General features: G+C 46.3%; 6 protein-coding genes, 10 long non-coding RNA genes and 2 pseudogenes across 81 annotated transcripts, besides 100 other annotated features; 10 read left to right on the top strand and 8 right to left on the bottom strand.

Annotated features, from left to right (window-relative positions):
- Nucleotides 34,218–511,376, bottom strand: GRIK4 (glutamate ionotropic receptor kainate type subunit 4). Of its 25 annotated transcripts, NM_001440402.1 has the most exons (23): nucleotides 458,399–458,690; nucleotides 447,220–447,455; nucleotides 446,561–446,736; nucleotides 369,332–369,439; nucleotides 362,724–362,855; nucleotides 220,267–220,431; nucleotides 207,649–207,746; nucleotides 203,204–203,369; nucleotides 191,094–191,272; nucleotides 186,280–186,333; nucleotides 161,004–161,165; nucleotides 148,906–149,058; nucleotides 147,881–147,985; nucleotides 124,485–124,592; nucleotides 117,631–117,834; nucleotides 82,664–82,777; nucleotides 70,160–70,269; nucleotides 66,171–66,344; nucleotides 62,050–62,215; nucleotides 60,443–60,668; nucleotides 55,801–55,929; nucleotides 40,900–41,018; nucleotides 34,218–37,220 (listed from the first exon to the last, which is right to left on the bottom strand). In NM_001440402.1, exons 5-23 carry the CDS (start codon nucleotides 362,803–362,805, stop codon nucleotides 36,864–36,866), a joined length of 2,871 nt encoding a protein of 956 aa, NP_001427331.1. In that variant the 5' UTR covers nucleotides 362,806–362,855; nucleotides 369,332–369,439; nucleotides 446,561–446,736; nucleotides 447,220–447,455; nucleotides 458,399–458,690; the 3' UTR covers nucleotides 34,218–36,863. The 25 variants fall into 25 exon arrangements, with proteins under 25 accessions (NP_001427331.1, NP_055434.2, NP_001427333.1 ...); NM_014619.5 differs by lacking the exons at nucleotides 446,561–446,736; nucleotides 447,220–447,455; nucleotides 458,399–458,690 and adding an exon at nucleotides 511,237–511,376; NM_001440404.1 differs by lacking the exons at nucleotides 66,171–66,344; nucleotides 446,561–446,736; nucleotides 447,220–447,455; nucleotides 458,399–458,690 and adding an exon at nucleotides 511,237–511,376.
- Nucleotides 37,021–37,100: a silencer, noted in NCBI's record as "silent region_3997". NCBI's record gives its function as "represses an Ori minimal core promoter by ATAC-STARR-seq in GM12878 lymphoblastoid cells {active_cell/tissue: GM12878}" and the evidence as "EXISTENCE:reporter gene assay evidence [ECO:0000049][PMID:35858748]".
- Nucleotides 64,378–64,599: a silencer, noted in NCBI's record as "fragment chr11:120829234-120829455 (GRCh37/hg19 assembly coordinates)". NCBI's record gives its function as "represses an EF-1alpha promoter that drives an FKBP-Casp9 reporter gene in an ReSE screen in HepG2 liver carcinoma cells {active_cell/tissue: HepG2}" and the evidence as "EXISTENCE:reporter gene assay evidence [ECO:0000049][PMID:32094911]".
- LOC101929208 (uncharacterized) lies at nucleotides 65,085–82,570 on the top strand. The gene is made up of 3 exons (NR_133004.1): nucleotides 65,085–65,166; nucleotides 72,084–72,175; nucleotides 82,233–82,570. It is a non-coding gene; the product is annotated as an uncharacterized LOC101929208 (long non-coding RNA).
- Nucleotides 67,124–67,624: an enhancer, noted in NCBI's record as "H3K4me1 hESC enhancer chr11:120826209-120826709 (GRCh37/hg19 assembly coordinates)". NCBI's record gives its function as "activates a minimal SCP1, AML or CMV promoter by ChIP-STARR-seq in naive H9 embryonic stem cells {active_cell/tissue: H9 hESC(naive)}" and the evidence as "EXISTENCE:reporter gene assay evidence [ECO:0000049][PMID:30033119]".
- HMGB1P42 (high mobility group box 1 pseudogene 42) lies at nucleotides 86,457–87,394 on the top strand (annotated as a pseudogene).
- Nucleotides 88,710–89,004: an enhancer, noted in NCBI's record as "tiled region #13304; K562 Activating DNase matched - State 12:CtcfO". NCBI's record gives its function as "activates a minimal TATA promoter and a strong SV40 promoter by Sharpr-MPRA in K562 cells {active_cell/tissue: K562}" and the evidence as "EXISTENCE:reporter gene assay evidence [ECO:0000049][PMID:27701403]".
- Nucleotides 93,247–93,296: a silencer, noted in NCBI's record as "silent region_3996". NCBI's record gives its function as "represses an Ori minimal core promoter by ATAC-STARR-seq in GM12878 lymphoblastoid cells {active_cell/tissue: GM12878}" and the evidence as "EXISTENCE:reporter gene assay evidence [ECO:0000049][PMID:35858748]".
- Nucleotides 96,895–96,994: a silencer, noted in NCBI's record as "silent region_3995". NCBI's record gives its function as "represses an Ori minimal core promoter by ATAC-STARR-seq in GM12878 lymphoblastoid cells {active_cell/tissue: GM12878}" and the evidence as "EXISTENCE:reporter gene assay evidence [ECO:0000049][PMID:35858748]".
- Nucleotides 121,747–122,246: an enhancer, noted in NCBI's record as "H3K4me1 hESC enhancer chr11:120771587-120772086 (GRCh37/hg19 assembly coordinates)". NCBI's record gives its function as "activates a minimal SCP1, AML or CMV promoter by ChIP-STARR-seq in naive H9 embryonic stem cells {active_cell/tissue: H9 hESC(naive)}" and the evidence as "EXISTENCE:reporter gene assay evidence [ECO:0000049][PMID:30033119]".
- Nucleotides 128,327–155,191, top strand: LOC101929227 (uncharacterized). The gene is made up of 2 exons (NR_132790.1): nucleotides 128,327–128,807; nucleotides 149,359–155,191. It is a non-coding gene; the product is annotated as an uncharacterized LOC101929227 (long non-coding RNA).
- Nucleotides 147,848–149,047: an enhancer, noted in NCBI's record as "CDK7 strongly-dependent group 2 enhancer chr11:120744786-120745985 (GRCh37/hg19 assembly coordinates)". NCBI's record gives its function as "activates an origin of replication core promoter dependent on BRD2, BRD4, P300/CBP, MED14 and CDK7 cofactors, with strong dependence on CDK7, by STARR-seq in HCT116 cells {active_cell/tissue: HCT116}" and the evidence as "EXISTENCE:reporter gene assay evidence [ECO:0000049][PMID:35650434]".
- Nucleotides 188,405–188,905: an enhancer, noted in NCBI's record as "H3K4me1 hESC enhancer chr11:120704928-120705428 (GRCh37/hg19 assembly coordinates)". NCBI's record gives its function as "activates a minimal SCP1, AML or CMV promoter by ChIP-STARR-seq in primed H9 embryonic stem cells {active_cell/tissue: H9 hESC(primed)}" and the evidence as "EXISTENCE:reporter gene assay evidence [ECO:0000049][PMID:30033119]".
- Nucleotides 204,009–211,779, top strand: LOC105369532 (uncharacterized). The gene is made up of 3 exons (NR_133008.1): nucleotides 204,009–204,163; nucleotides 207,665–207,792; nucleotides 211,646–211,779. It is a non-coding gene; the product is annotated as an uncharacterized LOC105369532 (long non-coding RNA).
- Nucleotides 223,720–224,394: an enhancer, noted in NCBI's record as "OCT4-NANOG hESC enhancer chr11:120669439-120670113 (GRCh37/hg19 assembly coordinates)". NCBI's record gives its function as "activates a minimal SCP1, AML or CMV promoter by ChIP-STARR-seq in naive H9 embryonic stem cells {active_cell/tissue: H9 hESC(naive)}" and the evidence as "EXISTENCE:reporter gene assay evidence [ECO:0000049][PMID:30033119]".
- Nucleotides 225,423–225,922: an enhancer, noted in NCBI's record as "H3K4me1 hESC enhancer chr11:120667911-120668410 (GRCh37/hg19 assembly coordinates)". NCBI's record gives its function as "activates a minimal SCP1, AML or CMV promoter by ChIP-STARR-seq in primed H9 embryonic stem cells {active_cell/tissue: H9 hESC(primed)}" and the evidence as "EXISTENCE:reporter gene assay evidence [ECO:0000049][PMID:30033119]".
- Nucleotides 225,923–226,424: an enhancer, noted in NCBI's record as "H3K4me1 hESC enhancer chr11:120667409-120667910 (GRCh37/hg19 assembly coordinates)". NCBI's record gives its function as "activates a minimal SCP1, AML or CMV promoter by ChIP-STARR-seq in naive H9 embryonic stem cells {active_cell/tissue: H9 hESC(naive)}" and the evidence as "EXISTENCE:reporter gene assay evidence [ECO:0000049][PMID:30033119]".
- Nucleotides 230,375–230,912: an enhancer, noted in NCBI's record as "NANOG hESC enhancer chr11:120662921-120663458 (GRCh37/hg19 assembly coordinates)". NCBI's record gives its function as "activates a minimal SCP1, AML or CMV promoter by ChIP-STARR-seq in primed H9 embryonic stem cells {active_cell/tissue: H9 hESC(primed)}" and the evidence as "EXISTENCE:reporter gene assay evidence [ECO:0000049][PMID:30033119]".
- Nucleotides 245,789–246,570: an enhancer, noted in NCBI's record as "H3K4me1 hESC enhancer chr11:120647263-120648044 (GRCh37/hg19 assembly coordinates)". NCBI's record gives its function as "activates a minimal SCP1, AML or CMV promoter by ChIP-STARR-seq in primed H9 embryonic stem cells {active_cell/tissue: H9 hESC(primed)}" and the evidence as "EXISTENCE:reporter gene assay evidence [ECO:0000049][PMID:30033119]".
- Nucleotides 246,571–247,352: an enhancer, noted in NCBI's record as "H3K4me1 hESC enhancer chr11:120646481-120647262 (GRCh37/hg19 assembly coordinates)". NCBI's record gives its function as "activates a minimal SCP1, AML or CMV promoter by ChIP-STARR-seq in primed H9 embryonic stem cells {active_cell/tissue: H9 hESC(primed)}" and the evidence as "EXISTENCE:reporter gene assay evidence [ECO:0000049][PMID:30033119]".
- Nucleotides 251,096–251,660: an enhancer, noted in NCBI's record as "OCT4-NANOG hESC enhancer chr11:120642173-120642737 (GRCh37/hg19 assembly coordinates)". NCBI's record gives its function as "activates a minimal SCP1, AML or CMV promoter by ChIP-STARR-seq in naive H9 embryonic stem cells {active_cell/tissue: H9 hESC(naive)}" and the evidence as "EXISTENCE:reporter gene assay evidence [ECO:0000049][PMID:30033119]".
- Nucleotides 263,216–263,716: an enhancer, noted in NCBI's record as "NANOG-H3K4me1 hESC enhancer chr11:120630117-120630617 (GRCh37/hg19 assembly coordinates)". NCBI's record gives its function as "activates a minimal SCP1, AML or CMV promoter by ChIP-STARR-seq in naive H9 embryonic stem cells {active_cell/tissue: H9 hESC(naive)}" and the evidence as "EXISTENCE:reporter gene assay evidence [ECO:0000049][PMID:30033119]".
- Nucleotides 311,635–312,376: an enhancer, noted in NCBI's record as "H3K4me1 hESC enhancer chr11:120581457-120582198 (GRCh37/hg19 assembly coordinates)". NCBI's record gives its function as "activates a minimal SCP1, AML or CMV promoter by ChIP-STARR-seq in primed H9 embryonic stem cells {active_cell/tissue: H9 hESC(primed)}" and the evidence as "EXISTENCE:reporter gene assay evidence [ECO:0000049][PMID:30033119]".
- Nucleotides 313,322–313,411: an enhancer, noted in NCBI's record as "active region_5640". NCBI's record gives its function as "activates an Ori minimal core promoter by ATAC-STARR-seq in GM12878 lymphoblastoid cells {active_cell/tissue: GM12878}" and the evidence as "EXISTENCE:reporter gene assay evidence [ECO:0000049][PMID:35858748]".
- Nucleotides 326,869–327,368: an enhancer, noted in NCBI's record as "H3K4me1 hESC enhancer chr11:120566465-120566964 (GRCh37/hg19 assembly coordinates)". NCBI's record gives its function as "activates a minimal SCP1, AML or CMV promoter by ChIP-STARR-seq in primed H9 embryonic stem cells {active_cell/tissue: H9 hESC(primed)}" and the evidence as "EXISTENCE:reporter gene assay evidence [ECO:0000049][PMID:30033119]".
- Nucleotides 341,517–342,018: an enhancer, noted in NCBI's record as "H3K4me1 hESC enhancer chr11:120551815-120552316 (GRCh37/hg19 assembly coordinates)". NCBI's record gives its function as "activates a minimal SCP1, AML or CMV promoter by ChIP-STARR-seq in primed H9 embryonic stem cells {active_cell/tissue: H9 hESC(primed)}" and the evidence as "EXISTENCE:reporter gene assay evidence [ECO:0000049][PMID:30033119]".
- Nucleotides 355,123–355,632: an enhancer, noted in NCBI's record as "H3K27ac-H3K4me1 hESC enhancer chr11:120538201-120538710 (GRCh37/hg19 assembly coordinates)". NCBI's record gives its function as "activates a minimal SCP1, AML or CMV promoter by ChIP-STARR-seq in primed H9 embryonic stem cells {active_cell/tissue: H9 hESC(primed)}" and the evidence as "EXISTENCE:reporter gene assay evidence [ECO:0000049][PMID:30033119]".
- Nucleotides 355,633–356,143: an enhancer, noted in NCBI's record as "H3K27ac-H3K4me1 hESC enhancer chr11:120537690-120538200 (GRCh37/hg19 assembly coordinates)". NCBI's record gives its function as "activates a minimal SCP1, AML or CMV promoter by ChIP-STARR-seq in primed H9 embryonic stem cells {active_cell/tissue: H9 hESC(primed)}" and the evidence as "EXISTENCE:reporter gene assay evidence [ECO:0000049][PMID:30033119]".
- Nucleotides 362,367–362,867: an enhancer, noted in NCBI's record as "H3K4me1 hESC enhancer chr11:120530966-120531466 (GRCh37/hg19 assembly coordinates)". NCBI's record gives its function as "activates a minimal SCP1, AML or CMV promoter by ChIP-STARR-seq in primed H9 embryonic stem cells {active_cell/tissue: H9 hESC(primed)}" and the evidence as "EXISTENCE:reporter gene assay evidence [ECO:0000049][PMID:30033119]".
- Nucleotides 376,672–377,378: an enhancer, noted in NCBI's record as "OCT4-NANOG-H3K4me1 hESC enhancer chr11:120516455-120517161 (GRCh37/hg19 assembly coordinates)". NCBI's record gives its function as "activates a minimal SCP1, AML or CMV promoter by ChIP-STARR-seq in naive and primed H9 embryonic stem cells {active_cell/tissue: H9 hESC(naive and primed)}" and the evidence as "EXISTENCE:reporter gene assay evidence [ECO:0000049][PMID:30033119]".
- Nucleotides 377,379–378,085: an enhancer, noted in NCBI's record as "OCT4-NANOG-H3K4me1 hESC enhancer chr11:120515748-120516454 (GRCh37/hg19 assembly coordinates)". NCBI's record gives its function as "activates a minimal SCP1, AML or CMV promoter by ChIP-STARR-seq in naive H9 embryonic stem cells {active_cell/tissue: H9 hESC(naive)}" and the evidence as "EXISTENCE:reporter gene assay evidence [ECO:0000049][PMID:30033119]".
- Nucleotides 388,207–389,186: an enhancer, noted in NCBI's record as "H3K4me1 hESC enhancer chr11:120504647-120505626 (GRCh37/hg19 assembly coordinates)". NCBI's record gives its function as "activates a minimal SCP1, AML or CMV promoter by ChIP-STARR-seq in primed H9 embryonic stem cells {active_cell/tissue: H9 hESC(primed)}" and the evidence as "EXISTENCE:reporter gene assay evidence [ECO:0000049][PMID:30033119]".
- Nucleotides 395,228–395,728: an enhancer, noted in NCBI's record as "H3K4me1 hESC enhancer chr11:120498105-120498605 (GRCh37/hg19 assembly coordinates)". NCBI's record gives its function as "activates a minimal SCP1, AML or CMV promoter by ChIP-STARR-seq in naive H9 embryonic stem cells {active_cell/tissue: H9 hESC(naive)}" and the evidence as "EXISTENCE:reporter gene assay evidence [ECO:0000049][PMID:30033119]".
- Nucleotides 402,854–403,202, top strand: ELOCP22 (elongin C pseudogene 22; annotated as a pseudogene).
- Nucleotides 409,762–410,101: an enhancer, noted in NCBI's record as "active region_5639". NCBI's record gives its function as "activates an Ori minimal core promoter by ATAC-STARR-seq in GM12878 lymphoblastoid cells {active_cell/tissue: GM12878}" and the evidence as "EXISTENCE:reporter gene assay evidence [ECO:0000049][PMID:35858748]".
- Nucleotides 412,607–413,120: an enhancer, noted in NCBI's record as "H3K4me1 hESC enhancer chr11:120480713-120481226 (GRCh37/hg19 assembly coordinates)". NCBI's record gives its function as "activates a minimal SCP1, AML or CMV promoter by ChIP-STARR-seq in naive H9 embryonic stem cells {active_cell/tissue: H9 hESC(naive)}" and the evidence as "EXISTENCE:reporter gene assay evidence [ECO:0000049][PMID:30033119]".
- Nucleotides 413,419–414,142: an enhancer, noted in NCBI's record as "NANOG-H3K4me1 hESC enhancer chr11:120479691-120480414 (GRCh37/hg19 assembly coordinates)". NCBI's record gives its function as "activates a minimal SCP1, AML or CMV promoter by ChIP-STARR-seq in naive H9 embryonic stem cells {active_cell/tissue: H9 hESC(naive)}" and the evidence as "EXISTENCE:reporter gene assay evidence [ECO:0000049][PMID:30033119]".
- Nucleotides 457,416–457,995: an enhancer, noted in NCBI's record as "H3K27ac-H3K4me1 hESC enhancer chr11:120435838-120436417 (GRCh37/hg19 assembly coordinates)". NCBI's record gives its function as "activates a minimal SCP1, AML or CMV promoter by ChIP-STARR-seq in naive H9 embryonic stem cells {active_cell/tissue: H9 hESC(naive)}" and the evidence as "EXISTENCE:reporter gene assay evidence [ECO:0000049][PMID:30033119]".
- Nucleotides 457,996–458,576: an enhancer, noted in NCBI's record as "H3K27ac-H3K4me1 hESC enhancer chr11:120435257-120435837 (GRCh37/hg19 assembly coordinates)". NCBI's record gives its function as "activates a minimal SCP1, AML or CMV promoter by ChIP-STARR-seq in naive H9 embryonic stem cells {active_cell/tissue: H9 hESC(naive)}" and the evidence as "EXISTENCE:reporter gene assay evidence [ECO:0000049][PMID:30033119]".
- Nucleotides 458,127–458,396: a silencer, noted in NCBI's record as "silent region_3994". NCBI's record gives its function as "represses an Ori minimal core promoter by ATAC-STARR-seq in GM12878 lymphoblastoid cells {active_cell/tissue: GM12878}" and the evidence as "EXISTENCE:reporter gene assay evidence [ECO:0000049][PMID:35858748]".
- Nucleotides 474,440–475,185: an enhancer, noted in NCBI's record as "H3K4me1 hESC enhancer chr11:120418648-120419393 (GRCh37/hg19 assembly coordinates)". NCBI's record gives its function as "activates a minimal SCP1, AML or CMV promoter by ChIP-STARR-seq in primed H9 embryonic stem cells {active_cell/tissue: H9 hESC(primed)}" and the evidence as "EXISTENCE:reporter gene assay evidence [ECO:0000049][PMID:30033119]".
- Nucleotides 490,876–491,412: an enhancer, noted in NCBI's record as "H3K4me1 hESC enhancer chr11:120402421-120402957 (GRCh37/hg19 assembly coordinates)". NCBI's record gives its function as "activates a minimal SCP1, AML or CMV promoter by ChIP-STARR-seq in naive H9 embryonic stem cells {active_cell/tissue: H9 hESC(naive)}" and the evidence as "EXISTENCE:reporter gene assay evidence [ECO:0000049][PMID:30033119]".
- Nucleotides 505,663–506,264: an enhancer, noted in NCBI's record as "H3K27ac-H3K4me1 hESC enhancer chr11:120387569-120388170 (GRCh37/hg19 assembly coordinates)". NCBI's record gives its function as "activates a minimal SCP1, AML or CMV promoter by ChIP-STARR-seq in primed H9 embryonic stem cells {active_cell/tissue: H9 hESC(primed)}" and the evidence as "EXISTENCE:reporter gene assay evidence [ECO:0000049][PMID:30033119]".
- Nucleotides 506,265–506,867: an enhancer, noted in NCBI's record as "H3K27ac-H3K4me1 hESC enhancer chr11:120386966-120387568 (GRCh37/hg19 assembly coordinates)". NCBI's record gives its function as "activates a minimal SCP1, AML or CMV promoter by ChIP-STARR-seq in primed H9 embryonic stem cells {active_cell/tissue: H9 hESC(primed)}" and the evidence as "EXISTENCE:reporter gene assay evidence [ECO:0000049][PMID:30033119]".
- Nucleotides 511,306–511,505: a silencer, noted in NCBI's record as "silent region_3993". NCBI's record gives its function as "represses an Ori minimal core promoter by ATAC-STARR-seq in GM12878 lymphoblastoid cells {active_cell/tissue: GM12878}" and the evidence as "EXISTENCE:reporter gene assay evidence [ECO:0000049][PMID:35858748]".
- Nucleotides 511,686–511,765: a silencer, noted in NCBI's record as "silent region_3992". NCBI's record gives its function as "represses an Ori minimal core promoter by ATAC-STARR-seq in GM12878 lymphoblastoid cells {active_cell/tissue: GM12878}" and the evidence as "EXISTENCE:reporter gene assay evidence [ECO:0000049][PMID:35858748]".
- Nucleotides 519,348–519,407: an enhancer, noted in NCBI's record as "active region_5638". NCBI's record gives its function as "activates an Ori minimal core promoter by ATAC-STARR-seq in GM12878 lymphoblastoid cells {active_cell/tissue: GM12878}" and the evidence as "EXISTENCE:reporter gene assay evidence [ECO:0000049][PMID:35858748]".
- Nucleotides 519,618–519,677: an enhancer, noted in NCBI's record as "active region_5637". NCBI's record gives its function as "activates an Ori minimal core promoter by ATAC-STARR-seq in GM12878 lymphoblastoid cells {active_cell/tissue: GM12878}" and the evidence as "EXISTENCE:reporter gene assay evidence [ECO:0000049][PMID:35858748]".
- Nucleotides 533,187–686,711, bottom strand: ARHGEF12 (Rho guanine nucleotide exchange factor 12). Of its 19 annotated transcripts, none has more exons than NM_015313.3 (41): nucleotides 685,849–686,711; nucleotides 616,983–617,006; nucleotides 615,301–615,386; nucleotides 613,674–613,730; nucleotides 602,273–602,371; nucleotides 601,272–601,321; nucleotides 598,709–598,766; nucleotides 594,877–595,055; nucleotides 593,607–593,684; nucleotides 593,293–593,412; nucleotides 591,213–591,353; nucleotides 585,742–585,816; nucleotides 582,903–582,995; nucleotides 581,307–581,417; nucleotides 580,922–581,020; nucleotides 577,660–577,702; nucleotides 576,616–576,721; nucleotides 576,039–576,176; nucleotides 575,218–575,250; nucleotides 574,776–574,890; nucleotides 573,910–574,015; nucleotides 571,400–571,612; nucleotides 565,874–566,006; nucleotides 565,368–565,403; nucleotides 564,890–565,044; nucleotides 563,804–563,950; nucleotides 562,367–562,452; nucleotides 557,762–557,887; nucleotides 555,816–555,930; nucleotides 553,736–553,836; nucleotides 549,997–550,074; nucleotides 548,489–548,564; nucleotides 547,617–547,784; nucleotides 546,376–546,463; nucleotides 545,819–545,905; nucleotides 545,598–545,677; nucleotides 544,735–544,968; nucleotides 542,694–543,164; nucleotides 541,548–541,864; nucleotides 538,617–538,686; nucleotides 533,187–538,057 (listed from the first exon to the last, which is right to left on the bottom strand). In NM_015313.3, exons 1-41 carry the CDS (start codon nucleotides 685,878–685,880, stop codon nucleotides 538,047–538,049), a joined length of 4,635 nt encoding a protein of 1,544 aa, NP_056128.1. In that variant the 5' UTR covers nucleotides 685,881–686,711; the 3' UTR covers nucleotides 533,187–538,046. The 19 variants fall into 19 exon arrangements, with proteins under 19 accessions (NP_056128.1, XP_011541022.1, XP_016872910.1 ...); XM_011542720.3 differs by having other exon boundaries at nucleotides 686,448–686,711; XM_017017421.2 differs by having other exon boundaries at nucleotides 685,255–685,902.
- Nucleotides 537,444–537,588: an enhancer, noted in NCBI's record as "145 bp 11:120356317 sequence used in MPRA reporter constructs". NCBI's record gives its function as "activates a minimal TATA-containing promoter with rs11217889 allelic activity by MPRAs in C283T melanocytes {active_cell/tissue: C283T}" and the evidence as "EXISTENCE:reporter gene assay evidence [ECO:0000049][PMID:36423637]".
- Nucleotide 537,516: a transcriptional cis regulatory region, noted in NCBI's record as "rs11217889 or 11:120356317 MPRA-significant variant associated with a GWAS melanoma risk locus at 11q23.3". NCBI's record gives its function as "allelic transcriptional activity by MPRAs in C283T melanocytes {active_cell/tissue: C283T}" and the evidence as "EXISTENCE:reporter gene assay evidence [ECO:0000049][PMID:36423637]".
- Nucleotides 543,368–543,512: an enhancer, noted in NCBI's record as "145 bp 11:120350393 sequence used in MPRA reporter constructs". NCBI's record gives its function as "activates a minimal TATA-containing promoter with rs12362794 allelic activity by MPRAs in UACC903 melanoma cells {active_cell/tissue: UACC903}" and the evidence as "EXISTENCE:reporter gene assay evidence [ECO:0000049][PMID:36423637]".
- Nucleotide 543,440: a transcriptional cis regulatory region, noted in NCBI's record as "rs12362794 or 11:120350393 MPRA-significant variant associated with a GWAS melanoma risk locus at 11q23.3". NCBI's record gives its function as "allelic transcriptional activity by MPRAs in UACC903 melanoma cells {active_cell/tissue: UACC903}" and the evidence as "EXISTENCE:reporter gene assay evidence [ECO:0000049][PMID:36423637]".
- Nucleotides 548,757–548,901: an enhancer, noted in NCBI's record as "145 bp 11:120345004 sequence used in MPRA reporter constructs". NCBI's record gives its function as "activates a minimal TATA-containing promoter with rs11217883 allelic activity by MPRAs in C283T melanocytes {active_cell/tissue: C283T}" and the evidence as "EXISTENCE:reporter gene assay evidence [ECO:0000049][PMID:36423637]".
- Nucleotide 548,829: a transcriptional cis regulatory region, noted in NCBI's record as "rs11217883 or 11:120345004 MPRA-significant variant associated with a GWAS melanoma risk locus at 11q23.3". NCBI's record gives its function as "allelic transcriptional activity by MPRAs in C283T melanocytes {active_cell/tissue: C283T}" and the evidence as "EXISTENCE:reporter gene assay evidence [ECO:0000049][PMID:36423637]".
- Nucleotides 579,862–580,006: an enhancer, noted in NCBI's record as "145 bp 11:120313899 sequence used in MPRA reporter constructs". NCBI's record gives its function as "activates a minimal TATA-containing promoter with rs11217869 allelic activity by MPRAs in C283T melanocytes {active_cell/tissue: C283T}" and the evidence as "EXISTENCE:reporter gene assay evidence [ECO:0000049][PMID:36423637]".
- Nucleotide 579,934: a transcriptional cis regulatory region, noted in NCBI's record as "rs11217869 or 11:120313899 MPRA-significant variant associated with a GWAS melanoma risk locus at 11q23.3". NCBI's record gives its function as "allelic transcriptional activity by MPRAs in C283T melanocytes {active_cell/tissue: C283T}" and the evidence as "EXISTENCE:reporter gene assay evidence [ECO:0000049][PMID:36423637]".
- Nucleotides 587,002–587,146: an enhancer, noted in NCBI's record as "145 bp 11:120306759 sequence used in MPRA reporter constructs". NCBI's record gives its function as "activates a minimal TATA-containing promoter with rs57912596 allelic activity by MPRAs in C283T melanocytes and UACC903 melanoma cells {active_cell/tissue: C283T | UACC903}" and the evidence as "EXISTENCE:reporter gene assay evidence [ECO:0000049][PMID:36423637]".
- Nucleotide 587,074: a transcriptional cis regulatory region, noted in NCBI's record as "rs57912596 or 11:120306759 MPRA-significant variant associated with a GWAS melanoma risk locus at 11q23.3". NCBI's record gives its function as "allelic transcriptional activity by MPRAs in C283T melanocytes and UACC903 melanoma cells {active_cell/tissue: C283T | UACC903}" and the evidence as "EXISTENCE:reporter gene assay evidence [ECO:0000049][PMID:36423637]".
- Nucleotides 587,974–588,118: an enhancer, noted in NCBI's record as "145 bp 11:120305787 sequence used in MPRA reporter constructs". NCBI's record gives its function as "activates a minimal TATA-containing promoter with rs11217868 allelic activity by MPRAs in C283T melanocytes {active_cell/tissue: C283T}" and the evidence as "EXISTENCE:reporter gene assay evidence [ECO:0000049][PMID:36423637]".
- Nucleotide 588,046: a transcriptional cis regulatory region, noted in NCBI's record as "rs11217868 or 11:120305787 MPRA-significant variant associated with a GWAS melanoma risk locus at 11q23.3". NCBI's record gives its function as "allelic transcriptional activity by MPRAs in C283T melanocytes {active_cell/tissue: C283T}" and the evidence as "EXISTENCE:reporter gene assay evidence [ECO:0000049][PMID:36423637]".
- Nucleotides 605,701–605,845: an enhancer, noted in NCBI's record as "145 bp 11:120288060 sequence used in MPRA reporter constructs". NCBI's record gives its function as "activates a minimal TATA-containing promoter with rs11217861 allelic activity by MPRAs in C283T melanocytes and UACC903 melanoma cells {active_cell/tissue: C283T | UACC903}" and the evidence as "EXISTENCE:reporter gene assay evidence [ECO:0000049][PMID:36423637]".
- Nucleotide 605,773: a transcriptional cis regulatory region, noted in NCBI's record as "rs11217861 or 11:120288060 MPRA-significant variant associated with a GWAS melanoma risk locus at 11q23.3". NCBI's record gives its function as "allelic transcriptional activity by MPRAs in C283T melanocytes and UACC903 melanoma cells {active_cell/tissue: C283T | UACC903}" and the evidence as "EXISTENCE:reporter gene assay evidence [ECO:0000049][PMID:36423637]".
- Nucleotides 644,366–644,510: an enhancer, noted in NCBI's record as "145 bp 11:120249395 sequence used in MPRA reporter constructs". NCBI's record gives its function as "activates a minimal TATA-containing promoter with rs11600723 allelic activity by MPRAs in UACC903 melanoma cells {active_cell/tissue: UACC903}" and the evidence as "EXISTENCE:reporter gene assay evidence [ECO:0000049][PMID:36423637]".
- Nucleotide 644,438: a transcriptional cis regulatory region, noted in NCBI's record as "rs11600723 or 11:120249395 MPRA-significant variant associated with a GWAS melanoma risk locus at 11q23.3". NCBI's record gives its function as "allelic transcriptional activity by MPRAs in UACC903 melanoma cells {active_cell/tissue: UACC903}" and the evidence as "EXISTENCE:reporter gene assay evidence [ECO:0000049][PMID:36423637]".
- Nucleotides 669,405–669,619: a silencer, noted in NCBI's record as "fragment chr11:120224214-120224428 (GRCh37/hg19 assembly coordinates)". NCBI's record gives its function as "represses an EF-1alpha promoter that drives an FKBP-Casp9 reporter gene in an ReSE screen in phorbol 12-myristate 13-acetate-treated (for megakaryocytic differentiation) K562 erythroleukemia cells {active_cell/tissue: K562(+PMA)}" and the evidence as "EXISTENCE:reporter gene assay evidence [ECO:0000049][PMID:32094911]".
- Nucleotides 686,255–687,124: a silencer, noted in NCBI's record as "silent region_3991". NCBI's record gives its function as "represses an Ori minimal core promoter by ATAC-STARR-seq in GM12878 lymphoblastoid cells {active_cell/tissue: GM12878}" and the evidence as "EXISTENCE:reporter gene assay evidence [ECO:0000049][PMID:35858748]".
- TLCD5 (TLC domain containing 5) lies at nucleotides 689,438–697,825 on the bottom strand. Of its 7 annotated transcripts, none has more exons than NM_174926.3 (4): nucleotides 697,756–697,825; nucleotides 695,484–696,002; nucleotides 693,075–693,147; nucleotides 689,438–692,717 (listed from the first exon to the last, which is right to left on the bottom strand). In NM_174926.3, exons 2-4 carry the CDS (start codon nucleotides 695,746–695,748, stop codon nucleotides 692,609–692,611), a joined length of 447 nt encoding a protein of 148 aa, NP_777586.1. In that variant the 5' UTR covers nucleotides 695,749–696,002; nucleotides 697,756–697,825; the 3' UTR covers nucleotides 689,438–692,608. The 7 variants fall into 7 exon arrangements, with proteins under 7 accessions (NP_777586.1, NP_001185603.1, NP_001185599.1 ...); NM_001198674.2 differs by having other exon boundaries at nucleotides 695,484–695,683; NM_001198670.2 differs by having other exon boundaries at nucleotides 689,438–693,147.
- Nucleotides 697,461–697,520: a silencer, noted in NCBI's record as "silent region_3990". NCBI's record gives its function as "represses an Ori minimal core promoter by ATAC-STARR-seq in GM12878 lymphoblastoid cells {active_cell/tissue: GM12878}" and the evidence as "EXISTENCE:reporter gene assay evidence [ECO:0000049][PMID:35858748]".
- Nucleotides 697,591–697,880: a silencer, noted in NCBI's record as "silent region_3989". NCBI's record gives its function as "represses an Ori minimal core promoter by ATAC-STARR-seq in GM12878 lymphoblastoid cells {active_cell/tissue: GM12878}" and the evidence as "EXISTENCE:reporter gene assay evidence [ECO:0000049][PMID:35858748]".
- Nucleotides 698,072–698,216: an enhancer, noted in NCBI's record as "145 bp 11:120195689 sequence used in MPRA reporter constructs". NCBI's record gives its function as "activates a minimal TATA-containing promoter with rs61898347 allelic activity by MPRAs in C283T melanocytes {active_cell/tissue: C283T}" and the evidence as "EXISTENCE:reporter gene assay evidence [ECO:0000049][PMID:36423637]".
- Nucleotide 698,144: a transcriptional cis regulatory region, noted in NCBI's record as "rs61898347 or 11:120195689 MPRA-significant variant associated with a GWAS melanoma risk locus at 11q23.3". NCBI's record gives its function as "allelic transcriptional activity by MPRAs in C283T melanocytes {active_cell/tissue: C283T}" and the evidence as "EXISTENCE:reporter gene assay evidence [ECO:0000049][PMID:36423637]".
- Nucleotides 700,253–700,412: a silencer, noted in NCBI's record as "fragment chr11:120193421-120193580 (GRCh37/hg19 assembly coordinates)". NCBI's record gives its function as "represses an EF-1alpha promoter that drives an FKBP-Casp9 reporter gene in an ReSE screen in HepG2 liver carcinoma cells {active_cell/tissue: HepG2}" and the evidence as "EXISTENCE:reporter gene assay evidence [ECO:0000049][PMID:32094911]".
- Nucleotides 703,179–786,486, bottom strand: POU2F3 (POU class 2 homeobox 3). 9 transcript variants are annotated; one of them, XM_011542739.3, is made up of 15 exons: nucleotides 782,753–782,984; nucleotides 777,170–777,311; nucleotides 776,927–777,038; nucleotides 776,607–776,675; nucleotides 753,880–753,914; nucleotides 724,734–724,859; nucleotides 723,398–723,500; nucleotides 720,756–720,838; nucleotides 717,912–718,094; nucleotides 717,339–717,480; nucleotides 715,509–715,645; nucleotides 713,538–713,699; nucleotides 707,697–707,763; nucleotides 705,760–705,895; nucleotides 703,179–704,771 (listed from the first exon to the last, which is right to left on the bottom strand). In XM_011542739.3, exons 3-15 carry the CDS (start codon nucleotides 776,940–776,942, stop codon nucleotides 704,732–704,734), a joined length of 1,299 nt encoding a protein of 432 aa, XP_011541041.1. In that variant the 5' UTR covers nucleotides 776,943–777,038; nucleotides 777,170–777,311; nucleotides 782,753–782,984; the 3' UTR covers nucleotides 703,179–704,731. The 9 variants fall into 9 exon arrangements, with proteins under 9 accessions (XP_011541041.1, XP_011541044.1, XP_011541042.1 ...); XM_011542742.4 differs by lacking the exon at nucleotides 753,880–753,914; XM_011542740.3 differs by lacking the exon at nucleotides 777,170–777,311.
- Nucleotides 709,169–709,313: an enhancer, noted in NCBI's record as "145 bp 11:120184592 sequence used in MPRA reporter constructs". NCBI's record gives its function as "activates a minimal TATA-containing promoter with rs4938795 allelic activity by MPRAs in UACC903 melanoma cells {active_cell/tissue: UACC903}" and the evidence as "EXISTENCE:reporter gene assay evidence [ECO:0000049][PMID:36423637]".
- Nucleotide 709,241: a transcriptional cis regulatory region, noted in NCBI's record as "rs4938795 or 11:120184592 MPRA-significant variant associated with a GWAS melanoma risk locus at 11q23.3". NCBI's record gives its function as "allelic transcriptional activity by MPRAs in UACC903 melanoma cells {active_cell/tissue: UACC903}" and the evidence as "EXISTENCE:reporter gene assay evidence [ECO:0000049][PMID:36423637]".
- Nucleotides 715,335–715,504: an enhancer, noted in NCBI's record as "experimental_19565 CRE fragment used in MPRA reporter constructs". NCBI's record gives its function as "activates a minimal promoter by MPRAs in K562 erythroleukemia cells, with activity observed for both the introgressed and non-introgressed 11:120178414 variant alleles {active_cell/tissue: K562}" and the evidence as "EXISTENCE:reporter gene assay evidence [ECO:0000049][PMID:34662402]".
- Nucleotides 715,335–715,571: a biological region, named in NCBI's record as "Neanderthal introgressed variant-containing enhancers experimental_19560 and experimental_19565".
- Nucleotides 715,402–715,571: an enhancer, noted in NCBI's record as "experimental_19560 CRE fragment used in MPRA reporter constructs". NCBI's record gives its function as "activates a minimal promoter by MPRAs in K562 erythroleukemia cells, with activity observed for both the introgressed and non-introgressed 11:120178347 variant alleles {active_cell/tissue: K562}" and the evidence as "EXISTENCE:reporter gene assay evidence [ECO:0000049][PMID:34662402]".
- Nucleotides 715,844–716,346: an enhancer, noted in NCBI's record as "H3K4me1 hESC enhancer chr11:120177487-120177989 (GRCh37/hg19 assembly coordinates)". NCBI's record gives its function as "activates a minimal SCP1, AML or CMV promoter by ChIP-STARR-seq in naive H9 embryonic stem cells {active_cell/tissue: H9 hESC(naive)}" and the evidence as "EXISTENCE:reporter gene assay evidence [ECO:0000049][PMID:30033119]".
- Nucleotides 716,911–717,428: an enhancer, noted in NCBI's record as "H3K4me1 hESC enhancer chr11:120176405-120176922 (GRCh37/hg19 assembly coordinates)". NCBI's record gives its function as "activates a minimal SCP1, AML or CMV promoter by ChIP-STARR-seq in primed H9 embryonic stem cells {active_cell/tissue: H9 hESC(primed)}" and the evidence as "EXISTENCE:reporter gene assay evidence [ECO:0000049][PMID:30033119]".
- On the top strand, nucleotides 733,485–754,409 carry LOC105369531 (uncharacterized). 2 transcript variants are annotated; one of them, XR_007062924.1, is made up of 4 exons: nucleotides 733,485–733,573; nucleotides 733,901–734,013; nucleotides 747,488–747,612; nucleotides 754,252–754,409. It is a non-coding gene; the product is annotated as an uncharacterized LOC105369531 (long non-coding RNA). The 2 variants fall into 2 exon arrangements; XR_002957268.2 differs by lacking the exon at nucleotides 754,252–754,409 and having other exon boundaries at nucleotides 747,488–747,839.
- Nucleotides 746,750–746,939: a silencer, noted in NCBI's record as "fragment chr11:120146894-120147083 (GRCh37/hg19 assembly coordinates)". NCBI's record gives its function as "represses an EF-1alpha promoter that drives an FKBP-Casp9 reporter gene in an ReSE screen in HepG2 liver carcinoma cells {active_cell/tissue: HepG2}" and the evidence as "EXISTENCE:reporter gene assay evidence [ECO:0000049][PMID:32094911]".
- Nucleotides 757,192–773,365, top strand: POU2F3-AS1 (POU2F3 antisense RNA 1). The gene is made up of 8 exons (NR_038829.1): nucleotides 757,192–757,258; nucleotides 757,684–757,797; nucleotides 761,805–761,835; nucleotides 766,131–767,112; nucleotides 768,149–768,301; nucleotides 768,950–769,012; nucleotides 769,470–769,540; nucleotides 772,719–773,365. It is a non-coding gene; the product is annotated as a POU2F3 antisense RNA 1 (long non-coding RNA).
- Nucleotides 757,859–758,030: a silencer, noted in NCBI's record as "fragment chr11:120135803-120135974 (GRCh37/hg19 assembly coordinates)". NCBI's record gives its function as "represses an EF-1alpha promoter that drives an FKBP-Casp9 reporter gene in an ReSE screen in K562 erythroleukemia cells {active_cell/tissue: K562}" and the evidence as "EXISTENCE:reporter gene assay evidence [ECO:0000049][PMID:32094911]".
- Nucleotides 767,490–767,784: an enhancer, noted in NCBI's record as "tiled region #564; K562 Activating non-DNase unmatched - State 21:Repr". NCBI's record gives its function as "activates a minimal TATA promoter and a strong SV40 promoter by Sharpr-MPRA in K562 cells {active_cell/tissue: K562}" and the evidence as "EXISTENCE:reporter gene assay evidence [ECO:0000049][PMID:27701403]".
- Nucleotides 773,317–773,956: an enhancer, noted in NCBI's record as "H3K27ac-H3K4me1 hESC enhancer chr11:120119877-120120516 (GRCh37/hg19 assembly coordinates)". NCBI's record gives its function as "activates a minimal SCP1, AML or CMV promoter by ChIP-STARR-seq in primed H9 embryonic stem cells {active_cell/tissue: H9 hESC(primed)}" and the evidence as "EXISTENCE:reporter gene assay evidence [ECO:0000049][PMID:30033119]".
- Nucleotides 787,780–788,002: a silencer, noted in NCBI's record as "fragment chr11:120105831-120106053 (GRCh37/hg19 assembly coordinates)". NCBI's record gives its function as "represses an EF-1alpha promoter that drives an FKBP-Casp9 reporter gene in an ReSE screen in K562 erythroleukemia cells {active_cell/tissue: K562}" and the evidence as "EXISTENCE:reporter gene assay evidence [ECO:0000049][PMID:32094911]".
- On the bottom strand, nucleotides 792,790–812,092 carry OAF (out at first homolog). Its single transcript, NM_178507.4, has 4 exons — nucleotides 811,614–812,092; nucleotides 797,329–797,463; nucleotides 796,128–796,308; nucleotides 792,790–794,256 (listed from the first exon to the last, which is right to left on the bottom strand). The coding sequence occupies exons 1-4, from the start codon at nucleotides 811,842–811,844 to the stop codon at nucleotides 793,982–793,984; spliced, it is 822 nt and encodes a 273-aa protein (NP_848602.1). The 5' UTR covers nucleotides 811,845–812,092; the 3' UTR covers nucleotides 792,790–793,981.
- Nucleotides 801,915–802,414: an enhancer, noted in NCBI's record as "H3K4me1 hESC enhancer chr11:120091419-120091918 (GRCh37/hg19 assembly coordinates)". NCBI's record gives its function as "activates a minimal SCP1, AML or CMV promoter by ChIP-STARR-seq in primed H9 embryonic stem cells {active_cell/tissue: H9 hESC(primed)}" and the evidence as "EXISTENCE:reporter gene assay evidence [ECO:0000049][PMID:30033119]".
- Nucleotides 804,902–805,485: an enhancer, noted in NCBI's record as "H3K4me1 hESC enhancer chr11:120088347-120088930 (GRCh37/hg19 assembly coordinates)". NCBI's record gives its function as "activates a minimal SCP1, AML or CMV promoter by ChIP-STARR-seq in naive H9 embryonic stem cells {active_cell/tissue: H9 hESC(naive)}" and the evidence as "EXISTENCE:reporter gene assay evidence [ECO:0000049][PMID:30033119]".
- Nucleotides 804,941–805,085: an enhancer, noted in NCBI's record as "145 bp enhancer 139 fragment used in the MPRA reporter construct; PK_construct_1855". NCBI's record gives its function as "activates an SV40 promoter by MPRA in HepG2 cells {active_cell/tissue: HepG2}" and the evidence as "EXISTENCE:reporter gene assay evidence [ECO:0000049][PMID:23512712]".
- Nucleotides 805,007–805,020: a transcriptional cis regulatory region, noted in NCBI's record as "HNF4 motif; enhancer activity is reduced when this motif is scrambled". NCBI's record gives its function as "necessary for full MPRA enhancer 139 activity {active_cell/tissue: HepG2}" and the evidence as "EXISTENCE:site-directed mutagenesis evidence [ECO:0005528][PMID:23512712]".
- Nucleotides 811,775–811,884: a silencer, noted in NCBI's record as "silent region_3988". NCBI's record gives its function as "represses an Ori minimal core promoter by ATAC-STARR-seq in GM12878 lymphoblastoid cells {active_cell/tissue: GM12878}" and the evidence as "EXISTENCE:reporter gene assay evidence [ECO:0000049][PMID:35858748]".
- Nucleotides 811,975–812,024: a silencer, noted in NCBI's record as "silent region_3987". NCBI's record gives its function as "represses an Ori minimal core promoter by ATAC-STARR-seq in GM12878 lymphoblastoid cells {active_cell/tissue: GM12878}" and the evidence as "EXISTENCE:reporter gene assay evidence [ECO:0000049][PMID:35858748]".
- Nucleotides 812,205–812,464: a silencer, noted in NCBI's record as "silent region_3986". NCBI's record gives its function as "represses an Ori minimal core promoter by ATAC-STARR-seq in GM12878 lymphoblastoid cells {active_cell/tissue: GM12878}" and the evidence as "EXISTENCE:reporter gene assay evidence [ECO:0000049][PMID:35858748]".
- Nucleotides 812,798–813,339: an enhancer, noted in NCBI's record as "H3K4me1 hESC enhancer chr11:120080493-120081034 (GRCh37/hg19 assembly coordinates)". NCBI's record gives its function as "activates a minimal SCP1, AML or CMV promoter by ChIP-STARR-seq in primed H9 embryonic stem cells {active_cell/tissue: H9 hESC(primed)}" and the evidence as "EXISTENCE:reporter gene assay evidence [ECO:0000049][PMID:30033119]".
- Nucleotides 825,253–825,753: an enhancer, noted in NCBI's record as "H3K4me1 hESC enhancer chr11:120068079-120068579 (GRCh37/hg19 assembly coordinates)". NCBI's record gives its function as "activates a minimal SCP1, AML or CMV promoter by ChIP-STARR-seq in naive H9 embryonic stem cells {active_cell/tissue: H9 hESC(naive)}" and the evidence as "EXISTENCE:reporter gene assay evidence [ECO:0000049][PMID:30033119]".
- Nucleotides 825,754–826,254: an enhancer, noted in NCBI's record as "H3K4me1 hESC enhancer chr11:120067578-120068078 (GRCh37/hg19 assembly coordinates)". NCBI's record gives its function as "activates a minimal SCP1, AML or CMV promoter by ChIP-STARR-seq in naive H9 embryonic stem cells {active_cell/tissue: H9 hESC(naive)}" and the evidence as "EXISTENCE:reporter gene assay evidence [ECO:0000049][PMID:30033119]".
- On the bottom strand, nucleotides 831,853–836,931 carry LOC105369530 (uncharacterized). The gene is made up of 3 exons (XR_948101.2): nucleotides 834,278–836,931; nucleotides 834,128–834,195; nucleotides 831,853–834,008 (listed from the first exon to the last, which is right to left on the bottom strand). It is a non-coding gene; the product is annotated as an uncharacterized LOC105369530 (long non-coding RNA).
- Nucleotides 836,932–837,525: 594 nt separating this feature from the next.
- On the top strand, nucleotides 837,526–847,813 carry LOC124902773 (uncharacterized). Its single transcript, XR_007062923.1, has 2 exons — nucleotides 837,526–837,874; nucleotides 845,205–847,813. It is a non-coding gene; the product is annotated as an uncharacterized LOC124902773 (long non-coding RNA).
- A 3,629-nt stretch (nucleotides 847,814–851,442) lies between these two features.
- On the bottom strand, nucleotides 851,443–854,147 carry LOC107984399 (uncharacterized). The gene is made up of 2 exons (NR_159965.1): nucleotides 853,976–854,147; nucleotides 851,443–853,353 (listed from the first exon to the last, which is right to left on the bottom strand). It is a non-coding gene; the product is annotated as an uncharacterized LOC107984399 (long non-coding RNA).
- Nucleotides 853,610–853,769: an enhancer, noted in NCBI's record as "active region_5636". NCBI's record gives its function as "activates an Ori minimal core promoter by ATAC-STARR-seq in GM12878 lymphoblastoid cells {active_cell/tissue: GM12878}" and the evidence as "EXISTENCE:reporter gene assay evidence [ECO:0000049][PMID:35858748]".
- Nucleotides 853,770–853,939: a silencer, noted in NCBI's record as "silent region_3985". NCBI's record gives its function as "represses an Ori minimal core promoter by ATAC-STARR-seq in GM12878 lymphoblastoid cells {active_cell/tissue: GM12878}" and the evidence as "EXISTENCE:reporter gene assay evidence [ECO:0000049][PMID:35858748]".
- Nucleotides 859,580–859,749: an enhancer, noted in NCBI's record as "experimental_19417 CRE fragment used in MPRA reporter constructs". NCBI's record gives its function as "activates a minimal promoter by MPRAs in K562 erythroleukemia cells, with activity observed for both the introgressed and non-introgressed 11:120034168 variant alleles {active_cell/tissue: K562}" and the evidence as "EXISTENCE:reporter gene assay evidence [ECO:0000049][PMID:34662402]".
- LOC105369529 (uncharacterized) lies at nucleotides 882,650–894,630 on the bottom strand. The gene is made up of 3 exons (XR_948100.3): nucleotides 894,434–894,630; nucleotides 884,687–884,777; nucleotides 882,650–884,364 (listed from the first exon to the last, which is right to left on the bottom strand). It is a non-coding gene; the product is annotated as an uncharacterized LOC105369529 (long non-coding RNA).
- Nucleotides 885,011–911,838, top strand: TRIM29 (tripartite motif containing 29). Of its 7 annotated transcripts, none has more exons than XM_047426689.1 (10): nucleotides 885,011–885,896; nucleotides 894,629–894,724; nucleotides 895,555–895,788; nucleotides 897,235–897,433; nucleotides 900,069–900,170; nucleotides 902,459–902,551; nucleotides 904,803–904,901; nucleotides 906,067–906,165; nucleotides 907,710–907,786; nucleotides 910,648–911,838. In XM_047426689.1, the coding sequence occupies exons 1-10, from the start codon at nucleotides 885,093–885,095 to the stop codon at nucleotides 910,708–910,710; spliced, it is 1,866 nt and encodes a 621-aa protein (XP_047282645.1). In that variant the 5' UTR covers nucleotides 885,011–885,092; the 3' UTR covers nucleotides 910,711–911,838. The 7 variants fall into 7 exon arrangements, with proteins under 7 accessions (XP_047282645.1, XP_047282644.1, NP_036233.2 ...); XM_047426688.1 differs by having other exon boundaries at nucleotides 906,064–906,165; XM_011542733.2 differs by lacking the exon at nucleotides 885,011–885,896 and adding an exon at nucleotides 894,271–894,420 and having other exon boundaries at nucleotides 906,064–906,165.
- Nucleotides 897,321–898,520: an enhancer, noted in NCBI's record as "CDK7 strongly-dependent group 2 enhancer chr11:119995312-119996511 (GRCh37/hg19 assembly coordinates)". NCBI's record gives its function as "activates an origin of replication core promoter dependent on BRD2, BRD4, P300/CBP, MED14 and CDK7 cofactors, with strong dependence on CDK7, by STARR-seq in HCT116 cells {active_cell/tissue: HCT116}" and the evidence as "EXISTENCE:reporter gene assay evidence [ECO:0000049][PMID:35650434]".
- Nucleotides 897,889–898,183: an enhancer, noted in NCBI's record as "tiled region #11711; HepG2 Activating DNase matched - State 22:ReprW, and K562 Activating DNase unmatched - State 8:EnhW". NCBI's record gives its function as "activates a minimal TATA promoter and a strong SV40 promoter by Sharpr-MPRA in HepG2 and K562 cells {active_cell/tissue: HepG2 | K562}" and the evidence as "EXISTENCE:reporter gene assay evidence [ECO:0000049][PMID:27701403]".
- Nucleotides 898,942–899,449: an enhancer, noted in NCBI's record as "H3K4me1 hESC enhancer chr11:119994383-119994890 (GRCh37/hg19 assembly coordinates)". NCBI's record gives its function as "activates a minimal SCP1, AML or CMV promoter by ChIP-STARR-seq in primed H9 embryonic stem cells {active_cell/tissue: H9 hESC(primed)}" and the evidence as "EXISTENCE:reporter gene assay evidence [ECO:0000049][PMID:30033119]".
- Nucleotides 914,628–914,677: an enhancer, noted in NCBI's record as "active region_5635". NCBI's record gives its function as "activates an Ori minimal core promoter by ATAC-STARR-seq in GM12878 lymphoblastoid cells {active_cell/tissue: GM12878}" and the evidence as "EXISTENCE:reporter gene assay evidence [ECO:0000049][PMID:35858748]".
- On the top strand, nucleotides 920,770–945,011 carry LOC105378956 (uncharacterized). 3 transcript variants are annotated; one of them, XR_001748415.1, is made up of 3 exons: nucleotides 920,770–920,845; nucleotides 932,089–932,212; nucleotides 944,269–945,011. It is a non-coding gene; the product is annotated as an uncharacterized LOC105378956 (long non-coding RNA). The 3 variants fall into 3 exon arrangements; XR_948099.2 differs by lacking the exon at nucleotides 944,269–945,011 and adding an exon at nucleotides 936,046–936,125; XR_001748416.1 differs by lacking the exon at nucleotides 944,269–945,011 and adding an exon at nucleotides 935,124–935,337.
- Nucleotides 925,526–926,392: an enhancer, noted in NCBI's record as "NANOG-H3K27ac-H3K4me1 hESC enhancer chr11:119967440-119968306 (GRCh37/hg19 assembly coordinates)". NCBI's record gives its function as "activates a minimal SCP1, AML or CMV promoter by ChIP-STARR-seq in naive H9 embryonic stem cells {active_cell/tissue: H9 hESC(naive)}" and the evidence as "EXISTENCE:reporter gene assay evidence [ECO:0000049][PMID:30033119]".
- Nucleotides 940,415–941,614: an enhancer, noted in NCBI's record as "P300/CBP strongly-dependent group 1 enhancer chr11:119952219-119953418 (GRCh37/hg19 assembly coordinates)". NCBI's record gives its function as "activates an origin of replication core promoter dependent on BRD2, BRD4, P300/CBP, MED14 and CDK7 cofactors, with strong dependence on P300/CBP, by STARR-seq in HCT116 cells {active_cell/tissue: HCT116}" and the evidence as "EXISTENCE:reporter gene assay evidence [ECO:0000049][PMID:35650434]".
- Nucleotides 960,675–961,667: an enhancer, noted in NCBI's record as "H3K27ac-H3K4me1 hESC enhancer chr11:119932166-119933158 (GRCh37/hg19 assembly coordinates)". NCBI's record gives its function as "activates a minimal SCP1, AML or CMV promoter by ChIP-STARR-seq in naive H9 embryonic stem cells {active_cell/tissue: H9 hESC(naive)}" and the evidence as "EXISTENCE:reporter gene assay evidence [ECO:0000049][PMID:30033119]".
- Nucleotides 961,798–961,998: a silencer, noted in NCBI's record as "peak1494 fragment used in MPRA reporter construct". NCBI's record gives its function as "represses an SCP1 promoter by STARR-seq MPRAs in K562 erythroleukemia cells {active_cell/tissue: K562}" and the evidence as "EXISTENCE:reporter gene assay evidence [ECO:0000049][PMID:32103011]".
- Nucleotides 967,035–967,536: an enhancer, noted in NCBI's record as "NANOG hESC enhancer chr11:119926297-119926798 (GRCh37/hg19 assembly coordinates)". NCBI's record gives its function as "activates a minimal SCP1, AML or CMV promoter by ChIP-STARR-seq in primed H9 embryonic stem cells {active_cell/tissue: H9 hESC(primed)}" and the evidence as "EXISTENCE:reporter gene assay evidence [ECO:0000049][PMID:30033119]".
- Nucleotides 977,988–978,157: an enhancer, noted in NCBI's record as "experimental_19353 CRE fragment used in MPRA reporter constructs". NCBI's record gives its function as "activates a minimal promoter by MPRAs in K562 erythroleukemia cells, with activity observed for both the introgressed and non-introgressed 11:119915761 variant alleles {active_cell/tissue: K562}" and the evidence as "EXISTENCE:reporter gene assay evidence [ECO:0000049][PMID:34662402]".

The raw sequence follows: 985,159 nt of genomic DNA, 5'->3' as shown, positions 1-985,159 counted from the left end.
GGTTTCTAGAAGGGGGAAACAAAATTATTTAGGACAGACCCAATAGCACCTTACCATCATCAGTTCCTGGAGACTTATTTTTGTCATTCTGTTTTGTTTTCTCATATCCCATAGGTAGGGTTAGACAGGGTAGAGAGGAAAAAAAAAAGCCAGAAGGTCATGGGTAAAGAAACTGCTCTGAGTATAAAGGGGATGATTAGCCAAGAATTGTATCTTAGGTTGCTCAGGAAGGGGCTTTACTCCCCCTTCCACAGAGAACAGAGTGCCTTTCTTGGCAATTTAAGAATTACTGGCTTTCAGAGCACTGAGATCATTAGCATTGTGTCCGGAATTGGTGGGTTCTTGGTCTCACTGACTTCAAGAATGAAGCCGCGGACCCTCGCGGTGAATGCTACAGCTCTTAAGGTGGCGCGTCTGGAGTTTCTTCCTTCTGATGTTCGGATGCGTCCGGAGTTTCTTCCTTCTGGTGGGTTAGTGGTCTCGCTGGCTCCGGAGTGAAGCTGCAGACCTTCGCGGTGAGTGTTACAGCTCATAAAAGCAGTGTGGACCCAAAGAGTGAGCAGTACTAAGATTTATTGAAAAGAGCAAAAGAACAAAGCTTCCACAGTGTGGAAAGGGACCCGAGCGGGTTGCCACTGCTGGCTCGGGCAGCCTGCTTTTATTCTCTTATCTGGCCCCACCCGCATCCTGCTGATTGGTAGAGCCGAGTGGTCTGTTTTGACAGGGCGCTGATTGGTGCATTTACAATCCCTGAGCTAGACAAAAGGTTCTCCACCTCCCCACCAGATTAGCTAGATACAGAGTGTCCACACAAAGGTTCTCCAAGTCCCCACCAGAGTAGCTAGATACAGAGTGTCCATTGGTGCATTCACAAATCCTGAGCTAGACACAGGGTGCTGATTGGTGTGTTTGCAAACCTTGAGCTAGATACAGAGTGCCGATTGGTGTATTTACAATCCCTGAGCTAGACATAAAAGTTGTACACGTCCCTACCAGACTCAAGAGCCCAACTGGCTTCACCCAGTGGATCCCGCACCGGGGCTGCAGGTGGAGCTGCCTGCCAGTCCCGCGCCGTGCGCCCGCACTCCTCAGCCCTTGGGTGGTGGAAGTGACTGGGCGCCGTGGAGCAGGGGGCGGCGCTCATCGGGGAGGCTCGGGTCGCACGGGAGCCCATGGAGGGGGTGGGAGGCTCAGGCACGGCGGGCTGCAGGTCCCGAGCCCTGCCCCGCGGGAAGGCAGCTAAGGCCCGGTGAGAACTCGAGCGCAGCGCCGGTGGGCTGGCACTGCCGGGGGACCCAGTACACCCTCTGCAGCCGCTGGCCCGGGTGCTAAGCCCCTCATTGCCAGGGGCCGGCAGGGTCGGCCGGCTGCTCCGAGTGCGCGGCCCGCCAAGCCCACGCCCACCCGGAACTCCAGCTGGCCCGCAAGCGCCGCGTGCAGCCCCAGTTCCAGCTCGCGCCTCTCCCTCCACACCTCCCTGCAAGCTGAGGGAGCCGGCTCCGGCCTTGGCCAGCCCAGAAAGGGGCTCCCACAGTGCAGCGGTGGGCTGAAGGGCTCCTCAAGTGCCGCCAAAGTGGGAGCCCAGGCAGAGGAGGCGCCAAGAGCGAGCGAGGGCTGTGAGGACTGCCAGCACGCTGTCACCACTGCCAGCACGCTGTCACCTCTCAGCATGGCCACAGTCAAAAGTAGCCTCAGTGGTGAGGACCATGAGAAGAGCGGAGTAAAATGTACAAGGTGGATGCTGCATGGATACTCTGTTGACAGACTTACTTCTGAGCTCAGGTACCTTTGGGGACACCCAGAAACGCTTAAGAGGCTAGTTGCCCTGTGAGCAACTAGGAAAAAAGCAAGAAATATGGGTCATTACTGTTAACAAATACTATGTGCAACGTATATAAATACATATATGAGTATTGTATGTGGCTGGGTGTGGTCGATTATACACTTCTTTGTATCTCTGAGATATCCTCCAGTCATTTTTCTGCTTCTTTTCCCATCTTTCCCCTTATAGATGAAACTTCTAAAGACAAGATCAATGTCTCTACCCACCTCCCATCTTTCTCCCCAAGACAGCCAGAATTATCTTTCTAAAACTTACATCTGTAATCTCAGCACTTTGGGAGGCTAAGGCAGATGGATCAAGAGGTCAGGAGTTTGAGACCAGCCTGGACAATATGGTGAAAGCCCGTCTCTACTAAAAATGCAAAAATTAGCTGGGTGTGGTGGTGCAAGCCTGTAATCCCAGCTACTCGGGAGGCTGAGGCAGGAGAATCGCTTGAACCCAGGAGGCGGAGGTTGCAGTGAGCCGAGGTTGTGCCACTGCACTCCAGCCTGGGTGACAGAGCGAGACTCTGTATCAAAAAAACAAACAAACAAACAAACAAAAACACATATGTGATTGTGTTATTCTCTGGAACTTAAAACCCTTTCAGGATTCTCTGTGGGTCTCAAGATAACGTCTATTATTATTAATGTACTTCTCAAAATTTTTCCAGATCTGGACCCTGCTGACTTTTCCAGCCTCATTTATCACTGCTATTTGCTCTTCTGTATCTGCTCTGTTCAATCTGGTCGCCACTAGCCACATGTGGCTATTTAAATTGAAATTAATTAAAATTAAGTTAAATTCGAGTTTCATTTCCTCAGTCACTTGACACTAGTTACATTTCAAGTGCTCAATCACCATATGTGGCTAGTGGCTATCATATTGGACCGGGCAGATACAGAATATTTTCATCATCACAGAAAGTTCTATTGAACTGCACTGCTCTATACTCACAAACCTTCCTGTATGATATATTCTATAGGAATTCCCTCCACAAAGCCATTTACTTCAAATGTTCTTCTTTCACTTCCTTGAGACAGAAAATTATACATAATAGCTTATTTCCTTGTTGTTTCTTTGGCGAGCATGTAAGCCTCAATGAAGGCAGGAGTAGGTCTATCATGTTCACTATTGATTCCGCATTATTTCTAAAGGGCTATCATATAGGAAAAGGAGAGAATGGACGTTGAACTAAACTGAGAGAAAATAACAGGCAGATTTGTGGCCATTTTATTAGATATTATTATTATTAATTATCATTTTAGACAGGGGCTCTCTCTGTCGCCCAGGCTGGAGTGCACTGGCACAATCATAGCTCACTGCAGTCTCAAACTCCTGGGCTAAAGTGATCCCTGCTTCTCAAGTCTCCCAAGTAGCTGTGACTACAGGTTTGTGCCACCATGCCTCCCTAACTTTTTTTTTCTTTCTAGAGATGGGATGTCACCATGTTGCCCAGGCTGGTCTTGAGCTCCTGGCCTCAAGCGATCCTTCCACCTTGACCTTCCAAAGTGCTGGGATTACAGGCATGAGTCACCAAGCCCAGCCAAAAAAATATTCATAATTCGATCACTTTGACTTACAAAGGGCAATTTCATACAGTGCAACCTAATAATAAGGAAGAACTTCGGGAGAATTGGAGCTGCTTTAGTCAGTTCTAGTTAATTCTCTGCCATTGGAATAGGTTGAGCAAAGGCAGAATCTGTTAAAACAATATGTGAACAATTCCTGGATCAGAAGATTCGAAGTCTTCTAAGATTCTCAGTCTATGTTTCTCCTACTGGATCTTTAATTCAGAGTCGAATATGCCATAACAAAAATCATAGCTACTTTCTAAGGTTTTACTATGCCAGACGCTGCTTGAGACATTTTATGTAGATTACTGTTTTTCCCTCAGTCTTCACAATGATCTTATGAAGTATGCTTAATGCTATCAGATTTACCAACTAAGACTGAGGTTGTCATACACCCAGCAACATACAACTAGTAAAAGGCAGAGTCCATATTCACATTAGGTCAGTCTGAAATCAGCATTTTAGTTCACAATGACCCTGTATTATGAGATATAGTTCTGTCATGAAGTTTCAGCCAGATATTTATTTGCATGTCATTTTAATTTAACAATTGCTTATTTTGTAAGAGTTTTGTTCCTTGTACTTAGCTAGGTGGTTTGGGGAAAACAAAGACAAATAAGGCATGGTCTCTACAATGTAATTGGAATGGTAACAGTGATACATGGCAACTTACGGGATGTTATTTTTTAAAAGGAGATAAGGGAATTATCTTCACAGCTGAAGGCTCTTCCCAAGTAGACAAGAGGATAAGGACATAATTATATGAGAATTTAATGTGAACAACAGCAGTGCACAGATGGGAACACAGGGGAAGGGAAAAGCAGCTGCTTCACTTGAAAGAATAATGGCTGGTTTGGTGACTGTGTCTTTAATACCATTCCTGGTTTTTCCACTAACCAGCTCTGCCTCTTAGACTGTTTCTGCCTGGAGCATTATCTACCAAATAACAGAGATTGGATAAACTATCATGGCAAACCACCTGAAATTATATATATTGTGTATATTACACATGTATGCATTTTTAAAAGGAAGTGTCCCAGATTTCATCAGATGCATGCACACACACACACACACACACACAAATTCTAAGTCAAAAAAATGTAGAATGGATGACCCCTTTAAATTTTGCAATTCTCAGATTCTATATTTTATTTTTGTCAACATTATTGACATATTTGTCAGGAGCTGTACTGTCATGCCAAGCCTAGTGACCAAGCAAAGGACAAAGATTTTTAAAATTTTAAACTGGGGAGTCATACCTAGAATTATTTAGAAAGAATCAGTATTTCCTTACTGGGCAGAATATGGTCTTTAAAAAACAACTCTTAATTTGTTTTTTTGCAATTTGCAATAGACCAGCCACAAAAAGCTTAATTTTCAAGAAGACCTTACATTAATTAAAATCACTTGCAACAAATTGCTAGAAGTCTCACTAACCTCTCATAATTTTTTTATTGTGAAGAATAACATACAGAAAAGTGCACATAGTGTACATAAATGCACAGCTCAATGAGTTCTCACAGGTAAGCATGTAACAACCTCCCATTTAAGTCATAGAACATTGCCAATTTCCCAAAGACTTCCCCCAGTACCTACACTCACAATTCTCCCCAAGTTAATTAACTGCTATTCTGACTTCTAATAGTGTAGCTTATTTTTCCCCATTTTTAAATAAATGAAATCAAACGAGATGATTTCTTTCACTTAATATTATGAGAGTCATCTATTTTGGTCCATGTAGCTATAGTTTATTCACTTTTGTTGCTACATGTATCTTATATTATAGTAACACTCTATTTATTTATCCATTCCACCACTGGACATTTGTGTTGTCTCCAGGTTTTGGTTATTATGCATAACACTGCTATGAACATTCTTGTGCTTGTCATTTAGGGCACATATAAACATTTCTGTTGGGAATATACCCAAGAGTAAAATTGGTAAATCCTAGCTTTAGATCAGCGTTGTCCAAAAGAAATATAGTACAAGTCAAGTCAGATATGTAGTTTAACTTTTTCTAGTGGCCACATTAAAAATATTTTTTAAAGTTAAATTAATATTAATCATGTATTTTATTAACCCAGTATATCCAAAATGTTATTTAGATATTTTGTTATTGTTTTCATATTAAATTCTCAAAATTCCATGTATAATCTACACTTAGAGCAATTTAGTCTAGCCACATTTCAAATGTTCCAGAACCAAAGGTGATTACTAACTACCATATTACCATATCTGCTATTATTTGGTTTCATTTACTGTTATTTTTCTAATTTTCTTATTTTCTAAAAAGTCTTTAAAGCGGTACATCTCTAAGTACAGCATTAGTTGTGAGTCACAGTTTTGATATGTACATTTTCATTATCATTCCACTTTAAACATTTTCTGATTTTTTTTAATTCATTGATGTGATGGATAACATTAATTGAGTTTTTAGTATTGAATCAGGCTTGCAAACCTGAAATATATCCCATTTGGTGTAGTATATAATTCTTTCTGTACATTGTTGGATTTGATTTTCTAATATTTTGTTGATGACTTTTGCATATATGTTCATGAGAGATATTGCTCTATGGTTTTCTTTTCTTGTAATGTCCTTGTGTTGTTTTGGTATTAGGGTAATGCTGGCCTCATAAAATGAGGTAGAAAGTACTCACCTGTTTCTATTGTCTTAAAAGATTATAGATAATTGGTGTAATTTCTTCCTTAAACATTTGGTGGAATTCATCAATGGACCCATGCTGGCTTAGGTGCTTTATGTTTTAGAAGGATATTAATTATTGATTTAATTTGTTTAAGAGATATAGGCCTATGCAGATTGTCTTCTTCTTGTATGAGCTTTGGTTGATTGTGTCTTTCAAGAAATCGTTCCATTTTTTTCTAGCTTATCAAATTTATGGGCACAGAGTTGTTCATAATATTCATTTACTATCCTTTTCATGTCTTTGGGATCTGTAGTGATGTTTCTCTTTCATTTCTGATATTAGTAATTTGTGTCTTCTCTCTTTTTGTCTTAGCCTGGCTAGAGGCTTATTGATTTTATTAATCTTTTCAAAGAACCATCTTTTGAGTTTATTGATTTATCTCTACCGATTTGTTTCAGATTTCATTGATTTCTGCTCTAATTTTTATTTATTTCTTTAGTTTGGATTTAACTTGCCCTTATTTTTCTAGTTCCCTAATATGAAAGCTTAGATTATTGATTTTATATGTTTCTTACTTTCTAATATATGCATTCAAGTTTCTAAATTTTTCTCTAGGCACTACTTTTGCTACACCCTACAAATTTGGACGTTGTATTTTCATTTTCATTTAGTTCAAAATATTTTCACTTGTGATTTCTTCTTTGGCTCATGAATTAGTTAGAAATATAGTTAATTCCTATAATTTTATGTTACTTCAACATCCATTTAAATATAAATTTAGCTTTCTCATACCAGATATCAGAAGCAGGACATAGTCACCTTTGACACACTTTCCAGTTGTCCACTTCCTTACAGTTCCTTAATGCAGTGTATCCAGTTATCTGCCTTATACAACCACCTCCCTATGGAATGGTTAGATACAACCTACTTCACTCACCCCTCTGATCCCCTTAACCCCCAAGGACTGCGCAGATATGCCACAGTAGCCCCTCTCAGTCACAGTGTGACCCCATGGAACTCTTGCCAACTTGCTTTAAACCCATCAGTTAGAACGCCTTGTGGGAAAACCTGCTTGGGTAATGACCCCAATAAAGACCATGGCCCACAGGTCCCTCTCTCTCTCTCTCTAGCTCCCCATCCACCAGTTGAGCATATATGTCCCAGATGGCTTTCTCCTTCCTGTTGGTTGAGGATACATTCTTTGTGAATGTTTAAAATAATTTGTGTTTTACAGTTGTTAAGTTCAGTGTTCTATATAAGCAATTAGATCACTTCTGTTAATTATGTGGTTCAATTTATATCCTTATTGATATTTTGTTATAAATTGATTTTGTAACAATTGTTACAAGCAGATTGATTACTTGTATCAGTTACTGAGAGAGGTGTGTTAAAATGTCTTACTAAGTCTATGGATGAATCTTTTTTTCCTTATAGTTCTGATAGCTTTTGATTTATGTTTTGGTGGTATAATACTAAAAACTGTATTAAATTAAAATTGTATTCTCTGTCTGGTAAATTGAACTTCCTCTCATTATGTATATCCCACTTATCTCCAGTAATATTTTAACAATAGCCTTAAAGACTATTTTGCCTAATATTAATCAGCTTTCTTGTGGTAAATCTTCTATCCTTTTATTTCTATAACCTTATATTTTAGATGTATCTGTCATAAATAGCATAGTGTTATTGGTTTGTTGCTGTTGTTGTTTTTTCTTTTCTTTTTTTTTTTTTTTTTTGAGATGGAGTCTCTGTCGCCAGGCTGGAGGGCAGTGGCGTGATCTCGGCTCACTGCAACCTTCGCCTCCTGAGTTCAAGTGATTCTTCTGCTTTAGCCTCCCAAGTAGCTGGGATCACAGGTGCATGCTGCCAAGCCCAGCTAATTTTTGTATTTTTAGTAGAGACAGGGTTTCACCATTTCCACCAGGATGGTCTTGATCTCTTGACCTTGTGATCTGCCCGCCTTGGCCTCCCAAAGTGCTGGGATTACAGGCATGAGCCACTGCGCCTAGCCCGTGTTATTGGATTTTAATCCAGCCTATTATTTGTCTGTTAATTTGAGAATTTTATCTATTTATATTTAATGTAAATATTGAGGCCTGGCGCAGTGGCTTACGCCTGTAATCCCAGCACTTTGGGAGGCCGAGGCGGGCGGATCATGAGGTCAGGAGATCCAGACCATCCTGGCTAACACGGAGAAACCCCGTCTCTACTAAAAATACAAAAAATTAGCCAGGCGTAGTGGCGGCCACCTGTAGTCCCAGCTACTTGGGAGGCTGAGGCAGGAGAGTGGCCTGAACCCGGGAGGCGGAGCTTGCAGTGAGCTGAGATCACGCCACGGCACTCTAGCCTGGGCAACAGAGCAACACTCCATCTAAAAAAAAAAAAAAAACTGATATATTTAGGTTTAAATCCAGCAGTTTACTAGTTAACTCATATTTTTTTTTACCTGTTTCATGTTCATAATTCTCTCCTTTTAAATATTTGAGTGCATTTTTCATTCTATTTTCTCTTCTATTAGCTTGGAAGTTATATACACCCTTACTATTCTCTTTGTGGTCAATATAGAGATTAAAATATGCATCCTGAACATAATAAAAATTAATATTTCTTAACACTATTGCCATTTTCTCAGGCAATGCAAGGATTTTTGTTTGTTTGGTTGGTTGGTTGGTTTTCTTTTTTTGAAACAAGGTCTCACTTCTCTTGCCCAGGCTGGAGTGCAGTGGCTTCATCAGGGATCACCGCAGCCTTGACCTCCCCAGGTTCAGGTGATCCTCCCGCCTCAATCCCCCAAGTAGCTGGGACTACAGGTGCATGCCACCATGCCTGGCTAATTTTTGTATTTCTTGTAGAGACTGGGTCTTGCCATGTACAGATTTTTAACACCATTTGCCTCTGCCTGAATTATATGTGATTACTGTCATATATTTTAACATAAATATTTAAAATGCACAATATAGTGTTAATATTTCTTTAATAGTATTCATTTAGATATATGTTATGGTTGTCAACTTTAATTTTTAAGTGATAAAATGTATAAAACATAAAATCTACCATTTAAACATTTTTAAGTGTGCAGTTCAGTGGCATTAAGTACATTCACAATGTTGTGCAGCTATCCCTCCTCTGAATTTCCAGAACTTTTTCATCACTCCAAACAAAAACTCTGTACCCATTAAATAACAACTCCTCATCCCCCTGCCCTCCCACCCCGATAACCTCTAATATACTTTCTGACCCTATGAATTCACCTGTTCTAGGTATCTCATGTAAGTAGAATCATACAATATTTGTCCTTTTGTGTCTTGCTCATTTCTCTTAGCATAATGTCTTCAAAGTCGATATGGTTTGGCTGTGTCCCCACTCAGATCTCATCTTGAATTGTAGTTCCCATAATCCTCATGTGTTGTGGGAGGGACCTGGTGGGAGGAACTGGGTGGGAAGTGATTGGATCATGGGGCGGTTTCCCCCATGCTCTTCTTGTTGTAGTGAGTTCTCACAAGATATGATGGTTTTATAAGCATCTGGCACTCCCCCTGCTTGTACTTCTCTTTCCTGCCATCTTGTGAAGAAGGTACCTTGCTTCCCCTTCACCTTCCGCCATGATTGTAAGTTTCCTGAGGCCTCCCCAGCCATGCTGAACTGTGAGTCAATTAAACCTCTTTCCTTTATAAACCACCCAGTCTTGGTCATTTCTTTACAGCAGCATGAGAATGGATTAATTCAAAAGGTGAAAGCATGTATCAGGATTTCATTTTTTTTTTTTTTTGAGACAGTCTCACTCTGTCACCGAGGCTGGAGTGCAGTGGCGCAATCTCTGCTCACTGCAACCCCTGCCTCCCGGATTCAAGCGGTTCCACTGCCTCAGCCTCCTGAGTAGCTGGGATTACAGGCACCAGCCACCCCACCCAGCTAATTTTCGTATTTTTAGTAGAGATGGGGTTTCACCATGTTGGCCAGGCTAGTCTCGAACTCCTGACCTTGTGATCCACCTGCCTGGGCCTCCCAAAGTGCTGGGATTACAGGCGTGAGCCACCGCACCCAGCCTCATTCAGTTTTAAGGCTGAATAATATTTCATTGTGTAGATATACTATATTTTGTTTCCCTATTCCATCTGTTCATGGACATTTGTGTTTTTTCCACCTTTTGACTATTGTGAATAATGCTTCTATGAACATTGGGGTGCAGAGGCCTGTTTGAGTCCCTGCTTTCAATTCTATGGATATATGCCTTGTTATAGAATGAATGCTTGTGTCTCCCCAAAATGCATATATTTGAACTAACCAGTATGGCTAATCACTGTGGCTATATTTGGACATGGGCCTCTAAGGAAGTGATTAAGTTAAATAAGGTCACAAGGGTGGGACCCTGATTTGATAGGATTAATGTTCTTATGAAAAGAGATACCAGAGAGGGGCTGTGCTAGCTCTTGCACTCTCCCCACCCTTGTGTATACTCTTAGAGGAAAGGGCATATGAGGACAGCATGGCCGTCTGCAAATCATGAAGATCCCTGCTAAAAACTTGATCTTGGACTTTCCTGCCTCCAGAACTGTGAGAAAATAAATTTCTGTTGTTTAAGCCATGCAGTCTGTGCTGTTTTCTTATGGCAGCCTGAACTGACCAACCATACATAGAAGTGGAATTGCTGTGTCAAATGGTAACTTTATGTTGAACCTTTTGAGGAACTGCCATTCAGTTTTCCACAGTGGCCACACCATTTTACATTCCTATTAGCAATGCAGCAGGATTGCAGTTTCTCTACACCTTAGCCAACACTCCTTTATAATAGCCATTGTAATGGATGTGAAATGGTATCTCATTGTGGTTTTGATTTGCATTTCCTCAATGACTAGTGATTTGAGCATCTTTACATGTGACCATCAGTATATCTTTGGAGAATGTCTCGTCAAGTCCTTTTCCCATTTTGTGATTGAGTTGTTTGTTTTTGTTGTAATTGCTGAATTGTAGGAGTTCTTTTTATATCCTGGATATCAATGCCTTCTAAGCATATGATTTGCAAATATTTTTTCCATTCTGTTGTGTTTTCACTCCCTTGATAGTGTTCCTTAATGCATAAAAGTTTTTAATTTTGATGTTGTTCACTTTACCTATTTTGTTGTTATTGTCTATGCTTTTGGTGTCAGATCTGAAAAATCACTGTCAAATTCAATGTCATGAAGCTTTTCTTCTATGTTTTCTTCTAATAATCTTATGGTTTTACCTCTTATGTTTAGGTTTGATTCATTTTGAATTAGTTTTTGTATAGGGTATAAAGTAAGGGTTCAACTTCATTATTTTACATGTGGATATCCAGTTTTTCCAGCACCATTTGTTGAAGACTACCCTCTCCCCATTGAATGGTCTTGGCACCCTTGTTGAAAATTAATTGACCATATATGCAAGGGTTTTTTTTCCAAGCTCTCTATTCTATTCTATTGGTCTTTGTCTGTCTTTATGCCACTACCATGTTGTTTTGGTTACTGTAGCTTTGTAACAAGTTTTCAAATTAGAAAGTGTGAGACCTCTAGCCTTGTTCTTCTTTTTCAAGATTGTTTTGGCTATTAAGGATCCCTTGAGATTCCATATTAATTTTAGGATGGATTTTTCTATTTCTACAAAAAAAGTCATCGGAATTTTATTCAATCTGTAGATCACTTTTCACAGTATAGACATCTTAACAATGTTAAGTGTTCCAATCCATGAACACAGAATAGCTTTTCATTTATTTGTGTCTTCTTTCATCTCTCTCAGTAACATTTTGTGTTTTTCAGTGTAAAAATATTTTGCCTCCCAGTTAAGTTTATTCCTAAGTATTTTATTCTTTCTGATATTATTATTATTATTATTATTATTATTATTTTGAGATGGAGTTTTGCTCAGTTGCCTAGGCTAGAGTGCAATGCCACAATCTCGGCTCACTGCAACCTCTGCCTCTCGGGTTCAAGCAATTCTCCTGCCTCAGTCTCCCAAGTAGCTAGGATTACAGGCGACTGTCATCATGCCCAGCTAATTTTTGTATTTTTAGTAGAGATGGGGTTTCACCATGTTGGCCAGGCTGGTCTTGAACCCCTGACTTCAGGTGATCCAACCACCTTGGCCTCCCAAAGTGCTGGGATTACAGGCGTGAGCCACTGCTCCCAGCCTCTTTTTGATATTATCATAAAGGAAATTATTTTCTTGATTTCACTTTCTGATTGTTCATTGTTAGTATATAGAAATGCAACTGATTTTTGCATCTTGATTTTGTGTCCTGAAATTTTGCTGAGTTTGTTTTTAGTTCTAAAAGTTTTGGGAGGAATTCTTTAGGGTTCTCTACATATGGGATCATGTCATCTGGAAACAGATAATTTTTACTTCTTCCTTTATAATTTGGATGCCCTTTTCTTTCTTCCTTTTTTAACCTAATAGCTCTGGTTAGTACTTCCAACTCTGTGTTAAATAAAAGTGGCAAAAGTGAGCATCCTTGTCTTGATTTTTTTTTTTTTTTTTTTAATGGAGTTTTGCTCTTTTTGCCCAGGCTGGAATGCTGGAATGCAATGGCTCGGTCTTGGCTCACTGCAACCTCCGCCTCCCAAATTCAAGTGATTCTCCTGCCTCAGCCTCCTGAGTAGCTGGGATTACAGGTATGCACCACCATGCCCATTTTACAAAAAAAAATTTTGTAAAAATACAAAAATTTTTGTATTTTTAGTAGATACAGGGTTTTGCCATGTTAGTCAGCCTGGTGTCAAACTCCTGACTTGGCTTCCCAAAGTGCTGGGATTACAGGCATGAGCCACCGCGCCCGGCCCCTTGTCTTGTTGTTAATCTTGGAAGAAAAGCTTTCAGTCTTTCACCATTGAATATGATATTAGCAGTGGATTTTTCACATATGGCCTTTATTATGTTGAGGTAGTTTCCTTCTATTCCTGTTTTTCTTTTTAAGTGTTTTATCATGGAAGGGTGTTGAATTTTGTCAGATTATTTTTCTGCATCAGTTTAGACAATGGTGTGTCTTTTTTCCTTTATTTTGTTAATGTGGTAGAATTACATTGATTTTTCATATTCTAACCCATCTTTGCCTTCTGGGGAAAAATTCACCTTGATCTTGGTGTATAATCGTTGTGATATACTTTAAATTAGGTTTGCTAACATTTTGTTGAGGGTTTTTGCATCAATATTTCTAAGGAATATTGGTTTGTGTTTTCTTGTAGTATCGTTGTCTAATTTTGGTATTAACATAAACTGGTCTCATAGAATGAGTTAGGCAGTATTCCTTCCTCTTCAATTTTTTAGAAGAGTTTGAGAAGGATTGGTGTAGTTCTTTAAATGTTTGGTAGAATTAAATGATTCCATCTGGTCTGGGGTTTTGTTTGTTGGGAAGTTTTTGATTATTAATTCAATCTCTTTTCTAATTATAGGTCTATTCAAAATTGTAATTTCTTCATGATTTAGTCTTGGTAGATTGTATGTTTCTATAACAGTGTCCATTTCATCTCACTTATCCACTTTGTTGGTATACAACTCTTCCTAATACTCTTTTATACAGATGTTTCTCAACTTATGATGGGGTGTCTTGTAGAGAGTATCATTGGATTCTGTTTTTTTAAAAAAAACCCTTCCACTAATCTATACTTTTTTAATTGGGAGGTTAATTCCTGATAGAAAAGGACTAACTTTTGCCATTTGTTATTTGTTTTCCATATGTCTTAAACTTTTTGTTTTTCATTACCTCCATTACCACCTTCTCTTCTATTTAGTTGCTTTTTGGTAGTGACATATTTTGATTCCCTTTTCACGTCCTTTTGTCTATAATCTATAGATGTCTATAATCTATAGATATTTTCTCTGTGGTTATAACTGGGATTACCTATAACATCCTAAAGTTATATAAATCTGTTTTAAATTGATACCAACCTAACTTCAATCACATACAAACCCTTTGCTCCTTTACAGCTCTGCCCTTATTGTTACTAATATAACAAATTACATCCCTATACCCATTAATATAGATTTATAATTATTTTTATGCATTTGTCTTTTAAATCCTGTAGAAAATAAAAAGTGAAGTTGCAACACAAGATTGCAGTAATACTGGCTTTTATATTTTCCCATGTATTTACCTTCACTGGAGATCTTTATATCTTCATACAGGTTTGAATTACCATCTAGCATTTTCTTACCTGAGTTTCTATTTGTTGTCTCCCATCACCCCAGGTTTTCCCTTACATGAACATCTCATGCATTTTCACATTCCTTGGGCCTTTGCTGGTGCTGTTCCCTCTTCTAGGCTTTCAACATCAGGAAGACCTGGGTTTCAGTCCCATATGGGCCACTTCATAGAAAAGTAATCAACATCTCTAATCCTTGCCAGAAAAATAGGGATAAAAATAGAACTTATTCATAGATTAAATGGCTAAAGTATGTAAAGTTCTTAGTGCTTGGCACATAGTTAAACATTAAATAAATGTTAGCTATTAAATTCTTTCTATCTTCTTAAGTGAGTTTCTATTGAACATCAAGACCTAAATGAAAGCTCTTGTCTTTAAATCTGAGAAGACACGATACGTCCATTTATCTGTGAAGACAGCCCCACCTACCAGACAAAATTGAATTGCTCCTTCCATTATGTTCCCAAATCCTTTATTCATTCTTCTATTATAGCTTTTATAAGTATCTTTTTTTATATGTGACCCCATTAGACCCAGAATTTGTCAAGGAGAAGGTTTAAGGCAAAGGCCTCACAAAAGAAAGAACGTCCTTGTCTCTTACATGTGTGTGTACATATGTATGTGTATGTGTATATATTTGATATATATGTACAGCAAATATTATAGTGGGGAAAAGGAAGTGAAGAATTGGTTATATGGCTATGGCAGGACAAGACTCAAGAATTTACAGAACCTGGGGCCCTGTCCATACACTCCCTTGCAAATATCCCCAATTCTAGTCCCCTCTTGTTGTTCTCTGTCCATCTTGCAGGGCAAGACCTGAGGTAAACCTAACTGTGCCAGTACCAGAGTTGCTGAACACTGTCAGGGAGAATCACACACCTGAGCTGACTGGCTGCTCTTTAACCTCATCTCCAACTGTAAACGGGTACTTGGTACTGCTTGCTCATCTTACTGATTTCCTTCACTCCTTAAGATGACTTTGTGTCTCCTCACTTTCCCGTGTCCCTCATCTTCCTGCTGAGCTCACTTCAGAGCACATTAGGAAAAATAAATGCCATCAGTGTGATGTACTTATCTTCTTCCTCCTTGCCGACCTGCACCCAGCCCCTTTCTCCTTCTGTTAAAATGAAGGGCCTGTCCCTTCACCTATCAAAGGCCAGTTCCACCATTTGTGTTTGGAGTTTTTCTTTCCACCGTTCGACTTCCCCCTTCTTTTCATGCGTTACCATCTCTTGTCTCTAGTAGATCATTGCCATCGCAGTGTCAGCATGCTCTAGTATTTCCCTTATTGACTTCACATGCTGTACCCTCTTCTCTACTGCTCTATTTTTATGCTCCCCTCTCAGCAAAATTCCTTTAAAATAGTCACTGCACATGTTAACTCTGCTTCCTCTCTCACCATTCACTCTTCAGTTTACTCCAATCTGGATTCTCTTTCTACCACTCTCCACTGAAACCATGCTTGCGAGGCTTGCCAATGGTTAGTTAGCTGTGTTCACTTTAAATTCATAGTAGCATTTGATTCACTTAGCCCCTCCCTTCTTTTTGGCCCTTATACATCACTTGCTTCTGGTTTTCCTCTTTCACACTGACTGCTCCTTTTTAGTTTTCCTCCTGTATCCTACTTCCAAATGTTAGAGTTGCTTAGGGTTCAGTTCTAAGGCTTCTTCTCTCTTTTCTTGCTCCAGTTTCTCCTTAGGTCATGTCATTTATTGCCCTAATTTAAATAACATCTTCATGTTGATAAATTCTAAATAAGGAGCCCAGACATCTCTGGGCCACCAGACTTGCATATCCAGACTTGCATATCCAACTGCCTATTAAATATTTCCACTTAGATAGCCCATATGCATCTCAAATTTAACATGCCCCAGCGAGAAATCTCAGTCCCCTCCCTTCCTCCTTTCCCAATCTAATCTTCCCTATTTTAGTAAACAGTATCACTTTCCACACCAGTTACTAAAGAATCCAGTAAGATGGAATCATTTTTGATTCTACCAAATGCTGTCTACCTCCAAAATATACTTATCTCTATCTCTATAGATACCTAGCTCAGATAGGCACTCTATAAATATGTCTTTAATGAAAAATAGGAAAAAGGTTAATAGTTTGTCCCCTTGAGAAACTCTGGAACAGGTTGCTGGGAGCCTTATTATATGAGAAGTTGGTATTCTTGTTGCCAGCAGGGTAAGAAGATAATGAAATTAAAGCACACTAAAAATAAGTGGGGAAAGATTTTCCCAGCTTCCGGAATGAGTAGAGAATTTACCTGGGAGGGAGATAAGAGTCAAGGTGCTCAGATCCTTTTGAGTCACCATAGTGTGGTGTGCAAGGGAGGAAAGCTTATACAGGTGTATTAGTCTGTCCTCATGCTGCTAATAAAAACATACCCAAGACTGGGTAGTTTATAAAGGAAAGAGGTTTAATTGACTTACAGTTCAGCATGGCTGGGGATGCCTCAGGAAACTTACAATTATGGTGGAAGGGGAAGCAAACATGTCCTTCTTCACATGATGGCAGGAAGGAGAAGTGCTGAGCAAAAGGGGAAAAGCCCCTTATAAAACCATCAGATCTCATGAGAACTCACTATCATAAGAACAGAAGCATGGGGGTAACCGTCCCCATGATTCAATTACTTCCCAACAGATCCCTCTCATGACACATGGGGATTATGGGAACTACAACTCAAGATGAGATTTGGGCGGGGACACAGCCAACCCATATCAACAGGTTAGGGATCAAACCCCTCCGGGCCATACCTTGGGAATTTTCTCCAACTCTCTTCACCCAAGAGTTTGTAATCTCAAAGAGTGAAGCAATACTTTGCAGAGTTCATTCAAAGGATCATAGTATCCTAAGAGGGGCAGCTCTGTAGTACCTGGAATGGGTAGCATGAGGGCCGACAGCAGTGCTGGCAAACAGTAGTACTAAAGCAGCAGAGAAGCTTTACAAGCTACTGACATGCAGGAAGAGGAGGTCCAAGAAAGGTGCGTTTTCAAGCCTTCATGTTCCCAAGTTGCTACAGGTGCTTTACACACACAAACACACATGCACACATACATGCACACACGCCACAGCTCTTGTCAAAAATGTCTGTGAAAGGCACCATCCCATATCACCCTCTTGGAGAGTCACTGTACACATTTGCATTATAAATGCTCCGCCAAGTTCTGCAAAAGAAAATAATGGCTTAAGTATATTTTGTGCAGTATGTTTGGCCTTGGAACCCTTTGTCATGGACACCTTTTACCAAGTAACTGACTACTGCTCCACCAGACACAGGATTGCAGGGAGGCAAGGTTTCTCTAGATGTGGACTCAGGCTCAGAGGGGCCTGGAGAGTTCTTCACAAGGGGTCTGCAAATCCCCCCGTGCACCAAACCCTGAATAAACAACAGTTCTCAAACACATAGGTGCTACTTTAAAAAAATGCATCACTACCTATAATTTTAAAAATACTAATTTTTAATCACTTTATACTAAATGTGTAACAATGACCCTATTTTGTGGGAGCATGAAGAATATTTTTTCATTAAATAAATAAGAATTTATGTAATTGAAAAATGAAAAAAAATTTTTTCATTTTTTTAAATAAAAATGAAAAAAAAAATTTTCATTTTTTTAAATAAAAATGAAAAAAAAAATTTTCATTTTTTTAAATAAAAATGAAAAATTTGTGGATCAACCATACTTAAAGTGATTTTGACCCTATAAATAATGATGGCTGGCATCTTTTGGTGCTTAATATGCATGGGTACTGCCCTAAATGTGTTATAGAGATTATGCTACTTAATCCGTATAAACACTGGGTGCAATGGCTCATGTCACTTTGGGAGACCAAGGTGGGAGGATTTCTTGAGACCAGGAGTGCAAGACCAGCCTGGGCAACTTAGCAAGACTCCATATTTACAAAAATAAAAAGAATTAGCAAGGCATGGTGGTGCATGCCTGTAATCCCAGCTACCTGGGAGGGAAGCTGAGGTGGGAGGATTCCTTGAGTCCAGGAATTCAAAGCTGCAGTGAGCTATGATTGTGCCACTGCCCTCCAGTCTAGGAGACAGAGTAGGACCCTAGCTCTAAAAAAAAATAAATTCTTATAACCACCTTATGAAATAAGTACTCATATTGTCATTCCCATTTTATAGTTGAAAAAACTAGGCTTAGTGAAGTTAAAGCGCTGCAATTTGTTGAAAGCACATGTTATAAAATGGTAGAGTTGGGATTTGAATCCAGGAGCCTGAGTGCAGAGGCAGTGTGTTAACCACTAGGCTGTATCTGGCTCTCATTGGAATGATATGTCCTGAAGGGAATAAGGCACAAGCCGTGTGTTCTATCCTTTTCAGGGAAGAATGGGGACTTCTGTGTCCTGTTTCATGGCAGCTAATCCTAATCCTACAAACTCCTGAGAAATGTCTCTGCAGATTTCTTCACAAGACTCTGCCCTCCCTTCTTCTTCATTAATTATGCATCTGGAAAAAAAAAGTCAATTCAGCATTTGGAGGAAAACGAAAGCATGAAAGAAGGGCCCTTACCTCACCTTTCTTTTAGGCTAAAAATTCACATTCTTTCCTCATGAAGTCACATCCATCTTCATAGCACCTCACCAGGATTTGGCCCAGAAACAATTGCAAAAAGCAAACTGCAGAATTACCAAGAGTTATGAAGCAAAACACTCCATGCAGGGGGGATTTGGTGGGGGGGGGTGGGGGGCGTGTCAATGTGCCTTTCCTAAAAGAGGGAAGCACACGTTGGCTCAGAGCTGAGGCCCCCTCACCTCGCTCTGGGTCATAATGCTGAATTATGTGCACTCCTCTTAGTCAGGGACAGGGGACATAATTTGAGTGAGTTAAGTTGTGCTCTTGAACCCATGGCGAGGCTTAATATCTATAATTTTAAAAATAAAAGCAGACACACCAGAGAGCAAAAGGAAGGCAAAAAGTGTTATGATGGTCCTTCACGCATAAAGATGACGATGACTGAAAAAGTGCAAGGCCTTGACTCTCAGCCCCAGAAAATAATCTCCTGAGTGTTCCTGCTTAGTGTCTCACATTGGAGTTGCTTTTGTCTTTCTTTCAGCATACAGAGTAGATTTTTGCTTACACATAAACAGTGCTGCCCCATCGCAGATAGTATCCCACCAGGAAAATGGAACATAAAATTGCTTTCTTGAACTGTTTCTATTTTTGCAAGTTACTTTCCAGAATTTTCCCAGCATGTCTCAAGCAGCACTTTAATACCTCAATTCCTGAGGTGCAAAACAGTATATTAGAAATGATGTATTGGGAAAAACACGTATTTAGGATCTAGATGAGAGTTAACAACTTAACTGCCTTTTTAAGAGCTGCATTTAAACGTGTATATGAAGGTTTCATGGGAAAAACAAAACTTTTGACTAGTCAGCACTGTATTAATCTATTCTCAGACCACCCAGAGTGACAATACATTGCATAATTTCTTGTATAGATTAGTCTGGAGCACTATGTTGTAGTGTAGGTATATGTATCTGTGTATCTATATATGTGTGTGTGTTTTTAGCTAAAAATAGGGTGAAAGGAGAAGAAAAACAAGGACAGGAACAAAGAGAACTCCAGAGCAGGGTTAAAAATGCACACAGTGATGACATAACGCATTTATCCAATAGATCTCAAATTTAGCTCTCCAGATATTGATTCAAAAAAGGAAAAGAACCTTGTCAGTTCCCAGTATCTATAGGATAAAATTAATTGCTCAAGATATTTTTAGCTATTTTTGGCTCTAAGGTCAGATAGCCATTTTCCCCAGAGACCTGGGAATGGACAATGTAAGATGCGATGCACTGAACCTCATTGTCAAAAACTGTCTTTACAATGGAGCTAGTGAGTTTCACTGGGCTCCATCTCAGCTAATAACATCTTACCAAAGGGTACTTCCATAAGAATAATTCCGCAGGGGTCCAGTATAATGTAGTCCATATAGTCAGCTCTCTGCTGATCAATAATGTGCAAACAATAAGGTAAATCAAAGCCAGAAAAATTACAATAATAAAATAGAGTGGCTAGTTATCATCTAAGTGCAAGAAACTACATTTTGCCACTAAGTGCTTTCTAGACTTTTGATCCATTTGCATAATTTTTTTGTTGCTTTCCCATTAGCACCACAAATATTTGAAGGAGGATGTAGCTGATAGCAGCCTAGAAAAGGGCTCTTCTGGCCAGGCATGGTGGCTCACTCCTATAATCCCAGCACTTTGGGAGGCTGAGGCAAGCGGATCACCTGAGGTCAGGAGTTCAAGACCAGCCTGGACAACATGGCAAAACCCCATCTCTACTAAAAATACAAAAAAATTAGCCAGGTGTGGTGGTGGGTGCCTGTAATCCCAGCTACTTGGGAGGCTGAGGTAGAAGAATTGCCTGAACCTAGGATGTAGAGGCTGCAGTGAGCCAATATCACACCATTGCACTCCAGCCTGGGCAACAAAAGCAAAACTCTGTCTCAAAAAAAGAAAAGCAAAGGGCTCCTTTTCCTCCTCCTCCTCCTCCTCCTCCTCCCCCCTCCCTTCTTCTTCTTCTCTTGATCTTCATTATCATTATAATCTCTACCATTTCTTGGACCCTTCTTATTTACCAAGCCCTGTACATATGTACTTTACATGTGTTACCTCTGTAATCCTCCCAGCAAAACCGTAAGAAGTTCTATTTTATTTTTTAAAAAACTGGGGATGAGAACCATTAAATGAATTGCCCAAAGTACTACCAGCTCATACGTGGGAGAGGCAGAATTGACTCAGTTCTGACTTTCCATTGTGCCAAGCCACCTGTATACGTCTACACTTTAATTAGGAAGATTTTTCCCCCTGATTTCTTGTAAGCACTTTCTAGTTTGGATGACTTCCTTTCAAATGCCACATAGGACTAAAAAGCATTTGGGTAAAAACTCTGATTATTGATCCTTTGATTAGATTTCTTTAGTAAAGAAAAACAAAACACTTCTCAAGCCTTTTACTGTGTTGGTAGCAACAGTGCAATCTGAGTTCTTGAAGACTGTCTTCCAGATTTCCTTTGACTAACACATTCTCATTAAAACTACTTATCTGCATTCCTTTAACTGGGTTACTGCTGCTTTTATACACTTGTGATTGGCAGATACTTTTTGGGTTGTTTTCTGCTTGTACCTGTTGTAGTCCATCGTTGATAGTACAAGTGACTCCCTTCACATACTACAGGTGCACCTAAATCATGAGACCCTGTAGGAAAAGTTTCTTTGCTGGCATAAAATCAATAGTTCAGCCTCATAGAATACCTGAGGCCATGTCCATATGATTAAAAACACTGCTTTGAAAATACGGTTGAGAAAGTGTTTTTCCTGGTCAATGATTGAACTTGAGGGACAGCTCAGTTCACCTGAGCTACAGGAAATTTCACTCCATCTTGTATTGTAAAGACTTATCCATATGGAAATATGTAGAGCTGGTCCATTCACTTTTACTACTGTGAGTTGCTGCATTGTATTGATTAAGTCATAGTTTTCAAAATCCATCTTTTTATTGATATACTTTTTAAATTGCTTCCAGGTGTTTTGGTTGTGTCTGTTTTGCTGTTACCAACTATTGCAGTGAATATTTGTTGTCAATGTCTACTTGTGAACGTTTGCGAGAATTTTTCTAGAGTATATTCCAAGATATGGAATTGATGGGTTGTAGAATGTTCCTCACTTTACCTTTACTAGATATTACCAAATTGTTCTCCAGTTTACCACCTACCAGAGGTAGATACATGAAAGTTTCCTATATCCCACCTCCTTACCAGCTTTGGTACTATCAGATTTTTGTTTATTTATTTTGCTTACCTGATGGATGTGATGTATTATTTCATTGTCGTTTGAAGGTCTTCAGGTTCTGGACAAAAGCTGACTTGGTAGCTTTGTGAGAACATAACCTTGTTCTAAAGGAAGTGGATAGTTCATAAGAAGAATTTATTCAATTAGGTCCCGATGACTATGATAAAAGAAATCAATCACCGCCAGTGCTTTGAGCACTTTTTAGTTTTCTGTTTTTTTTTTTTTTTTTGAGAGAGGGTCTCACTCTGTCACCCAGGCTGGAGTACAGTGGTGCAATTATGGCTCACTGTAGCCTCAAATTCTTGGGCTTAAGCAATCCTCCTGCCTCAGCCTCCCGAGTAGCTAGGACTACAGAGGCACACCACCATATCCAGCTAATGAGCACTTATATTTAAAATAAAAATGAGGCCAGGCATGGTGGCTCATGTCTGTAATCCTAGCGCTTTGGGAGACTGAGGTGGGAGGATGGCTTGAGTCCAGGAGATCGAGGCTACTGTGAGCTATGATGGCACCACTACACTCCAGCCTGGGTGACAGACAGAAACACTGTCTCTAAAATAAATTTTAAGAATAAAATAAAAATGAGTTGCTGGTATTCATATTTTGACAAGTCATAAAAAGTTCTTTCTCTTTTCCTATGCTGCATAACCTTTTCCTATTCGGATTAAGTTATGAATTTGGTGCTACTCCAAAATAAATAATTCCAGATTGGCGTTTGTTGGTATGGGGAAAGCATTTACTTAGAAATTTGAAGGCTGGCTTTAGACAATGGCCTGAACTTGCAGGAACATAAACATGCTTTAAGATGTTCCGAGTTGCTTGCGGTGGGATGGGATGGGAACTTTGGTCTCTGCCGCAGAGGCAGGCTAGAAGCTAGGCAGGCAGGAACCTGTGCAGGGGCCCCTGAGGATGGACCATGCCTTGGAGAGCAGTCACAACTCTTGAGCCCAATTAATTAGCTACCTTTTAATCTGCTTTTATTTTCCTTTGTTATCTCTGGGCCTTTTCGTTTAGCCTTACTTTACCATTTCAGCTTTGTTGCAGCTGTGCTGTAGGGAATTAAGGAAAATTTTTAAGTCAACTTGAGTTTCATTTGTGCAAGAGCAAAAGTGGCCCCCTAAACAAAGATGGCAACAGTGATTTGTGACAAGACTCCAAGGGGAAGATGAGTCTCGAGGGGATGGAAATCTGGTTATCATATCCAGACTCCCATTCTCATGTACAGATTCCACCTCCGTTGCAATCTTGGAAGATTTTATTAAGTGAGACTGTGGGGGTTCTTAGAATCTCCCACAGAGGCCCCTGTGGCAAGGTGAATCTTGGCTGACTCAGCTGTGAAATGAGCTGCTGCTTCTTTTATTTCCAGGGAGCCAGCATGTTGTCCCAGAAAGACCAGGATCTTTGAATTCTGGCAAACTTGAGCTCAGATCCATGCTGGGAGAAGTTTGTGAACTTGGACAAAGTCCTTACACTCCCTGAGCCTCCAACTCTTCAGCTCTAAAATGAGGGTAACAAGACTACCTTAGAGAGTTAATCTTGATGATTAAATATGATAACTTATATAAAAGTGGCTAGTTTATGCCTGGAACACAATAGACGCGAAAGCAACATTCATTTGCTTCTCTGCCCCCCTACTTCACCCTTATGTCTTGGGACCAGGTTTCCACAGTAGCTAGTGCCTCCACACCCCCAGACCCCAGGATCCTTGGTTGTGGGTCTCCTGGCACCAGGCCTTGTGTGACCCTCCAGGAGCTGGCCTCTTCCATGTCGCATTCCTGACCTCTGCTCTTGGGTGGCACCTGACTTTTTTTTTTTTTTTTTTTTGAGACAGAGTTTCACTCTTGTTGCCCAGGCTGGAGTGCAACGGTGGGATCTCGGCTCACCGCAACCTCCGCCTCCCAGGTTCAAGCAATTCTTCTGCCTCAGCCTCCTGAGTAGCTGGGATTACAGGCATGTGCCACCATGCCCGGCTAACTTGGTATTTTTTTTTAGTAGAGACGGGGTTTCTCCATGTTGGTCAGGCTGGTCTCGAACTCCTGACCTCAGGTGATCTGCCAGCCTCAGCCTCCCAAAGTGCTGGGATTACAGGTGTGAGCCACCGTGCCAGGCCTACGACTGACTTATAATGATGAACTCAGTATTATACCTCCTTAACACAAAGAAATCACTCTATTGATGGCAATTTCAGGTATCACAGCAGGTGTATGGGGGAATGCTGTATTTGAGGACAGCAGAATCTTGCAGTAATTAAAACTAACTGCCAGTGCATACCTTTACATCCACCTCAGGGCAAGCTATGGTATTCAATTCAAAGTGAATGGATTTTTCACTGAGCGTTCCCAGGGACAATTGATGTCCTCACCTGCCCTTAAGGCAACTGTCTCTCCTCACAACTGAAAGAGACTTAGGACCTATAGATGGGATTATGGATCTCCTTGACATGCTTTGATCTTGAATTAAAATGACTCCAATGGCTGCTGGCTTGGGTGGCTGACTATGGAACTTTTCATCTCTCAGCTACCATTTCAAATTTGCCCCTGCAACAGCATTCTTCTCCTGGAAGAAGGCAGCCTCTGATAAGGAATTTGAATGGGGTCTCAGCCATGTCCCTTACCCGTGGACACTCAGCTAGCTGGAAACAGCTTTCCTTCCGGCATGGTAGTCTCAATGGAGGAACTGAAGATCAAACCAGTTTAATCTCTGACCTGCACACTGGCCACCTAGCAGGGTTCTGTCTTTAGGGCAAGAAGGATCTGAAATAATTCATGCTGTTCTCAGCACAGTGTTCTTTCTCCATAGGAGGCTATCAGCTGCTGAGGGCTACCAATCTGACATACTTCCCTAGCTCTACGTAGAGACTAAAATACCATTTAAGCCTTATTCCAACATTTCTCAAATCACGTGGGTATTACCAAGCATGAAATTATCATCTAAAAACTCAATTTTAAAGAGCTGGTTCTTTGGGAAAAATAAGAAAGAACATTTCTTCCTGTTTACTCTGAGATTTGCTTTTTTTTCCCCAATAATGTGGTTATTGCGTCTTTCTTAATCTTTAGCGATTAGGCTTGAATTTTCACCTAGTGTCCAATTTGCTCATAAATCTCTTCATTTTGCATAATTTAAATGTTTTGGCCAACTTCATGGTTTAATAATGAGAAATAAAATTGGAGCCTTAATGATTACTAAGAAGGGAATTTTCATTTCATTTGAAATTAAAAGAGCTGTTAAAGGAGCAGACATCCCGTCAGACAGGCTGCCACTGCCTTAGCTGGAGCATGCCAAATGCAGCTTGATACTATACATTTCTTTATGCTCAGGGTATTCTCCAATAGGATTACTTGAAAAATCCCTCAACTCCATCCCTGCTTACATCCACCTGATTGCTATGCCCCTATTGATTAGCTGTGCACTATTAATTGAATACAGGCCATCTGAGAAGCCCCCAGGTCCCCCGTGTGTTGTTCTCTTGCTGCCCAGCAGAGCCAAGGCAAGTTACCCAGCTCCAATATGCTTCAACACAAGTTGTATAATGGGGGCCCTGAGACCACAATTATCAGATAACTAGGCAGTAGAGAGTACTGTTTCAGCACTTCCACCTGAGCAGACTTAAACTTAAAAGAGAGACAGAACTATAAAAAGTTTTAAAACCCTTTTCTAGTAAGTTTACCCACTGGAGAAAGATATCTGCAGCATGGCTATATAGCCTAGAATTCCCTCCTTGTCCCAGAGCTGGGAGGAAACCCTAGCTGGGTAATTCCCCTTGTGAAGCGAGAGGAGCTCTGGTTTCTTTTGCTTGTGTAGAATACAGTGGGTCCTCTGAGACAGTCAATGGGGAGACCGCTTGGCACCGGGTAGAAGAATGGGAACTGGCTTGAGATCGACTAACCCATTTCTGTTGGGGGCTTATTGGAGAGTTCCCGCAAAAAAAAAGTCTCAGATTCTTGAGGCATGCCCCAGGCCATCTTTTCTCACCACATACCACTTCTTTCTAAAGAGTATCTCACAACTACTATTTAGCATTTAATCACACATTGTCTTGGGTTAGAAGGCTTTGTACAAATAGACTTGACTTTCAAAACAGATTGTAAGTGCCTCAAGGGCAAGAAATTTGTTTTTACATTTTTTGTGTTCACTCATTTATTAATTGATAAATGAATGAGTGATCAATCTATTCATTATTCCAGCACCTGCTGTACTGAGAGCATTGTGCAAAGTTTGTGTCTCTGTGCTCCAGGGGCTCCAGAGAAGTGTGCTCCCTAATTTCTGCCTTCCAGTAGCTCACAGTCTTGTTGGATAAGCTTGATGTACATGGAAAGATAATAATGCAGTAGCCTAGAGTAAGAACACAATGACTCAAAAACACATAAAAATGACTAGAAGAAAAAATGTTAATAGTGTTTTTAGGTACTGCATTTGGGGTATTTTGTTTCTTTCTTCTACTTCTTGGATTTTCTAAATTTTCTATAATGTATGACTATTACTTTATTTAGTGGAAAAAAATCTCAAGTATAAATTAAGTACCAATACTATATATAACAAAAATGTCAAAAAAGCAAATTAAGATTCAGGGCCAAATGAGTCATCCAGATAGTGACTTCCTTCCACTGGGCTTTGCTTTCTGTATCCCTTAGTGCCTAGGACAGAAATGTGGACATAGTAGGTGTTGAAGGAACATTTTTTGGGCTATATAATAAATACTTGTTGAATATCAAGTTTGTTAGTTGATTCATTTGCTGTTATGCCTCTTGTAGTCATATCTTTCATTATTAAAGAAATCTCTTCTGTTGTTTTCTGTGTTTCCAATCTCTTCAATGAGATGATGTTTTTGTCTTGCATATGATTTCCCCCTTGCACTATGGTTTGTCTCCTCTCTTACATGGCGCATATTGGTACTTTTGTCTCCTCTTTTGAATGTTAGTCTGAAGGCAGGCCCCATGGCCTGATAATCATAAGATGTCAAGGGTGGGTTGAAAAGGACTTTCACTAAAAAAGAGACCTTTTGAGCCAGCCAGCTGTGTTCAAATCCTAATTCCACCACTGACTTCCACATTGATGCTGACCAAGTGACATAGTTTTCTTTTCTGTAACATAAGGAAAATAATATCTACCTGCTATGAATATTAAAATAGCATATATAAAACAGAGCACCTCATCTGGCAATTATTAAGTACTCAATAAAATGTAGCAGTTACTATTGTTATTATACTACTCTTATATGATTATTATTATAACAAGTCACCTAGTCTGACCTCTCACAAAATAAAATAATCTTCTTCGATATTCTTAATTTGTTAAGGTAACTCTGAGAACATTAACTCACATATTACAGTGATAAGGAGCTTGTTGCTTCGTTTAAAGGTTCTTTCTTTCATTGATCTTTATTCTCTATCTCAGCAATATGCACCATTAGTTCTAGGGGCTACAGAGAAGAAAAAGTCTACAACCTTTTCCACATGGCTTCATCCATCTTCATACCTCTCAGCTGTATCCACAAAGCTCTCTCCCTCTCCACCAATTCAAATGTAGCATTTAATAAATGTTTATGGATTTCAATTGATAGATTACCTTTGTGGTCTCAAGGGCTTGGGTATGGTCCTAATGGTCGGGGAATAAACTAAAATGGTGCACTGACTGTGGGAGGGTCCTTCTGGTTTACCAATCTGGGTGGCAAACTTCTAGATCTCTAAGGGCCTGTGTACAATTTTCCTCAATTAGATTGTTATCTCTGCTCACTGAATATTGCTTTCTTTCTCTGGAAGAAAAATCAGAGCAGCTGGTAGCTTACGTCAACTAAATGACTGTCCTGGCTAGTTGATGTGTGCTATGCTAAAACCATAAACCCTCATTGCTATTAATAATAAGAAACATTGTCAGAGAACCTAATAAAAACTCTTCTTCTAGTAAAAGTCCATCATTTTTCTTTGTTTTTTTGGAGAGAAAGTCTTACTCTGTCACCCAGGCTGGAGTACAGCGACATGATCTTGGCTCACTGCAACCTCTGCCTCCTGGGTTCAAGCGATCCTCCCACCACAGCCCCCCAAGTAGCTGGGACTACAGGTGCACACCACCAGGCCTGGCTAATTTTTGTATTTTTTTGTAGTGACAGGGTTTCACCATGTTGTCCAGGCTGGTCTTGAACTCCTAGACTCAAGCAATCTGCCCACCTTGGCCTCCCAAAGTGTTGGGATTATAGGCGTGAGACACCTCGACCAGCCAAATGCCATCTCTTAAGTTGTATCTTTAGCATCACTGATCATTTATGAGCATTTATGGAAGCAGGTTGTCTCAAAAACTAATGTAAAAGATGAGGGGTGAACAAAGTTATAGAATCAAAGTGATTTGTCTGCTTCAACAACAAAAAGCAAGAGTCCTAGCTCTTAAAAAATCAAGCATATTTGGAACCTTGCCTGGGTTTTATCCTTTCTGGCATCAGGTGATGTGATGCAATAAAAGATATCCTGGAAATGGAAACAGAGAGAACAGGGCTCTAATCTTTGCCCTTCATCTTGAAGCTTTTTCACTAACTGTGGCACTCTGGGCATGTCATTTTCACTTTCAGAAATCTTCATTTTCTCTCCTGAAAATAACATTTAATTCATGGGGCTATCATAAGGATTAAATAAATAAATGTTTTTGGCAGGTAGGAGATCCTGGAGAAATACTGGTTCCTTCTCTCAGTGTCTCTCCCTTTTTTTTTTTTTTAAGCCAAACACTAACACTTAGAAAAATTGCAGCATTTTTCTAAACTCGTCAAAACTGGCCAGACTTCCCAATATGGTAATCACTCTAAATGCCAGAGCTATAATTTGTTGCCCTTCAAACCATGATGATGTTTCACATTTTAAAAGCAAACCACCAAGGGGAAATGTGTCTGTTTTCCTGGCAACTAAGGAGGAAACATAGATTGATTTTGATTATTTTGGTAAGGAAGACTGCATCTGCTCTGAGCAAGCACCACCTTGCTGGACTTATATGAAAATGGATAACCCAGTAACCAAGTTTTGGTAATTTTATTTTGGAGCACAGATCACTTTTTGAGGATAATGAAGAGAGAAGGGAGAAGGCTGATTGATTTTTTCAAAGCTGGCTTGGGAGTTGGGAGGCTGAATTCTTCTAACCTGTATAGAAGGCATGCAGCCAGTGGGAAGAAAACATTCCCTCATACCTACCGTTTGTAACCAACTCTGAACCACTCTACATATATTATCAACTCTCTCTCCACTAGGTTTGTGCCCAGTAAAGTAAATGAAGTCATATTTTTGTCTGGTATAAATTATTAAGTAGTTCTTTGCATGGTTGCTTTAAATCAAAGGTGTATTAGCATATCCTGCCACTCAGTTTCACACCTGCTGCATTTTATGTGCATTTGCTCTCAGTTGAATTTGCCTCATTCATTCATGCATTCATTCATGGGAACCAAATATGTGCCAGGAATCCTACGCACTGTGAAAGATAAAAGGTGAAAAAAGGATTTTCTCTATACTTTAAAGACCTCACTGTGGTAGGTGGGAGTAAGGGGGCCAGCATATGTGTCACATGTAATTTAATGTAGCAGGTGATAAGGGTCGTAAAAAAAAAAAAGATTGAGAATGTTCAGGAGAGGGAGAGGTTATTGCTTACTCCCTTGGTGATGGGGATCAATGAAGACTTCACAAGGGAGGTGGTATTTAAGCTAGATCTGAACTATGGGTAGGCTTTGGCAGTGTAGAGATGAATGGGAAGGGCATCCCAGGAGCTAGGAACTTCCAGAGCAAAGGCCCAGAACATGGGATGTGGAGGGTCAGTATGGGGGAGTGGGGGATATGGTTTGACTGCTGTGTGGGTTGGAAGGGAGGTAAGAAGTGTCAGGAGAAGGTTGAAAGATCAGCAGGGGCCCAATCGGGGAGACCTTTGAATCCTCTGAAAATAATGACAGCCTTAGCAAATTTGCTGTTTTATTCAAAACAAGAGATAGGCTACCTGAGTAAGACTGTTTCTGAATTCTGTACTTTATTGGTCAATCCAACCACTCAAATTTTAACAATTTCGTTGTCTGAGCTTTTTGAAAATGATTTTCTGCTTAAAATGATGAGGCTATTGATGATAAGAATGGAGTGTAAGTGAAAGCCGGCCTGCACCGCTCTTGTTCTTTCTGGCTGTGTTCTATCACACTATCGGCACGACATTTTTTCTAGTCACTTACTAATGCTAGAGGAACTTTCTTTTGCAGCTGATGGAGGTAGAGTGGCAATAGGTTTTAAGAAGTCAGCTCAGACATCTTATCACTCATCTGGGAATGGGGAAAAACACCTTTTACCTCATGCATCTACATATACATTCACCTTAGAAATAAATTACATCAAAGACCATTCAGTGAGAACTAAGCCTCCAAAAGCCAGAAGACTAAAGCCAGCAGTGTTACCTAGAAGCACAGAGAAAAGGCTGAAGCGATAATGGGAAGAGTCTTCTGTCTTTTGAAAGGGACATTAGGAGGATGGACAGGAACCTGCTATACACACGCACACACATCATACAACACACACGCTACACACACACGCTGACAGGAGCCGGAAAGTCTGTGCTAAACTGCTACACACACACCACACACTCTTACACACACACACTACACACTTACATATACACACCCACTTGGTGCACACACACTAGACCCACACTGACAGGAACCTATAGGTCTCTGCTAAGCTGCTACACACATACATCACACACACATGTACATACCCACACACCACACACACACCCCACACACACACTGAGAGGAAGCTGTAGGTCTGTGTTAAACTGCTACACACACACACACCACACCACACCACACACACACATATACATACCCACACACCACACAAATACACCCACACACACCCCACACCTCCGACCCCACAGGCACACATAGAATGACAGGAACCTGTAGGTCTACTCTAAACTGCTACACAAATACACATCCCATGCTCTCAGACATGACACACACACATATATACACCCACATACCCCCCCACACCCTACACCACACTCATACACACACCACACACACCCTGACACTCATACACTCACACACCACACACACACCACACACATATACACACCCACACACCACACACACACATATGCCACCCCACACTCACATACATGTCACACACACACAGTGGCAGGAACCTGTAGGTCTACGCTAAACTGCTACGTACTCTCATGCACACACATCACACTCACATACCATATACACACCCATACACCGTGCACGCACACACACACACTGGCAGGAACCTGTATGTCTGTGCTAAACTCCTACACATACACACCAGTTTAGTTTATATAAGAAGGGAAAAATCAGCAAAGAAAAATGACTTCAAGTCTCTCTATACTGAACTGTTTCTCATCTGATCCTCCGTAAGCGGGTTTTAAAGTTCTGTCAGCACTTGAGCTTGAGGGCACAGTCTCCTGGTAATGACAGCCTGTGCTGTCCACCTGTTTGTGACTTCTCTCCGTTGACCTTCACATTTGACCAATCTTAGTGATTTAAAATGCTTTTGTAGCCCACTCGGTGCTGTAGGATTACAGATGATGGAAATGGAAGTTACATTTTATTATTTTTAATGCAAAAGCTACTAAGAAGCGAATCAGAACAATCCAAGTAGAATACCTTTCCAGGTAGACTTCTTGTGCTATGAGTAACAGGATGGTTAAATGGACTGAAAAGGAAGACAGTTCTAAATGTTCCCGTACATCAGAAATTTGGACGTTTGGTTCTGTATTAATTTATACACTGGCTCCAGACCTTCAGTACTGTGTTCTTACTCCTTCCCCCAATTTTAAAACTCTTTGATCTTTTTTTTTTCTGAAAAGAGCTCCCAATCCACTTCAGACAGTTTCATTGCTTGTTTCAGTTAGCCTTTCTGTATTCTGTAGGGCTAGGCTGTTTGTATCTGCAGCTGATTCCACTAATACAACTTAAAGAAGCCAAGGGATGAGACATTGGTGAGAATCTCTAGTGTTGGCAGCAAACAGGAAGAAGCATCGTTTGAGAGCCAGAATTCCTCAAAAAGGGACGAACTGGGTGAAAACAAAACAACAGCTACAACAAACTATCTTTCATCAGAGGGGTGCTGAATTCATCAACATGAATTAACCATATTTCACTCCAAGGGCAATGAGCAAGATCTTATTTCCCAGACATCAAAAAAATAAATTAATTAATTAACAACCCAAACACACAAACAGTCCTGCTTCCTCCACCCAGCCTTCCTTTGCTCTTTTAACTACTTAGAATCTTGAGCTCCTCTGAATTTCTACATGGTTAATATTCCAAACCACACACTGTAGCACTTTTATTGTTATATTTTGTGTGATTTTTTTTTTCAGTTTCTTACAGGTAAAGTTAGTTTTTTCCTTCAAGCAGAGTATAGATCACTGCTTCTATGTCTCATTTCTGGCAAGATCTAATGTGGTGCTGGGTGCTAGGTAAATACCCTCTCCAGGTCACTCACCAATCTATGGAAAAGTGCCAGTGTTCCCTGACAACCAAGAGACAACACTTGATTGGTCACAAGGCATACTGAAGAATGGGCAGGATCTTCAGCTAATTTTCTACAGGAGGATCTTTTGCCCTAGATACAGATGATGGAGGGATTTGTCATCCATCATCTGTATCTAGTCTAACTTGTAAATAGGATCAAGTCCCCAGTAGGTACACCATCAGTCACAATGCACTGACATGCTTCGGTAAATCCTGGTGAGTGAAATATTTATATGCATATGCTTAGTTAACCTACAGCTATAGTATATGCTCAATTTTTTTATGACCCTTCTTGGGGCCTCAATTTTCTGCCACTTCTGGTAGAGAGCTTATTTTTTACTTCGTTGCCTTCATAGACTTCTTTCTTTCTTGATCTCAGCATTAGTTCTGCTGTTTGTTGAATGGTAACATTCGTATTTGTTTAATTCATTCTCCAGATTTGGAAATTGGTATGAAATTCATAAAACTTGAATGATAATGTTCTTACGGTAGTGGCGGAACTTCTCTTGCTTGATTGCCCTCAAATTACAAGAAGCTTGTTGACCATGTAGGCTCTAAAATTCGGAGTTTTTTTTTTTCCTTTGGAAGCCACACCCAGTAACAACTTTTTCCCCTATGGGAAAAGTCTTAGGAGAGCATGCTATCCCCAGCCTTTGAGGCAAACCTTAGGATGGGCAGGTTGTCAGTTCCTGAGGGCACTCTCTGTTTGGCCACTGTGGGGACCTGCCTGTGGGGAGAAAGTCACCATTCACCGAAAGGCAAAGGAATTACTCATGGTGCTTTAATTTCTCTTTGAGAAGGCCCCATAGGAAGCACTAGCTATAAGCAAAATCTTTATGAAAGGATTCCTTCTCTGAATTTTCCAAACAGGCCTCTTCGTTATTACCCCGAGAGAGCTGACAACTAGTCAGGCACTCAAATCTCCCTTATCATTTCCAGACTGTTTTACCTTGCTGTGAACACCCCATTGGTGGGAGGGCCACAAATGAGTCTCTCAAGCTTCTCTCAAACCACCAATCTGGTGTTGCTGAAATGCCCCAGCCCTTTTCTGGCCTTGTGTACTTGACTCCTACAACATGGGGAAGTTCCCCCTTGGATTCCAAAAGAAAATTAAGCTCCTTGGAATCCAAAACTAAGAAACTTTCACAGAGTGGCCCCAGGTGGATTGGTTATCATGATATTTCAGTCTCACCTAACCAATAAGAGAGCTGGCTGGCAAGTTCCCAGGAAGAATATTCTCATATGAGCAGTGGATTAGAGGAAGCCAAAAGATTTTCGGCCCTCTCCGTGCTCAACTTACACTCTACCTGGTTTCTGAGGTGAGATCTTGTGACGGTTGGGGCCCTGCAAAGCAATTAAAAGAAATAAAGCAAAGTATTATATTTTAATTGATGTAATCTTCAAGCTCCCAGTGGAATCTGGGGTGATATCTGACTAGAGTTACCCTAGGTATCAATAGATGACTATTCTGTGAAAGTGCATTTAGGAAGACAAAACCCTAGGAATCCTGAACTTCATTAACATATGTATCCGCTTTTGGGGATGGGGGGGTGGATTGGCTCAGGCTCCTAGGACTAAAAATTGAAAGAAGCCACCTAGACTTTTCTGGGATCTGAACAAAGAGCCAAAGCGGGTGGGGGAGTAGAGAGGGAGGTGGAGAGAAGGAGACAGAGAGGGCAGGTGGAGGGGAAGACAAAAAGTGGGTTTATGATTTTATTTGCTTTTCAAGTCTAGTACCTGGATATTAGACACACTGAACCATACTTTCTAAACCCAAACAGCTGTCATCCATCACTAACATTTCAGGATTTGTTTCTGTTTTATTGTAAATATTCCAGTTGAAGAAAGATAAACAGACAAGAAAAAACTGCTTTATACAGTATACAGAGTCAGATAGAAAATACAGAATGGAAAAGAAAGCCAACAACCAACAGATAAAAAGTGGAAACAAACCAAGGAAGAGTATTAGCTGGTTGCAAATTCACCCACTAGCTTGAGCAAGGTGAGGCCCTGGTCTCAGCAGCTAACAGAAACCGTCTAGTGCTGGCAGTCTTATCTTGATTCCACACGGAGAAAGAAACAGACTATAAATGATGCATGGGGACATTTATTTCACTAATCCATTAAAAAAAGTTTGCTATTGATCAAGATAGCCTGCTCATAAAAACGAGTTTTTTTAAAAAACCACCCTTCCCGCCCCAAATGTGATCTGACAGTAGGAACCACGTTGTCTGTGAGAAGCATAGGATGGAGCTGCAGGTTGGAGCAGAGTGGCACCATTGGGGTTTGTTGTCAGCTGGCCTTCGGGTGCCCTTCCCACCAAATCCACGTTTCTCCACGAGGATCAAGGCAAGGTTTAAAAAAAGACACAAGTGTCTTGCACAGCTTGTTGTCATTTGATGGTTAAAGAGAAAAAAGATAAAGGATTCAAATTCATGAGTGAGGTCAGGTGAGGACAAAACGAGTATCCCTCACAGGAATAATCAGGGTACCATTTGGCCCCCAGGACGGCAGCCCTAACTGATTGTCCTGGCATAAAGAGGATGCCGACCAACCCAAATGGCAAAAACATGAATTAAGCTCGTCATCTTCCAAAGATGTCTTTATTTTAGTACATTTGCAACAGCAACAAAAGTGAGGACAATTCCATTCAAGGTGGTGGCAGCGGTGGTGGAGGTGGAGGTGGTTGGTAGCGGCTGTTTGTTTCTCTCTGAATTTTCTAAGTTTACAATCAGAAATTGCATAGAATTTGTTTTCCATCAGCCAATGAGAACTCTGCGTGAAACTCCCAATTAGTGAAGCCAAGCAAAGGTCAAGCAGCTGTAGAAAGCCTCGCCCCTCCCATCAGATGTGTGCTCTGGACTCTGCAAACTTCTCACATGGAGAGCAGTCACTAGCAGTCACCTGGTAACCTGGACAGCATCAGTAACTCCTATTTGGTAGATGGAAGAGAAGTTAAATGCTTTACCTAAAGTCATACAAGGTGGGAGGGCTACTGCTCAAGCTGAGGTTACGACTCAAGAGTTCCTGGTTCCCAGGCCCGTGTATTGACTAGGAGACTCCACCTCTCTCCCAGGAACCTAGCAAATTCTTGAATACTTAAGGTCTTTCTGTTGAATAAATACACACACGCACACGCGCGCACACATACACACACATACACTTGCACCCAGGTCTCACGTCTAAGTAGCAAGAAACCACCCAATCCATGATAGTCTTGGGGGTCTGGCTTCATAGGCAGCCACTCATTTGAGTTTGGTTGAAAAGAGATGCAGTTGACAAAGTATGCACCATACCAACGGGGTGGCCCAGTCCTTCCGCCTCTGTGAACGGCACGTTCCACCGGAAGCCAAGGCCATGGTATGGGAAAATTCTATCTGCTCTTTCCGCTCCTTAAACAAAGTCCTAGGATACTTTGTGCATTCTGTTCTCCTCCCCTGTCTGTCTTCAGAGACTACATTCACAAAAAGATCAAATCAAACCCAGTAATAGTGACAGTCAGAAAGAGAAAGGGAAAGAAAAGACAGATTAACCCTTGACATTCCAGGCGTTTCAAGGTCTGAGTATAGGATGAGTTAATTGCTTTTTGGCATCTCAAAGTTTACTGCAATGGACTTTTGAGACTCTCCATCTGATTCTTCCCAAGACTCCTTCTCCTGTGCTCCTGCAGGCCCCTCAGTCACCATACAGAGAGTTAAGCACCTGAAATCGGATGCACTGGTAACGCAATATTCCAAAATTCAGGAAAAAGAAGAAATAGGGATTATTTAGGCTTCCATTCCCTAACCCAGCCTCCCCCTCCAAAAAACACAAAACAAATTAACAGGACTGAGAAGATGACAAAGAAGAAAAGGAGAGGAGGAAAGAAAAGGGAAAAGAACATTAACAAAAATATACAAATCCAGAAAAGAAAAACTTCCCTGTTTAATTTTTTTTTTTTCTGTAAGAACTAGACGGAGGGTACATTGGCCCCTGACTAGGGGGAAATTCAACTGATGATTCCACCAATTCATTGGACTGGTCTGGGTAGGGACCCCCCACCCTATACTCTTGTTATTTTGGCGAGAGGGAAAGACCCACTGGGAGAAGATGGGTCCTTGTGCCCAGGAGGGAGGGCCGTCCTTTGCCCTTTGGGTGCAACGTTTCCGGGTGGACCCTGCTCCCTGACCGGGCGCGGTCTCTGGCTGGGGCGTCAGGCTCCTTGATCTTTTTGAAAAGTGACTGGATCCGAAATCTGGAGAGGTGTCGACGCTGTACAAGTTCCGGCTGGCGGCTGACAGCAGCGCCCGCCCCGCCCCTCCCCTCCCGCCCCGCCCGGCCTCTGCGCGTCCTGTGGCCTCCGGGACTACTCGGGCTCGCTGCTGTTGGTGGTTTTCTCCCACTCCAGGCTCTCCTCGCTGCGGGCGGGCGACGGCCGTGCCCGCAGGCCCTGGAAGCGGCGGCACTCGGGGCAGACGCGGATGTGCGTGCAGCCGCGGGCCACCAGGGCGGCCTCCTGCGCCAGTCTCTGCGCGAGCTGGTCGGGCTCCCCTGCCCCGCACAGCTTCCCGTTGCTGAGCGTCGCCGTGCCCCGCGGTCGGCGCTCCTCGGGGATGGGGGGCCGGGGCGGCGGGACTGCGGCGCGCCGCCGGCGGGGGTGGATACTGTCCTGACACAGGATAATGCTGCGCAGCTCGGTCACCATCTCCTGGCAGACGGACACCTGGAGGAGACAGCGAGGTCAGGGCCCAGCCTCTCAACCAGCCCCCGTGGGCCCCCTGCGAGTCCGCTGGGATGAGGGATGAAGGGGGCAGCGGTCACAGAATCGTGTCATCTTAAGTATGAAGATGATAAAAGCCTTTCAGTCCATCTCCTCACTCCACTCCCATTTAATGTTCAAACACCCTCCATACCATAATATTCAAGAGCCCCACCAGCTGGTCTCCAATCTTTGTTTGAACACCTTCAAAGACAATGATCTCACTTTTTTTTTTTTTTTGCACATTTCCATTAAATGCTGCTTCCTTTTACCGAGCTAACAATTTCTGTCCCTGAAATTTTCATTCATTGATCCCAGCTAAGTTTGGACCTTGAAGCCTACTAAATAAATAATTCCTCCACCACATGTCAGTCTCTCAAGTATTTGAAAAGGCCACCATGTCTCTATGAACATTCTGTTCCTTAGGCTAAGGATTCTTATTTCTTTTAGCCAACTGGTTATAGCAGGAGGTGGATGTATCCTCATGATAACCAAAACAAGAGGAGGGTAATACAAAGCACAAACAGTAGAGTATGTATCACACCCGGTGGGTCTGGGGCAGACTTGAATTCAAACCCGCTCATATTTCTGTAGCAACATCTCACACCGTGTGAGATAAAGGCCACAAACATCAGCCAAGCCACGCCGCCGCTGAGTGCATTTGCATCAAACTTACAAGGAACTTGGAACTCTCCAAGCTTTTTAGGTGTCAGAACTGTGGATGAAGAATACAGGATAGGGCTGGGCACAGTGGCTCACACCTGTAATCCCAGCACTTTGGAGGGCCGAGGTAGGCAGATCACTTGAGGTCAGGAGTTCGGGACCAGCCTGGCCAACATGGTGAAACCCTGTCTCTACTAAAACCACAAAATTTAGCTGGGCGTGGTGGCGTGTGCCTGTAATCTCAGCTACTCGGGAGGCTGAGTGGGGAAAATCACGTAAACCTGGGAGGCGGAGGTTGCAGTGAGCCAAGATACCTGCCACTGCACTCCATTCCAGCTTGGGCGACAGACTGAGACTCTATCTCAAAAAAAAAAAAAAAAAAAAGAATATAGATGGGCCTGCATTTTTGTTTGTTTGTTTGTTTTTGGTTTTTTTTAGACAAGAGTCTTCCTCTGTCGCCCAGGCTGGAGTGCAGTGGCACAATCTCAGCTCACTGCAACCTCCACCTCCTGGGTTCAAGCGATTCTTCTGCCTCAGCCTCTCCAGTAAGCTGGGATTACAGGCACGTGCCATCACACCCGGCTAAATTTTGTATTTCTTGGTAGAGACGGGGTTTCACTATGTTGGCCAGGCTGGTCTTGAACTGCCGACCTCATGATTCACCTGCCTCGGCCTCCCAAAGTGCTAGGATTACAGGCGTGAGCCACTGTGCCTGGCCGATGGGCCTGTATTACTACTATTACTATTATTATTATATCCATTTCACAAATGTGGAAATGGAGGCTCAGAGAAGTTATGTATGTTGCCAAAAATTGACTAATAGCTGACTCTGAATTTGGACCTAAACCTATCAACTCCAAGCCTGTACATGCTCTGTTGAGTGCTCTACTCTGAGTTGAAAGGACACTTTCCTAGACCATATGGGAGCAGAAGTCCTCAGTTCTTTAATGTTCTTTCGTCCAATTCTACCAATGGCATAGTTGTTCTACCACAGCCAAATCGCTAACATAGCACTGACTCTTTATTTTAGCTATTGGGACTGCTCTAACTACTTGCTGAATTTTTCAATATACTTCCAGACCATGGGTGAGCTTTGGGGAGAATAACAAAATGTGAGGCAGCTACAGAAAGGTGATGTCACTTAATGGAATAAGGCCTACATTAGTTTTCCCGACTTGGATTATAGGCCCCCATCACACCCCCCAATTGTTAACTAAATAGCAGAGACTCTTGGCAAGTCACTTAACCTCTCTGTGCTTCTAGTGATAACTACAATAAAAACAGTACCACCTGCCTAATCTATTACATGTGACAATACTATAACAATGTAGATTTATTGACTGTCTACTGCATGTCAAGCACAGGGATAAAAGACACAGTCTTTACTTCAGGCAGCTCAATCTCTAGTAGGGGGCTGATACCAAAATAACTGCAGCGTGGTGTGTAAGTGGTTCATGCATAGGTTACACTGGTGTCAGGAAGAAGGAGGGTGACCAATTGCTGGGAGACAGCAGGAGAAATGAGGAAGGACTCACAAGGAAGGGAACACCTGAACTAGGTCTTAGGGAATAAATAAGACCACCACCTTTTAAGGGGTGGGCAAAAGGAAAAAGCCAGTAAAGCTGGAGACAGCAACAGGAGGGGAACCAAGAGAGCTGGGTGCCACGCAAGGCAAGGGAAGAGGGATTCTGAAAGAAAGTATCCCCATCATCAAGGGACACACCAAAGTCCAATAAGGCCCAGTAGATTCTCTTTGGTTTGGTCCACTGGGAGGGGTCAGACCTTTAAGCATCGGCCTTTCGGTGCAGGGGTAGGGAGGAGCCAGGCTGCCCTGGGTTTCGGACCAAATCGGGAGTGAGGTGATGGAGACTGAGATTCTCTCAGCTGGATCCCCTTGGTTTGGAAGAGGAGAGGGATAGAGCAAGAGCAACAGTAATCTTCCTATTATTTTGAAATATGGCAGACACGTTCACAATGGTGGACTGGAGAAAGAGCAGGCAGAAAAAAATACAGGGGCAAAAGAGGATAATCCTGGAGCAGCTGAGGAAAGACAGGATCAAGGAAGGGACAGCAGGAGGACTGGGGTATCTGCTGCAGCTGCAGGGTGGCTGAGCTGTGGGGAGATGTTTAGTGGGGGTTTTAATTCAGGGCTAGCCACTCCTGATTTCTTGGGAGATGGGAAGTAAAATGAAGCTCTACGCATGCAGAAGCAGAGGGGCTTGAGGAATGGGCAACGGCGTGGAAGTCCTACAAGGAGACAGGAAAGAGGCTGAGCACAGTGGACCAGGACTGGCAGGCGGTGTTGTGTTAAGGCCCCATGTGAGGCCAGACTCCACGGACTTCCAGGGGCACTGTTTGTCCTGCTGTGAGATATTTTCCCAGTGCCAATTAGGAAAGGTTTTTAGGAAGATTCAGAGTTGGGAGACTGAGATAGAGGCTAATGTAACTTTTAAAAAAAATCTAATAATGCAATTAACATGTAAGGATTTATATATCTTCCCTGGGGTGGGTTGGAAGAAGAGTGGCATAGTCTTCTTCCTTCTTTTCAAACTGTTCAACCTGGGTAAAGTTTATGTTAACCCTGTCTCTAAGCCACAGCTGGGGAATTGAACTTATTCAAAATCCCCGAGAAGGGGGATAAAATTCTTGGGTTCGCATGAGTCGGGATATCTCTAAGGATCTTTCCCTGCAAGGCAAAAACATACTCAGAATGAAAGGACTGAGGTTGTCTTTTCCATAGTAACCTGGTACTTTCACCTATTTTTCTCAACTATATCTTAAATGATAGTTCTAGAAGGCTTTGTTGTTCATAATAATTACTAAGTAATGAAGCATTGATCCAAATCCCCTCTGCTGGGCACTGGGATTCTCTTTGCTGCACTTCCTGTGGTAAGCGTCTGAAATAACCTTATATGTGCATGAGCCTGTGAACTTCACCCCATCTGCCAACACGATCGATCATACCCCTTTGAAAGTTTACCTCAGTTGCTTCTGAGTGTCTGAGAGTCCATAAAAACTCCAACATAGCCATAAAAATGGCCACGATTAAGCCACAAATAAGAACCACAAAGATTCCACCAATATTCTCCATTCCCAGGCCTGTAAGAAAGTGATAACAAATGAAAAATATTGTAAAAGATCAGGAAGACACAATCATTTTATCAAAAATACTAAAATCATTCAAACAAGAACTTGAGTATGGTAGATGCTCAAGTAGACACCCATGCATCTACTTGACATGTAGACACCCAGTCCTTGAAGATATTTAATTATTTATCTGGAAAAAATGCAGCATAGTTGAAATAAAATGGAAGAGAGAGATCTTGCCATCAATCAAGGACACTGGCAAGAAGCCTACCAAAGGGTGTCTGGGGCTGGGAGGTGAGGACCATTTAAGAAAAGGGCTCGGGCAAACTCTTGACAGCTTATAGAGAGAGACATGACACCAAAATACCTGTCAGTTCTAATAGTTTCATTAAAGTTTTACTCAATCTTCCTAACATTGTATTTATGTGATATAAAAGCAACTGTTTTGACCAAACCATGGATAGAAAAAGTTATATTTACCTATCTTTGTCAACATGTTACTAAAATATTTATTTGGAAAGTAAAACTTTTTATCCCACCAAACGAGTGGTTCACAAACCAGCTGCCATCAGAACTGCCTAGAAAGCTGACTAAAAATATTGATTCCCAGTCCTTACCCCAGACCTACTCAATCAGTATCTCTGGACATGGGGCCCAGGAATCTGTATTTTTACAGAAGTTTCACAGGTGATTCTTTTCTAGTCATTCCTAAAATTAGTTTACAAATTGGTAATTTTAGAAGCATTGTGCAAGTATGTAAGTTCCTGGGAGTCAGACATTGTTTCTGGTCATGTCCTCATTGCAAAGCATGATACCTGGCACACAGTATATAGTCAATAAATACTTATAGGATATGATATGGCTGTTTCATTTCCACTGTGTCAAACATTGAGTTCAGCTATGTAATTAAATGCTTTTTATTTTTGGCATTAGAGAAACCCAAACACAAAACACCCTGATTCAACTGGGGCCACAATCAGAAATCAAAAGGCATCTTTCATCCAGGAGGGTCTCTTGTGTCCCGTGTTTTTCAGGAATGCTTGCACATCTGAATGTTCAGTCAGTAATGTCCTCACAGAACATGGAGCCTCGTCAGTGTCGGGGCAGTCAGCTTCGCACGGCACTATGAGATGAGTCACAGGGCCAGATCAGAAATCGACGCTACCTTCTGCACCTTGGAAAGCTGGAAAAATAGCTCTATGGCCATTTCAGTATGCCCAGGGTTTCCTTTTACAAAGCCCTAAGTGGATGTCTGACTTTTGTTTTTAAAATAACACAGTGCAGTAGCTGTCCCTGCCTACAACTGAAAATCTGCTTGGAACGACTCTGAGGACTCACATGATGAACACACCAAATGAACTATACACTCTGATCTGCAGGACCACAGTCAACTCTTGAGTACCTGTGTGAATGTGGGAATCCTGTATTTTGAACAATCAAAAATAGGGGATCATTTAAAAACTCAATTCTACCTTCCAGGGGGAAGGTGCTTAAATGGGCAAAAAGCCCTTAAAACACCTATATTTGGAGGCCCAATCTCACATAAAAGAAAGTAGAAGAAAATGCACCCACATCTTACGTTAACACCTGTCCCTCTAACCTGGGGCATTTGGGTAGAAAGTTTTCACTCTGGGAGCATCAAGAGCCACAAGAAGTAGGGGATGAAAAAGGGACACTTAAAAGGGAATGTACCAAGGAGCTGGCTGGGGTTGTAGGCAGATACTTCAGCCCACAGATTTAGGGGTGGTGAGAACTGGAGTATTAGGATGTGTATCTGTGCAACACGGATGAATTACCTTCTCTGGCCAGCCCCTGTCGAGGGAGGCTGGGTGGACATCCCCCATGACTGGGGAAATGACAATGGTGACATGAAGGATGGCCACCTGCTCAGGTAACTGGAGTCCCCAAGTGACTGCTGAGAGTCTACAGGATGCCCCCATCACTTGGCAATAGTTGTGCTCGAGATAGAAAACAGGAAAAGGGGCTGGATGCAGTGGTGCATGCCTGTAATCCTAGCCCTTTGGGAGGCCAAGGCAGGCAGATCACTTGATGTCAGGAGTTCGAGACCAGCCTGGCCATCATGATAAAACCCCATCTCCACTAAAAATGCAAAAATTAGCCGGGCATGGTGGCTCACACCTGTTAATCCCAGCTACTCGGAAGGCTGAGATAGGAGAATCACTCGAACCCAAGAGGTGGAGGCTGCCACTTGATCCGACATCGTGCCCCAGCACTCCAGCCTGGGCAACAGAGTGAGACTCCATCTCAAAAACAAAAACAAAAGAAAACAGGACAAGGCCCCCTTGCAGAGGGTCTCGCATTCCTCTTGTTTCTGTAGAGGGGGTTTTCTTTCCCCTTTAGGTCTTCTTCTGCTACCTGTGTTCCAGCTGTGCCCCCTGCCTCCCTATCAGTCACCTCCCTGGTCCTCCTCCAGTCTTCTCTCCACTGGCTCTCTCCCTCAGCACATTCACATACTCATGTTTCTCCCTCCTTGAAGACAAAGAAATTCTCCTTACTCTCTCCAACTCTGTCTAATCCAACACTTCTCTCTCCTTCCATGGCCGAGCTTTTTGAGAGTGGTCTACATCAGAATTATTTTAAGACCTTCTAAAAGCCCTTAAAAACACTTACATTTGGAGGAGCCATCTCACATAAAAGGAAGTAGAACAAAATGCACCCAGATCTTATGTTAAATGCATTTAAAAATTTTTGCTTCTGATATTACTGAGTGGCAAGAAACAGTTAACTTACAACTGGCTGTGCTTTCTCAGCAATCATTGCACATACATACAAAAGAATGTTGCAAAGTTAAAAATCTAATCAAAAAATTATTTCTACATGTAATGAAGTTTTTACAAATATTAAATTTAAAGATTAATGAAGTTGAAACAATGTTACATTTTGGAGATATTTAATTAAACATGTCTTCATTTAATTTTGCAGTTTCCTTTTTGCATTCTGAAGCCAGTACTTTTTATTCAGACCTCAAACATAATTTGGACACTCAAAAAGCTTTTAAGCTCCAAGTAATTCTGTCTATGAGATCTAAAGGAGAAAATAATTCTGTTTTGAATACACTTTTGTTCTTGCTATTCAATCTTCACCCCATGCAATTTTGTCTTGCACCACTAAAACCACCCTCGCTGTGGTCACCAATGAACATTTTGTTTCGAGCCTAATGGAAATTTTCTAGTCCTGATCTTGCATGACCTTTGTTAGCACTTGACACTGTCAGTCACACTCCCATCTTGGCTTTTTATAAAGCCATTGCTCATTGCTCTCTTCCAATCTCCTCAATCTCCTTTGATTGGCCCGGGGCACATTTTCTTCTCATTTTCCTACCTTTGGTCTCTTGCCTCTCCTCCATGTCTTGGCTATTACCAAGTCCTGCTGATTTTGCCTCCTAAATATTTTTCAGTTTCTTACCCTTCTCCCTATTCCTCCTGCCACTTCCCTAGTTCAGGCACCCACCATCTCTTGCTTGGACTATTGCAGTAGCCTTTAAAACTATTTCCCTGCCTGTAGCTGTTTCCTTCTCAACTCTGCACACTACACAGTTGCCTCACTGATCTTTCTGAAATGCAAAATCTAACTGTGACACATCCTCAAGTAACAGAATTGTTTATAGTTCCCAGCACACAGCATCGTTGCTCTTACCTTCCATACCTTTGCTCCTGTTAATTCCTCTGCCTGGAACCTACCCCTACTCCCCAGACACACATCTGGCTAACCTTAACCTTTGCTTTAAGACTTAGCTCGGAGGTCACTTCCTCCAGGCTGCCTTCTCTACTCTTACCTGACTTTTAGGTATACTACTTTTGTGTTTTACTAATAATACCTTGTTTATCACTATTATGCATAAAATAATACACTAGTTTATATATCTGGATTTCCCACTACACTGTGAGCTCTTTGAGGGGAAGAACCATGCCTTGTTCAACTCTATAACCTCACGGTCATGGTACCTGGCCCATTATAGCTCAGTAAATGTTTGTGGAAAGAATGAGCAGAAAGAAAGAGGATAAAGACATTCCAGATGCAGAGGGCTGCATTACCAAAAGCTCTGGACCCATATGTATTCCTTTTTAATTAAATTTGGTTTGAAATAACGGTAAAACATGACAGCCCTGGTTGAGTGCTCCGCCCTGGTTGAGTGCTCCAGCCTGGTCACAGAGGAAGATGGCCCACACTGTACTGAGTGATGGCTAAAGGGGACTGAATATTGACATGAGCAATTCACAACATGGACCGCCTGTATTGGGTGGGGGTATTGGGAGAGTTATTAACAGGCATGTGGCCTGCACTGGGATAATTTTTATTAGATCAGGGAAAGCTTTGAGGGGAGTTGAGGTTTAACAGGAGGCTGGTAGAAACCATGAGTCACTGAAACACCCCATAGTCTTTCTTTCCCAGCTTCTCACATTTCATGGCCAGCATGTTAATCATGGGTGTTGGCTCCAGCATCCTGATTCCTGGCTGAGTGGCCTCCTCCTCATAGAAGCAAGGCTTGTATACCATTCGTGCCTTGAGGAAGTTATTGGAAAGAGGAAGCAAGAATAGATTGCTGGCAGAGTCAGAGTTGAAAAACAGATGGAGCGGGGAGTGGGAAGGGAGAGTTCGGAGAGCGCAGCAGTTCCATTTAACACTGTCATCAGTCATTCTCTAGAAGTCAAATGCCTTCCACAGCACATCGACATTCATCAGAAGGGGCCCTTGATGTGGACTCCCTCCAGCCTACAAGGCCCACGCGGCACTCACAGATGCCTCAGCAATGGCAAGGGGGACTGGGAAGACATCTAGTCATGTCTTTCCTTCCCTTCTTCAGATGGGACCACACATAAACCATGCAGGCAGATGGCTTTACAAACTGGGACTTTCTCCTGACACTTGAGTCTCTGAGGCTCAGCTGTGCCCCAGCAATCAGTTGCATTCACTGAAATAGAATCACGCTCTCCCCACAAACTCCTGGTTGGCTAAATACTAACTTTGGTGTCACCCGCAGATTGCCCGCAAATATTTTGCCCAAAAAATGATAGTTCACAAATGCAAATGAATAATGTTCTTTGTCTCTTGAACTACAAAGGGGAATGGCACCCTGGAAGAGAGCACCTGTGAAGAGATGTGAATCTCCACCCACCCACTTGCTCTTCCTTTGGTTCTGTCTGGCTAATAACCACTTCTTGGATTCAGGTACACTCATGTCCTAGCCCTTAAAACACTCACATATCTCCACGAACCACTGTGGAAATCTGCAACTAAAATACAGAGGGAAAGCTCCTTTTGAACAAAAAGTGAGGGAAGGCTGGGAAAAAAGGCAGAGGCCACAAAAGCCATGGAGGCAGGTGCAGAGAATCCACTTGCACAGAGGACTGACTAGTGCCACGAGATCCCAGCAAGAGACAATGTATTTGCTCTTTGACATTGGTCAACAGATCTTGACTGAGGAGCTTCCATGAGCTGGGCACTATGCTAGGTGCTGAAGCTCTGTGCCACACTGGCTCATCAAGAGCATTGGACAAGAACATGGATTCTTGGAACCATATGGCTTTCAAGCACTTTCTATTTCAGAACTATATTCACCTATAGCCATGCAAGTGTATCAAATAGTCCGATCTCCAGGGACTTATTATTGTAAATAGCAACTTTATGTGCCCCGATATAAACTGACCTACATGATCTTCCCAGAAAATTCAAAGTGATTCATCATGTTGAAACGGTAAGTTTGCCATTTCTTCTTGTATTCACCAAGGCATCTGGTGACTAGACCTAGCACATTCTGGAGAGAATAATAGGAGAAAAGTAGGCAAAAGGAACTCAAACTAGAAGAGGGATGGGAGAGGTATGTGATAAATTTTGCAATTTATCCAAACACGAGCTATGGGAGGTTGCTTATAATCCATCAAAATATGAGCTCAAGTGCCTCATTTTTCATTTGCTATCTCATTCAATTATCGTTAAAAACACCATAGAGAAGGCCCATTGTCCCCACTTTACAGTTAAAGAAAGAGAAATTCAGAGAACTTAGGTTGTTCATGTTTTCATAACTAACGTGAATTCTAGATCAATTTGATTCCAAAGCGAATGCTCTGTATAAATATAAAGCTGACCTTTATGAGTGTTTACTATGAGCAAAGTCAGCATGCTAAATGTTTTAACTCAATCCTTACAGTTACCCTGTGAAATGGGCACTACTCTTACCTCCATTTTTCCTGACACAGAAACCAAGGTGCAGAGGAGTTAGGTAACTTGCCCAAGGTTCCACGGCTGACAAGTGGAAGTGCCTGGATCTAAACTGATGCCAGTCCCCTCCCGTCTACTCCACACCATCTCTCCCAGTCACTCGGCATCCACTCATGCTGCAGGGGGGTGATTACAGAACTCATCCTGGCATCCTAATGACTGAACACATTCCTGGGAACCTCTAGAGGGACACAGGGTAGAGGTGAGGGGGTCTACGTGTGAGTTACAGCTCAGCTTATAAAATCCCCTTCTGTCCTTCAGAACATGACATCGCATGTTTGAATCGATGATTTGTTGGCTTAATCTTGGCCCAGTTTCCAGACAACAGTGAGCTGAAGTCTTAACAATTGTGACCTGCTTTGTTGCAGACTCATGGGGCCACCATTTGCCTCTGTTCTGATCATGGTTTCTGGAAATCCCTCTGGAGTTTCTCTCTCTCAAAAATAGATCTAATTTGATCAGAGAGAGGCTTCCTCCACAGCATCTCTCTGAAACACTATCTAAATTCCCATATTCAGGTTTCCAGCCTCGGCTCTCTCCAGAGAAACCAGAGAACCAGGATAACCACGCTGGATCCCATGAGAAGAAAGAGAGAGGGAAGCATCCCTGGGGCCCCCTCCACTCCCATCACTCACCCCCACTCTTGCTAAGATGTCTCACACTTCCATTCCCACCGTGCCAGACAGCAAACTTCCTGTTTTCCAAGGATTCTGTGAGTCAATGCCACTGGCCTCTTTTCCATTCTTGAAAGGGAACCCTGATTTTCACAGCCTGGTGATGTATTTATGTTCCTTTGAAGCCTCATTGTGAGCTCATGTTTTTCAAGATAAAGGTATTTAATTTCCTTGGAGTTCACCGACCACCTTTTTGTCTAGCAATTGTTCTGCAAAGACTTCAGTAATCCAATCTCCTTGAATTGGGATGCCAGCATCTGTGAGTGGCTAGCGATATTTTCTTTTTATAGCAGTTAAGTGAGAAAATAAATAAATAAGTGTTTTTTGAAAAGAAAAGGCAGAAGAAAATGAAACAGCTTGGAATGGAGCCTGTTCCTTTTTGTAATCTCCAGTTTTCCACAGGATCTGCCGTTTCATTTTTTTAGCGAGGTAGGGAGGTGGACAGCCACCCAGCTACAGGCAGGGAGAGTCAGAGGGGGCGAGGAAGCGAAGGGGTAATATTGTGGCTCTTACCAGAGGCAAGCAAGACCTGGCAAAAAGACTCGGGATTGGTGGCATCACCACATCGTTAGGATTCTTCTCTGGAATTTGGCAGTAATGTTTGAGCTGTAATATTGGATTAGAAGTGGGGTAAGCACCAGTTCCTTTTCTTTGAAATTTCTCGAATTTTAATAGGATAACAAAGTAGAAAAAGATTATGTTAGGCACTGGCACGTCGTCTGGTACATTCTAATTAAAACTGCAGCCACTCTCAGTTTCAGAGGTCTCCGAAAAACAGACCCACTCATAGTTCCTTTCACCTCTATCCCTCTCTGCCCATTCCATATTTCTCTCCTTCCTTTAGGCACACGTGAAAGCCAACTGATTCAAATTCTAAAAAACAAATTTAGAGCTGCTTGGGAAAGCAGGTGAAAACTACTGCCCTCTGTTCAGTCTGAGACACAGGAAAAAAATGTTCCTAGGTCTCGATTCTTGGTGAACACTTAAAGACTTAAAGCCCGGGTGTGGTGGCTCACGCCTGTAATCCCGGCACTTTGGGAGGCCAAGGGGGGCAGATCACTTGAGGTCAGGAGTTCGAGACCAGCCTGGCCAACATGGTGATATCCCATCTCTACTAAAAATACAAAAATTAGCTGGGTGTGGTGGCATGCGCCTGTAATCCCAGCTACTCAGGAGGCTGAGGCAGGAGAACTGCTTGAACCCAGGAGGTGAAGGTTGCAGTGAGTCAAGATTGTGCCATTGCACTCCAGCCTGGGCAACAGGATGAGAATCTGTCTCAAAAAAAAAAAATGATTTAAGGGAAGAGATCTTTGGGTCATGTTGGTCGTGTTTTTCCAAATCCCTTGAACAACGAATTATATACCATAGTAAGTTTGACAGCTAATTTATCAGAGAGAGACCAAGCAATGGCACCTCCCGTTTCGGGCTAGTGCTTCTTACTTGGCTTGGAAGAGGTCACGTGCAGTTTCGCTTGGCCAAGAAGCCTCTTAGCCTCTCTGAGTAATGTTTGCTTGGGCTCCAGCCATGGCACAAATGGGGCCACCACATTAAACTGGCACTAGCAGCTATGGCTGGGACAGTAGCTGAAGTCCTGGCTTTCAGAGTGATTTGCATAGCATCTCCCAGACAGCCCCACTCTGAAACATTGCCTCTTATTAATATAGCTCAACCTCTTGTTCCAAAGGATGACCGTAGAGAGACAAGTTAACACTGGCTGGCTGATAGCACCCAGAAATCTTCGGATGCATTTGGGACCTGGACAGGATGACTTCCACTGTTTATTTTCCCTTTCATCTGTTCAGTTCTCTCCTTCATGCCAGGGAACATTTGGTCCCAAAGTGTGGTGGAGAGAGGCCTCCTGTTCACTTCTTTCCATCTTTCCTGGAAGCCTGATCTCCCTTTCTGCCTCCCTTCTCCCTCCATCCTGAACTCTACTGTCAGCACAGTCTTCCAAAAACTGTGGAACCATCTAGACCTCTGTGGATGCGGAACTGTTTCCAAGGCCAACAACTGCAACAATTATAACTTTATATTTCTATTCCACCTCCAACTTCCATTTCCACCACATGGCCAAAAACGTAGAGAATTTTCAGTCATTTCATGTTTAAATTCACTTAAATCCAGTGTCTTCTCCATTCCCTCTTCTTCCCGGGATGTATTTCAGGTTTGCGGTTGTGTCATTGTATTGGGGTGGGGATAGGTGTCTGGTCTTATGCCGTAGTCCACTTAGATTTCCAATATCTTTGTCTGGAGTTAAGGAAAACTCAGGCCTTTCACTGGGCCCTCTGCCTTGGGTCCCTACGTGCCGCCTCTTACGTCCCCCACTTCACTAAGGCATGGCACATATTTCTGGGGTTTGCCAAACTCCAGAAATATGCGTCATACCACAGTACAAGCCCATTACACAGCCAAACTCTCCAGAAGAATTTCTCCAGAAATTCTTCTCTGCTCCACATGTACCACCCACAGCCCCTGCACAAGTAAAAATCTATTTAGAACTCATGGAATATCCAGCTAATTCTGGGAGTGATATCTGCCTCTCTCCGGCTCCCAGAAGGGCAGGGACCAACCACATTTTAACATGTCCTTTTCTGCTCAGAAGCTCCTGTCCTGGCCAGGGCATCCTTTTATCTGATTTGCAGACTTGGTGGCCTGGTTCTTCTATTTCTTTCTCTTTTTTTTCACTCTAACTTCTAGCATTAACTTTTTGACCAGATCCTATTAGGAATTAACCTTCTGTATTCCAAAATACTTCTCTGGCAAATCAAAAACCTCGCTCTCCAAGGACATTATCTCTGCTGTGAGCTTTAAGAACTTATTTTGGAACTTAAAGCCAATAATTTGACTTGATTTCTCCTGAGGCAATAACTATCCCCTGGGACCATGAATGCCGCCAAGAGCTCAGAATTCCATCCCACCACACCAGCTTTCCGTGTGCCACATCTCACCCCAGAACCTTTGACGGCTATTGCCAATGCTCCCAAACCCAGTCCAGGGCACTGTTGGTGTGCCGAGGAGTCTGACAAAGCTGTGGCATGATGATGGGGCATCTTCCTGGGACACTGATTTTACTTAGGGCTTGGGTGGGAAAAAAATTCTTACATTAAATAAATATGCCTGTATTACAGAGTAAGATGCAAAATTCACATGTATTTTTAGGACAGAACAGAAGACTTCCAGGAAATTCTGAACAAGTAGGCTGCTCTACACAATGTCCTAGATCCCCAGCAGCTCCCATTTAGTCTCCTCTGCTTTTGGTTCCTCCTGTGAAAAAGCGTGAGACAGATTGGTTGCAGTCCAAGTACCTTTACCCGGTTTTCAACAGTCCCTTAAGTCCAACCTCATCCTACCTATTCAAACCGAGTTCTCAGTGTAACACCTGTGCCTCACAACAGTCCTAAAGCAGCGATTCCTAAGGGATGCTTCCAGGTCCAGGCCATGTGCCCTTAAAGCCTTCCCTGACCATTCCACAGAATTCATCACTTCCTCTTCCGGGCTTCCAGACATTCTCTTTATACCGCTATTAAAACTCTCCCATACTGCAACCATTACAGCAACTATCTGTGTCTCTCTCTAGCTTCTAAACCTCTTAAGGGCAAGGCCAGGTTGTAATCCTTTTGGTAATTTCAGAGCCTCGCACAGTGCCTGGTACACAGTAGTTTACCACGCTGTTTGTTGGCAGCAATAAGAACTACATGAATACTTTCCATTGCAACACTTGGGGTGCTGGGCACCCGTTTGAAAGGAAACAATCATAAGATAAGGCTTTCCAGACTTTTCCTCCTCCAAAGTCAGGAGGACTTTGAGATGCTTGCTCATTCACTTGTTCATTTATCTATTCATTTGTTGTTCATTGTTTCATCAAATACTGATGGCAGGTGATGTTCTGGGCATTGGGACACAAAAATTAATAAGACACAGTCCCTGTCCTTGAGTTGCTTATTGTCTATAGGGGGGAAAATGTCAACAGACAGAAAATATATGTCTTAAGTGTTGATTTTTGAAGAGCCCTTCAGCCTTAGGGAGAATGGATGAATGGGCACATTCGCAGCTTGGGGACACTACTTAAACCTCTCATTGTGCCTTAATTGCTCGTTCAGGCCTAGATTTTGGAATAAAATTCGTTGCCATAAACTTTGTGCCAGGCACTTTGCTGAATGCTTGATTTATCTTACTCAACCTTCGCAACAGCCCTGGGAGGTGGCCATGCTATTATTACCTCTGTTTTCCAGAGACGGAAACTGAGGCTCAAAGATGTTTCAGAGTGTCTACTATCACAAGGGCATCTATGGAGTGAAGTCCATTTGACCCAATGTCCATTCAAAACCTATCAAAACTGCCTCAGGGAAGAGAACCACCCTAGTGACTGTCAGTAGAACAAACACATACGCAGGAGGGTAAACATTTAATGAGCTCCAGTCTTAAGAGGTAGGTGGGGAGGGATGAACAAAAGAAAGGGTCCTTGGACTTTGGGCGAGATCTGGAATGGGAGAGATGGTCTAACTCAAGGTCCGTGAGTGGAGACTGCAAGGCACCGAGATCCTGGATCCCCTTCCCAGAGCTTGCCAATGGGGCTGCCCTCTGCTCCTCCACAAGAATGAGCAGGAGATGCAAATCAATACACATGACTAAGTACACAAAGCAAGAGGTCCTGGGGCTGGATTTAGGGTTCAGGGAGGAAAAGGGGAACTGGAAAGATGTGATCAACTCAGTAGCAAGTCTAAAGGGGAAACAAAGGCTCAAGAGATCAAATGGAATAGGGTTGAAAAATGAAAGGAAAGCAGGAAATCCCGGACTAGTAAGGAGGAGGAGAGAAGAGAGACTTGGAACTGACCAGAGCTTGCGGCCTGGACCTGATGGGTCAATGACAGGATCCTTTGGAGGGTCCCTGCACTGCCCCTGGCCACTCCTGTGTGGCTCCAGCCTCCCTCTTCTCCAGCACCTCTGCACCACCACACGCCTTCCGTCAGCTGTTCAGAGGAACAACTGAGTGTGAGCGGACAGCTCCTGGTGCGAAGGCTATTTGGGAAATAACTCCAAGCACAGTCTCATGAGTCACGTTAGCATGACCCAGGAAAACACAACAATTGGTAGCTTCTGACAGCTAGCAGCAGTTTTCATCACACATCCCACAAACACTGAGTAACTACTATGTGCCTGGCTCTGTTGGGGAGGCTAGGACCACAGAAGCAAATGATACTGGTTCTGGGTCTAAGGTGCCAGCAACTGAGTAGAGGAGACCAAGATTGCAGCATAGTGCATTGAGTGCTCTGTCCAAAGTCACAGAAGGCCCTCAACCCACTGTGGTGAGGGGAGAGGGAGATCAAGCGTTTCTAGGAAGAAAGATACCTAGACATTTCTTCTATTTCACTTATCAATCAGAGGAAGGATTGATAAGCAGAAGGTCCTTCTGCTCTAGGCCCCAGGTTCACCTCTCCATTTCCACTTTAGAAAGCTCCAGAGCACAATACCACTGCTGTTTCCCTGCAGATGGAGGAGAGACGGCGCTCTTTCCTGCCATCCTTTAACTCATTGTTATCATAGAGCAACATTAACATATGCTGACAATCATCCAACTTTATTTTAGCTATTCCAGGTCCAGTCACATGTTTCCAATCCATGTGTCTTCTTTTGGGGGAAGGAGTGGAGGAGCATTTTGCTACCCACACCTTCCCTAGTACAAACCCATTACACAACCCAACTCCCCAAATGCGAATTCTTATCTGTTCCACATGGACCACCCGGCGCCCCTGCACACAGCCCTGCCCACAGCACTGACTCCTGCCCCACATCCATCTTCAAGGTGCGTATCTGCCTGCAATGCCCTCCTCCCACGGTGTCGACCTATTCAGGTCCTGGGCATCTTCAAAATCCAGTTCATTCTATCCAATCCACAAAAGTGCCTTGACACTTTTTTCTGCATCCCCCCCATTTTCTTTTACTCTGAACAAGGAGAAGTAATCTCCGCACTTCACCCCCCAGTATTTAACTGTAATTTGGCAAGTGTCAAGAATTGTTTGCTAACCACTTCAAGTAAGTGAATTTTGTTTCCAGAAGTCACCTTAAGATGCTTGCTGGTAAGCCTGTAGAGCTTTCTTATTCCCAGGAGTGTGAAGTGATGTGCTGGGATACCTCACTGTCACTCAGCATATCCCTATTGATGGAATGGCTAGCTGAGCCTTGAAAGTAACTCCTCTGCAGGCAGCTGATGGAATCAGACTGCCCTGAAGTTCTGAGAGCAGCAGAGCACGGTGCTAGGGTGCAGATCAGTCACAGCTGTGATACACTGGGCCCAGGGATGAGCCAAGCTCTGTGCTTTTTCACTCTCCCTTCACAGCAGCCCTACAGTGTGTTACTTACTGAACTCATTTTACAGATAAAGGAATGAGGGCTCAGTGCTGCTAACTAATGTGCTGAAACTCACAGACTCACAACTGGTAGAGACGAGACTGAAATGAGGTCTGCCCATGCCCTGTGTCCATTCGTGTCCACTGCTTTCCCCATGGTCAGCTCTGGCCTTTGGGGAGTGAAGAGCCAAGAAGTGTGTGGCCTCACTCAGTTCCTCTGAGGGCAGCATTTCCTTTAAATTATAAAAAATACTTGCTCCGTATATCCATATTCTTGAGACCTCTTCTTGCAAGATAGAGATCCACGTATAGACACTGAGAATCACATAGTTATTCATTCACTGTCTCATCAGGGACAATCATTCATGCTGAGCAGAAAAGACAAGCACATGATATCCTTCATCCTACTCCTCAGCTGTCTTCCTCGGGCAGAGCGTGGACAGGTAAATCTGTTGCATATTTTAACAAGGCTGCAGTAGATGGAGTAGTAGATATGGTACGTGACCATATGATTTATTGTCTAAACCAGGACACTTTGAGAATGAACACTGTCTAGAAATAATTTATAGGCATTAACTGATCTACAATAGATAGAAACAAGACTATACCATCCTGGGCAAACTAGGGTAAGTGTTCCCCTACAGAAAATCCTGGGTGCTCAGGGACCGTCAACACTTCTTAGCCATACATCTCAGTAAGTGACTGCTTTCTATTCAGCCTAATTTAACATTTGCTCATCCTTTCGATAAAATATCCACATGTCCAGCTCTTTGGGCAGCCCTGTGATGACCAACCCTACCCTCATGAAACTTACATTCTAGTAGAGGAAGTGGAAAGTAAACAAATACACAAGAAATATAATATCAGGTAGCGATGAGGTCTGAGAAGGGAAATAAGGTGGGGTTAAGGTGATGGAGAGAAATGTGTAGGGTGGGAGTGAAGAGCTCTTCGAGGGAAGGCCAGGAGGAGGGAACAGGTGCACAGGCCCTGGGGTGGAAGAGCCACATGGGAGGCTTGGGGACCACAGAGAAGAGAGGAAGGCTGAGGGGGAACAGATCACACAGGGTCCTGAATTTTATTCCCAGTGGGATGGGAAACCATTGGGAGGTTTGTGGGGGGAATGCTGCCATCGAGTTTGCATTTTTAAAAAGGATCACTCTGGCTAGTAGCGGAGAATATACTGTAGAGACGCAAGAATGGGAAACTGAAACCAGGCGACTGTGACTGCACAGGTGTGGAGATGATGGGCCAGGGTAGAAGCCATGGTGCTAGGGGTCAGAGGCAGCTGGGTTCAAGAAACAACATGGAGGCAGAGCCTCTAGGACTTGGGAGCCGGGTGGACACTGGGTGCCTGCGATACGCAAGACCCTGGGACAGACCTGATCCCCCGCCAGCCCACTTTATACCTAGGTTCCTTCCAAGGCCGTTCTCAATGGGTCCTACAAGTCATTATGTGTACCTGGAATTTGAACACGAGAAACAAGCTACTTTGGTCCTCTAGGGCAGGAGGAGGATGGCCCTGAACGTCCTTACCTTTAGCTCTGTGATCTTCCTCCTTGGGGCACTTCCCTCCTTCCCACCATTTGCGCTTCAGGATCTCCAGGCGGTTGTTCTCCTGCAGCTGGAGAATGGCCAGATCAAACTCGTCCCGGAAAACCGAGCCTGCGGGGGTTACGGGAGAGCCCAGGACACAGGTTGTGAATGCCCTGTTAGGTGTCACTCTGCTCCCCTTCCCGGCACACCTCCTGGCCACCCTGCCTGCTTTCACCTCGAGAGGGGACAGACAGATGCAGCGGGTGGGGCGAGCCCATGGGGCCAGTGCTGTCTACTCCACTGGGGCTCCCCCGGAAGAGCGGGGCATTCTGGCTTCACGCAGTGTTCTCAGGCTTTTCTGCTTCCCTTCTCTCCATGCTGACTGGCAGGTCCAGCCCATGGCCAAACACCCCAAGATGGGTCAAGAAACGGCTTTCCAGGCAGTTGTGCCATCCACTTCCCCAGCCGGGCACCATCACTTTCTAAATTAAAAAGATGGTCTATCCAAGTTAAACAACCTGCCCACCGACACACAGGACGCTGGCTGCAAAGCATCCCATCCACCTCCAGGAAGCCAAAGTTTGTGTTTCTGTGACACAAACCTTTTAGTCAGGTGTGTCCAATTTCTACTTTATTTAAATTAATTTCTCACAGCCAGGCACGGTGGCTCACGCCTGTAATCCCAGCACTTTGGGAGGCTGAGATGGGCGGATCACTTGAGGCAAGAAATTCAAGACCAGCCTGGCCAATATGGTGAAACCCCATCTCTACTAAAAATACAAGAATTAGCTGGGTGTGATGGTGCGCACCTGTAGCCCCAGCTGCTCAGGAGGCTGAGACAGAAGAATTGCTTGAACCTGGGAGACGGAGGTGCAGTGAGCTGAGATTGCACCACTACACTCCAGCCTCGGCAACAGAATGTGAGGACTCCGTTTCAAAAATAAATAAATTAATTAATTTCTTAGGCACTTGTAACTCTCACTACATTACACCTGACAACTGTTTATCCAGAGAAGTCACCAATCAATGAGAGAAGAGCCACCCCAGAGTGTGAGAATCAGGTCACCAGGTGTTCCTCACTCTCAGCACTGCCTGCTGAGTGCACGAGAACCCACTGGCCTGTCCATCACCCTGTTTCTCCCAGTCCTCCTTCCCTCCTCAAAAGAAGGTTTTTTTCTGTTCAGTACCATTCTTTTTAATTTTTCTAACGCGATTTTGTCAAGGAGCTTTGGTTCTAGAATTTAGATTTCATTACAAAAACAGGCTTAAGTGAAACCACGGAAAGCTCAATGTCCCAGCACAGGCTGGGACATTATTAAGAAAAAGCTGCCAAGAGGCTGGAAAACAACTAAGCTGCCCAGTTTCCTTGCTCAAACTCCATGAAGGCTGGATGTGGACAGATGCCCCAGAGGAGAAAGGCTACCATGAAGGATCAGGCAGAAGCTTGGAACAAACAGATGAGTGCTTTTCAAATTTTCAAGTGCATTGCAATCACCTGGGGATTTCGCTGAACTGCAGAATCTGATTCAGTAGGCCTGGGGTGGGGCCTGACAGTCTGCATTTCCAACAAGCCCCAAGGTGATGTCCATGCTGCTGGGTCGTGGACCACACTTTAAGAGGCAAGGAACTAGAACATCTCCCAGATCTCTTCCAACTGTGACAGTCCACAGCTCCACAGTAGAACCTTCCCTACTATAGACACAACTATGCTTGGACGCCCAAACCCCAAGCCTGCAGCACTGGATGTGTGTCAGTGATTTGGGCAACCACCAGCAGAGCTTCATGTAGAGTAAGTACTTATTACACATCTTACACATTGTTGGACCCGAACCCCAAGCCTGCAGCACTGAACGTGTGCAAGTGATATGGGCAAACACCAGCAGAGCTTCAAGTACAGTAAGTACTTATTACACATCTGCCGTGAATGGACACATGAACGAGTTGTCTAACAGATGTTGTTAGGTGGTGAGACTAATGAACATTTCAGGTTTAGAGAGAACTGTCTAGCCCAGCAAAGCATTTCAAGCAGTTTCAAGGCATGTTCAACCCAACCTCAGAACACACCAGGGGCCACATGAAAGGCTTATTCTGCTTACTCCTTGGTTACCTACTTAGTTCCTAAGCCACCTGATTAATTTTCCATCTTGTTCCTTGTTCTGTCTCGCTTAATTTTCCTGGGTCTAACCACATTGCTTATTCCATAGTTAGGCTCTTACATTCCACTTAAGAATGATATACATGCTTGTATCTCCTGGGCATACTCCCAGCTGGACCTAAATCCTGACTCATCAATGAACTGTGTAATGTTCTTTCCAGCCTCATGTGGGAAGCTGGGCTAGCTCAGAGTAGACCTTCCCACCTATCCTGTCCTTTCTAGCTGATAGGACCCATTGGCAATATGGTCTGGTAAATGAATTACTGGACTGGAGACAAGCATCCTAGGCTCACACCCAGCTTCTCTACCTATTCTGTGACCTTGGACAAGTAATCTATCTGCTCTGAATCTGAGTTCTGTCCTCTATAGGATGGGAATAACCACATCTATCTTGCAGGGGGGACTATTAAGTGAGAGAACATGTGAAAACAGTGTCATGTCAGATATAGAGCAAATGAATTTCCTTCCATTTTTCCTTGGTTATTGATGAAAATTTCTAGAGTTGTGGTCTATCTTACCCCAACTCTCCATAGTTTTGTTCCATGAAAACTTTGGAAGCATTTGAAATTTAGTTCAAATTGCTAGAGTATCATCAATGTGTGCCTTAAGTTCATTTTGCAGTTCACGCTACCATCTTGAAACAAAATGTCAGCGAGTATATCTCTCAAAGGTGTCCATAATCTGTATTATTAGTGGACACCAATGACATATAATAGCATATAGAGGGTGTGCAGGTTTCTGAGTACCCAGAGTGAAGCCTCCAGTTCACAGTTCACAGAACTCCTAGTGCCATAATTTACAGAGTTCAGAGATGAACCATATTATTACCTATGTTCATTTTCTTTGTTTCTGATCAGAATTTAAGTCATTTGCTTTTGTCAAGTAGTGGTGGCTCACGCCTGTAATCCCAGCACTTTGGGAGGCTGAGGTGGGTGGATCACCTGAGGTCAGGAGTTCAAGACCAGCCTGGCCAACATGGTGAAACCCCGTCTCTACCAAAAATACAAAAATTAGCTGGGTGTGGTAGTGCACGTCTGTAGTCCCAGCTACTCGGGAGGCTGAGGTATGAGAATCACTTGAAGTGGGAGGCGGAGGTTGCAGTGAGCCTAGATAGTGCCACTGCACTCCAGCCTGGGCTACAGAGTGAGGCTCCATCTCAAAAATAAATAAAAATAAATAAATAAATAAATAAATAAATAAAAACATAGGAAACCATGGAAGAAATGAGAAGGACACTAATATACCCCAAGGTAGGCTCAGTGTGAGACACTGAGGTAAGGCACCTAACTAGATTATCAGGTTTAATCCTCCCAACCCCATAATGTAGGTATTAGAAACCTAATTTTATGAATTAGATAACTGAGGCTAAAGAATGCATCTAAGGTACCACAGCCAGTGACCAGAACACATCCCGGGGTCTGCCTGACTCCCAGCCCGTGCTCGTTACACTCCACAGGTGTGAGTGAATCCTGCAATTTACAGAGTTTTGAGCTAAGGTAAAGATCAACAGCAGGGATGTGTACTGTAACTACAAAGATGAGCATACCGTATACCAATTTTCTCCCAGAGTCTGATGGCCTCGATTCCTGCTTCTTCCCCTGTTGCCTTGTACAAGAACACCCTCATACCAGCACAACCCTCTACAGCACGGGCTCTCTATGGTGTGTGTGTGAAGGGGCAAGTGTGCATGTCAGAAGCGGCTGGAGGAACATTCAGATCCCCTTCACAATCACCACAGCAGCTAAACATGTTCTCTCCTCATCTTCTTGGGGAGGTTCTGTTAGCAGGGGAAGGCCCAAAGTCCAAAGTGTGAATGTCCTTTTAAAAAGCACAGCTAGGACACCTTTCTGGAAGCCAAACGTCTCTATCCTCCTATTAATACAACAAGACGGGCTGACAGTCAGCAGGCTGAACACCAGAGCCTTACTGCCCCTTCTCCATGACCCACACCGACCTACCATAGATGGATCAGTGAAATCCACAAATAATTTGAAAGCATTCCATCTAATCATGGCCGTCTCCTTTAGAAGTAAACTTTTCACTGGCAACGCTAACAAATAGCAAAATTAACTGATTCAAATTTTACCATCTCATCCTTCTTCCCACTGCTAGTAGAGATAGCAATCAACAGAGAAATGGCCAAGGAGAAGCAAGCCAGAAAAGGAACAAAAGGCCTAAATACACACCAAAGACATTAACATGCCCTTTAATAATTACTATTAGCCCTTTAAATTAGTCAATTAATCAATCAGTAACTAATCAACTAGCTCTTTAATAATTAAGGATTGAGCACTGGTCGTTGATTAAAGGAAATATGTGTGTTTGCTTTAAAAAAAAAAAAAAAACTTTAGAATGCCCACGTAAAGTCACTGTTAAACTGGTTCTAACAACAGGGGGTACTGGATTCAATGCTGTATTCAGTGGTTTGAGCTACCCTGACCCTGTCTGGACAAAGCTACCCAAAGAGGCTGTTCCTCTCCCGCATACCGACTGGCATGCCAATCCCATAGCCCTTGGTGTCCAGCAGGCCCCCAATCTGAGTGAGGTTGCAGTTTCGCTGCCGATAGTACTCGTTCATGGTGGATTCCAGGAGGAAGGCGTAGTTGGAATTCAACACCCTGGCGATTCCCTCCTCTGTGCTCTTCACGAACACGCTGGGCTGCTTGGAATACATGTAATTCCACATGCGTTGGTAGGTCTGGTAGCGGGAATTCTGGGAAAAGAACAAAAGGAAGCAGGATTGGGAAAAGAGGAAGGAAACGTTGGCTTAAAAAGAGAGGGAATCAAAGTGCACCTTAAGATGCCGGCCCTTCTGCTTCTCCACCCGCTGATCACAGTCAAGAACCTTTTCCCTTTCTGTCTCTCAACACAAGATGTTCACTGTCACTGTGTAATGGCAGAGGAGGGAGTTGTGCCTTTGATACCTTTTATAGAAAGATGAGGAAGCAACAGCGCACTAAGGTCCTGATTTGGTCATTGGTTTTGCCTCATCTACCCTCAAGAGCTCTTCTACTGCCAACCTCCATTTTCCGGTAGAACTGAAATTCTGGCTGGGTACCTTCATTGTCCCTCAATTTGGGGCAGTGAACTTAGGTTCATTTAGGACTAGGTTCATTTAGGACTATACAGAGATACCCTTTGAAGAAGCAGTTTCCTATTTTCCATCCACCCTAAACCAATTGATCAATCACATATCCAATGCTGGCTGCTGTTTTACAAATAATAACAAGTCAGAGAACTCTGGGGGTCTATCCAAACTCTGTGTTTGCATGATGACTTCACTGTTGTCTGTGCCAGTAGGCACGGAGACTTGCCTGGAAAACAGAAAGCTGAAGGCATTGGACTTGTTTCATGGGAAAATGAACTTCTTGGATATTAGGTTGGTTAGACACCTTTTAACCCCAGGGGAAACCTGCTTTCCAAGAGAGCTTGAGGCATATGAAAACCACTATTCCATCTGGTCTGGCTGTCAGTCTTGGCGATCAATCAGTTTGCTTGACAGCGAACACATCGCTGTGGCAGGGCTTTCTCCTGAGCCTTGCAAGGGAAACTCAAAGAAGCCAACAGGGTCCCTATCTGATACCTATCAAGTCTGGAATCAGTGAAGCCAGTTCGTCTTAAGCTGGTGTTCCTCAAACTTCAGTCATTCATGTATGAATCTTGCTCTGTCTAAATACTACCTATACGATTTAAATCACTTTAAAAATGTAAATGTATGCATTAACCCCATTCTATGCAGTAATATAAATAAAACAACAGGTTTGATTCACTGCATATATATACTTTTTTTCTAATGGCCATTAATATAAACATGAAACTATGGCAACTAAAAAACAGTTCCACCACATCAGACCTAAAATCATCTCAAGTACCACCACTCTGGCACCGGCTGATATTAACGCAAAGTTCTTTTGGGACCTCATTCCAGGAGTATTTTGTGGAGCAGCAGATAAATGAGCCCCATGTGGACCTCCAAACTATATGTTCAAAAGAGATAATGAGATGCGGAGAGATGTTTTTATCTCCAGCAGAGAAACATCTCAACTTTATTCTGCCCAATTCCCGATGCTGGTGAGCAACCAAATGGGGTTTACTTGGAAGAAGGTCATGCTGGAGCCTCCGTGAATTGTGCCATATTCAATGGCGGTCTGGTCAGCCAGGTCATCCACTGACTCAATGGGCACATCCATGCGCTGCACGGTCAGGAAGGCTGCCAGGTTGGCCGTGTAGGATGAGATGATGATCAGCGTGAATGCCCACCTATGTAGGAAAAGACGAGGAAGTCATCATTGCCCGGGCACTCCCTGGAGTCTTGGCCCCTGACCCCAGTCCTGCTGTGACATGGGAGAGACCAGGCATCTTTCTTATGAAAGAGCTTTCAGCTTAGTGGGGGAAGAGAAAGGAGGCAGGGCATATGATGTCAACAGAAATGAATCGCGTTTGTGAGCACTGCCTGGAAGAAGACAGTTGATTTGTTTTTCTTATTTCCTAAAGGAGATGATTATTGGGTTATTATTCAAAAGAGGTGTAGTCCATGCACATGAGACAGTTTTGGAGACTGTGAGAAATGAGCTAGTGAATGAGCTGCGGGTGCCAGCTCCAAGGGCTCTGTTCAGAGCTAGAGCAGGAGGGCTTCCTCACCTCCTCGTGCTGAAGCCAACCTTCAAATGTGCATCGCCAGGCAGTGAGCAGCTACCACGAGCTACATCCACTATCTCACTTAATCCCTAGAGCTCACGGAAGCAAAATTCTTATCCCAATTTTACAGGTGAGGAAATTGAGGCTCAGAGAAGTGAAGCAACCTGCCAAGTAACACAGTGATACATTCTTTGTTTTTTTTTGAGACGGAGTCTTGCTCTGTTGCCAGGCTGGAGTGCAGTGGCACAATCTCTGCTCTCTGCAACCTCCACCTCGTGGATTCAAGTGATTCTCCTGCCTCGGCCTCCTGAGTAGCTGAAACTATAGGCATGCACCACCATGCCCAGCAAATTTTTGTATTCTTAGTAGAGACGGGGTTTCACTGTGTTGGCCAGGATGGTCTCTATCTCTTGACCTTGTGATCCACCCGCCTTGGCCTCCCAAAGTGCTGGGATTACAGGCGTGAGCCACCACACCTGGCCGATAAATTCTTTTTTTTTTGGAGACAGGGTCTTGCTCTGTCATCCAGGCTGGAATGCAGTGGCTTAATCAGGGCTCAATGCAACCTAGAACTCCCGGGCTCAAGTGGTCTTCCTGCCTCAGCCTCCCCAGGTACTGGGATTATAGGTGTGAGCCCCTGTGCCAGCTGATAAATTTGTATTTTAAAACCAGTTCTGTAAATTGTAACAACAGAACATCTTTAATAAAGACTACCTGGCGAAAAGCACTTTTGAACTGCTGAAAGGCTGGAATTAGAAAATACTCTTACAATGGTCATGCTATTTCAAATTAGAAGATTGTTTTACTGAGTAGACAGAACTCATTTGAAATTAGAATAATTTTGCAGCTCAGGCAGCATATATGCTAAGTCCATTAAAAACTGTGTGTTCATTTTAGTAGGTTAAACAAGCCTTCTCCCATCTGGTCAACAGTATGGATCTACATCCCAATCCCAAGGGGCTCAAAGATAGATCTAAGCACAGTTTGGGATGGAGAATCACAAATTCTGAATCAGTGGAGCCTGAGTTCATGGGGCTTTATCCATCATAGAGACACTGACGATGAATGCATAGTGATTAACACACAGAACTTGGCAACTTGCCACTGCTGTGTAGATTTTCAAGAGCAGCAGGTCCCATTGCCCCTTTTGCCATTGTGACCAAGAACACTTGCTGGCTGCCTCCCCAGGAGTGAAGCAACAGGGGCATCCTCTGACTCAGTGGGCATGTCTACATGGCAGACCACCATGAGCGAGCTGGGTTTTGGTTCTGGCTGTGTTCCACTGTGAGAATGTGGGGGAAAACCACTCGCCTTCTCTGAGCTCATTTACTTGTCTAATAAATATATGGGGATAATCATGCCTGCTCTGCCTATTGCTGGAGAGTTGTGAGATAAAATGAAGTAATATGTCATGAGTGATCAGCAATCTGTAAAGGACTAGAGGGATGTGAGATATAGAGAAATGTATAGAGAGACCATCAGACTGAATATGGGATGAAAATCACCTGGCTGCCTCCTTCTGCCTTCCCTATCTGTGACCTGTAAGTAGCAGGTATCCCTCCATGCCCAAGGTCTGCTCTCCCTGCTCCTGCCTCAGCTCTTCTGCCCTATTGGAAGGTGCTCTCATGACCATCCCTAAACAGAGACCTGGGGTGGGCAGTCCCCAGGAGGAAGCCAGCACTCTGCAGCTGCTTAGCTGTGGTGGTGTGTGCTGGGGGTTAATGAGCCCTAGGTGTGGACATGACTTCAGAGTTGGCTACACTCTGGCTACACACCAGGTGGCTATTTAGGCCATTGGTCACAAGGAAACTGGTCAGAGGGCACAAGCGGCTCAGTGCAAACCCATCGGCTCTGCTGAGAAAGGGAATGATGCCCGCTTCCGGAGGGCTCAGTGGAGCCTCGCTCCTGTGTCAAAGGGCATTTTCAGTTGTCAAACTGGCATTCTCTCCAGCGACATGGTGTTTTCTATCACGTGCTCTGGGTGAGGAGGTCGAGGTAGGCCACGATGGCCCTGTCTTCTGACCTCCCACTCCTCCATGGAACGGACCAAACCGAGGCCCTGATTTAAGAACTAGGAACTGTTAGTGTGCTGGGAGAGAAGCGCAGTGACCACCTGGAGTCGGGGCTGGCACAGGCCTGTCACGGCGGCTTGCATTCGCGCTGAGCCCCTTCTCACACAGCTCTGGAACAGTGACCAAGCCACCTGGGGCCAGCCATTTAAAGCAGCGCTGAGTCCTCCCCTCAGGGCAGGGCAACCTGCAGGATGGCTGGGTCCTGGAGGAGGGATTTCCTGGGGTAAGGGTAGAGCTGACAAGCGGATAAAGTGGGCAATGGGGTTCTAGCTGCATCCATCTGTGGGAGCAGGCACTCTCCAGAAGGAAAAGCCCCAGGGAGAAGGAGATCGACATCCCCCGATGCTCCTCTCCCAGGGCTTCTGCCCAGGTTCCCGGATGTTGTGGGTGGGACTTCCGTGACTCTCCTTGCTGAGATCGTCCATCCCTCTTCCTGGAGACCTGAGCTCCTGTTCTCCATGGTGATCCATTCAGTGACTTCTCCAAACTATCTGGTAACAGGCAAGCATCTCGCCCAGGTTTAAATCGTGCTACATTTGTTGTTTATCAGGGATAATGGAAACCCCAGACAGGAAGGCATGGCTATCTCAGCTGCGTTTTCACCTTCCTAACAGCCCAGTGGCTCCTCCAGTAATTCTGTCCAGACCACCCACTCTGGGCACCAGTACTCAAGGGTGGAAACATCACCTTTCCTTTTCCTTTGGCTAAACAGGCTGAGAAGGAAGGGAGAGAACCAAGGTCGTAAGTCCTGTATGCTATGACAGCCAAACCCACAGCAGATTTTTAAGAGAGGATCAAAAAGTTGTGTTCTGCAAACTTGCCTCTCTAGGCTACACACACACACACACACACACACACACACACACATTTGTTTTGTCTTTCCTTTGCCCCCATAATGGTCTAATAACAATGATCAGTCCATATGTTTATGTAGCACTTTCAAGTTTTCAAAGAGCTTTCCCACACATTGAATCATTTGCTCAACTCTGAACGACAAGAGTTGCGTTTTCCCACACCTGCTGAGGTGAACAGGCCAGCAAGCCCCCAGAGCCAGAGGCAGAGACACAAAGCCTCAGAAGGCTGGTAGAGGGGATGTGATGTAGCAGCCAGGCTGGCTTCCTCCTGCAGGGACTTCCTGCCAGCAGGCTTATACTTGCATAAATCTGCATATGCCTTCTCAAACCTCAGGTCATTTTCAGGTCAGGAAGTTACCATTGCTTTGCTGAAATTCATCAAGGCTGTTTTGTCACCTCCTCTCCCTTCCTCCCTTGGCTCCCCTCTGCATCCAGACCCCAGAGAGTAAGGGGAAGGGGACCAGATGGCACAGAGCAGGCCCCATCCATTGCCCCAAGCTTCTGAGCTGGCAGAAAGCACTCGGCTTCCTGCGTGGGTCTGCTGTAAGAGGCAGAGGCTCTGGGGCTCTAGAAGCTAGAGCCGGCTTATCAGAGGGCCCCTTTTGTGTCCCCACCCCACCTGGCCTGGTTCACCTCTGCCTGGGGCCTTACCAGACGCCACTGACACAGCGGGTGGATAAGGCGCGAGGGGCGATGGTGGAGCCTTGCTGCATGAACCCCCCGACCGGAAACCAGAGGCTGTTGCCCAGGGAGTACTGGTTCACCAGGAGGTTGCACCGGCCCTGGGCACATGGGTGTGGGCTGTACCACTCGTAGGGCGTCAACCTGTGGGAGAAAAGGAACATACACTAGTGCCACAGAGGCGGGGTGTGAAGGGACACAGGCAGGCTCTCCTGGCTGGTCTCACCTCTGAGACCGGCCTGTGGCCTTGGGCAAGCCACTTCCCTTTGCTGGACTTGGAGTTTCGCAACCAAAAAAAAAATAAAATAAAATAAGTGGGTTGAACTGGGTTGATGGTTCTCAAACTTTTTTTTAATCAAAGAGACATTTTTACCCCCAATAAATTCTGATGTGGAACTCCAAAATACAGAATAGAGGATGGCCAGGTGCGGTGGCTCATGCCTGTAATCCCAGCACTTTGGGAGGCCGAGGCGGGTGGATTGCTTGAGTCCAGGGATTCGAGACCAGCCTGGGCAACACAGCGAAAACCCGTCTCTACTAAAAAATACAAAAAAATTAGCCAGGTATGGTGGTGTGTGCCTGTAATCCTAGCTACTCAAGAGGATGAGGTGGGAGAATCACTTGAGTCCGGGAGGTAAAGGCTGCAGTGAGCCAAGATCCCACCACTGTACTCCAGCCTGGACAAACAGAGTGAGACCCTGTCTCAAAAAAAAAAAAAAAGATTAAGTGGAGCCCCTGAGGCTAGGAGTGTCAAGAGGTGGACAGCCTGGGAAGCCGCTTGTTCTGTCACTGCCAGTGACAGGGTGATGAGAGAGATATTAGTGTCCCTTAGAACCACGGTTTGAAGACCCTCAGCCTAGAGCAGTGGCCCTCCAGCCTTAGCCTACCTCAGAACCACCAAGCCGGTGTGCTGACACAGATGGCTGGGCCCAGCCTCAATGCTTCTGCACTGGTAAGTCTGGGGTGAGGCCTAAGAATTCCCAAGTTTCCAGATGATGCTGGTGCCACCGGGCCAGTGTCCATACTGAGAGCCACTGGCCTCGATGGTGTCTAAAGCCAGGCTCTCCCTGTCTGTGTTTCAGACCTCCCCAGAGCCTTTCAAAAAAAAAAAAAGAATGCTGCTGCTTGAGTTCCACTCCCAAAGATTCTGGTTTCATTGGCTCAGGTGGGGCCTGGACATCAGTGTTTGTTTAAAGCTCCCCAGTGAGTGTAATGCACGCATGGGGCTGAGAAGGGCTGCTCTAAGCTCTGTGCCTTGGGGTGAGGTGGGGACACTCCCCTGCTTTCCCTCTCAGCCTCACCACTGGCGTCTCTCTGAATGGCCCCTCTGATGCCCAGAATGCCTGCTCTTCCCCTGCCCGCCAGGGAGATGCTTGCAGCCCCGGCCCATCTTGTACGCAAAGCCTTCCAGCTCTGACGAGAGAAACTGTATGCACAGGTGTGCACCCCCAGGAGGGCGGGGTGCTGTGTGCTCGGTGTTATCTTCACACTGCTCTTTCCCGTCCTGCACTCGGCCTGATGTGCACTTAGTGTTCCCACTGTCGCTGCCTCCCGTTTCCATCCGCGCCTCTCCTTCCTGAGTACAACACAAACGTCTCAGCATTGGTCCTTTGACCTGTGAGATGTGCTCTGTCCCTCTGTGTGGGTCCCGAGGAGCTGGCTGGCACTCTGGTGCCCCACTTTGTTGGCTCCCAAGCCTACGGACCATTGGTGGGATCTGCAGAACTTCAAAGATACAGATTCTCAGGCCCTTCCCCTAGAGATTCTGAGCTCATGGGACCTGGGAATTCAAATGTCTAAAAGCTCCCTACAGGACTCTGAAGATCAGCTCTCTTGGGAATGGCTACCTAAGAGCTGTTGTTTTCAGACATTTTTTTTTCCCTGTAAAATCTTACCCGAAGTACAATATATAAGAAATAAAAGTAGAGCTGGTCTGGATGAGGAGGAGTTGGGGACCCAGGGCTCTGGCTGCCCAGCCTCTTGTCATTCCACCCCCAAAGGCTCTGGTTGCTCCCAGGAGCCTTTGCAGTCCATAGAACCATGTTTGAAAATCACTACCTTAAGACAGAATACCCTAGACTCCAGTATTGTTTGTGTGTGTGTGTGTGTGTGTGTGTGTGTGTGTGTGTGTGTGTGTGTGTAGTGAGAGAGAGAGGCCGTATGGTTAGCCCTTTAGCACATTTTCTGTTAACCTTTCTGTGATGCTAGATGCTGGAGGGGGTGTGTTTGGATGTGGAGGGGAGGGAGGAGGGGCAGCGTAACACCCCAGGGCTGGTTGAAAGCTCTAGGCTGCTGTGGGTATGCTGAAGCAGGCTTGTATGTATCTGCTCTCCAAACCCCAAGACTTTTCAGGGCCCTTGAGGTGACCTGAGTGTTGTGGCATGCCACACGCAAGGGCTCACATCCAAGGGGCAAGTGTGAATTACAGAGCAGTGGCACCAGGCTCACGGAGACAGCCTCCTAACATGGCAGCAGTGTGGCAAAGTGGAGAGGGGAGGTGTCAGACAGCGTGCTAGCTCCCCATCTCGCAGGCCGTCACTGACAGCAGATACTCAACAGTGGCCATGCCTACAGGCCCGAGAGGGGTTGGTGGTGCCCAAGCAGCAAACTCTGCCACGTTTGAAAATGACCAGGTTGTCAGCAAGGCCTGTCTTTTTTTGGCTGCATCTTGTGGGCCCCAAAGACCTTCCTGATCTTGGGGACCTTGGTCTCCACTAGAAGAGGTATGTGCAGACAGGTTGATGCAACCCTTCTCTGGCAGTCTGGGAAGTGCCCTCAGGGGTTAGGTAGCCCGTGGTTCCCTAGGGCTTACCATGCGGCAGCTCCATCCCCAAGTGCCCCCATCAATCCAGTGAATGAACGTGCCCTAGGGGAAGACCCCACCCACCCCACAGAGATGGGATGTGCACTCTAACACTGTCTGCCCTCCCACTGTGGCCTAGAGGCAAAGGTAACAACTGAAGAGACACCTGCAAACCAGAGCCACGGACAGATTCCAGAAGCTCCTCCTGAGTAGTTCTCTGCTCCCACATAACAGCCCTTTGTGAGCCTCCACTGCAGTAAGTGGAGGGTTAGCAGCACTAGGGACCTGAGTGAGTGGCCTGGGAGCCACCAGGGCTCATCCCACTTCTGGAGGGTTAAGCTGGCTCTCCTGCAGCTCAGGCTGGCCCAACAGCCTTGGCCTGGAGCGAAACTACCTTTGCTGTGCACAGTCTTGGGAGGCCACAGCCTCAGGCTGCTCCTCAGGTTTTTCCAAAGGGCCAGGGCAGCCCCTGGTTTCCTGGGGATAGGGCAGGGCTTATTCTCCCCCCTCCCTGGTCTGGCCCGTGCGTCTCAACTCAGCACTTCTTGAAAACGCCTCTCTCCATCCCGTCTCCTTGCCACCCGCCAGCAGCCTCCATGGTTCCCATTCGACAAGGCAGCTGTGTTTTCAGAGGCAGGCCCAGGCTGTCTGCAGAGAAAGCCTTCTCCCTGGCCTGCTCCACTGCAGCCCCCAGTGCCCCCAGTCCAGATTTGCAGGCTCTGTTCCTTGTCATTCGGCACTTTGTGGCAGATCCTTTGTGGCAATGACTGATGCCAGGGCAGCCAAATGCACAGTGCTTAATGAGAGTCATCTTCCTGCCAACCCCACCCCTCCTCTCTTCCCAGGGCTCCTACACAAGCAAGGGGCTTAGGTGGGGGTCTGGGGAGAAGTGGGAGGGGACAGGAGGCAGAGGTGCAGAAGCCAAGCCACCTGTCTGCGTCGTGCACAGTGGGGAATGTTTGGATGGGCAGCATGAGGTCGACAGCTGGGCAGAGAGCATTTCAGGCCCCCAGTCCTTCTCCTGTCCTTCTAGTTTGGCACCAAGATCTTCCCAACTCCTCCTCCCCCTCTCCTCCTCCCCACCCCCTCCCCATGCAGTTCCCAGAGGTGGACACGAGGTGGCGGTGTAAGGACAGGGAAGGGAAGAGGAGAGTACCGAGCCACCAGGAAGAGGACACAGCTGACGGCCAGATAGGCTAGAAGCATGAAGAGCCAGACGCCCGGAGAAAATGGGTCCAGGAAGGAGAAATAGCCGGGTTTGCGTCCCTGGAAATGGAGAGAAAAACAAGATTCACCGCACATATTCAGTCAACATGACCTTGGGGCAGGCAGGGCGGGGTAGAGGAGGTAGTGAGTGTGGGTCTGGCCCCAGTTCCCATTTCTGTGGGTTCTGGGTGATTGGTTTAAATGACACTGGGAATGAGGGTGTTGCCGGGCTGCGCAAATGACACGACCCAGCCCTGACCTCAGCAGGTGACACAGAACAGCAGCAGGGGCCATGCCACTCCCTGGGGTGAGGCAGGCTTTGTGCTGGCAAAGAGGAACAACCCTCAGTGCCCCGAAGTACCACCCTGTGTCCTCCATCGGGGGTGGAGGATGGACTCAGGAAGCACCTTTGAGCTGCTGCTGTCTGCATTGCTGAATTCGACCACAGCATCCCTCTTAGACACTCACATCTTTTTCACCAGGATGCTAATACAACCGGAGTCTCTGGGTTTTGTTTGCAGGGTGATCTCACACAGTGAGACCTTCCCCCGTCAACCTCAAAACAGTCCTGGGAGGCACAAATTATTATTCTCATTTTACAAGTGAAGAAGCCAAAGCCGAGGGCAGTCAGAGATGTGCCCGAGGTTCCACAGTGCGTAAATGGAAGAGCCGGGACCCAAAAAAGCCCATGTTTCCTGACTCAAAGCCCAGGGCTCACTCCACTGCACCGTGGGAAAACACGTTGCAAGGCCAGGGATGAGTCTGGCCAGAGTCCTGTGAGCCAGACAATGGAGCCAGGAATGGAATCCTGGGCACCAAGCTCCCCGCCATTCTTCACGGGAAAACAAAATGGAATGAGAAGGATGGAGTTAAGTCATCTGCTCCAAGTCTTTAGCCGTGTGGTCTCAGGCAAGTTCCCACCCCTTTCTGGCCTCAGTTGGAGTGGGAATAGATCCGAGGTGACACACCAGTGGCTTATGGATGCATACGGCCCACAGAGTTGAATTGTTTATCCTGCAGCATCTACCTAGTTTGTATTAGTTGCCAGCGTTAAATAATTAGGTAACTTCACATACAAATCTAGATTTCTGGCTTTTTAAAAAATGGGGTGATCCAACACCACTGAGTCCAACTTCCCAACTGGCTGAAGCTGAGTGTGGGCTGCCCACTGGAGACAGGGCATATTCTCTGCAGCTCCATGCTGCTACCCTGTCTTGTCCCAGGCTGGTTTCTTTCATTTACTATAAAACCACTGGACTAGATGCACCCTAAGGACTATTGTAAATGGAAAACGCTATGATTCTATGATGCCAGAAATCCAGGAAGTCCATGGATAGGACTGAAAATCAGTACTAAGCTCAGGGTTCTATGAACAGGTAAGCGTTTAAGCTCAAAATTGTATCAGTCATGGCGCAACCTACTGTCACTATCAAGGCATGTCATTTTTACACTGGGTTTCCCAGAAACACAAAAGGGAACTCCCTTTGCCAATACCGAGCTAAACTCAACCAGCCTTCTGAGCTTTCATTATCCAGGGGAAGCTAGAAGAAGCTGAGAAACTCCAAGTAGCAATAGCTATTTCCACGGCTGCATCTGAGGCAGGTGGGAGGAGACAGTTCTGCACGCTCCTGTTGTATTTGCATAGCCCCCATCATGGGTGATTTTCCGCTCCTCTTCTGGATGCTTTTCCCTTCCTTCTTAGGGAGCCGGTGGGCCTGCGGTGCAGTTTTACTTTCCTCTTTGGAGGGTACACGGAGAGGATGGAAATACTCATCCTCTGCCAAAAAGGGCAGCTGTTCTTGGGCACTGTGGCCTTTCAGCAGCATGACAGTGACCTCTCACGTGATCTATCTGAAACTGTTTTTCTTTCACAGTATTGGCTCAGACCACGGAACTGCCCTTTGATACCAATTGCAAGTTCTCTGACCCACTGTGGATCCATGCTCAGTCTGCATACAACACTCAGGTATTACTGGAAAAATGAAAAATCTGGGGGACAAAACCCAGTAACTTAGGGAAGGGAACAGGAGAAGAATGAGGAAATCATTTGAGCTTGGCTCATCCCGTCATTACATAAATCCTCTAACAGAAGGCAAAGGACTCCAGAGCAGCAGAATCCAAGTCCCCAGTTAATCATTCCTGTGTCCATCATGGCTTGACTGTGTTTCCTTCATCATCCTAAGAGCCAGAGGCAGACACAGGAAGACACAGAGAGGGTAGCATCCATATACAGAGTCCAGAAGCAGTAAAGGAGCCGATCATGCCTATACTCCTACTGCAATAGAAATCACTAGTGTGGTCCACTCCTGGGGTCTTTTTTGACCCCCAAGTTTCTCTGAGTAAATGTGCATGAATTCCACATGCCCTGTCACTTATGACTATTTCAATCTGTCTCTCAACTGAAAAATCTATTACTGTTGCTTTCTGAATCTGAAAACCCATTAGATGCTCAATGTCAGAAATCTATACCTGATTATATCACAAGTGAAATTGAGGAAAATGACAGCACTATTTAAAGCTGCCATATTTGGTTATGGGTGATAAGGAATGATGCACAGCTGTGGGAAAAATTCCTAGAGACCAAAGTTATAAAACAGAGAACATCACACGAACAAAAACCATGACATAAACAAAGCTCCCCCAGAAACATATCAGTCACGTTGGCAAGGCAACATCTGATTCTACTTGTGATTGACTGACGCCAACCAGAAGAGCAAGGAATGGGCAGTCATTTGAGATTTGGGTCTGGGCTTATACAGCCTTGGCTTAGGCTAAATCCATGCTGTCTCTATGATGCCAAAGAGAAGTATGTGTCTTGCAAGATTCTGAATGCCTACCATTTTTTTCTATGTGGATGGTTTAGATCACTTTCTTCCCAAAAGACATGTGAGTTACTGGCGCTTGGGGCAAATCAGGTGTCATATGCCATAGGCATTTCTTCCAAATAATTGATTTTCCTTAGCCCAAAGGAGGTATGACAGTGATGCCTTTCTTTTGAAGAACTAAAAATGCTTCACTATGTTCTCTTGATTTCAATACCCAATTTTCCATACTGACAGATGGAAGAACTGGGACCCAGGGAGGTTAAGTGCCTCGCTCAAATCATTGGCAATGGCTTCAATTTCTCTGGTGCTCATTCATCAAGCTGTGCCATAGGCATGCCACACTCTCCTTCATTCAAATGGCAGCTGTACTGCATCTTCCTCTCCTTTTCATCTTCGCATCTTTATTTACTCCAATAAATTCCCTAATTAATCCCACGCCTTCTCCCCAATGCCAGCAAACTCTCAACCTACACACCCCCTTAGAGTACTCTTAAACATTATTTATTTATACCCATCACCATTTATTGTGACTCTGCTGTATTTATAGGCATTTGTATTGATTTATACACGTCTCTGTTGACTGTGAGTTGGGCCAGTTCCTTCTGGTGAATACAATCACTTTGGAAGTAGATAGGTGGTTATATATAGTCTATGCCCCAAATGTTGAAGACAGGTCAAGCTCTGCGGATGAAATTGAAAATTAGACAACAGCAAAATTAGAATTAGCTCCCTTGACATTTGGACTGTGCATCAGACTGACCATCAATCAGCATCCCTGATGCTCTTAGACGGAGGGAGAGATACAAAGGGCTGGTCATCAACTGACCACAATCCTGGTGTGTGTAGGTCCTTTGCATGACAGTAGTGGGGCTGTCCATGGAGCTATGAAGTGGCATTAAACCCCCCTTTCATGCCCAAAGTTCCTCTTATCCTTAAAAACAATCTGTTGACTCATTGATACTTCACTCTATATATACTGGAAGAAATGACATTCTCGGAAGAATGCAATTGCTTTCCCAGAGTCTGAAGCCAGATTCATGGGGACACCGGAGCCAGGCAGTCAGGACAGGTAGTGAATAAAACCCAGACTCTGCAGCCAGACTGCCCAAGATTGAATTCTGGCCCCACCATTTACAAGACATGCAATCCTGGGTAAGTTGGGTAACCTCTAGGTCTCTGTTTCCTCCTGTATAACATGGAAGGAATAATAAAACCTACCTCGTGGGGTTGTTTTGGAAACTCAGTGAGTTAACTCATAGAGCTGTATGTATGTTCACTCTCCTTCTGTCTAATGGTAGCCGTGAGTGAAGGGGGAGTGGGGAGATGGTGTGTTACAAAGGCGGGAACTTCCTTTTATACTGATGCCTTCCTCAATGGACAAGAAATACTATACTTTCTCTCTTACAGTGACACATGTTAAAGATGCTTTGGGGAAGAATGCTATCTGGCTACAGCCACTTTTCAGAACTCCTGGAGCTTCTATGGCTGTAATATATGCATCATGAGAGTTCCTCCAGGGCTCTCCAGAGAAGCACTTAGGGCAATACCAGGCTTTCTTCTGGAAGGAAGACTCTTAAAAGCCAGTGATTCCAACCTTTAGAACTCAATCCCACCTCAGCCTACCCAAAGACGTCATTGACAGAGTGGACCAGACACGTTGCAGGTTCTCTTGGATCTGTGTTAGGGCTCTGTAGCTTAGTCACCATTTCCCTACACAAATGCATGATACGAGCTCTCTTCTTTCCTGAAACTCTATCCCCTCCCAGCATAGCCAAGGACAAAGGGTCCTTCATATGCATTTCTACAGTCTTTAGAACTAAATGGCAATTTATAGAAAGGTTGCTTGTGATATAGTCAACTCCCAGCAGTGCCCAATGGTCAATCACACACTGTCCAGGGCTGAAGAGGTAAGAGAACGCAGTGTCTCCAAGACTCCTTCTGGGAGAGGCAGGAGGAGGTGATTTCTTCCTGTCCCTCAGCAGGATCCCATGGATGGCTTCCCTCAGTGTGTCTGCAATGGATTGTCTGCTGATATTTTGGTTTAGCATGCACTTTCCACCTCTGACTCCAAGAGGAAAAAAGGAAGCAAGTAATTAATTCCTATCCACGTAAAGCACCCAGATGGGTCTGTTGCCCATAGAACTCATATGCTAGTGTATCTATTTTCACTTACTGGCTGAAAATCTGGTGTGAGGAGACCTACATTCTAATCCTGGCATTGACCTGGACTTGCTGAGTGGTGGTGCTAGGCAAGTCACTCAACTTCTCTGGGTGCCATTGTCTTCCCCCATAGAAAGGAGCACCATGAATGGAGCACCTTAATCCACATGAAGAGGGGCCGTGAGAATTACTAAAATAATGTTAACACACCTTGAGCTTCTTCAGAGAGAGGCACTCAATAAATAACCAATATTATTATACATTCAGGGATCCATATTTCCATTATATGGGCTATCATGTTACTTAGCTTTAAGGAACAGAACTCTATTCATTTTCCATTTTCTTAGAACAGAGTATTAAGCAGTATTAGAAATGATTCACTGGTTTACTTAGCATTGTTCTCCATTTTCCTAGACAGTCTTTCTGAAATGAAACAGACCTTCTTGAAAAGCGGGTAATATATCCAGCAATGTCGTGCATTAATTTAATGTCAGCATTTATTTCTCCATCACTTTTTTTTTTTTTTTTGAGACAGAGTCTCACTCTGTTGCCCAGGCTAGAGTGCAATGTTGCAATCTCGGCTCACTACAACCTCCACCTCCCGGCTTCAAATGATTCTCCTGTCTCAGCCTCCTGAGTAGTTGGGATTACAGGCGTGTGCCACCATGCCCGGCTAATTTTTGTATTTTTAGTAGAGATGGCGTTTCACCATGTTGGTCAGGCTGGTCTCGAACACTTGACCTCATAATCCGCCTGCCTCGGCCTCCCAAAATGCTGGGATTACAGGCATGAGCCACCGTGCCCAGCCTATTTCTCCCTTACTTTTTAAACACTGTCTGATTTTTCTTTTTCTTGAGAAAGAAGACTCTAGCTAAGAGTTAAGAAGAGAAAAAGAAGAGAGTATAAAACTTTCCCATTTGTTAACCAAAGGTGGAACAAGTTGGTATGGAGGGAAAATGGTAAGCTCACATTTTCCAGGGAGTCTCGGGTGTTCTAGCTGGCTTGGGACCTTCTCTGGGATCAGAGATAGTATCCTCAGATGGGAAAGGATCTTGAAAGATCATCTAAAGAATAGCGTTGACACTGAAAGAAATACACCTATGATACTGTAAAGACAGGTAGTTGGACATGTATGGAGATTTGGAGACCAAAAACCTGGTTTCAATGCCCCCTGCAACATTGTGTTGCCTTTCCTCTTTCCTCTGCACTAACTGGGCTCACAGAGTTTCAGAATTTTGTCCTGTAAAATGAGAATCATACTACCTGCTTCCGGGCACTGTTCCGTTAAACCAGAGACTGTATATGGAAGTGCTTTATAAATTAGGAGACGTGAGTCAACAAACCACCATCTTACACATATACCCAATCTCCTTGAAGATGTCAATACTGAGTTTTTATTTTAAATTATTTAATTTTTTAAGAGATGGGGTGTTGCTCTGTTGCCTAAGCTGCAGTGCAGTCATAGCTCACTACAGCCTCGAACCCTGGTGATACTCCTGCCTCAGCCTCCAAAGTGGCTGGGATTACAGGCATGCGCCACTGCACCCAGCAACAACGAACTGTTTAGATGAAATTTATTCATGTGGGGGTTCTATGGGCCAAACACTTAATCCCAGTTTGGCTTCTGGCGCAGTCTGATGATGCCTTGCTATAATAGTCGGGGTGTGCTTGAGGAATACAAACTCACTTTAATATTAATCTGAGCAAAACATCATTAGGTAAATTGCTGCTGCAGAAAAAAAGAGACAGAAAACTACATGATATACTCTAACGTCAAATAGAAATGGTTTTGGTTTTTCATGTTCTTTTCCCCTCCATTCACACAGATATTTGAGAGCTCAAAGTATGCATCAATACCATAAAACCCTTGACTGCAGAATGTCCTTGGAATTATACTGCTATACCAAATACTAAACTTATCATTACAAGGAGATGAGCTGATGTGCCAGGGAAACCAAGAGTCTTGAACTTCAGATGTTCTGCCACTTGGCTCCCATCCTTGAAGTATCAGGGGACAACAAAGGCTAAAGGCTGGACCATCTATATATAGCCTAGAAGCCCATCTGGCCCTAGCCACGGATTCTGATACTTTCTCAGGTGGATGCTATGTTGTGTGTGGAATATGCAGGCATTGAGAGAGAGAGAGAGCAGTGAGTTCAGGAGGCAGCTACAGCCAGACCTGAGCCAGAGGCTGCATCTAGGCTGCCTGAAACATCTGCATCCCACTTCTGTTTGTTCTCAAGACCTACAGGGGTAAAGGCCAGAAGGTAAAAAAGAATTTGGGTCACTTGTCCTGCTGCCTAGAATACTGGCCCTGTAAGGTTCCCTAATAGAATCTCAGGTTCCTGGGGCTCAGTACTGTCCAATCAGGAGCACAAAGGAAAGCATAGCATTCACTGCCCACAGGATCACTGGATTTATGGCCTGCCCTCCTTCCTTCCTGTCAAGTAAATACTGCATGTTTAGGATGACCACATTTTCCATACCAAAAATCGTATCATAAAAATCTATGGTCTGACAAGAGGGTACCTTTCCCTTAATATACCTCCCATCGGAGGATACAAAGGGAGAGATAGATAAACAAAGAATAATGTAATGCAACCTAAAAGTGTTGTAATAGAAGTATAGGCAGAGGGCAAGCAGCTCCATCTAGGGGAGCTGCGTGGAAGAGCAAGTGCCATTTGAGCTGGGTATTGAAAGCCAGGAAAGAGTTCGTTAGCTGGCTGAGAGGCAGGTAGATGAGCGTGAACCTAGATGAGGAGGCAGGAAGGGGCTGACCTGACAAAAGAGCAGTGAGCAGCAAGGGGCAAAGGTGCTTGCAGGCAAAGACCTGGATGCAGGAAAGTTGAACTTTTTTTTGTGAGTGATGGGCAGCTGGTGAATGATTTCAAGAAGGAGGTTGATATGATTACATTTGTCTTTTTTTTTTTTTAAACCAACACCCAGGCTGCAAATAGATTATGAAGGAACAATTAATATACATTTGTTGAGTATAATAGCTAACACTTTATTGTGTATATGTCAGGCACTGCTATGAGTGTATTACATATGTATTCTCATTTAATTTTGCACGACAACACATTTTTACAAATGAAGAAGGTGAGATGTATGTGACATGCATCTAATAACTGTAAAAGCTGGGAATAAACCCAGACAGTCTGGGTCCAGAGTCCATGGTTCTCACTCTGCTGTTTCTTAGTGAATGCTTATAATGACTGTGGCCTTTTGATGGGGATCCAGTAATGGACAAGAAATGCCTTGCCCTAAAGGAGGATACAGGCTGCAGGAATGGCAGTAGAGATTAGGAAAGCCTGAACCAAGGCACAAGTGGGGATACCCAGTATATTTGAGAACTCTTTGGGAGGTGAGATGACCAATAGAATTTGTAAGGTAAGAAAACCTAAGGATGGCTCAGGTTACTGGATGGAAATTCCATTGCCTGATATGGGGCACAGGGAAGGAGGCATAAGTGTGACTCAGAAACACACAGAATTCAGCTTGTGACACAGTTTTTGGGGTGCCTGTGAGACGTCCAGATGGAGATGTGAAGAAATGTGTCAGAATTACACTACTGGAACTCAGGGGAGCAGCCAGGGTTAGATTCACAGATTTGGGAGGGAGTGAGATTATCCAGGGAGAGTTGGTAGAATAAGAATAGAAAAGGACCATGGACATTTAAGTTGGGTGAGAAAGAAAGAGAAAGACAAAAAGAGAGAGAGAGAGAGAGAAAGAAGGGAGGGAAGGAGGGTGGGACGGGGGGGAGGAGAGAGAGAGAGAGACAGAGAGAGAGTGACTTTTAAAAAGCAGGATGGAAAAACAGTAACGAATGCCAAAGCCAGACTCCTCAGCCAGCCTGTGAGTAACAGGGAGTAGGTGGTAAAAAGAGCAAAACATTCTTATTTTGGTCCTAAGGATGCCTGAACAGAAACAGAGATTATACCCAGTGTTAGGAAGAAGGTAAATATCCCACAATCAACTGTTGATGATCTGTGTTCATGAAAATGCCTAGATAATCTTGGATCGCTGGAAAGTCACAAATTATTTCTTTAGACTTCAGAGGCATACTTGCCACTACTTATTATTTTGGAGGCTTTAGCAATAATTCTTAACTAGGCACTCTAAGTTAATTATTTTTACATTCGCACACAGGTTTGATTGCCACCAGATGCTCACTTTTTGGTAACAATAACTCATCAGTCAGGTGACCTCATAAACATAGAACTAACATAGACATTCTCGATCCTTATAGATCATAAATGTGATTAAATTACCCATATTTTTGCTCACAGATAACAATTAGAGAAAAATTGCAAAACAACGAACACCCAGTATTTAATTTCATTACCTTAACACTATGATATTAGAGATAGAGTCTCTATGTAAGTTTAGAATTAGGCTCTTGGGGTGGACTCTACCAGTTCATCCTTTAGCCACAGCAGATCTTCCTAAGGCCCTCCTCTGTTTCAGACATAACAACGTTCATCTCAGACTTATTCTAACCATATCTCCCCTGGGTTAGTCAATTTGGGATTGTTCTCCCCTCAGCTGACTTTTTGGTACTTCCTAAGCATGGTGTCTCACACACAGAATGCACTCAATAAATATTTGTTGAAAAAATGTAGAAACTGTCAGTTCTGCTTAGTGTAAGCTGTTAATCCCAGCACTCATTTCTTGCTTGGCCCCCTGTTATCAATCAGGTCTAGGCAGCCACGTGGCATCCTGGCGCTTCAGTGTGGAGGCCAGAAGAGGAGAGGAATCCTCACCAAACAGTCAGGGGGGTGTGTGTGTGTGTGTGTGTGTGTGTGTGTGTGTGTGTGTGTGTAGAGAGGGACAGAGATAGAGATATTGGGAGAGACAGGGAAAGTTATTGTAAGAAATTGGCTCACAGGATTGTGGGGGCTAATAAGTCCAAAAGGCAGGCAGCCTAGAAACTCAGGCAGGATTTCTATGTGATAGACTTAAGGCAGAATTCCTTCTTCACGAAACCTCAGGTTTTGCTCTTATGTCCTTCAACTGATTGGATGAGGCCCACCCACGTTATCAAGAGTACTCTCCTTTAGGAAGTCAATTCATTGTAGTTGTTAATCCTGTCTACAAATACCTTCACAGCAACACCTGACTAGTATCTGACCAAGCATCTAAGCAACATAACCTAGCCAAGTTGACACAGAAAAGTTGTCATCCCAGAAATGAATGCAGGGAAACTCATACAGGTTTTCAGGTGGTAGGAAACATTTAGTCAACAATCCAATTTGGGATGTCCAGAGGATTGGTGAATTGTGGTTTCTTTCTGGCCAGAGTTGGTATTCAGGACAGTGGTGCCCTAGGTGGGGAGGGCAGCCTAGCAGTAGGTGTTTCCTGGTGGCAAAAACACTTGGGGTCAGGTACCTTCTGCCATCTGGTTCCTGATGGGCCACTGAGTCACCAGGAAGGCTTTAGTTCCCTCCAGGAATCTAGACACCAAGGCCAGAGCCTAGTTGAGTGGCTACCACAAGCCACAGCAGGGTAGTTTGGACAAAGGCTGTGTGCCTCCATTTCTTTTGGATGTCCCCCGACTCCAGGGGTCAATGTGGGGGAGGGGAGCTCCAGAAATGGTGCTGGCTGGAAGACTGCCTAGTGAGTACCAACAGATGTAACGATGGCAAGACACCCTCCTGGAGTTAAGGGGCCTGGGTTCCAGGCTCAGCCCTCAACTAGCTCCAAGCATGACTTCAGTTTCCATGTCTATAAATTGGGAATTATCATACCTGCCCCCTTTCCCCCAAAGAACCATCTTGAGGACCAAATGAGAAAAAGGGTGCACAAAAGTGCCCTATGCAAGTGATTCAAAGACCACACACAGGAGGGTGGCAGGCTGCTGTCCTGGAGAAAGCACAGGCTTCAAACACATCATTCCTGGGTTTGAACCCTGTTCTTTCACTTATAAGCATGTGGCCTTGCCCATGTTTTTAAACTGATTACAACTTAGTTTCCTCATTTCTAAAATAAGAATGACACAGCTCTATTCATCTCCCAGGACTGCCATAAAAAAGTACCACAACTGGTGGCTTAAAACAACAGAAATTTATCATGTCATAGTTCTGGAGGCTGGAAGGCCACATCGAGGTATTGGTGGGGCCAGGCTCTCTCTGCAGACTCTAGGAGGATCCTTCCTTGTCTCCTCTAGCTTTCGGTGGTTGCTAGCAATACCCGGTGTCCCTTGGCTTGTAAATGCATCACTCCAATCTCTGCCTTCGAATTCCCAAGGCATTCTCCTCTATGTGTCTGTGTTCAAATTCCCTTCTTTTTATAAGGACGTCAGACATTGGATTAGAGTCCAGCCTAATCTAGCATGGCTGCACCTTCACTTGAGTACATCTGCAAAGACCCTACTTCCAAATGAGGTCACATTCACAGGTCCTAGAGGTTAGAAATTCAACATATATTTTGGTGGCGGGGGACACAATTCAACCCTTAACAACAACCCCCATCACAGGGTTGGGAGCATAGGCTGGAGCTGCAAAGGTGGACGATCTCCTTTTCTCTAGAGCTGGGATGTGGGGCCTGGCAAGGGGTCACTTCTTCAGCAGGCATGTTGGGTGATCTCTTGGTCTCTACCCTGTTGGGCAGCCTCGAGGTACAGGCTCTGTTCTGGAGCATACCATGGCAGCTGAATCATGGGCACTGAAAATGACTAGTGTATTGGGCAAATCTGTATGACGCTCTGCACTTAGAGCCAGTTCAGCTGACAAGAGGAAAGGAAGGCTCTTCTGGTCCAGCAAGATAAACTAGCAAAGTCAGCTATTTGCTGGCACTGTCATGATTATTCACTGATGGATGAGACCCAGCCAGGGTGACTCTTCCTCTGCTCTTCCCACCGGCCAGTATACTTGAAGGTCGTGTCTGTACTCTGCTGCCTATTGGTGTGTTCTCACAAACTCACTGTGACACTCACCCTGGCCTACCTAGCCAGAGGAGTCTTTCTGATGGGGGCATGGAATGCAGAAAAGGGCAGGCCAGGTATAAATGACATTAAATTATCTACCATTTATTCTCCAGGACAGATCATCGAGAGAGAAGGAATCTACATTCCCTCGCCAAATGCAACACTAGAAGTGAACACAGACTTGGAAGTTGGCAACGTGCTTGAGAAATGCTAGGGTGACTTATCTGGGCTGCAGGCAAGGGAGCAAAGTGACCCATGGGGCCAATCACCAACACAGGATCCACCAAGTATTGAATGACCATTCTTGGTCATCGCTATTCAGAGAGGCAGAAGTAATTTTTACTGGAAAGCCCACAAGCATGACTTTTCCATCCCTTCAGTTTGCAAGTTCGTGCAGATGATAGGAGAAAAAATAGCCCAGCACATTTGCATTTAAGTCTTGAAATCTAAATATTTCCATGAGTCATTCATTATTCCCGTATAACTCAGTGTTTGCATGCAAATAACTTTAATGACATAAATGCTTATAAAATAAGTCTCTTACCATATGAACGCGGTAAAGAATGCTAATTCCCAGAGTCATGAATGGCTTAGAGAAATCAATCACCTTCTCCCGTTCAGCTGTAATGGTGAGGCCTGCCACAGCCAGATCTGCTTTCTGAAAAGAACAGAGACAGCCCGTCAGTGGGGTGGCCATAGGAGAAGAGGCACAGAGACTTGCGACCAGCAACCGTCACTGCTATTGGAGATGTGATGCTGGTCTGGCTTCTTGCTTGAGGAGTGGCTCTAAGTCAACACTGCATACAGATCTGAATGATCACTCATAAAAGTACATGGATATTGAAGCTATAACTCATGTTCACTTGTCGTTAGATCCCTTTAAATACATAAATAATTTTAAAAACAGGGGGTATCACTACCAGACTGTTCAGAGACAGTCTCAAAGTGTCCTAGGGTAGGGGCTTGGGAGGAGGAAATTGGCAGATTGGGCTCCTGCATTCTCAATACTTTTTTTTTTTTTTCTGGATACAGGGTCTCCCTCTGTCGCCCAGGCTGGAGTGCAGTGGCGCCATCTCGGCTCGCCGCAACCTCTGCCTCCTGAGTTCAAGCGATTCTCCTGCCTCAGCTTCCCGAGTAGCTGGAACTACAGGCGTGGGCCACCATGCCTGGCTTATTTTTGTAATTTTAGTAGACACAGGGCTTCACCATGCTGGCCAGGCTGGTCTCAAACTCCTGACCCCGTGATCTGCCCGCCCTGGCCTCCCAAAGTGATGGGATTATAGGCATGAGCCACCGCGCCTGGCCCATTCTCAATATTGAGTAGTGTTTGTTTCGTTCAGTTGACAAAACTCCACTGACTGCTTATGGTGTGTAAGAAACTTTGCTGAAGGGGCTACAATGAAAAGTAAAAATGCTGGAACCACAGAAATCAGAAAAACCTTAATGCAACCCCATTTGTCCCACAGTGAGAAAGCAGAGACCAGAAAACTGAGCAAGTGGTCCAACATCACAAAGCTCATCCCAGCTGGCTAGGATTCAGGCCTCCTGGATCACTGGCCACTTATGTCGCTGTCCAGGTGAAACTTCAGATGTCATTAGCAGACCCGAAGAAGAGTTTCTGGTCCCCTTAATGCACAACAACCAGCATTTGTTCAATAAAGGCTTCCTTCCTTTCCCCTTGCCTCCAAACTGTACCTCAAGTGCCCACATCTGATGAGAGTTAGCCCTGAATTAAACCCTTCTGGGAAAGATGTAGACTTCCTCATACTCTTCTATGTCAGGAAGTTTTTCCTTGTATCTAATTTAAATCAATCCTGTGGAAAGCAAGTCTGTTTCCTATTAGTCTACTCTCCTACACATGGGGCAGTGGGAAAAGCCCAGAACTGGTGCTCAGTTCTAATGCATCCTCTACTCTAACAACCAACTAACCAACCTGGACTAGTCACTTCACTTCTCTAGGCTCCCTTAACCTCATCCATAAATCAAGGAGAGTGCCTGGGTCCTTCCCAGCAATCCTCTATGGTGGTTCTCAAAATGCTGTCTATGGGGCCACCTACCTCAGAATCACCTGCTGGGTCAATTAAAATGTGAATTCCTGAGTCTCATCCCAGACTTCCTGGATCAGATTTTCTGGTGGTAGGACGCAGGAATCTATATTTGTAAAAAGCTGCCCTGATGATTCTAACTTATACTGTACTAATTGTTAAGAGCCATGTTTTTATGACCTGGGCGCTGTATCTCAGACGAGCCTACAATGATTGACATTTTCTAATGCTGGTCGATCAGTTGATGCAAAAGATGAAATAAGAAAAGTGAAGTGTGGTCCAACAATCTACAAACAGGCTAATCAGTTCTGAATGACTACGTACAAACACTGCAAAGAAAGTGGGGAGACAGATGTGCTGGCCCTCATTTTACACACAAGGGAATTATGATTTGTGTACAGGAAGGATAAATCCATTGGCAAAGATCAGTTTCTTCTCCACCTCAACCCCAATCCTCCATCACCAATTCACGTTCCACCCCATAAAGCAGTCACACGATCCAGCACAGCTTAACAAACTCGGAGCCTTATATGGTGAGGTCATCCTTAAAAAGCAACTAGGGTGCAGATGAAGGGGATTTTCACTACAAAATAGAAAATGTGAATGATCCATTCTGTATTTCTCCAAGACAGTGCTGATGACTGCTAGCAAGTGAATTGACACTTGCATTCAAAGTTAGGTTTGATTAGAGGATTGTTAGTGCCTTCATTTGGGGGACTCTTTAGACAGTTGCTTGGGCCGTTCAGAGCCTCAGCCCCTCCACAACAGAGGCACTGATTTGAATTCAGCTTTTGAGCACAGGTGTCAGGTAACAGAAATGAACCAAATTGGTAGCCAACCCCTACCTGAAACTTGAGGGGAGGAAACAAGAGTTAAATGGGCTGGAATGAAGAAACTGGAGGAAAGATGGCAAGATTAGAAAAATTAAAAGTGATGAAATGGGCATGAGGTAAACGTGGCATCCATTCCTTTCTCTGGTTCTTTAAAAAAAAAATCCAAATCAATTAACCAAAGTCAACAACTCTATCCTCAAGTTTATTTTCCTCACACGCTGCTTTCCTCCCAAAGGGCAAACTTTGGATTAAAATTTGGAAATCATTTTACAAGTCGATAAAAGTTGGCCAACTGTGACATTATGCCAAAACAATTCCATATGTCCCTGTGGAGACACATCTGCAGATGGGCAGCAGCTCACTACCAGGGTTCTTCCCTGGGCACAGGGAGAATGACCACATGCCAAGGGAGAGCTTGTGCCTCACGTCTGGACAGAGCATTTCTGTCTACTCACTCACTGACACTTCCCTACAAACAGGGAACCGGCTTCATGCACACATTGCTGGCACATTCCCACCAGTCCCAGTCTTTCTTTCCTTTGTCCCCGGTCAAGAGGACGCTGGGGGAAAGGGAGGCAGGGAAGGAGACAGGAAAGGGCAGTGACAAGCTGAAAGAAGCCATGAAAGGTTTGTGGCGGTCGTTTCTTGCATTTAATATTATATTCTCAATATAGAGGAGTAATTACCTACTTTAGCTTGAAGGCACTGGGGTATCAGCAACAATCACATGGGATCAGATTATTCCAATCACATGTGCCTTCGTTATTTTACCTAGTCAAAGACATTATGGCTGGGCGCAGTGGCTCATGCCTGTAATCCCAACACTTCGGGAGGCTGAGCTGGGTGGATCACCTGAGGTCAGGAGTTCGAGATCAGCCTGGCCAACACGGTGAAACTCTGTCTCTATTAAAAATACAAAAATTAGCTGGGCATGGTGGTGCACGTCTGTAGTCCCAGCTACTCGGGAGGCTGAGACAGGGAGAATCACTTGAACCCGGGAGATGGAGGTTGCAGTGAGCTGAGATCGTGCCACCGCACTCCAGCCTGGGCAACAGAGAGAGACTCCATCTTAAAAACAAAACAAAAAAAAGACATTATGCTATAAAGCAGCCTTCAGATGAAGAGATAATGTGCCATGAAACCAAACTAGTAAGATAGGGGGCTGGGACTGTGATTCCACCCAGGAATCACTGGTGTGGGAGGCTGAGGGGCATGTACAATGACAACTCATCCAAGCCCTTCTGCTCCTCTGCCTCCTGGGGGGCAGGTGGGGGCCAGGCCAGGGAGGGGTGGGCATGCTCCCAGGCGGAAAGAGCAGGGAACAGGACATCAGAAGACCTGGATTTTGGTGACTGCTCCTGCTTTCACAGCCACTGAAGTACACTGAGCTCCATCGAGACAGCACCAGGGCAAGTGAGAACCAGATGGGAAATGGGCAGCTCTGTGCCTTGCTGAAAACAAATAGCTAAACACAGGCAAAGACGACCCTAAGAAGCTGACAGGCAAAATCTCATCAGGTGCACAGTCTGTGCAAACTTGCTGGGAGGAGCAGGAGAAGCAGCACTCAGCTGTCTCAGTCAGCTTTGCCAAGTTTTCTCAGAAGTACTCAGTGCTGGAAGGCCATGTCTGCTAAAGAGAAGGGAAAATCTGCAGACAGGGCAAAGGTGGAAAAGACCTGTTATGAAAGAGAAATGAAACCCGTATCTCTCCTAAAGGGGAGACAGAAAAAAAGTTAAAAGATCCTAATGCACCCAAGAGGCCTCCTTTGACCTTCATCTTGTTCTTTCCTGAATATTGCCCTCACATCAAAGGAGAACATCCTGGCCTGTCCATTGGTGATGTTGCAAAGGAGCTGGAAGATGTGGACTAACACGGCGGCAGATGACTAGCGGCCATATGAAAAGAGGGCTGTGAAGCTGGAGGAAAAATGCCAAAGGATATTGCTGCAAACTGAGCTAAAAGAAAGTCCGATGCAGCAGAAAAGCAAGTTATCGGGGCTGAAAAAAGCAAGGAAAAAAAAGGAAGAGGCGGAAAACAAGGAAGATGAAGAGGAGGAGGAGGAAGATGAAGAAGATGAAGACCAGGATGATGATGACGAAGTTGGTTCTAGAGCATTTTTTCTTGTATATCAAGCATTTAACACCCACCCCCCCATACACAACCCATTCCTTTTTGAAGAAAATAAGTAAAATGTAAGGCTACGTAGGATTTGTTTTTTAACTGTACAGTGTCTTTTTTTTGTATAGTTAACACACTACTGAATGTGTCTTTAGATAACCCTGTCCTGGTGGTATTTTTAATGGCCACTAACCTTGCCTGGCACAGTATGGGGTTGTAAGTTGGCACAAACATTTAAAGCAGGTTCTTGGTGCACAGAACAAATTAGTTATGTATGGGGGTGGTGGCTTATTCATCTTTAGTTGACTCCGATGAAGCTTACACATGATAACTGTCGTTCCGTTAACTGAGTACCACTCTGTAATTGCAACAACAAAAAGGTTGCAGCTGTTTGGTTGACATTCTGAGTGCTTCAAAGTAAATACAATATTTACTTATTTAGTATTTTTATTTTTTTGAGACAGAGTCTTGCTCTGTCTTGCCCAGGCTGCAATGCAGTGGTGCGATCTTGGCTCACTGCAACCTCCACCTCCCACATTCGAGTGATTCTCCTGTCTCAGCCTCCCAAGTAGCTGGGAATACAGGTGTGCACCACCACACCCGGCTAATTTTGTATTTTTAGTAGAGACGGGGTTTCACCATGTTGGCCAGGCTGGTCTCGAACTCCTGACCTCAGGTGATCCACCTGCCTTGGCCTCCCAAAGTTTTAACATTTTAAACCAAAAAGCAGCCCTGACTCTTGTCACTTGTGGGCCACAACCTCATCACGACCTTAGGCAAATTATTCCACCGTCTGGAATAGTGTCCTCAACTGTAAAATGAAAGGGTTCAAGCAGAGGCTCTCTAAGCTCCTTTCCAGCTGTCAAATCCCCTGCTTTAATGTGCCTGACTAGAAGAGACAGCGCTTACATGAGTGGTCCCCACTTTGCTTAAGTGGATGATGGCGGTCAGCAGTATTGAACGCTCTGAGGAGGAAACTGATGACCAGACTCGTCAGTGAAGAGCAGCAGCTAGCAGGGACATTTGATTTTAGGGAAAGAAATTCAGGAAGGGGCCATCTGGGGAAGGCAGGTCTAAAATCGTAACCCAGGGGGGATGGAAAACCAGAAAAAGCTGGGACCATTAGAGCCACAGGGTAGGTCTCCGGAGAAAGAAAAGGACAGGTGAAGGGAAGCAGAGAGTGCTCCACGCATCCCATGTGCCCGGCTGTGGCATGGGGCGGATGTGCGCCCCCACAGGGGTATATAAATACATTCCCTCCGAGAGAAAGACCTCTCTCCTCTCCCTATTTTTGACTGAAAGTGTTCTTTGAAGAGCTTTGTGTTCTGCCTCTGAGAGATCCCCTCTTTTATCTCCTGGATGTTTGTAGAGTTTACAAGGGGAGGGCAGGCGGGAGCCAGCCTGGAGGTGACTTCCAAAACATACTCTCTTTGGCCTCCTGGAGATTAATAGGGGCCGTGCAGCTGCCACCATTTCTGTCAAAGCCTGAAGGCTTGGCGTGGCCACTGCTCTTCTCCTGGGACATGAGCCTGGCTGGGAGGAAGATGAGCCTTCACAATAAGGCTGTGGTCTGCGTCTGCCTGGGCCCCCTGCTCCCACTCCGGGCTTCCTGAGAATGGCATGAGGAGTGGTCTAACGGCAATACCAGATCTGGGAGCATCCGAAGACAGCAAAGCCTTCTCATCTCCCTCCCTTCTTTTTCAGACAGCTGCTGCCCCCTTTCGGGCAAAATTCCCTCCCTCCCACTCAGCAGTGCCCTAGCACCATGACGCTGACCTTTTTTTTTTTTTTTTTTTTTTTTTTTGAGACGGAGTCTCGCTCTGTCACCCAGCCTGGAGTGCAGTGGCGTGATCTCGGCTCACTGCAACCTCCGCCTCCCGGGTTCACGCCATTCTCCTGCCTCAGCCTCCTGAGTAGCTGGGACTACAGGCGCCCGCCACCATGCCCGACTAATTTTTTTATATTTTTAGTAGAGATGGGGTTTCACTGTGTTAGCCAGGATGGTCTCGATCTCCTGACCTCGTGATCCACCCGCCTTGGCCTCCCAAAGTGCTGGGATTACAGGTGTGAGCCACCGCGCCTGGCTATGACCTCTTGCAGCCTCAGGCCTGCCTCCTCCACCTGGCCTGGCTGCCCTCCCTTACATACAGCCATGCTAATGGGAGGATGGGACGGGTCAGGAGAACTGCCAGTGCCTCTGCTCCTTGCCGTCCAAATGGCCATGTGCAATTTACTTCCCTTCTCTGGGACTCATTTTTCTCCACTGTAAAATGGGGCAATACCAGCCTATCAATATTATGTGAGAGTCAAAAGAGATGATGGTTGTAGAAGAGCCTTATAAATCATAACACTGTAGAGCGCTGCCATATCAATAAGGGGCTATTAAGGCAGTAGAGGGGGTAACTGAACTTAGTTTTCAGTGTGGCTTAGAACTACCTGGACTCGCACTCACTTACCTGTTGTATGACCTTGGACAAGTCATTTATTCAACTTTTTCTAAGCCTCAGTTTGCTTATCTGTAACGCGGGTATAATAAGAGTACCTAGCTCCTACAATTGTTGAGAAGATGAATGAGGCCATGTCTGTAAATGCTGAGCATGGGGCCTGGTTTGAAGTAAGTAGCCAGTAAGTCTTTGCTGTTGGGATGACAATGATGCTGCTGCTGAACTTGACAATGAGGATCATCTTAGCAAGGGCTTATGGAGACCTTATGATGAGTTGTGGGCATGTTTGGAGGCAGGCAGACCTGTTCTGTGTATGTGCAGCCCTAACTGGTCACCGCGTCCCCCACTCTGGCCCCTGCGGCCTTTCCCGGGTGACCTGGAGCACATGCACAGCTGTGTTGACACAATGTGCTTCTCTGGTGTGACCGTCTGTCTATGTGGACCTATGTGGGGTCCAGGCCTCCCAGACCTCATGCTGTCCAGTCCTTTGGAAAACTCTGGGAAAAATCCAGTACCTAGCTTGGAAAGCCAGTCATTCTCCCCAGTCCCTTCCTCCAAACATGATTCTCCTTTGGGGAGAATGAATTAAATGGCCTCTCCAGCTCCCTCTGAATCCTCTTTCAGATCCTCTCTTCTATCTCTGATCAGCTTCCAGATCTTTCTTCTCTGACCTTTTTACAGTACACCTCCTCACCCCAGCTTTCTGCCCTTGAGGAGGCCAGCTGCCCCTGCCCCCTCTACATGCCAGCAGCTTTCTACAACTTTACAAGTCAGGCTTCACATCTCCTGTTTCACCTGCTGCTGGGGCTGCAGAGTGCCTCCCATTCTTCAATGTCATTTAACTCTGTAATTGTGTTACTTAACTCCGGAAAGCTTTGGGAGGCTACAGTTGGGATGAGAAAACGCTACCCAGAATAAGCACTCCTGGAAACCTTCATTCCAAGGTAATTGTCTCTGGAGATCCCCTGTATATTGAAAAGGCTTATGGAATTCCAAGCAAGGCCAGGCCTGAGGCTGTGAAAATGAGGCTGGCATTATCTGTAAACACACAGATAGGAAGCAGCTCTGTGCCTAGCAAGCCTGGCTTTCCTGGGAGGGATAATGCACATTTGGCTCTGGATGAGGATATGGGCCGAGAGTAACATGGGGCTGCTGAGCTCACTGGGGGATTCAGGGTGGGCGGGGACTGCCTGCAGAGCCCAATGCCCCCTCCCCGCCTGTTTCCTCCTCTCTAATGCTCAGTGTACCCTTGCAGCTCTCCACTGACTCTCTGCCCTGCACCAGGCAGTGTGCAAGGTGCTGGAATACTATGGTGAACAAATACAGGCACAGTCTCTGACAGCAAAAAATTTACAACCAATAGAGGAGGCGAACAAGTATCAGATTGCCAAAAAAAAAAAAAAAAAATTGTAAAATTGCACGTGTGCTGTGTTTATAGGGGGGTTATATATGTCACCATGAGAAGGTGGAACAGGGCTTGGGCAGAGCCTGGAAGGTCCACAGGAGTTTTCCCCAGATGAGACTCAGCTGCCTGAACAGGAGGGACCAGTGAGAAGGCCTGGGTGAGTATTCCCACAGAAGGTACAACATGTGTCAAGGCCCCGATGCAGGAGGGAGCTTGGTGCTTTTCAGGGGCTGTGGGAAGGCCAGAGTGGCTAGAACACACAGGGCCAGGAGCATGCTGTAAGATGAGGCTGGAGAGGCAGGCAGGTAGCAGAGGATGCAATGAACCAGACAGCAATCAGAAGGTCCTGAAGTATTTTCTACAGTGAATGTCCTACAGTATTGGACTTGTAATATCAATACAGCTAACACATATCTCTTCCTATGTATCAGGCACTGAACTAAGCCCTTTACATGTTACCTCACTCAGTATCCACAAAACCTCTATGAGATAGGTTACTATTATTATCCTTATTTAACAGATGAGAAAACTGAGGCACAGAGAGGTCAAGTAACTTGCCCAAGGTTGCACAGCAAGTAAGTGGCAGAGCCAGGATTCAAACCCACGTAATTTGGCTTCAGAGTCTGCATGCTGAATATGCAGCACATTCAATCGGCTCTAGTGAAGAAAAAGATTGAAGGGAGGCAAGAAAGGGCCCTCTGCATTTTTCTCCTCACTCCCTTGCCATGTATATCACCACACTCCAGGCACTCTGGTCTCCACCCCATCACTCCACCAATATCACTCCAGCCAAGGTCAGCATGACCTCCATGGTACAATAACCAAGGGGTGCCTAAGTCCTTGTGTTGCCAAACCTCCTAGCCTGCCATTCTCTCCAGTCCCTGCAGGGGCCCTCCTAATAAGGCCAAGGTCAAAGACATAACTGCTTCCCTCCACCTGCTCTGACCTGTGACTACATTGCCTGGGTCACTGGCACCAAGCCAAACTGGGTTCAAGTCCTCGCCCTGCCAGTTACTAACAGTGTGACCTTAGATAGCTGTGATATCCTCTCCCAGCTCGTTTTTCTTATCTGTAAAGTGGGGATAATAATTGCCAATTCAGAGATGTTATGAGGACAAAGGAAATAATACATATAATGCACAAAACACATTACCTGGAATAAAGCGGGTGCTCAATATTTCTAGCAAAACTCACTTACGCACCACAGCAACTATACCTGTCCTCCCTAAGAAATTATTCACGACTCCCACTCCTCTGCAGTCCAGCATGTGGGAGTCTGGCCCTCATGGTCTGCCTACTCCTGCAAGTTCAGCCCCATCTCCATCACTCCTCTCCCAGACACTGCCCCTCCCCTGCAGCCAGGCCAACTCAGCTGGCTCTCAACACACCTTGTACTTTTCTGCAGTTAAATTTACTCCACATCAAAAGTCCAAACATCAACTCCACCTACTCTTCAAGGTCTATTCAAAGTTTACCATCCTCATAAAACCTTCTCTGATCATCTTCTCAGGCATAAGCCCTCCCTTGTCTGTCGCCAAAGAGAGAAGGCAATGCTCATGCCACCCACCATGGCATATACTATAAATTTCCTTGTATTAGTACAGGATGCCTGGACTCACACTCCAACTCTGCCACCTATGAGCTGCGTGACCTTAACTTCTCTGTGCCTCAGTTTTTTCATCAGTAAAGTAGGGATAATGATAGTTCCCACCTCCATGGAGCTTCTATGGGAATTAAATGAGCAACCCACACAAAGCTTAGGCCTGACACAGATAACTCACAATAAATGTTAGCTCTTACTATTACTGCTGTTTACATTTGTGTGCATATCTTATCTCTACATTAGATAAACTTCTTGAAGCAGGGATCAAATCTTTGAAAAAATTTAACATAAACAACATTTCAAAACTGCCATTAGCCCTGTTTTGGAGACAAAGACGCTGAGACCCAGAGAGGTTCATCATTTGCTCAAATACACGCAGCTAGGACATGAAGAAAGCTAGCTTCAGACCCCCATGTACACATTCTCAGGACTGTGCGCTTGGCTTTCTTATTACTGCACTGTTCGCAGTGACTTTCCCCAAGAGGGCACACAGTCAGTCCCTAGTGAAGAGCCAGTGCAGCCAACAGCGTGGGTAAGGAGGGGACCCCCCCCCCAAACGTGGCCTGCCCTCGAGCCCCTTCTTGCTGGCAGCTGAAGCAGGCTGATTTCTGACAGATGCCTGTATGCAGGAGGGATTTTTGTCAGGAGGCTGGAACATTAGAACCAGATTCAGGTCATGCTGTGGATGCGATCAGACATCCTCCAACCTAAGGACTTGAAGCCGTAGGTTCCCCACTAGAGGGCGCCCTTCTCCCCTTGCCCTGCCCCAGACCCGGTTCCCTCTAACACCTTGGACGGTGTCATGTGGGACGCCCAACCAGAAGAGGAAGGGCCCCATGCTCCAATCTGGCTTAAAGCAGCTATCAGCGGAGGGGTGTTAATTACAGCCCGGGAAGGAATGGAGATGACAGGCCCAGGCTGAGCCAGAGGCCAGAAGACTGGCTCCACGGAGCTGCTTCCCAATTCTCCCCAGGCCCCAGTCCTTTTGTGCTGTGCATTTGAGCAGAATAACATCTGTATCTCAGCCCATTTCAAATTAGATTATCTGCTCACTTCCTGTCTTTTGATCAGTTTACCTGCGGGCGGCTTTCTCCCTCCCACCCGCACCTATTGAGATGCCCAGGGAACTTGCCAGGACTCACTGGGGTCACCGAGCTGCAGGGCAATGGGATCAGAAGGAGCCAGGGAGGCTCACTCCCACTCCTGGCCCACACGAGCATCCGCAGGGCTCATCCCTTAGACTTCAGCGTCACATGCCTGAGAACACACACATCTGCTCTCCTGCCACATGAGTCAGGCTGTCTGCCCACGCCACCCGCCGCGGGCTGGAGACAAAGAGAAACTCTTAGGGGTCACATGGCACCTGCAAAATATTTGGTGTCCTTGTCCACTGGGGAGACTGGATGCCAACCCCACCACCTCTCCCTTCTTTCAGAACCAGGATATAGGAACAAAGATCAGGGAATAAAGGAACAGTAAATAGCACCCAATTGTTCACCTGTGCCAACACACAGACACACACACACACACACATGTGCGCACACACACATACACGCGTGCACGCGCGCACACACACACACACACACACACACACACGTCTTTGCTAACCAGTGCGAGCCCATGTTTGTAGAAATCATCCCTGCTCACTGGGCCAGGCCTATCCACAGCAATGATTGAAGAGGCAGAGGCCCAGTGGAGCATTAGCATTCCTGGGAAAGTGGCAATGTCATCCGCAGGTCCAAGTGCTCCCTGGTGCTATTTCTCGAGGTTACAGCTTACTCTCGGGGCTGGATGAATTTCTTTAGAGTTAAATTAAAGTCCCCATGAAATATTTAGTTGGCTCGGCACAGGGCTGTGTTATTGGCCTATAGAGGGCAGATTTTAGGAACGAACCAGCGCTAAGGAAAGAAGGGGCTGGCAGTTCATTTGCAGGTGAAATTATGCGGCACAGAGGTCCAAGCTGACTCAAGAGGCCAAGCAGATACTATTTACCCTTGACCCTCTTGTTACAGGCTTCTATTCACTGGCCCACGAATCCTCAATCCTCTTGCTTTTTGGGGTCAGGCAGATGCATGTTTGAATCCCGACTCTGCCATTCACCAGCTGAGCAATTACCAGAAATCTGAGCTTCAGTTTCCTCATCTCTAAAATAGGCAAAATAATGTATACTTCTTAAGATTGTGGTGAGGGTTAAATTCAACTCCCTGTGTAAACAGAGCTCATGTGAGGTCCTGCTTCTTACAATCCCCTCTTCCCGTTGCAGCCAGAGGGGTCTTTGGGAAAGCTAAAGCAGACGATGCCATTTTTCTCCGTGTCGCCTTCTAGCTTTTTTTTTTTTTTTTTAAGACGGAGTCTTGCTCTGTCTCCCAGGCTGGAGTGCAGTGGTGCGATCTCGGCTCACTGCAGCTCCACCTCCCAGGTTCCAGCCATTCTCCTGCCTCAGCCTCCCGAGTAGCTGGGATTACAGTTGTGCACCACCATGCCCGGCTAATTTTTGTATGTTTAGTAGAAACACGGTTTCACCACGTTGGCCAGGCTGGTCTCTCACACTCCTGATCTCAGGTGATCCGCCTGCCTCGGCCTCCCAAAGTGCTAGGATTACAGGCATGAGCCACCATGCCTGGCCTGCCTTCTTAATATTTTTTTATGCCATGGACCTCTTTAACAGTCTGCTGATACCTGTTAACCTCTTATTTTAAAATATTTTAAAATGACTACATAGAAATTCAGTTATCAAAATATGTGTACACTTTTTGTGCTATAGTGGTATCTGTGCCTCTTTACATAACAAGAGCTGGAAGTGTGTCTAACAGCAACACTAAATTAATACCATTGGTGACAAAGTCACAGGTGTGGTTAATACCATGAAGCTTTGTTGACCACATTCATAATTGAAGGAAATATTACATTTCTGTTTGAACTTAGAAAAATATATAGATGTTAATTTTTCCTTTCTTTCTTTCTTTCTTTTTTTTTTTTTTTTTTTTTTTTGAGACAGAGTCTCACTTTGTCACCTAGGCTGGAGGGCAGTGATGTGATGTGGTTCACTGCAACCTCCGCCTCTCAGGTTCAAGCAGTTCTCCTGCCTCAGCCTCCTGAGTACCTGGGACTACAGGCACGCACCACCACACCCAGCTAATTTCTGTATTTTTAGTAGAGATGGGGTTTTGCCATGTTGGCGAGGCTGGTCTCGAACTTCTGACCTCAAGTGATCAGCCTGCCTTGGCCTCCCAAAGTGCTGGGATTACAGGTGTAAGCCACTGTGCCCGGCCAATTCTTCCTTTCTAGTTTTGTGGACTCTCAATGCTATCCTCAGACCATGGGTGTATGTGGACCTAGGAAAAGAACCGAGAGACTTCCAAGTTCATAAAGACCCAACTCCTTACCGTGGCCCACCAGGCGTTGGTGATACGGCAGCCCATTCACCACAGTCTAGCTAGTCATGCTAACCCCCATCCTGATTTCTGAACATGACAAGTTCACTTTCCACCTTGGGGTCTTGGAGTTTACTCTTTCCCCTCCACATATGCTCTGCCCTGGCCATGGCCCAGCTGGCTTCTCACCGTTCTGACCTCAGCTCAAGCACCATGCCATCAATGCAGCCTTCCCTACTTGCCCACTTAATGGGCCCCTCTCCTCGAGACACTCTGGCTCATTATACTGCTTTATTTTCTTCACAGCGGAAATCATGACCTGAAATTGTCTTGTTTATTTACCAGTTTACCTGTTGATTGTCTAGAGTGCCATCTTCAGGAAGGAGTGACCTTTGTCTGCCTTAGTCATCATACATCTCCAGTGTCCAGAACCTGCCATGTGCCAGGCACTACATAAATATTTGTTGAATGAAGTCATGATTGAATGAATGAATAGACAAATCCAAGAAAGAGGAGCTCAGTTAACATTATTCTCTATCCTTGGCTCTCAACTGAGGGAACGATTTTGTAGTAGAATGTTTTGACCAAGGGTACACCCTCTAGGGCCAGCTCAGCCACTTACTAACTGCATAATCTTAGGCCAGTTACTTAACCTCTTTGTACCTCAGTTTCCTCATCTGGAAAATGGGGTTAGTAATATTACATACTTTGTAGGTATGTTGGGGAGGTTAAATTAATGAATACACAAAAAGCACTTAGAACAGTGCCTGAAACATAGGGAATGTTCCAGAAGTGTCAGCCTTTATTATTTTGTTGCAACTTAAAGGATTCACTTCAATTTTATTTATTTTTTAAAATTATTGTTTCAGAAAATTCAATGTAGGTATTGAAGGGAGTGAAAAGAAATCCCATGATTAAAAAACTAATATGCATTATAGATGTCAGTGTTTATATAGTTGAGGTGTGAAAGAGAAAGGGAACTGAGAGCTTAGGTCCAGGCAGGTTATGGTATGTGGCAAAGCCCAGAGAGGCCTAAGTTTCACTTCCTCACATCACTACTACCACCACCATCACACCTGACTTTCTGAAGATTGACCAACAATTTACATGTCGAATCAAGAAAAGAAATTGAATCCTATCTGAGTTTTCAGGAAGATATGCTCATTTCTTTTCTTTCTTTTTCTTTTTTTTCTTTCTTTTTTTTTTTTTGAGATGGAGTCTCGCTCTGATGCCCAGGCTGGAGCACAGTGGTGCGATCTTGGCTCACTGAAACCTCCACCTCCTGGGGTCAAGCAAATCCCCTGCCTCAGCCTCCTGAGTAGCTGGGATTACAGGCGCACACCACCACACCTGGCTAATTTTTTTTGTATTTTTAGTAGAGATGGGGTTTCACCATGTTGGCCAGACTGGTCGTGAACTCCCGACCTCAGGTGATCACCCGCCTCAGTCTCCCAAAGTACTGGGATTACAGGCGTGAGCCACTGCGCCTGGCCGATATGCTCATTTCTAACCCAAATGCACCCTTTATTGATAAAAATCTCTGGCCCACAATACAGTCACCAATAGGCCATGGGACAAGGGGCACTGAATTTTCACCAGTGAGTCCACCCTCTTCTGCCTGTCTCCCATCCCTGCTGGCTGCCAAAACAGCTGGTTAAGCTCTGGGTCGCTGACAACGGGCAAAGCTAACTGGTCCACATGGGGATCCAACCTGCAGACCTGAACTAATGAGCAAGGGCTTGTGCTGGCCTAGCCAGCCCTACACTTATTTCGAGGCTATGGGTTCCAGGCGTGATCGGGGGCCTGTGTAAAGCTGGCCTGGGCAAGCCCAGGCGACAGGTTTCTGCTGTTGTAGGAGCCCGACAGTGCCACCAGCTCACGGCGCTGTCTTCCTTTCATTTTCCCTCCCACTTGTCAGCCCTGTAATTAGGAATGGTGAGATTCACGGGCCTGTTATTAGGACTGTTTTTGTTGGGTAAAATAAAGTACCACCAACTTCTGTGGGCATCGCCCACAGCCATAGAGAACTTCTAGAGGCCTTCCCTGTGCTCCTTCTCTGTTCCCACTTTTTCACCCCATCCCCTACAGCTCCTGCTAGACAGAATGGAGGCCCCAGCTCTGCCTCAGAGACCAGCCCTGAACTGCCCCACCTCCCCAGGGAGTGAGCAGTGATGTGACCAATTGGATCCACAAAGTGGACAGCATCTGGCCCCTTCTCATTTCCTATCAGTATGTGCACACGTTGAAACCACTGCAAAGGGCAGCAGGGCATTTTCTCAGGAATCCCTGCCATTTTTTGAGGAAGAGAGCTGAAGACATTGTTCTGAACCTCTGGCCACTCTTCCTGGGTGATAAAGGTGTATTTGGTCTTTTTCTGAGAGGTGTCCCACTTGTTGACATGGCTCATATGCCCATCAATAGTCATACCCCAAAACTGTTTTTTCACAGATCGTTCTTGAGACCCACAGCAACGTCTAAGGTTGGCAGTAACCTATTTAGAGATGAGGAGAATGAGACTCAAGAAGTCATGTGGTGTTAAATTTGGAATAATGGTTACCTTTGGGCAGACGAAAGGTGTAGAGAGTGAAACAGGAAAGAGGTGGGTGGGGACAAGGGGGTCTTCAGGATGCCGCTAAGGGTATATTTCTTGATCCGGACAGTGATTGATCACACAGGGATGTCCTCTTTGTGATCATTCATTAAGCTGTCACTTACGATTTGTGCACTTTTCTATATGTCTATTTCAATATATATTTTTTTAAGTTAAGTGATTTTCCCAAGTAGGAGAATGGCCACTGTTGAGCCTGCCACTAAACGCTCTGCTGACTCTGTGGTGAGGAGCCTGGAAGGGGAGCCAGGGCTGCTGCCACGGTACCGACTGCTACAGCGGTGACCTCACACACGCAAGGGAGCCACACTCAGGCCTGGCCAACCTCCTGTGCACCTCTCTTTACACATCTGGGTGGCTTCTAATTCAAGAAGGGGTAAAATGCACATCTGGATGTTTTCATGGATTTTCATTCTCATTTGGATGAAGAAGAGTCTAGATTCCTCGTCTGGCACAAACAGCTTAACAGATTGTGAAATTCCCAGAGGAGCCAACTCTGCCTGCTGCGAACACCAGGCAAAGCCCAGGGGGAAGACTTGCCTCCCTGCTGGGAGCTGTAATCGCCCCCCAGGACTTGCCAGCCATCACCCTAGAGGTCCTAAAGCCCAGGGGAGAGGGACCAGTCTGTCCTAGATTCAACAGTGATGCCCTGACAGTGTGCTGGGTGGATGAACTACCCACCAGAATCTGACACTAGGCCAGAGAGCCATCAGAGGGTCCTGGGTTTAAGTCTGCCTCTGGCTAGCTGTGTGATCCTGGGCAAGTTACTTAGCCTCTCTGAACTTGCTTTCTCATGAGTAAAGTATGAATGGTACCAGTTTCCGCTTCACGGGTTTATTCTGAGGATTAAATGAGCGAATGGGGCCGGGCGCAGTGGCTCATGCCTGTGATCCCAGCACTTTGGGAGGCCGAGCCGGGCGGATCACGAGGTCAGGAGATCGAGACCATCCTGGCTAACAGGGTGAAACCCCGTCTCTACTACAAATACAAAAAAATTAGCCAGGGGTGGTGGTGGGTGCCTGTAGTCCCAGCTACTCAGGAGGCTGAGGCAGGAGAATGGTGTGAACCCGGGAGGCGGAGCTTGCAGTGAGCCGAGATCGCGCCACTGCACTCCAGCCTGGGCGACTGAGTGAGACTCCGTCTCCAAAAAAAAAAAAAAAAAAAAAAAAATGAGCAAATGGATCGGGCCTAGCATGGGGCAAGTGCTCAGTAAGTGTTCGTTGCTATTCTTCTATTAAGCTGTTCCTGATTCTGGCATCTTGTCTCCATCCTTTGTGCACGAGCCCCAGAGATCCAGCCTCTGCTTTGGGCCGCAACATCCCACCTGGTAAGTTTTTCTAAGGCTGAGCCCTCCTATCTGATTTGCTCCTAGTAACTCCCCTTTCCTGTTGGCCAGACTAACCCCAGCTTGCACACTTGCTGGACTTACCGGCCACACCTAGCATCTGTTTTGATCTCCCACCTGTGTCCCACTGTTTGCCACCCTCTGACAGCCAGCCAGGCCTCTGTCCCACTGTTCTGTCGCCACCTAGGACACGGCAGGTCCGTGCAGGGTGTCTCCTGGATCTGGATAGGGATCTGTCTGGCAAGAGTCAACAATGCCTTTCAGTGCAGTCCAAATGCATCGACCATACTACATGCTGCTATTTCTAAGGATCTGGGCCTTTGCATTGTTGCCTCAAGAGCAAATGCAGACACAGCTAGGGCCAGAGCTTGGCATCAAGCGAGGCAGCCTATCTGAAGGCTGCATAAGATAAGGAATAATTCCATAGGTTCTGGAAAGGGGTGTAATACAACAGGACTCTCAGATGGCTGCCTCTGTAGCTGCCGACACCGCCATCGGCACAACTAAGCCAGGCCTGGCTCTCACGCTGACAAATGGGAGGATGTCAGTTGTTCCTGACAAGCTATAGGATGGCAAGAAAAATCATCTGTAAATAAGCTCCCAGAGCATATAATGACTCTGGCCAGGAACTGTGAGTTGGCGAGGCCAAGCCAGGCAGTACGCACATCGAACACACCACAAGACCTTCTGGTGAGGGATGGCCAGAGGGCAGAGGGAAGATAGAAGGAGGTGCCACATTTGGAATTCTTTGAAGCAGGACTATCTATTCACAGGAAGGCAAGGGATGAGCAGGGCCTAGCTGTGGGGTAGGGCAGGGAGCAAAAGCAGCAGGATGGGGTGACTGAGGTACCACCCTATAAGCGAGAGGTGGCAACTGCTGGGGGCAGCTCTGCACAGCAGTCAGGAGAACACACTGACCCATCTGAATTTGAATCCTAATTCTACCACTTCCCAGCCACGTGATCTTGAACAAGTTAGTTGACCTCAGAGCCTCAGTTTTCTGATCTATAAAATGGGGGCAATATACTTTTGCCCTTGTAATGTTGTCCTAAGATTAAATAGGAGAACATTTGTAAAGCAAGTATTGTTCCTGGCACACAGTAATGAGGCTAGTACTATCTGTGGAGCAGGCACAGAAGGTGACATAGGGAGCCACGGGAGTTGAGCACAGTGTTGGGAGTCTGGGTGAGGTGGCTCCGAAGTCCAGATGGGTGGGGTGGGCACTTGCTCTGTGACCTCCAGCCTGCTGCCACCACACCTCACCAACACACATACTTCAGGAAAGAAAGCCTGCAAGCTTGATAGAGCAGATTTATCCTAAAGACAGTTGGACCATAGATGTGTGGGTGTTAGGGGCTGCACCGATACCCAGTTAGGTTTAAAGCTTAAAGAATGAAGCAAGGAGTCGCTGCAACTTGGAGAACAAAATTGGAGACTGGAGGGTCAATCCTAGAGTCAGACAACTCCCCCTGGACCTCCCCACCCCATGGAGAGAGGAGGGAGGGCAAGGGATGCTTAAATTCTTCTTTCTCAAGATAATACTGCCCTGGGAAGTGAGATGGGGCCGCGCATGCAGTGGTGTGAGCTGGAGGCCCAGCTGTGGGAGCCAGGAGGGTGGAGGCAGGAGCGGGAGGCAGGGATCACAGGAAGTGCGCGCAAGCGGGAGGGCAGCCACCTCCTGCAGCCCCAACCTGCTAAACGCACCGGTACACCTGGACTGCTGCTGTGCTTTCCCTGTTAGCAAAAGGATCTTCCGAAAACCTACAACTGGTCCCCAGCATTGGGCTCTTTGTTCCAGGCTCCAAGTGCTTTGGCATCAACGCTGGGATGGTTAATTCTCTTCCACATGCCTTTACAGCATCCATCCAACCACCCATCCCCTGGTGGCTGAGTGAGTGCTATATGCCAGAGCCTGTTCTGAATGCTGCCAATAGACGGATAAAGAAGACAGCTATAGTTCCTGACCTCAGGAAACTTACATTCTAGTGAGCGGAGACAGTCAATAAACACATAGTCCCATAATAAGCAAGGTGGTTTTAGACAGTAATAATTTCTTTGAAGATCATAAAACAGGGTAATGTGGTAGAAGGTGACTAAATGAGAGGATGGGGGTCCTTCAGGGTGGCAGAGAAAGAACACGTCTCAGAAAAGGGGACGCCAGGCTTAGACAGAGATAATGAAATGGAAATAGACTGGAGATTTGGGAGACAGGTTTTTGAAAGAAGAAGGCGCAAATGTGAAGGCCACATGCTGGAACTGACCATGCTGTGTCCAAGGAACCAAGAGGAGGCCAGTGAGTGTGGGGCACTTGAGGGGAGATGCAGAGATGTAGACTCTGGATTAGTTCTTCCAGATGGAAGGGATACTGGTGAAATTGTGGCTGGTGCCAGGCAGGGCATAGAGGAAATGTTTATGCTCATTGAAGATGTGAGCAAATGGTAGCCCATGAAGATTCAGATACTAATTTATGGTTCTGGGACAGACCCTGGCTTCCAACTCAAAATTATATTTCTCTAAGCCCAAGAGGACTAGTGGGTGCTCCACCACTGCCATTGCCTGGATACCTAATAAGAGGGGGCTCAGACACCCCCACCTCCTGGGGGGAATATGTGAGGGCAAGAAGAGAGTAGGTTGGAACAGCGCATATAACCTTGGAAGGCTGCTGGGCCTCTCCCCAGTAGGATCAAGACTGGACACATGTGCACTCTGTGTTGATGAATGACGCTGCTGTGGTCTGCATGGCAAGAGGAATGAACCCAGGCCGGCCTGGGAGAGGGAAGACTGGGGCCTGGATGAGCATGTCCCAGGGGAGCAGGCAGACATGCACGTAGATGGGCATGTGTTTGGGGACCGAGGTGGGTGAGGCTGAGGAGCTGAGCTCCAGGCCAGAAGAGGAGGTGAAAATACAGCCCTACGTGGGGAGGGAAGGAGAGGAGAGAGCGAACACTCACAGAGCGTCCACAAAGTGCAGGCACGCTACAGGAATTATATTCCATTTATTTCTCATAGTAATCCAGGGGTGGGTACTATTATTTTCATTTTGAGGGTGAAGACACCAGGGTTGAGAAACGTTGGGAGACTTGTCCAAGTCCACACAGCTCATAGCTGGCAGAGCAGCGATTTGTACCTAGGTGTCCAGTCGGGATGGAAGGCAGTGTGAGGACAGGGGTGGGCACATTCCTCCCATTTTACTACCACCTGTATGCTGACAACTTCCAAATGGGGTTCAGGCCCAGTGCTGCCTCTTGCCAGCCTTCCTCACTCCCCCTACCTACTGACTTCCTATACCCATGTCTAATTCCTTATCTCTGCCGTCTAAAGCTACTCTTTCCCTGTGTGCCATTAATGACTTCCCCATCCGTCATCCCAGAGACCATGAATCAGCCTGGAGTCTTCCCTCTCCCTCCCTTCCCTGTTGTCTCCCCATTCAATAACCAGGCCCCATCCCTTTTACCTCTGAAACGCCTGTTGAATCCATCACCACCACTTGACTCTCACTGCCCCTACCATCATTAAAGCCTTCCTTTGAATTATTCAGTAGCTTCTGCACTGGTCTCTTTGCTTCCAGTTCTTTCCCACGCCATCCATCCACTCAGCTGAGACTCAAGCAGCATTGGGAATCAGTGGTTCTCAAACCTAAGCTCGAATCAGCACCACCTGGAGGGCCTGTTAAGTTGCAAATTGTTGAGTCCCACCCCAGAGTTTCAGGTTAAGTAGGTCTAGATGGGGCCCCAGAATTGGGATTCTGACAAGTCCCAGGTGTTGCTGATGCTACTCGTTCAAGGACAATACTTTGAGAACCGCTGCTCTAAAGTTTACACCAAAGATCTAATATTACTCATCTTCTTTAAAAACTCCAGTTACTCTCCACTCTCTTTAAAATGGAGTCCCAGCTCCTTCCCATGGTCTAAGTGATTGTCACCACCCAGCTGAGGCTTGCCTCTTCAGCATCACCTTAAGCTGCTGACCTCTCTTCAGCCTGCGATGTGGACACAATGCACTCTTCATGTTCCTTAAACTTGGCATACATTTCAGACCTCACACCGTTCCCTCTGCCGGCAACTCTCTCCTCCTTGTCGCCTGTCAAATTCCTACTTGTCTATCAAGGTCTGACTTGACGGCACTTCCCTGAGAGGCATTGCAGTGGTTAGAATGACCGTGGGCTTTGATGTCAGACAGGTTTGGCTTTGAATTCCAGATCAATCACTTGTTAGCTGTGTGACCCTGATTTGGCCTTCTCTGTTAAGCCAAAGTCAACCTTGGCATCTTGGTTATGAAATATGAATAATAATATTTATCACGTAAGATTGTTATGTGGAGAGGAAATGATGCATGATAAATGCCTGGCAGGTAGTAGGTATTCAATAAACACTGGCGACAATTCTCATTAGCTCTGCTCTGAAGCCTTGCCTGGCTTCCTCCGGCTGAAATGCTTCCCTCCTTCTCTGTGCTCCCATACCATTTTGCGTAGGATTCCCTTTTGTATATATCACATGCTAACGTCTCAAACTAACTTATACACCGGGTCTCATTCCCAGTACAGTTGGGGACGTTGTATGAATTATAAAGATTGGCCCTCTGAGCAGACTTAGTGGGCACATGCCTTGGCAAGCTAAAGGCATTTTTGTAGGAAAAAAATCGACAAGTAGATACCCCCCCATCCCAGAGCACGTGTTTGGTGAGCAGAGTGAGGGCTGGGTTTCACACCCCATTCCTCCTTCACCATGTCTTAACCTGCACAAACCATACATGGAGGTCCTATGTATACAGGATGTGAACTCTATGAAAGTAAAAACTGTGTGAACTCTATGAAAGTAAAAGCTGAAGGCACAACCAATATGGAATCAATGCATCTAGAGGCAGGCACCACTGGCTGAGGATGGTAAGTACATCAGAATGGGTCAATAGGGTTGTCACCCCGGGTTCAGGAATAGGATTCTTACTCCTGAGGGGAAGGGGAGTGAGAGAACCAGTTTGGCAAGCTCAGAGACTTAGGCTTGGGGAATCATCAGAAGCTGGATTTCTCAGTCTGGGTGGGAAGGAGAGCAAGGCAGAGGAGGCTTGGTCCCTGCGTGCTGAACTGGAGCTCCTGAAAGCCTCCCTGGTCTCAGACCAGAGTCTGGTGTCTGGCCAAGCCCACAGGTAACATCCTCATCTCTGCTGTGTGGCTGGGGAATCGAGACTAGAGAATTCTTAGAAGACATTAAGATCACATTGTCTGTAGCTTCCTTTCCTGTCTCTGACCCAAATCAATTCCCTACCACCTGTCTCTTCTGCTTAGCAGCAAGCTGATCTCTTAGAAGGCTTTCAGATGCCTTAATTAATACATTTTCATTTCCTTTGCAGACCCTTCACTCCCCTTAACAGCTGGCGCTCAGTGGGGAAGGTGGAAATAATTCCCAAGAACTGATAAGTTTCCCAGGCTGCTTTGAGATGCCCAATGGGGTTTGAAGGAGCTCCCAGTAGGAAGCTGCTAAGGGAGCACTGAACCTAACTGAACTCCAAACCCTTCCAGATCCCCCCGGGCAACTCCTTCCATGGAAAATAACCAGCACAGGGATCTGAGGATGGGCGGGGAAAATTCTGAAGTCTGTTTCAAATCTGTGGCTGACTGTCTCTGGGCCTGGAGACTGCTCTCCCAGAGACAGGGATTTAAGCAGCGCACCTGCACGGGTGACGCTCCGATGTCATTCCTTAGTCCTGCCCTGCTCGGGGCTCCCAGCCATGTACTCACACCTACACTTTATTATCTTACATGCCTGTGCCCCCCTTGCCTTTTACCGCCCGGTCTGTAAGCTTTCAGAGACAGAACCAAACCTGATCTGTTCCTTTACCCCACACCCCAGCACAGTGACTGGCACATAGGTGTTAAATCACTGTCTGCTGATTGATTCATAAATGGAAAGCCTGGCTTTCTTTTCTTTTCTTTCTTTTTTCTTTCTTTCTTTCTTTCTTTCTTTTTTTTTTTTTTTTTTTTTTTTTGAGACGGAGTTTCGCTCTTGTTACCCAGGCTGGAGTGCAATGGCATGATCTCAGCTCACGGCAACCTCCGCCTCCCGGGTTCAAGCAATTCTCCTGCCTCAGCCTCCTGAGTAGCTGGGATTAGAGGCATGCGCCACCATGCCCAGCTAATTTTTGTATTTTTTATCAGAGACGAGGTTTCTCCATGTTGGCCAGTCTGGTCTCGAACTCCTGACCTCAGGTGATCCGCTCGCCTCGGCCTCCCAAAGTGCTGGGATTACAGGCGTGAGCCACCACACCTGGCCGGAAAGCCTGGCTTTCTAAGCCTTGGGTTGATGCAAACCTGCTGAAGGAAGCACTCCCTAGGGGAATGCAAGCGCCCCTTATCTGAAATGCTTGAGACCAGAAGTGTTTCGAATTTCCGACTTTTTCAGATTTTGGAATATTTTCATAAACATAATGAGGTATCTTGGGAATGAGACTCAAGTCTAAACACGAAGTTCATTTCTGTTTCATAGACACCTTAGACACGTAGCCTGAAGGTAATTTCATACAATATTTTAAATAATTTTGTTCATGAAACAAAGTTTTGACTGTTTTTGACTACGACCCTTCATGAGGATAGGTGTGGAATTTTCCACTTGCGGTATCACATCGAAGCTCAACAAGTTTCAGACATTGGAGCATTTCAGATTTTGGATTTTCAGACTAGAGATTCCTAGTATTACCTATGTTACCACTTCACCGTGTTTCAGGCACTGTGTTAGGTGCATAAGGATGTCAAGATGCATAAGACATTGTACTTTCCTTCAAAGAGTTGCCAGTCTTACTTCCACTAGGAATCCATCCTGGTTGTCCCGATTCAGAAGTCATTTCTGCCCCTACCTTCCTAGTCATTTACGATGTACTTTGCTATGTCTAATACAGCACTTATCCTGTATGACCTCATTAAAATAACTTCTGCTCGCATCTGTCTGCCTTTTTAGCTGAAAGGCTCCTAGAGGAAAAGGACCTGACTTCAACTCCTAGCACTCCTGGGCGTTAGCTTCTTGGGGCTCTGTTTTCTTAGTCTGAAAAACGAGGTGGTCATAAGAAGTCCAGTTTCCAGATAAGAGGGTTGAGGACAGAAGTGTCAGCCAAATGTCCCTGTCAAACTGGCCACTCAGAGCCACCTCCTTGTTTACCATTCTCCTGGGCCAACTTATTCCTTCCTCCTCATTCTTCTAGGAGGCTGATGCAGAGAACAAGACGATGCCACCCAAGTCATCCTTTGTTCCAGACACCAGTTCTCACATGCCCCTTTGGTGCAGTGAGAAGAGCCCAAGATTGGGGTCTGAGTCTGGGCTCTGGCCACTTGCTGTGTGTCTGAGCTTGGATTAATTATGGAACTCTCCAAGCCTCTGTGCCCTCATCTGTGGAACAGAGTAATAATTCCTGTCTCATGGGTCATGTAAGGATCAAATTAACTCATGAGTGTAGAGCTTCTACATGGTGTCTGGCCTTGTCAGGAGTTATAGCACCCTGCTTCTACTCCCTTCCCTCCTGGTGGCTCGGCTTTGAACTAGGAAGACATGTGAGCAAGGGTCTGGAGCACATGAGATCCCCATTCAGACCCCCTATAAGCCAAGGGAAGCCAGAGGACAGGGCAAATCAGAAAGCCACAGCAGAGCCCTCCACCGAGCGCAGGTAGGGCATTGGCTGGGCTCGCACGGTTGGCAGCTGCGGCTCCAGAGGCCCAGCGGCAATCTTCTGGGGTGTGCGCACCTCACTCCTGAATGGAGGAGAGGGAGGCCATCAGAGGGAGAGAGGGAGATGAGATGGGAGAGCCCAGCCGCAGCCTGGCAGCCGATACAGACATCTCAGAAGAAAAAAAGGGCGGCTGCAGTCACGAAACTGCCATTATTGCCCTTTTCTCAGGTGAGTGAAAGGACTCCTACTGACAGAAAAGAACCTTTTGGGAACTCACAATGAAGCAGAGTGTTGTGGAGAGAGTGCATGAACATGTTTGTGGCTAAGGTGCAGTCCAGCGCGCTGGCCCCTTTATTTTCAAGTACACCTGTCTGTGAATAATGAGCTGGAGAAGATGGATTTCCTCCCTTCCCAGGTCTCAGTGGGTTGCATGCAGGGATCGCTATGTGGCATGCATCTCTCAAGGAGCCATTGTAGAAAGGACCTTCCCAGGGTCAAACAGCCAATCCCTTCTCCCCTGAGAAGCAGGACGACCTTAACCCATGCTTGAAGGTCTACAGGAAAGGGGAGCTCCCTGCACTCACTGGGTCCCAGACTCAAATGCTGAAGTCCCCACACAGCCATAATCCTCTCTTGGGCATCCTCACAGTCACTGCTTAATTCAGACCCCATTCCATTCTCCTGATCACTGGACAGCTGTCTAATGAGTAAACCTGCATCTGGTCTTCCCACCTCCAATCCGTCCCCCTCTCATCTGCTAGAGTAACCTTCTGGAACCAAAGGCAATTATGCCACTCCCCTCTTTGAATAAAACAAACAAACCACCTGCTCTTAGACAGCTCCCACTAGCGCTCTGGACATAGTTTATAAAGATCCAAACACATAAACCCTATCACGACTGGCCCCTGCCTACAGCCCTGTTCTCCTCCACCCCCTCTCATGCTTGGCTCCAGTTGTCCAGAACCAACGGCACTGCAGTGTACATTTCTCACCGTCCACCTCACCTAGAATATAATATCCTTTTCTGCCAAGGCGATCCTTCTTGATCCTCAGTGCTCTGCTCACTCGTCATTTCCTTGGTGAGCTCTTCCCTACTCCTGTACCACACCTCGCTCAACTTCTGTCAAAGCCACCCCTGCCACTCACTACTCATGGGACTTTGAGCAGGTTCCTTAACTGTTTTGCCACCTCACCTGCCACATTCAGTTATTGTGAGGCTTGAGTTAATACAGTCAAGTGCTCAGAACAGTGCCTGGCCCATAGGAAGCACTTCATACCTGTCAGCTGCTGTTATTACCATCATTATAACTATTATTAATATAGCATGTGTCACACTGTACAGTAATTCTTGGTTTACCTGTCCGTCTCTTTGAGTAGATCCTGAACTCCTTACAGGCAATTCCTCATATCCAAGCGGTGCTTGTCAGACAGCACGCACTTTGATGAATGAATGAATGGTTGAATTATAACAGAAGCTCATCTCTTTCAGATTTGCATAAATGCAGAAACTAAGCCTTAATGGGGAAGGTAAAGCAAAGCCCTCGCTGAGCTCGGCTGTCACACGGGGAAGGAGTGGAACACTCCACTTTGGCCCCTGGATCAGTATCTTTATTTTAAAGAATGCTGAATAGAATTCTGTGACCTATTTGTAGTTAAAATAGTCTCTGGCTTCAAGGTGAAAAGTAATCTCAGGGGACCACTTGTATTTTTTTTTTTTTTTTTTAGTTCAGCAAAATGTCTCCGGACAACCTTCCCAGTGAATTGAGGCCACGAACAGCCTGACCCACCAGGCCTCTGGGAAGCTCCCTCCACAATCCTTTCTCCTGGGCACCCAGGAGAAAAAATGGAATGAGGCGTTTCAGCTTCATTTACACTTAATTCATCAAAATGTCATTGGTAAGAGCTATTTGATGTCCAAGGCTTATGAGCCTTGAATCTAAGCCTTCCAAAGCCCTTTTCTCTTTGAACTTAAATGTGCCATTCCGCCAACATGGAGTTGAATGCCAACGGGGTACTTTGTTCTGAACTGTGAACCTAGAGGGGGACTCTGTCTCTTCCCAAATGTGCTTTACTCTCTCCCAAGCAGGGCCCTGAGGATGGAAAATGCAGCTGTTGTACCTTCCAGGGTACTACAGCTCAGTACTTGACCAAGAATGCCTCCCTACCAAGCAGAAGGGGCCTTGGAAGTCATCTGTCTGGTTCTGTCACTTTACAGATGGAGTGCAATCTCTTTATGGGCCAGAGTTGAACTTGGGTATCAAATTCTGGGCACCCTCCACATCCTCTGTCTGGAAGGACATCTCAGAAGTGAATGCCAATTGTGGCTGCAGGGAGATGAGGCTGTAATTTCTGCAGGGAAAGACCGTGTGCTGCCATGGACTTGGTCTCAGGTGCCTAAGTTTCACCAGACCTCTGCCACTAACTGGCAGTGGTTCATTTTGTTCTTTGAAACCTCAGTTTGCTTAGCTCTAAAATGGGGATAATAATACCTACTTCACAGTGCTGCTGTAAAGGATGAAAGAGCTAATGCTTGTGAAAGCAGTTTATAGACATTCAGTCACTGCCCAAATGTCAAGAGGTTAAGACAATGCCCAGACAGATACTTGCCTGACTGTGCTGGTTCCCAGATACCAGCTGTGGGAAGAAGTACTAGCATCTCGACAAAAACTCCAAAACCCTTTTCTGAATGCTCCATCATCTCCAGCCTCCATCCCGCCTACCTTTTACTGACACTGCCAATTCCAATATTGCTCCAGCCACATGAACGTCCCTGCATTTCCCCAATCCATAAGAAAAGCATTCTCAATTCTGAGCAGCTGCTTACATAAGCGATTTCATCTTGACTTACAGTCAATCTCCACAGCTCCCTCTAGCTACAACCCTTTACCTTGCTTTCCCTTACAAGCTACATGACTTTAATGAGTATTCCCTGGCTGCTGTCTCCATCTCCTCTGCTCACTCTTCTTGTTCACAATTCAATCACTGCCATTGGACCTCAATCCAGCCACCCCCTGAAACTGCATTTGCCGGTGACCCCCGTATTGCTCAGCCTGGGAAATGTTCTTCTGTACTTCCTTTCAAGCGGCAGAAAACCTCTTTACCCATTCTCTTTCAGCAGCCTTCACGGGCTCCCGTCTTCCTCCCTCTTGAACATGTGCTCTTTTCCCTGAAAGATTCCTTCCCTACTCATATCTTCAGTTGCACCCACCCATCCATTCACCCTACAGTCTACGCCTTCAGCCTGCTGAAGCCCACTCTAGCCAACTCTCTGCTGAACGTCTCTAAGTAGATATCCAAAAGGCACCTCAAACTTACCATTTCCAAAGCTAAATGCATCCTCTCTCTCCTCCCAGACCTGTTTTTCTACCTCATTGCTGGGCACCACCAACCACCCGTATGTCCAAGTCAGAAACTGGTGAGTCATCCTACATTCTCCCTCTCTCTCACATTCCACATCCACTGGGTCCCCTGGTCCTGATGATTTCTCTATTAAATAGTTTTTAATGGGTTACACAACACTGCATATAGTATAATCCCATTTTTACAAAAAGAACTTGTGTAAAACATATACGCATTTAAAAATTAGAAGGCATGATACAGAAGTGTTAGCCATGGGTATTACCAGGTGGTGGAATTACAAATAATTTTTAGTTTTTTAAAACCTTATCTATTTTTCAAAAAGCATGTCTACCTCCGTATAAGAGAAAAACCTTTTCTTTTCTTTTTTTTTTTTTTTGAGATGGAGTCTTACTCTGTCACTCAGGCTGGAATGCAATGGCACACGATCTCGGCTCACTGCAACCTCCACCTCCCAGGTTCAAGTGATTCTCCTGCTTCAGCCTCCTGAGTAGCTGGGATTACAGGCATGCACCACCACGCCTGGCTAATTTTTGTATTTTTAGTAGAGACGGGGTTTCACCATGTTGGCCAGGCTGGTCTTGAACTCCTGACCTCAGGTGATCCACCCGCCTCGGCCTCCCAAAGTGCTGGGATTACAGGCGTGAGCCACCGTACCCAGCCTATTATCTTTAAAGAGAATTTTGGGCCGGGCGCGGTGGCTCAAGCCTGTAATCCCAGCACTTTGGGAGGCCGAGACGGGCGGATCACGAGGTCAGGAGATCGAGACCATCCTGGCTAACACGGTGAAACCCCGTCTCTACTAAAAATACAAAAATTAGCCGGGCATGGTGGCGCGCGCCTGTAGTCCCAGCTACACGGGAGGCTGAGGCAGGAGAATGGCGTGAACCCGGGAGGCGGAGCTTGCAGTGAGTCGAGATCGCGCCACTGCACTCCAGCCTGGGTGACAGAGTGAAACTCCGTCTCAAAAAAAAAAAAAAAAGAGAATTTTGGAATCTGTACCTTCTTCTAACTCCCAAGCTACTTTTGGTTCTCACCATCTCTTGCAACAGTGAAAGCCTTCTTCCCGGCTCCCCTGCCTCCAGTGTTGCCCTCCTGCCCGCTTGTTTCATGCTGCAGCTCAAACAGGCCCTTCATCAATGACAGCTGCCCACGGGGCCACACTCCCTCACCACCATGTTCTGTTCCAGGGAGACCCACCTATGTGTGGTTGCTGAAATGGAATCTACCCCTGCACCTTCATGGCCCCATGACTTGGCTCTCGTACTCTCTCCTCACTGGCATGTTCTTCTCTCTCCGTGTCTCTTCTTTGATGGCCAATGTCTCTTCATCCTTAAAGATTCAGGCCTAGCATCACCTCCCACAGGGTCCTTCCCCATGTGTCACAGGCAGAGTTCAGAGCCCTTCTCCAGTATTCTGTCTGCACTTCCCCATCATAGTCCTTCTCACCCTGCTCTCACCCGAATGGGGCCCCTATCAAAGAGTGGCCTCCTTGAGTCTAGAGACATCTTTGTACCTGAATGCCTTGAACAGTTTCACCAAAACTGTTTATACATCCATGTAAATGTACTGGCATGAGACAGAGGGCCCCTGGGATTAGTCCTGGGGCATCTGCTTCTTCAAGCTACTCCAGTCTGTCTCCTCTCTGCCAAGCACACCTCCAGTGAGATACAACATCACTGCCACTCAGTCCTTCTGCGGGCTTAGCTGCAAAGGAGCTGACCAGGCAAAACAAATTCAAACCTGAGAGCCTCTCGAACAACCATCCTTCTCATCTCCACTGCCCAGACACAGCCCCAGGGTGAGAGGCCACCCAACTGGCCCAGTTTGTGTGAATCCACTTGCCTTCACTCCAACCACACTTCCCCTTTTAATGGGATTACAGGAAAAGACATGCTCTGATGATTTTCACACATATGCAGAAAATATGCTTGAATTCTCCTCCACAATGAATACACGGCCGTGTGTCTAAGCCCATGGTCTCTGTATGCTTTCCGCTGTTGTAACAGGATACTACAGACTAAGCAATTTATAAACAATACAAATTTATTTGGCTCACAGTTCTGAAGGCTGGGAAGAAAGTTCAAGAGCATGGCATTGTCACCCGGTAAGGGTCAGCCATGGCAGAAGTGAGTGCACAAGATAGAGAGAGGCACCAGAGGCCTGACTCACTTTATAACAACCTGCTCTTCCAGTAACTAACCTTCCTCGATGATGACATGAATCCATTCCTAAGGGCAGAGTGCTCATGACCCATTCATCTCTTACTGGGCCCCACCTCCCAACACTGTTGCATTGCAGATTAAGCTTCCAACATGTGAACTTTGGAGGGACACATTCAAACCACAGCACCCACTGTTTTGGGTAAGCAGGTGATAACAAATGTGAAAAGACTGAGGCTCTACAATTTCCACTGGAGATAACCCTGGGCCTCTACACTTTAATTCATATCACTCAGACATACAGGCAGTCACCATATTCCCCAAACTCTCCAAAGAAAGAGATTCCTTGGTCAACCCCAAGCCCCTTGTTGGGGAGGTTCTCCTTTATATCAACCTTCATTGCTTCTGCTGCAGTTTCAATTACATGTACCTTGCTTGTTGTCCAGGGGAAACTGTTGGGCAGCCCTGTCCATACATACCCTGGCACCTCATCCTTGTACACATTCTCTTTCTTCCCCAAGTTCCACATGTGCTGCATAAGTGAGAGCCCCTGGAGAGCTGCCATGCCTGCAAGATGGCCAATGTCTGGGCAGGATCCCTGGACCCCCAAGAAGAAATCCTAGGCTTACCCAATGTGTTACAATGGTTTTCACTCTCAGCTGTTGACAATTGGCCTAATTTTATTCTTTGTACTAGCAAACATATACTTCTTGAACAAGAAAAGGGGCATTGAGAGACAGCCTGGTGTCCCTAAGATAATCACTCCTGGGGCCAAAGCTCATCCTTATGTTTGCTTGGGCATGCCCATGAGGATTTCCCCACATTGTTACCAATAACCCTCCAGGAAGATGACCCAGCACCAACTGCATTCTACTGACCCACAAAGGGAAGTTCCAGTCTTCACTGGAGAGAGGCTCAGCAGGTTCTGCCACTGCCTTGGTGGTGCTCTGCCTGCTGGCCTGGCCCGGCCCATGGTGTCTGCTCTGGCTGACCTTTGTATTGCCTCACCTCACTCCTTGCACCCTGTCCTCGAGCCTCCAGCCCTGAGGCGTCTTTGGGCTGCTGTGATGCAAGAACACTGGTGCATCCAGCTGCAGGCAAGGCTGCGGGCAAGGAGAGGGTCACAGCTCTCACCCACTTGCTAGATCAGCCCACATTTTATGCTTTGCACCTCGAGTGCTGTTACCAGTGTCTTGGGAACCAACTTCTTTGAAGGTGGCCAAAGGGTCTGGGCGCACAGCCTAGAAGTGTTGGGGAGGTGACTTCCTGTGGTATGAACTTCAGTCAGTGAGAGATGGGACTCACAGATACAAGTTTCCCCCTCCTTGCGGTGGACTGTTTAGTGAGGCAATCATTTCATAGGGCCTCTGCAGGCTGAACAGTCATCTGTGCTTAATACAAAGCTATGACCAGCAGCTAACACACCCCTTCTGCATACTCTCCCCGCCTGCCTGCCACCTTCCCCTTTCCCTCACCTCTGTGTCTGTGGACTTGCACTCCCTGATTTAGCATGCAAGATTTGACCTTCGGCTCTGTTTTCTAGGGAGCCTGGCCTAAGACAGCTCTCATACTTCCTGTATGCCAAATTCTCAATCTCTCTGTGTGTGTGTGTGTGTGTGTGTATGTGTGTGTGTGTGTTATTTTAAATCTTTACCAAAAAAATCCTTTGCAGATGAACACTAGAGCTGTGGGGGAAGGGGTGGAAAGGATAAAATAATGTGTTTAAGCACACACAGCTAGTAAATGAATGAACTGAAATTTTAGCTTAGGTCTGTCTAACATCAAGATGTGTGTTTTCTCAGATCACGAGTACTGAGATCAGACAGACCAGGGCTTAAATGCTGGCTCTGAACTTACTAGCTGTGTGATCTTTATCAGGTTACCTAACCTCCCTGGGCCACCATTTCCTCATCTGTATAAGGGACAGATTTAGATGCAATGGCTTCTAAGGTCTCTTTCAGCCAGCACATTCAATAGCCCCAAGGGCCTCACATGGGCCTCTGCTTGCTGTTACAGCCTCTGGAATTTTCCTGTGCAGCTTGGGAAAGGGGTCACAAAGAAGGGATCCAGGCCTGAGGGCTACCACAATCCTAGGGGAACATCCTGGAAAACATCCCAATCCTTCAAACCTGGGGATGGTGGGGTCCCAGTGTCATCAACTCCCATCCAGGACCAACCCCAGTGGCACACCAACGGCCTTCAGCCTTCTACCTTTTGCTTGCCCAGGAAACTCCCACCCATCCTCCCTAAGCCAGCGCACACATCCCAAGGGAAGCCTTCCCCCTACAGCCCCATTGTGCGCCCACCGTGCATCCTACTCTCCTCTAGATGTTCTCCTACAACGCCTTCCACTCTGCCTCCCCTGCACTTATCACAGCTTGAAATTACACAAGAATGCGATCATTCATTGATCTCCGTCTCACTCACTAGTCCAGAAGATCTGTGAGGGCTGTGTCCGTGTTTATTTTGTCCCCCATTGTATCTCCAGTGTCTACAACAGTGGAAGATGTTCAATAAATATTTATTGAATTAATGGGTTAATTAATTAGTTCATGTCAAGTAGCCAAGTCTCAATGAGGCCAAAGCAGCAGTATTTTTGCTTGAAAGATCTGGGGTGAATTCTAAGATTCTGACTGTTCAAGTCACTCGGTGTGTGGCTGCATGTCTATGAGTCCCAGACTCCTCTCCTTGTCCTCCAGTCTATGTCACAGCTCATTAGGGGGCTAATAAGGAGATGGCTGTGCACTGACACCGCCGTCTCTGAAGTCACCCTACCAGTCATCAGGCAGCCCAAGGAGACCAAAGAAATCAGCTCAAGGTGAACAAGGACATCAGTAAGAAGGTAAAGAAAAGGCCTGGCATTTCGGCTTTCTATGGTCTAACTACTGAGCTGCACCTTCACAGTGGAAACCAAATAAGAAGAATGTTTCAGGAGTGGGTCTGAAAGACTAAGTAGAGAAAGCCACAAATCCTCTTCCACTTAAGCACGTACATCATCAGGCTTGAATCTCGAAAACTGAGGCTCAAGGACTGCAGAGGGCTTTCTGCTGAAGCCTTCGCCCTGCCATCCCCACCCCCATGGCAGTCGTCCAGGGCTCCCTAGGCCTTCTGCAGCCTTCTGTTGACTTGTCAGCCGTCTGTTTGCAAGCGCCCCTCTGAAGGCAAGGCCTCCCTTCTGAACCAGCCCTCTCTGGACTCCAGTCACCCTGGGTCGTTCAGAATTCCCAGAACAAGGCTGGCCATTTTACCCTGCTCGGTCATTGCAGATGCCGTCCATGTTCCGTCAGGCAAACTCCTGAAGTATCCTCCCTCCTCAGTTCTTAAACACCTTTTCCACAGTTCTCATCTACATAGGACTTTTCCCAATCCCTTGTCAAGGACTGCTTATTTAATACCTCAAATAGTATTTTTATCATTGAAGAGTAGGATTTTAAAAATTTATTTGATTTCCAAGTTTGTTTGATATAAAGGGTTTAAAGCATATTAATTCAATAAAGAAAAAGATCTGGGTTCCAATCTGAGCCCTGCCTCATGCTAACAGTATAGCTCCCGACAAGTCACTCAAGCTTTCTGGGCTCGATTGCTCATTTGTAAAGTGGGACTAACAACCAGCTAAAAGGTGTGTTTAAAGAGGATTAGAGATAATGCATGTAAAACACCTTGCACATCAGCACATGCTGGGAGGCTGCAGGAGCTCCTTCTACCATTGAAAGCCCAGAGGGGAAAAGAGTTGGATCAAGGGCACATCAAGAACCCAGGTCTGTGCTCTCTGCATTGTGTCCTCATCACCTATCCTGATCATTAAAACTCAGTTATGGAAATATGGATGGTGAATTCCCAATGACTTAATTAATTTTTACAGTTGTTAATAGTGTGTACAAAGAAAACAAGAGATTTCCCCCTGGAAGAACTTTCTATACCCTTGCTCTAACCTAACAGATGTCTGACATTCTCCAATGCTCACCTGAATGTTAATCACGTCTCCACATTCACCCTGAAAATCTACAGCAGGTCCAAGCACACCTTGGCCCTCGGTCTGTAAAAGGACATTAACGCTAACCAAAGATAACACAAGATGTACGAAAATAACTGTAGCTGTGACCAACTCCTCTGCCAGTCAATCCCTTTGCCCTGTTATTTAGCCACGTCTCCCTTGGCAGTGTCTCTCAAGGATCCAAGCCAGCTGATGTGGGTGCATTCTCTTCTCCCAGGACCTGTTCAAGCTCTGCTAGGGAGTGCTAATGAGCCACAAAATAATCAGAACAATCAAAAAGCACCAAAAATGGAACCCAAACTCCCTCATCTGTGTTAATCAATCAGAGCCTCCATGACTTGTCACAGGCTCTGGACTGGGAAAGCCACGGGATAGGGATCATTGCAGGCTTATCCACCACCGCACGTCTGTGCCAGTCCAGGCAAGATTTATAGAATGAGTGGACAAATAAATGACAAATGCATGAATGATTGACTGAACAAATGGAGGGTTCATGAGCGTGCAGCACAACCTCATGCTCTTCCAATCCCTCCCAGCCCACCCTCAGGCCCAGATCACTTGTCCTCTCCTTACCCTAGCGATCAGCTCCCCGACCATTCCCGTCCAGGTGCCGTTGGCCTCGGGAACGCCGTACACGCCATCCCCAACCAGGCGGATCTTGTAGTTGAATCGGAGGATCTCTGCCAGCTCCTTGAGCATGTCCACACAGAAGCCCTCGTAGCGGTCATTGCCTTCCATCTCCTGGTGGTTCCCCTTCAGCATTAAATATGGGTTCTCCTGCAGCAAAACTGGGCAGCTGTCATTCTCATCTTAGCCCTGGTGTCTCACCCGCGTGTGATGGGGAGGGCCAGGGGCACAGAGGGTCGGGGAGGACATGGGGCAGAAGGAGGAAACTGACGTGGGTAATGGGCTACTTTGGGGTGATGACCAGCTCCTCTCCCTGATGTGCTCCTTAAAGCTGTCCTTCAAGGTGCTTCTGTTGTCAGGAACACACAGTGGTTCCCACTGCATGGAGGGTCAGGCTCAAGCTGCTTCAACTTGTTTAAGGTCATCATCTGACCCCACTATCTATCTCTCTCTTTTTTTTCTACCCCTGCTTTATTCCAGGCAGACCAATGGCTGGGCATTATCAGAGATATAAGGATGTCTGCAATAAGCAGGCTAGGTAAGAACAGGTACATGTGCAACTGCAGTCCAAGGAGGGCATTGGGAAGAGGGCAGGTCTCTCCAGTGAGATGTCCAGAGAAGGCTCCAAGCTGAAGGTGGGATCCAAGCTGGGCTCTGGAGGAGGCAGAACACTGAGAGATGGAAGGGCTGTGAATGAAAGGCATGGGCCAGGGGAAGGCACAATCAAGGGCATGATCCTGAGTGGCTGCTCAGTGGACGATGGACCTTCCAGGGTAGCCGGAGCACAGGTTGTGAGCAGGGGCGAGATGGGAGGAGAAATGTAGATGGATGGGACTCAGATGCCAGGAAGTGGTGGCTGCACATTACACAAGGTATAGGGGGGAAGCATCAAGCGTTTTAAAGACGCAAGGCTGCGAGTAAGGAATACTAAGTAGTAGGAGAGGAAGCATCCAGGGGTGAGGACAGACCCTCTCCTGAGATGAGACCCTGAATCCTGGGCTGCAGGTTGGATTGGAGAAAGCCAGAAGGATGTAAGAGGCACAGAAAGGAACAGGTCTGATAACTGGTTGGTTGGGTGTGGGTCCTCAGAGCCTTGGAGCCCGGTGGATGACTAACAGAGGGTGGTGTCATGATGGGCTCGAATGCCTGGAGGGGAGGAGGATTTGGAACAGGTTGAATCTGAGGTGCTGGCAGGCTACGCAGGCAGAAGTGACCCACTGGGTGTTTAAAATGTGGAGCAAGGGTAAGACAGGGGCCAGAGATTGCACATGTACAGAGATCAAGGCTGAAGCTGGGGAATATGTGAGACCGTCAAGGGGAAGAGTTGAGAAAGGGCAGAAGAGGAAGAAGAAGAGGCCCTGGGGAGAACCTGGTCTTAGAGAGTGGGGAAATGAAGGGCAATCACAGAAGACAACACAGAAGCAGCCAGGAAGGCTGAAAATCAGGGGAACATGATCTTAGCGTCAAGGAGGAGGAAATTGGAAGATAGAGGATGTAGCCACTCCCACCATTCTCACAGACCTAGCAGGGCTGGGAACCAGCGTGTTGATCATGTGTCACTGCCGACCTTTTGAAGGCAGGCGTGGTGGGGGCAGCAGGACTCCGTAGGATGAGGACTGAGCGAGTGCCACAGGAGTGAGGGCTGTTCAGCATTTTGACAGGTTAGGAGCTAAGGGAGGCAAGGCGGCAGGCACAGAGAGGGCAGATCGCCTCTCCTCCAAGCTCCTTCCCCACCGCAAACAGCAGGGCTGGGGGTCCCAGGGGCCCACCCAATTCTGTGATTCTGTGACTCCCTACGTTGGAGGGCAGCTTGAAGGGCAGCAGGGTGTAGGAAAGGTGAAGGCGATGGTGTTTTAGGATGGGACAGTCCAGGGTGTATTTACAGGCAGGAAGGGAAAATCCCTGGAAAAGGGGAGAAAAGAGGAGGAAAGAACCATGCTAGCTGGTGGAGCAAGGGCCCAGGAAGTGCAGGGTGGAGGCAGGGTGGGGCGGGGTGAGGTTGAGGCCTGAGCCTGGAGGTGAGGTAGAGGGTATGGGTGGGTTCACAGAGAGAAGGGAGCTCGTGCTGGCCCCAGAGTTGTGCTGAAAGTGGGGCAGATAGGCTTGAGTCTTGGTGTGTGGGAAGATTTTCAGCAGAGCCGCTCAGGGGATGCGACAGGGACAGAGGAGAGCTGGGCTCAGGGATTACCAAGGCCCGGCTGCAGAGGGGAGGCTGGATGCAGACAGGCAGCTGGGAGCAGGGGTGGCAGGGACAATCGGGCTTGGGTACAGGTGTGCATGGAGAAACCTGCACATCACGATTCTAGGAGCCCAGAGAGGAAAGCACTGAAATCCTGATGGGCTGAGCTCGTTCTGAGAAGGACTTCTAGGCTGGGGAAGATGGAGGGCCAGACAGACACAAGGTCATGGAGGGACTGTGAGGGAGAGCAGGATGTGGGCGTGATGAAGTGGGCAGCCAGAAGGCAAAGGTCATGTGTCAGGGAGCGGGAGCTCTGAGTGGAAGGTGACGTGATTCTGATTCTGGATGAGTCCACTGTCACGTCAATGAGATAGGAACGGTCAGCCTGCCTTCCACACACGCCGTCCTCAGCACAAGGGCTTCTCCCTGCACAAACTCTCCACACACTCCCCCATCTTCCACCTCACCTAGTCATCTTTGTCCGCAGAGTCACACTGCCTCCTTCTGTGCCAACCCATGTCTCAGAACTCCCCTGCTCTCATGCCAGGGCCCACACAATCACCCTCCAATGTTTTCCGATTTGCGCCTGCTCTAGGTAGAATGGGAGTGGGTCCTGGGACAGACTCGTCACCTGCTTGGTTCCCCTACCTGGCTCAGCATTAAGCACTTGCCGATCATGTGAGTAAGAAGCAAACAAATGGCTTCCTGGACAGGGCATGGCTGGGGGTTTCCATCTCAGGACTGGTAATGTCCCATTGTATCTTTGATTGTCCCAAGGGGTGTCACAAATTCTTCTCCCCAAATACTCACTACTCTCAAGTTAATTTAAAACTTATTGACATATTCAAAGTGAACAGACACAAGGCCGGTCTTGGAGACGCGTTGGAAAGCCCAAGGATGGGGATGGTTAGGGCTCACTGGCACCTTGGAGAATGCTGGGGTGTTGAGTGCTAGCCTGGAGCAGGGGTGCTGTGAACGCGAGGTGAGAATGTGGCAAACCGCTGAACACGGGGTCTGATACAGAAAAGGTGTTCAGGGAATGGGAGCGGCAGCCAATTCCATGTTTGCTGGCATTAACCAATAAACCATCCACACGTCCCCAAGTGTGCCCTGACCAGAGCGGGGAGACAACATGAATGTGTGCTGAGTTTTAAGGGATAAATCATTCGGGATTACCATTTGCCAGGGAAAACCCACAGATGGTCACCTGGGAACTGAATTAAGATCGTCATTCCTGGTAAGAGCTATCGAATTGGATCAGCCACTGTAGGCACACACGCGCAAGAAAAGAACCAAGGCTAATAGTTGTTTGAGTTGTACTTACCATGTTGTTAAATGTCACCTCACACACCAGTGTCCGGCCTGCACCCCACCCCTCATGAGCACGTGCACGTATGTGAATAAGCACACGTGCACACATGCACAAATCAGGGTGACTTTCCCAGACTAGCAACAGGACCCTGTGGACTTGGCGTAGCTGTGGATCTGTGCCAGAACTCCAAGCACGGTGTAATTCCCGGCTCTGAGAGGCTGGCAGTACAGCCCAGCCACTTCCCCATCTCCCTCCCAAAGTCTTGCTGGCTTTTAAGGGACACCCCTACCCTGTAGGAAGGAATTCCTTCACTCAGATTCTAATTATTGAGCTCCTACTTTGTGTCAGCCCCTCTACCTTCGAGGAGCTCTCATCCTAGAAGGGGAGGTAAAGCTTTAAATAATGACCTCTAATAAGAGAAATGGGAGGGGGCAGGGAAAAATGCTGGAGACAAGGAGAGGACAGGAGTTAGAGCAGGGAAGGCTTCGTGGGAGACGTGACATCTGAGCAGAGCCTTGAAGGATGCATAGACATTTCCAGCTGGAAACAGAAATTAGAGGGAAGGGTAACCCAGGCATAAGGAACAGCATGTGCCAAGGCAGGGAGGGGCAGGATGCAGCGAGCGGCAGGATGCAGCGAGCAGGTCTTGAGCCATCCACTAGACCCCATGCTGCATGGGGAGGAGAAGGCGAGGTGGGCTGGGCCTGGTTACAAGGGTTATGTCCCAAGGTAAGGGGCAGCAGGGCCTGGGCAGTGGCTGAAGGATTGTAAGGAAGGAAATGCCAGGCCAATTCTGATTTTCAAATGACCACGCTGACAGGAGGGTCGGGGGACAGGCAGACAAAGAAGGGAGCCTGCCAGCAGAGTATGGAGCGGCTCCAGAGAAAGAAGTAGAGGGGCCCCGATCCTGGATTAGGGCAGGGGCTTTGCGGATGGATAGAAGAGGACAGATCCAGAAGATTTTTAGAGACTAAGAAGACAGCGGGAAGGAGGTCCCAGCAATCACACTGGGTGCTGCACCCCCTCCCCCAAAGTGGACTCAGCCAGGCTGTTCCCAGCTCTCTGCTGGACAGCGACACCGCAACCCTCTCATCTTTCTGGCATTTTCACACTGGTTCAGATAAGCTAAGGCTGAGCAGAGATGGGCGTGGGTGAAACCCTGGGGGCTGGAACTGCTCTCTCAGTGCTTGCTTCGACAGCTCCCTGTGCCAAGAATACCCCTCCCCCGGCAACTACTTGGCTGCGTCCTCACCTCCACCAGGTCTCTGCTCAATGCTCCCTTTCTCGGAGAGGCCACCCTGACCCCTGGGTATCAACATCACCAACCCTCTCAGCACCCCAGGCCCTTCCCGGCTCCAGCTCTTTTTCCTCAGCCTTGCTGCCTTCTAATTCATTGTTTGACAACATTGCTTTTTACTGTCTATCACACATTCCTTGCTGGAATGTAAGCTCCTTACAGGCAGGGATTCTTGTCTTTTTGGTTCATGGATGCACTCTGAGCACCTACAACAGTGCCCAGCATATAGCAGCACCCAATAAACAGTCATCACATAAATAAATGAATGAATGAAAATGTTCAGTGACCCCATCTCCTCACAGTGAAGGGAAACTTAGTAGCCTGGCATTCAAGTTCCTAAGCTCTATGGACCCAACCCACTTTTCTGGCTTATGCCTCTTCCCTTTCTTACCAGTGTCTATTTCTCAGGAAAACCTGTACCTTTCAGCTTTTCCTGAACACCCGACAATGCCCTCCTTCATTGACCTCTCCTCCCCACTCATTCCCTGTCTTTCAGAGCCCATCGTCAATGCCCCTTCTTTCCTGAAGGCTTTGCTGACCTCCCCATGGGAGGGGACCTCTCTCTCCTTGAAACCCCACAGTCCTAGGTGTGTGTCTCTTTCCAGCTTTTATCTCTTTCTGTTTATAGTAGATCAATCATTTCAGCCCAGGGCGCCTGGGCCCCAGGAGTTCATAAAGATAGTGATGGAGGTCCTTGAACTCTTTTTATTATCTCCAAAAGCCTAAAAGACATGGACACATTTGCAGACCTTGCACAGTTAGCAATGATAAGGCTGAGGAGGCGAACTCATGCATCGCCTCTTTGCTCTGGGCTGCAATGATATCATTGAGGTTCCACTGGCTATCTCCTGCTAATAAGATGCTGGGCCAGGCAGGGAAAAGTGCTTTAGATTAGTTAAAAGGGGGAGGGGAGGAACAAACTAATTACTGCTTAATACATGTAGTTGGTTTAATTGACAAATCTTTTAAACATAAGGTCTTCAGAGGGGAAGACAAATAATACCTTGGCCATGTATGCACTTGACTTATCCCATCTACTAACTTACAACCTCAGGATAGAGAACAGAGCTGAGTCCTACTCATCTTTGGTCTCCAGGACTGGGTACAGCACCTGGCACATGGCAGGGGGACAGGGAAGGGAGGGTGAACTTGGCAATTACTGAATAGAGGAGAATCAAATAAAAAAGGGCACATGGTCTCTTGCCCTGTATTTTTTTTTTTTTTTTTTTTTTTGAGACAGTCTCACTCTGTCACCCAGGCTGGAGTGCAGTGGCACGATCTCGGCTCACTGCAACCTCTGCCTCCTGGGTTAAAGTGATTCTCGTGCCTCAGCCTCCCAAGTAGCTGGAATTTCAGGCGTGTGCCACCGTGCCCAGCTAATTTTTCTATTTTTTTTTAGTAGAGACAGGGTTTCGCCGTGTTGGCCAGCTTGGTCTCAAACTCCTGGCCTCAAGTGATCTTCCCACTTCAGCTTCCCAAAATGCTAGGACTACAGGCATGAGCCACTGCACCTGGCCTCTTGCCCTATAGATTGAGAACTCTCTTTTTACCACCTGGAAATGAAGAAACAGACCATGTAAACCCACTGACATTCCCATGTCCGCTTCAGGATGTGGTGGGGGAGGGTCCTGTTTTGTACACAGCAGGCACCCAGCAAGGTGGGCTGCTGGGAAGGGGCAGGGGTCCGCAGGGTCTGGATCCAGCTGCCCGCTCTGTGTCACAGGTCCCCTTCCCTTCCTCCTGCACAGTTGCCCCAGCTGACAGGGTGCCTCCAAGAGGCATCCACAAACTGTGGTGTCTCTCCACCCCAACCCTCCCCCCACCTGCTCTGGAACTCATCAAATATCATTTCCATATGAAACAGCAACTTGAGTGTAATTACGCTGTCATAAATTGGGCTCAGTGCTGTGATTAGAGCTCCCATCTTCTGTTCAAGGGGCAGCCTGTGAGTGCTCAGAGCCGGGGAGGCACCCCAGGATGCTGCAGCTGGGAGCCTAGGAGAGCCCACTTACCAGGATGGTGGTGACGACCAGGGTGGTGTTGAAGAGAGTGTCCGAGATGTTGGAGGCATAGAGGTGGCTGTCCATGCTGAGGCCCTCTGCCACGTGCCACTGGCCGATCTGAGGAGACCAACGGAGAGGACTGGGAAGAAATGGTGGCCTCCAGAGCTGGAAGGAGCCAAGAGGCTGACCTCTGCCTCTGGCTGGGCTGCATGTGAGCAGGGAGGGGTGTGGAGTACGGAGCCGGGGGCTGAACTGCAGAAGGGAGACTGTTTCCCAGGGTTGGGGGGCTGAGGGAAACGGGGGCTGTAACAGTCAGGGAAGAAAGGAATAAAGATGTGGGGGAGAGGTGGGAGAGGAAAATGGAGAAATAAATCAGGAATGAATGCAGTTTGGTGAAGTTCTCTCACACAGAAAGGAATGGAACATGTGGAATCACATTATTTTGAGGCAGGGATGGGCTGCGGAGTTCTTTTGATCCGGCCTGCCTTCAATCATTTCTGATTATCAAAATAAGAACCAGAAGGCTATACTGGAGAGAACTATGCCCTTTGATAAACATTTGCTGGATGGCTGAAAGAATGAATGAATGAATGAACCTAAACAGGTCTAGTCCAGATGGACTCATTTATTAGCTGTGAGAACTCAGGCAAGTTATTCACATCTTTCAGAACCCCAGTTTCCCCATGTATAAATGGGGATGATAATGCTTGTCCTGCCTTCTCGGAGCTTCTCATGTATGTGCCAGTGGGTGTTCCATTATTTATCCAGACCCAGGAACGCAGATCTCAACAGTGAAACCTTAGAAAAGTGACTGAACCTCTCTGAGCATGTTTTCTCATCTAAAAAATGGGGATAATAATAGAAACCTCATTGGGTCATTGTAAGAATGTATTTAACCTGGCACTCAATACATGCTGCTTTCCTTCCACGTTGTCTTTCGTTTTCTCTCTCTATTGTGTTTTGTTTCCTTTATTTTGTTTTTATTTTATTGTGATAAGAACACTTAATATGAGATGTACTCTTTTTTTTTTTTTTTTTTTTTTTTTTGAGAAGGAGTCTTGTTCTGTCACCCAGGCTAGAGTCTAGTTGTGCGATCTCGGCTCATTGCAACCTCTGCCTCCCGAGTAGCTGGGATTACAGGTGCCTGCCACCATCCCCAGCTAATTTTTGTATTTTTGGTAGAGATGGGGTTTCACCATCTTGGCCAGGCTGGTCTCAAAACTCCTGGCCTCAAGATCCACCCACCTCGGCCTCCCAAAGTGCTGGGATTACAGGCATGAGCCACCGCGCCCGGCCGAGATGTACTCTTTTACCAAGTTTTTAAATGTACAATACATTACTGTTGTCTGTCTCATTGTCTCAAAGAACTCCAGGTGAAAAAAATCCACAACTTACTCAGTTCTTCATTCTGGTAAGTTACCTAAATCTAAACTCAACAGCAATGGGTTTTTAGATTGCTTGTTTTTCCCAACGGATGTCTCCTTTTAATTTTTTTAATAAGACATGGGGTCTTATTATGTTGCCCAGGCTGGTCTTGACCTCCTGGACCCAAGTAATCCTCCCGCCTTGGCCTCCCAAAGTGCTGAGATTACAGGCGTGAGCCACTGCACCTGGCCAGAACTCTTTTTATACATACAAAAATACACACACACATATCTATATACATAAAATCCCAATATATCTCTACTAGCTGGAGCCCCTGGCAAATCATTGCTGTTGCTGAGTGTTTTTAGGTGGGCAGCCAGGAGAGACGACTGGCTAAAAACGCAATGAAATGCACACACCTTTCTCTGCCAGGCTTCTGCAGGCAGTAGCAGCAGCTTCCCTGGAAGACCCACACAAGTTCCACAGATGCCATGTGGTTCTATTCCGCAGAACTGGGCTCTGGGTTCTTTTATGGAATTTCCAGCAACAGTAAAGACATGTTTCACCCTTTCTCGCCGCCCCCACCCTATGGGGCCAGAGGACTGAGAGTGAGAGGGAGTGGCTCCCTGCTTCACAGTCTGGAGAAGGTGGAGAGTGTGGATGGCAGGGCCAGCCAGGCCCACCCCAGACCATCAGCTGGGAGCTCTCGTGGGCCTCCAGTTCCAGGCAGGAGCCTTATGGTCTCTACAGTTGGGCCTTTCCTGTGGAAAAGGGGAGATGACCAAATGCTCCCGTCCACGCCCTGCAAGAATGCCACCTGGAAAAGGGTGGGCAGCTGTCCCCATCTCTGCAAGGGCAGCATGGTTCTGTGTGTGTTCATGTTCCTTTTCAGTTTACAAGCAAGGCCTCATACACATCCATACAACAAGCCCCGTTTTACAGATAAGGAAACTGAGGCCAAAACAAAAGAGCCCACCCAACTTGCCTGAGGTCACAGAGCCTGTCAGCTGAGAGGCCTGAGCTTTAAGCCCTGCACTCTTAAGCCCAGATGAATCTTCCTGAGGAAGCCTGCCTGGTCATCCTGTCTGACTCCTCCACCATTCAATTGCACATGCTTGTTTACCTATGTGTCTTCCCCATGAGCAGCCTGTGTGGCTCAGGACAGCAGGTGCTGGTCTTATACTTATGCTTGTGCCCTTGCTCTGGGCCTGGCTTTGGAAGCGAGGGAAAACCATTGTCTATCAGCAGATTGCTGTTGTTGGTGAGGCTAGGGCGGAAGGCACTTTCTCTTTCTCCGAGCCCTCCTCTGGCCTTGGGAGCTCCTATTGTCTCTTAAAGGGACCAGCCAGGCCATGTTATGGCCTGAGATTCCCCTTCCTCCTCCTCTCTGCATGGGTGAGGGATGAGCTGTTAAGGTTTCCAAATGAATGGGGAAAGGGTAATAGTTACTGGACACCTGATGTGTTAGATGTGTCAAGCCTATCATCTCTGAATTCTCCCATCAACCCTTTCGAGTAGTTACATGTGTTTCTGTTTTAGTTATGAAGAAACTGAAGCTCAGAGAGGTTTAATGGCTTGCCTAAGGTTCCCCGGATGGCAGGTGTAGCACGGGCTTGAACCTAGATCTGTCTGACTCCTAATTCTGTGATCTTTCTTGTTTCTGCTGCTGTCTCTTGGGGTGGGGATACGAATGTGCCCTTCACTTAAGCAGGCCAGGCTAACCGGGGAATGGCTTCTAGGGCCATTCCATTAAGAAGTCCAAATACATAGCTTTCTTCTCCTTGGTCTTGACACTCCACAAAGCCAGGTGAAATTATTGTCCTCAAAGAGGCTCAGTTTCCCTGTCTGAAAAATGGATAGAATTGGCTCCCAATGGACTCCTAGGCTGGGAGGGGCTATATTTAGGCAGAAAGAACAGAAAGAGCAATTGGGCTAGATGTCAGCACTGGGATGTATGGAACAGGACTGAACTCCTTAGAGTCCTTTCTGTCATCCTAAACCTCATACCAACAGAGCCAGTAAGACCTCAGCTCCCCGCTACCCACTTTCCCACCGCCACTGTTCTCAAGGGATCTAATCCTCACCAATCACTTGCTAAAAGAAGCCCCGGCCCCAGACTCCCTGGTCTGACCCAAGCCATGAGACAGGTAAAAGCCAGGGGTAGGAACTATACACCCAGAGCCAGATCCAACAGCCTGAGCAACGCACCTTCCCACCTCCCTCCTCTGGGGACACGGCAAAGAGACTAATTAGCCCCCAAGCTCCAGTCAGGAAATGAATCCCCCACCCACCCTCCCATTAGCCCCCAAGAAATTAATAAACTCATCAGATCCAACAAAGCGGCTTGGCAGCTATTACCCAGTGCAATCTAATTGCAGAAAGGCAGTGGGAGGGAAAGGGAGATTCAGAGCCAGGCGCCCTGGGATACAGGCTAATTGCCCCACCCACTGGGCACCCTCGAAGCCACACACGTGCCAGGAGTGGGCAGGAGACATAGCTCTTTCATCACTGACAATCTGTGGCTCTGCCTCCGGCCAAATCCCTTTGCTCCACCCTGCTGACACCTGCCCCCCAAACCTCCTGTAGGAACAGCTGTTTTGTAAGCCGCTTCCACATGCCCACATGTGCAGGCTTGATTTTGCTTCAAATAATGTCTCTCCTTGGCTCCCTCTATACTTTCTGTCTCTCTCACTTGCTCTGCCTTTCCACTGTTTAGAGGCCCCAGGGGTTGCAGTGAAGGAGGAGAAGGTATGGATTTGGACAGGGCCGCTGCTAGCCTACAAACAGCATCTTAATGCAGATAAGAAAAAAGCACCCCTCTGGGCTGATGTGGCCCTGCCACTGCACCCTGGGAATGCAGAGTTCGAGCTGGACTTCATCCTTGGGTGTTGCACAACCAGAACCAGCAACGCAAAGTTGGACAGGAGTTTAACCCGGCTTCTCTGCTGATGAGCTACGTGAACTTGGGTAAGTTACCGAATCCCTCTGAGCCTGTTTCCCCCATCTATAAAATGGGGATTAAAATAGTAATTATTACCTCATAGGGGTTCTTAAGATTAAGGGAGATGGTGTATGTGCAAGGTACTGTGTCAACCCTTATTAGTTTTTAATACCATTGCCCAAGGCAGAAGGTGGGATCTCCTGTGTGCTCTGTGAAAGGCTTCACACTATGGGCTTTAGTTGATTAGGCAGATTAGGACGGTGTCTCAAAGTATAGTTCCCAGACCAACAGTATCAGCATTAGAAATGCAAATTCTCTTCTTCTCTGAGATGGACATTTGAAAAACAAAATTAAAACTGAAAACAAATGCAAATTCTTGGGCCCTACCCCAGAATGACTAAATCAGAAATTCTAGAGCCGAGCAAAAAGACCAACTCAGACGACAAACAGGATGACAGAGAAAGGTTAGGGTGCAGAGATTAACAGTGCTTCAGTGCCCGCCCATGCTCAGTTAGGAAATGTTTACAAACTGGCTCTCCTGGGGGGAAAAAAAAAGACCCTCATGTGTAGCATTTGCCAATTTCTGTGGTGTAAACACACCCGCTATGGCTGATTTAAAGCTGCCAACATGATGTCACCAAGCACAGAGCTGGGAACGGATGTGTACAACGGACTCTTGCAGGCTGGGGCAAGCCAGCTCTAGCACATGACTGGTGCCCGCCATACTCACAGGGGCTCTGTGCTGGGCATTAGAAGGTGATGCATACTAATCCCATTCCCACCCCCACTGTATTCATAAGGAAAGCAGGGTCCAGATAAGTTAATAATTTACCTAACTCGCAGAGCTGGTGAGTAGAAAAAATAGGATTCCAGACAAGGCCAATGGCTGCTTAATTGGTTCCACAATATTTAAAACAAATGTATAGTCCTTCTACCTACAGATTCTTAATGCCATTACAAGAAACATTTTATGATAGGACTGCTTAGTCAAATATTAAAATTTAGGTAAATATAACCGATATGGGATGTGTTTGCACGTACATAGAATGTATCATTTACCCAACATCCCCAAGGGACACAGGTGGATATAAATTAATAATGATCTTGCTCCTGAGGCATTAAAATTTGGGAGAGTTTAATTATTTATTCAAAACCATTGTTTCCAAAACTCCTTTCTAAAGGAATTATTATGTTCCTCTGTCCTCTTGAACAGGGAGCCTGTCTACCTTAATATGCAGTGTTATCATTACGAAGCCAGTTATTACACTGTGCCTTGATACAGTGCTACCCTTGGGGTTACTGAAATGTGGAGGGCCACTGCCTGCAGTTCTGCGCTTTTATACGTTAATTTGTCTGCTTTCTCGTAGTGTCTGTTTCTTTTCTCACTGTGAGCCATCACTTCTTGCTCCTATTACGACTGCTGTCTCTGAGCCTCTGTCTTTCTAGGACCCCTGGGTAGAGCAGCCAGGGACCAAGCTTGAAAGAATTTTAAGGAGAGCCTAGACAAGGGGGCTGATAGGGCCACAGGGTTGTAGTGAATGGTTCCGTGGCATCAGTAGGGGCTACCCATAGTCCTTTGGAAAGGAGATGACTGTACAACTGAATGAGTGTCAGGGACTTGGATTTGGTCTGTCGTGTGACCCCAGGTCAATATAAGCAAGCTGGTCACTTCTGCGGCAATGCACTGCAGAAAGTCCTGCACCCAGGGGCCAGGACCACAGGGGTCCTCTGGGGCTTCCTGACAGAGGCTGCAGTGTGTCACCTGGCATCAGGAGACCCCCATTAGTACCTGGCACTATGACCACAGGTGGGTGACCCTGAGCAAGTCAGTTAATTTCCTCGAGCCTCACCCCTCCCCAGCCTCCACCCTAATCAAAATCCCCACTGATCTTGCCTGGGACTAGAATTCACTCTGGGCCTCCCTGTTCTGTTCTTCACACAGCAGCAGCCAGTCGTCACTACCAAATCTCACATACACGCCAGTCCCTGCTTAAAACCCTTCAATTCTTTCCCATGTTGGCTTAAGGATAGAGACCAAAACTCTTACTATGGCCTGCAAAGCCCCATGAGGTCTGTCCTTTGCCCACTCTCCATCCTCTTCTCATGCTCTTCGGTCCAGCTTTACCTGTGCTGCAGCCACACCTACCTTCCTCCCGCGTTCAAGTGCAACAGGCTCCTTCCCGCCACAGCCTTTGCACATGCCATTCCCTGTCTGGAACTCTCCTTGCCACATGAACCCCTGCCCCCCAGCCCCTTTCAGCTAGTTTAGGAGTTGGCAAGCCCGGGACTGCAGGTGGAATGCAGCCCACTCCCTATTTTCTGAAATAAAGTTTTATTGGAACGTAGCCTCGCCCATTCATTCGTGCACTGTGACTGCTTTCATCTACAAAAGCTGATTTGCTCAGAGCCATGTGACCTGCAAAGTCTAAATATTTATCACGTGGACCTTCATAGAAAAAAATTTGCTGAATCTTGATCTACTTTACATCTGTTAATCCCCTCAGGCTTCAGCTCAAAGGTCCCTTCCTCCAGGAAGCCTTTCCTTGCTAATCCCTCAAAGTCGGACTCCTCCCAGAACCACGTTCTTTTCCTTCCAAACATTCATCGATGTGACCATTGCTTACCGCCTATCTTTCTTACTAGATAATAAGCTTCATGAGAGTAGGGATCATGGCCAGCTTTGACTGCCCTTTTATCCCTAGAGCCTGGCACAGTGCCTAGCTTATCACAGATGCTCAATAAAATCGAGTTAAGTGAATGCACCAGGAACATTGCCTGTAGAATCTCATTTAACCTTCAGCCTATCTTTAAGAGGGAGTTATTTTTGTACTCATTTTACAGATTTTAAACGTCCTGAATCTTAGCAAGTTTAGGTCATGAATGTCCCCAAAGTCACATGCTGCTAAGTACCAAGATGGGGATGTAAACCCATGCTTTCTGCATCCCCAAAGCATGTGCTCCTAACCACTGTGCTATTCTGTTTCAGAGTCAAGACAGCGATGGGAACGGGCATAGCACAGTGCCTGGTGTGTAAGCAGGGATGAAATGAACTTTGCCAAGTCCTTTCCCCTCTCTGTGGCTCAGATTCCTTCCAGGCTGCAGTCAGTGAGCCCTCAGGCCCTTTCCTATAGACCAGTCCTGGAGGCCCACAGGCTCACCTGGGTGTCATCCCTGGAACTTGCACGCCCTGCCGCTGAGGGGGAGCCCTGGCAATCCTGCCTGCTCACAGCTCTCACTCCTGCCTAGAATCACACAGGGCTGTCATTTTGCCACTTTGTTCCCTCTCAAGTAGGTAAAAAGAGATTCATTTTTAAAGCCTCGAGGGATTTCCTCACATCTTTGCCTGCATCTGTGGGTGTGCACGCAGCACTATAACATTTCATATTTTATGTACATTTAGATGATTGTTCTTTGCACTCAGCAGTGCCAGGATCCAGCTTCTTCTAGGGAGGCCACCGTAACCCCAAGGCAGGGTAAGTCCTTCGGCTTCAGACTCAGGTTTTGCAAACACTTATTGATCACCTTTGCATTCTGGGCACTCAGCCATGTGCTCTGCTTACGTAAATCTCCTTGATTCTGCACAACAACCTTGTTATTATTCCCACCTGAGAAATGTAGGCTTAATGGAGGTACTTCAGACAACAATAATAATGCTTAATGTAGGCACTTTCATACACCTTTCTGTTGAATAAATGAATGAATGAATGAAAGTGAGACTCAGAGATATCAAGCAACTTGCTGAGGGTCACACAGTTAATAGGAGATTAAACTGAGATTGGAACTTAGGTTCTATTTATTACTATACCATCTGGTTGAGTTAGGACAGGTGTATCTTGTCTTGACCTTAAGGCCTGGGCCTTCTCAATTCCTCTCTGATCATCATGAACTTGTTTACTAAATATAGTCCTGAAGGGAGTCACTTCAAAGAGGCCATATGAGTGATCCTGGCCAGGGCCCAGAGTGGTTGCTTAGGAGCTAGCTTGGCACAAGGGGATTCAGGGGGTACAAGAGGACCCACATTTTTTTTCCTCCTCTCCCATGCATAAGCTGTATGAGCTGGGGTAAGGCATTTAACCTCTCTGAACCTTCTCCATCTGGAAATAAATGAACCTGCCTACCCATAGTACAGCGTTGTTGTTGTTGATAAGCAACTGAGATAATGTACGTGATGGCCTTTGACAAGCCACAATAAGCCATGGGAACATAAGATAATGGTACCATTTAACGGTACCATTGTATATTTGGTGGGAATGCAGCCGGCCAGAAGTCAGGAGATTTGGGTTCAAGTTCCACCCTCCAACTTACTACATGGTCTTGGGAAGTTGATTTTGCTACCTATAAGATAAAAATAGCTCCCCTTCCCTTCTCCCCTTATTAGGGTGATCTGAGGCAATTACAGATGTGACAAAAGTTTCAAGGCCTATTCAAATGCAAGCTCTGACTGGGTGCAGTGACTCACGCCTCTAATCCCAGCACTTTGGTAGGCCAAGGCAGGCGGATTACCTGAGGTCAGGAGTTCAAGACCAGCCTGACCAACATGGTGAAACCCTGTCTCTACTAAAAACAGAAAATTAATCAGGAGTAGTGGCACATGCCTGTAATCATAACTACTCCGGAGGCTGAGGCAGGAGAATCACTGGAACCCAGGAGTCAGAGGTTGCAGTGAGCTGAGATCATACCATTGCACTCCAGCCTGGCCAACAAGAGTAAAACTCCATCTCATAAAAAAAAAAAAAAAAAAAAAAAAAAAAAATGTAAGCTCTTTCTATTTTATTCTATTTCAGATCCTTGTTCTCCAGGGACATCCAAAGTCAGATGAACCATAACCAATGACTCTTTTTTTTTTACTCTCAGGTTCAGGGTACTAAGTTGAAGTTCTTACTAGGAAAGATGCATATTAATAATGTATTTGTGGCTTCTTGAGTGCACAGAAGTGATTCTGACATATGGGCAGGAAAAGTGACATTCAGGTGAAAACACTATGGCCAGGGATCCCAGGAATAAACTGAGATTGTTAGAGTTTCAAAGTCTCTTATATTATATAGATCTGTATTTGAAATAAAACCAACTAAAAAGGTTTGTAATATTAGCCTCCGTGGTGAACACCTTGGCACGAGGGAGTAAACGCTTACTGCATTTAAATCTAATATCTCCAATCATAAAAGTTTCATTCACAGAGGAGACTGAGTCATGAGTAAGCAAGAGCCCAACCGAGTCCTGGAGTGGGTGATCTGGGGAACAAAGGGAGATGCTGAAGTTGGCCAAAGGCTGCATTCTAGTAGCAGAGGGAACCATCAAATACATGCTTGTGCAGAATAATGCTGAAAATTCAGGATCAAAAGAAAGCAATGGTAAATGCCAAGGGTAAGAGATCAAAAACAAGTCCAGGGAAGGCTGGGAACTCTAACTGGGCTTTATTAAGCCTGCAACTCAGTTGGTCCAAGGCAGTATTTTGTTAAACTGTGGGTTGCAACCCATTAGTGGGTTATGAAATCAATTCAGTGGGTCAAGACATGCATTTTAAAAAGCAAATCTATACCTAGAATAGATCAGGGTGTAATGCACATAGCAGGGGTACCTTGTTTCACAAGCTTTGGTTTCAGTTACATATAGATGGATGTTTATGTGCATCCTGACTTGCAACCCAAATGTAAGTCAGGCTCAAGAAGTGTACAAGTGCCTGGCATAAGAGATCTGGACACTCTATCTGTTCACTACTCTATCATCAGACCTTAGCTGAGTACCTGGAACATAACTGGTTCTCAATAAATATATTCTTTTGCATCAATGAACTCCTAGTCCTGGTCACTTGTTATAACTGAAGGACTAACTACAGTATAAGAAAATTATACAAGCTAAGACTTTTGAACACTTACCATATGCCAAGTACTGGACTAAAGGCTTTATATTTGTCATCTCATCTAATCTTCCCAACCACATCACAAGGGAAATACTGCCATCATCCTTGTTTTACAGATAAGAAAACTGAGGCTCTGAGAGGTTGGGTTTCTTGCCCAAAGCTCCATAGTTAATGCAGATTCAAACCCAGGCAGGTCTGTTATGCTACTAGATAGATATAGATACTAATACTAATAGATATTAATTCTATTGGGTTGGGACTATACAGTTAAACATTTAGTAAACATTCGAATCCTTATCCTTTATCCATTGGCATTTGCCACAAGCGTTCCTGCCTGAGACCCCATATCCTTGAAGGTGGCCTTTGCTATCCCTTGTCTTTGATTCTGAGTTACATATTTAGAAGAGGATACGTAAATAAAGCTTGAGGAAGGGGAGGCTAGGCGGCAGAGAAATAAGCAGAGTGGGAGTTCTGGCTTCCCAACCAGCTCTGCCATCCACCACAACCGCCTCTGGGTGGTCCCACTCAGGCTCCTCACACTCCCCTTCACCTGGGGTTTCCCAGTCACCCACCAAGCTTCAGCCTGAATGTCACCCCTCAGGGAGGCCCCTCCCAGTCTTTTGTCTCCATCAAGACCCACATCACAGACTTGTGCATAGTGCCCTGAACTACTGCTTTGTAGCACTCATCACGTTTGTAATCATATAGTTATTTAGGTAATTATTTGTTTCACGCCCCTCTCCTGTACCAGAGTGAAGAGACTCTGTCTTGTTCACTATCATATGCCCAATACCTAGCATGAAATTGGCACTTACTACATATTGGCTGGATGCGTGAATAAATTCCCGTTTGTGGCCCCAGCTTCCAGGGCAGTGCCTGGCCTATACAGGGTACTCAGTAAATATCTGTTGAATTGAATTACAAAGTTCTTTTGGGCAAGTCATTTCTTTTTATCTTTAGTTATCTTACCTATAAAAGAAGGATACAGGCTTGCCCCTTCCAGCTCAAACAGGAATTCCTGAAAATGCTGGGTTTATTTATAAAGTGATGTAAATTTGCAGAGTGGCTTGGGGCAGAGCCTGAGAGAGATGGGCTTATTCTTTTTTACTTTTGTGAGTGTCAGCAACTCTTGTCTGAGCAGTTTCCTGAGCAGGCAACCCCAGAAGGTCTCAGACAGGTGACGGTAGGAGGCCACGGGCAGCACTGCTTCCCTGGCATGAAGGTGAGGCAGGTGGCCACTGATGTGAGGGATACAAGGAAGGCTCCTCTCCAATCTGCCACAAAACAGCCCTCTCTGAGCTGAACGAAATGAAGGTAGAAACAGGAAGGGTGGAATAGATGTGTGAACCCAAGAAACACAACTAAGGAAAAAGGAAAGAGGCTTTAGAAAGGAAGATTTCTGCCCAATAGATAGAAGAACTTTCCAAGAATGAGAGCTTTCCAAGATGGAATATACTGTTCCTGTAGGTGATGAGTTCCTTGACACTGGAGGCATTCAAACAGACTCTATGATGATCCATTTGCAAGAATCCAAGCAGCCAATTAGAGTGCTGGTCTAGAAGCCCTTTAGTATTCTTTTTGACCGCAGGAATATAAGATCTGGATTCTACTTCTGCATCAGGGGAACCAGGAGAAAGGCAGGACATCAACAGGAGATGAAGTCCTTGCTCTTTGTGAGAAAACAGGAGAGCAGGAGTACGGGGCAGTGAACGCAGAGAAAGGGCCACTGTAGGAAAACTTCAGCTACTCATACATTTGCTCATTCCTGGTCTTCTCTCTTGGCTGAAACTCACTACAGGTGATTCCATTATTCGTGGTAGTTCTGTTCTATAAAGTTGCCACAAACACTGAATTAGGGAATACCGAACCATTTTTGTTCCTATGGGAAATACAGGGCTAGGTTCCTGTGAGCCTCTGGTCATGGTGCTTTCTTCAATCAATCAATCACTTTGTTTTACATGTGTTGCTGTTTGCAGGCACCTCGCTTAATATATGCTGTTGATGCGTTAACATTAAACAACAGCACGCTCACTCAGCCAGAATGCAGCTTACCTAACACACATGCTTTCTCTGGAAGGCATATCACTGGTTCTTGTAGGTAGGAACACGAGATAGCACTTCAGCACTATGCTTAGGGGTCATTTTAAACAGAAACATTACCAAGAAAAAGCACAAAAATAGACAAGATGTGACATGAAGTGGACTGTGAGAAGGACACTTGTTTACAGTATGAGAGCTGAAACAAGAAGACACGGTGCAGCCTTGTTCAGCCTCAGCTGGGAACGTGCACATCAGTGATTCCAATTTTTTGCTGCTCTGTACATGTCTGCAAAAGCACTGTATTGATTTGGGGGTTACAAATAGATTTTAGCAAGTAGTTGAATTTGCAAACATGGAATCCACAAATAATGAGGATCAACCGTACTTGTCTGCTCTCGAATGTGTAGCTTGTGCCAAGACCTGCCCAGACTTCCATCCCTAATCCCCAACGTCTGGCATAAGAAGCAGAATTTGGTCTAGCCCTCACCACTCCTCTTGCCAAAGAGAATAAAACCACATTGGCTGTTCTCAGAGATTCCAGTGACGGCGAAAATAATAGGGCAGGAGTGGAGCTCAGTCCACCCTAGTCAGCTCTGACTAAAAATGCCACCCCTGTATGATGCTTGTATGAACTTAATAGACTTCCCACCTAGCTCATGGTTTCTGAAGTTAAATTTTCAGAGACGAGCTGTGAGGATGCTCAGATCTCCTTTCTTTTCGGACAGAAGTACTAAGTGATTTTAAGAATTTCTGTTGCTGGCCAGGCGTGGTGGCTCATGCCTGTAATCCCAGCACTTTGGGAGGCCGAGGCGGGCAGGTGACCTGAGGTCAGGAGTTCGAGATCAGCCTGACCAACATGGCAAAACCCCATCTCTACTAAAATACAAAAATTAGCCAGCCGTGGTGGTAGGCGCCTGTAATCTCAGCTACTTAGGAGCTTGAGACAAGAGAATCGCTTGAACCCAGGAAGTGCAGGTTGCAGTGAGCCAAGATTGTGCCATTGCACTCCAGCCTGGGCAATAAGAGTGAAACTCCATCTCAGAAAAAAAAAAAAAAGAAGAATTTATGTTGCCTACACCCCAACTTCCTCTTCTTTTCTTGCATAGTTGAAAATCTCACAGACTCACTTCTAAACATTTTTGGGGATGATCAAATTGGCCTTCCTCAAATTGCCGTGTGCGGAGTGCATGGCAGGATCAGTCAACACGAGGACTCATCTGCATACCCCTCTCTCACCTCCAGGAAGCTAGAAGGTGTTTTGAATTAGCTGCCGAGGAAAGAATTTATCAGAGAGCTCAGGCATGCTGGAGATTTACTGCCAAAGAACATGACACAGGCAGGCCATGCCTGGCTTCATTTGTTAAACGCACCAGGTGGAGAAGTACCTTGGGAAAGCTGGTTGTATTAATAACACAACTTTGCGCTCTGAGTGGCAGATGCCAATTGAACTCACGGTTTTAATGAAGCACCCGGGTGGAAGGAAGCCGGTTACTTGCCGTCCTTCTGGAACTCAGGACACTGAAGTCAGTAGCATGCTGGAGGGCAGGGGAGGATGCAACTTCTGAGCTTTCTGCGATGGCCTGAGCATGGCCCGGCTCTGCCCCTAGCTGGAAGCTGGCTCACAGCAGGCAGCTAGCATGTGCCCGGGCCTTGCAGCGCTCTGGCTGGATGGGGAAATTTTAGTTTTGAGGGTGTCGGCAGCTCTTGTCTGAGCAGCGCTCTGTCGGGCAGGCCTTTGGGGTGCTGGGATTCTCATAGGAGTGGGACCATAGCTTCTGCTTCCCTCAGCTTCACACAAAACCAGAGCCACTGCCAAGTGGAACCAGTGAGGCTGCCACATTAGAGAGTGGAAAAAGGAGGGGTCAGGGGTGGAGGAAGGAGAGAGGCAGGAGAGGGAGAGGCTGTGGGGAGGCCATCCTGAAGCCCTGAGTGGCCAGCCTGGTACAGCTGGTGTGCACCCCGCCTGGCTGGCATGGGCCGGTCTTTGCGTGGTTACAGCCAGAGTGACCTGGCCCTGGGCGTCTCGCTCACCCCCGTTTTGTTCTTCTCTCTGCCCTGAGCCAGCCTAGAAGCGAGACTCCGGGAATACGGCACACAAAGATAGACAGATACATAGATAGTCATCTCTGGGTGAGATGACAGAACTAAAATTTGCAAATATAGTAGAATCCTCAAAGCACAGCTATAAACAATGTTTCATTTTGCTCTCACAATAATTTTATGATGCACATAAAGCAGATATGATGATGATCACCATCCCTGCTTGACTGAGGAGGAAATTGAGAAACAGAATGCTAGAACAGAAACTGGGAGAGCTGGGACTCTTCCCTGAGCCTTTGACCATGAAGCCTTATGCCCTTCCCAGTGCCCCACGCTGCCTGCTGCTGCATGTGGCTCCCTCACCTCCCTGGATCCACCTTTGTTCTTTCCCCAGGCCTGCCTGCCTGCAAACCCCACACCTCTGGCCGGTGGCCTGGCCCACCTCCCATCAGAGCTGACTGACGCAGGCTGCTTCCTGAGACCGAATTAGCAGGTCCGCCTCTTCCAGCTCTTCCAGGCATGAGCTGGCTGAAGAGGCACGGAAAAGAGTCACTGGGAACTGGCAAACTTCCCCAGACTGATCTCAGGCAGAAGCGTGATGGGGCACATTATAAGAAATACATTTAAAATGCAGCACTTTAAAACCCTGCTCTTCTGCCCAAAAGCAGCCCCCAGCTTGAAAATTTAAGTAGCTCTAATTTGTTTGCCGGCTGATGTGTGAATAAGCTTCTGCAGTCAGTGAATTTTCCATCAAAGCTGATAAGCAGGAAGTCCCTGTGCTTTGGGAGAAAGAACCAGACTTACATGGGCCAGGAAGGCAGGAGAGAAAACACCCTTCAGGTTACATCCTGCCAAAGCCAGCTCATCTGCCCCTTGACCGTTGTCCCTGGGGTGGACAGGAGAGCCTGATTCACTCACAGGAGAAAGTATTTCAGAGCCTTTTAGTGAAGTAGGGGAGCACTGTTCTTGGAGGATGGAAAGGAATGGAAAGGGGAAAGATATCAGTGATTGGAGGGGCCTTCTGCTTCAATTTTCAAATTCCAGTTGTCAGCGGGGAGGTTTGTCATAGGAAATCTCTCTTGAACAACTTGGTGAACAGTAGCTTTAGAGAACTCTCATGACAAAATCCTCAGGTCCCCAGGGCTCTGGTGTCCCTGTTGGCTATGAGCTCCTTAGGCCCGGACAGCACATCTGTGTGCCCCCTGCACACCTCCCCGGGGCCCAGGGAGGTGGGCTGTGCACACACCAGTCCCTCGTTCGCTCCGTATTCGCTCTCCAAGCCTGCACTGAGCACCACTCTCAGCTGGCTCAGGGAGCCCCCAGCACTGAATAATAGTGTGAAAAGGCTACAGTAGAGGGAGCACATAAACGGAGCACTGGACCGGTGCTTGCAGGAGCTGGGGATTAGGGAAGCCTCACTGAGCTGAGTTTTGGAGACGTGAGTAGGAGTAGCCAGGTGAGAAATGGGAGTGGGTACGGGTGCACTGGCAAGGGCATGCGAGAGAGCCTGGCATGCCTGACCATCACAGCATCTGGTATTGCTGGGGCAGAGCCTCAGAAGGGCCAGTGCAGACGAGGGGACTCAAAGGTATGCAGCACCCAGCACCTGTCATCCTGAAAGCAAATGGGGGCCGCCAAGGGGTTTTAAGCCCAGGAATGATACTCTCACTGATGTGTTCTCTGGTAGGAAAGATGGACTCGCTGACCTCCAACTCTTAAGAATTTTTGACATTCTATGAGATGTTGTCAACTATTTTAAACCTCATTCCAATTCCCCTTAATTAAAAAGAAGAAATAAGTGACTTCTCAGTAACCTTCAAAGCAGCCCCCCAGCCACCCATCTCTTTTTCTGCTCCCTCCACCCGGATCTGCCGTCTCGAAGTTTCCTCATCAAAGGCAAAGTCACTCCCACTGGTTCTGGGGGAAATCGCCTGTCAAGCAGCCTCCTCAGCTGGCCCACGGAGGTCTGTTCCCCAGACGGAGAGCTGGCACTCAAGGCTGCTGATTCCCAGCAATCAAACCTGGCTCCAGCACTCTGAGCCAGGCTCCGGCAGAAGCAGCTTCAAAGGATCTGCATATTTATGGTAAATTCCTTCCTCAAATTGAAAATGTATTAGACAGTAGCAATCACAGTACTCTCAGAGCTGCCTTCCCCCTCCCACCCCCCTCAACCTGTCTGAGCCTTAATAGCCCTTCTCCTTAGCACAGGAGGGGCTGGAGCTATGATGGGGTCAGCTCATAGTAAGAGGGGCTGGGGTCAAGGGCACAGATGCCGGGGGTACCTCTCCATGGAGAGCATGAAATGCCCCTCACTATTCTTCCATGCCATGTGAAGGCAATGTCAGTGCAGAATGTCATCTGACAGGCAGGGCGCTTTGATGGTTTTCTGTTGTTCTAGGTTTGTTTGCTTTTGAAATGGAGGAAGGGCCTAGATATGGGGACAGGAGTGGCTCCCACCAGAGAAGCAGGTCTGCTAAAATTCCCACCAGAGCAACAGAAGCTATTTTCCAGAGTTCTCAGCTGCACAGGGCCACGATAAGAAATGCAGCTGCCTTTACATGACTCAGGAGTGCAGCAAAGCAAGTTCCACTGCTGCCAACGCAGGAGGATCCCAACTCCCCCGGAAAGGGGGCAGAGCTGCCTCTGTGTGGGCTTGTGTCAGGCAAGATGGCAGGAGAGGAGATTAAAGAGAGGCAGCCTGACCTCCTAGCAAAAGGTGGGACCTGCAGGAATTTCAAGGAGTTGGGTTGAATTCTCTGAGCCTTCTAAAGATGACACTGGATCCCTGAGTTCTTGGTTCGCAAGGGTGACTCAGGAAAGCCATCTCATCCATCCTCCTCCTTGGGTTAGAACTCAAATCATTCCAGAGAGCCAGCCCCTTGAAAGCTGGGTTGATATAAGCTTTGGAAAACAAAAGTCTGGCTGTCAGCTCACAAGGCTTATTACTGGCCCTCTCCTCATTGCCTGGCCAGTTTCTCCAGCTCTGTAGGAGCAGAGTGAAATAAATCCATGGTCTAAGGAAAGTGTGGCTCAGGTCTAATTTCTAGAAAAGTTCACATGAAAAGAAACCTGTGTACCTGGTGGGAGAAAGGCAAGTGGAATAATTAATTGATCCCAAGGCCCAGAGTTCAGAATGAATAAAAAAATTGGAAAACAAATTCCAGCAAGCAAGCTAATGTGGCAAATAGAAATTTGGCGTTCAGTTTGAGGAAATTCATAATCCTCCAGTGCTCTCAGCTCTGTGCTGTTCAGCCCCATCTGGAGTGTGGTGTTCAATCTGGGCCTTGTGTTTTAATAGACAACCTAGACGAACTGAAAAGCACTAGTGGTGAGAGATGTGGCAGCCACGTCATGTTGGGAACCGCTGCCTGAGAAAGGAAAAAATGGAAGAGCATGACAATACCAGCCCTGTACAGTAAGACCTGGCTGCAGTTTTTGCCTTCCCCAAAAGATTATGAGCTCTTGAGGGAACCATGATTCATGAATCTTACATTCCCGGCCCCTGACACAGAGAAGGTGCTCAAAAATTCTATGCTAAATTCAGGCATGAAAGAGTAAGTGAATGAAGTAAAATCAAACTTTTAAAAAATATTTGAAGAGCTGGTAAGAAAGAGGAAGCAGACTATTCCTATTATGGCAGAATTAGGAGGCAGATTTTGACCCAGTGCCTGGAAGTATTTGGAATGTGTCCCTTGAGAGGCAGTGAATTCCTCAGCCCAGGACATGCTCAAGGAGAGGCTGGGCGGTCATCTCTTTCAGGGGAACAATGGAGAAACGTTCTTACACTGGGTTGGAGGAATCCATGAAAGGCTTGAAGGTCCCTTCCAACATGGGCTGGGACAACTCTGCATAGTGGAAAGACCTTGGACTTTGAAGGCAGACCCAGTCCTGCCTTGTACTTGTACTTGGACTTGTACTCAGACCCAGTTCTTCAATCTGGCACTTACTGGCTGTATGAATGTAGATACATGACTTCTTCTCTCTCTGTGTCTCAATTCCTTCACCTACAAGCTGACAGAATAGCTCTCCTGCAGGGTTGACGAAATGATGAAAAATTTTAAATACATACTTACACCACTCAGCACAGCACATCATGTAGGTGACAACAAATGTTAGCTACTATGTCAGTAGAGCCGGCTTTCTATGTAACCACAGGCAAGGACAAGACTGTGCCATGCAATTCTAGTTTGGATAATTCTTGGGTTCACCCAGGTCAAACGCTGGGAGGTTACGACCTCCATTGCTCAGAGAAATGAAACTGAGGTATCCACGTAGTGATACACAGTGAGCCAACAGAAAAAGTTTAGATCTGCATCTTTAACTAGGAATAGCAAACCTCAAAGGCTTAATTAGAGCCTGTCAAGCCATTTCCAATCCTCAGATGAAAGATACGCTCATCTTATTACAGCACTAACAAAGTTGCTTGGGGGCTGCTCAGAATCTCTGATCTTTAGACCAAGTTAAACGAAGGATATTAAGGGCCTTATGATGTTGTGCTTCCTTCTTTCCCAGCCTCTTCCAAAGATTTCTCCCAAATCAGGAAGGGAGACTATACTTTCCTAATACTGTCCAGGCCATCTTCCGTGTCATGAAAAGGGAGGATATGAGATGGACAGCAGAGATCTCGCATGTGCAAAAACTGGAGGGTGGAGCTGAAACAATACTGTCAACTTCTATGCCCATAAGCCAATAACTGGGCGATGGTCCAGGTTCAGAAATGTCACTGACAGGGCACAACAGGGAATTGTCCCTGACCCTGCAATCTCCAGTAGAAGCTCCACAAGGTCAGTCCCAAGACTGAAAACCCTCTCCGAACAGAATCAAAATAGTCATTTTTAAAATAGTAGAAAACAATCCTGAGTTCTGATAGACTATTTTTAAAATGGTAATAATCCTTTAATCAGCCACCGGCAGAGAATGTGGTATTTGGTTCAGACGTTTTACCAATTGCAACCCAGCAGGTCGCTGCGTGGGGCTTTCTAAACAATCAAAACCAGCTTTAAATAGTCACTCATCCAGACAGGAAGAGAGAGAATGAAACCAAGCCCCAATGAGAAGATGCCATTCTTAAGGAACGCCCAGCCCAGCTGGTCATGAGGACCCAGGCACTGTCCTGGTTTGCAGCAGGTGGCAGCAGACCAACAGACCTGGCTGAAGGGGTTTGATTTGGGGTTTTAGGGATTCCAGGAAAGTGAGGAATAGCCAGGAGTGGGGGATCCGAGAGCACGGGCTTTGCCATTGGACAAGCCTGAGCATAAATTCCAGCTCTGTCTGAAGTCCTTGCTAATAGCGGGACCAAGTTCCTTCCGCTCCCTGAGCTCCCATATTCTTATTGGTGAAATGGGAATTTATCTGCCTTGAAGGGCTGTCGTCAAGATTGGAAGTGATTTGTGCAAAGTGCGCATGTGGTGTCTGGTATGCAAAAAGTACTCAAAAGATGTTATTTCCCCTGTTCCTTGTCACTTTCTCCTCCCCTGCCCAGCATCACCTTGAATGGAATTGGGAGAATATTTGCGCAGAGATATTGACATTCCTTCCACCTGGAAGAGAGGCCCAATTAATTATCACTCCCTAAACCATTTCTTCATCTTGTAATAAGCAGGGGAAGGACACCTGTCAAGAGGCAAAGATCGGGCGGTGATTGGGATGGGACCTGGGGACCAAAGCTGCGAAGCTACATCTGTGTCCCTGATACATCACGCACAGTTTTTGCTTGGTACTCACAGCACCTAAACCAGACAGGGAAGCAGCAGGACACTCACTAGATTTGTTGAAAAAAGGGGGGGGGGCGGGGCATAAAGAGAATGATCACCATCCACTTCACAAGTCCAATCAAGAGTATGTGTCCCTTAGAGTAGCCGAAGGTCAAAGCACATCCTCTTTAATGGTCACTTCTGAAGCAGATTCCATCCAACACTGGCTCAAAAAGATGGGGGTAGGATGTGGAGAGGTCAAGAAAAAAATCTCTGTGAAGAGGCTGCAGTTCACGAACACTCTTCTACTAGGACAGTATTTGTCAAAGGGTAGTCTGTGGACCACCTGCACTGTAATCATCTATCTCGGAGCTGGTTAAAATTATGCGGATTCCTGGAATACATCCAGTTTTACTAAACTGGAATTCATAGCTGTGAGGCCTGGGAATGTCCAACTTTTATGAAGCACTCTCGGTCATCCTGGTGCACGTCTACATTTGAGAAGCCTGTCCTGCCCGCTTATGTGTGCTGCTGCCAAAGAAACTGCAGCCGCTGTGGAGGATGCCTCAGGGCACGGTCCCTTGCTGGCCTGGGTTGGGGGCTGAAGGATGAGCCCTGGGGGCTGATGACGCTGTTTCTTAATGACTCAGGCAGTCCTCTGGCCTCAGGGCTAGCACAAGCTAGCCTGAGCAGCGGCTGCTGGAGAAGCAGAATAAAGGTGAAGAGGTACTTGGAGCCTAATCAGCTGTCCTTCAAGTGGAGAGTGGGATCAGGGCTACCAGCCAGCTCTGCCACTGCAGGTGTCTCTTGATGGAGGGTGCTGGAAGTGGGCTCTTTCCCCAGAGCACTCACAAAGCAGGACTGAGGTCTAAGGGGAGTGTTTCAAAGTCTGGGATCAGGCTTTCTGTGGAGTGAGCATCATGTTCTCCTAACTGTTCCTCCGCTGTAATCATCTCCACCCCCTTCTCCTTTCCCCGTTTTCTTTTTCCACTTACCACTCCTGACACTATGTCACATATATATTTGTTTGCCCACTGCCTGTCCCCTACTAGAATACAGGCTCCACAAAAGCAGCCACTTTCTCCATCTTAAAAAACTTATACCTAGAAGACAGTCTGGCACATAATAGGCAATCAACAAAGATGTCTTGAAAGAATGAATGAATGTTCTTCACTTCACATCCCTCAAGCACATTGGGGCTCAGAGAAAAGTCTGCCTGACAATTTCTCCACAGGCTGGCAGCTTCACCTATTCAGGGAATTAGGAGCCTGAGGGCACGATCTGAGTGTAATAACCCACATTTGCACTTACGGTTTTCTATGTCAGGCTCCCTGGACAGACCATGAGCACTCTCTCTGTGCAGGGGCTGAATCTTTTTCAGCTTCCTTTCCCCCAGGCCCAGCATGGTACCTGATACACAGTGCATGCTCAATATATGACTTGTTAGATGAATAAAATGACCATTTTGTGAAATGCCATCCCCGAAATTTCTGGCTGCCTACCTAACCCTGCTCTCATTTGAGAAATTATACAAAATGGTAGCTGTTATTGCTTACAGACAATGCAGCTCTGCCCCAGAGATACGAGGCCTTTCTGAGAGTCAGCAGCAGGACTCTGGGCTCCTCTCTGTCTGAGACTCTTTCCTTTTACTGCCTCGTCTTCCAAGAAGGGTGACCTGGCCTCAGGGCCCAGCATAATTACGATCTCCTAGAAAGAACTCCACTGGACTCTAAGGAGGGCTGATCGGAGCCTCTCAGATGCTGGGACCCAGAAGCAGGAGGCAGACATGACAGGGCCTCCACGGCCGTAGGGCTTCATTAGAATCACCTTGGGTGCTTGACAACTGCATCAGTTCCCGGGGCCTGTCATAGGCCTACCCAACTAGACTCTTGTGAGGTAGAGTTTAAAAATCTGTGTTTTTATTGCATTTCCAAGGTGATTCTGATGCATAATTTGTTGTAATGGTTAAGAACTTAGACTTTAGAGGTAGATCTCTCTGGGTCCAAAACCAGCTCTGTCATTACTGTTTGTTCAAGGATAAGTCAGTCAGTCACCCTGAGCCTCAGTTTCTTCAAGTATAAAATTGGGACTAATAAAAAGTATCTATTTTGTAGGGTTAAAAGAGAAAATATATATGACACACTTAACATGGTATAAGGCTCATGGTAAAAGCTTAATAAATGGAGGCTGCTATGATGATGACAATCGCAGTGGTAGTGATGATGATGTTGGTGGTGGTGATGATAATGATGACAATGGTGGTGGTGGTGATGACAGTGGTGGTGATAATGATGACAATGGTGGTTGTGATGATGAGGCTGGTGGTGGTGGTGATGGTAGTGGTAGTGATGAGGGTGGTGGTGGTGATAGTGGTGGTAGTGATAATGGTGGTAGTGGTTTTGTGGTTGTGGTGGTGGTGATGATGGTGGTAGTGGTGGTGGTGATGGTGGTGGTAATGGTGGTGGTGGTGGTAGTAATCGTGGTGGTGGTGATGATGATGATGGTGGTGGTTGTAGTGGTGATGATGATGGTGGGGGTGGTGATGATGATGGTGGTGGTGGTGATGATGACAGTGATGGTGGTGGTGATGATGATGATGATTCTTCATAATCTCCTGGAAAAGGTGATTGTGCAACCCTTCAGTGGTGTGCTCCCTTGTTCAGCCACTCTGACAGTCAGGAAGCTTTTCAATGTACCCACTTCTTGCTGTATTTAGTGCTTGGCTTCCTACTTACCAGCCTTTTCTAAGGCTGCAGAAGGGTCAGCCAAATAATAGGGAGTTGAATATTAGGGTGATGGCGAGGGTGGGAGATCTTCAAGAGACACTTCAAAAGTCAGATCCCTTTCAGATCTCTGTTTCTTCTGATGGAGGAAGATCTCAGAAAAGGGGAAAAAGGGTAATGGCGGAGAATGAGCAAAGGAGTGGGGAGCTGAAAGGAACTATGAAGGACAAGGCATCCCTGCAATGATGGAGCAGGCAGGGAGCGGCCAGGAGAGGAGCTGTGTCATTGGCATGGGGGTGGGAGCTGTGGGTTGGTCAGAGAAGGGCAGACAGGAGAGACCCAGCCATGCACTGCAACACTGAAGGGTTTCCTTGGCCCACATGTGATACAGTCTCTGCCTTGCCAGCAGGCTCCCTGGAGTCTAAATGGGCTCCAGGATTAGGGTCAGACTCATGGAGTAAAATCCTCCCTGGGAATTCCCCCCCTTACATGACACACCCTTGCCTCCCCTTTCACCCCAGTTCTCTCCTTCTTAGTATTTTGCTGGGGGTGCAGTCCCTGAGCCACAATGGCTGATCTGGTGGCAGGAAGGGAGAGGCTGGTGCAGGTCAGGAGCCTTGCCCAGGATCCAGCCTGCTGCTGTTGGGGATAACTGGGAGCAGGAGGCCATCCAAAACACCGAGGCATCAATGAAATGGAACAGAGAGGAGGACCTGCCATCACCACGGTGCAGCTAGGCTTACCTGCCGAAAACCATTCCTTGTGAACTGTAAGATTTTCAAAGCGTAGTTGGACCTCTGGCCTTTGCTGTTGAATTCAATGTGGCCGGTAAGACCTTCCAATTCTACCTGTCCAAGAGAGAGTGAGTTACAGCACCAAACAGGCCCCAGGTTACACTTGCCCCCAAGCAAGATTTCTACACAGGGGCTATTTAAGGATGCCCAGAAGAGGCAAAGCAGTTAAGATCCTTCTCCTGCCCACACACAGCCAAGGCATCTTGAGATGACAAATGTGATGTCTGTGGAGACAATTCAGACTTGGCTTGGCCTGGAGTAGGAGAAGAATGCTCCCCCAATAACCCCATACCAACTGCAAAAACCAACCCAGTCATGGTGCTAACTTGAGCTCAGATTCCCCTCAGCCCCTCCTCCAGGCCCTTGGCTGTCCACAGCATTCATCCTCTCCGGGCAGGCACTCACCCACCCCCAGGTCCACAGGAAGTCAGGATGACTCTCCACCTAACTCTAAATGCAAAGTCCAAGACACTGTGCTGCAGCAGGCTTCTCTGACAGAAGTCTTCTGTGTAGGGTAGAGATCCTCATTCACCCACCAGAGGAAGCATGGCTGGGGAGGACAACAATGGGAAACCCAGCCAAGCTAGAAGTCTTGAGCCTGCAACTCCCAGAGGGATGCCAGTCTCCAGCAGCACCACCCTTTCCCAGCTGTGTGGAGCTTTGCTGAGAACACCGCTGAGCAGAGAGGCCAGGTGCTAAGTCTGGAATTCAGGGGCCCACTAATAGTGTAAGGCTCGAGGGCTGTTGCCTTCTGAACAAACTTCCATGAATTCTCAGTGGTTATTGGGGTTTAGGGAACAAATGTGGCTCATGATCCATTCAACTGGGGTCACCAGAGATCACTGATTTATCTGGGGCTGTAATAACAGACACATTTCGAGCAAGCCTGGAGTTGAGGGACTCTTGTACCTTGAACCAAGTGTCCCACCCCACTAGCCTGGGCACAGCCCTGCAGGGCCTCAGCCGCTCCTCACCATGCGCAGGTAGTTCATGAGGCTGGTGCCGTGCTGCCAGATCTGGGCCGAGCCGCAGGACAAGGGCTTCACGCCGATCTCTTGGCTCCGGTTCAGTTCCTGCACCGCAGTCACCACAGCATAGACAGCATCAAACAGCAGGGCCGAGGAGAGCTGGGAGAGGCCGGGGAGCAGGCGGAGGGAGGGAGTGAGAGGTGTAGAGGAAGAAAGGGAGGGGAGGGAGAAAATAAGAGGAATGGAGGAAGAAAAGAGAAAGCAAAAGAAAGGGAAATAAGAGTGCATCTTCATCACCCTTGGCCCACGTCCTGTCTCTGGGCCAGCTCTACTTCATCTAATAGTCAGGTGTTCACCCAAGACACACAATGGTGGCAAAGGATTCTCTGGGATTGAAGCCTTGTGCTGGCCCTTTGGGCCCCACATGACTTCAAGTGTACCCTTTTCTCTCTGCTCCAGGGAAACAAGCAACTGCCACTGCTACCAGGAATCCTGAAGAAGAGGGCACGGCTGCTTATGTCAAGAAGAGAAAGGAACCTGGCCACTGCCCCCCTATCTGCCCATTCTATAAGGCTCAGTTGAAGGTCACTTCCTCCTACAAGACCCCACGATATTGTTTCTTCCTAAATGTGCCTAATATTAGTCCACTTTGTACTGTACAACTTGATGAGTAGGTATGAAGCACATGGTAAGTTCAAAGCCCAAAGATGAGTAGGAGCCTATTCCTGTGATTACAGCAGGATGGGGAAGGGAGGTATGAGGAGACAGGGCACAAACAAGAGGAACATGAGACAGAGTGTGGTAGGTCCACAAAGGTCTTCCTGGGGAGGGTTCCAAAGAGGGAAACATCTGGTTGGGCAATCAAGAAAGTCTTTCATGGAGGATGCTGCATTGGAACTGAGCACTGAAGGATGGGGAGTCGCTGAGAAGAGGGAAAGGCATTCCAGAGCGTGGAACTGCAGGAACAAAGACTAGAAAGTGGAGAGTTGGACCACTCCTAGAAGGAGAGGAGGGCAGAGGAGGGGCGGGGCTGGAGGAAGCAATCCATCACTCACATGGCAGGGGTCCTGCCATGCGGGGCCTGAAAGTCAGGGAAGAGGTCAGCATAGTTGTGTGCCCACATTTTCATCTTCCCTATTAAAATGCAAGCTTCTCAGGGCAGGGAACACACAGGACCTTAATCTCTATATTCTGCACAGCATCTGTCATGGGGCCTGTCGTGTGGCTGGCCCCTAAGACATTTGCTTGACTTGAATTAACTTCTGGCTGAAATTTGCCCACTACCCAATAAGTGGATACAATGTTTGCAGCCTGTGGGGAGGGGAAAGCTGGGTATCTTGGTGGAGGTGGTAGGAGTGGAAAGACAGAAGACACCTGTCCTTGAGGAACGTGCCATCTAAGGAGGAGATAATACCACACTATGTTAATGTATGCGGGGTCCCTGGCAAAAAACAAACAAACAAACAAACAAACAAAACCCTAGCAAGTGCAATTGACTATACACTCAGTACTGTGCCAAGGCCCTGAGGGGGTCCAGGAAGGCAGGTGGAGGCCTCCTGGGAGGAGTGGTGTTACAGGGCTAGAAGTCCACACAGAGTCCCATTACAAGGCAAGTTCCTTCACTGAAACACGACATTCCATCACTGGCGACTCAACATTGCCCCTTCCGAGCCTCCTCTTTCAACTGATGGCATCCTTGTGAGGGTCCCACATGAGACCCTTGTGAGAGCACCCTTGTGAGACCACCATTCCAGGGGACCAACTGCTTACAGCCTGCCTCCCTCCTAGCCAGCCCTGGGACACCGGCCCCTCCACGGTTGGATGGAGGGATGCTGTCTCGGGGTTTTTCAAGCTCTCCAGGCAGAGTGTAAGCAGTGTGAGACAGTGAGGTGTCGAGGAAAGAGCTTAAAAGCATGAACACCAAGTCCAGAGTCCAGATCCCAGCCCCTCACTATGTGCTGAGTGATCCCAGGCATGTGAATCCCTCCAAGTGAGCAACAATTTCTGTTACCTGTAAAAGAGAAGCAGCAGTCCCTGCCTCACAAGTCTGTAAAAGTGCTCTGCAAACTGCCAGCGTCAGAAGACAGCATTCCTGAGGGCAGGGGCTGTGCCCCCTCAGGTCCAGACAGATGTTAGCAGGTGCTCAGGAAGCCGGTGTTGACTGAACTAAGTAAGGCTCCAGGGAGTGGTAAGGACAGGGGGCTACAGGCAGGGTGGATGGGCTTATTTCCTACCCAGTTTTGCTACATGTTGGGCCAGGAGGCCTATGAGGGGAACTGGGTGAGCCAGCTCTGGATAATCTCTTTAAAAGGCAATTACAGAGCAAAACAGTCAACAAAGTTTGTCTGTTCCAGTCCAAGTTCACCCGCATCACAAAACTACCTGGCTGGTGTATGCTTTCTTCCTCCCTCTCTCTCTCCCTCCCTCTCTTGCTGCTGCTTCTCCTCCTTGCCTTGCTTCTTTGCTTTATTCCCACTTTTATTCAGCCACTACCATCTGGCAGGTACCATAGACCTCAACACCTTCCCACTCTCCACAGAGATACTGGATCAGGCCACTGCCCTCGGCCTCCGTCGAGTCTCCTGCCTCCCCTGCTCCAACTCCCTTCCTGTCTGTCCCTTGGTCCCAGAGCCTCCTGGAACCCGAAGACTAAGCAACAAAGGACACCCAATTCTCACCATGGGGAACAGTGCACACCTCTGCAGTCTTGCTGAGCTAGGATGAGGTGGGCTGAGCCACCACACTCCCGAGTCCCTCCATCCATCATCTTCTACTCTCTCTTCTCTGCTTCCCTGCTCTTCCCCTTTGCCCTCAGCTCCTTCTTCATTTGATTCGCCCTGCATGGTAATGAATGCTCCTTTGCAAGCCTACAACCGTCCTTGTCCTTCCATGTAACTCGCTTTCCCCTGAGCACATGTGGCTCTTTTATTAATGGGCCTCTCACATGCCACAGACTAATGCTGCAGATTCTCCCTTTCCGGCTTAGACAAATTGACAGCAAGTTAGCTGCCCCAACTGAAACTGGCTTCTAGATCCTTCTGTTTGGCTATTTAAATGATGCTATAAACCAATTTCTGTCCCACCTTCTCCCTTGCCTCCCAGTTAATCTCACCATTCTCAGATTCCCAAAATCGTGGAGTGATTGAGCTGGAAGAAATTCTAGAAGACAACTCATCCGGCCGGGCGCAGTGGCTCATGCCTGTAATCCCAACCCTTTGGGAGGCCGAGGCAGGTGGATCACTTTGAGGTCAGAGGTTCGAGACCACCCTTGCCAACACGGTGAAACCCCATCTCTAGTATAAATACAAAAATCAACTGGGTGTGGTTGTGTGCGCCTGTAATCCCAGCTACTCGGGAGGCTGAGGCAGGAGAATCGCTTGAACCTGGGAGGCGGCGGCTGCAGTGAGCCAAGATTGCACCACTGCACTCCAGCCTGGGCAACAGAGTAAGACTCCATCTCAGAAAACAAACAAACAAAACCAAAAAAAAAAAAAACCACTCATCTGTCTTCTTTCACGAATGAAGAAACTGAGGCACAAGGCATTCTTCTCTTGCCCAAGGTCACAAAGCAAGGCCTGGAGGCCCAGTACCCTTTGTCCAGACTGGCTTCCTCCCCTCTCCACAGCACTGTCTTCCACCTCCCTCCCTCCGAGAAGCCTAGGTTGTCATTGCTCTATCAGATTTATTCTTATGCCTCATCTCCCAGGACAACTTGGGGCAATCTTTCATTGTTGCCTTCTCTGCAGCAGATGGGAGCATGGGACTCTGGCACCGGGGTGGGGGCAGGAAGGGATGGTGGGCAGGCTTCTCTAATGCCCTATGTTGGGGCCATCACCCAGTTTGCCTCCTGGAAAGACTGGTTGTTTGTCCTCACGTTAGCCCCTCAGTTAACAGCCATTAGCCATTGGCTGCCTACCTAGCACCCATTCTCCCCTTCTTCCTCCCATTTGATTTAGGTATCCTTCCCTGTCCCAAACTGTAAGGAGCTTCAGAGGAGGCTGAGTCAGCCCCAGGTCCCAGGGAATCCTGGGTGGTCCAAGGTCCCCATGCCAATATGTGATTTGGGACAGTGTGAGTGACCCCACTGAAACAATGAGCCATGAACTGAGGCCTGGAATGAGGGGCTTGCTTCTCAGGAAAGTTTCCTGTCTCCTAAAAGGACGCTCCTCTCTCCTCTGGACATGTCTGTGTCTGGTTGGGATGCTTGGACTGCTGCAGCCAGCCCAGCTCCAGCCTGAGCATGAAGCTGTAACCAAGTGGGGACACAGCAGAGATGGAAAAGATTTGGCCTCCAACCTCACCACTCCGGAATCTTGCTAAGCCACGCAATAACACATTTCCGTTTTCTCACAAGACGTTTTGATACAGGGTTTCTGTTGCCGAGAGTACTCTGGTACCAAGGCCCTGGGGATCCCTTTCCTCTCAGAGGCATTGTTGCACCAGTCCCCAGTGTCTACAGGCCCCCTCCCCAGGCCCCCTCTTCCTCCAGTGAGGCTGTGTGCTGGTCCCCAAGAGACCGTCATCACGGCAGATTTGCAGAGGAAGCACCACGCCATTTCTCACATCCTCCCACCAGGCCCCCAGCTGGTTCCTGCCACACGGTTGCCACTATTCCCACTCCGTCTGGGACATGGTTTTCTTGGCTGATGCTCTCTTATTAGCACATGATGTGGATGCTGAGATCCGTGCATGCCTGTTGGCAATGTTCTTTGGCATCTCTAATTCCATGGCCTTCAAGATTCTTCGAGTGCTTCTAGTACTAATGCCAGCTAGGGATGCTGGGCACAGGGAGCAGGTAGAAGGAAAATCCTCAAGGTTGTGGTCTCCTCTCCACCTGTGTGTGGCCTTCAGAGGGGTGAAACCACTGACGTGTCCCCCGTAGGCTCTGGGCTTCACAGTTCCTCTCTGTGGTTCAGCCTGGGCTGGTCAGAGCTGACCCTTTCTAAACCCCAAACGTCTTCTCCCCCGCTGCAGTCTCCTCGGGTTCCTCCACCCATCACCAGGCACTGTCTTCTGCAGGCTCCTGCCAATCTGCCCACGCTTCTCACCTGGATCCTTCAAACTGCTCTGAGAATTCACCTCCCAACCCTTGTGCCTGCAGCTCTCTCCTCACAGTCACCAATCTCCTGCCCTCACCGAATTTCTCCTCTGATGGCGTGCGAGCCTGTCATCTCTCTGCCTCATCAATTTTTCCACCTTGTTTCAGATCTCCATCCCAAAGCATCTTTCTCCCTCTCCTAATTGTTTTTTCCCTCCGCTATTACTTACTCATTTAGCTCTGGAAAGCATTTGGGGCTACAGTCAGGGAGAAGCAGTTTCTGTTACAAAAGCCCTCCTGGCCGGACACAGTGGCTCACGCCTATAATAATCTCAGCACTTTGGGAAGCCGAGGCGAGCAGATCACGAGGTCAGGAGATCGAGACCATCCTGGCCAACACGGTGAAACCCCATCTCTACTAAAAATACAAAAAAAAAAATAGCTGGGCATGGTGGCACATGCCTGTACTCCCAGCTACTTGGGAGGCTGAGGCAGGAGAATTGCTTGAACCCAGGAGGCAGAGGTTGCAGTGAGCCGAGATTGTGCCACTGCACTCCAGCCTGGGCGAGCAAGACTCCGTCTCAAAAAAAAAAAGCCCTCCATCCATGTCTCCACTTCTGGGCTCATCAGGGGAAGGAGGCACCGCCCCCCCCCCCATTTCCACCCCTTCTCTGCTCTCTCAATACATTTCCTTTTCCTTTCTGTCTTTCCATGGCCTCTACTCCTCATCTGTGTGTGCACGCCTCTCGCTTTTGTCTCTGCTTCTCCTGTCCCTGTCTCTTCTAAATATTAAATACCCCAAATGGCTCAATCCTCATTTAAAATCCTCTCCTCTTTCTTGGCCCCAAAACGTTGCTTGGCAATGAACCCTCGATTCTCTTGTTTTTATATTTTCATTTGGTTCTTCATTGTTATTTTCTTTTGAGCTGTTTGCAAATTGTTTAGGGGAATGCAAGGCTCTGTATAAATTAAGATGAATCAGTTCTGACTCAGGGAGCTGTGGCTGAGTTCCTTCCCCCTCCCATGACATGAAAATAAGAATATCTCCTACATACACACCTGTAACCCTCATCTCTCTCCATGCCCCAGATGACGGGATTCCCAGGATCCTCCCAGATGCCCATTTGTCTCTGAACTTCTGCAGCTTAAACTCTACCCCCCAATATAATACCAGGACAGGAACCATTAAAATCCCATGGAATAGTTCTTACAATCTGGATTTTATTCAATGAAATAAACACTTAATTACAAACATCTGCTTTAGCCTAAATTCTAATTACTTAATCTAGCCATCTGTAATTTTAATGATTTTCCAGGATTTTTGTTCTTTGCAGCGTGATTAATGGGAACGGCGTGTGAAGCTAGCGGGTGTGTGTCTCCATTTGCGACATCCCTTCTTCTGCTTGCATTGTCTCAGGTAGAAGCACATTTGCATCTCCTGTCGGCCACCTGGCAGGTATGGCCTGGGGGCATGGACTGATCTTGCTTTCCTGGTTACCTCTCAGTTCAGCCACTCCTCTCTCAGTGCCCTTAGAACGGGGCTCCCTCTCCAGAAAGCTCCACTTAGAATGCCGAAGGCCCGACCCGGAAGGTGAGGAAGAGCGGCAGACCCTTACCCAAGTCAGGAGAAAAAGGCAATGGAGAGAAGAAAGTGCCAAGAGTGAAGAAAGAGCAGGGAACATCGTGTGGAGAGAGAGAAACAGAAAAGAAGGTTACGGAGAAAAGGGTAAAGAAGGGGAGAAGAGGGAGAGAAAGAGAGAACGTCCCCATGAGGCTGGAGCTGCAGCTTTTGTAGAACGCTTGATGGTGGGGACAGAACCAGGCTTTTTTCCTGGAACTGACTCCCTCTCGCCTTCCAGCTACCCAGAACATAAAAGAGCTGGGCTGTTTGTGCTGTGAATTTCTCAGCCCCCAAAGAGACAGGAAGAGGCACCACTTTTCAAAAGCTGGTTGCTAAAGTGAGAAGCCTTGAGAGAGGTGTGTTGCTATTGTCGCTGCCGTGAGCTTCCTTTCCACACGCTGAGGTGAGAGAGTCCGCAACACCTTCCCTTCCCTCTCGGAGGCCACAGAGACAGTAGCTGGAAGGTTCTCTGGCACTGGGAGACAGATGTACGTTCTACTCCAGGTTATATTGGAGTGCTGACCTCAGAGGACCCTTGATGTGCCATCCAGCACGTCCGTGCCTCAGTTTCCCCACTTGTCCAAAAGGGCTACATGACCACTCTTAACTGTTACGAGGATGCCCTGAGAAGGAAAATAGGAGAAGGCAGGATAATTTCATGGGAAGGGCTACAGGAGTCTTCAGCTCTGTGCCGAGGTGAAACCCAGTGGGGTGGGAGCCCTGCCGTCCTCAGCAAGAAAGAACACTCGTCCATTTTATTGGCAAGAAAACCAAAGGGGCTTGGCTGAGAGAAAGCTGACTAAAGTAGACGCAGAATCTGATCAGCACAAGGACCAGCTGCAGTCCTGAGGCCCACATGGATGCTCCTCGCATGGTTCCCTGAGACAGCCTTGAGCCGGTGCAGCTCAGCCCATCTTTACTCTTGTTCTCCGCCGGCAGCACCAAGAGAGCCTCAGAGAACACCCCCACTCACTGAATATCCCCCAAGCATTCTTGGGGAGCATAAGATGCTGAGGCCTTGGGAGGTCTGACATTGGACTGGGAAGGAGACAAACGAGGTCAGGGTTTCTATCTTTTAAACAGCCCTGGGTGGCATCCTCAGGACAGGACACCCTCTCCAGTCCACTGAGCAAGTCAGCACGGGACCCCTGCTCCATTGGGATGCTGTGGACCCTGCCTGGTGCTTTGCACACAGAAGAGCGGTGAATTACTGGCTTCCCTCTTTTCGGGCAAGCCTTCCCCGACCTCTGCAGGAAGAACTCAGGGGCTTTCCTCCGCTTCCATGAGAGTAACATATGCCGAGGAGTCACCTTCCCAGAGGTGGAGGTGAACCCTGCTCCTGCATGGCGCATCCGGATAACAGCGGCTTTGATCTTCACTGTGTGACTATGTGATGGAGCCAATCCTTCATCCCACTCTGCCATGGTTTGTTTGGTCCCAAGTCTCATGTGGCAGTGACCCGGGTGGGTTGGATAAAGGGGGTGGATGCTTCACAAATGGCTTTGTGCCATTCTCACAGGAGTGAGTGAAGTTTCACTCCAGTTCCCACAAGAACTGGCTGTTGAAAAGAGCCTGGCACCTCTTCCCCTCTCTCTTTTGCTTTCTCTCTTGCCATGTGAGCTGCATACGCCCCCTCCCCTTGCCTTCCACCAAGAATGGAAGCGTCCTGAGGCCCTCATCAGAAACAGATACCGGCACCATGCTTCTTGTACAGCTTGCAGAACCAGGAACCAAATAAACCTATTTTCTTCACAAATCACCCAACCTCGAGTATTCCTTGATGGCAATACAAATGGTCTAAGACACACTCTGTATTCGGGTATTCAGACTTTTTACCATGTGCCTTTGCATTTTTTTTCCTCTAAAAGGGAGAGTACATTTCCTCACTCCCTAACACTGAGTTTGTGTGTGTGCCTTTCTTTGGCCAAGAAAATGAGAGTGTGCCTTTCTGGGAGCCTAGGACTAAGAGGTCTTTGCGTTTCCACTTGCTTTGCTGCCCTTCTGCCATCACCATAAGAATATGCTGGGCTGGCCTGCTGGTCCAGGGGAAGAGTGAGAGGTACTGGCCCCAAGTAGGCCCAGTCTGGATTAGCCAACCCTTGCATGCTGAGAGATCTCAGACAGAGCAGCAGAGCTGCCCAACTGAGCCAGCTTAGACAAGCTGCTCCCTCGCTGACCCACAGGTCCGCGGGCTACATAAATGTGTATTGTATGCATATTTATTGTGTATCATGAGATTTAGGAGTTGGCTGTTACACAGTATTTACATAGCAAAAGCTACCTGATATATTTGATAATGCCTATTCCAGCATCTGGCATATATAGGTTGTTATATTAACTTAGTGAATGATTGTGAATTGGAGATAGAATCGTATATGCATATTTATTGTGTATCATGAGATTTAGGAGTTGGCTGTTACACAGTATTTATGTAGCAAAAGCTACCTGATATATTTAGTAATGCCTATTCCAGCATCTGGCATATATAGGTTGTTATATTAACTTAGTGAATGATTGTGAATTGGAAATAGAATCGTATCTGATTCCGTCTTCACAATAATGCTCTAAGATGGTCAGGTATAATTCACCTAAAGTTATGGAAAAAGAATCTGCGGCCCACGGGGGTTACGTCACTACCTCAGATCACACGGTGAGAAAATGTCAAGGCCAGTATTTGACTCCAGGCTCTGTGACTCCAAGGCCAGTGGCCTTTTCAGCCTGTCTGACCATGGCAGCGCTGACCCACAGCTCTGTGAAAGGCACTCCTGGCCTTTGTGCTGGATCCTTACAAAGAAGCCCACTAGGAACCGAAGGACCCTCATCTGTCTGCTCGTGGCCAATGTGAGCATCAATGCAAAGGAAGATACCCTTAGAGAGAATGAGGAAATAGAGCCTGGGACCATTTACTTCACTAGGCCAGATGCCAAATGTGGTGAGGCTTGGGTTGAAGGGAAAGAGACAGATGTTTTTTTCTCCTTTCTTGATATTGTACTGCAAGCCTTTCAAGTTTGTCAGCACCTATTAAAATACTGGAATGATGGCTCACGCCTGTAATCCCAGCACTTTGGGAGGCCGAGGCGGGCGGATCACGAAGTCAGGAGATCGAGACACTCCTGGCTAACACGGTGAAACCCCATCTCTACTAAAAATACAAAAAATTAGCCAGGCACGGTGGCGGGCACCTGTAGTCCCAGCTACTCCGGAGGCTGAGGCAGGAGAATGGCGTGAACCCGGGAGGTGGAGCTTGCAGTGAGCCGAGATCGCGCCACTGCACTCCAGCCTGGGCGAAAGAGCAAGACTCCATCTCAAAAATAAATAAATAAATAAATAAATAAATAAATAAATAAATAAATAAATAAAAATAAAAATACTGGAATGAGAACTGTAAGAACAGCAGACGCAGCTGGGAGAACAGGGCTTGCATTGCTGCTAGGGGTTGAGTCTGATCCTGCACATGACACTGTGCTTTGAGATGTCCCTCTCTGTCCCTTAAACCATTTAATGGACATGACTCCTTCCTTCAGCTGCCCTTCCCAGTCCTTCCCATGGATTTTTGCCTCTTTTAGGTCTAAAATATCTTGTTGGGATGGGTTCCATAAACCTGCATGAAACTCTTTCTCAAACCCGCTCCTTCTGTCCCACTCCCTGGATCAAAGCTTCCTGAGTTTTCCATGAGCTCTGACCTCCTTAGCTACCCCTTCCTTCCTGAGATGTCCACGAGGCTGCATGATCATAAAAGCACAGAGTTTTGTGAAAGGTCATTAAGTCCAGGCCCTGGCTTCCGCAGGCCACCTCCAAGGTCACCGTGTTGGCCAAGTACTAATTAGATGCCAAGTGTATAGATGTCTAGATATGACTTTGCCTCTGGGCATGTCTTATCAGAGACAGGCATCGCTCCTATTTTAAAAACTCACCAGAGAATTTCCCACTCCAGGAGTGTACCCAATTCCATTGCCATCTCCTAGACCTAATGCTTTTCCACTTCTTTCTATCTGTAACTCATCATTCCGCCTGACTCACTCACTCACTCATTCATTCAACAAATACCTAGTAACTACAGTCATGTGTTGCTTAACAATGGGGACACATGATGAGAAATGCATCATCAGGCAATTTCTTCATTGTGTGACCATCACAGTGTGTGCTTACACAAATATAGATGCTATAGCCTACTACACTCCTAGGCTATATGGTATAGTGTAGTGCTCCTAGGCTACAAACCTGTACGGTATGTGACTGTACTGAATAATGTAGTTAACAGCAACACAGTGGTAAGTATTTGCATATCTAAACATACCCAAACATAGAAAAGGGACAAGAAAAATGTGGTATTATCATCTATGGGACCACCATCATATAAGTTGTCCATCGCTGACCAAAATGTCATTACGCATGTATCACTGTACTTCCATCTAGCCAGGCTCAATTACAGTACAGCGTGGCAAGGAAATGACAGTCCTAGAGAGATGCACAGTGGAACAGAGGTTAAAAATATAAACTGTAAAGCCATACGGCCTGGGTTCTGATCCTGGTCCTCTGCTCACTGGCTATGTGACCCTGGGCTATTTGCCTAACCTTTCTGGGCTTCGGTTTTATCATCTGTGAAATGGAGATACTGATAGTAGCTGCCTCAGGAAGTTGGAGTTAGCATCACAAGGGCTGCCTCATGGGGCTTTTAAAAATAAAATATTGTGTATAATGGGGCTAGGACAGGGCATAAAAAGCCACATAATCCTAGTCTCCTGAGAACTTGCCTTTTAACAAATGTACACAAGCAGATATTCTTGGCCTGCCCCACGGAGAAGAACATCCAACTCAGTGGAGAATGGCCATGGAAAGGTTTGCTCCCGTCACACATGCCGGAAGGGGCCAGAACTGCAGAGAGGAAGCAGAGGGACTGGGCAGAAGGGAGCCATTCTGGATGAGCCGTGACGCAGGAAGTGGCCAGGGGGTGGACAGAGCACCAGACCAGGAGCCAGGATTCCTGGGGTCTAGTTCCACTCTGCAACAGCCTCGATGTTTGCCCTTGAACAAGACCCCCACATCCCCACTCCACATCCCATTCCAGTCTGGGCTTTAGTTTCCTTATCTGAAAAATGAGGGAGCAGATCAGCTTAAAGGCCCTTCCAACCGATTCTTGGATCCTAAACTCAGGCAGCTCTCGGCAATTGTATTATTGAGAGTCTGGCCACAGGGGACTTGCAGCCATCACTAAGTGACAACTCAGTGCCTCTACACAGCCCCCTCCCTGCTGTCTACAGCTCATTGCTTCCCAAACCTCATACCCTGCAACCACTTCCCACACCTCTCTACCTCCCTTTCTGAGCTGGGACTGGAGCAGGAGACGGCTGGACTCCAAGAAGATGTGTTGCCCAGGGGTTGGCCCACAGAGGGGCAATGTGCAGAGGCCAAGGGGCACCAGGAAGAGCTCTGGCGGGTACTTACCGCAGGCCCAGTGAAGGGCACATGGTCACAGTTCTCCTGCCAGGACTGGTTGAGGCTCTGGGCAAACTCTTGGAAGAAAGCATGGGATTGGTTGAAAATGGAAAATCCCAGGATGTTGACACGATCATCCACAAGGCTGTCCATTCTCTGGAGTGAGAACTCCTGGAAAGACCCAGCATCAGAAATAAGAATGTAGTTAGGAAGGGGTGAAGTGAGGGATGGACTTTGGTAAAGCATATCTGGGTACCACATTCTAGTCCAGTGAACACCAGACACTCTGTTGGGACCTAGGGGTCCAGAGTTAATGAGAGCAGTTTTTCTGGGAGTTAACACTGTGATGGTGGAGGATGGAGGAGAAAAAAAATAGCAGAATGATCTCTACACAAGTTATATACAAGATGCACTAGCTAGAGAGAGAAAGAAAAAAGCCATGTGCCTAGTGGGGGCAGCACTAGGCACACAGGGTTTTTTCCACGGGAGGTGGGATGCTTGAACTGTGTCTTGAAGGATACATAGGCATTTTCTGGGTGGAGAATTGTGAGTGGTCAAAGGCTCCTCCAGCCAGAAATCCCCATGTATAGGGCAGAGCTGAGAAAGTGCATGGCCCTTTCAGTGAACTGCCCATGGTGTGCTTGTACTTTGATGAAGACATCACTTCTTAAAGTGTGATTCTACCATCAGCATCATCCAGGTTCCTTTTTAAAAAATGATAGGGCCGGGTGCAGTGGCTCACGCTCATAATCCCAGCACTTTGGGAGGCCGAGAAGGATGGATCACTTGAGGTCAGGAGTTCAAGACCAGACTGACCAACATGGTGAAACCCCATCTCTACTAAAAATACAAAACTAGCCGGATGTGGTGGTGCATTCCTGTAATCCCAGCTACTTGGGAGGGTGAGGCAGGAGAATCGCTTGAACCCAGGAGGCGGAGGTTGCAGTGAGCCGAGATTGTGCCATTGCACTCCAGCCTGGGCAAGAAGAGCAAAGCTCTGTCTCAAAAAAAAAAAAAAAAAAAAAAAAAAAAAAAAGAGGATGATTTCTGAACCCTACCTAACACTACCTGAATCCGAATCTGGGGAGCTGAGGCCCAGGAGCTTGCATTTCCAGCAGGACCCTAAGTCTTATACACCTGAAGTGTGGGTTAGCACACTGGATACAAGGGGGCCTGGGAGAGGGATGGTGAGAAACGAAGCTGGGGCAGTCAGCAGAGACCAGACCATAAGAGTCAGGATGCCAGGCTTGGGAATGTGCCCTTTGTCCTATGTGTGATGGGACCCAGGGGAACTGTCAGTGGAGGAATGCCAAAACCAAGTTTGCTTTCTAAGAACCTCAACCTGAAGGTTTGCGGGTAGGGTGGTGCCTTCATTTACCACTAATTTTTTCATTCACTTGATACACATTTAAGCATTTATCATGTGCCAGACATGGTTCTAGGCATGGAGGATATGGATGAGAGAGACACACTTGTTGCCCTCAGGAAGCTTGCAGTTAGTGGAAGAGACAGATAGTAAGGAAACAAATTCATCGTCATTTCATATAGCTATGGGGATGGGACTTGGGGTGAGGGACTGCTACTTTAGATGACGCAGTCAGGGAAATCCCATCTAAAGGCAGTGACATTTAGAAGCTCAAAGGAGTTCTCCCTGCAACCCATGGTCCTCATGCAATAACGCTGGTGGGGCCACGTGTTAGCCTGCAGGTGTGAGTGCACCGAGGCCAGTTAGTGTTATAGAGAGGGGCAGTGTCCTCCTCTGAGCTCTGAGCCCTGGCCCCCAAGGTCTCCCTGGGCCCTGTACAGCGAAACCAGTCAAGAGGGTGTAGATTATTCAGCTCACTGATCCCCGCTCCCGGAAAGATGCCTTCAAATGTGCGTCAGGCCACCTTTTCACACAAAAATCACATTCATTTCATGTTCATTCCAAGTGCCTTGCACACAGATCCACACCCTGGGGGTACACAGGACTTCCAGACCCTAGGACTAGCCCGTCAGCCACTCAGCCTGACATGACAGATGGCAAGTGCCTTAGGCTTTCCTTCTGGCCAGGAAGAAAGATTGCTTTCCTCCAGGCAGTCTCCTCTTCTGAAGACTTAGCTGCTGTAGGCCCCTGGCGCCACCCTTGCATCCTTGCCACACAGCTCCAGACACTGCCAAGGCCTCAGGCTACAGGCCTCAGCTCACCTACCCAGAGCCCAGCTTCATTAGCTTACACGTGCAAACTGGAGGTACCAAGCTTCCTTTGAAGCCACCAATGCCTGACAGAGTGGATTTGGATAAGGTTTAAGTGTATTTTGGATCCTGCCACATTCCCATTAGGGGAAAAAGGACATGCCAGAGAATGTATTGATTCCTACACTGATATTATCTCCTATCTCTCTAACAGGGCAGCTGCCCATGTGCTGTGGGCTATCGGTAGGCACAAGGGGGCAGATGGCTAATGGAAGAAGATGCATTTGGCAAGGGTGCAGGGACTGGGGCAGAGCCAGACTGTTGTGGGCAAACCAAGGGGCCTGGCTGGGCATGGTTGGCAGGGGCTGGAAAATGTCCTCTTCCCTGGCTTCCTTATCATTGTGGGCAGACACATCAGCCCAACTCCATCCTCTCCCCACACACAGAGCCCGATGGATGAAGGCTCATTTTAAGGAAGCCCTGAGGCTCTGGATGTCCACAGATTCACAGTGGCAGCTGGGGTGATATAGTGGATTCAGGCTTTGGTGTTCAAATCCAGGTTCCTTACCATACTGGCTGTTTGACTTTCGGCAAGGTCTGTAACCTTCTGGGCTTCAGATCCTTGTTTTTTAAAAAGAAACAATATTAGCAACCTTATAGGTTATTTCAAGAAACAAGTAAGATGCATGTAAAGCTTAGCCTCCTATTTGGCAAATACGACAGCTACTGAAAGACCACCGTGAAATCTGGGGTAGCTTCTGGCTTTCTGCCTCTTCAGTTCCACAAGTTAGAAAGGTATTCCCTTCAAATGCATGTTCTGGGCGGAGTAAGAATGAATGAGTTAATTACAGACACTTAGAGACAGTCTACCCAGAAGTCAGCCAGTCTGTCTTCCTGCCTTTTTATTCCTACCTTCTTGTCCCACAATTCTATGCAACTTTCAAAGGCCTCTTAAGATAAAAAGATTCCAGAAGCTTCCTTGATAATTCATTCTATTTATAATGACTCATGGGATAGCCTGTGGAAGGACAAGGAAGGGGGAGGGGCACATTCTTTTACTGCCATTTCCCACGACACTCTAAGGTTCTAGTATCTAAGAATCCTTACAGTTAGGAAATTCTCCTTTTTATCTAAACTTAAGACTTTCCTGCTGCTATTGAAGACTATTGTCTAAAAGAATATGGGAAATAACTGACCACCGTTAGTTTACAAACAATGAACATCTTATGTGCCAGTATTTATCAAAGTGTGTTCCTCAGGGCATTAGGTTTCCAGGTGACACCAACAGAAATTTCATGAAGACAAGGTTCCATGCTCAGATAAGGCTGGAAAACAATGCATATTATATCTGCCTTTTCAAGATTCGTAATAATCACTAGCATATTAAAGGCTGAAAAGAGTCCAGCAGTGAAGCAGCTGGTTTAATTTTGTTTAACCCTGAACTTCCCAAACACACTGACCATGGAACAAAGCAGGACTATGGGTTTTTTTTTCTCCTCCAAAATCCATGAGTGCCTGGCAGTGGCGTGCTTCAGAACGCAATCTGGGAAATGCTACTCTACATCTATTCAGAGAAACATTTCTTAGAAATCCAAAGTCAAGTGGTGGAGACATTTTGCGGAGAGAGATATTTCATAAAACGAACACATTTCAGGAATGGAAGGGATTAAAGTTCACCCAGTTTCCGCTGCCCACCCATCTTGAGCCCTACCTAAGAATGCACACCTGGCTCACTTAGGCTCCCATTATGCCTCCCCAACCCCGCCCCAGCCACACTGCCTGGCTGGTTGTAACCTTCATACAATGACAGAAAGGAACAGTCCCTCGGGTGGAACAGGTTCTCATGGGGACCTTGATCCTCTTCTTATAAATATCCCAGGAAGGGATATCCTGAGGGTCCCTGCTCCCAACAGGAATCGACTCCCATTGTCCCAAACCAGGGAATGAGGGTGAAGAACAGAGCAAATGGGACCTGGTAAAGCCAAGTGGTGGGGCAGAGACCAGGACCAGGTCTTCCACTACTCCAAGTGTGGGTGGCTTTGTGATGGACCCCATGTTGCATTGTTTGTTCACACATGTGGTCTCTCTCTACAGGGGGCTGTGTGTTTCCAGGAAGCAAAGATATGTCTGCCTCATTTTTGAAGTTCACACTGCATCTAGAGAGTGCTTGGTACCTAAAAGCTGTTTGGTCAACGCTGTTTTGAGGACAGTTGATTGAAGACATCTTAATGCCTTGGGGTCTCACTGTGGCCAACTCTAACACCAAGCACACCCTGTCACACCTCCAGAAGGTGTAAAAACATGAGTAGAAGCTGTGCTAACCACTGACTGTCCTCTGTGAATTGCATTATTGTATTTTTTTTTTAAATCCTGACAGCTTGCTTTATCATCACTGGGCTTTCACATGAAAAACATTTTTAAAAGTGTGTGTGTGTGTGTGTGTGTGTGTGTGCATGTGTGCATACATGTGTGCAAATCTTTGTGTATACAATGGTATGTAAGGGTCCAAATAGCTATAGTTGAAGGTCAGGTCAGAGCCACAAGTGGATACGGGCAGATGTTACCCTGAGATGAAGGAATGCTTCACGGATAATGGCTTGAGAGCTACGTGGAAGGGCGCCCCTCACTTTCTGCAGCAGACGTGCCATGTCCAATGTCCTGGTTTACAAACAGGCATCCATTCACTGCAAGCTGCAGGAAGCTTTATGGGTCTACAGCCTGTTCATCGCCTGGGCCAGGGAGCAAGGACAGGCTCTGAGTGGGGGCTGAGTTGGGCATGGCCCCAGACAGGTGGAGGTCCTAGAGCTCAGGTAGTTTTGTTGGAGGATGAGAGGAAGAGAGGGTCTGGGAAACTGTGAGATTACCATGGCTGCAAGGGGCCGACCATGCCTTATACCACACAGGGTCCAGTGCCAAGAAATGTAGAGCTTTAGTGTCTGGTGTCTGGGAACATGGAGGGATAAGGGAAAGGTTGGGCAGACCTTGTGGGCAGCTTCTGCAAGGGAGGTCTAGGGGAAGCAGGGCCCCGGGGACATGTTCAGCTGGGCTAAGCAGGCAAGTCCCATCACTGGGGGTGGGATTTAGTCAATCCTGAGGACAGGACCAGGTTAGTCAACTACAGCTAAAAGCACAAGAACTTTTAATGGCCCAGATTGTTTCTGAGTTTGACCTTAAGTAGAAAAGCAAGAAACCAAAGCACAGGTCCAGGTGGTACCCTTAAATCAAGTTCATCTCCTAACCCAGGTCAAATGGGTAAGCAGGGGAAGTGGCATTCCGTGATGTTTTCTGCCCAACAGCCCCTTCCCCTTTGCCTTCCTAACCAATAAGGGCATTACTATTCTCCCAGGCACCTAAGCTAGAAACTTCAGAGACAGCCTCAACTCCCTTATTTCTTAACTCCACACCCAGTCAACTGCCAATTCTGTCAAATCTATCTCTTAAATGTCTCTCGAAGTTGTCCCTTCCTTTCCAACCCCTCCAGGTTAGGTCCTCGTCATTTCTCCTCTGCAATAGCTGCTATTTAATGGAGATCGTGCCTCTGATCTTAGGATACCTAGCCACTATGCTGTTCAATTCCCAGGTGCCATTTATACTGATGACCATGTGAATGGTGCCCCTTGGTGCCACATTGTGCAATGTGGCAATCTCATCAGGAAACAGTAGCATGTATTAGAAAGAGCACAAGTTTTGAAATAAGACAGTCCTGGTTTCAAACCCTCATTTGGCCACATACTGGCTGGCTGATTTCAGGCGGATCTCTGAACTTTCGATGTGTTCACCTGTAAAGTGCGGGTAAGAGCATCTACCTTGCACAGGTAATCCATGAGAAGTGCCTGGCACACAGGTACTCATGGCCTGGGAGTCCTCTTCTGTCCAAGTGCAATCCATCCTCCGTGCTGCCGGTGTCACCAAAGTGGGTGCACTGCCCCAATCTCCTTCCTTTTCCTGGTCCCCCTGAACTGCTGGGCCCTGCCAAAAGGAAAGATCTGGCCTGGAGGCTTCGCCTTCCTCTTTCTCTTCCTCTTTGTTTGGCAAGAGGTGACTCTTAGCTACTTGTCAAATGGGAAAAGTTTTGCTAAATAAGTCACCATAGGCCGGGCGCGGTGGCTCACGCCTATAATCCCAGCATTTTGCGAGGCCAAGGCCGGGGCATTACCTGGAGTCAGGAGTCCGGGACCAGCCTGGCCAATATGGTGAAACCCCATCTCTACTAAAAATACAAAAATTAGCTGGGCGTGGTTGTGTGGCATCTGCCTGTAGTCCCAGCTACTTGGGAGTCTGAGGCAGGATAATCGCTTGAACCCAGGAGGCAGAGTCGCAGTGAGCCAAGATGGTGCCACTGCACTCCAGCCTGGGCAACAGAGACTCTGTCTCGAAAAAAAAAAAAAAAGTCACCATAAGATGCTAATTGCTTGGTCTGGCTATTTGTGTTGAGAGAGAAGCCTTTAGTTGAAGTTCCAGATCTTCCAACCATGAATAATCACAAGAAAGCAATAATTCTAATAATAACTACTACAATTTACTGACCACCAACTGTGCGCCAGGCAAAACTGAGCACTTCACTGAGAACATGAGAGAGCTGAGGTTTGCCTCACATCGCATCTGTTCAGCATGAAGAACCCAGAAAAGGAGTCACAGCAAGTACCAGGGTGCAGCAGGTGGGAAGGAATTAGAAGTCAATGCAGTATAACTGCAGGCTTGTGTGGCTAAGATGGCTCAGAGAAACAGGCAGTCGAATGCAGCTTGGTGAACTTGGCCAACTTCTGCTGAGAGCTGTCCAGCAGCCTCAGCCGCCCCTAGTAAAATCTCTCCACGGTCATCATTATTTGAGCCTCAAATGCTTCCCCGCTGGCCTGTGAACTCCTGGAAGGTAGAATAGACTGTCTCACTCACTGCTGTGTCCCTGGCACCTAGAAAAATCAGTGAAATCAAAAGTTGCCTTTTGGGCTTAATTAAATGGTTAGGAGAATAACTGTCCTGGAGAGAGTGGGTATGGGTTTGGAGTCACCGCATTTTAAATCATACACTGTCTTTGGGTATTTTGACCTAGATGTTCCTCTCTGAAAGCCCACATTCCAAAAACCAATCTTTAAAAAAAAATCTTTTAATTTCTTTATTTTTCTCTTTTTTAATCAGAAAAGTTTCCTCATTTTAAAATGGGGGAAATAAGACTTCACTGTGCCATTGTGAGACTCAAAAAAGATAATACATAGGAGAGCTCTGTGCAGACTGGAAGTATGATACAGACTCCTTATTAGTATTATTAGAAGTAATAATAGAATAGCTCAAGGAATGCATGTTTCATGCACTTTCAGGGATCATTAGCAGGTAGTGAGGAAGGCAGTGTGCGGAGGCCTTCCTGAAGCCCACCAGATCACGCCACAAAGGTGGCTGGCTGTCTCCGGCGTCTGCATAAAGCCCTCAGCCCCAGGTAGTCCAAGAACCTTAACAGCTCCCTTCCCAGCAGGGCCACAGGCAACCTATAAAAGGTGTCACTCCAACACCTCTGTGACCTCTGAAATCTCTCCAAGTGTTAACGCTTGCACCCATTTGGGTTATAACTGGCCCTATTTGCAGCCTCTTCACTCCAGAACTGGCTCTGCTTCCTAACAGTGGTGTTTAAAATCCTTAACCCCCTTAACAGTGGGGTTTCAAGCAGTCCCTCATTTCTTGCCTGCTTTCACCCAAGCCTCAGCCTCTGATCCTCTCTGCTCCATGCTCAGCCCTGGACCCTAACTGCCTGGGAGAGGAGGCTGGCAGCCTCATGTCACCCACATCAAAGTGATTTATGAAATATCAATTTATTACTGAGTATAATAACATCAACTGCTTCCACGGATGTGGCTGAATGAAGCTTACAGGGCACTTTCATGCACTGCTTTTGGGGCTCCCGACCACAATTGGAAGTGAACAGAACAGGTTTTATTCATTTTCACATGTGGTAGAAGAGCAAACTGAGGTGCCCAGGAGTTAAATGTCTTGCCCCTAAGACAGACATGGAATTAAGATCCAGGTCCTTGGCAAATAAGACCAGTGATTATTCTATCTTCCCTACTGTGTGCTCAGCACTGGGCTAGGCCACTAGGAGGTGGTGTCAAAGCATACTCCATCACTGTGATTGTTAATGATTGACAACTTCAAATGTTCTCACCCCAGGAGTCCTGAAACACTAAACGATTCTAATTTCTTAAAATATTATTATGAAGCTGAAAAGGAGGAAGATATCCTTAAGACCGTATCGCTCTTTAACTTGAACTCCTTATCTTGCCACTTGGATCTGCTTCCCTCCCTTGGTTCCCTGTTTGTGAATGTCACATGATCCACCTGTCAATCAAGCTAGAATTTAGAATGCATCCTCCCCTTCCATGCTCTCACTGTCCACATCTCATTCATTCATTCATGTAAGCAGGTATGCACTCATTTATTGTCATTTGAGGACATTATAATTCCTTTACATCTCTTGAATCTGATCCCTGCCCTCCACCCCATCATCTCTAACTCAAATCAGATCCTCACCAGCTTGGTCCTAGACTACGGACTCATTGGTTTCTCCTCCTTTAGTCTTGCACTTCTCCAAGTTCCTTCTCCATGTTATTGCTGGAGAGATCTTTTTAAACTCCACATTTGATCATGAACTTCCCCCTCACCGAATACTCCTTTACTGAATACAGGACAGAAACCCCTTGGCTAGACACACAAGTCTTTTCATGCTATGATTCCTGCCTACCTTTTCCTCAGTGTCCACCTTGACCTCCTGCATCTCCCAAGCCTGGAAGAAGCGGCCACTCAATCATGCCCCCTTTACACCTCATCTACATACCTGTCATCACTTGGAGCTTTTTATCACGAGTTTGTTCAAAGCTACCTCTCCAAGGACTAGATGCCATTTGAAAGAAATGCACTTACATTATCAGTGTTCACTCTGGTGCACCCCATATAGAAAGAAGTCAAGGCTGTTGACTAAAAACATTTAGGAAGGCAGCACTTGTCAGGCTGTGCCTCATCTCACCCCATTGGCAGCCTGGTCCTTTCACCTGCCCAAGGCTCTTCTTCATAGCTAGATCTAATGCATCACAGAAGCCAGGCCCCAGACCCTTGTCTCAGAAGTCCTCTCTTAGCCTTTTTGCAGGAAAGCCCTGGAGCCACCAGAAGTCCAAAATCTCCTGGGCACCCTTACATCCTCTCCTTCCCTCCTGAGCCCACTTGACTGCGGTACCCGTCTGTCTATTTATCTGCATCAAAGCCTGTGCTCTCTGTGTAGGCTGGGAGATGGCTTTTTGTGTTGTAGGTCTTTGAAGACAGTAGCAGCTGGGAGGCTAATTCACACCTGTCAATGAATTCTATTTAATAGGAGATTTGGTCCTAAATCTCCCAGCTTTGGATTCTTCTCCCTGCATGTTTCCTATTCATTTACCCCATAACCTGGACATGCACATCCCTTCCTCCCAGGAACTCTGTCCTTTCTCTGCTCTTCTTTCCCAACATGAGTCCACAAACAGGACTTCAAAGGCAGACCATATTCCTTCTTGTTCATGCTCTATCCCCTTCACTATATCCTACACTTGCGCTTAGCAAGTGCTCAATACACATTCATTAAATTAATTCATGTTCACCTGCAAACACCCATCAGGGTAGAACTGCCTTTACAAAGACCTCAGTCATATGCTTCCAGGAAGAGGAAGGCAGAGGCCAGGTGGAAAGCCCTCTTACCTCCTCAGCAGCAGCTGGGTCTGTCTTCATTTTTTTATTTACAACACTGTTCTGGGTCTCTAGGTGCTAAATAAGTAGTTATTAACTGTGTGGTTAACTGTGTAGCTGAAGCCTCAGTAAGTCAAGTTGACAATGAGAACTAGTGGACACCTCGGGCTCTCCCCTTAGGCTGCAGTGAGCTACCGCTTTTCTGCAGGCTTGCTTCCTTCTTCAGGCACTGATCAGCATTCACTGGTCAGGCCTCCTGTCTATACATCAGTTGCTAAACCTCTCCTTTCCCAGGTCCCAACACATTAGCCTCAGGCACGTAGAGATCCCAGGCACCCCCAGCTCCACCATCCCACCAGGGGTACAAGGAGTTGTTTAGGAAGATGAGCGATGCTGTTAATCAGTGGACTCTGCCTCCTTACTAATTTATGTGCTCCACATTGGCAGCAGGATCAAATAATGGGTTCTCCACAAGGACTGAGCATCTTGCTGACTCTGCTGTGTTCCAGAGGCCACCAGGCTCTCAGATAGGTTCCCACAGTGGGGGCGGGGGAGGGGCAGGGATATGCATAACAGATTTTCAGCTCTTGGACACTTTTTAGATCTTAGTTAGTCTCACTCATTCCTTCATTCATTCAACAAAAACATGAGTGTCTCCTTGAGAACACACAACATGTTGGGCACTAGAAATAGAATGATAAGCACACTCCATGCCTGTCCTCAAGATGCTTAAACTTAGTAGCAGGTGGAAGGTAAGTCCTGAAGAGTAGTTAATTACACGGCATGGCACGTATAAGGTGGTCTTTTCTACCAGAATTGCTGCTGATATTCCTGAGCTGAGAGCTGACTGCAAGTTGAGACCTGAAAGCTGAGCAGGAGTCAGCCAGATAAAGAGGTGGGAAGAGGAGTTTCACGAACAGAGAAACCACAGCATGTGCAGAGCCCCAGAACAGCAAGAGCTTATAACAGATTCAGGGACCTGCAAGTCATTCAGTATGGCTGGGGGGTGCAGTGGGTGATAGGGAATAGGAGGTCACAGGAGTTATGTTAAGGAGTTCAGACTTTATCCTGAGGGTAATGGGGAGACAGCCACTGAAGGGTTTTAAGCAAGAGAGCAATATGATCAGGAATGGGTTTAGGACTATCTCAACTCTTGGCCAAGATAAAAATCCAGCTTTGGAATTCACAGGAGATGCGTCTACCACATGAGCTATGGCTGGAGGCTTCAGTGGGATGGGCAGGCATCAGGCTTGCCACTGGGCTATGAATGTGAGGGAAGCCCCAGATGGTGATTTACGGAGCTGTTGACGCCTTTGACATGGAGTGAAGCCTGATGCTGAGGATGGAGAAGCTGGATTGCTTAATAATAACAGCAATTGCTACTCCTAATGGTGCTTGTAATACAATAGCACTTATAATGTAATAATAATAATAATAATAATAATAATAATAATAATAATGTGATTTGCCATAATGCCTTTTATTTTCAGTCTCCTTCTGCTTTCCAAACATTCATTAAATCTCAAACACTCTTCTCAGCAGGGCCCAAATTCCTCAGGGCCACCAGCCTCCCTGCTAGCCACAGCAGTTTCAAGAGAGAGGCCTTGGTTTCCCCCTTTGCCTTGGCTGTCAGTTTTCCCTCAGGGGCTGGTTTACAGGCCATCATCAGGAGGCAAGGGATGGGCCCTGCCCTGAGCTCTGCCTTGCTTCAGCAGAGACAACACAGAGTTTATCATTTGCATGATCAAGGGATGTATGGATTTCCTGCCTCAAGTGTCTCCAGCACTCTCCTCCTGGTGCCCTGGCCCCAGATCTCTCCTTGTATACCATTTCACCAGATGGTAGAGGAGAAAGGAAAAGAAAATAAACTAATTTACACAGTTGGCATGTGTGGTAGGCAGGATTCTAAGATGACCCCCAAGAAACACACATCACACAAACACACACACACACTCCCCAGGACTGTGACTACGATGAATTTTACCTCTCAATTAGGTTACGCTATATGACGCAGTTGCCTTCAAAGAAGGAGATTATCCAGATGAGCCTGGCCTAAGAGTCCTTTAAAAGCAAAGAGTTTTCACTGGCTGTTTGCAGAAGAGGAAGCCAAGGAGATATGAACTAAGAGAGAAACTGGACTACAGGGAGGTTCCCTGTTGATGAGATGGAGCAGTCATGGGGAAAGGACCCAAGAATGGTCTCTTGAGGCTAGGCTGTCCCTAGCCAAGAGCCAGCAAGAAAACAGATTTCATTCCTATAACCACAAGGAAGTAGATTCTGCCAACCACAGGAATGAACTTGCAGGGGGACCTTGTGCTCCAGATGAAAATGTAGTTGGTGACACTTAGATTTCAGCCTGAGCAAAGAGCCAGTCATGCCATGCTGGACTTCTGACCTATATGACTTTGCACTAATAAATGCTCCTGTTTTAAGGTGCTAACTTTGTGGTAATTTGTCACACAACAATAGAAACCAATAGAGCACAGAAAAGCCAAAAAGATCAGTTTGACAAGTACAAGATGTAGACTGGGAGGTAAAAAGCAGATTCTCACATCTGCCACTTATTGAGTGAAGACCCTTGAACATCTCTGAGCCTCACTTTCATACTGTGTAGAATTGGAACACCCACTTTGCAGTGTTATTTTGAGGGTTAAAGATCTTGAGTAGAAGGTGCTGGGCATGGCATCTGGTACATTGCTGGTACTCAAGAGCCAGCAGCGCCTATTGTGAGAATACCAGCTTTGGGAAATGGGTAGATTTTTATTATTAGACTCTCTTGATTGTGAATAATTGGAAATTGTTGGATCAGTAGACGGAAGGCCGAGGCATCTCTCATTAAATTAATGCAACTTCTGAATCTTTAACAACTTTGTGATAGAGGGTCAAGGCAGCTTCCTTTTCTCCCAAAGCTCTATTAGATAGAAGGCCTGGGCAGTCAAAGGGGAGCATTTCCATTATGTGTCCAGAGATATTGAACCACAGTAGTCTCCAGGGTCTTGTTCTTATTTCAGTTTGATGTATTTTATATGCACAGTCTGATGCACCCACTCACCAAGGCACATGGGCATAGAAATGTGTGTGTGTGTGTGTGTGCGCGCGTTGGGGGCAGATACAAGCAATGCGTTTCAATTTTTATTAAATGGATGCTACACAAGTATCTCAAACTCAGCTCTGGGAGCCCCGTGGGACTTATCTTCCCTGTCATGCTATTTGTCAAACATCAGCAAAGGGGTTGTCTGATAATTGGTTCCTCCGAAGCAAAGAAGAGTTTCTTTACCTCCACCAGGGTCTCAACATCCCCTGTTGAATGCTTCTTCAGTTTCTATTGACTTCCTGGCAATATCCATTCTGTTCTCACACCCCCTGTCCCCCTCGGTTAGGAATTGAGGGTATCTGGCAACTCCTGCCTCACCTTGGATAACCAGATCTCACTGAAAGGCCCAGGGGCTGGCTCCTCCTCCCCTACCCTAGCTCTGGGTGGGATAAAGACCTAATTGGTTAATTTTCATTTTTAGTGATCCTGCATCCCCAGGGTACAGTGTCTGGCTATTCTTCCAGGATAACTGACAATAATGCCTCATTTCCCCCCTGGATATACTGATTCATCAGTCCCAGCTGAGACCAACTCTTGCTGTGGGTGGAGAGCAGATGAAGGGACCCAAATAGAACAGCCTAATATTGGGGTACTCTTGGGGAAAGTTCCCATGCAGCTTGGGGTGATTCTTCTGATCACCTGAGCTTGCCAAGGGAAGGGTCCCTTCTCTGATACCACTTTTTCCTCTTCCCCTAGCCCAACAGGAATGGGTGAACAGCCACATACCCACCAGCCAAGTAAGGCAGTGGCTTGATTCAAATGCCCCCTGAACCAGAGCCTGCGCTAGGTACTGTTAGCATAAGGAGAGGGAAAGTCAGAAGTACTGAGGAAAGAGCGGCCACCTATAAATGCTGACAAAAAGAAAGGTGAACAGAGCATAGGAGGTAAGCCCTGCCCACCTGGGGTCTCCTGGAGCTCTGGATGTAGTTCGTCAATGGCACATAGCATCTTAGAGTCAGTCTGTACCTGTGCCTACTACATCCCCTGCCCCCTCAACGGCTGCCCAGCCATCCTCCCTGCAGCATTCCTCCTCCAGGAGGGAGTTTCTCATGACTTGGATCTCAGGGTGAGAAGGCTTCCAGGGTCAGGAACAGGGATGCACTCCAGTGTTGGCAGAATAAAGTTCACCTTTCAGATACTTATTCCTAGCTGGCACTGGAAGCGAACCAAGGCTATGCCATCTTTAGGACTGGCCTAATCTCCCTGCTCCTGCCCTAGGGAAGCTCTGGTTTCCATTCTCTTTTTAGGCCAGTAGGGCCCATTCCCTGGAAGAGGGACACCTATTGACAGCTATCCAAGTGGTAATCCCTGGGTCTGGGATTTTATGATATTTAGCCTGGGACAGGCATTTGTGACAAGCCACCACCAAGCTAAAGGTGCTAACTCAGGTCCACTTGGGAATATGCCTTTCCTCTTCCCCTGCCTTACATAGGATAGTAAGTTGGCTGTCCATGGGGAGTAATATGAAAGTTCTGAAAGGTTCTCCCCACCTCCAAAATACCTTCCTTACAAGCTCCACAATTTCTCATGCAATCTGCTTCCTTGGTTAAGGCCTTAGCTAAAAAGCAAATGTCTGGGATGCATGAGCCATTAACTGTGTGTATCCCCCACTTAGAATGTCCTTCTCTACCTGACTAACTCCCATTGATTCTCCAAGGCCCTTTGGATTGGCCTATTCCAGGAAGCTTTTGATGAACCTGCCAGGCTAGTCTGGAGGCCTTCCTTTGATGGCCCCCTAATACCCTGTGCATATCTTCATCACTTTATTGAACCCACTGATTTATGATAATCTGCTTGTGTTCTTCTTCCCCTCTAGTCTGACCTCCTGGAAAATCAGAATTTTATTCTTCATTGTATCCCCAGCACACAGCACAGTAAGTGCTCAGTTAATGCTGATCTAGGGAATGTGTGAACTGTGTGAGTGAGGAGACCTCCTCTCTCTACTCCTGACTCACTGTGAGAGCCTGGCCAAGTCACTTTCCCTCTTCAGTTCTGTTTACTCAACTGTAGAAGGATGAGATTTAGTTAGATGCTCTCAACAATCCAAAAGAATTTAATGTTGTCATGGACATTAGCACCTTGGCACGAACTGGATTTTCAGATTGCCCTGTCATTTGTCAGGGCTCTACGGAGCAGGTGAGGACACAGGACAGATACTTCTGGGTAAGGGGGTGGTGAGAGATCAAGACAGCTCAGAAGACAGGGGTGCTCCCCCACTCTGGGGGATCTGGACAGCTGAGGGCACTGCAGGGATGAGCCAGCCAGATGAGGACACTGGAAAACCGTGAAGAGGAGGGTGGCCGATTTCATCTGGAAAAAATTCACCAGGAGAATTCATCTGGTTGTTCATTATGTATTCATCCAATCCATAAACTCAATAGAATTTCAGAGTTGAAAGGTCTTTGGAGACCTTCTAGCTTGTCTCCAGAGAAGAAAGGGCTTGTCCAAGATCACACAGTCAGTGGGACAGCCAAAACAAGACCCTGGGCCTACTGACGCCAATTCCAATGCTGAAAAGTCCAGCAAACGTGCATAGCAGAAGGACATCATCTCACCTGAGACTTCCTTGGCTGGCTCTGGGTCCACCTCTCTCCATCACACTCTCCTGCTCCAGGCACAAAAGGAACTATAACTTACCACTGCCTACATGTCACTCTCCAATTGCCATCTCTAACCCATGCTTCAGTAAGGGAAGCCATATCTGTAAACCCTCATCCAAACTCCCAAAGAAGAACTACATGCTCTCTCCTCTGGGCTGCCACACCTCACATTAATAGACGCAGACCTCTTCAATTCACATCCTGCTGGACCACATCCTCCTAGTCCTTGTTTCTCCCACCACACAGCAGGCACTTAATAGATGTTTGCTGACTCAGTGTAGTTGATGGTAGCATTTTCCATATGCAAATTGCTTAATCATAGCTGGCTAATCATTTTATAATCCTATAACTTGGGCCAAGGAACTTCAAGCTGTCAGCCACAGTTTCCACAATGCAAAAAATAAATCTTCAGTCAATGCCTCCTGAATCCCCTTGTGATTCTCTCTGTTTTTTCTCCTTCTGAACATATTTCCATCTTCCAACAACCATGTGCAGAGAATAGGTACAGGAGGGTTAGCAGCTTTGGAAAACACAGGTTTGGATCAATAGCATCTCTGTAAGAAACTGCTGTGCCCAAGCACGCCCAGGAGACATCTGTCACCGCCAGACCTGCCACCTCTCAGGGTTTGCATTGGGTAGGGTGGTACCTTGGCAGCTCAGACTGACACACAAGGAGCTTTCACTCCATCACTCTTTTTTCTAGTTGCACTAAAACATATTTATTCATCAAAGTATACTATATTATGCAGAGTGGTTCTCCTAAAAGGCTCAATAAAGCTGAAATATGTGGATACTCTTAATAATTTTACAATAAACTACACTTTGGAATCAATTGCTCTGGCACTAGAAAGTTGTCTGGCTGATGGATTGTAACTTCTGGCCGTGTGTGTGTGTGTGTGTGTGTGTGTGTGTAGAAGTGTGCATAGGGATGTGTGTGTATATGTTCATGTGTGCCTGTTGCATTTTCCGTGAAGAACTGAAAGGCTCAAGCATCCTGGGAATTACAGTTCAACTAGGTGAGAGGCCAACTGAAATGTTTCTGATAACAGCTGTAGAGTTTTGGAAAGCTAGAGGCAGTAAATCAGGAAACTGAGGTCTAAGGATGGAAATACTTGACAGGTAAGTGAGAAAAAAGAGAGGGAAGGGAAATAATATTTACTAACAACCCTCAGGATTAGAAACTTCCCATCGTCTTCACAAAATAATGTTATGAGATAAGCATGATTATCTCCATTTTACAAGAGGGAAAACTGATAGGCCAACAGGTTAAGTAACTTGCCGCATGTACATCTAATGTACGGCAGGGCCCAGATAGGAACTCAAGTTCTCTCTGATCTGAGGCCCTGGCAGCTTCCATTAAACCCTTTCTCTATTCTCAGTGTCAACATAGTAATCAGGCTCACCCAACCTCATATGCCAAGCCATTGGGACAGAGGACAGGACTAGATCACTTCATAATGGCCTTTATAACCTGAAGGAGAGGTTTCTTCTAAAGACCCTTGGGTTCTGGCTCTATGAGTCAGCTGCCAGGTGTTGGCCTGAAGACACCACATGATCAAGGCTGACCAAGGCAGGCATGGTGTGGCCAGTGAAGGAAACAGTCCCAGGTGACAGAGAGACCACTTGTCACAATCAGCCTGACTGTCCTTGCACTCTTCTGCCCTCCCCTGCCTCAGTGATCATTCTTGGTGCCAACCCTGGGCCTCAGGTTTTGACATCACTCTCACTCAGCAGAACCCCTGAAATTGTGTCTCTTGGATCCTGAACTAAACCACCCTACATGGTCCTGCACAACGTTGACTTCAAATCTGTCCAGCTCAGAATGGGAGGAAGGGTATTCCAGATGGAGTAGTTGTCATGTAGGCTAAGCAAGTACCGGGGGTCCTGCGGAACAGGGAATAGGGCCCAGCTCTCCCCAGCTGAAACGCAGATAGGTTCCTTTGTGTCTGAGGCTTAGTTGGGATGAACTGAATTCCTGTGGGATCTAAAGAGATGACTTATCTTACTTGGCCAGCCCTTCTACCCCAAGAACTCCAGATGTTATGGAATGCTCCCTTCACTCATACAATATTTATTGAGTGCCTACTATGTAGGAGGCCACTGGATCTATGGTGATGAACAAGACTGATTTGATCTTGCTTTTATGAAGCTCAAAGTCTGGTGGAAAGGTTAGCGTAGAAAAATGGATTCCCACTTGAGATGAATGCTACAAAAACAAGAACACAGGGTGCTGGGAGAGTGTGTGGCAGCAGACTCAACCTTGCGGGGTGTCAGGGGAGACTTCCTTGGGGAAGTGACATTTAAGTAAGTCCTGAAAGATGAGTAGCGTCAACTCACCAAAGCAAGGAGTGAAAGAGTGGGGCTGTGTGCATTCTCATTTCCTCCTGGAATCAATTATTTTTTCCCTCTCTGTCTGCCCTGGGTCCCCTTTCTGTAATAATTTTAGCAATTTCAAATTACTTATGGCTAATCTCTCTGATAAACCTTTGGAAAAATAAACATAGGCTCAGGTCTACTGACAATAAAACGAACCCAGGGGAGGAAAATTGGCTGCATATATCCATTCTGCCAAAACAAGATAGAGACTGGGGCATGGAGGGGTTATTTCTGCAGGGCTCACTTGGACCTGACTATAGTTTGGGAATCTGAGGACCTGTCGGGTGAACAGAAACTGCTTCCACGAGTCACACGAACTCCCCAACCTGATGGGGCATTCTCCCCTCACTCCAGGGAACATCCCCAATTCCAAGGCATTGTGAACTGAAATGCCCCAAACCACATATAGGATGAAACAGGTCCAAGGCTGAAAAGGCCCTTAGAGATCACCTAATACAACCTCACAATTTTTCAGATAAAAAAACCGAAGCCCAGCAAGGTAAAATAGCTCACCCAGATACAGGCGGTAGAGTGAAGAGGGTCTCAACTTGCTCATCTCTAAAACAGGGATAAAACTGTGTCTCCTGCTAGAGTTGTCGTGAGGTTTAAATGGGAAAAAACTGTGAAGCACTTATTAGCACTTACTCACGTAAATATCAACTATTGATATTGCCATACACCCAGCTAGTTAGTAGCAGGACTGGAACTTGAAGCCATAGCTGCTTCACTGCTAGTCCAGGGCCTTGCCCTCTATAATAATGAGGCCTCCTGCTGATGTACTCCTTCTCCCTGTCTTCTAACATGGCATACCCAGCTCTCAGTCCCTTCTCTCTAGATTCCCCAAAAGAAAAACTCTGGGTGCCCACTGCCTCTGTTGACACCCCACAAATAGCATTCTACCCTCCAGCACAGCGGCGGTGCCGAGAGCAGGGAGCTCTGGCCCTGCCTGGGGCATGGCAATGAAATGGTGGCGCTGGAGTCCAGCTAGTCACACCACCTGCAATGCCGTAGCAGCTCAGTGGTCAGCAGACCACACAGCCTCCTGCTTCCAGTGCCCAATTATTTCCCATCTTTCATTGGCAGTCCCTGACTTTTGACCTTTACCCTTAAATCTCAACACTTCTCTCTGCTGAGATGGCAGCTCCTGCCATAGGCACAGGGCCCACCTATGCTCTCTGATAATAGATTAGGGTGATCTTATCTTTTCTGTTAGGCAGTGACTGCATATCTCTCTGGGTTCATTAGTTGCTGGATAATCCCTCCAGATTTATTAGCTCAAATTGAGCTTCCTCCTTCATCTCTTCTCTTACGGCATCAACCACCCTGCTGTCTCAACGGTAGACTGGTTGCCCAGAGGCCCTTAATTCTTTATGTCTTTTATTCAAACTTCCATCAGTCTTGCACAACAAAGGTTTCCCCCAACCAAACCCAGAGGCTGACTGGAAGACAGAGACTCCCTTGCAGAGTAAAGAGCCGAATAAGCACAGTGCATCTATAACTGCCCTATGCATGCCCTCCTCGGGTAAGAGAACACGGGAAGCTGACATCCTTATAACTAAGTGCTGATTTCCACTTTTAGGATCAGTTATCCTCTAAAAAGACAAGCCAGGGCTTGGGATTCTAGTTGCTTTTTTAGTATACATGAAATAGATGTGTGATGATGATTGATAATTTAATAATGTGGCAGAGATTGCTTTGTGATCATTAAACTCATTTCCTCTTCTCCCTGGGCACATGGCTAGACTACCTTTCCCAGCTTCCCTTACAAGTGAGTGTGGCCATGTGATGAATTCTAGCCAATGGAATTGTGAGCTGAAATAATACGTGTCACTTCCAGGCCTGACCCATAAACCCTCCCATGTATGATCTTCCATGTTGTTTTCCTAACACTGGTCTCTAAGAGGACACATTTATAAACTAGAAGAAGACTGGGGCCTTGAATAACCTTATGGAATGCTGCTTACCAGAAACACCCTTTTGGAACTTCAATTGAGTAAGAAATTTTCTTCCATTGTGTGAAACGATGAGATCTGGGGGTTTATCTGTTATAGCAGCTAGCATTACCTACCAGGTACAGTGTTATCAGTTGCTAATTTTTAAATCTTACCAAGATTTTTAAAAGGTGGATATTATTATTCATATTTTACATATGAGGACAGAGAACCTCCAAAGGTCCCAGCTCATAAGCTCCTGAACTGGGGATTTTTACCACTTCTGACTGATTGTAAGGATGTGATTTTTATTCATCAGCTACTTTCCCTCATTATAAAGCTTCTTAATCACCAGGACTCTCAACTTCAGTCACGTGGTCTTGCTTCTTCCAATTTGCACACTTCAAATAGAAATAAAAAACACATCTGACTACTTGACACCCATCGAGATGGCTATTATTTTTAAAAATGAAAAATAGCAAGTATTGTCAAGGTTGCAGAGAAACCGGGACCTTTGTACATTGCTGACAGGAACGAAAAATGGTGTGGTCATTCTGGAAAATGTTCGGTGGTTTCTCAATAAATAAACGGATAATTACCACATGACCCAGCAATTCCACTCTTAGGCATATACACAAAAGGATTGAAAGCAGGGACTTGAACAGACATTTGCACACCCAAGTTCATGCCAGCATTATTCACAATAGCCAAAAGGTGGAGGCGACCCACGTGTCCATCGATGAATGAACGGATACACAAAATCTGGTATGTGTGTGTCTACACACACATAGTATATTATTTGGCCTTAAAAAGGCAGGCAATTCTGACATATGAATGAACCCTAAAGACATGAATCTAAGTAAACGGAGCCAAACACAAAAGGACAAATATTATATGATTCCACTTATATGAAATACCTAGAGTAGTCATATCCATACAGAGAGAAATTAGAATGGTGGTTGCCAGGGCCTGGGTGCAAAAAGACATGGGGAGTTTGCGTCTAATGGGTACAGAGTTTCATTCTGAAAAGGTGAAAAATGTTCTGGAGGTGGATGGTATTGGTGGTTGCATAACAATGTGGATGTACTTCATGCCACTGAAAAGTGTACTTAAATATGGTTACAATGGCAAATTTTATGTCACATATATTTCACCACAATAATACAAAGCTTAAAAAAAAGAAATGCAATTTCTGACACATGCTACAACATGAATGAACCTAGAAAACATTATGCTGAGTGAAATAAACTAGACACAAAAGATAAATATTGTATAATTCCACTTCTATGAGGCACCTAGCTAGAATAGGCAAACTCACTGAGAAGAAAATAACATGGAGGTTACCACAGGCCATGGGGAGGGGGAATGGGGAGCTATTGCTTAATGGGTACAGAGTTTCTGTTTGGCTGGATGAAGTTTTAGAAATATATAGTGGTGATGGTTGTACAACACTAAGAATATAATTAACGCCACTAAACTGCAAACAAAGGCAGGCAGGCAGGCAGATTGATTTCTGGATGAAGGCAGAAACTAGTTCTCTGTGTTGGCATGCTTTTATGACTCTGCACAGTAATTTTATTTCTCTTAATTTGTTCCTTAATCGGTCCACTTCACTTTGGCCTGGACTTTTGACCCCCTGCCTCAGTCTACCTGCCAGGACTTACTTCCTCATAGTTGCTCTCTGCGTGCCCGACCTCTGGCCAAGTGCTGTCAATTTACCTGTCAAGTTCTCACGATTTGGACCTCATAAGCTGACCCTCTGCCCCAGAGCTCCCACCTTAACCAGGTGCCATTGCTGTCTGTTGATCAGAGATTTCCTCTGTGGGGAATGATTCCTGACCCACTAGAACCAGAAGCAGGGGCATGATGCTGTTTCACTGATCAAGTCTCTAACATCAGTTCCGACCACCCAGATCTCATTTTGAAATAGATAATATAAATAAAAGGCCCAGATGTCAGTTCACTGTTTCCTCTGACTGTGTGCCTTCATCTCCATACTTCCTGTCACTGACTTCCTCCTCTGTTCTGGAGAGGGGCTGTCCCTGTCTGCTGCTCTCTCCCCTCCTGCAGAAGTGTCTCTCTCCATTGCCTGACACCTCACTGTCACCCTGTCACTGAGCCCAGCTTCCCCTGCACCAGAGACCTGGCCCTTCCCTGGACTTGCCCAGCTTCTTCCAGCTCCGCCTGTGATGGCTGTGTGACCCCCGAGCAGCCTCCGCTCTCTCTGGCTCAGTTCCTCTTATTGCATCAGTCACCTCTGTCACCCAAGGCTCAGGGTTAGAACACTCACTCTTCTGCTGACTGGACCCTGACAGAGAGAGAAGCTGTGTTTCTATAGGGTCAAATGAACTGATGGTTTAGAAGTTCGATTCGTGATGGATAATTTTGTCCCAATTCTTGTGATGGGTAATCAACTGACAGAATCCACAGCAGTCAACCTAATTCATTTATTACAGATGCCCTAAATCAATCACTTTTCTTTATGCCTGGATGGGAGTGAGGTATGGGCATTTGATCAATTACTCAGTAATTACCGACACAAATAAACCCTACAATGGTCAGTTCAGTCACACACAATAACCATACTACCTAGTCCTATTTCTTATCTGGAAATAAATAAAATGGCATTTTAGGAGTCACTTTCACAGGTCATGCATGGCTGGGGAGCAAAATAAGCATCTTCCATTCATTTTAGCCCATGGGAGGCATAAGCTGGACTTCTTAAAATAACACCTTCTCCTAAATAAACTCGTATTGTGAGTCCATTGCTATGTGTACATTATCTCCCGAGGCAGGTACTATTAGTGTCCACTTACAGAAGAGGTTCCTGGGGCTCAGAAAGGTTAAGTAAACTGCACAGGATCACACAGCCAGTAGCTAGTCAAACAAAAGTTTTGAGTCATGAGTACCTAATGCCAAGGTCCATCCATGCCTTTCCCGTTCACCATGCTTGTTCTCTAAAAGCTGATCTGAGGACCTACTGCATCACTGTAGCAGAATTCAGAGTGATGAGACATGGTGGAGATCCCCAAGGGATTCAGAGAAAGAAGAAATAAGAATGAAAACCCAGCTGGCATCTGTATTGGGGAGAAGGGACTGGAGAATGCAGAAGACAACTCATTACCCTCTGGATGAAGCCCCTCCCTCTATGGCCCAAAACACCAACTGGGCCAGATGCAGTGGCTCACACCTGTAATCCCAGCCTTTTTTGGAGGCCAAGGCAGGCAGATCACCTGAAGTCAGGAGTTTGAGAGCAGCCTAGCCAATGTTGTGAAACGCCGTCTCTACTAAAAATACAAAAATTAGCGAGGCATGGTGGCGTGTGCCTGTAATCCCAGCTACTTGGGAGGCGGAGGCAGGAGAATGGCTTGAACCTGGGAGGCAGAGGTTGGAAGGTGAATCAAGATGGCACTACTGCACTTCAGCCTGGGTGACAGAGCGAGATTCTGTCTCAAAAAAAGCAAAAACAAAACACACACACACAAAAACAAAATAAAAAGCAAACAAACAAAAAAAACACCAACTGCAACTGGGCAGAAAGAGTGGTCCTAAAAACAGTTTCTTTACTCCTATTAGAGGTTTGTCCCTTTTAGAAAGCCAACACACTCATGAGAAGCTTCTAGAATATTCTCTTACTGGCAGATTTTTGCAATGGTTCTGCTGTCGTTTTCTTGACTATTATTCAACCAGCATCATTTATACAGTTACTTTTCATCATGATTTCCTCTTGCAAACTTACAAACTGTTAATTCCATGAGTCCTGTTAATTCCCAAAGCTGATCTCATTCATGCCCACCCAAAAAGGAGAAAAGCTCTTTGAAAACTGAAAGCATCATAGAGCTATATATTTTTCTAAATATAATGCCTTAGAAACATATAGGACTTTGTTATTTAAAATACATTTTTACTTACAGAATTCCAGTTAATCCTCATAATAAACTTGTAAGGTTTTATGTCCCCATTTTTAAAATGAGAAAACTGTGGTTCAGAGAGTCACTGCGACTCAACCAAAGGCTCACAGTGAGCATAAGGCTGAGTCAGGACTTGACTCTGGGCCTCCTGACTTCACAGGCCAGTGCTTTTTCCACTAGATAATATCATCACCATCATTCTTATGATTTCTATGAATGGGAAATAGTGGTACACTGTGGAGGATGCTGTCTTAAAAACCTCTAAGCCAAGCAACTCCACCTCATTCCGGTGACTGTCCTGGGAACTCATATTCCAAATGAATGGCTTCCTTCCATCTGCTAAATCACCCCAGCGACACCTCGTTGCCCAGTTCCTTCCTCCTCTACTCATGTTGCCGGCCTAATTTAGGGAGCCTCTCTGGCAGGCTGGCACTGGCCTGCCTTTTCCCTCTCCTCCTTCTATTTCCCAGGCTCCCAAAATGGAACACAACTGTACTTTAATCTCTCTTTGCTCCTTTGCCAACTTGCCCAGGCTCCCCCAGATGCCTCCTTACTTTAAGCAAATGCTTTTGCTTTGCTCTGGGAGTAGTCTAATCCTTTTCTCCCTTTTTACATATTAATGCTCTAATTTATAGCAGCAGTGTTAGGTTAAAAAAAAAAAAAGGAAACAAGTTCATCTGTTTTATGTTTTGAGGGGCATGAGGGGGATTCTGGGGTGCTGGTAATGCTCTATTTCTGGAGCTGTGTGCTGCTTACACAGGTGTGCTTACTTGGAAAAAGTTTTCTTAAGCTACGCGCATATAATATGTGTGGCTTTCATCTATGTGCACGCTAGACTACCATGAAGATGCCCAACAATGGGGCAGGTATTTGGATGGTGGTGGCAAACTAGGCACTTCTACTCAAGTTCAAGAGAAGGCTGAACGGCTTCCTGACAAGCCTGTTGTGGGAGTCCCTATACCAGAAGAAAGGTCACACTAAATTCCTCTAAGGTCTGTTTCAACTCTGAGAACAAAGGCCTGTCAGATGCTACAGGGTTAACAATCCCACAGCAGCCCCTGGAAAGGACTGTTCATAGACACCGACAGCTGGAAAAGAACAAGGATCTCAGAGTCCAAGCCTGTCTCTCTGGGCTGTCATCTTCTAAACCTCACAGGACTTTTTAGGACACCTGATCCCTAAGTCCATGTAGAGACTAGACTGCAGGCCAGTAACTGGACCTACTGAGGAGGCTCGTCCATCACACTACAGCCCAGAATTCGCTTTATGTAGCTAGCGGCATTTGAATGGAGGCATTAGATTCCCCAAATCCTCATTCTCCTGTGGCTCAGAATTATTGGGATGAGAATTTCCAGGACGCCCTGCCTCTCTGGTTGGCTTCTGCTCCTCTGCTTCTATCTCCTGTACTCGTCATCCCCTGGGCTTTTTCCCTTATAATCCATCAATCCTGACCACTGACAACACTCTCTTCCAAGGAGGTGAGCTGTGAGAACATCTTACCAGATTAGTGAAGATGTATGTGTAATAGGCTGACACCATCCCAAGTTCGGCTGCCTGCAAGGCGAAGAGAAGGAGATTAGAGAAGAAAACAAAAACTCACTTGAAGCAAATGAGCAGTAGGGGTTCCAAGTGTCTACCATTTGTCTGGCCCACTGCCCCTTGGCACCAGGCAGAACAGAACATCTTGATTAGTTCTTATGTTGCCCTTGATCTTAGAGGATGGAGCACAGAAATTCTGGTCTCAAGAGCGGGGTCTCTCCACCTCCGCCTGGCCCCCTACCCCTGCAGTGGCATGCGTAGTAGCTGGTGTTCTTGTACACAACATACTCCCATGGATATAGCCAGACATTACTGAAACCAAAATGACTTTTAGGGAAATGAAGCAAATAATAAAAAAGACTACAATAATGATCTCCACAGCTATTAACAATAACAATGGCTAACACTAACCCACTGTTTAGTATGTGTCAGGCACTCTCAAGCATTCTACATGGGATAACTCTATGAGGTTGGCGCTATTATTCCTCCCCAACCCCATTTTACAGCTGAGGAAACTGACACAACGAAAGGCTAAGTGACTTGCACAAGATCACATGTCTCATTAATGGAAAAGATAAAAGCAAATCCAGGCAGCCTAATTTCAGTGCTTTTATCCAAACTCTATACTCCCCCTTCAGGACTGTCACACTGATGGAACCACAAACACAACTCTCTTTGGGGCCCTGGCATAGATAAGAGAGTCCGTAGGTTGTAGCAATGCAAATCAACTCCACTCTGTCAGAGTGCAGGGCAGAGTCATAAGGGTATTCTTGAATCTGCAGTGACGTCGGAAACAAGTGACTCATTTGCAAACTTGGGTCCTTTATTTGTCGTAAGGAATCAGTTGCCTGTGGCATGCCTCACCCTTGATCACAGCGCATCAGTGTGGCATCACTCCACAGTTGAGAACTGCTACATCAGAAGAGTCTCCCTTTTGTCTGATCTTTGTACCCGTCATAAATACCCCTAGCCAACCTTCCCCGTCAGTGTGCCTGGCTTTGAGTGTGACAGGTACTATAGAAACTGACACGTAGATCAGGAAAATAATGAGCCCCGTTCTCTCTGGGGACCCTCATCCCTCCTGACAGTCGGCTAGATTTTCATAATGTATTCTGCAGCCCTGGGCCACTGGGAGACCCGTTTTGTCATGACTATTGAGGTGGATGGAGGAGAAACCAGACCAAGGATGATTACATTTTTCCTCTTACATAGTGTTCATCTCCCAAGGAACTCAAATAATTTTGTGAGCTTCTTTTTTTGTTTGTTTGTTTTTTCTTTGAGTCAGAGTCTCACTCTGTCACCCAGGCTGGAGTGCATTGGCGCGATCATGGCTCACTGCAACCTCCGCCTCCTGGGTTCAAGTGATTCTCCTGCCTCAGGCTGCCAGGTAGCTGAAATTACAGGCACCCACGACCACACCTGGCTAATTTTTGTATTTTTAGTAGAGATGGGATTTCGCCATATTGGCCAGGCTGGTCTTGAACTCTTGACCTCAAGTGATCTGCCTGCCTTGGCCTCCCAAAGTGCTGGGATTACAGGCGTGAGGCACCGCGCCTGTAATCTTATAGGATTCTTATAGGAACACTTGCAGGCTCCCTGAGGAGCAGGTCGGGGGTAACTCTATCATGGTTGTTCCAATGGGAAGCTGGAGGGCAAATGCTCAGTGACTGGGGCAGGAGTCTCAGGGCACAAGGGAGCTCAAAGCCTCTTTGGTGAGGCTCCTTCTTCCTCCAGGCCAAGCTATATTTCCTCCTTCACTTTCAAGAGGATGATGTGGCAAGATGACCAACCCATCCTACGCCCCACTGCACACACACAATCACACTGTCCAAGTAAGAGTGCTGCTGCATCTCACCCCTGCCTAGACGGATGCGACCCACGGAGCGAGCCCGCTGCTTACAGCGACAGGCTGGGGGCAGAGGGTCCGGGCGGGGTCACAGTGGGGAGCTAAAACCCGCTTTGTGAAATCTGCTGTCCTAGAGATAAAAGACAAGAGATCCTTGGTTTTTAAGGCCTGATTTCTGGGTAAACATGGAGTTCGTTGCTGGAACAGCCGCTCAATAAAATCAGGGATTGCTCTGCAAATCCTCCTGAAATCAAGAGATGGCAGAGTGTTGCCAAGCTCTAGGGGCTGGACTCCCACGTGCACACTGAGTCTCCCAGAGGCCCCGTGTGCTCCCTGCCCACTCTGCTTCCCATCCTTGCTGAGGCCCTGAGAGGCCCTGTTGTGCCCTCCTGGAGGGAAGAGTACGGAGCCCCAGGGAAGCATGAGGACAGAGGCCAGGCCTGATGGAACGCCTGCCTGCCTGGGCCATTGGGAAGGCAAATGGGCAAAGGGAACAGGCTTTCCTGAAGCCTTGCTGCTCATTGATCAGTGTGGCTCCAATGTCACAGGAGTTGGGGCTGACAGGTGAGCTCAGGAAAGACAGCCCTGAGGCATCGAGCAGAACCATTTGCTAATAATGATCACTACACTACAGGCAGAGCTTCCTTCAAAAGCATGGCCACACACACACACACACACACACACACACACACACACCTATAAAGTGTTTTTAATTAACATACCCAGTATTGGCAAGGGTGCTATAAGACACCTATATGCTGCTGGCGAAAGTGTAAACTGTTACAGCCTTTCTAAAATGCAATCTGGCAAATCATATCAGAATCCTTAAAAGCATGCGTACCTTTAACTCAGTAATTCCACTTCTAGAAATGTATGCTGGGGAAATATTCATGAATGTGTATAAAGATTTATGTACAAAGATGTGCACCTCAGCATTATTTATTGTAGCAAAAGATTTGAAACAACCTGTATCTCCAACAATAAAGTGATGGTTAAATAAATTATGGGAACTCTGTATGATAGGAAATGAGGCAGCCATTAAAATATTTCTAGAAAAATGTTTAATGACATGGGGAAAATGCACGGCATAGAATTAAGTGTGGACAAAAAGCGCTTACAGAAAAGTTTGTGCAGTATGACAATAATTTGGGGGAAAAATGTGTCTGTAAAGCAGAAAAAAACAGACATCAAAATTTAACAGTGGTTAAATAGCTCTGGGTGATAGGATTGTGAATAATTTTTAGTTTCTTCTATGTGCTTTCTGTTCTATATGTTCCAAAATTTCAACAATGAACTAGTAATGCTATTCGAATAAAAAAAATAATAGTGCAACATCAGATGCTGGGAGCTATGGAGGGCACAAGGCTGGCCCCCAGAAGCTTCTACCTGGGGGCTGTTCAGGCAGGCTCCAGCTACCACAGGGGGAACCTGTGTATTCTGAGCTACCTTCCACAAGGGTGGTGGAGGGACATCTATCTACTAAGCTGAAGCTCTCACTGCCTGCTCCCAACCTTCCCTAAAGAGGGCCCCTCTCCTCTCGTGAAACTTGGTGGAGCTTTTCTACCCTTAATGACTTCATTGATCATGGCTCCAGGCATAAGAGAAAACAGAGGAAAAGGAAGAAAAGAGAAAAATATTGTGTTTCCGTGTGTGTGTGTGTGTGTGTGTCAGAGAGAAAGAGAGAGAGAGAAAGAAAGAGAGAGAGATAATGTGAGTTGGGTATACGCACACAGACAGACATGGCTTTGGAGCTCTGGAAGATTACTATAGCAACGGGCTGAAGGGACAGCCCTCAGTACTGAGAGAACTCATTCAAATCTCTTATTAACTCTGAGTCAAAAACGAGCTGAGGAGGGGCAGCTGGGAGGGAGGGAGGGAAGGAGGGGAGACAATCATCTGAGTGTCTGCGGGCTCCTCACAGCTTGGCAGAGGTTAACGAGGAGCCTCGCTCCCCCAGTGGAAGACGGCAGGTTGTGCTTAAACGTGCAATTAAAATGGCATTAGAAGAGGCCAGTGCGCCTGGAGAGGTTGGGGGAGCCGCCAAGGAGCCTGGAAACGGGGCCCGTTCTCTCCGAAGTTCATGCCCAGCCCAGCCACCAGCCCAGGAACTGACGTCAGGTGACTCCGATGCTACCCAGCTATTTCCAGCAGTTTGTCCTGTGTGGGGCCCCTAGGCTCCCGACGTCTCTCTCTCTTGGATCAGCCTCACTCACAGAGTTCTGGTTTCCAGTGTGCATGTTCTGACTCAGGGGCTGGCACTGCCCCTCCAACTCCAGGAGCTTAGGAGACACTACCTGATTTGCAGATAAGAGAGGGTTGTGCAGGCTCAGCCCTGCTCCACTCAGGGCTGGGCCTTGGACGCATCTGTTCATCTCCCAGAGTCTCAGTTCCCTCTTCTGTGAGGGAAGACATTATACCTACCTCATGTCATTGCTGAGAGCTCTACGCTGGGAGATCGACTACACAGAAGTGCTGTGTAACTGTTGTGCACCGTGTCAGGACTAAAGACAGAGCTGGCATTCAGCAGTACACACTGGTGTGATGGTCCTGTTGTTAAACTACGGAACCATTTCTATACCATTTGGCAGACAGCCTCTGCCCAAGCCCCTTAGGTGCCCCACCCTAGCCCCTCCTAGGAACCCGCAGACCTCTCCACAGAGCCCTTAGCAGGGTCTAAGTTTGGCAGCATCTAGGTGTCTCCGTTGCCTACTGCCCTGCTGCCCCAGTGCTGAAAACGACATCACCCTCACCCTGCTTTCTTCTTTCATTTTTCGGGAACCGCTCATTGAAAACAGAAGCACAGAGAGAGGTTTGTAAGAGTTCAGGTCCAGCCCGGGGCTCCGTCAGCCTCAGCTCAGGAGGACCCTCAAGGCAAGGAGGGGGGAGGGTGGAGCTCAGCAGGGGGTGGGGGAGAGAGGGAGGCTCCCACCTTCAGGAGGATGGTGTGGGACATGGAGGCGTTGGCGTGGATGATGATGGTGGCGGTCTTGTCGTCCCGGATCTCCTTGAGGAGCGGGGTGGGGTCCCGGGTGTCATCCAGCATGCGGACGGACAGCGTGTCCTTGGAGATAAGGAATTGCCGGAGCAGCTTCTCTAGGTTTAAAAGGCCTGGAGGGGAGAGAGGATGAAGCCCCTGAGGGTCCACAGAGCTGCCTCTAGAGACACCTGGGCAGAAGCAGGAAGGCACGGAGATGTGGGCTGGAAGTGGGGTCGGGGGGTCTGGCCCCACTGACAGCATTAAGGAGACAGATCATAACCTGAGCAGGTTTCTCAGCCTCTTTGGGCTTCAATGATCCCATCTAAAATAAAAGAACACTTCTGAGTCCATCACCTCCCCTGACTCCCTCGAGAACGTTCTTTTAAGGTAGAGACGGAAGCTCCCTTGGGTGGAATAAGAGAATCCCCCCTCCTCCCCACCACCCTCGAAAGCCGGATAGGATGCACAGAGACCAAGACCTGGGTTCAGAGACCACCAGGCCTGAGTCTGCTTCCCTAATTCATGGACTTCTCCATGTGGCCAGTTGTCTTGGCCTCAGTTTCCTCAATTGAGAAGTTAGAATTATCACAGCAGCCAGCACTCAGGTCCAAGGCAAGGATTACAAGAGGCCACGTGTGAAGGGCTCAGGCCCGAGCCTCGGACACATTAAACCCTCACAAATGTTACACTGGGCTCTGTAAGAGCCTTTGTTTTCATTTTGGAGGTGGAGGAGCAATTCCCTTAAGATCCCAAGGCCCAGAAAACAGATCTAGTAAAACGCTTTGAACTCCTCAGAGCCTTGTGGCTGCATTAAGACAAAGTATTATGATGATCATAAGGGAACAGGCTTTGAACTGCACTCCAGCAGGCAAGAATCTGGGCCCAGAACAAAACAGAAAAAAGGGACTGTGCACCAAGGACCTACCCCTGCCCTCCCTCACTCCCTCCTCTCCCACCCACCAGCTATTTGATGCCTAGGGCCCTGGTGGGAGGAGGGGTTCCAGAATGATGTCACTGAGACATGAGGGTCTTAATTCTGCCTTGTCTTTGGAAAGGCATGCCAGCCAGCAGAGGGTATGTGTGTATGGGGTGGGGGAGGGAAATGTGGGGGGTGGGGGTGATGTGGGGGTGCAGGAGGCAGAGTGTGGTCTCAATTCCCATGGAAAAAGACATCACGTAGGCGTTTGCTCCCAAAAGCAATGATAAGGGCAACATTTATCAAATGCTTATTGTGTTCCAGTTAATGTGCGAAACATTTTACATGGCTTATCTCATGTAAGTCCTCACGACAATCCCATAAAGTATTATAATCCCCAGCACAGAGGAGAATCGGAGGTAGGAAGGACGAGCAACTGGCCTCACACACTGGGATGGCGAGGGAAAGGTTGGCTTTGTAACCAGTCCAAGGCCCCGTGCTGCTGGTTTCTGTACTGGCTGATGGGATATTCAACTCGGGGATGGCTTGACTACAACCCCGGAAGACTTTCCTGCATAGGTTACTCACCACCCAGGCCAAAAAGGAGGGAGAGCCTCCCATCCACCTCCTCGCATTGCAGATTGGTGACATGACTTACTCAGCAAACAGAGACACGGGGACACAGCTGGGACCAGAATTCTGATCTCAGTTTTCTGATTTCTATCCAACCCTCTTACCATGAGACCAGGCTGCCTCGGAGGACAAACTCAGCTGGAGGCAGTGGGCACAGTGCCTGGGAAGGTCCAGAGACACGTGTCTCAGGGATTAGGAGAGGGAAGCTGATGCTGGTTGTGTGTCTGTGCTTTTTTTTTTTTTTTTCTTCATAGGAAGGAGAGGGTAGTGGAGTTGGAGCCCAAGGGACTGGCCTGATAGAGACAGCTCTGGGAAGGTGCTGCCAACCCGTCTTCCTGTCACCTGTTTTGAGAAGGCTTTCTAGGGAGCTGGAGGCTGTGGCAGGTTGGGAAGAAGCCCTGGGAAGGCCTGTTATTTATTAAGATGCTTCAGAAACAGCCCAGCTGTGCAAACCACAATGCTGGCCTTTCCTCTCTTCCCTGACAGGGTTTCGATGGAGACTTGTAAAGACTCTCTGCTGCCGCCATCTGTGCCCCTCACAGGCCCTCACCACTGGCCCCCACAACAGTGGCACTGATGTTGCCAGGTTACTCCCTGCCAATCCTGATCCCAAAGCTCTGGATTCAAGCTCAGGGTCAGCCCTCCTTGGCTAAGTGACCTTGAGAAGTTGTCTAACCTCTTCAAAGCTCCATTCTTCATCTGTAGAATGGGCAAAGGAGGATGAGAACTCACTGTGATCGTATGAGAAAGGCTGCCGGGAAGTGGGATGTACGGTCTCCATGTTACTCCTGTATTTACCCATTCCCAGAAGTGCTCCAAGGGCAGGCGCGGTGAGGCAGATGAAGAGTCAGGCAAGGACACATCTGTTCAACCAACAGTCTCTGGCATGTCCTGAGTGCCAGGCATTGTGCAGACAGGACACCAGGCAGAGAAGACGGGTCACATACAGTCCCTGCCCTCAGGAGTTTAGGGTCCCGGCACTCGCAGCTAAGTTGCTGATGAAGTTCAAATCACATCCCCGTTTTGTTTGGCAGCCTGAATTTAATTTTTTTTTTAGGGGGCAGCCTCATTTTGTCCTATATGTAAAGTGGAGAGAGTATTTACCGCCTCTTCCTCAGAGATGATGTGAAAAGCTAACTCCTACCTGGACAAAGGTCTGGGTGTCTGATCCAAAAGACACTCTTAACAAGGAGGTGGAGGGAGGCCACGGAGCTGGTGCATCTGGAGTCTCAGCTATCTCCTGAGCAGGCTGTGGGTGAGGGTGCCCCACAGCTGGAGAGGTGAACAAGCAAGGGGTGGCAAAGGCAACCTCCCCACGTCCTAGAATGGAGCATGAAGAATCTTTGGAGCCTGACTGGGAAAGAGGCCAAATTCCCTGGGATTCTTCAGACAGGCAATGAAATTCAGTGGGACGAGACAGGGAAGGCTGGGGGATGACAGCAGGGTTATGCATAGCATGGTGCTGCCTGGCAGAGGCTGCCGGGGATGCTTTATTCCTTTGCAAATGGCAGGTGCACGAAACTCCCAGGGAAAGAGAGCCCCCCAGATGTCAGATAAACTGGGGACCTATTCCAATCAATTCCCAGCCTGCTACCCCTTGGAGAGTTCTGCTGTCCTTTAAACAAAGAACAGCATCATTCCCCATCCCATATAACATGCTCTGTGTGCTGAGACGCGGGGCGGGGACAGGAGAGAGGAGGAGGCGGCGAGTCCTCTGGGAGGTCCGCATCCCGCCCAGAATTGCCTATCAGTCAGTTGTTCCATTTCCCAACCTGGACACACCTGGCTCAGCACAAAGAACCCAGTCTGGGGACATGAGTGCCAACCCCAGCAATGCCAGGCAGGTTACTATGGCAACAGCCCCACCCCTCTGTGCCTCAGTTTCCTTTTCTGTGGAATAAGGGGAGTGACTACATTACAGGGTCATTAAGAAGATGGCAACTACAAGGGGCTTAACAAACCTTGTTTCCCACTCACCCCCCAACTACCCTTTACCCCATCTCCTCCCTGAAACCTTCTCTCCATTCTCCAGCCTCCACCCTCTTCTCACGTCTCCCACCTCTTACAGGATTATCCAACCCACCAAAGATAGTCTTGGTTTTAAACCATAGAAAGTATTTGAGAGCACGTATATGCGTAAGTATGTGTATGTGCATAGATGTGTGTGTATATATTTGTAATATACAGTATGTGCATAAATGATTTCAGTGTTAGGTAGGGAGCCCATTTCAGACTTCCCTGCATAACCCCAGTGCAGGCAGGGTGCATGGTGCTTGCTGGATTGGACTGATGTAGAGACTGTGGGGGAAGAAAGTAACTAAATCCTAACAAGTCAGGGGAGCAGCAGTGCCAGGCAGGAACCGTCGCCATGTCACTTGAGGAGCAGCTGACTTGGGTGCCTGGCCAGAGGGAGAGAAGGAAGGGCTGTCATGAGGCAGGCTAGCTCTTGGCAGCTTCAAGGACTAAACCCAGGAGTCATGAGGGAGTGGAAGTCACAGGGAGACAGACTCCAGCTCAACGTAAGGAATAACTCTTCCTTTATGATGCAGTGGGCTGCCCATGAGGTAGTGAGTTCCCCATCACTGGAGGTAGTCAAGGAAAGACCAAAGCCCCTCTTGAGGATCACTATAGAGGGAATTAAACCAGTGGATGGAAAGTCGAACTAGTAAAACGTTGATGTCTTTCCAGCCCAGAGATCCTCTAATTTTATGAATCAGAAGAGGATACTTTTTAATTCTAGGCAGTGGAAGAAATTTACATTAGGAAAAGTGTGGTTTAGTTACATTGAGAGTATTAAGAGTTTTCAGGGCAGTTTGGCATTTTCGAATTGTCATTCTCCTCACCTTTATCTGTTTAATGGAACTAAGGGATTCACCAAAGGCAGCTGCCATCACAGGGGTTAAAAGCTGCTCTCTTCCCCACACCCCATCCACTTCCACCCCCACCCTCCTCTCCTTCCAGACCATGGCCCAGCAGCAGGCCTGCCTGCCTGCCTGCCAAGTCTAAGGCTGAGAGGGGCCTAGGGAACCTATTAGCCTTGCTCAGGATGCAGCGGGACGGATCGATGAGAGAGTCGGCAGGCAGGCTGTTCTGGGAGGAAGAAGGGAGGCTGGCTTCTGGAACTGGAAGGCAGGGGCCAAGAGGGGTGGGAGGAGGATGTCGAGGTAAGGAAAGGCACAGCCAGGGGTGGACACAGCCGCAGGACAAGGACACCAAGACCTAAGCGATGAGTCTGCAGGGGACACAGAGGACCCTTGTATCAAAAAATATTATAAAAATAAACACCTCTTTCAACAAGCTTCCTTCCCTCTTTACTGGCTGGAGTAGTGCCTTGGTCCTGGACCAGCACTTTTTAACCTTGTGGGAAGCAGTTCATATAAGATTGATCTTTGCGGATTGTGGTGAGGATTTAATGAGATAGTATGAATTCAATATGGCACATAGTGTCCTAAACCTAAACCTTCCCCTTCCCCCTGCCAGGTGCCCATGCCTCAGGGTGTGCGGTTGTCGGACCTGTTCCATGGAGCGAACCCTCACCAGAGGGACAAGATGAGGGTCCAAGGTGTCCCCAGGTGGGGAAGGGGCACAGAACAAGTTCAAGTTCTGGAATGACGTATTTTACCTGCATCCCAAATTTGTCCCATCCTGCACCTAAGCTTTGCTCCAGGAACAGGCAGGGAAGACCAGCAGGGCAAGAGGAGAGGGAGAGAGGAGCCAGCTGAGGCTTCTTGCTCACAGGTGGACCGTAGGTGGCCGTGTTTGGCCATCGAGGCTGTCCCTTCTACAATGGCAAGAATGGGTGTCGGAAGACCCCGGCCTCTGTGTTCCCATCAGCCTCCTGATTTCAGGATGTGTTTCCAGCTTGGGCCTCAGCTACTGGGACCTGGTAGACATCCCTGCTCTGAGAATAACCTTCAGTGTTTCCTAAATTCCTTCACATACACAACTGATTTCATCCTCCTGACTGCCCTGGGAGGTGGATATTATTATCCCTGAGTCAAGACAGAATTGCTGGGGCGGGAGAAATTCAGTGACTGAGATCATACGGTCAGAGGTCCCGGGACAGGCCAGGATCCAAACCCAGATTATCTGATTCCACATTCTGGTCTCTGATACATGGGATGGTCTCGGTCGTCCCATACTGTAGGAAAGATGGTCCCTCACTTCTCTGTCTTCTTTAGGAAAGCTGGGAGAGAAGGTAGCAGGAATCATGTGACCTTGAAGATGGAGATAATCTCTCTTTTCTTCTGCATATAATGAGAATGTTGATAGAGCCCATCTTATACGGTTATCATGAGTTATACGGTTTAAATAAGAGAATCTAAAATTTAAATGAGATAATATAAAAACCCTTAGCATGGTGTTGGGCACGTAGTAAGTGCTCTGTAATGGGAGGACTGTGACCTTCCTGGTATCAGCACAGAGCTGCATGGTTAATTTTTTATCATTATGAGCAAAAGGCCTCCCACAGGGCCTCCGGGGGACAGCACAGGGAAGGCCCACTACCATCCTGGTTACTCTTCCAGGGCCTTGGGTATCACTGCCTACTCCCCATCCTCCACCCCCACTGCCATAAGCAGAGTTGCAGAATAAAATAACAGTAATTAAATGTGGTATCGTGTTCTGGGCCCAGTTACTTTCCCATCCAATTACCTCAATAGACATTATTATCGTCTTGTTACATGGGAGGAAACTAAGGCTCAGAGAGGCAGATTGACCTGCTCCGTGTCACACAGCTCCCAAGTGGTGGTGCAGCTTGGCTGACTCTGGTATCCTGCCGTTCTCTTTGACAGCACATCCTCCCCAAGGGCAGGGACTGCCTCGAGATCCAAGTCTGCTCCTCTCTAGTAGCCTGGGCCACGTTTGGTGATCACAGGCTGGTAGGAGGACAAAGCCCGACCTCAGCTGACTCTTGCTCCCAGGTCTGGCCTTGCCTCATTTGAAAGAGATCAGAGTAAGGGAGGAAAGGAAAACTCATGTGTGCCGAGCATTTCCTCGGTGTGGACACTGTGTTATTCACTCTCCAGGTGTCATCTGTTGAATCCCCTCAGCCATCCCGGGAGCGAGGTTTCACTGTTTATACATGAGACAACAGAGGTAGAGGGTAAAGTCACTTTTCCAAGATCTCACAGGTAGAAAATAAGTAGCAGAAGATGTGGGGACACAGGCCATGTAACCACAAAAAGGACATTAAAATATTCAGAAAGAGGCCAGGCGCGGTGGTTCATGCCTGTAACCCCAGCACTTTGGGAGGCTGAGGTGGGCGGATGACCTAAGGTGAGCAGTTTGAGACCAGCCTGGCCAACATGGTGAAACCCTGTCTCTACTAAAAATACAAAAAGTTAGCTGAGCATGGTGGCTCACATCTGTAATCCCAGCTACTCGGGAGGGTGAGGCAGGAGAATCGCTTGAACCCAGGAAGCAGAGGTTGCAGTGAGCAGAGATCGCACCATTGCACTTCAGCCTGGGCAACAGAGCAAGACTCCGTCTCAAAAACAAACAAACAAACAAACAAAAACAAGCAAACAAAAAACTCAGAAAGAAATATAAAAGCAAGCATTAAAAAATAATAATAATAAAATAAGGCCAGGCACAGTGGCTCATAGCTGTAATCCCAGCACTTCGGGAGGCCGAGGCAGGCAGATCACCTGAGGTCAGGGGTTCGAGACCAGCCTGGCCAACATGGTGAAACCTGTCTCTACAAAAAAATAAAAAAATTAGCCAGGCGTGGTGGTGCATGCCTATAATCCCAGCTACTTGGGAGACTGAGGCAGAAGAATCACTTGAACCCGAGAGATGAAGGTTGCAGTGAGCTGAGATTGCGCCACTGCACTCCAGCCTGGCCAACAGAGTGAGACCTTGTCAAAAAAAAAAAAAAAAGAAAAGAAAAAAAAAAGAAGGAAAAAAAATAAGATTTGAGACATGTAGGAAGATAGCAGGGAAATACACGGCATGTTATACCTGTGGCTTCGGGCCCAGCCTGAGGTCAACAGGTAGATCCGCGGCAGGGCTGGGTGATCTGACCAACAGGCCCTGGGCACCCACAGTGGTGAGCCCCAACTCTCCTTGGAAGCCCCCCAGTAGCCAACTCCCTCAGGCTCTGTGAGCTCTGACCAGGAGGACCACACCTGGGCTGCTCATCACATCTCCTCCCCCAGCCTCATCAGAAACAGGCACTTGCAAATGTTCTTTTTTTCCCATTAAAGAAAAATAATGTAATATACAATCTCTCTCTACTTGGTCCAAAACCTGCTTATTAAAAATCTACTTTTGGGAAGGAAGAGAGTAAGTGGCATGATTCTCCATGGAATTATCTCCGTTATGCCTAATTTTCATGGCTGGAAAATAGAATTAGATTCTGCTCCTAATTCTACTCACAGTATCTCTCAGCCCTGCATTAATAAGGAAGATGGAAGAGTGTCTCCTTCAGAGCTCTGAGCTGCATTTCCCTTCGGTCCCTCATTTTCTCATCCCTTGATTAGATTTTTAATCCTCTGTGCCCTTGAACTTCTGCTCTGCTCCACCTTCCCTGCTCTGGCCCTGGAGGGTGGGGACTGGAGTCCCTCAGCAGCCTCAGCAGGTGAGTTCCAGCAGCTCTGTGTTGTGTGCCTGCCAAGTCCGCTGGGATGTGGGCCGTCCCCTACTGCACCTGGACAGGCACATCTGCTCCAGAACCTTGTCTGTGCTTAGCTGTCCTGCACCCCTGCTCGAGGGAACAAGGGCACATGTTGTTCAGAGAGATCTCTGCCCTTCCCTGAACACTGCACCTGCCAGGCAGAGCCCACCCTCGAACCACTGCTCCAGGGCTGTTTGTGCAGACCATGATGGTGGAAGGGGGTCATGGAGAGGGAAGAGCCAGCTTGAAGATCAGAGGACTAAGATAAAGTCTTAGCTTTGCCACGTACCAGCTGTGCGACCTGGCGTCCCTTAATACCTCCAAGACTCTGTTTTCTCAGCTCTGGAATGACCGGGGAGGAGGGAGGTAAAATGGAGAAATGTTAAGTGAAAGTGCTTTGCCATCTGCACGGAACTGTTTGAATGTCAAGGAATGTCATAATTCTAATGGGAAGAGCCCTGGGCTGGGAGGCAACAGTATTAGCATAGTGCTTAGTGTGTAGTAGATGCTTAGCAAACATCTGAGCAACCTGTTTCCCAAAAGCCCAGCAAGAGCTGAAGCAGAGGAAACAAGTCTCAGCCTAAAAGCAAGCCAGACTGTGACTAGACACAAAAAGAACTTCCTGTCAGGTTGGTGAGATATTGTACCAGCATTGAGGAAGACTGCAGGACCATCTTTGCCTGGAGACATTTGCGGATACCCTCTGTCTCTTAACAACCCCGCTGTGTACACAGGGTACACCAGTTCAGTCCTGCCAAAATGGGCGTGTGGCAGTCAGTTCTAGGGGAGAATCCTTGAGCCTGTTACACCATTCGATGGTCCAAGGGCACCACAGGAGGAAAACCACCCAGTGGAATGCAGAGCTTCCCACTGTGTTCCTTGAAGTGGGAACATCCTTCAGGCTGTAAGATCAGCATTCTTTTTTGGCTCATGGTCAAACTTATTTGAAAGAAAATGAAGCAAATACATGTTTTGGCCACAGGACATCTGAGTGTGTCCACGCTAATGTGTATCGTCAACTTCCTCCACTAGGAGGAAATAGAATGAAGGGTTATCCAAACATTATTTTTTTGCCATAAAACTCCTGGTCCACAAAACACGTATCATCAAAGCCGAGCTGTCCTGTAGAACTTTCCTCCATGATGGGAATGTTCCACACTTGTGCTGCCCAACACAGCAGCCACCAGCCACGTGGCTACTGACCACTTGAAATGTAACAAGACTGAGGAACTGGATTTCTAAGTTTATTTAATTTTAATCAATTCATATGTACACTTGAATAGCCATACGTGGCTTGTGGCTACTGCTTTGGTCATCACAGATCCAGAGGAAACCCATTTGATAAATACAGGTGTAATGACGATGGTGCACTGGACTGTGATTCACAGAATCTGGATTCAAATCCAAGCTCTACCACTTACTAATTATGAGACTCTAGCCAAACCAAGCTACCTTCTGGGCCTCCCTTTCTTCTTCTCTAGCTGAGGGGGTTAGAATCTATGTTCACTGATTTCTTGCCAAACCCCTTTCATGGAAGCCCTGCTGGAGAACTCCAGTGTACCTCAATTATCATTTTACTGTCTTTTTTTTTTTTTTTTTTTTTTTTGAGATAGGGTTTCCCTCCTGTCACCCAGGTTGGAGTGCAGTGGCATGATCTCGGCTCACTGCAACCTCCACCTCCAGGGTTCAAGTGATTCTCGTGTCTCAGCCTCCCAAGTAGCTGGGATTACAGGCGCGTACCACCACACCCGTCTAATTTTTACATATTCAGTAGAAACGGGGTTTCTACTACATTGGCCAGACTGGTCTCAAACTCCTGATGTCAAGTGATCTTCCCACCTTGGCCTTCCAAAGTGTTGGGATTACAGGTGTGAGCCACCGCACCGATTTTACTGTGTTAATTGCTTCATGACCATCGACCCTGCTTAGTTTTCCATCAAGTCTGCTTCATCTTTGAGAACAGAGGCTGCGTGTTGCTCTCTTATGCCGTACATAGAGTGTAAGGGTGCCCAGCACCCAGGAGATGCTCGAAGACGCCTGTTGACTGCCTGAGTGATGGACTGGAGTGCTCCTGAATGCACCCAACTTGCTGGTGCCACTCAGGGTCTGCCTGTTGAACAAGGCTTTGAGTTCAACTTTCTTTCTCCACGTCTGAGGGTCCCCAGCTCCTTGGGTCTAATTCCAGTTCCCAACTCCTTTGCCCTTTTCACAGACCCAAAACCAGTTGTTCCACAAGGGCACACCCATGATGAGAACTGCCTCGCCTTAGAAGACATTCCTTAGAGAGTGACCTTCAAGGGCTCGCAGATGACACAGGACCAAGTCCATGTTCCTTGCCTGCTACAAGGATCTCTGCTACCTTCCCCAGCCTCTCTTTCCATCTTTATCCAGCATGGACTCTAGGCTCCAACCTACTTCCCCTAGGCACAGCATCAGGATCCCTGCCTCCCTCTCTTGCTCCTCATCTGGCATGACCTATCTCTTTCCCTCCTTTTCTAAATCATTTTTATCCTTTGAGATCCAGTTGAAGCCCTGCCCACATCCCAAAGCCTATCTAGCACCCTGTACTCAGGGACACTCTCCTCGACTGGCCACATTGCACATTTGACACTTAGCATAAACCACTCTGGGCCTTCTCAGATCAGTGGCAAGGGCCCTATTTTCTCTGCATCCACTGCAGGGCTCTGGAAGAGCTTTCAACTTGAAGTGAGGAGGCCTGTATTTGAGTTTGGGCCCTGGTGCTTAAGTTGTGTGGCCTTGGGCAAGTCATTTCACCTCCTAGAGTCTCAACTTCCTCAACTTTGAAATGGGGAGATCTAACACCTCCAAACCCACTGGGTGGTCACAGCTGAGTTGGAACTCAGTTCCTTGATTTCTTGGGTAGCACAGATTGAATATTCAATAAAATTGTACTGGATAAATGAATTAAAGCACATGCCAGGCACAGAGGTCTGGGAAAGTAGGTGGTTCTGACTCTTAATAGAGAGGTGGCTTTTGTATTTGGAGACTGTGGGGATTCCAGGATGCAGGAAGGGCTTGAGAAGGCAGAGCAGTTCTGAGAAGCCATAGAAAGGAGCCCTAATAAAGATGGAATCGCTCTGCAGTGCAACCCATAAAAACCCCCAGGTAAGCCCTGGACAGGTGAGCTGCGCAGGACACAGGTGCCTGGGGCTCAGGCACTGGGTTCCAGCAGTAGCCAGTGGCCAGCACCTGTTTGACCACATGTGGGTGCACAGCTGCCGCCGGGAGCACACAGATGCACAGATTTGCTGGAAGGTGCTGGCTTAAATTAGCTAAATCTCATAAACACTAAATTTATGTCACAAATTGACTGAGAGTCATAGAAAACACATTTCCAAAACCTGCATTTGCTAAAAAATGCTTTATCAGGAATTGACCTCGGACCTTGTTCCATCAGCAAAACCTGCTCTCCAGGGGAAGAAGTTCTTCAACCCATCAAGTACAAATGCATCCAATTTTATATGTTCCCTCTCTCTCTTTTTGTATCTCCTTGACAATGAAGCTGAGAATGTGGGAATTGAGTTTGCAGATGCAAAAAGGCTTGGCGGTTGGCCAGTCTCCTTGTAACCTAGTTCCCCTCTGTTCCACTCATGCCCAGGGAGTCCTGGCAAGTAGTACTCCTGGATGGACTCCCTCCCCATCTCTCTCTCTCTTTCTCTCTTTTTCTCTTTCTCTCTTAAACACACACACACACACACACACACACACACACACGGACACATGAGCATGGGAATGCCCAAACCCATTGGTTATCAGCCCTGTGGATCTGAAGGAAGCCTCCCCTTCCTGGAGGGTCTCCAGCCAGGGGCACAGGGAATCAGGGCAAAATCAACAAGACTGGACTGTCTGGGGCAGAGCCAGCCTGGGGAAACTTACATTCTGCTTTGGCACAGATGAGGCAGGCGGTGGTGCAGTTGAAGAAGTTCAGGATCCCAGCTACAGCCACGCTGATGTCAGTGTTGCTGGGGTGGAGGTTCAGGGTTGTGAATCTCTGGAACTGGAACTTGACGAACTCCTCTGGGGCCACTTTGAAGTGAGGGACCTGGCAAGAGGAGCAAAAACGGACAGCAGGGAGGATCCAGGTGGGTGAAAAGGAAGAAAGAGGGATGAGTGAGCTGAGGTTGTGGAGGGTGAGTTCTTTTATGTAACACCTTCGCCAGACACCAATGGGAGAAGGAGCTCCCAGGGCACCCACTCCGTGGGAGGAAGACGAGCGATGACATCCCTGATGATGCTTCAAAGAAGCAGCCCCAGGACAGAAAACTATTTGTCCAGAGACCCGGATGAATGCACCGTGGGTCTGCAAGCTGGGGTCTGTGGTCCTGAGAAGGCAAAAGAATCTATCTTTATTCTTAGAGGAACTGCCTGCTGCTGGCAGAGAGACAGTTGGCTCTTGAAAGCATAATCCTTAGAATATTTTATTTGTAGTTAATACATCAGAGCAGAGACGGCAGAAAGAGAAAAATCGCTACCCTGGGACTAAGAGAAGAGTCCCATCAGCCCAGCCCAGCCAACAGGTGTATAGTAACCAGCTCCCAACAAACTTCAGTGGGGAATGCCCAGGGAGAGGAAGTGGGGCGGGGATGGGCTCCCGCACAGACACACATGCGCACATGGAGGAAGGAAGCCCTGCAGGCGGAGAAACCATCTAGAGAACCTCTGAACACAGCCAGGTAAATAAATACGTGGTTTGGCTTCATTAGGACAGTGTCAGCTTCCCTCTGCATCTATTACTGACATTTCCAGGACCCACTGTCCTGCCTTCTGCCTCTCTTCTCCCAGGAAAAGATCTTAAGAGGCTGTGATGGCTGCTTTATTGGCGGCTTAGGCTATTTGGTAGGTAATAGGAAAGTTACAATGTAATAATCTGCCATCCACCTTGATTTTATTCTTCCACTCTCACCCCTGGTGTCCAGAGCTGAGCGAGCTGAAGCTGAATATCAGTGTGTATAGATGTTAAAGCAAGGAAGATCGATAGTAGACAGCAGGAAGAACTTCCTGGTGGTGAGTAGATTGGCTTCCAGAATGGATTATTCAGAAATGACTGAAGAATTGTCTCTGCCTGCTCTGGCCCACAACTTATCCTGCCAAGAGTCTGCGAAGATGTTGGGATGGTCTCTGTAGGAGTCTCCTACTTTATCCTTTTAAATTTTTGGGAGAAGTCAGCTGGAGACCAGAGCTCCTCTGAGACTGAGGTGGGAAGAGGATAAAGATTTAGCAGAAACTAGGGGAAAAACTTCTGAATTCAACTAGGATTAGCCTTTAAACCATAGGGAGAGGGCAACCAATATTTTCCACCAGAAACTGAAAAATGCAGAATGGGGGAGAGTCTGGTGAGTTATGAAAGGCAATTCTAAAGAGTGACATTGATCTGTGTCATAACGGATCTTTCTTCCCGCTTGTATTTTGTATCCCATCCACTCTGTCTAAAGTGAATAACAAACAGACCTTGAAAGGAAAAGGTCACAAATGGGCAAGATAGAGGGGAAGGCCCGACAGGGGCAGGGTAGCCTGGCTGGCTGGTTTGAACGTTTGAACACCTCTGACCAAGGTCGTCCCTGTGTAACCCTCTAGCCTACCACATTCCATTAGCAGCGAATCCAATAGAGCACAACCCCTTAGCACCCCCTAGTACTGTGGACCCCTTAGAGATACCGTGAATCCACGGATCCTAGAGATGGATGGGAAGGACTCAGGAAGGTGAAGAACAAATGGGTTTTGGAGTCTACAGACTTGGGTTTGCATCCAGGTTCTGCTGTGTGATTTTCAGATAAACCACTTAACTTGTCAAAACATCATTAAAATGGAGATAACCACAGGTGCTTCTTAGAGCTCTGGGAGGATAAAATGTGAACCTGTGTGTAGGGTATATAATAGTTCAATACCTAATGTATAATAAGTGCTTGCGCAAGGCTCTTTCTCCTTCCTCCCCAAATGTAGGAGCTCCCGCAAAGCTCTTGGAGTTGTGCGTACAGGGGGTGAGGGCTGAGGAAGGGGAGCTGATGGGGAGCCTTCGGCACAGTCTCCTTGAAGCCCACTGGGCTCTGCTGGGTCTAGGCAGGGATAGCCCAGCCCAGTCCTGGTCCTATGGTTCCCTCTCTGGGACAAAGATCGATCTATACTCAATGTGCAATTGCAAATGTATCCCAGGAAGCCATCACGGAGGTGTGTGGGGGACAAGAAGAGGTGAGCAGAATGGAGAGGGGAGCAGCAAGGCAGAAGGCAGCCAGCCACAAGGGCTGCAGAGATGTCAGCAGCATTTAAAGCAATGGACTCCTGGGTGAGAACTCCATTGCTTTTCCCTGGAGCAGGGGAGAATCAGCATAAGGCAGTTCAGCCTCATAAAACATTAAAATAAATGCATAATCTGAGCAGAGAGGAAAAGTTGCTCTAGAAGAAACATAACCAGACAAAGGCGGGTAAGCGTCTGGCCACTCCCAGGGCAGTGCAGTCTGGCTGGCTGGTCTGGCACAGGGGCAGAGGAGTTGGCTGCAGATCATGGGCTTGGCTTCTGGCCTGAAATGCCAGACAGGGTGAAGGGATGTGTTGGCTGAGATTAAATAGCCACTGAACCCCAAAAGGAGGCCATATTGGAGTGGGGCTTGGGGGAGGATGTGATGCACAGCAAAGACTGTGTGGTGGGGGAGAAGGGAGAGAGGAGGAAAGAAAAAGAGGATGCAGAAGAGAGAAGATGGGGAGCTGAAGTCTTGGCTGCCCCACTTAGTGAAGATCAGAGCCACTGCTACAATAATGACCTGCCATAGATTTAAGCTGTTTCTCAGAGTGCCGCAAGAAAGATGTAAATTACACGTGAGGTCTAACTTCCTGGGCCACGGCCTGGGAGAGGCTGGGAGGGACCTAGTAGGACAGAGCTCCTCTGTGGCCTGGGCTGGCCTCAGAGTTGTATTTGAGGATATGTGACCGGGAGGAGGATGGGGACTTGTCAGCCCCAGCCCATGTAAGAAGGCTCAAGGGTACAGCCTACAGAGAGAGGCCCAGCTACTGGAGGAGCAGGACCAACGCGACCAGGACTAGGATCGCGGCACTTAAACGTGCACACAATTCTGAGAGTGGGCTCCTAAAATCGGGAAGATAAATATTCTTCTGCCCAAAGCGTCAGGGACTCACTGAGCCCTGGATCATAAGAGACAGTGGTGGCATCAGAGGGGTAGACTCCCAGCAGGCATGGGGTGGGCAGAGGACTGTCTGTTGCTCCTGCCCTGGCAGGAGCGGCTCACTGAGGAGGCATCCAGTCCCTCCTGCAGCAAGTGTTCCTCCTGTTTCTAAGAACTGTGTCCTCCTGAGACTAGAGCTTCTGGAAGGCTGAGCCTCCAGGCCTCTAGGGCAGAAGCGAGACTGAGCCTTCCTCCCATGTCCCTGCCCCCGCCCCCACCCAGCTCCTGACCTCATGCCTGACCACCAAGCTCCATCTGCCCCCTAAGGACCTGGCTGGAAGGCCCTTGGGGCAGACAGGGGCTAAGGGGCCAATTTCTCACTGTCTCCCGAGGATATATCTGAAGGGGAAGGATTGATGGATCCAGGAAGGACCAGGAAAGATGCCAGGACTAGACAGAATCTCTGAATTTCTGAGTTTGTCTTCTCTGGGGAAAAAGGAGGGGGAGAGTTGGCAGAATAGGGAGGGGGGCAGTCACTCTGAAACTTGTGCCCTACCATTTTTTTTCTCCCATGGAAACAGAACTAGAGCAAATGGACTCAACACTTTGAAACTGGAGAGCCTCCAGTTCGAGTCACATCTGAGGAAGAATGTGCTGCTTGAAGAAGCAAACACTGGAACTGGTGAATGAGGAAGAAAGCAAGATAAAATCTCTTTTCTAGAGAACTTATATGACAGAGGCTTTCAAACTTTATTTTAGCAATAAAATGTGGCAATGCCTTCCCCGAAGGCATTCTTCCCCAGAATCCCGATATGTAAACAGATAACCAGGGAGCTGCTCACGTGGACACGAGAGTGGACGCTCAGACGTCTGCCCGCTTGGCCTGCCATGCCCATCAGCCTCTCCAGCCTCTCCCTCTACCCACCACCACCAAGAGGCCGCTGGGGGCACCGCCATGGGACCCTAAGACAGGGAGGAGCTCCGCTTCAGATTCCTGCTGTCAAACACCTCCTCCGAGACCCCTCCATGCAAACATCCTGGAGCAGGGCAAGCCCACTGCTTCTGTATTTGTATTTATGTTGTTGTTATTAATGATACCAACCCAGCCTTGACAGGCTCTTCCAGCCCTTGAGAATCAACCCTATCTTTGGACCCTGGGCACAGGCTCCAGCACACAGATATTCCCCAGCCCTGCCTCACACTCACCTCCTTCTCTCCACAGATGTTGCTGATGATGGAGCTGGAGGCTGGGCTGGACGATGGTCCGAGGACAGCGACCACCCCCTTGGGGAGGATCTGACACACTGCAGCCAGCGGCAGGGACAGGGAAAGAAGCAAAGCACTCATCAGGTCGGGCTTGCGCCATGGCCCAGTCCTCTCCTCTTCACCCGCTGCCCCCTCACCTTCTGCACACCCGCTGCCCAGGCCCCTGCTCCAACCCTTCGAAACCCAGAGTCTCTCCTTCTCCCCTGGACGACTGGGCTCCAGGACAGTTTTATTGGAGTTTATGGGCAGCATTAAATGAGGAAATGACCCAGGTTATGACAACATACGGCCATAGCCAACAGGGTGTATAAATTGTCTGGACTGTCACAGAAGGACAGAGGCTAATGGAACAAACCTGCAGATTCCATCCCACGGCCTGGCCTGGCCTGCAGGGGGGTAGGGGGAGCCCCAGCACAGCTGCTGCATTAGTCCCCCCAAATATAAAGAGAGTCTGGGAGAAGGAAGGCAGGCAGGCAGGCGGGGGTATGAAGGAGGGCGAGGATGACGCAGACAGGAAGAGAGCAGGGGTGGCTAAAGTCAAAAGGAGCGGAGGCAAGAAAAAGGGAAAGAAAATGGGAGGCAGGGAGAAAGCGAGAGGCAGAAAGAAGTTTCATCTGTCAATGCCCCCGTCGTTCACTTCGTCCTGAAGCCTGGCATGTTCCCTCCCCCAGGTAGAGCAGGTCCCGTCCTGACCGACCAGCATGCCTGGCATCTGGCCTTTCCCTCCTGGACTGAACACTCGCTCACCTGTCCGGGATCAGTTCTGACACCACCTTCTCCTTAGACCTTCCTGGGCTTATTTATGTATTTATTTATTGAGATGGAGTCGCACCCTGTCACCCAGGTTGGAGTGCAGTGGTGTGGTGCGATCTCGGCTCACTGCAACCTCCGCCTCCCAGGTTCAAGCAATTCTCCTGCCTCAGGAGTAACTGGGATTACAGGCACCCACCACCACGCCTGGCTAATTTTTGTATTTTTAGTAGCGACGGGGTTTCACCATGTTGGCCAGGCTGGTCTTGAACTCCTGACCTCAAGTGATCCACCTGCCTTGGCCTCCCGAAGTGCTGGGATTACAGGCATGAGCCACCGCACCCCACCACTGGGCTCCTTTAGATGGAATTAACACTGCCTTGGGCTCCCAAGGCCTGGGGTTCATACCTCTAGTCTAAGACACTGTATCTATTTGGGTTTGTTGTTTAGTGCTCTCCTCTCACTAGATTTCAAACCTCTTGAAGACAGGAACTGAGCCACATTTATCTCCCAATCCCCACTTCTCATCTCTTCAGTGTCCAGCACAATGCATTCTAGAGAGTAGGAGCCCAGCTCAGATTTGCTGTGTGAATGTCTAAAGGAATGGGATGTGTAATCAGAGGAGGGGGAGAGAATCTAAGATTTTAAAATGCTAGAGACTGAGAAAGGAAGGATGGGAGAAAGAGGGAAACACAGTGAGAGAGGACAGGAAAGAATTCTCCGTGCACACACTGTGGTATCAGAGCCAAGGGGCCGTCCCTCAGAAAATGCAATCGAGGTTCCCCACTGCATCCTTGTCTGCAAAACTCAAGGCTTAACTCCATATGTATTTTCTTCCTACTTGTATTAGGAGTCAGGCAGAGCAATTTCCCTGGCCTAGCAATTGAGGTTAAGGGACTAGTACAAGGTTTCTTACTGAGCCAGCTGTAAAGCCACACCTGCCACATGGACGCTCTTTCTTCTGGGTTAGAGTCCAATACAGCCAGGTGATCATCTGAACGGGGTACAGGCAGCAAGGCAGAACACCAGGGTTCAAATCCCAGCATTGCAATTTACCATATGAACTATAGATCTTGGAGTCTTCTCTTAGCCTATGGCTTGGGCAGGCATCCCACAACATCCCAAAATCTCAGCTGACTGGAGGACTCATCAGTACTAAGTGTCTGGCCAAAGTAGTGATGATCAGGCTTCATCTTTGAAGAGTCTCTTCAAATTCCAAGCTACTTCCATGGGGGTTATCTCATGTGACCTCAGCCAACTTAACTCTTACAGCCCACTAGGTGCTTGAAGTTCATCATCCCCTCAGATCCCTACAACTGCCTTGGGGGAGTGGGGTCTTATCTCCTGATTTTACTGGTAAGGACACAGCACCCCAGAGACGTGAAGTGCCTCCGCTCTGGTCACACACCTAATCAAGGCCAGAGTTGGCATCTGGATTCAAGTCTCCTGACCCGCATCCAGGGTTCATGTTCCTCTCTCACAGCCACTTACTTTGTCTGCACTGCTCCTTGCAGCCAGCCACTCCTACACCCAGCACTTCTCAGCCTCTTACAGTGGAGGTCCCCCCGCCCACCTCGTCTACTGAATCCACTTTCTCCAAGGTCACCATGACCTGTTATCCATTCTCATCCTGTTCTCTTTCTGCAGCACTTGTTCTGATTGCATTGTTCTTTAGAATTTCCTAACACCGTGCAATCTGGATTCTCCTCCAGTTCTCTGGTCAGTCTTTCACTCATTGCTGACTCCTCTTCCTTCTCCCACCCACCAAATTCAGGTTTTGCCCCTGACTCACTGTTCCTGGGCCATTTTACCATTGCCTACAGCCTCCACCCTTGTCTCTGCCCAGATGACCCTGCACTCTCACCTATGTGCTGGGTCACAAAGTCAAGTTCCAACCACCTGCTGGACGTTGCCACAGGGCCTTCCCTCTGGCATCTCACACTCAGTTCTGTAAGAGCTTGGAGTCTGATGCATGGCTGTCTGGGTTTGAGTCTCTGTCACTTACTAGTTTCGAGACCTTGAGCAAATTATCAAACCTCTGGGCCTGTTTTCTCACCTATAAGATACTAATAACACCTCTCTCATAAGGTTGCTGTGAGAATTAAAGTGAATTAATACTTAACATTCAGAATGGTACCTGACATGCTACATGACCCTTTTATTATTATCCCCACCATATCAGATTTGTTATATATTTTTCACAATCTGGTTGGATCTCCACACTTCTATGAGGAAAATTCATTTTTATCTCCACTTTACAGCTGGGGAAGCTGAGGCCTAGAAAGTTTAAGTAACTTGTTTAAGATCACACAGGTAATATAAGGTCAAACTGGGCTTGAACTTGGGGATCGACATGGCACCAAAGCCAGTGCTCTTACCCACTCTACTTTACTCCTCTTATCTCCTCAAGCTCAAAGCCACAGTCATCCTGGCCTCTTTCTTGCCTTCCCTCACTCAAGCTGTTCTCCTGCTTTACAGGTCAAGGGCCAGGTTCCGACCATCTGACCTTCTCACTCTCTGCCAGCCCTTCCTTCCTACGTCTACTGCCATGGTTCCAGGTCAACCCCTCTTTATAACCTGCCCTTCTAAGGGAGTCTCTCTGTCTCCAGGATTCTTCATTTCCAATCCATTCTTTAAACGGTGGGGCAAATTATAGTCCTAAAACGTAGATCGGAGTGTGCCCCCAAGGCAGAGAACCTGTCTTATTTATGTCTGTGTCCTCCATACTTAGAACAAGGCCTGACTCAGAGTTACGTGGCCTATAAACAGTTGCTGAACCACACTGAGGCCCACTCAACACCTTCCATGCAAAACTGGAAATAAACTAAATGTATAATCATAAGGGAATAAGTATATAAAATGTGGGCTGTATGCCCAAATGGAATATTATTTAGGCATTTAAAATACTTATGAACAGTTTATAATAGTATTAAAAATATTTATTTAATAATACTAAGAGACAGAAGCAGGATATAAAATTATATGTATATCTATATGAAGGCTACAACTAAGCAAATACAGAGAGTACTTATACACTGAGGAATGATTATGAGAAGATGTTATTAAAGACTACATGTACTGAGTGTTAACTATGGCCCGTTCGAAGCACTCTTACGGGAACTGACATATTTAATTCCCAAAACAAACTGAGGAAATAGGTACTATTACTGTCATTCTCATTTTACAGATACAAAATCAACAGAGAGAAATTAAAGAGCAGAGTCAAGATTCAACAGCTCCACCCATTTCCCCAAAGACCGGCCCCTTAACCACTGCACCGCACAGCCATCCCCAGCAAATGGCAATTAACTGGGATGTTTGTAGATTGCCTTGGCCACTGGAACACTGAGTTATTGTCTTCCCTTTTTTCATTTCACTACTTTCTATAATGAGCATGTATTCCTTTTTATAACATATTATAAAGAATACAATGCTATAATAAAAACATTCTTCTGATGAGCAAGTAAAATTCGAGTGACTCTGGTCTCCTTAAGTCCTGTCTTTGCAGCCCCTTCTCCCACCGTGCCATCTCCCGCTGCATGCCAGCTCACCTAGAACATACTCTGTACATATTTTCCTGCCTGATCCTGTTCCCAAATGGCTATCTCTAGATCAGGGGTTCTTAACCTGTAGCCTGGGGTCTGTGGGTAGAAGTCAGGGGTCTGTGAACACTTGTGGGGGGAATTACATCATTCTTTTCTCTAACCCCTAAGTGAAATGTAGCATTTCTTTCCATTTTGAATGTAGGCAACAAACTACAGTGTGTTAATAGCACCTGTGACTTTGTTTCCCACAGAAATCACCGCAGTTTTCATATGACACTACAGTGCTAAGGATATCTTCAAATACCAGTTATATTCATTATTACTTCAAGATTATGGTAGTAATTAGGCTCGATGCTATTTAATACATTAATGAAGAAGCATATATATTAGTATACCACTATTAAAATATAACTGCATTTCCATATAGCTGGTTTCCATAGTCACCCTATCCATTTTATTGGATTTTTGTTATTTATTTTCTATCCTTTTTTATTAATAAAAAGGTTTTTATTCATTTAAAAACATTTATCTGAGAAGGGATTCATTAGCATCTCCAGACTACCATGGTCTAGGCTTCTCTTGCCCTTCTGCCTAGCAAACTCCCACTCATACTTCAGCATCCAGCTCAGATCTTGCTCCTAGGCCAGAAGGCATCTCTCCCTCCCTATATTCACAGCACACTGTGGCTCTGAGTCAGCCGCCTTTAGGAGACAGCGCAGCTTCCTTGCTCTCTGAATTCCTGGCCAGCTTCTGTCCCAAGCAGCCTGGTGATGTTGGTTCCCAAGAAAGGAAAGTTTCTCCTGAAAATAAATTCTTATAGAAGGCCACAATTCCTTATTCCCAATTCCAAAGTCCAAAAGGCTCTGAAACTTGATGTTTTTCATCAAACTCAGTTGTTGGCAAAATCTGATCTCAACAGACAGATGTAAAGCTATTTACAATGTGTGAGTATTTGAATATAAGCATGCATTTGTTTGAGTATGGGGTTACTGGAGATTCAACTTTACATATGGTACATGCACCACACAACCGTTCTTTTGTTTGTTTGTTTGTTTTGAGACAGTGTCTCACTTTGTAACTCAGGCTGGAGTGCAGTGGAGCAATCATAGCTCACTGCAGACTTGAACCCCTGGGCTCAAGCAATCCTCCTGCCTCAGCCTCCTGAGTAGCTGGGACTACAGGTGCATGCCACCATTCTTGGCTAATTTTTTATTTTTTGTAGAGATGGGGCCCCACTACATCGCCCAGGCTGGTCTTGAACTCTTGGCGTCAAGCAATCCTCCCACTTCAGCCTCCCGAAGTGATGGGATTTACAGGCATGAGCCACCACGCCCAGCCCCTCAACCTTCCCAATGTCTCAATCTGGATTCTACACACATCAGGCCTCGAGGGTTTGTGGGCCTGCGCCTGCCATTCTGAGCTTCTCATACACGTGTGTCAATGTGTCCATCTCCCTCACTGGATCATAAATGGCCTTGAGATCAGGGGTCATGTCTATTCAGCCCTGGCAAAAAGAAATTGCTCATTAAATGTTTGCTCAACTGAACTGAAATGATCCCAAATGAGTCCAGTGGAACTGAATTAGGGTCTTAGCAGTGGCTATGGCCTGGGGATTTCCTGGGATCTGGGAACTGGTCTTTCGTTCCCTATGAAGGGTGCCCTGCTCAGTAGAGATGGAAATCATTTATAAAGGGTCTCAGCTCTGGAACCCCTGCATGCTGATTCTGCAGGCCTCGGCCCTCTGAGCAGTTTGCAGGAGGCACAGGAAGGGAGGGAGATGCGTTTACCTCTTCCTCCCAGGCAGCAGAGGAGTTGGAAGGCTCAGCTGCTGGAATAAAAGGCCATGATGGGGTGTAGTGGCCCCATGGAGGGACTTCTTCATCTCAAAATGTCAGCACTGGCAATGGATTGGAGACCCCTTAGAAGCCCAGGCTGGACAGGGGTGGTGGGGTGAGGGGCGTCGTGGAACTTACTCCTTTCCCCTTTCCTGCATCTTCACAGGGTCCCTCCTCCGGACAGAGAGCAGTTCAGGGAGGGGAGGGTGAGGCTGTGTCGCAGATGGTTTAGAGGAGCTAATGGTAAGTGCCACTGACTGTAGCCCCCCTCCAGGAAGGAGCAGCTTCCTGGATGGACCCAGGGGGCCAGGTCCTCCTGCCTGACAGTGAGGAGCTGCTCAGTGCTCTCTGGGCCCAGATGGCAAACAACCCTGGCCCCACGGGGCTCACAGAGATGTGCACTGGGGAGGGCTGGGAGAACTCAGAGTCCTTCACACGGAAGCACTTCCCGATGCTGCAGCCTGAATGGAGCAGAGGGTGCAGTCTCCCTCTGAGCCTGTTTATACTGCACAGAGTACACGTGAAGCCCTGGCCATCCTAGGGCAAGGCAAACAATTGCCTCATCACTTCCAAAGAACCATCTCCTCTCTTGTGCCAAAGCTGTCAGGAACGCATTCCATTCTGAACTCTCTGGGAGTAGACAGGGGACTAAATGGATTGGCCTTGCTGGCTCTTGAGCCAAGGAAGAAAGTGTGTGAGGGCATGAGTGCCACGCCCCATGACGGGCCCCCTGGTGTCCAAGAACTCAAGACCGCCATCGCCTCTCCTCACCAACAGCGTATCACGCAAAGCCTTCACCTGGTCCCAAGCCACCGTGCAAGCAGCAATACCATTTACTGGGGCTTTCCAAGTGCCAGGCACATGTGCCACCTGAATCTCTACAACAACCCTGAGAGGGAGGAGTCACTATATGAATTCTACTACTACTAAGTAACATTTAAGCACCATCTCATTTAATCTTCACAACAACCTCATGAAGTGAGAACTCTTCTTATTCCCATTTTACAGAGGAGGGCTGTGAGACATAGGAGAGAAGCCCAGGGTGCTGGTAGAGCCAGGATTAGAATCCTGGTGCATTGAACTCCAGAACTTGCTCTACACTGAAGCCAGGATCTCTCCTCTGCCCCTATGTACACTCTGTTTCAGCCATACTGTCTGTCACTGCATCCCAATGTATCCCATTTTTTTTCCTGCCTTAAGCCTTTGCTCATGCTATTATGCCATCTACCTAGATGCCTTCTTCTCTCTCTTCATCAATCAACATTCTAAGGTCTGGCCAGGGGCCTCACCTGACCCCATAGCCTGCTCTGCCTACCTCCTAGTTCTGACCTCCTGCTCCCCTGTCTGTGCCACTCATTGGCACGTTCTCTGGAGAGCCACCTAAAGATGGTGTCGTTTTGCAGATGTGTACATCTGAACTTCCTGGAGAAGATCTTGAACCTCAGTTTCCCCATCCGTAAAAGGAAGGGGTTGGACCAGATGATTTCTAAGTACAGCAATTCAATGCATGGCTGAGCCCACATCATGCCTATGATGCGGGTAGCTCCGAGAAGGGGAGTAAGGAATGTTTGCTGAATGACTCATCACTATTTGTATGCCTTTCTCTTCTGGCTTCTTACTTTTTTTTCCTTAAGCCAACTTCAACTGACTCTGTTGAACTGAAGGAGGGATGCTAGCCCTCACTTCTCAGAGGCAGCTCTGAATCACCAGAGGTCATGCTCGTGGAGCCTGTGAGAAGCTTGGAAGCCTGTGCAGGAGGTGCAGCCATGTGGAGCTGGAACGCTACGCGCCGGGCACTGGAGCCACAGGAGGCCCGGATAACCAGGGCGCCTCTAGTTTCAAGGGGAAACTGTGCGGACAGCTGATAGCATGCTTGGCCTCACAGAGACAAACTGAGGCACAGGGGAGGGGTTGACAGGGAAGCCCCTGCTTCTGGGTCTGCAGGAAATTAAACCTCAAGCTGGGACGGAGCCTCAGGTTGTTTGAATGGTAAAGGGTGGTGCTTAGTTAAGCTCTAATTCATTAACCGCAGGAGAAACGCTGATCTATAGGAACAGAGGAGGTAGCTTGTGGTAGCTCCCTGCAGAAGAAAGGCTCAGGTTCAGGTAAGACACGGAAGGGAAAGAAGGAAGGGCCAGGTGGGACAGGAGCTGACCTAATAGGTCTTGTCCATCTCTGTTATTTTAGATCTGTAGGCTGTGTAGAAGGAGTTGGAAAGTCAAACACCAAGATCCTGGGGCGATAATGGTGGAAGGGCAGAGGTGGGGGATGTCAGATGCAGGCTGGAGAAAGCTTTACAAGTGACCCTCACTTTAAATAAACCCATTATATGAAAATCTGTCTATTTGAACCCAAGAGAACAGGGGGTGATTTCTCCTCATATCTTTCCAGTTTCCAGGCTGGCTATTAATTAATGCCCCGTGTGATACTTTCCATCTCAGAGCCTCGCCTTCAACCATCAGACGAGGGGGCTGACCTCTGGCTTCCAGCATCGTTAGCTTCTTTACACTTCATAATCTTTGATTCTTGAAATAACCATTGCTTCCCTCAACTGACTCTCCCACCCTGAATAGGATTCATTAAGTGTGATGTGGACAGAGCTTTCTGAAATCCCTGTTACTCAAAGTAAGGCACAACTGTGCCCTGTTGGAGTGCTACAGCCCCAGCTTCAATCAGAGCCTCTGCTTTCCACAGTCAAAGATATCATCACTAGGGTCTCTTTCATCCCCCTGAAGCAGAGTCCCTGGCCACAGGGTGACAGGTGTAGGGTTAGGGCAGTTGTCCAGGGCCCCAGAGCCACTCACATTTTTTTAAATTAATGATGCAAATTAGCCCTGGGCCACTAGCCCAGGGCAAACCACGGCCTTTGGCATTGGGCAGCAGCTGGCTTGAGGTGGCTCACCACAACTTTAAAAGGCTCAGAGCTATCAGATGCATCAAGCCCAGAAAACTGGAAGGAGAAGGGGAATATCCAATTACGATGGATGCTGACATTAGGCAGGCCACTCGAGAACAGCCCTGGAGACAGTGCTGCCACATAAGTAGGGCTGAACCTTGAAACAAGAGAGAGGGGGGAGGCTGGTAATAAGTTGGGAGGAAGCCCGTTCAAATGTGGGGTGAGAGAATGAAGCCAACAACAAAAGCCACAGCTGCCACTTCCTGAAGTCCTGCTATGTGCAGTGCCGAGCGTTTCACCTACACCGTTCCCAGTGACCCTATGAGGCAATGCTACCATCACTCCCATTTTACAAACGAGGAAACAGAGGCACAAAATGGTTAAACAGCCTGTCTACGTCACACAGCTAATACATGGGAGACCCAGGATTTAATGCTGGTCAGTCTGGTTCTAAAACCCATGCTCTGAATTTTTATACCACACAGCCTCGCCAAAGTAGGGATCACAGAGCTGTGGGCTCTCCTCCACCCAGAGATCCTGTCCCCCTCCTCCCTTCCTTCCCCAAATATAGTCACTGCCCCACCCTGCAATAGCCAACAGGTGGTAGGCGCTTAAGCCACAACCCACCTGCCCCCTTACTTTGGGAGGGAAAGAACTGGGCTGGAATCTTTCAATGAACTTTACCTGGGTAGTGTTTAAAACCCACTGTGGAGGGGCACTCTGGCTTCAGGTGAAAAGCCTTTGGAGTGGGAAGATCCAGAAGTCCCCTTTCCTAACAAATGCTAATCGTACCTCAAACACACTGAGATGTAAAAACTGAACTGAGGCCCACTTGCTAAGAAAATACCTGGTGCCTAAAAGAAGCCCATTAAAAAGATGCCCAAAGTTCTCTAAGATGGAATAAAGATACCTGTTTCCTTTATTCCCCTGATTCATCTGGCTCAATATTTTAGAAATATTGACTTTACTAAGTCAGGCTGCATGGGTCACTAAAAGAGGAAATTTACATCTGCTAACGATGCCATCCATGACGGGCAAATCTTGGCTCCCTCATTTCTGCCAGAGAAGCCCTGAAGAACCGAGAAGAGAAGGGCTGGCTTTTCAAAGTATGGACTACTGAACTATTTAGAAATCTGGACCCTTGTCTGAGACTTGCCTCCCTGGACAAGGAAACACTGTGGACTGGACTGGGGGTTCACAAGGAGTTGTTGCTGGCATTTCTGATTTCATTTGCAAGATACTGGGAAATCTGAATCTTCCTTCCATTATACTAGAAATTAACCTCTATGACAACTAGGATTCTTGTCTGTGCCCTGCTGAATCCCCATGGCCTAGAATAAAATATAATAGGCACTCACTAAACACTTACTGACCGAATGAATAAATGAGGGACTATTTTGGCCCTTGTTCCTCCATGCCTTCTTGGGGAGGAATCTGTGCCTACAGATCCTGTTGGCCTCAATGGCCCTGTTCTATATGGTATGGCCCTCCCTCAGTCATAGGAGCAGGAGGGACTGGGAGTAGACCCTCTCTCCAAGAGTAGTTATTAGGCAGCCTGGCCAACACCTGCAGCTTGTGAGACTGGCCACACTGCAAGTTGAGCTGATCCAATCAGAGCCAGACCTTGGGGATGCACATTAAGAGGCACTGGGGGAAGCTGCCCCTGATGTGCAGCCTAAAGACAGACTGAAAGCCACCTGAGGTCAGGAGCACATCTATCTTATTTCCTGCTTTGTTCCCAATGCCCGATATCCTGAATTATGCCTGAGATAGAGTCAATGCTCAATAAAAGTTTCTGAATGAATAAACAGAGAGTAAATCAGGTCTGGGTAGTCATTATGGACAAGTACATGATGAATAAACCAGGGAACCCAAACTAAGAGAGAGGGAAGAGCCTGGATCCAACACCACAGGAGCAAGAAGGAAGCTGTGAGAGGGAGAAAGGCTGGGGAGTCTCCAGAGCCACTGCCTGCATCGCTTCTTAACTTTTCTGGATGTCACGACACCCCACATGTGATGCTTGGGCCTGTGTGGATGTACTGATTTTCTTGAAACCCTAACAGCCCAGGCTGGAGCTTTGCTGGATCCTCAGATGGAAGAACAGATGTATTTGAGCAAGTTGTTCTTTTGTTTTGTTTACTTATTTTTGCCACTGAGTGTGGTCAAAGGTTGAAACGGGTTAGAAAGGGAGGAGACGGGGACTCTTCAAAGTCTTAGGGAATAGATACTATTATCTCTGATTTGAGGGGCTCTTCTCCTGCCCTCTGAACTGGAGCTGATCCATTTCCAGCTTAGCCACAAGTCACCAGCCCACTAACTTGGGCCTAGTCTTGTAAAGTTGTCAAGGTAATACAAACAACAGGCCGGAGGACTGTAGGGAGGTCTCATGGACTGCACTGGGCACACAGGGTCCAGAACCAGCTCAGCCATTGACTAGCTCTGTGGTCTGGCAAATGATTCAATGGCTTTGAGCCTCAGTTTCTTTTCTAAAGTGGAGGTGATAACACTTAACACTTAGGTGAGAATTAAAAGCAGTACCCAGCGCATAGTAGGGGCTCCATATGTGTGACTTGAGCGACCTACTACATATGCCTGTAAAACACTGCAATTCACAGATTTTCCTGTATTTAAAATAATTTAAATCTCACAATAGGCTGGGCGCAGTGGCTCATGCCTGTAATCCCAGCACTTTGGGAGGCTGAGGTAGGCAGATCACTTGGGGTCAGGAGTTCAAGACCAACCTGGCCAACATGGCGAAACCCCATCTCTCCTAAAAATACAAAAATTAGCCGGGCATGGTGGCACACCCCTGTAATCTCAGCTACTGGGGAGGCTGAGGCATGAGAATCACTTGAACGCGGGAGGCAGAGGTTGCAGTGAGCTGAGATTGTGCAACTGCACTCCAGCCTGGGCAACAGAGCAAGACCCTGTCTCAAAAAAAACAAAAACAAAAAAACACCTCACAACAACCTAACAACCTGCAAGATTTGCAAAATAGAGCCTAGTATTCCTATTTTAAAGATGTAGAAACTGAGGTTTGGATAGGATAGGATGACTTAGTGACTTATCTGAGGTTACCCAGAGAGTGAGTGGTCAAATTCCATCCCAAGTCCCAGTTTCTCCCACAACAGCGCCCTTAGCATAAGGAAGCAAGGTAAGCAGTCAGATGTGTAGTGGCTAAGATACCCTTGGGCTGGCCGTCTCTCTTATCACACACGAGATTTCATTCAGGAACTTGTGGACAAAATGTCCAGAACATGAATGAATCAATATATGAAGCAATGAATGAGTGGATGAATGAATGAATGGGTATCCTGTCTTAATTCTACTCCACACGTGATTCGCACAAAACCTGGGAATCTCATCCAGGCTGAGAGCTTCACAGGACCTCCTGGTTCAAGTTCCTCTCCTTCCTCTGGAAATATCGACATCAGATATCTCAGAGGCCTGGTGACTGATAGGTGCAGCTCACACCACTGCTCATCCATCCTCTGCCAGCAAGGGAAGAGGCAGCCCTGCCCAGTCTACGTACTGGTTTCTGCAGTCTCGTACTCGCTGTCTCTGAGAAGCTCAAAGATGTCCACTTCGACCTTGGCCTTGCCCAGCCTCTCAGGAGCGCGGTTGATGCGGTTCTTGGCCAGGGTGATGGAGAGCCGCTCCCCTCTGCTGCACTCCATGGGGTCGTCCAAGATAGCAGCTGTGGGCAGGCAACCACATGGAGACAATTGGTACTCCACCGCTACTGTTACCCTCCTCCTTCTCCAGCCTCCCCCTGCTGCCACCTTCCTCTTCCAGGCAGCACCCCAAGTTCCTCTCCATCCTGCCATGCTCAGAACCGTCCCCCAGAACAAGTTCTCTCCAAGCTTAAGGGTCTTGGTTTGCAGCCAGGTGTAGAAGTGAATTCTAATGTGGATGCACGCCTCGGGAATCCTGTAATACCAGAGCAGGCCACTAGGGGTCCTGTCTGCACGAAGTCCCCGGGTCCAGGCATCCTGATACTTGGATACCTGTCTCCATGCACACAGGCAAGCAGGCATTGTGCAAAGTGAGGCGGGTAGTGGCTGTCCTTTGAAATAGTATTCTGAACATATGAGAAACTCTCCCTGAGGTGAGAGAGGGTTAAAGGATGCCAGGTCTGTGAGGGAAGGCTGTGGCCTCAAGGAGCAGCTGCCAGACACTGCTGAATGCTGGCTCCCCAGGCTCTGACACCGATGGGCCATGCCACCAAAGTGAGCTACTTAGTTTCTCTGAACCTCTTTTCCTCACTGAACATTAGAAAGAGTAGGACAACCTCACAGGGTTGGTGTGAGGATTCACTAAGATAATGTGTGGAAGTGGCACAGCACACAGATTTAATCAGTGTGACTTATTCAGTGTGGACAACTGCAGTGGTGTAATACCAACAGTTGCCCAACTTCTGGGAGCAGTGTTAAGGATAAATGTTATGGTATCACAGACAACTGGCTTCCAGTCCCAGCTGCAGCCCTCCACAGCTCTGGGACCTCAGTTGCCTCGCTTTTAAGGAAGTGGAGAGAGCCTTGGGCTATTGTGAAGATTACAAGATATGGCATGGGATCAACACAGGATCTTGCACACAGGAGGCACTCAATAAATCTAGCTATAGAGATTCTTAATTCTCTTGATGGAGATGTTACAAAAATGAAGATCACACAAAAACTTGTACACAAATATATATAGCAGCATTATTCATAATTTCCAAAAAGAAACCCAAATGTCCATAGATTGATTGATAGATAAAAAAATGTGGTTTACCCATACAATGGAATATTACTCAACAATAAAAAATAACAGGTACTGATACATGCTACAATAGGAATGAACCTAAAAACATTATGCTAAGTGTGGCTGGACGCATGGCTCATGCCTGTAATCCCAACACTTTGGAAGGCTGAGGCGGGCAGATCACTTGAGGTCAGGAGTTCGAGACCAGCCTGGCCAATATGGTGAAACCCTGTCTCTAATAAAAACACAAAAATTAGCCAGGTGTGGTGGCATGACGTCTGTAATCCCAGCTACTCGGGAGGCTGAGGTAGGAGAATCACTTGAACCCGGGAAGTGGAGGTTGCAGTGAGCTGAGACAGTGTCATTGCACTCCAGCCTGGGTGACAGAGCGAGACTCCATCTGAAAAAACAAACACACCATTAGGCTAAGTAAAATAAAGCCAGACATACACAAAAAAATACATATTGGACAGTTCCATGCATATGAAATGTCCAGAATAGCTGAATCCACAGAGGCAGAAAGATTTGTGGTTGCCTAGGGTTGGGAGAAATGAGGAGTGTCTGCTAATGCGTGTGGTGTTCTTTTTGGGGGTGATGAAATGTTCCTAAAATTGTGATAATAGTTGTGCTACTCTGTGAATATACAAAAAGAAACCACTGAATTATATACTTAAAGTGAATTACGTGGTATGCAAGTTATATCTCAAGAAAGCCATTACATTAAAAGAAATATTTATCTTTCAGAGGTTGAGAATTCAGAAAAGCAACACAGGGAATCAAGCCGAATACATTTCACTGACACGTGGCCCTTGAATGTCTGCGCGGACGCAGAGATCCAGGTTCTATGCTGTCTTTTCTGTGCATTGCTCCACACTCACTGTAATCCATCCCACAAACCCAAAATCAGGACACAGAATATTGCAAAGCATTTCTTCCTTGATTTGTGGATTTATTTACATGCATAACTTCATTGAATAATAAAAGTTAAATGTCATTTACTCAGGTTGGCCATGCATGGGGCGACAGAGGTACATCCCAAGTCCGAGGCAATCAAGTGGACTTCTGGGAATTAACTAGCAAAGTCCACGCATACCTGGGGTGATTAGCCACCCGCAGAAGTGACCAGAGCACCATAAATGTGACTGAAGAGCCTGGGAACATTTCAATCACCCCCACACCCCCACCTGCGGGAAGCACGACCAGAATGAGATGGCTACTGAGAAAGCAGAAACCGAGACAGTCATGCTGTGGCATAAGAGAATGACGACCTTGCAACTAGAAAGGAAGCAGGGCAGCCTAGAGGAATGCTTCTCAAATGGTCCTCCCTGGCAGGCCCCTGGGCTCCTCCAAGAAGTGGAGGGGAGGCTGCCTGGGGTCTCCAGCCCCATACCAGCTCCCACCATCACAATTCCACCTGCATCCATTTCAGGGGTTGGGGTTCCACCTAAGAGTTGATGTGGGAAAAAATGTTTTGCTATTAAAAATATAATAGGGGCCAGGCACGGTGACTCACACCTGTAATCCCAGCACTTTGGGAGGCTGAGGCAGATGAATCACCCGAGGTCGTGAGTTTGAGACCAACCTGACCAATATGGAGAAACCTCGTCTCTACTAAAAATACAAAAAAAAAAAAAAGCCAGGCATGGTGGCAGGCATTTGTAATCCCAGCTACTCGGGGTGCTGAGGCAGGAGAATTGCTTGAACCCGGGAGGTGGAGGTTGCAGTGAGCCGAGGTCATGCCATTGCACTCCAGCCTGGGCAACAAGAGCAAAACTCTGTCACAAAATAAATATATAAAATAGGAAAAAATTAGCCAAGCTGTACAACAAGGAAAAGAGACATCTAAAGTATCAGGAACTGGCAGTGCCATCCAGCATGAGTTGGACAGACACTGGATCCATGACACACAAGCTTTACATTAAGCTACAATGTCAGCATAACCACTTAGTGGACTCTATCTCACTTAATCTCTGCAACAAGTCCATGAGGTGGATATTTTATCTTCACTTGGACACGAGGAATTGGAGGTCAGAGAGGTCATGATCTGCCCGTTCTCACAGGTTTGAAGCATGACAGAGGAGGGAAGTGAGCCCAGGTCAGCCTGACTCCAGACCTTGCACCCTGACCAAGCTTGTCTTCCTTCTTATAAAAACTCAAGGATTTGCTGCGAAGCAGGGGGTGCGCTAGGGAGCGTGCATGAGGCTTCCAGGGACTGTAAAGGAAGCCTCCATCTACAGACTGTAAATGAACCCTAAAACACCAATAGCAACAGGCTTGCCCCTGGACCTCTGAAAACTCTCTCAGGTAACTCCCCCTCCTCCCTTCTCCCTGTCCTCCCTCCACCCCATTGAGATGGTGTTCAGACCATGGAGGCAGCTATCCTTCCCTTTGGGCCAAATGAGCTCACTGTTACCAATGTTTCCATCTATAACCTACTAACTATTTAACAATCACTTGTAGTAAGATAAATAAAGTAGTAAAATAATCTCTCAGAAAATGAGCATGTCCCCTGTGGGCCTGGGGACTGGGAATGTTTTGATGTAGTTGTTCATGTTTCAGAGTCACGCTGGGCCTGCCTCTGCCTCATCAGTGTTCAAAGGCCACAATTACGCCTGCACCACAGGAGGCAGCACACACCAAAGGGTCTGCTCCGGAGCCAGCAGTCCCACCTATCCCCATTTTGTTTTGGCAAAGTAAACATTCAAGAGTGTGCTGTGGACTTCAGCAGGTCCCACCAAATTCATATACTGAAGTTCTAACCCCCAATATTACTGCCTTAAAAAATAGGGTCTGTAGGACAAAACTAAGGTTAAATAAGGTCATTAGGATGGGACCTTGATCTGATAGGATCAGTGTCCTTATAAGAAGAGACACCAGTGCCTCACGCCTGTAATCCCAGAACTTTGGGAGGCCGAGGCGGGCGGATCACTTGATGTCAGGAGTTCAACACCAGCCTGGCCAACATGGTGAAATCCTGTCTCTACTAAAAATACAAAAAAATTACCCAGGAATGGTGGTGTGTGCGTGTAATCCCAGCTACTGGGGAGGATGAGGCACGAGAACCGCTTGAACCCAGGAGGCGGAGGTTGCAGTGAGCCAACAGGATCATGCCACCGCATTCCAGCCTGGTCGACAGAGTGAGATTGTCTCAAAAACAAAACAAAACACAACAAAAACAAAAACAAAACCTGGCATAGTGGCTCACACCTGTAATCCAGCACTTTGGGAGTCTGAGGCAGGTGGATTACCTGCGTGAGGTCAGGAGTTTGAGACCATCCTGGCTAAGGTGGTGAAACCCCATCTCTACTAAAAATACAAAAAATAGCCAGGTGTGGTGTCGGGCACCTGTAATCCCAGCTACTCGGGAGACTAAGGCAGGAAAACCAGAAGGCAGAGGTTGCAGTGAGCCGAGATTGTGCCACTGCACTCCAGCCTAGGCGACAACAGGGCAAGACTCCATCTCCAAAAAAAAAAAAAAAAAAAAAAAAAGAGACAGCAGAGCTCACTCTCTTTTTCTCTCCGCCACGTGAGGATAGAACAAGATGGCTATCTGCAAACCAGGGAAAGGGTCCTTAACAGGAAGCGAATTGCCTGACACCATGATCTTGGACTCCTAGCCTCCAGAACACTGTGAAACATTTCTGCTGGGTAAGCCACCCAGTCTGTGGTATTTTGCTATGGCAGCCTGGACACCAGTCTGCCATGTAACAGCATACAGTCAGCTCACAGAGCATCACTGCACACACCTTGAGACAGAGGGAAAATGAGTACGTGGGAAATAGGGAACGTGCGAATCTTGTATTAAGGGGAGGATGAGGTCCTCTCTTCACCCCATTCCTCTTTCCCTGCCCACAGCATCTAATGCAGAACTTTGTGCTCAAAGTTATTAGGCAGGTCATTGCCAACTCACTAACATCTAAAATCCTGTCCTCTCTACCTCCCAACCCCCGTGCGATTCAGGGACCACTTTTAATTAGGTTTTCGACAGTGATTCCTATCTGGCTGGAAACGGCCTCAACCAGTGGTTGGCTGGCATAAAACATATGAGGATCAGAATAACTAGGACGACAACAGGTACCCAGACTCTAGAGCTGTGGACATCAAAGACAAGGTGGAGGCTCAGGCACTCTTGGGACACCAGAGAAGCATGTGCTCAACAGGCAGTTACCAAACAGCATGCTTCTTCAGTAGTCCCAGGAGTGGAGACCAGATGAATGAAGGAGAGCAGCTTGCTCAAGACTTAATGTGCAGTGAACGCTCATAGCCTGCACTGCGTCCCCCAGGCCTGGCTGCCTGGCTGGGCTGGGACGCTCCGAGTCCCCAGCTGCTGCCTAATGAGGAATAATATGATACGGCACATCCTCCAGCCCTGGGGACTGCCCTGCAGAGAAGCCCCGAGCCACAGTGAGGCTGGGAGGTCTGGGGCCACAGCAAAGGCAGGGCTGAGATGGGGAGATGCGTTCAGAGACCCGGGGCTTCCCGCTCTTTCCATCCATGGGGCCTCAGTGCACACTGACTCTTCCAACCCAGGTGGATTCAAGATGCCTCCGGCATGCCCAGGAAGCCGGGATCCCTTGCATTTCCATTGAGCCTTTCTCCCCATGAGCCCCAAGAACTTCACCCTGTGCCCAGTTCTGAGTTCTATGGCTCATGCCAAGAAAAGGGGAGCCCCTTGATTGTGCCCTTCTCCGCCCCCCAAACTCCTCTCCATATTCTTGTCCCATGCTTGTGTCAATGCTAGAGGGGACTCCTCCCCCCTGCAGCGCCTTCCAGCTCACCCCAATCAGTGTGGCCGTGGCGACCCCGAGAGGGCATACAGCCACTGACCCGCTCAAGGTCCTCAGAACCTCCCCACTCTCTGAAGAGCTGTCCCTGTTGAGTCTCTGGCATGGCCTCAGGCCCCTTCTGTCCTGTCTGGCTTCCACGGTCATAGCATCCCCTCCACCCCCAACAAGGTGACAGAGCCTCCATGTACAGTCCTGGACTGGCCCATTAACTCTCCTCCATGCCTTTGCCAATGCTGTCCCTGTCCCTTGTTCTCCCTTTCCCTACCAGGGCTCTTCTCTCCCTCAGGCGCCTCTTCCAGGAAGCCCTCTCTGACCCCCTAGCCACAGTGCTCTCTTTCTCCTTGGATTTCCCGAGAAACTCCCACCACTCAAACAGACTATTCCTTGCACACTGCCTTGGAGGGGTATTTATCCTTCTATCTGTACCTGTGAGTTCCCTCAACTGCTTGTATAATCCACCCTCCATATCTGTGGGTTCTGCATCTGCAGATTCAAGCAACCGTGGATTGAAAATATTCAGGAAAAGGCCAGGCACGATGGCTCACGCCTGTAATCCCAGCACTTTGGGAGGCTGAGGCGGGCGGATCACGAGGTCAGGAGAGCGAGACCATCTTGGCTAACATGGTGAAACCCCGTCTCTACTAAAAATACAAAAAATATGCCAGGCGTTGTGGCGGGCACATGTAGTCCCAGCTACTCGGGAGGCTGAAGCAGGAGAATGGCGTGAACCTGGGAGGCAGAGCCTGCAGTGAGCTGAGATTGCGCCACTGCACTCCGGCCTTGGCAACAGAGCGAGACCCCGTCTTGGAAAAAAAAAAAAAAAATTCAGGAAAAAAAAACCAAAAAATAACAATACAATAATAAAAATAACACCAACAAAAATACAGTATAGCAACTATTTGCATAACACTTATACTGTATTAGGTAAAGAAGTAATCTAGAGATGATTTAAAGCATATGGGAGGATGTGCATAAGTTATATGCAAATACTACGCATTTTACACAAGGGACTCGAGTGTCCCCGATTTTAGTATCCGAGGGAGGTCCTGGAACCAATCCCCAGTGGATACTGAGAGATGGCTGTACTTAAAAAAACCCAGAGTAATCCCTCTTTCCTTTGAATCTTCCCAAACTCCCCATCCCAAATTAATTTTCCCTTCCTTTGAACTCCCACAGAAATTCCTCTGTACCCTTCATTAGACACAAGCCACTTTTTCATTATGCTGATTTGTCTATCTTTTCAGCTCCTTTGGGGTGAGGACCACACCTGATTCATCTCTGTAGCTGCACAATTCTGGACACACAGTAGGCCCTTAATGAATGGTTGTTGAGTGAATCAATAATTCAAGGCCGCTTGTCTTTTCATCCCCTACAGCCAGTAGTAGACGTGGCGCCTGGCAATGGTGCAGTCAGCATTAGGCGATGAGTGGACGGACAGCAGCCCCACGACACAGGGATCCGCAGGGTGGATGACCCGCCAGAGGCCTCCAGGGTCCCCCGGGGCTGGCTGCTCTCCTCCTGCTCCCTGGGTAAACTGGACTGGGGCTGGCTCTCCCTCCACACATTCTCAGCAGCCCAGAAGTGACCCCTCAGGTTGGAAAAGCAGCCTCCTTAATCCCTCAGTTCTTCCAGAGCCTCGCTGCTGAAGATTTCCATGCACTTCGGTAACTCTTACCCTTTTAAGGGGTAAAATAAAGAGGTTTTACTGGAGAGTCTTTATAGGCAGTATCTATAACACTGTCTGTGGCCGTTTGGCTCAGCCGGATAGAGCCCTGTGTTAACAAGAAAAAGTGACAGTTTGCACCTTGGGGAGTGCGTTAGCTCTGCTCCCCAGCTGACCCTGGCTGCTCACTCTCGGAGGCCCAGCTACAGCCCATCCCCATCACTCATCTGGCACCTCTGTCCTCTGTGTCCCACTCTTCAGCCCCTTGTCCTTGGTCACCCCTCTTGCTGGAGGAAATCACACCACTGTGCAGGCCGCTCCCGCCGCCAACTCATGCCTTCGTCCCCACCTGGGGCACCAGGCTGGGCCGCTACCAGCCTTGGAGCTTGCTCAGCCAGCTCCTCCCACACCACAGACCCTTAGCATCAGCTGGGGCTGCCATTACAAAGCACCACAGACTGAAAGGCTTAAACAACCAAAATTCCTTTTCTCACAATTCTGGAGGCTGGAAGTCTAAGATCAAGGTGTGGGCAGGACTGGTTTCCTCCAAGACCTCTCTCCTTGGTGTGCGGATGGCACCTTCTCCCTGCACCCGTACGTGGTCTTTCTTCCCTCTGTGCATGCCTGTGTGCTGAGCTCCTCTTCATGTAGACAGAAGTCCAACTGGATTCGGGACAAACCTAACAACCTCGTTTTAACTTTCTTACCTCAACACCAAATAGAGTCACATTCTGATGTCTTAGGGGGTGGGGCTTCAATATAGAAATTCTGGAGAGGAGACAACGTAGCCCCTAAAACCGCCGTTTACCTCTAACCATCACCTGACTCTAAATTCCTAACACCACCCTTACCCTCAAAACCATCACCCGACTCTCAGCCCCTAACACCACCCTTCCCCTCCAACCATCGCCTGGCTCTCAGCCCTAACACCTCCCCTCACCGCTAACCATCGCCTGGCTCTCAACCCTAACAACTTCCCTCACCTGTAACCATCACCCGGCTCTCAGCCCTAACAACTTCCCTCACCTGTAACCATCACCCGGCTCTCAGCCCTAACAACTTCCCTCACCTGTAACCATCACCCGGCTCTCAGCCCTAACACCCGCCCCTCACCTCTAACCACTGCCTTGCTCTCAGCCCTAACACTGCCCCTCACCTCTAACCATTGCCTGGCTCTCAGCCCTAACAACTCCTCTCACCTCTAACCATCACCCGGCTCTCAGCCCTAACACCACCCTTCCCCTCAAACCATCTACCTGCTCTCAGCCCCTAAACACCGCCTGGCTCTCTGCCCCTAATACCGCTCTTCTCCTCCAACCATCACCTGGCTCTCAGCCCTAACACTGCCCTTCCCCTCTAACCACCACCCAGCTCTCAGCCCCAACACCTCCCCTCACCTCTAAACATTGCCCAGCTCTCAGCCCCTAACACTACCCTTCCCCTCAAACCATCTACCTGCTCTCAGCCCCTAACACCACCCTTCACCTGTAACCACTGCCTTCACCTCAAACCGTCACCCTACTCTCAGCCCCTAACATCACCTTTCACCTGTAACCATTGCTGGGCTCCGACCCCTAACACCACCCTTCACCTCCAACCATCACCCTGCTCTCAGCCCCTGGCTCTCAGCTCACACACTGGTTAAACTGAGGCCACTCTCAGTGAGCTGGTTGACTTTGTGCCCCATACCTTCCCAACAAGCTCAGGTAACGAGGGCTCCAGACAACCCACAGCCTTCCTTCCTTTCCCCTGGGACTCTGCCTCACCAGGCCTCCTTCTTCTTCAGCCTCTCCCGAGGCCTGCTGGCTCCCCTGTGCTAACAGTCAAGGCCCGCCCCTCCTATGCAGACCCTCCCCTGACCACCCTGACCAGCTGTGCCCTCTGGCTCTCCCTTCTCTGTCACTTTCAATGCAAGCCAGGCTTCTCAAATGACTACTCAACATTTGCTGACTTCACCCCATGCCATGTTCTCCTCGACCCACTGCACTCTGCCTTCCGTCCCCACCACTCCACCCAAACTGCACCTGCCAAGTCAACATCAATATTCATTTTTGCAAAACTGGTGAACTTTTGATTCTTTGTCTAACTATATCACTAGCTGGCAATACGACTTACAACCTGCCAGGTGCTGTCCTAAGAAGAGCATATATGTTATCTCATTTAATCAACCTCCTTGGCTTCCATGAAACTACTCTCCTAGGGTTCTCCTCACACTGCTCTAACTGTTCCCTCCAGGTATGTTCTTCTGCCTCCCCTTTAAACAACGGTGCATCCAAGGTCTTTGCAGAGGCCTCTTCTTGTCATCCTCCCAGGAGCTTCCTGATTGATCTATTTCATAGCCGCCTCCATGGGTGTGCTTTACTTATATCCAACAGCCTGGTGACATCTCCATGAACGTATCTGCAGAGCATCTCAAATTTAGGAAGACCCAAAGTAAACCCACCTCTTCCCTCCTAGATTCTTCCTGTTAACATTCCTACGTTTAGTTAATAGCAGCACCAGCTACCCAGGCATCGTGCCTTCACCCAATTCCGCACCTTCCAATAACCAGTCTCCAATTGCTTTTGGTTGTACTTCCTCAAAATTTCTCAAACCAGTCCACTTCTTTCCAGTCTTAACACCACCACCCTACTTCGGTCCTTTCATCTCAACGACTTAACTGCAACCTCTTAACTCTTATCTGGTTTTCCTGCCTCCAGGCTGGCACAACCACCACCACCTGGCGCTCCTCAACCACACCCTCTCCTAGCTGCCAGAGTGTGCGCTTTGAAGTGTAAAGCCCTGCTTTAAAAGCTTCCATCCTCAAAATAAATGGAATTCCTCAGCACGGCACACAAGATCTGACTTGACTCTGTCAAACCTTATATTGTGCTTCCCTGCTCATCCCTCTCTACCTTCTAGAAGCAGTGAACTACTCATAGCACCCCTTACACACACACACACGCACACACACACACACACGGTGCTGCTGCATGCCTGCACACCTTTGCTCACTCTCCTCCTTCTGCACTCTCATCTTTGCTCACTGACTATCTCGGCTCAGACATCCCCTCCTTCAGGAAGCCTTCCCTGAACGCAGAGGCTGAGCAAGTGCACCACAATGTGTTTTCACAGAAACCCATGCATCCTATAATGTACGCCCATCATTCATCTAGTCTTCAACTTTCGAGGTTTAATTCTTCCCATCCCCAATGCAATGACCTCGCCTGACAGCAGGAGAACTTCAAGAATCTTTGAGCCAAACTTGTCTTGGCTTTTGAGGGATTCTATGCCAACTTCTATTCCTTCCTTCATAATTACTACTTTGACCCGTGCATTTGTGGAAAACTGATTTTAACAAAGGTACAGTGGGGAAAAAAAGTCTTTACACAAACTGTGCTGGAACATTTGGATATCCATATGTTAAAGAAATCCCAATCCTTACTCATGCCATATGCAAAAATTAACAAAAAAAATGGACCATAGACATAACGGTAAAACCTAAAACTATAAAACTACTAGAAGAAAATCTTTGAGTTAGGCAAAGATTTCTTAGATATGACATCAAAAGCACAACCCATAAAATTAAACAATTGGTAAAGTAGACGTCATCAAAACTTAGAATGTATGCTCTTCAAAAGATTGGAATGAAAGACAAGCCATAGGTGGGGAGAAAATATTACATGCAAAGCACATGCTGGATAAAGGACTTGTATCCAGAATATGTAAAGAACTTTCAAAGCTCAGTAATAGGAAAACCAACAATCTAATTTTTAAAGTGGGCAAAAGATTCGAATAGACATTTCACCAAAGAAGTTGTACAGGTGGCAAGTAAGCACGTGAAAATATGTCCAACATTATTAGTCACTGGGGAAATGCAAATTAAAACCATAATGATATATTACTACACATCTATTAGAATGGCTAAAATTAAAAAGCTTGACCATACCAATTGCTGACATGGATATGGAAGAACCAGAACTCTCATATGCCCCAACCTCTTCCCTCGCTCCCCTTCCTCTTCCATGTAATGCTAGACACTATGTAAGTGTCCCCCAATTTTACACCCTGGATTTAGTCCACAAGCCACTCTTCATTGTGCAATTTCTCCCTTAAGAAACATTAATTTTTGACTATCAGCCCTATGCAGATAACTCCAAAACCCCTATCTCCACCCCCAATTTCTCATCTACACATCAGACTCCTTTTTCTGGCTACTAGTAAGAAATGTCCAAATGTCCAAATTCTGTGTCCCAAATGTAACCCATTATCTTTTTATTGAATTGGGGGCTCTTTCTGGCTTCCCAGTTTCACTTCATAGCACCAGTTGGTCTCATGCAAATCCCTGGCAGAGCTGCCTTGCATTCTCCCTATCCCTACAGCCCCTCCATCTGCTCACCCACTAAAGACTGCTGAGGGATCTGCCTCCCACCCACTGCCCCCCTTCTGTTCCCACTGCCGCCACTCCTTGCTTTCTTTTGCAATATGTCTACCCTGTCTTCTGCCTCCAGTCTCTCTTGCACCAACCTAGCTACTCTCCACTGCAGATGCACCTGCCTGGCCCTCAGGCCCTCCACAGTCTGGCCCCAACATGTCTTTGCAGACTCACCTTCTACTGAATTCTATGACCACTTAGCTACATCTAGATTGTCCTTGCTGAACACTGAATACAGCATGCTGCTTTGCCCTGTTTTTTTGTTCAGGTGGTCTCTTCCTGGAACGTACTCAGCTGTTTTTTAAAACCCATGTCCAAATCCTACCTAATAACCCTCATTCTCATACCCCATTCCCACCGTGCCCCAGGTAAGCACTGAACTGCTCCACCCCACACTTTCACCCTCCTCAAATCCTCCAAAGCACTTATTGTGTGCACCATTCATTTAGTACTTAATCGTTTGCTTTCTAATTGACATGGGTAAGGCATTCACTCATTCAATCATTCCTTTCTTTATTAATTCACCAAATACCTATTAAACACCTATCTTAAGCAAGGCACTATGTATGCAGAGAAGGATAAGATGTATCTCTGCTTTCAAAGTGTCCAGAGAAGGACATGGTCATACAAGCAAATAGCCACAACCTGATACGGTAAGTGATATGACAAAATCTTACGATGCTCCCACCATGAACCAGCTGTTCATGTGCTGGGAAATCACAGGTGACTAAGATGAGGTCATTTGACTCTGGAAGGCATCCTGGGGTCAGAGGACAGAGCCAGACTTTACTGTACAATGAAGTGGTTCCATAGAGAGAATCACAAAATTCTAAGGAAGCACAGATAAAGGGAAACCAAACTCCAGGTGGTGGGGCAAGTTTTAGGGAAGGCCTCATGCATTTATCTAACACCCATGTGTTAAGTTACTACTACCTGCCAGGCTTCACACAAGAGTCAGCCTTGAAGGAGGGGAGTGAGCTTCCCAGGGAAGCAAGGAAGCAAAGTGTGTTCCAGTGTGTGGTGACTGGCTCAGTCAGCGGGAGGGGCCTGAGCACCTGGCAGGGAAGGCAGATGGGAGGAAAAGAGCATGAAGAACCTGTGTGTCTCACTGGTGAACTGGGATGGAGGCCTGAAGGTCCAGAAGGTGCCGAGGGACAAGAGGAGGGCTTCCGACAGGCGATGACGTCATAAGATTTGCATTTTAGGGCGATCACTCCCATAGATACACTGGAGTGAGAACAGAAATACGAGTTGGGAAGATCAGCTTGAGGGTTATTTTAATAGTCCAGGAAAGAGAAATGAGACAGGTAGTGAGGGGCACGGAAAGAGGATCAAAGAGAAGAGGCAGATTCTAGTGAGATAAACCGGGCAGAATCAAAATCAGTGGGGGTTGGGATGAGGTAAGAGGGCTCTTGGCTTCACTGACAATTTAGATAGTGACATCAGTGACCAAGATAAAGAATACAGGGGGATAGAGAGGAAGATTGTTCTTTTTTTGTTTTTGGAGAAGGGCAAAGATAATGATTTTGGTGTAGTATTTATTAAGTTCGGGGCGCACTGTTTAGCAACAGAAAAAGTTACTGGTCTGGCTCTCCAGATAATGATCCAGGCTGGAGACACGGAGACCCGGGAGTCCCCAGGGTCAGGGTGATAATGACAACTTGGATCTGGCATAGGATGGTGAGTAACAGGAGAGGAAGAACCAGGCTAAAACTCTGAGGACTCAACATTTGGGACAGTGTAGGGAAAAAGACTGAGAAGCAATGGTTAGACCAGAGGATCTAAGGAGAACAGAAGTCAGATAAAACAAGGACTGAGCATTCTCCACAGGGCTGGGCAAGTAGGAGGTCACCGGGGACTTCAGCAAGAGCCCTTCCAGGGGAGAGGTTAGGCAGCATTTAGATGGCAGCAGGTGGAGGAGCGGCCGAGAAGTGAATGGAGAGAGCCAAGCAGCCGGTCTGGGAAGGGAGGGGGCATAATTAGGACAATCGGTGGGGGGAAGCACAACCTCCAAGGAAGGGTGTTTAAATTAAGATAAGAAGGGCTCAGAAGAGGAGCCAGTGGGAAGGGAAAGAGAAAGTCAGCAGAAAGGAGCGCTTTCTGAAGCAAGCCCTGCAAAAAGGCAGATGGAGGGAGCCTGGTGCACAGGTGCAGGCTCATCTGGGGTGAGAGAAGGGACGGCTCCCCCTTCTTGGGTGCCTTCTCCTTTTTTTCCTTTTACTCATATGACACCCTATGTTTGACACAGACGCATGGCCACCTAGCTCAGACCACACTTACCAGCCTCCCTGAACTCAGGAGGCCATGGGCTAAACCTGCACTAGCAAATGGAAGTAAAGTGACCAGACCATCCAGTTCATCTCCTTGCCCTGGATGTTCCTGGCCTTTTTGGCTGGTGGTAATGACACATACAAGAACATATAGAGATCACGTGCTGCTGACGGCAATGCCGCCCGCCACCCTCTATCCTTGGACCACTACTATTTACCTCCAGGTTTATGTGTGAGAGAAAAACACTTTGATCTTGGAGCTACTACATTTTCAGGTCCCTTTGTTTTTGTGGCTCAGCCTATATTCCCACTCAGAGCTGAGCCATAGAAATATAATGCAAGGCAGCCGGATGTGGTGGCTCACACCTGTAATCCCAGCACTTTGGGAGGCCGAGGTGGGCAGATCATGAGGTCAGGAGATTGAGACCATCCTGGCCAACATGGTGAAACCCCATCTCTACTAAAAATACAAAAAAAAAATTAGCTGGGCGTGGTGGTGTGCGCCTGCAGTCTCAGCTACTAGGGAGGCTGACGCAGGAGAATAGCTTGAACCTGGGAGGCGGAGGTTGCTGCTGTGAGCCGAGATCATGCCACTGCACTCCAGCCTGGCAACAGAGTGAGACTCCATCTCAAAAAAAAAAAAAAAAAAAAAAAAAAAAAGAAAAGAAAAGAAAAAAGAGAAGAAATATAATGCAAGGCACATATGTCATTTTAAATTTTCCAGTAGCCACATTTAAAAACATCCAAAGAGGCCAGGTGCGGTGGCTCACACCTGTAATCCCAGCACTTTGGGAGGCCAAGGCAGGTGGATCACGTGAGGCCAGGAGTTCCAAACCAGCCTGGCCAACATAGTGAAACCCCATCTCCACTAAAAATACAAAAATTAGCTGGGCGTGGTGGAGTGCTTGTAATCCCAGCTACCTGGGAGGCTGAGGCAGGAGAATCACTTGAACCCAGGAGGCAGAGGTTGCAGCGAGCCGAGATCGTGCCACTGCACTCCAGCCTGGGTGACACAGCCAGACTCTGTCTCAAAAAATAAAATAAAATAAAATAAAATAAATAAAATAAAATAAAATAAAATAAAATAACATCAAAAGAAATAGGTGAAATTAAAAAATTAATTTCAATATTTTCCTTAACCAAATTTCACAAACACTATGTTTTGTTTCTGTTTTTGTTTTTTTGAGACAGGGTCTCACTCTGCTGTCCAGGCTGGAGTGCAGTGGTGCGATCTTGGCTCACCGCAGCCTTGGCTTCCCGGGCTCAAGCGATCTTCCTGTCTCAGCCGTGAATAGCTGGGACCACATGTGAGCACCACCATGACTGGCTAATTTTCGTATTTTTTTTGTTGTTGTTAAAAAAAAAAAGAGTCCTACTATGTTGCCTACGCTGGTTTTGAACTCCTGGCCTCAAGCAATCCTCCCGCCTCGGCCTCCCAAAGTGCTGGGATGACAGGCGTGAGCCATTGTACCCAGTCAAATACTATGATTTTAATCTCTAGTCAATATAAAAATCATTTGTGTATTTCGTATTCTTGTTTTCATACCAGAACTTCAAAATCCAGTGTGCATTTTATATTTAAAGCACATCTCCACCCAGATGAGCCACGTTCCAGGGGCTCAATACTAATGGCTATAGCACTGCGTAATGCAGGTCTAACCGATGCTGACAGATACAGCTGTAAATAAATATTTGCTGTAGGTGGGGGGTGTTGAGAGAGGCTGAGCTGGATGGCATCTATTTTCTCGGAAAAGAGGAAAGGTCTCATCTTCATCTTCCACTAGCAAGACTGACAAAGATAAGGAAGGTGGCTTCAGGGGAGGGCTTGGAATAGCTGCTCTGATATGTACATGCATTTCTGTTTGGACCCAGTTGAAATGAAGAGATGTTGGTGTGTTTCTGAAAGCAGCCTCAGGGCACAGCCAGAAGCAAGGCAGGCAGATGTCACAACTAAGAGTAGGAGGTGATCAGGTGGGTGGGCAGGACTGGGGACAAATGAGTGAAGGTGCTATTGGGACCTGGCGAGGGTGATGGACTGGGCCTTTTCCACTGGACAGGAAAGGGAGTAACACCCAGAAAAAGCTGTCCAATGGGTTAGCCCCAGCAGAAAGGAAAGGCTGCATATTTGTGGAATATGTGGATACCAGGATACGCAGAAGAGCGGAGCAGGGGAATGCGATGGTGAGATTGGGTAAGATGCTGTTTTCAGACCATGGGATTTGGACATGTATGGTTTTAGAAGCAGAGGATCAAGGGCTGCCATGACTCAAGAATGCAGCTGTGATGGTGACATGGAGTGGGAGAGAAGGCCACCGGAAGGGAGGCGGCTGAGGATCCCCAAGGCCATGGCACCAGCGGGATGGCCCCGTGGACACTGATGATGATGGGGCCAGAGCAAGGCAGCAGTGAGAGGAAGGCTAGGAGCCCTACATGAGAACGGCAGGCACAAGGCAGGGGAGGACTTGGATCGGGAAAGAATGGGGGAAATGTTTGAAGGTTGCACTGGGGAGCAAGGGAAATGCAGCTGCCACTCTTGAGTAAGCAGTTGCTCTGGAGATGGGTTGGAAGGAAGCACTCTGACAGGGCAGGTGAAGTGTGATGGGCTTGGCAACCCCGCTGAGTGGGGGCTCTGTGTGTGCCAAAAGGGCCAGGAGGGCAGGTTAGCTGGGGATGAGCACAGAGCCACCAGGAGGATGCGCATGGAGACGCGGAGGCATGCACAGAATCAAGCTGCTCAGGCGCTGCAGAGAACCATTTCCCTGTGTCACGGGACTGCTGTGTAAACCGGAAACACCCCAAGTGCAGGAGCTGAGTCTCCTCTCATCCTGTAACCCCCATACAACTCAGCACAGAGCCAGGCAAATGTTAGGCACGTTAAGCACTTGACCCTGATATGAGCTAACTCTCGGACTTTCACAAGGTTCACCTTTTGGTCTATCCCTTCATCTTTCACACTCCCACAATTAGCTAAAGAACATGACCCCTGGAACAAAATGTATGAGTAAAGTCCCTGGCATCACCGACAATTCTATCTGCAGTTAGTGCCCTATGTATACGGCCACTTTGTAAGGTCTCTGGATACCTGATTGATATTCCCAGTTAGCCTCCTTAAACAGTTCCTTGCTCTCTGTGGACCGGCTCACCTCCCTGTAGGTTTTCTTTTGGGTAGGAAGATAGTCCCCATGTGTTCTCTTTTGAAAGCAGTCATGGAGAGCCCCCAGCTACATCTGGGCAAGCTCAGCCAGCCAGCACTGGCCAGCCCAGATGCACGACTGTGGCAGTTCAGTGCCCGGGATATCCAGTCTCATGGCTCACTGCACAAACAGCCAGGCTGGAGGAAAGGAACAGTGGGCTGGAGTTGCCCATTTGTCTTGTCTAATGGCCCGCCGGTGACAGCCTTCTGGACGACTTATGGGACAGAGTGGGAATGAAGGCAGAAGGGACGGGAGTGATGGGGGCTGCTGGGAGCCTTCATAGGTCTAGTGCAGACAAAGATGCCAGGCAAGGTCTGCCTGTTACCTCCAGGGGAGACCTAGCCCAGATCAGCTTCATTGTCCGGGATAATTCAATTTGACTTGCATTTACTGAGCGCCGACCTCACGCCAGGCACCAGTGGGGTAGATGCCGTTGAGAACACAAGACATGAAGACATGAAGTAGTTCTGTCCCCTGCTCTCAAAGACTCATGGATGAACTGGGGAGATGGTGGTGGGGCAGGGGAGGGAGGGTAGAGATCACAAGCTAGGTGCCTGGCAGACTCTGAAACTCAAGCTCAGCGGGGCAGCTGGAAGGTGCCATCTCAAGAATCCACTCACCCCTGGGCAAACATCACTCCATGCTGTCTTCTGACCCATCTGTCAATCTCCATCATGTTACATCCCTGATTCTAGACAGGGTGACCCTAAGCCATAGGACCACTGAGGGTCTTATCTCTACATTTTAGCCAAAGCTGTGAATAAATGAGCATCATGCCTGCTAGAGTCTACAACACAGGACCCTGTGGCCTCCGATCAAAACTGGCAAGTACCAAGGGAGCCAGAGGTCTGACCACACCAAGGAAAAAAGCAAGCAGGAGAAAATGACAGATTAGAATGGCTTTGAGTTCTTTGCAAGAATATGGGTAGAAAAATCTGGAGGGCCATTACTTCGATTGTTTCCACCTTGGAGTTATCTGTCTCTTTTCCCAGGAGATCAAAGCACAAGTAATGGGTCTTTTTATTCATTGTCATCATCCCCCAGGGAAGGAGCCAGTACAGGGAAGGGAGTATTTATCCAGGAGGACACGGGGGTTCCGAGTCCAAGCTAGGGCCCCACAATGGGGCAAGAGCAAAATATTCCTGTGATCATTCCTTCAAATAATATTCAGATAATCTCTCATCATTTGTCTGTTGCCCTTTTCCAAAGGTGAAAGGGAAGAGATATGTATTAATATCAAGTCACTGTTCTACATGCTGGGGAGTACCTCCTGGTGGAGGCCACATCTAGGATGTGGGTGTGAACCCTGCCTCGCTCCCTGTCCCCTCAGCCTCCCTGAGGCTGGGACCTCCGTAACACACTGCCTCCTTAGTCGTCTGCCGAAGTCTCAAACATACTTTAAAGCACTTCGCAAAACAAACACCTCTCAGGTCTGTCCTCCCTCAAAAACCCATATTATGCATCGTTTTTTTCCTGGACACTAACCCGCCTGTTTCCTTGAAACTAACCTGCTTTGGTATTCTTTTCTGGATAAACTCATGCTGTCTGCATGAATTTCCTCAAGAGCTGTTGCCTGAAAGAGATGCTTAGTTGACTGTTGTCAGAATATTCAAAATGCATAGAGGGACGAGGGGAAAGAAATATCACTTACCACAGGGGATAAAAAGCAGTCCTATTCCGATGCCATATGCCATGGAAGGAAAGAGCTAGTAAATTTCATTTAGTGGAGCCCACGCAATTACCCACTCTAAAAATTAAGAACCGAGACCATAAACCTACTAAACTTCAAATATTCATAATGGGCTGTTAAATGGGGGACAAAGGGAGAGGGAGCAGAGGGAGAAAGGAAGAAGAGGAAACAGACAAGAGGGAAGGGAACAGGGAAGGCGAGAAGGAAGGAAAGAGGAAGGCAGGAGAGAAGAGGAGGAAGGGAAGAAAGGGGGAGAACAGAAATACAGGATTAGCAAGACAGAGCAGGAGGCAGCGCCAAGCAGAAAATAGAGAAAGACAGAAGCAGAGTTTGATGCACGCACATTCTCAGAGGAACTCCTGTTCTCGTGGTCTTCCCACTCTGTGGCCAAAGAGATTTAAAGTCCTAACCGTAGGCACAGAGAGGGGAACAATCCTATTCTGCCGACTTGGAAATATTCAGCACTACTGACGTGGGGCTGGGTAATTCTCTGTGGGGGGGCTGCTGTCTGCATTGTAGGGAGTTCAGCAGCATCGCTAGGGCGACGGTTTGAATGTGTCTCTTTTCAAATTTCAGGGGTCCCCAATGTGAAGGTAGTAAGCAGTGGGGATTTTAAGAGGTAGTTAGGTCACCAGGGCTCCTCCCTCGTGAGTGTGATTAAGGCCCTTATAAAGAGGCCTCATGCACTCTTCGGAAGGCAGAAACTTGCCCTCCTGCCTTGTGAGGATGCAGTAGATGCCAGTAGCACCCTCCCCAGTTGTGACAACTAAGAATGCCTCCAGATACTGCCAAAAGTCCACTGGAGGAGGGAGAGGGGGAGAAATTGCCCCCAGCTTAGAACCACCGGCGTGGACCCTTTTCATGTCACAACTCAACTCTTGGTGTCCCTAGTTTCCCTCATTTCAGAGCCCTCCTGCTTCAGCACCCCCTACACATAGCCACGGGAGGAATCTCCACAGAAGGCACCCTTTGACGGGGCTGCTTCACTATTCAGAACAACCTCAGAGCATCCCAATGTCTGCTGAATAAAAAAGTCATACTGGCGGCCAGGCGCGGTGGCTCATGCCTGTAATCCCAGCACTTTGGGAGGCCAAGGCAGGCAGATCACAAGGTCAGGAGATCGAGACCATCCTGGCTAACACGGTGAAACCCCGTCTCTACTAAAAATACAAAAAATTAGTCAGGTATGGTGGTGGGCGCCTGTAGTCCCAGCTACTCAGGAGGCTGAGGCAGGAGAATGGCGTGAACCCGGGAGGCGGAGCTTGCAGTGAGCCGAGACTGAGCCACTGCATTCCAGCCTGGGCGACAGAGCGAGACTCCGTCTCAAAAAAAAAAAAAAAAAAGTCATACTGGCTACCTACTAGGTGCCAGGCTTGGTTCCAAGCATTGGAAATAGACTGACGGACAGGACAGAGAACCAGACTCGAGGACCTTATGCTCTAGCTGAGGAGGCAGACAGCACACATGTAAGGAAATAAATGCAGGATAATTTCAGGCAGCAAAAAAGTACTACAAAGAGAAAGAAAATAAGGAAGTATGAGAGAATGATGGGGGGTGGTCAGGGAAGGGATATTGCTAATGAAGCGCCACCTGAGCTGCGACCTGAATCAGGAGGAAGAAGCCATAGGAGAGAGAGGAAGAACATGCCAAGTTGGAGGAGAAAGGTAAGAGGGAGCTTGGCAGCCACTGGCGTTCAGCGGCTGGAGTGGAGCATGTGAGGGGAAGAATGCAGGGAGGCACAGGGAGCAGGGACACACAGGTTGTCACATGGCCTCAAGGGCCATGGTGAGAATCTGTCTTATTCCAGGTGTGATTAACAGTCACTGGAGGGTTCTAAACCTAGCCCAAAGTCCTGAACCTGATTCTAGGCTTCCAGAGACCACCCTCACGCACTGCCAGCTTCATCCGCTTGCATCCCTCTGCACCAACTTGAGTGCCCATCAGAGTCACCTAGAGGGCTTGTGAAGACACAGACAGGGCAGGGCACGGTGGCTCATGCCTGCAATCTCAGCACTTTGGGAGGCCAAGGTGGGAGGACTGCTTAAGCTCAAGAGTTCAAGAACAGCATGGACGATATAGTGAGACCCCTGTCTCTACAGAAAATACAAAAGTTAGCTGGGCATGGTGGCACTTGCCTGTGGTCCCAGCAACTCAGGAGGCTGAGGTGAGAGGATGGCTTGAGCCCAAGAAGTTGAGGCTGTAGTGAGCCAAGGTTGCAACTCTGCACTCTAGCCTGGGTGACAGAGTAAGAATTTATCTCTAAAAAATAAAAAATAATAATTTTTTTAAAACCCCACAAATTGCCAGACCCCATGCCCACAATTTTTGTTTCAGTCCCTCAATATAATTAGATCAATAAATCAATTACTTGTATAAATGACTAATACTGTGTCTTCTTTTCACCTCACACCCATTAGGATGACTATTACCAAAAAAACAAACACAAAAACAGAAAGCCAAGAAACAGAAACAAACAAACCAAAAAAAAAAAAAGAAAGAAAGGACATAAAAAGTGGAGAAATTGGAACCCTTGTGCTTTGCTGGTGGGAATGTAAAATGGTACAGCCACTATAAAAACGGATAATGTGGCCAGGTGCAGTGGCTCATGCCTGTAATCCCAGCACTTTGGGAGGCCGAGGCAGGCAGATCACGAGGTCAGGAGACCGAGACCATCCTGGCTAACATGGTGATACCCCGTCTCTACTAAAAATGCAAAAAAATTAGCCAGGCGTGGTGGCAGGCGCCTGTAGTCCCAGCTACTCAGGAGGCTGAGGCAGGAGAATGGTGTGAACCTGGGAGGCGGAGCTTGCAGTGAGCTGAGATCGTGCCACTGCACTCCAGCCTGGTCAACAGAGCCAGACTCTGTCTCAAAAAACAAAACAAAAAAAACAACAAACAAACAAACAAACAAAAAAAACCCCGGATAATGTAAGGCCTCAAAAAATTAGAAATAGAATTACCATATGATGTAGCAATACCACTTGTGGGTATATATCCAAAATAATAGAAAGCAGGGTCTCAAATTGATATTTGTACACCCATGTTCATAGCAACCTTATTCACAACAGCCAAAAGGTGAAAGCAACCCAAGTGTCCGGCCACAAATGAATGGATCAACAAAATACATACATACAACGGAATATGATTCAGCCTTACAAAGGAAGGAAATTCTGACACATACTACAAGGATGAACTTTGTAAACATTATGCTAAGTGAAATAAGCCAGACACAAAAAGACAAAGACTGTATGATTTCACTATGTGAGGTACCAAGGTTGTTGCCAGGGGCTGGGAGGAGAAGGAATGGAGAGTTATTGTTTAATAAACACAGAATTTCAGTTTTGCAAGACAAAAAGAATTCTGGAGATAGATAGTGGTGATGGTTGTACAGCAATGTGAATGTAGTTAACACTACTGACCTGTACACTAAAAATTGGTTAAAACAGTAGTTTTATGTGTATTTTACCAAAATTAAAAATAATTTTAAAATGCCCAAAGAGTTTACAAAGCACATTCACACATGTGTCTCATTTGTATCTCATGATAATCTAGGAGATTAGAGTAAAATAGTACTATTCCCACTTCACAGATGAGTATTCTGAAGTCCAGAAAAATTGCCTCCTCATTGTCTGGCACTTGAGAGCTGCCTAAGCCAATACAAAGGCATCCACAGGCTGCCCCAACTCAAGGTCACACAGCAGACATGTTGAGGAATTAAAGCTAAAATCCAGATCTCCTGCTCTACCAACGCTCTGTCTAGTGTATCACAATGCTTGTGGAATGTTCTATAAAGTAAATCACCTTTCATGTGCTAAGTGATGTAGAAATACTACCTGCCTAGCTAAGAGAAAGAAAACAGGCAAGGAGAGAGTGAGAAGCAATGATTTGATTTGAGGAAGATTCCTGCCTCATGATTTAGGTATAGAGGGAAAAACCAACATTTTCTGCCTTATATGGTGGGCATTATTATTATTATTATTACTTTGCAGATGATGATAAAGAAAATAGAGTCCTTAAATCACTTGACCAATTTCACCACGACTTTGAATCCAGGTCTATGTGACTTCTGGGTGCAGGCTCCCACTGCTGGAAATGTAGCCTCACCCTTGTTCCAGAATGGTGTGGTTGCTGACATGTGGCACCCAGGCCTTCTTGCCCCTGGCTAGCAGTCAACTGATTCCTTGCCCAATTCACCTTCTTCTTCCACCATGCCCCCAACCAGGGTACTTGCCCTTTAAAGGGGATGCCATCCTGAAATGCCCTTTCCTCTGAAGGGACCCACCCACCAGCTGCCCTTTCTCCAGCTCCTGACCGGCTCACTCTGCTTGGCCTCTCAGGGTAAGGACAGACATGATATGGAGGCTTCTCTCTTCACCTTCCTTCGCCCTGGCTCACAGAAGGCCTGCGGACTACCTTCTCCAAGAATGGTTGGTCGGTCCCCTGTCTGTCACAGGACTCACACCTCCATGTGACTTCTCAGAGGACAGGAAATCATGTCCAGTCAATCACATCTTTCTCGCAGTCCTGCCCCTCAATCATGAAGGAATGAACCCACAACTGAGGTCCTGGTGCACCTGTCCCACTAAGTCGGCGCTCACCTCCCCAGCTGACAGGAGAGCAGTCAAGGTGCTCTCAGAGCAGGGGCTGAACAGCAGGGGGCCTGAGATGTGGAGCCCCGCCGTGAGTCTGAGAAGTTCTGCACCCTCTGGACTCACAAAGGCACCTCACACCAGTTCTGAGTCAGCTCTTTCTCCCACCTGGCCTCCTTATTGTCTGGCACTTCAGAGCTGCCTGAGCCAAACAAAGGCATCCATAGGCTGCCCTGTTCTAAGAATGCAGAAAGAGCTGAGGCCCCACTGATATGAAGGAGGGGCTCATCGGCCCCTGTGTAATGAACTTGGCTGCAAATGTGACCTCAGCTCCCAATTCCCCATCAGAATTAGTCATTTGGTGGCCTTCATTTCTCAGCATCCAGAACTGGGTAATCTACCAAATGTTAGCCCACTCCATGAATCTGTTGGTAATGAGGTCAGCTTTTGCTTTATTTATTATTAGAGCTGGCAGACCCAAAGGGTAAATCAGTGTTTGAAAAAGCCGATTTTAAAACTTTATGTTTTAAATCAGGTGACACATTGCCAAATGCAGCCTAATAACCACATCATTAAATACAAACTAAAGTCTTTATTTAAATTTATTTTCATCTCACCTTGTCTATAAGGCATAGGGATATAAACGGAATGAGTCTTTAATCCACAAAACAAATTTATCTTCTCTCGTGTTTCTCCCCCAGTCAGCGTCCTAGTGCCTCTGGAAGTTTGTTAGAGTCCCGATCCTGTCTCTCAAAGACACTTTTCAACTCCTACACATCAAAAGCACATTCCTTATTCATCAGGCCTCTACCATGCTAAGCAGTGGGGACGTGAAATTGACATAATTGATGTATTCATGGTCCCTGCCTTCGAGGAACTTACAGACTTGTGTGGAAACAAAAGCAAATCATTATAACATGATAGGCATTGAATGTTGTTCCCAGATATCCTCCCAGTTCAATGCCTCACTTAGTACTGGTCTCCGGTCCTTGTCACCTGAGCGGCAAGGCCTTCCCTGAGTAAAGGGTAGGAAACAGCACCCCCACCTCATCCTTACCCTGCTCTACTTTATTTCGTCCTTTTTTTTTTTCTTTTTTTTTTTTGAGATGGAGTCTGGCTCTGTCACCCAGGCTGGAGTGCAGTGGTGCTACCTCAACTCATTGCAACCTTAACCTCCCAAGTTCAAGCTATTCTCCTGCCTCAGCCTCCCAAATAGCTGGGATTACAGATGCGTGCCATCATGCCCGGCTCCTTTTTGTATTTTTAGTAAGGACAGGGTTTCACCATGTTGGCCAGGCTGGTCTCGAACTTCTGACCTCAAGTGATCCACCCGCCTTGGCCTCCCAAAGTGCTGGGATTACAGGCGTGAGCCACCGCACCCAGCCCTATTCTGTCCTTTTGTCCATAGTGTATATCAACACCCAACACATTCCACATTTCTTGGCTTCTTTGTCTGTCTGTCAGCCCCCACTACAGCCGGGGCAGGGATTGTGTCTGTTTTGTTTACTGCTGTGCCCCCAGCCCCAACCCCGTGCCGGGCACACAGTGGGCACTCACTCAATACTTCCCAAGTAAGACATGAATGGCGGCTGGAGCGGAGGTACAATGTGACTATGGGGCACTGGGAGAGCCCCCATCTTTCTGGGAAGTTGCCCAGGAAGGTTTCACAAAGGAGGAGATGGGCTAAACCAAGTTGTAAGATAGAAATCTACTGGTTGGAGAAGGGAAATTGCAGGTCCATGGTCACAGAGAAATGACACCAAACTGTTTGTGTAGCTGGAATGGGGGTGACTGGAGAAAAGAGCAGAAAATGTGTTAGAGGTATTGGGGGGCTGTGAAGCACCTTGTAAGCCATTGAAAGGGACCTGGACTTTATCTCAAAGATAAACTTTGAAGAAACCCGCGTCGGTGTTTTTAGAATGGGAGGGAAGACTCGCAGGTGAAGTTTCTAGTTCCCTACATCACCCGAGCAGCACAGGTTCCTGCCAGGCCTTCGTCATAGCCAGCCCCCAAGGATGCCTGAGGACCTCTGCCTCCTGGTACTCACACCCCCCTCGTAGCTCCCTGAACACAATGGGGGTTGATTTGCCCAACAGCACATGGCAGAAATCATGGGATGTTGCTTCTGAAACTGCCACTTCTATGTAAGGGGACTCTTCTCTCTCTTGTCTCTTGCTCTGCGGAGAGCCGGCTGCCCTGCTGTGAAGAGGCCTATGGAGAGACCCACACCGCCAGGTGCTAAGGCCTCCAGCCAACAGGAACCAAGGAACCGAGAGGCCCGACAACACCTTGACTGAGCTTGGGAGTGGACTTTCCAGCCCCAGTCAAGCCTTGGGATGGCTGCAGCCTCAGCCCAACAGCTTGAGAGTGACCCTGCGCCAGAAACACTCGCTAAGCAGCTCCCACATTCCTGACCCTCAGAGACTGTGTGAGACAACAAATCGTTCTTGTTTTAAGCCAGCTAAGTCTTGGGATAACTTGTTACAAAGCAATACATTGTTCTTACAGCCTAATTCCCCTCTGAGAGCATCCAGTGATCTCCTGCCTTCAGGACAAAGACTGCAGCAGACATGGAGGGTGTCCCTTCTACAAAGGTTACTAATCAGAGATTCCCAATGAGGTCAGGCAAAAAAGAGGGGGAACTCCAACTCCTCCTCTCCAATGCCCAGCAGGTGGAAAGAATGCCTGGAACTCAGCTTCCCTCTGAGCGAGGGCAGACACAGCCCTTCCTCCGGCTCCTGGGGCTGGCAGCTCTCCCCACCTGGCACTCTGGTCCACGCGGTCCCAGAGGTGCGGTAGAGATGTGAGCACGCAGTCAGTTTTACTGCTTCCCTCCACTTAATTCATGAACTAATCAGAGGACATTGCAGCCACGTCTGCACAACAATAACAGAGAGCAGATGTTTCTGGGCAGGTTTATCTCTTATTGGCACAACACTGGGAGGCTGACCTTTCTCCGCCACATTTATTAAGTGTTATTAACACTTTTAAGAAGGTCGTAGGTACCCAGGTCCTTAGTCAAACTGAGAGATGCCTTCTCAGGGAAGGCTTCCCAATCAGCCACTGCAGGATGCAGCCTGCCAGGGGAGGCTCTAGGGGCAACCAGGTGGCAAAAGAGGGCTCAGCCTGACCCCAGTGGTAATAATAAAAGTATCTCACAAATACCCCAAGAGGTAGCACCGTGTGGTAAGGAAGCCCTGAGCTTGGCTCTCACAAACTCCAATTTCAGCTAGACCATTTAGTTTTTGCCCTTAGGCAAGTTATTTGATTGGTCTGAACCAAGAGTTCTCATCAGGATTGTCGGATTGTCATCAGGTTTAAATAAGAAACTGCAAAGAAAGTGCCGGCCACAGGCTCTGAATATGACGGGTATTAGTCAAGGTCTTCCTGCTAGGATAATTTGTAAAAATCTCATCGCTGCCCCATCCTAATCAGTACACTGTAAATTCTCTTTTTCTTTGTTCCATACACGTAGTAAGCATTTCCAAATAGTACCTGTCATTATGGTCATGTTTTATACTTTCCAAAACACTTTCAATATTCATGAACATGTTAGATCCTAAGATAGCCCTGTAAGGTCTGAGAGGTAGGGACTCTACCCAAGTCACATCAGTGATAAAGGGAAGAGTCGGGACCAGAACCCAGGCTGCCTGATTCCCTGTCCTCTTGCTGCCCAACCCAGCTGTGTCTCTCAGGTCCTTCCTCCTCCTCCCCGTCATCAGACATTTCACCACTTAGGGGGGCTCTCTTGTATGGCTTGTGTGCCATTTCATGTGTATGAGTCCAGATTCTTCAATGGAGGGCAGGTTCTTAACAGCCGGAGCTCTGGGCTTGCCAGCAGACCAGAGGCAGAAGAAATACAGAGGCCCAGGGTGTTTTCCAGGACAGTGGACAAGAAGGAGCCATGTTACAAGGCCCTCCTTAAACACCAACTCACATAAGTTAGAAGTGCTGAAAACATAAACTGCCCCTCTGGGATGCCAAGGGCAGAGGAGGGGAAGGGAAGGAAGGATTGCTGGGTGCCTCCACACATCTGACACCACACACACACACCTCTCTGTGCCTAGCCCCATCTTTATCTCGTCTCTCACCCCTGTGGTAGAGTGTCACTCATGCCGCATCAGTAGGCCCTCTGCTGTCATTTAGGTTTCTATTTGTTCATGCGTGTATTCACACACTCCCTCACACTCAGCTGGGCCCCCAAATGGTCCAGCAGCCTTGTCAACGGACTTAACCATTACCAGCTCAGAGTCCCCACTCCTCTCGGCTTCCCAGCCACCCTGATATCTTTCCCCTCCACAGATCACCCCACCTCCCTATTCACAGAGAGAATGCAGACTATAAGGACCTGGGTTAGGCTACAGTGCCTGAATGTTTGGCCAAACACCAGTCTAGATGAAGGTATTTTTTATATGATTAACATTTAAATCAGTAGACTTTGGGTGAAGCAGATGGCTCTCCATAATGTGACTGGGTCTTATCCAATCAGCTGAAGGACTTACTTAAGAGAAGAAAAAGACTGAGGTCCCCCCAAAAAGGGAATTCTGTCTCCAGACTTCTGCCTTTTGACCTGACCTGCAATCCTCCTTGGGTCTCCAGCCTGCTGGCCTGCCCTGCAGATTGAACTTGCCAGTCTCCATAACCATGTGAGCCAATTCCTTAATATCAGTCAGTCTCAATCTCTCTCTCCACACACACAAATACACACACACACAGAGCTGGTTCTGTTTCTCTAAAGAACCCTAATACACAGCTCTCTAACCCTAAAGCCACCTCCCTAGCACTCCCTTTCGCAAACTCCTACCAATTCTTCAGTATCTGCTCAAACATGACCTGGGGAGCCCTTCTCTGGCTCCTCCAGGCAGAGCTCTTTCTCCTAGACTCAGCATCCTTCCAGCATGAAAAAATGATTAGATGGTGCTGTGATCAGCTCTGTCTGGTGACGCAATTGGCTGTACCTTCTGAGGGTCTAATCCTGATGTTTGTAGCTTCTGCTGACTCATTTGCAGGGGTTGCTTTCCTCTTTGTTATTGAATTTTGGATTGCGAGCTCATTGTCAGTGGGGCTTTTTCTGTGGGAATCCTTTGTGGCCAAGGTAGATGGTTTGTTCACTTGAGGGTTTTGTTTTGCTTCTGTCAGAAACTTCAGGAGCATTACCAGCCTGTGACCACTTTCTATACAAATGTTTTAACTTGGTAATTCTTGGACCAGCAGAGGGTATAAGTTTAAACTTCAAACCCTTTGAGAGTAGTCTGTGGTTATAAAGTCCCAGGGGACAATTTTTTCTAACTCAGAGCCCAGTTTATCCCCTCTACCTATGAGTCAGCTGTTTTACAGTCCTCATTTCACCAAGGGCGTGGCCTTGAAAGCACTGCCTTTATGTGGGGTTCTCAATTCTAACTCTCGCCTAACACAGTTCCAAGGTTTTGCCTCCTATCTTTCCTTGAACAATAAAATCCAAATCCCTGGAATTTCCTGAGGAGCAACACCCCCACTTCCCCACTCCAGGCTGCCACTGCATCCATTCGCACGCTTACCACTTCAGCTTTCAGCTTTCTCTCCGTGTTTGGTCCCTGGTGGTTTTCCTGTTGCTCCTTCTTGCTCAGCTAGCTTCTCAAAAATGTTTGTTATTACATTTTATCCAGCATTTCCTGGTATTTTATAGAAGAGGAGTTTTCATATTATCTAGTCAACCACACTGTCGGAAATAGACATCTGCTGTATTTTAATTATTTGTCTGTGTATCTGTCTACTCCAGCTGGGCTAGACAAGCTTCTTGAGGCAGAACATTTGATGGGTACAAGGGTGGGCTTCAGACCACAGGCTGACTAGACACAAAGGCTGTCTCTGCTCCTTCTTAGCCATGTGGCCTTGTGCAGGTTACCTAATCTCTATGTCCCAGTTTGACCATCAAAAACAAGTGAAAATATCAACATCTACTGTTATGATGATTAAATAAAATATGGAAAAATTTCAAACAAAAACAGGCATATGATCAATCCTCAATAATACTGCTATTATTGTTGGAATAGTACTCAATCTCTAGATGCTCAACAAATATGCACTGAATTTATTATTGTCAACTTTATATCCTCATTGCCTAGCATAGTAATATTGGCCAATCACAGGATTCAATAAATATTTAATGAGTTGATGTGACTAGATGACTAGATGAATGAATGAATGAATGCACCAGCACTTGGACCCACTTTCCCTTCTGTCCCAGGGAAGAGGTATCCCTCCCCTGTGTAAGGCCAATCCTTCCAGCAGCATGCTAGATCCCATTCCTTCCCCTTTCTTCCCATGCCCTCTCTCCCAAAACTTCATCTTCCCTTCTCTCCTTCTCCCCACAATATAAAATGTTCTCATTTCTCCCATGTAACACACACACACGCGCGCACATACACCACCTGTTCTCACCTACCAGCCTAGTTCAAGCTTGCAGACCATCTCCTTTTTTGACCTCCTTAGCCTGAGTTGAAGGCACTAAGCCACTGTTTCCTGCCCTAATTCCCATCCTGGCTCTTAATCACTGCATGATAACAGAGGATGGGGAATATACAGTAGTTCTCCTCTTGTCATCCCCAATACTTACTTACTACAGAGCCTAGCATGCAGTAGGTGCTCAAGAAAATCTAATTTTTATTTGAGGATGCCAGGAGAAAATGCCATGCATGAAACAGGCCCTCACTAGACATCTAATATACTGGCTGTGTAATCTTGGACTTCCCCGCCTCTGGAATTCTGAGAAATATAATAAATTTATATTCTTTATATATTACTCATTCTAAGGTTTTTTTTGTTTTTTGTTTGTTTGTTTGTTTTTTAAATAGCAGTAGGAATGAACTAAGACAATAATCTTCTGACTCAAGGCTCTGGCCGCTAGACCTGTTAGGGCAGAGTTCCTGCCTTCTAGACACACTGGGGCAGAGGCTGAGCCCACAAGGCTCTGAGTGGTCCTGCCCCAAAGGCTTTGGGCAGTCCTGTCCTTTTGGCTTTTTTGGGTACAACCCACACTATAGCCCTCAGAGGTTGAAGTCACATGCTTGAAGCTCCTCTGGACTAGAATCACTGCCATTTCTACCAATCTGTGATCATGAGGGTAGTTCTACCCCTGTGGTTCTACTGGGCAATTGCCCAAGTGGGGGTTCTCCATGGTGATCTCACTCCTGCAGCAATTTTCTGCCTGAGCTCTATGGCTCTCAAGAGCATCCTTTGAAATCTAGGTGAAGGCAGCTATGCCCCCACATACCTGCACCCACTGGAGCCACACCTGGGGCAGCTATAGTGATGGAGATAAGTGCTGATGATCCCTGAAATGTCTTATGGGTCATTCTTCCATTGTCTTGTATAATAGGTCCTGGATTCCACTGAGATAGCATACCAATCTCCCTATCAAAGAGTTACCTGTTTACACCCTTAGTGTTCTCTCTCAACACACTTTCTCATTCTTTACAATACAGATAGACTGGGGATTTTCTAAATATTTAAATTCTCCTTTCCCTTTGATTGTAAGTTCTGTCTTGTTCCATTTCTTTCCTCTCGAATATCACTATAAGCACTCATAAGCCAAGCCACATCTTCAACACTTTGCTTAGAAATTTCCTCAGTCATATATCCAGTTTCATTGCTCACAAGTTAGACCTTCTATATTACAATATTAGAACACAAACACAATTCAGCCACATTCTTTGCCACTTTATAAGAAGGATGTCCTCTCCTCCACTCCTCCATTGTCCAATAACATATTCCTCATTTCTGCCTGAAATTTCATTGGGATGGCCTCTATCTTCCATATTTCTACCAACATTCAGTTCATGACCACTTAGCTAATCTCTACAAAGACTGAAGTTTTCTCTGTGGTTCTCCTCTTTTGAGCCCTCATCAGGATCACCCTTAACAGTCTGTTCTTGGCAATGTAAGTTTTTTCTAGTATGCATCTCAAAACTCTTCCAGCCTCTACCCATTACCCAGTTCCAAAGTTGACTCCACATTTTAGGTATTTGTTAGAGCAGCACCCTCACTTCTTGGTACCAATTTTCTGTTACAGTCCATTTGGGCTGCTATAACAAAATACCATAAACTAGGTGACTTATAAACAACAGAAATTCATTTCTCACAGTTATGGAGTGCTGGCAGATGCAGTGTCCAGTGAGGGCCTGCTTTCTGGTTCATAGGTAGCACATCCAGCTGTATAATCACATGGTAGAAAGAGCAAGGCAATTATCTGGGACTTGCTTTATAGGATACGAATCCCACCAGAAGGGCTCTACCTTCATGACCTAATCATGTCCCAAAGTCCTCACCTCCTAATACTAACACATTAGAGGTTAAGTATACATGAGTTTGGCAGGGGCGGGGCAGACACAAACATTGAGACCATGGCACTTCCCCAGAGTCAAAGTCTCTCACTGCATAAAATATAGAATTAGGCACAAAATACTTAAATGCATACATAGCATAAGAGAACAAATAAATGAAATTCATCCAAAAGAAAGTATACCTTGTCAGCCAGCCTCAAGTAGGACTGGCCAATGGCAGATCTTTGTTTATAAAGGATGGAGCAAGGTCAGAGAAGAGACAGGGCCTGATACAGTGATGGGACTGAGAAACAGTTTGCCACTAAAAGAGGTAACGTGTTTTTAGAAAGGATGGCTAGAGCCAGAAGCTTAACTTTGGGTGACTTCCCAGTTTTGCTGAGGGTCAGCCCTCATTAACTTTCACTATGTGGCATAAACAGATGCTGGGAGTTAAGGTAATTTTATCATGCCACCATCACCCAGGCAGCTCTGTGCTGTAGAATTTGGGAAGATTTTTGTGTGTATGTTTTGTATGCCATGCCTTGACTATATAGGAGGATCATTCAATTCCTTTGCTTCCCTATTGCACCCATGGGGACTGCAAAGCTAGTAAGTGTTTCAATGACTACTTACGGACTAACTGACTAATTGCAGAACTCCTCTGGGTCTAACAACAAAAGTGGGAGCAGGAAGGCCCTGCTAAAATGTATGGGTTTGGGTGTTACCTGGAAGTGAGGGAAATATTTCTCAGCCCATTGCCATTATTTTAAAGAATTAATTATATATTGGTTAAGCTGGGAGGGAGTCATGGCAGTTCCCAGATAGGGAGAAGTGTTGCCCAGAAACTGTTGGTGCAGGCTTTGTCCACCATGGAGCACCACACAGATGTTGTAAGCCTCACTGTCCACAGTCCCAGCTAAACTACACTTCTTGCAGACCCTCAAAAACACCAAGCTGTTAGTAGAGCATACTGAAGTTGACTTCCTATCCATTCCATGTCTCCTTCATTATACAACAGCAACATAATTTAGGGACTGAAACCACGCTCCAGGAATGAGCTCTTATTAGTGTAAGTCAGAGGTCAGCAAACTATGATCTGCTAAATCTAGCCTGCCACCTGTTTTTTGTTTGTATGTGTGTGCATGTCTTTGTTTGATGTGGTCTGCAAGTTAAGAATTGTCTTTACATTATTAATGTTTTGGGAAAAAGTCAAAAGAATATTTCATGACACATACAATTATATAAAATTAAAATATTAATATCACAAATAAAGTTTTATTGGAACACAGCCATGTTCATTCATTTATGTGTTGTCTATAGCTGCTTTTGTGCTATAATGGCAAAGTTTAAAAGTTGTAGTGGCCTCAGAAACAAAAGAATCATAGAGACTATTATGAACAATTTGAACAATTATTTTTCAACCTAGAGGCTGAACAACCGAGAGGAAATGAAAAAATTCCTAGAAAAATGTAACCTACCAAGATTGAATCAGGAAGAAACAGAAAGCTTGAACAGACCAATAGCAAATAAAGAAACTGAAGTAATTAAAAACCTTCCAATAAAGAAAACCCCAGGACCAGATGGCATCACAGCTGAATTCTACCAAACATTCAAGGAAGAATTACTACCAGGGCTTCTTAAACTCTTCCAAAAAATACAGCTAGAGGGAATACGTCCAAATACATTTTACAAGACCATCCTTTTGATACTTAAGCCAGATAAAGACACTGCAAGAAAAGAAAACTACAGGCCAATATCTCTAATTAACATTAATATAAAAATCCTCAATAAAATATAATCAAACTGAATTTAACAACTCATTAATCAGATTATATATCATGACCAAGTTGGATTTATGCCTGGCATGCAAGGCTGGTTTAACATATGCAATTCAATCAGCATGACACATCACATTAATAGAATGAAAGATAAAAGCCACACAATCATCTCAACTGGTGCAGAAAAACATTTAACAAAGTTCAGCATCCCTTCTTGATAAAACCTCTTAACAGTTTAGGTATAGAAGAAAAATTCCTCAATACAATAAAGGCTATGTATTAAAAACCCATAGCTAAACTCATAATCAATGGGGAACAACTGAAAGCTTTTCTACTAAGATCTGGTACAAGGCAGGAATGCCCATGTAACTTCTATTCAGTATAGTATGAAAAGTACTAGTGCTAGCCAGAGCAATCAGATAAGAAAAAATAAAAATAAAAAGGCATCCAAATTCAAATGATCTTTACTTACAGACGACATGATCCTATATGTAGAAAACTCGAAAGTTTTAACCCACAAAAAAAACTGTTAGAATAAATGAATTCAGTAAAGTTGCAGTATACAAAATAAACAAAAATCAGCGGCATTTCTATGTACAAATAATGACTTGGCTGAAAAAGAAATCAAGAAAATGATCCCACAAAAATTGATAGCATCAAAAAACAAAATATCTAGGAATAAATGTAATCAAGGAGGTGAAAAATTTTTACACCAAAAGCTATAAGATGTTGATGAGAGAAATTGAAGAAGATAAACAAATAAATGGAAAGATATCCCATGTTAATGAATAAGAATAATATTGTTAAAATGCCCATACTACCCAAAGCAATACATAGGTTTAATAAAGCCCCTATTAAAATTCCAATGACATTCTTCATAGAAATAGAAAAACAACCCTAAAATTTCCATGGGATCACAAAAAAAAAAAACCCTTAATATCCAAAGCAGTACTGAGAAAGAAAAAGAAAGTTGGAAGCATCACACTTCCTGACTTAAGATTATATTACAAAGTTGTAGTAATCAAAACAGTATGGTACTGGCTAAAAACAGAAACACAGACCAATGGAACCAGAATGGAGAACCCAGAAATGAATCCAAACATAAACAGTCAACTGATTTTTGACAAGGGCACCAAGAGGACACAATGGGGAAATGATAGTCTCTTTAATAAATGGTGCTGAAAAACTGGATTTCCACATGCAAATGAATGAAATTGGACCCTTATCTTACACCACACACAAAAATAAACTCGAAATGCATAGAAGACATAAATGTAAGACCTGAAACCATAAGACTCTTGGAAAAGATCACAAAGAAAAAGCTCCTTGACACTGGCCTTAACAATGATTTTTTTGGATAGCACACCAAAAGCTCAGGCTACAAAAGCAAAAATAAATAAATGGGACTACATAAACTACAAAGCTTCTGTACAGCAAAATAAACAACAAAATGAAAAGGCAACCTACAGACTGGGAAAAAAAATATGTGCAAACCACATATCTGATAAGAAGTTGACATCCAAAATTTATTTTTAAAACTCTTATAAATTAATAGCAGAAAAACAAATAACCCAATTTAAAAATGGGCAAAGGACCAAACAGATGGTTCTCCCAAGAATACATACAAATGGCCAACAGATATATGAAAAAGTGCTCAAGATCACTTATCCTCAGGGAAATACAAATTAAAACCACGATTTCACTTCACAATTGTAAAAATGGCTATTATCAAATAGACAAAAGATAACAAGTGTTGGCAAGGGTGTGAAGAAAAGAGACCTCTAGTGCACTGTTTGGTGGGAACATGAATTGGTAACAGCCCTTATGGAAAATGGTATGGAGGTTCACCAAGAAATAAAAAATAGAACTACCATACAACTCAACAATCCCTCCTCTGGGTATATACCCAAAGAAGATGAAATCACTACCTTATAAAGATATTTCAACTGCCATGTTCATTGTACTATTAATCACAATAGCCAAGATATGGAAACAACCTACATATCCATTGGCAGACAAATGGATAAAGAAAATATAATACACGGATTCCTGGGCAAGATGGCTGAATATGAACAGCTCCAGTCTGCAGCTCCCAGCGAGACCAACGCAGAAGGCAGGTTATTTCTGTGTTTCCAACTGAGGTACCTGGTTCATTTCACTGGGATTGGTTAGACAGTGGGTGCAGCCCACAGAGGGCAAGCAGAAGCAGGGTGGGGTGTCGTCTCACCCAGGAAGTGCAAAGGGTCAGAGAACTACCTCCCCTAGCCAAGGGAAGCCATGAGGGACTGTGCTGTGAGGGACGGTGATATTTGGCCCAGATACTACGCTTTTCCCATGGTCTTTGCAACCCACAGAACAGGATATTCCCTCGGGTTCCTACACCACAAGGCCCCTGGGTTTCAAGCACGAAACTGGGCAGCCATTTGAGTAGACACCAAAGCTAGCTGCAGGAGTTTCTTTCATACCCCAGTGGTGCCTGGAATGCCAGCAACACAGAACCGTACACTCCCCTGAAAAGGGGGCTGATGCCAGGGAGCCAAGTGGTCTTGCTCAGTGGATCCCACCCTCACTGAGCCCAGCAAGCTAGGATCCACTGGCCTGAAATTCCCGCTGCCAGCACAGCAGTCTGAAGTCGACCTGGGATGCTCAGGCTTGGTGGGGGGAGGGGCGTTTGCCATTACTGAGGTTTGAGTGGGAGGTTTTCCCCTTACAGTGTAAACAAAGCCGCTGGGAAATTTGGACTGGGTGGAGCACACCACAGCGCTGCAAAGCCACTGCAGGCAGACTGCCTCTCTAGATTCCTCCTCTCTGGGCAAGGCATCTCTGAAAGAAAGGTAGCAGCCCCAGTCAGCAGCTTATAGATAAAACTCCCATCTCCCTGGGACAGAGCACCTGGGGGAAGGGGCGGCTGTGGGCACAACTTCAGCAGACTTAAACATTCCTGCCTGCCAGCTCTGAAGAGAGCAGTGGATCTCCCAGCACAGTGCTCAAGCTCTGCTAAGGGACAGACTGCCTTCTCAAGTGTGTCCCTGACCCCTGTGCTTCCTGATGGGGAGACACCTCCCAGCAGGGGTCGACAGACACCTCATACAGGAGAGCTCCAGCTGGCATCTGGCAGGTGCCCCTCTATGATGAAACTTCCAGAGGAAGGAGCAGGCAGCAATCTTTGCTGTTCTGCAGCCTCTGCTGGTGATACCCAGGCAAACAGGGTCTTGAATGGACCTCCAGCAGACTTGCAGAAGAGAGGCCTGACTGTTAGAAGGAAAAATAACAAACAGAAAGCAACAACATCAACATCAACAAAAAGGACAACCACACAGAAACTCTATCTGAAGGTCACCAGCAGCAAAGACCAAAGGTAGATAAATCCACGAAGATGAGGAAAAACCAGCACAAAAAGGCTGAAAATTCCAAAAACCAGAATGCTGCTTCTCCTCCAAAGGGTCACAACTCCTCGTCAGCAAGGGAACAAAACCGGACGGAGAATGAATTTGACGAATTGATAGAAGTAGGCTTCAGAAGGTGGGTAATAACGAACTCCTCTGAGCTAAAGGAGCATGTACTAACCCAATGCAAGGAAGCTAAGAACCTCGATAAAAGGTTAGAGGAATTGTTAACTAGAATAACCAGTTTAGGAAAGAACATAAATGACCTGATGGAGCTGAAAAATACAGCACAAGAACTTAGTGAAGCATACACAAGGATCAATAGCCAAACCGATCAAGCAGAAGAAAGGATATCAGAGATTGAAGATCAACTTAATGAAATAAAGTGTGAAGACAAGATTAGAAAAAAAAGAATGAAAAGGAATGAACAAAGCCTCCAAGAAATATGGGACTATAAGAAAAGACAAAACCTACGTTTGATTGGTGTACCTGAAAGTGACGGGGAGAATGGAATCAAGTTGGAAAACACACATCAGGATATTATCCAGGAGAAGTTCCCCAACATAGCAAGACATGCCAACATGCAAATTCAGGAAATACAGAGAACACCACAAAGATACTCCTAGAGAAGAGCAACCCCAAGACACATAATCGTCAGATTTACCAAGGTTGAAATGAAGGAAAAAATGTTAAGGGCAGCCAGAGAGAAAGGTCGGGTTACCCACAAAGGGAAGCCCATCAGACTAACAGCAGATCTCTCTGCAGAAACCCTACAAGCCAGAAGAGAGTGGGGGCTAATATTCAACATTCTTAAAGAAAAGAATTTTCAATCCAGAATTTCATATCCAGCCAAACTAAGCTTCATAAGTAAAAGAGAAATAAAATCCTTTATACACAAACAAATGCTGAGGGATTTTATCACCACCAGGCCTGCCTTACAAGAGCTCCTGAAGGAAGCACTAAAAAGGAAAAAAAAAACAAAAACAAAAAACTGGTATCAACCACTGCAAAAACAAACCAAAATGTAAAGCCCATCAACACTATGAAGAAACTGCATCAACTAATGGGCAAAATAACCAGCTAGCATCATAATGGCAGGATCAAATTCACACATAACAATATCAACCTTAAATGTAAATGGGCTAAATGCCCCAATTAAAAGGCACAGACTGGCAAATTGGATAAAGAGTCAAGACCCATCGGTGTGCTGTATTCAGGAGACCCATCTCACATGCAAAGACACACGTGGGCTCAAAATAAAGGGATGGAGGAAGCTTTACCAAGCAAATGGAAAGCAAAAAAACAGCAGGGTTGCAATCCTAGTCTCTGATAAAACAGACTTTAAACCAACAAAGATCAAAAAAGACAAAGAAGGACATTACATAATGGTAAAGGGATCAATGCAACAAGAAGAGCTAACTATCTAAATATATATGCACCCAATACAGGAGCACCCAGATTCATAAAGCAAGTTCTTAGAGACCCACAAAGAGACTTAGACTCCCATACAATAATAGTGGGAGACTTCGACACTCCACTGTCAATATTAGACAGATCAACGAGACAGAAAATTAACAAGGATATTCAGGACTTGAACTCAACTCTGGACCAAGCGAACCTAACAGCCACCTACAGAACTCTCTACCCCAAATCAACAGAATATACATTCTTCTCAGTACCACATAGCACTTATTCTAAAATTGACCACATAATTGGAAGTAAAACACTCCTCAGCAAATGCAAAAGAATGGAAATCATAACAAACAGTCTCTCAGACCACAATGCAATCAAATTAGAACTCAGAATTAAGAAACTCACTGAAAACTGCACAACTACATGGAAACTGAACAACCTGCTCCTGAATGACTACTGGGTAAATAATGAAATTAAGGCAGAAATAAATAAGTTCTTTGAAACCAATGAGAACAAAGACACAACGTACCAGAATCTCTGGGACAAAGCTAAAGCAATGTTTAGAGGGAAATTTATAGCACAAAATGCCCAAAGGAGAAAGCAGGAAAGATCTAAAAATTGACACCCTAACATCACAATTAAAAGAACTAGAGAAGCAAGAGCAAACAAATTCAAAAGCTAGCAGAAGACAAGAAATAACTAAGATCAGAGCAGAACTGAAGGAGATAGAGGCATGAAAAACCCTTCCAAAAATCAGTGAATCCAGGAACTGGTTTTTTGAAAAGACTAACAAAATAGATAGACCACTAACCAGACTAATAAAGAAAAAGACAGAAGAATCAAATAGACACAATAAAAAATGATAAAGGGGGGATCACCACTGATCCCAAAGAATACGAACTACCATCAGAGAATACTATAAACACCTCTATGCAAATAAACTAGAAAATCTAGAAAAAAATGGATAAATTCCTGGACACATAAACCCTCCCAAGACTAAACCAGGAAGAAGTTGAATTCCTGAATAGACCAATAACAAGTTCTAAAATTGAGGCAGTAATTAATAGCCTACCAACCATAAAAAGCCCAGGACAAGACAGATTCACAGCTGAATTCTACCAGAGGTAGAAAAAGGAGCTGGTACCATTCCTTCTGAAATTATTCCAAACAATAGAAAAAGGGGGACTCCTCCCTATCTCATTTTATGAGCCCAGCATCATCCTGATACCAAAATCTGGCAGAGACACAACAACAACAAAAAAAGAAAATTTCAGGCCAATATTCCTGATGAACATCGATTCAAAAATCCTCAATAAAATACTAACGAACCAAATCCAGCAGCACATCAAGAAGCTTATCCACCATGATCAAGTTGGCTTCATCCCTGGGATGCAAGGCTGGTTCAATATATGCAAATCAATAAACGTAATCCAACACATAAACAGAACCAATGACAAAAACCACATGATTATCTCAATAGATGCAGAAAAGGCCTTTGATAAAATTCAATACCCCATCATGCTAAAAACACTCAATAAACTAGGTATTGATGGAACGTATCTCAAAATAATAAGAGCTACTTATGACAAACCCACAGCCAATATCTGAATGGGCAAAAGCTGGAAGCATTCCCTTTGAAAACCAGCACAAGACAAGGATGCCCTCTCTCACCACTCCTATTCAACACAGTATTGGAAGTTCTGGCCAGGGCACTCAGGCAAGAGAAAGAAATAAAGGGTATTCAAATAGGAAGAGAGGAAGTCAAATTATTTCTGTTTGCAGATGACATGATTGTGTATTTAGAAAACCCCATTGTCTGAGTCCAAAAACTCCTTAAGCTGATAAGCAACTTCAGCAAAGTCTTAGGATACAAAATCAATGTGCAAAAATCACAGGCATTCCTATACACCAATAATAGACAAACAGAGAGCCAAATCATGAGCAAACTCCCATTCACAATTGCTATAAAGAGAATAAAATACCTAGGAATACAACTTACAAGGGATGTGAAGGACCTCTTCAAGGAGAACTACAAACCACTGCTCAAGGAAATAAGAGAGGACACAAACGGAAAAACATTCCATGCTCATGGATAGGAAGAATATCATGAAAATGGCCATACTACCCAAAGTAATTTATAGATTCAATGCTATTAACATCAAGCCACCATTGACTTTCTTCACAGAATTAGAAAAAATTACTTTAAATTTAATATGAAAGCAAAAAAGAGTCCGTATAGCCAAGGCAATCCTATGCAAAAAGAACAAAGCTGGAGGCATCATGCTACCTGACTTCAAACTATGCTACAAGGCTAAAGTAACCAAAATAGCATGGTACTGGTACTAAAACAGATATATAGACGAATGGAACAGAACAGAGGCCTCAGAAATCATGCCACACATCTACAACTATCTGATCTTTGACAAACCTGACAAAAACAAGCAATGGGAAAAGGATTCCCTACTTAACAAATGGTGGTGAGAAAACTGGCTAGCCATATACAGAAAACTGAAACTGGACCCCTTCCTTACACCTTATACAAAAATTAACTCAAGATGAATTAAACACTTAAATGTAAGACCTGAAACCATAAAAACTCTAGAAGAAAACCTAAGCAATACCATGCAGGACATAGGCATGGGCAAAGATTTCATGACTAAAACACCAAAAGCAATGGCAACAAAAGCCAAAATTGACAAATGGGATCTAATTAAACTAAAGAGCTTCTGCATAGCAAAACAAACTATCATCAGAGTGAACAGGGAACCTGTAAAATGGGAGAAAATTTTTGCAATCTATCCATCTGACAAAAGGCTAATATCCAGAATCTACAAGGAACTTAAACAAACTTACAAGAAAAAAACAAACAACCCCATCAAAAAGTGGGCGAAGGATATGAACAGACTCTTTGCAAAAGAAGACATTTATGTGGCCAACAAACACATGAAAAAAAGCTCACCATCACTGGTCATTAGAGAAATTCAAATCAAAACCACAATGAGATACCATCTCATGCTACTTAGAATGACGATCATTAAAAAGTCAGGAAACAACAGATGCTGGAGAGGATGTGGAGAAATAGGAACGTTTTTACACTGTTGGTGGGAGTCTAAATTAGTTCAACCATTGTGGAAGACAGTGTGGCGATTCCTCAAGGATCTAGAGCTAGAAATACCATTTGACCCAGCAATCCCATTACTGGGTATATACCCAAAGACTGTAAATCATTCTACTCTAAAGATACGTGCACACATATGTTTACTGCAGCACTATTCACAATAGCAAGGACTTGGAACCAACCCAAATGCCCATCAATGACAGACTGAATAAAAAAAAAATGTGGCACATATACACCATGGAATACTGTGTAGCCATAAAAAAAGAATGAGTTCGTGTCCTTTGCAGGGACATGGATGAAGCTGGAAACCATTATTCTCAGCAAACTAACACAGGAACAGAAAACCAAACACTGCATGTTCTCACTCATAAGTGGGAGTTGAACAATGAGAACGTTGGGCACAGGGAGGGGAACATCAGACACTAGGGCCTGTCGGGGGTTGGGAGTCTAGGTGAGGGATAGCATTAGGAGAAATACCTAATGTAGATGACGGGTTGATGGGTGCAGCAAACCACCATGGCACATGTATACCTATGTAACAAACCTGCACGTTCTGCACATGTATCCCAGAACTTAAAGTATAATAAAAAAGAAAAGTATATATATATATGTATATATATGTTTATATATGTATATCTATGTTTATATATATGTATATATATGTTTATATATATATAAAATATTCCATTGTGTGTATATATATATTATTCAACTTTAGAAAAGGAGATCTTGCTATTTGTTACAACATGGACGGACCTAGAGAACAATATGCTAAGTGAATAAGCTAGACAGAGAGACAAATATTGCATTATCTCAGTTATATGTAGAATATTTTTATAAAGAAGAACTCACATACACAGAGAATAAAACAGTGGTTATCACAGGTGGGGATAAGGGGGAGAAGAAACAATAGGGAGACATAAGTCTAAGAATACAAAATGGCAGGTATGTAGGATGAACACGTTTAGAGACCTAACGTACAATGTGAGGATTAAAATCTACTTATTTAACAAAAATCTCTAATATAAAGTGTGTTATATTAGAGATTTTTGTTAAATAAGTAGATTTTAGCTGCTCTTGTCATAAAAAGTATGTGTGATAATAGACATGTTAATCTGCTTCACTATAGCAACCATCTTACTATCTATATGTATCCCCTAACATCATGTTGTAAGCCTCAAATATATACAATAAAAAATTTATTTTAAAAAAAGATTCTAGGAAAAAAAGAAGTCATAACAGAGACCATATGGCCCACAAAGCCTAAAATATTTACTATCTGGCCCTTCATGGAAAAACTCTGCCAATCGCTGGGTCTAAGTCAATCACAGTAATCCCATTTCCCTTACCAGTATTTTGGTTTGTTTTGTTTTGCTTTGCTTTTAAGAACCCAGACTAAGTCAATCAGAGCCAGGCATTCCCCCATGACAATAATCAGTTCAGGGTGGTTAAGTGAGCCAGATTGGCCCCATTAAGACTTGAGGGAAGACTTTGGTTCTTACTCTCATGTTAGACTTGAAAAAAAAAAAATGCTACTGATAGCCCACAATACAATACAAAGGGAATCCAATCTTGGGAGAAGCCAATCTTGGAGAGAAAGCCAATCTTGGGAGAAAGCTGAGGCTGTGGACAGTGGAGTGAAGAGACTGGAAAGCCTGAATCTGATGTCCCTGAGCCACCAGGACAAACAATGCTGACAGCCTCCCTGGCCCCTGCCTGCCTCTAGACCTCCTACTGTGGAAGCCAATTCATTTACTTGGCATTTTAGCTGCTTTCGGTTTAGTTTTCTGTGACTTGCAACCAAAAGCTTCTCTCTGACCCTGACCATTTGCACATACTGTTCCCTCTGCCCAGAAAGCTCTCCACTCCCCAGCTCTTGCTTGCCTGGCTAACTTCTACTACTCATCTATCAAGCTTCAAAATAAATAGCAGTGTCACAGGAAGGCCATCCTGTGGCCTCCTGGACGAAGTAATATCCCTGTGCTATGCACCATCCCTGTCCACAGTACCCTTGACTCTCTCTTTTGTAACACACATCACTTATCTATTATTATGTGTTTATCCCTGCCTTCCCTGCTAGTCTTGGATATAAGCCAAGGCCATGCTTGTCTTGTTCTCTACTGTATCCCCAGTGCCTAGCACAGTGCCTGGCAATTAGGTGCTGACTAAACTGCACAAGGAACAGCATTTCCCAGACTATGTTTCACGGAATACCAGTGTCCCTTGAGAAGTTGGTAGATAAGACACCAAGACACTCCCATTTATAGATGCCCACTATAGACCAATTAACAGCTGGTGATTATTTTTAGCTGCCCTCTCCCTTTGTCTTCTGTAATGTTTCACTCCAGTGTCCTGAATAGACTATATATTATTAATAGATGGTCACCCTCTTGTTATTAGAAGTTCCAGGTGTAACACCTAAATAATTTCAAGAATCATTTAGATGATTCTAAGCAGTGGCCTTTACTACGGGATTTCTCAGAGACACGGTTACAGTGCTGACCCTGCAATGGTGCCACGGGAGGTGGGCAATGCTGGAGCCCTGGTTATGAGCCTCTAAGAGGTGAATATATATAAAATGCAGCATTTCCCAAACTTATTTGATGGCACACTTTTCTCTAAACCAAGTAGCATCTTACGAGACTCTAGAGCTGGAAAAAAAGAAAAAAAAGTTTATGAAACCTACTGGCTTAGGGCCTTTGGGAAAAGACAAACGTAGAGGCAGAGCATGAAGAAGCCCTCTGAGGTATCCGTAGAAATCAACTGATTTGCTAAAGACTCCAGAATCACAGATGTTAGGCACAGGGGCCCCCCAGGTCCTCAGGATGGGTACAATGAAGCAGAGTGAAAGAGAGGGGTGTAGGGTCTTGCACCCACTGTTCTGCTGCATGGGATCGTGTGCCACCTTGCTTCCAGAGTGGTGTGAGGGGCATGGACTGTGCTGCACTGAGCCTTAAGGAATGCCCAGGGAAATGGATGCAGAGGGGTCACCTGGGGGCCAAGTGATCCCCACTTGGCATCTCAGCCTAACGCCCACTCCTGGGCTAGGAGCTAAAACCAATCCAAGAAGCTTGGACATCAGTCTCTACATCATCAATCCCATGGACTGTAAATAATTTGCAGTCTCTCACTGAGGCAGAGCCAAGGACTGCTCCAGTGGAGAAGCTGAAGCTTCAGGTTCCCTTCATGTTTTCCCAACACACCCTGTGCGGGGTGGGAACGGAGTGATCCTGCCCTCCGAAGCCCAGAGGGAAGGAATCCCATGGAATCCCCCAATCCAAACTCTCCTCCGCAGATAACTGAGACTTAGTAACGGCCCCTGATCACTGAGGGAGAACTGGTGGCTCCATGCCCAATTCGGCAAACCAGTATTTCTAGAGCCCAAGCCCTATTTTGAAATCCAAAAAAATAAAATATAGGGGTCTGGAAGAGATTGAGGTTTCACTGCCTTCTGCCAGACCCAGGGAACTCTTCTCCCTTTCACAGCTGTGGAGGTGGACAGATTCTCTAGAAAGAGATATTAATGGCTACTGAGCCCTCCCTGGGCCACATGTCATCCTTGCTATTTTCCATACTCTAAGTCTTTTTGCCTCCCAACCCCACCGTGTGACAGGTAGTACTATCACCCACATTTCACAGATAAGGCACGTGAGGCTCAGAGAAGTCAGAGAACTTGCCCAAAGACACAGCCAGAGAGAGACAGAGCTGAGGTTTGGCTAAAAGCCCATGCTACTCCCATTGGCCACACCACCTTCTGGACGCCCCAAGGCAGGTATCCTGGCCCAGCAGACACAACCTCACTTATGCTGCCCAGTGGCCCTTGACATTTTTATCTCCCTAGAGGCTGCTTTCAGGGAGTCCAGCAGTATCTCTGTGGGGCTGGTGGCTCCTAGTGGCCAAGTGTGTGCCTCCAAAACCTCTCAGGCCAACTCTGGGAGTCTCTTACCCTGCTCAGTGAGGAGGCAGCTCCACGATGCTGCTGCTGTGTCAGTGAGAAAAGACACTCACGGGCCATCAAACTGATGAGCACACACTTGATTCACTCAAGGGTGAAATCCTTCACCTCCTTCAAGATCAGAAAAATCAGCTCCACTGACCTGTGTTCTTCAGGCAGGAGGCAAGCTGGGCAGGGGCTGGCTGGGCTGGCTGCAGGTGCACAGCACAGTGGGAGGTGGTTGAAAGAGAGATGAGTTATCCAGGCTGCAAAAAGCCTGCAGAGAAGCTGCCAGGGACAGCCCCACCTGTGTCCCAGCCTCAGGGCCTGGATGCTCCCCTATACTTATTCCCTGCCTCTTAAATAATAAAAACATCCAGGAGTCTCAGTGTCAGGATCTGAGCTCTGTGTCCCCTATAGATCAATGGAAAATATGGAAGATCCACAGGATGAGACTACTGGGGTCCATTTGCACAAGAGACAAAAGGCAGTGATGGTAAACTTAGTTTAAGAGTTATGAAGAGTTGACAGGAAGAGAAATAATTTGGAGTCCAGTATGGCTCATGGACCTCAGCCCTTTGAGCCAAGTCTTAGAGAGCATGCAATAAAGAACAACCACAAACAAGAGAGGGGTTTTCTTTAGGATACTAGGCTTTTAAGGCAGCCCAGTTTCCTTCCCTGTAGGGCAGTATGTGGCACAGGACACTGGGGAACATTTTACCCCCATCAGAACACCACAGAGGCCTTAAGGGTCAAGAGTTAGAGATGGGCACAGAGCCCCTGGGATCCACAGAGGGGCAAGAGCAGGCTAGGACATGGGGTCCCAGCCATCTTGCTGGAGGGGGAGGAGCATAGTATATAGCGTGGGCACACACATGTCTGACAAATGAAAATATACCTTCAGACTATTATTCCTAAGGGTGGTGTAGCCTGGAGAAACCAACGTTGCAACAGCAATGCCATATATTGGTTTAGGGTGGTGCAGGTGACCAAGTGCTCAACCATCCTGGGGCAGATAGCATCAGTCCTACCTGATGAGGGACACCAAGCTTACACTGCTGGGATCCAGTCAGGTCTGGAGTCCAACACACAGAACAGAGTCTCATGATGCTGGAGACAGAACACCTCTGTCCTAATCCTAATCTCAAAAATTAGTAATTGTCACTCTGGGCAAGTCACTTAACCTCCCCAAGTTACAGTTTCCTCATCTGTAAATGGTGACAATAATAGTTTACCTACCAGGCTATCATGAGATGATAAAATGTCCTAGACTCTTCCAGGAGCAGCAGAAGGCATCCACCCCAACTCTCCCTGGAGGGTAGGAGGGCAAGGCCAATCACATTGTCTGTTAGCATGGAAATAAAAGCCATAAAGGCTTGAGGGACCTTCACAAGCAGGCTCTTTTCCTAAATAGTTTTCATTGTTGATTTGCATAGTAAATTATTTTTATTATTATTATTATTATTATTTATTATCTTTGGTGTTTTTTTATTTTTTTGAGACAAGGTCTTGCTTGCCTCTGTCACCCAGGGTGGAGTGCAGTGGTGTGATCACCACTCACTGCAGCCTCAGCCTCCCAGGCTCAAGTGATCCTCCCACCTCAGCCTCCCAAGTAGCTAAGACTAAGTGCTGCCATGACTGGCTATTTTATTTTTCTTCAAATTTTTTGTAGAGATGAGGTCTCACTAGGTTGCCCAGGCTCATCTTGAACTCCTGGGCTCTAGCAATCCTCCCACATCGGCCTCCAAAGTGCTGGGATTATAGGTGTGAGCCACCGAGTAAATGCTTTTTAAACAGTTAGCTCTTCCTTCCCCAGGGCTCCCTGAGCACCTGGCTCTGCCATTAGCGCTCAGGCCCTTGGCTCCCATGGTGCAATTGTGTTCTCCTCACCACACACTGTGGCTGTAAAGGCAGGACTCAGCTCTGTTCACCTCTCTACCCCCAGGGCCTGGCACAGTCTTTGACTATAGACAGTCTCAATAACTGTTGAAAGAATAAACTTTGAACCTCTGCCCTGACCCATTCCAAATTACCAGAGTCCAAATTAATGATGTTTCATTGTAATTAACACTGACATCGTTTGCAGTTCGGATTCAGATGTGTTCCTTCAAAGGACACTGTGAAGAAAGTAAAAAGACAGCCTACCAATGACAGAAAATATTTGCAAATCATATAAATGATAAGGGGTTATACCTAGAATATAGAAAGAACTCTTACAACTTAATAAAAAGACAAATAACCCAATTAAAAAGGGGCAAAAAATCTGAACAGACAGATCTCCAAAGATGATATAAAAATGGTCAGTAAGCACATGAAAAGATCCTCAACATCATTAGACTTAGGGAAATACAAATCAAAACCATGTGAGACAGAATGCAGAGAAATTAGAACCCTCATACATTGCTGGTGGGAATGTAAAACGGGGCAGCCACTTTGGAGAGCAGTCTGGAGTTCCCCAAAGGATAAAATATAGATTTACCATATGATTAGCAATTCTACTCCTAGGTATATATCCAAGAGAATCGAAAACATGTGTCCACCTAAAAACATATACATGAATGTTCACAGCAGCATCATTCATAATAGACAAAAAGTGGAAAAAAACCCAAATATCTATGAACTGATTAACAAATAAAATGTGGTAGAGCCATACAATGGAATATTATTCAGCCATGAAAGGAAATGAATTATTGACACACGCTACAACCCGGATGAGCCTTGAACACATTATGCCATGTGAAGAATGCCAGACACAAAAGGCCACACATTGTCTGATTCCATTTAAATGAAATGTCCAAGGGCCAGGCACAGTGCTTCACGCCTATAATCCCAGCACTTTGGGAGGCTGAGGCAGGCAGATGATGAGGTCAAGAGTTCAAGACCAGCCTGGCCAATCTACTAAAAATACAAAAATTAGCTTGGCACGGTGGCGGGCGCCTGTAATCCCAGCTACTTGGGAGGCTGGGGCAGGAGAATCACTTGAACTCGGGAAGTGGAGGTTGCAATGAGTCAAGTCACGCCACTGCATTCCAGCCTGAGTGACACAGCAAGACTCCGTCTCCAAAAAAAAGAGAAATGTCCAAAATCCGCAAATCTAAAGACACAGAAAGTACATGAGCAGTTGGCAGGGGCTGGGATGAATGGGGACAATGAGGAGTGATAGCTCAAGGGGATGGGCTTTCTTCTTGGGGTGCTGAAAAAATTGGAAAAGTGATTGTGATGAAGCTTGCCTAACGGTTAAATACATTAAAATACATTAAAAACCATTACACTGTGCACTTTAAATGGGTGCATTATATGTTATGTAAATTCATCTCAGCACAGCTGTTTAAAAAACAAAACAAAAAGGAAAAACAGATTCTGGTGTCTTCGTTATTCTCAAGCCTCTAATTTTGAAAGACAAGGGCCGGCATCATCTCTTACCTGTTGTCTCCCCCACAGCACCTAAGATTGGGCTGGATGTAGAATAACTACTCATATATTTGTTGAATTGAAAATGATGACTGTTTTGCCAAAAAAGGAAAATAGGGTATGTAGTCTCTCATTCAAATTCAACACCATCAGGGAAACAGTCTCCTAAAATCTACATAGGACTTGTTGGGATACGCATGATCCCAATTTTACAGAAAAGGAAACTGAAGGTCACTTAAATTGCTTGTCTGAGGCCGCTCAGCCAATGAGTGACAAAGGTAGAATTAGGTTCTAGTCTCTCCTGACCTGTTTGATTTTCCCACCCTAATTCACTTTGTCTTCCCCTAGCCACCCTGCACACACACACACACACACACACACACACACACACACACACACACAGAGTTGTGTTGTCTGATTGCTCAACTGCTGGCCCAGGCTTTGGCCTCTGCTCCCCAGCCTTAAGCCGGAGGCCCCTCAGGCTCCGCACCAAATTCTTCCAATTCACCTGCATTTCTATTCTGCTCTGAATAAAGTTGGGCAAAACTCCAGAGCTTTCTTGCCCATTTTCTCCAAACCACCCATCCGTGCTCAGCTGCTCTCCTGTAAAGGACACGATGAGGTGAGCAGTGATGCCTCATTCGGGAGTCCCCATCCAGCTGAGCACCATCTTCCCTCAGGACCACTTCCTTGAAGGCCACAAGGGAGAGGGTGGGACTGGCCCACGAGGAGGCACCTCCAGGCCATCTTCCGGCCTAGGCCCACGGCTGTGCTCTCCTGCCTCCGTCCCTCGCTTGGAGGGAGCCTCCTCTGACTTGACTATGGAGGAGGGTGAACAGGCTTAGAAACCCACTGTGGGTCACTAATCACTGCTATGCTTCATGCCTCAGCTGTGCAAACAGTGACAACAGGTGGCCCTCGAGCAGAGCCAAAGAGGAGCAAGGCCAGTGTAGACAGCTTTGGGCTGGGGGGCAGGAGACTGGGTCCCCACCCTGACCTGTCTAAAAAGCTGTGTGCTCCCTCCTCCCTGAGAGCTGCAGGGAGGGTGGAAAGTAAAATCAACTAATGAAAATGGGAAAACTTTAAAAGGAATGAAAAAACATAAACTAGATGATGTTTAAGGGGCATCAGGCCAACACTGTTAAACTCTCTTTGACTGTGAGAAGACCCTCTGGGCTCAGGGAAGGGGTGGATCTCTCCATTTCCCACCCAAGCTGGGGTCACTATGGCTTTTGTAACAGCTCTTAGACAGGGGCCTGCCCACCTTGGCGGGCTGTGTGACTCTGGCTGTGGCTCTGTCCCTCCAGATGTCAGTATCAGATCATGGGGGGGCTCTGCTGACGTGGCTTCCCTAGCAAGGTTACAGATTCTGCTCTGACCCAGTTGCCTCAAAACTCTGCAAGTAGAGTTGTGGCTTCATTTGCAGGGATCTCTTCCTAAAAACAGCAGCCTTTTGAGACTGAAGAGCTAGATTTTAAATCAGACCTCCTGCTCCCTGGCTGACAGACTTGGGCAGGCCCCGGTTGCCCTGAGTGTCTGTTCCTCACTGGTCACAAGAAGTTGGTGATCTCTTCTTCACAGGTTGTGGGAGGATGCACGAGACCCTTCACAGGTTGTGGGAGGATGCTGGTCAGGGCTTGGTGGGGTGCACAGCTGCCCTGTCACCCTGCAGGGAACACCCGGCATCTTACTATTAATAGCTCCTCCAGCTCACACCTTGGAAGAGGGTCCTCAGAGGGTGTCTCCCCACCCCCCAGCCGCAAGCTGGTGGTACAGATTCCTGAGATCCCCTCCCGACATACCACAGCAGCCTTGGCAAGGAGATCCAGGAACCTTCACCGGGAGAAGCTTCCCAGGATCATCCTCCCACTCAGCACCGAGGACTGCTGCTGAGGGGAGCACAGGAGCCAGCCCGGAAGCCCAGCAGGGCTTGGGAGGAAGGAGCAGGCCCTTCACCGAAGATGCTGCTGACGTCAAGTCAGCACAGAAGGTCTAGAGAAACCTGCAGAATCGTTTCCTGGTGGGAACATGGTCTGCTTTTATTGCATCCAGGTGGCTGTCCGACTGTGTGTCTGACTTGTCTGCTTCCTCCAGAACCTGGGCCCAGAAACCTGCCCTTCCCCCAAACCCACCCAGAGCCTGGCAGGGAGGGGCTCCTGGGGACTCTATGCAGAACCCAACAAAGCAATCACTTCCCTCTCAGAGCACAGGCTTATGGGAGTCTGCTTGGCAGCCTTATCGGCCATTTATTTTATTTATTTTATTTCATAAAGCTACCGATAGGACTTCCTATGCAAATGACTCCCAGATGAGATGCAAATTGGGATTTGGAGCCAAGAACCGCTAAGGCTTTTTTGTTTTTCCTTTTTCTTTTCTTTTATATTGGAATGGCACTGTGGCACCTCCTGCCTCTTCCTCTGCCCTCTGCCTGGCAGCTTCCTTGCCACGTGCTTCCCACTGGCAAGGCTCTGCCTGCCCCTGCCAGGCACGGGTTCTGAGCTGACCACAGAGAGCTTGTTAATTGTGCTTGAAGTAGGGAGTCTGGGTGGTGAGCAAGCCTGGGGGGCCATGCCAAGGTGAAAAGAATCGCTCCCTCTCTACTGCGCTTCTCACACTGGGGTCTTCCCACCCTGTGTCCCCTGTACACAGGTCAACTTAGATGCAGGTGTGCAGACAGGAACCCTCCGCAATTAACTTTCACGTTGCAAAAGGCTTTACTGCACATGTGTTCCTCAGGAGCCTATAGATCTGGGTTCAAATCCTGACACAACCACTAACCCACTGTGTGATCTGAATTTAATTTATCCGAGTTTCACTTCCTCATCTGTGATGAGGGTAACAATGCCTACTTTCTGATTTGGTGAAGAGTCCATGGAAGCATCTGTCCAAGGTACTCAGTCCAGCATCCATTACAAAATAGCTCATCAATAGATTATTATGACATTAATTAAATGGAACACAGAGTACCTCACTTTGGAGAGCCTGTGTTCTAGATGAGGAAGTAACAGAATGATAGAAACAGAGGTTTCCAGGCCGGGGGTGGCAGCTCACGCCTGTAATCCCATCACTTCGGGAGGCCAAGGTGGCCAGATCACTTGAGGTCAGGAGTTTGAGACCAGCCTGGCCAACATGGCAAAACCCCTTCTCTACTAAAAATACAAAAAAATTAACCAAGCACGGTGGCACATGCCTGTAATTCCAGCTACTTAGGAGGCTGAGGCAGGAGAATCACTTGAATCCGGGAGGCGGAGGCTGCAGTGACCTCAGATCACACCACTGCACTCCAGCCTGGACCACGGAGCGAGACTCTACATCCCCAGCCTCCAAAAAAAAAAAAAAAAAAAAAAAAGAGATTTCTAGTTTGTAGATCCCTTTTTTATAACCAGGGCAGGATTAGGGTGTACCAAGACTATGTCTTGGCAATTTGTTTTTTTCAATTCAGTGAACATGTTTTAATGACTACTGTGCGGGGACCAAATGAGAAACACTTGGCACTCAGGCTTAACACCCCCTCTTTCAGGGTTGCCATTGCCAGCCTGGGAGTCAAGAGCCACAGGTCCTGTCTCAACTCTGCCACAAAGTAGCCTGTGAACTCCAGCAAGTCACCTTCCTTCTCTGCCTCTGTTTCTTCACCTGTAAAATGAGGAGGCTAAACCAGGACCTCTGAGGCTCCTTCCAGTGCTAAAATTGGATTTTCTACCCAAGGCTGCTGGCCTGCCTTCTCTCCCTCACACAGCTAACAAAGCACATTAACAAATGGTTCTTGCATACATAGAAAACAACCCTAAACTCAGGACCCACTGCCAGATTGATTTATCTTTCTAATCTGTCAGCAAAAAATTAATAGCATAAAAGTAAATTTTAAAATGATTCTGAAACTTCCCCCCGCCCACCGCTGAGCCCATCAGTCCTTCTGTGGAGTCCCACCAAGGCTGAGATGCTGAAGGTTGTGCTGTGGGGCCCCTCCTCTACAACTGGCCTTCAAAAGAGCTCCCTACCACAAAGCAGCGCTGGCATTATTTACCATCTTCCTGCTGTCTGTCCTCTCAGAGGCTGTGCTCATTGTGCTTGGCTACACCCTCAATTCTCAGCTGGACGAACCCAGGCCTTTTGGTGTGATTCATTCTGGGGAGTTCCTCTGCTCTGTCTTGCACCTTCTCTTCCTGCCTGGAAAGCTCTACGGATTGCTCTGAGCCCAGCAGCCCAATGGCTTCCACAAAAGTGGGTGGCACAAGGACAGAAGTAGGACTGTTTGCTTCCCTGTGGCTCCTCGACACCATATGTGAGCTGGGCAGATAGAGGCTCTCGGGGCCCTGTTGCTGGCCCCCTCTCCCGACACCTGCCCATGGTGCCCTAGCCACAGAAGAGAGGAGGGGGCTTCTTTCTAGCCTGGCACCACAGCTACCAGTGTCCAGAGATCATCTACTTTGGAGTCCTGGAGTGATCTGTGTCTTTTCCCAGTTAGATCAGCAGAAGACTGGGAGGATGTTGGGAGTGGGATGGGGTGGGGGGAATGTTGGCAGAACTCCCCTGGGGCAAAAAAAAAGTACTATAGGGCCAAGCAGGGATCCAACTCTGCCTACAAAATCCCAAACCCACCAGAGCTTTCTTGTTCCTGCTTAAATGTACCCACCTTAGCAAATGTCTAATCCTCACAAATCAGCAGGAGGAGGAGATAGTAGGTTAAATAACTTAAAAATGGCCATAAAGCCTGGATCAAAAAGTTAATGGGTTCCCACTTCTAATTCATTTGACTTGGCTTTGTGGCTGTAGCACCACTATTTTTGAGGAGACCTTAGAAAAGCTACCCAGGAACAACAGGCAGATTTCCCTAACGGTCTTGGGCAGATGGAAGGCTGCAGCTTGCCTAGCCTCTCCTTCAACTCCCGAAGGGCCCTGGGCAATTCGCTGTCCTGTGGTTTCAATAGAAACCTTATCTTTTTCATGCAAAGAGCAAATGGTGACCAGGGAGGGCTTTACAGAGGGATTGGGTGCTGAGTGCCACTGTGAATGGTCACTAGGTGTGAGGTATAGGGGGAGGCCATTTGCCATTGTGGGGAAAAACCAAGTGCAAATGCCAGAGTCAGCAAAACACAGGCACGTTTCATTCCTTCCTCACTCTCTTCTATAGCTGTTCATTACTCTCCTCTGTGCCAGGTGCTTCCTAGACTTGGAGACACAGCCATGAGGTCACCAGTGCCTGGGGGAGAGTGGAAACTGTGGGTCTGGTAGCAGAGGCTGTCCCCTTACCCACCCGCTACACAGCAGCACCCTACTCTCATCTCCCCACAGACATGGGGCCTGCGTACATCAAGGAGAGGTTTCAAGGTGATAAATAAAAGTGAGGAAAAATGAGGTGCAAGAAGAAGACAGAATCAATTATTCCAAGCAAATTAAAAGTGCTTGGCAGGGGGTGGAAGGAGATGGGAGGTGGAAGGGAGAGTCTGGGAAGGTTTCCAATGGACACAACAGCCAAGTGCTAGAGGAGGAGGGACGCAGGGAGAGAGGAGGGTTTAACCTGTCGGCCAGCTTCTCACAGACCACCTCGGGAGACAAACACCAACTCCCCAGCCAAGGTCTTGGTGGTGAACAGAGAGGCTGAAGGCTGCTCCTCAGAGCAGAATCACAGTCCCCAATGGCGCTTCTTAGAGAGGATATTGAATTAGCTACATTAATCCACAGAGGCGCCTGGCAGTGATAAGCGTAATTAAACCACTTAGTTGCTGGATCATGGGCTTGGGTTATAAATAGTCAAGTTTACTCATCACGGCCCTCACCCTGAATCTTGTTTGAAGAGCACACTTGGAGAGGGTGAGGCTTGAAAACTGGTGTGTGTGTGCATAGGTTTGCATGTGTGCGTAGCCACGCACACGCAAAGATTTTGTGCCAGGCCCTAAGCTGACTTCTAGACACTTTGATAAAATTCTGATTAAAATTATTTGACAATAATGTTCACAATATTAACCACAATACCAAAAATATTAACAGTACTACTGAGCTATGCTCAAAATAAATCACTAAGCGAAAATACCACAAATGGGAACGGCGCATAGAACAAGGAACCCTGGCAGCCTCTTCTCCCTCCTTCACCTCGTATTGTTCTGAAGACCTCCAAAGTAATTTCTAAAGTCCTAGCTATCTGTCTAAGCTTTTCATCAGCCTCAAACTACCTTAACACTCCTGACTTTACATCTAGGGTAATCCGTTTATGGGGTTTTGGACTTTTTCCATCACTTCTGGCTTCCTTCCAGACATTTTCATCACTGCTAACACTGACTCGGTTTGTCACACACCCTAGCGGGGGAGGAGACTGGGGCAAGTCAAGACAGGCTGGGGATGCGCAGGTCTGGCTCAGAACTGAAGTTGCCCAGTGCCTGTTGGGACGTGCAGTTAATCAGCTTCCAACAAATGTGAACTAAAGACCAGCGGATTAATAGGATGTGCTGAGGAAGAGCCTTCTGCTCACTCACTAATTGTTTGTTTATTTAACTGATGATCATACTATACTCATTAGGGGTTGTTAGAACATCAAGGCAGTAGGTCTGCTGATACTGAGAAAGGCTTGAGTTTGTGGGCCTGAATTGTGAGAGTTTGGCGACAGCACGCACCTGTTATTTCAGGGATGCCATACCTCACAGAGCTACCAATTACTGAGTGCTTACTCAAAAAAAGCCAGGGATGATCTCATTTCATTCTTAGAGCAAGCCCATCGTCCCTGGCTCAGAAGGGGATGTGGTTTGCACAATGTCGCACAGCTTACCAGTGGTGGAGTCAGGATTCCAACTCCATAGTCTTCAACATTCTGCTGAATTTTCCCATCCTCCAACCTTTGCTTCCGTGGGTAGTGACTGCATTCATTCAAGAGTTGTCTGTATTTGAAATCCTACTGAGTGACGTGCTTAGAAAAGATGGGAAACCTGAGCTCTGCCTCTTCTCTGAGGAATCTGTCATTCCTGATGATGACAGAGAGACATTGCCATCCAATGCTTGCAGCTCATGAATATTTCTTGATTTCTGGGAATGGATTGTGGCTGAATAGAAATGGAGCCTTAATTCCCCCTTTTGGGTAAGCAGAAGCTCCTCCCCGCTTGCTACCTAGGACAGTTCCTCTCCTAAGGCATTTTTTATGTTACCACTCCACATTCGTTGACCCTGGGCTCTGAGGGCACAGAGCCCTCCCCTCCTGGCTAGGACAGAAAAGGGGGCTGGAGGAAGGAGCAGTTTGCTCTTCTCATCTTGCCCTCATGACCTATCTACCTGTCCCACCTACCTACCTAGGCACCTACCTGTCCCACACCGTATCTAAAAAATCAGCAGAGCTGCTGATCCTGACAGGGCTGAGCTTCTTACACAGTTGTACCTCCCTTGAGTTTTCAGAAAGGGAAGCTCCATCTTAGAGAGGTTTAATAACTTCCTCAAGGTCAAAGAGCAAAGAGGAAACGAACACATCTCTTTTCTTTAGGTCCCAGGGCTCTGAGCACTGTGGTGGAGAGGGGAGGAAAGGGAAGGAATACTTTGGTCAGCTTTAAATCAACCTCAAATACATGATTAATAAAGACACTGACATTTATGAAGCACCTTATTCTTTACAAAGTAATATTGCAAGAGCTATCACATTTACTTTTCACAGTGACTCTGTGAAGTATTTGTGATGGTCCCATTTCACCCAGGAAGAGGTTAAAAAAACATCCCCAAGTCCCAAACTCATTAAGAGCAGAGCTGGAATCACAATGCTGGGTTGGACAGCAAGCCCCAGGTGCCTAATGCATCGTCAGTGCTCTATGGTAGCTGCTATTATCACTAGCTGAGGTTGCAAAGGGGCTCATCACTACCCTCCTGAACACCTCTCAAGTCCCACTGATGGTGGGAGTGAGGCTAAATGTTCTACAGTCCAAAACAAGCTCTATCTCTTTCTCAGTCTTCATCCTGGCCCCTAAATAAGCAAAATCACCAATTCCCAAAAGATCTTTCAGGGTTTTGTGCAGTAGTCTGACATAATGAGAATCCATTCGACCTAGAGGACAAACGTTGTTGAATCTCATTTCTCAAGGTCAACAATGCCCAACTGATTCTGCTTTAAGATGTTCATACCCTTTCACCCAAATCTTCCACTTCTAGGAATTACTCTCCAGAAATGCTCCTGCAAATGTACAAAGACCCAGGCACAGGGATGGAAACAACCCATATGTCCACCTAAAGGGGAAAGGTTAGTTCAATGATAGTACATTAGAGGACAAGCACACAGCTTTTAAAAAGAAGTAGATGGATGCATATGAACTGATATGGAAAGCTGTTCACGATACAGTGTAATGGGCTCATTGTCATGCAGTACGTATGGAATGTTCCCCATTCTTTGGAGAGAAAAAAAAATTTATAGATTTAGTATAAATAGAAAAAAGCCAGAGGAATGTTCACCCATGCTGGTTAACTTGGCAGGCGAGAGAGAGGCAGAATCACAGGATCCAGGAGTAAGTGTTCTAGAAGATGTCCAGTGGACTCTGGCCGGAGTCACCTCCTCTGTCTCCACTGTTTTCCCTCCAACTGTGACCAGGATGAAAACTGGAGGCCTCTCCCCAGCTGTCATGTTTGGACATCAGCAAGGATGAGGTGGGACGGTCATTCCCATTTACATCCCTACTCAATTCCCCTCGGTCATCAAGTCCCATCAGGTTCAGAACAAAATCAAATCATAAAAAAGAAACACAAATTTAATTACCACCGTGGTAGAATTGGGCCATTTTTTTCTATCAATTTCCAAGCCCAGAAATTGCCTTTTAAATGGATAATGATGATTCTGATGGTCCAGTTATTACCTTGAAACCTCACATTTTGATATATTCATTGCTGTTCTCTTATATAAATAACAGTTATTACTGCAAAGCGATTTTTTCCCCTTGCACTTCCAAAGTGTTCCTGCAGGAGATGGCAAGAAAATGGATTCCATTAATATTCTACATAGAACTGTTGCTTTTTCCAGCACTAACTTCCACATAAATCTCCTCGTGAGTCTTTTTATACAAATGCCACCTCTTCTTCCCTGCACTGCCCCACACTTTCTACCCTACCCGTGTCTCCTCCTGCTTCCTCTTTACTCCTCTTCCAAGAAAGGGAACACTCCATTCTCTGACTGCCCAGTCAGTTGCTGGGACACCACGACTGCCCCCTTTGCCCAGGGCCTGGCATAGGGTGAATGGCAGTCAACATTACTCCTGTTGTCCTTCTTGTACGCAGCCAGAGAACAAGCTTTTCAGTTCTATCTTCCTGCCTATTTAGTACGAATTAAAACCCCAAAGTATAACATATGAACAGCAAAAAGGCTAACATGATTGACAAGGGCCAGGGACAGTGGGGTTGTGGGTCTTGCTGTGCCCAGCGTCCAGGCCCGGGGGGAAAAAAGAAGCCTGAGCCCCACACTGTTTCCAGATATTCCCAAGTCCCAGCAGCTGTTTGCGGCAGAGTCTGATGGAGCCGAGCTTTAACAGACACCCAACAGCCTCATTAATGTTCCTGCCAGCCCCATTCCCCCTGGGCAGCTTGTAGGTTGTTATTAGGAAGCATCTCTAAAAGACTCTATCACTGCAAAGCGCTTTGCACTCACTTCATGAGAGAGACCGGGGTGCCGGGAGAATTATACAGGACTTAGCTCCATCTCCATCTCTAGGATCTTTCAGCTGCACACCTTAGAGGACTGATTCTGTCACGGCCCTCTGGCTTCCCTCTGCATGACTCCCACACCAGCCTCGCTGTGCTACTCGTTACAATGAAGATTGAAGTTCACATATTAAAGCCCTTCCACCGACAGTAAATAGTTTTCTCTTTACCAGCAGCTTTAAAGATACTCAAGGCAGATACTATTGCTCCCATTTTATAAATAAGACAATTGAGGCCCAACAGCGTTAGCTGACTTGTTTAAGGTAACAAAGCAAGTTAGTGAAAAAAATTTTCAAAAAGCATCTATGAGACTTTGTATGTGCTGAACTTTGTGCCAAATCCTTCAACACACCATCTTTGCAACAATACCCCAGGCAGTAATGGGCAGAGCTGGGATTTGAACCCAGGTCTTCTTTATGGCTAATTCCAAGATTCTATTATACAAAAACTTTTCTTTTTTAAAAAAAACTTTTATTCTAGGTTTGGAGGTACACATGAAGGCTCGTTACATAAGTAAACTCACATAACAGGGATTTGTTGTGCAGATTACTTCATCACCCAGGTATTAAGCCCAGTACCCAAGAGTTATCTTTTCCACTCCTCTCCCTTCTCCTACCTTCCACCCTCAAGTAGACCCCTGTGTCTGATATTTCCTTCTTTGTGTTCATAACTTCTCATCATTTAGCTCCCACTTAAAAATAAGAACATATAGTATTTGATTTTCTGTTCCTGCATTTGTTTGCTGAGCATAATGGCCTCCAGTTCCATCCATGTTCCTGCAAAAGACATAATCTCATTCTTTTTTTTTTTTTTTTCTCTGAGACAGAGTCTTGCTCTGTCACCCAGGCTGGAGTGCAGTGGCGTCATCTCTGCTCACTGCAGCCTCCGCCTCCTGGGTTCAAGCAATTCTCCTACCTCAGCCTCCCGAGTAGCTGGGATTACAGGCACCCGCCACCACACCTGACAATTTTTGTATTTTCAGTACAGACGGGGTTTCACCATGTTGGCCAGGCTGGTCTCGAACTCCTGACCTCATGATCCACCTGCCTTGGCCTCCCAAAGTGCTGGGATTATAGGTGTGAGCCACCATGCCCAGCCAATCTCATTCTTTTTATGGCTGCACAGTATTCCATGGTGTATATGTACCACATTTTCTTCATCTAATCTGTCATTGATGGGCATTTAGGTTGATCCCATGTCTTTGCTGTAGTGAATAGTGCTGCAATGAACATTCACATGCATGTGTCTTTATGGTAGAATGATTTCTATTTCTCTGGGTATATACCCAGTAATGGGATTGTTGAGTAAAATGGTAATTCTGCTTTTAGCTCTTTGTGGAAATGCCATACTGCTTTCCACAATGGTTGAACTAATTTACACTCCCACTAACGGTATATAAGTGTTCCCTTTTCTCTGCAACCTCGACAGCATCTGCTATTTTTTGACTTTTTAATAATAGCCATTCTTAGCACCACTGCAGTCCGGCCTGGGCGAAAGAGCAAGACTCCATCTCAAAAAAAAATAATAATAATAATAATAATAATAGCCATTCTGAAACGTGTGAGATGGTATCTCGTGGTTTTGATTTACATTTCTCTAAAGATCACTGATATTGAGCTTTTTTTTTCATATGCTTGTTGGCTGCATGTATATCTTCTTTTGAAGTGTCCATGTCCTTTGCCCACTTTTTTTTTTTTTTTTTTGAAACGGAGTCTTGCTCTGTGGCCCAGACTGGAGTACACTGGCGCAAACTCGGCTCACTGCAACCTCCACCTCCCAGGTTCAAGCGATTCTCATGCCTCAGCCTCCCAAGTGACTGGGACTAAAGGCACACACCAACATGCCCGGCTAACTTTTGTATTTTTAGTAGAGACGGGGTTTCCCCATGTTGGCCAGGCTGGTCTTGAACTCCTGGCCTCAGGTGATCCACCAACCTCAGCCTCTCAAAATGCTGGGATTACAGGCATGAGCCACCATGCCCGGACTATGGGGTTGTTTTTCTTTTGTAAATTTGACCAAACCTTTCCTTAATTCCTGAGATGTGAGCCCAGTCTCCAAATTCCCAGATCATATTTGTTCCTCTGTGTCCCCATATTGCTGCAGCTACCCTAGAGCCATTGCATATTCACAGATCTATGTCTCCTCTTAGCCAGAGAATTCCCCCAGGGCAGAGACTGCATCTTACCCCACAGGGGCCCACTGGGCTTTGCTGGTCGGAATGAATGAATGAAGAGCAGGGTAATGACAATTGGTTGATGTGAGTGTGTCTGTGCTTGCCTGTGCATGTATGCGTGCATGTATACTGATATCCATGAATGAAAACAGAAGGCATTTTATATTTAACCTGAAAAGTTAAGATACCCTGTGGGGCACTCACATGAATAGAAGGCCGCCTGAGGAAGGAAATCTACACATTTGCTATTTTTGCAGAAAGGCAGCATTGCACAGTGTGGTTAAGAGCACATTGCCAGGGCCAGGCATGGTGGCTCATGCCTGTAATCCCAGCACTTTGGGAGGCTGAGGCGGGCGGATCACGAGGTCAAGAGATCTAGACCATCCTGGCTAAAATGTTGAAACCCCATCTCTACTAAAAAATACAAAAATTAGCTGGGCGTGGTGGTGCGTGCCTGTAGTCCCAGCTACTTGGGAGGCTGAGGCAGGAGAATCGCTTGAACCTGGGAGGTGGAGGTTGCAGTAAGTCAAGGTCGCACCGCTGCACTCCAGCCTGGGTGACAGTGAGACTCCGTCTCAAAAAAAAAAAAAAAAAAAAAAAGAAAGCACACGGCCTGTTCTGCCACTTCTCAGCTGTGTAAACTGAGGCCAGTTTCTTAACTTCTTTCTCTGTGTCTCTAATTCCTCAATTGTAAAGTGGAGGATATTGTGAGTGGTAAATGAGTTAATGCATGCAGGGGCTCAGAAAGACCCCTGACACCTGGTAAATTCTCAGTGCTAGCAATTACACGAACGAGAGAGACAGCACAGCAGTGGGGTTCTGGAGCAGGTGCCAGAAACTTGCCCCTCACACACACTATCCACAGCTTTACTGAGGCCCCTCCTCCCTTAGGTCCCTGGTCCAGCCGGAAGACCCCAGAAATGTGAGGTAGGGTTGGACACTCAGTGCAGTCTCAGATCTTGCGTCAAATAAAACCAAATAAACATGCCTCGTCTCTATGGTAAGGTGAGAATGACCCAGGAGAGGGCCCATAATAAAGCATTATGCAGATACATGGCCAGGAGAAGGGTGGGAGAGGCCATTGTACTTTACAGGTACACTAACTGAGGCACTCACGGGAGGTGGATTGACTGATGGGCAAGAGAAGCAAAGGGACAATGCTCCCATTCCTCACTAGTCACTCAGCTCCATGGGAGCACAGAGACTGGGGTAAACTCCTCTGGACCAAACCAGGGAGACCAGGATCCCAGGCAGATGCCAGAGATAGTTCCTCCCAAGTTACCAGGCAATGCTGGATCACTTCCTGGCAGTTCACCTCCCCTCTGCCAGCTGGGGCCCTATATGGGTGGAGTGCATGATGAGGCATGATGCTCAGAGTCCCAGCTGGGACAGGGCCACGGGACAGCTCTGGGTAATGTGGGGTCAGCAGGTTCCTGTGGGGATGCTTCAGTCCCTATCCTTTCTCTAGCTGAAGGCTCTGCCACTCATGCGGGGGTGAGGGAAGGAGGGGCTGGGAGCTACTGCCACCGCAAAAGGCTGGCTGTGATTGTCTAGCTTCTGCTGGTTTTCACATCAACAGCAGGTGCATGGCCGGCATATGACTTTCCCAGCAGCCTAACTACAACCCCATGCTATGCTCAGGTATAACAGTTGTCGATTGTAGAGTACAGCCAGGCTCAGGCATTTTATTAAAATTCTTGAAGTGGAGAGTAGGCTCAGAAGGGAAGGAGAGTCAATCTACACCTATGTGATGCCAAACATCTGATTAAATCTGCAAAAGTTCAGCCAATTGTCCATGTAGTCCACATCCCAAGCTGTTCCGTGTAATGCAAACCAGCCATCTGTGTTTCCCAAACACAGCCTTTGGCCACCAGATGGGCTGCCCTGGTGGATGAGGTTGGGGCATGTGAGGTCAGCTGGCTGGAGTGCAGTCCTAGGGCAAGGGTAATGGGTTTGGTCTGTGTGTGATCTTGTTAGTGGACTCTGTTTGGAGCCACAAAAGTCACCTCTGGTTTAGGCCCGCCCTCTGGATATTAGACAGATGTGTGATTGTACCAGATCAGCGTAAATTATCACAAATGCTAGAAACTGCATATGCATACTGACACTGAGCATCGTCACCTGAGGACAGAAAGTCCGAGACACACACTCACCCCTAGATCTTGGGACTCCAAAGTGCCCCGTATTGCAATGCAGAATTTTGCTCTGATAGGTATATGTTGAAATAAGAGATGTCTAAACATGTTGTCTCAGAGAAACACAGAATGACAGAGAAAGTTCTAGAAGCAGTAGAAAAGGATTCCTTCCCTGTGGGCCCCAGTTTTCTCACCTAGAAAATCATCTCCATGGTCCCTGCAACTCTAACCTCATTGGGCAGTGAGCAGTCCTAATGTACAGACTCTCACCTCCAAGGGAGCTCTGGTCCATGAAGCAAGGCCTGGAAGAGGCCCAGGCTCAGACCTGTGGGAATGTCTCTTGAGTTTCTGACACAGAGGGCAGCAAAGCAGGCAGAGCCCATGGGAAACTCAAGGGGGCCAGATCAGCTAAGATTGGCCCCATTTGTGTGGTAAGCACTGCTCTAAGCATTTTAAGCATAGGAACCCATTTCTGATAGTAATTCTACAAGCAGGCACTACTATTATTTCCATATAGATAAGGAAAATCAAGCCTGGCTGGTTAACACCATGCCAACCTACTAGAATGCCTCTGCCCATGGGCAGGGCAGGTGGCTACAGGAGGGGGGATTGAGCCTTGGAAACTCAACTAAGAAGGGAGGACACCAGGCTGGTGTGGACCAAGGGCTACAAATGCTCTTTTTATATTGCCAGGCTGCTCTGAAGAGAGTATCCAGCCCTGCTGTGAAACTTCTCTGCTTCAACTTTTTGGCTCTGATCTTGGAATGAACAAAAGGCTACTCTGCTCCTCTCTGCCGACAAGCCAGAGTCCGCTCCCTACCGGCTGCGTCTCCAAAAGCTCTGGCCTGCGTCATCTTCAGGTGCCAGCCCCTCCTCCCCCATCTCACCAGGATGAGAAATGGCTGTGACTGAGCTTCAGAGGGAAGGCACGAACAAGACACAGGGAGAATACATCCTCTCAACTTTGCCAAGGCAGGTGGTGATGGGGATCAGAAATCCCAGCTGACGGCTTTGATCTGCTTGGCATCCTGTCTCAGCAGTTGGCTGCTGTTGCCCGCAAGCATGGTGCCTCCTGCCCTTCAGGCCCTGCTTGCCCTGCATGTAGAACAGCAGCTGGCTGCTGCCTGCCCTGCTGCAGGTCTATCTTCAGCATCATGCACTGGGCAGAGCAGCGCATGAGACAGGGTGGGTAGGGGGTGGGGGATGAACGGTGATGGACTTCAGCAGAACACACCATGTAGCTCATCTTCCAAGCAGAGTGCCCTGCCATTGGGGCTGAGTCTGACTTGTATTGTGCCTGGCACTAAGACAGTCAAGGGCTTTCCTGACCTATCGCTTGCCCTCTCCTTTGCATCACTCAAGGTTCCCTTGAAACTATTGCCTCCATCTCACTCCCATTCTCACCTGAACCCACTCTGCTAGGCTATTGCCACCACTCTGAGACGGTGCTTACTGAAGTTACCAATCACTTCCCTTGCACCAAAGTCCATGGGTAATCTATGCTCACTCTAGTCTGCAAGCAGCATTGAGCAGTTAAGGCATTTACTCCATCTTGAAATACTTTCTTCTCTAAGCTTCCCTGATATCTCATTCATCTGTTCCTTTATAGCTACCACTTTGTTTTCTTGCCTCCGTGGCGGCTCCCTCTCAATCTCCTCTTACCAGACGTTCAAACATTGGAGTGCCCCCAAGGCTCAGTCCTGGGCTGTCTGCCCTATCTATCCTCTCTCCCAAATGAAATTATCCATTCCCAAGGCTTTAAATTCCGCTTATGTTTTCATCACTTTTTCTGGTTTTGATTTTTTTACCTGTTTATTGTAAAATAAAACATAGATACAGAAAACCACACACACAATATAAATGGTTTACTGAATCATTATAAGGTGAACACCTCATAATAACTATGCAGGTTAAGATATAGAAATTTGCCAACCACCCAGAAAGCCCCCCATGTCCTCATCCCAACCGTAGCCTCTACCTCCTCTCCAAAAGTAACAACTTCCCTGACTTTTAGAGTAATCACTTCCTTGTGGTTTTTTTTCTTTTATGATTTATCACCCAAGTGCATTCCTAGACACTAGTCTTGCCTAGTTTTTGAAACTTTATGTCTTCTAACTCTCTTTTAATTTACGGATTCCTCCTTCATCTCTTTCCTTTCCTTACAATTTATTTGTTCGTTTGCCCAATGGAATTTCTCCCAGTCTGGATTCTGTGGCCTGCATACTTCCGTGCAGTTCAACACGTTGAACTGTCTCTGTATTCTTGAAATTGACAGCTGGATTCTGAGGCTTGATCAGGCTCAAGTTCTATTCTTTTAGCCAAAGCTATGCACTTCATTAGGAACACACAATGCCTGCTTTTTGCTCTGTTTTTAGTATTAGCAGCTATTGGTGCTCAATGTCTAATGTCTAGACTTTGGATCCATAAATCATTTAGATTTCATTTATCAGCTAGAATAATTTTATGCAGAGATGCTGCCCCTCATTTATTATTTGGTTATTCAAATAATACATTCAAATAGTAGTGACAAGAAAAGTGCTCATTTCCTGTATTTACTCAGTTTTCAAGATAAAGTGGTTCCCGGCCATCCTCAGGAGATAACCAATTAGATAATTTTTAAAATGGCATTATGAACTCATGAGTATAAATATACTAGACCATGTCTAAACATCGGTTCCAATCCATTGCAACGACTATCCTTATTAAAGCTCAAGTTGTCATCTTCGGCTAGTGGGAATCCTCTTACGTTGGCTTCTAAGTCCTTTTACATGACCTATTCCAGGCTTATATTGTACATCTTCTGCCCAGACCTGGGATCAGCCATTTCTCCAAGATGCCCTGCCTTCTTTCAATGGGAAATGGTATATCACAACCACATCTGGGGATAAGAGGCTCATTGTATTTCTTGGTCATACTTTCTAGGCCTTTTTCAGTGAACAGAGGTGGGCAGGGTGAGGGGAGAGAGAGAGAGAGAGAGAGAATATATGTAATTAAAAATTCAAATTCAAGTCCAGATCTACAACCTTACCTCTTCTATACAACTATGTATTTCCATTCTTTTGAACTGAGAACTCTGGTCCTCAAGAACACAGAAATAATAGAATTAGAATTAGAATGAACCATAATTATTCTAATTATTCATTTGCTTTATCCTACATTATACATCCAACAGCCTCAGAATAACAATAACAATACTAATACCACTACCAGTAAATTATGATTACCAAAACAGTGTAAAATGTCTTAGGCTAGTTCTGATGCTGTGCTGGGCTTAGAGCCAGTGGACTGGAGTGACCTAGGTAGACACCAGTCGAAGTGACCAAGGGAGTGCTTGGTCCCCCAACCCCACTCAGCACAGCTGGCAGCAACAAAAGTGACTCCTTCCTTCTGCTTGAGGACAGAAGAGAGAAGAGTAAAGACAACTTTGTCTTGCATCTTAGTTACCAGCTCAGCCACAGTAGGATAGGACTCTGGGCAGAGTCATGAGGTCCCCATTCCCGGCCCTGGCTCCCAGATATTTCTAGACACACCGTGGCCCAGAAGGGAACCTGCTACCTTGAAGGGAAGGACCCAGTCCTGGCAGGACTCATCACCTGCTGACTAAAGAGCCCTTGGGCCCTGAATAACCAACAGTGATACCCAGGGAATACAGACCATGGGCCTTGGGTGAGACTCTAAGATGTACTGGCTTCAGTTACTAGCTCGGCCACAGGAGGATAGAGCACCAAACAGGCTCTTGGGATCCCTGAGTCCAGGCCTAGGCTCTTGGACAGAATTTCTGGACCTGCCCTGGGACAGAAGGGAGCTAACTGGCCCTAGGATTGTGTCCCAGACCTGGCAGTATTCACCACAAGCTGACTGAGATGTCCTTGCGCCTTAAGGGAACATTAGCAGTGGTCTGGCAGAACTCCCCATGGGCCAGTGGTGGTGGAGGCCATGAGGAAAGGCTCCTCTGCCTGTGGAAAGGAGAGGGAAGAGTGGGAAGGACTTTGTGCCAGCTTAGCCACAGAAGAATAGAACACCAGGTAGATTTCTAAGGCTTTTTTTTTCACTCCAATCCCTGGCTCCCAGACAGTATCTATAGACCCACTTTGGGCCTGGGGGAACTTGTCGCCTTGAAAGAAAGGATGCAAACCTGGCTGGCTTTGCTACCTGCTGATTGTAGAGCCCTAGGGCCTTGATCAAACATAGGTGGTAACCAGGTACTGGTTACAGTGGGCCTTGGGTGAGACCCAGTGCTGTGTTGGCTTCAGGCATGACCCAGGGCAATTTGAGTGGTGGTGGCCATAGGGGTGCTTCCATCACCCCACCCCCAGCTCCAGGTGGCTAAGCACAGAGAGAGAAATATGCCATTTGTTTGAGAGAAACTAAGGGAAGAGAACAAGAGTCTCTGCCTAGTAATCCAGATAATTCCTCTGGATCTTACCCAAGACCACTAAGGTGGTAACTCTGTGAGTCTGCAAGAGCCACAGCATTACTAGGCTTGGGGCCCAAGTCCCTTTGAATACCCGGAAAGTCTTCCCAAGAAGAATAACACAGATTGCGAAGTCCAAATTGTGAAGACTACGATAAACACCTAACTGCTCAATGCCCAACATTGACAAACATCTACAAGCATCAAGACCAGCCAGGAAAACATGACCTCAGCAAAGGAACTAAATAAGGCACGAGGGACCAATCCTGGAGAAACAGATATGTGACCTTTCAAAACGAGAATTCAAAATAGCTGTGTTGAGGAAACTCAAAGAAATTCAAGATAATAGAGAAAAGGATTTCAGAATTCTATCAGATAAATTTAACAAAGGGATTGAAATAATTAAAAAGAATCAAGCAGGAATTATATACTTCTTGGGGTCCCTGAGTCCAGGCCTAGGTTCTTTTTGCATTTGAAAAATGCAATTGATATACTGAGGAATGCATCAGAGTCTCTTAACAGCAGAATTGATCAACCAGAAGGAGGAATTAGTGAGCCTGAAGACAGGCTATTTGAAAATACACAGACAGAGGAGAAAAAAGAATGAAACATGCCTACAAGATCTAGAAAGTAGCTTCAAAAGGGCAAACCTGAGTTATTGGCCTTAAAGATGAGGTAGAGAAATAGACAGGGGTAGAAAGTTTATTCAAAGGGATAATATCAGAGAACTTCCCAAACCTAGAGAAAGATATCAATATCCAAGTACAAGAAGGTTATAGAACACAAAGCAAATTTAACCTGAACCAGACTACCTCAAGACATTTAGTAATCAAACTCCCAAAAGTCAGAAATAAAGAAAGGATCCTAAAAGCAGCAAGAGAACAGAAACAAATAATATACAACTGAGCTCCAATATGTCTGGCAGCAGACTTTTCAGTGGAAACCTTACAGGTTAGGGGAGAATGGCATGACATATTTAAAGTACTGAAGGAAAAAAACTTTTACCCTAGAATAATATATTCAGTGAAAATATCCTTCAAGCATAAAGGAGAAATAAAAACTTTCCCAGACAAACAAAAGCTGAGAGATTTCATCAATCATCAGACCTCTCCTACAAAAAAATGCTAAAGGTAGTTCTTCATTCTGAAAGAAAAGAACGTTAATGAGCAATAAGAAATCATCTGAAGGTGCAAAACTGACTGGCAATAGTAAGCACACAGAAAAACACAGAATATTATAATCCTGGAATTGTGGGATGTAAACTACTCTTAAGTAGAAAGACTAAACAATGGGCCAGGCGCAGTGGCTCACGCCTGTAATCCCAGCACTTTGGGAAGCTGAGGCAGGTGGATCATGAGGTTAGGAGTTCAAGACCAGTCTGGCCAACATGATGAAACCCCGTCTCTACTAAAAATAGAAAAATTAGCCAGGTGCGGTGGCGGGTGCCTGTAATCCCAGCTACTCAGGAGGCTGAGGCAGGAGAATCATTTGAACCCGGGAGGTGGAGGTTGCAGTGAGCCAAGATCGTGCCACCATACTCTAGCCTGGGTGACAGAGCAAGACTCCATCTCAAAAAAAAAAAAAAAAAAAGGGAGAAAGACTAAACAATGAACCAATAAAAATTAATAACTACAACAACTTTTAAGGCATAGTACAATATGACATAAAGAGAAACAAAAAATTAAAAAGCAGGGGGTCAAAGTTAACATGTAGAGTTTTTGTTAGTTTTCTTCTTGCTTGTTAGTTTGTGCATTCAGTGTTGTCATCAATTTAAAATAATGAGTTATAAAATAGTATTTGCAAACCTTATGGTAAGCTCCCCCCCCAAAAAAATACAACAGATACACAAAAAATAAAAAGCAAGAAATTAAATCACACCACCAGAGAAAAGCACCTTCACTAAAAGGAAGACAGGAAGGAAGGCAAGAAGGACAAGAAGATCACAAAAAAAAACAGAAAAAAAATAACAAAATGGCAGGAGTAATTCCTTACTTATCAATAATAACATTGAATATAAATGGACTAAATTCTCCAATAAAAAGACACACAGTGCTTGAATGCACAAAATAACAAGACCACATAATCTGTTGCCTACAAGAAACACACTTCACCTATAAAGATACACATAGACTGATATTTCATGCCAATGGAAACCAAAAAAGAGCAGAAGTAGCTATACATATATTAGACAAAATAAATTTCAAGACAAAATCTGTAAGAAGAAACATAGAATGTCATTATATAATGATAAAGAGGTCAATTCAACAAAAGGATATAACAATTGTAAATACATATGCACCCAACACTTGAGCACCCAGCTATATAAAGCAAATATTATTAGAGCTAAAGAGAGAGATAGACCCCAATATAATAATAGCTGGAGATTTCAACACCCCACTTTCAGCATCGGACAGATCTTCCAAAAAGAAAATCAACAAAGAAACACTGGACTTAATATGCACTGTAGAATAAATAGACCTAATAGATATTTACAGAACATTTCATCCAGTGGCTGCAGAATACACATTCTTCTTCTCAGCACGTGGATCATTCTCAAGGACAGACCATATGCTACGTCACAAAACAAGCCTTAAAACATTCAATGAAATTGAAATAATATGAAACATATTCTCTGACCACAATGGAATAAAACTACAAATCAATAACAAGAGGAATTTGGGGAACTACATAAACACACAGAAAATAAACAATATGCTCCCGAATGATGAAAAAATTTATTTAAACAAACGATAATGGAAACACAACATACTAAAAGCTATCAATACAGTGAAAACAGTACTAAGAGGGAAGCTTATACCTGTAGGTGCCTCATTAAAAAATAAAAACAATTTCAAATAAATAACCTAATGATGCATCCTAAAGAACTAGAAAAGTTGGCTGGGCATGGTGGCTCACACCTGTAATCCCAGCTTTGGGAGGCCAAGGCGGGCAGATCACAAGGTCAGGAGTTAAAGACCAGGCTAGCCAATATGGTGAAACCCCGTCTCTACTAAAAAATATACAAAAATTAGCCGGGTGTTGTGGTGCACACCTGTAGTCCCAGCTACTTGGGAGGCTGAGGCAGGAGAATCGCTTGAACCCAGGAGGCACAGGTTGCAGTGAACCAAGAATGCACCACTGCACTGCAGTTTGGGCAACAGAGTGAGACTCTGTCAGAAAAAAAACAAAAAACAAAACAAAACAAAACAAAAACAAGAACTAGAAAACCAAGAGCAAACTGAACCCAAAATTAATAGAAATAAAGATCAGAGCACATATAAATGGAACTGAAACAAAGAATACAAAAAAATCAATGAAACAGAGAGTTGGTTTTTTGAAAACATTTTTAAAAATGACAAACCTTTAGCCGGACTAGGAAAAAAAGAAAGAAGATCCAAACAAACAAATCAGAGGTGAAAAAGGAGACATTACAACTGACACTGCAGAAATTCAAAGGATCATTAGTGGCTACTATAAGCAACTATATACCAATAAATTGGAAAATCTAGAAGAAATAGACAAATTCCTAGATACGGCCTCCAAGATTGAACCAGGAGGAAATCCAAAACCTGAATAGACCAATAACAAGTAATGAGATCGAAACCATAATCAAGTCTCCCAGTAAAGAAAATCCTGGGACCTGATAGCTTTACTGCTGAATTCTACCAAACATTTAAAGAACTAATACTAATTCTACTCAAACTATTCCAAAAAACAGGAAAAGGGAATACTTCCAAACTCATTCTATTTGGCCAGTATTACCCTGAGAACAAAACCAGACAAAGACATATCAAAAATAGAAAACTACAGGCCAGTATCACTAATAACTACTGATGCAAAAAATCCTCAACAAAACTAGCAAACCAAATTTAACAATATATTAAAAAGATCATTCATCATGATCAAGTAGGATTTATCCCAGGGATGCAAGGGAGTTCAACATATGACAATCAAGCAACGTGACATTATATCAAAAGAATGACAGACAAAAACCATATGATCATTTCAATTGTTGCTGAAAAGCATTTGATAAAATTCAACATCCTTTCATGATTAAAAAAAAAAAACTAAAAAAAAACAGGTATAGAAGAGACATACCTCAACACAGTAAAAGCCATACATGACAGACCCACAGCTAGTATCATGCTGAAGGGAGAAAAACTGAAAGCCTTTCCTTTAAGATCCAGAACACAACAAGGATGCCCACCATCCCCACTTTTATTCAACATAGTACTGGAAGTCCTAGCTAGAGCAATCAGACAAGAGAAAGAAAGAAACAGCATCAAAACTGAAAAAGAAAGGAATCAAATTATCCTTGTTTGCAGATGATATGATCTTGCATTTGGAAAAACCTGAAGACTCCACCAAAAAACTATTAGAACTGATAAACAAGTTCAGAAAAGTTGCAGGATACAAAATCCACATATAAAATCAGTAGTATTTCTATATGCCAGCACTGAACAACCTGAAAAAGAAATCAAAAAGTAATTTCATTCAAAATAGCCACAAATAAAGTTAAATACCTATGAATTAATTTAACTAAAGAGGTGAAAGACCTCTACAATGAAAACTAAAAAACACTGATGAAAGAAATTAAAGAGGACACCAAAAAAGGGAATGATGTTTCATGTTCATTGATTGGAAGAATCAATCATTTTAAAATGTCCATACTACCCACAGCATCTACAGATGCAGTGCAATCTCTATGAAAATATCAATTACATTCTTCACGGAAATAGAAAAAAAAACTAAAATGTATATGGAACCACAAAAGACCCAGAATAGCCAAAGTTATCCTGAGCAAAAACAACAAAACTGGAGGGATCATATTACTGGACTTCAAAGAGCTACAGTACCAAAAAGTCATTGTATTGGCATAAAAACAGATACATAGATCAATGAAACAGAATTGACAACCCAGACAAAAATCCATACATCTACAGTGAACTCTTTTTTCCTTTCTTTCTTTGAGACAGGGTCTCACTTTGTCACCCAGGCTGGAGTGCAGTGGCGCAATTGCACCTCACTGTAACCTCTGCCTCCTGGGCTAAAGTGATCCTCCCATCTCAGCCTCCCGAGTAGCTGTGACTACAGGTAGACACCACCACACCTGGCTAATTTTTGTATAATATTTCATAGAGACAGGGTTTTGCCGTATTGCCCAGACCGGTCCTGAACTCCTGAGCTCAAGTGGTACACCCACCTCAGCCTCCAGAAGTGCTAGGATTACAGGCATGAGACACCGTGCCCCACCTAGTGAACTCATTTTCAACAAAGGTGCCAAGAATGTACACTGGGGAAAAGACAGTCTCTTCAATAAATGTTGCTGGGAAAGCTAGATATCCATATGCAAAAGAATGAAAGTAGACCCATATCTCTTACCATATATAAAAATAAAATCAAAATGGATTAAAGACTCATAGCTAAGACTTCAATCTATGAAACTACTACAAGAAAACACTGGAGAAACTCTCCAGGACACTGGTCTGGGCAAAGATTTCTTGAGTAATACCCTACAAGCACAGGCAAACACAGAAAAAAATTGACAAATAAGGATCACATCAAATTAAAAAACTTCTGCACAGCAAAGGAAACAGTCAGCAAACTGAAGAGATAACCCACAGAATAGAAGAAAATATCTGCAAACTACTCATCTGACAAGAGATTAATTACCAGAATATATAAGGAGCTCAAACAACTCTATAGGAAAAAGTCCAATGATCCAATTAAGAAATGGGCAAAAGATCTGAATACACATTTCTCAAAAGAAGACGTACAAATGGCAAACAGGCACATGAAAAGGTGCTCAACATCACTGATGATCAGAGAAATGCAAATTAGAACTACAGCAAGATATCATCTCACCCCAGTTGAAACGACTTTTATCCAAAAGTCAGGCAATAACAAACGCTGGCAAGCATGTGGAGAAAAGGGAACCCTCACACACTGCTGGTGGGAATGTAGATTAGTATAACCACTAAGGAGAACAGTATGGAAATTCCTCAAAAACTAAAAATAGAGTTACCATACAATCCAGGAATCCACTGCTAGGTATGTACCCAAAAGAAAGGAAATCAGTGTATCAAAGAGATATCTGCACTCCCATGTTTATTGCAACTCTATTCACAATAGCCAAGATTTGGAAGCAACTTAAGTGTCCGTCAACAGATGAATGGATAAAGAAAATGTGGTACATATACACAATGGAGTACTATTCAGCCATAAAAAATGAGATAATATTATTTGCAACAAAATACATGGAACTGGAGACCATTATATTAAGTGTAATAAACCAGGCACAGAAAGACAAACTTCGCATGTTCTCACTTGTTTGTGGGATCTAAAAATCAAAACAATTGAACTCATGGAGAAAGAGAGTAGAAGGATGGTTACCAGAGGCTAGGAAGGGTAGTGGGGAAGTGGGGAGAAAGTGGGGATAGTTAATTGGTGCAATAGAATAGTTTAAAAGAATGAATAAGACCTAGTATTTGCTAGCACAACAGGGTGACTATAGTCAATAATAATTTAATTGTACATTTAAAAATAACTAAAAGAGTTTAATTGGATTGCTTGTAGCACAAAGGATAAATGCTTGAGGGGATGAATACCCCATTTACCATGATGTAATTATTATACATTGTATGCCTGTATCAAAGTATCTCATGTACCTCATAAATATATACACCTACTATGTACCCACAAAAATTAAAAATAAAATTGTGAAAAGATATTTTTAAAAGCTTAAAATGTTTTGCATATACCATCTCTATTCTCCCCATTTTTAATATTATATCTATATTGTCAGATCATAATATATCCCTATTAACTCTCAATCTTGTTTAATGCTCATCATTGGTTTTATGTCAATCTCTCTCTAGTTATTTTGTTGTCTGAAATTCATTCGTTAGCAGATTCCCGAAGGAGGGCTCTTGGGAACAATATTCTCTCAGTTCTTACATGTTACGTTAATATAAGTGTGTGTTCTTCACACTTGAAGGTCGATTTTACTGAATATAAAATCCTTGGCTCATGTTCACATTTTCTTTTTTGAATACCTTTAATATGTTATTCCATTTTCTTCTCTCATAACATATGACTGTAGAAAAGTCAGAATGACAATGTCATTTTCTTTCTCCTATATGTCACTTTTAGCTTAGATGTCCAAAGTATTTTTTTTCTTTTTCTTTAAAACCCAGTTATATTACTAAAATATGTCTTGGTTCTTCTGAGTTAATATTCTGAGGTGCACAGTGTGCTCTTTCAATATACAAGTTTAAATTTATATATGTTTAATTTCATGAGGCTTTTTGAATTATAATTTTTAGGATGTTACTTTGGTTTTTGCTTCACAGGGATGCCTATTGTTCACATATTGGATCTTCATTGCCTATCTTCAATATTTGTCATTTTTCTCTCAAACCATATTTATCACATTCTTAATTTCTTTTTGATTCTAAAATTTTCCTCCCTTTGTGCTTTTTGTTTCTCATAAGCATTATTTATAGTGTTTATTGGTTCTTGTGCTCCTTATAGTTTTATTTTCATTTATAAAATAATGTTTTTCCTTCTATTTCTAATTCTTTCTTGAATCTGCATCCCATTTCTAAGTTTTTCTACTTCTGATTTATGTTATCTTTCATGTCTTTTATCATTTTAAAATGCTTTTGAGCTCATCGTGAAACAGTGTGCCATAGGTTTTTATTTTTTTCTGCTTTTCTGAGCATGAGTTTCTGGTGTGCTTTCATGCTCAGCAGGATGTTACTCATCTCATTCTCTCTTTCTTACAGTAACTTTTATTAAAGTTGGATCCAATCATTTCATTTCTATGTAAAATAAGTTTTCCTGAACCTTTAGAATGAGGTTTCTTTCATATATCCTTTCTAATTTCACAGAGCTCCCATTTCTGTTGTTTTATATAGCGTTTAAAAAAATTTCTGGTGGCTTCCTTTCTGAGATTTCCTGGTTCTGTTCCCCTCCCCAACTTTTATCTGGACTTTCTCTTTGTTTAGTCTTTATTTTCCTCACCCTGTTCAATTTCTATTCCATTCCCAGTGGTTTCTCTTCAGTGGGAACTCTGGAAGGAAGCCCTGAGAGGTCAGTCTGGAGAATATGCAGGAACGAGGCTGCTCTCGCCCCTTTGTTCCATCTGGTGGACTTGTTGCACATACCTACTACTGAAGTGGGCCAAACCCCTCCCAACTGCAGTTCCTATCCTCAAATTGGCCCATCACATTTTCCAGTGCAAATCTGTTGCTAGTTTGTGGTTCTCCTGTTCTCAGGTCTGTCTTCCCCTTGCTTCTTTCTGCTTTTCATTTTTGGACACAAATAACAGAGAAGTCTTTTATTTGTTAATTGTTTCTCCCCACCCTATTGTATTTGGAAGTTCATGGAAATACTCCCGTCACCTAGTTTTATTGTAAATGTTGTCTATGGATTTTTGGTTTTGTTATTTTGTTGTTTCATCTGTCTTATGTGGGGATTTGGGAAGATCCACAAACCATGCTGCCACCACTGCTGCTATGTTACCAGAGGCTCTCCTGTTGATGACTTTCAAATGTTTATCCCCAGCCTGCATCTCTCAACTTCTATGCCCAACTATTAGTTGACATGATCTATGTCTAATAGATGTCTCAAATTTAACTTAGCCAAAATAAGCCAATTTCCCCCTTAAAATATACCATCTCTATTAATTTTCCCATCTCAATAAATGGCACCACCTCCTTCCCAATTGCTCAGGCCAAAAACTTAGCAGTCAGTCTCTTTTCCCCACATTCCAAAATTAATCATGTCCATAGGCTCTGGCCAATGGACGTGATTAATGGATGTGGAGTATTCTATCTCCAAAATACATCTCTAATTCAATTGCTTTTTACCATCAACACTGCTTTTACCCTGGCCTGGGCCTCCACCATCTCACTTCTGGACTTCTGCATGAGCTTCCTGACTGGTCTCTCTGCCTCTATTCTCCCTGCAGGGCAGCCACAGTGGTCTCTCTAAAGCATAACTCAGATATATCATCCCCATGTTTAACAGATCCCAAAGGCTTTCTACTGCAAACAATAACATTCCAACCTCCACTATGGCTTACAAGACCCTACATAATTGTGACCATGCTGTCCTCTCTGATTTCCACCACTCTCTCTATAATCTCTATGTTCCTGACCTCTGGTCATCCTTTTGTCCCCAAAACATGTTCAAATGCTTCCCATCTCAGGGCACTTGTCCTTGCAGTTCCCTGTGGTTGGAATGTCTTTCTGCTAGGTTTTTGTAACACTGCCTCTTTCTCACCATTAGGTATAACTCAGAGAAGCCTTCCTGAATACCCTAAGTGCTACCTATTTTGCCTTAGCACTCATCAGTGCCTGAAATTATCTTATTCATTTATTTGTATATAAAAATATTGTCTGTCTGTATACCCCCCACCACCACCATCACTAGAATTCTCTTTGTGGAAAAGGATAACACCTGGTATGTAATAAGTGGCCCATAAATATTTGCCTGCCAAATGTATTTCCAAATGCCTCTGGATATGGCCAAGGGAACAGAAAGTGACCCAATAGTTCCATAGATTTTTTTTTTTTATAAACATAGAAAATGACCCTTCTGGTCCTAAAGCTTGCAACTTAGTTTGTTTTATCTGAGTTATTCCTCAAGAAAGGACCCCCAGGGCTCTCAAGAAAAGAATCAAAGAATTGAAACTCACCAGATGACCACATCCAAGCAATGAGATGCCAGACCCCTCATTCCTCATGACTGCTTCCTTGCCCCTCCCTAGTTCCTGTTTTCTTACACACTGTTACATTTCTTCCCTGCTGTATAAACCCCTAGTTTTAGTTGGTCAGGGAGATGGATTTGAGACTGATCTACCATCTCCTTGGCTACAGCACCCAATTAAAGCCTTCTTCCTTGGCAACACTAGTCATCTCAGTCACTGGCTTTCTATGTGGGGAACAACAGGACCTAGACTAAAGCCCTGGTGTTTTGGTAACAGAACTAAGCCCTGGGCCATAGCAAGTTCTGGAACATGAACATTTTCCTAAAATTACCAGCCACCAACCTAAACCTTTCACTCAGGACATGGGCCCTGTCTATGCTGCTGGATATGGAGACCAGCTAACTCTTGTAAAGAGCAATGGTTCTCAACTCTTATTCAAATCAAAATTCCCTTTCTATAACAGATATTTTGTAAGGCCCCTTTTCTATTCTGAAATAAAATTTATTTGTAACTGCATACCTAATTGTTTTCAAAAATCCACATAATCCCTAATTATATAAAGAATAATAAAAAGAAAATTTGCAATAGAATAGTATTTTATTATGCGAATAGTTGAGCAAGACTAAACTAGAAGACATAATGAAAGAGTCAGATGTTTGCACCCTTATATAGAATCACTATAAACACAGCAACCACAAATTCAGACTAATACAGGAGTATTGTGTTGGCAACACAAATACCACAAACCAAGTTGGCAAGAGTGAAGAGGGTGATATGATTTTCCAAAATGGTGCACAATTTTGGTAAAATTCAGAACAAAACAAAGTATAGTCTTGTCAGTTTACTTAGTAGTTACATTAATGGAAAATCCAATGCATACTAAACCTTGACAAAAATTACTCTGAATTTACAAATAAATAAAATATAGTTAGTTTCTAGGCTTAGACATTTATAAACAGGTTTGTCACTTACATGAAGGTCCAGCAGAACATGCAAAAGTCTTGGAGGAAGCAGGAAATGCCTTCATTGTGTTGGACTGTCCTGAATCTTGAGGGTACCCAGTACCAGGCCGGGCACATTCAATGCCAATAACATTCCTTCTCCAATCATTGTAAAAACACAAAGTTCACCTAACAAACTGACAAAATGCCTCTTCAGTTTATATTATTGTGAAATAGCAGCCTTATTCATGGTCACCAGGAACTGGATACAACTCAAATGTCCTTTAACTGGTGAATGGATAGATACATTGTAGTCCATTTGAACAGTGGAATACTATCCAGTATTAAAAACGAACAGGCTGGGTGCTGTGACTTACACCTGTAGTCCCAGTTACTTGGAAGGCTGAGTAAGGAGGATCGCTTGAGCCCAGCAGTTCATGGTTACAGTGAGCTACGATCATGCCACTGCACTCCAGCCTGGGCAATAGAGCAAGACCTTGTCTCTCAAAAACAAACAAACAAAAAAAGGAACAAACTTGTGATACAGGCAACAACATGGATGATTGTAAAATGCATTACGCTAACTGAAAGAAAACAGATGAAAAGGCTACATACTGACTAATTCCACTTATATGACGTTTTAGGAAAGTCAAAACCATAGGACAGAAAACAGATCAGTGGTTGCCAAGAGCAGGGGGTAGGGAGAGGGGGCTGAGCACAAGGGAGTTTCCAGGGCACTGCAATGGTTCCAGATCTTGATTATGGTGATGGTTACATGCTTGCATGCATTCGTCAACACTCATAGAAGGTACACTCATAAAAAGTGAATTTCACTATATGTAAATTATACCTCAATTTTTAAAGTGTTAAAAAAAAAACAGGTGCTACCCTTACCAAGAACCACTGGTTTGGAGCGTCACAGCTTATAAAGCACTTTCAGATGTCCTATCCACTGTGAGGAAGGCCAGGCACACTAACTGGCCCTGTTTTAGAGGCAAACATGGTATGTGAGAAACTTTACATGGGACTTCATGTGGGCAAATCAACACTTGGGCTGAAGGTCTGGTTCCAAGGCCTGGAATCTACCATCTGGGTACATCTGTGTGACCTTGGGCAAGCAACTTTCTCCTCTAAACCTCAGTTTCCTAATTGTGGGTCTTGACCTTCTTTGATTCAGGGATTTGCCCGAGGCCATAGAGCTGGTTAATGGCAGATCCAGGGCTTCTGGGTCCTGGTGTTGCTTGTCACCCTCACAGTGGGGATAACTAGAATACCTCTCAGGGCAGGTGATGCTCAATGGAGGCCGATCAGCTGTCCACCCTCTTGGGGAGGGGTCAATGCAAAGCACAGGGGCTGGGAATGAGGCCTGGAAGAGTGGTGGGTGGAAATCACCTTCAAGTGTGAAGAACACACACTTATATTAACGTAACATGTAAGAACTGAGAGAATATTGTTCCCAAGAGCCCTCCTTTAGGAATCTGCTAAAGAATGAATTTCAGACAACAAAATAACTAGAGAGACATTGACATAAAACCAATGATGAGCATTAAACAAGATTGAGAGTTAATAGGGATATATTATGATCTGACAATATATTTACAGTATTAAAAATGGGGAGAATAGAGATAGTATATGCAAAACATTTTAAACTTCACATATGCTTCTGCTACGAAGCACCATTTACGGATGAGGAATGGCTGGTGTCAGGATAAAGCCCTGTTAGTTACCACCCCTTTTAAACTTCATTAAGGAAAACATAATTACCAAGTGAATCTCATTTGGGTTCACTCCATGCTCCAAAGGCCCCAGCACAGACTGCCCTTCACCACTTCTTTATAGAAAGAACAGTAACTGGGCTTGCAAAAGATTCCCTGAAACCTGAGGACACTTGGTATACATGCAAATGAAGGAAGAGCAACGTGTAGCCAGGGGGCCTGCTGGTGTTGCCTAGAGAAAGAAATTCCAGTCCCTTTCAGAAGAGCCCAAGTCGGGAGTCAGCCTTCCAGACTGCATCAAGATGTCTCTTTGGAAAAGCCCCAAAATCTTTTTTTTTTTTTTGATGGAGTCTCGCTTTGTCACGCAGGCTGGAGGCTGGAGTACAATGGCACGATCTCAGCTCACTGCAACCTCCGCTTCCTGGGTTCAAGTGATTCTCCTGCCTCAGCCTCCCAAGTAGCTGGGATTACAGGCATGCTCCACCACGTCCAGCTAAATTTGTATTTTTAGTAGAGACGGGGTTTTACCATGTTGGTCAGAACTCCTGACCTCAAGTGATCCACCTGCCTCGGCCTCCCAAAGTGCTGGGATTACAGGCATGAGCCACTGCGCCCGGCCCCAAAATCTTTCTGATCCTCAATTAATCCTACTGCCAAAACACCATTACCTCCATCATGGCGGAAGTAGTAGAATCAAATTGGAAGTTTTTGAAAGAAGAATGCCATATATAAACACAAGAAATTTTTAATTTTAATTAAAGTTGCTATTGCTGAATGAGGGATCCACACCCTTTGTGTGCTGGCTTGCTCAGCACCCACTACAGAAGCCGCAGAGCACACAGCTGAGACTACCAGCCTGGGAGCTTGCCTGCTACACTGGACCCCAGGCCCAGACACTGACTAGCTGTGTAAACTACCTCAAGTTACTTAACCTCTCTGAGCTTAAGATTCCTCCTCAGTAAAGTAGTACTTAAGTCCAAAAGACACCATGAGAAGTGAGTTAAAACATGTAAAACATGCCTCACATATAGTGTCCAATAAATGTTATCAATGATGATTCCCTTAACTGCTGGTATTAACCGTGTCTTTCATTTTCTGTATTTTGATGCTTCGACATCTTGGGGTCTTGCTGACCCGGGAGAGACTGCCCCTCCCAGGGTTAGCCAGTTCCTAGAGATAGGTACACAAGGGCATTTTCTGAGAACAAACCAACCAATCCAGAGCCTATAGCCCAACTATTTCCTTTATTGAATCTCCCACTCTGGACCACCAGCCACCTGCCCTAATCACCCCGGGCCAGGTACCACACAACTAGGATGGCACCTATACCCCAGAGCTGCTGGAATTATTCAAACAAGCCCACCCTAAATCTGCTTGCCTTGCTTCACCTGGTTCTTCCCACAGAAACCACAGTAAAGGTTCTTGCTTGCTCCTGAGTGATCCCAGGACCTCCCATGTGGCTCCCCGTGGCGTGGCATGGTCCCTCCTCTTGGGAACTGTGAGGAACAAACTATCTCTTCAAGGGCAATTGTCTCCTGACCTGCTGGCCTTACTGCACCTTGATTTTTCTATTAATGCACAATACTTTAAAACATTGCCTTTGCCATGGTTCTAATTCTCTTGAAACTGCACTCTCAAAGGTCATCAATCATGTCTGCTTGCCAACCAGATGCCTCATCCACATTTGTTTTCCCTCTATGGTCTAAGGATTTGATTTTGTTGACTAGCTGACAGCTTAGAGATCACCTGCTCCAAAATGCTGTCTTGAACCACTCCCCGTAGCTCCCAACCAGGGACCCCAACTGCTCCCACAGATGTTGTAATTGCCCATTTTTGTATCCATAAACCCTTCATTAGACAGTTACCTCCAGAAAAGCATGTCTTTCCCTCCAGTGTGTAGCACCCTGACTGGTGCTGCTCAGTTACTCTTAGGTGAATGAATGATGAATGAATGAATGAATGAATGAATGAATGAATACGTGAATGAACAAACTCATCCAGCTTTGGAACCTAGAATCATCTTTAACTTCTTGTCCCTCTCTCTTCTGTCTTTGCATTCATCTCTCTCCCTTTTCCCTCCATCCTCACCCTCCATTCCTCTAACCTTTCCATCACACACTGAGACAGAGCAATGATTTCTCAATTCATTTTAAAAATTCCAGTATCTTCCCCCTCCAAGCCATGTTGCACCCTTAACTTCTTAAAATATAGCTAAACTCTTAAATCTACCTCCCTCCCTATTCCTCCCTAACCCCCACCCTTGCAGAATAAATATCAAATCACAATTGCCTATCCTGGTGCCAGCACCTTCTTCCCCTCCCAAATTTCTCTGATCTCCAACTACCCATGGCTGTGCACCAGGAGCTCCCATCTGAAAGCTTAGTTCCTTTCAGTCCTGAGCTAATCTTAACCAAAGCAGGACACATCAACACCATCAGTTCCTACCTCCCACGTGGTCCAGGCCTGGCATCTGGAGGCCCAGGTACCATCCCAAATAGCTCCTTATCCCCACCCCAAAGGTGCTGGACTGCAAGGGAGTCAGCCTTGAGACCCAGAATGCAATGGGAAAATCTATATTACTTTGCTCACAGCCAAACGCACATCAAAGGATGTCTGCAGAAAACAGTCTACAATAAACCAGAATCAAACACAAAATGCAGTGCTTATCGATTTCATGACCAATCCCACCTCAGCAGACCTTAATACGCTGTGACTGTGACCAGCAGAAGTTGTTCTAATGGTCATGCCAATGAGCTCTCAGTTCGAAATCTCACCCTCTCCCCTCCTTTCTCTTTCTTTACCACCTCCCCCCACAACACACACAACCTGCTCCACATTCTAGGTATAAGGCAGGGCAGTGCTCCCCAATCCCAGGTGTAGTTTGCTTTAAGTAAAAGTTATTTCCTGAAACAGCTTGAATTTTTACAAATGAAATGTTTCCCCAAATCTTTTTTTTTTTTTTAATCTACCTTATCTCTTTCTTGAATTGATCTTTAGGGAACAAAGGTTCCTAACATTTAAGCCGTTAGCTCTCAGCCTCTTTTCTCGGCTTCTCTGTCAAATGGATAACAGCAGCAGCTAATGTGGAGAGAAAAATGCTCTGCGGTAGAAGTGCCTTAGCAAATACCTATACATAAAAAGAAGGATCCTTCTGGAATAAGGCTAGTCATTGTTGCTTAGCTTTCTATTTTATAAATTCTGGTTTTGAATATTGGGCAGGAGAGAAGCTTATGTAACTATTTCATTTCAGATTAAATACCTCTTTACAGTGGGAGAAAGAGTATGTATGAATGACTCTGGACTCCTGAGACCTGAAGGAAAGGGGGAAGGGTCAGGGGAAGGGAGTGACGATCTGTGGGAGCAGCTCACTAGGCCTCTAGGAGACTGACTCACAGGCTGTATCTCAGATCATCTTCAAAACAACTGGGAAGCTGGTATCATCAACAGTCTGACTTTACCAGAAGAGGAGCACTCAGAATCCAAGGGAAGGTAGCTGGCCCAAGGTCACACAGGCAGTGAGTATCAGAGCCGATTTGAATCTAGATCCGTCTCACTCTAAAACCTTCATATTCTACCAGGTTATCTCTGGAAGGAAGCCACCTGGTTAACCCCTCACACACACTGCCTTCAGTTCCCTGCCTCTACCCAGAGCAGATTATAGGAAATACCACTTTATGTGTGGCTGTAGAAGTTGCTACAGCCTATTATTTTTAAAAGCTTATTTTTAATGAAGGACTCACCCAAGCATGCATAAAATGCTATGAAATTATTGATGGTGTCTCTGCAGAAGAATGTGAGATCTCTGATTTGTTGGATTTCTTTAAAATCTTGTTTATTTAAAATTCAAAATATTCATTATACACTTTAAAAAAAACTCAATTATGCAACTTACCAAAATAAAGAGTAAATGTGTATCTAAAAAAAACCCGCAAAACCTGTTGTTTTACTTCTTTAAGCCTGATTCTATACCTTATTCTAGAAAGGGGAGGGCCACCTTCTTTCTTAGCAAACCATTCCTATGGTTAATAACTCTTGTTCTTAAAAACAGGGCTTAGCCAGTCCTGAAACCATTCTGATTGTAGTCAGCAAGGGACTGAACGGGCAAGTACGACGGGAAAGGGTTAAAGGTCCAAGCATCCCTGAGGTATGAACCCAGGCTAAGTCAAGGCAGGACCAAGGTTGGTACTGGCAGGTCCTGGGCACAGGCAACAGCGGCCAGGCTGGCCCTCCCAGGCGGCAGACCCACAGCCCTGGACATCCACCTGCCCACCTAAGGTGACTTGGATATGAAAGTGCCTTGCTCAGCTTCAGCGTACAGACAATGCTCAATACATGTTGGATTCTCCCTCCTTCCTTCCATCTCAAGGACAGGATTGGTCCCATGCCGGGGCAAGGCTGTACTTGCGGCTGGAGGTTAAGTGTCCCTGGCTTAGAACGCTAGAGAGGAGAGTGGCAGGGAACCACATTATTATCCAGCGACACCAATCTCTTGTCTAACCCAGCCTAAATCCACTTGCGGCTGCCTAAGCCTATCTCTTCTTGCTCTGTCCTCAGGGAAAATGGAAACTGGCAAGTATCCTCTCCTGAATATGGATGCCTCCATGACTCAGAGACGCTGGTCACATCACTCCTCAGGCTACCGGGAGTTGGAGCTTTTTCTGCTGTTTCCAGAAAGCCTGGGTAAAGACGGGGAGAGGAGGGAGTGGCTGGGAGGTCCCTGATGGACTTACAGACTTGAGGGGACATATTAGGAACTCCAGGGCTGAGTCCTGTCTTTGCTCTTGGTGAGGAGAGGGAGGAACACCCTGGAAGAGAGGGAAGATGGCAGGAGGGAGAAGTCAGGCTTCTCAGCACCCAAAGCAACAAGCAAATGGACTTATGATCCTTTCCTGGAATCAGGTGTTGTGTCTAGACAGACACTTAAGGGGAAAACCATGGCACTGACTTAATTCTTTTCGGAATCTTTTCAAGCCCTCTTGCCACAGACAGCCGCCTCAGCTTACAGACGCGGGCAGGGAGGTACAGGCTGGCCATTTCCTACCCCAGCCTTGCTGGGAGGTCTCCCCATCCCCCAGCTGCTCAGCCTCCAGGAGGCCTAAGCCCGTGGAGCCTCAGCTCCAGGGAGAGCACATTCCTGCCCACAAAGCCCAGAGCTGGAAGGGCACCCCAGGCTGGGCGGCTGGGCTTCCCTGATCAGAATCCCACACACCCCCAGCAGGCTTTCCCCACCCAAGCCCTCTCTTTCTTCATCCCATGTAGTCTCCTCTCCTCACCTTGGTGATGCAGGAAGCAGGAGGATTCTTATTTCCCCTCTTGTAAGTAAGGAAATGAGGACCAAAGAGGTCAACTGATACAGCCAACATCACAAATCAAGTTCTCCCATCGCTTTTTTTTTTTTAAACTTTTAGGACTCAGATTTCCTGGCCCTGCGGTGTCTTTCTATGCAGGCTGGGACATGTGTGTTGGCAGGATGGCAAAGGAGATAGTGGGCCCATCCTTCTCCAATCCCTAAGCACTGCCAGATCCTGGGCATGCTCATCCGCCTGTGAGCAGGTTCAAGGGACAGGAGAAGTAGGGAAGAAGCCCCAGGGGGCAGTAACATCTCACCTCGTGATACTGTAAACATTGCCAAAGGATGCCCCACAGCAGCTGCCCTTCTGAAAGCCTGTTCCTGCAGCGTTGCCCACCACCCAGGTGTGTGCAGTTGCTTCCTCTGTCCCAGCCATTAGCTACCTTGCAATGGCTGTGACCCCAGCCTGAGGCTCACACTAAGGTGACCAAAGGCAACCAGTTCCGCGATGAGCACAGGGCACCTGGCCTCCATTTACAGGCATTCCGTCGGCAGGAAAAATCTCCTGGCTGGACCCCAAACTGCCTGTCAGAGCGACGAGGAGCCACCGCCGCAGCATCCTTTCCCCTCTTGGGTATGAAGACATCCCCACAGCAAATATTTAAAGGATTTGGATCCTAGTCCCTAAGCACGCCCTCTCTAACCATCTGAGCTAAATTCTCAGTCCATGGCTGTGCAAATAGATTTTATTACCAGGGCCCTGAGCTGATAAATGGAGTTCAGGGACAATCATGCTGCAGAACCACCCTCTCCTGTGGATCCATCCTTAGCACTCTGATGAGCAGAGCGGTGGCAGCTGGAAAAGGCTGTCTCTCCTGGAAACTTCAGGGAGAGAAGAATTCCTTCTTCTCTCACTGCTGGAAGGATTCCTGTGCAGAGGGAATGTCAGGTCAGGGGTGCTGGGGGCCTGGGATTCCTCCTCATCTATTTATACTCAGTTTCTGCTTCCCCAGCCAGGCTGCCAACACTTAGAAGGCAGAGACTGCATCTTAGTTCTCTTTGCACCTTTTGTACCATAGCTCTGAGCCTGCACATAGCAGTCACTCAATTCACATAGAGCGTAGCCAGACGTAGTGGCTCACACCTCTAATCACAGCACTTTGTGAGGCCAAGGTGGGTGGATCACTTGAGGTCAGGAGTTTGAGACCAGCCTGGCCAATATGGTGAAACCTCATCTCTACTAAAAATACAAAAATTAGCTGGGCACAGTGGCAGGCGCCTGTAATCCCAGCTACTTGGGAGGCTGAGGGGGGAGGATTGCTTGAACCCAGGAGGTGAAAGTTGCAGGGAGCTGAGATCAGGCCACTGCACTTCAACCTGGGCAACAGAGTGAGACTCCATCCCGCCCACCCACCCCCCAAAAAAATCATGTCAGGTAGTGAATGAGCTTTATAACTACAGAAATCCAGGTCTGGACTTCTGCAAATCAAGCTCTGGTTCCTTCTTCTCAGCTCTGATAGAGTCACTCCCAGTTCAGAAGCCTTAGCCAGCTCACCATTGCCTACAGAACAGTGGAGGCTCCGTACCCTCCCTGCATTTAGGAGTGCTGACATCAGGCTCCAGCCTGCCTGTTAGCCGCCTTCCCCCACTGCCCACATGCCCAGTTCCTGAACTACACAGAAGCCCACTCTCTGCTCAGGATGAGCCTTTGCTTGGGTGACTTCCCCCACCTGGAATCCACTGTGCTTTCCACCAAGAAGGGGCTCAGGAAGAATATGTTTAATTCATTTAAATTAAATTAAGGCTGGAACCCAGAGGAGGCTGCGTCCTATTTTCTGCTTCAGTCTCCCCAGTTCTATCTCAAAAGTGGGAACATTTGCCGCCAGTACAGCAGCCCCACAAAAGGGAGCGGGTGTGGCGCCCACGTGGCCTGGTGTGAAATGAAGCTGCAAACACGGGACGTTTTCTTCCCAGAGGTTTGGGGCCACAGGAATTTGAGAATCCCCAAGCCTTTTGCAAATGTCGTTCTCCATACCTGACTGGGAAGGTGTTGGTGGGGAAAACGAATGTCTAGAAAAGGAAACATGGAGGGGAAAGAGGAGAGAGAGGGAGCGTTGGAATCAGACAAACAGGAAAGAAAAGGAAAGGAACATGGAGGGGTGGAACACACTTTAGGCCAGGGGTCCTTCATCTGCATTCACAGAACAACCTCTAGGGGGGTTCATGAGCTTCCAATTGCTTTTGTTTCGTTTTACTTTGTTTTTTTGTTTTTATGAGACACGACCCACCGCTTTCCGACAACGGATGCTCAAACAGGTCTGTGATTCCAAAAGGGCTTCCTTTTCCTGAATTAATTGCAGGGTCGACTTTCTTGCCTGCCCTCGTAGGTTGGGGCTCCTCGGGACTGTGCCCCAGGGCCCCTTCTCCCTCCCTTGATCACACATATCCTTGGCTTCAATTATTGCTCCACAGATAAGCCGAATCCCAGCACCTGGCCCAGGATAAGCATTAGTGCCCCCGTGCCAGCAGAGATACAGTGAATTCCTATTTCCAGCCTATACCTGTCTTTTGAGCTCCAGTCCCACGGATGAAGGTAGTTACCTACAGGGTGGACACCTCCAGTGCAAAGCCCAGAGGCAATTCAGAATCAGCAGGACCCACACCAAACACCTGCTTCCTCCCATGCATTTGCCACTCTGCAGCTAAAGGAGTCTCTCCAAAATAGAAATCTGATCATGTCCCTCCTTGCCTGTAACTCTCCAGTAGCTTTCCCTTATACTAGGCTAAAGCCGAACCCTCCTTAACAAGACTCCTAAGAGCCTTTATGATCTGACCGCTTCCTACCTCTCCAGGCTCATCTGTTCCCACCTCCCCCTCTCCCTACATTTCAAAAAGAATCATATTCTCTCTTGACTCAGGCCCTGAAAAAGCACTGTTCCATGTCCCCTTCATCTAGAGTAACATCTACCTTTTATTTAAACTCCAGTCTCAGCTTGAGTCATTTCCTCTAGGAAGCCATCCTTAACTCCCAGACCAGGTCACAGGGCCTTGCTATGGGACGCTGTAGTACTTCATACTTCCTCTATTAGGACACATTTGATACTTTTCAGTAAGTGCTTAATCTTCTGTGTCCTCTCCCTAACCTCCACGAGATTTAAGTTCCAAGAAGCAAAAAACCACTTCTCCCCATGTACCACTAGATTCATAGCACATGGCTCAGTGCCTGGCACACAGTAGGTGTTCAATAAATAACTGCTGAAAGAAAAAATAAATAGCGCGAGTGGATTAAGAAAGGGAAGGCAGGAAGGAAAAGGTTAGTCCTTTCCTTCTGAAAGCCCCTCATCTTTACTCTGGCTTGCAATAATCACACGCACTAGCACTTTCCTTTCTCCAAAACCCCAGAGCTGTGGATTGTAAGTCACAATGAGCCTCCAGACTGGGTGAATTCCCGACATTATTAAAGTCACCGCTATTGAAAGGCTGGGAGAGCATAGCATACACTTTTGCATCCACATGGTGTCTCAACACAGCTAAGTCCTCAGTCATAACAACAGCAACTATGGATAGCACCTTTAGACTTTAGTTTACAATGTGCTGTCATAGACATTATCTCTTAAATAATGATGGAAGAGGAATGAGTGATGAGCCAGGATGAAATCCTGTGAATAATGCTGGAGAAGCAGGTGCTCTATGGTAGGAAGAGCAGAGCACAAGACCTGATTCCAGCCCCAATTCTATTCATGACTCTCAATGGGACTTTGAGTCCGCAGCAAATCCACTCTCGACTCAATTTCCCCCTCTGTAAAATGGAGAATTGAGCCTTCCTTTCCCTATCTTCCAAAGCTGCTGTGAAGAGATAAAGCTAGCAAAGCAGTCACCTAAGTGAACAGAACTATGAATATTCATGTTGTACATCTCTTAGGGCAACCTTAGCAACTGCGACTCATCAAGTCCCTCGTAGCCACCTCTCTACCTCACCGAGTTTCCCAGTTCCAGCCCCACTTGTCTTTCCTCCTCCCTTAAAAAATCCTCTGTAGCCAGAGAAGATAAAAGAGACACAGCTACATCTATTACCTCCTACAAGCTACGGTCATAAATCCCATTGCAATTAAACCTCGCCTGGTAAAGAGCTCTAAGCACAAAACATGCTGGTGCTTTCTGCATTTGCCAATTACAACATGACAATGACTGAAGAGCCCAATGTCAGTGACGCAAGGGTGGCCCCCCTCTGTCTTCCTCCTGCTCTCTTTATGGAGTTTACCTGCCTGGGTTCGGGGGGCTTTTCAGGTGCCAGGAATGACAACCCACAGAGCATGCTGATAAAATCTGCAGAGGGCACAAAACTGGGAGGGGGTGTGCTTAGCATGTCAGGTGGCCGAATCCAAACAACCAATGAACAGCAGAATAGAACGCTGAGAGAAACCAATCCAGTGAAATCTTGGATTCAAGAAATACAGCAGACCTATAAACAGGGGGACACTTGACTTGGACAAGTTTATTAAAAGAGGAAAACATGAGCTTTGTTTTTTCATTTGTTTTTAGAACCACACGCTTGACATGAGCCAGCTGTGGCAAACTGCTGCTTATAAAAAAGTGCAACCTTGGGCTGTGTAAATAATAGCAGAGTGTCTCAAAGTTGGGCACTGCCTCTCTCATCCCCACTCCAGCCAGGCTCACGCAGGAAACTGTGACCAGTTATTGTCATTCCTTTCAAAAGGACAATAACAGACCAGCAAAAGAAGGGATCCAGGCTAGTGACACGGGTAAAAATCAAATCACATAAGAAGGGACTGAGGGGGCAGGAAAGACTCCTTCTAAGGAAGAGAAGATCGGAAGTAATGTGGTTGCTAACTTCAAGTGTATAAAGGGCCATCGTGAAGAATCTGGAGTCTTCCTTCTCTAGGCCCAGGAGGGCCAACCGGGGCCAGCAGAAGGGAGTGATAAGGCTGAGATTTGGACTCAACATTAGGAAAAACTGACGACCAGGCAGTGAGCTCCCTGTCCCTGGCAGAATTTAAGTAGAAGTTTTTTTTTTTTTTTTTAAGAGACAGGGTCTTACTATGTTGGCCAGGCTGTTCTTGAACTCCTGGGCTCAAGTGATCCTCCAATGCTGGCCTCCCAATGTGTTGGGATTCCAGACATGTGCCACCGTGCGTGGTCAGAGGATAAATTTAGAAGAAAAGCACAGAAGGGTGGGTGACCTCTGTTGACACTGCCTCTGGAAGGCAAAAAATGACTAAGTTTGAGGGAGATTTGCCTAAAGGAGCTGAAAATGGTTACAGACTGCCTTGGCTAAGGTCCTTCCTAGGCCAGCAGGCCTGGTTTCTTTTCCTCTCTTAAATCCTACCTGTCCGGTCTCATTTTCTGTCACGTTTCCCCCTCTCTTCCCAACCCTCGCCCCAGCACACCGCATGGCTGGACATCAGGACCTGGCTTCTCCATCACCTCTGAGAAGCCTTCCACTACCCCCAAGGGCAGGCTGGGTGCCCCTGCACCCCAGGTTCCCTTAGCACCCTGTATGTGTGCTAGTGGAGTATTCACCTTACTTTACAGTCACTATTTATTGACATGTCCATTTAATTTCCCTGCTGGGTGTAAGCTGCGTGAAGCAGCGACCTTGTGTGCTTTGTGTATTATTGCATCCACAGCACCTCACAAAGAGCATGGCACAGTGCAGTGTATAATAATCATTTCCTGAGTGCATGGATATATGAATGAATTGGATTCTTAATGAAGCTACTCAGACCACGGAATGGGTAGGATTCAGTTGCTAGGACTTCCAAGCTTTTCATCCCGTACAGAACCCACCTCCTGTCTCCTCTGGGCTACACGTCAGCTTTAAAGCCTTTCTGTCCTGGCCTGAGGGCACTGGGGAGAAATTTCCAGCCCTCTCCAGCCACAAAAGGCCTTCTGCAGGTTCAGGGTACATTAGCTTCCCTCTTTCTATTGGATCATCCTGCAATGGACATTTTGGGAAGTTCTTTTCTGGAAAACATTAAGGATCAATCTGTTTGGTATAGTTTTGCCAGGTGGCTACAGATTCAAAAGAGATTGGTTAGGATCTTGGAGGCCCCTTTCTGCCTTGGGAGTCTCTGCTCTTAGATTCTGAAAGAGCCTGTCCTCCTGAACTTGGGCTATCCTGAGAGACACCCCTTGAAGAGAAGCATGACCCATGCCAGGGTGTGCCTCAGCACTGATCCCCAGACCAGGGGGATGGGTCCCGCCAGGATGAATTTGCTTCTCTCTGCACACCTTGGGCTGTGGCAGAGGCAGGTGATGGGCACCAGGAGGTCTCTGACTTGGGGCAGCAGATGAAGCGAGGAACATCTCGTCCCACCTTGGTGAGCCCACTGAGAAAGTTAAGACCCAAGGTTTAATGCCTTTGCTCTGCTCTTGAAATGCTCATTCTACTCTCACCCACTGTTGCCCTTAAAAGGAACATTTATAACTCGCTTTCATTTACCCTCTGCCTCCACTGCTGCCATTAGTATTTGATGTCTCTCGAGGAAGGCACGCTTTCCTGACATAACAAGCTGTGGTGCAGGATTCATCAGAGACACTGACTTGGAGCTCACTGTCTCCTACAGCTCAGCATGGCCCACCCTGCATGGCCCACCCTGAGATGGAATGGGAGAGCAGGGCCCTGCAGCTGCTCACACCCCCTCCCCACCTCACAGGGGCAAGCGAGGCTGGCCGGGCCGCCTGGTGCTCCAGTTCTGCACTGCCTTCTGGGAATGACAGTTTTGTAGTCAGCTGAAGACTCCCAGTTAATTTATTTACCCACTTCCTTACTTTCTGGGCCTCTGGCAAAGAGGCCTCCAGGCACACAAACAGATTTTAAAATAATACAAATCATTAACATTTAAAATGGTGATGCAGCAACAGCTTACTCTGCTTTCCTGAGGTAGCAAAGCAGCTCAGAGAGGAGCAGGGCGATGTGCAAGGCTCAAGGTCAAGCCCCAGGCCCTCTGGGCACAGAATCTGGAGGAGGTCTGCTTTCTTCCCTGGAGAAAGGGATCGCCTTTGACCCCTGCACAGAAAAACCGCAGGGCGCATTCCAATCTGTGAAGAAAGACTCTCTATTGTGAGTCACGTGCCCAGAAGAAAGAGCCCGCACCACTGCTGCCTCACACAGCTGGAATGGGGGGGCCGTTATGCCCACAGAGCAGGCCAGACTCAGAGCCTATATGCACTTGGTTACAGAGGGGCCAGAGTGAGTCAGTGCCGTCGATCAGAAGAGCCACCCCTGGGGTCCACCAGGAGGTCCGAACTGTATCTTGACTTCTGCCATGCAGGAGCCATGTGGTCTCAGTCAGACCTCCTAACCTCCCGGTGACTCGGCCCAGCTCATCTCAGCTTTCTCATCTGGCAAATTATAGAATTGTTCTATTGTAAAAATGGAACAGGTCCCAGAAAATATCCAGTTCAATCTCCTTACTGTACAGATAAGTCTGTCCTACCTATTTCTCCGAGTTACTAGAAAGATTAATTGGAATACAGGGAACCTTCTGTATTTGTGGATCCAGGACTTAAGATCTGACGTGGTGTCAGTCATTTCGTTTTGTTTCTGCCTTGTCTCGCGCTGACTACTGTTCAACTGGGACCTACAAGCCACTCTGAAACCAAGGTACAGCATTCTGGTTATGAATCACGATGCTTTGTATGTGCGTGGCTGCTTCTTGGTTTCCAAAGCACCCTCGCCTGCGTTAGCTACTTGATCCCAATGATGCAGACAGTGATGTATTAATGTGGCAGGTGGGAAAATACAGACAGAACAGTACACTCTGAGTCTCACAGGTGGCTGAGAGCATCCCGGCCATTTTATTCCTTGTCCAGGACTCTGTCTTCTACACTACTCTGATTTTTTAGTTCAGAAAAACTGGGACTCTCTTTGGTATAATCAGAAAACCTAAAAGAGCCTCAAAAAGGAAGAGGCTTTGGGAACTGGGTGAACAGCTGTCCAAAGCATACACAGTGTATGCAACAAACACTTATAGAATAGTCTATTTGCAGGGACAGTCAGAGGTGTCATATAAAAGTAAACTAGGGTTATTATTAAAATCCCACATTGCAAAACCAGATGGCACCAATTCTCCAGTACTCCTATCAAACTGACCTTTTATTTTCTATAAGCTAGTCAGCATTTGCAGAGAATCCCTCAGGAAGTAACTCCAAAACTGCAGTAGAAGATAAGGAGAAGGGCTGGGGAACTGAACCCCTATTTTCAGATGACAGAACTTAGTCCAGGGACTTCTGAAAGCAATCATCCCCTCCCTGTCAGGTACCATGTCTTATTTATCCTCATGTCTCCGACATGTAACACAACACACGGCATAGAGCAGGTGCTCAACGGAGGTGAGCGGAACTGCCATGAGATTGGGGGTAGAAACTAGATCTAGAATGAGCATTCTAGATGAGGGTAGGGACAAGAAGTGGGTCTCAAACTTTAGAATTCCTGTGACTCACTGGGTTGCCTGATTCAGACATTTGAGATTTAGTAGGTCTGAAGTCTACATTTTTAATAGAGTCTCCAGGTAAGATTTTAAATAGGTGATCCTTGGCCCTCCCTTTGAAAAATATGCCTTGGAAAGGACTCCGGACTCCTGACCTGGCAGGTTCTCCTGAGGGCTATTTATACATCTCACATCCATACAGTTTGTCCCCAAGCTCTTGGGTTTTATAAATGTCTCCAGGCCAGACCAGGTAAAGGTTACTGCCCTGCCTTTGCTTATGCTCTGGCCCATCGAAAGCAGCCAGCCGGCTTGCTGGAGTCCTGCAAGCAAAAACCAACCTCCAACAGCACGGGAGGGGGTAAGAGGTGGGAGACAGAAGAGAAGTGTCTCTGTGCAGCAGTCCTGGCCTCCCAGCAGCAGGGCCCTGCGCAAAGCAAAGACTTCAGCTGGTGCAGCCTGAGAGCAGAGTATCAGGAAGACAGCAGGTCTCGGCAACTGCGTTCTGGCCCAGCCCGACTGAGGGTAATTAACCTTTAGGCGGGCAGCTTCATTTCTGGAACCAGCAGCTGCCTCTGTCCTCTGGAGCCCGTTCACGTTCCCTTAGAGAGCACCAGGCTGGGGGCATCTCCCTGGATGTGGCTCTGTTCCAAGGCCCAGAGATGCAAAAGGAAAAATACCCATACTGACCAGCCTGCCAGCTGCCAGGGCTAGCACCTCCGAGCCCCACACTCAGCCCCGTCTCTGCCTGGCTGTTAAGTAGGAGGCTATTTCTGGTCTCTCTCTGATGAGGATTATTCATTAGGGACCTCTGTGGAGCTGAGCTAGAGGTGGGAGGGGATGTATTTTTCTCACAAATGGTCTCTCACAGACATCAAGGAAGCAGATCAAAAGCTTTGCTGCCCCCACCACCACACCCAGGGTAGAAACACATCAGGCGCTACAGTTAGGATCTTTCCACGTGCCCATGGCAAGATTCACTTCTTCAGCATCTTATCCTTGTCCCATTGCCATTCTACAAGTCCCTCAGGGTTCTAAGTATGTGGTAATGTCAAAATATGGCCATTCCTTCTCCATGGCTCATATGGAGATGGTATTATGTTTTCCTAAAATGACCACCCACCACACTATCTCCCATCCCAGGTATTCTTATGATGTGTCTCTGGCATTCCTCCCATTAAGAGGTGGCATCTATGATCCCCCTTCTTGAACCTAGGTGGGCTTGTGACTATGGTGCAAGTAATGCTATATGACTTCCGTTAGGTCAGCCAAAAAAGGCAAAACAGCTTCTGCATGGTTCTTGTGGGTTGCTCAGTCTTAGAACTCAGCTACCATGTTGTGAGGAAGCTCAAGTAGCGTGCAGAGGGGCCCACATGCAGCAGTCCATGTGGAGAGGAACAAAGACCCCTGACCCTCAGTTCTGACAGCACCTCCAGCCTGTAGCCAGCACCAACTTGCCAGCCATGTAACTGTGCCATCTTGGGTCCTCCAGCTCCCTGTCTAGCTGCCCATTCAGCTGATGCTACATGGAGCACAGATTAGCCTTTTGAATCTTCCCTACTGAGCCTTGCCCAAAGTAAAGATTTGTAAGCTAAATCAATGATTGTTGCTGTGTTAAATTATATTTTCAGATGATTTGTTATAGAGTAATAGACAACTGGAAACAGTTTGGTTAGGCCCTGGGAGTCCAGCCTCTTGATTACTCCCTTTACCCTTGCCAGTCATCAAAAGGCAACTCTGAGGTTACAGAGCCACATGGATTTATAGATCCATGTGTAGACACACAAATGTGCAGGATCTGCTGGGGGACAGAGTTCAGAATTGATTTTACCCGCACTGGCAGGTGCTTCCTCAGACCTTCCCCTCAATGGTTCACCCTCAGCAGACTGGCTGTGCCTGGCAGACTGGCGGCCACAAGTGTGAGTCTCAGCCAGTGAAGTGATACACTGATACATCGATGGCTCCAGCTCCCACAGTGTGTGGTCCTGACTCATGTACTTAGCCTCCCTTCCATGGCTTCCCAGGGTTCTTGTCTCATTACTTTCTCTGTCTTCTTGCCTCCAGGCCTCTGTAAATGGCCATCACACTGCCGTATCCTCCTGAGCAGCCCTGTCCTGGCAGCTCATTCAAGCCTGGTCGTTCAATGTTGATGAAAACAAAAAGGCTCTGTGTGGTTGTCCCAGGAGCTCTGAGGTGCTGCAGAATCTTGGCCCAAGTCAGAGAGGATTGGTAGCTATTCGCTCTTTTCATGGTGCCTGACATGGTATCAGGTCACAGCACCATGGCACCACTGTCAGCACTGTCAGTCCGTTCATATGGTGATCCTAACAAATAAAGACAGTACTTGCAGGAGACACAGCCACCAAGCAGTGTGCATCTGCAGACTAGGGACCTGAAATTAGGAGGCCTGCTGGGACAGCAGCTACAGAGGGGGTGAGAACCAGTTGCCATCCCTACTCACAGCTTGGTCTTGGTCATACGCTCCCTTCTCTCAACCTCACATATTGCTTTGATACTGCATGCAGCAGACTACCTATATGTCTTAGGTGATAAAGATCCCCATAGGTCGAACGTTTTCTAGGCCAGAAATCAACCCAGTCCTTTAAGGGGTCCCCTGTGCCCCTAAAATGTCAGAGCATACCACCCACCAACAGCCCCTCACCTGGAAGTCCAGCCATCCATCCCATTCTCTACATGACTCACCCCTGGGCTCCATGCAAGGACTCCAGGCCTGCAGGAGGGGAGAGACACAGGGCAGACACATGCTCCCCCATGCCACATCCACACGTGCACACTCACACTCACAGAGCCCAGGCATGCCAACGCAGTCGGAATGGAAGAGGTGGCCACACAGCACTCAGGCTGGATCAGCCAGGAGTCCAGAAGAAACTGGGTCTAAACAAAGACAAGACAAGAAATCTGTTCTACATAGGGCAGCTATGGGTGGAGTTGGTGATAAAAATGTGTTAGAAAGAATTACAGGCAGAGATCAGGGTCAGTCCTAGAACCCACAGCCCCTTCCTAGGAGAGCCATGGACTTCAGGACAGACCATCAAACTCCTGCAAATAGGCAGGAAGAGGTTCCTGTGTCTCTCCTGAGCTGACATCCAATGGACTTGGTCATGGTGGCTGTCCAGGGTCCCTGGAACTCTAGAAAGCTCAAGAGCAGGCCCGATGCTGGAAAGCAGTCTTCTAGTGTTTAGGGTGATATGCCGGAGTGGAATGTCCTGGAAGCCTCACCAGAGCTAAAGGAGAATGTCAGACAGGAGCCTGAGATGCTGGGGCCTCCAGAAAATCCCAGAGAATCCACGAACACTACTAGAGCTAATAAACAAATTCTGCAAATTTGCGGGATATGAGATCAATGTGCCAAAATCAGTTGAGTTTCTAGATACCAGCAACGGACAATCTGAAAAAGAAATTAAGAAATATTTCCATTTACGATAGCGTTAAAAAGAACAAAATACCTAGGAATAAATTTAACTAAGGAGGTAAAAGACTTGTACACTAAGAACTACAAAATATTGCTGAAAGAAATTAAAGACGACTCAATTAAATGAAAAGACATTTCGTTTTCATGGATTGGAAGACTTAATATTGTTTTGATGGCGATACTCCCCAAAGCGATCTACAGATTCCATGCAATCCTTATCAAAATTCTAGTGGCTTTTTATAGAAATGGAAAAGCTGGGCGAGGTGCAGTGGCTCACACCTGTAATCCCAACAATTTGGGAGTCCAAGGTGGGCAAATCACCTGAGGTCAGGAGTTCGAGACCAGCCTGGCCAACATGGTGAAACCTTGTCTCTACTAAAAATACAAAAATTAGCTGGGCAAGGTGGCAGGCACCTGTAATCCCAGCTACCTGGGAGGCTGAGGCAGAAAAACTGCCTGAACCCAGGAGGCAGTAGTGAGCCGAGATTGTGCCACTGCACTCCAGCCTGCAAGACAACAGTGAAACTCCATCTCAAAAAAAAAAAAAAAAGAAAAGAAAGAAATGGAAAAGCTGATTCTCAAACTCATATACAATTGCAAGGGACTCTATGAACAGCCAAAACAACATTGAAAAAGACAAACAAAACTGGAGGATTCACAGTACCTGATTTCAAAACTAACTACAAAGCTACAGTAATCAAAACAGTGTGTTATTGGCATAGGATAGTCATACAGTCAATGGAATAGAATTGAGAGTCCAGAAAAAACTGAAACATCTATGGCCAATTAATCTTTGGCAAGAGTGCTAAGACTATTCACTAGGGAAAGAACAGTCTATTCAACAAATGGTTCTGGGACAACTGGAAAACCACATGCCACCTGTTTTTGTAAAGTACATTTTTTGGAACATAGACCTGCTCATTTGTTTATATGTTGTTTGTGACTCCATTTGAGCTAGAATGGCAGAGGTTAATAATCTCAACAGAGATACTATAGTATACAAGTCTAAAGTACCTACTCTTTGGTCCTTTACAAAAAAAAAAAAAAGTTTGCAGAGTTATGTTGTACAATATTGCTTCCCATGCCCCACCTGTGTTCATTCCTTCATCTGACATTTACCGACCACATACCATGCCCCAGCCCTGTTCTAGACACAACAGCAAGCAAAAATGTCTATCCTCACAGAGCTTACATTCTAGTAGAGGAATTATCTATGACAGCCCTGCAATCTAAAGAATTTAAATGGCCACTTGAGAAACAGAAGGAATGAGACTGTAAATTACGTGCAGGCTTCGAAGCTGAGATAGAGGCTGTGACTGCTCTAAGCTTGGGCACTCCCAAATGTTCCCTGTTGGCCCTGGGTCATGTCTCATTCAGCTGCATCTCCTGAGCTGCGACCAGAGGTATCCAGCAAGCAATAAATCCAATAGCTCTTCCTAAGAACCTAATATGCTCAGGGCACTGTGTGAGTGCTATGGAGGACAACAGTGAGTAAAATACAATCCCCATTTGCCATAAGACCACAGTCTAGTGAAGAATAAACCGCATATATATCATCATAAGAAAAGTAAAGAAACATTAACACTTAATAAATAAGCACCTACTATGTGCCAGGCACTGTGCAAAAACTTCTATGGTTATTATCTCATTTGACCCTCACGAGAACACAAGAAATACACTGCTTTTGATAGATGAACAAATTGACAGATGAGCAAATTGGGTTTCAAAGAGTTTCGTTTTTCGCCTTTGGCAACAAAGCTAGTGAACGGAAACTCAGAAATCTAAACTAAAACTATGTGGTTCTAAGTTTAGCCATTCAGTTATTAAACAGACATCTGTTGAGGTCCCACAATTTTGTAAGCATCATTCTTGGCTTTAGTGCTACCAAAGATGATCAAGACGAGTGCTCTTTATACCACCCCATCCTGTACCTACCATGTATAGGAAACAGGACATAATTCACCTGCCTCCAGGAGTTTATAAAGAGATTCAGAAAGCAGCACACAGACACAACCGAAATAGTAATGGTAATAATAGGTACAATCTAAGTGTCCAAAAACAAGTTTAAGTAACAGTATTTCAAAGGAATTTAAATGATTTGCTGCTCAGGAGATACGGCTGAGTGGACAGGGGAAGTTTCATGAAGGAAATTGACAGACGGTAGGATTTATAAGTGGTACATATACTAGATATACCCTCCTGTCCTCACCCTTACTCCTGGGTCCTCACCCTTACTCCTGTAAGCCCAACCTTACAGCCTGGGTTGGGCTGACAGTGGAAGAAACAGGCTTCAGGAGACTTTAGAGAGCTTGTAAACTGGCTAATAAACCCTAGAACTTTAGACCACGCCTAGGTCACATACATTATCTCCTTCTCCAAATCCACCCTCCAAGACTCATCACCTCAAGCCAATCCAGCCCCCTTTAGAACATTATGCTACCTTCTTGGGAAGCAGAGGGTAGGTTGAAAGACCCCAGGCCTTGGATCAGAACACCCAGGTTTAAATCTAGTGTAAATATGACCACTTAGAATTGTTCTGTCCATTAAGGTAGCCACTTGCCACAGATGGCTCTTTATATTTAAATTTAGATGAATTTAAGTCAAATGCAATTTAAAAACTAGCCAAAAAGTCACATTTCAAGTGCTCAGTAGCCACAGGTAGCCCACAGATTCAATGCTGGACAAAGCAGATACAGAACATTGCCATCATCGAGAAAGTTCTATTGACCAACACTGATTTCAAAGCCTCTGAACTAAAGGCAGCTATGTTGCTTTTTTGCACCTCATTTTCTTCATCTTAAATTGGGCAAAGCACTACAAATACTCCCCTAAAAGGACTTATGGAAATAAAACAAGACAGTGAACTTAAAAGTGTGCTGGTAACTTCCTTTTTTCTTTTCGATACAAATACATCTTCCTTCCTGCTTTCTGCAGGGCTGAAGCCTCAAGCTCTACTCAGATAGAAACGTCCTCAGGCCATGACCCATGGGATATTGTTTTAATGTGGAGCATTAAAAACAAAGTGAAACAAAAATCTCCAGAGCAGTGAGCCCACCTGTCAGTCCTCGTCTCCCTGGGCCTCTCAAGAGGTTTGTGACACTGATCACTTCTTCCCTTGGCTTCCAGGAGACCATGCTGACCCAGCTTTCCTCCTGCCCCTTGGTTGCTGCTTCTCATCCTCCTCTATGGGCTCCTCTGCATCCCTCTGACCTCTTCAGTTCAAAGCACCCCCGAGCTCTGTCCTTGTCCTCTTCTCTGTCTGTACAAACCCAGTCTCGTGGCTTTAAGTACAATCTGTATATTGATTACTCCCAAATTTACGTTTCCAGTAGAATTCTGTCACTTGAACTCTAGACTCACATTCTAGCTGCCACCCTGCATCTCCACAGGTTGTCTAACAGGCATCTCACATTTGGCATACCAAGATTCGGCTCAGACACCTCTTACCCCTAAACCAGCCCAACCTCCTTCCCTACTGCAGCAAATGCCAACTCTACCCTCGTAAGTACCAAGGTAAAAACCTTGGAGTCGCCAGGCGCAGTGGCTCACGCCTGTAATCCCAGCACTTTGGGAGGCCGAGGCCTGCGGATCACAAGGTGAAGAGATCGAGGCCATCCTGGCCAACATGGTGAAACCCCATCTCTACTAAAAATACAAAAATTAGCCAGGCGTGGTGGCGTGCACCTGTAGTCCCAGCTACTCGGGTGGCTGAGGCAAGACAATTGCTTGAACCTGGGAGGCAGAGATTGCAGTGAGCCGGTATCGCACCACTGCACTCCAGCCTGGCAACAGAGTGAAGCTCCATCTCAAAAAAAAAAAAAAAAAAAAAAAGCTTGGAATCACCCTTGATCTGTCTCTCTTACACATACACATCTCATATCCAGACCATCAAGAAATTCTGTTGGCTTTACCTTCAAAATCTATCCAGAATTCCAACCTTTCTTACCACCTTTACTGCTGCATCCTGGACAAGCCAGCAACCTCTCTCACCTGGATTACTGCAAGAGCCTCCTAAATGGATCTCCCTTCAGCCTATTCTCAATGCAGCAACTGGAGTGATCCCTTTAAAATCTAAGTCAGAAAACAATATGGAGGTTCCTAAAGAAATTAAAAATAGAACTACCATATGACGCAGCAATCCCTCTTCTGGGTATATACACACAGGAGATGGAATCACCTTGTAAATATATCCACACTCCTATGTTCACTCCAGCATTATTCACATTAGCCAAGATATAGAAACAACCTAAGTGTCTATCAACGGATGAGTGGATAAAGAGGATGTGGTATGTGTACACAATGGCATACTACTCACCCTTAAAAAGGAGATCCTGCCATTTGCCACAACCTGAATGAACCTAGAGGAAATTATGCCAAGTGAAATAAGCTAGACACAGAAAGAGAAATATTGCATGATCTCACTTAAATGTGGAATATTAGAAAAGGAGCTCAAACTCACAGAGAAGGAAGCAATGGTTATTATGAGTGGGCATGGTAGAGGGGTAGGAATTGGAGAGATACAGGTCAAAGGACACAAAATAGCAGAGATATAGGAAGAACAAGTTTAGAGATCTAGTGTACAAAATGAAGATTAAAGTTAATAAAACCGTATTGTACAGTTCTGTATTGCTTAACAATGGGATACGGTCTGAGAAATGCTTTGTTTGGTGATTTAGTCATTGTGTGAACATCACAGAGTGACTTACACAAACCTAGATGGTATAGCCTCCTACACCTAGGCTACATGAAACAGCGTATTGCTCCTAGGCTACAAGCCTACACAGCATGTAACTGTACTGAATACTGGAGGCAACTGTAATACAGTGGTAAGTATCTGTGTATATAAACACACCAAAATATAGAAAAGGTACAGTAAAAATGCAGTAATATGGCCGGCTGCGATGGCTCACATCTGTAATCCCAAGCACTTTGGGAGGCTGAGGCGGACGGATCCCCTGAGGTCAGAAGTTCGACACCAGCCTGGCCAACATGGTGAAACCCTGTCTCTACTAAAAATACAAAAATTGGCCAGGCGCAGTGGCTCACGCCTGTAATCCTAACACTTTAGGAGGCCAAAGTGGGCGGATCACGAGGTCGGGAGTTTGAGACCAGTCTAGCTAACATGGTGAAACCCCGTCTCTACTAAAAATACAAAAATTAGCCAGACATGGTGGCGCGCACCTGTAATCCCAGCTACTCAGGAGGCTGAGGCAGGAGAATTGCTTGAACTCAGGAGGTGAAGGTTGCAGTGAGCCGAGATCACGCCACTGCACCCCAGCCTGGGCAACAGAGCAAGACTCTCTCTCAAAAAATAGTAATAATAAAAAATAAAAATACAAAAATTAGCCAGGTGTGGTGGCACATGCCTGTAATCCCAGCTACTCAGGAGGCTGAGGCAGGAGAATCGCTTGAACCCAGGAGGCAAAGGTGGAGGTTGCAATGAGCCAAGATCATGCCACTCCACTCCAGCCTGGGCGACAGGGCGAGACTCCATCTCAAAAAAAAAAAAAAAAAAAAAGTAGTAATATAATCTTATAGGAACTTTGTCATATATGTGGCCATTTGTGGATGGAAACATCATGATGTGGCACGTAACTATAGTAGGAGTTTTTGTTAAATAAGTAGATTTTAGCAGCTCCTGTCACACACAAAAAAACCAACTATGAGATCATGGGCATGTTAACCTGCTTCACTGTAGTAACCATCTTACTATCTCTACGCATCTCCTAACATGCTGTAAACCCCAAATATACACAATAAAGTTTATTTCTGTAAAAAATTTGAAGTCCAATCATGGCCTTACTTTGCTCAAACGTTCTACCTGGTTCCCATTTTACCCTAAAGAACCCCTGTGGTTTGACCTTCACACCTACATCTCTGACTATCTCCTGCTGCTGCGGCCCTTGCTGATACAAACTGGCCACATGGACCCCCTGGGCATGCCCCGAGCTGGCCAGGCCCATTCCTGCCTCTGGGTCCCTGCACGTTTGCACATGCTGTTCCCTCTCTCCAATATCTTCTTCCCCAAACATGTGTGCAGCTCTTCTCTCATTTCCTTGAAGTCTTTACTTACATGTCACTTTCTCAGAGAGGTTTTCCATGCCCACCCTGTCTACAATGTTAACACCCTTGGACATTCCCTATCACCTTTCCTGCTTTATTTTTCTCTTTAATACTTATCAGTCACAGACTATATGGGTACACACACACACACACACACACACACACACACACACACACACATACACACACCTGACTTACTGTTTATATTCCTCATGAAGCAGGGATTCCTATTCATTTCAATTCACCAATTTATGCTCAGTGCCTAGAACAGTACCTGGTCCGTAGCAGGAAATAAATATTTATTTGTAGAATGAACTAAAGACTGCAGGCCATGGAACTAAAGACTTGGTTTGTCATGGGGCTGTGCAGGTTACAGTCATGGCTGTGACCACCAGCCCTCCATGCTCAAGAGCAGGACCCCTGGAGGAGCTAGTTTGATCTTTCCTTAAAGCAGACAATTTGATCCAGGCTTTGGAGGAGTAGTGCTGGGACCGCGAGCCACCAAGAGAGATCAAGGCAGGTAGGTGGGCAGTGTGCTGGCCTCGCCTTGCCACCTGGGCCAGAGGCTCACACGCAGCTGTGATGAACTGAAGCAGCTGGCCCTATCACCATCCAGTGGCAACGGGAAATATGACACGAGAGATGCAGTGTGTAGGGGAGCTGCCACAGGGGCAAACAGACACAGGTGGGAGATCATCCCTGAATCCAGATAGAATTTATCCCCATTTTAACAATTATGGCAGGGAGAGTGATGAAACATTTATGAAGGACACTTACCTGGAGCTAGGCCTCACAGGGGACCAACGAAATCCAAAAGCCCACTTCTCCTGATTAATCTAATGCACCAAAAATAGAGAAAAATGTTTGCACTTAGAGTGGGGGTAACTGGGCTCCTAAGATCTGTGTTATGCCTCCCTGCTGGGTGGTGGAGCCAAACAAACCCCAGGAAAGTCAGAGACTTGGGAGTGCAAAGAGGATGGGGGCAGAACTCCAGGGCAGGGAGGCAGCAGGAACTGCACTGCAAACTGGCAGCACAGGAAGCCACAGAGCCAGGGGGAAGGGGCAGCAGGCCGTGATGGCATGATGGAGGCAAAATCGCTTTCAAAGATGAAGGACAGAACAAAGGTGAGGCATAAGGGTATTGTGAACATTACTAAGAGATGGTAGTGGGAGGGGAAAAGTGTGCCCTGTGTAAAGAACTTAAAGATACTGCATCTCATTAATGCCTCTCATCCACTCAAGGGGCAGCCATAGTTCTGTGCAATTTACCTATGAGGAGCCCAGGGCTCAGAGAGGGTAACTCACCTGCTCAAGGTTACACAGCCAGCAGTGGCTGAAGACAGACCCAAACTTCTCTTAATGCAAAGCCATTAGTTCTTAACAGGGACCCTGTGGAGCTTTCTGGAAACTCGGGATATTTCACCCTGTTATGTGTAGTGATGCCCAAGGATTTAAACATTGAAATTAATTTTATTATGTTATTTTCTTTTTATTCATCCTTTATATTATATTTAGGACATTAAATATTTTAAAAATCATGTATGTAGAAACGTTATACTCTCTTTAGGTTTCATCTTGACAGAGTAAAGTAGGTTTTTTCAAAACACTTGTAAAATGGACAGGGTTGAGTGGAGAAACGCCACACCACACAAAGCCAGGGGGGACACCTCTTGGCACACTGCCCCCCTGCCTTGATGTCACCTTAGCTCTGGCCAAACCACGCCACCCCACCCCCAGAGACTCGGGAAAGGGGAGATAGTGGCCTCTTCTATGAGCAGGAGGAGGTAAGGAGCAGTGCATCAGTGATGTGAGAAGACGGCACGGCAGGTGCAGGAGCTGTGACCCTCCATCGAGGCCACTCTAGCTTCCCTTCACCACTGCCAGCCTTCCCCAGAAAGGACCAGCCCTGCCTTGACAGCCCCAACTCTCCACACCGTCCCCATATAAATCACGCCCTAGGAGTATGCAGAGGCCAACACACCCGGATCATGCCTTCATAAAAGCCACCAGAGCTCTGCAGCCCATTGCTAGCTCATTTGGAGCCTCAGAAGCTACCTTTCCTCTGGCCATCCACTGTGCTAAAGGAATACAAATTCTTTTTTTTGGAGACAGAGTCTCACTCTGTCGCCCAGACTGGAGTGCAATGGTGCAATCTCGGCTCACCACAACTTCTGTCTTTCGGGCTCAAGCAATTCTCCTGCCTCAGCCTCCCCAGTAGCTAGGATTACAGGCGCATGCCACCGTACCCAGCTAATTTTTGTATTTGAGTAGAGACGGGGTTTCACCATGTTGACCAGGCTGGTCTTGAACTCCTGACCTCAGGTGATCCTCCTGCCTCAGCCTCCCAAGATGCTGGGATTACAGGCGTGAGCCACTGCGCCCAGCTCCATAAACTCTTATAGGTCAGACTTAGCAAACTCACTTCCAACACAGGGGGCATTCAGGATTTGGGGTTAGCTGATGCTGAGGACTGTCTGCCACTGTTCCCCTGAATCAGCACAGCCAACCAAAGGCTCTCTCTCATGGTCCCTCCTTCAAGAATAGAACCTACTGCGTAACTCATGTTGAACCACAGGCAGGGCGGAGCAGCCTGGGGTGGAACTGGAGTGATACCGTCAGGAAGGCAGAGGAAAAGAGCTGGGAAGCGAACGGGTTGAAGGATGAGCTGAGGAGGCAGAGGCAGATCCATTCATAAGAAGAAACATAACAAACGTCATGGGGTGTGGCAACGAGGACACTGAATAAGGGCTGGCTGCCAGGGTTCCAGACATGGGGCTGCCCCACAACAGTCATATCTTTGCCCATAGCGCAGTTTATCTTCTGGAAAATGAAGGGGCTGGACCTGTTCTGGGCTCTGACAGCCTAAGAGTTAGGAAGCTGGTTGGCAAGGAGGGTGCAAAGAGCAGAGCCCTGGCCCTCTAGGGGGCGCTCCCATTGGCAATGGTACCATGTTGAGGGAGTCCCCCTCAGCTCCCACCTCTCCCTCCGGTCCACCCCTGCTGCCGCTGCCTTGGCCAGACCCTCATCCTCTCTCACCTGGCCTGTGGCACCAGCTTCCTCCAGGTCCCCCTTTCCCAACCCCAAGGCCATTCTGGCTGCTTCTATTCTCTTCCAAAGGGAAATATAAGGAAGCCACCGATGAACTCAGAGCTCTGAGTCCCCTTCTTCAACCCCAGCTCTCTCACCTTGGGCCCCCCCAGATTTAAGCTTCACAGCCCCCTCTACCACATGCCCCCCCACTGACACCTCTATCTAGAACCATTTTGCTCAAAACATAGCTCAGACTTCACCTCCCCTAGGAAGCTCTCCCGGAAAGGCTGAGGCTCTTTTCAAGTCTGGACTCTTGAGCTGGGGTGGGCCCTGCCCCACCCAATCCACCAAACAGGACTCTGTGGATAGCGTAAGTCTGCTGTACAGGACACATCTCTTCCCTGGTTGCCACTGGGACAGACACACTTCGGTGCATATGTGCTCACGGGCAACCCCTGCAGATTCTTCCTCTCGCTCTGCACTCCCAGGGTTAATTAGCCTGCAGCATCTACAGGGCTGCTTTCTCCTTTAATAGTCAATTAGATATTGTTAGCTCTATTGTCATTTATAGGACAAGTGACAGAGGCACTCCCAGGGTCCCTACTCCATCTTGCAGAGGCAGGCAGCCCAGATCCCTCTGCTAGAGGAGGGAGAGCTGGGGGCCTGCTCCTGGAAGTGGGGTTCTCCTAGGAAGAGAAGGTCACGAGGCCCCTGGGAGGAGGCATGTGAGAGCCTGGGCCCTCCTCCTACTGGTCCATGGAGCAGGCCTCTGTGTGAGGGGTGCAAGGTCACCCAGGCCCACTCTGGTCTTGTCCCTTCAATTGCTCCTTCCAGAGGCTGCACTCAGTTGGGTCCTTGGCTGCCCTCAGTTATCTGCATGGCGGCTCCAACTGCCAACCTGCCAGGCCTCTGCAGGGCCAATCAATATCCAGCCAGGCGGCCCTGCTAATGACACTGCATCTCACCTTGGTCATAGGGGTGTCAGCCTACTGTTGCTGCAGCTCAAAACAGGACCTCAGCCTCACTAACAAGGCAAAGACAGCCCTGCCTCCCACCCGTGGCGGCCGTCCAGGCCTGGGAGGCAGTGGGTAGGCCAGACCCCGCAGGCTGACCTCTTCTTCTTCTTCTGCATAAATGAAAGTTCTGACAAGCGTGGCCTCAAGTGTCCTTGGCGCTGAAATGCTAACATCTTGATATGGGCAAAGAAACCTTTCTGGCACTCCTCTATGGAAACAGAGTTTGTCTTTCTCACAGGGGCCTGCATGAAATGTGTGTCTTCGAAGCAATCCCTTGGCGAGCCACAGAAGGCCCTTCACGGTAGGACATGGCAGCCACCTGGGCCAGAGGGAGGGCCAGGGCCTGGGTGGGAGAGCTGCCCAATGCCAGGATGGGCTGGAAGAGAGCTTGGGCTCCATGGGTGGCTGAAGGCCCTCAGCCTACTCACAGCCATGTTGGGGTGGCCCTATAGCTGGCAAACTCACAGCAAGAAACAGCCCAGCTCGTGAGAATGAACACCCCCCATGCTCCTGGGTCCCAAGGCTCCCTGACCTCCAGCAGGAGGAGAGGGCTGGGGGCATCCCTGGCTCCCCCTCTTTGAGAGTGTGGATTGTAAGTAGCACAGGGCTTTGAAAGGAGTGAGAGAAGGCAGCAGGACTGGCTGAGGCTGAGGCTCGGGATTCTTTTTTTAATACCTTCCTAAATGCTCTGAAGGGGAAAAGGAAATAATCAGGTTCCTGTGATGAAGCCAAGAATGATAATCTAGGAGGAAGTAAAGCTGCGGGAGCCAATGGGAAGTGTTACGGGCTGCAGTGTTTTATGACCTGTGTTGCTTGCCTGTCTTCTTCTTTTTATAAAGGGAAGCAAATTAAAGGGCTTAGATATTAATCAGGCCACTGAAAGACAACAATGAACCCGGGCACTTGCAGGTCAAGTGGGCTCCAGACAGCCTCTTCTCCCAGGCCCCCTGGAGCTCTGCTGCATCCCAGGAGACCTAAGCCTCAGTGTTCACCTCCTGCACCCAAGGCTGGGCTGTTAACCAGGCTCCTAGAAGTAGGCGCTAGCTGGCAGGGACCTCAGGAAGCTGGCACATTTCTGGTTTCCAAACTATGCCCCCCAGAGCACCCTCAGTGGCTGCAGTGAAATGTTGAGAGGTTGGGTTGGGGGGTGGGTGGGGAAACAGAGCTCAACCTCCAATCTCTTGTCATTCTCCTCCTAGAGCAGCTCACTTTTTGCTGTTGGGATTCTGTGTGTGATTTTATTTGAACAAAAGGTTCAACCACTAAAAACTAAGTTTGGAGACCACTGATCTGTTCTGATCATCTCATTCTACAGATGAGGGCCTCCAAGGCTGAGAGGCGGAAGAGCCTGTCTTAGGTCGCAGGATATGAATGGCAAATCTAAGACTCAGACCAAGGTACCTTGACATTTAGCCCAGGGTTCTTTTCCCTACTGCACTCTTCCTTCAATAATTTCATCTGCTCTCGTGCTTTCTGTCACTGACAATGCCAAAGCAATTCCTCCAGCCCAGATCCCTCCCTCATGCTTTAGGCCTATGCATCCAGCTGTCTACTGGACGTCTCGTCCAGATGCCATGGGCACTTGCAGTCCACCCAAGCTCACCATCTGCCCCCTGCTGAATGTCTCCCTTGGTTGGTGGCCCACCTAGTCACCCAAGGCAGCTCCTGGATTTCTACAGGAGGGAATGAAAGGCAATTGGGCTGACAGAAAATGGTGCTAAGACAATTTTCTGTCTTAAGACAGAAAAGGTGACGCCCTTGTCTCAGAGGTGCATCTACACGGCAAATGCACCGCTCTCCTCTGCTTCTGTGCTTAACTCAGGGGCTGAAGATGCTGGCAGGAGCCCCTCCCGGCTCAGCCACTACAGCCCTCCAAGGTGGAAAATGGGAGCTATTTATGCCTCCTCCTTCATGCCCACTACCCCACATCCAATCCATGGCCAAATCCTGATAAACTGGCTTCCAAAAGGCCTTTTTACTTTATCTTCCTTTCTCTATCTGCTCTACAAGAGAGGTCCAGGCCTCCTTACCTTTTCTATGTCACCTTTGGTGGGCAGAGACTGTCTTTCTTATCTACCTCTCTATACCCAGGACTTTCCCAGTATCTGACACATACTAGGTACCCAAGAAATATTTATTGAAAGGACTAACTGATAGACGGATGGATGGATGGATGGACAGACTACTCCAACAGTCTCTTAACTGGTCTCTCTTTAAAGCTGTTTCCTTCATCTTACTGCTGGGCTGATGTATCTAAAATATAAATTGCCAGCCTGGCACGGTGGTCATGCCTGCAATCCCAGCACTTTGGGAGGCCACGCCAGGCGAATCACTTGAGGTCAGGAGTTCAAGACCAGCCTGGCCAACATGGTGAAACCCTATCTCTACTAAAAATATAAAAATTAGCCAGGCATGGTGGTGCATGCCTATAATCCCAGCTGCTCAGGAGGCTGAGGCAGGAGAGTCGCTTGAACCTGGAAGGCAGGGGTTGCAGTAAGCCAAGATTGCACCACTGCACTCCAGCCTGGACAACAGAGAGAGACTCTGTCTCAAAAAATAATAATAATAATAAAATAAAATCATAAAATGTAAATTGCCAAGACAGCCTCTTTACGTAAAACCCCTCTTTTAAGAGTTGTCTGGGCTGGGCACAGTGGCTCACGCCTGTAATCCCAGCACTTTGGGAGGCCAAGGTGGGTGGATGACCTGAGATCCAGAGTTCAAGACCAGCCTGGCCAACATGGTGAAAACCCATCTCTACTAAAAATACAAAAATTAGCTGGGCATGGTGGTGGGAGCCTGTAATCCCAGCTACTCAGGAGGCCGAGGCAGGAGAATTGCTTGAACCCAGGAGGCAGAGGTTGCAGTGAGCTGAGATCATACCACTGCCCTCCAGCCTGGGTGACAAGAGCGAGACTGAGTCTCAGAAAAAAAAGAGTTGCCTGTTTCTCCAAAACAAAGTTCAAGCTTCCTACTAAGGCACACCGGGTCTCCATCGTTTGGGTTCCTCTCCAGTCTCGTCTTCCCGACTGTCTGTCCTCCTTGTAACTCTCCTCCGGAGCAACCTTCCCCTTCATCCGGCCAGCTTTAACTCAGCTCCAGGGACGTGTCTCTCAAAAACCACTTCTGCCTCCACCGCTCCTGTTCTGGGATGTTTGGTGCCTCACCCCCGGGCTCCACAGTGCAAATCTCTATCCCCGCCATGGTCACATGAATTGTCAAGATCTGTTTATGCACCACCTCCCCCACTAGCCTGCTCGCTCCTTGAACACAAGCTCCATGTCTCACCCATCTCTGTATCCCCAGCACTCAGCACAAAGACAATGGTTTAGGTTTTAAACGAGTAACTGTGCCCCGGTGGGGCTAATTCTGAGAAGCAGAGCCTTAAAAATCTTCCTGGTGCTGAGTATGCCCTGGAGGGTTGGAGCCAGCTTTCCTTGGGCCTGCCCCAGATCATCACAGGCTCTGGTCACCTCCCCAGAGACAGATGTCTTCCTACCCCCAAGCAAGTGCCATGGAAGACAACTGTCATGCCAGGTACCACTGACACTTGGCCACTCTGCCTTGTTGGGCCCAGCAGCCATCACATCCTCCCCTGGCTGGCTGGGCACAGGGAGAGATGGAAGGGACATCACCCATAGAGGGGCTGTGTTCAGTGCAATCCAACCACATGCACATCATAGGAGGGTATTGCTCACCGAAGACCTAATCAGGCGCAGCAAAGGACTGGGGCAGCATCCACCAGTGGAGAAAATTCCCATACTCTAAACTGGAGAATGCTCCCCATCCAGCTTGGGAACAGGCAACAGTACAGCAGTTCCTAAATACTCCCCTTAAGGCCACTGGCAGGGGATCAGCAGGCACATGAGCCCCACTGCATACAAGGCAGGAAATAAGCAAAGTTCAGGATAAAGGGAGAGGCATTTGGAACAAATCAAGTGAGTTTTAAAATTTCAGGCCATGCCAGAAGAAAGCCACTGGTCTCCAGGACCTGGGTTCAATGGGGATGAGGAAAACATTCCCTCACCTAAATGCTACTCTTACATTGCTCCCACTGCAAACCCCTCTCTCCTACTTTCTTTAAAGGAGGCTGCATAGAGTGGAAAAAATACTTTTGGGGGTCATCTCACAGCCCATGTCCAAATCCTAGGTGTTATCATTTATTAGCTATATGGTCTTGAGAAAGTTATTTAACAATGCTGAGCCTCAGTTTCCTTAACTGCAAAGATGGGGCAATAATCTACATCTCACATGATTCTGTGAGAGTTCCCTGAAATCACACATCGAAGTGTCTTGCACAAGGCTGGTCACATCGCAGGGGCCTGGTGTCTATTGGTTCCCTCCTCCTTCCACCCTGAATCTTCCCAACCTTAACTTCTGAGCTTCTGAGCTCTCAATGTCTCCCAAGCCTCCATCCCAGGCCTGAGGAGTCGGCCACAGTGAGAATAAGACCATTCCCAGAAAAGGCGAAGTTTAGGGTAGGTGAATTGAAAACAGTAGATGCCGAGATAAAATGAGAAACATGCAACAGCGTCATCAGAGAGAAAGCAGCAAACACTCCCCAGAACAGGGGTCCCTGACTGCCCCCCTATTCAGACCATTCTTGAAACACATTATGGAATTTTGGCTTTCTTGTTCTAAAAAGAAGCCAAGGAGGGAGACTGAATGCAAAGAAAGGCAATAAAAATGATTAAAGGAATTAGAAGGCTTGACCTATAAAGGGAGGTTAAATGAACATAATATGTGGAACCTAGAGAACGAGGGCCTACAAGGACGTGATAACTTCCCATAAATATGCGAGACAGAGCCACATAAAAGAAGGGCAAGAATTATTTCAGGCAGCTTGGGACACCATTAAAAGAAGAAATGGCCTGAAACTAAAATAAGAGAAAGTTAAATCTGGGCCTTAGGAACATTGGCTGGTGAGGAGGGTAAGGAACAAGACACCTGGCTGTTGGTGCAAAGTCATCAGAAAGCAAAGCCACAGGTCCCGGGGCTGCTGTCCCCATTTGGGAGAAATGGCCCCTCTGGGACCCATCTTGGTTGCTCAGGTGGTATTCTCACTCTGCAGGTTCAACTACTGTTACCCGGCTTCCAATTCATGACAGGTAGGGCCCTGGCTCCAGCTGCCTGGCTGCCCATGCTCGACTTCACTCTTAGAATAAAAAGAGATTGGCGCAGCCAGTTCTTGCTGCAGTGTGGGGGCTCAGCTGGTGAGAGCGTGAAACCAGGAGGCAGGGTCACAGGTTTCAGCCCCATGTGTGCTTTGCCAAGGATTGCAGTGGGAGAATGTGGCTGGACAATAGAGATGTGCCTAGAAGCACAAGCCCACACAAAAGATCATTCTCGAACATCAAGCTGCAGGGCATTCTATGTGAACACTACCCACAAACATCTTACCATGCTCTCAGGAGTGAGCATTTTTTATTCAGCACTTCAACACCAGACACTAAAGCCACTCACGCACCAGGACGACAGGGCAGCTATGCTTCAGCATTTAGGGTCTGGAGTGACGAGGGGAGCAGGTAGAAGCTGACTCTGAGCATTTTCCTAACCTGTTTGCACAGATCTCCTACCCAACCATAAATCACTTTTACAGTCCTTCTCAAACCTCACATAAAATTTATGTTGCTTTTTGCCTGAAATTGACTAAGGAAAAAAAAACTTTAATTACAATAAGAGACACCTGGAGCAAAACACATGGAAAGCCCATTCGATACTCATTTACTCATTCGATCAATAAATATTTATCGAGCACCAGGAATGCACAAGGCACCAAAGGAGCTGTGGTGGAGACCATGGAGATGAAAGGGTGTTCTCCTGCCTTCAAGGAGTTTGCCCTGGCGGGGGTGTGGGAGTAACCAACAGACAGAGACAAAAGCTGCTATGAGATGAGCAGAGTGTGATTTATTTTAACAGAGGAGGAAACTATCAGGTAACTCAGAAGAGAAATGACTCATTTGGACTGGGAGGATCAGGGAAGTTTCCAGAAAGGAGGTGATATGTGATCTGGGTCTGAGGTAAAGGGTAGACTTTTCATCAGGTGAAGATGGCAGGAAAGGACATTTCAGGCACAAGGAACACCACCAAGAAAGCCAAGGGACAAAGAAAGTGCTGGTTGTCTACAGGAATACTGAGTGGCCAAGTGAACTCTAGAACAGGGGTGCAGTGTAGGGTTGGGAGGGAATGGAGGAAGATGATGAAGGAAAGGAGGGTGGGTATGGCTGGATCATGGAAGGGATACTGCACACTAAGGAGTTGGTATTTCATAAATAAGAGAAACCCTAAGAAATTCCTGGGCTGTCAACAACAGCCAGGTCTGTATTTTGGGAAGAAAAGCATGGGTTCAACATTTAGAATAGGCTCAAGAAGTGAGGGATGGGAGGCAGGTAGGAGGCTCTTGCCAGGCAAGAGGTTATGAAGGCTCGACGAGGGTAAGGGCAGAGGCAATGGAAACTTCCGGTTTCCATAGAATTATGTCCGTGTTATCTCAATATTGTAGCAGCACTATTCCTCAACCTGTTCCTTCTGCCTGGAAGGCCCTCCACCCATCCCTGTGGCTTACCCAAGCCCTGACTGGGCTTGGTGCTCCCAATGCAGCAGGGGCCTTCTTCCATCCTAGCACCTAGGACTATTGTTATTGATCATCTGGTTACTTGTCAGCCTCTACCATCAGACTGTGAAGTCCTGAAGGGTAGGACTTTGGTCTTTATCTCTGTTTTCCCAAGACCTGGTGCAGAAAGGTTTCTGTGATGGAAGGGAATATCCATACAATGCTCTCTGCACATACAACCTCTCTTTCTTCCATACCACATCCATAAGCACACTCCATTCTGGCATATATATGGGCTACTCCCATGTTCAACCTCTCTCTTACATCTCACGCCCTTTCTGACCCCCATTGCTCTACTTCCAATGTAAAGCATCCTTGACTAGCCTCTCTCAACCCCATTAAAATGTGATTAATTATTTTCGGCTCTCATGCAGATCTCCATATTGGATTATCTGGGCTGAAACACAATCTGTTTGCTGGTATCAAAATGCTGCTACTCACCCATGGGATTAACACTCTGACAAAATCATTAGAAACCTGATGAAGTATCGAGGCCTCCTGGGCTTGCTGAACACTCATTCCTCATCCCAGTGAATGCCTTCTTCCTGGGCCCACAGTTACACTCCCATCCATTTCCCTGCCTTCTTCATGGTGAGGCAGCCCAGACACTCAAGGGAATGCCTTAAACAGTGTTTGCTCCTAGTTGGCTGGGCCAGCTACCAAGACACCCAGCTAAGAGCTGCTCTTGTAATCCTGTGGTTTTTATGTGTTAATAGTAAGCATCTGACTTCCTCTTCGGGGTAGGGTGGGATAGTTTGTGGCCAATCAATGCTTCCACTAAGAACTAGAAATGCTAGAAGAAATATAACAATCATCTGTTTCAAGGCACCATTGACCTGCTGGAGCAAGAAGGATGGGAGAGGATACAGTTACTGAGGGGGGAAAGTGTGAAGAGGTGAGCTGATATTCTGTAATCACTTCCGGAGGGTATGTCATTTCTAGGCCCAGGATGAGAGGCTGAGAACCCAGGTTTGCAAGAAGCAAAGACTGCTGCTGGGGGACAAAGAAGCCAGCAGAGCTCTGGCAGCCTTGGGACTAGAGAGAGAAAATTAAGGACTTGAGGGTCCTCAAATATAGGGTCCCAATTTTCTCCTTAAGTCATTTACAGAATTCTGAAGCTGAATGGAGGAGAAGGCCAAAAAATCTCAGCCGAAAGTCTCTATAAAGCAGAGAGTGTTTTCTGGCCATTCTGAGGCACTGAACAGCAAGACTAGAATTGAGGACCTGCTGGGGAGGGGACCCAGTAAACACAGGAGGCTCTCAACTAATGGTGGCTCTGCTCTGGGAAAGGAGTGAGCCAGAGGTAAACTAAATCTGACCAAAACACAACCCGGCAGGGACTCAGTTCAGGCTTTAATTGGATTAAGATCATTGGTTTTACTCTGCCTAGCAATGAGTAAAACACCTCTTGAGGAAGATCACAGCAGGTACAGCCTATACAATGTCGAGCATTCAATAAAAAAGTTATTAGGCAGATCCAACTACAGGATCATATGGCCAAAATCTAAGAGGGAAAAAACAACAACAACACACAATAGAAACAGATTCACAGGTGATCTAAACAGACAAGTTAACAGAAAAGGACTTTAAATGTGATAAATGTATTCCAAAAAAATGGAAAGAAAATACAAAAAATAGATGAAAATAAAGAATCTTACCAGAAATTGAAAACAACAAAAAACAATCACTTGGAAATTCTACAAGTGATTAAGAAACATCTTAAAGCGCTGGAGGTTCATTAAAGCAGTATGGTAAAGTGGAAAAAGCACTAGAACCCAAGAGTGAAAAGACCCAAGGCATGGTCCCTGACTCTGCCTGTATCCAGCTAAGACAGCCTGGGGAACCCGCTTCACTCCTGAGCCTTGGTTTCCATATCTGTCAAATGGGATAATGTCATCTACTCTATTTACATAAGCGTCAAGCAGACAAAATTAAATAACACACATAAGATCTCTTTATAAATTACTAATCATACAAATGTAAGGTATCATTATCATAATAGTCTAGCATGAATTCAAAACAGTGCTTCTGCTCCATCACCAGAAGTATTTTATGTCAATGTCAGGTAATTAGTGTGCCCTTGACTAATTATTATAAAGGATTTTAACCAGAGAAAGCTAAGAGGGAAATAATAGCACAACAGCCAACTCACTGTTACTTATGTTGGAGTTAATAACGCACTTTGGGAATTATCCCTGGACAACTGAAAACCCTAAACTAGCTTTTTCCGCTGCTCTGCCTATGCGTGGATCACCACCTTCAGTTTCCCAGGTGGTGTATGCTCATGGAATGCAAGCTCATATTAATGTATGCCGATAAAACATAATCAGCAAGGTAAATCTGAAGCAGAAATACCTAAATGCTTTCCAAAGCCAACGGCAATAACGTTGAGACAGCCTGTTATTTGGATTCTCCACATCACTGCTTCCCTCTGTTAGCATATTTAATGGAGAGTAACATGCAAGCCTTCACATATAGACGTGATGCAGCCCATCCACTACCAGCAGGACTTGTGAGCTTCCCTGGTATGGTACACAGGCACTGTGTGAGGCCCCCTGGGGAATACAACTATTGTAAGGCCATGAGCCTGGCCTAAAAGGAACTTTCAGTTTTTAGGAAAGATACCGTGTGCTTAAATAATTATAATACAAGGTAGACAGTGATTTAGGTACTATAAGTGGCACAGTTAAAGAAGTACAGGTATTTGTGTGAAAGCTGATTTGGAATTGGGTTGATAATAGACTTCACGGTTGAGGCAGCAACAGAGTTTGGCCTTGAAAGACAGAAAAATGGATATTCTAAGCAGAGGGCAGGGTATGAGTAAAGTCACACTTTAAAAATGCAGGATAGGTATGAAGAATTGGGTTCAGATTGATGGATGTATCATGCTTTTTTTTAAGAAACTAACATTTATTATGCGCTTACGATGTGCCACATAGTTTACATACATTATCCCATTTGGTGTCCAAAATAATCCCTTGAATCACATGTAATTAATCCCACTTTAAAGGTATACTGAGACTCAAAAGTAAATTAATTTACCCAACATCCCTCAGCTGAAATCTACAGCCTAAGTAGATCAACACATGTTGAACTCTGCGCACAGCTGGAGTTGGAGAGAGGTAGCGCTGCAGATGATTTGGAAGTTGTTTACTTCCAGGGAGGGCACAAGATTGCCCAGAAAGGGTGAGGGAGGCACAAAGGGCTTAGGGCAGAAGAATCATCAGCAAAAGAGACAAGAAAGGAGTTGTTAGCAATAAGAGAAGGACTGAGAAAGACGACCATAGCCTAATGGAAACCAAGATCAAGAGAGAGCTTCAAAAAGCTTCAGAACTGCAACTGCTGCAAAAGTGAAGGGGGATGAGATGAGGAAGACCAAGAAAATGCCATTGGGTTGGTGGTCTTCAAAAAAATGAGTTTGATAGGGAAAAGAATGCCTAGGTCCAGGTGTGTGCATGGAGAAAAAGCCGGCCTGCCCCAGGGACATGGGGCACAGCAACAGAACAGCCTAAAGCAGAGCTTTGAACACTTGTCTGATGGCATCATCTGGGGGTACCTATTAAAAATATTAACTTCCAAGTCCCATCCTAGTCCCACCAATCAGAATCTCTGGCAGGTGAGGGGTACGGGCGGACCCAGGAGGTATCCCAGAAGAGCCCTACATGACAAGGGTTAGACCCATGTTTCTCAAACTTTAATGAACATGAGAATCACCTGGGGATTTGATGAAAATGCAGACACTGATTTAGTACCTCTGGGATAGGACTGGAGATTTTGGATTTTCACACTCTCTTAGGTGATGTCAATGCTGCTGGTCTGAGGGTCATATTTTTAACGACAATGAACTAGACTAAAGCTCACTTGTCCTCCAGAGAGGGAGGTGTCAACACCTGGTTCCTCTTGGCACCTTTCCTTTCCAGTACCTGAAGACTAAGCTCCAAGCTCCTTTCCACACTCACCGACAGATGGCAGCAGATCTAAATGTCATCTTCCACAGAAGTACTGACTCAGAGGTTCCCTTCCATTCCATCTGACTTCCTTCACAGCTTAAAAAGCACCTTTATGGCCAGGTGTGGTGGCTCATGCCTGTAATCCCAGCACTTTGGGAGGCTGAGGCAGGCGGATCACGAGGTCAGGAGATCGAGACCACAGTGAAACCCCGTCTCTACTAAAAATACAAAAAATTAGCCGGGCGCGGTGGCGGGCGCCTGTAGTCCCAGCTACTCGGAGGCTGAGGCAGGATAATGGCGTGAAGCCGGGAGGCGGAGCTTGCAGTGAGCTGAGATCGCGCCACTGCACTCCAGCCTGGGCGACAGAGCGAGACTCCGTCTCCAAAAAAAAAAAGCATCTTTATTTACTCCTCCAAGATGAATCACCGTGTCAGGTAAGCACAGAAAAGCTTTCCTTGACTACTCTGGTAAAGAAAGGGTGAATTCTCCTGCACCTAGGCTCTTTACCATATATTTAGAGTCTGCATCATTCATTGAACACTTAAATATGTTTTGCCTTGCTAAAGTAACTAAACGGTCTTGCACTGTCATTCACTTTTCATGTGTGTTCGTATTGTCTCCACAAACTCTTAGAGGTTAGGGATCAAATAATGTCAATTTTCTTCTTAACCCTGACTTACAATGGCTTGGCCATACTATGAATAACTGAATGGGCCAACCGACCATCAATTAAATCAAATTCATATTCCATTTGTTTCGCTTTGATTTCTTTCCTTTTTTATTTCTTAGAAACTGGCTCTTGCTCTGTCACCCAGATGGGAGTGCAGTAGTGAGATCTCAGTTCACTGCAGCCTCAATCTCCCAGGCTCAAGTGATTCTCCTGCCTCAGCCTCCCAAATAGCTGGAACTACAAGCATGCACCATTACGCCCAACTAATTTTATTTTTTTGTAGAGCCAGGGTCTCCCTATGTTGCCCAGGCTGGTCTCGAACTCCTGGCCTCAAGCAATCCTCCCACCTCAGCCTCCCAAAGTGTTGGGATTACAGGTGTGAGCCATTACACCCAGCCTCACTTTGCTTTCTTCCCAGAGAAACAAAAACAAAAAAAGTCTTGCCAGAAAGTGTTAGTGGTCTGGAAAAGTTCTGTACTTATTTGCAAGTCTGTGTTCAGAATCTTCCAACACATTGCTAGGGATAACGTTTTCTAGCCTGGCAAACGGGTACTCCAGAGCTTGTGCTGACTTTATCTAAAAACCTGCTGGTCTGTCAAGACCCTTCTTTACTTTTCTATGGCTAGCCTCATCATTGACCAATATGCCCCCTAGGCACAAACTTCACAGCTTTCCACTCTTTACTTCCAGTTACAATGTCTTGGCTGGTTAAGTCTGGTCTATACTTTAGTCCTGCAGTTCATTATGCATTCACTAGACAATGTCTATTTTGCAAATCTTTCTTTTTTGAGCAAATATTTAGGTTGCTCAGTCCTGGGCTCACCATGCCACTTTCCAGACATTCTCTCCCTAGGACACGGCCTGGTCCCACGGCTCTGAATACCACTTATATGTCAAAGATTCTCCATTTATGTCGCCACCTGGGACCTCTTCTTCTAATATCTTATGTCCATCTGACTCCCTGACATCTATACTTGGATGTTTTACAATCATTTCTCATTTAACATGTGCCACATAGAATTCTTGATCTCCCCGCCCCTACCCCAAGGTCTCTCCTCCCTTCTTCCCCTTCTTAATAAATGATACTTTGGCTACCTACTTGGTCATTGTTGAGCTTTCCTTCATCATTCACATCCAGCCTACTACCAAGACTAGTCAGTTCAACTTCAAAAAGATGTTTACTTCTCACCATCTCCATTGTTACCCTCCAAGCCAACATCATCTCTGGCCTGGATTATGAAATAGTACCTAAAGCCATTTTTTTAGCTTTACACTCATTCATCTATCGGTTCATGCAACAGTTTATGGAGTGTCCACTCTGTGTTAGTCAATGCTCTTAAACCAGGGCAGCAAGCCCAGGAAAGACCAGTGAGTAAGTCTGCTACAATGAAGGTATCTCTGAGGAACGATGACACACAAGGAGGGTATAAGCAACAAGAGAGAGGGGGAGCAGTATCAGGGAGCGTGTCACAGAGAACACGACACTTAACCTGGGTTTTAGAGAACGAGTAAGCATTCACCAGGCAGACACTTGGAACAAAAGCCTTCTAAGTGTAGTGACAGAGGTGGAAAAGTGTGTCATGTTCAGGGATCCTCAAGCAGAGAAAAGTTGAGAAGGTCCATGGAGAGGTGGCTGGTGAGGTAGGGAGGGGCTTGGATCCTATCCTATAGGCAGTGTGAGCATGGGGAAGGGTTTAAGCAGGGAAGAGGCCACATATCTATGCAACCCACTTCCCATGTATAAGATGGAAACTGTGTCGGGCACTGGGAATATGGTTCAAAATGCAGAAATGGCATTTTACCTGTAGGATAAATAGGAGTTGGCCAGATGGGAAAAAAAAAAAAAAAAGATGGGGGCAAATAGTGGTCTAGACAGAGACAAGAGCATGCATGGATACGGCCCTAAATCAGGAAGCCTCTTGGTGCACTCAAGAAACTGATACTAGGCCAGTGTGGGCAGAACTTGGCGAGAGAAAGAAAAAGCATCAAGAGCTGCAAATGGAGGGAGTCAAGACCAGACCATGCTACAGGCCAAATAAGCAAGTGTGTCTCCTCTTTGAAGGACTCTCCTGGGGACCCAGACCCACTCCCTGCTCAAGTGAAGCCTCGCTGGGCCTCTGGCTGCCACCATCTTGCCTTCTGCCAGCAGCAGGGAAGCCCTCCCGCCACCCGTCTGCCTGTCCATTGGCCGCCAAGGTGACACCACCAAATGCATTTCTTTCCAGCCTGTGCTCTGAGAGACACCAGGATTTGCATTTCAATTCGACTTCCTTCTGACGATTCCAGCCAAAGCTTGGAAATCACTGCCCCTGTCACTGTCTCAGCAGCTCGGTTTTTCTTCTTTCCTCCCTCCACCTCCAGGGAGGGCTGTTTTTATCTTGACATCTCACTCCTCGATGCTGAGAAAAGTCATCCTTAACAGCAGTTTTATTGCCCAGTGATATTAACACAATGAAGGAAATCATTGCTAATTTTTATGAATTATCTCATCATCTGCAACTAATTAACAGCTGCTGAAAGAGCAGGCATTATGCTTCCCCTTGGAGAGCCTTTACCCGGAGCACTTCTGAGATGGCCCTGCCCCTGCTGTCAAGGGGGACCCTCGGCTACAGACAGCTCCTCCTCTTCAACAGGGCTCTGTCCATCTCTGTCCCCTCCAGCCCATTTCTGCCCCTTCCTGCCTGTTCCCAGCCTGGGGGACTCAGTGGTTGCTGGGCTGCCTGTGACGGGGATGATTTAGGTTAGCTGGAAACTTTATTAAAATCCAAACTAAGTGGGCCGCCGCTGTTCTCTGTTCTCATTACGCTCCCTCTCCAAAATCAGGCCTTGGCCTCTGTGCCTCACCGAATGCATCAAACTGAGTGAACAGGCAGCCAGCAGCTAATTGGCACTTAACCAGGGGATAATCTAGACCAGGGTGGAGAGTAAATACTTAGCGGGGCAAAATGAAGAGAGGGAGGGAAAACAGCAGAGGAGAAGGACAGGAGGGAGGCTAAAGGCGCAGCACCTGTTGCAGCCTCGAGAGAGAGGAACCGCACAGGAACATGGAATCCCAGGCTGGGCAGGACCTCAGAGGCCACAGGAGGAGAAAACTGAGGCTTGGAGAGCTGATGTGAGCCTTGCAAATTCCACAGTCTCAGAGCCCAGGACTCACCCCACTCCTGCGCTTCCCTCCTGCACCCTGAGCTTTCCTGGTCACCAATCCTCCCTGGCCCCTTACCCCAGGCCCTCTCTAGTCTTCCTCCCCAATCCCTTTCTTTTTGATGATCCTGTCTTTGAGTTTCCTGACATCTGGCTAAAGCCCTGGCAGCCACTGGCTGTGTCTTAGAGATGAAGGGAAGAGCACTGAGGAATGGGGTAAAAAGGTGAAAAGGCCCAAGGCCAGCCCACTCTGTTTGTGGGGTGGTCTTCCTTGGGTGGAGTCGGGCATCAGGGCCAGGCAGTGCAGGGGCCCCTGTGATGCTGGGCCAAGCACACACAGTCCTCCTTCTAAAGGTCAGTGGCTGCCCATGATATATTTTGCCGTAACTGAAAAGGCCAGAGACTCAACGTTAGTGTTACAGGGAGAAGAGGGTCCTTGGAGAGAGACCCTGAAATCCTACTTTGGTATTGGCCAAGGTCTCCTTCTCCTCTCTTCCAAACTCAAAGACAAATATCCAGCTCCCTTCGCCTCTATCCAGCATGTTCCAGGTGCTTTGCTGTCCTATTTCAGGTTGCATAACTTAGCTCAGTTAGTCCCTGTTTCCTGCCCTGATGTCCCCATTTTCAAGCCAGTGAGTATGTGGCCCCAATTGAAACAAACACCTTTTCCACAGCAGCCCAGGATAAGAATGAGTCATTCCTACATTCACTTGACTAATGTTTACTGAACACCTACTATGGAGCAAGGCCGAGGGAGTCAGAGGTAATGAGACATAGTCTTTGCCTTGAGAGACTGATGCTGAAACTCATGTCACCACGCCATGTGGGGTGAGGCTGAGGTGCAGTCACCCATATGGTGGCACTGGAGCCCCAGAGAGGGCAAGATCCACTCTCAGAGGAGATAGAAAAGGCCATCGGGCCAGGCACAGTGGCTCACGTCTGTAATACTTAGGGAGCACTTAGGGAGGCCGGGGCAGGTTGATCACCTGAGATCAGGAGCTTGAGACCAGCCTGGCCAACATGGCAAAACCCCATCTCTACTAAAAATATAAAAATTAGCCAGGCATGCTGGAGCGCACCTGTAGTCCCAGCTACTTGGGAGGCTGAGGCAGGAGAATCACTTGAGCCTGGGAGGTGGCAGTTGCAATGAGCTAAGATCACGCCACTGCACTCCAGCCTGGGTGACAGAGTGAGACTCTATCTCAAGAAAAGAAAGGGCCATCAGAGAAGGGCCTTCAGAGGAGGAGGTCATATATAAGCAAGGCCTTGAATGGTGAATAAAATTCTGCTGGGCAGGCAAGGTGAGAAGAAGAGTATTCTAGGCAGTGGAGACAGCAAAGGCCCAGCGATGTGAGAGGCAAGGATGTTCTAGGGACTCCAGCGTCTGCAGTACAGAATTCATGGGTATTGAGTGTTTACGGTAGGGATAGGGATGGGAACGATGTTGAAAGATGAAGCCACCTGGATCATCTGCAGCCTGCCTGTGAAGGCTTCCCATGCCCTGAAAAGGAGTTTGAGCTTCCTCCTGCAAAGACAGAACTGAGAAAGAGTGAGGATGGGAGGCATGAGAGAGCCCAAAGGTTAGCATGTCTGAGGTGGGCAGGGGAGGTTCAGTTAGACAAGTCCTCCCTGCCAGGAGGGTCCCTGCTCTCTTCATGTGTCCAGAGGGTGGAGACACTACAGGTTCCCATCTTGGTGCCTCTGGGCCTGGCACTGCCCAGCTGCTCCCTGCACCATCACAACTCTAGGCAGACACCCTGCCTGCCATGCAGTGGCCTGTCCCAGGACTGTATTAGATGGCCCTGCATGGGCCATGCTCCAGGGACCACTGGCAGCTCCTTCCCAGTGGGCTGCAAAACACTGGGGAAAAGAACAGAGAAGCCAAGAGCTGCATTCTCCATACTCTTTCCTGGGCTCCGGGGGCACTAGGTTTTCCATTCTTTTCCTGGGCTGTTTACTCAAAAAGTTAAGCTTAACCAAAAGAGAAGAAGGGCACTGACTCTGACGGAGGGCAGGGCAGTATAAGGGACATGTGGTCTCTCCAGAGGCAGACAGGGCTTGGATTTGAACACCAGCTAAGTTATGAATTTCTCTGAGCCTCTGGTTTTTCATCTGTGAAATGGAGGTGGTGGTAGGATTAATCATTTTGAAGAGCATTTACCATACTGCCTGGCACATAATAAATACTGAATAAATGCTGCTGTTATTATAAAGCTAGATATTTCTAGCTCCAGAAGTCCCAACTCTTATCTCAAACTCTTCTCTCCCTTTAGGGTGTTCTCTGCACTCCCACCCCTATTCCCTCTATTTTAAGGATTGGCTCTTTAAAAACAAAAACAAAAACAAACAAACAAAAAAAAAAAACCAGGCCAGGCGTGGTGGCTCATACCTGTAATCCCAGCACTTTGGGAGGCCGAGGCATGTGGATCACAAGGTCGGGAGTTCGAGACCAGCCTGGCCAAGATGGTGAAACCCTGTCTCTATTAAAAATACAAAAAATTAACCAGGTGTGGTGGCACGTACCTGTAATCCCAGCTACATGGGAGGCTGGGGCAGGAGAATTGCTTGAACCCGGTGGGTGGAGGTTGTAGTGAGCCAAGATCGTGCCACTTTACTCCAGCCTGGATGACGGAGCAAGACTCCGTCTCAAAAACAAAAACTAAAACAAAAAAAAAAAAACCCTTCTAGTGGAGCCCCTCGCCTGGTCTATAGGACCACCAGCCAAGCCACTCCTCTATTTTGGCCCCTTCCCTTGGTGCTTTCCTGAAAGAGAAGCACCCGGTACACTTAGCTGGCTGAATAAATAGCAATAATAATAAATGTTCAGCTATTAGCCGCATAAGTAATCAAAGATCACTGCCATATGATTCCTGGTTAAACATCATTTGGAATCTAATAAATAAGCGACTATAAATAAAGCCAGCATGCAGACTTGGCCCTTCTGAGCACCACAGCCTCAGCTCTCAATTTTAACCTAACGGTGCCTTTAGCACTAACCCTGTGGTTCCATTTTAAGTTAGTTCCTCTCTCTCAAGTGTCTGAAAAGGAAACCAGCAGAGGTGGGGACAAGAAGGGGGATGAGGTGTGGGGTCTGCCCTAAAGAAACGGAGGTTGTCCCATGGGTCTTGGGCAGACCTCAATCACACCTACCTTCTCTTGCACCTCCAGAGCCACAGGCACTGCCCAGAGGCCTCGGGGTCTCTGCAGAGGGGAGCACAGCAGGGAGGAGTCTAGTGTAATAGATAGAGCATGGGGTTGGCGCCAGGGAGTCTGGCTCAAATCCAGCATCTTCCATGTTCTGCATGGGTGACCTTGGTCCCTCCACACCTCAGTTTCCACACCCAAATAGCAGACATTACCAAACCTACCTCTGGAGGTTGTTATAAAAATTAATCATATAACTTATGGAAGTGATGGGCACAGTAGATGCTCAATAAACATGAATGTCATCCCCTCTCCTGTGATGTACAGTATCTTAAAGGGATGGTCCACTGCCCTCTCTCTTACTCTGCTCTAGGCAGCAACAAAAGAAATATCAAACAGGGAAAAGGAGGCGCAAAATGGCAATGTCCCCACGGTCCCTGGACCACCACAGTCACCACTGCCTAACTCCAGAGCTGATGTCTCAGCACTTAATACTTCCTTATTTCGTATCGCCCTCTAGTTCCTTCATGTCTGAGAGTCTGGCCTTTCCACATTTAGAACATGTACCAACAAAATATCCTATTTCTTTGTATTTTCCATAGAGCTGAGCCCTAAACAGGGCATTGTCAGTATTAAGTAAGTACCAGAGAACAGAGGAACAGGCAGGACCAGCTTCAGATCCTAAGTGTTCTCATTCTTCACACATAGCAGTACTCTCCTACATCACATTGCTTCTTAAAGCACACATAGATCTGTGCCCTTCTGGAAGGATGGCAGGCAGAATAAGACAGAGTCTGCTGGGACTGTGGCGGGATGTTATTCTCTCTAGACCCCATGGCAGGAAATAAACACATCATTCTGAGCGGAGCCCAGCGGAGCCCACACAACACAGGCTCAGATCACACTCAGCTCTCAGGCTACTCCTTTAGTGCCCTGACATGTTAGGAGTGGCGAGATTACTAAATCAACGTGATAAAATACTTCCTGTTACACAGCCCCTTCCCAGCTGTCTCTTCCCTGGTGGCATAATCTCAGTTGCAGTAATGGAAGAGCCAACATGTCCAGTTCCCTCTGTCCATTGAAAAAAACACATCAGCTTCGGTGCTCTGGGATGCCTGGTTCTTATGCAAAATGGTTGATGATCACAGGAGTAAGGCAACTTGGGCCAAGGATCGAGCTATGGACAGTTTCCAAGTGTGCAGTCCCTGCACATGGAACTGCTCATGAGAAGGTTTTCCAGCGGCTTAGCCTCCCACATTACAAGAACAGTTGTTGTAGAAAGAATAATGGCCCCCAAAGATGCCCACATCCTAAAACCCAGTCCCTGCAAATGCATTACCTTCCATGGTGCTATGGTTTGGACATGGTTTGTTTGTCCCCATCAAACTCATGTTGAAATTTTATCCCTAATGTGGCAGTGCTGGGAAGTGGGGCCCGGTAGGAGGTGTTTGGGTTGTGGGGGTGGATTCCTCATGAATGGCTTGGTGCTGTTCTGCAGTGAGTGAGTTCTTGCTCTCAAGCGACAGGACTATTTATTGCAGGAATGGATTCCTTCCCAAGAGAGTGTGGGTTGTTAGAAAGTCAAGACACCCGTCAGGTTTTTCCCTCTTTGCACATATCTGCCTCCCCTTTTGATCTTCTCTGCCATGTTGTGATGCAGTACGAAAGCTCTCACCAGAAGCCAGGGCCACGCCCTGGAGCTTCCCAGCCTGCAGAACTATGAGCTAAATAAACCTCTTTTCTTTACAAATTGCCTAGGCTTGGGTGTTCTTTTACAGCAACACAAAATGGACTAAGACACGTGGCAAAAGGAGCTTTGCAAATGTGAGTAAGGTTACAGATCTTGAGGCAGGGAGATGATCCTGGCTTATCCTGGGAGATTCAATCGAATCTCATGAGTCCTTAAGATTGGAGAACCTTTCCCAGCTGAGCTCAGTGAGCTTGTGAGGCGAGAATGACTCAACCCACCATTACTGGCCTTGAAAATGGAGGAAGAGGAAAATGGAGCCAGGGGATGCAGCGGCCTCTAGAAGCTGGGAATGGCTCTCAGCTGACAGCCAGCAAGAAAATGGGGCCCCCCATCCTATAACCACAAGGAAATAATTCCATCCACAACCCAAATGAGCAGGTTCTCTCCTAGAGCCTTCAGACAGGAATGCAACCCCACTAAAATCTTAGCTTTAGCTCAGTTAAGACTTCTGACCTACAGGCTGTAAGATCATAATTTTGTCTTATTTAAGCCACTAAGTTTGTGAAAATATGTCATGGCAGCAATGGAAAACTACAGTAATAATAATTATGGTAGAACTATCGATAATAACTATTATTTATGGGCTTCCTACTGTCAGGCACTGTCCTACCTATTTTCCATACATTAGCTCATGTAAACCTCAACAATTCTATAAGGTGAGTATTATTATCCCCATTTCATAGTAGGAAACAGAGACCAAATAATTTGCCCAAGATCACATGCTGAAATTGCAATTCAATTGCAGGTTTGTACATCAATAAAGCCCACACCTGTCTCACTACCCTATGATGCCATCCAGTTGCTTGAGCAAACTACTATTTTTTAAATAAATAAAAAAATAGAAACTAATATTTCTTATATGCCACACACTGTGCATGCTACTTCACCTGTGTCCTCTCAATTAATGCAACAATTAAAGATAAGCTCTGTTATCTCCAGTCCAAAGATGGAAAATTGAGTGTGAGAATGGATGAGTAATTTGCCTACAAGCACTTAGCTAGTAAGTGGGATTCAGGCACACAAATTTTGGATCCAGGCCAGACTAGGCTATGAAGACTTGAATGTGAACTCCAGACCCAGAAGGGAGTCCCACCCAGGCTGCAACTATAAGCCAACTGCAGCAACTCTCCCAGAGAAGGTGGCCCTGCCTCCCCTATGGGACCCTCCCAGGGGCCACCGTGCTCTTTGGGAGATCATTCCTATGGCAGATGAAGAAGAGGTTGGTTAAATAAAGGGAAAGCGCCAAAGGGGGCAATCCACAGATGATTTCACTTACATACATCCAATTTCATCTCCACCAACTCCACTTATTTCCATTTAGCAAACTTAATTCCTTTAGTGCTTTAGGTTTTCCAAATTGACTCTACAGGGGAAACTGGCATTCAACCATAATTTCCAGATAAAGGCCCTTTTAATTTCAGAAACTCCAGCAGCTCCAGGAGGTGCAAGGAAAATTCCTTAACTGTGGCCTCTGGAAAGTTCTCCCTCTTCTCCAGGCTGCATGCCTGAGATTTCTGGGTGGCTGCCCAGAGGTCTGGGGCCACCTATTGCAATTCTACTCAGGCTTGTGGTTGGTGCCCCCTTGGAGCAGCTCCATAACAGAGATTCCTGTGGGGGCCCCCAGGGCTATATGTTTCCCTTTTCTGTCATTGCTGGGAAAATCCCTGTTCTTTCATCTGGGAGCTGAAAGCTCAAAGTCTCATGTTGTTAGATCCCTGCCGCTAAGGGAAATTTATAACTGTTGCTAGATAACTGGCATTCCCTCCCCCACCTGTGTCACTCCATGCTTCAAAGACCATGTGCTAGAAAGGATGGGAACAACACAGCTTGGAGGAAGCCAAGGAGGTGATTCCACTTAGGGAAGCTCCCAGCACCTGGCCCTTCAATGCAGTGATTTTTAGACACTGGGCAACCTGCTGCAGTGGTTTCAAAGAGCAGCCTTGCTTCTGGCTACTGAAAGCAAAGCCCAACCTATGAAGAGCCAGGGCAGGGGGATGTGTTTTATAGGCACGTGTCGAGATCTAGATTGGCTCTCTTTAACCCAAAGACTGGACAGCCAGGGCTGGGTGGGAATGGGTTCAACAAGGGGCTCTGAACCTAGAGGCCAGATCCCCACCAGGCTGGAGCAGATACCTATAGTGGATGAAAAGCAGGTGAAAAGAGTGCCTGCTTCTGATTTGGGGGATCACATCCTAATTAGGATGGAGAAAAAAGAAAACTGATTTAGAGGAGGGTGACCAGGTTGATGAATTGGATCCAATCCATGAGATGGAAGGAACCATCAAAGGCACTAATGGTGCATCTCTGGAAGAAAGAAGATGCCGGGAGCCATGAAATGATATTGCTGCAGGTCTCAGAGGGGCCATCACAGGGAAGAGCACCAGGCCTGTTCTGTATGGCCCCGAAGAACAGACAGAGCTAGAACGGTAGGCACAGAGAGATAGAGTCAGGCTCAATAGAAAAACCAATGGTCAGAATGATTCAAAGGAGGAATGAGTTACTTGAGGGCCCTGCCAGCATGCAGATTTTGTGAATCTAAGGAAAAGCAAACAGTCAGAACTGGTCAAGGCTCCCCCAGTTTCCTGAAACTACCAACAATGGCAGTTTCAGGAAAGAGCTGGAGGCCAGGGGCAGTCCCAGCTGAGATGCTAGGTCCAGGTTCCGGTCTCCAGGCTCCTGCAAGACTGAGACAAAAAGGTCTGACCATAGTCCCAGAGGAGCTTGGGCACAGCCAGAGCATCAGAGTGAAGTCTCAGACCTGAGGAGAAGACTTAGGCACTGCAGGGGAAACACAAGCGCTGGTGGACTTGTGTTTGCCAAGTCCTGGTGTTTGGATCTGAGGGACAAGGTAAGACCAACAGTCAAAACTCAGGTTGATGCTGAGTCATTAAACTGCTGGCTTGGGCTTCCTCCAAATAGGAACAAGATTTGCCTCAGGACCTGGGGTTTGGCTGCAGGGATCAGACAATATGGGGACAGGGAGCCAGCAGCATCACTGCACAGTCCTCGGCAAGCAGCACTTGTTAAGGGCTGCCTCTGTGTCCGTGAGACCGCCCATCTCTGCCTTCCAAAAGCTTTCAAATGTAAAGCTCCTTTGGGACCTCCCTTGGGTCTCCATCATTCATTCATTCAGTAGATATTTAGTGGACACCTACTATACACCATGCACTCAGTCTTAAGTGCTGGGGAAACAGCAGAGAACTAAACAAAGGGTTTTTCCCCATGGGAGGACTCAGACAATAAACAATAGGACCCATATGTCAGATGATGATGAATGTTATAGAAAAATAAAGCAGAGAAGAAGGACAGAAAGTGTCAGGGGCAGAGGAGGGGATAGAGGATGGTCTCACAGCCAATATCATACCGACTGGGCAAAAGCTGGGAGCATACCCTTTGAAAACTGGCACAAGACAGGTATGCCCTCTCTCACCACTCCTATTCAACATAGTATTGGAAGTTCTGGCCAGGGCAATCAGGCAAGAGAAAGAAGTAAAGCATATTCAAATAGGAAGAGAGGAAATCAAATTATCTCTGTTTGCAGATGACATGATTATATATTTAGAAAAGCCTGTCATCTCAGCCCAAAAACTCCTTAAGCTGATAAGCAACTTCAGCAAAGTCTTAGGATACAAAATCAATGTGCAAAAATCACAAGCATTCCTAAACACCAATAATAGACAGAGAGCCAAATCACGAGCAAACTCGCATTCACAATTGCTACAAAGAGAATAAAATACCTAGGAATACAACTTTAGAGGGATGTGAAGGACCTCTTCAAGGAGAACTACAAACTGCTGCTCAAGGAAATAAGAGAGGACACAAACGGAAAAACATTCCATGCTCATGGATAGGAAGAATGAATACCGTGAAAATGGCCATACTGCCCAAAGTAATTCACAGATTCGATGCTATTCCCATCAAAGCTACCATTGACTCTGTTCACAGAATTAGAAAAAACACTTTAAATTTCTTTTTTCTATTTTTTTTTTAAGACAGAGTTTCACTCTTGTTGACCAGGCTGGAGTGCAGTGGTGCAATCCTGGCTCACTGCAACCTCTGCCTTCCAGTTTCAAGTGATTCTCCTGTCTCAGCCTCCTGAGTAGCTGGGATTGCAGGTGCCTGACATCATGCCTTGCTAATTTTTGTATTTTTAGTAGAGACGGGGTTTCACCATGTTGACCAAGCTGGTCTCAAACTCCCGAACTCATGATCCGCCTGCCTCAGCCACCCAAAGTGCTGGGATTACAGGCGTGAGCCACTGTGCCTGGCTTAAATTTCATATGGAACCAAAAAAGAGCCCGTATAGCCAAGACGATCCTAAGCAAAAAGAACAAAGCTGGAGGCATCACACTATGTGACTTCAAACTATACTACAAGGCTACAGTAACCAAAACAGCATGGTACTGGTGCCAAAACAGATATACAGATCAATAGAACAGAACGGAGACCTCAGAAATACAACATACGTCTACAACCATCTCACCTTTGACAAACCTGGCAAAAACAAGCAACGAGGAAAGGATTCTGTATTTAATAAATGGTGTTGGGAAAACTGGCTAGCCATAAGAAGAAAACCTAGGCAATACCATTCAGGACATAGGCATGGGTGAAGACTTCATGACTAAAACACCAAAAGCAATGGCAACATAAGCCAAAATTGACAAATGGGATCTAATTAAACTAAAGAGCTTCTGCACAGCAAAAAAACTATCATCAGAGAGAACAGGCAACCTGCAGAATGGGAGAAAATTTTTGCAATCTATCCATCTGACAAGGGCTAATATCCAGAATCTACAAGGAACTTAAACAAATTTACAAGAAAAAAACAAACAACCCCATCAAAAAGTGGGCAAAGGATATGAACAGACATATTGCAAAAGAAGACATTTACGCGGCCAACAAACATATGAAAAAAAGCTCATCATCACTGGCCATTACAGAAATCCAAATCAAAATGAGATATCCATGAGAAATCCAAATCCACAATGAGATATCATCTCACGCCAGTTAGAATGGCGATCATTAAAAAGTCAGGAAACAACAGATGCTGGAGAGGATGTGGAGAAATAGTAATGCTTTTACACTGTTGGTGGGAGTGTAAATTAGTTCAACCATTGTGGCAGACAGTGTGGCGATTCCTCAAGGATCTAGAGCTAGAAATACCTTTTGACCCAGTAATCCCATTACTGGGTATATACCCAAAGGATTATAAATCAGTCTACTCTAAAGACATATGGACACGTAAGTTTACTGCAGCACTATTCACAACAGCAAAGACTTGGAACCAACCCAAATGCCCATCAGTGATAGACTGGATAAAGAAAATGTGGCACATATATACCATGGAATACTATGTAGCCATAAAAAAGAATGAGTTCATGTCCTTTGCAGGGACATGAATGAAGCTGGAAACCATTCTCAGCAAACTAACACAGGAACAGAAAACCAAACACCACATGTTCTCACTCATAAGTGGGAGTTGAACAATGAGAACATATGGGCACAGGAAGGGGAACATCAGACACTGGGGCCTGTCGAGGGGTGGGGGACAAGGGGAGGGATGGCATTAGAAGAAATGCCTAGTGTAGATGGCGGATTGATGGGTGCAGCAAACCACCATGGCACATGTATATCTATGTAACAAACCTGCACATTCTGCACATGTATCCCAGAACTTAAAGTATAATAAAAATAAAAATAAAAAAAAGAAAAAGGAAGCAGAGAAGGACAGAAAGTGTCAGGGGCAGAGGCAGGGCTAGAGGATGGTCAGGGCATGACCTGCATGGCATGAGAAAGTGAACCACACAGATATCCAGGTGAAAAGTGTTCCAGGCAGAGGGCACAGCAGGTGTGAAGGCCCTGGGGCAGGAGCACACTTGGTGCATTTGAGGAAAAGCAAAGAAGCTGGTGGAGCTGGGGGTGGTGTGTGGCATGAGTGAGAGGCAGGGTGGTAGGAAATGACAATAAAATTCATCAGAATAAAGGGCAGTTCATGGACCGCCCTGTGGGCCACTGTGAGGACTTCATCTTTTATTCTGACATGGGAAGTCAGCAGAGGACTGGAGCAGTGGACTGACACAATCCAATTTACATCTTAAAAGAGTCATTTTTGCTGCCATTTTGAGAATGAAAAGTGAGGGGCAAGAAAGAGGCAGGGAAACTAACAGGAAAGGTTTGCAGTAATCCAGGGAGAAATAATACTGGCTTGGAAAAGGGAAGCACCTGCTGAGGTGGTGAGACGCAGTTGGGTTGTACTGGATATACTTGGAAGGCAGAGCCAACAGGACTGTTGATAGAGAGGATGTGGGTATCAGAGAAAGATGAGACCAAGGATGACTCCAAGGTTTGGAGCCTATGTCCACAGAGATAGAATGGCATTACCATTTATGAAATGAGTAGACAGTAGGAGAAGCAGGCATGGAGGGGAGAATCAATAACTCGATTTTGGACATGGCAAATCTGAGTTTCTGTTAGACATCCCAGTGGGGATGAATCTGGAGTTCTGGAAGGGGTCAGAGCTACAGATGAGATTAGAGAGTCATAAGCATATTGATGCTTTAAAGCCCTAAGACTGCATGAGATCACCAGGGAGTGGGCATGCAGAGAGAAGAGGTTTAAGGACCGGGCCCTGAGGCACATCCATCTTCAGAGATCAAGAGATGAGGAACGAGCAAAGGAGACTGAGAAGGAATAGCCAGAAACAGTGCAAGAACAAGATGGGGCGTGGTCTAGAAGCCAAGTGAAAAAGTGTTTCAAGGAAGAAGGAGGAAAAGACTATGTGAAATGCTGCTGCTAAGTCCAGTAAGATGGGGCCTGGGGACAGATCACTGGATTTAGCAATCTGGGCATCAATGCCCGGGACTGAAAGTCTGGTTGGAGAAGGTCCTATTGATAGGGAAAGAGAGAGAGGAGAGGAAATAGAGACAGCTTGAATAGGCAATTCTTTTGCAGAGCTTTGCTGTAAAAGGAAGAAGAAAAATCAGGAGCCCACTGTAGAGGGACAGCAGCTAAGGAAGGTTTTTAAGAAGCGGGAATCATTCAGCTCCATCAGTCAGTACCTGGGACAACTGCTCCTGTGTGAAGAGTCCACCAGGCTAAGAGGGTAGGAAAGACAGAGCTCTCTCCTCAGGATGCTCTTAGCCTCCCAGGGTAGATGGAATTCAAATAAGGTTTCAAAAAATGCTGCACAGAAATGGGGGGTAAGTGCCCAGAAAGAGTGCCACCCACACATGAGTGTGTGAACACACACACACCCACGCTTTGGAAGGGAAAGTTCCCTAGACAAGGTGGGGATTCTCATCTCCCAGAACAAGGTGAATTTAAAGCAGGGTTTAAAAGAAGAGAAGAGACAAGATTTGGTGGAGAAATGAGGAAGGGTGATCCGGGCAGGCAAAGGCTAGAGATGGAAACAGGCTGGCCCAGTAGTACTATTATCAATTACAGATGTCACTTTCATAGCACTTACTGTATGCCTGACACCATCCTAAGTGCTTCTATGCAGGAACTTATTGAATTCTTATAAAAGCATAAAACAGGGACTACTATTAGCCCATGTTATAGATGAAGAAATGGAGACACTGAGAAATTATGTTCTTGCCCAAAGTCATACACTAGTAAAGGGTGGAGCTCAGATTCATATCCGAGCAGTCTGGTTCCAGAGCCCACGCTCCTGGTGTTAATATGTGCACTGTGCTAGAGCCTCCCGGGAGCCAACTCCAGTGTTTCCCCACAACACATCTGACTCCATTCCTCAATCATATGAAAAGCCACTGAAGGAACCTGGGTGAGTCCAGGTGGAAGAGACTGAGAGGAGAGGGAGACATGGGGGACCCCCTTGTGGACTACCCTAGAGGACCAGTCAACCCCGTTCAGGTTGATTCCCCACCTGAAACACAGGGAGTGATGGGAGCTTAAAGGGCTGGGGCTGACGTCTTCCCCGGGGTAGGGTTTCAGAGAGGTAAGCCTCTTTCTTTTCATTTCTTTTCTTTCCTTTTTGTTTTCTTTTCTTTTTCTTCCTTTCTTTTTCTTTCTTTTCTTCCTCTTTCCCTCTTTCTCTCTTTCATTCTTTTCTTTCTTTCCTTCCTTCCTTTCTTCTTTTCTTTTCTTTTTTCTTTCTCTCTTTCTCTCTTTTTTCTTTCTTTCTTATTTCTTTCATCTGCCTACCTATCTCTCTGTCTGCCTACCTCTTTCTCTGTCTGTCTGCTTACCTACCTACCTACCTCTCTATCTACCTACCTATGTACTTATCTACCTACTTATCTATCTATCTATCTATCTATCTATCTATCTATCTATCTATCTATCCATCTATCTATCCATCTATGAGACAGGGTCTCACTCTGTCACCCAGGATGGAGGGCAGTGGTGCTACCATAGCTCACTGCAGCCTCAAACACCTGGACTCAAGTGATTCTTCCCTCTCAGCCTCCCAAGTAGCTGGGACTACAGACACGATGAACCTTTTCTAAAGGGGTCATACTCAGATAGATAGAGTCTCAATTCCAGAGACCTCCAGTCAGGGTTGAGCATTAGACTGAGTCACAGTGCCTCTCGAGTCCAGCACAGTGGCACTGTCTGCCCAGCTATAGGACTGTGTTTGCCACTGCGTGCACATCTGCACCTGACTGGTCAGTGTCCTCTCCACAACACCCCTCATCAGTGTGGGTTTAATGGGCCTCGCTGGCTGGGTCCACCACGAGCTGCCCAGGTACCATATCTCAGCTCAATGGGAGGAAACACACACCAATGGGACAGCCTGACAGCTGTCTGCAGCACCCTGCTGCCCACACTACCCACCGAGCCGAGCCCCAGCCCCCGTAAAGCTGATAGGGAACGTGTGCCTGTTTATCCAGACTAATGAGAGCTAAGTGTGACCACTGTCTTGCCTGCTGACGAGCCGCGAGGCTGTGAGTGGGATGTGCTGGCTCCAGCGATGCACACGCACGCGTCCCGCCCACGCAGGCACTCGGCTGAGGTCTAGCAGCAGCTTCCACATTGCCTGTGCTTCTCCAGCTCTGCCATCAGTGGCCACAGGGAGGAAGGAAGCACCCAGACAGCCCAGGTCTACATCAACAGAACAAAAGAATTAGCAGGGTTCTTATGTCCTACCTGGCTTATCCAAAGGATTGGAGCCAAATGGGGTCATGGCTTAAATTAGGCAGCTGGTTGCCTCAATTCTAAGCTCTTGTTAATGGTTATTAATGAGGACACAATGATAATGAAATGTCTCCCTATGAGAGGATGAGAAGAGACCAAAGGTGAAAAGATTGTATCACCAAATCCCAGACTGAAGGGGGTCTTAGAGGTAACAGGTCCAATACCACATTTGAGGCTGAAATCCCTGTCCGACCTGTGTGGCCCCCTCCGGGTATGGGGACCTTGGTATCCAAAAAAGCCCATTCCATCTGCCTGGAAAACACTTTTTTACAAGGAATCAAAACCTCTTTCCATAATTTCCACTCCCAACACCCCCCACCAAAATAGAGCTTGCTAGTGACTCACTCCACATCCCAAGACGTTTTGTAAATGACTTCACAGAGCTGGAGACAGGCTTTTGAAATTCTCATGAAATATCACCATCACTCTTTCAATATGGTGTTCATCCCTGTTGAATCCAATACTGCCAGTCAGGTCCACTGGCCACGCTGCTCGATCCAACTGAATAGATACCATCAGCCCATAATATTCGTTGAAAACCTGGAGATACTCAGGCCATTCTAGCACAAATGAACACAGGCAGCCACATACCAAAATGATATGGAAATCAGCTCTGTTACCTAAGACTTCAGATATGGAACAATAGCCCCATCCCTTCATGTCTGACACTTCTACCAGTGGGATCCTTACCAATGATGGATCACAATATGCTTAAGAAAACAAAATAGAGAAGCAACACTTACTAACGCTCACTGCCATTACCTATGTGCTTTTTCTCTTTAGCTCTGCCTCGTTTTGTGAGCCCCCAGGCGTCGCCACACTGGCCCCTGGTGGCATTCAGATCTCACTCATCGAGAACACACTGCCAGCAGGCTATTCAGGACCCTGTCCCAACGCTGTCCTCAGATGCTTATCGGTCCATCCCCTTTGATGTGACCACTCTTCCTGACCTGACCACTCACCTCTATGCAAGCTTGGGGAAGTCACAAACCTGGGAGACTCAGGCTCCTCTCCACAAGATGTGCTCACTTCAACCTGCCTTGCAGGTCACCGGGGAAAGTGAATTAACATGTGTGTAAGAACACGCTATACACCACAAACCATGGCACAAATGTCACCCAGGCGGTTGGGAGTCAGGAGTCCTGGCACCACCAAAAGGGCATTCACCAATTCCTTTCACCTTTTGGGACCCCGGGATTTCTTATCTGTAAAACGGAATATCTAGGCCTAATTCATCTCTAACCTCTCAGTAGAAGAGATTACAGATGAAGTTACAGTGCACAATGGGTTTTGGAAAGGGCAAAAGAGAGAATAAACATCCCAAAACCACCCTTGGCTCCTGAAGACCAAGGGAAGACGGATGACACCACAGCATGCCAGCCTGAATATCTCTCTCACTACAGCCACACCTCCCTCAGTCACCCCAAAATGTGTTGGTGGCAGGGGAGGAGCAAGGAGGAGAGGAGAGATAGCCTTACATAAGCACAAGTGTGTGCAGACACACGCGCAGACTTTTTTTTCTTTTGGTAAAATATTTACTCTCCTAATTATGTATTTTATGGGCTGACAATAACATTGGTTGGCATTTTTAAACCTTGACCAATTCCTGGGGGAAGAGAAGTTTGCAAACTGACGGGTCAGCTCAAAATTCAGATCTTGCCACAGTGAATTCATTTAGCAAACATTTACTAAGCCCACTACTGTGGGCCAAGCACAGTGCTAGACTCTGGAAATACAGACATGAATAAGAAAGACACAGCCTCCCTAAGGTGCTTACCAGGGGAGAGATTTATGTCCTAGAAATCCTTCTATATTCCCCCCCTAGGTGACAGATGAAGGAGAAAGTCATCAATTTCTATTTGTCACTAATGTGAAAGACCAATTGATTGTCTATATGGGTGACTCAATTTGGAAATGAGATGAAAAGTTGCATGCTGATCAAAATTTCATAAATCAAATCATGTGCTAACATGATCAGAGGAGCCCACTGCTCAAACAAACCCATGGTGAATCCTCTACAAGGCAAAGAATTCAGCTGGTATATTTGAATCTCGGTGGATTAGATGTATTTAATACACAGCATAACAGGATAAGAAACTGGTGTTTTTTATCCTTTTCCCTTGTCTCCCCCAATTCTCCTATTATCTTTATCTTTATAACATTTCAATGTTCTATGTTGAACATTCTCCGTACAGAATTGGAGCTCATTGGGGGGAAACCAACTAAGTAAAAAATTACAGTTATAAAGTGCTTGGAGGGTCCTCGTAAGACAGAGTATAAAATAAATCCAAGCTCTTGCTGCTTTACCACACAGGGAAACCTTAAACAAGAGAGATTCAATTGCTGCAATAACCTGCTGATGTGTCTAATATGCCCATGCTGAGCAGAACTTCCCTTGCCACCTCGACTGAGCCCTGAAATCCCCATGCCTCAGTTTCCTCATCTCTCAACTAGACTTTGTGCCCTTTAAGAAATGCTTTTGAGGTAAAAAGTGTCCATAAAAGAGCAGGAAACTATATTAGCCATGATGATTCCATCTTTCAACTCCTTACCAGCAGAACACAATGTATTTAATGTGATGGCTGTGATAATGGGATATCCCAAATGTTTCCAGGGGGTCATCAGCTCTAGAAGAGCAGGAAGAGACAGCTTTGGAGACAGGTTCAAATTTCACTAGCTGTGTGACCTTAGGTTCGTTATTTAAACCCTCTGAGCCTCCATTGCTTCATCTGTAACAGGGGATTGTTTGGTCCAATGAAACTGGGTGAGATATGGGGAATACTTAGCCCAGTGCCAGGCAAAGAATGGGAGTTATTATTTTGATTATTATTGGTAGCACTGCATCCTCAGTGCTTGGCACATAGCATTCAATAAATATTTGTTGAGTTAATTAATGAATGAATAATTGTGTCATTGAGTTTATTATTACTGCCAAAGCTTTCATTAGAACCCAACCAGGATCTTCAGCCCATTCCTATTCTCTTTTAAGTAAGACAGACAGATGGACATTTTCTCCTTTTCCTCTTTCTCCTTTCTCTTCTACTTTCTCCAATAAGTTTACCTCTTTATGCATAGGTAAGACAGTGCCATTTAAAACAATGATACCAAACATGTTATTGGAAAACCCAGTCTTGCAAGAACCATGGATTCATCTATCCATCACATTCATTAAACTGCACCCATATACTTCTTTGCATCATGTGTTGGGCCCTTCTGTTGGGGATCACTCTCCCATGGAGTTCAGAGTCTAGTGGGAAAATGCCATAATCTTTAGAATATAACACGGCAAGTGCTGGAACAGATGTTATGTGCTGGGGGAATGGGGGAATGGTAGGAAAAAGATGAATTCTCCCTCTTACGGACAGGATGATAACGGGAAAGGACTTTGCAGAGGAAGAGCCATTTAAGCTGATGGTGATGGAGGAGGAAGACGAAGAAAAAGAAGAGGAGTAGAAGGAGGAGCTGGATTTGTTTTGCAGGCAGAGAAGATGAAACGGGAGGAAGAGCACTATAGGGAGAGCAGGGGAATGGGTAAAGCTGGGAGTAAATCCTCCTGGTATATTTGGCTCACAGGGAGTGGTTTAGTGTAGGTAAAATACAGAGCCAAGGAAGGAGTAACAAGAGGTAGGCTTGGAGCCTAGCGTTCATTCAGTTAACAAATACTTAATGAGTCTCAAGGTGTTAGGGGCAAGGGTAACACATTTGCTAATGTCTGAAATGTTTTCTGAACAGGAATGGAGGAAACTGTAGGAGAATATAACCTTCACATACTATTGAAGGTGATTCTGCTTCTCAGCAGCTAAGGGAGCCCATGGGTGCATGGAGAAGAGAGCACTGGAAGAGGAGTCAAGGATACCAGCACCAGTGTCAGCTGCCACCAGCCAGGCCCCTACTTGTCAGGTGACCTTGGCCAAACCACTGCCTGCTGTGACCCTGTTTCCTCATTTGCAAGATGAGCAGGTTAGATAACGAATCCTTACAGTCCCTTCCGGATCTAAGAATGACAATGATCTCTGGTCTCTTTAAGTAATGAAGGGGGTGCAAAGATGGGGTGGGGTCTCCTCAGGGCATTTATTAACTTGTGGCTCCACAGTTATCACTCAGAGGACCCAGAGGGACTGAAGCAAAATCCAAACACATTTTCAGAAGATAGATGATGGAAGGGGTTGACATATGTGTGAGAGTTTGGGGAATTTATGCAGCCAGCCTCACAGCCATAAATAAAATCCCTTTCTTTTACCCAAAACCTCATTCGAGGGGTAAACACCAAACACTGTAATAGACAATTTGGCTGTATCTCCTGCCCTGTACCTCACTTGAATGAAAAACAGCCATCACAAGGCAGGGTAATGGGTTCGGCCACCTCTTTCCAAACATCCATATTGTCACCAGCAGACAAGTGGGGCTGAGGATGGAGCAAACAGGGCGATTTATCTCTCAGATCCCTGGTCTCTTCATGCAGCCCCATTCAGAGAGCCACCCATTCTGAGGCTGGGGTTGGGGAAAACCCCAGAAAAACTCAAATGCAAGGAAAAGTGACCCCTGGGAAGGCGAGAGGAGCAGCAGCCCCTTCCCTTCCCATAAGCCTCTCAAGGACCCCAGAGACCCCAGCACAGTTAACGCCAGCCCAGCCCATCTGCATGCAAGGCTGCCTGCTGCTCAGCACAGCTACTTGTGTTTTCTTGACCCACTTCTCTTCCCATCCCTGCGCTACTCCACATCCCCTCTGGAGTCCATGTAATTAGCAACTTTCCATCCATAAGGATTGGGAGATTTTAAAAAGCTCCTGGCACTCAGGCTAACCAAGGAGACAGGAAGAACGGGTCCTGGCACTGCTGTTTGGGTTTTTCTTTTCTTCCCTTTCTGTTGGCTTAACTCTGCTTCCTGGCCTCTGCAGGAGATTAGGCCCGGTTTGACCTTGCCAGCCAGCAGGGCCCCTGGCTGGAAAGCGGCTGGAAGTGGCCTAGCATGAACCAAAACTGAGGGCCAGCAGTCTTGACAGAGCTGAACAAGCATTGTTCAGAGTATGGGTTTGGGAGCACGAGGGGTGCCTTTGAAGCCCTCTGTTGTGGCAGCCAAAAGAGGGACCTGTCAGCTCCGCTTTCTGCTTCCCTCCCAGAGCACAAGTGTCGGGAGAGGCGAGGCCATGAGGTGCTACTGATTCTGGCTCAATCCCTTTCCGCTTCCCATTAGCGACAAATGGAAATTGATGGGTTGCCACTTTATTCACTCATTTAGAGAGGGAGAAGACCTTGCAGCAAACGCTGAAAAACTATAGGCATCTTATAAATTAAACATCTTAAGGATATGAACCGTTTTGCATTGCTGCTAAGCAGAATTAAATTAGGTTTTGAAGTTTCTGTAAAAATGAACGGAGAAGAGGGAGGGAAAATTTTGTTTTTTAATTTCTTTTTTTTTAAGCATGCAGAGCAGTGTGTCGAGGGCAGGGTGAGGGGGAGAACTGGGTCACCTGTCCACATTTCTGATTCCAATCAGCTCCTCTGCATTTGCATGAAAAACTGTGCCCACAAGGTAAAACGAAGCAGCTCACAGACCTGCAGGCTGGGCTTCCGGCCTGTGACCCCTGGCCTAGCCAGGTTTTGGCTGCTCGCCCACCTCTGCCCACACCATGGCCTCCTGACCATCACCAGCACACCGACCTGAATGCAATTGGAGGAATTTGGGAGCTTTAAGTCAGCTCCCTGAGATTCAGCATCGTGCCATCTTTGCTCTAAGTCAGCCTCTAACCCTTTCAGGCTCAGGTTTAAGATCTAGATTCCTGCCTTTGCTCCCACCCCCAACCCCACCCCCAGTGTGGGAAGAGGGGCCTCATGTGGTTATCCGTTGGGGTAACCTGCCTGGTATTTGAGTTCCTCTAGGGCTGTCACTTAACTCTACCCTTGGGGCCCTGCTGTTGGATGGGTCGTCTTGTGGCCATCAACCTACCTTTCTGGGTTTGTCACTGCTGTGCCCCACCCACCTGTCCACACTAATCCCCATCCCCCGATGTACACATAGACACCCCTGATCCCCGACACCCCACATCTGTCCTAATTCCATGGGTTCTCTGTTGCTGGGCCATCAGATGACCACACTGCGCCTGCCGGACTGAACTGTGTCCTTGTCCCTGTGGCTGGCTGTGTCCCCAGGAACCAGGATCTAGAGAGCCTCAACCTGCAGTTGACAAGTCTTGTTCAGTCCCAGCAGGGAGGAGGCACCTGACTTCCCAGACCCGCCCCTCCAGGGATGGGATGCTGAGGGCTCAGGTGGAAGCCCGCCTGCCCACACCTAAAGTGGGCGTCCCACAGCAACAAGGCAAGGGAGAGACTCACATGACCCTGCCCTCCCTCTCAGAGCCAGGCCACAGCAAGCAGACCCAATGTCAAGGGCCCTTCCAAGCAGCCAGGCCACGCCAGCAGACTCCTGGCTTCTTCCAAGTTGTGGACATAGCACTCTCTCCAGGAAGCCTTCTTGGACTGATCACAGGAAAGAAGGGACCTCTTCTCCCATCTCCAGCCCTAGATTTGGAGTCCCCATGGCCATCCTCACCCTCCTTTTTCCCCGACAGCTGCCTCTTAACCTGCTAGGCTGAACCTACATTGACTGCACTAGGGAGTTATCAGCATCTTTATTCTAGTGGCCGGGGAGCTCAGCAGGTTGACCAGATCGGAGTGGTCACCTGTCAGCTGCCTCCACCACCACCACCTGCATGTTCACCCCAGCCACACTCAGGGAGGGCACAGTGCACGGGCTGGGCAGCTTCCCCAAGTCCTGTGCAGCACTCTCATGTCCCTTGTGGACACCTGGGATAGTGGGTGGGGGCACTGCCCCAAGCTGGGCCACACTTACCGATCCTCAAGGAGTGCGGGCTGCAGGCGACCATCACGAGCCACGCAGGAAGCAGCACCAAAGGCGCCGAGACGCGGGGCATCTTCTATGAATCCTCATGGAGCCCCCTGCTGGCCTGGGCATGACATAACTCTGCGAGAGAGGGGGTTGGGGGCACGTGAGTCCCAGGCTCCAGCTAGGCAGCTGCCCCACCATCCCAGTGACACCCAGGAGCCGGAGAGGCCCCTTTGTCTTTCCTCCTTACATGCCGGGCTCAAAGAAGGCTCAGGTTCTAACTTCAGCTCTGTGACCGACATGGGGCAGGTTGCTGTAACTGTGGTTGGATGATTCATGGCGTGTCATTAGAAATGAAGAACCTCATCTGCTCGCAGCCAGGCACAGTGGCTCACGCCTGTAATCCCAGCACTTTGGGAAGCCAAAGTGGGTGGATCACTTGAGGCCAGGAGTTTGAGACCAGCCTGGCCAACATGGCAAAACCCCGTCTCTACTAAAAATACAAAAATTAGGTGGGCATGGTGGCGCATGCCTGTAATTCCAGCTACTCGGGACCCTGTGTCACAGACTTGAACACAGGAGGCAGAGGTTGCAGTGAGCCGAGGTTGCGCTATTCGCCATTGCACTCCAGCCTGGACGACAGAGCGAGCCTTTGTCTCAAACAAACAAAACCCTCATCTGCCCTTAAGGAATTGGAGCCATGGGTGAGCAGAAGAGGAAGGGATGGGAGAGTTGGGAGGGTTACTCCATTTCCCCAAACGCAGCACAGGCACTGCACACTGAGGAGAGGTGTGAGAGGAAACTGGGTTCAGGCCAGCTCTTCCACTTGCCAGTTGTGTGGCCTTCACAAGGTCCCCTCTGTGTCTCGGCTCAGTGTCCTCACATGTAAAAGTACTATAACAACCCCTCCTGGTGGAGTTGAACTAAAGAAGAATCAAGGTAACATCGGAGAAGCCACCATGCTCAGGGTCTGGCCTAAATGAGGTGCTACATAAATGTCAGGTCCTCCCTGGCCCAGATGGGAGCGGTCCATTCCTAGCAAATATGGAGAGCAGACACACACCTCCCAGGTTATCAGCTGCTTTCCACATCTGCTCTACTACCGCTGAAAACCAGCCCCACCCCCAACCTCTACCAATCCCTCTCCTCCTTCCTGAGGTGGGTGGGCCTCTGATGTCAAATCCAGAACCTTGCAGGGAGCTGCCTCTCCCCAAGGCAGCACGTGCCTTGGCCCCCACTGAGACCCAGATTCTGCCGACAGCCAGCTCTGCTGGCTTCACTGGGGTGAGGGTGCGGCTGATGAGCACCTGGATATGCTAATCCCAGGTGCCTGGATTGGGAGAGTAGTATTAAAATGTTTAATTTTAATACAGACTCACGCCTGTAATCCCAGCACTTTGGGAGGCCAAGGCAGGTGGATCACGAAGTCAGAAGATCAAGACCATCCTGGCTAACAGGGTGAAACCCCATCTCTACTAAAAATACAAAAAATTAGCCAGGTGTGGTGGCAGGCGCCTATAGTCCCAGCTGCTCGGGAGGCTGAGGCAGGAGAATGGCGTGAACCGGGGAGGTGGAGCTTGCAGTGAGCCGAGATCGTGCCACTGCACTGCAGCCTGGGGGACAGAGCGAGACTCCGTCTCAAAAAAAAAAAAAAAAAAAAAAAAAAAAAAAAAAAAAAAGTTTCGTCCTCCAACCCCTAGACAGACAATCCAATAGGAAAATGGGCAAAGGCTTGAACAGACACTTTACTAAAGAAGATATCCAAATGGCTTACAAACATCTGAAAAGGTGTTCAGCCTCATTAAGCATCAGGAAAATGAAATTTTAAACTACTGTACACTCACTATAATGATTTTAAAAAAAGACAACATTAAGTGTTAGCAAGGATGTGGACAAATTGGAACTCTTATGCAGTGGTAGTAGGTGTGTAAACTGAAATAAGTACTTTGGAAAACTGGTATACTAGAGCTTTACATCTAGCCTAATGACCCACTAACTCTATTCCTAGGTATTTATCAAGCAGAAATGCATGTATATGATTAGCAAAGACATGCACTAGAATGTCTATAGCAGCACTCTGGTGGTTTCGTTTCCCCAAACTGGAAACCACCCAAATGTCCAGCAGCACGATGGAGAAATACATTATATATGCACACAGTGGAATGTTATACAGAAATGAAAATGAATAATCGACAACCACATGCAACAGCAAGGATGAATCTCATAAATATAAGATTTAGCAAAAAAAAAGACTGGTACAAAAGATTACACATTCTAGAGACAGAATAATTCTGTCTATATAAAGTGTAAAAAGATTACAAAAGATTACACATTCTAGAGACAGAATAATTCTGTCTATATAAAGTGTAAAAATAGACCAAACCACTCTGTGCTGTTGGAAGTCCAGTTTCATGGTTAGGGTAGAGAATGGCAGGGGACACGAGGGGACTCCCCAGTGCTGGTGATGTTCTCTGGTTTTCACGCTGAGTGTTGCTTGCAGAGGTGTGTTCACTTTGTGAAAGATCACTGAGCTGTAAACTTATGGGGTGTGCACTTTTCCTTATGTGTGTTATGCCTCAGAAAAAAATCTTGTTCAGGGACACTCCGCCTCCCCCAACACACTCAACATTTCATCCACACGCAGAGCCTTGTCACTTCCTGTGCACAGGGCATCCCTTCTGCCCAAAGAACACCCCTCTGCTCACCCCTGCCATGGCCAGAATGGGGCCTCTCTCTGTGAGCCATCAGCACCCAGGCATGGCTCTGAGAGCAGCACTTTTCCTGCCTCTGCTGTTGCCTTTATGCGTCTAGGCCTGGGATCAGTATGTGCTCCTTAAGGGCAAGGACTGTGTCCAGGTTCCTGTTGCATCCCCAGGGTCTATTTATACATAATAGGTGCACAGCACATATTTGTTCAATGAATGGAAGGCCTCAAGCAATCACCTGCTAGAGGAAGACAGAGGAAGATAAAGAGTAAAGGATGGGGGTGAAGGCAACTCCGCTGTTGGCAAATCAGGCCCAGAATCTTTGTTCTTTAATTCATGGGTGTTGGTGCAGGGATAGATTAAAGCAAACACAGTCTTAGGAGAAGCTAGACATTCTTACTTATTATGGATAAAGTTGATTATTCAGTGATTTTCTGTCTCCCTACTAGAATTTAAGCTCAATAGAGGTGGGGCAAGGACAGGAATCTTGTTTGGACTATATCCCCAGGGCCTAGAACAGTGCCTGGTATATTATACGGCCTTAATAAATATTTGTTGAGTGGATAAATATTTGTTGAGTGGAACAAGGAGAAAAAAACTGTAATAATCCAGTTAGGCTATATAAAAGTACTACTAAATACAATCACTTACCTCAAATGCCTTCCATTTATGCCTGATCAGCATGCTGCACCATAATTATTAAGCAGACTGCTAAATAGGTGTCAGATTACCCTGTGTAAATTTTATTTGATGACAGAACTACACGCAGTTCGTGCAGGCCTGAGGAACTGAGTGAAGCTGCTCATGGCCCCAAAGACTGGTGGATCCTGGAGACTACATTTATTTTTGAGACAGAGTCTTGCTCTGTCGCTCAGGCTGGAGTGCAGTGGCGCGATCTTGGCTCACTGCAACCTCCACCTCCCAGGTTCAAACAATTCTCCTGCCTCAGCCTCCCAGGTAGCTGGGATTACAGATGCCCACCACCAAGCCTGGCTAATTTTTTAGTGGAGATGGGACTTCACCATGATGACCAGGCTGGTCTCGAACTCCTGACCTCAGGTGATCCACCCGCCTCGGCCTCCCAAAGTGCTGGGATTACAGGCGTGAGCCACTGCACCCAGCCGAGACTACATTTAAGCATGACAGTGGCTCAGGTCCTGGGCTGCTCTTGGGCCTCAGCTCTGTGACCCCCTAGACACAGTGATGAGAAATAATTTCCTCTTAAATCTTACAAGAATGAAAAGAGCCACCATGTTGCATGTCTGTAAGGCTCAGTGGCTTGCAAAAATCTTTGCACAGTCTTTATCATAGTTAAACCGCAGAACAAGCTCTATTACAGATGAGGAAGCTGTGCCCAAGAAAAGATACATGACTAGCTGAAGGTCGCATAACTGTCTGGAGGTAGAGCCAAGGCTAACCAGGTCTCTCACTCCACTAGCTTTTCTATCTTAACTGCTACAGAGCAGAAAGATGAAGCTTTCAGATTCTTCACCAAAAAACACAAAGACATTTGGGGTCTTCTTTTCAGCTTAACATTCAGATAAATCTAGTCTTAGGACCTAATAATGCATCCTTTATTAACAGAAAATATTTTAATAATTCAGGGGCGAAAAAAGAACTTATCCTGAAGTTAGAGCACCAGGTTGCTCTTTCCACGACCATTACCCTCCATGGGGGGTTTCTCCCCTGCCCATGGTATATTCTCCTCCACCTGCATGCTGTGGCATTGACATCTACAGCTCAAGCCCAGACTTATGACCGCACATCTGCCTGGTGACATCTCTACCTGGGGATCCCACAGCATGCCACAAACACCTTGTCCTAAAAAGAAGGCGTAGTCTCCACCAAGCCCGCCACCTGCTCCTCCTCCTACTTCCTCTTCTTAGTAGGTAACACCACAATCCACCAGTCACCCAAGCCACAAGGCTGAGAGTTACCCTAGATTTCTCTGTTCCCACACCCCCACATTTAATAAGTCCCCAGATCCTGACAGCGCTGCCTCCTAAATACCACACCTTTCTCTCCACCACCACCGGCTGTCCAAGCACAGACATTTGTCAGCAACAACCTGGATCTCTGCAATACCATCTTCATTGGGCCCCCATCCTCTGGTCTTTCTCTCTCCATTTGGTTCTCCATAGAGCAGCCAGGGGCTTCTTACAGAAATACAAACTTGATAATGACACACTCCTGCCCTGAAGTCTTAGGGAGCTCTCCATTGCACAGGAGATCAGGGCAATCCCCTCAATCTAATGGATAAACCCTCCCATGATCTGGCTTTGCTCACCTGTCCCTACCCTGTACCCTACGGCACCTGATGCCCCAGCAGAGCCAAAGCCCCACTCCTCTACAAAAGTTGTGTGTTTTCACTGTGCCCTCTGCCCCCTGCATGTGCTTCTGCTTGGAATGCAGTCCCATCCCCTGATGGACTGCAAGCTGTGTTTTCCAGGTTCAGCTCATCAGCTCCCCTCGAGGCTTCTGTGATCCCCTCCCCATCTGCTGCCACCATACCCTAACATGCCTCACTGGGACACACATCCTACCTATGACAACGATGCTGTCTGGAGAGCACCAAGTACCCAGCACCCTATCTGGCACATAGTAGGTGCTCCAATAATATCGGCTGAATGAATAAATAAACAGACGGGGCCAATATGAAATAAATTCCCAGTTTGGTGTGTGCATTTTGTATATTCACTGTAGTTAAAACAAACAACCTAAGCAGACATAATGCAGCAGATGCAGGCCAAGGGGAATCACAGTAATATATGCCGAGAAGGGGAGGGAAACAAATGTGTGCCGCCCTCTGATTCTGTGCCTGGGGCTTGGTCTGGCTGCCACAGGTAAGAACATGGGGCTGAGTCCTACACTGCCATGTACTAGCTGCACACCTTGGGCAAATCAGCTAACATCTCTAAACCTTGACTTCTTCATTCGTAATATGGGGATGTTAATAGTCCCCTCGTGGAATTGCTATAAGGATTGCATGATAAGATGCTATGCACTGCTGCTCAGAGTAAGCACTCAATAATAAATACTGGCCAGGTGTGGTGGCTAACACCTGTAATCCCAGCACTTTGGGAGGCCAAGGCGGGCAGATCACGTGAGGTCAGGAGTTTGAGACCAGCCTGGCCAACATGGTGAAACCCGGTCACTACTAAAAATACAAAAGTTAGCCGGGTGTGATGGCAGGCACCTATAATCCCAGCTACTCGGGAGGCTGAGGCAGGAGAATCACTTGAACCGGCAGACAGAGGTCGCAGTGGGCAGAGATCACACCACTGCACTTCACCCTGGGCAACAGAGCGAGATACTGTCTCAACTAATAATAATAATGATAATAATAATAAATACTAACTCTTCATGGCCACGCACTCATCCTGTAAGATGGCATTGCATCTCCATTTCACAAATGAGGAAGCTGAGGCTCAGAAAGGCTCAGTAACTTATCCAAGCTCACGCAACAAAAACAGCAGTGCTGGGTTCAAATTGAAGTATGTGTCTAACCATATGCAATCACAAATCCCAGGCCCCTGCTTTGACTACAGTTGAATTCAGCAGTGTTGGCAGAATTTAGGTTGAAAGCAGGTATGTCAGTACAGCTTCCAACCTCAGAGGGTCTCTGACAGTCCCCACCTAGACAGAGCTGGGCCTCATTCCCGTACTTTAGGTAGTTTGGAAGACAGACAGTTCAAAAACAGAAATTCCCCATCTATTTGACAACCCTGTTCTCGACACCCAACAGGTAGGAGCCTTGCTGATCCTGAGTGCAGAGGGAAGGGAAGGCCCAGACTAGACAGAAGCTGGGCTCCATCTGGCTCTGGGCCTTACAATGAATGCTCTTGAGCAGCTGCCCCCCTCAGAGCCTGCCTCTTCCTCCACCAGTAATATGGGAATGGCAGTGCCTACCTCCGGGGTGATGAGCGCCAGGAGAGCAGGGAGCAATTCGGGCTTTTCCACCTGTGTCCTCAGTGCCTAGCACAGGCTGGCACATAGTAGGCACTCAGAAAGTATCTGCTGGAATAAAAAAAGAGTCCAATCAGAGAACATATGTGGAAACACTCTGTCAACTGCAAGTATTTACATGTGAGTGGTATTTGGTGTCACTGAAGAGGAGGAATTTACAATCTAGGTACGATTTCTCTACCCATGCAGGCTCTCCTCCTTTGACCCTCCAGCCTTCACTGTCCGCAGCTCATGGGGCACCATTTATTCACATGCTGTCCCCCAAAGCCCTCAAAGATGCACTGTGAGCACCGCACTCAGAGCTGAGGCTTCCAAGTTCTCACCTCTGCTTAACCATTTACCTGCCCAGGATGTGTCCTTACCTTAACACCAAAAAATCAGTGTCTCCTCTTTTCCCATAAGGGGAAACTCATTTCCACTTTTTTACAACTGCAAGACTGGATCCATTTTCTCAACCTAGAAGATCCTCTAACATCTCTCTCAATGGAAAGAGACTGGCCCCCTGGTTCCATGCTTGTACTTTGAATACAAGCCCCATGAGGGCAGGAGCTTTAACATGCTTATTCACCTTCAGCACCTTGGACAGTGCCTGGCATGCAGCAGCTACACATAAATACTGTCAAATGCATGCATGCATGAATGAATGAATGAATGGCTATTTCACTTTGCATTTTTTAAAGCAGGGGAACATCTCTTTGGGGCATGTATCACCTGCCACACCTGCTATTATGTCCATACTGACTAGAAGTTTAATAAATGTTTGCTGATTCATGAGCAGCAGCCAGTTCATAAGCACAGACAGGCACCACCTGCAGACAGCTCATGGTATTCTGGCTGTGCACATGCTGTCTGGACTCCATCGGCCCAGTTGTGCAAATAGCCTCTCCTCTCCTGACTTGTCAGCAGTCCCTCCGCTGGTCTCTCTCATCCTCACAGGGCTACTACATCATTAATTGTGATTTTCTGAGGTGGGTCAGAGAGGAGGCTGATAGCCACCAGTCTCTGTGGGGCGGCAGGAAGGGTAGAGGGGATCAGAGGGGCAGTCAGATTAATGACAGCTTTTTTCCCCGCTGTGGGCAACAAGATCTTGATTACTCTTCCTGATGCTCCAGGCTCCTCAAAAAAAAAAATGGATGTGAACTTCTCTGCTGTCCTGACTCCCCCACTGGCTGGGAGAAACTCCAAGTGGCAGCCAGCAGCCTGGATGGAGTGTGCAGGGGTAGGGGGTGGCCATGACAGGGGAGTGAGTCTGCTCCAGCCTCTGTGGCCTCCTTGAGGGAGAATCAACCCTTGTGGCCTAATGCAGTTGGGCAGCACTTTCTAGGTGTCCTCTCTCCCTGACAACAAATGGGGAGATGCCAGGATGCAAGACTATCCCAGGAATCAGGAACCTGGGTGCTCACCAGCTCTGGGAGTCAACTCTCTGAGCTGCAGTCTCTCATTCTGTAAAATGAGGGAATTAGACTAGATGATCTCTAAGGTTCTTAGAAGCTCTGGGAATTCTGCAGTTGTAAGAACTGAACTCTATGATAATATAATCTTTATTGAATATTTACTATATGCAAAGTACTACTTCAGACTCATTTACTCCTCAGGAGAACCCTGCGAAGCAGATACTGCCATCCTAACTGCCATCCTCCCCACGTGCAGACCTGGAACTCAAAGGCGGAGAGGTTGTGTAACTTGCCAAGGTCACTCAGCGGGGAAATGGAGGAACTGGGCGTTGGCTCCGGGAACTTGTTCTCACCCATCACTCACTACACCCACCTTCCCTGCATGTCCCAGAACCTAGCATGCAGTTGGCACTTGAGAAAATGTAGGAATGTGATTATGATGATCATAATAATGTTGGAGAATAAGTCAAGCTAAATGCAAGCAGGTCACCTGCACATCTTGCTGAATAAGGGGGCCAGCAACAGAAGAATGCATCTGGGAGTACCCTTTGGCCAAAAGATCAGCCCAGGTGTCCCTGGCCTTTAGGAATTCCCATGAGGAGATGCTCCCAGGAGTCTGTGATGAGTTAGGATACAGCAGGTTAGCCAGGGGTAATGAGCATTCACTCTGGGAGCTGGACCTGGTCTGACTCACCTAAATAAACTGAAGAGCAGTGGCGGCACTGACCACCCAGCCCGGGTCCAACTTGAGGGGAGGACGTTCCCTGAGCACTACAACTGTGGGTACATGGTAGGAACCAGGCCACAGGACTACAGACAGTCATGCCAAATGCTCAGGCAATAAGGAGCAAGAGGAATGAGGAATTACAAGTCTTGTTTCCTCTCTACATTTCACACAGATTTCAGACCCCTAATGCACCTCTAAACAATGGCCCCTCCCCAGAGACATGATAAGACATCCCTGGCTTCCAATTCCAGTTGTCACTATGCATCCTTGGGCTGGCTGCTTAATCTCTGAGAACTTTATTTCCACAACTGTAAAACTGCAGACAATAGCTCCCTGGAAAGGTTGCTTCAAGAGACCTCAAGTATAATGCAGTCAGTAAATGGGAACTGCCTTTCATCTCTCCACCCCATTCAGTGCTTCCTTCCAGCCCTTGTACACAGACACTCTGATGGCATCCTCATCTTTCCCCAATAGGATGGCCTCCCATGCCTGCTTGCTGGTATTAATCCACAGCCCTCTGACCTGCAGAGTGCAGGTCCAGATCAACCCCATTCCCAAAGCTTTCCCTGAAGAAGTCAGTCCTTCTGGCAGAGGAGAAAAATCGGCAGATTGGAAGTAGAGGGCTGCGTGACCTTGGACCCATCACATAACCTCTTGGGGCTTCCATTTCCTCTGCTGTAAGGTGGGAAATGACATTTGTATCATCTTCCTTACTGGGTTGTTAATAGGATTCAATGAGATCATGGAAGTAGAATTACTTTGCAGGTGAGTAAAGTGCTTTTGCGGCCAAAAGATCTATGTTGTTCCCATACCCAAGACCGGTCAAAGCATGTACACATACCGAATGCCACTATACATTTATACTTTATTCAGTGAATACTACTGAGTGTCTACTGCATGGCAGGTAATTTTCCAGGCCCTGGGATATATACAGTCCCTGCCTTCATAGAGCTTACAGTCTGGGACATTAAGAGACACTAATCAGATATTCAGGTGTCTTGATGCCATAATTACAGACTGTGAAGGAAAAGAACAGGATGGTTCAGGGTGCAGCAGGGAGGGAAGACCTCCCTAAGGATGAAATGTTTGACTTGAGTTAGCCAGGTCTGGGAGGGGGGATGCGAAGAGCAGGGAAGAGACCAGGATGGAGAAAACAACACATGAGGAGGGCAGAGGCCTAGGATGGGATATGGCACAGTGAGTTTCAGAAATCACAGGGAGTCTGCTGAAACCACAAAGCTAGAGCTTCTTTTCTGCGTATCTACTCTGTTGATTTCCAGTCTCCCTCATTAGCTGTGGCATCCGTAAGTACAAAAGCCTGTCCCCTCTCCCTCTGCACCCCTTGGTCTAGGATAAGGCTCTGCATTGAGGGCCGATTTTCTCCATGAACCCTGAACTGGACTCAGCATCCTTCACAGAAAAGGCAAGGAGCCCGCAGCTCCCATCTCCAGTACACTGAAAGGGAGGTAGGCAGAGGTGAGAGGAGGAAGAGCTCATTGCCAGCCACGGGAGGTGGAAGATGAGGCCCACAGAGCTTCCACCTGTGGGATGGGAAGGGCAGGACTGGCTCTGAATGGTGACAAATATCCCTGACATTTATCTGAGGCCACCAGGCTGGGCCCTGGGGGACATGCGCTCCTGGCAAAGACCACATGAGCCAAGGCTTTGAAACAAAACAGCTCAGTTCTGAAGCCACCTATAGCACACTTAGAGCAGAGACACCTGGCAGAAGGGGTGCCCACAGAGGAATCAAATGAGCAGGAGAGAAGACCAACTTGGAGAGAACAACTTTTAAGGACAGCATTTTAATCACCTCCAGATAAATATAACCCTCTCTCCTCTGCTAGGCATCTCTCTGGGTGTTTGGGAGGAGATGAGCAGTCCTGCAGATGACTGTCTGTGTTTGAGTGAGGGTGTGTGTGCTGCAACCTTCCCTAAGGAGGACTGAGAAGAGCTGGGCTTCTCAGCCTGGAGAAGAGGGTGGGATGGGTGGCAGCTGTGTAATGACCCATGCAGGCACAATGCCACCACCTGAAGCCAGCGAGGGCTATGCTGGACTCCCAGGTGACGGTACTCAGGTCAAAGCCAGAGGAAAGCACTGGAACGGCTGTTCGTGACAAAGAGGAAGTCCTGAGGCTGACAGCTGCTGGGCACAGACACAGAGCTCCTGTCCCTTGGCCTGGCTCCATCATGCCCAGGTGGAGACCCCACTACATCTGTCCTGTCCATGGCCACTTCTGGTGCACATCAGTGCTTTTTGTTGTCTTATCCACCATCGTCAGAAAGTAGGCCCTATCTTTTTTTTTTTCTTCAGTCTTAGCCAGAGCAGGTGAGAAAGGAGCTATCTCTGGATGTGCGCATTCCTTGGAGAAACCCAGAATCAGCCCCCCTCAGCCCTCCCAGGTGTGTGGGGCAGAGGGCAGCAGAGCTAGATAGGTCCCCAGCAACGTGAGCGGTGTCCTGCTGAAGGTTCGGAGACCTATGCCACTAGAGTCATCCAAGCTCAGAATAGTCTCTCGGAATTGCCTAAGGGCACATGCAGGGCCCATGCCACCCCTCCCCTTCCATCAGCCCAGTTAGCACTGACTCCCATCTGCTTGGGGCAAGGCCCTGGCACCAGGCTCCCTCGGGGGCCAAGGGAGGAGAAACTGGCTGCTGACTGGCTGCCCCCAGAGAGGGGATACAGGACTCCAGTCGGAGAAGGAAGTAGACTTGCTTTTCATTCTCAAGTGTTCTCTATTGTTTGCATTTTTAACTGAGAGGTTAGACTGGTTTTTCTGTTTGTTTGTTTGTTTGTTTGTTTGTTTCACTTAAAAAGTCTGGTTAATAATTACAAACACAATAAAGAATCCTGACTCTCTCAATACCTAGCTCCAAGACCTGGGCCTGTTCCTTAACCCCCTTAGCCCGCATCCCCCCTCTGCAGAGTGAGGCTAATACACCTATGCCCAGGTTCAAGTGTTCAGTGAATGCTGGGCCTGCCTAGGTCTCTGGTGGCCTCTCTGGAACATTCCTCCACAGCCTATGCTCTGGCTGCCCAGAGAGAAGCTGGAGCTCAGTGCTGAGCCTGGGAGTTCACCCCAAGACCTGCACTCCTCCAACCAGGATCACCCCCTCCACAGCTGGTATTCACCTGCCTACAGCCATGATTCTCACCTCAAAGATCCCTGGCTCTAGTTCTTGGCTGGATCTCAGGCCCTCCCTCAGGGAAGGAGGAACTCTGGGGAACCACTATGTTCAGTCTCCTAAGGGGGTCAGGCATGCAGAGGGCACCCCATCCAGAGGCTGCCCTGGGCATCTGCATTTGACACAGTTTACAGAAGAGAGCCCGTCTAGGGCCCATCACCTTCCCTCTGCCAGTGGCCTAGAGATGTCACAGAAACCACAGGCAAAGTCAGGCTAGTCTCCGGCCCCTGGTTTAGAAGTCCAGAGGCTGAAGGCTCAGCCCCCTCTGGTCTATAGTCACAGGACAGCCTTGAGGAAATCCTCAACCTCCCTAGCTAAGCAAGTGGGTCATCCCTGCTCTCAACAAGGATGGGACCTTGGTGAGGGGGCACATACACCCGAGAACCCAGCTCCGGCGGCCAGAAGAGGGAAAAAGGCTGTGGGTACTGTACCTCCTCCAACAGGGGGCTGCCACATGGGCAGATCTCACAGCTCTATGGCACTGCGCCAGCATACCCACATGCTTGGGACCCACCCAGCTCCATGCTGGGCACTGGCGGCCACCGGGACCCTCCGATGTGGTGCCTTCCCTCAAGAAGCTCCCTGGAGAAGTAGGATGTCCTTGTGTGAAGAGTAAAACAGGCTGCGGGAACTCAGCATGCCCGGCCACAGCGAAGCCGCTTTCATAAGTCAGGGTGGCCTCTGTCACAAAACAAGGAACAGTGCTGGAAGGCAGGCAGAAAAATGTCCCTGCGCCCCTGCAGTTGCAGCAAGAATCTTGGAAGATGTGGGCCACACACTGAGCCCCGAGGCATGTGCCGGGTGGGGAGAGACCTTCCAGGTAAGTGCTGGGGAAAGCAAGCAAGGGCTGTTCGAAGGATGGTGAAAAAACCAAATCTGGCAGGAGCCCATTGTTCCTGAGGGGCTCAGAGATGGGTAAGTATTGCAGTCAGATTCTGGAAGGCCCCAAATGCCATGGTTAAGGAGTTTGGACTTTATCCTCCAGGCAACAAATAGCCATTAAAAGTTTCTGGGCAAGGGAGGGCCAGGACCAGAGCTGTGCTCTCAAAAAATCCATGGGACCAAGGGGCGCCCGATGGCCTGGAGAAGTTAACAGACACCTAGCAACATGTTGGGGGTAGTGTGAATGTGGGGAAAACTGACCCTGAAGCAAACTGGGCTGATTCCACTGGAACATCAGAGCACAGACATTTTCCCACAAACTGGAAAAGAAAATTTCCAAGCAGCTATGCGTTGGGTAGGAGCGTATGGTGGTTCTCCAAGGGAAGCAGAGCCCTGGCAGGTCCAGAGCCAGTCTCTGTAGGATGTGGGACATCAGACACACTGATGAGTCTGGATCCGCTCATCCCCAAATGTTAGGCTCTAATGAAAGTATCTTTGTAGTAAAGGGTCTGGACTTGGAGTCAGAAGGCCTGTGTTCAAACCTGGTTTTGCCACTTGTTCCCTGGGTAACTGTGGTCAGATCCTTGAATCTCTCTGTGCCTTACTTTCCCATAAAATAGGAGACATACTACCTGCCCTGCCTACTTCACCAGGCTGTTCAATGATCAGGGATGTTACATGTGAAAAATGGTTTGATAACATGCAGTGAGAATTAAGGAAGGTTTTCTTCTAAATCAGACCCCTGTGGTTGGTTAGTTCCTAGCATTCTTCTTCCAACGCGCCCTACCAATTCATCCCCCATCTTATGTTCTAGGATATGTCTGACTCCCTATCTCTCAGATTTATTGAACAGATGAATGATTTATCTTTGTTTTCTTCAAAACACCTAGGACAATGTTTTCCACCTAGTTGGAGCTCAATAAGTGTATGATTGATTAATTAATAAAAGTGAACCTACAGAGGATGTTTTAATCCTATTCATCTTTCCCCTACTCAGTGACTCATCTTAATATCAATGCTAGCAAAAAAAATAATTAGGATGGCAAGCTGGAGATGTCCCCCCACTCCCTCCACTCACAAAACTTCACAAAACTCCCAGAAGGAGGCAGTACAAGGGAGTGGTTATCCGCACAAGCTCTGCATCTGTTTTAAACAGAGCTCCCAGAGCCTGGGTGCCGCTACCTACCAGTCATGTGACTTGGGACAAGTGATTAACCTCTCAAAACCTCAGTTTCCCCATTCACAAAGTGGAGAAAATGCTAGACATTCCTAAGGTTGCTGTCAAATATTAGCTGCGATCTTAGCAGTATGCCTGCAAATAGCAAGTGCTCAATGTTTGACAGCTGTTATTGTGATTATTGCTATTATTGTCCAAAGCCAAATCACCATGATTTGGGGAGACTGGTATTTAGGTACAGATTTTCCATTAGTGTGGATGATTTTGAGTACTTTGTGACAGCCAATGGATTAAGCCTCTCAAATGCCTTAATCGACAATCAGTTGGACCCCCAAAGTCAACTAACATCCCTGCTATGGAACGGCATCTGGGGCTGGGGGCACTGAATGGATCAGTCGCCCTTCTGGTGCTAACCCAGCGTTAATGGTGCAAGTGAATTACAAACAAGGCCCACCTGCTGTGCTCAGCAACAAAACCCGGCAGGAGGGTAATTGCCCGGAACTTGAGTGCAGGGGGACACAGCGGGCATGGAACACATTAACCACAGGGAAGAGCAACTTCCCAATGCTTTCGTTTTCCAGCCGACCCAGCCAGCAGGCAAGGGAACGTGAAGGCGGGCGCCAGATAGGGAACTCTCAGGAACCACAGAAGAAAGGTGCTTCCAGACCACAGCTGGCTGCCCAGCCCAGTCCCTCAACAGATCTGAGAGCACGGGGAGATCACCTACACCAACCATGCACAGGGACACTGATGTTCCCCATGTCCACGTGGATGCCAAGGATTTCTGGCATTGAAGTCCCATCCGGGTGATCCAACCATAGGAAGGCAGCCTCTTTGATATTAAGCCCCCGACATGAGTGATCAGGAGTAGATGATGGGCTCACCAAGGTCAGTATAGGCAGTGGTGGCATGGAGGCCATCCATTTGTTCATTCATTTGTTCACCTACACACTCAACATCCATTCCACATACCGTTGCATGTGAAAGGAAAACTAATATGACACAAGACATTCTTTCCAGGGGCTCACTGTGTTAGGGGAGGCAGGCAGAGACATCAGTCACCCGGCACAGGCTGGGAACCGCAGTCACACAGTCAAGGAACGAGGCCCAGGCTGAGACCTCTCAGCACTGCCAAGGCACGGTCAGAGGAGGCTTTGCAGAGAAACAGATCTTCACGCTGCTCTTGAAGGACAGACACACACAACCACCATACATACACATACACACACACACACACACTACACACCATATATGCATATACATATCACACATCCACACAGACATACACATATACAAGGCATACCGTACACACATATGTACATACACATGTACATCATTGATACATGTACATATACGTAGACACATACATACATGCATCCTCAGGTTTTAGGCACCTAAGAAGGAAGCGTAAGGCCCAAAGCTCTCATATCTCCACCAAGTTCTTTTTTTTCTTTTTTGTCCTCTTTTTTTATTATTATTATACTTTAAGTTCTAGGGTACATGTGCACAACGTGAAGGTTTGTTCCACCAAGTTCTTAACATGCTCTAAGACCGAAAGGAAAAGGACAAATTCAAGTACAGGGCAGAGAACAATCCTTGTCTTTGATCGTCCTCATTGTCTATTGCAGGCAAGGAAGGGCAACCCCTTCGCCTTCTCCCCTTCTACTGGAAGGTTCACCGGTGACCTGAGCAGTGACTTCACAGCCTTGGACTTTCCTCCTGGCCTGGCTGCAAGAACATCCTTCCTCCTCCTCCTGAGACATCAGGCCACGGAAAGAGGCAGCGATATTCCAGGCAGCCTCCGGAGCAACTGGCATAGGTATTCCTTCTGGAAGGCTGAGTTCCAATCCCAGCTCCCTCACTTACTGTGACCAAGACATTAACCTCTGAGCCTCAGCTGCCTTGTCTGTAAAACAGGAATAATAATAGTACCTACCTCACGGGGCTATTTGCAGTTTCAAATGAGAAATGCATGCAAATACTTCACACAGTAGCTGGCACATAGTTAAGTTATCAATAAATATAATTCACAACGGTACCACATTCCCGTTGCCTGGAAGCAAACAGCTCTGCTGCTTCTGATCCACACATTTAATCTAGCAAAGAGCATTTTCCTCACTGCTCTTTCATTCATTCAACAAGGATTTACTGAGCACTTAATGTGTGCGAGGCATAAGATCTTGTAAAAAATACAGTATCCTTGTCCTTGAAACATTTATTAAATAATAAAAAAAACCCTGTGTCACAGAACTGTACACACATACACAGAATCACACATACACACACTTTCTCTCTCTCTCTCTCTCTCTCCTCTCTCTCTCTCTCACACACACACACACACACACACACACACACACAGACCCTCTCCCCTGGAAACTTGTCATCTATATATAAAGTACTATTATCTGCATTGTTAGACTGGATAATTACTAAAGCCTAAGCAGTAGGCAGCTCAGGGACTATTATACTCTGTTTTCTGAAAGAGGAAACTGAGGGTCAGAGAAAATAAATACCTTGCCCAAAGACCAGGGTAAGGGATGCACTAGAACTAACGTTATTAGACACCCTGGCTGCAACATGCATTGAGTTAGCTGCTTCCACACGGTCACTTCGTCAAATCCTACAACAACCCTAAGAGGCACGGGTCAGAGCCCTCCTTCAAAGATGAAGAGCCGGAAACTCAGAGCGGTTAAGTAATTTGCCAAGGATCACAAAGCTAATGAGCGATGAGCCAAGTTGCAAACAGTATTGTCAGACTTAGTTGCCAGCTCCTCCCACAGGACCAGACTAGATTTAACAAGTACCACTGTTCAGACAAGTCACAGGCCATTCAGCTGCAGGTCCAGCAGGCTGTACACCAACCCCCAATATCAGCGGTGGGCCTGCTATGCTCCAGGCATTGTGCTCTGGCAGATACCCTGATGTGCAGAGTCCACAGGCAACGCTGGGTCCCACGGTGCCTCAGGCACACCCTGCACATTCCCACCTTGGGGCCTGTGCTTGAGCTGGGCCCTGGACCTAGAACACGTTCCTCCAAATAGCTGACACACTCCCTCACCCTCTTCCAGGCCTTGACTCAAATCTCTAACTCTCAGGGGGCTTTCATCCTTGCTACCCTGCTTTATTTTTTTCTTTTTTCCATAGCACTTATCCCCTTGTAGCTTGTTATATAATTTACTTATTATATTTCTTATTTATATGAGTTTCCCCTCTATACGCTTGCTAAAGAGTAGCGAGCTCCTAGAGAGCAGGGATTTTGTTTGCTTTGTTCTTTATGGGTCCTAAACACCTAGAACAATGCCTGCCATACATAGTGGGTGCTCAGTAAATGTGTTGAATGAGTATGGGAAACATGTGAGCAGTCACGGTGTTAAGATTAAACACTCCCAGTGCAAGTGGAGGCTGGGTGTATTCTGGGAGGGGGCCATGGCAGCCAGGCATCTCCTGTTTCTACTGGGGGAAGTGCAGCCTCAGGAGCACGTAGATTTAATGCCTCCCTATTGAATGTTATAATAATTCAGAGACAGAGGCAGCATGAGAAGCTTCCTATTTGCAATGTTCTGACAGCAAACAGATGAGGTGAGGAGGAGGACGGCAGAGAATTTCAAGGAGTTCTCATCCTGGACGCAAGGAGAACCCAAGGCCGCTGCTGGCCGTGGCTGAGCCCCGCTGAAGGCAGGATGCCAGGCTCTGCTTCCCAGCACATCCTGAAGGGACAGGAGTGCCAAGGAGAGGGAGAAGATGGGGCCTCACAGCCTGGAAAGTCAAGAGAGATGAGAAGAGTGAAGCCTTGGTTCAGAAGATGGGTCCCAGGACCTCACATCCGGAAGGGAGCTTGGGGACCACCTAGCATAGATTCCTTACTTCACAGATACAAAAAAAAAAAAAAAATGCCCAGAGAGGGAAAATGACTTAACCAAGGTCCAGAGTTTGTCCCAGAACAGGTTCTAATACCCGCATCTCCCAGCTGCTCCGTCAATGTTCTTTTCGTGATAGTACTGGCTCAGTGACCTGTTTTGTTTTGTTTTTTCCCTTACAGATGGAGGTCTTACTCCATCTTGCCCAGGGTGGAGGGCAGTGGCATGATCATGGCTCACTGCAGCCTGGACCTCCTGGGCTCAAGCCATCCTCCCACCTCAGCCTCCTGAGTAGCTAGGACCACAGACACACACCACCACACCTGGCTAATAACTTTTTTAAAAACTGTCTTCCATAACTCAGCACTGTATTCCGTACTGGGGACATAGCTGTGTGCAAGACAGATAATGTGTGTTGGGAAAAACACACAGGTAGCCATCAAATCCCAATACAAAGTGGACAGTGTGATCACAGAGGATGTTTCCTGGTTGCCATGGGAACACCGGAACAGAGCACCCAAACCAGGCTTGGGAAGCGGGGGTGGTCAGAGAAGACTCCTCAGAAGAAAGAACATTTGAGACCCAAACAATGTTGGAATCAGCCAAAGCGTCAGAAGTGTTTGAAACAGAGCAACTGCATCTTGAATAGGAGCTGGGTAAAATGAGGCTGAGACCTACTGGGCTGCATTCCCAGGAAGTTAGGCATTCTAAGTCACAGAATGAGATAGGAGGTCAACACAAGATACAGATCACAAAGACCTTGCTGATAAAACAGGGTGTGTGGTAAACGAGCTGGCCAAAACTCACCAAAACCAAGACAGCAACAAAAGTGAAGTCTGGTCATCCTCACTGCTCATTATATGCCTATTATAATGCATTAGCATGTTAAAAGACACTCCCATCAGCGCCATGACAGTTTACAAATGCCATGGCAACATCAGGAAGTTACCCTATATGGTCTAAAAAGGGGAGGAACCCTCAGTTCTGGGAATTGCCCACCCCTTTCCCAGAAAACTCATGAATAATCCACCCCTTGCTTAGCATATAATCAAGAAACAACTATAAATATACTCAGCCATGTGGGCTGCATTGCCTATGGAGTAGCCAAGCTTTATTCCTTTAGTTGTTTTTTTTTTTTTAACTTTTACAGTTCAATTTACTATATAGAAATCACTTGGGTTTTACATTTTCAGTTAACTTTTGAACTGAGATTACAATATTATAACAAAAAAATCTTTATACTAATTCAGGACTTTTTAGCATACCAAATTGAAATACACAGATTCAAATTTCAGATTCATGGCAAACAGTCTTCAAATACAATACAGACACTTCTTAAAGTAGCCATATCATTCACATGTGATATTTGCAACTCTGAGATGTTTCACATAGAACAGCTCTCCTGCAGATATGGCAAAGTGGCTATGCCACGAAGTTCAAAGCCTGTAGAGTCAAGCCAAGGACAAAGTTGCACCATCGTTAAAAAGGTTTAGCATTTCTGGGCCGGGCGCGGTGGCTCACGCCTGTAATCCCAGCACTTTGGGAGGCCAAGGTGGGCAGATTGCCTGAGGTCAGGAGTTCAAGATCGGTCTGGCAAACATGGTGAAACCCTATCTCCACTAAAAATACAAAAAAACTTAGCTGGGCATGGTGGCATGTGCCTGAAATCCCAGCTACTCAGGAGGCTGAGGCAGGGGAACTGCTGGAACCAGGGAGATGGAGGTTGCAGTGAGCTGAGATCGCGCCACAGCACTCCAGCCTGAATGACAGAGCGAGACTGTGTCTCAAAAAGAAAAAAAAAAAAAGGTTTATCATTTCTGGACCACAACAATGCACAACATGTAAAGAAGGCAGGAAACAGTTCTCCCTCCTTGTTATGGTTAAAAGAAAGTTACATGGCAGCTTGGAATTTTGCATAAAACCCCATATTATACCTTGAAAAAGTCCAAGGGCAATTTGATGGTGATGGATTGGGGTCTTATTTTTTTTTAAATTAATAGAACCCATGAAATTCAAATGGGCATTAATTAATTAAAAAATATTAAGCACCTACTGGTTTAAGAGATTTAAATTTATTGGAGATTCATAATCAATTTCTTTCCACCTTGAAATCAAGGTATAAAAACCAGCTATTAAGTACATTCCAAACTTCTATGTGGCACAGGTAGAATTTTCTGTCCATTGACACCAAAGTGAAGTCACATTTCCTCTTGGGAGACAGAAATTCCACACCTGAACATAGAGTAAGTTGGGAAAAAATGACCCCTGTTACTACTATTGTGATTCTGAGATCTAGGATTACTAATATACTGACAGTAAACAAAGCAAATTCCTGGCAACAACTGTTGTTCCTTTACTTTCTTAATAAACTTGCTTTCACGCTACTCTATGGACTTGCCCCAAGTTCTTTCTTGCATGAGGTCCAAGAACCCTCTCTTGGGGTCCGGATCAAGACCCCTTTCTGGCAACAAATGGGAAGCAGAGGGATGGGAGGAGGATGAGCCCATAACTGGAGGGGACAGGAGACAGGGATCTTTCCTGATCCAAAGGCAATGAGGGGTGCTGCCCTGGGGGAATAGGATCCGGGTCAAAGATGGCTCCACAGCAGCCATGCTAGGAAGTCTAGATTGTATTCTAGGGGTACCAAAGAGCCACTGAGATTTTTACATAAAGGGATGACATAACCAGAATTTCTTATGGAAAGGTCACTCTGACTGCAATTTGAAAAGAGTTTTAGAGGGTTTAGGTCTGGAGTCTGGGACATCCATTGGGTGGGCACTGAAGAGGTCCTGGAGACAGATAGACATGAGGAAGGTAGAAGTGGCAGAGGAAGAGACGTTTGCATTTGCGAGCTTTTTAGGAGGTAGAATTGACAGGACCTGGGGATCAGATGTGGGTCGTGGAGGAATGCAAAGCAAGGATGCCTTCCAGGCTTCCAGACTAAGCACCTGCCTAGAGGATGGAGTCACTTACTGAGACAGGGGCCGACCCCAAGAGGAGAGACTGCGAGACAGGGGAATGACTTCCCCAGGAGATTAGAGGAAGGAAAAGGCAGGGAGCAAGGGATAGTGAGCCCAAGGTGCCAAGAGCACCTGTGCTGTGTGTGTAGCGAGATGAAGAGCACAAAAGCAGGCCCCGGGGATTCTCCCATCCAGAGCTCAGATGGTTCCAGGATAAGCTCCAAGTTCACCTTTCCACCTCTGTCCATTGCGCCCCTGATGCAGCTGAATCTTAGGGCAAGCTTGTGCTTTGTAGGCTTTGACCACTGGCCAGACACTGACCTCTGCTTTTATTTTTATTTTTTATTTTTTATTTTTTGAGATGGAGTTTCACTCTTGTTGCCCAGGCTGGAGTGCAATGGCGTGATCTCAGCTCACTGCAACCTCCGCTTCATGGTTCAGGCAATTCTCCTGCCTCCACTCCTGAGTGGGCGATTACAGGCGCCCACCACCATGTCCAGCTAATTTTTTGTATTTTTAGTACAGAAGGGGTTTCGCCATGCTGGACAGGCTGGTTTCGAACTCCTGACCTCAGGTGATCAGCCCGCCTTGGCCTCCCAAAGTGCTGGGATTACAGGCATGATCAGGCGTGGGATTATTGCTCCAGGCCTGACCCCTGCTCTTGTAAGGTCAAGGGCCACCTTGGATAGAAATGATATTAGGGCACAGAAAAAATAGTTCTAATCCCTGAAAAAGGCAGGCCCTTGCTCACCGTGCCGCTTTAGAAGATATCACTGGGCCAGGCGCGGTGGCTCACGCCTGTAATCCCAGCACTTTGGGAGGCCGAGACGGGCGGATCACGAGGTCAGGAGATTGAGACCATCCTGGCTAACATGGTGAAACCCTGTCTCCACTAAAAATACAAAAAATTAGCCGGGCATGGTGGCAGGTGCCTGTAGTCCCAGCTGCTTGAGAGGCTGAGGCAGGAGAATGGCGTGAACCCAGGAGGCGGAGCTTGCAGTGAGCCGAGATCATGCCACTGCACTCCAGCCTGGGTGACACGAGACTCCGTCTCAGAAAAAAAAAAAAAGCAAAAGAAGAAGAAATCATTGAGAGGTAGCAGAGCATGAGGATAAACATCATGGACTCTGAAGACAAATTCTAGCTCCACCACCAACTAGCTGTGTGATCCCATGCAGGTTACTTAACCTCTCTGTGCCTTGTTTCCTACATTTGGAAAATGGGGATACTAATTCATTTCTCCAAAGGGGTAGTAACTCTACCTCTCTGTAGAGTGTTAAGAGTTTTAAGTGGGTCAGTATTTGTCAAAGAGCTTAGAAGAGTGCCTGGCACATAGTAAGTGCTATATAATTGTTAAATTAATAATAAAACATGACCAGGTATAGTGGCTCATGCCTGTAATCCTAGCACTTTGGGAGGCCAACACAGGCTGAACACCTGAGGTCAGGAGTTCGAGACCAGCCTGGCCAATGTGGCGAAATCCCATCTCTACTAAAAATACAAAAATTAGCTAGGTGTGGTGGTGGGTGCCTGTAATCCCAGGCACTCAGGAGGCTGAGACAGGAGAATCACTTGAACCTGGGAGGCGGAGGTTTTAGTGAGCCGAGATCACGCCATTGCACTCCAGCCTGGATGACAGAGCGAGACTCCCTCTCAATAATAATAATAATAATAAACATATGCATAAGCTGAGGGCTTAGATGCCATCACTCTAGGAACAAGATAAGTCAGGGTGGGAGAGGTATGGTTCTGTAGGCAAAGGGGCCCAGGAGAAAGAAGGGGCATTCTGCAGTGTCGGCTTTAAGCACCCTGGCACACCCCACTACGGAAAAAACCTGGGCAGAGACAAATGAACATTTAAACCAGCTTCAGCTTCAGATCGCCGCAAGAAATAATTATTCTGGGTATGAATCTTCTCTAAGAAGTAATATTTACTTTGGAAACACAGCAACTGCACCCCACATGGCTCGCTGTTGCTGGAATCTGAGCAGCCTCCACTTTACTAGGGGAAGCAGTCCTGCTTTACGTATCCAGGCGCTCTGTAAAGCACTGAAATTTACAGCACATTTGTTATGCAGCTCAGCAAAAGGTGTATGAAGAAAGAATAACCTGTTCCATCAGCACTGCTCAGCCGGAGAGACCAGAAAGCCACTCACTCTGCCTGTGAAGGGGATTTGCCAAGTGCCAGGGGGGAAAAAAAACAAGCCTGTCCCACCAGGGCACCCTGACATTGGATTTCAACAGGCTCATGTTCCTGCTTCCACTGTGTCGCTTGCTGGTACAAACAATACAACTCCAACATGAGGACACCTGCTTCCCTCAAGAACACCCGCTCCCTGCCTGTCTGACTTTCTCCCCACCCCCACCTGGCGTCTGGAAAAATATGTGTTCATGGTTCTCTCTCTCTCTCCCTCTCACCTCCTTCCCTCCTCTTCTCTTTCTTCCTGCATCTTCTCTTCTATTCTTCACGACTCTTCCCTCCTGCTGGCCATCAAATGCCTACGTCTGGGGAGGCCCATGGCATTGAGGTCCTCAGAGACCCGAAGCAGGCAGAAGCTGGTTTTGCACCAGCTTATCACTGGGGGGCACCCTGGGAAACTCATAGACACCTCTGACCATGGCCATGGCCTCCAGCCCATTCTCAGGGACATCAGGACCCAGGTGGAGGCCAGAGCCCAGAGAGTAGAACTCTTCCTTCCTTTCTTTTTTTTTTGAGACGGAGTCTCACTCTGTCTCCCAGGCTGGAGTGCAATGGCACGATCTTGGCTCACTGCAAACTCCACCTCCCAGGCCCAGGTGATTCTCCTGCCTCAGCCTCCCAAGTAGCTGGGATTACAGGCGCACGCCACCACACCCGGCTAATTTTTGTATTTTTAGTGGAGACAGGGTTTCACCATGTTGGCCAGGATGGTCTCGACCTCCTGATCTCATGATCCACCGGCCTGAGCCTCCCAAAGTGCTGGGATTACAGGTGTGAGCCACCGTGCCTGGCCAAGAGTAGCAGTCTTTCTAGGGAAGAATCCGAACTGATCCCCAAGACTCCCAACACAGTCTCCCCACACTGCTCTTCTTAGATATCAAGAGAAGCCCTGGGCAAAACTGTGACATAAAATTTGTTCCTTCACTCAACTAATGCTTTTGAGCATCTACCACTGCCAGACATTTGCCTAGGAACTGAAAATATCACTATTCATCTTTCCTGGATTATGACAGAGTGCCATGGGAGGGTAAAGGAGGGGCACTCATGCTCCCCTGGGGTAGGGGTCAGAAGACGGTTCCCAGGAGAACAGCACATAACCTCAGACATAAAAGAAGAAGACAGATATGGCCAAGAACATTTAAAGCATCACCATTCATGAAAGTCAAAAGCTAGACATCCAAATGTCCACCAACCATAGAATAAACTGTAGTATATTCACACAACGGAACACTACACAGCAATGAAAATGAACAAACTTTAACAACATGGGTGAACCTCACCAACAGAAACGTTGAACGAAGGAAAGCCAGACGCAAAGGGTAGACGCATTGAAGAAGTCCACGCTCACAGAGTTTGAAAAGAGGCAAAACGTTATCTATGGAAGTCAGGATAGCGGATGCCTTGGGGGTCACAGTGGCTGGCTGGGGGTCTGAGAGGAGCAACTAGTAACTGTTTCACAGCCCAGGTGCTGGCTATAAGGGTGTGTACACTTCCTAAAAATTCAAAGCCATACACTTATGATTTGTGCATTTTGGGGATGATTGATATAATTTTGTGAAAATGTTTACTAAAATAATTTTTAAGACAAATGAGATAAGCTGGCAACCACAGGGCATGCTTATCCTGTACGCCCTTGGCTTGCTCCTTTGCTATCTCTCCTGAATCACCTGGTGACCTCATGCCCTTTCCAAACACTCATCACACCCCATTCACTCTGCAGGCAACAGGAAAGCATCCGATTAATTAATTGGTACTAAATTGTCCATGACTGATAGCGGTTCAACAGTACTACCCCTCCCTGGGGGACTTCCTTTTTAATAAAGCAGAATCGCTTTAACTCAAAATAGTAACTATCACCAGGCATCCGGAGCAGGAGCAAGGAGAGCTATGGGGTGGGGCTGGGGGCACTCTCCAACACCCCTGAGCTCCCTGAATGTCAGGAAGGCCCTGGGTGACTGCGGCACGCAGGACTCAGGGTGCAGTGCAAGGCTTGCCAGGGAATTTGCAACTTCAAAATACACACAGGACTCTGACCTACGCCTCTCAATTTGCATAGCTGACTCAGTGCACCTTGGGTGGTTGCAGCATGTTTCCAAGAATTATTCAAACATCTGTCCCCTTCTGAGTGGGGAAGGGGTTGGGGTGGGATGTGCTTGGTTCCTAACCCAAGATGATCTCTGACAAGAGTTCATGGCAGGCAGAGAAGGAACCCGACCCTTTGCAGGGACCGTAATATGAAGTTTCAGCTGGGAATCCTGGGCCACACTCAGCTGCCCTCCTATCTCCTCTGTCTGGAAAACGGAAAGAAGGCAAGAAACAAGCCCCATAGCTGCTCAAGGTCCTCTGGCCTCCCTGGTCTGTCTTCTCCCAGGCTTTGCTCCCCAGCTGCCAAGGCGAAGCTCAACTGAGGTGCAAGGGGGACGTTCGCATCTCGCTTTCCCTAGAGATGGCGGATGCTCAGTCTGGCCACCTGCTCAAGTCAAGTAGCAGGCAGGTCACATGCTTGGCGACTCCGTGAGCTGGGCACGAAGATTGGCAGAGAGGAGGAAGGGAAGCCCTGGCAAGGTGAATCGCCCCCTCCTGCCCACGAGGGTCTCTTGAGAACTCCCACAAGGAACCTCCCACTGTCTCCGGACTCCGTTCTCTGTCTCTTTTCAGCTCCCAAATCTGCTGTCTCCAGATCACTGGGGTTTCCAGACAGAGCAACAAGTCTCCCATCTGACAGACTCAATTCCGAGTGGGTCCCTAGAGGAACAGAGTCTCTCTGAAGAGTCTGGGGTAGGCAGGCCGGCAGGCTGGGAGAGTCTTTGGTGTCTGGGAGGGCTCCTTCCAGAAAGGCCAAGGCGAGGCCCTGGCAGAAGCTGCAGAACCCTTGGGGGAGGAGGGAACTCTGTGTTACAAGCAGAGAACTTTCAACCTGGGAAATGGCACCACGGGATGGTGGCGGGGTGGTGTGGGAGAAGCTTTGGAATGGGGAAAGCTGGGTTTGAATGCCAGCTCCGCCTCCTGTTTGCTGCAGAACTTCAGGCATAGCCCTGGCACTGAGTAGGGTCTCAGCACACGTTAGCTGTCATGTTCAACAACTAACACTCTAACAAGGCTAGAGTGACAGAGAGAGTGCGTCAGGAAACACAGGGCACCAGAGGCCCCCTCTTGCCATTTATTCGGCGGCTTACAACTTGTCAGGCAGGACGCCAAGCACTTTACATATATTATCGTGCTTAATCTGCACACACACTGGAAGGCAGGTCTAAAGAGCCCCATTTTAGAAATGAGGTTCAGAAAGGTGCAGCCGCTGCTCTAACGTTACACTGCTCATAAGCGGAAACAACAGGATTTGAACCTACGTTTGGCCACCTCCAAGTTCTGTCCTACTAATCGCTGTGCTCTCTCTCCCCAAGAGCCCTTCTCCCACCCCCGTGCTCACAGATCTTCAGTTTGCATCAGCTCAGAGGTTTGCAATCGTCTTTCACACATCCCACTGGGAGATGTGCCGCAAGCAGGGCCCTTATCTCAAAAAATCTCCATGCCCAGCCACACTTCCCTTCTGCCTATGCTTGGTTCTCCCCAGCAAACCCCCACAGTAGCAGCAGGGAGACAGAGAAACTCTCCCTTCCCCTCCCAGCCTCTCCCTGCTCAGGGGCCTTCTAATGCTAACACAGCCCATCCCCTTTCATTTGAGGGGACCTGTGGCTTTCATTTCCCTCTTTACTTAAAAAAGCCAACTCAGTACACTTTTGATGCTTCAAATTTATCTTTATTAATAAACAATAAAAGTTAAAAGCTTCCCCGGTCCCTAATTAAACACCATCAATAGCAGATATGGCAGCCTAGCTTCAGACACAGAGCAACGTCCTGACAATGTCTAAGTCAAAGGCTTTCAAAGCAGGTGCATGCGAGCACACACATGTGCTCACGTGCACAGAACAAGGCATGGGCAGCGATTAAGAGGGGCCAGCGTCTGCAGAGAGTCCTCTTTATCCCAGGAAATGGCTCTCTCCGCTCCCCATCGAGAAGGCCTGGGAGTCCTATGAGGCCTGGCCCTGCACTCACTGTGTCTCTGATTTACAGGGCTCTGAAAGCCTGACATGGCCATTTAAGTACTTTAAATATGCCCAAAATGATAATTACCTTGCCATTGGCACTTCATCTTAAACGAAGCTCCAGGCCAAGAAGACTCTGAACTCACTGTCACTGAACATATAATGTTCTTGGTTGACTCTACTCTTCTGCATGGCGCTGGTGGCTCTGTGGGCAGCTGCCACCCAAGGCAAAGGGCACTGAACTTAGGATCAGATGACCAAGGTGCCATCATCTGTTTGTGTGCCTGGGTGAACCATGTGCCTTCTAAGTTTCCTCATCTGTTAAATGGCTGATGATAGAACCAGCCCATCTCATGGCTTATTTGTGAGGGCCAAAGGAAACGACCTGTGAACTCCAAGGTGGGTTAAGACGTGAGCTAGTAACAAGGTCATAGTGTCAATGGCCCCAAGCTGGGTGTTCCTCTACAGCAGAGAAGCACACTCCAGTCTCCCCAGTGGTGGAGAAGGGCTTATCAACTCTGAGCACACAGAAGCCTCTGGGGGATGCTGGTGGTAGTGCAAGGGGTTGCAGGAGATCCTCAGAATCAGGAACCCTCAGTTCTGGGGGTGCTCTTCTACCCATTCCCAGGACATGCTGGGTGGTGTGAGTTGAGTGCTATTCCTGGAAGAGCCAAGTTTTCAGCAAGATAAATGGAGCTGCAAGAGCAGGAAGAAGGTGGCTGGGACAAACGGGGACAAGTGTTAGACTTCTATATCTCATACCTGGAGCTAACCTGGAAACGGGAAGCACAGTGAGACCCTCGGGTTCTAAGTGAGCAGGGTCCAGCCTGACAATACAGGACAAGGAGAAGAAAGAGAGGAGGAGAAGGGGACACGGAGCATGGAAGCAGAACCCCACCCTGAGCTACGTTCTTTACTCATTATCTCAATTCAGCCTTATAAATCTATGAGGTGGATGTCGTAGTTTGAGGTGGTTTATAAACCATAGAAATTTATTTCTCACCGTTCTGAAGGCTAGAGGTCTGAGATCAAGGTGCGACATGGTCAGGTTCTGGTGAAGGCTGTCTTCCAGGTTGCAGATGGCCAGCTTCTTGTATCTTCACATGGTGGAAAGAGAGAGCAAGCTCTCTGGGGTCTCTTATACAAGGGCACACATCCCATTCATGAGGCCTCCACGCCTATGACCTCCCAAAGGCTCACTTCTTAATACCATCACACTGGGGGCTAGGATTCAACACACGAATTTCAAGGGGACACAAACATTCAGTCCACAGCAGTGGGTACTGCCATTCATTTCCAGATGAGGAAGCTTGGAAGGGGTAAGGAGCTTGCCCCTGACTGCTCAACAGTATATGATCATGCTGGACTTCAAACCTGGGATCACCTGACTCCAAGTTGGTGTTCTCATCCCCACCCCACCAAGCTCCAAGGCTGGGGGTCTCTGGAGCAGATGGAACCTGTGTGCCTCCTACAAGCCCAGCGGTGGTGTCGTAGGAGCTCTGGAGTAAACAGTAATTTGAGACAAGACCTTTGTCCTCAAAGGGTTTTCAGCATAATTGGAGAGACAAGCCCATGAGGCAATCCTAATAATCAGCCCTAAATTATGAGAAAATTAGGAGTTCAAGGCAAGAGTCATCTTTAAAATCCTTTCATGAAATCAGCTGGGAAGACTCTCCTGACCTCATTGCCCCCAAAGGCCTCTGTCCCCTCTCACTCCTGGGTGAGACTTTTGTGCTGCCTACTGTCCTGGGGGCAGAGGGAGGGGGACGCTGCTGAGTTTACCAGGCTTGTCACTCTCTCCTTGGACCTTAAGAGGCTCCCATCGACTCGGAGGCCTGGCCCTGGATGACACAACCACCTACACTGGGCATCGATGCTTTAGTAGCGTCACATCCTGGCTACTCAAAGTGTGGCCTGTGGGCAACAGCATCCATATCCCCAGGGAGCTCATGAGAAACGCCGAAACTCAGGTCCCACCCCAGACCCTAGGGTCAGCATCTGCCTTCTGACAAGATCCTCAAGTAATAAATGCTTGAGAAGCACTTGGGAATCCCCATTGAGCTGCAGAGCCAACACTGTCAGAACTAGGAGATACAATGAAATGACGACAATGATCATTACAATGAAGGCAAACAAAACAGCAGACCTGTACTGAGTGCTGCGTAGCAGCCGGACACCGTGCTGAGTGCTATGTGTGCATCTCTGTTCATTCTCACAATATCCCCGAAAGGCAGGCACTATGATTACTCCCATTCTCATATGAGAGAACTGAGGCTGAGAGACATGACCCAGCTTGTAAATGACAGAGATAGAGCCAGACCCAGGACCACCAGCACTGTGCAGCCCACCATTCTTAACCGCTCGGCTGGAGTGCTTCTCCAAGAACCCAGAGATCGCCCAGGTACACTTTCTCATTTTACAGAAGAAAAAATAGATCCAGCAAGGGAGGGGCCTTGCCCAAGGACTCCAGAAACCCAGACTCTAGAACCCAGTCAGGACTCTAGAACCCTGGTTAGCGAACTTTCCAACACATCACACTGTCCAACATCCGCATCCAATGGTGTTGCACAAAAGGAACAAAAAAAGTAGTTTTGAAGTAGACTACGATAATTTTAAATCACTTGTTCATTTGTGCTCAAAACAATATGGATTTATGGACTGTCACAGAAGCCCTCTCCCAAGAGAGTTCCCCCTTACCTGGCTCCTGAGAGGGGGTCCAGCCACCCAGAGCTCGGCCCAACACCCTTAAAAGAGGAGGCCGGCGTCTGCTTTTCTTTGCATTTCACTTTTTCCTGGCAGAGCAGGAAAGGCTGGAGATGGCTGCTGCTAAGAACCATCAGCAGAACTGTTGATAGTGCAGAGCCTGGGCTGCCTCCTCTTCCCAGTGGGCTGCCAGGAGCACGTGCAACCCAAAGAGATTCTTATTCACTGCTCTTCTTCAAGCATGTTTCTTTCTGCTTTCAGAAACACACCACAAAATGGTCAGGCAGTCTTTTGTCTGAGTTAAAGAGCAGGTCACGGGAGGCCTGGTTTGTCTGCTCCCAAGGGGCTTAGCTCTGGCACTGGGCCATGGGGCCTTCTGCTTGCCCCAGAGGCTGACAGGTAAGAGGGGGTTCAGGGTCCCCACACAGGGCAAGGCAGAGGATGACTCTGTAGCCTGCAGCTGGGCTGGGCTAGGCAGGAAGAGAGGAAACCCTTCCAGCCACTTTACTTGCAGAAGGAGCTCAGAAGGACTCCTAGACCCTGGCTGGGAAGGGACGCCTCCTGAGTGGTGTCCACAGTGCCCCTCTCTCCCCCACACACAAATGCCAGGTGCCTTTTATTTTGGTGCTGGGTATCCTGCACCAAAGCTTTGCCAGCCCAACTGCCAGTGCAATGAAACTGGATTAGCACTAGGACAGCTGGGACAGGCCCCGTCAGCAGAGAGGCCCCTGCCCTGGTGCAGACAAAATGTCAGATTCCCGAGGGGGTGGGCAGATGCCTCTGAGGGCATCACAGCTCCCTCTCCTAGCAAAAGGCCAACTCCCCAGCCGCCCAGCATGGGGAGCCGCTGGAAGGAAAAGGTGGCTGGTGCTGTCAATACAAACAACAGCGGGCCTGGCAGGGAAACTTTCTGCCTAGCAGGACAATCGGAAAAGAGCAGGAGGGAAGTTGGGTTCAATTCACACCTGGTGGAGGCGCTCTAGCTTCCTCTGCTTGGGGACAGGGATTGGCCAGAAGCCTGAGCACATAGCCAGGTGCCCATGTGGCCCAGAGGAGAGATTCAGGTGCCTTCTCATCAGAGCAGGGTCAAGGCACGGAGGGCAGGAGGACAGAGTGGCAGCAACTGGAAGGCAGAAGTCGGGCAGTCGTACCAGCAGTGGCAGGAACGACAGTAGCTAATGTGTTCTGAATATGCGTGTACTCGGAACAACCTTGGCCCTAGGTAGTTCACATTTTATTTCATTTAACCCTCAAACAACCTTAGGAGATAGATACTGTTATTGTCCTCATTTTTCAAATGAAGAAACTGAAGCTCACATAGGAAGGGAAATTGTCAAGGCCACATGGATATTTCATGGTATAGACAGGATTCAAACTCAGATCATCAACCACTGCCCTATACCAGTTTTGTTCTCAATTATGCTTCCCTCCACCTTCCCCACCTCTCCAACTTCTTCCCATCCTCTGAAGCCCATCTCTGGGCCACCTCCTCCACAACACCCTCCATGGCTACACCAGGCTTCCCAAAGCTCACCCAGGTCTGAATGGCTGTGCCGCTCCATCAGCGGCCGCGTGCCTCCTTCTGCCGCCTTGCTCGGTGGTGATTTCATCTCCCTGACTAGACTGCGAGTTCCTAGGAGGGCAGCAGACGCATTCTCCACTCTGAGTGTCCTAGCACAGCGTAAGGCAAGTACTGCTTGCTTAATAAATATTTTAAAAAGGAAGGAAGGGAGGGAGGGAAGAAGGATGTATCTTGCCCTGAAACCCTCTTTACTTCACATTTATTTTTCACGGTATAAGAAAAAACAGAGAACTGAGCATGAGGTTTCTCACCCTCACTGGAGAAGTCCCTCTGCCCCACAGCTGAAACCACAGCCATGGCCTCTGGACTCACCTGGGTCCCAAGAAATTGCCTTCCTCAGGCCCCTAGGAGCTAATGTCCCTTCTCCTCCTCCACCCATCAGTGAAACAGGCCAGGACCCCAGGGAGGCACTGCTAACCCTTGTGTCATCATGACCATCAACCTTTCCATGGCTATCCCTCTCTGCACAAGGCGCATGTTGTCAGGAGGGCCCTCGGGAGCACAGCTCCTGGCTTCAGGGGATCTACAATCTCCAAGGTGTGTTTTTACCCAGATGGGTGTCTGGTGGTCAGGGAGGCCCAGGGAACACAAATAAGCAGGTCAAGAGTCACATCCTTGTTTCCGCTAAGGGAAAGGGCAGCTAAGAGGTAGGGAGTAGTGCCAGGGGTGGCTGGGGGCTCCTGGGACCATGGCTAAAGATATATTTCTGGGGCAAAATTGATGATTCCTCCAAGCATAGAAGAAAATAGCACTCCAATCTGTGGCCTGGGCCAGAGATGTCAGATGAAGGGCCAGGTGACAGGGACAGAGTGCACTCAGCCTCCTCTACCTCACAGCTCACCAAGCCTCCGAGTTTCTCACCCCATTTGAGCCATCTGGATAACACCCCTCCTGGGAGCACACCCTCTGCCACCAGCAGAGCATTAGCACCCCGGCACAGGCTGCCTCCTCTCCCCGGAGGCTGACACTCATACAGCCCTTTGTGCCTTTCAAAGAGCTTCATATACATTGCCTCTCACCATCTTCATAGTGAGCATTCTCAGGCCCATTTTACAGATAAGGAAACTGAGGCTCAGGGGAATTAGAAGCACAGCAAATTGCTAGCAGCACCGTGACATGAGTTCAGAAGTTCACTCTGAAGTTTGTCTTGACCTTTATTCCTCAGGAAATATGTTATGACTTGAAGAATGATTTCATGCTGGAAAAGGGGAGGATGCAGCCAGATGGGAGCAGCTCTTTGGGGACCCTCTCTGCTTATCTGGCTCAGGCACTCCACACAAGACTGAGCCAGGCCCTCGTGCAGAGGTCCAGCAGGGCTACACCAGGGCCCCAAGCCACAAGCTCATCCTGCCCTTAGGCCCTTCAGGGAGGGGGCAGCAGCCATGTTGACAGTTTTGCCCCAGCAGGGCCTGCCTCCTGGGCCCCAGGAAACCACTGTCTCCAGGAACTGCCGGGCTCATTCCACCTCCCAGCCTGGTGTTGCTCTGGGAGGCACAGGGTTGAGCAGGGAAGGGGAGGGAAATATCAGAACTGGAAGGAGCTAGCACAACCCCACCTGCCACATGCAGAGAGGCACGCAGAGACTCTGGGGAGGGGAAGTGCCCACATTCACAGGGCCAGTGCAAAGCAGGGCTGGGACCAGAAGCCAGGTTTCCACTCCTAGCCTGGTGCTCTCCTTGCACTGCGCTGTGTGGCTTCTCCTTTGGAGAGGACCGGGAAAGTGCAGGTTCCCATCTAAAATCAGTTTTGTAAGTAAATGGCGAGAATGATAATTTCTTGTGAATGAAGGAAGAACTGGATTAACTTGGGCTCCATAATGTTTATCATCAACCAACATTAATGAAATTCCTACTCTGTGCTGAGCCCTGGGGACCCAACAGTAGATAAAGTGGGCTGGTGACACAGAGGGACACTGAGCTGTGCAACCCCAGACACACAGACCGGGGCTCTCAAGAACAGATCAGCACAAACAGGGCCAGGCCCGCCTGCTACGTGGCCTCTGCCCAGGGCCTTGGGCAGTGGAGAAGCCCTTCGGGCCTCCGTGGAGTCAGTTGGCACATAAGGAACCGGTGTGCTGACCATCAGTGTTTACCATCACTAGGGCTGGCTTTCTGTCAATCACATCAAGCCATGTTTCTTTAGGGTAGATCATAAGACAATTGTTTTCATCTGTTTGCCCTACAAAGCCCTTGATATGTGAGTATGCCATCCTCCTGACGAGCCCTGATCAAGGGAGAAAGCACAGAAGTCCAGCAAGAGAGTTTTCCAGACATCGTGTGTCCAGAGCGATGAGTGCACAGCAGCTGCGGAGTCCTTGAGATTGGATCCAAATGGGGCGTTCAGGCAGAGGAACAGATGCAATGAGCTCCGGGATGCCTAGGAGACTACTGTTCCCTGGGGAAAGCACGGATCAAGGTGAGCTTGAGACTTGAGTGCACCCTGGAAGCAGTGTTGGTGTGGCAGGGGACCAAAGGTAAGGCCAAAAGATCCTGGGTCCTAGAGCCACCCTGTGCGGCTTTGAGACAGCACAACCTCTTGAAGAGTTCACCTCCCCACACACATAAGACATGCCACTCTCTCGTCTAAGGGTAGGGAAGCGCATCAGTTTCCCTCCAATAAAGTGTGCCGAGCCAGTTAAAGCAGGTAAAATGGTTCCAAGTTCTTTCTGAGGTCGCATCTAAATCATTTAAACCCATTTTCCCCTTCCCTGGCCTTTCTTCCATTCCCTTGGTGGCAGAGACTTGGGTCATCTGTCACCAGCACACAGGAAAGGGGCAGGGCCCACTGAAGCCCCCTCCCCTGGGCTGCTGACAGCCCTCTAGACTAATAGCAGCTCTAAGGACTCAAAGAGATACATGTACATAATATTTTTATGTGACTCCCCAAATCAATGAATCCTTTTTCTAAAGCATCTTTTGTTGGGGCGGGGGGACACTTTGAATCTGAAATAATTAAAGTCTTCCATCAAATTATCCTGGAGATCTCTTTCCATGAAAAGCCTTTAATTTCATCCTCCTTGATGTAATCCTACCTCAGCAGATGAAGTTGGCCTTTTATATTTCTTCAAATGTTGGTCAGGTCCCTTATCAGAAGTAGATTCTGAATAGAAGAGGGACTGGGAAGCCTCCATTCATCAGAGCCTGAGGTGGGGCACGGGTGGCCATCACTGACACCTCCCCACACCCCATCTGCCGCTGTCTCTACCCTGATGAGTCCTTCCTCTAACACAGTGCTGCCACCTGGAAGTTCTGATTCACCCAGCCAGCTGCCCACCCTCCCCCCAAACACGTGGAGTTTCCACCACACCCTGGCACTCTGTTTGGAGCCAGGGGTAAGAAGGGAAGAGCACAAAAGCCAGCAATGACTTCTGCCCACCGAGACCCAGACCAAAATGTTTCCTCCACTGAAAAGATGAGCTATGCCCACTGAAAGGAGAGACAGAAAGATCCAGAGAAAGAGCCACGGAAGAGCTGACTAATCAGCATCTCAGATGTGAGAAGAGGCAACAACACTTAGAATCCCTAAACCAAAATGAAGCTCAGGAGGGCCTGTGAGTAGGTGGCCAGCTGCTGCTTCACATCATGGCCCTTCTCTCTCCGCCTCCCCCGGCTCTGCTCTCCCTCCTTTCTGCTTCTTCTCTCTGTGTCCCCTTTCCGGCCGGGTGCTCATCTGCCATTCCCCGCTGCCTTTGCTCTGACCTCCCTCTTTTCCTTCTTTCCCTCTTTCCTTACTGCCTTGACCAACCACCATAGGAAACTTAAGTCACTCTGTCGCCCAGGCTGGGGTGCAGTGGTGCAATCTTGGCTCACTGCAACCTCCACCTCCTGGTTCAAGCAATTCTCCCGCCTCAGCCTCCCGAGTAGCTGGGACTACAGGTGCATGCCACCATGCCCGGCTAATTTTTGTAGTTTTAGTAGAGACGGGGTTTTACCATGTTGGCCTCTAACTCCTGGCCTCAAGTGATCCACCTACCTTAGCCTCCCAAAGTGCTCAGATTACAGGCGTGAGCCACCGCGCCCGGCCTTAAGTCTTATTTTTACATGTTTATTTAAAATGAGGCGCATGATTGCTAGTCTATAATTTTCATACCAGGTGCGTTTCATCTTCTCTAGGTCTCTCTTAAATCTCTTAAATCTGCACCCCATCCCCCCAAGATAATCAAATACATGAAGGTGTCTTTATTTCTGTGTAGCTTTCTATACTTTCCTTTCCTGGAGCAGCAGGCAGGGAGAGAAGCTGAAGGGCAGAAGGTGAGGTGGGAGCTGTTTCACAGCCCTGGAAGAAAGAAATGAGGATCTACGCTAATGGAGGAAGAGGAAGAACAGGTTGAGAGCAATTCCCAAGGTGCTCTAGAGAATGCCCAGACTCCGCGGCAGGGTACGAGATGAAGTGTCTGTCTTGCAATTGTGTCTTGCAGAGGACTTCACCCACTTTCTTCCCTCGGTGCCAGCTGACTCTGGGCAGGGTGCTGAGAGAACAAGGGGTGGCCAGCAAGGAGGGGCAAGCAGGACAGCCCTCTAGGAGCACCTACAGCTACTCAGAGTAGAGAGTGGCTATGGGACAAGGAGGAGGCCAAAGGGGATGGGATAGCCACCAAAGAAAAATTCAGCTAGAGCCTAGCTTTGGGGCCAGGACCTCTACATCTGGTTACAGGGAGGGGGCACCAATGGAGGTCCCAACACTACTCAGATATTTCTGCCCCATGGGGCCCCATGGGGAAGGTCCAGCAAGGCCTAGACAGTCCGCTCTTGAGCTCTCTATTGGGGTGGCCCCTGCCAAACCCCAAGGGGACCTCAAGAGCCCTTGGTGAGAGGTTAAAGTAGTGTGATGAGATGTTTAGATTTCAACATAATTATTGCTATAACAGTTTAATCACTTAAAAACACTATCTTGTGTTACTCTAATGAAGAGAGAGGCTCTTTTCCATATTGTTTATGCCATCTGTGAGCAATTTTCACATTAGCCTCTTAGAATGGCAAAATGAAGTCCAGGCAGTGATGGAGAGAGGCAGGGCGGAAAGGGGAGGAGGAAGAGGGAGAGGGAGGAGGAAGAGGGAAGGGGGAGGAAGAAGAGTAAGGGGGAAGAGGAGGAGGAGGAGGAACGGGGAGGGCCCAGAGAGAAGCAGGGTGCCACGGAGGGCAGCAGGAGCTCTGAGGGCCCCTGGATGGGACGCAGGCTGCATGGTGCAGGCCCCATGTGTGCAGACCCCATCCTGCCACCATGGAGGAGCCAGTGGATGAACACGTGACCCTGCCTTTGAGGGTACCTCACTTTCTGATGGGAAGGAATTTCCTAAATTTATGAAGAAAGTAAAGAAAGACAAAATAGCCCAGGACAGTGATTTTCAAACTATGGGTCACAACCCATAAGTAGGTCCGTGAAATCAATTTAGTAGATTGTAATCAGTGTTTTTCTTTAATGAAATAGAAGAGAATGGAAAATAACAGAAATGTCATTTCCTACTGAAAGAAATCAGGGTGACTTGGAGGAATTCCTGGTTGGGGGTCAGGAACACACAAGCCTGTGACATCTTGTGTCAGAGAGCATGGGCTTGTTCACAGACCGATGGGGTCACACCTAAAGAGTACAGGGGGCCGGGTGCGGTGGTTCACACCTGTAATCCCAGTACTTTGGGAGTCCAAGGCGGGAGGATCACTTGAGCCCAGGAGGCCAAGACCAGCCTGGCAAACATAACAAGACCCCATACTCTACAAAAAAATAAAAATAAAAAATTAGCTGAGTGTAGCCCCAGCTACTTGGAGGCTGAGCGGGGAGGATCACCTGAGCCCAGGAGAATGAGGGTGCAGTGAGCTATGATCACACCACTGCACTCCAGCCTGGGCAACAGAGCAAGACCCTGTCTGAAAAATAAAATAAAATTTAAAAGAGTACAGGGGCTGGCTCCAAGGGGTTCCCACAGGCCAAAGATGGGACAATTTGAGATGCAAAAAGAATAGTTAGGAGAACTGACTGAAATACACTGAATCTGTAAAAATTCACAAGTCCATAAATGTAGTGGGTTAAAAGGCGACCCACATGACCTAACTCCCAGAACCTCTGGATGTTACCTTGCATGGCAAAAGATGTGATTAAGTCAAAGGATCCTGAGAGGAGGAGCACACTGGGTTATCAGGGGGGCCCTAAGTAAACCACATGTATCCGTAGGACAGACACACAGAGAAGAGGAGGGGGCAGCGTGACCACAGAGGCAGAGACTGCAGCAAAGACCAGCTAAAGCCACCAGATGCTGCAAGAGGCACAGAACGCATTCTCCCTAGGGCCTTTGGCGGGAGCACAGCCCTGCTGACAACTTGATTGCAGACTTCTGGCCTCCAGAATTGTGAAAGAATAAATGTCTGCTGTTTTAAGCCACTTGGCTTCCGGTCATTTGTTACCACAGCCACAGGAAACTAATACAATAATGACACTCCCAAAAGAGAAAGCCAAAAGCAAAGAAAATAAGAACTATCAGGGCATGCAGTACAAAGTATTTCCATTTGATATGCATATATCTGTGGACAATCAGGGTTAGGCTTGGAAAAGTATTTCTTGCTGTGAGTCTTGCTCAAAAACATGAGAAAAGTCTGCCCAGTGGTTAAAGGCATGGCTTTGAAGTCAAACTACCCAGATAAGTGTCTCACTTCTGCCCCCTAAAGGCAGTGTGACCTGGGGCAAGTCACTTACCCTCTCTAAGCCTCCTGTCTGTGTCTGAAAAATGGGGGTAGTAATAGTACCTAGTTCATGGGGTTGTTGTGAAAATTAAATGTACCACATCCCAGTGTTGGTGGTGGTTGCACATTTGTCACAGTTAAAAATAATAATAAGGCCGGGGGCGGTGCTTCACGCCTGTAATCCCAGCACTTTGGGAGGCCGAGGTGGGTGGATCACCTGAGGTCAGGAGTTTGAGATCAGCCTGGCCAACATGGCAAAACTCCGTCTCTACTAAAAATACAAAAATTAACTGGGTGTGGTGGCGGGGGCCTGTAGTCACAGCTACTCGGGAGGCTGAGGCAGGAGAATCGCTTGAACCCAGGAGGTGGAGGTTGCAATGAGCTGAGATTGCACCACCGGACTCCAGCTTGGGCGACAGAGTGAGACTCTGTCTCAAAAAAACAAAAATTAAAACAATAATAATAATAATAAATGACATATATAAAGACAAGCACAAGCTATACCCCATACCCATGTTAATCATTACAAAGACCCCCTTGTACTGCCGCTGCAGCTGAGAAGTCTCTACGGATGACAGTATGTCAAAACTGACTAAAATCATGCAATTAAGTGCCTTCACTTTAGAAAGGAAGAAAATAAGGCCCAAAGAACTGTGACTTGGCAAGTTTACATAGTTAGTACATGCTTGAGATAAGACTAGACTCCATCTTGGAACTCCCAGTCTAAGGTGAAAGCACACTAACCCAACTCCCATAGTCTTTCATAAGCCCCTGAGGATGCCAGGACCTTCACTCTTTCTGGCTCCTGATGGCCCAGACCCTCCCTTGCCTCACTGCCAGGGCTCTGGGGAAGTCTTCTTTGTGTCTACCTCACAGAAAATCCCTTAGCTGCAAGTTGATGAGCTGGGAGGGGGTTTCTGTTACAACGAGTTTCCTTGCACTAAACAAGCTTACACTATCCTATTATTACCTGTTCAAATGATTTAGATATTTCTCCCTGACAGCTCCAAGTGCCTGATTCCCTGATCTTCTCTAGCAGGGGGCCTTGCAGGCCTTCAAACACTCAGCTGATTGGAGAAAATGGACTGTGTGAAAGGCTTAACTAAGGAGAAGGTTGTCAAGATCATCCACCGACCCTGCAGACTCACCGTGCCCACCCCAAGCAGCCTTCCTGACCTTACCCAAGACTCAGCATGAACGTGTTCCTTTCTTACTTCACAGAGGCTTTGAGCTTGGGGTTTGTGTGTGACAAGCTGTGACCAGGGTACACGAGTCTTTGTTCTCAGCACTGAACCACCCATCCCCGAAGATTAAATAATGGCTGAGGATATAGGTTTTGGAGTCAGGCTGACTTGGGTTAGAATTAGGGCATTTCCACTTTGTTGCTGCATGATCGTGGGCAAGTGACTTAACTGCTCTCCGAGCCTCAACAGTAAGAGGCGGGTAATGATATCTACTTCACTGGATGGTTGTAAGGATTGAATGAGATCGTATTGCAAAGGGTTGAGCACAATGCCCGGCACATCGTGCATGCCCAATAAGTAGTGTCTGATAGTTGTCAGTGGGGAAATAATAGTGACAGTGGGGGTGGTAGCAGTACTAGTAATAATACTACAATACCTGATGTGATTGGAGCAAAATACTAATAAATATTTATTTAAAAAATTAAACCAGAACTTTTCCACAAGGCTATGAACAGCTACATTAAAAGCTTTCCGGGGCCAGGTGTAGTGGTTCGTGCCTGTAATCCCAGCACTTTGGGAGGCCAAGGCAGGAGGATCCCTTGAGCCCAGGAGTTTGAGACCAGCCTGAACAACATAGGGAGACCCCATCTGTATTAGTCTGTGCTCGTATTGCTATAAAGAAATACCTGAGGACAGGGAGGCAGCTGAGGGTGGGGGAGTGGCCCTGGAATAGGGGCTGTGGCCATACATGGGGACTGGGTTATGGTAGCTACGGGGCAGTACATGGGGACTAGGCTGTGGTGGCTCGAGACAAGTGAGTCTCGAGCTGGGGCAGAAAAAGAACTCTGGGAAACTACTAAAGTTCCTGAGGAAGCAAAGTAGAATTTCATAAGAACAAAATGGATGGCGAGGAGAAAACCTATTAGGGTGGCTGTGAAGGCCCTGATGCCATGTATGTCAAATTGATATCATCTGATGGTCATGAATTTATTGTAAAAAGAGAACATGCATTAACATCAGGCATGATAAAGCCATGTTGAGTGGCCCAGGTCAATTTTGCTGAGAACGAAACCAATGAGGCCAGTTTTAGAGAGGTACCTTCACATGTGCTATCAAAAGTATGCACGTATTTTACACACAGGTTCACTACGCTAACAGCTCCACCGAGATTCCCAAACTCCCAATTACACTGAAACTGCACTAGAACTGCTGGTGGCTGCGAACTTCCTAGATTGTCAAATAAAATAAATTATAATACACTGTTAACTCTTTTCAGTATTAAAAAAAAAAAAAGAAATAGCAGAGACTGGGTAATTTATGATGAAAAGAGATTTAATTAGCTTACAGTTCTGCAGGCTGTACAGGAAGCACAGTAGCATCTGCTTCTAGGGAGGCCTCAGGAAACTTACAATCATGGCCAAAGGCAAAGGAGGAGCAAGCACTTCACATGGCCATAGCAAGAGGAAGAGTAGGGGAGGTGCCACACACTTTTAAACAACCAGATCTCATGGGAACTCACTCACTGTCACAAGAACGGCACCAACAGGGAAATCCACCTCCACAATCCAATCACCTCCCACCAGGATCCCCCTCCAACACCGGGTATTACAATTCCACATGAGCTTTGGGTGGACACACAGCTTCAAATCACATCATTTCACCCCTGGCCCCTCTTAAATCTCATGTCCTTCTTACATTGGAAAATATAATCATGCCTTCCAAACAGTCCCCGAAAGTCTTAACTCATTCCAGCATTAACTCAAAAGTCCAAAGTCTCATTTGAGATAAAGGAAGTCTCTTCTGCCTATGAGCCTGTAAAATCAAAAACAAGTTAGTTACTTCCAAGATGCAATGGGGGTATAGGCATTGGGTAAAAACTCCCATTCCAAAAGGGAGAAATAAGCCAAAAGAAAGGGACTATAGCTCCCATGCAAGTACAAAACCCAGCAGGGCAGTCATTAAATCTTAAATCTCCAAAATAATCTCCTTTAACTCCATTTCTCACATCCAGGGCATACTAGTGCAAGGGGTGGGCTCCCAAGGCCTTAAGCAGCTCTCCTCTTGTGGCTCTGCAGGGTTCAGCCCCCACAGTGGATTTCAAGGGCTGGCGTTGAGTGCCTGCAGCTTTTCCAGGCACAAGATACAAGCTGCTGGTGGATCTACCATTCTGGGGTGTGGAGGATGGTGACCCTCTTCTCACAGCTCCACTAGGCAGTGCCCCATGTGGAGGCTCCAACCCCATACTTCCCCTTTGCACTGCTGCCCTCGTAGAGGTTCTCCATGAGGGCTCCAACCCTGCAGCAAGCTTCTCCCTAGACCAATAGGCTTTTCCATACATCCTCCAAAATCTAGACAGAGGTTCCCAAGCCTCAACTCTTGCACTCTGTGCACCTGCCAGCTTAGCACCACATGGAAACCACCAAGGCTTATGACTTGTACCCTCTGAAACTGTGGCCCACGCTGTACCTGGGCCCCTTTGAGCCTCGGCTGGAGCTGGAGTGTGGGCTGTATGGAACAGTGTCCTGATGCTGTGCAAGGCAGCAGGGCCCTGGGCCTGGCCCACGACACCATTATGTCCTCCTAGGCCTCTGGGCCTACGATGGGACAAGCTGCCACAATGGTCTCTGAAATGCCTCAAGGCCTTTTCCCTACTGTCTTGGCTATTAGCACTTGGCCCCTTTTTACTTATGCAAATTTGTACAGCCTGCTTGAATTCCTCCCCTAAAAATGGGCTTTTCTTTTGTACCACACGACCAGGCTGCAAACTTTCCAGTTTCATGCTCTTCTCCTCTTTTAAATATAAGTTCCAGCTTTAAGTCATTTATTTGCCCATACATATGAGCATAGGAATTAGAAGCAGTCAGGTAACATCTTTAATGCTTTGCTACTTCGAAATTTCTTCCACCAGATACCCTAAATCATCACTCTCAAGATCAAAGTTCTACAAATCCCTAGAACAGGGACACTAGGAAGCCAGGCTCTTTGCTAAGACATAGTAAAAGTGACCTTTTACTCCAGTTTCCAATAAGTTTCTCATCTCCATCTGGACACATCCAGAGCCTGGCTATCTCTGTTCATATCACTATCTGCATTTGGGTCACAACCATTCAAAAAGTCTCTAGGAAATTCCAAATCTTCCTGCCTTCTGCTGAGCCCTCCATACTCTCTCAGCCTCTGCCTATTACCCAGTTCCAAAGTTGCTTCCACATTTTCAGGTATCTTTATAGCAATACCCCACTCCCGATACCAATTTTCATTATTATTCCATTCTCACGTTGCTATAAAGAAATATTTGAGACTGGGTAATTTATGATGAAAAGAGATGTTACTGGCTCACAATTCTGCAAGCTGTACAGAAAGCACAGCAGCATCTGCTTCTGGGGAGGCCTCAGAAAACTTACAATCATGGCCAAAGGCAAAGGAGGAGTGAGCACTTCACACAGCCGGAGCAGGAGGAAGAGTGGGGGAGGTGCTACACACTTTTAAATGACCAGATCTCACAAGAACTCATTGACTATCACAAGAACAGCACGAAGAGGGAAATCCACCTCTATGATCCAATCACCTACAACCAGGCCCCACTGATCCAAATGATATCACTGTCTGTACAAAAAATTTCGAAATTAGCCAGGTGTAGTGGCACATGTCTATGGTCTTAGCTCCTCAGGAGGCTGAGATGGGAGGATCACTTGGGCCTGCGAGGCTGAGGCTGCAGTGAGCTGAGATCGTGCCATTGCACTCAAGCCTGGGCAACAGAGTTAGATCCTGCCTCAATAAATAAATAAATAAATAAGATAAAATAAAATAAAATAAAATAAAAAAGCTTTTCCCAGTCATGAACTATTAATCTTCTTAGTCAGCTGTTCATCCAACCATTATTTATTAACCACCTACTAAGTGCCAGGTACCTAAGCTAGGTACTAAGAAAACAATGGAAAGCAAAGCAGACATAGCCCTGCTGTATAGAGCTGACTGCGGTTCTTAACCGTAACCTCTTGCGAGACAAAAGACCATTTTGAGACTCTGGCTGAAGGTTTTACGCTCTTGCCCAGAGAAACACACATCACTACTTACACGTAACACTTTGCCAACATTCACGGGGCTCCCGAGAAGGTTCCCCAGGAGAACCCCTGTCCTAAGTGAACTTTTTGCTCCAGTCACACCTGTCCACTGCCATCCTGGAACCCTCTTTGATCATTCTAGCAGAGGCTTTTAAGCCTCTTAAAAAAGTCCCCTTTAGCAGTGGCAACTTCAAGGAACCCCAGGGCAAAAGCCCAATAAAAACTGCTTGATGCACAGGGGGCACTGGAATCACTTGTACAGGTAACTGTAGTGTATTATAAGCTTGTTTGGTGCAAGGAAAGCTGACTGGTTCATTGCCTGAGACAAAAGGGTTATCTTGTAAAATCTGAGCAGCCCACTCCCATATCTGAAATCTGTGTGCTCCCTCAAGGTCTTGACGTAGTTTCATGTGCTGATCTTTGGTTTTCCGACACCTTTGGAGGGGTCTGGTGCCTTGTGCATGACCATCTCCAGTCCCTCTGCTCCCCTCTCAACATTCTGTATCCCTTCCTGGCCACCATGGCCAAAGCACTTTGGCCATGAGGCATTGTAGGGCCAACTTCCTATTCCATCCATCCTGGCTGAATAGCCTAGGGTCAAATCTTCCAGACCAAAGTATCCAGCTTCCGTCTGAAGATAATGGCTCCCTAAGGAACATGTCTGTCACGGCCAATTTGAAAGAGCAATCTAACAGGCGCTTCCTCAGGACCCCTTATGAAAGCTCCATTCTCCACTGCTGCCTTTATGACTGAGCTCCAGCTAAGGTGCACCTGCGGATCTCTTAGTAAAGGGATTATTGACCCACAAGCTGAGTGGTCACAATCCATCATGGCCCATTCTACAGGCCCCTCTGCTCCTGGGGCTGGCCCAGACTCCGTGGCTCAAATATGGGTCAGTCCACAGCCCTCTTCCCCATCCCCACCATGCACCAATTCCCAAGTTCTTCCCTCTGCCCCATCCCCACCCCAACAAAGATGTAAGGCCAGGGATTTTATGAAGTGCCTAGGACTGGCAGAATCCAAGGTCTCTTAGATTGATCTAATGTAATGGATCCCGGGTGCTTGACCTGTCAGCCAGCAGACAGCTGGGTCCTGGAGGAGACAAACCTCTGAAATCAGCTGGTAACCCTCTGCCCTCTTTGTAACCCAATTCCTGCTTCTCCCCAACTCCTGGGATTTCAGGCCTGGAAGGGATACTAGATCCCATCACTTAGCAGATGAGGACGCTAGGCCCAGAGAAGAGAAGTAGGGGGACACATAAGCAATGAGTGAGACTGAAATCAAGATCTCCTGGCTCCTACTCCAGAGCTCTTCAGTTGTCAGATTAAAATGAAAACTGAGCACCCAGTTAAAGAGGATCCTGGGGATCCCCACCCACAAGCTGCAATCACAAAGCCTGATGGCAAAGTCACTTACCAGGCCCTAGGGGCAGGAAGAGTGCCAGCCAAGCCCAGTAGGTAGAATGCATTACTGAGAGGTCTCTAGGGGCTCCCTGGGACAAAAAGAGTGACAAGCCAGAGCTGGCATGGCTGGGCTTCCTGGAATAGAGAAGAGAGCCAGAGCCCGGGCAGCTGCCAGGCCCTGCCAGGCAGACACAAATTCATCAAAGGGTGAGGGGCTACGACATTCCTCAGAGTCTGACTTAAAGGCAGCTTCCATCCATCAAGGCCCAGGTACCCTTCAATCCATATTTTTGGGGCATAATTAACAGGCTTTTAGTTGGATTGAATCTTATTTTTGGTGTCTATACACAGGAGGCCCACAGAAGTAGCCCACCCAACCCGCTCAATGCTTTGTGAAGTGCCATTTGGCAGAACCAAGCTCTCAGATGGTGAGCGCAGCCAGGAAAGATGGTATGGTACTAGGTTCAGGGCCTCAATCGGCCTCCTACAAGCTGCATAAACTCACTTAACCACTCTCTGCCTCAGTTGCCTCAAATAGCAAACAAGAATAACAACACCTGCTTCATGGGATATCAAAAGGACCAAGATGAGATACACAGAAAAAGCACCTAGCATGGTGCCTGACACAAACGAAACCCACGATGAATGCATATTTGCTTACGGTTTTTGTTTGTTTGTTTGTTTTGTTTTTTGTTTTGTTTTGTTTTGAGATTGAGTCTTGCTTTGTTGCCCAGGCTGGAGTGCAGTGGCGCGATCTCAGCTCACTGCAAGCTCCGCCTCCTGGGTTCACACCATTCTCCTGCCTCAGCCTCCCGAGTAGCTGGGACTACAAGCGCCCGCCACCACACCCGGATAATTTTTTGTATTGTTAGTAGAGACGGGGTTTCACCATGTTAGCCAGGATGGTCTCGATCTCCTGACCTCATGATCCACCCGCCTTGGCCTCCCAAAGTGCTGGGATTACAGACGTGAGCCACCGCGCCCAGCCAACTTACAGTTTTAATAAATCAGATCACTGCCAGTGTCTTCCAAGAAATAAAAATTGCAAAAATGCTCCTAGAACCGTAGGGTAGCTGGCATGTACATCTGAGTGGGGTTACAGCCACAGGAGATGTCTTCACTGCAATGGCCAAGCCTGGGTCTAGGATGCAGTAGTTCAGATTGGCCAGGAGCAGCTGTGGGGCCATGTCCACTTCTCTCACACTCGCTGATCCGGGGGCCTCCAGATGCAGGCACCTCTGTCTCATCCAAGAACTTTCTGGTCTCTGGAGCTCATGCAGCCCATGCACATGGGACAGGCCCCAAGTGCTAGACCCTAGCTAGTGGCCATACTCTCCCACTGTGCCCCAGTGGGATTGGGCCCCGGGTGGCCACAGTTTTATGGTCTTCTTTCCCTTCCCTGTCTCACTTCTCCACTCTTCTATCAGGCAAATGAGTGCACTTTTAAAAAACCATAACCCCCTTTCTGTGTGGTTCCCAGGACCACCAACCACATAACCACTTGCACTTACTTCTGTCTTCACTTGGGGTCTGTTTCTGGGGGAGCCACGCCTACATGGGGGGCAGGCCAGGCACTGCACTGAGGGCCTGTCCCCATCACTGCCTGCAGGGAAGGTTCACAGAAGGAAGCGAGAGAGGATGCAGGCTGAGCTTACATATGCAGAGGGGAGGGAACAGAGGGCAGGGTGAACCAATTGATAACCTAAGGTTAAGACCAAACTCCTGGGAGAAAACAGATTGCCCATTGCTGAGTCAAAACAGAACAGCATGTCTTTGAGTTCACAGATTCCTCTTTTCTAGGCTATAGTAGGGCTGGCAACTTTGCCAGAAGGATTATCAGGACAATTTTTAAATGCCTCAGCACCCTGAGACAGTGAGCAGGGCAGTGTGCAGAAAGCTCACCCCACACCTGACTCTGGGCTCTTAAATCCTTCCCTTGGACCACACAGACGCTCCTGCAGAGCTCAGGAGCTTCCCTGCCCCAGGACCTGGAGCCACCTTCCAATCAAGGATAGAATCACAGCATTTTGGGGATGGAAAAACACGGAGGGCATCTCCTCCAAGCTCCATCTGAGGCATGAATCCCTGCACATCATGTCTGCAGCACCTTTCAAGGGAGCAAGAACAATGTGTACACATGCACACACGCAAACACATGCACACTCCGTGTGCTGCCCTGCATTCCTGGTCAATCCCCCCAGTGCTATTTGCCTTGTACAACACATGCACACATCAGCCCCACACAGATTAAGGGGATTAGCTCTTATCAAGAGCTTTGTATCTCCAAAGCTCTTATCAACATCAGCTAATTAAGCAGACAGCCCCCCTTCCCTTGGCTGAAGGGTATAGAAAGCACAGGACAAGAATTGACAAGACCTGAGTGCTAGTCCCACTGTGGGGGCATGTCTTCTTGTACAAGACACAGAGAAACAGGAAGCAGTTATTATGATACCCCACACAAGAGAAGAAGAAACAGAAAGTGTGAGGAACTTACCCAAGGCCAATCAGCTAAGCAGCAGCTGGGCTCAGCTGTGAACTTTGGTCTCTCCAACTCCAGAACCCGAGCTCTCTGAGTCACAACGACACATGGATATGAGTAATCATCCTCATTCTCACCAGCCAAGACCCCAATGGCAGAGACCAGCCCTCCAGCCTCAAATGGCTCTTTATCCCAGCAACCCCACCACTCACACACAGAACCCTGCTTAATACGAGGGTCACTGATTAGAAATGCTTTTTTCTCACACACACACTCGGGTTTGCACCATGTGCCCATGACCCTCCTCCCCTACCTACCTCACTCCTCTTTGTCCCTGTGTTCCCTGCCCCGCTCAGGGCTCTACACACGGTGGAAGCTCAGAGCTCTGGTATGGCCTCTGTCTGACCCACCCAGAGTCAGCAGGGAGCACTCTCCTGTCACAGACAAAGCCCCAAAGCCAGTTCCCATCCACCACAAAGTAGCCCGATAATGAGGGCTACACTGACAACTTCTAGTGTCAAGTCTAATAATTCCCTTTAACTGAGATCTTTTGCCTTCAGTGAAGTCATCAGTGGCTTTCAGGAAATGATCAGAAAAACCCTTTGGATTTCCACCTGTCATGGGGAATCCCACATGCTATACGTTTCATCATAGGGACTCAGGCTTAGTCAATTCTTTCAAATGTTGGCACCCCTTAACAAGGCTAATAAGATTTTTTTTTTTTTTTGCCTCAAAAGTCTTAATAGGATAGAAAATTTAAGGAAATCAATCAGTAATTAATTACCCATTAAATTATCTGCCCAGTATTATGAGGACACAGAAGTATTTAGTAAAATCCTTGCTCTCACGGAATGTAGAATGGATAATGAGAAAAACTAGCATTACAATGAGATAACAGCTGAACAGGCTTCCACACTACAAATATAGTAGGAAATTTATCATTCATTCATTCAACAAAGTGCCATTTAAACTCTACCAATGGTAAAGTCTACTATAGATGGACCCATGGTGGTTCACGGGCGGACGAGTTGTCCCACAGGGATAGATACGAGGTGTATCGCAAAGGAGATACATCACATAAGTAAGTGATACAGGACAAGGTAAAGTATGACAAGCATGTCAGGAGAAGAATGAATTAAGTATTACAGGAGCGGTACAGAAAAGATGGAATTACTAGGGAAGGCTTTGTGGAAGCAGCAGGACCTAAGTTACAATCGGCCCTGCAAGGAGGTAAGGGGTCACCAACTTTCTATCCCTAGGAGGGGGTGCCCTCAACCCAAAAGCACAGCACTCCCTGCACTGCACAAAAGAACTCAGGATTCATCTTAAGAAATCAGAAGCTAGCAGGTTCACACGCACTGGCTTCATCCCAGGTGGGGCGCACCAGGCCTGGAATTAGAGCACTCATCCGTCCAATGAACATTTCAGGAACACTGATGCTGCGGGGGAAGGGAGGAGGCACAGTCTCCGCCCCCACCGAGCTTATAGGCAGATGGGGGAGAGAGACAAGCAAACTCCACCAACAAGAGATGGATGAAGGGTTATACCACACACAGGAGTGTGCTGAACTGAGACTGGGGTAGTGGGCAGTGAGGGATTATGCACGGAGGAAGGGTGACTAAAATGAATCTTGAAGAACAGATGAGAGCTGGGTGTGCAGGCTGCAGCCGTGAAAGCAAATCATGATGATAACAGTAACAATTATGATACACCATTATCACCATTTTTTGAGCGCCTTCCTTGTCTTTTGCCAGAAACTGTACTTGGTATTTCACACACACACGTGCATGCATGCAGACACGCACACGTTAATGCTAATCATTTTTTAGTGTGTGTGTTCAGGATGCAAGTGATCCTTACAATTATACTGCATATTAAATATTATTGTTCCTCTTTGACAGATGGAGATACTAAGGCCCGAAGAGATGAAACCACTTTCTCACAGCCACACATCCAGTAATCAGCAGAGCTAGGATTCAAATCTCTCTACATCCTATCCGCTATTCCACACTTTGGAGCTACTGGGTGGAGTTCCTATGTGGCCTCCTGGACAAATGGGCCAAGGGAGTCATCGAGGGGCCAGAGTCCCTAGATCTCTGCACCCCAATCTAGAGTCCCAGGGGCTGAACGAAGGTGAGCTGACCCTCTCCTGGTTCTGCCTCGAGCTGTCAATCCAAATCAAAGTCTTGTCCGCTCACTGGGCCTTGGTTTCCTGTTGAAAACGACAGGACATGGGCCGGACGTTCTTTCAAGGCTCTTCCTGCGCTGACATTCTGAGACTCTGTGGTTCTCATGTAAAAGGCCTGAGCACCAATACAGAACCTGGTCAGAGAGTTTCCAATCAACATGTTTTGCTTGCACCCAGGCTTGTGACTCACTAGGCATAACCTGTAGCAAGAATCCCCTTGCTGGGGAGGGGGACCTCCCTAGGGCAGAATGGGCAAATCCCAGAGTTCCTGAAGCTCAAGACACTGCAGGCATTTCCTATTTCCTGCATCCTCCCTTCACTTCTCCTATCCTGTCGTTCCTTTGAAAACTTAGAGTGAGCTCCGCAGACCACAAAGAACATGCTGCACTGTCTTCTGGGCATGCCACTCCTGAATGACAGTGTCCCCTACCATCTGGTCTCTCACAGACTCCAAGCCCCCAGCCCACTGTGCTCTCCACCCTCCACTCCGGCTGCCTGGGCCAGCCCCAGGACAGGTGAGAGAGCTCATCAGCAGAAACCACGAAGCCAGACACCATCCCTGCGGCCACCCTCTCCCAGCAACACACAGCCATGCCACGTGTTCCGAGGCTTAGGGGGTTGGCATCCAGGAGTGCTGCACACAAGAATAAACAATCTCATCTCTGAGTGTATATTTTGTCTTCATTATGCCACTGTGAAGGTGTTAATATACAACTTACAACATATTAATCACCCCTCTAACTTCCAAACGCTAAATGCATCATTAACATTCATGTTTTCTTCAATTACTTGGCTGTTCTGGGGGAAGGGAGCAAATCAGCTCCTCACTGAGTCACTCTCCTGTGGAAGGCTCACGGATCATAATAGGCAGTCCAGGCCTCCACCTGTATTGTGGAATGAGAGACTCCTGCTCCGAGCATCGCCATAAAAACAAAGCGAAACCAAGAAGCGAGAGACAGGAGAAGGCAGATGGGGAGGGAAGGAGGGATGCACACAAGGAGGAATCCCATGCATATCAAAGGCTCACAGAGACCAATCAGTCTAAGCCCTGCATTTCATAAATGAGAGGACTGGGGCTCGGAGAGGGGAAGTGACATGTCCAAGATCACACAGCAGGTTAGTGGAGAGAGCCGAGGAAAGGAGGGACAGGAAAACCAAGTGTAGAAGAGGAAAGAAAAAGCAGTAGAAGGAGAAAGGGGTAGAAGGCAGGTCCATTAAGATGTGCAGGCTGGGCGTATGGCTCATGCCTGTAATCCCAGCAATTTGGGAGGCCGAGGCAGATGGATCACCTGAGGTCAGGAGTTCGAGACCAGCCTGGCCAACATGGTGAAACCGCATCTGTACTAAAAATACAAAAATTAGCCAGGCAGGTGGCACGCACCTGTAGTCCCAGCTACTCAGGAGGCTGAGGCAGGAGAATTGCTGGAACCTGGGAGGCGGAGGTTGCAGTGAACCGAGACCTCCAGCCTGGGCAACAGAGCAAAACTCTGTCTCAAAAAAAAAAAAAAAAAAAAAAAAAAAAGCAACTGCAAAGATGGGGGAAAAGGGAAAGCAGAGAGGGAAAAACAAAGGTAGGGAAAGCTACCTTTGGGAAAGGGGAAAGGGGGAAAATGTCTCAAACAGCCAGGAGTGGAGGCACATGACCATGGTCCCAGCTACTTGGGAGGCTGAGGCAGGAAGATCAGAGGAGCCCAGGAGTTTGAGGTCACCCTGGGCAACACGGCAAGATGGCAAAAACAAACAGCTCTAAAAAAAAAAAAGTCTGAAACAGATGCAAGCCCAGAACTGTCTTCGACTTCACCCCCACCTGCCTGCACCCAGATCCCCGAGGTGGGAGGGGCTGGGGGAAAGAGAGAAAACTCTGAGAGGGACCAAACAGGCCCAACTGAAGCAGGAGGGGAGGCGCTGGGAGCACGCAGGGTTGGGCCTCCACCCCAGGCTTCAGATTGAGCCAGACTAAATATGACATGCAATTAAAATGTCATTACCCCACAATTGTGCAATCCAAACTTCACTTGGAATTTGTTACAGGCACTGGTGGCTACAAAATCAATCTGCTATTGTATTTCAGCAAATCAGATTCAACACTCTCCCTGCCAGTGGGTTGCAGACTAGCTCTGAATGGAAGAGGAAAGAAAAAAAGGCTCCTGCTGGCAGGTCACTTTTGTATCCACAGGCCGCCAGCCAGCCAGGCCTATCCACCTTGAAGAAGGAGCATCCAAGGTCAGGAGACACAGGCGCTTCCAGAAGGGTGGGGCTGGGGGCAGAGGAGCAGGGCAGGAGGTAGCAGGGTCAGCTTCTGGGGCACCTTCTGGGCCCTGCAGAGACACAAGCCCTGACAGTTGTTTGCACCGTAGTTAAAAACCCATATGCTTCATCACAACCTACACAGTGCTTTGAAAGGCATCATTCTTGTGAGTCTCACAACTTAGAAGGGGGGTCACTGCTTCCTCCACAATGAGGAAAAAGCCCTAGAGGGGTGAGGATCACAACCAAGGTCACCTCTCAGTATGGGTAGGGGCAGAGACTGTGTTACTGATGACAGCATTTAGCCCTGAAAAATACACATGCGTGCACACACACACAGAGTGTGGCCAGTGGGGCTGGCCCCAAGAGCCTTTGTAAATGTGTCCTCTTAGCCTAGTGATTTTGAGTCTTAGCAAGTATTCCTTGCACTCCGCCTCCCAGATTTCTCCTTTTCTTCCTATACTTTTTGTATAGATGGGGTCTCACTGCATTGTCCAGGCTGGTCTCAAACTCCTGGACTCAAGCAAGCCTCCCACATTCTCTAAGCTCACTGCTGCACTCCCAGCTGGCTGGAAGCCTGCAGCAGCCTCATTGCTGGCCTCCTGACCTCAGCCTCTCCTATCTCTGACCTTACACACCTTTTCCAGAATCATCTTCTAAAATGCCACTTTGACCTTGACACTTCCTTGCTCAAAAACCTCGTACAGCTGCCTCTCTGGCTTCTGCTCCTTACCACACGACTGAAAACATTCCCTGCAAAAGCCCCATGACCTCCTCATTGCCCAGCGAAAGCTTTTCCACCCTCACCTGATTTGACTCCTCTCGGCAGCCACTGTCTTTTCCAATCTCTTCCAACTGGCAACCACCCCCTGGAATCCAGGGTCTCACCTGCCCTCGTTTTTCCCTCCACCTTCTCCAGTTGCTCCTCAGTTGACTTGCCAGGCTTTCTTCCCCAGATTGTTCTATAAATTCCTGTGTTTCCCAGCTCTTTCCTCTCTCATCTGCTCTCTGCTCTTCTTAAGTGACTATAAGTGACACAATCTGGGCCCGTGGCTTTGGCTGCATCTCTACCCAAATAAAGCCCAAATCTGTGTCTCACGCCCACACCCCTCTCCTGGATTCCACACCCCATCAATCAACTTCCTGCTGGGTGCTTCCATGTGGCCAGCTTACAGGCACCCCAAACTCAACATGGCAAAGCTGAATTTGTCATCCCCTTTCTGCCCCCAAATGGCCACTCCCCCAAATTCTTTCTATCTGAATGGCATTTCCACCCAACGTGTGGTCCTGGGAATCAGACTTGACTCCTCCCTCCCCTCACCCACCGTGCAGATGCCCACAGGGCCCTGCCCCAGCCCCTTCCCCAAGCTGCAAGCACCTGGGCTCTCTTCATGAAGGCCTTCTCCCGGCCTCCTGCACACCAACGTGCTGTGGTGCTAAACACAGGTGCCCCTCCCTGCCTCACTGTGCCATTGCTGATTCCCATGATCGCCCCTCAACCAAACCCGTTACAATACAAGTCATTTTCTCAGGGTGTACTTTTGGGGAAACCCAGCCTAAGGGCCCACCAATACTGAACCGGTCACCACCATGCAGTCCACTTCCTGAATGTCTCCCCGAAGCCTGTCCTCCTCCTCCTCCTCATTTCTCACCTGGACCACTGAGCCGAGCCTCCCAACTGGCATCCTTGCCTCTGGTCTTGCCCTGCTCCAAACCATCCTCTCATCCAATGAATTGTGGCATTCCCTTGCCATCTCCAGGAGACCACCCAAATTCCATCACCTTTGTGGCTTCTAAGCCCTCTGTGACCTGCTCTTACCTCCTGGCCACCCTAAACTCCTACCAGGCCCCTCCGGAACCCTCCATCCCCAGCCATACAGAATAGCACCCAGCCTCAAAACATGCAGATTCCCCTCCATGCCACTGCTCCAGCAGCACGCCCTGACTGGAACGCCCTTATCCTCCTCGGCCATCTGCAAACTCATTCTTAGCTGAAGCCTGAGCTCAAGGGCTGTTCCTTCTCTAAAGTCTTTCCACGGCCCCATCACTCCCAGTCACCTCCGTGGGAGAACTGCATGCCCTCCTCTCCATGCTCACAGCTCCTAACGACACACTTCTCCCCCAACACCTGCGGCACTCTCATGCACAACAGCTTTCCATCGTAAAATCCCCAGGGCCTAGCTCAGTATCTAACACTTAGTAGGTGCTTCTTAAACCTCAGTTGCCAGCATGAGCAGATGAATGGACGGAATGAGTGTGCTCACAGGCCTGTGGGAGGACACAGTTTCTCCCCTCGGGCTCTACCCCTGGCTTGGCCACTGTCTGATGCGGAATCTAGAGATGTCTGGCAGAGACCTTGTCTTTCCTTCCACAAATGTTTACAGCGCTATGTAAATAACTCTCCCTGGGGATGATACATGTGGCCATTCTGCCCTGGGCCTGCCATGGTCCATGCCAACTGGGCCGTCAGGGTGGCTGCTCAAGTGAGACGCTGAGGAGCGTGGGTCTGCAGAGGAGGGGCGTGGGGAGGGGATTTAATACAACACTGTACGAGGACAAATCTGGGCCCCATGCCATGAAAAACGTGAATCTGTCCTTGACTTCAGTGGCAAATGAGGCGTCAAAACATATCAAAATGCGATATTCAATAAATGGACGTATTTAATATTTTATGAGACTGGAAATCAGTTACTGAAGGTTTGAATGATAAATCAAGCACCAAGCAGATGAACTTTTTCAAGTGTCTGCACCTGAAGGGTATCATTTCTCAGGAAGGGAGATGGGAGGAAAGAGAGAAAAAGAGGGCAAGAACAAGAAGCCTATTAGAAAAGGCATAGAGACCCCAGGTACACCCTCTCCCCAGCCACCGCCTGTGCGGTCTTTCCCTGCTGCCCACCAGCCTCATTGACCTGGCACAACTAAAGAACTTTCTCCATCCTACCAAAACCCTGTAACTTCCTTTGGAATTCCATTTAAGCAGCTTCCCTGACCCATGATCCCTCTTGCACCAGGCCCACGGCAAGCTTGTGCCACCTCTCCACGCTCTGTGCCCAGCGTGGCTGAAGGGCAGGGGGTTTTACACATCTACCTCCCTGCTATGCTGTAAGCTCTCTGAGGATGAAAACAAGGCCTCCCTCACTTCAATATCCTCCAGGGCCTGGAATGTCCCTGACACAAGGTAGAACCACAACCCATGTAGAATTTGGACTGAAAGAGGAAGCTCTTGCAGCAAAAGCCATGGACAACAGCTACAGAGGACCCACCCCACTCAGACGCTAAGCTGGGAACTTGCTGATGGCTGTCACACTGCTTCTTGATGTCATCCTCGCAAAGACCCCATGCTGTAAGTAGTATTTGTCTTATTTAACTGATGAGGAAAATGAGGCTCAGAGAGATTTTGTCCCCTGTGCCTAATTCTATTCTGTACACTTGGAGAGGGCAGGAGACTGGCCCACCTACTGTTGTAAGGGCAGAGCAGTGTCAAGTCTTCAAACACTTTATTGCATGAGTGATGCTGGTGCCTAGCCTCCCTCAAATACTCGTTTTGATATTTAACAGCCATCACTGACAAGTAACACGTTCATCTTTCCCAGGGGTCCCTAACTTGGCCAGTCATCAGTATCACTTGGAAAGTTTTTTAAAATTCAGACTTGGCTGTGCTGTGCGCACTGGCTCACGTCTGTAATCTCAATACTTTGGGAGGTCAAGGCGGGAGGTTGCTTGAGCCCAGGAGTTCAAGACCAGCCTGGGCAACATTAAAAATTAGGCAGGTACGGTGGTGCACACCAGTGGTCCCGGCTACTCGGGAGGCTGAGACAGGATAATTTCTTAAAGCCAAAAGGTAGAGGCTGTAGTGAGCCATGATCATACCACTGCACTCTGGCCTGGGCAACAGAGTGAGACCCTGTCTCAAATACATATATATATCAGACTTCCAGGCCCCACTTCTGGCCATTCCAAGTAAGTCTGAGGCAAGGTCTGGCCATACACATTGTTTTCTCTTATTAAAGCTCTCTGGATGACTCTGACAAAGAGGCAGATTTGGGAACCACCAATGCAGCCCTGTAAATCTATCTGGATCTTGATTCTGTTTTCTCCAGCTCTGGCTTATCGCTAACAGGGGCTGGCTGGCCCCTTCCTGGGACAGGGCTTCTGCTGTTTCTCACCACTCCCATGTTCTCTTTTCTCATGAAATCCTCCCCTGTCTGTATTTGTCTTCAGGTCACAGTTCCCACTGCTGGGCGATGACTGTGACCCTCTCCTATCTGACTTTAACTTCCCAGGTCTGGGCACAAGCCCAGTGAGGTCTTAAACCTGCCGGCCAGCCCATCTGGAAAGCCACCTTGGTAGCATAGTTAGCTTTGTCCAAACGGTGCTTCCCCATTCCTGACCAAGATGAGTGTTACCTTTATTTAGTTCATGCCTTCCTGAGATAGGAAAAGCAATGCGATGCCCAGGGGGTACCACCTGCTAACAGAGGGCTCCCCACACCTCGGCACCTCTGGCATCTGGGGCCAGATCATTCTTTGTGGCAGGGCTGCCCTGTGCACTGTAGAATGTTAGTAGCTTCCAAACGAAGGGGGGCAGATCATTCTTTTTTTTTTTTTTTTTTTTTTTTTTGAGAAGGAGTCTCGCTCTGTCGCCCAGGCTGGAGTGCAGTGGCGCGATCTCGGCTCACTGCAAGCTTCGCCTCCTGGGTTCATGCCATTCTCCTGCCTCAGCCTCCCGAGTAGCTGGGGCTACAGGTGCCCGCCACCACGCCTGGCTAATTTTTTTTGTATTTTTAGTAGAGACGGGGTTTCACCGTGTTAGCCAGGATGGTCTCGATCTCCTGACCTCGTGATCCGCCTTCCTCGGCCTCCCAAAGTGCTGGGGTTATAGGCATGAGCCACCGCACCCGGCCAGGGGCTAGATCATTCTTTGTGGCAGGGCTGCCCTATGCATTGTAGGATGTTAGCAGCTTCCCCCACCTCCACCCACCACGTGCCAGTAGCACCCCCTCTACTTGTGGCAACAAAAATGTCCTCAGATATTGCCAAACCTTCCCCCCAAATGAAAACCAAGGAGTTAAGCCCCATCAAGGGGTATGACGCTTGAAGGCAAAGGACTTGTCTTTGAACCCAAGCCCTGGGCCCTATGCCCGGCATGTGTTTCTTTATTTTCAAGATGGGGTCAGGGACATCTTCCAGGGCAGGCTTGTCGTGAGGCGTAAATGAGACTGATTTAAATAAAGCAAGGTGGATGATCATGCCTAGTACAAACTGGAGAGAGTTTTCAAAGGAGGGCTGAAAGAAAATGCCCACAGGCAGTACTGTGCAGGTAAACTGGCTCTGAAAAAATAAACAACGAACTGCAGAAATAAAAAGCCCTGATTTGTAGTGTTTGCTGACTTCTATGGTGGAATACACCCAAGATGGCCAATTTCAAGCTGCCAGCCTGATGTCACTGAAGGCAGAATCAGGGAGAGATGTGCAGATTCACACTCTCGAGCCGACCAAGCCAATAAAGTAAGTGTAGCCTGGCAGGTGTGTGGCCTCAGGGAGAGGTGGGCCTGTGGCCCATGGGAAAATGCCTGCCCTACCCACAGGCATTCAAAGTCATTGCCAAGCCAAACAAAACAGCAGCATGTCTGCACATGACCTATCTGCCAGTGGGACTCAGTCTCCCCATTTGTGACCTCAGCTCTGGAGATTCCCCATCAGAAGATCATCCCTCTGCCACCTTCCTCCTTCTCTCCTACCTTCAGGCCTGTATCGTCAGATCTAGCACTCTAATATTAATAAGACACTGGCCGGGTATGGTGGCTCATGCCTGTAATCCCAACACTTTGGGAGGCTGCGGCAGGAAGACTGTTTGAGGCCAGGAGTTCGAGACCAACCTAGGCAACATAGTGAGACCTTATCTCTACAAAACATAAAAAAATTAGCCAGGCCTGGTGGTGCACATCTGCAGTCTCAGCTACTGGGGAGGCTGAGACGGGAGGATTGCCTGAGCCCAGGAGTCCAAGGCTGCAGTGAGCTATGACTGCACCACTGCACTCCAGCCTGGACGACAGAGCGAGACTCTGTTTCAAATGCTAATAAGAAGAAGATACTAACGAAAATGCAGCCAGAAAACTAAGGCGAGACAGATACCCTCATACCCAGATAGGCCTTCAATCGGAACTATGGGCTTCGGGCTCAGCCAGTTCTGTGTTCAGAGCCTCCTCTGTCAACACTGGAGCATGCTCTTTTACTTCTCTGTGCCTTGGTTTACTCATCTGCAAAATGGGTTATCAATGCCTGTCCAAAAGGATTGAAATGAGGTGAGCCTGAGGGAATTTCTAGAAGCTGCCAGGCCAATTCCTTCCTTCCTCTTCAGGTGGGTCCTCATATGGCTACCCACCCATTCCCAGAGAGGGGCTGGCACTCCCTGAACAGTCCCCTGGGGAGCCAGCAGGATGGTAATCAATTCCTATAGGGCTCTGTTTGTCCACTAAATGGAGATTGGCTCCAGGAACAAAAACTCAATCAGTTGAGAATAGCAAAAAGATGTTTTCAACCTTTTTATCATTTTAGAGAAACTAGAAGGGGGGCCTCCACAGCTTGTCAAAAGCAACCAAGAAGAAAGAGGGGGCAATCTACGGAGCTGGCTCCCAGGGGCTTCCTGAACTATACTGTAAGGAGCCGCTGGATGAAAGAGGAGGATGAGAGCCCGGGGAAGGCAGCCCCGGGGTACCTGGCTGGGACTGAGCTGGGGAGAGGGACTCTGGCAAAATCAAAGAGAGAGGATCAATGGCTCAGAAGGTGAGGGTTCCATTTCAATCCTCCAGACCTGTAGGAGTCAGGGGTCACTGATAGCCTAGGGTTCCCCATTTAAAAAGAAGCCGCTTAGCCCACTGTACCAGAAAACTATATAAGAAGCTCACCCAGCTTCTTTATCCTTCATGCTGCTCTCTTCCTCTCATTCAGCCTGGACCAGGAACACAGAGGGCACAGCTCACTTCTGTTCCCATTCAGCTCTGAGTCATTTTCACCCCAAACTCAGTCACTTTGTATTTTATACTTCCCCCACACGTTGAGCCTACTTATTCCTTATTTATTTTGCTCATCTCAGCCCCTTTACTTCTGGGAGTGATTCCAACTTAAAAAAAAAAAAAAAAAAACCACACACACAACAACAACAGAACCAAAAAAAAACCAGTCAATTATGAGACAAGCTGCTTGCAAATGAGAAAAAGCCTCCCCTCCTCAATTTTGCGCCCCCCCACACCCCGCCTTAAACAGAGGGACCTGATCTTTAAACAAACAGCCACTAATGTGCTATGTGAATTGAATCATCAAGTCACTTGCCCTGTGTAGACCTTCCTGGACAAGGTTCTTTTGGGGTTTGTTTTTGTTTTCGTTTGAGATGGAGTCTCGCTCTGTTGCCCAGGCTGGAGTGCAGTGGCGCAATCTCGGCTCACTGCAACCGCCACCTCCCGAGTTCCAGTGATGCTCCTGCCTCAGCCTCCCCAGTAGCTGGGATTACAGGCGTGCACCACAAAGCCTGGCTAATTTTTGTATTTTTACTAGAGATGAGGTTTCACCATATTGGCCAGGCTGGTCTCAAACTCCTGACCTCAAGTGATCTACCTGCCTCGGCCTCCCAAAGTGCTGGGATTACAGACGTGAGCCACCACACCCAGCCCCTGGACCAAGTTCTTCTTGTCCAAAATGTGGGTGCTGTAATAGTTCTCATGAGTTTTGCTTGTTTGTTTGTGACAAGGTCTCACTCTGTCACCAGGCTAGAGTGCAGTGGCACGATCCGGCTCACTACAGCTTCCATCTCCCCAGGCTCAAGTGATCCTCCCACTCAGCCTCCTGAATAGCTGGAACTACAGGCGCATGCCACCACACCTTTTTGTATTTTTTGTAGGGATGGGATCTCAGTATGTTGCCCAGGCTGGTCTCAAACTCCTGGCCTCAAGTGATTTGCCTGCCTCAGCCTCCCAAAGTGCTAGGATTACAGGCATGAGCCACCATGCCCAGCCTCTCATGAGTTCTTAATCTTTTTGAAGGTCACTGACCTCTTTGAGAATCAGAACAAAGCTACAGATTTACCCCTTCCAATTTCACTTTCCATGCATATTTGTGATGCTGCCTGTAATGCCAGGGACTCCCAGAACCCCTGAAGATCTTCCTGGTGGGGAGAGGGTCCCCAGACCCCTGCCTCTGCACTCCTGGCTAGGATCTCCTCCAGTCCTGACTGTGGGAGGAAAACAAAGACCAGCATCCCTCCTCAGCCCTCTGTTCAAAGAGCAGAACAAAAACCAGGTGGGCTTTGCTGGGAGGCCCAGAGAGCAGGAACCCCATTTCCCTGAGTTAGCCTCAGGCACTGCCTCTGAAAGGCTGCCATTCAGGCAGCCAAAGCTGATTTGACATTTGTTTAATTCGCAGGAAAACTCTAGTTTTCTTTTTTTTTAAGACAGAGGGGGGAAAAACTCCCATAAAACCTCTTACTCTCTTGCCCTAATGGGACCCATAAAGGCTGACAGTGCACCAGGAATCAGCCACGCTGAGAAGCCGGAAGCCTGGTGGGTGGAGGTACCCTCCCGCTGTGGGAGGAGCAGCTTTAAGAGTCTCATTTTTCTGCAGGCCTTAGGGGCTCCCACATTGAAGGTCTCACCTTTCCCTTTCCCCAAACACACCTGAATCAGGGCTGCCAGCACTACTCTCCCTGGAACCTTCCACCCAAGGGCTTCGGCCACCTGCAGAGTGGGCGGATGGCAAGGTCGCTTCTAGAGCTTTTCTGATGCGCCAGGCCCCATGCTAGGTGCTCATGCCAGCATGAGAAAGCGTCAAACCTAAAACCAGCCTCTAATGTTCAAACATACTCTGGCTGCAAGAGACACCAAAAGCCTTTCTTTCACCTTTATGTCACGGGCTCTGGGGCAGGGGTTCCCTTGTGCTGAGTTTGACTTGCTCCTTGCTCGGGTGAGTCACCCAAGAAGGCTGAGCTTGGGGACAAGGCCCAAGGTGTTTGTAGCTCCTACTGCCTTTTCTCTCCCTGCTGAAAGGAGAGTTTCAGGGCAACCTGGAACTGAGGCCCACACCCCAGGAATACCCAAAGCTGGCAGCCTTGAAACTGGTTTTCACAAACCTCTGATCAAAGTACTTTCTGCACTGAAAACGGGGCACTATATCCCTGGAAGCACAAGAGGGAGGCTAGGGGGCTGAGAATACAGTAGCAGAGATGGAGCTGGCAAGACATCTAGAGACTCCATCACTGACTCATTCTTCTGAACCGTTCCTTCCTTCAAAGGGCCTAAAACCCTCTGGTCTTCATCTCCCAGATAACGGCGGAAACTCTGTTAAGTCCAGGTGGAGAAACCAGGGCATGCTGTGAGCCTGAGAAGAGGGCAGGCATGGGGCACCAATGTCCCCTCCTCCATCCCTGGAGCCTCAAGCCCAGAACAGGGACCTTCCCCACCACCAACTCCAAACATGCACTCCAGGTTCATCTGCAGCAGCTGGTCCAGGGAAATATTAATAACAATCATGAAAGGTAATGACTAGTTGTGAGAACAAGGATCAATTCAAAAGGGAAGTTGTGTTTTCACATTCTCTGCGTGTTTAAAAAACAGCAACACACGCATCAAACAAACAAAATGAGGCATCTGTCTGGCACAGCCTCGTGATATCCCGTCCAGATGTGGAAGCTCAGTAAGCCCCCTCTCCACACCCTTAGTTTACAGGACCAGGAGCTGTGAAATGGCCTTTGAAGAGTGGGTGTTACCCTTTGCAGTAACGCAGAATGACCACAAAGCCTTCCTCGTTCCTGCAGGCACACCCCTTCAAATGGGGCTTCTTGGCCCCTCCCATCAAGAGAAGGAGTCCATTATCCATCCCTTGAGTCTGGACTTGGACATATGACTTCCTTTGGCCAACCGGACATTAACAGACATGAAATAACAGAGGATGTAAAAAGTACTTAGGCATCAGGCTTCCCTCTTCTGCAAGATAGACAGGGTCCAAGCCAGCTCAGTTACTTTCAAAGAGGAAGAATGGATATCTACATCTACATGGACATGGAGAATGTGTGAGGAAGAGGTCAGGCCTGGGCGAGCCTCTTGGAAGATAAGAGGCCATGTGGTCCTTGCCACAGCTGATACTGAGGGAGGCCATCCCAGTTCCTGCAGCCCCAGACAACCTGGCCAAGACCAAAGGAGCCATCTAGCCAAACACAGAGCCATCAATAATAGTCAAGTTCATTGTCTTGAGCCACTAAGTTTTGGGGAGATTTGTCATATGGTGGGAGTTAACCACTATACCGTGCCATTCTCTGTCAAGGAAAAGAACTGGTTGGCTCCTCAGGGGGTGGGCAGGTTCCACCACGCAGGCCAGGAAATGTCCCTGGAGCCGATGGAGAAAGACCACAAACTCTGCACTGGAGGTTGAATTCAAACCACCGTTCTGCTACCTGCTATCCAGATGACCTTGGGCAAGACACTAACTCTGTGAGCCTCAGTTTCCTCATCTGCACAAGGGGCACAGCAAGCCGTTTCATAACGCTGCTGTGAGAAAGAAATGAGAGAATGGATGGAAAAAGTCGGATGCACAGCAAGGGCTCAACAGATGCTTGTGTCTCTTTTTTAATCAGTCAAATTCGATGGTCAAGGCATCTTCCACCTTGATTCCAGAAGAGTGGAAAGAACAGAAGGGGCCCAGACCAGCTCCAACTGCGAGGCCAAGGGAGCGCAGGAGGGGAAGTCTGTTGTTAAAACAGCCGCTTGGCTCTGTCGCTGAGGCACTTAGTTTTTAATCTCTCTGAGGAAAGAGACGTTTCATCCAACATTCACCGCATCAGCAACTCTCTAAGTAAAATGCAGAAAACATGACGTCTTTATTCATTCCATCAAGCAGTAATTAGGGCTCGGAACAGGAGTCTTCAACGGCAGGCACTCCCGCTCCTGAAAGTCAGGCAGGTTTCTAATTGGGCTGGAGAACAACTTTGGGGAGATCTCACAGAGGTCGCTAAAAGGGACTCATCCACAGTCACAATTTCCCTTTCGCTTTCAGATGCTTAGAGAAAAATTCGAATGCTGCACTGTATTAGGAAATCAGACAAAGCGGGGGGCTGCACTGAACAGGCAGCACGCATGGCCCACCACCTCAGGACCCCCACGGATCCCTGAATGCAAACACTCTGGCAAAGCGCACGGCTGAGGCAGCCAAGTAAGACTGAGAGGCAATTTGCTTTTTGTTCTTTAAAAAGAATCAGCTAGAGAAATTGCCTTTATGTGACACTGAGACTCTGCTGCCTGCCACGGGGCTCAGCTGGGGGCGCCCGGGGCTCGGTCAGAGAACAGGTCAGATCTTCACCTGTTGGGTAGTCAGCCAAGGAGGGAGAGGAAGGAGAGGGAACTGGCAACTGCCCAGCTCCCACCGTGTGCAGCCCCAAGAGGGGTGCTTTGCATACATGATCTCACTGCATCCTCCCCAGAACCCTCTGCGGGAAACATCATCTCCTCATCATGGTGGGAAGGCACTTGCCCCGTCACCCAGCAGGTAAGGAGCAGAACCAGATTGGAACCCAGGTGGAGAGGGAGCGGCCCCGCAAGGTGAGTGGAGCTGCCTCTGGCATCCAGGGGCCCAAGAACAAAGCTACCTGGGGCTGCCCTGGCATGAAGCTGTCATGTTCCCAGCTCTGGGAGCAGCCGTTGACTAAGCCAGGGGTCCTGAGGCCCCCAGTGCTTACATATATAGAAGCCCCAAGTGAGGGGAGAACTGGATGGAACACAAATCTCAGCCAGGCGCGGTGGCTCACACCTGTAATCTCAGCACTTTGGGAGGCCGAGGCGGATGGATCACTTGATGTCAGGAGTTCAAGACTAGCCTGGCCAACATGGTAAAACCCTGTCTCTACTAAAAATACAAAAATTAGCTGGGTGTGGTGGCGGGCACCTGTAATCCCAGCCACTCGGCAGGCTGAGGCAGGAGAATCACTTGAACCCAGGAGGCGGAGGTTGCAGTGAGCCAATATGGCGCCACTGCACTTCAGCCTGGGCGACAAAGTGACACTCTGTCTAAAAAAAAAAACAAAAACAAGTCTAACTGCTGAAGCCCCTTCTCAGACCCTCTGCCCTCATTTTCCCTACACATACTCTCCCTTACTTCTCCAGTGTGGCCCCTTCTCCATATGCTTTATAGAGAGACAGAGGCTTAGGCATAGAGACTTACATATAGACTTCAACGTAGACACATAGACATAAAGGCATAGACATACACACCTAGACACAGACATCCATCCTTCCCCTTTGGAAATAATTTTGCTGGCTTGAACCCCACTCTGTCCTTCTCCAGTCTCTCTCTGAAGCGCTCCCTAACACCCCATCTTCTACTTCCCTGGAAGATTTCATTGTTCCCTCATCGGTGTTCCCACAGCCTCTTTTCCCACACTCATCACGTTGCATTTTTTTTACTGGTTAATAGACCTGTCTCCCTTTCTAGAATGTAAGAATGGAGACAATTTCTTTTTCATCTTTATAACCTCAACACTTCACACAATGTGTGACACACAGTGGGCATTCAAAAATATTAATCAAAGGAACTAATTCAACAAATACTTTTTGAGCACCTACTACAGGCTGCATGCTAGGGATACGGTGACTTAAAAAAGCCATCCCGGTCGGGCACAGTGGCCCGTGCCTGTAATCCCAGCACTCTGGGAGGCCGAGACGGGCGGATTATTGAGGTCAAGAGTTCGAGATCAGCCTGGCCAACATGATGAAACACCGTCTCTACTAAAAATACAAAAATTAGCTGACCGTGGTGGCGCACGCCTGTAATCCCAGCTACTCAGGAGGGTGAGGCACAAGAATCGCTTGAACCCGGGAGGTGGAAGTTGCAGTGAGCTGAGATCACGCCACTGCACTCCAGCCCAGGCAACAGAGCAAGACTCCATCTCGAAAAATAGAAATAATAAATACAAAAGCAATCAGGGGCCTACAGTGCAGACTGGGAGGTGCTCTGCCTGCTGAGAGCAGTGTCCCCAGGGCACATGGTCAGCAGAGGGATGCTTCCAGGAAGAAGTGGAAGCTCAGCTGAGACCTACAGAAGAGTGGGAGGTGTCTGGGTGAAGGAGGAGAGCTGTTCCAGCAAACTGAGATGCATATGCAAAGACTAAAAAGTGACAGAGACTAAAGAACATTCTAGAAACCACCATTCCATGTGGCTAAAGTAGAAACTGTGAGAGGTCATCAAGCAGCAGAGGATAAGGTCAGGAAGATGAGCACCACTCCTCCATTCACGCCCTCAGTCAGTAAACAGGTGGTGAGCACCTTCCCTCTGCCATGCACCTTGTAAGGTGAGCAAAATACATACAGTCTCTGCCTTTATGGAACTTACAGTCTAGAGGGGAAGAAAAAAAGTATACCGAAAAAATAATTTCAAAATGTGCTAGGGGCTGTGGATGAAACTAACAAGAAGCAGACATAAAGAAAATAATACAGCAGAGAAACCTTTATGTGAAAACAATCTGAAACTTAAAGGATGTGTGAAAAGCAGGACGAAGAGTGCTCCAAACAGAGGGAATGGCGTGTGCACATCTCCCGAGGCAGGAGAGGGCACAGCACGACCACGGGCTGCAAGGCCAGGGAGAGTGGAACACAGCGAGCGGGAGGAAAGATACTGGTTAGGATGTGCTCAGCCACATGCAACAGACGGCCTTCCTAAATGTGGCTGGAACCATAAAGGCATTCATTATCCCTTTGAAGAGGAGGATGGCAACTTTGTGGTTGATCCTGAAACTCATCTGTGGCTTTAGAGGCCTGCTCCTTCCATCTGCCTTCCTCGGTATGTGGACAGTGTCTCCCTCGCTGGGGGTGGCTCCTCACCCTCCGACACCCCTAAAGCAGGAAGGACGCATGCAGGCATCTCCTCTTCACGAGTCACTCTCGTATGAGGGCAGCCCATCTTTCCCACAGCCACCAGCAGACATTCTCTTCAGTCCCACCACTTACCCCAATCAGTGGCAATGGAGTCATGGTACGGCTATGAGTGAATTGGATTAACCGTGGCCCAACTGCAGTGAATCACAGGAGGGCACACCTTCCCTGAAAATACCACCACCTCTTTCATGGAAGAAAAGTACCCTATATCTGAACAAAATCAGGCTTCTGCTGACATGGAAGATGGGAGGAAACAGCTGTTAGGAAGGCAACTGATCAAGAAGACAGTGCAAGAGGAGGCTGGAGAATTAGATGGGCCAGATCATACCCTATACGGCATTACAAGGGCCTTATAAGGCATGGCAAAGAGTTACGATTTTATTTATTTATTTATTATTTATTTATTTAGACAGGGTTGTGCTCTGCTGCCCAGGCTGAAGTGCAACGGTGCAAACACAGCTCACTGCAGCCTCAACCTCCCAGGCTCAGGCGATCCTCCCACCTCAGCCTCCTGAGTAGCTGGGACAACAGGTAAATGCCACTGGCTAATTTTTGTATATATATTTTTTAAGACACGGGGTCTCACCATGTTGCCCAAGCTGGTCTTCAACTCCTAGGTTCAAGCAATCTGCCGGCCTTGGCCTCCCAAAATACTGGGATTACAGGCATGAGCCACTGCGCCCAGCAGGATTTTATTCTAAGGGTAATGAATAGCTACTGAAAGGTTTGAAGCACAAGAGTAGCATGAAACAATTTAAATGATGTATTTGAAATGCATAGTTTTTAAAATGCTGTGCTGTGTGAAGAACAAGGAACAAGAGAAGTGGAAGGAGAAAAACCAATTAGGAGGCTACTGTCTTAGGTCAGAGGAGAGATGGTGGTGGCCTGGACTGAAGGGTGGCAGGGCAAGTGGAGAGAGAGAAGGGTATAAATTTGAGGCACCTGCTGGAGGTAAATTGGCAGGACTTGGTGGGGTATGGGATGTGGAGAGTGAGAGAACGGAGAGATCAGGAATGACTCCCATTCTTTTGGTCTTGTAAACTGGTGGACAATTGTGCCATTTACTGAGATGGGGAAAGAGGTAGAAACAGATTTGGGAAGAGGAATAAAGTGGTTTTCCATGTTTAGGATATATGGAGGATATTCAAATGAAAAAGTCAAGTAGATAGATAGATGGAACTGCTAGAACAGCACTCAGGAGAGAAAGTTGGAGGTCATCACTGTATAGATGGTATTGAAAGTGTGGCAATAGGTGAGTTCACTCAGAGAGAATATACAGTTAGAGAAGTGGGGGGCAAGGCTTGGGACATCCGACATTTAGACAGGAGTAAAGGGGGAGTCAACAGAAAGGGATACGAGAAAGACAGACCTGAGATGGGGGAAGCAGGAGGAATGGAGTGTTGAGAGCCTGGAGAAAGTGTCTCGAGGGAGGAGGGAAGTGTCGAATGCTGCTGAGAACCAAGATGAGGACAGCAGAGTGTCCACAGGATTGGGCAACATGGAAGCTACTAGCGACCTCCCCAAGCTGTTGAGTGGATTGGTGGGGCAGCCGCCAGATTGAAGTGGGCAGGAGAGTGATCGGGAGGTGAAGTGGAGGCAGTGTATGCCCACAACTCTTCTGAGTTGTTTGGCTACAAAAGGGAGCAGAAATGGAACAGAAGAAGAGGTACAACTGCAGGCGGCTTTTTTTTTTTTTTTTTTGAGACAGAGTCAGGCTCTGTTGCCCCAGCTGGAATGCAATGCGCGATCTTGGCTCACCACAACCTCTGCCTCCCGGGTTCAAGCGATTCTCCCACCTCAGCCTCCTGAGTAGGTGGGATTACAGGAGTGCGCCACCAGCCCAGCTGATTTTTTGTATTTTTAGTAGAGACGGGATTTCGCCATGTTGGGCAGGCTGGTCTTGAACTCCTGACCTCAGGTGATCTGCCCGCCTGGGCCTCCCAAAGTGCTGGGATTACAGGTGTGAACCACCACACCCAGCCAGCTTTTTCAAAGATGACAGAGAACAGAGCACATCCCTGCCTTGCTGCGAATGATCCAAAGGTGAGATCCCTGAGAAGGTGAGGGGCTGGGAGGCAGACATGCGGACGGCCAGCCCCTCAGAGTTGCAGGAGGGGCACATGTGGGTGGGAGGTCAGGCGGGCTTGCAGAGTTCAGGGTGTAAAGGGGCTCCAGTCTGATGTCTTCTGCTTCCTCCCTGAAGGCTGAGGTGAGATGCTGCGCTCAGAGGGAGGGTGTGGGAAGTGCTGAGGGAGATCTGAAGCCAGAGGAGGCAGGAAATCCAAGCTTTGGGGAGTAGAAAGGGAGTCCACAAGAGAAACATCATTCGATAAAAAATCTCAAAAGCCCCCTGCATTGAACTATGATTTTCAGTTAGGAAATCTTCCAGCCCAACGGAATGCAGTACCGAGCAGAGGAGAGAATCAACTGGGAAACTAGCACAGCAAGCTTCGTTCTTGTTCTCAGGGTTCGTCATTAAAGAAAAACAGGTACAATCACGTAGGGGGTGCCAGGCCATCGTAGGACGGCGGCCATCTCCGAAGAGGCGTGTGCACACACACGTTAGCAGGTCAGACGGCATTTCCCCATGGACTTCCGCACAAGTTCTGGGCTGCTTCATCATCTTTTCAGAAGGATCTGTAATTGGCACTGATTCTTAAGCTTGAACATAAAGTTTTCCAGTCCCTAAAGCCTCTCTGTCAAGTACTTAATGACCTGTAAAACACTTAAATAAACCAAAAGATCTCTGATTTTAAGGACCCCAGCAGCAAATCTTTTTCTGTAAAGCAAGGTCTTTTGTGATGTAAATGACCTCCACCTATTGGATTTTCCTAAAGAGAGGTCCACCTGCATTCTAGGGCTTTGTGACCTGAGTGGAGCCTGCACGAGTGGTTTGTACTGACATCTTTTATTTCCTAGGACACTGATACACATCTGCTCAAATTAATTACTCTTCCAAGATCTCTCCCCTGATTCAGCTGGTGGGAATAACAGTCCCTGTGCCGATGCAAATACAGAAGAGGAGGGAGGGATGCAAGAAGAGGAGGAGGGATGCAGGAGGAAGAGGCATGGACTAGGCATTGTGCAGCTTATTTTATAAAAATGCAAGCATCAGCACTTCACTTGTACCCAAAATGTTTGTCTATGAGCATCAATCCATAGGCAAACACACAACAGAGCTGTCTAGGACAAAGAGACAGAGGAAAAAGCTGGGTACATTCATCCCTAGTACTGACTAGGGGAACTTCTGAGAAGAGGCTGTGGTGGAGGGAAGAGGGAAGAAGGCAAAAAGCCCAGAGGAGGCAGAAGGCAGCTGGGGTGCACACTGAGTGTATGCTACAGTTAACCCTTACAACACGCTTTTACATTAAATTCTAACCTTATTAGTGCTATGGCTAGTGGGAAGACACCAAGAGGAAGAGTGAACATGGGATGGAGTTGGATCGAGAAGGCAGCCATGGGATGGTGCCCTATTAAGGCATCAGCTTCCCTGCCAACCAGTAGCACAGTCATGCCTAGGCCCATCTGCCAGCATCACAGCCCAGCTACATACAGGCTTGGGAGGCAGGGTCAAGGGGCATCCACCAGCCCCAGGTGAGTCCTAGTGATGCCTCCCTGCCTCCTGACATCCAGGTGCACAGCCATGCCCAGGTCCATCTCCTCCCTTGACTGTGGGAGACACCACCTGGGTACCTCCCACAGTCAAGGGAGGAGATGTGCAAGGGAAGCAGAGACGATAAATTCAGACACCATGGTCCTATTCTTTCACATGTGGCTGGATCGCGCAGTATGGTGACTTGCCTCCATTTACGCTTCCAGTGTGAGAAGGAAGCAGGTGAAGCAGCCAGATCTCCTGTGATTTAACCACTAAACATAACACCTCTTGGCAATGACCATCATCATTTGGGAGTGTCCTGGGCCTCAGGTGAGAGTCGGCCTACAGAAACCCCGGGAAGGATGGAAGCCGGGGATTCGTTAAGTCCCTTAACCCTCAACAGCTTCATTTAACCTGCCAGGAGGACAGAGATAGCAGTACCCATCTCAGAGGTTGCTGAATCAACAATCTGTATAAATCACTTAGCAAGGTGCCTGGCATATACTAAGTATTCCACAAATGAAAGGCTAGCCAAGGCCTAGAGGCAAGGACCCTGTGGCAGAAGCTGCTTCTGAGGGGCCTAAAATCCCTGAGTCATGCTTGAGTCACCATATGGTGAGCCTTGGGGTTCCCAAAGAAGAGGCCTGAGTCCAAATCAAGGGAATGAGCAAAGCATATTTATTCATCCATTTATTCACTCTACAATTGAAGCGAGTGCCAATTACATTCCAGGCACTGTGCTCAGCCTAGAAATACAGCAATAATCACAATGCTACGCCAGCAGCCGGGTGCACCTGGATGTCAGGGTGCAGGGAGGCATCGATAGGACTCATCTAGGGCTGCAGACCCAGGCCACCAGACTAACATGTAAGGCCAAGTGCTAGTTCCAGGTAAGAGAGCAGATTCTGCAAGACAATTTCATTCCAATTCAGACAAAGCCTGTGGCTGGGAGGAAATGTTCTGCCCAGGCAGAATGAATTCAGTGCTAAGGCCTGCAGGTGGAGGCCTCCTGGGGCCAGATGAGAGGAAGCAGAGGCAGGGGTAAGGTGTAAGGTCAAGGTGAAGGCAGGGTGTCAGGGGCAAGGTGCAGGGTCATGAGTAGGGTGCAGGGTCAGGGGTAAGGTGAAGGCTCTGGTTGAAACACTAAAGAGAAAGAAGAAAAAGGCAATGAAAGGAATCCTTCATGGATGAAAAACGCATTGAAACACACCCTCCTTCCCAGCTCCAGACCTTGGCCTTGGACACAGCTATGTCCTTGAACCAGCAGGATGCATGGGTCAAAAGCACTGAAAGCTGCCTCTGCCTCTCTTTGGCTGTGTTACCCTGCAACCCTCACCTCCCTCCCTGGGCCTCAGGGGATTGGGTCCAATGACCTTTGAGGTCCTTTCCTGCTCTGGCCTTCTAGGAGTGAAGGGATAAAGAAGTGTGAAAATGCCAGCTGCCCAAGCAGGACTGTGTGTGTCCCTCTGGCCTTTTTGGCTATCAATACCTTTTAAATATATATGAAAAGAGACAAATGTGCCTGTCTCCTGTTGAGGCCGGGAATTGTGATGATAGGAGATGCTGGGCAGGCAGCGGGTGGTGAGAGACCTGAGGGTTCGGGGAGGGTTACGCTTTGCTTTCTGGGTTCCCTTAGGAGCCAAGGAATGCAAAAGGAATGCTCCCAGAGCAAACGGTGGCCGCTGGCTGAAGGATTTTGTTCAGATTTCCAACGTCCTGAGCCCTGTCCTGCAGGAGTTGCATCTAATTCAAGAGACTCGACTGCTATAGTGAGACACGGGTGGCCAGCAGCGTGGAGGTTCCGAGGGCTGAGCTAGCAGGAGTTCCCAAGCTTTATCTTCAGTCAAAAGCAGGTGTATCCAATCTGTCAAGCCCTCTCTAGAAAAGCCCTTGGCATTTAGATGGTGGCCAAGGTAGGATTTTGACTTCTCCTAGGAAGAAATAAGGGCTGTATACCTACAGCCTGCCAACTGCGTTATGGTTGGCCTAGGCAGTAAATTAAAACGATGTAGTGCAGCGGCTCTCAAGGTGTGGTCCCCAGACCAGCAGTGTGAGCATGAGTGTCACCTAGAAACGTGTTAGAAATGCAAATTCTTGAGCCTATTACAAGTTGTTTAGCCACTACTGCCTTCAGCTTGGCCTGCTTGGTGCATGTCACCACTCAGTTGAGGCCCAGAGGGCATCTGATTTTTCCAACCCTTAGCAGAGAAGGTAGTTCCATCCTGAGCAAAACTTCCTGGCAGTGTCCTGATACCACAGCCTCTCTGCACCATCTGCTCATAAAGCCTCCTCGTTATTTCTAGAATAAAGTCCCAACTTTCTTGACCTGAAAGCCAAGGCTCTTCTAGACTTTCCAGACCCAGCCAACATTTGCACTCTTAGCTCTACCCCCTATACCGACAGTTCTCAACTGGAGACACCTTGGCTACCCAGGAGACATGCAGTGAGTCTAGAATTGTGCTTGGTTATCACAAATTGGGGGCTACAGGGCGTGCTACTGGCATCTGGTGGGTAGAGGCCAGGGAGACTGCCAAACACCCTAGAGTACACAGGAGAGCACCCCCACAACAAGGAATTGTGCGGCCCAAAATGTTGAGAAGCCTGCCCTATACTATCCCCTGCCGCCAAACTCTTCCGTTCATTATTCCAACTGTGTGGTCCTTTGACTTACACCCTTGACCTCCTGGGATGCCTCCCGGCAGCCACCACCCCTCACTGAGTCCTCCCACAAACCCCACTTCTGCTGTCAGGCTTTCCTGACCAGTCTGGATCGCAGTAAGTCCCTGCTGAAAACCTACTCAAAAATTAGCCAAGGAAAGACCCTGTGTCGTGCCTGCGGTCTCCCCATCCCATTGAGACCATAGAGGGCCCACTGCATTGTTCCCTCTATGCCTGAACAGAGTAAGTACCAGGTATGTGCTGGGTGACTGGTGGCCAGGCAAAAAGGAAAGGAGTTGGCTGGCAGGATGATCACCTCTTCCTAAAACTCCCACTTCAAGAACACCATACTCCAAGAAGCCTCCCGCAAATAGATCTTGAACTGGGGTACTGAGAAACCAGAGGGCCAGAAGCTATTTCACCTCCTCCTGGATTCCGGGTGGCCCCAGGAGCGGGCCAAGCCCAGCCACACACCAGCAGAGACAGGTGCTCTGGACATCTCTGTCTCGTGCCCCTCTGGCCGCCCACACACCTGCCCTCCTGAATTTGCAGCCCACCCCCAGTCAGTGTGTCACAGCTCACAGTCTGGAGTGATAAATTCATGAATACAGTTTGACAAATCCCGGCAGCCAAGTGACTGACAGCGGTTTTCATACTGAGCCCTGCAGAGCTGGAATAATTATGCCATATCAGGATGGAATTAGAAAGATCTCTTAATAATGCAGCTAGTTGCTCCGGCAGTGGCATCCTTGTCCAACAAGGCCCTGCTCCTCCCACCCAATTCAAAAGGCAGCTCACTAGCCTTCTGGTGCCTGTGCCACCCCACAGACTTACTCAGCACCAGAGCTGACTGGTACCTGGCCAGGTAGTCCAGCAGGCCTAAAATCCCCAAGACTAAGCGTAGCTGACCACTGGCTGAGCCATGGCGAGGCTGGCCTTGCAAACGGTCTAGGATGAATGGGCTGGGCCTGAAAATCAACCCTAAAGAGCTCCTGACTTGCTCCCCTCACAAGTTACTGGTCCAAGCACCTTAACATGCCCATTCCTACCTAGAACTCCATTCTGGAGACATCATGATAATAATAACTACATATGTCTGACACTGTGCCAAGCGATTTACATATGCTATGTCATTACATACCATTATCCCTATTTTGAGTGTCACAGATTTTAAGTAACTTTTCCCAGGTGACACATGCAATAAATGGCAGAGCTAAGATTCAAACCCTGAGCTATCTGATCCAAAGCTCACGGTCTCCTTTCCATGTGACATTATAAGATTTTTTTCCATGTCAAAGTAGCTCCAAGTTTCCCTCCAATCACGTACTCACACTGGCCGCGGTGCCTTCCCCAGGGGCCTCTCACCCCGATTGTCGGTGTCGTTATATTAGGGCTTCTTTTCATTCCAGTTCCCCTTATATCATCTCTGCCTGGCTTTATAAAACAGCCCCATCATAAACATCAGCTTGATTACAAGCAGAGACTGCCGCCTCTAATAAATAAGCATGTGTAATGCATACAGAGAGAGAAAGAGACACCTCTATATTTTCAGTTTTGTAAAGACAAATCGCCTCGATTGTTTAATCAATAAAAATGCCTCTCTAACTCCTACTGTTATTACAAAGCAATTTCAGACAGAGCGAAGAAACAGCATCACATCTGTATTCCTGACAGGGTCTGATTAGGCCAATGGATGAGGCATCAGACCTGACACCAGTTCCCTGAAGGCCAGAATCTGGACCTCCCCTCACTACTATGCCTGGGGCAGCGCGACTGCAGGGCCTGATCCTAACCACACATCAGGAATGGAGAGGCTAAAGCAGGGAGAGGTTTCTCGGCACCCTGGGGCTTGATCAAATCAGGGATCCCTAGGGACAAACATACTCTCCAGGTCGGAGGAAGGGTCCCCTTGCTGTGGGACAGAGGGAAGGGAGACTACAACAGGAAGACAAGGTCACCCGAATGTCCCATTGTCACCTCTCACTTCCCATCCCAAGCACCGCTGAGTCCACACACTCGGCATCTGGCAGTAAAGGAGAACTCCTCGCTGATCTTCCTGTCTCCTCTAATTCACACCAAGGCCCTGGTGACCCACCTAAAACATGTCTCTGAGGAAGGAAGCAATAGGCACTCCCTTACAGCAGGCTTTTCATTAATTCCCCAGTGTCTATGTGGGAAAGTCCAAACTGCTCTCCCTAAATGAAGGCCCTTCCTGAACTGGCCCTGCTTTCTCTCCCAGCCTCATCGCCTGTCCTCCTCCCCATGCACCTTTCCCCCGGCTACTCTAAACTCTTTTCAATTTCCTCATCACCCTACACTTCATGCCCCTAAACCTTTGCATATTCTGGTACTTCCCCTGAAAAACCACCCCCTAGATTATCTCTTGGCAAACTCCTCTTCATCCTTCAAGACCCACTCACATGACCTCCCCTAAGGCTCTTCCCTACTCCCCCATGTACTCCACCCAGAGCTCCTGCTACAACTACAGCTCCATGGCTGTATTCAACACGTGTCCAAGTGTCAGCTCACACACCTGTCTGTGTATGCCAATGCTTTGCAAAATGCCTATCTCCAGCTCTTACCTCTGTCCTGAACTCCAGACTCATATGTCCAGCTGTCTCCTGGACACTCTTATGCCCCATGGGCATCTCTAAAACACAACTCTGAATTCCCAACTGCTAAAGGTGCTTCTCTCCAAGACCCTCCCATCTTAGAAATGGCACCCTGACCCAATCAGTTTCTCAAGCCAGAACTCAGTCACCATTAGTTCCTCCCCCTCCTTCATGTTCCACATCCAAAATCACACCTTGTCAATCCTTATCTCAAAAACGTATCTAGAGGAAGGATAGACTTTTCAACAAATGGTGCTAAAATGATTGGATACCCATTTGCAAAAAAAAAAAACAAAAACAAAAAAAGAACTTTAATCCATACTTCTCACCATATGCAAAAATAACTCAAACTAGATCAGAGTAGAAGAAAACACTTGTGATCTTGGATTAGGCAATACTCAGATACAATACCAAAAGTACAATGTATAAAAGAAAAAATAATAAATTAGACTTTATCAAAGTTAACTACTGTTCTTCGAAAGGCACTATTAAGAGAATGGAAAGGGCACGGCACAGTAGCTCACACCTGTAATCCCAGCTACTCAGGAGGCTAAGGCACCAGAATCGCTTGAACCAGGAGGCAGAGGTTGCAGTGAGCTGAGATAGGTCCACTGCACCTCGGCCTGGGCTACAGAGTGAGACTCTGTCTCACAAAAAAAAAGAAAAAAAAAAAAGAGAGAGAGAGGGAGAGAGAGAATGAAAAGAACTCAGAAGAATTTAAAGCATAGTCTCAAAGAGATATGTGTGTACCCATGTTCACAGCACCATTATTCACAATAGCCAAGTTGTGGAAGCAACCCAAGGGTCCATTGACAGATGCATGGATAAACAAAGTGGGGTATAAACATACAATGGAATATTATTCAACCTTAAAAAAGACGGAAAGTCTTACTGAATCTATTCCAAAAAATTAAAGAGGAGGGACTCCTCCCTAACTCATTCTGTGAGGTCAGCATCATTCTGATACCAAAACCTGGCACAGACACAACAAAAAAAGACAATTTCAGGCCAATATCCTGGATGAACACATTAACAGATGCAAAAATCCTCAACAAAATACTAGCAAACCAAATCCAGCAGCACATCAAAAAGCTAATCTACCATGATCAAGTAGGCTTTATCCCTGGGATGCAAGGTTGGTTCAAATCAATAAATGTAATTCACCACATAAACAGAACTAAAAACAAAAACCATATGATCATCTCAATAGATGCAGAAAAGGCTTTTCATAAAATTCAACATCATTTCGTGTTAACAACCCTCAACACACTATGCACTGAAGGAACATACCTCAAACTAATGAGCCACTGATACAGTTTGGATATTTGTCCTGCCCAAATCTCACTTGAAATGTAATCCCCAGTGTTGGAGGTGGAGCCTGGTGGAATGTGACTGGATCATGAGGGTGGATCCCTTGTGGTTTGGTGCTGTCTTCACAATAGTGAGTTCTCATGAGATCTGGTCATTTAAAAGTGTATGGCAACTCCCCTTACCTCTCTCTCTGTCTCTGTCTCTATCTCACTCACTCCCACTTTCACCATGTAACTGCCTGCTCCCTCTTCACCTTCCACCATGATTGTAAGCTTCCTGAGGCCTCCCTAGAAGCTGAGCAGATACCAGCACCATGCTTCCTGTAAAGCCTGCAGATCTGTGAGCCAATTAAACCTATTTTATTTATAAATTACCAGTCTCAGGTATTTCTTTATAGCAATGCAAGAATGGCCTAATACAGTCATCTATAACAAAACCACAGGCAACATAATACTGAATGGAGCAAAAGCTGGAAGCATTCCCCTGCAGTACTAGAACAAGACAAGGATGGCTACTCTCACCACTCCTATTAACATAGTTCTAGAAGTCTTAGCCAGAGCAATCAGACAAGAGAAAGGATCCCCACAGTCTCTGCTCAAAAGCTCCTAGAGCTGTTAAACAACTTCAGCAAAGTTTCAGGATACAAAATCAATGTACAAAATCAGTAGCATTTCTATACACCAACAACGTCCAAGATGAAAGCCAAATCAAGAGTACGATTCTATTCACAATAGCCACAAAAAGAATAAAATACCTAGGAATACAGCTAACCAGGGAGGTGAAAGATCCCTACAACAAGAATTACAAAACACTGCTGAAAGATATCAGAGATGACATAAACAAATGGAAAAACATTCCATGTTCATGAATAGAAAGACTCAATATTGTTAAAATGGCCATACTGCCCAAAGCAATCTACAGATTCAATGCTATCCCTATCAAACTACCAATGACATTCTTCACAGAACTAGGAAAAACTGTTTTAAAATTCATATGCAACCAAAAAAGTGTTTGAAAAGCCAAAGCAATCCTAAGCAAAAAGAACAAAGCTGGAGGCATCCTGTTACCTGACTTCAAACTACACTACATGGTTACAGTAAACAAAACAGCATGGTACTGGTACACAAAACAGAAACATAGACCAATGGAACAGAATAGAGAGCCTCGTCCTTACACCAAATACAAAAATCAACTCAAGATGGATTAAGGACTTAAATATAAAACCTAAAACTATAAAAACCCTGGAAGATAACCTAGGAAATACCATTCTGGACATAGGCATTGGCAAAGATTTCATGATGGAGACACCAAAAGCAACTCCAACAGAAACAAAAATTGATAAATGGAAACTACTTAAACTAAAGAGCTTCTGCACAGCAAAAGAAACTATCAACAGAGTAAACAGACAACCTATACAATGGAAGAAAATATTTGCAAACTATGTATCCAACAAAGGTCTAATATCCAGAATCTATAAGGAACTTAAATTAACAAGCAAAAACCAAACAACCTCATTAAAAAGTGGGCAAAGGACATCAACAGACACTTTTCAAAAGAAGACATATATGTGGCCAACAAGCATGAAAAAATGCTCAACATCACGAATCATTAGAGAAATGCAAATCAAAACCGCAAGGCGATATCATCTCACACCAGTCTGAATGGCCATTAAAAAGTAAAAAAATAACAGATGCTGCTGAGGTTGCAGAGAAAAGGGAACACGTATACACTGCTGGTGGGAATGTAAATTAATTCAGCCATTGTGGAAACCAGTGTGGCAATTTCTCCAGGAACTTAGAATTAACATTTGACCCAGCAATCCCATTATTGGGTATATACCCAAAGAAATATACATTTTTCTACCATAAAGACACATACATGCATGCATATGTTCACTGAAGCACTATTCACAATAGCAAAGACATGGAATCAACCTAAATGCCCATCAACGGTAGACTGGATAAAGAAAATGTGGTACATATACACCATGGAATACTACGCAGCCATAAAAAAGAACAAGGTAATGTCCTTCGCAGCAACATGGATGGAGCTGGAGGCCATTATTCTAAGCAAACTAACATGAGAACAGAAAACCAAATACTGCATGTTCTTACTTATAAGTGGGTGCTAACACACTAATGGCAAAAACTGCAATTACTTTTGCACCAACCTAATAAATGCTGAATACACATGGACACAAAGAAGGGAACAACAGACAGCAAAGCCTACTCGAGGGCAGGGGGTGAGAGGAGGGAGAAGACTAAAAACTACCTATCAGGTACTATACTTATTACCTCGGCGATGAAATAGTCTGACCACCAAACCCCCATGACATGCAATTTACCTATATAACAAACCTACACATGTACCCCTAAACCTAAAATACAAGTTTTATATATATACACATATATACATACGTATAATGTATATGTATATATATACATACTATTTAAAAAAAAAAAAAGAAACAAAGACTGTTATTACTTTTCAGGCCTGGGTATCTGAATGGCCCTATAGATGCTCATGGTAGAAGAAACTTCTGTTAGGTTCTTCTCAAGCCTGCCTACAAACTATTCTTAGTGTGAAAAATCTTCCATTCAGGCTGGGCGCGGTGGCTCATGCCTGTAATCCCAGCACTTTGGGAGGCTGAGGCAGGCAGATCACGAGGTCAGGAGATCGAGACCATCCTGGCTAACACAGTGAAACCCCGTCTCTACTAAAAATATTAAAAAGTTAGCCGGGCGTGGTGGTGGGCACCTGTAGTCCCAGCTACTAGGGAGGCTGAGGCAGAAGAATGGCGTGAACCCGGGAGGTGGAGCTTGCAGTGAGCCGAGATCACGCCACTGCACTCCAGCCTGGGCAACAGAGCAAGACTCCGTCTCAAAAAAAAAAGAAAAAAAGAAAAATCTTCCACTCACTGAAATAAAACAGTACATGATGAACTATTCAGAAAAAAAAAAGGAAGGAAATTCTGACACATGTTACAACATGAATGAACCTTGAGGACATTATGATAACTGAAATAAGCCCGTCGCAAAAAGGCAAATGCTATATGAGTCCACTTACATGAGGTATCTAGAGTAGTCAAATTCACAGAGACAGACAGAATGGTGTTCTCTAGGAACCGAGGGGAAGAGGGAATGAGGAGTTGTTATTTAATGGGTACAGAGTTTCAGTTTTGCAAGATTGAAAGAGCTCTAGAGACTGATTGCACAACAACATGATGGTACTTAACACTGCTGAACTGTACATTTAAAATGGTTGAGATAATAAATTTTATGTTATGTGTATTTTACTACAATTAAAAACAAGAAACTACAAAATCTGGACCATCAAACTAAGATTCTCCAAGAGGCTGTCTTCTGAAACCGTTCTCTAAATGACAGTAAAGGAAGTGTCTGTGTCAAGGAATTACATATGTTTTAATCCTTGCTCTATTTTCATAAGTATACTTGGTCTTGTAATTTAAAGAAGACAGAGAGAGAGAAAATGAAAAGACAAGCCATAGACTGGGAGAAATTATTTGCAAATCTCACATCTGATAAAGGACTTGTATCTGGAATATATAAAGAACTCTCAAAATGCAATAATAACAACCAATATAAAAATGTACAAAAGACTGAAAGATACTTCACCAAGAAAAGATACAGGGTTGGCAAATAAACAGATGAAAAGACACATCTTAAGTCGCTAGGGAAATGCAAATTAAAACTACCATGAGATACAACCATACGCCTCATAAAACGGAGAAACAAAATTTTTAAGATTTGTTTTAAGGATAATACTAGTGAGGATGCAAAGCAACTGGAACTCTCATGCGTTGGTGATAGGAAGGGAAAATGGCACAGCCACCACAGAGATCAGGTTGGCAGCTTCTTAGGAAGCTAAACATACACTTACCATATAGAACCCACACCTAAGTATTTACCCTAGAGAAATGAAAACTTAGGTTCACATCAATGTCTGTACTCAAAACCGGGTGCAGTTGCTCATGCCTGTAGTCCCAGCTACCGGGGAGGCTGAGGCAGTAGGATCGCTACACCCTAGGAGGCAGAGGTTGCAGGGAACTATGATTGTACCACTGCACTCCAGCCTGGATGACAGAGCAAAACCCTGTTTCTAAAAAAAAAAAAGAAAGGAGGCCAGGCATGGTGGCTCACACCTGTAATCCCAGCACTTTGGTAAGAACAGATCACTGAGGTCAGAAGTTTGAGACCAGCCTGGCCAACATGGAGAAACCCTGTTTCTACTAAAAGTACAGAAATTAGCTAGGCATGGTGGTGTGCACCTGTAATCCCAGCTACTTAGGAGGCTGAGGCAGGAGAATCACTTGAACCCGGGAGGTGGAGATTGCAGTGAGCCAAGATCGCGCCACTGCACTCCAGTGTGGGTGACAGAGTGAGACTCTGTCTCAAAAAAATAAATAAAGAAAGAAAGGAAAGAAAGAAAGAAAAAGAAAGAAAGAAAGAAAGAAAGAAAGAAAGAAAGAAAGAAAGAAAGAAAGAAAGAACCCTTGTACTCAAATGTGTAGAACAGCCTTATTTGAAATTGTCAAAAACTGAAAACAATCCAAACGTCCTTCAACGGGTAAATGAATAAACAAACTGGCATTTCTGCACAATGGAATACTATCCAGCAATAAAAAGGAATGAACTACTCACATATGCAGCAACATGGATAAATCTCAAATACATTATGCCAAGTGGAAGAAGCCAGACTCAGAAAGCTATATACTATGTGATTCTATTTATATGACATTCTGAACACGATCAGTGGTCGCCAAGGGTGGGAGGTGGGGAGGGAGTGTGACTGCCGGGGGTGTGGGGGAATTTGGCAGGTGACGGAGATGTTCCATATCTTGATTGTGGTGGTGGTTACACAACTCAGGACTTTGTCAAAAGTCATGGAACTTTATGCTAAACGGGGAATTTTACTGTGTGTAAAACATACCTTAATAAAAACCTGAAACTGTACAGATCGGGACCCGCCCACACATGTCTGTTGCCTCCAAGGCCATACTATGTCCAAGCCTCTGTCAGTTCTCACCCAACCTACAGCTACTCATGGCTTAACTCTTCCTCTCCTATGATTTATCCTTTATAAGCTGTCAAAATAACTTTTTCAAATATAAATCATACTGTCACTCCCCTGCTTAAACTCCTCCAAAGTGATCTTATTTTAGAATAAAATCCAAATTCCTTCCCTGGCACACAAGGCCAGCATGCTTCTCTGACCTCCTCTCATTCCGCACCCCTATGTCCACCCTGGCCATCTGTCCATTCTCTCGAAGACACTCACCCTGTCCCCACCTTGCTACCGCCTTGTTCCCCTTGCCTGGAAGGCTCTGCCCTGAACTCTGTGTGGCTGGCTCCTTCTGAAAGGGGCTGATATAAGTGTGGTCTCCTCAGTTCACCCTACAAAGCACCTGCCCCCATCATTCCGCACCCCCACGCCTCATCCATCCAAAAAAAGGGGGGGGGGTTATTTTGTCGTGTGCTGTCACTTCCCAATCATCCTTGTTTATGGCTGGCTGTCCCCACTCCACCATCATGCAGCCTTGTTCACAGCTGGATCCTCAGTGCTGGGACAGGGCCTGGCATACAGTGGATGCTCAATAAATGCCACTTGGGCTGGACTATCATATTCAGGTAGGAGTATGCCTCCAAGCCTTCCTGGGCACTCACAGAGGGATAGTGTATGGCTTCCACGTGGCAGAAGCATGGCCCTGCCTGCAGGAACTCCCGCCTCAACCCCCGCTACTTAACCCGCAACTTCTGACAGCTGGTTAGCAGCAGAGTCAGGGCTCAAACCCAGCCACCCATGGGGCTGGAGACAGTTGCAACCCTCCCCACCTCCGTCTCTGAGTATTTGTGGAGATGAGCCAAGTGAGGAAGCGGGACGACATAGCAGGGTGTTACCAGAAACCAGGGGCCGGGCGGGGCGTTCGCCGGGAGGGGAGACCACTGGCCAGCTGGGTGCAACCCTCAGCTCTGCCTGACTCCAGCTCCCAAGGCCGAGGGGCAGTGGCTGAGTGGCTGTTGGGATTCGGAATCCAATTCCACCAAGTTGTACTGAGTGCCAAGCATGTGTCTGGCACTGTACTAAGCATCCGTGTATCCCCCTCTATGGAAGGGAGGGAAGGTGGAACATGGACTTACTGGATGCCCTGTATGTTCTAGAAGCTTCAGCTGTGTTACGTGTAAGGTTGCAATGGTATCCTCATTTTTATGGGACCTCACAGAGGTCATGCATGTTGTGTGTGGCAGAACCTCTTGGTGTCCACATCTATGGCTATTTCCCTTGCACACCTAGGAGCAGCTCTAAACTCCAGCTTCTTGGGCAGCACTGATCCAGCATCTCAGCCCAAGGGCCCCAAAGGATCCCACTGCTGTTGTAACTTCTCACCTCCCCTTTCCTCTCCCTAGGCTGTGCCCACATCTATCCCTCCATGTTCTCATTTCCTGTCACCTATGGGTAAAGACACACAGCTGAGATCAACTTCAACCAAACAGCCCAGCCCCAGGGGAGGCAACAGGTGCCCTTCTACTTCCCTGCCCTCTGGTCGTGTTTCTCTCCTTCTCCCTGCCTTTGTCTCTCTGTTCATCTCTATGTCTCTGTCTCACGCATGCACACACATGCACACACACAGACACACAATTGCCACTACCCCTTTACCAACTCACTTCCTTCAACTGTCCAACTCACTCTGCTGAAAGGAAAGGACCCTGCCAGACCAAGGCTCTGAGAAGCCACTACAGGGGATGGAGGAAAGGAAGTCTGGGCTGTGGCTATGGTCCTGGGGCCGAGCTGAGAAATCCGAGCACTGCACAAGGGCTTGTGGCTGCGTAGATGCTGCTCCAACACCACTTTCCTCACTAAGCCCTCAGCCAGCTAAACACCCACCTGCCCCTGCCGCCAGCAGGGAAGGGCTCTGTCCAGCAGATACTCTGGGCCAGCTCAGCAGCTGCCCAGTGGTATAATTGGGGAGGACTGAAGACAGGAGGGCAGGGATTGGCATAATTTCATGTCTGGCCTTTCCCAACGAAAGGCAAAATGACTCTGTGATCCCCTGGCTCTCTAAATTAGCTGCATTTTACAATCCCTCTGCCTGGCAGGAAATGTCCCATTAAATCTTAATGATCTGCCTTCCAAGAAACTCCCCAGCCCCTTTGGCCCCTGAAGGACACCTAGCCCTGGAAGATCAGGTAAGAGGCTAGTGGAGAAAAAGGAAAAGACGAACCCCCCGAGATGGTGTCTGGAATGGGCTCCCATCCACCTTTATTGGGCAACTGCCTTCAGAACCAGAAGAAGCCCCTTCTAACCCAAGAGATCTCCATCATCCCACTCTTCCCATAGGACTTCTGCCCTCCACACACCCCTCTCAGGCCACAGTCCACTCACCCCCTCAGAAACCCACCTGGCTCTCCTCCACCCCATGCTCCACATGTCTCTAGACCACAGCAACTCCACAGGATGCAAGTTCAGGACAGCACTGTGCCTGCCCCGCCTCTCCACATATGCACCAAGGTGAGGACAGAATCTTTCCTTGAAAGAAACATGCCATATGACCTTCAGGATTATTCAAATATTAACCACCTGGATAAACAGTTTCTCTTATATTCTCATTATCACCTTTCTTGCTGAAGCCAGCTAAAGCGCAATATTTCTCTTTTATATCCAGCGGAGAAGATGCTTCTGGTGACTCCTGGGGAGAGGGGAAATACGACAAGAAAGTGAAGGAAAGCGCAAGCTTAGGAGAACAGGGAGCTGAGTCCTTCCAGCTCCCCACCCCGACTCAGGCAGGAGCTAAGGCAAGACCTTAACCAGAAGGCTGGAGGTCACCCAGAACCAAACATTAGCCGGCCATGTCCCGGGCCCAGCACAGGCTGGTGGTCATAGAGGGGCCTTGGGAACACAGGCTCCTCTATGGGGATCTATCCAGCTCCCAGAACTCCTAGCATGACCGTGGCCTTGTTACCTCTTGGGCCCTCTCTGAGGGCACTGCCACCTGCCCCTGTCTAGGGTGGCTGCCCATGACCATCACAGCTGTAAGCAGAGCTCTTCATCGACATTGCATTAAACACTACACATTCTTGGCTGAGCCCTTTCCTTCCTGTCTTTATTCTCTCTCATCCCACCTTACCTTTGGCCTCCATCCGCCCAGGTCATAGAAAGCTAAGCGCAGGTGTGTGGATCCCTCTCTTGCTTCTCCCATCACCCCTAGCCAGCAAAAGGTCCCACCAGTCAAGAGCAGCTGTACTCTTCTCCAAGCCCAGGAGGGGAGCAGAAATGGGGGGTCTTCCTGAAGTCTAGCGTCACCTGGCAGAGAAGACAAATCTATCACCTATTTTCATGTTTGCAACCAATTTTAAAGTTATCATTGTGGATTCTTAAGATGTCAACTATGAGGAATCCTATTGTCCTACTAATTAATTCAACAATCTCCCTGAAATAATAGGAGTTGTAATTGTAATTCCAAACTCACCCCTCGACCACTGGAATCAACTAATTAAACAACAATCAGCCAGCAATGGGCTTTCATGGGGAAGATGGACTATTCCTTTTTATAGCTGCAATTAGGCGACACATTCAATAATCAGAATGAAATACAAATTTACCCAGGAGCCCAGTAAATTATGGCCACTCACACTTTGTTTTCCTATGGTTGCCTCCCAGAAAATAAAAGGGGCTGCATCTTCCAGCTGCATGCAGCAGGATGCCGTCTGGATGGCATTTTTTTTTTTTTCAGAGACAGGATCTTGCTCTGTTGCCTAGGAATTTAGTGGTATGATCATAACTCACTGCAGCCTCGCACTCCTGGGCTCGAGTGATCCTCCTGCCTCGGTGTCCCAAAGCACTGGGATTACAGGCACATGCTACCACGCCTGGCCTTGGATCGTCCTCAAGCGCTCCTTGCGATCCCTCCCCAACACCAGGGGGCTTTCTGCTGCTTGGTTCATAAGCACAAGGAGAAGAGAGGAGGGGGCCGCCAACATCTGTAGGGACGCCCAGCAGGAAGTCAGAGTGACCTGTGGTTTCTGGAGGGAGAATGGGGCAAGAGCAGGAGTCAGTTCTACACTTGTGCCTGGGTAGGTATGTGAGGCACATGCCCCAAACCCACGCACACACCCCAAACCCACACCCACACTCTAAGTAGCACACCCCATTCAGCGGCGGCCAGCACCTGCCCAGATGCACAGTGGAAAGAAAGCTCTTTGCATTTCTTGCAAAATGTTCTGTGGGGTGGAGGAGGCCTGGAAGATAGATGGTGAGAGGACCCGTGCGCCAGAGGGAAGAGAAGTAAAACGACGCAGACAAGTTCCATGAAGAGCCACTGAATAAGGTGTGAAAATTAAATCAGGTAAAAAGGCTGGGCAGGGAAAGGGGAGGGAGGCCTGAGATGATAAATGGAAAGATAGTAGCACCAAGGCACCATGAGCCCGCCACAGACTGAGCTAAGTGGAAAACGTGTGCTCTTCAGAATTCGCCAAAATGCTCGTGTCCTCAAAGGGAGGGAGCGAAGGATCCCAGCATGAACGTGCATAACTGAACCACCTCCACCAGTCTACCTCAGGCATGGCGGGCACAACAGGGTCCTCTGGAGCTGAGAAGCCTGATGAGCAGGGAGCCCATTCTTCTCTTCCCAGAACTCTTAGAAGGCTATGCAGGATGCATTCTCAAAGCATGACACAGCTTTAGGAGAAATGCAAATGAAGGGAGTTCTTTGCAGAAGATATAGTCTTTAGTTCCCATGTCCTCAATGTTAGACATTCCTTGAGGTCAGGGGTCCCTTTCCTGTCACTCGGTGTAGACTCAGGCATATAGTAGGTGCTCAATGAATTCTTATTAAACAGAGATGCCTGGGTCTGGGACACCTCTTGGCTCAGTGGACACTGCAGGGAGACACAGAGGAAAGCGCCTCCCCTCCCCACAGACTGATGGAATGCTTCTGTAGACACAAAGTGATGCTGTAAGAATTGGTTCATTCCTTCATTCAAACACATTTATTGAGCATCTACTCCATACCAGCTGAGTGCCTGGCACCACGGGTTCAATAGTGAACAAGACAGATGTAGCCCCTGCCCTTACAGATCAGGGAAGAGACACAAGTCATCAAAAGCCAGGAAGTATCAAAAATGCAATGTTATGGAGGTAGAGGGTGTTGGCCTTCCCAAAGGAGAAGACATTCAAACAGAGGCCTGAAGAATGAAGGAGAGTGAGCCAGGTGCTTCCGTGTCCTCATGTGCAAAAAGGGAGTAAAACAGTGCCCGTCTCATAGGACTGTTGGGAGAATTTAAGAGACCATATACGTAAGGTGTCACCACAGCCTCTGGTACTGTGACTTGTTTGCTATTTTGGCTATTATTGTTATGATCATCCCTCCACCATTCCCTCTTTGGGAGAAGACCTAAAACCAAGGAGGACCATCCAGCCCAGCGACGTGATCGTGGATGGCTGCTCCCGGCACAGTCCCCCATACATTCAGCATAATCACACAGCACAACCACTGCTCAATTCAACCAGCATGACAGAGCCCCACCACGCACCTGGCACGTGGGAGGAGGTGTGTGACTTGCTATTAAGGAGCTCATGGATAAGGCTGGAGAGAGACACACAACAAATACTACCTTTCATCGGGTGCACTCTATCCCTGAGTCACCAGTGTCGGTCCCAGGGGAGAGAGGATTGATTGGTCAGGAGATACTCTCAGGACTCTAAGGCCCTCCTTGGGTAGCAGCCCCGAGCCTGGAGTCAGCAAGATGAATCAGCAGGAGCCCGAAGGCCCTGCCATCAGCCTTGCTGCAGCCAAGCTCAGTGTGGGCCTCTGGGATGTGGAAGGACCCAAGGAGAGCCTGGCTTGGCTGTAAGCCCAGGCCACCTCCAGATAGAAGGGCTGGGAGAGGGTCCCTGAGCCCCAAATCCTGGAGCTCTGTGCTCACCTGGCTCTTGAGTCAGGCCCATCCACACACTGTCTACAGAAGCCAGGACCAGCACCTGCTGACTCCCAGTCCAGGCCACACCCCACTGCTCTCTCTGTTTCTAGTTTTCCCCATGTGTCTTGCCAGCCCTCGTCTATCTGCTCAGTGACCATTCTGAGTCCCAAGTGCTCCAACTCTGTCTCTCCATCCCCTGTGTACCTCTTTCTCCCACCCAGTGAGACAAATTTGAGCTGGACCTCCAAGGACCCACAAGCTAGAGCTAAGGACAGCTGAGGCCAAGGGTCCCCAGCAGTGGCGGGGGTGATCACAGGTGGGGAGTGGGTATGGGGCCAGGACTAACAGACTGACTCCTCATTATGGGAACAGCTTCCCCTCAACAGCCACGTGCCAAGGTCTTTTTCATCATGGCCCAGCTCTTGGAAGCTGTGAAGAGTCTGATTAAACATCTTTAGCATCATGTTCAAGGAGAAATGCCCACACAGATGACTAAAGGTTTATATCCTGGTGACAATGGCAGGATTAACTTTATTGATCAAGCATCACCATCATCAACAACAAACATTTACGGGGCTCACTCTAGCAGACCGCTTGTCCTTCAACCCAAGCAGTGAAATACCCAGGACACCACACCAAACTGGCAAAACCAACCTGGCTCATGGCCTCGAGGTAACTACAATCCACAAGAGAACACTTCGCTTTAAACACATTTTAAATACCTCAAATTAAAAGACACAACTGTATTAGATCAATAAAAGACTACTGAATGAATGAATGAATGAAGTGAATGAGTGAATGGAGTATGGTTACCTCTCAACGGCTTTGGGTCCAATGGTCTAATTTAGAGATTACTAAGGCCTCTGGCTTTCCAATCTTCTTGCACAATATTTAATGGCCTTAGTTGGGTCATTTCATTACTAATTTGTTCCTCAATCAGAAGAAGGGAACAGCGGAAATGAAAAGGGGAAAGACACAAATCCATCAGTGCTGTTCCCTTTAGCAGTTCTGGGAGAGGGTTTAGTGGGTAAGAAAGATTGAAGCTTATGGCTAAAGCAGGGCTTGGGAATTATCAGTGGATTTTATTTATGCATGACTTCTGGCATGAATTGCCATTTTGCTCCCACTCTACCTGGAAAACTTCCCAAGAAAGGCAGTGCTTTAGGAGGTGATGATTGTAAAGACGGGAGGGAGAGAAAGAGCCCAGACAGGAGGAGGCAGCCTCCTTAAAGCAGGCCAGGCAAATCTTCCCAAAGACAGCCTGCGAAGGAGACAGGCATGCTCTCTCTCCACTCCCCGCCTCGACATGCTCATGCCTTCCAAGTTGTAAGGGACTTCAGGTGAGTTCCCACCTGATCTTCTCCGCAACGCTCTACTCCCTGACCTGCCCGATTCAGATGGAAATTTTTCTGGGCAAGCGCTACCAGGCATGTTGTAGTGGGGATGTGTTATGGGCTGAATGTTTGTGTCATCCCTCAAAATTCCGGTGTTGAACGTCTTACCCCCCAAGGTGACGAAGTATTAAGGGATGGAGGCTTTGGGATGTGACTAGATCAGGAGGGTGGAGCCCTCAAGAAGGAGACTCGTGCCTCTCAAAGAGACACAGAACTTGCTCTTGCTCTCTCTGCTCTCCGCCATGTGAGAAGACAACAGGAAGATGGCCATCTGCAATCCAGGAAGGGGGCCTTCTTCAGACCCTGGATCCGCCGGCATCTTGATCGTGGATTTCCCTGCCTCCAGAATGGTGAGAAATATGTGTTGTTTAAGCCACTCAGTCTATGGTAGAATGATCTGTTATAGCAGCTCCAGCTGACATAGACAGGATGCCTCCGGTGACTTCCTGCCAATCAAAGGACCATGAGCAGGGCTGTGCCACAGTAATGGCCTCACTCCTCATGTTCCCCAACATGTTCCCCACCACCAAGTAGGTCGTTCACCCAGGAAAGTTTAAAGAACCCAGGTCACCTCACAGACCTGGGGCTTCTGTCCTGGCAACCCAGGCCCTAGACATAGTCTAGGCAAAGGTGCAGGGTGTCAGAAAGACAGACATCCACAATGGGGGCTGGCAAGAGAGGAAGAAGAGGAGAGATGAGGGGGGTGGGCCAGGCCAGGTGGATGAGGGGTGGTGAGAGCCAGGGGAGGGTGTGGCTCCTGGGCCCCCACAGGAGGAGGAGTTAGAATCATAGCTTGGGGGAGGAGGAACACCTGATGTAAACCAGCAGACCTGGGTTTGAGTCACAATTCTGCCACTTACTAGTGCAGCATGCAGGAGGGTCCTGCCACCAATCAGCTTTCCTAAAAAATCAAAATCTTCCAGCAAGATGAGGGACTAACCTAAGCAAAAGGAACATGTAAGCTACAGAAAACGGGAGATCCAGCCCAGGGGAAAAGAGACTGCTGTGCACAGGTGTGGAAGGCAACCAGCCAGAGTGCAGGGTGTGCAGCGGCATGCAGAGGACAGTCGTCACCATGTCCTCAGCTGCTGCACAGCTTTTCAATCTGAGAAAACTCCTGGAGAGCACGCTCCATCAAAACAATGGAGTAAACCAAGAAAGAAGAAGATGCAAGGTCTCAGAAATAGGGAATGTAAATCAGGGAAAGGCAAAAGGAGTCTAGGGAGGAGGGGGCCAAGGGAAGTCCCAGGAAAACAGCCGGGCACCAGGCCTACAAGGCAAGCAGTCCAGACATAAGAACAGAAGTGTCCAGGAGTGAAGGCTCCAAGACACAGGGGCTGACTGATCACCTGGAGAGAGTGACCTTGTGGAAAATCATTCTGAGAGGCTATTGGTAAGGACAAAGAAAACTAAGCAAATGATAAAACAAGGCAGTTACCAACTTCAGAACAAAATGAGAGGTAAGGAAACAACTGTTTCACAATAGTTGTAAATAATATTCACACAGATATAATGTAAATTCTGACTATTCATTTAACTAAAGTTTAAATACCACATATGAGGGGAAGGTGTCAGATGGGATGGTAGTATAAGAGACTAAATCCTCATTACCATAAACAGAAAATTGGCTGGGCATTATTCACACCTGTAATCCTAGCACTTTGGCAGGCCAAGGTGGTAGGATCACTTGAACCCAGCAGTTCGAGACCAGCCTGGGCAACACAGCAAGACCTGTCTCTACAAGTAATAACAAAAAAATAGCCAGGTGTGATGGTGCACCTGTAGTCCCAGCTACTCGGGAGGCTGAGGTGGGGTGATGATCCCTTGAGCCCAGGAGGTTGAGGCTACAGTGAACCGCGATGATGCCACTGCACTCCAGCCTGGGTGACAGAGTGAGCCACCCTCTTAAAAAGCAAAAGCAGAAAGTCAACTGATAATGTATGCAATCGATACATTAAAATATAGCAATGCACACATATTTAGAACTATAGAGATGTGGAAATCTCAGAAAAAAGCAGCTAAACAGTTGAAAGCCATTATTTCAAAAAAGGGAGGTTGAGGGACAGGAAGGGTGGGACAGAGAAATACTGAATATTGTTATAAGCCTTTTAAAATATGATTTGACTTATAAACTATGAGTAATTATCACAATAGCTTTTTAAAATCCCCAACCCCTGATCCTCTGTGGTTGGCAGTAGAGCGAGGTTCCCCACGAGACAAGCTGCAGCCTTTTCGACCTTGATCCCTGTCGCCTAAGCTTCATCTCGCCCTGGCGGTCTCTCACTCTTTATTGTTGCCACCAACAGGAGGGGCTCCCGGAGCAGCCAACACCATTTTCATGTAACTCTGCTATGGAGAGTTCTATGTAACTCCTTTGCTATGGAAATGGGTCCTGGCCTTAATCCCAAAAAGCACAACTAATGAGACTAGAATGATTAAATAAGACTTTCTAACAGCCTGGAAATACAAATGGGAAAGGAACAAGAGGCATACACATCTAGCAGATGTGGTCTTTGGGAGTATGGGAGATTAGACCCTCCCTCAGGTTCCCAGTTTACCCTACCTAGCTCCCCACCCACCACATAGGGGCTACCACTGTTCCCTACACCCAGCCTCCTCCAAGTCTGTATTTGCAAGAGCAGAGTCCAGAATTTCTCCTCTGCCACTGTGGAGTCCCTCTTGCCACTCCTGTTCCCTGGCTAATGACCCTACCCTTCTCCCCAAAGTCACTCTACGCATCACTACTCTTTAGGGAAGCTACTCTTCCCTCTCTCAAATTATAATTCAACAACAACAAAAAAATCCCTGACATTCACAAGGGAATACCCATATATAGAAATGGGGGCATGAGAGAAGGGGAGCTTCTTAATTTTGGACAAAGCAGTAAACATCTTGAAGCCTTAGTTTTCTGACCTGTAAAATGGGGATGATAGTATCTGTTCCAGTCCAAGAGTGGTTATCAGGATCAAGTCAGATAATGGATGGAAGGCAGCTTTATAAACTAGAAAGTCCCTTATGAATGTGAATTATTAGTATTATCATCATTGGTCATAGTAATTTTCTAAATTAGCAGACCATAAAGAGATCCTTGAGTGGTGGGGACCAATGCACCCAAGTTCAAAGCCTCCATTGCAAGTAGCCCTTTCCCATATTAACCATGGGGCGGGGCGTGCCTGGTAGGTCTATTATCCAGCTTGTAGCACTGCCAGTTGCCCCGCCTGGAGCTGCAGATGCCCCGGGCATAGACCTTGGTGCCTCAAGCAAATGGCTCTAAGCACCTGTGCCACTTCCCCTTCATAAAATCAAATCGCTCACTAATGCTCCTCAGCTCCTTTCATCCAAATGGCAACAGCCGTTGTTCTTATTGGATTGTAGATGAATCACTTGAAAAATATTTTGGGGCACATTAGAGAGGCTTAACATAAAAGTACCTGAAAAATGGTTCTGTTTTGTTTTCCACTTTGCAAACCCAAACTGGAGCCTGGGGTTGTATTACATATTTTTGTCTTCTTTTTTTAACAGAAGGGCTTTGCTCATTTCCTCTCCATGCTGGGAAAAGGGACACGTTAATTACTGCTGGGTGGGGAGCAAACCTCTCTGAGGGTCTAACTCCATCTTTGGCAAGAAGGATTGCACAAGAGGAGAGGTGAGACTTAAATGTCAGCCTTCACATCTCCAAAGAGTAACTGGAGGCCTGGCATGGTGACTTACACCTGTAATCCCAGCACTTTGGGGGGCCGAGGTAGGTGGATCACTTGAGGCCAGGAGTTCAAGACCAGCCTGGCTGACATGGTGAAACCCTGTCTCTACTAAAAATACAAAAATTAGCCAGGCATGGTGGTGTGCACTTATGGTCCCAGCTACCTGGGAGGCTGAAGCAGGGGAATCACTTGGACCTGGGAGGCAGAGGCTGCAGTGGGCCAAGATTATGCCACTGCACTCCAGCCTGGGCAACAGAGCAAGACTCTGTCTCAAAAAAAAAAAGAAAAGAAAAGAAAAGAATGCCTGGAAAGAAGGTGGTGTACATCTCCATCTCCACTGAGGACAGAACAGAAGAAAATGGAAGCAGTAAGAACTCAACTCAGGCAGGATACCAGGAGAAACTGTCTTATTATAAGGCAACATTTGACTGCATCCCCTTAAGAGGTTGTGAGTCTTTGCTGGAGAGTTGTTTGTTTTGTTTGTTTGTTTGTTTGTTTTTGAGGCAAGGACTTGTTCTGTCACCCAGGCTGGAGTACAGTGGTGCAATAATAGCTTACAGCATCCTTAAACTCCAGGGCTCAAGCAATCCTCCCGCCTCAACCTCCCAAGTAGCTGGGATTTTAGGCAGGCACCACCATGCCCAGCTAATTATTTTATTTTTTGTAGAGGCAGGGTCTTCCTGTTTCCCAGGCAGGTCTTGAACTCTTAGACTCAAGTGATCCTCCTGCCTCGGCCTCCCAAAGTGTTGGGATTATAGGCATGAGCCACCATGCCTGGCCTACTGTAGATTTTATGCTAGACAACTATCTTTATGGGATGTTTTTGGTCTGTACCTGCCTTGGAGAAGGGGAATAGAACATAAGACTTTTAAAAAGCCCAACACTGTCACATAAGACATACCTCCTGTTGACATCCCATACCCACTCACTACCTAGGGCCAGCCACAAGTGTCTGAGAAGGGAATGTGGGCTTCCCAGTGTAGCCAGGGATGTCTCTTTCATGGATATCATCACTCTCTTCCCCTGCTCAGCAAGTGCTGGCCACTCTCTGTGGTCTCCCTCTGGAGTCCCAGCACACAAGGCCTTCAGTCACATGTCCATGTGTCTGTACCAAACCCTTTGCTCTGCTAACTAACACGAAATCCCCTTTCTAATCCCTTTCTTATCCTGCTGAGAGCTCTGGGTCTTAATTCCATTATTTAACACATCATAAACATCAAGGCTGGGGAGATGCCTCACACCTGTAATCCCAGCACTTTGGGAGGCCGAGGTGGGAGGATTGCTTGAGCCTAGGAGTTCAAGACCAACCTGGGCAATACAGAGAGATCCCATTTCTACCAAAAAATTAAAATTAGCTGGGCGTAGTGGCACACCCCTGCATTCCCAGCTATTTGGGAGGCTGAGGTGGGAGGATCGCTTGAGCCTGTAAGGTCAAGGCTGCAGTGAGCCATGATCGCACCACTGCACTCTAGCCTAGGGAACAACAGAGCAAGATCGCATCTCTAAAAAAATAACATCAAAAAACAAGCTGGATGTGATGGCATGGCCTGGGGTCCCAGCTACTGAGGAGACTGAGGCAGGAGAATCACTTGAGCCCAGGAGTTCAAGGCAGCAGCGCAGCACAACCACACCTATGAATAGCAACTACACTCCAGCTAGGCCAACACAACAAGACCTTGTCTCAAAAAAAAAAAAAAAAAAAAAAAAAATTAGGAGGCCGAGGTGGGCGGAACACGAGGTCAGGACATCAAGACCATCCTGGCCAACATGGTGAGACCCCATCTCCACTAAAATACAAAAAACAAAAATTAGCCGGTGTGATGGCACGCGCCTGTAGTCCCAGCTACTCGGGAGGCTGGGGCAAGGGAATCACTTGAACCCGGGAGGTGGAGCTTGCAGTGAGCCAAGATCGCACCACTGCACTCCAGCCTGGCAACAGAGTGAGACGCCGTCTCAAAAAAAAAAAAAAAACTGAGGGTATAAACAAGAAAAAAAATCTTGTGATATGTCCCTAGACTCTCCCTCTTAGTTGATGTCAACCCATTAATTGCTCACCAGTAATGAAACCACTTTATTGTACTACCCACTCAGAAAACTGAACCTCAAGACAAAAAAGGGTTTACAAGTTGTTGGAACAGTATGTGCCACATATGCTCAGCACCTTCTTTATTCCAAATCTGGAGGGTCCAAACCACATCGTAGGCTGGCCCAACTTCGTCCGTAGATTAGCTGGCAATCACCTTAAATAGTCTATTTTAACACCAGCATGGGCTTATCTGACACCTGAGACCTTACTCAGTCAGAAGGAATTTGAAGTCTGGCCTCCTTTCTCAGTCACTTCCTGGCTGGATGACCCTGGACAGGGTGCCTAACGTCTCTGGACTCCAGTTACTTCCTCTGAAAAGCAGAATAAAGAATATCTTGCCTAGATCAGAAGATCTCTGGAAATCCCTTACAGCTCATAGAGCTACAACTGTTCACTAAACGGCCTCTACAAATGAAGAATTTTTTGCCTTTTCATTTGTCAAATAAAATCTGAGGCCTAGGGTAATAGGCAAAGAACAGGCTTTAAAGTGCAAAGCACAAATCCAGGCTGCCATTTACTGTATCTTGGATATAAAACTTAACCTCTGTGGGCCTGGCTCAGATTTTTATCCTAGAGACAATGACGCCTACTTTCAACACGGCTCAAGGGGTAGGAAACATAGCATCATCCTTCCAGCCTAATACCAAAGTCACACCCCAAGCCCAGAATAACCACGTGTGTCTCAACTCTTTCTCCTAGATTTCCTGTCTTGCTTTTCACTCTCTATAGGAAAAGATGGTTTTGTCCATTCCCTGGCAACTAACGTGCTATTAGTTAAGTTTTCTCATGTGGCCAGGTATTACCTCTGAATTATAAGTGGAAAGACTGAGATGTAGAAAAGAGCCAGGGGGCAGGAGTAATTAGTGAGGCAAAGCCTGCAGCCAGACCCTGTATTTCTACTCCGGTCTCATTAACCGTGAGCGCTGCCGGGCGCTGGAGGCCCCCTTCTCCTACCTGTCGTCCTTCCTCACTCGGCTGTGTTCTGTTGTACCTCGTACAATATTGGATCTGTAAAACGCTTTATATTCCTTTAGCCAACACAGGGATGATTCAGAACAAGATTGGGTTATTACAAATTCAGGAGGCACTACACACACGGCTGTCATGTTTCAGTTACCCTTTCTCCCGGTTTAATAAAATTTGCCACACTAATACAAAGCCATCTTTTATCGTTTTCCCTGCAGTTGTAACAACTTGTCCAGCGCATTCCTGCTAATTAAAGGAGGAGAGGATGCAGCAGCTCACTGGAAAGTGGGCTTCTAGGGAGGCTGTCAGTATCTTTGCAGCCACTTAGCTCTGGTTCTTAGAGTCCTTTAATCGCCGGCTCCTCCATGACATGAGGCCTAATGAGGTCAGCAGCCGGTGGCGACATGGCAGGCAGTCCCGCGTGGCGGCGGCCGGGACAGCTGGGCGCGCTGGCAGGAGAGCAGGCACAGCGCTCCCCACAGGCAGGATGACGCGGGCTCCGCAGCCCGTCCTCCCACGCTGCCCCGCATCACTGCCTCGGCCCTGACGTGCGTGCGACAGACTCACCGCAAACAGTCCCCAGCGGGAGCACGAGGCCGGGACAGGAGGTGGGCGGCTACACAGGACACCCCACCCCCCCCACCCCCCCGCAGCCGGCGGAGCCGATCGCCGGAAAAGGGAGGCGGTGGGCGAAAGGAAAGCGGGGAGCTGGGAGAGGAGCTGTAAACAAAGAGCTGCCCTTGTGCGAAGTCCTGAGCCGGGTCCAGTCAGCCCGCTTCCTGTGGCCCACGCACTGCCCGCCGGCCCACGCGGGAGCCTCGAGGGGCGAGGCGGAGGCTGGGCGCAGTCCTTGCAGCCAGCAGCCACCTCCGCGCGCTCCGCCGCGGTCCAGCTAATTACCTGCTGCGGCGGCGGCCGTGCCCTTTAGGGTGCATTAGTATTCCCGCCGCGGGCGCTGCCCTCGCGGCGTCGGCACCGATGCCCGGCCACCTCCAGGCCCGAACGACTGCGGCTGCGGGAAGGCGGGTCGAGGGGGGCTACGGCACCCCAGGGAGAGGCCGGGAGCCGCCCGGACCTCGGAGGGGATGGGGTCCTCTCTGGGAGGCACCCGTCTCCTTCCTGGGTCCTAAGACCCTTCCCAGCCCTGCGCTCCGACCCCACTCCTCCCGAAACGTCGGGGAATCGGGAAAGGAGGGCCACGGGCAAAGCGGGGGCGGGCGCCCCCTGATTAGCATGCGGCGCCGGTTGCCCGGGCCCGGATTCCCGAGCCCCCTCCCCGCGAGCGCACACTAATAAGTTTACAAATGGAATCCGGTGGCGCCGCTTGCAATAAAAGGCAGAAGCTGCGCTCCGGCGCTTCAATGAGAGCATTTTCCCCCGTAACAAGGGGCTGGATTCAGCTGCCTGGTGCCGTCTGAGCGGGGCGAGTTGCCAGAGTAACCAAGGCCTAGCGCGCACGTGGGGAGAGGGAGCTGGCTGGGGCTCCAGCGCTAGCCGCCGCCTGCGCGCCCGGGCCCTTCCTCAGGCCACCAGCCACTCCTCCGGGACATTGCCTCCCCCACCCCAACTTCCCCACTACATAAACTGCCTCCCTACCCACCCCCTAACCTTTCAAAGGCTCTCCGGCAGCTTGTGTTAAATTCATGAGACACACCGGGAACACCTCCTCCGCGATGGGAAAATAATGTTTAGGCCTGGAGTGTCACTGGAGAGGGGGCCCAGACGGTGACTGTGCTCAGAGCGGGCGTGGAGGCACAACCGACCCCAGGTGTGGGAGGCGCCAGAACTGGTGCAAACAGCAGTGAAACAGCAGGTGGAGATTCCAGAGCCCTGGGTAGCTCAGGAGGTAGGCTTCTGAATGACCTGGGGAAGGGTGGAGGGGAATTCAGAGCCAACTAACCCTGAGTGCCACATCTAACTTCCTGAGAGGAGGCTCCAAGGACGGGAGCTCCAGAAGTTCCTGGGGTCTAGCAGCTGCGGGGAGACCAGCTGGACCGTGAGCAAAGCACCCATCTATCCCACCTGTAACACAGGGCTGGCTGCTGCTGCCTTCTCCCAGCCTTTGGCCTAGGTTGGTTTAAAAAAAACGAGTTCAAAAGCTGAACCCGCTTTTGGTCTTCAGCTCTCAAAAGTTCACATTTTGCTCCAGAAAGTTAAGGCTGCTGTCCACCCTACTTCCTTCCCAGGGACCAAAAATATAGGGATTGTTTCTCTCTTTTTACAAGCTTGTCACTGGGCACAGGGTTCTTCCAGGCCCCAGAAGTTGTTCTCTGGAGCCCAGAGAAGCTGGATCCCATAGTTCCTCTCCTGAAGCTAGGCTGAGGGCTGCTAGGCAGCCGCCTTCCAAGTGGCCACATGCTAGTATCCTAGGAGATGTACACCCAAACACAGTGCTTACCGGCCAAGCAATCCCTATCCCACATGGACAAAGAGGCTGATACTAGACACTGCGAGTATGTCTAATAGAGAAAGAGCCCACTTCCTCTGCAACTGACAAAAGAAGGGAGCTGATTCCCGGGTTTTACCCAGGGAGACAGTGAAGTGGAAAGACACACTTCACCATCCCCGTTCTGGAAGCTGGGCAAGCTGGGTGCCAGCCTGCATGACTGACATCTCGGCAGTCACATACATCCACAGCCCACTGGACGTCATGCTTCCGCAGAAGGCCAAAATAGGGTCCCCCACTGCCACCAGGCAGCTGGACCCTGCAGAAGAGGGCTGGCTGCCCATTCTGATCCCCTGACCTGGCTCCTCCCTTTTCCACACGATACCCCCCATGCCCAATCATCACTAAGTCCTGTGGGTTCTACCTTCTAGAAAGTCTCTCAAATTAGTCCAAGCTGCACACATTTCTCACTAGCACTGCCCTACCACCACCAGAGGATCTCAACCTGTTCCCTTTTGTGTAAATCTCCCCAGCCATTTCCTGGCACCCTTAGCCTGGTATACAAGGCCCCCCATGAACTGATCACTGTCACGTCTCCAGCTTCTTCTCTCCCCTTGTACCCTGGCTCCAGCCTGCTTGCCATGACCCAAACACAAATCCTCACTTACTTCTGTGTGTGCAAGCTCTTCCCCAGCCCCCACCAGCCTCACAATACCCTAACTCCCCTTCTTCCTCTGGTTGGTTCCTTTACATCCTTCTAGGCTCAGCTCAGGCATCACCTCCTCCAGGAAGCCCTCCCCAGCTCCCTGCCATCCATCTGAGACTAAGTTAGCCTCCCAAATACACTTACCTGCTCCTTCACTAGACTGTGAGCTTCTTAGGGCCAAGGCCGGGGTCCCTGTTGACTTTTTCACACGTCATTATTTCACAATCATTGCCTTATTGGAAAATGATTAAAAGTCTCGGCTTTGGAGTTAGTGAAATGTCAGTTTGATTCTTAGCTCTTCCATCTGCCATGTCACTTAATTTCTCTGAATCACAGTTTCCTTATTAAAATGGATAAAGGTAATATCTTAAGGCTGTTGGGCTTAGGTGAATCAATGGGTTTAAAGGACTTAGCACAGTGCCTGGCCCATGGTGAGCAGATTCTCCCTCCCCTTATTGTGTGTACGCCCTCAGTGTCAGCCCATCTGGCACATTCTAACAACTGCTTCCTAATTGCTGAGCTAATGAATGATAAGAGGAAGAACACGACATCCTTCTGGGGCTCTTCACCACCTTGGCCATACCCTCCTGGATATTCTTTGCCTTATTTGGCACCCTTTTCAAGTGGGCCACAAAGAACTTTTGACCAAGTCACACTCCCATCATCAGCTGTGTAGCGTGCAGCAGTCAGATCCAGATATATGACTGGAGGAGAAGGCAGGAAAAAGAAACAGCTAAGACTGAAGGTGGCTTTGAGCCTCTGGGTCATCTTGGGGTTTGGAGGAGAGGGAGGAGATGTGGGGGTGGCCAGGTTCTTCTGGAAGACAGAATCGTGTGGTAGTAAAGAGGCCTTACCCACATCGCCTTCTCTTTGCTGTTTCCCGACCCCTAGGCATACATGGGCTGCCCCCGAAGGTGTGGCCTGGGACACCCTTTCTATATATGAGACCCTCTCATGGCTTTTGCCATTGCTGGAGCGGGGGTATGCCTGCAGGGAACTCTGGGGAGTCCCCGAGTAGGCCCCCCTAGTCCCCACGTGGCTCTCCAGCAGCAGAAGGGACCTAGAGTGCTGCCTGTCACCAGCGCCATGTTGCTTCCTCCCAGGCAGAGGCCTTGCTGGTGAGCGTGCAGGAAGAGAGGCGAAAGCATGAAGGAGAGAAGGGAGAGGAAAGCTCAAAGCCCAGTAGCAGGCGCCTTGATGCAGAAATATCTTCTAGAACATGAGGGAGAAGCGCTCCATCAAAACCTTCTGGATTTCCAAGTCAGCCGGGCTGATGACCCGCAGCAACCCACCCTCCCCTGGCTGCCGCTAAACCCAGGGCCTGCTCCTGCCCCACCTCCCAGTCCCACCCCACCCCTCCTTACCCAGAGACCACACACCAGGGGACTAGACAGGCTCACTCCCTCCCTGGCTGTCTTGCAATTTTAATTTCTCACCTTCCTAAACAGCCAAGATTTATGGCACACTTGACAGAAATATTTAATTTTCCAAATGTCTACTATTCAAAGGCTGTGGAAATCTCCAGCCCTAACATTTCCGCATTAATATCCATTTAAGGCTGAGGCCAAATAAAGATCTTCCCAGAGGCGTGGAAGGGGGGAAGGAGGAAGATGAAATCCTTAGCAGACAGAAAGGACCCACAGAAAATCCCCCACGAGATCATACCATCCCCACTGCTCTTCCACTGAAGTAGATGTTAAAGCTTTTTAATTATTGTCATTAACATCACTGAATGCTTATTATGTGCCAGATACTGTGCTAAGCAATTTAAAAGCCATGATCTCATTTAATCCTCACAACCCAATAAGGTAGCCACTATAATTATCCCATTTTATAGATGAGGAAACTGAGGCACCGAGTGATCTAAGACCACTCAACTAATGAATGGAGGAGCTGAAATTAGAACCTCAATTTGACTCTTACTATCATACTGTCTCTTGTGTGTGCCTGATGGAAACACTCTTTCTTCCCAGACTTGTATATAAGTCTAGCTATACCATATACACACATATACATACTATATTCAGTTTACTTCCGTATATCACTGTGAAGGAGACTCATTGATGAATTCAACGGGGACACTGTGTAGGCTCCCTGCTACACCCAGAGCACTGCTGTGTGGCCAGCATAACAAATGCGGGGCTAGGTCCCCTGTCTATCATGACCTTAAAATCTGCTTGGAGGCCAGGCACAGTGGCTCACTCCTGTAATCCTAGCACTTTGGGAGGCCAAGGCAGGTGGATCACCTGAGGTCGGGAGTTTGAGACCAGCCTGGCCAACATGGTGAAACACCATCTCTACTAAAAATACCAAAAAAATTAGCCGGGCGTGGTGGCACACACCTACAATCCCAGCTACTTGGGAGGCTGAGGCATGAGAATCCCTTGAACCCGGAGGTGGAGGTTGCAGTGATCCAAGATCGCAACACTGCACTCCAGCCTGGGCAATAGAGTGAGACTGTCTCAAAAAAAAAAATCTGCTTGGAAAACTGGGCATATATTCAAAACAATGCCACACCAACACAAGGAGTACAGGAATGTCACTGCTAGGGACTCAACTTTCTCCTGAGATACAGAAGGAAACCAGAAGACCTCAAAACAAACCAGAGAGACCCTCTCAGGCCTCCCTCTCAGGCCTCCCTCTAATAGGCCTGTCTCCTCTCGCTGCTGGTGTAATGCAGATACAGTTAATATGCATTAAACGCAGAACACAGAAGAGGCAGGCATGCTGGCAAAAGTAAGAGGCAACTGACAAAATGAAGAGGAAAACATAAAAAGGTGATAAAGAACTCAAGAAGTCAGCAGTCTTGGGCCACTTGGTGTGTGGGAAAACAGAATCACCTACTTGCCCCAGAAGTGTCTATTAGTGCACAGGTAGTAGCTGGTGTTTATAATAATGACCCTGAGTAATGAAAAAATGATCAAACCATGTTCTGTGCATGTTGTTTTGGAAGGCCTGCATACTTTTCTTATATCCATTTGGATAGAAATATTTCATTAAAGTGGCCAAAATAATTTTTGTTAATGTTTTGGTGATGAAAGAGGTAAGTTAGATTCTCCTGAGATGCCAGCTGAAATACAGATTCCAATGTGTAATGAAACATCCAGCTGGTCAGGACTAGGAGTCCCTGGTGGACAGGAATAGGTTCTGTCTGGCCCACTCTGCTCAGTGCCCAGCATGGGTAAGCACCCAACAAAGGATGGCTGTCACCAGGATGCTGGTGCCCACGAGCTCATTTATCCACAGCCAAGAGATTAGCCGAAGCGAGGGAGTCTGGGACCCCTCCAAAGCTAGTCCTGGGGAACCATGGATCTCACTTCCCCAGCTCCTTTGAGGCCAAGCTTAGGGCAGAATTGCCACCTAGTAGCCTCAGCAGGCCTTTGCTATGCCACGAAGGTCACCACTCCTGGGCTTCTCAAGAAAGGGTCCTAATCTAAGTTGTCAGCAGCCAACCCCCAGCTGAGAACAGAGAAGGCTTCTCCATCTCCCTTGGCCTGGTCCTAAATAGCTCTGGTCACTTGCTGCCAGGGAAGATGACGGGAAGAATAAACACAGCAAAAATATGAGTGCCCTTCAGCATCACCATGGTGAGGCCTTATCAAGGATCTCAGCAGTCTGGGTAAAACCAACATTCACTGGTAATGAGCCAGAGCAAAAAAAAGAGTAAGACACAAGAGAAGGTCCAATCTATGCAACCCATACCATGTCCAGAAGGGGAAAACTCTTGCTCACGTTCAGTGTGAACCTAAAATGCCCCCCAACCCTCTCTATAAACTAAATACGCGCAATTGTCACTTGTATATAATCTACTCACTTTGTTAATTTTCCATCATTTATGTTGTGTATAAATGCCTGTCTCTTGTGTGTGCCTTCATCAGCACAACTGTCAGAACTGAACACATCTGTGAGGGTTTTTTTTGTTTTGTTTTGGTTTGGTTTGGTTTTTGAGACGGAGTCTCGCTCTGTCGCCCAGGCTGGAGTTCAGTGGCGTGATCTCAGCTCACTGCAACCTCTGCATCCTGGGTTCAAGCGATTCTCCTGCTTCAGCCTCCCGAGTAGCTGGGACTACAGGCGCACACCACCACACCCAGCTAATTTTTTTGAATTTTTCGTAGAGACAGGGTTTCACCATGTTGGCCAGGATGGTCTCAATCTCCTGACATCATGATCCGCCCACCTCGGCCTCCCAAAGTGCTGGGATTACAGGCGTGAGCCACCGTGCACAGCCTGAGGGTTTTAACTTACTTCATATAGGAAAAGGAGCTGACATTATAGAATACCTACTATAGTACTGACACTTCATGTGCTTTATCTCATTTAACCTCATAACAGCCCTCTCAAGTAGATATTATTTCCATTTTACACATAAGAAAACTGAGGCTCAGAGAGGTTAAGTAACTTGCTCAAAGTTGCACAGCTTGTAAGTGTCAAAACAGAGATTCTGTTTCAGGTCCCTTGACTCTGACTCTAAGGACCACTGTCGATTACTTCTTTTTTTTTTTTTTTTTTTTTTTTTGAGACGGAGTCTCGCTCTGTCGCCCAGGCTGGACTGCAGTGGCCCAATCTCGGCTCACTGCAAGCTCCGCCTCCCTGGTTCACGCCATTCTCCTGCCTCAGCCTCCCGAGTAGCTGGGACTACAGGCGCCCGCCACCGCGCCCAGCTAATTTTTTTTGTATTTTTAGTAGAGACGGAGTTTCACCGTGTTAGCCAAGCTGGTCTCGATCTCCTGACCTCGTGATCCGCCTGCCTCGGCCTCCCAAAGTGCTGGGATTACAGGCGTGAGCCACCGCGCCCGGCCCGATTACTTCTTGATGTTATCACCAGCAAAAGAGCTGACAGAAGCCTCTCTCGTGGCAAATCTGGGGATAAAGAAGACCCCTTCCAGATTCAGACGAGAATGCTGCTCATTTTCAGCCTGAGCCTGGCTGGTATTTCAGGGGCTGACTTAACATGATGAATGGGCTCAGGGCACACATGAGATGTAATACGTCTTGATTTAGGGAAGCGCTAGATAGGTCGTCTGATGAAATTTTACTTGCAAAATTAATTCAGATTGTCTTGGCTGAGTACTCCCATCACCCAGACAGCAGGAGAGGCTGGGAAACTGCAAACAAGTGGTCAAGAGAAGAGGCTGCGGTGGACAGGACAGCAGCAGCCAGGGCAGGCACAGCCTGTGAGGAGACTGGATGGCAGGAGGTACCGTTTTCTTCCCCCAAGGCAGCGGACCTAGAGCGTGCAGCAGAAAGACTGCAGGCAGAGGGAAGGGATGGTGTGCTGAACACGAGAGTCCTCGGGGGGGACAGGAGAGGCAAGGGAGGGGCTCCTTCTGAATTCTATCCGGTCCTCCAGTGCACTAATGGAGCCACAAGAGAAAGACAGTCAGCCCTGGGTCCCTGAATGCTGCCATCAAGCAGGCTCCAAGGACAAGCTGCCTGCTGTGAGTCAGGGTAACAGAAGCCTCAGTCAGGCCAGGTTTGCAGCAGGAGTCAGAGGTCGGTGCCTTCTGTGGGCAGGAGGAGACTGGACGGGTCAGCTCAGGAGGGATGTTAACTCACACCAAGAAAGGGAGGCAAGCAGCTGCCCGCTGTCAGGAGGGAGGCCAGAACCCAGGTAAGGGTGACAAGGCGAGGGGAAGGAGACTGACTAATGAGGAGGAATGAGAGGCCCCGCGCAGAGTTGAGCTCAACTGACATAGAGGGCGGGGACGTGACTGCCAGTCACAATTAAGGAAGGAACGGAGAGGAGATGGATTACTGTAATTATGAACCTATGGAGCACAGTTTTAAAAACGTGTTCCTCTTGTGTATATGCAGGAGGTGACAGGAGGGTGCTTTTTTTTCCTCCTAAAGCAAAGGACGGGTTAAGCCCATTCCCAAGACAGGTGTTACCCAGTAAGTTGAGGACCCTGGGGTCTTAGAGAGATCAGGTGGGCCGAAAGGAAACCAGGCTGATCCAAAAGAACGTAGGCGCACCCAAGAAACCCTAAACGCACCCCTCTGGAGTGGCAGGAGGTGAGTGGCACTGACTGGGGTCAGGGGTGGAGGGCAGGTAGGTGCTGCCTCCCGGATGCATGTGGAGTTATCCTTGCGAAATGACTTGATCTGACTTACATTTTAAAAGCTTTACTCTGGCTGTGATGTGAAGAACAGACTGGGGGAGTGGAGAGAGGACAGGTGGTCTGGATGAGGATGGGAGTGAGCAGAAGGTGACAAGTGGTTAGATTTGGGGTATTTTTGAGGGCAGAACAAACAAGACTGAGGAACTGGAAATGGGGTATGAGACAAAGAAAGGACTCATGGGTGAATGCATGCATGCATGAATTCCCTCCTGGACTGCGCTGTGACAGGGGCCGGGGGACACTGATCCTTCCCTCCCCCAGGCTTACCAGCACTCCCCGCCATCTTCTCTTCAATGTAAACCTTGACCTAAAGCTGCCCTCCCTACCAGGTGATCATTCCCTCTAACCCACATTAGACGGCGCTCTGTGTGCTGGCATGGCAACCTTGCCACCTCCTGAAAATGCATTTCCATGAGAAGAACTGGTTTCAAGTAGCCGACAGTCTAACATGTAAGTAAACCATTAGAAATATGACCTGTCTGTGGTGAGAAGTGCCTGTGTCAACCTGGTCATTGCCCCAGTTGTCACATCCAAGACAAGGCATTTTCTGTTGCTCCCAAGACGCGTGGCCCCAGCATGGCCATGATTCTTGGTGGCAGGGACATCAATAATGACGGTGGGAAGAAGCCCCAAGGCCTCTGAGGACAAGGATGAAGTAAAAGGAATTTGCAAACTTTGTGCCACCCGCAGCTTTCCTGAGAAGTCGAAAGGACCCTGGGCAGAAGGAGGGCAGACCTCCCCTCTGCCCCTCCTCCACCTCACCACCTGGGCATTGGATGTGTCTCGGTCCCATTTGCCAGATAAGAAACTCCCCAGAAGTGGGTAGGTCGGGAAAGGCAGGCGGACCGTGAGGGAGAAGACGACCGCTGTGTGCATCTGGTGGCAGCCTCAGCCCCAGAGCAAATTTTACTGAGTGAAGAGGAGAAAGTGTGTGAATGCTGGCTCGGCGAGTACATAAGCAGCCCGGTAGAAAGCTTTTTTAGCAAGCTCTATGCAAATCAGACTTGGAGAAACAAAAGCCAGACCTATGCCTGCTGTGTCAGCTCCAGAGCCACGTTTCCACTTCTCATCTGGCCCTTGCTGCCTCACAGTGGCTTCTGGTTCACCAGCCAGTAATGAGAGCTCCCAGACCTAATGCATAAACAGGAAGCCACTTGCTGGGTTTTGCTTTTGGACAGCCAGCAAAAAGCATAGGGCTCTCTGGGGCATGCCGCCTCCATTTGCAGGAGTTAAGCCTGAAGTCATGGGAAACATGGATAGATAACATGGTGACCTGCGCGTGCAGGGCCTGGAGGACATCTGGGCAGCAGCCTGTGGTCTCGGGCTGCAGAGCGCCTTCTCATGCCTCACAGGCTTCAGAGGCAACCAGCTTCTGTGGACTCGCATGGACTACCTTTACGGGATGCCTGTGTGGGAGTGTGGTTGCGGTCTCCCTCTGCCTACCTCCTCCAGTGCCGTCCTCACCACACCCACCAGGCAGGGCAGACATTCCTCATTTGGAAAGAGGGGAACAGATGCACATGGACTCTCCAACTGACTCTCAAGAGACTGGAAGGGGCCAGGCGCGGTGGCTCACGCCTGTAATCCCAGCATTTTGGGAGGCCAAGGCAGGCAGATCACTTGAGACCAGGAGTTCGAGACCAGCCTGGCTAACATGGTGAAACTCCGTCTCTACTAAAAACACAAAAATCAGCCAGGCATGGTGGCGGGCGTCTGTAATCCCAGCTGCTCTGGAGGCTGAGGCAAGAGAATCGCTTGAACCCGGGAGGCGGAGGTTGCAATGAGCAGAGATCGCGCCACTGAACTCCAGCCTGGGCGACAGGGCGAGCTCCTGTCTCAAAAAAAAAAAGAAAAAGAAAAAGAAAAAAAGAGAGCGACAGAGAGAGACTGGAAGGAAAAGGAAGCCAAACCTCTCCCCTTGACTTCATACCACTCACCAGTTTGGGGAGTGTGGAGAGAAAGTCCCAGGAAAACACCTAAGCGGAGGCAGGAGCCCATGCAGGGGCTGCAAGGTTGGGAGACATCGTCATCCAATGCTGAGGCCTGACCCCACCTGCACTTACTACGCCAGGAGATGCTGCATGGGCTTTCACAGCTAAAGATAGTTAATTGCTACCAGCATCTATCCAGAGCGGTTTTAGAACATAAACCTTGTCTGCCAATGATATCCTGGGTTCAGAAACTCATCTGTAGACTTAACAGATATTTTTGCTGGTCCCATTTGGGCCCAACTCCAGTTTTGAAACTTCATCTATTCATCTGCCTTTCACTTAGGCAGCCTTATGGGTGCCTACAGCACAGGGCTACTATAGATGCTGTGGGTGGGGGTGTGAGTGGGTGGGGGTGTGAGTGGGTAGGGGTGTGGAACCTTTAACATCATCCACAAGTGTCCCCAAATCCATCTTAGTCTCATCTGCACCAGCCTCCAAAGTGGCTTCTCTGTTTTGTTTTTTTAAATCCTGCCAAGTCTCAGGAGGCTTCTCTGTTTTAAAGCCTGACCTTGACACTGTGACTTGAACCTTCCCAGTCCTCCTCTGTCCCCCTCCACTCTGTCAGCATTGAGAGGGCACACTCTACTCCGGAGAGAGACATCTCAGGGCACAAGTGACATACAGGCAGGCAATTTACAGCTCCTGGGCTTGCTCTGCATCCAGCAGTGCTGCAGTCTGCACCCCCAGCCTGCTCCCTAACCCCTTTTAACTTCCCCTCCCCTCCCCAGGCCCATAGGGCTCTCTGCTCACAGCTCCAGGCCCTGAGGAGGCCAAGTGCAGTTTGCGAGTTCCAAATATAACCCCTGAGTTCAGGTCAAACCTTCTTTTCCCTACAGCCTCTTGGAAAATGAACCAGTTTCTCATTTTTCCAGGCCCAGGTCAAGTTCCTGCAAGTTCAGAGACTTTAAATCCCTTTTGTTCCCCTCTCTTTCCACATCCTCCCTTTCCTTCTTCACTCTAGCCCACTCCCCACTTCTCCTCTGAAAATGTTCTCCCCTTGGTCAACAGTGGCTTTGGAATGATAGATCCCAGCCTCCCGTGACTTCCTAGTGGCATATGACAGGGTTGGCCCCTCCTCCCACTCTTCCTTCCTCTGGGTGTCCCCAGTGCCACATCTCCTGGTTTCCTCCTGTTCCCCTGTCTCTTCAGAAGGCTCCTGTCCTGGACCCTCCAACACTGACTCTCAGAGTTTCACCACTGGCCCTGTTCCTTGTCACTCCACACACACACTGGCTGGGCAAGTTCATCCAAACCCTTTACCTACTGCCTATGGGCCGATGGCCCCAAATCTTTATATCCAGCATCTTTTCTATCTAGAAGGTAACTGGAGATGCATAATTACAGCCCACTCTAATCTCTCCTTTGCAGATAACCCCAATCCTTTGTCCCTTCCTCCCTTCTTTTTTTTTTTTTTTTCTTTTTTTGAGACGGAGTCTCACTCTGTCCCCCACGCTGTAATGCAGTGGCATGATCTTGGCTCACTGCAACCTCTGCCTCCCGGGTTCCAGTGATTCTCCTGCCTCAGCCTCCCGAGTAGCTGGGATTACAGGCACCTGCCACCACGCCCAGCTAACTTTTGTATTTTTAGTAGAGACAGGGTTTCACCATGTTGGCCAGGCCGGTCTCTAACCCCTTACCTCAGGTGATCCACCCGCCTTGGCCTCCCAAAGTGCTGGGATTACAGGCATGAGCCACCACGCCTGGCCTCTCCCTTCTTTTTTACTCCCCTGGCTAAATCCCAAGTCGAGCTAAACCCAGCTATCCACCCTCTCCATGCCTGCACCAGCGACTGAACGTTCCTGTAGAAAACCACAAAGCCAGTTTGACTCCTTGCATTTTCAACTTACAACCACAAGCTCTAGCCAGGCCCTCAACAGCATCCTGTGCCCTCCCTACAGACGCAGTAAAGTTGTCACTTTATTCCCTCAGGCTGCCATGGTATGCTTTTCCCTGCACCTCAGCCTCCCCAACACCCTCAGCTCATTGCCTTGTCTCTCCATCCATCAGAAAACAAGGTGTTGGGGAAAGCCCTCAAATTGTTTTTCCTCTGCTCTCCATCCCAACAATCCCCAACACAGAAGACTTCTGTGACCAAATGTGTGGGGGTGGGGTGGGGGGTTCTCCCCACCATCAAGCAATCAGCTCTGCAGCAGACACCAATGGGGTATCCTCCAATTCAACTCCAACACTGTCTACCTGGAGATAAACTCAGATCCCACTGGGTGAGGGCTCAGTCCCAAGACTGCCCTCCACAGCCAGACACCAGTTGCAAGTCCAGGCCCCGGGGGAAATTCTGGCCACCCAGCTTCAAGTTGAGATTCCCACCACCCACCTACTCTTTGAGTTTGATTAATTTGCTGGAGTGGCTCACAGAGCTCAGGGAAACACTTACTTATGTTTACAGTTTATTATAAAGGATATTACAAAGGATACAGATGAAGAGATACGTAGGGTGAGGTATGGGGGAAGGGCCGCAGGGCTTATATGCCCTCCCCAGGCACCACCCTCCAGGAACCGCCACGTGTTCAGCTATCCAGAAGCTCCCAGAACCTGGTCCTCCTGGGCCTTTTATGGAGACTTCATTGGATAGACGTGACTGTTAACCACATAAAATTTTATTTATTTATTTATTTATTTATTTATTTTACAGAGTCTCACTCTGTTTCCCAGGCTGGAGTGCAACGGTGTGATCTCGGCTCACTGCAACCTCTGCCTCCCAGGTTCAATCGATTCTCCTGCCTCAGCCTCCCGAGCAGTTGGGACTAAAGGCGCCCACCACCACGCCCAGCTAATTTTTGTATTTTTAGTAGAGACAGGGTTTCGCCACATTGGCCAGGCTAGTCTTGAACTCCTGGTATCGAGCAATCTGCCCACCTCAGCCTCCCAAAGTGCTGGGATTGCAGGCACAAGCCACCATGCCCGGCCAACAACCATGTAAAAATTTAATTGGACAAAAAGGGTATGATCTGGATGCAGAACGGCCTGCCTGTTCAGATTCTTCTTGGCCTCTCTCTGCAGCATTCCTTCCTCCTGGGTATGAGGGCGGGACCCACTCTGGAATAAAGGTTTCATGACCCATAGTCAGATCAGAGTCTTGCCTTGGGCAGGTGAAAAGCGGGCAGGAGAAGGTCAGAGACAGAGAGATTCTGTTTACAGTAACAAGGGCTATGGGAGTTATGAGCCAGGGACCGGGGATGAAAACATACATATACAAAAGCAAACAGGAACTCGTTAACTTCCCACCACCAAATCTACCGGCTTCCCTCACTCTCATCTCATGTTCTCTGCCCTCCCTCCATGTATGTTGGGAGAAGTGTTCCTGCTCCCATAAGAGGCCAAACCATTCGTCTCGTGAATCCCAGCCCCTGACCTTCTCAAGGCCTTCATTCTGGAAGTCACCCTTCTGTTCTGAGTTATCCATGAATACCCCCACATTAGATCATGCCCTTCACTGTGCACTCATGCATGCTCCGCTGTCTCCTGCCCTTACAAATGAAAGACCCCACTCAGCCCTGCATGCCCATCCAGCCACTGCTCTGTGCACCTGCTCCTGTGCACAGTACTCCTCAAAGAACGGTTTGTGCCCACTCCTCCGTTCCTCTCCTCCCACTCACTCTCCAACCACCCCAGTCTGGCTTCTTATCCAGGTCACCAGTGACCACCTCACTGTTGTCAAACCCTCCACTCATGTCTGTATGCTTCTCCCGTGTGACTCCCGGGGCCTCAGGACTCACCTGGCCTCTGTCCTGTCTGTGGCGCCACATCCACCCTGGCTTGCCTCCTCCCTGGCCACTCCTCCTCCATGTCCACTGCAGGGCTCCCCGCCTCTGCCCGACTCTAACATTGGCATACCCCAGAATGCCATCCTCTGCCCCTCCTCAATATCTGTATCCCCTCCTACATTGCCTCTTCCTTTCCTCTTAAACACCGATGACTCCCAGATTACATCTCCAGCCCTGACCCTTCACCCTGCCGAGAGACTGATGATATCCAACTGCTGACGCCATCTCTCTGCTGAGTTGTCTAATCAGCATCGGCTCAAAGGAGAACCCCACCCCACCCCCCAACTCACCCCACCCCCACCAACCCCTGTTCTTACTCAGTCTCATCTAACAGCCCCATCCTCCTCCCACTCACTCCAGATCCTTGATCCACCTCTTCCTTTCAGCCCTGCGGCAGCAGCAACCTGGGATGCCAAGTCCAAAGGCACCAGCACCATTGCATCTGTCTGCTCTGCCACCACCCCTGGGTGTAAGCCCCTTCTTCCCCCTGTGACGCTGCACCAGCCTCCTGAATAGCCTCCCACTCCCACTCCTGACCCTCTGCCGCCCATTCCCCGCAACCAGGCAGCCACAGCAATTCTGTTAAAATGTAAATCAGACCATGGGATCCCTCTGCTCAAATTCCTTTAATGGCTTTTCATTGCACTTAGAACCAAACCCCTTGCAAGTGACAGAAAACGCAACTCAAACTGCCTTAAATGATAAAGAGTAATTTATTGATAGCAAAATGGCTGAGGCTGCCGTCTACCTCGCAGGTTCACATCTCAACATCCAGCATAGCCTTTTTCTAAGGGCCACAAAGGGGCTGCATAGACTGGCAGCAGCCTGGCCGTTCAGTTGATTCCTTGGTCCCTAGGGGCTCTGTCCTCCTTGAGGATTCCATTGTGTCCCCTGTCTGCAGCAGCTGCCCACCTCTCCCACTCCTTCTCTGCACCCCAGATCTCCCAGGGGCCCACGACCCGCCCTCAGCCTCTGCTTGTCTTGTCCCAGGCCCCTGCTGTGAGCTGAGCAGCGTTTTACTGTTGCACACGCCCTAGCCAGGCTCCGGGAGGGGGTGCCTGCTGTGCCCCTCCCTATCCTGTCTCTGCCCTCACCTCTTACAGGAAAGGGGCCTGCACACAGGTGCCACTGCAGCCCCCCGTGAAGGGCTCACTCCTTGTTTGTTAGTGTGTGTGTCTGTCCACATCAACAATGGTACCACACGGGGACATGTTCCTTCTATTAAAGAACAGCCAAGGCCGGGCGCGGTGGCTCACGCCTATAATTCCAGCACTTTGGGAGTCCAAGGTGGGTGCATCATGAGGTCAAGAGTTTGAGACCAGCCTGGCCAACATGGTGAAAGCCCGACTTTACTTAAAAAAAAATATATACAAAAATTAGCCAGGTGTAGTGGCGTGTGCCTGTAATCCCAGCTACTTGGGAGGCTGAGGCAGTAGAATTGCTTGAACCCAGGAAGCAGAGGTTGCAGTGAGCTGAGATCACGCCACTGCACTCCAGCCTGGGCAACAAGGCAAGACTCTGTCTCAGTGAAAAAAAAAAACAGCCAGGAAACAGGCATCCTTCAGAGCCCCCTTCATACCACAGCTGCCTGGGATGACAAAGCCAGGAAGAGGGGAAACCTGGTCATGCACGAGGTGCTGTGTCCTGGGCCTGCCTGGAGCTAGGTCAAGCCTGCCTGAGGCCAAGCCAGGCCCACACATCAGACAGGCACCGTATGGTCTCAGATTCTCACAGGGAACATATGCCCTGAGCAGAAGTGCCCTCCTGTGCAAGACAGCCCTCTCTACCCTGCAGATTCGGCCCCTTCTGCTGAGCGAGTGTGATGGATTACTTCACCTCTTGGGATTTCAGGGTTTTGTGTGTAAAATGAAGGGGTCTCGGAGCTGGGGTAGGCAGCCCCACAGACAGATGTGCCTCTGCTCTGGGGTGTTTGCTCTGGAACTGTCATACAGGGCACAGAAATCTTCCCTGTCCAAAATCCTCCCAGCTGCCACCAGAGGTCTCTTCCCAAAATGTCAAAAGGATCATGTCGGGCCATTCACTCTCTTAAAACCCAGTGCTTAGAAGAGGAAGTCTGAATCCCTCAGCAAGGCTGTGGGGACCGAGGTGCCTCTGTAGCCTCATCTCCTCCCGCTCCTCCTGCAAGCTGATGGCCAGCTGAGCAAGACACCCTGCACTTCTCTGACCACACCCCTTGTCTCCAGGCCACCATGCCTTTGCTGGGGCCATCCCCTCTGCTTGCAATCCCCTTGCCTCTTTGCCCTACGTCTCCACTTGCACAATCTACTTCGTAAGTGAGCCTCTGCCCACATGGCCCCTGTGCATCCTTGACTACCCCACCCCCAAATCAGAATTCAGGACCCCTCACTAAGCATCCATGGCACTGGGTCCTACTCCTGCTGTACCCAGTACTTATCACGTGTCATGCATGGTGTCTATTTTCATACTTCGAGAGCCCCTGGGTGCCAGGCAGCACAAGGGAGACAGCGTGGGCCTCAGAGTCCAGCAGGCCTGCAATTGATTCGGGCTGAGTCACCTACCAGCGCCAGTAACAGCTGATCACTGTCACACACAGGCTTCAGGCAGGCTGCCCATGCATGCATTCTCCCAGCGTCCTTCACCCTGTGGACAGCAGTTCCCATGTGTGCCCTCCCACAGCCACCCTCTGAGTCACAGGCCGGGCAGCTCCGCCCACCCTGGCAGGTACCCAGCAGCCCTGGGCTGCAGACTCCCCTCATACCCGGCATATTTATCCCGCTAATGAGTTCTTAAAGCTCTAACAGGGCTCTTTCCACTGAGCAGGTTCAGTAACAGATTCTTATAAAAAATAAATTCAGCACATTAAACCCAGATTTCAGCATATTAGTAGACCCATGGGGAGGGGCCTGAATTTACCAAACACTAGGCAGTTGCTGTCTTTTAATTAAAAAATAATGATGACAAGCTCATGTAATGTCTGGTCCCTCCCTAAGAAAGATTTTCTGATTTCCCATGTCAGACGTTTCCATGGAAAAACCAAGTGTTTATGTCAGGACAAAAAAAAAAAATCCCTGAATGTCTGGAAACAAGAAGCCTTCCCTGCTTGGCTCCTCTGGTGCCAACCCCTCAAACACCTTCCTCCCTCCCCTTATCTGACTGCTGCCTTGAAGGTGTCGGTGAGATTTTATGCCTGTGTGAGCATGTGGTCACCGCCGACCAGAGTCTAAAGGAGCCCAGCTCCATCTCACCACGCTATTCACTCATCCCTCTGTACTCCGCTCGTGCAGACACTCGCCCACTGGCTGAGGTCACTGCGTGCTAGGGGCGAGACATCCACAGATGCCCAAGGCAAGGTCTCTGGCCTTTGGGAGCTCAAAATCTAAGATGCCAAGAGCCACGATAGAGGAGTGCCCAGGGTACCCTGGAGGCAGAGAGAAGGGTGAGTGTGTCCAGGACAGGCTCCCAGGAGAGGCACTGTGGAAGGAATGGCCACTGAGCTGGCTCCTGAGGATGAGTGGAGGGAAGAGAGGGAAGGGGACTTCAAGTCGAAGGGACTGTCCACGCAAAGGAACTGAGGCACACAAGACAGGAGAATGTGGAGGAAGCGCTGCCAGAGCCCAAGGGGCAGGGTGCCGGGGAGGTACGTGGAGCTCTGCATGCACGAGGCTTAAGCTGGACAGTCAGGCAATGCCAACCCCCCGACCTTGCTGTTCTTAAGCTGCGCTCAGCCCCAGAACCTGTTGGGATTAGAGAGGAAGCAAAGCCGTATTTGGTTTCTCTAGCAAAATTATGAATCATCATCTTGCATTTCCATTTCATGCCCAGTTCTGGGCCTGAAGTTCCCCACAAATTCCATCCTTACTCCTAGTAGCCACACAGTGGGAGGGGACTTCAGGAGGTGGGCGGAGCATGTGTGACTCAGGAACGGGAGTGACATACTAAATAACTCAAGGCTAATGAGGGAGCTGAGCCAGAAGCATGTCCCAGGTCCTCTCCACATACTGCACGTTCCCTAGACTCCATCCTTCACCTTGGACACACTCTGTGGGGCAAGACTCCCATGGGGATATGCTATGAGCAGCCCTCTCACAGTGCTGGACTCCCATGCGGACTGCATCCCCCTTCCTCTAGGTGGATCTCTAGGGAGAAAGAATCAGGCTGTTGCAGGGGCAGGCACAGAAACCATGTCGCCCTAGCCCAGCAGGTGCAGTCTCCACCACCTAGAAGGACACAGGCAGGCGCGGTCCCTTGAGAAGTCCTTTGCCATTCCAGAGAGAATCTTTCCCAACTGAAAAATGCCCCTGACCACTTTTCCGGACCAGATCTCATTTTGGCCCATCTCCCTCAAGGTGCAGTCCTGAGAACTAACCCAGGACTGCAAGGGAGACTGCAGGAGCAAACCCACAGCAACTGGGGGCGAACCAATTCAACAGGAACAGCAGCACCAACGCTGCAAGGGCTGGTTTGCAAGGAGGGTCCCTGCTGCTAAAATCTCCTGTCTCCTCCACACAGGGGTTCCCCCTTGGAGGATGCAGCCCTACAGAGAACGGCTGTACCTCAGGGCCAACACCTGACCCACCCACAAAGACCACGGATTCTTTGGTCATGGGCCACAGAGACACGAAGGGGAGAAACCGAGGGTACCCAGCCACACCGAGGGGCACCAACCCACAAAGCAGAAGTCAGGAGAGATGTGAAGCCATCTGGTCAGAGCAGGAAGGGTGGAGCCTGGGTGCCACCCTTGGCTCTGTCTGAAAACATGCAGGAAAGCACTCAGTGCACAGCACAGGCCTCCGCAGTTCTCAGTAACTCCTTCTCAGTCTTTATCAAGCCTGAGTTAAAGAACGTCTAGGTGTTGTTATCCAAAGATCCCTAAAACTGGTGCTCCCTACCTGACCATTATAATCAAGATTTCTGGATTCCAGGGCAGGTGAAACTCAATCAACAGTTCTCCTCCCTTTCATTCAAAATCCATTGCCACTGTTGTTTCACACAAGACAGAGGTAGTTAAGAGCCTGGGCCCTAGAGTCAAATGGTGCATATTAAAATCTCATCACTTCTTCGCTGTGTGACCTCTGCCAAGTTACTTAACGTCCCTGAGTCTGTTTTCCTCATACACAAAAGAATGGTTAATAATAATCGTACGTCAAAACACCTCGAATAGTGCTTACTACAATACGGCAATTACTCATTCCATGCCAGTTACTATTGTTATTGATAGTGGGCTACATGGTAGGATTGTTGGCAATTTCCACCCTCTTACATTTGCCTCACTGTATTTTTTAAACTCTCTTCAATGAGCACATATCACTTTATAACAAGAAAAAAATGTATCTTAGGAAAATAACCTTCAATTAAATTCACTTAATATAGTTTCAGCCAAATGAACACCCTTAACGACTAGAGATAAGGCAGTTTTGAGGGAAAGAGCTCCATTTCTGGTTTGACTACATAAGGACGTGTAGTAAGAGATGCACAAAAGGGCTCAAAGCTGTGGCTGAACAGTGGGAACCCTGCAGAGAGCCACAGGAAACCGGCCAGTGACCCCGCGGGCCAGGCCTGTATGTCCCCTGGTTTGTTCACAGCTGGCCTCTGGCCAGCTGTGAGGCCTTCAGTCAGCTGCGTAAGCTCCCTGCCTCAGTTTCCCCATTCACAAATTAGAGAAAGCGGGAACCCTGCAGCACACGGTTGTTGTGACAGTGGACCACACTGAGCGCACCCTGGGAGTCCGGGCTGTGCTCAACAAGCCTCAGGTCCCCTTGCCCCTAGGTCTTCAGTTTCATCTTATGGTCCCTTAGTGGAAAAGGACAAATATGGCTTCAATGAATCCACTGAAGAATCTCTGTTGATTCTTTCTAACCCTCCTTATCCAGCCTTAACCTCTCACATGTACATTAGGACCAGAGCTCTGATGACCCACAAGACACCTCCTTTCCATGTCCCCGTGGTAACTCAACCCTAGGAAACATCACAAGGTAGGGGGTGGAGGGACACAACTTCCTAATAACAGCTGTGCTGAAATGTCCAGGTTGAAAACAAATAGTACTCTTTAGCCTGTAATCCCAGCACTTTGGGAGGCCGAGGCAGGTGGATCACCTGAGGTCAGGAGCTCAAGACCAGCCTGGCCAACATGGTGAAACCCCGGCTCTACTAAAAGTAGAAAAATTAGCCAGATGTGGTGGCACATGCCTGTAATCCCAGCTACTCAGGAGGCTGAGACTAGAGAATCGCTTGAACCCTGGAGGCAGAGGATGCAGTGAGCCAAGATCATGCCACTGCACTCTAGCCTGGGTGACAGAGCAAGACTCCATCTCAAAAAAAAAAGTATAAAAATAGTATTATTTAACCACTTTGTTAAGGTATGATTGACATGTAAAAGACCATACATATTTAATGTATACAACTTGATGAGTTTGGGGACAAGTATACACTGGTGAAACTACTATCACCACCAAGGCCACAGACACATCCATCAGCTCCCACAGTTTCTCTCACCCTCTTTATAACTATTTTCATATGTCTATGGTAAGAACGCTTACTATCAGATCCATCCTCTCTGCAAATTCTAAGTATAGAACACAGTATTGTTAGCTATGGGCACTATGCAGCGCAGCTCGCCAGAACTGACTCGCCTTGCATAGCTGAAGCTTTGTGCCCTCTGACCAACAACTCATTTCCCCTCCCCACCAGCCCCTGACAACCATCATTCTACCCTCTGCTTCTGTGAGCTATTTTAGATTCCACATGTAAGTGAGATCATACAATATTTGTCTTTCTGTACCTGGCTTATTTCACTTAGCACACTGTCCTCCAGGTTCATCCACGTTTTTGCAAAGGTAGGATCTTCTTCTTTATTAAGGCTGAATAATATTCACTGTATGTGTGGACCACATATTCTGGATTCCATTCTTCCAAGAGGAACACTCTCTTGGCTATTGTGACTAGTGCTGCAATGCACATGGGAATGTAGATATCTCTTCAAGATCCTGATTTCAATCCCTTTGGATAAATACCCAGAAGTGGGATTACTGGCTTGTATGGTAGTTCTATTTTTAATTTTTTGAGGAACATACATTCTCTTTTCTTTTGAGATGGAGTCTCACTCTGTCACCTAGGCTGGAGTGCAGTGGCGTGATCTCAGCTCACTGCAACATCCGCCTCCCGGGTTCAAGTAATTCTCCTGCCTCAGCCTCCCGAGTAGCTGGATTACAGGCACACACCACCATCCCCGGCTAATTTTTTTGTATTTTTAGTAGAGACAGGGTTTCGCCATGTTGGTCAGGCTGGTCTCGAACTCCTGACCCTCAGGTGATCCACCTGCCTCAGAAAAGTGCTGGGATTACAGGCTTGAGCCACCACACCCAGGCCTAGTTTTTTTGTTTTTGTTTTTGTTGTTTTAACTTTTAGGTTCAGGGGTACATGTGCAGGTTTATTATACAGGTAAATACATGTCACAGGGTTTGATGTACAGATTATTTCATCACCCAGGTACTAAGCCTAGTACTCAATAGTTTTTTCCGCTCCTATCCCTCCTCCCACCCCATACTGTTTTCCATAATGACTACCAATTTACATTCCCACCAACAGTGTACGGGGGTACACTTGTACCAGCTATGAGGCTTTCAGCCAGCTGTGCAAGCTCCCTGCCTCAGTTTCCCCATTCACAAATTAGAGAAAGCAGGAACCCTGCAGCACAGGGTTGTTGTAACAATGGACCATAAAAAGCATATGCTGGGAGCCTAGGCTGTGCTCAACATGCCTCAGTTTCCCCTTCCCCTAGGTCTTCAGTTTCCTCTTTACAGTCCTTTGCTGAAAAGCAGCCATAAAAAGGTCTTCTTTTCTCCACATCCTCACCAGTATTTGTTATCTTCTGTCTTTTTTTATTATGGCCATCCTAACTCTTGTGAAATGTCATCTCATTGTGGTTTTCATGTGTGTTTCCCTGGTGATTAGCAATGTTGAGCATCTCTTCATATACCTGTTGGTTATTTATGTGTCTTTGGAGAAATGTCTATTCAGATCCTCTGCCCATTTTTTAATTGGGTTGTTATTTTGCTGTGAAGTTGTAGGAGTTCCTTATATATTTTGGATGTTAATCCCTTATCAAATATATGGCTTGCAAATATTTTCTCCCATGACATACGTTGCCTTTTCATTTTGTTGATTGTTCCCTTGGCTGTGCAGAAGCTTTCTTGTTTGATGTAGTTCCACTTGTTTATTTTTGCTTTTGGTGCATATGCTTTTGGCATCATACCCAAAAAATCACTGGCAAGACTAATGTGAAGGACCATTTTCCCTATGTTTTCTTTTAGGATTTTTATGATTTCAGGTATTATGTTTAAGTCATTAATCCATTTTCAGTTAATTTTTAGGTATGGCATAAGATATAGGTCCAATTTCATTCTTTTGCATGTGAATATCCAGTTTTCCCCACACCATTTATTGAAGAGACTGTCCTTCTTCACTGTGTATTCTTGTGCCTCTGATGAAGATTAGTTGACCACATATGTGTGGATTTATTTCTGGGCTCTCTATTCTGTTCCATTGGTCTATGTGTGTTTTTATGCCAGTACCATATTGTTTTAATTACTACAGCTTTGTAATATAGTTTGAAATCAGGAAGTATGATGTCTCCAACTTTGTTTAAGACTGTTTTGGCTATTTGAGGTATTTTATGGCTCCATATGAATTTTAGGGTTTTTTTTTCTCTTTCTGTAAAAACAAATGCCTTTGGAATTTTGATATGGATTACATTAAATCTGTAAATCACTTTGAGTAGTATAGACATTTTGACAATATTAATTCTTCTAATCCATGGGATATCTTCCAAAATATAGGATACCTTTCCGTTTATCTTCTCAAGGGTATTTTTTTGGCCAGGCGCAGTGGCTCATGCCTGTAATCTCAACACTTTGGGAAATCAAGGCAGGCAGATTGCTTAAGCCTGTTCAAGACCAGCCTAAGCAACATGGCAAAACCCTGTCTCTACAAAAAAAATACTAAAATTAGCCAGGCGTGATGGCACACCTGTAGTCCCAGCTACTTGAAAGGCTGAGATGAGAGATCACTTGAGCCCAGGAGGTCGAGGCTGCAGTGAGCCATGGTCACACCACTGCACTCCACCCTGGACGACAGAGCAAGGCGCTACCTCAGAAAAAAAAAAAGAGTATTTTTCCTGACACCTACCTGTTATGGCCTTTTTGGTTGCAACAGCTTATCCAGGTCAACTGACAAATGTTATTGAAGACTTACTCAAAAGGCTTACTCAGAAATAGATAGGACAGCTCCTGCCCTTAAGAAGTACCTAATCTTCTGGGCGAAACTGACACAGGAATAAATAGTTTCAACACACCGTGATAAGTGCTCCAATATAACTGTTCAAAGTGTGATGCTGGCTCAAAGGAGGGGTCAATCAGCTCTGCTCTGAGGGGATGGATCAGCAAAGACTTGAGCTGGGTCTTAGAGGATGAGCAGGAGTTCAGCAGGTGGGTAAGGAGGTAAAGACAGAGCTGCACCGGCAAGGGCCCAGATGTGTGAACTAGCACAGCACATTCCGGTAGCTGCGCCTCAGTCCAGGGGCAGGGCCCCAGGCTGCAGGGCAGTATGTGGTAAAAATATGCTGGAGAGAGAGGCTGGGGCAGGTTGGAGAGGGCCACGTGTAGCAGACAAACAGCTGTTCTTTGTTTTGTTTTTAAGAGACCGGGTCTCACTCTCACCCAGGCTGGAATGCAATGATTTGTGATCACAGCTCTTCAACTCCCAGGCTCAAGAGATCCTCCCACCTCAGCTTCCCAAAGTGCTGGGATTACAGGCATGAGCCACCGTGCCTGGCTGTTCTTGATATTTTTTGAGTCCAAAGTCCTCTTTGAAAATCTGATGCAAGCTATTGTCCTTGTACCCAAAAATGCCTATACTGTACTCACATCTTTGCATATAACTCAGGAAGCTTCCCACCCCTCAACTCTACCAATGATCCCCTGGGTGTTAGTGAGCCTCATTTTTTTGTTGTTTGTTTTTTATTTTTTATTTTATTTATTTATATATTTTTTGAGATGGAGTCTCACTCTGTTGCCTAGACTGGGGCGCAGTGGCACGATCTCTGCTCACTGCAACCTCCATCTCCTGGGTTCAAGCGATTCTCCTGCCTCAGCCTCCCAAGTAGCTGGGATTACAGGTGCGCACCACCATGCCCGGCTAATTTTGTAGTACAGACAGGGTTTTGCCATGTTGGCCAGGCTGGTCTCGAACTCCTGACCTCAAGTGATTCGCCCCCCTCAGCCTCCCAAAGTGCTGGGATTACAGGCATGAGCCGCCACGCCCAGCCGAGCCCCAAGTTTTAAGCTCCCATGAGGATCCTAAGGAAGACACCCTGGTAATATGCCCCTGTCCCTTTGCCAGACCTGTCAGATGGCTCAGACCCTGCGCTCTGTGGTTTGAATGATTAAACCCTAAAAGCATCTCCATGCACTTTCCCACATCCAAGCTGCCCTCCTCTTACCTGGCTGCTTGCCCAGGACTGTGAAGCCTTTCTATGGTGTCTCCCTAGAGACCTGGAAGAGCCTCCTGCAAACCTGGCAGTCACCTTGTGAGCACCTTTCTTGTCATTTATATACATGCTCAATAAACCTAGGCCCAGCCCCAGCCCAGGAAACACTCCCTTCTTGGTCCAATAACTCCCACGATTCGCTGCCTGTCACAAACAGCTTCTCCACTGTGACAAAGTCCTAGCCCCAGCCCCGTGATAACTCAATTATTTTAACATTGCATTTGGTGGGTAACCTTGAAAAGGCCTTTGAAAGCCAAACAGATTATAGCTGCTGTTTCCCTTTATCTGGCTGCCTATTTAGCCCTCCAGGAGCTCCATTAAGCCATCCTGGCACACATTTTCTTTGCAGAAACCCACCGTCCAGCCCCCAATGGAGGCGTTTTGCTTGTGTGTTTGGTGACTCTGTTCAGCTGGGAGATGCTGACATGGCTTCAAATATTTAACCAGTTTAAAGACATATTGGTAATGGCAATAACTTTGCTGATGGCCATTCAAATTAAACTCCAGATCAAATAAGATTTGTTGAACCTAAAATACTAATTAACTCCCTGGCCAGCTTCCTTCACAGCCGATGGCCACATGGGGCAGCTGTGTGTCCTGGGAAGAGCACTGAACTTGGGAGTCCATCTGCAAAGGGGAAAATAGTGCTTATTTTCATCATGTGGTTGTGAAAAGCAAATAAGATCATGTTCGCACAAGTGGTTCCTTTTGTGACCTATTACGAAGTGGATACGAACATAAGGGATCGTTATCATTTGTAGTTAAAGATGCTCCCGGCTCACCCTCGGGGGTCTGCCCTGGGATTTGCCAGACCTGTTCTTCGCCAGGCCTGTTCTTCAGAAGCTCTTGAGGACAGAGGAAACACAAGTTGGGTAACAGGCCCAGGACTGTCCCACAGGCCCCCCAAAACCACCCAGCATCACCAAAGAGGCTGTCCTCTCCTCCCACAGGGAGCAAGCTGGTCCCTTTGAGGGGTACCTTCCCCTAATAGAGTGTTCCCTGTGCTGCCTCCGAAATCTTAGAGAGTTCCCCCCAGCTGCAGTCTCGGCTGGGTGCCTCTCACTTGCTTTGGAGGTGGCCCTGGCCTTGGGTACACCCAAGAAGCTTTGGGGGCAGGTGGTCAGCACCACTTTTCTTCTCTCATACAGAATTTCCCAACCTGGAGAGTGAAGAGAGGAGAAATGTCTAATCTGGTCCCTGGCTCAGCAAGGACACTAGGCCTTCTCTCTGGCACTTCCCTTGGGAAGATGCCAGTCATTCCTGAAATACAGTTAGAGCCCTGAGCCCCCAGCCTGGCATCAGCAGAGTCACCCTACAGACTTCCTTGTCAATATGTTGCATTGGTTTGCCAATGCAGAAACCCAGCCCTTTCCTTTTCCTGACCTCTTCCTCCTCTGAGGACAGATAGGTAGTTACCCAGGAGGGCTGCCAGTTTCAAGATCTCAGACCAGCAGCAACCCTGAGAACATGGCCCGTCTCTGCACTTCAGGCAGAGAAGGGACCCGAGGCAGTCTGCCCAGCCAGCCGTAAGCGGCCAGGAAGCCAATGATAATGGCTAATGCAATACATGCAATTTCATTACTAATGTGAAAATTGATTCTAACTCACGGAGAAAGGAAAGGGAAATCTGCTTGGAATGTTAAGTCTCAAGGATTTGGAATGGCTGGATGTGCCTGTGCTGGGAGAGGAGGCCTTTTACAATGTACACCCCCTGGGGAGGGAATCAGACACTTTGGTGGAGCAGGGGTTGGGGGTCGCCTGGACATTTTTGAGTTCCCTGAAGTTCCCCACCTGTAGTCAACTACTGTTCTCCCCTCTTTCTTCCCCAGGAGGAGGTGCCATCTCCAGAAACAGGTCCTCTCCCACTGCCCTGACGCCCAAGTGATGCGCGGCCCTGTCTTGGAAAGCAGCCTCGTCCTGGGGACAAGCACACAGCGGGAGGGATGGGATGCGTGCCGCTCCAGAGGCCGTGAGCAGGTCAGGCCGGAAAGCAAGCATCTTCGTATTCCTAAGGAAAGACTTCTGTCCTCGTTAGAAAGTGCAATATAAGAAAGTCTGTGGCTGTGACACACTTTTGTTTATTAAGGCTAAATAACTAAGAAAAGATTTTTATTTAAACCTTGGCCATGGCCATACATCACGGACTTGCCATGTGGTTTTTCTTGTCATAGGATAGAGACACTTCCCTGCCCTCCACTCTAGGTCTATCCTCTCCACAAGGAAAACTCACTCAAGGTTTGTTTGTTGGTTTCTTTTTTTTTTTTTTAAGAACAAACAAGTATGTGTTCCAACCTGTTCACAGAAGAACATATATTTATTCTACAACAGATCCCCTCATTCATTACTGAGCATCTACTTTGCAGGTGGCACTGGGCCAAGACTGAAGCTGTAGGTAAAGGAAGCTGCACAGCGCGGCGAGGAGGAAGGCGCGTGCCCGTCCACAGTGCACCATGATCGCCCGCTACATAGGCGGGTGCAGAGCATCTGCAGGCCTAAGAAGGAATGATTAATTCCACCTCAGGGTTTCAGGGAGCTTCCAGGAGACATGTGTGTTTGCTTCCTTCACTGTGGGCATCCAGGTAGGACTCCCCCAGGCAGTAGAGAAGCTGCCTGGCAAGATCCCAGAGATCTCATTTGCACACACCCATCTATCTGCCTTCTGTTCATGCCCAATAAAGAGAAGGAGACATCCCTATTAAGGATGGTAGATTTGATTTTGAAGCTTCCTAAGAGGCTGAGGCCCTCTGCAGAGTTCCAATATCTCCGTCTCTGAGTTTCCGCCTCTGACCACAACCCCAAGGCTCTCATGCTTCCCAATCTCTCATTCCTAAAGAACCTGTGGACCAGGTCAAGAGAGGACGATGCAACCATGGAAGAGACAAGGGATCCTGCATGTCCACTAGTTGAAGGCAAAGAGTAAGGAACAGCAACATAAATAAGCTAGGCTCTCCTGTGGCCCTCGGAGTCTTTGAATCAGTTACCCTGAGTCCTCTGTCTTTTGAGGACACCTCCCAGGAAACAGGTCTCGGCTCCCTTGCCCTCTTGCCAGCTCTCTTCCGAAAGAACTGTGGACTTTATCAACGTGTCTCAGAGTGAGGCCCTACGCACTGGGCACAGTGCACCCAGAGCACATGCTCACAGGGTGGAGCATGGGGAGCACGCCCTAGGCCTCAACCCCTGGCCGCCTCCTCAGCAGGCGTCTGGGCCGGGCAGAGCTGGTGGTCAGCCTGCCTCCAAGTCCTCTGCCAATCAGGCCTCCCCCGCTCTGTTTACGTAATTGACTTTTTAGAACTCTAGATGCAGGACTCTTCCTTTGCTGGTGGTTAATTCCATCTTGTTGGTGTGGGTCCATTGTTCTTCCTATTGATCACTCCCCACTCATCCGGTAGGGTAGCTTCTTTCCCTGCCGAGCCTCATATCAATTGGATAATCCACCTTCTCCCTCCTCACCTGAGCCATCAATACATACGTCAACCAGAACAGGCCCAAGGACGACACCCTCTGGCACCAGAGACCCAAAGGAAGGGTTTGGTTAATATCTGTCACGTGACTAAGCGAGTACCTGAATAAATAAACAGATAAATGTGACCTCTCTCCAGGCCCCCCCAATCTGTAATCAATGTTCCAGGTCCAATTGTTCAACCAGCTCCGCATCCACCTGTCTGCAGCCCAGGGCGATGTACAGCTTTTCACCTTTTCTGTACAGACACCATCAGGCATTGGCTTAAGGCTCGCTGAAATTAAGACACCCCCCAGCTAAGACACATAGACTCGGAAAGCTTTTGAAACAGAGAAAAAGAGGTGGTTTGGGCCCAACTTGTCCTTCAGGAACTGCTGCCAGCCCCGCGAGCTCCTCTTTTGTGTTCTCAGAGCTGCAGGACCATCTGCTTCATACACTCTTTCGAATTGTTGCAGGAAAATAGCCTAACACTTATTGCTTTAGAATACTTTTTAATCTACCTTTCTGTTCTTTGTGAAAACATCTGCCTGACTTGATTTTTGGCACCTCTCACCTTCTTAGTGCTACACACAATACTTCAAGGATGGCTTTATAATCTTCCACTGCTCCCCTAAGCCTGACATGAGAGTTCACCTGTGTCTACCTTCTCGTCTTTTTCCACCCCTGGCTTGAGCCCAGCATGAGATACATGCAGCGAGATGGCCAGGAGGAACCAGTGAAGCGTGTTGGGACTGTATTCATGCACGTGTATACCTACCCTGGAAAAGGTACAGTGATGCCTACTGACTGAAGGCAGGCACAGTGTCACTTTCATATCTTAAGGACTGCATGTTACATGGGAGCAAGGTAGGAATAGGTGCAGCAATGCAAATGTGCACAGATACACACATAAAAAATGCAACGTTCACTCAGTTGCTGCTATACTAATACTAATGTGCTAGCCCACTGCCCGTGCTCAGGTAGTAAGTGTTTCATGCATTTTAACTCATTTAATCCTCGCTACAGTCCTGTGAGGTGGGGGATGTAGAACCGGGATCCCGAGCTGTCCTGCTCCTTTGTCCTTTAGTGACCTTGCCCTACACACCCTGCCTAGCCAGCTCCTTCCCTCCTACATGCCCACTTCTAGGCTGTTCCACAAGTGTGGTGCCTGGACAGTGTCACCTCCCTGCCCTCAGCACTGCTCCAGGATCCTGGGTGGGGGTCCCGGCCTGCTCCCTACCCCCTCCTTTTACAGGCTTTTCCAAACTCCTTCTTCCCTCCTTCCCTCCCTCCCTCTTACCTCCCCCTTCACACTCCCCTCTTCCTTCCTTGAGACCACCAAGGCCCCCAAGCCCTCCCCAACCCTCCCTGCAAAGATCTGCACCCCCCTTCCCTCTTCCCTCTGGTCCCAGGAGGTTCTTCCCTGGATCCCCCACCTCCTCAGGACCCCCATCTGCCACCCACCAGGCTCTCTCCCGGGTGTGCTGGAGCCTGCTCAGACAGGCTCACAAGAGTGGGCCGTACACACCTCTTCCCAGCTCCGCATTTAGTGACATCACGTTGGCAACTTAAAATTGACCATGGTATTTACACCGTGGAAATCAGCAAACCCTACAAGTCAGGGCTTCCCCCAGGAGAGCCCGCTGTTGAATACCGGCCAGCTTACTGCAGGGAGTAAACTCTCCTAGGGCAACCAACCATCAGGTTTGCCCGGGATCATCCTGGGTTTAGCACTGAAGTCTCGTATCTCAGGAAGTTCCGCAGAGCTGGGCAAACCAGGATGGTTGGTCACCCTAACCTCTTCATCCCTGCTGAGTGTCCCCCATTGGGAAGTGCTCCCTCAAACCTCTGCCTCTGCTCCCAGGGGTTTTCCTGGTCTCTCCTCAGCTGGGCTGCAGAGGCCATCTGCCTGTCCCCATGTCCCCTCTGGACCTGTCCAATGCTCTTCTGCTATGGCAGTCACCTCCTTCCCACACCCAGGAAGAGCACCAATGACCTCCCAGTGGCCAAATCCACTAGACACTGTATGACTCTTACTGTACTTACTACAGCGTTTTCCACCATGGACTATCCCCCATTCTACCTGGGTTTCTGAGCAACCTCTCTCCTGGCTGTGCTACCCGTGGCTGTTTCTCCTGATCTCTTTTGTGGACTCAGGCCCCAGCGTGCACGGTTCTCAGCGCTCCGTCATCAGCTTCTCTTTGGTCGCGTTAAACATTCTTTCGAGGGGAGCTCATTAAAGCCCCTGTGCCCCCTACTTGCCCTAATTTCAAAATCCCCAGCCCCACCACTTGTCTCTATCCTGGGCTCTGGGTGTGTGCACTCAATTCCACATAGATATCCCTCAGTCACTTCAAAGCCAACCAGTCTAAAATGGAACTGAATCCGTCACCTTCTTCTGCAATCTGGTCCTCCCATCTCCAGTGTCTTGGTAATTGACTCCAAACTGCCCCGAATGAAGAATCTGAGCCTCACGTAAACACCTGCCTTCCACCCACCACCCACCACCCACATCCACCAGCCCCTAGGTGTCCTGCGATTCTACCTCCTTTGTGCTTCTGGGCCCACACTCCCCTCTGTACCCCGGTGCCTGGCTCTTTTGGCAGGATCACTGCCAGGCTCAGCAGGTGCCTTCGTGCCTCCAGCCTGTGTCAGGGCCACCATCCTCCACATTACAGCCAGAGTGATTATTTTTATTTTTGAAAATAAATCTGGTCAAGCTATTTCTGTTTAAAATTTTTCAGTGGCTTTCAGTTGCTTTCCGAATAAAGTTAAAATGTTTTTGTTTTTGTTTTTGTTTTGAGACACAGTCTTGCTCTGTCACCCAGGCTGGAGTGCAGTGGGGCAATCTTGGCTCATTGCAACCTCTGCCTCCTGGATTCAAGCAATTCTCTGCCTTAGCCTCCCAAGTAGCTGGGATTACAGGCACGCACTACCACACCCGGGTAAGTTTTGCATTTTTTGTAGAGACAGGGTTTCACCATGTTGGCCAGGCTGGTCTCGAACTCCTAGCCTCAAGTGATCCACTCACCTTGGCCTCCCAAAGTGCTGGGATTACAGGTGTGAGCCACCACACCCAGCCAAGTTAAAACTTTTGAACGTACACATAAGACCCTCCATAATCCAGCTCTGCAGATGCCCCAATGACCCAACCCTGGTGTAACATCCTTGGGCCAGACAGCAGCAGTGAGGCAGCAGGGGCAATGGGAGAGCCAGCACCCCTGAATCAGACTGCCTGTGCCCATATCTCTAGGCTCAGCTATTAAAAGGGGCGCTAGCAGTACCTGTATGCAGGGTTGTTATAAGGACTAAGCTAGATAATACAAGGAAAGCCCTCAGAACTCTGCCCAATGCTTAGTGAGTGTGCAGTATATTATCATTCTGTAGATATTATTAACCCTTACCTTATTCTCTGCCATCTCTCACTCTAGAAGTCCCCTCTGACCCAGCTGTGACATGTGCTTTTCCCTCTGCTAGGAGGCTCTTGTCCTTTCCTTTGCCAGACTAATTCCTCCTTGTTTATTGAAATGCAGTTCCAACTGCAGTGCAGGTTACTCCTCCTCCAGGAAGCCTTCCATGCTGCCACATCTGATTTTACCGTTTTCTTCCATGTCTCTGCGCCCCCCTACATTGGCCTCCACCTTGGCACATCACACCGCATTGCATCATCTGTTTACTTCTCTGTCTCCACCACTAAGTACTGAACTCAGGAATGTGTCCCCTTAGTGCTGAACACAGGGCCTGGTGAATAGACGGATGAATGAGTGAATGAAGCCAGCAGCCCTACCGGGCTCATCCCCTAAGTCTCCAGGCACTGCCCTTCCCACTCCCTTCCAAGGAGAAGCCCAAAGCATCTAAAACCCCAAAAGAAAGGGGACAAAGACAGGCCGACTGTCTTTGTCCCGAGTCTCCAGATACTTCAGAAAACTCTGGTTGAGGGATGAATCACAGGAATCCACTTGGGAGGGACTAGTAACTGCAAGAAGGCCAAGGCCAGTGCCAGAAAGCAGAAGATGCTAATTATGAAGCCAGCGAAATGAAACCAAGGTTTGCGGGGTAGGGGAAAGAGTCCACACTAGAGCAAGAAAAACAAGGCAAAGCGAGCAAACTATTTAAGCAGCCAGCCGGCTCAGAGGGAGGAGGACAGATTAAATCAAACCTCTGACAGGCAATCAATGGACATTCAATTAACAGTTACAATATTATTAATTTACACAAAACGTCTAAACAATACCCTCTCCCCCTCTGAGAGGACTTTGATTCAATGCCTCTAAGCTGTTGGGACATTCCCTGACAATACCACAGGGCCACCCGACTCCTGGGTCCACACCCAGGGCGGACCCCCGGGCACAAGGGCAGCCGGATCAAAGGAAGCTGGGGGCGGGGTAGGGCCCACAGGGCTGCAGAGAGCTTAGCATGGAGCTGGGGGATGGATGTTCAAAGCAGCGAGTCCAGGTCACTTTGGGGGCTAGGGAGGAGCAACCAAGGACTCAGGAGGTCAAATCGGGACCATGCAATCACCCTTGTGCCAGCAGCCCAGGGCCTGAGTGGCCACAGGTACCCGGCTCCAGCTGTGGCTGTCTTGCTCCGTGTTCAATCGTGCACCTGCCAGGTGCGCTCCTGAATGGAGACCTTCCACCTGCCCCACATCCAGAGGTGGAAGCAGGGGGAGGGTCTCCATTTGGGAGTAAAGGGGAGAAGAAGGGTTGCCATCTGCTGCTCCACAGGGACATCCAAAGGTCACTGGTATGACATCCTTGGGCCACAACCATGAGGTTGCAAGGTGCTAAGAGAAACAGGCAGGCTGGGCACGGTGGCTCACACCTGTAATCCCAGCACCTTAGGAGACCAAGGCGGGTGGATCATCTGAGGTCAGGAGTCCGAGACCAGCCTGGCCAACATGGTGAAAACCCGTCTCTACTAAAAATACAAAAATTAGCTGGGCATGGTGACATGCACCTGTAGTACCAGCTACTCGGGAGGCTGAGGCAAGAGAATTGCTTGAACCTGGGAGGCAGAGGTTCCAGTGAGCCGAGACTGCGCCACTGCACTCCAGCCTGAGCAACAGAGCAAGACTCAGTCTCAAAAAAAAAAAGAAAAAGAAAAAAGAAACAGGCAGAGTTCAGCTGTAACCATGACCTTGGGCAGACCCCTCACTGCACCAGTCTCAGTTTCCTGATCCAGTAATATGGGATGATCCTGGCACCCACCCCAAGGCTGGTGTAAGCACTGGAGAGCACATGTACAGAGCATTGGAAACTCCTGGTGTCTAAATGATTATTTGGGCAGCGCTATGGAGCAGGTGCCTGTGGCAGGGGCAGACGACATGAAAGGAGGATGTGGGGAAGGAAAATGTCATTTCTCCTTCCATAAACAAACATGCATGAACCAGGCACAACAAGCTCTGAGTTTCACTCTTGATCTTTCTGGCCTTGATGGATGAATTATGAAAGAGGTTGTAGGGTAGCATTTACACATAAGAATCGCAAATCCACCCACATTTTCTAAGCCCTCCAAAAGTCTAGTCTTAAGCAAAGCACTCTCTCAAGGAAAGCAAGAGAGCTGTCTCCAAATATCTAAAGGGCTGTCACACCCTTCTGCTTAGACAGCTCCATCCTTCCGCTCCTGAGCCTATGATGGGAACCAGGAAGGACTCATCACCCCCACTCTGCAGAGAGGAAACTAAGTCCAAAGAAGTAAAATGACTTGATCAAAGTCACACCGTAGCAGATCTCCTTTTTGTGAACCGGCATTTTCTCCAGCCGATGATGCTCCAGAGACATCAGTAGGACACAGGTGCCGTCCACTGTAGGGAAGCGGGGTCTAACAATCAGAGTTCTCCTCATCCCAAAATGCCATCCAGCTCTGAATGAATCCCCTCCACACCCCAGGGCCATCTCTGTCTTCCTACATCACGGAACCTGTAGCAGGCCCCTTGGTTTTTCAGAGACTTAGAACCTTCTTAGGCCTCTGAACCCCATTCTCAGCCCTGCGTGGCAGAACCCAGTCCGCCCTGTAACGCGGTTGTCGAAGACAGAGGCTTCCGTCTGGAACCCAGGTTTGGGACTTTGCAGGAAATGGCTTCCCAAATTAAGGATTTTAAGCACAGATGACTGAAATAGATATTTGAAAGCTATTCACCCAGCCAACAGCCACCTCCTCAGCCTGGAGAAGCTGCCTCTGTTGGCAAATGTGCTTTCTGACAAATTTTACTGTGCAGACTAACGACTCACCAAACTGGACCAGAGTGCAGAGCTGCCCCCAGGATAAGTCCCCCTACCCCCACCCACACCCCAGCAAGGACCCATCTTCTAGAGCCTGCAATAGCTTGGGCTCCTGTCACTCTTCTCCATGAAATATCCTTCCCCTGGAGCCTCTCCCCACAGGCCATCGACCGATTCATTTGCTCACCATTATTTTTTAAACTCAAATTTTATTAGCAGTGGAGCATGAGTAATAAATACTAATACACTGTTTGCACTTGAATTAGCCCTACATGTCCTGGGACCACAGGGCTATTTGTCAAAGGCAGACGTTTCTCCACACCCGCACCTTGTGGTTGGCACACAGGCATTTCCAAGGTCAGGGACTCTCAGGCATTAAGCAAGAACATGGGGCCTCATAGGACTCACACTTGGGGCACCCTTACTCCTAAGCAGGCCACTGAGCCACCAGGAAGGAAGGGCAAGTGGAGCTGTAATGCTAGAAAAAGGAGAACGGGATCCTAGCTCTACTGCTTACCAGCTGTGTGACTCGGGGCATGCCAGTTTAACCACTCTGAACTTCTGTCTCCTCATCTATAAAACAGGTCAACAGCAGCTGCCTCCCAGGGTTGCTGGAGAGATTAAATGAGATGCTGGATGTGAAAGCACCTTTGTTGGAGAGATTAAATGAGATGCTGGATGTGAAAGCACCTAAAAGCAAGTGTACTTGCACACAGCGGGGATGGTGGTTGAGGTGGGAAAGGCAGGTTGCGAGAGAGGCTACTCCCTATCAGGAGTCAAGGGATACATTGAAATCATCTCCACCTTGTTTCACAGAAGGATAAGTGACAGACAGCACTTTTCCCACTTCCCCCACCACTCCCGACAGGGAACTTACATGTGTGACTATCCAAGGACATCTAAGAGACACTATTAGGCTGCATCTCTGTGCAGATGTCAGGAACCCAGCGCTGTGCAAAACAGATGTGGTCACTGGTGCCCAGGCTGGGCTCTAGGCTCGTCCCTGTAGTAACTGCTAGGGGCTCAGACTAAGGTGGAGGAGGTCACAGCCAAGGGCAATCCCTCTAATGTCGATGGGCACAGCGGCTGGGCTTGCTCCTCTCTTTGGTGCTCGATCGCTTTGCTTCTTTCAACAAATATTTGGCAAGATCCTCCTGTAAGCCAGACACTGTGTTAAAGTGTGGCACAGAAGTGGATGTGGTGACTTGATGCCTGGCCTCCCACAGCTCAGTGCTACAATGTAAGTTGTAGGTTACAATGCAAGGTGGGAGTGCTCCAAAGGGAACGAGGGTTGGGGCTGCAAGAGCACATGAGGGTCGGGGTGGGGGGTTATGCAGGCTCAGGGAGGCGTCAGGAAAGGGCTTCCTGGAAGAGGAATGGATAAGGAGTAGTGAAGCAAGAGAAGGAGAGGAGGTGGAAGGAGGAGTTGCAGGCAGAGTGAACAGCATGTGCAAAGGTCCTGAGGCAGGGAGCCAAAGCTACCCTGGGAAACTAAAGTGCTGTAGATGGGCACATGCTCAATAGATGGTGATGTGGTTTGGCTGTGCCCCCACCCAAATCTCATCTTGAATTGCAACTCCCACAGTTCCCATGTGTCGTGGGAGGAAACTGGTGGGAGGTCATTGAATCATGGAGGCAGGTCTTTCCCGTGTTGTTCTCATGCTAGCATCTCATGAGAGATCTCATGGGTCTCACAAGATCTGATGGTTTTATGAGGGGCAGTTTCCCTGCACAAGCTCTCTCTTTGCCTGCTGCCATTCATGTAAGATGTGACTTGCTCCTCTTTGCCTTCCGCCATGATTGTGAGGCCTCCCCAGCCACGTGGAACTGTAACTTCATTAACCCCTTTTTCCTGTATAAGTTACCCAGTCTCTGATATGTCTTTATCAGCAGCATGAAAACAGACTAATACAGATGGGTTCCCTAAGACAGGCTCAGAGGAAAGAAGGGTCCCCCATAGTCCCTGCCCTCAGCCAGCCTCCAGTCAAACAGGGGTGACAGGACCAACATATTTCAGACAGACTTAATATAAAAAAATTATAGGGTCGGGCTTGGTGGCTCATGCCTGTAATCCCAGCACTTTGGGAGGCCAAGGCGGGCAGATCATGAGGTCAGGAGATCAAGACCATCCTGGCTAACACTGTGAAACCCCATCTCTATTAAGAATACAAAAAATTAGCCGGGCGTGGTGGCGGGCACCTGTAGTCCCAGCACTTTGGGAGGTTGAGGCAGGCAGACTGCTTGAGCTCAGCAGTTCAAGAACAGCCTAGGCAACATGGTGAAACCACGTCTGCACAAAAAATACAAAAATAAAAAATAAAAAATAGCTGAGCATTGTGGCCCATGCCTGTGGTCCCAGCTACTCAAAAGGCTGAGGTGGGAGGACCGGCTGAGCCCGGGAGATCGAGGCTGCAGTGAGCCCAAATCCCGTCACTGGGCAATAGAGTGAGACCCTGTCTCAAAAAAATAAAATAAAATAAAAGGACTTGTTTGTTGATGAGCTCACTCTATTCACAACGCATGTGTCCCTGCTGAGGGCCAGGATAAAGCAGCTGAAGGGGTTAACCAGAGCAGGCCTCCCAGAGGAGGTGAGGCTGGTTCCGCTGGTAAAGAAGCCTCTTCCTCCACCCGTGAGTGGGACCACCAGGCCCTCTTTTTCCCCACCTGATTGGAAACCTTGGACAACAATGAGGCTGTATCTGCTCTGCCAGCTGCATATAAATGCAAGCACAATGCCACCTCTCTCTCACCAGACAAGGCCACACGCCAGGGGTGGCTTAGTGTGAGCGAGGCTGTCTGGCTCAGCCACATCACAAAGGTAACAAAAGCACCTGAATGCCCGTCTTCCTCCCAGCCCCCAGCCCGCCCCTGGAGGATGCAGGTGCGAGTGTCTGGGGCGCAGTTAGGCCTCTGGGAGGAGATAAATCCCCAGCACGGGCTCCAGGAAGGCAGGAGGGAACTTGCAGCGGCTCCCTGCTCCCCTCCTCTGCTGGGATAAGCATTGCCATGCTCCCTCTCTCACCGGCAGGGGTCTGCCCTGAGGGGTTTTAACTGAGTGAAACACCATCTGCTCCGGGGTCCCCACCCAGCAGACCCTGCAGACAGATGCTGTCCAGCTCCCGCCCCTGCTTCCTCCCACTCTGGAAGCATCTCCACCCTGGGGCCGCAGGGAGCTGAGGCTGCTCTCCACATTCCATGAAAGCTGAGGCCTGGCAGGACCCCAGCAGGGGCAGAGCCACAAAGATGACGCAGCTCCAGAAGCCAAAGCCCCGGCAAGCCGAGGCGGGATCAGGGCAACCCCACCTGCCTTTGCATCCTCCAGGTTCCCCAGGACTGGGTGCTGGCTCTGGTCAGACCCTCTGCCACGGGCTGGCTGTGTGACTTTGGGCAACTTCTGCAACCTCACTGAGTTTCCCCACTTGTAAAATGTGAGTTGTTGAGGTTTAAATGAGAAAATGTTTCTTCTGCCTAAAGTGTTCAACCACTATTTCTATTAACATCATTCCAGGTTTCCTCTTGGACACTGTCAAGTGACCGCCCTTTAGCCATTTATAACCTGACTGTGATAAGCACTTTAAAAACGAACTTTTTTTTTCTTTTTTTTGAGATGGTGTTTCACTCTTGCTGCACAGGCTGGAGTGCAATGGTGCAATCTTGGCTCACTGCAACCTCTGGCTCACTGCAACCTCCGCCTTCCAGGTTCAAGTGATTCTCCTGCCTCAGCCTCCCAAATAGCTTGGATTACAGGCATGTGCCACCACACCTGGTTAATTTTGTATTTTTAGGGGAGATGGGGTTTCACCATGTTGGTCAGGCCGGTCTTGAACGCCTGACCTCAAGTGATCCACCAACCTCATCCTCCCAAAATGCTAGGATTACAGGCATGAGCCACTGTGCCCGGCCTAAAAACAAACTTTTTGAATTGATGTATACTGTTTACACAGAAAAGTGCACATGGCTGGGCACAGCGGCTCACACCTGTAATCCCAGGGCTTTGAGAGGCCGAGGTGGGAGGATCGCTTGAGCCCAGAAGTTCAAGCCGGGGCAACATAGAGAAACACTGTCTCTAGAAAGAAAAAATATAAAAAATTAGTGGGGCATGGTGGTACATGCCTGTAGACTCAGCTACTGGGGTGAGAGGGCGGGTGCCAGGGTGGGAGAATCACCCTGAGCCCGGGAGATGGAGATCATGCCACCGCACTCCAGCCTGGGCGACAGAGTGAGACCTGCCTCAAAGGAAAAAAAGAAAGAGAAGTGCACATAAGTGTGCAGCTCAAGGAATGTCCACAGAACTAGCTCTCAGATCACGAAATAGAGCATTATCAGTATTCTAGAGGCCCTTTCTCAGGCCCCCTGCCAAGGCTAACTGCTATCCCAGCTTCTATTACCATAGATTACTTCGCCTGTTTTTGAACTTTATATAAATAAAATCACACAGTACGTACTGAAAACACCTTCAGACTTAAGAAGCCCTTTCACAGGTGGTATCTTATTTGCTCTTCCCCAACCCTGTGAGATTAGGTTTTTCATTGTCCCCATTTTATTGCTGAGCAAACAGAGGCTTCAGATACATGAACAAACTTGTCCAACGCCGCACAGTGAGTAGAGAGAGGGACTCTAACTCCAGCTGTCCAAGCCCTCCCGTCACCCCCCACCACACCAGGCTACTTCCCACACGTCAAACCAGCCTCTCCCTGTGCCCCAGTTAAGGCCGCTCCTCCCCAGAGCCCTACTTCCTCCAGGAAGCTTCCTTGGATTGCTCAGAGGAGAACCATCAGCTTGTCCCACTCTGCCCCCATCCCCAGCCTAGACACGGGGACGTAGCACGCGGCTAACCTTGGTGTGGGTCTGATGAGTGTGTGTTGACTGCCTGCTATGGTTTCTGTAACACCCCTGCTGGTCTCTTCTCCATGTGCCTCTCAGAGTCACAACACCCAGAGGACAGGGCTGCTTCTACAGCTCTTTCCACGCCCTGCCCAGTATGAATGGGGCTGGCTGGCAGCTGGGGTTGGAATGGGCACTGCATTAGGTCAGGTGGGGAGCAGGGCACATGCTCCCCTGGTTTGATGGGAGGCTCCTGGTGAGTCCGTCTAATGAAAGGTATGATACCAAAGGCACTAGCGGCCAGGGGACCCCATTTCAAACCTCGATTCTGCAAGTCACATGATCTCAGGCAAGTTCCTTCCCTCTCTGAACCTCAATGCCCTCACTTGTGAAATGAGACGGCTAGACTCAATCTGACTTGACAAAGCCATGGTACCCTGTGGCCATGTCAGATATCACCCCTTCCCAGGGCCCCTTCCCAGCGCCCCTTCCCAGGGAGTCCAGTGCCCCTTCCCAGGGAGCCCACAGTTGGCCTCAGACTTCTTTGGACCCAGCACTGCAGGCATCATGGATCCACTGAGAAGGGTAAGAAGGGGAAGCCTGTCCAGCAGCCTTGACCAGGGAGGTCCAGAGTCACTGGGCATTCATGGTGCAGCCCCTGATGGGCTCCAGAAGCCAAGAAGACGGAAGGTGGACTAGGACCTCAGCTCACCCTGCAGACCGCAGGGACCTCTGTCATCCCCACACAAAGGCGACCTCTTCCTGGGGCTCTCTGCCACCACAGTACCCAATCCTGACCTGCCCAGTGCCCTGCCACGTAACTAGCTCCGCGTGATGATAAATGCCCCCAGGATGCAGGCAGCCCCTAGCTCACACTGGGTATGTCTGAAGGAGCACCCCAGGTCCAATCCATGTTCCCAGAGCCTCCTCCTGACTCATGGCAGCTGCAGTGCCCACAGCCTGATCCAGAAGTTAGCGCTGTCAGCCCAAACGCCACCTTTGCTCTTACCAGTCACCCCAGTACAGTCCCCCTTGACCCATTGATGCCAGGCTCATCTGGGTTCGAGGAGGGGGTAAAGTGCCTGGAGCCAAGGTCCAGGTAGGCCTGGTGTTACTCTTTGTACTGGTTCAGCTCCATCGCCGGCTACACTAACCTGAGAAACCAGTCCTGTCATCCACCAGGGGAAATGTGTTTTAAGATCACACAATTGACTTTTCAATCCCATACATCTGCGAGTCGAAGGCGGCCCATCCAAGCTTTCCAGAGTCAAGGCTCATTGCTAGTCTAGGGCTCCAGAGTCCAGGGCCTCTGCAGACAAGCGGCTCACCAAAGCAGCCGTTCACCCACTAAACGCATACTGAGCACCCAGTGCTGTTCTGGTTGTTGGGGAAAGAATGCAGAAACGGCCAGACGCGGTGGCTCACGCCGCTAATCCCAGCACTTTGGGAGGTCAAGGCTGGTGGATCATGAGGTCAGGAGATCGAGACCATCCTGGCTAACATGATGAAACCCTGTCTCTATTAAAATACAAAAAATTAGCCAGGCATGGTGGTGTGCGCCTGTAGTCCCAGCTACTCGGGAGGCTGAGGCAGGGGAATCACTTGAACCTGGGAGGCGGAGGTTGCAGTGAGCCGAGATCGTGCCACTGCACTCCAGCCTGGTGACAGAGCAAGGCTCCGTCTCAGGAAAAAAAAAAAAAAAAGAATGCAGAAGCAAACAGTCCCTGTGCAATGGAACCCGTGCCTTGTGGGGAGACAGATGATGATCTCTGATGACCTCCCCAAAGCATCCAAGGGTGGCCTGACCTTGCTCTACCAGCCCCACCCTGATCATCTCCCAGCTGGGCTGCTCAGGTTCTTCCCCTGCTGGGAGCTGGAAGTTCCTTAGAAAGGCACTGGCCACACGGAGAAGCAGTGGCTAAAGAGACGAAGGCAGACCCGGGCAACACCGAACCACAAAGCCCAGGTTCAGCTGTGTGACCCTGTGTCGGTGTCTCAGGTTCTCTGGACATCTGTGTTTTCCCTTGTCCAATGGGACTAATAAGACCTGCCGTGGAGGGCTGGTGTGAGGACCTGCAGTAACGCAGGATGGCAACTGGAGAAGCAGCGAGAGAAGTAGCAGCATTATTGGCCCAGGAATACAGGACAAAAGTCGGCTCCTCCTCCACCCCTAAAGCCCAGGGTCAAGCTCTTGACATACCCCCTCCCACTTCCCTCCCCAAAGGAGCTGAGGGCAAGAGAGAGCCCAGCAGCCGCCACCCCACAGCTCCGTGCAGGAGAAATGCACTTTCTCAGCTGACTTCCGCTACTCAGACAGCCCGATTGCTTTGTTTACTGCCAATTTGCACCCCACCTGGCAGATCTCATGTTCCGGCCTATTTACTCTGGACTCTGGCAGGACCGTTACGTTTCAAAGGAGAGTCGGCTGATGCTATTTTAGCACAAATAAACTGGTGAGCTTCCTCCATCTAGTTGCCTACTCTGTGCTCTTAGATTTGGGTCAGCTGAAATTTTGGCCCCCTGATGGGGTGTCTGCATCCCCACCCAGCCTCCTAGGAGCAGTGGAGAAGCAACAGTTCTCCTAGTCCTCAGGCTCCTGTCCCCAGGACCCCACCACCAATCTGGCATCTGACAGATTCAGCAGGTGTCTGTGCACACATTTTGTAAGGGCCCAGCCTTGAGATGGGGCCAGCTGTGCTGCTCCGTGGCTGTGCCTGGCACATAGGAGGCACTCTGGAAACATGCTAAAGAACGGATGTGTGACAACCCTCAGCGCAGCCCTGTGGCCAAGGATCTATCTCCCTCATAAGGCAGGTCCCAGCCTTGGACATTTCTCTAGGCCCACAGGCTGTTGTCTTCCTGGCCAGGGGATTTCAGTTTGGGGAAGGGTCTTGGAAACTGAGGTAGAAGGAGACTGAAAGTTGGCTTTGCTTCTTGTTCATTAGGTAGCTTCACATTCAGAAGGCTGGAATGGGGTTCCAAGGAGGGTGCAGAACAAAGACCCATGGGAGCCAGGTGCAGTGGCTCACACCTGTAATCCCAGCACTTTGGGAGGCCAAGGCGGGCGGATCACCTGAGGTCAGGGGTTCGAGACCAGCCTGGCCAACATGGTGAAACCCTGTCTCTATAAAAATACAAAAATTAGCCGGGTGTGGTGGTACACACCTGTAGACCCAGCTACTCAGGAGGCTGAGGCAGGAGAATCGCTCGAACCCGGAAGGTGGAGGTTGCAGTGAGCTGAGGTCGCGCCACGGCACTCCAGCCTGGGCAACCGAGCGAGACTCCATCTCAAAAAAGAAAGAAAGAAAAAAAAGACCCATGGGAAATCAATTTGGCTCAGTCTAAGGTAAAACCTCCTGGTATGTTTAGAAGTCACTTGCATTGACTGAGCACATTCCCTACGCCGGGCAAGGCACTGGGTGCTTTCATGTGCTCCCTCGTTTCACAGCTGCCCAACTCAGCGATGGCCTGCCTTAGGATCACTCCAGAGCATGGCCCAGGCTGCCTAGTTCATATCCCGGCTCTATCACTTGGCTCATGTGTCATCTTGGGCAAGCTACATAACCTCTGTGGTTATGTATTTCCTCATGTGTAAAGTGGGACAACAGTACCTACTTCATAGGGTTGGCTGGAGAATCAACTTAATACATACAAAGCATCTAGAACAGTGCCTGGAAGGTGGTAAGTGCTCAATGATGTCAGCTTTCAGAAGAAGGGGAAAATGGAGAAAGAGGAAGAAGAGCAGAAGGCGGCAGCAGCCGAGGCAGGATAACCACCCGCGGGAGATAATAGAAGCTCAGGTAGGACGTCAAATGCAATGATCTCGAGTTACTTCAAGAATAAGATTCTAGGATTCATTTAACCTCCCTGGACTTCATTCAGTTTTCCCAGCAATACAACAGGCGTTCTCATTACCTGACAAGTGCTGCTTTCTTCCGTGTGATATTCTCTACCTTGGGAATAGCAGGTGTTCCCAGGGACCACTGCCTCTACCACCGCACAAACTGGAAGGCACAGGGTGGCAGATGCAGCCCTGGGCAAGGGGCAGGAGTCCTGGGAACTGATCCAACTTTCCAATCAAATAACTATGTGGCTTTCGGCTAGTTACTGAAATTCTGAGAGTCTGGGACAATAATTTTAACTGCCCTCCTGTCTCTCAGGTTTGTGGCCCTGTGAGCTCTTTGGGGGAGAGGACACAAATCACCAAGAACATAATAAGCCGTTGGGCATGTGACTACCATCAGAAAGTGGCATTGTGGGCCGGGCGTGGTGGCGCACACCTGTAATCCCAGCACTTTTGGAGGCCAAGATGAGGGATCACTTGAGCTCAGGAGTTTGAGTCCAGTCTGGATAACACAGTGAGACTCCATCTCCACAAAAAATCAAAATATTCGCCAGGCATGGTGGTGCACGCTTGTAGTCCCAAGCTATTGGGAGGATCAGTTGAACCCAGGAGGTTCAAGCTACAGTGAGCTGTAATCATGCCACTGCACTCTCGCCTGGGTGAGAGTGAAACTCTGTCTCAAAAAAACGAAAAACAAAACAAAACAAAACAAAAAAAGAAAATGGCATTGCAACTTCAGCATAAGGGCAGAGTTGTGCTGACCTCCCACCTGGAAATAACTCTACAGGGTCTTCTGCATATCCCGTGCCCCGCCCAAACCCACTTTTGTCTTCTTTAATTCTGAAGATGCCTCTGCTGCCTCCAAAAAGAGAGATGTTCCAGTTTCCATCCCATCATCAGCCATGCTAGGGACCTTGTTCTGTTGTCATCTTAGGAACTGAACTAGGCTAGGGGAGATGCTGTCAGGAGCAATAACGACCATGAGTCTAACAATGCTACCATCAGATTTCTTCCAAAGAGACTCCCTATTCTGCTGCTGTTGCTGAGAGTCCAAGACCCCAGTCAGATTCCACTCCTTCTAATCCTCGGCTATTAACCTGGGGCAGCCAGGCCAGCCAGCCAGCCAGGCCCTTGGAGGAGGTGGTGAGTGGACACAACCCTGGTTGGTCCAGTGGGGGCAGGACTGCTTTTAACCTCCTAAAGTCCTGTCTCACCTGAGCACTAATCAGTGCTCAGACTCGGCAGCTCAGGAGAGGGTCTCCTCAATGCTTTATGTCGCTGCCTTCTTCCTGCCTCCACACCGGGCCCTTCCCTGGATGGCCTCCATGGTGGAAAAGAATGGCACGTGATTCAGGAGGTGGCTCTCTAATCACTTCCCCAATACTGCCAGTGACCCTCTCACTCAGGGATCGAAGAAATCAGGCCAAGGGAAGGAGAGTTCCAAAACGCATAGAGGCGCCACCACTCATTCTCCGCGCCTGCTGATGGCTGGACGGGCTGGGACTGGGGCTTGAGGGTGCCGGTTCTGGAAATGAGCATTGGCCTCCTTGCCTAAGAGATGAGGAACAGAAATATAGAAGCAGTAGTGAGGTAGGCTGGGCGCAGTGGCTCATGCCTGTAATCCCAGCACTTTGGGGGGCTGAGGCGGGTGGATCACCTGAGGCCGGGAGTTTGAGACCAGCCTGGCCAACATGGTGAAACCCTGTCTCTACTGAAAACACAAAAATTAGCCAGGTGTGGTGGTGGGCACCTAGAATCCCAGCTACTCAGGAGGCTGAGGCAGTAGAATCGCTTGAACCCAGGAGGCGGAGGTTGCAATGAGCCAAGATCGCGCCTCTGCACTCCAGCCTGGGCAACAGAGTAAGACCCCGTCTCAAAAAAAAACAACAACAACAAAAAAAAAAACAAAAAAAAAAAAAACCAGTAGTGAGGTAGCCAGAGGTAGAATCTAGGAATTAGGGAGGGATTAGTGCATATTTCACATACACTTGTGCACCCACAAGCATGCATGCATGCACACAAAGGATTTCCCACTAGAGCTTGAAATCACACTGCCTGGGTACATATTTCAACTCTGCTTCTTACCAGCTATGGGACTTTGGGCTAATGAATCATCTACTCTGAATCTCAGCTTCCTCATCTGTAAAATGGGTATAATAAACTTAAGGTTATTATCATAGTGCATTTGGGCTGCTGTAACAAAATACCATAAACTGGGTAGCTGGTAAACAATAGAAGTTTGTTTCTCACAGTTCTGGAGGCGGGGAAGCCCGAGATCAAGGTGCTGGCAGATTCAGTGTCGGGTGAGGGCTTTTGGGTTCATAGATGGGCCTCCTCACTGTGTGCTCACACGGTGGGAGCGGTGAGGGGGCTTTGCGGGTTCTCTTTTTAAGGGCATAATCCCATTCGTGAGGGCTCTGCTCCATGACTTAATCACCTCCCAAATGCCCCACCTCCTAATACTATCACTTGGAGGTTAAGATTTCAACATGAATTCTGGGGGAACACCAACATTCAGTTCATAGCAGTTATTAGGAAGATTAAGATAATATATGGAAAGTACTTTGCATTGTACTTGGCACATAATAAGCATTGAATACTTATTAGCTATTATTATTGTCATCATCATTGTTGAATTCACAGCTATGTGTCAGCCTAGTGTTAGAGACAAAAGCACAAGGCCCTATCCGTGCCCCCACAGAGCCCATGCTCTAGTGCCTTAAAGAATCAAAATCATCCGCCTGCTTAGTTCTAGACCGATTTTGTTTGGATGTTGCAACTGGACCAAACAATTTGTTGAAGCATCTCTTTTCCAGCACTTTCGCTCCTGCAGGCAGGGCCACAAGACCCAGCAAAAGACACAGGCTAAGCCAGGCACAGTGGCTCATGCCTATAATGTCAGCACTTTGGAGGCTGAGGCCGGCGGATCACCTGAGGTCACGAGTTTGAGACCAGCCTGGTCCATGGTGAAACCTGGTATCTACTAAAAATACAAAAAAATTAGCCGGGGGTGGTATTGGGCACCTGTAATTCCAGCTACTCAGGAGGCTGAGGCAGGAGAATCACTTGAACCTGGGAGGCGGAGGTTGCAGTAAGCCAAGGTCGCGCACATTGCACTCTGCCAACAGAGCCAGACTCCATCTCAAAATATTTAAAAAATTTTAAAAAGACACAGGCTGGGAAGCCTGGAGCCCTGGGCTTATGCTGGATCCAGCTCTGCCACTCCCGTTACACTGCTTGGACAAGTGACTTAAACACCCTGGGCTTTGGGCCCCTCGTCTCTCTGGGGCTTGGACTAAACCCACTATAGACTTTTCTGATTAAAAAAAATATATATAGCTTTGCTGCCTCCCAAATCCCCATCCTTTCACCAGCCTTGCTAGAGACACTATTCCGTAGAGTCTTAGGAACCGGACTGGGCTAGGAGAGACACTATGAGGATGCAACACAATAATAACTACTAATAACCACTGCTGCCACGGACTCGTGCTCAGCACAGCTGCCGAGAGTCATGGAGGCCAGGGTGGGCTTGCATAGCTTTGTGCCCAAAGTTGCACTGCTGGAACTGGAAAAGCTGGGATTTGTCCTATGTACCTGATCTGGAAGTGGCCAGGCCAACCATTGCACCACACAGCCTCAGGGGGAGCAATGGAGGTTGGGAGGGAGACACAGGAAATGCCCTTCACTCACTCCCAGAACACAACCTCCCTTCTCAGCAGCCTCCCCAGGCTGGAGAACAGGGAGAGCAGAAACCGGCCAATACCGGCTTCCCCTGCCTCCAGATGTGCCCTATCTTCCACGCCTTCTTAAACTTTTCTTTTTCATTAAGCGTGCCTTGCAGTCAGCCTCTCACTTACACAACTTAACCTCCTCTGGGCTATTGATTTCTCATTCTATTAAATCCTCCTCTTTAACTCTGGCCCTTAAACTCCAATTCTAAACCTGTGTCTACTCCCTAGTCACGCTCCCAGGCCACCACTACGACTCCTCTGTGCTAGGGGCCGGCCCCTTCCCACTCCCTCCTGGGGGCCTTCACAGGACTATCACACTCAACTGGGAGCTCCGTGAAGTAGAGTTTACTCTATGCCTTTGTTTATAGGGCGGAAATCGAGGCAGCAATCCTAGCCCGGCCTTCTATTTCCCAGCTGTCCCCTTCCCGAGATGCCCACTGTGACTCAGCACTCAGGCATCTGCGTCCTCTCTCCCAACACCCCGCAGCGTAGCACAGCTATCACCCTCACCACTTGGGTCTCCCTGCTCTCCAACTTTAGGCGGAAGTCAGGGGTGCACAGGCGGGGGCACCGTTTGCCTCAGGGGGCCTGCCCATGGCCTCCCTGGGGCAAACGATGCCAGCCTCACTTTGACAACACAAGCGGGCACCAAGAGGCTGGACACTGAGGACAGGAGAGGATCGCACCAAGGAGCCTGGGACACCCCATTCCCGGAAGCCTAAGGCCACACAGCCCCTCTGGCTGCTCTTCACCCTCCACAGCCTCTGAATTTATCTCTGTAACAAGTGTCTGTTAAACATGAGTTGAGGTCCCTTAAATGGGACAAATATTGACTTAACACCTGTTCTATGCAAGCACTAGGGATAGCTCAGTGAACAAAGCGGACAAGGCCCTGCCCATTTGGATGGCAGCTCCACGCTCGGTCCCCGGCGGTGACAGGCACAGACGGAGGAACTTCCAGGGCAGTGAATATCAGACACGAGGGTACCGTGGAGGGAGGGCGGCGAGGGCTGGCAGGAGGCTGGGGAGGTGAGACTGAGGCACGCGAGATGCCTTAAGCTGGCCCCCGGCAGCACGCGCCCCAGGCCTGTTCCTGCACAAGACTAGACAGTGGCTGCTGCCCAGGAACGCAGCAGCCGCCGCCCAGGGTGAGCCCCGATGGCTCCAGGCTCCTCCTCAGGCACAGCGCATCCAGGCACGCACTGTCAGCTTTCCCTCAGACCTGCTTCCCCCTCCGGCTTCCCTACTCCCCTCGCATCGCCCATCCCCCTGGTCTCCAGCACTGGAAATCTCAAAGTTATCTCTGACACTTCCGGCTCCTTCATCTGCTGCATCCAATCTGTCAGCGCGCTCTGCTGTTCTTGAAAATGTCATTCAAGCTTACCCCCCTTTCGCCTCACTGTCACCAGCGCCCAGGCCCAGCCCTCAACCCGCGCTTCTGCACAGCACTCCTCTGCCCACGAATCTTCACCGGCTCCCCCGAGCCTGCTGCACTGACCTGAGCCTTCTCTGTTTGGTGGCCAGGGCCCTCTTGGATTCCAGCAGTTCTACCCACCCCGTCTACCGTGACAATCCGCTGCTCCCTGACTCCAGCCTTCTGCTGCACACGGGACTCTTCTCCCACTTGCCTCGTCCTGTGCCCGAGCGCCCAGTCCTCAGATCATCCTCTCTCCCCTCATCCTGCCTGCACAGCCCCTTCTCAGCCTCCTCACTGTGAGTCTTCCTTCCCCCATTCCTGAGCACCCCTGCCAGCTCCTGCCAGGTCTGAATGCTGGTGGCAGGTGCAATCAACACACACGCCATGTTCCCAGAGACCGGGTGTCTTGGTGTGCTATCCACCCAAACTATCACCCTGTGGGAGAGAAGGGTCCTGCCCACCCCCCAAACAGGGGACTCCACAACCGCCCCATCCCTGCTGGGCTCTGTGTAAATGACTTGAGTGCTCAGTTGTTTAAAGAAAACCTGTGATGAATCAAAAAGTGTCTCCCTCTTGGTTTTTAAGGCAGAGGATGCCCAAGTGTAGGGGAAGAAGCTGGGGTCCTACCGCACTCACCAGTCTGGGATGTGGGACAGAGTGTGTGACCTCCTGGGACTCCCTTCCTCATCTGTGGAAAAGGAGATGCCCACAGCTAACTCGCCGGGTAGCTGGACTGACTGAGCGAAACAAACGGAGTACGCAGTCAATACAATGTTACATTGATTCCTTCCTTCCTTCCCATAATTTACCCAGCCTGCAACTGTGGCATAAGTTTTTTGTTCATACTGGATTTACTAAATGTAAGGCATACCCTATTTTATGTAACAGAACGTTATAATCAAGCAACAACTATATCTTATGTCCTTACTATGAAGAGGGCCGATTTACAGGATGTTGAAGAACAGCCTCGCTCTGCTGGGAGTCAGAGAATGTGAAAAGGTGTCAGGCAAAGGCCTTGCTCCTCCAGGAATCTGCCCTCTGGGTGGGGAGACAAACGGACAGACGATTACCAATACCAGGTAGGAGCAGGGGGCTCAGCCAGCCCATACAGAGGGAGAGCAGAAGGCGGCCACTCAGAGAATGTGCCCTCCATACCCATGCAGGTGCCCTTCACACTGGACGAGTCACACTCCCACTCACATTCCATGCTGCTAACCCTCTGAAGCAGGTGAGATTTATCCCCATTTTACAGGTGAGGCCAGTGAGGCTCAGAGTCCCCATTTTACAGGTGAGGGCAGTGAGGCTCAGAGAGGTGAGGCAACTTGTCCGAGGTCATGCAGGGAGTGATGTGAGGACAGGAACCCAGGTCTGCCTGATACTTGGTAGCTGGAACTGGTTCCTCTTCCAGCAGCACCTTGAAGGCTGGGCAATATATGGATGGGAGGAAAAGAGGAGGAAATGCAAAGGGCCAGGGTGAGGACACACAGTGCCAGGGCTGGGTGGCCAGGGGAGGGGGGACAAGATCATGCCAGACACCACGTTGTGACATAAAGTTGGGGTCAGCGTGCAGAGGGCCTTCACCTGCAAGGCATCTTGGAAGGCACTGCCACTGACGGCTGCTGAGACAGGGTCCCCTGTGAGAAGCGTTACCCTCTGTAAGAAGACAGGCACAGCGGCAGGATGGCTGGAAACTGAGGCTGGAGGCCCAACAAGGAAGCTTTCAGGACCGTAACTCAGGGTGAACAGCCAAAGGCCCAAGTAGGGACCACGGCAGTGGGAGAGCAAAGGTCGGAGTGGACACTCGAAGTGCCCAGAAGAACTGAGTGGGCTGAGGCCTAAGGCACCAGAGAGAGGGAAGGAGGGTGCCCCAGGCACCCCGGCTGCATGCCTGGGGGAACCCAGCCGTTCTTTCCACAAGGAGGAGGCAAGAGGCAGTGCCCACTTGGGGTAGGGGGTGGTTGGTTGGGTCTAGGGAGTGGCGGGACACCCAGGCAGCCAGTCTAAGGCTGAGGAGACTACAGAGCAAAGACTCCACCAGGCCTGGGGTGGGGGTGAAAACGGTGAGCCATCACTGGAGAGGGCGAAGGGGATGAACTGAGGAACAGGCAGGACCAAGGGTGGGCTTTCTGAGAACCAAACAGCTGAGACCTTAAAAAGCAACAGCAACGAGCCCAACAGCACTGGACTGAGCGTCCAGGGGCCTGGGACCCAGCTGTGGAGCCTTGGATGAGGCATCCAGCCTCTCTGAGCCTCAGTTTCTGTTGGGTCATGAATGCCTCCTTATAAGGCTGTCTGTAAGGAGCGATCAGATGCTTGCAGGGCTGTAGTAGAGATCAAATGAAGTAATTGTTCTGAGAGGCATCTGGAATGCTGCAGAACCCCATACACACATAAGGGATTAGTACTATGCAGAAGCACCAAGAGATGCATCCTTCCCACACACGCTTGGCGCTGCCCACCCTCGCCAGCCACACAAAGGCCAGCTTCCGCCTCGCTGCTTCTCTTGCCTTCTGAGCAGTCTCTCCCCCAACCCAGGGCCGGTCCCCCTGTCCTCCCTTCCATCTCTGGATGGCTGAGAACCACCTCAGAAGCAGCTGAGCTCCTCTCTCCTGGATGCCCTGACTCCCTGCAGCTGGGACTTTCTCCTAGAGTCTCTGCCTCTCTCCCGGTACTAAAGTTCCCTCTCCATCCTAAGGGAAAACCAAAGTGGAAATCAGACCACGAAGCCGACCCAGGCTCTCGGAAGAATTTTCATTGCTGGGGAAGACAGCAGCCACCGATCAAGATGCCCAGGTAGGGGGATGGGAAAAACACAGAAAACCAAGATCCCCTCTCAACCTCCCCTCCCGAGCATCCACCTCTTCCCCACCCGGAGGGACCAGTGCTGCCTCTGGGTTTCAGGTGGCAGGTCCAGAGGAGGACAGAGGGGTGGAGCTGGTGAGGCAGGCGGGAGGCTGGTGGGCAAGCCCGGGCCACAAGGAATGAACAAAATATGGAAAATTAAACAAACCCAGACACTGTAATGTGTGCATATTAGATTAACTCTCCGAAGGGTCGTGACCTTGAGGAACACATCTGGCCAGTGAGAAAAATAATAAACCTGATTAATGATGAAGCCTGAGCTGCAGCTTCAGCAAATAAAGCCAGCATGATGACGCCCAGTGGAATTCCAGGGGCTGCCATCCCTGGTGGGACCGGAACACAGTGGACCTCGACAAGCCCCTCGCCCCTGACCACGCGAGCACAGACAGTCAGGGAGTCAGGCAGGACCGGATTTGTCTCTCAGATGCCCACTACCAACCCAGGCGGCCTCTCTCCCCGGAGATACCACGCCCGCAGTTTCCCGGTGCTCCTAGAAGTGTCACTACCAACCAGGTGACCCATAGGGAGTGAAAGTGAAGGTAGTTCTTTGTTCCTGGCAGGGCTCAGTCCTCCTGACCAGCCCTCAGACCTCTTGGCCTGGTCTTGACAGCTGCCCACTGCCTGGCAAAAGGGCCCAGCTGTGCTCAGAGCTCCCCTCCTCTTCCCAGACAACCCAGACCCTTGGGAGACATGCCCAGGAGAGCCACTGGAGGGAGGCAGGGAGGTGGCACCGCGTGGCATCACCAGACAACAGCACCAAGAGGAAGATGGCAGCATCAAGTACAGATGCCAAGAGCCACGCAGCCCAAGGTCCAGCCCGGGAGTGGCTCGGCCCGCATTGCCCCACCACTGCCAGGCAGACGGGCCAGAGGCGCCCGGGGCCCAGCCCCCTCGGCCGCCTCCTCCACCACCCCAAGGCCCTCAGCCAACTCTCCCCAGGCTCCAACTCCTCCCCTCACTTTGCTCAGCTCAAGGGAGCCAGGGAAAGAGACACAGGTGCTCTCAGTGCCTTGAACCCCCTGTCCCAGCTGTCGCCTGCACGCCCTCCACCCCAGCCAGGTCGGAGCGCACAGCTCTGCCAGTCCTCACTGAAGAGAATCTAAATCAGCTCCCCTCCCCCTCCGCCCCAGCCCCCTCCCCCATCACGCGCCCATTGCAGGTCTCTAGAGTTTCTCCCTCACTTCCCACTCGGATGAACTAGGGTGGGATGGGTGGGAGCCCCATTCTCCCCGGGAAAGAGGATCATTTCTGATAGGACGCTGGTTCCCCCAAGCAAGGCGGTGTGCAGGGTGGGGGGGTGTGGTGGTGGCCCGAGTCCAGTGCAGGGGCAGGGGGCAGTCGAGGCAGATGGCAGTGAGGAAAGGGGGAGGGGGCTTGGTGGGATGCCAGGCTGAGCCGGGATGGGGGGCTGCAGCCGGGGAACAGAGGCGCTGGGAGAAGCGGAGGGTGACGAGGTGTAGGGGAGACGCGCCAGGCTGGGAAGGGGCTGTCATCCCTGCAGGGGACAGAGGCAGGGCTGGGAGTTGCACGGGGAGGGGGAGGACCAGAGCGGGAGGACCGCGAGCCCGGGGAAGGGATGCGGAGGGAGGGAGACGGACCGGGGTGAAGACTGGAGGAACTACGGGAGCAGAGCGGTGGGGGGTTCGGCGGCGAATCTGGAGACGCAGGGACCGAAGTGCCAGGGACCGGGCTGGCGGGAGGCGGGAGCGGGGAGGAGGGCGCGGGGGCGGGGGCCGGGGCAGGGGTGCGGGGCCGCGGCCCCCGAGGGCAGGAGCGGCGGAGACGTCAGAAGTCGGGGTGCGGGAAGGGCCAGCGCGGAGGGGACTCGGGGGCGCGGGGGCAGCGCAGGGAGCGGGCCGGGGGCGCCGCGGGGGGCCGCTGCCCTTACCTGGTCGGCTCCGCACTCCGGGGGCTGAGCCGGGGGCCGGGCGCTGCCGGGCCGGCCGCGGGGCTGCTGTTGGCCGTTTTTCCTCTTCCGCAGCAGCCGTGGCGGCTCCAGCCCGATCCGCCCGCAGCTGAAGGCAGTCTGTGTCCGGCTGCGAGCGAGCCCGGCGCGGGGAGCGCGGGAGGAGCGCAGCGAGGCGCGGGGCGCCGCCCGGCGGGCAGCTGGGGAACTGCTGCGGCCCCGCGCACGGCCGGCCGGGGGGGCGCCCCTTCGGGGCCGGGCCGGAGCCCCGCGGGCAGCTGCACGCGCCCCCCAGCGCCCCTCGGAGCGTCGCCCGGGAGCCCAGGCGCGGGGGCGGCGGGGGCGGCGGGAACGGCGGGGGCTGCTGCGGGCAGGGCGGGCGCGGGTCCGCGCGGCCGGGGGCAAACTTGCGGCTGCCCGGGGGCCCGGGGCCGAGCGAGAGGCGCCCGGCTGGGGAGCGGCGCCCGGCAGAGGCTAGGGGCGCGCGGCCAAGCGGGCTCTGCGAGGTACGGACCTCAGGTGGGGAACCCGGCGCAGCCCGCACACTCCACCGCCCTGCGCAAAGGGGCAGCCCGCCCCGGCCCCGAGGAGTTATTAGCCCGGCGGCTTCAGCGAGCAAGGGGCGCCCCCTGGTGGCATTCGGGAAACAGCGCGGGGGACGAGCGTGCCCCGTTAGAAGAGACTGCGGCCTCAGTGGTGCGGAAGATGGAGAGGTGGAGGTTTCATGGGACGAGACAAGAGCACCTTGTTCAGGAGACTGAAGAGCAACAGCTTGCATGGAGTCATTCCAGAGCACTGTTGTATACATACCAACATCTTGGGAGGATCTCATGTTACGCATGAAGATCCTGAGGCTAGGAGAGGTGAAGGGACCAGGCCAAGAACACACGGGGAGCAAGTGGCAGGACCCAGGAGGCAACCCCGCTTTCTGACGCGCGGTTCATTTCAGTACACCGTGTGGTTCATCCTAATACAACAGAGTTGCCCTTAGGAGGAGGCTGGGTGAAGAGGGAGTCCTGGGGGAATAGGAGGGAGGGCAAGGGACACGTGACCCCCTCAAACCTATTAGCTCCCTCTTATCCAACCCGCAGAGTCTCTGTCTTGGGCAGACCACCAAACTGATCACACCGGCCCTCTCACCTTCAATGGCCTGTATCCCCACACCCAACCACCAGCACTCCCACAATCTCATTAAGCTCTCTGTGAAGGGTTTGTTCACAGACGTCCTTGGTCAGGTCTCACGCATGAGGCATACTATCGGGACTATAGACTGTTCTGGACGTTGCATTCCCCGGGGAGGGCTGGCTGGCTAGCCTGGGCGCGTACTGGGCCTCCTGCTTCAGGAGTCGTGCCTATCCCTCCCCCAGCTCCACACACTGGCTGGATGAATGCCATATGCGAACAGGGCTCCATTCCTCCAGCCAGACATTATTTAGCACCTACTGTTTGCCAAGACTATACCGCTTACACAAGTGTGATTCCCAATAATCAACTTTGCAAGGTAGGTGTTGAGGTGACACTAGTCCCATTTTACAGAGGATGTTAAACCTGTTAAGGTTTAAGAGCACCTGTAAGCCAGTGACACAAAACTAATTTCTAATTCCAACTCTATTCCCCCACTCTGGAACCCCCTCTCTTGTGCAAAATGGACGGAACAGCAGCATAAGCCTAGCAGAAAGTGTACGGGGCTGGGAGGAGGGAGAGGCATCCCTGTGATCCCAGCAAGCGATTTCACTTCCCTGGACTTCAGTTCCCATAACTCTAAAAGTGAGGGAAGCAGACTAGATGATCTCTCAAGCCGCGCAAACTCTGAAATGCCAAGCATGGATCCCTGGCCCCTTTCACGGGAAGAATGCAAGATCAGCGAGACCAGAGAGGCTTATTAAGTGTTTGGAAAGAAAAATACTATATAAGTGAAATGCTTCATCATATTCTTTTGCCTGGTGATCTCATCCTATTAACCAGGGAAGCGGGGAGGAGCTTTTGGCAGGTCAGAGAGATTGCTGATGGCTCTGGAGATAGTCTTGGCTGTGGCCTCCTGAGGGCCCTGGTTTCTCCCCTTCTTGCAAGAATGGTTCTGACTTTCTTTTCCTTTCTTAAGGCCTCTGCCCCTAGAAGCAGGGAGTCCCTACCAGTCACAGGGTGGACAACAATGTCAGCGAAGTCTGCCGGTACAGAAGTCTGCTGTTAGCCTCAGCCTGGTTGCCCCCACCCACTCTCCTGTCTCCCCTTGCTGCAAGATGTTGAGTTCTTTGGGATACTTACTACTTGCTCTCCACCTTTTTTACTACTGAAAAAATTCAATTCCAGGCAAGCTGACTTCTCAAGCTCAGCTCCAGGGGTGGGAAGGTCAGTCCAGATCTTTTTTGGAAGCCACAGGGGGAGAATGTCAGAGGGCCACGAGGCTGGCCCCGCTGATCTACTCTGAGGCTGCTGCCTTGAATGAAAAAACAGAAGGGTTGGGAAATGGGGCTCCCACCTCTAGAACCTCTCATCTGAAACATCCCTCACAGCCAGCTGCTATGCTGTGCAGGACGGATAGGATTCATTGTGCTTGGGCGCCATGGTGGTCGGAGCGCACAGGAAGGAGTTTGTTCTCTTGGATTTATCTTTAATTTCTTCCATCTATCTGCCTCTGGTATATCCACTAAGAAGAATATTTGATCTTAAATGTACCTGCCATGTCTTTTCCGAAGGTCCCTTTGAAGGTTCATCACACATTCATAATGATCCCTCTGCATAAATGGGGCCAGCTGAGGCACACGGTGAGCAGGTGACTTGTTGTCACCTTGCTGAGTGGCACATATCATATCATGTCACCATGTCTTAGAAACTATTGCAGCGGCCCTCTAGCTCATCTCCCTGCCTTTAAATTGGCTCCCTCCAATATGTCTACAAATGGCTGCCAGAGTGATGTCTCTAAAACAAGCTTCACCACTTTACACCCTTGCTGAAAACCCCTTCATGACCTCATATTGAGTCCAAAACTTTTTTTTTTTTAAGACGGAGTCACTCCTCTGTCACCAGGCTGGAGTGGAGTACAGTGGCGGAATCTCGGCTCACTGCAACCTCTGCCTCCCGGGTTCAAGCGATTCTCCTGCCTCAGCCTCCTGAGTATCTGGGACTACAGGCACCCGCCACCACGCCCGGCTAACCTTTGTATTTTTAGTAGAGATGGGGTTTCACCATGTTGGCCAGGCTGGTCTCCAACTCTTGACCTCGTGATCTGCCCGCCTCGGCCTCCCAAAGTGCTGGGATTACAGGCGTGCACCACCGCACCCAGCCTCGAGTCCAAAACTTCTTAGCACAGCATACAAGTTCCCTGCTTACTTCCCCACCTCACCCATCATCCATTTCTGTCCATCTCACCTTCAGTCAGTACCAAGCAGCACTGAGTTCTCTGCTCATCCCATTTCATACCTCTGTGCCTTTAACACACTGAATTCTGCCCAGAGTCCCCACCCTACCTCCCACATACACACTGATACACAAGTTCCTATTAACCGCTCAGAATTCTGTTTGGGAACCTCTCCTACTAGAAGTTTATCATACCTGGCTATCTAGTCCCTTCCCAACAGAAGTAATTACTCCCTTCTCGGGATCTCTCTTGTGCTTGTTAGAGTTTATGGTCACTTACTTGTTTCACGTCTGCTCTCACTAATAGACTGTGAGCTTGTTCTCCTGGATTTATATTTTAGCTTCTCCCTTCTTTGTATTTGCCTCAGGTATATCCGCAAATCAGATATTTGATCTTAAATTTACCTACCATTTCTTTTCCAAAGGTCCCTTGAAGGTTCATCTCAAGTTCATAATTAGACTATAGGCTTTTTAAAAAATCTCTGGCCGGGCACAGTGGCTCACACCTGTAATCTCAGCACTTTGGGAGGCCGAGGCGGGTGGATCACCTGAGGTCAGAGTTTGAGACCAGCCTGGCCAACATGGAGAAACCCTGTCTCTACTAAAAATACAAACTTATCCGGGCGTGGTGGCATGGGACCTGTAGTCCCAGCTACTCAGGAGGCCGAGGCAGGAGAATCACTTGAACTGGGGAGGCAGAGGTTGCTGAGATCGTGCCATTGCACTCCAGCCTGGGCAACAAGAATGAAACTCCAGCTCAAAAAAAAAAAAAAAAAAATCTATTAACCACACAGTGCTTGGCATAGGAGATTCTTAGTAAATGTGTTGAATGGATAAACCAATAGAGAGAAGGGGTTAATGAGGTCTACAGTTCTGGCAAATCGGATTTGCTCCTGTCATTTGTCCAGATGAGTCAGATGAAATCCTAACTGGCAAATATGAAACTGTGCCCTTGGTAAGCTTAAAGTCTTTACAACCTAAGTTGAAGCTGGGGTTCACATTTGAGGAACTTAGGTTGAAGGAAGCAAGGGCCTGATTATATATCATATTGCAAGACTATTAAAATTCATCAGTCCTATCGGAGTACTTAAACTCCAGATTAAAAGAAAATAAATTCTGTGTTCTTCTTGTCACTTGTTTGGAGGATAAATGGTTCATTCTTACAGCAGATGTCTCACAGAACCAGTTTTGAAGCAGAAGTGAGTTAGAAGGAGAAATGTTCTCGATGTTTACTCATGCTTTAAAGGATGCAGTAAGCAGTGGTTTTGCCCAGTGATATTATGGGCAAGTATTGGCAAAGAGCAAACATATATGTGTGTGTGGTTCACATAGTCCCCAAGTCTCATGGCAGCATGCTGTTTAACGCAGCTGGCTGCAAATACTACATCGAATGTTAAAAGGTCCCATCCCCACTTGACAACTATATTATTACACAGCTCCCTCCCCGCAATGTCTCTTGTCTCATTTATTAGTCTAGGTGTAAAGAATACTGCTCGCATTGAAATTAAAAGAAAAATTTAGATCATCCTTAATCAGAATATAACCTGCCTCTCATTCCGCAGCCCTGCTCCCATCCCTCATGTGAGAACCTAATTCATTTCTACCACGTGTCTCAGTTTCCACTTGCTATTCTGCAGAGGAGATAAGCTGCTGTGACAATAGTTCTTCAAGACATCTTTGGTGCCTATTATGTGCCAGGCACCAAAGACAAAATAGGAAACCAGACAAATCCAGGGCTGGTCCCTTTAGCGTTGGTAGTCAAGTAAAAGATGTTATAGAGGCACTACATTTTCCTTCTAACAGTTTTGGTCCACTTGACATCAGGTATGTTCTTTATGGCATTTTGCAATTAACTCAGTTACACGGTCATAGTTTAGTCTGACAGTCTGGATGGAGGCAGGGGAAGGGGCGTGCAACTTTTGGCAACTCAAGAGTTGGAGCCAAGGGCTTTAGCACACAGAGGCTTGGGTATGCACTCAGAATTCTCAGTCTGAATCTTCCATAGACCTGCATTGTAGCCGGGAGTCTTCCACTATGGCCATGCCTGTCTGGGAAAGGGGACTTGCTGCTCATTTGCACAAATAAAGGCTTTAACCAGTTCCACCATAGTAGGGGTACTATGCTTACATCTCTAAAAGCGGGATTTTACTTGTGATAAGCTTTATACTTTCACATTCATCTTTCGTCATTTGATTTTCATAGTTGGTCCAGGTAGGTTCCATTACATGACATTATAGATACAAACCACTCAGTCAGGAAATAGCAAAACTGGGCTAAAACTCAGGGCTTCCGGCTGCATGAAAGACACTGGTCAAAGATCACTATGAAAGTCAAGCTGTGTAAAATGTTAAGCAAGTATTAAAGCCGCAGTATTTTCCCCCATCCTTTTACTGTTTTTCTTCACCACTTCCAACAATAAGAGCAACTGAAGAAACAATCCACTCAAACAGGAGGAAGAGGTCGGAGGAGGAGGAACAGAGTGGCATTTTCTACCTGGGAGCAAAGCACAATCACTTAGCAATGGAAGGTACAGAGAAAAGGATCTGTCTTCTCAATGAAACCACCCCCGGATATCGAAAATAAGGTGGCAGTTTTCATATTGCCCCAGGTGTCTGGGGTTTGCAATTTATCTAGAGTATAGTTTTGTCTGAAGACTGGCATTAAATATTCCTATAAATTATTATGAAATAACACAGGGATATTATAAAGGCATTCAAAGGCAAAAAAGCGTGTGCATATACATATGTGCATATATGTCTATATGTGTATACATATTTCTGTATATATGTACTTCATAGATACATATATCTCTCATCATATGTGTAACTCAGCATCATGCAATAGAGCAATAATTTATTGTACAGCTTCTGTCTGCCAGGTACAGCATAGTATTAGACACTATAGGGTACAGAAAGAAAAACTGGCCATGGTTTCTACTGTCAAAAAGAATACAGACTCATGCATTTAATTTTCCCTCCTAAAGGAAAACCTTTAAATTTTATCTCAGAGCAATGCTTAGGAATTTGGGCTCTCTTAAGGAATTCAGAATAGCAAAAGGTATAAGATTCTATTCACCCAGGAGGGACTTCTTACTCTTCGTAGCTCAGTAAGGGATAGGTTACTTTCAAGAGGGGTATTATATAGGAGGCTATGCCCAAGTGTGAAATACTAGAAGAGATACCTTACCAGTGAGCTGCAATTATAACAAAGGTTTCCTTTATAACAACAGTTAACATACACTCATTTCCATCTTGTTCTTCCAGATTCCAGGCAAAAATCTTCATTTTAAAACAATTCAGTTATCTTAATTCGGAAAAGACAAAAGGGAAATGTAGTAGCTATCTTCAAATACTTAAGATCTTTCTTACGTTGCTCCACAACCAGGACCAGTGGATAGAAGTTACAGAGAGGCGGCCGGGCACGGTGGCTCATGCCTGTAATCCCAGCACTTTGGGAGACCGAGGCGGGTAGATTACCTGAGATCAAGAGTTCGAGACCAGCCTGGCCAATATGGTGAAACCCCATCTTTACTAAAAATACAAAAATTAGCCGGGCATGGTAGCACGCACCTGTAATCCCAGCTACTCGGGAGGCTGAGGCAGGAGAATTGCTTGAGCCCGGGAGGCAGAGGTTGCAGTGAGCCAAGATCGTGCCCTGCACTCCAGCCTGGCCGATAGAGCGAGACTCTGTCTCAAAAAAAAAGAAGTTACAGAGAGGCCACTTTTAGCTCAAATAAGAAAGAATTTATGAGTTGCCTCAGGAGATAATGAGCTCCCCAGCCCTGGAAGTATACAAGCAGATGGATGGCCATCTGCCAGGGCTGCCCTAGAGGGTATTCCAGCAGTAGATTAGGAGGTTGAATGAGGTAACTTCCATCTGTAAATTCTTGGATTCTCTCAGTCTGTCTTCTTGGCCCAAGGCTAAAAGGAAATTTGGATCTTTGGAGAAATGTAACACTTATTGTTGAAAGTAAAAACTTGCCTTATGTTTTTGGACCTTTTTCTTTAGATGTATGGGTGCTTTTCTTTAAATGCAGCGAAGATACTTAATACCAGAAAAGGCAATAATTACTTAAGTGCTCTATTGACAAAAGTAATATTATTGACACACTGAAGTGTTACTAGGTAAATAGCATTAATGGCCTTTTTTAAAAAGGATACATTTACATGAGAGGAAGACAGTTCCAAAATAAAACCAATCTGAATAGATGAACATCATGTTTGTTTTTTAAAATGACTTCTTGTAACACACACATGCATATACTTTCAGGAATGAAAACAGTAAGTAGAGTAAAAATGAAAACGTGTCTCTATATATTGCTTTATGCTTCCATGTCAGACTGCACCTCCTGCCAGAGGAAGGATGGTTTTCTTCAAGCATTTTCCAGCATTAAGCATTTGGGTAAACTTCAGCACACACGGCAGGGTGCGGTGGCTCACGCTGTAATCTCAGCACTTTGGGAGGCTGAGGCGGGCAGATCACATGAGGTCAGGAGTTCGAGACCAGCCTGACTGACCAACATGGTGAAACTGTGTCTCTACTAAAAATACAAAAAGTACCCGGGCGTCGTGGCGGGTGCCTGTAATCCCAGCTACTCAGGAGGCTGAGGCAGGAGAATCACTTGAACCCGGGAGGCAGAGGTTGTAGTGAGCTGAGATTGCGCCACTGCACTCCAGCCTGGTGACAGAGCTAGACTCCGTCTCAAAAAAAAAAAATCCAGCACACACAATAATACCTTGTTCTTCTGAATACAAACTGACTCCAAGCTACCCTCCCCCTCCACCCTTCTGAGGGAGTACACTGCTTTTAAAATGCTAATTAATTAGGCCCCCTGTTGAGGTGTATGGTTGACTTAAAAATTTGGCTGGGAAAGAGGAATAGAGAAATTAAACTGAAAAACAAAAGTTGAAGAGGTAGACCCAGCTGAAAATACCTATATACAAATACCTATACAGTTAATAACCAAGTAAGTCTTATCTCTCCCAACCCCAAAGACAAGATTTTTATTTTTGGTAGCGATAGAAGGGTCTGTTTTATGGTGTAGTTGGCTAAAGAAGTGGGTGGGGGAAGGGAGAAAAGGTTTATTAAATACTGGAGGCTACTCCCAGGACTGTGTTTTCAACCATCAGTTGAAGGTAGTGAACAATTACTCCGTGGCTCCTAGGTGGCAGGCACTGTCCTCGATTTTTGCTGGTGTGGTTCCATTCCCCAAGAACCAGCTCACTCCAGTGAGACCTACACAGGCAACATTCCCCTGTGCACTCCCTTAGTGGCGGTCCCCACTAATTCCAGTCCTCAGCTCAACACTGTTGCCTCTGCACCTTACTCATTAACAACATAATCAATCCGAATGCACAAGTAAATGCATTTGGATACATATCTTATTATTTATTTTTTTTTTTTTTCAGATGGAGTCTCGCTCTGTCACCCAGGCTGGAGGGCAGTGGCATGATCTTGACTCACTGCAACCTCTGCCTACTGGGTTCAAGCAATTCTCCTGCCTCAACCTCCCCAGTAGCTGGGATTACAGGCAGCCGCCACCACACCCAGCTAATTTTTATATTTTTAGTAGGGATGGGGTTTCGCCATGTTGGCCTGGCTGATCTCGAACTCCTGACCTCAAGCGATCCACCTGCCTCGGCCTCCCAAAAGGCTGGGATTACAGGAGTGAGCCACTGCACCCGGCCCTGGACGTAGAGCTTATATATAAATTTGAACTAATGAGTAGTAAGCATTCTGAGGATAAATGTGCAAAGCACATCATGGTTTACAAAGTGCTTTCACAGCCATCATCATATTTCTCATTTCAACCCTGAGTTGTGTTATCCTCGTTTCAAAGATAAGAAAATTTGTATTTATTTTTAATATTATTTGTTTGTTTTGAGACAGGGTCTCACTCTGCTGCCCAGGCTGGAGTGCAGCGGTAGTATCATAGCTCACTGCAGCCTTCAACTCCTAGGCTTAAGCAATCCTCCTGCCTCAGCCTCCCATGTAGCTTGGATCACATGGGTGTGCCACCACACCCAGGTAATTTTTTGATTTTTTGTAAAGATGAGAGTCTCACTTTCTAGCCCAGTCTGGTCTCAAACTCCTAGGCTCAAGTGATCTGCCTGCCTCAACCTCCCAAAGTGCTGGGATTACATGTATAAGCCACCATGCCTGGCTGAAAATAGCTATTTAGTAGTAAATTATGAGCCTTTAAGTTGTATTTTCTGATTTGAAATCAAAATATTCCCCTTCCACTAGTTATATTTTAACAACCCCACCACCATCCTGATATAAAGAATCCGAGGTACAAAGTGATTCACCAAACCAAGCTGTGCCACTGAAATGAGCTAAAATCTACATTCCTGCTCCGTAAGGTTCCGGGCTCTTTTCTTGTAACTGAGCCAAGTCACCAGCTTTGCCTTGGGCCAGATGAAAAGATCAAAACATTCTTTGTAGAATGGAAAACATAGGTGAAATCAAAACAGCTGGAAAATTCAACCTATCACTTGAAATTTCAAGAGTAAAAATTAAGGTAAAAAAAATCAATCTTACTTTTAAAGTAAGTTCAACTGTATCTTTCTCTCTCTTATTCTGCGCCTTGTTTTATACATGTGCCTTGTTTCAGATGTGTCTCTCCCAGGGGCAGGGTCCAATTGTTTATCATTTTAAAATACAATATTTGGAAAACATTCCCCAGGATAACATACACCGTCCATTATACAGGTTTTAGTCACTAGGGCTGAAACTAAGCATCTAGACTCTGAGTCCAGACAGAACTGTGCTATTCTTTGTTTAACAGAGCACATGGTTGACATTTAATAAATGTTAGATAATAAAAATAGAAGCAGTACTTCAACATAACAATATCTGGAGAATCTCATTAAGCACAAAGTAAGGTAAACAAACCACCATCACACATCTGGATTTGCATATAAAAGCACGTTCTCCTTCCATTATAAAAGACAGGGACCTGCTGGACAGCATGTTTCACCCAACACCATGGTAAGAGAAGGGAAAAAAAGGTTATTTTGTTCAGCTCTCTTCCCTAATTATACCTTAGATCTGAGTAAAGAAAATATAGCACACATGATCAGAAATAATTTATCACTAAATAAATAGCAATGGAGTAGGGGGTTAATCACATTATCAATAACATGGTGAGCAGAAATGGACAGATGGGAGCACCAAATTATTGACAACAGCATGAAACAGAAAAGGAAATTCAAAGCCAGAGGAGATGAGTCAAGAAATTAAACTTGGTTTCCATGTTAATTCAAAATTGTTTGGGAGCTGAAGGAAGAGGGAAGCAATGACAACTCCAGCAGAGAAACTGCTCATTAATATCCTAGCAAAACAATCCTCTGATAATAGGAAATATTATGATGTCTCCAGAGAAAAGAGAGAAATTCAGATTTACTCTCCCATGCATAGAGCTCATGGATGCTTTAACACAGTACATTCAACCAAGCTGAATAAATATCAACAAGAAGGTTAAAACATTGATTAGGGGAAATACTTCACATTACTGACATCCGAAAACAAACAAACCAGCTAAAAACAAAGCAGGCGGGGACGGGGGTGGGGGGGTGGGGGATGTAGGCTGTTTTATTCCTCTGGAAGTAATGCTGGTGATTTGTGGTTCCAGCTGCCCAGCAGGTGGCTTGAGGTAGGGATTGGGGAGTAGGAAGCAGAGGGAATGAGAGGTGGGAGGGAACATTTCCTTGGTGCAAAGCTATTGAATGCTGCTACTATTGGGTTTATTATGCTGTTTTATGAAGCGATACAAGAGATTACCCAAACATCTTCAGCTAACATCAAGACTGCACTGGACACCTAATAAAACAAGTAGCTTGGCCGGGCGCTGTGGCCCACGCCTGTAATTCCAGTACTTTGGGAAGCCGAGGTGGGTGGATCATTTGAGGTCAGGAGTTGGAGACCAGCCTGGCCAATATGGTGAAATCTGGCCTCTACTAAAAATACAAAAATCAGCCGGGGGTGGTGGCAGGCGCCTGTAGTCTCAGCTGCTCGGAAGGCTGAGGCAAGAGAATCACTTTAAACTGGGAGGCGGAGGTTGCAGGAGCCGAAATCGCACCACTGCACTCCAGCCTGGGCGACAGAGCGAGACTCTGTCTCAAAAAAAAAAAAACCAAGAAACAAAAAACAAATGGCTTGTAAAAAATTGCCAAATCTTCTAGATGATTGAATCTATATAAATCCTCTCCTGTCTAGCCTTTTGGTGTCATATCACTTCATAATACTTGTCTAATCTTAGCCAAAACAAGGATAAGAAGTTGGAGGTTACAGCAAGAATTTAGGAAGGGACTCCTCCTTATGTTCACATACTTAAAAAATGGTCTTTCTCTTTCTACCTTTAGTTACCAAAGAGCATGGGGGTGCTGGGAAAGGTCAGCCCAGCTGCCTGATGCTAAATAAAACTGCTCTCAACTCTCAGTATCACTGCATCTCTGAAGGTGGAGGGAAAACATGAAGCTTCCCTGGTGTCTTGCCGGCCATCGTGCAGTTAAGACCCCAAGGCGCCTCATCTCTTTTGCCACACTGTTCACAGACATCTTGAAGGGAAAAACGAAATTGCTGGCAAGTTGGCATAATGTCAACGCATCAGTAGATCCCACTGAGATTCTTTAAAGAAAAAAAAAAACCATACATTTTCACAGCTTATCCCAACTGTCCTTGCCGTATGTTCCTGTACGCGGTAGACTTTTTGGACTATGAGGAAATCAAAAAACAAAGTGTAGCAACTGGCCAGTTGTGGTGGCTCACACCTGTAATCCCAGCACTTTGGGAGGCTGAGGCTGGAGGATCGCTTGAGGTCAGGAGTTCAAGACTAGCTTGGTCAATATGGCGAAACCCCATCTCTACTAAAAATACAAAAATTAGCTGGATACGGTGGTGCATGCCTGTAATCCCAGCTACTTGGGAGGTTGAGGCAGGAGAATTGCTTGAACCCAGGAGGTGGAGGTCGCAGTGAGCTGAGATCTCACCACTGCGCTCCAGCCTGAGTGACAGAGCGAGACTCTGTTTCAAAAACAAACAACAGACAAACCAAAGTGTAGCAACTGACCTCTTATGAGGTATTTTATATTGTGAGGGGCAAGCAAGAAATAAAAGACTAATTATGACCGAATATAAAGTATTTACTAGCTGCTGGGCACGCCACGTGCATTGTTTCATTTTCGTCAATGCAACCCTGAGGAAGGTACTATTATTAACTCAGTTTTTGCAGATGCTGAAACTGACGCTTAACGAAATTCACTTGCCCAATGTCACGCAAGTCAGTAAGTGGCAAAGCCAGCACTTTCTGATGTCGAGAGACCATTCTTCCTACCCACTATGCCACATACACCAATTAGAAGTCTCAAAAAAATAGAATGGGTTATTGGGCAAAAAGATAAGTTCCCTAAGACAGAAGATGTTCACCCATCTCCAGTGTGAGTAGAGAAGGGACAAAGGCACTGAGTCACTCAGTATGAGGACACAGTAGGTGATCTCTGAGGTACTTTTTTTCTTCCACTTAAAAAATATATAATTCATATGCCATAAAATTCACCATTTTAAAGTGTACGACTCCGTGGTTTTTAGTATATTTGCAAGGTCATACAGCCATTGCCACTAATTCCAGAACATTTTTGCCACCGCCCCTGAAAAAATTCCAAATCTTTTCATTACCAAATATCCATGAACACCCTCCCCTCTCCCCAGTCCCTGGCAACCACTAATCTACTTTCTATTGGTTTTCCTATTCTACATATTTCATATAAAGGAATCATACAATATGTGGCCATACAATTGGGGACCGCCTTCTCCACCTAGCATAAAGTTTTCAAGATTCATTATGTCGCATGTTATCTGTACTTCATTCCTTTTTTAAGGGCAAAGAATATTCCCCTATATGAATATACCACATTTGGTTTCCCCAATCAGTTGACAGACTCTAAAGTACTTTCAATTCTGAGATTTTATGACACAGATTTTATGCACACAATTGTGGATTATGTCCTTAATCCAACTGAAACAACACGAATGACAACTTGATTTAGCTCTGGAACTGTATTTGCCACATCTTGCTAGACATCTGTAAGTTGAGACAACACTGCTACCTAAAACTCAACATGGCCAAAATTACACTGATTTTCCCCTCAAAGCCTATCTCTGCTCTATGCTTTCCCAGTTGTTAATCAATCTCTTTGGTTCACAGAAAGTCTTGTTTTTTAAACTCCTCCCTCTCCTTATGCTACATATTAACTTACATGCTAACATCTGTAATTTCTACCTCAACTACACCATTTTTCCCCTTTCTGTTCCTACTTTACCAAATGTAAGCCTCTTGTTCAGATATTATCACTCTGCTAGCCTTCCTGCCTCCCAACTCTCCTTTGCCTGCTTTATTCTACTTTAGCATAATTCAGCTGCTGAGTTAATCTCTTTAAATGTTTAGTTGTGTTCAAGTCATTCCCAAGATCAAACACCTTGAATGGAATGCAAACTTCTCAGAATTTCTGCCCCTTAGTCCAGTGTAGATAACTGCAATTTAGGGAGGGAGAAAAGCAGAAAATTAATATTCATGTACTTGTCACTACTAGGCTGTAAACACCTTTAAGTACAGAAACTATTTCTGCAGCCGGGTAAAAAAGACAAGCTTTGGTGGAAGACAGACCTTATCTTGAATCCTAGCTGTGCCACTGGGAACATCATAATCACTACTAGCTTCAGTTACCTGCTCTGTAAAAATGGAGAAAAACCACTTACCTTATGAGGTTTTTGTGAAGACAGGAGTCATGTATGTAGTGTACAGCACCTGACACATAGTTTGTACTCATTAAGTTGTAGCTAATATTTTTATTTTTTATTTTATTTTGATTGCTGGGCTGGAGTGCAGATCATGGCTCACTGCAACCTCCGCTTCCTGGGCTCAAGTGATCCTCCCACTTCAGCCTCCCAAGTAGCTGTGACTACAGGCGCACATCACCTCACCTAGCTAATTTTTCTATTGTTTGTAAGATGGTGTTTCACCATGTTGCCCAAGCTGGTCTTGAACTCTTGGGCTCAAGTGACAAGCGATCCACCCTCCTCAGCCTCCCAAAGTGCTAGGATTACAGGCATGAGCCACCATGTCTGGCCAGCCATTATTTATTTATTTATTTATTTATTTATTTATTTATTTATTTATTTATTTTCAGATGGAGTCTTGCTCTGTCGCCAGACTGGAGTGCAATGGTGCGATCTCGGCTCACTGCAACCTCTGCCTCCCGGGTCCAAGTGATTCCCCTGCCTCAGCCTCCCAAGTTGCTGGGACTACAGGCGCCTGCCACCACGCACAGCTAATTTTTTGTAGTTTAGTAGAAACGGGGTTTCACCCTGTTGGCCAGGATGGTCTCCATCTCCCAACCTCTTGATCCGCCCGCCTTGGCCTCCCAAAGTGCTGGGATTACAGGCGTGAGTCATCGCGCCCGGCCAGCTATTACTTTTAATACTCATCTTGGAAGTTTCCAAAGTACATTTCAGACTAAGGGAAAAGCAAAGGTGGAGTCCCGGCCTAGAATGTGAGGTGGGGAGACTTGGAGGAGCCTAAGCCTTACTGGGGAAGAGGGCTCACGATGGACAGTAGAGGGAAATGAAGCTGGCCAAATTATGATCATCTCTGAAACAAAGCGGAGTTTAATCGATACAGTAGTAACCATAGCCACTGCAGGTTCTTGGGCAGGCAAGTGGCACAATGAAAGGAATGTTTTGGAGCAAACCTGGCGGGTAGTCATGCATGACAGGCTGGAGAGCGGAGGAGGCAGCAATCTATGCAGGTGTTTTAGTTACATGGAGCTGTGCCGCAAGATAACCTGCTACAGTGGAAACAGAGCAAGGGGTAAATCAGAGACATTTTGAAAGAAAAAAAATCATAGGATCAAGTAACAAATACTGCAAACGAGCCTAACATCCACCTTCTTTTCCCTAAGGCCTATGATTCCTTTTTTTCCTTAAACCATCTTCAAACGCCCTGCTCTGCTGCAAAGCTTTCTGAAACAAAGCTGGGAATAAGTTAACCAATTAATCAACCAACTCTATAGTCACGGCCGCCAAGCTGTTCTGGCCCAAGATAGAAAGATTCCTGCATTTAATCTGCCTTGGTATGCCCAGCCTTAATTGCATGTCAGATCAGTACATCTTTGAAGAGAGAGGGAGAAAAGAGTTGAGAATGTAAGTTAATCATAACGCATGTTTAAAGATGCAGAACTGGCTGGGCGCCATGGCTCACGCCTGTAATCCCAACACTTTGGGAGGGCCCAGGCAGGCAGATAGCTTGAGGTCAGGAGTTCGAGACCAGCCTGGCCAACATGATGAAACCCAGTCTCTACTAAAAATATAAAAAATCAGCTGGGCATGGTGGCATGTGCCTGTAGTCCCAACTACTCAGGAGGCTTAGGCAGGAGAATTGCTTGAACCTGGGAGGCAGAGGTTGCAGTTAGCCAAGATTGTACCACTGCACTCTAGCCTGGGCAACAGAGTGAGACTCAGTCAGGAGAGGAGAGGAGAAGGGAGGGGAGGGGAGGGGAAAGGAAGGGAGGGAAGGAAACAGAACCTTCCTCAAACACTCCTATTAGAATGCCAATATCCCCACCAGAAGCAAACATTAGGCTCTGTAGGTATTGCAGGTAAATGTCACTGACTACTCAACCAGGATTTATCCCAAAGAGGACAATTTCCAAAAGAAAAAAAAAGAAACAGTAGAGAAGATTTGAGTCTTTTACTCTCAGTAGGTGGCAAGCCATAGAAACAGTTTTGTCTAATCTCCTTTCCTGTCACTTGAAGTGTTGGTTTGTAAATATTTGATTGCATGAAAGCATCCAAGTTATCTGGGACTTATTCTTGCTGGCTGGAACAGTTTCTCTGGTGGAGCATTTGCTTGCTATACAATCTGGTTAGCTTATATTCTGGGGACTCAACTTCTACAAAGTCTCCAAATTTCATAAGCCTTTCAGAACCGGCCATCACTCAGGACACGAGCTGAAGTGGAGATAAGACCTCCAGTCTCTCCTCAGCCAATGCTCAGCAAGTCTTCTCTGAACCAGGAAAGTCAGATTTTCTTCCACAAAAGCCTCCAAGTTGTTGTAAACTGGCAGTGAGACCGTGATGAAAGAAGAGATGAAACTGTTTTATCAGACTGCAGGTAACAGTAAACTAAAGTAAGCTGTCAAAGATACTTCAAAGAAGAACAGGAGAAAAAGAATTTTCCAGGGACAGATTTCAGTGGGTGACATTAAAATTACACTCTAGTTGGGTGCAGTGGCTCACACCTGTAATCCCAACACTTCAGGAGGCTGAGATGGGAAGATTGGCCTGGTGGCGTATGCCTGCAGTCCCAGCTACTGAGGAGGTTGAGGTGGGAAGATGGCTTGAGCCCAGGAGGTCGAGTCTGCAGTGAGCCGTGTTTGTGTCACTGAACTCTAGCCTCAGTGACAGAGCAAGACCCTGTCACAAAAATAAAATAAGCAAATAAAAGAACACTCTAATTGGGAGCAACACAGAAGGTCAGGAAAGGATAGAGCTTACCTGAGAATACCTAAGCAAGCCAGTGGGCAAGCTCTGTCTGTTTTCCTGTGCTATCAATTTAACATTCAGAGTTGAAGGGGCCTTGGAGAGAACTGACATCCAACTTCCTCAGTGTAAGATGAGAACACTGAGCCTCGATAAGTAAATGACTTGTTGTAGGTTAGATAACCAGCTGATATCAGCACAGAGACTAGAAGGAACTCAGTTTAGTTTGGTCTTGCTTCCCTGGTATGTACGGGCCCTCTCCCTATGCATAGGAGGGGAAGGCAGAGAGGAATCCCAGAAATCCTGTCATATGCTAGACTTTAGGCCATGATGTCTGGGGCTGTTTCTTCAGAAAAGGTTTCAAAGTGCTATTATGATTTGAATATGAAAATCACTTATGCTTTTCAGTGCAGGGGACGTGGTGATTGATGCATTTTTAGGAAGACAAAACACAAACTCTCACTAAATAACCACAATATAACTCAGATTTCCATTAAGACTTAAAAGAAAGTAAGCAGCTTATATATTTGAATACAGATGTTTCAAAACTACAAAGATCTAGCTTTAACTGGAAGATAACCCAAGTAGTATTAGCACATTGTATATGGGAGCTTGCAGCAAGATGAAAACCACTACAGGTGTACATAATCACTGAAAAGTTTCTGGAACATCTACCATTCCACTTCACCCCATTACAACAGTAGTCCCAAAACATCACAAGTCCAATACATAGGTTTCTCTAAAACCAAGGCTCTCACTAAAGCAAATGTAATCAAAAGGGTATTTTTTTCTTTCTTTACACTTAAAAGAACAATCAAGTTAAAGTGTATTATTACAGAGGTCAGCAACTTATTTTTTTTTAAATGGGGCTCGGTGCAGTGGCTCACGCCTGTAATTTCAGCATGTTGGGAAGCTGAGATGGGAGAATCGTTTGAGGACAGAAGTTCCAGACCAGCCTGGGTGACATAGTGAGACCCTGTCTCGAAAAAAAGTTTAAAAGTTAGCCAGGCATGGTGGCACGTGCCTGTATTCCCAGCTACTTGGGAGACAGAGGCAGGATTATTTCAGCCCAGAAGTGCAAGGCTGCGGTGAGCTATGACAGCACCACTGCACACCAGCCTGGGCGACAGAGAGAAACCCTGTCTCTAAAAAATAAAAAGAACACACATATACTCACCCCTAAGAGTCTAGGGTTTAGACACACCAAAACCATAATATTACAGGAAATATGGCTGTATTAGCAAGTGGGATACCTACATATTCTTGACTATTTTTCTCCTCTCCTGTTTTAGGTACTTCAGATCCTGAAATGGGGCCGGGCACGGTGGCTCACGCCTATAATCTCAGCACTTTGGGAAGCCAAGGCGGGCGGATCACGAGGTCAGGAAATCGAGAACATCCTGGCTAACGTGGTGAAACCCCGTCTCCACTAAAAATACAAAATATTAGTCGGGCTTGGTAGCGGGCGCCTGTAGTCCCAGCTACTCTGGAGGCTGAGGCAGGAGAATGGCGTGAATCGGGAGGCGGAGCTTGCAGTGAGCCGAGATCGCGCCACTGCACTCCAGCCTGGGCGACAGAGTGAGACTCCGTCTCAAAAAATAAAAAACACAACAAAAAAATCCTGAAATGGAAAATAAAAAACGAAAAATGTTGGGGAGATACCAGCCTCATGCCTAGTAATTTCTCATTTAATCCTCACAACTGTTAGGTTGGATATTATTTACTTCAATTTATAGATAAGAAAATGGAAACAGAGAAGGTAGCTCACTCAAGGCCACACAGCAAGTAAGTAGAAGAGTTGAAACCGAATCCAGATCATCTAAGTTCAGGTTCTTTTCACTACACCAACAGTTCTCAAAGTGTGGTCTGCAAACCTTTGGGGATGCCCAAGACTCCCAGGGAGTCAAAACTATTGTCATAGGCTGGGCGCGGTGGCTCATGCCTGTAATCCTGGCATTTGGAGGCTCAGGCAGGACGATGGCTTGAAGCCAGGAGTTGGGAGGCCAGCCTGAGCAACACAGTAAGACCCCATTTCTACAAAAAATAATCTTTAAAAAATTATCCGGGCACGGTGGCATGCACCTGTAGTCCCAGCTACTAAGGAGGGTGAGGCAGGGCGGCAGGATCCCTTGAGCCCAGGAGTTTGAGGCTGTAGTGAGCTATAACTGCACCACTGCACTTCAGCCTGGATGACAGAGCAAGAACAGAGACAGACTGCAAAAAAAAAAAAAAAAAAAAAAAAACAAAAAAAAACCCAAAAACAAAAAAAACCCAAACCCCAAAACTTTTCATAAAACTACTGAGACACCACGTACCTTTTCAGCATGTTGACAATTGCACTGATGGTGCAAAATCAATAGAGGGTGAAGCTGCTGGTGACTTGGCAGGAATCAAAGTTGTTGTACCAAATTTCATTAACACTGTATCTGTTACTGCTGCTGACTTGCAATAGACACTGCCAGTTGCACTTAAGAATGTCCTTGACGAAGCAGTAAATTTTAATAATTTTATGAAATCTCAACCCTTGAGTACACATCTTTTTAATATTTTGTGTGAGGAAAAAAAGGTAAGTATGCATCAAGCAACCCTGCCACATAACAAAGTACCATGGTTGTGGCTGAAGGAAAGGTACTAGCTACTTTTTTTTTTGAGATGGAGTCTCACTCTGTCACCAGGCTGGAGTGCAGTGGCGCGATCTTGGCTCACTGCAACCTCCACCTCCCGAGTTCAAGCAATTCCCCTGCCTCAGCCTCCTGAGTAGCTGGGACTACAGGCGCACGCCACCATGCTCGGCTAATTTTTTGTATTTTAGTAGAGATGGGGTTTCAACATGTTGGCCAGGATGGTCTTGATCTCCTGACCTCGTAATCGGCCCGCCTTGGCCTCCCAAAGTGCTGGGATTACAAGTGTGAGCCACCGTGCCCAACTTTTTTTTTTTTTTTAAATGGAGGAAGACCATTTTAACATGAAAGAATGACTGGTAAGCAATCGCCATTCAGACTTGAATATTTGGCAGGTATCTTCTCACTCAAAAATTAAAAAAAGTGAGGCTGTCATTTCAAGGAAAACTGTATTTGTTGCCAATGATAAAATTCAAGATTCCAAGGAAACATTAGAATTTTGTGAAATTTGCATTTACCATGGGACTTTTCTGATATCAGTTGTGATATTAACAAATGTGACTTGATATTTATATAAAGAAATGTGTCAATATTTGGAAGAACTGCATAATTCAGTAAACCAGTATTTTCCAAATGACCAATACAGGATATTACAAAATCATGCATGGGTAAAAGTTACCACTCTTCACATAAATAAAGTGTAAAACGGATCAGTGGATTTTTAGTTTAACAGAGTACAAAAACTTCCTTGATAGGATTTCAGATTCCACACTGCAGCTATCTTTGAAGGAACTATCACTTGCCAAATTTTGTACAGTATCAAAGAAGAATATCCATAATTATCTGAAAAGGCTATTCCAATATTTCTCCATTTAAAAATATGTATCCGTGTGAACCTGGATTTTCTTTATATACTTCAACATACCACAACAGGGCCGGACACAGTGGCTCACCTGAGGTCAGGAGTTCGAGACAAGCCTGGCCAACATGGCAAAACCCCATTTCATGCGGGAGGCAGGATAATCGCTTGAACCCCGGCAGTGGAGGTTGCACTGAGCTGAGATGGCACCACTGCACTCCAGCCTGGGTGACAGAGCAAGACTCCGTCTCAAAAAAAAAGAAAAAAAAATCACAAAAGATTGTGCAGAAGCATACATGAGAATCCAGCTGTATTCTATTATGCCAGACATTAAAGAGATCTCAAAAACTACATAAACCTCAATTTTTAATTGTGGAAAATAGTGATCTTTTCATAAAAATGTGATTTATGTTCACATGTATTTGGGTTTACTATTTTTAAATAAATTCATTTTCCTCATTTCTATTTTCTTTTAAATGTCTAATACAGTAACAATTGATAGCTATAATCCACATGAATACAAGCTTCTCCATGAAGTCTTTCATCATTTTTAAGAGTGTCCAGTGGTCCTGGCCAGGTGTGGTGGCTCATACTTGTAATCCCACCACTTTGGGAGGGTGAGGCTTGCTTGAGCCCAGGAGTTTGAAACCAGCCTGGGCAACATGGAGAAATGTCATCTCTACAAAAAATAAAAAAAAATTAGCCAGGCCTGGTGGTTCACACCTTTGATCCCAGATACTTGGGAGGCTGAGGAGGGAGGGTCACTTGAGTCTAGGAGGTTGAGGCGGCATGAGCCACGTTAGTGCCACTGCACTCCAGCCTGGGCGACAGAGCAAGACCCTGTCTCAAACAACAACAACAACAAGAACAACACACAAAAAAAGATATACATTTTTTAAAAAGTGGTCGTGAGATCAAAAAGATTGAAAAGTGTTGCATTATGTCATGCTATTTGCCTTTAATATTTAAAATAATGATAGCAGAAAAAAAGTCTTTGTACAGATGCCTCCCTGAAAGTTTTTAAAAGATTACCAAAATGTATCCTAATTAGTGTTTTTGATTAGCATGTGTTCAGGCAGCCACAACCCTCTGATCACACGTACAAAGAAAAAGATCCCTTAAAATAAAATGCCTTAAATTACAGGTCGGTCCAAAAGCACTCTAATCAATTGAGGGGGAAAATCTAGAAAGAGAGCTCTACATACCTTAAATGATCTCAAACCAAGGCCTCTGCTGATGCTAAGGGAATGATGATGTCTCACTAGTAAAAATAAGTGGCAAAACAAACATATTCCCTGACAGCTAAAGTTGAGGAAGTGTTTCCAATTAGTAACAAGAATTATCCTTGACATTATAGAGAAAATGGGAAACACCTACATCCAGCTACTTATCTCTCATGCTTTATGACATTTGTCATAAAACATCAAGGAGATAACGAGTTCAATTAAAAAGCAACTTTTTAATCAGGATAGATCCTCTTATATTTGAAGTTGGTAATAAACCTTTGGTAAACCAGTCATTTAGCTTGAAAGAGGGCAGTAAAAAATAGAAGTAACTGCTCACATGCAAATACAGAGTTTTATTGTCTCCATTCCTAGGAGGTGGCTATCAAAGAGCAAGTGGGAATGGTACAGGTATTTCTTTGTTCCACCAGATATGTATCTGTATCTGTATCTATATATATAGATATAGATATATGTTTGTAAACAAAGCCAGGCATACAAACAGGTTAATTTCCGCAAAGTACATTTGAATAGTCTTAATCTTTAAAATGTTTAACTAAAAGATGGTATAAACTACTAAGCATTTTATTACGCTTATTAGCTCCGTCAGCCAAATGTGCCCTTGAATGACTGAAAACTAAAATATTATCCCAAGAATAAGTCAAATTACAAGTATTTCAAAACCAAAATACAGCAAATGCCCAAAGTAAGCGAGCCTTCTGAGCTAAAATGCTGTTGGTAAAAGCACAGAAATGTTGGTATGTGAAGAAGCCCAGCACTGGGGACAGGAAAAATAGAGGCATATGCTTCATTTAGGGTAGGATTAAAACCAAAGTTATCTTCAGGTGCGTCATAAAAGCTGGCCTACCTCACTGAACTTTATACTTAAAAATAGTTACAATAGCAAATTTTGTTATATATATATTTCACCACAATTAAAAATCAATAATATACCAAAACCCATCTGATTATACACTTTAAATGGATGAATTATATGATATGTGAATATCTCAATAAAGCTATTAAAAAAACAACAAACCTGCCCCACATGCTAGGGCAAGCCCACCTGCCAGCACTGTCATGAAGGTTTAGCCTTGTTGCTAGGGATGCTCTAATAAGCAGGAAGATGTCTGACAGTCACTGACAGGAAAATTAATTACAGGCTCCTCGACTCCTCAACTTTTCTAATATAACTTGGACAAGACAAATCAACCAGAATACAAATAAAAAGTCACATGCTTGGTTCCTTTAAGCTTATTTAATATTTGAAATCTTATTTTCTATTTTCCCAGACCCCAGAAAACAGAAAGTTTTTAGATGACCAATATTTTGTTCCAGAAACATACAGCCTTATCAGCTAATTCATAAAAGAGCTATTTTACAAAGGTACATCTGGATAATTAGAACAATAAAGTCTTTTAGGCATTTCAAAATGTGATCAGTAAAAATACATGATTATTAATAAAGTTTTTTTAAAGATAGTTCCAGATATTTTTTAAAAGCAATTTCTGTTAAAGAGTACATGATTGTATGGTGAACAAGGAAAATAAAATGTTCTAGTAGGAAGAGGCTTATTAAAAATAACCAACAGTGTGCACATGACAGTTACCATTTTTGGAATATATCTGCTTAGCAGTTGGCACCTGGAAATGGTGGGGAAGGCTTCCTTCTAGGAGGTACTTTTTTTTCCTACCAATTTATTATCAAAACCCTCAATACCAGTGGGGAAGGCATAAGGAATAAGGCAAAAGGAACTCTTTTCTTGAGGAAAGAAAAATTTTGTAGATGACTCTGAAAAGTGGTGGAAATATCAGGAAAAAAATGACTTATAAAACAAAAATTGTAATATAAGGGGGAAAAACTAGCCATGAGGAAGCTGACTGTGAGGCCCTGCTAATTTTGTATTTTGAGGTCCTATGCACGCAGTTCTCAGTGGTGCCCTCTGTGACATATAGGGAAGGAAATACTGACCAAAGCTCTAGTAATTCAAAACCATATATCGACTTCAGAGAAGAAAGCTTCCACTTTGAAATATGGAAGCCCCACGTATTACACCAAATTTACTAACATCAAAGAGGAAAACAAAGATGCCAGTAAAAGACAATTCACAGGAAGCATAATTACTTTCTTTAGCTTCTAAAAATAATTTTTAAATGGACTTCTCTATTATCCCTCCTAACTCAAAATCAAATAAACAACAACAACAACAACTTTTTAAAAAGGGGATTCATCCTTCATTGGCAGTTGCTGTGGGAAAAAAGAAAGCCAAAAAGCTCATAAAATATACCTCCCATGAAATACAATACATAGTTACAATTTCGGTTCTAAAAGCCAATGTAATTCAAGCAGTCCAAGTTAGGTGATTTTAAAGTATGCAAAATATATAGCTTCGAAGGTGGTAATCATGATGTTAAATTACAGCACTTTGGGGGCTTGCTGATTTGCCTTGATTAACTGTTCTCTGAAAAGGAAGGAGACACTCTACATGTAATTTGCCACTTCATAGCAAAGGAACCATTAAGCCCACAGAAGAGAGCACAGTGTCACAGCAGGTCACTTCCATAGCTAAAATGCAGCCTGCTTGCTCTGGGAAGGTAGCTTTCTTTGTACACCACCCCTGTGCCCTTTAGCAGGGAAGTAGATTTCAACTTCTAGTCACGTCACTTAGAAAAAACTCCTCTGATGGTGACCAGTCTCACTCAAAGACAGACTGCATCTAATTCCATCATCCTGAAAGGAAGATGTCACAACCAAAGTCAAACGGATGTGACTATAATGGCCAAAATGAAATGGAACGTGTGGGAGGCCAAGTTGGGAGGGAAAAGAGAAGTTAGGTCGGTAAGATAAAAAGAACATTCAAAAATTGTGAGATATTTTCAGAATTAGACTTCATCTTGGGGCTTTGTTTGAAAATCTAGATATGAATTTATTTGGAAGTACTAGAGCTATGGTCAAAGTATTTTTCCAGTTAGTCCTGTTAGAGTTCCAAGGAGAAATTGAACTGCAGGGAAAGCAAATAATTACTAAGGACAAGACACTGGCTGAACTAGAGAAACTGAAATTTTGCTAACCTACAAGCTTCTTAATTGAGTGCTAGAGAATTACATAATTACCCTGTAGTGTGTGACGTTAAGAGCAAAGTTTTTATATTTACTTTTCTCCTGATTAATTGCCCTCGATGGTGTTAGTGTCAAGTGGCTACAGGTGTAACCCTTTTAATTGAGAATGACATTATTTCTAGCAGCACAATGTAACCATTTGGTTTTTACTTGTTCCTCCTAAGAGATACAGAAAGTTCCAAATCCCAAACTTCATTTATATATTAGCTTCTGCTTCTAAAATTTTTAATCCCATTCTGAGTTAGATTGTACTTGGCTTATGACTAAAAATATAATTTCAATTTATAGATGAGGTCTAAAGATCCAAGTTGATCCACCTAAAAACACAGATCAATTTAGGACAGAAACAGAAATCTGGACATAGATAAATAAACTTGTTAAGTTGCAGTGGTGTTTATAAAAGTAGGTGGGCATCCCTTACCATTTGTGGTGAAAAAATCATCTTTGGACTGCAGGGAAGCATTAAAATTACATCCTAGCAACCCACAGAGTTCAGAGGGCACCAATGAAAGATGTGAGCAACGGATGAACTCCTTGTTTATTAACAGAATTTACAGACTTCATTTTAGTTGGCAAAAATACTTCAAAAAATATATACCTAATGCACAAGGAAAACCAAAGAAAGTCAATATAATTGAAGGAGTTCTCAAATTACAATTCTGAAACTTACCCTCTGTAGGGTGCTGCTAACGCTACTATTCATCCTAGAGCAGGCAGTTACCAACACCTTGCCTGCAGTGTCCAGTGTATGTGCTGGTCTGCAATTTTTAGGGTCAATCACGGCCCCGTGTGGAAAGAGCTGCGGCAGTGAAGTCAGAGGACGTGCTTCTGGAGCTGGTGTGAGCAGTTCTGCCTTCACCATATCTTTTTCCACTCCACCCTTGGCTATCCTTTTGACTCAGGGCCCTTTGGCACCATCAGTGCAAAAATTAGAGTCAAACCTCCAGGTACTAAAATTTTACTGGCCTTATAATCAGCAGTACCTGTGGCTAATGATAGCCATGATTCAACTCAGTAGTGATTCAGTTAGATAACCTTCCCAAACTCTTTACCCACTCCCATCCCACCCTTTCCTTAGCAACCCCCACCCCTGCCACTATCCGAAGCATTTCCATTTGTTTTTACTTCCTGCTCAATCTGCAGGGACAGTTTTACACAAGTGCCAATGTCTAATGTATAATTATAAAAATGAAATGATACCAAGAATAACAAATTTATAGTCAAGAAAATAAAATTTGCTTTCCTCTCCCACCCAAATCCCAACCCTCAATAGAAAAGACGACAATGGAAGAAAACACACCCATTTTCAAGTGCCTGCTATTTAGTATGTTGAGGATTCCTATTAATTGTGGTTGATCCCAGCTACAGAGAAGAGGTGCTTGCCTCAGGGCGGGAGGAAGCCCATCCACTCTCTGACCACACCACCTGGGCACATAAGAGCCACACGGCATAGCATACCTTTGAGGTGACCCTCAGAGAAGCAGCCTACTGGACAGCAGAGAGCTTGGAATACTGTATAGTGAAGCAAGGTGCTCCTCCCTTCCCCGTCTCACTTCCTCCTCTTCTTAACCTCTCTACCCAACTTCTGCATACTCCATCCTGACCTCTTTGCTTCAGGAGCAGTTGATCCTTGGGTGTACTAAAGACAAAGGTCTAAAACTCTCACTACTCAATTAAAACAAAACAAGGCAAATAAAAATTAAAATGTGCTTTCAAATACGGAATGAAGTCAAATAAATACATCTGATTTTCTCTTTTTCTTAAATCTAAGTACAATTTCATATCCTACACCCAAAGCTCTATACATTTGGTTTTTATTCTGAATCAAAATGAATTTCCGATAGTGAGGAGAGTAGAGTGAGGGAATGGATATTCCCTCACAAACAGATTAGTGCAGCTGCCACACTGTGAAGAACTAGTCCCACTCTGGGCACCTTGGGACTTGACTAATCCCAGGTGGTTCACAGGCAGATCCTCTGTCACACTCTCTCTGCATCCACACTGGAGCCAGGATGTGGTGAGACACGGCCGATACTCCAAATCCAACAACCTGCAGTCACCTCCAGGACATGCGGCTCTAACTTTTATCTGAGAAGAATAAAGATACATGGAAATGATATTAAGAAAAAGAATATACTAACATTGCAAAGAATACCCATGACATCTGTGGGCGTGGTTCAATCTTTGTTTCTGAATCAGTATGTAAGCAGATGAGTATAAACTGCTGCAGGGAACACAAATCCATCTGCAGTCAGGGGAGACACCAGCCACACTGTCAGCAGAGGCAAGTGCACCAACATCCAATAAGGCCAAATCCTCCACACTAGGGAGTCACAGCAGTACCAGTAAGCCTCACACCGAATCTGTGATTTACCAGGCTTCCCACTGCTCTGCCTTCTGCTTTGAAAAGGTGAAAAGAGAGAGAAGAGGGGATGGTATGGGAACTGACAACTGCAGTTCCTCTTAGAGAAGAGTAGAGTCAGCAGGCATGAGCTTCCGCTTGATATCTGATGTTTAGAAACAGGCAGTTCTTTAAAGACAGAAGAGAAATGGAATCTCAGAAGGTTTTCACTTCAAAGTATGATAAGTCATTTCATTCAGTGTAGGATGATTAGTCTAGAGTCTGGAACTCATAACTTTTACATACCTGAGTGCTTGTCTGTGAGGGCTGATCCAGCCAGCCTTTGGCAAAGAATGGTGTAACTTTCCTCCACCTTCTGTGAAATAAAACCCATAGGTTTTTTATTCAAACGTAATGAAACAAAACAAAACAAAAACTTCAGAAAACAGAAAAGAAGCCCTTTTTACATTACAGGTACAAGCCCCCAAATTTCAAAAATATTAACTTCATCATTAAAAATTTCATTAGTGGGAAGAAAAAAGTAAATTTCATTCCTTTTACCAATTTCTCCACTGAAGGAATAACTTAGTATTTTCCCATGTAAAAAGAAAGTAGAGGTGGTAACCATAGATGCAATTCTCCCACCCCCAGGAGTCACCCTGGACATGGTCCCGTCATCATGTGCATGAGCTATAGTCATGCAGCACATAAAGACATGGCGGCCTGCATACATGATGATGGTCCCTTAAGATTATTATGGGTGGGGCATGGTGGCTCACGCCTGTAATCCCAGCACTTTGGGAGGCCGAGGCAGGTGGATCACCTGAGGTCAGGAGTTCCAGACCAGCCTGGCCAACATGGTGAAATCCTGTCTCTACTAAAATTATAAAAATTAGCTGGGACTGGGCGCGGTGGCTCACGCCTGTAATCCCAACACTTTGGGAGGCCGAGGCAGGCGGATCACGAGGTCAGGAGATCGAGACCATCCAGGCTAACATGGTGAAACCCCGTCTCTACTAAAAATAAAAAAAATTAGCCGGGCATGGTGGCAGGCGCCTGTAGTCCCAGCTACTGGGGAGGCTGAGGCAGGAGAATGGCGTGAACCTGGGAGGTGGAGCTTGCAGTGAGGAGAGATCATGCCACTGCACTCCAGCCTGGGCGACAGAGCAAGACTCTGTCTCAAAAAATATAAATACATAAATAAATTAAAAGATAGAAAAAAATTAGCTGGGTGTGGTGGCGGGCACCTGTAATCCCAGCTACTCAGGAAGCTGAGGCAGGAGAATCGCTTGAACCCGGGAGGCGGAGGTTGCGGTGAGCCGAGATTGCACCATTGCACTCCAGCCTGGGTGACAGACCGAGACTCCATTTAAAAAAAAAAAAAAATTTATCTGGGCATGGTGGTGGTGCCTGTAGTCCCAGCTCCTTGGGAGGCCAAGGCAGGAGAATCGCTTGAACCTGGGAGGCAGAGGTTGCAGTGAGCCGAAATAGCGCCACTGCACTCCAGCCTGGGTGACAGAGCAAGACTGTCTCAAAAAAAAAAAAAAAAAAAAAAGATTATTATGGAGCACATGTAGAAACCTGGTGTGTGGCACTTAATAATGGCATTGCTGATCAGGTAGGGGAAATGACTAATATTCAGTAATAGTGTTGAGAGATTTGGCTTTCCATATGAAAAAATCTATGTAAATAAAGATATATTCTATCTAGGTTTGTGTAAGTACACTCTGTGAAGTTCACACAAAGATAAAAATGCCTAATGATGAATTTCTCAGAATATATCCCCATTGCTAAGCAACACATGACTGTATATAAGAACCGACCTGTCCTCAATGGGCTTGTCGATATCTCATCAGCTACAGAATGATACTACATAAAATAAGTAACATGAAGAGGGAAAAATCAATTATATGAAGGTAAAAGAGAAACTAAGGGAGACCAGTCTTTAACTCAAAGGCTAAGGATACTTAAATCTACCCCTCAAGTCTCTGGTGTAAATGATGTCATGAGGAAAATGTTTGGGCTCTGGAAGCTGTGTTTTCTGATGGCAAACTTTTTTTTTTTTTTTTGAGACAGAGTCTCGCTCTGTCACCCAGGTTGGAGTGCAGTGGCGTGATCTCAGCTCCCTGCAAGCTCCGCCTCCCAGGTTCATGCCATTCTCCTGCCTCAGCCTCCTGAGTAGCTGGGACTACAGGCGCCCACCACCACACCTGGCTGATTTTTTTTATTTTTAGTAGAGACGGGGTTTCACCGTGTTAGCAAGGATGGTCTCGATCTCCTGACCTCGTGATCCGCCTGCCTTGCCTCCCAAAGTGCTGGAATTACAGGCGTGAGCCACCGTGCCCTGCCTCTGATGGAAAACTTTAAGATAGGTCTTTCTCTTGGAAATTGCCACACAAGTCAGTTTTGCAATAGTGACATCTTCAATTACCAATCTACAAAAATCCCATGCATGACCATGTTTTTAGATTACAGGAGCCACTGAAGCCAATTTCTATCTGTCATAGGATTTGGGAAGCTGCCAATGTCACCTAATGAGTCACAGATAATAGGCTACAGAAAGTCATAGCATTTCTCAGCCTAGATTCATAACTACATAAACCCTACCTATCTCATCTTCTTGTTCATGTCTGACAGAGGCCAGCCAACTACCCGAAGCATTTCAGGTTCTTAAACTTAGACACCCATACAAACACACAGTTCACAGAGCTGCAACTTTTTCTGCTCTTGTGATAGTCAAAAGATAAACAATGCCGACTGGGCGCGGTGGCTCACGCCTGTAATCCCAGTACTTTGGGAGGCCGAGGCAGGCGGATCACGAGGTCAGGAGATCGAGACCATCCTGGCTAACATGGTGAAACCCCGTCTCTATTAAAAATACAAAAAATTAGCTGGGCGTGGGGGCGGGTGCCTGTAGTCCCAGCTGCTTGGGAGGCTGAGGCAGGAGAATGGTGTGAACCTGGAAGGCAGAGCTTGCAGTGAGCTGAGATCACGCCACTGCACTCTAGCCTGGTTGACAGAGCGAGACTCCGTCTCAAAAAAAAAAAAAAAAAGAAAGAAAGAAAAAGATAAACAATGCCAATCTCAACTTTTTACCCAGGCCTATTCATGGATAATAGTCAAAGAAATCTAGAACCTGAACAAGTTTATTGACATCAGCATTTTCATCACCCTATTCTTCCCCTCTGCTAAATGTTTCTTACAACCAAGTCCTATGGATGTGGAAGTATGAGGTACCTTTAAGTGTTCAAGGTCAGCCTCTATCTTATGAATGTACTCCATGATCTGGCTCTGTGAATCTGCACAAGAGGAGGGACTCTGGATCTCAAAACAGGAATACTCCATAGCTCCCCAGCGCTGCTGGACCAGAAATTCGGGGGTGAATGGTGAAATTGCCCCATCGGAGTGAGTATTCTGAGGAGAATGTTGCTGCTGGTGGGTGGATTCCACAGCAGGGATGCCTGTCATGGGCTGCAGGGTAAGTGAGGAAGCAACCTCCTCATCTGTGGAACTCTCCTGCACTGGGTCATAGCCATCAAGGATCAAATAGTTTCCTATGGATAGAGACAGAATAGTTTGATAAGACCAGTGCTGCCATTAGAAAACAGAAATAGCATAGTGTGCTGACAACTTCAACTTGAAAAGTTATTAAGAGAGGGAAAAGCCATTAATTCCTGAGTTTAGTTTCAGGTACATCAGAATTTCCTCACTTCAGATGAAAGCTAAACTCTGCAAACTTTCATGGTAATTTCCAAAAAATTTCATTTCAAAAGTTTAAAGCTGGAAACTACAGTGCCTAAATGATCTTGCTACCACTTCCCCTGCCAAACGCCTCTCTTGCCCCATCTCCTGCCATTGTCTCCCTCATCCAGTGTTCGATCACCACAAAAAGCTTGCTCTTTGACACAAAGCCTCTGCCCCACTCTGCTCTCTGCTGGAATAGTAAGCTCCCAGGTACCCACCCGGCTTTATTCCCTCATTTCATTGAGGTCTCTGCTCAAATGCTACCTCATCGGAGGTCCTAATCCCTGATCACCCTGTTTGCCTTCATTACTCTCCGTCCCCTCAGTCTGACTTATGTTTCTTCCTAATACTTCCTGAAGTCTATTTATTTGTTTACTTATTTACCATCCTTCTTTCCCCTAGCTTCATGAGAAGATGGGATTTTTCTGTGTTTTATTCACTGCTATATCTCCCAGCACCTATGATGAGGTCTGGTACAGAGTAGATTCAGTATTTATCAAATGAAGGAATAAATATTGCACATGTGTGAACACACACACACACACACACCTGGATACCAATACAACATCCATTTCAAAATACAGGACAGTTAACAATGATCAAAATCAAAATCAAAGTTTAAGTGTGAAAGATACTTGCCTGAGATGCGTAAATTAACATCCTTCTCTTCCTTGTTAACTGCTCCATCACCTTCTGATGGATTCTCATCACTATGTGCTTCACGGGCATCAAAAAAGTGCTCTCCACTGTCATCAAGACCCCCTTCTGGCTCCATGGTAGGCATCTCTGGGGTCATAATCATGTGGTCCATTACTAAAATGTTACTTGCCTGGCTATCCTGGGGTGCCAGTCCCACTGAATCCCGTGGAGCAAAAGATTCAGTTGAAGTCCGTGGACTGTAACAAGTTGCAATGTCACCAGTTCCAGTTCTAAAGGGCATATGTCCTTCACCAGAATGATAGGCCTTAATATTTTCAGAGTTCTGGATGACACTGTCTGTCTGCGGCCCCTGAGAGGCTGTTCTGTATCTTGGGAAATGTTGCCAGTCTTCCTGAACGCTCTTCTCAGTCAAACCTAGCTGTTGCACCAGCAACTGCTTCAACAAACCCACTAAACGATTTAGGAAGGAGGGGGAAAAAAAACATATTCACAACTATAACCTCAGGCTGCAAGAATTAAATTAGCTGACTTACCAATGATCTATCTTTAAAAAGTATCTTTTAATGACATATTAAAATGTTAATTATTAATTTCATACAATCATCTTACTTCATACAATCATTTTCCATTTTGTTTTGAAGATGAAATAAAGCACCATCTTTTAGAGAAGATTTAACGTTAAACTAAACTTGAAAAGATCTAAGCATTCTGAATAGGGAGATACTACTATTTAGAACTCCTCAATAACCAATATCATGCCTCTATTTTTTCTTCTATATAACTAGAATAATACCCTAAAGGTACTTCTTAAGAATGTTGAAAGGCTGTGTTAAGCTAGACAGAAAAAGCTAAAAAAAAGTTCTGCTTTTTCCAGATCCAGACACTATATGCATATTATTTCCTCTAATTTTATGAGATACATACATTTACTGAAAATAAGAACCAATTTAATTTTGAATGGGCCAAGTGTATGCTATGAGGTCACCCAGACAATGATAGAGTTATTGGGACAATGTTATTCCAACCATCAGAAATTATTAAGACTGTTAATTCAGGAGAAGGTATAAAAAATATTGTAGGTTTTAAATAACCAATTCTCTGCTCTCATCACTAGCTTAATGTCTGTCATGTTTCTTTAGGCAACAGGTTCCACTTAGGTCTCTCATCCTCTGTCCTTCTGCTCTACAATCACTTCCTGAGAGATGCCAGGAAGTCTCATGGCTCTGATGCTCACATCTCTATCTCTTCCTAACCTCTCTCTAAAGTTTCACTCCTAAAACTCTAACTTCCTGCTAGTTACTCACTTTTTAGTGTTTTGTCATTCATTATCTTAATCTTGACATGCTTTAAAACTGAGCCTATAATTCTACCAAATCAAAAGAAAGAAAAAAGAAAGTACAATGGAAGGAGGTGGGGGAAGCAGTGGTAGTCCTTTTCTGACTCTTATTTCTGACTAGATTAATGAAATTATCTCTAAATATTCCCTTTCCTTTGACCTCACATTCAAAGAAGTCAATTATTTTAAGCATTTGATGACTTCTCAGTTTCTTCTTATTCCTTCTGATAACATTCTAGTCCAAACTCTTTTAGTCTCAGGCCAGACTATTATAATAGCTTATTTAGTAAGTACACCATTCCATACCTCTTTCCATTCAAATCCTTCCACCGCTTTCAGCCAGATTAATCTTTTTTCATACCTTTAGTCATACGCTGGTTTAAAAATTTCAAGTGGTTCTCCCCAGCCAAAGAAATTGTTCTCAGCCTTTTTCCCACCTCAATACAACTGAGAGATATGCTATCCTCCCATTTTAACAGTGATTCTGAACCAGGCAGGGGGGTGGGGAGCTAACAGAGTGGCATGTGTGTGTGTGCCTGTGGCATGGGCCACTGTAGAGAATACTATAATCTCCACAATAGAACTAGAAGAATAAGTGGAGTTTGATAAATCCACATACTTTAGGGATGGCACATGAGTGTCATACTTAGTAAGTATCTGTAATAAGTTATGAATAAAACTTACAATTTCTTAGTGCATCCAATGCCCACCGTTCTTCTGAGACAGGCAGGTGTGAATCTGGGATTGCGATTTGATAATCTTCTCCAACTTCCTTTAGTGTCCCATCTGTATGTTGTTCCTTTGCAAACTGTCTCTCAGCCACAAACAGATCACGTACCTCTGATTTCCCAGAGGTACTCAGTGAATGAGACTGAGGTTTTGACGATATTAAGGTAGATTCTAATCCCAAATCTCTGTCTGTCCAATGGAATAGAAAAGGTAGACTATATCTAAACAAAGCTTTTAACTTTTAACATGAAGCATTCAGGGAAGAATCAGAAAAAAAAAAAACAATCCATAAACTACAGAGATCATCTGTTAAGAAAAATACACATCACTTAGAACAGTGTTATACTGACACACAGAAGGCTCAAAGGCAAAGTTTGTTAAACTGAATCTCTGATGCTGGAACCTGCATAAACCAAACAGTATTAAAGTTTCTTTGCATTTTATTTTATTTTCTTTTTTTTCTTTTTTTCTTTTTTTTTTTTGGTGTTTCGGTCTTGTTGCCCAGGCTGGAGTGCAATGGCACGATCTCGGCTCACCGTAACCTCCGCCTCCTGGGTTCAAGCAATTCTCCCTGCCTCAGCCTCCCAAGTAGCTGGGATTACAGGCACCTACCACCATGCCCGGCTAATTTTTGTATTTTTTAGTAGAGACAGGGTTTTGTCATGTTGGTCAGGTTGGCCTCTAACTCCTGGCCTCAGGTGATACGCCTATCTCGACCTCCCAAAGCACTGGGATTACAGGCATGAGCCACCACATCCGGCCAGCATTTTAACAGATAATAGAGCACATTCTCCATTGAACTCTTCAGAAGAGTGTACCTGGACTCTGCAAACCAGTGACTGAAATGCCATGCTGCTCCTCTTTTAATTTTGAAGGATCTTCTTCATCATTATCTCCTCTGTAGAGAAAAAAAAAAAAAAAAAAACTTTTACCTTCCTGAGGTATCTAAACATCATCGCAACAAAACATAATAATTATCCTAGTCTTTTCCAACCCAAAACATAAAATAAGTCCTACTACAATGCAAAGGAACACTCACTCGCCAGGTGTTGACTGTGGTAATGGAATTGGCTTTGTGGATTGCTCCTTCACTGATGCAGCCATCCGACAGATTAGGTCCTGCCAGCTTCAGAAAGTTGGAAAGAAATCCAAAATACAAAAAAGAAAAAAGAAATATCCTTTAAATATACTCAGAAAGCAAAACTAAACAAAAACCAAATCAACCAACAACAACAACAACAACAACAACAACAACAACAACAAAACCCACTCTGCCAGAGAATATCTTTATTTTGGCAACACACTATTAAGGCGAGAGTCCAAAACTATACCTTAAGAGAAATCTATGGACACATTAAAAAAACTTCACTTGACATTTTGCACAATTTTTTCTTTAGGAAATAAACTTTCAGAATAGAATCAAAATAAAAGGCATCAACCTAAAAAAGAACAAGTTCATAGTAGAACGTCTCTAAAAGAGTACAGAGGAAGTGCTTGGTTTCCATACATTATAAAAACAAAGTTAAGTTTATGGAATATTACGCTTGGGATAATGAAAATATTAGCTATAGCAAGGTAGCCATATCTGATACATACACAGTCTTTTCAGAAACTGTCTGTGCCACCAGTTCATAAATCTGAGCGCCATTGTCTGACATGGAAATGACGAATAAAGCTTTGTTATCTGGAAAAAACAATACAAGATTACTCTAATACTATGACCTGGGGAGGCCATGAGGGATGTTTTTAGGGTCTTGAAATAGTCTGCCCCTTAAACTAGATAAAGGTTACATATATTTACTTTAAAATTCATCAAGATGTACACTTAAAATTTGTGCAACTTACCATATTAACGTATTTATTGTACTATATTTATTGTACTTCAATAAAACAAAGATTATACGAATTAGCACTAATTCCACAATAATTTACTAGAAACTTTGCTAAAAGCATGTCAAAAATCCAAATTACTGGCCGGGCACGGTGGCTCACACCTGTAATCCCAGTACTTTAGGAGGCCGAGGCAGGTGGACCGCTTGGAGCTCAGGAGTTCGAGACCAGCCTGGGCAGCATGGCGAAACCCTGCCTCTACATAAAACAAAAAAATTAGCCAGGTCATGGTGGTGCATGCCTGTAGTCCCAGCTACTCAGGAGGCTGAGGTTGAAGAATTGCTTGAGCCTGGGATGTGGAGGTTGCAGTGTGCCAAGGTTGTACCACTGCACTCCAGCCTGGGTGACAGGGTGGGACCCTCGTCTCAAAAGAAAAAAAATAAATAAATCCAAATTACCAGATTAAATGCTATTACTCTTTTGCATTTATTTTGAACTGCACTTTTGCTAAGTTGTTAGTTAATAATATTCAGTGAGTAGTGGAGAAAAGAGGTCACAAATTTATTTTGCCACCATGAAACTAACAAGTTTTAAAAGGGACCCCGTTGTTAATAGAGTTAAAATATAACTTGCCAGTCAAATTTGATTTTTAATCAACACTACATCCGTCTCTTTGGTTTTTGATTTTTTTCTCACCAAATCAAAAAACATACCACCCTAAATGAAAGGCTTTTCATTGGGATCTATCAATGATTTGAACATAAAGAACCAAAGTAATAGCATAAAAATTTTCAAATGCAGAAAACTGTTCACAGAATCGAGACACCCTAATAACTTTGGGGTATAAACTCTTAGGTCTCTTTCTAAGCAGTAAATTTCATGTAATTTGCTTAAGAATATAAAAATAGCAAGACTCTATGCCACTTGTGTTATTGAGACAGCACCGAGTATCTTATGCAACTTCACAATGAATCTGGAAATTAGTATCCTTCAGTGGACATACTTGCCTGTTGCCACTTGTCGAACCAACACTGTACTCAACTTAATGACAGGGCTAAACGTGTGTTTGCTATCAGCTGTAGATGCCAGAATCTTACTATGACACCTTAAAACCAGTCTATCATCCTGCTTTTGTAACAATACAAGAATGTCTTCCAGCAGCAACGTGTATAAATCTAGAAATAAAAGTGCAGAAAAAAATGGTAAGTACAGAAATGGAGACGCGTTTGATTAACTTTATAATGATTCAACAGAGGAATTCTATTTCTGTTAAAGCTACAAAATTTTAAAAATTGACTTGTATATTATCTTTTAAAATTTCATTTTCAGTAATTCATTTTTATTTTATTTCACTGAAGTGTCAGTCTGTGACCAATAGGAAATAAAAAACAACAAGCTGGGTGTGGTGCTGTGCGCCTATAGTCCCGGCTACTAGGGAGGCTAAGGCAGGAGGATCCCTTAAGCCCAGGAGTTCGAGGCAGCAGTGCACCATGACTGCATCTGTGACTAGCCACTGTGCTCCAGCCTGGGCAACATAGAAAGACCTTGTTTCTGAAAAAACAAAAACGGTTCCTCATCACAGACAGTTTAAGATGTACTGGTCTAAAGAAAGCTTACAAAGCATACAAAGACTCACTAGACTATAAGAATGATGGAAATAGGACTAAATCAGTTCTCCACTACATTCCTAAATGAATATTTAACACATCTTACATATAATGAAATAACACAAGCAGATCTACAAATGTACAAATAACACGAGGTAGCACTGCAAACTGCTGAGAGAATGGTTCTCTCCTCTTCCCTTTGTCATAGGAAACTTTCCTATTCCTTCCCTTTTGCCACTCTCCCCAAAACTAAAAGACAATATCAGACCTACCAATAGTTTTATCTCTATTCACCTTCCAAACCAATGGCCCTTCATGAATCATCTTCCTTTTTGTTAAATCCAAATTCTGGCAAAATAAAGAAAATCATGCACAAATAATTTCCAAGCACTCAGTAACATGATTATCTATATAATACAGTCTCTTTTAAAGAAATTCTTAATATAAAATACACCATTTACATTCAACTATCATTATTGCTATTTGTCAGTTCTTGAAAATGGCACAAAAGCCATATTAAAGTAATCTGCATACAATTTTCTAAAAAGGAAAAGGTATCTTGCAGAAGAACATTCAGGAGTACTATCTTCAAACCTCACTCTAAACAGATGATAACAGATTATGAAGATCAAGTTACAAACATTCAGTCACTAGATTCTCAACGTATCCTTTAATTTTCCTATGAATAACTGGATGAGCATGGTACATATGCTTGTCTATAAGAAAGTGGCTTCTGAGTTCCAAGGCTCTAATTTCAAAGAAAGTTCTAAGAAATAGTACTCATGAAAAGTCCAGGTACTACTCAGACTTGGTCTAAATATTAACAACTTATTAGTAAGAGAATCATCTTTTAGTATTAGCAGCTCTAGAAAACTCTCATTCTTTGGAAGCTAAGGGGAATAAGCACATTTACGTGCTTGTTGACGAAGTATTAATATATGACATAAAAGTCTATTTTAACAGCCACCAAATAAATCTGCCAAAACCACCACCTAGTGAAATGGTACAAAAACACTTAAAATCCGAAAAAGTTAACACATAAGCCCACATACTAGAAGTGGCAATTAGTAAACATTTTACTATCGTTCCTGTAATGGTTCCAACTTTTATGCTTCTGAAGAGCCTCATGAGAAAATAGTATGCTATCTTGTGTTATTAAATGATCTGGAAAGTTACCAAACAGTCCTACCCTTATTTAAACTACAGAACACAGGCTGGGCATAGTGGCTCATGCCTGTAATCCCTGCACTGTGGGAGGCTGAGAAAGGAGCACTTGAGCCCAGGAAATCTGGACCAACCTGACAACACAGCGAGACCTTGTCTTTACAAAACACAGAATTAGCTGGGTATGGTGGCATATACCTATAGTCCTAGCTGCTAGGGAGGCTGAGGTGGGTGGACTGCCTGAGTCCAGGAGGCCAAGGCTTCAGTGAGCCAAGACTGCACCACTGCATTCCAGCCTGGGCAACAGAGCAAGACCCTGTCTGAAACAAACTACAGAACACAATAAAATTAAATTTTATAATAATTAGTGTCCCTTAGTCTCCTGCCAATTGCTGTCATGTAATATTACAGTTTTATGCAAGATATTCCTCTAATGAAAAACTAATTTCATACAGATCAAGCATTTAAAAGGCAGCAAAAAAAATCATAAATACAGATAATCTACGATACAAGAACTCCTTCAGGTGACGTATATTCCCACTGAGATGTTAATTACCTGCCAGGTCTTTAGCAAATTTTATTTTATTTTTTAAATTATGATTAGACCATCTCTCACCCTGAGCTCTTCAACATTTGGGTACTCTGACAACTTCAGGCTGGAGGTATCAAGGCGACGCTGATAATCTTCTAGGCGCTGAAAATTAGGCAGGGTGGAACCAAGGTTAGTGCTTTGGTCATTAATGACCTCTCTATTTCTGAATCAAACTTGGCATTTAAAATCTCCATTTTGGCCAGGCGTGGTGGCTCACACCTGTAATCTCAGCACTTTGGGAGGCTGAGGCAGGTGGATCACGAGGTTAGGAGATCAAGACCATCCTGGCTAACACAGTGAAACCCCGTCTCTACTAAAAATAAAAAAAAATTAGCCGGGCATGGTGGCGGGCGCCTGTGGTCCCAGCTACTTGGGAGGCTGAGGCAGGGGAATGGTGCAAACCTGGGAGGCGGAGCTTGCAGTGAGCCGAGATCACGCCACTGCACTCCAGCCTGGGCGACACAGCAAGACTCCATCTCAAAAAAAAAAAATCTCCATTTTACTGAGCTCTTTGCAATGCTAGACAGGACTGAAAACTCACTCTCTTCCCGTGGCTTTGGTGATAATATACTCTCCTAGTTTTCCTCCTGCCTCTTTGGCTTTTCTTTCTCAATCTTCTTTTCAAAGTCATTGGTCTCTTATTAGCTTATATTTATTTTCTGAATATGTAAATCATGCACACAGTACAAAATTCAGATGGCTATATAAGGCAAAAAATAAAAAGTCTCCCTCTAACCTTGTCCTATTGCCCCACCCCCCTCAATTTTCCCTAAAGAAGCAATCACTAATATCCATTTCTTGGGTAGCCTTTGAGAAAAATTCTATGCAAACAGATATGTATTTATTTATATATGTATATATAAGTATGCTTGTCTTTGTGCATGTTGTGTGTATATGTCCTTTTTTAAAACAAGATATGGTAGCATAATATATTCATATATGCATTCCTTTGGTATTCCTATATGTATTCCTCATTGAAATGGTAGAATACATTCATATACGTATTCCCCCACGTGTGTGTGTGTGTGGTGTATGACTTATATCTTGGGGACTGTTCCACATTAGCACATATAGAGAGTTATTTCATTTTTTTATAAATGACTACAGGATGTAAAACTCTCTGAATAAACTATAATTTATTTCATTACGCCTTACTGATGGGCATTTAAGTTACTTCAACTCTTCTGTAACAAACAATACTGTAATAAAGTGGACTTAAATATATGTCTTTGTACATCCATGTAGGATATCTGTAGGATAAATTTCCAGAACTGTTGGATCAAAGGGTATGTACATTCCCCCACAATATCATTTCCAAATACATGGAAAAGTCTGAGTGAGCATAGTGAACACCTATATATTACCATCTATATTCTACAATTAACATTTGCTCTATTTGTTTTATCATATATCTATTTATTCATCCCTCTATCCATCAGTCCATCTTATTTTTTGGATGCATTTCAAAATAAATTACAGACATAAGTACACTTTACCTCTAAACATTTAAACATCCATACAGTTCTTTTTAAAAAAGTAAAATTTGCATACAGTAGAACACACATTTCAAGTGTATGTTCCATGAATTTTGACAAGTGCTTACACATTTGTGTAACCTAAACTTCTATCATGATAGAAAATTTTACCATCACCCCAGAAAGTTTCCTCATACTTCTTCCCAGTTAATTTCTACCTCCTCATCCCCAATGGGAACCAGTTTTCTGGTTTTTCCTACCATAGAATAGTTTGGTCTCTCTTAGAAGTTCATATAAATGGAATCATAGGTATGTACTCTTTTGCATCTGTTTTTTTTCCACTCAGCATGTTTGTGAGATTCATCCATGTTGTGTGCCTTAGTGGTACATTCCTTTCCTATCACTCAGGGCATTCTATTTTATAACTATACCACAGTTGGTTTATCCATTCTGTTGATAAATTCTTGGGCTGTTTCTAGCTTTTCGCTATTATGAATAAAGTTGCTATAAGCATTCTGGTCTAAGTCTGTTTGTGGGTATATCTTTATCTTCAGATAAAGATATATTTTATTATTCAGAAAATCTAGGTCCATTTGCTTATGATTGGTGTTCCTACTAAAGTTAGTTAGTTAATTTGTTATGTGCCATTCCCGGCAGGCACAATGGATAACCAGCCTGAGTATGCCAGCTCATCTATACCAGGGGTCTGCAAGGTTTTTAGTAAAATGTCAGTTAGGCTTTGCAGGCCATATAATCTCTCTCCCAGTTGTTCAGCTCCACTGTTTTGGAACAAAAGTAGCCACAGATAATACATAAATGAACAGGCTCTGTGTAGTAAAGAACTCTAATATGGTTCATTTCTCTTGAGCAAATCACTAGGAACAGAACTGCGGAGTCAAAAGGTAGATATAAGGGTACCTACAGAGTTTTAATTTAGATAAATATTGCTACATAACCCTCTGGGGTTTTATCATTTTACACTCTGAACAGCACAGCTGAAAGTACTAGTTTTTCTACAGCCTCACCAAGAGAGTTGTAATCATACTCAGCTCCTAAGAAACTACATCCGTGTTCACGGATTCAATCAGCCCCTGTATGCTCACAATCTTGAATTTTTATCTTCAACATGGTCCTCTTAGAGGTGGGCCCATACAGCCAACTGCTTACTGTGCATGTCTACCTGATATCCCAGAGTGACCTCATCATCTTCCCCACAAACGTGGGGCTTCTCCACTCATCCTGTCCATCCAAATATGCAATCCAGAAACCTGGGGGTTTATTCTTGACATCACTTTTCCTTCAAATCCTTCTTCAAATCAGTCATCAAGTCCTGTCAATTTTACCTTCTAAATACTTCTCCAACTTCTCTAAGCTGCCATCATCTATCCTAGATTGCTGCAAGAGGTTAATAAATGGGCTCTTTCATCCACCACCCTTCTTCAACTCATTCTCCATAGAGTACTAGTTCAGATAATGAAAATCTGAACACTATATTCTTACTTGTCTATGCTGAATTCCTACTGCACTTAAGAAGACAAATCAAAATCTTTAACCTGATCTCTAGGGCCTTTATGAGTTGGCCTTGGTCTACTTTACCTCATTTTATGCCACTCTGACTTTGCTTTTTAGGCATGATCCACACTCATGTAAATTTTCAATTCTTCCAACAGACCATGCTTTCTTTTTCCGTCAGGACTTTGGTATATATTGCCTCTACCTCTAGGGTTGCACCCTTCACATCATTTTGGTTCACTTCCACTCATCCTTCAGAGCTTGGCTCAAGTGTCAATTCCTCAAGAAAATTTTCTCTAATAGGCACCACCTAACATCCCCAAACTAAGCTAGGCCCCATAGTTATATATCGTAGCATCTTGAAATTATCCTTGATAGTAGCTATCACAACTGATACAAAATATTTGCACTATAATCCTGTTAAATGCCTTTCTATCCTCCTAGCAAACAAGCTCAGTGTGGGCAGATATTGCACTCATTTTCTCAACTACTCTGTACCCTATGCCCAGCATACAGTAGATGTTCTATAAATATCTGCTGAATGAAGAGATAAATGAAAGAGCAAACAAGCAGCTTGAGGTGTTTCAAAAAGTCAAATACAACTCCGATATTCTATCACAGATTGATCTTGACCTGCCTACTATGCGAACAGTAAACAAATGTTCTCCCTGTCCATTAGGTAATGATAGTTTTAACAACTATTTCACAGATTCCAGGTAATATTAATTTAATGTTCTCCCAATGTCATCCTGTACCTTCTTGTTTTCCTTTTTTACCTGCTTGTTTTCTGCCTCCTTGACAGCCTGATTTACATAATTTAAGATCTGACGACAGTGATCTGCAGCTTTCTTCACCTTCTCCCTTTCTGTTGGCCATTCTAAATATGGGAAAGAAATCCAAAATGTAAAAGAACTGAGCAAAAAACCATAAAATATATGTAAATGAGATTTCATTTCATTTCAATACTTTTAAGAGCATATTAAGACCTTGAAGATTTTTGTACCAGCTTAAAGCCTCTGTCAGAGTCTCAATTCAAGCAGTCTTTGGACAGGTAAAACTTCTTATAACAGGACTTTAAAACATAAATTCTAATCTTTAAAAAGAAATCACAGTACAGAACCCGAAATCCAAGAAGAGATGCTTTACGTGAAGTACCAGGACCACTATACTATACACTCCAGAAGGGCAGGTCTCATTTACTTTGTAAATAATATAAATGGAAATCCCTTCTCCCCTCAGAATTTCACAGTGCATAGCCTACATAATTATGTCCAGTGAACTTGTTAAACAAAATTTTTTAATAACACAATTCAAAATAATTCCAAAACAAGTTTCTTTGAATTTGAGATTATATTTAAAGAAAGAAAATAGATTACATTAAAAGAAGATGAAATTCATCAAAACGTATTGAGGCGGCAAGGCAAGGTGGCTCATGCCTGTAATCCTAGCACTTTGGGAGGCCAAGGCAGGCGGACTGCCTGAGGTCAGGAGTTCAAGACCAGTCTGGCCAATATGGTGAAACCTTGTTTCTACTAAAAATACAAAAAAATTAGCCAGGTGTGGTGGCGTGCGCCTGTAATCCCAGCTACTCGGGAGGCTGAGGCAGGGGAATTGCTTGAACCCGGGAGGTGGAGGTTGCAGTGAGCAGAGATTGTGCCACTTCACTCCAGCCTGGGCGACAGAGCGAGACTCCGTCTCAAAAAAACAAAACAAAACAAAACAAAACAAGACAAAACGTATTGAGGCTATGTCATGTCTATAATACAAAGAAGACCAAAATCAGAACATTCAAAATTATAATCCTCCAAACCACAGTCTAACTACACTGAGCAGATATATTAAAGTGTAAAAATTAATATGTATGAGTGTAAACCACTTTTGTTACCAGGTACCATAATTTAAAATTTCCTGCTTATGCATTCAAATTCTCAGGCACAAGAAACAAGATTTCAGTTGCATTAAATTATTAATGAGAGCTAAGTATAAGAACCTAAAGCTCAGCTGAGAAACAGATTCATTTCATGTTTCAAAACGGGAGAGTTGGAATTACACCGCATTGATTTGGCTTAATAAAAGTCATTGATAGATATCCATGAAACATCTCTTCAGCCAAGGATGAACCTTCTTCAAAGCAAAAATGATGCAGGCTAGAACAAGGATGGTTGAACCAGATAATTTTACACTTTGTAGGCCAAATGGGCACCGATAAAACTACTCGACTCTGCTGTTATAATGTAAAAGCAATCAGGGACAGTACATAAACAGACGAGCACGGCTGTGCTCCAATAAAACTTTATTTACAAAAACAGACAGTGAGCATGACTTGGTCTATGATTCATAGTTTGATATACCCCGTACTAAAGCTACTAATGGAGTACATTATATCAAACAGCCCGAAGAAGACTAGATCATATCTTGTTAGAAAATCTTGGCTGGGTATGGTGACTCATGCCTATAATCACAGCACTCTGGGAGGCAGGAGGACTGCTTGAGGCCAGGAGTTTGAGACCAGCCTGAGCAACATAGTGAGACCCTTGCTAAAAAAAAAAAAAAAAAAAGCCAAGTGTGGTGGTGTACCCCTGTAGTCCCAGCTGTTCGGGAAGCTGAGGTGGAAGGAATGCCTGAGCCGAGGAGTTTGAGGTTGCAGGAAACTATGATTGTGCCACTGCACTCCAGCCTGCAAGACTGAGTGAGACCCTGTCTCAAAAAAGGAAAAAAAAAAAAAAAAAAAGAAAATCTTGTCATACTATTTGGAAATCCAACTCCATTCAGGACGCTGTAAGATATTATTTACAGGATATTGGGTGTTTCGTTGTTGTTGTTCTTAAGCTTTTTATTTCAGTGAAAATGCTGTACCTGTGTATTTGGCAATATTATCCAACAGAAGTGGGTACTTAGTAAGCCTTTGCATTTGAGTGGGAATAATATCCTTCAGTTGAAGACGACGACACAGTGGATTACTTTCAGCATCCTAAAATTAAAGTGAAATAAGTGAATCTGTAATTCTTATTTGAACTTATACATGTACCATGTATTCACCGTGAGGGTTTAATGCATCACAGTTCTGGTTATTAAATCAAGATCTTTAAAAAATGCCAAGATATATCATTGCCACAATATACTTCTGCTTTCTCCTTTAATCACATAATGGGGGAAGGGAGCCTCTATTACTAAATGAATGGCTTGTTATCTGTTTAAGGAAGGACTGAAAGCATCCATAAGCAGCTCTACGTATCGCTTCCTTGTGTTGAAACAGTTTTATCTTCACCTATTCAGAAAATCTAGGTCCATTCTCCTATGATTGACATTCCTACCAAAATTGGTTAGCTAATTTGTTATCTGCCATTCCAAGTATGCACAATGGATAACCAGTCGAGTATGCCAGCTCATCTATACCAGTGGTCTGCAAAGTTTTTAGTAAAATGCCAGATAGTAAATATTTTAGGCTTTGCAGGCCATATAGTCTCTCTCACAACTATTCAGCTCTACTGTTTTGGCATAAGTGAATGAACAAGGCTCTGTGTAGTAAAGAACTCTAATATGGCCTCCAAGGTTCCCATCCTCTTGTGTAAATACTCTGTGTAATCCTATGCCCTTGAGTATGAACATTTTTGGAATCTGTGATTACAATGGGATATCACACCTATGATTAGGTTGCCACCACATGATTTTGAGATCATAAGAAAGGAAATTATCCTGGCTGGGCCTGATTTCATTAGAGGAGCCTTTAAAACAAATCTGTGTCAGAAAGCCACATTCCTACTGGCCTGGAAGAAAGCAAACATCCACCTCTAAACTGCCTAATGGGGCCATATGGCAGAGATCTCTCTGTTCTCTAGGAGTTGAAACTGGTTCCTAGCCAATAGCTAGCAAGGTAGGACCTCAGTTATACATTTACAAAGAAATGAACTCTGCTAACAACCAGTGAGCTTAGAAGAGAACCTCGAGCATCAGATGAAAACTGCAGCTCCCGCTGACGCTGTGATCTCAGCCTGGTCAAACTCTCAAGGGAGGAACCTGCTAAACCATACCCACACACCACAACAACTGTGAGAAATCTGTCAAGCGGCCATGTTTGTATTTACATAAAACTTTATAAAAACAGGTAACAGACTAGATATGGTCTGTCGGCCATAGTTTACCAACCCTTAATTCATATACCCCAATGAGTGTGGCTGCTGTTACGTTTTTCCCTGGATAAACCCATTCTCATGCTTTGACAATATTCTCTTAATAGAGCATACGGTTGTTTACTGATAAAAGCCTCGTGGCAATGTGGATTTCTATATTAAGTATTTTAATCCTGACATATATTTTTTATTATTCTTCACCATTCCAAAGTCATTTTTGTACCTTCCAGGAATTTAAGAGATAATGTATTGCTTTTAAAAATGTTAACGTGGGCCAGGTGCAGTGGCTCACACCTGTAATCCCTTCGGGAGGCCGAGGTGGGCAGATCACTTGAGGTCAGGTGTTCGAGCCCAGCCTGGCCAACATGGTGAAACCCCGTCTCTACTAAAAATAGAAAAAATTAGCAGGGCGTGGTAGCATGTACCTGTAATCCTAACTACTAGGAAGGCTGAGGCAGGAGAATCGCTTGAACCCAGGAGGCAGAGGTTGCAGTGAGCTGAGATTGTGCCATTGCACTCCAGCCTGGGCAACACAGCGAGACCCTGTCTCAAAAAAAAAAAGTTAACACAGATGTAATCTTTGTAAAAGTCTTAGTCAGAATTCCCCCAGTTTATCTGATAATTGATAAAAACTTGCCTTATTTTTTTTCTTACATGACTCACTCAACTCACTTGCACAAAAGTCTGAAATCGAGAATCCTTTTTCTGACGAGATTTGATCATTTCCAGGGCGAAAGGTTGGTTACTGCAAAAGGTAGCAGCAGCATGTTTCAATTTCTCCTCTCCTGGTCCGCTGAACTGTGCCAAGAATGCAAAGAACACAAAAGAGAATGGGAAACTGAGCTTATACAAGCCAGACAAAGTGACAGACAACCAGAATCCTTTCAATATTTCAAGTGACAAAATACACAGAACTGCATATCTATGTGGAATATCAATGGTTCTCCATTAAAAAGGTCTGATCTTGACACAACCAGACCTTTTCTGATCATATTCCAATGTTTTCTTCTTCTTTTTTTTTTCTTTTTTTTGAGACAGTGTTGCTCTGTCGCCCAGGCTGGAGTACAATGGCATGATCTTGGCTCACTGCAACTTCTGCCTCTGAGGTTCATGAGATTCTCACCTCTGCCTCCCAAGTAACTGGGACTACAGGCACACACCACCACACCCAGCTAATTTTTGTATTTTTAGTAGAGATGGGGTTTCACCATGTTGGCCAGGCTGTTCTCAAACTCCTGACCTCAGGTGATCTGCCCACCTTGGTGTCCCCAAAGTGCTGGGATTACAGGCGTGAGCCACTGTGCCCAGTCCCAATGTTTTCTTGCTTGTAGCCTATCACAACCTATTACCTTTCAGCCTACGTTACTTATAAATTACACAGACAAGCTGACATTTGGAGAATATAAGATACAAAATGCCTGAAGACTGAGACTAAATTTTCATTTTTTTTTTTTTCAGACAGTCTCATTCTGTGGCCCAGGCTGGAGTATAGTGGTGCAATCTCAGCTCACTGCAACCTCCGCCTCCCAGGTTCCAGTGATTCTCCTGTCTCAGCCTCCCAAGTAGTTGGGACTACAGGCGTGTGCCACCACGCCTGGCTAATTTTTTTTGTATTTTTAGTAGAGATGGGGTTTCACCATGTTGGCCAGGCCGGTCTTGAACTCCTGACATCAAGTGATCCGCCTGCCTTGGCCTCTCAAAGTGCTGGGATTATGGGCATGAGCCACTACATCTGGCCTAAAATTTAATTTTCTTACACCCTGAAGCCTTTACAACAACTACTGTCTTACTACTCTGGGAAGCAAATCCTTGGCATACTAGCATTCCTTCTTACTCAGTATAAAACCCACTATGACCATGGGCAGGCCGTAAGTTTTCTGTGTTGAAACAAAATTAAATCACTGCTGTTTCACCTGTGCAGCAGCTGGAGCTGGCTTGGGGGAGATCAATGAGCTTATGAATTCTTTTGCTAAAAATTATACTTCTCACTAATGTTTTTTAATTTGTAAATTTAAGTTTGCATGTGCCATGATTTTAAGATTTCTGATGGTTAAACACCTAAAAAGTGATTTACTAGTAGGTGCTCGTAGAAGTCAAATACATTGTTTTTTAATACAGCCTCTATACTTGTAGATAATTGCTTTATGGTTTACGAAGATGTTTTCCATATAATCTTCCATTTAAAGCCATATTCCCAAAAGTTTGTACATAAAGGCATTTTGTAAAAAGCCCGCCTGTAGCGCATTTGTAGATAAATTCAGAGTATTTTTTCAAGTAGGACACATACAAAGCAATATTTTAATAGGTCACTCCAATTTTGTATTCTTACTCTATGATGAATATGACATTTAACATGTTTAACAAGGAGACTGGCAGCATTTTTAGCATGTTAGTCAATCAAAGCACCACACAACTACAAAAAGCAGCTGGGTTTACCAAAGAAAATAATGCCCCCAAACTCAAGCAGTTCTACAGTAGTTTTTTTTGGTTTTTTTTTTTTTTTTTTTTTGAGACTGAGTTTCGCTCTTGTTGCCCAGGCTGGAGTGCAATGGCTCGATCTCAGCTCACCGCAACCTCCACCTCCCAGGTTCAAGCGATTCTCCTGCCTCAGCCTCCCGAGTAGCTGGGATTACAGACATGCACTACCATGCCTGGCTAATTTTGTATTTTTAGTAGAGATGGGGTTTCTCCATGTTGGTCAAGCTGGTCTTAAACTCCTGACCTCAGGTGATCTGCCTGCCTCGGCCTCCCAAAGTGCAGGGATTATAGGCATGAGCCACTGCGCCCGGCCTCTACAGTAGTTTTACAAGCAGTTTAAGTATAGATGTTCCTTGATTTCTGATGAACTTATATCCTAATAAAACCATCAAAAATTGAAAATATCTTAAGTTGAGAAAGCATTTAATACACTGAACCTACCAAATACCATAGCTTGGCCTAGCTGACCTTAAATGTGCTCAGAACACTTGCATTAGCCTACAGCTGGGCAAAATCATCTAGCAGTACAGTACACTGTAGAGTGGTTGTTTACCCTGTGATCACATGGCTGACCAGGAGCTGTGGCTCACTGTTGCTGCCCAGCATCAAGAGTAACATACCACATATTGCCAAGCTCCGGAAAAGATTAAAATTCAAAATTCAAAGTATGGTTTCTATTGAATGTGTATTACTTTCCCACCACTGTAAAGTAAAAAAACTGTCGAAGTTGGAACCATAGTAAGTCAAGGATTGTCTGTGTATGTAAAGTGATCTTAAGGAAACAATACTGGAAAAATACTTTCCAAAATGATTTTATTTAAACAGCAAGAGTAAAATCTAAAGGCCTATTTATGATTTTTGCTTTTATGATTTCTGGCCAATGCCTTCTTCTAAATTAACGCTTTGTATGTGACAGTTACAAACCACCATTCTGCTTTTCCTCAACTTTTTACAGGTACAGGCATACCTCACATTTTTATTGTACTTTGCAGATACTCCATTTTTTACAAATTGAAGGTTGATGGCAACCCTGAGCAAGTCTGTTGGTGCCGTTTTTCCAAAACCATGTGCTCATGTCATGTCTCTGTGCCACATTTTGGTAGTTCTCATAATAGTTTAAGCTGTTTCATTTTACTCTGTTACGGTGATCTGTCATCAGTGATCTTTGATGTTACTATTTATTGCTTTGGGGCACCATGAACTGCACCCACATATGGTGGCAAACCTAATGGAAAAATGTTGTGTGTGTTCTGACCGCCCCACCAACTGACCATTCCCCCAACTCTCTTCCCTTTCCTTGGGCCTCCTTATTCTGAGACACAACAATATTGAATTTGGGCCAATTAACAATGCTGCAATGGTCTTTAGGGGTTCAAGTGAGGAGTCACATATCTCTCACTTGAAATTAAAAGCTAGAAATGATTAAGTTTAGTAAGGAAGGCATGTCAAAAGCTGAGATTTGGCTCTTACGCCAAATGGCCAACTTGTGAACACAAAGAAAAAATTCTTGAAGGAAATAAAAGTGCTACTCCAATGAACAAATGAACAAGAGGAAAGTGAAACAGCCTATTAGTCTGTATAAAGAAGATGAAATCAGCCACAATATTCCCTTAAGCCAAAGCCTAATACAAAGCAAGCCCCTAATTCTCTTCAATTCTATGAAGGCTGAGAGGTAAGGAAGCTGCAGACGAAGAGTTTGAAGGTAGCAGGGGTAAACTGATGAGATTTAAGAAAAGAAGTCATCTCCATAAAAATAAAAGTACAAAGTGATGCAGCAAGTGCTGATATAGCAGTAGAAGCTATAGTAAGTTATCCAGAAGACGTACCTGAGATAATTGATTACAGTGGCTACACTGAACAACAGATATTCAATGTAGATGAAATAGCCTTCTATTGGAAGAAGATGCCATCTAGAACTTTCATAGCTAGAGAGGAGAAATCAATGTCTGACTTCAGCATGTCAAAAGAAAGGCCAGCTCTCTTGTTAGGGGCCAATGACTTTAAGTTGAAGCCAATGATTGTTTACCATTCTGAAATTCCTGGGACCCTTAAGAATAATGCTAAATCTACTCTGTCTGTGCTCTATAAATGAAACAACAAAGCCTAGATGACAGCATGTCTGTTAAGACCTACTGCTCAGAAAAAAAAAAAGTTACTTTTAAAATATTACTGCCCATTGACAATGCACATGGTCACTTAAAGACTTCTGATGGAGATGTACAAGGAGATCAATGTTGTTTGCAGGCCTGCTAACACAATATCCATTCTGCAGCTCATGGACCAAGGAGTAATTTTCACTTTCAAGTCTTATTATTTAAGAAATATATTTCATAAGGTGATTCCTCTGATTGGTCTGGGCAAAGCAAACTGAATACCTTCTGAAAAGGATTCATTATTCTAGATGCCATTAAGAACATTCATAATTCACAGGAGGAGGTCAAAATATCAATATTAACAGGAGTTTGGAAGTTGATTCCAACCCTCATAGGTGACTTCGAGGGGTTCAAGACTTCAGTGGAAGAGGTAACTGCAAAAAAACTAGGATTACAGTGGAGCCTGAAGGTGTGACTGAATCACTGCAATCTCATGGTATGACTTTTAATGGATAAGGGTCTGCTTCTTACAGATGAGCAAAACAGGTGGTTTCTTGAAATGGAATCTACTGCTTGACCTTTCTCAGCTTTGCATTAACTTTGCAACATGGATGAGTTTGCATATTTGGAAAGGTTAGTTACTCAACTTGAATCTAACCATCAAGTGTCCATAAAAATATTAAAAAGAAACAGAAAATTTCCTTACCCATGTCAGCAAATCTTCCCCAATCTGATCGATAACAGAGGTCTCATTTCTCTTTCGAACAGCCTTCATTTGTTCATTCAATCCAACTAAAGATAAAAAGATAGAAAAACGTTAGTAACACATTCAGTGTAGACAGAATTACTGGTAGTACAGAGTAGCTAATTTTTTTTTTTTATAAAGACGATTTTCACAGTAGTACAGCTGCTTCTTATCTCCTTAAATATAAATCTGGACATAGTGCTTACACATCTGGATATTATAAGCTCTATCTGAAAAACAGGTGCTAAACAAAAAACATTTTTGGAAACTAGCACATTACATACACGGTGGTTGCATCAAATATTCATTGAACCTCAAGACTCCATCTATAATCATGCTCAAAAAGAACTTGAATTTAAACAGTACAAGTAATTCTGTTCACTGATCCTCTCAAAATGTGTTAAGTGTGCAGGCAATGGATGTAATCAAGCCTGAACTTGTCAATGCATGCCTGTGAAACCCAAGATTATCCACAAAGGAATAAAAGGCATCAATTTAGTTAGCAGATGTTGATAGTTAGTGATGACATGAAAAAGAAAGATAAAAAAATTAAGGGTCATAGAGAAATAGTGACCTATAAATGAGAGGAACATCATATTACTGTCCACAAAAGTCCAAGATGACTTCAACCAATAAAATGTCAACAAGGTAGAATTTTTATATACTTATTCAAGTGTTCCAAGCAACAAAACAATAAAATAATTCCTGAGGCCGGGGCAGTGGCTCATGCCTATAATCCCAGCACTTTGGAGGCCAAGGCAGGCGGGTGGATCACTTGAGGTCAGGAATTTGAGACCAGCCTGGCCAACATGGTGAAACCCATCTCTACGAAAAATACAAAAATTAGCTGGGTGTGGTGGCGCACGCCTGTAATCCCAGTTACTCAGGTGGCTGAGGTGGGAGGATCCCTTGAACCCAGGGGGCAGAGGTTGCAGTGAGCCAAGACTGCACCACTGCACTCCAGCTTGGGCAACAGAGCGAGACTCCATCTCAAAAAAATAAAAACAATTCCTAAAAATTACCGAACCATGTGATTATATACCATACACTACTATTTACAAAACACATTTATACGTATATTATTATATTGGATATATATATTTAAAGAGATATATATACTATAATTGATAGAAAATTTTCAACGGTGAATTTGACTATTCATGTTTTTCACCTTAGGCAATGACTTTAGACTGGAAGCCCTATGTTGACACATTGTACATGAAAGATTGATTGTGAGGAAAAGGATCTAGTCAAAGTTCCAATCATTCCTTTATTTATCTTACATTCTCACACATAATCTCAGGAATACTAACATGGGTACATTTACAAAATTTTAAACTCACAATCTTTTCTCTATTGGAAATGTTAGGGGCAAAGATCAGAGCTAATTTCTCTTACTATGAAGTTGAAGAATATCTTCCAAGTTTGAAAAAATTTTCCGTAGCTCTGAGGGTGACAGAATTCCTTCTCTGGATACTCGCTGATAGAACACTTGATCAAGAACCTTCAGTGTTCGAACATGAGCTCTTTCAGTGTAGAACAATTCTGAACAGGAAAGAGATATGAAATGTTGCCTTACTTAGAACAATTCCATGGGATCAATCATAGTCTTTAGCTGGAGTGAAGTAGCAAATGAATTATATAATAAATTATTTATCATTTAGAAAGGATGAAATATCTCTGAAGTCATTCTGATTCCAAGAAATTTTCCTACATACTGGCTCTGAGAGTTGAATACTGACAAATAAAAAATATCATTCAAAACTATTTTTTTTAGTGTATTCCCAAACACATCCAGCTGTTTACAATAATACCCACCTATCACAACTACATCATTAAGAAAACTGTAAGCCCCAACATCATATAGCCTTTAACTTGAGCCCTCTTAAGAAATAATAGTACTTTTGGTTATCTAATTTGCCTATAAACACTCACTTCTGGGGTCAGGCTTATAATTTCATTATGTCTCAGTATTGTCAGAGACAAGATATTTATTCATATCACATGCTAAGGATAGTAAAGGGTACAGCACCCATGCCACACATTTATCACATACATGCTAGGGTAAATAAAGAACACTGCACTTCGATACAGAAAGACCAGGAACTGAATTTTTTTCCTTACACGTTATTAGCTGTATGATCTTAACGAATTCAATCTCCCTGGGCTTTACCTTCCTCATTTAAAATCTATGCATAAAAATAACTTAGTTGTTGCAATGACTTTTCAACTTTAAGATCTATAATGCTATGAATCTTAAATATCTTTAAGGCTTAACACATTTTCCTTTTAAATTATCAATAAGAATCAGAGAAACATTTGCATTTTCTTGAGTTCAAGGATTATCTGTCCAGTTTAATTTCCTCTTTGTTTAAAACAAAAGGCTAGGAGAAACTTTGAAGCAAACTCCAAGGCTGAGAGACTTAATTCACTCTGACAAAACTCAGTATTTGTAAACAACAACAACAAATTGATTACACTCACCATTAATCACTTCCTGTCTTTTGATTTCACAAGGTTTTAGTCCCAGTAACACTTCTCGACTAACAAGCTGCTGCCAGTTGGGTGGATCTGTCTCTAAGTCATTTTCAAATTGTTCATCCTCACTTTGACTTTCTCCAAAAGCTACACTGTCAAACCTATGAAGAAAAAAGAGTGAATTCAATTTGAAGACTTTAGGTGGACAATGAGAAACAGCACAAATCTTTATATTACAATAAATTCTAATCAGATTCCTGAATCTGACTTAGCACTGAAATTTCATCCTCTCCTACAAATGGCTGTTTTATACATACTTCAAAATACAGCTTTTGAATGACCAGTGTTTCTTAAGAGCTTTCTTTTATACTACATAACAGATTGGTATACAGGGTTTCTTTTCCTTTAAAATGAAACTTTAGAGGAAAAAAGGTTACGTTTCTTAAAATGCGCCTTTATTGAAAGCTGCTTAAGATTTACTTACTTTCGAAAGGGCTTTGGTGTCCCATGTTCAGTCACCCTAAAACAATGGAAAGTAAAGAGTAACATGAAAACAAAATGGTGATCAATACATTTATACCAAAGATACTCAAAGCTAGGTTAAACTCCAGCAGCTTGATAAATAATTCTTTGGGATATTGTAATAATTTAATATAAAATAAATTGAAGAAAATTTGAGTACCTTTCTACATTTCAGTTATGAGTTCTGAAATGGTGTTTTAGTTCTTTTATGCACCCAACTTATTTATTTATTTATTTATTTTATTTTTTACAGTTTGAAGTGGGGGCTCACTACGTTGCCCAGGCTGGTCTCAAACTCCTGAGTTTAAGTGATTGATTCTCCTGCCTCAGCCTCCCAAGTAGCTGGCATTATAGGTACATACCACCATGCCAGGCTTCAGTGCTAGAATGCTACTAAGTATAGGAATAGCATATAATTTAAAAACTTTAAGTAATGCCCTAAGCTTCTCTAAGAGATCACTGAATTACCTTTCTACTTCACATTCCTCCTCCTGCACTTGGTCTAATGGAGGTGGTGGGAAATCAAAGACAGTATTGAGAGTACGAGGTGTGCCATCTAAGGTGTCTCCAGGTGCTGATGTTTCTCCAACTTGCTTTGATCCTGTAGACAAAAGTCAGACATTTGAAGAGTGTTAATACTTAATAAAGTCACTGGTCACCAAAAAAAATTAGTTCCCAGAACAGCTTCAGCCTAATCCATAGCTACATTCTTATTTAAACAACTGCAGGTTCACTAGAACTAAAAATTTAATATACAAAATTATGGCATCTCAGGCTCACATGATCCTCCCATCTCAGCCTCATATGATCCTTCCATCTCAGCCTTCCAAGTAGCGGGGCCTACAGTTGCGTGCCACCACACACACCTGGCTCATTTTTAATTTTTTTGTAGAGATAGGGTTTTGCTACTTTGCCCAGGCTAGTCTTGAATTCCTGGGCTCAAGCAATCCTTTCGCCTTGGCCACCCAAAGTGCTAGGATTATAGGTGTGAGCCACCATGCCTGGTCAGAAAAATAATTTTTAAAACTGTTTCTTAAAAATTAACGTAAGAAATAGCAAGGACTCACACAGTGCAGAAGAGTATATGATGAGGAACAACATTTTCCCATCTTATCCTTTTCTACTCCCAGTATCAATCCTTTTTCATGTTTTCAAATGTGAGTTATTACAGTGGTCCAACTACAAATAACCTCTTTTTCATGATTTATTATCTTTAGTTAATATCTATTTCTTTCCCCTCTGAGGATTTTGTTGACTTACACTTTCCACTTTCACTTTTCTACCATTTCTTCCCAATGTTTAATAGTTTTATCATTATTACTAGCTGGGTTATTAGTTACTACCTAAATTTAAATGACATGTCTATGTTTTTGTTCTATCAAAAAGTTAGTATCTCAACTCTCTTCTGTGTCAGATTAGGTATTCAGTGTCCACATCCTCCCTCTAATTGTATTTCCTTCCTTCTACCTTCCATTTCTTTCAACTACATTTTTACTTGCATCATTAAAAGAATTTTTTACATTTATATTCTAACCTGCAGCCATAATGAACTACTCCATGCTTGCCTGGTAGGGTTATTCTAAAAGTCTGAAAACCAAGAAAGAATGCTTATGACATATATATACTGTCGTCTACTACATACATATATACATCATTCCTGCCAGATTAAGAAATATACTAGTTAGGATTATATATTTTTTCCTACCGGTCCAATGATGCAATCCATGGGCCACTTCAAATAGAACATTTATTAAAGTCTTTCTTACACACCATCAATTGCTAAAGATCATGCCACTTTTTATTTTGCTTCATGTTTAAATCATGACTTATTTTCCTGAACAATTCTGTTTTTCTTAACATTTCTAAATGCTTTTCTTTTATTGCTGTCAAAGTTATATAATTCTATCAAGTCTCAAACTATTTCCTCTGCTGCTTCATACTATCCACTGCCTAAAATCCCCATTTTCTTATCTGTGATGTTCTTGTGTTCCAATCTGGAGCAGTGGCTCTCCTGGCCTGTTACACAACCATCATTTTAGAATTGCCCTTTGCCACTTTCCTGGGTGTTTCCAGTGTTTCCTGGATCCCAGGACATTTTCTTTCTTAATTTTTCCTCTCATGTTGCTAGAATGTGTATCCTCAAATGATTTCAAAGGGAAAGGTACATTCCAGTTAAACTGTGGACCTTGTGTATCTGAAAATGTCTTTATTCATTCTTCATATTTGATGAATAGCTTGGATGGATACAGGATTCTAAGTTCAAAACCATTTTCCTTCAGAAAGTTGAAGGCATGGCTCTTTTGTATTTCAGCATCCAGTGTTATGATGAGGAATGTGATGCAGTGTAATCCCCATTTTTTTTCCTCTGAAAGCTTATCCCTGGTGCACTACAGTTTCAAAGGACATGTTAGGAATGGATTTTTTAAAAAGCATTCACTATAGATGGTTCTCAGTGAGCCCTTTCCACCTGAAGATGGGTATTCTTTTTCAACTCTGGGAAACTTTCTCCTGTTGTTTAACCATCTCTTCTCCATGTCCTCAGCTGACTTTTTGTGAAAGAGACAGATGTTGGCTCTCTGTAGTGGTTCCCTATATAATTCTTTTCTCTCAAATTTCTATCCTTTCATATTTCTGATGTACACTCTAAAATATTTCCTTGACTTTAATTTTAGGGACTTCTTTTTTTTCCTTTAAACTCTGATCGCTGTGGTGGTCTGAAAATATACCCACACATTTTTTGATATTTCTCCCCTCAGGGGTGGAGCCTAATTCCTCCCTCCCTGAGTATGGGCTAGATTTAGTGACTTGTTTCTAACTTGCAGAAGTGACAGAGTGCACCTATAGAGACTAAGTCAGAAAAGACATTGGGGCTTCCTTTTCGCTCTCTTTTTTGGGATACTCGGGAAAAGCCAGCTACCATTTCATGGAACACTCAAGTATCTCTATGGAAAAGTCCATGTGGCAAGGAGCCAAGGCCATGAGTGAGGAGCTAAGGCCTCCTGCCAACAGCCACCTGAGTGGGCACAGAAATGGGTTCCCCAGCCCCAGTTAAGCTTTCTGATGACTGGCTAATATCTTGACTGCAACTTTATGACAGACTCCAACCGAGACCCACGCAGCTAAGCTGCTCTGGAGTCCTTCATCCACCAAAAAGTCGAGATAAATTTTTTTTGTGTTAAGCCATTATGTTTTGGGGTAATTTATCACACAGAAATTGATAATACAACAGATGTCACTGTGTTTAATAGTTGTATTAAAAATATTTTGTCTCTGAATGCTCCCTATTCTTGCTTTATAGAGATAATAACTTCTTTAATGTCCCCAAGTATACTACCTAATTTAGAAGTATTTTCTTAAGTTCTTGTCTATTATCAGATTATCTTTCTCTTGTAGGGAAAATTCTTCTGTTTAACTGTATTCTCTCTTTATGTCATTGTCTGATATGTTTGGCATTATATATTATCTTACGTCTTGACTCTGACAAGGGTGAGTAATGATGTTCGTGTTTAATGATGAAAGTGAGTAGCTGACTTGGCTTTCTTTTGCTGCTATATAGTAATAGGTCTGTTTCAGTTGAGAGCTCTCTGAGCACAGTGGGTTGCCGGCATGCCTAGTGTCAGGCTTTGGACTCCCAAATGTCAGAACTCCAAGCGATCAATACTGCGGAGGGACTTAACTCTCCCTACACAATTCACTGAATTATTTTAAAAAAGAGCACTGTTTTTTTCTTCTAGTCTACAAGTGACAGAGACTGCTCATACTCTGTAATTCAGGGATTAGAAGCTGCTGATATAACTATTTTGATTATAGACCTGCAATTAGTTCATCATTTTTGCTCTTTTTCTTATTCCTGCACTGCATAACATATGCTAACTCTGAGCCCAAAGTCTCTCCAGGGTTCCAATGAGCAGACTGGGTTCTATCTTGGACTGTTTAAACAAATTGTGGGCTCTGGCTTCCTTTATGGTTTTATCTTGTGGTTCTCTGTTGTTGTTTTTCTTGAGATAGGGTCTCATTCTGTCATCCAGGCTGCATTAACGGTGGCAAGAACATGGCTCACTGCAGCCTTGTCTTCCTAGGATCAAGTGATCATCCCACCTCAGCCTCTTGATTAGCTAGGACTACAGGCACATGCCATATGACTGGCTGACTTCTTCATTTTTTGTAGAGACAGTCTTTTCATGTTGCCCTGGCTGGTCCTGAATTTCTAGGCTCAAGCAATCCTCCTGCCTCAGCCTCCCAAAGTTCTGGGATTACAGGAGTAAGCCACCATGCCTGGCTTCTTTACACTCTTGTCTGCTTTCAATCTCCCAAGTATTTGTTAAAATCTCTTATTTCCTGATAACACATTCCCTTCCTCTACTTTCTTTCTCTTTATGGTTTCTGTTCATCCGCCACCTACCATGTTTTTATTTTAATAAGTCACAGGAGCCATGAAATATCAGTGCATATACCCAATCTAACATCTTCAGAGTTCCATATTTGACAAAATCCCCAGAATTTTCTCCAAATGTCACTTGTACTTCTTGGCCTTATGTAGAAACCTGCCTATTCCCAGCAGCTTACCTCTTCTGCTACAGCCCTCTGAGACAGAAACTAATATTTCTGTCTTATATGGTGTATGTCAGGGTGGAGATGAGATGAATGGCCTTCTTGTTCCTCAATATGATTTTTGGACCATTATCTTGTCGTTTTTTTTTGTTTTTGTTTTTGTTTTTTGAGATGGAGTCTCACTCTGTTGCCCAGGCTGGAGTGCATTGGCACGATCTTGGCTCACTGCAACCTCCACCCACCTCCTGGATTCAAGCAATTCTCCTGCCTCAGCCTCCCGAGGACCTGGGATTACGGGTGCATGTCACCATGCCTGGCCAATTTTTGTATTTTTAGTAGAGACCGGGTTTCACCATGTTGGCCAGGCTGCTCTCCAACTCCTGATCTCAGGTGATCCACCCGCCTCAGCCTCCCAAAGTGCTGGGATTACAGGCATGAGCCACTGCACCCGACCTTGTCTTCCTGTATAATCTCTTGCTCCACTGAGGCTCTCATGCTCTGGATATTATCACATTCTCTTCCTCCTCATATCAATCATCTAGCAATGCTAAACCTTTGGCTGGTGGCTCACAGTTTTCCTCTCCATGATAAAAATCACACTTGGTGACGTCACTAGCCATGAATATTAAGCTATTCAAACTCCTGGCTTCTTGGTTCCTTGCCGTCTTCATCCCTAGTAGCCTCCTCTATGGCACCTCAGGGACCACTCCCAGAGCCTCATTCTTGATCATGTCACCACCAGAAATTGAACCGCCTCCCAAACAAGGATGAAGACATGGTAATAAGCTCCTTGCCCAATTACCTACGATTGCTTCATATCTTTCTTTACTCTTCAAATTCCCTTGCTCTTCTCACTGAACTCTCACTCTCAGTAAATAGTCTTACCCTTTACATACACTCTACATCTCATCTCCTCTCTCCTCACAACTCTGTTCTACTACTTATATACTGTCTCCCACATATTCTACCCTTTCTTTCAGCTGGCTTCCTATTAACATTGAAAAATAAAACCTCTAGTTAATCTCAGATTTTTAAAAAGTCTTCTTTAGATACCCACATCTGCCTCTAACTACTGACCAGTTCCCTCAATACTCCCTTTACCTTCCCTTGATTGGACTTGGCACAATTTGCATTTTTTACATTTGTGACTATCGCTCTCAAGAGAGAAAGCTGCATGAGGCAAGCATCTGTGTATAATTATTGCATGTTAACATCCGGGACAAAGCTAATGCCTGACAGAGAGCTTAATAAATATTTTTTTGGACAAATGAGAACTTAAGTTATCATTCGGCATAGATTTCTTATTGGTTGTAGCATATTAAAATGTCAAAATTAAATTAAACTGGGATTTAGTCTTGATTAACTTGCCACTCTATTTTTCAGTTAGTGTGTTTGTTTTAAAATCTTGATGCTTAGTTAAGCTGAACTACAGTAATAGCTCACCTGTATCATTCTCTTTCCCTCCTTCCTGGGAAAAAGAGGCCCCTGAAGCTACAGAAGACATGGAATTGGCAGGCAGGTATCCAGCGTCTGTTCCTTCATTTGCTAACCCACTCTGGCGCAACTTGGCAGAGTCCTGAGGTTCAGGACTCACAGATGAGGGTGTGGATAAGTGCTTAGGGTGGCGCGCCTTCTGTAGTTCCATGGCTCTGCCAACTGATCAGAAAATGATGGTTAATAATCTGTATTGCGGCTGGGTGCGGTGGCTCAAGCCTATAATCCCAACACTTTGGGAGGCCAAGGTGGGCGAATCATGAGGTCAGGAGATCGAGACCATCCTGGCTAATATGGTGAAACCCCGTCTCTATTAAAAATACAAAAATTAGCTGGGCGTGGTGGCACATGCCTGTAATCCCAGCTACTCGGAAGGCTGAGGCAGGAGAATCGCTCCAACCCGGGAGGCGGAGGTTGCAGTGAGCCGAAATTGCGCCACTGCACTCCAGCCTGGGTGACAGAGCAAGACTCCGTCTCAAAAATAAATAAATAAAATAAATAAAATAATCTGCATTGCAAATTAGCTAAAAGCAAAAAAGGACAATGTAAAAGAATCTGGTAAAATGTGTGAAACATGGTAGACCCTAAAAAATATATATAGTGGATTGTTATGCAGAGAAACATACAGACAGACAGATGAAGGAAGGAAGAAGAAAAGAGAGAAAGGGAGAGGAAGGTAGAGCAGAAAGATGAGGAGATGGAGGAGGGGTGAGGCAGGACGACGAAAGCGAGGAAGAGGAGGATGTAGGGAAAGAAGAAGGGTCATGAGAAAAGAAGGAGAGGAATGGTGGACAGAGGGAGGAGGAATGCTGAGAGACATGGAGCTGTGTTCATTTGTAAGAATGAAGATGAAGTCTTTATTTTTGTGAGTTCTTAGTAAGCTCCCACCCCAGTTCTCCCCCAACACTCACACCTTCATCATCATAATGTACCTCAAAGACCATCCAGACCAATCCCCATCCTGCTAATTATCCTTGTTCACAAAGTCACCACAAGAAGCCAAAGACTCCCACTCAGGTGTTCAATATCCAAAGCATCCTACACCCTCACACAACTTTTTATACCCTAATCTCTTAATTCCTCAAATTCTTCTTTTGTATACCTTGGAACTCACGGTTAGCATCTGTGAAATCCTCCATCTCTTTAACTTCCTCTAAAAATTTCACACCTTCTCAATGTTTCTCAACAAGAGGCACTCATGGCATTTGAGGGAGAACTCGTCATTGTGGGGGACACTCACTATCACAATCCTACTCCCACCACTCTACCATGCCAATATCTTTTTTTTTTTTTTTTTTTTTTTGAGACAGTGTTTCACTCTGTCACCCAGGCTGGAGTTTAGTGGCGAGATGATGGCTCACAGCAGCCTGGACTCCCCAGACTAAAGCAATACTACCTCAGCCTCCCAGGTAGCTCAGACTACACACATGCACCATGATACACAGCTTATTTTGGCTGTTCTTGTTGTAGAGGCAGGGTCTCACTATGTAGCTCAGGCTGGTCTCGAACTCCCAGGCTCAAGTGATCCTCCCGCCTTGGCCTTGCAAAGTGCTGGAATTACAATCAAGAGTCACCGCACCTGGCTTCAGTATTTTCAAATGTGCTACTGCCTGAGATAAGAACCATCACATGACCCCTCCCCATGGTACCACCATCCCTATTTCTCCTGCAGCCATCTCAAGTGAGCTTATCTCTCTTTATTGGGCCTGGGGTGAAAGGGAAATCAGAAAATAAAGTACAATGGAGAGGTGGAGAAATTTTAGAAATATGGAGACTAAGTAAATATGTATAAAGAGACGTTCAGTGTGGTGGAGAGATCTATACACACTTTTTTTTTTTAATTTAACAAACACAAGTTGAATGGAAACAGAATCAGAAGAGGTAAGTAAACTATGTTACGGACATTTGACAGAATACTGCCACTAAAGATGTGTGTTTTCGTTTTTTTTTTTTCTTTTCTTTTTGTTTTATTGAGGCAGAGTCTCGCTCCAGTGTCACCCAGGCTTGAGTGCAGTGGTGCAATCTCGGCTCACTACAACCTCTGCCTCCCAGGTTCAAGCAATTCTCCTACCTCAGCCTCCCGAGTAGCTGGGACTACAGGCGCATGCCACCACGCCTGGCTAATTGTTGGTATTTTTAGTAGAGACAGGCTTCATTGTGTTAGCCAGGATGGTCTCGATCTCCTGAACTTGTGATCCGCCTGCCTCAGCCTCCCAAACTGCTGGGATTACAGGCGTGAATCACCACGCCCAGCCCACGAAAGATGTTTATGACAATTATGTAGCAACATAGGGGGTACTTAGTTCAGAAATAACGCTGAATGGAAACAAGGCATATTGGGAATTCAGTAAAATCATCCTAACAACTCCTTTCTCCAGAAATTCATTCTAGCTGAAGAAGCCTCTGATGTGAAGAGGGCCTGGAGTACTGAAAATGCAGCACTTCAAACTTCAACATACTTGCACTGTTGTCATGACGGCTTGGTCTCCGTGGGGGTCCCAGGATGCTGGGGAATCCTCTTCGCTTCCCTTTTTCTTCCCCTTCTTTATCTTTCTTCATACTTTGCTAGAGTTGAAGTACAAAAAATAAGAGATACGTAACAGAGTAAATTTCTTTTGCGATTTTCATAGTGTAATGCTAATGGTTAGTTCAAAGAAATTGTTAAGTGTAAATGAAAACCCGTACACGTGTGTATGCACACAGAGCACTAATTAAAAGTTCGCACACAGTACCGTGTACACCTCAAACTCAAGATGTTTTCTTCAAACTCTTTATCACTGACAGCTTTGGAAAATCAAAGGGTAGTTTTATAGCACATTTACCAGGAACTTATTCTAAACAATTCATTCATCCATTCAACAAATATTTACTAAGCATTTTGCTAACAGTTGAAAATACAATAATAAAGAAGGTCCTTGTACTCATACAGCTTTACAATCTAGTAAACACTAAACAAAAACACAAATAATTACAAACTGACAGAATACTCTACTGCCACTAAAGATGTTCATGACGATTATGTAGCAACACAGGGGGTATTTAGTTTAGGCAAAGTAAAAGGAAAGTATAAGGCATGAACAGAATCAGAAATAGCACTCTTTGTAAACTGCTAATTTCACTTTTCACATTGTCTAATAATAGTTTATATGTCTGGATTTCTCACTGTATTTTGAGTTTCTTGAGAACAGAGACAGTATCTTATAAATGTTTGTATGACTAGCATTAATTTGCTGATTAAGTAAATACTAAGATGATGGAAGACACTGCAACCAAATGTAAAGAAGCCCTAAGGCCTGAACATGCTATTACATTATTTCATTCTTACCTTGATTTTGGGAAGAAATCCAATCCGACCCCGTTTGTGCTCCAAATTTCGAGGCTCTTTCACTTTTACTCCCAAATGCTTCATATACATGAGAATAACATACTGCATGGTGGAGCTGGAGGAGAAAGGACGAAGTAAATTAAGACTTCTGAGAAGGGAGGGTTGGTAGAATAAAGACATCAAATGATTTCCAAAACCCCAAGGTTGGAATTATTGAAATAAATCAAACAAACACTAAAGAACTAACTAGTCATTGCACAGAGAAGAGAATTCTACTCAGGACAACAGTAGAATATTAGTCAAATAACATACAAGCCACCAGAGAGAGACCACAAACTGTATTTGTAAGTTAAAAGAAATAAATTGTAATTTAGGACTGAAAGGAAAAAAACATAGTTCTTTTTTTCTTAAAATTCTAGGGGAAAAAAAACAGTTATGTTACCTCTTATCTTCCTCTACAGCCTGAGCAGTCATCCTTAAAAAAAAGAAAAAAAAATTTAAAAATGAAATATGGAAGTTTAATTAATTTTTTTGAGACAGAGTCTCACTCTGCCACCCAGGCTGGAGTGCAATGGCATGATCCTGGCTCACTGCAACCTCCGCCTCCTGGGCGCAAGTGATTCTCGTGCCTCAGCCTTCTGAGTAGCTGGGATTACAGGAGTGCCACCATGCCTGGCTAATTTTGGGGTTTTTAGTAGAGATGGGGTTTCACCATGTTGGCCAGCTTGGTCTCGAACTCTTGGCCTTACGTAATCCGCCCGCTCGGCCTCCCAAAGTGCTGGGATTACAGGAGTGCGCCACCATGCCTGGCCTTAAAAATTGTTATTAACTCAGATACCTGAAATAACAGAACAGAGCCAAATGCTTTGGGCCACACCCTAGAATAAAATACCAAAAGAACCCTGATCCCCTAAAGAACCTTATCTGTTTCACCCTCATGTCACCAACTGTATATGCTTCATGGCAAGAAATATTTCCAAGGCCTATAAATTGAAAATAATGAAAGTAATCAACCTGTTTTTGATCACTGATTAGAAGTTTTAGAGTTACCCATTTACCACCACCCAGAAAAAGGAACACAAGAAATTTATCTAAAAGTATCAGAAAAAAGAAAAAAAAAATCCAGTTTCTCAAGTACTATGACAAAATAAACGGCTCCACATACACAATCTGACAGTTTTTCTAAACCTACCCAAAGGACACTTCAAGCATAACTAGTATCTCAGCAGAGAGGGCATTTCCACATATACTTCTATTACTTACAATACTTCTTCAATTTTGGCAACAATCTGTTCTGCACATGTCCGCTCCTTCTCCAAAGTCAATCGGTCCTTGTCTCGCTCTGCATCAAGTTTAGTCAGCTCGCTTTCAGCCAAGGTCAGTCCCATACTACGTTTCTGCCTGAAGGGAATAGAGAAGTTTCCTGAGGTAGCCTAAAGAAAAACTACCTCATTCTGGGGACGCTTCATCACAGTCTTCACAGCTATGGTTTCTAGGAACAGGAAAAATGTCACTTTTCCACTTATGGGTCCATGTCATCTAGGATACCAGAGGAAAAAATTCTAGAAGCAATGACTCCAAGAACACATACAATATCTTAAAGGAACACACTTAGCATAGACACAGCACTGAGCTCAGATCCTGCAAGTGCCTGGAATGGAGAGTCTGGACTCTCAGTTCCACTCTAACCCTTTGGCTCCAGATGTTCATTATGTTTTAATAACAATAAGACCATATGGTTTATCTAGTGCTAAGCTAAGTATTTAATGAGCAACTTTTTCTTAACTAAAAAAATTAATTTAGAATAATCATATGAAATTCTATCTACCACTAAGCTTACCGAAAATCTTCTAAGTGCCTTTGAACTTCTGGATGGACTCTTTCTTGCATAGTTTGGATATAGTGGCGATGCAGATCCTCAGGAATGAGCTCAGGTCTTCTCTTTTCTTCATAAATGAAAGGAATTATGTTATCTAAAGGTATGTTCTGGGCAACATACAATTGGCAACATAGCAATGCTACTTCGTACAAATTAACTTAGAATATGCCAGAGGGAAGTTCTTCAGGGCAGTTCGTATATTTCATCCCAGAATTCTGATTTCATTTACTCTATTATTATTATTATTATTATTATTATTATTATTATTATTTGAGATGGAGTCTTGCTCTGTTGCCCAGGCTGGAGTGCAGTGGCGCGATCTCAGCTCACTGCAAGCTCCACCTCCGGGGTTCATGCCATTCTCCTGCCTCAGCCTCCTGAGTAGCTGAGACAACAGGCGCCCGCCACCACGCCCAGCTACTTTTTTGTTTTTTAGTAGAGACAAGGTTTCACTGTGTTAGCCAGGATGGTCGATCTCCTGACCTCGTGATCCACCCGCCTCGGCCTCCCAAAGTGCTGGGAGTACTACAGGCGTGAGCCACTGCGCCCAGCCATATTATTATTTTTTTTGAGACAGAGTTTTGCTCTTATCACCCAGGCTGGAGTGTTAATGGCATAATCTCAGCTCACTGCAACCTCCGCCTCCTGTGTTCAAGCAATTCTCCTGCCTCAGCCTCCTAAGTAGCTGGGATTACAGGCATGCACCATCATGCCAGCTCATTTTTGTATTTTCAGTAGAAACAGGGTTCCACCATGTTGGCAAGGCTGGTCTCGAACTCTTGACCTCAGGTAATCCACCCACCTTGGCCTTCCAAAGTGCTGGGATTACAGGCGTGAGCCACTACGCCCGGCCTCATTTACTCTTTAAATGTATTATAGACTGTCTTTCTGTTGTGATTCAGGTGATCGACTAGTCACCATGTGACAGATAAAACCTGAACAGATGAGCTGAGCTACATATCTATTAAGATGTAATTCTCCAGGATGTTAGTGCTCCAAGCTTACCTAGATCTGCAGACATTTCATCAGGAACAGAAACTTTCAGGTGCTAAAATGAAATGCAAACAAAAGGTGTAACAACGCTAAAGATATTTGAAGATGTACATAAGTACTTCTGTAAAGTAAGGGGATACAACTTGGATACCCACTCTACAAGCACAATCAAGTACAAGCTCATTTATTCATTCACATTTCACAACTCCAGAACATTCTATCGTTTAAACTTGAAAATGAGCCCTTTTCCCGAGGATCATGCTATAAAGGAAAAGTCTACAGTCGTTTAGCTAGATGACTGAATGCTTCTGTGACACACTTAATGAATATACTGGCTTTGGCTTTGGCTTCCTAGAATCATTGGTCAATATAATCAGTTATATGTCATTTAGATCAATATAGGTAAAACCTAAATTATGTGTATATTATCATATGAAAAATGTACTCACATATAGCCATGATTTTTCTTTCCTATATTTGAGATGCTCATTCTGAAGACCAATAATATTCCTAATCGTTTTCCTATGTAAAGTTTAAGAGCCCTCACAATGTCACACTCCCAGTGAGAAAATATTGAATGTCAATGTTGAGTTTTTGGAGTTTTAAATCTCCAGCAACCATCTACAGTTCTTGCTACTGAACCAAATAAGGTGACTATCTTAGAATTTACTTATTCCTAGCTAGGATTTTCCCCATAATATTTGCATAATAATTACCAGTCTGTTGTTTTCCCCCACCCCCAAACTAATGGAGGGGAATACTTTATTATTTTGCATTAAGAGAAAATATCTTAACCTCTTCCTGCTTATTTTGTATTGTATACCTATTTAAGTCATACAATTTCAGAATTTAAACACATCCTATAAGATCTGAAGTTTTAAATTTGAAAATAAGTCACCGCTAAAAATTGTAAGATCTCTTTATATTCATTTGAAGAAAAGTAAAATGGATTTTAAAACTTTCTCTTTGACAGGCAGTAGCTCAAATCAACTTTCTTAAAAGCATTTCTAGCTCAAGTGCAAAAAAGTAATAAAAGCTCATTTCTGTATGATGGTGTATATATGAAATAAATGTGAGCTGTAGCATAAAAGTATAATTAGCAAATTAATCAAAGTGTAAGGATTCTTCTTATACTTTAATATTGATATATAGATCATGTGTAGCAAAATGTAAAGTTTTGACTTAGCTTGGTGCCCTCTTAAGAAATGCAAAATTCAAACATGCTTCAATATATTGTCATTTTTTTAGGAAAGTAAATTATTTTAATAAAAATAACACAATATTTTAAACAATGGGAGTAGGATCAGAACACTAATTCACTTAACACATACTTAAGTGACCCCGCTATGTCCCAGGAACTGTTCAGTGTTAGGGACACAGCAGTGAACAAACAGAATAAAAATATCTGGCCTAATAAAACTTATATTCAGGGTAGGAGAGTAGGAATATAGTCATCCCTTGATATCCACATGGGGTACCGGTTCTAGGAACCCCCATGGATACTAAAATCAGCGAACTCTCAAGTCCGTTGTACAAAATGGCACTGTATTTGCATATAACCTATGCACATCTTGCTGTATACTTTAAATCTCTAGATTAATTATAATACCTAATACAATGTAAACGCTATGCAAATAGTTGTTATACTATATTTTTAAAAAATTGTTTCATTTTTTATTGTGGTATTGGCTTTTGTTTTTTTCCTTGAATATTTTCAACCATGGTTAGTTGAATTCGTGGAAGCTGCAGGCACAGAAGACTGACTGTGTAAACAAACTAACTAACTAAATAAAAGTTCTATGGACAAAAATAATAGAAAAAGTGACAAAGTGAAAGGGTTGAGATTTTAAGTAGGTTGGTTAGGAAAGTCACTGAGTAGGTAATTGAATGTGAAAGTGTACAGACAATTTTGTAAAGGCATACAAAGAAAACGGGGCAGGAGTTGGAGGGAGAAGTAGAGCCAAAATGTGTGTTTGTTTTTAGAAAGGGAAAATAACAACATTTGCAGACTAATGTGAATGATTATCTGTAGAAAATATAAAACCGATGATGCAGGAGAAGGGAGGATAATTGTTAGAGTAAGATCTTTGAGTAGGTATAAGGAAATACACTGTAAACTGGAGCAGAGCTGGCCTTGGATAAAAGATGGACAATCAAGGCCAGGTGCGGTGGCTCATGCCTGTAATCGCAGCACTTTGAGAGGATGAAGCAGGCAGATTGCTTGAGCCTAGGAGTTCAAGACCAGCCTGGGCAACATGGCGAAACCCCGGCTCTACAAAATACAAAAATTAGCCAGGCATGATGGTGTACACCTGTAGTCCCAGCTACTTGGGAGGCTGAGGCAGGAGGATCACTTGAGCCCAGGAGGCAGAGCTTCCAGTGAGGTGCAATCGTGCCACTGTGCTCCAGCCTGGGCAACAGAGCAAGACTCTGTCTCAAAAAAAAAAAAAAAAAAGACAGTCACTCCATAGCATCAGGAGAAAGAGTAGAGTACATGGTATGGTATAATGAGGGCAGATGATACATCTGGTAGAAGTTCTCTTCTATATACTTTAAATTTCTCAGAGAAACAATAAGGTCAAGGTTATCAGCTGAGAAAGGACTAGGAAAGGAAGTGATGGAGGTTTTAGGAGGGAAAAAGCATGAGGCAGTCGTCTAAGGGAACTGCAAATGTGAAAGGACTAGGGACCTGCGGCATGATTATCCAGTATGCATTAAGGGCTAGGTGCTATTTACCCATAACAAGACTAATAATAAAACTTACTACTTTAAAAACCTTATTAACACTTTTAATGACAAAATATAACGTTATCATCATTTATTTCAGTGTAAGTGAAATCTTTTCTGCCACTTTTTAGTTAAAATTATGCCTCCAAACTTCAAAGAGGCCACCCAGAGTTCAGTTATTCAAGTATTATTCCTTGGGTCTTAATATATATGTATTCCCTTTTTCATTTCCTCACTCTAATTATGCACATGCAAAAAACACAAATATGTGTGTGTGTGTGTGTGTATATATATGTGTGTGTGTGTGTGTGTGTGTGTGTGTATATATATATATATAATCCCCTAAAACCTACTGTGAGAATTCATATGCCTAAACTACTTTAGAAATGATAAAAAAAAAAAAGTCTAGAGTAATCAATAATTGAAATATAATACAGGTGTGAGAAAGCACAGTAAAATCCAAAAACATGGGAGGGAAGATAGGAAGCAGGAGGACAATAATTCCATGTACTAAGGCAAAGATTACAACATTAACTTGGCAACTTACTGCTGATCGATCTAGAAAGAACTGATGAAACTCAAGGAAGATGCGACGAGTTTCTTTGGAATTGGTATGTTTATACAGGTCTGAATAGAGATAACAGAGCTGTAGTGGAGAAAGGAATGAAAAAGACAAAATGAGGAACCATGAAAAATGTAATTTGCTAGGTCACCATTGAGTAGGAATGTCTGGAACAGGTAGGTCACCATAAACAATGTAGTTATTACTATATAACCAAGTCTTTAAAAATAATGTTTTAATTATCTTTTGTATCTGTCTTTATACGGAAAACTGAAAGAAGTCTGCCCACTCGTTGTATAGCTAGGAAAAGTTCTATGGCACATGAATCAACAGAAGAACTCTGAATCTGCTAGATTGTAAAATATATTACCAAAGTCGCAGGGTCAAATTGTGAAACTACATGGTGTAAGAAAACAGCCAAATGAGCCGGGCGAGATTTTAGTAATTCAATGCTCTGGAAACAGCTGCACTGTCCATTGATCTAGAGGAAGAAATGATTATGCATCAGTAACTCCAACATACAAATACTAAATGCAAAGTAGGCTCAATTGAACATAGCTATCCAAATTTCACTTTGATCTCCCTATAAAAAATTCAAGATTTAAAAAACTTCACTAAAATTTATTAGCAACAGAAGCTATGGAATCTCTTTCTGTGAACATTAACCACCTCTTGGGGATAGGTTAGAAGAAAGACCACTGTGGGAGAACGGAAATTTAGGAGACGATTATCAAGTAGCTCGGATGTATACAAATCAGTATGTAAAAAACAGTCTAACATTTCTAGAAATGCAGTGGAAGGCTTTTTGCCCAATCATAAAATAGCTGTTTATCCTTTTCTTCTGGGCTAATTGCAGAAATGGTGGGAAATGAAGTTGTATGATTTTAAGTAAGACAAATCCTAGAATATTTGTATAATCCCTAAATATACTGAACACAGAAAACAATAATAATGTAAACTAGCATCACAATTTTCATATTCCCAAATCATTCTAAAGACCAGCATTACCCCCAACTATCAAACCAGACAAAGGTATTACAAAAAGAAAAACAACACACCAATATCCTTCATCAACAAAGATGTAAAAAATCCTCAGTAAAATATGGCAAATTGAAACCGACAATATATAAAAGGGATAACATATCATGACCAACTGAGGTTCATTCCAGGAATGCGAGACTAGTTTAATATTCTAATATCAATCAACATAACTTACCATATTAATAGACAATCAGAAAAACCACATAATAATCTCATTCCACAAAATTCAACATCCAGTGATGATAAAAACTCTCAGCAAACCAGGAGTATTCCTTAACCTAATAACCCTTAACCTTATAAAGAGCCTCTAAAAAATACTTATAGCTAACATCATACTTAATGATGAAAGACTGAGTGTTTTCTCCCTAATAGCAGGAATAAGGCAAGCATGTCTTGTCACTCTGATTCAACCTCATAGTGGAAGTCCTAGCCAGTGCAATAAAGGCAAGAACAAGAAATAAAAGATAAACAGCTTGAAAATAAGGAAATAAAAACTATAGACAACATATTTATCTATGTAGAAAACTCCAAAAGACTTATTTTTAAAAGCACCAAGAAATAATAAGTGAATTTAGCAAGATCACAGGATACAAGGACAAGAATCTAGCTAATCATATTCCTTTATAGCACCAATGAACTGGGATTTGAAATTTTTTTTAAAAATACTATTTTAAGAAACACACTCAACCCCAATAAAATGAAGTACTTAAACATATATTAATGATCTCTCACTGGCTTTAAAAGCAAGGTCATTTCTGTTGGTCAAAGCTAAAATAAGCAATTAACCCAAGGAGCTATTGGTTCTAAGATTTAGCTTCAAATCCTTACAAATGTTATCTTAATCTCCAGAACGTGCTCATTTTTGCAACAAATCAGATATTGCAGAAAGTAACAATCTATTTTTTAGAAAGAAAAAAGTCATCACCTGTTCATGTTCAGTACCAAAATCATCATCTTCTGCTCCAATAATATGAGGTGCTATACGGGTTGAGGGACTTCCGACAAGTGATTGAGTGTCCTGGCAACATTCAGGGAAAAGAAACAGAAAAATTACCTGGTGGTCAAATTTAGAAAAAGAATAAAGCCAACCCATCAAAAAGACATGGTTCACTTAAATGGTGAGATTTCTTTTTGTTTATTTCCTTTGAAGTACTTTATTTTCAAAGTAGGGGTTCACAAATTTTCAAGGCCATGTACCACTCTGGCAGAGAAAAAGACCACAACAACGAGTTTTTTTTGGGGGGAAAAAACCACTCCCCTTGGAAACAGTAAATATCCTTTGCTCACTATACACTTGGTTATCTGACTTTAACACTTTCTGTACACTTCTGTACATTCTTTTATTAATTCATACATACTTAAAACTTCTTACAGAAAAAAATAAAGTTGGCTTACATAAATGGTTACAATTAAAAAATTAAAGAAAAAGTGAATGAAGACAATAGGAGAAAGGAAAAATAAGAGCAGAAATGGTAAGACAAAGTTAGCAGAGAGGCTAATATACCTGAGAAGTACTAACCCAAGATTTCCATTAATGATACATAATTGAAGGCTATCATCGAACTCTATGTTTTCATTTTTAATTAATTTTCATAAATGTATAATGCAGGGTTTCTCAACTGCGGCACTGTTGACATTTTGCGCCAGAGAGTTCTTGGCTGTAGGGTCTAGCCCGTGCATTCTAAGACACTTAGCAGCACCCCTGACCTCTATGCACCCACCAGATGCCAGCTGCAGCGTTTCCAGACATTTGTCAAATGTCCACGGAGGCATAATCACTCTTGATTGAAAAATCACTGATACAATGCTCTAAAATCATCAAGTAATCTCACAAACACTGCTATAGAAACAAAGATAACAAAATTCTAAGAATAAATTGTAGATTGTCAGATAGTTTCCCATGCAATAGCTCCTCCATTTGTCAACTCACAAAGTTAGATTCAGCACAAAAACGGCAGTACAGAGGCATTAATATATAAAATAATAAACATGGGTGCTGGGCACGGTAGCTCAGGCCTGTAATCGCAGCACTTTGGGAGGTCAAGGAGGGAGGATCACTTGAGGCCAGGAGTTTGAAACCAGCCTGGGAAAAACAACAAGACCCATCTCTAAAAAAACCAAAATAAATTAGCCAGGCGTGGTGGCGTGTGTCTATAGTCTTAGCTACTTGGGAGGCCAAAGTGGGTACACAGTTTGAGCCCAGGAGTTTGAGGTTACAGTTAACCTCTGTACTGCAGCTTGGGCAACAGAGTAAGACTCTGTCTCATTCATACATATATACATACATAAATACATGCATACATAAATACATACATACATACAGGATGTCTGAAGACCATAAGTACTAAAATTAAAGACCATATAGGATTGGGGAATAAAAATTTTGGAAGAAATAGGAAAAAAATGAGTTTGGCTTAAATCTAACAGCAGTTTAACATTGCAAGATCTGGATGGAGTTCAGCAAAGAAGGGTAGGCCTATGATTTGAGAGTCATTTGCACAGCAGTTATAGTGGCTATAGCTGAAGTTGTATAAACAGATCCGCAAGTTTTAAACTGAGTGAATAATATGTACCTGTAGTTTTTCCTCCTAGTGTTGCAACACTACATATTGAGTCTCCTAAACACAATTCTGCCTTTTAACAACTCTTATTATTTTCTTTAACCTCAAGGCTTTAATATTCCAAAAAAAAATCAGGTGAAACTGGCCGGGCACTGTGGCTCATGCCTATAATCCCAGCACTTTGGGAGGCTGAGGCGGGTGGATCACCTGAGGTCAGGAGTTTGAGAACAGCCTGGCCAACATGGCGAAACTCCCTCTTTAAAAAAAGGAAAAATTAAAAAATTAAAAAAAAGAAATTAGGTGAAACAACATAAATTAGTTTCGAGCAGTAGTCAGACAATTTTGATTTTATAACTGATTTGATGTCTCTGATTTTTCAATAGTCCTTATGTTGCTAACAATAAAAAGATGACAAAATGCTGTTGTATCTTTTACTACAAAACTGTAAATAAATGTAATTAGAAGATAAAATCAGAGTGCTTAAAAGCATGCAATTAAGAATACGTAAGATCAAACAATTCTTCTTCTTGATGAACACCCACAAAAACTGAAGGCAAGGCAGCATATTCACAATAGCAAAAAGTGGAAGCAATCTAAGTACCCACTGACAAACGGACAGATAAACAAAATGTGGTGTATATACATGTCATGGAATATTATTTGGTCTCAAAAAGGACGGAAATTCTGACACATGCTACAACACGGATGAAAGCTGAAGACATATGCTAAGTGAGAGAAGCCAGTCATGAACGGATAAACATTGTATCATTCTTTTTACATGAGTATCTAAAGTAGTCAAATTCATAGAGACAGAAAGTAGAATGGTGGCTGCCAGGGGCTAGGGGGAAGGGGGAAATGTAGACTTAGTGTTTACCGGGTACCAAATTGCAGTTGGAGAAGATGGTTGGCAGTGATGGTCGCACAACAATGTGAATATACTTAATGCCACTATACACTTAAAAATGGTTAAACTAGTACATTTTATGTTACCACCACGACAAATATGAAGGAACCTAAGAATACTTACAAACCATGGAATATCTCTTGACTTATTCAAATCTTTATTAAGTTTCTTTAATAAATTTTAATTTTTTTTCCAAAAAATAAAAAATAAAATATGTAAACATCAGATGTGTCTATACCATACTTTAAGTATAAGGAAAGCCAAAGACAGCACTATCATTGCATGGATTTCATACTCACAGTGTCCTGAATTGTTTCACTTTTCTCTGGGTTTTCCTCTAGATAAATTCTCTCTTTTGGGCCACTCTTGGGACTCTAATGAAAAAAACAAGATCTTCAGTTCATTTCAATAGGCACACCAAAAGGAGATGAGGGAAAAAAGTGTGAAAAAAAAATTGTTCTGAATTTCATATTTGTATTTACAACTACTAAATATCTTTCGTAAAATGCTTGGTTCTGCTACTTTTTCCTTACTTTGGCAAGTCACTTATTCTCTCACCTTTTCAATTTTATATTGATAAACAATACAGAATCAACAAAACAATTTTACCTAATCTCCAGGCCTGGAGGTTACTTTTCTACCAAATAATTAGATATACTGCATACCTCAAACTCATTATGTCAAAATCAAACTCTCTTATCTTCCTTAATCCTTACCTTCTCAAACTATCCTTTCTATCCAAGCTAAAAGCATTTTGCCCTACTTATGAGTACAATTAAGCTTCTACTATTCTGTTACTCGCTTCATGTGAAAGGTGGATTTTAATACATTTATATGGTATTGTATAATACCTAATACAGTTGTTCTTCAGTGTTTGTGGGGGAATGGATGCTCAAGTCCCTGATATAAAATGGTATAGTATTTGCATACGCAAATCTTCTATATATTTTAAATCATCTCTAGATTACTTATAATACCTAATACAGCATAAATGCTGTATAAATAGTTGTTATACTGTATTGTCTAGGGGATAATGACTAGGAAAAAAGTCTGTGCATATTCAGTACAGATGCATTTCTATCCCTGAATATTTTGATAAATGGTTGGCTGAATCCACAGATGCTGTCCACAAATACTGAGAACTTCTGTATAAAATATGAACTATATGAGACACAGAAACTCACTTTGTGGAGATGAGGAACACCCCAAAGCAACGGGAGACATTCTTTAGAGCAATGAAAATGAGGAACCAGAGACCTAACGAGTGCCAATAGGGAAGATACATTTTACCTATGCATATAGCAAGATATCTTGGTGGTATCACAGATATTTCTGTTACCAAGAGAAAACAGCACTTTCAAATGTATGCCCCACCTTGGAGAAATGAATGACTTTCAGGTCTTGGACAAGATATATAAAAGATTAGAATAATTCTGTCACAAAAAGCAAGAAAGCTATCAAAGATATTGGAGGGGCATGTCAAAAGAACACAGGAGAAAATTTGAGGGGGCTCCCACCAACAAAAGAAAAGAGTAACTCATACTGAAATCTATGAGTTCAAAATATTACACACATATACCCTTCCCACTTGTCACCTTTGGAGTTTGTAAGAGTATCATCTCTCCTGAAAAAACTCTTCTGAAAAGAATCAAGAGAAGTATTTACCCTACATTTTCTGTATAAGCTGTATTTTAGGGTAACCTATTAGCTAGTAAGGGAAATCATTTTTTGTAACATAACTCCATGTAATAAATACAGAAATACTGACAAAATTATAATAATATCCTTTTGAAACTCTGAATTAAACAATGGATCTAGGCATTTTGATCATAAATGGCATGTGAAAACATTTCACAAAAGCTTGGGGGCCGGGAGTGGTGGATCACACCTGTAATCCCAGCACTTTGGGAGGCTGAGGCGGGTGGATCACGAGGTCAGGAGATCGAGACCATCCTGGCTAACACGGTGAAACCCTGTCTCTATTAAAAATACAAAAAAAATTAGCCGGGCATGGTAGCAGACACCTGTAGTCCCAGCTACTCGGAAGGCTGAGGCAGGAGAATGGCACGAACCCGGGAGGCGGAGGTTGCAGTGAGCTGAGATTGCGTCACTGCACTCCAGCCTGGGCAACAGAGCGAGACTCCATCTCAAAAAAAAAAAAAAAAAAAAGCTTGACAGGGGACGTTATAATGAAGGAAATCATGTTGATATCACCTAAACACCTTAAGCTTACAACCACAGTAAGACAGCCATTCACATCCTCATGTGATATAATGAGATGTACATAGTATCATCTATGAATTATTCCAAATAACAACTATCAAACCTAATGTGATCAAGACTTGTAGATTTAACTAGGAGTTTTAAGAAAATTTAGATAAAGGAACATGTCATACGACACCATGAAAATATAATTAGAAAATGGATTGTTTTACTGAACATCTGACTCAATTTCTTTAACAACAACCACAACAACAAATGGCCAAGGAAAAAAAAGAAGGAAACTATTATAAATTATAAAGACTTAAAATGACTTATTAACCAATGGCAATATGAAAGCCTTGACTGGATCCTGAATCAAATAAACTGTAAAAAGATCATTATAAAACAAGGTAATAAAATTGTGTATTGAGAAAATATTAATTCTTAGGATTTAATAAGAATATTATAGCTATATTTTAAAAACTTCTTATCTCTTAGAGAGAGACATATTAATAAACGAATGCCTTGGATTTACTTTAATCTGGTGTTTGGAGGATGTGAGGAATAGGGGGTACAAACAAAACTGCTGAGACTAGGTTCTCAGGGACATGAGGAGGATTATGTTAGTCTTTACTTTTGAATATGTTTAACAATTTTCCAAAATAAATAATTTTTCAAAAATATCACTCACAAACTGAAAATCAAAATGATAGATGCTCTGAATTTCAGATGATGATTTGTTACCAAGTTGCTTCTCTTGTGAGAACTGGGTATCAGGGCATTCTTTAAAGCCTTCTCCAAGGTAAGCAAAAGCAGGGAACTTTCACAAACACCACCAGGAAATTATTTTATAAAAATGAGAAGACAATGAAAAAAGTTAAAAGCACTGATTCAAAAGATAAAATGTAAAACCGCGACTCAAAGTACTGTTAAAACAACAACAAAAGCAGACCGGGTCCTCCATACTTAAAATTGAAACAAACATGGAAATCCATAAGCTAAAAGCAACACATCTTTAGCCTCAGACACTTGTAGAAATTAAACCTGTGTGTTCTGTGTTCAGAAGATAGCCTAGCTTGGACTTTATCATTTCTCACTCGGATTTCCACAATATTCATTTATTTATTTGGCCTCAGTTTCCTCATCTATGAAATGGTGATACTGCTTTTTTAAGATTATTATGAGTGTTAAAAAAGAGTATCTGTAAAGCATTGGGTACAACCTCTGGCACAAAGTAGGTACTGAATAAATGCTAACTATTATCCATTCAGCACACATTTGTTAAAGTTCCTATTAAGCCAAGCAGTCTTCTTTTCTTACAGATCTCCCTCTTTACACCAAATCATTTTCCACAGATATGTTTCTGATGGTGTCTCTCTTCTGCATGCAAGATAAAGCCCACTTTATTCATTGATTTCATGTATTCAAATACTAAGTATCAATTACATGTCAAACAGTCTTAATTGATTGGAATGCCTATTTCTATACTAAACAATTCACTCTTTTTTTTTTACCCACCCCTGAGATGGAGTCTTGCTCTGTCACCCATGCTGGAGTGCAATGGCGCGATCTTGGCTCACTGCAACCTCCGCCTCCCTGGTTCAAGCAGTTCTCCTGCCTCAGACTCTGCAGTAGCTGAGATTACAGGCGTGTGCCACCACACCCAGTTAATTTTTTTTTGTATTTTTAGTAGAGACGGGGTTTCACTATGTTGGCCAGGCTGGTTTTGAACTCCTGACCTTGTGACTGGCCTGCCTTGGCCTCCCAAAGTGCTGGGATTACAGGCGTGATCCACGGCGCCCAGCCAACAATTCACTCTTTTATAAGGTTATATTTCTAAGTCACATGTTTTATTGTAACATTCCTCTAAATACAAGATAAAATTCAAATTTCTCATTCGTATCATTTGCTCTGAATGCCTACAATTTGCTACACTTTGGAAACATAAAGTCAGACAAGACAGTCCCTCTGCTCTCAAGGAACTTCCCATCTCATGGTAGGGACAAGCCATGAAAACAGCGAGGAGACGCATTACTAAAACAAAAAGAAGAGTACGAAAAGCATTCCCAAAAGCGGTATGTACTGCTAGAACAAGTTGAAGCCCTTTATAACCTGGATTCATGATTTGGCTTCTAAGATAATCTCTAGCCATTCCATCTATAACCCTAATATGCCAGGTTGCCCTAAAATTCTCACTGCTCTCTCAAAATGTTACGCATTTTCAAACCTCAGTGCTTTTGTTTATATTTCGATTACTGGTATTTTGGAGCTAGGTGGAAGTAGATCACCTATTGCCTGAATAAGTTTGGAAAGTTAGTTAACTCCCTTTGGCCTCAATTTTTTCTTTTGTAAAGTTACAGTAACAACAGTACTACTTCATAAGGCTGTTTTGAGAATTAACTAAGGAACATAAAACCTTATCACCGTGTATGGGACATATACCCAACAAATATTAGTGACTACCATTTTTTCCTTGAGCCCAAATTGAAATTTTCCATTAAAACCTTTAGCTAACCCAATCACAAGACTCCTATCACTACCTTAAAAAACAAAACAAAACAAAACAAAAAACCCACAAATCCTCAGTTTGTTTTTTGCATGAGGAACTGGGTCATTGGGCCTAAGCCTCAAGAGATAGCCTGAATGATGGCTTAGACCACGGCTTCCTTTTTAAAAAACAACAAAACAAAACAATCCCCCAACAACAACCTTCAATAAGAGAGAAACTTCACATTGTTAAATAGTAGATGTGTGTATATGTAACAAAAGTCCCAAGAAGTGACACCTCTTCTATATGCAAAGCACTGTATTTCCTATTCTTTTTTTAAAAAAGAAATACAACCCACAAAATTGATTTCATGACCCACAATTACAAAACATTCGTTCAGACTTCTTCCCTCATCACTTTTAAAGAGGGTGATCTACATTTAAGTCATTATTCCTACCACTGCATACAATTTACAAAGTATTGCTGGGTAAGTAATACTGAACTTAGCTTTTAGGTATTCATATGTCTATGGTGTTACATCATATTCAGCTTAAAATGTTTTATTATCATCTTAACAGATAGTCATGTTCATCTGGCAGTTTCTGGGTTAATCAAGAAAGTGCTGTCACTAAACCTGGGCTATTAACTGAAGCCTATCTAACAGGACTGAGGTTTTTCCTCTTGGTAATGGCAAAGTGCCCCATGATTCAAGACTGAGTCACTCTGACCACAAATGGAATATTAACATGCTCTTAAAGATATCAACAGTTGGTCTCTCGGTTCAGTAAAAATGCACTGGCATTAGTAACTTCTCTACCCACGAACAAGATGCCTGCTGGGAAATTCCATCCCTGTAAAAGAAACAGTTGGCAATGGGTGTTCAAGGGAAAAAGTGAACTCTGGAATTAAAAGCTTATATATAACAGTAACCAGATTTCTGTTTATCAAATTGGTACATTAAAAATGGGGATGGTAAAAAGTGCTAAGACACCTCTAATTCACATCACTTAAAATCAAATCTAGAAAGGGGCTGTAAAGAAGAATACAGAAGAAAAAAGATTTAGAAAACTGAAAGCTTACATCTGCATTGTCACTACTGGGCCGAGAAGCATCTCCACTGCTACAGTCAGTCCTGCCCAGTACATCTCCAGGATCTGTTTCTGCCTCACTGACTGTTAGGGTGTCCCCTAAAGGTCTGGAGGGTGTAACTACAGCTCCATCCTAAAACAGATGAAAGAAAAACACGCGCACACAAACACATAAAAGAAAACTTTCATTACTTGCTGCATAAAGAAATAGTGGTACTACAATCTACATGGAGACTACTAAAAGTTGGACATTCTGATATGCTCAAGTATGTTTAAAATTCTACGAGTAAAATCCATAAATAACTACTAATTCCGGTATTCTAAAATGTCATGACCTTAAAGACAGGGCAAGTGATATTTTGGTAAAAAGAATGTAAGTTCAAACTTCTAAATATAGCAAAAAGATAAAATGGTTTGTTAATTTATGTAATTTATATTTATATAATTTATATTGTCTGCCCATTAATAAAGGTTATTACCCTATAGTTTCTTGTTAACTACCTTCCAATGCTTCAGAGTGTCAATCAATGGCCAATTCTAGGACATAATACTATAACATAAATTATTATAAGCATTTAGATCAGGTTATAAGCATTTATTTATTTATTTAATTTGAGATGGAGTCTTGCTCTGTCACCCAGGCTGGAGTGTAGTGGCAGGATCTCGGCTCACTGTAACCTCCGCCTCCATGGTTCAAGCCATTCTCCTGCCTCAGCCTCCCGAGTAGCTGGGATTACAGGCATGCACCACCAAGCTTGTCTAATTTTTTTATTTTTAGTAGAGTCGGAGTTTCACCATGTTGGCCAGGATGGTCTCAAACTCCCGACCTCAGATGATCTGCCCGCCTCGGCCTCCCAAAGTGCTGGGATTACAGGTGTGAGCCACTGCGCCTGGCCAGGTTATAAGCATTTAGATTGCTGTCCAAACAGGGTAAGAATATTATATTTGCCTAGTAATAACATAAAACTGTCAACATTACTGAGGTGTAACACTCAAAATGTGACATCGCTACTGGGACTGAAGGTAATGAAAAAAACAATGGAATGAAAAGTACACTAAACCAGGATGTCAGGGGACCTTACATACTGTATGGCCTTGTATAGGTGATTTAACCAGTTTAGACCCTAGGTTTCTCAATTATAACATAATTTTTTTAAATCAGAAAGTAAGCAGATTAGGCTAGATGATCTCAAAGAATTCTTTTGCGAATATGCAGCCTTCCCTTCAGATTTAACTCGGGAACAGTGACAAAAAAACAGCTTTTACCTATTTTAAATGTATAGGCAATTTATCTACTTTGCTTTAAGATGAAGTACAAGGTGCTTTACATATCCCAAATCTGAATATTACAGAATGTAAGTCTGGTTAACATATAAATGCTGAGCTTTTTTTTTCTTATGAGACCATTATCTCTATAGCTTATAACTATACAGCAAATTCTACTGAAATCTATTTTTAAATTACAATAAAAATATAGTCATTAAGAGTATGAATGTGCTTTTAAATCCTCAGACTGGGTTTGAATTCCAGTTCTATTACTTTGCAGCTATATGACCTCAGACAAGTCATTTAATCTCTCTAACTCTCTCTAAGTATATATGTAAACTGGAGGAAAACAACCATAAGTAACCTCAGAGATGTTATGCAGATTAAATAAGAAAATGCTTGTCCATATATTTAGCTCAATGCCTGTTGTTGTAAATTCTTAAATTCCTATTTAAAAACATATCAACTGCCATTCTGTTTTAAGATGGCAGAATGAACCACAAAAAATATAAATATATATATATATCTAAATACATTTTAGTAGTTTGTCACATCAAAGCAAAAGCACTCAATTCTTTTTTAAATTATTATGGAACAAAGAAATGTGATCTCATGAGCAAGCAAACAATCAGACGCCCACATTTATTTTTGTTAATCATTACTTCTGTAACATCCTTAACAGGACATCCTGTTGTCCTACGCTAGAAAAATAACTTTAAAAAAGGCAACTGCAACATTCTCTGACACATTCCCAGAAGAAAATTCTCCTGCAAAAAGTTGGGTAGCACTTGTAATAGTGATGCTACCTGAGCAGAGCCTGTGGCTTTGGATAACTGCTCTTGCAGCTGAGGAATGTGTTTCTTGGCCTCTTGGATCTCTTTTAGCAATCTTTGGGCAGGTGTTCGGTTGTAATCTTCCTGCAATAACTGAAAAGTTATAAAAATATTTTCAGAATTAATTACTTATGTAAAAAAGATACAGAAATAGTCCATTCTTAATCAATAATATAACTAATGGCATTGGTTACAATGCTGCTTGATTGTGACTGATAAACACCAACTCAACCATGCCCACTCACATTTTTATTGGCCTGTAAACAGCCCTACTTCTCATTTAATACCTGTAGCCGTTCCTGTTCTTTCTGTAACATTTTTCTCAGAATTTCTACTTTCTGGTTATGAACCACATTGTTTTCCTCCTAGAAAAGAAAAAGATAAAAAACAAACAACAACCAGTATAGACAAAATGAAGCTAAAATAAATAGAGAAAATGTGGCATACAAAGTTCTGCCTCGGCTCCAATTATCAATACCTATTAGGTTTTTACTTCCGGGTTATGTGGACAGGCTTTCAGACATGACACTTACAAGAAACTACAAGGAAATGTCTGCCCTTCTATTTCATTTTTACTAAACTGGATTCAAGAGAACACTAAATATTGATATTGGAGAAATGAAGTTGTCTTAGTATAAGAATAGTATCTTTTACTTTCCCTCATTTGGATCTTTACTATCGATCCCCATGCATAGCTCAAACTCCCAGTACCTCTTACCTGAAATATGAAGACAGCTCCCTAATTCATCACCCATCATCCCTCCTTGTTTCACAACCCTATAATATTTTACCAAATTAGTCTTCCTATAATCCTAGGATAATCATGTACTCTTTTGCTTAAAAAGAAACAACATTGAATGGATTCTTACTGCTTATCTAGTTACATGTAAATTAGCTTGGGAGATGTGACTTTTCAAAATATATAGTCAACCTACTATTTTCAAGTTCATCTCCCACTATGCACATCCTTAACAGGCACCAACCAACCAAAAATCCTAGCTACTTCTCCACAATATTTGATGCTTTTTTGGCTCCTTCTATTTATTGTTCTTCTTCTATGTGCTTTCTCCCTCCTTTGAATCCTCATAGAACTTAGCATTTTTTTTGCCCTCATAATGTCTACATTCTGCCTTGTATTATAGTTACTTGTATACTCTTGACTTAATCTCAATCAACAAAGCTTTGTTAAGCACCTTCTACATGCTAAGCAATATTTCAGGTACTGGAAACGTAACAGTAAACAAAATAAACAAAAATCCCCGCCCTCCTAAAAGTACACATTCTAAGATGACTATAATCTTGAACATAGAGTACCTTAACTATATTTCTGTGGGTGGCACACTGTTTTACATATGGCAGGTGTCTAATACTTGTTAAATTAAATCTGCTATGACAATATTCTAATCATTCCTATTATGTAATTTTTATATTAGTAAATCATTTTCTAAAATCTTAAATTTAATTAGTTCATCAGCCGAATACTTGAAAACTCTCCATATAAAGTAAACACATCCTTATAAGACTGAGCATTTAACTAAGAAATTTCCCCATTCTTACCCCCATGAGCACAGGACTAGTGATTCTCTCCATATTCCCAGATGCTCCAGGTGAATGAGGAGATGTCATGATGGGAGACATATGTCCAATGACTGACGGCTCTACTTCAGAGTCGGCAAGTGGAATCTGGGGCGACCCAGGTGGGCGTCCCTGAACAGTGAGAGCTACATAGGAACCAGCTTGGGGTGGGGAGACGGAAAAAGGGAAGGGAAGGGAAAATAACATTGTCAAGAAACTTTTTATACCATTTTACTACTTAATCTTCGATAGTTCTAAAAGATCCAGTTATGTAAGACAGTCCCATCATCTGCTACATCATGTCTCCACAGAAAAAAAAACTAATTTGTCATTTCTCTTTTATGACTGCCCTAAAAATCCAAAAGAATGATGCCGTTTTCAGATAGCAAGTTACTACTAGTAAGATCAGATATTACTTAAAAGCAAATAAAATTTATAACTCCAAGAATATATTATATATTTTCTTTATTTAGAGGAGTGTTAAAATCAACCATCTATTAGTGGCTATGTTTAATTAATTTCTTAAATGTAAATTTTTTAAATCTTCTTTTTTTTTTTTAATTAGGGTCTCACTTTGTCACCCAGGCTGGAGTGCCGCGGCACGATCTCAGCTCACTGCAGCCTCGACTTCCTGGGTTCAAGCAATCCTCCCTCCTCAGCCCCCACAAGTAGCTGCAATGTTTTTTTTTTTTAAAGATAGGGTTTCGCCATGTTGCCCAGGCTGGTCTTAAACTCCTGAGCTCAAGCGATCCACCCGCCTTGGCCTCCCAAGGTGCTAGGATTAGAGGTGTGAGACACAGCACCTGGCCTAGATCTTCATATTTTAAGATGACACTAACTAGGCAGGGTTTAGTGAATATGCTAGAACATAAAATGCAATTTTAAATTAACTTTACAAAATGAGTATGACCAAAAAATATTCCACAATAACAGGGAAAAACACAATCAATAATAAGTAGTAAATTTTAGTAGAAAATATTTGGAGGAATGGACAGGAATTCAGTAGACATATTGCGGGGGGCGGGAATCTAGACAGCAAAAATCACCATAATCAGGCCAGGCATGGTGGCTCATGCCTGTAATCTCAGCACTTTGGGAGGCTGAGGCAGGCAGATCACAAGTTCAGGAGATCAAGACCAGCCTTGCTAACATGGTGAAACCCAGTCTCTACTAAAAATACAAAAAATTAGCCGGGCGTGGTGGCACATGCCTGTAGTCTCAGCTACTAGGGAAGCTGAGGCAGGAGAATCACTTGAACCTGGGAGGCGGAGGTTGCAGTGAGCCGAGATTGCGCCACTGCACGCCAGCCTGGGTGACAGAACAAGAATTCGTCTCAAAAAACAAAAACAAAAACAAAAACAAAAAAAAACACCATAATCAGAGTCAGTAATAGATATGGCAAAACTTTTTTCTTAGATATTTCAATAGAACTTTTAAATGTATTTCACACTTGTCTCCCAATTTAACCCTCCCATGGAAATCATTATCAATTATTTCACAGTGTTTTGGTGTTCTAAAAACTAGTTTTGCTATGTATAATACTCACAAGTGTTATAATTTGGAGGAATTTTACATATAAACACTTTCTAAGGCTCTTCAATCTTATTGCTCTCTATCAGAAAGTCATCTATTATATCTCACTTGCCTATGTATTTGGTTTTAATAGCTTCCTAGCTTTTCCCTTCCTTTCTTTAGCTGTTTCTAAACTGCTCTGATTTGATATCACTTTTATTATATCCAGAATACACATTAGAAAGTAGGACATGCAGGAACTCTGTTACATACACCCAGGCTTTACAGATGTGATGTCAAATTTACATCAGTTTTGGATATGCAGAGGTTTTTATGCTTTACTTTAAGTTTTTAGCTATGCCCTTACTATTGGGTAAGTAATTTATTGCTAGAATCCCAGGATTTAATTTTTTAAGTAAAATTTATACTGGAATGAGCAAAAAATATAACCTAGAAAGCTAAAGAAATGTTTTTATACACCTCAATGGACATCAGGCATAAACTCATTAACATAAACCATATTTATGCAGCACATAACAATTTATAAATCACATTCTCATTAAATAAGTGGTCAAGTTTATTCAAGTATGGGGATCTAATTTTGATCACTGCACTCTTTTAAACTAAAGAACGCTGATCAAAGTGACCATTTGGAGCACTGGTACTCTGATGAAAAAGTTTAAAAAATTTCATAGTTGCTTAACATAGCAGTAAAAAGGCCAAGAAAAAAGTTAGTTTATTAAATTTCTTTTGAAGATGTCCATCCACCCAATACAGAGAAACAGAATTAAATAAAACAGTAGTGATTCTGATTGATCACAAACAACTATCTCTTATTTCTAGTCTACTTTACTGTGGAATAATCTGATGCAGAAGATCATAAATTCTTTTTTTAATTCCTTTTTTAAAAAAATTTCATTCAGTTCAAGCAGTCTCTCTCTTTTTTTTTTTTTTTTTAAGAGATACAATAACAAATACATACGGCCCAAACCAGGCCAGAACAAAGAAAAAGGAAGTTATATTTTAGGTGGTGGACTCTCATGTGACTTTCTTTACTTCTGTTATAACTGTCATGCTATTTTCCATTCAGTATGTGAAGCAATTAGAAAATATAAAATCTTGGCCAGGTATAGTGGCTCGTGCCTGTAATCCCAGCGCTTTAGGAGGCTGAGATGGGTGAGCCCAGGAGTTTGACAGCAGCCTGGGGAACACAGCAAAACCCTGTCTCTACCAAAAAAACAAGACAAAACAAAAAACAAAAAACAAGGTGGGAGGATCACTTGAACCCAGAAGTTGGAGGCTGTAGTGAGCTATAATTGCACCATTGCATTCTACAAGACCCTACCCTAAAAACAAACAAACAAAAAAAAAAAAAAAACCAAGAAAACATAAAATCTCTCTTGGAAAGCAGGTAAGGTTAAAGGATAACAACAAAATGAAACCAAAGCCCAGGTTGGGGAAGATTCCACCTGACTCAGATTCAGATGACCCACCCCATCACCACCTGCTAGCAAAGCTCACAGGGCCACTGAACCTTCCCTTCTCCCTGTGCAGATGGGAAAACTGAGGCCCTGTGAGTGGCTGAGGCCTGGCTTGCCCATAACTCACTGCCAGCTCGAGGTTCGTGAATCCACCTTTGACCCTGCAAGTGACGGGAGGTTAGCTGCAGACTCCCACTGCTTCAAGCCTGTTTCTCCACAGAGAACTAAGTCCAAGTGGGCTATTCACTCAAACCTGAAGATCACAAATTCTTAACCCTAAAGATTTCCAAGAGAAGATCGCTACTCTGGATTATATAATCATTTACTTATCTGAGGGAAAGTGATTGTGCTAGATGATTTTTAAAGTTCCATTTCAGTTCATCAGGCCATATGTCTGACTTCTCAACCTCCTTCCTCTCAGGTGACTCATGCATTTCTTTCAAATATATGTATCAAATATTACCAAGAATGACAGGAATATTATAATCAACCATATAAATGGAGTTGACAAAAGATAGCTATTAGTAAGCTAAGAGTTTTCACCTCAGATTTTCCTTCAATGCAGGGATCAGCAAACTCCAGCCAAGGGGCTAAACCAGGATCACAGACTTTTGGCAAATAAAGTTTTACTGAAGCTCAGCCACACCCATTCATTTACATATAGTCTATGGCTGCTTTCATGATACAATGACAGAGTCGGCAGTAGACTATATAGTCCACATAGCCTAAATATTTACTATTTGGCCTATTACAGGAAATTTGCTGCTCCTTACTTTAAGGGTTTCAGAAAACAATTAAAACTAAGAATAACATTCACCTACATTTGATTAGCTTCACCACCTCCAGATGATTTGAATGAGTCACCAGAGTTCCATTCACCTGTAAGAAAACGAAAGTAGTGTATGTCAGATACATTCTATTGAGACAATGGATAAAATGACTTCAAGAATTATCATACATAATATAACCAATATAATATAGTAATCACATTACATTAAAATATTTATGTATTTGATTCAATATTCATTTTCACACCATGATTCTACAGGGCATATTCAGCAACAAAATGAACTTAAACATAAACCGAGGCCTTGACATACAAAACAGTACAACTTATTCACCATGACAAATGACAAAACATAACATGAAACAGATTTACAAATCGTTCACGGTGAAGGGCTCATACAAATAGAAAAGATCTCTTTGCTTTTAATTACCAAGTCATCAATTTGTCAAAATTAATAATAAAAAATAATTTTTAAAATAAGTATTTCCACAATATTCAATTTGCTTTTAGTTTTTCAACCATGATCTAATCTTCACAAAGAAAATTAATTTTCAGACCGGCTAAATGTAGAAAATGTTATCCCGATTCTGAATTAAACCAAACAAATCAAGGCAAAACTATCAAATGTGGATTTAACATTAATTTTCTGATTAATTCTCTGATCCAAGTTATCTAAAATACAAATATATCAGTGTAAAAAACAGAAGTACAAGTATACTCATCCTGCCCCATGAGGCAGTTACTGTTAGCTATGACATTTAATTTTGGAGACACTTTTCTAGTATACACACACCAAAGAGACACATAAACATTATACATTACGACTGGCTTTTTCCTGGAAAAAAAAAATAAAACTTTTTTTTCACTGTACGGCAGCTATCTTTCAATAAAGATACACACTGACCTAATCCATTCTTTTCAAAAGCTGCAAATGGAATATAATTTATTTCTCTGTCCCTCAGTTTATGCACAGTTATGTAATAAAGCCAGTACAAATTTCCCTGTACACACGACTTCACATTTGTACACTTATTTCCTCAGATAAGTTCCTAAAAGCAAAATTGCTTGTCACATGTTATATACTTTCTTAAAGGCTTTTGATACATATTCACAGACTTTCATCCAAACAGGTTTTACCTAATTTATACTCACAACGAACTCATGAGAATAGTCATTTTACCATACCCAAACTATACTAAATGTGTATTACCAATCTTTAAATTTTCTGACAGCCAAATGTATTTTTCACCTATCATTTTAATTTCTTCTTCTTTGTTATCAGTGAGGTTGGCCATATCCTCATTAATATGTTATGTATTTCAGTTACTTTAGGGAACTGCCTGATAAAATTCTTTGCCCATTTTTCTTTTAGAATATTTATTCCTTTCTTATAATTTAAAAGTGTTCTTTAAATTTAAGGATATCTGGTCTGTGATACGTTTCAGATATTTCTTCCAAATTATTTTTCATGGTATGTTTTCTTATGTAATAATTTGATTTTAAGTAATCAAATTAGTCAATTATTTAAAGAATAGTTACTAACTAACCCATTCTTTCTCTACTGATCTGAATTCAAAATCTATTTCTAGTCTCTCTGTTGTGTTCCACTGGTAGGTCTATATCTAGATTAGAGTCATATACATCTCTTCTCATACATACACATACATATAACATGTTTTTATCTTTAGTGATTCTTATATCTTTATAAAGTTCATCTGGAAGAATAATCAGATAGACATCTACCACTACAATTCTATTTGCATACAGGTCAGGTATCGCTTATCTGAAATACCTGGTACCAGAAGAAGTGTTTTGGATTTTTTTGAAGTTTGGAATATTTGTATATACATAATGATACATCTTGGGGATCAGACCCAGGTTTAAATATGAGCCTTTTATGTTTCATATATACCTTATACACATAGCCTGAAGGTAGTTTTATACATTTTAAATACTTTTGTGCATGGAACCAAGTTTTTTGTTTTGGTTTGGTTTTATTTGTTTTGTAAAGACAGGGTCTCACTATATTGCCCAGGTTGAAGTGCTGTGGCTATTCTCAGGTATGATCAAAGTGCACTGCAGTCTCAGCTCCTGCACTCAAGCAATCCTCCCACCTCAGCCTCCTGAGTAGCTGGTAATACAGGCTCAAGCTACTGTACCTGGTGAAACCAACTTTTGACTGTGACCCATCACATGAGGTCAGGTGTGAAATTTTCCATTCATGGTGTCATGTTGGTACTCAAAAACTTGCAGAGTTGGGAGCATTTCAGGTGTCAGATTAGAAATGTTCAACTTGTACTTTGATGAGAATTGCTTAATAACAGACTAATCTAGACAGAAATGATCTTTCCAACCCTGAATTACTCTCCTACTCAAGAACATATATTCCTCCATTATTTTCAATCCTTTTATTACGTCCTTCAGTAAAGGGTAGTATTAATTTTAAAACAAATGAAATAAGTTTGTATAGTCAACAGATCTATCATACATAGAAGTATGATGCTTTTTATAAAAATCCAAGTGAAAAAAATCAGAATATGACCAATATATGTTGTTTTTTAATCCTACCGTAAATTCTATAATAGCCTATTCCTTACCTTGATGATTCGATCACCTGTCTGTACTCCAGCCCGCATGGCTGCTCCATCTGTATGAGAAATTAATTGCTTAAAATGTGATTCATTTGCATTTACTGATCATCTTCCTGACAGAGAGACAGTATAACAAACTGGTTAAAAACATGGGCTGTCCTTTGGGAGGCCGAGGCGGGCGGATCACGAGGTCAAGAGATCGAGACCATCCTGGCCAACATGGTAAAACCCCGTCTCTACTAAAAATACAAAAATTCACTGGGTGTGGTGGCACGTGCCTGTAGTCCCAGCTGCTCGGCAGGCTGAGGCAGGAGAGTCGCTTTAACCCAGGAGGCAGAGGTTGCAGTGAGCCTAGATTGTGCCACTGCACTCCAGTCTGGTGACAGAGGGAGACTCCATCTCCAAAAAAAAAAAAACAAAAAAAAAAAACAAGGCTGTAAAGTCAGACTTTACATTCAAATGCTGCTTCTGCCACTCACTAGTTGTGTGACCTTGGACTGATTTGATGTTTCTTTACTCTAAGCCTCAATATCACCTATAAAATGGGGATAAAAAAATTGTCTACCTCAAAATTATAGCACCCAACATAAAGGAAGTATTCAATATATGGTAACAGCAGTAGAAAATATTATCACTGTTGTTTTGGGAAAATAAATGGTATTTCTGAAGCCATAGCTATCTCTTTAATCTGTCTTTGCCAAAATATCAGTGGTGCCATGGAAAACTGAAATTTCAGAAACTTTTGTGTGGACAATAAAGTATCATGACCAAGGAGTCACATGATTTCTAAAACTAAATAAAAACTGATTTCTTTCTAACAAGTACAAAAAAAAATCAACTGGAGTAAACTCCTTCCTGTAACTATGACATGATAGACGAATCTAGCACAATAGTCCACATGACCTGCAATCTATGTAATTATTCTATTCTTGGCAATTGCCATTATTTAAGCTTTTCTATTCTTACTCTGTTTACTGAGTGATAAATTGTTTTTTAAAATGCCTTGCCTTCTTTGACAGACTGTACGAAGACTGGATTGTCTCCACTGACCGTCAGCCCAAATCCATTGTCATCTTTCTGGATGATTACGCAACGCTGAACAAGACCTGCACAAGAACCACAGTGTAAAACAAGAAGGAAGAGAAAACAGAGAAAGGAAAAGACAATAATTATATATTAGTAATAAACTGTGTTCCATCTGGAGAAACAAAAAGTAGCACATGTAAATCCACATGGTAAAATAAGAACACTAACCACCATCAACAAAGCAAACACAAGAACACCACAGAGTCACACATACTGTTTTCTCACTGGCGGAGTATAATAGAATTGCTCCAATATTAAAAACAGCTATGGCAAACTGCAAAATATTAAGTATTAGACATGAGACAGCTAGAAGGAAAGCCCATTCACATCCATGCTATTTCTCTGTAGTAAAAAAATTCTCCCCCTGCCCCACTGCCCTGAGTTTTTGGTACCCTAATTGGTGTTTAACCCAAGAAAAATCAACCATCTTAGGACATGGGGCTAGGAGCATCTCAAGGAAAATTCTGCAGAAATCCAGTCTCACTCTCAAGAAAATATACTCAGGAAAACAGTAAAAAGAAAGGAGGTGCTTACAGAGTACCTGAAGTTATTCCCCAAAGAAGGGAAGAGAAAGGAAGAGTTCAGGGGGAAGAAAAACCCTGGCTTATAGAAAACAGAAACAGAAAAGAGAAAAAAATAGAAAAGATAAAGAATCTGTGAGCTCAACCAGTTCCTTCATCTCTTTCATATACTTACCTGATTCCTAAGGGAGAATTTGTGTTTCTTCTAAACAGCAAATGAAAACTGTCAGGGCAAGGTGAGAGAAAGAGGGCCCCAGCCAGAGGAATAGAAATGTCCTGCCAGGGTAGAACCCTGATTAGTACCCAGGGCTGTTTTATCATAGACCAGATCTGAAGATCTTGAACTCTGTGTTAGCCAGAGACAACATATATTTTCAGCTTTGCAGGATCTAAGCATTTCACCGAAGTCAATATATAAAACAGGTAAAACAACACAAAGATAATGAATAGAAAATAAAAACTTTTTCTAAAGATTTTTATACAAAAAGCCACAATCTTTTAAATATAAGTCTGATTTACCAACCAAACGATATGCTAAAGATATGTTAATAAAAAATATATATAGACTGTGTGTACAATGGCTCATAGAAAACATATACATATAACAAATTATATATATATACACACAGTGTATATACATATCTATTTTTGCTGATAATGACACATCATGAGTACATGAGCCTACTGTAGCTTAACATGAACCTTAACCCTTGAACTCATGACCTACACAAAAATTAAAGCAGATCATGGGCCTAAACATAAGCTAAAATTTTTCATAAGATAACACAAAAGGAAATCGTCAAGACCTTAGGGTATTAAAAAAACAAAAAAGGAAGAAAGAAAGAAAAAGAAAACAGATAAAATACATGTAACAAAATATTTTATAACATTAAAAAAAGACCTTAGGGTGGGTTTATAAACCATAAAAGAAAAAAAACCTAGGAAACTGGACAAAAATTTAAAACATTTGCTATTCTAAAGACACTGGTAAGAAAATGAAAAGGCAGGCCGGGCCTGTAATCGCAGCACTTTGGGAGGCCGAGAAGGGCGGATCATGAGGTCAGGAGATCGAGACCATCCTGGCTAACACAGTGAAACCCTGTCTCTACTAAAAATACAAAAAAATTAGCCGAACGTGGTGGCGGGTGCCTGTAGTCCCAGCTACTCGGGAGGCTGAGGCAGAAGAATGGCGTGAACCTGGGAGGCGGGTCCAACCTGGGAGGCGGGTCCAGCCTGGGCGACAGAGCGAGACTCTGTCACAAAAAAAAAGAAAGAAAAAGAAAAAGAAAATGAAAAGGCAAACCACAGAGAAAATATTCACAATATGGATATCTGATAAAGAATTTGTATCCAGATTATATGCAACTCTCCAGCCAATAATGGAAGACAAATGTTAAAGGGGGCAAAATACTTAAATAAACACATTACAAAGATAGACCAATGGCCAATAAGCACATGTAAAGGTGCTTAACAGCTGCAGTCGTCAGGAAAATACAAATTAAAACCACAATGAGATACCACTATACACCAACTAGTCTGGCTAATCATAAACAGTGGTAGCAAAGAGGTGGAGCAACTAGAACTCTTAGAACATTATAACATTGCTGGTGGGAATGTGCTAACATTCTGGAAAACTGTTTGGAAATTTCTTATAAAGGTAAGCATATATTTGCATATGATCCATTAATTTTACTCTGAAGAGAAAGAACAATTTGTGTCCACAGAAAGACATACACAAATGTTCACAGCAGTTTTATTCATAAGAGCCCAAAACTAGAAACTCAAATGTCTATCAACGGATGAATGGATAAACAAACTGTCGTATGTCCATACAATGTATTAGGAAGGAAGAAAAGGACTACTCATACAACAAACATGGATGAAACATAAAAACATCATGGTAAGCAAAAGAAACCAGTATGTAAGAAAGTAAACACTACATGACTCCAACATAGAAAAGGAAAAACTAAACTAAAACAACAAAAAGCAGAATAGCAACTGCCTAGGGGAGAAGCACGGAAGAGGAGTGGGAATGACTGCAAAATGAAATGAAGGAACTTTCTGCAGTGATGGAAATGTTCTGTTTCTTAAGATAATGTTTACATGAGTATGCATAGTCATTTGTCAAAATTTTCTAACCATACACTTACAATTAGTGCATCTTATTTTATGTAAATTTTACCTCAATAAAGTTGATTTTCAACATTTAAAAATGTGTTACCCCTAAATTCTAGAGACTTCTAAATACTAAATAACATATTCACCACTCTCACAAAACAATAAATTGTAATGAGGTCAGGTGATAACACATTAGAATTCAACCTTTGTTATCTGTTCAGTGTTACTTCCTTCAAGTAATTAGGACACCTATAAAATAGGATATGAATATATAAATCAAGTTTAAAAAAAGCATTCTTTATAAATTCTAGCATATAATAAATAGAATCAGAGATTCTGGCCAGGCATGGTGGCTCATGCCTGTAATCTCAGCACTTTGGTAGGCTGAGACAGGTGGATCACCTGAATGAAGTCAGGAGTGAGACCAGCCTGACCAACATGATAAAACAAAATCAGCCTGGCATGGTGGTAGGTACCTGTAATCTCAGCTACTTGGGAGGCTGAGGCAGGAGAACTGCTTGAATCTGGGAGCTGGAGGTTGCAGTGAGCCGAGACTGCACCACTGCACTCCAGCCTAGCCTGGGTGACAGAGTGAGAGACTCCATCTCAAAAAAAAAAAAAAAAAAAATTATTAGACTAAGCAGCATTTTACAGGAACCTTTTAAAATCCATGCTTGCTTTTGGAAACAAATATTTCACAACCTCCCTTATAGTTATTTGAAATTTCAAAATAAATTAGATACTGTGACTTTAGAAATCAAGGCAATTATAACACTGAATACGTTTTTTCATACTATATTCGTGCTTCTCCATTCTCCCACCTCACCTCACAAAAGCTGAAAATTAATGAATTAAAGGTTTCTAATATGGGTGACTGCAGTGCTAAGCAACCTGGGCTTCTTAAATAGACCTTTTTTCAGATGCCTGCAGAGAACAGGACACCTGTAAAACATGAGGGAAACGGGTATTTGGAGTCAAGGAGTTTGCTATGTTTGCACCTCTCACTTGAATAAAAAAATATATAAAGTAGTTAGCTTAATGTCTAACAAATATTAAGGGTTCCTACACGTTAAATATTATTTTATTATGATTAAGGGGAGGTTGACCTTGGATTTTCTCCTCTATCCATGCTACTAGTACAATTGTAAGTACTTTTATGTTAATAAACTCCTATCAATTAATGCAAATGATCCTTAAGAGAATCAATTCTGGCTGGGCGCATTTGGAAGGCTGAGATGGGCGGATCACGAAGTCAAGAGATTGAGACCATCCTGGCCAACATGGTGAAACCCTGTCCCTACTAAAAATACAAAAACTAGCTGTGCGTGGTGGCGCGTGCCTGTAGTCCCAGGCTACTCAGGAGGCTGAGGCAGGAGAATCGCTTGAACCCAGGAGGCAGAGGATGCAGTGAGCCGAGATCGCGCCACTGCACTCCAGCCTGGCAACAAAGACTCCATCTCAAAAAAAAAAGAGGATCAATTATGATTTATGTCTAAGTTTTGTTTTTTAGCAAACAAGGAAAGTAGTTTTGGATGGGTAAGGAAGACAGAAGGGAAATTTAAAAGGGCAGAGCTTCTTGTTATAGGCAGCTTTAGAAGATGAGAGACAGCTGGACGTCCTTAAGAAAAGAATCAGTCTTCTTACAAGCTTTTCCTAAATATGCATACTGAAGTTAGGTGCCCCTCTTACAGACTCCCACTGCACCCTCTGTGTACTCCTACTGTATCACCCTTACTCACACTGATTTGTATTTGTTTTTATTCTTTCATTGGATTTTATGCTCCAAAGGTGCAGGGGCTGTATCTTCATCACAATCTTATCTCAGAACCTTGCATGTATTCTGGGACAGAAGGAAACTTAAAAAAATTGCTTATGAATTAATGAAATTCAGACAAGTAGACAAGTCTAGAGATGAAAGGAAGCTCAGAAAGGGAGGTCATCGGAGAGAAAAAAACAGCACCATGCACAGTCAATTTTATAAATATGCCTAGAATCCTAACAGATTAATAAGAATCAAGAAAACCTATTAGTATTACTTCAGAATACAGCAAATCTCTTATCTCCAATTCATAACAGTCTCAGTCTGATAACCTTCCCTCTTAATTCTACAGCAAAAGGAGATGAGGGACAAAGAATAAAGAGGAAAAGGAAAAAGAACTATGCACACATCCTATTCAATTTTTTCTTCTCCCCAAATCCACTGTATTAGCCACATTTATTATTTTATATTTACCTGCTAATGTGAGATTGATGTACTTTAACATGTACTTTAAATCAGTAGACCAATATAAAAAGTGTTACACATACAGTCAATTCAGAATCTATAAAATTCAAATTAACAATACTATTCTGTCCTGTCTATCTGTGGTGTCTGCATAAATTTAGATCTGTGGTAATAATTAACTGAAAACGAAGCCATCCTACCATTCAAAATTCAGAAATCCAGTCCTTCAAATGCTCAAATCTATTATGTTCCCTCTCATTCAAAATCAAATGAAATGTTTTCCCTTTTTCTTCAGAGAAATATTCTATTTGTTGACCAGAAGCTGTTTTAACCTACCACAGAGGGAAAAATTCCACCCTCTGTAGAACTAAAATCACCAATACTGGCTACATTATCATATCTTTGTACTATCCTTTTTGACATACACACACAAAAATCCTACTTCTTTTGTTTGTTTTAGCAAATTTGCATTGAGCATCTGTCCATACTAGTTATTTAACACTGCAGTTCATAGGTGCTGTGAAGAACCCAAGACTACTTGGAGTTTCTGTTCTCAAAGAACATAAAATCCTGGCAGGACAATACTGAAAACAAATGGAGAAAAAAATGACAATGTTTAAGAATCAGAAAATGGTACAGAAAATAGGCCCTGTATGTTACAGAGAAAGCCAAAGATAAAAGTAGACTCATAACTCCAAAATAGCAATCTTCAAATTTCATTAATTAAAAAAAAACCCAAAAACCAGCTTTCATCACTTTTACTTTTTCTGATTTCTACAACTCATATAGTCCATGGTTTTGTTTTGTTGCTAAATCCTTTATCATCTGGTATAAAGATTATTAATCATAACTTCCATACAAATGTATCTATCTGTGAATATGAGTTCTGTAAGGCCACCTAATTACTTTGATATGTGCTATATGCCAGCACTTTGCATAGACACAGGCAGAGTGTTCAAAAAGTAAAACCAGTGAGACTGGTATAAAAAGTTAAACTTCCTTCAAACGTAATCCTGACAGGCAGGCACCGTGGATCACACCTGTAATCCCAACGTTTTGGGAGGCCAAGGCAAGAGGACTGGTTGAGGCCAGGAGTTTGAGCACAGCCTGGGCAACTTAGCAAGACCTCTTCTCTACAAAAAATAACAGTAATAATAAACACGTTTTTCAAAAAAACAAAAGACTTAGTCCTAGTAATACTTCTTCCGTCCCATTGTTCTTGGTGCCATATGAGTATTTCTTCACAGCTGTTTTTTTAAGTGCATATAGAGTAATGGTAAATGAGTGCATATCTCTATCACTGCACTTATCAAAATGTATTGCAATTCTTTTGTACCAGACTGTGAACAACCAGAAAGTAGGTAGAGTCACTTATATCTTTGTATCTCTATGCCTTAGTATAGTGCCTGGCATGTAATGGGTGCTCACTAAATAGTTATTAAATAAATTTGAATTTTATACACAAAGGAAATTTTAAATAAAATACTCAAACATTTTCTAATTAGAAAAAAAATCACAGCCTTGAAGACTATGCAAAGTAGAGGAACATTTCTATAAGAACGCTAATTAACCTTCTGCCCTGGCAAAATTCCAACTATAATAATTTGATTTTTCCATCTACCCCAAAATAACTCCTCTAGTTACAAAACAAACTTTATTTCCTGTCTCTTAAAAATCATATTTTGCCTAGAAGCTGATAAACCTGATATCATGCTTCATCTCATCAGTGAAGTAAAGATGTTATATCAAATTTACATAAATACTATCCATTTCTTTTATTTCCTTATCATAACAAAAGACATATTTTTTCTGTTATTACAATGTGGCACTTAAAACCAACATAAAAAGACTGCTTCCTTCTTACTCAATAGATAATTACCAATGATCATATTTTGAAAGTGAAAAAAAAATGAAGTGTCATTCTATAACTGTTCCTGAAAGAAGGCCATAACTCCTATAATGAAAATAGGGTGTGGGGCATATTAATGAAAATGGAGTGTTAAACATGTAAGATAACCTGTTAAATCTTCCATATTACATTGACTTTAGTGAAAGCACATTAGTCTTTCTTCACCTTTTATTTTATTTCATGACCAAACTTCTCTAGGTTTCAGCTCTTAAGAATCAGCTTCAGGGAAGGGAGTGGAGAAGGGCCATGTGCAACCTCATAAAAACAGCTCATTTTAAACTGGTGCCAGACATACATGTTTTATGAGTAAGACCTCAGATAATCCTTTGATTAAGAAGCTTCTTGATTCTAAATGCACAGTCTTGCCAGCAAGAAGAGCCTTAAATTCCAAGTATGCTGATTTCATTCTTTCAGACCACTACCAGAAAAATGTCTCCAAGTTACATTTTCTTCTATCTTCAAGTTTTTCAGAAGGAAAGAAAGATTCAATTAGGATGAGTGAAGATCTTATTCCATCAATTTTCTCTACTAAAATACTTCCTATGTCAATCTCAACAATCATTCATTCAAAACTCACTTAATGAGTGTCTCCAATATGTTCAGCATTATGGGAGATGTAAAGATAAACATAAATATAAGTAATTAAATACAAAACAGATGTCAACATTCAGAAACAACAAAAGTAGCTGGGCAATCCTAGGAAAAGGCAGTACTTGAATTAAGCCTTGAAAGATGAGTAGGATTCTAAGTTATAGGTGGTAATTCACTCAAGACAACAGAAATGGCATGTGCAAAGGAAGAATGCCAAAACATGTTTTGGAAAATGAAACGCTGAAGGAGAATCAGAGTAGAATAAATTGGAAACAAATTGTGGCATTATCTTAATAACTACCTGTACTTTCTTAGCAAGTGAATGACCAAATTCTTACTTTAGTAATATTAATCTGACAAGTCAAGGCAGAATATAGAATGGAGAAAAGTTAATGAATCAATGTGAAACTGAAATAAAAGTAAGTTACGAATCTATTATAATAGTCTAATAAAATGATGGACAAGGCAGTGGGGTTGAAACCAAAGAGTGAAGGATGAAAAATATTGTGATGGTAGAATCAAGGGGACCTGGCAAATAGCTGACCACAGGGGACGACGGAAAATGGAGAAGTCAAATATAACTTTAAGGAAATATAAGACTAGGTGAGTGGAAAAATGACAGTGTCATTATAAGAATTAGGGAAATAAAGAGGAAGACTGATTTCCAGCTGTAGAGAACAATGATGAACTCCAGTTTGGTCACTCTGAATTTATGGGACACTTAGACTGGAGACTGGAAGAAAGATTGGGGACAGAAACTTGGGTCATGCCTACATGTATAAAACAGGAGGGAAAAAACAATCAAATAAAGAGAGACAAAATAATTACAAAGAATAAAGAACCAGGTTGATGTAATATCATAGAAACTAAAGAAAGGGCATTGGCAAACACGGAGGAAAGGCCATGTGAGACAAACAGCAAGAAGGCAGCCATCTGCAAGCCAGCAAGGGAATCTTCTGACCTGATCACACTGACATCCTGATCTTGATCTTCTAACCTCCAGAACTGTGAGAAAATAAGTTTCTATTGCTTAAACCAAGCAGTCTATGGTATTTTGTTACAGTGGCCTGAACACACTAAGACAGCTTTAAAAAGACATAACTTATTTTCTTGAACCAAATACTGTTAGCAGGAATCTGTTCAGACACCATGACAGCGGTTAAGCAGCAGCTATGGTCTAACTCAGAATTCCCTTGCTGAATCTCTCATTTCCTACAGTAACCCACAAAAGTATTAATAAAATTAAGTATTATTAAAATTGTAGATCAGAAAACGCATCCATACACGTTTAATAGACTCTAACAGGTAGAAAGGGACAAATAAGGGGAAATGGAATAAATAACCAACTGACCGCACTGGGCAGAAATGTAACAAAAAAAGTCAATACAAAGCAAACACTTGGTTTCCTTTTAAGATGCACAAAGTAAATCTAGTTCACAAAGTAGCTCTAAAAATGGCTAAGAAGCCAGGTGCGGTGGCTTATGCCTTTAATCCCAGCATTTTGGGAGGACTGCTTGAGCTCAGGAGACAGAGATCAGCCTGGGCAACATGGCGAGACTTTGTCTCTACTATTTCTTTCTTTTTTTTTTTTCCCCTGGCAAATCATTCCTTCAACAACCTCATCTCTATTAAAAAAACAAACAAACAAACAAAACAGCTGGGTGCAGTGGTGTGCACCTGTAGTCCCAGCTACTTTGGAGTCTTAGGTAGGAGGATCACTTGAGCCCAGGAGGTTGAGGCTGCAGTGAGTCATGATCCCGCCATTATACTCCATCCTGGGCCACACAGCGAGATCTTGTCTCAAAAAAAAAAAAAAAAAAAAAAAAAAGCCAAGAAAGTTTAAAATAAATAATATGTGAGTAACTAGCATTTTTGTTAAGTACTCAGCTAATGAATTTTACCCCGAGAAAGCAATGTATAATCTCTAAAGTTTGAAGTGGGCTTATAATAAGACCCTACACTAAAGCAGAATGTCACCAGTTGCTATGATTCTACTCAGTAGTTTCAAGCTTTTCTGAATCCCCAGAGAGACTTTTTCATCTATGCTAACTGTACGTAATCTAAAGACGTCTATTCACACAGGTGATAAAATATTTGTAATGTCAAAGAGATTTACGTTAGCATGCTAATTCTGTTCTAATCAACTCATCCCTCCGATGAGTGCTTTTTGAGGACTTGTGGACTCAGTTCCTTCCAAAAAAGGTATTTCAAGGGTTCTCAAAAAACAAACACACAGAGAAGCCACACCTTACTTCCCAATTACCACTTAAAATGTTTCTATCACTACCAAGCCAATGGCATGCCTGAACTAGTATTAATGTTTCTATCACTGCTAAGAAAAATATTAGTATAGTATTTCTAGTCAGAGGTTCCTAAATTGTTAGTCTTCATCCAAAGCATACAACAAGCTTCTAAATACACATCGCAGATCTAGGAAAATGGAGAGGAAGACGAAATAGAACACTGCAAAGGCTACCGAAAAAGAATAGAGCTATAAAGATAATGTTCATGTTCCTAAGGAGAGGATAAACTATAGAAAGCTCTTTATATAGAACAGAAATATAGTCTCCAGGAATTAGGTAGTTCTTACTTATCAGTAGCCAAAATACTCTGGAAGGAAGAAAAAGCGTAAACTTGATGTGTCACAAGGCACAGTATACATTTACTGCTGAACTACTGTAAAAGGTATACACAGAAAAAGCACTGGTCACAAAAACCCAAGTAAAGAACTATGTGTATATATCTAACATAGAAGAATTAACTGGTTTAGAACCAAACACTGAGCTTTCATAATACTAAAAAGTATCTGATATGGGCTCAAGTGCCAGCAGATGTGAATTATCAAATGTCTTAAAAAGGGGAGGGCAATTCCTGTATTTTTTCCTCTCCTATATATCAAGCTAGGAAACATCTATCTGCACCTGGGGGAGCTTCTGCTCTATAGATTTGTGGCTCTATTAAAGATGACCTGATTTCCCTTCGAGGCCAAATTTGGAATCTTCCTAAAAAAAGAAATAATTTATCAGTCTTTCAGAAATTATTTTTAAAATCTTAGCTCCAGGTAATTCCTCTCTTATTCACTTTTCTCAAAAAACAAAAAACCAAAAAAAAAAAAACCCCAAAACAAAACCCTAATCAGACTCCAAAAGAAGGAAAGAGGGCAAATAAAACTGCAAAGGAAAAGGAAAAATAGGTATGAACTTCACAAACATGGTTATTGTATCTTTGGAAGACAGGACACAGTCTAGAAATATTAGCATTTCAATCATCTGCTGCAAAAGTTGACCACTCAGGTTAAACTTGCTCTTTGTTAAGATTATTTAAAAGGTACCATTCTGAAATTTTCCCATTCCGATTAAGCTTCAGAGAAACTTCTCAAAGGCACAAATTCTTCAAGCTATGAAGATAAAATACTTACGTATTTTTGCCATCGTGGATAAATTATACAAGAATGACTTTTCCACATGACGAGGCAATTAAAAATAAACAAACAAAAAATGAAATAAAAATTCCAAAGAACTGCTAATACGTCTAAATTACACCAGTATTATACTTAGAGGAAAAGACTTAATTCCTCAAATTCTTCATAATCCAAACTCTGCAAATGAGATGTGGGAAGAAGATGACAAGAATTCAAAGCCCATTCATGTTATTTGGAGGAACCTGACCCAAACATATTAGAGATAATCACCTTCCTACCATAAACAAGACGGGAGAAGATGGGCAATGTGGCCTACTCTTAATCTACAATGTTAGTTTCTAGCAACCTTAAGCTTCCACATCACAGCCACGTTAAAACCCCAGGCTCCCTTTCCCTGCAGTAGATCATGCCATGCACAGCAGACACAAGAAAGGCTGCAGTTATTTAAAAAGAAAGAAAGAAAGGAAAAAAAGAACAGAAAAGGAACACCATGAAGCAAGCTCCAAAGGGCAAGGCTGAATTAGCTACATTAGCTTACCATATATCTCGGATCTACTCTCCTCTGAACTAGACTTTGTCTTCTTGGAGGAGCTATCTGCACAAGAGCGGGAGAAAAGGAGAGAGATATAGAAAATATGGAGACAATGTAAGGGGAAAAATTCATGGGGAAAAAAGAATGAATCATGATCAAGTTAAATCGTGCAAACACAAAGTATGAACATAACAGATGACAGCACTTAGAATAGTCACAAACAGCACAGGTAATGACATATTTTAAAGATTTATCGAAGAAAAGACAGTGCAATAAAAATATGTTCAAACAAAACAACACATGAATAGTATACAAAATATATCACCTGATAATTGTAGAGATGACAAAAGCACTAAAAGCTATAATGATCTCATTATGAAGCATTGTATACATCTTTGCTTAAATCTGTCTTTGGAGATGGGCACAGCACAGATGTAGATACAAAATAAACCTAACAAGATTATATTTTTCTGAACATAGGGCAGAAACTTTTGACCTTATTGGCAAGACAATACCTAATCATGTAAATGAAAGCCTCTGAGCCCCATGACTACAAAATTAGGCATCAGAATGGAAAATTCTCTCTTCATGGAGATCTGTAAGTGACATAATACATAGTCCCACCACCAAAGCCTCCTAAATTGATGATTGGAATTTCATTTTACCTACTACCCAAAATGCAGAAAATGATTATCTATGTGCTTCCTAGATAATATTTATAATATTTTTTCAAAATAAAGGAGTTTATACTAATAAAGTATGAAATGTCTTAGATAAATAAAACATACTATTCTCTATTAAATATTTAAAATTATATTTCTAAGTAAAAATACCTAAAAATAGATACATTATTTTTATGTATCTGAGATAGCGGGATTTACTTCGTCTCTTGTCAAAGGGACAGGCAACTGAATAAAATAGTATGTGCACAAAAAATATATATCAGTTTCAAATGAAAAAAGCAAGATTACCAAGCACTTTCTATGAATCAAATATGGAGTAAGCTTACAAGGAGAAAGCAAAAGGAAAAAGCCTAGATGTTTTAAAAGGAGATCAATCTGAAAGTCTGTTAAGGTGACAACCCTAGGAAAGATCGACACTGCTTAGGTTGAAAGACAGCTCTTTAAGTTCAGAATACTTTTTGACTGAAGAGAAAGGGATTTCTATTCATTTGTTTACTCTAAAATGAGACCATCATTAATTTGTGAAACTGATTTATCTAAAACTCCAATTCACCATAATCACAATTGAATTTTTAGATGACTACGCAAGTGTCGAGTTGTTAGAGCCTTGGTTTTATGACATATTACTGCTTATACCATGATTCAACTTAACACTGAGTTCTTGATCTGACCAAATCTCCAATTATTATATAACCATTTCTATTATTATCACTATTTAAAGATACAATATACTCTACAATGATACTTCTGTAGTGGAATGTACAGTGTTGGAAGTTAAAAATGCTTGCATTCCTACTAAATGCAAAGGCTTTATTATGATATAATTGGAGGAATGTGAGAGTCCTAAAACAGATCAAACAACTATTCCTGAGTGTTTCGGGTAGCTTAAGCTCTATTATTCTGAACTTCACTACTCTCAATACTCTTTGAAAGAATGAATAGTGTTTTACCTGTGGGGTCAAAATCATGTGATGCAATGCGCTCAACTTTCTGCTTCTTATCTGTTGGTGACTCTCGGTTCAAAATACTTCCATGCCTAAATTAAAGCAAAGTAATCAAATGCTTAGTGCAAGAAAATCATTAGAATAAAAAATTTAAAATTCTAAAAGTGGATCTTACAAGAAAAACCAGGAAATCAGTTTACTTTACACAGCACCATAAGCCTCTCTAATTTACATTTTTCAATAAGTTTTGGTTATACACAGTCTATTTACTTGATTATAAAAACTGCTTAAAATAATTAAAAATAGTATTCAGCATTAAAGTCTCTTTTATTCTCAGAAGTAACTGCTTACATTTTTTTTGTGTGGTTTTCACAGGTCAATACTATCATTTCCATTTAACAGACAAAAAAAACACAGTGCCTAAAAGGAATTAAACCCATTCTCCAACTCTACATATACTATGATCAAGTTCAAAATCACTGCATAAATAGAGCATGCATGAGAACGGTTTAACATTTAAAAAGCAGCCTTAGGCAAGCCTCATTTTAAGCCTGCTGATGTAGTTCTAGCCACAGAAGTCTTAGCCAACCACTTTAAGGACCAATGACATTATTATTATTATTACTTCTATGGCTTAGCCAATTACACTGATCAGATAATGGTTGGGTGACAAGACCATAACAATAATACATATGTACACATACACATATTCACTGAAATGCCAAGGTTAGCATTGGATCCTGGACTATGCTGACACTAAAAATGATAAAATATAATAATTAGGAATGACATACTACCTACATTTTAAATAATATTTATGATAAGATAACAGAAGAAATGCTGAAAGCAAAAATACTGAGGAAGAGGCATTTAAGACCTGGAAATGAATAAATATATAGACATGGATATAGGCATAGATACATTTTAACATTTTGGATTTTTTTCTTCACTGTCTTAAAGTAATTAAGACTAGGCTGGGTGCAGTGGCTTACGCCTGTAATCCCAGCACTTTCGGAGCCTGAGGCGGGCGAATCACGAGGTCAGGAGATCCAGACCATCCTGGCTAACACAGTGAAACTCCGTCTCTACTAAAAATACAAAAAATTAGCCAGGCGTGGTGGCGGGCGCCTGTAGTCCCAGCTACTCGGGAGGCTGAGGCAGGAGAATGGTGTGAACCCGGGAGGCGGTGCTTGCAGTGAGCTGAGATCGCGCCACTGCACTCCAGGCTGGGCAACAGAGTGAGATCCCATCTCAAAAAATAAAATAAAATAAAATAAAAAATAAAGTAATTAAGACTAAACTAGTACCAAAGTACATTAACTAAAGGCAATTATAGTCACACAAGTGATAAAACACATCAAAAACTAGCATTCTATTTTCACCTCCTAAGCTACTCATAATTCAAAACAGTCACAAATAGACTTCAAAATTAAGTCTCTTCAGTGTGACCTTAAATATCCTTTTGAACAAAATTTTTAAATGCTTATATTAGAAGTATTATCAAAACAATGCTGTCTTCCAGAAAAAGTAACATCTTTTACATTTTAAATTTGTAAAACATTTTGAAATTTTGAATTACTTGAATACACATTCTCAAAAACCACAAAAATCCACCATAATTTCAAAGGGATGCTTATAATTAAAATATAACCTAAACTTGAGTATGAAGTGTAATTGAGCAAACTTACCTTATAGGTTTTTTGAGGGGAAACCTGAAACAAAGAAAAAATAAGGATAGATGTAGTTACTTTACTTGTAAGATTTTGTTACTAAATTTATTCATCCTACTGAACCAGAATAAGAGATTTAAATCTTATGGTAACTTTCCAATAGCAAGAATCAATAAGCTGGAGGAATAAGAAGTTGAACACCATGTTTAAGTATCTTAACTACTTTGTTAAATCTTAAACTGCCAGTGCATTTACCATCAGCTGTCCTAGAATATAGCTTTTCTTTTTAAAAATCCCAATAATAAGAGCAATTGCTAAATTTATAAAGGGCTTACCAAATGCTATGCATTATTTCCACATGTATTATCTCGTTTAATCTTGAAAAAAAGAAATCTCTATGAAGAGATATACTTTCCATTTTATAGATTTTTAAAAATCAAGACAAAAAGAAATATTTTGCCATTAAAATATTATTCTCACTGTTTTCCTAGAAGGGAAAGTTCCTTCCTTCCCATCACTTCACACTACTTCCCAAAATATCTGGGTGTTGATTACTGCACTATTGATCTATGTCATCGTGATCCTCAATTATTAGGTTTAGATTTAATAACAGATTATCTAGAAAAAAATTAACATTAAAGTAATTATCGGTTACAAAAAATACCTTCCAAAAGTAGAAAACAAAGGGCACTTTCCTGTTTTGTTTTTCTGGGGGGGTCCTATAAGCTGAAAGAACTACAGCATTTCCTCCTGGTTCTCTCTCTTTTAAATGAATACTGCCGGAAGCTTCTTGATAAGCGTTTGATGCTATATATAAATGCTAATCTAAGTCTTCTCAAATATCATCCTACATTTTGATTTCTGTCTTTTAAATTATTTCAACCTATGGCATTTTATGTAAAGATTATTTAGTAATAGGAACCGTACTTTATTAAGAACATCAGTAAAACTAGGGTTTTAAAAAAGCCTATTAGTAAAGACAGAAATAAACATAATACAATGATACTTCAATGACTACATTTCATTTGGCATGGAGGTAGAAACAAAACCTCCAAAATACAAGCTGACTTACAATTCCCTTCGACACCTATTTAAACCAAAATTGATCCATAGAAAAAGACTAAGAATCTAAAACCTTTCCTAATCAGTGATAGCATGTTAACTTACAAAGAAGTAGTGGTAGTAAGTAAAGGGGGTTCTGGGACAAGATGACACTGCTCTAGAGAACAAACTGACTTTACAAAAGACCACGAAATCTTCAGAAATAGGAGTTCCTAAGCAGTCTGTCCATAACTGTTGAGGTAGGAGAGGGAGGGAATGGGAACATGTTTCTTAATTTACAGATGAACATACAAGTTGACAGAAAGGATTCCAACTGAGTTTCTGCAAAGGATAACAACTGCCATTTATCAACCTTAGGCACTCGACCTCACAGCCATTATAAAAACTCCTACCCTAAAACAATGCTGCTTGCGTCAGGGACTGCAACATCCAGGGGGATGCTGGTAAAGAATCCCGGAAGTTCCCAGACTACTGATTGTAAACCCGTTTCCTGAGCTATTTTCTCTTACAAGGTAATGAAAAAGGAGAGGAAAAATGGGGACAAAAACGGAATGAGAAAATGAACAAGGACCACGCCCACAGTCCAACTTGCTTATCATAATCTACTTACTACTTCAAGTATAGATTAAGAACGTCTCAAATAATATTAAAATCATAATTTTTTCTCTAATCATTGAATTCTACTTTAAAGTATCTGCTAAAGCAAATAAATATATGTGTACATATGTGTGTATATATATGCTTATATGCATAAGTAACAATGTCAAGAACCTTCTTGGCTATTTCATTAGTTCTCTCTGCTTCAGCTAGGAAAGTCACCAAGATAATCCCATAGTTTTGCAAAATCCCTACCACATGCTGAATATTGAGACAGATGTAATCAGAGAGCTGGAAATAGAAAGCTAGAACCTCAAAGAAAGCCTGGGGCTAAAGTTGCAGATTTGAGTTATCAACCTACTGATGGTCACTGAAATGTAAAACACCAAGGAAACTTGAAAAAATGCTCAGGCTCAAATATGGGGGAGAAACTAGCATCTGCATGATTGAGAATGGAGGTAGGAGATTAAGAAAATGAATTAGAAAAGAGAAAAGCCTGTCCCAGAAGGGAAGGAAGATCAGATAATCCATACTATCAACTGCTACAGAAAGGCAGGTCTGAAAGCTACAAAGTGGCCAGGTCATAAGCAACAAATCAGTTCAACCATTAGTCTGATGAAATACATTCTGGTGAACAAAACTCCTATATTTTTAAGTCCCTGTCCACTGTGTAGTCTAATCATGAAATCATGACAATATCTTTTGGATCGATATTATGTAGAACAGCTGTATGTGACTATGACATAATGTTACAGGTGCCTAATGAAACTGTGCCTGGTTTTTGAAAATATCATATTGATAACTTGGACACTTGGTCAACAATGAATATACTGTGTTTACTTATATGTGTGTGTGTGTATTTTTCTATTAACAGATAGCAAAAAAGTCAAATTCCAAAATGAAGAACGATGATTAATAAAGCAAAGAATTATCAGGAATTTGAATCACTGGGATATGGTGGCTAGATGCCTTTTTTTTTTTTCCTTTTCTTTTTTCGATTAAGTCTCGCTTTGTCACCCAGGCTGGAGTGCAGTGGTGAAATCTCAGCTCACTGTAACCTCCACCTCCCGGGTTCAAACACTTCTCCTGCCTCAGCCTCCCGAGTAGCTGGGGTTACAGCTGCGTGCCACCATGCCCAGCTAATTTTTGTATTTTTAGTAGAGACGGGGTTTCGCCATGTTGGCCAGGCTGATCTTGAACTCCCGACCTCAAGTGATCAGCCTGCCTTGGCCTCCCAAAGTGCTGGGATTACAGGTGTGAGCCGCCGCGCCTGGCCTGCCTTTACTTTTGATTTTGTATATTAAGCACAGCTACATTTTAGAAATCTTAACCAAAGGCCTTAAACGTTCAGAATACATTTATTCACTCAACTCAGAATACCTTTTCCTTGTTAAATTCTGAGTTCTAATTTTAAAGCCCTAGGTGGCCCTTCCCGATGTGTTATTACAGTGTAGAGGGAAATGTGATTTGGTAGTTAAATAACACTTACCCAATAAATAATGTATACTAGAGTAAGACTTACATTTTAACCAAGTTTAATTATTCTAATAAGCATACACAAACACACAATTTTGTAACTGGAATAGTCCTTTAATATTGTTAAACAGAATTTCTTTTGGACTTAAAAAATTGCAAAGGACCAGAAAGTTTTGTGTCGTCACATATTTGCTTATAATAAATAGCCTGCTAGAAATTGTTTTTTTCTTTTATTGATTTCAGTGCATAAAGAGCCTTTTGACAATACTTCAGTGAGAAGTGTTCTGAAGCCATATGAGAAGAAATGCTGATATCACACTCAAACCTTAATTCATACCCTTTTCTCTCTCCTCTAGGGTGTTAGATATGTCTTCCCTGGGCTTAGTTATAAAGGAGCATTTGAGACTGTAGTTGGTTCTTCTTAATAAGGAATGGTTGAAATGAAGGGGAGATGGTTAAACAAATTTTTCTTACATTGGATAGTGGTTAAGATTTTATTAGCAGTCAAAGAATGTTACCTATTAAATTTAGAATTATCAAGAATTCCATTAGTAGATACACTCTGATTTTAGTGATGTTAAAATGAGGAGGAAAAAACACTGCAACTTGATTTTGAGTGAAATACAGCACCATTTTATTGGAACCCACTCCAGTGAGAAGAGTTACTAGACAAAGAATTGCAAATCAGACAACAATGCAGGTAATTTTAAGGCTCAACCATCGTAAGACGATGTAAATATCAGTGCAGAAACTATACTATTGAAAATCAGAAATGGACAGGGTGGGATGGGAATAGTATTATTGATTGCTATAAATGAAAATTCCCTAAAATTTCAAGGCCTTGGGGGCAAAAGACTCCTCAGAAACAAATGTAACTGGGTTAATATTCTAGTTTCATAATTTAACAGGTATTTGAACTTGAACAAGTTGCTTAACCTCTTTAAGCATCTCCTCTAAAACATAATTACTAATACATCTACCTATACCTCACAAATTTGTTTTGGGGATTAAATTAGAAAATAAGAAGCATTGCCTAGCAAGCAGTAACCACTTATGTATTTACTATTAAGAAAAACAAAAATAAAATCTGAATGTTGGTGATATGTATTCAAATAAGCAGAAAAGAAAAAATAAATTTAAAGACTAAATATTCAAATAAGTTTTTAGCTAAGTAAAATGCATAGAAATATATAATTCAAAGCCAGTGATGAAACCACAGATTTAATTTACCAAGTGGTATCATAGAAAATTCATGTCAATACTTGAACTTCTCAGACGTTACACTGTAAGAAAAAAGATCAGGTTACAATCTGCACTTTAAATTTTCCTGGCAAGCAGGGAAAGTGATTTTTTTCAAATGTAGTGAAATTGTGTTGACCATACCTGCCACTTACTAGCAAAAAAGTCCATTATTTCCTCATCTCCTTTAAAATATCAAAGGTGATTAAGGCATCCTGTGGGCTGGATTTAAATCAAGTTTTTAATTTATCTGTTTCTACAAAACAATTAGAATGGCTTAAAACATGGTACTTAAAATTTGAAACTGATATGAATCTAAACTGCCTTGCTCTATTATTATTATTTTTCACAAAATAACAAAACAGCTAAGAGGACATTTGTCTGCAATACATAAGAGCTCTTAAGTATAGGGATTTAGCACATAGTGCTGACTCCAGCTGAACTGCTAATTCAATCTTTAGTTCTCTGGACAGTAAGATTCACAGAACCAAAAGTATTAAGTGACCACTCGCTTACCTCGCAACTACAACAAAATAAACAGTCATAAATCTTTTCACCAGTTACAATTTATAATTGGTCTAGCTTAGAGCCATTAGAAGAACTAAAAATTGTGGAATCGGGAGAAAAAAAAGTCTGAACGTTATCTACAATAGCCATACTGCCATACTTTTTTATTAGCATATAGAACCAAAGCATGAAAAGCGGCTAGGAGAGCTGGCATTAAAACACTAGTTATATCCGAAGGACTATAAAACAGAAGCTACAGCTGACGGAATGACTCATGGAGAATTTCCCATGGTGTTCTTTGTTTTAAGCCTCTGGACCTTGCAACACAAACCACAGACAGGCAGGGACCAAAGAGCTCAGTTCTGGTGCAAAATCCAAAAATGATTCACTAGCATGTAATATAAAATCTCAAATTACCTTCTTAAATATAGCTTAGTACACCACCACTTTTACTGAAGAGCTTACATGCACAACAGCCCCTTGGTTAGGCTCTCTTACTTCCTGGACACACTTTGACAAATCAAATAGTAAACTTTTTTCTAAATTACTTTCATTCCCTCTGCTGGAGCTATTATAGATTGACTATTAGTTGTTGCTGACTGAGAAATGCAGCTCACAATTAATGTGACAGCTTATTAGAGACTTTCATTTCCTCATTGACAATCTGGAAAATTATCACTTTTGTGAATATTCCTTAAAAGGTTTCTCCACCACTTTCATTTGTGATCATGAGTATCTGATTACTAGTACCTTATACTTTTTTTTAAAGACTATATTCACTTCAGAAAACCAAGTAAAAAGAACTGCTAGGAAAGTATGAGATCCTCAAAATACTTAAACAAGTATCCTCACCTCAGTGAACACCATGCAAACCACCAAATTCATGCTTATGGAAGAGATATTAATATCATTTAACAAATGTAAATAAACTGGACTCTACAAAATGATCTCATTACTTATAAAACAGGGGCAATGCATGATTCTGTTTGCTAGGAATTTAAATCTTCATCTCATTTCACATTTCTCTACTTCAGAATATACTGGTAAAAATAATAAAAATAAGAGTAGAAAAAAATCCCCTTAATCAAGGATGGGCATTTTTCACATAAATATTGTATATAAAATATATTATGATTAAATGTTTAACAATCTATAAACTGAAGTGAGAACAGGTGAACAAAATTTGTTAGGACAGGCTGCTTTCTACACATTTGCCAAAAGATACAAATGTACTTCTGAAAAAGTAGAAAGTCTTAGCTTTTAAGTGTCGTTGAGACAGGCTCCAACATACAGTGTTTACTTTTCAGTCTGAGCTTGAGAACTTTATTTAAATGCAAAATTAAAATAAAAAATACTGTCTAATAATATTTTACTTTTTTGAATAAACATAGAGCATTCTATGATTTAAAAAAAGAGTACTACTCAAAATTTAAATTCTGACATTACCACTTTAAATCACAGTACATTTGCAGTTTGGTTGCATTTTTTATTGAAAAAACCTAAGGCATTCATAAAAATATCATTCTGCAGCAAGAAAAAGTGATTCGACAAGTTAATTATAATGACTTATCTTATGTATCAAATATGTCTTACTGTGTGCCAAAAAAATCACAGGAATAGGAATCTTTTATTTCTGAAATCTCAGGAGAAGGGAAAACAACCAAAACTATACTAACCCCAAATCACAGAGTATTTATTCATGATCCTACCTTCAGGTGTTACAGTTGGTATGCATTCATTGGTTGAGTACAAAGAAGCCCAACCACAGTCATACATATGCCAGACAGCTAAACAGACAAGGATTTGCCAAAAAATCATCAAGGAAACCCAGAAAATCAGAAAAGTATAAACTTCGTTCTCATGTGCTCTAAAAATGTGTACCATCTCCTCGAATTAACTAGACATAGATCTATTTATCTTTCTTTTCTTTTTTTTTTTTTTTTTTTTTTTTTTTTTTGGAGACAATGTCTCACTCTCTCACTCAGGCTGGAGTGCAGTGGCACAATCATAGGTCACTGTAACCTCGAACTCCTGGGCTCAAGGGAATCCTCCTACCTTAGCCTCCTAAGTAGGTAGGACCACAGGAGCATGCCACCACACCCAGCTAAATTTTTTAAGAATTTTTTTGTAGAGACCAGGTCTTGCTGTGTTGCCCAGGTTGGTCTCAAACTCCTGGCCTCAAGCAATCCTCAAGCCTCAGCCTCCCAAAGCACTGGGATTACAGGCATGAGACACTGTGCCTGACTATATAGGTCTATTTCTTATGGAGAAATAAAAACCTTACATATTAATACTTTCCAAGTAGAACTCTAATGGAATAAAGATTGAACATATTTCCTGTTCTGTACTCAGAATTTTTTTAATTATATAAGAAATGTATTATGGGTAATTTGTAAAATTTAGAGGTTATACGAATATAAAATACAGGTAAAGATAAAACAAAAAACGGATCATAACCAATATCATTACAATTAAATCTTCTATATAACACCTTCTGCATTAATAGAAAGCATTTTCTTCTGCGGAAATTCTTTTTCATTAAAAATACTTTTATTGGCTATAGTTATAACAAATGCTGTAATTAAATTTTTGGTTTTGTACTAAAGAGACTTCTTTTCACAAGTGCTCTGGTTCTGGTGTCAAACATTACGAATTCCTCAATCAGAATTAGCAATCCACCTAGTTTATCACACACACACAAAAAAAACACACTTTCTGCTGCCAAATCTGAATACCCCAGACTTTCAAACCACCATCGATAAAAGGACCTCTGATTTTATGAGGAAAAGATGAGGAAATTAATTATATGCATGCCATTTTACACTGGCTTCTACAAAAGCTTTTCTTGACCCAAAACAAAGAAATCACAAGTGGGATATACCCTTATCAGTAACAATGGCTCACCACAGCACTGAATTTGAAAGGTTGGAGGATGAGTGTTTTAGGAATTCTGACATTCCTCTTACAACATCTCAGAATTGGGAATCACTGCTCTACAAAGTTCACTGTGTAACACTGACATTCAGTTATGTTTTCTCCGTTAGCTGTTACAAATGTGGCTTATCCTAATATACTTAACACACAAGACCACTGACACTAGTAAATCTGTTACTAATATTTTTTATAACATTTTCAAGATAATTCCTCTCTCAAGGGATTGAGTAATGAGACTGCCGTTTTTCCAAACTGTAGTTTCCTATAAAGCAATGGTTCTCTCTGCCTTTTCAATATGAAGAAATGTCTCACTTTCTTTATGTCCAAAGAAGTACACGTATAAACTTTTAAAAACTAAAGACAAAATAGTAAACAAAAATCACCCATAATCCCAACACCCAGCATTGTTATGCATATATTCCCATTCTTTCCCAAAATAGAGATAGATTTCTGTATACAATGTTTAAAATTTATTTTCATAAAAATTAAAGCATACTGGACATATTGACAACTTTAACTTCATAAAATATCAACATATGTTTACATATTAAATATTTCACTACAGTGCTGGTTTTAAACTGTGCTCTATAAAATTCTAGAGGTTTAAAAGAGGTCCCTCACAGAGCGGGAGTGTGTAGATGGGGCTCTAGACTTCCCACATATCAGAGCTGCTTTGTTTTTTATTCATTCTATATATTGAACTTCCAAATCAGATAAAGATTTAAAAAACATAGTTCTAAATAATTCTTGATAACTGCAAAGTATCCTGTGATATGGCTATTTAATTAAGAAGTTCCCTTTTGTAAATATTTAGGCTGGGTCTAATTTTTCAGCATAATAAAGAATGTTATAACAAATATCCTTGTAACCCAAGTTCTATACTCCCCCTTGATTTCTTCCTTGGGATGAATTCATTTATAGTAAGGAATCCAGGTGGGAGTTTGGACTAGAAATGACAGGAGTTTCTGTGGGTACTAGGTAAACAGAAAAGAGAGGACACACTCGTCCCCGAGATCAATTCCATGAACTCATGTCAAATCTTTATGGAAACAGCAGCAGAAGCTGAAGAAGCTTGTTTTGGCAACAGACCTTGTAAGACAAAGGGCCAGGGTAAAATTATTTTAATGCCCAAGTGACAAAGTGTGGCACGAAATCGGTGAGAGAGACTCTCTCCCTATTTGTGTTGAAAGTAGAAAACAAACACACAAACAAAACCCAGGGATACACATAATAGCAATTATTATACTATCCACAAACTGAATAAATGCCCAAAGCTACAATTCATAATATTTTTAGGAGAATTTGTATTTTGTTAATGACAACACCAACACATTGGAAGACTAAATGTAAATGTGGAAGATGCATTTCTTAGGTAGTATGTGAAAAGCACTAAACTCATATAGAGATTCTCAGTTTCTCTGTATTAAACATGAAAGCAGTCCTAATTGGGAACCATTATATTTGTTGCAGGTTGAATTGTGTTATCTCCAAAGACATGCTGAAGTCTTAACTTCCATACCTGTGGGACTTTATTTGGAAATTAGGTCACTGCCCATGTTTATGGTATCATACCTAAGAAATCTTTGCCTAACCCCAAATCACAAAGATTTACCCCTACATTTTCTTCTAAGAGCTGAGTGACTTTCTATTTTACTTTTAGGTCTACAATATATTTTGTAATAATTTTTATATAGAGTGTGATATCCAATTGAAATCCAATTGTTCCAGCACCGTTTGTTGAAACTGAATTGCCTTTTGCACTTTTGAAAATCAGTTTTCCATATATACGTGGGTCTATTTTTGGAATACCACAGGGGTGAAGTACCCTTTTCATCACCCATCAGAGGATATATGACACCAATATGACTTAACACTAGTAATGTTAACTTTGGTCATTTGGTTAAGGGAGTGGTTGCTCGACGTCTCCCTGTAAAGTTATTATTTTTCCCTTGCCATATTTTTTTCTTTGAAGAAGTCACTAAGCCCAATCCACACTAGCATCTGAGAGGATTAAGCTCCATCTCCTGGGAATAGGAATCTACGTATACTATTTGAAATTTTCCTGTAAGGAAGATTTGTGTTTTCTCACCCATGTATTTATGTAATCATTTTTATCAGTATGGGCTCATGTATGTTTATTTTAGACTTTGAGTTCTAATCCAATACTACGTTATTTATTCTCTTGCTCAAATTCTTCCCGTTTATGCCACTGACATGCTCTCACCCTTCTGTTTGGGCACTTTCTTGTTTGTGGCACTATAAGGCACTCTAGGTTCAACTTGCATTTTCCCTATTGCAGCCTTAGAGTCAACCATTTCTCCAAGGAGCTATTTTATTGGAGAGTGATATTTAGTAACCAAGATCCAGGAGCTGGGTGCGCTCACTGCTACTGAGATGTCACCATTTCTAGGCCCTCTCAGCAGAGAGAGCAGGGAAATGAATGTGTTATACTAACTGGGGTATACATACACATGATATGGTTTGGCTGTGTCCCCACCCAAATCTCATCTTGAATTGTAGCTCCCATAATTCCCATGTGTGGGAGGGACCTGGTGGGAGGTAATTGAATCATGAAGGGGGGGGGTCTTTTCCCATGCTGTTCTTGGGATATTGAATAAGTCTCACCAGATCTGATGGTTATATAAAGGGGAGTTCCCCTGCACGAGCTCTCCTTGCCTGCTACCATGTAAGACATGACTTTGCTCCTCACTTGCCTTCTGCCATGATTGTGAGGCCTCCCAAGCCATGTGGAACTGTGAGTCAATTAAACCTCTTTCCTTTATAAATTACCCAGTCTCGGATATGTCTTCATTAGCAGTGTGAGAAGAGACTAATACAACATATCTATAATTCTTTCTGTAGCTATCCATATATCTGTATCTATATTAAGCTCAGCATGAGTTCATACTGATATCTCTAATTCTAATCTAATTCCATCAGGTTCATTCCAGTCTTCTCTCTTGCTTAGCTCCTTTGAGACAGTGAGAAACATAGTTACCACCATTTACCATCCATTTACTTACATTGCCTGATTTTTGTAAGGTGAACCAATCTTGCACTCCTGGGATAAACCCTACCCGGTCATTACACACACATACATACACACAGAGTGCATATATATTTTATGTATTTTCCTGTTTTATGTATATGTAATATATATTTACATATTGTATATATATTGTTGGAATTTATAAAATTACCAACCACATTCCATCTAAATTGTTAAATTTATTGCCATAAAGCTATTCATAATGCTCCCTTATCTTTTTTTTTTTTTTTTTTTTTTTTGAGATAGAGTCTTGCTCTGTTGGGCAGGATGGTGTGTAGTGGCACCATCTCAGCTCATTGCAACCTCTACCTCCTGGGCTCAAGCGATTCTCATCCCTCAGCCTCCCAGGTAGCTGGGATTACAGGTTCGCGCCACAATGCCGGCTGATGTTTGTATTTTTAGTAAAGATGGGGTCTCACCATGTTGGCCAGGCTGGTCTTGAACTCCTTGCCTCAAGTGATCTGCCCACCTCGGCTTCCCAAAGTGCTGGGATTACAGGCGTGAGCCACAGCACCCAGCCTCCCCTATTTTTTTTTAATATCTGAAGAATCTGTAATGATGTCACCTCTTTCATTTATGATATTAGTAATGTGTGTCTTCTCTCTTTTCATCCTGATCAGCTGGCTAGAGGTTTAATAATTTTATTAATTTTCTCAAAAGAACCAGATTTGGGGTTAATGTTCGCTACTGTTTTCCTGTTTTCTGCTTCAGTGATTCCTGCTTTCATCTCTATTTTTTTTTTCTTCTGCTTGCTTTGGTTTTAATTTGCTCTTCTTTTTCTAGTTGCTTAAAATGAAATTGGTCAGGTACGGTGGCTCACACCTGAAATCCCAGTACTTTGGGAGGCCGAGGCAGGAGGATTGCTTGAACCCAGGAGTTTGAGACCAGTCTGGGCAACACAGTGAGACCCCATCTCTACTAAAAAAAATTAGTGGGGCACACCTGTAGTCCCAGCTACTTGGGAGGATAAGGTGGGGACAGCCTGAGCCCAGGAGGTTGAGGCTGTAGTGATCAAACCACTGCCCTTGAGCCTGGGCAACAGAGTAAGACCCTGTCTTAAAAAAAAAAAAGAAGCTGATGTCATTGATTTTAGACCTTCTCTCTTTTCTAATAGGTGTTTAATGCTATAAGTTTTTATGTAATGCTTTAATGGCAACCAACAAATTCTGATATGTTGTGTTTTCATTTTCATCCAATACAAAATACTTTGCCATTTCCTTTTTTATTTCCACTTTGACTAAGAATTGTGTTATTTTCCAATATTTGGAAACTTTCCAGAGATCTTTTATTGATTTCTAATTTCAGTCCATGGTGACCAGGAAACATACTTTGTATGACTTGAATCCTTTTAATTTATTGAAATTTACTTCACAGCCCAGAATTGTGTCTGTCATGGTAAATGTCCCATGTCTGCTTGCAAACATGAAAAAAAAAAAAAGTATTTGGTTGTTGGCTGGAATGTTCCAAAAATGTAATTAAATCAAACTGGCCAACAGTATTGTTTAAGTACTCTATATCCTTGCTTACTTTATCTACTTTGATCAATTACTGAAAAACGGATACTGAAATAACTGACAATGTTTGTAGATTTGTCTATTTGTCCTTTCAGTTATGTCAGCTTTTGTTACATGAATTTTGATGTTTTGTCATTAGGTGTATACATGCCTAGATATGTCTTCTTTTTAAATTGACCCTTTTATCAGTACGAAATTACTTTTTTTATCCCTGTTGATATTCTATAATCTTAAATCTACTTTATCTGATATTAATGTGGTCTAGTTTTCCTTTAATGTAGATTAGCAGGGCACATCTTCTTCCATCCTTTTACTTTTAAACAATGTGTATTTTTAATTTTAAGGTGTGTTTCTTGTAGCATACAGTTGGGCTTTGCTGTTTCATCTAATCTGATAGTCTATACATTTAATTGGGGTGTTTGGACCATTTACCTTTAGTGTGATTACTAATGTATTTAAGTCTATCATCTTGCTATTTGTCTCATCTGTTGTTTCCCTTTTCTCTTTTTCATCTTTTAAATTATTTTAATCAACTGATTTTTAAAACAATTTTAATATTCCGTTAATTTGGCTCTCTCACTAGATTTTAAATTATTTGAAGGCAAGGACCACATTCTATTTGATTTTGTATTCTACTTAACTATTATGGTGCTGAGCATACGCCTGACAATTCAATACATTTTTACTACATGAATTCACTCATTCCATACATTTTTATTGAGAACTACAGAGGATATAAGTTACCCCAGAAACCACAGCCTTCCTTTTAAGAGAACTCCGATTTTATTCAGTTATCTACTATTCCTCTCAGAGTCCAGATGACTCAGGTCAAGCCAACCCCATCTGTAGCAACAGTGATGGGCCTTTTTGGCCTAACAGTAATTCCATTCTTGGGTAAGCAATTGGTTCCAAAAAAGCCAATAAAAGTAGAAACAAAGTTCACTGGTGGCATCTATGAAAGTATTTCCTTATTCTTGAGAGAATGATGTGAAACTTCTTTCTCTCCCTCCCACTGAACCTGAGTGAAGAAGCAAGCAGCCTTAACAGCTACTTCGCATTCATCTTTAAGGACTAGTTTAGGATGAGGATGATTTTGATGGCAAGAGTGTAAAGATGGAAAGCATCTGAGCCCTTGACATAGTTACGTCCCTAAATCAAAAATCTCTGAAGCCTACGTCTAGATTTCTTTTTTATGTGAGCCAGTAAATGCGTTACTGCTTAAGTCAGTTTGACTTGTGTTTTCCGTTACAGGCAGCCAAGTACATACAAAGTTACACAAACACCAACCTATGCCAGGAGGTTCAAGACACTGGAGGTTACGTTAATGAACAGATAAGGTCCTTGCTCTCAAGCAGCTTACATTCCACAGGAGGAAGATAAACTCCACAAAAAAATAATTGTACCAAAGAATTTCAAATCGTGGTAAGTGCTATTAAAAAAAGATATTATTTGACTAAATACATTAATTTAGTTTATTCAAAAAAGACCTTAGAGGCATTTAAGCTGAGACTTAAATGAAGGAGCCAGCCATGGGAAGATGTGGGCCACAGAATTACAGGTAAAGGAAACAGCTAGTACAAGAGTCACAAAGGATAAGCAGATTAATGTATTTGAGAAATACAAAGTCCGCTGTGGCTTAAGCATAGAAAATGACCAAGAGAGTAGTAAAGTAGTGCTGAAATGAGATCCACAGAAGTAGACAGGGGCCAGCTAATGTAAGAATGTGAGCCACAGAAACAGGCTTAGAGTTTATTCATAATATAATGGAAAACCACTGGAGAGTTTTACATCATGATCTAATTTGAACACTAAGGAAGTTAAGTACAGTCTGTTTACAGTTTATTTTGTCTCAAACATCAAATACTTATGCAGCATCTAATATGTGGAAAACACTGCATAAAGTTTATAATATTGATATATTATTTCTCTCCCTCACTCCTCAAGCAAGAATTTCACATTATCTTGAAGGTAGATTTTTAGAAAAAAGAGAAAAATAAGAAGAAACTAGCAAAGAATGGGAGGCGCTATTAAGTTGTCCTTTCTATCCTAATTTCTCTAGATTATGTCTGAAACTTACAGTTTTTGTTTTGTTTTTTAAAGCATAACAATACTGAGAGGCAATCTGGTAAACTTAGAACTATAGTTCAGCCATTAGTCTCTGCCCAGGCAAGTGTTTCAGCCTTGTTCTAACACAAGTATTTGGATTTTTCCAAGAGCTGATGTCAGGGCTTTTCACAGAGACAGAACAGCATTTATAGGCTAGAGAAGGAAAAAGGGTTTCCCCAGCAGCTATGCTCAATGTGGCCTTTGTACTGCTCTACTGCCAAAGGCAGGAAGACCCTGCTAGATAGAGCTATTTAATTCCTGGAAAAAATTCTACCCTGGGAGGGTGGAGGATGGTGATTGGCCAGATTCCCCATTAAGGAAACAGCTTAATTTTCTATCAAATTAAACCCAAATTTAAATAAGCTCATCATCAGAACAAAGGTTTCTTAATTCTTATTAGAAAAAAATCATTCTGTGGAACTTGTATATAAGGAAGAGATGAACCAGCTAGAATAAACATACATTATAGAGGTAAGGAACAATACAGTAAATTGTGTCACATTTCCTGGGGTTAGCTTCCCTGAAAAATATTCATTTGGGAAGAATGGTTAGGTGAAAAACACTCAAAAGCCTCAAACTACATTTGGTAGTCAGAAATTGTGCTAGGTGATAGCTTCAAACACATCATCCATTATCTATAAGAACAATAATTAACAATTAAAATGGTTACAATAATAGCTAAAACTTGAGTAGCTTTACTTGCATACTTACAGTATCTGCTTTAAGTACTTTTTATGCATTAATTCATTTAATTTTAACAATAATTCTATAAGTAAAATGTTTAGCCTTGTTTTATTGAAGAGAAATGTGAGGTTCTGAGAAGTTAAGTAACATATACAAGTTATATAACTAGTAGAAGAGGGAGCTTAGATTCAAAACCTCACAGTCTAACTAGAACCCTTGCTTTCAACCCCTGGACTACCACCTTACAAGAGAAACCATTATCATCTTCCCTTTGTACAGTTTTTTATTAATAGTTAACCAAAAGCTTTCACAAGTGAGACTCAGAAAACTAGATCTAGTATAATGACAAGATACTTAGGTAGAAAGGTATTCATATCCCGTTACATAGTTTTAGGAAAAGATAAGCCAATAGAAAGAACTCCCAATCCTACACAATCTGTATCTCCTAATCCCAGAGCTCAGTGGATAATTCAGTTAATATCTATGTGCCATATGGGCAACTTGCCAGCTATATATTTAAAGAGAAACATGTCTCCACCTGAATGGCAACATTCCTGCAAACCACTCATTCCTTCAATAAATATGTGTTCAATTCCAGGTAAAGATGGGAGAGAGCAAAAGCAAATCTATTCCATTAGCATTCCTCAATATTAAAAGCAAAAATAGAAGGCAGGAGGAGCATGAAGGAAATGATTATGATCTCAAACCATTAACTAAAAAACATACTTGCCAAATCTGTTAAATTCTGGAGTGATACCAAGGAAGTCTGGTAGGCTTTGACCAGGAAACGGATTTCCCTAAACATAAAGATCACAGACCTGAAATGCAGACCCAACTATCCTTTGATTGGAAAGGCACTACCCAGGTGTGCGAATAAAACAAAGGAGTAGGGGACACTGTAGAGACCCGGAACAGCAGGAGGAGAAAAAAATAAAGAAAAAATAATATGACACATCCTTAGATTTAGGACACTCCTGGATATCGAAGGGTTATCTGCACTCCCATGTTTTTTGCAGCATTATTCACAATAGCCAAGATTTGGAAGCAACCTAAGTATCTATCAACAAACAAATGGATAAAGAAAATGTGGTACATATACACAATGGAGTACTATTTAGCCATAAAAAAGAATGAGTTCCTGTCATTTGCAACAAGATGGATGGAAATGGACGTCATTATGGTAAGTGAAATAAGCCAGCAACAGAAAGACAAACTTCACATGTTCTCACTCATTTGTGGAAGCTAAAAATTAAAACAACTGAACTCATGGAGACAGAAAGTAGAAGGATGATTATCAGAGGCTGGGAAGGGTAGTGGAGGGTGATTATAGTAAAAAATAGTTTAACTGTACATTAAAAATAACTAAAAGAGTACAACTGGATTGTTTGTAACACAAAAGATAAATGCTTGAGATGAAAGATACCCCATCCACCCTGATGTGATTATTACACATTGCATGCCTATATCAAAATATCTGATGTAATCCATAAATACATACACTTACTAGGTACCCACAAAAATTAAAAATAAAAGACTACCTGAAAATGTATCACAGACCTAAAAGTAAAACCCAAAACTATAAAACTAGAAGCAAAGAGGTGTGACCTTGGGTTAGGCAAATATTTCTTAGATATAGCAAAAGCACAATCTACGAAAGAAAAAATGATAAATTAGAATTCAAACTTTAAAACTTTTGCTCAAGGAAATGTGAATTATATCTCAATAAAAGTATTAAAGAGAGAAAGAGGATGCTAAAAAATGAAAATACAAGCCACAGGCTGGGAGAAAGTATTTCTAAATCATATACCTAAAAGGACTTATGGCCGGGCATGGTGGCTCATGCCTGTAATCCTAGCACCTTGGGAGGCTGAGGCAGGCAGATTACTTGAGGTCAGGAGTTCGAAACCAGCCTGGCTAACATGATGAAACTCCATCTCTACTAAAACTAAAACTAGAAATAAATTAGCCAGGCATGGTGGTGGCCACCTGTAATCCCAGCTACTTGGGAGGCTGAGGCAGGAGAATCGCTTGAACTCAGGAGGAGGAGGCTGTAGTGAGCCAAGATTGCACCATTGAACTCCAGCCTGGGAAACAAGAGCAAAACTCTGTCGCAAAATAAAATAAAATAAAAAAAAAATAAAAGCACTTATATCCCAAACATATAAGGAACTCTTACAACCCAATAATTAAAAGCTCAATTAAAAACAAGATTTGAACAGACAATCCACAAAAGAAGTATGGATGATAAAACAGGCACATGAAAATATGTTAAACATTTTTAGTCATCAGATGAAATGCAAATAAAAACTACAATATGATACCATCACACACACAGTAAAATGGCTAAAATTAAAAAGACTGACAAAACCAACTATTAATGAAGTTGTGCAGCAACTGGAATGTTGCTAATGGGAATGTAACACAATACAGTCACCTGGAAAAACAGTCTGGCAATTTCTTAAAGAGTTAAAATATATACCTACCATATAATCCAGCCATTCCACTCCTGGGTGTTTACCTAAGAGATGAAAGCTTATGTACACACAAAAACTTGTACATGAATGTCCAAAGCAAACTTATTCCTAATAGTCTAAAACTTGAAACAACCCAAATGCCCATCAACAGCTGAATGGATAAACTGTGGTATATCCACACAATGGGATATCATTCAGCAATAAAAAGAAATGAACTACTGATACACAGGAATACAGACAAATCTCAAAATAATTATGCAGAGTAAAAGAGACCACATAAGAAAAGCACAAACTATGTGAGTTCACTTACAAAAAGACATGCAAATTAATCTATAATGACAAGAAAGAAAGCAAGAAAATTCAAACTACTCTATAAGGACCAAAGACAAGTCAATGGGTACACCTGGGGATAGGTGAGGAGGGGTGGAGGGACGGAGAAATTATGAAAATGCACAAGGAAACCTTTGGGGTGAATATGTTTATTTTCTCAATTGTGGTGATAGTTTCCTAATCGTGTATATACATCAAAACCTATCAAATTATACTCTAACCATAGGCAGTTTATTATACACCAATTACATTTCAATAAAACTGTTAAAACTCTCAAGAAGCCTAATGTTTAAATGAAACAAAACTACCAGTAAACGTTATGTTATACCTTACGAAATATCTTTTAAGCAAAAGACTCAATGGTCTGAATATTTTCTACTCACTGTAAATTTACAGCATTTGAGACTATACAGTGACACATAAACAAAAAAGAAACTTTGCTGCTTTTTTTCTTTGCTTATATGGAATGCTTTAGTAAACTACTTTCAAATAGAACACTGGGTAAACAAACCTATGGTTAGCAAGTTCTATACTACCAATAATTTTGTATGGGGGAATTCCAGCAAACTTCAGATTACTTGACTACACTTGATTGTTTCGTAGGTGTTCTTCTTTTTAAGATTCTTACACTTAGTTCCTTAAAGGATCACTGTAATAGAAAGATTAATAATTTTGGCCCCCAGGGAATCTTTTGGTGTTAAGAATTATGAAGTTACTTATATATTTTGCCAATGTACTATACAAGTCTATTATTCCTATTCATTCATTCAAAAAATTAGTTTATAACTGCATACTATGTAGCCAGGCTCTAGTCTAGGTCCTCGTGACATATTTGGGGGAAGGGAAGAAGGAAGATGACAGACAGTAATAATCTTAATAAATAAATGTATATTGTATGTAATATGTTAGAAGATGATATGCACTCTATCACCCTCCCCCCCCACCACACACAATCCAACATGTACAGCACATTATGAAGGATGAGTAATGGAAACTAAATATAATAAAAACACTAAAGTAATGAGAATTGTTTCCATAGACCATATGTGAAAATCTCTTACACTGAATAGAATCATGAACCAAGGTTGCCTAGTCCAACCCTCACACTTTACAGACGATGTTAAATGATTTGCTCAATCACTCAGTTCTTGGCATAGATTAAAGATTAGGATCCCTATCTCCTTTTCACTCATGGCATCACTATTTGTGATGTCAAATAATCATGATAAAATGCTTTAATCTACTCATATACAAACAGTGGAAAGAGCTTTAGAGTCTGACTGACCCAGGCTTCATCACTTCATGGCTTTGTTACTTATGGTAAATCACTTAATCTCTCAAAATGTAAATTTTCTCATCTATAAAAGAGAATGACAATTTTTGTTTGCTTGTTTGGACTAATGTGCATAGGATAACAAGAATGACAATAATTTCGTGACTAGGTTGTTATGAGGATTAAATGTAGTAGCTTATGTAAAACACCTACATGTCAGTACATAAATATATAACACTGCAATACTTATATGCTTGCACCAAAAATGGTACATCATATGCATGAGTTTTTTATATCCTTTACTAGACTATAAACCTGATATACATCTAAAGAACCTAGCATAATGTAAATGCTCAGTAAGAATTTGTTAATTTGTTAATACTTCTGAGGAGTCAAACAGCTTTCAAAATGTGGCAAACAGTATGATAACTCATATCACCATGATGGAAATAATCAACTTAACTGAAAGCTCCATAGTACGCTTCAACATGTTTTCAGTCTGTCTTTCCTAAATAGAGAAGTCTGTAGCACTTAAATGCTTTTTAATGTCATAAATTAGGGTCCTAGCTCTTTCTGTCCACAAGAAAATAATTCTCACTATGAAAAATACTTTCAAGAGAAAACCAAAAATATCTTCAGCATTTTATATTACTTCTTTTCACATTCATCCCTTGGTTCCTGTATTTACAGCTATAATTGGAAAGAAAAAGAAAGCAGAATGCAATTCCAGTGCCATCACAGCAACTCGGCAGCTTCTTCAAATTTATAATCAACATTTCAGCTGACAAGAGCAAAAATACCACAAACTGAACAAAGGATAAAATAATTCAAGTTGATAAGATTGGTGCCATGGATACCACCTTTTCCAATGATTATATATTTCAATTTAGTTTCCAATGCAAAAACAGGAAGGTTACTCTGTAAAAACACTCCCTTCCCCCACTGTAATATTAATCCCCACCCCCTATATCCCATCCATGGTCTCTTGGGTATCAAAGGGAAACAACCATCCTGAAGCATGAGATAATTAAATCACAATTCACAGAATAATACGTCAAAGTCTCTAAGATTCAAGAGAGGTTATGCCAATTCAGTTCTAAAAAGGTAACATAAGAATGCTGCATCCTATTCTTTTGAATAAAGATATCCTTGCAATGCTGGATGTAAAAACCTTTGTTCTAAAGCTAAGCAATTAAGGCACGGGTTTTCAAAACTAGGAATTTTCTTCCTTAGGTCAAATTAGGTTTTTTAAAACATGATAAAAATCCTAAAAGCTGTTGTGAGAAATAATAATGAACAATGTAAAAATATCCTTTTCCTTTCTATTTTATTCCTGTTAACAGGTACATCCCTTTCACTGAAGCTATTTTTCTACCATTTTGCTCCATTTTATACACGACCCAGAAAACAAAGACTGCAGTAGATTACCTGGATCACCGGACAAATCAGCAGACAAGCAAAAGCTCAAAAGGCTCGTTTCCATGGAGTAGAAGAAAATGAAATCCTCACCAAAATACCACTCCCTTAGCAATCCTAAGCTTTTTCTTTATATATACATTCGACATCCTTGGAAAGGCATTTGTCAGATGATTTTACTGACCACAAGAGGGATGATAAGAAGAAACCCCACCTCTTCTCCCACCCCCAATCATCTACCATCATCATTCGAAGCCCAACACTGCGCTGCTAATGGAAAGACAGAGAACAGCATCCATATACATTTCCCTAGAATATCACTCAGGAAAATATATATAATATAAAGAAAGCAAGGATTTGGCTGATAATTCTCTAGCAGAACAGGCCAAATACCTCTCATAAAATTAAAAATACTTGCAAAAAAGATCCAATTATAAAGCCACAAAAAAACCCTAATTTTCTTCTTGAGTACAGCATGATTTTTAAATTGGGAATTTCCCAAATACAGTGCCAAAAAATGGAGTCCCTCAAATACCTTAAAATTCGGTTGTTGTTACTGCTCCTTTTCCTAAAGCCAGATAAACCAAATAAGTTAGGATTTACAAAAAAAAAAAAAAAAATCTCCTTTTGTTGCTAGTATTACCCCTTCAAAGAGAATCTGGGACAGGAGGTGGGAGTAGAGGAGAAACAGATTTAAACATGGGGGGAGGAAAAATATTTTCTGCCCCAATAAGCCTAATTAAATCTGTAAGCAAGACTGGGAGGATTGAAATTTCTTCATGCTACTCTGTCTGTTTGTGTTTGATTATTGTGAATCTTCCCAGGTCTCAAACTATGCCCTAGGCATTATGTCTGGCATTCTGTTAACTAGCAGCCTGGCCTCTTACAGTAGAATGAGGGAGGAACAAGAGACAAACTCATGCAATCTAATCCCTAGAAGCCATGTAATTTTGCGAAAATAATTTGCCTCAAACACTGCTCTAAAAAATGCATTGCTATACTAAGAAGACTCAGCCTCTACTTTCCTTTTCTGAAGCATCAACCCAACTTGACAATTTGCAGGCACACAATTTCTGGGATCAATATATAAGTAACGAATGAAAAACATGTTGTTTTACAAAACATATTCCTTAAAACATTTGAATACATCTAATTTTAAGTTAAATCCCAGTAATCACTCTATCCACATAAATTATAGCTCAAGGTTCTGTGAATTTTGAAGGAAATCACAGAACCTCAAAACTACAGTTAGTGATCTATGAAGAATCAGCTTTCAGAGAACATATACCTTGGCAAAGGCAGTCGCCTTGTAAGTAGTTACTAAAGAAGTAGTTACTGATTAAGAAAATAGTCTAGATTTGCTAAAAACAAATCAGACTAGGCTACTGACTGTGGCTATCATTAGACTTCCTCCACCTATACCGAGGTCTCAGTTTCTCTGATGCTTGGCACTTTCTGACCAGCCCAAGTATCCTAAGAAACACGAAGCTACCCATATGTCAAAGCCTGTGTTGGCTGATGAGGCAATTTCTCACACAGGACAGCTTAGAACTTGAAGCCAACTAATTTCATGTCTCAACATCTCTATCATCCTAGATCACCAAACAAAACTTTAGTCATCCATTAATCATGTGACATATCTAACAAAATCTTCCACTGTTCCCCTCTCTATCAAACTTTTTCACTGTGTACTCTAGGACAGGGGTCTCCAACTCCTGGGCCACAGACAATACTGGTCCATGATCTGTTAGGAACCAGGCCACACAGCAGGAGGTGAGCAAGTGAAGCTTCAGCTGTATTTACAGCTGCTCCCCATCACTCGCATTACCACCTGAGCCCCACTTCTGTCAGATCAGTGGCAGCATTAGATGCTCAGAGGAGCAGGAACCCTATAGCGAACTGCACATGAGAGGGATCTAGGTTGCACACTCCTTATGAAAATCTAATGCTTGATGATCTGTCATTGTTTCCCATCACCCACAGATGGGACCGTCAAGTTGCAAGAAAACAAACTCAGGGTTCCCACTGATTCTACATTATGGTGAGTATATAATTATTTCATTATACATTACAATGTAATAATAATGAAAATAAGGTAGACAATAAATGTAATGTGCTTGAATCACCCTGAAACCATCCCACTACTGCCCTCCCCCGAACACCCTCCCAGTCCCATTGAAAAACTGTCTACAACAAAACCGGTCCCTGGTGCCAAAAAAGTTGGGGACCACTGCTCTAGGACTCTTGCTACAAGAAACCAAACACCACTACACTCTTAACTTCTTCACAGAATGCACTCCAAACGCTGCCTTCACCAACACCTGGCTCTCCCCCAAAGACACTGTTTCTCTTTTTTTTTTGAGACGGAGTCTGGCTCTGTCGCCCAGGCTGGAGTGCAGTGGTGCGATCTCCGCTCACTGCAAGCTCCGCCTCCTGGGTTCGCGCCATTCCCCTGCCTCAGCCTCCCAAGCAGCTGGGACCACAGGCGCCCGCCACCACGCCTGGCTAATTTTTTGTATTTTTAGTAGAAATGGGGTTTCACCATGTTAGCCAGGATGGTCTCAATCTCCTGACCTCGTGATCTGCCCACCTCGGCCCCCAAAGTGCTGGGATTACAGGCGTGAACCGCCTCGCCCGGCCCCCTTACTGCCTTTCCTAATGGAAGCCACCCCTTATTCCAAACCCCAATGCTTTCAGAGCCCAGAAGAAATTTACAATTTTCTTAATTTTTCTGAATATCCAAATAACCAATGCACATATAAAAAGGTGCTCAACTTTAAGGAAATGTAAATTAAAACCACAATGAGAGAGAGAGAGAAATAGAATGAATGAATACATACAGTACTCATGAAGACATTAAGCACCTAGAAACTACATCCGCTGATCAGACTATAAATTGGTACAATCACTCCAGAAAATTACTTGGTACAATCAGCTAAAGCTGTACCAGCGAATTCCACAACTAGGCAGAAATGTATATGTATGTTCACAAAAATACATGTCTGTGAAGGTTCCTAAACAGCACTGTTAGTAACAGTCCCAAACTAGAGCTATCTAAATGTCCATCTGCAGTAGAATGGATTTTTAAAACTGTAGTTTATTCACACATTAGAATATTAATCAATAATGCAAATGAATTATGACCACTCAAAATATACAGATAAATGTCATAAACAATTCAAAAGAAAGATGCTAGATTAAAAAGGAGCACATACTGCACAACTCCATTTCTATAAAGAACAAAAGCAGTCGAAAGTTAAACACAGAGTTACCATACGACCTACAATCATACTCTTAGGTATTTACACAAGGGACTTGAAAACTTATATCCATGCAAAAACCTGGCCATGGACATTTACAGCAGCTTTACTCCTAATGCCAAAAACTGAAAGTAACTACAATGGCCTTTAATGGGGGAATGAAAAAACAAATTATGATTCATCCACACAATGGAATAGTACAACAATTTTTAAAACAAATGAACTATTAATTTACACAACATGGATGAATCTTAAATACATTTTACTACATGAAAGAAGCCCGATACAATCTTTGGATTTTTCATGTATTTTACTACATGGAAAAATCCAAAGACTGTATCATTCCATTTATACAACACTCTGGAAAATGCAAAAGTAGAGACACAGAAAATAAATTAGTAGTTGCTAGGGACTAGAGGAGAGGAGAGTGTTTGACTACAAACGGGATGCACAGGGGGACATTTAGGGTGCAGGATCTGCGCTGTACATTAGGGTGGTGAATACATGACCCGTTGCATTTGTCTGAACCCACAGAATGGCACAGTACAAAGAGTGAACTTCAACAAATGTTAACCAAACAACAACCACTAACATCAACCAAAACGTCAGAGGATCCCAAGATGAAATGTGGATTGCGACAAATGAAACTAACTGCATTACAAATGTATGACATAACTTCACTGAAGGGGCGGTGAAAAAGGAGCTTACCTAACAAACTTTGGAACACGGTGTTTTGACTTGAAATTGTAAGGCTAATGACAAAAGAAACTGTACATAAATACTGTACTCATGGGGTATGGGGTAATAATTCTAAATTTGCTTTTCATGTGTACATAGGTTGAAAAAATAAGTGGATGGATAATGGGGTGGCTGGAGCCAGGTTTCTTATGGTCAGACAAGGAAGTCACAGATTAAAAAGGAGGACTAGAGTGAACCTTGTGGTAATGGATTATAATCAGAGACATCAATATCAACTCATGTTTAACTTAACATATATGCCAACTGATACATATAGAAACAATTAGAGATGTATGTGTATACATGGGTTAGTATTCACACAGATATTACCTAGCTCTGTCCCCTGAGAGGGCCTAAAAGCAACGATACTCCAATAGCAATGAGCACACCTAGTAACTACATTTTGGTTCCTAAATAAAAGGAATGCTAGTTCCTTCAAATGGCTGATTCTACAGCTGATGCAAAGAAAATACAAGATGAGCCTGGAGCATCTTCTAGTACCACGTCAGGAGATGTTCAAAAAACAAAAGGATAGGGGCATATGAAAGGGACATAAACAGTAACCGGAAAACCTTCCCAATAGCCAAAGTTGGAACAATTTAAGCAAAAGAAAAGAAACCTAGCATTAGAACTCAAAGTATAAAATAAACATACATGAGTCCATACTGATATAAATGACTGAATAAACAGATAAATGTGGGGAAAGATCCAAATCTTCCTTACAGAAGAATTTCAAACCATGTATGTAGATATCTCCCCCTTCCTAAAGTGTGGGTTGGACTTAGTAATGTGTTCCCAAAAAACAGAGTATAGTGAAGAAACCTAGCAAACACTATCTTAACCAAGTGGTCATGGTTAACATCACCAGTGATGCCACGTGGACATCATGCACCCCTGATGAGAGGAAAAGAGGATTCTTTCCAAAAACGCATAACCCAGTCTAATACCGAGCAACAGCAGCAAACGCAGACTGGGGGGCATTCTACAAAGTCCTCGGGGATGGCAAGGTCGTGACAAACAAGGAAAAACTGAGAAACTGTCACAAACCAAGAGACTGGGGAAACATGAAAACTACAGGCAATGTGGTATCCTAAATTTGATCCTAGAACAGAAAGAGGCCATTAATGAAAAAGCTGGAAAAATCCAAATGAAGTATGAAGTTTAGTTAACAGTATGTACTAAGGTTGGTTTCTTAGTTTTCACAGATATACCACAATAATGTAAGATGTCAGCAATCAGGAAAACTAGGTGTAGGGTATATGGGAACTCTACGTGAATTTTCTGTGTTATTTATGCAACTTTTCTCTAAATAAAAAATTAATCCAAAAAAAGTTTAAGGATTAGTCTATGGTACTAGAAGTCAGAATAGTGGGTACTCTCAGGGGGCAGTGAATTTAATTGCTGGTTGAAAACATTTCCACAAAGAAAACTCACTTCACTGGTGAATTATCACAAGCATTTAAAGGAAGAGATAACAATTCTACATCTGACAAATGAAAGTGAAAACACATGACACTTCCCAAAAAATTTTCTGAGGCCAACACTGTCTCAGTATCAAAACAAGGCAATGACATTACAAGAAAACTAAACACAAATATCCCTTAGGAACAAAGGAACAAGAACAATCATCAAAATATTAGTAAACCAAATCTATCAATAAATAAAAAGAATAATACATAATACATAATAAAGAGACCATTAGGATAAACCAAATGGGGTTTATCCTAAGAATGCCAGGTAGGTTTAACACTCAAAAATCAATGTAATTCACTGTATCACCAGTCTAAGAAAGAAAAGCCTCAGATGAAAATACCTCCTGGCAAGTCAAAAAAAAGAAAGAAAACAGAAAAGCCATATGATCATCTAAACAGATACAGAAACAGCATATGACTAAATTCAATATCTGTTAATTATAAAATTTCTTACAAGCTAGGAATAGAAGGTAACTTCCCCAAACTGATAGAGTATGGAAAAAAAAAAAATCGTACTTAATGGTAAAATACTGAATGCTTTCCATAAGATTGAGAACAATGAAAAGATGTCTACATGTCTGCTTTCACCACTTCTTTTAACATTTCAGCCAAATGAGTAAGACAGTGAAAATAAATATATAAAAGGCTTACATCTTTTAAATGAAAGTAAAACTTTTTAATAACATGACATTATGGAAAACTCCAGAGATCTATATAAAAAAAGCACCAAAAAGCAAGTTTAGTAACAGTATGTAAGATGAACATAGAAAAATCAATTGTATTTCTATATATTATTAATAAAGAATTAAAAATTAATTTTAAATGCTATTTATAACCTCAAAACACATAAACTTAACAAACCATGTGCAAACCCTGTATGCTGAAAACTATGTAATGTTTATAGAGAAATTAAAGAAGACTACTAAATTAATGGAGAGAAAGATTATGCCAATGGATTGGGAGACCTAATTTAAGATGTCAATTCTCCACATTCTGATCCAGATTCAACACAACCACAAAATCTCAGCCTGTTTTCTGTAAATAGAAATTGACATGCTGACTCTAACATTCATATGGAAATGCAAAGATCTAGAAGAGCCAAAACAATTTTTAGGAAAACAACAAAATTGGAAGACTTATATTACCTTATTTAAAGACTTAAAGCTAAGGTAATAAATCAATCAATATGTTCAGGCATATTGATCAACAGAACATAATAAAGAAACCATAAATACAACTATGCACAGACAGTCTATTAAGTTTTTAACACAGATGCCAAAGCAGTTCAACGGGAAAAGGACAGTCTTTTCTGCAAATGGTGCTGGAAAACATGCCAAAACACGCACAAACTTTAATCCTTACCTCACACCATATACAAATGTTAACTTGATATGAATCATAGGCCTAAACATAAGAGCTAAACTATACAACTTCTAGAAAAAATTAAGAGGACATTTTCTGCAACCTTGGGTTAAGTCAAGATATTTACGATAGGGACCAAGAAGCATGAATACAAAATAAAAAGTTGATAGACTGAACTTCATCAAAATTAATAACTTATGCTCTTTGAAAGACATTGTTAAGGAAATAAAAGGACAAGCCACAAACAGAAAGAAAAACATTTTCTAAATGTAACTGACAAAGGACCCATACCTTACCTCTCAATAAGACAAAGACAAGCCAACTTCTTAAAAGACTTGAACAGACACTTCACAAAAGAGAACAAAAGGTCAATAAGCAAATGAAAAGTCCTCAATATCATTCATCATTAGAGAAATGCAAATAAAAAGTAGAGTGAGATGCCATTCACACCCACTACAATGACTAAAATTAAAAAGACTGATACTACCAAGTGTTGATGAGGATGTAGAACAAGTAAAACTCTTCGACATTTCTAGTGGGAATGTAAAATGACAGAGGCACTTTGGAAAACAATTTGGCAGTTTCTTATAAAGTTAATCAAGGCCAGGTGTGGTGGCTCATGCCTGTAATCCCAGCACTTTGGGAGGGTGAGGTGGGAGGATCCCTAACCAAGGCTGATCCAAGACCAGCCTGGACAACATAGTGAGACCCCATCTCTAAAAAAATAAATAAAAGAATTTTTTAAAAGTTAATATATATTTACCATATGACTCAGCAATTCTACTCTGAGATGTTTACCAAAGAGAAAGAAAAATATATGCCACACAAAAACTTACAGGAAAATGTTCAGATTTATTCAAAATAGCCAAAAACTGGAAACAATCCAAACCTCCACCAACAGGTCAATGGATAAAGAAACTGACTTATTCACACAATGTAATACTATTATGGTAAGAAAAAGGAACAAACTACCATTATATGAAACAATTTGGATGCATCTGAAAAGTATTAAGCCTAAAAAAAGAGAAGAAAGGCTGGGCATAGTGGCTCATGCCTGTAATCCCAGCACTTCGCAGGGGTCAGGGCACTTGAGCCCAGGAGTTTGAGGCCAGCCTGGGCAACACAGAAAGACCCCATCTCTACAAAATACTAAAAAATTAGCTAGGTGTGGTGCTGTGCACCTGTGTGGTCTCAGCTACTTGGGAGCATGAGGTGGGAGGATCACTTGAGCCCAGGATATTAAGCCTGAAGTGAACTGTGTTTGCGCCACTGTACTCCAGCCAGCCTGGGAAACAGAGACTGTCTTTAAAAAAAAAAAGAGACAGAGAAGACAGACACAGAAAGATTACATACTGTACATGATTTCATTTACATGAAGTAGAAAAGGCAAAACTATTGTGACAGAAAGCAGAGACAATTTTTTGGGGTGATGGAAATGTTATATATCTTAACTATGCTGGTTGTGGTGGTTAAAAAGTATACACACTTGTCAAAGCTCATCGAAGTACACACTTAAAATGAGTGAACTTAAGGAAGTCAGTATATCAAAGAGGCCTGCACTCCTATCTTTATTGATGCACTATTCACAATAGCCAAGATTTGGAAACAACCTAAGTGTCTATCAACAGACAAATGGATAAAGAAAATGCGGTACATATACACAATGGAGTATTATTCAGCTATATAAAACAATGAGATCCCGTCACTTGCCACAATATAAATAGAACTGAAGGTCATTATGTTAAGTGAAATAGGCCAGACACCGAAAGACAAACTTCACATGCTCTCATTCATTTGTGGGAGCTAAAAATTAAAACATCTGAACTCACGGAGATAGAAAGATGTTTACCAGAGGCTGGGAAGGGTAGTGGGGGGTTGGGGAAGTTGGGATTGTTAAAGGATACAAAAATATAGTTCGATAGAATAAGATCTAGTATTTGATATAACAGAGTGATTACAGTCAACCATAATTTATTGTACATTTAAAAATAACTAGAAGAGTATAATTGGAATGTTTGTAACATAAAGAAAGAATAAATGCTTGAGGTAATAGATACCCCATTTACCTTAGTGTGATTATCATGCATTGTATCCCTGTCTCAAAATATTGCATGTAATCCATAAATATAAATACTTATGCCCATAAAAATTAACAATAATATAATGGTGAATTTTATATGTAAATTATATCTCAGTCTATTTTTTAAAAGATAAAATGAAGGAAATAAGTCTCAGTGTCTAGAATTTAAATTGCAGATAAACTGACCAGGCTCTCTAACTTCCTACTTAAAATACGAACCTAAGTTGTTCCCTTAGATAAACAAAATCTTTAGAATTCGACAGGAAAGGAAAGCTTTATTTCAAAAATACAATTTGAAAATACAATCTGAACATTTAAAAAATCTAATTCTCAACTCTGAACACATTATTTGTAAAAAAAAAAATTTAACATTTCAATGAGCAGTATACCAATATGATGATTTATTTAATAACTAAAGCCCAAGCAATTACCAGAGCAATTAACCTAACTAGGATATGCCTACCAGAACATTCCAATACTTTACACTGGAGAAATCTGATAAACATTATTTTGGTGATCAAGGTCATCATCAATAGTCACATATCATGTTAGCGGTAAGTACCCTTGGCATGAGTTGATGAAGATGTCACTTTACCTCTGTGATCTTCCTTCCAACAACCCATACTCCAGTCAAATCGTAAGAAAAACATCAAGCAAATTCTAATATAGGGGCATCCTACAAGAAACCTGACCAGTACTCATTTGAACTGTCAAAACCATCAAGAACAAGAAAAATCTGAGAAACTGTCACAGCCAAGAGGAGGCTAAGGAACATGACAAACTAAATATAATGTGGTTTCTGAGGAAAGAAAAAGAACAATAGGTAAAAACTAAGGAAATCTGAATAAACTACAGACTTTAATTAATATTAATGTTAACACTGGTTCAGTAACAAATGTACCACACAAATGTAATATGTTAATAATAGGGGACTCTGAGCATGCCTATGGGGTATATGTTATTTTCTAGCTTCTCATTTTCGGCAAATCTAGCCCTGTTCTCAAAAACAAACTTTTTATTTAAAAAAAAAAAAAAAGGCCACCCCATCAGAACTTGGAACACTACAGGTAAAGGAAAGTTGCAAAGGGGAAAGGAACAAAGAAAATAATTGTACGGGTGCTTTTTTTAAGAATATCATTACAGTGTTGGTAGAAAATATTGTAAAGCTCTTTTTTTTAACCATTTAATGGAAAAAGAGAAAACATAAAAGGAAAGGTCAAAAAGATGATCTAACACGGATGTTAAAAATACTTCCCAATGCTTATACAGCTGTACTGGTGTTCTGACGTCAATCTCAAGACTCCCATGGATTATACCAACAATTCACTCTTTGGTGTTTGCTGTTTAAGTTTCAAAGTAAAACCAGTTGTTAATGAATGTTCACAGTTTCCATGATAAGAAGACTCACTTTGCCTAAAACCTGAGACATACAGTGGCTAACTGTGGCAGGAGGAAGGGCAGAAAAAGAGAGGGTCATTCTGGGCATGTTTATTTGAGTTTAAATTAAGTCTTCTCTCTTAGCTCTTTGGACCATTCATCTACCCATTCTTTATTTTCACTGAGAAACTAAAGTGAAAATACCAATCTCGTTCATTTTGTTGACAAATCTGAAGATTTTGTGGGTAAAAGCAAATTACTAGTATACCCTTCTGAGAGTTGATATCCAAAAATTTATGAAATTTCAAAGTACAGAATACCTGTATACTGTATGGTAGATTTAATTTAATAGAGCTATGTTAGTAATTTGAATCATTAATATGTATGACTCAATGTAATGAATTAGTCATAAAAGCATAATCTTTGCTGTAACCATCATATACGTTTTTCACAATTTAAAAAGAAAAGTTTTTTAAAAATATTTATTTTTTTTCTATGTTTGCAAGTTCATGAGAACTGAGATCATTAAACTAAAATTCACGAGGTCAATTCTGCATACTGGAAGTTAACTTGTACTATGCTGTATTAGAGTAAAATCACTTTTATCACAACACATATTTAAAATCCGTAAGGCCATCTACCCCAGAGGAGATTGATTCTTAGCCTTGTAAACCTTTAAGGCCAAGAAGAAAAATCAGCTGGAGAGCTCAGTAGCTCAATGAAGCTGTTTTCATCAAATGTCGTAATGTTCACACACATATTTAGCCACAAACAGTAACCCAACTGTATTGCCAGAAGTACCCCCCTACTTTTTATAGGTGCTTAAATAAAAATGAATGAACGTTTCTTCTGTATCCCTGGATAAAATTTCCCCAGCAATGTCAAAACTGCTGAACTGTGAGATATCTTTAAAAAATTCTAACTAGGCAATTCCTTTTTATGAAAAAAAGCATATCTAAAAGTCATAACATCTCTCCTACACTAAACAATGGTTATACTCTGAAATGATCATAGGGAAAGGAAACAGGAGGAACCATGCTTGGTTAACCAGCCACTAGATGGAAAGACATTTAGCTATGGGTGTCCATAAAAATACATTTTTTGGCCGGGTGCGGTGGCTCACGCCTGTAATCCCAGCACTTTGGCAGGCCAAGGCGGGCGGATCACCTGAGGTCGGGAGTTCGAGCCCAACCTGACTAACACGGAGAAACCTTGTCTCTACTAAAAATACAAAATTAGCCGGGCGTGGTGGTGCATGCCTGTAATCCCAGCTACTCAGGAAGCTGAGGCAGGGGAATCACTTGAAACCTGGAGGCAGAGGTTGTGGTGAGCCGAGATCGCGCCATTGCACTCCAGCCCAGGCAACAAGAGCGAAACTCCGTCTCAAAAACAAAAACAAAAAATCCATTTTTCATATTTTAATTATTTTCTCAAAGTAGTTTCTTAAATTGCCACCATTATCAAGATAATAGTTGCTCCCTGAAGAGAATATGGGGGAAAAAAACATAGAAGGGGGAAAAAAACATAGAAAGGTGAAAAAAACCCAAAGTCCTACCATCCATCATTATTCTACTAGTTAAATAAATCATTATACAATTATATAATAGAATATCGTACCAATAATAGAAATACATTTCCAAGTTAGAAATACATTTCCTAACTAGATGTTAATTCATTCACCAAATATGTATTGAGCATCTATTATGTGCAGGCACTGTTCTAGGTGTTGGGAACACAGCAGTGGATAAAACAAACATCCCTCATTTCACTCTTTTGTGTTTTGCTGCCATAATATTATATAGAACATTGTAGAGAACAGAATGTTGTATAGCCACAGAACATAGGTACTCACATGGAAATAAAACATATTTTAAAAAGTATATTGTTAAATGAAAATGTCAAGCTACAAAACAGCACCTATGGGGTGATTTCATTTGTGTAAAGGAAGTTAATGGTGGCTACCTCAGGTAAATCATATTAAACAACTGGGAGAGGGGAGGGGCCTTGTCACTTTATATCTTATATGGTTGAAAAGGATTAATCTAAACTGTATTTTATTACTAAAGCTGGTAACAGGTCAGTGAAGGTTCATTAAGCTATTCTAATTTTTATCTATGTCAGAAATTTTATATAATGGTTATTTTAAAGCATTGTTATACTTAGAAAAAATTACTTCTAAGAAAAAATCTTGTTTCAGTTTAGATTATACTGGTAATACGGAATAGCTTTTTTCAACATTTATTATTAATAGCTTATTTTGTGCATTTATTTTTAATTCTAGGGGTAGGTTCCTCAGTTAGAGTGACCTTAAGCAGAAAATTATCAATAAGTTACAGTTTGATAATTTTTAAAAACTTCACATCTGAAGTCCTATGAAGTAGACATGATAAGAGATATTGGGGATAAAGAGACAAAAGCTAAGGTAGAGAAGCTATATAACTTTTCCAAGGTTGTTCAGCTAACAAATGGTAGAGCCTGGATCTGAACTCAGGCCTATCTTATCATAAATCCTGTCTGCTTTTTACAAAAAGTTGAAAAATTATAGGGAAAAAAAGCCCCATAAAAACTGAGCACCTGCCTTACCATATAAAAAATAAGCTTCAGTCTTCCATAAATACATCTTTCAAATGCAGAAAGTTAACCTAGGATTCCTTTGGTTACTTGCCTAGATGTATTTGAGAGCAGAACTGCATTATACAAAGCAAACTAGTTAATAACACACTGGTAGAAAGGCTTGTCAGAAAGAACTTTGTACTGGGCCAGTATATGACAGGGTATAGTGAAGCACAAATAACTACAATCCAGAGGCATTACATAATTTCAAGCCAATGTTAAAGATGGTATATCTATATTAGAACATATAAATATTTTGGTTCCTGAATTAAAAAAAAAAGATCAGAGGAGATCAGAGAGTAAACAGTTCTAATCAAACTCAGACTGCAGTGCTTAATAGTGTTAAGTAAAATAGAGATTGCTTTGGATTCATTTGTAACTAGAAGGCATTTTTACTGTACTAGTGGTTACCTTATAGTTACTATTACTTTATCTAATGTTCCCTTGGAAGTTTCAACATATTACCAAAAATTTTAGTATTCAAAAGTTCATATGTGTTAACACAAAAATGTTGAAAGCATCACTGCTCTAGGTTATAAACCAGCTCAGTGCCTGACAAATTAGATCATAAGCTATCTAAATAACCTTGGTTTAGTTTTTCCAAAGAAATCAGTTTTGGTGAGTGCTGCTTTCTGTTTTCCCCTCAGATTTTTAGTAACGGTCATTCAAAAAACCATTTGAAAAAGTGCTCTTTCACTTATGAAACTGTTGTAGCAGATATTGTTCCCAATATTGTCTTGAAACCTTGGTGGACAGTATTTTTTTAATTTAATGGGAGTAAAATTAGGTTTGTCTCAAAGGAGGAAATACATCCAACAATAGAACCAAATCATATTTACCTTATTCCCACAGAATCCTGAAAGCAGAGAGGCTTAATTACAATGGCTGTATTAGCCCTCATAATTATCATATTTGCACTGATCTCACTGTAATAACTTGATTTTCTATTTTTAACATCTTTAACTGAGGTGAGTGTATGTTTACGTGCCCTTTAAACCATTTCACATCCTTTTTTAGGAAGTGGGGTATAAGGGTTATAATCTTTAAGAGTCAAAATAATAAGTTTATGTATTAAGGTATTCTTCTTTAAAGACAGTTTTTTGTTTTTTGAGACGGAGGTTCGCTCTTGTTACCAGGCTGGAGTGCAGTGGCACGATCTCAGCTCACAGCAACCTCCACCTCCCGGGCTCAAGCAATTCTCCTGCCTCAGCCTCCCGAGTAGCTGGGATTACAGGCATGCGCCAGCACACCCAGCTAATTCTGTATTTTTAGGAGAGACAGGGTTTCTCCATGTTGGTCAGGCTGGTCTCAAACTCCCAACCTCAGGTGATCCGCCCGCCTCGGCCTCCCATATTGCTGGGATTACAGGCATGAGCCACCGCACCCAGCCCTAAAGATACAGTTTTAATAAATGTCTATACTTTTAGTTGGGGGAAATTGGCATTTTTTTCCCCTAGAAAGAACTCTTTTTAGCACTGAATTTTTAATTAGGAAAAAACCTCATGCACATATCTCACTTGATTCTGTGAGGTAGACAGTATAAAAGTAAATATTCTCCTTTTACAGATTAAGAGAATTAGGCTCAGAAAAGTTGACTTAATTATCATATAATTCTTGAAGGACGAAGCGGGGACTCATTTCCAGCAATTTTGACTCTAAGTTCCATATACTTTTCTCTATAACACACTACCTTAAATAGAACTGTCAGCCAAAACAATATAAAATTAAAAGGTGATAAGGGAGGGAAGGAGAGAGAAAAAAAAAATGAAAGGAGGTTGGAATGGGGGATGGGAAGGAAGAAACAGGAAGGAAAAGAATAAGTGAGGGAGGAGGAGAGGGAAAGAAAGAGACTGACCAACCATTCTAAAAGCAGAGAAAATCATAAAGTACCTAGAAATAAGCTTAGCCAAAAAAGTTTTAAGACTTTTGGATACAATTATAAATTACTATTGAAGACCATAAGGGAATATCTGGAATTTCTAAGGAAAAACCACGTTCATGTATAGGAAGACAATATCATAAATATGCCTATTTTCTCCAAACTAAACTAAATATTCAATGCAATTACAATGTTAAAAAAAAATAAAACTTTTAAGGGAACCTGACAAGCTGATCCCAAAATTCATATGGAAAAAGAAAAAGCTAAGAATAGCGATGAAAATTTTGAAGAAGAAAAACAAGGTAAGGAGATTTACTTTGCTTATGAAGCTAAAGTAATCTGAACAGTTTGGTGTCGGTACAGAAATAGTCAAACCAAGGGAAAAGATTAGAAAGCTCAGAAACAAACCTACAAATAATGGAAACATTATGTATGACAAGGATAGTGCTACCCATCAGTAGGGAAAAGACAGACTGCACAGTGAATGGGGCTAGACGACTGATTCTCCACATGAAAGAATAAAACTCAATCCCTACCTCATATCATATTCATAATATTTTATTAATATTCATTATTAATAGTAACAGTTATAATTAGTAATTTTTATTGATATTTTGTTAATAAACACATTGCTGAATATAGAACATGAATTCAAATGTTAGGAAGTTTAAAAATCTGCAAAAATTTCCATAATGTTTGAAGATACATAACATATAGCCAAAGTATAAAAACATGCATAGGAGCAACAAACACCAAGTTTACTATGATGTTTACTTCTGGAAAGGGGCAGAAGAGAACAGGATCGGGGGAAAATACCCAGGGGAGCCTCGACTTCATCTCTAATTTTTATTTGCTTGCCTCGTCCCCCAAAAAGATAACACTAAGTAGCAGGTACATGGATGTATATCATTTTCTTTTTACTTTATTGTGAAATATTCCAAGTATAAGACGAAAAAAGAAAATTTTAAAATCAGATGTTGCAGCTACATTGAGACTTCTGTGTAGTAACACTAAGAGCGCAAGCTTCTCAGGTGTTTTCCTTCTTTTAAATTTAGAATTAATTAGCTTAAAGAATAAAAATTCTTGTATACCCCAAAATAAACTACTTTTGTTGAAACTGCATTACTCCGATTAGTATCTATAAAATGATAAACATAATGATTAAATGGCTTATACCACCAGTTCACTGACTTTAACTCTTTAAAACTTACCAATAAGCACCAGTTCTGAAATAGCTCTCCTTTATCTCTGAAATGTATTATAAGTTTTCAATTAAAAACAAAAGATCTGGCCGAGTGGGATGGCTCATGCCTGTAATCCCAGCACTTTGGGAGGCCAAGGCAGGCAGATTACTTGAGGTCAGGAGTTCAAGACCAGCCTGGCCAACATGGTGAAACCCCGTCTCTACTAAACATATAAAAATTAGCCAGTTGTGCGGGTGTGCGCCTGTAGTCCCAGCTACTCGGGAGGCTGAGGTGGGAGAATTACTTGAACCCTGGAGGCAGAGGCTACAGTGAGCTGAGATCATGCCACTGCACTCCAGACTGGGGGACAGAGTAAGACCCTGTCACAGAAAAAAAAAAAAAAAAAAAGAAGAAAAGAAGATTTGAGAATATAGTACTTTAGTCAGCAGTCATGATAAAAGACGATGTTGTTATCATTGGAGACAGCCAGACACTAAGGACAAAACCAATTCTGTTTCAGCACCTAAAGAATGACCACCTATATTATAAATGCTGGCAAACAAAAATAATTTACAGGCTAGATGACATTTACTTATGAAATCTTTCTAGGGAACAATAGACACTGGGGCCTATTTGAGGGTGGAGGGTGAAAGGAGGGAGGGGGCAGAAAAAATAACTTTTGGGTACTAGGCTTAGTAACTGGGTGACAAAATAATCTGTACAACAAACCCCCATGACAAGAGTTTACTGATATAACAAACCTGCACATGTACCCCGAACCTAAAAGTTAAAAAATTAAAATTAAAATTAAAAAAATAAAATCTTTCTAAAAGGGAAACATACATAGAAAAAATGAGTTTTGGTATTGGTCAGACTGAGATTAAAACCTGGCACAAGCACTCAATGGATTGTGTGACCATAAGCAAATTTATGGAAAGTCACTGAACCTTAATTTCCTCACAAATAATTGTTAGGTATCTGCTTTATAGGAATGCTGTCAGGATTAAGTGAGGTTAAGTACACAGCCTGATACTCAGAACATACCAGGTAATAAACAAATGCCGATTCCCTTTAAATAAAAAGGCTACTCAGGTCAGGCATGGTGGCTCACGTCTGTAATCCCAGCACTTTGGGAGGCCAAGGTGGGAGGATCTCTTGAGGCCTGGAGTTTGAGACCAGCCTCGGCAACATAGGGAGACCCCCATCTCTATAAACGAATTAAAAAATTAGCCAGACATTGTAGCATGTGCCTGTAGTCCCAGCTACTAAGGATTTTAGTCAGTAGTCATGATATAAGATGATGTTGTTATCATGGAGATAGCTAGACAGTATGGACAATGAGGCGGGAGGATTGCTTGAGCCCAGGAGGTCCAGGCTGCAGTGAGCCAAGATCATGCCGCTGTGGCCCAGCCAAAGCAATAAGAGTGAGACCCTGTCTCAAAAAAAGAGGCCACTCAAATATAAGAATATTATCTTAAATTCCATATTAGTTTTCTTCTCTATCCCATAATGAAATCTTTCGGTCTTATTTTATCTTTTATTTATTTATTTTTGAGACGAGGTCTTGCTCTGTCACCCAGGCTGGGGTGCAGTGGCACGATCACAGCTCACTGCAGCTTCAACCTCCTCAACCTCCCAGGCTCAAGCAATCCTCCCAACTCAGCCTCTCAAACAGCTGGAACTACAGGTGTGTGCCACCACTCTCAGCCAATTTTGAAATTACTTTGTAGAGACAGGGTCTCACTACGTTGCCAGGGCTAGTCTCAAACACCTGACCTTAAGCAATCCTCCTGCCTCAGCCTCCCAAAGTGTTGGGATTACAGGCATGAACCACTGCACTCAGCTATTTTATCATTTAAACAGTATTCTAGGCTGGGCGTGGTGGCTCACGCCTGTAATCCCAGCACTTTGGGAGGCCAAGGTGGGCAGATCATGAGGTCAGGAGTTTGAGACCAGCCTGACCAACATGGTGAAACCCCATCTCTACTAAAAATACAAAAATTAGCCGGACATGGTGGCATGCGCCTGTAATCCCAGCTACTCAGAAGGCTAAGGCAGGAGAATCGCTTGAACCCAGGAGGCGGAGGTTGCAGTGAGCCAAGATCACACCACTGTACTCCAGCCTGGGCGACAGAGCGAGACTCCACCTCAAAAAAAAAAAAAAAAAAAAAAAAAAAAAAGGAAAAAGTATCCTAACAGATTTTTTTTATTATTAAAAGCATCTAAACAAGAGAAATTATTTTGTGCTGTCCTATAATCCTTAAAAATTCCGTTAACAAATTTCTCCCAAAACTATAAGAAAAATTTCAAAACTATTCACAAACCACAATTCTGAGATGTAAACAACAGAATCACAGATCTGCTCTTTCCTTCCCATGCTATGTGATCCCTACTTGAGTAAGCAAGCACCAAAAGAATCAGATGCAATAAGACTGTTGGACAGCAACTAAGCTTCTTAAAACTACTCAACCCTTCTTTGCCAGTGTAGCAGTGACTTATTAAATTTCTTTTTTTTTTTTAGATGGAGTCTCACTCTGTCACCCAGGCTGGAGTGCAGTGACACAATCTCGGCTCACTGCAACCTCCGCCTCTCAGGTTCAAGCAATTCTCCTGCCTCAGCCTCCCAAGTAGCTGGGATTGCAGGCGTGTGCCACCACGCCCAGCTAATTTTTTATATTTTTGGTAGAGATGGGGTTTCGCCATGTTAGCCAGGCTGGTCTTGAACTCCAGACCTCAAATGATCCGCCCACCTCGGCCTCTCAAAGTGCTGAGATTACAGGCGTGAGCCACCTCATCCAGCCTCTAATTATTTCTATCCACTGATGTTGGATGTTGTCATGTGATCTTGGAGTGGAGAAGATGGAAAAGTTCAAATTAAGAAATCTGAGTCAAGACGCTGGGGACAGACCATGGTCATGTTAATTTACCTGTTGCTCACAGCCAGAAAAAGAAAGAAATCAGCCAATACTTTTGTGGAAGAAAAAGGAACTCCATATTTGAATTGCAACAACAGATCACCCACTGTATTATTTTATTGCCCACAGCATGTCATGAAAAGATCAAAAAAATAACTTAAGGGCAGGGTTGGTGGCTCACGCCTGTAACCCCAGCACTTTGGGAGCCCAAGGTGGGAGGACTGCTTGGGGCCAGAAGTTGGAGACCAGCCTGGGCAACATAGTGAGACCCTGTCTCTACTAAATAATAATAAAGTAACTCTCCCAAAGCAGATAGTACATCTAAATTTAAATCAAATTTGGGTCCTCAAGGTTTTATTTTTTTGAGACAGGGTCTCACTCTGTCACCAAGCTGGAGTGCAATAGCACAATCATGGCTTACTGCAGCCTGATACTCCTGGGCTCAAGCAATCCTTCCACCTCAGCCTCCCAAACAGCTGGCCCCACAGGCATATGCCACCACATCCAGTAATTTTTTACTTACTGTAGAGACAGGGTCTTGTTATGTTGCCCAGGCTGGTGTCAAACTCCTGAACTCAGGCAATTCTCCCACCTTGGCCTTCCAAAGTGTTAAGATTACAGGTATGAGCCACCATGCCCAGCCTCTTTTCTGTTTTTAATGGAACCTTTTCTTCAAAGTCTTATAATGGAGAATTAGCTGGTAGGGTCATTTTCCTGTCTATTTTTTTGTTGGTGTTGGAAGTGTTAACAGGGATACATGCAATTTCTATAATTTGACCTAAAAATTATCCTTCCCTACTTGGGAGGTGCCCTTTTTCAACCAAGCTTATTGCTTCAGAAGTGGTGCAAATAAACTGGTTGGGGAGTCAGCTAATACTTATCAAGACAACCAGGTCTATCAACTGGCAATCCATAGGGTGACAGATGTCAGAAACATGTCTTCACAGACATATCATCTTTCTTCTTGTTAACCCTAACAAATTAGAAGTAGGATCTTTGGCAACATATAGAATTTAAAGAATTGAAGTATAAAAGGAATCTGAAGTTGTTAATGACCTCACTAAATTTAAACATTCCCCAAATAAGAATATTTTTTAAGAGCCAAACTTTCATCTCAAATGTATTACATTTAAACACCCAGAAACTTGGGAGTCATCCTGGATCCCTCTTTTTCCTTTATTCCTATGTCTTACTGATCACGATATTCCTCTCCAATCCTATCACCACTGCCCTAGTTCAGGAGCTTCTCATATCTCCCAGCAGTCTTTCATTTGCATTCCTAGTCTCAAGAATTATTCCTTCCAATCATCTATCAGCTTACCAGCACAGTTACCTTTCCATTAAAATAAAGATCAAATAAATAAATAAAAACTAAACAGAGGTTTCACTTAAAAACAAAAGTGTCTCTCATGACAAAGGCAATATATATATATACACATAGTTAAAAGCCTAGAAAACAACATATGAGTGTGAAGAATAAAACAAAATTCATCTATAATCTCACAACCCAGAAACACTTAAAAAGTAGTACATGCCAGGTTCAGTGGCTCGTGCCTATAATCCCACCATTTCGGGAGGCCAATGTGGGAGAATCACTTGAGTCCAGAAGTTCGAGACCAGCCTGGGCAACATAGTGAGAGCTTGTCTCTACACAAAATTAAAAAATTAGCTGAGCATGGTGGTGTGTGCCTGTAGTATCAGCTACTTGAGAGGCTGAGGCTACAGTGAGCTGTGATTGTGCCCACTGCACTCAAGCCTAGGCGACAAAGTGGGACTTGGCTCAAAAAAAAAAAAAAAAAAAATTGGTACATGTCCTAGAAGTCTTTTTAAAAGCATCACATGAATGTTTTTTAAAAATGTAACTGGCATTATATTTGAAGTTTTATCCCATACTTTTCACAGATCATGAACAATTTCCTCACTAAGGTTTACTTGAAAATGTCTTTAATGCTTACATATATTTTATCAAATGACATAAAGTAATTTATTAACAGCAGTCCCCTGGGAGTTCCTTGTCATCCCAGTTTCTAGGTCTACCTCTTCAGAGGCACCAGACTTACATTGGTTCCTCTTTGCCCCTACTAAAATAATGGTGTGGGTGATCTCTTTGTATAAAATGACAGCTAAAACTGTATATCCTTAATGTCTTGAGATATATACCAAAATTGGCATTACTAATTCAAAAAGTTTAAACATTTCTTAGGCTTTTGAACTATATTGTCAAATTATTTTCTGTAAGTTTAAACCAATTTACATGCCCACCTGCACAGTATAAGAAATTCTGCTTTACCACAACCCTCTTGTAGCAGTAGATCGTTTAAATTGCAATTAAAAAGAAAGATGAAGCTCCCAGCACAGCATGGGATGGGCTAAGGGATTTTTCTAAATTTTTTTTTGTTTGGTGCCCAAGATTTGGCCTTATACTACAGCACCATAACCCTTATTTAGATTTCAAATATTTACAGACTGACGATCTTCTTCCAGGTATTGGGAACAAAAAAGTGAGTAAGAGTCAGGCACAGTGGCTCGAGCCTGTAGTTCCAGCTAGTTGGGAGGCTGAAATGGGAGGATCACTTAAGCCCAGGACTTCAAGGCTGCAGTACATGGTGATTGTGTCTGGACAATGTAGTGAGACCCTGTCTCCAAACAGCCCCCCAAACAAGTGAATATCACAGGCAAAGCTCAATAAAGCTGGAAAACTAAAGTTCCATGATATTCCTCCATCCAAAGCACTGTCCTAAGTTGCATGATATTTCTCCATCCAAAGCACTGTCCTCAGAAGCTATCAAATCCCCTCTCTACCAACCATCTTCTGAATCTGGCCTAGGGACTCTCCTTGAGGAGAGGGAGCCTCCACTTGATCAACATGAAGTCCATAATAAGGGAAAGTGGTAAGACATGAAGCTGGAGAAGGTAGACAAAGGCCAAGAAGTGAGTTCATATTAAGGAACTTGACATTATCTTGCTGGTTAGCAATTGTTTTCCATACTTAAAATACTATCTTCATGATTTGCCACAGTCACATAAGCACCAAATTATTAGTCACCTAATGTTTTTCTTTAAAGGTAACATTCCTTTCCAAAGGAAACTTTATCTCACTATTATAAATAGAAAACCAGTATTAACTTGCTACAAATAGAAGGCAACACTAGTGGGGGAAATGTAAACTATTAAATTTAAAAATATTAAAAATGAAATACAAATAAGACATTTCTGGAAACAGGAATAATAAATTAATCAGCACACTTGTAACTTGGTTATTGTAGCAGCCTCAAAAAGAAGGCATTTCATGTTTCCTTTTCTTTAAACCTCCTTTATCCACGCAGTGCCAACTGTCTTATCCAATCCACTGGTACCAGTGGTTGGTCATTTAATGGAAAAGAATAGTTAAAGCAGGAAATAATTAAAAACCATTCATACAAACCTTAAACTTTATTTCAACTTATGTAAATGTACATTCATTTGCCAATTTTAAAATGTAGGATCAAAGCCTTTTCCTTTTTTCTTTTTTTATTTTTTGAGACGGAGTCTCGCTCTGTTGCCAAGGCTGGAGTGCAGTGGTGCGATCTCAGCTCACTGCAAGCTCTGCCTCCCGAGTTCACGCCATTCTCCTGCCTCAGCCTCCCAAGTAGCTGGGACTACAGGCGCCTGCCACCACGCCCGGCTAATTTTTTTTATTTTTAGTAGAGATGGGGTTTCACTGTGTTAGTCAGGATGGTCTCGATCTCCTGACCTCATGATCCGCCCGCCTCGGCCTCCCAAACTGCTGGGATTACAGGCATGAGCCACTGCGCCTGGCTGTTTCTTTAAGTAGGGGTCTGTTGATTGGAGTGTCCCATCAGCTTTCTGGTATAAACTGTCCTAAAATATATCAGCTATGATTTATTTCCTGTTTCCTTAGAGTGGAGCAAGAAACGAAAGACATTCATAATAATCTAGAAGATACTTTCCAAATAATAATTGTTTTGTATACACGTCTAATTTGACAGAATTTTTTTTCAGTGACAAGTCTCTACTCTTATTTCCAAAGCACACACAACTCACTGTTTATAGAAATAACTTTCTTTTTGGTGCTCAGATTTCATCAGTTTTCAGTTTTCATAATATTTAACTAAATCATCTAATTCCAATTCAAGTACAACGGGTTGAGATTATACAATTCAACTGGACGAAGTAGAAGCATTCAGACACACTACAAAATAGCCATGAGACACAAGCATTTAACTCACTGGGTAAAAGTCATGTTCTGCAGAGGAAATGTAGTGAGTCCATTAAATTGAGGTTAGCTAAGTAATTTCAACTTAGTATTGAAACTATTGCTTAGTATCCAAAGTATTGCTTCTCCTCCTTCTTCTTCCTATATTGATTACTTCTTCCAAGATTTGATAATGTTTAGCTTCCTCAACATTACAGGACTTTAGAATTTCTAAATGACCATCCATCTTTACCATGTTTCCTCTAATAGCTCATTAAATGTATTCAGCCAATTTGAGACACTCCAAAGCTTTTATTTTATCATCAAGCATGATATTCTTTCTTGGTACTTTGGTGGCAGCATCTCTAGCACTATCATTCACATGCCTTTTGTTAGTCATTACAGTTCAAAACCATTTATTTAAAACCTTATAAAAGTAACTTCAAAATTGGGGCTACATATAGAGTTTGGCAAAAAGAGTGGAAAACTCTTCATGCATCCTTTTGAGCTGCAGGAAAAATTTCAAATATTTCTGGAAGAAATCTTCAGTTTGTGAGATCATGTGCATGCCTGAGACAGGCTCTGCAAATAAGCATATCTTGACAAATATATCTACTTATGTGAACAACCTAAATTTATCCTGACAAGTTTACGTATTCCACGTACAAAACAAAGTGAACAAGATAAATGTGAAACTAGAACTATGAGATATGTAGGTGAGCTGGATACTTTTTTCCTCTCTGAAAGGACCAGTTAAGGATTCCTCTGAAAAACTCACTGGAAATATTTCGAAAATTGTAAAAGATGCTTGAAATTTTTGAAAATTTTTGCGAGAATTTTCCCAAACTGGATGGCAGCAAAGAGTAGACAAAAAAAATCCCTTCTCCATTTCCAGATGTCCAATAAATAACTTGACACACTCAGAAGAATAGATTCTATAGATGAGCAGACCCCAACCTTTTTGGCACCAGGGACGGATTTAGTGGAAGACAATTTTTCCACAGATGGGGATTTGAGTGTACGTACGGTTTCAGTATGAAACTGTTCCACCTCAGATCATCGGGCATTAGATTCTCTTAAGGAGTGTGCAGCCTAGATCCCTCACATGTGCAGTTCACAACAGGGTTCGCACTCCTATGAGAATCTAATGCGTCCCCAGCAATCTGACAGGAGGTGGAGCTCAGGCAGTAATGCTCTTTCGCCCTGGCAGCTCACCTCCTGCTGTGCAGCCCTGGCCCAGGGGTTGGGGACCCCTGCTATAAACTACTTTAGATGGCTTCTTGGAACAAAAGGGCTTAATTTTTATTAGTGCTTGAATTAACAATAAAGTTGGACAAAGTTGACCATTAACTGTATTATGATCTTTCCAAGTACGCAGACTTGAGAGTTGTGATTCTTGGTGCTTATTAACATCAAAATTTAAAAATGGAATTGTCTTAATGACCTTAAAATCTCATCTTAGGTAGAAACCAAACACTATTCAAGCAAAGGCCCTTTTATTGCTAACTGACCAAAAATAGTATTCTCACTGAGGAACTTATTTCCAAGTGGGCATTTTTCTATATCAAAGGATGCATTGCTACATTCCACTTTTAATTTTTTTAACGTAATAATCATTCATATTTTTTCTATTCTCTTTTATATGTAGCAAACAATACTGGTTTTCTATTTATAACAATACAATGAAGTTCCCTCTGGAAATGGTTTCTAAGTTTAAAAAGTAATATTACTGGCCAGGCATGGTGGCTCACGCCTGAATTCCCAGCACTTTGGGAAGCCGAGGTAGGCGGATCGCTTGAGCCTAGGAGTTCAAGACCAGCCTGGGGCAACATGGTGAAACCTCATCTCTACAAAAAATACAAAAATTATCCAATGTGGTGGTATGCACTTATGGTCCCAGCTACTTGGGAGGCTGAGGTGGGAGGATCACTAGAGCCTGGGAGGTCAAGGCTGCAGCGAGCCATGACCGCATCACTGCACTCCAGCCTGAGTGACAGAGTGAGACCTTGTCTCAAAATAAATAAATAAAATAATAAAGAGTAATATTAAAGAAAAATGTTTAGTAACTTACAGTTTAGGGGTTATAAGCCTATGGCAAATCACTAAAGTAGTATCCAAATTTAAGTATGGGAAACAGTCAGCAGGATAAAGGCAAGTTCCTTAACATGCATGTATTCAAGACTACTCTAATTGGCCTTCCAGCCTCTTTTCTCACCACTTTCCCTCATCACAAAACTTCATATCCTAGCAGTGTTCCACATCTAACATAGCCTGAAATGTCCACTTTAGTATCCATATCTCTACCACCACACCCCTAAAATACCCAACTCACCTCCTTACCCTTTAAAGAGTCTCTACCTTAAAATATTACCTTCCTCCAAGAAACCTTCCCAAACTTGTCTCCTCAGATAGTATTACGTGTTATTAGAGACTTGGTCTTATTTATCTACCAATCTTTCTCTGGTTCCCCACACAGGTATTCAAGAAATATTTTTTGAAAGAATGACTCTGTTAAGTTTTACTCTTATTTAACTACTGAACAATGTTAATTACATTCTACTTTCAACTTTCATCCCTTCAAGTTTCCTTTATAATGTACTCCCCTGCCTGTTCTACTACTACTCCCCTGTAGCTGTTCCTCCAGCCTTTGAAAGTACTTCTGTCCTCCCCAAACATGTGACCCAAGATACTATATTAACTGTCTTTCTGGTTCAATCTCATCCTTGTTGATCTACACCTATTCAAGTTTCTTCAACTACCATCACAAATATAATAGCACTAGCTAAGAACTCATTCCTATACATTTAGTTGTCCACTAGATATTTGTACCCAGATATTCCGTAAGTATTTGTGGTGGGAAGCCTCCAAAATGACCACCAATAGGCTGGGCACTTTGGCTTATGCCTGTAATCCCAGCACTTTGGGAGGCCAAGGTGGGCAGATCACTTGTGCCGAGGAATTTGAGGCCAGCCTAGGCAACATGGCAAAACCCTATCTCTACCAAAAATAAATAAATAAATAAAAATAAAATACAATTAGCTGAGCATGGTGGCATGCCTGTAGTCCCAGCTACTTGGGAGGCTGAGATGAGAGACTGCTTTAGGCTGGGAGATTCAGGCTGCAGTGAGCCATGATCACACCACTGCACCCCAGCCTGAGCAACACAGTGAGATCCTATCTCAAAAAAACAAAATGGGCCCCATTGACTCTTGGTATTCATGCCCTTGTATAGTTTCTTCCCACAGTGAATAGTGCTGACCTGTGTAACCAACAGATTATAGAAATGATGTAGTGTGACTTTTGAGGTCAGCTCACAAAAGTTATAATGGCTTCTACCTCCCTCTCTGGCTAAAATCACTCACTCAGGGCAAAGCCAGCTGCCTCACACATCCCCACAGAGAAGTCCACCTACCAACAGAGGAGCTAGGGCTTCCTACCAACAATCAGCACTCACTTGACCAGCATGAGTAAGTCACCTTGGAAATGGACCCACCAGGTGCAGTTGAGCCTTCAGATTCCTGAAGCCCTTGCTTCTAGTTGCAGACACCTGGACTGCAACCTCATGAGAAACCTTGAAGCAGAACCACCCAGCAAAGTTGCTCACCGATTTCTGATCTTAGTAAACTATGCGTTGATAAATGTTTGGCAGCACTGTCCAAAAGAGCTTTTTGCAATAATTTAAAACGTTCTATGATCAACCAACAGTACTGTAGCCACTGGCTTCATGTGGCTAGTGAATATTTGAAATGTGGCTAGTGTCACTGAGGAACTGAATTTTCAATTTTATTTAATTTCAATTAATTTAAATGTAAATAGCCACATTTGTCTTGTGGTTACCATAGTGGATAGTGCAAGTTTATTGTTTTGGGATAATCTATCATACAACAGATAGTGAATACTTAAACTAAAGATTTAGTAACTTAAACTAAATCTATCCCTTACTATGTCTGTTCTCTTCTCCATCTTCCATCTTATCAGTCAGCCAAACAAAAATAACAAAACAAAACCCTGCCTTCTCCCTTTTACATTCCCTATCTTGCTAAGTATTACCAACCCCTACCCAAGGACACAACCCAGAAAGCCCCACACTTTGACCACACACCTTTCACCCTGCTGGTATTCTTAGTATCTTCTTAATAACTTTGTCTCTTCGCTTTTAAGTATATGTTACAACTTCAGTTTAGGAATTTATTAGTATCATTTTTCATATGGATTACTGAAAAATGTCTCACTATTGGTTTCTCTGCCCCTGAAACTGTTGCTCAAGACTAATCCTTTCTTCACGCTACCACCGAAAGAATCTTTTATAACATAACGCTTACTGCCTCTCTGACTGAAGGCCTTCAGTGGCTCCCTACAATCCAGAGGTTAAAATCCAAACTCCTTAGAATGACTTAAAAGGCCTTCCATAATCTGGTACCACCTATCACTCCAACTTTACCAACTGCTGTGCCCATCCATCATCAACCTCCATGCTCTAGCCATGCTGAACTATATGCAGTTCCTGAAAATGTGAGCTATTTCACCTCTATGTCCTTATTAATATTCCTTATTTTGGTGGCACGGTGGCTTACGCCTGTAATCCCAGCACTTTGGGAGGCTGAGGTGGGCGGATCACTTGAGGTCAGGAGTTCAAGGACAGCCTGGCCAACACAGCAAAACCTTGTCTCTACTAAAAATACAGAAATTAGCCAGCTGCGGTGGCACGTGCTTGTAATTCCAGTATTTTGGGAGGCCGAGGCACAAGAATCCCTTGAACCCAGGAGGTGGAGGTTGCAATGAGGCAAGATCATGCCACTGCAATCCAGCCTGGGTGATGGAGTGAGACTCTGTCTCAAAAAAACCTGATTGTTTCTTTTACCTGAATTGTTCCTCTATCCCTTACCTGTCCAGTAACTACATCCCACATTCCAGGATTCAGCAAATATATTCATCTCCTCTATGAAGCTGTCTGTGATCTGTCCAAAAAGTAATGATTTTTCTCCTTTCAGTCTCCACTGTGCCCTGTGCACTTAGTTCTCTATCTTCCTCTATTAGACTCGAAGTTCCTAAAAGGCAGAAACAGTATCTGATTCAACTCTGACCATATCTGGCAGTATAGGATAGTGTTTAAGAGTGCATGCAGGCTGGGGCCAGGCATGGTGGCTCACACCTGTAATCCCAGTACTTTGGGAGGTTGAGGCAGGCGGATCACTTGAGGTCAGGAATTCAAAACCAGCCACGGCCAACATGGTGAAACCCCGTCTCTACTAAAAATACAAAAATTAGAAGGGCACGGTGGCACATGCCTGCAGTCCCAGCTACTCAGGAGGCTGAGGTTGCAGTGAGCTGAGATCACGCCACTGCACTCCAGCCTGGGCAACAGAGGGTGACTGTCTCAAAAAAAACAAAACAAAACAAAAAAAAAAACAGTGCAGGTTGGGAAGTCAGACAGATTCATACTAAAATCCAAGTTTTACCACTCACTAGGCATGCTACTTAAACTTTCTCTTTCTTCACCTGTGAATACCTCACAGAGTAATTGTGAGAATTAAGTAAAATAATGGGTAGGAAACATTACAGTACCTAGCACATAATTTTTAGTCAATACATGTATTTTGCATGGAGAGATTAATGGTTGGGTTACTACCTCCTAGATAGGTATATAAAGGGTGGGAAAGGTCCAAATAGAAGGTATCATCTTTGGAGTAACTTTTTAGCAAAATACAGAAAAACCAAGTAATCCAGGAAGCCTACTGGGTATCTACTACATGGTCAGAAAATTGCAGGGAATGACAAAAGGGCTCAACCAGAAATAAGTAAAAGGTTGAGGGAGAGCAGAGGACCTAGATGGGGTAACAAAGGAAAGATTAAAAGCTTAGTGATGACAATAAAGACAAAGTGTACATGCAAAAAGATAAGGGGAGGCTGGGCGCAGTGGCTCAGGCCTGTAATCCTAGCTCTTTTGGGAGGCTGAGGCAGGCAGATCACTTGAGGCCAAGAGTTCAAGACTAGCTGGGCAAACATGGTGAAACCCCATCTCTACTTAAAAAAAAATTAGCCAGGTGTGGTGGCGCACACCTGTAATCCTAGCCACCTGGGTGGCTCAGCCACAAGAATCGCTTGAACCCAGGAGGCAGAGATTGCAGTGAGCCAAGATCATGCCACGGCACTCCAGCCTGGGAGACAGAGCAAGACTCGGTCTCAAAAACATAAAAAATTTTAAAAAAGACATGGAGTGAAGGAGAAGTAGAAGGTAAGAGACACAAAAACACAAAAATTTTAAAGTAGAATCCTATCAAATATTGACAAGATTTAAGACGCAGTCATACTGATAGATTGCTCCTAGCCTGAATCACATGAAATTGCAAATGTTGGATTGTTTTTGACTAATAAAATGGATTAGGCCATTTTTCCATAATAAGCTGGATCTTTTTTAAAATAATAAACTCAAAGTCTGAAGGTTGCCTTTTAATATCATTTTACATTCTACCTTTGGCCTTGAATGCCTGAATGTTGTAGGGCTCATGAGTCAAAAAAATACACTCCTATTAAAGTGTCCTGGATATTCCCTGTAACACAACTTAGAAATTACTCCTGTAATTTATCTTAAAATAGATTAAATAACCTTCTTTGGCTGAATATTTTCATTTGGAGTAACATAAAATTGGGTACAGTAGCAAATGTAATGAATCAAGAGTCAAAAAGATCTGGGTTTTTTTATTTTTTATTTTTAAAGAGACAGAGTCTCACTCTGTAGCCCATGCTGAAGTAGACTGACACAATCATAGCTCACTGCAGCCTGGAGCTCCTGGGCTCAAGCAATCCTCCCACCTCAGCCTCCTAAGTAACTAGGACTACAGGTACTGTGCCCCGCTAAAAGACTTGAATTTAAAACCTGGTTCCAAAAAAATTTATAGCTGGGAAATACTGATCTAGTCAATCAATGTCTTTGAATCTAAGTTTTTTTCTCATCTGTAAAATGGGAATAACATTTGCCTTGTACAATTATTATATCTATTAAATATGATGTATATAAAGTACCTAGAATGAGGCTTTACATGTAGAAGCTGGTGTTCATGGTTACAAAATAAGGAAACAGTTGTAAAAGTATAGTAAATGCAAATGTAAACGACTAGTATACAAATAAACATATAAAAGCAACAATAATTTATTGGGTGTGACAAGACTGAAATGCTGCTTGTGTAATAACCTTCTCGTTTAAAAAAATAAATATGGGAAAACAAGCATGGGCAAATGTTTGTCAACTGTGAACCGGTTGCTTTCCCCCTCATTATTTTTGCCAATCTGACTTTTTAACTTCATCAATGCTCAAAGATGACAGAACATCCTCCAGATTAGTCATATCGATCACAGTAAATTTTTCAAGCTGGATAAGCAAAGTTCTCCTTAGTGCTAACAGTGTGAGGAAGCAATGCTAGCTAAAATGAGATATGGTAAATATTTATGCAAAACTAACAGACCTTTACCCCACGGGGAGGCTGCAAGCATGGGAAAAAGCAGCTTCCCAGAACTCAGCATAGCGGATGTCTGTAGATCTCCCTAAGGGCTATAAAGTCTCCACATCTATACGACTCCTTCGAAGAGCACTGCCTTTTGCATGTTAGCCTCTTTGTAAATCCCAAACCTAGTAAAATTCTCAATACAATTCTCTAATCTTTCTCTACCTAGAAACAATACTTTACTCAATAAAAGATTTAGTTGGTGGGCTTCTTTTTTTAAACCAATGATCTGCCTACCTCTCTTCTAGATTTTCTTCTAGATTTTCTGGGGTTACTAAAACAAAGAAAGAAAACAATTTACAACCAAAAAGGGTTAAAAAACAACACACCTAAATATCTCTTAAGCAATTTTTCTCTCCATTTAATAAGATAAAAAGTGACTAAACTGATTCATGTCACAGAATTTCAGAGACAAAAAATCATTTACAAAGAAGAAATGAGATTAAAAGTAACAATGTTTTTCACTTTGGCTCATATGGGGTGTGTGGGACCCCCATGGTCTCTCTCCTTCCTAGTTAGTGTCAAGCTGGAATGTGAGAAGATGGCCAGTGAGAAGACTGAAATGCAGCAACATAACATCATGGTGGGGAGAGTTATGATGTCAGGGGAATGGGAAAGAGGACTTGTTAGTCCTGACTCACCCAACCACTCTGGGGTAGGACTGAGCCCTCTTTGAGCCTTATCTTTCCTATCTGTAATTGGGCCGACTGGGATTACAGGTTCTCTCTCAGAAGCCTCTCCCAGCTCTTGAGAATAGTGAAACAGGAATCTTCCCTCTTCTCACAGGCATCTCTGTGGGGCCAGGGTCTCTAGGCATCTCCTATCTTCTCCTCCCACTGCACCCCTAGTCTCTGAGGAGATCAGAGGCAGCCCCTCCAGGTATGGTCCCGCTTCCTCCTCTGGGCTCCTCCTCTGGGACCCCATGGGGTTCTGGGGCTCTGTATCCTGCTGTGATTCCCCCAGCATCACCCAGCACAGGGTTGGGCATCCACCTCCACCCCAGACATTCCCAATGGGCTTTTCCTTTGCAGTATGAGATATCCTATAGGCTCAAAATTGAAATGCATAAACAGGTAACTGTGTTGCAGATAACAGTGTTCAGAAGGGCGGGTGGAGATCTGGAAGTCAGGGGAGGAACCCAGTGTGGGCAGTCTGGGACAAAGCTTACCCTGAGCATATGGGTCTTGCCTTGAAATCTCTGCAGAGGTCTCAGAGGGCTGATGTGGGAAAAAGGAGACAGATTTCAGATTCTCACATTTTGGAGACATCATTTAGTAGCTGGAGCCATCCAGAAGCAAGGCAGGCAGTGGGTAGGGGCCAGGTATCCCTATCGAGGAGGGCTCATAGCAAAGACTAGACAGCGAGATCAGGGAGGCTGTGGAGGTGACTTGTATTCCAGGAAGGGACTGGATGGATAGTCTTGAGGGTCCCTTTTAGACCACAATCTCAAGTTTTGAGATGGACCGCAAGAGTCTGTTGCTGTTTTGAAGGTTTTCAGACCTAGGACTGGCCAGAAGTTTCTGAGATTGTTCTCATGTCCCTGAACTTGATCCCACGGTTCAGGCTGACTGCACCATTCCAAGATGGACCTCAAGATTCTGCGACTGTGATAATTGATCCAATGGTATAATACCGGGCACAAGGTCCTGGGACTTCCCAAGATTCTGAGTTTCGCATGAAGGTTCTGAGACAGACCTCAAGTTCTAAGATTGATGACCCTGTATGCTGAGATGTGTCCCAAGGTTCTGAGGCTGTCCCCAAGCTTTTGAGTGTGATCTGAAGGTTCTGAGATAGACCAAAACTTCTGAAATTGACTCCAGTGGTTCAACCTGAAATCATGAGATTAATTGATGGTTCCTAAAGGGATGAGGAGGTCCTGAGATTCTGAGCTTGCTGGACTCTTAGATTCTGTCCACCAGAATATTAGAACCAATAGGTAGAGCCTTGGGTCAGGGATTCCAGGTGAGTGGGAAGAAGAAGGGGAATGGGCTGGGAGTACAGGGCGCCTGGGGTGCTGACCCTGGCATGCTTTCCCAGATGTGTGTGGGCTATGTTGGTTCTGATATAGGCAGGAAGAGGCTTATCTGCCCAGAGCACTGTGTGGTCCCACAAGTACACGTAACAGATCCCCTTATGGGGAGAATGACAATAGGTAGGGCCCAGGCCCTGGGAAACTGGTTCCACCCTCCTGAGCATGGGAGACACAAACCCCAGCCAGGCAAACAAAGCACGCCTGTAACTCAGGCAGAGGCAAAGCACAGGGCCATTGCCACACACCCCTTTCCCCACCCACACGGCGAAAAGAAAAAAAACACAAGTGTTTTAAGGCTCAGAAGATGACTCTATAGCTATAAAAGATAAAACCTTTTTATCTTTAAATGGCAGAAAATATAAACTAAATGATAAAGATAACACTATAACAACGCAAATAAAAATATTATCTCCACTGCCACTTAAACACACGCAGATTCTTGATAAGAAAAAACTGCAACCCAACTTACTTACATCATTTATGCTTCCAAAGGCCTGATTATCTACTATTAATATATTACATATATGAGATAGGCCTTAAACTTCTTAAAAGGACTTTAAAATAATTATGATGGAAAATGATCTATAAGCAACACAGATGAGGCATCAAAAAAGTTCAATGTTTACAGATGTGTATATATTTAAAGCAACTAATAACAAACCTAAACACAATGTTTAGGTTCACTCTTTAGAGCAAATGAGACAAAATCCCTCATGTCAGAAATCTGGAAAAGAAAATAGGGAAAACAGGTGATTAAGAGTACAAAGGATAAGATGTAGTTATTAAATTTTAATGTGAAGGCAACTCTTTAATGGTATTGTTGAAGACAAAATCTATTTTCTGGGTTTCATCCAATTGATTGATCTAGATGAGCCAATAACCACAAACGACTGTGACCAGTAGTTTCAAAAAAGCGAGCATCGGAGTAATAATCCCAAGTCTTCTGTTTAGAAACTATGTCAGCTTGGGTATTAGTGAACCTCTCAGAGGCTCATTTTTCCCAGTTTTAAAACAGGGACAACAGTATTTAGCTTAGTTGAAAGGTTAAAAAAGACAATGCACAGGAAGTACCTAAAACAGTGAGCAGTACTTAATATGTACTCAATAAATGTAACATCCGGCCGGGCGCAGTGGCTCATGCCTGGAATCCCAGTATTTTGGGAGGCCGAGGCGGGCAGATCATCTGAGGTCAGGAGTTCGAGACCAGCCTGGCCAACATGGTGAAACCCCGTCTCTACTAAAAATACAAAAATTAGACGGGCGTGGTGGCGGGTGCCTATAATCCCAGCTAATCAGGAGGCTGAGGCAGGAGAATTTCTTGAACCAGGGAGGTGGAGGTTCAAGTGAGCCAAGACCATGCCACTGCACTCCAGCCTCCAGCCTGGGCAACAGAGCGAGACTTTGTCTCAAAAAAAAAAAAAAAAAAAAAAAAAATATATATATATATATATATATATATATATATATATATATATATATATTCCTTTCCTACATCCCAAGTATCTTGATAGGCCTAAATTTCACCTTTTTTTTTTTTTTTTTTTTTTTGAGACGGAGTCTTGCTCTGTTGCCCAGGCTGCAGTAGGGTGATCTCGGCTCACTGCAAGCTCCGCCTCCCGGGTTCATGCCATTCTCCTCAGTCTCCCGAGTAGCTGGGACTACAGGCGCCTGCTACCACACCCAGGTAATTTTTTTTGTATTTTTAGTAGAGACGGGGTTTCACCGTGTTAGCCAGAATGGTCTCGATTTCCTGACCTTGTGATCCGCCCGCCTCAGCCTCCCAAAGTGCTGGGATTATAGGCGTGAGTCACCGCACCCGGCCAATTTCACCCATTTTTAAAAATGCTCTTTGTCACCTACATCACATCTTGTCATCTTTCAAAGTCTAAAATATTAGAGCAACAAGTAATCATGATTTAAACACTGTCTTACTAATCAAACTACTGCAGTTTCCAGAATCCTTCTCTGACCAAAAGATCATCATATTTATCACATTTTCACTGGATGCACAAAGTATATATAGGCTTAATCAGTTGCTATTTCCAAGAGACTGATAATGAGTAAGAGGTTCTCCTTCAAGTAGTGACTAAAACAATGCCCAATCCATAAAATGTTACTTCCTCTGTTCAAAAGCAATGAACATCTAAAACTTCTTAGATTCCAACTTACACCAATGTCTTTTCCATTTTGGTCTAAATAGTTCACTGAAATATAACTAAACTGAAAAATAAAATAAAAAGGAAAACATAAAAAGACAGTATGTGATAGAAAGTAACCACATTTTTAAAATTTGGAAATAAGATCAATTTAATCATTATTATTTCATTCTACAACTTCCCCCAAATACACATACTTCTCACTTTTTTTTTTTTTTTGAGACGGAGTCTTGCTCTGTCACCCAGGCTGGAGTGCAGTGGCGTGATCTCAGCTCACTGCAAGCACTGCCTCCCAGGTTCAAGCCATTCTCCTGCCTCAGCCTCCCCAGCAGCTGGGACTACAGGTGCCCACCACCATACTCGGCTAATTTTTCGTATTTTTAGTAGAAATGGGGTTTCACCGTGTTAGCCAGGATGGTCTCGATCTCCTGACCTCATGATCCGCCCACCTCGGCCTCCCAAAGTGCTGGGATTACAAGCGTGAGCCACCGCGCCTGCCACATACTTCTCACTTTAATCTTCAGCACAGATGAATAAATATCACTCTATCATGTAAATTTCTTCATTTTAAGATATAATTCAGCAGGTAGCAAGAGCTCAAAATAACTGCCAAGACAATGACCTACACAGAACAGGCATTCAATATTTACTGAATAAATAAACAAACTGATGTTAATAAATACAGAACTGGACAAATTCTGAGTGATCGAAGGCAGATTTAAAAGTATACTGCCAATCCAAACTAACCCATTTTGTGAAGAGATGTTCCACGGTCTGAATTGAAATAACTCTTAAATCTATTCCTCACTCGCAAACGCATTTAATTCTAACAATAGCCTGAAATATAAAAGATAAGGAATATTATCACAGCAAGGGAAAAAAACTATCTTAGCCACAGCTGCTAAAAATACATATGGATTCAAAAAGATCTTACAAGCACAGATGAAAGTTCTAGCAAAACCTAGCTAATTCCTGAAGTTTAAACAATAACAGCTACTATAACTTACTGAGCTCTCTCTTACGATGTGCTAGGTACTCACACACACTCTCATTTAATCGTCACGACAATTCTGCAAAGTAGGTATTCTTCCCATTTTTACAGATGAAAAAATTAAACTGCTGATCAGAGAGGTAAATTTGCCCAAGGTCTCCCAGCTAGTAACAGAACAAATGCAACACACCAAAACCCAGGCTCTTTTCTCTATATCATGCTCCTTCAGTTCCCTTCCACTGCTCCTCTCTTACAAGGGCTAAAATATATAAATAAATACATACACACACATACACACACACATAATTAAGGGCTGAGATATCTTTTCCTTTAAAAGCTACTTTTTATCTCTGACAAAAAATGATAGCTTCAAAAAAAAAGTCGGCCAGGGAGTCAAAATTAATATAATTACTATTACATATCCATATAATATTTGACTTACTTTCTATTTTTGGAAACAGAATTGTACCTGGTTCCTTTTAAGCTATAATTGTATGGTGAGAAGCTTCTCCTTTTTTACTGTTCACATCCAGGCAACACACCCAATTTAACTTTATACACTGTCTCAAGAATTCTAATCATGCAGGGCTTCCTGGTAAATACAGTAACTACTATAGAGACCTCAAACATTCCCCCAAATTGTGCAACTAACAATTGCAACTAAAATACAACCAAGGTACAAGTATATTATCCTAACAAAGGTACACATTGGGTATCCCTTACCCAAAATGCTTGGGGCCAGAAGTGTTTCATTTTGAATTTTTTTGTGTTTTGGAACATTTACATATACATAGTAAGATATCTTGGGAATGGGACCCAAGTCTAAACACAGAATTCATTAATGTTTCACGTACACTCTATATGCACAGCCTGAAGGTAATTTTTTATTATTATTTTTTTTGAGACGGTGTTTTGCTCTTGTTTTCCAGGCTGGAGTGCAGTGGCATGATCTTGGCTCGCTTGAACCTCCACCTCCCTGGTTCAAGCGATTCTCCTGCCTCAGCCTCCCGAGTAGCTGGAATTACAGGCATGTGCCACCATGCCCAGCTAATTTTGTATTTTTAGTAGAGATGGGGTTTCTCCATGTTGTTCAGGCTGGTCTCAAACTCCCAACCTCAGGTGATCCGCCTGCCTCGACTTCCCAAAGTGCTGGGATTACAGGCTTGAGCCACCATGCCTGGCCCCCGCCTAACGGTAATTTTATACACTACTGTAAATAATTTTGTGCATGAAACAAAGTTTGTATTATGTACTTACGTGTAGAATTTTCCACCTGTGGCACATGGCACCCAAAAAGTTTCAGATTTTGAAGCATTTCTGATTTTGGATTTTTGGATTAGAGCTACTCGACCCATACTGACAAACTATTACCTCTGAAACTAATGTTCTCAATTGTGATACAACAACAGAAAAACAGTATGAATCATGGCAAGTCAAACTTATTCTTCTTGGGCAAATTTTTATTTATTTATATTTTAAATAGACTATATTGTCACAAGTAACCAAAACCAGAATCAACTCCACTAATTCTGTAAAACTGGTTTTTCCTTCCCAAGAAAAACTCAAAATTAAGTAATTTTATTTACAAGCCAATGATAGCTACTTTTCTACTGTAGTTCCTACATGGACTCTGAAATGAGACTAGCAATATAATGTAATTAGAAAAAACTAAAGCTAACTGGATATCTATAAAGACTACTTTAATATAAGTGTCTCTGTACACAATGAAAGAAGCTAGTTAAGGAAACAAAATTAATTTGATAGTGGTACTATACTAAAATATTTCCATCATGTTATATACAATAATTATTTATTTCCTAATCTGCACAAATCCTCTTCTGCCACCTCATTGTCACCTGAAAATCTACAAACTGAAGAGATTATATCTGTTTATTTTGTGTCCCACTGTTTATTACCTAACAATCCCCCCAAAAAAAGAATGTCCTGTGAAACGGTAATCCTAGATCCATAACAGAATGTCTCATATTCCCTACAACCATGGAAATGACAAACTTACTGGTTATACTGAATGCTCATAAAATCTACGACATCTTGAATCAAAATGGAGGCTTTCAGGCCTTCAAGACAAACTAACCTGAGCAGCTGAAATTGGCATTAATGATTTCTAAACTAAAATTAGATAGATGAATTTCTTTACTTTTATATCATCTTAGAGATCATCTTAAAGATATGATAGATCCTTTCTCCACAGAGCAAATGGCATGGGTGAACACAGGATTTTTATAAATGATTCTGATGTTCTTCTCCAAAGAAAATAACATCACTGAGAGCTCCCAGAAGACTTGGAGCCATTAAGAGCTGGGATTCCTTTCAACTGGCATCATTCCAACAGAGGCTCAGTGAGAAATGAAACCTCTGCAAATCAAATCTGTTGCAATGTTATTTTTTCCAGAGGTTAATTACCTGCTTCTGCTACACACACACACACACACACACACACACACACACACAGACAGAGAGAGAGAGAGAGAGAGAAACAGAGAGAGACAGAGAGAAAGAAAGAAAGAAAAAGAAAGAGAAAGAAAGAAAGAAAGAAAGGAAGGAAGGAAGGAAGGAAGGAAGGAAGGAAGGAAGGAAGGAAGGAAGGAAAGAAAGAAAGAAAGGGAGAGGCTGGAAAAGTAGATGGCATTCTGTTGTAAGCCTCCTCCAGAAATACTCAAAATGAAATCAAAACAAGTTCAGGCTGTCAAATTCTAGATACGCTCTATGAACGTGCTCTGCTGCTTGACACCTGTCAGTCTATATAGTACTATTACCTCACCCTATCAGACAGTAATAATTTACTATGAGAAGTCACACGTTCAGACTTTATCTCTTAAAAATACTTAGTGAAATACTTGTAAGTGAAATTATGATATCCAAAAACTGCTTCAAAATAATCTAGTGAGAAGGGGGGAAAGAAAACAGATAAACCAAGATTGTCCGTACATTAACTGCTGGAGTAATAAAGGGAACAAGGGAGGTTCATCATACCATTCTCTGTACTTCTGTTTATGTTTGAATTTCCCACTAAAAAAAAAGAAACTTTCATAGACTCCAAATAACCCATTTAACAAGCATTTACTGAACTTGTTGATGTAGACTATATTATTTATTGTTCCAAATTATTTAACCTCCACTTTCCTTAAGAGGATTATACAGCCTTATCTGTTATCATGCAACTTGCAATGCCACCTGTGGAAGGACTATACATCCTTACCCCACTGACAGTGAGCTCTGACCATATGACTTGCTTTGGCCACTGACATGTGAGCTGATGTGACATACAACATGACTGAGTGAAAGCTTTAAGAGCCATTGTATGTCTGCATCTGTTTTCTTGCTCTCTCCCTCATCCACAATAATGGCACAGCCCAGACAGGGGATGCTCCTTGAGCCAGGGTTCCAAAATAAGAAACGTGAAGCAATGCTGCAGTCAATCCACAGCTGACAAGGTGTAGCATAAGCAAGAAGAAAAGCAGTGTTGTAAGCCACTGAAATTTGATAGTGTTGCTACAGCAGCATAACCTAGCAAAAGAAGACAGATACACTTATTATGGAGTAGGTGCAAAAAATAAAATTATAGGCTGGTATATATTTTTAAATGTTTCAGAAGATAAACCAAAAAAATTAACTATTGTTACCTATGAGGAGAAGGTATGAAAACTAACAGGTGTGTAGGAATACTTTTTTTTATACCATTTTATATGATTTGAATTTTCTGTGTGTGTATGCGTGTGTGCGTTTAACCTGAGCAGCAACATCTGGGTAGTTGGATCATTTGGGCCATTTATTTTTCTTCCTTCTGCTTTTCAGTATTAAAAAATAAAAATATAATAAGGCTACCGATAATTACTTAAAAATGAATAAGAACTATTCTTATACCCTTGAAGAACTCACGTATTAGCTAACAATTTAGCTTTAAATAAAGCCTTCCCCCATTCATTGTTAATTTTTTTAACGTCCAAGGCTAAATACTGTATATATATATATATTTAGGAGTATGACATACGCCATTTCGTTTTTTTTTTTTTTTTTTTTGAGACGGAGTCTCGCTCTGTGCCCAGGCTGGAGTGCAGTGGCGCGATCTCGGCTCACTGCAAGCTCCACCTCCTGGGTTCATGCCATTCTCCTGCCTCAGCCTCCCCAGCAGCTGGGACTACAGGCACCCGCCACCACACTCGGCTAATTTTTTCTATTTTTAGCAGAGACGGGGTTTCACCGTGTTAGCCAGAATGGTCTTGATCTCCTGACCTCCTGAACCGCCCACCTCGGTCTCCCAAAGTGCTGGGATTACAGGCGTGAGCCACTACGCCCGGCCTGTTATATGCATTTCTATCAGTTTGCTCACTTTCAGGTTTCAGCAAAGCAATATAGTGTTTTGTATATGGATGGTACAGTTACTAATCTCAAAGGAAATTCTCACAATTTCATTATTTTAGTATGCCAGTTAAATTGGCAAAGAGGTTTGCTCTAGTTACAGTTGTTCAAGGGAGAGAATACAGTCATGGGTTCTTAGTTTCTGTTTCTGGATGGGCCAGTAAAGCCCCTTCCTCATCCCTCTTTCCGTTTTATCACTAGAGACAGAAACTAAAAACCATGGCTTCAGGCTGCTGAAAGCCTAAAACAAAACAAAACAGAAGAACAACAGCAAAATAAGGCAGGTTGGACAAGCTTGCTAGGTGTTAAGTTTGGTAAATATGCCTTAACCAGTACTAGAGCAAGGAATCTATTAAGGAAACTCTTCTAGGGTAAAATCATAAAGGAGCATTGAAAGAAAGGAAAAAAAGGGGAAAAATTCTAATCATGACTCTTGTGGTGATAAAACAACACTTGAATGGTTACAGAAATCAAGTTTAATAGAGTAACACTTTACTACATGAACAAGTTTTAACTTCAAGAGAGCAATATCTGAACATAGCAGTAACCTGCAAATGACTAAGAACATGTCTGTACTTTTCATCCTAAGATCTCAAAGCACTTCACAAACATTCATTTAACTCTCATATCACCTGAGAAGTAGTGATATAATAATACATCATTATAACCATCTATCCTGCCAATACAAAATATTTAAATACCTCTTCAGCAGCACTTGCCCTAAGAAGGTCTTGCTAAACAGCCAATAAAACAGGAAATAGGCTGACAGTGCATATGCCACCAACAATCTCTGAAAAGATCAGACCTTCACCCACAAGAACCACTTCCTCTCAGTAAACCACAGAGACTGTACTGGGCAAACCACAACATATCGGCTTGTGTCTGGAACATAGGCAGATAACCCATCTAAAATCTATGGAAGGGTATGTCTAAGCACCTTCACAGGATTTCTTGTGTTAGCAAGTGTATTTGGGGTATCTGTTACTCTTCTGGATAACATATAGCCACTTTCTGCATTACAAGATCAATTTCAGGTATCATTCCTTCAGAGGCTGATGAAGTCTCCAGTTTTTTTTTTTTTTTTTTTTTTTTTTTTTGAGACGGAGTCTTGCTCTGTCATCCAGGTAGGAGTGCAGTGGTGCAATCTTGGCTAACTGCAACCTCCGCCTCCCGGGTTCAAGTGATTCTCCTGTCTTAGCCTCCCGAGTAGCTGGGATTACAGGCATGTGCCACCTGGTCCGGCTCATTTTTGTATTTTTAATAGAGACAGGGTTTCACCATGCTGACCAGGCTAGTCTTGAACTCTTGACCTCAAGTGATCCGCCCACCTCAGCCTTCCAAAGTGCTGGGATTTACAGGCATGAGCCACCGCGCCTGGCCAGTTTTTCTACAACAAAATAATCTACATTTTTTTGAATCCATAAAAGATCTACAAAGTCCTCTTTGATCTTTTGAGTATATGAATGTAAAATCAACATTTATATGTAATATTTGACAAAAACTGTAGTATCAGAGTGTACCTTTAAATGACTCTAATGTGTTATATAACACCAAAAGAAAAAGCAGTGTGACAAGCAGCTAATTGAAAGCATTAACTAAAACCAGGCTCTCTTATATAGTTCCAATTTCTGCATGAATTGTTACTTGCAGTCCAAGACAGGAAACCTACTTTTCATTGGCCAGTAGATTTGCTTGTCTCTAGACACTGAGAAGCCACCCAGGCCTGTCATGTGACTGTGATCTCAAAAACCAGGACTCAGCATTTGAATTAGTAAAAGATCCTGTTTCGGTATGAATCTAAACTGCATTGGTGCATGCTAATTCAAGAGGTAAAGTTAGTGTATTTTTTCTTTTACTAAAAGTCGACACTATATACTCATGCAATTTAGGCACAGCCTCTGACCAGGCACTAGCTTCATAGGCTTCTATTGGAGTTAGAAGCTGTCTTATAGCGGTCTTCCCTATATGACTATCTTGATGATTCCAGATATTCTAAGTTGAAAAAGTAAAATGCTCTAAATTTGGCATGTTTGCAAATTTTAGTATTACCAAAATACAAAATATTAATATTAGCAAAATACAAAACAAGGACATCTATCTCAATAATTTGAAACTAAAATAGTACTAAAGAAAATATGCTAATAAAGTATTCAAAAGGTCTACAGTCTTACAGATTTTATAATAATCTAAATATGCACTTTTTCTGTTACACTGTCTTGTCATTAACAATTCTTGTAAATACAACAGCAAGAAAGTAAAATATTTCAATTTTCACAATATCCATTTTACTGAAAAAAAAAATACTGCTAAGCATTGTTATTTCACTAACATGTGGAAATAAGAGGAGACAAAACAATAAGGTAAAAATAAACCAAACATCGAGGAATGTTTTGACCTACAATTTAAGATAACGAACTGAAAAACCACTGGAAAAAATAAGAAACAACTTCCTGATGTATTTCATCATATTGCAACAAGATGATTTTCCATCAAAGGTGGCTAACATTATTTCTATACCCTACCCTTTTGTCATAGAATTGATAACATTTGTTACATTGAGGGTACTCATATTTGAAAGAATCGCTTTGTAAAAAAGCCTTTTAGAACATGAGTAATTGCTTAATTAGTTGATTTGGTAATCATGCTGTTTGTATAAATTTGTTTCATTTGACTGTGACATATCTCATATCCATCCTAAAGACTATCTAAAATAAAAGTGAATCAAAATGACCTTGAGAATCTCTTTACCCATATTTTTGCAGTAGGAGAGCAACTGAGAAAAAGCTAATGAAATATTAAGATAAGCTGATTTTTAGACAATGGATCAACAGAAAGCATACAGCTTGGCTAAGCAAAGAGTAAGGGAAGGGGACCGGAAAGGATAATGAATAACCGTCTGAAACATTTAGAATCATACAAACATAAAATGGGAGGAGAGCATTATTTAGCCTGGTACAGCAAGTACATACAAGTAACAGGACAACTTAAAAGAAAAGTTAGACGTAAAGATCAGGAAAAACTTCCTGACAGCAAGATCTATCAGACTGTGCTTCAGTCTCCTGAGGAAGTGACAAAAGCTTTATCCTCAAGAGATATTTAAAATTAGAATGGGTAAGGTACTAGAAACTATGCTGTAAGAGAAAAATCCAACTGACTTCATCAAGCTGGAGAGTTACTAAAGGAAAATAGCACAGAAAAATACAGTACAAAGAAAGACAATAATTTAAAATGAAAAAAAACAATGGGGGACTTGAGAGCCAGAAAATCTAGGTTAAAATCTTGGGTCTGCCCTTTCTAGTTTTATAATCTTGACTTAAAATCTTGACTTAAACTGTATGAATTAGCTTAAAGTGTAAATGACAGAAGCATGATCTGCCCTGTACTGAACTGAAAATATTGTAAATGTTAAAGAATTATACTACCACAGGATATCATTACCTACATGATGGTATTTTACTCAAAAGAAGGCAAAAATATAATTTTGTTGATTTAAAAATTTTAACTCACATGGCACTATTTTGAAAACCTGTAATTATTATAAGGGAAAGGAGCATGTCTTCAAATAAAGCTCAGGAACATCATCAAAACCAAGTTTTAACAGAAAAGACCAAAAGAAGTTAAGCTACTATTCTTGAAAATGTGTCATGGTCAATTTCTAGGAAACAAGCAAGTATATAAGAAACATTTCTAATAATGTCAGACAACCATGATGCAAAAGAGTCCCTTCAATTACCTCTGGGAACCAGTATGTTATCTTGCTGTTTCTGTGACCCGTATCAGTTTGGGAAGCAATTCATACCCACCACTGGATGACATTTAGAAGAGGCAACCACATATGTACAATGAAATATTTTCCAACTGTTTTCCCTGGAATCGCAATGCTCCACAGAAACATATGTAAAATTCACCATTTATGGATTCCATGAATGTTTGCCTCAAATTTCATTTTTTAAACTGAAAACTCAAACTTAGTTAAAAAACAACAACAGCAACAACAAAAAAAACCACTGGGCTCGGTGGCTCAAGCCTGTAATCCCGGCACTTTGGGAGGCCGAGACGGGTGGATCACCTAAGGTCAGGAGTTCAAGACCAGCCTGGCCAATATGGTGAAACCCCGTCTCTACTAAAAATACAAAAATTAGCCAGGCGTGGTGGTGGGTGCCTGTAATCCCAGCTACTCAGGAGGCTGAGGCAGGAGAACCGCTTGAACCTGGGAGGCGGAGGTTGCAGTGAGGGGATCACGCCACTGCACTCCACCGTGGGTGACAGAGCAAGACTCAAAAAAGAAAAAAACCTACATGTTAACTCGATGGTATATACATGTTAACAACCGGAAACCACCAATGTGTTAAGTGGTATTCCAAGGTTAACATATTTTTGTAATGATTTCAAATAAAGCTTCTCTTGTCACCTTACTGAATATGAACATCATATAAATGTACCATTAATCAGGAAGACTACAACACTGTACTTTCAAAAAAAGTTACTTTAGATTCTGCATGTTGACTCATGTAAAACTGTACAAGTGAATGTACTATTGCATACCTTTATGACTCAAGATTTTATACTGAACTAAAAAGGCAAAGATAAAACTGAATACAAAACTAACACTGTGATCTTTGGCCCCCATTTCAATTTTGTATTTATGGACTGGCTGACTTTACAAGAAAAGGTTACAAATAATTTCACCTTGCCGAGAGATGACTCATGCAACGTTGAAAATAACATATAAACATGAGTAGCTCTTTTTTTTTTAATCAAAACCATTATACAGCAATTTTGACAGAAAAAGTATCACTAATGAAAAGTATCATTAATTACTGGGTACAGGCATATAAAGTCACAGGTTTCCACACTCACTTTAAAAATCTGCTTAAGTTAAACAGCTCAAAGCTGAATTCAGTGCTTTAAAAAAATTGTATCAAAAACCTGTCTTTATCTATAAATCAAAAACTACAAAATTCATAAGCCCTAGCCAAAACAAAAGTCCATTTATTTCAAGGAAGAACCCTATAACTTTCCTACCTGTACTGTCCCTGAAAATTCAATGTTATAGACACTGGCCTGAAATCATTTACTGAGTCTACTAAAAGGGCATTCTCTCCTGTCTACCTCTCAGAAGAAATTCCAATTGCTATAGGACCCCTAAATTCTCAGGGATACAAGAAAGACATGTAGGAGGATTGGAAACGATTAGGATGTATTTTAAGACTGAATGCAGCAATCAATGCAGACTAAAAAGCAGCAATCAGACATTTCTACACTTGTCAAGTGCTCATTCTAAACGATGAAAACTACAGACTCCAGGGCTCATAAATTGCTTACCATTTTTTTTAAAGCTGTTTGGATATACTACATAGAAGTAATAGCTACCATGAACATAGTTTGAGTTTAAAGTCTTTTAAAAAGTTTGAGTTTTAGGTTTTAAGGGGTGCGGACTGGGGAGTAAAAGATGAAGGGAAAGAGAAGAGAGCAAGTTAATGTGTTGATTTAACTGCAAAATAATAACAGGATGTAACAGAGTTCTGAGTATCCAAAGTGACCAATCAGAGCCTAAACATAGCTGAATTCCATCCCAGCCCCAGCACGTCCCTAACACAAGAATAAAACCCTTATCTTGTTCAGCCATGTGTCGCCTGCCACAAACTGCAAAACAGAACAACGCCCAAAACCAGCTAGTCTGATTTCAACTGAGGACAGACAGACTCTGTAGTCAGAAGCACCACAATGAAAGAACTCTAACTCACACAGCTGGCCTGGTGGTTCTGCACACTCTACGAAACAAAGCCATACCACATACAGCACTTCAAACTTGAAAGGATCTCTATCTAAAAAGCTACACTGGTGCTGTTAATTTTCCAACAGTTCTAGAGTCAGCAAAATATACCTACAGTAAGAGTTAGACACTACGAAAAAAGGATGAGGTAGGGCTGACAGAAAGCTAGAAACTATTATATACTCGTAACTTTGTTAAGACACCTTGGCAGAGAAATAATACTAAACCAGTACCTCCAGATTTCACCCCAACATATATTCATATTAGGAACAACTACTCTCTTAACAGCAAATGGATGCTTTATATTTACAAAATATATTTAAATGTGGTCAAATAAGAATAATTCTTAATAAAAAAAGACCCTAGTAAAAAAAAATCCTACGAAACAGGTCTCAGCAGTGCTTATTAATTGGCTTTCCAAGGTCTTTTCTTTAAAAAAAAAAAATGTAAAATTAGGCAGCAGCACCTGAACCAGTTCAAAAAACATTAATGCCCAAACCAATTTGCAGATTAATCTTACAATATTCATTTTGTAATCTCTTGTGCCTGCACAGTGCCTGGCCAAAAAAAAAAAAAAAAAAGAAAAAGAAAAGAAACAGGCTTTCAGTAATTTCATATTTATTGAATGTTTATATGCCATCTACGTTATAAAGAGGATACAAATTCCAAGATTCTATTTCCAAGATAACGAGAAGACAAGGAAAATCCCTGAGAAGCAATGCTGAAGAAAAACCATTACTTGAGGGCTTTTCACTCACTTGTGTGTGGAATGAGTCCGTTCTGTTTCCATAAATTAAACACCTCAGCATCGCAATGAAAACCAACATTACATTAGTTCCTAGCAAGACTTTTGTTTACAGGCTCAACAGAAAGAGCGAGAATTGAATGAAGCAGGAAAACAATTATCCCCACACCCGTAAAAGTGATTTCTCAGAAGCAAAACACCCTGAAAGGAAAAAAATGGGGATAACCAGAAGAAAGTAAGATAAGCATTGTCAATACTTATCTTAAGTGTATTCTTGGAAAAGTTAAAAATTATTTCATTGAAAATGAAAACCCACTTTGAAAAATACACAAAGAGTAAATATAAATACTTTAAATATTTAACAGACTCTTTTAAGTGAACATTCATGTGATGCTGGAAAGCATCAACAGGAAGAGGAAGTTCTGTTTCTGGAGTAGCTGTTATGGTATGATAATGGAATTTGGCCCTTTTAAAATCAACAAATGAGTCTTACAATTGGGTAAAACTCTTATTAGGAAATTAAGACTACTTTGTGCAGAAGCACTATTGTTGCACTTTTCATCAAAGAGCTTTGGCCCTCTAATTCAGTTACTTGATCTATTTTTTCACGGTGTAATAATTCGAAGACTGACTTAAAAATAAAGCAAGCTGACAAATTTGGGACTAGCATGCAGTGTCATAATTAAATTGAGAATGAAATGTGGTCAAGGAATCAATATGCTTTTTATCCCTTACCCTATAAACAAGAGTAACTTAGGATAAGCAAACTGCACTTCAACCACACATGGTCTAGCTCAATTCGCCACCCACCACCATGCAACACTGGTAGGTGCTATAAAGGACAGACACAGAACTCAACAAATTCAGCTGCGCGCTTACACTATGCTTACGGCTTATATCTCTTAAACGCCAAGTGTTTCTGGAAGACGAAATATTTAAATACAAGAATTAAAAGCAAACCCCATGATTTACCCTCATTTCTTCAGCTCCTGGACATTGCTTCCAGCAAGAACCTGTGATTTACTGGTAATGTCAACATTCTGGAAAGTTATTAGATAATAATTAAACACCGTGCAGGTCAACATCTGAAAGAGATCAAGTTCCCAGATCACCATGCAGTAGGCTCAACATTAAGTTCACAGGTAGAAATTCCTAAAATGTAATTGTCTTGAGAATCTACTGCAGGACACGGCTAAAGCTGATAAATAATACACCAATACCGAGCCGACTTCAGGCACCGACCTTCACCTAAAATGACCTTCTCCTCTGATTTCCAGACGAGTACACAATCCTAATGCACACTACAGGCGGAAAACCACAATCATGGTTTTGCCTCCCCCTTCTCTGAGAATCGGAAGGGAAGTTTCTCTCCGGAAAAATTACATTTCCAAAAGCCAATCAACTGGATAACTCGGCAGCAACCCCAGGCTAACTGCACAGCTCCGAAACAACCCTCTTTCCTCTGCCTGTCAACTTCGCTGGCCAAAGGCAATCTGCAATCACCGACTCCCCTGCTAGGTCGGGCCCGATTCCGGGAGGCCGAACGAAGGAGGAATTCATACCAACCTGTCGGTGATAGTAGACTGTGTGCCACTCATTGGGGCCCTTGGCGAGAGGTCCTCCTTTTATCCAACTTGCATTTTACAGTAACACCTCCTCCCCACCCCCAGTGCTCTGGGATCAGGCCCAACTCCGTCAGGGACACAAAAGTCCAACTCAAAACTCCATTCAGTCATCTAGACCATCCGACTGTAAGGGGTCAACGGATGCGGCTTGGAGCAAAACAAGTTATCTCCCAAAACGAACTGAGAAAGCCAGGGAGCGAGTCAGTCCAGAGTGAGTCGAGCTAGAGAGAAATCCTCCAGAAGGCACAAGGATAAACTTCCTCAGAGAGGGAAATCCGCGCGCAGTGGGAAGGGGACCCGGGACTCCCGCCGGGGCTGGGGCGGGATCAGCTCACGGACGGGTGTCGGCTCCTCCTCCGGAGTCTCGGGGCCTCGAACTCCCCGCCGCGGCAAGGGCCGGGGCCCTCCCTCCCGGCTCTCTATCTGGGGCTGCCGGCTGCTCGTGGCCGCAGCGTTGGCCGCGTCTCCGGCCGTCCCGCGCCGGGCTCGCGCGATTCCATGTCCCGGGCCCGGGGCTCCTTCTGTGCTCGCCGCCCTCACCAGGCTCCCGGTGCTGGGACGAGCCGCTGGCGCCGGCGGAGAGGTCCCGCGGCCCGAGGTGACAGGGACCCGGGTCTCTCAGCGCCGCGGACTGCTCCCCATCCCTTTGAGGCCCGGACTCTTCCGCAATCGCCAGAGGCGGCGGCTCCTCCCCGACGCTCCCCGCGAGGGGCGGGAGATGCCCGTCCGGCCCGGCCTGGAAGCCCTGGTCCGGGAGGCGGAGGCGGCGGCGTCTCCCGGCGCAGGGCCGGCTCGCCGGGTTCTGGAGGCCCTCGCGGGCGCGCGCGCAGACAGCGGAGGAGGCCGGCGGCCGTGGGGGCCGCGCAACCGCGGGCGCGCGCGCGGGTTCCGGTTCCGGTTCTGGTTTCCCGGCCCTGGCCGCGTCCGGCGCGAGCTCGCGCTTCCCGTCCCCCGCCGACTTTATGGCCCCCTCCCCTCTGACTTCGGGAAGCCGCCTCACCCGGGATCCCTCCGCCGCTCAGGGCCGCGCTCTCGCCCTTGAACGGACGCCTCCGCCGGAGCCCGGTTTGGGAGAGCGGCAAAGTAGTCCTACGGGGCAGAGGGAGGTGGGACCCGTGCAGCCCCGGGAGGCCCACCCACCTCCCGCGGCGCCTGGGCCCCTGAGTGCCGAGACATGCCCCTTCGAGTCCAGTTTGTACTAAGTCGACTTTCACCAGAGACCGCCCGAGAGCGCCCCCCAGATCCCGAGGACATCGTGCCGGGAGGCTCTTTGAAAATTACCAGCCCCCCTTGTCCTGGAAACTTTTATTACTTAAGGGAATGTATTATCTCTCCTGTCTTCTGGCTGCACGCGTTCTGCCGGTTCCCGGCCGGCGCCCCTCGCTGCCTCCGCAGGCCCCGCTCACCTGGGCACCTGCCGGCTCCGGGGGGAGAGCGCTGCATGAGCCGGAGGCGCAGGGCTGCGGGAGAGCAGCTGGGGACTGCAGCCAGGGTTTCTCGGTATAAATATTACTTTTAGGCTGTTTCTGCCTTGGCAAAATGAAATGTGTTATTTGCCAAATTGATAAAGCATGGTGCTTTCCATGGCGACTTAACAAGCGTGTTGTGGAAAGAACTGGGAGAAGAAAATGAAGTATATTTATCCAGTAAATAGCATTACGGTTCTCTCTGAAGGATTCCCAAACGGTTTTTCGGTTTTTTCCCCTACTGGGTAGAGAGCTTTAGATACCCATCTAGTTTTATGATTGAATAATTCAGTATTTTGGCAATTTAGGTACCACATGTAATACAGTTCTTCAGTTCTGCCTGCAAACATCCAAAGTGGCTATTCCCTTTATCCAACTATTTTCAGACTTTTGAGCTTAAACCTATGTTGGTGACAAGGGATTTCAGCCATTTTGTGGAATCCAAGTAGCAAATCAAATCTAATAAACAGTGGATGTGGAGAGAGGAAACAATTACCTCTTAACAATGCTGTTGCAAAAAGTCATTCCGCAACAGTTCATGAAAGGATCATTATCCCCGAATAGAGGCATGAGCTCACGCTGACGTTAGTTAGAACGGGGGGGAAAAAAAGGAAAAGATAAACAGAGACCAGAGACGACTCTTTATTGCTCGATTTTTTAGGTTCAAGGCACAGCCAACTAATTTTGTAATGTTTATTTTTGGAAAGAATAGAAGCAGATTAGCCAAGGCACTTCCCTAATGATGAGACCAGGACACATTGCCACCTGCTGGTGTATTCTAGCATGACAATTCTACCCTGAAGACTCTTAAATTGAGTGTTTACATGCAACCGGAAGGAATCCCATTCATATATATATATATATATATATATATATATATATATATACACACACACACACATATACACATATACACACATATATACATATATACACATATATATACATATATATACACATATATATACACACATATATACATATATATACTGACCAAAATGCAAACCTTATCCCCAAACTTAATAAATCTTTCTTAAAAGTACTAAATATCTTATTTTCCCCTATCCTAATAATGTTACAGTGTAAGTATAAAATTAATTGAACCCAATGACTCATCAAATCATGCATTTTGGAGTTCCTCTCTTCCCTTAATACTTGAGGGAAGCCTCAATACTTAAGCTTCAGGAATAAAACAAACTGGGAAAGTTTCCTAATTCACCTTCTCTTCCTTGCATACAAAACCTCTTGGCAAGCTGCTTTCAAGATCTTTCCAAACTTAAACAGACCCACGGTTCTAGCTGTGAGCAAAGAAGGCATTTTGCTGTGGGAAAGCTTCAGAAGATGGTAAGCAAAAGATTGAATTAAGCCAGTGGTTATTCATTCCAGAACTAATTTTTTTAAATGATGAAAATCTCTATAGTCACCTACAAAGCATTAATGATTTAAAAAAAAAAAAAACTGAAAGCCTCTTTAAAGCTGCCGATAGCTCAACTGTTCTAAAGGCTGTAACTATAGGATGCCTTCAGAAAGTCAAGCCAGTCTGGGTAGAACACACTCCTCAGGGTCCGTAGTACTTTACTTAGAAAAATGACATTGATGACCCAATCCACTGGGAAAACCTTTGAGGAGGTTTTCCAATGGGGATGATTCTAAACCACATTCTCATCCTCTTGTCCATTCTTTCAACATGCTTACTAAGTATCTACTATGCATCCCAGACTGTTTTAGGCATTGGTAGTACAGTCCTCAAGACAGGGCCTCCAGCTGTCTTCAGATGATGTCTCTGATGTCAACTCACTTGACATCAACATTTTCAAGACAAGTGTCCAAACAGGTGGCAGAACAAGAAACACATTAAGGTTCTTCCTCTCTCTTTTGGCAAACTGTTTTGTGTATGTCAACTGTTACCCCCCAAAATAAAAAAAAATAGGGGGAATGATGGATAATGAACAGCAGATTAGAGATATTCACTAGTAAGTATGAATACAGGTCAACATTTCTACAGGTCAAAAGGCTTTTTTTAACTTCTTGGCAAAACCACCACATAAATATAAAGACAGACTCTGGGTTTATAAAAAGTTGTTTTACTTTTATAAAATTTAGTACAAATCTTATGGAAATATAAATCGTTCTTGAACAGTGTTCGTTATCATTACACAGTAATCCAGTGCAAATGAGTACTTCATTTTGTCCAAGTATACCACACATTAATTAGCCCTTCATTTACCTGTGGTTTCAGAACTTAGCATTGTCTTAACTGCTGAGTCATCTTCAGTTCACATTGTTCTCTCAGAAGTTTTTTCATAGTTATTAGTAACAACATCAAGAAAAGCTGAAATGAGGGATTCCCTTCCCCTTACCAATTATTCAGATTTCTCACCATTCAAAAAAACCTACATACAGTTCCATGAAAGTGTCCCCAAAACAACAAGATCTGCAGTCCCTTCACTTCTGAGGAGTAAGAGAGAAAAAGAATTGGTACCAGATTAAGCCTGTTCATTTGTCTGGTATGGAACAGGTTGCACTGTGCCAAAATTCAAGAGCCAGCTTTTTTTCTTTTTTTTAAGCTCATGTGCCAGGCCACTCTTTTCTACAAGCTTTTGCTAAAATCAGCATTCCCCAGCATCCTACTTTGACCGCAATTTTGTTGGAAAGAAGCTTACCAGCATTTTAGGGGCGCTCATCATAGAAAAAAAAAAAGTGGAGATTAAGAAAAAAAACAGGAAGTGGAGATGCTGTCAGATTATCTCAATGCCCAGCAAAACTCTTTAACCAAATGACATTCATTTTTAAAGACCCACTGTTAACATGCATTTAAAGTTACTGTTTCCCTAACAGTGATGACTTTATACCATTCCAACCACTCCCTCATACCTGGTTTCTGTGGCCAAGACCATTTTTCATTTTCAAGACCGCTCATGGCTGGGCACGGTGGCTCACACCTGTAATCCCAGCACTTTGGGAGGCCGAGGCGGGTGGGTCATGAAGTCAGGAGTTCAAGACCAGCCTGGCCAACATGGTGAAACCCCGTCTCTACTAAAAATACAAAAAGTAGCCAGGCATGGTGGCACACGCCTGTAGTCCCAGCTACTCGGGAGGCTGAGGCAGGAGAATCACTTGAACACAGAAGGCGGAGGTTGCAGTGAGTTGAGATCACACCACTGCACTCCAGCCTGGGCGACAGAGCAAGACTCTGTCTCAAACAACAACAACAACAACAACAACAACAAAAGACACCATTCATTACGTTAGATTACCAGTGGCCATGGAATGGACTGATGCTTCCTACTGACCAGCCTTGACTCCAGTAGCACCATATGCTTGCTCACCCACTGAGCTAATCAAACACCATTGACTTCAATAACATGGTAAAAATAAATAATCAATAAATACATAAATACTTCATATTTCCATAAAAGCCCTACATTAAAGACCTCCATTAATAAAATGCCACATAATGTATTTATGAAATATACTACAGGGTATTTCATTCATTCACAATAGGTTTAAACTCAGGCAAAGAAGAAACAAGTAACCTATCCAAAGTGAGTGAGTAGCTCTCCAAAGTGGCAAGTGAGTAGCAAAATTAGTTAAAAGAACCCAGGAATTCTGGATTCTTAACCCCTTGTTCTAAGCTTATATTCTTGCTTCTCTTGGAGACTGTCACACTAAGAATTATTATTTTTTTCCTTCCAAGACTGGCCTTGTTTTATTAGTTTGTTCATAGAGTGGTACCTTTTTAGTAAAAATAAGAAAAGTAGGAGGAGTACTAAAAGGGAAAGTATCTAAAATGAAAAAAAAAAATTAACCTCATCCCCCTGAGGCCAGTACACACTTTAAAGTCTTTGGCTCTAGTTTGCAATATGTACAGCAGAGCTGAAATCTAAACTGCCATCTCAAGCACAGTGGAATCCACATGATAAATCCCTATGGAATTTAGTCATAGCCTCAAATGCCTAGGAGATTAATGCACAAAAGCCCTGAGAACTGGCATAGTTTTCCTGGTAGGGCAGAACCCATATAACAGGACTCAGTAAATCTACCCACACTTCATTCATCTCAGATCCAAAGCCCTAACTCTATAGGTTTTGTGCAGAAAAGAGTTAACATAGCAGGCCTAAACTGCTATCCTTGGAGAGGCCTGATTACAGGGTTGGCCACTGGCCGGCATTTGGGAACTTAGATTTTGGAGGGGCTCCCACAATTAACTGATAAGACTGGCTTACTGTGTCTGAACTGCTTGTGCAAACAATATGGCTTATGCTGAACACCTGCTTTCCTTTTGAGAGTCTTGAATTTTGCTATCTGCCAGGGAAAGCCTGCCTAGATGACCTGTCCTCAGTAAAAACTTTGGGCACTGAGTCTGTAGTGACCTTGTCCAGTAGACAACTCATTCACATGTCGTAACAAATCACTGCTAGGGGAATTAAGTGCATCCTGTGTGATTCCATTGGGAGAGGACTCTGGAAACTTGTGCTTGCTTTACCCTAGACTTTGTCTCAGGTGCCTTTTCCTTTTACCGATTTTTCTTTGTATCTTTTCACTATAATAAATCAAAACTATAAGTAAGACTATATGCTGAGTCCACTGAGTCTTCCCAGAGAATTACAGAACCTGGCAGTGGTCTTGGGCACCTCTGGCACAGTTGGTATAGGAGGTTCAGTAAGTAGCCCTCCCCCTCACTGCCAGTTTCACTCTCACCCTCCTATGCCCCTCTGTTTAAGCGACCCAATTCCCCGATCTAATGTTCAGAATGTCAAAGGCGTGTCTCTTCCTGTAAGCCCCTCACTTTATAGTAAATGGGGTAAACTTAGATAAATTGCTATATGGAAAGCAGAAATAAGTGTTTATTGAAAGAGTTACTTCTCAAAGGAACAAGAAATAGCACTAATCTTTTTCGAGTTCCTTTCTAAACTGCCTGAACATCAAACCTCCCAGGGACAGGAGGACCCAGGGTCACCACAAATGAAAACAAATGCCAGTTGTACTCACTTCACAGTTCTCACTTATTCCCAACTACCATGGAGTATTCTCACTTTCTACAACTGTGCTACTGTAGAAGTTAGTGTTTTAATACTGGTATATGCTCGGCTTGAAGACTGACCAAATTGATCAATACATTTAGCCCTTTATTGAAACCTAAGTTTGTTATAAGTGTAATTATGTAACAGTCATATTTCCAACCTGGTTCCCATGGCTGACTTAACCCAATCCATAATCTGGAGCAAGCCTTGGCTAGTGTATTTTGAGATGTCCGTTGTGTTTCAGCTGCCGTTCCTCACTCCGCCTGCTTCTCCAAGCATGGTACTTCTTGATGCTCTTCCTCCATGCAAAGCGCCAGATGCTAAACATGAAACACCAAGACACAGCATACATCGCTACTCCCCCAGCCTTCACAAACCACTTAGGCGTGGGGGAGACCATTTCACAGAAAAGGAGGCAAGCTCCCACACCAATCCTCACTCCTGTGAACAGAGCCACAAAGAGGAAGTCCACTACATCTCCAGTGAAACTGTGATAGTGCCCTGTTTCCCGGAGAAACCAGCGCATCTGTAGCAAGGGGTTGGTAAGCTCACTTCCAAAGAGGACTGCATTGACCTCTGTGCCAGACTCCCCAAGCACAAGGGCCATGATAATGCCCAAGATACTCAATGTGTGATGAGCCAGCATCAAGGCACCCTCAGACTGAAAGTAGACGCACCAGCCCAAGTCGAAGATGAAGTAGCCCAAGGTGAGACACAGGACATGAACTTGGAGAGGTGTATTGGGTGAGCCTGAAACAAACCAAGACAGAAGCAAATTGAGTGACTGGGAATTGTGTTACCTTGCACAGGGATCCTATGTTGTTGTCTTTCAAACCTTACTAGACACTAAAGAAACAAAAACAATAGCAGGCACATGCTTTTTAATGAGGACCAAAGAAAGACTAAAATATAAAATCTAGGTCTTTATCAAACTAAACGATGTTCAGACCCCAGGAAATGCTGTTCTGATGAATCAGACTTCAATGAGTTTGCATCCTTCAATGAACACAGGCAATAATCTCAGTATCCTCTCCGCGGAACAGCATAAAATCCAATTATTTTGTTCCTTCAATTAAAATCCTAAACTTTATTTTTTTTTTTTACTCTGCTAAAGGTTTATTTCCAGACTCTTGAATCATTGTTTCCTGAATGTCAGATTTTTTTCTCAGCTTAATGGGTTACGTTATTGAACACTCAGTGGTCTTAACCCATCCTGAAAGTAGATTCTGGAGAGGGCCCCAAAAGTTAGTGTGTGCTCATGTCCAGGAACATAGGTTTTAAGGACCTGACATATTTGAAACCATTTAGAATCTTCACATAAAACACAAAGCGTAACAGTTGGTTTCATTAGTTTGACAGTTTGGGGGGAAACTCAGAAATTCAGTAAGAAAAGCTAAAGAAATATTTTAAAAATTATATTCCAGGGGAGTTAAGGGCTGCATTGTGTCCTCCCTCCCCAAATTCACGTTAAAGCCCTTAACTGGTAGTACCTCAGAATGTGAGTGTATTTGAAAATAAGGTCTTTAAAGAGGTAATCAAGTTAAAATGGGGTAATTAGAGTAATCCAATATGACTGTTATACTTAAAAGGGATTAGGACACAGATATGCATACATACACACACACACACACACACACACACACACAATATGACTGTTATCCTTAGAAGGGATAAGGACACAGATACGCATACATATACAAACACATACACACACACACACACTATGACTGTTATCCTTAGAAGGGATTAGGACACAGATATGCATACATAAACATACACAAACACACACACACACACACACACACACACTATGACTGTTATCCTTAGAAGGGATTAGGACACAGATATGCATACATATACATACACACACACACACACACACACTATGACTGTTATCCTTAGAAGGGATTAGGACACAGATATGCATACATATACAAACATACACGCGCACACACACACACACAATATGACTGTTATCCTTAGAAGGGATTAGGACACAGGTATGCATACATAAACATACACACACACACACACACACACACACACACTATGACTGTTATCCTTAGAAGGGATTAGGACACAGATATGCATACATATACAAACACACACACATACACACACACACACACAGAGGGGAGACCATGGAAGGACACAGTGGGAGAGCGGCCATGTGCAAGCCAAGGACAGAGGCCTCAGAAGAAACCAAACCTGCTAACAACTTGAACTCCGACTTCTAGCCTCTAGAATTTTAAGAAAATGAACATCTGGTTAAGCCACCCACTCTGTGGTACTGTGTTATGGCAGCCCCAACCAATTAATACAAGGGGGTAAAATTTTTGCATACTTGGCCGGGTGCGGTGGCTCACACCTGTAATCCCAGCACTTTGGGAGGCCAAGGCGGGTGGATCACGAGGTCAGGAGATCGAGACCATCCTGACTAACACAGTGAAACCCCATCTCTACTAAAAATACAAAAAAAATTAGCTGGGCATGGTGGCGGGCACCTGTAGTCCCAGCTACTCGGGAGGCTGAGGCAGGAGAATGGCGTGATCCTGGGAGGCGGAGCTTGCTGAGATTGAGCCACTGCACCCCAGCCTGGGCAACAGAGCAAGACTCCATCTCAAAAAAAAAAAAATTGCATACTTCTGAAAGTAACACTTGTACATCTAGTAACAAAAAGGATAAGGAACATCTCATCCTCTTAACATAGACATGGAAAGATGCTGTCTTTTGAATAGACAGTCAAGTAAAAGTTGCAAGTTGCCAAAAATATGTATGATACAGTTCTATTTTTGTCTTTTCGGGGGTGGTAGTGGAAGATGTTGATACTGGCTTTATAGTTTTTGTATTTCCAATTAAATTGTAACAAGCAATTTAAAATCTGTTTTAAAAGTAGAGAGTTATGAAAAGCAGAAACAACAGGTGACATAAACAATATCAGAGTTAACAATGAAGAAGAATAAGGATTCCAATACAAAATTATAATGGGAATTAGTCTTCAGTATTGTACAAATTCTGTTTAAAAGTCCCATACTTCTAAGACTACCCCCAAATCATAAATCCCTAAGGGAAAATCCCCTACCTACCTGGGTGGGTAAAAGGCCATGGGCCATCAATGAAGCCAATATAAGCGGAGAGGCCTATAGAGAGGACTCCATGGGTGAAGGTGACCAGGCGGCAGCTCCACTCATAGCTTCGGTGCTTATTCAGGTGGCAGAAAGAAATATAGAGCGAGAGCCAGCCACACAGGCTGCACAGCACCTGCAGACACAGAGCTAATGCCATCCTGTGATGAAAAGACCAAAACCAGAAAAACAAAGGATGCACCCTAAGAAAACAGCACTGGGTCATTTTGTGTATATATCCTCATTTCTATTATAGAATAGTTCAAAAATATTGCCTTATCTTATTTTCCTTATCTACACGGCCAAGAATCTTCTATTTAAGTATGGCTGTATTTATCATTCCAAGTTCCTCAGAGATAACATGTTAGCAACTGGTCAATGTTGTAAACTGGAAACCAGGAACTGCACTCCGAGCTGGTAGGCTGACATCACATTTTATGATGAGTAAATGTCAATAATAACCCTCTAGCGATGACTGACCTTGGGCAATAATACACAGAAAATAAAGCACATGTATTAAATAATGTCTTCACAGTTCAAAAACCCCAATGAAACGCACTCATGAAAAAACAGAACACTGCCACGTTGGTTTCTGCTAGAGGTCACATGACACATGGCAGTTTAATGTGGTTTTAAGCTGATACTAAATTCAGCTGAGGTTTGGATTTGGGTCACAGGTTCATCAGTCAAAAACAAAACTTGGGATAAACTTAAATACAGAACTAAACAAAGAGTCCAGACATCTTGGAGGTTGGGGGGAAATCCTGGCTTTATTCAGTTCTGAAATCCGACCCAAAGATTTGCCAAGAGTGAAGCAGAAGGATTCTAAGGTTCAAGAGGAGGGGAGTTTTTGTTGAGATCTAAAAATATCCTTAAGGCAATTATTCAGTTAAAAATGAAATGAAGCCAGAAAGCTGTACCTTGGAACTTTTACTGGTGACAAATACGTTAGGACAAGAACAACTATAACTGAGTCAATTTAGTCACACAGGACTAAAATCTAAATGAGCAAGATGTTGTTATTAGTTAGTATTCATTAGCTCCTCCATTGAAACGTACAAATAAAAAGTCAAAAACATATCAGATATCTACTTCATCTCAGCAGACATTTTCTGCATGGCTATGCTTATTGCTTAACCTTATTCTGACCAGTGAAATAGTTATCTGTGGACGTCAATACACAAGCCACTTCCCAAGAATGCTATCCAGAGAGGGCTTCATGAAGGTCAAGTTCTGTACAGCTTTCATCTGAAATCAGATTTCCATTCAAGAAAACCGTAGGTGTCCATAATAGACCTGGGTTCCAATTCTGTCTCTGTCCCTAGAGAGACTAGCCATAAGAGTGTGGGCAAATCACTTTAACCTCTAGAACCACAGTTAAAAAAAAAAAGAAGAAATTAAAGAAAAGAAAAGAAGGAAGAGGAAGGGGAGGAAGGGAAAGGAAAGAAAGAGACTAGGACTGAAGAACTCTACAGTCCGGTCCAGTTCTGACATGGAGTTCTGAGATAAACTTTGTAAAACATCAAGGCCAATTCTCAGAGTAAGGGCCAGAAATACAAAGTATCCCAGGTGAAGAGAACTGCCCTCCCTTATCTCCTTCTAAAGGCCAGGGTCACTGGCCAGTAATGCGGATCAGCTCATTTGGATATGCCTATTAGTATTTTTAGAGTCTTCTTCTCTGAATCCTAATTCCTTGGCAGAACAGAGAAAACAGTAGCCCATTTACAAACACTTAAATAAAAGAACAGACATTCGTAAATGGCAGACACAACTCTGTGACCTTGGGAACTCCCTGTGTGGGTTTCGGCTTTTTGCTCTTGGTTTTTGCCAAAGAACGGAAGGGCATTTGGAAGGCCATCGCGGCTCAGAGGTCCAAGGCTCCTCTCCTGGTTTCTCCCGTTCCAGGGCCAGACTGGCGAGGAGGAGCCTTGGAGCAGGCGTGGCTGGCGGCGAGCGCGGGCCCCGGGGCCTCGCAGGGACGGCGATCGCATCTCCGCGCGGCGGTGCCTGCGACGCTCGGCCACGCCCGGACCAAGAGCCGGAGCCAGGCACCGTTATCCCCGCATCCCGCTGGCGCCGCAGCCTGGCGCAGGAAGGCCTCGGGCGTCCGAGGCAGGAGGAGGCCCGCTCCCCTTCGGAGGCGAGCCCGGGCCCTCTGCCGCCTCCTTCCCCACCAATGGGCCGCGCGGGCCCCGTGCCCACCCCGGCCGGGCAGTTCGCGCCGAGCGGTTACCTGGCGGAGCGCACCGGGAAGCCTCGGGCGCCCGGGCGCCCGCAGCTCCCGGCCCGGATCGCGGCAACAGGAAGCGGAGGAGCCAGAGGCGGAGGACGAGGCTGTGACGGCGGCGGAGGAGGAGCCGGGGGTCTGGGGGCACCTGCTGGCTGGGAGGATGGAGCGCAGAGCCGGAGCCGGGCCACCGACGCTCCGAAAGGGCGCGGGAGGGTCCTCCTTCTCTGGCGGGGGGGTCAAGAGGGATCTAGCGGTGACGTGAGACCTGGAGGCCGCTGCTCTTGTTTAGCTGTTGTTGTTTGTTTAAATCATTATCCACTTCTCCCCTCCCCTCAATGGGACAGCTCATCCAATCAATTTATCGAGTACCTACTAAGTACTTGCACCCTTACTAGGCATTGTGGGGGATGTAAGACATCGTTCTTGCCCTCGTGCTTGAATTTAAGTCGTGAAACAGGAATTGATGAGCAGGAAAGTGCTCAGGCCTGAGAATTAGAAGTTACAGTATTCCAGTCAGCCCTGTAACCAACTTGACAGTAAAGCATAAGGCTTGAAAGTGAACCTTGCTTGGTACCTCTTTGGGCAAGTTACTTTTCTGTTGCCTCCCTTTCCTCGATCCTGAGGATGGGGATAGTAATAACACCTATCTCATATGGTTATTTTGAGAATTTTAAAATATTACATGTGTAAAGTGCTTTGAACAATGACTGGCACATGGAAGTCACTACATAAATACCAACTGTTTTATTTCACTTTGGGTAAATCCTTTTCTTCTCTGGTTCTATTTTAATACCAAGCAGAGTAAGTTTGAGCGATAAGAATGGAGGCTCGAATGGGGTAAAGACGGTGTCTGTCTTGATTGATCAGGACAGGCAATCCCGGGTGCTGAGGAACCTAGACATTCTCAAAGGAGAAGACCGTTAGCAGAGGTGTGAGTGTTTAGGCCGTGCCTGGGGAATAGTAAATATTCTAGTTTTGGTCATTTATCTTACCAACTCTTCAAAGGTAAGGATGGCACTGGTTTCATCTTTGTTTCCCTAGTACCTAGCATGAGGCAGGTACAATAAATGTTTGTATGTTGAATTAATGTGAAATGAGCCTGGGAAACTATCTTGGAAGCATATCACAGTTCCTAAAGTGTGTTGATCAACTATGCCACTTGGGAAGTGTTTTCAAATACCCTGTGCAGGCTGTACCTTGAATATTATGATTTATTAGGTCTGGTATGGGGTCCAGGGATCTGTATTTTTTAAAACCTGCCCAGGAGTCATTCAGACGATCACATTTGATAACCATTGCTGTTAGAGTCCTTAAATGCCTCTGATGCCAGCCTAAGATGCCAGGCTGAGAGAGCTTATTATGTGGAAGCTCATGATGTTATTGAACAAGGGAATCATATTATCATGCTCTCCAAGCCCTTGCTACTCAAAGTGTGGTCTATGGACCAGCAAAATCTGCATCACCTTGGAGTTCATTAGAGACTCAGAATCTCAGAACCTACCCCTGGACCTACCAAACTAGAATGTGCATTTTAACAAGTTCCCCAGTGATTCGTATACACATTTGGGTCGTAGTTCTTAATCTTGATAGCATGGTAGTATCACTTGGGAGCTATTTAAAATCCTAATACCCAGGGCACACTCCGAAAAAAGTAAATCAGAATCTCTGTGTAGATATCAATCAATTTAAAAGCTCCCTGGGTGATTCCAATGTGCAACCAAAGTTGAGAACCCCAGCTCTAGCAATACTCAATTAAAATCAGTGTAAGATGAATTGCAGAAGGCCTGTTACACATGTGTTAGGATAGACCGGATAACAGGTAATGATAGTCTGGAGAAGTAAAACATGGAAGGCTCCACTTCACTGAATGGAGAGTATGCAGAGCTCACCCTTTCCCCCATTTGTTTTGTTGCAGTATTTTTTTTCTAGTATCTGAATCTGGACTTTCTTCTTGCTGCCATCATTTCCCACAAAAGTAGGGTACTAAAGCCTTCAGGAGCCTAAAGGCTGAGGGGGTAAGGTAAAAGGGAAGGAGCCAGTTCTTCCTAAAATATTGGGCCTTTATCCTAGGGTGACTGGGATTCTAGGTTCAAGCTTCATGACCTAGGATTAAATTTTGTTGATGTATGTATCTTTGGCCACAATCCCTGTTCCACCAAATCAGATCCTTGTCACCGGTAGCATCCCCCAGAAATTCTGGGCTGTTAAGGAGAGCAGGGGACAGGAAGCTCTCCACCAATTTAATAGCAATGAGAATAATAATCACAATAATAACAAATAACACCTATACTGCCCTTATTAATGTACCAGGCATTGTTCCAAGCACTACATATATATATATATACACACACACACACACATATATATACACATATACATATATATGTATACACACACACACATATATATGCATACACATACACACACATATATATATACACACACTCAATCCTCACAAACAATTCTATGGGATGGGACCTATTGTTATCTCCATTTTACAGGTGAGAAACTGAGTCATGGAGCAGTCAAGGCTTTCCCAAGATGACACGGTTAGTAGGAGGCAGAGTAGGGTACAAACCCAGGCAATATGACTCTGGAGATCACGCCTGTATGGCAGATGCACCTGACAGCGGTAACTTAAGTATAACCTGAGAATGACCCTGTGTGGCAGACACACCTGAATGTGTGTCTAGTGTTCCAAGCGTGGCCAACCCAGAGATTATTCCTTATGTATGAGGAACATCTGAGCCCCTGGCCCAGCCCTTGGAACATGGGCCATACAGGGGGCTGAGGCCCTTTGTTTTGGGGTAAATGAAGGTTGCCAGGTGGAGGTTGTTAGCGGGAGGGTGTTAGATGAGAGTGCCATGTAAACTGCGTGCTTTCTGCAGGCAGTGGTGGTTCTCCTGTCCAGCCTGTTGCCACCGGATCCCTCTTATGTAAGTTCCCCTCAACAAACCCTATGTCGCATTTGTTGGCTCTTGGTCTCTGGCCTCTTGAATCTGGTGCTATCCCTCCTGAAGTCAATAGGGGTCTGGCATGACAATGCCCTTAACCACTGTGATATGCTGCCTCCACTTACCTAAAAATTCCTGCAGGTTTGCACTGTATTCTGCTGTATTCACAACTCCTATCTCAGTGAAGGGCATTAAAAATTTAGAGGGAAAAAAAGGGAATTTTATATTTAAAAAACATAACTGCCTGTTATGTGCTAGTCACAATGTTAGCCACAGGGATACAGAAAAAAAAAAAAAAAGCCTCAACTGCAAGGAGTTCCCCCCACAGAAGGAAGAGGCAGAAGAGTCAGCAGGTGAGCTATGGTGGGGCCACACAGAGCACAAGAGGAACCCTGGCAACCTGGGAGCTCCGGCCAGGGTTCCTGCTTTGAGTCCTAGGGTTAATAAACTCAGTCTCTGAGTCAGACCAAAAGTTCTTACTTTGTCTTAGGAGGGCAGAGCTGGGCCCACCCGTTTTGAGTCAACTAAACATCAGAGTATGAAATACAGTTCGGTTGGGCGCGGTGGCTCACGCCTGTAATCCCAGCACTTTCGGAGGCCAAGGCAGGCGGATCACGCGGTCAGGAGATCGAGACCATCCTGGCTAACATGGTGAAATCCCGTCTCTACTGAAAAATAGAAAAAATTAGCTGGGCGTGGTGGCGGGCGCCTGTAGTCCCAGCTACTCAGGAGGCTGAGGCAGGAGAATGGCGTGAATCTGGGGGGCGGAGATTGCAGTGAGCCGAGATCGTGCCACTGCACTCCAGCCTGGGTGACAGAGTGAGACACCATGTCAAAAAAAAAAAAAATACAATTTGAAATGTAGCAACAACAATCTTTTTTTTTTCCTCCCTTGGCAATGACTGGTGGTTGCCCTCAGATTCTCTTGTCCCTAGTTAGATGCTGAGGCGGCGAATCAAGCTTCAGTTAAACTTCCCTGGAATTACAGATTTTACAGAATCATGCAGACATGAAAGGTGACCTTGCTCACTTTCAGGCTTGATTCTGTTCAGCAATGTCCAAGTTAGTTGGCAAGGAAAGCTACTGGAGTCTGAACAGGCTACAATTCTGTTTATTTCTTTCATAAAAAATCACGGGCAAATGGATGAAAATCCAAGTTTTGGACAATGCAGAGGATCAGCTTTCAGCACTCACCTGAGTAGGATGTCAAGGTAGCCAGGACTTCTGTAGAAAAGGGTCAGCTCTAGCATCCATGGGCATACAGGGAGGAATGCATGCATGCATGTGTATGTGTGCAGAGATATGCACAGATGGGCTCATGGGTGGTGGAGCAGTCCCCTTAGTTACTTAAAGTACTGCGGAAGGCTCCTCTTGCTGTCTCTTTGCTACATACCTGGCCCCTTTTAACTAGATATTTTCTTGAGAAAGTAAACATTACCATTAGGCCTTCTCCCACTTCATGACGTGAAATAGGAATTTTTAAAGCCCCATTCAAACATCAGGGAGCGGTTAACTCTTCATTATTAATATTTAGGTTTCCTGTGTGGATATTATTATTTGCAAGAAGTGTTTAATCCTAATTTTAGTTTTTCCCCATCAGCCATTACATTTTTGAAGGGCCTCTCTTTCCCACAGGTCAGCGTTTATCTCAGTAATGGTAACTATTTATTACTTATTTTATTTTTTGAGACGGAGTCTCGCTCTGTCGCCCAGGCCGGAGTGCAGTGGCACAATCTTGGCTCACTGCAGGCTCCAACGGTAACTATTTAAATTTGTATTAATCTAAGAAAAAACACAAGAATAGGTTTGCTGCCTTTCAACCTCCTAACCAAAAGTCACAATGCATTCTGAAGCCATATATATATATATATATATATATATATATATATATATATACATGAGACAAATATGTATATTTGAGACAGGGTCTCACTCTGTTGTTCAGGCTGGAGTGCAGCGGCATGATCATTGCTCACTGCAGCCTTGACTTCCTGGGCTTAATAGATCCTCCCATCTCAGGCTCTTCAGTAGCTGGGACTACAGGCATACACCACCAAGCCCAGCTAATATGTGATTATTAAATTACCCTCTGCCTTAACTATTTATTGCTTTATGTTGTGAGTAATGAACAACTGCCGTTCAGGGTATCTGAGACATGAGACATTAGCCTCAGTCCCCACCTCTTAAGTTTCAAATGACTTCACCTTAAACATTCACCATCCTCCCACTTACAATATCTCTGGCCTACTCTGCCCTCAAGGTAGTTATGTTACAGAGAGTAACAACTCTGAATTCTTCAGGGCCCTGTAATAACATATGTCATCTTTAGCATCAGTTTGGGGAGTAATACACTTAATGTCCCAATTTGAAACATTTTCTGTCATCCCATTTCATTATATGCACTCACATGCCCCCCACAACAACAAAAAGGCACAGAACAAGAATCTAAACCTCTTCTTATCAACAGTGGGATACTTTTCATAATCACTATACACATTTATTTAGGAACAGTGAGATTCCTTTGAATCTCAACAGTTTCCTAGACATGTAGTCTTTTTTTTTTTAAGTTACCATTTCTGGAATGGCTTCATGTTACATCTCTACAAACTGGCCCACAAAAAAGCAGACTCTAGAGATAATGTTCCCAAAGAAGTCAACAAAGATTCCCAGCCCAGGCCAGGCGCGGTGGCTCACACCTGTAATCCCAGCACTTCGGGACGCTGAGGTGGGTGGATCAGGAGGTCAGGAGTTCAAGACCAGCCTGACCAACATGGTGAAACCCCATCTCTACTAAAAATACAAAAATTAGCTGGGCTAATTTTTGGTGGTGGGCGCCTGTAATCCCGCTACTTGAGAGGCTGAGGCAGGAGAATCGCTTGAACCCAAGTGGCAGAGCATGCAGTGAGCCAAGATCATGCCACTGCACTCCAGCCTGGGCTGGAGCAAGACTGTCTCAAAAAAAAAAAAAAAAAAGAAAAAGAAAAAAAAATCCCAGCCCATGTGGGAACTCTGGAAGGTAGCACAGTATTTCACACTTTGGTATTTCCCCCCCTTTTTTTTAAAGAAGATAAAATATTACAGAGACATTTTCAAAAATCACACCTGAGTTAAACATTTTGCTGGAAAATTCCACATTAAGGAGTTAAGAACATAATGCAAAAAATGGGAAAGGGCTATATACAGGTACTTTGCCACCATCATTGTTGTGTGTTTGCTCTTGTGTTCTTCCTTTTCTGCTGCCAGGAGAAAGGAGAGGGGACAGGATAAAGAGAAACACAGGGAGGAAGGGAAAGAACAAGCACTCCTGAGCCCTAGGCAGACGTGGACAGACAGAAGGGCACCAGCAGGCGTTGCAACATGCCCAGGGCACCCACCAAGGGCAGCTCTTTTACACCTTCTGCAAAAAGGAGGGGACCTGGAGGGCGCAATAATGAATGGATTTGATTGTAGAAAAGGGGGCGAGGTTAAAAAGAAAATGGGGTGAGATGAAGATTCCATCAGAAAACTTAGCTGTACAGAGAAAACATCAAGGCTTTGGTGGAGATATCAGATTCAAATCTTTTCACAGATTTTGGGATCAGTTCAGGGGTTGTGGCCAAGTTCAGAGTCAAAACTATTATCTCCCCTTCTGGTGTTTGGCACCCCAGCCAAATGGCTGTCCCCAGAAGCCCACGGATGAGTTGGAGAATAACAGCAAGAAGTCTTTTCTCTGAAAGACTATTGCCACAGTGAAGCTGGCTAAAATATTTGGAACTAGAAGGCAAGGGCATAGGCAAGGAAGGTGAAAATGGTAAGCTCCTAGGAGGGGCTGTGTATTTCAAGAGCATTAGGAGTCTGCACTTGGTTCAATCACAGTTTGGATCTCCGGAGGCCCTTGCTCTTGAAGAAGACAAGAGTCTGGGTTCATTGATAGTGGAGATTTTCTTCCACTCTTCTGAAGGCAATCTGTCTGTATATAGAAGGCATGATTCCCTTCCTTCCAGGGGGAATACAGGGCCAGCTGGAGTAGGAGAAACTTTTTGGTCTCAGTGGAGGTAGGTGGAATGATTCCATCGGTACCAAGATCTGGAAGGAAGAAAGAAGTCAATCCTAAAGCTAATAATGTGATGGCGTAAGATGGGAATGGGGAGTGACTGCTAGCAGGTACAGGGGCTTTTGCAGGTAGGAGTAATAAAAACATCCTGGAATTAGATAACGCTGATGGTTGCACAACCTTGTGAATATACTAAAAACCACTGAACTGCACACTTTAAAACGGTGAATTTTATGGTATATGAATTATACCTCGAAACAATTTTTTAAAGCTGGTAATGTATATTATATGGTCCTCTTTCTCTCTCTCAGTAGGGGTAGGTGAGGAGCGCCAACGTTTCGGGCTATGCAACAATTGGCCAATAAGAACTGGCTGCCTTGCTGAACCGCCTGGATTTGGACAGCTGGGTTCATCTTTTCTGACGAACTCAGGTCTGTAACCTACACATCTCTGTGTTGTTCTGAATCAGGGCAGAATCTCTCTTTCACAAGGCATCAGCTCTGAGAATACTTTTTAGAGTAGATTCTTTGCTTCATGAACTGAAGCCCAGGAGGCTGCCTGCCCCACTGCATCCCAGCTGGGAGTGGGAGACAGGAATTGGCACCACTTCCCCCTTTCCCTGTGTCAGCCATGTTTGAAGCCCAGGGTTTTCTTTGTGCCTAAGCTCTGGGCTCACATCAGAACCTCCTGAGAACTGGGTTCCCATGAAGCCCAGCAAAGGACCTGGCTCTTTCTGACATGAGTGTTTGGAAATTTCCACCCTCAAAGTAAGGATGGAAATTTTGACTTTGTTGACATCAGCTCCTTGCCAGGATGGCTCACTGACTGAAGCTTCTTTTTAAAATCTCCACTCCCTAGGGATAAAGTCCAGTCTGGCTGTCACTCTGTCCTCTCTGTGCCACCCCATTCCTCTTTTCCAACCCTTTCTATGACAAGCTTTCTTTCCCAAGGCATAGGCTCAGCTTCTCACATGTCCCTTGGCCCTGCTGGGATGTCTCTGCACCGTCCCCTTCACCTTACCCTGAAGAGTTAAAACTGGAGGCGGAGTTCACTGCTGCTTTGGAGTTATTTTGAGATGCAGTGGGGCTGCTGGCGTGGAGTCCTGAGCCAGGAGATGAAGGCCTGCTGTTGTTCCCAGGGGAACAGGATGACGTTACTGAGGATAAGGAGAGGCAAAAACAAGGGGGAAATAATGCTGCTGGATCCCGGGACATCGGGACATAGCCCCTCAGACACAAATTTCCTGGTGTATCCCCAAAGGGACCTCACCCTCTCCCTAGCCACACCCACCTGACTACCTCCTGCCTCATTAGCATCAACTTCTGCCCACACCCAGAGGGGCTGTCGTCACAAATGCTCTCTGCAGCCCAGGCCCTGGAGAGTGGTGTGGCTGGTTCTGCAAGTCTAAGACTTGCCAAATCCAAGGACAGATGCCAAAATCATCCTACTCTAGGACACACCCTAGGCTGGGCACATGCAGCCCCAGACCAAGAGGCGGTAGGAGAAAAAGAACAAGAAGGAAGAGAGGAGGAAAGAAAGGCAAGTGCATAGGGGAGAAAGAGAACTTGAGGGCACGATGAAAGATTGCCAGCTGCTCTAGTTCTCCAGTCTCCACAAAGAAAAGGTGCTTGGTTTTCTAGAAACTAGAGTAATGAACTGAACTGGGCATGGTGGCTCATGCCTGTAGCCCAACACTTTTGGGAGGCTGAGGCAGGAGGGCCGATTAAGCCCAGGAATTCAAGATCAACCTGGGCAACATGGCGAAACCCAGTCTCTGCAAAAAATACAAAAATTAGCCAGGTGTGATGACATGCACCTGTAGTCTCAGCTACTCAGGAGGCTGAGGTGGGAGGATCACTTGAGCCTGGGAGGTCGAGGCTGCAGTTAGCCATGATTGTGTCACCACATTGCCTGGGCAACAGAGCAAGACGCTGTCTCAAAAAACAAAACAAAACAAAAACAAAAAGAACAATGAACTGGGAGTGAGGGGACCTGAGCCCTGTCTTGGTCCCCAGCCATCAACTCAGCAGCTCTGTGGCCTGTGCTGATTTGTTTCACTTTCCTGAAACTTATTTTCATCCTCTGTGAAATGGCAGATTTGTATTTGGATTAACTCTTGTGTTTGTGTTTCCCAAACTGTGTTCTATGGATAGGGTGACATATATTTTACCATCCAAACTAAGACCCTAAGACACTTTGAAAAGTGGAAGGGGCTGAGTGCGGTGGCTCACGCCTGTAATCCCAGCACTTTGGGAGGCCGAGGCGGGCAGATCACTTGAGGTCAGGAGTTCAAGACCAGCCTGACCAACATGGAGAAACCCTGTCTCTACTAAAAATACAAAAAATCAGCCGAGCGTGGTGGCACACGCCTGTAATCCCAGTTACTCGGGAGGCTGTGGCAGAAGAATTGCTTGAACCTGGGAGGCAGAGGGTGTGGTGAGCTGAGATCGTGCCATTGCACTGCAGCCTGGGCAACAAGGGTGAAACTCTGTCTCAAAAAAAAAAAAAAAAAAAAAAAAGTGGAAGGAAGTGCTATTGATAATTATGTCAGGACATGAAGCAGACACTGGGACTGTCCTGGCCACCCTTGGGCATGCGATCATCCTGTCTAGTGCGTTGAAATAATTAGGTGCTTTTTGAGGACTAGAGTATTACTTTGGGAAGCCTTGCCTCCCCTGGGCCTTCCACACAGTTCATTTTGGAATTTTATGCACCTAAGTGCTTAGAAGTGCTGCAGTTAAAGCAAAACAAAACAAAACAATTCGCTTGTTTAAACTGGGCTTCCTCAGCATTTTCCAGACTTATTTGATCACAGAACCCTTTTTTCCCAACACAGATTTTAATATCCTTTGAAATGCATTTAGGGAAGCCTGACTTAGGTAGATACCTTTCAGTTCTAATATCCCATTTTTTAAAAGAATTCTGGTGTTCTTCAGAAATCTCATTTTAAAGCTCACCTGTTCCAGGCATGGTACTGTGGACAGGAGGGACAGAGAGGGGGCCCAGAGACCCTGAGGGAGATACCTGAAAAACAACAGAAGCTTGTAAATGTCCATTTCTGCTCCCTTCTCCAACTTCAGATCACTCTCCAAAGACAGTAGGCCCCAGACTCTACAGAGACCAGGGCTTGGCTTCCTTGGTGATTTCCTAGCCTACATGCCATCCTCCTTTCTATGGGAAGGCCTCTGGACCACATACTGGCATCCAGAACCAGGTCCAGTCTGCCCCGGAAGTTCCCTGGTGTCAACACCAGGGCCCTCCAGCCCCTGACAATGTGTATTGCCTGATAAGGTTTCTTTGACACTGCCAAGCCGAAGGCTGCCTTGCCTGAGAGCCCTGGAGGTGAGCAAGACAAGCCTCTTGGGCCCTGCTGTGGCAGATACTGCTGGTTGCCTGTCATTTTCTGGTCTCCATTGCTTTTTCCCTAAAAGAACCCTGCTTTTGCTGAGGACAGCAGGGTTGCTCAGCCTAGCAGCCTCTCGCAGGCTTTCCCACTGTGATGGATGAATGGAGCATGGACTCTCCAGAGGTGACTGGAGGCACTGAACTTTGGTCTCTGAAGCTTTTTATTTTGCCCTGGAGACCTCATAGCATCATCAGCTCTGAGATTAGAAAGGGACCTGGGATAACTTTGTTTACCCTCCCATGCAATTCAGGAACCTCCCCCTCACTGTTACTATCCTAGAACAATGTAGAACAAGATGTAATAGAAAGAATAGACTTTGGAGCCCAACAGGTCTGGGAGTAAGACAGCTCCACCACTATCTGTGTGACTTTGGGCAAGTTATCTAACCCTACTGAGATTTGGTTTTCTCATCTGTAAAATAGCAGCAATACTTCCATTATATATTTTAATTAAGTCATAATGAGATAATGTCTGTAAAGCTTCCAACCCAACAGCTGGCAAAGAGTGTCAGCTTGTTAAATGCTAGTTCTCTCCCTTTCTGGAAGAAGCAGCTGTCAACTGCTGTATATTTCTAGATGTTATTCGACTCTTCTTTTGAGCTAAAATCTGTGTATTTTCACTGCCCCTTATTCTTCTCATGCTAACAGGGGAAGCTCTGACCAGGTGTTCGCAAAGGCTATTGAAAGGTAGTTCTGCTCTCCCCAGTTTGGAAGATCCCACCCTAACAGGATGCAGCATGTACTTATTTCGTCATTAATCAGAAATGGTTTTCCTGTTTTCATTTACTTTTCCTTATACAATGAGCCTCCTCAGTAGGCTGGGGGCCTGTGAAGGGTGGAGACGGGCACAGGTTGGGAGGGGTGGCAGAGTGGTAAGAGATGTTATCAATAATCTCCCTACCTCTTCTCCTCCCTCCCTGCTGTCACACCCAAGACATGTGTTGTTGTTGTTGTTGTTGTTGGTTTGAGATGGAGTCTCGCTCTGTCACCCAGGCTGGAGTGCAATGGCACGATCACGGTTCACTGCAACCTCTGCCTCCTGGGTTCAAGCGATTCTTTTGTCTCAATCTCCCGAGTAGCTGGGATTACAGGCACCTGCCACCATGCCCAGCTAATTTTTGTATTTTTAGTAGAGACAGGGTTTTGCCACGTCGGCCAGGCTGGTCTCGAACTCCTAACCTCAGGTGATCCACCCATCTTGGCCTCCCAAATTGCTGGGATTACAGGCGTGAGCCACCATGCCTGGCTTTGTTGTTGTTTTTAAATAAGTGATAATGTATTTGGTCAGTGCGGCCAGCTTGTTTCCTTCTGGAGACAGGCTAGGCATATGCGAACAGACATATACGTGGTTCCCCTTTTTTATTTTCTAGATATATTGTAGCATTCTGCCCACACTGATCTGCACCATTTTGCCTTTCTACCTGCTAATCATTTTATTCCAGAAGCAGAAGAAACTATGTCCTAGTCCCAAGGGACTGTCTCAATGAGACCCAAAGATAGGATCAGAAAATTTTCTCCCTCCTTTTCCTTCATGACATCACAAGTGTTAGTGTAACTATTTATTTCATGTCCTTCACAGCCATTAGGCTGTAGACTTCATGAGGGCAGGGTAACGCCTGTGTGGTTCACTGGTGCACCCCCAGTGCTTTCTACGGTGCCTGGAACGTTGCAGGTGCTCAGTAAATATGTGTCGAATGAAAGCTGATGGGGAATGGGGCCCCTGCATGGCTCCTCTAGGCCCCCTCCATTTCTCACCATGTTGATGTCCTGGGTTGGCACTGAACCAAAGGGAGAATCTACTACTTCCCATCTGCTCTAAACAAAGCCCAATCTTTAAAGATTCCAAAGTTCCTATGACATGACCCAAGTTTCTTAACAAGGCCTATGATTCCCAACATAATCCAGCCCCTGCCTACCATTCCAGCCTCCTCATTCACACCCTCACTCCCTGGTTTGCAGCCCGTTCTGGCCTTCTGTGCTTCTTTCCTCCTACCCCACCCCACCATCAACCTTGGAACCTTTGTACATGCTATTTCCTCTACCTAGAATATTCTTCCCTGCCCTCACACCTCTCTGCACCCCCCAACTCAAACACTTTCCCTGTTAATAGCAATGGTGACATTCATTCTTCTGGTGTCAGTTTAAACATCATTCCTCAGAGAAGCTCCTGATACCCTGGACTAGGTTAGGCACCTCAAATATCGTACCTCTTCTCTGAAGCCTTCATCACAAATAGCATTTGTTTAGTATCTGTTTTCCTGCTACACTGTAAGCAGGGGTCACGTGTGCGGTTCACCACTGGAGCCCCAGTACCAAACATATAGCAGGTGCTCAGTGAATGCTTAAGGAAGAAATAATGAATGAATATCATGTTGCCTCCAACTTAACATGTTCAATGATCCCTTAGAGAGTTTAGGGTACTTCAGCATCCATGGCCCATTATGATCCCACACTCATCAGCCCCTCTAATTTTAATCCTGAACCCTTTGCTCCAGCCAGACTGAAATGCTTGTGATTTCCCAAATGCATCATGTGGTTTTATAATTCCATGCCTTTGGGCTGGGTGCGGTGGCTCATGCCTGTAATCCTAGCACTTTGGGAAGCCAAGGTGGGCAGATCACCTGAAGTCAGGAGTTCAAGACCAGCCTGGCCAACATGGTGAAACCCCGTCTCTACTAAACATACAAAATTAGCCAGGTGTGATGGTGGGTGCCTGTAATCCCAGCTACTCAGGAGGCTGAGGCAGGAGAATTACTTGAACCCAGGAGGTGGAGGTTGCAGTGAGCCTAGATCGCACCATTGCACTCCAGCCTGGGCAAAAAGAGCAAAACTCTGTCTCAAAAAAAATAAAAATAAATAAAAAATTTAAAAAATTCCATGCCTTCTCACAGGCTGTTCCTTCTGCCTTGTACACTACTCTTGCTAATTACTAATCTGTTCTCCAAACAAATTAGATATTCACCCTCCTGGGACCCATTCTGATTTGGGTGTCTTTCCTCTTGGTTCCCATGGCACTCCTATGGGGCTCATTCCTGCCCAACACTCCGCACATCTACGTGGTTGTAGTTTCTTGTCTTTTCTGGTCCCTCCTTCTCAGTTTCTTTCCTGATACTCTTCCTTTGCCCATCTTGCAAAAGCTGGTGGCATGGCCTTTGCTCTTTGCTTCCTCTACATAAACTCCATAGGCGAGTTCCTCCTCACCCAGGATTTCACCCACCACCTGCACACTTGTGACTCCCTAGTCCATGTCTCCATCCCAGCCTTCCAGTCTCACCTCCAGACCCATAATCTCAAGTGCCCAAGGACATTCCCACATGGGTATCCTGCAGGCCTCACTGTACATCATGATGACATAAGAACTGAAATCATCACTTCTTCCCACTCCCAAGCCATCTCCTCCTGCTTTTCTTGTTCTGTAAATGGCAATACCATCTACCCAGTTAGCCCAGCCTGAATGCCAAGAGTCATCGCAGAGGATTCCCTTTTCTTCATCTCTCTCCCTGCCCCCATCCAGCTTTCCATTCATTAACCAAGACCTTCTAAGGATTTCTTGAATCCCTCCCACCCTGTCATTCCTACCTCATGGGGTTGCTTTGCCCTCAGTCTTTCTCTGCTGGATACCTGCAGTCCCATCCTAACTGGTCTCCCTGCAACCCATCTTGGGCCTTTCAAGCCATCCTTTGTCCTGCAGTCAGAGTGATCATTCAAAAAAGAGAAAATTATCATGCCAATATCCTATGAAAATCCTTCAGTGATTCCCCCAAACCTTCAGTTCCTTAGCATTGTGTACAATCCCTGCACAGTCTGGCCCCTGCTGGTCTGTCCAGCCTCATCTTTCAACACTCCTCCTCATGGAACCACTTGCAGTTCTGTGAGCATGCCACACTCTCCCTGCCCCATTCCACAGCCCTTGTACTTTCCCCTGGGAGAGCTCCACCCACATTTATTTGCCTCTCATTCCTCTTCGTCCTTTAGACTCAGCTCAGGTATTAATTATCTCCTCGGGGAAGCCTGTCCTAATCACCAGCTCCCAAGGCTGGTTAGCTGCTGCTCCTAAGTTCTCCTGGAGAAATGATCATGCTGTTTTCCATTCGTTTATTTACCTGCTCCTCTGCTAGGCAGTGAGGTCCTCTGGGACAGGGAACAAACAATATTTATCTTTGTATCCCCAGCACTTGGCACAATATATAGAAGGTAGTCGGTAGCTGGTTGGTGAAAGAATCAACAATGGTGTAGTTTTTGGGAAACAGCTGTGTCCCACCCTGAGAAGGCTGCATTTCACCCATCTTACAGTGCTGAAAGACTGAAGGGCAACATCATTCTCCCCAACTCCCTTAACCTTCAACCATCACCATCCCCAGAGAAGAACCTTCCCACACCCACCCTCCAGATACCATTTCTCCCTGCATGGAGAAGGTATTTCCTGCCCCCTAAACTTCATTGTCTCCCTAGAACTTCAAATTGTTCCCAGCCCTGGCTTCTCCCTTGAACTCCAGAGTCACAGATATAACTCCTTCATACTCACTCTTGGATGCCTTGTAGGTATGTTCAACTTAATATGACCAGCCCCAAATTCTTAGTTTTTTTCCTCAAACTTGCTCTTCCTGCAGTTTTCATCATCTCAAAAAAATGGCAGTGCTTTCCAACGCATTGCTCAGGCCAAAACCCTTTCAGTCATCTTTGCTTCCTTTCTTGTATTCCATATCTGAGCACATCATGCTACTCCACCATCAAAGTCTAGCCAGAATGCAACCACTCCTCCTCACCTCCATGGCTACCACCCTGGGCCAAGCCTCCATCACACAGCCTGACCATTGTCATTCTCCTAGCTGGTCTCCTGCTTCCACACAGATTATTCCCCACATAGCAGCCTGTGTCAACCAGCTCAGCTTTCTCTGGCTAGAGCTCTCCAATGGCTTCTCATTTTACCCAAACTGAAAGCCAGGGGCCTTTCAATGTCCTCCAAGATCTTGGGCGCTCTGCTTCCTGTTTCCTCTCTGACTTCCTCTCCTACTTCTGGTCCCCTTTCTCGTTCTGTCCCCAGCCACACTGGTTGCCTTGCTGTTTCTTAAGCATACTGGCTCTTTTCACTTGCTAGGTCCTCTGCCTAGAACATTCATTCCCCCAGATATCCATGTATTTCATTCCCTGACAACTCTAGGTCTCTGTTCACACACCCTTTTCAGGGAGGTCCTCTCTGACCTCTCTACTGAAAGAGTATCTCCCCGCTATCCCCTTCTATTCCCTCGCCCTTCTTTATACTATATTCTATACAGCATCTCTTTGCTTATTTATTTACTGGATGCTCCCCTCTTCCCTGCAGCCACCACCTTCCCCTCCAAGCATCATGTCCCTCCAGTGCTTGGCAGACAGCTTGGTTCCTGGCCACTCACCAGCCGGGAGTTGTAGACAGGTGGTTTGATGGGTGTGGCCACAGGGCAGTTGATTCGCTTCTCCTTTTGGCGTCGGTTGCAGAACCAGACCCTCACCACCTCCTTCTCCATGGACAACTGCTCTGCAATCATGGAGATCTCCTCCGAGCTGGGTTTTGGGTTCTATAGGCACCGAAAGGACAGAGTATGGCCAAGAGAAGGGAATCAGGGGCAGGGAACAGAGGTCCCAAAGAAACAGGATACAACTATACATGGATCAAAAGCTTTAGAGTCAGACCTAGGATGAAATACTGGCTTTTTCACTTACTACGTGTCCTTACAAAACTTTCTTAACCTTTCTGAGCCTGTCTTGTCATCTATGAAATGAGAATAATCATGCCCACCACATAGGATTATTGTGAGAATTAAATGAGAAAATGTGTGTAAACTGTCAAGCACAGGGCCTGATACAAAGTAGGGTCTCCATAGATGTAGGCTGTCTTTCCTTCATTCATGAGTTCAGAGGAGAGAAGTCCATGGATGAGTTATGTGGGGCAGGTAGAGTCCCCAGAGCTGCTGCTCCCTTCTGTGTTCTTCCTTATTACCTGATGTCCTTCTCCCTTGTCATTTCTTTTTTTTTTTTTTTTTTTTTTTTTTTTTTTTTTTTTTGAGACGGAGTCTCGCTCTGTTGCCTAGGCTGGAGTGCAGTGGCGCGATCTCCGCTCACTGCAACCTGCGCCTCCCGGGTTCAAGCAATTCTCTCTGCTTCAGCCTCCTGAGTAGCCGGGATTACAGGCATACATCACCACGCCCAGCTAATTTTTGTACTTTAAGTAGAGATGGGGTTTCACCATGTTGGGCAGGCTGGTCTTGAACTCCTGACCTCAGGTGATCCACCTGCCTCGGCCTCCCAAAGTGCTGGGATTACAGGCATGAGTCACCATGCCTGGCCTGCCTTGTCATTTCTTCCTGTCCTCCTGTCTCAAAGCAGAAAATGAGAAAGCTAAAACATGTGGACCCATCAGGACTGTGGCATAGCAATACATGCTACACGGGCGCCACTCCCTTGTTCTGATCCTTCACACCTGGTCTCTAGCCCCGGCCACTTTCCCCTACTCCTACACCCTCCCTTAACCTTGCCACTCTAGAAAGCCTAAAAAGAAGGAAAAGCCAGTTCCTGTCATTCTGCTAGCTGGATATGGGCACCAAATCTTTGAGCTAAATGTGCGAGGAATCTGCTGGAGGGGCAGCAGTCCTGGAGGCCTGGGGCCTTTGGAGACGCGTGGTACCCATGGCGGCTCTGGAGGCTGGGATCTGAGGGAGCCTGGCTAGAGGCTGGCTAGGCCACATCTGTTTCTCCCTCTTCTCTTCCCCAGCCCACACGGGGCTCACAGCTTCCACATACTGGCTCAAAAACATGCTTTTGCTACAAGTTCCAAAAAACGTAGGTGTATAACACGATCACAAGTATCTAAATGTGCATAGAAAAGAAGGAGTAGAAGGAAATGAGGTCAGATGGCATTTGGCGATGGGCGTTTTTTTTCTTTCTACTTCCCTGCACTTAAATTGTTTACAATAAGCATTTATTACATTTATAATTTGAAAAATACAAAATGTACTGCATAGAAAATAGAGAACTTACATACAATCCCCTGACTTTGCTCCCTTTACCTCAACTGGATACGGAGATACACTGTGTTCTGGGACCCTATAGCCCATTCTTTAAATCTCCCAGTGAGAAAAACAAAGGGCCCTAAATAGATGTCAGGGCAAGAAGGGTCAGTGGAGGAGGAGGAGGTTCCTGGAACCTGAGATGGAGGGCAGCTTTGCACTCCAATACCTGGGCGCCTGGAGTGGGATAATGTGTTTTCTGATCGTGTCCCAGAGCAGGTGTGAGGTGCGGAGGGGCTGGTGCCAAGGGGCCTGGGCCGTGTCTGCTCTCCCTACCTGTGTGAGGTAGCCCACCCGTGCCCACCCGAAGGTGCTGCTCACATCTTGAAACCTCTTCTCCAGAGTCAGGCGGATGTTGGTCTCGATGCTGGTCCGTTTCTTTCTCTTCCTACCAAATACTTCACTGAGGCTGGGGTAGGAGCTGGGCGTGCTCACTGAGGGGTCTGACGGAGAGGACTCTGCAGGGACACGAAGGACCAGAGGAAGCTCAGAGAAGGGGATGAGTGGCCGGTGCCTTCATGGATCTGAGGTCCAACAACCCTTCCCGATGGGCTCTGCAGTGGCATTTTCAGGAGCAATCCCCTCCCCCAGCAGGGAGCCCAGAACAGACCAAGAATCCTATTTCTTTTCATTGCTCAGGGCAAAGGCCCTCCGTGGCCCTCCATTGTCCTCCATGGCCTTCTGTGGCCCTCCGTGACCCTCCATGGCCCTCTGTGGCCCCCACAGCAGTGTCTCCAGTGTTTGGGGTCACAGCTGAGGGATGCTCATGCATCGGTGACACATGTGGGTGTAAGGGGGCACTGGCAGGGCTCCTGTGAGTAATGCTCGTGAGGCTGCTGTTTACAGATATGCCTGGATGTGAATACTGAGTGAAATGTGAAATGAGATTTGCAGCCAAAAGCAATGGCACTTGGTGACAGACTGTTGGTGTTGGAGTCATTTTCCTGCCAGTGCAAATGTTTGAGCTAAGGCTGTAGGGGCCATAGGAGGGATATCCCTGAGGAAGGATTCAGGCATCTGATGGAGACTAGGAATGGTCACAGGGCCCTTCCCCAGAGATTCGAAGACCTTCGGATCATTTCGCTCATTTCAGTGCTTCCATAAAGGCTGTCTAAGGGACAGCCTGTAGGGGGAGCTTCCTGCCCCCTCCCATGCTTGCGTGTGGAGGCCCTTCCGTATGAGTAACAGCCCTGGCTGGCTGCCCCACCCTTTTCTCCCTCTCCAGTGTAACCACGAATCCATATGAATCGACTGAATAGAGCCCAGCCCTGGAGACTGGCTCACTCCCTCTCTCTGCCTAGGCCGGCAGTTCTCAACCGGGGGGGACTCTGCATCACCACCACTCCCCCTGGGACATTTGGCAATGTCTGGAGAGATTCTTGGCTGTTTCAACTGGGGGTGGATGCTACTGGCAACTAGTAGGTAGGGACCAGGGATGCTCAAAACATCCTGCAATGCATAGGCCAGTCCCTGGTAACAAGAATGACCTGGCCCAGGATGTCTATAGTGCCAAGGTTGAGAAGCCCCATCCTGTATGCTAGTCCCTGCTGCCAAATGTGAGGTCCCTTGGCTTACACGCTTGATCTCCTGGGTTGCCTCCCGGCCACCACCCCTCACTGAGTCCTCCTGCAAACCCCATTCCTGCTGTCAGGCTTTCCTGACCAGCATGGGTTGCAGTAAGTCCCTGTCTGCTGAAAACCTCCTCAAGAACTACCCAGGGAAAGACCCTGTGTCGTGCCTGTGGTCTCCCCCTCCCAGTGAGACCCTAGAGGCCCCACTGCCCTGTATCCCTGACTAGACTTATTCCAGACAGCAATCTGCATAAGTGTATCTGCTCTGCAGATCCAGACTTTGTTGCTGGCAAGCTGTCCTAAGATCTATGCTGGGTGGGATGGGGTAGGAATGGAATGGGGACAAATCCTGATGGACACAGACCTAAATCCACATCCTTCTGAGGGCTTCTCAGTAGTCGAGCTGACACTTTCATCTACACTTGCCTGTGTCCTGTGTCTTGTTTCTCCATCGGCTCCAGTCTCAGGAGAAGAAGGGGGTGTTAGGTATCAAACTCCCAAAAGCCCCAACACGACAAGTCACTGGCCCTTCCCTGCAGAGCCCTCTAGGGCCCCTGGCATCCGTGTTTGCGAGGCCTACCTGCATCATTCAGCCACTTCTCCAGCAGGGGCTTGAGCTTGCACATGTTCTTGAAGCTCAGGTTGAGGGCCTCAAATCGTGAGATGGTGGTCTGGCTGAAGTCGTTGCCATACAGCTTTCCCATCGCCAGCCCCACATCTCCCTAAGCGTGGGGACCGAGGGGGAGGAACATGAGAGGCAGCCTCCTCCTCTTGTTTGCCCACATCCTGCATGGTCCTAGCATCGATCACACAGCCAGCCTGAATCTTTGAGTGCTCACCCATGCTCGGCTCCTTTCCAAGTCTCCTCCCTCTAAGGTGAAGAATCGGTTTCTTTCTCTCCTTAGACTCTCAGTGGACCACGCCCACGTGCTCAGGAGAGCCAGCCCCTTTTCCACCTCTCATTCTCCTCCACCAGCAACGTCCTCAGTTTCCCTACCAATGGCAACTGTGCCCTATTCTCAGAGAACTCAGGGACATGATGAGGAGACCCCAAACACATCGAGCCTCTGGTCGCTCTTGAAACCTGCACTTGGGAAGCCCAGTCTCCAGCCGCTCGGCTAGACTTCTTCTATCTTTTCCCCTAAAACCAAACCTGTGTGAAGCCCAGCTTAATGCGCCTCTGCTTGAAGGTCTTGGCAAACTTCTCCAGCTCCTCGAGGTCACTGGGCTCATCGGCCCCTCCAGAGCTGGGTAGATGCTTGGGCACTGGGAGATGCTGGGATGCTTCCAGGTGGGGTTCTAAAGAGGATCCTGGCAGCCCAGGGTGCCCAAATGCCTGATAGGAAACACGCCAAGCAGATCCACCACGAAGATCAATAAATAACATTTTCTGATTTTTTTTTTTTTTTTTTTTTTTTTTTTTACTAATAGGCCCACTTAGAGGATGACAGATCCCTGGATACACCCTGGGTACATTGGAGTCTTATATTTTTCCAGTGGCATGGAAGTGGAAATTAAAGTTTCTATAAATGTATAGCAAATAACTGGAATATCTGGGTAGAAACATCAGGAGTGCAGGATAGGGAGGTGGCCTGAGTTTAGCCTGTGACTCACTTTTTGAGTCTTAGCAGGTTACTTCCTCCTTTCAGTTTTCTACCATAAAAGGAGCTAGCAGGGTTGTTTACAAAGATTCCAAAAACAAATCACAGAACTGGACAAAGAAAAGGTTGCTTGCTTTGTTTTTTTGTTTTTTGTTTTTTTCCATAAAGCAGGTAACTGAGGTGTTGAACAGGCATTAACTGAAGATAACAGGGGACATCCAATAACTCATGGCCTTCATAGAACTTTCCTAAAATGTCAAACTCTTGTGCCTCATTTTACTTTCTAAACCACCATTTTCTTTCATGAAAGTGTTTTGTTTTTAATCAAAGGTATTTTAATCAGTACCTTTATAAAATGCACCTTGATCACATTTGGGTTGCTAGGAGATATTCTTTCTTTCTCTCTTTTTCTTCTTCTTCTTCTTTTTTTTTTTGAATCAGGATCTCACTCTGTCACCCAGGCTAGAGTGTAGTGGCACAATCACTGCTCACTGCAGCGTCAACCTCCTGGGCTTAAGTCATTCTCCTGCCTCAGGCTCCTGAACAGCTGGGGCTACAGGCGTGTGCCACCACACCTGGCTAACTTTTGTTTTTTTAGAGACAGGGCTTCACCATGTTGCCCAAGCTGGTCTCAAACTCCTGGGCTCAAGTGATCTACCTGCTTTGGCCTCCCAAAGTGCTGGGACTACAAGTATGAGCCACCGTGCCCAGCCAAATATTATTTCTTGAGCTTATTTTCATAGGAAAACGTACCCTTAAACCTAGAACCATGCTGTGCCTATTTGGGGTCAGGAATGAATCCGATCTTAAGGACATCTATCATTCCACAAGGATAGAGTGGAATCTGGGCCTAGGGGTCCAGGCACTGTGGCCAGCTAGCTCAAAGGGCTAAATCCACCTCTTCTCTCCTTTTTGATTTACTTTTTGTAGACTAAACATTACTTCTTCTCCTCTGGGATATTTGGGTTTACCATTCAGATAGGTATCCTTATGATGAAGAAGGTAAAAGGACCTCTAGAGAGAAGTTTAGGAGTCTTTCCCCCAGTGAAGGGTCTTTTAGTCTGAAACCATCATGAATTTGGTCTTAGTTTGCAGGGAGAGGGTGTGTGAGGAGAGTGTGGCATAGACCAGACCCTCAGGACAAAGCCCCAGTCCTCTTTGAACCTTCCTTTTCATTAAATCATTTGTTCTTTCATTTGACAAAGACTTATGGGGCTCTCTGCTAGACCTTCTCCCTCCTCCTTTCATCTCCAATCCACTGGCAAACTGCACTGATTCAACTTCCCAAAGCATCTCCTCAATCATCCCCTCTTCTTATTGCCACAACTCTAAGCCAATCCTTTATGACCCCTCCCCTGGATGATCTTCATAATCTTCTATGTGGTCTCTCTGCTACCAGTCTCTCCATGCCAAAATATGATAAGAGATGAGAGTTGATCTTGAAGATTCTAAGATCTCTTCCAGCTGTAAGCCCATGGCTATGAGATTCTGGAGAGGGCAGCCAGGAGGAGGCGGAAGAGCAGCTTATGATGCTGGTGTCCCCATTTCAACCACTAGATGGCGAGCTTCCCCTCCAGGTACTTTTAGTGGCCTCAGCCCTCTCTGAAGGCCGGGCTCTTGGTGAGCCATGGGGATCTTAGCACAGAGATCTCTGCAGTCATTCCCAACCATTCTGCCCAACCATCTGTGCAGAGCCATCTCATGCAGCTGTGCAGGTTATTAACTGTACAGGGGCACCCAGATCAGGGGAGGAATGGCAGCTAAGATACAGCTCATGCTGCTGTCGCCAATCTGTCCACCTTGGCATGAGACTGCACCTGGCCAGAAGAGGTGCCTTTTTCCTAGTTGGAAAAAAGGTGCTGTGTGGAACCATGGCAGCTCTGCAAACAACCCCTCTCCCAGACCTCAGCCCACTGGCCTATATACGTGCCCACTGCAGGAGGCAATCTGGAATAGTGGCCCAGAGGTGAAAGACACTGGCTTTGTGGTCTGGGACATCAGGTCTGTAGTATTCTAGTCTCCCTCTTGGGGCTTGAGAGCACCTAGGTAGGGTTCGTGGCCATCTTGGTATGCCTGAGAAGTGAGCTGAGCCTGGCTCTCAGAGGAGCAATGCTGGGGCCTGTGCAGGGTTGGAGTTCAGTGCCTGGAGCATGAAGGAGGCTGGCCTGGGAGCTGGAATCTCTGGATTCTAACTGTGGCCCCACCAGTGACACTTGGTAAATTGTCCCCCCACTTGCTGTAGCTTGGATTTCCCCTGTGCCAATGGATAGTTCCCTGCTATCCCCTCTCCCCAGAGGGGTTAGTGCCCTGTTAAAGGGGTAGGGGGAAACCAGTGAGTTAAACTCAGTGAGAGCTGAGACATTCCTAGAGGAAACAGGAAGAATGGGGTTGTTTACCTGGGATGCCAGTCCCGGCCCAGTCTGTGGGAGGAGGAGACCGCTTTGTTGCTGTGGAAAGGGGAGGAGATTTGGCTGCAGACCTGGGTGAAAGGGGAGGGACAAAGGAACAGACAAATAAAATCCAGGCTATTTGAAACACATGTGCTACAACTTTGGCACCACGATCACTGTCCCCACCCCCTGCCACCTGATCAGGTCCCTCCACCCACCTCAAGTCCCATGGAGAGGCCCTCCTAGCACTGCCAGGCATTGCCACATACAGGTGGAGGCAAATCAGATACAGGGATAAACAGACATGTAAACAGCAGTCCCCAAACCAGTCCTTCCACCTGCCCGCCTGTCTGGAGAGGCGTAGAGGCTAAGGAGGGTCAAGACGATCTACTCTGGGATCTGATTACCAGAGCTGAAGAAAACCAAGAAGGGAAAGGATGCAGGGTGGCTGCTGAGAATTCAAGCTAGGGCTGAGGATTTTGGCTTTCCCTGCAGGAGAAGTAGCTGGGTTATGGCTACAGAGGCCCAATCAAATCTGCGAGGATGCCAGACCAAGCAGATACGACCATACGGCTCTAAAGGGCAGTGGGCCTTAGCCAGAGGCATGTGGCTGACCAGGACATTTTATACTTGGGAGAGAGGGCTGAGAGAGGAGGGAAAGTCCAGGGCTGAGCCTCTGGAAACTCCCTTGGGCAGTATGTATTATACCGGCTTCTCCATCCTCCCCAGGAAAACGGTACATGAGGGACTCTGCCTGGTTGGTGGCTCACTCTCCCAGCAGGAGTGGGGCCATCAAACCACCAAAGCAGACAATGGGGTTGGTCATCCCAATCGCTTGTCACTCAACAGCACTTTGGGGTCTCTGTTTTCCCTAGGCTGTTCTGGGTCACAATGTACATACAGCATCTGCTGATGTTGACCTTTATGCTCTTCAGTTTCAAAAAGTCAGGGCTTCATTGTTCATTATTAAAATACATAGGCAAGAAAGCTCTTACAAGGAATCCAGAACTGGGAGTTGAGAGGCTTGGGTACTAATGGCAATTCTGACATGGCGGTTGAAATGGATACAGCCTTTTCACATGCATTATTTCAAGTGACTCTCAATAATCTCATGAGGCAGAGCCTTGCTATTATCCCATTTTTTCAGAAGAGGAAATGGAAGCTCAGAGAGGTTAGGTAACTTTCCCCAAAACACACAGTTAGTAAGTGACTTTTTAAAGAAACCAGTAAATTTTTCTGACTCCAAATTTGGAAGTGTCTTTCCACCACTGCATCATACACTGACCTAGGTGGTTATAAGCCTGGGCCATTTTCATGTCGCTCTCCAGTCTTCTGAAAACAAATTAAACTGTTACCTTCCCTTTTCCATTCCAGGAGTATGATGTTTATTTTTTAACCAAAATAAACACTTAAAAATTCAAATAGGGTCTCATTCATCACCATAATATTCTGAGGTGCCTTGGAAACTAAGGATAGTGACTGTCATTTGTGCAGGTGCTAAGGGCGGAAGGCAGAGTTGCATTTTGTTTGGATTCTGGATTTCCAAAACCTCTACTTGGGATTTGTGCAACAGGAGAGAGTTTATACTTCCTCCATTATTTTTTTTTTTCAGAGACAGAGTTTTGCTCTGTCGCCCAGGCTGGAGGACAGTGGTGCAATCTTGGCTCACTGCAACCTCTGCCTCCCAGGTTCCGGTGATTTTCTTGCCTCAACCTCCTGAGTAGCTGGGATTACAGGCATGCACCACCACACCCGGCAAATTTTTGTATTTTTAGTGGAGACAGAGTTTTACCATGTTGGCCAGGCTGGTCTCGAACTTCTGGCCTCAAGTGATCCGTCCACCTCGGCCTCCCAAAGTGCTGGGATTACAGGCGTGAGCCACCGAGCCTGGCCAACCCTCCATCACTTTTGACCCTAGCTGATGGAGATGGGAGTGGGACAGGCAGCACACTGTGATGACCAAGAGTATGGGTCTCAGCTAAACGGTTCTGGAACTTCCCAGTAGGTCACCAGAGGCATAATAGAACTACCTACTTTACAAGGTTATTTTGAGGAATGTCAGAAAAATTACTCAGAAGAGCTCCTGGCACATCATGCTCAAGAAATGTTAGCTATTTATTAATAGTTCAATCTATTTGCTCTTGGCCAGGGAGAAGTTCTCTGCGAGTAACTTCCCTGCCAAAGAAAACCTGAACACCCTTTCTACAACCTGTGGGTGGCACTGCTGCTCTCTCCAAATAGAATCACAGCCAGGCTTCCAGGAAGCAAGTCTGAATCTGTGTCCAGGAGAGATTTCCAAGGAATTGGGACTTGTCTGTACTGCATTTCCCAGGGCGCTTCCCCTCCCTTGTACAGCATAGCTCTGCTCCACGCCTGCACCTTCCGTCTCCACTCACCACGAAATTGAGGAGGTGGACCAGACCACCCAACAGGAGGCTGGGAAGGGGAAGCAGAGAAGGAGACTAAGCCTGGAGGAGCATTGCCAGGGTCCCTTCCTCAGACCCTGGGGTGGATAAGTAGGTCTTAATAGCAGATGGGTGACTGACTGACGCATGCTCTCCAATTAGGCCCCCTCACCCAGCAAAAAACAGCAGCAACAGCAGCACTTGACTGGACTTGGTCTAGGTGGAAACCCCCAGGGTTCTTACCTTGCTGCCCAGGCTGGGTCTGAGATAGCAGGAACTGGGATACAGACTGTAAGTGGCCGGGAACCAGCACAAGCTGCTGGAGCGGATGGAGGGAAGCCATGTCCTACACACGGAGAGATACACATACACCACAGAATTTACAAGCTGGGGACATCAGCCCCATCTGCCTGCCACTCGTCCGTCCCAGGGGTCTCCAGACTCAGAGACTTTGCAGGCTGACCTTGGTTTATGCCACTGTGTATCCCCAGTGTCTAGCAAATAGTAGCTACTCCGTTAACACTGGTATTGTTACAGCTTCTGCCCTCAGCCTAGGAGTCCTTACTACATATTGTTACTTAACCCTTGCCTCCTGAGTTAATTTTTGTATGTGTCAGTCCTGTCTCCCAACTAGACTATAAAATGCCCTGAAGGCAAAGCCTGGGTATGACCCATCTCTCAAAGTTTATCCTAGAGATAACATGCAATCCCCAACTATCCAATTCTTTTTAAATCTCATGCCACCTGGTTATGCTAAAAGCCATGCCTCGGCTGTTTCCTGGGCCAGAATCTTTCCTGGAGGGTGTTGGGGTGGGAGTTGGGGGGTGGAGCAAACTATTCATTCTTAATAAAACCAATTTAGTTAAACAAAAAGTCCAGGATTTCTCCTACCAGCCCAGGACATAGGACTAATAATTCCGATGCTTGGGGGATCGGGGAGTCCTCTGCAATGGAGACGCCAGAGCTCTGTGCCCCATGAGGTTGAGCTTAGGTTTGTGCACATAGAGAAGACCTGAGAAGCCCTGCTAAATGGCAGGTGAAGGGACAGATGCATATTCTTATGTGTTTCCAGAAAGGGGTGGCTCTTTCTCCCCCAGGTGATCCCTGCTGAGAAGAGGTCTCGTCATGTGAACGCCCTCCCGGACCTTGGCTGTTACTATCTCAGACGCCTCTTTCTTCCCCCACCAGCACTCCATTCTAGTTTGGCTCTAACAAAAAACCTTAGGGGAGGCAGAGTGGGCCCAATGGGGACAGAAACATTCTCTAACTGCAGCAGCAGCTGTCAACCTAGGATTCCCCTGAATGTGGCTGGCAGACACCAGCAGCTCAGCTGTTAGGTCCTTGGCTTTGGCAAGCCTGGGTCCTTTTTGTCTCTGAGAAGTAGAGGCCTCCCTCTTCACCTCCCTAGCTAGGCTTCACCTGTAAGAGGACTGTTTTAGAACCCTACTCACAGCCTCCAGATCTCTTTCCCACATTGCCTGCAGGGGGTTCTTTAGACGAGTACCAAGCATGGAAGTCGAGCATTTCACAGAGGGATTGGGTTAAACACACTGGCCCACTGTGAAAATCACAGTGTTACCTGACATGGGCTGGCATTTAGCCCAGACATTTGGTTTCCGGACATCATGGCAGGTCCTTGACTCAGGTGGCATGGCCGATGGGAGAGGGTCTGCTGCAGGGAGTCACTGAGATCTTCGGTTTTAATCTGCAAGTGGAAGCAAGAGGAGAGCGTCAGTGCTGGATCCCGTCAGGCAGTCAGAGATGGAAATGGCAGGAAGATCCAGGCAGGAAAGGAGTGACCAGCCTAGAGAGGAGAGAGCTAGCCCAGGGCCTACTGGGCTGCAGCTTACTTTTCCTGCCTGTGTGTGCCCTTCCAGCCAGGGCAGCTGGGCAGAGGCCTGTGTGAGTGACCCTGAAATGACAAAAACGATAGTGTAGTGAGTTTCAAAAGTAGGGCTCGATGTAGGAATTTGAGACCAGCCAGGGCAGCATAACAAGACTTCGTCTCTAAACCAAAAAAAAAAAAAAAAAAATAGCCAGGCATGGTGTTACATGCCTATAGTCCCAGCTACTTGGGAGGCTGAGATAGGAGGATCATTTGAGCCCAGGAGTTTGAGGCTGCAGTGAGCTATGATCACGCCACTGCACTCCAGCCTAGGTGACACAGTGAGACCCTGTCTCTTAAAAAAAAATGGATTAAATTCTTAGAAATTCTGAGATGATATTCTTTTTTTTCTTAGGAGGAAGAAGGTTAAAATTTATTTAGGACAGGATAGTGATCCTAAATGGCATTCTTAAAACTCTTTACCTCACAGAGTAAAAAACTGGCAACTCTTTACTGATCTCCCTCAAATTCTGTGTTTTATTTTCCTCAATGGAATCTCATCTATGAAACCCCAAAATCTGGGCACCACTGATCTGGAGGAGTCTCCCTCCCCATCTCATTTGTCTCCACACCTCTCCATCCTCTGTGTCTGCCTCTGCAGCTGGCCCTCTTCACCTGTGTGGCTTTAGTGACAGTCTTTGCCTGTCTCCCTACAGGTGAAGGCATGTCTCCCTCACAGCCAATGCTGTAGTTACAGCCTGAGGGGCCCGTGGTGGTTTCCAACCTCTCTCCAGTCTCCACCACCCTGCAATGACAGTACTAACCACCCATGCGTGGGCTTCCCAGGTGTCCCAGGGCAGGGCAGGAAGTGCTGCTTGTGCCTACCCCTCATCCCATCCCAGGAAAACTACCCTCTTGCAGCTTTTCAGGAAGTCCCTTGGGAGGGTGTCCATGTGACTTTAAATTCATATAATGTGATGGGGGCACGAGCTCTAGACCATACTTATAAGAGATATTGGGGAGACCCTCCTATGTGGACATCTGGTTGTTCCCTATCCAGATAGAAACTCTTAGCCATAGAGATGCTGGCTTAAACCATTTTCTTGGTCTACACTGCGAATATCACTGACATCCTGGGATATCTTCTGTTTGTGTTAGTTTAACCTAAGTTAAAAGTTCAGACTAACAGCTAAACTTGTGCTTAATTCTTGCGGAAAAAAATGGTGCTTTGGATCACTAAAGAAAGAATTCCTTATAAACAGCTCTATTATAAAGACATATGCACGGGTTATGTTCATCGCAACACTATTCATAGCAAAGACATGGAATCAACCTAAATGCCAGTCAATGATAGACTGGATAAAGAAAATGCGGTATATATACACCATGGAATACTATGCAGCCATAAAAAGGAATGAGATAATGTCCTGTATGGGAACATGGATGAAGATGGAGGCCATTGTCCTTAGCAAACTAATGCAGGAACAGAAAACCAGATACCACATGTTCTCACTTATAAGTGTGAGCTAAATCATGAGAATACATAGAGGGGAACAACACGCACTGGGGCCTGTTGGAGGGTAGAAGGTGAGAGGAGGGAGAGGATCAGGAAAAATAACTAATGGGTACTCAGTTTAATATGTGGGTGATGAAATAATCTGTACAACCAACTCCCATGATACAAGTTTACCTGTATAACAAACCTGGACATGTACCCCTGAACTTAAAATAAAAGTTAGATAAAATGAAAAAAGAATTATCTTTGGTTGGACAATTAGGAAGATCCTACTAACATTTGAGACTGAGGAGGGAGCTAATGTCCTAAATATGGTGCCTTTCACATAGTGAAAACCCAAAGAACATTAATTGAACAAAAGACATAAGCAAAACCCATTTCTCCACAGCCTCCAATGAGGTACAGGGAAGAAAATGTTGAAGATGTGCATTGAATGCTGATCTTGTTTCTAGCCCTAACTCCGACTCTAATTTACTACGTAATCTTGAGCCTCTATGGGACTCAGCCTCTATGGGACTCAATTTCCCCGTCTATTGTATGATAGTCCATGATTTTTCTCCCTGTCGACAAATGGAATTACAAATTCCAATTCCCTAGTGCATTTGGTAGACGTGGCCCATCCAGGTTGCTGCTGTGTTCTTAGACAAAGCAGATCTAAATAACACCAAGAAGCCCTGGTTGCACAGAAATTGGTAAGAAGATGGCTGTTTCAGGGACAGTCTTTGGAAATCATTCCTCTCACTTAAGGAGACTATTATGGAACTCTGGAAGCAAAGAGAAGGAAGCGGGAGAGATGGGAAATAGCACTGTGGGGGTAGAGAGTCAGACATTCAGAAAACTCAAAAAACATGGCTGCCTGGGAGTTGTCTCCAAGAGCCCCACTTCTTTGCTCCATGCCCCTTCAGCTGTGCCCATCCACACTTGGCATCTCTAAGAAACTCTGGTGTCCTAGTTCTTCTCCCCAAAATTAGAGTTTCCATATCCTTAGATTCCAGGAAAACATGTGTTAGCAAGTTTTTAAAAACTAGAAATAGATGATAAACTACTTATTTCAAAATGACCACCACCACTACAACTTTAAGGTTTGATCTGAGAGGGGATTTTACTTAAGCCAAGTCTTTGTGGTCCCCACCTCTTCCCTGCATAACCTCCTCCTGCCCCCAGGCATCTGCCATCCCAGAGGGTACTGGGGAGGCAGGATGGAGGAAGGGGGACAGAGGGAGAACGTGGAGCACTGGAGGTAAAATCATGCTGGTAGAACAGCCTCTGGCAGCTTGGCCCACTTCCATCTTGGAGGCAAGTGGCAGGGTTCCTCTGTAGACTCATTATGCACAAGGGAGAGATAAGGAGAGGCAGCTATGACAGAGCTTGAAAACATGTGCTTTGCCTCCAACCTGGGCGCTATCTGTTAGAATCTGTGCCAGGTCTTCCTGCAACACTTAATTTCAGAAACCAGCGCCATCATAAAAGAAAACGCACCCTTTCATCTGCTTCCTGGATCAATTGCCCTTCAGACTCTTTGGGGGGCACTCCCAACCTCCCAGTTGTAAAAATGAAGTGCGTGATAGCAGAAAAGCCCTTTGGGTGTAAGTTTGGGGGCTTTCTGACAACCCTCTGCATTATTTTTATGATTCGTTTGACCGACTTTTTACTCTTTTATAATTTTTATTTATTTATTTTTATCTTCTTTACGGTTCCTTTGGATATGGAATCTTTTATTTTTCATAATTCATTACCTTCTGGGTGTGAAGTGCTGATAGTAACCCCAAAAGAAGACAATCCTAACCAATCAAATTGAAAGATAATAAAGGACACTGCTTTCTTGAGGACAAGTTCTCAAATCTCAGCTTTGATCAGCGGTCTCTATTAGCTGAGTTCAACAGGAAGGAGGAAGGGTACATCGACAATTCCCATGGCCTCTGACAGACATCTTTGACACTCTCAGGGGTTCAGAAATGAAGAAATTAAGAAATAAAGCCTTCCTGAATTTACAAAAATCCCTTTTTACAGCTGTTAAGGGGAAAAGGTTGGAAGCTTTCCAGGCAACTGGGTGTTGGTTGTGGATCTGGAAGATGAGATAGAGAGACTTCTGTTGGATCCCATTGACTTCTAATGTGAGAACCGGAGGCAAATTGGACGAAAACCCAATCTCCCCCGTGCTTGTGAAAACCCAACCAAACCCACAGCCTGCCTGGAATCAAGAAGATCATCTCCAGGGTCTCTTTGGCAGTTCTTCTCATGCAGGTGGAGTGTTTCTCCAGACTTTACTTGGGACGGACGCATCCCTGGAGACGTGGGTCACCACAGGGTGCTCTGCCCTGCCACAGCCACTGAGCAGCCTGTCCAGCTATTGGACAAGCTTTGTTGGTTTAGGATCTTCTCCACCCACTGTGCTGTGCAAAGGTATTACACTGAGTCTTGGGCAGTGACCAGGAAGGTAAAAATGTATCAGGGATGATTATCTTTTCTGATCCCAGTGAACTCTCTGACATCACTTACTTCAGAAAGCAGTAGCCTCATTCTGGAAGGAGAGAGCCCCTTCCAAGGAGGTGGAAGCCCTTTCTGCATCCCTCCTTGGCTTTACCCTCATAGCCAGGAGGTGTGAGGACAAGTGTTCACCCTTCCATCTCACAGAGGCTCAGAGAGCTTCAGAGATGGTTATAAACTCATATAGCAATACCCCGGCAGAACTCTGACAAGAGAGTGGTCTCCTGACCCTCCTCTGGTGCTTTATCTACCAAAAAATATTACACACATCCCAAGGGTAGGAGAGAGAATAGACCATCGGTGACGGAAAAGGTGGTCTTCTGGCCCAGACGTACACTGAGACTTCCTTACTGACCATCTGTTTTGGGTTCATGGAATGGGGCATGGTGAGGCTGGGGTACTCATCTTTAACCCCCTCCCCATGACATTTTCACAGGGCCCTCTCTGGGGGAAGACAGCTCAACACTAATGAATATATCACTGGTGATGAAAATGATCAAAGCTGTTGTCCCAGTTGCATAACTCGTTTGTGGAAAGTGTTTCATAAACATTTCACAAGAAGGAGCGTTTCAAAGCGTGAACATCTCCCAACCTGCCTTCAATTTCAGGCAAGATTTTTTTTTCTTTCTCCCCCTTTCTACACTTCTCCCTAGCAGTGAGGAAGAGTTTCTGTTTTGTAACTGATATATAAAGGATTGGCAAATGAAAACATTTTAAAAATATATTCTAAGTGGTGGAATGGGGCAGATGGGTAACTCCTCTCAAGTGAACAGGGCTGAAAGTACCCCAAGAGATACCGGCTGCATTTTTGCTTGGGGGATTCTCCCATCTCCATGGCTCTTAGCTGTTCCTTAGGAGTCCAAGGCTCCTGCCTCCTCAGATGCCTCTAGGAAGTGCTTGGGGAGATGACCTCATCCAGCCCCTGGACTCTAATCAAACCTACTATATAGCAGCCTAGGTGTGCCTTTGGCCACACAAACTAGGATTATCACCCTGAGAGCATCAAACTTCTACAAAAGGAGGGATGGAAGAGAGGAGACATATGGCTCCTAGGAGGCTGGGACCATGTGGGGTTGCTACTGCTGAAAAGACGCTTTCCAAAAAGCCATCCTTATTTTTCCTGCTTGTGCCTACTCTGGAAATGCAACAATCTTATCAGTCATGTTATTTAATGCTTTGGCTTCAGTTCTTAGGACATAGCATTGCTAGTGCTGACACATGCATGAAAAACCCCTTCATTTTAAGCCCATAAAAGTTTTCTTCTCCCTCTGGAATATAAATCCCCTGAATTCAGTTCTAAAAATGTTGGGAGGGCGCTGTGCCCTCATGGCAGACCCACCCTCACTAATGCTTCATGGTGCCCAGGACTTGAATCATTTTAACCAAAGCACTGCTGCGGAGCCCTCCTGAGACACCTGCAGCATCCTCCCCAGTGGGCAGCTGCACTGATGGGAGTTCTCTTTTGTGAACCTCATCCCCTCTGAGCCAGCATCTGCTCGTTCTTTTGGTGGCCTACCTGGTAGAAAAGAGGACAGAGCTACCCTCTCTGGTTCTTTGACTAGGGAAAAGTACGACACAGAACTTTTGATTTGCCCCCCACAGAAGGCTGTTCTGCCCCTAAATAAGTGAAATGGCAGAAGGAGAGGGTGTGGGAGGCGGGAAGAAATGCTAAGCATCAAACTCTGAGAACTGTTTCCAAGCCCAGTGGCTGTTCTTGGGAAGCATCTAGTGTAGAAATGCAGTTCATCATCACACTTTTTTTTTGTTTTTGTTTTTGTTTTTTTTGTTTTTTAACATATCCCTGGGCTGCTTATCAGGGAAGGACTTTGCTGTCCCCAATGGGGATGATAAAAAAGACATCCAGCAAATAAGCACAAGGCTCAGAATCAATCAGGATCCTGACTTCAGGACCCATCCTTGCCTCCAACTAGTTGCATGACCTAATATTACATTACTTCACTCATCTCTGTAGTCCTAGATTATTCCTCCAAAAAGAAGAGAAATAGACCAGATGAAATCTACTTAAGAAATTCAGGCTGGGCACAGTGGCTCACACATGTAATCCCAGCACTTTGGGAGGCTGAGGTTGGTGGATCACGAGGTCAGGAGATCAAGACCATCCTGGCTAACATGGTGAAACCCCATCTCTACTAAAAATACAATACATTAGCCAGGTGTGGTGGCGGGTGCCTGTAGTCCCAGCTACTCAGGGGGCTGAGGCAGAAGAATGGTGTGAACCCGGGAGGTGGAGCTTGCAGTAAGCCAAGATTGCGCCACTGCACTCCAGCCTGGGCGACAGAGCTAGACTCCATCTCAAAAAAAAAAAAAGAAAAAAGAAAAGAAATTTATAATGTATAAAGAGAGAGTAGGAGTAGACTTATAAGCATGTAAGTATGCTTGCTATGTTACAAGACCCATTTTATAGATGAAAAGACTGAGGCTTAAAGACATTAAGAAATTTGCATAAAGCCACACTGCTGGTAAATAATGAAGCTGAGATTTCAGTCTAAGTTGGTCTGACTCCATATTTCTGTACAATCCTCACTCTCTGTGTGTGTGATGGAATTATAGAATTATAGACTCTTCAAAGTTGTTTGGTGTAGGTTGCACTAGGTGTATGACAGATATTCCAAAATGTGTTGATTGCCTTCCTTCGCCATCAGAACTGGAAGGAAATATAGACATCACCTGGTTCATTTTACAGTATGACTTCTGAAGCCAGAGAAGGAAAATAACTTGCTCAGGGAAACACAGCTAGAGCTACAGTCAAGTTAGTCCTAAAGACCAAGCCAGGGCTGATTAGCACGGATCTGCTAACTCCCTATCCAGTGTCCAGTTCATTCTACTGCACTGCCACGTGTCTCTGTCATCTGTTTTTATCACTCTGAAATTGTTGCCTACTCTGGCTATTGTAATAACTCAGTTGTAGCCCTAATCCTGCTGTTCCCCTACTGAGATTTAGTCGCAGTCAAAAGAAAGAACTCTGAACCCCACTCAGAGTTCTCAATGACTATGCAGGGCAAGGTTCAGAATCAGATAAACACACATCTGTTTGATATGGAAACATAATGCACTTGGCTTTGGAGCCAGCATCCTGTATTTCCTTGAGTCTCACATATACAAAGTAACTACAAGGTGGGATATTTGCTCTTACCTCCCCCATTAGGAGGAGAAGAGGTAAAGAGAGGAAAAAGGTGGCTCAGGAATGTCATGAAATCTCTGTCCTAGTGTGTATTTTACTATGGGGTTCCAGATGAATCCAATAAAAGGAAGTGCACATGCCCTGTCCTGAACGTACACACGCGTGCACGCGCGTGCCCATACACACACACATATACACACCAACTTATGATCGTGAAGCACTACACAGATTAGTTACAGGAGCATTAGCTCAAGAAAGAGAAAAAATATTTTTTAAAGCACTGTAGAGATGAGAAACACTTTCAAATATACCATCATTTATTCTTCTTGATAATTCAATGAGGGAAGTAATCTTACCAAACTGTTTTAACAGATACGGGAACCAAGGCTCAGAGAATTTAAGCAACATTCCCAACATCACACAGCTAGGAAGAGGAGAGCCTGACTCTCTACATGGTTATTTGGCCTCCAGACCCCTCCCTTCTGCCTGTACCATGCTGTGAGGCACCTGCACTGGGCCTCCCACTCAGAATTCTGGGCTTCTGGAAGCTACTGAGAGGTGCTTGTTCACTCCAGCCTCTTCTGTGTACTACATTGCTTTTATGTATGGTGCACAGTTGGGGTAAACATTTCCAGGCTACACTTACAAGTGTAGTCTGGGACTTTACACATATTTGTGGCCCAAATAGTTACTGAGAGTGAAGTTTTCAACAGGTCTGAATGGGAATCTCTTTGGCATTTCCTGAGTAAACCTGTGATTTGGAAGCTTGCCTCTGAAGGGCATTGGATAAATGAAGCAAATGGTTATCTCTGGTAATTTTCATGGTTTAGTCTTCCATGAAGACTGAGGTCTTCCTTGTCTCTTGTACTCCTGTGGCACCCCAAATCAAGTGAGGCAGCCCGAGGTCTGTTTCAACAGCAGCTGGAAAAGGTGGTCTTCTGTGTGGCGTGAATGAAACAGTTTCCTGCCCTATAAAGGTTCCCCTTCCATTTCAGTTTAGTCCAACAAACATTTACCAAGCACCTACTGTATACCAAAAGGCACTAGGGACACAAAGATGAATAGGAAGCCCCCAGGTTAATTGAGAGGCTGTGCAAGTCAGAGTCATCTCCTACAGAGCAGTACTTCTAACATTCAGAAGCAGGTAAGAGGTGGCAAAGAAAAGGCTGCCATTCGCTTTGTCAGGGAGGAGAATAGCTAGAGAAAAGGGAATGAGATGAAGAAGGCTCTCGGAAGAAAAGTCCTTCTAAGCAACCCTGAAGGATGAAGAAAAGTTTGCCAGGCAGCAAAAGCAAAGAAAGCCATCCCAGGAAGCGGAAGTGGAAGAAGCGGAAGTGGAAGAAGCGGCTCTGTCCAAAGTCGCAGAGGGTGAAACGGGGCTTTCTCTTCCTGTTCAGGATCTACCAGCAATTTGGGACTGCTGCTGTAGGGGAGGGAGAGGACAGGCGGGTGAGCAGGCAGGGGCCCATGGCAGAAGACAAAAGAGTTCAGAAGGGACTCTGAGGGCATGGTGGAACTAAAGTAAAGGGGAGCGATTGCAGTGAGATTTTAGTTTTAGTTCAGTTATCCTAACAGCCCTGTGGAATATGGATTTGAAGAGAGCATGACTGTAGCGAGGGTAGCCGGTTAAAAAGCTATTTACCGCAATTGCCTAAGTAAGAACTCAAGAAGATGAGCCTAAGGCCCAAACAGCGCAGACTGGAGAGCTTTTAGAATATAAAATGTATTTCCACCCCTAAAGGTTTCTCTTTTTTAACAAAGGGCTGTTTATTTCAGGAATTGTCTGTTGAATGCTTCCAGGACCAGAACTAGCACAGAAAAAAATCTGAAGGTCCCTAAGCCAAACTGCTAATCACAGATGCAGCAGAGAGCATTTGGGGTTCTAGAAGGTATCCACTTTCTAAGCCATATATTTCTGCAATGTTTGATTTTTAAAAGCGAATTCTTAGTGTTAGATTAGAGAAGATTAAGATGAAAGTTAGTAAGCATTCAAAACGTCACGTGTCTATATAGAATGTTACAGTTCACAAGATGACAAAGTTAGCTGTAGAGCTGCTTCTTTTGCCTGTGAAAAAGGTGTCTTGAGAGGTTTAAAGGTACATTATCTAAATGAACAGACATACACCCATATATGAAAATATGCACATGTATGTATTACATACATGTACATATGTAATACATACATGTGCGTATGTAATACATACATGTGCGTATGTATATATTTAAAGCAACTACTTGGAATTGATCTCTTTGTCCACATTTTGTGTCACTGTCTCGCAGTAGGCAACACCAGGGGTGTGGCCCACAGACCTCACTTGTACATCTCCATGATGTTCTGCAGTTTACAAAGCACTTTCAAACACATTTCTGTTGATTTTCAGAATACTTTCATGAGATTGAAAAGGTAGATAATGTTATTCCTGCTTGTGGAAAACAGGGTCATAAACGGTGAGAGATTTGTCCAAGGCACATGTTGGCTAGCAGGAGAGCTGTGACTTGAACTCAAGTCATCTAAAATTCAGCGTACCTTTCAAATGCCTAGGATTTTCTCAGGAATCCTTCCTAAAGAAGTGGATTTTCAGTCACAGAAATCTATCTCTTGAAGCTCCAAAGCCTTTTATTTCGGTTTTGGATAGACATTTATTGGTTTCTTTTCGAATAGAGATCTTGCTGAAATGTATCATATACATCCCTATTTTGTCTTAAAGCATACCTGAAAGATAATTTAGTCAATGACTCAGAGTCATAATTTCTAACTTGTTTTAAAAGCAACCATGCCCTCAGGGATACTGATGTGTTTGACCTCTGTTGGCTGTAGTACTGTATGGCCCCAGACTGCCCTTTTTTCTTGTTTTTTTTTTTTTTTTTTTTGGTTTTTTTGTTTGTTTTCTTTCTTTCTTTTCTTTTTTTTCAGCTCTGAGCTCTGCTTTTCCCAGTTTTTTTTTCTTCCTTTCTCACAATCAAGTTTATCTCTGCTTCTGTTGGTATGCTTGCTTCTAGCAATCCCCTATTCCAGCTTGAATTTGCACTTTTATCTGCTAAGGGTTAGAAAAACCACATCATTAAGCTCAGTAGACCATCCCTAAAATAAAAGTTTAAGGCTCTGAGAAAGGGCCTGGCTTGAGGTCTCATTTGCTTCCTTCTTACTGTCAGCTGTCTAAATAGGTTGGCTACTGGCTCTCTGGATAAGTGAGGCAATGCAGCACTGCCATGAAGCTCTCTTTAACACTTGACTTGTGCTTTGGCTTAATTTGTATTAACTAAGTGCCTATCCTGTTACACCTATTAGCTGGGGACAGGGCTCTAGGCACAAGGGTTGGCTGAACCTACTCAATTGACAGTTTAAGATAAATTCTCTAAGGCTAGGGAGCAGCTACCAAATTTGTTACCAAAAGGCTGAGTGGACTTGAGCCAAGGGACTCTACCAGTGTATCTGAGTTTCCCTATGTATAAAAGGGAAATAATCTCTGATACATCCCCAGGTCTCAAGGGTTAGGGCTGAATGTCTAGAAAACCTGTTCCAGGGAGGGCTTTCCTTATTTCTGTCACTAAAATGATTGAAGATATGAATTTTGCACACTTAATACCTGACAGACCTATCTTGCTTACTATGGCCTGCCCAGCACAGTGCATAATGTCCATCACTTAGTAAGTGCTTATTAAACATATGTGGTACTAATGCATAAATACGTTTGACAGTCCTCGCATATAGGAAATTGAGTCTCAGAGAAGTCAAATGATTTCCCAAAGGCCATATAGCTAAGTGGCAGAGCTTGAATCTAGGCCTGACCAAATCCCCCAAATCAACCCTCTTTCCACCATATCATGTGACTTATAAAGTTATGCCAAACTAGGTTCGTTTCCTTTAACATCAGGTTTTTAGAATGGGGGATCAGACAGATACTATCATTGAAATATGTAAATATGTATTTAGGTACTGTCCTGGAGGTCAAGATGAGGTGGTATGGGCTGAGATAGGGTTGATTAACGATGGGTCACTGTCATCTAGGAGGGACATCTCCAATGGTATGCCACAGGACCCTGCTTGTGGTCCACTGTGGCTAAGAATGTTATCAGTAAGATGGATGAAGATGTAGCATGCATACTTATTACATCTCTGCATGAGGAGCAGGGCCAGCTAATACTCTGCGCGGACATCAAGATTCACAAAAAAAAAAGCTCAAACATATAGCAGGAAGGGAAGCAAGTCATAAGATAAAACATAGGAACAAATATAAAAATCCTTTACTTAGAAATATGAAAATTAACTGCACAAGTTGAGACAACAATTTATATGAAAAAAGACTTGAGATGCATTAACTGACTCAAAGAGCGTATAAGTTGACAGTGTGACATAATTACCTTTAAAAAACCCCATAGGATAGGCGGTACTAACAGAAGTAGAGTATCTGAATGGAGGGAGTTTCCTGTACTGGACTGCATTATTCCATGAGGGCAGGCCCCATTACTGCCTTATTTGCAGCTGGCACAAGTAGAAATCAGGGCAAGAGAAAGGCATAGTACCTGCTCAATAAATACAATCAAATAGGTAAATGGATGGCTAGATGAACAAATAGTTACACCGTGCTCTGGCCCGCCTGGATCTCACCTGAGCATTGAGTGTTATGCTGTACACTTGTGGATCTCATACTTAAAGGGAGTGATTGGCAGACCAAAACACATGCATGTAAAGGCAACAAGGCACAAACGAATTCAAGGAGTTCATCACAGCGTTGTAAAATAAAGTATTGGAAGCAACCTAATATCCATCGATTGGGGAATGGAAAAGTAAGATTATGTTAAAACAATAGAACAAGCCAGGTGCAGTGGCTCACGCCTGTAATCCCAGCCCTCTGGTAGGCCGAGGCAGGCAGATCACTTGAGGTCAGGAGTTCGAGACCACCCTGGTCAACATGGCAAAACCCCATCTCTATTAAAAAAAAACAAAAATGAGCTGGGCATGGTGGTGGGCGCCTGTGATCCCAGCTACTGGGGAGGCTGAGACACGAGAATTGTTTGAACCCTGGGGGCGGAGGTTGCAGTGAGCCGAGATAGCACCACTGCACTCCAGCCTGGGTGACAGAGCAAGACTCCGTCTCAGAAAAAAACAGAAAAACCCCCAAACAATAGAACATTATGTGGTCATTAACAAAAATCATATAACTCTCTATGTACTGCCATGAAACAACCTATAAACATTATTTAAAAATTTTAAAAGCCACTAAAGAATATATACGGTATAATTTGTACATATGTGTGTAGGCCACAAAAATTTATACATTTCCATTTGTAATATATATCCAGAGAAAAAGTCTTCCAGACATATATACGCTACCCTGATAAAAGGAGTTACCTCTGGGAAGAGGACTGAGCATGAACAGGGATAAAAATAATCTTCCTTTTTAATCTTTATTATGAAATTTTTTTATAACCGGAAAGTATTCATGTATTAAGTATATAACTGGTTTAAGGAAGGCATTCAGCAGCATAACATATGGAATCGTTTACAGATCCAGGATATTTACACAGAAAAGGGATGATTTCAGGGTGATGACTCTTCTCAAATATTGAAGGGCTGCCATGTGATTGGGACAGACACAGGCCCTGAAACAGAAGCGGGCAGAGTGACCAAGAGAGGTGATGGCGTCTAGCATTTCAACCCACTCAGTCCTGAAGCAGGCTGGTAGCAAGTCTGAAAACCCAGGATGAGTTTTGGCAGAGACTTGGGACCACAGGCCATCTGACAGGGGTGTCAGCAGAATTGGTATATGAGGCATAGGTCGTACTGGAATCACTCTTTCTTAGGCTTTTGAGGCTCATGATTAGTAAACATTTCTTTTTTTAGAGTCAGATACAGTTGTTTTATTTTGCCAAATAAGAATAGTAAAGTAACTAACATCACCGACTCTGACCTTCGTTTCATTACGTGCACTAAATATTTTAACACCAAAAATGCAAAATCTTGAACGATAAAAATGGAATATATTTAGTTCTGTACACCTGCACTCCATTTCTCCTTTTAAAATTTCACCGCTGAGGGTGAAAGACATTATATTATGAATAAACAAACGTGTCAACACACAGGATTAAAAGGAGGAAGACAGCCTTGTGTCAGAGCAGCGGGGCTCTGTGGGATGCTGCTGAGAACAGGGGACAGACGGCCTCAAGGACCCATTAGCCCTAAAAGTCTGTGAGTTTCACACTCACCCCGGGGCTAAAGGCTCAACACAAATTTATCTCCACAGTTTATGAAAAATAATGTTACAGTGATGTCATGTGTCACTGGATGTCCCCAACCACACTGTTTCCATTCAAATGGCCAGGAGAGGCAGCCCCAGGATGGCCACGTTACTTCCTAAGGGGCGTTTAGTAAGAGCCCTGTTCTGGCTTGGGATAATTAGCTGATCTAACTACAAACCTCAAACTGGGTTGGTCAGAGTCCTGCACACACTCCGGGTCCCTAGAGGCTAGGCCCTAGCACCCAACAACCACCAAGCCAACACTGAGATGCCTCTGTAAATAGCTCCCGGGCCCAGCCGGCAAGTGGTAGGGTTAGGCAATATTTACCAGAGCTGACTGGATGGAGCCCACTCCACACTCTATTTGCATAAAGCCAACAAGTTCACCTTCCTGGGAAAAGGGGGCAGGTTTTGTGGATCACTGGATGCAAGAAAAGACAACAGGGAGCAAAGCAGCCACAAGAGCAGAGGAGATGGGCATTCGTGGCCCCCAGGAAGCGGGGTGATAGGCAGGTGGAGAGGTTCAGCCCAATAATCCAACCGTGCATTTATTTACTTACTTAATTTATGTATTTATTTTTGAGATGGAGTCTTGCTCTTGTCACCCAGACTGGAGTGCCATGGTGAGATCTCAGCTCACTGCAATCTCCGCCTCCCAGGTTCAAGTGATTCTCCTGCCTCAGCCTCCCAAGTAGCTGGGATTACAGGTGCGCACCACCGTGCCCCACTAATTTTTTGTATTTTTAGTAGAGATGGGGTTTTACCATGTTGGCCAGGCTGGTCTCAAACTCCTGACCTCAAGTGATCCGCTTGCCTCCATGCATTTATTTAGAACACACTTACTGAATGCACCAGTAACTGAACCGCACAGGCACTGTTCTACCATAAATATGATACAGACCCTTTTCCCAAATATTCCACTGACTGGTGGGCAGGGCAGACACACACACACACACACACACACACACACACACACACACACACACACGAAGCCTATTAAGGCACACAGGTGGAGGTAGTGGAGGGGGTAAGTTGGAGAATGAGGCATTTGAACTGAGTTTGGAAAGATGAACAGGAACCTGAGAATGAGATGGGAAGTGGGGAGAAGGGAGTGGGTGGGGGCAGGCTAGGGTCAGGGCTCATGCAAACCAGAATCAAGATGCCTACTTCTCTGTTCCTCTCTGCTTTCGGGAGCTTCCATCATTCCAGACAGGATTCTCGTTGCTTCCCAGGTGGTACTTGGAAGTCTTTAGGGCCCAGGGAAGGAGGGGAACTGGAGGCCTCTTATGCACTTGGACTCCCCAGATCCTCAGAGGCCTGCCTGAGCAGGACGGGGCAGCCCACTGGATGCTGCTGGGTTGCCACATCCTGGACAAAGTCACAAACCCCAGATGCTGCTGCTCCATACCTTGCTTTATGCCAGAAAAGCACCTGTCTCTCCCAGGTCACGTGGGCAAGTGCAGCCTCTACACAGTCTGGGGAGTGCCCTAAATAGCCAGAAAGCTGCCCTCTTCCAAGCTGACAGGCCATCCTTAAGGGAGGCACCAAATCCTCAGAAAGGAAGTTGGTTCTGGTTCATGTCAGACACCTAGGGAGGGACTCCTTGTCTTCAGGCAGCTTCACTGCTTCCTCCTCCCAGACAGAGTGGTTAGCCTTCTCTGGCTTGGCAGCTCTCGCCTTAGAGTCCAAGTCCAGCTTGATCACTCTTCTCAGCCACACTTGCAAAAGTCCCAGCCCAGAGCTAGGAGCACAGCTCTCCACCATTGGCCTCTGCAGGAACCCATGTTTACTGCCAGTGACTGGGTATCCAAATCTTCCTAGGCTCAGTTTGCCAGCTACATAAGTGGCCCGCAAAACCCACTTCCAAGCCCTCAGATGAAACCATCCACAGTGATGGCCTAGGTTAAGTTTTAAAAAATTTCTTGTTAGGATCACACACTGTGAGATGTCATCAAGGGGGAAAATATAAACATAAAAATCTTAATGTATAACTTGCTTTAAGCAAAGCCTATAGATGATATTTGGCTCTAACTGACCATAAAAATTCATTCTTTGATCTCTGAAAATATTCAGTCTAATATTTCTCTTTTTTTTGTTTGTTTCTTTTTTGAGACCGAGTCTCTGTCACCCAGGCTGGAGTGCAGTGGTGCTATCTTGACTCACTGCAAGCTCTGCCTCTCAGGTTCAAGTGATTCTTGTGCCTTAGCCTCCAGAATAGCTGGGATTACAGGTGCCCGCCACCATGCCTGGCTAGTTTTTATGTTTTTAGTAGAGACAGGGTTTCGCCATGTTGGCCAGCCTGGTCTTGAACTCCTAGCCTCAAGTGATCCGCCAGCCTCAGCCTCTCAAAGTGCTGGGATTACAGGCATGAGCCACTGTGACCAGCCTAATATTTCTTTAAACACAGATTCTCTGGTGAAGGAAAATAATATTTCATTGATGAAACTTTGATTTGTATACAACATTTCAAAAACCACCCTGTTAGGTATAGTGAGGCATGCCTGTGTTTGCCTGGCCCAGACTGAGTGCATAGCCCAGACCGAAAGCATGGCTTTCTTATGACTGCTTTAGTAATGACTGAGTGAAGCACCAGGGCACAGGTAAGAACACTCAGAAGAAGGCCAGCAGTTGGGGGAATCTGAGAAGCACTGTCATCTGGAAACGGAGGAACCAGAGGTCTTCAGAGCCTTCCAAGGGCAAAGCTAAGAAGAAGGGGTGAACTGGAGCCACATGGATATGAAATGGGGCAACTGGAACCAACATTGCTGCTAAATTGTTGCAATGGGAATAACAACAACTCACAGTTATTGAGTGTCTACTGTGTCCAAGACACTTTACACTCAAGATTCATTGAATCCTCCTCCTAACAGCATTATAAGGTTGATCCTATTTTTCCTCCCATTGAACAGAGAGGAAACTGACACTTGGAGAGCATAAGTCACCAGGTTACACAGATTGTGTTGGTGGAGCCAAGATTCAAAGCCAGGTCTGTGTAATGCCAGAGCTCGATCTGCAACCACACTGTCTGCTACAGGACTGGAACCAGGGACACCCCACAGCAGTCCGTGCTGATGAAGTATACGGGAGGAAATATGAGTAGATGCCAGCGCAGGGGAGGGGCTGCCAAGAAAGAAAAGCACAGCAGGATGTGAACTAAGTTATCTTCAGCATTTGGGAGCCAAGAGGGCTTTGGTGGAAAAGGGAGGGAAGTCTCAACACTTGATCTGAACACAAGCAGCAGAGGTCAAGGAGGGTATGGGGGCCATGAAGGCAGCGGTGATCAGTGGGACAAGCTGGATTTGGAGATAACAGACCTGTAGTGAGCACAGCCCCTGTGATCCAGCAGTCACAGAGAAAAGGGAATGGAGTAAGTCCTGGCTCTGCTACTGAGTTGCAGGCCAGTCAACCGTTTGGGCCTCAGTTATCTTCTTTGTTAAATGAGAGCACTAACACCCCCTTGACACAGTTCTTGTGAGTGGAAAAAAACCTATTGGCTTAGAGAAGCCCTCTGGAAGTTGTCAAGCAGAGAGGGACATAAAACTCGCTGTGACCTGGTATCAGGTAGGAAGTGTACAGGGACACAGAAACAGCACCTGAGCCCCAGGGTGGCCTCCAAAGCCGCTTAAGGGTCAGACTAGGGGGAAGGAAGCTTTAAGGTGGAAAAAGTTTATTTTTAGCCAAGGCTATGATTCTGGGAGAAGACGACTCTCTGGTTGGTTACAAGAGCTGCAGGCAGAGCCCTCTTTGACTTGGGGGCAAAGAGAAAGCCAGGGCCCGCCCCCTCCCTGCAGGCACACACAGGCAAACACTGCCTCTTCCCTGGACCCTTCTCACGCACAGGCCCAGGGAGGCGGCTTCTCGAAGGGCCAGGGGAACCCTCTTTGGGTGGGAACACTTCTCCACCCCACCCTTTACCTGGCAACCCTCCCTGAGCCTGCAGATACTATCTCTACCATCTCTGCTGGCAAGCCTCAGCCAGAAGAGGTCTGCGGGTGTTGGTATGACTGACAGGGCTTTGGAAACATGGAAAAGTACTGGACACATGTCAAGTGAGGGGCTCTGGGTAACATTAGGTCATGTCTCATTTGCAGGAGTGCACACACACAAACACACTCTCTCTCTCTCTCTTTTTCTCTCTCTCTCTCTGTCTGTCCTCTTTCTCTCAAAAGCAGCCTGGTATGGTAGAAAGTCAGACAGGCCTGTCTTACATCTGAGCTCCACCTTGGGCAAGTTACTTAACCTCTCTGAGCTACAGTTTCCCCAGCTTTATAATGGGAAGAATAATGCTTACCTCACCAGGCTGTTGTAAGGATTAATTAGGTAATCTCAAGTAAGATATCACCTATGTAAAGTGCCTGGCACAGCACTTCAACTTTGGTTTGAATTCTGGCTCTAAGCAGGTTGCTTGACCTCTCCTAGCCTCAGTTTCTTCATCTTTAAAATGGAAATATAAAATCTACTGCTCTGGGTGGCTATAGGTTTAAATGAGATACTGCTTGCAAAGCACTCAACCCACTGCCTGTTATAAACTGAAGGTTCAATAAATAGTATTAACTTCCCCTGTTATTGTTTGGGGCTAAATCCAGCTTCCCTTTCAAAAGCCTTGCTCCAAAGAGACGCCTGCTTGAAAAAGGGAAGGCCTGGCCCTGCTTTTAGTGTCATCAGTGTCTGCATCCACCAAAGGCAACTCACTGAAATCTCCAGAGAGAAGCCACTTTTTGGCTCCTGCACAATCAGGTGAAGGACCCCTACCTTCTTCTCCCTCCTTCATTCTCACTGTTCTCCACCCAACACCTGAGCCAAGACGAGCATTCGGTCTCCGCTACCCATCCAGAATGCATGCAGAGCTCATGCCAGTGCTGGAGCCGGAATCAGCTAGGCCCAAACCCCATGCTGCAGAGGGGCTTTTTGGTGGTGTTTGGGGCTGTCTGGTAGACCAGCAAGTACTAGGCACAGGCTTCTGGAGAACTCAGACAGCTGTTCCTGTTCCTCTGTGCTGTTCATTATGGGGCTTGCCACAGGGCTTGGTCCACCCAGTACTGGGGCTGCTGCCCAGGCTACAAACAGGAAACAGTTGACACCTGAGCCTCAGGCCAAAGCACCAAGCATGGCTGGCAAAAGAGGACAAATTCCCACCTCTCCAAAAACAAACACGTTTACCAACTGCTTCCCCGCCCACGCTTGCAGAGGGCGGTGGGGCTGAGATTGGGAGATGATGGATTCCAGAAAAAAATTACCTCTCTAATAGCATCTGCAGCCCTCCAACCTGGTGCAAGCCCAGCTAAGTAACCACACAGGGAGAAGGGTGGTGGAGAAAATGATGGGTTCTTATTCATCAGAAAATAATAAGAGCTAATGTTTATTGGTGCGTTATTGTATACCAGACATTATTCGAAGTACTTTATAGATCTTAACTCTATTCATTCTTACGCCATCCCTAGGAAATAGATACTCTTACTGTTCTCATCTTCACATGAGGAATCAGAGGCGCAGAGGAGTTGACCAATACAGACAATATGACCCAACCACCATATCACACGGCCTCCTCCCGAGACAAGCAGGCAGTGGTGGGGGGAGAACCACAGAGTCGGGAGTCTGGCAAGCCTGTCTTTAAATACAGACTTCTCTGTGAACAGTGTTATGATGGGAAAATTCCCTAACCTCTCAGTGCCTCAGTTTTCCCATCTATGGAATAGGAATGATGACAACTACTTCACAGGGTTGCTAAACCCTTTTATACTCAATGCCCGGCATACAGTCAGAGTTCAAGAAATGCTATAATTATTATAGTATCTTGACTACAATGGGGACATCACTTTGGAGAAGGGAGTTATTTAATCTTTTTTTATATATACTTTAAGTTCTGGGATACATGTGCAGAATGTGCAGGTTTGTTACATAGGTATACACGTGCCATGATGGTTTGCTGCACCCATCAACCCGTCATTTTATCAGGTATTTCTTCTAATGCTATCCTTCCCCTTGCCCTCCACCCCCTGACAGGCCCTTGTGTCCATGGAGAGTTATTTAATCTTGCCAATTATCTCCTGCCTGAACATTCTGCTCCATATCCACCTAATCACTCAGTCAGCGCAGCTCATTCCCTGTGGGGGTGGCGCTGGTTTACACACCCCTTGCTCTGACATTTTTAGGAATTTTTCAGACCCATCTCCCTCACTGGATAAACAGCAAGTAAGTTCTCTGAGGGCAGAGGCTGTATGCATTCTTTCTGGGGGCGCCTTTTCCTGGTGTTGTATTTCTATGTGGAAAGTCTCCAGCCAGTCACATCTGGCTCTGTCTCCTGGTAAGAGAAGTGACTTATCCCCTTGGTGGGTCAAGGTCACTCGTTCTCACTGGGGATCACAGCTACCCCGGGAGATGTTTTCTGAAATCTGTGGCGTGGTTTCTCTGGCTGTCTTAATAATTAGGAGGCGTGGTTTGCATTTATTGGGCTGAGGGCAGGTACTCTAGACATCTTGCGCTGTAGAAGACAGTATCAAATAAACACTTCTTTGCATCCCATACAACTTTTTATATGACTTCCAAGTGCCCCACCGGACATCTGTGTCGGTGAACAGCCTGACTATAATCATATAAGCCCAAAACCCAACTCTATTTTTTATGTGAACACAAAGTATCTTTTACACACTCTTAATATGCATTTTACCCAGGGATGCCATTTTCTGTGTTAATTGAGGAAGTATTAGATTTGGCTGGAGCTTTACAAAGAGTTGTTTAACACTTTGAAAGATTGTGGCTTTTGAGCAGCCAGGATAGCATACCAATATCAGCCTGTACTTGTGTCTGTCACACTCATAGAGGCATGAGGGACCTACTGTCTCATTAAACCTTTTAGGGGAATATGTCTAAGGATATACCTGCTGAAATACACATTGTTTTATAAATTACTTTGCTTTTTCCTTTTTATTCAAATTAGACAATATTACTGATTTTTATTTGTATATCTGTTTTTTCTTTTTTGTAACGGAGTCTCGCTGCTGCCCATGCTGGAGTGCAGTGGTGTGATCTCAGCTCACTGCAACCTCCGCCTCCCGGATTCAAGTGATTCTTGTGCCTCACCCTCCTGAGTAGCTGGGTCTACAGGCATAAGCCACTGCGCCCGGCTAATTTTTTTTTTTGCAATTTTAGTAGAGATGGGGTTTTACCACGTTGGCCAGGCTGGTCTGGAACTCCTGACCTCAGGTGACCCACCTGCCTCAGCCTCCCAAAGTGCTGGGATTACAGGCGTGAGGCACCGCACCTGGCCTATGTTTTCTATAAATTTCACTCTAAGATATTAAAGGGGTTTTACAGGAGCCTCATTACAAGAGACACTGGATCTGATAAAACTGAGAACATCAGGGTTAGAAGGAGGTGGAGGGTGTGGCTTGGTCCCATATGGGCCTTCTGTCCAGATCTGCCTGTTGACTAGGAGGGTGCTTTTTAAAATTTTTTTATTTTTTATTTTTTGAGACAGAGTCTGGCTCTATCACCCAGGCTGGAGTGCAGTGGCACGATCTCGGCTCACTGTAACCTCTGCCTCCTGGGTTCAAGTGATTTTCCTGCCTCAGCCTCCCAAGTAGCTGGGATTACAGGCGTGCACCACCATGCCCGGCTAAACTTTTTTGGATTTTTAGTAGCTAATTTTTTTGTATTTTGTATTTTTAATATTTTTTTGTATTTTTGTATTTTTAGTATTTTTATTTTTGTATTTTGTATTTTTGTATTTTTTAGTAAAAAATGCATATTTTTGTAATTTTGTATTTTGTATTTTTTATAGAGGTGGGGTTTCACCATGTTGGCCAGGCTGGTCTTGAACTCCTGACCTCAGGTGATCCACCCACCTCGGCCTCCCAAAGTGCTAGGATTTCAGGTGTGAGCCACTGCACCCGGCCAGGAGGGTGCTTTCAGGTCTGTTTTCTGCCGGCTCTATCTGTGCCTAGTGGATGTGTTTAATTCTGCAGTGAGGTCTTAGAAAGCCTGTTGTGGCCAGGCATCAAAACCGTATCTCCAACATAGCTCTATCTGTCAGGCTCCTGCATTTAAATTTCTGCTTTGACATTTTGGAGGGGAGAGAGAGGTTATTATAGACTGACCCTGAAAACCCAGCTGTACTGCTTAGGGTTGAGCAAAATGTGGTTTGTTGGCTCCTCATCCTCTTCTCTTTCTTAGCCTGCCCCGCCCTGCCCTGCCCCACCACCCCCAAATCCTGTGTCCACCAGGAAGTACAGGACTGGAGGCTGGATCCTGGAACAGAAGCAAGCAATCCTCAGGGGAACAAGAGTCTTTCAGCCCTCAGTTCTCATCCTCCCAAAGAGGTCTCGGAGCCTCCCTCCATTGGACCCACTACCCTGAGGCTCTATTCTCCTGGCATGGCTTTCTTAGGCCCTCTGAACCAGCCCCACTGACCTCCCTCTCTGCGGCAGACCCTACATCTTCCCCACTGGGCTGGGAGCTCCTGTGGGCAGGGACCATGATGTACTCTTCTGTGTCTTCCTAATAGTCAGCTAAGTGCAGGTTTGTGGAACTAAACAATCCAACATGGCCTATTCATTCCCTCCCTTGCTCTCTCAGGCTCAGTGGCTTTGGTGCTTGCTGTCCTGAGGCTGCTCCTGGTTGTGGGGGGGCACTTACTCTGCCATCACCACGGACCCTCCGTTGCCAACTCCAGGGCCTGGCACTGCTGCCCCTGCATTTCCCTCACTGGCCTCCCTGAAGAAACCTCTCCATCATTCTGGGTCCTTGGAGACCTTTCCGTACCTGAATCTTGTTGATTTTAAAGAAGATGCCCCAACGAGCCAATTAATTACAAGTCAATTTGTACTCGGAGCAGCTAGAGAACCGTGGTAGTTGGTTGGTCACATTCAACAAAACAATGATGGAAAATCCCAGTTGGTTTAAAACTAAATGCTACACTAGGGCACACCAGGGCAACTCCTCAGGACGAGCTGGCGCAGGTGTCCAGAAACAGGCATGGGAGAGCCATTGGTGCAGGTGAGCTTAGAATGCTGCCAAGTGTGGGGCTGAGAGGAAACCCCAGGCCACTGATTCTCAGCTTTTGGGGCAGGAAACGTGGGACAAGGACAGCTGCCAACTTGCTTCAGACTCTCTTCTGGCCTCACAGGACTTTTGGGAGGTCTTCAAGCAACACAATGCTCAACAGCATACATAAAACACTGTCCTGATCTGCCTGGTGGAAATCCATGGCCCTGGAAGATGAGGGTTCCAGAAGTTACCGGAACAGAGCAGGTGTGAGGCCACCTACGTATGCAGTTGTCATTTTGGAACCCCCAAGCCCCTTTAATCCAATTCTACCTCCCAGTTTTCTTCTGAAGTTAGCTGGTGGCCCAAAGAGCAGGAAATGGAGTGGAGAGACTCCAGGCAAGGACAGCTGTGCCCTGGGCTCCTGAACACAACTGCCAGGGCACTCAACCCTCCTTCCCTCTCAGAAGAGCCCTCCACTGGGGTCCTCCCACTGCCACCACCAGATCCCTCTTTCCTTTCTCCTGCACTGCCTTTCCTAGCTTTCCCAGGCCACACTCACTCAAGTCCCCTTCCTCCACAAAAGCCTTCTTTTCACACTGCCTCCATCTTAAGCCAAACACCTCCATCTCTTTATCACCCTATTCCTCGAAAGGGAATTCTACAGTCCAAGTCTCCATCATTTCCTTGACTCCTACTCACCCCTCAGTGGCAGCAAGCTTGACATCCACTCTCACTGTGGACCAGACAGACACCAGGCAGAGGCTATCCTTGCCTGCCTGACTTCCAAGTTCCTAGCCAACTTTTAGGCTTCAGACTCTACTGTATTGCTCCGTATGCTCTGATGCTGTTGGTTTTCCCCACCTTCATGAACATCTCTCCTTTGTGAGCATGGCTCCCCTCCTGTCCCTTTGACCTTCCTTCCTAGTTTCATCTATAGACATCCACTCCTCAGCCTGTCCCTTAAGTGCCCTTCTCCAGGTCTGTCCTTGGTCCTCTTCCCACTCTGCACATCCTCCCCAGGTAATCCCATTCCCTCTCATCACTCCATGTAATATGATCCAGTGGCAACTCCCCAATATGCATCTTCAGTCCTGCCTGTCTCCTGGGCTCCAGATCCAAATTTCTTGCCATGCATTGGGCTCCCAAAGCTCATTCTCTGCCCCTCCTTCTCCTCCCATCATCTGGATAAGTTTGTTCCACCTCCTGTCTTCTTGATGATAGGTTGTGGTTCCACCAATGTTCAGCATCTCAAGCTAGAATTCTCAGCCATGTTTAACTCATCCCTCTTCTTTGCTGTCCATGCCCAACCTGTCGCCAAAATCTTCCTGATCTTATCTCAGAATTATCTCTTAAAGCTGGGTCTCTCCATGCCTACTGAAATAGTAATAATAATAGCACATATACAGTGTATATGTTCAAGATACTTGTCTAAGAGTTAGCTACATATCATTTGACCCTCACAATAACCCCGTGAGACAGATATCACTATTCTCCCCACTTTATAGATGGGAAGATTGAGGCACATGGAGATTGGAGAACTTGCCCAAGGTCACATGGTCAGGTAGTGCTGGAGCTAGGATTCACAGCCAGGCAGCCAGGCTCTATGTTTGTGTGCATTTCCTTCCTTCCTTCCTTCCTTCCTTCCTTCCTTCCTTCCTTCCTTCCTTTCTTCCTTCCTTCCTTCCTTTCTTTCTCTCTTTTTCTTTCTTTCTCTCTTTCTTTCTTTCCTTTCTCTCTCTCTCTTTTTTTTCTTTTTTTGAGACAGAGTCTCGCTTTGTCATCCAGGCTGGAGTGCAGTGGCATGATCTCAGTTCACTGCCACCTCCACCTCCCAGGTTCAAGCGATTCTCCCTGCCTCAGCCTCCTGAGTAGCTGGGATTACAGGCACCTGCCACCACACCCAGCTAATTTTTGTATTTTTTAGTAGAGATGGTGTTTCGCCATGCTGACCAGGCTGGTCTTGAACTCCTGACCTCAGGTGATCCACCCACCTAGGCCTCCCTAAGTGTTGGGATTACAGATATGAGCCACTGCGCCTGGCCTGTGTGCATAACTTTCATGCTCTGTCTGTATCCTTCACATTTCTGGCTACAGCAGCATTCCACTGGGCCTCTCTTGCATCAGTTCATCACTCATCCTCCCTTCCCTTCTCACCCACACTCCCCTCCAATGCTCTTCTAGTAAATGAAACTAGTCATGCTTGAGAACACCTAGTAGCGCCTTACTGCCCACAGAATAAGCCCCAGACTTCTTTGCTAGGCATTCAACATCTTCATAGCCTGGCCTAACCCAGCAAGGGAGACAACTCACTATCCCCTAGGCCTGGAATATTCCTGCCAACCCTCTCTGCTAGTCAAAGCCCTACTCTTCCCTCACCACCCACTTCAGACACCATCTCTTCTGTAATATCCTTAGGTAGAGCTTAGCATTCTCATGTCTCTCACAGAATTCACTATGCATCGTTGCAGTTTATCTTCTTACAACAGACACCTCTCTATCCAGCACTTAAGAATGGCTGCATATTCAAAGGTTGAATGGATGGTCCTAGATCCAGCCTACTGGGTCCTTCTGTTTCACCCTCTAGATTTCAAATGATTCTTTTCGCTGGCTCACACACAATCATAAAGGCTGGAAAAATTCCATGTGACATATTTCCCCTCACTCTCTACAGCTCAAGGGTGACTTTCTTCCTGATTTCTCTTCAATGGACAAATAAAATAAAATGGAAGTCGAGTGGAAGTCAGATTCCAACTAACCAGCCAAATTATGGCAAGAGATAAGTAATGACACCGTAACATGAAGACTGTTTGGGGCCTCAGACAGCATCTCAGCCAAGCTTTTCCAGTTTATTTGTCAGGAAACAGAACCCCAGAAAGAAGAGGTTTGTATAAGGCAGCAACTAGTGAGGGACAGACAGCACTGGAACCCAGGACTTCTGAGTCCCTATCCAGGGCCTTAGCCTGTTGCCTCTCAAGTCTATCTTATCTGTCCTGGGGATGGAGGGTTGGCCTTGCTTCTGGGTCCCTTGACCTTCCCACCCTTTTCCCCCAGACAGACTCAGTCTGCCTTCCTGGGACCAGGAAGTTAACAGGCTCAGTGTGGAAACTTCCCGATGAGCCATGAGCATTCGTTGCTCATGCAACTTCAGGACTGTGGTTCACCCAGAATCTGGCTGCACCAACTGGCCTGGGGCCTTGCAACAGGAGCTTCACCCAGGGCAGTGGCTCTTTCTCTGCTCCCCTGTTTCTGCCAACCCCTTGTCTGTGTCAGATGCAGAGGCTGCTCCTACACAACCATTCTTTCTTCCCCTCCCTACTCCTTCTACCTCCCATTTCCTCCCAGTTAGTCATGGTGAGGTCACACTCAATCTCTGGCTCCCAGGCCTCTCCCCAGGGATGGTGTGTGGATACAGGGAGCAGGGCAGGTGCAGCAAGGCCTCATGGGAAAAATGGGCTCTGGAGTCAAAGAGATATGGGTTCAAATCCTGGCTCAGCCTGTCAACCAATTGTGTGAACTTCATCAGGTTATTTAATCTCTCAAATCCTTCTCTGAAAAAGGCGGGGCTGCCTGGGAGGCAGTTTTCTCACTTATGAAATGAGGATCGTATCACCTACCTCATTGGTTTAGAGTGAGAATTAAAGGAGATACAGTGCCAGAAGCGCCTTGCCCCGAGCCTGGCGGTTAGCAAGTTTTAGTTTGCTTCCCTTGCTGTGAAGTGTGAGAGTGTGACCCTCAAGCAGGGGCCTGGGAAGTCCTGGGTGCCCACCCACTGACCTGCAGGTGAGCTGGTGTGAGTGTGAGCGGAGGAGAGCTCCAGCCTGAGTGTGTAAATGAACGTGACCGGGCAGAGTGTCTCTTCCTCCAAAATTCCCTCCACCCTCTTTAAAGGAAAGATCTGTCGTGTCTGTTCTTGTCAGTGATGAGAATCCAAACCCCTCCCAGAAGAGGGAGGGGACAACTCACCCCACAAGGCTCATCCAAGGGAAACAAACTCCAGCAAGGCCCACTCCCAGCAGCAGCCACCGTGTGGGGAAACCATACTACAAAGATGTTCCAAGGGTCAGGGGCCTCCCAGGGTCAGAGGGGCTGCCCTCATCCTTCTCTCCAGCACTAGTGTGTCTCAAGCTTCCAACAAATCACATGGGCCGCCAAGCCCATGGGGCCTGTGAAGCTGGCCACCTCCCCGCAAGGCTGGCCTTGCCATGTCTCGGTATGGAAGAGGCTCCTCCCCGTGCATCTTGTCCCAAGGGGCTGGGGCCAGGAGAGGTGGGCCCTGGGCTGGGGAAACCTGAGTCCTCAGGGCAGAAAGCACAGGGCCCAAGACACATCCCAACCTGTTTAGGATCAGGATCAGAGAATCCATCAGAATCACAGAATCCTTGGGCATCTCCTCCATTTTCCTGCCCTTGAAGCAAACCTGGCCAAACTATCTCTGAGGTAAGAACCTGTCTCACATTTAAAGACCTTGAGTGAGATGCTGACTCTACAGTTTCCCTCCCCTGGTAGTTTTTAATAAACTGCATTGGCTGGAAGTCCTTCCTCTCTGTAGCTAACTTAGATCTCTCTTTAATTGAAGCCTATCTCTGTTTTAGTTCTCAGGTGTAAAGGGAGGGTAGTTGGCTTTCATTTGTTAGCAAACTCCCCAGCCTTCCTGATGAATAAAACTGCAGAATTTGCCTGCCTAAAAGGTGTTGGCTTAGGACTCAACATTATTCTTCTCTCTGACTGTGAAGAATGTACCCAGAATTAGCAGCCTTTTAGGAAATGTTAATAGTGACTTCAGGCCAGGCACTGTGGGTCACACCTGTAATCCCAGCACTTTGGCAGGCTGAGGAGGGAGGATTGCTTGAGCCCAGGAATTCAAGACCAGTCTGGGCAAGGTGGCAAAACCCCATCTCTACAAAAAATACAGAAAATTAGCCAAGCGTGGTGGTGCATGCCTGTGATCCCAGCTGCTTGGGAGGCTGAGGTGGGAGGATTGGTTGAGCCCCAGAAGTCAAGGCTGCAGTGAGCTGTGATTACACCACTGCACTCCAGCCTAGGCAACAGAGTGATAGCCTGTCTTAAAAACAAAACAGTGACTTCATATCACTCTGCAGATAAAGGAGGAGAAGAACCTATGTCTGCCTTTGATCTCCAGCCCCCATCCTAGACTTCCATCTAGATCTGGACTCAGGATAGCAGAATCTAAGGGAGGAATCCTAGTGATTACCCAATGCAGCCCTTTTCCTTCCTTCTTGCCATCTCCCTTTCTACGTCACTCTTCTCTGACTAAAACTTCCTACTCATCCTTCAGAGACAGACTCAGATATCACCTCACCCATGATGTCTGCTCTGAGCTCCTGGGAAGAATTCAGTGTTCCTATTTCTATTTGATTTTACACTTTTTCCATACCTCTAGTAAAACATAAATGAGGCTGTATTATAATTATTCACTTAAGAGTAAGTCTGTCCCTCTCCCTCTCTCTATAGACATTCCACCCCGTCCTTATACTAGACTTTGAGCTCCTTCAAGGCAGAGACCATGTCCTAATTTTGTGTTCCCATACCTGGCATAGTGCAAGTACTCCCCCACTGCCAAATTTATGGAATAAATTAATTTTTCAGTTGAGAAAACTCAGACCAAAAATATTAAATAACTTGATTAAGGTTATACACCTAGTTAGTGGCAGAAATGGGACGAAAACCCAGGCTTTCTAAGTTTGTGTTTAATTCTTACCCCTCTCCCTCACTCTAGGACTCCCCATTATTGCTCCCTGCTTGGCTCCAGCTTAGCCTTTCTCCTCCCAACAAACTCTCCCACTCCCGCCATCTGCTTCTGACATCACACCCTGTCCTACCTCCCACCCCGCCATCTTCCCATCAGCCTCCAACCTCAAGGGCAAGTCCTCTCCCTCGGCTTCCCCCTTCTCTTTACACATCCACATCCATCTGTCCTGCAATCTTTCCAACACCACCTTCTTCTGCCCAAAGCCCTTCCTAACTAAGTCTAACCTCATTCAACTTGGTTTCCTTGCAAAGCACCAGGCGCATGTCTACATTGCCCCCGAGCCTGGTTACCTGCTCTTTTTTGAGCTCTTTCTGCCTATCTGTTTCCTGTTATGTTCTCTAGCTTCTTCCTTTAAATCAGGAATTCTCTGTGGCAACCCAGGCACCTCATCCTTTGTGGCTGCATAAATTCCTCTGTACACAGTCAATTCATGCAAACACCCACCCAAGAGGCAACTCAGGCTAAGCATTGACAGGAAAAGAGCTCTTGTCTTAGATTTCTGGACCACATCTGGCATAAAGTTTACCCTAAACAGGTGCTCCATTTGTTAGCCCTTTTCTGAGAGAGTACTGAAGAGACCCCAACATTGGCTCATGGGTTAGGGTGGGAGGTTGGGCTCAAGGTCCTTTGATCCTGAAAGGTTGGGGTTTGTGAATAAACACCCCCAAACTGTACTTAATCTTGTCTTCCTCCATACCAGACAGTATAGGTGATGCCCAAATTTTATAGAATAAACGTTTCTTTCTGACCCAAGTTCTTACCTGCCTGTTGAAATCTAGGCCATTTCGATCATTTCCTAGAAAAGATAAAAATATATGTATATTAGTTGGTAGCAGGTTTGGAAGAGCTGAAGGTTAGAAAAAAACTAGGATGTTGAGAGGCGTGTGGCTCTATTTTGAAAAAGAGCACCTGCTTCGCTTGTGGTTGGGATCCTCCTCCTCGACCTGTTTCCTGGAAACGCCTTTGGAAAGTCTCCTCCAGGGTGGTGATAGCTGGGTAAAGGGTCACCTTGGAGGGGAGGCTGAATCGTCTGAGGTCACATAGCAAATCAGAGTCTGTGGGGAGGACAGCTGGCCATGCCAACTGGAGAGCTCACTCCACCGCATGCTTCTATGCCCGGGCTTCCCCCTCAGATGGCAGCTGCTACATCCCTCCAGGGACCAAGGGACCAAGAAGAGACCAGCATGGATCCCAAAGGACTCCCTAGGACAGAAGTCATGCTACTAGCCCAGCCCTCCAGGAGAGATGACACCTAAAGTATGTCAGCTAGACAGCTGTCTTTCTTGTTTTTTCTCACCCTCAACTGTTACCATAAATGTTGGGCTGAAAAAGTAAATATGTGCTTAAAAGAAATGTCTTTTGGTGGCTGGAAACGGTGGCTCATGCCTGTAATCCCAGCACTTTGGGAGGCTGAGGCAGAAGGATCACTTGAGCTCAGGAGTTTGAGCCAGGCTGAGCAACACAGTGAGACCCCATTGCTACTAAAAATACAAAAAAATTAGCCAGGCATAATGGCACATGCCTGTAGTCCCAGCTACTCAGGGGGTGGAGGCAGGAGGATCGCTTGAGCCCAGGAGGTAGAGGCTGCAGTGAGCCCTGATTGTGCCACTGCACTCCAGCCTGGGCAACAGAATGAGACCCTGTCTCAAAATAAATAAATAAATAAATACATAAGAGGAAGAAAAGCAAAGCTTTTTGGTTCAGAAAAAGTCTAAAGTAGTGGAAAAATCACCCTACCGAGAGGACGTCATAATTAATATTTTTGTATATTTTATGATATTATTTATAATTGTTTCTCTTCATGGATATATACCACTCTGTATAGACTTCTATCCCACTTTTTCCAGTGAGCATCATAAATATTTCTCCTATGCTATTAAGGAACATCATAAATGCTTCTATGCTTATAAGTATCATTTTTAATGGTTACATAATATTATATTATATGGATATACCATGATTTGCTTAAACTTATACCTATTGTTAGCAGAGTCATTTTCACTCTTTTGCTATGTGAATAGGAAAATTGCTTTTCCTATTCACATAGCTCTCCAGGACTGGAGCTGCCGCACAACCTTCCTTTGGGTCTCCTGTATTATTGGTTCTATAACAGCAAGGAAAATAATTATTTACTAAATACGGTACCCTCAGAGCCCAGCACTACGCAGCATATGCATATATATTAATATGCATATACAATATGCTATATATATGCATCTATATATTCCTTGGGAGCTGGACAGTGACACCCATTTTTTTTTTGTCCTCAGTGGCCACAAAATGACCACAGTTCCTAACATGGATAAGAGGCTCAAGAAACACCTGAGAGATGAATGAATGGGGTCTAAGAGAATTCCCTGTTTTAACCCCTTTTCCTCAGCTGTGTCCTAAACAACCATGGGCAAGTACAGCCCTTTCCTGTGTGGTCATGAGGTCATGACGCATCTCTGAGAGCAGGTGGGCTGGCAAGGTGGCAGCAGAGGATGAAGAGCAGGTGGGGTCCCGAGAAAGAGGGAGAGGTGAGATGCAAAATGATCTCTGAGCAAAGCCTGGTTTTGAGATCAGCTATGATGATATATCAGATCTGCTAGGGGAGCTGGGTGCAGTGGCTCAAGCCTGTAATCCCAGGTGGGTCTATCATTTGAGGTCAGGAGTTTGAGACCAGCCTGGCCAATATGGTGAAACCCCACCTCTACTAAAAATACAAAAATTAGCCAGGCATGGTGATGGGCACCTGTAGTCCCAGCTATTCGGGAGGGTGAGGCAGGAGAATCTCTTGAACCCGGGAGGCGGAGGTTGCAGTGAGCCGAGATCGCATGACTGCACTCCAGCCTGGGTGACAGAGTGAAACTCTGTCTAAAAAAAAAAAAAAGAGATCTGCTAAGGGAGCTAAAGACGGGAAGGACCCACAGCCGCAATAGCTGTGTTGAAAGGGGTAGATGAAGGTAAAATTGCTTTTCTCTTAAAAAAAATCCCTTTGTGACATTGTGATGTTGTAACATTGGGTTAATAAGGAGTAATGTTCAAAGACTTGACAAAAGAACACATTCATTAATTCAACAAGTATTTACTAAGCACAGTCTATGTGCAAGGTGCTGTTCCAGGCACTGGGGATACAATATTGGAGAAGAAGGAAGTCACTGGCCTCATGGAGTTTCTTTTCTAGTTGAGAAGACATAAGAAAGAACTAAGCAAACAAAAATGCACTGTGCTTTCATTTACAGATAATTACTGTGGAGAACAAGAAGGCACTGTAAGGCGGTAGAGAGTATCTGAGGCTGATCAGAAACAGGATGACCTGGAAGGGCCACTCAAGGGAGGTGACATTTTCTCTGAACAAAGTGAGGACCCAGTCTTTCGAAGTCCTGAGGAAAGATCATTTCCGATGGAAAGACTGGGTCCTGAGGCAAGAACAGGCTTGCACGCTGAGGGACAATAATGAGGTCAGTATGGCTGGAGAGAGTAGTGATGGAGAGTTGGCATGGGATCTGCTGGTTGGGTCGTGATAAAGACTGCAATTTTCAATCCAAGGAGGATGGGTCAATCTGAGAGTTCCAAGCAGAGGAGTAACATGATCTGACTTAAGCCTTTACACCTGCAGGGGTAAGAGAAGAGGAAGGGAGACCAACTGGGAGGCTGCTGCAATAGCTCAAGTGGGAGGGCAGCGGGCTGGATAGGATGGTGGCAGTGGATGCAGTGAGCAGGGCCAGGATGTACTTAAATGGACAGCTGACAGGGCTGGCTGATGCGGGGATGTGGAGGGCAGAGGAAAGAAAGGAATCCAGGATGATTCCTAGGGTCTGGGCTTCCTCGGTGAAGCTGTGGTGGTGCCACTCACTACGATGGGGTGACTTGGGGAAGAACTCAAGAGTTATGCTTTCGACATGCAAGGTTTGAGATGCCAATTAGATATCCCAGAAGAGGTGGGGAAATGAGTTTGACTCAGGAGAAGTGTTCGGTCAGGAGGTATCAATTGTGTAGCCCTCAGCTTATGGGTGGTAGCTAAAGCCGCAGGACCCAGTGAGGTCACAAAGGAACTGAGCCTAGATGAGGAAGAAAAAAGGGTCAAGTTTAGATGATGAGGAGGCACCAGCAAAAGAGACTGAGAAAGAGTGGGCAGGCAAATGGAAGAAAGACCGGGTAAGTGTGCTGCCCTGGAGTGTAAGAGGAGAGGGGCTTTCAAGAAAGGAGACAATATGCATTTGAATGAGACCTAGAAAGTGAGAAAAATAGCATTGTATAACAGTTTGACTTGGAGAGGGTCATCAGGTTTGTGGACAATTAAAAAGTGTCTTCACTTTTGATTTCTGTGAATGCCATTATGATGTTGTTAGTGAGACCCATAACATGAAAAAGGTGTGTAAGCACAATTCAGAGATTAATTTGAAAATGACCAACACAATCAACCATTTCTGTTGCCCGGAAGTTTGGCCGTGGCCCCCTTCTCAAGAGGCATCTCACCCTGAGGATGCATCTGCTCCACTTGGAGCCTGATGATGGAGTTTCCCCTTCTCATCAAATTCATTCTTATCTGCTGTGGTATCTCTCATTTTCCTTGTTCCCAGGCACAATGAAGGGCAGGATTAGAGTGCAGGGGCCAGCCATGCCCTCCCGGGAGACTGGCCCCTAGCGCTGCCGGAGGGCAGAGAGTGGCACATGGCTCAGCCTTTGGCACTCAGGTAAGACAGCTCTTGGGAGACATGGCCTCCCTCATGTCTCCGAGCCCATGTGTCTAGGCCGAGACATAGGGACATAGTCTACTGGAGGTATTAGGTTCATATCTGGTGATGCTGTTGATTCTCCCTCCGGATCTGGCTGAAGAGGAACCACCGCAGCCCTCATTTTACTGCCATGCTTGTTCCTGCTTTCCTTCCGTGGTCACTGGACTTGTTCCATGGAGCAGCTCTCCCCACCCAGCCTACAGGAAGGCATGGAAGGTGGTACCTGGGAACTGCAGATGGTGATTTAGGTCATGGGGGCTCTGCTGTGGCCCCAATGCTCCAGATTAAGGCAACTGGCCAGTCATTCCTGCAATGCTTAAATTTATTCATCTTTGAAACAGTACTGAAGGTACTCCTCTTTCCCAGAGAAAGGAAGAGATGCAATGATTATATTGTGTTAAAAACTGGTCCACGATCACCAGAAACTTTTCTACTCCTGTAAGATGCTGTGTGGAGGAGCAGCAGGGTATGCTTAGAAAGAGTCCTGGACTGGAAGTCAGAGGACTGAGGTTCGAGCCTGAGCTCCATCACCACCAAGCTATGTGAACTTGGTCAAAGCAGGGACCTCCTGATATCTCAGTGGTAAAACAAGGTCATGATTCTTGTTTCATTCCTTTCCCAGGAATACAGTGAGAATTGAGTGAGATAAGCTGATGGCTAGGCTTCTAAACTGCAGAGCTGGGTTCCAGACACCCTAGACCACCCCCCCAAAAGGTGGAGTCTGATCTTGTGTTGGGGACTTTGCATATGCTGCTCCCTCTGAAAGGCCCTTCTCTCCTCCTCTTCTACCTAGAAAATACTCACCCTTCAAGACCCAACTTAAAAGTCATTCTCCAAGAAGCTTATCCAAAGCAAAACAAAGGATTTCCTCCTCTGTGTTTCTGCATCATTCATTCATTCATTGACAGGGTCTCACCCTCTTTTCCAGGCTGGAGTGCAGTGGTGCGATCTCAGCTTACTGCAACCTCTGCCTCCTGGGCTCAAGCAATCCTCCTACCTCAGCCTCCAGAGTAGCTGGGACTACAGGCATGTGCCACCATGCTCAGCTAATTGTGTGTGTGTGTGTGTGTGTGTGTGTGTGTGTGTGTGTGTGTATGAGGTCTTATCATGTTACCTAGGCTGGTGTTGAACTCTGGGCCTCAAGCCTCAGCCTCCCAAAGTTCTGGGATTATAGGCATGAGCCACTGCGCCCAGCTCTTATCCCTTATAGCACATACCATGTTTTTTAGAGTCAGTGGCTTATGTGTCTGTTTCCCTCATGAGATTGTGAGGTCCCAGAGGCCAGGGTTATTATATCTTGCTCATCTTTATGCCCCAAGTGTCTAAAACAGTAGGTACTGAAGGATCATATGTTTAACAGATCCAAATCACTGAGAAACTGTGACATAAACTAACCTCCTATTCAGACCTAAGAAACCACAGGCATCCCCATCCACAGAAACCTGAACACGTTCTATTTCCAAGCCCTGGCTCCGTCTTTGGAAGATGGCTGCCGCTGCAGAAAAACCAGAAAAGGACAGAACACATATGGCCAGCAGCATTATTTTCAGAGTCCAACACCAAAGTCTAACCTCAGAGGGGAAAACACCTTCCTGAGGCCACACATAGCCTCAGAGAACCTGAACCAGGACAACAGCTCAGATTTCTTAACTACCAAACTCACACAGTTTTTCCGATAACTCCAACGCATTGAGTGACGCAGAAAAAAATTGAGTATGGTTTTAGACCTTAATCAACAGCTTAGGCTAATAAAGAAGATAGATGCGGATCAAATCTGGAAGTGATTCGAAGCAGAGAGCAGAAAGCAATACATAAAAGTAGACCACAGAATCAGGATTAGAAAATATTTGGTAGGCTCTAACAGGAGACCCAAACCAACAAGATAAAATGTAACAGGAATAAATACAAAGTCCTGTATTTAGGCTAAAAAAATCAACTATATAAAATCAAAGATGGGGAGGTGGAACTGTATGCTTAGAAATGGTTAAGATGGTAGGCTGGGCGCGGTGGGTCACGCCTGTAATCCCAGCACTTTGGGATGCCAGGGTGGGCAGATCACAAGGTCAGGAGTTCGAGACCAGCCTGATCAACATGGTGAAACGACGTCTCTACTAAAAATACAAAAATTAGCTGGGTGTGGTGGCACATGCCTGTAATCTCAGCTACTCAGGATGCTGAGGCAGGAGAATTGCTTGAACCTAGGAGGCAGAGTTTGCAGTGAACCAAGATTGTGCCACTGCCCTGCAGCCTGGGCAACAGAGTGAGACTCCATCTCAAAATAAATAATAATAAATAAATAAATAAATAAATAAATAAATAAATTAAATAAATAAGAAAAGAAATGGTTAAGACAGTAAATTTTATGTTATGCATTTTTTACCACGATAGAAAAATATAAAAAAGCCAACCAAAAGTTTTATTAGGGAATTCTATTTTGACAAATAATGTAAACTGGAAATCCGCTTTTCTACTTCATATTGGATAGTCAGCTAAAGCAGTTCAATTGCGCAAAGATATGCTCCACTTTTAAGACCATCTGCTACAAGGTGGAACCTCATGAAGACTGCTTTCAGCAATACCAACAACCAACCTCAAACTGGAACCAAGAATAGAAATAATCATAGCTGATACATAAAGCAATTAAAAATGCGTGTGCATATTTTAAGATACTTTACCATCAAAATTGCTGTGAGAATTAAATGAGGGATTCGTTTTGTTTTGTGTGATAATGATATTGTGCTTAAGAAGGAAAATGTCTTCATGTTTTAGAGATGCATATTCCCTTATTTAGGACTGAAATGTTATAATGCCTGTAATTTAAAAGAAAATATTCCAGTAATGAGAATGGCAAGAATTTGATGGTTGCTGAGAAGGGGTGATGAGTGCTTGGGGGCTCATTGTATTAGTCTCTCATTTTGTGTTTGTTTAAAAATGTCCAGAATAAAAAGATATTGAAAATAAATGTATAAATAAAATACTTCGGAAAAATAGATGAAGCAAATATGGCGAAATGTTCATTATTGAATCCAGATGATGGATATGTGGCTGTTCATTGAAGTTTCTTTTCCTTTTTCTGTATGTCTGAAATTTTTCAAAATAAAAGTTGAAAAGGTTCATTGAGGGAACATTTGAAAGCACCTGGCCCTGTGCCTGGTGCAGTCAGTGCTGAAATAAATGTCAGTGGACTTTTCCTTCCTCCCCATATACTGGCCTGGAAGTGAAGCAGGCTTAGCCTACAGCTCCAAAGAGCAGAACAATGGTAGAAGCTGTGGGGAAGCAGGCCTCCTTTCAGCATAAGGAAGAACTCTGTAAAAAGTGTACCTGTCCACAGTGAAACCTGCAGCGTCACAGAGCTCCCCATCCTCAGGAATATTCAAGCGGAGGCTGCTTATTTCAGGGCTGTTACAGAACTGATGTTTGAATTGATGAGTCAATTTGATAGCGTCAAAGGGGATCTCAAGTGACCTCCCAAATTCCCTCCATCTGCTGAAGTCTTAGGATTCAATGCATTTGATTGAAACGTACCAGGACTTTTTCTTTCCCTCCCAGAATCTTGTCACTGTCTACAGCATCTGCAAAGAGAGGCACAGGGAGGACCAAAGAACTCTCTTCACCATTTCCCTGGGTCCTGTTGGTTCTGTATACAAATAAAAGATTAAGTACACAGAAGGGAGGGGTAGGGCAGAAAGGGCTCACAAAGGAAGTGCCAGAATTCCCTGTCTGGAGGTCTTGGGAGCAAATGGATGAGATCTGTGCCAAGTAGGAAGGGCCAACAGCTGGGATCTCTCCAGGCCTCTTTTGGTTCTCATGGACCCCTGGGAATCTCTGGGCCAGGAGGCCTCAATGGCAAGAAAGTAGGAGAGGGCATATGCCCAGGAACTCTGGCTCATAAGGCTGGGAGGGAATGCAGGAGATCATCCAGGCCTTTGGGAAGATGTGGTTTTATTATTCACCTCATTTTACAGGTGAGGAAACTGAGCCTGAGACCGAACAAGGGTAAGTGATTGCACAAAGTGAAAGAGCTTTTAAAGCATGCAGGTATGTGGGGAATGATCCTCAGGGGGAGGCAAACAAACAAACAAACAAAACACACACACACACACACACACACACACACACACACAAAACAACAAAAAAAAAAACCATGTCTCCAACCCCAAAGCACTGTTTTCTTCCCACTCTGGCAAGACTCCATTCTTGGAATCTTTTCTGTTTTTTTGAGACAATGTCTCACTCTGTCATCCAGGCTGGAGTGCAGTGGTGCAATCATGGCTCACAGCAGCCTTGACCTCCCCGGCTCAAGCAATCCTCCCACCTCAGCCTTTCCAGTAGGTAGGACCACAGGTGTGCTACCACAACTGACTAATTTAAAAAAAAATTGTAAAGACAGGGTCTCACTATGTTGTCCAAGCTAACCTGGAACTCCTGAGCTCAAGCAATCCTCCTGCCTCGGCATCCCAAAGTGCTGGGATTACAGGCATGAGTCACCGTGCGAGGTTCTGGCATCTCAAACTCGGAGAATGTCTGAGGACTCATCGAAGACCCAACTTAACCCCCCAACGCCAGCATATCCCTGCTCCCACACAGTGCCCAGGACTGTGCATCTCCACCAAACAGCTCCCAGTGAGAAGCCAAGCTGCAGTTGGAGGGATTTGGGTTAAACATGAGAACATCTAGGTCCACAGAATTTGAATTAAGTGATCAAGAGAGTAAAAGGCACACTAAAATTCTGGGGAGCCCCAGGATTCCAATACAATCTCCTTAGGCCAAGACGGCCATAATACCCAATGAAGTGCTGCAGAGGAAAGTCCAAGGATCCTAATGGAGGAGGTGCCCAGTGTCAAAAGCAGCCTCCGCCTCCACCTCTCCTCCCCTTGGCATCTGTGGACACCGTGGATGCCCACCAACAGTGACCTGAGCTCCCTGGCCAAGCCCCTAACACCAGGAGCTAGGCGTGGGGCCCCTAGGAGGGTCCTGCTTTCCCACCTCCAAGATGAGCCAACAGCCCAGGCTAGAAGGCTGATTTGCATAGCTTTGGCAGCCCTGGGATGTGAGTTTGCCTGGGGAGCAATTCTCTGGGTGAGGGAGGTGGAAGCCGGAGAACTGTTCAAGCAGGATTTTTCACTTCTGCCTGGTAAACAATGGAGAGAACATTCGGCAATGGGGCCGAGCCTCTCCCATCTCTGGTTCTCTTCTCACCAGCTCTACTTTCCAGTATAACCCAGTAAGACTTCTAGTGACACTAGCACCTTGCTGGCATTTCCTGGGAGAGCAACCATTAAGCTACTGGGACCTTGGAAGCGCTCCTCAGCAGCCAGCCACCAGAACAAATGGAGAAGCTTCCAGCGTGGTCATTTAAACCAGCCCAAAACAAGTTTTTTCCAGGATGCCCCCAGACATTATGCCTACATTTTTTGGTACTTGAGATTCATCCAAGGAACTGGGAAGTGTGGCCTAATGGTCAGAGTTCTGTCCAGAAAATGCACAGTAAACTGGGTTCTAGGGTCACTTTGGAGGCTGTTTCATGCTCAACTTTGGCAAGTGGCTTAATCTCCGTAGCCTTCAACTTCCTCTAAACATTATATTAAAACAAAAAGTTGCTGTCTCCATTCCTGCCACCTCCTTCTTAGGAGTGAGGAAATATCCAGGAGAAGCCTGAAAGCAATCCTTGAAGCCACCTGAAGAATAGGACCCAGGAGGCCCCATGAGGGACTGTGGGAAGAGCACTGGTTTAGGAGTTGGGAGGTCTGAGTCTTATTTCTCCACTAGCTGAGAGTCCTGGGTCAAGCCAGGGTGTGGATAGCAAATGCAAAGACACCGCGTGTGTGCAAGCCATGCCCAAGGCAGACATCACTAATGGATCCTGGCTTTCCCTTTTTCTTTCCTAAACTCAGGGCTCACCGACCACTAGAGGTGACCAGAATTAGTGCTCCTGAAGACACTCACTTGCTACTCCAAGACTGGATGATCTGTCAGGTTCTCTCTACCCCTGACAGTCTGTGGATTGGGGAGTTTTCATGGTTTAAAGCTCATACCTCTCTACCCAGAGAAGAGTCAACATCACCAACCTCAGGGCTTCCTTGTGACGTGGACTATAGGGCATTCTGATGACTTTCCTTCAAATGCACAGTCATGAAATCAAACCCTGAAGCCTGCTCTCCAGGCCGGTCCCACAGATACCAGGAGGCTAGGGCCATGCCACAGGGGACAGAGGAGCTCTGCTGCACCCACCTTTGCTACAGAGGAGCCCAGCATCCCCTCAGCTTCCCACTGCAATTTTTCATGTCATTTTTTGAGAAAGGGAAGGTTCCTCAGCAAGGTCTCTTTGTTCGTTAGGAAATACAACCCACATTTCTTCTCAGTCTGAGATGGGGCCCTCTGGGCTTCCCATGCAACAGGAGATCCCTGCCTCAACCCCATCCCCTGTTGGCCACACACTGATGCTGCAGTCATAGAGCCAGGGGCAAAAGTGGCAGCATGGTCAGGGCTAAGCAGAAGGAGCACCCTGAGCAGACGGCACCAGGTTTCAGAAAAAAGTGTCCAGGCACTCAGGCCACTGCTGCAAGGAACGGGGCCAAAAGATCCAAGTTCCCAATCAAAACCTTGACTCATAATCCCCCAGCCTTGGAAAAATAGTAAAAGTCCAACTTCAAAGGAAGTTAAATAAGAGCTCTGTTCTAGTTGCACCCAAAAACACATCTCAGAGAAACGCCCCACCCAGACGCTATTTTTCTATCAGAGCTTTTTTGTGCTAGAGAGGAACCAGAGACTCCTTGCTCTGGACCCACCATTTACAGGTAAGGAAACTGAGTCCCAGAAAGGACAAGCCATGTGCTAAAAGTCATGCGACCAGCAAATGGCAACTCAGGGACAAAATCTCTGAGCTCCAATGCCCAGACTTGACTATGTTCATGACAGCCCATGGAGTTCTTTAAACACTGATTCCAGACCAGCACCGCTCCAGCCTTACCCCAGCCTTGCCAGAGGAAGGGGCTCAGAGAGGTTTAAGGTTAGTAAGAGTCCAAGGGGCTCTTTCCTAGTCCTCTCCCCCAGGGTGAGGAAAGTGGGGGTGAGAAGGGGTAGAGAGCGAAAGAGCAGGGGGAGCTACCAGAGGTGCAAGATTCAGCTGGGCGCTGGCTCTCACGTGGTCACAAAGATGTGCTTAGTGCAGCTCAGAGGGGCGCGTGTGGAGTGAGAAAGCTTACACCTAGAGATGCTATCTCACATTTGTAAAGCAACTCACACTTGAAAACTGCTACAGATAGACTCATTTCATTCATTCCTCACAATACATCTTACGCATAAGGAAACTGAGGCTGGAAGAGCTTATGTAACTTGCCCAAGGTCATTTGCTCCAGAGCTGGAGAGAAAGAACTCAGAGCTCCAAGTTCTGGCTCCAAGGTCCATGTGCTGGCCACCAAAATGCATGGTTCATTTGCACCAAAATGCCTGGCTCAAATGCAGTTGTTCCTTCGTTTTGCAGCACACTTCCATGTCCATTTCTTGTTTGATCCTCACCCTGCCTGTGAGGTCTGCAGGGCCGGAATTACAGAAATCCTGTGTTACCACTGAGCAAAGTGAGGCTCAGAGGGGTCAGGGCTTGTCAGAGAGTGGAGATGCCATGTCCTTTCCATGACGTGGTGTGACGCTGCCAGGGTCACACTCTCCCCTCCTCTCTGGAGTGGTGTCCCCAGGGCTGGAGTGCAGGGGAAAGGTGCACTCAGAGGCCCTGAGAACAGAGCAAAAACCCTTGTGGAGGAGCCAGTGAGAAGCTAGAGCCGCGGGACCCCAGGCCAGGGTCACAGAGAGCCCCTGAAAGTGAGAATTGAAGGGTATGGTGACCCCGAGATGTGGCAGGAGCAGGTCACGTGGTGCCGGGCCACTTCTGAGGGAAGGGTGGTAGGCGGAGGGGAAGCTCTGTCCAAGGAAAGAACAAAATAGCAGAAAGGAACAAAACCAAAGCAAAGGACAGAGGACCTGTTTCTGGGGCAGGGAAAGGGTCCTAAGGAAACGTGGGTCTTGAACTCCCGCTGTGACCTTGGGAAAATCATCCCCCTTCTCTGACCCCAGTCTCCTCCCCTATAAAATAGGAAAATAGGGCAAGATCAGAGAATTTTCCAACACTTTGGCAGCAGAACACTGTTTTCAAATAATAAGGATTAATTAGTAGCTGACATTTATTGAGCATTTACTACGCACCAAGCTTTGTAGTAAACATTTTATACACAGGACAGTATTTAATCCTCACAACTACCCTATGAGTGGGTGTTCTTATTATCCCCATTTTACAGATGAGGAAACTTGAGGCTCAGAATGGTTAATTACCTCGCCTAAGGTTACTGATTAATAAATCACTGAGTAGAGACTGAAACCCACATCTGTCTACCAGCAAAGGCTGTCCATACTACACCATGTTATCTCCAAATGAAACCTCATATGAAGTTGCTGCAGAAACTCTATGGGAAAAAAAGACTTTTAGATCTTCTGGAACTACAACATCTAGTCTCCGTGAATCTGCACCATCTCTTAGCACTGGGTCCTGGGAGGAGGGGGTGCTTCCACCAGCTCCCTCCCCTTCTTCCTGCCATGTTCCTACTTCCTAAGAAGCAAAGACAAACTTGAGTTAGGATCAACATGAGGAGCCCACAGTGGGTTAATGTGACAGATGCATCTCCCTGGGTGGCAGAGTGGGCTTCTTGTGGGGTGACAGTCACTGAAGTATGCTTCCAACTCGAGAGTCCTGGACATGTGTGGACACGACAGTGTGCTGACCACGAGTGAATGTATAGGCAAGTCTTCCTGGAAAACAGGCCATATTTCTCACTGAGGCTCCCTGGAGTGGCTGGTGGTCACAGCACCCACCACTTGGACACTTTGTCCTGCTGATACTAATAATAGCAAATAGCATTATCATCTGGCAGGCGCTCTTCTAAGTGCTTTACAAATGTTGACTTGTGTAATCCTCACAGCAGCACTATGAGGTAGGGACTATCATTAATCCTGTTTTATAAAGGAAGAAACTGAGCAGATAGCCTTTAAGTAACTACCCCAAAGTCAGAACAGAGGAGCCCTTCTCAACACATCAGAGACACTTAGGGGTGCAGCAATTCACACTGCTCAAACAGCCTTACAAATACTAACTGATGTGTGAAAAGGATTGGAGTGTGTTCACAGACCCCAGCATCTCAGAGCTGGAAGTTGTTTTAGAGACCCTCAGATTCAGACCCTTCGTCTTATGCACAAACTCCAGCCGAAAGAGGGACGGTAACTCAGGTGAGTTCGCAGGTTTGTGATAAAGATGAGTCCAGAATCCATCTGTCCTCACACCTCCTCCGCCAAACAAGAAAGTGCAGGGATTATTCCCCAGTCTCGCTGAGGGACAACCTGAGATGATCAGTCCAAGGTCACCAGAGGGAGGAAGGCATGAACCCAGCCCCAGAATTCACGCAGTGGTCCTTCCCACGAACTCAGATGTCCTCAGGACACTGAGGGGCTAAATGGAGCCCAGGTGCAGGAAGGGACGGAGACCCAGCCGGCTCTCCTGTGAGGCAGAAGTTATAACACCCAGCCCAGCGCCGACTCCTCCAACCACCCCCAGCTCTCCAGGGTCCCGTGGAGATGGGGTGGGAAGGGAGCCAGTCAAGTACACACCTCCCTTTGATAACCTGGAGCCCTGGAGCCGACATTTGCCAGCAGGCTTAACCCCTTTTGTCCACGCTTCCCTCCTCAAGAAAACCTTAATCATCCTCATTTGAATTTCAAATGACCTCTCCCCCTCCCCACCCCAACAGGCTTTGAGGCAGGGATATGGAAATTCACCCTGCAGTATGGAAATCATCGCCCTATGCAAATTGGGCGCCGAGACCCCATCGTCATAGCAACCACCCAGTTTCCTCTCCTTTCCGCACCTCTCTGGGCTCCCCGGCTTCGATTTTTCGTTCCTTTTTCCAGCCCAAGCAGCTGAAGGGAAGGCAAGCCCCCTACTGGGGCAGGTGGAGTGTCCCCAGCTGAGGTGCCCAGTGGGGTCCAGATACGCCAGCCTACCTGCCCACACCTCTCGTACAAACCTGGACTGGGCACACCCAGGCAAGGCCAACCGCTGGTTTTTCTGGCTGGGCTAAGCCAAGGGTGGGCTAGGCTGTGGTGGGGAAGACTGGGAGTCTGGGGGAGACCACGAGGCCCCCAGAGGTGGCAGGCAGGAAAGGAGACACATGGGGGGCTTTGGTGGTGCCAGTGGTAGGAGATGAAAGGCAGTGTGTGGAAGCTGTATGTAAAATGCCATGCAAATGAACACCTATTATTTTTTGAGTCAACAACAGCACTGATGCTTTTGGGAGATGCCTGCAGCTGTTTCCCATGCTCCTGGCTTGGCACAAAGGCCTGCCCTCCCTGAGTCTCCCAGGGATCTGCTGTTACCCCAGGAGCGCCCACCAGCAAGCTCACCAGTCCAGGGAGAGCCCAGGTGGGCACTTTGAACTCTTGGTGTCTGAAGCCCATAGGAATGAAACCCAGCCACTTATGAGGGCTCTGGTCACACATCCTGCCCTGTCCTGCCAGACCCCCAGGCTCCAATGTGGGAGAACCCCAGAAGCCCCTGTTGGGGTGACCTCATGCCGCTTTCCTTTTAAGTACTCTCAGCTTGACTCTGGCCCTCTTCCTCCAAACCAAAGCCTATGAGGAATGGGGATGAGAGGAAGGGCTCCTGCTTTTCCCCCTTTCCACTTCTTCACCTCCTAGACAGTCCTAGGAGTGGGTCATCCTGGGCAAGCCCTTCCGGGGGGAAGTGGTCTCCACAGACCCATAACAAATGCTGGCCCCAAACTCCAACTTGTCATCTCCTCTGCCCCTCCTGTAGTTTCACAAACTTCCTCAAGCACCCAATTCTGCCTTGAAAGAGCAACCTCGACCAGAAAAGAGACTGCCTCTAGGTGCACCCCCAACTCTGGGGTCTGAAGTGTATGTCTGCTTGTCTATGCGGGTGCTTGGGGGCTGGGTTGGGACAGACTGTAGCTGCATGTCAGTTGCCTGGGTTCTGGCTGCCCTTCAAGGCCCTAAGACTTGTCTAATTTGAACGCTCATTTCTTTCTAAATTCTTCCTCCACTTTTTCAGCACTTTTCCACATTCAGGTGTTCATCGCCCTAATCGTTTCTGAGGGAGGAAGGTGAACCCAAGGTACATAAAGGATTTACTCCCAGCTTGGGGCTGGGGGAGTCTGCAATTTTGGGTGCCTTAGTGAAGGGCTGAGGCTCAGAAAGCTGCAGTGGCCTGAGTCTCTGGATGCTGCTCAGTCTTCCAGTCTGCAGGGTAGGTGGGTGTCATGCCACCCCGGTCAGCAAAGGACAGACTGGGACCTCCCTCTCCTGCTGGGTCTCCCATCATCATCCCCCAACATCTCCAGGGAGGGAGTGAGAGGAATGGTAAGGAGGTCATACGAAGATGTACCCAGGGTCAGGTGGAGCCATTGCTCACGGAGGCCACAGGAAAGAGACTTTCTAATACACAACGCAAACTCCACTAAGGTAGTGCACCACAAGGCATGAGCCACCGCACCCGGACAGCTACCATTGTCTTATGTCCTCTGTCCCTGGTTCTCCACGTTGACTCCCAGTCTTCCTACCACCATCTTTAGGTAGAAAGTCCCCGCAACGACCAAAGCTGGTCTGTGCACTGTGGAGGTCCAGGACCAGCTACGGACAAAGAGTGAGTATAAGAACTTAGAAATGTTGGCTGGGTGCGGTGGCTCATACCTGTAATCCTAGCACTTCGGGAGGCCGAGGTGGGCGGATCACCTGAGGTCGGGGTTCGAGACCAGCCTGGCCAACATGGTGAAACTCCGTCTCCACTAAAAATACAAAAATTAGCCAGGCATGGTGGCACATGCCTGTAGTCCCAGCTACATGGGAGGCTGAGGCAGGAGAATCGCTTGAACCCGGGAGGTGGAGGTTGCAGTGAGCCAAGACTGTGCCACTGCACTCCAGCCTGGGTGACAGAGTGAGACTCCATCTCAAAAAAAAAAAAAAATTAAAAATGTTAATAGCACATCCAAGCACTCCATCAGTGGGCCCTCCAGCTGAATTGGGTGTGAGCCATTTGGTGCTGTTGAGTACGCATGGTAAGTGCAAGCTGCAGGCTGTCGGGCACAGTAGGTCTGGGTGCATGTCTGTGACAGGCTGGAAATATAAACACTGGTCCTCCTCCCAGACTGTTTGAGAAGCAGTGCTCTAAAGAATGACCACTCATAAACTAAGGGAACTCTGGGTGGTAAAAGATGGCTTATGGATGCCTCCCACACCAGGCTCCCCCTCCTTTTTCCCCTCTTACGTTGAACAGAAAAGGAGTCCAAGTTCTACTGGGGGCTGCAAAGGTGGCAACTGGGGTCGAGGGGTGACCATTTCCTTAAGGAGATCTCCAAGAGGAAGAGGGAATGGTGTCGGGCAGGGCTAGCCAACTCCTCACGGCTCATCTGAACCATACAATCCTGCCACCTCTGCTTACCCTAGTCCTGGGTGTTGGCGTGGGAATCTATGGATGAGAAAGTATCTGTAGTTGTAAGTCATGGTACGGATGTGAGCTGCTGCTGTGGCTGCTTTATTTGATAAGGTTCTCTGAGTGCTGGAGGCAGAGAAGCAAATCCTGGCACCACAGGCTGTTCTGCGATCTCTGGCACATGGAGCCACAGTCTGCAGGCTGAGTGGCGAATCAGTACTTACTAATTTCCCTGTCACAGAAAGCAGAAACAAGGTGGGGTGGGAGCCACTCTGAGAAGGGCAGAACAAGGCTGGGTGCGGAGGCTCATGCCTGTAATCCCAGCACTTTGGGAGGCCGATGCAGGCAAATCACTTGAGGTCAGGAGTTTGAGACCAGCCTGGCCAACACGGTGAAACCCCGTCCCTACTAAAAATACAAAAATTAGCCAGGCGTGGTGGTGGTGGGCCTGTAATCCCAGCTACTGAGAAGGCTGAGGCAGGAGAATCGCTTAAACCTGGGAGGCGGAGGTTGCAGTGAGCCAAGATCGTGCCATTACACTCTAGCCTGGGCAACGAAGCAAGACTCCATCTCAAAAAAAAAAAAAAAAAAGAAAAGCAGAACAAGAGGTAATGGGCTTATGCAGCAGCATGAGGGTCTTAGGTGAGAGATAAGAAAGGACTTCCAGGCACTGAGGATGGCATCCTGTAGGAATAGGCAGCCAAGGCCAGGCGCGGTGGCTCACGCCTGTAATCCCAGCACTCTGGGAGGCTGAGGAGGGTGGATCATGAGGTCAAGAGTTCAAGACCAGCCTGACCAACATGATGAAACCCTGTCTCTACTAAAAATACAAAAAATTAGCTGGGTGTGGTGGCACACACCTATAATCCCAGCTATTCGGGAGGCTGAGGCAGGAGAATTGCTTGAACCCTGGAGGCAGAGGTTGCAGTGAGCTGAGATCATGCCACTGTACTCCAGCCTGGGCGACAGAGCAAGACTCTGTCAAAAAAAAAAAAAAAAAAAAAGGCAGCCAAGAGAAAACGTGGGGTTGGTTTTTCTTAGAGATATAAAATAGACAAAAAATAAGTCTCTAAGAAAGCAGCTTCTCTCATTTTCCAGGGATGGGTTTGAAATGTCTCCAAAAGAAGAGAGAGGCATGGACAAGATGTCCTCTCAGGAATTCATAGCAGGAATATCAGGACCCCCTCCATGTCTGGGGGGGACTACAGTTTCATTCCTCTCTTCCAGAGAGGTGAGGGATGGAGCCAGTACAGACTGAGGTGCAGATCCTAGAGGCTACCTAGCCCACTGCTTCATTTTATTCCTGCACTACCCTTCTCCTTCTATTACGATGAAGAAATTCAAGTCCTGGGCACAAGTGCATGCAGGACTTAATGATGGACTGTGAAAATTGTACTCCATCATACAAATACAGTTCAGACTTGCTCTGTCATTTAATCATAAAAAGGGAGGGAGAGTGTGTGTGCGTGTGTGTGTGTGCGCACGCACAGGCTCACACATGTGCTTCATCTAGAGATGGTTGTCAGCCGGGCATGGTGGCTCACACATGTAATCTCAGAACTTTGGGAGGCCATGGTGGGAGAATTGCTTCAGGCCAGGAGTTCAAGACCAGCTTGGGCAACATAGCAAGATCCTGGCTCTACAAAGAGATAATTTAAAAAAATTAGCTGGGCATAGTGGTGCATACCTGTAGTCCCAGTTACTCCAGAGGCTGAGACAGGAGGATCACTTGAGCATAGGAGTTCAAGGTTGCGGGGAGCTATGATCACCCTACCACACTCTAGTGTAAGTGACAGAGTGAGACCCTGTTTTTTTTTTTTTGAGACGGAGTTTTGCTCTGTCACCCAGGCTGGAGTGCAGTGGCGCGATCTCGGCTCACTGCAACCTCTGCCTCCTGGCTTCAAGCAATTCTCCTGCCTCAGCCCCCTGAGTAGCTGGGATTACAGGTGCCCACTACCACGCCCGGCTAATTTTTTGTATTTTTAGTAGAGATGGGGTTTCACCATGTTGTCCAGGTTGGTCTTGAACTCCTGACCTCAAGTGATTCGCCTGCCTTGGCCTCCCAAAGTGCTGGGATTACAGGCATGAGCCACCGCGCCCAGACAGCTACCATTGTCTTATGTCCCCTGTCCCTGGTTCTCTACGTTGACTCCCAGTCTTCCTACCACCATCTTTAGGTAGAAAGTCACTAGAAAGACTCAGGCTTAGTTCTGTCATTCTCTAGGTATGGGAGCTTGGGAAAAGTAGCTAAGGTTCTTTCTCATCACCAGCCTCCATTTCTCCATCTGTGAAGTAGGCTAATAATACCTGCTCTCATAGAGTTGTTGTAAAGGCCAAATGCATGAAGTATTTGAGAACACCCTTACAGACACATGTTGTCACTGTTATCCAGGCAGCCATGAATTCCTGCACTAGAAGGACAACTCCTTGAGGACAGGGATGCTCTTCATCTGAGCCCAGGATCTGCCACCAAGCCATCCTCCAAAGATGTTGGTTATACAACTACAAGCTAAGTCAAAGAGGATCGGAGCCCAAACAGAGAAGACAGCTGTGGGTGTCAGAGGAGAAAAGACTGAAAGGGAAGCTGGAAAGAAAGGAATGGGGAGAAAACCAGGAAAAAGGATGGAGAGAGAGAGCTCAGAGCTGAGGAAAGCTGCACAAAAATGCAAGATCTGGAAACAGATGGAAAGAATTGTGAAAAGCAGAACTGGGCACACATCCTTTAAAATTCAGCCTTTAAAGAGGATCTACTCCAAACCCCGCCTCTATGGGGAGGAAAATGAAGGTCCATGTGGGGAAACGCTTGCCAAGATAATATGCAGGGAGTTAATGGCAGACCTAGGATAAGAGTCTGATAGAGTCAGACAAGGCCAAGTTTGATTTCTGGCTATAAGCTGTGTGATATTGGGCAAGTTAGTTTCTCACTCTGAGCTATGGTTTCCTCATCAATGAAGATGGGGTTAATCGTGTCTCTATCTCATAGCCTTATTGTAAGAATTAAATGAGATGCTGTAAATAAAGTTGCCTACATGTGCCTGCTGTGGGAGGAGGCTCTGTGAATGTTACGATCTCTCCCTCCTTCCTCCTGACCCTCTGTTCTTTCCTCCCTTGTGATTGAGGCAATGATGTGGCCAGCATGGTCAAAAGTCACAGGGTTAGCCACATCTGCACTTGGGGGTTGTCAGTTACAGACCTGGGGGCTTTTGAAATATGGGTAAGGCTATATTCTCATCAACCACATAATTGAGAACAGAAAAAAATTGTTCTCAGCCTCAAGAGTGGAGAAAAGTCCCGGTGCGGTGGCTCATGCCTGTAGTCCCAGCTACCTGGGAGGCAGAGGCAGGAGAATCCCTTGAGCCAGGAGTTCGAGGCTGCAGTGGCCATGACTGCACCACTGCACTCCAGCCTGGGCGACAGAGGGAGAACCTGTCTCAAAAAAAGAAGTGGAGGAAAAGTAACAACAGATGAGGAAGCATTAGGTAGGAAGGACAGAAAAGCTGATAGTTCAGAAATCTAGAAAGAGGAAAGAGTACTGAACAGGGGCTCTGAGCTTTGGCTGGTCCCTTGTGCTGCTGCAAAGACATTCTGAGCTCGTGGGCAGCTTATTCTTCATCTATGCCTCGGCTTCCTCACAGGCCAAAGAAAGGAAAACATGTGCCCCCGGCCACGTCTCCACCAGCCAGGAGGTCTGTGTCTGGCCCTGAGAATGCTCCCCTGGGCATTCCTGACCAGTGCAGATGGGGAAATTTACCTCCCTTTCCCAGTTCTTACCCCCCAGTACCCCTTGGGGATTTCACGCAGCACAGGGGGTGCTTTCAGGGAGCTGGGGCTTTCTAAGTCACCTTTGTTTATAGTTCCTTTAAAACCCAGAGACAAACCACCCCTTAATTCATGCACTGCTGAGAAGGTGAATCTGCCTTTTAAAATCCAAAGGAAGCCATTAAACCAAGTTGGTAACCATTGTGACTCATAATAAGCTTTCTTCTGTAAAAAGAAAATGAGTCAGAACGACTTTCCAGGAAGTTTGGTTACTTTAATTAGCCACCTCTTTCTTCTTGCCCTTAAACACAGGCAGTAATTTGAAGATCACCTAAGTATTGATGCTACCAGCCGGGAGCCCTGAAGTGAAAGATCTCCTGGTGGTGGTAAAGTTCCAGACATCACGGGCTCCTTGGAGCTGAAAAGGGACCTGTGCAGAATCCTTTCCTAAATGGGAAAGGGAGCAAAACCAACCTTCCGGGCTGATGCACTGGCCTGAGTAAAGCGGGGAATGAGCCAGAAGTACTCAGCAGCGATGCCCATCTGTATATTCCAGAATCTTAATGACGATCACAGCTGCCATGTGCCAAGCACTGTGCTAAGGGCTTGAGACATCATCTCAAGTAACTCTCAACCCACTCTCTAAGTTGGGCATTACTTTTCCCCCTTTACAAAAGGGACAAGGATAAATTTTCAGGTCATGCAGCCAGTAAGCAGTGGAGCTGCAAATTTTATCCCAGGTCTGTTTGATTCTAGATCCATACTCTTCAAAGCTCATCCGTTCCTACCTCCTAGGGAGGCAAAGTGGCTGGTCTAAGGTCACATATTGAATTGGTGGTATCCCCGGATAAGAGACAGATTCTGAAGGTCTTAGCCAATGTCTGGATTCTTTCTCTCTTAACCTACTTTATATATAGCTCCCAGATAGGAAGCCAGAATTTGCTCATATTGACCATAACACACTAACCTTCCTAACCCCCACCAGGATTTGAACTCCCTCCCTTTCCTGGCTCCTCTTTCAGGGTTCTATGTGGCTCATTCTCACTCCTAACACTGTTACCCTGATTTGGTCTTAGTAACAGAACACCAGTGCAAGCTGGTTAGGCGTGGTCTTCTTTCCATGTGGACGCTCTCTTAGCTGTGTCCCCACACACCTGGGCAATGGGCCCCAGGTAAACAGAATTGGCTCCAGCCAGCCTGCTTCCAGAAAAGGGCAATCCAGCCTCTCTGGATCATGGCTCCTGGGCTGGTTTTTCTCTAGGGAAGGGTGTCAGTGTGGGGACTATATCTATCACTCTCTAGCTGAACTGAGTTTAAAGTCTTGCTCAGGTTTTTGAGATAAAAGGGAATCTTCTTCTCAACTGGGAAGAACAGGTGCCCCTCTCCACAGACCCTTAGTAAAAGATACTCTGCTAAATAATCTATTGAAACATGAGTGTGACCGGCCCACATTCTCCTTAGTCTTGCTGCCTCTGTACATAAGCAAAGCAAAATAGAAAGATTGTAGTTTGATGTGTATTGCTACCTGTGCAAGGAAACACTGTTTCAGTATTAAACTGGGGAGCAGAAAAGTTTATGGCAAATGCATACTGTGGATGCCCTCCCCGCCAAGACCCCCAATTATCTTGCCCCTGACAAGAATCTCATAGCTTCAAGAATGGAACTACACTGCTCTACAAGATTTGAAAAAGATTTTAGCTCTGGGGGACATTGATTCTCTTCCACTTCTAATTTCTATGTCTCTAATGATCCAGATGAAAGACTAATTGAGGTCTGGTTGGAATGCTATTAAAGTTATTTGGTGGTGCTACAATTTATACTCATCTTTAAGTTCTTTTTAATTATATGGAGCTTTCAAAGCAAGGCTTGAACTATGGAGGTAAAAATAGAGAGCTATGAAACTCTCTTTTTTAATTCTTCTTTGTTCCTCTCAGCTTTTTTTGGGACGGTCCAGCCTCAAACTCCTAGGCTCAAGGAATCCTCCCACCTTGGCCTGCTGACTAGCTGGGACTACTGACATCCTTTCCCTTCTTTCCAAAGCAAAGTCACCTCCAGGCACCAAGCCTTTCTCTCTGAGCCTATTTGCCACCCACATGCACGTTATTTGGAAGAGAAACATTTGTACACAGGCCTCTTTGGTTAGTGCCTTGAGTAGGACTATCAAGGTATCTGGGGCTAAAAGGCCTTGTCCCCATCTAAGAAAGACAGGTTCTGCCTCTGCCAGTCACAGCAGTTGGGAACACAGCTGCTCCTGAACTTTTTTGGTTTTGTTCTGTTTTTAAGTATCTGGTCTCTTCCTAGCCTAATTCCAGAGGTTTTGTTCCACTGTGGAGCAATATCTACTGTTCAAAGGCTCCAGAATCATATCCCATGTCCTCAGGGAATTCCCTTAGTTCCTAAGACCTAGCTTTGGGGTCTGGTTGGCTGAAAGACCAAGCAAGAAGAGACACCAGTTGTTCAACAATTCCCAACAACTCTCTTCCCCCCACCCCCTCCATCCCCGAGAAGAGAAGACCCTTACCTGGCTCCACCTGGCTGAGAGTGCTGCGAGCATCCGTGGAATCGGCTACATCCCCACTCATCTTGATATCTGCAGGGAAAACACAACTGATTTTAATAACAGGTCACAATTTTTCTTGCTATGACATATGTGGCTTTAACTAAATAACAAAGATGAATGTGTAATTACAACAACCATCAGACTTTCAAATTCCTGATTCCCGAACATACAACCATTAGAATATTCATAAGCTTGAGGGCACGGATCCCCTCCTCCCATGCTCGCCTCCTCTCCTTGCCTTTCTCTTCCCCTTTCCCCGGTGCCACTGCAGGGTCTCTCACCTTTTGCATCATTCATGGCCACTTGCTTCTATCACCAGGACTCAGTTGGTAAAAATTTAACAAGGGGGTGGAGGGGACACTTCCCATTTCCAACACTCGTTTCCTTTGGGATCTGAGGAATTTATTTTATTTTTAAATAGTGAAAGAATTATCCCTCCCCGCCTGCCTCCCCAGCTCTGTTTCCCTTAATAACCCCATCCTGGAAGGTAAGAGTGCCCTTAAACCAAGGCTTGCCCTTCTCACCTTTCTTCCCAGGTCCTGCCTGGGTTCTCTGTCTGGTCTCAGAGGTCAGCCCACAGTCTGGGGATCAAGTCCTAGCTCCTGTGTTGTCCTCCTTGGAGATCCTGTCCTTTGGGGATCCTTACCTTCTCTCCTACTCCTTCAACTGGCTCAGTGAGAAAGGGATGGCAGCGGGTCAGTGCCCCACAGAAAGAGAATACCTACACCAGGCCCCTGGCTCAGCCCCCAAGTCCTGCTGGTCCAGCCTCTCTGCCCTGCTTCATTTCAATAAATTAAACATTTACCCTTAACAGACAGCTGCCACCACCTATGTGGGAGGCCCCTAAGTCTCCTCTTGGGGTCAGCAGGGGGAAGAAGAGAGGCAACTTTGAACCAACTCACTCTCTCTCTGCTCCTCTCCTTATTAAACCACCCAAAGACTGAAGCCTTAAAGACAGAAGAATATTTATTCAAATCATGTTGACCCCCACACCCCCCCTTCTCTGGGGCAGCACTTTAACTCTTTCAAACCAGATAAAGTCTTGGTGAGCCAATTTGCGTACTCAGCTCCCCAGCCAATCCCAGTCAAGCAGGCAGTCTTAATTTGCATCAGGTAATCAGGCAGTTGGCAGTCCGGATGCCCAGGTCTGGAGATGATCAGGATGAGGAAAAAGGGTAGACCTGTGCCCCAGGGAAAGAGGGGAGAAAACCTACTTTTTCATGTGTGTGAGGACTAACGTGTGTGGCTCCGGCCGAGGTGTACACCTCTGGAGTGTAGCAGCTTCGATGCCAAACAAGACATAGATGGGGGATCCAGAGATTTAGAGGCTAGAATACCCCAGAAATAGGGGAGAAAGTCAGGAGTCACTGTGGTTTAAGGAGTTTTCAAGACCAGCCAAATTGAGGGAAGACGCCAAGGTAAACACTTAGAGCTCTATGGAACCCTCCCCAGACAAATCTACACTGCACTTTGTGGTCGGTCACAGAGCTCTGAGGAAGACCTGCAACCTTACCCCACCCCCTCCCCTCCTAGTGCACAGCGTTTAGGGAGGCATTTCTTGAGCCTAACCTCAATCCGTCCTGCTGCAGTCTCAAACTCTCTATAGTTTGCCATGCATGAATATGCAGAATAACTACTATGGACCGCCCAGACACATTTGCAAAGGGCTTCTGCTGCCACTGGCCTTCTGTTCCAATGGAGAAACGGGCTCCCCTCTCCCACCCATTAAGTACTATCCCCCCTGGAGCTGGGCATTGCCTAACGCAGATCTGCTCAGCTCATACTTCACCATGGGGATTCTTCAACAGTGCTGAGAAGAGGCCCTGAGTCAGAGACTGCTGGAAAGGTGCACAGGAAGTTCTCCCCCACTGGTGGTTTCAATTTGCTTCATCAGCACCAGGATTCAGAGCATGGGATTTGGCATCAGACAAACCTGGATTAATCTCAATGCCATCACTAACTAGCTAGGGGACCCTAGCCACATATTCGGATGTGAATTTTCTCACCTAAAAATGAGAATAATGATATACACTTCCCAGGGTTTTTGTGAGGATTAAATGAAATACTGAATGAAAACTGCCAGGAAAGGAGTTCCAGGCACAAAGTAAGCACCTAATAAATGAACTAATTAAACAGACACTTAGGCTTAGATGCTAGTCCGCTTCCCTTCCTGCCTTCTTCTCATGCCCCTCCATTAACCCCTTGCCCCATTATAAGGAATAGCTTTGGTTTTCTGTCTCAGCACCATTGTAATTTGTCCTTTATCTGGGAAACCATTAGGATTCTCCAAATTCTGACTTCACAGAAAAAGTGTTCATGAGGACAGGAAAAAGTTAAGAGGCAGTGACGCTGGGATGATGACCAGAGTCTCTGAATCAACTCATTTCAAACTCCTGAAATTTAAGAAGGTAATTCTTTAGCTAAACTGTAATCGCATGCCTAGAACCCAAATTCTCCTCCAACACCCATTCTCCACATCACCTTCATCAAATACACACAGAAGCTCTCATTCATCCTTCAAGTTAGCCTGACATTTAGTCTTAATCATGTCTAAAAATAACTTTCAAAGGCATCAACCCCCTCCCCTCCTCATCTGCCATGTTGTCTACTCATTTGATGTATCCATTATGGGATCAACAAGGTGCCACTTCAGGATTGGAGGGGCAGGGTGAGATAACCTATCAAGCCTCTTCTTGAGTCCCATAGGATGCTAAGACACTGAGAACCTGTTCCTGTTGGGTAGGAGGCTGAGGCTGATGGGTGGGACGAGCTTTTGGGTCTCAGCCTAAAAATGGGCCAACACCGAAACTCCCTGAGACACTGTAACCCTTCACCTGTCGGACAGCACTTGCCAGGGGTGAGTGAGAGAGGTGTGGGGTGGGGCCAGGCTCCTCTGTGTTATCTCAGCCAGACACTGAGTAGGCTCCTTGCCATCACTCCCTTCCCTGGGGAGGCTCAGCTGCTCTGTGAAAGAGCCCAGACACCAGCTGCAGACCCTTGGCTGCCCCACTCAGCACCATCACACCCTGAAGTTAGCGTTGGCTTGACCAGGAGTGGGCCCTCCTTAGACATCTGTGAACCCCAGGGAAGAAAGCTCGAGAGGAAGCACTCCCCACAGGCTGCAGGCTGAGGGTCCTGGACCTCCTGGGACCAGGCTACTCTGGGAAAGCAGAAGCCACAGCCCTCTCTCCTAGTGTCCATCTTCATGTTCTTGGAAGGACGGGAGCTCCCTCTGGCTCCTCCCGCACATACCTGCTGATGGCGGCACTTCCACTGGGAGACTTCAAAGGACCCACCGGCCCCACTTCTGAGCTAGCCAAGGCTCCAACTCTCCGCCAGAGGAGACTTCTCTCATTTCTTCTCAGTCCCATCATCAGGCCTTCCAACCCAAATGCTATTCCTGAGCTCCAATTGGCACCCGTCTGTGAGACTCAGCCCCCCTTTCCCAACCTTGGTGGGGAAAAGCTCACAGTGAGGAGAAGGGCAGAGAAAGAGACACCTGGGGCAAACCAGGTGTGCCCCCGCCCGCTGGCTTCCCACTGTTTTCCTTTGTCTCTTATCTGCCTCCCTAGCTGGCTGTCTCGGGTCTACTTCTCTGCCTGTTTTTAGTCAGGGAGCAGGGAGCCCCTCCTTGCTGCAGAGCCCCTGTGTCTGGTGACCCTCTGCCTGCTCAGGTCTTTGTGCTTCCAGGTGAGAGATGCTCTATAAAGTACAAGGTGCGAAGGCTCCAGGCAGACCTGAATCATGGCTCGTACCCAGGTTATCAGAGCAAGACAATGGGGCTAACTCCAGCTGGCCTCAGTGCGAGTGGAGCCCTTGGAGTGGGCGACCCGGGAGCAAGCCTATGCTCTAGTTTGTGTGCTCCTGTTCCTCCTCCTTCCCCCATCCAAACTCCTCCAGTAAGTCAATTAAGGAGGAGACCCCAAGGACCCAGCCCTGGGAATTCACAGGAGAAGTACTATTTATCAAGATCAGTAGGATACAGGATTACCTTGGCGGGGGAAAATGGGACTCAAAAGAGACCACATTTCCAAAAGAGGATCCTGGACTAAGGGACCCTAGAGAGGGACCCATAATGAGATATTCCATAGAGGGAAGAGCGATCCTCCTTCACAGACCCCACAGCAGGGTGCGCACTGGAAGACCCTACAAAGAAGATCTTGAACAGTAAAGGCCACCAGGAGGACCCAGCAAAGAGAGCCCTCTAATAGAGACCCAGTTAGAGAGATGGGACAGAAAGTCCTAAACTCAGAGACCTCTGGAGGTGCCACTGAAGGGGAACCCTCAGACACTACAGAGGGGCCAAGACCCAGAAACTGCACAGGGAGGCCAGGTAGCCCTGAGGGGGGAATGGGCTGGGGAGGGAGCAGGCAAATGGAGAGAGATGAATTGGGCAATCTACCCCCAGGTACATGGAGATCCCGCCCTGAGGAATCACCCCACCTGGGGTTTAGCTCAGTCTCCCCCCATGTGTCGGGAATACCTGCTCACAGGGACAGGGTGGAGAAGGTGTCTGGGCTTCTGAGAAGCATCAGCCAGGAGCTCACTCCTGGGGAAGGCATAGAGGCCAAGCCCTATGCCTCAACCTCATCCTCTGGTGTTCTCTGCTCTCTGCTATATCCTCTGAGGCCCCAGGCTGCCTCCCTGCTGGGTCCCAACTGTCCCACCCCCTCCCACTTCCACAGAATGGGAGCCTCCAGTAGACAAGGAGGTGGAAAACCCCCAGGAAGTCTGTGATCTTGGTGCTAAAAAACTTCCCATCCACTGCTAAGCCCACCTTTCTGAAGAGACTTGCTCCCATTCAAACCCTGGCCTTCTCTGCGGGCAGTGAAGGGGAGAGCACCTACCCGGGGATCTGCCCCAGGTATGCCCAGTCTAGAAACAGACTTTCCTCAGACTCTGGATGACACCCAGTTGGATGGCTTCTTCCGCCTCACCTAGCCTTTCTGGCACGTCCTGGAGAGCCACTCAGTGCCAACATCTCACTGCCAGTCTGCCTCTCACTCAGCCCTGCCAGGAAACAGCATCTGGGGAACTGGGCACTCCAGGTCCCCTCCCTCCGGGCACTCACTGACGCTTGTTTTCAGGCTGGGTAGGCCTCAGGCCTGCTCTGCTTCTTGGGGTGGGTCTGGAGCATTGCCTCCTCCCTACTCTCCCAGAAAGGAGACCAGGTAACAACATTCCCATCAACAGCCCCGAAATCCTAAAGAAAGATCACTGGGTCCTGCCCACTTTGAGAGTAAGTTGCTAGGTTAGAAATGGCCAGGTCAGGTACCGCTTTCTTCACTTGTTCTTTGCTCAGGCCCTGTGACCTCCAGAAGGCCCACCCTAACAGGAAGCCCCAAGCCAAGCCCAACCTGGCTGCCTGGCAGCTCCTGCCTTAGCCCAGCTGTGGAAGGAGGAACAGCAAGGTGAATGGAGGGGCTGGGTTCCCTCCATGCCCACCTCTCATTCATTCATTCAGGGAAGCCTGACTCCCGGCAAAGCATTTGCATCTCCTAGGTTTCCACCCCTTAGGGAAGGAAGGCATGGGACATGGAACCCAGAGGATGTGTCTGTCACCATCCCTTCTCAAACACATGGGGGCATGGCCCCTGCCCCAGGGGCACCTCTGTAATTGCCCCACCTCAGCCACTTCTCCTAAGCCCCCCAACCACCTAAATGTCCGCTTTGCCTCCATTTCACACATATGCCCGGACACCAGCACACAGCATGTGGACATACACATTTCCCTCACTTATGCACTCCCAGGTCCACACCCCTGGCTGAGTGAGTGAACCACCCATCCCTGCAACCTCCTGAGACTATGACAGTTCAGTACACCCACGTCCCATACAACTGCCACTCCCCAGACCGGGGGCTTCGAAGCCCTCCCGCCCTTCACCAGCCCCCACCCTCATTCTTTTCCAGGGTTTCTTATCCCAGATCCCCTCCCTTTAGTCCCCAAATACTGACCGGCACCCACCCCAGGACAACCCGCTATCCACACCGCCCTCTCCTGGCCGCTGGGAAACAAGCCCCCCTCCCTAACCAGAACGTTGTCCCTCTCCTTCACCCCTGCCCACGCGCAGTGACACCTGTCAGAGCTCATTCCCTCCGCCCCTCACCTGTGTGCATGGACTCCAGATTCACCATCCTGCCCCAGGCGGGGCCAAAGCCAGCGCCCCCCCAGGCCCCTCGCCTCTGCCCCAGCCGGGGCCCCTGCGAAGCCAGGGTCTCCTTCCTCCAGTTCCCGGCCGCCGCCGCCGCGGGAGCCGCTGCCGGAGCCGTCGCCGCCACTGTCGCGCGCTCCGCTGCTCCGGCCCGGGCAACACTCGGCGCCGCCAGGATTGCCACACTCCCCAGGTGAGCACGCGGCGCGGGGCGGGGGCCGCCGGCCACGCCCCCTGGCAGGAGCCCCGCGCCTGGCCCCAGGCCCATGCAAAGCAGTGATTTGCATACATGGAGCTGGGGACCTGGGGAGGGGGCCGGGGGTGCTGCCGGGGCGGGTCTCGATCCCGCGGAACACCTGCCTGCTCCAACCCAGCCTGGCAGCACCTCCTCACCGCGCCCGGAGTGGCGCCAACTCCTGGTCCTGCTCGCCCTTTTTAGGAAGCCCTGGCGGGTTCTCCAGCCTGAGCCCGAGCTTCCTTCTGGACAGATCGCGAAGTGTAAGCGCTGCAAGGAGTTGGAGTGTTTGGAGAAGTCGCGGGGGTCTGCTGGAAAGAATTCAGTTTTGGAATCTCGCCTCCCAACCGCTTACCAGCAGTGTGGCTGGGACAAGGTTCTTCACCTCCCTGAGCTCATTTAACTCACCTGTAAAACAGGACAGGTGCTAATCGGGTTCCCTATTGGGCTGAGCAGGTGACCAAGCTCACCTAGCCCCCATGGCATCCTCACAGCATTGTGGGATTTAGACGGGGTGCAGTTTATTATTAGCAGAGTTTCCAGGTGCACACAACTGCTTCCTGCTTGCCCCTCCAGTCTCCCGCCCCAGGTCCCAGGTTGCTGTGAGGCTCTACGAGATGATGGATGTGGAAGTTACCAGTGCCCAGGCTTTTGGTGACAGCCACCTTCCAGAGCGGGGAAGCGGCTTGCTCAAAGGTGCACACTTCCCTAGTGACAGAGCCTGGCTGGAATCAGGTCTCTGGACTCCCACTCCAGTGCTCTTTGCAGCACCCATCATAGGCTCACCCCTTTCTCTTCGTCTCTTCAAGTCCCAGTAAGTGGTCTGTCACCACAGGATGGCCTGCATGGAAGCCCAGAAAGCTGTGTGCAGACAGGAGGGCAGGGCCTCGCTTTCCTTCCCAGACAGGACTCCTCATGAACATGTCTTCTCCTTAGTCCCATGGGCTACTTTCTGAGCACAGAACAGGTTTTGGGCTTTCCTGCCTCTACACCTTGTTTACAGTGTCCTTTCCCCCTGGCACGCCCATCCCACCGTGCACTCCAGTCATGCCCACGATAACACCCAGCATTTCGTGTGCCTTCACTGTGTATCAAGCACTGGGGTGACCAACACTTGAAAGGCATCTTTCGTGCCTTTAGTTCTTGTTTAGTCCTCAAAACCTGTACATTGTACTATGATTATTGCCATTTTATAGATGGGGAAAATGAGGCTTAGAGAGTTTAAGTTCCGTGTTCTTTTTTTTTTTTTTTTTTTTTTTTTTTTAGACAGAGTCTTGCTCTGTTGCCAGGCTGGAGTGCAGTGGTGCAATCTCGGCTCACTGCAACCTCCACCTCCTGGGTTCAAGCGATTCTCCTCAGCCTCCTGAGTGGCTGAGACTATAAGCACGTGCCACTACACCCAGCTAATTTTTGTGTTTTTAGGAGAGACAGGGTTTCACCACGTTGCCAGGATGGTCTCGATCTCCTGACCTCGTGATCCACCCGCCTCAGCCTCCCAAAGTGCTGGGATGACATGTGTGAGCCACCACGCCCAGCCTAAGTTCCATGTTCTTAACAGCCTTCGTGGCAGGTTCTGAGGGCCTTTTCTTAGCTTACCCCCTGGTTGGTAACTGATCAATTGCTTCATTCTAGTGCCAGCACCCCAGCACCTAGAACAGGGCTGGGCACACAACAGGTATCAGAAAGTGTTCTGTGGGTGCTACAGTGGCCCCAGAGGAACAGGAAGCACTTAATTGCTTCTTCAGGTCCACATACACCACCCTCCCCAGTCACATGGACCTCCCTTCCCCACGCTCCCGAAAAGAAGGGAGGAGAGAAACTTCTTCTTGCTTCTTTTTCTTTTTCTTTTTTGAGATGGAGTTTCTACCTTGTTGCCCAGGCTGGAGTGCAATGGCATCATCTCGGCTCACGGCAATCTCCGCCTCCCAGGTTCAAGCGATTCTCCTGCCTCAGCCTCCCGAGTAGCTGGGATTACAGGCATGCGCCACCATGCCCGGCTAATTTTGTATTTTTAGTAGAGACGGGGTTTCTCCATGTTGGTCAGGCTGGTCTCAAACTCCTGACCTCAGGTGATCTGCCTGCCTCGGCCTCCCAAAGAGCTGGGATTACAGGTGTGAGCCACCGTCCCCTGCACTTTTTCTTGTTTCTTCTGGGTGAGGAAAGAGACCAGCAAGGGCTTATTGGAGGCCCAAGGGGGTCCCTCTCAGGACACTCTCAGCCTCTGTTCCTTCCTTCCCTCCTATTCAACACTCCCCCAACTCCCATCCCCTTCTGGCCTTTTCTTCTCCTCCCCAACTTCAGGTTTGGCCCCTTCCCTGAAGTCCATTTCTTACCTACAACTGCACTCACCTACCACCATTCTGGAAAAATGCCTGCACACAGCTTATATACCCCTGTGTGCTTGTGATTTCCATATCTCTATTTGCATATTATTTGCATGGCCATGTGCACCGAGGGTCTCATTCTCCGACCACCTTATCTGGGGCCCGTTGCCCTTTTTCATGTGCAAAGTCACATTTCTTCTCTGGGCTTTAGTTTTCCAAAAGTCAGAGAGGCCCATATTTGATAATTTCAAAGGGCCTTCTGTCTCCAGCAGCCTAGGATTCTGGGGTTCTGGGGGGAATGGGGATATGGAGTTCTTGTGGGGATTGGGGTGGAAGCTGAGGCACAGATAGGACCTTGGAGGTTCACAGCTGGAGGCACAGCTTTGGGTTCCAAACTTGGAGTGTGGAGGTAGGAGGATGAACGGGGCAGAAGGGGCTGGGTGGGGAGAGGATAGCAGATACTCCCTCACATTCATTCATTTACTCATTCACTCAATGAATATAGATTGAGTGCTTCCTACGTGCCAAGAACTGTGCTCCATGCTGAACATACACCATCTGATTTTAGTCAGTGCCACTTTAGATGGAAGGTACAATTATTAGCCCTGCGTTACAGATGAGAAAACTGAGGTTCAGAGAAGTAAACGCAGCTAGTAGACTACAGAGTTGGTATTTAGACCCAGGGCTGCCAACCCCAAAGCCAGGATTTTAGTCCTGCCCTCCAGTTTCTGAATCTGAGCTTCCCCTTCTCTTATCAGATAACGAGGTAGAAAGAACCTAGATATCATTGAACCCTTCATTTGAGGGACCTGAGGCCCACAAGGAGGGGGACTTACCCCAGAAAACAGAACAAACATATGGCTCAGCAGAGACGTTTCTACTCTTCCCTGCTTCTCCCTCATGTGCCCTGAGGCTTAGAAGGCTGGGGTGCCCTCTAAGTCCCACCTGTGTATAGGGTTGAGGGGGAATGGTGAGCAATCTTTATTCCTTCTCTCTCAGACTTGCTCACTGATCATTTCAGTTAGATGAGCTAGAATGGGAACGTAGAGAACTCCTTTACCCCTTCCTCCTTTAGCAGTTCTTGGAGACTCCATGAAACCGGTTTTTTGAGCTCTGGGCTGGAGTGAGATAGAGAGGAAAATGTCAACCCCCCTGAGCCTGATACTCCCTGTCCCTGTTTAGCTTAGGAGAGGAAAAGCTGTGGGGAAGAGAGAGAGATAGGGGTTTGCCTGGAGGTTAGAAAGGAACAGAAGAAAGAAAGGGAAAAAGAAGCCAGGACAGGAAATTTCTGTGCCTTTGGACATCAAAAGAACTATATGTAAATGAAATGCAAATTAAATGCAAATCATCCCTCCCTCCCTCCCTTACCCCACCTCTCTCAACAGCTGGAGGACTTTTTTCAGAGTAGCAGAAGCCTTACTCCAGGATGCTGTGGTTTTGAAACTGTCATCAATTCTGACCCCTCCCCAGGTCCTCCGGGGTCTCCTGGAGTGACATCTAACCCCCTTGGCTGCACCTCTAGGGAGTCACTAGTGCCCCAGGCTTCATTTCTATTTGAACATATCATCAACTTCTTTTGTTTCAAGGACAGAAAGCTCTAAGAGTCAAGCCTCCTTTCCAGACACAGTGGGTGGAAATGGTGCACAGCCCTGGAGAGGGTACTGCGTGGAGTGGGCCCAAGCCCCATCCCCACCTCAGCAGGGAAAAGGGACCTTCTTGGCTGTAGACCCTGGGCTCACTCCCATTTCCTGTCCTGTCAGCTGGATTGAGTTGTCAGGGCTAGGAGAAGGGCGGAGAGTGAGGCATCCTGGAAGGCCACCAAGGAACAAGTCCCTTCTAGCCCTTTCCTTCTGCCAGATGGGCCATGGGGCCCAGAGCGTGGGGGTACAGGAGAGGGTCAGCTCCTTGCCTCAGGGTGATCAAAGAGAATGGATCCAAACTCAGATTCCCAATAAAAGCAGATGGGAGCAAGGGAGAGGCTAGGAAGGACTTCCAGGCCTGTTTTAAATCATATGTCAAGGTACATCTGAGGGCATCATTGCCGGGAGGCTTTTGGTGGAGGTGGGGTTCGTGTCAGGGTGACACAGTGAAAGGTGTCTTGGGAACCAGGATAAGGTAACTGTGACTGGCGAGGGGATGGGTAGAGGACACCAGAGTCAGGATACAGAGCTATTCTCTGCTCTGATGTCTCTAATGCTGAATACCCCCTGCCCTTGCCCAAGAGACATCTCCCCATACCCAGCCTTCACCCATGTCGGGGGGCAGTACACACACATTCATTGTCCATTTTGCACTTAAAAGTTCAGAATCATTGATAATAGCAACATATATTTAATTTAAAGACAACATAACAGCAACTCTGCTTCCAATCAATTTTTTTGACTTTGAGGCCGGCATTGGACCTGAGCTGGATCTTTCTAACTGCACCTTCGACAGAGCCCAGCCTCAGCCTCTGCCTCAGCCAGCCCTTTCCTGGCTGCCTGGACCCACCTCACCCCAGGTAACCTTCCCAATCCACTTACACGCTCAGGGCAAGTCTAGGCCCTGCGCGCCCTCTCGTGGTCACAGGGGCGTGTGACCCTGACTTTTGCACCTCTACCTGCAAGACCCTGGAGAGATCTTTTCACAGGAGTGCCCATCCATGGCTGGGGGATGCACAGGGGAGGGCCCCAGGTCTAGGCAAGATGGGGATGTTGAATTTTAGTTTCAGACTACCATTGGGTCTTCCAGTCCCTGCTCCCCATCAAAGACCAGACCTCAGCCCAGAACCCTAGTTGGAGTCAGCCAGCTTGGTTGTTTCTGCTCAGTCAACGCAGTGACAGGTGCTCCTGGCCCGTTGGGCTATCCGTCCTGTTGCTGGACATCTCTGCCAGTCAAAATGTCCTACCTCCTGTACTTCCCTTTGCAGCTGCAAAGGGCACTGATCCCCGTGGGATCAGCGTATAGACAAGGACTGAGTGTGAAGGCGCGAAAGCAGGAGCCACGAGGGTGGTGATATTCACATGGGAAGGACCTGGAATCTGCCCTGACTTCGGTGAAAATAGTTCAGCCATTTCAGTAACAGATGACTTGTGACACATATCCTAGCTGATTGCTGCATAGCCTTGAGTAGCGATTCCAAGGTTGGAAAGTGCTGGGGAGGAGGATGCTGGCAAAAAGGTGGTCTGTGAAGGAGCCGGGAGAAATAGGGCAGAGGTGGAGAGGGACCTGGTTTTGAGGTGTTTTTTTATTTTGTTCTTAAGATGAGAAAGAATGCGAACTCTCCAGGGCCACTGGGAAGGAAGCAGGAAAGGGAGCAATGCTAGAGGAAGAGGGGATCATTTCCCCCAGAGAGGGAGGTCCGGGAGAGTGGGGAGAAAAGACATGTCTCCATGAGGTCAGGAGGGGAACTGGGAAGGTGGGTGCCAGCGTAGGCCAGGGAGTGGTGAAGAGGCTTCTCCTCTCGAGGCTTCTGCTTTCTGTGATGTAGGAGGGGAGGGAGCTGCCTCTCATCCTGCCTCTCCCTGCTTAGGAATCAGGACCTTGTCACAGGAGCCAGGGCTGGTGAGATAGTTGCCCCCCAGGGGCATGTGGACACCACCCTTGTGACTGTCTTTCCCTGGCTCCACTGAGAGCTCCTGAGGTCCAGCCCTTCTCCATGGAGGTCTGCACTGAATACCCACCAAGTGAGCCTACACTTTCCACCCGCTTTTACCCTCTTCCCTTCTACCACTAACCTTCTAGGTCCCCAGCTGGGGCCACTGTGGTTATCAGTCAGGGTTTCTGCAGGAAAACAGAACCAACTTAACTCGGAGTGCCTCTAACAAAGGTGTTATTGACAGAGATGCCAGCAGGCTTAAGGGAACCAGCACCCAGAGAGGGGCTGCACAGAGAAGCGAGGGCAGAAGAGGCAACAGGAGGAGACAGTGGTATGGGAGCCCCGGAAGATCTGGAGCCTTGGAGGAATGAAGCCAGTGCCACATGTGTGGTGCTGAGGCAGCCAGCAGGGAACTGACACCCCACTGCTGTCCTGTGCTCCCACCTGCAGTGCTTCTCATCGGCTGAAGCCAGAGGGTGAGGAATCCCAGGTGAGGGCAGAGGAGGGTGGAGGGGAACAACCATCCCAGCTGTCACCTGGCTACAGCCAATAGCTGATACTGAGAATAAGCCCTGGAATGCTGTCATGTTTCTCACTGGTCAAACAGCGAACAGTTTATGACAATACCAAGCGATGGCAGGCATGATGATTCATTTTATGTGCCAATTTGGCCAGGCTCTCATACCCAGCTGTTTTGTCAAACATTAGCCTAGACGTTGCTGTGAAGGTATTTTATAGACGTGACTACCTTTATAATCAGTTGACTTTAAGTAAAAGATCACCCCTGTATTGCGGGTGGTCCTCATCCAATCAGTTGAAGGCCTAAAGAGCGAAAATGGAGGTTTCCTGAAGAAGACATTCTGCCTTAAGACTATAACACAAGAGTCCCGCCTGAGCTTCCAGCCTGCTGCCCTGCCCTACAAATTTCAGACTCCCGGCTGGCCACAACATTAAGTTTTGCCTCAGCTGCCAGACTGCTAGTTTGTTAGGATTTTGGGCTTGCCAGACCCCAAAATCCAGCAAGCTAATTCCTTAAAATAAATCTTTCTCTATGTGTGTATCTTACTGGTTCTGTTTCTCTGGAGAGCCCTGACTGATACCACAGGAATATGAGAGAACGGGAACTTTCAGACACTGCTAGTTGTGTGTAAACTGGAACGGCCCCAGCTGTAGGGTGATCTGACAGCATCTACAATGTTCACGCCTGTGACACAGACATTCCAGTTGCCTGTTTTTTCTTTTCTTTTTTGGAGATTGAGTCTCACTCCATCACCCAGGCTGAAGTGCAGTGGTGCGATCTTGGCTCACTGCAGCTTCCGCCTCCCGGATTCAAGCGATTCTCCTGCCTCAGCCTCTCAAGTAGCTGGGATTACAGGCGCCCATCACCACGCCGGCTAATTTTTGTATTTTTAGTAGAGAGGGGGTTTCGCCATGTTGGTCAGGCTGGTCTTGAACTTCTGACCTCAGGTGATCTGCCCGCCTCGGCTTCCCAAAGTGCTGGGATTAGAGTCAGTTGCCTGTTTTTTCTATTCCTGCCTACAACCTGGCTTGTAAGAGCAAGTCACAGTAAACAATTCGATTTTCCATCAGTAGCCAAATGGCCAATAGACCATTTGGGAGAATATTAGGCGATTAGACATGGAATGCCCGTGTTGGGGAAGACCTTGGAGATAACCCAGTGAGACCCTCTCTCTTATGGGATGTGTGTGACCCACACAAGGTCACACAGAGCTGGGCCCCAGCGGGTGCCCATGCTCCTCAGATACAATGCTGGCCTCGAGCCTTTGGTTCTTGAGAGTGGCACTTGCCCTCCTTTTTGCCGGAGTCCTTGTCCCCTCATCCACCAGAGCCAGGTCCAATAAAGACCCTGGGGTAGAGGTCCTCCAGCTGTGGCCCACAGTTCCCCCACTGAAGGCCTCCCTTGGCTAACAAGCCTGAAGGGAGAGATGCCTGAAGAAAACCCACAGGAAGTCCATAGTGAGGTCCAGCCCAGCCCGGGTGAGGTTGCCCAGGGAACCAGGCACAACTCATCCTCCCGGCTTGCAGCAGCACCAGTCAGGGCTGGGTTTCTGGCCTCCCCGAGGGTGCTTTGCTTACCCTGGCAAACGGAAATCAGGCAGTTCTTCCTGCCAATTCTGGTCCCAGGAATCTTTGGACACTGTCCCCACCACCCCCTGCCCACATGTTCAATGATTGCTACTACAGAGACTGGCCCAGCAGGTGCTCTACACTCCACACTCCTCCCCGTCCCACCGAAGCCTAGGTCCCCTCCTGTGGGTGAGCTGTGCTCTCGGAAGTTCTGGCTGGCCAACCTCATAAAGCACTTTGGGTTGGGAGGGGGTGTGGAGTAAGAAGGACAGGGGTTGGATCTCAGTTCTGTTCTAACAAGATGCCTGGACTTGAACTTGGGCTGGTCACACAATTTTATAAGGGAGCCACATCTATAAAATGTTACAGAGTCACTACAAGGAGCCAATGGCCAATTTATATGAAGGCACATTGTAAACCCTAAAGTCCGCAGAGAAATAAGTACTGATATTACCACTCCCAAGTGTTTTACACGGCCACAAAAGCCTCCTGCGATAGGGAAGTCTTATCTCAGTGTTTGCCAAACAGCTGACCACCTACATCTATTTCAACAAGCTCCTAAGTGATTCTGATGCACACTAAAATTTGCTTTTCAGCAAAGAAGTGACTGTCACGGCAGGATTTCAGGTGCTGTGACAGTGGGGCTAAGGCGGTTGGGCGAGTGCTTTGGAATGGTGGACTCGAGCCCTTGGATGTGGCCCTGTGGGAGGTGCCTACTTTGCAGAGTGTTAAGGTCAGCCCAAAGTCTCAGGGATTCTTCTCATCACCATCCCCTGAGACTAAGGAGCCCAAGGCAGCTGGTGTCTGTAGTGATGGTGTCCAGAGCCCCCTCACTGCAGGGGCCAGACAAGCTAGGAGGTGCTAGTCAAGGAAGGTCAGAAAAACACTCCAAGTCTTGAAAACATTGCTTTTTAAAAAAGCATTATTTTTGGTGACTTGGAAATCAGAAGGGAAAACATACTGATTTGGGGACTCCCCTTCCATCAAAAAAGGCACACAGGAGGTAGCAGGTGCCTTCTCCAAGTATCCCTTGCCCACCTGGAGCAATGGCTGGGGCTTGGGATGGAGGCCCTGGCAGAAAGGGAAGGAGAAAAAGGACTGGGGGGTGACTGATGGGACAGCTCCCTCCCCATCCCCCAGCAAGGCTGAGCTGGTCCTTGAAAACAGGTTCAGAAGGGAGGTGTGCCCACCTGAAAAGGTTATCTCCCCGCTGACCCTCAGCTCAACCAAGGCCAAGCAAGCCCAGCTCCCTCAACCCTCTGGCCTGCATGAGTTCAAGGGGCAGTTGCAGCCTGTTCTGGGAGTTCTGGGAGCAGAGTAAAGGGGACCACCCTGCAAACCCCTTCCCTCGCCAAGGCCTTCAAGGAAGGATCTGACTGTCCCCATCTCTTCCTTGAGAAAGTTGGGTCACCTGGGGAACCCATGAGACTCTTCCAACCCCTAAAACACTCCTGCCTCCACCTTGCCAAATCGTTACCATCTTCCAGCCTCAACCCACACCCCAACTCTTCCAGAAAGCCTTTCCCAATACATGCAGCCTGCACATCCCTCGCTCTGGAACCATCCAGAACCCTGCCCGGCACTTCCTATTACAGCCTCTTCATGTTGAAAGATACTTTGGAAGTGAAGAGCCTTCCAGATGTCTGATTTCATTGAGTCAGGCTTATAGCTGCAGGAATGTCTGCTTTTTTCACTAATAGTAATGATACTAAGAATGGCTAACAGCACTATGTGCTAGATGCTTGACATGCAAGAATTCACTTCGGTCTCTTAAGTAAGCTCATTTTATAGCTAAGGGAGTGGAGGCACAGAGAGGTCAAGCAACTTGACCCATGGCTGCACAGCAGGTAAGTAGCCGAGCCCAGATCTGAAGCGGGGTTCCAATCTCCACCCCATCTCTTGCCTTCGCGCTGGCTATTTCTGACTGGCTTACTACGGTTGCAGCTATGTCTGTCTCATTGTCTTGGGTGCAGAAGTTTTATCTCATCCTTCCCTAGTAACATCTTCCTTCTCCTCCTTCCTTCCTCAAATGGCTGAGCACACAGTAGGTGCTTTCGAAGTTCTTGTTCCAAGATAGGCCACTGCTAGGGTGTGGGGACACTTTCTGACATCAGGTGGCAGCATTGGCCAAAAGTTTTCTCCAAACTCTGGGTCTCATTAGTCAAGTAAAAACTTAAAACGTTTATTTCTGGTAGAAATGATAAATACTTTGCACTAAAAATCTGGAATTCAAGTTTTCCTCGTACTTCATGCTCCCTCCCTGCCCCAGAACCTTACAAAAATATTTCTGTGTAGAGAGGGAAAGAGCTGGTGCCTGCTCTGGAGGCAACGTCCAGGTCCGGGAAAGGCACTCGTGGTCTGTGATCTGTCTCAGTGATGGGAGGTCTCCACTCGCCCCACAGGCAGCCTCGGGGCCAGAGATGAGAATATGCTGTAATCCAGTACAGGGGCTGCGTCGTGGGTCCCCAACAGCTCCTTCTTTGGGGATAGTGAGCCCCTTGTTGGGGAGTAGGAAGGGACTGAGGGGCCAGCTCCTTCCAGATGTGTGCATGGGGAAGGGAGTTGTGTCTGGGGAGGTGGGTGTCCAGGTATAGACTCCTTTTAGGGTCTAAACGTTCAAGGAGTTCAACAGAACAACCAGAGGCCATCATGTTTTGGCAGCTTGCAAGTGAACACTCCAGGGGAGATGCAGGAGGGAGGGGTGTAGATCTGGGGAGCCCTTCTCTCCCTCTCTGCCCGCAAGGAAGGCACAGGGTGGGAATGGGGGTGCCTTCATGAGACCCCCTGCCATGCCACACCCCCTTCACAGTCATGTGAGATGGGGCCAGAGGGGCCCAGGCTCTAGGGCCAGGGGAGTGGGGAGGGAGGGAAATAAGGCCTCAGGTGGGGGTTGCCACCCCCTCTAGTGGCTGGTGAAGAGCAGTGGGCCCAGAGCAGCCACCCGCCAGGTTGCTCCCACCCTAGCCTGGGTAGGGATCCTCATCCCAGAGACACAGCTGCCTCTGGGGCACGTAGAAGTCGAAGCTGTAGCTCTTCTGGCAGCTGCGGATGCCACACTTGTAGGGCGTGGGCCGGTCGCGGCTGTGGCAGTACTTGAGCATGCAGGGGTACCAGGCCAGGCTCAGGCCATAGCGGCAGACGCAGGGCTTCCCGTGGTCCCCCACCTGCCTGCAGCGAGGCAGCTCCGCCTGCTCTGAGGCCTTGGGCAGAGCCTCGAACACAGAACTGTCCACACCTGGGGGAGAGAGGCAAGGATCAGGGAGGGAGGGAGGGAGGGAGGGAAGGAGCTCCCCTAGTCAGAGGCCGCTGCCATTCCCCACTTGGTCTCCTCTGTCATCCCACAGGCATTTACAGACACCTCCATTTCCAAGCTTGCCATGGGACACAGAGGTAAGACCTGGTTACTAGGCTCCTCCTTGCTGGGCTCGTGGGAGAAACAGATTAAATAGGAATCACCCTCCTCTATGGCATCAACTGTGTGCTACGGGCTCTACTTACAGTACCTCCATCAGTCACCCCATGGGCTAAGTATCGTCATCCCTGTTTTAGTGATGAGAACATCGACCCAGAGTTTAATGATCTGGCCAAGGTTTCAAGGCCTCCACTAGACCACACTGCCACCCAATGCTTTAAAAAATCACCATACCGGAGTGTGCTGAGATAGAGGCGTGGGGAGACAAGGTTGGAAGTCAAGGAAGGCTTCTTAAAAAAGGTGACATCTGGCCGGGCACAGTGGCTCATGCCTGTAATCCCACTTTAGGAGTCTGAGGCAGGTGGATCACCTGAGGCCAGGAGTTTGAGACCAGCCTGGCCAACACGGTGAAACCTTGTTTCTACTAAAAGCACAAAAATTAGCTGGGCACAGTGGCGGGCACCTATAATCTCAGCTATCCTGGAGGCTGAGGCAGGAGAATTGCTGGAACCCGGGTGGCGGAGGTTGCAGTGAGCCGAGATCGTGCCATTGCACTCCAGCCTGGGGGACAACAGTGAGACTTTATCTCAAAAAAAAAAAAGTGACATCTGAGTAGGGCTAGGCAGAGAAGGGCCAGCAAAGCACACCCACAGTGGGGCAGGTCAGGTCAGGGTGGCCAGGGCTTGGATCAAATGGGAAAGTGTGCATATTGGGGCGCTGGAGGAGACGGAAGGTACCGGCCTGATTAGGCTCAGGGGCTGTATGGGAGGGGCCAGCTTCTGGAGGACACTTATGTCAAGCTTGCGGCATAGTCTGGGGTGCAGGCCATGGGGGAGGGTGTATGTGTGTGGGGGGCAAGACCACAGCTTGGTTGGGTATTTCTAAATCTGGGCCTGCCCTGGGAGGAGCAGGCATTTCACCAGTGCTCAGTTGGCTGGCAGAAGGCACAGGGGCTCAGAGTTGGAATGGCGCCATTTCCCTCTCCCCTCCACACAGGGGACCTGAGGGCGGTCCTGGAAAAGGTACCCAGAGAGGGGTCAGCGCTGAAGTCACAGAGGTCAGGAAGGCAGGGACCATGCAGTATGGAGAGGAGCTTCCAAGGATCTTGGGGCAGAGATGCTGGCACCAGGGAGGGCCTGAAGCTGATATCTGAGAGGTGTCAGTGGAGGGGGGCAGGGTGTCCTTGTGCCCCACACCCATGACAGAAGGCCCCATCTCTGTGTCCTCACTAAGGGCAGGGACAAGGGGAAGTACCTGGGAATCTCCCTCCACAGGGCCTAGCAGAGTCTGTGTGCCCTGCCTGGAGCAGGGCCCTTTCCTCTGGCTGAATCTTCTCGCTGAATAATCACACAGGCTCCATTTCCTCCAGGAAGCCTTCCCAGACCAACTGTAGCCTGGTTTGGGGGTCCCTCCCTGAACGCCTGTAGCTATCATGGTATTCTATCACACTTAACTCTGTGCAGATCTACCCTGCTGGGGGACAGGAACTGAGTGTCTACATCTCTGATTCCTGCGCCAGTACATCTCTGTAGGTGTTCAGTAAATGTCTCCTGAACAAAGGAAAGGCTAATGATGAGACTTGGCTAATGATGAGACTCAACTAATGATGCCCCTGCCCTCCTCCACTGCTCTGTGCTGTCTCCCTGTCCCCTTCCCTCCGCCCAGCAGCGGGCAGTGCCCAGCTCCCAGCTGACCTTGCTCCAGCCAGAACCGGACATCCTCCTGGCGGGTGTAGATGGCATCCACGGCCTCGGCACACACGTTGTGGAGATGGGGGCTCAGCAGGGCCCCCTGGCTGAAGTTGACAGCGACATCCATGTGCAGATGCTCCAGACCCCGAACCTCCTCCGCCTGCCGCACTGCCCGGGGATTTTTCTGTGTGTGGGAGAGAAGTCACTCCTACCTGGCTTCAGAATGCTCCCTGTCCATCTTCCCCTGACCCTCCAGAGTCAGGCGAGCCCAAGCTGACTGCCTTTAGAACGCTGGGGCCATCTGCAGGGTGGCAGCCCCACCCCTCTCCAACTGGCAGTGAAGCTGATGCCTAGAGTACAGTCGAGCCTTTTCAGCCTCTATCCAGAATGGATGCTTCCCAAACTATGTGCTGGCCACTGGGCTGACCTCTGGGGCTTGATGGAGAATGCTGAGGTGTGGATGGGAGGTGGAGGTGGGTGGGCCAGGCAAGCTGTGCCAGGGCATATGACCTCTGGAATCACGTACTTTCCAACATCCAGGGAACCAAGTCCCTTTGGGAAAGCAGGCAAAGCGCAGGGGCGAGGAGGCCCCCAGGGCAGGCTCTGCTGGGCAGGCCAGGGAACTCAGATGAGGCTGGGGCAAGGCCCTGGGTCTAAGAAGACAGCAGGAGCAGGCCGGCAGCTTTGAGGGTCTTGAACACTTCACATATGTTTGCTCACTGAATTCCCCCATAACCCAGTTTCAGTGAGAAAATTGTGGCTTTGAAGGTAACTTGTCCAATGTCACCCAACTAATGAGTGACGGAGGAGATGTGATGTCTGATCTGACCTCAGAGCCCAAGCCCCTAGCCTGTCACACACGGGGAGGTGCTGGAACCAGATGGGAGAAATCTGAGAGTTGGGGTTCAGTTAGTGATCTGCAGCTCTAGGGTCAGGTTTGGCCTGGGGCAAAATCAGGGGCTCAGGACTCTAGGGTGAATGGGGTACCAGGGATGAGGGCAGGTCAAGGGCAGTGGGTCCAGGAACAGCGTGAAGATGAGGAGCTGGGTGGGAGGCTAAGGTTGGGGAATCAGAGCTTAGAGCTAGGCTGGCTGCAGGGGTCGGGTCTGCAGGTCAGGATCTGGGCCGGGTCTGCGGGATGGGATCTGGGCCGGGTCTGCTGCGGGTCAGGACCTGGGCCAGGCAGGCCTGGTGGGGCACTTACCTGCCGGAGCTTGGCCATGGCCTCACTGGGGATGATCTCATTGTGCTGCAGCTGGGTGACAAAGCAGAGGGCCTGGAACTGACTCTGCCCCTTCTCCAGCTCCCCCAGGATCAGGGCCCGGAAGACCTTCACATCCTGAAGAAGGGCAGGAGGATGGGAACGGCTGGAGGGTGTGGGACCTTCCCACTGGCCCACCGGGTGCTCAGCTTGGCCCCTGAACAGGATGCCTGGACACTGCCGGGCAACAGACACCTCCCTCCTGCTGGTCTAGGAATTTTTATCTTTTCCGTTTAAACCCGTGACTTGAAAGAAAGAACACACCCCAGATGTTCCAAAGATCCTGGAAAACTGACAAAGTGAACCACTAGAGTTTTTCCCAGCTGATGATTCCTCTCGGCAGAACCCCTTAACGTCACCCTGATCAGGGTGGGTCAGGGCCTCTACAGGCACCTGATCAGGGCATCATGGAGGAGGGCTGGACTTTTCCAGTACCGATTCCAGAGTTCCTCTTTTTTTTTTTTCTTTGTAGTTGTAATGGCTAGAAATCTTAGACATTCTTATTCAGTAGATCTGGGGAGAGGTCTCAAGATGCCCTTGGTGCTTCTGATTGGCCAGGCTCCTGGCCACCGACCACTGAGTGAGTGGAGTGGTGGGGCCGGGACGGGGTGAGGGCAGAGTGGGAGGCTGGCTGCAGCTGTTGCAGCCTTCCGGCCTGAGGGAGCTAGGATGCCTCGCCTCTTCCTTTCCCTCCCCACTTCCCCTTTCCCCCATGGGGTCGCTAATGGCATTGCCGCAGTCCAAGGGCTCCTTCCTGTTACTGACTCACTGTGTGAATGGGGGGTCTGCAGCAGGATGGAGGGAGTAGAGCTGTAGGGTGGGCTGGGGCCCCCTTCCCTATCCGGCTGCTGGAGCCCTGTGCTCTGCTCACCTGTACCGCTCACCACATGAGAAGTGGCCCCTTGCCTTCTTACCCATCTCTGTGACTTGATTAACTCTGCTCCCAGTGAGAAGTTAGTGGGTCCCAGTCAGAAGTGGTCTACATCTGTCAAGGCCCCTCCTGTGGTGGAGGCACCCTGACCTCAGTGACCATTCTCTGCTGGGAACCCCTATGGCTCTGCACTGAGACTTAGAATGACAGCTCTGTGGATCATCTATTAATGCCCGGGCCCCAGCTCCCCCCACCACACAGTCACTGAGTACTTGCTGTACACCCGCGAGAACAGAAGTGTCTCAGCAACAGGCTCTGAGTGGCCCCCTTGGAGTCCAATACATGCGGCAAGGGACTCACAGCTCCGCCCCGAAGCTGCAATGTATTAGTGAGTCCTCCAGGCTTTCCCCTAATTTCTCTGATGTGTAAAATGGGGATGATCCCAGTTATGTGACAGGGTTGTGGTGAGGACTAAGTAAGTTATCTGAAGATTCTCACATGGGGTCAGCGCTAGCTGGGATTACTCTTGTAGGTGACCAGCAAGCATCGTAGGTGGTCTGCAACAAACGAGTGCATGTCATCTCATAAATGCCCATGTATTTCTGCAGTCCTTTAACTCTACAGAGTTTCTCTTACTTGCCATTATTGTAAATCATCTCTGGAACGATGAGGTATGGAAGTATAGGGGGAGGTTTTCCAGAAAGGGAAACTGAGGCTCAGCTGTTGAGGAAGGTTCCATTAGGTTCCTTATGATCCCAGAGATTTGTGAAGAAGGTGATCAGAGCTCAGCCAACCCCTGCTTCCTCTCAACAGGAAATCCCTTCTTGGTCATGGTGCTGCAATCTCCTTGTCCTGCCAGCCTGGGCTATCTGATCTTCCCCTCACTCAGGTCGGCTGAGGAGAGATGGGAGGCTGCTCTGCCTGTAGCATATTCCATTCTGGGCTCAATTCCTGCCAGGTGAGACTTGATACCAGACTTCCCCTGCTAGAGCTTGAGCCAGGCCATGTCCCTGGCAGGATCCCCCAGGAAGGATCCAAAAACCACTTCCCTGGTATTTTCAGCTCTGACTCTTTGGAGAGAAGCCTATCTGGATATTCACAGCATCTTCTCCAATACCGCAGGTGCAGGAAATATCCGGAAGTCTCAGGGCTGCTCAGGGGTCTCTTTGCTTGGTGACATCACCTGACTACCGTTGGCAAAAGAAGGTATTTGAACTTTCAGACCAGACTAGAGGATGAAAGAAATCTATTTGAGCTTTTTTCCTGCTTCTATATTAATAATGTCATCAATGACAATAACAAAATGCTGTCAAAATGGGAACTGACAGGGGGTGCAGGAAGGGAATGATAATTTCTCACTGAGAGGATTTCCTCTGTATCTCCTATTTGTATAGGAAAAAGAGTTACTGAAATTTGTAACTAGAAGAGAAAAAACATTGTTTCCATGGGTCAAAAGGATGTATGATCCTTTTTAAAATCCTTACAACAGGCGGTAGGAGCTATGATTGTTACCGAGCTTGGATTAGGTAACCTGTTCAACGTCATGGACTAAGAGGAAACATAGCCAGGATCTTAATCCAGACAGTCTGACTTCAAAGCCTGAGCTCTCTTAACCAGAATCCATAATTGCCTCCTGGATCAGCTAGTCTCATCTCCTTGATGCTCAGCTAAAGAAGCTGGAACTCGGGCACACAGAGGTTGTGCGGTCTGCCCTTGATGCCTGAGCTGGCCAGCAGCAGAGGTGGGATTAGGACCCGCTCCCCATCATGCCCATCTGGCGGCAGCCTGCCTTAAGTCAGCACACCTGCCTTCGAATGTGGCGGCTCTGGCTCGTGGTTCCTGCAACTACCAAACAGCATGACACAAATAAGAGAAGAGGAGGCAGGAATACCCTTCTAACCCGCCTGCCTGCCCTGCCAGGACTTCTTTTTTTGTTTTTTGTTTTGTTTTGTTTTTTGAGACAGAGTCTCACTCTGTCACCAGGGTGGAGTGCAATGGCGCGATCTCGGCTCACTGCAACCTCCACCTACCGGGTTCAAGCGATTCTCCTGCCTCAGCCTCCTGAGTAGCTGGGACTACAGGCATGGGCCACCACACCCAGCTAATTTTTGTATTTTTAGTAGAGACAGGGTTTCTCCATGTTGGCCAGGATGGTCTTGATCTCCTAAGCTTGTGATCTGCCTGCCTCGGCCTCCCAAAGTGTTGGGATTACAGGCGTGAGCCACTGCACCCGGCCTCTGCCAGGACTTTTTAAACTACAAATTCTCCGGTCTCTCCTTTGTGTGCATGGTTGTTTTTTTTTTTTTCTTTTGGAGACCGAGTCTTATTCCGTCACCCAGGCTGGAGTGCAGTGGTGCAATCTCGGCTCACTGCAACTTCCGCCTCCCAGGCTCAAGCAATTCTCCGGCCTCAGCCTCTGGAGTAGCTGGGATTACAGGCATGTGCCACCATGCCCGGCTAATTTTTGTATTTTGTAAAGACTGGGTTTCACCAGGTTGCCCAGGCTGGTATCGAACTCCTGACCTCAGGTGATCCGCCTGCCTTGGCCTCCCAAAGTGCTGGGATTACAGGTGTGAGCCACTGCGCCCGGCCCTTTCGTCCTATTTCCCCAGAAAAGCACATTCCACTTGCTGATCCCTGAGAAGGAGTGGGCAGCCCTACTTTCTGGGTCTATTTGGTAACAGGACTCCATCATCCTGACCAGTGTCCCTCCCGCTTTCCACTCCTTGCACCTCAGACTCCCTGGCAAGGTTCTGGGGCCCCCTCTTCTTCCAACCTTCACAGGGAAGGGTGAAAGTCCCCTCAGATGCTAAGCCCAGGCCAGATGGAAGCCTGACTCCCAGCCTTCCTCCTTGCCCAGGAATCTGTTGGGATGACGTACTTCATGTGGCCTAACACCTAAAGCAGATGCTTAGCTGGGGAAGAGCCTACAACAGGGACTGCAGGCAGGCTCCTGAGGCTCAGGACCCAGGATAGGGTCCCCAAGACGGGAGGTTGTTATAAGGCTCCTTCTCCCACAAGCTTCCAGGAATCTCCAGCCTACCTGGAAGAACTGGAGCATACTACATCCAGGGCCAGGATCTGGGCCACGCAGAGGGTGTGGCAAGTACCCTGGGGAAATAGTGTTTGCTAGGGTCCTCGTCTGTAGTTTTAAGTAAGGAGTAGGTAGGCTCTAGGATAGCACAGAATTTAAGAACAAAGGCTCTGGAGCCAGTGTTACCCATGTTCAGATCCTGGCTTTGCCTCTGCTGGCCACATAACCTTGAAGGGATTTACTTAACCTCTCTGTACCATAGTTTCCACATTGGCAAGCTGAATAAAATGATAGTATCTACCTCAAGGGACTGTTGCAGGGAATAAATGAGTGAAAGGTTTCAGAACACAGTGGGCTGAACTTTCAGTTTCTCTCTTGTGGCTGCAATTCCTGGCTCTATGTCTGCCTTGCTCCACCTGAAATCTACTCCACTCCTGAAGACCCAGGAGTTGAGATTGTTCTCTTCTAGATGTACCTATGGCCTAGACAGGTCAGGTGACTCCTCTGGGGCTTGCAAGTAATCAGCCAATCAGTGGGAGAGCACTGATTAGCAGGACATGGGGCAGGGCCTTCACAAACACCTGGGCAGGGGAGTGGCCTTGGCCAAGACACAGATTCCTGTTTTCCAGGGGATGGTGGAGGAGGCTGACTTCTGACAACTCAAGTCAGCAAACAATAGGCCTAGGATTGAGGTTTACTCCAAGTGCAATGGAGGTAAAGGGTGGATGAGGGAGTGCTCGTTGTCCCCTTAAGGTTGGGGCTGGGGGTGGCATGAGGGAGGGAAGACTTCGCACAGTGAGGGACTCCTCATTGGCCCTTGACAGTTAAAGGATGGAGGGCTTTCCAGCAATGAGGCATTTACAGAAGACAGCCAGGCATGAGTCTCCCAGTGCCCCCACCCAATCATCCCTCCATGCTACTATCACCCGAGTGGCCGAATGCCCTTCAAGGGCTCCCTTTGTCCTCACCAGAAAGCCTAACCCCAGAGCCTGGCATCCCAGGTCCCTGCTCACAGCAACTGTTGCACTTCCCATGCACTGAACCGGAGAGCTTGTAGTTCCCAGAATGAGCGATGCTGTGTCACCCCTAGGCCTTTCTGTGAGCAGGTTCTTCTGCCGGGATGCCCTGTGCTCAGCTGTCTCAGCTGTGCCTTGTGTGCAGGGCACAGCTCACAAACGACCCTCCTCTGACTGCCCTCCCAGTGCTGCCCTCACCAGCCCTTCTGCAGAGTTGGCCAATCCCAGTCGCTGCCTCTAGAGCACAAATCCCACTGTTTACTCCCACTGTGTTTTTGCTGACCTCTTTACTTGTCTTTCTTTCCAGACTCAACTTCTTGAGCCAGGAAAAGTGGCTTGCTTGAAGTGCATCCCTGCCCCCTGGAACACAGCAGGTGCTCAATAAACATCTGATAAGGAATACATGAAGGGTGAATGAACAACAGCATGGAAGAGTTCTCTGAGAAAAGCGGTGGGAATGTACTAGGGGAGGAGGGGAAGGGTCGTGAGTGCTGATGAGGCTGGCAAGGGGTCAGGACACAAGCAGGACGCAGGGTCTGAACCAGGCTGAGGAGTGGGAGGCTTCCTCTTGTGCCTCTCTGGAAGTCACTGGTGGGTTTGAGCCTGGGGTGACATGAGGGACCTGTGGTTTGGAGCTGAATCAGACTCTGCCTGAGGTTGTGAGAGTGCCTTGGATCTCAGTGCCCCAGTCAGATGGTCTCTGTCCTCATGGAGCACCTTCTGCCCAGGCAGTTAGTCATCCAAGCCCTCTGTGACCTGCCTCTGGCTCAAGAGCAGCGACTCTAGCCTATTCACATGGTGACCCTGGGGTCTGTCGCACAGCTGGGGCTCAATGCTTAGTAGCTGGAGGAACGAATGAATGCTCTAGGGCCTCCATCAACCCACTGGCCTCCAATGTGCAGACACTCTTTCTTCTCGGCCTTGCCTGCAGCTGGGCTCCTGCAGGCTGATAGTGCTACAGCTGCTATTTTGGCATCTAGAAGGTTTAGGGGATCATCTAGTTCATGGCCCAGTGAGGTTCCAGCAGGGAAGTAACCTTCATGAGTCACACAGTGGCAGAGCCAGGGCCAGAAGCCTAGACCTCCTGACTCTGAGTCCAGTGATCTTCATGCTTGTCCTGGCTCCCCTCCGTAGCCCTTGTCCAGATACTCAATTCCTCCCTGTGCCCATCCCAGCCATGCTGTCTGACTGGGATCCACCTGTGTCTCCAGAGGGAAGGCTGCTCTGGTTCAGCTGCACTGGGGGAATGCGCTGAGAGACGGCAGAGCACCCCTGGGCAGACATCCTGTGCTCAGCACTGAGGGTGGGGAGGGAGCCCCTGGATCCCAGGGGATAGCGGGGCTGTCACACCAGCCCTGACTGGCTTCCAGACTCAGATAACACTGGGAAGAATGAAACAGGCTGTTTTGCCACGGCCTCAGCCGCTGTTCCTGGGGGTTTATGTTGCTCACGGCTGAGCCTAATCTCAACTGATGCACAGGCTCACACGGCTTCCCCATTCGCGCACACCGTCCTCTTTCACAGACAAGCTGGGTCTCAGTCTCCTTCCCGCAAGGTCTCCCAGTGGCTCCTGTTCCACATTCCCATTCCCTCCACAGGGGTGCATCTGGGCCTGTCTCCTCCCTCAGTCTCCCTGTTGCCGGCAGAGGCGGCTCCCCACCGTCTCATCACACCCCTCTCCGCAGTCCCCACGCCCACCCCCCCTGTGAATTCCCCATCTCATGCCCAGCGTCAGGGCACACCCCGCATCACCCTCCTCACTTGCTCGATTCTCCTCACACGCCTCCTCCCGATGCCACTTCTCATAACGTGTGTACACACACACACACACGTGTACATGCGTGCATGTGCAGGCACACACTCTTACCGCATGTCATCACCTTGCTCCAGCCTGCCCGGTCTCCTCTGGCACCCTGCCTTCCCATCACGGTCCCTAGCTGGCCCCACTCTCCAGGCGCTCTTCCTCAGCCCCTCCCCAGAAAGCCCTGGGGTTTGGGGGGAGGCCCGCCTGCAGGAGAATGGAAAGCAAAGGGGGCCAGGGCAGCAGACTGCCCCTTCCCTCCACACCCTGCTTCCAGCCACCACTGTCCAGTGCTGGTCATGGCCCAGGCTGCAGGTCATCGCTCTAGGGCCACACAAGCCACTTGGCCCCCTCCCATTCTTCCAACCCTCTTGCTCCTGGACAGCTGGCGCTCTCTCCTGGGAGTGTCCTCTGCCATCTTGGTCTCCTTCCTGTCACACCAGAGAGCATGATTCTGGGGCCCAGGCTGAGCCAATCTAAATATTTATTCCTCTGCTCCTGGCTGGGGCTGCTTTATGGCTAGAGAAGTGGCTGGCTTCGCTGGGCTGGGGAGGGGAGAGGGGGTTTAGCCTGCAGAGCCAGCCAGGAAGCAGTGCCTTCCTAGCCCCACGGCAAAGCTGGAAGCACCCTGGCTGCTCTGCCCAGGCTTCTCGAGCAGGAACGGGGTGGATGGATTCCACCCAGAGCCAGGCCACGCACATCCCGAGGCCAGTGCCCAGGGACCTAGGCCGCCCCATGATGAGATGCCAGCATCCCCTCAGGGCTAGGCCTGGACAGAGGCTGCTTGTCTTGGGGCATTAGCACAACCACTCACCCAGAGCAGTGCTCCTGCCCCCAGCCCCTCCCCAGAGCAGTGCTCCTGCCCCCAGCCCCTCCCCAGAGCAGTGCTCTGTCAGCCGAATCCCAAAGGTCACCACTGTCCTGACTGCTGCAGGAACAATGTGAGGCTTTATGTGGATCAACTGCGCCCCACTGTGCTGCTGACTCAGTGCTCCTGAGACGGGTCTCCATGCTTCCCTCTCACCCGCACTCCCAGCCCTGATGCCTCTCCCTGCCCTTTATCTGAATCCCTAGTGGCAGCCACTTCAACACTTGCCAACTTCAAGGATGTTAGCTCCTCATGATGCTTTGGTCCCTACAGCAGAAAAGCAGCAGCTGCAGCAACATGCTTAACGGTGGGGTAGACGGACATCCAAGCGGGCACTGGCACCTCACTCCTCACATGCCCACGCGGGCCTCTGTTCTGCGAAGGGCCTCTTAGTCACTGCGCACACTGAACCCCAAGCATCACACTGTTGTCTCTGGTGTACCGGCAAGGAGCCTGGGGCTCAGAGAGGTTAAGTGACTTGCCAAGTCACACAGTGGGTAAGTGGCAGGAAAAAACGTACATAGTGATTGCTCACTAGTGTCTGTGAGATATTTTCTTTTCTTTTTTTTTGAGATGGAGTCTCACTCTGTTGCCCAGGCTGGAGTGCAACGGCGTGATCTCGGCTCACTGCAACCTCTGCCTCCCCGGTTCAAGTGATTCTCCCGCCTCAGCCTCCAGAGTAGCTGAAATTATAGGCACACACCACCATGCCTGGCTAATTTTTGTATTTTCAGTAGGGACAGGGTTTCACCATGTTGATCAGGCTGGTCTCGAACTCCTGGCCTCAAGTAATCCGCCTGCCTCGGCCTCCCAAAATGCTGGGATTATAGGCATGAGCCACCACACCTGGCCTTGGTGAGATATTTTCCAAACTCATCCCCCTCACCCAGCTCCCCAAGAGGCCATGCAGGGGAGAGAGGAGTTGCAGGCATGGCCAAGTAGCCAACACTCCATCCACTGGAGGTAAGAGCGTGGGGGAAGTGGTCCAGCCCAAGTCTGTACAAACGAGGGTCTCTGTGGATTTGTTCCTCTGCACCAAGGTTTTTTCCAGCCTCCTTCTCCCCTCCACCTCCCTCCCCAGGGTTCTTTAGCCTACTGGAAGGAGCCCACTCATGGTACCATGGCAGACAGGCAGTCAGGATATACTGGAAGGAACCCTGGGTCCTAATCTGGGATCATCAGCTGCTTCATCTTGTCAGCCTCACTTGAGAGCTCCAGGCGATCAGATAAGAGCATGTGTGACATGAGGGACTGCTCAATGGGTGATCTCCAGACCCTATGCAATCCTCACTTCAAGGCTGGGCCCTCCGCCAGCGGAACAGGAGTCTGTCCTAAGTTTATCTCCACCACCTCTCTGTGCCTTGGGAAGCCTGGGAGGGAACTAACTCACTCTCCCCACCAGCTTCCCAGCAGGATCCTCCATTATCCCAGGTGGCAGTCTTCATGGCCTACCGGGATCTTTTGCTAGGACTCCACCTGGACATAGCATTCAGGGGTGGGAGATGCTGGCCAAGCTCCCGGGAGGGGGTCTGAACCCTCAGGCAGGGCTGGCCATCCTGATCTGAGGAGGAATTCCTCACACGCAGAGGAGGGACAGATATTAGACCCAGGAGCCCCATGTCAGTGAGCCTGGTCATTCCATCTGGCGACTTCTTGTAAATACCTGTGAGGAAATGCTCTGAGCTCCAGAAAAGTCTGGGCCTCTCCCGAAAGCACCTCCACTGCCTTTTCCTCCCCAAGGAGACTTTCCATCCATCAGATGCTTCCACGCCAAATCTTAAGGGTGCTAACACAGACAGGGTAGGGGCAGACTGGGCCCTGAAAGCTTCTCGGTCCCACATCTATGTGCTGTGATATCTCCTTGGGATACACGTTCTTAGGTGGCAACGTGGACATTGCACATTCCACATCTTTACTGACTGCACCTCAAGGCTTCCCATGTTGCTCCCCCACCCACAGACCAGGCCCCCCGGCACAGGGGCCCTAGCATTCTTTGGACTATCCCTTCCTCTGGCTCCCACTCACTCATCAGTGCCCAGGACAGGGCTCAAGCTTCCATCCTCCATGGGTCCTTGTCCCTTCGAAGCGGCCCTGAGCTGACCCACACAGCTGTACAGTTCCCCTTATCTTGCTTATTCCCTCCAGGGCTCCAGCTGTGGGCCTTCAGGATCCCCTCCTTCCACACTTTTGGAGTCTGTGTCTCCCTATCCTCCCTGATGCTGGGAGGGGAAAGGGACCCCCACCGCCCACCACCGTGATGCCATCACACATGACCTTCTTCATATCTGTCAGTATCACCCTCCCCATCCGGTCAGCCCCAAGGCAGGCAGCCTGGAGCGTGACTCATCCTCTTCCCAGCTTTTGGCCACTCGGACTAGGGGACAGAGGTGAAAGAGAAACTGGCAAGAATACCAGCTTCCAGGAGGTAGACCAGAAGGGCTGTCAAATAGCCAGTTTAGGGAGAGGGGATGGTGACACACCTATGATTAGATATGCCAGTGATTATGTACATCCAGGGCTAATTACACCCATAGGATGTGGAGTATAAAGGAGAGTGTTGCCCACCAAGGGCGCGCTGTGAATTAGTTTGTGTACTGAGGGCACACAGCATTAGGCCCGAAGTATATGTGCTGCTCAAAACACATTAGGATTAGTGTGGGTAAGATGACAGGTTTCAAATATGTGACTGAGTTTGGGCCCTACCCTCATTTAACCTGAGCTGGCTCCTTCTCCAGGTCCCCTCCCCTCCCCTAGAGCAACTGCGCCAGTGGTTCCCAAACTTTGCTGCACACTGGAATCACCTGGGTTCTTTTGTCACCCAGACTGGAGTGCAGTGGCGCGATCCAGGCTCACTGCAACCTCCGCTTCCTGGATTCAAGCGATTCTCCTGCCTCAGCCTCCTGAGTGGCTGGGACTACAGGTGCATGCCACCATGCCCAGCTAATTTTTTTTTATTTTTTATTTTTTAGTAGAGACGGGGTTTCGCCATATTGGCCAGGCTGGTCTCGAACTGCTGACCTTGTGATCCGCCTGCCTCAGCCTCCCAAAGTGCTGGGATTACATCACCTGGGTTCTTTAAAAGAAAAAACAAAACCAAAACGACTGCTGCCTGACTCCCACCCTGAGATATTCTGATTTCACTGGTAGGGTGTGCAGCCCAGGCAGTGGGAATTTTCAAAGCTCCCCAGGTGATTGTGAGGTGCGGCAAAGCTGGGAGCCACTGAGCTGCGGCATTCTTTCAGAGCTGTGGCTCGGTCAGCCTGATGGCCTTCACTCAGCCTCTGGGCAGGGCTTGCAGTAATGCAGGATGGCCATCTGATAGCTCCAAGCTACTGAGTCTGCAAGCCTCACCTGGGCTCCAGGCTATGTGTCCTCCAGTGGGTTGACGACTGTGACTGCTTTGCTGCGTCAAGGTCCAGAGCAGTAGTGTGGGAGAGAGTTAGACTGTCAGAACTCTGACGCGGGTAGAGGCAAACAGGTGGGAAGGGCTGGAGAGAGGGGGCTGGATAGGGTTGGGAATCAGACAGAAGCCTTGGTCCCATCCCACACAGGGAGGCTCACTGCTGCCCTGGGTGGACTGTCAGGACAAGGATGGCTGCTCCTGCTCTGAGGGGCTGGCCAGCAATTTTGGCACTTCAAGGAGAAGGTTAAGATGAAGAGCTCAAGGATCCTCCAGGCTCAGTACTGACTTTTCTGCATGACCTTGGGTCCGTTGTTCAATGTCTTTGAGTCCAAGTTTAGCAGAGAGGATCCTTGCTGAAATGCTGTGTGAGCCACAATTGCAAAGCTAACAGCTCCTATGTCTTGAGCCCTTAACACAGTATCTAATACAGAGTAAGGATGTCATAGGCACTACTAACTGTGGGATATGTGCTATTATTATCCCCATTTTATAGATGAAGAAATGAAGGTCTGGAGAGATCAAGTAGCTTGCCCAGGGTGAACCTGCTAATAAGTGGTAAACCAAGTCTGTCTCATTCAGTCTGGACTGTTCTCCCCAACGTGATCAAATGGCAAACAAGGCTCTTCCCAAGTAGATGAGGACTTTTCCCAAATCACTGCAAATGAGTTTGGTACAAGAAACACAAAAAGCGTGACTTCCCAGGCTGGAGTGCAGTAGTACAATTGCAGCTCAGTGCAGCCTCAGCTCCTGGGCTCAAGTGGTTTTCCTGCCTCAGCCTCCTTGAATAGCTGGGACTACAAGGCACACACCAGCGTGCTCCGCTAATTTTTAAATTTTTTGTAGAGACAGGGGTCTCGTTTGGCCTGAAGATTTCATATTCCTGGTTTCAAGCGATAAGCCTGCCTCAGCCTCCCCAAATCCTGGGATTACAGATGTGAGCCACCACACCGAGCCGAAGTCTTTTTCTTATAGGAAAAATCATTCCTTCTAGACCAAACTTTCTTATGGAAATCTGACAAACACTATGAGGCATGGGGCCTTGAGAACTGAGAGGTGACCCACCCTAGAAGGATCTGGACATAGAAGCTGCTGTGGCCAGTGCAGGCAGTGAGTGAGTGGCCTGGGTGAGGGTAAGGCTATTCTCCCCCACACTGCACTCTCCAACTCCACCCCGTCCTAGGCCAATGGAGAAACCTGGAGTTAAAGGGACTTGGGAAAGCTGGTTTCCTTTCGGTGTCTTCCACTCCCAATTCCCTCCCTTGCTGATGAAATTGGAGATGCCAGAGGTGGGTATGAAATGGTAGCTTCTGGGTCAGAGGCTAACCTGAAAATCAGACTTTAGAAACCTGGGTGGAGGTCTGAACCACTGTAGAGATTCAAATGAGGTGCTCACAATCTCCAGATGCATTTTCTAACTGGGCAGTCAGATGACCAGCATACCCTCACTCCAATCCCCAGCACCCCACCCCCGCCATCAGCCACTACTGCCAGCACATCACAGCTACCTGGGTACTTCTTAGCCTCTCCCTTCAGATCACAGCAATAAAAACCTTCCAGATGTAGCTAAAGGCTATAAAAGCTCAGCCCTACCCATTGCCTTTCACTGTCCTGGCCACAGCCAGGGAAGTCTCTCTGCAGGATTCTAGTGCAGCCACAAGATGACATCCAGTGGGCAGGGGGTTGGGAGCCTCACAGCCTGGCCTAAGGCTAACTTTCAAGGACAAAGGGCTTGGACAGAAGATTAGATCCCCGATTCCTGATGGATCCAGCCACTAACATAGATTTTTCAGGAACAGAACACACTTGATAAAATTCTCCTAGGGTTTAGGTGGGGAGGCAGGGTGCCTAGCTTAGGCCTGCGGAGTAAGGATGGGCTACAAAGTCTTCCCATTTGTGAACGCTCACTACCCCACCCCCCATCTGCCTGCTTATGTCCAATGTCAGTGCCAACTCCGTGGCCCTGGGGCAATCAGCGGTCAAGCCTCACCCCCCAACCCCACCCACCTCTAGCGGTCAAGCCTAACCCCTCACCCCTGCTAACTATGGCAATCTGGCTGGGTCCCTAACTGACTTCCCAAACTCCGCCACCTCTCCTCTAAAGCGCCCTGTCTCTACGAGGGAGGAAAGACAGGCAGCTTCAGCAAGGGTCCCCGGGGCCCCGGGCTCCCCCAGCTATCTAATCGGCTTCACCCCTGCACTCCCCCAGGGACAGAGCCTCACAGGGCCTCTCTTTAGCTGGGGGAAGGAGACAGAACGCTCCTTTTGAATACCTAAGACTTACCCACCCTCTTTTCCTCCAGCTTTCCTGCTGCTGGGTCACTGTTAGTCACTCACCATCCAGGCCCATTTCCTGATAATCCCCCAGCCCCCTGGGTGCAAGGCCCTTCTTATTCCCTCCAACACAGACACACACACACCAAGAGCGGGCTGGTCTCTAACTCCCAAACCGTAATCTGGGACACACACCCACACACCCACACCCACCCACCCACCCACCCACCGGGCTGGTCTCTAACTCCCTAACCCTAATCTGGGCCAAAATAGGGGGGTTGGCTCGCTTCTCTGCCAGGCAGAGTGAAGGGCAGCACTTCTCCCAGAGGGAGGGGGCCTCAGCTGGGGTCTCTCTCCAGGATCCTCCTGCTGCAAGCGCCCCAGCCTTCCAGACCAAAGAGGAGACAGGGCTTCTCCCGGCTTGAGAGGGACCAGGGGCAACCAGCTCTCCCCAGAAAAGTGAAACAGAGGGAGAGGTGACAGAGGGACTCCAAAATGTCAGGGCTGGGAGGCCTCGCAGACCCCTCAGTGCCCTGTACAGGGGTGAGAAGCCAGGCCCATAGGAGGAAAGAGGCTTGCTTGCTCTAGATCACACAGGGAGAACCCACAGTGAGAGCCCACAGCGAGAACACTTCGCCTAGGACTTTCCCACTAGAGCACAGGGGAATGACTCCAAGAAGGGAGTCCAGTCGTTAGTAGGAGTTCTGGAGGAGGGTTAGCACCTGGGGGGCTCTGGGAGCGCTGGAGGAGGGAGTGAGAAAGGGAAGCAGAGGGGTTCTTTGGAGAGAATGAAGGGGTGGGCCCTGGGGAGTGGGCAAAGAGGTGTAGAGAAGAGCCCGGCGTGACCTTGGGCCAGCTGCGTCTCCCTCCTGGGCCCGTCTTTCCGTCTGCAGGCAAGAGAGCGCCTGGGATCCCGGGGGGCTCAGGCTTGAAGGTGCCACCCCGGCGAGTGAGGGCGCCTCACCTTCTTGAAGTCGGCGGTGAAGGAGACGAGGGTGCCGTCGGGCTTGCGCAGCTCGAGGCTGATGCTGTCCGCGTCGCTGTCCGCCTGCAGGCTCTCCTCGGTCACCTGGCCGTCCGGCAGCCGCACGCGGACCCGCAGCTCGGCCGGCGCACCCGTTCCCAGCAGCGGCGCGAGCAGCGGCAGCAGCAGCAGCAGCGCAGGGCGCGCCAGGGGTACCCCGGGAAGGCGCATCCCCGGGGGCCGCTGCCGTCCGCGGCCCCGGCGCGCCGCGTGGGGGCGGGGAGAGGCGCAGGCAAACTTCGCCCAAAGTTGGGGGCTAGTTCGGGGCGCCCGGGAGCCGCTCCGCCGGGGGCCTTGGCCGCGGGGTCGCCCGCGAGGTGGCGCGGACGCACGTGGGTAGCGCTCAGCAGGGCGCCCCCGGCGGCCCCGAGGCGGAGACGGCGCTGCCCCGGCCCGGCTCCGCGGCCCCGGGCTCCAGCGCTGCGAGCCTGTGTTTTGCACTTTTCATTCAATCCCACCCCCCGTCACTTCCTTCAGAAAACAGAAACCACCAGGACCCGCCTTAAAGAGACCGCGCACCTCGCGGCCCTTAAAGGGCCCGCGGCTGCTCTCCGCACTTCGGCGTTGGCCGGGCAGGGGGCGGGGAGAGGGGGCAGCGGCTCCGCGGCTTTGTGCGAGCGGCCTCCTCGACCTCCCTCCCGCCCGGCCGCGCGGAGTCAGCGACCCAGGCGGAGTCAGAAGTTTGCTCTCCCGGGGCAAATCCCTTCCTTCCAGCAGGGGCAGGACGGGTGACTCTTCCCCCGCCCTGCACCGCCACCCCCCCCCCCCGCTTTTTTTTTTTTGGCTTGCTTTTGTGCCACGTGGATGAAATAATCGGGCTTGGATTTTTAGGGGTTTTGTTTGGTCTTTCAGTTTCTCTGACAGCGAATTTCTAAAAAGCTTCTGCAAAATCAGACCTCGCTTTGCACTCTGCCTTTTCCCTGCCCCACACTGGGAGGGTGGATCGGGGGTTCTCGCCCAGCTTTGCCACGGCCAGGTGTTAGACCTTGATGGGTCAGGTCACCCACTGGGACGCGGCCCTCAGGTTTTGTGAGCCCCTGTGCCTCTTTCCTTTTCAGTCCTGCCTCCCGTGCTTCCCGCATTCACGGCCTTTCCTCAGTCCTGCCCACCACCGCAGACCCGGTTCTTTCTCTCTATTATAGACTATGAAAATCCAGGGAAATGTTGGATTCCAGGTCACTTGGGAGAATTTCCAGGGACTCGGGACGCTGGCGCTCCACGACAGTGGCTTTCCCACAAGCCACAAGGAAACATGCGTGCCCTGCGGTGCACCCCAACAATAAGAAGGGTGAAGACCAGGAGATCTGGATTGCTGCCTCCTCTGATTAGTTGTGGAATTTAGGCACGTTTTAAAAATTCTTTGGGCTTAAGTGTCCCCGTGTGTATCGTGGAAGCTGCTCAGACCTACACTGTCCTGCCAGTCCCAGGCAAGGGAAAAAGCCCCACGAAGATGCTCAAAACCAATTGTTCCCTGACTTCCATTTTCACTTCTGTTGGGACCTTGATTACTGATGGGTGAAAACTCCCTTCTCTGCAGCCTCCTTCCCTTCTAGGGCTTCCCCAGCACAGGGCCATGTGAACTGCAGGGTCCGGCTAGAATCGGCCTCTTGCTATCATCCAGGGGCCCTTCCCGCTACCCGCTCTCTGCTGCCTAGATTTAGGACTGAAGGGAATTTAAGAGACTACCAAGTCAGCCTTTTCCAAATTTGCCTTTCCTGAAGAATCACCTGGATGCTTGTTAGAAAATAGATTCCCGAATCCCTAAACCCATGGAATCAGATTCTAGGGAAAAGAACTGAGGATTAGCATTTTTGACAAGGCCCACATGATGCTCGACATAAGTGGTTGACAGCAGGTATTTGGCAGATGTTTAAGCATAGAGCGTCTGGGCCAGACGCGGTGGCTCATGCCTGTAATCCTAGCACTTTGGGAGGCCGAGGCGGGCGGATTGCCTGAGCTCAGGAGTTCGAGACCAACCTGGGCAACAAGGTGAAATCCCGTCTCTACTAAAATACAAAAGAAATTAGCTGGGTGTGGCGGCGTGCGCCTGTAATCCCAGCTACTCGGGAGGCTGGGGTAGGAGAATTGCTTGAACCCAGGAGGCAGAAGTTGCAGCGAGCCAAAATTGCGCCACTGCACTCCAGCCTGGGTGACAGAGGAAGACTCCGTCTCTACAAAACAAAACAAAACAAAACAAAACAAAAACATAGAGCATCTGAAACAAGCAGCATCCTTCCTGGAGAACCTGGCTCCTAAGGAGTTCATCTTCACATCCGGGAGATAAGGCAGGCTGTTAGGGAATAATTGGATTAGCACAAGGATTGCTCCCCTAAGGACTCCCACTCTTAGCTGGCAACCGTTTAGACTAGAGATGCCCAGGGTCTTGAAATTGGCCTCCCGCCTGACAGGATGCTGGATCTCCATGCGGCCTTGAAGCTAGGTCTCCCACATGAGTCAGCCCACACAGTCATTAAGGGCCTCGCCCACATTTCCTAACTTCCCTTGTTTCAGGTCCTGTCCCCATCCGCCACCAGCTCTGCCCTCAGCCATTTCCCAGGCTCTTACCCCTTCTCCTCCCACAACAGCCCAGAAGTGGGCAAAGAAGCCCTGGATGTCAGATTTCTTGTTTAGGTCCCTGAGGTTTGTCTCTGTTCACATTTTGGGTTTGGAAACAAGGATGGAAGACCTCATCTCTTTCCCACCTCTTCCCCATAGTCAACTTCCTTCTCTACTTCAACCACAGATCAAACCAGATTTTTCTTTGAAAGTGATAGGGCATTTGAAATCTCACTCCATTACATAAGCCCTGCCTACCTACATCTCTATGCCTTGCTATTGATTTCACCTGACCACCTCTTCAAGCTCCAGGACAAAACTCAGGTTTCCCAGGAAGACTTTCTCGACTCCCCACCGACCTAGCCCTCTGTTCTGTGCCACTGTCTCCGGCCTCTGGACTCCAACAATAGTCATTATTATAGCAGCTCCTCCCCCATTGTATTTTGATTATGTCCAGGTTCTGTGCCAAGCATTTTACATGGATCATCTTATTTAATTTTCATGGCATCCCTCCAAAGTAGGTTCTATTCTTAGGCTCTTTTTACTGACTAGGAAACCAAAGCTTAGAGAGGTTAGGCAACATACCCAAGGTCACAAAAGCAGTAGAGCCAGCCGGGACTCAAACACAAGTCTGCCCGCCTGACCACAAAGCCCTTGCTTTGAACCACAGTAGCCTCTGCCTGTCGGTAGCCCTCACTTTCTGCCAGTCCCACTCGGGGCTCACATCCTGCGCTATCTTCTCCTGTTATCTAACGGTTTCGCGTGTGGCAATCCTGTATCCCCAGTGAAGCCGTCAGCTAGTTCAAACAGGCCAGCCCCGTGCTGGGAACAGACAGCGTTTCCCTCAAACCATCCGGGCATAGAAGCATCCATTCATCTTAAATGTAAAGGCCGTCAGAGGAAGAGCTCTAACAAGCCTAATTACTCCGACTACAACCAAACAGCCCTCATTGTCAGAGAGTTCTTCATGTCTCATCGCAAGACCTCTGCCACACCATAAACCAATTTCCTTTTTTTTCTCATCTCTAGCCCTTGGAAAGCAGTAGCCAGTAGTGGTTCAGAAAATGGGCATCAGGATCTCAGTCCTGGAGCTCGGCCCCAGTCATGAGCTGTGCGTCAGTGAGCCTGTTTCTTCAACTGTAAAATGGGCGCATACGTTTCTCCCTCACTGGGTTGCTTTGAAAATTAAATGAAACATTGTGCATAAAATATTTCGCAACATGTTTGGCATATAGTACAGATCCAATAAATGGTGGCTGTTATCCTTTAATTCTGTTTATTCTTTCCCATTGTATCACATACTAAATCTCTGATTATACAAGTCTCTCCCTCTCACCCCCTGCCACATGTATACGCGTGCATGTACACATATTCTTTCAGAAACATTTTTTTGGCTGGGCGCGGTGGCTCACACCTGTAATCCCAACACTTTGGGATGCCGAGGCGGGTGGATCACCTGAGGTCAGTAGTTCGAGACCAGCCTGGCCAACATGGCAAAACCCGTCTCTACTAAAATACAAAAATTAGCCGGGTGTGGTGGTGGGCGCCTGTAATCCCAGCTACTCCGGCGACTGAGGCACGAGAATCGCTTGAACCCAGGAGGCAGAGGCTGCAGTGAGCTGAGATCGTGCCACTGCATTCCAGCCTGGGTAACAGAGCGAGTTGGTCTCAAAGAAAAAAATAAATACATAAAAAAGAAATATTTCTTCCTCTCTATCCTCTTTAGGTGTCTAAGTTTTCTGTGTCTTGAGACCTCCGAAACTGAGAAATGGATAGCAGCAAAACCTCGGGAGGCACTTTCCCTTTGCTTTTTGGTCTGAGTGTGCCTTAATTTGGGAGGAAGAGAAACACCAAACCATCTCCCAATCTGTGCCCAAGAAAACAGGTGCTGACAAGACCCTGCAGGAGGTGGAAAGGGAAACTGAACCAATGACCTTTACCGAGAGACAGGGAGAGAACCACCAGGTGCTTGTCTTTGCAAGACTGGAAAGATTTTTTTCTTCCCATGACTTTCTGTGAGTGGCTGTTTGGTTTGGGTTAGGTTACAGCCCCTTTGTCTCTGGGCCTTTGCAGATAGAGTGGAGGATTTGCGATTTGAGTTTGAGGGAGAACCAGGGATGGAGTGAGGGATCCCCTCTGCTTCTCAATGTCAATTGCAAAGCTCCAGACACTTCATTGCCAGCACAGAAGTACAAATTAGCTTTCCGCCATCACACAATTATGCAGTTCCATCCATCAAGGGTGTGGTGGGAAAGTGGATTGGAGAGACAGCTGGTGGGGATACTGAGTGGAAAGGGAAGAGAAGTGGAGATGGCTGGGATAGGCATGGAGAAGCTATTCTTTTCGGGCAGAAAAACCAGGCAGAAGGGAAGTTGTCATGGAGGTGGGCTGGATCCATGACTTTCAGGAAGGAAAAGGAAGCCTGGATGATCAGAGCTGCAAGCCAAGGCAGATCTCAGTCCATTGATTAGTCCATTGATTATGGTAGCTCTTCAGGTGCCTTTTACCCTCTGCCTCTTGCTATAATTATTTCACAGTATTTGTGTTTGAAACCAGAGGCTACAAAAGAACCTAGGCCAGCTGTAAGTGGTGCTGCTCAGATTAGAAGCCTGGCATTCTGAAGCCAGGGCTTGTCTCCTCCTTTGACACGGCACAGAGCTCCATGTTGCCCATTGACTCTTGAAAGTCCCAAACATAGCTGGGCACGATGGCTCACGCCTGTAATCCCAGAACTTTGGGAGGCCGAGGCAGGCAGATCAGGAGGTCAGGAGTACGAGACCAGCCTGGCCAATATGGTGAAACTCCGTTTCTAATAAAAATACAAAAATTAACTGGGCATGGTGGCGTGTGCCTGTAGTCCCAGCTACTCAAGAGGCTGAGGCAGGAGGACTGCTTAAACCTAGGTGACGGAGGTTGTAGTGAGCCAAGATCATGCCACTGCACTCTAGCCTGGGCAATAGAGCAAGACTCTGTCTCAAAACAAACAAACAGAAAAAAGTCCCAAACATAACCTCTTTTCCTCCATGCTAGTTCCTCCATGAGGCCTTCCCTGCTCCCCACCCCCAGACTCATGCATTCACTCGTTCATTCAGTCATCTAGCACGTGAAGAGTGAGTCACTGCACTAGATGCTGTGGGCACAGCAGTGGAACAAGGCAGATGCAACAATTATTTACCCTGAGATGGAACATGCAAGAGAAGCAGGCTATAAAATCATGGCAAAACAAAATATTTTAATTATAATTGTTATAATGGAGAATTAGAGGAGAGTCTAGCCTAGACCAGGAGGCCTTCTTGGAAGGCTTTTCCAGGTGTAGCCTAATCTTAAAAGATGAATCAGCATTGACCAGCAAAGACAATGTTCCAGGCAAAGGAAACAGCTTGTGTACAGGACCTGAGTCTGGTGGGCTTCCCAGAAACATCACCAGGTAGCTAGGGCATGACGGGGGTGAAGAGTTGCTTGAAATCATGCAGTACAGTTTGGCAGGGCCCAAGAAACGCAGGGCCTTGGAGGCAATATTAGCACTGGGCTTGGTTTTGTTTTGTTTTCCTAAGATCAATGGGCAGTCATCGAAAGGTGTTATATAAGGGGTGACATGATCAGACTTGTATTTTAAAAATATTGTGCTCAGGAAATGGATTGTGGCCATGACAAGTAGTGCTGATGAGTGGGGTGGTGGTGGTGGCAGTAGGGGTGTGGAGAGGGGTTGGAATTCAGCAACACGGGGGAGTAGGATTTGATGTTTCTTTGGACTGGGGCAAGTGAGCAGGAGCGGTCAAGGGCAACTCCTGGTTCTGGCTTGCGTAGGCTGTGGCACCATGAATTAAGGTTGGGTAGCTGGGGAGAAGCCCTGGGATTGCCTTTATGGTAGCTCTTCAGGTGCCTTTCACCCTCTGCCTCTTGCTATAATTATTTCACAGCATTTGTGTTTGAAACCAGAGGCTACAAAAGAACCTAGGCCAGCTGTAAGTGGTGCCGCTCAGATTAGAAGCCTGGTGTTCTGAAGCCAGGGCTCGTCTCCTCCTTTGACATGGCACAGAGCTCCATGTCACCGCCTTCACTCACGGTCTTTGTAGGCTGAACCTGGCCCCTCTTTGCGTCCACCTTATGCCCAGCATGGTGCTTTGTATGCAGAAGGTGCTCAATAATGACATCTCTGTAGCCCTGTGTACCTGGCACTGGGCTATGGGAGAGAGAATCTGAGACACAGTCCCTGCCCTCAAGAATCTTGTTGACCATGTGATCCAGGACCTTCCAGAGCAGGCTGGGCCACCTCATTATAATGGAAGACCTCAGGCCCTTTTCAGATGCCAGTATTGCTCCTACCTGGAGACTCAGACATCTGTCCCTGAGAGCATTTTGCCCGTCATGCCCTGGCAAGTCCTTCATCAGGGCACACTCAGGGAGGCTTTAGAGAAGAGAGGTCTTGTTCACTGGTCTGGAGCGTCGCTGCCTTCAGCCACAGAGACCTTAGACTGTACGCCTGCGGCAAGAAGATGGGATCTGGCAGGGTTTGTGTGCCTTGTGTTGATTACATTTTAATGGGTAAACACCCTTTCCTTTATGCAAATCCCCGAGAAAATTTATTACTTTTTTTTTTTTTTTTTTTGAGATGGAGTCTCGCTCTGTCGCCCAGGCTGGAGTGCAGGGGCGCGATCTCAGCTCACTGCAAGCTCTGCCTCCCGGGTTCATGCCATTCTCCTGCCTCAGCCTCCCGAGTAGCTGGGACTACAGGCGCCCGCCACCACGCCCGGCTAATTTTTTGGATTTTTAGTACAGACGGGATTTCACCGTGTTAGCCAGGATGGTCTCGATCTCCTGACCTCGTGATCCACCCGCCTTGGCCTCCCAAAGTGCTGGGATTACAGGCATGAGTCACCGCGCCCGGCCAGAAATTTATTACTTTAAAAAATCAGTTGGATTTTTAGCCTGGTATTTTATTGCTCTTGAAAAATGTGCGTGTTACAGCTTGGGATGGGACATCCTGCTTTTTCATCAGGGGGCTGAGTGTGAACAAAGTTGAGCCTGGACAGGGGCCATTTCTGACCAGAGCCATCAGCTTGTCTCCCTTTTCCTGTCACAGTTGCTATGGGCCCCCTTATCAGAACATCTGGCTTCCATCTGACTGATGGTATCATCAAGGCTTAGGCTAGAGAGTCTAAGAAGGTTCTAGCATTATCCAGGGAGGGAGGCTCAGGGCCTAGTTTCTTATCCAGTGGAAAAGGGAACATTGCCCTCTCCTGAACTGGGGATCTCAGAGCCACCCTCACTATCATGACTTTTTAAAAAAAGATCTTTCATTTTTCCGAACAAATGGAAAGATACTATGTTTATCGAGAAAAATGTGATAAAAATATATACATTTAGTGCATTTCCAATTAACATCCTAATGGAGCTTAAACATTTTTAAAACAGACTTTTTTATTTTTAACCGTTTTAGGAGTCACAGCAAAATCGAGTGGAAAGTACAGCGTTCCCATATACCCTTGGCCCCTATGTATTCATACTCTTCACCATCAGCATCCCTGCCGGAGGGCTATGTTTGTTACAATCAATGAACTTGTAGTGACACTTTGTAATCAACCAAAGTACACAGTGTACATGAGGGTTCCATTCTTGGTTCTGTATATTTGATGGGTTTTGACAAATGTATCCACCATTACAGTATCATACAGAGGGTTTCACTATGCTAAAAATCCCACGTTCCACCTATCCATGCCATTAAAAAGTGCATGTAATCGTGTTAGGCCACTGGAGAGAAAATAAAACCTGATCAATATTGATTTCAGATTATCTTCTGAGCATTGTGGTTTTTATGAAGTTATCGCTGCATGCCCTGTGTTTCCTGTCCTGCTTTTCTTAATATTATTTCCTACATGCATTTCCACATATTGACACAGTCCACACATCATTCTTTTTTTGTTTTTTCGAGACAGAGTCTTGCTCTGTCGCCCAGGCTGGAGTGCAGTGGCACGATCTCAGCTCACTGCAACCTCTGCCTTCTGGATTCAAGCAATTCTCCTGCCTCAGCCTCCTGAGTAGCTGGGATTATAGGCACCTGCCACCATGCCCAGCTATTTTTTGTATTTTTAGTAGAGACGGGGTTTCACCATGTTGGCCAGGCTGGTCTCAAACTCCTGACCTTGTGATCCACCCGCCTCAGCCTCCCAAAGTGCTGGGATTACAGGTGTGAGCCACCATGCCCGGCCCACACATCGTTCTTAATAAAGTTATAGAGCACACCATGGTGTAAAGAGTTGACAGCGTACTCTAATCATTTGTTGGTTATTATTTTTCTACTATACAATCTTGTAGAAAAGATTTAAAAGGAGACTACAAATTGTGATTCTGATGCTTTTTGCAGAGTTTGAATGCTATGCACTTAAACTCTGATTTATGCCTTCAGCCAGGTTCCTCTCTAGCAGCCCCCTGAGACAGAGTGTCCTGTATATCTCTTTTCATGTCTGTGAAGGGAAAAGACCCCATAATGTCCCGAGGGGACTCAATTACTGCTGTACAAACACAGGATCTTAGCTACTTTCAACTAGAAATTTCTTTCTCATGTACAACACAAATGTCCTTGACTTGAATGTAAACTTTCCACCCTTTCCTGAGTGTGAACAGTTTCTCTCACCTGCACATCGTGTGTGCAAATCAAAAGAGTATGATCCATATTAGGAGTTATTTATATGTGATGATATTCTGCAGGAGAATGTCATAGACTTTTCATGAATTCTCATCAAAGTCAAATAGCACAAACCTTTGTGAGGGGTGTTATTCTGACTTCCATTTTATAGACGAGGAAAGAAGAGGATTCATTAATGCTCAGCTTTAAAATTAAAAAAAATCATATTATATGTCTTCTATTTGGAATTTTAAATTACTTCCTCCAAATAACCCACTTATTAAAAACAAAGTGGTGAGAAATCATGTCACGATTCATCATTTGCTTACAGTAAGCCTGGAACTTTGGACTCATTTTCTTACTTAATTCTTATGATAACTCTGGGAAGCAGGAGACCAAAGTGACTTTTAAACCCAAGACTTTGTGTGGTGACTGGGGGCAGGGAGGGGGTGGGGGGCACTGGCCAAGGCCATCAGGGATGAAGGCAGAGGGGTTGGGGATCTGGTTGTCACCACTCACCTGAAACTTCTCTCTTATTTCCTGCAAATAACAGAGTGGAACGTGTGAAAGGGCTGTTGATGGCAACCGGGGAGGACACAGAGCAGGACCCATACCTTGGGAGGAAGTGGGCTTGCAGTTTCCACCCTTCCCAGGCCCCTGATCTTGACATCTTGGCTCTGTTGTTAGCTAGCTGTGTGAAATAGAGCCAATGACAGCCTCCTCCTGACACCGATGAGTCTCTGCTTCCTCCCACGTTAAAGAGGGGATATTAGTACCTACTCCAGTTGGTTATGATGCGGACTAAATGTGATATAGTATACAATTAGGATGGTGCCTATACCAAGTGGAGATTAGTGAAACGTTTTATTTATTTATTTTTGAGATGGAGTCTTGCTCTGTCACCCAGGCTGGTGTGCAGTGGTGCAATCTTGGCTCACTGCAACCTCTGCCTCCCAAGTTCAAGCGATTCTCCTGCCTCAGCCTCCCAAGTAGCTGGGACTACAGGCATGGGACACCATGCCCAGCTAATTTTTGTATTTTTAGTAGAGATGGGTTTCGCCATATTGGGCAGGCTGGTCTCGAACTCCTGACTTCAAGTGATCCGCCCAACTCGGCTTCCCTAAGTGCTGGGATTACAGGTGTGAGTCACTGCGCCCGGCCAAAACTTCTTCTTACCCTCCTTTGCTATCTTTCCTGTCTGATAGCCCTGGAGTGAGTTTGGAGTGTCTATGACACTCTTGGGTCACCTCAGCTCTTCCTGCCACAAGACCCTCAGACCTCTAGCTCCAACCCTGCTGCCCTACCTGCCTCTCAGTGCTCCCCAGAATGGACGAGAAACCCAAGAGCCAAATCCTGGCTTCCTGACCCAGGGATGAAGCCCTAGCAGCCCTTCCTTGGCCCAGGTCCTCTTTCCTGTACCTTTGTTCTGCTCCCTGCTGTTAACAATGATTCACAGATCAAAGGATGTCCCCAGCAGGGATCCTTAACCATGAATTTGCTTCAGGGTCCAGAACTCTTGGAAATTACAATATAAAAAAACCTTGTGTATATATTTGCATTTTTCTGGAAATAGAATTCTCAGGGATTCCTAACCTCTGTGGGTAGATTTGAGGTGGGAGAGGGATTATGTGGGGTTTCTTCTGTGTGGACTAAAATTCTCTTAGAATTGAGATAGCAGTGTACAAGTTCAGTAGAAAAAGTCTGGTCCCAACCACAAAAAGAAGTGAAACAGAGATGAAGAGCCCACCTCTTACCTAGGGGAGAATTCCTGGGGAAAGGCAGATCTTCTGCTCATATTTTGTAGAATCATTCATGGTCTCTTCATGCTCTGCTCACTCACTCATTCATTTCATCAATCAGCATTTATTATATACCTACTGTGTGCCTTGCTTTACACTAAGTCATACTGGCTATACAAACATCAGTTCTTTAAAGTGTGGTCCTGCTTTAAAGCGTGCTTGTTAAAAATACAGGTTCCTGGACCTCAACCATGGAGGGCATTGCCTGGGACTCTGCATTTTAAACAGGCTCCTTCGGCTCATTAAATTAGGTTGACAGCCATTGATAGAGACTGGCATCTCCTCCCAGGCACAGCCTTTGGCATTGGTATGCAGCAAAGTGCCCGCATCATGGTTGCCTCCAAGACTGTTGGTTGGACCAAGATCACGGTTCTGACCCTTCTGCAGGAGAGGTTAGTTCCCTCCCTCCCTCTGCCCTGGCTCCCCCTGCCTCTCTTGAATGCTGGGCCCTGTGAGGGGGGAGGGAGCGGAGGGGTCGCTGGCTGTCCCCTCTACTGCAGCTGTGCTGGGGGCACAGTCTTGGGCAGATTGTGAACCCCAAGAGCAGAGAGGCTGTCCCAGCATGCGCTGCTCCATCCTGACTGGGCGAAGATCTGAGAGTACCAATTAATGTTAACGAGGCTCCCTCTGCCTAGGCCTGTCTTAAGGCTTGGCTAATTAACACTTCTATGGTCCCTTGGGTCCCTAGAATGAGAGGTTTGCGGAGACCTGCAGGAAGTGACTGGTTTCAACCAAAAGGATCTTTCTACCTGTAGTAAGCATCGGGAGGCTGAGACCTGGAATGATAGTGGCTTGGGAACTGGAACCTGGAACAGCAGTAGCTGGTGTTTCTTGATCAACCCGCGTGCTTTACATCCAGCACCCCACTTAATACCCACTTGTGCTCCAGCAGCTAGGATTACTATTTCCCTCCTTTCACAGAGGAGGAAAGTGAGGCCTGGGGTTTGGAGCAAGGTCACACAGCTAGTGTGGCAGAACTAGGGGCACACCCAGGCCATCTGGCTCCAAAGTCTGAGCTCCTGCTCCCGCTCTCTAGAGCCTTCTATGGCCACACAGCCCAGGGTCCCCCTTGTCTTGGCTTCATGCCCAGGCCTGGGCATTTTCTTCTCCATTGGGCCCGCAGAGTTGCTGGCAGCGGGAGACAACCGCAAGCCTGCAGCCCCGGACTCCTTCTTCCCACTGTGCCTTTGGACCTGGTCATGGACTTCCCGTTCCCAGAGAGGATGAGGCAATGGGGAGATGGGGCAGGGCAGGGCGGGGCAGGGACAGACCCTTCCCTTCTCCAGGGTCAGCAGCCTTGGGGAGAACCTACACCCTGTGTCCTCCTAGACAGTGCTGGCCTCCTTCTCTGCTGTGGACTCCTCTTACCTCTGAGGAGGGGATGGAGGTGGGCAGGGCGTGTGTGCAGCTGGCAGGGACATTATAAACACATGGTCAGGATCTTGCCCCCTGGAACCTGTCTCCAGCATGACTGTGGGGCAGCTTTGAGCAAACTTCAGATTTCTAGGAACTGGTGGGCCTCTGGTCATTTCATGGTTATCAGTCAGCCTTTCCCAACTTCTGTCTTGCTTACAGATGGGCAAATGGGTCACGTAGTGAGGACTGTGGAATCAGTCCCAAGTCTGAATTGTGGCTCTGTCACATTCTAGCTGTGTGGCCTTGGACTTAAACCTCTAAGATGTAAAGCTTCAGTTTTTTGTCAGTAAAATGGCTGTAATGATTCCCATCTTGTTGGGTTGTTGTGGGACTTTAGAAAAGTACTATATTCAACGCCCTGGGCTGCCCACCCTACTGCTCTGTCTCCTGGTCAAGGCCAGACATTCTGCTTCGGTTGGACCTGTAGCAGAGCAGCCGGGCAGAGAGAAAAGACCACGTGGCCAGAGGCCTCGGCTGCACAGGAAGAGGCATCTAATAACTGTTGTATAAATGGTAGCTATTTTTCATATGTGCTGGGGCCATTGGCAATACTGCCTCTTATTTATTTATTTTAGAGACAGGGTCTTGCTCTGTTTCCCAGGCTGGAGTGCAGGGGCATGATCATTGCTCACTGTAACCTCACCTCAAAATTCTGGGTGCAGTGATCTTCCCACCCTGGTCTCCCAAAACGTTGAAATTATAGGCATGAGCCACCACATCCAGCCAAGCCTCGTATTTCTTAACTAGAGACAATGGAGGCTGATTTGGGCTGACGCGTTGAGACCCCAGTGAGAGGGCACTGAAATCCAGGCAGGATTCAGGGTATCTGTGGCATTCCTGCGGGGAGTTCTGTTTGCCCAATTCCCTCCCCTCCCCCATCCCCTCCCCAGGCCTGCCTCCAGCGTGCCCTCCCAATTCCCCCTCCCACCCTCCACATCTGGATTCAACTAGCAAACAACGGGCTTTCTGTGAATGCCCCCACCTTCCTCTGCCCTCTGTCCTCTGCTACAGAACTTTGGCTCTCACTGGGGCAGATGGGGGCGGGTGGGGAAAACGGGTCAGGAAAGCTTTGAGCTCTGTTTCCCCAAACCTGTAGGGTTGACTTAACTCTGCACCCCCAGCCGCCCGGCCGCCTGGCCGCGCCTCCCCCACCCCCCACCCACCGCCTTGCCCTGATTCTCGGTGTTGTCTGTTGCTCAGGATCCACCAGGGAGCCTGGAGCCCTAGTTCAGAGCCGGGGCCAGGAAGGAGACTGCAGTCCTCCACCCTCCACCCCAATCCCAGGCCAGAGAACACAGCCACTCCTGTCTGCCAGAGAGAAGCCCTGCTGGGCTTCTAGAGGCCAAGCAGTAAATTGGAATGTGGCAGTCACAGTCAAGGCAGCTGTAACTCTCATTAAAGTGACATCAACCCCACCACGGGAGGATGCTGTAAATCCAGGGAAAGGGGGCATTCATCCAGGGAGAACCGCAGAAGCAAAGAAAAAAACCCATAAATAGAGGAGACGTGGTGTCTGGAACTAATGGCGGGGCCCAACCCAAGGCCGGGCTGAACTGGGGGTGGGGTGGGGAGGGAGCTAAAGGCTGGAGGAGGGGGTGGAGGTCCGGAGCCGGGCCCTAGATGCCGGCGCAGTGCAGAGGCACAGCCGAGGCCTCTACCTGTAGCTGAGTCTCCTCTGCCCTTTCTGCCCAGGCTCCTCGGCTAAGACTGGCACTTGGGAGCAGAGTTGGCTTGTGTCCCTGGGGAAATGGCTGGGGAGGTGTCACTGTTTATGGGCCTTCCCAGGGTCAAGAGGAGCTGTTGCTTTGGCCATTAAGATTCTGTCAGCTCTCAGAGGAGAAATCAGCCTTAGGTCAAACTCCAGGCTTAGAGCTGGTCACCTGAATTCAAATCCAGGCTCTGCTACCTCTTCAAAGCTGTGGGCCTTGGGAGACTATCTTCACTTTTGGAAGTCTCAGTTTTCCCCTATCAGAGAAATGGAAGGATCCCCCGTGCCATATAGACCTGGTGTGAACATCCGGGTAGATAAACACGGGGTAACATCTGGCTGTCTGTGGGTGCTGCTTGTCAATTGACTGAATGAATCAGCAAAGCCCTGCAACCCCAGAAGCTGGGATTTTCTTTCAGAGCAGTTCCCTTCTGCTCAGGTCTGGGTTCGGCCGCTAATTTGCTGAGACGCCTTGGGCAGGGGACCTAACTTGTTAGGGCTTTGGTGTTTTGTGGGTTTTCTTGGTTTTGTTTCTTGAAAACGAAGCTGTTGTTGAGTGTGACTCTGGATGGGGTAGATGGGGCTGCACACAGTAGGAGCACTACTCCTTTGTTTTGGGGTCTATGGAGTGGCCTGATCTCTAGGTCCCTGTGAACTCCAGGTGGGCTGCATTCTAGGATCTTCCCCTAGGGTCGTTCTGGTCGTTCTCCCTCCTCACCACCTATACCAGGAACCTGGGACACTACATTGGGAGGCCCCCTCTCCTTTGCTCTCTGGCCCTGGTGGCAGTGTTGCTAGCGTCTACCCTGTTCTGAGGAAGGGTCAAGGCCAACCATGCTCTCCTGGGGTAGGAATGAAGGAGACAGAGTGGGCTGGAGAAGTCCTGCTGTGTTTCTCCCTGCCCTCAAGTTGCAGTGTGCATCGGAATCTCCCGGAAGGCCTGTTAAATCACAGATTGCTAGGCTCCACACCCGGGTTGGGTTTCAGTAGGGCCTCAGAATCTGCATTTCTAACAAGTTTTTGGATTGCCGTGATGCTTCTGAGTTTGGGCTGCATTGTGAGAAAAATTACCCTAGAGTGATCTGCTGGACTCAGCTTCCTAGCCTGCATTCTTGTGGACCTGCAGCTGAAGCAAATTGGTGCTGCAGACAGACTCCAAGATGCCTGCGTGCAAGCTCTTAAGTCAGCTAGGATCTCCAGGGCCATCATTCACTGCTGTGCAAAGAGCTGGTCGGGGGGCCTCCGTGAAACAGCAGTTCTTGGGAATGCGACGCAGTCATCTATGTCTAACAAGCTCCCAGGGTGACTCTCGCGCACAGCCCTGTTTGAGAACCACTGCCATAGAGGGTACTGGTATTGGAAATTCAGTTTCCTGTGTGGGCTCCTCCCTCCCATCTCCCCACCAAAAAGGATTAGAGAAAAAGGGAGTGAGGAGTGGGAAAGCAGGAATTAAATTGAGTAAAATCGTCTAGGCGAAGAGAGAGGCACAGTCAATTGAAAGGAAAGGCAATAAAACCAGGCTCTGTAAACACCCAGAAATGAGGCTCAAGGCTGGGCTTGGGGAAGAAAACACAATTTACCTCTGGGGAGGGCCAGAGGGACGCACGTGCGGGTAGAGGCAGCCCTGCTGATTTAAAGGATGCTTCTGGGGCATGCCTTCCTCCCTGCAAGCAGAGGCTGATGATGGATGAATGCCACAGCTGAGACCTCCCAAGGGGCAGGAGCAGGGGCAGGGAGGGGGCTGGAAGCTGTGGAGTGGGGGCGGGCCAGGAGGGTCACTGCTTCACCCCCAGCACATGTTTAGCCAACAACAGAGGCACTCAGAGAAAACTCACCAGTGCCCTGGATCTGCCATCTCCTTTCTGGCCCCTAACACCTTGCTTCAACCTCTGGAGAAAGCCATGCCTGAATCCAAATCCTCCTCTGAGGAAGCGTCTGCCCCACCCACTCCATCCTGTAAGCAGCAGCTTTCTCACTAGCCCTGGGAGCAGAGTGTTCCAATGCCCCTTTGGTGGGCCATGGCTATGGTGCCTGTTTCCTCACCTCACAGAAGGACACACGGCCTGAGAAGAGGGACTAAACTTACAGGACACAGGAAAGAAAGCTGGAATTAGGGCTGCCTTAGACTCTACGGTCTGCATGGTTACCATCGCAGAATAATGCCACAGGTTGCAGAGCCTTTCACAGTTTGCATGATGGCATTACCTCCCCTCCACAACTCTGTAAGAAAGGCAGAGAAGTTATTAGATCTCATTTAAAAATGAGAACGAAGGCTGGGCATGGTGGCTCACACCTGTAATTCCAGCACTTTGGGAGGCCGAGGTGGGCAGACTGCTTGAGCCTAGGAGTTTGATAACAGCCTGGGCAACACGGCGAAACCCTGTCTACCAAAAAAACAAACGAACCAAAAAACAAAATTAGCTGGGTGTGGTGGCATGCATCTGTGGTCCCAGCTACTCGAGAGGCTGAGATGGGAGGAGTGCTTGAGCCCAGGAGGTTGAGGCTGCAGTGAGCTGAGATCGCACCACTGCACCCCAGCCTGGTTGGCAGAGTGAGACCCTGCCTCAAAAATAAAAATGAAAAAGCTGAGAGTAAGAGAAATGAAAAGACTTGTCCCAATCCATGCATCTAGGTAAGAGTTTAGACCCAAACAGGAACCTCAGTTTCTCATTCCCTGTTGGCCTCTCTACTGGAGTCAATTTAGCTCACTTCTTGAAACTGATATTAGGTTTGGGGTGGTGGGGAGAGTTGAGAGTTTGTGGTGGGTGCCTGGAAGCTGAGGCCAAAGCATCCTTTGGGATGGAGGTGCTTACTGCCTCAGCTGCCCAGAGTGTTGGCCGGGAAGGTGCACAGCTCTGTCTCTCTGAAATTGCCCTCAGCTGAAGGGAGATGCTCACAGTTATGGCCCTTCTTGAGGGTGCAGATGACGGATGAATGCAGCAGCTGAGACCTCCCAGGGGCAGGAGCAGGGGTGGCGGTGGAGGAGGGGAGCAGGCCAGGAGGGCCACTGCTTCAGCCCTAGCACATGGTTAGCCATGTTGCACCCAGTGACATGTTGTACCCAGTGACGCCTTGCACCCAATGACATGTTGGTGAGGATTACAAAGGCCTGGCCCTCTTGCCTTAATGTGGGATATCTCTGCAGAGCCCCAGAGTCCCCATGGGGTTGGCAAAGGCCTTGGTTGCAACTTCACAGCCAACATCCAACGTCCAATGTTTCCCCCAACCCAAGCCTGTTCTCTCCACTTCCCCTACAGGGGTTCATCCCCACAGCATTCCAATAAATGATGCAAAGCTCTCAGAGTCTCTTTGCTAGGAACCTGACTTAATATGGGAGGAGAAGGGAGCTAACTTCAATGGGATGCTTCTTTTTTTTTTTTTTTTTAAAGAAAGATGGTCTCATCTAATACAACACATCTGTGAACTAAGCATTTTTGCTATGTTACTGTTCAGAAAATGTTAAAGAAGTTGTCAAGACCAAATGGTATCTGGCAAAGCTGGGATTCTAGTGCAGGCCCACTCTGACTTTGAGAGCACAGGTTCTACTCTCTCCCCACTGTATAAAAGGTGGGGAGTCCCTGACCCTGACCTGTGGGGTCTAGGGTGGAAAGGAGCTGGCTGGCCAAGGACTTGCCTGTGGTGTTCGAGTAGGCATGTAAACACCCATGAGAAGAGTGTTCACACCTGGGGTGCAAATGGGGGGAGGCAGGAAGCAGGGAAGGGTGGCCACATGTGGCAACCTTTGCTGGCCAAGGAGGCAGAGGTGCCTCTGGTGGAAGAAGACCTTGGGATCGGCCAGCAGCAGCCGTGAGGCACATCTGAACCCTCTCCCCGCACAGGCCCCATACAGTGGGGACTGCTGGCTCTGAGCCTCCCTGGGGCACACAAAGAAGGTTTACCTTTGCCCAAGCTGGTTGGCAAGACCCAGGTCCCATCCTGTCCCAGTGAAGGGTGAGGACTCTGGACTTCTCTGGCTCTGTGTGCTCCCTCTGGTCCCAACACAGCGGAGGACTGGCCCCTGCCTGCCTCTGGGGCCGCTCTGGTGGTAGTCAAGGTGAGTTCAAGGTCAGCAGCATGCTGCCACAGCCGCAAGCCGGCCTCGTAGCTCCTCCCTCAGGCCCCAGCCCTGGAGCACTCTGGAGCCGATCATGGGAGGAGGATCTTTCCTGAACTTTGTCTCTGGAGGGCCCAAGCCAGTTCTACCGTTGGTGTGTCCATTTGCAGAGGGGCGCCTGGTACCAGTCCTCCCCTGAGGGGCAATGCCCCCGGAACTACAGCTGGGGAAGGGCAGCAGGTCTGGAAACAAGCCAAGAGCACCCCGTCTGGTGCCGGTGGACTTTCTTGCATGAATTGGCAGCTCCGTCAAGCTTTGGCATCAATTCCAAAAGTGGAGCATTGGGGCTTGTCCTGTCACCTGGAGATTCTGAGCACATATTTACAGTTTACAGAAGTAGAAACAAAAGTAACCCTTTTATCTCCTCAGAGGAAGCTGGCCCTTCCACTGAGTACAGGAGCCGGAGACAATGTAACCTTCCCTGAGAAGATACTCTTTGGGGTAGGAGGCAGCTGTCTAGACGTGGCACCACCGAATGCACCCTAGCAAATCAGGAAAATCTCTTTTTCCTTTTTTTTCTTTTTTTCTGAGACAGAGTCTTGCTCTGTCGCCCAGGCTGGAATGCAGTGGCGCGATCTCGGCTAACTGCAAGCTCCACCTCCCGGGTTCACACCATTCTCCTGCCTCAGCCTCCGGAGTAGCTGGGACTATAGGCGCCCGCCACCACGTCCGGCTAATTTTTTTGCATTTTTAGTAGAGACGAGGTTTACACCGTGTTAGCCAGGATGGTCTCGATCTCCTGACCTCGTGATCCTCTCGTCTCGGCCTCCCAAAGTGCTGGGATTACAGGCATGAGCCACCGTGCCCGGCCATCTCTTTTTCCTTAAAATGCTCAACTGGTGTGTGCAGAACTCCCCCTTGCCTCAGCAACTGGGAGGAGTGCCTTGAAATGGCAGCGTGGGTCAGGAGCTGGGGCTCTGGGTCTAAGTGCCAGGTCGGCCATCTGCAGGAAGGAGCAGCAGCAAGATTCTCTACTGAGCTGGGCCCTGCTTTCCTCACCCGGTGGGGAATGTCTTTCAGCTGCGGGAGGTTATTTGTGACTGCCATCTTTTTCTCTTCTCTTCTTTTTTTTCAAAAAAAAAAAAAAAATCTTTGTGAGAAAAACCCCACCGTTCCACTTGTTTTCTCCGAGCCGTTTTGTTAGTTGAGGTGTTTGCATGCTGAGCAACACACACTAATATTTTCCTCCTCGTCAAAACATTAATTATCCCACCCAGGAACCTTTCTCTTGGATGTTTTTTCTTTACCACCCCTTAAGCTGTTGGGCACCAAGCGATTCCTGTATTTCCCATCATCTCAGCAAGCTGACTGTGATGTTTAAGGAGAGAGAGGCCCCCTTGGCTGGGTGCGGACCCTCCTTTGTGCTCTGTGGCACCCAGTAGTCAGGATGCAGTACTCAGGAGAGCTCCTGTCCCCCTGCTTCTCACTCTATGTGCGAACCATCTGTTTACATCTCTTGTCGTCTCCCACGAGGCTGTGAACGTCCTCATGTCTGTATTCCCGACACCCAGGACAGTGCCTGGCACAGAATAGTGGCCCTACAAATGTTTGCTGCACAAGCACATAAATGAATGAAAATGAAGATAGAATAATAAACACGCAGTAGGAGGAGTCAGGGTTCAAATCAGCCCCCCTGGTTGGGCCCCGCCCCCCAGCCTCCATCTCTTGCCTGTTCATAGAGGGAGCAGTTGTAAGCACAAGTTGGGTCCTTTGCTCTCCCTAGCACTTGGGAAGCCCCATCCTCTCTCCCTGCTTGAGGCCATTCTCAGCTGCCAGACAGCCAGTGTGTTCAGGGGGAGCCCAGTTTCCTCCTCCCTGGTCTCCCCTTGGTTGAGAGTAAGATGGGACAGCAGGGAGAATTCAGAACTTTAGAGTCTGGAAATTAGGGAGGCTCCAGGGAACAAATGCAGAGCTCGACAGGACCTTAGCAATCACTGGAGCCAGCTCCTCCCCTCCTCCCGCTTCAAAGACAAGCCTCCCAGAGGGCTGAGATGTCTGGTTCATGGTCACCTACAGGTGAGAAGTGGGGCTGGGATTCAGGCCCTGGGCAGTTATCAAGAAACAAGAGCCTCCTAATTAATTCTGAGTACAGGGCCTTTCTAGTCCCTCCTGCTACCGTGTTCTGTGCCACAGTGAGGAGGGCATGGCCTCATCATCTCCCTGTGTGCAGCGCAAACTCCTTTCATCTCCCTTTCAGCTCATTTGATCCCCACAGTGCTCTTCTGAAGTAGGCAGAGTGATGATTTCTCCATTTTGCAGATGAGGAAATTGTGGTGCAGAAAGCGTAACGGAGCTGCCTAAGGTAGCAGAGCTGTCCTGCGGTAGAGTTAGGGCTGCAGTCCTGCATCCAGAGCCCTGTGCCTGCACCCACCACATGCTCTTTCCAGGTCAGATCTCTCTGCTGCTCTGCCCCTTCCCACTAGGAGCCTGAGCATCTGATTCGACTTGGCTCCAACAGAGATACCAGATGTCCTGTAGTCAAGACCAGAGCCCAGGATCCCTCCTTCCCAGCTATGGCCAGGACTCTGCAGACAGTGGACCTCTCCGTGAAGGCCCAGAGCTTTCAGCCCTAGGCCCAGGGGCTGAAGGGCTGGCGAGTCTTCGTTGTTGAGATTAAAGCCCTTCTCCAACTGGAGAACATTTAAAATGAAACCTCCCCGTTGCATTTGTCCTGCTCAGTTTTGGAAAGTGGGCAGGTAGCTCACGAGAGGGTTCTCGTTCAGCCCCTGCCTGGCCTTACCACCCTCTTCTTTGGCCCTAAAATCAAGTGAGCTATTCTTTAGCAAGGGTGAGACACTAGGCACTGGCTTGGTCCACTTCGAAAGGGTAGAAGGGGGCTCCTAGGAAGGTATGAGCGATCTAGCCACTTCCCTCTCCATTCTGCATGCCGTACTGTCCTCCGTGTGTGCTTTAGAGAAAGGTAATGGTATGGCTGTTCCATGCAAATGTGTTTTCTCAAAGACATGACTTTTGTACCATAAGCTGTTTCCATCTAGGACCTATTTCTGTGGGATGGTCTGAGGGTGAAGCTAAGGAGAGAAGGCATATGTGAATTTATTTTGTTTATCTGAACATCTGTGTTTGGCCGGCCCCACCCCTACAATGTAAGCTAAAATGCTGTATAATAGGTTTATGTATGTACCTATACTGCCAAAGGTCATGGTTGAATCCTGTGACTAGGTAGAGTTTACCTGTCAATTGGCTAAATCAGAGACCCATATGTTTCATAGTCAAGGAGATTCTGCAGCATAAATGGCTGGCCCAGGGACCACTGGCCTGTATGCATCACTGCCCTGCTCATAAACCTCATGGCTCCCCACTGGCAAATGTTGAGTCCACCTTCCTCAACCTGTATTCAAGGCCTGCCATCATCTTCTTCCTGCCAGACTGGCCTTCAGGTCCTGTGCCTTGGCAGGTGAGCTTTTCCCCTGCCTCCCTTCTCTCTCTCTCTCTCTCTCTCTTCCTCCTTCCCTCCCTGTCTCCCTTTCTTCCTCCCTTTAAAGAGCACCAGACACTGTTTTAAGTGCTGGGGACACAGTCACTAAGTGTGGTGGACAAGACACAGGAGGCTTTAGCTTACGTTGTAGAGGTGGAGACAAAAGAAAACAGATATTCAAATAAACAAGATAAATTCAGATAAGTGCTATGAATACAATAAAACAAGATGATGTGCTACAGCAGGGGTTCCCCCACCGCCCATGCTCCTCAACGTTAGATTCTCAAAGGATGTGAACCCTATTGCGAATTGCACACTCCTTATGAGAATCTAATTCCTGATGATCTGAGGTGGTACAGTTTCATCTTCAAACCATCCACTTCCTGCCCTCCCATCCGTGGAGACATTGTCTTTCATGAAACTGGTTCCTGGTGCTAGAGAGCTTTGTGGGTAGGAGTGAGGCTGAATTCTCCCTACCCCCATGGCCTTCACAGGTAAATGCTGCCCATTGGTCAAAGCCTGCCCACATGTCACCTCTTCCAGGAAGCCTGCCTGCCTTCTCAGCTTGGCAGTGTTCTCTCCCACCACTGGACTCCAGAGCACTTTATTCCGCTCCCTTGCAGGGTGTGGAGTGGCTTGCAGCACAGTCCATGGTCATCCTTGCTGCTGGGCTGTAAGTTCCTTAAGGGTGGAGAAAGCACCTCTTTCAGCCCCTGCCTCCCACTTCCCCGGCACTTCCCTGGCACAGAGTAGCTGGTTAATAAGAGTTTGCTGAGAAAATGTGCAAGGATATCTCCTACCTCAGAGGGCAAAGAGCAGCCGGGGCCCATCCCCAGGGTCACCTGCTGAGAAGAGGCCACTTTTCTCCCTGGAGAGGGACAGAGGAAGGGGTATAGTTGAATGGGAGAATTTATGCCCAGGGCAGGAGGTGGTGGGTGGGTTCAACTCACCAAGGTAATCCTGTTGGACAGGAACACCTCACACTCTTCTAAACCTTTACAGACTTTGCTCTGATGAGAGGCCTAAGAAGAGTGTCATGCCCCTTCCTTGGCTTGGGGAAGTCTGGACCTGTGTGTAGGGGCGTGGGGTGAGGTGGGGTCGGTGTGCATTGTGCCAGGGTGTATGGCTCAGAGCATGTGTGCAGTGAGGTGTTTGTGAGGTGTCTGTGACTGTGGTCCTAGAACTGTGGGCATAGGATGTGTGAGAGAACAAGTGAGTGCGTATGTGAATGTGGTGGTGAGGTGCGTGCAGGGTGGCTGGTTTGTGTAGTGTCTTTGTGTGTTTGGATGTTGAGTGGTGGGCTGGTGGTGGTGGGGGTGTGTGTGTATCTGTGGTACAGCCCGTGGGGTTGGGGGACAGGGAAGGGTGGAGCAGCAGTGGCCTGGGCTCTGGGGGGCCAGCATCTGTGGTATTAGGGCTCAGAAAATGATACCCACAAAGATGGCACTTTGACATGCTGAATTGAAGAAGCAGCCTCCAGGTCTCTCTGACCTACCTCCCACAAAAGCCCCTGTCTCTCCCAAAGCACAGGATGAGGCTGTCTTCTGAAGCTCCCATATCGAACTGGAAACTGGACTCCCAAGCAGGAGCAGAATTGCCTTCGATCCCTCTCCTGAAATTTCATTAATCAGAGGAGATGAAAACTCCTACCACAGAGGAAGAGACTGATCACGAAACACCACATCTAGAGCCCAAACTGTGTCTCAAACTATTGTTTGTTCTCTGGTCCCATTCAGTTTCCAAAAAGAATCATTCACAAGATAATGCCTGCCTCCTGGCTCCATTCATCCCCCACCATAAAAGTATTTATGCCTGTAACACCTTGTCTCTTTCCACTATAAAGAAGGGTTTACAAGCACCTGGACCTCTCTGGGTTATCGGGTAATCATTCTCCCGCCATACCCCTGTGCTATGCATGTTAAATAACATCCGTTTACCTCTTTTTTCTATTGATCTGCTTTTTGTCAGCTCACTTTCTGCAAACCTTCAGAGGGTGAAGGGGGAAGCTTTCCTTCTTTGCCCCTACACTGGCAACTGGGACTTCACTTTCCAGCTGCTAGCTGGGGCCTTAGAGAGGACCCCACAACTGGAAGCCATCACAGCTCTTCCCCCACCCTGCTGGCCTGTGGGGGATGCTGTTGCCTCTTCAGCTCCCCTCTGACTGTGGTCCCTCTGTTTCGAAGCCCTAGCCTCAAGCCTCATCCCCACTCTCTTTCCTACTACCAAGAGCAGACACCAAAATATTTCTGCGTTTCCTCTGGAAAAATCCTGGGAGGTCTGTTTATGGCTGTAGCAAAGCGGCACACATCTGTGCACAGTTGAGCTGGGACAGCTGGAAACTCAGGCACTGGAGTTTGCTGGAATTCGGAGCACGTTGGTGTACACAGTGCCTGCCCCCCACCTACCCACCCAACGTGCCTCCCCATCTCTGCACGAGTGTCCCACCAGAGTCAGTTCTTGCTTCTATGAATAACCCTTCCCTGGCCCCTGCACAAACACACCCACATACGCAGACACACTCCTGCACACAGCCGATTTCAGTAGGACACACAGAGACAGAGAAAGGGACACGTGGCACACAGATATGCCAGCACATTCTGAGAACAAACTCAAGCATGGTTCCTCAGGTCTAGAGGCCCACAGACACACACAGGCACCCTCCCGCTTCACCAGGGCACACCCTTGACCTGTCACCCACCAGTAACACCTACATACACCAGCAGACACGCAGGACAACGCATGCTGACTCGGCACACCCACATATAAACATGCAACCCACACAGAAGGTGTGATTCACCTCCAGCCACGTACAGAAACCCACTCCCAGCCAGTCGGGGCCCGCCACCTAACCTCAGGCGAGGACTACCCTCCCCTGGGAGACCTGGGGACTCCTGAGCCTGGGAATGTCCCTGTTCTTTCCCATTGCCTGCCCTGTCCCTGACCCTGGCTCCCCTCTCAACTCTACCATGTGCTGTCTCTGTCAGGCAGGCCAGGGAACCTGAGTTCCCCCAGTCCTGACCTGCCTCTTCCTTCCCTTCTGTTCCTGTACCCCACATCTTTCCAGAGGCCTAGAAAGCTCTAGGGCTAATTATCTCATGGCCCTCCCTGCTGCCAGGAACTCCTCTGCCCAGTGGCTGACACCCCTTCTGCCTCCCTCAATCCTTCAGGGCTGCTCTTGGATCTGAAGTCTCTTCTTCCTCAGCCCCAGGCCCCCCAGATTCCCACAAGGCTCCCTGATGGGGAAAGAAATGTACTCTTCAGGACAGATTGGGGAGGAGCAGGCAGATGAAGGGAGACAGGAAGAAGGGGAGAGAGAAAGTGGAAAGAAACAAAATGAACAGATATTTCCTAAGGCCTAGGAAGGAAGGAGGGGCAGATTGAGTGCAGCTGTAGGATGCCCAGGGTAGCAGGTGTCTGTGGGGAGCAGGGACAGAGCTGGGCCACCTCAGACCCCCTTGCTTTGCTGGGCACCCATTTTAAGGGCTTACTTGGCCCACATGAGGACAAGGCCTCTCTAGCAATTTATCCCAAACTCCTGATCTTCTCAGGCCAGACCGGGATTCTCCAGGGCTCTTGGAGTGGGGAGTTCTAGGCCTCCTCTTTAGCCCCCTCCATCCATAATTTCCAACCTCACAAGCCTTCCCAATCCCCCTTGGGGCTCTTCCTCTGGATAGGAGCCCAGTCTGCATGCAGCCCCTGCCTCCTCTCAGCCCTTCCCACCCCCCACTTCTTTCCAAGCTGGAACATCACAGCTATTCTCAGCTTTCTGTCCATATTCTGTGGACAATCATGGAATTTTTTAACCCAATCTTGGGTTAGGAACACCCTCCAAACTCTACTGGAAGCCTCAAAGCACTTTCCTTCATATTTATGAGATCTGAGGCAGGTTTCTTTAAGTCTTTGCAACTTGGTTTCCTCAATGTAACATGGAAACACCCAGCTACTAGCACGGCTGTGAGCTTGGTCTCTGCAGAGCACCCAGCCCAGGGCGTGATGTTTAGCAGGGGGCCCTTGATAAATTTAAATTCCCTTCTCCTTCCCCCACTTTTCCCTTTTACTTTGCTACACACTATTTAAGCCAGGAGAGATCAAACTGACCCCATTGCCCTGGGACAAAGGAATGATGGCCTCAATTCAAGAGCAAAGTACAGGAGTTTTTGATTAACTCATAAACACTCCCGACTTCCAGCAGCCCAGCTGCTGTGGTGTGGGGTGGGGAAGGGAGGGGAGGGGAGGTTGTTGAGGGGACATGCAGGAAAGAGATTAGGAAATTCAGAACAGGAGGACACAAGGGCAGGGGAATGCTGAGGCCAAGGCCTTCTCCCACCACCTGCCTCCTGCGGGAGTGATTCCACAGTGCAGAGGGAGAGCCATTTGGAGGTCCGGCACCCGCTCTGCCCATGCCTATGCTTCAGGCTCTGTGAGAAGGCTGGACTCCTTCTGGAACTTCAGGACCTTGGATGCTCCCCTCCTCTGCTCCTGCCTCCCTTCCCCCAGCCCTGGGGTGTGTCAGATGTGTGTTTTCTCCTGGACTCAGCTGAAGCAAGGTCAGCCCAGCTTTCAAGGGGAGGAGCTTCCACACTCTAGGTCAGTGCTCCCGCGGACCAGGGACTTGACCAGAGAGCAGAGAGCATAGGGTGGGGTGTGGGGTGGGAGGACAGAGCACAGGGAGCCCTGGGCTCCCTCCAGAATCTCAGAGGTGCTCACATCCAGAGGGTCTCCCAGGAATCACGGAGCCCCCCCTCTGCCTCCATGCCAAAGGGATCCCAACTCATCCCAGGAAGAAGCCCAAATCTTTGTGCCATGGGGACCAAACATTCCACATGGTGGCTGTCCTCATGGTTTGCATGGTCATTCTGATTTCTAACCCGAATCTTTCCCGCATCGCTAATGGATCCTGTAGGTTCCAAGGAGTTAGTCATGATATCAAGTAAGCAGTTTGTTTCCCCTGAGGATGAGCCAAATTTTGGGAAGATTCTCAGCTGCCTGTCTCCACCCTCCTTCATCCAACTTACCACCCCGACCCTGTCCTCCTCCCCACCCGGACACGTGGGAAAATGCCCTGTTAGCCCTTCCAGTCATGTGAATGAGGCCACGATTCAAAGGCAGTGGGCAAGAAGGAGGCCACAGGGAGCAGCCAGAAAGAACCAGCCCTTTGTGCTAGACAGGGGTCCTTGGGGGATGAGTGCATTTTTGGCGTATTTAGAAATATTTATTTTTTATAATGAGCAGCAGAGGAGGAAAGGGGAGGGAGGGAGAGGCAGAGAGGCCAAGGCAGGACTTGGGAAAAGAGGCTGGAGCAGTGGTGAGGGCTGGGAAGGGAGGTTACAAGAGCGAAAGGAGAAACAGACAGGAGCCAAAGGGTAAGAAGTGGGGACAGAGAGGGAGAAGCAGGACGGTTCTGAAGACAGATGGAGATAGTGACGACACAGGTGCCTGCCACCATGCCCAGCTAATTTTTGTATTTTTAATAGAGACAGGGTTTCACCATGTTGGCCAGGCTGGTCTCAAAATCCTGACCTCAGGTGATCCTTCTGCCTCAGCCTCCCAAAGTGCTGAGATTATAGGCATGAGCCACCATGCCCGGCTGTCATTCTGATTTCTAACCTAAATCTTTTCGGCATATCTCATAGCCAGAGTTCTGGCTGGCGGCCTAGGAAACACCTCTCCTCCTCAGTCATTTGTAGAGTAGATATCAGTGATAGCTCTCCGGAGCCCCCATCCTCTCCCGGCCTGTTTTCCACTTGGCATGCTGTGTGGTGAGCCCTCCATTCACAGGCTTGTTTCCCCCAGGCACTGCCTTTACTGGCCTCAGAAAGCCTGACACCTGGCCCTGGCTGGAATACTCAGGTCCGTGTATTTACAAACATGGTTAGAGCATCAGCTCCGTGCCTGGAGTGTGCAAGGACCTGGGGAACCAGATATAGTCCCTCTCTCATGGAGCTGACCTAGCTGGGGAAATGGATGAGCGAATCAATGATTATACTGCATGATGATGGGGATGATGGCAGGGGCCATGGAACACAGTGGGGCTCTAGAGTGAAGGGTCTGGGGAGGTGGGGCGCGGGGTGGCAAATCCAGGAGGGCCTCTTGGAGGACATGGGGACATACTGAGTCCTGAAGAAAGGGAGATCTCATCTCTATCAAATTCTAGTGGGTTCAGGCTTGCTAGTCTCCTTTCCCCAGTCTTGCCACCCATTTTTGGGAAAAATAACAATAATTCATCAATCATTAATTCATCAGAAAAATACTTATTGCCTATGTAACATGCCAGGCATTGTGCTAGTGTCTAGAAATTCAACGATGATGAAGACCTAGTCACTGCCTCCCTGAAGCTCCCAGCCAAGTGAGAGAGCTGACAAGCAGGCAAGCAGTGAGCCCCTGGAGACCATGTGGAGTCTGTGCCAGGGCTCTCGGAGTGCACAGAACCCCTGTGAGCAACCAGCCTTCTCACTTGACACTCCTTCCCTGAACCCAAGGAAGAGGAGCCATCCTTGCCATTTGACAGAGGCTGCTGGCTTGCCCAAGGTTCTAGGGCAAGTACCTAGGGGACCCGCCACCTCTCCTCAGTTCTCAGACTCGAAGCCCCTGCTCTTGTGTCCTCCTAGCCTGGTCTTGCAGGAGAAAGAGGCTGAATGAAGGTGGGCTTGTCGCCTGGGTGCTGACTGCTCATGAGCAGGCTCCTGGGTGACCCTGCAGAAAGTTGGAACAGTGTCCTTCCTCTCAGGCTGCAGGTCAAAGATCTGGTTCCTTTGCTTCTCTGGCTTCTCCCAGTAGGTGGGGCTGTGGGAAAGGCTGGGAAGGTCAAGGGCCTCTGGAGTACTCTAGGCCCCTGGGCTTAGCCTGGCAGAATGGTTCTCCTCTACTTCCTACCTTCTCCCTCCTCCTGCCACATCCTCCCCAGCCTCCTTACCTTCCTCCTCCTCCTCCTCCTCATCTTTCCTGTGTCGTCCTCTTCTCCTTCCTCATTACTTCTCTTTCTCCAGTTTTCCTCCTCTTCCTCCTCTCCCCTTCCCTTCCTTTCCATTTTCTCCCCCACCTCCCCTCTTCCCTCCTCCTCTTTCTCCTTTTCTCCTTCGAACTAATTGCTTAAGGGGTGAAGACCAGGTCGACTTGTGAAAACCCTGATCCATCGCCATGGTGATGCTCATTCAAACTGAGTTCAAAGGAAATTGTTCCAGTTAAAACTAACAAGCTGGAGCCGAGGGCCCCAGGAAGGACCAGTGCCAGGAGGAGCAAGCCCTGCACCCAGAAAACTAGCAAAAACAAGCCCACGGGTCGCTTATACTCCACCCCTCTGTGTCTTCTCTGCAACCTTCAGATGGGCCCAACTAAAAGGGAACCTGAGAGGTCCTTGCAGGGAGCCCCCTGCCTCCGGGCCAGACTCCACCCAAGCCACTTCAAACAACAGAAAGGCCTGCACCTCCTCTGTGGTAAAGCCCTCCACTACCATCACTGCACAGTCTCCCTTACGCTAGGGTGCTGGTTTTTAACCACCCATGCTTTTGGAGACTTCTTCACGGTTTACACAAACACTTCCCATTGCTTTCGAATACACGTGGATTTGAAAGTACCAAGAGGAAAGGAACAAGAATGGCTGAGGCACCTGCCCCCTACCTAGGTGCTGTCCTAAGACTTCATACATGTTCACGCAACCCACTAATGCCATTATTATCTCCACTTGGCGAGTTTCCAAGGATGAGAAAGCGCCCAGTGGAAGAAACTGCTTAGAGCTTGATTTGAGCTCCACTAGGTCAGGCTGGTTTAGTTTGACCTCCACTAGGTCAGGAATGACAGGGTAGGCCTTGAATTGGGGGGAGATGGCTCAAAACAGGAAAGAGGAAGGGTCTTGGTTCCAAAGTTCAAGTGAGTTGTCTTCTGTGCTTTGAGTTAACCCGATCGCACTTGCTTCCCTGGCCCTCACAGCATCCTGCCTGTACCGACTCCCAGTTCAGCACAGGCGACTTTCAGCCCAGTGGCTGCAGATGGTTCCTCTCTATTGTGTGGGCAAGGACCAGGACTTCTTTGTCCATAGCCCAGGACCTGGCTCAGAGTGGGCTCTGGCTGTTAATTACATGTCCGAATGCTGAATGCTGAATGGAAACACTAGTCCCTTGGGAGCTGGAAGATTTGAGGTCCCCCAGGTCAAGAGAACCCGAGGAGCCCGGCTTGGTGAGCTTAGTATAATGGATGCACCTGAGGGCAGCAGGAGGAGAATGTCCTGGAGGGCCTTGTCGTGCTGATGTGGTGGCAGGGGCCAGCCCGGGGACCCTCTTCCTTAGGAGCTCTCACCTCTGCCTCATTCCCTCTCAGCATCCCTTTCTTGGTTGTTGTTTTAAATCCTGAAATATCTAGTGATCCTTCCAGGTACTAATAAGACATTAGTCTAGCAGCAAAAGAAATTCCTTGAAGGCGAAGACCGTGTCTGTAGTTCTATGGTGCCCCCGCAATGCAAAGTGCAGTGCTATGGAGCTCATGGGGGAGCTTCACAGGTACATGAGTGAGTGATCTGGGGTCTGGGTGCCCATGGGAGGGGCTCTGGGAGCCTACAGGTTTCAGATCTGCTCTTTCCTCAGATGTACTGTGAGACCTTGGGAAATCTCCTTGCCTCTTTGTTCCTGGGTTACTTCACGCGTAACCAAGGATGCTCTTGGATGAGCCATCCTGCTCCCCCAGACACATCAAGAGCAGAGTCATGCAGCTATGATGCATGATCGCAGCTCCTCCAGCATCAAGGACCTCAGCACCTCCCTCCCCTCCAGGGATAGGGACCTCTGGTGGTGACTGAGGTTCCTGCCTGACTCTCTGGGACCATCCGCTGCCCCTCCGTCCCCTCATTTCCACCCCCCATCACCTGCCCCTCCAAAGTTCGATGTGTCTGGATGACTGAGGTGAAATCCAGCCAGAAGGGAGGAAGTGACTCAGCCCTTGTTGGGGTGGGGGCACTGGAGAAGGCCCAGGGCCAGCCTCCCACTCCCAGGACAGCTTGCGCTGCTTTGTACTCAACCCCAGCCTTTCATCCCGGCAGCTTAAAGCCCCTTTCAAGCTGGAAGCAGTCCTGGGAGCTGGGTCATTGTCTCAATTAACAGGAGAAAGCTGGGGCCCAGGCTGGGTGGAGGCAACTTTCCCCTGAATTAGGCCGTGAGTCAGATGCCCAGGAAACCCAGGACTTCCTCGCAAGCCAATTCCCCCAGGCTCCTGCCCCAAGCTCTGGGCTGCAGGGGCCCGTTGCAGAGGAAGTGAGAGCTGTGTCCTTCCCTGTCACTCCCTGTAGAGGAGATCAGGGTCCTGCACAGGACCCCGAGGGTGTATTAGCTGGGCTGGAATTTCCCAGGGGGCCATTCAGTGGGTCCCCCTGACATTGTTGTTACTTGTGGGGATCCTGAAGAGGCTGTGCATTCCCAAGTGGAGAGAGGGGAACAAGGTGAGTGAACAGATTCTAGTAATAGACCCAGCCAGCCTTGGGGACCCTGAGCTGTTACAGCCAGCACACCCCACTGACTTTCTCTCCCTGTCACTGTTAAAATATTCATCTGGGCTGGGTGTGGTGTTCCGCACGCCTGTAATCCGAGCACTTTGGAAGGCTGAGGCGGGTGTTCGAGACCAGCCTGACCAACATGGGGAAACCCTGTCTCTACTAAAAATTCAAAATTAGCTGGGCATGGTGGCACATGCCTGTAATCCCAGCTACTCTGGAGGCTGAGGCAGGAGAATTGCTTGAACCCGGGAGGCAGAGGTTGCAGTGAGTCGAGATTGTGCCATTGCACTCCAGCCTAGGCAACAAGAGCGAAACTCCATCTCAAAAAAAAAAAAATCTGTAAATCATCTGTAGCCAATCATTTAATAACTGCTGAGGCTCTTGTGTACCTGGCCTGAAGCAAACAGATCACAGTTCTAAATCCTGGCTCGGTTGCTGCCTGGCTGTGCAATCTTGGGTAATTGCTTTAACTTCTCGGAACTTCAAGTGCCTTGAAGCTCCTTGGCTCAGCGTCTAGAATATAGGAGATTCCATCCCCACTAATATTGCATAGAAGATGAGAATTACAGAGTACAGGGGCTGGCGGGAATCTTCTTCGCTTCTCTTAAGGAACAATGCACAGGGAGGTCATGGAATGCTTCAGGTCACACAGCCAGGAGTAGGATGCAGGTTGCCACGGAGGAGCTTTCAAAGGGTGTCTGTTCCTGCCCTTCTAGGCTTGGATGAGGCAGCTCCCCGCTTGCTGAGTCAGGGAGGAGAAAGGCTGGAATAAGAAGGAGTGTGAGGGTGGGGTGTTGTGGGGAAGTCGGGGGCAGAAGAAAATCCAAGATATTGCGCAAAGAAGAGTGGGAGTAGGGGAGGGTCTGATTTAATGAGGCAGCAAGGAGGAGAGGGGCTGGCTCCCCCAACAGAGACTGCCGGCCCCTGTGGTGATACTCCATGTGCTGGGGATCAAAGCTGCCCTGGGAACACGGCAACAGTGCTGGGCCACTAACGCTGGAGCTTCCCAGGGGCCTGCTTGATGTAGCTGCCTCTGTTTCCTTCCCAGCTCATCACCCACGCTTATTTCTGAAGGGGCCTGTTCCAGCCCAATCGCCTTCTCCACGCCTCCAGCTTGGGTTGCTGACTCAGTCCACTGAATTGATGTCCAGGGGCACCTGTGGCTGCAGACTGTCCATCTCATCAATGCCCAGCTTCCCTCTCTGGCCCTTGGTGGCTACCACCATCTCCACCTCCTTTTGTTCTCTTGCAGAGCTCTAGGCTAGCTCAGCTTATTTGCTCAACAACCTCAGACTCTCAGTTTTGCCCTTGGCCTTGGCATTGGTCAGTAAAGTGAGTGCAGTGGGCCTGGCCCTTTCCCCTCCCTGGACCTTTTCAAATCTCAGTTCTGGGTTGACATATCCAGGCCCTCCATTAGCCTCCGTAAGTGTGAGGCCCCTCTCTCTCAGCTGCTGTTTCTGCAGTGCGCCGTTGAGAGGCCCAGCTCAGGCCAGAAGGCCCAGGCCTGTCTCAGGTTTACCCATCCACGGGGCTTTGGTTCTGGCACAGAAACAAGCTAAGGGTGAAGAGATCAGCATGGCTGAATAGAGGCAACTGAGAGTCCTCTGGGCAAATCTGGAGGATGCATTAGGGTGGTGATGGGTGGAAAGGATTCTTAAGAGGGAGGGAAACTGGGCCTGGTATCAAAATCGTAAGGAGAAAAGAATGTGACCTTTCTTCTGGGGTTTGTGAATGCTGGAGAATGGTTTCCTCAATGTGACTTCTAAGATGGTTATCTGAGGGTCTCAAACTCTTTCCCCTTAGGGCTTTTGTGCCTCCCACTGGGCACGTCCCCCAGTCCTGTCTCCTCCAGTCTCTAGCTCAACATTTCACTTGAGCTTTTTGAGGTCTTTGGATGGGTATTAATTCCCTCGCTTCTCAGATGAAGAAAAAAGGAGACCTAGAGAGATCTGGTGATTTACTTAGAGACTCACAGCAGTAATGTTAGAGCCAGGAAACTAACCAGGTCCACCTGGCTCCAGAGCCTATGCTGGTTCCATTACACCCTCATACAGACGTGTGTGTGGGGGGTGTGTGTGTGTGCATGCATGTGTGCACATGTGTGTGCATGCAGTTTCTGTATCGAGTATGTGATTTCCCAGAAATCTTTAGAGAATTGTTTGATGGTCTCTCTTCCTTCCTTCCTTCCCTCCCTCCCTCCCTCTTCCTTCCTTCCTTCCTTCCCTACCTCCCTCCCTCTCCTTCCTTCCTTCCTTCCCTCCCTCTCCTTCCTTCCATCCTTCCTTCCTTCTTCCCTCTCCTTCCTTCCTTCCTTGCTTCCTTCCCTCCCTCCCGCTCCTTCCTTCCTTCCTTTCTTCCTTCCTTCCTCTTCCCCTTCCTCCTCTTCTCTCTCTCCCTAGATTATACAATGAGCTGTCTTTGTTCATGATGTGGTTTCTTTCCAAGCTTTAGAGGATCAGAAGTGCTGGCCTTTGTCTCTCTGCAGCTTCAGAACTCCAGCTTCTAGCCCTGTCTGGCGAAGAGGAAAGTGGTTTTATAACTCTCAGCTGGTGTAGTAGCAGTCTCAGTACCAATATGACTTCTAGGTGAAATATATACATGTCTTAAAGGGGTAAAGTGGAGAAGCCAGAAGGGTCAGGGCACCTGTGTTCTAGGCTTTACTCAGCCTTTTATCAATTATATGACCTTGGACAAGTCTCCAAATTTTAGCTTCCTTACTGTGTGATGGAGACAACGATGCTATCAGCCTCCTAAAGTTGGATTAGAAGACACAATGTGCATGAACACATTGGGTAAACTACAAAGGATCAAGTCATGCATAAATGTCAACTGGGGGAATAAAACTATTGGACGCATCCCCCACTAGCGTTTCAATGGGACATCATGAGAATAGCATATGCTCCTCACCCCTGTCAGAGACAGGACCTAGTTGGATGGATCATTCTCTGTGATAATTCTTATGGCAGAATGAACTCACAGGCGGCCTCCCTACCTTTCATCCTGGTGATGTTAGGAATTAGTCTGACTACCATTAGTCATTCCAGATGCTGAGAACAGTGAACAACCGACATGGTGACACTTCTACTATAAGCCAAGCTCAGGAACGGGTGATGCTCCTTAGATGAATTAATGCTGGGGCTATTGTTTTATAAGGGGCAGGGTCAAAGACAAGCTCAGAAAGATAGCCCTTCTTCATAAGAGACCAGATAATTGGTGCTGAGAAAAAAGCTAGTGCTCATCATGGATGGAGACAGGCTTGCTTCTAGGCTACTGAGGACATCGACCACAGCTCTCCCATGGGAGACTAAAAGGCTTCCATCACACTGATGCCAGCTAGGCCATCAATAAGGGGGCTTTCTGTGGGAAGGGATGGGGCAGGGACACTGGTCCAGGCAACCAGAAAGAAGGGACTTTAGGAAAAGGGTAGGAAGTCAAAGAGAGAGACCAAGAGGTCTGGAGAAGAATGGGACAGAAGTCTATCTCAAGGTCAATGTCAGGTGGGCTCCTTTCTTTGTTGGTTCTTGGAAGTTAAAAAGTGAACTTTCCACCAGTGTATTGCTCTTAAGATCCACCTGCTCCTCAAGTGGAATGAACCAATAAGCCTTGTATATCTCCATTTCACTTCTCTATATTTGACCTGGGACACATTCTCCAGGACGAAGGTGTTCAGAAAAGCACAGAACTCTTTCCCCAGTTTCTTTCAGGGGATTTCTCTGAGTAGAATGGAGGAGCCCTGGACTCTGATGGGTGACCGTGTTGAGTCATCATGGTTACTGGCATCAGAAGAGGGCTCCAGGGGCCAGCGGTGGAGATGACCACCCTGCCCCAGTGTGAGAGACTGAGTTTCCTGAGGGCTGTTCACAAGTTAGCGAAAAATAACTTTTAAGAAACCTGAGTAATGACATCTTCTCAGGGTCTAGCCACAAATGTTTCTGATTGCACATTCTGGCTATAGATACTAATACTTGGGTTGGAAATAGACCCAATAGGTCATCTTGTCCATCCTCCTGCCTCAGGCAGGACTAATGATATATGTTTGTCTTATTCTTCCCCTAGAACTCCAGGGGTCAAAATACTGTATATTCCTCCACTCATCCATCCATCCATCCATCCGTCATTTATTGAAACATGAGTAGGACAGTGGACCTCTCCTTTAACAACTCATGGTATAGTCTTTTCAGAGTTTCCAATCCCTAACCAGCAAGAGTAATTTCTAATGTCTAAACTAAATGTCTAATCTAATCCAGTGTCTAATTTCTAACATCTAATCTAATGTCTTCATTTCGTAAATAAAGAGAAGGATAAAACAGGCTCATTCATTCATTCACGCATATGCAAATGCATGCATTCATTCCACAAATACTTCTGAGCATGTTGTCTGTTCCAAGTGAATTGGAAGGCACACCTTTGTTTTGGATATGCCACTTACCTTTCATGTTCACTAGGTACATCCTAAGACTGGGAACTCAATCAGCATTGAAAATGCGGTCAAGAAAAGCTCATATGTAACTACGTATTTGGACAAAATGTAGCTCCTACAACTCCTTCCATTTAAGGATCTCAAAATATCTAAGAGCATGATCATTGCCCAGAGGGAGTGATCGTGTGTTGAGGGTTTCATCCCAGCTGGCATTCGGGCGGCTCCAGAATTCCTAATTCTTTGCCACGAAACTGTTTCCAGAGGAGCAGGTAAGCAAGGCTGGGTTCTTTTGCCTCTGTCTGAACCTGCTCCCCAGCCCTTCCCTTGAGTTCTGTACCCTCTTCCCCCATCTTGGGTCCTTTCAGCTTCCACATCTTCTTGAAGCAAAAGGGGAGAAGGTGGGCTGAGAGTGGGACAGAAATACCCCCTTGAACTCTCAGCCTCTCCTGATTCATCAAAGTGGGGAAGTTGGTTGCTGGAATGAGTGGGGGCGGAGAAGAGAGGAAGAGAGGGCTCTGCAGGCTGGGAATGATCCAGAACCCTCATTAATGTCTGACACCTCCAATAAAAGCTGCAGATTCCCCAAAAGCGATTTTTGAAAATCCTCAACTCTTTGAAGCTTGGTGTTTAACTGCCACTCCTTCCGCGGGCTTAATAGGAAACCAAGCCCCTTGGCTTGTACAAAGGGCATCACCTGGGGTAACACCCCTTTTCCAAGCACTTGAGATCCTCGTATAGGAGCCCTTGAGTCTTCTTGCAGCTGGGCATGACAGGGAGGCCTCAGTCCTTGCAGAATGAAGGGCAGTTTCCCCCAAGGCTTGTGGCTATGATGAAAGCTGAGGCTTATTGGCTGGAGTGGGTCAGAGCTGTGCAAGGGAGCAGGGGCAAGACTTGGAAGGCAGAAGGTGGATTGAGTGCAGAAATGTGGTTACGTCCAAGCAGTTATTTTTCTAGACCAACTTCTTTTTTTTTTTTAACTACCTCTCTCCATTTAACTGAAAAAGTGGAACAAATACATATGCTAAAATAGGAATATAATGAAAAGTAAGTCCCTCTTTACCGGAAGCCACCTGTCTCTCAACCTGGAGGCAACTACTATGAACAGAATTTGTGTATCATTCAGAAATTTCTTATGCTTTACATGTACCTTCTTTTCTTGGGCATAAACAGGAACATAGTATCTCCACTGTTCCATATATGACTTGTTTTTAACAATATATCCTGCAGATCCTTACATAAATCGACTGCATTTGTATATGCTTATAAATCTACTTCATTCTTTGCCTGGTGTTATATAGTATGGGTACCACAATTTATTTGCTCCATCCCCTAATGATAGATATTTAGGTTGCTTTCAGTCTTTGTTATTACAAACAAAGCTGCAATGAACAGTCTTGTACAAAGACATCTGTGCTAATATAACTGAGGGGTAGATTTCTAGAAGAGAAATTGCTGCATTTGAGATATGTACCTCGAGTTTGCTAGACGTTGTTTAGGTTGTTTTCTGACTAGCTAAGATTGCATATGAAGTGGTGGAAGAATTGGTTGTCAACTCTCCATCCCTGCTCCCCACATTCTACTTCCTATCCTTTGCAAGAATGGGATACAATGATGGGGATAACTCCCCCAGTGGGGTGACTGAAAATCATTTTTGATGGGCTTTGGGAAGCACAAAGAGAGGTTTTTGTTTTCAGAATGACCCACCCTCCTAATGATGTGGGCTCAGGCTGAGCACTACCTGAGTCCCTGAGCAGAGCCAAAATGAAGAGGGCCTGTGAGGGCCAGAGGTGTCAGTTGGACTCCTCCACAGAGCAGAACCACTAGCCCATTCCTGGGAAACTCCACGGGCTCCCCAACTTCTGCTCACAAAATGCTGCAATCACTTGTGTTGTGGTTTTAACTTTTCAAAGCCTTTTGCAGCCGACGTTTCATTCCACTTCAGCTGGGAGGGAGGCCAAACAGCGATTGTTAGATGAAAAGACTGAGATCCAGAGAGGCTGTGTGATGATGGCGAGTGGTCATGAAAATGTACTGGCTCAAGTGTGAGGAGTCTAAGTTTCAAGTCCAGCCCTGAGGTCAGTTAGCTGTGTAGCCCTAGGCTTCTGTTGAAGTGTTTGGATAGGATGGTCACCAAGCCCCTCACCATTGAGGGTGTGATCTGATGACTGTTCAAGTCCTGCAGTTGGCTTGGAGACAAATGGGACATGACCATTCTCAATTGGCTGGCTGTTGAGGATTCGTTGAGCCAGATGTTGGGTTGCCCATCATATGATGGCTCCAGGCAGTACCACCGTCCTGATGTGGCTCCTGTCTAGGCAGCAGAGGGTCTCTGTTTCCTTTGAGTGCTGGAGCATGCTCTCAGATGCCTCTGGGGGCAGTTTCTGTGGAGGGTATTGTACTGCAGGCAGGGAGACACAGCAGAGGCTGGAGCAGATGGGATTGGCCCAGGCTGCTAGGGACGAGGACCCCCCATGCAACCCCTTTCAGAAGCACTGTGGGGGGAACCCCTCTACCCCATTAACGCCCCTATAATTTATGCCATCTGCCCCCATAAAACCAACCCATCTCCAGCGTCTGGTTCTCCAGATGGCCTTGGGGGCCTAATCAAAGCCAGGCCCCTCGCTGGCCTCTTCCTCTCATACTGGTCTCTTTATAGCCTTCAGCCATCCCGGCTCCAGGCCCCCTTAACTCCTTCATCCCCAGATTCCTCCTCCTCCCGAGGATCTCTGTTCTGTGCCCTTTCAACGCCCTGGACTAGGTTCACACAGAGGAGGCCACCCCAAAGTCAAGTGTGATTTCTTGGGAGAATCGCTAGATTGGGATCAGGATCCTATGGCCACCGCTGACTTACTGAGTGGCTTTGGGACAGTCATTTGACCTAGCCCCCGTTTCCCTATTTTTGGCAAGCAACATTTCAATGAAGAGCTTGCAAGATGTTTTTTACCTACATGGTCTCATTGAAACTTCCAAAAGGAGGTAATTACTCCCCTTCTAACAACTGTCACACGGGGACATTCACGGCAGCATGGGCTGCGGAGAAGAGGAAGTAATACAGAGGTCCGCAGTTACCAAGCCAGACTGGGGAGGGGCCCCACGCAGGTGGCACGAGCCCCTCTCTCCAGGCAGGTCAAGGTCCCCCATGGGAGGGCGTGGGATCTCCCCACAGCTCTGTTGCCGTGACTTCTGGAGACTGAGGCTCTGGCTGTGACTCTTGACACAGGACAGTGTGGGGGAACTTGGGGGAGGCAGAGAAGAGGCCACGTGGAAAGCAGCACTTCTGTTCCACGCCACTCCGCTGAACCCCACAAGGCAGGGGGTGCAGGTCAGTGACAGCCCTCATGCTTCCCAGAGGAATCAGAGCCTGTCCCCGCTGAAGACAAGACAGGCGCAAACAGGCCACACAGGAGCAGGAGGGCTGCAGCCAGTCCCACAGGAGGAAGGGCTGCGCCAAAGGTAGCCCAGGCATCGGGTGGCTGGTTGAGTAGTGGCGTGGAGACACCCTGTGGTGAGATCAAGGAATCACAGTTTGGTTCCCTCCGAAAGGGGATGCGACAAAAAACCCAGAATCAGCGTTGAGTTTCCACCTGTGCTGGATAGATACTTTCCAGAGACCTCCTTTCCCCATCCCGGTGCTCTGGGAGGGTGACGTGCCAATGCCCAGACTCTGCCACCATCCACCTTCTAGCTCTCCCACTTGCCAGCTGTGTGATGGTGGCAACTTACATAACCTCTTGGAACCTCAGTTTTCTTGCCTGTGAGATGGGCTACTTCGTGGGGTTGTTGCACGGATGGGGGCAAGTGCTTGCCCAAGGGCCTGGTATGTAATAAGAGCGAAACAAAGTTGGCCACTGCTGGAGAGGCTACATCTTGTCCAGTGTCACATAGTTAGTAAGGGACTGGTGCAGCAGGGATTGAATCTAGGTTTCTGCAACTCTGCCTCATGGGAAGCAGGGAAGTTGACTGTTGAGTGTCCCCACTCAAAGGCCACGTTTATTTCTGAGATGGAGAAGGTACAGTTAGAGCTCACCTCAGGTGGGGCAAGAGAGAGATGACTGGCCACATCTGACTTTCTGGCAAGCCCAGCTCCAGTCAATGAGAGAGCAGAATCTCCCACAGGTGGGAAGAGGTGTTGGTGCTGCCTCTCCTGCTTCCTTCTCTGTCCCTTCCCCTACCTTCCCCCAGGACCAAGCACCTGGAATAGAGATGGACTCTCTCCCTTCCATTTTACTGAATTTATTTTATAAAGACGGGGTCTGCTGTGTTGTCCAGGCTGGTCTTGAACTCCTGGGCTCAACTGATCCTCCCGCCTCAGCCTCCCGAGTAGCTGGGACTACAGAAACACACCATCATGCCCTGCTAATTAAAAACAAAAACAAAAACAAACAAACAAACAAAAACCAAAGTGTTTTTTGTTTTTTTGTAGAGATGGGGGTCTCATCATGTTACTCAGGCTGGTCTTGAATTCCTGGCCTCATGTGATCCTCCCGTCTCAGCCTCCCAAAGTACTGGGATTACAGGCATGAACCGCCATGCCCAGCTCTCCCTTCCATTTTAAAGAGGAGATCATAGGCTTGGAGAACCCAAGTGACTTGGGCAAGACTGAACTGGCAAAGAGCAGAGTCGAGATTGGGCTGGAGGTCACATTCCTCCATCTGTGACCTCGGACACTGCTCCAGCCGCCATCTCCACGGTGGGGCTTGGGCCCAGGTGCTTGGCTTAGCTAGGCCAAGCAGTGATAGAACATGAAGGACGGGGTGGACTCTTTCCTAGGGTGTTCGGATGACCAGCTCAGAGGCTGGTCCCCACTGGCCAGTGGCCTGACACTGCCGTCCTGCTGGACATATGCACATAGCAGGCAATGCAGGCATTGCTTAGTCCTCGGCTCTTAAATGTCTGGGCCAATCCCAGCTGCAGCCAGTGCTGCCTCGGTGGAGTCAGTGAGTCTTCCCCAGGATCTTGTCTACCCTAACACGTGCCCTGCACCACAGGTTTGCTGAGGGCACTGATTTAGGCTGAGAGCTCATTATGAGGGACAAGCTAGGTGTTATGTGTTGGGTGAGGGTAGAGTTACTAAGCTGTGTGTGTTGTGGGGGGAGGTTGGCAACAAGAGCTGACGTTCATCGTGCCTGTGGCAGTGTGCCCGCTACCCTCACAGCCACTCTGTGAGACAGATGCCACCATCCCGTCAATTTTACAGACGAGAAAACTGAGGCACAGAAATAAAGAAACTGGCCCAAGGTCACACAGTCAGAAGATGGCAGAGCCAGGATTTGAACCCAGGCAATCTGACTCCATAGCCCATGCTCACCACCATTGCCCCCGACAGCCTGTATAAAGGATAGGGCAGTTGGGCTCGACAGAAAGTAGGGTAATGGGGTCCGCAGAGGGACAGTTGGGGCAGGGAAGGGGGCTGCAGGTTCCGATGAGCAGTTGGGGCAGGCTGTGAGGAAAACCAGTGTGTTGGGGGCTTCTTGTGAGAGGCAGAGAGCCTCGGTCAGAGGATTAGAGGTTGTGCCCTCTCCCCGAGAGCAGAGCACTACCTGCAGGCAAGGTATCCCGGTGTGCCAAGAATGGGTTACAAGTGCGTGGTCAAGACAGAGATCTCCCCTCCCCCACCCGACCCTCCAGAGGGTCCAGGGGCTCCCGGGGCATCTCTGGCCCCCTCCCCCAGCCCCGCCTCTGGCTGAGAGCAGCCATCGCCTTACTTCACTGTGCCATAGGGCAGCGTCGTTTCCCGCGAGCCGCGCTGTGAGAAAGCCAGGGAGCCCTGCCTGGGGGCAGCCCCGACTGCAGGTCGCCCAGTGCCCGCGTCCTCCCAGGCACAGGAGCTTGGCACTGCGGGCGCTACTTCCACAGCGGCAGCCGCCTCTGCCGCTCCCAGTGCCAGGCACAGGCAGCCCACTTCCACCTAGGGCTGCTCTGTTATTGGCGGTGGGGTTAGGCCTGACCGTCAGGGTGGGCTCTGCGTTCACCAAGCTCAGGGAATCCCCGAGAAGCTCATTCAATCCATTCGGCATCCCGGCGCCTGCTGCCTTCCACAGGCTGCACGATCCTGGGCAGGGGACCCCCGTGGATTCCAGATCCATCATGAGGATGGTGGAAATAGTAATGCCCACCGCAGAGGGCACCTGCAAGCATTAAATGAGCTGGTCTGCGCATCCCGCAAGCCTTTGCCGAGCGCCTGCTCTGTGCCAGGCAGTGCTTGGTGTGGGGATGGGAAATGAACTAATAAACACAGTGCCCACGCTCAAAGAGGGGAAGTGGCCAGGGCCAGGGAAACGCACCCAGAGACAGAAACTGGGATATGCAATGAATAGGGCTCGGCACAGAGCCCAGCACGGAGCACGCCGCCCGCACACACTCCTGGGCCTCCCTTTAGAGCAAGAACAGCCTGGCCGGACAGGGGATTTCACCGCTGCCCTCTGCAGCCCGCAGGGAGCCCGAGGGCAGACGTAAAGCCCATGCCGGCGTCGGCCATGAAACAGGCCTTTATGGGGAGCGGAAGCAGCCATCAAAGCCTAGCGAGCCGGGGCAGGCCAGGGAACGCTGAGAGCCCGGACGCGGAGCGCTTCCCACCGCCCCCACGGCCCCGGCCGTGGCGCCTCCCCGCCTGGCCACACGGGGGCGCGCTCCCCCTCCGCGCCTCGACTGCTCTACGTCCGCGAGCCCCGTCCGCGAGCCCAGTCCGCGCGCCCCTCGGGTCGCTCACCATGTCCCGCCTCGCGCCACCTCCCCGTCTCTACCGCGTACCTTCCGCGTTCCTCTCCATGTCCCCTCTGGGTCCGCCCAGCGCCCCGGCTGCGCCCCCTCGGCGCCCTCTTTGCCGGGTCTTTTGCTCGCATCCTGCCCGCATTCGCGGCGGAGAGAAGGAAGACACAGCTCGTGCAGCGCTTCAGCTTGAGCGGGCTCCCTCGATGCGCTTCCTAGGCTAGCAGGGTGTGCGGATGCCGCTCGGCTGAGTCGCGGGGAACGACGGTAGCTCACGCACTAAGCGCCCTCTCCGCGCTGGGCTCCGAGGGTGCGGCGGCGGGACCAGACTTTGCAGGGCTTTGTACAGTCTCCAGGCCTGGGTCTCTCTACTGAAGGGACTTGGGCAGGGTGTGAAGGAGGGAGGTGGTGGCGAGAGGGAATTTATGTTCGGAAAGATCCCTCTGGCTGCTGGGTGGAGGGTGACTTGGAGTGAGCTGGAGTTGCCCTACAGAGAGCAACCAGGAGATTCCTGAGAAGTCCAGGAGGTGACGGTGACAGGGTCACGCAAGTGCAGACTCCAATGCGTTACACATATATGTGGGATTCGGGCGTCGGTCCAGCCCCTCCCTACTCCCTGAAGCCGCCCCAGGCCATCACTTGTTGGACTGCAGACCCCCTCCCTTCGCAGAGATCCCTTCCCCACCCCAGGGTGTTCCCGGCCTGAGGCTCCCACCAGATGTGCCACATCATGGGTAAGCTGTGACCATCACTAGCACCACTATGTCCACAGCCAATGTAGAGACGTCCAGTTGGGTGCCTGCCTGGACCCCACGTCAGGCCCTCAAAAGGGAGCAGCCCCCGAGAGTGTGTATGTGGTGGCTGGGGTCGCCACAATCTGTAGTCCGTTCATTGCTTTCAGACCCCGAAGCTTGCTTCTGTCTGTAGAGTCAGAGGCAGTCTGTCTTCGAGGAACTGATTAATGATAAACAAACTTCCAGGAGACTGAAAAGAAAGTATAACGTCAATGTAGTATGTAAGGTTCTCACAGAGCTGTTGTGAGACACACTCACAAATATTTGGCAGACACACACACACGTGCTAGAACGGTGCCTGTGCCGCGCATGTTAGCTGTGACTGTGATGAATGGAGAGAGTGTCCAATATGCGGGTCTGCCAAATATGGTGCTTCTCTGGGATGCTGACTAGGTCTCCTGGCTCCTCAGTGGGCTTGGATTCAGAACAAATGATGGTTCATCCATCCTCGTAAAGTGTCACCGGAAGTTCTCAGGGAGGCCCCCTGAAGTTCCCTGTCCTCCAACAGAACATGCCTCGCTGGTGCCTGAAGTGTCCCTGTTCACCAGATATGCGGTGGGGCTCCCCCAGGAACTGCGGGATCGCATGGAAATAGTCCGTCTCTTTTTCTGGCTTCCTGCCAGCCATTACTTTTTGATGACCAAACAGGGCTCAAACGCTTGGGCTTCTTATTTCCAGTTATGACCACAGACCAGTCCTGCCTGTCTGTATACACCCTCGTCGCTGTGACTAAACTTGGACGTTTCCAAATCTTTTCAGCTTCAAATTTACGGATAGTCTCTTGGGCCACCTCTATACCCTTCCTGTGTGGGTTTCACTACCCAGTTTAACTCTCGGAGAATTACCCCGGAGGCTTCCCTCTGCCCCGGTTGCTGGCAATAACCGCTGTGCCTGTGTGGCCAGGTTCACCATCCGCCATCCTCACCAGGCACTGATAACAACTAGGAGGACTCATATTTTTAACTTTAGTTTACAAACCATATATGCTCCTCTGTTTGATCTTCAGAACAACACCATACTACTGTGAATTATCATTCAACTACACACATAAGAAACTGACGTTTAGAGTGATAATTAGAATTGTATTAGGTCTCATAATGATTATGCAGCAGATTCAGGACCAAACTCAACACTCATGGCCCAAGATCCTTTTACAGTACCCCTCTCTGCCTTCCCAGTACAATTGATAATCAACTCCCTGCTATGGCCAGGGTGCTACTGGTAGCATCACTATCCCTACCACGGGTCTTACCCAGCATCTGTATGGCCAATAGCCACCATCATGCCCCATCAGTTGTACTTACAACTGAAGAAAAAGGCAAGTGCAGTTTGTGAATGGACAGTTAGTAAGGTGTTCACACTTCACACAAGATCCAGGGTAAATCTGTCTGAGGGGTGAGAAGAGAGAGGTAGATGGAGGCATTTCAAGATAGAAAAAAATCAGAGGATCACCTGCCCCCATCAATCAACGATAGCAAGACTTGGATATTAAAGTTGATTATTAGCCAAAAGACTTTGGGCCAGTCACATTGATTCTCTGGGCCTCAGTTTCCTACTGTGTAAAAGGGACAATAAAGTTCTAGCTTCCAGTAATGGAAGAATAGCTTTGTTTTACTAACCCTTCCTCCTTCCCTCTCTCCTCCCCAAGCAGCCACCAGCAGCAGATAACAATGATAAAATCTAGACAAAATATTTTTAAAAACCCATTAATCGAAGACATTGGAGAATGATTAAATGCAGGCAGAAACTGAAGGGATGTCCGCCCATGAAAAAATGAACTGCAAAGAATGAGACTTAGGAGTTTGCAGCCTTTTTCTGAGGGCATACCACATGGGTGGGTTCAGTGGCAGAAGCTGCAGACTTACTAGTTTGAGGTATCAGGCAGAGCAATCAGAAAATTGGGAATGCTGAAAGCGAGGGAACCGCAGAGGGCGTGAACCCTAAAATCTAATGTAAAATCTGCTCAAATCCTTGGTTGATTGCTAAGCTATTAAGCTAAACTGTCAAGCATGAGGGAGACCCCAGGCAGCCTGGCAAAAAAGCAGCAGCTAGAAGCTGAAGGAACTGAGCAAAGGTTTCAAATGTTACTCACCACAGGAGAGGCAGAGTTTGGAGTTTGAGTCTAGCCAAGTTAACTAACTGCTGCAGTTGAAATTACTCTTCTAGCTAAAAGCAGAACTATCATTTGACCCAGCAATTCCATTACTGAGTATATACCTGGGGGAATATAAATCATTCTACCATAAAGACACATGCACACGAATGTTAATTGCAGCACTATTCACAATAGCACAGACATGGAATCAACCTAAATGCCCATCAATGACAGATTGGACAAAGAAAATGTGGTACATATACACCATGGAATACTATGCAGCCATAAAAAAGAACAAGATCATGTCTTTTATGGGAACATGGATGGAGCTGAAGGCTATTATCCTTAGCAAACTAATGCAGGAACAGGAAACCAAATACTGCATGTTCTCACTTCTAAGTGGGAACTAAATGATGAGAATTTATTAACACAAAGAAGGAAAGAACAGACACTGGGGTCTTCTTGAGAGGGAAGGTAGGAGGAGGAAGAGGATCAGAAAAGATAACTATTGGGTACTGGGCTTAATACCTGGGTTATGAAATAATATGTACAGCAAACACTGATGACACGTGTTTACCTATGTAACAAACCTTCACATGTACCCCCACACCTAAAATAAAAGTTAAAAAAAGAAAAAAATTACTCTTCAAAGGTATATGACAGAATCCAGAGTCTCTAGTACATATCATTCACAATGTCCAGTATCTAATCAGAATTCACAGGCAGGCAAAGAAACAAAACACGGCCCATACTCAACTAAAAAACATTCGATTGACCTCAACCCTGAGGTGATCCAGCTATTGCAATTAGCAAAGATTTTAGAGCAGCTCTTATAAATATTTGAGAATATAAAGAAAAATATATGGATTATGAATGAACAGATGGTGAATATCAGCAGAAAAATACATCCTATAATAAAAGAAACAAATGGAAATTCTAGAACCAAAAATGATCAAGCAATAAAATAAAAAATTTACTAGATGGGTTTAACATCAGATTGGAGGTAGCAGGAAAAAGAGTTAGTGAACTTGTAGCTAGACCATTAAAAATTATCCTATCCTAAGGACAAACAAAAAATTTTAAAGAAAAATGAAGAGCACTTCAGAGGTCTGTGGGACATCAAGCAGTCTAAGATGAATGCCACTGGAGTTAAAAAAGGAAAGGAGGAGAAAGAGAATGAGTAAGACAAATGTTTAAATAAATAATGACCTAAACTTCATAAATTAGGTGGAAGGACATTAATTAGCAATTCAAGAAGCTCAGTGAACCCCAGGCAAGGTAAGTACATAGAATACCATACCTAGGCACCTGATGTTCAAGCTGCTGACATCCAAAGATAAAGATAATACATTGAAAGTATCCAGAGGAGAACGATGTTACCGATCATGACCAGCTTCTCAACACAATGGAGCAGCATCTTTAAAATGCTGAAAGAAAAAAGCAAAACAAAACCCTGCCAAGCCAGAATTCTATATTCAGCAAAATGTTTTTAAACATGAAGACAAAGTAAATACATTTTAAGATAAAAATGAAGAGAATTCATTAGAAGCACAACTACACTACAAAAAATGTTAAAGGAAGTTTTTCAGGCTGAAGGGAAATGGCACCAGATGGTAGCTCAGATTTGCCAGAAAAATAAAGTCCATCAGACATGATAAATATGTGGGTAAATATAAAAGACGACACACATATCATATTTTCTTATCTTAAATCTTTAAAAGACATATGGCTGTTTAAAGAAAAAATTATAACACTGTCGTGAGGGGTTTATAACCTATGTAAATTAATATATATGACAAAAGCAGAGCAAAGTATGGAGGTAAATTTAAGTGGAATTATTCCTGCGATTCCTACATTTTATGTAAAGTACAATATTAACTGTAAGTACATTGTGGTAAGTTAAGATGCATGTTATGATACCTGGGACAACCCCTAAAATGCAAAGAAAAATAGATAAGAAAGGTAATAGAGGAATCAAATAAAATAGTTAGAAATATTTGATTAATTTATTTTTTCTTTCTTTTTTTTTTTTTCTTAGAGAAGGAGTCTCACTCTGTTGCCCAGGCTGGAGTGCAGTGGCATGATCTCGGCTCACTGCAACCTCTGCCTCGTGGGTTCAAGCAATTCTCTGCCACAGCCTCCCGAGTAGCTGGGATTACAAGCGCACACCACCACGCACAGCTAATCTTTTTGTATTTTTAGTAGAGACGGGGTTTCACCATTTTGGCCAGGCTGGTCTTGAAATCCTGACCTTGTGATCCACCCACCTTGGCCTCCCAAAGTGCTGGGATTACAGGTGTGAGCCACCGTGCCCAGCTGAATAATTTCAAATAAGTCAGGAAAGGAAGAACAAATGAATGAGAGAACATGTGAAATAAATAGAAAACAAATAGGAAATGACAGAACTAAACTCAAATTTATTTATATTACATCAAATGTGATTTGACAAATTATTGATAAAATGATGAATTAAACACTTTAATTAAAAGGAGTAGACTATCAAAATGGACAAAGAAGCAGGACCTAGGTATATGCTGACTGTACGAGATGAACATTAAATACAAAAAACACAAACAGGTTGAAAGTAAAAGGATGAATAAAGATATACCATTTGTGATGGTCAGTTTTATGTGTCAGCTTGGCTTGGCTATAGCACCCAGTTATTCAATTAAACACTCATCTAGGTGTTGGTGCGAAGGTATATTGTAGATGTGATTAGCATCTATAATCAGTTGACTTAAAGTGAAGGATATTATCCTTAATAATCTGAGTAGACTTCATCCAGTAAGTTGAAAGGCCTTAAGAGCAAAATTGAGGTTTCCCAGGGAAAGAAATTCTGCCTGTGGACTGACTATAGCCTCAGCTCCTGCTAGAGAGTTTCCAGCCTGCCAGCCCACCCTACTCTACAGATTTCAGATTTGCTAGCCCCTTCAGTCACATCAGCCAATTCCTTGAAATTCTGTCTCTCTGAACACACACACACACACACACACACACACACACACACACACACACCCCTGTATATCTATAGAAATATAGATATCCAGTAGGTTCTGTTTCTCTGGTAGAACACTGACTGATGATACACGATTCAAATAGAACTCATCAAAAAGCTAGAGTTACTAAATTAATATCAGACAGACTGAACTTCAAGACAAAGTGTATTACCGGAAATTAAAGGGATATTTCATAATGATAAAAGGATAAATATATTAAGGAAGCATAATACTTAGAAATATGTACTAAAATCTAATAATAATTAGTTATAATTATTATAATCTGCACTAAATCTAATAACAGGGCTTCAAAATGAAGCAAAAACTGATAGAACAAAATCAATAGAAAAATTTACAATTATAGTTGCAGATTTTATCTGCAACTCAGACACTGATAGCATAATTAGACAAAAATTCAGTTAGAATACAGAATATTTGAATGACACTATTGACTTCCTTGACTAAATTGACATTTATAGAATACTACACATAATAACTGCTGAATACACATTTTACCTACAAGTGTCCATGGAATATTCACCAAGATGGATCATATGCTGGGTAAAATAACAAGTCTCAATAAATTTCAAAAGATTGAAATATTATAAAGTGTTTTCTAACAAAGATGGAATTAAATTTAAAATTAATAAGATATTTAGAAATTAAATAAAATTTTGGTATGTTGTATTTTCATTATTTAGTTCAAAATATTTTAAAATTTCCCCTTTTTTAAAATTCTTGAGTTATCTGAAGCTGTATTATTTAATTTCAAACTGAATCCAACAATATATGAAAGGGTTATATATCTGACTAAATGAGGTTTATCCATTTTATATTTGTAAATCAGTTATTATAATTAATCTCTTTTACAGAATAAAGGAGAAAATTCATATTATATCTCAATAAATGCCCAAAAATCATTTGACAAAACTCCAATCATTCATGATAAAAACTCTCAGAAAACTAGAAAAGTGACTTTCTTAATCTGACAAAGGGCATCTATGAAAAACCTACAGCTAAAATCATACTTGCTGGTGAAAAACTGAATACTTTCCCCATAGATGAGGAAAAAGACCAGGATGTCTACTTTCACCACTTCCATTAAACAATGTACTGGAGATCATGGCCACTGCAATAAGGCAAGACAAATAAAGACATAAATACTGAAAATGAAGTAAAACAGTATGTATTCACAAATGACATGATAGTTTACGTGGCTAAAAACCTTATTAAGACAAATAAGTGAATTTAGTAAGGTTGGAGGATACAAGGTCAATACATACAAATGCATTGCATTTCTGCATATTAGCAATTGGAAAAATAATTGGAAAAGGAAAAATTCCAATTACAATACTATTATAAATAACAAAATAGTTAAAAATTCTTTAACAAAAAGTATGCAAGAACTGTGTACTGTAAATTACAAGACATTGCTAAGTGAAATTAGAGAAGACCTAAATAAATGGAGGGATAAGCCGTATTTATGAGTGAGAAGAGGTAATTTTTGCCAAATTAATCTAAAGAGTTAATGTAATTCCAATAATAATCCTAGAAGGCTTTACTGATAGCATTTTACAGGCTTATTTTGAAAATATATAGAAGTACAAAAGACCCAAGTTATCCTGAAAAAGAAGCAAAACAAAGCTGAAGGATTTATGCTAGATTACTTTAAGACTTAGAAAACTACAGCAATCAAGACAGTGTTGTATTGGCATATATAGACAAGTGGATCAGTGAAACACAATAGAAATTCTAGAAATACGCTTGCACTAACATAGTTAATTGATTTTGGACAGAGGTGCTAAAGCAATTCTATAGAGGAAAGAAAATCTTTCAACAAATGGTGCTTAAACAATTGGACATCTTTATTCTGAAGAAAATGAAACTTGACCCCTGAACCTTATGCCATATATCAAAAAATTAATTAGAATTGGATCATAGATCTAAATATAGCAGCTTAAAATATACCTTTTTTAAAAGTAAGCATAAAATAATATTTTTAAGACTCAAAGGTTGGCAAAGATGTCTTGAATGGAACCCAGAAATCAATAATCATTAAAGAAAAAATAACATATTAGACTTCATTAAAATAAAAAAAATTTTTGCTCATCAAGAAGCATTTCTGCTTTCAGCATGATAGAGTAACAGCGACTAGATTTACCTTGCCACTTTCAACAACTAGAAAACTGGACAAAATATGTGAAAAAAATGTTTTACAGACATTAAATAATAGGCAGTGCAGGGCTGTGATCCTTAAGAGAAGGGGAACAAATGAAGAGAGCCCTACAATGGCTTATTGCCTGGAGGCAGTTTCCAGGTCACAGAGCAGGGGGAGAGAAGCAAAATACACCTGGTAGTCTCACTGAATTGAGAAGAAAGTTGCAGTTCGGGGAGGCCAAGGTGCTTGAACTTGCAGGGCAGAGTAACAAAGAGGAGAAAGTTCACAGAAACAGACAGAGGTCTGAGATCTTCATAGGTGTCCCTTGAGTCTTTGACAGGCTACTTGGATTTATACTCTGTGAGAGTAAATGACCCAAAGCTGAAGAATCACCAAAGGATGGGCAGAATTGTATAGTGGTGAAGTCTGGGCTTTTAGTATACCTGTCACCCAAATAGCATATATTGTACCCAAACAGGTAGTTTTTCATCCCTCACCCCCCTTCCACCTTCCTGCCTTCTGAGTCACTAATGTCCATTTAACCAAAAACTACTCATAACCCTAAAGCTATTGACATAATAATAATAATAAAAGAGTGGGCAGAACAGTTTCTGGAGCTTATATGGAACTTAGAATTTGTGTTCCTACCAGCCAAAGTTGAGAGATCGTATAATACATGGGACATTAGATAGAATGTTCAGAAGGGTATTGGCTTAGTACTGGGTTAAATTAATTCTAGTCTAAAGGCTGCAGTGGGCCCACTTTAATTACAAAGCTTAATCATAAGGTTTGCAAGGATCCAACTTAACTTATGCACCAGAATAAAGTCCAATACTACTTCAAAAAACACAAAAAAGTCCAGCACCCAGTGATATAAAATTGAGAATGCCCAACATTTAATTAAAATTTCTAACACAGAAATAATGAGGGAATATGACCCATATTCAGGAGATAAACCAACCAATCAAAAACAGATATAATAAAATTAGCAAACAAGAATGTTAAAAAAGTTATTATAAATATGATCCATAGGTTAGAGAAGGTAGAGGAATGCATGAACTTAATGAGAGAGAAATGAGTACTAAAAAGACTCAAATGGAACTTCTAGAAATGGAACTTCTAGAAATGCAACTATCTGAAACAAAAAATACAGTGGATGGGATTAGTGGAAAATCAGACACTGCAAGAAAAAAAGGATTAATGAACTTGAAGATTGAGCAATATAAATTATACAAAATAAAGCACATAGGGAAAAATACTGAGTTAAAAAATGAACTTCAATGACCTGTGGAGCAATGTAATTGGAGTTATAAGGGGACGATGGGAGACGGGAGAAATAGAAAAAAATTATTTCAAAAATTTATTAGTCAAATGTTCCCAAATCCAATAAAAAGTATAAACCCACAGATCTAAAAAGTTCAATGAACCCAAGTAGAATAAAAATGAAGAAAATGACATCAAGGTATATTATAATCAAATATCTGAAAATCAATGATAAAAAAATATCAAAAGCAGGCAGAGGAAAAAAAGACATCATGTACAGAGCACAAAGATAAGAATGGCAATAGAGTTCTCATTAAAAAAAAAGATGCCACTGCACCCCGGCTTGGGCGACAGAGCAAGAATATAAAAAAAATAAGTAAATAAATAAATTTGTTCAAAAATCCAGCAGAAAAAAAGACAGCCAGAAGATAAAGGTGTGACATCTTTAAAGTACTGCATGAAGGATAACAAACGAAAAACAACCCCTGTGTCCTAGAATTCTATAGCAAGTCAAATACCTTTCATAAATGAAGATAAAATAAAGGGCTTTCAGACAAACAGAAACTGAGAAAATTCACTGCCAGTAGAACTGCACTACAAAAAAAAAACTTAGAGGAAGGTCTCAGAGAGAAGAAAAATAATACCATATGAGAATCTGACTCTACCCAAAGGAGTGAAGGACACTGAAAATAATTGAAAGATACAAGGGTAAATATAAAAATTTTTTCCTTACTCAAAAGTTTAAAAAATTTAATTGAATATTTGAAGCAACAATAACAGCATAGTATTTTGGCTTTGTAACAGGTGTAGAAGTAAAATTCTATGACAACAATATCACAAAGGATGAGAGGGAAATATAAATTGGCCTGTATATTGTTACAAAGCTTTTATACCAGGGATTGGTCAATTATGGCCCATAAGTTAAATCCAGCCATCCACCTGTTTTTCTATAGCTCATGACCTAAGAATGGTTTTTACATTTTTAAATGGTTGAGAAAAAACCAAAAGATAAATAATATTTTGTGACATGAAAATTATATGAAATTCAAATTTTAGTGTTTGTAAATAACATTTTATTGGAATACAGATCATTCATTTATGGATAAGCTGTGGCTGCTTTTGCTTCAATGGTGGAGTTAAGTAGTTGCAACAGAGACTGTATGACCCACAAAGTTTAAGATATTTAATGTCTGACACTTTATGAAAAAAGTTTACTGACACCTGTTTTAAAATATGTGAAATGGTAAAGATTATTTGAAGGTAGATGTGGTAAGCTAAAGGTGTATATTGTAAAGTGTAGAGCAACCACTAAAAATAAAATAAAGAGAAACAGCTGATATACCACAAATGGAGATAAAAAGGAATCATAAAAAGTCCTTACTTACATCCAGAGAGGGCAGAAAAGAGGGACAAAAGGAGCACAGAACAAACTGAGCTAATAACAAATAGCAAGAAGATAGGTTTTTACCCAGCAATAGTGATAATTACTTTAATTGTAAATGGTCTAAACACTTCAATTAAATGGCAGAGATTGTCATATTGGATTAAAAAAAGATTCAACTACAATGTTATTTATAGGAAATTCACTGTAATAAACGTATAAATAGATTAAAATTAAAATGATAGAAAAAAATGCCATGCAAACACTAATGAAAAGATATTGAGGAGACTATATAAATAATGTTCAAAGTAGACTTTGAATACTACAAAGAACAAAGAAATATTTCCTAATGAAAAAGAGGTAAAATAATCAATAGGACAAAAATCTGAAATGTTTATGCATTTAATAACAGAGCTTGAAACTATATGAAGCAAAAACTGATCTGAAAAGAGAAATAGATATGTTCACAATTATAGTTGAAGGTTTTAACACTCTTCTCTCAGTAACTGACAAAACAAGTAGAAAGAATATCAGTTAGGGCATAAAATATTTGAACAACAACATCAATTAACTTGACCTAATTGACATTTTATAGAGTACTGTATCCAACAAATCAGAACATACATTCTTTTCAATTGTACAAGTAAGATCGATCTACCAAGATAGATTTCTGGAACAGGTCTCAAGATTTAAACAGTGTGAAATCATAGAAAATATGTTCTCTGACACCAGTGAAATAAAAGCAGAAATCAATAAGCAAAATATATCTAGAAAATCCCCCAAATATTTGGAAATTGGACAGCAGATTTTGAAATAAACCAAATCAAAAGGATAATTAGAAAATGTTTTGAACTGAATAAAAAAGCATACAGGGCTCTCTCTCTGCTGCCACCATGTAAGACAAGCCTCGCTTCCTCTTCACCTTTTGCCATGATTGTAAGTTTCCTGAGGCCTTATCAGCCATGTGGAACTCTTTGGGTTGCAGGCCATACTCCTGTGCAAATGCTTCACTGGCCAAAATTGCCACTGCAGCACCATCTGAGGTAGGACTAAGAGAAAGTGGAAATAATTCTCCACACCCAGTACCACCTTAATCATAGGATTTCAGACTAGGAGTTCCTTCTATGTGAGAAGAAAGGCCAATACGATTGCTGGTCAGTAGATTATCTTTTTTTGCAATACCTGCAGTTGTAAATCACACATACTTCCCACTTGAGGACTGAACCTCTGTTAAGAACTTAAGTGTTGTCAGTCACTACTTGGCATCTAAGAGTCCCAAAAAGTTGTTATTGCAAAGAATCACCAATTTGCCTCTGGAGATGCATAAGGCATCTTCTGGGGACTTCTAAGGCGTGAGTCCAAAGGTGATCCCTATCCTGGTAGAAAAAAGATTCTACTATAGACGAAAAAAAGCATGTAAACAAAGTTTCTTGGATGTAGCTAAATCAATGCTTAGATAGAGACATATAGTATTATATGCTTTTATTAGAAAAACATGTTCTAAAATCAATCACCTGAGCTACTGCCAAAAGAAACTAGACAAGAGAAAATTAAATCCAATTAAACCCCATGAAGGAAATAAAAAGATGAAAACAGAAATCAATGAAATATTAAAAAATGAGAGAAAAATAAAAATCTAAGAAATCTCAAATATATCGTTTGGAAAGTATTTTAATTGCTTCCTATTAACCAAGTAGGTGACAGAGAAATTCCCACCCTAGGGTTATGGGGATGACACAATGCCTGACACCAGATGAAACTGACAACAGTTTGTTAGTTACATATACTCATAGCCAGCAGGAGGAGGACACCACATCTCATGCAGGGGTGTTGCACTTGGGAACAGAAATGAACAATCACATGGGGGTTGTACTTGTGAGCAGAGAACAACCAGAGGCTGTGGGGGCCAGGCTGTAGCACTAAGAGAATGGGGTGGCCCATGGTTCCTGCAGGAGGCTGTGATTGCCTTGTTTAACTGCACCTGGTTCTCTTTATTAAGAGGATTTGGCTAGGGGTTAGGAGCAGAGTGGAATGAGGAACTTGGGGCTAGGCTAGATGAGGCCCTCCTGTTTTCATCAGGTGTCAAGGTAGCACATAATATTGAACCTTAATTTTAGTTCTTACACCACAGAAAAGATCAATACAATTGATAAAACTCTAACCTGACTGATCAAGAAAAAAAGAGAAAAGACACAAATTACCAATATCAGGAATGAAAGCAAGGATATCACTACAGATCCTACAAACATTGAAAAAAACCTAAGGAGATATTATAAACAACTACATGCCAATAAATTCAGTGACTTAGATGATAAAATGGACATAATCTTTGAAACACAAACTATGAAGGTCATTCAATAAGAAATAATTTGAATATCTTATGTCTGTTAAAGGAATTACATTCATAGTTTTTAAAAAGTGAAACCTTTTTCATAAAGAAAACTCCAGGATCAAGTGGTTTCACGAGTGCATTCTACCCCCAGGTGTATTGGTAAATGTTTTACACCTGGCACTCTAGAAAAAACAACAACCTGTTTTGTAGCATTTGCCACTTTCCATAGTGTAAATATTCCCGCTATGGTCAATTTCATGCTACCAATGTGATGTCAATCATCATGGAGATAAAAAGAGATGTGCATATATATGCACAAATATATATAAAGATAATACCATATAAATGAAAGTCATAAATATCCTAATAGCATTGATATTAATAAAATGTAGCAAAATATTTAAGATATGATAAGTATTCATTCCATATGGATTACTTTTGCTTTTAACATAATTTATTTAATTTTTAATACTGGCTGTATTTAACAGCTGGCTTACAAAATTTCTGAGAATTTGAAAGTACATTGTCATGGGCCAGTACAAGCCATTTCTGGGATGCTAAACATTTTTAAAAAAATACCAATTCTACAAAAACTGTTGCAGAAAAGAGACGGGGAGGAAACATTTCTAAACAGAATTTTAGCAGAAAAAAAATCAGCAATATATACAAAGAATAACAAAGTGTGATCAAATGGGATTTATCCTAGGAATTCAAGGTTGGCTTAACATTCAAAAGTCAGTTTTTTTAAGTTTTAAAATCTTTATTTATTTATTTTATTTAAATAGCTTTGGGGGTACAAGTGGTTTTTACCTACATGGATGAATTCTATAGTGGTGAATTCTGAGATTTTAGTGCACCCATCACCTGAGCAGTGTAACTGTACCCAGTATGAAGTCTTTTATCCCTCACCTCGCTCCCAACCTCCCCACCCACAAATCCCCAAAGTTCATTATATCACTCTGTATGTCTTTGCATCCTCATTGCTTAGCTCCCACTTACAAGTAAGGATATACAGTATTTGGTTTTCCATTCCTGAGTCATTTCTCTTAGAATAATGGCTTCCAGTTCCATCCAAATTGCTGCAAAAGACATTATTTCTTTCCTTTTTATGGCTGAGTAGCATTCCACAGTGTATGCACATCACATTTTCTTTATCCACTCATTGGTCTATGGGCACTTAGATTGATTCCATATCTTTGCAATTGTAAATTGTGCTGCTATCAGCGTGAGTATGCCTGCATGTATGTGTGTGTCTTTTTTGTATAATGACTTCTTTTTCTCTGGGTAGTTACCCAGTAGTAGGGTTGCTGGATTGAATGGTAGATCTACTTTTAGTTTCACAAGTCAATTTATATACAACTTGAATGAACCTTGGAGACACTCTGTTGAGTAAAATAAGCAGTCGTAATAGGACAAATAGTGTATGATTCCACTTATATGAGATATTTAAAGTAGTCAAAGTCATGAAAACAGAAAGTAGAATGGTGGTTTCGTCGAGTTGGGAAGGGGGAATGGGGAGTTGTTGTTTGATGGGTATAGAGTTTTAGTTTTGCAAGATGAAAAACTTCTAGAGATCTGTTATACAACAATGTGAATGTAGTTAACACTACTGAACTGTATACTCAAAAATGATAAATGGTAAGTGTTATGTGTTTTTAACCACAATTTTTAAAAAGTCAATCTATAATTTATCATATGTGGTAGTCATAATATCTATGTCCTAATCCACAGAACTTGTGAATATACTACTTTATGTAGCAAAAGATATTTTGCAGATATGATTGTTAAGGATTTTGAGATGGGAGATTATTCTGGATTATCAGGATGGGCCCAATGTAATCACAAAGATCCTTGTACCTAAAAGAGGGAGGCAGGAGAGTCAGACAAAAAGATGTGTCATGACAGAAGCAGAGATTGGAGTGATATAAATGCTGGCTTTGAAGATGGAAAAAGTCATGAGCCAGGGAACATGTGCAGCCTCTACAAGCTGGAAAAGGCAAAGAAACGGGTTATCTTCTAGAGCCTTCAGAAAAGATGCAGCCCTGCCAACATCTTGATTTTAGCCCATTTTGGGCTTCTGACCTCCAAAACTATAAGATAATAAATTTGTGTTGTTTTAAGCCACTAAGCTTGTTACGGCAGCAATAGAAAATGAATGTATCATATAAACAGATCTAAAAAGGAAAAAAACATGATCATGTCAGTAGATTCAGGGAAAGCTTTTGACAAAATTCAACAAGACAAATTTATCAAGATTCATGATAAAATCTTAGCAAATTAGGGATACAAGGGAACTTACACAATCTGGAAAAGGGCATCTATTTAAAAATACCCTACAATTGACATTATACTTAGTAGTGAAAAATGGGATGTTTTTCCTCTCAGATTAGGAACAAAGCAAGTAAGTCTGTTATAACTATTTCTATTCGACAGTGTACTGGAGGTCCTAGCCAGTGCAAGAATTCAAGAAAAAGAAAAAAGGCACAGATGAGAAGATTCAAAATTGTTTTTATTTATAAACAATATAATTTTCTCTCTAGAAAATCTTAGGAAATCCACAAGCAAGCTAAGACACTACAGTTAATAAATGAGTTTAGCAATGTTGCAGGATATGGGTTCAATACACAAAAATTAATTATTATTATTATTATTTTTGAGAGGGAGCCTCAGTCTGTCACCCAGGCTGGAGTGCAGTGGCACAATCATGACTCACTGAAGCCTTAAGCTCCTGGGCTTAAGCAATCCTCCCACCTTAGCCTGCCACGTAGCTGTGACTACAGGCCTGTGCCACCACACCTGACTGACTTTTTTATTTTTAAATTTTTTGTAGAGACAGGGTCTTGCTACGTTACCCAGGCTGTTCTCAAATTCCTGGCCTCTAGCTGGAGTTGCCACCTTGGCCTCCTAATATGCTAGTATTACAAGTGTGAGCCACTGTGCCTGGCCTAATTGTATTTCTATATACTAGAAACTAACAATTGGAATTTAAATGGAAAATAACATTTATGATGGCATGAAAACATGAACTAGTTAAGAGTAAATTAGCAAAAATTTGTATAGTACACTAAAAACTACAAAACTGCTGGGAGAAGTTAAAGAAGATCTAAATAAATAGAGAAACATACCATGTTCATGGTATGTATTGATATTATTAAGACTTGCTATTGTTAAGCTGTCAATTCTCCCCAAATTGATCTTCAGATTTAATGTACTCTCAGTCAAAATCAGAGCAGATTTTTGAAGAATTTTGTAATCTGATCCTAAAGTTCATATGGAAATGCCATGGATCATAATAGGTACAAAAAATTATGAAAAACGAAGACCAAGCTTGGAGGACTTACTACCTGATTTTTAAGACTTACAACAAAGTAGTAGTAATTAGATAGTGTATTATGGAATAAAGTAAACATTTAGATCACTGAACAGAATAGAGAGTCCAGAAATAGATTTATATATATGTAGATAACTGATTTTTCACAAAGGTGCCAAGGTAATTCAACGGGGGAAATGATAGTTTTTTCAACAAATGGTGCTGGAACAATTGGGTATCCATATACAAGAAAAAAAATGGCCCTTATCTCACATCATAAACAACAATTAACTTGAAATAGTGGATCTAAGATTTAAAATCTTTATAACCTAAAATCTTTATAACCTGTTATGCATAACAGCTCTATCTATACCAACCGCACACTGAAGCAAACATAGAAATTTCTTAGATAGGACATAGAAAGCACAAACCTTAAAGAAAAAAAAAATCAGTATATCAGACTTCCTTAAAAAAAACTTGTTCTATTTATTTATTTATTTATATAATTTTTGAGACAGGGTCTTGCTCTGTCACCCAGGCTGGAGTGCAGTGGCATGATCTCGGCTCACTACAACCTCTGCCTCCTGGGTTCAAGTGATTCTCCTGCCTCAGACTCCTGAGTAGCTGGGATTACAGGCCCCCACCACCATGCCCGGCTAATTTTTGTACTTTTTTTTTTTTTTCAGTAGAGACAGGGATTCAACATGTTGGCCAGGCTGGTCTCAAACTCCTGACCTCAGGTGATCCACCTGCCTTGGCCTCCCAAAGTACTGGGATTACCAGCGTGAGCCACCGTGCCTGGCCAAAACTTGCTTATTAAAAGACATGGTTAAGAAGATAAAAAGGCAAGCTATAATGGGGTAGAAACTATTTGTAAAACATGTATCTAACAAAGGACTTGGATTCAAGATATCTTTTAAAAAGCTCTTCCTACTCAATCAGAAGACAAACAACCTGATTAAAAACTGGGCAAAAGATATGGAGAGACATTTCACTAGTAAAGGGAAGCAAGTGGCACATAAGCATATGAAAAGAAGCTTAACATTATTAGTCACTAGATAAGCTCACATTAAAACCACACTGAGATACCACTGTACAACCACTAGAATGGTTAAAATTTAAAAAGACTGATTATATGATGTCTTGGCAGGATGAGAAGTAACTGGAAGTCTTACAATTTGTTGGTGGGAACGGAAAATAGCATAGCCACTATGGAAAACAGTTTGAGGGCAGCCAGAGAGAAAGGTCAGGTTACCCACAAAGGGAAGCCCATCAGACTAACAGCAGATCTCTCTGCAGAAACCCTACAAGCCAGAAGAGAGTGGAGCCCAATATTCAACATTCTTAAAGAAAAGAATTTTCAACCCAGGATTTCATATCCAGCCAAACTAAGCTTCATAAGTGAAGGAGAAATAAATCCTTTACAGACAAGCAAATGCTGAGAGATTTTGTCACCACCAGGCCTGCCTTACAAGAGCTCCTGAAGGAAGCACTAAATATGGAAAGGAAAAACTGGTACCAGTCACTGCAAAAACATACCAAATTGTAAAAACCATCGACAGTATGAAGAAACTGCATCAACTAACGGGCAAAATAACCAGCTAGCATCATAATGACAGGATCAAATTCATACAAAACAATATTAACCTTAAATGTAAACAGGCTAAATGGCCCAATTAAAAGACACAGACTGGCAAATTGGATAAAGAGTCAAGACCCAACGGTGTGCTGTATTCAGGAGACCCATCTCATATGCAAAGACGTACAGAGGCTCAAAATAAGGGGATGGAGGAATATTTACCAAGCAAATGGAAAGCACAAAAAGCAGGGTTTGCAATCCTAGTCTTTGATAAAACAGACTTTCAGCCAAAAAAGGTCAAAAGAGACAAAGAAGGGCATTACATAATGGTAAAGGGATCAATGCAACAAGAAGAGCTGACTATCCTAAATATATATGCACCCAATACAGGAGCATCCAGCTTCATAAAGCAAGTTCTTGGAGACCCACAAAGAGACTTAGACTCCCACACAATAATAGTGGGAGACTTTAACACCCCACTGTCAATATTAGACAGATTAATGAGACAGAAAATTAACAAGGATATTCAGGACTTGAACTCAGCTCTGGACCAAGTGGACCTAATAGATATCTACAGAACTCTTCACCCCAAATCAACAGAATATACATTCTTCTCAGCACCACATCACACTTATTCTAAAATTGACCACATAATTGGAAGTAAAACACTCCTCAGCAAATGCAAAAGAACAGAAATCATAACAAACAGTCTCTCAGACCACAGTGCAATTAAATTAGAACTCAGGATTGAGAAATTCACTCAAAACCACACAACTACATGGAAATTGAACAACCTGCCCCTGAATGACTACTGGGTAAATAATGAAATTAAGGCAGAAATAAATAAGTTCTTTGAAACAAATGAGAACAGAGACACAATGTACCAGAATCTCTGGGACACAGCTAAAGCAGTGTTTAGAGGGAAATTTATAGCACTAAATGCCCACAGAAGAAAGCAAGAAAGATCTAAAATCAACACTTTAACATCGCAATTGAAAGAACTAAAGAAGCAAGAGCAAACAAATTCAAAAGCTAGCAGAAGGCAAGAAATAACTAAGATCAGAGCAGAACTGAAGGAGACAGAGACATGAAAAACCCTTCAAAAAAATCAATGAATCCAGGAGCTTGTTTTTTGAAAAGATTAACAAAACAGATAGACCACTAGCCAGACTAATAAAGAAGATAAGAGAGAAGAATCAAATAGACACAATAAAAAATGATAAAGGGGATATAACCACTGATCCCACAGAAATACAAACTTACCATCAGAGAATATTATAAACACCTCTATGCAAATAAACTAGAAAATCTAGAAGAAATGGATACATTCCTGGACACATACACCCTCCCAAGACTAAACCAGGAAGAAGTCCAATTCATGAATAGACCAATAAAAACTTCTGGGATTACAGACGTGAGCCACTATGCCCGGCCTTAAATTATGTCTTAATAAATCTAAAAGGACACCATTAAGAAAATTAACAGACAAACCACAGATTTGAAGAAGATATTCAGAAAAGATATATCTGATGGACTTGTTACTAGAATACACAAAGGACTCCTATGATTCAATAACAAAAAGATAAGCAATCATGTTAAAAATGGGCAAAATACTTTTTTTTCTTTTTGAGAGAGAGGGTCTTGCTCTGTTGCCCAGGCTGGAGTGCAGTGGCACAATCCTGGCTCACTGCAACTTTTGCCTCCCTGGCTCAAGCCATCCTCCCGCCTCCCAAGTAGCTGGGACTACAGGCATGTGTCGCTACGCCCAGCTAACAAAAAAAAACAGGCAAAAAAAGACTTACACAGATGCTTCACAAAAGAAGATATATGAATGCCAATGAGCACATGAAACATTGCTTAAACATCATTAGTCATTAAAAAGTACAGAGTACAACTACAATGTGATACTACTACATACCTACTAGAATGGCTACAATTTAAAACTCTTACAACAACTGCATGTTAATGAGATCACAGAGCACCTGAAATGCATATACCTTGCTGATGGGAATGCAAAATAGTGCAACCACTTTGGAAACGGTTTGACTGTTTCTCAAAAGGTTAAACTTACATCTACTGCTTGATATGGCAATTCCACTCTTAGGTATTTATCCAGGGGAAATGAAAACATGTCCATAAAAACAAATGTTCATAGCGGCTTTATTCACAATAGTCATGCACAGGAAACAACCCAAATGCTCATCAACAGGAAATCACTAGGTAAATTCTGATGTGTCCATACAGTGGAATCCTAGTCAGCAACTTCAAAGAAATAAACCACCATTCATGCATCCAGATGGATGGGTCCCAGAGACATTATGCTAAGAGAAAGAAGCAAGGCACTAAGGAGTGAATATTGTGCGAGTCCACTTAAGTGAAGTTCTAGATTAGCCAAAAGTAATCTGTAGCTAGAAATTGGATTAGTTGGGGATGGAGGAAATATAAGAGAATTTCCAGTGAGATGGCAGTGTACCATATTATAATAGGGATGTGGTTTGCTTGGATATAAACATTTTATCAACATTGTAGAGCTACTATTTGCACATTTTAATGTGTGCAAGTTTTCCCAAAAAATAGTAATGTCAAAAAACAATAAAAATTGTGTGGGTGAAAATATAGTGAAAGGAGAATGGCGCGATATGCTCATTGTTGAAGTGGGGTGATGGATACATAGGGATTGAAATTATACTATTGTGTTTACACTGTGTATTTTTGAAGTTTTCCATAATAAAAAGTGAAATAAAACAAAAGGGAAGAAAACGATAATTATACTTCACAGGGCTGTTTTGCGTTCATACAGACAATGCTGGAGACGGGGTTCTGCCGGCCGTGAAGTGTATTTTGACACAGCTTCTCCATGTGCTCTGCTTCCCCCTCTCATTGACTCACTCTGGCTCTTGCTGTCTGCTGCATTCTTACCTTCCTGCCACTCCTGTTTCATTTCTCTTTCCCTCCCACCTAGTTTTCTTCCTTATTCCCCGCTCCATTGCCTTTGGTCCATTGATGGTTAGATTAGCCCTGGGGCTCAGGGACAGCAGTCCCCAGCTTCAGGGGAGTTCATGAGGGAGGGGCTCAGGACAGACACCCCAAGGCATTGCTTCCTGCTCTTTCTTCTTGGTGCTTGCCCACCCCCCAGCTCTGCCACCCTACGTCTCCCCAGGGTGGAGGCAGGCAGGGCTCTTGCCTCACTGTCATCTGAGTGCCAGCACATCCGTAACAGGATGGACAGGCTGCTATTGTCCCGACACGTCTCCTCCACCTGGCTTCCCTGAAAACTGTCAGATTAGTGGAAATTTGAGCCAGGTTCACAGCCCTGCACCCTGGCCGGCCTCCCTGCTGGAGCTGCCCTGCTCTGGGCAGCCTTCCTCCTCAAGCCTTCACCTTCCACCAGACTTGGCCTCACTGCCGCAGCAGTCAGCATCCCACAACCTTGCATCCTGATCTGTTCTTGCCAAGAACCAGCTGAGTGCCTGGCAGTCCTCTGGAAACCTTGGGCTTTGGGGCAGTACCCACAGGTTGCCTGCAGTCTGCGCTGGCTTTGTTCTGTTTTAACCACCCGTGAACTTGACAGATACTTATTGGGCACCACTGTTTGCTGGGCACTGTGTTAGACTCTGTGGCCACAGAGATGGCCTGGACTTACCGCCTGCTGGTGGAAGTGGTGTAAACAGATGCTTTCAATGCAGTGTGGGCAAGGTGGGCCCTGGGGAACTGTGTGAAGCTGTAGCGGCACACGGAGGGGTCACTCAGCCTGGACTGGGGCGGGGAGGTCAGGCAGCCATTCTTGGAAGAAATGCCGACTAAGCTGAGACGCACAGAGGGTGGAGAAGCACCGGAACAGCATGTGGGGCAGCCCGAGGGGCGCACTCGCTTTCTGGGAGCTGCAGATGGTTCAGTCTGGTTCAGCTTTGTGTATGAGGGGAGGGTCCAGTCAAGAGGTGAGGCGTGGAGAGCCCAGCAGCTCCCCTGCTGGAAGCTGCCACACCCAGCCTCCCTGCCTGGATGACGAGGACTCCAAGGTGGGCCCCCGCCCAGCCCTTCCTAGAGCAGCACATGGCTCCAGCAGGATGGCACTGAGATGGTGCCTGAGTGCCCCCTCACTCTGTCCCCTTCCTCCCTCCCATTCCTCTCTCCCTAGAGTCTCAGGCAGGGCAGTGACCTAGGCAGAGCTGGGTCATCTCCTTCCGGGCCATCCACACCTCCCATCTCTGCGGGGTCAGGCTGCCTCCTCCTGCTCCCTGGGCCTCCCCCGAGTGCTCTGCTCTGGGTCTGCATCTGGGTCACGTTTGGGTTATGGCTGCAGCTCTGGTTCGGGTCCTGGGCTCAGCTGTGTCCCCAGGTGAGTCCATACACAGGGAGCCGGGCCTTGCCTGGGATAGCAAAGCAGCTTCTGACCACAGAGCCTCTTCCTGGGACGGGAGTCTCCCCCATTCTGAGCTCAGGAGGCCAGGGTGGGCACGGGTGCTGCCACGTGGAATGAGACGGCTCTGGGGCACCTCAGGAGTAGAGGCTGGAAGAACATGAAGGGCATGGAAAAAACTTTTAGAGACAGCGCAGAAGTAGCTGTTAGACTCAATTTCGTTAGCACACTTGGCTCAGGAGGAAAAAATTCACAGCACAGTTCAAGGGATTAGAGGGAGAGTTCTGGAGTCAGAGTACATGGAGTTCCAAACCCAGTTCTGCTAGTTATTCACCTTGTGACCTTGGGCAGGTTACTGAAACTCTGTGTGTCTCGGTTGCTTCATATTTAAAACGGGAGAATGGAAGTACCCACTTCGTACTCCTTATGGGAGGACTGATTGTTAAGCATGTTAAGGGTCTAGCACAGTGCCTGGTACAGGGTTAGTGCTTAATGAAAATGATAATAATGTTATTTCTTGTCATTATTTTGTCCAGTTTCTCTGATGGACAGAGGAGTGACCTTTGCCCATCACCCACTCAGGGGGGTCTCCCAGGGGTTTTTCCCCTCCATCCATTGGATGAGAACTTGCAAGTAGCAGGGTATGCCTCACCAACCTCATTTAGGAGGGGAAATGCTTAGGTTTTGGAGCTGAGATACCTGGCTTTATTGATTAATAGTTGAGTGACTGAGGGCAAATTGCTTAACTTCTCAGTCTTAATTTATTCGTCAGTAAGATGAGGCTGATGTTCTCTCAGGGGTTAGTAGTGAAGTCCAGACAGCACGAATAGATGGTACAGGGCTGAGCCCGGCTCTGCTGTGTGGCCTTGGGCAAGTTGCTTTACCTCTCTGGGCCTTTATTTCCTTACCTATACCATGTACCATGGAATTAGGGGTACTCTATATGAAGTGCTTGGCACAGAGTATGCCCTCAACAAAGAATAGTAGCCAGCCTTGTTATTCTGATGGTGGCAATGACGATGAAGAAGGGAAGAAGCTCAGGGTCTGGGAGGGAACTGGTCGAGTCTGGATGTTTCTTGGGAGTCAGTGCTACTGCAGCCTCAGGATAAGGGGCGCGTCTTCTTTTCCCTAATGCCTTCCTGAATTGGGGCAGGTTCATACTCAATGTGCGTGGAAGGAGTGAGGAAGAAAGACGTCTTCTGAGGTCTGAGGAAGACAAGTTGCAGTTAACACTGCAACAAGGAACAAGCCCAGGGCACAAGCTTCTCTCTGATTGACCCCATGTAAGCTCTGGGCCTCCTGGGCTGACACTCCACTGTGCCCAGGGGCAGGGCCAGGGAGTGCTGCTGGGCTATCCCCACCACGCCTGTTCAATTTGCTCTTCGATTTTTTTTTCTTTGCTCTTATTTTTCACAATTCTGGGGAAATTGGTGTCTAGAATTCAAATAGCAAAGAGAAAACCCAGAGGTCGTCTAATTCATTTCCTAACACAAATAACCTCCCCACAAGTCCTGTGAAATAGTTGATGTTATTTGGGCAAGGCAGGCACCCCACTGTCTAACTTCAATCCCTCTAGCTGCCTGTTAGTCGGTTCCCCATCCTCTCTGACTTTGCCCTCTAAAGGGATGGAGAGAAACCAACCAGTGCCTCCATCCAAATAACCCTCTCTAGGTAAAGAAGGGTGTTATTAAAACACCCCTTCTCCAGGCTAAGTAATCCCAGTGCCTTTAACCCTTTCCTCTCAGGTCCTGTTTTCCAAGTCTTTAATTATTTTTACTGCCCTTCTCTGCATTTTAGGATGCAACCCTATAATCATAGAATTTCAGGGCTGGAAGGTACCTGGGAGATGACATGGAGGAGAGCCAGGAGCAGACGGTTAGAAGCCTTGCCCGCCCCAGCTTCTGGAGCAGGAAGAAAGCCCTGGCAATTCCTCTTCACCAGGCTGTCTCCAGTCCTTCTCCAGCAGAGAAAATCCTGCTCATTTTCCCTCAAAGTGAAATATTCAACAAAAATGTACTGAATAGTTCTTGGGAGCCAGGCACAGTCTCGGCATTTTCACAATTTCTCACCTTCCCTAATCCCCCAACGGTCCTGCCAGGGTGCTAGGATCAGCCTCATTTCGTAGGCAAGGAGACTGGCTCAGGGAGATTAAGTAACTTGCCCAAATTCACATATCAAGAAAGTTCTGGGGCTCTTCCGCCCCAGGTCTGGCTGCACCCACAGCCAGCCAGTCCCTCAGGCCCCGGGTGAAGTTCTTCTCCCACGGAGAAACCCTGACAAAGTTCTGGGCATCCAGAGCTGGGCTGTAGCAGGACTCAGGATCCCGCAGAGAGACAGAGCCAATAGGACCTATAGTTATATGAAGAGATTTGTTTCCAGGAATTGGCTCATGAGATTGTTGGGGATGACAAGTCGGAAATCCAGAGGGCAGGCAGGAGTTGATACTGCAATCTTGGGGCAGAACTTCTTTTTCTCTGAGAAACCTCGGTTTTTAACCCTTAGGGCCTTCCCACTGATCAAATGCAGTACACCCACATTATTGAGGATAATCTCCTTTATTTAAAGTCAACGGACTGTAGGTGACTTTATTCTCACAGCAACACCCAGATTAGTGTTTGATTAAATGACTGGGTGCTGTAGCTTAGCCAACTTGACACAGGCAAGTACCCATCACAGCATTGTTTATGGGTGTTGATGGGTGGGGGGGCACAGGGCCCCCAAGGCATCTGATCCAATGGGCATTTTCCACAGAGTCCTAAGCCAGTGTTGGGAAGCTGCCAGGGGACTTGAGGACCTCCCCATTATGCAAGAGTCCTAGGTCAATTTGTACTACCAGACTCAGACCTGATCACCTTCCCCTGGGGATGCCCTGTCTTGATGCTGCTCAATTGAGAGCTACAGTTAGGACCCAGTGTCTTCTCAGGGGATAAAAGCCTTGGAAGTATAGCAGGACAAGCCGCAGACAAAACCCCTCAGGCACCGAGTTAAAGAAGGAAGGGCTTTATTTGGCTGGGAGCTTCAGCAAGACTCACATCTCCAACAACCACGCTCCCCGAGTGAGCAATTCCGGTCCCTTTTAAGGGCTTACAACTCTAAGGGGGTCTGCGTGAAAGGGTCGTGATCGATTGAGCAAGCAGGGTGTACGTGACTGGGGGATGCATGCACCGGTAATTAGAATGGAACAGAACAGGACAGGGATTTTCACAGTGCTTTTCTATACAATGTCTGTAATCTATAGATAACATAACCAATTAGGTTATGTTATCTAACCGATTAGGTTATGTCTTTAACTACCAGGCCCACGGTGTGGCGCCGGGCTGTCTGCTTGTGGATTTCATTTCTGCCTTTTAGTTTTTACTTTTTCTTTCTTTGGAGGCAGAAATTGGGCATAAGACAATATGAGGGGTGGTCTCCTACCTTAGAAGGAGCCAAGGGTAGGAGCAAGAGGACTGTTGCTTGAATCCTAAGGGACCCAGTGAACTAACAGCCCTTGAGGGTGAGGACAGTATCTTCTTATTCTCTGTACACTAGGGCTGGGACCATGCCCAGCCCCCTGGAGAGGTGCCACAAATGTCTTTTCCTTTTACTTCCCCTCCCCTCCCAGGTAGGGTACCTGAAACCCTCCGGGCAGGTAGAAATCAGTCCTATTTTTGAAGGGCTTCCAAGAAAGGAATTTATGATCACAGAAACAGTACTGCTCCATCTATAGAGTTCTTCCTAATATATAATCTAAATCCTTCCAATTTCAGGACAAATTCTGTTGTATTAGGATAACAGGCATGAGAAAATTAGACTTTAGAAATTTTATTATTGCTATAAAGTTTTGAACCGCCATAGGCTTTTTGCTGCTGTCTACAGCTAGAGGTACGAAAAGAGGACAAGGGCACCAAGAAGTCAAAAGAGACGGGGCACGGTGGCTCATGCCTTGATCCCAGCACTTTGGGAGGCCAAGGCCAGTGGATCACTTGAGGTCAGGGGTTCAAGACCAGCCTGGCCAACATAGTGAAACCCGTCTCTACCAAAAAATACAAAAATTAGCTGGGCGTGGTGGCACAGGCCTGTAGTCCCAGGCACTGGGAGGCTGAGGTGGGAGAATAGCTTGAACCTGGGAGGCGGAGGTTGCAGTGAGAGATCACACCAAGGCATTCCAGCCAGGGCAATAGAGTGAGACCCTGTCTCAAAAAAAAAAAAAAAAAAAGAAGTCAAAAGAACCATGTAAGCATTAAGACTGGATCAGACTCTTCCCCTCACAGAAACAATTACCTCACAGCTTCCCTTTTGCAGGGCCAGAGGCTCAGTTCCTTAACTCCAATTGAACAGTACACTTTCATTTATAGAGTATTTATGTTAGACCGAAAGAAGAACTTCCTGCAGCAAGCAGTCCTAAAGCTTGAAATGAATGGCTGAGGGAAGCTATGAAATCTTTTTTCTTGCCGGCCTTTTAAATAATATATAGTTCTTTAAAAGATACATCAAAGACTTTCTTGATATAGCCTTGCCCAGGGGCAAGGGGATGGACCGGTTGACCACTCCCTCCCAACCCTGGGACTCCAAGGAAGCCTGAGAAGTTTTCTCCTTTTAAGGGGTTTCCTCTTTCATCTAAAGATGATTGGTGACAGAATCAGGTGTTCCCAGGCCACACAGTAGGTAAGTGAAGGTGGCTCCACCTGCTGAATCAAGGGAGGCTGCCAGGAAGGGAACAGCTTTGAGGTGCCTCATGGGAGAAGCCTGGGAGGAGGCTTGGGGTTGGCCCACGGGTGCGTGTGGGAGGAGGGACTCTGTGGGGGCTTTCAGGCATGCCTGGTCTGACAGGGCCAAGCAGGAAGAGGTAGAAGTTGCCTCTGCTCCATAGGAATCCTTCTCTGGAAGCCACACCTGCCAGCTCTTCTTACCTTCTAAAGCTTGCAAGGGATGAGGCAGGGGCTGGCAGCCAGTCACATCTCACCACCACCTGGTATAGGGAGAAACATTGCAGCAGGAAGACTTTAAGCTAGACCAGAGGGAGAACAGGGTGAGATGTGGGAGGAGTGACTGGGGTGGGGGACTTCACGGGCTCCCTTTCTTTCAAGGCCTTTAAAAGTGAAGAGGCCTCTCTGCCACAGCAGTGCAGATGATGGTCTTCGGGGGCTTTTTGCCAAGTTGCACAGGACACATAGGCTCTGAGGGCCATTAGGAAATGCCCTTTATGGAACCTGTGCAACTGAGTTTGAGGCTGGAGAGGGGCAGGACCTCAGCAGACGCGGTTGCCTGTAGTCAGGTCCTGAGTGAGGGCCTGGGGAGCTTGGGGAGCGATCACCTTCCTATGAGGTGTGCAGTGCCCATCCAGACCTCAGACCTCCAGGGGTGGGAATCCTCTTCTTTGGTTCAGCTCCAGGAGGGATGTTGGGGTGGTGGGACGAGGGCTTGGGGACCAGCCCTGAAGGGACAATTGTTTGCTTCTTTTCAGCTCTTGGCTTCTGGGATCTCCAGGAGACTCTACCTTCTGCTAGGCATTTGGGTAGAGCAGTCCCTCAAGGGAAGAGGGGCCCTGCACCCTGGCCTAGGAGAACCAAAAGACCAGTCAACCAGCACCCACTGAGAATTCAGCTGAATAAATATCTGCTGAGTCAAGTCAAACACTGTCTCTGTGTAGCCAGGGAGGCCACTTATGTGCATGGAAAGCGAGCCATGCTCATCCTGGTTGGAGAGACCAGCCTCTCTCAGCACATGCTGGTTCCTCCCTCCTCTGAGCAGCCCAAGCCCCTCACACACATTTATCTCATTCACTGTTCATGCCAAATCCAAGTGATTTGCTTACTGATCTCTCCTCCCACTAAACTATGAACTCCCCAAGGGCATGATCTGGGACTCCTTCCTGTCCGTATGATCAGTCCCTTGCCTAACCCTGGCCCATGGTAGGATGCTCAACAAGTATGTGTGAATGAATGAATAATTAACAACACCAGGTGGGCTGAGCTAAATGCTTCCCGAGTAGGACAGGCAGGGATAGATGTTACAGGGGTTGAATGGGGGCAGTGGTCACTGGGCTTGGGTTAGGGAAAGCCTCTTGGAAGAGAGAAATTTGCCTCATCTTCCCTTTGCCTTGAATCACTTGAACCTGTTCCCCTGACATCCTCCAGCATCCATCTTTCTATCCTCCCTCTTATGTCTTCCACTTTGATCATGCACTAGTCCTCCAGCGATGCGTTGGAGCAGGCTCACTGGCTTGGGAGAGCTGACTGTGTGCATCTCTTTCCAGTGCTCTTCACATTGGTAGCTTGAGACTGACTAGGGTGAAATTTTCAAATGCTACAAACCAGTGCTTTTGTGCCTGGAAGAGTCCGTTGCTAAACTTTTATCAGCATACCTTGCAATCCACTCACTCACCTACTTACTGCCTATCTGTCTCCTTCCTTCCTTACTCTTCCCTTCTCTTTCCTCTCTCCTTCCCATGTATCACCCTTTCTTTCTCTCTTCTTCCATTCTTTTAAAAATTCTTTTACCCATTTCTTCAACTATCTGTCCATCCATCCATCCACCCATTTCCTTATTCATATTCATCTAGTTTTTACTTATTTCATTTACCCATCCATCTACCCATCCATCCATTCATCCATTTGTTCATCATCCAACCACCCACTTATCCATTATCTACACATCTTATCCATCTGTTCATTTATTTCCCAATTCACATTCATCTAGCTTTAACTTCTTCCATGCATTCATCCATCCATCCATCCATCCATCCATCCATCCATCCATCCGTCTGTCCATCCACCCACCCACAAATATTCTCTGAACATTTACTCTGTGTCAGCCTATTCCTAAGGTTCAGAATCTTTCCCCAGATTTCTGGAAGATGGGTGCATGAACTGTAAGAACTAGCGGAGGCCCTCCAGGGTGCCCCAGGCTCATCCAGCATTGATGTTGGACTGTAGCCAGAACCCAATGACTTTCCTCTTCTGTTTCTTTGTGTCCTCTCTGTTCTTTTCTCCTCACCGCCTGTTCTCTCCAGGTTAGGGAAATATTATTAGGGAAAGGGGAGGGGCATGTCCCAATCCAGCAGGCCAGGACAGGACTTCCTTCTCTCCTTCTCCCTCCGTACCTCAGGCAAGAGCCCAGAGAAATTGGGCCTGGCATTTTGAGTAAGTGTCCCCCTCCCCAGAAGGCCCAACAAGCTCTTAGCCAATTCACCAGTGAGTTCAAACAAGAGGGGGCTCCTTTGGGGCCCACAGACAGAGACCTCAGGCAAGAGGAGAATCCCCGTCATGAAGCCAGCACTCCCCACGCCAACACCACCTCACATACATCCTCTCATAAGTGAACTGCTTTGTGAGGTGGGCTTGTCTCTGCCCTTGTTCCCAGGGGCTGTTTTTGCAAAGGATTAGCTGCTCAGCCTGGTGAGGCAAAGGGGCGGGGGCTTCCTAGCTTGACATGGATTGGAGGGGAAGGAAGGGAAACCCATTCCCCTCCACACAGCCCAGAACCTGCCACGCCAGCCTCACCTACTGTCTGCTCTGCCCTGCCCAGCCTGGCCTTGGAGAGGCACGGCCCTTTCCTTAGGGGTTTGGAGGCTTCCTAGGACCAGGTCAATGGGTCAGAGCCCAGAAGTGGCTGGGGGGCATGTCCTACAAGAGCTAAGGGTCCTGGTGTTCCGCAGGGGCCACGGAGAGGAAGGGGATGAAGTTTGTTTTTCTCACTTTTCTTCCTGAGGTCTGTATTTATATGATAGTCATATTTGAACAGGTGACTTCTGAGATTATCTGAATCTCACACTTTGCTGACCTCTTTTTGGAGGGCATTGCCTGTGGCCTGGCCCAGAGAGGATGGGCAGGTGTTTTCTGAGTCACACAGCAGACCAAGTGTGGAGACAGGTGAGAGTCAAGTGTTTGGGCCCTGAGGACCCAACCACCTGGGCTGGCATTGCTTGGATTCCCCTCATTGTTGTGCCTTGGTCATTTGAATCCACGCAGGTAGCAATAATCTAAGGTCTATATGTATCTTGTTGGGGCCATTGGGATAGGACAGACTCTCAGAAGCCATCTTCTGATGAGATATTCAGGTGACTCCATGACCACCCAGCTGAAGAAGGGACTTTGGCTTCTCAAAGGCTTAGGGTTCAAATCCCAGCTCGGCCACTTGACTTAGGCCAGTGAGTTATCTTCTTAAAGCCTGTTTTCTCATCTGTTAAAAAGGGGTAATTGAACAGGTTTTAGGGAAGCCTGAATGAGCTCGTAATATATGCAATACCTAGGAAAGTGCCTGGAGGTTGGCAAGTAGGGTTCAATACTCAGTAGCCAAATCAAATGGAACCCATCCTTCCCCCTTAAGGTGAAAAGCAGCGATACAGTCCCAGGGTGGACAATCTTTCCTCTGAAACTCAGGCCTGCAAATTACAAGGCTATTTGGCTTGTGTGACCCAGTTAACAGCCCTGTGTCTGGTAGGCCTCTGCAGACACCTCACCTTCTGCCCCAGGGGCCTCTGGGCTCAGTGAAGCCTGCCCACTTGTGAAGACGGAGACTCCCCGCTCCCCGGATGAGAAGCAAGTGCGTCAGAGGGAAGCAGCCCAACTGGTTGCTGAGTTGTGGAAAATAAGCTGGGGGAGAAAAAACACTTCTTTTAAAAATCAGGTTAGGGATGAATGTGCAGGGCGTGGTTCCTGTGCAATTATCTGCTCTGCTGGCTGCGGGGCTCCCTGCTTCTCCCGGGCCGCTGTGTCAGGCTTGTGCCTGTTGCTCCTCCCCTCCACTCCTCCCCCTCCTCCTCCTCCGCCTCCTCCCCCTCCTCCTCCTCACAGGTGTGTCTCTAGTCCTCGTGGTTGCCTGCCCCACTCCCTGCCGAGACGCCTGCCAGAAAGGTCACCTATCCTGAACCCCAGCAAGCCTGAAACAGCTCAGCCAAGCACCCTGCGATGGAAGCTGCAGATGCCTCCAGGAGCAACGGGTCGAGCCCAGAAGCCAGGGATGCCCGGAGCCCGTCGGGCCCCAGTGGCAGCCTGGAGAATGGCACCAAGGCTGACGGCAAGGATGCCAAGACCACCAACGGGCACGGCGGGGAGGCAGCTGAGGGCAAGAGCCTGGGCAGCGCCCTGAAGCCAGGGGAAGGTAGGAGCGCCCTGTTCGCGGGCAATGAGTGGCGGCGACCCATCATCCAGTTTGTCGAGTCCGGGGACGACAAGAACTCCAACTACTTCAGCATGGACTCTATGGAAGGCAAGAGGTCGCCGTACGCAGGGCTCCAGCTGGGGGCTGCCAAGAAGCCACCCGTTACCTTTGCCGAAAAGGGCGAGCTGCGCAAGTCCATTTTCTCGGAGTCCCGGAAGCCCACGGTGTCCATCATGGAGCCCGGGGAGACCCGGCGGAACAGCTACCCCCGGGCCGACACGGGCCTTTTTTCACGGTCCAAGTCCGGCTCCGAGGAGGTGCTGTGCGACTCCTGCATCGGCAACAAGCAGAAGGCGGTCAAGTCCTGCCTGGTGTGCCAGGCCTCCTTCTGCGAGCTGCATCTCAAGCCCCACCTGGAGGGCGCCGCCTTCCGAGACCACCAGCTGCTCGAGCCCATCCGGGACTTTGAGGCCCGCAAGTGTCCCGTGCATGGCAAGACGATGGAGCTCTTCTGCCAGACCGACCAGACCTGCATCTGCTACCTTTGCATGTTCCAGGAGCACAAGAATCATAGCACCGTGACAGTGGAGGAGGCCAAGGCCGAGAAGGAGGTAAGTGCTGGGGCCCCTCCTGCCCCTCCAGGCCTCTCCTCTCTCACCCCACCCCTCCGAACTTCATCTTCTCCACTCGGGCTTCCTCGGGTTTGGGGCTTAAGTTTCTACTGTCCTTGGCTCTTTTAGAAAACATTTATTTCCCCTCATGCCCCCTGTCCCCCCTAATCCCAGCTGGGGATCAGAGGTTGCTCCCCAATCCCCTAAGGTCTCAGGAGACAGGGACATTTTCTAGATGAGCGGATGGAGACTCAGAAAAGGTTGAGGGCCTGACCAAAGTCATAGGATAAATTCGAGTCAGGTTAGAGAGTATGACCCAACTGCATAGACCTCACTTCTGGGCTCTGTGCCTGGCTGAGGTGTTTCTTTCTTCTTCTTCTCCTTCTCCCTCTTCCTCTTCTTCCTCCTCTTCTTCTTCTTTTATTTTTTTTTTTTTTTGCTTTGAAGAAGAGATAATTCCTCCAACCTGAGTCGGACTGGCCCCTGGGGAATGGGTTGTGGGTGAGGAAAGATACTAGAAGGAGAGAATTTTGGGGCCCACTGAAAGGTCCTTCTTGCTGTCTTTGTAGTTTTTATTGTCGTACAGTGGCTTCTTGTTCTAGCTGATCCCCAGCTGGTCTCTTGACTTCCTCCACAGCCTCCTTTATCCTTCTCCCAGCTGGGCCCTGTGTTTTGCGTGTGTGGTTGTGTGTGGACACACATATTCCTGCAGGCGGACACCGTTGGGGAAGTTTGGAGTTTGTGTGTGGATGGCGTGTACGTGTACAGCTAGTCCCTGACTTAGGATGGTTTGATTTACAATGATGTGAAAGTGCTATGCTTTCAGTACAGTATTCCATAAAATCCAACACTTTATTACAAAATAGGCTTTGTAGTAGAAGATTTTGCCAAACTGTCGGCTAATGTAAGTGCTCTGAACAAGTTTAAGGTAAGCTAGGTTAAGCTATGATGCTTGGTAGGCTAGGTGTATTAAAAGCATTTTTGACCTATCACATTTTCAACTTACAATGGGTTTATTGGTAAATAACCCCATCACAAGTTGAGGAGCATCTGTATATGTGTTTATTTTATGTGCACGTGGGTGTTTTTGTGCCTTTGTGGATGTTTGCATGTATTCATATATGTGATACGTAAGTGTGTTTGCATGAGTTCTATGTGACTGTGCCTGTACTTCTATGGGGAGGAGCAGAGGCAAGTGCAGGCTTGTGGATGTAGCATACCTGGGGAAGGTGATTTGGGCAAAGGGCCCAGCTGTGGCCACTGCCCTTTGCCCCACAGATGTGGGGCTCACTCTTCCCTAAGGTACACAGCTTCCTGCTGTGGGTGGCCTTCCTGGGGCAAACCTTCCTGGCCTCCAAAGCAGTGAACTCCACTTTCCTGAAGAGCTTCTGCACACCTCAGATCTGGACAGCAGAGGATTCCTTCCTGCCCAGCCTTCCTGACCAGGAGGAGCTGGTTGATTACTCTTTCCCTTCATCTCTCACCCACACCCCTGGACAGAAAGGGCTGAGGTAGAGAGGGGAACAGACTCACAGATTCCTTCCAGAAGCCTCGTTTGGCCCAGGAAGAAGATGTTTCCAGCTTCCCCCATCTTCTGACCCCAGCGTGGCCTCAGGTTTCATACTGAGAGATATAGATGGGACGGGGCCATGAAACTCATTCTAGGGAGTTTACTTGGGAGGTTAGACAGAACAAGAGGCAATCATCCTCATCACAGCAGCTGAGAAATTGCAGAGCCTCAGACAAGGTTTTAGGAAATGTGACCGAGTTCCAGTCCCAGTTTTTGCCTCTAACTAACTGTAAGGCTGTGAATAAGTCCTTTCCACGCTCAGTCTCATTCTCCCAAGGGGTGAGGCTAGATTGTTGGTTTTCAAATTACCCCACAGAGCCCTGGAATTCTTAGACATGTCTTCGAGGCCTCAGGATGAGGAGGGGGTAAAGAAGTGTCAAGAAGGCGGAGCATTCAGGTTCCCACCTCGACTACAAGCAAAGGACATTCTTATTGATTATCTTCTATGTGGGTTTGGCCTCAAATTTGGTCTCAACCAAGGATATCTCTGCTTAAGCCTGGGCACCCCTGGAAGATGTGGTTCTGGTGGGCAGGAGGGTCTTGGGCAGCCCTATGTGGATGTGCCAGGAGCTCAGAGTTCAGAGTTCGGGTTCTGGCATGGGGGCCGCTGAGGGACTCACAGTTCTTCCTTGAGGGAGGGCTCATGATGTGGGTCAGGAGGCAGGGCTCATACACACAAACAGGACTGGGGAGCGCCCGTCTAGTTACACAGAGCGGCTAGAAGTTAACGTCAAACCGTAGTAGACAGAATGCCGGGCCAACAGAGTATTAGCCACCCCCTCAGTGTCCTCCCTCACCTTGCAGATAGGGACACAGGCACAGAGGAAGGAAGGGGCCTGTCCAAGGTCCTTGTTTGAGGAGGAAGCCCCCTAAGCCCTCTTCCAGTGTTTGAGAGTGCCTCAGGGAAAGGGCCCCAAGGGGATGGGATTGGGATATGTGTGTTTTAGGAGAAAATGCCTGGTCCTCTAAAGTGACTGTGATGGTGGGAGCTTCAGGTAGCCTCCGTGTGTGTGCACACACATGTGCACCTGCAGCATAGGGCTAGGCGGGGAGAAGTGGAGCCAGGAAGCCAGGAGACTGAGCTGGGCACACGGGCTGTCTCGGCCTGGCTCTGCTGGAATGTCACAGGTGGGGGACATTGGCACAGAGCAGGGTTAGTGGGTAGATGGGCCAAAGTGAATGAGCATGCCAGTCCTGGCATCCTTTTGAGGCATCTCCTGCAGACCCAAACATCAGCCCACGCATAGCTGTTTGCAAGTGGCTTTGTTCAGAACCCGTTCCGCAGGCCAGTGGTGAAGGCCCAGGTGATACAGCCTCAGACCTGCCTCGGTTGGTGGTGTGAGGCTACGATGACACCCAGGGCTGTGGGTGCCTGTCTTCTGGGCCTCAGCTCTACCTACAGACTCTGAGCAGAGTCTCTGTTAGAAAAAGATCGCTTGGTGCGGCAACATGACAGCACCTTCCTCTGGTGGTCCCTGGGTCAGCATGTTTCCAGTGCCACCCCAAATGTCACAATAGGCCTCATACATGTCCTCCTGTCTTCCCCTCTGCCACTGAACACTTCCCAGGCTAGGTTAGGTGGGTGAGATTGAAATGTACACATACATCCCTTTCTGTGTCTTATGGCCCTTCCTTCTGCCTATCTCAAGCTTCAGCAGGCCAGGATGTTAAGACCTCCTGGGTGGACGGCTGGCTGCTCTTGGGGGGCCCTGCACTGTCATGGATCTGGCCTGCTCTGGGGTGGCAGCATGACGAGGCGTGTGTGGAGGTCACTCAGCTAGGAGCATTGCTTTGGAGAGGCTTAGCCTCACACCTCCTCCACTCTCTCAACCCCACCATTTGGTTCAGTTCAGTTCTCTCACCACATCTGTGGCTTTGTTTCTCGTCTCATTCCCAATTCTAACACAAAAGCTGAGCCACTGGCTGCTGGGCATGGGCAGCCGCTGGTCCTTGCTTTTCTGAGCAGCGCTGGTCTGCCCAGGAAAGCTCTTTGGGATTCGGGAAGGGGAGCCAGGCTAAAGGCCAGGGTGCCCTGGAGGGGCTGGGCCCACTTTCCCTGGAGACCTTGGTGACTTTGGGGGAGAATGCTTGCCCTGGGACAGGGTGGGTGAGAAAGGAGGTAGGGGGGCCTCTCTGGGTGCTAAGGGGGAAATAACAAAATAAAAGAAGCTTGGAGACAGGAAGCAGGGGAGCAAAGTGACAGGCAGGCAGGAGGCAACCCAGTGTCTGTGGCACACACCTGAGTGCCAGTGCCGGGCCCAGCATGTCCTACTTGTAGATGAAGAAACAAGGTCAAAGTCGTCAAGAGACTTACACAAGTTACAGCACTCAAGAGTGGCAGAGCTGGGATTCCTCTCCGCTATTTTAAGCCTTTTTGTTCCTGTAGGATTGGAAGGGTCTTCTTGAGATCACCGAGTCCAGTGGCTCCCAAACAGCAATCCCCAGACCAGAATCAGCTGGTGAATTGTTGAAACACAGATTCCCAGGCCTTAGCCCAGGAGGTATTTTAAAGGTCTCCCTAGAGAATTCTAATGTGTAGCTGGGTTGGGAATCAGAGATCTAGTCCAATTTCACCACAAGGAAACCAAGGCCCAGGAAGGGGAGGTTCCCACTGTGCCTGCGTCCCCATCTGCAAGGTGAAGGAGGAGACTGAGGGGGGTGCTAACTCTCTGTGGGCCTGGCATTCTGTCTTCTTCCCCACTCTTGGCTGGAGATGGCCAGGGTGATACCTTCCTTGCCCCATCTCACCCCTCCCCTGACCTGAGGCTGTGAGGAGGCAAAAGGAACAGTAAATCTCAGTCAAACAGACTAACTGATCCTGGGCTGTTTTACGTCCGAGTGGAAATGGGGAAATCTATCCAGCATTTCAGATTCTTATCCAGATAATTACCATTTGTCTGAGAGTACAAATTTGGCAATTAACTGGCTCATTTGGCAAATGTCACAGCCGATGGCCCATGTAGTGAATTCAGGCCAGGGGAAGATCATGGCCAGTCCTCTCCTCCCTGGAGCCAGTGCAGGTACACCTATCCGGGTGGGTGCTCAGGTGTGTCTCCACCTGAAGACCACGTCCAGGTTGAGGCACTGCTAGCTGCTGCACCACCCATCTGCTCTCGGGAAAACCTCTGCTCACCCAAGGCTGAAGGATTTCAAGGTTAGGTGGCCCATGCAGGGCCCGTTCCTGGCATCAGAGAGCAAGAGGCAAACAGACAGGTGTGGGAGAAGGGAACAAAGGAGTCATTTAGGGACAGGCCTGGGCAGGGAGGAATGAAGCGGAGAGTAGGAAGTCAGGAGGGAGGTGTGGGCAGGGCGGGACTGTGGGGATCAGAGGCCCTGTCAGCCATCAGGGCCTTCAACCACTTTCTGAGGGAAGAGGGAGAGAGGGAGAGAGAAAGCTGGGGCCTCAGAGGACAATGGGGAGGGTGCTGGGAGGGAAGCGGGGGCAAAAGGAAAGAGATGGAACTGCCAAAGTGCCATCTGCAAGGTGAAGGGAGCATGGGAGGGCTTAGGCCAGCAGGAGTGAAGGGGAAGGACGATGCCACAGAAGACACACAGGACAGCCTAGTGCCACCACCTCTAGGTGCGCCTCTTGAAGCACAGAATAGGATCTGAGTCCTGTTGTTGAAGCTTGGCCTTACCGCTTTCCAACTGTGAGAACTCAGGCAAGCTGTGTAATCTTTATAGGCCTCGGTTTTCACACCTGTGAAGTCGGAGGGATAATGCCACTTACCTCCACAGGAGGCTTTTGCTGGTTAAAGGAGAAAAGTCCTGGCACATACTAGATGCTCAGTAATCAACACTGCCTTCCTTCCCTCTCCTAGTGTTGAAGGAGAGCCCAGCGACTTTTAAACCTTCCCATGTTATATTACTTCCTATACAGGAAAAATTGCCAAGAGCTGAACAGACACAAGGTGCATCCCTAGCTGTCACCCCAAATGCTCCTCCCCCGACAGGGTAGGACTCATCCCAGAGGTGAGAAAGGACCATTCTAGCAGCACAGAGTTCCCAGTCCATGGGAACTCCAAGAGCCTGCTGTGTCCTGCCGGTCTGGTCTTGCAAGACATGCTGTGGGAACAAGGCCCCTTCCCAGCCTGTGTCCTACTTCTTCAGTGCCCCAAAGAAATAGGAGGCCAAGTCTCTCCTCCACCCTGACCGACTCTTCTGCCCACAGCTGCAGACAGTCTCCCCTTCTGGCCCTGCCCTCACAGGTTTCCACATCATCCGCCAACACCTCTGGCTCTACTCTCCACCCCTCGGTGCTCAACTAGCCCTATTGCCCTCTTCCCTTGTTCTCTTACACAGGATGGACTCCTGAGGGACTGGCCTCTCCCTGCCCTTGGCCTAGACACTTCTTTGTTCTAATCCCCATTGAATTCTGCATCCCTGAACTCACTATCTCCTTCGTCTGTCTTGGCCAATGAATCCACGCTCACCTGGGGAGACCTTTCCTCCTCTGCAGCCCCAACCATGCAGCCCTCACCTGGTCTCCCTGTGCACTTCTGCTCACTCCAGGCACTCAACTCCTGGCCTTCACCTTCTCTGGTCAGACCTTCTGCCACTTGCAGGTGGTTAGTCCACCCTCATCCCCTTTTGTCCTCCTTCATTTCCACCAGTGTCCTCCAATCTTCAATTATCCATGAGCTACGCTTCCCTCTTGCATTCAGCCCAGTGTCTTGACCTCACCAGCCTCTCTATGCACTCCCTACTGTTCACTCTGTGTCCGGACAGTGTACACACTTCATCTGGATCCCAATCTGACAGCGTACACTATCCTCACCACTGAACACCACCAACCCCTCACCTGACCACATCTGCTGTGCTCCTCACTTGCCAATGCCGGGCCCACCTGCCCACCATGCTGCACACACTGCTCCGAGCATGGTGTGAGTGAAAGCACCCAGCCTGGCCCCTGGTCCATGGAAGTTGCCCACACAATAGTGATGATGGGAACCATTGCTCAGACAGTGCTCACGCTGTGCCAAATGCTTTCTGGGGGCTTCACTCCCAATCCCAGGGCATCCCACAGCTTCCCTGGAAGGCAGGTCCTCTTCCTGCTCCCATGGACCAGACAGGGCTACTGAGGCACAGAGAAGCCAGGCAACTTTCAGAGGCACCTGCTGTCCTGTGCTCCTGGGGAGCCCCCTCTGAGCCCACCATTGCTCATTTCATGGAAGGGCTGCCCATCTCCTATTTGAGACAGGACTTTTACCAGCGCTGGGCCCTGGCCTATGGTGGGAGGGATTGTGTTTTGTTCTCTGCTTTCCTTTCCATCAGACCTTGTCCTCGGGGTGGTAAGGTGGGGTGAGGAACCCAGGTGCCAACTCCTCCATCACTGAGCTGGGTCAGGAGGTTGGGGGTCTCCAGCTGTTCCCTGACCTTGGACTTCACTCAGGAGTTCTCCAGGGATGAGAAAGGTGCTTCGGACAGACCCCCAGTCCACTCTCTTGGACTCTTCCTCACAGCTCAGATCTGCTTGCCAAATCCAGCCTCCTAAGAGGCCTTTGGGGCTGTGGGATCTGCCAGCCTGTGTTTCCTGGGCTCTTGGGCTCTGCATCGTCAGAGAGTGTGAGGGTCGAGTTTCTGCCATTACAGTGGGCCTGCTTTCTCTGTTTTCCACTCTCTCACCACCTTATTTAGTGGCTGCTGGCTTCTCTCCAGACTTTTTTCCAGAGATGGGGCCAAATCTCCATCCTCATCTCCTTAGGTCCTCTTTTCCATCTCTGGTGATGGTATTTTCCATGCTATGGCATTTCCGGCCGTTTGCTGGTGGGGCAAATGCTACTGAGAACAACTCTGAATCTCCCTGCCTGGAGAGTCCAGGAATGTGGTGGTGGGGGCGGGGAGGCCAGGGATTCAAGGACTCTCTGGGAAGCTCTGTGGCTCTTGCCCCATGCCTTCCCCACCCTCCGGGCACCTTTTCCAGGAAAGCCAGGGAAGCTCTATCTGCCATCGGATCCACTTCCCCGGGTGCCTGCAGGAGGTCCCCTGTTAGCACTTCCTTGGCCCGGTGGGGCGTTCAGAAGGTGTGCCGCATGGTGTTGCATGTGCCCAGGTGCTCATGACTCCTGGCTGATGGGACTCCCATTCCTAGAGGTTTGTGGCATCCTCACCTTGACTATTCTTTTGGGCTCCGCAAGGTGATGGCCAGAGAAAGGGGTGGGACTCTGCATTCAAAACCCAGTGGTAGTGGGGAGATCTGGAGCAATCCAAGGCTCTCTTGGATGCTTTGTTCTGTCAGGTGGAGATCATCCACCTATTGTCCATGCTAGAAGGGGCTTTGAGTGTCCTACAGGACAGCCCAGCAGAACAGAGGCTTGGCTGGATGGGATTGGCCTTAGCTTCATGCCTCTCCTTTTGTCTCTATTGTGGCTGCTTTTCAGAGAAGGGCATTTCCCCACATGAAAGGTGAGTATGGGAGTGAAAGCTAATGTCCCAGTGTGCTACTGATACAACCTCTTCCTAAACCACCCCAGACCCCAACAGTCTGTGTCCTCTTCCTGAGCAGGGGTCCCTACAACCTCTTCTTCCACTCTACACTGCCTTCCTCTCCAGCCTTCTCCTTCCCCAGAGCCCCTGGGTAAAAGTCTCCGTCTTGCCAAAACTGCAGAATGCCTTCCCTTTCCCATAAACAGGTTTTATAGCTGTGCCTGCCCAGACGGAGTCCACGCCGGCGGCAACCCTGGCTGCTGCTTGCAACACAGCCCTACGTCATGCCATAGAAACGCTGCACACTGTTACTGCCACGAGACACTCCCTGGGCTGGGCTGGGCTGAGCTGGGCTGGATCCCCTTCCTTTCTCTTCCCATTGTCCCCAGGTCCACTGAAAAGGGCAAGCACCCTGTAAATGAGTTTCCCTCCTGCTCTTGCTGGGTGGAGGAGATAGGCAGAGGTTTAGCCCTTAAAAAGACATGGCTAGGATATCCAGCCCTAGTGGCCTGAGAATACAGCAAGATGGTATTTAACTTACTGCTAGATCCTTGGCGACTGGCATGGTGCCTGGCATATCCGAGGTCCTGATGAATGTTTGCTGAATGAAGAGCTGAATAGATGAGTGATGAGCCCTGGCTGCGAGTGTGCCCCCTGAGTGGAGCCGCTCCCTGGTTCTCTGGTTCTCTTCCATCTCCTCCCCCTGACTTCTCCAATCCTGGCTCTTTCTCTGCAGACGGAGCTGTCATTGCAAAAGGAGCAGCTGCAGCTCAAGATCATTGAGATTGAGGATGAAGCTGAGAAGTGGCAGAAGGAGAAGGACCGCATCAAGGTGAGCAGCCCCCAAGCTCACCTTGCTGCTCCCTTACCCGACCTGGCCTGCCTGGAAAGACGCAGGCCTTGGCTCCCATTTGAGTCCCAGGCCCACGTAGACATCCCAATATGTTTCTTCTGGCTTCTCCCACCTCCTCTGACATTCTCACCAACTCCCCTTCTCAGTCTGAGCCAGGCACTCAGGTGGGATCCTGTCTGTGACCTAATGCCCATTTCATATTATCCCAGCAAGTAAAGACCCCAGACTTTCCTCCAGTGTGTCTTCCAATGTCCTCCAATGTCTGTTCTGCCCACAAGACTCCCCAGCCACCAAATACACACCATTTCTTCTCTACTTATGCCATTTTGGCTAAATGTATGTCTGCCATGGTTTGGGTAATTGCAAACCACAATCTGAAATCACTGCCTGCTTGACCCTGACTACATACACAGCCAGCATACACATTCATTTTCTGAATACACATTTCTACATATACATTCATTTTCTGAATAATGTTTGGTTCTGGTTAGGGTTTCAGGGAGCATATTGTGACCCATGGGAGAACTTTGGGGCCCACAGGGAATGATGGCTCATATCAACCCACCAAGAGGAAGGAGCCACAGGTAGATAAGAAGCGTGGACTGTGAACAAACCTGGCTATCTCTGTCAGTAGGTGGCATCCCTCAGTGATGCCTTTGAATGAGATTCTTGGCCAAATAGGCTTGCCAGGTTGGGGCAGTGGGAATGCCCTGATCCTGTGCTGGAAACCTAAAGACATACCCGACTAGGGTGATTTCTTTCCCTAACTAAAGCCCTGCCTAATCTCTTCCCTGACTCTGGACCTCCAGAGCTTCACCACCAATGAGAAGGCCATCCTGGAGCAGAACTTCCGGGACCTGGTGCGGGACCTGGAGAAGCAAAAGGAGGAAGTGAGGGCTGCGCTGGAGCAGCGGGAGCAGGATGCTGTGGACCAAGTGAAGGTGATCATGGATGCTCTGGATGAGAGAGCCAAGGTGCTGCATGAGGACAAGCAGACCCGGGAGCAGCTGCATAGCATCAGCGACTCTGTGTTGTTTCTGCAGGTAACAAGCCACTCCTCTGTCACTCAAGCCCTCGATTTCACAATCCACTTTTTGAGACCCCCCTCCAACATCCATCCATCCACCTATCCACTTATCCACCTATTCGTCTATCTGTTCATCCACCATCCAGCCATCCAACCATCCATCCATTCATCCATCTATCCAAGCGCCATTCTCTCTGTTTAATTTTTTAAATCCAATCCATTTCTTTACCTACTCTCAAGATGGCAAACAAATATCACCTTTTACCAACTTCAATTGATATGTGCTAGCAGTGCTCTGGGCTCAGTAGGAAAGAGTTGTGAGATCAGTGAATCGGGTAGAGGGGGAGTGGTGTAGGAGTGCTGCATATTTGTTATCTTGGATCTAGTCCGTTTGTCTATTCATCCATTCATCCTTCCATCTGCTAGAGTGTTTTAGATACTACTGCATGCCCAGTACTCTATTAGGTGCTGTGGCGAATAGAGAAGTACAAGACATGGTTTCTGCCTCCAAGCAACTGCAATCCAGCTGGGAAGATAAGACATGTACAATTAAAGAACAATATAGAAAAGTGTGTAATTAAATGATAAAGCATATGGCTCAGGAGATAAGTGCCTGTAGAAGCTCAGAGAAGGGCAGGTGGGCTGGAGGAAGCTAAGACAGCTTTGTGGAGGAGGTGGAGTTTGAACTGGGTCTTGGAGGCCGGTTAGGATTTGAGAGGGAGGACAGAGTCTTCGGTGAGGAGTAAGGGAAATGAGAAGTGCAAAGGCAGCACTGAGCATGGCGTGTAAAAGTTGAAATACCACTGTGGGCTGGGCATGGTGGCTCACGCCTGTAATCCCAGCACTTTGGGAGGCCAAGGTAGGTGGATCACCTGAGATCAGGAGTTCAAGACCAGCCTGGCCAACATGATGAAACCCCATCTCTACTAAAAATACAAAAAAAAATTAGCTAGGCATGGTGTCACACACCTGTAATCCCAGCTACTTGAGAGGCTGAGGCAGGAGAATTGCTTGAACCCAAAAGACGGAGGTTGCAGTGAGCTGAGATTCAGCCTGGGTAACAGAGTGAGACTCGCCTCAAAAAAAAAAAAAAGAAAGAAAGAAATACCACCATGGCTGACCCCAAATTCTATAGTAATTCCTTGCATTTCTTTAGTGTGTTCACTCCCAGTCTTTGCAGTTTGTGTCCCTCTCATAAACCCTATGAGGTAAACAGATGCACCCACTTTAGAGGTGGGAGTCGTGGAGTCACACATCTGAACGCTAGTGCCATCAGGGATGTTAGCATCCAGTGGCTTTTAGTTGAACCTTTTCATGTTACAGAAGAAACAAACATCCAGTGAGGAAGAGTGGGGCTTGCAGCGCTGAGACCCCCAGCTGCACTGTGAGAGCCCCTGGCAGAGAAGCGTCCTCATAGCTCATGAAGACCCAGGCAGTTAATGGTTCTTTCCTTTCTTGGTAGGAATTTGGTGCATTGATGAGCAATTACTCTCTCCCCCCACCCCTGCCCACCTATCATGTCCTGCTGGAGGGGGAGGGCCTGGGACAGTCACTAGGCAACTTCAAGGACGACCTGCTCAATGTATGCATGCGCCACGTTGAGAAGATGTGCAAGGCGGACCTGAGCCGTAACTTCATTGAGAGGAACCACATGGAGAACGGTAGGTCCCCTCTCGTGGCTGGGCCCCAAGGCCATAGACCTTTCTCTCCCAAATCAATTCCTGCTGCCTGACATGGGCTGGCCTCCAGTGAGCTTCTTCTCATTGTTCCCACCCACCCACCCACCCTTCCTCAGGCCGTTTGGACTAGGATACAGGGATTCTAACCCTCCTCCTCCTTTGAACTTGCTGCCAAAGTTATGCAACTATAGGAAGAGACCTCCAGAGCAGGGACATCCTGGGCACTGGCTCCACAAATGCCTCCTCTCTGTGGGTTGTCCATCAAACTCAGAGACTGGTTTCGTTCAGATCTACATCTAATTGCCGGGCCCAGCCCAGCAGCTGTGTGGATGCTGCCACTAGTATGGGCCAGATTCCAAACTGGTGGCTTTGCAGACTCTAGCAGACGTGACCTAGAACTGCAGCCATGCCTGGAGGGAGGACTTGCCTGTCATCATGGCCATGCTGAGCAGTGCTGAGCCCAGAGGCTGGACTTGGCCTGTTGAGCTGGGCTGGGGACGGTGGGACACAGTGTCTCTGTGACTCACCAGCTCCCTTGAAGTCAGCTCTTCTTCTGAGTCATGCTGTCCCCTCAGAGGTCAACTGAATCATCTCACAGAAAACCTCTGAACCTGAGAAACAACATCGTCAAGTCCTTTTCCACCCAGTCCCTTTAGGGCCTGAAGCCTGGGCACTTTCCCCAAGGCCCCACCCGGTGTCCCAGGCGTTGCACGGGGCCTTGAGAGTACAGCCTTGTTAATGACTGCTAGACGTGAATACCCCAAAGGAAAGGACCCCTGATTGCTCTCCAGACACAGCATATGATTCTTTGGGGGAGGAGAAGGGGGTGAGGGGGATAAAAGTGTGCAGAAGGGTTGGGGTTCAGGAGGCCATTTGTGCACCTTGGCGATGGCAATATCACATGGTGTCCCTGTGAAATGTGGGGGACATTCAATCACACACAAGGACAGATAAGCCATTTCAGCAAGACAATCATTTGGCTTCAAACGGCACTCAGATCCCGAAATCCTCCTTCTAATGACAATAGTGATGATGCTAATGGTGATGGTGACAGCTGACAATGATTGAGTGCTCGCTCGATGCCGGGCATTTCACTGAGCTTCTCACGCACATTACCTTATTTTCCCTGTGGGGTGTACTGCATTTTACAGGCGAGAAGGCTGAGGCTCAGAGAAGCATCCTTTCAAAGGGCGCACTGCTCGGTAGGGGGTACGGCGGGGTTGAACACTCTGCTGTTCAGTCTCCCATGCCCTCTCATCTGAGAAGCTGCGGCTGGCGGTGGCTGCAGAAGTGGGGTTGAGGAGTGTGATAATCATCGTCCCTGGGGTACAAACTCGGCAGGGCAGCCCCTCCGGTGAGGTCCGGCCAGGCCTGGGGGATGGCCTAGACTGGGGTGGGGTGAGCCTTGCAGAAACTGTTCAGGCTCCTGGCCGCTCACTGTCCCATTTCTAGGTCACAATGCTGGCCACGGCCTCTGTACAGGTGTGGCCCTGCGTCCTGTACGAGGTGTGTGGCGAGGTGGCAAGCAGGAGCAGGGATGGGCACTGCTGATTCAGTAGCCCACACCTGTGCCTGGGGCCGTGGGGGCGGCTCCTCTGCCTCTGTGTTGTTTTTTCGTGTGGCTGCTGGGAGTGTGTCTGCTCTAGGAGGTGGTGGCCGGTGAGTCAGACAGTGGAGTGACCATCCACTCCTCCCCGATGCTAGCCTGCCCACCAGACCAGGGACTCGTCCACACCCTCAAAGGCCCCTGCGCTAAGAGACACCAGGCCACTTCATCCTGGACTCTGTGGGGCACAGGGCTGGGCTAACACCTAGGAGGGCATTTGTTTATTCTTTGAGTATCTGCTGTGCACCAGGACACTGATAGGCGCAGGTGATGAAGATGAAGAATGAGGGTCTCAGGCACATTTCTCCTCTTGCTCAGGAGAGAGAGAGGGAAGGACAGGGAAAGTAGAAGACGGGGAAGTCGAAAGAGAAAGGAATGGGGTGGAGGTGGCTGAGGGAAGTCAAGTGTCGAGCAGCAGATCTGTTTGAGTTAGGGGGTCTGCAGTTGAGTGGCCCCTGCCATAGCAGCTCACTCCACTGCCTGGATCCCTGGGCCATGGAGGCCAACACTGGGACCTCATCCCCTCACCTTAGGCTGCCAGCAGTGGCTGGGACTGAACCCGGAAGTAGCGAGCCAGAGCTCAATCCCCAACTCTGCCCTTATCGGCATGTGACATTGGGCAAGCTGCTTCTCTTACTTCCTGAGTCTCAATTTCCTTATCTGTCTCAGGGGGATACAACCACAATTGATGTATGGATCAAATAAGAAATGGGCATTAATAGCACCTTGTAAAGGTGAAGTGCTAGGAAGTGTTGTGCACACAATCGTATTTACAAGGGCTTAGTTCAAGAGGGTGGATGGCTCTTTGCAGACACCTTCTCCACCAAGAGCTCAGGAACCGAGTGAATGCTGGGCAGGGCGTCATATTCTCTGAGAGGTTGGGGAAACTTGGATCTGCCTGGGAGATAGGGGAAGGGCTATGGGGTGACTCATCTGAGCCCCAAAAGTCCCCAGTGGCTGGCTCCTCCTTCCCACCTGGCTCCTCTGCTGACCCGACCCTCTGCTTCCTAGGTGGTGACCATCGCTATGTGAACAACTACACGAACAGCTTCGGGGGTGAGTGGAGTGCACCGGACACCATGAAGAGATACTCCATGTACCTGACACCCAAAGGTAAGAGGGAGCCCCTCACCCCAGACCTAGTGTCTCTCCTGCTGCCCAGGGGCCCCCAAAGTCCGTGCAGTGACTCTCAGCCAGGTTCCTTCTGAGTGGGGGTGATGGCATGTCCAGTTTGCCTGGGAAAGTCCTGGCATCTACGTGTTGTCCTGATGTGATGATGAACAGGTCTGTGTTAGCTCTCAGAAGTGTCCTGGTTCGAATGAGAAGTTACCTGGTGCCAGCTCCTCAGAGGCATTCCTCCCGGGCCACACAGGCAGCACCTCTTTGCCCTCCTTGCCTTCTCACTTCCAGCCCACACCTCTGCTTCTCTTTCCTTCCGGAGGTCTCCTGGGCTCCCTTCTGCCAGGCCGGTGCTGTGTTTTGCTTTGGCTCAGGTTTTGTAGGGGCTGAGCCCTGTGAGATGGCTGCCGACCCCAGGACCATTCTGCTCCCCTAGGCAGGGAGAGTGGTCCCTCCTCTTCTGAGTTTCCTGGCTCTGCACCCTGGCCCCCTTGGCCCTCCCTCTCAGGCCCTGGACAGTCCCAGCCTGCAAGGTGCCGGCCTAGCACAGACCAGTGCCTGCCTGTCCTTGCCCTGTGGTGGCCTCTCACATTCTTGGGCGCCAGCAACAAACCACAGCAATACCCGTTACATAAGGGTGGGTGTGCCAGCCCTCGGACCATGAGGGTGTGTGCCTGTGCATGTGGGAGAGGGAGGCTGGGGGAGGAGGGAGGCCTGGGTAAGGCACAGGGGCTGGGGAGGGGGAAGCCTCCGGGAGCTAATCAGTAATTCACACACGTCTTTCACACACACACACACACACACACACACACACACTCACACACACAATGGGAGAGGCTTGGGGGATTTGGAGAGATGAGCTCAACAGAAAAGCACCTGTGCCGCCCCACCCAGTTTGAAAACAACCCCTGGGCTTCTTGGTTGTTGGGCTTTCCCTCCTCTGACATTCCTGGTGTGGGCCAGGCCCCAGCCGGCCAGCCTGCCTCCTCCCTGCCTGGGGTGCTGTGCCTTTGGGCAAGTTCTGGGAGTGCCGGCCCCAGCACCCCTCTCCTCAGAACCCCTACCTGGCCTCGCCCTGGCCCTGTCCCTCCTGTCTCTCCCTTCCATCCATGGACCAGGCCCTGGGGTGCCATCGAGTGCCCTGACAGGCTCCTGCGGGTCTCTCCTGCTCTGTAGGAGACTGAGGGCCCAGTGTGAGCCTCCTGCAGGTTGTGGGAGGGGGTGGAGGGAACAGCAGCACCCACTATGATGCCACCCCGAGGGCCTAGGGCCTGGGGCATCTTGGGCAGGCCTCAGTACCTGTATCTGAAGAGAGGGGAGGTTGTGCTCACATGCTGGGAGACTTCCCAGCTCTGCACTGTGAGTCAGTCTATGATGTCTGTGATGGAAGAAACAGGTTCCCCCGGCATCCCTGCCCAAGCACTGTGGGTAGCCTGTGCCGAGGACAGGAGGGACAGGAAATCTGCCCTCTGGGAGCTCCCAGGCTCAGGGTGGAGTTGGGGGGAGAACAGGAAGCAATCACCAAGGAGATGAAAGAAACAAGGCCCCTAAAGGGACTGGGTCCTGAGTCTGGGAGCTTTGAGGTCAGTGGGATTGACAGTGGCTGTGACTCCTTCCCTGGAGGGGTGAATTTCCAGGAACCTGTGCTCAGTAGAGGGAGCATGACTGCGAAGGGCAGAGGGCATCAGGGAACACAGGCACAAAGGCTTACAGGAAGGACTGGCAGGGCCGGAAATGGGGGTGTGGTGTCATCTGAGGGTCAGGTGGGGAAGGACAGAGGTAACAGAGGGCTAGAATACACATGGGGAGCTCATTGTTTTCAGCTGGGTATCGGTGGTGGTATCAGTCCCCACTGCTTCCTCACAAGGCTGTTGTGAGAGCCCAGGTGTGCGGGAAGGAAAGCACTTGTGAAGTGAGGCTCTGATCTCCCGGGAAGCAGCAGCCTGGGTGGGCCCCTGGGAGGTGTTTCTGGCTCATTAGGCCACTTCCAGGAGGCCCCACCCTCACGTGGCTGAGAGCCTACTGCTTCTGCCCTCGTGGTTGCCATGGCCTCTCCAAGTTTATGCTGATGCTCTCTGCACGGTTACTAACAGAGTCCTTCTACTCTCAAAAGCATGCCAATTTGGGTGATAAATTAGTTGATTGACTTATGTCAGACCCAAAGGACTTCTCTCAGTGGTGGAATCCAGGTCCTGTGATGGGCACTTGGGCAACTTTTTGGGGGCAAGGAGTCCTGATGAGACAATTTTCTGCAATGACAGCCCCCTTCATCTGCTTCACAGGTGGGGTCCGGACATCATACCAGCCCTCGTCTCCTGGCCGCTTCACCAAGGAGACCACCCAGAAGAATTTCAACAATCTCTATGGCACCAAAGGTAGGTGGTGGCTCAGCTCAAGGGTGCACAGAGTTCATGTGGGGCTGTGCAGGCAGGAGGGGCATAGAGGTGGGTCCAGGGGCACAGGGCTGGGACCCCAGTGTGAGATGAATGTGGGAAGCTAGGATGGGTGGAGGGTCCAGGCATGGGTAGGGAGGGGTCCTACCTACCGAGCTTAAAGTGTGTGTGTGTGTGTGTGTGTGTGTGTGTGTGTGTGTGTGTGTGTGTACATGTGTGGGGGACACCATTAGTTAGGCTGGAGGAAAAACAGCCAGGAATCTCGGCATCCCTGGAGATCCCTGAGTCTGTGTGCTCTTCTGATCCCTGAGGAAGGATCTGGGGAAAACTGGGTCTGAGCAGCCACCTTGGGCTTAAGTGTGGGGAATGCGCCACCCCCCCCACAAGTATGAGGGCACGAGGACCCAAAGAGAATCTCTACTGATTTGAGTACTTCTGCAGTGAAAAGTCGTACAGTGGTTAGTTGTCAACTTGGCTGTGACTGGAAAGGAAGGCACGGCAGGAAATGGGGCTGGCCCTGGAGCTCCAGGTGGTGAGGCAAGCGAGCAGCACCTTAAGACCCAGATGGGATGAAATGGGTGTGGGGATGTGGCTTCCCCAGGGGAAGCTGCTAAGTTCAGGGTCTCCCTCTGCCCAGTGCTCTGAGGGGACCATTTGCTCAAGGGCAGGGCCATGCATTCAATGAGACCTGGTTCTGGGAGACCCTGGTTCTGTCCTGGGGGCTCCTGGTCACATGCCAGCCATGCACAGGGAGGGAGGGGACTGGGTCAGCCCCCACCCTAGACATAGCACTGGAGGACTCTTCAGTGAGGGCAAGACTCATGGAGACTGGAGGGTCAGGGGCACCAGAGCAATGCCTGGGCCTCTACATCCAGAATTGGATTCACAGCCGTGATCAGCGGCACCCCTCCTCCACATATGCAGTAGACCTTGGGCACCTTGAGGACAGAGCTGTGTCTGTCCTGTTCGCTGCTACAGGCCCAGAGCTCAAAAGTAGGAGGGGGTCAGGAAGCAGTTGTTGAGAGAGAGGCTAAAGGCATGAGTGAACAGGAGGGCAAGGTGTCTGGCCTCGCGGAACCCTGGCTGGACGTGCTTACTGAGGCCTTGCTACAGAAGCTGCCTGGGATCCCTGTGGGAGGGCTTTGCACAGGGGCAGGTGGCCAACCCCAGCCATCTGTGACCCCTGAGCCCAAAAGTCAGCCCCCAGCCCTCCCCACAGGCTGCTAAGGAGTGAGCTTGACTAAGGAGGTCACTGATGCTTCAAGCCTGGCAGGTGGGGGTGTGGTGCTGGAGAAGTGTGCGTCACCCATGGGGACTCTGAGCCCCCCACTCCAGTGCCCTCTGAGTGCCCTGGCAGCTTCTCCCACCCCTTTCCCACTGCCTTCTTCTCCTCTGGACTATAGAACATGTCTGCACATAGGCATGTGTTAGCCTATTCAACTTGGCAACTATCAACTGTCTTGTCCCCAAGTTTTAGGATGTGTTTGTATTCATTCGTTCGTTGGTTCATGCATTCTATCCATCAACCATACAATGAGCACCTTCCAGGAACCAGGCTCTGTGCCAGGCACCAGGTGTGATGCAGGGGCCAGACAGGCACATTCCCAGTTCACGTGAGCTCACTGCGGGAGACAGACAATTGAACATGTAATTGCGACCCAGAGGGTAGGGGTTGCAGGACGATGTGGGGATGAAGCTGAAGGCACATGCAGACGTTGGGAGGTGCCATGTAAGCTGACACTTGAAGACCCCACCCATGAATCGCCGAGGGTGGCAAGCAGGAGAAGTGTCCTAGGCAGAGGACAGGGTCTGGGCACATAGCCTGGGGCAGGAGAGAAGATGGAGTGTCTCAGACACTGAGGCTTAGCCTGGTTTGAATGTCCAGTGGTGGAGGGAGGGCAGAGGTGAAGTCAAGAAGTGGGAGATGGTGGGTGGGTGGTGGGGGTTGGGGGAGCAACTCACGACAGAGCTCTGGGCTGCTCTTGGGACTTTGTCCCTTATTCTGAGGACAGTGGCCTTTAGGTAGGGCAGGGACAAGACTATGCTTTATATTTTAGAAAGATAGCTTTGGTGGCAGAAGGATGGGGGTGAGGCGTCACTGGGATCACACAGTGGCATCCTGGCTTAAGTTGTGGCCAGCGGCTAGAGAGTCATAGACCTGGCTGTGTCCTGGTCCTGCCTCCTCTCCCACTCCCAGCTGTGGGGGCCTGACAGCCCTTCTTTGTCCTGCCAGGTAACTACACCTCCCGGGTCTGGGAGTACTCCTCCAGCATTCAGAACTCTGACAATGACCTGCCCGTCGTCCAAGGCAGCTCCTCCTTCTCCCTGAAAGGTGAGCTTGCCCACCCTGGCCCCTGCTTTCCTCCACAGCTGCCTCACACCTCCCAAGCCCTGCTTGGGTCTCTTCGCTGAGCTGCTAGTTCCTCCCTCACCTCGTGGAGGAGAGAGGCCTGGCCTGAGAGCCCGGGAGCTACCGCCATGGTCTTTGCTGAAAATGAGGGCAGGGGTGGGGGCTGGGCCACATCAGCGTTTCCCAGGGCTTGTTTCACCGCTCTCTAGTCTCTAACTACACGCTGCAACAACAGCTCTCAGTGGTCAGGACCGGGGGACATGCCATACCCCCTGCACTCGACCTCTCTGATCCTCAGGATGCTGCTTCTCCTACTGCAGAGTTTATTTAACTCCCAGCGTTGGCTGGCTCTAGGGTCCTGTGGCCATGGGGCACCTGCCAGCATCCTGCAGATCCAATCCTGCAGGCGCCCCTTTGGGAAAGGCAGGACCAGACGACCCTAAGTCCCCCCAAGGCTGATCCTCTTTTCCTGCACTCTGTCCCCCGCCTGCCTGTGGTGCTCCCAGCACTCTGACAAGGCAGAGTGATTGACGCCTCCTGTCCCCTGGGGTTGGGGGCATCCTGAGGGGGCAGGCTTGAACCAGACTCTGGCTATGGGCCCCAGACCCTCATGTATCTCCTGAAAGATCCCAGGGACAGCTCTAATGGCTGTGGTGGGAGTAACCCTGTCTCTCTTCTGGCACCCCAAACATCTGGCCTGGAAGTCAAGATCAGCACATTGGGTGGGCTCAGGAGAGGGAAAGGGGCTATGCAGGGCAGAGAGACCCCTGAACAGTGGTCTCTGAGGCCTCATCACTCAGTTGTCCCTTCCGGCCCAGGGTCCTATACTATACCCAGGACAGGGATTCTTGGAGCTGCCGGCAAGAGGGAGGAGACAGGACTATGGGTGGAGGGTCCCAGCCTGCAGGAGCCCCGGGCATGTCTTAGCTCTGATCCGGGCCTGGGGAGCTCCAGGACTTGCCTTGGCCTGTTTGGCTTCTAGCAGGCGCCTTTCTGCTCTCTGCTCAAGCCTGGCCCACAGAGCACCTGGCAGGGGAGGTGGCCGCTCTCAGGTGTGATTCAGAGCAGCCCCCAGAATGAGGTGTGGGTCCTTTTGGCCCCTCTGGGACCAGCGCTGTGCCACTAATGCCTCTCTCTCTCCCAGCAGGCACTGGGAAAACCCCTTATCAGTTCACCACCTTGGGACAGGCCACTGCAGAGTTTTCCAAACCACTGGGTCGCAGTGGGCTGTCTAAAAATAATCCCGGTATCTGCCCATTTTCCATCCCTCCCCTTTTCTCTCCCACAGCGGGGCAGGTGGGACATGGGGGGCTCTCTGCCACTTCTAGGGTGTGCCGGTCCCTTCTCCCCAGAGCTCCCTGGAGAGGGATGCATGCCCCACCTGCCACCCCAGCATACTCTCTATCTGGACTTCTGCCTGCTGCACAAGGCGGGTGTCTTGGGCCACCCTGACCCCACCCCTGTTTCCATTCTCCCCTCTCTCATGGCTGGCATGGGATTTTCTTTCTGGGAACTGAGAGATGAGGCCTGAATTACCCCTCTTAATCTCCACTCAGGATCCCTGGAACCCCCCTTTCCAAGGCTGCTCCCACCCTCAGATGCAGGAAGAGACCCAGGTTCTTTGCTCTGTCTCCTCCCCCTCCTCCTTGCTCAGTGCCAACCTGGGAAGGGCCAACCCAACTGGCAGCCTGGCGGTGCTCATCATGAGCCTGACCTGCTCATCCTCGCTTAGAGCAGGGCAGGAGAGGGGCTTTCCCGAGACAGACCGCATGCAGCCTCTCACTGGACAGAGATCTGGCCCAGGACAGACCCTGCTTATTTCTTGAGGGCCTCAGCATCCAGGTCATGGCCTGTGTCTTCCCAGGCGTCCCTGCAGGCTGATGGCTGACACTGAGAGTGCCTTCACTGTGCTGTGAACCAGAGCTCCTTTCAGGTCTGTCTGGGCTGAGGCGCAGGGAGTCAAGGCGGCCCCGTCTTAGACTAGCATCTTTGCAACCAAGCTCAGAGAGCGCACCTGCTCCAGGCCTCTTGGGCTTGCCATCCTAACCCTGGGTGGCGGCCACAATGACAGATTCCTGCACCTCTCTAGGCCCTAGTCTCTGGCTAGTGAAACAGGGGAGGGGCCACAAAGCCAGGGAGAAAAAAACATGAATTTGGGTTTTGGATTTCCGGCACTCTGTCCCCCGCCTGCCTGCGGTGCTCCCCAGCACCTGGTTTGCTGCTTATGAGCTGTGCAACTCAGGCAGACTGCTGAGCTCATAGATACGGGGCCAGGCTCAGTGAGGAGACATCTACAAAGTCCCTTCCACAGTGCTTGGCACAAGTGGGGCTCCGTGAATGGGAAGCATCGTCCAAACAGCACAGGGGAGTCCAAGTGAGCGCCTCCTGCCGGGAAACTCTGGCAGGCCATGCTTATGCGTGGCGCTCCTGGGCTCTGGGAAGGGGAGGGCCCGTGGTGTAAACCTCCGGGGTGGGTGAGTGGAAATCCCTGCAGAGCAGTGTGATGCTGCGCTGGATGTGGGGGCAACACTCCCCTGCTGCCTGGTCCAGCCCACCTGGCCGGCTCCTCCTCCTTCTGTCTGCTTTGCTGCCTCCTCCCTTTGGCCAGCCTCCCCAGGATTTTCGGTTGCGGCACCCTGGCTGCTGCACGCGTGTTCAGACGGCTGCATTTGGTAATGGGCTGGATGATGCTTGGTGGTCACTTTGGAGAAGGCAGCTGTGCTGCTCTGGGCCCGGGCACCCCTGACCACCAGCGCTGCTCCCTTTGACCTGAATCTCTTGTCTTCCCAGGCTATCCCTCCCTCATGCGGAGCCAAAGCCCCAAGGCCCAGCCCCAGACTTGGAAATCTGGCAAGCAGACTATGCTGGTAAGGGAAGTGCTGCCGGGAGGGCCTGGGCACATCCAGAGACCTGGGCACTGAAGGGGGCTCCCTGGAGGCAATCGGTTCCAGGGCCTGTGGGAGGACTTCTCTGGGCCATGGGGTGGAGGAGAAGGAGGCAGCAGTGGCCTGAATACCTGTACACAGCAGAGGGTAGTAGAGACCCAGGGCTAATGGGCAGGGGACTAGCTAAGCATACACTCTCTGGACCTCAGTTTTCTGATCTATAAAATGGGCAGCCTTGATTTTTTTATTTGGCAAATGCTTGTTGGATGCCTATGCTAGTGGAATGGCAGCTTGGGTTCTGCCAGCTCTGGGATTGTAAAACAGCCCAGTGGGAGGACAGGCCTCCTCCTAGAGATGGGTCCCACCTCCCTGGGGGCAGTTCTCCAGTTCTGACAGCATAGAGGCCATTGGGGTGATAATGTGGGGGTGGGAGAGACTGGAAAGTCGGGAATAGATATATTTAGGGTCAATATCTAATGACCCGAGGCCAGGCATATCAGAAGAGCAGCATGACAGGGAAGCATGGCTTTGGGGTCCAGGCCACCTGCTGACGGTGGGGTCCTGGATGAATTAGATACCCTCTCTGAGACTCTTCCTTGCTTTTTATTATGTGGGGACTGAGATGATCCCCAGTGCCCGTTAGATCTGACATATCTGACCCTGACTGAGACCTCAGTGATCGGGGACTGTAGTTCACATGCAGAGCCCCCATGTGCCTGAATGCCTTGCTCCTGAAGGTCCATTCTAGGCCCTGCTACAGGAGTCGGCCACTGCCGTGGCATGTGGATGGCATCAGGAGCTCTGCTGGAACCAGGGCCGGAGCCCTTGTTTCTTGCTGTCCTTGCAATTGGAGGTCAGAGCAGGAGAGGTGATTTGCCCTGGACCACAAAGAATGGCTGGGGTTGGTTTAATTGGAGAGGATCTTTAATTGCTGGGGATGGGAGCTAAGTGATCGTGTATGTAATTTGGAGCTGGACTCAGGGGCATTGCAACAGCAGGACTGCAGAAAGCAGATATGGGGAGAAAAAAGAAGGTTTCTGTTCTAGACTCAGTCCTTCCCCTCCCTACTACATACTTTTCCACCCTCTCAGAGCCTGGGGCCCTGAAGAGAAGGCTCATCAGCACTTTGAGGCCCCTGGCAGAGCAAGGTTTTGGTGTCCAGCAGGCACCCAGCACTGGGAGAGTGGAGACAGGCGCTGGGCTGCAGAGAAGCTGAGCTGGGAATCAATTTCCCTGGGGGCTGGCCCCAGCTGTCTCATTGACTTGCTGTGTGACTTTGCATGAGGAAAAATGATTCCTTTGTGCCTCAGTTTTCCCATCCATAATTAGGATGATTTTGCAGCTCTTCCACCTGCTGTATGTGCTGTGACCTCAAGCCAGGGAGGGGATGGGAGGGTGAAGGTAGCATTTTGCCCTGATGCCCACCTACCACTCCAGGCTTTTAACCAGACAATGCCATTCATTGACCTGCAACCCATATTATTGACCCAATCTTCCTCAAAGAAAGGCTTCAGCCATTTCCAAATCTGTTCACTTTGCCCTATGAATTGCTTGGGGTCCAGGCTGGCCCCTGGGGGTCAGGAGACCTGGTCCAGGCTCTGCTTTGCCAGTAAGTAGCTGTTCTTACCCCTCCCTGGGTCTCAGTTTCTTCCTTTGTTTAATAGGTGGTTTAAGCAAGGTCTGAGCATCCCTCAAGTCCTGCTGTGGACCACACAAAGGCAAGGAGCTGACCAGGAGGTGTCAGTTCCCTGAGAGACAGGGCCAAAGGCAGTGTACCCTTGAGGTGTGTGTGTGAGGGGCAAATGATGTCTCCTGTATTGGGATCTGCAGGGCATGGGAGTGGGCTCAGTCTCTGACCCAGCTCAGGGACAAATCCTCTTCCTGAGACCCCCGGGGGCTGATGGTGCTTGCGTGGGTGAGCAGCAGCTAAGCTGTGCTCTTCCACTCCATCCTGGAGGGCTGCCTCCTCAGGGCCCTGATGAAGTTATCTGGGCAGGGTGGGGCATGCTGATTTCATGAAATTACTGGGAGATACAATACATGGAGAAGGCTGGGAGAGCTGTCACTGGGCTCTCTCTCCAGAGATGCTCCCTGTACCAATGGCTGGGGGAAGAGGAACAGGACGAGAGAGGCAAAGGGCTGTGGGGAGCCTGGGACCGTGTTGGACTGGGGCAGTTCTTTACCCTCTCTGCACCCTTTCTGTAAGGGAAATTTATGCAGAGAGAGGCAAAGAAAATCCTGGAAGCCCTCACCATAAGAGAAGTGATGCCGAGAACTGGCAGCTGGGGGTGTGGGTTTTGGAGGCAGCCTGCTGGGGCTTGGATTCTGGCTCCTTGCTTACCAGCTGAGTGACCTTGGGCAAGTTGCCTAGCCTCTCTGTGCCTTGGTTTGCTCAACTATAAATTGAATATGATAATAGTAATCTATTTAATTGGGTGGTTGTAAAAATTAAATGAGTGCATCCACATACAGCCCTCGACACAGTGCTGTGAAGTTCTGTGGAGTAGAAAGTGCTATATAAATAGTAGCTGTGGTGGCGCTGGAGGAACCTCCTTGAGCTGTGGAGAGAAATTTCGACCAGTGTAATGCGGGGGCTGAGGTTCAAGCTCACCCACTAACTATGGGAATGGACTCCAATTAGGATTCCAATCTGGAGATCCTGACATTAGGGACCAGCCCCTGATCACAGGGTAGGTAAATCTTGCAGATCAGGCCAAAAAGGCCCCTAGAATTGTCGGGTCTTGGATCACTGCTGCCTCCTGAGGCAGGTTAGGGTAGGGTGGGTCTAGCTAGCAGGCTCATCTGTCGTCTGGCCTCGCTGACCACTCTTGTTTCCCCCACAGTCTCACTACCGGCCATTCTACGTCAACAAAGGCAACGGGATTGGGTCCAACGAAGCCCCATGAGCTCCTGGCGGAAGGAACGAGGCGCCACACCCCTGCTCTTCCTCCTGACCCTGCTGCTCTTGCCTTCTAAGCTACTGTGCTTGTCTGGGTGGGAGGGAGCCTGGTCCTGCACCTGCCCTCTGCAGCCCTCTGCCAGCCTCTTGGGGGCAGTTCCGGCCTCTCCGACTTCCCCACTGGCCACACTCCATTCAGACTCCTTTCCTGCCTTGTGACCTCAGATGGTCACCATCATTCCTGTGCTCAGAGGCCAACCCATCACAGGGGTGAGATAGGTTGGGGCCTGCCCTAACCCGCCAGCCTCCTCCTCTCGGGCTGGATCTGGGGGCTAGCAGTGAGTACCCGCATGGTATCAGCCTGCCTCTCCCGCCCACGCCCTGCTGTCTCCAGGCCTATAGACGTTTCTCTCCAAGGCCCTATCCCCCAATGTTGTCAGCAGATGCCTGGACAGCACAGCCACCCATCTCCCATTCACATGGCCCACCTCCTGCTTCCCAGAGGACTGGCCCTACGTGCTCTCTCTCGTCCTACCTATCAATGCCCAGCATGGCAGAACCTGCAGCCCTTGGCCACTGCAGATGGAAACCTCTCAGTGTCTTGACATCACCCTACCCAGGCGGTGGGTCTCCACCACAGCCACTTTGAGTCTGTGGTCCCTGGAGGGTGGCTTCTCCTGACTGGCAGGATGACCTTAGCCAAGATATTCCTCTGTTCCCTCTGCTGAGATAAAGAATTCCCTTAACATGATATAATCCACCCATGCAAATAGCTACTGGCCCAGCTACCATTTACCATTTGCCTACAGAATTTCATTCAGTCTACACTTTGGCATTCTCTCTGGCGATGGAGTGTGGCTGGGCTGACCGCAAAAGGTGCCTTACACACTGCCCCCACCCTCAGCCGTTGCCCCATCAGAGGCTGCCTCCTCCTTCTGATTACCCCCCATGTTGCATATCAGGGTGCTCAAGGATTGGAGAGGAGACAAAACCAGGAGCAGCACAGTGGGGACATCTCCCGTCTCAACAGCCCCAGGCCTATGGGGGCTCTGGAAGGATGGGCCAGCTTGCAGGGGTTGGGGAGGGAGACATCCAGCTTGGGCTTTCCCCTTTGGAATAAACCATTGGTCTGTCACTTCTCTTGTATTGAATGACCATTTCCCTGAGGGTCCCCAGAGGAACAGGCTGCAGTTCTTCTGAATGCACTTTTTCCCTCTGATGAAGGCACGGTCATCTTCCTGCTCTCCTCTCAGAAACGTGGCTCCTTTGAAACTCCCTTGACCTCCCTCACCCTGTCTGGGACACAGGGGGTGCAGTGCAGGAACCTGGGCCTCAGGGAGGCACGCCTTGGCTAACAATGAACACAGGGAGAATGACAGTGGGGTGTGGGCCTGGGGATATGCTCAATACCTTCTGCCATGCTCAGACCTTCTGGCCGGCCCACCCTAGAGTTCCCAGGGGGAGAAGGGCCCAGAAGTGGCTGGGAGCCAAGCACTCTGGTGCTCAGACGCAGGCTGGAGTGGAAGTCCACTGGAGGCTTCAGACCTGAGGGCCTTCTCAGTGCACAGAGGGCCTTCTGGGAAGGAGAGCTCCCCTTTGAGGCTGGCAGGAGGGTCAGGCTCCTGAAGACAGCATCATCCTGGGCTTGGGGGACGGAGGAAAGGGAAAAGGCCTTCCAGTCCCTGGAAACTCAGAGAAGCCTGGAAGGAGAGTCAGGGAAGTCTTCCTGGAAGAGGTGAGCAAGCCAGGAGGAGGCATGATGGTAGAGAGGGAAGAGGGTGTCAAACAACCACATTCTTTTTCCTGGTGTGGCAGGGACACCCGGGCCCCTCTGTTCTCACTGTTCTTCCTCACTCTGCTCCCCACCAGGGGCCTGATGACATCAGGGGAGCAGTCCCTCTGTCCTAGTAAAAGTCCCTAAGCAAGCTGGCTGCTGGTCCATCGTGGAGGGACAACACTCTTCCTTCCTCCTCTCCACGCTGCTGGGCCAGGGAGCTTTAGGAGCCAAGCAGCCAGGCTTGCCACGAAGGGGCTCTTGGGATTGAGAAAGTGAGGGAGAAATGGCAGAGAAGAGAGAGAAGGGGGAGACAGGAGGGTAAGGGTGAGAAAGGAAAGGAAGGAGAAGGGGCCAAGTGTGTCCATGGAGGACCTTCCAGCACTGTCAAGAAGAGAGACCACAAGTTGGACCCACATGCTTTGGCCACCTGGGTGGTGTTCTCCCTTGGGAGCTGGGACTGCAGAGTGTCCCTGGGGTTAGTTGCTGCTCCCTACAGCCCCCTGCCCTGGGTGCTGGTTCCCTACGTGGTGCCCCAGCAGGTCCACCTCTGTGGGCACCGTGCCCTGCAGCCTCCTGGCCCTTCTTGAGGACCCTGGGGTTGTGATGGTGATAAGGACCCATTCCTGGGCTCCAGAGATGCCCGGACTCTCAGAAAGACCCTGGCCACGAGAGGCTCCCAGTTCTCCAGGCCCTGCCCTAAGCCTACCAGCTCCAGAGAAGGGGAACTGGATGGGACACCAGGTCTGGCTAAATTCCCCTGTGGGGGCAGCCAGGCCCTTGCCTGTCCCATGCCTGGGCTGCACCAGGGGCTGCACCTGCTGCACAGAGGCTGGCTGGTGGGATGTTGGGAAGACCGCTGTGTCAGGAGGCCCAGGGCTGTGCTGGGAACTGGGCGGGGACGTCGCTGAGCATCACACTCTCCCCATCAATCCCCACCAGGTCCATTATCGTCTGAGCTGTGATTATAAAGCAATCAGGGAAATCCTTTCTTCCCAGTTCTTGAGAATGCCTCTGTCCCCAGCATGAGTGAGAATAGGAGGTTTAATCCTCCTATTAGGGAGGAAGGAGGGGGGCAAGGCTCTATATCCACTTCTGTTCCTCTCAGACCCAGACAGTCCTGGCCCATGCTCCCTTGTCTCCTGCCCTCTCCCAGCTCTGGGCGTTGGGTGATTCTCAGAGGTGTGGGTAGCCCCCTGGCAGACCAGCGAGGAGGGAGGCAGCAGAGGGGCTCAGCAGGGAGCTCTGGCAGGGTAGTTGGGAGCCCTGAGTCTCATCCAGGCTCTGTTGCTTGGCTGTGTGATCTGGGCTAATTGCTTGCCCTTTCTGGGTCTGACCTTCTCCATCTACAAAATGAGGTGTATTCATTGGATCATTTCTGGGGTTCTTTCCCAGCTCCAACAGCCTGTGAGGTGGAGACCACAGCAAAAGGAGGGTTGGAAGGGACAGGAACATTGAGCTTGGTGTCAGGTTGGGAATCCACCATCAGACCTGGGCTGATAGGCAGGCAGGTTGGACTCCCAAATCTCCAAGGCTCCCTGTACCCAGCCCCGTGCCTCTCCTTTCCTTTAGACCCTGTCAGGGGCATGGGTCCCCATCTGAGAAGCCTTCTCTGTCCAGGACGGGGGAAGGCTGGAGACGCAGGAGCTTCTGAGCTCTGCTCTGGGCCTCAGGACCTGCTGGAATGTGGACTCCGTGATAGCAGGGGTTATTCCATCATGTTGTCCTAGAACAGTGCCTGGCACGTGGGCGGGCCTTGGAGGCTAAGAAGCAGTTAACTGGGAAGAGGAAGTGGGAGAGGAAGGTGAAAAAATCAAAAGGGGAGCTGGAAGGCATCCAATAATGGGTGCCTGGTACATTTCATTGTGTGGAGAGCTGAGGCATAGGCTTCTGAGGGCACTGTGTGGAGCTGGAGCCACACTGTCAGGGCCAGAATCCTGGCTGCACTGCCCATCAGCTGTAAGACCAGGGCCAAGCTGCCCACTCTGTCTGAGCTTCAGTGGGGATAACATCTTAAAGGACTGCTGTGAGCAACAAAAAACTGCAAAGAACCTGGTTTAGCAAGGGCCCAACAGTTGAGAGATTATACTATTATTATTGTGGAATTAACAACAAAGACAATGACGACATTTCAACCTGGGATGAAGCTTGATTTCCCCTCTTTTTGGCCTTCTGCACTTGGTGGAGAGTCACAGGGTGGAAGCTGCTGGGCCCAGCCCTAGGACCCGCACCAGGGCTCCTGCAGTTCTGAGGCACGGCCAGCAGGTGACAGCATTTCACTGCAGTGAGTGGGCGCCAAACTCCTGCCCCAGCCCGGGCCGTCAGGACTGGGTCCCAGGGCCCTTCTACAAGGTGAGCCTCTCTCTCTCTCCTCCTTCCCCCACTTCTGTATTAGCTGAGTAGGCCCTTCTGTCCTAGCCTGTAGAATATATGACCCCAGGACAGCAGTCCCCTGGTCTGAGCAGCAGATAGGGGCTTACTGCTCACCCCACCAGACCTTGCCTAACCTGGCATGGAATTCTGCAGAAGGGGCAGGCTTCCCTTATGTGGGTGCCACCTTTGGGTTCCCTCTGCAGGTAGCTGGCCTGAGGAGGGGGCTGGGTGGGCACAGAAGGCTCAGTTTTGCAGCCCCCAAAGAGGGCTTGCATGAGTCGGACAGGGCTCTACCCAAGGCAGCTCTTGGTGAAGAGTGAGACAGAAAGCCAGAGTCCTCAAAGTCCAAGGGGGAGGGGACACTGAGGGGCTGCGAACTGCCAAGCTGCTTGACTCTTGTCCCCCTTCCGTGTCCCGGCTACGACATGGGGACCTTTGTCCCTGCCTCCTGATGGACCATGGAGAGAGGTCAGAAGGGTAACAGGTGGGACCCCAGGAATGCCTGTCCAGAGGGGCGGGGGCTGGATGGCTGAGGCAGGGCCATCTCATATCCCACCTCCCTTTCCCACCAAACCCTCAAATCACCTCCCAAGAGTGACCCAGACAGTTTTATCTTTCTGAGTATTGACTATTAAGGTTGAAAATGATCTGTTGTTCAGCCACAGAAACAAGGAAGATAAACACTAATTGCTTGGTGAATGTGCCAACTCCTGGCTCCTAATTCATCACCTTGCCAAGGCAGAGGCTAAGAAGAGGCAAAGGAGTGGGGAGGGGGTGAGGAAACTTGGGAACCAACAGACTCTCTTGCAAGATGTGGCAGTGGATGGGTGACCTCAACCCAGCGGATGAGGATGGTGCCTGGGATCCCTGAAGCTCCCCAGGAAGGACAGGGAGCCAGGTGAGGGAGGGAGGAGAGGTCTTTGGCCGGGCTTATCGTTATCAATACATTCATCCCAAGTGGACATATAACGTGTTTCCTCGTTGGCCTTGAGGTTGGCTCTGGTTAGCAAATTCTGCATTTTTCTGAGGTTGGTCCCATTATCATGTTAAGATCCTGAACTGGCTGAATTGAGGGGCTGCAAACCCTGTTACGGATTGGTAACTTGCAGGATTCAGATCTGGCTGTGGAAGGTGGAGCCCTGAGAGCTTGTCTGAGAAGGAGGCGGCATATTCTTTGAGGGTGAGGTGTGGGTCTTTGATGGTTCAGGTGTGGACCTGCCTGGAGTGGGGACTGCACTAGGTGACCTGAGCCCAAGACTGGGGGCATTGTACAGGCCTAGGGGGGAGAGAGGTGCACAGATACCTGATGAGGAGCAGGAATGGAGGCGTGGCTCGGGGGAGGCCTGCATTCATTCAGATTTTTGTGTTGGACCAAGATCTAAGCACAAGATATAGGAGACACAAGCTGCCTCTCTGCATGAATTCACAAGACTGGGCCTGTGAGCTGATCCAGAAGGTGATCAGAGCGTGCAGGGCCCAAAACGGTGATGAGGAGGCATGTCCCCTGAGGAGGGGACAGCTGTGCTGAGAGTGAGTTGAGAAGATCTGGGGGGACCTGAGTGAGTTCTGCATGTGTGAGAAAGGCAGGGCAGGATCATGCCGGGCTACATAGGGGCTGAGCTTTACCGTAAACACAGTGACCACCTCCATGGGAGGGTGAGTAATCAGATCAGTGCTCTAAGAAGAGGACTCAGGAATGAACCGAGGTGAAGCAAGAGTGGAGGCCCAGGTGCGCTATACTGGTGGCTTGAGACATCATTGATGGGACCGACTGTGGCAGGTGGAGACGCTGGTGGCATTGCAGGTGCAGGAGCAAGCAAAGACACAAGCAGGATGTGCAGAGGATGCAGGGTTTAGGAAACAGTTGAGAGCTAAGGGCCAGTGAGTGGAGGAGGGGAGTTGGAGAGTAGGTCCCTGTTGCAGGAGCACTAATGCCAGAGAGGGAGACTGCAGCACAGCTGCCATGGGCTGAGGGGGGCGGAACTGCCATGAGGTGGGTGTGGAAGCAGGGAACACTCTTGGGGGATGATACAGTCCCAGAGATCATCCTCTGTCTGTGCCTCTCTGAGAGAGGCAATGTGCCACTCTGTACCTGACCTGACTTGGCTGGGTCAATAGAAGAAGCTACTTACGCTTCCTTACCCTCAGTTTTCTCATCTGCCAAATAGGGCTAATCATAGTGACCGTATGGGTTTGTAAGAGGATCAAATGAAAGGAGGCAAGTAAGTGTTTCACAGTGCCTGGTGCATCATCACTTGATAAATAGGTGCCTGATGCATGGTGGAGAGCAGGACACAGGGTCCTTTCCCTGCCTCAGGCACTTCTTCCCTGACTGCTGCTTTTGTTGCTGGTGGTGATGGCAGAATCTAATCCCTGGCATTTCAGGGAGGGCCTGCTTAGCTCCTCGAGGCCACCTGGCTCTGGTGTCTGGGTCCCTCCTTCCCTGGTGGCCATGCAGTCATGGGTCCTCTGGGCTGCATCTGGCAGGAAAGCCAGACTGCAGGAGGAGTGGAGGCTAATTCTTCTCCTCCCAGTGGCAGACCAGCCGCTACATGCATGGGTGGCCGGGGTAATTAATTTACACATTTTATCCTGCTTAAACTAATAAGCTTCTCTAGCTTCCTCCACTGAGCCCGAGCCTTCGAGCTGAGCCTGCCAGAAACGTTATCCTGCCCCCCAGGAAGTCTGATGGGGCTTACAGTTGTCCTGTGGGCTCGGGCCAAGGCTCCCAGGCCCTGTGTCCACACTTCCGAGGCTGCTTATTTTGGCCGCTCCTAGCCTGCTGGTCCAGGTATGCCACAGAGGCATCTTAAGATGCCAGTCAACACTGCACACCCTGATGGAAAAGCAGGACTTGGGAGCCCATCCTTCCAGCCCCCTGCCCCACAGCCTCCCGCTCCTGAAGTAGCAGGGTCTGGCTCCAGGACGCCTGGGAACACAAAGTCCTCCTCCATGTAGTGAAAAAGAAGTCTTTAAGACAGGTTGTGGAGTGAAGATAGTGACGTGGGAATAATGTGTGACGTAGCCGCTATTTTCTTGAGAAAGGAAGAAACGCACATCCACATTTGCTTGCATGAGGATAAAGCCTCCTGGATGGGTGTACAAGGAACTGGCTACTCCTAGGGAGGAGCTGGAGAGCTGCAAGGTAGGGCGGGAGGGAGACTTTCCCCGTGGACCCCTTTGTACCTCTTGAGTCTTGAAGGCTGTGAATGTATCACATGTTCAAAATGCATCAACTGTTGGAAAATAAATACAAACACGATGGAAACCCCATCTGTGCAGCACATGTTTAGTGGGTGCCCCTCTGTGCCTGGGAGCAAGGGTGTGAGAGAGCAGGCCATGCTCACACCTTTCAAAAGAGTGAGGGGAGAGGAAGAGAGGTATGTCCGTGATTATAATCATCATTGGTGAGTTCAATGCCAGAGGAAGCCTGGAGTCCTCTGGGCTCACAGAGGAATCCAAGTGGGTAGTTAGAAAGGGCTTCCTGGAGGAAGAGATTCTTGAGCTGTTTCGAAGGTAGCATAAGAGTTGACTGGGTGGAGAAGGGAGGGAAGGTTTGGATGAGATTGAAGTGTGGGTTTCTATTCTGACTGCCAAAACCTGTGGTGCCTTTGGGTGTTAGTCTTCCCATTCATAACATAGGAAACCTTGGTTCAGGGAGCCAGGCAGGAAAGTAGTTCCAGCCCCTAGAATTTCAGCCCTCAGCTATCCCTCTGAAGCCGCTGTGGGCACCCTAGTTCTGTGCAGGCTGCTGCTTCCCAGAGAGGTGCTCTTGCTAGCTGAGGACAGCGGGCCAGCCCCTTCCGGCTGCTTCCCCTACTTATGGATTCGTCTTGTATGCTCCGATTCCAAATCCTGCAGGATTTAATATCCACTCTGTAATCTACTGGCACCAATAGGCATTATCTAACTAAACCTTAAATTGAAAATGCTAGGCTTCTATTTTCCCCGCGCCGTCGGGAGAAGTTGGGACTCTCTTCGTCCAATGTAATTTACTCTTGCACTAATTAAAGTGCGTCACTCTGCTGTCCTCGAAGGCACGCAGCCTGCCCCCGACAAGGAATGCAGCTGGGGCAGACGAGGCAAAGCAGGGGCTGGGTGGGCTGGCCAATCTAGGGCTGCAAGATGGTTCCTGCATCCATCCCAAGTGCCTCTTGCTTTAAGGCCATTTCATTTCCTGAGAGATTGAGAGTTCACTTGCTGTAATATTCATTCATTCATTCACTCACTCATTCACTCCCTACCTCCCTCCTGCATTTATTAAGCACTCAAGGCAGGCACAGAAATAAAAGCTGCTAAACATACGGTCAGGCTCTTCTCTCCAGCCCCTTCCCCAGTGTTGTGAGGGTTTCACAGGATGCAGGTTCCCAGGCCACATCAGCTCGCAGAGCAACCCAGGGATGGGGAGCAAGAACAGCTAATGTTACAGATGCTTCCTTTCACCCAACATTATTTAAATAACTCTGTTTTTTTAAAAATGAAACTTCTTATTTTGAGATCACTGTAGATTCACATGCAGTTGTAAGAAATAATAGAGATCCAGTGTGCCCTTTGCCCAGTTTCCCCCAATATTAACATCTTGCAAAACTATAGTACAAGATCATGACCAGGAAATAGACGCTGACACAGTCAAGATGCAGACTGTTCCGTCACCACAAGGATCTCTCCTGTTGTCTCTTCATAGGCACTTTCCCCCTTTCTCTTCTTTTCTGACCCCTGGCAACCATGAATCTCTGTTTCTATAATTTTGTCATTTTAAGAATGTCACAGAATCATTTAACCTTTTGGGATAGGCTTGAATAACTCATTTAATGCTTTTTTTTTTTTTTTTTTTTTTTTGAAGGAGTCTTACTCTCTTGCCAGGCTGGATTGCAATGGCGCGATCTCGGCTCACTGCAACCTCCACCTCCCAGGTTCAAGCGATTCTCCTGCCTCAGCCTCCCAAGTAGCTGGGACTACAGGCGCACACCACCATGCCTGGCTAATTTTTGTAGTTTTAGTAGAGACAGCGTTTCACCAAGTTGGCCAGGAGGTCTTGATCTCTTGACCTCGTGATCCGCCCACCTCGGCCTCCCAAAGTGCTGGGATTACAGGCATGAGCCACTGTGCCTGGCCTCATTTAATTCTTATAACAACCTGATGAGCAAGGTCAGCGTCAGTGTCTTCATTTTACAGACATACTAGTTGAGGCCAGGGCAGTGAAGTAACTTGCAGAGACAGGATTTAAGCTCAGGTCGTCCTGACAGTAAACCGGGCTCTCAAGTCTCTTCAATGTAACACTGATTGCAGGCACTGCTTGAACTGATGGCCCTCAGTCCTCCATGTGTCAGATTGAATTTCCTCTGCCTCCAAAACACAGCTGGGGGTCTTGGCTCTGGAATGCTAAGGTCTCAATCCTGGAGGCTGGAGAGGGCAATCCTAGCCTGTCCTGTCCAGCCTGAATTCTCAAGTGCAGGCCATCATACCGGGGCCCAGAGATGATGCTTCCTGGAGACAGAGGTGAAGCTCTAGCTGTCTGCAGGGGTTGGCCGGGACTCAGTGCTCACTCTTGCCTCAGTGGGAGTGGCAGAGGCTCATACGGTGATGTGCTCCTCCTCCCCAGTGCTCTCCAAGTCTATCCAGGCCTCACAGCCTGGAATTGGAGTCTCAGATACCGTGGTTAGGTTAGCTATGGGGCCACGATGGGCCAGCTCTGAAGTAGTGTCACTTGCAGAGCTAACCAAGCGTGAGATTGCTCAGATGGCTGGAACAAGCGAGTCCCCTGTGCATCCCTTCTCCCTTCAGCCAGCCACAGGCTCCTTTAGCTCTCACCTAGGTCCTGTTCCTGCCATAATGTGACCTGACACTGATGAGATCACAAAGCCAGTATCCATGGGTCCCACTCACTGTGGACAAGGGCTTCATCTCCCAGTGGGAAGCCTCAGTCCCTGGTCCCTGGAGAGGGGATCTGGGTCTCTCTGCATCCAGTGGGAGAGCCTGAATAGACCTGCAGGAGGTGGGTGCTCCCAGCCTCATCTGGGGGTCAGATGGGCCAGGGCTGGGGCTCTGCCTGTGTGTATGAGTGGGGGATGGGGGAGGACTTCTGTATACTGGAGTTGGAGTCAGTGGCATTGACCCTGGACCCTAGGCATCGGGGATTCTCTAGAGGGCAGAACCAGGGCCAATGGGAAGGAGTTATGATGGGAGATGGGTGGGTTTTGCTCAACAACAGTGAGATTTTTGTAGTAAATAGAAGAATCCAACAGCAGAGCAGACTGCTTTTTGAGATAGTGAGGTCCCCATCAGTGAAGGCATTCGTTCATTTATTTAACACACATTCATTGCCTACCTTGGCTCTTGACACTAGAGTTCCAGAGATGTGGGTTCAAGTTCCAGTTCTGCCACTTACGATTCCATGATCCACAGCGAATTCCTTGTGCCTCAGTTGCCTCACTTGTAAACAAGAGTAATAACAGTTCTTTACCTATCTCAGTGGGAAGGTTGAACAACTCCAAGCTCCATGACTTGCACAGGTAAACACAAAGAGCCTTGAATGTACTATTTCACAGGTGTAATTATCTCTATCCTGCAAGTGAGTTAAATAGCACATTCTCCATTACTAAATGTCTGAGTGGGAATCTGAATCCAATTCAGTCTAATTCCGAGTCATTATCTTCCCTCTGAACCATAAGGCTGGGCTCAGTTAGGTATTCAAATCTGAGCTGTGGGACTTGTATCTAGAATATATAAAGAACACTTACAACTCAATAATCAAAAAGACAAATAACTCAATTAGAATATGGGCAAAGGATCTGAATATCCATTTCTCCATGGAAGGCATACGAATGACCAAAAAGCAAATGAAAAGATGCTGCACATCATCAGGCATCAGGGAAATACAAATCAAAACCACGAGGAAATGCCACTTCACACCCAGTAAGATGGGGATAACCAAAGACAGACAATAGCCAGCACGAGGCTGTGGGGAAACCGGAGCCCTCATATACAGTTGTGTAGGAGTATAAAATGGGGCAGCCACGCTGGAACAAAGCCTGGCAGTTCCTCAAACGGCTAAACGGAGAGTCACCATAAGACCCAGCAATTCCATTCCTAGGCTGATACTCAAGAGAATTGAAAACATACATCCATGCAAAACTTGTACAAAAATGCTCAGAGCAGCATTATTGATAATAGATGAAAAGAGGAAACAATCCGAATATTCAGCTAATGAATGGATAAACAAAATATGGTCTATCCATACAGTGGAATATTATTCAGCCACAGAAAGAAATGAAGGGCTGATACATGCTACAATATGAATTAACCTTGAAAACATGATGATAAGTTGCCAGGTGCAGTGGCACGTGCCTGTGGTCCCAGCTACTCTGGAGGCTGAGGTGGGAGGATCACTTGATCCCAGGAGTTCAAGGCCACAGTGTGCTCCAGTGGCCTGTGAGTAGCCACTGTACTCCAGCCTGGGCAATATAGCAAGGCCCCATCTCTAAATAAATAAAAATAAATGATAAAATTAAAAGAAACAAGATTTAAAACATTCCACTGATTACATAATTCAATTTATATGAAAGTCCAGAATAAACAAATTTGTAGGGAGAGAAAGTAGAGTGGTGTTTGCTTAGGTCGGGAGCTGGGGTGTGGGGCAGGGGAATGGAGGAGTGATACCTAAATGGTAGAGGGTTTCTTTTTGAGATAATGAAAATGTTCTAAAATCGGCTGTGGTTATGGTTGCACATATTTGTGAATATACTAAAAACCACTGCAGTGTGTAATTTAAATGCGTGAATTGTATGGTATGTAAATTATATCTCAACAAAGCTGTTAAAAAAGAGAGAAAGAGAAGTAAACCCATAAAAAACGTGATGATGCACACCTGTAGTCCCAGCTACTCAGGAGGCTGAGGCAGGAGGATCACTTAGCCCAGGAGTGCAAGACCAGCCTAGGTTTTTTTCTAAGACCCCCATCTTGGAAAAAAACATCAAAGGCTGTGAGAGAAGTGGGCAAGGTGTGGGTGGAGATAGAGTCTGGGGAATCTTAGCACGCAGGTGCAGGGGAGACTATGGGGATGGGTGACCTTGCTTAGGAAGAATTTCCCAAGTGGGAAGATGGATGGAACCTGGAGGAATGCCTTCTAGGGGAATAGGCACTGCTTGGGTGTACCCCTGGGTGGGGTGGGGGAGAGGAGGCTGCACTAGTGTCCTCTGGCGGCACTCAGAGCCCAGCAGGAGAGGGCACAACACTAGAGGGATGTAGTGTTGGGATGAGGGAGTTCTGATCATGGCTGGGCAGGTGCCCCACCCACCTGCCAAACCACCCACACGATCCCATGGAGATGAACAGCACTTGACGCACTCCATGTCTCCCAGGAACACAGGTTTGGAGGCAGCAGAGCCAGGTCTGGACCTGGGTGTTTGCTACCTCTCTGGCTTTGGTCTCCATATCAATGGTATGAAGGCGGCGGTTTCTCCCTCACCGTGTTACGCGGCGTGAAAGTGGAAGCTGTGTCGAAAGCACACGGTGAGCATTCAGATGGGGGCCAGAATTCATCTCAGCCGGCCTTCGTCGTCACTTCAACTGTGGGTAGTTAAGCAGCATTACTTACTACGTCCCATTCCACAGATGAAGAAACAGAGAGGCTGTGTGTATTGGTGACTTTCTAAATGACACGTTGTGAACAGGGATAGGACGGGACCCTGCTCCAACCGTGTGCCCACCAGGCCATCCTTGTTGCCTCGTGCCTGATAACGAAGCAGGGCTGGAAAAGCGCTGTCAACAAATGACTTCTTTTCACCTTTAGGACAAACTTCTGCATATGTAGGCCTGGTGGCATTCCTCTCACCTTACAGGTGAGAAAACTGAGTCAAGGGACACGCCTGAGGTCCCACCGCTGACAGCGAGAGGCCAGAACTGTAACTTTCCTTCATTCAAACCTGGTACCCACATGACTCAAGCGAGGGAAAGGTCAGGGCACCCCTGCCTCCCACTGGCCTTAGAGCAGCCACACCCATGATCCTGGAACCTTCTGGACTCTGAGATGCAGCAGATCAAAGGCCTCGTGATAAAAGTGGAGACCTAGGTAGGTACTGTGGATGGGGAGGACACACAGACTGTGGTATGGGTCTAGGGGCTTGCAGACTCCATGCCATCGCCTGCAAAGCCAGGGTGGGTGACCAGGCAGCCCCTTCTGTGGATGCTCTACCTTTCCTGGAGGCTGCTGTGGGATGAAGGAAACTGGAGCTTCTCTGCCCAGGGAAGGCGGCTGCATTTCAAGCGGGAATCGTACAAGCGCTCTTGATAAACAGCAGGTAGCCCCACTCCCAGCAGCTAACAGGATTAATCTAAATGCACACAGATGCAGCTGGGCAAAATCAAAACAGAACCCAGGCTAACTTACACCGCTTAACCGGAGCCCTCAGAGCCTCAGAGTGCGTCACCTGACTGGTGCCCGGCATGGGGTGGGGATGTGGGAGGAGGCAGTGTGCGCTGATGCTTGCTTTTGAGGGGTCATGGAAGCCCTGCTGCAGTGTGGGGGTCAAGGGAGCCCTGAGGCAGGGCTGCAGGACCAGGCAATGGTGCGTCAGGGAGTCCAGGCGTTCAGGCTGCCATGGCGGGGAGCAGGGCAGTCTCTGAGGGCTTGGGGTGGCAGGTGGGGCGGTCAGCCTGGAAGTCCACAGCAGCTTCACGCTCTGGGAAAGTGGGAGAGGCCTTCAAGTGCTCCTGTTGACTCCCACTCCCACTCAATCAGCCCCGTCCAATGAAGGGTCCCATTCCAGGGACGTTCACAGGAAGGAGTGAATCCGGGGCTTTGGGTAGCTCTGGCATCCTGGGGCTCGTTCTGGCCTCCACACAGGGAAAAACAGAGGGAACACCACACCCAGACAGCTGCAGCCCCTCTCCACTCCAGCCATTGTCAGCTGCTTTTACAGTTGAGGACGTTGAGGCACAGCCAGTTTTCAGGTCATGCTCTTTGCCCTGCCCCAAGCTTCCTCCCAAATCGAGGCTCTGATGAGAAGCAAGTTCTCTGTGCTGCACCTGCCTCGGGCTCAGGTCAGTTCCACCCAAGGTCAAAGCAGAGCCTTGTTCCTCCCCAGGGCCCAGGGCCATCATCTGTGGGATCCTCCATGAACACTCTGTGGGGTCAGCTGCTGTGGGCTGGAAGGCCCCAAGGAGGAGCCTCTTGGGGGAAAGGAGAGTGGCCACGGGAATCACTTCCCCGGCCCCTCAAATGGGGCGAGAGCTGGGAGTTCATCATTGTCACCTCTTGGCCTCCAGAGTGGCCAGCAAGCCAGCAGGTGACCCCTTTTTCCTTGAACCACAGGAATGATGGTAACAATTGCTAATGTTTACTGAGCACTTTTTCACCACTAGGAACTTAGCTAAGCCCTTTGAGTCCACAATCTCCTCGAATGCATCCAGCAGCTTTAGGAGCTGAGCACTGTTTGTGGCACGATCTCCATTATACTGAGGAGGTTCTGAGGTCACACGCTGGGAACCAAACCCGGACCCCAAAGTCCTATAATGTCACCTTTCTAGGATTCAGCTCCATTCCCAGTCAGCTCCATTCCCAGGCCCTTCAGGAAGGGGTAATGGGAAGGGAACAGGTAGTGTCTGGAATCACAAGACTTGAGCTCAAGTTCCTGCTCCTTCCCACTAGCCGGTTCTATGGCCTGGGGAGCGGGGGGACCCTTTACTCTTTGAACCTGAAATTCCTGGTTTGTAAAACAAACACGGAGAAAAATCTTTGCCTTACCTGCACTGCTGCGTTGTGAGAATCAAATGAGAAAAATATATGACCATGGTTTTCATGCTGCGAGGCGCCACATAAATGTGAGTTATTACACCATGCCCCAGAGCAGGCATGTTTCTGGCTCTGTGTGATTTTTGTTGTTAAAACCGTTAGGAACGATAATTACTTAATAATGATCCTATTCCTAATCCATGCACCTCTGCATGGGGACGTCAATGCCCCTGGCATTGAGACATAATTGGTCTCTGCACAGGGCCCAAGAGCAGGGGATAGTGCTCCCTATTTTGCAGTAGGGTAAACAGGCTTCCAGCATGAGCAAAGGTATGCCCAGAGTTCCCCAGCCCTCTAGGGTGATGTTCTGGGCTTAGAATCCGGGGTTGGAGCCTTCCCCCTCCTGCTGCGAGGGCTCCCAGGCCGCCCTGAGAGTGATTTATGGCAGGAATCTGCAGTGAGTGCTGTGTCAGCGCTCCCAGCTCCCACCTTCCCGCTCTGTCTCCACCCCCCTTTATCTGCCTTCTCCCCATTTCTCCTGTGCTGCCACTCACCTCCCACAGCTCTGTCTTCCCTGGTTGCCCCTAGGCTGATCGGAGCCTAATTTCAGCTCCTTTCTGGGGCTGAGGAGCTCGCACTGAGCTGTCAAGAGCGGCTGGGGAATTTGAAGCGGGAGGCCCATGGGGGAAAGCGAGGAGGGAGGAGTCCCTGTCCTTTGTCCCAGGCCATCAGCCCTGAGGCCCTTCAGGTCCTCTTTCTGGAAAGGGTCAAAAGGGTACCTGAGGCAGAAAGGCCAAGTCACCTCTTTGCATTCATGTAACCTGTGTGTGGCAGAAACTGCATTTGAGCCTAGGTCTGCGGAATGCACAGGCCCACATGTGTGTCCCACACCCAGGATCATTAAAGCCCAGCACCAGGGCTGTGGGCAGAGCTGTCCCCTCAGGGCCATGCAGACCCCTTCACAGAGATCCTGGTGCTTTGCCACAGCATCTCAGATTTCAAATCCTACTGGGAAGGAAATTCGGGGGGAGTGTGCCAGGGCCAGGAGGGCAGGAGCAGACATCGGAGCCTCCTTCCTGAGCTTTGATCCAGGCTGGTAAGGTGTCAGACCAAGGGCTTCTGGGGAGGCGTTAAACAGAGCCTGTGAGTGGGCACCGCCCAGGCAAACAGCATGTCACCAAATAGTGAAAACCACACAGTTGAACATGAAATTTGTGAAAGCCTAGGATTTGTTGTATTGCTAACTCATTTTTGAACATGCATAAAATGGAAACTCAGAGAGGCTGTTTAACTTGCCCAAGGTAACACAGTACCCTCCTGGCACAGAAGCTGGTGTGTGGGTCATTCTCTGGCCAGTTGCTGGCTATGCTTCCCCTCCTTCCTCACCCCTTCCAGCATCCAGAATCCCAGGAGGCTGCTCTGCCCTCGGCTTCTGGGGTGGGCCAAATTCAGAGTGACCACACTCAAGGCCACTGCTCAGCCTCCCTCCCTGGCTGCTCAGGGCCATGGGCTGCTCCTCCCTCTGCACCCAGGACCTGCGTGGCCTGGGGAGGCTGGCGAGGACCTGAAATCACTATCTAACTCTCATTTCTGGGACCAGAGTGTCAAGTGGGTACTTTGGAGGCACTGGTGGGTACAGAAGGAACTTGGGGGAGCTGAAACAGGACTCTGAGATTTAAGGTGCTCCAAGGGAGAGCAGGTACAGAATGGAAGGGGCAGCTGTGATCTTTGGGTCACCAGTTGCAGCCTCTCAACCCCTCTTTTGGCCTTTCCCTAAATTCAGGGACAATGAAACACTAGGGCACTGGGCCAGTGGGGCCACCTGACTCTCCAAGGCCGGATCCTCCTGTGCTGACTCTGACAAGCCCAGCTGAGGAGGCTGGCACTGGCAGATTTTCCATCCTGTAGACAAACTTGTTATTTACGTTGATTGGCGTGTGATTTACAGCTAATTTGTTAATCAACCACAGCCTATGAAACATGGGTGAGGCTGCTTCTCCATAATGATCCACCAAGATCCTGTTCTGAGAGGCTGGCCCAGGCAGGCTGTGGGGAACCAGGTTGGTGATGTGGGCCTGGGAAGGGGTGCACTTGCACTCAGGAATCCCCATCAACCCTCACTGCCCCCATATGAAGCTGCTTCCTCTGGCTCTCCTGGATTTCCACCACGCCCTCCCTCACCCCATACCCATATCTTAAGGCCACTCTTGCTCTAGGACAGCAGCTACCAGTGCCTTGGGCATCTCATCTCACCCCTCTGAGCCTCGGTTTCCCCATTTTTTGGTAGAGGTAGCTTCCTGATCTCTGAGTGAGGAAGATGGGTAATTTCCATGAAGGCACTGTACTCGTCAGGGTGGTGTTAGAGCTGGCATTTATGGGCTCACGAGAGTCGAGCATTAAACCTTCAGTGATTTTGTGAGCTGGTTGATAAACATAGCCATTATTAGAAATTACATTATATAAACTACAATTAAATAAGTTATATTAAACATCAAGGTAATAAATACTCAAAACTCATTACTTCCTAATTATTTTACTACATTTTACTATCTAGGCTTGAGATTATTTCCATCTCTGGTATCTGTCTGGTGGAGAGGCTGTACGATGCCATGCCAGCAAGCATCTCTTCCCAGTGCCACACGCAATGATGTCAGCTTGAAATGAGCCAGGGTGGGAATATTCACAATATGGAATTGACAAAGACTCTAAATCAGGGTTTCATTCATTGTTCTGTTCTTTATCCAGACTTTAAAAAGCGATGGAGGGGCGGGGCATGGTGCTTCACACCTGTAATCTCAGCGCTTTGGGAGGCTGAAGCGGGCGGATCACCTGAGGTCAGGATTTTGAAACCAACCTGCTAACATGGTGAAACGGTGTCTCTACCAAAAATACAAAAATTAGCCAGGTGTGGTGGCGCATGCCTATAATTCCGGCTACTTGGGAGGCTGAGGCAGGAGAATCGCTTGAACCCGGGAGGTGGAGGTTGCAGTGAGCCGAGATCACACCACTGCACTCCAGCCTGGGTGACAGAGTGAGAGTCCATCTCAAAAAAAAAAAAAAAAAAAAAAAAGATGGAGAATATCTTAATGATGCAGATTAAACTTAAAAGTGTGCTGTGTCTGTGGCTATTACACATTAATGAAAAATGAGGAAATATTCTTGCAGTAAGTGAAACTAATATCTGATGCCACAAAGAAGTCATTCACATCGTTGATGAACAAGGGAAGTTTCAACAAATAGTTTTGTCATTTCACTTTTTTTCTTTTTTGTTTTTTTGAGATGGAGTTTTGCTCTTGTTGCCCAGGATGGAGTGCAATGGTGTGATCTTGGCTCATTGCAACCTCTGCCTCCCGGGTTCAAGGAATTTTTCTGCCTCAGCCTCCTGAGTAGCTGGGATTACAGGTGCCTGCCACCATGCCCAGCTAATTTTTTTTTTTTTTTTTGTATTTTTAGTAGAAACGGTGTTTCACCATGTTGGTCAGGCTGGTCTTCAAATCCTGACCTCATGAACTGCCCGTCTCGGCCTCCCAAAGTGCTAGGATTACAGGCATGAGCCACCATGCCCGGCCCATTTCACTTTTTTTTTTTTAAAAACCCATTAATGGAAATGAAAATATCAACCAACATTCCTGTGGGTATTACACTGGCTTGTCAATTGCGATCATAGGCTGGCTGCAAATACAGGAGTTCTGCAAAAATCAACTAAAGCATTCTGTGAGAATCAGTTGTTTATATGGAATTTATGATAAAGGATCATATATATTTTATTATTATTTGTAAGATATATGCCACACATTCTTTAGACCTGTAAAATTACACATATACATTCACGTTTTTCCCAGAGAGCCAGCTGTTAAAGATTTGCCAGCACACCACCGACTGTACTCATGGGAGAGACAATTATCCTTTTCCTCTTGAGCCCCTGCTTCAGCTCTAGGACTTATATGATGTCATCAGCCCTTAATGGCTCACCCAGATATTGGGGAAGGAGCTAGAACTTGTCCTTCTCATCATCCTTTCCAGCCCCCACCAGAGCAAAGACTATCCCTCGCTGCGAGTAGGCATTTCCCCCTGGGGTCCCAGCAAAGAAAGTGTCTTTAGGACACTTCCCTGGGCAGAGAGCAGAAGGGCCCAGAACCCTGGAACTTGTCTGCGAAGCTCTGGGGCGTCTCCATCTTTGCTTGACTCCATCCAGAGTCTGAGCCCTGGCATCACCTTGGGTGGGGGCACCAGGCCTCTGGTCTGGATTTTGACAAGAGCCTCCTAACTGGCCTCCCTGCTTCTATTCTTGCCTGCTTTACAACGTGTTCTCCACATGCTCCCAGAGGGATCCTTTTTTTTTTTTTAATTTTAAAAATTGTTTATTTTTTTAAACTGGAGATGAGGTCTCACTCTGTTGCCCAGGCTGGAGTGCAGTGGTACAATCATGGCTCATCATAGACTGTTACCCCTGGGCTTAAGCGATCCTCCTACCTTGGCCTCCTGGGTAGCTGAGACCACAGGTGTGCACCACCACACTCAATTTCAGAGGGATCCTTTTAAAACCTAAATCAGGCCGGGCTCGGTGGCTCAGGCCTGTAATCCCAGCACTTTGGGAGCCTGAGGTGGGCAGATCATGAGGTCAGGAGATCAAGACCATTCTGGCTAACATCGAACCCCGTCTCTACTAAAGATACAAAACATTAGCTGGGCATGGTGGCACACACCTGTAGTCCCAGCTACTCAGGAGGCTGAGGCAGGAGAATCAATTGAACCCAGGAGGCGGAGCTTGCAGTGAATTGAGACCACACACTGCACTCCAGCCTGGGTGACAGAACAAGACTCTGTCTCAAAAAAACAAAACAAAACAAAAAAAACAAAAAACCTAAATCAGATTGTGCTACTCCTCAGCCAGAAACCCTGCAAAAGCCCCCCGCTGGGTGTCCCCTCAGGCCTCGGGCTACCTCATTCCCATGTCTTAGGGCTCTGCCCTTCCCTCTGCTCCCTCTCTGCACCAGCCACACTGGCCTCTGCAGTTCCAGGCATCTCCCTTCTCAGAGCCTTTGCTCTGGTTATGCCCTCAGTTTGGGTTAATCTTCACCCAAATACCTGCTTGGCTCATTCCCTCACCTCCTTCAAATCTTCATGCAAATCTCACCTCCCTACAGAGGCCTGTCCTCAATTCCCTTCAACACTATTCCCCCACTCCAACGCACCTAATCACCCAATGCTGATCTACTTTCTGTTTGTTCTTAGTCTTTCTCGCCTCATAATAGACTAATTTTCTTATTATCTTTGCAATGGAATCTGAGCTCCATGAGGGCAAGGATTTTGGTCTATTTCGTTCCCTGATACACCCATACACCAAAAGCCTGGCACATGCTGGGTGTCAATAAATATTTTTGAAGAAATGCTTTGGGGAAGGAAGGGCAGCTTATAGAGAGGAGCATATGTGGAAGAGCAGGAAACACTTTCTTTCTCTATTGGTGCCGGGGTGGGAGGAGGCCAGCCTTCTCAGCCGGTTTCCCAGCTCGTCTCCTGCTCAGAGCCTCTGGGGCCCTGTATTAGTCAAGGCTCTCTGGAGAAACAGAACCAATGGGATGTGTGTATATATATGTATTAAGAAAGATTTATTTAAGGAATTAGCTCATGCAATTTTGGGGGTCAACAAATCCCAAGATCTGCAGCCAGCAGGCTCAAGACCAGGAAAAGGTGACGTTCCAGTTCAAGTGAAGAAACTACCAATGTCCCAGCTTGAAGACAGTCAGGCAGGAGGAATTCCCTCTTAATTTTGGGAGGGTCAGCATTTTTGTTCTATTCAGGACTTCAACCGATTGGATAAGGGCCACCTAGATTAGGGAGGGCCATGTGCCTTCTTTAGCAGCGATTCGAATGTTAATCTCATTGAGAAACACTCTTGCAGACACACAGAGTAATTATTGACCAAAAGTCTGAGCACCTTGTGGCTGAGTAGAGTTGACATAAAATTCACGACTGCAAGCGCTTTGCCTGGCGCAGCCCTCACAGAGCAGGTTCAGGGACAGGTGACCTTTCACCAAGGAACAGTGCTCTATCAAGGTGGCCTGTTAGCACCACTCTTTCTCTTCTCCTGCTCTCCACGGGCCTGGAACCTGGGTAGAAGGAGAGGGAAGGTGGCCTAGAATGATCTTTGAGGCCTTGGCTCAGCCTTTGTTTTCTCATCTGTAATATGAACTTAAAAAAGTATCCCTTATCTTACAGTCATAAGGCTGAAATGAGAAAATGCTTTGGCAAACAGAATGCATTTTGCAAGCCTGAGGTATTAATCTTGCAAGCTACTCACTCCTACACTTCTCTGGCAAGTGTCTATCCACAACAAGGAAAGGGTTAAACCTGCCTTCTTATTTGTACAGTTTCTCATGTCCCTAGGAGGAGCAAAGAACAAGGCTTATAAATAGGACCAGGGTCTTTGCAAACAACAGTAGCAACAACACATTTGTCTGAGAGGCTAGGTTGAGAATTGGTGCTTGCTCCATCTTATGCCCTAGAGACAAATCTCGGACTGCTGAATTTCTCCACTCTCATGGCATTGCCCATCAAGAGGGATTGCAGTTCTGAACATGATGGATCAGATGCAATATGAGGTGCTTCATGTCTGCAGGCCTGTCCCAGGTGAGTTCTGCGCAGGTATGTCTGAAAGCCAGAGGATGAATGGGAGACCCGAGATCCTAAATGCTCAAAGAATGTATGTTCTCAGTGGTGCTTCCCACCATCCTCAGCACATCATCCCTTCCTCCTGGCCCTGTGGGGTTGGGAAGCAGAAATAGAAGGCACTTTCCTTTGTCCAGACCTTTTTTCTGGCTCCTCCACCCAGTCACTGGCAGAGCCAAAGTTCAGGTAGAAACTTGTCCAGCTGGATTGCCAAAACACCAGTGCCATCCGCTGCCCACCTGTGAAAGCTGCCTGGCAAGATGGAGTATGGATGCCTGTGCCATGATACCGGGTGACGAGAGGCACAGGGTGTTCCCAGCACAGGGGCCTATCATGGAGACAAATGACTGATGGAAACCTGCATTGATTGGGGCAGGGAAGTGTCTGTCCACCTGTCCCTGCCAACAGCAGAGAGCAAGGACTCACCCAATCCTTGTTCTCTGGGAGGGCCACACCCCATTACCCATCCTTGGATACTGTCTGTGTTGGGGCTTCACTTCAGAGGTGGATATGAAGCTGCTTGGTTTCATCTCGCAGTTGAGGTGAGGCTGATTCATTCATTCGATAGTTATTTACTGAGAGTCTATTCTGTGCCTGTCTATTGGCACTGTTTTCAATCTGGGAATCCAAGAACAAACAATATAGACAAGGTCACTTCTGTCATGGAACTTACATTCTAGTTGGGGAGACAACAGCACACATGTGAACACATGTAAAGAGGAGGAAAATGGCCCAGGTCTGGGCCTTGGATCAATCACTGACTAGCTGTATGACCTTGGGCAAGTTATTTAACTGCTCTCAACCTCAGTTTTCTCATATTTAAAGTCGGGAGGATAATAACAACATTGATGTCATAGGGTTGTTGTGAGAATTATTTGAAAGTATATGAAGGACACAGTAGAGTGCTTGGCTCACAGCAGATATTCCCATGTGCACATGTACCCATTGTTGTTATTGCTGTTGTTATAGTTAACATCACTTACCTAGAAATAGAATCAGAAGAGACCAAAATGCCATATTCTTTCTTTCAGTGAAGTGACACCCAGGAAGGGGTGAGCCACAAGCCATGTCTGTACAGCATCACAAGCTTTTAGTTGGTAAAACATCAATTCAGCCAACTCCTTGTGTGTTTGGTCAACAAAGGCTTTAACAACTGACTTGTTGTTGTTGTTTTTTTTTTTCATTGGTGAGATCAGGTGGTTGTTTGAATTGGATGAACCAACTGATTGTTCTAATTGAATGAATCAATTCATTGTTCTAATGTCATGGTGACCCAAACTAAGATTGGTTACAATTTTATCTAAGGCCCTGGGTGCTTTCTCTTTCACAACGAGCCTTTTGGCCTGGTTCTGTCTTAGTTTTATAGCTGTTAAAAATACGTGATTGAGTGTGAGGATGCACGTGTGTACATGTGTGCACATACACACATATATACACAGAAGACATGCCAACCCATCACTATCCCTGCTGAGTTGAGACCAAGAGAATGCGAACTTTATATTTTGCCAAAAGCTTTTACCTCTTCTCAGCCAGTTTTTTTTTTTTTTCCAGAGCAGAAGCCAAAGAGCCAAATGGCATAGTCTGAATGTGGTCACTTTCCTGCCAGCCACTGGGCCAGACTCTGGCTGTTGGCACAGGGTTCTGCTGCCTGTTGTGAGCTAGCATCAGCTCTGCCTGGCATGGAAAAGGGAGAGTTGGCATTGTCAGCCTGTAGGTGCTTGTGGGGAGAGGTAGAGGATGTTGGTTACTGGCAGGCAAACCTGTTGCCACTAAAACTTGGCACGTCTGGGCGGCTTCAGCAGTCCAGAGAGAGAATTAGCAGGGAGGAAGAGCTCCACAGAAGTGCCCGTCTGGCTCCTTGGTACTGTCCACGGAAAGAGATTTCTTCCTTGGTAGAGAACTTGGTACCTTGCAGAGGCAAATATATTCATAGTAGGGTAAGTCTATAAGTCTAACCATAATCCTAGGATGACTCTGACCCCATCATCTAGGAGAGGTCTCCTAGGGTTCTTTTTGTCCTATGTGTGGGGAATACACACATAAACACACACACACACACACACACACACACACACACACACACATTTTAGATGGAATTTTGCTCTTGTTGCCCAGGCTGGAGTGCAGTGGTGCCATCTCAGCTCGCTGCAACCTCTGCTTCCTGAGTTCAAGCGATTCTCCTGTCCCAACCTCCCAAGTAGCTGGGATTACAGGTGCACGCCACCATGCCCAGCTAATTTTTATATTTTTTATTAGAGACGGGGTTTCACCATGTTGCCAGGCTGGTCTCAAACTCCTGATCTCAAAGTGATCCGCCCACCTTGGCTTCCTAAAGTGCTGGGATTACAGGCATGAGCCACCGTGCCCGGCCCCAGGACTTATATTTTCTAAGTGTTTCCTGTAGAAGAAATAAATGCTGCTTCTGAGCTCTTGGAAATTGGTGAGCTAGTAGTGTCTTGAAAATTTCTCCTGTCTGCTCTGGGAGCATCATCTCCCACTGTCACCCCAAGCCCTTGATGGAGTCCATAAGGGCTCTGCTTCCCTGGGCCAGGAGACAGGCTGCATACCCAAGCACCTTTCCTTCCACATGCAGACAGCCCGAGAGCTCTGCCTGAGGAGCCAGGAGACCAGGATCCCAGGGTCAACACTGCCTTTTACAAGCTGTGGGACAGAGACAAGTTGCTTAACTTCCCCAGGCCTCAGTTCCCAGCTGCCCTACCTAAAGTGGTGAGGAGTAAATGAAATACTACAGGTGGAAGCAAACTGTAAATCGATGAACTTCAAACACATGCAAGGGGTTACATTATGCTCTCCACACAACCCTCCCGCCAGATGAGCTCCCTGGGATGACTTTCTCATCCTGTCTTTTTAGAAAGCTGCTTACTTGGATAAAGCTCTCAGGAGATGCAAGATGTTCATCCCGAGGGAACCTCCACTGCCTCCTGGCCTATCTGCCTGATCCATAGATTTTTCTCCACCCTGAAGCTCTAGGTCTTCTCCAAAGCTAGTCCCTGAGCAAGCGCAGACTTCAGCAGGGGAAGGGAGAGCCAGAACAACTACAGAAAAAGATTAGGGTCTCTTTCTATTCCTTTCTTGGTTTCCTGTTCTGAGATGGGTGAGCAGCCTGATTTATTTTTGACAAATGTATCTGCATTATGAATTATATTGGGGATGGAATTGTTACATTAAATCAAAGTTAATTTTTGACTTCTGTTCAGGGCGCCATAAATAATCAACTCCAGGGTAAAGTTATGGACTGAAGTCGCCCAAATTATGCTAATGAGGATGATTAAACTTTGGAATTCTAAGTTTCTGTAAGAATAACAATCAGTTAGCATTTACATTTCTGCCATGCCCTAGGATCTGCTGCTTTCTCTGAAGCTGCTATTAAATATAAATAATAATACCATTTTTTAAAGTCAAGTTGAGCCCTTTGGGGCATATTCTATTCACTTTCCTGGTGCTCAGCTTCTGCAGATGTGTCTGAGGCAACCAGAGAAGGAAGGGAGGGTGGCACAGAGTCCGCAGAAAATGCATTTGCGTTTGCCTTAGAACTGCAAAGGGATTTTCAAGTTCTAACAGAGACAATAATTAAATTTTGCCTTGGTCCATTTGGTGAGGAATGCCAGGAAGCCCTGTTGAGCTTTAGAAGTGCTACCCTCAGTAAGCCGGCAATGACTTCCAAGGGATTTTGAATTTAGGATGGGGTAGCAATTCTTAGCCTTTTCTGCTGACATGCTGTGTGTCTTTGGGTCCGTTGCATTAACTTTCTGTGCTCTGTTGTCCCTCCACAGGCTCTGGAGACCTTATAGAGGATGCTGCTGAATTCCCTAGCTTGGCTTATGGAGGAGCAAAAAGATTCAGTTGATTTCTAACCTCATGTTTAGCCACCTGTTATCAAAGCCTGCCCTGAGAGATGTTCATCTCCCAATGTCTATGTAGGGCCCAGGCGGCTGCAATCGAAATGACAGGTCAGCTCAGAGGTTAGGTTGCTGGCTGAGTGGCTATTGTTTTCCCAGTTTCAATTTCATTGTCATGACAACCCACACAAGTCATTGTCCCGGCTGATGCCTCTGTGTGAGGGTGTGTGAGGAACGCGTTTCGTCCCAGCTCGCTCTGCTTGACGGACGAAGAGCCATCACTGATCTCAGGTGGCTGCTCCTTTCTTTCCTCCATGTGTTCACAGTGTTCTTATTTTCTCCACCACTTACCCAGAAATTGTTTTTGAAAAGTGTCTCATTTCAACTGAATTTGGCGCAGAGCAATTGGGAACATTGCTCGGCTGGGATTTGCTCTCTCTCCTCAGCAGTTTTGCAGGCCGTATCTCACTCCTGTGGGCTTCCAGAACTGCTGGGACCCCTGGCTGAGATCAAGAGGGGCAGTAGATGGGAACCTGCCTGTTTCACACTCGGATCATCCAAGGGAAGACACGAACGTTCTGCACACACAACATGGTGTAAGCGCAACACGTGCCTTAACGTGTCTTCCAAGCTGTGTGGGACCCCCTCCTTGAAAATTTCAAGAGACAGATGGCTGGTGTTTCTGTTGTGCTCCATGGCTCTGAGAAATCCTGTGTCTGTGTAGGGCTGTGGAGATGCCAGCTCTGGATGGTAACATCGGTGAGCCTGGAAGGCTTTACCTTGGAAGCATGGGGCCTGTGTCTATTGAACTCCTCTTTTGGGTCCTCCAGCACTTGATGACTCTGAGAACACATGCTCCTTTACTTCAGGAGGCAGCCTCAAAAGTGGACTGTCCTTCTTCATTTTGGCACGGTGGTGATTCCATCGGGAGGGGCTTTGGGCCAGGTTTGTCCTGCTGTGGAGGCCCACAGGCAGGTCAAGCACTGAGAAACCCTGCCTGGCCTGGCAAGCCTTCTTCTCCTGAGGATGGCTTCTCCTGTGGCTACAGGATCATCTATGTTGGTCAAACAGATGGCTAAGTGGCCTGAAATAATGGTACAAGACGTTTTTAAAAGATATTGGGATTGCTTTGACTGAAAGAGAGGATGTGAGGGACTGGAGTGTCATTAAGAGTCTCAAAATCAAGGAAGGTTTTTATGGAGACAGGTTGAGCACTGCTGTGGGAAATGCTGGGGTGTGACAGGTGGGTCACTGCCGTGGGAAATGCCGAGGTGAGGCAGGTGGACCACAGCCGTGGGAAATGCCGAGGTGAGGCAGGTGGACCACTGTTGTGGGAAATGCCGAGGTGAGGCAGGTGGACCACTGTTGTGGGAAATGCCAAGGTGAGGCAGGTGGACCACTGTTGTGGGAAATGCCGAGGTGAGGCAGGTGGACCACTGTTGTGGGAAATGCTGGGGTGAGGCAGGTGGATCACTGCCATGGGAAATGCCGAGGTGAGGCAGGTGGATCACTGTTGTGGGAAATGCTGGGGTGAGGCAGGTGGACCACTGTTGTGGGAAATGCCGAGGTGAGGCAGGTGGACCACTGTTGTGGGAAATGCCGAGGTGAGGCAGGTGGATCACTGCTATGGGAAATGCCGAGGTGAGGCAGGTGGACCACTGTTGTGGGAAATGCCGAGGTGAGGCAGGTGGACCACTGTTGTGGGAAATGCCGAGGTGAGGTAGGTGGATCACTGTTGTGGGAAATGCCGAGGTGAGGCAGGTGGATCACTGTTGTGGGAAATGCCGGGGTGAGGCAGGTGGATCACTGCTATGGGAAATGCCGAGGTGAGGCAGGTGGACCACTGTTGTGGGAAATGCCGAGGTGAGGCAGGTGGATCACTGCCGTGGGAAATGCCGAGGTGAGGCAGGTGGACCACTGTTGTGGGAAATGCCGAGGTGAGGCAGGTGGACCACTGTTGTGGGAAATGCCGGGGTGAGGTAGGTGGATCACTGTTGTGGGAAATGCCGGGGTGAGGCAGGTGGATCACTGCCGTGGGAAATGCCGAGGTGAGGCAGGTGGACCACTGTTGTGGGAAATGCCGGGGTGAGGCAGGTGGACCACTGTTGTGGGAAATGCCGAGGTGAGGCAGGTGGACCACTGTTGTGGGAAATGCCGAGGTGAGGTAGGTGGATCACTGTTGTGGGAAATGCCGAGGTGAGGCAGGTGGATCACTGTTGTGGGAAATGCCGGGGTGAGGCAGGTGGATCACTGCTATGGGAAATGCCGAGGTGAGGCAGGTGGACCACTGTTGTGGGAAATGCCGAGGTGAGGCAGGTGGATCACTGCCGTGGGAAATGCCGAGGTGAGGCAGGTGGACCACTGTTGTGGGAAATGCCGGGGTGAGGTAGGTGGATCACTGTTGTGGGAAATGCCGGGGTGAGGCAGGTGGATCACTGCCGTGGGAAATGCCGAGGTGAGGCAGGTGGACCACTGCCGTGGGAAATGCCGGGGTGAGGCAGGTGGACCACTGTTGTGGGAAATGCCGAGGTGAGGCAGGTGGACCACTGTTGTGGGAAATGCCGAGGTGAGGCAGGTGGACCACTGTTGTGGGAAATGCCGGGGTGAGGCAGGTGGATCACTGCCGTGGGAAATGCTGAGGTGAGGCAGGTGGACCACTGTTGTGGGAAATGCCAAGGTGAGGCAGGTGGATCACTGCCGTGGGAAATGCCGAGGTGAGGCAGGTGGAGCACTGTTGTGGGAAATGCCGAGGTGAAGCAGGTGGATCACTGCCGTGGGAAATGCCGAGATGAGGCAGGTGGATCACTGTTGTGGGAAATGCCGAGGTGAGGCAGGTGGACCACTGTTGTGGGAAATGCCGAGGTGAGGCAGGTGGATCACTGTTGTGGGAAATGCCGAGGTGAGGCAGGTGGATCACTGTTGTGGGAAATGCGGAGCTGAGGCAGGTGGACCACTGTAGTGGGAAATGCCGAGGTGAGGCAGGTGGACCACTGTTGTGGGAAATGCCGAGGTGAGGCAGGTGGACCACTGTTGTGGGAAATGCCAAGGTGAGGTAGGTGGATCACTGTTGTGGGAAATGATGGGGTGAGGCAGGATCACTATTGTGGGAAATGCGGGGGTGAGGCAGGTGGATCACTGTTGTGGGAAATGCCGAGGTGAGGCAGGTGGACCACTGTTGTGGGAAATGCCGAGGTGAGGCAGGTGTATCACTGTTGTGGGAAATGATGGCGTGAGGCAGGATCACTGTTGTGGGAAATGCCGAGGTGAGGCAGGTGGATCACTGCCGTGGGAAATGCCGAGGTGAGGCAGGTGGATCACTGCCGTGGGAAATGCCGAGGTGAGGCAGGATCACTGTTGTGGGAAATGCCGAGGTGAGGCAGGTGGATCACTGCCATGGGAAATGCTGGGGTGAGGCAGGTGAATCACTGCCGTGGGAAATGCCGAGGTGAGGCAAGTGGATCACTGTTTTGGGAAATGCTGAGCTGAGGCAGGTGGATCACTGCTGTTGGAAATGTCGGGGTGAGGCAGGTGGATCACTGTTGTGGGAAATGCTGAGGTGAGGCAGGTGGATCACTGTTATGGGAAATGCTGGGGTGAGGCAGGTGGATCACTGCTATGGGAAATGCCGAGGTGACGCAGGTGGATCACTGTTGTGGGAAATGCCGAGGTGACGCAGGTGGATCACTGTTGTGGGAAATGCTGGGGTGAGGCAGGTGGATCACTGCTATGGGAAATGCCGAGGTGAGGCAGGTGGATCACTGTTGTGGGAAATGCCGAGGTGAGGCAGATGGATCACTGTTGTGGGAAATGCTGGGGTGAGGCAGGTGGATCACTGCTATGGGAAATGCCGAGGTGAGGCAGGTGGACCACTGTTGTGGGAAATGCCGAGGTGAGGCAGGTGTATCACTGTTGTGGGAAATGATGGCGTGAGGCAGGATCACTGTTGTGGGAAATGCCGAGGTGAGGCAGGTGGATCACTGCCGTGGGAAATGCCGAGGTGAGGCAGGTGGATCACTGCCGTGGGAAATGCCGAGGTGAGGCAGGATCACTGTTGTGGGAAATGCCGAGGTGAGGCAGGTGGATCACTGCCATGGGAAATGCTGGGGTGAGGCAGGTGAATCACTGCCGTGGGAAATGCCGAGGTGAGGCAAGTGGATCACTGTTTTGGGAAATGCTGAGCTGAGGCAGGTGGATCACTGCTGTTGGAAATGTCGGGGTGAGGCAGGTGGATCACTGTTGTGGGAAATGCTGAGGTGAGGCAGGTGGATCACTGTTATGGGAAATGCTGGGGTGAGGCAGGTGGATCACTGCTATGGGAAATGCCGAGGTGACGCAGGTGGATCACTGTTGTGGGAAATGCCGAGGTGACGCAGGTGGATCACTGTTGTGGGAAATGCTGGGGTGAGGCAGGTGGATCACTGCTATGGGAAATGCCGAGGTGAGGCAGGTGGATCACTGTTGTGGGAAATGCCGAGGTGAGGCAGATGGATCACTGTTGTGGGAAATGCTGGGGTGAGGCAGGTGGATCACTGCTATGGGAAATGCCGAGGTGAGGCAGGTGGACCACTGTTGTGGGAAATGCCTAGGTGAGGCAGGTAGATCACTGCCGTGGGAAATGCCGAGGTGAGGCAAGTGGATCACTGTTGTGGGAAATGCCAAGGTGAGGCAGGTGGACCACTGTTGTGGGAAATGCCGAGGTGAGGCAGGTGGATCACTGTTGTGGGAAATGCTGAGCTGAGGCCGGTGGATCACTGACGTGGCAAATGCCGAAGTGAGGCAGGTGGATCACTGTTGTGGGAAATGCTGATGTGAGGCAGGTGGATCACCGCCATGGGAAATGCTGAGGTGAGGCAGATGGACCACTGTTGTGGGAAATGCCGAGGTGAGGCAGGTGGATCACTGCCGTGGGAAATGCCGAGGTGAGGCAGGTGGATCACTGCCGTGGGAAATGCCGAGGTGAGGCAGGTGGATCACTGCCGTGGGAAATGCCGAGGTGAGGCAGGATCACTGTTGTGGGAAATGCCGAGGTGAGGCAGGTGGATCACTGCCATGGGAAATGCTGGGGTGAGGCAGGTGAATCACTGCCGTGGGAAATGCCGAGGTGAGGCAAGTGGATCACTGTTTTGGGAAATGCTGAGCTGAGGCAGGTGGATCACTGCTGTTGGAAATGTCGGGGTGAGGCAGGTGGATCACTGTTGTGGGAAATGCTGAGGTGAGGCAGGTGGATCACTGACGTGGGAAATGCCGAGGTGAGGCAGGTGGGTCACTGTTGTGGGAAATGCTGGGGTGAGGCAGGTGGATCACTGTTGTGGGAAATGCTGGGGTGAGGCAGGTGGATCACTGCCATGGGTAATGCTGAGGTGAGCCAGGTCGATCACTGTTGTGGGAAATGCTGGGGTGAGGCAGGTGGATCACTGCCGTGGGAAATGCCGAGGTGAGGCAGGTGGATCACTGCCGTGGGAAATGCCGAGGTGAGGCAGGTGGATCACTGTTGTGGGAAATGCTGGGGTGAGGCAGGTGGATCACTGCCATGGGAAATGCCGAGGTGAGGCAGGTGGATCACTGCCATGGGAAATGCTGAGGTGAGGCAGGTGGATCACTGTTGTGCAAAATGCTGGGTTGAGGCAGGTGGATCACTGTTGTGGGAAATGCTGGGGTGAGGCAGGTGGATCACTGTTGTGGGAAATGCTGGGGTGAGGCAGGTGGATCACTGCCGTGGGAAATGCTGGGGTGAGGCAGGTGGATCACTGCCGTGGGAAATGCTGGGATGAGGCAGGTGGATCACTGTTGTGAGAAATGCTGGGGTGAGGCAGGTGGATCACTGCCGAGGGAAATGCTGAGGTGAGGCAGGTGTATCGCTGCTGTGGAAAATGCTGAGCTGAGGCCCATGTGCATGGCCCCTATTGTCATGGTGGGGGTGGCGGGGAGACACAGAGTTGAGCCAGGCAATGGGAAAGAGCAGAAAGCAGATATGAGAGTCTAGAGCCAGGGCTGAGCCAGCAGAACTGGGAGCAGGAGCGCTGTTAGAAGGTGGTTTGATCTGCGGCTCAGGCCGACTGAGTTGGTCAACACTAAGAGCCAGGAGGCTTCACCTTCTTCACCTTTATTCATTCAACAGACATTTTTGGAGTATTTGCTACATGCCAGGTACCATTCTAGGGGCTCATCAGTCAGTGGTGAGTGAAACAGACAAAAATCCCAACCCCAACAGGCTTTTACCTTCTAGTGGAGGCAGCCAGGCAATAAGCAGATCACTTAGACACTCAGGTTGCCAGATGGTTCCAAGTTCTGTTAGGAGAGGGGCATAGGGATGGTGGGGGTGCTACAGTTTAAAACAGAGGGGTCAGATTAGCCTTTGTGAGATGATGCTCTAGCAAAAAACTAACAGGGGGAGGGCTGGGGTCATGGGGACACCTGGGGGAAGATCAAGGCAGAAGGAGCAGCTAGGGCAGCACCCATGGGCCTGGTGTGCTGGAGACCAGGGAGGGGCCTGTAAGGCTGGAATGGGGTGACCGAGAGGCGACCTCAGGGATGAGGTCTGAGGTGCCAGAAACGAGAGCACGCTGGGCCTTGCAATCTTTGTAAGCGCTTTCTAGGTGGAATGGGAGGCCGCAGGAGGGGATGGAACAGAGCAGGGATATCACCTACAGGCTCTTACAGGATCCCTCTGGCGGCTGTTATGAGAATATGTTAAATTTGAGATGATCTGCTTAGATTAAGTCCTGACTCTGCCATTGTCACTGGGCTGAGAAGGTCTACATGACTACCAGACTATCTCAACTCTACTGGGATTTGAACATCTTTAGGAAAATGTTGAATTGAATGTGTCACAAATTCGTCAAAATGAGCAAAGTTATAAAGAGGCAGACTCAGCTCAAAGTGAATATGACCTTGCCCCACTGCCCTCCCTGGCGTTAGGGACACCAAACACTGCCAAATCCAACCCCTGGCTCCCATCCTAGTCAAATTCTTCCAGGTCCCTGGAGCTTTTCTTGGGGCTCCAGAGCCCCCCAGCCACCTGCTGCGGGCTTACCATGCAGCTCTCCACTCCACCACGAGGGGGCCTCGCTCAGGCCACTGTGCCACCCACCACCATCTGCTAGCTTCCCGCCTTTGCTTTTCCCTCCTGCCCACCGGTGGCTCTCCGGGGAGCGTCTTCTGCCGGCCCTCTTCCGAACTGAAGGAATCTGTGCAAAACCTCCTGGTGCCTAACTCAGATCTGCTCAAGCTCCAGCAACTCCAGCTCCCTGACATTAGCTGGGCCTCCATGCCTCTTGGAGTATCCCAACCCGAGATTAGCATTACCTATCTTCTCCCTGGTTTCTCTTGGGAGTTTTCATTCAAGAGTCCCAAGACCTGCCCATCAGACCTAAGAATGCTCCTCATTGCTTCTCCCATGATCCCCAAACCAGGAAGGCTGGTGATAAGCCCCAGGGCCGTGTCGCTCTTCTGCAGCCTCCCTCTCTAGGAGGAGGAAGGTACAGGAGGTAGAACAGTTCACACTCCTTCTTTCCAGCAGATTGGCCGTGGGAGTCTCAATGTTGTGAGAGGGGCTGAGCCTATGTGCCCCCCACAGTCCTTCCCCCTTCAACATTTACAGCGTCTGTGTGATGTCACTTGTTGGTGTCCAATGAATGGGAACTGATTGTCTTGTTTTGCAGGGGTGGGTCTGGAGGTGTCTTTAGGGACACTCCTAGCTGAGTTTTTTCCACACCACTGACAACCATGCTTTGTGAGTTACCAACTGAGGAGAGATCTGAACTGGCAGAATCAAAGGACATGGGTTTAGGAAAGTATCCAAATTACATTGAGGGCGGTCCCACTGCTGTTCCAAACAGTCAAATACCCCCTTTTGATTGAATAGGCTTGTTATTAAAAATGCATTTAAGAAAATGAAATCAAAAGCAAATCCCTTCAAATAAAATTTCAGCCTTGTCTAAAATCCAGGGGTTTATTTGAAAGTTCCATCTTCTCACACTTTGCACAGAGCTGTGCTGGAGAGATCATAGCCCTCTGTCCCCTGAGCATGATGAACCAGGAAGGTAGATATCAATCAGGTTTCCTGAAATCTGTGCAGAATGCTCCTTCCTTAGTTATTTTCTGGGTACTGACATGGGGGAGGTGATTGCCTAAATTGTGTTGCACGTCACTCCACAGAAATTCTCATATCCTGTAAGGACTGAAGCTTGAACTGATATGGAACCCATGACTCAGTAGCAGTTGACTGCTAGCCCCTCCTGGGCTTCTACTCCTTTGTCCGTTGCATCCCCTAAACTCAGCCCACCTGATTACTTCATATCTGTTGGCGGATTGACTCCCTCCCTCCAGACCACTTTCAATAAGAAGATCTTCCTTATTTGGCTAGGAACAAACACCACGTGGCTTCCCTATGACCTGTATGCTGCCTTGATCTTCTACCCTTGGAAGAAACAGAAGGAGTGAGAGAGTTATGTCAGCCAGGACAGCATTAACTTTAATCCTACTTAATTCCAGCTCCACGATGAAAGCCTAACTTTGAGACTTGATTGAGGTGAGTTTAGGTCAAATAAGAGGAGGTTTCATTCAGCCACATCGTCATTTATTCAGCCAACATTCACAGAGCCAGGCACAGAGCTTGGGGCTGGGAGTCAGAGGAACAATACTTGGTCCCTGCCCTTGAGGGAGACAAACAGAAGCAAATAGGAAATAACTGCAACATAGGCAATGAATTCTGAAGTGAAAGGAAGCAGGAACCCACGCTGGGGAGAGTCACTGATGGACAGTTGTAACTTTTAGGGAGGGGACACAGAGGCAAGGAGAAGGCAGAAGAAACTGACTCGAGTTGGATTTTAAAGGCTGAGTAATAAACTCACAAAAGTAAAATTATGGGGCCGGGCGCAGTGGCTCATGCATGTAATCCCAGCACTTTGGGATGCTGAGGTGGGCAGATCACCTGAGGTCAGGAGTTTGAGAACAACCTGGCCAACATGGTGAAACCCCGTCTATCCTAAAAATACCAAAAAAGAAAAAAATAGCTGGACGTGGTGGCACACACCTGTGGTCCCAGCTACTCAGAAGGCTGAGGCAAGAGAATCACTTGAACCTGGGTGGTGGAGGTTGGCAGTGAGCCAAGATCGTGCCACTGCACTCCAGCCTGGGTGAAAGAATGAGATTCCGTTTCTCTCTCTTTCTGTGTGTGTGTGTGTGTGTGTGTGTGTGTGTGTGTGTGTGTATAGTAAAATTACGGAGTTCATGACCTCCTGGAGAGATGACTAGCAGGAATTGCAATGGATTCTGAAAAGATTTGGAGAATGTGGATATCATGGGACGAAGCCAAGACTTGCACCTGGAGATGAAGGTTCAAGCTGTGTTTTCCAGGACGTCATCCTTGGCAAGTCACTCAACATCTCTGTGCCTTAACTTCCTCATCTGTACAGTTGGAAATATAACAATGCCTGCCCTGCTTATCTCATGGAGCTCCTGGGAGGATCAAAATTACCAGTGTATATGACCATGCCAGAAATCAGTTAAGTGTGAGGCACGTTAAAGCATTTTAAAGCATTATGTTTGGAAATAATTTCAAGTTTACAAAAAGTTACAAAATGAGAAATGGTACAAAGAATATTCATATTCATTTTATCCAGATTTACTTATTGTTTGTAGTTTAACCCATGTATTATTTATTCTTATTCTCTGTCTCATGTATATATACTATATGGACATGTGGTTATATATGTATGTTTATACATAATTTTTTCCTGAACCATTTTTATATTATGTATATTATGGCTCTTTACCCCTGAATACTTAACAGTGTGTTTTTCCTAAGAATAAGATTATTATATGCCACAGTATAGTTAACGGTTGTATACATTTACATTGTTACAAATACTCTTATCTAATCCATCACCCGTATTACAAATTTTTTGCTTGGTCTAATAGTACTCTTTATAGCATTCTCCCTTCCAGTGCAGGATCCAGTCTAAGGGGTCAGATATTGCATTTGGTCTTCATGTCTTTTTAGCCTCCTTTAATCTGAAACATCCCACAGCCTTTCTTTGCCCTGTGCAATGCTGATATTTGTAAAGAATACAGTGCCTCCATTTTTGCGTTCATCTACTGTTTCTTCATGTTTAATCTGGGGTTGTGCTAACCTCCCAACTCCGGCATTCTCTCTACTTTTACTAGTTGGACCTCAGAATTCTACTGCAACCAAGAGCTTTCCCTTCTTTTTTCTCTTTATTTTCTCTTTTCTTTTCTTCTTTCTCTCTTTCTTTCTTTCTTTCTTTCTTTTTTTTCTATCTCTCTATCCATCTGGCTATCTAGCTACCTATGTCTTACCTATTTATCATCTATCTATCTTATCTATCTATCTATCTATCTATCTATCTATCTATCTATCTAATCACCTATCTAGTCTAAATATATATCTATTATTGGTATGGATTCATAAGTTTCTGTCTTTTCAATGATTTATTATCTATTTTTATAGTTATTTTGGTGCTCAAACTGTTCCAGGTTGGGCCAGCAGGAGCCCCTTTAGATGGCCTCCCTATTCTGTGACACACCCCATCCTTTATTATTTTTGGAGCATTTCCTTACTCTCTGGCATAGGAAGATGTTTCAGGCTTGTCATGTACCTATTCTGCACCAGTCCTGGAATCAGCCACTTCTTTGTGGAGTCCTGGTTCCTTTTAGTGGGAAATGGTATTGGAGACCAAGATCTGGGCACTAGATGTGCTCATTGCTGGCAGAGCATCTTTGCTTCTTGGCCCTTTCCGTGGTCAGAGCTAGAGACATGTAAGCATGAAGATACAGATATCTTCAGATATAAAAACATTCATACATACACACATATTTTAGAAATTGTGAGTTCACACCAATATTTTCAATTCAAGTTCATTCCCACAGGGTTCTTCTTACCTTTCTCCATTCCATGTTTGCATATCCTTTCTTCCTCAGCGAGAGCCCTGTAGTTCCTTCCACTACAATCAATGAATCTACTATAAAGAGTTCAGGATTTGTTCCCACTTCTTTCCCTACCACCTCCCCTCCTCCCCACCCCAACACACACCCACTCTTTCTTACCCAGCCTGAGGGTACATGGTTAAATACTATGTTCATGAGTTACTTGGATTCGTTATTTCTTTCTTCTCCCACCTTCAATGTGGTTATAATTCACACTTGAAATATAATTAAGGGCCAGGCGTGGTGGCTCATGCCTATAATCCTAGCACTTTGGGAGGCCAAGGCAGGAGGATTGCTTGAGGCTAGAAGTTCAAGATGCCTGGGCAATATGGAAAACCCTGTTTCTGTTAAAAATATAGAAACTTGTTTCTACTAAAAATATAAAAACCCTGTTTCTACTAAAAATATAAAAAATTAGCTGGGTATGGTGGTGCGCACCTGTTATCCCAGCTTCTTGGGAGGCAGAGGTGGGAAAATCACCTGAGCCTGGGAGGTTGAGGCTGCAGTGAGCTGTGATCACACCACTGCACTCCAGCCTGGGTGATAGGAGTGAAAAGCTGTCTCAAAAAAATAATAATAATACAATTAGATTCATATGTTTCACTTTGCTTTCAGTCTTTTCCCCTTTCCTATTCTTTTAATTTTTTTGAATATTGGTATGCTTTCAAAAGTAAAAGCTCTTAAAAATAGGTATATTCAGAGAAGTGTTACTTCCTCCCATACCCCTTCCACCCCATTCCTTCCTACTCCTTGTATGCACCCAACTTCATTATTGTCTGGCTCATCCTTCCTGTGTTTCTTTTTGTATGAAAAACATGTATATGTACATTTTCTTATTTCCCCTTATTTCTTACACAAAAGGTGGCATACCATATATGTTCTTTTATACTTTGTTTTTTTTTTCTCAATAGCATCTGAAAACCACTTCATATCCGTTCATAGTGATTTCCTCTTTTTTAAGGTTGTATAGTACTCCACTGAGTGTATATACAGGGTGCATTCAAACAACCTCCTGTAAAGACATTTTATTTTTCAAGATGATAACACTCACTGTAGAAGCCTTGGCCTTGCTAATTGCACATTCTGTGCAACTGGACATTTTGAGCGTCTTGACCGGACATAAGCTGGGCCTCTGTCCTCATGCCTCCCATTTGGGGTTTGGGCATTTCTGACAATTGGAGTTGTTAGGCAGCACCTCTCTCAACACGCATGCACTCATTTACACAGCGACCAGGGAGCTCCTGGGATGAAAAGTCAAGCCTTGTCTATAGGGCACGGACACAAACATGCCTGATGGATGGGGAGTTGGGGAGCAGATAACACGGAGAGTGACAGGGCACTCACCGAGAACTCGCCTGAGTGGGCAAGCCAGACCCAGTCCCTGGTCCCGCCCTTCATAGGGGAGTGTGGATACTTCGCCTCTTCCTGACCCAGCCCCTTGGTGGCATGTATGTGTTTGTGGGAAAGGGGTCTCTGCATTCCCATCTGTAACATGACGCTGTTCAGAAATCCTTGCTGCGTGACATCCCTGACTGAGTGAGAAGAAACACCCTCCTTGTTCACAAAATCAGAGTTGCTAGATGAATCGGCAGAGATCCCTGCTGAGGCGGAGTCCGCAGCTATGCTTGGGGTAGAAGCAAGGGACCAAGGGGATGGGTCATTGGAGCAGCTCCTTTCCTGGGTTTTGAAGCTCTTTCATGGCCACCAGGGATGGGAGTCTTGGTGGAGGCCTCCCTACTAAAGTGCAGGGGAGCAGGTGGGCCCAGCTTGGCAAACCGAAGAGCTCTGTGGAACAGCTGCATGGCTAGCTGGATAACATTTTAGGTGCCAACCTAGTGTTGCTCTCTGTGCTGTGAGCATTTCCCCTCTCACTTAGCAAGAATGACATCCTGAGTTGCAGCTTTCTCAGTGGTGGCAAAATCTAGGGAGCCCTTCTGTCCACTAACTTTGGACTTCACTACTGTGGTGATGGGCTTGGTGGTGGCAAGATACTAGCAATAGAATAGAGTCCAAGAAGTGATGCCTTGGGCCTGGGACTTTGGTGGTGGGAGGAGAGAGCAAAGCCAGGGTGGGTCTGTGCAAGCATGGGACTTCCCTGAAGTCTCAGGGATATATGGGAGCAGTGACTCCCTAAAACCCTGGACTTTAGGCTGGACGCAGTGGCTCATTGCCTATAATCGCAATAATTTGGGCCGAGGCGGGAGGATTGCTTGAGCCCAGGAGTTTGAGATGAGCCTGGGCAACATAGGGAGACCCCCATCTCTACAAAACCTAAAATAAAATAAAATTAGATGGGCATGGTGCTGCAAGCCTGTGGTCCCAGCTACTTGGGAGACTGAGGTGGGAAGATCACTTCGAGCCCAGAAGTTGAAAGATACTGTGAGCCATGATGGCACCACTACACTCCAGCCTGGGCAACAGAGTGAGACCCTGTCTCAAAAAGAAAAAAGAAAAAAGGCCTGGACTTTCCACCACTACACAGCTGAGGGCTTAGGGCATCGAGATTTAGGCATTAAAGTTAACGGAACCACCATTTTACTTTCCAGTTGCAGAAGCCTGTGACGTTCAGGTTTCACTTGACCACAGAATCACCGCAGAGACGGGTGCCCGCCCCTCCCCGCATGCAGCTGTCCCTTGCAGCCGGCCTGACAGATGGCCAGTTTGCATCATATTAATTGGCATTTGTTCCTTGGCTCCTGTGTGCCTACCTTATGCCCTTTACTCTTGTGCTCGCTATATCCCTGAAGGAAGTGGCCGGTCTCTTCCCTTTTCCTGCGTTCACGCAGATGTGCCTCTGAACTCCAGGGACAATCAGGCCCCGGGGTTCACAGACGCGCTGTTTTGCTCATCACCCCTTGTGACGGGGGCTCAGATCAGGGCCCGTGATCTTGGATCCCAGGCTGCCTGAACACCCTAAGTGAGGGAGGTAGGAAATGGGGTACTTGGGTCCTGTGTCCCCTCCCCTGGGAGACCTCCCTGACCCCCCTATCAAAACAGCCCCTCCAACGGCCTTGCCTTCTTACCCTGACTTAGTTTCCCTTGTGGCACTTTCCACTCCCATATTTCACTGTTTGTTTGTTTATTGTCTGTCTTTGCCATTTGAATCGAGTTCTACGAAGGCAGGGGTTTGTCTGTTTTGTCACTGCCAATTGTCCAGTGCCTACAATAGTGCCTGGCACATAGCAGGCCCTCAGCAGATATTTGTGTTTGTTGAATGAATAAACATCACCCTGCTGCTGCTAATGATGCCAATGGTGAAAAGTTCCTGGACCCTTCTCAGCACCCATAGCCAGAAACAAAGACATTCAGGCATTTGGCCTTCTCGGTCTCCAAAAAAATTGATGCAAAGGTGTTCTGTGATTTGGAATTCACCTAGAAGGGGCTCTTCTCCTGTTCTTGCCTGATTCTAACTCCCTGGAGGAGGGGGCTTCTTAGGAGAAAACGTGGTGACCAGGGCCTGGGACTTTCAGAGCTCTTGCCAGTGTTCTGGAGAGGACAGTCTCAATGCCTCATTGGAGCAGGCTGGTCTCAGCCTCGGTGTCCCTCTGCTGCCTCTCTCTCAATGATGAGGCATGCACCTCTTCTTCTGAGCCCAGGCCAAGAGAATTAGTATTCCTATCTGAATGCTCAGAGATTCTGTTTCAAGTTATGCTTGCTGGTAATGAGGCCCTGATCTTGCCCCCAGTTCTAAGAACTGGTCATGTGTCTTAGCATGTGTGCCCAAACCTTGTACTTGGTGTGGCACATGTAGTAAGGTGGTACCTGCCTCACTCCATAACTCTCTCTCCAGGATGCCTGGGGTCTCCCCATCTGTATCCCAGAACCTAGGCTAGGCCCCCGCTGGCTATAGGACAGCATAGGAAACAGTGTCAGAGGCATTGTGGGGAAGGAGCAAAGCCATAGGTTCAAATCCCCTCTTCCTAGCTGACAGTCCTTGAGCAAATCTGTATTAACTCCCCTAAGCCCATCTAGCAGAATTGTTGGAAAGAATAAAAGAGAAAATTTTTTGTTTTTTAAAAAGGCTAAACAGTAGTTCTTACTATTTCTTACTATTGGTAAGTAACTGACTTCCTTGATGCTGGATGGCTTGCCTGCTGTGGTCTCCTGGGTTCCACATCCCAGGTCTGTCCCCCTCCCCCGGGGCTTGCAGCCCTTCCAGCCTGCCACCTCCCAGCACCCACCCACACCACCACGGGCTCCTCATCCCGATTCCAGACCCTTGCCCTCCTCCTGAGGCTCTTTTGTTTTTAACAAAAACTCACTCAAGCTTCTGCAAGAGACAGAGTGTGCAGTAATTCCCAAAGGATGTTGCTGTGGTTATTTACCTTGGTTCATAAAGAAGGGCAATGAACTGTCAGCCCATTCATGAGCTGGAAGTACTATGATATAAAAGAAAGCAAAAATAGCAAATGAGTTTTCATTGGTAGGACCTCAAACTAGTGTTTGGGGTTCTAGTGTGCTGCTCAAACTTTGCCTTCCTGAGAAAGATAAAGCAGCTGAGCCAAAAATAATTAGACCTCCACGTCTAACAAGGGGACGTAACAGCAAAGGGCTGCAAGGCATACCAGGGTGGGCCAGGGATGGGGGTTGGCCCAGACTCAGGTAGCAAGGTCCACACTGCAAAGAACTTGGAAACAACAGTGACTAAAAGTCAGTCTGCTTTTCTTTAATCACTATTCCCTGGAAATTCTAAACAATATCAGTGATAAAATTCTCCTTCCCAAAAAATCTTTTATTGGTTTAAGTTCTAAATAATTGCAGCAGTTACAATTGAGTATTGATAATTGCGACAGTTACAATTGAGTATTGATAATATATATAAATATATAACCTTCAAACTGGCACACTTTTACTTTTTTTTTTTTTTTTTTTTTTGAGACAGGTTCTCACTTTGTCACCCAGGCTGGTGTGCAATGGTGCTATCTTGGCTCACTGCAGCCTCAACCTCCTGGGCTCATGTGATCCTCTGGCCTAAGCCCCCTAAATAGCTGGGACTAGAGTACACCACCAAGCTTGGCTAATTTTTGGTATTTTTTATAGAAACAGGCTTTCACCATGTTGCCCAGGCTGGCTTTGAACTCCTGAGCTCAAGTGATCCGTCTGCCTCGGTCTCCCAGTACTAGGACTACAGGTGTGAGCCACTGTGCCTGGTCCACACTTTTATGACTTATTCTTTAATAAACAGTATATGCACGTGGAAGTTAATTCAGAGAATTTCTAGTTGTTTGGAGGGCCTCTGACAGACATGGACTTACCTATACGTGATTGTTTTAAGAGTCAGTTCATAATTATCTGGAGTTGAGCTTTATTGAGGTGTAGTTTGTCCCTAACTCTTGGGGTACTACATATTTCTGCATTTAAACAGTGGAATCTCAATCAACAATGGCAGCAGCTAATTTTCAAGAAGGAGCAAATCTTGAGTTACATCAAATGTCAATTCTGTCGTTCTGTGGGACCACTTTGAATTTTTTATTTTATTTTTATTTTTATTTTTGAGACACAGTCTCACTCCAACACCCAGCTTGAAGTGCAATGGCGCAATTTTGGCTCACTGCAACCTCTGCCTCCTGGGGTCAAGCAATTCTCCTGCCTCAGCCTCCTGAGTAGCTGGGATTACAGGCATGCACCACCATGCCTGGCTAATTTTTGTATTTCTAGTAGAGATGGGGTTTCACCATGTTGGCCAGGCTGGTCTTGAACTCCTGACCTTAAGTGATCCACCTGCCTCAGCCTCCCAAAGTGCTGGGATTACAGGGGTGAGTCACCACACCCGGCCTAGAATTTTTATTTCTGCTTGAAATATAAAATAATAAAACAAAGTGGAAACCACAGAGTATAATATTTTTGTTTGGTAGTTGCAAGTTTCAGTTCATACATAAAATATTTTGCTTAATATTTGGCTTAGTTTAAATATCTTTAAAATAGTATCTTTATTATTTCTTTATATTATCTCTATAATATCTTTAAAATCATGTTTTTAAAATTAAAATGTATTATTCTTTTAAAGGTTTTAATTGTTAATCATTTTAAAGCTAAAAAATGAAGCCAAAAAAAGACAAAATATAACATCATTGGCACAATTTAGTATTTGCCTAAATTGTGCCATTTGCAAATGTTTGAGTTTTATTAAAATTCACTTATTAATTACTAGACAATTATTTACCTAAAGTATTTTTTTAATCTTTTATTGGAATGATTATATATATGAGGTTCAATAAAAGAACACTTCCACTGTTTGTGTTTCATTTCTGGCCATTATTAATATTTGTTTCATTCCATGGTTATTACTGAAAATAATTTTGTTGAATAGAGGAAAGGGTTTTATAAAAAAATCCACTCTGAGTGTGGAATGTGCTAGAATGCCAGTGACTATGCCAGTGGGAGGTGACTCCTGCTTCTGGTGTCCTGGCTCTAAGTACAAGGACCCAGTAAGCACAGACTCTGCTCTGATGGGTGGGAGGGCGTGGAGGAAGCTTTCTCCTGGGTTGAGCCTTGCCATGAAGTGGGATGGCTGTGGTGAACACATTCCCTGGGTGGAAACTGCACTAAGACTCTGTAGTTAAGATACAGTTTCAACTGCAGTAATGCTATAATAAACTCCAAAACAACAGTGGCTTTTACAAACTAGAAATGTACGTCTCTCTCCTATAACAGGATTGGTGCAGCTGCTCCCTGGTACAGGAACCCAGGTCCCTTCTACCTTATTGCTCTGGCATCCTGGGATTTGGCCTTATTCAGTGGTTTAAGGTGCCTTACCACCAGGTCTGCATTCCGGCCAGTGGGAAGGGTGAAGGGGAAGAGGAGGGCATGCCCCTTTCCATAGCCCTGATTTGTAACTTGTATACATTTTGCTCACATCCCATGTGGCATCCCTTTGGCACAACTTAGTCATATGGCCCCATCTAACTGCAAGAGAGGCTAGGAAGGTGTTTTCTTTATTTTGGGCTGCTATGTGTCCAGCTAAAAATACTATTGCCACAGAGGAGAGAAAAATGAATATTTGGGAACAACCAGAGATTTCTTCCACAGAAGTGTGACTTCCCTCGTTTCTGCAACTAAACTTGTTGGTCCAGCAGTGGCCCCAGAAGGCACTGACATCATATCCACCTGGTGACATCCATCCAGAGGGAAACTGCTCCAACGGTTAGAAAAGCCTGCCTGGGGGCCAGGTAAAGGATGAAGGAGATGAGAAATTTGTGCAACATCCTTTTTTTTTTTTTTTTTTTTTGCCTGGCTGGCCCCCAAAATGGTATTTGTTTTTCTCTTTTTAAGCAACTTGGTGTTTGTACATTCAATTCAGCACACTCATGTGGATGAATTAAGGGGGATGGGAATAAACCAGTGTCTCCCAAGTTCGCCATAAGACTCACCCTGGGTGTTTGTTAAGTGCACATCTTGGAGTCCATCCTGGGCATTCTGATTCAATGGTCTGAAACGGGACCCTGGAGTCTGCAGGTTTAACAAATTGCCCATGTGATTTTTAATCAGGCAAATTTATGAACCCCTGTGCTGTTTCCCCAGCGTATCCAGAGCCTGCCAGAACATGGAGATTAATTGCAAGGATATTCACGATAACATCTAGATCAGGAGCTACGGCACGGGGAGGCCCTCATGAGGCTCGGGCTGGGAGACTGGGTGAGGCGGGGAGGTCAGGATCCAGTGGAGCTCTCAGGGCATGGCTTTCTGAGGTCTTACAGCAGCCAGAGTTTGTGGCTCTTCCTTCCAGACTCTGCCACCAGCCGGACTCATCTGCTGTCAGGGAGTCTCCGTTCACTTCTCTTACTCCCACCAGCTGCTTTATTATTTCCTGTTTCCATTGAGAGAGAGCCTGATTGGCTCAAATAACTGCAGTTGAGTGAATTGCCTCCTGCACTGAGTCATTTATCAGGCCTCTGGTCAGCCTATGAGTTGGCTGCCCATGGCTCAGGTGCCCACCCCCTGTCCAGCCAGTCATAGGGTTCTAAACAGGAGTTTAGAATCCTGCCTCGGTGAATAAGACCATGCCTGGTCCCACCCTGAGAGACAGCATGATGAAGCATGGGAACATGGTACAGCCATGGAGGCACTGGTGGGGTTGGGTCTCAGGCGCCCACGGCTGTGATGCTGCACTCTGCCAAGTGGCCTCTCCCTGTGCTCCAGCAGGGCCTCACCATGCAGCCTCCTCTGCCTTCCAAGCACATCAGCGAGGTAGGGGATCCACACAGCAGATGCGGAAGAGTTAATCCAATAGAAGAGATTGTTATTCACAGGTCCTTCTACTGCACTTAGGAAGTGTGCATTATTGAGTCTCCTTAGCTGCTGAGGAGGAGATCTGAGGATCAATGGAGAGGAAAGTGAGCATGAGGGATTTTCTTGCCAGCTGCCCATCTTGTCACCCCAGGGGAGCTGCTTCCTCCCTCTGACAGGCAGTGGGGAAGCCAGGCCATAAGCCAGGGCCTGCCTGGGCTCTGGTCCTGCCCTCCAAGCACCTTGTGCCTCCTCTGAGGTTGGCAACAAGTGGCAGCCCCCTCCTGTCAGCAGGCGAGAGGGGCGATCTGTCCTTCCCAGCCCATTAACACAGCACACACAGAGCGAGGTTAATGGACTCAAGATGGAGCTGGCAGGAGAGGGAGAGCCCTATGGGAGCACGCAGCCCACCTTCTGTCTCTTAGCCCACTCTCTCCTCTTGCCAGCTCTGGGCACATTCACACAGTGGTCATCTAGGCACCTCAGCCTCAAAGACACACAGGAGGTGGGGCAGGGGGCAGAGGGGCAGAGAAGCAAGGGGATCATTGGTCTCCAGCACTCTCACCCACAGGTCCCTGAGGGATGGCAGCTGTCAGCTCGGTTAAGGGAGTCATTAGGACAGAAAATCAGCTTTTATGCCCACTCAGGGTTGTGTGATTGAATTGTGGGTGCAGACAGAGACAGACTGCAAATCTCTGTGGCGCTGGAGCCTCCGTGTTTGCTAGACGAGGCCCCAAAAAGGCGAGAGAGAAGAGAGGCATCCACATGGTGTGGGCGTTGTTCCCATCAGCCTAGCTCCTTGGAACCATCATTTACTCCGAAGTGGAAAGAAACAGCTCCAAGAGATGCAGATGGGTCTGAGGTCTGCCAGCATATCAGACGCAGATTAAATTCGAGGTAGGAGGTGAGAAAGTCCCCCATTTTCAGGGAGGATATGAGGTCAGCGGGTGCAAATTTCACACATGAAAATGACACATTTCATAACCCGAGTTCTGGGTGGATTTTCATACCCATTGATTTGAAAAACAGTCAAAGCTGCTCAGATTGCTTTCTTCTTATGAGGTAAGGGGGACACCCTCCCAGCACTCCCACCTTACTGTGACTTGTTGGGCAGTGGCAGTGGTGCACTGCTCAAAGTTCTGCAGGTCGAGGCCTCAGATGTGAGAATCTCCCACACTGACCTTCCTCTTCCTCACCAAGAACATTCTCCTACAGTGGGGTGTGCACAGAGTGTGTGTGCACACACGCAACACACCAAGAACAATTCAACTGTCTCACACACACTCAGGTTCACTTCCGACATGCAGGACAAGTTGTTTCAGAAACAATTCAGGTTGGATACTGGGAAGGACTTCCCAAACAGTTATGAGACAAGGGCAGCTGTTACTGGGGGAGCTACAGGATCCTTTGCCCTGAAAAGATTTATAAATAAGATTGCCAGAAACATCGTCTAAGATAAGTACCCCTAATAGCTCACCTTTCCAAAGGACTTGGCAAGGCATTTTCACACCCCTCCTCATCTGTTTCTGGCAGGCAGTCACGTTTCACTACACTCATTTTCACAGAGGAAGAAAATAGGCTCAGTCATCCAGTGAATTGACCAAGGTCACATAGCACCAACTGAGGAGCTGGGCCCACAGCTGAGGTCTCTGGACTCCTATTCTGGTGCTCTGTGCACCTGATACTGCATCTGGCATTGGGGGTGGAGAGCTGCCCTGGATGCCTCTGGAAGGTCCTGCCCAGCAGAGAGAGGATGAGAAACCTGTCTCAGGGCTGCCCCATCCTCTTCGTGTCCTTGTTCTTAGTCCAGGGTCCTTTCACCAAAACAAATTAAATCCAGGCCCGAGCTGTGTGTCTGGAGCCACCACTGGCCTTCTGAAATTCTTCTTGGTGTGGGGCTGAGTGGATAAAGGAGGACCCTGCAGGGCTGCTGGCATCATCAGGCAGGAGTGGCACTTCGTCTGCTTCTTCCCAGTTATTGCAAGTTCTTCCCAGGTTCCCTTCCATTTCCCAGCAGATGCTAAATGGAGAAGAGGAAAAAAGTGCCCTCTAAAGCTTGGTTCATGGGGATATTCCCGTCTTTGGGTTTGGAGAGATTAGAATTTGAAAGGAGTGGGGGTTATGCCTATGTATCTGTGCGTACATGTGTGGTTTGGGAACAGGCAACTTCTGCTTCCTAATAAAAAAAAATTAAAGCTTGAAAGGGATTTGTTAAATCAACTAAAGGGGGCCCTTGGGGTCTCCATCTCTCTTCTGTGCAAACCCTTGCCCAGTGTGTAAATGAATGAGGACCGCATGGATTTGACTTCACTGAGAAATGGCACTGGCTTATAAAATCCAGGGAGAAACATCATCAAGAGCCAGGTTTGTTTTCATCTCTCTGTCCACACACTCCCAGCAGCTTGTTCTAGCCGCTCCAGCCTCCAGGCAGTGGGGTATTTGCATGTTTGGGTGAGAGAAGGAGGAAGAAAAGTCACAGTCATGAATCAACCAAGCCCAGGCCATGTGAGCACTTGGAAGAAAGGAGACTCATCACTTTATTTACCAAAAAGGGGCTGGGTCCTGCTCCCCAGATGTGAGGATTCAGCCTGCAAAATGGAGCGGGAGGTAGATACTTAGATCCCCAGTGCATGGCTTCAAAGCAATAGCGAGAGTAACTTTGTCTTCCTTTCCATTTCTCCAGTCTTCCTCTTAGGGCCTGATTACCAATGTGATGTACAGGATGATGCTGGTCTAGAAAACATTCCCCTCAAAGGAAGCCCATGGCCTTTGTGGGGAGGAATCAGTAGGGGGTCGGGGGGCACACTGTTGGTGTGCATTGGGGGGATCTGGTAAAGACCTCCTAAAACCCTTGGAATCTACTGAGTGATAAAAGTCTCTGGAGTGTTAATGAGGTGACTCTGAAGAGTGAGTTCAGTTACCAATGGCCAATGATTCACTCGATCATGCTTATGAAATTAAACTTTCATAAAAATCCCTAAGCCACAGAGTTTGGAGAGCTTGCAGGTGGGTGAACAGGTTGAGGTTCTGGAAAGGTGACATGTCTCAACTCAAGAGGGCGTGGAAACTCTGCTCCTCCCTACCCCCCACCCTGTGTACCTTGCCCTACACGTCTCTTCCATTTGGTTGCACCTGAGTTGTACCCTTTATAATAAACTGGTATATGCTTGGTGATTCGGTATGAACTAATTACTGAACTCCAGAGGGGACCCTGAGAACCCCTGACTGGTGGTGGGTGGGTCAGAAGTATGGGTGGTCCCTGGGACTAGTGACTGGCATCCGAAGGGAAGGCAGACTTGTGGGACTGAGGCTGAAAGCGGTGGAGTCTCATGTGAACTCTGGGCAGTTCGTGTCTGGACAGGACTGAATTGTAGGACACCCATTTGTGCTGGAGAATTGCAGAATGGGTTTGGTGGCAGAAGCGGTGGGAGAGAGGGAGAGGGAGAAAGACAGCTTCTGTCTCTTCTCATAAGGACGCTAATCCTATTGGATCAGGGTCCTACTCTCATGACCTCATATAAGCTTATTTACCTCCTTAAAGGCCCTGTCTCCAAATGCAATCATACTGGGGCTTGGAGCTTCAACAGATGAATTCTGTGGGAAGACACACACTCAGTCTATGGCAGGCAGGGAGCTGGGGTGATGAGACTCGGGTCTGACTGGGCCCCTTCTTGCTTTGCAGGGACTTCAGAGGGAGAGCCAGCTCCCTCCGCATGGCAGAGGGTCTCTGCCTTCTAGAGGGAAACAAACATGCCCTCTGCCCTGCTCCAGGTGTCCAGACCACACGGTCCCAATCCACCCATGAATGCTCTCAGTCACATCTTCCAGCTTAGGGGAGAGAATGCTCGGTAACCCTCTTTCCCCTGCAGCCTCCAGCCCTGTTTCCCAAGCCTTGTTCTAAGAGGAAAGCAGAAGCGCAGACAAGTCACACAGCTTGTCCAGGCTCATACAGCATCTGGTGGCTGTTTCTGGGAACAAGAACATACGTCTCCTCTTTCTTGGGAAAGTGTTAAAGCAGCCACAGGCCCAGTGGCTTCTCCCATCTCTAGGAGAGCACGGGGTATCCTGGTGCCACACCCCCCTTTCTCTCCCTGGCTGCTTTTTTGTCTGACAGTGGGCCTGGTACCTGTGTCCTGTGAACTTTCAAGGGCCTCCAGAACTGCTGGATACCTGAAAAAAGAATCGATTGGCTCCAAGATGCAAAAAGGGAACTGCAAAATCAAAATTAATAAATGATTACAGGTCTACAAAACATGCCAACTAGTCAACAGCCACTTAACTCCTAGTTGTATCCAAATTATAATTAGTGTAGAATGTGTCTGCAGTTTAAGAAGACTGATATGCTCTGGGCCTCCAAATATCAGACTGAATAGCATACGGAGGACCCTGGCCCTCCTCGTCTCTGCCTCTGACTCAGAAAACTCAAGAGGGATGGGAAGGCTAATCCCTCCCTGGGGAGGGGCTCAGATGCACTCCCGTTACAGGGGTCCTGGACTACCCCCTCCATGAAACTTTACATAACTCCCATTCTTTGTCTTTCGGGGCAATGTTTCCAAACTACAGTTGATCCAAACATCACTTGGGGGTTGGCTTTAGGGCAGGGTCACACCTGAATATCCCTAGGTTGAGCCTCCAAGTTTCCTGGGCTCCATCTGTGTATGGATGACTAAAGGGACCACCAAGGCAGTGAAAACTCCATGTTTACTCAACAAGACCCAACAAATATTTGTGCCAGGCATTATGTTAAATGCAGGGGGTCCCAAAGGGAGCAAGCTTACCCCCTTCCTTCATGACGCTTGTGTCTAATAGAGGATAACCGCCAGCATTTGGGCCATAACTGTTCCTCATTTGATTCTTACAAAAACCCTGGGAGCAGACAGGGCAGGTGTTAGTTTTTAGTTCAGAAAACGGGGATCTGAGAAGGCATTCCAGGTGTCTAAGGTGGCAGCTGAAGAGCCTGGAGTGAACCCCCCAGGTCCTGTCTCCACATGCCCACTTCTCCCGACTCCATCAGGCTTCCCAGCCATGGTTGCTGCGGGCTGCCGGGACACTAAGGAGAAGCGTCTGGGTGGGCTGCTGTCTAAGGCCACTGGCTTCAGGACCCCCCTCAGCTCCAGCTGAGCCCTGTGTCCAGTGAGGCAGGGGTGGCTGCCGCCCACTGCAGTGCACAGCGACCTCTTCTGTGAACCTCCTAAGCTATGAGGAACTAATTAGCTATTTATTTCAGCCAATTCATTATGTTCTCTTTGAACCTCGCTTCCCTTTCCCCAGAAAAGCTGCCCTGGAATTTGTTTGAGTGTTGCAGGCAAAATGTGCTTGCAGGCTGCATTCCGGAGCCAGCTTCGTGCTTCTCCCCTTGGCTGCCACGTCTCCCTCCCATCCCTCCCTCCTCCGGGCCTCCTCTGTCACTGCAGCCTTCAGCCGGGGATGGATGGGAGCGGCCTGCGGCTCTGTGCCGAAGCACAGGTCCTGCCTGTCCTGTCTTCCAAGGCGCTAAATCACCCCTCTGCCTCCGCCCCCGGGGGCCGCAGCCTCTATCTCCTGCATCAACGCGTCCCCCGTGCTCCATCAGGGCTCTGGGTTCTGCAGCAAATCCTTTGTCTCCAGCTTCAATCCCTCCCGACGCCCAGTTCAATCATCCTCAGCGCCAGCGCCGGGCTGAGCTCTGCTCTAGCCCTCCCTGTTGGTTCTGCCCCCTGATGGCCCTGCCCTGGTCCTGCCGTCTGCTCCAGCAGACCCCCTCACCCCTAGCCACCCCAGATGAAAGCCCACCACTTCCTGCTGCCCCTCCGCTTGTTCCCCAGCCACCCTCCCTTGCACCACATTCTACCACCCAATGTGCTTGACTGGGCCTGTGCAAGCCACTTTCTGAAACTGAGAGAGGCCGGGAGGTAAGCGCAGTGGGAAGATGGGAGGGATCACAGGGGAGCGCTCCTCCTCCCAGCCTCCAGACGCTGCGGGTGCTGGCCACGGTGGGATGACCTGGCCAAGCCAGCTGGGAACACCTTAGAAACCATGGCCTAGTTCTCCTCTCAACCTCTCCCAGCCCCAAATAGGCAAGCACCAGAAAATGCAGTTTCACCACAGGACACCCTCTCTCTCTAGCTTAGTAGCCCCAGTGTGGGGCTGCGCGACGGGACCTGGGTTGAAATGTTGTAATTTTCAGAACATATCATTAGGAACTCCCCAAGATGGTGGCCTGGGCCCACAGGTTCCCTGGGAATCCAGTTGCTGTGGCAACAGGAAAGCATCCCACGGAGGCAGGGCGAGGTGGCCTGGAAAGTGCAGAGGCTGTCTGTGGTGTTACTGCCTGGGGACCGGAGGCCTTTGTGCCCTCCTTCCCCCAGCTCAAGAGAAGTGGCCTTTCTAGAGCACAGGTGGGTAGCCATCCTGTGGTGGGCATAGGGGACACCCAAGTCTGTTCTTTTAGCAGAAATGGCAGGGGAGCAGTAGAAATGGTACCACTGCAAATTCGGTCTGTCATCTGGGGGCGGGGGGGTGGGGGGCGGTCCTGTGGGATGTGGTGTACAGAAATAGAAGAATTATCCCCCAATTCCAAACCTGTGACTCATCTGTCTGGCCAGAGCTCGCCTGTGGCAGTCTTTCCAAGGCCATCTAATGGGAAAGGCTTTATCCTAGAGCTCACAACCTCCGAGTTAGGGTCATGCTGAACACCTGCCTCCCCCTTAACAGCCCATTCAGACTCATTCATGAGTGTCCTAAACCATTCCATTACCTCGTTATGTTTTCTGACTGTGATACTTCTTAGGGAAATAAGCTCCCTGTACCAGCTGCCCAGAGGAGCATTTCCCTCTGACCTGTCCTGTGACCATTTGATGTAGGCTGTGAAGGACTCCCTTAGCGTCAATGTTTTGGGATTTAGTGAACTACTCTCCAGCTGACTGTTCCAACCCTTATGATGCTACACATTTTCTTTTTTTTAAGACAAAGTCTGGCTTTATCGCCCAGGCTGGAGTGCAGTAGCATGATCTCGGCTCACTGCAACTTCTGACTCCCGGGTTCAAGCCAACCTCCCACCTCAGCCTTCTGAGTAGCTGGGACTACAGGCACGTGTCACCACCATGCCTGGCTAATTTTCTTGTATTATCATCATTATTATTATTTTTGTAGAGATGGGGTTACACCATGTTGCCTAGGCTGGTCTCAAACCAGTGAGCTCAAGTGATCCACTCGCCTCGGCCTCCCAAAGTGCTGGGATTACAGGCACTGAGCCACTGTGCTTGGCCGATGTTACACAATTTAATTTCAAGAATGAATATTTTAGAGTGCCTGCTGCTTCCATATGACTTTAAAATATGATCTTATTTATTCCTCGGGACCATGTGAGGTAGAAATTATAATCCCTATTTCAAAGATGAGGAAACCAACTCGAGGAGGGTTGACTTGTCCACCCAGCTAGCCCAGGCAGGGTTAGAATCTGAACTCAGGTCTGAATATTACTAGCAGTCCTTTCCCCACGGAGGCTCAACTACTTCTAACCCTATTGGTCCTGGAAGGGCGAATACAAGTTTAAAATAAGAAACTTAATTCTCCCTGCTGAAAATAAGAGAAGAGACTTCTCCCCCTCTTTCTTTTCATATCAGAATTTCTTTCTAGGTCCTTTTCAAACATACATAAATCTTTATAATGGTGAAATAAGCCTCTTGCCAGTCATGGTTCAAGTTACCTGGTAGCCATTTTTTGAAATCCTAACATTGGAGGAGAGAGTGTCCCCTCTCTCCCAGTTCTTGTGAGAGAGTAAGAGCCTAACTTTGGTGGGTCTCCTGCTTCTATTTGCAAAACTTGTTTTTCCTCTGGATAAAGCCAATAAGCTAACAGATGGTCACCCTAATTACCAGGTGAAGTTAGGACGAGCTATGTGTTACAAATGGGGATGTTGTAAAAGTTGCCAGTACCGAAATGGAGTCACCTATGTCAAACGCTTAACCAAACGGAGATGAGGGAGGCCATAAGGAAGCTGTCACACACACATCCCTGTAACAGGACTATCACAAGAACTTCCTCAAGATTGCAGTGTTCCAGCTAAGCCACTCACACAAGGACACTCACCTTGCAATGGCTGATGAACAAAGGCTGGCTCCTACGACAAGCTTGTGACCTGTGATCTTTGTTTCAAAGCGGCTTGTGTGGACTTCTCTGTGTCTTTAAGACTCCCCTTTGCCCTGACTCCTCTGGATATGCCTGTGGTCTGTTATAACACACATATCCCAGATTGCAATCTTCTGCTATTCCCAAATAAACTCATTTGTTCTGGAGAGCCTGTCTTTCTGCATTTCTTTTTAGGTTGAAGTTTTCGGGCCCTCTTCCTTGAGGACTAGTTTCTGTTTATCTTGAAAACATGTATGCAGTGGATTGTATCTATCTGGCTATATAGGAGTTGAGATTGCATTTTGCATTCTGTCTCTGCAATCTCTCAGTGGATTGCCTGTGATGTATATCACATCCTGGTTTAATGCTTACTCAATAATAAAACTGTTTTCTGTCTCTACTACCTTTGAGGAGAGGTTTTCTAGGTTGAGAGAAGATTTTGTTTTCTTAATTATATTTCTCCAACATTCTCCCTGGCCTCTGCTTGCTTTCCAGCTACAGATTTTGGGTCTTCCGAGTCTGTCTTTCTCACCCCTGCCTCCTCTAAGACCCAACTTCCACTGACCTCCGGCTCCCATCTCTCTGGGGTGTGACCTCTGTTCTGAATTCCGCCTTGCTGGTGTGTTCATTAGACATCAGATCATGTTAAGGGGTGTCCCTCCCTGCCTTCTTAGGGAACCCTTGGGCCATTCAACATTTCGATGGAGACTTCAGTAGCAATAGCTTTTTAGCCCACAGAGCTGCCTTTATGTCATTCACCTTTTCAAAAATGTTGAAGATCTAGGAGGTAAAGTCACAACTTGGTCATATGGGGACACTACAGCAGACTCAGCCTCCCTTCCAGCTGTATCTTCTGCTGCTCTTCCAATCCATCTCCCTATTCCCCAGGCCCCTCAGTCCACTCAGTACAGGACTCATTCAACAGGGCCTCACTTCATTCCCTCCAGTCTGGAGTGTTTCCTCCTCTGCTCCTCACCTGGGCAAGGTCTACCACAGCTACCAAGGTCTTCCTCCTGGAAGCCTTCTCACTGGGAGGACCTGCTCCTGCACCTTGGGCCATCACCTCCGTGTTTTGTCTGGTCAGAGCTTTCCCCCAGGTCTGCAGCATGCGTGCTGCAGTAGACAGTTCTTTGAGGACAGGACTCCTCTCTCTGCTTCACATTCCCCACCTACACCAAGCCCAGGCTCATACCTGGCTCCCTGCATTCATTTTCAGGCTGGACCATCCTTGGTGACGTGGTGGCTTCTACAGTCTCTAGCTGCGAGGGCCAGGGTTTCCCAAAGAGGAGGAGCTGCACGGCTTTACGTTTCTTCCTCCTCTGCTGTTTGGGGGTCACTGACCCTTTCTCAGCTAATCGGTAGGTGGAAATGTAGCCATCCCACTTGGGCCACCCAGCGCACAAGGCCTTCTTGCTCCCTTTCTCTCTCCAGAGTAATAAACAGAGTTGTTACCAGGTGCTTCTCACAGCCTCCAGTGCTGGCAGGTTATTTATATGCAAATTTGCCTGTCTGTGGTTGTGGAGGCTCATAAACATGATAACAGCAGCTTCTGTAGGGGCTGGGACGTGATGGAGGGTGGGGAGAGGCCCTCTAGCTTCTGCGGGAGAAGTTAATATGGGATTAGCCACAACCAATTAGATGGTATCAAACCCAAAGGGATCCAACAGTTTAGCTAAACTGAAGATTGGGCTGAAGGAGGGGGGCTGCGGCTGTCAGGAGGGCCTCAGCAGACCCCTTCCCCAGGAAGCCAGGCTTCCGGCAGCATCTCAAGTCCCACAGGCCTTGGTAAGGAAAGGCCAGGAGAGGGAGGGCATCACCCTGAGCTTCTCACAGGCCCAACATCCTGGCGGGAAGCCTCCTGGTTTGGGTGGGGCTTCGGCGGGGGTGCGGCTGGGGATGAGGGAAAGCTGCTCGGCTGGGCAATTAAGCTGCGTGCTTTCCTGCTTTGGCCCCTTGGCCAGCAAGCAGTTCTGCCCATTGCTCTGCTCGGTAACTGTGACTCATCCTCTGGGACTCTCCTTCACGTCACCTCCCCTGGAAAGCCTTGTTTCCCCTGTCCTGGTCTGAAGTCCCACAGGACTTTGTCCATGCCTCCCATGTGTCACTCATTACACTCTATGTCTGTCTCCCCTCTAGACTGCGACTGCTTGAAGGCTATACAACATTGCTTCATTGGTCTTTGACTCTGCAGGGCATGGTACAGTGATCAGTGCAAAGTAAACGGTCAGTAAGAGTCTTTTTGAGGGGATGGAAAGGAAACACAAAGAAGCCAAGATTTGTACCGCTTTTGTGGTCTTGGGTAAATTCTTTCACTTTTTGAGATTTAATTTCCTTATCTGCAAAATGGGGATAACACTTTCTCATCTGACTGTCTATGCACTGCCATTGTAAAGCTTGGCCCTTAGCAGTTTGCTTAGCTAAGTTGGTTATGTTTCTCTTGCTAGGAACTGCTTCCCTTCCCACCCCTCCAGGGCATCAGGCCATGGGTCAGATATTCTCTTGTCTCTCAGAGGAGTCTGTTCCTGGGGAAGGTAATCAAGTAAGAGGAATTCGACAATCAGGAAAGCAGAGGTTTCTGCATAATGGAGAGCAGGGACGGAGAGGAGAGTTGGTTGGTGAAAGGAGGCACCTTTTTATTTTTACTGCATCCCTAAGCAGTAGCAGGAAGTGCGGGAGGAACGGTGATGAAGAATGTGAAGAGAAGGAGCTGTGAGCCTGGAGCCAGGGGTGGCGGTGCTGGTCTGCTCCCTGGCCCAGTCAACAGGTAGGAACTAGCACCTGCTATGCCCTCGGCCCTCGCCAGGCAGCTGCCCTAGACCCAGCAGAGGAGACCAGAGTGAGGCTGCAGAGAGAGTGGCTGTTGCCCTCAATTTACTTACAACTGAGGAGGCTGCTGCCAGGTCCCCTAGATTCTGCTCTAGGAATCCATCCCTGTTGACCCCATGGGCATCTGGCCACTTCACACTCCTGCCAATGTGCTGTGACAATGCATTCTGCTTCATCTGGTGCTCCAGCCAGTCCTCACAGGCTCAGGCTGGAAGAAGCCGTGCAGAGAATCAGGTTCAAAGCACTAGTTTTACCAACGAGGAAAATGAGGCCGGAGAGCCCGTGGGATGGGCTCTGTCTCACACCCCTCTTTGTGGCCCAGCCCGGCCCTCTGAGTCCATGCTGGAGGCTGGAGCCTGCTCTGAAGATTTCCCATCAGTGCAAAGGGTGGTCCGCTCCCTTCGGCACCAGACTTGGAGACACTCTCACTGGCCAGTGCTCAGGCAGGAGAGGCCAATGGGGCACTTGGCAGCAGGGTTGCCACTTGATTTCTTTCTCTCCCCCAAGGGTTGTCAAGGTGCCAGTTCCTGGCTGGGGTGGGAGTCACAGCTGTTTGTGGCTCAGATCTATGGGGACTTTCTCTCCCATGAAAGAAAGAGAGAACGCATCCTCTCCTCTATTGTGACTAGTAGCACCACCCATTTCCCCATCAGTCCAAGTGGAAACCCACAAGCCATTCTCCACTCCTTCCTCTCTTCACCTCCATAACCAATCACTCACCAAGTCCTGGGGACCTCAGCCTCCCTTGAACCCCCGGACATCTCATAAACTCTCTGAATTCGGTCATTCCTCTCTTTAATTCTTAACCTCAACACTCTCTGGCTAGGCCCAGGCCTTCAAATACAAAGAGGCAGAAAGGCCTGGCAACTTCTTTTTTTTTTTTTTTTTTTTTTTTTCTTCAAGACACACAAAAACATTGTCAGCTCCCCCTGTGGCAAGGAAAGCCCAAGTCTCAAAGACATAAAAGCCTGGCTCCCTTCCTGGGGTGGGAGTGAGGAGGAGAAGAGCTGAAATACCTTTCATTCTTTAGCAAGAGCCTACAATGGAGAAAGCAAGATACAGCTAGTCTCTCTCAATAGGCCATTTGGCCACATTACATTCTTGGTAAACCACTCTGCTACATTTCTATTAAAACAAGTCCCATCATGTCTCCTCTCTGCCTAAGATCTTTCAATGGCTCCCATTGCCCTCTGGATAAAACCCAAGCTTCCAGCCACATAACACATGTCAGGATCTGGCCAGGGCTTATTCCTCTGGCCCTGGGATTACTGCTTCCTTCCCTCTCTCTGCTGTGACCAAACCAATCTAGAAGTCAACCATTTGTTTAAGGCACAGAATGCTCTCTCTCAGTCTCTCTTGCTCTCTCTTGGTTCCTCGGACACACTATTCCTTCAGCCTGGAACACCTTCCATCCTTTGTTTGAGCTCCTCTTCATCATTCAAGATTCAGAGGGTAGGCCTGTTGCACAGTGGAGGCTCAGTAAGTGTTAAGTGAGTTCCACTCTCTGAGATGCCCAAGAAATCTGAGATGAGCCCCATAGTTGTATCCAGGGCACCATATAGCTGCTTTATCCTTGAAAGTATTGGTATTAGCCCAAATATCAGGACTAGCTCGTTTATTTTTATGAGACTCATAGTTTCCTATGCTAACTTTAAAATAATTTGATGGAGGAAGTGTCAATGCAGAGGGAATCAGGTCAGGAGCCTTTATTCCTAGTGAGGAAAAGAGTGGCTCTCTCCTGTTCTCTCCCACATTAGTGTCTCCAGTGAGAACCATTATCTAAGTTCAGGGGTCTCTCTTGAGCCTGAGGGAGGCTTTCCCCAACTCCCAGGATCACACTGAAGTTCCTGACCCTGAAGAGCATCAGATCTAGGGCAAAGCTTAGCCCAGAGAGAGCTACTGGAACAGTATTTGTGCCTCCGGGTGCCTAGGCTCATTCAAGTCCCAAGTGTGACTGTCCAAGAAGCAGAACGAGTGAGCAGTTTCCTGAATTATTTTCACCATTCTTGTCCTGCAACCCAACCCACACCTAAGCCATGAGGGGCCTGAGAAAGAAGCAGCCAGGGAGCACCCCCCGGGAGGGCTTTGCAGGCCATCCTGATTCAGCACAGCCCATTAGCCGGGTGGACCAGAATCCCTGGGAGAGGCCCCTTGGGGTAGAGGACACAGAGGGTCATTCCAGAAGGACACACTGTGGCTGTTGAGCATGGGATCCTTCTTCCTCAAGTGCTCACAGGGGTTCATTACATCCTCTTTCTCTTGACCCGTTTCTTGACCATCCTAAACAATGGACAATGGCTGAGGATGGTTAGGGCAAGGGTGACCCCAACTCCTAGAGCTATGTGTGAGGTTGCTCATAGATGAGCTGCACCATGGCCTTTTATGTCCTGCTTCAGTGCCAGTGGACAGCCCTTGCTGCTGACCACATTATTGAGCTTGTCACTGCCTGGGAAGGAGCAGCTGCATTTGTCCTCAGTGACAACCTCAGAGTCCCCAGAGACACACTAAAGTTAGCTTGGCTGGTCAGAGGGTCTCTGGGACAGCATTCGGTGATGAACACATCCTTGGAACTGCTGGGGAAAGAGGGTGGGGACTCTGAACTTGAGCACTTGAGTAGCCAAGGCATGTGGCAGTAGCCCAGGATGGGAGAGCAGGCATTTTCGGGTTGACATGCTCACAGTACCCTCCCCAGGAAGCATTCCTGGGCAGGTCCACCAGGCATCCCATTTCCCCATCAAAACCTCCTGGAACAATGGTTTCAATGGCATTCCCATCCTCTCAGCTACCAGCACCCAAAACCTTGGAGTCAATCTTTTTTGATAGGTCTCCATATCAATTTGTCACTGGGTCATTTCCATTTCTCCTAAGCCATATGCTTTGTTTGAGGCCATTTCCTGGGTTGACACCCTAGGGGGACTTCAGACTCTAGACTCTGGATCCTCTGGTCTACTTTTCATGCAAATGCCCACATGACTCTTCCTCACATTTTGCTGTCATCATGAGGCTTCCACACTCAAAAACCTTCCATGGCTACCTCCTTCCTTGCCCATAGAATCAAATGTGCTATCAAATTCTTTCTTGCCTATTCATCCTAATATTCTTCTGTTCTTACCCTGGTCACCAATGACCTTCACATTGGCAAATCAATGGCCTCTTTTCAGTCTTCATCCTACGTGACGTTTTGTGAAGCTCTCCTCTCCTCAGATTTCCTTAGAAACACTCGTTCTCATTTGTCTTCCTGTCTCTTGGCCGGCTCCTGCTCAGTTTCTTAGATCACTCCTGCTTTTAAAATTTTTCCCCAGCTTAAATATTGTTGTTTCCCAATTTCTCATCCTTGGAGCTTTCTTCTGCCTCTATTTGTCTCTTCTTGGGTGATCCCATTCAACTCCAGAGCTGCAGCCACTGCCTATTTGCTGTTGATTTACAAATCTGCATCTTTAGTGATCTCCAACGAGGCATGTGCCAGATGATCTCTTGGGGTATGAGAAGAAAAATATCACATTTATTTTTATCTAAAAAGTAAGGAAAAAATAAGCTTTACAAGGATTTAATATACATATTGGCATAGATATTAATTATGAACAAATATAAATATATTGGGGTTTATGTGCTCAAAAATATTGTGCTAACAGGGGTCCATAATCCATTCTGAGGGGTGTATGGCAGAGATTCCTAACCACCCCTTCTCCTCTTCTTTCATAGCGATGAAATAAACCATGTATGTGGCTGCCTGGAATAATGACTACACTGCCCTGCCTCCCTTTCAGCTAGATGCACGCTTCTGACCAGTTTCTGGGATGTGAGCAGCAGCAATGTGTGCATGTCTTAGCATTATGCCCCCAAAGGGAAGGAGCTTGGTCTCCCTTGCCCAGTGCACCCTTTCTTCTGGCTGGTGTGTAGGTGGTAGTGAGGCATCTTGGACTACGCATATGCAACCAGATGGAGGAACCTGGGCCTTGACCCCTCAGAGCATTATGTCAGTCCTTATGCTTGTGATTCCTTATGCCGATGAGAGAGTGGATCCTTATCTCATTTATGTCACTGTTATTTTGGGGTTTTGCAACAGCAGCTGAGTCTGTAGCCTATCAAATATAAGATATGTGGATTACCTTGGTCTGGATTTCTCTTCTGGGCTCTCAACCCATATATACACCTGGCATCTGTAAGCACAAGATGTCTGAGGCAGATCTCTGTATATCCTCCCTCCCACCACAATCTGCTCCTCCCTTAACCCTGTTTGGGCTCATTGCATCCCTTTCACTGCAGCAGGGTTCCCTGAGGACTCCTGGCTGAGATGCAGAGCTTAGCTGCTTGCATGCTTGCAGGGCTGGGGGCCTTCAGGGTGTTAATCTTCTTCAAGTCATATCCCCCAAGCTGGCCTACGGAGGCAGAAGGAAGTTCTTTTTGTCTTCAAGGGAGTCTTCAAGGGAGGCTGAAGGGGACATGAATGGAAGGAGATATCCAGGATCATGGGGGGAATGGGGTAGTAGGAGTCCCTGATCTGACCTCTTGGACTTCCTTGGGGCTCTGACGGGGAGAGGATGGAGGCCTGAGGCTGATGGGTCTCATTGCAGACTTTCGACACAAGCTGGGCTGCCTCAGTCTTGGGTAACCAGGCAGGACGGAAGTGCAGAGCAGGCTCTTCTTCCTGCCGTAGAGCCCGCCCTGCTCTGGCATGTGAAGATGAGCATCAGGAGATAGCATCTTTGGTGTGAACATTGGTGTTTCATGATTAGGGACCATTGTAGGGCAAACCAGGAAGGGCAGAAATGATGCTATAAAGACATAGAGCAAGATTGCATTTCCCAGCCCCCTTGTAGCTAGATGAGATCATCAATCTGAGTTATGGCCAAAGGAGAGTGGGCAGAAGTTATGTGCTCCATTCCTAGGCCTCGCCCTCATCTCGTCTGGTTCCATTTCCACAATCTTTCATTTGCTGACTGGCTAATGCTGGGTTGATGTTCAAGCTACAGGATGGTGGCAGCCTAGGTCTCTGGTACTACTAAGAGGAGAACCTCCCAGGAGAGTCGTCCAACCAGGAACATCCCAAATATATGTTATGAGCAGAAATTAATTTTTATTATGTCAAGCCACTGAAATTTTGGGGTCATTTGTTACAGCAGCTACCATTTATTTTCCTAACTAATAGAGTTCTCTAGTGACTTTGTGAGTGAAGGACAGTGACAGACGGGAGGTGAGGCAGAGAGGGAACAGGGGCATTGTGTATCGACTGGAGCTGGCAGGCAGAGGTCCAAGTGTCTGTGTGAGGTTCCCTTTAGGGACATCTAGGAGATGAGATCTCATTAACCTCTGAGTCTGGATGACCCTTCTCCACAAGAGATTTGTGCTTTCCCCTTCTGTGGGCTCTGTACAGACATTTAAAAAGTCCATGCATTTCTCTGTCTCTCTCCCTCTCTCCTTCTCTCTCTCTAATATGTATATATATTATATATAAATGTATATATGAAATATACATTCTGTATACATATACATTTCCATATACATTTTTTAAAACAATTTACACTTAAAAAACAAACTCATTTATTGGAAGCTTGCCCTATGGAATTATAAACTGCATGTGCTTTTATAAAAATTAAACCTTTTTGGTTGGGCGCGGTGGCTCATACCTGTAATCCCAGAACTTTGGGAGGCCAAGGTAGGTGGATCACCTGAGGTTAGGAGTTCAAGACCAGCCTGGCCAACATGGTGAAACACCATCTCTACTAAAAATACAAAAATTAGCCGGATGTGGTGGCACGTGACTGTAGTCCCAGCTACTTGGGAGGCTGAGGCAGGAGAATGGCTTGAACCCGGGAGTCAGAGGTTTCAATGAGCCGAGACTGCGCCATCACACTCCAGCCTGGGTGACAGAGCAAGATTCCATCTCAAAAAAAAAAAAAAAATTAAATCTTTTCTTTTGAGAGAATTGTGGATTCACAGGCAGTTGGAACAAATAATACAGAAAGATCCCATGTGCCCTTTACCCAGCTTCTCTGATGGTAACATCTTGCAAAACTATAGTACAGCATCAACCAGGTTACTGACATTGATACAGTTCAGATACAGAACATTTCCACCCCCACAAATGACCCTCGTGTTGCCTTTGTGTAGCCACACCCACCTCTCTCCCATTGCCCTCTCCATCCCTAGCAACCCCTAATTTGTTCTGCATTTCTATAATTTTGTCTCTTCAAAAATGTCGTATAAATGGAATCATACAGTATGTAACCTTTTGGGATTGGCTTTCATCACTCAGCATAATTCTCCAAATTGTTGCATCTACCCAGAGCTTGTTCCCTTTTTATTGCTGAGAAATATTCCATGAAATGGACTTACCACAGTTTGTTTAACTATTCACTGATTGAGGGACATCTGCATTGTTGCTAGGTTTTGGCTATTATGAATGAAGCTGCTATAGCATTCACTTACAGGTTTTTGTGTGAACAGAGTTTTTATTTCTCTGGGATAAATGCCCAGGAGTTCAATTATAGGTTATATGATAGTTGCAGTTTTAGTTTAGTTTATTTTTTTCTCCTTTAATGAAACTGCCAAACTGTTTACCAGAGTGGCTATATCATTTTACAATCCCACCAGCGATGTATGAGTGCAGTTTTTCTGTATCTTTGTAAGCATTTGGTATTGGCACTATTGTTTATTTTACCCATTCCGATAGGTATGTTGTAGCATCTTATTGTTATTGGTTCTAATTTGTATTTCCCTAATGGCTAATGATGTTGATCATCTTTTCATGTGCTTATTTGCCATTAGTACATCTTCTTTGGTGAAATGTCTCTTCGTGTCTTTGCTCATGTTCTAATTGAATTGTTTGCTTTTTTTTTTTTTTAAACCACAATGTAATCAAGAACCCAATTTAGTCAAGGTGACATTTAATTTGATTGTTTACTTTTTTTTTCACTATTGAGTTTCGAGAATTCTTTATATATTCTAGATGCTAGTCTTTTGTCTGATATGTGGTTTGCAGATATTTTTCCCACTCTGTAGCTTGTCTTTTCACCCTCCTAACAGGGTCTTTCATGGAGAAAAAGTTTTTAATTTTGATGAAGTTCAATGTATTGATTTTTCTTTTTATGGGCTGTGCTTTTGGTGTTAAGTCTAAAAGCTCCTTGCTTAGCCTTAGATCCTAGAGATTTTCTTCTGTGTTATTTTCTAAACTTTTTATGTTTTTACATTTTTCATTTAAGTCCCTAATCCATTTTGAGTAAATTACTGTAAAAACTGCATTAAGTCCATGATCCATTTTGAGCTAATGATGGTACAAACTGTTTGACTTAGGTCAAGGTGGGTTTTTCTTTTTCTTTTTGGCCTGTGGATGCCAATTGCTCCAGCACCATTTGCTAAAAAGGTTATTTTACTCCACTGAATTTCTTTTACATTTTTGTCAAAATCAGTTGGGGATATATTTTGGGTCTAATTATAGATTCTCTATTTGTTTTATTTATCTAGATATGTATGACTCTCCAAATACCACAGTGTCTTAATTATTGTAGCTATATAGTAAATCTTAAAATTGGGTAGGCTGATTCTTCCCACTTTATTTTTCAAAATTGTTTTTGTTGGAGAGAATTGAATCTTTACTATGCAGAGTTTTCCAGTCCATGAATACCATATGGCTTTCCATTTACTTAGATCTTTGATTTCTTTCATCAGCATTATGTAGTTTTCAACATAAGTCCTATGCATGTTTTGTTGGATTTATAGTTAAGTAATTAATTTTTTGAATGATTAAAAATAGTATTATATTTTTAAATTTTGGTGTTGAGTTTGACATTTCACTTTAGTATGCATTCAGTCTTCATAACTAAACATAATGTCAACTGTTGGTTCTTTGGTGGATGCTCTTTATCAAGCTGAGAAAGTTCCCCTTCATTTCTATTTTTCTGAGAGTTTTAAAAATGGATATTGAATTTTATCAAATGCTTTTTCTGCATTGATTGATATAATTATGCAATTTTTCTTCTTTAGCTTGTTAATATAGTGGATGACATTGATTGATTTTCAAAACATTGAACAAATTTTGCATCTCTAGAATATGCTCTATTTGTGGTATAATATATAATTCCTTCTATATGTTGCCAAATTAAATTTGCTAATATTTTGTTAAGGAATTTTACATCTACTCATGAAGGATATTAGCCTGTAGTTTCTTATTTTTATCCTTTATCTGATTTTGATATCAGGATAATCTGAGCTTTGAAAGATAAATTGGGGGCTGGGTGTGGTGGCTCATGCCTATAATCCCAGCAATTTGGGAGGCTGAGGCAGGTGGATCACTTGAGGTAAGGAGTTCAAGACCAGCCTGGCCAACATGGTGAAACCCTGTCTCTACTAAAAATACAAAAATTAGCTGGGCATGGTGGCACAGGCCTGTAGTCCCAGCTACTCAGGAGGCTGAGGCAGGAGAATCGCTTGAACCTGAGAGGCGGAGGTTGCAGTGAGCTGAGACTGCACCACTGCACTCCAGCCTGGGTGACAGAGTAAGACTCCATCTCAAAAAAAAAAAAAAAAGAAAAGAAAAGAAAAAAAAGAAAATTAAAAAGAAAAATTGGAAAGTTTACCTTCCTCGTCTATTTTCTGGAAGAGATTGTATAGAGCTGGTATTAATTCTTGCTTAAACATTTGGTAGAATTATCCTGTGAAGCCATCTTGGTATTGAGATTTCTTTTTTGGGAGTTTTAAAATTGTGAACTCAACTTCCTTGATAGTTATAGAACTATTCAAATGAAATTCCATTTCATATTGATTGAGTTGTGGTAGCTTGTATTTTCCAAGAAATTGAGCCATTCTGTCTAAGTTGTCAAATTTATGTGTGTGGAATTGTTGTGGTACTCCCTTATTATTCTTTTGATGTCTGTAGGGTCTTTACTAATAGCTCCTGTTTCATTTCTGATACTGGCAATTTGTGAGTTCTCTCTCTCTCTCCCTCTGTTTTTGTCAGAGTACCAGCTCTTTGTTTCATTGATTTTCTGTATTATTTTTCTCTTTTCAGTGTTATTGATTCTGCTCCTATCTGCATTATTCTCTTCTTTCTTCTTCCTTGGGGTATATTTTGCTTTTCTTTTTCTAGATTCTTGAATCAGAGATTATTGATTTGAGACTTTTCCTATTTTGTAATATATGCTTTTGGTGCTATGCATTTTCCTCTCAGTGGTGCTTTGGCTGCATCCCACAAGTTTTTATATACTGTAGTTCCATTTTCATTCACTTCAATGCTTTTAAAAAAATTTACCTTGAGGCTGGGTGTGGTGGCTCATGCCTATGATCCCAGCACTTTGGGAGGCCGAGACAGGCAGATTGCTTGAGCTCTGGAGTTCGAGACCAGTCTGGGCAACATGACAAAACTCTGTCTCTACAAAAATACAAAAATTAGCTGGGCATGGTGGTGCACTCCTGTACTCCCAGCTGCTCAGGAGGCTAAGTTAGGGGGATTGCTTGAGCCCAGGAGGTGGAGGCTGCCATGAGCTGAGATTGTGCCAAAACAAAAAACAAAACAAAACAAAACAAAACAAAACAAAAAAACACAACCATTTACCTTGAGATATCCTTCTTGACCCATGTATTATTTGAAGTGTGTTGTTTAGTTTCCAAATGTTTGAAGATTCTCCTATTATCTATTTTTATTTCTATTTTGATTTCATCATAGTTGGAAAACACACTCTGTGTGAGTTTAACTCTTTTAAATTATGTTCTAATTAATTCTGTTAACTTTGTCCTATGGGCTAGAATATGATCTATCTTGGTACGTATTTTATGGTCACTTGGAAAAAAATGTGTTTTCTATTGTTGCTAATTGAAATAATCTATAAATGTAGATTTACATCAGTTTACTCTCCCCTGTTTATAAGATAGTTGTGTTAAATATTTTCTCTTCATACATTTAGAACCACATTAGACAGTGTGATAATCTTTGCTTCAATCATAAAACATAATTTACAAAACTCAAGAGAAAAAGGAAAGCCCATCTACTCATAGTTTTGCTTACTATGCTCTTTCTTTCTTCCTGGCATTATAAGGTTTCTTCTTTTATCTTTTCCTTTCTTTTTAGAGGACTTCCTTTAGCCATTCTTTTAGGGTAGTTCTGCTTATGACAAATTCTTTTAGTTTTTCTTTATTTGAGAATGTCTTGATTTCTCCTTTATTCCTGAAAAATAACTTTTGCTATAGTATTCTGGGTTGCAGTTCTTTTCTTCCAGCACTTGAAAAATATTGTCCTATTTCCTTCTGGCCTCCATAGTTTCTGATGAGAAATCTGCTATAATTAAAATTGTCTTACCCTATAGGTAAAGTAGCTCTTTCTTTCTTGCTGCTTTCAAGATTTTTCTTTTTGTCTTTAGTTTTCAGAAGTTTAATTGTGATGTGTCGTCATGTGGATTTCTTTGAGTTTATCCTGTTTGGAGTTCACTCAACTTCTTGAATGTGCAGGTTGATGTTTCTTGCTTAATTTGGGAAGTTTTCAACCATTATTTCTTTGAGTACTTTTCAGCCTTGTCTACTTTCTTCTCTCCTTCTGAAACTTCGATGACTTGAATGTTAGATTTTTTTTTGTTATACTCCCACAGGTCCCTGAGGCTCTGTAAATTTTCCTTGTTTGTTTCAATCTATTTTCTCTGTGTTTCATAATGGGTAATTTCTGTCTTCCAGTTTATCAATTAATTCCCCTGTCCCCTGCATTCTTCTGTTGAGCCTACCCATTGAGCTTTCTATTTTGGTTACTGTATTTTTCTGTTCAAAAATTTTCATTTGGTTCTTCTTTTTATCTTCTACTTCTTTGCTGACATTTTCTATTTTTCATTTGTTTTAAGTGTGTTCATAATTGCTCATTGAAGCATTTTTATGATGACTACTTTAAAATCTTTGTCATATAATTCTAACATCTCTATTATGTCAGTGTTGGCATTTGTTATCTTTTTTCCCTTCAGTTTGAGATTATCCTGGATCTTGGTATAATAAGCAATTTCAATTGAAACCTGGACATTTTCATATTATGAGATTCTGGATCTTAAACTTTCTGTTTCTCTGAGGTAGAAGTCCAGGTTCCCCACTCAGTCTTTGTTGATGTCTGATTTGGGATGGAAGTAGGGAAGGTTCCTCATTTTGCTAGGCAGGGATAGAAGTTCCAGGTCCACAGCTGATCTCCACTGACACCATGGTGGGTATGTTCTTTTTACTAACAGGTAACAGTAATAGTTCAGACTCACCACTAGACCTCCTCTGGCACCTTTTACCTAGAGGGAAAGGCACCTTTTTACTGTTGTGTGGGGATGGAAGTCCATGCTTCCCAGGTCATCTCCAATAACATTGCATGATGATTCTGGGGGCTTGCTACTGCTTGGAGAATTAGTCTAAGCTCCCTACATGGACTTCTCTGACACAACTTCAGCAACTTCAGGGGTGTTGAGGGGCCTCGTTACAGCCTCACAGTATGGAAGTCTAGGGTCCTCACTTAGTCTTTGCTGACATGAGAGGATGTGGGGGCCACAGCTTTTTCTGTGGTGTTTGACTGAAGTGGAACTGTTACTGTATAAAAGTTATCTGTCTTCTGTCTTACTGGAGAGAGTAGCCTTTTGTTGGGGCATTTATTTTTCTGTACCTGTTGGCATTTTCAGGTTGCCAGCTTCTTCAGCTAAAAGTTTGGGATATATGAGGCAAAAAAACAAACCCAGGTAACTCCCCACTATGTCATTCTTGAGGTTCTGAGGTCCTTCTCAAGGCTGTTGATATGATATGGTTTGAGTGTTTGTCCCCTCCAAATCTCATGTTGAAATGTGATTCCCAGTGTTGGAGGCAGGGCCTGGTGGGAGGTGATTGGGTCATGAATACAGATCCCTCATGCATGGTTTAACACCATCCCCATGGTGATAAGAGAGCTCTCACTCAATTATTTCACACGAGATCAGGTTGTTTAAAAGCCTGGGACCTCCCCGACCCCAGTCTCTTGCTCCCACTCTCATCATGTGATGTGCCTGCTCCCCCTTCACTTTCTGCCATGATTGGAAGCTTCCAGAGGCCCTCACCAGAAGCAAATGTTGGACCCACACTTTCTGTGCAGCCTGCAGAACTGTGAGCCAAAGTAAACCACTTTTCCTTATAAATTACCCAGTCTCGGGTATTTCTTTATAGCAATGCAAGAATGAGTTAATTAAAAAATTGGTACTGAGGAGTAGGGTGCTGTTATAAAGATACTAGAAAATGTGGAAGTCGCTTTGGAACTGGGAAATGAGCAGAGGTTGGCAGAGGTTGGAGGGCTCAGAAGAAGACAGGGAGATGAAGAAAAGTTTGGAACTTCTTAGAGACTTGTTAAATGTTGTGATCAAAATGCTGATGGAAATATGGACAGTGAAGCTTAGGCTGATGAGGTCTCAGATGCAAATGAGGAACTTATTGGGAAATGGAGCAAAGTTCACCCATGTTACACCTTAGCAAAGAGCTTGGCTGCACTGTGTCCAGGCCCTAGGGATCTGTGGAAGTTTGAATCTAAGAATGATGAGATAGGGTACCTGGCAGAGGAAATTCACAATCAGCAAAGCATTCAAGAAGTGTCCCAGCTGTTTCTTACAGCCTATGACCAGATGTGGGAACAAAGAAATGACTCAGAGTTGGAACTTATACTTAAAAGGGAAGCAAAGCATAAAACTTTGGAAAATTTGCAGGCCGGCCAAGTGGCAGAGAAAGAAAGAGTGTTTTCAGGAGAGAAATACAGGTGGGTTGCAGAGCAACACTTGCTAGAGAGAGTTGTGTGACTAAAAGAGAGCCAAGTGTTAATATCCAAGACAATGGGAAAAAGGCCTTGAGAGCATTTCAGAAATCTTTGAGGCAGCCCCTCCCATCACCAGAGGCTAGGAGGAAAGGATGGTTTTGTGGGCCAGGCCCAGGGCCCTGCTGTCCTGTGCAGCCTCAACACACCACTCCCTGAATCCCAGCCACTGTAGCTACAGCTGTGGCTCAAAGGACCCCAGGTACAGCTCAGGTCACTGCTCCATAGGGCACAAGTCATAAGCCTCGGCAGCTTCCACATGGTGTTAAATCTGCAGTTGCACAGAATGCAAGTATGAAGGAGGCTTGGCAGATCCCCACTAGATTTCAGAGTTGTATTGGACAGTCTGGGTGTCTAGGCAGAAACTTGCTGTAAAGGCAGAGCCCCTAGAGGATACTCTACATGGGCAATGCCAAGGGGAAATGTGGGGTTGGAGCCTCCGCACAGAGTCCCCAGTAGGGCACTGGCTAGTGGAGGTGTGGGAAGGAGGCCGCTGCCCTCCAGACCTGAGAATGGTAGATCCACTGAGAGCTTGCCTCCTGAGCCTAGAAAAGCTGCAGGCACTCAACTTCAAACCATGAGATCAGCCATGAGGCTACACCCTGCAAAGTCACAGGGGTGGAGCTGCCCAAAGTCTTGGGAGACACTCCCTTACACCAGTATGCCCTGGAGGTGGGACATGGAGTCAAAGGAGTTGATTTTGGAGCTTTAAGATTAGTGACTGCCCTGTTGGGTTTCAGACGTATAGGGGGCCTGTTGCCCCTTTCTTTTGGCTAATTTTTCTCTTTTGGAATTAGATTGTACACCATTGTATCCTGGAATTAAATAATTTTGTTTTTTAATCTCACAGGCTATTGGATGGAAGGCATTCATCTCCAGTTGAGACTAACGACTTGGGACTTTGGAGTTAATGCTGGAATGAGTTAATACGTTGGGGGAACTATTGAAAAGGCATGATTGTATTTTGAAATGGCGAGAAGGACATGAGATTTGGGAGGTAGGTGGATGAAATGATACGATTGGGATGTCTGTCCCCTCCAAATCTCATGTTGCAATGTGCGTCCTTGTGTTGGAGGTGAGGTCTGGTGGGAGGTGACTGGATCATGAGGGTGGATTCCTCATGAATAATTTAGCACCATCTCCTTGGTGAAAAGTGAGCTCTTACTCAGTTCACAAGAGATCTGGTTGTTTAAAAGTCTGGGACCTCCCCTCTTTTGCTTTCTTGCTCCTGCTCTCACAGCATCATGTGCCTCCTCCCCCTTTGCCTTCTGTTATGATTGGAAGCTTCCTGAGGGCCTTACGAGAAGCAGTTGCTGGCACCATGCTTCCTGTACAGCCTGTAGAATTGCGAGTCAAAATAAATCACTTTCTTCATAAATTACCCAGCCTTGAGTATTTCTTCATGACAATGCAAGAACAAGCTAATACAGCTGTCTTCTTCTTTCCATCTTACAGGTCTTTTAATGCTGGTTTTATATATAATGCACAGGGTTTTCAGTGGTACTTAGCGAGAGGAATAGGGAGAAGTATATCTACTCTATCTTCCCAAAAGCAAAAGTCTCCCCATTATATTTTTAACAGCTTAATTGAGGCATACTTCATATGCCAAACAATTCACACCCTTAAAATGTATAATTTAAAGAATTTTAGTGCATTCATAGAGTCATGCAAAGATCACTACAATCAGTTTTAGACATTTTCTTCATCCCCAAAATAAACTCCACACCTTTAGCCATTACCCCACATACCTCCTCACCCCCTACTCCAGCCTCAGGCAACCACTAATCTACTTTTTGTCTCTATGGATTTGCCTATTCTGGACATTCCATTTAAAAGGAATCATACATTATGTGATCCATTGTGACTGGTTTCTTTCACTTAGCATAATGTTTTCAAGGTTTATCCATGTCGTAGCATGTATCAGTACTTCATTTCTTTTCATTACTGAATAATATTCCATTATATGGATATATCACATTTTATTTGTCCATTCATCAGTTGATGAACATTCATCAGTTGTTTACACATTTTGGCTCTTATGAATAAGGCTGCTGTGAACACTTCTGAATAAGCATTTTTGGACATATGCTTTCAACTCTCTTGCATAAATACTTAGGAGTGGAATTTCCAGATTGTATTGTAACTGTGTCTAACCATTTGATGAACTACCAGATAGCTTTTCCAAGTGGCTGCACCACTTTACATTCCCACCAGCAATGTACAAGGGCTACAATTTCTCCATATCCTTGCAAACACTTGTTGTTATCTTTCTTTTTGGTTATAGTCATCTCAGTGGGTGTGAATTGTATCTGGTTGTGGTTTTCATTTGCATTTTTCTGATGACTAATGATATTGAGCATCTTTTCATGTGCTTATTAGCCATATATGTATATCTTCTTTGGAGAACTGTATATTCAGAGCCTTCGCCCATTTTAAAATTGGGTCATTTGTCTTTTTATTATTGAGTCGTAATGGCTCTTTATATACTCTAGATACAAGTCCCTTGTCAGACATATAATTTGCAAAGAGTTTCTTGTATTCTGTGGGTTGTTTTTGTACTTTCTTGTTGGTGTCATTTGAAGTACAAAAGTTTTAAATTGTTGATGTCTAATGTATCTGCTTTTTTCATTTGTTGCTTGTTCAAGGAACCATTGTCTAACCCAAGGTCACAAAGATTTATGCTAATGTTTTCTTCTGGGTATTATAGTTTTAGCTCTTATATTTATATATTTAATCCATTTTAAGTTAATTTCTGTATATGGTGTGAGGTAGTGATCTGACTTCATTCTTTTGCATGTGGATATCCAGTTGTTCCAGTACCATTTGTTGAAAAGACTATTCTTTTGCCATTGAATTATCTTAGAACACTTGTTATTGATCTTAAATGTGAGGGTTTATTTCTGGATTCTCAATTCTATTCCATTGATCATTATGCTCTTATTATATTTTAAACCGCTGAGGACAGAAGTCATGCCATATTCATCTTCATATCTCTCATCTCTTAAGGGTCTGGGTAAAGGTAGGTAAGTCTAGGTGTATTAGTTGGCTGGGGCTGCCACAACAAAATAGCACAGAATGAGTGGCTTAAAAACATAAATTTATTTTCTCATAGTTTTGGAGGCTGGAAGTCCAAGATCAAGGTGTTAGCAATGTTGGTTTCTCCTGAAGCCTCTCTCTTGGGCTTGGAGATGGGCACCTTCTGCTGTGTCTTCACATGGCCTTTCTTCTGTGTACACTTACTCCTGGTGTTTCTACCTCTTCTCATAAGAACACCAGTCCTATTGGACTAGAGCCACACCTTGTGATCTCATTTTACCTTCATGACCTCTCTAAAGTCCCTGTTTCCAAATATAGTCACACTGGGGGTTAGGGCTTCAACATATGAATTTGGGGCCGGGCAGGGAGCAGGCACAGTTCAGTCTATAACACTGGGTAATGTCTGTTGAACTGAATAGAGGGCAGGAGTGCTTGCCCTCAGCTGTGAGGCTGCACGGCTGAGCATCAGTGGCTTGCAATGCCCCAGCATAGTCCCTGGCAAGTAGAGGCCAGTCTGAGAAGTTAACCTGACTTCCTCAAGTCAGCTGAGGGCTGGCAGTTAGGAGAGGGCTGTGTGAGTGGGGATTGTGAGGGAGAAGTCGACATGAGAGGGTCTTCTGAGAGGGTGGAGAGACATGTGCATATGTGTGCTGCACGTGCCCCAATGGAGAGTGTGTGCAGGGAAACACTCCCAGGCACCTGGTAATGCTGAGAGGGTCTGGTGACAGCTGTTTTCCCTACAGTGATTTCTGCCTGCTGTTGCTAAACAATTGGTGTGAACATTCTTAGGGCAAACAAAACAGGCCAAGCCTAGTAGAGGCAGGACACACACAGGGAGGCCCCTTTGCTGAGAGAAGCTGATAGCGGAAGGATACCCAGCTTCTCTGTTGCACACCTGAGTTTCTCTTAGGCTGTTACACATGATCCATTCTTTGCTCTACCGTAGGCCTGGGGTGGTGGAGTGAGAAAATACCTCACTGAGATGCAGCTTCACTGTCTTTATAAGAGAGATGTGAAATGCTCAACCCATGGGCTTTTAGAGAACCTTAACATCCAGTCTCAATGGGGAGAATGAAAGGGATGGGAAGGGGAGGTTGCTGGGGGTGGGGTAAGCTGGGCCTGAGTAGAGGAAAGAATAGGAGTGATCATGTGTAAGGAGCCTCCAATGCCTCCCAAACTGGAAGAAAGGTTGTGTTATTATTCCTGGTGGAGGCCCAGACAGCTTTCTTGCAATGCAATAACATCAGAAGGCTCAGGAGTAAACAATAATAATAGTTTTCATTGATCAAGCCTTTAATCTCACTCACTGCCTTTAGGAAGTTCAAGTCGGGGGTGGGAATGGAGTTAGGCAGGAGGGAGGGCTGGGGAAGTTAACTGAGAACTTGGCTCTGCTCAGCCCATTGCCAGTGGAGAACAGACATGACCTGGGCACTGGGTTTATATGGACATCAAAGTCAGTTTTCCTCTGCACCACTCAGATGCACTGGTTAATGTCACCTCCTCTGGGCTGTAGAGATAGGGGGCAGGCCTGGAGATCCAGAGGCTGAAATGGATCAAAGAAACCTGAGTTTACCACCTCTGCCTCCTTAGGGGAGCTTGGGAGCTTTCTCAGACCAATTTCTTCCTCCCTCCCATGCTGCAGTGTTGAGGTGTTTACAATTTTCTCCTAATTAACAGGCCTCAGCTGTGGAAAGGCATTTTGGACACCTGGGTCCTTCTTCCCCACCTCCTTGTCTTCCTTTTGGTACATGACTTTGGGGCACAGGCCCTGAGGATGCCATCTGACATGTTTGTAGGACTCTCTGCCTTCTACCACATGTAGTGTCTGTACCAAGCCCCACAGCAAACCTGCATGTGAGGCACAGAGAGCCTAGGTCATAGGCCTTAATGACACAGAGTAAATTGGTTAAGGCCACCAGAACCAGACCTCAGGAGTTTGGATGTTCACTTGCTTTTTCCAGTATACCTCATTCCCGAAATAGTATAACTACTCAAGTGACTCCTCCCCCATTGTGTCTCATTACCCTTTCCCTTCACTTCCCCATCCATGGTGTGTAGCAGGAGTTTCTAAGGGTGGTGGGGGTGGATGGCTGGAGAGAGCCCTCTTGCAAACCTTTCCTTAGGGGCCTGGAATTTAAAGTAGAGCTTCTCCATCTTGGAGGGGCTTCCACTGGCAAAAGCTGGAACAATCTGAGCATTAAAAAGAATATGAAGTAGAATTTATTGTAAGTCATTGAACAAATATCCAGCAGAGTATGACAATAAGATATAGATAGATAAAAACCGGATGAGAAGAGAAAGGGAAACTCACTTACCATCATTGAAGGTGATTATTGAACCAATTCCTTATTCAGGAAATTAGTAATTAAAAAGAAAGAACCAGGCATTTGCCTGTCCTTTTCAGGAGGCAATGTAGTTAATTCCTGTTGATAACAGAAAACTCCACTTTGTGAAAAACACTAGTCAATAAATATGGACATAATGGTAGAATTAGAAAAACGATCATTTTGTTATATTGAAAGAAATAATTGATTAAGGCAAAGATCATCAATAAATGTTCAATGCATCAAGTGAAAAGTTTTTGGAGAATAAGATATTCTAGGGTCCAATGTATTGTTTCACAGATTACTTGCAGATTGTCAAAGGGAAAATGACCTTTTCAAGGGCCAGATACGGCAGGGGCCACCTTAACCAAGTGATAATGATTAATGGGACAGCCTGACATTATGTGCCTTTGGATGTGATGCAATATGTAGTTTATAGCATCACCTGTGAAGTTGTACTACTTATCTATTGACACATATATTAGTCTTTTTAGACTGTCATAACAAAATACCATAGACTGGGGGCTTAAATAACAAATTTATTTTCATATAGTTATGTAGTCTGGGATGTCCAAGATCAAGGTGCCAGCCAATTCGGTTTCTGGTGTGGGCTCTCTTTCTGGCTTGCAAATGCCACCTTCTCCCTGTATCCTCACAGAGCAGAGAGAGAGAGAGAGAGAGAGAGAGAGAGAGAGAGAGATCTTCCTTTTCTTATAAGGCCACAGTTGCTAATAAGAAATACCTGAGACTGGGTAGCTTATAAAGGAAAAGGGGTTATATGGCTTACAATTATAATGGCTGGAAAGTT

The sequence above is a fragment of the Homo sapiens genome, chromosome 11, assembly GCF_000001405.40.
Source record: "Homo sapiens chromosome 11, GRCh38.p14 Primary Assembly".
NCBI lineage: Eukaryota > Metazoa > Chordata > Mammalia > Primates > Hominidae > Homo > Homo sapiens.
The sequence above is the reverse complement of the archived record's forward strand: the minus strand, read 5'-3'. Positions and strand labels throughout refer to the sequence as shown.

Excerpts from the sequence above, each read along its gene's own strand:
- GRIK4 (NM_014619.5), bottom strand. The coding sequence starts at position 362,805 with ATGCCCCGCGTCTCGGCGCCTTTGGTGCTGCTTCCTGCGTGGCTCGTG. Across the intron at positions 191,273-203,203 it reads CATCTGTGCCAAAGCAGAAT|GCCTTTTAAACCTAGAGAAG; the intron begins GTAAGTTTCCCC and ends TCTCCCCTCCAG. Across the intron at positions 62,216-66,170 it reads CGCTGTGTCAGTGGCGTCTG|GTGGGCATTCACGCTGATCA; the intron begins GTAAGGCCCCAG and ends TTTCCTACATAG.
- ARHGEF12 (NM_015313.3), bottom strand. The coding sequence starts at position 685,880 with ATGAGTGGCACACAGTCTACTATCACCGACAG. Across the intron at positions 591,354-593,292 it reads AAGCCACAGGCTCTGCTCAG|GATGGAGCTGTAGTTACACC; the intron begins GTAGCATCACTA and ends CATCTGTTTTAG. Across the intron at positions 565,404-565,873 it reads GAGGAATGTGAAGTAGAAAG|GGTGACTGAACATGGGACAC; the intron begins GTAATTCAGTGA and ends CCATTGTTTTAG.
- TLCD5 (NM_001198670.2), bottom strand. The coding sequence starts at position 695,748 with ATGACCCAGTGCTGTTTTCTTAGGGTGCATCCTTTGTTTTTCTGGTTT. Across the intron at positions 693,148-695,483 it reads ATGGCCTTTTACCCACCCAG|GCTCACCCAATACACCTCTC; the intron begins GTAGGTAGGGGA and ends GGTTTGTTTCAG.
- POU2F3 (NM_001244682.2), bottom strand. The coding sequence starts at position 786,450 with ATGGAGTCTCCAAGAACTGCTAAAGGAGGAAGGG. Across the intron at positions 724,860-753,879 it reads GCCTAGATTTCAACAGGCAG|ATTAAAACCGAAGATCTCAG; the intron begins GTAAGAACTTGG and ends TTCCACTTGCAG. Across the intron at positions 715,646-717,338 it reads GAAGTGGCTGAATGATGCAG|AGTCCTCTCCGTCAGACCCC; the intron begins GTAGGCCTCGCA and ends GTGTCCCTGCAG.
- OAF (NM_178507.4), bottom strand. The coding sequence starts at position 811,844 with ATGCGCCTTCCCGGGGTACCCCTGGCGCGCCCTGCGCTGCTGCTGCTG. Across the intron at positions 796,309-797,328 it reads CCATGGCCAAGCTCCGGCAG|AAAAATCCCCGGGCAGTGCG; the intron begins GTAAGTGCCCCA and ends TCCCACACACAG. Across the intron at positions 794,257-796,127 it reads CCGGTTCTGGCTGGAGCAAG|GTGTGGACAGTTCTGTGTTC; the intron begins GTCAGCTGGGAG and ends TCTCTCCCCCAG.
- TRIM29 (XM_047426688.1), top strand. The coding sequence starts at position 885,093 with ATGGAAGCTGCAGATGCCTCCAGGAGCAACGGGTCGAGCCCAGAAGCC. Across the intron at positions 904,902-906,063 it reads CTCCTCCTTCTCCCTGAAAG|CAGGCACTGGGAAAACCCCT; the intron begins GTGAGCTTGCCC and ends TCTCTCTCCCAG. Across the intron at positions 907,787-910,647 it reads CTGGCAAGCAGACTATGCTG|TCTCACTACCGGCCATTCTA; the intron begins GTAAGGGAAGTG and ends TTTCCCCCACAG.